The 1,121,535-nt window shown below is 45.6% G+C and overlaps 6 protein-coding genes, 2 long non-coding RNA genes and 2 pseudogenes across 12 annotated transcripts; 4 read left to right on the forward strand and 6 right to left on the reverse strand.

The window, feature by feature from the left end:
* Positions 1-41,475: 41,475 nt before the first annotated feature.
* On the reverse strand, positions 41,476-53,520 carry RBM24 (RNA binding motif protein 24). Of its 4 annotated transcripts, none has more exons than XR_009245950.1 (5): positions 53,015-53,520; positions 51,727-51,850; positions 50,279-50,333; positions 49,823-49,935; positions 43,102-43,239 (listed from the first exon to the last, which is right to left on the reverse strand). XR_009245950.1 is itself a non-coding variant. In XM_058667753.1 (5 exons), the coding sequence occupies exons 1-4, from the start codon at positions 53,180-53,182 to the stop codon at positions 44,109-44,111; spliced, it is 384 nt and encodes a 127-aa protein (XP_058523736.1). In that variant the 5' UTR covers positions 53,183-53,520; the 3' UTR covers positions 43,104-43,239; positions 44,101-44,108. The 4 variants fall into 4 exon arrangements, 3 of the variants coding, with proteins under 3 accessions (XP_004593158.1, XP_058523736.1, XP_058523738.1); XM_058667753.1 differs by lacking the exon at positions 49,823-49,935 and adding an exon at positions 44,101-44,145 and having other exon boundaries at positions 43,104-43,239; XM_004593101.4 differs by lacking the exon at positions 49,823-49,935 and having other exon boundaries at positions 41,476-43,239.
* An 80,699-nt stretch (positions 53,521-134,219) lies between these two features.
* LOC131481876 (uncharacterized) lies at positions 134,220-160,028 on the reverse strand. 2 transcript variants are annotated; one of them, XR_009246610.1, is made up of 3 exons: positions 159,864-160,028; positions 157,492-157,643; positions 134,220-134,324 (listed from the first exon to the last, which is right to left on the reverse strand). It is a non-coding gene; the product is annotated as an uncharacterized LOC131481876 (long non-coding RNA). The 2 variants fall into 2 exon arrangements; XR_009246608.1 differs by lacking the exon at positions 134,220-134,324 and adding an exon at positions 154,626-154,709.
* An 8,969-nt stretch (positions 160,029-168,997) lies between these two features.
* Positions 168,998-194,433, reverse strand: STMND1 (stathmin domain containing 1). The gene is made up of 5 exons (XM_004593131.3): positions 194,329-194,433; positions 182,673-182,853; positions 177,028-177,179; positions 170,561-170,692; positions 168,998-169,510 (listed from the first exon to the last, which is right to left on the reverse strand). The coding sequence occupies exons 1-5, from the start codon at positions 194,407-194,409 to the stop codon at positions 169,223-169,225; spliced, it is 834 nt and encodes a 277-aa protein (XP_004593188.2). The 5' UTR covers positions 194,410-194,433; the 3' UTR covers positions 168,998-169,222.
* A 97,487-nt stretch (positions 194,434-291,920) lies between these two features.
* LOC101517755 (dnaJ homolog subfamily C member 24-like) lies at positions 291,921-292,367 on the forward strand (annotated as a pseudogene).
* A 207,324-nt stretch (positions 292,368-499,691) lies between these two features.
* Positions 499,692-793,245, forward strand: LOC131480991 (uncharacterized). Its single transcript, XR_009245954.1, has 6 exons — positions 499,692-499,871; positions 509,117-509,231; positions 610,558-610,684; positions 665,809-665,930; positions 768,205-768,320; positions 792,839-793,245. It is a non-coding gene; the product is annotated as an uncharacterized LOC131480991 (long non-coding RNA).
* A 3,946-nt stretch (positions 793,246-797,191) lies between these two features.
* On the forward strand, positions 797,192-911,299 carry LOC131480989 (uncharacterized). The gene is made up of 2 exons (XM_058667777.1): positions 797,192-797,907; positions 911,162-911,299. Exons 1-2 carry the CDS (start codon positions 797,767-797,769, stop codon positions 911,288-911,290), a joined length of 270 nt encoding a protein of 89 aa, XP_058523760.1. The 5' UTR covers positions 797,192-797,766; the 3' UTR covers positions 911,291-911,299.
* A 23-nt stretch (positions 911,300-911,322) lies between these two features.
* Positions 911,323-934,895, forward strand: ATXN1 (ataxin 1). The gene is made up of 2 exons (XM_004593102.3): positions 911,323-913,143; positions 929,264-934,895. The coding sequence occupies exons 1-2, from the start codon at positions 911,323-911,325 to the stop codon at positions 929,792-929,794; spliced, it is 2,352 nt and encodes a 783-aa protein (XP_004593159.2). The 3' UTR covers positions 929,795-934,895.
* A 4,530-nt stretch (positions 934,896-939,425) lies between these two features.
* On the reverse strand, positions 939,426-973,878 carry GMPR (guanosine monophosphate reductase). Its single transcript, XM_004593103.3, has 9 exons — positions 973,704-973,878; positions 966,534-966,653; positions 964,524-964,607; positions 962,407-962,580; positions 951,639-951,720; positions 947,525-947,631; positions 944,264-944,306; positions 942,501-942,660; positions 939,426-939,811 (listed from the first exon to the last, which is right to left on the reverse strand). The coding sequence occupies exons 1-9, from the start codon at positions 973,788-973,790 to the stop codon at positions 939,631-939,633; spliced, it is 1,038 nt and encodes a 345-aa protein (XP_004593160.1). The 5' UTR covers positions 973,791-973,878; the 3' UTR covers positions 939,426-939,630.
* A 91,631-nt stretch (positions 973,879-1,065,509) lies between these two features.
* Positions 1,065,510-1,066,109, reverse strand: LOC101518491 (protein lin-28 homolog A-like; annotated as a pseudogene).
* A 36,475-nt stretch (positions 1,066,110-1,102,584) lies between these two features.
* On the reverse strand, positions 1,102,585-1,121,483 carry MYLIP (myosin regulatory light chain interacting protein). Its single transcript, XM_004593104.2, has 7 exons — positions 1,121,141-1,121,483; positions 1,119,880-1,120,070; positions 1,107,757-1,107,942; positions 1,107,176-1,107,373; positions 1,106,443-1,106,607; positions 1,105,279-1,105,699; positions 1,102,585-1,104,114 (listed from the first exon to the last, which is right to left on the reverse strand). The coding sequence occupies exons 1-7, from the start codon at positions 1,121,225-1,121,227 to the stop codon at positions 1,104,025-1,104,027; spliced, it is 1,338 nt and encodes a 445-aa protein (XP_004593161.2). The 5' UTR covers positions 1,121,228-1,121,483; the 3' UTR covers positions 1,102,585-1,104,024.
* Between the last annotated feature and the right edge of the window lie 52 nt (positions 1,121,484-1,121,535).

Genomic DNA, 1,121,535 nt, shown 5'->3' on the forward strand with positions numbered 1-1,121,535 from the left:
AGACTCTTTCAAATCTGAAGCCTGTGACTTTATGCTGTTTATGATTGCAAGCAGCGCTGATCCTGCTGAGAGCAAAGCTCATCACGGACTCTGGCTGCAGGCCTCCTGTGAGCTGGTGAACATCAGCTTTTTCCTTGTCTTCCATCGGGCTCCATCTATAGCTGGTTAACTGCAGTGGGAAGCTGGTGCAGTTAGTTGCCAAGGAACCTGGATTTGGATAAATAGGCTTTTTTTTTTTTTTGCTAGTGTACCAGATAAGCAAATAAACATTCTTATGTCCAGAACTTAACCTCATCCTGTGGTACACTTACAAAACAGATGAAACAAAATTAAGGAAGCTTGTTTTGATAATTTTGAATATACAAAAGCCCAAATGACTTGGCCTATGAGATGTCCTTAATTCTACATCTTAGTGTGTGATGAGACAAAGGCTCAGCTACAGTACGTTTATCTTATTTTTAAGAATTTCTATTTTTTTTATTTTTGATGATGTTTACATAGTTGATCAGAGTGGGAAGGATTGAGGGTTAGGTAAGTGGATGAGACCATTGTTTCCAAATTTTCTTTTTCTTCTTCCTGTATCTGGGGGAAACGGAGAAATAGGGGCAGAAGCCATACCCAGCCTCCCAACCGCCTTAGTTCCTGGGGATGGAGAATAGCCACTCAATGTCATCCCAGGGGCCCCAGTGTGGAGAATGTTCTGAGAGTTTTGTTTGAGTGGTTTTGATAGTTCTGAAACACTGTTGATCTTGCTGAACCAAGCAGAGGAAATCCTTCCAATGCTTGTTGGCTGACATAGTTGACCTTGGAGTCTCCATTCACCCAGATATTTGCTGTCATTGCTTGGTTGATGTAGTTGTCCAATTTGTTCTGTCCTCCTTCCTCTGCTGTGGTACCAGTTGTCCAATGCAGGCCCCAATGGGCTGCCATATCCTCCATGTACATCTGGGCTGCCATCCACTGCTCCATCTGGAAACACTGAGGGGGCCCAGTTCTGACACATGCACTCTACGGTCAGACCACCAATCCTGGACATGAGTCCTCATGTCCCCTCACATCCTCACCTTTGTCATCCCCCAAACCTCCTGCAACATCATACACCAAGCCTGTACAAGTTCACTACCAGGCACCTAGTGGGCTTCGCATCAAGCCATTGGCACCCGGGCCACCCAAACCAGGCCCCGTTGGACCCCCAACCTTTGGGGCTCATGGCCCTGGCACTCACTGCACAAGTGGACCAAAGGACCCAACCAGGTGATCCAGGCCCGGCAGGTTCCTCACCCCTGGGGCTCATAGACCTGGCATCTACCATGCAGGTGGGCCTAAGAACCCTATATCCCCAGGGCACATGGACCCAGCTCTCCCCACATATCTTTAGAAAAAAAAAAATAGAATAGGCTAGGCGATTTTGTCAGCACACTGGAATGGTTAGCACAGATTTGGCATTAACCAGGCCCAGGTTGTCCCCCAGATATTAGCTGCTTTTCTCCCAGCAGTGTAACGCTTGCCTAAGTACAATGTAACATAGGCTATTGCCCATAGCCGGGGCACAGCACACTTATCTTTCAGAGACAGAAGAAGATAGCAGGAGTGGTGATAAATGTTCAACCATATTTCCTGCATGATTTGGTAAGTTGTGCTATGGAATAGATTTATGAATAGTGAAGTCTTTGTGTTAGAATCTCGGACCATGGTAGGTAGCTGCTATCTGGACAATGAGGTCATTTTGGCAGCAAAGAAATAATTGTTTCCCAGAGTGGACTGTGTTCTGTTGAAGAGATTTAGATTTATTTCCCACAATTACAGAAGGCATAGATAACTGATTATTGGCGTGATTAGAGATTAAGGATACCATTGAACCAATAGGATAGCTCTCAACTTTATGGGTCCAAAACCTTGGGACCCTGCACCAGTGGGGGAGACCTGGAAGAAGCTCTGGGCTCCTGGCTTTGGATTAGCTCAGTTCCAGCCATTGTGGCCACTTGGGGAGTGAATCAATAGACAGAAGATCTTCCTCTTCATCTCTTCTACTCTCTATATATCTGACTTTCCAATAAAAATAAAATGTGTCTTTTTAAAAAAGATTTATTTATTCTTATGGCACAGTCAGATGTATACAGAGAGGAGGAGAGACATAGAGAAATATCTTTCGTCCGATGGTTCACTCCCCAAGTGACTGGAATGGCCGGTGCTGCGCTGATCTGAAGCCAGGAGCCAGGAACCTCTTCCAGGTCTCCCACGTGGGTGCAGAGTCCCAAGGCTTTGGGCCATCGTTGACTGATTTCCTAGGCCACAAGCAGGAGCTGGATGGGAAGCAGGGCTGCTGGGATTAGAACCAGCGCCCATATGAGATTCCGGCGCTTTCAAGGCGAGGACTTTAGCTGCTAGGCCACCGCGCCAGGCCCAATAAAATACATCTAAAAAAAATTTTAATATTGATTATGTAGTTGAAAGGGATGCTGCACATCCATGTGGGTGTCTGATTAGGGTGAGGAGAGTGAAGGTGTGAAAAAAGGTGGTGAGATAGGTGCTTCAGTTCTTTTTCTTTTCCCCCTTCAGTGACTGCAGGGACAGAGGGAAGGGAAGGGAGCCATTCCTAGCTGTCAAAATACATCAGTACGTATGGCCGGGATGTGGTCATTTGATGATGCCTTAGAGACACTATGTGGGAAGGATGTTCCGAGGATGTCACTTGGGTGGTTTGATACTTCTGTGACATTGCTGGCTTCATTACACCAGGGTGGAGAAAAGCTTTCCAAGGTCTATTGGCTGACCAGATCCAGCTCAGTGCATCACAGACCCAGACACTTGCTGCAAAGCTTGGCCAGGAGAGTTGTCTAAACTGTTCTACTTTCTGTCTTCTGACAAGGCACTCAGTGTTCTCTGGTGGCCTGGAACAGCTGGCTGTCATGTCCCCCATGAGCATCTAGATATGTTCTCCACTGTTGAGTGTTCCCATTTCAGTATTTTTCTTTCCTGTTTAAAATACCATGTATTCTTCTTATAATGAAGAAAATCATTATTTAGAATAACTAAGAATGATGATGACATTTCCAGTTGCTCCTATTGACAAACATAGTATTTGTTTCAGCCATGCTAAAGTAGTGTTTGTTGGAGTCTACACAGCAGAGGATGAGAACTGAGCATGGAATAGAGACCCCAAAGGCTGAGGCAGAAGGCTGGCTTTTCAACGTCCATGCCAACATTGACCACAGTTAAAGTGCTGGCTATGTGCCAACCATGGCTGAACCTAAGTTGACTACTGGTATAACTTGGCTATCATCTGCTCACCCCTCACATCTTCTAGAGTCACCTGGTATGTTCTGGATATGGTTTAAATCTCTCCCCAGTGCTTCATGTGCTGAAAGCTCAGTTCCCGGTGTGAAGATGTTGATGGGATAGTAAGATCTTTATGTTGGCAGGGTCTAGTGGGAAGTAATTAGATCACTGAGACATTACTCCAAGAAGGTGTTAAAGTCATCCTCCCAGGAGTGGGTTAGTTCTCATGAAGGTGGACTGTTGTAAAGACAGGCAGCCTGTGCGCTTGGTCCCTTCTGCACACCATTGTCTGCCTTTCTTCTCCATCATGTTGAGATACAGCTTGTGGGCCCTTGCCATGGGCTGAATGGTGAGGCTTCCTGATCATGGACTTTTAGCTTCCAAAACTGGGAGCCAAATTAACCTGTTTGCTTTATAAGGATCCAGCTGCGGGTACTCCATTCGAGCAATGAAGCACTCTGCACTCTTGTGGTTTCATAGAGTTTGGCAACACCCGTAGTTCTAAGAGATAAAATCCAAGAGGCACACAAGGAAGGTTATTGGAGGAAAGTTTCTTCTTCGTGGGAAACCTGTTTGTGGAAGAAACTCTAGACTGGATAAATATAAGAGGAAGATCAGCTTCTCTGAAGGCCCCCTAGTGAATAACAAGTTCTCTTATCATGCACACGCTGGAGGCTTTATCATCTAGTGTCCCTGACTCCAGGGACAGATTCTGCTGTCATCCTCACATACAGATAAAGACACTGAGTGTCAGAGGCAAATGGCTAGCCAAGGCCTGTTTCTTCAGTGTGCTGCACACAAAAGTCTTACTCTACCTTTTGAGAAACGCTAATGTGGTTTAGAAAAGACAGAATTAACAAGGTCAGAGTCTTCATTTAATTTAAACTACCACCCTCCCTGCTTGTCTCTCTGATGTGAGCAGACATGAAATCTCACTTTCCTGTTCCGCTGATAGATGCTCGAATTCTGAGCTCTCTTGGGGCGGGGTGGGGCAGGGGAAGCTCTTTGTCCCTTTTGTATCCTTAGCACTTAGCAGGGTGCCTGACACTCAACAGAGGTGTGGAATGAAGTTGATGGAGAGAAGTCCATTATCTCTATTAAAAGTTATGCAGGAATTCCAACCCTAGGAAAACCTGGCAGCTAATTAGACCTTTTACTAGTTCACGGTCTTGGGAAAGTGTATTAGTTTATATGTACTTTGATTCCCTGAATAGCATCAAATGGGTTGAACTGTGTTTTCTTTATAGCCCCAAACCTTCTATGGGAGGCCTACGTTGCCAAAGAGAAAAGCCACATCCTACCTAGTTCATCTTGCTATTAGCACATGGTAACTCTTTTTTTTTTTTTTTTAATTTATTTTATTTTTATTACAAAGTCAGATATACTGAGAGGAGGAGAGATAGAGAGGAATTGGAGCTGCCAGGATTAGAACCAGCGGCCATATGGGATCAAGGCGAGGAAGCTCCAGGTGGATTTGAGTAGTGCTGGGCTTTGGAGGAGCCTCCAGGGCTTCACAAGACAATTGTGAAAATTCTAGAGTCAGTAGTTACATAAAACCGGCTGCAGGAGGCCCTTCAAGTCTTCATTCAAGGGTTCAAACCACCAGGGATCCAAAGATCAAAATAATCGCATTGTATCTGTAATGATGGGTGCAGACTTATCTGCCCCTGGTCTTTATTCCAGAAACAATACAATGTGAGGACATTGGCATAGCATTGCATTGCATAAGTGATCTAGAGGTGATCTAAAGTGCAGGGGAGGAGGAATGTAGGTCTTCTGCCACAAAAATACGACTTAGAGCACCTGCAGATTTTGGTGTTTGAGAGGGGCCTGGAAACCAGTCCCCTGAGGATGCTGGAGGACAACTGTTTTTGCTGAAATTTCATGGAAGCTCTTCTGAAGACCAAGTGAGCATATCCTATAGCTCTGTAAGATGCAACTAAGTAACTTTTCCCTAAGCAAGAGGTTTCTTACCTTGTGTAGCACACTCCCCTTACTGACAGAGGTGTTAAAATGTTGCTTCAGAATCGAAAGACTGTAGACTTCCCTTAGGAAGACATTGTGAAAATGAAAGCACAACAGCAATATGTTTGCACGTGCACACAGGATTTTTGAAAAAAAATCCAATTAATTAAATTAAATTAAATTAATTCTTCATTTAATATGTTGTCTTAGTAACTACTATTTTGAGATGCTCAATGCGTATAACAAAACTCATAACTTTACCAAGACAGAAGAAAAACAGAAAAAGAAGAAACCTTAAAATACCTTTGCCAATTAAATTCTGAATTATTTTTGACTCTGAGAATAGTCAGTCATTTTATTTTATCAGTCGTTTTATTTAAGCTGTTCAGGACGATGAAGAATGCACTGAATCTTTATGCTCCCACTTGCGTTTTCATTATTTCACAATTTTCGGTGTGTCTTGAGGTTTCATCCAATCTCTTTTACCTCCAAATCCAGGATGTTAAAAATAGATACAGGACCAGCCTAATATTGGGTCTTCACTTTGAAGGCTAATGCCAAAATAATAGAGTTCATGACCCGAGTCACCAAATTCCCATAATCCCAGGGCAATCTCAAAAAAAATCTATAAAACGTGAAAAGTATGTGATGAGATGGAGCTCAGACTGCATACCAAAACCAGTTACTTTGGGGCTGGTTGAATCATTTGTGGAAAACGAAGTGAAAATAGACGCTTACTTTGCTACCAGCATTTTGTAACCAGGTGGTGTTTCTCAAATCTCATTTTCCATGAACTCCTTGAAGACCCCTTGGCCAGACGATCTTGATTTTCTCTCTTTCTCACAGCAAAGTAACTTCCCTTTCCACTCTGTTTTCCACCAACTTGCGGAAGCACCTCCGGCTGTCTTACTTTCTTCCTAATGACAAGTTCATTGCTGGAGTGCACAGACACCAAGATGACAGAATAGATTCATAGCAAAGCTCACAGTTTATTTAAATTTCCCCACACTGGCTTTTATGAGGCTCCTTCTTGAGAGAGACTCTGCTTGGTGGTCACTGCAATGCCAGTCTCTACTTCTGCGTCCCTGCCACTGGCACCTTGGGTGCTGAAAAGGGAAACATTTGCTTAGTGTGGCCTTTTGTCTAGCTGGGTTGATGAAATGATGGCGCCAGGCCCAGGAAACATAAGCACAGCTCTGCGGGGACGCATCTAGGTGAACTTTCCATCATCATAACAAGGGAGAGATGGGTCTGGTAGGGCCGTGAGACTTTTCCACTTGTTCCTGCTTTCAAGGCAGATGTGGCAACCGAACAGTTTTACTAGGGTCATGGACCAAAGGCAAACATTCAGGGACACCGGTGAGAGGACAATGCAGCAGCCACCAACTTCATATTTTTTTTAAAAAAATATTTCTTTGTTTATTTCCGTAAAAGTAAAGTTAGAGAGAGAGGGACATTTGCCACCTGCAGGCTCATTCTCTAGATGCCTTGTAACAGCTGGCTGGGCCAGCCAAAAGCCAGGATCTTGAAACTCCATCTGGGTTTCCCATGTGCTTATCTGGGGCCCAAACACTTGGGTAATCTACCAGTGTTTTCCCAGGCGCATGAGCAGAGAGATGGATTGCAAGTTAAGCAGTTGGACTCAAACTTGCAGTCACAGGGGATGCTGGCATTGTTCTTGATGGTTTAATGTGCTGTACTGCGATAGCAACCTCCAGGGTTCTAATATGAAAAGCAACACTTGCTTGGTTCAATTATTATCACTTCGATTTCATCTTGCTTACAAGGCAAAGTACCTCTACTTGACAGTGTCTCACACACGTCATTTTTAATTCCCACTAGTTTTTCTTTGCTTTTATATAAGGTTTTTATTTTCTGTTGAAACATTAATGCTTCATGTACATGTTAGGTGTAGTTGAATTAACTTCCACTCTAAGCACATTTCAGAGACTGGAAAGGGAAAAATATTAATGCAAGCTGAAATACCGGAGTTGAAAATGAGACTGCTCCCTAGAAAGACGCCACACCAGTTCAGCATCATGAACGTGCACAGGGAATGACTGTCATGCACCTGCTGTGCGACCTGGGCTCTGTAGGAGGTGTCACAGTGCACACAATGTGCACAGTGGAGGCAAGGACCCTGGAAAAGAGGACCCTGCAGTGAGGACAAGCCCCAACGTGGAAGTTGTGGCTGAGCTACATTTTGGAGGATGCGGAAAATAGACACTCTGAGAAAAAAAAAAGCAAATTATTCATGGATCTTGAGAACTCTTTGGCACCAATACAAACTTTTTTTTTTTTTAATTCATTAATTACATTGTATTATGTGACACAGTTTCATAGGTACTGGGATTCTCCCCACCCCTCCCCAAACCCTCCCCCCATGGTGGCTTCAAGAAACCAATACAAACTTAACCTTTAATACCACTTGTCCATGAATGTTTTGAAGCCCTCTCACAGGTGGGCAAGGCTAATCCATATGGAACAATTCACTTGCTCATCATTCAGTGAACTGTCAATTGGGTGCCTTGTGGGTCGTGAGTGCCAACTCCTGGGAGGAGTGATTGGCAGTTGTAGATGAAAAAGTTATTTATGGGACCTAGCATGGTAGTCAAGCAGCTAAAGTCCTTATCTTGCACACTCCAGGATCCCATATGGGTGCTGGTTCTAATTCCGGTGGCCCTGCTTCCCACCCCTCTCTGCTTGTGGCCTGGGAAAGCAGTCCAGGATGGTCCAAAGCCTTGAAACCCTGCACTCGTGCCAGAAACCCAAAAGAGGCTCCTGGCTTTGGATTGGCTCAACTCTGGCTGCTGCAGCTGCTTGGGGAGTGAATCATCAGACCAAAGATCTTCTCTGTCTCTGCTCCTCTACATATCTGACTCTCCAATAAAAATAAAAAGTTTTTTTTAAAGTTATTTATGTATTTGAAAGATAAGTTGGAAATCAGAGCATGAGGGAGAAAAAGAATGCTTTTGTCTGATGATTTACTCCACAAATGCCTGCAAGAGTTAGGTTTAAAACAGGCTAAAGCCAGAAGCCAGGAACTCCGTGCTGATTTCCCATACAGGTGGAAGGGACCCAAGCGCTTGTGCCATCTTCTACTGCCTTCCCAGGTATGATAGCAGGAAATTGGATTGGAAGAGCAGTATTGGGAACTTGAACTGGCACTCATAGAAGATCCTGGCACTGCAGCTGGCAGCTTAACTTGCTGTGCCACAACACTGAGCTCGAACAGGAGCTTTAGACAGCAAAGTCTGAACTCTGAGAGAGACTGGAAGGTTCAGATCAGAGGTGTGACATGATCTGAATGAACGTGGGCACACGTGTCATGGCAGATCACATTTCCTGACTGGATCTCCCATTGAAAACAAATTCTGTCTGATTTTGTATTTTTGACACTTTGAAAGATCTTGCAAACAAGTAGGAAATTTTTGATTGCACAACGCAAAAAAAAAAAAAAAAAAAAGGAAAAGAAAAAGAAAAAGAAAAAGAAAAAAAGAATTCCAGGAGTTACATTCCTGAAACTTTTGTGCTCTGGGTATTTTTCTTAAGCATGGTGCCTACAGCCTCTATTTTGATTGGTACTCAGGAAGAGTATGACATTGTTGACTATTCCAAGGAGGGAATAAAATAAAAACCTCCTAATAAAGGTCACACACTCAAAGAATGGATCTTAAAATAGTGAGTGAGAAGTAAAGCTACAGCACACAGAAGGAAGGTAGACTTTCTCATACAGCATAGGTAGAAATAGAAGATAGTATAACAGCTTCTTATAAAACCAAACATTACTGTGCGACGACCCCGCAAGCCTACTCCTGAAGTCCTTGCCCAAGAAAATGAAAACATGTTCCCCAAAATGACTTGTATGGGAATGTTCATGGAAGCTTTATTTATAACAAGCACAAGCTGAAAATGGCCCAAGCGTTCATCAACGCAAGAATGAATAAACAGACTGTGGTACAAGTATACAACAGAATAGTAGCTAGGAATAAAGAGGAATGAAGAGCCGGGGGACGAACAACACGGTCACATCTGAAAAGAGAAGCTGCAATGAAAATAAGAAATGTGAGTCAAAGAAGACACGCGAGAGAACGCAAACCTTAGATTGTATATAAACGAAATTCCAGAGCAAGCTAAACTAATCTAATAAGGAAAAAAAAATATATCAGAACAACTGATGTCTTTGGAGTTGGAGGGTAGGGAGCAGGGGCTGATTCTAAGAAGGAGGATGAGAAAACTTCCTAGGGTTATGTTGATGTTCTGCTTCTAGTCAGAAGGAAAACTTACAAAATGGGAAATAGACTACTGCACTCCTTTGTATTTAAATTTTATCCTCCAAAATGAAATTAAGGCAAATACTGACTTATTTAATTAAAAGTATGATAAAGTGCTTAAGAGCATTGTGTATTTTCTTTCTTTATTCCCTTCTTTTTAAAAAGACTTTATTTATTTATTTATTTATTTATTTAATTTGATATTTTTAGCAGAACAGCAGATGAACAGAAAGAAGCAGAGACAGAGAGGAAGATCTTCCATCTGCTGGTTCACTCCCCAAGTGGACACAATGGCTAGAGCTGAGCTGATCCAAAGCCAGGAACCAGAAGTTTCCTCCAGGTCTCCCACGTGGGTGTAGGGTCCCAAGGCTTTCAGTCATCCTCCACTGCTTCCCCAGGCCATAAGCAGATAGCTGTATGGGAACTGGAGCTGCCAGGATACGAACCGGCACCCGTATGGGATCCTGGCTGATACAAGCCGAGGAACTAGCTGCTAGGCTATTGATCCAGGCCATGTGCATTTTTGAATGCAATAAAGACATGATGGTGTGGGCCTGGTGCGATAGTTCAGTGGTTAAAGTTCTCACCTTGCATGTGCTGGGATCCCATATGAGTGCTGGTTCTAATCCTGGTGGCCCTGCTTCCCATCCAGCTCCCTGCCTGTGGCCTGGGAGGACAGCCCAAAGCCTTCAGACCGTGCACCCGTGTGGGCGATCTGGAAGAAGCTCCAGGCTCCTGGCATTGGATTGGCTCAGCTCCAGCAGTTGCAGCCACTTGGGGAGTGAACCATCAGACAGAAGATCTTCCTGTCTTTCCTCCTCTCTGTATGTCTGATTTTGCAATAAAAATAAATAAATCTTTGAAAAGAAAAAAGCATAATGGTGTGATGGATGGATGGATGGAAACTTGAACACATGGGTAAGACAATGAGAACACTAAAGCGGAAGGTTCCATGGCAAATTAATGGGAAAAAGAACAAATGTCAGTCTTAACTTTGGGATGTAATAATAATAATAACAATAATAATAATAATAATAGGTTATTAATGCCCACAAGGGAGAATGAATTTTGCTGGGGTCCGTGCAGTGGATGTGGGGGACACGAAGGTGTGAAGAGTATTGTTTCATTGCAGGCAGGACCGCAAGGAATTTGCCGCTGGATGGCAGGGCCCGGGGGATGTCTCTACAACCACCTGAATGCAGCTCCACCTTCCTCTGCATGGACACTGGACCACCCTGAGGAAGAATTCTAATCCATTCAGGCATTGTTTGCTGATGCGAAGTTGCTTTTTTACTATCAATGTGAGTTTGGAGCTTGCTAATAATGTCTTGCAAAAGGACCTTTTATTATTCATGCTGTCTTGGTTGTCCCCATCTACCTTATGCTAATCAAAGGATCTGTATTTAGGGTTTCATTCTTTCCTTGATCTTTAGGTTCTCCTTCTCTTTGTTGTACATTTCGTCCCTTAACTGATTCAAGACTGAGTTGTAGAATAATTGTAGTAGGAACTCCTATTGAGAGTTTTTAGGTGAAACAAACAGCAGAATTATTCTTGGATATACCCACTTGACCATGACGTCAAAAGCCTGTGCCAGAGCTTGTGAGGGTTTCTGTATAAATAAAGGGGACAGCTTTCTTGCATTTGTCCATTATGATCCTGAAATTGTAGTGATCCATTTCTTTCCTCTTACGCTTAATCCACGAACCTTTCTCAAGTTCCGAACTATGCTGGAGCTGGACTCCGGCAGAATTTTTTTTTTTTAAGATTTATTTATTTTTATTACAAAGTCAGATCTACACAGAAGAGGAGAGAGAGAGATCTTCCGTCCTATGATTCACTCCCCAGGTGACCACAATGGCCGGTGTGCGCCGATCCGAAGCCAGGAACCTGGAACCTCTTCCTGCAGGTCTCCCAAACAGGTGCAGGGTCCCAAGGCATTGGGCAATCCTCGACTGCTTTCCCAGGCCACAAGCATGGAGCTGGATGGGAAGTAGAGCTGCTGGGATTGGAACTGGCGCCCATATGGGATCCTGGAGCGGTCAAGGTGAGGACTTTAGCTGCTAGGCCACGGTGCTGGGCCCTCGGGCAGAATTTTTTAAACAAAGTCTCCGAGAGCATAAGGAACAGAGGCCATGCTGGGAACAGCTAGCAGGAGGGACCACCTAACAGGTGGCTGAGTGATCCCACAGAATCTTTCAGTGTCTTTGAAGAAATAGAAGTAAGAAATAAGAGACTAAAAATTCTGCCAAGCAGATGAGATAAAAAGGCATCTAGAAATGAAAAGTATTTTAGAAGAAATTTTATTTATTTGGTACAAATTAAGAATGAAAGAGAGCATTAAATAGAAGATGTCTTTAGTTGTCCATTTTCTGTTGCTATAACAAAATACTCAAGGTAGACTACTTTATAAGAAAAGTGGATACAGTTAACTCATGGTTTGAAGGATGAACATCTAAACAGCAGAGCTCTGGCTTTGCCAAGCTCCTCCCTTGGAGTCAGACTCTAGAGGAGCCAGTTTTGCTCCTTGACAATTCCTTCTTCCAATCACATCAATAACCCCCAATTACACAATCATTTTCACTAGGCCTACTTCTTCACATTGCCACACTGAGGACCCAGCTTCTAATATGTGAGTTCTTAGGGGACCAGATACTCCCGGTCCATAACAGTGTCTGAACTACAGCTCAGTAAGAAGGAGAAAGTTAACAATATACAAAGAGGGGCCCGGCGGCGTGGCCTAGCAGCTAAAGTCCTCGCCTTGAAAGCCCCGGGATCCCATATGGGCGCCGGTTCTAACCCCGGCAGCTCCACTTCCCATCCAGCTCCCTGCTTGTGGCCTGGGAAAGCAGTTGAGGATGGCCCAAAGCATTGGGACACTGCACCCGCGTGGGAGACCCAGAAGAGGTTCCAGGTTCCCGGCTTCGGATCAGCGCGCATCGGCCTGTTGCGGCTCACTTGGGGAGTGAATCATCGGACGGAAGATCTTCCTCTCTGTCTCTCCTCCTCTGTGTATATCTGGCTGTAATAAAATGAATAAATCTTTAAAAAAAAAAAAGAATATACAAAGAGGTTACGAGTCAAGGAAGATGGAAAGGGAAGGTGCAACATACATCAACACCAGTTGTAGGAGACAGGAAGAACAGGCTTGAAGAGACAAATTCTGATGCCTGAGAACACGGTCATCCAAAGACAATGACATTTATGCTCAGGGTGCTTGAGAAATTTCAAGGCAGATAAATAAAAAGAAATCCACTCCTGACGCATGTCACATAAGGACTGCGGAAGAGATTGCTGGGAAAGCTGAAAGGAAATATGGATTACAATAAAGAAAGAACAAGTAGATGTGGTGACTTCTGTACAATGTCAACAAGATTATTAAATACCAGAAGCCAGGAGATAGTAGAAGATATATTGAACCTTTTTATTTTTTAAATTTATTTATTATTTTTAAAAAATAATGATTATATGGTTGATCAGGTTTAGGGAAAATTGGGTGAATTTATTGCTTCCAAATTTGTTATTCTTTCTTGTTCCTGGGGAAGGGGAGAAACAAAGGGGAATACCACTCACAACTTTCCACACGTCCCAGTGCCCAGGGTTGAGGAACTGCCACCTCATATCAGCCCAGAGTCTCAGTGTGTACATATTCTGAGGGTTCTGTCTGGATGGTTTGGAGAGTTCTGGAATGCTGCCGATTTCACCGATCCGAGGATGATGTCACCCTCCCCATGTTCATTGGCTCCGTTCACTGACATTTTTTGCTGTCATCATTTGGAGTAGTTGTCCAGTTCCTTCTGTTCTTCTGCTACAGCACCAAATGTGCTGCCTTATTCTCCTTTCACAACAGGGCCTGTGTCCACTGCGCCACCTTTTTCATTAAGTAGGACATGTTCTTGCAGGCATGTTCAAGGACCCAAGCCTGGTGTCCCAAGCATCACCAGATCTCCCACCCCTGAGGCTCACAAATCTGGTACCCACGTAGTAGGTGAGTCCTGGAACCCAGGTCAGGAAATCCAAGCCTTGCCAGATTCCCCACCCCTGGGGTTCACAAAACCAACACCCATCCAACAGGCAGGTCCCAGGATCTGGGCCAGGTGACCCACACCCCACCACTTCCCCTGTCCCTTGAGCTCAGGAACTCATCCCCCACACAGAGGTGGGCCCATGACCTGAGCCAATCTACCGGAGCCCTGTCAGATCCCCCATCGCTGGATGTCACATGCGAGCCCCCACTTGGCCCAGGCTCGCATGACGGACCCTGTTGCAGTATAACATGGTGGCCGATGTCACATGGTAACACAGAGCCATGGTATCTCCCTTCCTCTTCTCATGAAGCCATGGATGCCATCGTAGGCACCTCACTCTATTTCTTGTCACCTCCCAATGTTCTCACGTCCAGATATCATCAGCATGTGAATCTGGAGAGTAAGTTTCCAATGCATGAGCCTTTGGGGGACACAGTCAGACCTTAGGAATAACCAAACAATAACAGGTTAGTCTGACTTCCTGGTGATGAATGGACCCAGACAGTCAGAGGTGGGCGCATGTGGGGCAGTCGGGAGGCTGCAGCAGCTGCACACCACAGCTGGTGGGAGAAGGACTCGGTTCTGATGATGGTAGTGGAGAGCAGAGAAGGCGGCAGAATTCAGTACGCATTTTGCAGAATGTCCAAGAAAATCGCATGTGTGAGTTTGAAGGGATGATGAGTGGATGGAGATGCCATTAATGGAGAAGAGGAATGCCAGAGAAAGTTTGATGGGAGCAAGTAGGGAGTCTGTTTGATGAGTTTCTGATCTCTATTAGTAGTAGAAGTGAAGAAATCGTTACATGGGTTGTATAAGAGTTTAGGCATCAGGTATCAGAGCCCAGGGGGCTAAGCCTCCACCTGTGACACCAATGTTCCATATGAGCGTTGGTTCAAGCCCTTGCTGCCCTGCATCTCATCCAGCTCACAGCCAATGCTACTGGGAGGACAAAGGACAGTGACCCAAGTACTTGGGTTCCCGTCACCCAATGGCAGATCCAGATGGAGCTCCTGGCACCTGATTTTGGCTTGGTCCAGCCCTACTCATTGTAGCCACTTGGGGAGTGAGCCAGCAGATGGAAGATTTTGCTCTTCCTTAGCCCTTGTCCAATTCCACCTTTCAAGCAAGTGCATAAGTCATTAAACAAAACAAAAAGAAAAGAAATAGACATTTTGAAGAGGTAAATATGCTTTGGCTTGTGTTTGACTCTGGGGATTCCCATCCATGGCTTCCCTGGCTTGCAGGTGCCAGGTCTGCCTCATGGCAGCCACTGCTCAGAATCCATTCCAGAAAGAGTGCAGGTCTTCAAGCCAGACAGCCACGAGGCTAGGCTTTGCTGACAAAGTGTGCCATATCTGTCTTTCTGAGAAATGCTCATTAGAAGACCAACTGCTTGTCATTTCTACTGTGTTTTTTAAAAAAAAAAATCATTTGAATTCTGCTTGTCTTGTTGTTAAGAGACATCAAAATGCATTTCTTGCCATATTGCCTTCAGCCACTCAGAAACATAGGGTTAACAAGATTTCCCTGTAAAAAGTAAGATAAGTGCAGATATTATAGAGACAAAAGAAAAAATGGCATCTCCCTAAGTCAGCATGAAATCATGGAGTTTTACAATGTACACATTCTCCAAGCCAGAAACCAGCAATTACTTTCTAATGGGAATCCTCTTTATTTAGTGTGAACATGTTTTTGGAGCCTATTAAATGGCCGAGAGAGGCCTATTTTCTATGTTCCAGAAATTAAGAGATTGTAGGTAGAATGTTCTCTTACAATAACCACACACAGTCCTATTGGCAAGCAAGGACAAACCCTTCTCATTAAGTGCACTGTGTGCTGGCTGTCTTTGGAGATACACCGCAAACTCGTGGGCATGTCTTGGGCACGGCTTTCTCTGCTCAGTAATGTTATTCATATCTCAGATGAAGATTGACATGAACAGAATATAAAATAAATGATGGGTCAACTATTGGTGTATGTCTTACATAGCTGAGCTTTTATCCAATGCCAACGTAAACTTCAAAATTAGTATTTTAGGTTCACGTTTAAAAATTTTTTTTGATATTTTTATTTATTTTTATTGCATAGTCAGACATACAGAGAGGAGGAGAGACAGGAAGATCTTTCGTCCGATGATTCACTCCCCAAGTGGCTGCATCTGCTGGAGCTGAGCCAATCCAATGCCAGGAGCCTGGAGCTTCTTCCAGATCGCCCACGCGGGTGCAGGGTCTGAAGGCTTTGGGCTGTCCTCGACTGCTTTCCCAGGCCACAGGCAGGGAACTGGATGGGAAGCAGGGCCGCCGGGATTAGAACCAGTGACCATATGGGATCCCGGCACATGCAAAGCGAGGACTTTAGCCACTAGGTCATCAAACTGGAGCCCAAAGTTCACTTTTTAAAAGAATGCATTGCTTTCTGCGACAGAGGTTTTTAAACACAAATTTTTCTCTTTTGAAATTTTCTCCCCCCAAAATTTTTTTTGTGGTGGTGGGGAGGGGTCTCCAGTTTCCTGCTGATGCACCTGGGAAGGTAGTAGATGATGGTCTGTGTGCTTAGCCTCCTGCCAGCCACACAGGAGACTTGGGGGTAGCAGCTGGCTTCTGGCTTCTGTCTGGCTTGACCCTGGCAGCTGTGTGGGAGTAAAACAGTAGATGCAAAGTTTTTCTCTATATATATTTCTCCACCTTTCAAATAAGTAAATAAATAAATGCAGATATTTAGAAAGAAAGAATTTTGGGGAGACATACAGATGTTCACCATCTGTGAAATGAGACAGCGTGAAATGTTTTAATTGTACTAGTTGCCTTCTAGTTAAATTATTACACTCATAATGGGGTATTATACAGTCCTTAGGCAAGCGCATAGAGTCCATTGGACTGGTATTAAAGATGTTCAAGAAATACTGTTTAATTAAAAAATAAGTGGTATAATTGTATGAATTATGTGGTTTGCGTAAAAATAGTCATACATGTATGGGCAAGCAGAAAATGCACAATTGGGTGCTAATAGTGGTTATTTGTTGAGAGTTAAGGTGAAGGCAAGATATAGGGAGTGTAGACTTTGTCCCTTTTATTATTTGAAAATTCTATTTGAATATGCATTTTATCAGTTAACCACCAAATAAATATCTAGGCAGTGCCTGTATGATTTCTGGTTCCAAAAAAAGCATTAAACTACATTAGAAAGAAAGAAAACAGAGAAACTAGAGACCTGGTTTCTTTTGCCCACACTCTTCATAGCTTGAGAGCAGTCAATTGTTCTGCCTACCTCTTAGGTCTCTCATCAGTATAGCATCACTTAAGACACATCCTTCGCAGCACCCAACCAGCACATGTGAAACACGGGGTTGGAGTGTTTGGAGATGGTCCCAGGAAGGGGCCTGCGAGGGTCCCCCTTCTGGGTCAGTACTCCCACTGGTGAACATGAGAGCTGGGATGGGGGCAGATCAGGGCAGGTAGGGCCACATCCAATGGCCTACATGTGAGCTGGATCAGGGCAAAGCCAGGCTGGGCTGACTGTACCTTCTGATACATGCATGAGCCAGTGTCAGTGTGGATCGATTGGGTTCTGCCGCAGCATCAGCTGGCAGATGCTAGCACAGGGACCAAATTCTGTCAGGCACAGGTATGGCTTAGACAGATGGTGGCACCCGCTGGCACCAGTGTGGGCTGGATAGTGGGGCTGGTTAGAATGAACTGGACTCCAATGCCCATTGACATGTACGAGAGCTGAATGGGATGTGGGACAGATGGGACCAGTCTGCTGTACATGCTGGCAAGCACAGAACCAGGGCAGGGCAGGTCTGGTGGGAGTTATTACGGGTTGCTCCGATTAGGCTGCAGCTCCCACTGGTTTATGTGAAGGCTGAGTATGGGGTGGGCAGGATTGGGCTGAGCTACAACACCCATCGGGTTTTGTAAAACATGGGGCTGGAGACAAAACTGACCCAGCAATTGCAACTACCAGTGTATGCATAGGCTGATTTGGATTATAGACTGTGACGGATCCTATATTGGCAAACACACACAAGAATCTGGTCTGGGATGGCCTCAGATGAGGTTTCTTGGGCGATTGTCTACCAAATGAACTGCTGGACTCAGAACCCTAACCATGGAGAGAATTGCAGGTTCCCTGGTCTGACCATGGAATACACGTGTCAGAGCCGAGCCTCCTCGATTGCTCAGACAGAGCGGTGGACAGCATATCCAAATGTACATGAAGGATATGGCAGTACATTGGAGGGTCCAGAGGACACCTGGTACCATGGCACAGGATAGAGGACAGAACAAATTGATCAACTACCCCAGCCAATCATTGGCAGTGACGATCTGGGCAGATGGAGACACTAAAGTGGACTCTAGCAGCCAGTGGATTCAGGAGAAATTTCATCGTGATTGGAGTGGCAGGATTGCCAGCAATTTAGGACTGTTGAACTATCAAAACCTCTTGAGAAATTCATGGTGTTGTAAACTTTTATTTTTCCTCCTCTCGTTGATTTTGTGTTGTGGCTTTTTCATTTTTAAGGGGATGTATAGTAACTGTGTAATGAAGACTATCAAGTCCAGATGTTAGGATGCAGTGCGGTGTGCATCTCTACTTCCAGATCAAAGATGGACTACTAATGAAACTATAAGCTCTATCTTGACAATAAAATGCTGGACTCTCTGCCATTGTCCATGCCTGCAATGATGAACAAATGATTTTTTATGAAGAGAGCTATTCTATAGTAATAATGTAGGGGAATTTGGTGTGTGTTTGGGGGGGGAGATTTGAGGAGGGCACAGGGGAAATCCCAGGGTCTTTGGAACTGGATCATAGGATGATGATAATAATTCAAAAAGAAGTTAAAATTAAAAATGTATTTAAAAAAAGAAATAGATATTTGTTTCAAAGTCCCACCTAGGCTAATCCAAGTGTCCTATCCAAGTCTGTTTATTTATGAGACACACGACATAGACTTCAGATACACTGTTTTACCATAACTCAACTTAATCCAATCCAATCCAATCCAATCCAATCCAACCCAACTAAGATCACCAATCATTCAGTATATCTACTATGTTCTAGGCATCATGTTACAACCGAGTAAAAGACAGCCCTGATCTTTATAAAGAGCTTCTGTTTGGAATCAGTCATGTAAACAATTAAAATATCCACGGTTACAAGAAAGACATGCAGAATTTCTAGAGGGATGTTGGAAGAAGCAGTGATGATCTTTTCCTGGGAGGACCAGGAGAGGCTGCTATGGAACACTGGGTAACTGTTTCCCAGTATTGGTATGTCCTCTCTAGAAGACTCCACTTTCCCAACCTGTGGAGTCAGGCTTGGCCTGGGACTTGCTTTTGACAAGGGGATATGTGAAGTGACATAGACCATATTCTCACAAAAGTTCAAGAACACCATGTACCTTACTGCATTCTTTCCCCTCTGTCACTGGCCAGCCACATTCCAGACAGTTTCTGCTGGGTCCCTAAGTGAAAAAGATATGTAACAGTGGCAGCCAGCCATGGTGGGCTTTATTGCATGAGTGGTATTCAAGCTGTTGTAAGTCACCGAGATTTGGAAATCCAATCACATTGTGCAACATTGAGGGCTGATCAATGACAAGGGTCTTTCACATGACTAGATGCAAGGCAATGATTTATTAGAACATTCCAGGGCCAGGACATCAAAACCATATGCCTCATGGGCAGGAAAACTCAAGCTAGATCCTTAGAAGCAGAGAACACCACATTGACAGTGTTCATCTTTGTGCCAGAGAACAGATCTTCTCTCAGCAAGTGGAACACCTTCTATATGTTTACCCTTTTCAGATAGTTGCCATTATTCAAAAACCAGCTTTATCTTAACAGGACATAATATAAACAAATATTCTTTCTGTTTCCAGATGATTCTGTGCTGAAACGGGGAAAAAATACCTGAATTTGTACAGGGGTCTCCAAATTTATAAGTAATGGCAGCTTTGTTTGTTCAGCTTTTTGTAGAGAGACTAGGACAGCCTGCTCTCTGATTCAGACCGCACATTGGGTTTTGCAGAAAAAAAGCATTAGGGTTGGGCATTTAGCCTAGTGGTTATGCTGCAGATTAGGATACTTGTGTCTGTGTTGGAGTGCTCATGTTTGATGCCTGACTCTGGCTCCTGGTCCCAGCTGTCTGCTAATGCAGATATGACAAATAGTGGTGATGGCACAAGTGACTGAGTTCCTGCTACCCAAGTGGGAGACCCAGATTGAGATCTTGGGTGCTGGCTTTCTGCCCAGCCCAGATCTGACGTTGTGGGTGTTTGGGGAAGTGAACCTTTCCTTTGTACAAACAAATGAAAACATTTAAAAAGCCACCAGAGTCTCATAGGAGGTGAATTAAGGTATGGTTGTGAAAATATGAGTTGGTGGGAATGAAGTCAAGCCCTGGTGCTCATGGAACATTATCCAATTCATTTCCATCATAGCCTAAGGAATTTCATGGCCTTTTGTTTTCCTCCAGCTTTCCAGTTTGTTTGTGAAACTAAATTTTTCCTCACTTATACAGTGAAATAATTCTGTTTTAGATGATTTATTCATTTTTGTCTAAAAGGCAGATTTACAGAGAGGAGAGAGAGAAGGCAGGGAGAGGGAGAGAGAGAGAGAGAGAGAGAGAGAGAGAGAGAGAGAGAGAATCTTCCATCTGCTGGTTCACTCCTCAAATGGCTTCCATGACTGGAGCTGAGCTAGTCCAATGCAGAGCTTCTTCTGGGTCTCCAACGTGGGTGCAGGGACCCAAGGACTTGGACCTTCTTCCACTGCTTTGCTAGCCACACCAGCAGGGAGCTGAATCGGAAGTGAAGCAGCCAGGACTGTGGGATGATGGCTTAACGTACTATGCTATGATTCTGGCCCCTGAATAAAATAATTCTAAGTATTTGAACATTTTTTTTTAAAGATGTACTCATTTTATTACAGCCAGATATACACAGAGGAGGAGAGACAGAGAGGAAGATCTTCCGTCCGATGATTCACTCCCCAAGTGAGCGCAATGGCTGATGCTGAGCCAATCTGAAGCCAGGAGCCCAGAACCTCTTCCAGGTCTCCCACGCGGGTGCAGGGTCCCAAAGCTTTGGGCAGTCCTCAACTGCTTTCCCAGGCCACAAGCAGGGAGCTGGATGGAAAGTGGAGCTGCCGGGATTAGAACTGGCGCCCATATGGGATCCTGGTGCGTTCAAGGTGAGGACTTTAGCCACTAGGCCATGCTGCCGGGCCCTTGAACATGTTTTTTAAGGTACAGTGCTTTGAATTCATGTCCACTAGCCTTAGCAAGGTCTCAAGAGATATCTGGTAGTCCTTTTCCATTTCTCTCACCACTCCAACAGATCCAAGACTTTCATTATAATCATGTCCTTTCTTCTTAAATCATAACATTCTGAATATTCATAGACAGAAATGCTGAGGCAAGGAAGACGGAAAATAAATAAAGTAAGTAATAAGCAGTTGTGTGCGCCTCTACATCATCAGTGCATTCTTTTCCGTTGAATATTCCCTAGTATTGCTCAAGCACACTATAAACTTACACTCTTCAGTGTCCCCGTGGAGCCCCTCTGGTCTCTGCTTCCCCCTTGCCTCTCGTGCCACTTACGTTGCTTTGGATTGTGTCCTTTGCTGAACGCAGCACAAGCCGACTGTTGCTTCTGTCTCTTCACAGAATCTCTCTTGTCCAGGTCACGGATAATCTTCATGTCACCACATCCGATGCCAATTTTCAGCTATCATTCTTCGACTTTTTGATTGCCCTTGACCCAGATGATCACTTCCTCCTTCTTGTGGCAATTTCTTCACTTGACATCTTACTTATCCTTAATAGCAGTTCTGTCTCCGTCTCTTATTTCATTCAAGCGTCTATAGAAAATTACTACAAACCATGACTAATAGGGGATGGAGTTGATGCTGCAATGCCAGCATCCGATATCAGAGTGCTGATTTGAGTCCTGGCTTCTTTGCTCTTCATCTAGCTACCTGTTAACACATCTAAGAAAGCTGCTAGAGGGGGCTCAAGTGCTTAATGCCTTGCCATCAACATGGAAGACCTGGTCCAGCCCTGGCCAGTATGGTCATTTGGGAAGCAAAACAATAGATGGAAGAAACCTGTGCCTAACTTTAAAGAGACAGGAAGTATGGTCCAACCATACTGAAGGAACCAACTAGAAATATTAGTGCATATCAAAGATCATACAGGTTCTTATGGTTTTGTCTCACAGTTTGACATTTCTGCGAAACTCTAGATCAGTGTATCAAACTTGGTATCTTCCCTTGACATGTAAATTTAATATACCCAAAGCAAATTTTGTTAATTTCTCTTCAACCATTCCCCCATATTGTCAAATCTACCACTGCCTCGCTTATTGTTGCCTTCATAAGCGGCATCACAATTCTACCTGGGACTCATGTAAAGCTTGGAATAATTCTGTCTGACCTCTCTTGGTTTCTCAAACTCCATACTTTATCTGCAAATATCTCTGGTTCTTGAAAGAAAATAGATACAGACTATTGTCTCTTTTTTCTGCTATGTTGTGGCCATTTTCGTCCAAACCACTACCAACTGTGGACAGCTGTGATAACATATTACTATTTCCCTATCTGCCTTCCCTATAGCGTAACCCTGACCTAGCAGTTCGAGTGCTTCTCCTGATGCATTGTGATATCATGAGCCTGCCCAAGGCTCTCAATCTCATCTGCTGTAAAATCCTATCCTTACCCAGGGTCCAGAAAGCTCCACATGTCCTGTCAGCATCCAGCCATCTCCCTGGTCTCATCTGCTGCCACTCCGTCTCTTCACTCCAGCTGCACTTTTCTTCTTTGAATGCACCAAGTGCATTCCTGCCACTGGATCTTTTCACATGCAGTTCACCGTGCCAAGAGCCAGAACAACAGAACCATCTTCCTCTACCTGTCCACCGGTTTGCTCTCTTATCCTTCCTTGTTCTATGTTTAAATATTAGAGATGCTGAGAAGATGCCAGCACTTTCCCTTCTGTGCCACTCTTTATACCTTTTCCTTGTTTAGTCGTTACTACTACTTTTTTTTTTTTTAGGATTTATTTATTTTATTACAGCCAGATATTCAGAGAGGAGGAGAGACAGAGAGGAAGATCTTCCGTCTGATGATTCACTCCCCAAGTGAGCCTCAACGCCCTGTGTGCGCCGATCCGAAGCCAGGAACCAGGAACCTTTTCCGGGTCTCCCACGCGGGTGCAGTGTCCCAAGGCTTTGGGCCGTCCTCAACTGCTTTCCCAGGCCACAAGCAGGGAGCTGGATGGGAAGTGGAGCTGCCGGGATTAGAACCGGCTCCCATATGGGATCCCGGGGCATTTAAGGTGAGGACTTTAGCCACTAGGCCACGCCGCTGGGCCCTATTACTATTACTTTTTATAAAGATTTATTTTATTTGAAAGTCAGAGTCAGAAAGAGAGAGAGAGAGACAGACGCACACACACACAGAGGAAGAGAAAGAGATTTTCTATCCACTTGCTCACTCCCCAAATAGCCATAGTGGCCAGGGTTGGGCAGGCCAAAGCCAGCGTCCAGGAGCTTCATCCTGGTCTGCCATGTAGGTGGCTGTAGGAGGACATTGTGACCGTAGGTCAGCGACCATAGTCAGCGAGCACAGGATTATAGTTGATGGGACAATATTTGTATGAATGGATGTCTTGTGTGTGACTGATTGGATATCCTTTGCATGAGAACAACTGTATGGCTACCTTTTGTATACCTGATGAGATATCATTTGTATAAGAACAGTTGAGTGGGAAGTAATATACAAGGCAAAAGGACTTCCAAACTAAGGCATAGAAACAGTTGATGGTTCTGTTGATGAACTAAGTATCTCTACCCTAATCCTGTATGACCCTCAGCATATAAAGTCTGTTGCCCCTAATAAATTTTGGCTATTGATCATCAGTCAGTAGTCCAAGCGTGTTATTATCGGCTCCGTGCACCAAGTCCATCGCTGCAGGACAGCGACAGGTGGCAGGGGTCATGCAACTGGGACATCTTCCGCTGCGTTTCCAGTTGCATTAGATCAAAATTGCAGCAGCTGGAACTCAAATTTGCACCTGCATGGGATGCTGATACTGTATGCGGCAGCTTTAGCCTGTGAGGCTACAACGCCAGTACCGTTTGCTGTTCTACTTTAAACAACTTGAAAACTTTCTTAGTTTTGCTCTCTGCTACCCCCAGAATATAGGCTGTAGACAGACTGAACTGTATGATTTTCTACTACAATGCTGCTGAATGCTCAACACATATTAAGCATAAATGTTTGCTTGGTGAGTAATGAAGAGGAGCAGCTTTAATAAAATCAGACCTCACGGAGTGCTCAACACTTGATGTGCTCCGTGCTTCACATGGTTGTGGCTCTGTGAGACATCCACCATCCCTCAGCTAGGAGGAAATGGGATATAGAGAGGGCATGTAGCTCATCTAAGGTCACACAGCTGGCAGGTAACAGGGCCTGGACTCAGCCCCAGGTCAATCCGCCTACCAAGTTCTTGTCCATAGCCATCATACGCTAATGACTTTCTCCTGCCAGGATTTCGACAAACTCCAGGGTGAGCAATCTATTAATGCACTCTTAAATTAGAATTTCAAAGTAAGGAAGGATTAATAATTAAATGTTACCATAAAGAAGAACTAGACAGACCTAGAAGATTATGAGCTTTAAATGGAATGGAAAATGTATTTGGGAATCCTGTTGATCTCCAGTCTTCTACAGCGGATCCCAAACCTACCAGATCAACATTTTTATACTTAGATGGTGACATGATAGGAAGCCTCAAATGTAAAAATAACTCCATGCCCTTGACCCATCTTAAAAACAAACAAACAAGCCAATCTCTAGGCAAGTCTGCTTCTGACCAGACTTTGACCCGAACGAATTAGGCTGGTCGAAAGGGCGTTAGCTTGTTGAATGCATCTTCTAAAATTGCTTCTGATCTAAGCTATCTGGTGACGTAACTGGAAAGTTGGGAGAGTGCTGTGTCACCCAGAGTATATTCTGTTTCCCTCAAACGAGGGCATCGCTGGCTCCAAACAGCAGCATCTCTTATTCATAGACTTCTTTCTTCGTGAGGCCATAGATTATTGATGGATCTCACTGCTAGGGGAGGCCTCCCCATCACCCTAGAAAAGCCCAACACAGCCCATTGGTCTTGCTTCAGCAGGCACAGGTGTCTCCAGGGAGTGGCCCACCTGCTTGCGCTTGCTCAAGGCAAAATGAGGGTGGCTGAGGTTCAAATGATCTCTCTCCGGTACAGTGTCTTTTTTCAGGCTTGGCCAATAGTGGAGGTATCAGGTGGGTGTGAAAGCAGGAGGGGAGGGGCACACAGGGACTACCTTTGCCCTGGACAGGTTTCATTACTAGATGTTTTACAAGTTAACTGGCAAGCTCTCTCTCCAGACTCAAAAATCTGCATTATAACCTGATTGCACCAAAACATCTTCTTGGACTCACATCTTTCTTCTCTTGAACATTTTATTATTGGTAAAAATGCATCGAAATGCCTCAAATGCTAGACACAGTCTGTTGTGTTACAAAAAGGGCTACACGAAGAATGCTTGCTTGGTTATTTTTCCTGCTTGTTTTCACGTGTGTTTGAGGCGATTTCCAACATTAATTAGGGAAATGGCATTCAAGGATAAGTTCAGGAGCCCATGTTTTGGCACATCTGGTGAAGCAGCCACTTGGCGTGCCTGCCTGTCAGAGAACCTGTTCCAGTCCTACACTTCCCATTCAGTTTCTTGTTAATGTGCACCCAGGCTCCTCTAATGCATATCCCAACTGCAGGAACTTGGTCTTAGATCCTAACATCTGGCAAGTTGGTTATTAGGGCTTAGAAAAGTGTTTCGAAAAAAGTTGGATCATTTCCAGCCAACAGCTAACCTATCTTACTGATTCTAGTATCTGTTTTATTATTGAAATTCACTGAAACTATGTCAGAAGTAATCGGCACACACACAGCTGACTCTGCCTTCACAACTCGGAGCCAGGGAAGCCACAAACAGAGGAACTGAATGAATTTCTTACAAATCTGATATTGCGATGAGAGGACATTAAAGATACATTTGTATACGGGTTGGTATTGTGGCATAAAGTATGCCTACAGTGTCAGCTGCTGCCTGTAGTATTGGCAGCCCAGTAGGGCAGCTGTTCAAGTGCTAGCTGCTGTATTCTGATCCAGCTCCCTGCTGATACGCCTGGGAAAGCAATGAAAAATAACCCAAGTGATTGGGTCCCTGCACCGCATGGGAGACTCAGAGGAAGCCCCTGGCTTTGGACAGGCCAAACTCTAGCCATTGCAGGCAACTTAGGGAGTGAACCAGTGGATGGAAGATCTCTTTCCCACTCTCTCTGTGTGTAAATATGTCTTTCAAATAAACAAAGCTTTAAAATATATATATATATATACACATATATATATATTAATTTATATTGAAATAAACGTTGTTACTATGACAGCTTCCACGATGGCACCAAGTACTTTTTATCCCTCCCATTAAAGGTGAGAGCTAAGCTCCCCGATGCTAAGTCTTATGGACTACTTGGAAACAATCAAATGTGATAAAGCAATGCTGTACTACTTCGCAGGCTAGGCCAGGAGAGGACTCACAGCCCGTGTCTTGTGGATGGGGAGCCTTTAGGCCTGGGGTTCCTGAGCTGTGGCATGTTTAGTCACCCCACACAGCTGAGAATACCACACTGGGGAGGCCTGTTCTCCCTTCCCCAGTGTTGGGGCCACAAGCTTCTGACTTTCCCTCCGTCATTGCCTTCCTCTCTGTGACAGCGCAGCAGGCATGAAGGACAGACAGAATCTGCCCCCATCATGTACTTTCAAAGCTCTTGCACATTAAAAAAGATATTTAAAGAAATTCTTTTTTCTTTTCTTTTTTTCAGGGAATCCTCTGAGTTGCATCTATTGACATTTTTATGTATGTATTTATTTGTTTGAAATGCACTTCAACAATCAAGGCTGGGCCGAGCCAAAGCCAGGAACCAGGTCTCTCACTGGGTAGAAGGGGTCAAGCACTTAGGCCATCCTGTGCTGCTTTCCCAGAGACACAACCAGGATGCTGGACTGGAAGTAAACAGACTGGACTTGAGCCAGCATCCTTGTGGGATGCAGGCATTGTAGGCAAAGGTTTAACTCACTATGCCACAATGCCAGCCCCTTAAAATAATTCTTTTGAAAAAAAAAAAAGTTAGGAGCATGGCACTCCATCCAGGTTCCCTGTGTGGGTGACAGGGCCATTTTCTGCTGGTTTCCCAGGTGCATTCACAGAGAGCTGGATCAGAAGCACCTATGTGGGACGCTACGCGTCACAGGTGGCAGGCTCATCCACTACACTGCAACACCTGCACCCACCCTTTTGAAAATTCTGACTAGTAGAGAAAATGAGAAATTTTCTGGTTTTGCTTTTACATCACCAAGCTTTGGGTGGTTTACTAGCATGTAATACTTATAGGAAAGGAGAAGTTGTTCAGTTCCATGGTACATTGTTCAAACTTACATTCTTTTTCACAAGATGGTGCACTTTATTTTTATTTTTCCACCCCTGGGTAACATGTTGCCTCATCCTTTAACACACTTGCATGTTCCCATAGGTTTTCTATAGTTTTTATGTTGGAATTCATCTCTGTGTTAACTGACGTTTTTCTGTGTCTTAAAAAAAATCCATTAGCACACGCTCAATTTATCTCACTTAAAGTAACCAAAGTCATGAAAATGATTAAAATCTTATCATTACATTACCATTGCAAATAATTCCCCTAGAATGATTTAAGAAAAACAAGTGATTTATGTATCGGTGAAAATCTTCACTTTGTGAAACCAGATCTTGCATGTAGGTGTTTTGGTATAGTAGGTTAAGCTGTCACCTGTGGTGCTGAAAATTCCGTGTACGTGCTGGTTTGAGTCCTGGCTGTTTTCGTTTTCAATGCAGTCATCTGATAACACACCTGGGAAACAGTGGAAGATGATCCAAGGGGCTGAGTCCCTACAACCCATGTGGGATACTTGGGTGGGGGTCCTGGCTCCTGCCTTCCCCCTGGCTCAGTTCTGGCTGTCATGGCCATGTGGAGAATGAACCAGAGGATGAAATCTCTCTCTCTCTCTCTCTCTCCCTCTCTCTCTCCCCTGTCTCTTTTCCCTCCCTCTTTTTCTTTCTCTGTCTCTGTGAATCTGTCTTTCAAGTAAATAAACAAATCTTTCTTTTCTTAAGAAACGGATTCTACCAAATTAATTATTCTATCAGTTTTCAAAATGCATTTATGCAAAGCCTTGGCAAAACCCAATAATGTCAAGGTTTTGTCAGCTGCCACAGACTGACTCTTACAATGAAGCTAAATCCTACAAACATATACTGTGCCCAAAGCACTTTAGACAATGCAAAAGGTCCAGCCATGTGCAGATTTGAAAGCTGATTTCATTGTATTAGAACAGGAAGATGGAACACAATTATAACTACAAAATAATGACTGTGGGAATTAAAAATTATTGCAACTTTAGTTTTAGAATTTTAATTTGTAGACTATCTGCTCCATAATTGGGCTGCCTTAGGGCTCTGGGATACTGAGTTAGTGGAATTAGATTACAAACTTGTGGAGTTGCAGGATCTCAAATACAATGATCCAGTTTTTACAGTCAATCTTCTAACAAGATTTTTTTTTTTTTCTACCAGAAGCCAAACTGATATCTAATGAGCAATAGCTAGAAAGAATTTGCCTTTTGTAACTTGAAGAATCATGGGCATCTGTGTGTAGGTACATGTGTGTGTATCAGTTCAACTGTTCGACAATCAACAAAGATGTCTACAGAACACCCTTAGAGGTGTCGATTGATTCTACTGGAGAAGATACTCAAGGTGATTCAATTGAGTTTGGCAACAACTTGATCTTCCTCTCATCTCAAGCACCTAGACTTAACATATAAAAAGTTCCCTTTTATTTTTTAAACTTTTTTTAAAAAATGATGTATGTAGGTATTTGAAAGGCAGAGTTACACAGAGAGACGGAGAGACAGAGAGAGTGGGGTCCTCCATCCGTTGGCTCATTTACCGAACAGCCAGAATGGCTGGAGCTGGACTGGTCCAAAGCCAGAGCCAGGAACTTCATCCAGGTCTCCCACTTGGATGCAGGGGTCCAAGCATCCTCCACTGCCTTTCTAAGTGCATGAGCAGTAGCAAAATTGGAAGTGGAACAACTGGGACCCAAGACTCGGTGCTCATGTGAGATGCCAGCCTCACAGGTGGTAGCTGTAAGCACTATATCACAACTCCAGCCTCTCCTCTTTACTTCTAAACATAAGTGGCTTGTATTTCTGTACATTTAAGAAATTTGCCTTTAAGACTGATATCATTCTTTGAGATAATCATTTATCTTCACAGTATACAAACAGCACAAAGATACTTGTTCAAATGCCCTGGGTTTAAGTAAAAAAGAAAGACCTTGGTCAACTCCAAAGAGAACTAAGATAATACCCAAGACAACTAGACTTTTTGAGCATTTTCTTGAGTGGGAACTAAGGAGCGATAATTGCCTCTGTGAAACTCCTAGCTCTGGCTAGTGACATGCCATGCTGAGAATTATCCCTCTCTGCTTGACAGAGATCATCAAGCCTTACTGCGTGATTATCCAAAACACAAAATTCTAAGATCATACTCATCCTCTTAGTCACTCAGAATGCATCTGGTAATCCCACAGAACTATCAGAATTCTCTCATAAGAATTACCCTGAAGAATGACAACCTCACTGACTAGAGAGGCTTAAAATCGACTGGAGGGGTCACCGCTATGGCTTAGTGGGTAAAATCACTGTTTGTGGTGCCAATATCACACATAGGTGTTGGTTCGAGTCCTAGGTGGTCCATTTCTGATCCGGGTCCCTGCTAATGCTCCTTGGAGGGCTGCAGAGGATGTGTCCCGTGTACCCACATGGGAGACCTGGAAGAAGCTTCTGGCTCTTGATTTGGATCCACCCAGCTCCAGCTGTTGTGGCCATTTGGGGAGTGAACCAGTGGATGGCAGATCTCTCTCTCTCTCTCTCTCTCTCTCTCTCTCTCTCTCTCTCTGTAATTCTTTCAAATGAATAAATATTAAAAAGAGAAAGAACTAGGATTTTATTTTTTTTAAAAGGAATTAACTGTAGATATTGGTAGCAGGCAAAATGAAGCCAAATAATTTCCAACACGAAATTTCATCCTAGCCTCTCGCACTCACACCTCTGTCTGGAGTGTGGCATGCCACTGAATGTTTCGTCCAGCTGAGAGTGTTAGATAAAGTCAGTGAGGCTGGAAGCCCTGGAATCCGCATCTAGCAGGGGAGAAATCTCTTATTATGGACAACTGAGTGTGCCGGCCGGGTTCTTACCTGCATTTCTTCCACAAACCTCTGGGGTTTCATTCTTTCAGAAACACAGGAGCACAGGTTGTACAGCAGCTGAGATGAGATTTTTCCCTAATAGATTTCAGGGCTAATTTTGAAAACGCATTGTTACAGCGATGCTGTTTCTGCCTGTACATTGTGCTGAAATGCCTGATTCTGAGAGAACTGAGAGGTGGCCTCTGTGCCAAACGGGCAGCTGGGAAAGCTTTAAGTTTCTTCTTCTTTTTTTTTTTTTTTTTTTTTTTTTTTTTCAGATAAAGGAAGCAAGGGCTGAAAGGTAAGAAAGGCAGCTGGGAGATTTAAAGGACCAGGCCTGAAGGCAGCTGAAAGAGACAGCAGTTCAGGAAGAGACTGCTGGCGAGATAAGAGGCTTTGCGCATGCCGAGGACCATAAGAAACGCAGCTGCTATCGGTGCGTGAGTGATCAAGATTCCTGGTACACGCAGGACGTGGGCGTTTATCGCGCACTTCAACGACCAGTGCAGTGACGCTGTCCACAAATGCTTTAACTCCACAGTCTCTCCCACCGCTGATACTGTGCCCTCAGTCACCCCCAACCTGCCACAGCTCCTGCCCCTGGCATCACCTGTTCCCCTTCTCTTCCAGCACCAGGTAATTTCCACGGAGACAGTGGTGTTCTGAATGGCAGCTGGTTTCAACTTCATCCCTATAGTATTAGCTTTCTGCATTAATTCTCATGTTACTATTTTTCACATCAGTAATGCTCATTAGAGTTTTTTTTTTAAATCTATTTATTTGAAAGGCACAGTTCGAGAGAGAGAGTGTGTGTGTGTGTGCACACGCACGTGAGAGAGAGAGAGAGAGAGAGAGAGAGAGAGAGAGAGTCTTTCATTTGCTGCTAGAAGCTTCTAATTTATACCTAGTGGGAACAACCTTTTTTCCTGCATCATTTAACTGAACTGTGAACATCAGTGCCTTCATCATCAGACTTGACAGTGAAAAATAAAGCACATCACAGGTTTGTATCCAGTTTTAATGTACTATTCAAGAAGAATTTGTTTTTCCCTTCAATGAAGATTTTGTGTGTGTATGTGTGTAGAAAAAGAATACTTTTATATATATATATATTCATTTATTCATTAATTACATTGTATTATATGACACAATTTCATAGGTACTGGGATTCCCCCCCTTCACCCCAGACCCTTCCCCCATGGTGAATTCCTTCACCTTAATGCATAACCACAGCTCAAGTTCCGTTGAGATTCCCTAATTAAAAGTTCACACCATACAGAGTCCAGCATCCCACTTGTCCAGTTCAAGTTCAACGGCCTCTTAGGGAGGCCCTCTCAGGTTTGAAGGCAGAGCCAGCAGAGCGTCACCTCGATCAATTAGAAGCTCCAACATATCATCAGCAACAGTCCAGGTATGATGAGGCTGGTGCAGAGTCCACTGATTGACATAGTCCATCCTAGAGTTTCCCCTTGTCCAGTTTTCCGCTGGAAGCATATAGCTGAGGTGGTTGTTGATCTACTCCATTTTCCATCTTTTCTTGGTTGATGCTTTGATTCCTCCATTTTGTTCAGGGGAATCCCCTAAAAAAACTTTGAGGCATTCCCAGTCCAGGCTCCTACATGCACTACTAGTAAGCACGGTGCCCACCATAGTCCATCACCCCGAATGTCCAATGGGCAGTACCTTAAATTACTACTTCCTCTATGTAAACATGTTTTAGATAGATGTTTAGATGTTTAGATTTGCCATCACATGATGTTCATCCTTATGCTAATGGATAAGATTTTAAATGAAAAAAAAAAAAGTGACTACACCAGCTGGTCCAGGCTGAAGCCAGGAACCTGGAGTTCCATCTGGGCCTCTCATCTTGGTCCAGAGCCTCAAGCAATTGGGTCATCTTCGGCTGCTTTCCCAGGTAGCTGGATACAGAGCAGAATAGCCTGGACTTGAATAGCCCCCAGCATGAGGTGGTAGTATTGCAGGTGCAAATTAGCTTGTTGTGTGCTAATGTCATCCCCTCAACTCTTTCTGTTTAGTCTCCTACCAATTTTAGCTGAGACAGTCAAGTTCTGAATTGCAGGTGATTTGAAGCATACACCTTCAGTATCTATTCTCTGCATTTAATTCTCATGATAGCATTATTAAAATTGGTGGTATGGATTAAAATTTGATAATTATCTGACATTCAGCTTGACATTTCAATCTTCCAACAGGTTATCAAGGTAAATCACAATATTAATTTAACATTTTCTCCAAGACAGCACAAATGAATTGAGATTCAGCTGATTCAATGGTCATTATGGTCCTTAGTGCTATTTTAACCCTGGTGACAGCACAAATGAAATAAGCAAAGTGAGTATGGGGACATTTACCTTCTAAGGTTTCAATCCTATGTATTACCTGGCCTCAGGTTTTTTACATTTGATTTTGTCTCCAGTACAGAAATCGCGTTCATTAACCTTTCCTTAGAGCTTCTGAGACAGTCCCCAGTGGCAGAGGAGGAATTTGTGAAAACAATCCATCCGCAGACAATAATCCATCAAACAAGAGTTGCAGCTCCCAGTTCTACCACCTTGAATTGTCACCTTGGGGGAAAAATTCCATCAGTGTTCCGTGGAATGAAGATGAGAAAAGAACGCTGCTGTGAGATTTCAATGCATCCAATACAACGTGTTCAGTGTCTGGTACCAATGAGGCTTGGTCAATCTGGATTTTTCAAGGAGTGAACATTGAAAGAGAAGAATATTTTATTCCTTATGCGCTGTCACCAACACACTTTCTTTAATGTAAGTCTATGACACAGGAAGACCCTGAAATGAAAGCTATGGACAGCATTTGTTCTATGGTGAAGATGTCTGTGTTTGATTCCTGGTCCCTGGCTCTGACTGCAGCTTCCGGGTAGTGCAAATCCTGGGATGCAGAGGAAATGGCTCCAGCGATTGGGGGGCTGTGACCCACCAGGATGACCTGGTGTGGTTCTTGCCCTGGAACTCTCAGCCACTGTGGGCATTTTGAGAGTGGGCTGGGAGTGGGACACGCCCTCTCTGTTCCCTGTCTCCCAAATCAAAACAAAAGCCAAGGAGTTTTCCAGGTAAGAGTTTATACCCACAACTACCCTTACTGTTGCCTTTATTTCAGATACTTCCTTTAACCCCTTTGCCCACTTTCATTTTCCCAAAGCATTCATTGGGCATTCGTTTATGCCAAGCCTTTTGCCAAACATGGTAGCTGATAGAGAACATGGAATGTTTGGAAAAATATCAATGGTGAGGGAGTCAGAGGATGGAAATTTTGCTTATAAATAGTTGGCTTAATATGATCTTCTAATGGTGAGTAGATATAAGCAGTAGAATTTGAAGTCAACCTGGGGCCAGTGCTGTAGTATAGTGAGTTAAGCTGCCACCCGCAAAGCTGGCATCTCATTCAAGTCCTGGCTGATCTGTTTCTGATCAAGCTTCCTGCTAATGTGTCTGAGAAAGCAGTGGAAGATGGTCCAAATACTTGCACCCCTGCACCCACATGGGACACCCAGATGAAACTCCTGGCTTCTGGCTCCTGCCTGATCTAGTCCTGACCATTGTGGCCATTTGAGGAGTTAGAGTAAGCGGAAGACATCTTTGTCTCCTCTCTAACTTTGCTTTCTAAATAAATTAAAAATATTTTTAAGAAGTTAATAAAATTAAAGAGTCTCATTAAAAAAAAAAAATCAGCCCAAAAGTAAAATGAGTAGATGCAACTGTGGTTGGGGATGAGTCAAACTTGCTCAGGGCAATGCTGGAGACTTCTTTATCCCTTATCTGGAATGTTCTGTCTTTGTCTTCCAGGGTGACTGAAGGCCCGGTGCAGGAACCTCCCTTCTACTAAGTCTGAGGGTGCGAGCAGGGAAGCAGGGGCTCTGTCTAGGGAAAAGCAGAAGAAGCTTCTCGAATTCACAAGCAAAAGGAAAGACAGGGCACAGCACGGAAGTCCAGTGTGCAAACAGGATCTGGCCTCACTATATGCATTTTCTCATAAATTTTTAGAATACCTCACCTATGCCTGGATTTCAACCGAGTTTTGCATCAGAATGAGTTTTCTTTGATTTTCATGTCCTGTGCACTGTTTGAAGCAGCGCTACACAAGGGCCAGCTCTGTGCTGGATGCTCAGTGGCTCAGGCCTCTTCCCATACATGCCATGGCTTCTCCGAAGTGCTGCCAAGAGGAACAGACTAGCATCGAGAGAGGTGGCGCAGCGTGGGTGATGTGGACAGGTGGGGCGTACGTGTCTCAGGCACAAGTGACTCTTCAGTACATGGAATCCAAACGTATCAAACACCAAGGAATGTACATGTTCTGTCATCTTCTCCATTTCTCCCTCTCATTTGCTTTTCCACTTAACACGGGGAGTGATGATAGAAAATAAACAGGAACCTCAATAGTCTCCTATTCCTGAGAGCCCAGGTCTGTGACCAAGCTTAAACCCAATAGAGGTGACTCGCTTCATGAATTTTTCAGTTACATGGAGAACACACTCCATGTAATCACCATATTCAAGCTTCTGCAAATATGGTTCAAGAGCTCAGTTGTTAACTCAAAATAGAATGACCATGTGAACCTACTTCTGGGTGTGAGAGGAGGGCGGAAGAGGAGCCTGTATTTCCATGTTTATTGCACCATTAGTCAACTGAAGTCAAGCTATGGAATTAACCAAAATGTTCTTTAATAGATTAAGGGACTTAAAAAGTACTATATATGTATGGACTGCTTGGAATATCATTCATCCTTTGGAAAGACTGAACTGTTGCCATTTGCAACCATATGAATGAATCTAAGGGTGTTGTGCTAAGTGAAATGCCAGGTCAGGCGGACCAAAGTCACATGATATCACAGATGGAGTACAGAACTACCAAAACTCATGGAAGAAGAGTATAGAATGGTAATGACAAGGGGGCTGGCTCTGGAGCATAGCTGGTGAAGCCACCACCCGTAGTGCTGGCATTCCTCACAGATGCTGTTAGAGCCCAGCTGCCCCACTACTGCTCCGGTTCCCTGCTAATGCACCCAGGTAAGTTGCTGAAGATGGCCCAACTGCTTGGGCCTCCTGGCTTCTGCCTTGGGCCTGGCCCACTCATGGCCGTTGTGGCCATTTAAGGAGCAACCAACAGATGGAAAATCCTGCTCCTCCTTGTTCTCTCTTCCCTTTCTGTTTCTCTCTCTCTCTCTCTCTCTCTGCCTCTCAAATGAATATAACTTGTTTTAAAATGAAATAAATGAATGCCAGTGTTACAAGCAGCAGCGTAACCCACTGTGCCGCAGGATGGCTCATCCTTTGATCTTTAGTTTGTTTTTAAGAGATCCTTTGAACTCAGCTGTAATTTTCTTCATTATGTTATTTTATATGATTTATACCCACAACTACCCTTACTGTTGCCTTTATTTCAGATATCAATGGTGAGGGAGTCAGAGGATGGAAATTTTGCTTATAAATAGTTGGCTTAATATGATCTTCTAATGGTGAGTAGATATAAGCAGTAGAATTTGAAGTCAACCTGGGGCCAGTGCTGTAGTATAGTGAGTTAAGCTGCCACTCTCTCTCCCTCAGTTTTCAGCACGTACACAGTGAAAGGACCGGTGTTGGGAAGGAGCAAGTGAAGCTGCCACCTATAACAGTGGCATGCCATATGCATGTTAGTTCATGTCCCCGCTGCTCCATTTCCAATTCAGCTCCTTGCTCATGGCCTGGGAAGGCAACAGAGGATGGTGCAAGTCCTTGGGCCCCTGTCCTCATGGAGGAGACCTGAAGAAGCTTCTGGCTTTGTTGTTGCAGCCTTTTGAATGAACTAGTAGATAGAAGATCTCTCTAGATGTAATTCTGCCTTTCAAAATAAATCTTCAAAACAAAATGTTCACAGTGAATGTGAAAAGAAAAATGTACACACTGAGACTTTCCAAACAATGCCACCATGTCCTGTGTCATCACCCAAGGCAGCTGTGATGCAGGTGACTGAGCCAGTATTTTAAAAAAAACAAATGGGCCTGGCACGGTAGCCTGGTGGATAAAGTCCTCACCTTGCATACGCCAGGTGCTGGTTCATATCCTGGCCATTCCACTTTCCTTTCAGTTCCCTGCTTGTGGCCTGGAAAGCAGTAGAGGACGGCCCAAAGCTTTGGGACCCTGGATCCATGTGGGAGACCTGGAAGAAACTCCTGGTTCCTGGCTTCAGATTGGCTGAGCACCAGCCATGGTGGCTACTTGAGGAGTGAACCAGCAGAGGGAAGATCTTACTCTCTGTATATCTGCCTTTCCAATAAAAACAAATAAATCTTTAAAAAAAAGTAAACAAATAACATAGCTGGCTGAGACTGTGAGGTGAACATCATTTTAAAAATAAAGTGGTAATCGGCATAATGGCTCAATTGGCTAATCCTCTCCATGCAAGTGTCAGCATCCCATATGGATGCTGCTCTGTGTTCTGGCAGCTCCACTCTGATCCAGCTCCATGTTTGTGGCCTGGGAAAGCTGCAGCGGATGGCCCAAGTCCTTGGGATCCTGAAGTTGTGTGGAGACCTGCAGAAGTCTCCTGGCTCCTGGCTTTGGTTCAGCTCAACTTTGGCCATTTGGGCCACTTGGGGAATGAATCAGCAGGTGGGAATTATTTCTCTCTCTCTCTTTCTGTAAATGCCTTTCCAATAAAAATGCATAAATCTTAAAAAAAAAATAGAGTGAAAAGGCAATTTTTACCTGGCAAAACTAAGATGTTGTATTTATAATTCACTTTGGAAGTTTCTTTATGAAAGTGTTATTTGAAGTATTAAATAAAAAGAAATTGATGATTTGCCCACAATCCATGTTAATGTAACTAACAGGCAGAATGAGAATCAATTAACAGCTGAGTGAAAATGTCACGGTTCCCAGGAAGGCAGTGTCCGCCAGCCTACAAGCACCTTCCAGAAAGCAGCATCATGCGCTTTTGTAGGACAGTGTATACAGGATAGCATTTGTATGAGAGCAACTGACTGGATATCGTTTTTATGGGAACAACTGATTAGATATCATTTGTATGAGAACAACTGATTGGATATCGTTTGTATGAGGACACTTCATTTGATATACAAAACAAAAAGGTAGTTTCAAACAAGGGGGTGGTAACAATTGATGGGTTAATGGGAACTAGGTAAGCTCCTCAATACCTCCTCCCTTATCCTATGTGAACCTGTCTGTAAAAGCCTGACGCCACTTATCAACGTTGGCCATCTCATCAACACGGTAGCCCACACGCATTATTACATGTTCCGTGCACCAAGTCCATCGCTGCAGGACAGCAAACAGGCTTCTGCCTGAAGCTGCTCAGGAAGGACCCATCACTGTGCCAAGAGATCGAACCCATTTATGCCACAGCCATCGATGCGCGATCTGATCATTTTCCTCAATTCTTCCTCATTGTGACTTACAACTGCCGACGGGCACATAAAGAAAATACCCAATCAATCACGAAGGAAATGCAAAGTAAAATCACAGGAAAGGTGTCACCAGTTAGAATAGCTATTAACAAAAAGACAAAAAAGCTAAATACTGGTGAGGTTGTGGAGAAAGAAGTCTTAATGCTGGTAGGAATGGAAATTAGTACAGCCAATATAGACATTTACTCCCAAACACCCCAAAACAGAACTACATGAGCCAGCAATCTCGTTACTCAGTAGGTAGCCAAAGAAATGTCCATTAACATTTCTAGGGATGGCAGTGTGGTGTAATGAGTTAAGCCTCTGCTTTCAGTGCCAGCATCCCATACAACCACTAGTTCATGTCCCAGCTCCACTTCCAATCCAGATGCCTGCCTATGACCTGAGATGTCTCAAATCCTAGGGCCCCTGAACACATGTGGGAGACCTGAGGGAAGCACCTAGATTCTGGCTTTGGATCGACTCAGTTCCAGCTGTTATGACCATTTGGAGAGTGAGCCAGCCAATAGAATAGGTCTCTGGCTCTCTTTCTGTAACTCTGCCTTTCACATAAAAATAAAATTATCTTTTTGTTAAAAAAAAAAAAAAAGCAACCATCAATGTTGGAGGTAATGGACATGCAATTACTGTGATTTGATCATGATGCAATGGAGTCCCAGCTACTCTGCTTTTGACTTTCAATCTAGCTCCCTGTTAAGCAGCACAGGATGACCCAAGTGCTTGGAACCTTCACACCCCAGTGGGAGTTACAACCTTTTCGCATCAGCTTGGGCTAGATGTTGGCCATTTGGGAAGTGAGCCAGAGGATGGAAGATATGCCTCTCTCTTTTGCCTTCTTTCTCTCTCTGACACTCCACCTCTCAAATGAATGAGTGAATGAATAAGTAATTCCTTTGGGGAAAAAAAGTCAGTGCCTCATAAATTCATACAATTCTTGCATGTCAAAAATAACAGCAAAGGGAAAAAAAACTTAGAACGTAAATGTGTCAGCTAAGACTGCGATTAAACTTCTGAAATTCAACTCAGAAGAAATATCTGAAATGAAACACTTTCTACACAAAGTGCTTAAGCATAACACAGTTAGAATTTCCATGGGAACAGCCTCAAACTCTTAAAGGAGCCGAGAAGACAAAAATAAGCATGCAAATGCATGTATTTGCTTTTTGATTTCTCCTCACCTCTGCCCCTCTGCCTCTTTGGCTGTCATGCTAACGAATACTTTCAGACCTCAGAGGGAGTTGAGAACAACAAGTGGCAGAAGCGGAGAAAGAAGGTGACCCAGCTCCCTTGCGACAGGAACCAATGCATGATTTTCTCATTCATCTGCTCTCCTTTCTCTACCTGCGTAACCGCTCTGTCTTCCCATGCTGTTTGTGCTACTCTCACTATGCAGCAAGCTTACCAGTTACTTGGCTGCAGTAAAGGTAGCATGAAAACCAAGGTTGTTCTCTTTGAGTTATTGAATGAGACAATCAGGCCCATTTGTCGTTGCTAATTGCACAAACAGCTCAAAGTAGGTAAGTGATAAGGCAAAGAGGCTTCATACAGTTCATGGTTCCAGTCCACATGGCTGGTATCTTCTTGCTGGAGGAGTCTTGAAGCTAACAGGATGATCTGCCTGGTGGGACTGGAAGGCTGTGAGACATGGCAGAGCAGCCTTCTCTAACAGACTGGCTTCTTCCCCAGATAACCCATTAACTTGTATCCACTCATCACACCAATGTGCCAGTTTTTTTTTTATGAAGACACAGTCCTAATTACCTCCTCCAGATTCCACCTGATCCCACTCTCTCTGTCGTGGTGAGGATTAAATTTCAATTTGAGCTTGGGAAGTAAACAAAGCCGCACATTCATTTAGTCAATAGTACCTTAGAGGCAGAGAATGCTGTGGGTAACGCCAACTCCCAGTTGACTAGTTTACAGGGTACAAGATAACCCCACTGGCTAGTCATAAAGCCAGGCCTCACTTGGCACCTCGAATCTGGTATTTTCTCTGACTCTACAAATACACGTGGTCTGCCCAAGCAATGAAGACACCGTGCCATGGCTACTTGCCCCTCTTCAATAGAAAAGAACTTGAATTTCTTCTTAGAAATGTCTGCTTTAGCATTATAAGGTAAAACATGCTTAACCTTCCTCCACACTCAACTGCTAATATTGCTATCACTACAGGCTCGGTGTCACCCCAAGAAAGATGCAGCCAGGGGTAGCAGACTTCTGGCAACCGTCAGTGTGCCTATGGTTGATAAGCTTTGCCCAGAACTATCCAACCAATTTTGGATTGGTACGCACTGCTTTAAATTCAGCAATAGATGGCCTCCTAAGAGCCAATGTGACCTTTGCTAAACCTGAAAAATTGAAGCATGCCTTTTGGAATAAACTCACTACGGACGCAGTGACTGCATTAAAGAGCTTGTAAATGATGTTAGGGGTCCTAGCCAACACCTTGGATACAATAATCTCTCTCCTTAGGGATAAGCTGGAATCTGTTTTCCCTTGGGAAACTAGAGGCAAATGAGATTTGAGGCTGTAATGGCTCTACATGGGATGATCATTAAAAACCAGGAAGTATGGAATGGGAACATGCAACTGCCTTGTTTGGAATTACTGACAACTAACGAAATTCAAGAAAAGATGCTATCTCATGGATTTGGGAAATATAAGAACCAAGGCATCGGCAAGCAATTCATTCCATCATGAACAGAACTATGTACCCCAAGGTAAGCTGGTGGAGAGCCATTCATTTGGGTTCTAAAACACCAGATCAAATACTGCCATATTATTGAGGATGGAAATGATAAAAATGCAAATATCCCAAATGACTGACTCCCTCTTGGATCAACTAAAAGAGTAGGACATTATAATAACCACTGCTGATGTATTTTCTAAATATTTATCATATCTGGCCTTGCTTTAACGATTGGTATTGCTTTAAGGTAAAGAACCATGTGGAATAGGTATTGCTTTCTTAGGATGACAGATAAGAAATGTTAAAAAAAAAAAAAAACTCACCAAAAATGATAACTACTAGAACGTGATAGGGTCTTACTCTAAACCTCACTTGACCCAGCCCTTGTACCACTGTGCTGGCTCAGCGAGCTAATAGACTGGCCCCCTCCACAACTCTCCCATCAAAGCTGGTGTCAGCTCAACAGTTTCCCAGGGATGCAACCAGTCCTGGAAGGTTCAGCCTTGCAGGAGACAGCCTCTACCTTCTGCTAAGTACAAAGTGGAGAGTGAAGTTAGTGAAATTCACAGAGCATCCAGGTGAGTGCTATGCTCGGTGAAAATGGTACACGCCAATCATGCGTATCATGATTAAAAACAAACAAAAAACAAAGCAGCTGGGCCCGGCATGGTAGCCTTGTGGCTAAAGTCCTTGCTTACACATACTGGGATCCCAAATGGGCAGCGGTAATCCCGGCAGCTCCACTTCCCATCCAGCCCCCTGCTTGTGGCCTGGGAAAGTTGAGGATGGCCCAAAGCCCTGGGACCCTGCACTGCGTGGGAGACCTGAAAGAGGCTCTGGGCTCCTGACTTCAGACTGGCTCAGCTCTGGCCGTTGTAGCCACTTGGGGAGTGAATCAACAGACGAAGATCTTCCTCTCTGTCTCTCCTGCTCTCTGTATATCTGACTTTGAAATAAAATAAAATAAACATTAAAAAAAAAGACAAAGCATCCGCTGTTACAACAGAATTAAAAACAGTACAAACAGAAGTTTTTAAAAATTATCTTTAATACAAGTGAATAGATTAGAAGTTTTGAAATGTTATAAAGCAATATACACAATGAATAAATAATTTGCACAGGAGAGTCATGTCTACATTACATAACACTGTCTAGTTCGGGAATACTTAAAAGTAAATCCAGTGATAATGGAGAAAGTCCATAAAAATGCTAACCTGCCTTCCCTTGTATGAAATTGTTCAAGTATAAAAATCCAATACAGTGTAAAATAGTATTCAATTTAGTTTAAGAATAAAAATTGCAAGTATTGCAGTTTCGGAAGAAAAATGTAAAGCAGCATTAAGAAACTACATGAACTACATAAGAATCGTGTTAAGGTAATGAGTTACTGATAAATGAGATTGACACAAGCAAAAAAAAAATCAGAGAACCATAGTCTAAAAACTAAAATAAACTAAAATGTGCTAATGTCAGAGTATTCTCGTCTACAGTGCACATATGAATTTAAATAAATCAAAGCCAACATCTTCAGTTGAATAGGTTAATCTTTGATACGCTACACCTAGACCTACTAAATAAGTTATGCCATGAGATGAATACATAATTTTACAGTGTCACATCTAAAGTTCCTTTCTTTAGAGTGCAGCATAGTAAAACGTAAAAATAAATATCTTAAATAGCATTACTATTAAGGCACAGTATAAACCACATTGTCGTTACCCTTTGAAGAACTGTCGTCCCGTAACTTAGTTTTCTCATGTACGGCAGTCGCTAATAAATAGTCTTAAATACGACTCTGAAATAGATACTAAAAAGTGTAAAACTATTTCAAAAGGGAGGAAAAAAAAATAAATGTCCTTAAGACAGATCTTAAGGGTTTAGAGTCTGCAAACTTGGCCTGCCTTTATGCCTACACCACAAGTCAACAGAATAAACAGAAAAAGACGGCTGTGGTAGAAGCCTGACCCCACTCAGGAATCAGAATTGCTGACGCCAGCAGATACAAGTTTCCCAAAATCGAAACAGGATGGGGAGAGGGATGAGGACGTGACAAGCTCATCATCCAAGCACAAGGGATGTGTTCTTTCCAGAACTGTGTATCACAGATTGTTTGCAGAGCTGCCGCGTCCATGCGTGCCACATCCTTTGTTCCCACTGGCCCACAGGACAGATGAGGAAAGGGCTTTGGCGCCTGCCCACACTCGCACCCACCGCCCCGCTCCTAGATGGATTGTTCAATGCCCATGGGGTGAGCCAGCTAGAACACGAGTTTTCTACTGGGACAGAAACCTCCCAGTGTGTCTGCAGTGCTTTTCCCATTCAAAAAAAAAAAAAAAAAAAAAAAAAAACCACCACCAACAACAAAACAAAAACTTCTTGGAAAGGTAATTCTCGCTACATATTGCTCACTCTGTATTCCCTGGTTCAACTAGATTCAAATAGCAATTCTAACTGGAAAAAGGCAGTTTGCTTCCCTGATGCTATAAAAAAGAGCAAAAAAATAAAAATCCGGTTACAAAAAGTGAAGTTCCCACGGGACTCCTGCCTTCCATTCCTAGCGGCCTCTCCTGCACTAGGTTCTTTGGGATTGACTTCCCAGAACTGCTCCATCCACTCCACGACCCCCCTCTCACGTCTCTCTTCTAGAACACTCCTTGGAATATATAAAAAAAATAATAATAATTTTGTTTCACAATAGCACTGCTTTTTTTTTTCCTTTTCTTAAAGCTGTTAAGTCAGTGTGAACTCTCCGATCAGCTACTAAAAATTGGGAAATTGGGAGGGGAAAAGAGGAAAGAGTTGAACTCTGATCAGCTGGCCGGTCTACTGCATTCGGTCCGCCTGCAGCTGCTGAGGTTGGTACTGGCCGAAGGCGGCGGCAGCTGCAGCAGCTGCGGCGGCGGCGGCAGCTGTCCCCGGTGCAGCCGCGGTGATGGGCTGCTGGACGGCGTAGCCGTAGCCCCCGGCGGTGACATAGCCTGCAGCAGCTGGGGACGCCGCGTAGGGGTACTGGTCATAGGCAGCGGCGGCGGCGGCGGCAGCAGCTGCAGCCGAGTACTGCGCGTAGGCAGCTCCAGTGTAATCAATGTAAGGTGTGGTGGAGGCCGCAGCTGCTGTGGGCTGCACGTGTGGAATGACCACTCCAGGCTGCACAAAAGCCTGCGGGTAGACATAGTGGGTAGGTATCCTGTTGAAAAACGGAGAGCAAAGTCAGGCGGCGGACACGCCCCGCGGGCAGCATTCATGGTACAGAGATAAGGCAAACTCAAATTTAGTGGTTATTTCTGAGCATAGGGTTGCCACAATATCTGCTTTCCATTGGTTTCCCGAGAGCACCCTGGCTACTACAGCCCAGGTCATCGAGTGCCCCTCACAGAGTTCAGCAATAGAGCCGACATGTACTCCCTGCTAGAATTTATCCTTCAGGGTGATGTGGAATCAGTACATAGGATTTATCCAGAGTTTGGAAAATCGAATCCAGTTCAGGAGGGCTCCGCATGTCACTCATTTACACCACACTTTGGCGATTATGGCTTTGTAACAAATTTGCCAAAGGACGGGGGGAATGTTCAGTACATAGAAAAAAATTCTGAGCTGCGGGTCCCGGATTCAAACATGATCCGTGTGGTGGCAGGGACCCACTGGCCGGCACTGTCATCAACACTCACAAAATCCACGTTTGTTATCATGGCAACCCTACTTGAAATTGCTAGGCAGACGCAGCACACATTAATCTCTCTGCAACCTCAGTCACCCTTATTAAAAATAATCATAAAAAAAAAAAAATAAAAGAAGCAGGCGACAAAATTAAAAAAGAAAAAGAATGTCAAAATTCACAAGTGTGTAAACACAGCAGAATCACACTTCTCACACAAACTTGTAGTGCAGCTCACTGTGGCCACAAGGCTGTTGTGGGAAGCCACAAAACGCTAGGAACATTCACAGCAGTGATTCCCCCGAATGCGCAGCACACTTTTTTCCTTTCTTTTCTTTTTTTTTTTTTTGTTTTGTTTCCCCCATAAAAGTCATAAGGATACAACAGTCAAACCTGTGGGGCTAGGACGCCACTGAGGGTGAGACGGCTCGTTTACGTCTATGCAAGACAGACAGAAGGGGTTTCGGGGGGGGGGGAAGATGAGGTTGGGGGGAAAGGAAGGACCAGGCAAACACAACCACGTAATTCTAAAAATTAATAGAAACGTCAAAGGATTACATCATCAGCAAACTTTATTTTTTCTACACATTTACTAACGCTTGTTTTATAGCCTCCAAATCAACAGAAATAGATGCCATGAACAGATGTCTCTTCAATCTACCCTACGAGTCAATATTTTGTACCAATCAGCAGTATGATTATAGGTTATCCTGCAAGAGTTCAAGAAAGTGAGACCAAAGTCAAATACCTTTTAAAATGATACATTCACAGCTCACGCACAAGGCAGACACCAATGACCTTACATGAAAGTTCATTTGGTTAAAAAATAAGTCATAAGGAAAAAAAAATCCATGCATCTCAAACTCTCACTCTTGCCCACGAAGGACGCTCCCGTGAATACCTGATTTATTTTCATCTTGCTTTACAGTCTTCCATGTGTCTAAAAATAGCACACTACAATGCGAGCTGGTTGCTGGCAAAGCCAACCGGTTAGAACAAACACCAGCAACAATCTTCAAACGTGAAGGGACTCAACGCTGAAAAATCACACAGACTTTTCAAAAACAGAGACTTTGCCATCTTTCTGGAATTCTCCTGAAACAAATGCCCCCAGAAAAAAAGACTCATTTGTCACTGAGGGTGGTGACCTTTGACCTCAGTGATAAAAATACACTCCATTTTACTAAACTCCTAGATTAGGTTCCCAGTGCTGGGGAGAACCAGGCATCTTGTCAAGTGTTTCTGAGGACGCATGGAGACGTTCCTAGCAGTCAGAAACCAGATGCCTGGTCAGGCACACACTGAGAACTGCCCTGCAGGGCAGGCGACAGGTGTGGCTTTGTGGAACAGTGTCCCTGGAGCCGCCAAGTCCAGGCCGTGCAAATGCGGGACTCCTCTTTCCTGCCTGTCTGCCTGTGATGACGGACAGCGCTGGCTGCAGCCCGGCTATTTTTGACCCTGTCATGCGACAAGGGTTTCCAGTGGGTAAAATGTCTTTATAAGGCCAGAGTAAAACATCTATCAGCCGGGCAGGCCAGCCAAAATGAAGCTCCCTGATACGGAAACATTAACCCCTCGAACTCCCCGAGTTCCAAAGACGACTTGGTGGTTGCTGAGGGTTGTATCTTTGGAGGCAAGAGCTCACCCAAAAATAAGTGTGTCTGACACAAAAGATGGAGCACGCTCTGCACGGCTGCGTGAAGACTGCATGGAAGAGAGTTGCTAAGGAAACTTCTGTCCCTGCGTTCACTTGACCGGAAGAACTCACTCATTCGGAATTCGACAAAGCCAACCAATTAGAGTGGGAGATCAGACACCTACATCAAGTGGCCCAAGGTTTCAGAAGATGCAGGAAGGCAAATGCAAACCTCGGGCCTCTTAAAGCTCAGCGAAAAGCAGAGTGCCAAAGATCCCGGGCAGCTTGTACAGCTTGGTGTAGGCAGGTGGGCAGGCAGAGAGGCATCCGAGGAGCTGGGGGCCAGGTGCTACTTTCAAAGCACTTTCCCTACCGTGAACTCTTTTCAGGACGTGGGAAACCCAGCAAGGCCCCGTGGGATTCTCCTTCCTCTCGAACTGTTCACCTTGCCCTGTCGTTCCATCAGCCACACAACACACATGCCTAGCAGTTATAAAAGCACAAAGGCAAGGAGATTCTCTATGTAACTTTGAGAGAAAATACACTGCATTCTCTCTTTTTCTTCCCATCTCTTCTGGTACCTCTGATATCACTGATTTAAATTTTTTTATTTTAATTTGAAAGTCAGAGTGACAGAGAAAGGAACTAGACACAGAGAGAGAGGAGAGAGAGAGAGCGAGCGAGAGAGAGAGAGCGAGAGAGCTTCCATTTGCTGGTTCACTCTCCAGATGCCTCCAACCAACTTAAGCCAAAAGCCAGGAACTCCATTCTGGCATCCCACAAGGGTGGCAGGGACTCCCAGGCACATAAGAACTGGATCGGAAGTCAAACAGCCAGGATTTGCACCAGCACTCTGATATGGGATGTGTCCCAAGTGGCAAATTAACCCACTGCACCGCAAAGTGCGCCACTCCCCGGAGGACTTGGAAAGCAGAAGTGCTTTGGTCTTCAACTCGCCACCCAGACTACTGCTGGAAGCCATGTCTCAATCACCTACCTGCTCCTTCCCTTGCGCCACCCTAACAGCACCCCCAAATTCAGTGCAAATGTCTTCACCCTTGGCACTTTCTGTGCTCTGACTTCAAAACCCCTTCCCAATATGTTTCCATTTTTCCTTGCACCCTGGTCTCCTGCACTCCATCTCCAAATCCTTGCTTTTGCTCACCAAGCATGTCCATCTTTATGTCACTTCCACCTGTCACACTCATATCCCATCCACTCCAGCTGAAACCCTCCCTACACATAAGCCTTCAGAAATCAGCTTCAGTTTTCAACTCACACTTTCCACTTGTGACATGGAGTAACCCTCTGTAGCTATGCATTGGGCAAAATTATTTCAGGAAGTGTTCCTTCTAAATGGCCAAGACAATACTCTGTAAAACAGCTCTTTCCTCCTCCAGCATCCTGTAAAATCTAGGCTAACTTTCTTCCCACTTACCTGACATCTCCTCGCTTCCTTATCTGAGGCCACATGGACAGCCTTCTTCTGGTGCCTGTTCATTTCTAGACTATGAGAGAGAGAACTGTGCCTTTTTTGGCCACAGTTGGACACTGAAGAATCAGGCCGTCCAAGAATCTGAACCAAGCATCAGACCCTAACACTCGTCCCTGTGACTGGGGGAAGTTAATTAACCTCTCTGTGCCTCAGGTTGTTTATTTATTTATTTGCCCATGGAAAAGACATTAACCGTGTCTTCACCAAATGCTTGTGAGAATTCAGTTAGATAATTTATGTAAATCCCTTATCAGTACCCCACACGTGATAGAGGCTTGGTGCGTATTTGTTAACCCCGTAGTGGACAGCATAAATACTGGCAACAGTAGTACTACATTTAGCGTAAAACCTAGCACCTTAAAGGCATCATGACACGAAACGTTTAAGCGGATGCTCAGCTCGGTCTACACCAGTCCAGAAATTTCTACCCATAGACCCAATTACTTCACATCGGACCACTGTGTTCTATCCCAAATCCCCTCAGGCCAAAGTGTTTTTTTTTTTTTTTTTTTTTTTTTTTTTGTTTAAAGACCCAAACAGGCCTGAAGGTCCCTTAAGGACCACATAAAAGAAGAATCTCGGCCGCTGGAATTTCAAACAAGGAAACGTAAGTAATGCTCAACCTTTTTCCAGGCCTAAAATAAGCACATATGGAATTCAACTAGAATTTAGGAGGATCGGGTGTGACTTGCTAGGTATACAGTCTGGGAATTAAAGCAAAGCTGAGCACCCCTTAAAAAAGATAGCACGCCTGCTTAGTCCCACTGGGCAGTGTCACCTTCTGCCAAAAAGAATCACATGTTCGGGGTTTGGTGCAATGGCTCACTCGGCTAATCTTCCCCTGTCAAGTGCCAGGATCCCATATAAGTGCTGGTTCATGTACCGGCTGCTCCACTCTCCATTTGGCCTACTGCTTATGGCCTGGGAAAGCAGTGAAGGATGGTCCAAAGCCTTCGGACCCTGCACCCACATGGGAAACCTGGAGGAGGTTCTTGGCTTCAGATCAGTTCAGCTCTGGCCATTACAACCATATGAGGAGTAAACCAGTGGATGAAAGAGCTTTCTTTCTGTCTCTCCTTTTCTCCATAAAATCTATCTTTCCAATAAAAATAAAATAAATATAACAAAAAAATATCACAAGTTCAAACAGGTTAGGCACACATGAATAATCATCACACTTGATAAATACAGTTAATAACAGAAGAGACAAAAAGCAAAGGACTACCATCAAAACACACTTGGTTTAAAATTCTGACACAAAACTTTTCATCATGGTAGGTCTTACTTCCACATGTCACTTTCTTCCTCAAAGCACCACAAGGACTGTGGCAGCCAGTCCCAATATCCACAGGTAGCTCACAAGACCATCCTCGCACAGTGGGACTTGTACACACACTGAGTCCTTCCTCCGCGCCTTTGTTTGGGCTCGCTAGGCCCTACCTACATCCTTCGGCCGTACCCAGTCTTCCTTTACCTGGCCAAGGCATACCCAATGGTCCCATTCTAGATCAAGTTAAGCCAATCTAGTCTCACCCTTTTCCCCCACAGCCTTGTCCAACTCTCTAACCCATCCATTTTCTATGACTCTGAATTCCTTTTGTATTTGAAACAATACCAAGTTATTTAGCAATTAGTAATGCCTGATGGGTTTGTATTATTTTTGCTTCCAAATTAATGTGCAGCAATTTCCTCATTTGGCATCATCCAGAAACACAGTGGGAAACACACACGCACGGTTATCTGTTGATAGATTGCTTTCTAGCTGCTTGGAAGTGTGCAATCATGACTAAATCTATCATCACGTTTTCCAAGCTATGTACTCCTTCCCAATCCCACCTAAAGCAGATCGCTGGCCTGGCCAATGAGGTACTCACAGAAATAGTTAGACCCATCAACCCACCATTTGTATCAGTGTCCAGTTAGCCTGGGTATGCATAGCTATGGACACATGAAAGACCTTTATCTTCAATCTTATTAGACAGAAGATTCCTTAAGGGGGGAAAAAAACACAAGGAGGAGGTACTGACATATGCTAAACGAAGGGTTATGAGGTTTTCTTGGGAAAGAATAACATGACTCTTCAAGTCTTTTGGGGTCCAGCCTTGGGAACACACTTGGTAGACATCCACACGGTCAGATTCCCAGTTAAACATGTAGACATTCGAGGGGCTAAGCTAGAAGGGAAACTGTTGTTCAGGTTGTAACACTCCTTGAACAACCAGAACTTGTAAAGTTTACATTTTTGGCATGACGGTGATCAGATACAGGCACATCACAAGTTAGCCCCTAGGATGGACACAGGCAGGAGGGGACTCTGCCACTGACACCATGTCTGAGTGCAAGGGAAATGGGCACCTCAGGAGAGGACAGCTGGCAATCCCAGGATCCAGTGATGCCACACATGTGGACAGGCTGTTCCTCTGGAGTTCAGTCTGACAGGTGGGAGGTAGTGCTAGACCACTAACACCTGGCAGGTGCTGATGAACTCTGAAGAGGGCTGCTGAGTGTTCAACATTGAAAAGACTTCCAAGGGGGATTCACATTGCGAAAGAAAGAACCCCGCTCCCAGAAAACTCCCCATACAACAGAAACTTAGGACATGCAAGCAATGAATCTGTATTCTTACAGAAAGAAATCACACCATTTAGCACTCACTACAAAAAAAATAATAGATATATATATATATATATGGTTAAATGGAAGTCACAGGCCACAGCTTAAAAGCAAGAAAAAAAAGGCCCTTTGCTTCCCATGGCAAAGTTAACACTTCTTAACACCACCACCAAAACCAAAAGGCAAAGAGCCCTTCCCCGAGGAGAGGAAACACTGTCGTTTCAGCTCTTTTCAATTAGGTCAAAGCACACAGTTTAGCTATCAACACCACTTCATTATTGTAATAAATCAAATAAAGCACACGGAGGTCTATTGGCTATGGTGAAAAGATAAAATAAAACCAACATCAACATCCATGCATCATTAATCACCATCTGAGCTCGTGTGTTTGAGTCTACTGGTTACAGAGCTTAATTCCAAACAGAACTATTCCACCTCTTATCATGGTATCCTTCTCATCAGTTAGCTTAACTGTATACGAGCCCTGTCAGGTTAGAAAGAGATAAATCACATTGAGTCAAGTTGAACAGCAGTCATGGGGCTGGGGCACAATCGTTTCGGACACAAGTCCTACCTGGTAGGTTTGGATTGTTTGGTTTTGTTAAGTGTAAGCTCAAAATGTGTCTGCTTTGGAGGCTGTTATACTTGGTCAGAAAACTTGACTCATCTAAAAGTATTGATAGTACCAGTAGGAAGAGTACACAAACATGTATCAGGATGTATAAGCAGGAACATGCTATGACATGATGATTTGGTCTGTACACAATCAAGAGGCAGCTGAACAGCTGATGGCTATGGTGAAACGCAGGAGGGCCTGGCTGACTTACCCGAAAGGTCTCTGAATGAGGGCCGGATGAAGCTGCTGAACGCCAAAGGCAAAACCTAACAACAAGACATATCATACGGGTCAGTTGGCAACACGGCACCACGGTTAGGTTTCTGGGGCTCCCACACCTCACACATCATCACAACTTTCACTTTGGAAAGATATTCATCCTTAGGACATGGTAAAGAAAATATCTTGTATGTGTTAAAAAAAAAAAGTCAGTTTTAATAAATACCATCACTGATCCCAAATGGATTTTTTAAAAGTGGTAACAATGCCAGCAACTAAAGGCCCACAAACCTCAACTGGCAAACACAGAGCAAGACTTTAGACAATCAAGCCAGAGAGAAATGTTCATGGAATGAAACCAAAAACAACAGAACTTGACAATGAAGTTACATGTCACAGATTCCTGCAATTTGGAATCTCAACCTATAGAAAGTCTTTGTGATTTGGGATTTTCTGGAACGTTCTAGACAATGCTCAGGAACACAAACTAAGTTTGTGGCTAGTATACATATTACGTATGGGACAAACATGTATTTCTTCACCTATGCCTGCACTCACTTTCTCAACAATTTCATCTTCTGTTAGAACCGCCCAGATGGAAAATGGTGAGCTCTTTCCAAAATCCCAGAAAGACACCACGGTGCTTTGCTTTAACCAGTAAAGCTGTCTACCCAAGGGAAAGGCTACACTTGCTCAACACTCCACTTTCAATTCTTTGTGCTAATTGCAAAGGGCAGTGCCGTAAATAATCTGAGAGGTCCTATTGTTGCACAGACAAAATGCTGCTCCGTTTTGGCAATTTGTGGCTCTGGGCATGACTTCCTAGCAAATTATTTCTCATCTTTTAAATATCCACCCTTTTCTTATTTGGAACCTGAGGCTCTTTTGAGTGGGGGTAATCTACTTCCTCTGATCATTAATATTCTGTGATTCTGTGTTACGATTCACCATTGAACCCTCTCTCTCCCTTCCGCCGCCCTCCCCCATTCTTTCCTCGCATCAGCCTTGAAGTCAGACTCCCTATTCTAAACACAGCACAAGTGGTAATAACATGAAAGAACATGCTAAGCAGGGAACCATGAGAAGCCCGTGGAATCTACTGATGAGTGATCTACAAGTGGTTAAAGCTGGGAAACCCGAGAGCAGCCTACAGTTTATGTCACACAGGGAGTGATGAGTCAGCCCAACTCTTGTGTGTGTCCCAACTGCCATTCCCCCCATCTCTATTTCTGTACACAGGTACATTCTGTGAAGAATATTTACAACTCTTAGTTTTTATCTTGAAGGTCCCAGGCACAATAACCAGCCACAGGTTCAAGCTGATGGGACAACTAGACAGACTGCCTAGGAAGCCAACCAATTCTGAATGGGGGAATGATTCTATTCACAAAACTGGGATTCTGGTGGGTGCGGTGGGGAGGGGAACCAGCCGTGTCTCACCTGGTTGCATGATCCTTGGTTTTGCTCCTAAGTATGCCAGGTTCACGTTGGCCTTTCTGCCATCAATGATGGGGTTGGGATCCTTGCAGGCCCTCTCGGCGGCTGCCCGGTCAGCCATGGTGACCTTAGCAACATACACACACGCACACACACACAGATATGCAAAGCTTTCAATTTACCCCGGAAGGAGACCAAGGCGCATGTTAGAGAAGTCACTCATGACCAAAAAAAAAAAAAAACCCAAAAAAACAACTCAGCTGTAACTTTTTTTCTTTCTTCTTCCTTTTTTTGTTTGTTTTGGCTAGACCTCATGCCAGCGTAACGCCCATTGAAAGAGACAAGAAGAAAGATGAAAATGAAGAAGTCAATCTACCACACCCCCAGGGCTCCCAATCGCTCCCCCCACACCACCTCAGCCCCAGAGTCCCAAGGGTGCTGGTAGTGGCCTAGCCAAGAGCAGGGGCCCGAATTCTTACAACGCCTGGACCTTCTTCATCGCGGCTGTCCCTGACCCAAACCCAGGTCCACGCGGCCTCAGGGGCACTGCTGGCTTCCAAGTCTGCGCAGCCTGTCATCCACCCCCCTCGCCTCCTCCCCCTCCCCACCTAGCATGCCCTGACCACTGCAAACACTCCTGAAACCACCCCAGCTATTGTCCAAGTCTGGGATTGGGGGCTCCAGGTCTTGCGGAGCTCAGTTAGGCACATTCAAGCTTCAAGCAGCTCCCTGCGCTTGCTGGCTGGCTTGCTGGCAGTTTGGACAAGAGCCACGCAATTCTTTCTCTTTTAAAGAACCTACCCTTGCCATTAAATAGAGAGCCCCAGATCCCTCTCGGGGTGTCCTCGCCCTGTCCCAGCCAGAGAGCCCAAATACACATCAGGCATTTTCACAAAGCAACAGCGCGCTCCGCCACTGGCCTCCAAGCCAGGGAACGCCACTGTGCAGGGCTGCGTCTCCAGACCCCAAACCCAGCGGTCCTGATAACTTCCCTTGGGGCCCCTACGTCCTTTGCTCCGCCACCAGCCTCTCCCCACCCCCACCCGACATAATCGCGCGTGGGGTTCCCTCGGCAAGCGACAAGGCAGGCGCCGGCCCCCGGTCCCCCTCTTTGCTGCGCGCAAAGTTTCAGTTCGGCCTGGAGTGCAGGGAGGGGGGACAGTGTCTCCCACGCCCGCGAGGGGCTCCCAGCAGCCCGGCGCCCCTTGGTCTTCCCCGCCCCTTAAAGCCCACAGGGCTCTTTGTCGCCCTCAGTCAGCACCCCCACCTCCCTCCACCCGGTACAACTTACAAATCCATAGCCCCGGGACTTGCCCGTCTGCCGGTCGGTGATGACCACCGCCTCCTCGATCTCGCCGAAGACCTCGAAGTACTTGCGCAGGCTGGCATCAGTGGTGTGGTAGGGCAGCCCCCCGACGAAGATTTTGGTGTACGTCGTGTCCTTCTGGGTCGTGTGCATCTTCGCGCCCACCCCGCGGCTCGGGCTCCGGCTGCGGCTGCGGCTCGGACAGCGGCTGCGCCTTCTCCTCCTCCTCCTCCGGCTCCGCGTCTCCCGCAGCCTCTCGCGGCCGCCGGGGGCCGAGGGCGAGCCGGGGGGCGAGGGTGACGGCGGCGGCGGCGCGGCGGGGGCGAGCGGCCGGGGGCGGCCGAGGGCGCGGGGCGCACGTCTTCCGAAGTCGCCGGCAGCCCCGGAGACTTGACCGGGCTCTCTGCTCCCGCCCCCCCCTGCCGGTCACGGTCCAGATTCTCTGGATCGCCCGGGTTAGGAGCCGCTTGGAGAGAAACCGGAGAGCGCTTACTGCTTAGCCGGCGGCGGGGAGGTCAGAGAGAAGAGAGAGAGAGAGAGAGAGAGAGAGAGAGAGAGAGAGCGAGAGAGAGAGAGAGAGAGAGAGAGAGAGAGAGCGAGCGAGAGAGCGGAGAGCGTGGTCCTTGCGCGAGTCAAGGCGGGAGACACGTTCCGGGGTAAATGTTTCTTTCTTGGAAATCAGGTGTCTCGGGTGCGGCGTGGGGAGGGTCGGCGTCTCGAGCGTCCGAGCGCGGCGAGGGGCGCGCGGCAGGGCCCGGGTTTTGGGGAGTTGGGGGCGGGGGGGAGACCCGCGCGGCTCCGGTTCGCGTCTGTCCCTCCCGCCGCGGAGGCTTGGAAGACGAGTGCGGAGGACGGCGCTCCAGCCCTCTGCTCCCTTCCTCCGCGGGCCGGGGGTCGACGCCCGACTGGGGAGGGGGCGGGCCGGACGCCTGCGATTGGCCGCGGCAGCACCTGGGGCGCCCTGCGCCGCCGCCCCCCAGCTGTTCGGAACAGCTGCTTCTCTCTCGGCGCGGCGCGGCGCGGCGCGGTGGAGCGGACGGTTGGCTGGGGCTGGGAACGGCTGGAGAGGCGGCCTTGCTCTTGGCGTCGCCTGTTGTAGCTCGTCAAAGTCTTGGGGACCCTGCACAGCCCCAACCGGGCCCGGGGGCGCGCAGACTTGGTTCCGGAAGCAGTTGCTTTGGTTTCCAAAGCCGACAAGCGAACGCGGGTGTTCTAGGCCTGGGGGTGGGAGTCGGGGAGGGGGGTTAGGCCAGCGACCTGGACTGGCGAGCCTGGAAAGGGGAGGTGGGGGAGAGATGGGGGTTTTGTGCCTTGATGCCTTGGGTGGTTCGCTGAGTGCTTAGTCCCCTCCCAGGCGTTAAGAGGGTGGGGTGGGGGCGAAGCTTGGCTGACAATACCTGAACTGGCTCTCTGCGGTGTGCAGAGTGAAAAGGAGCGTCCCTAACTTTTCTTAGTCCTTAAAAAGCGGCTCCTGGGCTAGGGGAGAACCAGAGAAATCGAGCCAGAAAGGGGAAAAAGAAACAAACAAACAACCAACCCAGCGCGATTAGAGGATGCTTGGAGAACTATTAGCGTCAGTTGTGCACAACGCAGCCACACGAAGTGTGTCCACGAGTCTCCGCCGTCTAGCTCAGGGTACCAGAAACGAGTACTTCACCTCCCCCACTCACCACATTTTGTAGTTTCCCCCTCGCTTCGTTGTCTGGGATGTTTGGGACAGATGTCTCCTTCTAAGTCCTCCTCCTTTCTCACCCCCTTTTTCCCCCACCCCAGGCAAAGACAGCAGGAAATTTATTTCTTTATTTAAATTATGGGAGTGTTCAGTGATCTCATCTGTTTTATCCAGATGTGATTATCAAAGGTATAATTTTTGAATTCAGCTTGGTACTGAACCATTGGTGTCAACCAGCAGAGTGGAAAACTCTTGGGCAACACAATGTATCTCCTGTCTGTTGCTTTCTTCACATCAGCTTTTTTGTTTGTTTGTTTTTAAGATTTATTTATTTTTATTGCAAAAGCGGATGTACAGAGAGAAGGAGATTCAGAGAGAAAGATCTTCCACCCACTGGTCCACTCCCCAAGTGGCCACAACAGCCAGAGCTGAGCCAGTCCGAAGCCAGGAACCAGGAGCTTCTTCTGGGTCTCCCACACAGGTGCAGGGTCCCAAAGCTTTAGGCCATCCTCTATTGCTTTCCCAGGGTACAAGCAGGATGCTGGATGGGAAGTGGAACAGCCAGGACAGGAACCGGAGCCCATATGGGATCCTGGCACATGCAGGCCAAGGATTTAGCCACTGAGCCGTCATACCGAGCCGCACATCAGCTTTTGCAACTCTTTTTAAGCAAGAGTGCACTCAAGTAGGCCCCACAATCCTTCTGTCCTGGTTGAGGTTTGGACTGGTATATTGAAGAACAGCGGTTTGCTCCCGCTGACAGTTTCCATTGAAGTTCTTGTAACCAGGGCGATCTCTGTGGCTCCTGCATTCCTGGCCGCAGGATGGATTCCTGCAGCTTAGTCTGTACCGCACAGCACCCTCTCTTTCCAGGGCACTCAGCAGCCCCCTCAGGAGGGTGAGAAATGTTGCATTTGCAAGATATTGGTAATGCCAAGATGCATCTGGAAAACAATCAATTTTGTTTTTCATCTTTCTGGTCTTGTGAAGTTGAAGGTCTGAAGTCTCCTTGGGTGTGAACCCCTCCACTGGAAGATATAAGATAACTATGCAAAGTTAACATTTCTGGAAATTTACTTTTAAAGTAGTTTTTTTTTTTTTTAATAGATGATTGAAAGCTGGGAAGTACCATTATCAACAACATGCTGTCTTCATTGCTTAGGTCAATTTCAGATCCAATGGACTTTGTGCTGGGATGAGAAAAGATAATTGTTTAAAATTAGGAAAACATAATCCACCTCACCCTACCACAGAGGCTCAAATGCCATCATTGTGCTTAACTTCTTTTGTTTGGAATATATGCTTGGAAAAATTTTCATTAAAAAAAAAAATAGGAAAGAAAAGCAGGCCATGAAATGGAGAAGTTTTTCTTAATCTTTGACATCCATTTTACAGTGTCACACAAGGACTGCTGTTGGGTGAAGGCTCAGGCACAACCTTGGAGTGAGGGGAAGCTTTCTGCAGAGGAAGGGGATTTTGGTGGCCTCATCTCGCTTTCCATCTGGACAGGAAGCCCACCTGCAGAAGAGGGGGCTGTGTTGTAGGGGGGTAATATCGACAAGGAAATTTTGATCCCAGCTTAGAATACCTGTGACCTAGAACTTGGCTTCTGAAGAGCCCTACTCCCTACTGTTGACCCGTGCACTTCTGTGCAGCCTGCCTGGCTTGCTTCTGTTCATGTAAGGTAACAGTAATGAATCGGTAGTTTGGTTTGGGACTCTGCTTCATTTTCTACTGATGATGCCTGAGTATTCTGAGGCTTCTGGTACTTAGGAGTCTCTGAGAGCAGAAGTTAAAGAGAGATGATGATGAATCAGTTTTCCAAACTGATTCCAGTGGAAGCCAATTCATACCCAGTTCAGTGGGACAAAATCTATCAAGTGGCCCACAAATGGGCACTATGCTAAACGTCATGGATGCCAGGTCATATGCATTCTATGTAGACTTAGGAACGTTAGCCATCAAAGCACATATGTGGACTTGGGCTATCACATCTTTCTGAATTCAAAGTTTCAAGGTTATTCAATCAAGTGCCACGTGTTTCTGTCTGATTACCCATTACAGATTCAGGTTTGAAAAAACAATGCTTGCAGGCCCTGCACAGTAGCCTAGTGGCTAAATCCTCACCTTACACAAGCAGGGATCCCATGTGGGTGCCGGTTCCTGTCCCAGCTGCTCCATTTCCTATCCAGCTCCCTGCTTGTGGCCTGGAAAAGCAGTCAAGGACGGCCCAAAGCTTTGGGACCCTGCACCTGTGTGGGAGACCCAGAAGAAGCTCCTGGTTCCTGGCTTTGGACTGGCTCAGCTCTGGCTGTTATGGCCACTTGACGAGTGAGCCAGTGGGTGGAAGATCTTTCTCTCTGAATCTCCTTCTCTCTGTACATCTGCATTTTCAATTAAAAAAAAATTAAAAGGCAAAAACACCAACGCTTGGGTAAATCTGTTTGCTTTCTCAGCTGCTTTTGGCAGAGGGATCTTGTGTATTCAGAGATTTCGTGCAATAGGATGTGTGCCTCTTCAGAAAGAAGGCGCTGTAAAATACTGTAAATGTTATAAATAGGATCCAAGCCTGCCATAGCCAAATTAGTCCATATGGATGGGCCTGTATCCTGGGTTCCTACTAACTTGGCAAGATCGATATTGTTTTATGACTTACAGTAAATTATTGTCCACTGTGTTCAAAATCTTTAGCTGACTATTAAAGGCCAGAACTCAACTCTCCTTGTCTCACCTTCTCTCTTCAATTCATTGTGGGAAGCCAGGCTCAAACAGGCTTACAGGAGAATTTTGGAAAAGAGAGATGAGCGTTTCATGGAGATTGACAAGCTCAACTCTGGCCTATTGAGGCTTCGTCCAGAGGCACCGTTGCTTTGCACCTGAAGGCAGGGAGAGTTTGATAGGCATCACTCCATCTCTTACAGCTCATTTAGACCCTCCACAGAGTTCTACATTTAGCTACTACTAAAGAAATACTTCCCCAAAAGAATGCAGGCCTTGAAGCTATGTCTACCTTCAGACTTGAGTTCTTAATCTGAACTGACTGCTTGCAGAAAATTTAGGTTTGAGTGTTTAAAAATACTATCTATCTATCTATATATATATACACACATATATATTATATATAACTTCAGAATAGCCCTGTTTTGGTTCTTTGGAACATGTTATCTTCTTTTGTGAGCCTGTATGTTCACTCTGATACCAGACCAACAGGTTGCTGGGCCTCCAGAGAGGCCCCGGAGCAGCTGTACTTGTATGTCTCTGGGTGGGTTGGTAGTTAGTTCTCTCTTAAAAGCAGATAACAAATGTGTGCAACAGGTTATGTAGCTATTTTAGTGTGCTGGGAAACTGACCGGCAGCAACCTCACAGGTGCAGCTCAGCCCCATGTCTGGGGGGCAACCCACTGTGGCTGCGTGGTCACCCTATCTAAGCTGGTCGGGAAAGTGACATGGGAATTTGGAACCGTCACGCCGTTGTTAAAGTGGTATTGCCTCTTTGACAGCAAGAATCCAAAAAGCAGAATCGGGTTCTTTAGGGGGATATGACAAGGGCAAAATTGAAATTGAGGGGCAACAAGAAGGCTCATCTCTAATTTCACCCTCCCGGGGGTGTTCCCCTCCCTGGGCACATGTAGCATTCAGGGTCCACTTCAGTGAGATTCTGTTGTAGAAATCTGAAAGGCAAGAGAATAGGAAGATTTTAACTGCTACCTTCCCCCAACTCCCACCATGTGCTTCTTCCCATTTGAAACTCAGGGTGTACTTGGTTTTGAGTCTAGAGAGTTATCCCCTGAGCTGTTAGGTTATATTTAGAGAACTGATGATACTCTCCAAAGGTATCAAATGACCTCTCCTGATGGCTCCTACTGAGGATGTTGCTATGTGCTGGCCAAAGGGCATTGTGCAGTGGAAATAGCCTTGCCCATGTGATCTTTAACCCATTCCACCACCTAGTTTGACTGATGACGTATGGGGGTGGTAAAATGCCATAGGCTGGAAGATACCGGTGTGGACCTCCATTTACACATACTCCACAGGGCAAGCTCAGATCCAGTGGCTAAGTATGCAATTGTTACTTTTCAGCTCACGTGCTTGAGAATCAATTACTTTCATGACCATCATTTGTAAGGTTGTCACATTGATATTTCCTCTGGAAAGCCATCTTCATAACAGAAAATTAGGAAAAAAGCATAAAGATACAAGAAGATGAAAATCAAAATCACCCGCAGTTCTACTCCCCAGAATACAGGTTTCAGAAAGCAACATTCGAGTCTTTTCTTACATGGATGTAACTGTATACATATCAGTGCACAAACATGAATTTTCTGCAACATTTGGTTTCAGTATCTCCTGTTTTTTGTCTAATGGTATATGGTGAATATTTCTACTTATCACCAGCCAGTGTCTGCAATTCCTTTTAACCACCCAAAGAGCTCAGATTTGTTTATGTAATATCTCTCTCTTTTAAAAAAAGATATATATTTTTATATGAAAGGCTGAATTATAGAGGAAAGAAAAAAGGAAGGGAAGAAAGAGAAAGAGATCTTCTATCTGCTGGTTTGTTTTCCAAATAGCTCCAGTAGCTGGGACTGGGCCAGGCCAAAGCCAGGAGCCTGGAGCTTCTTCCAGTTCTTCCACATGGGTGCAGAGTCCCAAGGCTTTAGGCCATTCTTTGCCACTTTCCTGGGTCACAAGCAGGGAGCTAGATGGAAAGTGGAGCAGCTGGGACAGGAACCGGTACCCATATGTGATCCCAACATTTGCAGGGGGAGGGTTAACCAATTGAGCTAACATACTGCTCCCTCAAATGAGTAAATTTTTAAAAGTGTATATATTGTGTGGGAGGGTTTGCCCATATTTGGATGGGAAGTGGAGCAGCCAGAACCCCATCATTGGATCATCTGATGTGTACTACCAACCTGCCCTCTGAAGGTACCAGCAGCATGTTGATCTTAGGTGTTCAGATCCTCATTGATGCTGCTGGATCAGTAGAACGATTCTGGTTGCAGGTGAGAAAATCCCAGTTCACACCGGCTGACATGATAAAATGGGAATTACCATTTCTTATAACTGAAAGGTCCAGGGGTTGGGCCAACTCCAGCTGTGGATTATTTCCAAGGGTCGTGTTGTCCCCCAGTGTGTGACTTGACTTGCTGAGAATCTCTTGCTTTGGCCTGTCTCTGGTTCATTGTTACCTGTTTTGATTTGCACATAAATGATGTTGTGGCCCTTTTGCTTTGCTCTGTTTGGCAGCTTTGAGTGAATTCGCAGTCTTGTTTGGAGATGCTAGCTCTTCTTTTTCAGCCATTGAAGGAATTGAAGTGTCGCTCAGGGAGGAGAGTCTAAGGCCAACCCTTTGGGAAGTCTGAGGCTGGGGTGACCCTTCGGGATAAAGTGGGCTCTGCCCTGACACCTGTTCCTTATCAGGCATTATCATTGTTGTCACGGATTGTGTGCCCATAAGGGGCTGACAGCAGAAGGCAATTCTGACACCTGGAAAAAGAGATGCTTGATTCATTCTTGAAGGAGGAGCTGGTCAGTGCATCACTGTCCACCATGGTCTACCCACTACCCTGAGACTGTATCCCATGTAAGTTATGGGAGCAGCTCCCTCCAGGATTTGTGTAACTCCTTTTTGTGTGTGGAGATTAGTGGAAGGAACCTCAGCCTTTGCTGCTCCTAGGCGGGGTGGGGTCGGGGGGGGGATCTTGAGGTTGTAATGGGCACATGATAACTCCTTGTCACCTTCCTCATGGTTTTGTCTAGATTCTTCTCACCCTCAGTTATTGCACCTGCTGGACTGACTGGGTGTCTTGCCTAGTTATGTGTAACAGTCAGGATTCTGTGGAGAAATAGAATCAGTAGGGTATGGTTCTATCAGCTAGATATAATCTCTATCATTTATTCATCTATTTAGAGAGAGTCGGGGAGACAGAAGGACAATTAAGGAGGAAGAGCGATAAGGAACTAAGAAGCTGACAAGTTGGAAGTCTGTAGGCATGCTAGAAACTCAGGCAGGATTTCCATTTTAGAGTCTCAAGCCAAAGTATTTCTACGCTAGGAAACTTTGATTTTGTTCTCACAGCCTTTAAATGATTGCATAAAGTCCATGCTGAATATTGAGGATAATTCCTTTGCTTACAGTCAACTGACTTAAATGTTAAAAAAAAAATAAAAACAAAAAGGTGGGCGCTTCAGGCTAAACAGGTTGCCATCCTATGAACCATCTCACAAGGCATAACCCACCCCTTCCCCCCTGGGGAGGAAGACACACCCCTCTCATCATGTGGCTTTTGCTCTTGTCCATTTACTCATCAAAAAAGGATGAGAAAACACTGGGAGCATCCACGTGGATCACATGAGTGCCAAACATGCCTACCTCACATAAAGCAGCCCGTCCCCACTGCCATGGTGACTTTTGTTTTTATGTCCTGGTCATTTAGACGCAACGAGCCTGATGTGTTCAGGTCATGATTGCAGCTTAGAGTTCAGTGTGGTACATGCTGTGTCTTCTGGCAGAAGAATTCTGCCTTTGGGACCAAGACCTCCAAACTCACCGAACACAGATTTGTAGGGGCAAAAAGCACCAACACATTGGAGAGTGTTGGTAAATCGCACCACTCTTGACTCAGACCCATACATTTCATCTGTTGGGAAAGGTAGTGAGGTTAAACAGTAAATATTTGGTCTTTGTTCTCAGTTCCTGGAATATAGTTCCTAAGACCCTGGAAATTCACTTTATTTTGTATGCTGATAAGATGACTTTGAGGGGAACTGAGAGCTCTGAGACCCCTCAGGATAGGGGCTGCTCCCGGGAAAACCAGTGAACCTCCTGATTACAGACTTAGAACTTTTCGCTCTTCCCTTCAACCCTCATGGGGGTGGGAGGTGGCAGAAGGAAAGGATTGGTGATGAAGTTCATTATAGGCAACAGCTCGAGTGTTGGTTGTTCCACTTCCAACCCTGCTAGTGTGTCTGGGAAAGTACCAGAGGATGGTTCAAGTGCTTGGGCCCTTGCCACCCACGGAGGAGACCTGGAGGACGCTCCTGACCCCTGGCTTCTCCCCGGAGGAAAAGGGTTCCAAAGTGATGCCAAATGGCCTCATAGGATAACAGACCTTTTGAAAAACAGCTCATGGCATGTTATGTGGCCCTGGTAGGGACAGTGACCATCACTGAGCATCAGATGACCACAAAGTTGTAAATTCCCCTTCGTGAGAGCTACCGCTGGCAAAACCGCAGAAGGGTTTGGTTGTTTGGTTTGTTTGATTTGGGGGGGTTGTTTTGTCTTACCACTGAGTTCTAATGTTGAACAAACCCAATAACTATTCACGTAAGATAAAAGTGTTCAGGAGCCAGCACCGTGGTACCATGGTGTAGCACACGAATCCTCTGTCTGAGATAACCACATCTTATATGGGTGCTGGTTTGTGCCCTGGGTGATCCACCTGTTTATAGCCTAAAAAAGCAGAAGAGCATTTCCCAAATTCCTTGGACTCCTGCATCTGCGTATGAGACCCAAAAGAAGCTCTTGGCTTTCACCTTCAACCCAGCTGGGGTCATTGGGGGAGGGAACCAATGAGTGAAAGAGCTCTCTGTCTCTGCTTTCTGTAAAATCTGCCTTTCAAATAAAAGTAAATAAATCCTTTGAAATTGGGGGTGCTCCAACCAGCAGTGATATGAGCAGACCCACGAGCGCAAACAGGTAGCTCAGGCTCCATGTCATCCACCTACTGACCTAGAGCTTCTGCTTGCGCACATACCAATGGCTGAATCCTTCAGAAACAGGTGTCAGAAGTGTACAAACCTCCAGCCTGGGAAGCCAAAAGGGAGTGACCACTCTACCACGATTCCACTCAGAAGTGAGGATAAAAGACAGTGTTATCCTCACTCAGAAGTGAGGATAAAAGACAGTGTTAACAGGGAATAATTTCTTCACATTCAGTTCAGGTTGTACACCAGGTTATCCATCTTTGGGTGGTATAGAAGTGTCCAAGGCAACATTATGTACAGACAGGTGGTTGGAGACCTGGAAGGAAAAAATAGTGGCATGATTCAAAATGAAAGGGAATGAAAAGTGTTTATTCTGGTGCAAAAATATTTTCCGATTCATGTATAGTTTTTCTTCATGATATACATTTGTCATAGACTTACTGGACAGCTCTTACATGCATGGAATTCTAAATCTTTGCAGAAAAGAAATTTACCTTTTGGTAAATGTTCCTTGAACTTTTGGATGGACCCTTATATATGGCATGTGGCACAAAGTGTGGAGACTTTTGTAATAAATGTGAATACTCATTGGAATGTAACTTTCACAGAATGTGTCAGGTAGACGAAATTGTTGGACCTGTTGATGTCATTTGCTACTATGGGACTGGCACAAAGGGCCCAGGAATACAGTTGCCATGGTAGCAAGGATGGAGGCAGTGCATATGCTGTAACCTGCAGGCCTGCTGCCACTCGAAAAGAGACAGATATTCTAACAGGTCAGTTAGGATGCAGCACATGGAGCTCACATCACCTTGTCATAAAGCAGGTGATCCTTTACTGTAAAAGGAGTGAGCCCTGGAGTCTGAGCCCTGGTCACAGAATCTGCCGGAGTGACACATCTCATCATAGAAACTGCAGGTAGTGGTTTAACCTGTTGCTATGCCACAATGTTGATCCGTGTGCTTTGTTCTTAATGATATCAGAGGGAAAGTGTAATGATTTTTCCTTTGAAGAGGATACATAAAATTGTACTGTTGTGTCTGGGTCCTGAATATTTTTTTTTTCAAAAAAGTTTCACTGGGTTCAGTGAGATGGCTCAGTGGCTAAATCCTTGCCTGGCATACACCGGGATCCCATGTGGGCGCTACTTTGTGTCCGGGCCGGTCCACTTTCCATCCAGCTTCTTGCTTGTGGCATGGGAAAACAGTGGAAGATGGGCAAAACCTTGGGACCTTGCAACCAAGTAGGAGACCCAGAGGAGGATCCTGGCTCCTGGCTTTGGATTGGCTCAGCTGTGGCCATTGTGGCAACTTGAAGAGTGAACCAGCTTTACTATTGGCTAATGCTGATTTGAATCTGTTGTTTATAAGTTTCCTGTTATGTTCCTGATAGGTTATACTTCACATCTTCCTCACACATTTTAAGGAGATGGAAGATTTCTCTGCTCTCCCGCCCCATTTCCAAGTAGCACAGGGTTTTGAAAGTGCATTAGGTTTTACAATTTTTTGATGTAGATCATAAGCAGTCTGACTCACATTGATTGTTGGTTCATTGGTTAGATCACAATATCTTATTGCGTGAGACACAGGCTGTTTGGGGTTGAAATAATATTACAGGCTACAGGTACTGTTTTTTGGGTTGGCATCATTTCATGTTAAATTAAGGCAAACATGTGTTATATAACCTTTTGGGAACAAACTACAAAGATATACGGGGGAATCAAGAGCGATTCCAACAACCTCTTAACAGGAGGTCATATGCACAGAGCAGGGCAGGACCCCAGAGTGGAGCAGGTGGACAGGATGAGGCTTGTATCCCAACCCTGGAGACTCCCGGATCCTCACCAAGGACTATCAGTATGAGCACCAAAGACTACATCCCACTGCCAAAGAGACCACGGGGAATTGGAGTGCCTTCAGAGGCTGAGAACTCTGAGGTCATCCACCCCCTTTTGGATCTACCACACGGGATGGAAGAAGCCCAAATCTTTCCTCGCAGGATCCAAGGTTATCGTAACAACAGCCAGGAACTCTGAGCGATCCACAGAAACAGAACAGTAAACTTTCTTCGGGACTAAGGAGAGGAGCTTTTTTTGGTCCTTATTTAGTTCCAACTTTGGATCCCTACCCTCTCTTGTAATGACCATCAGGGTCCTTCGTAGCACCCCCCCCCCCCCCGCAAACACACACACACACACACGAATAGATAGGCAGAGAACAACAAGGAAAGCTTAGAACCAGATACGAAATGGTCAGCATGGACTCACACATACCTTACTAGGTCGGACACAAATATTAATTACTCCTCACTAAGGTACTGAAGATTTATCTGCACACCCCTCCTAAAACTGTTCTGCACCTCAATTGTTGACATATGCCTTGTTAGAGTTATAACCCAGTTTAGACTATCCTAAAATCTGCCAAGTTCAGCAAAATTATGCCTCAACACTATAAACTGCTTAATACTAAAATGAAAATAGACATGAGACAGCTGAATAGTACCCTATAGCCATTTTAAGGTATATAGCAGCCGGTTCTGTGTATAAACTAAAATTGAAATGTCAATGAAATAGTCACAGGATGTGGTTAAGAACTTGCATTTTTTTTTAAAGATTTATTCATTTTATTACAGCCAGATATACACAGATGAGGAGAGACAGAGAGGAAGATCTTCCGTCCGATGATTCACTCCCCAAGTGAGCCGCAACGGGCCGGTACGCGCCGATCCGATGCCAGGAACCAGGAACCTCTTCCGGGTCTCCCACGCGGGTGCAGTGTCCCAATGCATTGGGCCGTCCTCAACTGCTTTCCCAGGCCACAAGCAGGGAGCTGGATGGGAAGTGGAGCTGCCGGGATTAGAACCGGCGCCCATATGGGATCCCGGGGCTTTCAAGGCGAGGACTTTAGCCGCTAGGCCACGCCGCCGGGCCCGCATTTTTTTTTAACATACTGATTAGTCAATACCATGTCAATTAATTCCATAATGTTGTAAATTGTTGTTGATGTTATGTTGTGGCTTTTAATTGATCGGGATGATATTCTGCCAGCTCTGCCTTCAGACCAGAGATGGTCTACCCAAGAAACTGTTGAATTTATCTGGACAACAAGATGCTGGACTCTATGCTTGGTATACTCTTGCAATGAAAGAATCTTGACTGAATTTGAAATGTAATACAGCAACAAGGTGGAGGAATCCACCATAGGGGGAGGGTACGGGGAGGGGTTGGGGAATCCCCAGAGCCTATGAAACTGTGTCACATAATGCAATGTAATTAATAAAAAATATATATATTTAGAAAAAAAAGATGAAAAAGAGTGAACCAGCAGGTGGAAGATCTTTCTTTCTCTCCTTCTTTCTATAAATCTGACTTTCCAATAAAAATAATAAATATTTAAAAAAATAAAATTTTTCTAAGTATGTTTTGACACAGTTTAATAGGCATTGGGGTTTCTCCTCCTCCTCCTCAGTCCTCCTCCCCCACACACTGTTCTCTCGTATTTCAATAGGTGTCTACCCTCAGGAATCCATCATACTGCCATTGAGGTGTCCCCCTATACAAGTTAGGGGCTTATTTGTCATTTTACTGTGGGGATATACTTCTCTCTGTTTCTGCCTATGGACATATTTACTTCCTCTGTGCTTCCATAGTACCTCCCCTTAGGTACAGTCTCCCTTAGGTTGAGAGGGGAAAAAGAAAGAAAAAAAATTAAATAAAATGAATTGGTGAGTCTTCATCTCCATGGTGTTGTCGAACTCACAGCAGGGGTATCGATGTGATGCTAGGGTGGTATAAAAGAGCATCCAGTATCTTCCTGTAGAAATTAATGCTAGCGTATGACCTGTGTGGTTTAAATAGGAGTTCAGTACAGACTGGAGCATCATTACCCATGGGTAGTAACAATAACACTGATAAGAGCGATACTAACAATCTCATGTGAAAAAATACTTATTTATTTATTTGAAAGGCAGAATCATGGAGGGAGAGGGAGACAGAAGAGAGAGAGACGTAGACAGAAGGAGATATCTTCCATCTGCTGGTTCACTCCCCAAATTTCCGCAATGGTCAGGGCTAGGCCAGGTAGATGACAAATGGCTGGAACTCTGTCCAGATCTTCCATATGAGTGTAGGGGTCCACGAACTACGGCTGTTTTCCTCTACTGTCTATGTGCATTAGCAGGGGAGCTGGATGGGAAGTGGAGCAGCTGAAATCGGAATCTGAACCTGTATTGGATGCTGGAGTCATAAGCAGCATCCTGACCCACTGTATTAAAATGGTGGCCCCTCAATCCTGAATGCCTATAAGGGTTGTTTTCCACTTTCAGAAGCACATGTTGGGGGCAGAATACGGTAAGGACATGTTTAAACAGGCAGAGAAATATTTACCAGGATGAAACAGTGAGGCCACAATCCTGAGAAATAGAAGAGGACAGACCAACAGCAGAGGTACACCTGGAGACCCGAGGACATGCGGAAGCAACAGAGACAGCGGAGTTGTGTTGCAGTGACCAGATAATCCAGCAGTGATCAGTGATAAGAACTCCATGAGTGGTCAGGTTGGAAAGGGAGCTCATTGGGAGTTCAGAAGGTGAACCCAGGCATAGACTGACCGTCCTGCTAATTTACTTGGTTTGACCATGAGCAGAAGCAGACTGGTAAGTGCAAGCAGGCATTGCAGGAACAGGGTGGATTTCATGGCTCAGACCCACACCAGTGCCATGTCAGGCACCATTATGTGTACTGAGGAAAAGACTGTGGGCAGAGTAGGGGGCGGATAGAGGAACAAGAGTGAGTTCCACATGTGCTAAGCCAGGAGTGAACTCATTTCCAGCTGAATGCATTGCACTGGTCACATAGGGAAAGCACTGCCAAATTGGTATCCTAAGGTTCCACCCAAGACAGGTCTGGGTGGTCCCCAAACCTAACAACCAGCAGGCCAAGAACCCCACCAGTGCCATATCAGGCACCATTTTGTGGGGCTGAAGAAACAATGAGCTGCATAGGCTGAGCCAGGAAAGAATTCACTTCCAGCTCAACACATTGTACTGGTCTCACAGGGAAAAAGTACTGACTTGGCATCCCATGGGTTCTGCTCAGAATAGGTCCAGGTGGCTTTCACACCTAACAGCCAGCAGGTTCCAGCAAGACCAGTATTTCTGACAAGTAGTGATTTAGGATAGCTGGCATCTCCCTAACCCCAGGCACTGCTCAAACCTGGGTTTAAAAATGTATTCAATGAAATAATAAAAGAAACTTCCTTATTTGGGGGAAAGAATTGGGAAACAAAATACAGGGGGGGCACAGAATTCCCAAAAGGGTTGATCAAAAGTGATCTTCACCACAACACGTGATAATCACGCTCTCTTCAGTCAACACAGAGAAAAGATCCTTAAATATGCACATATAGAGGAACCCCAATCAGACTCACTGCTGACCTCTCAGAAGAAACTACAGACCAGAAGAAAATGGAGTGACATATTCCAGATTCTAAAAGGAAAAAAAATTGTCAGCATGTAATAACTTACCCAGCAAAGCTTTCCTTTGTCTTTGAAAATGAAAGAAAATTCTTCCACAGCAAAGAAAAACTCAAACAATTTGCCTCTTCCAGGGCTGCCCTACAAATGATACTTAAAGATGATCTCTTGACAGAAAAAAAGAATAGCACCTACCCAAACTAAAGGCAATTGTGGAGATTGTCCCAATAAAACTACAAAAGAAGACAAAATTCCAAAAACTTCCGGCAGCCTCCCGGCTGCTGGGGGGTCTCAGGCCGGGGCGTCTCATGCCTGGATCCCAGATGCCAGTCACCATGTGCACGTGGTAAGCTGTGCCTGGGCCTGCCTGGGTTCGGGGGCTGCTCCCTTCGGGGTAAGTACACCGAGGGAGAGGTCTCCGGGGCTAGGAGGGCCCGGGGTCCAGGGCCCACCCACCGCCCTCATTGAGCAGTGCATGGGATTGGGGAGGGGCACGAACTTGGGCTTGGGGGTTTAAACTTCCAGCAGCCTCCCGGCTCCAGGGGGATCTCAACCCGGGGTGTCTCATGCCTGGATCCCAGAGGCCAGCCACCATGTGCATGTGGTGAGCTGTCCCTAGGCGGCCAGTGCACCATTTGGCGCTATGCTCTGCCTGCTGGCTGCCCAGCCGGGGAGCTCTGCAGTTTTGGTTCTTTGAATCACTGGTTAGGTAGCTCCTGTTTGAACCCACTGTGCTTCTGGGATATGAATCAATCCTAAAGATTCTCAATGACAATGCTTACCACTGAACACCAGCTCATGCAAAGCTAAGGCTTGGGGCTTTTCCAGCAAGATCATATCCTATTGCCTGACATGATGATGGATCAGGAGACAGATCACGTTATGCAGGGACATGACATTAACTAGCACTTGAGAACCATATCTGGGGGTAGATTCTGTGGGGAATATGTGGGACAAACCCAGTGGAAATTCTAACCCCACTGGTTAGCTCAAGTACTGGGATGGTGATGGACTAAGCTAGATGTGACCCAGGAGCCTGCCATCACTCACAGGTAAAGGAACTGACAACAGTCTGGACTGGTCAAGGAAGCAGCACCCGAAAGTGCATCCTAAATAGGGTGTGGGGTGGGCCGTGCTGCAACATTCACCAACTCATACATGGCCAAATGACAGGCCAGACTTCGCTGGGCAGTGGCCTAAAACCCAATGGCATGTATGAGAACTGGGTCTTGGAGTGGATTAAGTTGAAGAACTTAGGAAACTTCCTTGGTGAATCATAGCTCCTGCTGGTGAACATGTGGTCCAGACCTGGGGGTTGGACAAGCTGGGCAAAGTAGCTCCAATAGCTGGGTAATGTGTCAATTGGTAATGGAACGGGGTGTACCAGGCAGGACTGGGCTAACCTTAGCCCACAAGTGAAACTAGAAGCCAGGATGGAGCACAGGTCAAGCTAGGCTCTTGCACCTACTGGTCTGCGTGAGCCAGGGACGCTAAGTCACAATGTCTAAGGCAGAGGTTGGGTCAGGTTAGGGGCTAAGCAAACCTGAGTCAGAGCAACAACTGGCATGCTCGTGATCTATGGCTGGGAACAGGCCCGGTTGGGGGGTTAAGGGGACACCCTAACTGGGTTGAGGTTCCCACCAAGGGGCTCTTGGGCTGGAATGGGGGCTGCATTCTGATACGGTTGTAGTCTCCCTTGACACAAGTGTTGGACTGCAACTGGACGCACCAAGCCGGGCCAGACTCCAACACCATCTTGTGCTCTGGAAGATCAGGGAAGATGTGGGATGGACTAGGCTAGGTCTCAACCCCTACTGAGCCATGTGCAAGCTATATGTGGGTATGGACAAGCCATGGCTGGGCTGAAACACCCAACTGCAAGAAACAGTTTGGGTTGAAGGCCAGTCAGGAAAAGCCACTGTTCCTGCTAGGACAGGAGGTGAACTGGCTCAAGGACCCCCTGCTATGCGCAAAATCTGGCACTGGGAGATGTTCTGATGGAGAAGCCTGTGCAACTCCCCTGGCAGGACACAGACCTGGCAGGTAAGTGCAAGAAGCATGATAGGAAACAGCCCAGAACAGGCCATGGAATGTCCCACTGGCATACATTTGGCATGGATTGGGGGCAGACCAGGCTGAATCAGTTCATGTCATCCACTGGCAAATCCAAGCACAAAAGCAGGGTGTGGGTCGAGCCCGGTTTGGTCGCGACAAAAACCAGTGCACAATACAGAATGTCAAGGTGAGGTTGCCTGTACCGGATGAGACTGCAGCGCCCAACCAACATGCATGAGAACCAGGAAGGGAGGGGGCAGAGCTGCAGGGGAAAAAGGGATGGTTCCCTTGCTGGACAGCTACTCCCACTGGAGAGTGTGAGCTGGGATGGGGACAGACCAGACTAAGCAAGGTTACAACACCTGTGCACCTCATGTGGACTAAATTAGAGAAAAGCCAGGCTGATTATTCCTAATGGTGCAAACAAAATTAGAGTGGGTGAGGATTGTTTGGGCTTAGCCGCAGCATCAGCTGGCAGAAGCTGGCACTGGGGTCTAATTCTGTCAAGTCAAACCACAGAACCACCTGGAGAGTGCATAATCCGGGAGTGGGAGAGGCCTGGGAAGGAAATAGTGGGCTCCTTCCTCTTGAGTTATCACTCCCATGGGAGGGCATGAAAACTAGGATGGGGGCTAGGGTGACTAGACAGAGAGGCACCCAACATCCGTGAGGGCTGGATAGTTGAGCTGGTTAGATGGAACTAAACGTTAATATCCATCGACATGTGCAAGAGCCAAATGGGATTTGGGACAGACTGGACTAGTCAGCTACACATACTGGCAAACCAGGGTAGGGGGCGGGCCTGGTGGGGTTATTGTGGGTAGCTCCGACTAGGCTGCAGCTCCCACTGGTTTATGTGAGGGCCGAGTATGTGCTGGGCAGAAGCAGGCTGGGCTGCAACACCCATTGGTTCCATTGGAAGTCGGGGCTGAAAACAGAATCAACCCAGCAAGTGCAGCTACCAGCTGATTGGGGTGATGGAGTATACTGGGCCCTGTGATTGCTAGTACATAAAAGAATCTGGACTGGGAACACCTCAAAGTTGCTTTTGAGATCTCCCCAGTCGAAATTCCGGACTCAGAACCCTAACCAAGAAAAGACAGAAGACAGAACAAGTCAATCAACCACCTCAGCTATATGTTGCCAACGAAATACTGGGCAAATGGAGACTCTAAGATGTAATATGTCAATTACTGGATTCTTCGAGGACCTCATCGTGCTTGGAGTGGTGAGATTGGCAGCGATTCATAACTGGTGAACTATCAAATCCACTTGAGCAAGAATCTCAGAGCATGCTCCACATCCGGGACTTGGGGTGGGTGGGAAACTGGTTGGGGCTTGTCCCTTAATATCTCCCTTTACCTCAAATACCTGAAGGAAACAATCAATATGGAAATAATAGTCTTACCTACTTTCCTACAGCCCTTGAACCTTTTTATCCTAACTATGTAAAAATTGTAAAAAATACAATCAAAAATGATAATTAAAAGCAAAAAATAAAATAAAATGTAAGAAAATTAGAATATTTTTATATAAAAAAAGACAAAATCCTACAATGAACAATCCATTGCTAAAATGACAGGACCAAATCACTACCTATCGATATTAATCTTGAATGTAAGTGGCTTAAACTCATCAATCGAATGTTAGATTAGCAAATCAGATAAAAAAACAAAACCCATATATCTATTGCCTACAGGAAAAGCAAACTGAAAGTGAAAGGATGGAAAAAAACATGCCAGGCTAATTGAAAAGAAAAATGAGCTGGTGTAACCATTCTTCTATCAGATAATATAGACTTAGATGTGAAGAATATTGAAAGTGATGAAGAATACCCCATAATAATCAAAAGATCTATTCAGCAAGAAAAGATTGCCTATTAGTTTCTTAAAATGTTTTCATTTTATCTCCAATTTTATTTTGATTTCTCTCTTACTTTTCTTTGCTACTCTGGCTAAAAGTTGGTTTTGTCCACCTTCTTTAAAAAATGGCTTTCTTGTTGCAATTTTTAGTTTTTTAGTTTTAATTCCATTTATTTTTGCTGTGATTTCTATTGTTTCTTGCTTCCTGTTCACTTTTCTTTTTTAATACGTTCTTGAGATGCAGTAGTAGGTCGTTTGCTTGAGATTATTTTGAATTTCTGATGTTACAAATGTCACTTTTAATACTGTTTTTGCTACATCTCATGGGTTTTGATATTTTTGCTTTTACTTTTATTCAAAAAATTTTTTTCCCATTAATTTCTTCAGTGACACATAGGTCATACAGCAACATTTTCATCAAGAAGGTTTGTGATTTTCGTTTCTTGTTTGACACATTCGTCATTGAGTAGCATACTGCTTATCTTCATGATGTTGCAAATTTTCTGTTTTTCTTCTATTATTGATTTTGTTTTATGGACTTTTATTTAAGGGGATATATAGAACCATATAATAGAGAATATTATATCCAGATGTGAAGTATAATGCTATTTGCATCTCTTTCAAATCAAAGATGGACTACCACTGAAACTGTTATATACATCCTGACAATAGGATGCTGGGCTCTCTGCCATTGTCCATACCTACAATGTCAGGATACACTTCAATAGCAGAATGATGGACTTCTGACTGTTTGTGAAGGACAATACTATTATAATAATATAAGGGAAATCAGTGGGGGACTGGGGATTTGAGGAGGGGGAGGGGAAATCCCAGAGGATATGGAACTATATCATAAAATAACAAAGTAAAAAAAAAAACAACAATAAACCATATTGCGGGGAGGTTGATGTCCAGTCTGATGGGCCAATTGGCCAATCCTCCTCTGGCAAGCACTGGCATCTCATATGGGTGCTGATTCTTGTCCTGGCTGTTCCACTTCCCGTCCAGCTCCTTGCTTGTGGCCTGGAAAAGCAGCAGAGGATGGCCCAAAGCCTTGAAACTCTGCATATATACATGGGAAACCTGGAGGAAGCTGTGGCTCTTGGCTTTGGATTGGCTCAGCTTTGGCTATTGTAGCCACTGGGGAAGTAAATCAGGGGATGCAAGATCTTTCTATCTGTAAAAATAAGTAGGTCTTGGGCCAGGCGGCGTGGCCTAGCGGCAAAAGTCCTCGCCCTGAACGCGCCGGGATCCCATATGGGCGCCGGTTCTAATCCCGGCAGCTCCACTTCCCATCCAGCTCCCTGCTTGTGGCCTGGGAAAGCAGTTGAGGACGGCCCAAAGCCTTGGGTTCCTGCACCCGTATGGGAGACCTGGAAGAGGTTCCAGGTTCCTGGCTTCGGATCGGCGCAGCACCGGCAGTTGCGGCTCACTTGGGGAGTGAATCATCGGATGGAAGATCTTCCTCTCTGTCTCTCCTTCTCTATGTATATCTGCCTTTCCAATAAAAATAAACAAAAATTTTTTTAAAAAATAAGTAGGTCTTTAAAAAACAAAGTAGGAACACATGGCGTGTGTGTGTGAGTGTGTGCGTGTGTGTGTGTGCGCACGCTCAGGTCAAGATTTCTCCTTAGTCATCATCTGGCCCAATTAACATGATGCACCAATGTGGCAGGTAAGAACGATGTCTTAGTTTGAGTATCTTTGGCCATTATTTTGTGGAATATACTTTGTCTCATTCTTATTTTATTCTCCTTCTGAGAATTAATGAAAACTATGTTATGTTGCTTTAATATCACCCCCTGAGTCCCTGAAACCATGTTCATTTTATTTTTGTTGAATTTTTTCTCTCTGTTTTTCAGCTTAATGTTTTTTATTAATCTGTTTCAAAGTTTGCTGACTTTATTTTGCCATCTCCTAACTATTATTTAACCAATTGAGAAATTTCAAAATTTCAGTGATTATTGTCTCTAGAATTTCCAAGTTATAAAAGTTTTGTTTCTGAGCTTAGATTTCCTATTGTTTGATCCTTAAGGTTACATTTTTCTTTTATTTCTTGACCTTCTTTATAAATGGCCTGAAGTCATTCTGTACTAAACCAGTTCAGGCCATCTCAGAGTTGATTTCCACTGACTGCTTTCTCCTGAAAATGGTTCACAATGAGGTATTTCTTGGCTTATCTAGCAGTTTTTAAAAAAATTTTATTATAAATGGCTTTGACAGTAATACTGTTTATAGAGAATTTGGACACTGTTATATGTCTCTATAGAAAGTGTTGACTTCTGTGGTACATGGCAATTAGGTTACTACTGTAGATATGTGAAGATTTAGTTTTAGCTTTCTTATAAAGATTTATTTATTTTTGTTGGAAAGGCAGATTTACAGTGAGAAGGAGAGAAGGAGACAATGATCTTCCATCTGCTGGTTCGTTCCCCACCTGGCTGCAACAGCTGGTGCTGAGCCAATTTGAAGCCAGGAGCCAGAAGCTCCTTTCAGGTCTCCCTCTTGGGAGCAGGGACGCAAGGCTTTGGACCATCCTTTACTGCTTTCCCACACCACAAGCATGCAGCTGGATGGGAAGTGGAGCATCCAGGACACGAAACAGCACCCATACAGGATACTAGTGCTTGCAGGGGGAGGATCAGCCAAATGAGCCATCATACTGGGCCCCCGGTTTTAACAGTTTGTTAAGGCAGAACTGCAGAAATATATTCTAAACCCCACTGAGTTGGTGTAAACCTACAAATCCTTTGTTCACTTAAAAGTCACACTCATTCATGTTAAAACATTGTGTTTTTTATTGTGACTTTTTAAGCACATGGTTTATTTAAAGGTATGTGCCTTAGTCTTCAAACATTGAGAAATTTTCTAGTTATCTTTTAAGATATTTCTGGATGAGTCTAGAGTACACCTTACTCTAGGTAACTCTTCTGGTCTTGCAGTCTTTTGGACACCTCGGCAGGATCTTGGGATGTTAATGAGGTATTGTAAGTTACTGGCTAAACAGAAATTTCAACACCCTTGAGCACTGACTTATGCTGTTACATTATTTTTTTTTCAAAACAGTTACTCTCTGATAAGCCCCTTGCAGTGCTACCCTCATAGGTACCAGCCATTTCATAGTTGAGAACTTACAGGGGAAGCCCTATGTTTATCCTTACTTCCTGCCTGCCAAGCTTCCCTTTTCCCTGGTTCCCTATCCTATGGGTTTGCTTCCGCTTCCTCAAATTTGAATCCCTATCACCCCATCTCTGCCAGGACTCCAAGCCCTAGTGCCAAAGTCAGGAATTTGTGCCTAAACAGACAGCCAGGACAATCACAATGTTCAACTCAGAGTTTTGCTTCCCTTGGGAACTTGGGTTTTGTGCTGTCTAGTGTTATAAAAGAAGGGTTTATTAGTTTGCTTTTTGTCACTGCGATACATGCATATGAGAAGCTACTATGAAGGTTTCTTTCAGCTCCTGGTTTTGGAGGTTTGTAGTTTAAGATCAAGTGGTAGAGATGGTGGTCCATGTACCAAGAAAGTATTACATGGTGAGTAATGGAGTATAGAGAGAATTGTGAGGCCAATTCCAGCTTATATAATCAATCTTCCTGTAAGAACTACCTGCCAGAGGTACACCCTCAGTTACCTAAAGACCTCCCAGTAGGCACCCTCCTAAACACCAGTAAGTCAAGTCTCCATCCTCTTTAGTAACAGTAAGTGACTGCTGTGTTTAAATGTTGCACGAATTGGGGAGCTAAATCTTATCAAACCAAAGCAGAGGGATACTCCAGTATCAATTACTCTAACCTTCCAAAGCAAAATCAAAAGTCTTGATTTTATAAGTTATTTCCACACATGTAATAAAGTTTTCATAGCTGTATTGTGAGTTAATTAATCTATGACCAATCACAGGTTCATATGTGAAGTATACACATCAGTGAGTTGTACTATATATGCACTTAAATTCACATACACATAAATGAGAAGCTATCTCCATATCCAAGATGATGACGGTTCATTTCTAAAAGTTTATAGAAGAAAAGCTATGCATGTTTGATCAATTGCTTTTACCACAATGATTTTGAGATTTATTCAAGGTGTGTTAGTAACTTGGCTTGTAACTTTTATTCCTTTTCTAAATAAATGCTCTAAGAAATTAACTTGATAGACAAGGTGACAGAGAGAGACACATAGATCTTCCATCCACTGGTTTACTGCCTCATAGGCTCAACATCTGTGTCTGGGCCAGGCCAAATCCACGAGCCAGGAACTCTATCCAGATTTCCCACGGAGGTGACAGCAGCCCAAACACTTGGTCTATATTCTACTACCTTACAAGATGCATGAACAGGAAGCTGGAATGGAGGCAGAAAAGCCAGGTGCTCCAATATGGGACCACAGTGTCACACGCGGGAGCATAACCCACCCTGCCACAACCCTTGTTCCTGTGATTTGTTATTTCTGAGTACTGTTCTCTTGTACGGCTTTGGCCATTTATCCACAGGTCTGTTAGAGAGCGTTTCAGATGTTTCTAATTTGGTCTATTAAAAATAAAACAGCTGTAAACACTCATGTGCAAGTCTTGGTGTAGACACGTGCTTTCATCACTCTTTGGCAGGAATCTGGGAGTCAAATGGCTTTTGTTATAAAGGAGGAACACAGCATTTCAAGAAACTACTGAACTTACACATCCTACAAGTCTTGATATGTTGTATTTTCATAATCATTCATATGAAAATGTTTCATAATATTGTTGTGCTTTTTTAGCCCATGGCTTAAAGTTCATGGCTTGGTTTTCAAACAATTTGAAAGTTTTCTAGTTATCTTTTTGTGATTGAGTTCTACTGAATTCCACAATATATGGTTAGAGAAATATACTGTGTGATTGCAATTTCTTGATCATTCAAAACTTGTCGAAACTTATTTACTGGCCAAGGTGTGTTCTACTTTGATAAGTATGCAGTGCATGCTTGAAAAGGATTTGAAACCTGCAATTACTGGGTAGTGATCTGTGTGTTAATCAGGTCTCTTTGTGATCCAGAACATCTATACCTGCTGTTATGTTTTTTTGGACTATTTATTTTATAAATTACTGAGAAGGATTGAAGACAAATCTACAACTATGCGTATGGATTTTTCCATATGTCTTTTGAGTCCTGTTCACTTTTGATTTTTCAGATCTTGAAGTCATTTCATGAAGAACATATAAATTTGGTATGCTTTCATGTTGTTTTAATTACTATTTTTGAAACGTCTCTCTTGAATATTTATCCTTAAACCTACTTAAGGGGCTCTCAGAGGAGCTGTGCCTGGAATCTCTTTTTCCATTCCTAAATTTTAAACTGCTCTGTGCTTTTCTGGTTACTGTTCATTCCTCCAAATGAGTGTGCAGCGCTCTTCTGCCAGCCGGACACTGTGTTTTGATCGAGTGCTGCTTTAAGCTGATAAGCTCATAGGTTGAATGCAAGTCTTCAGTATGTTGCTTTCCATTTCTTACTTGTATCTCTGTATTCTTCCTTTCTTACCATTATACTTGAGTTTCTTCTTCTTTTTTATTTTGAAAATCAGATACACAAGGAGAAGAGACAGAGAGGAAGAGCTTCCTTTCTTTGATTCATTCCCCAAGTGGACACAATGGCTGAAGCTGTGCTGATCTGAAACCAGGAGCCCAGAGTCTCTTTTGGCTCTCCCAAGTGGGCACAGGGTCCCAAGGCTGTGGGCCATCCTTGACTGCTTTCTCAGGCCACAAGCAGGGAGCTGGCTGGGAAGCGAGGCCGCTGGGACATGAATCAGCATCCATATGGGATTAATTTATTACATCTACATTAAATTGGTACTATAACACATCCTCAACAATGCAGGCAAGTTAAATTACATATGTATTCTTCTTGATTAGGTGTTTTTAAAAATACACTTTATTTTGATAAATACCTGTGCTATTGTATTTATTTTTTAAAAATAATGATTACATGGTTGATCAGGGTGGGAAGGACCAAGGTTTAGGGAAAATTGGGTGAATTCATTGCTTCCAAATTTGCTATTTCTTCTTGTTGTTCCTGGGGAAGGGGAGAAACAAAGGGGGAAACCACTCACGACTTTCCACATGTCCCAGTGCCCAGGGATGAGGAACCAGGGTCTCAGTGTGTACATATTCCGAGGGTTCTGTCCAGGTGGTTTGGAGAGTTCTGAAACGCTGCCGATGTCACCGATCTGAGGATCAGCCCTCCCCATGTCCATTGGCTCCATTCACTGACATTTTTTGCTGTCATTGTTTGTTTGGGGTAGTTGTCCAGTTCCTTCTGTTCTTCTGCTGTAGCACCAAATGTGCTGCCTTATTCTCCTTTTAAACAGGTCCTGTGTCCACTGCGCCACCTTTTTCATTAAGTAGGACATATTCTTGCAGGTAAATCCAAGCACCTGGGCCAGGTGTGCCACACGTTGCTGGGTCTCCCACCCTTGGGGCTCACAAAGCTGACACCCACCTAGTAGGCAGGCCCCAGGATCTGGGCCAATCAACCCGCACCCCACCGGTTCCTATATCCCTGGTGCTCAGGAACCCATTCCTCACCACACAGGTGGGCCCCATGACCTGAGTCAAGCTACCTGAGCCCTGTCAGATTCCCCATCACTGGGACTCATGTACCCAGCCCCCGCTTGGTCCAGGCTAGTATGATTTGCCTTACCTGAGCTTCTGCAGTCTTATTGCACAGCCTGACCTAGTCTAGTCTTCATCCTGTTCCAGCTCCTGTTGGTAGGTACCTATCCCAGCCCAGCCTGATGGCTGTTTTTGTCCTACTGTGAACTGGCTCGTGTTGAGGCCCAATCTGGCTCCTCCTGCCCCCTTCCCTGGTTCTCAGATCTGCCAGTGGGTATTATGTGCTGGCCCAGACTGGTCTGTCCCCAGACCTGACTCACATGTCTGCCGGTGGGTACTGTAAACTGGCATGGTCTGGGCTCTTGCTTGCCTTGCTTCTTGCACTCACCTGCAGATGCTGTGTCCCAATGAAGGAGTTTACCAAGCTTCTCTGTCAAGTCTCCTCCCAGTGGCAGTTCTTGCGCACACCAGTGGGTTGTTGGCCCAGGTTGACTTTGTCCACCTCCTGTCCTGGCAAGAACAGTGGCCTTGCTCAACTGGCCACACCCATTCTGGTTCTTGTTGTTGGTTGTTGCAGCACAGCATTACCTGGTCTGAGCCCAGACATAGCTTTCACGTAGTTCAGTGGGAGTCAAGACCTAGTCTGACCTACACCCAAACTAACTCTCATGAGTACCAGTGGGGGCTGGAGTCAAGCCCAATCTGTCACTTCACCACTACCACCTGTGCAATCCCATCATCCCCACACATCAAGGCCCTCTGACCGTGAGGGTGTGCCCACAGGCAGCCTGAGGGGCTTTGCCCAGTGCTTATGGCTAGGCCCTTCTGGGGGGAGCCACGCGGCCTGGCTACAGGCACCCATGTGGGTCAAGAAACCTACCTTCCAGGATGGGGTGGTCCAGCAGGCCTGTCATGCTTCCCTCCCCCAGGGATCCAGTGTGCTCATCTATACGTACCTCGGCCAGGGATAAATATTTGGAACTGTAGACAAGCTTATTGTTTTTACTCTAAATGGTAATTAATGTTTTCTATTTATGCATTGTTTACTTTTCTCGGTGCCTCTTTTCCTTTTTTGTGCTACTAAAGTAACACTTTCACATCAATGTGAAGAATTTCTCTTAACACAAGTATTCTTGTAAGAATGATCTTCCTATCTTCATTGCTTAAACTGTTTTCTACAAGTATTGGTATTTTTTCCATTTGTTAGGTATATTTTTACTTGTTTAACCTGAGATTTTATATCTATATCTATATATAGATATAGACATAGATATAGATATAGATATATAGATATAGATATATAGATATAGATATATAGATTTATTTATTTGAAAGACAGAGTTGGAGGGAGAGAGAGAGAGAGAGAGAGAGAGAGAGAGAGAGAGAGAGAGAGAGAGAAAGAGAAATAAAGAAGCTCTTCTATCTGCTGGTTCACTGTCCAAAGAACTGAATGGCTGGGGCTGCTCCGGATTGAAGACTGAATCCAGGAGCCAGGAGCCTCTGCCAAGTCTCCCGCATGTGTGCAGGGGCCCAATGACTTGAGCCACTTTTCGCTACTTTCCCAGGTCATCAGCAGGGAGCTGATTAGGAAGTGGAGCACTTAGGACTTGAACCTACACCATAGGCGATGGCAGCTAAACAGCAAGATGATTTACCCACTGCATCATAGTGTGGTCTCAATTGTATATATTTTAAAGCTATGCTTTAGATTGTTGTTTTGTTTATTTTTGATTTTCAGCAGCCTGATTCTGAAGCATGTAGCTGAGTGATTCTATATATTTCTTTTGTTTAGATTTTGGTGAACTTCTGACATGCATGCCTTTCATATTTAGAGAATACCATGGCTATCATTTGCTTCGATGAGGAGGAAATAGCTCATTTTGCCGCAGATGGTATGTGTAATAGACCCTTTCATCCTGATGCTCATCTTTGGTTCCAGCGCTTTCTTCCTTGTTTCACCCCAGCTTGGGTGTTTCTATCAGCCTACTGTGAGTTCAACAAGCTCACCTTTTCTGCTCTGTGAAGCACATCCAATGACGTTAGGTACTTTCGTTTTAGTTCTAGAATGATCAGCTAATACTTGCAGTAATTACAATTCTTTGCTGAAATGATGCACATTTTATCTGTGTTTCCCTTCACTTTAACTTGACATTTGCACGTGTTTTGAAATTCTTCTGTTAACTCCAGTATTTGGATCGTCTCTGTACCTGCTTCTACTGCCTCTCTTCCCCCTTGATGATCATTCCTTTCCTTCCTGCCTTCTTGCATATCTTGTAATTTTTTTATATATGTCGAGTGTTTCAGAAGCTCTGTACTAGGTCATTTTCCTCCAAAGTTTGTTCAGTTTTGTATTGATACAATTGTAAGTGACTGGCAGAGTCCTTCAATTCTGTCGAGAGTTAGATTCTTTTTTTTTAAGTAGCTGGTTTTCAGTTTTTCACTTAACTCTAGAACATCATCTGCCCCCTTAATACATGGACTTCATGCGGTCTTGACGGAGTAAATGAAGTGCTCATTCACTATGGCCGAGCTAGAATTTTTCTAACTTCTCAGTACTTTATAACTTCTTAAATCTTTTCTCATCAACAACCTCCGAGAGAGAGAGAGAGAGAGAGAGAGAGAATACGTTTCTCTTCCTTAAAGGCAAAATGTCACACAAGATAGGAAAAAACAGAAAGATTTTCCAATCAACTGATTCACTCCCCAAATGGTCCCAACAGCCAGGTTACACCAGGCTGAAACTGGAGCCAGGAACTGCCTCTGGGTCTCTCACTTGGACGGTCAGCCATCTTTCGCTGCCTTAGCAGTGCTTAGGCAGGAGCTAGGAAGTGCCACAGCACAAATCAAACTGTTACTGATATGGGATGCTGGTGTCGCAAGCGGTGGCCTCAGTGGCTGTGCCCTAGCGCCAGCCAAACCCTTTGTTCTAAGGATGTCCTACTGAACCTGAAATTCAATGAAAATTTTTATGCAGACGTTTCGGCTCCTTTGTTTTTCTTCTTCCTTGGTTGATATTTACTCTCCAAATGCGAGGTGCATGCCTGGAGATCCAAACGCTGATCGCTTGTCTTTCTGCCCAATGAAACGGACACTGTACTTGGGCTGTATTTCACGGTGCCAAGGACTGGAAAACAAACTTCAGCAGGAAGCCTGGAAAGAATGTGAGAGCTCGGAAGTGCTTGCTGCCCGGGGACCTCCAGCAGTTGATCCATGTATTGTACCCAGTGGTTCTAGTTCTTATTTAACTGTATTAGGCTAAGTTTGAAACATATCACGCTATCATGGCCCTAACCAGAATTCGTTTCAGTTAATTGCAAGTGTGTGCATTTGCACTAAAAGCATTTATATATATATATATATATATATATATATATATATATATATATATATATATCTTCATTTAAAAAACTTCATCAAATAAGCGCATGCTGAGGTCTGTTAGGTCTTGGTTAGTGTACATGTTGTATTGATTTCCATTAAGCTTGTACCCAAAATGCAGGTGGTTTCTCTCTATTTGTAAGGTGCATATTTATGTGAAAAGATCTGTGAGACTAGGAAAGTATCTTCTTTATGGTCAACTTTTGCTTGAGCCAGAAACCAAAGAAATAATTAGTTTGGATGATGAGAACTTGAGATGTAGAAATGATAACAACATCATGGGTCCATCAATTCCTGGGTTAGTTTGTGTGGTAATGCTGCAAACGTTGTAACCTATACCATATACGTGTTAATTAACATAGTCAGGCACTGGTCCAATGAGCCCAGATGAACAGTAAAATGTAAATTACCATGCATCTCTTCAGCCCCTTAGACTTCTTTTTCTGTTCTTTGTAGATGTGTTAATTTACTCTCTGCATATGAAATTCTTGGGCCCTGGGTGTGGACATTTTATGCTCAGTGACATAGGTGCTTGGCAACTGTGGCCTGAGTATTATACATCTGTGAGTTTTTAAATAGCAGGTGGGAGGAGGAGCTGTGAGTATTTAGTAAAGTCATGGACCTCTTCCCACTGTGATTACACCAAGGCTGGACAGAGAGGGGGCAAGAAAATGGGCACAGAGCTGTTCCTACAATGTGTGGCTTTGACATTCAGAGGCCCATCGCGCTTTACCCAGGCTTGGCTTCTTCTTCCCAGATGTTTTCTAGGCCTGAAAATATTCCAATATTCTCTGGGACAGCTGGATATTTCTTTCCTCACTCAGCAATGTTCCTGGGCAATCACAGGTACACACCCTTGATGCGACAGGCTCTCCAGAAAGTGGAAGGGAGAGCTGAAAGAGGCTGCCCAGCACCCTGCTGATAAAGCCCCGAGGTGTCAATTAAGGAAAGCAAGCGGTCCATCTCTACCCTTAAAGTACTCCATTTAGAGAGCAATTCAGCAGGCCCTGCCAGAGAGACAAGTGCCAATAAATTAGCTAAAAAACACTCCGAGAAGTCAAAACACTGTTAGGATTTCCATCAAGTTCTTGCAGTGATGCTGAGGGGGGCCTTCCAGAAATCAAGAAACTTTGCTGTGCTGCGTTACCAATAACCCAGGCAGCAGAAGAGAAGTCCTGCAGGTGGATACGTACGGCTGTGCTTGTCATGAAGATCGAGTGTCTGTTCCTTGCTGTTTACAAACTGAAGTAATCAGGCTACTCGCCCACACCAAGCACAGGGCCACAACCCAAGCATGTTACAAAAATAATTTATGTTGTCTTAATCTATTCTGTTTCTATTCATATCACACCGCGTGGAAATCCTTAGTCCCCTTCTTATAGAGAACAATGTCCTTTTGAGCTTCGGCAAGAATTCATTTTGGTACATGGTATCTTAACTAAAGCAGTGTGTCTTCTAAGTTAAAAGGATCATTCAATGACGAATCGGTGATAGAAAAGTTAAGAAATGGCATAGATGAATATTTTTCTAAGCTTGGGCAGATATTTAAGCTATTTTCTCCACTGCTCTAAAAATGAGGCTTTATTTATTTATTTTTCTTTCCGATTTCAATTTTCCTTTTCTTTGTCTTACATGCTTATAGGTGAAATTTTTGTTTTATTTTCTCACTTTCTGGAAAAAGCAGATCAAATACTTTCTTAGGCCGTTCTGCACTGTGTGAAATATCATAGCACCATGAAATAAAATAAATTAGGGCAGATCAAGCATTACATACATGGATCAACATTCAATATGTATTTTTCATGAGAGTACTTCAGAAAGTTCATGGAAACATGATCCAAGGGAAAAAATGTTTTGCTGTTTTTCAAATCCATCCATACTTTTTTTTTCATTAGATAGGTTTTTCCATGAGGTTTTTGGAAATCTCTCTCCTCTCTTTCTCTCTCTCTCCACACACACACTCACTCACACACACACGTTCATATTCTCAGTCAAATTTATAATTTTATAGAGAATAAAATATTTCTACAGGTTTGGAAAATTTTGAAATGTTACAAAGCACAAATCTATGTTTTCGTTTTCCTGGAATTATCCTGAATACATAAAGATACTCATTTCTCAATGTCAAAATGCACTGGTTAATGAGTGCATTTATTTTCAGGCCATATTCATCCACAGATAGGTCTCAAAGATGCATTGCTTGACCTGACTTAATGTCTTATTGATTTAAGATGCAAAATAATTTTTCTGAAAAGTGATGGATGTGTCTGTTCTGTCCTGATTTCTTTGCTATTCTTTCATTAATATTCAATGACTTTTCTTTACATTGCATTTATTTATATTGCGATTTTAAGATGTATTTTAAGAACAAATTTGATATTTAAGTATATGTATATATATATTTGAAAGGCAGAGTAACAGAAGAAGCTGGAGGAGAAATAGTTTTCTTCCACTGCTTCATTCCCCAGATGGCTACAAAAGCCAGGACTGGGCCAGATGGAACCAGGAGTCAGGAATTCAGTCTGGGTCTCCCATGTGGGTGGCAAGGACCCAAGTACTCAAGGCAAAATCTTCTGCTTTCCCAGGCACATTAGCTGGGAATTGAATCAGAAGTAGAGTCCAAGGGAGTGGGGAACAAGGGAAGGCTCAAATCAGCTCAAATAGGATGCAACTTCACAGGTAATGGCTTAATTTGTTGTAGCTCAATGCTGGCCCTGGTATATTCTTAGCTGAGCAAAGCTCTATTCAACTATAACAAACTTGAGGAAAGAGCTGGAACATGAAGATTCCAGGATTGCGTGAGAGCAAAAGGTCATGTCTCAGTAGCTGAGGAAAGGAAGATGTGAGCTTTTCTTGCATGAGTCAATGGCGTGCTTAGCACTATCCATTGGTGCCATTGTCCAAATCGAAGGCCAGGTCCCACCCAGGAGAATCTGACCTGGAGAAGTTGCTTGTGATGCTGTAAAATGTGCAATACACACATTGGAAGAGCTGGAGAGAATTTCCAGACTACGATCTGTCTTTTGGATCAGGAAGAACAATGGGTCTGACCACTTAGTTTCAGAAATACTGAAAGCAGAAAAGCATTTCAGAAACAGACGAAGGACCTTATGACAACAAGAACATTGGTAAATGTCATCAACTTTTTCAAATTCAAAACTCAAATTCTGCAAAGGCTGGTGCCAATTTGAGGAACATTACTGGGGAGAGAGCTTAAACCTCGCTAAGACTAGTGAGCTTGGTGGTGTTTTACCTTATCCTGTGTCTATTGTCTTCTCCCCATCCCCACAGAGGCTTGAAGAGCATTACGATCCTGGTAATTGTGAAAGAGCAGCCTCATGGCTACTGGAGCAAGATGATGTTGGAACCTCCCAAAGAAACAGGATTTGCAGAGATGGCTGCTGTTTGGTCTGTGTGGGAGCTAGCTGAAAATCTGCACTCGCAGAGCTGATCTTTATTGGTGCTATGTGGGACTGTCCATGCAAGCAACCTTTTTTCCAGGGCATGTGTCAGAACCTCCCAATGTCAGTTATTTATTGTTGCAGCTGCCTGAGTTTGTGTCCTTGTCTATGTTTGTTGCTATAGTACAAATATCCATTGACTGAATTGCTTATGATCTACAAAAATTTATTTCTCACAGTTCTAGGGTGTGTGAAGTCCAAGATCAAGACTTTTGCAGACTTAATGTCTACTGATCCCATTTCCCAGTTCATGGATGGTCCCTTCTAGCAGTGTCTTCTCTCTCTCTTTATTTATATCATTCTCCCTTTCAAGCAAGCAAATGCATATTTTACAAGGGAAAAATTTACTAAAGGGCTCTCTGGCAGATTTGAGCTGGAAAAGGGAATTACTGATCTTTTGGATAGTTTATTTGAGGCTACTCAGTCCGAAAAAAAAAAAAAGAGTAAAAAGTGAAAGAAGAAAATGAGCAGAGATTTGATGATCCATAAGATACCATCAAGTATTCTAACATGCTTAGACATACCAGGAGTCACAGAAGAACAAGAGAAAGAAAAAAGCATAAAGTATTGCAAGAGCTTGAGGCTAAAAGTGCTCACATTTTATGAAAACAGAAGCCTAAGCATCTACACAACTCAATCGACTTCAGGGTAATGGGACCCACTACGACACATATTTCATAGTAAAAAACCAAAGATAATTCTAATGTATTACAAATATAATCTAAAACTTAATTGTATTTCTATATTCTTGAAACTACTAATCCAAGAGTAAGCACTTAAAAATTATTTTATTGAAAACAGTATAAAAGCACTTAAAATTAATGAAATAAATATAAGATCTGGATATAAAAAAATCACACAAGATCATTGAAGGAAGTTGAAGAAGATGTACAGGAATGAAATGACATTCTGCGCTTACACTTTGGAAGACTTACTATGAACCTGCTAACAATTCCCAAACTGTTCTCCTGATTTGGTTTTTTTGTGAAGTTCAACTTCCTTTTTGATCTGGCAATCCGATCTTAAAATGCATATGAAATTTCAAGAGACTTTGAAGAGCCAAAATAGCCCTGAGAAAGAAAAGTTCCTGATTTAGAAATTCCTACAGCCTCATCAGAATGAGGTCGGCAAGACGGCCAAACAGGAGCATTTCAGCCTAGGTCCACTAACAGAGAGATTCGACTCTTCAAGTTGAATCATGCTGTCTTCTGTTCACAGTAAAGCATAATGGCTATGTTCTAGGTGGTTTATAATTGGACTCCTCAAGTTTTGTGGATTAATCTGAATCCAAAAGGTCTGTTGTGTTGGGAATATAACATAGTTATCAATATAGCATAGACATTAAGATTATTAGATGGTGCTGAGTGACTGCAGGTCCTAGCCCTGCCTCTTACCGCCTGGGATAAAAACATTTGTTAATATTTCCTCAGTGCTACTTTCCTACAAGAAAAATCCACAACAGACGTAGTAAAAATGCTTTCAACATTGAGGTCACCTTCTGCAGAAGCGGGTAGCTTATTATAATGACTACTCTGATAATATTTCATTTAGATAACTTCTAGTAGGGCTGTATAAGTGGTTTATTTACTCTGGCTATACTTTAATATATGATCACAGATTTCAACAAATCATGGATGTTATACATCTTTTTATAAAAATCAGAATCTGGGGTGGGGGAGCAAGTGTTCTTGCACAGAAGGTTAACCTGTGGCTTGTGTATTCCATGTAAGAATGCTGCTTTGTTTCAGCCACTCTGTTTCCCATCAGGCTTCCTGCCAAAGTATCCTGGGAGGCAGCAGATAATAGCTAAACTGATTGGGATCCTACCACCCACAGGAGCGTTCCAGATGGAATTCCAGGCTCCTGGCTTCAGCTTGGATGGGTATTGGTTGGTGCAGACATTTGGGGATTGAACTCACTGATGAAAGCTCTCTCATTTTTTCCCCCTTTCTCCCTACCTTTCAAGTAAATGAAAAAGAATAAAAATATGGTTTCCAGTTTGGCCCATTTGGCCACAAAGAACTGCATTTTGTTTTTTTTAATAGCTGAGTAGTATTCCATGGAGTAGATGAACCATAATGCTAAGGGAAATGAGCCAATCCCAAAAGGTTAAATACCACATGTTTGCCTTAATTTAAGATGATATGATGTTATGTATAACATGTTATGTTTTGAATGTTATATGTTGTGTATAAACTAAAATTGAAGTGTAAGTGAGGTGGTCACAGAAGGTGGCTGGGAACCCGCATTTACTTTTAACATATTGGTTACTCATTACTATGTCAATTAATTCCATAATGATGTAAATTTTTGCTGATGGTATGTTGGAGCTTTCAATTGACTGGGATGATACTCTGCTGGCTCTGTCTTCAGACCAGAGAGGGTATACCTAAGAAGCCGTTGAACTTGACTGGACAATAAGATACTGGACTCTATGTTTGGTATACGCTTGCAATGGGGGAATCTCAACTGAACTTGAGCTGTGGTTATGCAACAAGGTGGAGGAATCCACCATGGTGGGAGGGTTTGGGGAGGGGTGGGGAGAACCCAAGTATCTATGTAACTGTGTCACATAATACAATGTAATTACTGAAGTTAAATAATAAATAATTAAAAAAAGAATAAAAATATTTAAAAATAAATTAAAATAAGTATCTGATACTATGTCATTTCTTCACTTCCTTGGTCACGTAAGTAGAGAGGAAGGACAGATAGAGGGGAAAGGTATGGGTAGTTTGAGACTCATTCCTCTCCAGGCGTTCTTCTCTCTGCATAAGATAACTCCAACTCAGATGCCTGGCTTCTCTAATATGGGTTCTCCAACACAGGTTTCAACTTTCGGATTTGAAATGGTTCATTTTCTCTTTGGCCAATACTATAACGGTTGAAATGGATTTCATCCATCTTTGGGCTCATTGTGAATAGCAGACTTCACTTCTTTTCTTTCATCTTATTGCTTTGTGTTTTTGGACAATGCGCTTTTCCTAAATATTATAAAATCTCAAAAATGAGTACAATCTTAAAATCAAATTGATTGTAGTTAAAATAAATAGACCATACATAAGATTCCTTATGATGCTGCTGCCAATATTCCAGGTTAGGGAATGTCAGATTTAGCAAATAAAAATACAATGTTCCACAGTGAATTTGACATATAGGATATACTTACACTAAAGCAGAAGTATTCATTATCTATATGAAATTCATGCTTTCCTGGGTACACTTTATTTCATCTGATGGTTAGGGTACGTCATCACACAGATGACCTGTGTGGTCGTGGAACTTGTATTTCAGAGGGAAGAATTAAGCATAATGAATTAGTAAACTGTGTGGCATGTTATAAGTGTGGGATAATCTGCAAGATGACAAGGACAGAAACAGGGAGATCAGTAGGCAGGGTTTCAAGGTTTCAAAGTCAAGGTGGTGGGGTTCAGATGTTCATGGCGGTAACAGAAGTGCTGTGCGATTCCGGAGTGTATTGGGAACTGAATCAACAGGACTTCCTAAAAATTCAAAATGAATGCGAGCAAAAGAAAGAATTTAAGGGTTTTCTTCAGGAGGTGGTTTATATAAACACAGATAGTTCTTGACTTTGGATGGTTGGACTTAGTGCTTTTCTGACTTCTTGATGGTGTGAAAGCAATGTGTATTTGGTAGCAGCTTACTACAAACATTGAATGTGGGTCTTTCCTCCTTAGCACAGTGTGCCTGGTCTTTCCCTGTGATGCTGAGAGTCGGTAGCCGGTGAAGCTCCCAGGCAGCTCCAAGGTCATTAGGGAAACTCTGGACGATCCCCCACAATGCTCTGGGCTGCTGGGCTAGGCTGTGCAGGCCGTCAGGTGCCATGCTTGAGTTTTCCACTAGGATGGGTTTACGAGGATGCGAACACATCAGAAGTCCAGGAGTGTCAGAGGCACCATGATGATGGCTTCCCAAACAGAAACTGACGAATCTGTGGACCACAGATACGTGAAGAGTTCATTTGTTGCTATTGATTTAAGTGACACCACTCATTTTCTGTCACAATGTTTTTGTGCAGCGTTTGTCTTGCTGAGGCACACAGACAGAAAAGGCCTATCCTGTTTACCTTATTGATGGATTTTCCTTGTGCATAGGTCTCTCATCTTTTGGGTATGAGATGCACAAAACATTTCTGGTATTAGAGCTGTAATAGAGCTCACAGAAAAAAATGAATGTACTAATTGTAGCAACGAGTACATTCATGATTAGCCTCAATATGCGAAGCTCCAACCTTTATGGCTGGGGACATTTTTAAGGAGCTGAGTATTGAAAACCACAGGGGCGGTTTGTGCTTACTTCAAGTGTCAGATAATCTGTCGGCAAACATCTACAGACACAAATTGAAGCCTGACCTACCGCTTCTTCGGAAAAACTGAAGACAACTCACACTGTCCCGTGCTGTGAATAGGTTTTGACAGAGCCACTTTATTTGCCTGTTGGGCTGAAGCACAGGGCAGACAGCTTACCGGCTCACCAAATGTTAGCGAGCCCTGAACGCTCCAGTCCCAACGTAATTATGGCCTTGTTATTTATTGATAAACAGCATATGCCTGTCATGTCAGAGATCAGAGAACGTCAAACAGCCGTTCATGGGACTGTACCACAAAACCTTTCGCAGCATGCCCTGCTCCGTTCGCTCTTGCTAAGGAAAGCTTTGCTCCTGAGGACATATGCTTCTGGAGAATTTAGAATGAGGTATTTGGTTCAACTAGCATGACTTTGATAGCTGAGCCATGGAGTCTGTCACTAGTGTGCAACTCTCTGTCCTGATGTAAGGTGCCACAATTCAGGTAACTCAAAAAAGGAGGGAAAGAAGACAATAAGAATTACTTATAATAGTTCAGAAACACATAAATTGACCTTGAAACATATCACTCTTCCTAATTATAGTTTACATAAATTAAATTTAAAGTTGATTTGCATCTTTTAAGTCTGCATACATTATGAAGGAGGGAGTCTTATTTAGTATCCCAGATGGCAGGGCTAGACTGTTTTGGGATTATGAAGAAAATTATGGAGAAAATATATTGTAGCATTTCCAGCAAAAAAAAGGACCTTGGGTTTTTTTTAAAATAAATTAATGGGAATCATGGGATGATAATAGTGATGATTAATTATAAGAAAAATAACCCATCACGAAATAATACATAATGAATTGCTGAACTTTTTTTATTGTCATTTTCACTTGACAGGTTGAGCTAGAGAGAGAGAAAGAGAACTTTTATCTACTGGTTCTTTTCCCAGATGGCCAAATGGCTGGGTTCTGAGCCAGTTCAGAGCTGGGCACCGGTAGCTTCTTCCAGGTCTCCAGTGTGGCTACAGGGTCCCAAACACTTGACCCATCTTCTAGTGCTTTCACAGGGGCATCAACAAGCAGCTGGGATTGTAAGTAGAGCAGTCAAGGACTCAAATCAGCATGCATTTGAGGGGCCAGTGCCGCTGAGGCAGCCTTACCCGCTACACTGCAGCAGCACCTTGATTTAAAGATTTATTTATTTTTATTGGAAAGGCAGATACACAAAGAGAGGAGGAGAGACAAAGAGGAAGATTTTCCATCCATTGATTCACTCCTCAAGTGGCCACAATGGCTGGAGCTGAGCCAATCCGAAGCCAGGAGCCAGGAATGTCTTCCAGGTGTGCAGGGTCCCACGTCTTGAAGCTGTGCAGGGTCCCACGTCTTGAAGCTGTGCTTGACTGCTTTCCCAGGCCACAAGCAGGGAACTGGATGGGGAGTGGGGCCAATCTGTCACGTTTACTTTATTATTTACATATTATTATATATCACATATTTATATTATTATTAATAATTCACTATTATTTTAACTTATAGATCAGGAAACCAATGTTTGCAAAGGATAAGTAAGAACTTGCTTATGGTTATAGAACCAATGAGGGACAGAGCTGAGATCTGAGGCCCGGTAGTCTGACTACAATGTCTTGAACTTCTAGATCCTACCTACTGGATAACTTCAAATACCGACAACAAAATCTAACGCATTGCATAACTTGACAGCAAGGAAAAGGGCTCTATGCCCAGAGCAGAGAAGACACTGACAGTTTGAGTGCTAAGAGGCGAAAGAATAAAGCCCCAACAGGATCTCAAAGACAGAATCCAAAAAACTGGGCAGGATTTTAATGCCTACACAAGAGCAGCATACTAGAATTTGAATATGTGCAAGGAAGAAAGCTTATAATGAGACTTCTCATGAAGCTGGCAATATTGATGTTTGCCTGATTTGTAAAGGGGACCAGGAGAGCTTTGCCCAGCCACCTAGATAGCTAGGAGAGAGGTTATCATATTCTTCGAGCGATGGTAGACAGAGATATCTGTGCATGTGTGAGAAAATTGAGCCAGCAGAGAAAGCCAAATTCCAACATGGTCACACACAAGTCCACAGTCCACGCTGTTGCGCCTCACAGACTAGAAGATCTCAAAGGCTGGAGGGTTGTTGAATGTAAACCACCTGAGGATAGTTACAGGCCACATGAAGACATGAAACCAAGGAAGGACACACACACACACACACACACACACACACAAAACAAAGACTAGATGAAGAGATAGGACACTGGGAGTTGAAAAGTAGATTTTGAAAATACTTAAATAGAACTTCAAGAAAGCAAGAAACAAAGAACATAGTAAGTAGACATGAGATGTGACACAGATGAAGGGAGATCGGGTGCCCATGAAGGTAGCACTGTGGGCCTTGTGAAATCTGAAGAGATAATGAATGGATATTTTCCAAATCAAAGGCACACAGGTGCACAAAAACGTTACGAACAAAAGAAAAGTAAATGCAGGCCTAAGTGCATTGGAGCGGTACTGAAGCTCCCACAAAGAAGATAAGCACTTAGAAACTGACGAAAAGACAAGATGTGGGATACAATATTACAACGAAACTCCTTAGGTCATGATTTCTTCTGAGACTTCTTAAGGCCAATAACAAAATACCATGGCACAAGTACCCCCAATTACAAAAGAGGTACAAATCGCTTTTGCTAACCCTGAAGCTCAGCTCAAATCTACTGTAAGAGTATTCAGGTTTGGAATCAGAGAACTAGGAAGTGTTAACATATGCCCTGGGAGGCAGCAGATGGTGGATCAGGTTCTCATGTTGCTGCCAGCCAAGAGGGATACCTGGATTGAGATCCAGGACCATGGCCTCAGCCAGATCCAGCCCCCGTCGATCTGCAGCCATGTGGAGAATGAACCAGTTGGATGGAAGGTCTCTCTGTGACTTTTTTGCTTTTCAAATCAAATTTAAATAAATTTGCTTGAGTAAGTAAATTTAAGTGAAAAAGGCCAGGAGAGGGCCTGGTATGATATCATAGTGACTGAGGTCCTCGCCTTGAAAGCGCCAGGAAACCATATGGATGGGTGCGGTTTCTAATTCCGGGGGTCCCAGTTCCTATCTAGCTCCTTGCTTGTGGCCTGAGAAAGCAGTCGAGGACGGCCCAAAGCCTTGGGACCCTGTACCCACGTGGGAGAACCGGAAGAGGATCTGGGCTCCTGGCTTCGGATGGGTGCAGCGCCAGCCATTGCAGCCGCTTGGGGAGTGAAGCATCGGACGAAAGATCTTCCTGTCTCTCATCCTCTCTGTATATCTGCCTTTCCAATAAAACAAATAAATATGTATTTTTTAAAAAAAGGCCTGGAGGGCATTTCTTAGCAAAAATTAGTGAAAGACTGTGGCATTTCTCAACGTCTGACATGTGTGGTGGTTGGAGCACGGGTGGGGTTACCGTGGCAGGTGAGAGAACAGTCCACTCCTCTTAAATCTGCTAGAAGGGGCTTAAAGGAGATCATTTGGAGAACCGGACAGTCTCCCCTAGAACTCGTGAAAAGCCAACTAGGTTTTCTGTCATCTCAAAGATGCTTGCTGATGATGAAAGATTTTGTTATCTGCCAGCAGGGGGAGATGGGAGGGCTCAATGACCCAACTGCTTCCAAGAATCAGCAGGAAGAGCCTTAAATCCCACAAAACATGCAGCTCTGGTTGTGACACCATCACTACAGTAAGATAGTTCCTGGAGACCTTTGTCTTTTACTGAAAAAATCTACCACCAGGGTTCCTAAATCCCCACTGTCTATGAGGATTAAGAAAAGAATTTGCCTCTTCCAAACCTGCCCTACAAAATGACACTTCAAGATGTTCTCTTGACAGAGAAGAGGAATAGCACCTACTAAAACCAAAGGCAAATGGGAAGAACATCCCAGTAAAATGACAACAGAAGACTAAACCAATGAACAACCCATTCCTAAAATGACAGGACCAAAGTATCATCCATACATATTAACCCTGAATGTAAATGGCTTAAGCTCAATCAAATGTCATCGATTAGTAGACTGGATTTAAAAACAACACCCATCTATTTATTGTCTGGAAGAGACACACTTCACCAACAAAAATCAGCGGAAACTGTATCGCACGGGTTTTGTTGTTTTCTGTTAGTTTCATCTCTTCAAAACACTTTCTTCTGATTAAATCATTCAGTGACTCTTAAATCATGCAGTGGCATCATTTTCTGCAAGAAGGTTGTTGATTTTCATTTCTTCAGCTACACGTTACTCATTTAATAGCATGTTATTTAACTTCATGGTGTTGTTAATTTCTTTTTTTCCCTGATGTTGATTTTGTTTTTAAGGGGATGTATAGTAGCTGTGTAATGGAGACTGTCATATCTAGTAACATGTCATTTAACTTCAAGGCATTGTAAATTTCTATTTTTTTCTATTGTTGGTTTTGTATTATGACTTTTCATTTAAGGGGATGTACAGTAGCTGTGAAATGGAGACTAACATCCAGATGTGAGGACACAATATAGTATGCATTTCTACTTCCAGACAAAGATGGACTTACAATGAAACTGTTTACTATATTTTGACAATAGGATGCTGGACTCTCTGCCATTGTCCATGCCCGCAATGATGGACATATGACTGTGTATGAAGAACTATTATTTTAGTAATGATATAGAGGAACTAGGTGGGGGGGGAGGGAATTGGGGAGGGGATAGGGAAATGTCAGGAGTCTATGGAATTGTATCTTAAGATGATAATAATAATAATAAAATGTAAAAATTTTTAAAAAAAGAGTCCTTGTAAGCATTGGAGAATCATAAGACAGGGGTAGCGGAAAAGCTGCTGGTGGGAAGCGAGTTCAGGGGAGGAGCCTTGATTCGCTGTAAGTTTCCAACAGGTTACTAGGACATAAGGAAAGAGGTTTCATTTACTGAAGCAAGAGCGTCTATTTTACTAACTAAAAATAAAGTGCTTTTCAACATCATCCTGGAATCGTTAGCTGCTGTAATAAGATAATAGAAAATGTGCAAGTTGAGAAGGAAGAAATTAAACTGCCTTTTTTTCACAGATGAAGAATTAACACTCCTTCCCACCTCTGGCTCAGAAATACATATAACAAGGTCAAAAAATTCACCCCCATAAATTCAAAAAGGTCATAGGAAAAAAGGGATGGCCTTCAATTTTGAACCAAATATACTTCAATCTTTTGAAGTATCCTTACAAATAAAAATTAATTACTTTTCTGTTTACCAGTCAAGGATAAGAATCCCTCTGCAGGCATTTGAGAAGGAAGCAAGGATGCTAAATCAGATGCCTGAAGCCTGGACCAGCGTGTCTAGGTTTGGGCAGCTCTTGATTTCAGCTTCCTGGTGGGGAGTTGTAGGAAGGACAGGAGGTGATGGCTCAAGCAGTTGGGCTTTTTCCACTCAAGTGGGAGGCCCAGGGTGAGTTCTCAGCTCTCCACTGTGGCTTGGCTCAATCTTGGCTGTCGCAGGAGTGAACAGGGATGAGAGATGTGTCTCTGTTTTTCTGTTTTTCAAATAAATAGAATACATTTTTTTTCTAAAAGTAAACTGACATATGAGCACCTCCTCCTCCTCCAATGACATACTTAGGTATAAACCTAGCAAAATATATGGGGAATATGAGGAAAATGACAAAATTCTGATGTAAGATAAGAAAGAATCAAATAAACGGAGAAATATTACATGTTCATAAATAAGCATACTTAAGGTGGTCAAGATGTCATTTCCTTCCAGTTAATCTACAGATTCAATCTTATTAAAAATGCCAGTTAATTTGTGATGCTGTTTATATAGACAGACAAAAGAATCAGGATAATCACCATGGTACTGAAAAAGAAAGCAAAAGTGAAAGATTGACACCAGGTAAGCTGACTTTGAAACAACAGTAATTAAAACAATAAGGTGATACTGGTGAACAGAACAGGGAGCCTAGAAATGGACGCATGGAAGTATATTCAACTTGGACAAAGAGGCAAACACAGTAAAATGGAGGAAAATAAGCTTCTTGGCAAATGGTGTTAGAAAACCTGAATGGTCATGTGTAGATAAATGGATCTACTCCTTCTATACTTTACTGAAAATGGACCACAGACCTAAATGTGAAAAAAAAGCAAAATTGGACAGCTCCAAGAAGCTAACACACAAGAAAATCTACATAACATGGAGTACGGTGATGATTTTTTATGTACAATGCCAAACACACAAAATGAGGAAGAAAGATTTAATAGCTGAATTTCATTAAAATTAGAAACTGTTTTTGGGAAACAATGTCAAGAAAATGTGAAGAGAAAACACAGATCGGGAGAAAAAATTCTCAAAAGACAAATCTCACAATGAACTCAACCAAACTGTGCAGAGAGCTCTTAAAACGTAACAGTAAAAAAGTAATCCAAAATGTTAGAAACCTTGGTCGCAGACCAAAGACTTGCCATAGGAAATATGTGGATGAAAAACAAGCCCATGAAAAGGAGGTGCAAACTGAAATGAGAACAGCCAAGAGCGAGAACATCAACAACAGCACGCATTAGCGAGGACGGGTAGCAAAGGGACTCTCGTCTTTCTGCTGGTAATGCAGGAACAGAATGGCCATCCTGGAAGATAATTTCAATGTTTCCTTCAAAAGTAAACATTCTCTTACCATAGGACCCAGTAATCACACTCCTTCCTATTTACCTGGAGGAATTTAAGACATTCATTTACACAAATACCTGTGCACAGTTGTTTATAGAAACGTTATTCATAATTACCTAAACTTGGTAAAAACAAAACACCGGTTCTAAACTTGGGAAATGAGGTGTCTGTCAGTAGATGAATGGATAAAGTGTGGTTTGTCCAGCCAATGGAATATCATTCAGCACTGAAAAAAAAAAAAGAGCTACAAAGCCACAAAAGATGTGGAAGAACCTCAGGTTCATATTGCTAAGTGAAAGAAGCCTGTCTGATAAGGCGACAGATTGTAGGATCCTGACTGTTGGAAATTCTTGAAAAGGCAAAACTATGAGTACAGTAAAAACAACAACAGTTAGGGATATCCAGAGGCCAGGTGGGAGGTTTTCTGGGGAGTGCTCATGATGATGGACACACACACAGAGTGAACCTGAAGTATGCCATGGGTGATAGTGATGGTCAGTGCAGGGTCATCAGCTGTTACAAATATACCGGTGTGCTATGGGATAGGGATGTGCGGGAGCAGGTGGTTTATGAGGCATCTTCATACCTTTGCTCAATTATGTTGTGTGCCCTATGATTGCTCTAAAAAATCAAACTGTATTTAAGAGAAAATGACTTCTAAATTTCTGAATGTTGCAAAAAATATGTTATCTTCAGTAGATTTCGTCCAAGGTAGAAGGAAAAACTAGCTTCACAGAGTAAATTTGAATGAGCATGAGAAAATCAATGAAGTAATTTGTAGTTTGTATCTTATTGCTCTGTTCTTTCAATGTAATTATTGGAGAAATTTTCTTTAATGACGTGACAATCAAAGGAACAGAAGGTGTTTAACCAGCAAAAATAGAAGTGAGGGGGCTAGAGGAAATGATAGAATGCCATTATTCTACCATTCAAGACTAAAACTGAGTGAGGGTGTGTTCCAACACACACGTGCACGAGACCGTGAGTTTATTCAAAATGGAATACAAAAGCAAATGGAATGCAAGAAGTTATGGTAAAAAAATAGTTGACAACATGTTGGTAATTCTAAAGAAGCAATTACAAATTGGGAGTTTGTAAATGTTGTTAAGTAAGATGCAAACAATACAGTGAATAATAATACAGAAGCTAAGAAGGGAAATAAGAAACATTTGAAAACTTCTGCGTATTTCAAGAGGAGTGTGGATTCAAATTTTTTTCTATTTATTTATTTATTCATTTTTTAGAATCTTACTGGATTCAAATTTAATGCACTGAATCATTGCTAACTGCCTTTGTGTCCTGCTTCCTGAAATTCTGGCCTGAAGCAATATCCTTTACTCTACTTACATTAAGGTTACTGTCCTAATTTTTTTTGCTGACATTTTACGTTGAACATGTATATCACTGACTGTCAGTGTTGCCTTTTTTCTAATAAACATACCTTCCCCACTGGCTTCTGCTATATATATACTATCAAAATAATACAGCGGAAAATTTCCTTTTTCTTTTGCTAAAAAGCATCCAGGAGGCAAAGGGAGAGTTTGGCTATCTTTGCCCTTGAGTCGTACTTTATACAAATGGTGTTCAGAGACGATTTTGCATTCGAAACCTAGGAATTGATTTTTTGGGGTACATCCATCTTTTTCTTTTTCTTTCTTTCTTTCTTTCTTTCTTTCTTTCTTTCTTTCTTTCTTTCTTTCTTTCTTTCAAATGCCTACAGTAAATATTATTCAAGCGGTAAGAATTCTACAACGAGGACCATACATTAATGGTTAAAAAATTGCTGTTAGATTACAGAAATGGAAAGACCTTACATGTTCACATTCAGAAGAATCAGTATTTTTTTTTAACCTGCTATTCTTTTTTAAAAATTTTACTTCATTTTATTATTATCATTTTATCATATAGTTTCATAGGCCCTGGGATTTCCCTGATTCCCTCCTCAATTCCCTCCTCCCTCACTGAGTTCCCATACATCATTACTTTTTTTTTTTTAGTCTTCTTTTTATTTCTTTATTTTTTTATGAAGATTTATTCATTTTATTACAGCCAGATATACACAGAGGAGGAGAGACAGAGAGGAAGATCTTCCGTCCAATGATTGACTCCCCAAGTGAGCCTCAACGGGCCGATGCACGCCGATCCGATGCCAGGAACCAGGAACCTCTTCCGGGTCTCCCACATGGGTGCAGTGTCCCAATGCATTGGGCCGTCCTCAACTGCTTTCCCAGGCCAGAAGCAGGGAGCTGGATGGGAAATGGAGCTGCCGGGATTAGAACCGGCACCCATATGGGATCCCGGGGCTTTCAAGGCGAGGACTTTAGCCGCTAGACCACGCCGCCGGGTCCAATTTCTTTATTTTTTTATTCATTAATTACATCGTATTATGTGACACAGTTTCATAGGTACTGGGATTCTCCGCACCCCTCCCCCAACCCTTCCCCCATGGTGGATTCCTCCACCTTGTTGCATAACCACAGTTCAAGTTCAGTTGAGATTCCCCCATTGCAAGCATATACCAAACATAGAGTCCAGGATCTTATTGCCCAGTCAAGTTCAACAGCTTCTTAGGTATACCCTCTCTGCTTTGAAGACAGAGCCAGCAGAGTATCATCCCAATCAATTAAAAGCTCCAACATACCATCAGCAAAAATTTACATCATTATGGAATTAATTGACATAGTAATGAGTAACCAATATATTAAAAATAAATGCGAGTTCTTAACCACCTTCTGTGACCACCCCATTGACATTTCAATTTTAGTTTATACACAACATATAACATACATTTTTTTTATTCATTGATTACATTGTATTATGTGATACAGTTTCATTGGAACTGGGAATCACCCCACCCCTCCCCCCGCAATCTCCCCCCATGTGGAATGTTCCACCTCGTTGCATATCCACTGATCAAGTACAGTTGAGAGTCCCTTTTTGCAATCATAAACTAAACATAGAGTCCAACATCTTATAGTCCAATTTAGTTCCTCAGCTTCCTGGGGAGACCCTGTCTGGTCCGAGGGCAGAACCATCAGATTATCAACCCGATCAATTAAAGGCTCCAACATACCTTCAGCAACAGTTAACTTCGTTGTGTAACTAATAGTTATAGTATTGAGTAACCAGTATGTTAAAAACAATTGCAATTTCTTAACCATCTTCTGTGATCACCTCATTGTCAATTCAGTTTTGGTTTATACACAACATATAACATAATATACATAAAATAACATGTTTTACATAACATCATATCCTCTTAAATTAACGCAAACATGTGGTATCTGACCTTTTGGAATTGGCTCATTTCCCTTAGCATTATGGTTTCCAGTTTGGCCCATTTGGCAACAAAGAACTGCATTTTGTTTTTTTTTAATAGCTGAGTAATATTCCATGGAGTAGATGAACCATAGCTTTGTTATCCAGTCTTCTGCTGATGGGCATTTCGGTTGCTTCCAGGTTTTTGCAATTACCGATTGTGCTGCTATGAACATAGGAGTGCATGTTGGTTTCTCATAAAACAAGTGTTCTGGATATATTCCTAGGAGTACTATTGCTGGATCATACGGTATGTTGATTTTGAGTTGTTTGAATGTTCTCCATACTGATTTCCATAGAGGCTGTACCAGCCTGCAGCCCCACCAGCAGTGGAGTAGGGTTCCCTTTTCTCCACAACCTCGCCAGCAAGTGTTGTTGGTGCTTTTATTCATGTGGGCCAGTCTTACTGGCGTTAGGTGGTACCTCATTGATGTTTTAATTTGGATTTCCCTTATTGCCAGGGAACTTGAGCATTTTTTCATATGTTTATTTGCCATTTGGGTTTGTTCCTTTGTGAAGTGTCTGCCCATTTCCCGTGCCCATTTCTTGAGTGGCTTGTTTGTTTTGACATTTTGGTTGTTTTGTAGCTCTTTGTATATTCTGGAGATTAGCCCTCTATCACCTACGTAGTGTGTGAAGATCTTCTCCCATTCTGTGGGTTGCCTTTTTACTTTGTTGATTGTTTCCTTCACTGTACAGAAGCTTCTTAGTTTGATGAGGTACCATTTGTTTATTCTGCTCTTGATTGCTATTGCCTTTGGTGTCCTTTTTAGGAAGTTGGGACCTACCCCTAGATCTTGCAGAGTATTTCCAACATTTTCTTCCAAAAGTTTGAGGTTTCTGGATGTAGGTTTAGTTCTCTTATGCATTTAGATTTGATCTTAGCGTATGGTAAGAGATGTGGGTCTATCTTTGTTTCTGCAGGCTATCAACCAGTTGTCCCAACAGCATTCATTGAACAGACCTTCCCATTTGCCTGGATTGTCATTTGTCTTTTTGTCAAAGATCATTTGGCTGTATCTGTGTGGGTTCCCTTCTGGTGTTTCTATTCTACTCCATTGATCTTCCTCTCTATCTTTGTGCCAGTACCAGGCTGTTTTGATAACCACTGCCCTGTAGTATGTCCAGAGGTCTGGAACTGTGATTCCCCCTGCTAACTTCCTGTTCTTCAGGATGGTTCTAGCTATTCGTGTTTTTTTGTGTTTCCAGATGAACCTTTGTATCATTGTTTCCAGATCTGTGAAGAATGTTTTGGGCAATTTGATTGGGATTGCGTTGAATGTATATATTGCCTTTGGCAGTATAGACATTTTGATGATATTAATTTTACCTATCCAGGAGCATGGGATGTTACTCCATCTTTTGAGGTCTTGTTCAATTTCTTTTTAAAGTAGTTTGTAGTTTTCTTCAAATAGGTCTCCTACATTTTTGGTTAGATTTATTCCCAGATACTTCATACTTTTCTCTGTTATTTTGAATGGTATCTTGCTGGTTAACTCTTTTTCCATCTTGGGACTGTTTGCATTCACTATGGCTATTGATTTTTGTTCATTAATTTTGTACCCTGCCACTCTACCAAACTCTCGTATGAGTTCTAGCAGTCTCTGTTTTGAGTCTCTTGGCTCTTCTACATAAAGAATCATGTCATCTGCGTATAGTGAAAGCTTGACTTCTTCATTTCCCATTTGGATTCCTCTGATTTCTTTTTCTTGTCTTATGGCCTCAGCGAGTACCTCTAGGACTATGTTGAATAGTAGTGGAGAAAGTGGACATCCCTGTCTTGTTCCAGATCTCAGTGGGAAGGGTTCCAGTTTTTCTCCATTCAGTATGATGCTGGCGTTGGGTTTTCATATGTTGTGGATTTTTCCATCTATGCCTACCTTGGTTAGGGTTTTTAGCAGGAAGTGGTGTTGGATTTTGTCGAAAGCTTTTTCTGTGTCTATTGATACTATCATGTGATTCTTGTTTTTCAGTTTTTGGATGTGGTGTATCACATTTATGGATTTCCGAATGTTGAACCACCCCTGCATTCCAGGGATGAATCCTACTTGATCTGGATGAATGATCTGTCTGATGTGTTTTTGAATTCTATTGGCTAGGATTTTGTTCAGAATCTTAGCATCAATGTTCATCAAAGAGATAGGTCTGTAGTTTTCCTTCTCTGTTGGTTCTCTGTCTGGTTTTGGGATTAAGGTGATGTTGGCTTCATAGAATGAGTTTAGAAGGGTTGCTTCCTTTTCTATTGTTTTGAAGAGTTTGTGGAGGATTGGGGTTAGTTCTGTTCGGAATGTTTTGTAGAATTCTGTAGTGAAGCCGTCTGGGCCTCGGCTTCTCTTTGCTTTGAGATCTTTAATCACTGATTCAATCTCTGCTTCAGTTATGGGTTCGTTCGGGTCATTTGTTGCCTCTGGGCTAAGTTTTGGTAGGTGGTGGGAGTCTAAGAACTTTTCCATTTGTTGTCGTCTTCTGATTTGTTGGAGTACAATGCTTTGTAGTAATTTCTAATTATGTTCTTAATGGTTGCGGTGTCTGTTATGTTGCCTTTTTCATCTTTGATGCTGTTGATTCTTGCTTTCTCTTGTTTTTTCTTTGTCAATCGGGCCAGTGGGATGTCTATTTTGTTTATCTTCTCAAAAAAACAGCTTTTTGATTCGTTAATTTTGTGTATAGTTTTTGTTTTTGTTTCTCTCTGATTAATTTCCTCCCTTGTTTTGATGACTTCTTGTTTCCTATTGTGTGTGGGGCTCTTCTGCTGTTGTTTTTCCAATTCCTGGAGGTGTGTGTTTAGTTCCTGTATTTGGCGCCTCTCTTGGGCCTTGACATGAGCTCCAATTGCGATGAATTTTCCCCGCAGCACTGCTTTGGCAGTGTCCCACAAATTTTGGAATGTTGTGTCAGAGTTTTCATTGGTTTCCCTAAATTTTTTGATCTCATCTTTAATTTCTTCTCTGATCCATTGTTCGTTTGATAGCATTTTGTTCAGCCTCCAAGAGTTTCTGTATTTCCTGGGGCGTTTTGAATTGCTGATTTCCAGTTTCATTCCGTGGTGGTCTGAGAGGGTACATGGTATGATTCCTATCTTTTTGAAGTTATTTAGATTTGCTTTGTGTCTTATCATGTGGTTGATCCTGGAGAAGGTGCCATGCACTGCTGAAAAAAAATGTATGATCTGTGGCCTTAGGGTAAAAAGTTCTATAAATGTTTACCAAGTCCAGTTGTTCTATTATTTGTATGAGTTCTGTTGTTTCTTTGTTGAGTTTTTGTTTTGTTGATCTGTCTATAGTTGTTAGTGGGGTGTTAAGATCACCCACTATTATTGTGTGCATATCTATGTCTCCCCTTAAGTCCGTGAGTAATTGCTTCACGTAGCTAGGTGCGTTTGAATTTGGTGCATATATGTTCACAATGGTAATGGGGAGATGAGCACCAAGGATGTTCAGGCTCTGTGCGTGCCCCTGGAGGGTTAACTCCAGGAGCCTCCGACCCACTGCTGCCCCTACCCAGCTCACTCAAACCTCATTTCTTTCTTTCTTTTTTTTTTATTAAATTTATTCATTAATTACATTGTGTTGTAATTACATAGAATCTGGAATTCTCCCCCCCTCCCCCCATGGTGGGTTTCTCCACCCCGCTGCATAACCATAGTTCAAGTTCAGTTGAAATTCCCTCCCTGCAAGTATTTGCCAAGCATAGAGTCCAACATCCCATAGTCAGACAAGTTCAACTACTTATTGGGTAGACCCTCTCTGGTCTGAGGGCAGAGTCAGCAGAGTATCTTCCCGGTCAAATAAAAGCACTAATATACCATCTGCAACAATTAACATCGTTATGGAATTAATTGACATGGTATTGAGCAGTCAACATGTTAAAAATAAATGCGATTTCTTAACCACTTTCTGTGACCCCCCATTCACAGTTCAACTTTAGTTTATATACTACAAATGACATAATATCCATAACATAACATGATATGCTTAACATCATATCATATTAAATTAAGGCAAACATGTGGTATCTAACCTTTTGGGATTGGTTCATTTCCCTTAGTCAAACCTCATTTCTTGCAGTCTGCCTCTGCCGCTGGTGAGGACCTTCACCGTGGGTGTGGTTCCTGGCAGCTACAGTGAGTGTGGGGTCTGCGACAGGTGCGGTGGCTGCAGTGTCTGCAGTGGGCTGCCGGCGGTTTCTGTGGCTCCTGTGTCTCCTGCAGCTGCGGGTCCTGGCGGTTGCACTTAAACGTGACTCAGCAGATCTGGAGCGGAACGCTGTCTTCCCTGCCTTTTGTTTTATTTTGTTTTGTGTTTTTCCTGGTTGCTCTTCCGAGTTGTGTGGATTTTTTTGGCTCCACACTGTAGAGGGAACTTCACGTTCCTCTCCCTGCAGCTCTATGCTTCTCCACTTACGCTTTTTTGCGTTCTATCCCTCTCTGTCTGTGAGCTCCCTCACATCCGTCCTCCTATGTCGGCCATCTTGCGAGTCTCCTCCCATACATCATTACTATACCATAGTTCATACACAGTCTTACGCCCATCATTGCGGGCATGGACACTGGCAGAGAGTCCAGCATCCTATTGTCAAGATATAGTGAACAGTTTCATTGGGAGTCCATCTCTGTCTGGAAGTAGAGATGCATACTGCAGTGTATCCTCACATTTGGATATGTTAGTCTCCATTAAACAGTTAATATACATCCCCTTAAATGAAAAGCCACAGAATAAAATCAACAACAGGAAGAAAAAAAAACAAATTAACAACACCAAGAAGTTAAATAACAAGCTGCTGAATGACTAATGTGTCACTGAAGAAATGCTTCTGTATGATCTATGAGTCAGTGAAGAATTTGATCAGAAGAAAGTGTTTTGAAGAGATGGAACTAACAAAAAAATCAAAATCCATGAGATACAGCTTCCGCTGATCTTTGTTGGTAAAATGTGTCTTCTGTAGGCAACAAATAAATGCGTTTTGTTCTTTCATCCATTCTACTAATCTATGATGTTTGATTGATGATTTTAAGCCATTTGCATTCCGGGTTAATATGAATGGGTGGTAATTTGGTCCTGTCATGTTAGCAATGGGTTGTTCATTGATTTAGTCTTCTGTTGTTATTTTACTGGCATGTTCTTCACATTGGCTTTTGGTTCTGGTGGGCACTATTCCTTTTCTCTGGCAAGAGAACATCCCAAAGTATCATTTGTAGGGCAGGTTTAGAAGAGGCATATTCTTTTAACTTTTCTTGATTGTGAAAGAATTTTATTTCATTTTCAAAGACAAAGGAAAGTTTTGCTGGGTACATCATCCTGGGCCGACAGTTTTTTCCTTTTAGAATCTGGAATATGTCACTACATTCTCTTCTGGCCTGTAGAGTTTCCTGTGAGAGATCTCCTGTGAGTTTAAATGGCATCCCTTTATATGTCAGTGATTTTTTTTTTCACGAACACATTTAAGGATCTTTTCCTTACGTTCAATTGAAGAGAGTTTGATGATCATGTGTCATGGTGAAGATCACTTTTGTTGAACCCTGTTGGAACTTCTGTGTCCCTCCTCGATGTTGTTTCCCATTTCTTTCTCTAGATAAGGGAATTTTTCCCTTATTATTTCATTCAATATGCTTTTAAACCCAGCTTCTCTTTCTGCAGCTTCTGCAACTCCCATAACTCTTATATTTGGCCTTTTAATAGTGTCTTTCAATTCTTGAATACTTGTTTCGACCTGATCCAGCTCTGCTTCCAGCCTTTTGTTTGTTTCTCCCTGGTGACAGGAAATATCTTTTAATTTTGAGAGTCTTTCTTCTGTCTCCTTCATTCTATTTTGGAGATTCTCCACTGTGCATTTAGTTTGCTCTACTGTAGTCTTCATTTCTGATGTATCAGCTTTCATTTGATTCATTTCCAGTGGCTAATATTAATTTCCTACTGGCTAATATTTCTTCGTCTGTTTAAACGTGTGTTTACCTTATTCCTGTTATTTTGATTATCACCTTTTGGGTACGTCTTTATGTGTGGATTCTGGATTTGTGTGTGTGCACACTGCTATTGGACAAGAATGTCTTCACCCAGCAGTGGCAGGATACTGCTAAGCAGTTTTCCTGGGTGATGGTTCTAAATAGCAGTGCATGGCTGTTATAGCAGTCTCCTCTCCCAAGCCGTGAATCCTTCAACATATTTCCATCACCATCCGGGATGGAATTGTCTGATGGGTTCCTGACACTTCCACTCTGGAGTCACATTGAAGACAGGATTAATTTTATAAATGATAATATGTACTTTTCAACCGTCATAGCCAGAGGCACCTGATACAATGGTGACTGAATATGGATGATCCTAACACGGTGCTTGTGATATCGCTCTATTTAGTTTTCAGTTTTGGAAATAATAAATCAACTTACAAGACAACATCGACATCATTAATAATCCTGGTTTCAGTCAAATATGTTTGTGGTAATTTTTATTGGGTAAGAGATAAACAACAATACAAAAAAATGATTTACCAGTATTAAATAGGTATTATTAAGTAGGTATTAGTAGTATGAATATTTGATGTAGATTTTTTTTCCTTTCTGGCAGTCACTTCTATATACAGAGTTTTTGTTTTTTAAAGGATCATGAGTAGGTGCTGAATTTTATTTTCCACCAAGGTAACTGTATAATTTTCTTCCTTATTTTAATCTACTAACAAAATGAACTATGGATTTTCCAATTTTGAACCAACCTGTATTCTCATATTTAATTTCCAGTATATAAATTATTGGAATTGTATTTTCATTATTAATCCATAGCTTAATCCCACTGCGGTCAGAAAACATATCTTGAATGATGAAAATCTATGGATTTTTACGAGATCTGCTCTGTGGATTAGTAAGTGGCCAGTCTTCGTGGATTTCATATTAACTTCAGTACATCCTGGTGTTGTTAGATACATCCCAATTATTTTGTGTTTGTCAACCATGTCATTCAAAACTTCTATGTCTTCCAGTTGCTAAGTGAAGCAGTTAACTTTTACCACACTGAGTGTGGATTTTAAAATTTTTCTTTATTGTTTGTCAGGTTTTTTTAAATGGTCTGTAACCATGTAATTAAGTACACAAAACTTAACAATTGTTATGTATCCGATTGTCTCTTTTTATCAGCATGAGTGTTTCTTGCCTAAAGGTCTACTTTTTAATTTAATTTAATTTAATTCATTTTATTTTATTTTATTTTATTTTATTTTATTTATTTTATTTTATTTTATTTTATTGGAAAGCCAAATAATACAGAGAGAAGGAGAAACAGAGAGGAAGAACTTCCATTCACTGATTCACTCCCCCAAGTGGCTGCAATGGCCAGACCTGAGCTGCCCCCAAGCCAAGAGCCAGGAACCTCTTTGGGGTCCCCCATGCAGGTGCAGGGTCCCAAGGCTTTGGGCTGTCCTTGACTGCCTTCTAGGCCACAAACAGGGAGCTGGATGGGAAGCAGGGCCATCAGAGCATGAACCAGTGACCATGTGGGATCCTGGTGCATGCAAGGTGAGCACTTCAGCTACTCGGCTACCGCGCCGGGCCCTAAAGATCTACTTTGCCAGGTATTGTTATAAGTATACCAACTTTCTTTTGCTCAGTGTTTACAGGGTGGCTCTTTTTCTGTATTTTATACTCAGTTTCTCTTTGTTGTTACTTTCACAGTGTATCTTTTCAAAACAGCATTAAGTTGGACTCCATTTATTTTAATCGAGTCTGACAACTTTCAGTTGAATATTTAGTCTGCTTATATGTAATATGATCACAGATATGTGTGGGTTGTGTTTACCAACTTATGATCTATTTTCTCTATATCCTCTGTCTGTTCAATGGTTCCTACTCTTATTTACTCTCAAAAAGAGAGATTTATTTTAATTTGAAAAGTGGAGTTACAGAGAGAAGGAGAGAAGAGCGTGAGAGGTCTTCCATCCACTAGTTCATTCCCTACCACATGGCTGGAGCTGAGCTGATCTGAAGCCAGGAGCCAGGAGTTTCCTCTGGGTCTTACACATGGGTGCAAAGGCCTAAGGACTTAGGCCAGCCTCAGCTGTTTTTCCGAGGCACAGTCTAGCAGGGCAGCAGGATGGAAAGTGGAGCAGCTGGGACTGAAACTGGCACCCATGCGGGATGCCCGTGCAGCCGGCAAGGGCTTCCCTTCCTATGCCACGGTGCTGACCCATCCTGTTCGCCCTTCATTCTTTCGCGCTCATCACATTTTCTGTTATCTCTGCTGCACCATCAGCAACAGATATTTTGTTTTAAGCTCCTTTTTCGTGGCTACACTTGAGATTGTAAAACGCGCCTGTGACTCTCTTAGTATTTTTGCTTCTTCACAGACAGCAAGAGGGCTTCAGAGCCCTTTACCTCCAGATACCCCTGTGTGACTTGTGTGTTTATCACAGTGCATTTTAATTTCGCATGTATCTGAATGGAATGTTACTACTTTAAAAAAAAAGATTTATTTTTATTGTAAAGGTAGATATACAGAGAGGAGGAGAGACAGAGAGGAAGATCTTCTGTCTGTTGATTCATGACTGCTTTCCCTGGCCACAGTCAGGGAGCTGGATGGAAAGCAGGGCTGCTGGGATTAGAACTGGCGCCCATATGGCATGTGCAAGGTGAGGACTTTTGCCACTAGGCTACCGCACCAGGCCCAAAATGTTACTACTTCTATACAGTAAATATTTACAGCAAGCTTCCCATGTCTGTTGCTGTCCATTTCTTTATGTACTTGTACATCCATATTTGATCATTTTTTGCCCACATGAAAACTTCCTGTCATTATTCAATATGGATTTTCTGGTGAAAAATTTTCTCCATTTGTGTTGATTCTGGACAAATTTTATTTTTGTCAGTTATTAAAACATAGGGTTTGATGAATTAAATTGTCTTTGGGGTACTCCTGATGCTTCCTATTATTCTTTCAGAGATAATTTTTCTTATTGTTTCCTAATGACAGCATATGGGAGAAAATCTACTTGAAGACATAAGACTAAGGCATTGAAAAATTATAGGGCCAAAATTGAAAGGGAAAAAAAATTCAGAGAACTGGTCTCAGTGTTTGAGCTGCTTTATCTTAGGGATAGCTGCTGATTTCCAAAGAGGGAGTAAAGAGTCTGAGAAAAGCTGTTCCCTGGCTCATCAATCTTTGAGGATGAAAAGTGGAGATCATGATGGAGTTTGTGCTGTGGCACAGCAGGATAAGCCACTACCCGTGACTTCTGATTCCCATGTGGAAATACTAGTACAAATCCTCACTATTCCCCATCCGATCAAGCTCCCTGCTAAGCAGGTGGGAAGACATTGGGTAATGAGCCACCTGCTTGGGTCCCTGTCACATGGGAGACACCAGAGGAGCTCCTGGCTCCTGACTGTAGTCTGGCTCAGTCCAGGATGTTGGAAAAGTGTTGGAAGTGAAAAGCAGATTTAACTCAAAGATCTCTCTCTCTCTCTCTCTCTCTCTCTCTCTCGGTCACTCTGCATTTTGAATAAATAAATGAATAAATAAAAAAGCAATTGGAGATCATAGCTGCATAGGATAGTAACTAACTTATGAATTGGAAAAACAGCAAAGGACAGCTCAAATGCTTGGGACCCTGCACTTATGTGGGAGACTCAAAGGATGCTCCGGGCTCCTGACTTCGGATCAGCTCAGTTCTGACTATTGCTACCATTTGGGGAGTGAACCAGTATATAGAAATTCTCCTTCCGTCTTTCTCCTTTCTGTGTAAATCTGCCTTTCAAATAAAAGTAAATGAACCTTTAAATTTAAAAAAGCCAGCAGATATAGTTTTAGAAGTCGAAAAATACAATTGCTATAACTAAGAGCTCTCTCAATCAGTTTATTAACAGATGAAACTCAGATGAAAGAATTAACAGGTGAACGTGCATTCAAAAGGAACAGCTACACAGACTCTCAGAACAACAGCACTTGGAGAAAACAGAGGACTCCAAGAAGGCGTAAGGGACGAAGAGGATGCAGTGAGAAGGTTAACAGGTGTTCCTTGAGTGTCAGAAGCCGGGGATGGGAGGGACAATGAGGCAGCAGCAGTATGTGAGGTGATGTTAGCTGAAGGTTAGGCAAAACCAAAAACAAATGAAGAATATCCAGCCACAGATGCCAGATACATTATAATCTTTAGTACAAATCAAGGAAGCCACACAGAGTCCAATCACATCCCGGTGCAGCTGCTGAGAAACAAGCAGAGCAAAAGGCTTACAAGAAGCCAGAAGAGAAACAGTTGAATTTACAACAAAACAGTGGTAACCCAGAGCAGCAGAATGACTAAAAGAACTCAAGTCCTTCGAAATGCTGTTTCCTTCGGCATAGTAAGTATAGAAATTTTTTTCTTTTAAAATTGCTGATTCTTATTTTGCGTTTAATAGAGAGCACGCTAGATTGCTGGCTCATTCTCCGAATGTCCATGATACTGCAACGGGAGCAGGAAGCCAGCAGCCAGGAATTCAATACAGGTCTCCCGTGTGCGTGAGAGGAACTCATCCCAAGGTACATTTACAGCAAATTGGAATACAACACAGAGCCAGGCTGTGAACCCAGGCCCTCTGACACGGGCATCCCAAACAGCATCTTGAATTGCTGTGTCAGATGTCTGCCAGGTGTTAAGGTCTACTCAAGATGTAAGAAGAAATGGCATATTTGTGCTAGGGCATCGGGTGTTTCCTGGCACGTGACTGTATCGCCTAGGGTGGGTTGGTTCTGTGTAAGAATCTCAGGTAAGAATATTGGTCTCATGGGCCGAAAGGATTCTGTTTTACTTTTTGTCTTCGCTTGTAGTTGATGCTAGTGTTTGAGAAATTATTTAGATAGCCCAAATCTCAGTTCTCTGGCCTACGGGAGAGTGGACTAGACAACCTCTAAGGTTCCTTTGAGTTCTGAGCCTCAATGATTCTCTTTTAACAACTTTTCCATGGCATTTGCGTTTGCTTATTTACTTGACAGAGGATGGGAGAGAGAGAGCACTCATATACTGGATCACTACCCAAATGCCTGTGACAGGTAGGTCCAGGCAGAGTTGAATCCAGGAGCCAGGAGCTCAGTCTGAGACTTTCTTGTGGATGGTAGACCCAGCACTTGAGCCATCACCTGCTGCCTTCCAGGGTGTGCCCTGGCAGACCCAGGGACTCTGGGATGCAATGCGGGCTTCTCAGGCAGTGGTGTGACTGCTGTGCTGAACACCTCCCCTCTCCAAAGACTTCAGCTAACTAAATTCTATCCCAGCATTGGCCTATGATCAGGCAGTCTCCTTGAGTGCCTCTGCCGTTACTCTTGCATATCTGTGGCTCATTTCAATGATGTCTTTCCCGAGGATGAGAGCCAACTTTCCTTTACAAGCTGATTATACAGAGCAGTGTGGTCCATTTTCCATTCAGGCAGGCATGCTTTCCCATTATAAGACCATACAGAGGCACCCAAAATGCCAACAATGAAGTTAGAGACACCACCAATGAATGCTTTCCTCCTTTAATCTATCCAATTGACAAATGTTGCATGGGAAGATTGATGGGCACTGGCCTGTTAAGAGATGCAAGGGTTTGTTTGCTTTGTTTTGTCTGCTTTTTTAATCCCATCAGCTTTGAAACTGAGCATGGCAATGAGACACCCACATTAATAAAACAAGGTGGTACTTGGACACTGAAACGAAACAAAAGAAATAGGATCTGGGAGAGCATTACTTATTTAGAGCATCTTGTTGAGCTACCTATCTTTGTACGAACCCTTGGGTGCTCTCTTAACTGATTCTTAAGACAAGTGCTCTGAGGGTTTGTAGTGAAGGTCACTGACAAACAAGTTGTGGGGGTCATTTGGTCCAAAGTTTCTGAAAAGAAAATCTCCCTCTTTCTCTTTTGTTGAAGATATTCTGAGTTCCAACTGATGGTAAGCAGGAAATCTGCTCAGGAATTTCCTAAGATGATATTAAGCAAGGAAACAGTGACAAAATTAAATCAGAGGGAAATGGGGCCAAAAGTGTTGCTGAACTCTGAACATGAGAAAGTGGTAGCAGCCTGGTTTCTTGTGTCAGCTAAGACCAACCTGGGCAACGAGTATGTGAGTGCAGGGCATGGGGCAGAATTGGGTGCCAAGGGACTTAAAGAGCAGAGTGACCCAAATGGCTTCATTCATCTCAAGTTTCTACTGCCTTCCCCCCAAAGCCAGAGGAATTCTCCTGTTTCCTTGCTTCAAGGCATTGAAATAAAGACCACCACAACTCTGATGTGGTCTTCTAGAACTAAAGTATTTCACAATCTCAACTGAGTCCTTAACAGGGTTTTCATGTATGTGTAACATAAAACCTAAGCCTTGTTATTGCAGAGCTGTGTCTTCAAGTTTATTTAAACACAAGCTCCTTGTTGTGGCAACAAGTGGGCACATTCCATGTGGGGACCATTTACTTAACACACACAGCTGTCATCTCATTGAAACTTGTCTTGTATGTAACTAGCAAGAGAGTGGCCCGGCATGGTGGCCTAGCAGCGAAAGTCTTTGCCTTGAACGCGCTGGGATCCCATATGGGCGTCAGTTCTAGTCCTGGCTGCCCCACTTCCCATCCAGCTCCCTGCTTGTGGCCTGGGAAGGCAGTCGAGGACAGTCCAAAGCCTTGGGACCCTGCACCCACGTGGGAGACCCGGAGGAGGTTCCTGGCTCCTGGCTTCGGATTGGCATAGCATCGGCCCGTTGCGGCTCACTTGGGGAGTGAAACATTGGATGGAAGATCTTCCTCTCTGTCTCTCCTCCTCTCTGTATATCTGACTTTGCAATAAAAATAAATAAATTTTAAAAAGAGAGAGAGAGGGTCTATTTTTTTGAGAGCAATGGAAGACAATCCCACAGGGGAAGGACTATGTTCCCTGTGACACTTCGCCAAGTAATCATGCCTTCCCATTAGGATTTACAATGGCAGATCTGCAAGTAGCTTTGGGGTTTGGACAATAGAGAATATGGGCATATGACATTGAGGAGCAATCAAGGCATCCCAGAGACCTGACAGATGCGGAGGGTGGAAGAAGGGTAGTTCCCTCCTCTTCTTGACCAGCCCATGTCTGCTGCATGTGGGTCTTGAACCAGTAAAAATTCTCTTGTTTCCATGATACATATTTTTTAAAGGTTTATTTATTTATTTATTTGGAGGGTTGCGAGCGCGCGAGAGAGAGCACAAGAGAGAAGCTAGTTTCCATCCACTGGTTCACTCCCCACATGGCAGCCACAGCCAGAACTGGGCCTGACCAAAACCAAAGCCAGGAGCTCCATTTGGGTCTTCCATGTGAGTAAGTGGCAGGGGCTCAAGCGCATGGACCATCTTCCGTTTCCTTCCCGGGCACATTAGCAGGGAGCTGGATCAGAAATGGAGTAACTAGAACTCGAATCTGCGCTCATATGGGATACTAGCTTTACAGGCAGGGGTTTGCCCACCCCTGCACCATGGCACCACTCAACCATGAAAAACCACCCCAGCTTAGAATCCTTCCATGAGGTTTGAAGGCTGCGCTACAGCTGCACAGCCCGTTCAGCCTCTCCTTCCCGCTGTGGCTTTCTCCCCTTCCTCAGCAGGAATCATTTTGAGAACACTTTCTAACTAATTTCCTGCAAGCAGGTCTCTGAGTCAGAACTTCTTTCCTTCGGTGATGGAAGACACAAGCAAAAGCTAAATATCTTCCCAGAAGGACCAGTACAGTCTTAGCCTCCCTGGCCTTGAAGAGTCAAAGTCCAAAATGCTCCTCAAATTTAAAACTGTTGAAGGACCAACATGACACCCCAAATCTGATGGTTCAGGTACACATTATTATTATTATTATTATTAATGCATACAGTTACTTAAACTCTATGAAATGAACTTCAGGTTGGGAGAAGGCGTTTAGCCTAGCAGTTAAGATACATGCATCCCACACTGGAGTGTCTGGGTTTGATGGCTCACTTGGCTGGCCGCAGCCTCCAACTTCCTGCTAGCATCTTGGAGCTGATAGGTCAAGTGGTTGGTTGCCACTCACATGGGAGCCCAGGACTGCCTGCCTGACTCCTAGCTCTAGCCCTAATGCAAACTCAGTCACTGGGGGCGTTTGAAGTGTGAATCAGTGAATGGGAGTTAGTTTTTATTTGCCTCTCAAAAAATTTTAAAAATTAATATATTCAGGTTATAAGAAAGGAGATACATACGAAATATAAATGAATTTTGTGTTCAATCTTGGGTTCCAACCCCAAGATAATGTATTCTGCAAATGAGAACTTCTGAAATCTGAAAAACTGAAAATTTGAAACAGATCTGTTCCACAGCATTTCTGATAAGGGACATTCACTCTGTAATAGAACCAGGAATTCCTTACTCGTAGGTTGCTTTGCTTTCACGTACTGATTCAGAAGGGTTTGATGAGACGTGAATCTAGTATTATTATTATGCTGAATCTATTTTAGCAGAAAATGAAGTTGAGCCCTGATTTCTGCGCTGCTTATTCAGTTTATGCATTTTCTTGAGAAACTTTTACTTGGGATAATGTTGAATCAAAACTTTTCTTTGGAACTATTTTCAGGGTTCTACTGGTTTGATTTTTAGTGATGCTTCTCGCTCAATGATATTCTCGCTTTTAGAAAAGCTGAGCCATTCTCCATACCATTTTCTTCATTTTGATTCCTAGCCTTTCAAGACCTTAAAGATCTGCTCCATCATGATGGGCCCAGCATGATGGCTCAGTGGCTAAATCCGTGCCTTGGACATGATGGGGTCCCGTATGGGTACCAGTTCATGTCCTGCCTGCTCCACTTCCCTTCCAGCTGCCTGCTTGTGACCTGATAAAGCAGTTGAGGATGTCCCAAAGCCTTGGGACCCTGCACCCATGTGGGAAACCCGGAAGAGGCTCCTGGCTTTGGATTGGCTTAGGTCTAGCCATTGCAGTCATTTGAAGAGAAGATCTTTCTCTCTGTCCCGCCTCTCTCTAAATCTGCCTTTCCTATAAAAACAAATAAACCTTAAATTCAAAGGAAAATTTGGCTTGCTTTACTTGTTCACACAACCACCCTGTGAGCTTCACAGCATTAAATAGAGCCCTTGATTCTATTTTGAACAGATATTCCATGACTATGGCAACAGTAGTGATTACAAATGTGGTGTTTATTAGGATCATAGAATACATTCTCTTTTTAATTTACTAGATTCAAATAGTTTTTGGTGCATCCAATTGCATGTGCTAGAAGTGGGATAGCTATTTTAATCATTAGCTATTCTGTCTCCTCTAACTATAAAATATATTGCAGATTCGAACTTTGCATCCCCAATTTTTTCTATCAAGCAGCCTAAGTTATAATACGGGTTATTTGGGCCCAGCATGGTAGCCTAGCAGCCTGAGGCACAGGCAACCTAAGAGTGTTGAAACAATGACCCCTTACTCCTTTTTTCCCCCCGTGTTTGGTTTGGATACTTGTGTTGACTAGGACTTGGCTTTGCTGCTTGAGTTGCTCAGGCATCCACACTAGATCAATGTTGGTTAGTGCTGATCTGGAACGGCGTCTCCGTGGTTTCCCTCCCTTAGCACGCAGCCGGCTTACTTTCTTTGGGGAGTATTAGGGCTCCAGGAATAAGCATGAGTAACGAGTCTTGCTGGAGAACAAGCCCCAGTGTGTGGAACCTGTGCTAACCTCCGTTTGCATTACATTGTTCAAAACCCAGAGTTAGACTGGAGCAGGCCATCCATTACAAACCAAAGGGCTTACACACTGGTGAGCTGTGAATGAGGGGGGGGGGTCACTCATGCAATAACTCTACCCATACTATTTTAGGTCAAACAGTATCATGTGGCCTTGGAGCTGGAGATCCAATAAACCCTATTTTAAAAAAATATTTTATTTTTATTGTAAAGTCAGATACATAGAGAGGAAGAGAGACAGAGAGGAAGATTTCTGATTCACTCCCCAAGTGGCTGCAATAGTTGGAGCTGAGCTGCTCCAAAGCTAGGTCCTGTAGCCTCCTCTGCGTCTCCCAAACCCATGCAGGGTCCCAAGGTTTTGGGCCGTCCTCCATTGCTTTCCCAGGCCACAAGCAGGGAGCTGGATGGGAAGTGGAGCTGCTGGAATTAGAACCGGCGCCCACATGGGATCCTAGCGCGTGCAAGGCGAGGACTTTAGCCGTTAGACTATCATGCTGGGCCCTGTTATAACTTGTCCTGTTTCCACTCATGACTGCTACATTCTGTTTCCTGTGTAATAATCCAAATTGCCTTTTGAAAATGCCGCTCGGATCATGTCCATCTGCTCAGAACCCCCCAGTGGCTTCCCTTTGCATTCAGGCTGAAGCGCAGACTCCTCACCATGATTACCACCATGTCAACCATCTCCTGTCTCTGACCGGTTTCTGTGCTCCAGTGCTGGGTCTCCTTGGGCCTTGTTAACATGTCTCTGGTCCTGTCTGACAGGCTGCCTCAAGATCCCATCATTGTCCTCCCCCTCAGAGCCCCTGCTCATCTTCTTTCTCACCGTGGAGTAATGCCCCTTTGCCACAAAGAAGAGAGAGTAGAAACCACTCCCATGAAGGTAATGAAATTTTGTCTTGAGAACCTCTTGTAGTCATTGACTCTTTCCAAGTCCCTGGGGGAGGCCTTAGCAATGCATTCACATGGTCATTGAAAATGAGCAAAGTAAGATATGATGATGACAGGTGACAGGCAGCTTTCTCTCTTGGTACTGGGCAGCAACAGGTGGCCATGTGCATTTTACAACACAAGCTTATGGGAAATTAAATTGGGGAACATTTAGTTGAGATATGGTGGAGTGTGGTACTTACGTGGTAAGTAAGCAATCATTTCCACACATGGTTAAATATTGGTGGCCATTCTGGTGTGAGAAGGCTTCCAGGGTTCTCCTGCTGCCAAAGACAGGAGCTAAACAGCATGTGCAGGTGTTCCTCCTGGAACCAGAATTGCATGGGTGGCAGAAGAGAAATGGAGTTGAATTGCCAGGAACCAGACAGAAGGTAATCCGTGGAAAATTCCTCTGATCACCAGAAGCAGGCTAATGTCAGCCAAGTGCTTGGTTCCCATACGTGCCTAGTGAAAACAAAACTTTTATCTAGAATATGCTTTCTGAAGCAGAATATAGAATTGTCCGTGGGCTATATATGTTTTTCCATTTTATGGAATCATACGAATAGAATCTATCAGCTTCGCCATGTTTCTAAGTCATAAGCCTGCTGCAGTATACTGTAAACAGCGAGCGTGTCTGTGTGTGGAGTCACGTGTCTTCCACATCCCAACTATCAGGAACAAAAAGCAAATTTCAACAAGCCCTGCTAGAATGACTGGATTATCTCTCTATTTGTTCTACCAGAAAGCATCACAAAACCAGCGTCACAGGCAGAGACAAAAAGAGTATGCAGTCAGAATGGGTAGGAAACTATTGAAGAGGTAGGCCATGAAACTAAATACAAAGATAATGTTGTATTTGTGGGGGGAAGGTTATCAGCTTCTTATATTTTGAATTCATACTGTTTGTTTATGCCTGGTTTTTTCTTTTTCATTTATTTCAGAGGCAATGAAACAGAGACTCCGCCTTCTTGTTTATTCCCTTGATGCCTATAACAATTGGAGCTACCTGGGCTGGTGTAGCAACTGCAAGTCAGGAACCCAAGCCAGGTCTCCTGACAAAAAGCAGGAATCCAATTATTTGAGCCATTGCAGCTGCCTCCTAGGGTCTGCACTAGCAAAAACCAAAATTAGAGGCATGATCAGGAATTGAACCCATGATACAGGCTAACTATCTGCCCTGTGCACCTGTTTCTATATCCATACATTTGATTGAGTTTTATAAGCAAAATCAAGAATATAAATAAGCTTCAGTCTCCCATAAAATCAGAATCTTTCCCTGGCAAAGTAAGGTATAATTTATTCTCTTAGAAAATTATCCGAATACACAAATAGTAATTCCTATTAATTGAGTGTTTGCTGTCAGTCTAGAGTTATTCTAGCTACTTCGTACAATTCTCTTTCTTAATCCTGGAATAATCCTATGGACTGCTTTGGTTCTTATTTCAGCAAGTCTTTTTTTTTTTTTATTAAATGAAGTAATTTGCTGGAGGCCACACAGTTCAGGCTACTTTCTCTGCCGGCAGCCCGTGCTCACCTGGCCAGCTTTCTGCGTGTTATCTCCTAGGTTGCACAGGTTAGTCTCTACCTACAGCTTTTTTGTCATATTGCCTGCCTGCAGTTTTATGCTTCTGCCCCTGGACTCCAACTGTAGTATAAGTTCCTTGAAGATAAAGACAAGAACACATATTTCTTGCCTATCACTCTCAACATATGGCAATGAGCGGAACTGGTGGTGGAATTGCTTTAATTTGTGATGCTCAAAATCGATTAGGATTCATGTCTCTATAGAAAATCCCCCCCAAGAGAAGTACAAAAATGACCTCAAAAATAAATAGGATTTCTTTTTGTGCCTACCTCAATGCAATGCTATCACATGGCACGGGTGGGAGAAATCATCAAATTTTTCACTAAAAATGCAAAGAGGAATAAACACTCCGTTAGAAGCTACAGGTAGGCTTGATTTTCTGTTCTCAGCCGTCACTATTGGTGAATACATGTGTGAAATGCTAGTTTCCATAGCAACCAGCACAGCAAGATCTCCCCCACCCCTTTAGCTTATGAATTCAAATCAATAAATGTTTATAAATAACTATCCAATTGGCCCAAAGAAGTAAAAGCATAAGCCAGAACAGCCCTTCTGTCCTGTGAATGTGAGTCACAGATCTGTTGGCCATATTCTGGGGACAGAAAAAGGCTAGCCGTGGGATAAACAATTGGCCACATCATTTTCTTTGCAAGAGCATTTAGAAGAAAAAACCTGATGAACGAAAAATCCCTTCCACAAGCCTACTGACAACAAAGAATACAAATTGTGCTTAGCCAAGGAACACAAAGACAGACCTGCAGGAATCGCAGGCTGCGGAGGCGCAGGTACTGGTTTGTGTGAGAACATGCCTGTGCCTGGGTCTAAGCTCAGATGGAGCAGGCAGGGACCTTCTCCTGCATTTGTAGGTTATGTGTCTCTGTGATGTGCAAGTGGGATTCATGCAAATGCATGGAATTTGGTCTTGAGAGTCCCAACAAAAATCAAATCAGGCCACCACCAACCAGGGTAAGGAATGCTTTCTATAGCTTTGCAAACAGATGGTGAAACAGCCTCTCTCAGAGTATTTTTAGGGACAGGGAAAGTCATTTTGCTCCAATCTCGATCTAGTAGCTGTTAAATATGTTTTCTGAGCCAGAGTTGCCTCCTACTCCCATCCCTTAACTTCTATTGATTGGCCTTAGTTTGCTCTGCAGGACCACAGAGGCCTCATCCATAAGGTTCTTCCTCCTGGTGACAGCTTCTCTCACCCGGGAAGGCAGCTGGTAAGTCCTTCTTTAGTCTACTTGATTGGAAGTGTGATTGCAGCTCCTCCTTTCTCATGGTTCCTTCCTTGGTATGTTCGCAGACCCTCCTTCCTTCCCACTCCCCACCTGTGCCCCGAGATGGAATGCCCACATCCCAGGTGTGGTTTAAGATTCCAGATCACAGGGAAATCCTCCCAGTGCATTTTCTCTATGGAAGTGTCTGAGATAAGGTTCAGGTTGTCACCCTGTACCTCCTCTCCAACTCTCGCCTTTTCCTCTCTTTTCCTCCTTCCCTCCCTTCCTTTGCAACAGCCACACATACTATTAGCCCATATTAGCTTCTGGGAGAATAAAACAGAAAGAGCACTCCATCCCAGAGTAGGAACAAATTACATAACTATTTCTCTCAGGAGGAACCCAATGAGATCAGGGTTTGCCTGGCAGGCCATTCGCCTGAGAAACAAAATGGAACAGCTCTTCTGATTGCTTTGGCAAAGACATCAGCTGGCTGACAGAGAGCAGGAGTAATTGTCCACAAGATGTATCTTGAAGGGTCTTGGAGAGTTAATCTCCTCTGCCAAATGTCTCACTCTTCTAAGAGCCAAAGTGGCTGAGGTTTCACCACTTGGAAAGAGTAAACAGCATTCAGATATCTTTTTCCTCCCAAAGGACATATTAAGTCAGTAACAATTTAGTGTGAATGAGATGATGGCGTCTCCATCTTTTAGCAAACTTGGAGCTGTTAGAAAGCACTAAGTTTCTGGATTTTAGGAAGAAAGGAGGGATTAAAATTGGGGAAGAGTGTTTGGAAGAAAAGGAGGATGTTCTGAAAGCTTTATAGTTCTTCTCAGTTCTGTTGTCAGCTTCTCTGTGGCCTTGGAGAGGTCACAAACTCACATGTACCAAGCACATACAACAAGAGGGTGGAAGAGCGCAGAACCAGCGTAACTTACAAGAGCACAGTCTTCCCTTATCCACAGTTTTGCTTGCACAGTTGCTATTACTTGTCGTCAACGCAGGTCAGATAACACTGAATGGAACATTCCAGAAAAAAGCAATTCATAAGTTTTAATTTGTGCACTGTTCTGTGGAGAGAGGAAATTTCGAGCTGATCACTCCATTTTGCTGGAACGTGAATCACCCCTTCGACCAGTGTGGAGCCTATGTTAACTGCCCACCCGTTAGTCACTTGGCTGGCTTGGTTGTCAGATCTGTTGCTATGGTATTGCTGTCCTTATGTTCTAGTACCCCTAATTTGATTTCACATTGGCCCCAATCCAGGCGCCGTTGTTGTAGCTGTCTTATTTTGTAACTATTGTGAATCATCTCTTGCTGTGCCTAATTTATGAATTAAACTTGATTATAGGTGTGTATCTATAGGAAAATATCACAGTATAGAATTCAGTACTACCAGAGCCTTGGGGGAGGGGGGTATTCTGGAATGTATTCCCCACATACAAGAATAAAGAGAGTAAGGCAACAGGGAATGACGGGAACATTGAACCCTGAGAGTCCCACTGAAAGGGGCAACTGTTACTCGGTTACAGCCAAATATTGCAAAGGGAAATGTAGGCACTATGCTTATAAATCTTTTTCTTTTTTAAAAAGATTTATTTATTTTCATTGGAAAAGCGGATTTATAGAGAGAAGAAAATAGAACAATCTTCTATCCTCTGCTTCACTCCTCAACTGACCGCAATGGCTGGAGCTGAGTCAATCCGAAGCCAGGAGCTTTTTCTGGGTCACCCGCACCGGTGCAGGGTCCCAAGGCTTTGGGCTGTCCTCAACTGCTTTATCAGGCCACAAGCAGGGAGCTGGATGGGAATGGAGGAGCTGGGACACAAAGCAATGCCCATATGGAATGCCGGTGCTTGGAAGTGGTGGATTAACTAGTGAGCCATCGTGCTGGCCCCACAAATGTATCCAATGATCATCAACCTAGAGGTTTATGTAAACTCCTCAGGTTTAGGACTGCTGATCTGTACTCCGACAGTGAAACAAAGTATCTAGGCTTCCAGACTGTAGCCTCCATGATGAATGTTCTCTACGAGTGGGATCACTTCCTACAAATGGGCAAGGTTGAGGTGTTGCCTTATTGCTCCTCAAGCATTAAACCTCGGAAGGACTCCTGGCTCTGAGTCTCCCACAGTGTGAGAGGTTCAGGGGAGGATGCCCGATGACTGCTGTTGGACCCAAGGAGCTACAGTTGGCTGCCTGCTGGGGCAGGAACAATGGAAGAGCCACAGTGAAAGTAAGCTGCACTTTGACATTTGTGAAATCTCAGACACATTCGCAACACTTTCAGATGTGTGAGCCGCTTCCACATGTGTACACACATGAACACGAAAGCACACACACACACACATACACACACTGTGTCGCAATATGTGTGGGTTTTCCTCACCTGTTGTTCCATATATTCTTTATGCAATATCTTACAGGTTTTTCTACACCAGTGTCAGCCTTATTCTTTCTCCCAACTACATATGCAATTGTATGGGAAATGCATTTCAACAGCCCTCCTTTGAATGATATCCTAATGAGGCTAATTTTCTGCTACATGAATACTGCGGTAGTAGATTTTCTTGTTCACACACAATGTTGCATACATCAGAGGCAGAATTGCTGGCAATGATGTCTACTTTTTCTTTTGAAAGATGTTACCAAATTACTATCCAGACAAGTTTACCTGCCAGGCATAGTTGCATGCTACACAAAGTGTTGTGGGTGGTTCAACAGCCATAGGCCTCAAAAGAGCTTATTGGAAATGCAAATTCTCAGGCCCCACCCTGAACCTCCTCACAAGAATCTGTGTTGTTACTTACAGGTGGATTTTAAGCATGTAAGGTTTGGGAAGCCCTTAACCTCTTCATTGACCAAGCTGTGTCTCCGTAAGCTTTTGTATTTCCTTGAGTGTGAGCAGAGTCCCTTGAATGTGTAAGAGCTCCCTGTAAGTCATTATGTATTAAAGAGATTATTTTAATGTCTGTGTTATGAGTTACAAATATTTTTGCTTGTTAGGTTGTGTTTTTAAAATATTTGCAAATTTATTTACTTGAAGGAGAAACAGTCTTTCATTCAATGGTTTGCTATCCAGATGGCTACCACAACAGCCAGGGCTGGGCACGGTCAAAGCCAAGAGACTAGAATTTCATTTGGGTCTTCCACGTGGGTGACAGGGACCCAAGCACTTGGGCCATCTTCTGCTGCTTTCTCCGGGGCATTAGCAAGGAACTGGATGGGAAGGGGAGCTGCCAAATGAGATGCTGGCCTTAAAATGGAGGCTTCATCCATTGAGTCACAATGCCATGTTTACTGTAAATTGTCTTGAGTTTTAAAATCCTTGCAGAATCAAAAAAAAATTTAGAATAAATTGGATCTTTTAAAAATAATGACTGCACTCTGAGTCACAGAAGGACATTTGTCTACCCGAGGATTATTTAAAATTGTTTGTTTTAAATACTTTATGAACTGATTGTTTACTTGGAGATATGTTTCCCAAAGCCTTGGGACCTTGCACCTGCATGAGAGACCTGGAAGATGCTCCAGGCTCCTGGCTTCGGGTTGGCTCCGCTCCAGCCATTGTGACCACTTGGGGAATGAATCAGTGAATGGAAAATCTTCCTCTCTGCCTCTCCTCCTCTCAGTATATCTGACTTTCCAATGAAAATAAACAAATCTTTAAAATAAAACAAGGGCTGATCTTTCAGAGCTATTCATTGGTAATCTTTTGATCCCAATATTCCAGTATTGCTATTGGTTTGCACCTTTAACTCTCATTTCTGTTTTTTCTTGGCTCAAAACATAAGGCCTCTTGGCTAAGATCAAGTGTAAAACGTAAGCATATTTAGGTTTTTCTTGATATAGTCCTTGCAGAATGTTTTTATTTTAAAGAAATTTGTGTGTCAACCCTGGTAATACTTAAAACCAAAAATTAGAACTCAAAAATATTTCAAACTAAGTGTATCTGTTTCTGTGAGATGTCTTGTGATACTTTTTGATTTTGCTAGAGTTCTTTCTTTCTGTTTTATAAATTTTATTTTTTGAAAGGCAGATAGGCAGAAGCAAAGATAGCTCTGCCATTCACTGGTTCACTCCCCGAATGCCTAAGCAGCTTGGCTAAGCCTGGGAACTAGGAGCTGGATTCAGGTCTATGTGAGTGACCCTATCTGTTTGTACTTAAGTACTTGCATAAGCACTTGGCCAATCACCTGCAGTCTTCAAGTGTACATATTAGCAGGAACGCAGAATTAGGAGTGGAGCCAGGACTTGAACCCAGGCCCTCTAACACATGTTGTGGGTGGCTCAAGCCGCGAGTAATCACTATGTCAAGCACCTGCCCCAGATCTTTTCTTGATTGCATTAAATGAGGACCTGTCATGATTCGAATGAAGTTGTTTCCTTGTGGGCCTCAAACCGTAAACACACTTGAGCCAATGCTTGCCAACAGCTCCGTATGAAGCACAAGCAGTTTTTCATGGAGAAATGAAACTGGGGGAATGAAATGGAGAACTAAGGGCACGAATGCATTTTAATACCATTTTCATCTGGAAGGAAAAAAAAAAACACCATTAAACTCAATAATAAGAGGGATATGTTAAATTTCCTCTTCCTTAATCATGATCATTTTCCTCTTACCCATTTTGGAACAATTTGAAGTGCCCTCCTTCTTTTATCAGCCTCACTGGAGCGTTGCAAGCCTGCAATTTACAGATACCCAGTTGCTACTTATACAGTTAGCAGCACGCACCCTGTTGGAATACTGCATGTGGTGCGGAGACCAGTTTCTCACGGCCATTGCTAGTGCCTAAGCCTGGACAAGCACAGCCTGGTACAGTGTCCTACATGCAGCCAGAGCATGTGGGAAATAGGTTCAAGGATCAGGAGTGGGGAAGGCATGAGAGAAACTGAGAAGGAGCGGCAGCCAACTCCAGAGCAGGACATCTGTTTACTTGTGCTGTCCACTGGGGATCCAGTCCACTGCACACCCTCCGAGAAAGCTTCTAGAATGTCTTTTGGAATTACACCCAAGAGAAGGAGGAGCATTTACTCCACAGCTCACTTTCTCTTTCTCAAGCATTGCCCCGAAGCTGCTCCACTTCCTTAGGTGCCAGCCCCAGTCTGTGCAGGTGGCAGAAGGACTGGGTGGTTTCCACATTCATCCCAGCAAGCATCGGCAGGGAGTTCAGGGCAGTGAGCAAGAGCAAAGCCACTCTGAATAGACCACTGCATCAGACTGTCCCTGCTAGCATGTGGTTGCCACAGTAACGGGCCCAGTAGGAGGACACGGTGCAAGAGTATGAACAGATAGCTGAGTTGCTCCACTTACTACATACAGGAATCCTGCTCAGGGGCTGGCAGAGCCTGGATGTATTCGGTGTGTGCAACCAGTGGCAGTCCTTGCCTGCCATGCCCTTTCTGTCTAACACTGATGCCTGGTTGTCCATTTCCCTCCTGTTCCTCATCTCCCTTGGTGCTGATGGCAGGAGTGCTCAAGTCTAGCCTCTCTTGTAGAGTCTTGAGTATTCGTGTATTTGTTTTCTTTTCTTTCCTTGACTAGATTATTGAGAAACCCACGGCTGTTAGAAGCTTCTTGAGTTATTGAAATGGTGAGCCAGGATCTAAGAATGAACCTTCTCAGCATCACCCTGGACCTTACTGAGACCATATTAACTCCATTTATGGTCTTAGTCACCTTAGGGGTCTTTTTTTTTTTAAAGATTTATTCATTTTATTACAGCCAGATATACACAGAGGAGGAGAGACAGAGAGGAAGATCTTCTGTCCGAAGATTCACTCCCCCAAGTGAGCTGCAACAGGCTGATGCGTGCCGATCCGAAGCCGGGAACCTGGAACCTCTTCCGGGTCTCCCACGCGGATGCAGTGTCCCAATGCATTGGGCTGTCCTCAACTGCTTTGCCAGGCCACAAGCAGGGAGCTGGATGGGAAGTGGAGCTGCCGGGATTAGAACTGGCGCCCATATGGGATCCCGGGGCTTTCAAGGCGAGGACTTTAGCCGCTAGGCCACGCCGCTGGGCCCGTGGGGGTCTTTTTTTATGAAACAAATCAGATGAGGGTCAGTTGGAGGAGGCCAACACACCGTGGCAGGTGCCATGGGACAGCGCAGAGGCCAAAAGCTTGATTACAAGGGACAGACGGCAGATGCTGTGTTACTGCATTGCCCCTGCAGATGCTGTGAGCCACCAATCCAACTTCCATGGTGCTCTGTTTCCAAAGGTCTTAAGGTATAAGACATCTGAGGTTTCCTTTCATGATAAAATACAGACTCCTCTCCCATGTTTTCAAGGGAAGCAATTGGAGATTTTTCAGGTTGTAGAGTAAGTTTTCTTAACTGGAGCACTGTTAAGAAGACAGTGGCCAGATAATTTTTTGGGCCAAATACTTTTTTTCTTTTTGTGGGGTTGAAGGGTAGTGAACTTTTATCGATGGTGGCATGACAAGGTAGGGCTCCCAAGGTCCCACCTCTTCTCCAGTATGGGTTAGACTGTGAAGGGGGCAGATTCTCAGTGTGGTAGGGGCTGAGTGGGAGCAGGGATTCCCCAATGGCCTTGATTTTCCTCTGGTGCTCTCGCTGGGGTCGGTGGTCCCCGGGGGCTCTTGTTCTTTCAAGGCCATGTGAACCATGAGGACTTCCAAGAGCTCACTCTTGGAAGATGGTTATGGCTTTCCATTGATGACAAACTTGCCATTCTCCACCTTGACCATGCCATGGAACTTATCGGGGGTGGAATCATACTGGACATGTACACCTCATAGTTGAGGTCAATGAATGGATCAATGATGGCCACAATGGCCACTTTGCCAGAGTTGAAAGCAGCCCTGGTGACCAGGCTCCCAGTGCAGCCAAATCTGTTCACTCCGACTTTCACCATCATGTCTCAGGGACGCACTGGCACTGCATGAGATGAGGCAGCTGACTGCCAAACAGGGAGGAGCAGAGAGCCCAGACACTTCTTTATAGAAGGTTCAGAACTGTCCCTTGCATGACGGATGTTCAGTGCCATGTCTGCCTTTGACTCACCTGATGTCAATAGCCCCTGTCCGCATTTCCAACTGTAACAATGAAAGGACTTCCTGAAGGGGCCAATTTTTCTGTAGTGTATATCCCTCCTGGTTGGGATTCAGACAGACATGGAGAAGGAGAGTGGGTTGGAGGGGCTGGTGGAGGTTGTTACTGTCCAGAGAGGGCAAATCACTAGCTCAGGGTCATGGCACTGACTCAGGAGTCTGACCACATCTGATCAAATCCAAGTCCTGTCCTTCATGATGGCCATAGAGGGCAGAAGGATGGATGGAGACCAACCAAGAGAGAGAAGCGAAATGATGCATGGAAGGATAGTACAGGAAGCATCTGGCCAAAGGAAATACTAAGTATGACCTGTAAGTTTTGTTTTCTCAGTGGAGGGAGCTGAGGCCTCGTGGCTGATGGTAACAGTAATCTTCACTTGTCCTGTGTCATTTTGGGGAAATTGATAAGAGTTAAACGTCTGCTGTGACTGCTGCTTTCCATAGGAGCCATAGTTCAAGTCCTGGTTTGCTCAGCTGCGGAGCCAGCCCTCTGCTAACATGCTGGGAAAGCCACAGAGGATGGTCCCAGCACCTGGGCACTGCCCCCACGTGGGAGACGAGGATGAAGTTCTAGGCTCCTACTTTGGCTGGGAGTCTTTGGTCATCGTGGCTGTTTTGGGGGAGTGAAGCAGCAGTTGGAAGGTTCTCTTTTTGTCAGGTACTCTGCCTGTCAAATGAATAAATGAATCTGTCTCAAAGAAAGAAAGAGAAGATTCAGCTGCAGTAACTGTTGTGGGGGCTATGTTGTGCTCCCCACTGAGGCTCACTGCTCAGTGAGAAGCCCAAATATAGGCTTCTCACGCAGCCAGGGGGTGGCCTGTTGGCAGAGAGTTGGAGAGGTTTGAAGGAGCAAAGACCAGGGGAGTCAGCAGGGATTGTGAATTTAGTGTTGTCCGAGAAACACAACAAGGAATTGGAAATAAGCACATACAGTACAGTAATGAGTTCCACTGGAGATCTTGCCTGTCTCCTCTTGGGCTATTTTAACTGAGCCCCCAGCAGACAGGGCACCTGAGGGTGAGCTCGCTGGAGGTTAGAAAGTGGGGAAAGGGTTGTGGAGGCAAGACAGCATCGTTTGCTTAGAAACAGACACATGCGTCTCTGATGCCAAGTTCCTTAAAGTGGAAAATCCAGCCCTTGGAAAGAGCAGCCATTGATAACTCGGGGTAAATCGTGTTAGCTGGCAGGGAGCACAAGGACTCCCAGACAGAATGTGTCTGGACAATTTTCCTCTTTTCAAAAGCCTCTGGGCCAGCTGGAGGCCTCACAAGGGCCCCCACTGAGAGCGACCAGCAGGGAGCTGAAGTAATCTAATTTTAATTATGTGACAAAAGCATGAAGACTCATTGCAAGATGTCTGCAATCTGCCAGGACTCTGTGGATGGAAGTTAAAAAAACTACAGGCTAAACGTTGGGTTTTGGTGCCTAAGAAAATAATAAAACTTGTGTAATAACTAGATGGACAAGATCAAAGCTGCGATAGGCTGCCAGGAGCCTCAGAGCTTACCAGTTAAGGAGGAAGGTACCTACAGTGCAGCTGTCTGTGTGATAAGGATTCTAAACTTGTACTTGGGATAATAGTCTTTAGAAAATAAGATAGGGAAGGGGAAATGGGCATTCCGACTCAGCAGATTAAGGCAATGATTGCGACACCTGGCATTCCGTACGGAGGGCTGGTGGTTTGAGCCCCTGTGGCTCTATTTCTGATTCCACTGAGTGATAATATATCCCGGGTAATGGTTCAAGTGCTTCAGCACGTGCCACTCAGGTGGGAAATCCTGATTGAGTTCTGGACTCCTGGCTTTATCAGTTTTGCCCAGTCCTGGTTGCTGTAGGCATTGGGGGAGTGAACAGGCAGATGAAAAATTCTCAATCTTTCTCTCTCTCTCTCCCTCTGCCACCCTACCCTTCAAGTAGATGAAAAGCAATATTTTAAAAATAGAAATCAGATTGTTATTCCCTGTTTTCCTAAAGTCAGGCAAGAGGGCTTATCTATGTATAAACCAAACAAATGGTTTATACTGCACTTTCATATTTAATATCACATCAGGGCTTTCCAACTTGATCCTGTTGGGTCTTTAAGGACACTTAAGTGTGAAAGTGATGAAAAGATGGAATCCTAGTCCAAGAACACTGCATCTAATTTATTTTTATTTATTTATTTATTTTCAAATAGTATTCTCTTTATTATATAATATATATATATATATATATATTTTTTTTTTTTTACATAGTTAATTATGGTAAAAAAAAAAAGGTTCAGGGGGTATAGAGAAGTGGGTAATAGTATTATGTCCATATTGTTTCCATCACGTATCTGGGGTAAAGGGGGATATTGAGGGAGAAGCCCCACCCAGTTTCCCACCCACCCCAAGTCCCTGATGTGGGGCATGCTCTGAGATCCTTGCTCAAGTGGTTTTAATAGTTCTCCAGTTATGAATCACTGCCAGTTTCGATCGATGAGGTCGTCCACTGATTGACACAGTCCATCATAGGGTCTTCATTTGCCCAGTATTTGGCTGCCAACATATAGCTGAGGTGGTTGATTGACTTGTTCTGTCCTCTGTCTTTTCTTGGCTAGGGTTCTGAGTCCAGCAGTTCGATTGGGGAGATCTCCAAAGAAACTTTGAGGTATTCCCAGACTAGATTCTTGTATGTTCTAGCAAGCATGGGGCCCGGCACAGTCCATCACCCCGATCAGCTGGTGGTTTCAATTGCTGGGTTGGTTCTGTTTTCAGTCCCGACTTGCACTGGAACCAATGGGTGTTGCAGTCCAGTCTGGTTCTGCTCAGCACATACTCGGCCCTTACATCAACCAGTGAGAGCTGCAGCCTAGTCGGGGCGACCCACAATAACCCCCACCAGGCCCGCCCCCTACCCTGGCTTGCCAGTGTGTAGCAGTAGACCAGTCTATCCCCCATCCCATTTGGTTCTTGTACTTGTCAATGGGTATTTAACCAACTCAACTATCCAGCCCTCAAGGATGTTGTTGAGTGCCTCTCTGTCTAGCCACCCCAGCCTCCGTCCTAGTTTTCATGCCCTCCCGCGGGACTAGTGACCCTGGAAGGGGGAACCCACTATTTCCCTCCCAGGTCTCTGTCAGTCCCGGTTTATGCACTGTTCGGGTGGTTCTGTGATTTGACTTGACAGAATTAGCCCCCAGTGCCAGCTTCTGCCAGCTGATGCTGTGGCTAAGCCCAAACATCCCTCACCCACTTTAATTTATGCTTGCACCATTAGGAATAATCAGCCTGGCTTTTCCCTGATCTAGTCCACATGCGGCGCACAGGTGTTGCATCCTTGCTTAGTCTGGTCTGTCCCCATCCCAGTCCAAGCTCTCCAGTGGGAGTAGCTGCCCGGCGAGGGGACCAGCCCCTTAATCCCCCTGCCGGCTCTGCCCCTCCCTTCCTGGATCTCGCACCTGCTGGTTGGGTGCTGCAGTCCCATCCAGTACAGGCAACCTCACCCTAGCATTCCGTATTGTGCACTGGTTTTGTTGCGACCCAACCTGGCTCAACCCACACTCTGTTCTGGTGTTCAGATTTGCTAGTGGATGACGTGAACTGATTCAGCCTGGTCTGCCCCCGACCCATGCCAAATATATGCCAGTGGGAAACTTTCCATGGCCTATTCTGGGCTGTTTCCTATCATGTTTCTTGCACTTGCCTGCAGGGACTGTGTCCTGCCAGAGGAGTTGCCCAGGCTCCTCCATCAGAATCCCTCCCAATGCCAGATTTTGCACATACCAAGGGGTCCTTGAGCCAGCCCTACTCAGTTCACCTCATGTCCTAGCAGGAACAGTGGCTTTTCTTAGCTGGCTGGCTTTCACCCCATTCTGGTTCTTGTTGTTGGATGTTTCAGCCCAGCCATGGCTTGTCCATACCCACATACAGCTCATACATGGCTCAATAGGGGATTGAGACCCAGCCTAGTCAGTCCCACATCTACCCTGGTTCTCCATGACACCAGATGGTGTTGGGGTCTGAACTGGCCTGGTGCATCCATTCCCAGCCCACACTAGTACTAAGGGAGACTACAACTGTTTCCTAGATAGAACACAGCCCCTATTCCAGCGTACGCACCATTGGTGGGAACCTCAACCCAGTTAGGGTGTCCCCTTACCTCCCCAACTGGGCCTGTTCCTAGCCGTAGATCATGTGCCTGCCAGTGGTTGCTCTGACTCAGCTTGTCTCAGTCCCTCACTTGTCCTGGCCTCTGCCTTAGACAGTGTGGCTTAGTGTCCTCGACTCAAGTAGACCAGTAGGTGCAAGAGCCTAGCTTGGCATGACCTGTGCTCCATGCTGGTTTCTAGTTTTGCTTGTAGGCTAAGGTTTGCTCAGTCCTGCCCAGTACATTCCGTTCCATTACCAATTTACACATTTTGGAGCTGCTTTGCCCAGCTTGTCCAAACCCCAGGTCTGGATCACATTTTCGCCAGCGGGAGCTATGACTCGCCAGGGGAGTTTCCCAAGTTCCTCCACTTGATCCCCTCCCAGACCCAGTTCTCATACATGCCAATGGGTTTTAGGCCACTGCCCGGTGTACTCTGGCCTTACATTTGGCCTTGTATGAGCGGGTGAATATTGCAGCCCGGCCCACCCCACACCCTATTCAGGATGCACATTCGGGTGCTGCTGCCTTGCCCAGTCCAGGCTGTTGCGGGTCCCTTTACCTGTGATTGATGGCAGGCTCCTTGGTCACACCTAGCTTAGTCCATAACCACCCAAACTTTTGGGCTTACCACTGGGGCTAGAATTTCTACAAGGTGTGGCCCACACATCCTGCACAGAATCTACCCCCAGAAATGGTTCTTGGGTGCTAGTTAATGTTATGGCCCAGCCTAATGTGACCAGTCTTCTGATCCATCATCATGTCAGGTAAAAGGATATCCTGCTGGACAAGCCCTGAGCCTTAGCTTTAGCATGAACTGGTGTTCACCACTCAGCACTGTTAAGTGATTACAAGTTCTTCGAAGGAAGAGTTACTGTCATTGGGAATCTTTAGGATTGACTCAGATCCCAGAAGTACAGTGGGATCAGCCTGGAGTTACCTAAGCAGCGATTCAGACGACCAATACTCCAGAGCTCCATGGCCAGGCAGCCAGCAGGCACAGCCTGGCGCTAAATGGCGTGCTGGCCACCCAGACCCAGCTCACCATGAGCATATGGTGGCTGGGGTTGGGATTCGAGCAAGACACTCCATCCTGCAGCCCCCCGGCAGCCTCCTGGCTGCCAGAAGTTTAAACCCGCAGGCCCAAGATCACGCCCATCCCCAATCCCGTTCACCGCCCAATGAGGGTGGTGGGTGGGCCCTGGACCTACCCAGTCATGGAGACTTCCCCCTCGGTGTACTCACCCCAAAAGGAAGCAGCCCCCAAACCCAGGCAGGCCTGGGCCCAGCTCACCACAAGTACATGGTGCTGGGGTCAGGATCCGAGCAAGACGCTCCATCCTGCAGCCCCCCCACTGCATCTAATTTACAAGAAAAGCAGAAAGTCCCTGGAGAAGACTCAGATCTTCGAAATGAGGTTTTGTACCATACCTGTGCAGCTGACACGCACCTCAACTTGAGTGCCATGTTCAACGACCAAGTGAAAGTACCTGCAAACAACTCAATTTGCTTATTGGATTTTCCCAAAAGAGATGCCTCTCAAGGTCCACAGGAGCACTTGGTAGTTCCTCCCTTTTTTCTCCTGTATAATTCTCCCTCAAGCCAGAGTGAGGGTGTTTGAACTCTCGCATTCAGAGTGAATCTAAACAAAGAGCAAGTGAACCTTTCCAGTGTCTCTTAAGTCTTTCTTATGTAGATTCCCTTTCATGCTTTCAGGGATTTGAAGTTAAACAGACAAAGAAGATACAGATGTGGATTGGCAGGTTGAGCCTTACTTGGGATGCCGTGTCCCACACTGGAGTGTCTGAAATTAAGTCACACCCCTTCTTCTGACCCAGTCTCCTACTGATGCACCTGCTGGGAGGCAACAGATGATGGCTCAAGTGCTTGGATCAGTGCCAGCTGTGTGTGAGACCTGGATGGAGTTCCAGGCTCCTGGCTTTTGCAAGATCTAGCAGAATCTACTGTGGGTGTTTTGAGGGGGTGGGGTGACCCAGCAGATTGAAGACATTATTTTCCTATCTCTGTTGCTCTGCCTTTCAAATAAATAAATAAGTAAATATTTATATAAATGATCTTAAGTTGTAGGGGAAGGAAGAAACCTCTGAACACTTGTACATTGACAATTTGTGCCTAGTCACACATTTGCTGGCCTTGCAATCTCTGAGCACATCAGACATGTTCCTGGTAGTTGTATGCTGCTGATACTTGGCGACTATCCTGTCAACCACTTCTTTAACAGAATCATCTGATACTGGAGGTCCCCTTGAAGTTAGGCTCAGGGCTATAGGTAAATTCGCAAGAGAGAACGCTAAAGTTAAAGTGGAGGAAGCAATAACCATTTTTTTTTTTTTTAAAAGAGCATCTGAATTCCTCAGAACAGAAAAAAAAATGTTATTGTTTTGCTCTATCAGAAAGAAAATGTTGGCCCGGCACTGTGGAGGGCCTTGAATGCGCTGGGATCCCATATGGGTGCCGGTTCTAATCCCGGCAGCTCCACTTCCCATCCAGCTCCCTGCTTCTAACCTGGGAAAGCAGTCAAGGACAGCCCAATGCATTGGAACCCTGCACCTGTGTGGGAGACCCGGGGGAGGTTCCTGGTTCCCGGCATCGGATCGGGGCAGCACCGGCCGTTGCGGCTCACTTGGGGAGTCAATCATCGGACGGAAGATCTTCCTCTCTGTCTCTCCTCCTCTCTGTATATCCAGCTTTCCAATAAAAATAAATAAATCTTAAAAAAAAAAAGAAGAAAGAAAATGTTGAGTTCACACTTTGATATTTTCATTTCCCATTAGGCCCCAGTAGAGGATAACTAATTCCCTAATGTATTTCCCCATTCCCCACATTAGGGTGATAAATTGAGTCCTTGTCAGCTAGTCTCACAGAGGTCTCACTGCTCTTTCAAAGCAACACATCCTCACAGTGGCTTTCTCCAACTTCTGTTTGCTTCCCAGTTTCTGAGGCCTCTTTTTCTGTATGCTTGTTGCTGCTGGTTGAAGCTCGATGTTATGCACTCTCGGATGCTAGACTTCCTGCCCAGCAAGTTTCAGCCCTGGCTGCCTATTGGAATCATCCGGAGAGCTTTGCAACTCCCGAAGGCCAGGAACATTGAGAGTGCCCAGCCACTGGTGGAGGCACCCAGGTCCCGGCACTTTTGTACAGTTCCCTGGCTGTTAACAAAGCAAAGGCAGGGTGGGAGAGCAGAGCTCTTGCTCAGCGTTTCTCCAACTTTATAGGGCTTCAGGATCCCCAGGCAGGTGCCTGTAAAAACCACAGATGCTGTTTCTTCTCTGAGTGATTCTGTCTTGTGATTCTGTGAGTGATTCTGTGGGTGTGAATGGGTTTCAACCTCTGCTTTAGGCAACATGGTCTACCTATAGCTCAAACCAATTCACACCGTGCTGCTGCATCTATACCCATCTAGAACATTTTTATTTTGGGAATTGTTACACATACCTAACAATAGAGATAATAGTACAGTGACCGTAATAAAACTGTCACATTCAGTCATTTCAAACAGCAATAATCCTTTATTCTTTTGTGTATACATATATATTTTTTATTTTGAATTTTCAAATTATGTGGTACAATTTCATGTAGACTGGGATTTCCCCCAAAACTCCCAACCCCAACAGATTCCTCATTTTACAACAGTGGTATAGTGCTTCATAAGGAATCATAATTCCGTCAGTCTCTTATTTAAGTGTACCCCGACATTGTTGGTACAGACAATGTCAGACAGTCCAGCATCCCTTGTCTACACATGTCCAACTGTTTCACTGGGAATCCATCTCTTGTCTGGAATCAGGGATGCATGTTCCATTCTACCCCCACATCGGGATATGGTAGACCCCAGTACTCCATCACTATACATTTCCATAATTGATAAGCCACAAAACAATGTCAACAACTGGTGTGAGTTAGAACAACAGCTTCAACAAAAACAACAACAATCACTTATTCTTAAGCTTGCGAGTCTGGAATTCAGTCACAACATGGTAGAGATGGCAGGGTTTTCCTCTGGTTTCAGCTGGAGTGGTTTAAATGGGCCAGAGGACCCACTTCCAGGAAGGTCAGTGCAAGCTGCAAAGTCGGCTGGAATTGCTGGGTGGGAATCTGCTTGCTCTGTGTGCTGGTCTCCTTGTCAGGTTGCTTGAGTTTTCTCACAGCTTGGCTGTTGGTTTCCATGTGAAACTGTTCAGAGAGGCAGCTAGTAGAAGCTTCCATTTATGTGAGGCCTGGAGTAAAAAGCGAACATAGCATCATTTCCTTCAAAATCTGCTGCACAAATCAACCACAGATCCCACCCAGATGGGGGACATAGGGTTCCACCTCTTGATACAAGGAATGGCAGGTTTGTTGCCAACATTAGTTGACCACAACAGGCTGCTATGTATCTGCCACCTGTGTCTGTTTTTTGGAAACTGCCCATTTTCTATTCAGGAGGCTAGAAAAATCTACCTTGAGCCCAGTTCTGTAAGAATATTCTGACTTTCAGCTTCTACCTAATCATAATCAACTTTCATGTTTTGTTTGAAACCCTGAAGATGAGCAGCCCTTGGATGCCTAGTCTGTTCATTTGGGGGATTCTGGACTGTGAGGCTCTCCAGGATCCACCTGGCCTCTGCTTGGCCCCACACTCCTCTACCCAGCTGCCAGAGTGAGGCTTACCCTTTTCTTTCCATCTCACTGCCTTTAAGGTTTGAACCATGCTGGGCAACCTGCTGTAAGCATCATTAAACTATGCCATCATCTCTGTGGTAGCTCCAAATGATTTGCTCACCTATCTGTCCTCCTTACCACCTTTCTTCATTCAGTTCACAGAGTTTTAGGACCCTAGAGCAGGAAGGGACCTCTGTCACTCTGGAACACTGCCCCAAGTTTACAGATGAGCATATCCATGCCCTGAATTCCCACCTGTGTGCCCTTCAAATTCTGGGAGCAGAAATTCACTTCATATTGGTAAAATGATTTTGCAATTCTTCTGTTCAAAGCCCAATTTTTCTGGGAGAAAAAAAAAAAAACGTGAAACTAACTTTATATCCCAGGAGATGGCTAATGTGGAAAATTGGCTAGAATGTGATAGAAAGAAGTCAGTCCCCATGTTTTCTTACATTCGAAGAAAAATAAACCTATTTCCAAATTATTTGAACATATTCATGTGATTGGATGCTTTTTGTGTTTTCCACTGCGCAGCACTGACAGCTTAATAAGTACAAAACAACATCCCTGTTGTCCTCGCTACGCTGTTAGAAAGGCAGTGCGTGTTTCTGAGACAAGGATAATGAGCACGTAGGACGGTGCCTTCCAGATCAGCATCCAGCAATTGCAGCCACCCGAGCCAGCAGCATAATGTGCGCTTTGGAGGTGCATAATGGGGAAGATAGGGGTGAATAGGAAGCCAGCAAACAAGGAGGAGGTTAGGCTGCTGGGAGCCCCTTCTTTCGACCTTGGCTTTTCAGTTCTGTTGGATTGAGGGGAGCTTAGGGAGACAAAGAAGGCCTTTTGCCAACGAGGAGGAGAGTGAAGTTGATTTGACTTTAATAGAGGTGCTTTGAAGTGATTCTTGTTCTAAATGTCAGTGTCCCTTCACCCTGTCCAGTGTACGCAGGACCCCAGTGTCTAGCCGAAGGTTTCCATCCCTTGAGCAGCACAGTACATGCAGAGGTGCTCTATACTGCTAAAGATTCCTTGCAGTTAACAGTCATACACACACACACACACACACACACACACACACACATCCTCTGTCACTCCCGAGATTGGCACCATTCATTAACAACAACACACAACTTGTGTACCTGTTGTTGTAAGTGAGTTACTGTTTGGAGATCCAAATCTCCAAACAATATTGTAAAACTCAAGGGTGCTGTCCATCAAACTGTAGCTGTTTTAAATACACTGAGTGGAATGATTGGCACCTTGAAATATCCTGCTTGATTCCGGGCTTTGGCTTTAGGGAGTCAACATAGTGTTCCTTCAAACAGCCTGTTCTGCCATTGTTATTTTTGTGCTATGGACTCGAAGACATTCTTAGCCTTTGGAGTTGGAAGGCGCATCAGCCACAAAGTCCTTCTCCAGTTTTCTCTTTGAAACATGAGTCCAGCTACTTTCCATTCTGTTTTATATATATATACGGTGCAGCTGTTCAAGTTCTGAAAGTGAGGAAGGTCATGGCTACAAATAGGACACTTCACCCAGTGAAGAATGTGGCCCTGGACTTGGGAGGTGAGGCATCCTATCCCGTAAGTCCTGGCTGCCACCGGGAATTACCGTTTCCTTTGCACGAGGCCTCACAAAGAAAATGGGGAGGGGAAACACAGACTGCGGGAATGTGGAACAACGTCTCTGCTCTGTTGGGTATTCCCAAGATTGCTTTGATGTGTCCAATGGCTCAGACCCAAGTTCTTCATCAGCAAATGCCCTTGGAGGGATGCAGGCATGTCTCCCAGTGTGATTAACTTATTTTAGGAATGGAGGAAAACATGACCTAGGGTGTGAATCACATTTACTGAGGACTTCAGCCAAAGTGTGTCCAGAGCCTGCAGTGGAACCCCGAGGCTGGGCAGGGTTTGCGTTCATTCACCTGCGGGAGGGGACTTCAGAATAGTTCATGCAAAATGACATGAAAAGGGTGTTTCTTTTTAAAGGTTTATGCTTTCAAAGGCAGGGAGACTGGGGAAGACAGGGATGTCCCACTTCTGCTTCATCCATCAAATGTCCCCAGCAGCCAATTCTACACCAGACTGATACCAAGAAGAGGGGACAGCAAGAACACATCCACCGGAACCATCACCTGCTGACTGCAAGGGTCTGTTTCAGCAGGAAGCCAGGGACAGAGCTGGGACTTGAATCCGCATACTCTGGGACTTGAACCCATGTACCCTGGGACTTAAACCCACCCCAAATTCCTGCCCCAAAATGTGCTTATTTTAAGACAAAGACCGTTTTTAATCCATATATGTGTTTTTCATAATACGCACTTATCCATCTTTTATAAAAATAAGCTCATACAAGGTATGCTGCATCTGTACAATGATATGTCTTGCAAATATTGACAGTTTTTCTTACTGTAGTGTACATTTTGCCTTTAGTGTATGATTGATAGGAATAACTTCATCAACTCTGGAGCGGAGGACTAGATAAGAACTTTACCTAATAATAAAGATCATTCATTTATTCAGCAAATATCTACTAATCTCTTTGCGACTAGTTTTGCAGTCAGGGCTCTAGACTTTGCTATTCCTTCTTTCTTAGTTTTTATTTGTTTATTGATTTGAGGAAGAGAGAGACAGAGAGCTCTCATTTGCATGGTCCAGACTTGGTTATTACAGACATTTGGGGAATGCGGCAGCAGGTGGAAGACTGTCTAACTAGTCTAACTATCTGTTTATTATCTATCCATCATCACCATCATCATCAATTTCTTTTTGACTTTCAAATAAGTACTTCAGGATTCTACTTATGTGAGATATCTAGAATGAATAAACTCATAAGGAAATCAGAATAAAGTTATGAGGGCCTGAGAGAAGCAGGATGGGGAACTCATTTGCTTACTAGGTATAGGGTTTTTGGTATGAATGACAAAAATATTTTGGGTATGGTTGTGAGCGTTATGTGACATTAATATTATTTAATGGCACATTACATATTTGTGTTTAATGCTATTTAATGTGGCATTTAATGCTGTAGATACTTATGACTGGTCAGAATGACATGCATCATTCTTATTGTAATAAAAATGCAAAACAGCTGCCAAAATAATATCTGAAGGACAGTGACAGCAAGTAGCGAGAGATCCACGTCGTGTGGGGGATAAAGTGTGGCCACAAAGCCATCTGCCAGAGAAGGCGAAGTCTGCAGCTTCTGGAACTTTCATTCACCTTCTGAAGGAAGTTCCTACTTAAGTGTTGCAGGAAAAAGGGCAAGCTTGGATCTGGAAATATATAGACACTATAAAAGATGACATAGTGCATTTGAAATAGGACCAAATTGGTATCTTAGCTGTAAAACATAGTAACTGAAGGGTCAGCGTTGTGCAAGCTAAGCCACCACCTGTGACTCCGGTATCCCGTATGAGAGTGCCAGTTTGAGTGGTGCCTGCTCTGCCTCTGATCCGGCTTCATCACCCATAAGATTCCTGGAAGCCCATTTGGCCAGCTCAGAGGGCCTAGCAAGCACTTCCTTAAAGCTCAGAGTCCTTAGGCAAGCACTGTTCAGCTCTACCTTGTGTTATTGTTATCCTGGTGCTGGTCACTGCTCACTGGGAGAGATTGTCGCTGCTTGGAGAAGCTGAAGCTGTGAAACAGTTAGTCCTGGACCCTTGATTTTTTTTCTCAGTTCTGCTGGCAACATGAAGAGTTCCCTCAAGGTCATCGCCTGGCTCTGTGTGCCCTGTGTCTTATCTTATGCAGATACTCTCAGCTTTCCCTCTGGGCATCTTAGCCACAATCATCATTTCCTAAACAGGATACATTTTTTTCCCCTCTCTGCCAAGTTACTGCCAATTTGCTACATTCTGGAAGTTCTTGTTTCCTACCTTCCAAATTCGCATGTCGGAATCCCAGCTCCAAAATGATGGTGTTGGGAGCTGGGATTTTTGGGTGGTGCTTCCAGGAGTAACAATAGTGCTCCAGGATAGGGCACAGGGAGAAGACAAAGGTGTATAAAGCAGGAAACAGACCATGGTGCCTTGATCTTATGCTTCTCAACCTCCAGAACTTTGAGAAATGCATTGTCATTGTTTATGAACCACTTAGTTTATCAGGTATTACTACAGCAGCTTGAATGACTTGAATGTGCCAGGACAGGATTGCTTCCCTGTATAACCCAATGGCTGCCTTTTCAACAGCTGCCAGGAAATGTTCCTCCAGCCTCCTCTGATAGGCTGTTCACCATAGCTCCAGGCTGTATCAACAGTTCTGTGCCCGACTTCTCAGCTTCCACCTGCTGCCTAGTTCCCAAACCAACTCCCCACACCACAGGATTTTTTTTTAAGGTTTTTCTGCCTTTGCTTATGGGTACCAACTTCTGTTTAAGTCATAACTAGTGACTCTAACACTCCAGGGTTTTAAGCAATCTGTGGGCACTAGAAGATTTTTCTATCAGTGCTTCCTGCGTTTGCTTATCTGACTATACTCATGTGAGTTGGCCGGACGCAGGACCCAACTCTGATGCCTGGAATAGTGTGTGGAGCCTTTCTCACCACAGGTAATAGCAAGAACTGTGATTCATGGGGGACCCTTGAATTGGGTAGCCCACACCTTTAAAGGACCAGCAGCTTTGTTGAGAGCAGTTGCTGCAATAGGAAGGAGCATGCCGAGAGCAGCAAAAGTGACAACTTCAGTGCCTTAAAACCAAACCAAAACCCACCAAAAAATCAACCAATCGTGAATTCCATTCGAGTGAAAATATCTGTCCAAGTGAAAACAGCATCTATACATTTTTAGATGACCAAGACTGAGAAAGTTTGCTGCAAGCAAATGCTCCCTAGAGAGAACTGCGAAGGATGAACTTCAGGCAGATGGGAAAATCTGAGATGGAGTTTGAAGCACAGTAAAACACACTGAAGCAGGATCTTCAGGGTAGCTTCAGTGCGTGCTCACACAAAGGGGTTCAGTTGGGAATGGAGGCAAGTGCTTAAAGTTTTTGATTTGTGTACAATCCAGAAGTATGCCTATTGGTGAAATCCAGGATGTGATAAGCAGCTACTCAGGGATTAAAGAGAAATGTACCCAGCGGAGTGGCCTAGCATCTAAAGTCCTCGCCTTGAACGTTCCAGGATCCTATATGGGCGCTGGTTCTAGTCCCGGCAGCTCCACTTCCCATCCAGCTCCCTGCTTCTAACCTGGGAAAGCAGTCAAGGATGGTCCAATGCTTTGGGATCCTGCACCCGTGTGGGAGACCTGGAGGAAGTTCCTGGCTCCTGGCTCTGGATCAGCACAGCACCGTCCGTTGCGCTCATTTGGGGAGTGAACCATCGGACAGAAAATCTTCCTCTCTATCTCTCCTCCTCTCTGTATATCTTTGTAATAAAAATAAGTAAATCTTAAAAAAAGAGAGAGAAATGTAGGGTGGGTTGAATCACTGTAAAGCACAAAATGACAGAGTTGACAAAAGTCAAAATATCTCACGCTACATTTTAGGTAGTATAACTTACCCATCCAGTTTCAACATACAGAAAATGTGTGAATGTAAGGAGGAAAAAAAAAATACAAGTTGACAGTTCCAGCAGATGATTTTAACAAATGCCTCTGAATAATTAACGAACTTAACAGGAAAGAACTAGTTAAGCCATGGAAGCTTTTCATTGCATGATTAACAAACTTGACCTAATGAACATAGACAGAAAAGCGTACTCGCAGTAGTACACATGAAACAAGGACTCAAAACCAGAGCTTAAAGTAAGCTTGGGTTAATTATGGTGTAACTAAACCAAAGACATCAACAAGATAATATGAGCTCCATATATTTTAGCAATTAAAATATACCTCAAAATACATAGTGATCGAGAAAGCATTGTAACAAAAATTAGATACTATTTTGAACTGGCATTAGTACACATTTAGCTGCCCGAGGAAGGCAGCTAACATATTTTATAAAGAAAAATGTTAACCTTTAAATGTATATTAGATAAGAAGCGCTGCTTAAAATTAATGAGCTAAGTATCTGTCATAAAAAGTTAGGCAAAAATCAGTAAAATGATCCTCCCTCAAAATGAAGGACAGGACGTAGAGTACAGAGGTAAATGTGTAGCAAAGGAAGACACCGTAATAAACAGATGGTAGAGGATGGTTTTTGAAAAAAGAATTAAGCCAAATGTCCAGAAAGATTGAGTAGAAGCAAAATAACAGTGTGTAAATAACCCGCAGAGCGAGTGAGCGTGTTGACTAAGGATGCTGTAGGTATTTTGGAAATAAAGAAGATAATAAAAGCAATTTTCTAAAATTTCTGAAAGTCTGCATCCTAAGCTGATGACTTCATCTCTTCACTGAGAAACTTCAAACAAGCAGAGCTTCTTGGAGCTCCACTGTGCCACTTGCTTCGTCAGGAGCCTCCTGACCTGTCTGTTCATATAAGAAATTTATCCTGGCTCCCACCTGAACACATTTTTCTATTTGTACACCAGATTTCATCCCTCTCGCCTGCTTAAGGAGAGTTGAATACCTATTCTTCTCTCTTAATTCTGTTTCAATCTCTTAATTTTGTTTCAATTAATTAATTTGAAAGGGCAAGAGGGAGGGAGAGAGAAATTCATTCCCCATCCACTGGTTTATTCCCACTAAATCTGTAACATCCAGGTCTAAGCCAGGAATCTGAAACTCAATCCGGGTCTCCCACAGAGGTACCAGGGACCCAAGTTCTAGAGCCATTACCTGTTGGCTCTTAGTGTGCACATGAGTAGCAACCTGAAATAGAGTGGAGTTGAAACTCTAACCCAGGTACTCCAATATGACCTGCAGGTGTCCCAAGCAACAGGGCAATTGCTGTACCAAACGCCCACCCACGGTACTTGTTGGGGTTATTTCTGTAAGCAGACATGAGCTTGTTATTCATCCTGGTGGCCTGACTCTTTCCTTAGCCACCGGTTTCTGTATTCTCTTTGTATCCCCAAAGGCTCTGAATGGTTTCTATAGTGTCTCCCCAGTGTCTCCATCTCTCCACTCACCCCTCACTCTTTTTATCTGATGGTTCCACCCAAACAGCTCTTGACAAGGGAATCAGCAACCTTATTAAGTCTAACCAGTCAGAAATATTGGACCAGGATTTTTGTTTTATTTTGTTTCAGCAGCCTGTTTTCCTTTGGTTTCCAAGACAGCACAGGTGTCCAGGTCTGCATGAACCTCTCTCTCTGCTCGTTCCTGGCATCTCTGCGGAGACAGCCTGTTCTCCCCAAACACCTACTGTTAGAACTCACTAACTGAACCTAACCTGTGACTCCCCTCTTCTTACCTCCACATTCAGTTATTTCCTTAGTATTCCCATCTAGATGATGAGTCTGAATACCATCTACATTCAGCATCTGTACATCTCTCTCAATTCCAGTCTCTAACTGCCTAGTTGGCAAACTTACTTGGATCTCTAATACAGTGGTCAGACTCAACGTGCACCAAAACGAGTTTGAGATTTCATCCATGAAATATCTATGAACCATTTTTCTAAACACACATGTGAAAAAAATCAGTTATATCTTTTTTTTAAAAAAAAGACTCATCACTCCATGCATCAAGAAATTCTGTCAGCTCAGCCTTCAGATTATATCCAAAAACTAGCCATTGCTCACCACACACTGCTGCCCTTACTGGACCCGCCACTACTTCATGCTTGATTTATTATAGCTGTCTCCTACCTGGTGTCTCTCCATGCTCACAACACCAAAGTCACTATTGTCAACACGGCTGCCATGCTTCTGCTTCTGTTCAAACCCCGCGAGGCTCCACATCTCACTCCACAGACACCCAGTCCTTCCTAGTCTTGGACTGGATCTAATCCCTCACCTTCCCTGACCACTTCACCTGTTTTTCCTTTCTTTGTCTGTTTTAGTCCACCCTTGTGTGTTCTGCCCTTCCCTAGTCCAGGAACACTATTCACCATGTCACCATGCACCTGTTCCTTTCGAAAATGTTGTCTAGCTGTTATGTTTTCAGTAAGGCCCTAATTCACCACACCCTCTAAACTGTACCCTTTATGCTGCAAGACTGCTCCTTTGCACTTACTAACACACTGAATAGACTTACAAATCATATTTCTCTGTTCTTTTCTGTTGCTCGTTGCTAAGATTTGAGTTCTGTGAAGGCAAGGACCTTGGTTCGTTGTTGTTGACATCAAACTGTGACTGGCACACAGTAGATGTTAAGAGGATGAAGGAAGGAAACATACAGATCCTTAAGAAAATAAAATCCAAAAGGACAAAGGTATATGATGAGCAAGTTAGGTTTGTGTAAAGAATATGTGGTGTTTTAACGTTAGAAAAATCAATACATGTTGTCATCAGATTAAGTTCTTACAGATGACATACCATAGTGTTTCCTTAATAAACCTTTAAAAATGTCTGCTTGATAACATTATAGTTTATTCATGATAATAACATAAAAACCACTTTGAATCAACTAAGAATAAATGGAACTTTCTTATGTCAGTGAGGGCATCTAGAAATTCTATAGCAAATACCATACTTGATGAAAAATGAAAACCTTTCCTTTGCTTGGGATTGAACCTGAACATTTATTCTTGCCACATCTTTTATACCAGATGCTTAAGTTGGAATAGTAAGATAAGAAGACAGCGGAGGAAAATCTCACAAGACTAATACAGGAAGGAAAAAATAAAACTGCAATTACATAACACTATACATATAAATTATTAGAACAAATAAATACAATCTATTAAGGTTTTTTGATTCAAAATTAGTATGAAATATGTGCTCATAATTTTATGCTAGCCATAAGCATAAAAACGAAAATGTTAGAAAATGAAGCAAGAAATACTTCTACAGGAACATATAATCATACTTAGAAATAAATATAACAAAAATGTGCAAAAGATTCTATGGAGAAGATACTAAAATACTATTGGACAGCAGAGAAAGTCTAAATAAATGGAGAGGCATACTATGACTGTGAAATAAAAGATTCAGTGTGCATGCCAATTCTCTCTAAATCAAATTATGCAATCCTTACAATTCTGACAAAAATTATAACAGATTGCTATTGAAATTGACTTGTTGCTTCTAACATGTATAAAGTGCAAATGATTTAAAAAAACACTTCTGGAGAAAAAACACATGGTGTAGTTAATTTACCTAGTTCTATGGGGGCCACCACTGTGGTGCAGTGGGCTACGTTTCTGGCCTGCAAGGCTGGTGTCTCTTATAGGTGCCAGTTTGGGTCCCAGCTGCTCCACTTCTGATCAAGTCCCCTGCTTATGGCCTGGGAAAGCAGCGGAAGATGACCCAGGGCCTTGAATCCTGCACCCATATGGGGGACCCAGAAGAAATTCCTGACTCCTGGCTTTGGATCAGCATGGCTCTGGCCGTTGTGGCCATTTGGGGAATGAACTAGCAGATGGAAGATCTTTCTGTCTCCTTCTCATTGCAAATCTGCCTTCCAGCTAAAAATGAATACACCCTGTCTTAAAAAACTGCTTATTTGAAAGGCAAAGACTGTGCATGTCAAAGGTAGGAGGGTGGCAGTCAGGAGCAAGCTTCCACCCACTGGGTCATTCCCCAGGTATTCACCACAGCCTGGGCTTGGTCAGCCTGAATCCAGGAGCTGGAATTCCTTCTGTATCCTGCGTGCGTGGCAGGGACCCAAGCACTTGGGCTGTCATCTGCTGCCTCTCTTTTGCAGGGACCTGGATCCGAATCAGGACACAGATCTGAAGTGCCAGTGTCAGAAGCTGCTGGAACACGGTGCCAGCCCCAAGATCCCATACATTACAAGACTTGGAGCCATCAAATCAAATATCATTGGATCTTCATTCAAAGAAGCAGCTTATAAAAATTAAGATGTACACATCTATGCATTGTGAAACAATTGGAGGTTTGGATACTGGATAGTAACAATTGATGATTGTGCAATGGTTTTAATTTTGAGGGATAAGATAATTATAGTTCATTGTAAGATTCCCTTTTCTCTTTTAAAGGGAGGATCAGAGACCCAACATTTACAATTGCATTGAACCTAATTACCTTTTCAAAGTCCTATCTCCAAACAGAGTCACAAGGAGAATTGGTGCTTCAACATACGGATGTGGAGGGATGTGTTCCCACTCATAGTGCTCCTCATGCAGGCCTCTGCTGCCCAGGGCTGGGTCTTTGTTGATAACTCAGCACTTGACAGGACCAGATGTGGGAATATTTGCTGGACTTCATGACAGTCCATATGGCTTGGCACCCTCATCTGGAGCGTGGCTGAATTAATCAGAACAAATCAGAGCAGAGCATCTGATAGGATATTGCTTTCTGTTAGTTCTTCCCATCACAAGAGTGAATATAGAACATAATTCGTCGGTCACAGGGCAGAGATGGGGAAGGTGGTGTGTGTGTGTGTGTGTGTGTGTGTGTGTGTGTGTGTGTGTGTGTGAGAGAGAGAGATTTCAGTTTTGAACACTTTTTCTGTGAAAGCAGTGTACAGAGATTTAGCTCAACTGCTTTGGAATGCTTTAATTTTTATTTATTTGAGAGGAAGAGAGAGAGTGAGGGGCAGAGACAGAGAAAGAAAGTGCTCCAACCCAACTGACTCGCTCCACCAATGCCCATAACATCTGGAGCTGGGCTGGGCTGACCAGATTCTGGGCACTCAAACCACGCCTTCTGCACAGGTGGCAGGGACCAACACCATCTCCTGTTACCTCCAGGGACTGTATTAGCAGCAGGAAATTCAAATCCAGAGCAGAGCTGGAACTCTTACATGCACTTTTGGCATCTCAAGTGGTATATTTATTTTTTTCCATTGAAGATTTATTTATTTGTTTGGAAAAGCAATGGAGAGAGAGGGAGAGAGAGAGTCTTCTTCCTGCTTGTTCATTCCCCAGATGGCTGTAACAGCCAGGGCTGGGTCAGGCTGAAGTCAGGAGCCAGGAGCTTCTTTACAGGTCTCCCATATGGGTTCAGGGGTCCAAGCACTTGAATCAGCTTCCACTGTTTTTTCCAGGTCATCAGCAGGGAGCTGGGTTGGAAGTGGAACAGCCAGAATGAGAACCGGCACCCATATGGGATGCCAGCATCACAAAGGTTTGGTTTCACCTGCTGCGTCACCATACTGGCCCCAATAACTTAGGCCGAATGCCAGCTCCTTGCCTGCTTTTGGAAGTGAGAATGAAGAACACAGCATTAATATCACTTTGTACCAGCCGTTCTTCAATACCAGAAGCACTTGAGAGGAGGAGTGGGATAGCAAGAAAGAACAGGAAAGACAAGAAATAAAGCAAGAAAGACCAAGAATGCAACAGCAGGTGCAGGGTAAGGGAACACCACAAGCAAGGAGGAGCCCTGGAGAGCTTCCTGGAACACACAGACATCCCTGATGGCATCTGCTGCCATTGGGTTTCCCATCAACAGCCATTCTCACTGGAGTGAGATGACACGTCGGTGTAACTTTGATTCGCATTTCCTTGAAGATTAGCAATGTTGACACATATTTTTTTTTTTTTGCATTCTTATGAGGCCATTTAACTAATTTTAAATCAGGTTAGTTTCTGGGTTTTTTTTGCAGCTGAGTTGATTGAATTGTTGTTTATTCTGAATAATTAATCCCCTATCAGACAGATAATTTGCGAATATCTTCACCTGGGTCAATCTTTGATGCAGCACTTAAGTTCATATAAGAATCCTTGGGTTCGAGTCCCAATTCTACTTCTGATCCCAGCTCCCTTCTAATGCATGTCCTGGGAGTAGGCAGATGATGGCTCCAGCACCTGGCCTCCCACCATTCACATGGAGGACCCTGGTAGGGTTCTGGGCTCCTGGCTTCAGTCTGGCTCAACCACAGCTCTTTCAGGCATTTGAGGGAGAAAATTAGATGAATGGTTTCTCTCCTTCTTCCTCTCTCTCGGACTTTCAAAAACCTAAAAATAAATAAAAATGTAAAGCCATCAAGAAGGTATTTTCTCCCATTTTGCAGTTTGCCTCTTTTTTCTGTTGACTGTTGGCGAGGAGATGCAGGAAGGCGCGCTCTTACACAATGTTGAGGAGAATGTAAATTAGTGGAGGAGCCATTATTAAAACAGCATAGCAGCTCCTCAAGAAACCAAAAATAGGACTACCGTGTGATTCCAAGTCCCTACCACTGGGTACAGAGCTGGAGGAAATGAAATCATTGTATCACAGAGATGGTTTGCAACAGCTCAGCTCTCATGCCTGTGCAGGGTGGGTGGGTAGGGACGGGGAAACGCCCATTCAGTGTCAAGGAAGATTGTGGGGGTGATCTTGGCTGTTAGGAACTGGTAGATGCAAGGGAAGAAGGACTGGGTTCTTGTACTGAGGTCTCTCAAAAGATATTCAAATTCTGAACCTGGAGGATCTCAGAGGTGAAAATTTCTTCTTTCTCAGGAGAGGTATGCCTTGTCCTTAAATACTTCTCCAATCAGAAAACTGTAGCAAGGAATGATTTCTCTTGAAAGACACTCTTTAAAAGTGGTAATGTTTTGGAGCTGGCATTATGGAGTGATGCCGGCATCCTAGGTACATGCTATTTCAAGTTCTGGCTGCTCCACATTAGCTCTCTGCTAATGCTCCTGGGAAGACAGCAGGTACTTGGGTTCCTGCCACCCACATGGGAGAGCTGGAGAGAGCTCCTGGCTCTTAGCTGGTCCAGTCCCAGCCATTGTTGTCATTTCTCTCTCTCTCTCTCTCTCTCTCTCTCTCTCTCTCTCTTTCTTTTTCCCTCCCTCCATCCTTCCTTCTTTTTTTCTTTGTAACTCTGCCTTTCCAAAAAATAATTGGGCAAATGGTGGTGACATCTTTTCAAATGAGAGCCATATGATTTTCTTTGAGGCTTTGAGATATTCAAGCCACATGTAGAGGCTTTGATAATGGGATGGGAAAGTAGAGGGAAGCGGTGAGACTTAGTGGGGTAGGGAAGACATGAAGGAGAAAAATAGGTGTGTGTAAAACTTTGGTATCGTGTGTGGAAGGGATGTTGAAAGGTCTCTAATCCACATTAGTGTCTGGCTGTAATGAGTCACTAAGGCCTTGGTCATTACTGATTCTCACGGAGTTCTGGAGGTTAAAAATCCAAAGTCAAGGAGTCTGTAGGGTTATGCTTCTTCTGAAGCTTAAGCGCCTTTACCTCTTCCAAGCGCTGGTGGCTCCTGGTGCTGCAGCATAAATCGTCTCTTCTGTCCATGCATGGGACCCCTCATTGTTTAAAGAATGAATCAATAGCTTTCCTTCTAAGAGCCATTCTCTAAATCCAGGATGGTTACCTCTCAAAATCTTTGATAGTTACATTTATAAAGAACCTGTTTCCAAACAAGTCACCCTCTGAGGCTTTGCTTGAACATGAACTTAAGGTGGGTAGGGAAGCAGTATTCAACTTGTCACACAGGCATTTGAGGGAACAAGGAGCAAGACTGGGGCAAATAGGTCATGGAACAAAACTGCTGAGTTAAAGGTTTTAACCAGAACTCACACCTCTTCATTTGCTGGGTGGGGATTGGGGTAGGGGTGGGAGACACGTGGTTGCTTCTTCCATAAAAATCAGACCCAAGGGTGCTAGCCTGGCACCTGCGACACTGAAGACTGATCTTGGCAGTCAAGCTCTCCTCCATTCATTACAGCATCCCCCCTCTACTTGCCTCCACCCCATCTCCTCCCCTTTCCCCACCTGCTCCTCCCAACAGAGAGGTCTGCTTCTAGGGAGACTGGGAAGATTTCATAGGAATTGGGCCGCAGAGTATTTTGGACCCCAATAGCCTGGCCTTTGAAGCTCATTTCCAGGAAAGCAACCGTTTGTGGCATTCACTCCTGTAAACGACCATCTCTAACCATCTACAGATGTGTTCCGCCTTGCTGTGTGTCTCCTCAACCTTTCTAGTAAGTACCACTTGGGTGATCCCAGCTCTGACATTCGAAGGTTTGGAGCTTGCAGGTGATCTGTGGATCCCTTTCTGGGCAGTGCAGTCAGACCAGAGGTGGAACATGCGTTTCCTATGGGCCAGGCTGTGCGCTCTATGCAGATGGGCTAACTGCTTTCCTTTTATGTAAATGTCTGATCCACAGCAGCATCCCTCTCTGCTTTCATCTCAGCCCTTTTAAGGTAGAAATTATTTGGCAGCTCTATCAGAGATGTTGGCCTCCTTATATCAAGAGCTACAATTTCTGACACAGCCCTGAGATGCCTTGAGACAAACAGTTCATGTATTTTCAGTTTGATAGCGTGTTAATCATGAGGGTTTTTTTTTCCTTCCCTTTGGATATGATGAAAGATCTAGTCAAATTAGCTTAAGTTCATGAAGTAATTTAATAGGATAGTGATGGAGTTCCTTACATAATCGTAAGAAGGGTTACAGAAGCAGCCAAACAGAAGAAGGGCAAGGATACAGTTGCATCCAAGGAAAAGCTGTGAGTGGAAGTCTGAACATCACAAGAAAAGCCTGGTCTCTGCTTTTCTTTACCTATGGCTTCCATTGTCACTACAAGCTGGCCCAAGTTTGATACTGGACTATCCCCACAGCCAGAACAGAATAGACACTCACTCTTTCTGGTCCCAAGGTCAAATAAAATGCCAGGGAAGGGGCTGTGCTTGCCTCATGGAATATCTGTCTGGAGCTGCTCCTGCTTTCAGATAGCTTCTCAACTTGTGTCGCAACATGGGAGTCTGACAATGTCCATCCCCATCTGGGTTGAATACGGTGTTTGATTTCTCACTCCTTCTGGTGTAAGTAGACACATTCGTTGCATCAAAAAAAAATCTTCTCAACTTGATTGAAGCAAGTCTGAAATTTTGGTGAAAGTTCTCTGTGAAGTACTATCAGGTAAAGGCTAGTTGATGCTATGGAAAACCTACAGATTTAATAAGCATTACTTATAGCAGATCTCCCCCAAGCATGGCAGGGACCCAAGTACTTGACCTAGCACCTGCTGCCTCTAGGGATGCTGTTAGAAAGGAATTTAAATTGAAAGCAGAGCCGAGACTCAACCCCTGAGACAGGAATATGGGGTGCAAGCGCCCAAATGCTATGCTACATGCCAACCTTTGTGGTTCTTTTTTAAAAGCGATGAGTTGGTAGATTCCTCAGGTTTCTATGCTCCTGTCAAGGCTCTTTTCAAGTACCCCATCACTGGAGAATTTTCCTTAGAAAGTAGAGAGTGTTCAGGGAACATTGCCAGTGCAGATCAAGGATCACTGTGTTGAACAGTCAGGGGGTTGGCTAACTGTATGAATGACTGACTTGGCCGCTAGAGCATAACAAGAAAGAGAACCAACAGACCATCAGAGGCAGTGTCATGTAAACATTCAGGCACAGAGATCCTCATCCAACGAACTGTTATAAATGTCAAGTGCATCGCATTTGCTGAGGCAGAATCAGAGGGTGGCCAAACGCCAGGCTATGCCGATGCAGGGATGGAATAATACTGCTGTTTTCTCTGCTCACTCATGCCCATTTTTTTTTCCCTAGAGAGACATTTCTCTTGGCATAACGACATGGATGGCATTGACCTTCTCTGGTTCTAGATATCAAGCTTGGTTTTATAACTAAAGCATCCAAAGGTATTGCAATAGTCTGTATACATATCAACGATAGGCATCAGAAAGAAAAAAAATTGATGAGGCAGGGCCTGTATCAATGGGTACAATTTGGTGGAAGGGCAACTAAAATAATGACAGAGGACTCTGGGAATTCTGATCCAGCTTCCTGAGACTTGCACAGCCGTGATGGACAGCAACTGCATCTGGAGAGAGGTGGCTGAGCTCCGCTTGTCTTTTGCTGAATTTGGAATATCGTTCTAGCCGAGGACTCAACCTCCCGCTCAGGGCAAGAAGCGATCCCACGCACTTCTGCTAAGAGCCAGGAACACTTTCCATTTAATCTAGCCTCAGATAACAATCTGATGCCTTAATCCATACAAAAATTATGCAATTCTTGGAGGGCTGAATAGTATGTGTGTGTACAGGTGATGGGAATTACCTTTCATTATTGGCATTGATAGAAAAAGTAGTAACTCATTGTCTGTAAGACAAAGCCCACAAAACCATCTAAAGCCTGTGATAGTCTTAGCAATTGAGGGGAAATTCAATAAGATAATAAGGAAAAGTTTTGAAATTATAATGACAACAGTGAATTGGTGGTTATAAATATTGTTCAAGTGGGTCTTTCTCAATTAGCAAAAGGGAAGAAAACCGTTTCTGATTGCTTTTGATCCAGATCTTCATTGAGTAGCCATTTTGCCACAAAATGTGCCTTGAGTTTGCCTGCAGAGACACCATGGGACCTTTGTCCTGGCAGACTGGCAAGTTAGGATTTGTACAGAGCCCCACCTGAAGAACAGGTAACTAAATACTGCTGCAAAAAGCCTCAGCATCCACAGTGCTATGGGTTAAGCTTGTTGTTCAGTAAAGTGAAAACTTGCTTTAACTCTGTTTCTAAATAGTACTTCTGATCTGCACATGTGCATGTTTTTTTGTATATTGCCTTAGTAACATAGCAAACACAATCATCCAGTTTTTCGGTAAATTGGAATATAAAGTGTTTTAAGGTGGAGCTGGTGTCAGAGAGACAGCATAGAGGATGTCATAAGCCCAGCCTTGTCAAGTGTGTGTTGTTATCAGATCTGCTCTTGTTGATTTTAAGATTTATTTATTTTTATTGGAAAGGCAAATCAGATTTACAGAGGTAAGGAGAGACAGAAAGATCTTCCATCTGCTGGTTCACTCCTCAAATGACCGCATTGACTAGATCTGAGCCAATCCAACACCAGGAGCCAGGAGCTTCTTCCAAGACTCCCACATAGGTGCAGGGGCCCAAGGTTTTGGGTCAACCTCCACTGCTTTCTCAGGCCACAGGAAGGAAGTGGAGCAGACAGCACATGAAGTGGTACCCAAAAGGGATGCCAGTGGTTACAAGGTGAGGAGTTAGCCACTGAGCCATCGTGCTGGGCCCAGATCTCTGTTTTATACCACTTACCTGTTAATGACAAAACTGCAGAAAAATTCCCATTAAGTTGGTGCCACCAGTTGATCAAGTTACAATTAGTGAAAATAGACATGAGAGCTGCTTAATGTCAGTGGAGGTGCCATCATGGTGGCCCCACAGGCTAATCCTTTGTCCGCAAACACTGGCAGCTCGTATGGGGGCTGGCTAGTGTCTCAGTTGCTCCTTTTCCAATCCAGCCTCCTCCTATGGACTGGGGAAGAAGAAGAGGATGGCTCAAGTCCTTACACTTCTACATCCTTGTGGGAGACCCAGAAGAAGCTCCTGGCTTTTGGTTTTGGATTGGCTCATCTCTGCCAGTTGCAGTTGTTTGGGGAATGAAACAGCAGCTGAAAGGTCTCTCTTCCTTTGTGTCTCTATTCTCTCTGTAAATCTGCCTTTTAAATAAAAATCAAATAAATCTTTAAAAAATAAAGTCATTGGACAAATTGGATTCGGAGATCAAGTTAGTTTGGTGGAAGCATGTTTTGAACTTCAAGCAGTTTTTGTGATATATGTTTTTTAAGATTTATTTTTAAAGGAAAGTCAGGTTTCACAGGCAGAAGGACAGACTTAAAGACCTTCTGTCTGTTGATTCACTCCCCAAGTGGCCAGCAGGATCCCATATGGGGACCTTGGGACCCTGCACCCGCGTGGGAGACTTGGAAGAAGCTCTGGGCTCCTGACTTTGGATCAGCTCAGCTCTGGCTGTTGAGGCCACTTGGGGAGTGACTCTATGGATAGAAGACCTTCCTCTCTGTCCTCCTCTCTGTATATATGACTTTCCAATAAAAATGAATCTTTTTTTAAAAAGCTGTTTTAATAACACTCAAAGTTAATGGTGATGCAGTGAAGCTGATTTCAGTGAACTAAATCCAATTGGCCAAACAACTTTGATGGTACGAATCAAGAACTAGATAGCATTTAAAAAAAAATTTATTTATTTTTAGCAAAATAATATACAGAGAGAAAGGTCTTCCAACTGTCCAGAGCTGAGCTGATCTGAAGCCAGGAACCAAGAGCCAGGAGCTTCTTCCGGGTCTCCCATACGGGTGCAGGGTACCAAGGCTGTGGGCTGTCCTTGACTGCTTTCCCAGGCCCGAGGCACGGAGTGGGATGGGAAGCGGAGCAGCCGGGTCATGAATCAGTGCCCATATGGGATCCTAGGGTGTGCATGGCAAGGATTTAGCTGCTGAGCCATTGTGGGACCGAAACATATATTCTTATTCTTTGACCCCACAATTCCCTTTCTGGGAATCTGTTCTAAGGGAACAATTTATAACATAGGAAAATCTGCCCAGAAAGAGATGTTCCTCATGGTCATCTCCACGGATCCACTACCAAACGCAGTCTCATATTCGTCTGTAAGAGAAAAGTTTTTAAAACACGTGAGACATTGGATGCAGAATGATGCCTCCACTGTGAAGTCTGAAAGAATGACAATCGTCTCATACGTAGAGATGTTTATGCTCACGAGCTCCCTATGTAATGTTGTTTGTAATCAATGACATCGCTTGCAATTTGAAAAGGCGATCCAGGATCTCTTCAGGACCCCGATTCTGACACAGCACACGTTGACATCATGTGTCAGGAGGCTTAACGACAGCGCCATTTGGGTCTTAGCTCTTTAAACTGCCCATCCTTGGAAAAAGCTGCTGGTCTTTTTCGTCCACAATCACCCTGGGAACAGACGCTTTTGCATTTGTTAGCAACCTCTCTGGTAGCACTGTAGGAGAGGCAGAGGAGGTGGTGAAAGCGAGTGAAAAGTTCTTTCTGTATATTGCCGGTGGGAGACACGAGAAAACACACTGAATTCACCTTCCAGTTAATCTATGCCTGGGATCCCATCCCTCCAAGTAGAAACTTCCAGATGTTCTTAAAGGGTTTGCCAACCAGCTCAAAATGCTGTTTGAGGATCTGGCTCATTCCAGAAGGTCCAGAACCTGTAGTTTGAGTGATGTGGAAATATCTGAACATAAATATGACTGCACAGGTGGGGAACTGCAACAAAATGACTAAGAAGTACCTTGTACGTCCACCTGTGATCATTGTAGAATGGGTATGGATAGAGAAGCTGGGTGGTAGAAGCCTTTGCCCTCTGCAGGGCCAAGTTCATCTGGAGCCCAGCTAGAACTCCCAGACTGTGAAAGACTGAGCAAAGATAACCCAGAGCCCCCGAGAACCTCTTCTTGGGCAAAGGCACAATCGGTTGTGATAGAGTGCTTGATGAACAAGGTTAAGTTGCCAATCAAAGTCATGAAACTGTTATTTGAAAAATAGTCCCAATATTTTCTGCGAAGGGATGTATAAGGGGATTTCGTAAAACTTTTGTAGAAATTAAAATTTAAAATGAGCTTCCTTTGGAGAAAAGAAAGTTAGGATTTCATGTATAGTTTTTCACAATATTTCTTTTCCACCTGTTTTTTGAAGGTCTCCAATAGGTGTGGTTTTCAAATTATTTTGCCCCAAAATAAGCTTATGGCTTAATTCCACTTCCATGAAATGTTTGAAGTGTCTGTGTATTTGGAAAATAAAGGTCCAACACAAAAAGAACACGACACACTGATATTCTCGATAAACACCGATTTTTAGAAAAATCCTCTGTCAAATACCAGCAAACAAAACCCAACATGTCATAAAGACCATTTATTGTGATCAAGGGGGATTTATCCCAGAGGCCTGAGGGATCAATAATTCAGTCATTGCTGATCAATAAATGCCATAAGCCACATCAACAGAACAAAAAGGAAAAACAGTGGGATTACCTCAATAAAAGAAGAAAAATTAAAAAAAAATCTTTAAAAAAGAGAATTTTCCATCCTAATAAGTAAAGTTCTTCTACTCCATGTGTGATCCTAGATAACCCATTCTTATTTTTTGGCTAATGTTTTCCTCTAGACTGGACTCTCTGCATGTTTGGCATGCTCTCTTCTGTGGCCTTGTGACTGTTGGTTTAGTTTTGCTGAGTCCAGTTTGTTGCCATGGAATACCTGCAGACTGTAATTACTCATATTTTCATAAATAGCTTCGCTCAGACGTCTCATTGCTTCTATGTGATGTATTAGATTTTGCCCGACCTGCTCCCCATCTTATTTTGAGAGCAGTTTGCTCATCGTGTCTTTCCAAGTTCAAGGACAAGTGTAGCTTTCGGCTTACTTTTTGTGTAGGTTGGTGATGTGATCAGGGAAGACAGAGTCAAGTTGAGGTTAGTGTCTGTGCCTGGGGATGGTCAGTCGTAAAAATTCATTGAGACCATCAAGTGCAACAGGGCCCACGTGGCCCATGGGGGCTGCACTCACCTCCCTAAAGGTTGGCTCCTTACCCTCAGCTCAACAGGACGTCTTGGAGGTGGGAAACCCTGGTGTCCACCCTGGCGTCTCTTCAGGTCTCCCAGCGATGTGAGCCCAGGCCATCGGCCCACTTGTCTGCACATCGGAAGGCATTTGCAAGAAGGCTCCAAGTTGCTTTGCTCCTCAGCCGTGCCTCTCAGGAGACAGAAGCAGCCCCCACATCCTGTGCTACACAGTGTCTTGGACCTTCTGTCAACAGCTCTTCGAAAACGTAAGACAGGAAGCTGTCCATGGTAGGGGCTCTCATTGCAACTGGTAAGTTTGTGTGGCTTCCCTTTTGGCTTTTGTGTTTCCAGAGCTGCACTCCCTGTGCTAGCTTCTGGGAGCTGGCTTTGTTCTGCCATCTGTTCCTGCCAGTCCAGCTCCATCATCCTCATTACCACTCTTGGTGATCTTCTCTCAGGAATTACCTCCTCCCCCTCGCTGTCAGCAGTTCCATACCCTTGACTCTGACCTCACCTGACCTGTTGGTACAGGATCTTTTTTCCACTTTGCCCTGAGGTCTCTTTTTGCCAAAGGGTTTTCTCCTTCAAGTGTTGGATTCACTGACAGGGTTTATGTGAGGGTTTCCCTCTAGGATTCCCCCGGGGGAACAATTCAGAGCTCTACTTCAGGCATTGTCATGCAATGAGCCCTATGTGGAGTCTGGACTTCATTATATTAAAACAAAAACAAACCCACAACTCTCCAGGGGACTTAAAGAGTGACCTGATCAGATTGGAGAAGCACCGAGGGGCCAGGGGCAGGCTCCATGCACAGACAGCCCTTCCAGCCACTGCTGCAAGAATCCAGGCAGCCTGGGAGGGGCCCACCACTCATCCCCACAAGCGGGACAATCTTTGCCAGAGAGAAGAGTCCATGAACCAATCACAGATTACCAAGGTGTAGAGAGAGCAGAAGAAATAGGGTCCCCAAGGGACATGGGTCTTCCTTTGCCAAGGCTGGGGAGGACGTTGGAAGGTGGATAAGTGAAAAACCAATCCGTTAATTTGTGGAGAGATTTGGGAACAGCCACCCTAGGTGGGCTAGGCTGGTCTCCAGCCTAGGAGGCTCTCTGAAGGGTCTCACCCAACCTTCCTGCCCTTAACGCACACCTCTGGCTTTCTTTAGTGGGTGGTGGAAAGGTCTGGGGAGGAGGCTGAGGATCAACTGCACTCTGGTCTGCCTCAGGCTACCTTCCCTCTTCACTCCAGTGGAACCCAAAGCCCCCCAGGCACCCCAAACATCCAGATGCTCTTAGGATTCACAAGTCTGGAATTTTTGCCAGGAGGTGATGCTGTGGCTGACATGGGATCACTCTTTGAGAGGTACCACAGCTGCCTATCTTCCTCCCCTCCCTGCCCCCAACAGATGGGTGCTGCCTTCAGCCATGGCCAAAAACCTGGGCCAGGGGGTGCCCATCGCCCAGGGACTCAGGCCCGCCAGCCTTGCCAGCAGCATTCTGCTCCGCTCGGCATCCCTGGCTCTGGCAGCCCAGCATCTTCCGTCATGTCACCATGATGTACTTCTCACACCTCCAGCCTTTGCTCCCACAGTTCTCCCCCGCCCCCCCCCGGAGTCTTCTGCTCTTTCTATCTTGGGCAGACTCCCACTCATCAGCCAAGATTCCACTTGAATGTCACTTTCTCATGACATCTTCACAGAATCCTTCAGAACAAATTCTCTCCTTTAGAACCTTGTCTCCCTGCCCTCCGAGGGCCTCTCTGCAGCCCTCTCCCACCCCACCTCGCGCCTTGTGGATCCTGAGTCCCTGGGAAATCAAGTTAACTTGATCCATCTCTGTAGCCCTGGGTTGCCTGCATCCCTGAGTCTCAACATGGCATCCAACTCAGAATGTAATCGCATACACACGGCCCGAAGGAGACACTGCAGGAGGGTTTCTTCAAAAAGAACACGGAATGAAAGTGGAATCTCATCTGAGAGTCTGCTGCTTGGACGTTTCCGTTTCATCCCCATGTTCAGTGAAGGTGCCGCGGAGGCAGAGACCCCCAGGACACGTCCAGTTGAGTGCTCTTGACACCTGCCAGTGGGATCTGGACTCAGGGGAAAGAGGACCTAGGAGGTAGATGGAGCTTGGAAGGAAAGTACAGGCTGGTACCCACAGGGCATGGTGAATAAAAGCAAGGGGCTTACCTGCACAAAGTCATGGAAAGCTCGATAGAGAGTGGGCACTGGTGATGAGGACAGGGGCGACATGAAGGGCTGACACCCTGGCGTAGCTGAGTCAGGGTAGGCTTCAACGAGGAGTATGGACAGAGCATCCACACCCATAAGGAAGGTCATAGACATGGCCATGAGTGACGTGAATGCAGGCAGGTGCGTGAATGGCCCTAGGGGAATCATGGGGGTGAGGCTGGAGATGCTGAAAGCTCTCTTCTGGGAGCTTCTGTTTTCTCAGTGACAACCTAGGCAACATATTTACCTCCCAGGCTGACTTGCTTAACGAGAGGGAGGAAGAGAAGCAGGTTCGGCAATTGTCACCTTTGGGTCATTCAGGGCGGAGTTGAGTGAGTGGACTGGACTTGCAGAAGCCCACAGCATGTCAGGTCATCCTGAGTCCAAGAAGAGACTTGTCTGCAGAGGTAGAGAGAGCCTTTCAGAAAAAAGATCGTTGTAGAAGAGTGGGTTAAGGAATTGAAGGGTGAGGACCTCAAAAGATTGTAGCCATGTAGATGCTGGAAACACCAAGGGCTGGGACAACAGAAGTGCTGGGGAGAGTGGTAGCGGGGCAGAGGTTAAAGTATTCCAGGTGTCAGTGGTCACGGTTTTGCCGGTTATACAACCAGGGAGAATGACTATAAGATCCAACAGTGGTTATAAATTCCAATAAATCTTAGTGCAACGCGCCATTTCCCATCAATTATCCTTTAGCGCCACCTGCTGGACACAGACCAGAGCAAAAACTAGGAGAAAATTGAAGCTTAAAAAACAAAAAGTCCTTGAAATTTTAATAAATTTACAGTAGGTGGAGAGAAAGAAGAAAGCCCGTATTAAACCGTGATCATCTCAGAATTTCAAAAGAGATAATGCGTTTCATAAATCTGGGTTTCTGAAAGAGCTGTGGAAGAAATCCATGTGTTGTGTTTGCATAATGTGTATCCCATGAGCCTTTTTAAGACCCCCTCTACAAGGAAGTAGACAGATACCTGAAAAGGTGAAAATGGAGGGCCCAGAGTGGTAACCAAGCAGCTAAAGTCCTCACCTTGCACTTGCCGGGATCCCATATGGGCACCGGTTCTAATCCCGGCAGCCCCCCTTCCCATCCAGCTCCCTGCTTGTGGCCTGGGAAAGCAGTCGAGGACGACCCAAAGCCTTGGGACCCTGCACCCGCGTGGGAGACCCGGAAGAGGCTCCTGGCTCCTGGCTTCGGATTGGCTCAGCTCCGGCCATTGCGGCTCACTTGGGGAGTGAACCGTCAGATGGAGGATCTTCTTTTCTGTCTCTCCTCTTCTCTGTATATTTCCAATAAAAATAAAATAAATCTTTTTTTAAAAAGGATGGAAATGGAGTCTGGTGATACAGATCTAGGAATGCACAGGGATAAAAGAAAAAGCAGCAAGAATGAGGTGGTGGCATCGTCCAACTATTCCTAAACTTGTCTTTTGGGGAATCACGTTATCTTTTGGTGTGTACACGTAGTTCCTCCAGCCCAGTAAGTTAGTGTTTGCATCCCATTTTTAAAAACCTATTGATATTTTAAATTGTATTTGAAGGACAGAGAGATGGGGGAGATCAACAAGACAGAGATCTCCCCCATCTCTTTGTTCATTCCTCAAATGGACAGGGCAAACCCGGGCCAGGTCCAGCCGATCAACGCCTGGGGCTGGGATTCAATCCCGGAGCTCCTGTGGGAACGGCAGGGAGTCAGGTGCACTTATGCCATCACCTGCCGTACGTTTGCAGGAAACTGGAAATGGAAACAGAGCTGGGGTTCAAACCCAGACAATCTGATGTGGTATGTGGGTGTCCCAAAGGGCACCTTGATGCCTGACTCAGACACCCGCCCCACGTAGCTTGTTTGAAACGTTGTTTGTGTGATTTCACCCTCCTATTGCCTCCTGAACGGATGCAATATTAATCTTTCAAAGAAGCAGTTAAGATGAAATTTAATTATACAACGTTGTGAGTGTACTTGTCGCTACTCAACTTTAAAATGTTGAGATGGAGGGACTGGCGCTGTGGTGGGGCAGGTTATGCCTTCTCCCACGCTGCTGGGATCCCATGGGGCACTGCTTCCTGTCCCAGCTGCCCAACTGCCCAAGAACAGGGAAAACAGCAGAGAATGGTCCAAATGCACCCACATGGGAGACACGGAGGAGGCTTCTGGCTCCTGGTCTCAGATAGGCTCAGCTCCCATCATTACAGCCATTTGGAGAGAGAACCAGCAGATGGAAGATCGCTCTCTGTGTCTCCTTCTCTTTGCAAAATCTACCTTATAAAAATAAGTAAATCCTTTCAAAAGTAAAGATGGTAACTTAGTGTGTCATTTTAAAATCATTATTAAAATGGTCTGAAAACAGGGAGGAGCTCTGTGGTGAGGGAGTTTTTGTTGACAATGTCAATGTCAGAAGCTTGTTTGTGAGGGTTCCCTGGAGATTGGCAAGGTGTGACCACTGCACGAAAGGGGACCAGGGATCTTCCCTGTAATATTTCTTGTGAGCACAAAATACAAAAGGTAGTAACAGGAATACATATGTCATGACATTGATTTGATATTAAAAATATGCCAAGTTAAGGCCAGCAGCAGAAATCAATGAGATAGCAGTTGAATTGAAAAGTTCACCTGAGACCTACCATTTGGCTTCCTCGAATTCTGCTAAGTTGAGGTATAGGGTGGGAACCGACTGATGACAGGCCATTGGTGGGGGCAGTATCAGGAGCCTGCCAGACACGAATGTCACAGCCTGGGGGAAGGTGGGTGAATACTTCAGCTTCTGGAACAAAATTCTTAAGCTACTGCTTCCATGAGTTCGGATAATAATGAAGAAAACCACATAGCGAGGACACGCAGTGAGTCCAGCAGTACATTCAAATGGTGACATCGCGTGACAGGGGTCGACGCTTCCTGTCCTACCAACTTCCCTTTGTTCCATTCCGAATGGAACTTAACTGTATTACCCAGGATCCATCTGTTCCCACCTGCCTCCGGGAAAGCCGGCCCACCCCCTGCTCCAGGTGTAAGGGTAACCTTTCCTCCCTTGAGGGTGACTGGTCAAGGAGCTCTCCAGGAAGATCTTTCAGGGAGGCCCAGGAAACTGCTTCTTGGGTTTGTGGAGGGAGTTTCCTGGAATGATGCCCTTCTGCTCGATGGAAGGCAGCAGGCAGGCAGCCCCGGTGGCTCCAGGGAGCCCTCCTAGGATGCAAGCCGTGTTCCTCTTAGAACGAAGCAAATGTTGTGGGAGGAAGAGAAGGAGGCAACAGCTGCACTTCCAGTGTTGCCTGGAGCAGCCATGAAGGTGCCTTGCGCTTTGAATTCCCAGCGCCCACCCATCTTCCTTCTGACTCCCTGGCCCACCCACATGGGTCACCACTGAGTCCTACGGGGAACTGGACCAAAGCAGGGGCGTAGGCTTGGCCAGATCCCAGCAGAGAGAACACTCTACATACCAGCTCCGGCTCTGCGCCCTCTCCCATCTGACCACTCCTCTACCGTTGGGTAGCAATCTTAGTAATCAATGGGGAAATCAAAGTGAAGTGTTCCCTGTATATCCTGCAGGTGGGGACATCCTAGCAAGCTGGTGTAGCCAGAGAAAGAGGTGGTTACAAATTTTGATGTCGGCAGGTATAGCAGTACAGGTGACTACCCACTACTTGCAATTGGCGTCTTGTGTGACCAGAGCTGGAAGTGTTGTTCCGTGTTATATTTTGTTACGATTCTTTGATTCTTTCCTATCTAGAAATAGCCAATTAGGGAGTCTTAAGCAATGATGTATTTACACCTTAAGTATTTTACATTAATTTAAAATATTTAAGTACACTTTCACCTGGAAATGCTTTGATGTGAACTAATGCTTGATTATAATCATACCAAAATTAGTTTCACTCCATTTAAATTAAGCGTGAAATTTGAACATTTGAATCTTTTTTTTTTTTAACAAAATTTTTCCCCTAGACCAGCCACATTTCCAAAATGGCTGTCAATGAGCAAGTAGAATAGCCAAGACAGATAGTACTCATAGACCTTCAGATAAACAAAACTGACTGCTGGCAATTATTCAACTTGAACATGAAAAACGACTTGCCCCAGGGCCCCGTTCAGTAGCATTTCAGGCCAAGCCGCTACCTGCAATTCCAGCAGTCTATAAAGGCACTGATTCAAGTTCTGTCTGTTCCACTTCCGACCCAGCTACTGTTAAGGCTTGGGGAAACAGTGGAGGCTGGGTCAAGACATTGGGCCCCTATGCACACCTGTGCTTCTTGGAAGGAGCTCCAGCTTCCTGGCTTCAGCTGGCCGAGATCAAGCTATTGCGGCCATATGGGGAATGAAGCTGTTTATCTCTCTCTGCCCCTCCTCTGTCTGTCTCTGTAATTCTTAAAAACAAAACAACAAAACAAACCAGCAAACGCCTTGCCTTGCCTCTGGGGTACACAGCTTTGGGGGAGCCTTGCTCGCTAAGCTTTGCCTAGATGGATGGAAAGCAGAAAGCAACAGAAGTGTCAAAATCAAGTGGAGGGAGAGGTGTGGTACAGTGGGTTAATCCATCATCTGGAACACTATCCTGTGTCAGAGATCCTGGTTCGAGTCCTGGCTGCTCCACTTCTGATCCCGCTTGCTGCTAATGCTCGGCTACCTCTGAGGGAGACACAGATTGAATTCCAGGCTCCTGGCTTTGGCTTGGCTCAGCACAGCTACTATAAAAGATTTATCTTTTTTCTCTTTCTCTCCTTCCTTCTTCCCTCTTTCCCCCAGTATCTGCCTTGCTACAGGGTGTTACACGGTCTGAGGAGGGGAATGGGAACTTGCATTTATTGGAAGATCGCAGTTGCCGACTTGGGATTATGCACTGAGAACCGGCAGCACTGGGCTGGTGAGCCGTGCAGACGTAACCACAGCCCTCTGCCCAGCCTTCCTGCGAAGGTCGTGCATGAACAACACTGTTCATTTTAAATGAAGCGGGAATAAGCCTTGTTTTTTGTCAGATGCATTTTTTTCTGTGCTGTATTGTGCTTGGTTTACAGATTGAATTATATCATAAATATAGAGAAGTTGTATACTGATTATTAGAATTTATTACTGCTTTTATGACCTTGATAGTTGGGTTGATCATATTTTGTGTTTAAAATAATGTAACACTAGGTTTCTTAAATATTTGTTTGCATCTTATTTGAAAGGAAGAGAGAAACAGAGAGAGAGAGAAGAATCTTTTATCCACTGTTTCTCTCCTCACATATGCAGCATAGTCAAAGCTTGGGTTTCAGTTTGGGTCATATGATCAGCAGGGACCTAAGTACTTGAACCATTAACTGCTGCCTCCCAAAACGTGCATTAGCAGGAAGTTGGAGTTGGAAGTAGAGCTGGGATTGAACTCAGGATGTGAGTGTCTCAACGGTGCCTCCATCACAGCACCCAATGCACTTGATTTTCACATCTGTAATTTCTTCAATGAAAACCAGAGAATAAAATTCTGACTCATAACTTCAAATACTTCTCTGCCAATAGCACTTTGCATAAGTAGCTCGTCTTTATTCTGGAGCCACGAAAAGTTCATGTGAATGGAAGGGTACAGCCATCCTTCCGTTTTCTCTCTGCTGTGGGCTTTGGAAGTACGTGTGAGATTTCAGTGTCCTGAAGAAAATTCTCACAAGAAGAGGTCAGTGAAGAGCCTGAGGTGGGTTGAGAAAGCTGGTTGCTTCTGATGGTCAGTGTTCCTTTGCATACGCTGGCAAGCATCACACGGTAGCCATCAAGAATAACCACAGGGCAAGTGCTGTGGCACAGTGAGCTAAGCCACCACCTACAACACCGTCATTCCATTTGATTGTTGGTTTGAATCCTGGCTGCTCTACATCTGGTCCAGCTTCCTGTTGCTGTGCCTTAGAAAGCAGTAGATGGTTCCCAGCTTGAGCCTGAGCCACACTCAGTTATTGCGGCCATTTGAATGGGAGTGATTCAATGGATAGAAGATTCTGTCTCTCTCTCTTTCTCTGTCTTTCTGTCTTCCTGCCTCTCTCTATAACTCCGCCTTTCAAGTAAATAAAAACAAATGTTTTTTTTAAGATTTCATTTTATTGGAGAAGTAGAATTATAGAGAGAAGGAGAGACTGAGAGAAAATTTTTCCATCTGCTGGTTCACTTCCCAAATGGCCACAACAACAGAAACTTTGAGCCAATCTGAAGCCAGGAGTCAGAAGCTTCTTCCAGATGCAGGATCCCAAGGCATTGGACCATCCTCCACTGCTTTCCCAGGTCGTAAGCGGAGAGATGGATGGGAAGTAGAGTAGTTGACACATGAATTGTGGCCCATAAGGGATGCTGGTGCCTGCAGGTGGAGGACTAGCCAGTTAAGCCAATTGTCTCAGACATGAGTACCAGGTCTGGGACAATTGTTTAAAAATGTATTTATTTTATTTATTTATTCAAAAAGGCAGATGTACAAAGAGAAGGAGGTACAGAGAGAAAGCTCGTTTGTCCTCAGGTTCATTCCCCAAGTGGCCACAACGGCTGGGGCTCTGAGCCAATCCAAAACCAGGAGCTTGTTCTGAGTCTTCCCCATGGGTGCAGGGTCCCAAGGCTTTAAGCCATCCTCTACTGCTTTCCCAGGCCACAAGCAGGGAGCTGGAAGGGAAGTGGAGCAGCCGGGACATGAGCTGGCGACCACATGGGATCTTGGCAGGTGCAAGATGAGGATTTAGTCACTAGGCTATTACATTGGGTATGACAAAGCTAAAAAAAATAATAAAAATAAAAAGGAATATATCCAAAGCCAATAGTACCTGGAGAAAAATGACAACAGTAGTTTCTGCACCACAAGGTGCATAGTTTGTTGTGTTTTGGTGACGGTGGCAGTTCAGAGGGAATGGTTCAGGTTACTTACTTAGCAATGTTGTCCAAGTAAAGAGGAAAACATATAGGATAATTATATTTCACTATGAGAACCCTTGGTAACAGAACGGTGAAACTAAATAAAGTTGCATCACGAAGATACCCTGGACATACAGGGTTTTTGGTTTGTTTATTAGTTTTTGTATAGAAGCACATGTATTGCTAAGTGAACAAAAAAGTAAAGTGTAAAATACTAATGTAGTATGAGTCAATGATTGCAAGGAAAGAGTATCAAAGTCATTTTGTTAAATGTGACTGGCAGTGATTTTAAGTGCAGGAGGAACTGTTGGATACCTTGGCTTTTTTTGGTTCTTAACGTGTTTCATTACCTATTGCTTGCTATGCTTTTTTTTTTTTTAAACTTTGCTTAAGTTTTTTAATCTTTTCCCCTTTTGTTATCATTTCTAAAAGCAAATGTGACACAGAGAGAATACAATTTTCTTATGCCACCGTTTAGTTTAAAATTATGCCATGGGACCTGTGTCGTAGCAAAGAGGGTTAAGTTGTGGTTTGCCACACCAGCATCCCTTCCAATCCTGGCTGCTCCTTTTCTGGTCCAGCTCCCTGCTAAGGCACCTGGGAAAGCAGCAGAAGATGGTCCAAGAACGTGGATACCTGTCACCTGTATGGGGAAACTAAAGTTACTGTTGCCTTGCTTTAGCCTAGCCCAGTCCTGGCTGCTATAGCCATTTGGGAAGTGAACCTGCAGATAGAAGATCTCTCTCTCTCTCTGTCTCTGATGTTCTGCCTTTCAAGTCATTAAATCAATCCTTAAAAATAATGTCCTGGGGCCAGGCGACGTGGCCTAGCGGCTAAAGTCCTCGCCTTGAAAGCCCCGGGATCCCATATGGACGCTGGTTCTAGTCCCAGCAGCTCCACTTCCCATCCAGCTCCCTGCTTGTGGCCTGGGAAAGCAGTTGAGGACGGCCCGATGCATTGGGACCCTGCACCCGCGTGGGAGACCCGGAAGAGGTTCCAGGTTCCCGGCATCGGATCGGCGCGCACCGGCCCGTTGCGGCTCACTTGGGGAGTGGATCATCTGACGGAGGATCTTCCTCTCTGTCTCTCCTCCTCTGTGTATATCTGGCTGTAATAAAATGAATAAATCTTTAAAAAAAAATAATGTCCTGTATCCCCCTGTAAATGCCATTATGTTCTATAGGAAGGTCCTGGCTTGTTACAAAACAATGATGAAGATACTGCAACAATTTAGCATCACCCTTCTTTAGAATGTAGCAGTTATAATTATTCCCTCAAATGCTAGCTATTTATTGGTAATGGGATAAAAAAGAATAGAAACAGATACGGTCATAAATGACTACTAGTTACTATAGCAACACTCTATGATATATTCTATTTTCAACCCTGTAATTGCAAACTTACCAACACAGTGTCTTACAACTTGTATTATTTTAAGTATATTACCTTAAACATGACTCACACATAACACCCTCCCCCAGGCTATGATGCTAAATATTAAAGCACCTTCTATTACTTACAGCTTTTAGTTTTCACAAGGAAAACTACTTATGCATTTTCTCAGTTGTCCAAGACACTAGGATGGTTCTAGACAAATTTATCAAATTTTAACTTCCAGAAAGTTAAGATTTGATTTTGGTTGAACTATACTTGATGCTTAAAGAATGAGAATAAATTGAATATGTTATTTTAATGTTGTAATTTGGAAGAGTTATTTATTTTTATTGGAAAGGCAGATTTACAGAGAAGGAGAGACAGAAAGATTGTTTGTTCACTGGTTCACTTTCAAATGGGCATAATGGCCGGAGCTGAGCTGATCAGAAGCCAGAAGCCAGAAGCCAGGAAGTCTTCTGGGTCTCCCAAGTGGATTCAGGATCCTAAGGCTTTGGGTCATCCTCCACTGCTTTTCCAAGCCATAAATAGGGAGCTGGAAGGGAAGTAGAGTAGCCAGGACACAAACTGGTGCCCATATGGGATCCCGGAACTTTGAGGTGGATGATTACCCAGTTGAGCCATTGCACCGGGCCCTCAACTGTAGAAATCTTAATATCTTTGATGATTCTTCTACACATATCCCTCTATAAAAGGAGAGGAACAATGATGGTCTTGGCAGCAGTCACATTTGCAACTGAGGTCTTTAAGCAATGTTCCAGGGTCAGGAGGCAGAGCTGGATTTGAGGCAGAGCTTCCTCGTGACCGTGGCAAGCGCTTAGCACCTTGAAGTCTTCCGTTTTCATAGCTAGCAACTTCTTTCAAGCTTGCAGACTGTCCCTGGCTTATCTCCCTTCCTAGCCCGGGATGGCAGTGCAAGCCACTCACACAACATAGAGAGCATCATTAGGATGTGTAACTCATTGCGTATTCACTTCTGTAAGTGCGGAGAGGTTTAAAAAATCAGGGTATCAATAAAAAAGTGCGCATCCTCACATCAGCATCTCGTGGTGGTCTGGTTCCTGGAAGGTCCTTGGCTTCTAGCACCCGTGAAATTCAAGTCCCTTAGGTTAAAACACTGTAATATTTTCGCAAAACCTGGACAATCCTCTCAAATATTTTGGTACACTCCAGATTACCTACCAAACCCAGTACAATATGAATGTTGTGGAATGCTTGCTGCATTGCTTGGGCAGTCACAGGTGCGACGTATTTTGGATCCACAGTTGGTTGAATCTTTGTAGGTGGAACCCATGAACGTGGAAAGCTTTTGTGTATTTTAAAATTCCACAAAACTGTCATCTAAGTCAGTGCTTTCAAGAGAAAGTCTTACATTGGCGTTAATCTATTTGTGAACCGAGTAAGTACTAGAACATGTTCCTGAGCATATTTAAATGCAGTCATTTAAATGTCACCATTGGCAGGTATGTGATTGATACTGAGATCTTCTAGGTCTTCTCAGACAAATGTTTAGCTACTCTAATAGTTGGTAAGATTTGCACATGACCCCAGAGGCTTACCCAAAAAAGCCATAGATGGATGTAGAACATGATTTGACATTTTATGTAAACAATTACGCCATAAATATCAGCAAACTCTACATCAATATCTGTGATGCGTGCTAATTCCAAATTAGTGTAAGAGGGTCTTAAAAAAAAGTTCATGGAACATACTTATTATAAAAAAGACTGCATGGATTTCAAATATTTTTAAAAGATCTATTTATTTATTTGCAAGGCTCACAGAAAGGGAGAGCTATCTTTCTTTCATTGATTCACTCCCTAACTGGCCACAAGCTGGAGTTTAAAGTCCTACCTTGGTCTTCAACAAGGGCAAACATTTGAACCCTCTTCCACTGCTTTTCCCAAACACTTAAAGCAGGGAGCTGAATTGGAAGTGGAGCGGCCAGAACTCAAACTGGCACCCATATGGGATATTGGCATCGCAGGTGGCAGTTTAACCCACTGCACCACAAGTCCCATCCCATACTTCAAAATCTTTTGCAGCAAAATAAACACGCTCCAGTTCTGCTTCCCTAGACTTTTAGAAATATCTCTGCATGAGGAAACAGGCTCACAAAAAGGGTATATCAGTTTCCCAGGTCACTCAGTAGGTAGATGCTAGAGGAGGGCCTTGGACTTAGCAGACAGGATGGCTGTCTCCCAGGTCAGAGTGCCTGAGTGTGATGCCAGTGTTCTGCTGGTGCAATCCTAGGAGGCAGCAGATATGGTTCAAGTCTTGAGTCGTCCGGAGTCCCTGCAACCCATGGAGGAGATGCAGACGGAGTTCCCAGTTGCCTGCTTCTGGATGGCCCTGCCCGAGCTGTCCCAGGGGTTTGGATGTAAATAAGTCAGTGGGAGCTCTGTCTATCTCTCAAATAAATCTTAAACAAACAAAACAAACAAACAAAAACAGAAGCAGGTGATCCTTCTAAAGGTTTTGGTTCTACAAAGACTCCAGCTGTCACTCCCCATCACCCCTCACTGGCTGCAGGAACACTAAATGAAACCCCAAAAGGGCTGCTCAAAGAGGAGGTGCTGAGTGTGCCTTAAGTCTGCTCCAGTCACCAGTTCCCAGGAAGGTAAGCCACCTCCTGGAGTAAGATGGACAGGCACGCTAACCCATCTGCTGCTGCAGCACCCAGGCACAGTGCACACAACTGGGCACACTGTGAACACCCCACCGTGTGGATGAGGACATGTCCCCATGCTGAAGGTGAACAGGGGAAGGTGGCTGAGAAGGGGAGGTGGCTACCCTGGCCCAGAGGTTGCATGGAGAGGCATCGGAGCGGGGCATGAAACATAAGATGGCTCTGTCAAATAGCATTAAGGGGTGAAGGGTGGGGAGGGCATGGCAGGTACAAGGGCTCAGCGGTTGGGGAGAGTACTGAGATTGAGGAACTGGGAGAAGTTCAGCTTCAGTGAGCTGTGAAAGCACAGACCCTCAGCAGCCAAAAGGAGCGTGCACTTTCTCTTGGAGTGGGTCAACAGGGCTTAGTAGTGGAACAGCATTACACAGATGCGGTCACCCAGTCAATGACGGTGGGGTGATCTAACCTGGGGAGTGATGGGGGCGGTGGAAGCTTGAATGCCAAGGCAAGAGGTTTTCGGGATGAGAGCTCATCTCACTTAATCACGACTGTGAGAGGAGGACAGTAGATGGAGTTCAGGGAAGCCCGGTGGAAACCGGGTAGGTGGTGGGCCAGCTCCCACTGCCCCAGACCCTACTGCCTGACCCTAGCCAGAAACCCTTCTTTTTTTAATCCACATCAAGAAAGCGTGCCATTGTTGACATAACTCCAAGAACTGGATGTTGCCTCTTTCGATGAAATGAATTTGGCCAACTCTAAGATACCACTTTATTCTTTGATAACACAAATAAAGGTGATAAAATCATTAACGCAATTCCATGTGATTGGTTTTGCAGGGACATCTGAGGGGGACACAGCCGAGGAGCAGTAGCGAAAAGTCCACTTTCCTTTGGCACCAACATAACTATATAAGTTCATGAGGGTCAGGCATCCTCAGTGTGTTCTGAGTTATACCAGAAGGAGGGGCCCGCCTTCCTCCTCTTTCCTCTACATTCATGGCCATTTAGCTCCCACCACCGTCCCTAAGGTCAAGGCAGAAACCCCAGTGGAGTGACATCTGGTGCTAAAAGGACACCGGAAGACACTAAGCCATCCCACAAAAGCTACTTCTTAGAAAATGTCCTCCTCTTGGTTGTAGGACAGGTCCGACTCCACGATGCCAAAACTTGCGTAATTGGAGTTACTGTCGGGACAGGGTGTCTCACTTTGATTTTGCTTCGTCTTCACGGGCTTTCCTCTCTGCAGCACAGGATCCGGGTCTTCGAGGGAGGCTGAACTGATGTGATGTGCTTTGGCAAATGGAACCTCGACCCCGCCCACTTGGGCAAAGCCTGTGCGGCAGGCTGGGGACCAAAGGCGCTCACTCCGTAGTCTTTTTCTTATTTGTTCTTCTTTAGTCTGAAAAGCAGTATAAAAGAATGAAAAAGAGCTTCAATAATTTTAATTTAATTTCTTGTTTGAAAAGCAGAGAAAGAGAGGGCGAAAAAGAGAAAGACAGACATTTCCCACCCCAAACACCTGTGAATGGCCTGGACAGGGCCAGGCTAAAACTGAGAGGTGGGAACTCAGTCTTCATCTCCCAAGTACTTGATCTGTCACCAGCTGCCTCCCAGGTTGTGCAGTGGGAGCGAATGTGATGCAAAAATCCAAGTATACCAGTATGGTATGGTTATCCTCAATGGCGTCTTAATTGCCCTGCCAAATATCTGTCCTCAAGCCCGATTAACTTCCTGCAAGTTCTCCTTAACCTTGCCCATCACTTACGATTCTGGCCTCTCTCCTCTATTACTCAGTCAAGTGACAGAGCATTGGCTAAATCCCGCTGGATCTGACAGCTCCAGGGCCCACCTTCATGGGGCTCACACCTCTCTTCTTAGGCCAAAAGAGAAACCGGAAATGAAGGTTGTCCGGCCACATTTCTGAAAGTCTGGTTCCTGGCAGAGGCCGTCAGGGCTCACAGGTCCCGGGCACATCTGCAGACAGATGTTAGCTTGATGATGAGAGCGGTGCCTCTCAGCCCTATCCAACTCCCTGTCGCTCCTCCTCCCCCTACCCCAACAGATAAAGACACAGGAACACAATGTTATGCTTCACTGAAGAATTACAGGAATGTTTCAAAAACGTCATGGAAAATGTGTTTTGGAAAAACTAGGAACGGACGACCTTTTTTTTGCACCAAAATAAACATCACTTCATTCCATTTTCCACAAACTTTTTGAAATATACTACTAGCTTTTGCTTACTTAGGTTATACATCTAAAATTCACTTTTAACTAATCTCAGGCTAGCCCTTTGCTCATGTCTAACACACAGATCGTCGAAAACAAGCCCTAAACACGCAGTTTCAGGAGCAGGCAGCTCATTTACAGGGCATCTCCCTCCATTCAGTTTGGCTCACAGCCAACGCCTGGCACAGGCTCTTGCCCACGCGCGCCTCCTGCTGGTTACCTTGCGCCGTGCCTCTGCTGCCTGCATTTTCTCGTGGATGTCCTGCATTGTGAGGTCATTCAGGGCCTTTTTTATCTTGAGCTTTTTAAGTCTGGCTGGTGGTTTTCTCAGTGGTTTCTCGGCTGTGTCGACCTGAAGCAGAGAAACCACCATACTTGCGAGAAGAGGACCAAGGCAGGAGAGGCAGAACCAACACAGTGGAAAATCTGCATCATAAACATTTCAACTCGCCAGGGGGTGGATAGAACACAACACGAAAGCGGATGGCAGCGGAATTCTTAAAAGTAAAACCTGAAGTTCTTAGGAGAATGTAAGGTGTTCAGGACCGGGACAGATAAAGACTCTTGAGAAAGAAAGACATGAACACTCATGCAAGAGAAGAGAAGGAGGAGGAGGAAGAAGAAAAAGTTTGTGTGTGTGTTTTTTTTTTAAAGATTTATTTATCACAAAGTCAGATACACGGAGAGGAGAAGAGGCAGAGAGGAAGATCTTTTGCCGGATGATTCACTCCCCAAGTGGCCGCAATACCCAGAGCTTAGCTGATCTGAAGCCAGGAGCCAGGAGCCTCTTCTGGGTCTCCCATGTGGGTGCAGGGTCCCAAGTCTTTGGGCCGTCCTCAACTGCTTTCCCAGGCCACAAGCAGGGAGCTGGATGGGAAGCAAGGCCACCGGGATTAGAACCAGCACCCATACGGGATCCCGGCACATGCAAGGTGAGAACTTTAGCCACTAAGCTATCACATTGGGCCCAAGGAGGAAAAGTTTGGAAAGTAGAGGCCAACAGGAAATAAATTTGTCCTTCAAAGTAAAAAGTTCAAGTTAATATTCTGCAGGGTCTAACTTACTTTCATTTGGGGTAGAGATTACTCTTAGTCTTAAAGGCCAGAGAGACAACTAACAGTGACTAAGCAATCATTCCATATGGGGACTTGCTGTTAGTCCTTTATAAATGTTTTCATGGCAGGAGGAAAAAAATTTCAAATTTCATATGGCTGACAACATTCTCTTCATTCCAAAGCAGTAATGACTATTTCCTATTAGTTTCTAGCTACAAAAAAGGTACAACTATTGTCAGGCATTTAAGAACAAAATTATAAAATATTTACATGTCTTTCTTTAAAAAATGCACATTTTTATAATACACATACTGTGAAAAATTAAAATGGTACATACAAGATTTCCAGGTTCTCTGTTTAACCACCTGGCTTTCAGTCTCACTCCCTGCCAGGAAGTGTGGTGAGGAGTTCTGTGTGTGTCTTTAACAAAACTTTTGTATTCACGTCCACAGCCACACTTCAGGGCTACTGCAGGCTCAGTACAAGGTCATTGTTACATGGCAAGTATTGCACACAATAAAGAGGTACACAATTTCCTTGGTTTCCTGGTACTCGTAAAAGTTATATTTGCTTCTCATAGCCTCGCTTCAAGCTAGGTTTTGGTTTAATGGGATGCTGATGTTGGTCTCATCGTTTCTCCAGACCATTAAGACTTTTTCCGTATCAGCAATAAGGTGGCTCCATTTTCTTTCCCATGTTCGTGAGGGCAGCAATTTTAAATGCTTTCCCAAACTTTTCCTTTGCGTTCACAGTTTAGCTTGGTGCAAGTGGCCTGACCCTAAGGCCTATCTTGGTTTCCAACATGTGTTCCCTTTTAAGCTTAATCATTCCCAGATTTCAACTGAAAGACATGCAACTCTTGCTTTCATGTGAACACTTAGAGGCCACTGTAGGCTTATAACTGGCCTACGGTTACTTAAATGTGATCGTGTCTCAGGGAATAGATGAGCCTGAGTAGACAGAGAAATGAGCAAATAGCTGATGGGTAGGATAATCAAAACGCACATAGCAATTACCCGTGAATTTCACCAGCTTACAGGGGTCCAGCTGTAACGTTAAAGATCTCTGATCACAGATCACAGTGAGCCTGTTTGAAATATTGTAAACAATGCCAACATGGGATGCAGAGACAGGAGGTGAGCACACACTCTTGGAAAACTTGTGCCAACAGACGGGCCTGGCGCAGGGCTATCATGAATGTCAACTTCTGAAAAACACATCATCTACGAAGTGTAACACTGCAAACCATGCCTGCGTGCGTGTGGGGCGCTGTAATATGAAACAAAGCCTCAATGAGATTATGGCCTACACTTTCCTTTCCTTGATTTAATATGAATCTCTTTCTAGGTCAGTATATAGAAACCTATCACAACTGGGGGAAGATCTGAAAGAACTCCGAGTCATCATTCTAAAAGGAACTGAGTACGACTCTAGATAACACCTCTAAAGATTTTTGAAAGGCAAAGAGCATTTTGCATTCATTTTAATTTCCAACAGACTGTCTGCTCAGAATCCAATGCTATAAGCAGTGAGAAAGTCCAGCGAAGAGTGTGTGTAGCACAGTGAAAAAGACCCATCTGACTGGAACTCACTAAGACCTGGGTTTGAATCCCAGCTTGGCTACAGAGTAACTTTCTCTAGCTTTGTAAACTCTGCAGGCCATGATTTCCTGTGGCTTAATAACATTCAAGCTGATTTCACAGAATTGGTTACAAGAAGGGAAGGGGAAATTTACAGATACCACCTGGCAAATCTTAACTGCTTTGGGCCCAGGGCGGTAGTCTAGTGGCTAAAGTCCTTGCCTTTCATGTGCCAAGATATGATTTGGGTACCAGTTTGTATCCCGGCTACTCCACTTCCACCCAGCTCCCTGCTTGTGGCCTGGGAAAGCAGTAGAGGATGGCCCAAAGCCTTGGGATACTGCACTCACTTGGGAGACCTGGAGGAAACTTCTGGCTTCAAATCAGCTCAGCTCTGCTGTGGCCACTTGGGGAGTGAACCAGCGGATGGAAGACCTTTCTCTGTGTCTTTCCTTCTCTCTATAAATCTGACTTTCCAATTAAAAAGAAATCTGTAAACATTAACTGCTTTTTACTCCCTGAGAGCAGTGACTGTTTGCAGTGACAGTGCAGGAGGTTACAGGAGGGCATACCTGACGCAGAACTCTCACTATGGAGACTGAAGAGCACAGGAGCCCAAGTGGGAACTGGGAGTGGAAGGCCACTCCACTCAGGTGTGACCTGAGGGCAGGCACTTCTGCCGGGGCTCGGTGCTCTCGACCCTAACATGCAGACCCGGGTTTTCTTTCCCTGCTCTCAAATCCACGATCCTCAGGCAGTCTTTTAAAGGGAGGACACTCCTCCAAGTTTGGGCACTGTCACAGCCAACACTTTCACAAGGCGCCAAGCAAGTCTCCCTTCTCCATGTGCATGGCTTTTGTGCTCATCGACTCCTAGGCTTCTTGTTGGCAAAAGCCATTTGCTCAAAAGAAGGACACGCTTGCACTGTGGGTGCAATGACACAGAGAACATGATACAAGTAGGGAAAGTTTCCTGGTGCTGCTCACGAAGAGGGCATTTAAGCACAATCCAAGATTCATAGCCATCTGAACCTTGACTAAGATGGCAAGAGCGACCTAAAAGAGTTTGGATTTTCTGGTTTGCGTAGATACCTCTTGGGACTTTATTCCCAAAGGATACGTGTGAGATCCCATTCTTCCTAAATGTTTCAGAAAGTTAATCCTCTCTGGAAGGTCCTTCTCTTCACTGGAGCCTGACATTTTAAGCCAAAGAACTGAAAGATCTATAGAAGTATCAACGGATTCTGGATTGCCAAGTTTCATGCAGTGAGAATAGATCAAATGTTGAGACTTAAAATGATCACCACGATTCTCATTCTGCTTACAGAAGTGTTCTGAGAAGTCCGCAGCTGAACCATTTTCTATGAAAACACCTGGTGGTCCGCCCAGCTCAGAGAGGCTGTGGTAGCCTTGGAGTCCTGTTTCTGGCCAACCTAATGTGTGTGTGCATCTGTTACCTCTGTCTGTTGCCTGTGTTTCAGTCCTAATTCACCAATGACCTAGGGATGAATGCACCTTGTTCTTGTTACCTTAAGGGAATTCTTGCATACAGTAGCCCAAAGTTTCAAAGTTTCTGCCAAAGAACTGGTCACTCCTGTTCCACCTCCTGGGGATCTCTCTCTGGTGCTTAACTGGTGCCCTTGAGAAGCAACCCGGTCAACTTCTTCCCCCTTAAAAACAAAAACCAACTCCCCAGGATGTTCAACAGAAAACTTAGGGAAACTTTGGTGCCTAGTGAACAGACTCCCTGATGACCTGACAGGTCAACGAGTGGAAAAGTCCCACAGAGAGGGGACAGAGCTCTGAGCAGACACAGGAGGAACGAACAAAGGGTTCACCCTACTTGATGTCACCGGAGGCAAAGGAAGTGCTAAAAGGCTGGGATCAAAGACACCTGAAGTCAACATCAACTATGTGGATAAATGAGAGCCAGTCACCTGCCTCTGAAGAGGTCTACCCCAAGTAGGGTCACTTGGACCTGAGGGCATAAACTCAGTACACCTCCATACTAGTCACCACTTACTCCACACCAGATCTGACACTTAGCTACTGAACAGTAAGTTCCTTGTGTATCATTTAACTCTTTAAGTGCATAAGAAATCTATCCCTAGGAACATGCTTGAATGTATTTGGGCAATACTACTGGTCCATAGAAGAAATCTTATTTTAGGTATGATTGTATTTATTCCACTCTTCTAATATTTTATTTAAAAAAAATCCCCAGTAGCAGAATGGATCAATGATGTCTACAATCCGTTGTGCCCATTGTATTTAGTCATTGCTCACAGCAATAGCCTTTTATTGATTTATTTTTTTAAAGTCGTCTTTTTCCTGTTTTCCTTGTCCCTGGGTTTGGTTTTTAGCCAATGTTATCAAAATTTTCCTCTAAAAATATTATTAAATAGGTACAAGTATCAACAGTCTATTAATATGGCTTCCTTCTGTCCTTCCACACTCATTCTCATCTTTTGAGAGTGGTTTCAAACTCTGCAGTTTCCCGGTGTCAATTTGGCACATTTACAAAGTCCTTCAAACAGTTCATGAAAAATGCAATTAGAGATAAAGTTAATTCTAATGGAAAAAGCTTCAAAATCTTTGTAGTTGAAGAGTTTTCAAAACTCATGGAAAACGTATTTTTAAAAAAGCTTTGCAACGTTTTGAACTTTTTTTGCAGCAACATACACTTCTCCTTTAATTCCATCACTTCCTGAACTTTCTGAAACACCCTTGGATGCTCTCAGCGATGTCTCAATAGGAGACTATCTGTACCACTGAGCAGCTTGTATATCTTCTCCATTTCCGGAGCTTACCTCCATCCCTATTCCTGAAATGCTATATTTTCAAGAATATTTTCAAACTCTCTTTCACAAAGTGCTAGGTGTAGACTGTATGCTTTTGAAATCTCTGCAGCCTGTCACATTAGGATCTTTGGCGGATGGTCCAACCCCGTCGTAACAACCACTCCATTTCCAGGTAATATGGAAGCCTCGCTTTTGGGTCATGGTACGATGTTGTTGAAAGTCAAGCTCATGGCTTTTGGTTTTTAATTTCTTTCTTTGTGTAGCTTGTACCCGTTAGCCTTGCCAGCTCTCTTTCAAGGTCTAAGTCAGAACTTGAGTGAGTTCTGGAAACTGAGTCACTCAGAAATGCTCTCATGTGATAATTATTGGCCTTGTTAACATCAGGCAACTGTGTTTTCATAAGGACATTTCTGTAGCCACTGATGGTCAGCTGTGTTCCCTTGTTTGGACCTCTTCTTGCTCATCTTTTCATGCAGCCCTTTTTTTTCTGACCACCCCGGAGACTCATGTGCAGAAAGGTAAAATCCAATCCTCTTTCACATCACAGATCCACCCCTCTTTATGCATTTGCCACTGAGATTTCAACCTTTTCTCTTCAGCCTGGCCTTCCAGGATGACTGGTGGGAACTAGGAGTGTTGGCTGAATGACACAGGACACAGGACAAAACAACAGCAAAAACCAAGCCTGATAACCTCAGGTGTAAGCAGAACTTATTAAACGTTTGGAACTCTAGATTTTAGCCAAGTCAGTTAAACATTAGAGTAAAAAATGTTACACATGCTGAAGAAAAACAGTGCAGGCTAGACAAGCTGACTCAACAAAGGAAAATAATAATACCGCCATTTCTAGAGTTGTGTTGATTTCTTCATGGTTGATTATGCACAAGTGTATCTGTTTTAGTTTTAGCATCAATGTCTACTTCCTCATTGGATAAGTAAGGATCAAGCTTTATATTCCTAAAGGCAATGTTTAATAAGAAATAACCAAGGCATGTTATGCAACGGGGCTTATTGCACCTAAAATTTAGTAAAACGCAAGATAAGCATTATTGACCTCATTCTTTGTTAATTATTAAAGAAATTCACACAGAAAGAGATGATGTGCAGAGATGTGACAGGAATTATGGAATTTATGGAGGTAAAAACACAATGGTTACTGTATTGGAAATCAAACATAGTGAAATAATGACCATCAGTCACATTCCACTGCTACTTTTAAGTGTAAGTTAATCCTAGTTATAAGATTACTTGCCATGACATCATATGATTCGCCATTTCTAAATACTTTGTTGCGGCTCTGTATTATTCCTTGCACAATTAGTTCCTCCAGGATGTCTGATGACTTTGGTCGCTCTCCATTCTCTAGGGCTTGGGGCTTATTGGCTAGTCCATTGATCGCCAGATCTTCCAGAGGGAGAGAGAAAAGAAAGTGACATTTAAAGGCACAGATTTTACGAATCAAATGCTAAAGAGATGCTTTATAAATCAAGTCAATTAAATTCTGATTGCAATACTGCAACTTAAATATTTTTAGTATAAACCTCTTAATACCTTCAAATTCTTTTTTCAGATTATTTAAACCTTTTAAAGCGCAATATGCATATCAAGACATGTACATAAATGTCTAGATGAATGAAGCTTTTGTTCTTTGAGCACACGCATAACCAACATCCATTGCTAGTACCCCAAAACTTCTCACTATTCAACCTTCTCTTATTCTTTCTTTTGCTTAAACCTGGGGAAAGGCTAGTACATTGTCCTGTATGTGGTATGATTCGGTGAAGCATATTTACAATTAAATACTAAATGATATGACATCCACACAGCTCTTACAGTCTCTAATTTCTTAATGTTCTTACAGAGCACACACATCAACAATGGTATGTTGTTTACTCGGCAGGTCATATGTTAATATGACAAGAAGTCTTTTGGGTGCTGCTGTGAGCTACCTTTCTGTTGTAACAACAGTTGTACACCTGGGTACCAGGGTTCCCTCCACTAATTATGAAGCTGAACCCTAGGTAAGAATCAAATAGCATTTTGGCGAGCCTTGTGAGTTGCAGTTTGGTTTCTATGCTTTGTATACAAAGGATAAACAGCGTGATGTTGCCAAGAAACTTCTAGTTCCCCAACCCTGAGTTTACAATTACACCATCTGCTAAATCTACATACAGAAAAAAAAATATGCCTCTTTGAGAAGTCTTTGAATTAAATCAGAACTGACCTTAGAGTGATATCAGCTTGCGTTTTTATTGGTGATTCTAAAGAGGAATGGCAAGACAGTTCATAGCGGAGCCTCAGAGGAGTTGGAATATTGAGAATGGCCTTCTCTGTTACAGATCCCCACTAAATATAAATTTTAAAATGAGCAATGACTTCTGTGTCATCAGATAAAAAAAAAAATGAGCACTGGCTTGTGAGGTCAAAGACAGTTCTGCCTGTCCTGCCACAAACAGTGCAAGGCAGAGTCCTCCGAAATGGGTACTTGTATCTTATGATTAACAGGAAGCCCTGACAGTAACCAAGCCCACCCCATTTACTGGACATTACATTACATTACATTACATTACATTACATTACATTACATTACATTTACATTTAGAGTCTCTTGATGAACATTTTGAAGCTCAACAGTTGACAAAAGACAGCTTTCTTGATACTCACACGGATGCAGAACTTAGGAACCAGAAGTCTTTCACACAAGTTATTCCATTGGCTATCAGAGACTTCTCTGATTGATCATGCAAATAACTTCAACTAACTCCCTACTTTCTCAGGACCTTGCAAGGACTGATTTTTGCATCCATGCAGACGTTTGAAATACAGCCAGTCCCCATCTGAGCGTATTGTATGTAGATCATGGCACAGAGTGGAATCATATGTATGCCAGGTAGGTAAAATAGAAACTTAAAACAATTGAAACTTAAAAACAAGGTCAGAGGTGATGCAAACTCAAAGAATGAGCATGATGCCTTGGTTGTGGCCAGAACTGATATGAAAGGGTTAAACTAATAATAACCTGTATAATTCCAACTACAGGGATCTCTGGATCTCAGTGGGGGATGGGTACCGGAACACCTATGAATACCCAAATCCCAAATCTGTAAGTGCTCAACTCCCTTCCACAACGTTGTATTTGCACATGCCCTAGGAACATGCTCTTGTACACTTTCAGTCAACTTGGGATGACTTATAGTAGCTACTACCATATAAATACGAAGTAAGGGACTGTTGTACTGAATTATTTAGGGAATAGTGACAAAAAGTTTGCGTATGTTCAGTACAGATGTAATGTGTCTTCTAAATACTTCCATCATTTACGTTTACTGATGTGGACATCATCTTTAATATTTGATTCAAATATAACTTGGTGCATAACAGTTATGTGTATAACTGTCTACACATAAGCACACTCTTTGAAGGGAAGTTAATTAAGTTTCTCAAGCTGCCCCGAGAAGTAAGTGTGCTTGACCAGGACTGGATTCAGGTCTGTGTAACTTTATTTTATTATTATTTTTTTAAATATTTATTTATTTATTATTGCAAAGTCAGATCTACAGAAAGGAGGAGAGTCAGAGAGAAAGATCTTCCGTCCACTGATTCACTCTCCAAGTGACCTCAATGGCTGGAGCTACACCGATCCGAAGCCAGGAACCAGGAACTTCCTCCAAGTCTCCCACACAGGTGCAGGGTCCCAACTGATTTTCTTTTTTTTTTTTTGAGCAGTCCTCAACTGCTTTTCCAGGCCACAAGCAGGGAGCTGGATGGGAAGTAGGGCCACTGGGATTAGAACCGGCGCCCATATAGGATCCCAGCATGTTCGAGGCAAGGACTTTAGCCACCAGGCCACCGCGTCAGGCCCTGTCTGTAACTTTAGCACCCAGGTTCTCACTATCTCTCTGTTTTCCTTCCCAAAAGGTCATGGACATTACTCCATTCTCTGTGGCCCACTATTTTTCTCCCGGGATGTTTCTAGAAGGAAAGTCATGTTTGACATTTACTACTAGCATAATAAAATTATTGTAACCACTGTGATCCATTCTTTGCTCAGTCTGCTCAAGTATTTGGCTTGACATTTATAGTAGTTACCCTACACAGAAATTCTTGGAATATATCAGACACTTCAGCTAATTTTAATTTCTTGGCACATTGGAGAATATTGGGGGAAGCTTAAAATAAAATTGTACCTCTTTTTGGTTATAATAATTATACGTGGTGATGGTAGCAAAATTTAGAATATAATAAAATAAAATGCTATATTCTCACTATCTAAAGAGTACTAGTGTTACCAAATTGTAGGCCCCGGTCTCCCAAAGGTTAACTCCACAGCTTAGCTTGTTTCTAAGGGGTAACAGAATGGGCAATCTTGGCCTAATGCATTTTAGCCCCTGGCTTGACCGCAAGTTCCTCTTCCCTGCTTCCCTTTTTAAAGATGCCCCCAGGGGAGCTTAGGAGTTAATTGAGCACTGGAATAATACTGGGAGGAACTAGGAAGACTATAAAAGATGCAGGCTGACCCCAAATAAACGGCATTCTGTTTACAAGAGTGACCCACTGCATGTTGTCTTGTGTTGTTTGTGTGTTGTCTTTTTGTAACCCTAGTCGCTCTCTCGGCTGGGGGTACGCGGCGACACGGGCGTCGCCAACACCAAATAAAATTCTGTTTTGTTTCTCACATAGTTAACATTTACATTAGCATTTTTCTCCTGTCAACAGAAATTCTTCATAAGTGTGAAAGTGAAATTAGGTTAAGAAAACATGGGAAAATTCAGCTTTGACCTTGGTGTAGGCCAAGGCTTCATAACTACAACTCAATATTCAAATTTAATAAAGGAAAATATTGAGACATTTTGCTATATTAAAAGCACTCAAGGCAAAAAAAATGAATTAAATACAGATATTATGTGCTTCTTAATTTGATACATTAGGGCACAGTAGCATTTTTGGAATTCTAGTCCAAAACACATGCTCTGAACCTAATCATGAGGAAACCTCAGACATCCGAATTCAGGGGCACTCTGTAAAATAAGAGCCTGTAGTTATCGAATATATCAAGATCATAGAAGACAAAGAAAAGGTGAGGGACTTGAGACGAAAAGAAACTAGAACCACACTGCTAATAGATTAGCATGGACTGCTAATAGATTCCGAATCAGAAACACAGTTGTAAAAGATACTTATGAGACAACTGATCACATTAAACACAGGTAGTGATACGATTTCCTGACTTTGATTCCTGCATGGAGAAGAATATGCGAAGAGTATCCTTGAGTTCAGGCAATACAAACTGATGTATTTAGAAGTACAGTATCTTTACGTCTGAAGCTTATTGTCAGAATAAATGTGCATATACATGGAGGAGCAATATGACTGTGCAAATATAGTATAAGGTGAGATCTTGGGTGATCTGGATCAAAGGCTCTGAAATTTTACAAAATATAGAAGACTTTTTTTCTTTTTTCTAAAACGAGAGGCATAGTAATACAGAGAGCTAGGAGAATGTTCTCTGGTTTACTCCCCCAAAATGCCTGTTATGGGCCAGGCCTGGGCAGGGCCATGGCAAGCCATGACTTATTTAGTAGAAACCATAATGAACTTGAATTTTGAATTTCAACCCTTCCCCAGCTTGTGCTCTGTGGGGCAACAAGTGCAGCTTCCACTTAGTCCCATGGGCTCCAGAGAAACCTCTACTGCTTGGCAGTGCCCAGGGCAGCTGAGCCAGGACATGCAAGGGGTCAAGTCATCACAGTGTTTTCATCTCACATTGGGTTTATTGCCTTTAACAGTGGTAACCGGGCAGAACTGACTATTTCAGGGCTACCTGTGCCCTTTCTGCCTGACAACCTGTGACATACAAGCGGCACATCTATTTGGCTCTCGTGCTACCATTTAGAAGACAGTCCAATCAATTATCAGAGAGAAAAAGATGTCCCTACTGGCTCAGAACCATGTCCTCTAACTCTTCAGCATTGTCAAAACTCACATAACGCAAGGGTGAATATAAAAATCTGTGATCACCTGAGGTGGCTGGGAAGCCCTCCCTAAAAGACTCTTTTGGCAGTGAGGGCATTGTGAAGGTTCATGGAAAACGGGATTAAAAGACAAGTTTACTTTGGTGCCATAGAATTTTGAAGTGCATGCATAATTTTTCCATGATACATACTTTCATAAACTTTTTGAAGATCCCTTGTATTCAACCATCTATTTCTCAATCTTAGCTCATGTCTAGGGAAGAAATTACAGTGAACAGGAACAAAATGAATCTTTGCCTACCCCTCAAATAGAGTACTTTGCCTTGGGATCTGCACAGTTTAATTTGATTCAAAGGCTGATCAAACATAAATAAGAAGTCTGACATCAACACCAGGGGGTAACCCAAGTAAAGGGAAAACACCCCCCAGGATAAACCACAAATGGCCTCTAAACAGCACTTTGGGCTGTAATTACTTCTTTTGCATTTTAAAGATTCTTTCATTGTTCATGAACTACTACTTCAGATGAGCAGACACAAGGAAATGGTTTGATGAAGGCTTTATTTATTTTTGTAAATGTAGGCTCTCCCTTAGGGAGATATGACCCTGTGGAGTTTGAATGTACACTGCATAACTCCTATTTCTAAAGAACAGTCCCAACTGCATATAAAGGCTTTTAGTTTTTTTTTTTTTTTTAAATGGTGGTTTTCATTATTTCATTGGCAAGAAGATTAGGAGTTAGTATTATTTACTCGCATAATGAAGGCCTAGGGCTAAGTTGCAATGTAGTAGAGATAAGAACCTTGCCATTTCAAGTGCTTCATGGCCCACAAAGCAATAATAAAAGAACCAGCAAATCCACATTACATAATATATTTGGAGAAACGGCATTTTATGAAGATCAACATGAAACGGGGGATTTTACCTGAATTTCTTCTTCTGTTTCTTTCATTAGGAGATGGAGAGCTTTCTGGAAGGGTCCCAGGTAAGTTTCCCACCTGGTCTTGTGGCTCTTGGTCTTCTGCATGACTCACCGTGTCCCTGGGCAATGCAGCTTCTATCTGGGGGCTGCAGCTCTCCCTGGAACTGGTCTCACTGACATCAGCCTGTGACAGGGGAATAATGGCTTTGTGAGAGTCAAGATTTCCTGGAACCTGAAGATGGAGTTGTTGGGTTTGTTTTGGGGATATTTAGTGAACTAATGTTCGTGGGAAAGCGAACAACACTCAGAAATCTGCAGACTTTGCTAGCGTCAATGGTTACATGATGTAGTGGATGTAATTAAGTTAAGGTTGCTGAGATGGCCAGATGATCCAGAATTATCCAGGAGGACCCTAAGCGCTGCAACCAGGACCCTCATCCGAGTGGCGCAAAGGGAATTTCAAGACACAAGAAAAAAATGTAAGGTGGCAACGGAAGCAGGGACAGATTGAGAGATGACTGAGGTTCTGGAGCTGAGGAAGGAGGAAGAGGATTTGAGCTAGGGAGTAGAAGAAAGCTCTAGAAGCTACAAAAGACAAGCAAAAGGATCCTCTCTTCAAAGCTTCCAACAGCCTTGCCAACACCTTGCCCAATGCTTCTGACTTCCAGATCTGTATGAGAATATCTTTTTTTTTTAGTTTATTTACTTTTATTGGAAAGGCAGATCAGATTTGCAGAGACAAGGAGAGACGGAGGGAAAGATCTTCCATCTGCCAATTTGTTGTGTCAGATTCTGAAATCCCCAGAAAATCATCAAATCTGAAGTCGGTGCTAAGGCATAAAGGTGGTTTATTCAGGGAAGTCTAGGTCTCCCAGCCACTCCCCCTGCCCCCAGCCCAGCAAGGCTGGGCAGGGGAGGGGCAGCCGCAGCCAAGGCTGCTGCAGGATCAGCAGGAAGGACAAAAGAGGAGAGGAAGTGAGCGAGCCAGCCCCCAGTTGAACAGCACAGGGTTCTTATACATTTTAGGCTATTAATCATACAGTCATGATTTAGCAGGCTTCTGTTGGTGGGTTTGAAGCAAGCAACTTTCAAAAAGTACAAATTGATGAGCTATAGGGAGGTGGATCTTATCAAACACTAGGTACCTCCTTCCTGAGGAGTGGTCTGCCTATGTGACCTGCCAGGTGTCCTGCCAGGTGTCACATAGACTATCAGGCCTGGAGTTCACACAGCCCCCAGCCAAGCCATTAAGGCAGGGATTACGAAAGGCAGAAAACATCTAGGTTCTTCAAGTTCACTCCCCAAATGACAGTAATGGCCAGGGCAGAGCCGATCCAAAGCCAGGATCCAGGAGCTTCTTCTGGGGTGCAGGGTCCAAGGCTCTGGGCCATCCTCTACTGCTTTTCCAGGGCACAAGCAGGAAGCTGGATGGGAAGTAGAGCAGCCAGGATACAAACCAATGCCCATATGGGATCCCGATGGCTGCAAGGGGAGGATTTAGCTATTCAGCGATTGTACCATGCCTTAGAATACATGTATGTGTTAAGACATTAAACTGGTACTGATTTGCAGAATCAGCCATAGAAAAGCAAATGGTTGTACTAACTGACATTCATATTTAATATGAACCCCCAGGTAGCAGGCTCTTAAGCTAAGTATCCTGAAGGATACCAACACAAAGTCCTTAACAATCAGTTGTAAAAGCAGAAGTACTACTGCAATTTTTAAATCTGTTTTTTTGTTATTAATTCTTTTTTTTTTATAAAGATTTATTCATCTTATTACAGCCAAATACACACAGAGGAGGAGAGACAGAGAGGAAGATCTTCCGTCCGATGATTCACTCCCCAAGTGAGCCGCAACGGGCCGATGCGCGCCGATCCGATGCCGGGAACCTGGAACCTCTTCCAGGTCTCCCACGCGGGTGCAGGGTCCCAATGCCTTGGGCTGTCCTCAACTGCTTTCCCAGGCCACAAGCAGGGAGCTGGATGGGAAGTGGAGCTGCTGGGATTAAGAACCGGCGTCCATATGGGATCCCGGGGCTTTCAAGGCGAGGACTTAAGCCGCTAGGCCATGCCGCCGGGCCCTGTTATTAATTCTTAACAATAATACAGGTTCACTGTAAAAATAATGTGGAAGGAAGTTGGAACACATCCATCTAGGTGTTGCTGGGAGGGTGTTTTGAAGACATGATTAACAACTACTGCCAACCGGCCTTAAGGAGAGTATCCTGGATAATCTGGGTGGGTCTTATCCAATCAGTTGAAAAGTTTCATGGACTTAAATGAGGCCTCCTTAAGGAAAAAGTTCTGTCTGCTCTAGCTCCATTCATCCCCTTCTGACTGCCTGCCCGATCCTGAGGATTTGGTGTTTGTCTAGCCCACCCCGAAACTGTCTAAGTCTAGTCCTTGCTCTATCTATCATCTATCAATCTATCTACCATCCTTCCCTCTATTCACCCATTCTTCCTATTAAATGAAACAAAACAAAAAATAAGAAACACCATCCCTTAGATAAAGCACTATTAACATCTTAGTATCTCACTTTCCTGATATTTGCTTATATAACTTCTAGAAATTAGTTGGAATCGGACACTAAGCACGTGAAAAGACACTCACTCTCATAGGTCCTCAGTGAAACGCAAAACAGAAACAGAATGAGAAACTTTGCATCCTCTAGCATGATTACAATGAAGAAAAGATACACTATAGCAATTGCTGGTGAGGATGTGGAAAAACCAGAATTGCTCTGGGAATAGAGTGGCATGGGAAGTGGGTGTTTGGGCTGTCAGTGCAGCTTGTCAGGTCTCACATGAGGATGCCTGGGTTTAATTCCCGGCTGCATTTTCTGACTCCAACTTCCTGCCAACACAGGTCCTGGGAGGCAAGGATGATGGCTCAAGACATTGGGTTCCTGCCACCCATGTGGGAGACCTGAGTCGAGTTCCCAGCTCCTGGCTCTGGTTCACTGAGGATGTTTGGAAAATGAATGAACAGTTAGGAGCTCCCACCCTGCACCCTCACCTCTCTCTTTCTCTCCTGATCAAATTAAGAAAAAATGATGCAGCCACTGTGAAGACAGTTGTTAAATACAAAAAGTTAAACACAGATACCAAATGAACTGGAAATTCCATCCCCAGCAATACACTCAAGCAAAACAAAAACATGTTTACACAAAAATATACACACAAATGCCCATAGTTATTATTAATAAGATCTCCAAAGGAGGAAACACTCTAAATTTCCATGAATGGAAATGAATAGAAAAAATAAGTGGATGAATGGATAAATAAAACATGATAGCGTCAAAGATACACTATTTGGCGATTAAAAAAGGACACATATATTGCAACAAACTATGGTTAAAAAGCACTGTGATAAATGAGAGAAGTTAGACACAAATATTAATCATGTTAAAAAGAGGCAGACACACAGGAGCAGGACATAGTTAGTCCTTGCTCAAGGCTGGTGGTGGGGTGGGTGGGCTGGGAAAATCATGCTGGACTGTTAATGGGTAGTTATTTCTTACAAAGGCAACCAAAATGTTCTAAAATTAGGTTGTGGTGAGATAGTGGTTAGTGGTAAATTTTATGTGGGAGATTGTGCATTATGTGAGTTCTATTTCAATAATGTTGTTAAAATAAGTCTGATTATATATAAAATGATATATTTCTATATCTCATTTATTTCCATAATGATGTCACTATATATGTTTATCTCATTCTATTTATTTTTTTAAAGATTTATTTATTTTTATTGGAAAGGCGGATATACAGAGAGGAGGAGAGACAGAGAGGAAGGAAGTATCTCATTCTATTTAATGATGAGGAATGAGAGGTTTCATTATAGTCCATTGCCTAACTACGTCACCATTTACTTAACCAATTCCTGATGAAAGAGCTCTTTTCTCTTTATTTGCAAGGAAGGGAGAGAGAGACAGAGAGAAAGAGAGCACAGGAAAGATTTTTTATCTGTTGATTGCTCCTTCAAATGCCCTCAGTTGCTGGAGACTTTGAGTGTCTCACAAAGGCAGCAAGGACCTCATGCCTCCCCCCGTTGTAAGTTATCAGGAACCTGGAATTGGAAACAGAACTGGGATTTGAACATAGGCACATGGGATGCCATCCAAACTGGCATCTTATTTGTTGTGCTTAACGTTGGAGTTGTTTGCAGCTTTGCAGTGTGGTAAGAAATACCTAGATAATGTCTGTATACACAATTACATCAGTGTGAATATGTAAGAAAGAATTCCTAGGCACAGACATCTAGGGACCAAAGCTATGCACATTTTATGGTAATGTAGTGTGAGTTTCCAACATAAATTGGCGCCCTTCTCTATTGTTTGTGAGGAGTCTTCAAAAAGTTTGTGGAAAAATGTGCTTTGAGAGAGAACTACGCATGGATTTCAAAATATTCTTTGTGGAAAAATAAGCATCTTTTAATTCACTCTTCGCACAAACTTTTTGAAGCAGTTTTCTATTTCTTCTTCCCACAGTTCCATTGCTTGCAAAAATAGGATCTGTGACTTGATAAAGCAGTGACACCATGACATTGTCCATGTCAAACTTTTCGCAGTCCCACAGCAAAGGAAGAAAAACAAGAAAAATGTAAAGATTTTTCCATAAATCTGTATTAATCCAATTTAAAGAGCTGTCATTTATTTTAAGCAGGACATTTTCAATATTGGTATGTTCAGGAAGACATTTCTCATATCCCCTCTGGCTACCATGTCTGCTCTCCCTAGGGCCCCTGTTTCACAATTTGGGTTGCACTGTTTCTCAACTCAGTGGAAGTCGTATGCCCCTCCACCTTCTCAGCTTCCTCGGCATGCGGTGGGATTCTGCTGAGTCAGCCAGCTCCTTCTGGCCCTGCACCCTGCTTAGGTGACCTGTGGCTCTCTCTGAGTCATGGAACAGCCTCAGTGCTTCACCCTGCACCTCCCAGTCTGGGAGGCTTGGCCCTGCTGTCCTGTGTATATAGTAGAAGGCGTCCTGAGTGAGCTTCCAGTGGGCCAAGGGCAAAGGATGGACTAGACAGAGAAGAAAACATACAGCAATCCTGTAGAAAGACTTCACTGTGTGTGTCCAGGAACTGGAATTTCCAGGAAACAGATTGAGGTGGACAGCAGAAGGTGCTGAGGTTGGGAAAGGTAAGTCTCTTGGGACAGAAAAGGAGGTTGATTTCATTTTGAATGCAACAGGAATGTTTTGTAGGATTTTTATTCATAGAACTAAAACTAAAAGATTAGTCTTTTTTTTTTTTTTTTTTTTTTTTGTAAATCACGCTTCATAGTGATTGTGGAGTGAAAAAGGAAAGGAAGAAAATTAGGCAGTCCAGCAATGATTATTACAGTTGTGTAGGTGAGGTTGGACTAGACATGAATAAGGACGGTGGCAGTGAAAACAGGGCAAAGAGGTAGACTCAGAAGTGTTAGTTAAGTCAAAACTAGACCTCCACCAAGTATGAAGTGGATAGGATTGAGCTGGACTACAACACCCATCGGTTCAAGTGGAAGACAGGGCTGGAAACAGAACTGACCCAGCAATTACAACCACCAGCATGTGCACAAGCTGATTGGGGCAACGGACTGTGCCAGACCCTGTACTGGCAAACTCACACAAGAACCAGGTTTGGGATCATCTCAGCTGAAGTTTCTCTGGAGCTCCCTCCAACTGAACTGCTGATCTTAGAACCCCAACCATGAAGAGACTATGTCAGCCGGTGGACTCTGAATAGGTTTCATCGTGATTGGAACGGCGAGATTGGCAGCAATTCAGGACCCTCGGAGCATGCCTCACATTGGGGGACCTGGGATGGGTGGGAGGCTGGGTGGGGCTTTTCCCTTTGTTTCTCTCCTGACCCCAGATACAGAGGAAAAATGATATTAGTGTGGAAACAATGGTCTTACCCACTTTCCTGTAGCCCTTGACCCTTTGTATCCTAATCAACTAAGTAAGATCATTTTTTAAATTAATTAATTAATTAATTAATTTAAAAAAACCCTGGACCTCCTGGAGCTGCAGTGTGCAGAAGGGCGGTCCTTCCAAACTCAAAATTATGAGTTTAGGAAGTACTAAGCAAATATTCCCTTTAGAAAACTGAATAAAACACAGGGCATTGTTACGGAATTCTTTATACTTTTACAGTAAACATGATACGCATATTTAAAAACTAAACCACAAGCACATTTGGTCATTTTCTGGATGAACTCCAAAGCTTCTAAGTGCTTCCAACTTAGGGACTAAGTAGAAATCACCCCGGCAGGATTACAGGGGCAGCTATCACCCTTGGAGTCTCAACAATTGTTCGTGATGTTCATGGAGAGACTGACATATCATGAGCAGTACAGTCGAACCAGCACTCCTTCATTGTGTTGAGGTTGATTGGTACTGCGGATCAAGATTACACGGGAACAGATGAACCACTGACCAAATAACAAACAAACTAAACGACAAACAAGAAGCAAAACAAAACGCAGCGGATCTGAAATAGGAATCAGTACCAAGAGAAAGCCAGAAAACAACTCTAAGCTTGCCTCCTTTCCTCTTTAAGCCTTCAGGCTCAAAGACTTCCCAGAGAGTCTACAGGAATAAGTGTGTCCAGAAAATGGTGACAGAAAACCCGTCACTATCACGTGACTCACAACACACATGCTCCATCTACTTGTTTCACGTATGAAGCAGAAGGAGACTTGTCTGATGCATTGCTTAGATGCATTCATCTTGAAAGTGAAAAGCAATTCATATCACATCATATTTCCTTTCTTCCCCAATAAATAATTATAAGCCCACCTGTGCAGTGACAAGTTCCTTTTGGGTTGCAGGTCTATTCCTTTGTTGAGCCAGGCAAAACACAGAGCTACATGCAGGGACTAATTTTGCTGGGGGACATCTTCAGGCTGAGACCCTGAAGACCAATGGTCGGCTTAGCAGCAGCAGTCACAGCAATGACCGAAAGTCCACCATGAGTTTGAGAGCAACCGGGATTGATCTCAGCCTACCAGGTGACTTTTCAGAAAGATGCTCTATGGCTACAGCTTGCAAGAGATTTAAATAGCACGACCCTGCATGACCTCGCGAGTGTCTCACCAAGGCTGTTGTAGCTACTTGGATCTGAAATCCGGGCTTTAACGAGGATCGCTTACCCATCTGTGCTTATTTGAAGGCAGTTTGCCTTGAAGCGCAGTTGTGACCAAAACTTAAATTACAGCAGACGAAACACAATCTTCTAGCATAAAATAACACATATCAGCCTTTCATTTCTGGAGGAAGGGGGAGAAGCTTCTTCTCTCAGGGAAACTCAGAATGCTTTTCAAATATTTTATCTACAGGCAACACATTCTGGAAATTTTAACCCCATTTGATAATCCAGACTGGAGAATCAACCTAGTTCAAAGACCAGAGATATTTACAAATTAATTAAATTTATGCCTCTTGGGGATATGGCAAACAGTGTTCTTCTCCCCCCCCCATACATGTAGAATCCTTATTTTCACATCAGCAAGAAACCTGAATTACATAAATAATAGTACTAAGGGAGGGGGTGCGAGGTAGGTACAAGGGGTTATCTTTCCCTTAAGACCAAGTTACAGAGAATAGAGTTAATGTGTTTCTGTATTTCATATCAGTTTTACTTCCTATCTCAGTGCATTGAAGATATGATTTCTACCAGTTCTAGATGGAAATCTTAGTGAATTTCAGGATGGCCACTGTGTACAATACTCATCACCATTCCAAAAAGGTAGTACTTTTGACCATAGGCTGGAAGCTTGGTTTTCTGGTTTGTTGCTTATTCTTTGGTCTAGGGGGTACTCCAATTTTTGGGAAACATGTTTGCTAAATAGCTCAGTGGGAATAATTTGTTGAGGTTCCCCTTCTAAAAATCAAATTACCAGCAGATACAAATAGATCTGCTCATGGACATATAAAAAGAATTTGTCCTTTGAAATAAATAGCAACTCTCCAACAACACTTACCAATATAATCTTTTGAAAAGTTGGGCTTTACGGAGTAATTTAGTCCCGTTACAGACAACAATAAGAATTTTCTTATCAGCTATTTGAACATCATTCATTCCAATCGGGCCTCTTTGGATAACAGGCAAGGAAGTTCAAGTTGTTCATGTAAGAGAAGACCGTTTCTCCAACTGAGAAAAATTATCCATGCTTTCCTTCTCCTTACACATTGCTTTACTATTGTGTCTTCTTGTTACTTTAGAAGGTAAAAGTAAATACAGGAAGTCTATACAGATTTCAAGTAGTTTAAGTTAGGAAACTTTAAAGCTGTGCAACTAAGAAACATACATATTTCATGCAAGCAAACATGTTCATATCATTTTAAAGATATCGCTGAACTATTTCATGTCTTCTGCATCGAAGAAGGGTTTGAAAGCATTATTATTCTGAAAACTCTAGTGTTTAATTAATAATACACCTTTCCCAGACCAAATTTCCAAAGCCAAGTGCTTGGAGTGGGGAAAGAGAAACTATATTTGTTGAGTCATCTTGAATTATTTGAACATTGGGTTTCCTTCTTGCGGATTGCTGTTGGTCTAGGTATCCTACTAGGAGTCAAGAACACACTAAGGAACTTAGGAAACTGAGTTCACATGCAGTCACGGATTTCGATCGGTGCCTTGGCCGCAGGAGGTAAAGCAGACAGCACTGAGACACAACAATTCAAGATAGTTCCTACCCTCCCGAGGTAACAGCTCAGGATGGGAAGTGGACATGGAAACACAGACAGAAGACAAGGTTTTGAAATATGATAGGAGTGGGGAGAAGATCAATCCTGGAAGAGGCAGGAGTTGAGACAATGGGAGTAAGAGGAGCTTAGGAAGGAGTAGCCTGGAGTGTCTTGAAAGATGGGTGCATGTGTGTCATGCACCCTGGAGAGGGAGATAGAGATGGAGAGAAAACAGTGGGTGCCAAGTCACGGAGGTAGGAACAGAATGGGCTTGGGAACAAGCAGCAGGAACTTGGCCCAGCACCGGAGCATGGGGAGGGATGCAACCTGAGAAGCTAGTATGAGCCAGCTCAACAATGGGCTCGGGTGGCATGCTAAGAATTCCAGATTTTAACTCATCATAATCATAACAGTAATTCATACTAAGTTATTAGTATGAGCACTTTATGGGAACCGAATTCACTTAATCCTCACAACCACTCTTCATCTTCAGTACTGTTTTGGTGCTCCTTATTTTATTTATGTATTATTTATTTTAAAAAAGCTTTTTTTTTTTTAACTGAAAAGGCAGATTTACAGAGAGAAGGAGAGACACAGAGAGAAAAGTTTTTCCATCTGCTGGTTCACTCCCAAAATGGTTGTAATGACTAGAGCTGAGCCAATCTGAAGCCAGGAGCCTCTGGGTCTTCCACACGGATACAGGGTCCCAAGGCTTTGGGCCATTCTCTACTGCTTTCCTCTGTTCCAAGAAGGGAGCTGGATGGGAAGTGTAGCATCTGGGACACAAACAGGTGTCCATGATGAGATTCTGGCACTTGGAGATGTGGAAATAGCCAGTTGAGCCATCACACCAGCCCCATGGTATTCATTTAAAACGTTTTAGACAAGAAAACTGGGGCAGAGAGAGGTTGAAGAAGTTGACTAAGGTCATACAACAAAGAAGGAATGAATCTGGAAACCTGATCTAGGTTGTCACCTTCATGACTGTGCGGTTATGTGCATCTCATAGGTTGGGGATTTTTCAGCAGAGGATAGACATAGATTTGCCTTTATAGAAAATACTCTGGAGGCCAGACAGAAGGCTACAGTAGTGGACAGGTGAGGACAGGTAGTAGCAGAAGGAGGAAGGGTGATCAGGACAAAAAATAAACAAACAAACAAAAAACAAAACATGTGCAAGAGGCAATGAAGAGGCAATGACTGTCTTAGGAAATCCAGAAGGAAATCCCACAGCACTCACAGGCTTACGGGGATGGATCCAGGGACACCTGGTAGACCTGCCATTTGCAGATTTTTAAAAAAGCACTTCCCTCTTTTTCATACAACAAATTATTTGCAGTAACAACTGTGCAGTGGATCAAATGATAATGTCCAAAAAAGAAACAATGAAAATTTTCTTCTATTGAAATCTTGTATATAATCGTGCCAGCAAAACAAATTTAAAAACACATATTTCTGCATGCACATGGGAAAAAAGAATCCTGGGTTAATACTTGCAAGTGACATTAGTGTGTTTCGGGGAAAAAGGAGGGGGCAATGTTTCTGCAATCCCGGGTGGTAACAAGGTGTTCTCTCAGAGCCTACTGGTCTAAGAGAAAGCAGGTTCTCTCAACGCGGACCAGGTGGTAAGGGAGTATGGTAGTGGTTGGTTGGAACTACGTACTGAAGGATGGATAGGAGTTAACCCGCCCAACTGGGCATGCAGCCCAAGGAGGACATTCCGCAGAGAGGCCAAGACACTGTGCATTGCAAGTCATTTGGTTGGGAAGAAGCAGGAGTAAGGGAAAGCAAGCTGTAGCAGAAGAGAGGGTGATGGCCAAGGGAAAGAAGAGGAGCAAACAGCAGACTGCTTTGCATAGGAAACCTGTCTCAGGAAGACAGGAGGCATGGTGAGGGGACAGGTGCACTGGGTTGGGTGGTGACAGGAGAAGCAGAAAGACCCAGCAGGAGGGTGGGAAGCTCTGAATGCCAACCACAGCAGTTAGGGATGGAAGACAGGAGGCACTGTGCATGGGTCACTGGATGCCAAGCCCACAGTCTCACCCTGGACCAGTTTGGCTTGCTTGTTTTCCTCGAGAGCTAGCAAATGTGGTCCCACGTAGCAGGTGCCCCTATGTGTGTTTTGCACAGAGACAAGGTGTGTGGCCCCAAAAGTTCCTGCTGAGAGCAAGGTGGTCCTAAGATCCTGTTTGCTGGGAGTCAGCCAGACACTGTAGGGAAAATGTGCCCCTGGCTTCCCTATCATTGTAGGGAGTATGATCGAGATGAGGCCTTATGGTGACCCCATCTTTCTGTCTCTCCCCCTTGAAAGTTCCACCCACAGTTTATGGGAATCTGGAGGGTGGCAAGGATGAGAAGAAATCACAGGCCTAATGTCTGCATCTGTAAACCTATCCCTCCAAGCCCCAGGGTGGAAAAAAAAAATCAAAGTTAGATTCTGCTATAGCTCTGCTCCACTCCCACCTCCCCAAGAAGCTGTACATTCCCCCTCTCTGGGCCTTACCGTCCCCTCTCAGAAGCAGCTGAGTCTCCTAGAAGCCAAAGATCTCCCAGCTCTAGGTAACCACCCATAGGGCTCACTTTCTAAAGCCAGTGACATGTGGCAGATCCCTGGCCAAATCCAGTTCAAGGCAAAATACTCCACCCATTCCCTTACACCTGTCTCCGCCCTGGACTGTGACCACCCCAGCCAGATCATGGACACAAAAGGCTCTTAAAACCAATCCATAACCACACACTCACACTCAATCACACACACGCACACTCACATACTCTACTCCCTGGGCAAGACACCAGTGCAACCTGGCCGAATACACTGATTCCCACCTGGTTCACCTCCCGGCCCCCTCACTTCCTACGTGGGCAGGGACCCTGGCAGAGGCTGTTCCAGCAGAGCCCAGCTGTTCCCAACCCTGGGAATCCCGGGGTTTCCTGGGGAAAAGACTTTTTTTGTCTGCTTACTTTTTTTTTTTTTACCTTGACTCCTTCTTCCCAGCCTCTTTTGCGCGTGGGGACGAGTTCCTGGCCTCCGGCAGGCTGCGAGGGTCCGCAGCCCATGCCGCGCACCGGCGGGCTCTGTTGCCCTCGCTACAGCTGCGCGCACCTGTTGGTGCCCCGCCCTTAGGTTCAGGCACCCCGCCCTCACAGGTTCCGTAGGAGACGCTTGGTGTTTGAGCAGTTGCCAGGCACCGTTGCCATAATAAAGGTTGTTACGCCGACTTGCAGCTCCAGCGAGGTCTAGGTCATTGCCCAAGTCCAGGAGTCAGAAGCACCTTGCAGGAATCTTTCCCTTTGAAAGGCTCCTTGGAATCCATCCTCCATCCCGGGCTGCCCGGGCTGCCTGGGCTAGCTAGCAAGAGAGCTTTTCACTCGGGGAGGCACACTTGATGAGGGCGGTTGCAACAGGAGGGCGCTGCACCTGTCCAGTAGGTGGAGGCTGCTCCCAAAGCAGGTGTGCAGAATGGAGGTAGTAGCTCAGAAGGGACGGTGCCACAAGCAAACTCGCTGTACCAGAAGGGGCATACACAGCTTAGTAAGCCGCCAAGTGGGTCGTCTGAGCAATTCTAAGGGAACTACGTGTTATGTGCTGTTAGCATTTCAGTAAGGCGCGTGGATACATATTTCTCGCAACGAGTTATAAAATGGCGTAATTCAGCTAAAAAGGTCGCTCAAATGAACAACTTTGTCTTAAATTTTTTTCTATCGTATCCTATTCTCACCGGTTTTAATTGATTGTTTTTATTTTACAAAACTTTATTTATTTGAAAGGCTTTTACAGGGGGAGGAAGAGACAGAGAAAATGGAGAAGGCAGAGCAAAAGAGAGAGACCTTCAATTCTAGGCTCACTTTCCAAATGGTCACGAGAGCGGGGATGGCCAGCCTGAACTGGAGCCTGGGACTCCATCCAGGTTCCCACATGGCTTTCAGGGGGCTCTTGCTGCTTTGCCAGGCACATTAGCAGGGAGCTAGCCCAGGGACTGGTCCAGGGCTCATATGGTTTGCTGGTGTCACAGGGAGCGTCTCAACACCGATGCCATTTTTGATGATTTAAAAGCAACTGAAAGAGGTCTCACCATCCACTCTGCTTTTTACGGGCTACAAACTTCATCTGGAAGAAGTTGGGTGACTTTTCCCAGACCGCAGGGTATCTGGGATGAAGACTCAGGTGACCTGACTTAGTCCAATTCCTGAAGCCAAATACCAGGAAAACACAACCGAAGTTTCTTGGAAATGTGAAAGTCCTGGTTCCTTCCAAGGGAAATCGTGATCTGCTGTGTCCTGGGAGCCCAGTATTTCCTTCCCAGCCTTTAAACGCATTCCCCTCACTCTCCCGCTTTTGCTACTCTCGGTTTTCCTTGTGTTTGCATGGAGGATGAGGAAGGGAGATGAGATGAAAGATACAGCGTCATCACTGTAGAGCCCACACACATAAAAGATTTATGCAGGGAGAGTTGAAGCCAGACTGTGGTGGTGTTCAGGGAAACCTCTAAATATTGACCCCTGGCTGTAGTGTCATGAAATGTTCTGCCTGGAAACTGGGAAATCCTCAGTACAATAATCTGACATTAAGAACACCTGTAACATGCAGAACGTTTAGAGGATGTTTGTAGAACTAGAAGAATGAAACATTGAACGCAACTTTTTTTTTTTTTTCTTTTAAGGCAATCTGTGAACCCAGGACTGTCAGGAATGAGTGGGGTGTTCCTCAGATGTGCTATGCAGATGCCTCTGGGCGCATCCCAGGACAGCAGTCCAGAGAGGTGACGGGATATGTTGAGGAGTACCTGAATCCATTCATTGCACATGGCCATTACTCAAATTAGATCCGCTCCATAAAGCTTCTAGTTAAATTAATTATGTTAAAAACCAAGGTAGGAGCAGGCCTTTGACCTCACGATTGAGCCACCCTTTCAGTGCCCGGATCATTTCCTGCTGATGAGGATCCTGCGAGGCAGCAGAATGGCTCAAGAGGTTGAGTCCCTGCTGTCACTGGATTGAGCTCCTAATTCCAGCCTTTGGAACAGGAACCAGCAGATGGAAGCTGGTTGGAATAACAAAAAAGCAACTAATCCAATCATGCCTTGAATAGTAAGGGTATAGAATGCCTCTGAGTGTTAAATAAATCCTTGCTTCAAAAGGCAGAAAGTAAAAGACAGGAAGGAAGGAGGAGAAAAGGAAGGTGCCATCTGCCGGCCAATCAGGGATGGAGGAAAGGAGATACTGTCTCATTGGATCAAGGCATGACCTTGTCAGTTTCCACAAACCAGTGCCTATGCAAAATTGCAAAGTAGGAGGGAGCCCTGGTGAGGCGCAGCTTCGTATCCCTTTTAGTGAGTCAGGGTGAAGGAGAAAAGAAAATCCTGCCTTGCTATTATCCAACAGCTCTGGAGTCACTTTTCCCACTCCCCTCTGTGCTGGTTAACCTGTGTGGGCTGGGGGCTAACCCAGGGACACAGAGCGTGCATGGGTGAGGGCAGTGGGGTGCAGGATTGGGGAGTGACTTGAAGTTCTAGGATCTCAAATTCTGGCACCAAAAGCCTTCTGCCAACTTCAGTTCAGGCCCTGAGGTTTGCTCTCTTTCTCTCTCTCTCTCTCTCTCTCGTTTTTAAAAAATTTTATTTATTCGAAAGACAGCATTACAGAGGTACAGGGAGAGAAAGAGAGGTGTTCCATTCCCTAGTGCCCTGCCCAAGTGGCTACTATGGCCCTGCCAGGAACCCACAATACCGGGTCCAATGCCTTGGGCCACTTGCATGCCCTTCGCTGGCACAGTAGCAGGCAGCTGGATTGGAAGTGCAGCAGTCAGGACTTGGAGCAGCATTCTTTTGGGGGATGCTGACCTCACAGTTGCGGATCTCAGTATCATACCATTTTTCCTATAAATAGGACGTTCCTTCTGTGCTGATTTTGCTTCTCAAATGTGTCCCAGCCAACTACTGATTACCACGATAGCTAACATTTTGAGGCCGAGGATAAGGTGAAAGGAGAGAAGCTGATGCTGAGATTTGTAATTGTGCGTTCTCATTGATTTTTGCTTTAAAGGCAACGCTCAGAAAACTAGGACCCACACAGGCCAAGACTGGCTCATGGCTAAGAACAGATTTGATATTTTTAAATTGTTGAAAAAAAAAATCCAAAGAATACTATCTTGTGTCTTGTAAAAAAAAATTATATGAAATTCAAATTTCAGGGCTGTAAGTAAAGTTTCATTGGAACACAGACACTCCCATTGGCCCAACGTTATACCTGGGCCTGCTTTCGTGTTGGGACAGCAGAGTTGAGTCCCAGTGACGGAGATCAGATGGCCTCCAAATCCTAAAATATGTATTATTCAGCCTTTTAAAGAAAACATTTGCTGATCTCTGATTTTCAGTGGTGAAGTAATTCCCACAAGAGTATGAAATAACGACGTGGAATCCTAATGGATTGTGCAGCTTCCAGAAAGATGGGAGTGAGGGGGAGGGAGAGCCCTCCCAGGGCCTAGTTGCCACACAGGGGGATTTTGTCTCATTAAGTAACAGAACTTCCAGGCTTGTAAAACATTTTAAGTGGCTTCATTCAGCTGATAAAACCCTCTCATGGGTGCCTGGGGCACCCTGTTCAATAGGAGGGCTGCAGAGTGTCCTGTGAAACTTCACGCTGCCACCCTGCTGTTTTGCATCTGAGCCGGAGTGCAGCGAGCATTGTAGCTTCAGGAAAAAGAGAGAGGCCCAGACTGCGAGAAGCAGGTGGCATTTCAAGTACCATCTTGAATTCAAAGACTTAATTTTCAAACCCCATGTTGTTCTGGTTCTTCACATCCCTTTGTCAGGCATTGCAACCCAAACATTGTATTTCTGGAAAACAGTCCCTTCCCAATATGCACAGGCACACGCGCACACACACACACACACACACACACACACACACACACACGCGCGTCATATTGCTCAGCTATGAGGGGCCTCTGAAGTTTCTATCTCGGTAATCCATGGGGATAGGTTGCCTCAGTAACTGTGACAAGTACATTTAGAAGGTTCAGGAATCTGTCTGTGATAAAACTACTATTACAAAAGGAAAATTATAGCAGAATGCCATCATTAAACACACGCACACAACATATTTGCATAACCCACATCGTTGCCATCTATATGCTAACCCTTGCGAGAACACTAGCAACGAATGCGTGGAGTTGGCCCAAAAAAGCAGAGGGCAAGCTTATTTTAAATATCCCTTTAAGGGACTTGGAATGACAGCTTTTGACCAAGAACAACCAGAAAGAAATAAATAAGCCCACAAACAAGGGAGCAATTGTTGGCTGAACCTTGGCTGAAAGCCAACACTCTGAATGTTTGCTCATTCCACACAAACTGGGTAAATACACAGGGAAAAACACCAATCTTAATCACTCAGAGGTCGGCATTTGAACAGTAAATTTAGCTGTAATAATCTCACAGAATTATAACACTTCCATTTACGTCTGCTCTGAAGGACCCGTTCTGAACTGTGTTTAGAGATTGTATGGGTCTAACGGCTGGGCTGAGAGCTTGCCGGGCAAGGTGTGAAAAGAGGGCCAAAACTTGGTGAATGAGAGTTGGAAAGGCAAACCTGAGTTTCAGAAAGCTCTTCACAACTCTGGAGGCTACACATGGCAATTTTCACACACTGATATTCTCACAATTAAAGTAATATTTCAATGATTTTCACTGCTTCCAATTTGGGCAAGATGTGGGCACCATGCACTGAGGCGTTCGAATTAGTGGTGTGATTTTCTTTCAGGGCTGCCCTTGAACATATTGTTTGACGCTCCAGGGGAGTTTGGCTGTGTGAAGAATTGAAAAAAATAGAGAGAGAGAGTGGGGAGAGAGAGGGAGGAAGAACAAAACTCTGTAAGAGACTTACATGTTTTCTCCACCAGAATGTGGTAGGAAGAATGCTGGCCCAACTGGCTGGCTCCCCAACCCCACTCCTACTTCGGGCTGGAGGGCCAGCCCTGAGGAAGTCATTGCATCTCAGGGGGCACTTCCTTGGAAAGGAATATTGGGATATTCAGACAAGCTGAATATTTCACAGCCCCTGGGTTTCCGCTTCTCAGGGTGAGGCTGTGGCACGTCTAAAACCAATGTAATTGTAGATTCCTAGACCCGTGAGCAAATGTACTGGACCGGATTCTCCACGAGCCTGCCTTTTTTTTTTTAAAGTAAGTATCTCGGGTTATTCTTATGTATAAGCATGCTTGAGGAGAACAGAGAAATTCTAGGGCTTCCGAGGGAGATGGACCTGGGGTAGCCGTTGACATTTGGAAGTTGTTTCAGTTTCTTAAGTCTCAGTTAACCACTGGAGACAGGTTGATAGCAGCAGTAGTATCTCCTTGTGTTGTTGGGAGAATTAAATCTTAGCATCAAAAGCTCCAAGAGCACTTCCCACATGGTTGTTACCCAATCGCCAGCAGCTACAATGAGTTATAGACTTTCTCTTCCATATAGGGTTTATGTATTTGTATTATAAGGAAGGTAAAATAGTATATTTTGGCTGAAAGTGAACGCATTGTTCAAATTATCCTCATGGCAAGGAAAGAAAAGCATTTTATTGGTCAAAAGATTGGTCTTTGGAAGATATTTAAGTGGGTTTAGTTGAGTGCTCTTTTTAAGAACACTAAAAAAAGTATCAATCCGACCTTGATTATATCTTATTTTTATACCAATCTAGTTCAACTACCTTCTAGTTTGAGCCAAAAAGTTTCAGGAGAAGTAACAAAACCCAGTTCAAGTCCAGTATCGTTGGGAGACTGGCTTGACCCATTTTACAGAGGTGTGATCTCATCGCTTTTGCTCCTAGAGAAGCCTGGATGGAGTTGCATATCTCCTGGGATTCTCCCCTTCTCACTCCTCCTGCCCTGTCTTCTCCTTCACCAGGTTCCACAATTAGAGCAGCCACTGTGGCCTCCATTGCTCTGTTCTCCCTGGAAATGAGCTGCTGGGAGGGCCAGAGAGAGAGGTGTTTTGGAGGGACATAATAGCTCTTCTGTCCCCCAAAGCCGGCTACATCTAATCAGAAGCCTCCAGTGGGGAAACCACTGCCTTTCTTCACTGGTCCAGCACTGATTGCTGGGTATGACAGGGGTGGGGGGAAAAGCAATTCTTTCTTTTCCTTGTGTTTGAATGGGCATTACTCCCACACCACGGAACATCAACGTCTTCGCTTGCAGGGCTGATTTTGCTACGTCTAACTTTTCTGTGCCATTTTGAGAAGACCAAATCCAGCTCAGTTTTCAACTGGAACTCAGACTGCCAAAAGCTAGTCAACACGTCAGTGGGTAATAGATACCCACCACACTTACAGGTGGGTTCAACATAAACAACAACAGCACCTATGCTGCTCCCCACTCCAGAGAGAACAGAGCCACTATCTTTGGAAGATATTTTGCAGGATCCATGAGTGAGTCTTCTATTACCTTTTTCTTCTTAGGTGAGCATCTCAGACTCAAGTAACCTCATTTTTCTCAACAATTCATCTTTCCAGATTGCTACCTAAGCCTTCCTGCTTATAATATGTCCACTTGCCTGGTGTGTCAGATTTTCAATGTGTGCCCAGCCATTATTGATTGTTTCCATCTGAGCAAGTCAGTTTTCTCATGATGCACATTTATGTAACTAGCTCACAATGTTTGCTTGCTTGTTTCTTCATTTGACAAGTATTGATTGGGCCTTTCTGGTAAGCTAGGTGCTAGCCCAGGTGCTAGGGATATGGGTCAGACCAAATGAAGTCTTTTCTTTGCCAGGCCTTATAGTCTAGAACAGATACAGAGCAGATGAATTTGCAGACATCCAGTGCAAAGTATGATGCTGATAATCCAGCTTGGAAAGGCACAGAGAATACCGGAGAGGTGGCACACTTGAAACCTGAGTAAGGACAGCTGAAGAAGAACTGGACCCTATGGGTGTGAGTGAATGGGGAGGCCCACGTAGTAAGTTGAAGTGCCGTTTGTTGGAATCACACTTGGCACCTGCGGCGATTGCGGGAGATGGCTGAAGTTGTATGGGGGTTTGGCAGGTGTAGGGATGAGGTCAAAGAGAGCCAGTGTTGACAGAATAGCTTTTAGCATTGATCCCAGATGTAATGCCATGCAGTTGTTGTTCTCGAAGAGGTCATGCGTTAGCACCGTTACGCTGTGAGTTATTTAGGGACCTCGACCTTACACAGCTCTGAGCCTCGGATGTGGCTGCTCCCGATGCTCTGGACTCTACCTGACCTGCATCCCTGCTGCTATTTCTTATTCCCTTAGCAGAACTTCCCCAGGACTCAGCACAGGCAAGTACTGCACAGCGTGACAAAAGGCCTTTGTTTTTCTCCAAAATGTATTTCACTTTATAGATTGGTGGTACTCATCAGAAATGTTGCTCAGACAGTGCATGCTGCAGTGGGAAACAGTCCTCTCTCTGATAAGCCTTTGAGGCAACAGCACCAAGGACGGTTCTCAGGACAAAGACTTACAGGGAGTAAAGAAAGAAACAGCTGTAATGGGCAGATCCCAAACTTTCCCGTTGACCTCATTCTTGCTTCCGTCTAGAGTTAATCCCAACTGACTGGGTATTTACTAGCCAAGTGCTGGAAGGGCAACAGTAATAGATGATTGTGGTGACCACAGCAAAGGTATTCAGCTAGCAAGCAGAATCTTGATTTTTAAAGGATGCTGACCCAGGCAGCAAGATCGTGCGTTCTGTGGTTCAGAGTGAAAGTGATACCGCTCAAAACGATGAGAAGGAAATATTCACCTTGTTATTGTTTCATACGTTTCTCTTGGGTTGTATTAAGAACAACAGTGATTGGACAATTCCTTTACTTCCCATTCATTTAGGGAATAAAGTAAAACGTTTTGAAAAGCGCTTCTGAGATGCCATGATGACCATCTCACCTATCCCTTTCTCTCAATCTGTTACTTAGAAAGAAACAGAAAAACAGAAAATTGTACAATCGTCATGTAAGCACATTCAGGCCACCTCAGGAAATCCAGCAGAGTGTATCTGCCAACATTTTGCTCCTTTTTTCCCCCATGATGTAACATGAACCAGAATGACTTCTGCTTCTAGGCAGGATGGAGTGGGAACACCTGTCCCAGTTTATGGACTAAAGTTGTGCCTGACTCCAGAATAGAAAGCAAAGCTAATTAAGATCTCAGGAGACGGACCACCATATTTGCTCTCTCAAAGACAACAATTAAGAAACAAACAAAACATGGTACACCTTGGTTGTCAAAGCTTTGAACTTCCAGTAACGAAGGGCAATGACCCCCGAGAGATGGCAAACAAGGGGCCCATGGATCACCCTTAGTTATCTACCTTGAGAGCATTTCAAGGTAGAGGTGGGGGTATAGGGATAGCAAATCCCAGCAGAGCCTCATGGGCTGCCTGAATGGAGGAGAAGAACCTGAAGATTCAGAGAGGAAAAAAAGTGGCTAGAGTTTACAGGGTAAAGTACTAGTTTACAGGGTAAAGGAGCTAGAGAGAAAATTCCAGAGAGTACAGCACCGCCCCCCCCCCAAACGCTGAAAGAACCCCTGTCCCAGAAGGATCTGTGGGTATGGCACTCAGGGCTCTTCATGCCTGTCCTACCAGCTGCACTGGAAAACCTTGTGGGGCACAGGTTAGAGTGCTAAGATGGGTTTGGCAGTAGCAGTGGGGAAACATTGGCTCTGCATGAACCATTGCTATGAAACCACCTAAAATATCCTGCAAACAAGCCTTGAAACAGTGTCAAAGGTAGGCAACTGCATCCCAAAATAAAGCTCAGGAATATTTAGAGGAACACAAAGCTCTCTGGCACCCAACTAGGTGGAACTGATATCAGACATCTAATAAAAAGCTTACCAAGTATATAGAGAGGTGGAAAAATCTGACTCGATCTTAGGAGAAAAAGCAGCCAATCACAACTGGAATAGAATGGACACAGATGTTAGAATTACCAACCAGGCCTCAGAGCTTATTGCTATAGCATTTCACATCTTGAAGAGGTTACAGGTCAGTTTGACCACCTTAAGCAGAGATGTGAACAATATTTAGAAAGCCCCACACTGAAGTGTTGGAGATGAAAATGACATCTTCTCAGATTTGAAAGGTGAACTGAAAGAAAATATTGTGAACTTGGAAACATAGCAAGAGAAACTACTGGATCCAGTGTTGTGGCACTGCACATAATGCAACTGCTTGCAACGCCAGTGTCCCAATCAGGTGCCAGTTCATGACCCTGCTGCTCCACTTCTGATCCAGCTCCCTGCTAGTGGCCTGGGGAAAGCAGAGGAAGATGGTCGTAGTGTTTGGGCCCCTAAATCCACACAGCTCCCAGCTCCTGCATGGTGCAGTGGTGGTCCTTGAAGCCATCTGGGGAGTGAACCAGTGATGGAAGATTCTCTCTCTTTGTCTCTCCCTCTCTAACTCTTTCAGATAAATAAATCTTGAAAAAACGAAACTGTGCCAAACAAAATATACATAGGAAGTAAAAATGAACTTCCTATCAGGGAACACATATAACCAGCCTCACAAAATCTATTGTACTTATTATTGCATCCCCAAAAGGAGAGGAGAGAGCCTTAGATAGAGAGGGAAAATGTTTGGGAAATTAACAACACTAAAAAGAAGTTCCAGGTTTGATCAAAATTAGAAACCTATACATCTGATGTACTTAAGGAACTCTTGGCACAAGAAATATAAAAAGTAGACATCAAGAAATGTCTTCATCAAGTTTCTCCAAATTAGGGATAAAGAGAAAAATCTTACAGGCAGAGGGAGAACATAGAAGACTTTTAAAACATCTGGCGCTTTAGATACTGAGGGAAAAATGTAGCATCCCATGATTTTATGTACTTTTAGAATATCTCAAAAACAAAAGCAAGCGCATGGTGTCTTTAGACAGCAAAGCCTGAAGGATTGAGCACCCTAAGATGTATGAAAGTCCTTGTGCTAGAGGAAAAGTGGCATTAGATGGGACGAAGATTCACAAGAGGAAATAAAGAACGTTGTGAAAGGTAAACTACTCCTGTAAGTAGGTGAACTTTTCTCCCCTTTTAATTCTCTTTAAAGATAATTGATGGCTGGACCAAAATTGAAACAAGGCAGTGTGACGGTTATGGCATGTGCAAACACAGTGTCTGACAGCCACACCAGTGCAGAGGCCAGGAGAGAAGCAGACCGATACCAAAAGTACGAGGACAAAATCAACAACGCGACCTCTAGATAAATTTCCAAATATCTGAAAACTGAAAACAGCCTTCCAAAAAAAAAAAAAAAAAAAAAGCAATGAACTGAAGAAGCAATTCAAAAGTGAATTAACGAGTCATGCTATCTGGTTTCTTTTCCAGCTGATTTGAGAAATTAAAGTCCCAGTGAGAGTTATATTAAGACTTTGTGGTGTTAGAAAATGCATTAGTCTCCTGTAGCTACATCACAAATGCCAATGAATGTATTGGCTTAAAGTAACATTTGGATTTCAAAATGGCTTGGCCAGATATTCTGTTTGCAAGTTGTTGGTTGGGGTGGCCTCTGGGATTCAGAATCTTGTTCCGAGGTAACTCGGACAATGACATAATGGATTTCCTGACAATTGTGCAACTCATGGCAGTTCTTGGTCAAGGCCAGTAGGATGGAGACTGCTGCTGCTTCCGTCTCCCCCTGCTAGACTCTCCTTTAAAGGAGTCAACTGATCAGGCCAGGCCCACCCAAGACAACCTCCCTTTTGATCAACCTGAATTCTATCTGCAGCATGCCTTCCCTTTTGACAATGTAACCTGCTCACAACCATGACAGCCCCTCATAATCACAGACATCACATGCTCCAGCAAGAGTGTCTCCAGAGACATACTGCAAGTGCCCAGGACTTTAGGAGCTGGGTTAGAATACTGTCTGCTACAGGAAGAAAGAAGAGACTGCAAGCAGGGAAGGCTGTGTTTGTCAGGTATCTGATATTCCTAATTTTTACTAAGTGGCTAAATATTGTTCTTAGATATGATGCGTTTAGATTGGCTTTATGTTAAGACTGTTCAAAAGACTTTGAATGTTCATAAAAGCACTTGCAGAAATTAGAATAGCTACTGTTTCTTAGAAGTATAATATACAGCTGCTACTTTTTAAAGTATTTTATCTACTAATATCATATCAGATCTTCACAATAAATGCATAGGTTAGGTTTTATTATTTTACTCTTCTTCTGATCATAAGGCTTAGAAATCCTAAGTTGTGAACGAATAGTAAGGAAAGGAGGTAAAATTCTAGCATGTAGTATCTGTTTTTTTTTTTTTTGAAAATAAGACCAATACATTTTACAGAAGAGATTTATATGAAAGGCACACACACACACACACAGAGCGAGAGATGGGAGATTGAGAGAGAGAGAGGTCTTCTATCTGCTACAACAGCAAGGATTGGCCAGACAGAAACAAGGAGCCTGGAATGCCATGTGGGTCTTCCATGTGAACAGCAAAGCCTCCAAATACTTAGCATGTCTTCTGCTGCCTTCCCAGGTGCATTAGCAGCGAGCTGGATTGGAGGCAGAGCGGCTGGGAATCGAACCAACGCTTTGCTAGTGATGCGGATGTATCCCAAGCTATGACTTAACCCACTACATCATGTGGCCTGCCCCATTGGATCTTAGTCTTAATCCAGTGCTGTAGAGAAAAACATGGGACTGCTGAAGGTAAGGAAACCTGTATTCCTACAGTTGGCTTTGTTAGTGAGTAGAGTCATTTAACTGATTTTTTTTTTCCTACTAGGGATAAATGTAACTCTTTCCAGATTTTTGGAAAGTCTCTATATCTTTGGGAAGGATGTAGAGCAAAAATACTAGCATATGTGTTTTCATGTATGTCAAAGCATTTTCCCATCAACAAGAAACAGTTTCCCACTTCTACCTTCCTTCAGTTTTGTCTTACAGGCTAAAATAGGGGTAGACAACAATTGTCAGTAGTTGAATTGTACCTCATAGATAAGTTTCTGGTTTAGTAAGTGACTGTACATTTGGAAACATGAAGACATACATGCAAGGCACAGCTTTAAAGAGCAGATCACGGTTATTACATGTGAAGTCACAGGTCTGGTTATTGGCAGTGCTTTCATGACTTTGTACCTTTGGAAAGCTTTTGCTTCCTGAAAGTTTACATCCATGGAAATGCCAGTTCCTATAGGATAGACTTGGCACACATGTTCTCTAAATGGAAACCACAATCATGTGTCCTAGAAATGAAAGGAATTTATGCCCCTGGCCTTTGCCTGGCTGAATGGTGCTTGAGAAAGATGTGAATGGTTTAGAGTGTGCCACCCTTAAGGAAAAGGTGTGAGTGGGGCTGACACAAAGCCTCTCTTGTACTTTTTTTGTCTCATATTTCATTCAGAGACAAGTGAGTACCATGGTCTCCTTGGGGACCTAGGTGCACCTGCCCTCACCATTTGCATCTCCAGATAGTCCTAGGCTAAGTAATTAACACAGCCACCAGGGGGCAATCACATCACAGCAATGCTCACATTCCAGCAAGTTTACCTCCCTTGGGTCCAAATCACCTCCAAGAACAGTCTTAGGTAAATGGATTTTTGTGCTACCAATAGTCTGTTATGTAATTAAACATTAACACATTACATTCTTTTCCACCGTAACAACCACAACCTGTGTATGCAGTCTGTACGGTGTCCTTGGAAAACACGTCCTTTCCCCTCTGCTGTTTTCCTGCTTTGGGGGAAATCCTGGTCACAAAAAGGAATATGAAGGGAACCATGGGACAGGGAATGAGTATAGGGAGCAGCAAGGAAAGGGGAAGCTTCTAGATAAAGAAAATGAGATTCAAGGGTATGAGGAGTGAATCCCCCAGCATCCTTCTCCTGGACGCAGGATTGGAGCCTGAGAGACCCTGAGTCGCTCAGCAAAGATGTGCAAGACCATGGAGATTTCTCAGTGAGGGCAAGGACACCCTCCTCCTTTGCATCACTGGATGCTGTGAGAGAAAGCACACATTTCTGCGAGGTTGTAGAACCGGAACGAGTGTTGAGAAAGTGGCATTTAGCTTGAGGCTTGAAGAAAGGGACAAACAACGAGACTTGCAAGAGTATTTCAAGCGGATACTGAAGTCTGCTGGATGAGAGAGATAGAGAAGGAGAGAGAGAGAGTGAAAGAGAGGGAGGAAGGTGTCATTTGATATAAGGCCCCCTCTAGGCCATGTTAAGGATTTGGGAAGTTTTATTGTAAGTGCAATAATAAGTACAGTTTTATATAGAGGATTCACATGGATCCAATTATATTTTTTAAAAGATCAGTCAGCTCTCATTTGGGAGAAGAATTGGAAGGGAACAGAGTTAAAGCAAGGGGAATGATTAGAAAGTTTCTACAGTCGTCAGGTGATAATGGATGTTGAGCAGTGAAAGAAGTAAACAGATTCTAGATATGAGAGGAGATCTTCAGAAAGTTCACGGAAAATTGGTATTTTGAGAAATCTCTAAATGGATTTCAATTTTTGGTGCCCAAATCCACTTATCTTTTCATACCACTTTCCTCTGAACTTTCTGAAATGCACTCATATTTTGAACGAGACAAAGTGAGACTTGGGTCCAATGTTGGGCACTAAAGGAGAGAGGTGTCTAGGACATCCTTCCAGATACCTGACAGAGGGCATAATGGGTGCAGGCAACATTTACTGTAGAAAGGCAGAAAGATGAACAGAAGAGCATGTCTTCTATTATAGACAAGATGGGGTGTCAAGAGGTGTCCCGGGGCAATACATAGTTAGAGCTTAGTAGGAGGTGTACGCTTGAGATTCAAATTTAGGGATCATCAACATAAATTCCTGAGAGCAGAGGAGACTGTTGGGAAGATAGCAGGGAAAGAGAAGAAAAGAAAGCGAAGAACTGGCTCAGGAGGACTGACCGTTTAGAGGCCAGCCAGGAAATGGGTAGCTAAGTAAGTGACTATGAAGAGATCACCAGACATGCAGGAAAAGCTCTATAGAAATACGATGTCATGGAAGCCATGGTAAGAGGAACTGCTCAAGAAGGAGGGCGTGATCATCAGTGTTGCAGGCCGCTGAGCGTTTGTGTAAGACAAGAGAACTGAGTGTTTATGTAAGACAAGACAATTGGGTTCAGTGTTGTGGAGGACATTGGCCTCCTACCCAAGAGCACTTTCAGTTAACTCTTGTGGGCAAAAGCCTGACTGGGGAATTGAAGCAGGAAATGGGCACACAGTACTACAGAAGAATCAACCATGTGAGCTTATTTCAAAAACTTGTGGAAAAATGCATTGTTTTCTTTTCATAATATGCATTTCCACGAACTTTCTGATGAGCCCCCATATGCGTGGATTGCAAACTTTTCTTCTTGTACCAAAATAAACTTTTAATCTCATTTCCATGGATTTTTTTTTGCAAGTTTCCTGGGAAATGAATTCAATTAAGGGTGGAAAATGAAATCCTAGAAACTTTCAGAAAAAAAATGGAAGATATTTTCACGATTTTAGAGAAACAGCTGCTTAACACAGAGAAATGGACAAATCATAAAAGTAGATTATTTTCATATGAATTAAGGTCAGGTGTTTGAGTGATTAGGGGAGCATCCTACAGCCAAGGGGCTGGGTTTCAGTCTCGATCCCAGCGCACTGCTGAAATATACCCTGGGAGGCAGCAGCTGATAGATCACTCAAATCTCCCCCTTTCAGATTTGGCCTGACCCAGTCTTGGCTGTTGCAACATTTGAGAGTGAACTAATGTCGGGAGATATCTTTTTCTCTGCTTTTCAAATCAAATAAATACATTTTTAAAAAAATATTGTTTTACATGAAGAACTTCTGTTTCATAAAGTGAAGAGGAAAAGAAGTTGAGGATGTGCGCCGTGTCCTGCTGGGTAACTGGGCAGGCAGTGAGGGGAAGGTCAAGGAGGCAGGAGGAGGCAAGTGGGAGAAGGGACTCACAACATTGCTGACGGGATGTGACAACCGGGGGCATGACAGAGGGGAAGGAAAGAGACACAGATAGTTGGGCAAAATGTGCACAGGGAAACTGAGTCAGCTTTTGTGTGATGGGATCAGCCGTTCTCTTTTATGCAAAAGAAAAGATCATTTACATAGGGAAATGGCTAGATCTGGGCAGTCAGAGCTTCATGAATGGGAATGCAATGAATTAGTTGTGATAGAGTTGAGTCATGTTGAGCATCTGCCTGACATTGGGGATTATAAGTTTGTAGCAGTAACAATGTCCTCAGTTGTCTAGTCACTGAGGCCAGAACATTTTGCTGGTTAACCTTTTAAGATGTATGATTTATTTATTTAAAGAGAGGGGTGAGAGAGAGAGAGAGAGAGAGAGAGAGAGAGAGAGAGATCGTCTCTTTACCGTTTCACTTCCCAAATGGCCGCAATAGCCAGGATTAGGGCAGACTGATGCTAGGAGTCAGGGGCTCCTTTGAGGAGTGACAGGAAAGTAAGTCCTTGAACCATCACTGATTGCCTCCCAGGTGCAGTAACAGGAATCAAGATCAGAAGCAGGGAGTAGATGGGCTTAACCTGCTGAACAACAAAAGCTATCCAGAGCTTACAACTTTTTTTAAGGGTTTATTTATTTTTATTGCGAAGTCAGATCTACAGAGAGGAGGAAAAACAGGAAGATCTTCTGTCCCTTGATTCACTCCCCAAGTGACTGCAATGGCCAGAGCTGAGCCAATCTGAAGCCAGGAGCTTCCTCCAGGTCTCCCACGCAGGTGCAGAGTTCCAAGGCTTTGGACTATCCTCAACTGCTTTCCCAGGCCACAGGCAGGGAGCGAGATGGGCTGCCAGGGTGAGAACCAGCGCCCCATAGGATCCTGGTGCATTCAAGGCAAGGACTTTAGCCAGCCGCTAGGCCACCGCGCTGGACCCGGTTACAACATTTTAAAATCATCCTACAGATGTTCTTTGACCTACAATGGGTTACATCTTGATACACACTCATAAGCTAATGAGTACACCTAATCCACGGCATGTCCCAGCTCAGCATCACAGGGTGATTTCCCCTCACAACCACGAGGCAACCTGGGAGCTGTGCTCGCAACTGCCCCTCATCCCAAGAGAAGGAGGGTAAGACTGTGCCACGGTAACCAAGGAGGGATCCCCATTCAGTTTTCCAAGCCTGGTGTCAGGTTCACACCACGGTAAGGTGGAAAACCTCAGCGGAGCATCCACCGGGAGCTGTGTGCCTTGGCACCCCGCACTGTTCTGCTTCTTACTCTGACACCCATGGCAACGATGCCGCTGGCAGGCCGCAGGACAAGCCTGTGTGGCTTCTGGAGGGTAAATATTTTATGACAAGAATGAATTTGAAAACATTTTTATTAAAAGCCAAGAACACATAAAACAGATGTGAACAGAGTTCGATTTTTATCATCAATCAGCGTATTTTGCATATGACGTCACCATGAGGGGTCGTTTCAGGATTGCCCCTGGAGCCTGGGTTGGTTTGCCCCTCTGTGCAGAGCCGGATGCCTGTACGAACAACGTTGTGCACTAACGGCTTAGGCTGTAGTGGGTGTGAGAGTCATAGAAACACAGCGGAGAACAGGAACCATATTTTTGGACTCCTAAGCATGCGACTTTTCTACCTTCCCACATAGCATCTAACTCGTAACGATTGTTCATTTCTGTGTTAGAATGTTCTATTAAATTGCACTCTCAGTGGCGCATATAGCAAGCACGTATTTATTTTATCTAATAGACAATTGTGAATGTAGCTCGCGAATTCTGACTATAAATAGACATTGATGAAAGCCTGTGGCAGTCTCTGCCTACCGTTTGGAGTGGTGGGCTATTCTCCTATTTTCAGCCTTTCTTGGGGTGAAATTCCGAGCTGTGCAAATTGGACTCCTGAGTCTGGATCCTGTTGAGGGAAATACGTTTGCACCCAAATCATCCCGTCTGTTTGACAGATGATTCAAAGGAGTCGTAGAGGTGTTGCTTGCTTGAGAGCTTCAGAACTCAGAAACTGCTGGCTTCCTATTCTGTCAGAGTAAATGGTGCTACTATTTTTGGTTCAGTGTTCTTTTCCATTTCTGGTTATCATGATCAGAGCGAGAGAGAGAGAGAGAGGGGGACACACACACACACACATTCCACTTGGTTTCCTGAATGTTTCTATCGTTTTGGGGGTAATTAGAAAAGCCATGTGTTGTCCCCAAAACTCTCACACAGTAGGTTCTTCCGGTGGTGGTGGTGGTAGGTGAGGAGATCTTATGATACAACCCACGTAGGAAACCCACATAGGAAAATAAATATAAAATGTCACCCCAATTCACCATGTCATGGAATACAATGAAATCTGTGGACTTCACCCTTCCTTAAGAAGTTGTCAACATTTGTTATCTGCTTAATGCAATGCCCTTTGAAAGGAGCCAGAGGGGAATAAATCTCACCCATAATGAGTAGCATTCATTGAACACATTTAAAGGGCATTTAAAGGGGGTACGGCACTGTTTTCAGCATTTAGAAAAAAAAAATTTCCATCTCTGTGCTAAAAAGGGTAATGAGAATAGAATCTAATAATATACTTATAATCAGATTAGGGAGAAATTTGCCATTGATAGGAAGCCGGAGACTGGCAGCTGGTGCCATTGGCATCCCAGCAAGGGGTTTGTTTTCATGGTTCCAGGGAGGGGCATGGAGTCTTGGCAGGACTTTGAAGACAGAGTACAGCCTTTTGGGTGCCTTTTGGGTGACCACCGTAGGCACAGACAATAATTTCTACTGCATCTTCCATTGACTGGCGACTATGGGTAGAAAGTTACCAACACTTGCCTCTTCCCATCATTATTATATTGTTGACTTTTCTTGAAATACACTTTTTTTCCTGTAAGTAATATTATTCCCTGAGGAAGCATGAAAGACTAACCACAGCAATGACCGGGATCTGAAGAGCATTGCCTTATAAGTGCAGGAATAAAAAAAAAATACTGTCTCTTTCTGCCAGTGTCTTTTTTTTATTTTCCTTTTTATAGGTTTTATTTATTTTTATTGCAAAGTCAGATATACAGAGAGGAGGAAAGACAAAGAGAAAGATCTTCCATCCATTGATTCGCTCTCCAAGCAGCCACAACAGCTGGAGCTGAGCCAATCTGAAGCCAGGAGCCAGGAGCCTCTTCCTAGTCTCCCACAAGGATGCAGGGTCCCAAGGCTTTGGGCCATTCTTGACTGCTTTCCCAAGCCACAAGCAGGGAGCTGGATGGGAAGTGAGGCCTCCTGGATTACAACTGGTGCCCATATGGGATCCCGGCATGTTCAAGGTGAGGACTTTAGCTGCTAGGCTACTGTGATGCCCACCCCCCATTTTTAAAGGATTTATGTTGTTTATTTCAAAATCAGATGGATAGAGGGAGAGACAGAGGGAATGGTCTTCCATGAGCTGGTTTATTCCTCAAATGGCCACTATAGCTGGGGCTAAGTTAGGTAAAGTTGGAAGTCAAGAACTGTATCTTGGCCTCCTACATGGATGCAAGCATTTACAGCATCCTTTGCTGTCTTCCCAGGCTATTAGCAGGTAGTAACAGGATCAGAAGTAGACAAGCCAGACACGAACCAGCATTCATATGGGATGCTGGCAGGTGTCTCGTTAGCACAGTAGGTAGCGTGTCAGTCTCATATGGGATGCTGGCATCACAGGTGGTTGTTGGCCCATTGTGCTACAACACCAGTCCCTGCCCCAATGTCCTTTCTGCCAATCATGTCCTTTCATCTCCTTCCAATTTGAAGGCTTCTATTCTGTGATCATCACCCATGACTTTTCCTTTCAAGAACTTTCTGGAAAGGTCAGAGTTTCCCTCTCTGTACTGTTGCATTACCTTTTGTCCAATTGTCTCAGTCACTGCATTGCCCTTGATCCCTCAAGCGTCGGCCTGATCCCTAGGCTGTGGCATCTTTGAGAACAAGGGCTGCATCTCTTCATCTGCTTCCCCGGTGTCTTTCAGGCCTCTGCCCTGATGTGTTTGCAGTGCTGCTGTCTGCTGATGGAAAACTTGGTGTCTTAGAGGGGAAAACTCAGACCGTGTCTTCGTAAGCTTGCCAAGGATTCCACAAACATACTCTGGTCAAGTCTTGTCATGGAATCCTAACCTAAGGAATTCCCAGGAGGTGCCGGTCGCTCACCAGTTTGAAACCAGTCTCACTGTGCTTCATTCATTAACATTTCAACTTTGATAAAAGGCCTGAGATACTGGGATATCTACTGTCAGGAAATTTTATTTCAGTGATGCAGAATAAGCCTAGAATGACCAAGATGTTGTGGATTACAACATCGTCCAGACTGTTACCACAGCTTGTTCCATTCTGGCCTCCCCCATTTTCTATACCCACCCAGTCCCAGCCGTGGGCCCCATGCTGGGCTCTAGAGTCATTGGAGGAATATCCAAATGGTTAAGGTGGCCTCTTTACCTTTCTGTTGGACACCTGCTGCCTGGTATCTATTTCCACCCAAGAGAGCTCTAAGCTGGCTTTCGGTGTTTGGCAGGAACACGAAGCAGTTGAAATGCATTCTAATGAAGAGGTGAGGAACTGCCTTATAGCATGGACCAACTAGGCTATCTTGATCCATGGTTTCCATTTATGACTCGTATGCTGAATGAGCAAATTGCCTTAGTTTGGGCTGCCATAACAGAATACCATTGACAAGGTGGCTTAAATAATCGAGTTTTGTTTTCTCTTCACAGTTCTGGAATTTGCAAGTTCAAGATCAAGGTCCTGGTAGATTAGCTCCTGTTAAGGGCCTCTTCACTGGTGAACAGCTGTCTTCTCATTGTATCCTCATAAGTGGGAGGTTGAGGGGGAAAGATGGGGGAGAGAGAGACAAAGAGAGAGTTGAATGTTATGTGTCTCTTCTTACAGGGTACTAATCCCATTTAGGAGGGCTATAAGGCCCACCACACAGGAGATTAGGCTTTAGAGTATGAATTGGAGAGGGAATACAAACACTCCATCTGCAGCATTACCTCCCTGTGCCTGTTAACTCATCACTAAAGGTGATAATAGTAGGGATTAGCACTCAAAAAGGTTATTTCAAGACATCAAGTTTATCACTGTGTCTAATGCTTTTGGAACAGGGCCTGGATTATAGCAAGCACTACACAGTGTAGCTACTTGCTCCTGTTGAAGTTCCCTAGGCTTATCAGAAATATGTGCTGTGTGAAAGCGGACCAGCACAGGTTCTGACGAGTCAAGTGCCACGAATTATCACACAGTACACGTGAATTGCTCTAGTGGCCTAGGCTACACCAAGTAACTCTTGAGGCTTTGATGGTCATGTGTTCTCTCTGTCTCTCTCTCTCTCTCTCTCATTCCCTTTCTTTCCCCATTTGGTTGACAAGATGGACCCCTTTCTTCAGCGTTCTCTGTATCCTAGCACCTTAATCTCAAAGATCTTGATCATCATCCACAACTAGTTAATATAAAATTGTAAGAAATGATGAGTGCTACCTCCGTTTTTTAAATGAAAAAACCCTGATGTATTAAAAATATATAATCTGAGCCAATGCATGTACTTGGACCTGCACTTGTCTAAATCTTTTGAAGCTGTAAGCTTTCCTGTCAACTCTTCATGATTGATGGTATTACACATCCTATCTCTTTTTCATAAAGCCTAGCACACTTTCATCACTCTGTTAGACTGTTGTGGACTGTTCTGTGTTTCATACATGTCAGCTGTCTCTCATCGAAGATAGTGGAAACCTAAGAAACTTTAGACTGTATCTCACAACTTTATATGCATCCCTCATTCTAAAATACCTGTTGGCTGGGCTCTGAGAAGTGAGCAGAAGCAATGCGGAAGGTGCAAGATGGAAGAGGATTCAGCAGTGTGTGTCAGGTTCCAGGAGGAGGAACGTGCTTGTGTTAGTTTAGTGACTTTTTCTGGGAAGCAGTATTGATCAAACACATGCAACTTCTACAGTGCAGAGCCCTAGTAACTTTAAGTGTGGAACTTGTTAGTAATCCCACAGATACACACAGTTCCCTCCAGATCAGGCACGTCTGTCCTTTGATGAGTCCTGCATATAGTAATTGTTATTGATTTGTGGCCAATAGAAACCTGCTTTTCCCATTCAAGAAATGTGTGATGCTCCATCGTAGAGAATGCTTGATTGTACCAGTTTACCTCGGCTCAAAGTCAAGCCTTCTAAAAATTTGAATTCATATGCCAACCCCCTAGTGTCTACCTAATGAGCGTTTAATGAATCTGGAATTGAATGTGAGTGCAAGTGATTGTTATCATATTTTACTTTCTAGTTTCTGATGCTCAGGCCCACCAATGATTCATAACTGTCTTTATTCTTCCTGAATGTATTCTTTTTATTCCTTTAGTCACAGTGGCTCTGGGCAGTCAGGCTTGCCTTGCGATGCAGATTCAGTTTCTGAGTTTCCTTTCCCACATGATCACCTTGAACTGAAACCTATTCACGTTCCATTTCCCTTTTTATAACTCCTTTTGCCTTATTGACCTTCACTTCAATTTTCCTTCCCCACATGAATGTCACAAGTTTTGAATAGGTGATCTCTATATTTGACAATGTCTGGCTGCCTAGTATAAAGGGTAAGAATGAAACTTCAGGTGTTTGGCACTGGTTGAGATCATGGCTCCACCACTACATGTCTTTGCTCAAGTCATTCATCTCCTTGAAGATTCAATCACCTTTTCCTAAAAGGGTGATACAACCTCCCTGTTAGCTATCATGGCATTGTAGGGCTAGACAATGGCAGAAAGTCTAATATCCTACTGTCACGGTTTATTTAACAGTTTCAATGGGAGTCCTCTTTTTATTTGGGAGTGGAGTGGCATCTTGCAATGTATCTTCATTTCCCAGTATGCTCCATTATATGGTTCATCTATGAGATGATATATATATATACATGTTCCCTACATAACTATTTATCTTGTATTTTACATGAAAGCTGCCTTATATCAGTGAGAATACATAATATGTATCCTTTTTTAGATTGGATTATTTCACTGAGCATAATGGTCTCTAGTTGGAACCATTTTGTTGCAAATGGTAGAATTTAATTTTTTTCAGTGGCTGAGTAGTATTCCATAGAGTAGTAGATGTACCATAGTTTTCTTTATCCATTCCTCTTTCAACAAACATGTAGATTGTTTCCATGTCTTCACTAATATGGGTTATGCTACTATATTTATAGAGTTGCAGATAGTTTTCTCATATGCAAATTTTGTTTCCTTTGGAAATATTCCCAGGGGTGGGATATTTGGGTCATATGGTAGATCCATTTTCAGTCTTCCGAGCACTCTCCGTACTAACATCCATAGTGGCTGCACTAGTCTACATTCTCACCAAGAGTGGAACAGGGAACCCTTTTCCCACATTCATGCCAACAGGTGATGTTAGTAGATTTCTGGATGTAACCAAGTCTCACTGGAGTTAGGTGGAACCGTAATGTGGTTTTTATTTGTATTTCCCTGATAATTAGGGAGCCTGAGCATTTTTTCATATGTCTATTAGCCATTTGAATTTGTACTTTTGAAAACTGCCTGCTCATTTTCTTTACCCATTTCTACACAGGATTATTTTGTAGTCATTGAATCTCTGAAGCTCTTTGTAAATCCTGGACATTAGTCCCATATCAGTTGAGTAGTGTGCAAAGAGTTTTTCCTATTCTGTCAATTGCTTCTTCATTTTGTTGATTGTTTCCTTTGGTATACAGAAGCTTTTTAGTTTGATGTAGTCCCATTTGTTTATTTTGGCTTTGACAGTGTATGATCTTGTTGACATTTTTAAGAAGTCTTTTAATACCTGTATCTTTTAGAGTGTTTCCTATGCCTTCCTCTAACAGTTCGAAGGAATCTTGGTGTAGATTTAGGTCCTTGATCCATTTAGAGCTGGTTTTTGTATAAGGGGAGAGATGGAGATCTTGCTTCTTACTTCTGTAGGTGTTAATCAATTGTCAGTTGTCCCAATAGCATTTGTTGAAGGGACCAACTGTTTTTAAAAGATTTATTTTGCTTTTATTGGAAAGTCAGATAGAGAGGAGGAGAGACAGAGAGAAAGATCGTACCTACTCTGATACACTTCTTAAGCGACCACAATGGCCAGAGCTCATCCAGTCCAAAGCCAGAAGCCAAGAGCTTCTTCCAGGTCTCCCACACAGGTAGAGGGTTCCAAGGCTTTGGGCTTTCCTTGACGGCTCTCCCAGGCCACAAGCAGGGAGCTGGATGGGAAGTAGAACAATTAAAACATGAACTGGCACCCATTTGGGATCCAAGCAGATGCAAGGCAAGGACTTTAGTTAGTATGCTATGGTGCCTGGACAGGAGAGACCAACTGGAGAGACCAAGAAGCGAGACCAACTTTTCCCTGGATTGTTTTCAGTTCCCTGGTCAAAGATTGGTTGATGATATATTTGTGGACTCACTTCTGGGTTTTTGTTCTGTTCCATTAGTCTTTTGTGTTTCTGTACCAGCACCAGACTGCTTTGATGACCACTGACCTATAGTATGACTTGAGGTCGGGGAATTGTGATTCCTCCATTTGGGATAGCTTTGGCTATCCAGACAAATTTTCCTATCATCTTTTCTATTTCTGAGAAGAATTTTGTTGGGATTTTGATTGGGATCACATTAAATCTGTATACTACTTTAGGTAATATGGACATTTTGATGATGTTGGTTCTACTGAGACAGAAACATAGTAAATCTGTCCACCTTTTAATGCCTGCATTTATTTCTTTTTTAGTGCTTTTGATTTTCATCATGGAGGTCTTTCATGTCTTTGGGTGGCTAATTCCAGAGTATTTGAGATTCTTTTCCACTCTTTTAAAGGGAACTGTACTGACAAGTTCTTCCTCATCCATGGAGTTATTATACTAGGACCCAGTTATTATGCAAGGGCCATCAATTTATGTTCATTAATTTTGTATCCTGCTACCCTGCCAAACTCTCTTACGAGTTCCAAAAGTCTCTTTATTGGAACTTTTGGTTCTATATATAGAAGCCTGTTGTCTGAACAGAGATAATTGTAATTCTTCTTTTCCAATTTGAATTCCTTTAACTTGTTTTTCTTGCCTAACAGCTCTAGTGAGGAATTCCAATACCATGTTGATTATCAGTGGTGAAAGTGGACATCCTTGTCTAGTTCCAGATCTTAGTGGAAAAGCTTCCAGTCTTTCCATGTTCAGTATGATGCTGGCACTGGGATTTTTGTATATTATTTTGATTGTGTTGTAGAACATTCCTTCTATGCCAATCTTGCTTAGGGTTTTTAGCATGAAGTGGTGTTGCATTTTATCAAATGCCTTCCCTGCATCTATTGAGAGACATGTTTTTGATATCACTTACATATCTGATTCACAATTATTTTCTTATATTCTATGGGCTTTCATTTCACCTTTTTATTGCTTTCTTTTATCAAAGGATAAAAGTGTGAAAATTTTATTAAATCCAATGAAAATCTTGTTGCTGTGAGTTTGATATCCAGGAAAGTGTTGCCTAACCCAAGGCAATAAACATTAACTTCCAGGTTTTCTTTAAAGAATTTTGTACTTTGAGCTCTTTTTTGAAGTAAGATTTTATTGATTTAAAAGGCAGAACTACACAGAGAAGGAGAAATAGAATGTTCCTTGTGCTGATTCACTCCCCAAATAGCTGCAATGGCTAGGGATGGGTCAGGTCAAAGTAAGAAACCAAGAGATTCCTCTGGGTCTAACGCATGGATGTCAGCAGCTCAAGGGCTTGGGCTATCTCCTGCTGCCTTCCCAAGTGCATCCACAGGAACTGACGAAGAAGTGGAGTAGCCAGGACTGGAACCTGTGCTCATGTGTGATGCTGGCGCTGCAGGTGGTAGTCCAACCTGTGATGCCACAGGACCAGTCTGTGTATACTCTTATACTTAGGTCTGTCATCCATTTGAATTCTTTGTTTCTGTTCTCATACTTTATGAGAAAAGTTCCAGTTTGATTTCTGTAAATGGTTATCCAATTGTCCTAGCACCAATTGCCCGTCAGTAGGATACAAGATCCCTGTCTAAAATCACTTGATTGTGAATTTAAGTTTATTTGTGGTATCTCCACTCCTCCATTCTGTTCTGGTTTATGCTTATGCCACACTATGGTCTATGTATGCTTTAAGTGTCTTCCAAGGCTTGATGTGTTGAAATTTAATTAACATTGTAACATATTATGAATTAAATAGTTATTCTAAGAGATTAGACATGAGAAAAAGTTATATTTATACATTTATTGCCAGTGCTGGTGTCATATCTTCCTTTGTCTGGATGAATATTTCCATTTGGTATTATTTTCCTTCCTCTGGGGATAATTTTTCTAATACATATTGTAGCGTAGGTCTGTTGGTAACAAATTCTTGTTTTTCATCTCTGCAACCTTAGGACCAGTGAGTTTGGAGATCCTATTATCCTATATCCATAGGATACTCTTTCATCAACAGTTATATCTGTATTACATTAGATGGTGGAAGAACTATCCCTTGATCATTTGGGGATCCACATGCTGTTGAACTCATACAGACAGAAGAGAACCACCATGCTTTATAGAATCACCTGTGTTTCTTCTTTTCTTCTTTTTTTAAAAAAGATTCATTTATTTTTATTTGAAATGTATATTTAAAGAGAGAAGGAGAGAGAGAGAGAGAAAATCTGCCATCCACTAGTTCACTCCCCAAGTGGGCCACAATGCCCATAGTTGGTTAAGAACCTGGAGCTCCACAAGAGTGAAACGCCCTAGGACTTGGCCCATCTTCCACTGCTTTCCCAGGCACATCACCAGGAAGTTAAATAAGAAGTGGAGTAGTCAGGACTCAAACCAGTGCTTCTTTAGGAAGCCTTTACTGAAGATAGGGTCTTAACCTACTATACCACAATGCCAGTGTCATATCAGTGTTTATTCTTAAAGAAAAATTGAGTTGCCCATTGCACAATGTGGGCTAGAAACACCAGAATCCAGGAGATATGGGTAATGCCTTTTAGAATTTGGTTTCTGCTAGTCCTGCTCAATGGAAAGTTAATGCAGTTCAGTAAAGGAAGAAACACCTAGGACCCAGATGCTACAAAAATCAAGATTTGAGTCAGCCCACCAGGCAAAGAACAATAAGGAAACATATAGGTCAAGAGTAAGCAAAGTGTGGGCTGTACATGGAGTAAGCAAGGTGTGAATGAGAATATGGTTTCCTGATTAGCCACCAAAACGAACTGTAGCAGCTATCTTTATGTTAACTACTTGGTCATTTTCTTTGGTTACTTTCTATGATGATCACTGAGGATAGCTAATTTTATCATATTATGTATGTCTTACATGGACAGAATTGCTGATGGAAGTTCATGCATCTGTCCTGTTGGAGATGTGACTTCTTCACCAGAGAAAGGCCAAGAGAAAGTGTGAGAAGCAAAATGGTAGATACTAGAGATGTCACTATCCCTCCAGATCCATTCCTACCGCAAACCTGCGATACACTCTCTACACACAAGGGAGTTAACTTACATAGACTGAGTTTGCTAGTGCCTCCTTTGCACTTCTGCTTCAGCTGGACAAACAAGGGGGTATACAGGGAATAAAAGGAAGGGATGAGAATGAAAGAAAGTTACATATCAACCCGGCATATTCCCTGATGACTTGCCAAGGGCTGGCCATATCCCTGTGCTGGCAGCTTCCTGTCACGTGGCCTTTGCTATACAGTTAATATCTTTGGAATCTAGTAAGTCCTCTTCCAACTCAAGTCAGAACATAATAACAACTCTCCTTGCACTTGCCAGCCTGAGGGTACTGCTCTCAGATTGATTGTTTAATACTTTCATGCACATGATTAAACTTTTCTCAGCTTCCCAGCTTGAAGATGTCATGCTTACTTTGCTAGAATCCTGACTCATAGAGTTAGCTTTTGGACTGACTTCTTTAAGCTCATGTTGTCCAGTCAACCATGGGTAGGAAGTAGAAAATTAAATACCAATAACACCACTGAAGGGCAACCCGTGTATTGCCAATAAAAACACGTTTACAGAGAGAGAGTGCTGGCTTAGTAGACATCCCAAACTTGGCCCAACACTCAGGCAACACTAGGCATTTTTTTTTTTTTTAAGATTTATTTATTTTTATTGGAAAGGCAGATTTACGTAAAGAAGGAGAGACAGAGAGAAAGATCTTCTGTCTGCTGGAAAACATAACTTGGCAACCTCTGCCAGGATATTTTCCCTAGATTCAACACCCCGTTATTAATGGCCAAGTTTAGAGTATAATTTACAGGTGGACAGATATTGCGTTTTTTCCATCCTTGTTATACTGTTCTCACCATTACACAATGCACAGGTTAGGGTACAAACATTTGAGATGAACTGAACTCGTTCTGTTATGCCTGGGCTTACTTTCCTTCCTGTTTCAGACATTCTGTTTTCCCCTGCAGAACAAAGAATAGAGTCAAAATCATTTCTGTAAACATTGCTATGCAAACAGACATGCATGCATGCCATGTACTTCCAGATGTACCTGGTACTAAATGAATATGGATGATCAGTATTGCTGAAGAGAAGTCTCTTCTTGGTGAGCATAATTCCTGGGAGTTTCCAAATATTATCTAATAAATCCTTTTTGTTCCTGAATCAAAATGCATTATCTCGTACGAAGCCATCAGAAAGAAGCGAGAAGAGCTTTGGCATTTTGGCTGCATCTGATGATGTTTAATCAAAGTTTCAACTCTCAAACTCATTTTTCATAGCTTCTGGCTTGAGTTTCACAAGTGTTATTGTATTTACCACCGGAGTATATACATTACAAGTAATAAACCAGGAGCCCGAGGGACTAGGAGAGACATGTGCGTAGATCACACCAGAAGTCATAATATTCTGTTTCTTCCTACACATCTCCAAATGTCCTTGACCTCTCTCTGCTTCATCTTCTTTCAAAACAGCAGGTATATGACAGTGGAAGCTCTGAGCTCAGATAAGCTTACCAAGCCTGGGTATGACACAGCAAAAGGCAAAGATGGCATCGTCTTTCTTAGAAGCATCATAGTTAAATTAGTTAATAGACATAGAACACTGCCTGATCCATCTTAACTGTTCATTAAGGGATGCCTTTTATTACTGTTGTTATGAATGTTGTTGTTATTATAATTCCTGGACCCTGCATTTCCAAGTAGCTGACACTACTATTAGGAAATAAAGGATTATATTTATCACTGGGTTAGGGGAGAGATCTTAATTCTAGTGAGGTTTTAGTGATTGTTATCACTGCATGTAAAATCTTATTTTTGAAAAACAAATCCAATCAGGTTTTATAATATTCATAATGATCTTACATACATGTTAACTAGTGATTCCATAACCCTAGTGGCATCTATATACACCGGCAGCCCACATACTACACCCAAGGGGTCTTGAAAAGATTCATGGAAAATGCACAATATTTTTGAATTCTACTGTTTTTCTAAAGTGACCTCATCCATGTTTAACTGTAGGTGTGCTTTGTAAAGTCAATCTGTACAAAGCAGAGTCCTTTCTACAGTTTCAACCAGCCCTCTTGTCATTATTCTGGCAAACCTTAGCTACTGATTATTAAATCAACCACAACAACTTCTGAAGAACATAATACATTCTTTGTGTTTCCTTGTATATTCCCCCCTCTTAAATCATTCTACTTTAGAATTTCTCTCTTGTTGTCTTTGCATTTCTTTCCATGTTGGCATGAAAGAAGAAATGGACTGCACTAAATGATTCTATTTCTTTTTATATATATTTTATTTTTTTATTCATTGATTACATTGTATTATGTGATACAGTTTCGTTGGAACTGGGAATCACCCCACCTCTCCCCCTAAATGATTCTATTTCTAAGGAATTTTTCAAAAGTTTGAAAAAAATGTACTCTGATAGAACTATGCATTGCTTTTTGGTATCAGGAACATAGGTTTTGCTGAAGCAAAGGCAATGCCTCATTAATATTTATCAGGCTGGAGTCTCAGCTTCAATTTGGACACTGTATGTCAGTTAGATATTCAGGACGCCATTCTGAATTGGGAAGAAGAGAACCAAGGCTTTGATTGGCTACACAAAACAGGCTTTGAATGGGTTACAGCAGTGTGAGACTTTAGGACAATCTTTTTGGGACTGGGATGAATGTGCCCTAAGAAATTACAAAAACCCCTGGATAGCTGGAGGGATGACTAGAGTATACAGCGTTTGTTGCCTACCTAATCGCCATTTGCTCTTTCTGTACTGACATCAGAATTCTAATATTGGTTGAAATAGTATATCTGGCGAATGTGGTGCATCCGCAGCCTCATTGGGCCTGAAAGGTAACCAACCACATGGAACCGTTCTGGTTATAAGTAGAAGTTGCTGCATGTATTGGAAGCCATTGGAAGGTTTTGGTCTGTAATGCAGGCAACTGTCAGTGATTGATTGATACCATTAAACGACATGCATCAAGCCTGAAGTCTCATTTTAAGAGTGACTGCGAAGAAAGGTGGGTCGTGAGCCACCATTGCAGGGGTGGAGTAACTCCATGAGAACTGGAGTTCACTCCTGTAGCATGTAGTGTATGAGACGGTGGGAGGCTGTCTGATTAAGCCACTCTGAATTCGGTTTTCTTTTGTTTTCCAAACCTTGAAGCATGGGCATGATGTACGACAGCCTACTCAGAATTATTTGAGGCAATGTGATGGATAACTTGGGATAAAACAAGATTTTCCCCTCTTCCTTGTTGAGGATACCTGAGATAGAACGTTTGTTTTATTTATTTTTCTCCTAAAGGCTTTATGTCCAGTTCAAAACTCAGAACATTCTGGAGATAATCGCATCAGTGGGCATACATGTTAACTGTTTTCTTGTATCTTGTATTCTACAGGCTCTGAAATTTGGGGCCTGGTTGATCCCAAAGGAAGAGATTGCCTGCCTCAGGGATAGTGGATTCCTGGAGATGGTAAGTGACTCATCCTGAGCCAGCCACTTCAGAGGCCATGCCCATCATCTATCTTGGTAGCCCCTGGGCTACCTACCATTCCTTGGCCCTAATCACTCCAGGGGCAGGTAGGATACCCCTAATGACAGTCCCTGAACCACAGCACATTAAAATTCCTCTCAGTGTCAGGCTAGAGGCTTGCATAGCTTGTTTGCCTGGCCAGCCCCTTGCTTCCGGCTGTAAGAGTTCTGGCCTGGGCTCCTGTTGCCTCTCAGCCCCTCCTACTTGCCTGAGTGCTTTCTTGTGTGGTCCTGCAAGACTCTGCTTCTCTGTTCCGTGGGACTGTGCCCTGTTACCCCATCTTCCTTTATGACCGCTTCTTCCGTGTCTGTCTGTATTACCACATCCAACCCAAGCCAATCATGATTTGATCATTACGGAGTACATATACCTATGAAAACATTGCGGTGTACTTTTAAATACGGACTACTAAGTGTCAACCAAAAACAAACTAAAACTAAAACTAAACCTGCACATGACTTTCATTTCTAGAAATCAAGTTTATTGAGGTTTGAGATTCGTGTAATGGTAAATGTTTTACACAAAAATTTCACTCATTTTCAATCTCCAGGTACTGAGGCTGGAGAGAAAAAGATAATTTGGTGGCAAGGTAACTACAATTGGCAGCAATCAATTGTGTATTAAAGAAAAAAAAAATCTAGGAACAAGGATTTCAAATGTTTCCAGCCTAAAGAAATGAAAGATATTTGCGATAATGGATGTACCAGCGATATTGATCTGTCCATTATATATCATGTACATGCATGGAAACATGGCACCGGGTCTCATGCCTAGGCACGCTGACTCAGCAAGGCTTTCAAAAATAAAGCACATATTGAGTGCCATGAAGTGCAGCAGCAGCCCAAATGGGTTAAATGTGTAAGAAAGAGGTTATTTCATAACAAGGTGTTCCCAAATAAGACAGATTCAGGTTTGGTTGGCTTTGTCGCTACATGCTATATTTTGTTCTGTCTTTGTGCAGGTGAGCCTTGTCTCTGCTGAGCCTCCTCATGGACAAAAATGGCGAATTCCGTAGATCTGACATTCAGATATTACCAACCGGCCAGCAGAAGGACTGTTTCATTTCCTTGTAAGGAAGCAATGCTTCCCCCAGGAGCGTGTGTTCATCCCAGCAGATTGCCCTTGTATCATCAGGCCAGAACCGAGCAACATGCAAACCCTCAAGCATTCATTGTCAAGGGGAATGGGGCCATCATAATCGCCTTGGGCTCATAAAACTTCACAGATGTTCCTTGATAAGACCATGGGGTTAGGCCCTGGAAAGTCCATTGCCCATTGAAGAATTATAAATCAAAAATGCATTGAGTGTGCCTGACTGCCCACACATCCAGGCTCTGCAGCACAACGCCGTGTAGTGAGTTGATGGTTTCTGCTCAGGAGCGTGGGGCTAAGGGGTATTGCCACTCCCTGCATCACCAGAGAAGATGGGCCCATCTAGTGCAGCCTGGGCAAGATCCAAGTTCCACACTCCAAGTATGGTCTCTACTGCAGGCCTACAGCTTTCACATCATCAGAATGCCAAAAAAAAAAAAAAAGAAAAATCATAAACCATGCTAAGTCAGGGACTGTCTGTACTCATGAGTCAGAAAGAGAAAGGATAAAAACTACACAGATTTTTAACAGGGATGGTCCTCTGTAGTGAAGAGTTTTTCTTTCTTGCAGACAGAAGGGACCCCAGGGACTTTAAGCCAGCTCTGGAGTGCTGCTGTCCTGAGTTGATATGTCACAGTACATTTCTTGAAACACAAATGTTCCTCCTCACTGCTTACAAATGAGCCAAATTAGAGCAGCATCTTCGGGAAGAGGGCCCCTGCTCTTAAATGGTCCCCTGTAACACACTCAACTTCAGTTATTTTATGTTACTTGAATTTTTAAAATTATTTCTTGGAAATGCCAAGTGACACAGAGAGAGGGAGAGACGGAGAACGAGATTTTCCATCTGCTAGTTCACTCCCCAGATGGCAGCAACAGCCACTACAAGGCCAGGCCAAAACTGGGAGCTGTGAACTCCAGTCTGGTCTCCTACCAGGGTGGCAAGGGCTCAAGTCCTTGGGCCACCATCTGCACTTGCTGCTGCTGTTTAATTCTCTGCCTGCAGTCTCTACCAAATACTCCTTCTGGTTTCTTCAATCCATTTCCTTCTCATTCAGTTCATGAGTGACACCTGCAAAGGAATTACAGCCTACATGATTTCTGCAATCCAGCTGGTTTATGTAGGAGGTATGAGCAATTTGATCACCTGAAGTAAGAGTAAAGAGTTACAATTCAATGGGAAGCCCAGTAAACTAGAGTGCGGATTGGGGTGAACTCCATCTGGCTTCTGCCAGCCATCTCTTAATCAGACAGGGACTTTCACGCTAGGGGTAGCGTGTGTGAATCACATCTGATGGGAGGCAGAATCTTAGCCCGGAGCGAGGCCCACCTGCAGCTAAGGCCTCACTCAGCCAAAGCACTGAAGCTCCTGTGACACAAGTCACCACCTCCTGGCCTTGATTAATGAGTAAGCAAATTTTCCTTCTTTTTCTTAGAAAAATACTTTATTTCAAAGGCAGAGTGACAGAGAGAAGCAGGAACACAGAGGAGAGAGAGTGCTCTTCCATTCACTGGTTCTCGCTCTAGAAGGCTGTAATGGCTAGCCCTGGGCCAGGTTGAAGTCAGGAGACTGGAACTTCACATGGATCTACCTTATGGGTGGTAGAGGTCCCAACTTCTCAGGCCATGTTTTGTTGTTGTTCCTTGCACATAAGTAGGGAGCTGGGAGCTTGGGCTGGTGCTTTAATATGGGATGCTGGTGTTGCTGGTGGTGACAGAGCCTGTACACCCTTCCATGGACTAATAGACCTTATTTCTTACTTAGAATGCCTCTACACTTTCCCATTTGCAGGTGAATTGAAAGCCCTTGCATTAGTTCTGGACATGAAAAGTCCCTAGACCTAACATGAGAACAATAGCTGCTATATTTAAAAATTCATATATCACAGGTTAAAATATTGCTAGTGACAGTTGGAGTCAGAGAGGGGTTTTGGTGGTGTCTTAATGGTCATAAAGAAAGCTCAAAAATTCTTGGTTCATTGCCACCTCAAGCCATTAGAGTGGCTACTGGGAGGATTTTTATTAATAATACATGGGATACCTTATCAGGTAGCAAGTATCTGTTAGCCCAGAATCCTTTCTGGGACAGAACAACTATGAACAAACCAACCAATGAAAACTGTCATTTGTGAGCATTTACCATGGAAATATTATTTGGGGGTGAAAAACCCCTTTATAAAAGTTAGATATAAATAAATAAAATAATAAAGTTAGATATAAATAAATTCTTTTAAAAATACCTGAATAAAGTATTTTTAAGTTTTCCTCTGTCCTATAAAGGCCATTTTTGTGACAATCATGTCTCAGTCACCCATGCCTGCCTCGGACCTTCTGAAAGCAGCGGTTGTTTTGGTCACGCCGTGGAATACCTGGATGAAGCGCCGTTGGATGCCCTAACAATGGGGATCTGGGTGATTCTTGTGTGTGTGTGTGATTTGATGATTTTTTTTTTCCCCACTTCGATAGGATGGCCTCATCATCGGAAAGGCAGGCAGCCGGCTGGCTGAGAGGTGACAGCGATGTGAACACCATGTGAGTTTAGAAATCTTGCTGTCCAGCAAGGAGTGGCTGGGCAACCTTGAGTTTTGTGTCCAGGGAGCAGACCCCGCAATGCTTCCTCCCGCATTCCAGAGGCATTAAATGAGTGCCAAGTGTGGCCAGAGTTTTCATGTAGTTGAAAAGCCAACAACCCCTGAGAATCAACGTGTTACAAGGAGATCCAGCATCCTGTTAGACTCTCGTGAGATAATCAAAAATCAAAGTGACACCAATAGGTCAGAAAGAAACATAAACGGAAAGGACTCGTGGATGAGAAGATCATGATGCACAGCGATTCTGACGTGATTATACTTAAAAACCTGCGTCTTTGTGTCGCGTCATCTTCCTTGCCAGGAAAGGCTTTCCCAGGGGCATCTGTGCGGGCTGTTTAAGCACCACGGCCCTGAGTCCGAGGCTCACCTGTGCAGAGGTACACCTGTACTGTTGTCTCTGTTGGGCTGCGGCACATCAACCTCTTTCAGAAATGGATAGTTACTGAGCAGAGACTGTGGAAGAGCACTGATAATTAATCAGAAGACAAGCAAATGAGAGAACAAAATGGGGTGATACAGCTGCTGTATCCAGAGGCCAGATGTCTATAAATGGAATTAATAGAGGAAATGACTTGGGACCAGATTGAGGAAATTTCAGACTTTAGAGCCAAATCCATTCTTTAACCGAGTTCTGCTGCACAAGACAAGCAGCAAGAGAGTAGATTTTCAAATGTAGTTACTCAAATATAGTGGAATTTAAGAGTGGCCGTTGACAACAAGATTGGTGTGGCACTGGCACCTAACCTTGTCCTTGGGCAGTTTTTTTTTTTTTAAGATTTATTTATTTTTATTGGAAAGTCAGATATAGAGAGGAGGAGAGACAGAAAGATCTTCTGTCTGATGATTCACTCCCCAAGTGACTGCAATGACCGGTGCTGAGCCAATCTAAACCCAGGAGCCAGGAGCCTCTTCCAGGGTTCTCCCACACGGGTGCAGGGTCCCAAGGCTTTGGGTCATGCTTGACTGCTTTCCCAGGCCACAAGCAGGGAGCTGGATGGGAAGTAGGGCCTCCAGGATTAGAACCGGTGCTCATATGGGATCCTGGCAAGTTCATGACGAGGATGTTAGCTGCTAGGCCACCATGCCGGGCTCTGGACAGCTTTTAATTTACACAATGCATGATGATCACTGTTCGCACATGATTATCCAGACTGCTGGTTAAGGAAGCAACAGTGTGATGTGGCAGAAAAGACCCTGGTTTGGAAGCCCACAGCTCTGGTTCAAAGCCTTAAGTGCCACATATTAGCTATCCAGTGTCTCAGAGCTTCAGTTAAGGTTTGGTCTTTCGCAAAACAGCCATCAAGGTTTTAACCTAAAGTTGGTTGGGTGATTAAGTTGACCGCTGGTGAAAATCAACTTTGTGGAATAAACGGCAGCTGAGGCTACAATGGTAACCCAGTGCTGTGACGTCACTCATTTCAATGTCAGTCTCCCTTTCACAATGTTCACAGGTGATTTCTAGGACTGGTGGAGACACCTCCATTCTTATCTCCATATACCACCTGCAGCAACTCTCTATACTGTCATGGAGTCTGCTTCTCTTTCTGAATTTTGCTCTCTCTGGGGTCACTTGGGAAGTGAACCAGTGGATGGAAGATCTTTCTCTCTGTCTCTCCTTCTCTGTATATCTACCTTACCAATAAATATATAAACGTATAATCTTTTTTTTAAAAAAAAGGACCACTGAACTCGAGGGAAAAAACTATGCAGAGGTAAGTAAAAAATGGATGCCTATCAAATGCTTGCAAGTTTTAGCCACCTTACACTGTTAAAACTTTCAACAAGAAAACAAACAATACAAATGTTCTTGGCTCTGTGTAAACAGTTGACTGTGGACGACATGGAAGGAAGAAGGAAAATTATTTTGTAATTTTTACATAAATGATTTTGGTGGGTGAAATAAAACCCCAAGTCCTGAAGAAAGCAAGTGAATACACACTTGTGCATACACACACACACACACACTCATGCATATTATTATAAACATTTCATTGTGTATGTCCAGGTTCCATTGAGTATAGTATGTACATGAATTTTCACTTACACACACAAGAGACAAAGCACATTTCATGGCAGATGTGATCACGTGTCTGGCCTGCTTGGCTTTGTCCAGTTCTCCCTTCTCCAGCCTCTTTGGCTGCCCCCTCAAGTCCCCACTTGTCTCCCATAAACTCTCTTGTGACCCAGCACCTGTACAATTGTGAAAGGAAGCAGAACAGTCACCCCCTCAAGCCTACCACTTGATAGATGGTCAAGTCAAACCTGAGAATCCTAACCTGGCTTCCGGTAGCCCCACATCATCTATCTGGCCACCACAAGTGCTCAAGAAGACTGTGACCTCCTAGGGAGGTGGAACCACAGCAAGTCCCAGGCCTGTGACACGCTAGAGCTGAGGCCCTTCCCCATCCCATTACCGTGAAGCCATGGTCTGACTTCTAAGCGGCCAATCGGAAGCCAGGAACAAGGAGCTTCTTCTGGATCCCCCACGTGGGCACAGGGTCCCAAGGCCTTGGGTCATCCTTGACTGCTTTCCCAGGCCACAAGCAAGGATCTGGATGGGAAGTAGAGCAGCCAGGACATGAACAGGTGCCCAAATGTGATCCCAGCGCATGCAAAGCGAGGCATTTACCCACTAGGCTATTTTGCCAGGCCCAGATCAGTGGTCTTTTATAGAAAAATACATCTCCAACCTCCTTGTTCCCAGTGAGTACTGGGCCAGGGTTGCAGACAGTGCTGCCTTGCCACAGAATGGTGGGAGCAGCCTTCACAGCCTAGCCAGCTTGGCAGAAAATACAATCGTGAGCACTATCTGTGCTGGATCAAAACAGCAGAGCAGAGCTCAGCGCAAAATAGTAACGCAGGCGAAAGCTTGCTGGCTTCCACAGGATCAGCTCCTGTAGGCGTCATATACTGCAAGTTAATAGAGTATATATTGTTGCAAAGTCAAATCCACTAGAATTGACTATTAAGATCGGCAGCAGGGAACTGGAGGCAAAGTGCTTGGAACTAATGTATGGCTTTTCTCCAAGTCAGGCTGGGAAAACATGCCCCGCCAAGAGACTACAGTTCTAAATGTGCGCCTAAAACGACACAAAAACAATTAGCAGAGGAAAATACCGGGAATTCTATCACCAGAATTAGAAAGATTCTGGTTGTATCTGCTACATGTGCTGTCCTTGGCAAGGTTATGGACGGGTTTCAGGCATTAGGTCAGTCCGGTGAGAGGGAGACAAAGGGCTGATAAGAATCCTAGCACTTTATGTAGGCATAATCAATTCCAATGTCAGGCCAATGTCCTCTTTGTTAATGAATTAGTAAAATTTACCTATTGATGATTTTTTCTTTTAGCTTCTAAACTCCAAAAGGTTTCCAAGTGTGTATTAAGACTTAAGCAAATTTACAGAATTCCTGAGACCCAAATTACAAAATCAAAAGCAGCAAATTTTTACAAAGTTCTGCTTTCTACCTAGTTCCTCAGAGAGGATGTTAGCTCTTAATCTTTGGTAAACACCCCTACCTCATACCAACTGTTCCTCTCTCCACCAAACAACAAACTCAGATTCTGAAAAATCTAAGCTGAAAAATGTACCCCTACCTCTCTTGGTTGGTTAGGGGAGTGTGACATTTTAAAGTTTGATATGTAAGTTACAGCCAATATTAATTGGATATAATTATTCAAAAGTAGTGTGTTAAACACTTAAGGCGTATTATTCCATTGGTTTTCTCAGAATTATGTAATTCACAATAACTCTTTTTTTAAAAATTTATTTATTGGAAAGGCAGATATACAGAGAGGAACATCTTCTGTCCAATGGTTCATTCCCCAAATGACCGCAACAGCTGGAGCTGAGCCAATCCGAAGCAAGGAACCAGGAACCTCTTCCAGGTCTCTCCCACATGGGTGCAGAGTCCCAAGGTTTTGGGCAATGCTTGGCTGCTTTCCCAGGCTACAAGCAGGGAGCTGAATGGGAAGCGGGGCTGCCGGGATTAGAACCAGCACCCATATGGGATCCCCGTATGTGCAAGGTGAGGACTTTAGCTGCTAGGCTACTCCACAGGAACCAGGACAATGCTTATGAAATAAAATATTTCAAAGCTACATAATGGAAACACACATTCAGAGTGAGGAAGCTAGGATTCTATCCACCTTGAATCATGAACACCAAGATATATTCTAGTAAACCTGCTGGACATTAAAGAACAGGAAAAAGGTACTGTGAATATCCAGTTCAAAAGGACACACAGCTTACACAGTGGAAAAACCCAGACATCATCTGACTTTCTACTAACAGGTAAAAGCAGATTATCTAGGCAATACATTCAAATAAAACAATGTTATATAAGGATTTTATACCCAGAAAAACTGACTTGCAGAGGCCAGCATTGCAGTGCCAAGGGTGATTAAACTACCCATGATGCCATCACTGAAAATATGAGTGCCAGCTGCTCTACTTCTAATTAAGCCCCTATTAATACACTTGGGGGAACAGAAAGTGGGGCCCAAGTCCTAGGGCCCCTTTCCCCTGCTTGAAAGACCAAAGTAGGGTGCCTGGCTTCAGTTTGGCCTAGTCCAAATAATATGGCCATTTAGAGAGTGAACTAGAAGGTAGATTCTCTCTCGCTCTCTCTCAAATAACGTGACGTTTTGGAATAAAACATAACTTGGAAGCTTAATTAGAACTAAAAATATGCAGAAACTCGGGAACACTGTTCATATGCACTCTTCCTTAGAAATCTACTCAAGAATGACAATAAAAATAGAGATACATTGGCATAAGACCAGTTACATATTGTTACTTTTAGAATTGGACTAAATGGGGCCCGGCGGCGTGGCCTAGCGGCTTAAGTCCTCGCCTTGAACGCCCCGGGATCCCATATGGGCGCCGGTTCTAATCCCGGCAGCTCCACTTCCCATCCAACTCCCTGTCTGTGGCCTGGGAAAGCACTCGAGGACGGCCCAAGGCTTTGGGACCCTGCACCTGCGTGGGAGACCTGGAAGAGGTTCCTGGTTCCCGGCATCGGATCGGCGCGCACCGGCCCTTGCGGCTCACTTGGGGAGTGAAACATCGGATGGAAGATCTTCCTCTCTGTCTCTCCTCCTCTGTGTATATCCGGCTTTTCAATAATAATAAATCTTAAAAAAAAAAAAAAAAGAATTGGACTAAATGAGCTTCCAAAGGAAGAAGCTTGGTGGCATTTGGCCTGGTAACAAAGATGCCTGCACACTCCATCAGGATGACTGGGAAGCAGCAGGTGAAGGCTCATGTAGCTGGGTTCCTGCCACCCATCTGGGAGACGAGCATGGAGTTTCTGGCCTCTGACTTCAGCCTGGCTCGGCATTTTGGGAGTGAAGGACAAGGTGGGAGCATATGAGAATATAGATCTAATATGTTGTCTGATGGCATAGATGTCAGATCATTATTAAAAATGGGAAGAGTGTGCGAATATTTTAAAATATCTTCTCTAGAAATGTTGGTAGTGGTAATATTTAGCTTGCTTTTTTAGACTATTGCAAACGATATGTGTCTTAAACCAATAATTTTGATATGTGTTATAATTGCATCCTCTCCAGTATTCCTTCAGATCAGGATTCTTGATGTGGAAGAAAGGAGACAGAGACAGCAGATGGGAAAGTTTGAGATGAAATGCTGTAACCCTTAATTTAAATAAAAAGGTCAGTATGAACCTAATAGGTATTTTGTTTTTGGTATAAATTTTCTAGCTCTGTCCACTAAAAATATTTTATATTAATGACTAAGCCAGTAGCCACCAGCACCCTGGCATCCCAGTGAAGGCATCGACATTCTACTAAATTTCCTATGGAAGATGTCAGGGATTCTTGGATGAAATGTGCATTCCAGCTCTTGAGTAGGGAACACATCGAATGCACACGGAATATCTGGTTATATCAGCCAGTAGGAGTGAGCAAAGATGACTGAAGTCAGTCCAGAAGAACATAGTAGACAACCTGAGGAAGCTTTCATTGGTCAACTAGGAAACAATTTGAGCCTTAACAAAACTAATAGGTGCAAGAGGAGAAAGAAGCTAACACGTACCCTGACTCGCTACTGAAAGCCAAGCCAGTCAGCAACCAACTGACAAACAGAAGCAGGTGTCCTTTTTTTTTTTTTAAGTATTCTAATGAATAAATAAAGAACTAAAGAAGTTAGCCATCATTTTGCACCCCCCTTTTTTTATTAATTATTTCGCATTATGTGACAGTTTCATAGGCTCTGAGAATCCCCCCCACCCCTCCCCACGCCCCTCCCCCCCACCCCTCCCCACGCCCCTCCCCCCTGGTGGATTCCTCCACCTTGATGCAGTATTACAGTTCAAATTCAATCAAGATTCTTTCCTTGCAAACGTATACCAAGCATAGAGTCCAGCTACTTATTGTCCAGATGGGTTGAACAGTTTCTTGGGGAGACCATTTCTGGTCCGAAGTTAGAGCTGGTAGAATATCATCCCAGTCAATTAAGAGTACCAATATAACATCAACAGCAATTTGCAACATTATGGAATTGACATGGTTTTGAGTAACCAGTATGTTAAAAAAACAAAAAAAAGCAAGTTCTTAACCACAACCTATGATTAGCTCATTGACATTTCAATTTTAGTTTATATACAGGACTGGCTGCTATATACCTTAAAATGGCTATAAGGTACCATTCAGCTGTCTCGTGTCTATTTCATTTTAGCATTTAGCCATTTGTTGTGTTGAAGTACAATTTTGCTGTTCTTGGCAGATTTTAGGATAATCTAGACTGGCTTGTAACTCTAACAAGACATTTGTCGACAATTAAGGTGCAGAACATTTTTTGGGGGGGGTGTGCAGGAAAATCCCTAACACCATGCTGAGGAGTGACTAATCTTTGTGTCCCACCCAGTGAGGCATGAGCCAATCCACGCCAGCTCTTTCCTGTCAGATTCAAAGCTCTACTTTTTGTTGTTTGTCTATTTATTTTAGGTTTTTTTAGTTTGTATGATTGTTTGCTATGAGGGGTTTTTGGAGTGATCCCGATGGTCATTGCAAGGGAGAGTGGGGGTCCAGAGGCGGAGCCAGGCTCGGACCAGAGAAAGCTCTCCTCCCTGGTCCCGAAGGACGTTTATTGTTCTTCTGTGTCTGCGGACCGCTCAGGGCTTCTGGTTGTCTTTCCGATGACGTTGGTTTCTGCACGGTAGTGTTTGGACTTCTTCCATCCTCTGCAGAAGCTCCGGTTGGGGAGGGTGACCTCAGAGTACTCGGCCTCCGAGGGCATCCAATTCCCTGTGGCCTTCTTGGCAGTTGGGATATAGTCCTTGTTGCTCGTATTAATAGTTTGTGGTGAAGGTCTAGAAGTATTCATTGTTGGGATCCAAGCTTCCTCCTTACCACCTGTTCCACTCTGGAGTGCCCTCCTGCTCCACGCACATGACCTCCTGTTGAGAGGTTGTCAGGATCGCACCCGATTCCCACCTCATGCATTGGTATAGTAGTTTTACTATTGTTTAGTGCCGCTTTGAGTCTGTTGTCTATGAATTACCAGATTTGATCTTGATAGGCTATATTGTACTTTTTCCTCACTCTTTTTATGGTCCTGAAAGACTTCCCTGCACTCCCTCCCCATCACAGACTAACATAGCGTATTGAGGGTATAGTAGGTTTTACAGTTTTTCGATATAGATCTTAAGTATTCTGACATTAATTGTTGGTTTATAGATTATATCGCATTATCTTATTGCATTGGATACAGGTTGTTAAAGATTGCACTAATATTACAATATACAGGTACTATCTTCCAAGTTGTCATCTTTTCATCTCAGATTAAGGCAAACATGTGGTATTTAACCTTTTGGGATTGGTTCATTTCTCTTAGCATGATGGATTCCAGTCGGGCCCATTTGGCCACAAAGAACTGCATTTCGGTTTTTTTAATAGCTGAGTAGTATTCCATGGAGTAGATGAACCATAGCTTTCTTATCCAGTCTTCTATTGATGGGCATTTTGGTTGCTTCCAGGTTTTTGTGATTGTAGATTGTGCTGCTATGAACATAGGCGTGCATGTTGGTTTCTTGTGTAGGAGATCTTTTGGATATATCCCTAGGAGTGCTATTGCTGGATCATATGGCATGTTGATTTTCAGTTGTTTGAGTATTCGCCAAACTCATTCCCATAGAAGCTGTACAAGTCTGCAGTCCCACCAGCAGTGGAGAAGCGTTCCCTTTTCCCCACATTCTCGCCAGCAAGTGTTGGTGGTATTATGTATGTGTGCCATCCTTACTGGAGTTAGGTGGTACCTCATCGTTGTCTTCATTTGGATTTCCCTTATTGCCAGGGAACTTGAGTATTTTTTCATATGCTTGTTTGCCATTTGGGTTTGTTCTTTTGTGAAATGTCTGCCCATTTCCTGTGCCCATTTCTTGAGCAGTTTGTTTGTTCTGGTGTTTTGGTTTCTCTGGAGATCTTTGTATATTCTGGAGATCAGCCCTCTATCTCCTATGTAGTGTGCAAAGATCTTCTCCCATTCTGTAGGTTGTTTTTTTACTTTGTTGATTGTTTCCCTAGCTGTACAGAAGCTTCTTAGTTTGATGAGGTCCCAATTGTTTATTTTGGTCTTGATTTCTACTGCATCTGGAGTCTTTTTTAGGAAGGCAGGGCCTACTCCTAAGTGTTGCAGTGTGTTTCCAACATTTTCTTCCAAAAGTTTGAAGGTTTCTGGATGTAGGTTTAGGTCTTTTATCCATTTAGATTTGATCTTAGTGTATTGTGAGAGATGTGGGTCTATCTTTTTGTTTCTGCAGGCTATCAACCAGTTGTCCCAACAGCATTTATTGAACAGACCTTCCCATTTGCTTGGATTGTTGTCTGTCTTTTTGTCAAAGATTAATTGACTGTATCTGTGTGGGTTTCCATCTGTTGTTTCTATTCTGTTCCACTGATCTTCCTCTCTATCTTTGTGCCAGTACCAGGCTGTTTTGATAACCACTGCCCTATAGTATGTCCATAGATCCAGTACTGTGATTCCCCCTGTTAAGTTCCTGTTCTTCAGAGTGGTTCTGGCTATTCGTGGTTTTTTGTGTTTCCAGATGAATCTGTGTATCATTTTTTCCAGTTCAATGAAGAATGCTGTGGGTAATTTGATTGGGATTGCATTGAATGTATATATTGCTTTTGGTAGTATAGACATTTTGATGATATTAATTTTACCTATCCAGGAGCATGGGATGTTGTTCCATGTTTTGAGGTCTTGTTCTATTTGTTTTTTGAGTGTTTTGTAATTTTCTTCATAAAGGTCTCCTACGCTTTTGGTTAAATTTATTCCCAGATATTTCGTGCTTTTCTCTGTTATTTTGAATGGCAGCTTGTTGGTTAGATCTTCTTCCATCTTGCGGCCGTTTGCATACACTATGGCTGTTGATTTTTGTTCATTTACCTTGTCTCCTGCCACTCTGCCAAATTCTCGTATGAGTTCTAGCACTCTTTGTATTGAGTTTTTTGGTTCTTCTATGTAAAGAATCATGTCGTCCGCGAATAGTGAAAGCTTGACTTCTTCATTTCCAATTTGGATTCCTTTGATTCCTTTGTCTTGTCTTATGGCTTCTGCAAGTACCTCTAGGACTATATTGAATAGCAGTGGTGATAATGGGCAGCCTTGTCTTGTTCCAGATCTCAGTGGGAAGGGATCCAGTTTTTCCCCATTTAGTATGATGCTGTTTGCACCCCTTTTTGAATTAATATATTCTAGAGTTCTAGCATGCTGCCTGAAAAGATTATAGGGAAAAATAGCAGAATAGTATTTCCCCTGGGAAGAAACCACCATCTTGCAAAAGAAATCAAACCTGAGTCTTAATCTACAAAATCTAAAACAGTACCTATTTTGTTGATCAAATGTTCTTTTACAAATAAGTTATGAAAAACAAGAAAAGAAATGAGGATAATATATAACTTTAAAATGCCTAGTATGCATATCACGTTTTGTTAAAGCAGGCGTTTGGAATGATGGTAAGGAAGATGTTCTGTTAGACTTGTAAGTTTACTTGCTCCAGGAGAATACATAAGCAATAACCTTTTATTTAAGTTCCTAATGGTCACAAAACATTTGTATTTATTTGAGGGATTTAATGCTATTTTTACATTGCAATATAGCAGGCACCTAGGCATGGTATATTTTGAGGGGCAGATGTTCTGGTATGGTGTGGGGTAAACCACTACTTGAGACATCAGCATGTCTGCTATTGAGTCCCACCTCCACTTCTAATTCAGCTTCCTGCTACTATGCCTGGGAGGCAGCAGAAGACAGTCCATAGGATGAGAGTCTTAGGATCCAGAAGGAAGACGCACCCCTCAACAGCTGCTATTACACGTCTGGAGAATGAACCAGCAGATGGAAGATCATGCTATCTGTTACTCTGACCTTAATATAAATCAATTGATCTTTAAAAAAGAAAGTTGCTGTGTAGGAAACAATTCTAAATGACAAAGCAAGCCTACTTGTGTATATGGCTACTTCATCAAGGTCAGGGCAATTGCAATTAAAATTTTATTTTGGTGCAAATATTATGAAATTAGTGCACAGAACTTTCAACATGCATCTTTCTGTCAACTTTTTGAAGATCCCTCATATACATGATTCCCAAACTATTTTTAGATTTCAAGTTTTGATACCAAATTACACTTGTCCTTTAATTTCATTTCCCATGAATATTTTTTAAAAAGATTTATTTATTTTAATTTGAAAGGCAAACGTTATAGAATGAGGGAGAAACAGAGAGAGAGAGAGAGAGAGAGAGAGTCTTCCATATATTGGTTCAGTTCCCAAACGGTTGCAACAGCCATTTGCAGGAGCCTGTAGCGTCTTCCAGCTTACCGACATGAATGCAAGGGCCCAAGGTTGACTTGAGTCAAACTCTGGGCTGTAAACGTGGAGCTGGATCAGCAATGGAACAGCCAGGACATAAACTGGAGCCCAGAGTCAGCTCATTGCTTGTTTCTTTTTTTAAAGACTTATTTATTTTATTACAAAGTCAGATATACAGAGAGGAGGAGCGACAGAGAGGAAGATCTTCCATCCGATGATTCACTCCCCAAGTGAGCCGCAAGGGCTGGTGCTGCGCCAATCCAATGCCGGGAGCCAGGAACCTCTTCCAGGTCTCCCACGCGGGTGCAGGGTCCCAAAGCTTTGGGCTGTCCTCGTCTGCTTTCCCAGGCCACAAGCAGGGAGCTGGATGGGAAGTGGAGCTGCCGGGATTAGAACCGGCGCCCATATGGGATCCCGGGGCGTTCAAGGCGAGGACTTAAGCTGCTAGGCCACGCCGCCGGGCCCTCATTGCTTGTTTTTCTTAAGCAGACACAACATCTGCTATCCTTTAAACAGCTTACATGTTTGTTTATGTACTCCCCTTAGAAGTTTCCTGTTGAAGTGAAATTATTATCATCCAGTTTTATAGATGAAATTGAGGCACATTAAAGTCCTCCTGCTGGGCTGGGAAGTAATATGACTAAAATTTAAATACAGACCATTTAATTCTTGAGCACATCTTCCTACTCAGCAGCACACACGCTCTTGCACTGGCTAGAGGTGAACCAGGGTGAAAGTGTTGGGAATGCTCAGCCTGTGGCTACAGTGAGGAGCCTGTTTCAAGGAGAGTAATCAAGGAAGACCCCCTACCCTCAAGGAGGTGACACCTGGGCCAAAGCTGCCAAATCTGGTGGGTAAAATTGTCTGGACACAGCAAGCATATAGTACCAAGCTCCTAAGATATAAATGAAATTGCATTGTTGAGGACAAGGGGCATGGTCAAGATCTTCTTGAATAAGAACTCCAAATCCATCACAGAATAATGGAGCTTCTCAGCTCTCAGTTCCTTCACCTATAAAGTGGGGATGACTTTGCCACCCTCGCCGACTTGTTCTGCAATCAAAAGCGACAGTGCCGGCCATCATCCATGCTAGAGCTGTCGATTTGTTTGGCTGGCTTGCCTTTTTCCACAAAAGTATTCCCACGCCACTGGTGAGCCTCTAAGTGAGCAGTTGTTGGGTACCAAGCACATGCGTGGAATTCAGCATCTTCACACCCATCTTGTAAGGTCCCTTTATGTTCATTTTGCAGATGAGAAACTGGGGATCTCAGAGGTTAGTTTGGCATCACCAAGGCCAAATGTCTAGAGTGATGAACATGGGACCCAGTTTTGTCTTCCCTCCAATGCAGGGCGTGTCTTTTCCATCACACTTCTCTGGCAGTCTGCAGGCAGGGAGCCATGTCTTGGCGCAGCAGAGTGTCACCTGCAGATGCAGACAATGTGTGACAAATCTTTTCTAGAGAGAGTTCGTGATGAAGGAGGCAATGACACTGGAGCACTGAGAACAGAGGAAATTGGAGAAATAGATTGCCTGGGTCATGTTCTTGTCCTCAGGTGTCCTAGGGCCTGGGATAAAAGGCCCAATCTTCCCCTGTACTTAAACTGTGCAGGTTTTGGCCTGAGAGAATCAAGAATAAAGCTGATTGCAAACTTGGTGCCTAACAGAGAAAATAAAGACATCATTTACTGACTGATTTGGACTAAGAAAAGATGTATTTACTTGCAGTTTATTATGTTGAATGTGACAGGCATACATTTGTGCTTTTTATTGAATGATGACTTACTCTATACAGGAATTGGTGCAATTTGTAATGCAGATTATGTTTTTAAACAAAAAAGGGTGCAAATACACTGATGGCTGTCACATGACTCGCTCTGCACTTCTCAAAAAGTGGCTGCAGCGTGGGCGGAACGACAAATATACCCTAGATGCACAAATGTAATTTCCAAAGAGGAAGATTCTGGGCGGCTTCCAATTCTGTCGGGCAGATTTAGACAGAAGAAATCCACAGCTAAGAAAAGCGAAGTATCCGAAAATAGCAAGAATTGGAGTAGGATCATTTGAATCATTCCCATTAACTGCAGCGATGCTTCTAGACCGAGGGAGCAGAGCCCCAGTGCAAATCAGGATGTGGCACCAAAGAGGGCCTGTTGAAGACCTTAAGATTACAAAAATTAGACACCTGGCAATCCCACTGCAGCTCTAAAGATGAGAAGGGAGAGCTGGGGAGAGGTGGAGGATCTCCAATCCAGGGAAAGGGCGGCGGAGTGAGGGCTTGGCTCTTGGCATATTTTCTGAGTAATGAGTGTTGTGACCTCATCCGTCTCCAGGCACTGGGCCAAATCTCCTCTGGTGATACATTTGTGCAATTCCTCGAGGGTGCAGGCTTGGGGCTTTCCACTTGGAGAGGATTTGTGAGTTTACAAGTGGGCAGGCTTCCATCTTTTTTTTTTTCTTGATAATCAAGCACCTTATTCATTTCTCTCAATATGTAACCACATTAAATAAAAAATAATGCGCCCAAGTGTGTTTCAAAGATTCTATTCACTGCTTTTTTTTTCCTAGTCTGCCTGCTTGGCCCTCACAATGAACTTCATCCTGTGATCCAGCCACGCAAGAGTGTTCATTCATGCTAATAGCTTCCACTTAAGCTGCCTGTGACTCATATTAGAGGAAATGCATGACTAAAGGTGCAACCCAAGCACAGATTTGCAAATAACTGGAAACATTTTTATTTCAAGACTTTTATTTGCCTTGGAGGTAAGCAAAGCTGAGCATGACATAATTTTCAAATTGCCTTTCACAGCTTTCTCATCATTTTAAATCAGGGCTGTTTTGTTTTAACAGAGATACTGGAGCCTGAGCAAAGCGACATGTCAAAATGGTTTCTTCCTTGGCATGTCACAGTGAATTCTGCTGCGGGGAGGATGACTCTAGCACTCTGCCCCCATTCCTCTCATTGTTAACTTGCCATGGGACGTCTCCTCCAGCCCCCCAAGTTCTCTCGGAAGTCTGTAACACAGGCCGTGCGTGCTGCACTCCCAACTCATCTCAAAGGCGGCCTAAGCTTGCCAGCTCTTGGCAGCAGTGACCACAGACAGCGATTCTGTGGACATGACACTGGAGGATGGATTAGGTGAGGTCTATACTGCAGACCTCTACTCGCTGTGGCTTGCTTTTCATAGTGCTGAGGTATGCGGAAATCTGCTTTTAGGTATCCATCCTGGATTTCCTTGGTTGACTTTCTACAGACTACAAAGAGGGACTGTCTTCGTGCAAATGACAGTGAGCCAGTGAGCTTCAAGGTGTGTTCAGAGATATCTCTTGACCTTGACGATCACCAGCCATGGAGGGTTGAGGGCCTGCCTAACCTCAGAAGCCAGAACCTCAGAACCTCAGAACCTCAGAACCTCAGAACCTCAGAAGAATTTGATGTATCACTGTTTTTCTCACAGGCAATCTTCTTTGGTTTTGTTTTTGTTTCATATTCTAGGCAAAGAACACAAAGTAACTGACACTGTTATTTCTGTCCTTCCCTGACCCCTCCACAGTCTCATACTTGAGCCCCACACATGTCCGGGGGTTACCTGGAGGCTAAGTGGGTGGTGGAGCCTTGGAGTTCTCACAGAGCCAGTAGGGCTTTGCACGTAAAAAAGAAAGATTACCTTCTCTTCCTTTTAAGATCATTGGCTGAAACAATGCTCGCCATGAGACACCTCACAAAATTAGGTGCTACTGCATGTAGAGCTGTCATAATCGTAGGCAGTGCAGATAAACACTGTGTATTCTTGCTGATGTAAAGTTCTCACAAAAACTCAGTGTCCTTGTCAGTATTGCACAAAAAACAGCTAATAGTACAGTTGATGTATAAGTGCACTGTAACTAGAAGGACAGATGGATAGCTAAGGAGATTATTGCAGTCAGATCATGAGATTTTGGGAGTTGAGAACTGCTATGCTCTTTTGATAAGCAAAAGAATGAGGAAAGCTGGGATAGAATTCAATCCCACTTCCAGGGTCTGAGAATCAGGGACGCCAATGACATAAGGTGGATCTGAAAGATCAAGAGCCAGATGTTGAAGGGCAGGAGGAAATAGAGAGCAAGGTTCAAGGAGAGACTGAAAATCCATTCTTTCGCCACCATCTTGTTCTTTTCAGACCCTGAGTTGATTTGATTAAGTGAAGAGTGGTCTTCTTCACACAAAATACTGTCTAAAATCCCAACCTCACAGAAACACCCAGAAAAAAGGTGTTTTCAGCTATCTCTGAGCCCAGGCAAGTGGACACACTATAGTAACCATCATCATGCCTGTCAATTACTGGTCATTTTTCGTTTTAGAAGTGAAGGCACAAAGATGAGTTTAAAGTGAACACATAGAGTTAGCTGAGATTTCTGCTTCAGAATTCAGCATTCATTCCAACATTCCAGGAGCAACCATGGATGGTTGAGAATGCCGTGCTCAAAAGCTATCTCTGTGTCATTGCTCAGGTCATGTTTTCTCTGCACTGCTCTGCACATTGACCTGGCCCAGCAGCATCCCCATGCAATTTTTCCCTATGAAGTACCAGCCCCTTCTAGTGAACAAGTTTAGCTTGAGAACTGCACGGTCACCAGGGGGAGTTTTTCTTAGAACTGTACTGCAGTCTGAGACGTTTCCAACCAGCTCCATCCTGCCTCACGCAAGACTCGACCTTGTGTTAAGTTTGAATGTTACCTTCTCTGACCCTCCCCCTTTCCTTCTCACAGACCTTGAGCCCCATGATTCCCTGAATTCCTGATTGTCTCTTGTTTTCTGCTTCTCAGAGTACCCAAACAAGCGTATCAGGCACTCCTGTTCAATCTATGAAATGGTAAATATTTTTCAGACATTCTAAAATTTGCATTTTCTCATACTTTGATCTTTTAAACTTTATTCATTTATTTTGTTTAAAGAACAGACACACTTTGGTAGAGAGCCCTCCCATTGCTTGTAAGAGCCTGAGTCAGGCCAGGCCAAAGCCAGAAGTCAGGAACTCCACTTAAGTTTCCCTCACGGCTGGCAGGGATGCAAGTACTTGAACTATCCCCTGCTGTCACACCAGGTGTGCATCAACAGGAAGCTGGAGTTGAAAGAACAACTGAAACTCAAGTCCAGATACTCAGATGCAGGCATCCAAAGCAGCATCTTAAACACCAGGCAGAATACCTGCCCTCAAATGAGGTGTTTTAATGTCACTCCTTGTCTATGTCATTTTTCCATGTATTCATTGTTTTTAGGGCTTGGCTAGGTGGGAGCAAGGCTAAGGAAGGCAAAGAAGGTGAGCAGTGATAGGGAGGGTGGCCAAAAATTACACACCATGGTCTCTGTCTTCAAGACCTGCACATGAACCATAGGGAGATATGACAGCAATGTGATTAAGAGTCAACTTACTATGGCTGTTGTAGGAATCCAAGCAGATACATATTAAGAGAACTGGAGTTTTCCAGAAAGACAAGACATGGCAGGCATTTGGCATAGCAGTTAAGATGCCAGTTGGGAAACCCAGTCCTTATTGGAGTCTCTGGATTTTTGCCTGATTCCAACATTCTGCTAATGTATGCCCTGGGAGGTGGCAGGTGAAGGCTCATGTAGTTGGGGGGTTCCTAACCCCCCTGTGGGAGACTGAGGCCAATCTCCTGGTTCCTGGCCTGCAGTCTGGCCCAGCAGTCATTCCTGAGGACATGTGCAGGGAATGAACCAGCAGATGGGAAATCTGCTTCTGTTTCGATTGCCTTCTATGTTTCTTTCAAATAAAATGACCAAATAATTTTCAAAATTTTCAGAAAAAAGGAAGAAAGATAAGTTGTCAAGGAAAAAGGGGATGTTAGAAATCAGAATTTAAAGATGAGTAAGATCTTTACAACTGCCATGGTTGTGGGAAGACGTTCCAGAAAAGGAACTATCATGGCCAGTGGAATAAGTTTGTGTCCTGTCTGTCCTGGTTCATTCAGGATGCTGTAACAGGAACCCCTGAGTATCGCATAAGGAACATGGAATGACTCATGAGCCCTGGAGGATGAGACTCTAAGACCAAGATGTTACAGATTCGGTTTCTGGCAAATGCCCACTTCCTGGCTCGTTGGTGGCTCTTTTCCCTGAAGGAGATGAGGAATGTCCTGAGTCTATCCTATAAAGACATTAATCCCATTCATAAAAAAATCTCCTTAAGTGAAAAAGGCACCACCTAATACTATCACATTGAGGCTTAAGATTTCAACGTAGGGAAAAATTTTAAAGGATTAATGTTATTTATTTGAAAGAGAGAGAAGAAGAGAAAGATCTTCCATCCATTGGTCCATTCCCCAAATAGCCACAATGATAAGGGCAGCGTTGGGTGAAAACCAGGGGCCAGGAGCTTCTTCCATGTGGGTACAGGTCCCTAGACACTTGGGCCATGAGCTACTGCTTTCCCAGGTGTGTTAGCAGGGAGCTGGATCAGAAGTGGAATAAACTGATGCCTATTTGGGAGGCTGGCACTGCAGGAAGCGGCTTAACACATGCTGTGCCACAGTGCCTGCCCTTCAGCATTTGCATTTTAGAGGGTCATAGGCACTCGATCTATAGTATCGGCATACCCAGCAGATAGTAGCATAAGCTGCATAACTAGGACTGTAGCTTAACATACCACTCTCTCAGTTTTCTCATGTGTAAAACGAGAGCTTGTAATATCATCTACTCACAGGGTTTACATGTGAATTAAAGATTCAATGTTTGTGAAATGTGTAGAAATATTCGTGGGATAGAGTCAGTGCAGTTTTAGTGTTTGTTAAATAAATTGCTGGGGAGAAATCTGCCTTTGGGGAGGTAGAGTGGTAGCGTTTGTGATGAAGGAGGGGGAAAAAAACCCATAAAACGATTCAAGGGAATGCATTACAGCAGGAAATGAGAAACTCTTGTTCTCCAGGGAGAAATACCGTGACTGGGGAGGGCTGTGGGGATTTCTCTGGTCCTCACAGGAGGGCGATGCTGAACATGGGCCGCCTGAGACGGAAAAGCCCAACTGCAGCATCCAAGAGCAGCCCTTCATGCATCAATGGGATGTGGAAGAGAGTTAAATAGGATCCAAATGGCAAAAGTAGGCTATTGAAAGGGTACTTGTGTCACAGATACAGAGTTAGAAGGTGATCTTTGCTTGGGAAATAATGATAAAAACATTGAACAGGATTGGATGCAGAAGTGGATCAGCAGACATCTAATAGGTAAGTGAAGATGTGACATTGGGGGCATAGGTTCAGTACTGGATTTCATGGCATCAGCTATTAAGAAAAATCATGAGAGGGCGGGAAATCTGCTGGGTTAGCTATGCAAGGGCATTGCTAGGCTGGCCAGAGGAGCTTCTCAAAGCTCATTCCAGTGAACTGCATCCTATAGGCGATGCACCACAGCCTCTCACAAGCTAAGGACTCGTGTGATGCCTCTGTGAACATGTAAAGGACCCTGCAAGTGCAGACGCAGCTGGCAGTTCGTGGAGCTTTGAACTTGTTCCAGTTTGGTAGAAATGGGGTGGAGGGAGGAGCTTGTTCAACTTGCTAGAGGACATCAACAGCAAGCCCATCTCTGTACCTCATGGAGAGAAGCTAGAAGCTTTCCCGTAAAGTATAGGACAGAAGCAAGGATTTCTCCTCTCACTGTCCCTTTTCAACAGAACACTCAAGTCCTCCTACCACAATAAGACAAGAAAAGGAAATATTGAGTGGAAAGGAACAAATAAAACAGTTGCTCACAGATGCCATGATTGGCTATTTAGAAAGCAGTTCTTTTTTTTTTTAGACAAAAACCTTTGTTAATGTTAGAGTGTCAGTATTACGTTGGAATGTTAGTTTAGAGTGCTAGTTTAACGTTAGAATAGTAGAATGCTAGGCCAGGCTGTTGGGCCTCTTGGTGCCAAGAAGCTGCTACATCCCTGTGTCACGATGAGTCAAGGCTGTCAGGCCCCTTGGTGCCTGAAGCTGCTGCTTTGCTTAGTTAGGATAAGCCAGGGCCGTTGGGAGATGCCACCCTAGTCAGGATGAGTCAGGGCTACTGACCAGTGTCATAAGCCCTATCTATAGTGACCAGTGCTGCTAGCCCTATCTATAGAATCCACCCGGGCAGTAGGGCAGTTGTCCAGTTCCAGGAAACAGGATGTGCTATTGATACCCAGAACCCATGGCCATGATGTGTTACTTTGATTGGATAATGTGTTACTCTTTAAATTGATTAGCTGTATTTGGATTTGCACAGGCTATGATGTATGTAATGCCCTAAAGGGCCTGTATAATCACTGGCCTTTACTGGTTCGGGGTCAGACCCCTCCTTGGCTGGCCTGTGTGCCCCAAGAACGGTCTGACTTCAGCATGCTGGCACAATAAACTCTGCTTGCTTTTGCATTTCTAGCGAGACTCTTTGTTGTTTCGGGGGGGGGGGGCGGGCAGACAAAACCGGACCCTAACACTTTTAGCCAAAAACTTCATGGAACTTATAAGCTATGGTGACAAGGTGGCAGGATCTGACAGGCAATCACTTTTCTACATACCAGCAACAACCAAGCAGAATTTGAAGTTAAAGATGCAGCGTTATTTGTATGAGTGCAAAGGAGAATAAAAAACACAGGTCTAAATTGTCAAAATATGAATAAGACTTCTATGAGGACAATTATAAAATGTTGATGAAAAATATAAACCAGAGTAAATAGGGGCTGGCACCATGGAATACCTAACAAAGTTACTGTTTGTGGAGCTGGCATCCCACATGGGCACAGGTTCAAGTCCTGGCTGCTCCATCTCTCTGCTAATACACTTGGGAAAACAGTGGAGGATGGCACATGTGCTTGGGTCCCTGCACCCATGTGGATGAACTGAAAGAAATTACCTGGCTTTGTACTAGCTGAGCTCTGACCATAGCACCCATTTGTGGTATAAACAGCAGAAAGAGTATTTTTCTCTCTTTCTTCTATAACTCTCTCTATATAACCCTGCCTTTCAAATAAATAAATACTCCTTAAAAAAGCCAAAGTAAATGGAGACATGCTTAATGTCAATGGAAAGACAGTACTTTCCAGCTTGATTATAAATGCAATGCAATCTCAATCCCAGCCAATTATTTTTTTTTTAGTTACTAACAGTTTGATTGTAAAGTTTATATGAAAATCCAAGGGCACAGCATAACCAACATATTGTTAAAAGAGAACACTGACTTCAAGATTTGCTCAAGGAGAGCAAGATGAAATAATCAAGATGGTGTGGTATTGGCAGCACAAATACATTAGTGGAATGGATAAAGAGCCTGGAAGTAGTGAAGGGACTCAAGGGGTTCTTGCAAAGGAAAGAAAACAAACATACGATATAACTTGCTAGGAGCCCTGAAGGATGGGAGAAACCTATACAATGTAATCTTCAGATGCTGTTGAGCCTGATTGAGCATTCTGTACACTTCTGGGCAGAACAGGTTGCTCCAACATCAGTTTCCTGATTGGTTCACCTAGGCTGTCTAATTAACATACACATTCACCATTCAGGACTTTTGAGATGCAGTGAGGTCTGAGCCTGGCAGGTACCCTCCTGCAGCCAGGGAGCATCGCTGACTCTCTCCTTGCCCTTTTGACCCATTCTTTGTGATTATGAGCGACAAAGAACCCAGCCCAGAAGAGAAGCAGAAACCCAAAAGGTGGTGGCCCTTGAAATATCTGGCATGGAGTGGGGGCTGGACACCGAGAGCTCCTGAGGAACCAAGAGAGAAGAACAGGAAGAGCTGCAAGGGGGTGCTGTCACTTTCCTGAAGGACTGGGGGAGAAGAAGAACCTGCGACAATCCCTCAAGCAGGTCAGAACCCTGTGCAACTCAAGCCACAGGCTCCCGTAACACCAACAACCAGAGCTCCCACGCCATGCTAGAGGGGTGAGTGGAAGCCAGCGGCTCTCCACTCTGTTTCTCACAAGACTTTTCCTCTCCACTGTCCATGTGAGAACTTTGCAAACGCTGGATCCCTGTCAGCCAGTGAAATACACTTCGCGTTGCTGCCCACCTGAAGATTCAGAGTTCAAACTTGTGGAGGAAGGCTCCATCAGTGTCCCCTGTGCCAGCTTCCTTTAGTAGGGCTTGGCCAGCCACGCTGGGAAAAGGTCTTGGAGTGAATGTGAACTTCAGGCTAGGGTAACACTTTGGTGCTTTGCAAGGGTTCCTTGACCGGGACCCCAGACTCCTGAGAACCTGCAAGGGTATCAGGCTGGAAACCTCATTCCATTTGCTCTGTGGAGTTCTGGCTGTCATGTCAGAACCAAGTGATGGGGAAAGAACATGAGCAGGCATGGTAGGGCCTGTCCCCTGGGTATGCTGACTCAAGGACAACCTTGTCTCAGCATCTCCATTTCAGGCAAAGGTAGGGATCATGGGGACAGGTCAGAAATATTTCTGTGTGAACAATTCTGTACCATCTGTGAGCAAGCGATTGGCCTGCAGGAGGGTTGGAAACATGCCAGGGCAAACAAAAGGAGAAAATTGTGGGGCACTCTCCAACAAGGGACTGCCCATTGGGAAGCACTGGGTATGGCTTTCTGGGGTTGTGGGAACATTCGGGTGGGTGATGTGCCTGGATTACTGGGATATATTTGAGCAGGTGCTTTGAATTTAGACCTCTAATCTTGGCCTGACAAAGCAAGTCTATTTACAGGGGTTTTTTCCCCCCATCCCAAAAACTTTTTTTCAAAAATAAAATAATCCCATTACTAGATCAATTCAGAGAGAGAGAGGGAGAGACCAGGAATACTGAGCCTTAGCAGAGTTGTCCTCTAAAACGCTTAAATGACCACAGCACTGAGTAAACTGGAAAGGTAGGTTACACTTGATCTTAGCCAAAAGGCCGAGAAGCGATTGGAAAGGTAGGTTAAATAGCTTCCTGATCTGTGTTGATCAGCCAGTTGAAACATCTGACAAGTGTCAATGGAGTCTTTGATGCCAAGACTTCCAGTTGGGTGACTGGATCTCTCAAAAGATGAGACTTTGAATTGGGAAAAACAATAACCATCTAAGATGAGTCCATATGCTGGCTCTACAAGGGACTAAAACCGCCTCTCACTCTAAAAACATGTCTACAGGTCGCCTTCTGCCTACATCAGGCTCAATTAAACTCAATGGCTTTCAAAATGAAAAGAGACCCTGAGCTAAGTCCTCCACAGCCTCTAAAGTTCTTGCTGGCATTCCTGCTTCCTCTGCCCTTGTAAAAGGCACCTGGCTGGTTAGGGTAAATCTAAGTCTCAGATATAGTGTGGATCTCCAACAGGTGGGATGGGGAACAAAGCTAAGTTAATGGGAAATATCAGAGTTCCTCTTGTACTTGCTTACTTTTTTGTTTTATCAGCAGTTTCACTGTTGGGAGAACCAGCTGCTAGAAGACCACAGACACGAAGCCACCTGACTGTGGCCTAAAAGATGCATTGTTTGTTAAATTGGGGCATTGTTTGTTCCCAAGGATCCTTTTTGCAAGGTCTTCAGAAACAGCAATTTGGGAAATGGGTTTGTCACCTGCTTCAGGTAGTAGATACCGGATATGACTTGGGTTGGATGAAAGACTTACCTCTTTAAATTTTCTCTCTAACTCTAGGCCTTTCCTTTGTCTGCCGCAGGAATCAAAGGTTTTCCTTTCTCTGCTGACTACTCTGTTTAAAATAATCCTGAATGTTTGAGATTGCTATGTGATGGACTTTTGCTTCATGTGCCTTTACCCTGAGTGCCTTGAGTCTGAGTGAGTGTTCATGGGGAAAGGATTTTGCTATATGAGGTCTTTCTTCTTAAAATGGAGATCATAATCAATTCTAAGTACAGATTCAAGAGGCCAAGTGGAAGAACTACAGCTTCTTCCTCCTCTTTTCACAGCTTTCATTTCCTCAATAACTCTGTCACTTGTCTGTCATTAACGGGGTATGTTGTCAGCATCACTTCATCACTGCCTTCTTACTCCTCTGACCTCACCTTATGACATTACCTCTAGTCTGTAGGATTGGTGGTCACACTCCTGAGTAGGGCTGAGGACATTGTCACCCAGGTAAGCAATCTCCATGATTGGTTGTACTCAATAAAAGGCCACTTCACATGCTCCCTCTTACTCTCTGTAGCCATGAGTCTTGTTTTTTTTGTTTCTCAAATCTTCCAACCAAATGAATTTCCTGTCATTTAGAGGCAGTCGAACTTCAGAGGATCAAGCAGATGGATTCTTGAATGGACACCACTTTTTGGCCAAAGACCCTGGAAAGACCTCAAAGGATGCCCCCTTTCAGCATGAAGTAGCCAGAGCAAACACACTCCAGTCCCCTAACAGTGGTTAGGAATTACCTCTTCAGACAAGAGAAGTAAGAAAAGATAGAAAGCACATGAAAAACTTAGGAAAGAAAACAACACATGATGGAACTCTCCACAATCCTTAAGGCAGAAGGAGAGAGGAGATGAGAGAAATATACAATTTAATCTTCAGAGACTGAGTCTCCACCAAATGGACCTGATGCAGCACTGTGAATCCTTCTGTGCTATGCCAATGTCAATTGCTGATGGATTCGCACACATGTCTCAGCATTCACATGGACCAATCAGGAAGAACTTCATCCTCTAGAAAGGCTTCAAAGTCTACCAGGCTGTGTTGAAAAGCAACTTGGGGCAAGAAGCCCTGCAGAGCAGGCAGCCACTTGTAAGGCAGACCTTTCCACCTGCTGAGAGTTCCACTCCCTCCTTCCTTGTCTGTGTGACTCATTGTTTGTGACCCCAGCACAAAACATGGCACAGAAGAGAAGTAACAACCAGAGGCGACAGCAACCATCAGACCCGGTAAAGAGGATGATCTGTGGCCAGGTGGAGAGCAGACAAATGAAACCCGGAGAGCTGTCATGGCAAGTGCTGTCACAGGAGCTGTTTTGTCCCTGAAGAACTTGGGCAGAAGAAGAAAATGTCACATCCTCTATGACAAGACACAGACCTGAATGACAGAACTGCTGATGCTCCTTGGGAGCACTGACACCAGGACTCCGGTAACAGTAGAGACACGTGAGTGAAGCCCTTGAACAGCAAGCCTAGGTAACACAATGGAGAAAGCATGTTCTTTTCAACAAGCGGTGCTGGAAAAAGTGTAATGGAATTTGCATTCCCAGTCCCCCTCCCACCCCCAAGAAAAAAGAATCTAGACACAGACCTTTCACTCATCCTAAAAACTAACCCAAAATGGACCACAGACACAAACATAAAAACACCAAAAGCTTTTACGACAGAGAAAAGAAAATCCATGACTTTGAGTTTGGTGGTAACTCTTATAGTTATACAACATTCAGGTCACAGTCCCTGGGAGAAGTAAGTGATACAATGAACTTCTTTAAAATTAAAAATAATTCTGCTTGGTGAAAGAAATGTATAAGAGAACAGAAAGACAAGCCACAAGACTGGGAGAAAGTGTTTACGAAGTATCTGATAAATGATGTTATCCAAAATACACACAAAACCCTTATAACTCAACCATAAGAAAACTGCTTGATTAAGAAAGGGCCGATGTCATTCACAGATGTCATTGAAGTAGGTGTGTTAGATGGCAGACAAGCAGTTGAACAAATATTCCACGTCTGTCATTGGGGAAATCAAATTAAACCAACAGTGAGCTAGCACTGTGGAACTATTAGTATGGCTGAAATATAGGATCCTCAATAAACGCTGCTAAAGGTGTGCCACAATAGAAACTTGCATCTGTTGCTGGTGGTAATGCAAAAAGCATAGCCTCCTAGGAAAACGGTTTGCTAGGTTCTTACAAAGCTATGCATACACTCATACAACTCAACAATCGAGATCCTTTGTACTTACCCGAACGAGTAGAAGCTTATACTCAATAAAGAAACCTGCACTCTGATGTTGATAGCAGTTTTATGCATGATTACCTAAATTTGGAAGCATTGAAGATGTCCTGCAGTAGGCGGACGGTGAATCAATTGTGCATCCCAATAGTGGGACATTATTCAGAATGAAAAGGAAATGAGATCTGAAGCCATTAAAAGATGTGGAGGAAACAGAAAGGCGTGGTACTACGTGAAAGAAACCAATCTAGAAAGGCTGCCTACTGCATGATCCCAACTGCAGGACGTTCAAGAGAAAGTGAAATTGCAGAGGCAGTAAAATGTCCGTGGTTGCCAGAGTTTGCGGGCGGGAGGAGGAACAAACAGACCCAGGGTTTTTAGAGCAGTGAAAATGCTCTTTGTGGTGGTGTAATGGTGGAAAGAGGTCATTATGTGGTTGTTTATCCAAACCCACAGAAGGCACAAAACCGAGAGTGAGTCCTAATGTGAATGATGGATGCTGCACGGTGATAATATGGTCAATTAGGTTCTTGAGTTGTAATGTTAATACAGGAGGCACTCTGCATGTATGGGAGTAGGAAGTATTTGAGAACTCTCTGTACTCTCGATTTTGCCATGAAAATAGAAAGTCTTAAAAAGTACTGCAGCTTTGTCCTTCAATTCTGCTTCTCAAAGCACAGCTATATGTGGAAAATCTCCATGAGGGAAGCTGTAATCCTTCATTCATTCATGTCTAGCCACACTGTAGCTTGGATGCATTTATTACATTAGCTCACAGTCATCTGGGGAAAGCAGAAAATATTCTAAACATAAGGACTAACCTGGCTTCTTGCTTCCTAACCAGAAGTTTTCAAGAGTTTTTTGACAGTAATGCTAAGAAACATATTTTTTATCATAAGAAACACACATCTAAAATTGAAATTCATCCTGTATGCAGTTGCACATTGATATTTGCTTTAGTCTTTCATTTCATTCTTGCCTATTTTAATTATTTTGAAGAGTGCTAGTTAGTACCCACTAAATCAAGTTCATGCCTATTAGATGGGTCATGACCAAAAGTGAAAAACAATGGTTCAAGTTATATGGCCACAAGTTCATGGTCAAGACCAATTGGCTTCTTGGGTTGTTCTTGAGTCCTAGTCCCATAATCAGAATCTTGCTTTATTTCTATTGATTTCCTTTCTGGATCCCAGCACAATTATTTCCATTGTGTTTTGTTCTTCCTGCACTAAACCCTTACATTTGAGCTCCCGGACAGATGGGAGCTGCACTCCACTGCACACTCTCAGAGTTCCCCAGCCTCTGCTGTTGTTGTTTAGCACCTGCCGCCTACCCCAGCTGTTAAATAAAACCATGTTATCACTCTATCAACAAGATACTGACTCTGTGTCTTTAGCCTTTCTGTTAATCCCACAGTAGTCACTCAGTCTACCTGCAGGCCATGTTGAGTTAAACCAACCCCGATTTTGGCAATGAGAGAGTTAAAATAGGGCATGAACCTATCAGAAATGGTACTTAGGGGTATGAGTGATGGGAGAGTGCAGAAGTACTGAGACAGAAGGTCAGGGGCAGAAGGGCTTAGTGCCAGAGAGAAGTTTCCTGGGAGGACATAGAGGCTGTTGAATAGGTCCCATAGAACTGGCACTTAGTTCTGCCTCGTGTACTTCTAGTTCTACAACTTCCTATATATACCTGTCAGTCTGCAATCTTATTCACACTTAATAAACAAGGCTGTTGTAGAGATAAAATGAGATAATGCACATAATACAGTTAGTAATGAGTATTTTGCAATTTGGCTTTCAGTTGTGTTTAATACCCAGTTAGGTTCAAAATTTTTGGACTTGTCTCCACCGGCCCTGCTAAGCCATCCAGTGGGGTCAGAATTCCCACAGGGTTTGGCCCACACATCCCCAACACATTCTACCCCCTGGTATGGTTCTCGAATGCCAGTCAATGTCATGGTCCTGCCTACTGTGACCCCTCTGCTGATCCCTCATCCTGTTAGGCAATGGGGACATCCTGCTGGACAAGGCCGGATTTTGGCTCTTGAATGAACTGGTGTTCGGTAATCTGCATTATAAAGTGATTACAGGTTCTTCAGAGGAAGATCTACTGCCATTGAGAATCTTTAGGACTCATTCACGTCCCCAAAGCACTGTGGGTTCAGGATGGAGCTACCTAAGCAGCATATCAAAGAACCAAAATTCCAGAACTCTCCGGCCGGGCAGCCAGCAGGCAGAGCCTGGCACCAAATGGTGCACTGGCCACCCAGGAGCCGCTCACCACATGTACGTGGTATCAGGCACATGTGTGTGTGTTCCAGGCTTGAGGCGTGGCCATCCCAAGGCCCCAGCAGCAAGGTGGCTGCCGGAGGTTTAACTCCTTAGGCCCCAGTCCCACCCCTCCTGGCTCCTCCCCCCAGCTCCAGCCACATGGCGAGCAGTGGGGGAGGCCCAGACCCGCTACACAGATCCCCGGGACTCAGTTCCGGTGGAGGTCGGAGATGAGAATAGAACCAACCCAGCAGTTGCAACCACCAGCTGATCGGGGTGATGGAATGTGGTGGGCACTGTGCTTACTAGAACATATAGGAACCTGGTCTGGGAACACCTCAAAGTTTCTTTGGGGATCCCCTCAATCAAAATGGAGGAATCAGAACATTAACCAAGAAAAGATAGAAGATGAAGTAGATCAATCAACCATCTTAGCTATATGTTGGCAGCGAAATACTGGACAAGGGGAGACTCTATGATGGACTATGTCAATCAGTGAACTCTGCACCAGCCTCATTGTACCTGGATTGTTGCTGATGGTATGTTGGAGCTTTTCATTGATCGGGATGATATTCTGCTGGCTCTGCCTTCAGACCAGAGAGGGTCTCCCTAAGAAGCTGTTGAACTTACTGGACAATAGGATGCTGGACTCTATGTTTGGTATATGCTTGCAATGAGGGAATCCCAACTGAACTTGAGCTGTGGTTATGCAACAAGGTGGAGGAATCCACCATGGGGGGAGGGTTTGGGGAGGGGTGGGGAGAATCCCAGTACCTATGAAACTGTGTCATGTAATACAATGTAATTAATGAATAAATTAATTTTTTAAAAATGAAGACATTAAAACAGAAAAAAAATTTTTTTGGACTGCCTGGCGTTCTCTTTCCTTCTTCCAATATTGCCGTCCCTTCTCACTTCCTACCACTGGAAAAGGAATTTACATTAACCATTCACAGTTAGGTAGTTGATGAGCACTACGGGAAGAGTGATCCAGTCTGTGGAGGTTGGCATTTTAAAAGACAAAGATGAAAGGCCTTTGTGGAATAAACTGCTAATTAAAGTTTAGCTATCATGTTAAGGGGAAGGGTACTATTTTGGCCTAAGAGGCTTTCAGTGATTGGTACCCTTAAAACATCATAATTTTTCTGGAATTCAGATTAAAATTTAGCACCACAACTCAAGGTGTCTACCTATATACTTGCTTTTGACCCTAGAGATATTATAGCAAAAGTAAAACATGCTTTGGCTTTACTCAAAGGCAACAATTGTCTGTAAAGTGTCCGGAATTTTTTATAATCTTAGACAAAACCAATTGTCAATCATTTTTTCCACCAAGAAACACTGGTATCTGTTTATACACTTCTATTTGATTGATTCTAACAATTCAATCATTTACCTGACAAAAATGTTGTCTCCTCTTCTCTCCAACTACCTATTGTACCACATTACTTTTTTCAAGTAAAATACAGTGCTATGTGTGAAAAATCTGCATAAATTTAAAATGGATTAGGTACTCTTACATCACACTCCTTTGTTTACACCTCTCACAAATGGTATATATGTGTATATTTGTGTGAGGTGTGTGTGTGTGTATGCACATTTCTGGATATGTTTGTAATATTCAGACATATGCTTATAAATATTCATAAGGCAATTTATACATAAATGAATAATTTAACTTCCTCAGCATCACCACATCTGTTTATAGAATTCCTTTCTGTCCCAGTTGAGCATCACTTTATAGCTCTTTTCTAATCCCTTTTCTCAGCTAACACTCTGTTAAGTAGGCAAAGGCACTTAATGCAACTGATGTTTACAGAGGAGTATTAGTTTCCTAGGATTAAATTAACACAAATTTATCATCCTTTGATTCCAGAGGTCAGAAATACTAAAATCCATATGAATCTCTACCTCTGCTAAAAACTAACATTGCAATTTTGATAGGGACCATCCTGTAGATCATTTGGTGAGAGTTGACTTTTGACAAGACTAATTTTTTCCATTCTGTGAACACAGAATATTTTTCCATATATTTTCATTTTATTCAGTTTTTGCAGCAATGTCTTAAGGTTGCAGGAGGTTTCACCTCCTTGGCTAAAGTTATTTAATTATTTTTGGTGCTACTATAAATAGGATTGCTTCCCTGACTTCTTTTTTGGACAGTACAGAAATGCAACTGATGTTTGAATGTTGGCTTAGTATATTTCAGCTTTACAGAATTTATTAGTTCTAACAGTTTTGGGGGATTTTAGGACAAATGACAAACATAGATAAATACATAGAGATGATAGACACTACAGGCAGCTGAAAATGGACAATTTTACTTCTGCTTGTCTAATTTGGAAGACTTGTTTTTTTTTTCTTGCCCAATTGCTCTGGCTAGGATTTCCAGTATTATGTTGCATAGATGGAAATTGGACATTCTTGCAGATTTTAGAGTAAAAGCTTCAATCTTCTCACCTATGGGTATGACCTTAGTTCTGTATTTGTCACCTGGGCTTTACTATGCTGAGGTAAATTCTTCCCATACCTAACTGGTAAGAGTTTTTTTTTTTTAATCAAATGCCTTTTCTGTGTCCTTCATTAAGATGATTTGCAATCACCAACACCTCGGAATAGACAAGGAAATTTTGAGAAAGAAGATCAAAGTTAATTTCAAGCTATATGATGAACCTACCAAAATAAAACAGTGTGGTACTGACATAAGACCAGATACAAGACCAATAGAACAGAATAGAAGTCCAAAAACAAATCTAAATCCATGCATATATAATTAATTAATCTTTAATAAGAGTGTTAGGAATGTATAAGGGAATCTCTTCAATCAGTGTTTCTGGGAAAATCATTTCTCCCCAGGCTAAGGATTGAAATTGCATTGCCTTACAGATTATACATGGGTTACCATTGAGGACAGACTTAAGCTGAGCTCTACAACCGCAAAAGGCCTGGAAGGGATTGGAAACAAGATGGCGGAATAGGGTAAGGACACGTTTAAATATTAGCCAGTGTGAAGCAGTGTGAAGCAGAGAGGACACATTCCAGGAAATAGGAGAGGACAGAACAAGAGCAGAGGGGTACCTGGAGAATGACAGACACAGGAAAGCAGTGGACACAATGGTGTGGGTTGCAGTGACTGATAACCCAGCAGCATTCATCGAACAGCGATCTGAACTCCACCAGGAGCCGGAACTCCACCAGCAACCAGATGGGAAGGGACTTTCACTGGGGGAGCTCAGGAGGTGAACCCAGACAAAGAACTGTTGGTCCTGCTGGTCTGTTTGATTTGACCAAGAGCAGAGACAGAACAGCAGATCCCAGACGGGCAGTGTAGGAACAGGGTGGATTTCACAGCCCAGTCTGCCCCCTAGAGCCATATCAGACACCATTTTGTTTAAGGAGGCAAGGGTTATGGACAGTATTATGCATCCACTGAGCTGGGAGTGAACTCATTCCTGGCTCAATGAACTGCAACAACACAGCATTCTACAGGTTCCACCCAAGACAGGTCCAGGTAGCCCTCAGACCTGACAGCCAACAGATCAAGAACTGGAGTAGTGGCACATCAGGCACCATTTTGTACAATGTGGCAAAAATTTTAGGACTACAGGGACAACAGTGAGCTGTGCATGCGCTGAGCTTGGTGAGAACTCACCCAGCTCAGTGCATTGCACTGGTCCCATAGGAAAATAATACCGACTATGACATTGTACAGGTCAAAATAGGTCCATGTGGCCCTCAAATCTAATGGCCAATAGGTTCTGGCAAGATCAGCACCAGCAAAAACCTAGCTATATAGGACACCTGGTGTTTCCCTAATCCTGGGACCTGCTCCAACCGAAAGTGGGAGAAAAGTTGTACAGATAACGGTGCAGGCTCAGCATGGTATCACAGGAGGTGGAGACTGGTGAGCCAAGAGATGGGGCTATGGAGACCATGGTGGAAGTCTAACATAACAACCCAGACCTGGAACTCACTGGAGGGAATGGCACAACTGATTGCAAGCATAGAGTCAGGTACCAACTGCAAAAAGTAAAATCAAGCTATAGACCTGTGGGTGAGACAGCTTAGAAACCTGCCCCAAGGAGAAGACTCTGCTAACCAGAAGCACAATAACCAAGAAAAAAGAAGAGACAAAGGCACAATGAATATTCCCAAAGACTCCCCTGCAAAGGAGCAAAACCCTATGCCAACCTCAGAGTTCATGTCATCAAGTTGTACACATTGAATATGCTTAACACTTACGTATAATCCAATAATTTTTTTTACATCTTAAAAAGAGAAAATACAATCAAGGTGTCAGCAGTACTGTGTTCCTTCCAGAAGCTCTGCCAGAGAATGTTTCTTTGATTTTTCCAGCTTCTAGCAGCTGCCTGTGTCCCATTTCTTTCAAGGCCAGGTCAATCTTAAAGCAGACTCCTGTCTCCTTTATCCTTTCTCTCTGTTTATCTTTTTGGGATAAACTTATTTTTGTTTTCATTTCCTCAGAATTTCCACTTGGATATTCAAAATTCTATTTAAAATTCTTTTTGAAAAAAGAAACATAAAATTGCACTATTTTCTGCTGTTTCGTTGTTTGCACTCATAATTCTGCTTCTCCAGGCATAGATGTCTATGACAAGTTGAAAAGTCTCACAGGGGCCACTGTTGTGGTAGCAGTTGAGGTTGGCATCCTATATGGGCGCTGGTTGCTATTGCAGGTGCTCTGCTTCTAATGCAGCTCTTATTAATGACCTGGGAAAAACAGTAAAGCATCCCTGTGTTTGGGCCCCTGCCCCCATGTGGGAGACCTGAATGGAGCTTCTGGTCCCTGATTTCTGCCTGGCCTAGAACTGGCCATTGTGGCCATCTGTGGAGTGAATCCATGGATGGAAAATCTCTCTGTGTGTCCCTCCCTCTTCTCTCTGCAACTATGATTTTCAAATAAATAATTAAATCAACAGGAGGAAGGAAGAACAAAGAAGGATGGAAAGAAGATAAGAAGGAAAAATGAAAGAAAAGTCACACAAGCAGAAGAATGCTGGGAGAAAAAGCACAAAAGTTGGCATTTCTAGATTTTTATCAGGCAGTTGGTGTAATGATGGGGAAGTTCAAGATGCTCAGGGGCTGAAGATCAGCATCACCATCAGACCCTACAGGGTTTTGGAAGCCTAAGTCTTGCTGGTGAGGACACCACAGAGCCACAAAGATCTCGAGTGGGGTGTGGCAAGAGTTTGGTTTCTTAACAGTTTCGCTACAGTTTGGGGACTAGAAGCAGGCAAGACTGAGCTTGAAGAGAACAGGTAGAACATGGATGAGAATTAAACTGACAAAGGGTGATGGATTGTACGAGGATGAGGGCATGGGGTTGGGATGAACTGGGGGTTTAGGAGGTATAAATAGAGTGGTTTAAGATATAGATAGAGTGATTTAAGGTCTTCCAACTATATGACAGTATAAGAGCTCACCCATGCAGTCCTGTTTTTTATTTTCAGTGCAGTATTCAACAAATTATATGATTTGTTCCATAGTTTATTATAAAATAATAGGTGATTTGGTCCAGCTGGAGGTTAGTGTAAATATTTTAATCATATTGAAGCTACGTACAACGTTCAGTAGTTTAGAAATATCAAGTGCATTTTCAATTTAATGATATTTTCAGTTTAGGATGAGTTCATGAGGATAGAACCCATTGAAAGTTGAGGACATTCTGTGTTTAAGATATCCAGCTTGCAAAACTTTCTGGTTGATTGAATGTGGGGATCAAGGAAGAAGAGGAGTCAGGGCCGATTTCTAGGAATCCAATATGAGCAACTTGCCATTCGTGCAAGTCAAGGAACTTGAGAGCATGAGGAGGTGAGGTGGAAGACCAGGAGCCAACATAGTCATGATCTTGAGGCACGTTGAATTTGTGGACATTTAGGTGGAGGAGTTAAATGAAGCAACTGGACTGTAAGATCTGGGGTTCAGGAATAAAGTTTGCTGGATACAGAGCTGGGAATTCATCAGACTACAGCTATGGGAATGACAAAGAGCATATGGGAACCTTTTTGCAAATTAGCAAACAAAGAGGAACTAAAGCAGGACTTTGTGAAATACTGATATTCCAACAGTACAGAAGAAAGTGAGCGTCTGATAAGGAAATTAACACAGATCTGTCAGCAGAGAACCAGGAGTGTGACGTGTTACATATATTAAAGGAAACTGTTAAATGGGTGTATGAATGAGATTGTCATCACTACAACTAAATGTCCGAGGTAAGCTATTTAGAAAAGAGGAAGGGTTATTTGGGCTCATCAATTTGGAATCTCACAGTCGAGGATCAGGAAGGTGTCATTCATTGGCAATCTGGTGAGAAATGCGTTGGTGGGTCACATGGTGTGCTGTGAAGTAGAGGGTATTGAAGCTGAACTCAGCTTTTATAGCCAACCCTTTCATGACAACCACCTGCTGAGGGCATACCTCAGGGACATGAGGTTTACCTCCTAAACACCACAATTAGACTACCTTCTACTCTGTACCATGAACACAATATTTTGGGGTTTAAACTTGAGATGTCTGCAATGAGCTCTGGAGTTACTCAAAATATGGCAATGGGTGTGGTAAACAGCAACATGGGGGTTGAGAAGTGCGTAAGGTATAGAAGAGTGTGTAATTCACTAGCAGCCGCTGAGTAATCCTGGAAGACTCTGAGGGCAGACACCAAACTGCAGTGGTTTGAAATCTGAAGAGCAGGAAAGAAAATGGAGCCAGTGAGTGTAGATTACTGTTTTCAGAAGTGAAACTGAGAGTAGGAGGGAAGAATTGGGGGCAGCATGAAGGTGTCAAGTTTATCATGGAAGAAACAGATAGTTTAGAATGCTATTAGGGTTTCAACAAACCAATAAGCATTTCTGGGTTAAAAATGTTCTCAAATTCTACTTGTCCTTTATCAAATATTCAAAGTAATTTGATTCATGAGTACATTATGTGGAAAAGGTAAAGGAAATAGCTCTTGCTTGAAATAGACCAAAAATTAAAATGAAGTAAACGATTATAAATTGAGCCTCTTTTATTGGCTCTCCTAGAATGTTATCATCCCTTCACCCTCTTCAAAAGCAAACACTCTGCTGTATGGCTGGCCTGAGCTGCTACCCCACGTTTCAACCTCTCTGGCCTCTCTGAAGTCTGTTGGGTTGAGCTACGGTCCCTGAGTCTGTCCTGTCTTCCTGGGCTGATATTCCCTAAGTCTGCAGGAGGGCCCTGTGGCTGCCATTCTTAGTCATGCTCAGTGGGTGACATAGCATTAGCTCTGATTGGATCCTCCTTGCATCTATTTCTTATAGTATTTCTCAAAGAACTCATGTTCTGGGTGGGAGAGGTTTGTGTTTGGCTTCTTTTAGTATCTTTATAATTCATCTTTGATTTCCTTACAGAAATTCCTTTAAAGCGTTGTACAAAATTACTTAGACTCATTTGGTCAGAACGGATAATACTATAGATAATGACTGTCCATAAATCTCTTAAACTCTTGTTATGGTGTGGAACATGTAGAAGTTGTCTTGGCTTTCCAACCTGCTCCTTCAGGAAACCCACCTTCCTCTCAGGAAATCTTACATCCACCAGTGAATGGTTGTTGCCTGAAACATGGACTGTTCATGACAGAATCTCCATTATTATCTTAAAAATTGGTAAAGCCACGGAACATGTGTTCAGTATGGCGGATAAGCTGTTGCTTGCGACCCCTATATTCCATAAGGAAGTACCTGGATTTCAGTGGCAGTTCCTCTTCCAATCAATCTTTCTGCTAAAGCAGCCTCTGGAAGGCAGCAGGTGTTGGCTTAAGCACTCGTGTCCTTGCTTGACCATGGGAGACCCAGATCAAGCTCTAGACTCCTGGCTTCAGTCTGATCCTATCTATTACAGGTATTTGAGGAAGGAACCAGAGAATGGAATCTCTCTCTCTCTCTCTCTCTCTCCCCCTCCCAACTCTCTGCTTTTCAAATGAATAAATAAAATTTTGTAAAAGTAATAAAACCTGTGGCCTTTCCTTACATCTTTGTGTAATTAAACATACAAAGAGTGGCTCTAGTTCAGATGATGGGAGAATAGCTTATACCGGACTGAAAACAATACATTATGGACAAGATACAGAAAGCAACTACTGAAGTCAGTGAAATGCCACCTGCCATGGGCAGCATTGGATGGGTATTCAGTCCTCTGGAAGAGGGAGCTGCACACCCTGGTTAGCATCTTCATTTATATATATTTGGTTCTGGAAGAACTACCCATTCTTCTTGGCACTGTACAGTTAGAACTCAAGCAGGGAAATATTTGTGCTTTCATGGTTTCTGAAAGTGTCTGAGTGATGTTAGTCTTATTCTCCTTTGATAGAATCCATTAGAAAAACTCTTTGGATCTGCAGTGTCTTTCGGAGAAGGTTTTCAACAATGAACTCAATATCTCTGACAGCTATAGGACAATTCGTATGTTCTATTTCTTTCATTTTTTTGTAAATTGCATTTATAGAGAAATTCATCCACTTAATGCAAGCTGCCAAATATTGCCTGAAAGGTATCCCCATTGTCCTGTTATTATCCTTTTACCATTTGCAAGACTGCATTTGTAGAATTGATCTTTGTAACTTGCAGTTCTAGCCAAGACAATGACGTGACTAAAAGAGATAAAATGTATTTAGATGGGAAGGATCAGAAGGAAGGGAGTACACACACAGGCATGAAGAGACTTGACTGCAACTAGGGGTCTTCATTAGCTTGGTGGCTGTGATGGATTCCAGGGTTTATGCATTTGCCAAATCTGTCAAAATTATACACACGGAATGTTTTCAACTTGTTGTATGAAGACTGCATTCGTAAGACTATTAGCGAAAATATACACCGATTAGAAAAAGAGAAGTGAAATGATATCTCTTTGCAGATTACTTGATGTTTCACATAAAACATGCTAGAAAATCTGCCCCGTAACTATGAGAATCAAATACGTTTAGCAATGGCGTAGTATAAGGCACATGCATGACCAGTTTGTAGTAATCGTTTCATTTCTATACTTAACAAAAAATAGACGGATGGAAATTCAAACAAGTCGCTTGGAATCTCAAATCCATAGACTACTTAGAAATGAAGGTAGTGAACCAATTTACAAGATCTGCACAACAAAAATTACAAAACATTCTCAAGAGAAATCAAAGACCTTAACAAATGGCTATAAATATCATGCTTATAGATAAGAACGTCCACTCTTCTTAATGTGCCAACTGTCCTACATTTGTCTGCAGATTCAGGGTACTCTCAATCAAAATCCCTACAGACATACTTAGAAACCAAAGAACCCATTCTCTAAGAGTAATTCTGTAAATGGGGGACAAGGACGATGTAAAAGATGTAGAGTTGCCAAAATAATCATGAAAACAAAAGAAGAGCCAGTTGAAAGGCTCACACTACGGTGTTTAAAGACATAATGAAGTTCTGTAATTAGGCACTGGTGTAGACATATACCAGTATGTCAGTGCAATACAACCAAGTCCAGTCATAATCCCATATGTGTACATTGCTTTGATCAGCAACACATCAATTTGCTCAGGAGAATTCAATGGAAAAAAAAACAGGTAAAAATTTTTCCCTCAATAAATAGTTCTAGAGCAATTGAACTAATACACAGACAAAAATAACTTTCAATCCTTTTTTATACCTCACAAAATTTAATTTGATTTGGAGCATGTGCCTATAATTGGAAGACATAGAGATTAAAAAATAGAAAAGTGTCCTTTTGGCCTTGGGTTCAATAAGGTTATTGAAAGGTTGTGAAAAAGCAAAAATAATAGACAAAAATGACAAACTGGGTTTTGTAACAACTTTAAAAGCCACTGGTAATAAAATGAATCAGCAAAGTCCAGTGTTATGGCTTGGCAGCTGAATTCTGGCCTTGCATGCACCAGCATCCCATTTAGGTGGTGGTTCGTGTCCTGGCTGCTTCACTTCCTATTCAATCTGTGCTTATGGCCTGGGAAAGAAATGCAGGATGGCCCAAAGCCTTGAGAACCCGTAACTGAATGGGAAACATGGCTGAAGCTCCTGGCTCCTGGCTCCTGGCTTTGGATCGGCTCAGCTCTGGCCGTTGCAGCCACTGGGCAAGTGAACCAGTGAATGGCAGATCTTTCTCTGTTTATCTCCTCTGTGTAAATCCGCCTTTCCAATAAAAACAAAACAGAACAAAAAGGAAAATGAATCAGCAAATTAGAGATTTGGAAGAAATGTTTCCAGCCTCTTTATCTGGCAAATATATTGTACAGAATATGCAAATCAAAGACCATATTAATGATCCAACCAGCATGTTCTGGGAAACCAGTCTAAATTTAGATAGAAGCAGGTGCTCTTGATAGTCCTATGGGAGCCCGAGGCCAGCCCTCAGAATTTAGGGTGAGGTTGGTAGGCAAGAAAAACCTTTCTCCAGTTCAGATCTCTTAGACCATGGTTGCAACACTCATTCGATTTATTCACCAAACGGTGGCCATTAAAAATCTTCCCAGAGAACTTTGGTAAGCTAACTTGTAACCCTGCGTTTTCATGCAATCACCAATGTGACCAATTCCTCTTATTTTGCAACTTACAGAAAAACCCTGAAGGATTTGGTAAACTGCTCCAGAAGATTTCTGACAATCCTGTGTGTGGGTGGTGATCAGAGCTGTGGTTATTTCAATAAAGGATAATTATAGAAAGTTATCGGAGAGTCTGAGAATCGCAGAAGGAAACATTGAACAGTTTCTTTTCTCAGGAAACCATATTCAGAGAACTGATGGGTGATTCTAGTTGGGAGGTTTATATCTGACTGTTCGCATTTCTACCTTGAGTCTACAGTTTTCTGAAATGAAAGTGGAATGGGCCGTGGAACTAAGAGGGCATCTTCAGCTAATTAAGCATTGAACACTGGTGAAAGCGTTTAAATTCAGAGGTTCTAATCAAAGTATCAGAAAGCCTTTAGTTCTCCGATTACAACCCAAAGAATATCATTTCCCTTTAGATCACTAAAAAATATTTGCATAGCATGGATAATTCATAACTCAGTAAAATTCCTTGTTTTATTCCTATTTATTTATTTATCTTCAAAGATTTAATTGTGTGAAGAGCAGAGTAGTTCTCTCACATACACACAACAAAGAGGAAAAGAGAGAAAGGAGAGAGGGTGAGGCAAGAGACACATGCAGAGAGAAAGAGACAGACACACAGACAATCTCATCTGCTGTTTCGCTCCCTTAATGGCTACAGCAGCCAGGGCTGGGGTTGGGCCAGGCTTGAAGACAGAAGGCAGGAACTCCGTTTGGGCCTCCCACATGGATGGCCAGGTCTCAAGTAGGTGCCTTAGTAGGATGTTCTGTAGGAAGAGGAGCAGCCAGGAGCTGAAAGCATCACTCTGGTATGGGATGCAGCCTGTCTCAAAATGTTGATTGACCTGTACAGCACCCATTTCCCTTTGCCTTATTTTTAAAGTACTATAAAATCAGAACAGAAAGAATTACTTGTCAACTTCCATGTACTTTTTCTTTTTTTTTTTTATTGCATTTCATTTTGTGACATTGTTTCATAGGCTCTGAGGTTCTCCCAACCCCTCCCCAAACCCTCCCCCCCATGGTAGATTACTCCACTTTATTGCAGTGTTACAGTTCAAATCCAGTCTTGTTTCTTTCCTTGCAAGCATGCACCATGCATAGAGTCCAGCATCTTATTGTCCAGATCAATTCAACAGTTTCTTGGGGAGACCATCTCTGGTCTGAGGGCAGAGCCGGCAGAATATCGTTCCGACAAATTAAAAGCCCCAACATAACATCAACAACTGTTCACAACATTATGTGGTTAATTGACATGGTAGTAAGTGACTGATATATTAGAAAATGCACGCTCTTAACCACATCCTGTGACTACTTCATTGACATTTCAATTTCAGTTTATATACAACTGGCTGCTATACACCTTAAAATGGCTATAGAGTACTATTCAGCTGTCTCGTGTCTATTTTCATTTTTGTATTTAGCAGTTTATAGTGCTGAAACATAAATTTTACTGAACTTGGCAGATTTTAGGATAGTCCAAACTGGTTTATAACTTTAACAAGGCATATGTCAAAGTTGAGACACAGAACAGTTTTAGGAGGAGTATGCAGAGAAATCTTCAATACCCCAGTTAGGAGTAACTTTTTTTTGTGTCCTACCTAGTAAGGTATATGTGAATCCACGCTGAGCGTTTCCTGTCTGGTTCTAAGCTTTCCTTGTTGTTCTCTGTCTATCTATTCTAGTTTTTTTGTGTGTGCTTTTTTTTGGGGGGGGGGTGCCTCCGGAGCCATCCTGATGGTCATTCCCAGAGAGCGTGGGAATCCAAAGTTGGAACTAAATAAGGACCAGAGAAAGTTCCTCTCCCTAGTCCCAAAGGAAGTTTACTGTTCTTCTGTTTCTGTGGACCACTCAGGGCTCCTGGCTGTCGTTCCGATGACCTTGAATCCTACATGGAAGGATTTGGGCTTCTTCCATCCCATGTGGTAGATCCAGATGGGGGTGGGTGACCTCAGAGTTCTCTGCCTCCGAAGGCACTCCACTTCCCCGTGGTCTCCTTGGCAGTTGGGATGCAGTCCCTGGTGCCCGTACTGATAGTCCTTGGTGAGGATCTGGGAATCTTCAAGGTTGGGATACGAGTCTCCTCCTGTCCACCTGCTCCACTCCGGGGTCCACCCCTGCTCCATGCATATGACCTCCTGTTAAGAGGTTGTGAGGATCGCTCTTGATTCCCCCCATATGCCTTTGTAGTTTTACTATTGTCTAATGCTGATTCAAGTCTGTTGTCTATGAGTTACCTGTTATGTTCCTGATAGGTTATACTTCACGTCTTCCTCACACATTCTAAAGAGATGACAGATTTCTCTGCTCTCCTGCCCCGTTACCGAGAAGCATAGGGTCTTTAAAGTATATTAGGTTTTACAATTCTTTGATGTAGATCATAAGCAATCTGACTCACATTGATTGTTCATTCATTGGTTACATCACAGTATTTTATTGCATGAAATACAAGCTGTTTGGGGTTGGAATAATATTACATTTACAGGTATTGTTTTTCATATTGACATCATTTCACCTTAAATTAAGGCAAACATGTGGTATCTAACCTTTTGGGATTGGCTCATTTCCCTTAGCATAATGGTTTCTAGTTGGGCCCATTTGGCCACAAAGAACTGCATTTTGTTGTTGTTTTTTTTTTTTTTAATAGCTGATTAGTATTCCATGGAGTAAATGAACCATAGCTTTCATATCCAGTCTTCTGCTGATGGGCTTTTCAGTTGCTTCCATGTTTTTGCAATTACTGATTGTGCTGCTATGAACATAGGGGTGCATGTTGGTTTCTGGTGTGACAGGTGTTTTGGGTATATTCCTGGGAGTGCTATTGCTGGATCATATGATATGCAGATTTTGAGTGTTCTCCATACTGATTCCCATAGAGGCTGTCCCAACCTGCAGCCCCACCAGCAGTGGAGTGGGTTCCCTTTTCCCCACATACTTGGCATCAAATGTTGTTGGTGTTTTTTGTATGTGGCCCATCCTTACTGGCGTTAGGTGGTACCTCATTGTTGTCTTAATTTGGATTTCCTTTATTGCCAGGGAACTTGAGCACTTTTTCATGTGTTTGTTTGCCATTTGGGTTTGTTCCTTTGTGAAACATCTGCCCATTTCCCGTGCCCATTTTTTGAGTGGTTTGTTTTGGTGTTTTGGTGTTTTGGTTGTTCTGGAGATCTTTGTATATTCTGGAGATTAGCTCTCTGTCACCTATGTAGTGCCATGCACTTTTTCTTAGTCATATTGTCCAATTATCATGTGAAGTGTTGGGTTTTTTTTTTGCTAGCCTGGCACATAAGCATTTGTCCATATTTAAAAGTCCCCCGAAAGTACTTTTCTCCTTAACTGTTTCTGTATTAGTGGATATTTAAGCTCTTTCCACTTTTCCTTTCTTTGTACAATGATGGATGTGGCTGTAATAAAATCTCAACATTAATATTTCATTTATTTCGGAACATATTTTTAGCATTCTGCTCAGAAGCCATGTTACTGTGTTAATGACATGAAAAACGGTGATGATCTCCATGTCCCTCCAGACAGCTCCCCCATATTACTGCTCAGTCACCCATTTTGTGTGTACCCTAAAATGGCCTTTCCGTCATCTCGGCATCACTCGGCAGTCTCAGTTTAGAAGCTTCACCTGCTTAGTTGGTGAAAAACACTTTTTCAACTTATTCTTTTTAAATGATAACTTGAATTATTTTTTCCTTTAACATTTTCATTTTAAAAAATTTCACAATAACTTTTCTGTATTTCCTACAACAGCATAATTATATTTTCCACTATATCCTCCCTTCTTCTCTCACTTCCACTCACCCTCCTCCATCTTTTCTTATTTTTTAAATAATTTTTTTTACCAGGACATTCTTCCAATTTTCTTTGTAATCACAAACTTAACTCTCCATTAAATAAAGAATTCAACAAGTGGTAAGTAGTAAAAAAGCAACCACTCTTCCTCAAGAGTCTGAACAAGGTTATAAATACTAATTGAATTATTTTAGAGGCCCATTTCCCAACTTGGTATATGTTTAATGTTGAGTTACAAAACAAGAAACACAAAGAAACGCTTTTCTAATCTGTCCTTTGTCCACTTGTCCATTTTCGAGTCTTCTCCCTTTCCTTCTTAGTAACTGGCATCTTGGAAGGCTTGGTGCAGTTCCCTTCAGAACGCCCACCAGATGTTAATAGGACTGTTGCGTGGGCCTGTGGGAGAGTGTAGATACAACACATTTCTTTCAATTCTTTTCATCAGAAATGTTTGCAGAAGGCTGGTTCGAAGCATTCTTATAGCAAGGACAGCACACTGTCAATTTTCTAAAACTGTCATAACGGCTTGAGGTGAAATTCACTATCTTGTGACCCCAGCCTCAGCTCCCCATCACTTCTTGTGAACTTACCAACTTACTTATCATTGCCTTGGCAAGGATAGAACACTGAACATTCCATATTCCTATGCTTAGCACTTTTCTCTATCATTTGGCAGACATCTAGATTACTCTTGAGCATTTAAATCTTGGAGTTTCAAAGCATCAATTTTGGATCCAGTGCAATAGCCTAGTGGCTAAGCCCTCTCCTTGCACCTGCCAGGATCCCATATAGGCTCCAGCTCATGTTCCAGCAGCTCCACTTCCCTTCCAGCTCCCTGATTGTGGTCTGGGAACATAATGGAGGATGGCTCAATGCCTTAGGACCCATGGGAGATCTGGAAGAGGTTCCTGGCTTTGGATCAGCTTAGCTCTGGCCTGGTATGGCCACTTAGTGAGTGAAACAGTGGAGGTAAGATATTTCTCTTTGTATATCTGCCTTACCAATAGAAAAAACAATAAAGAAGGAATGAAGGAAAGGAGAGGAGAGGAGAGGAGGGGAGGGGAGAGGAGGGGAGAGGAAGGGAGAGGAGAGGAGGGGAGGGGAGGGGAGGGGAGGGGAGGGGAGGGGAGGGGAGGGGAGGGGAGGGGAGGGGAGGGGAGGGGAGGGGAGGGGAGAGGAGAGGAGAGGAGAGGAGAGGAGAGATGCTTCCTCCTTGGAAAACCTTTACTCTCCCAGGCCTCCAGAGTACAAGAAAAATAACTCCAGCATGGAGTAGGGCACACTGGCTTATGTGATCCCATTAGTAGCAGCCATTTGGCAGGAGAATGTTATTGTTTTAAAGAAAAGGTCACAACACGCCGTGCTGCTGTCCTGAGACTCGCCTTTGCCTGGGTGGCTGCTGGAGACTCATTTCGGTAGTTGGTAAGGATGGTGTGATTTGTATGGCTACCTAACCAGGTGTCTGTCCCTTGTGGCTGACAACTTCAAGCACATAGCCACTTCTGGATGACAGGACCTGAGGCATCCGATTACTGAGCTGATTATTTCATCAGATGATGCTAGAATAAGTAAGCAAGGAGCAGAATAGAACTCAACTGCAGGGAATAAGATCCACATTCAAGATAATGACAAAACAGTGTTTACATTCTTTGGACGACAGAAAGACCTCAGGGGATCCTAAGAAACAGTGAATAATTAGTCTTGAGGCATTTGGCTGTTTCAGACAATGAGAGGAAGCCAGCCAGACTGAGCAGACAGCTTCCAGGTTGTTCTTGGGTGGAATGCCTCCCTTAGGTCCTCCACAGAGGAAGCCCTGCTTGCCAGCCTCTTCAGATTTCAAGATGAGACTCAAGTTATATAAGACCCCAGGGAGGAAAATCTCTTCAGTTGCTGCTGCTAAGTTCATGGATTGCTGGTTGTGGAAGAGCAGGTGAGCAGCTGTGAAGTGCCAGCGGCCCATTCTCAAGGGAAACCCTGCAGAATGGTGCAAGTGGCTTTAGAACAGACCAAGGAGACAAGCACTACTGGGATGCCATTGTCAGCTCTTCACAGTTTGGAAGAGTTTGGGATACAGGATCAAGGCTGAAGGTCCTCACGTACAGTAGAAGGAAGACAGGTAAGTCTGACTGCTGTCCTTCATTCTTGCAATGGCCCAGTCATCCCTGCAGAAAGGGATCATGCAAGAAAACAACACATTTGTTGGTTGACGTTGAGTGGAATAAAGGAAGGTGACACGCCAGAAGTGCCTGTACAAACCAAGTGTGTGATTACTTGCTTGGCATCCTAGACTTGGTGCCATCTTCTGGTCTTTCAGCTGGCCTGGTATCTGCCTTATTCAGCAGGTGGAGTCCTGCAGCTATGTAAGAATTGGCACTTCAAGGCCTAAAAGTTCAAAAATTTTAAATTTGGAATAGGAAAGACTTCAAGGGAGCCAAATTGCCATGAACTCTAATGTTAGAACTGTGCTTGTGGGATTTTCCTAGAGGGACACATTTCTGGACGTGTTGCTTCTAATGTGTGCAACAATAAAATGAGTTCATGCTCAGCATTTTCTGTATTACTACATCTGATAGATATTCTTTGTAAGTATTCCAGGTCAATAGAAGTTGGTTTCAGGAGTTGGATTTATTCACGTTACTAGAACAGTTCATGTAATGAACTGGAATCATTACCATTTTCCAAGTGAGCGGTAGAGAATCCACTGTTTAACATACATCTATGTGACCATTTCTTTTTTATTTTTTAAAATAAAAAAATTATTTTATTTTTATTGCAAAGTCAGATATACAGAGAGGAGAAGAGACAGAGAGGAAGACCTTCCGTCTGATGATTTACTCCCCAGGTGACCGCAAGGGATGGTGCTGTGCCGATCCGAAGCCAGAAGTTAGGAACTTCCTCCAGGTCTCCGACGCGGGTGCAGAGTCCCAAGGCTCTGGGACAAGGCATATTCCACCTGCTGGTTCACACCCCGAATGGCTACAATAGTGAGGTCTGGGCTAGAGTCAAGTGTTCAACCAGAGCCTCCCACATAGGTAGCAGGGACTCAAGCACTCAAGCATCACCTGACGCCACCAAGGTGTGCATTATCAGAGAGCTGGATTGAAGCAGAGATGGGACTTGTACTCAGGCCTTCTGTAGGCCATGTGGACATGTATCACAATGGCTATTCCAAATTTCTGCAACTTTTATCTGTTTCCCCATGTTTGCTTTTCACAAGCAACTTAAAATTTTTTTTCTTAAAAAGGTAACTTTTCTCCGAGTATGGCATATTTAACATAAATTATGATAAGTACTTTTGATTAGATAAAAATGTCAATAGCAAATTGGTTAAAGAGGATTAGACCTTCATGTTCTCTTTTCCTCTGCTTCTACTTTTAATACTGAAAATTCTTTTAAAAAAACTTGAAATCCACAAGATTTTAGTATACAGACACTATTTTGTTTATAGAATGTAAGTTTAGTTGTTAATAAGTGAATGAGTCAGCGCTTAGATTGATGGATGGATGATTGGAAATGTGGATTGAGGGCTTCATGGTTGGATGGCTGGACGGAGGGAAGAAGGGATGGATGGACAAATGAGTGAAGGAGAGCAGACTGAGTGAGGAGGGTGGCTGAATGGCCTGCAGTTCCAGTGATGCTCCTGAACTCTGGCAACAGGACCAGACTCTGTCAGTGAAGCTTCCAGGGATCTGCACAATTGTATCTTCACGGAGATGACTAAGAAAAGCCAGCCAAAATGAAAGTTCCACCTATGTGCTCAACTTAGAAGATACAGTAACATATGTTATCCTGAAAGTTTGGCCACTTCTCACATCAAGAGAAAGATCAACTTTTCTTCAGCATAGAAAAAACAAGAGAGAACATTTCGAGGTGAGTTTTCAGCCTAGGGAAGGAGAAGCACACAGCTCAGTTCTGCCTGTGGCTCCAGCTTTGTGCCAAAGTAGACTCTGGAGGAGGATCCCCTGGTGGGCATGACTCAAGGACCTGGGTGCTTGCCAGCCACACAGAGAACCAGGAGTGAGTTTCCAGCTCCAAGCTTCAGCTTGGTCCCATTCTTGCAGGCATTGGGGACTGAACTAGCAGATAGCACGTCTCTCTCTCTCTCTCTCTCTCTCTCTCTCTCTCTCTCTCTCTCTCTCTTTCTCTCTCTCTGATTCTTAAAGAACAACAAAAGAGAAATTTCAGAACTGTTGTAATCTGATATGAATTTGAGACTTGCCTGCAGAATAATTGCCAGGAAATGAGTAAGATTAGACTAATGAAGTATGGCAGTTTTTTTTCAGGTCAGCAAATATTAATTGGAAATCAACTTGCTCTTTGCCAGGCAGTAGAGTAGGGATTGGGGAATCAAAAATGAAAACGTACATTTCTGCCTATGAGAATCTTCCAACTGCATGGGGGAAAGTGACATATGAACAGATGATTTTGGTGTGTTATGGCCAAGTGATATGATTACCGCCAATAAGGATTAACTTACTCATCCGGCAGAGTCTCTGGAGCTCTGTAGGAGCTCCATAAATATTATTGAATGAACGAGGGAAGCATTGAGTTGAAAAAAAAAATTTTTTTCTTGGAGATGATGCCTATAACACTGATGGCAGCATTAAGGGCAATATCACTAATATTCAGAGAATATTTATTATGTATATTGTTTAAAATGCTAATTCATATCATCATCACAGTAACTCTTGGACGTGGATGAAGTAGATAAATCATTTCCATTGTTCAAAGGATAAAATGTGTTGGCATTTGGTTAGACTATCTCTCAAGATCACCCAGTTAATAAGAATAGAGATCTTAAGCCGGCACCCTTCTAAAAACCGTAAGATCTTTCTGGACAAAGAAATGAATGCTTACCAAATCTATTGAGGAGCTTGGATGTAATGTTATAGATGGCCAGAAACCATTGAATTGATCAGAGAAGCTATGGGACTGTATTTCTGTTTTAGCTGAGCTCTTCCAGTTTCTGGACAGAGGCTGAGTGTGAGCCTTAAGGGTATGATGGGAGAGGAGCTGGAAAATAAAGAATAGTTCACCCAAGGAAAGACGTGATGACAAGAGTGGTTTCAGACACTGGGAAGAACATAGGCAGATGCTAAACGCTGAACGAGCCCAGCATTGGCAAGGAACTTCGAGAACTTCCACCTGGTCATGATGTAATCCTTACGGTACAAAGAGACCATGGAATGAGAACTGATGTTGAAGAAGAAACTGGAACCAAGGTCAGGAGTTTGAACTTTGGCAAGAGCTGCTAAGAGTAGGAATGAGATGATCAAGTGTATGTTTTAGAAAGAACCCTCTGCCTTGTGGAAAACAGACTAAAAATTCAGAAGAATACAAGCAGAGCAATGTGTTTGGAAGCCCTCAGCACGAAGAAACCAGAGAGGTCCCGGCATGGTGTCCTGGTGGCTGAAGTCCTCTCCTTGAACGCACCAGGATCCCATATGGGCACCAGTTCTAATCCTGACAGCTCCATTTCCCATCCAGCTCCCTGCTTGTGGCCTGGGAAGGCAGTCGAGGACGGTCCAAAGCTTTGGGACCCTGCACCTGTGTGGGAGACCTGGAGAAAGTTTCTGGTTCCCGGCTTCGGATCGGCACAGCACCGGCCATTGTGCTCACTTGAGGGGTGAATCATCGGATGGAAGATCTTCCTCTCTGTTTCTCCTCCTCTTGATATATCTGACTTTGCAATAAAAATAAATAAAATCTTTAAAGAAAATAACAAAGAAACCAGAGATGACAACCTGATGTGGTGACTGACAGATGGTTAGAGAAGGAGAGGGTAAAGGAAGAGAAACACAGAGCCATTATCGGTCCTGGTTTGTCCAGAACATTCTGTGGTCTACTGGAATGATTGCTGTTAGCAAATCTTTTTGCTCTTAGAAGTGCAGCAATTTGGGTGGTAAATTTTGTGATGATTCTACTGAGAAGTGAGGAATGGTTCACGTGATGCGGGCTTGAGCAACACAGCGGATGCCAGCCGCCATGACAGGGGCTGAATGAGAAAGAACAGGCGTGGTGGTGGGACGCTGAGGAAGGATTCAGCACTTACTGAGTTTCAGTGCCTGAGTTAGAGAACAGTGAGAGTCTGAAGGCTCATTGTGACACTTCTGGAATAGAGATGTCACTTTAGGAGTCATCTGCATCAAATTAGTGATAGTGAACCCAAGCGAAAGCTTTTAACTGCTGTCATAGACGAAGTGGGCATTGCTCTGAGACATTTTGCCTGGAGGACCAGGCGGTTAGCAAACATTTGGAGGAAATAAACTCATCAAATATGTTCTGGGTGCCTTCGGTGGAGTAGATGGACATTTCTAATACAGGGCTGATTAGCACGAAACTTCCAGTTAGAGCAAGAATATAATTGGTGACACTGGGACTGTCTCGAGTGCCCTAGGCCATAGGTCATGCTGCCTGCAGAATGTGAGACTCGGCTGCCACTGTGCTGGAGGGGCTTATTGTCTTGTGAGATAACAACAAAATATACCACTCACTATCACCTCCTTGGTGCGATGCAAGTAACATGGAAGAAAACATAACAAGATACATACATGAGGAGGTCTTCAAAAAGTTTGTAGAAATGAATGCTATGAAGAAACTGTTCATGGGCTTCCATATTTGTTGCACTCCAAAACAGTTAGCTTCTGATTCCATCTTGCCATGGACTTTGCTAAGTTGGTGTTACAAACTAGGATGCGTTACAGTTCCCAAACAGGAAGAGAACTCTGAAGATCGCGACAGTGGCAACCACTGGCTTGCTTGGCATTGTATGTTCCTAGGAAGTTTTGGGGACCAGAGCCCACAGTGAACAGTTTCCTGGGTGATCTCCTGCCACCTTCCTCTGCCACACCTTGGGTTGCCTCCTCTCCGGAGATCTCAGATGTCACGCCATGAATGCCATTTCTCCACCCAAGGAAGTTGGGGAGGAGTGATGTAAAGTTTCAAGGGAGTGCCGCGCCTTGACACAGAGGAATGGGCAACCCAGAATTAGCAACAGGCGATGTGGTGAGCAGAAGCAGTGGACTGAAAGCGAGGATGAACTGTGTGGGAGACATGAAAGAAATATTAAACAGTTGGTAGTTCATGTTCTTTTTGTGGGACTCTTCCTGTCTCCCTTGGCATGTTTTAGACTCTTGGACGTCTGTAGGAGCTATTCACGTGTCAGCACTTCCATGAAGCTTTCTGAGATTTCTTTGGGCAGTCAGTCCTCTCCATGTGCTTCTTTCCCCATAGCATCCACCATAACACTCTGAACTGGTTTACAGGTCTGGTCCCTTCATTAGGCAATGGTTTTAGGGGCGCATAAATTATGTCTCTTTTCTCTGCCTCCCTGGTCTCTAAATAGGTGATCTGATTAATGTGAGCAGATAAAATGTGAAATGTGAGATATGGTGGAACTTAGCTCTCCTACCTCACTTTTCCTGGGGGCAGCATTTTGTTCTGTGTACCTCAGTAATTCCTTGGGCACAGTACCCCTCAATGAACTCCTCTTCTGAGATGTTGTGCACTCTCCAGGCACTGCTTAGGGCCTGGAGCTTCTATGAGGCCTTCCCTTGACAGCAATAATCAATTCCTCTGAACTCAGACTCACTCACAGAAACCTGAATGTCTCTGTTTTATGGGTAAGAAATAGAACACCCTAAAACTGCTGACAAACAACGGCCCAAACTGGTTGAAACTGTTGTCATAGAATCCCCAAATTGGGTCCACTTGTCTAACACATAGAAAACTAGTCACTGGGACTGGCGCATGGGCTGAACGAGTTAATCCTCTACCTGCAAGTACTAACACACCATATGGCACTGGTTTGTGTCCCGACTGCTCCACTTCTAGTCCAACTCTCTGCAATGACTTGGGACACAAGCAGAGGATGATCCACAGCCTTGGGATCCTGCACCCGTGTGGTGCACCCAGAAGAGGCTCCTGGCTCCTGGCTTCAGACCAGCTCAGCTCTGGCCATTGTAGCCACTTGGGGAAACAATTAGCAGATGGAAGACCTTTCTTTCTGTCTCTCCTGTCTGTAAGTCTGCCTTTCCAATAAAAATAAATACATCTTATGAAAAAAACAGAGTACTAAGTGCTGTGTGAAAAGGCATGAATAACAGATTACCTACATTCACAAAGGAGGGTTACTTTGGACTGGGTCTTAGGAAACAGGTGACTAACATACATTTAGCTTAGTGGTAAGATGTTTGTACCCCACATCAGAGTACCTGGGTTCAAGTCCCACTTCCAGCTCCTGACTCCAGCTGCTCATCAGTGTAGACCCTGGAAGGCAATGGTGTTGGCCCCAGTCATTGGGCTCCTGCTCCCTACAAAGAAGACTTGGACTGTTTCCATTGCTTAGGTTTAGCCCCAGCCCAGTTCTCCTGTCTGAAGACATTTGGAGAGTGAATCAGTGGCTAGGCCTCTCTCTCTCTCATAACTGTAGTGCCTAGAATGGTCCCTGGGACATAGTAAGTACCTTATAAATTCTCCCGAGGGATCTAACAAACAAAGCAAGGCGGGAGGGATCAGGGACAAGGGCGATCGTGAGAACCAGAGCTTTGGATCTGACTCTGGCCACCAGAACCTGGTGAGGTGTGAGAACACCAGGAACTGCCGGCTAGACTGAGACTGCGTCATTGGAGCTGGACTGATGGGAGACGAAGCTGAGAGTTGAGCGAGGGTCACAAGTTGGGTCCTTCTAAGAAGGTCTCAGAACATCACTTTGTGGCTGAAAGGTGCGGTTCTAGAGCTGTATTCTGGCATGTCCTGTTTCTGGCACCTGCTTCAGCAGTCTTTTTCAGGATTGACATGTATCTATACATCATCACTTCTGGTTCTCATCCTGGCTGTTCTATGTAATTCTTATCAACTGCAGGCATACAATTAGAAGACACCATTTTTATCTGCTTTTGGTGTTTTTTTCTTAAGAAAAAAAAATAATAACTGGGCTTCCAGAGGCCAGTGGCGTTGTCTGCCGCTAGTTTCAGACCCAGCTGGGTGCCATTTATGTGAGAATATGGCAAGAAGCATGCCAGTGACCACTGTCTCAGTGCCCCCCTAGAAAATGAGATGCCCATCTCCACAGAGTCAACATCAAGGTCAACGGGAGCTATGTCCTCATGTACTTGTGCACACTAATCTCAAAAAAAAAAGATTAATTTTCCTACTTTAATAGCTTTTTATTTGCCTTCTAAAATGATAATCTTTAAATATTTATTTATTTGATAGGCAAAGTTACAAAGAGAAAGGGGAGACAGTAAAAGAGAGATTTTTCCATCCACTGGTTCATTCCTCAGATGGTGGTCAGAGTAAAGTCAGGAGCCTCTTCCGGGCTTCCCGTGTAAAACAGGAGCCCTTGGCCATCCCCCACTGTACTGCCGGGTGCGTTAGCATGGAGCTGGGTCAGAAGTGGAACAGCTAGGACTTGAATCAGTGCTCACGTGAGATGCTGGCATTGCAGGAGGTAGCTTTACTTGCTATGCCACAACTTGCTATGCCAGCTGCTTTAATGATGCTTTATAACTTGCATGGAAGATTTTTCCCTGTCTGCTTCCTTTTCCTCATATCATCTCCTTTTCTCTTTTCCTATTATTCTATACTAGAAAATGAAGACTTCCTACACCTGTAATCATTGACAAAGAGGCACAAATCAGTGACGAACCTTGTTTTTTTCTCAGTATTTTTCAGAACTTCATCCGTCACCCTCACGGCCTTCTCCATAGGTTCATGTTATTGCCGCAGCTGTTACTCTTGGTTTAACCTTGCTTTCAATTTTTACTAATGTTAAACCTATAAAATCATGAGGAGGAAGTGGTATGTATAATTGTCTAAAAGTACATTCAAAGAAATCATCAGGGGAAAGGATGAAGGCAGTGGCATCATCCCATACAGGCACCACTTTGTGTCCTGGCTGCTCCACTTCTAATCCTGCTTCCTGCAAATGGACCTGGGAAAAACAGCAGTGGATGAGTCAATTGTCTGGACACCTGCCACACATGTGGGATACCCTAGTGAAGCTCCTACTGCTGGTTTCGATCTGGCTTAGCCTGGCCACAAGAACCACCTGGAAAGCGAACCAGCAGATGAAAGAATCTCTCTGTCCTCCTCTCTCTCTTTAACTCTGGCTTTCAAACTAACTTAATAAATCCTTAAAAAAATAGTAGAGGCTGGCACTGCGATGCAGTGAGTTAGGATACAGCTTATCTTGTTGGTATACAATATTGCAGCACTGGATCAAAACCTGGCTGCCCTAGTTACAATCTCGCTCCCTGCTCATCTGCCTGGGAAAGCACTGGAAGGTGGTCCCTTGGTACTTGGTCCCTGCCACCCACATGGGAAACCCAGAGGGAGTTTCTGGCTCCTGGCTCTTGCCACTTGTGAAGTGAGCCAGCAGATGGAAGATCCTTCAGCTGTCTCTCTGATGAACTGCCTTTCCAGTCTTTCAAAGAAATACATCTCTCAAAAAGTCAATTTTTAAAACTGTTCTTTACCCATTATACTCAACTCATTAAGGTTTCAGAACTAGGAAGACATTGGCCTAAGGCCAAAACTCGACCAACTTCCATCTCATTGATACTTGAGAGACTCAACCAGGGGAGTTTATGTGGTTTCTCAGGCATGTCCCCTCTTTGTCATCAGGATCCAGCGCCGCTGAGTGCTAAAGAGAATTCCGCAATTAGATCAGTTAGTTACTATTCCTAATCATGCTCTGCAGATCAAGACAGCCAAAGGTGTGCTAAGTGGTTTGAAAACACTTTCATAGGCAGCAGCTTCCCTTGATGTCTAAAAGCAGAACATTCTTTCTCAGCTCTCCAGAACGTTCTTTTTCAGCTCTCCTTCCCACTCTACCACCTCCCTTCGCTTCTCCTGCTGGATGTGTTCACAGGACCCCGAGCTTTGTAGCCTTCAAGCACGCTCTTCCTAGTTCCTCTTTGTGGCTTGCTGATGCAGAGTGTCCCAGTGGACTCTGTCACTTTGTGTGTGCTCTGAAGGTGCTGCTGTGTGTTTTTGTAACCTTTGTCTATATCCCTTCATCTAGCTGTGCAAGGTAACGAGATGTTTTATGCTAATGGGTCGTTAGATAATTAGAACTTGTCCTCTGTAAGCTCCAAAATATTTTTAAAAATCCAAATCGTTTTGATAGAAATCTTTCTAAATAGATCACACGCTTGACTGGCTTCTAACATAAATGTAATATGATTTTATGCAAAGAGACAGCAACACATGTACAGTAGAAGGAGCCGCTCAGATCAGCCCACATTTGTTTGTGCTTCCGGTTTCCTCTCAGACCCAAGAAGGACAGCACTGCATATTAATTAGGTTGATTTTTTTCTGTTCTGACTCCCTGCCTTTGCCTTCCAGGAGCTCAAAGTTTCATCGGGGAAGAAGATGAATAAATATTTTCTAGAGATGATTAGTGATGAGTGTTGTGAGAGTCTAAGCATCCAGAAGGTCAAGGGCAAGTCGTGATCTTATTGGGCAGGAAGGGATGAATGGGAGAAACTCAGATGCTTTCGCTGGATCTTAAAGATTAAACAGACGTCATGTTCCCCCGAACCAGAAAGTTAAATGCATTTTAAGGGAGGAAACAATGAGAGCTCTAGAAGCCTGTAAGATGGGGCTATGTCTGCTGACATGTCAGTGGTAATTCCCTGTGGTTATTGTGAGGGCAAACAGAGTAACTGCTGAAAGTGAGACTTATCCAAAACCACAGAGGCCTGAGTGTACAGGCTCTGCCCTCTAAGCACGGAGCACTGGAGATTCCTAGATGACAGGGGCATGCTCGGTTCTATGAGAGCAGTGTAATTCTTAAGCAATCTGACCTTCCACAGCTATTCATTAAGCAGCCATAAAGTTCAGACCTTGGGCTAACCATGTGGTTGACAGGAGTGAAAAAAAAAAAAAATGTGGCACGAGCTCCTTGTCCTCATGCAGTTAAAATTGGGGAGAAATTGGAATCAGGCCAGGTAGGAGATGGATTGTCTAAGAGATAAATCTTAAGAGAGTTGCATAAAGGACCGACAGGAATTATTTAGAAGTAGAAAATGATTCTAGGAGTGAAGTTGTACAAAATCTTTAAACAAAACAAAAGGAAAAACTCCCCAGGTCGCTGTGCTGGGTTGGTGGTGGTGATGCTAACTGATACAGACCAGCAGCTCCAGAAGGGAGCATTGGCTGGCATTGACAACCTCATCTTATTCCTACGCCTATCTGGACGATCATCATCTCTTCCATGCCCCCTCTGCACCTGTCTATGCTTCTGAGTTTGCTTCCACTGTTAAACTAGAACTTACACACCTGGTGCTTCAGAAAACCTTAGTTGTAGGGCTGGTGTTGTGGGGTAGTAGGTTAAGCCTGCCTGTGACACTGGCATTCCATGAGTGTTGATTCGAGTCCTGGCTGTTCTACTTTTTTTAATTATTTACTTGAGAGAGAGAGAGAGAGAGAGAGAGAGAGAGAGAGAGAGAGAGAATATTCCCAAGTGCCCACAATACGCAGGGTTGCGCTATGCCAAAGCCCGGAGCCAAGAACTTCATCTGGATCTAGTACATGATGGCAGGTTCTCATACATTTGAACCATCTCTCCAATCTGGCTTCCTGCTAACGTGCCTGAAGAAGCAGTGATAGATGGCTTAAGTACTTGAGCCCTTTTGACTCATACAAGGGACACCCTGATGAAGGCACTTGCTCCTGGCTTCTGCCTGGTCCAGCCCTGGCCAAGGCAATCATTTGACGAATGAACCAGTAGATAAAAAATATCTCTCTCTGGCTCTCTCTTTGACACATACACATACTCAAATAAGTGTTAAAATGCAGAACAAGAAGAAGAAGAAGAAATTTTAGTTGGATTATCAGTAAAGGATGAGAGGAACTGAGATGCAGAACAGGGAGAGTAATCAAGCTGATTGATGAGCTTACCTTGGAGCCTGTTGAATCGGGAGCGTATGTAGGAAATAAATATAATGCAAAGGTAAGAACTTAACCCACTTATTTGGGAGTCATCAGCTTATATTACAATATGGAGATGGGTAAAACAATATACTTCATTATTTGGAAGACAAAGTTGCAGAGAGAGAGAGAGAGGAAGAGACAAAGAGAAAATCTTCTATCTGCTGTTTCACTCCCCTAATGGCCACATTGGCCAGGACTTGGTCAGGCCATAGCCAGGAATCTAGCACTTCATCTGGGTCTGTCACACAGGTGGCAGAGTATCAAACACTGGGAGCATCTTCGGCTGCTTTTCTCAGATACCTTAGCAGGGAGCTGGATAGAAGTGGAAGAGTCAGGACAGGAACTGGATCCCATGTGGAATGCTGGCATCATAGATATTGGCTCTACCTGCTATGCCACAATGGCAGCTCCAAAACAATGTTAGTTAGGAAGAGAACTTTCAGAGGCCATGAGGTCTCAGGAGGACAATACCAAACATCACATCACTATCAACTAAGACAAGAACTAGAAAATGCCCAGCCAATCTGGCAGTCTCCTGGGTCCGGATGGTTTCGGTGTAAGGGTGGGTCCAAAGGATGATGGCTGCAAGATGGTATAGAATGCAGAATGTTTTTCCAAGAAGCTTCTAGAAAGACAGGAATACAAAAAGATGAGTGTTAGCACAGAGGTAATGGAGAGCTCTTCTCAGTTTAGAAAACTGAGTATGTTTCATATTCACTGCAAGCAATGAGACTGGGGATGAGAAAAAAAGAGACAGTGAATGGAGCCAGAACCCACGAAGAGTGGAAGATACAGCACACAGGTGGAGGTGCTCACCACAAACAAGCAGAGTATGCCCACTCCTCCAAGAGAGGAGAGGAAGGCATGCCACAGACACATGTAGACATGGGGACAGAAGACGGATGAAACCTGGAAGAAAACCTGAATGTTCTTTAAAGGGAAACACGGGATGTGGCAAGCCAGAAGGAAGAAGGCCTGGGTTTCAGGGAAAGCCACAAAGGGTTGAGGAACAGGCAAAAATTGTTGGCACAGGCTTGAGGAAGAACACCAAAAAGCAATTGCCTCCTGCACTTCCCAGCCTGCTGTCCATGGTTTCTTCTAAGTGCTTGAATTCTCTCTTGTGCTGGTCCCAGCAATCAGTTGGCCACTTTGCTCTCTCCTCATAACCTATTTGGAGCAGGGATTTATTTTTTTCCCCTGTGCTTTTGACCAGGAAGAAATAGCTCCCAGCAGAATGTCACTAAAAACACTGGCTGTTGAAAATAAAGAGACTTTCTGTTCTGACCTTGCCTGCTCTTCCCTTTGCAGCATCCAGCCAACGGGGACTAGAATAATATTTTTCATGCACATCAAAACTGTCCTGCCACTCAATTTGTAAAAATGTCTTCTGATACTTTCTTCTACCCCAAGCAGTGTGTGTGAGCTACTTCCAATTGTTTATACTCTGGTAAAAGGCCCTGGGAAGCTGTGCTTTTACTGTCCTTGGATCAGCTGTTTGTAGTCATTGCTCCCTGTGTTTCTTGGTTCTTGCTAAAATATCCGCCTGGTAAGAGTCCTTGCTTCAGTTGCTAAGGGACGTCCTAACAAAGTACCACAAACTGGCAAGCTTCCATCATATTCTAGAGACCAGTCTGTCCAGGAGTCAGGTGTCTGCAGGGTTACGCTCCCTTTGAAGGTGCCAGGAAAGATTCCTTCCTGACCTCTTTCCAGCTGCTGGTGGGAACTGGCAATCCTTGGCGCCCCTTGGCTTATAATTGCACTACTCCCATCTGCCCCTCATCTTGGCCTTCTCCCTTTCCCACGTCTATAACAGATCTCCCCAGGAAGGCCTTGTTTATGATATCAGTCACTGGATTTGGAGTCACCTCCAATCCATTATGACCTCATTTGGACTGAACTCATTACATGTGCAGCAGCCCGATTTCCAAATAAGATGACATTCTGTGGTTCTGGATGGACGTCCACTCGAGGGGAAGAACACGGCTCAGTTCAGGATAGCCGCCTTCTAATTTCTGCCTTTGATGTTCTACACAAAGACGCTGAAATAGCCAAGCATAGTCTCTTCTCCCCAACCTTCCGCAGAAAGCTGAATGCCATTAGTATTTGAGCTGGCTGTAGGGCCTACCCTATTTTCAGGGACTTACAGATGCCAGATTTCTTAGTGAGGAAGTGCCACAATCCCATGAAATGAAACAAGTGCAAAGTTTAGCCACGTCTACTACATTGTGTGCAAAAATGCAAATTCCAGACCTGTAGTCACCTGCTAGCAGGGCCCCTTCAGAGATCTTTCAGGGGCTACCATGTACATAGTACTTACCGCACTCTGAAAATTTTTTGAGTCTGCAGACCAAGAAAAATCTATTCACCAAATCAAAACCCCAAAACTACATTTAATGAAATGTTGTAACTCACGCTCTTTTGAATTGCGTAGTGTACAGGTGTTTGCTGATCAGCATATTTAACTTTGTAGATCAGAGGATTCTTTATATTGTTTTCCCCCCTTTTTGCCATGCTGAGAGGGAGAGATTTGCTAGTTATTTAGCCACCAGGTATAATTTTTGCCTTTTCGTAACTTCTATTTTTAATTGGCAAACTTTCACTTGATCTTTTTGTTGTTAACATCACAGGCCACTGGTGCCTTCCAGAAGGTTCAGCATTGTCCCTTTCAGTTCAGAGGAGCATCCCCAAGGCAACAGCAGGGCAGAGAAATTTCCCCGTCCCTTCAGCCAAGACTCTGTGTTCTATCAAGGTGTGGGTCTGATGTCTAATCTCAGGGTAACATTGCCTAGGTCCCTGACATTTGTCTTTGAGACGACCCCACCACAATGTCTTCAGCTCAAACACTGCCATCAGGAACATGCTGGAATAAACATGAAATGAATCCACACAGCTGAAGTGGAAGCCAGGCAACATGTACAAAGGGGTGCATGTGTCAGGTAACAGACAGAGACCCAGAAGGAACATATACAGAGGAGTAAGCCAAGGTGTTTGTCCTGCCAAAGAATCACCTCTCTTCACCTTCTTCCCATGCAATAGCCATCTGTTCTCGCATCCTTGAGTTCTGTCTCTTCCACAAGTTCACATTGTACAACATTTCTTGGACCATTGATTCTCAACTTCTCATCAACCTTGGCCCTTCTTCTCTCTCTTGGAATATTTATGACTGCAGAGCTGGTAGTGATTTTGGTCATGCATTAATTTATCTTTGAACACTTTCTATTTCCTCTGTGGCTTTCCCCTCCACGGCTTTATCCTGTTTCATTTCCCTTAGCACTTTCCCCTATTCTTCCAAAATTAGCTCTACTAAAATTTAATGTCTTTAAGTTTCCCCTTCCACTGTGGCTTTAATTCTCTTGGGTATAAACATCAACTATTATTAGTCAACCCCCTTGCGTATGGGCAAGGCTGTGGCTAGATGCCTCCCTCCTCCCCCAGCCATGCCCTTGATCCTAAATGTGGGCCAACGCAGCTGATCCAGCTTCATGTGGATGGTTGGTGTGGACAGAGTTCTGTGTGATGGATTCACCTGACTGTGGATGTTTCTCTGCTCTTGGGGTGTTAAAAGGGAATACACTGAAGAAATAAGCCTACTGAGTGAACGTTCACTGGGCTGCATGCTCTGACATGATTGTACCATTCACATGGAATACGCAGGTGCACCCCTTTCAAGCCGAGCAGTCTGGGCTTGCTCTCTGCTGTGTTTGGGGTATTTTATTCAAGTCCAAAGTGATGGACACCACTGAAAGACTGATGCAAAAATTGTTGCTGTTTATGCTTCCCAGCCTTCTGCAAGAGTGGATAAATACTCACCTCTCCTGAATATTTGCTCTGCTACAGCTGCCAAATTAGCTAACAGCCAGTCAGCTTCCAATTCAACAGCATGGCATTTATTCGTTTTTTAAAAAGATTATGCATTGTGGTGTCTGTTTCTATCTATGGCAGTTTCCTTATATTGTCATTAATGATTATATATGCTCTATATAGTGCCTTCTTAAAAATGATTCATTAGCTATTTATTTGATAGGCAGAGTTACACAAAAAGAGGAGAAACAGTTACATCTGCTGATTGACTCTCTAAATGGCTTCAGTGGCTGAGGCTGTGCTGAACACAAGCCAGGAAGCAAGAACTCTATATGGTTATCTCACTGGATGCAGGGGTCCAAGCCCCTGGGCAGCTTCCTCTGCTTTCCCAGGCTCATTAGTAGGGAGTTAGATCAGAATTGGAGCAGCCGGGACTCAAGTTTGTACTTACACAGTCTTCTGACATTGCAGATGGCTGCCCAGCCCGCTGTGCTGTCCCAGTGCTGGCCTCATACGGAATGCGTTATTTAATTCATAAATCTTCAAGTGTTTTTGCGTTTCCGTGAGCTCTGTGGAATTTCAGCAGCAGGGAAGGAAGGATAGCGATTAAGGTCTAAGGAGAGCAGGGCTTTGCAGTGGGTTCCCAGGAGCCTTGCTCTCAAGAGTCAGGAAGATCTTACCTCTCATCTCAATGGTCCTTTTTCTGTCCCAGACTCCACCCCACCACAGCTTTCTGGTGGCAAGCAGTTGCCATAGTCCCTCTCTTTGTGTCAGCGTTTCCCCACCATCCGTGGGCTCTGCCAACGGTGCAAGAGGCAGGTGAAGTCTCTTCTACCCAGAAGCAACCTGGTATGGAAATCTGAGGTTGCATTCATCTGCTTCATTGTGTCTTCAGCTCACTGGGACACTAGTGTGTGGAAAGTAGCAAGTTAGCAAGAGGCTGGATGGAAAGACACTCTCTATTCTCCCAAGAAAAGGGGGAAGAGGAGCTCTCCACGGAACCTCCTGACTCAACAAGTTCCTTCTGTTACCCCGCCTTAAAGCCTATGCGCTTTTTCTTGTTGATAAACAAATGGAGAATGTGTCAGCTCAATTCCTTCCCACAGACTTGCGTTGTTGTGCAAGGCACAGCGTTGTGGAGTTTGGGCTGTGGGCGCAGGGATGAGATCAAGATGTTGCTCACAGTCCAACTTGAAGATGGGGCTCAAGCAAGCACACACATTTCCAGCAGCTGAGTGGATCTTGTAGGAGAAGCCTTGTGAGGCTCAGCAAGTAGCTGAAGAAGGGGGGAAGGCGTAGGGAAATTCTTCAGCAAGGCCTGATTAAAAAAAAAAAACTTGATTGAAAGTAAGTATAGATATGTATGCGCTGCAGTGTGATGTTTCAGGATACGAATACTATGTGTACTGATTCAAACAGGGTGCTCATTATGCCCCCTGCTTGAACATGATTGGAAGCTTGAAGATCTTTTTTTCTCTGTTTCTACGATATCTACTAGGATTTTGGGAACTGCGGTGTTGTATAGCACCAGAAATTTACTCCTTTGATTTCACACCTGTTATTCAAACTTTCTCCATTCTGTCCATTTACCCATCCCATCCTCGGGTAACCAGCATTCTGGGTTTAGTCTGAACGTTCTGTTTTAGCTTCCACATGCAAAGGAAAATGTGTGGTGTTTGTGTTTCTGGTTTATTTCACTTACCGTGATGTATTCCAGCTCCATCCACTTTGTTGCAAATGTCAGGATTTCGCTCTTTTTGTAACTTGATAATATGACATTAGGTATAAGGACAGCATTTTCTTTATCCATTCATGTGATGATGGATACCTAGGCTGATTTGATATCTTGGCTGTGGTGAACAGCGCTGTGATAAACACGGTAGAGCAGGCTTCTCTTTGATACAATGATTTCATGTCTTTTGGATATATGCCCAGAGGTGGGATTGCTCAATCATTTAGCAAGCCTATTTCTGGTTTTCAGAAATCTGCATACTGATTTGCACACCCACTGTACTGTTTTATATTCACGCCAATAGTGTGTAACAGGTCTCCTTTCTCTGCATCCTGACCATCATTTGTTACTTCTGTCATTGTGCTAAATAGCCATTTGAGCCTTGAAAGATGTTACAAAGGGGTCTGTGTTTTATGTCACAGCACGTGAAGTAATTTCCTGTGATACTCACATTCCATTTCATATTGCTTGTGTGAGTCCCAGCAGCTCCACTTCGTGTCCAGGGAAGACAGTGGAAAATGGACCCAGTGCTTTGGGCTGTTGCCACCCACATGAAAGCCCAGGATGGAGTACCTGGATCTGACCCAATTGCCACAGCCATCCGGGGAGCAAACCAGCAAATGGAAGATTCTCTCTCTCTCTCTCTCTCTCTCTCACTCGCTCTCTCTTGCTCTTTTTATCATCTCTTCCTCTCCCTGACATTCTGACTTTTGAATATATATTTAGATAGATAGTTTTTTAAAGAAAGATATCACAGTATAAAGATATATGGAGAACAGAAACAGTCTACTCTAGTTCAACAGCAGAGGATAAACAGAGGTTTGGAAAGAAAATGGCCACCTAGACCCAGATGGTTCATACCAATTGATCTTGATTACAGATGGAAAATTTCCACCCGGGTTGAAGGTTGAGGAGTGGCCAGTATCAGAGCAAAACTGAGATCCGAGCTGACGTTAGAAAAATCAGTCTGGAAACTGAAGATAGAATAAATGAGAACAAAGAGATATCTAAATGGAGTAAGGCAGAAATAAATTTGCAGCCCAAAGAACACTCAGAAATATTGTGTCCTTGGATTCAATAGGCCCAGTAACAGATTGCCAAGACCCCAGAAGCATAATATTTCCTGATAGACCATACAGGAGATTAGGAGCCTCCATGGTTAACCACGACAACCGTAACAGCAACTCCCCTGACACAGCAGCACTCTCTGTGCCCTTGTGGGGTGGACACAAAGACATTCAGGAACAGGGGTTGTCGTGAGGTCATTTCCTACAGAATTAAATCAACACTAATGTTCTTGTCCATTGTATACACATAGCTCCATGAGCCCTAAGTCAATTTCCAAGAAAGCTTTCTCACTAAGATAATAAAGCTTGCATTGGGAACAAAAGAATAAATTAACTAAAAAAAGAGAGAGAGAATGAAGCCTGACCAAAGGTGCCTCTCCATAACAGGCATCCCAGCAGGATAGCTGTCCTCATGCAGAATTAGTGCCCCTGGGCTTAAGGGTGCATGCTACAGTGCACCTGTTAGCCATGGTGTCATGCTCTGTTAGAATGGCTGGGGTATGACTCATCCAAAGAAGGAATGGAGTTTGCATTCTGGTTGGAACTGCAGAGTCCGGCTGCAGTTACACAGTCTCAAACTTTGTCTCATCAGCATCTCCCCACCCATAGCTACCCAATGACCCCAACCCCTGGCAACCACCATTGTACTCTGCCCTTATATGAGATCAGCTTTGCTAGATGATACCAAAAGCCACGGGTTGTGCCTATTAAATGGACACGTGTGTGACACGTGAATTGCTTGTCTATAAGGCTGTTAACAACAAGAAGAACAAAAACCTTCTCCACTGAACGTGGGAGAAAGTTCGCTACTAAGAAAGCCAGGTGGATGACAATAAGAGACACATTGAGATGGACAATCTTACTCATTTTCAATCTGTTAACAAAATAAAATACTGTCTTTATTTGTAATATTTGTATTGACTTGTCAATAAAACAAATCTAAGTAAATAAAATAGTTTTGGTTTTAATATTTTCATTTATTTGTAGGCAACATTAAATGCTGTTTCTTTGAATTCATGGATTGCAATCTTATTGTAATGGGTACATAGCACATACATGTATGCATGTTTGTCAGTGTGTGTGTGTGTCTATGTCTGCTTGTCTGTGTGTTTGTGTGTCTCTGTGTGTATAATCTGCGTGTCTGTGTGTTTGTGTGTATACTGGAGTTTTGTATCTGCTTTGCTAGTGTTTGGCATCCCACAGGGCAATCTGCCAATCAAATCAACAGCTGCCTCACACTGGACAGAAATGGCTAGTGGCTAGGTCAGCTCCTCCAGGGTTTAGTAAGTTTTTGTGTAAATTGGATCTACATCCAAAGGCCCTAGATACTGCAGTGTAACTCAGCCCTCATGGGAAAACTCCCATGTGTACTGCATCTCATTTGTCCCTGTCACTATGTAGTCACCCTGAAATAGGCTTTGTGATGACAGAATGAGCCAGGACAAACACTATGGCGATGCCTGTGCTATGCAACCAAATGTGATTTGAAGTTGCATTTTAAAAATGCTTCTCTACTGTTCTACATCTGGTATGACTCAAGGCATTTTCTTGGTCACAGCAAATTGAGATATGACCCAAATGCCCATTAGCCGCCAAGTTACTACTTATGGCTTGTTCTGTTGACATCGGTATGAGATGGGCTTCTTAGCATTTCCACAGTTGCTTTAATCAGAAACAACATTCATTGGCCTCTATTGCCATAACACAAAACTGTCTTGTGTGAAGTGTGTCAGAAGTTGAAATTGTCTTTTAAAAAAATACTTATTTATTTAAGAGAGAGAGACAGGAGAGAGAGAGTGCTCATTCACTGGTTCACTCTGCAAATGTCTATAAAGGTCAGGTTTGGACAGGTGATAGGGTGAACCTAGAAGCTGGAAACTCAGTCTGGATCTCCCACGTGGGTGGTAAGAATTCAACAGCTTTAGTCATCACTTCTGCATATCAGGGCTATATCACCAAGAAGCTGGAATCAGGAGCCTAAAGTTAGGATTGAAATCAGACATTCCCATACAGGACACGATATCTTAACGGTTCTATGCTAACATTTGTGCCTGAACCTGTCTTAATCTGGGATTCACTTTAGTGCTGTGGTACAATTGGTTAAACTGTCCTGTGCAATACTAGCACCCCATATGGACAACAATTCAAGTCCCAGTTCTTCTACTTCTGATCCAACTCCCTGCTAGTGTCAGTGGTGGACAGATGGAGTGCTTGAGCCCCTGCCATCCATGTGAGAGACCAAGATGGAGTTTTAGGTTCCTGGTTTTAGCCTGGCCCAGCCCTGGCCACTATGAGCCTTTGGGGAATGAATAACCATACAGAAGATATCTCTTTCTATCCATCTCTCTCTATCAGTGTGTGTGTGTCTCCCTCTCTCTGTATCTCCAAAGTTCAAGTTAATAAATACTTTTTTTTTAATTTATTTATTATTTTTAATTCATTAATTACATTGTATTATGTGACACAGTTTCATAGGTACTTGGATTAAACCTTTGTCTTAATCGCAATCATGACTCAGTAGACATGTTGCAGACACAATGATGGAAAAATTGAGACATTAAAAGATCACTTTAGCACATACTGGAAGGGAAGCTGAATGGGGGTGGCTTGGCTCTACAGCCAACATGATGGGGCAAGGTCATGGATCAACAATCTCAGAGATGGCAGCCATGGCAGATGACATCCTTAGGAAATCTAGGCAAGCTCAGAGGGATTTGGTCAGCTGGAAGAACCCTAAGATTGGGACGAAGAGAACACAAAGGACAGGGACCCAAACTCCAGAGGTAAGTAAGGAATGCCCAAAAGGAGAGGGACATTGAATTATCCCATTCCCCTTGTCAGAAAAATTCAGAGAGTGGCCTTATCTGCCCTGCCCCCTCACCCTCACCCTGACGAGTAGGAAAATCCTGAAACACTGGGTAATCGCCCTGAGGAGATGTCTACCTGTCAAAGGGGCTGACAAGGTCATATGCTGACCCACCATCAGCACAAATGTAGCTAAGGAGCATCACGAACTTGCAGTCCTGGCTGAAGGCAGTCACCGAGTGTGAGCCTGTGTTGGCACTGACCCAAGAAGGCCCACTTGTGCGATGCATAATGCCATCTGAACATATGCCAAGGAAGGACAGGTATAGCTTTCTGGGGGTAGACCCCTCTAAAATCATGTCAGATCTAAGACACACACATCAAAAGCTTATATTATAGTATTACCCAGATAAACAGAGTACAGATATTCCAGTAGGAACAATGCAAAAATATTTACAGAAGTTCATTGAAGTTGACCAGGCACAGAAAGTTCTAGGGAGGGAACAGCCAAAGACAGAGTATGACCTGCAATGCCCGTGCAGATGATCTAAGAAATATGGGGCCAGTAGGTGCCCAAGTCTTGGAATGAAATGTCTTGGAAAGAAGACCAACATTCTTTTTCTCTGAGTTGCTGATGTGGTGGAAAAATACTGTGTTTCCAAGGATGAAGCTGAACAAATTAGTCTGATTCCTTGTGGTTCATGCTCACTAATTGTAGAACTCTTTCATCATAGCTAAAATTGTTTGCTTTTTGGAATTCTTTAATTGTATATTCAGAAACGATGAGAAGCTATTCAAGCTTGGTTCATTCAAGGAAATGGATTCTTTTGTTGTCAGGCCTATTTTTGCAAAGATAATATAAGATGGTGAAGCACAGGCCAACCTAAATTAATTAAAAATTAATTTACTAATAAAAAAGAGCATCACGAACTTAGTAAGGAAAAGTCAAATGTGTGGCATGTAAATGTAAAATCATTGCATGTCCAACTGAGTCAACCCTGTGAAATGACTCACTAAAGGTGCCTTCAAAACTTTTTTTTTAAGATTTTATTATTATTATTGGAAAGCTGGAGAGGAGAAGAGAGGAGAAGAGAAGAGGAGAGAGAGAGGAGAAGAGACAGAGAGGAAGATCTTCCATCCAATGTTTCACTCCCCAAGTGAGCCGCAACGGGCTGGTGCGCGCCAATCCGATGCCAGGAACCTGGAACCTCTTCCAGGTCTCCCACGCGGGTGCAGGGTCCCAAAGCTTTGGGCCGTCCTCGACTGCTTTCCCAGGCCACAAGCAGGGAGCTGGATGGGAAGTGGAGCTGCCGGGATTAGAACCGGCGCCCATATGGGATCCCGGGGCATTCAAGGCGAGGACTTTTAGCCGCTAGGCCACGCCTCTGGGCCCGTGCCTTCAAAACTGACAAATTCTATACAACCTGATTTTCTGGGGGATGCCAGCCTCCATTGATGTGGGAATTGCACATTTGAAAACAACACCTGATCTACATAATGGCTACTCCCAGCCCTGCAGAAAGTGTTCAAATTGAGTCTAAACCTAAATTGAGTCTAAACCTGCCAGCTTACAAAAACTCAAAGAATTGCCATTGGAATATTAAAAATAAATGCATGAAACGCAAACACCTTCCACAATTGAAAATGTCCAGTCATTTGCACTGGCTTGAAAAAAATATCTTGTTTCCCTTTCAGGTCAGCTGCCTAGGAAAGCTGACCTGCCTGGAGGGTAGTGGGAGTGCATGCTCAGCAGTAGATTGGTATTTCTACTAACACAGACTCAACTAATTGGACATGTCCCATCCCAAGATGGTACCCCTTGAGACCATCTTCTATCTCAGCTGGGACCTGGGTAGCTTTTGTCAGATATGATCTTGATAGCTTTTCTTGCTTTTTGCATCATATTCTTTTTCACATCCTGCTATTGTTGATCTCTCGGCTATTGCCCACACAGGTGAAAAACCGCAAATCACAATTGACTATTTCTTCACCTCAAGAGCTTCCCATTAAGTGTAATGGGAGTGCAAGTCCTGCTGCTTCTGCTAAGACCCAAACTCAAGAACTCTTAGGCCTTCATTACAGCGAATCCCCTATTTAGAAATTAACCAGTCGGAAATTTGGTCCCTAGCAGCCTCTGATGAATGAACACAGTCGTTCCATTTCTCCCACTGCAAGAGTGTCCTTCCTCAAAGGTGAGTCCACCCAATTTTCTCGCATCGGCTGCTGAATCTACAGTGCTTGCTCTGGTGACCACATGATGTGGGGGACGTGTGGGAAGAGAAGGAAAGCTACTGTTAGAATCTTTCCTTTTCTACTCTACTTCTTTCCTCTGATTTCCATCCCTGCCATTCCAGCCTCCCCCCAGTTCTGCCCCTTCCCATTGCCTATACATGTAAACAAAGTCCCACTGAGATAGACAAACAACAACTGGGAGGAAGTGAGAGATACAAACTGGGCAGATAATGAATTGTTGCCCATCACCAACAATTCTTGGTCATTTAAACCCCTGTCCTTGCTGCCCCACTGCTTGCTTTGAGGTGTTCTTCCATTGTCTTCTCTCTAGTCATCCTTGACTTTCTTCTCCACCTGTATGGCAGGTGTGTGTGTGTGTGTGTGTGTGTGTGTGTGTGTGTGTGTGTGAGATAGAGATTATACTGGACTGGTCTGAATCAGAAGGAACTGAAAGCCAGAAACAGCCTGCTACAAAGGAGATCGCATGGATGACAGTCCCACGTGGCATCCCAGAAATCCTCTTGCCCTTTGACCTTTGTTTTCTTTTCCCAACAGGACCCTCCCACCTCTCGTGACTTCTCTTTAGCAAGAGGATGGCATCAGTGGGTGCTGCAGCTTTCTCCTCTGTTACCCCTGACTGATGGGGAAGGAGGCTCATCACTGCAGGCGAGGTGGGCCTACCAGAGCACGGGATGGTGTCTCCTAGCCCCAGGCCTCTCTTTCTGCTCGTTTGTTGAAACAGCAGCTGGCCTGGTGACTCTGCCCTCCCTGGCCATAGTGGGGTTGGGCACTGGATTACACAATCATGTAGATAGACACTTGGGAAAACAAGGAATCGGGGTAAGCAAGACAGCTGGTGAATAAAACGGTCGGAGTTGGCAACGCTGCTTTGCAGGGCGCTGGCCTCCATTTGCTCTGAAGTTCCCCTGGGCAGCTCTGGGGTACAGACCTGGGCTTGCTCGGCTCCCCTCCCATTGCCTGTTACAAGCACATTATTGCAGCACCTCAGTGCTCAGAGACAAATGCAGAAAGGAGGAAGAAAATTCCTCCTCTACAACCGTGACAGGTTGGCAGGTTGAATGGTGGGGTAATGGGAACAAGAGGCATTGTCTGCTTCAGTGATGCTCACTGCATTGTCGCATTGGCATCAAGACATCAGGCAGGGCAGAGGTGGCACTTCCTGTTTCTCTGTTCTCCGAACCCTGATCATTTTTTTTTTTACAAAAATAAAGTGTCCACAGACTGAAATTTTCCCTGTTTGACATCAATTCAAAGGTAAATTACCTGCAGCGCGTGAGGCAAATTTTAATTGTGTTCATGCCTGCTGCACAAAATGTACAAGCTAATTCTTCCACTCCATTTTCCTTGTTAAGGTCTTCTTTAAAGCCAGCTTAGAGTCATGGGCAATGATGTGATAACACACTTCCGCCTGCTGCGTCATCCAGGAGTGAGTTACTCTTAATTTTGCTCATTTTTTTCTTAAATGGAGAGATGAAGCATCATGGTATGAAGGTGCCAAGTCAAATCATGTAAATAAAGTGGAAATCTTAGGAAATAAATTTATTAGATATATGGATCTATCCCACAGATAAATATATCTGATAGTCGATAGTGGTGGAGGGTGGAGAGAGAGATGATTGAAAGAAAGGTCATAGAGGTGGTAAATACATGAAGAGATCAATAGATTCATGCTCATCTCTTCATCAGTAGCCAACCTGGTTTTGTGTTTGGGAAGGAGAATAGAACTTTGGCCACAAAGACAATATGCTCTTTTTGTTGCAAGTTTAATGGCACTGGATTCCAAGCACTGCCTGTTGATACGTGTTCTGTCTTCCTGGTTGGAAAATGTTTCAAACCACGTTGCTAGGGCTGTAACCAAGGATGTCTGTAACCTCGCAGGCCTGTTACCTGAAAGATGTCTTTTAAGGGCATCGCAGTTCAAATCCATCTTGCCACAGGGTGGCAATGTCCCAGAAGGGTGCCTGGATAAGGACGAGGGAGCTTCCAGCAGCCTCCCGAGCTGCCAGAGACGCTGTGAGAGACTCCAGACCTCCAGGCCCTGCTTTCCTGTTGTCGTCACGTGTGGGGCAGCCTCACCAAGCCAGGAGTGGTTTATTGTTAGTCTTCATTTCCTTCCCTACAGAATGAAAAGCCATAACTAGATTTTGTAGGCAGAAAGACTTGCTTTTCAAGTCAATGTGTAATCAAAATGTGAAAGAAAGAAATAAACAAGGCACTCAATGTTTATAATTCACCCCGTTCTAGTTTACTCATTACTGTTCTTCATTTTCTTGGATATTGAAAGAGAAGGGATGGAAGCAGAGTGGATTATTTAAAAGGTGTGTCTGTTTTCATCTAATGTGCTGACTGTTATTAAACCAAACATTAGAAGTTATGCTTAGAGGAAATATTTGTTTATACCTTAAGCTGCATAAAAAAGCAATATTGCTTCAGCCCTGTTAAATCAATTATTCTCTGAGTTTTCAGGAGTTGGCAAGCAACTCCACATACTCTCCCAAAAAGCTGAAGTTGCAGAATTACTCTTTAAAACCTATGTGAATCACTGCCCTCCAATAAGCAAATATAATCCCTTCCGAAACCCAGATTGGACTATTTCAACAGCAAACACATTCATTTATTATTTCTGGCACTTCCTTAGTGTTAACAACTTCTTTGGCCATTCACTCAGGCCCAGCTTTCATAATGAAATCTATCCCTTAGATAAAGGAAAATAAACAGACTTGGTACCTTGGGCTAACATGATTTTCTGAGTTTGGGAGGGCAATCTCTTGTTGGTTTTTTTTTTTTTTTTTTTCAGCCTGATAAGTTGCCAAGGCAAAATGATTTATCTCTGTCCAGTTCTTCTTGGGATATTCACTGGGTAGAAAGTGGATTAAGGAAGAAGTGGAGAATGGGTTGAAATAGAATGGGGAGGTACTTCAAGGGCAAGATCAAAAAAACGGTGGCGTAACCTGATTACTGTGTATCCTCTAAAGCAAGCAAAAATCAAATTAAAGTGGAGAGAAAGAAAAGTGAAAAAAGAGAAAGAAATTGCAATATTTTGGTCTCAGGGAGATTACATTGTAGGGTTAATAGAATTTAGATGGCAACATCATTTTTAAAACTAGATTGGCTCATGCCTTTGACTCCTGAATGCACTGTTTGTAGGCAAGGTCTATGTGTGTCTTTTTCTGACATGACACGAGAAAAAAAAATGTTCACCAATGACAATTGCCTAGTGGCAGCAGTCACATAGCTCCCTTTCAAAAGAAAACAGGACGAAGGCTGTTGCCAAGGCAAGCTTGGAGGCTATGAGGGCCTGGAGCTCTCCTTCTCTGAGGTCCTACCCACAGCTTGTCAGTTCTTTCCAAAACATGTTTGGCAGCGGGCCAGGTTCCCTTCCCCAGCCTGGCTTCATGCCACTGGGCCTCTGGGAGTCATCTCCTCCACCAGCATTCTCCATTTGCTTCAACGGAGCCAACGTGGGTAGTCTTGAGTTCTCCGGAGGAAGTGCCCAGATATGGCACCAAAGATTCCTGGCCTGGAGATACAGGATTTAGAGAGATGTGTGAGCAGCCTGGGAACCGCCAGCTATCGAATGAATCAATTCTGATTTCACAATCTCACGGCTCTTCTCTGGTCCCACGTCACATCACCGACATTCGTCATGATGGTGGGAGAGAGAGCAGTGGAGATAGGGCACCTGACCCCACCGTCTACCTTAGAATAATAAGCATCATTTACAAATGAAAAGACTTCAGCAAGTTTGAGGATATGAAAAGTTCAGTTTGTTGCAGAATTGTTTTGCAATCTGTACATAGTTTTTTTTTTTTTTCTCCATGACACTCGACACGGACTTTTGCAAAGCCCTTTATTGCTCTGGGAAGATGCCAGGCATTGGATAAAGCACTTCCCATGCTCCTCGGAAATCCCATGGGCAGATTGGGGCTATGACGATGCACCTCCTAGGTGGTGGGAGGTTCTGGAAAGATAGCCTGTGTTTGATGGGCTTAGGGCCTGGGACAAATGCCAGCTGTCATTCGCATCCTGCTCCCCAAGTGCCAGATGAGGAAACCTAGGCTGAAGCATGCTGAGTAACAGGAAGTTATTGGGAATGTATTTCAACTTTGGCCTCACATCAAAGGCCACTGTGGTGGTTTTTCTATCTCACTATGGTGTGGTGCATGGACAGGGGTGGAGAGCCTGGCACCACCATCAGTAATGTTGAAGCTGACCTGCCTAAGTGTGAAAGGGAGGTGTCTTCACATGATCTCTGTTGCTAGAACAGAAAACCCATGACTGGGTAATTTATAAAGAGAAGGACACTCTTTGACCTCACAGTTCTGCAGGCTAAAAGACCCAGGAGCTCTGACAAGGGCCTTATGCTGTCCTAACATAGTAGGAAAGCAGAGCAAACATGCGTGTGCAGAGGAGAGAAACAACAGGGGCTGGCCTTGCCTCACAGTCGCCTGGTCTGTTACTGACCCAGTCTCCTGAGAAAGGCATTCGTCTCTCTCTTGGACTTCATTGCCTATTGATGACCCATCTCCCAGTACGGCCACAAGAGCAGTTCAATTTCAATTGTGAATCAAACCACAGTCAAAACCTTGCAGGAGAGCCAGTCGTTAGAGTTTTTCGGGGAGGCTCTGTGGTGGAGAGGAGGCACAGGAAAAGGATCGAGGTTAGGTAGGTGGAAGGAAGGCGGGCAGCTCAGATGGGACTAGAGGACACTGGGTAGAGAGGTCTGGTTGGAGCTCCTGCCCAACCCTGGCATTAGGGTACAGTCCCACACATGTGGCCAAACTTCGTCTGCCAGCATCAGGTCCCGCTGATCTCTTCTCATCCTTTGAAGAAGCACCTTGCTGAGACTGTCACGAGTCCCCCAGGCATTGCTGAGACCTTGGAGGTGACCCAGGTCAACCCAGTGGCCACGCTGATCTGCTAGAGGAACATCATGGGCTCGGGAGAACTCACGGCTTCCCAGAGAAGCTCAGTTCTTTGATGGGGAGCTCTCATTCGTGGAATGCGCTTTCTTTGCGTTCTAGGCGCACTCTCTTTGCTAAGGAATCTACTTGTTCTGAAGAAACTTTTATTTACTCATTGGAGAAGCAGGCGCAGGGCGCACCCATCTGCTGGTTTGTCCTTCACATACTTGCAATGGCCACATCAAAAGCCGGAGCTGGGAACTCAACCCAGGTTTCCTACATGGGTGGCAGGAAGCTGAGCCACTCCTGTCGCCTCCCAGGATCTGCACTGGCAGGAGCTGGAGACTGGAAAGCATTCCAGGCGCTCCGAGGTGGAGTGTGGACGTGTTCACTGCCAAGTCCAGGGCTCACCCCATCACGGCTCTTGGAACAACTCAGGTACAGCTGTTCAGTGCTGCAAGCAACCTCCATTCCCACACATTGCCAACCATCTCCCTCTACGTTCGCTTTGATGCAACTGCCCAGAGCTTGTGGTTCCTAGAAATAGCCCATGCTGGGTGGCAGAGGATGAGCTCAAGCTGACACACGTCCTCACAGTCAGCTTACCGGCAAAAACAGCAGAAACCCCTTGAAGGCAAATGGACAGGTTAGCCCTCACTCAAAACACACACACACACACACACACACACACACACACACACACACAAAGTTTAGTAGCTATGGTAAACCTGAAGTTCAGCACAGTGATACTGGTCATACAAGGTGTTCCAAAAGTTTCAATGCAGCCTTAAAGTGAATAGCTTAAGATCTATAGAAGCAAAATCTTACAAATAATAATAATTTTTAAAAAGCCCTCCACCAGAAAACAAAATTATTTAAATTCCCATCACCTCTATTGGGTTTTTAAATTTCTCATATGTATGTATGTATCATACCATCATATCACAGCCTTATCATGCTATCCCTTTACAGCTTTTGCCCTTGGTGTTGCTTCTAGAAAGTGTCTTCCTGCCCCAACCTGGCAGAAGCAGTTTCTCCTTGTGCACTTTGCCTCCTCTGGCATTGTAGAATTTGTTCATGACAGCCCTCATGTCCCAGGACATTGCCAGTGGCGGGTCCGTTCTGAGCTCCTCTTGCCTCATTTCTTACTCCACACCCCTCTCTGCATCCTGCCGTGTGCAACTATTTGAATGTGCTATGTATATTTTCATTTGCATTTGTTTTTGCTAAATAAGTGTTGCATAATGTTCACATGTTTCAATTAACATAAACGAAATTGTGTTCAAGAACGTGTTCTGATTCTTATTTTCGCTGTGCGCTTCATAGCGAAGGTCCACGCTCGCCACGCTGTGGGTGCAGATCCACTCCCAACTGCCGCTCGGTCCTCCTCGCTGGTCGTGCACTGTGGTCTGCTGATCCCCTGTCCCTGGAACAGACTTATCACTTAACCCGCTGGCTTCTTACAGCCATGAACAGCGAACGCTACATTCACGTACGGATCTGTTGGGATGACATCAAGTTCGTTAAGATGGAGGAACTGATGTTCAACAAAGACACTATGAACAACTTCATCCTCAGGAATCAGAGACATACACTTTAAAGGAATAATGAAACTTACCTATGATGAGGTTAACAAAAGCCTGGGTTAGCCGTTTGTGACTTGGCAGGTTAGACTCAAGCACTCACGTCATTGGTCTTCTGCATCATTTGCGATCCAGCTCTCTGCTGATGTCTTTGGGAAATCAGTGGAGAACGGCCCAAGTGCTTAGGGCCCTGCCACACACAAGCGAGTCGTGGATGGAGTTTCTAGGCTGGCCCAGCCCCAGCCATTGTAACAACTTGAAGAACGAACAAGCAGATGGAAAACGTTTTGCTCTCTCTGTCTCTCTTTCTTTGGGTGTCACTTTGCCTTTCAACTAAAAAAAATCATTTTTTCTTTTCACATTTTATTGGAAAGTCAGATTTATAGAGAGGAGAGAAAGATCTTCCATTCACTGATTCACTCCCCCTGTGGCTGCAACTGCCAGAGCCGAACAGAATCAGTTTGAAGCCAGGAGCCAAATGCTTCTCCTGGGTCTCCTATGTGGGTGCAGGGTCCCAGGGCCTTCGCCATCCTCCACTGCTTTCCCAGGTGACAGGCAGGGAGCTAGAAAGGAAGTCGAGCAGCCAAGACACAAACCAACGCCCGGTGCATGCAAGGCAAGGACTTTAGCTACTGGGCTACCACACTGGACCCTCAAAGAATATTTGTAAAAAGCAGAATGACACAAACTAGACACTGGATGTCATCAGAAGTTGCGTGTGGGTATGGATTTTGTAGACAAAGAGCCCGTCTTGCCCTGGCTGTGGGAGAGTAAGCCTTGGCAGCCTCCAAGGGAATGGCCTGGCAGCCGTGGCTCTAATTGAAGGCATATACCACTCCTGACCCAGAATTCCGCTCATTCACCGACACTTTTGGAGTTTGGATTTTTGTTAACACATAAATATTTCATCCATCTGGGATTTATTTCGTTGTAGAGGCAGAGTCTTTAGCAATGTTTGTTTCTCCCAAATGTTTGGCTGGGTGACCAGACGCTGTTGAAAAATACCACCATCTTTCCCCCACCATCGGCCTGTGCTGTGCTGAGCGCCCAAGGATTCCGGGGTCTGTCTCCACGTGGTAAGTTCCTGTACCATGTGCCTGGGATGCTGAGCAGGAATGCGCTGGGAGAGTGATTCTTTCTGCGTGTTGTGCTTTCCTGGCAGAAACTGCAGACCCAGAGGACAAACAGTAAGAGTAGCCACAGAACTTGCAGACTCCCACCGACCTACCTGGGATGTTGATTTTTATTCTTCAGCGAGCCTCTTTTCCCATCCCTCCCTCCTTCCTGGTCCCCTGGCTTTCCAGGGACAACTTTTTCTGACTCAAGAAATTGCACCTCTCCTCTTTTTTCCTCTCCTCTTTTTCCTTCCCTCTGTCCCCCTCCTTCCTTCCCACTTCTGTACCTCTTTCTCCCTCTCTCCCATCTTCCCCTCTCCCTGCGGCTCTTCTTTCCCCTCCCCTGTTTTCTCTCTCTAGCCTCTCTGGCCCCCAGTTAATCCTGGTTCAGAGATGCTTTGGGATCTTGAAGAGAGGAGCCAACCTTGTTAATCGCAGGTTAGGCCACCTGTGAGGTTGGCTTCCATTATGAACACCAGGACCAGTCCCAGGTGCCCCATCTCCTGTCCAGCTCCATGCCAAAGCACCTGAAAGCAGCAGAAGACGGCCCAGGTGCCATCCACGAGGGAGACCAAGATGGAGTTCAGGCTCCCGGCTTTAGCCTGCTCTGTTCCCGGTTATTGCAGCCATTTGGGGAGTGAACCAGGGGACAGAAGATCTTGCTCTGTGTGTGTGTGTGTGTGTGTGTGTGTGTGTGTGTCTATCTCTTTGAAACTCTGACTTTCAGATCCAAAAAGAAATAAAGAAATCAATTTTAAAAAAAGATCTTGAATAGAGTTTGGACATCAGAAAAACCCCTTGGAGATTAGCAACTTGGAGATGTCACTCAAATTCCAAAACAGAAGTCCTTCAGAAATGGCTCTTGGTTTCTTGAGGGTTGGTTTGGTGGCACCCCTCGAGAGTCCCATCCACCTGCTGGCTTCTGCAACCCAGCAGCAGCCAGATGCCCAAGCGCGGCAGGTTCATGGGCTAAGCAGCTGCCTCCTTGGCAATGAAGGAGGGCTCCTGGCATCCCCAGGCTGCCGCGAGAGTGACTGCTCCAAGCGTGCCAGTCACCTCATCTTGGGAAGACACAGACAGCCCTGAAAGCCCGTCAATCATCACCCGTGAAAGGAGGTGAGAAAACTTGTAGCAGAGGAACTGCCACTGTTTTCTGCAGTAAATTTTTTTTTAGAATACGTTTTAAGGTGAGACGTTCTGTCGCAGCTTGGGCTGTGTCTTTTCCGTGAGACTGCAATAGCATTACCTGTCAGACTACAAAGCCAAGTTTAAACAGACCCATTAATGTGTAAAGAGAAAGATGGGCTGGACTCCTCTTGAGTGCCCTGCTCAGTAGTCAGTCTGCAAACACAATTTGCTTGAGTAGCAAGCTGTCCTGCCTGACATACAACTTGCAGTGTCCAATAGGGCAGCCACTCAGTATATGGGACCATGTGGTTGTTGTTTTTTTTTTTTTTTTTTTTTTTAAGAATACATACATTAATTTGAGAGACAGAGCTCTCACCCACTGGTTCTCTCTTTCCAGATCTGCAATGGCTAAGGTGGGGCCAGGCTGAAGCCAGCAGCCTGGGACTTAAGATGGCTCTCCCGGGCCCAGAGGCACTGTGGCCTAGTGGCTAAAGTCCTCGCCTTGAATGCCCCGGGATCCCATATGGGCGCCGGTTCTAATCCCGGCAGCTCCACTTCCCATCCAGCTCCCTGCTTGTGGCCTGGGAAAGCAGTCGAGGATGGTCCAATGCTTTGGGACCCTGCACCCGTGTGGGAGACCTGGAAGAGGTTCCAGGTTCCCGGCATCGGATTGGCGCGCACCGGTCATTGCGGGTCACTTGGGAAGTGAAACATCGGATGGAAGATCTTCCTCTCTGTCTCTCCTCCTCTCTGTATATCCGGCTTTCCAATAATAATAAAATTAAAAAAAAAAAAAAAAAGACGGCTCTCCCATGTAAGCCGCAGGGATCCCATCACTGAGCCAACCCGTGCTGCCTCCCAGGACATGAGCAGGAAGCAGAAGTTGAGATTCAAACTCCAGCACGCAGATAGGATAAGCAGGCATCCTAACAAGCAGACCAGAAGCACACCAGGGGATCCTTATACTTAATTAGACTTTACTTTTAGTCCTACTAGCCTCTGACTACGTGATTACTATAGTAAACAGCCAGCCATGGAACACATCCATGATCACACTGAGTTCTACTGCACTGTGCTAATTACACCCTGGAGACGGAACGCCTGACCATGGGCCAGCAGCCTCGGCACCTTCTGGGAACAGGGCCAGCTTTGTAAGGGCTACAGGGCCCTAGACTCCTGAGCTCAAGCCACACACTCCTCCGATTTGCTTTAGGGCATGGCTGTCACCATACTGGGATGGTTCATTATTGAACGTGGAGTTCTGTATTTTCATTTTGTACTGGGCCCTCTAATTTATGGCTACTTTTTCCAAATGCAAAACACCAGGACTCTCATCTCTGCCTTCCAAATTAGGATCTAAGTTTTTAATCAGACCTTTAAAAGCATGAGCTAGAAGAGTGGTCTTCAAATACACTAGATCCAGGAAACTCCTAGGGGGCAGTGCTGTAGTTCAACAGGCTGATCCTCCTCCTGTAAATACCATATGGGCTTGGGTTCAAGTCCTGGCTGCTCCATTTCCCATCTAACTCGTGGTTTGTGGCCTGGGAAAGCAGCAGAAGATGGCCCAAAGCCTTGGGATCCTGCATTCACATGGAAGACACAGAAGAGGCTCTGGGCTCCTGGCTTCAGATCAGCTCAGCTCTGGCTGTTGCAGCCACTTGGGGAGTGAACCAGCAGATGGAAGATGTATCTCTCCATCTATCCTTCTCTCTGTAAACCTGCCTTTCCAATAAACACAAATAAATATTTAAAAAAAAACTCCTGTAATTAGATTAACAATCAGTAGATGCAGAGCTAGCAGATCAACACAATGCTGCCCATTAAGCCGCTAGCAAAGACATTGTTTGGTTCTATCTGGTTATTCACAGACTCCTGGCTTTCTGTGGAAGATTTGATCACTTCAAATCTGGAATTTCTTGGTTGAGACAGTTTACAGTATTGAGACAACCACAATCCCATGCCTCCTGGGAACTGGCAAAGCCCAGGCTAGCCAACTTCCTTGGAATAAACAGATAGATCAGAACAGTGGCAACCAGGAGGTCGCACAATCCTTGTACACAACAGTAGCCAACCCCAATCAGCACACATCTAAGAGCTCTCACTGGCAGCTGGGCGCTTTACAACATCACCTCATCTCAGTTTCCCAGCTGTGCAAAGCAGTTGCTGGCATGAACCACATCTTTCTCATGAGCGAGCAGAGGCTTAGGTTGGTTAAGGACCTTACCAGTTGCATGCAAATTCACTGCCACGTTTAACAGAGGATGGGTGATACGCTCACCAAGGATGCAAAACACTCAGTAATCAAGATACTTCCAATTCGAATTTGATATGCGAAGACATAAAATAAAGCAAAAGTACCTGTAATGGGAAAACTAATCTAACTTTGAATAAAGACAGGCTGTTGTCATTCAGTTGACCTGCTGGCCCTGCTTTGGGGACCTCGGGGAGCCATCTTTCCCAACCAGCTCACAGGTGCTGGGCAAGACATATCAGGCTGTTGGAGGAGAAGGGCTGAGCAGCGAATCAGGCAGCACCAGCTTGGTGTGAAGTCAGTTTCAGATTGAGGAGACTGAATCACTTGCCTGCTTTGATCACAGCCAGAGAGGATGTGTTGATAGTATATCCGGGGATCACTCTTCTGCCTCACGCTGCAGCATGGCTTGCTGCTGGTCTCTTGCATTTCAGATTGGGCCAGAAAGCTGCTTCTACCTGCCTCGGTGTCTGTCAATCCTCATGCTCCTTAGAATCACTCAGGGAGCCATGGAAACACGCCCACTGACTGGGCCCGTGTCTGCTTCAATGTGTCTAGGTAGTTAGGAACAGACCTCTGTGTTGAGTGCAAAATTCTCCGGTTCGGCCAAGCGTGTGGCCAAGGGTAACGAAGACAGCGCTGTGCTCCTTCGCCTCTCTGGAGAGACCACAGGAGGCTAGCACAGAGAAGCAAAGTATTTCTGTTGCCTCCTGGAAGGTGACACAGCTTCAGCCAGTTGGGAACAAGAACTGTAGAATTTCACATCCAAGTGGTGCCTGAGGAATCATGCAAATTTTGAGCTAAAAATAGACGGTGAATTAGATGGCCAATATTGCCCAGGAGAAAACGGGTTCTGAAAGGTGACTCCAACTTGCGAGTGGGAGGCTGAGCAGCAGGTGCAAAGCACCCCCTGGGGGCCTGGGTCCAAGCTCTTTCCCAAGCACCCATTGGAAAGACAAGAAAAACGGCCATTGAAGTCGTAGCCTTTCTCACACCATACGTGCATCTGCAAAACCCTGTTTTACATCGTAAACCTGATCAACCTGAGCCATGACTCATGAAAGGACAGCTCACACATCAAGTTTCTGTCCAATTCAGAAAGTCAGCCAGCATCTAGACATGGACAGATTTCAGCTCAAGTTCCAGCGACTGCCCTTCTGCTGGAACCTTAGGCTATTTGGCGCATGGCTCTGTACTCTGACGGTAGGGGTCATTCACAGCTGAGTCACAGCTGTCCCTGGCTAGGGGGCACAAGCCCTCTCATTGTGGCCATGGCTTCCAAGACCCTACTCAGGGCTCCAGGCTGGCCAGATGTCGCTAACTTCTCTGAATTGACAGAACCCCCATCCTGTCTGCTTGGCATACGGATATCCATCATTTGCCCCCCGTTGTGCTTGGTGCGGTCATCCCAGATCCATAATGTGTCACGCATTGGATAAAAAGGGCTGCCCAGGCTGGGTGGGGACTCCGTTTTCCTTGGTGGAAACCTGAGAAAACCCTCGGCCTATGAGAGCTGGGTCTTGCGTCCCTGGTTCCCAGTGCCAAGCTGAACTTTCTGTTGTACCAATACTCCCAACCATCTCACTTCTCTGTTTCATGTCGACAAGGGGCTTTTCTCCTTGCCTGCTTGGTCTGTGCACACTTCCTTGCCGGCAATGCCTTCCCTCCCAAGTCTTCCTGTTCTTCTTGGCTCAGCTTTCTGGATTACGTCCTTTCTGGAAAACTCACACAGCATCCAGTCATTAGAGAAACCACACGTTCTTTTGATTTTCCCGAGACAGACGATAAGCTCTTCACATCTACCTGCTTGTGTTTACTTTGCGTCCTGGTAACACCCAACCTGTACTGACTGTGCACTGCCTGGGTCTCTACCTTCCAGTAGCCCAGCACGACAGGCGATGCAGCTCCCACTTCCTGCCACTAGAGGTCGCCCGTCCACACTTGTCCTGCCCTGCCCAGGTTCCCTGCGGCATGTAGATTATACTAGAGACTAGAAGTAGGGCAAGCTCATTTGTTTCCTGTCCAACACAGCCTCGGGCCATCAGAACCTCTGAAGTCAAGGGTCCCCGCCGCGCGAGCTGCAGAATGAAAACACTGCAAATAAGAAAGGTCATTGCCTGTGCTCTGAGCATTTACTGCTCACCTGCAATCACTAGCAACATCCCAGCTCCAGCCCTGAATAGCCACCCTGCTCTCTCCCCATGCCCCTCTGCCCTGACCTCAGAATTCCAGCAGGAGGCAGAGGAACCTCATGAGGATGGCATGCACCATTTGCGTGTGTGTTTGCAGCTGGTTGCCTCAGCTCCCTGGGCCAGTTATGTGTCACGGAAGGTTTCCAGGCGACCTGGCCTCCTCCCAGCCCCAGGCAGCCTCTGAGCAGAGCCTGGACGCTCTCTGCTCTGTTTGGCTCTTGCCATCCTCTACTAACAAGAGTGACCTTTTAAAAGAGGCCGTATCAACTCAGTCCATCTTCAAGTAGAGATCCCGGGTCAGGCCTTATTGGAAAGACTCTGAGAGCCCAAAGCAGCCACGACAAGAGAACGCAAGAGGTCCTAAGCGGGACAAATTCCACAGGAAGGGAAGAGGGGAAAAAACATACAGGTGCTTACCTATGGTGCTCTGGGCCATGCATGCCCAAGGGCCCTGCACGGTGTCACAAGGCCATTGCAGACCAGAACGCTGACCCTGGTTAAATCAGAGTGGTTGTAAAGACTTAGCAAATGAATAATATTAAGATCATAGGAGTTTCAAAGGGGTGTTGGACACTGGGAAGACAGCTAGCCCAGGACTCAACTTCAGTGGGGGAAGAGTTGGACTCCAAAGCTCAAAGCACAAGCTTCCTGACTCAGCCAGACATGCCTTAAGGCCGTCTCGCTTATAGATTCTAAGCAGAATTTTGATCTACTGACAATCTGGAAAGGAGGGGCAGACCTGCCCGTCTGTTGCATCCATCAGCAACACCTTGGCCAAAAGGGTGTATTTTGTTTCCAAAATTTTAATAGATTTATTTATTTATATTAAAGGCAGAGTTATACAGGAAGAGGAAGAGAGCAAGAGAGAGATCTTCCATCCACTGGGTTGTTTGTTTGATGGCCAGGTGGAATCCAGGAGCCTGGAGCTTCTTCCAGGTCTCCCTTGTGGATACAGGCACCTGAGCCCTTGGACCTGCTTTCCCCAGCCGTGAGCAGGGGTCTAGATCAGAAATGGGACAGCCGAGACAGATACCAGTGTCTGTTTGGGATGCTGGTGTCACAGGCAGTAGCTGTCATTGCTGCACCACAGCATGAGCCTGCATAGCATGCATTTACTAGAAGCACAATAGTCTCTCTGGAGCTAGGTTCCCTAGGTGGGCATGAGAGCTCTGACATCCACCCACCACGTCTCAAACGTTCAGTGGTTCAGTTCACTCATCTGTGAAATGGGAATAATGAGGACCCTCACCTCACAGAGTTAATACATATACAGTGTGTGGCACATGGAAAACACAGACATACACATAAGCTGTTTGTAGCTAGCGTCATTATGTGTATGATTATATATTCTTGCATAAAACACACAGGGGAGGCCCTGTCTTGCAGGATTTCTTGTACCTGGAATGAAGAATATTGTCAAAGAGCCACTCCAGAAATAGCATCGGTTTCATATCTATGATGATGTTGCTTGCAGTTCAATGGGACCCTCCTTTTCTGCAGAGTCAGGTTGATAATTGTCTAAGACATTGATTTCATTTTGTCCTCTTCCCTTTTAAACAACAGGCTGAATCACGGTTGCGAAACATATTCAACTATTCATTCATCCAACAAGTAGTTCCCCCCAAGAGTCTGCTGTGTGCTGGGCACAAAACCAGGTGCTGAAATGCAAGAGTGAGCTCAAGAGACAGCCCTGCTCTCATAAGGGTTTCACCCCAGTAGACTGGCCCAGGCAGTAGGCAAGCTAGCTTAGGTAGCAATGAGTGCATCACAGCAAATTAACAATGTGATGTGCTAACCGAGGATGCGGGGGGCAGGACGGCTTGCTTCCCATGGGGTGATCAAGCAAAACGTGCTTACATGTAAACTCAGATCTGAAGAACGTGAGAAAAAGGCGACTGGTTGCAGTGACCCAGGGAGAAGAGGAATTGGGCAATTTAGGGCACCAAGAGAAAGCCTGGGAACAGACAAGTATGAGGGCATCTTAGGCTGCTTGCACCGTTACAGCGGAACACCTAACACTGGATGACTGATAAAGAACCCCTGGAGATGGTGAGGCGCAAGGCACCAGCATCTGGTGCCTGATGACAGCATGGTCTGCACTTCCAATACCGCACGTTCCGGCAGGGAGGAGCACTGTTGATCATGGAGTGGAAGAGCAGAAGGGAGGGAAGCCACCTCTGCGAGACCTTTCGTGACATGAAGCCATTCATGATGGTGGGGCCTTTATGACCTAAACGCCTCCCCTTAGGCTGACCTTTCAACACTGTAGTGCTGGGGATTAAACGTTCAACCTACAAATTTGGATGGGAGCCAGACATTCAAACCACAGCCAGGAGAGAGTAGTATGGAATAAGTTTGGAGAGATAGACAGCATTCATGTCACTCAGGGCCATACCCTTTGGCCACCTCCTCAGCTATAAGGGGATGGTTTCTCCTTTATTTTAGCCCTGAAAACATAGTATACGGAATCAAATTTCTGGCCAGAACTCTAGCCGCAAGACAGTTGGAGAATTGCAGTTTCCCGTTTTCAAGGAGATCTTCCCAAGTGGTTCCCACCTAATGGTGATTTTGGCTCCTGTCATCAGAAGACATTGTTGGTTGGTTGTTACAACTGGAGGCAGCACTACAGGCATCTGGGGGCCAAGGATGCTACTCAGATTATACAGTATAAAAGGAAGGGCCCCACCCCCACTCCACCCAAATTAGGAGCTCTCTGGCCTAAAAGGTCAATAATGCCCAGCTGGGATGAGGCAGAGATGGACTAATCCAATCCATTGTCTCCATCAATGGCTAAACGCCCAGATTAGTTGTACCATTCCTCAAAAGATGTTTTGTCTGTTTCTTAGGAGACCCAGCTGAAACAGTTAGGAAATTTTTGATGGACGATGAAGGCTCAGAATTGCATTGTGAAGACTGTTGTGTATGTGAAACAAGAAGGGAGACCATAGGAAGAGGAAACGGGACAGACACAGCCTCCTTGAGCACAGTGGAGCGTCTGTTACAGCTGAGTTGAAGTGACATCGCCACATCACCCTCAGCGTTAGGATTCAGTCTTGGTGCTGCACGTCGTGGCGGCCTGTGTTCAGCACTGTGGCAACGCACAGACTAGATGCACTTTCCCAGGTATTCTGAGAGCTCCTGCTTCTCCTCCCTCCCTCCCCTCCCACCGTGCCCCTGACTCCTGGGATCTAGGCTTGTTTTTTTACTTTGCCCATACTTGTACCTTTCCCAGGATGTCACAGAGTTGGGATAACACAGCACACTGGCCTAGTAGAAGACTTTCAGAATCCATTATTGACTTAGATGTCACACCGAATCTGCACACTTTTCGGGAAGAGCTTGGGATGTGCGTGCCTACATCTTCAGGAGACATTCAATAAATATTTATGAAATGTGTGAATGACTTACTAGTAATGACATTTCAGGGCTTCGGCACTCAGAAATAGGCAGTTGTTTTGAAAGCAGGGTCTCTGTGAAGCACCGATTTATTGTTGAAACCGAATGAGACATAAGCCAGCAGACAAAGGGCTCTGAAACCAAAACAGGGGATGTGGGTGACCCATGAACAGCAAAGTCTCAGGCCATCAACTAAGCCTTAGTGACACTTTTAAGAATGGTCACTTGTAGCAATAGTTTTCCAAATAGTCATTGCAGCTGGAAATCACAGAGCAATCGTGGTTTGTAAAGGCTCTCAGAATTCCCTGGGATAATGTTACTCATCCTTCCTAAGGGTTACCATGGAGTCTTAAGAACAAGTGAACTGGGCCTCGGCGGTGTAGCCTAGTGGCTAAAGTTCCCGCCTTGAATGCCCCGGGATTCCATATGGGCACCGGTTCATGTCCGGGCAGCTCTGCTGCCCATCCAGCTCCCTGCTTGTGGCCTGGGAAAGCAGTCGAGGATGGCCCAAGGCCTTGGGACCCTGCACATGTGTGGGAGACCTGGAGAAGGTTCCTGGCTCCTGACTTCGGATCGGCACAGCTCCAGCTTTTGAGGTCACTTGGGGAGTGAGTCAGCGGATGGAAGATCTTCCTCTCTGTCTCTGCTCCTCTCTGTATATCAGATTTTGCAAGAAAAATAAATATTTTTTAATAAATGAACAAGGGAACTAAGATTTATCCTTACTTTCACAAAAAAATCATTCTTTCATTGTTTCAAAACTTCCTGCCACAGGAGATCCATGTGCAAGTCTTTTCCACCACAAAGTACCTAATTTCTGTAACATCTTTTCATAAAATTGTGTTGACAACTGTATATTCACTATAAGGGTCAATTTCTGTTTTATTTTATTTTTTAGTATTTTATTTATTATTATTATTCTTATCATTTTATGATACAGTTCCATAGGCCCCTGGGATTTCCCTTATCCCCTCCCCAATTCCCCCACTCCAACTGAGTTCCTCTATATCATTACTAAAGTATAGTTCTTCATACACAGTTATATGTACATTATTGTGGGCATGGACAATGGCAGAGTCCAGCATCCTGTTATCAAGATGTAGTTAACAGTTTCATTGGGAGTCCATCTTTGTCTGGAAGTAGAGATGTATACTACATTGTATCCTCACATCTGGATGTTAGTCTCCATTTCACAGTTGCTGTACATCCCCTTAAATGAAAAAGCATGATACAAAATCAACAACAGGAAGAAAAATAGAAAGTCACAATGCCATGAAGTTAAGTAACATGTTACTAGATGTGAGAGTTTCCATTACACAGCTACTATTCATCCCCTTAAATTAAAAGTCACAAAACAAAATAAACAACAGGAAGAAAAAAGAAATTAACAACACCATGAAGTTAAATAAAATGCTACTGAATGACTAATGTGTCGCTGAAGAAATTAAAAATAAAATCAAGAACCTTCTTAAAGAAAATGATGCTACTGTATGATCTATGAGTCAATGAAGAATTTAATGAGAAGAAAGTGTTTTGAAGAGATGAAACTAACAACAAGAAAATCGAAGTCCATGAGATACAGTTTCCACTGATCTTTGTTGGTGAAATGTGTCTCCTGTAGGCAACAGATGGGTTTTGTTTTTAAATCCAGTCTACTAATTTATGATGTTTGATTGAGCTTAAGCCATTTACATTCAGGGTTAGTATGTATGGATGGTACTTTGGTCCTGTCATTTTAGCAATGGGTTGTTCATTGATTTAGTCTTCTGTTGTCATTTTACTGGGATGTTCTTCACATTTACCTTCGGTTTTGGTGGGCATTCTTCCTTTTCTCTGTCAAGAGAACATCTTGAAATATCCTTTGTAGGGCAGTTTTGGAAGAGTCAAATTCTTTTAACTTTACTATGGAAGAATTTTATTTCATTTTCAGAAACAAAGGAAAGTTTTGCTGGATACGTTATTCTGGGCTGACATTTTTTTCTTTAGAATCTGGAATATGTTGCTCCATGCTCTTCTGGCCTGTAGAGTTTCCTGCAAGAGGTCTCCTATGAGTTTAATTGGCATTCCTTTAAATGTCAATTGGCTTTTTTCATGTGCACATTTAAGGATCTTTTCCTTACGTTCAGTTGAAGAGAACTTGATTATCATGTGTCATGGTGAAGATCACTTTTGATCAACTCTGTTGGGAGTTCTGTAACCCTCTTAGATGTTGTTTCCCAATTCTTTCTCTAGATTAGGGAAAGTTTCCCTTATTTTATTAAATACATTTGTAAATCCAGCTTCTCTTTCTGCACCTTCTGGGACTCCCATAACTCTTATATTTGGCCTTTTAATAGTGTCTTTCAATCCATAAATACTTTTTTTGGCCTGATCCAGCTCTGCTTCCAGCTTTTTCTTTGCTTCCCCCTGGAGACAGGAAGTATCTTCCAATTCTGAGATTCTGTCATCTGCCTCCTTCATTCTATTTTGGAGACTCTCCACTGTACACTTAGTGTGCTCCACTGTATTCTTCATTTCTGATATATAAGCTTTCATTTGATTCATTTCCAGTGTGACATGTTCCTTGAAATCCTTGACTGCCTGCTTTATGTGCTTCTCATTGTTGATAAGAAATTTATAACAAGTGTTTTGAATTTTGTATCCCCCATTTTCCCGATGTCTTCCTCAGTGAACTCTGAGGTTGGCATAGGGTTTTGCTCCTTTGCAGAGAATCTTTGGTAATATTCATTGTGCCTTTGTCTCTTCTTTTTTCTTGGTCATTGTGCTTCTGGTTAGCAGCGTCTTCTTGGGACAGGTTTCTAAGCTGTCTCACCCACAGGTCTATAGCTCAATTTTACTTTTTGCAATTGATACCTGACTCTATGCTTGCAATCAGTTGTGCCATTCCCTCCAGTGAGTTCCAGGTCTGGGTTGTTATGTTAGACTTCCACCATGGTCTCCGTAGCCCCATCTCTTGGCTCACCAGTCTCCATCTCCTGTGATACCATGCTGAGCCTGCACCGTTATCTGTACAACTTTTCTCCCACTTCCAGTTGGAACAGATCCCAGGATTAGGGAGACACCAGGTATCCTATATAGCCAGGTTTTTGCTGGTGCTGATCTTGCCAGAACCTATTGGCCATTAGGTTTGAGGGCCACATGGACCTACTTTGACCTCTACAATGTCATAGTCGGTATTATTTTCCTATGGGACCAGTGCAATACACTGAACTGGGTGAGTTCTCACCAAACTCAGCGCATGTTGTCCCTGTAGTCCTAAAATTTTTGCCACATTGTACAAAATGGTGCCTGATGTGCCACTACTCCAGTTCTTGAGGTTTGAGGGCTACCTGGATCTATCTTGGGTGGAACCTGTAGAATGCCATGTTGTTGCAGTTCATTGAGCCAGAAATGAGTTCACTCCAAGCTCAGTGTATGTTCAGTCCTTTCCCTTGCCTTTTCCTTCTTAAGCAAAATGGCACCCAATTCTGCTCTAAGGGGGTGGACTGGGCTGTGAAATCCACCCTGTTCCCTCACCACTTGTCTGGGATCTGCTGCTTTGTCTCTGCTCCTGGTCAAATCCAACAGACCAGCAAATCAGGCAGTTCTTTGGGTTCACCTCCTGAGCTCCCCCAGTGAAAGTCCCTTCCCACCTGGTTGCTGGTGGAGTTCCGGCTCCTGGTGGAGTTCAGATCACCATTTGCTGAATGCTGCTGGGATATCCGTCACTGCAACATCACACCCTTGTTTTCACTGCTTTCCTGTGTCTGTCAGTCTCCAGGTACCCCTCTGCTCTTGTTCTGTCCTCTCCTATTTCCTGGAATGTGCCCTCTGTGCTTCATACTAGTTAATGTTTCGCTGTCTGTTTAATCATGTCCTTACCCTATTCTGCCATCTTGAGTCCGTGTTTTATTTTAAATGTGTTTATAGTCAAAATAATCTTAAGAGAATCACAAATATGTTGTTGGTTTGTCAAAGACATTTGACCTGATGATATAAGTGCATAAAACTAGAAAAGGTCCTTCGTGTCAAAAAATAAAGAGAGAGAAATTTAACTTTCAACAGTAAAACATCAGAGCAATTAATTTGCCAGGAATTTTGACGTAGAAAAAATGATTTTCAAGCCTCCCTAACATTCATGAGTTTAAAAAGTATACCTATTAGTTCAGATGTTAATCCGCTTACCCAACAAGCTAATTGTGGTTTTTCTGTCTGTGACAAAAGTTGGGGGATATAAAACTGCCAACCATTTCTACCTGTAAAATGGAAAATTACAGAAAAGCAACTACAATATTATATATAAAAAAATTGAGTGAGAACAATACATGGGCTAATGCATGAACAACTTATTCTGATTTCATTTTCGCTGGGGTATGTGTCTGTGCATTGCTTCCTAATTTCAGAGAATCTGATTGCTAAGGCGCCTGGGTCTGGGCAGCTCTTCCCCTCTTGGGGGGTCTTGGTGTGAGAGTGGAAAGAAAGAACTGGTAGCAAGTACTTAAAGGATCCATTTTCTTACTTCTTGTAGGCAATACAAGGTTAATGACACATTGAAAAGGCTGAAAAGTGGCTTCATTTTTTCGTTTCTTAAATCCTCCCATAACATCCACACAGACACGCAGAGCAATTTAGACCTAACTGCCACGGGGGAAGGTGCTGGGTCAGGAATTTATCTCACCGCCTTGAACAGAGGAATTCCACACGAGATACTGCAAAGGCAAAGGAACTTTATTGTTAGTGCGCTAGGGTCCAGGTCTCATCCCACGCAGGGGAGTCTTGGCAAGGACCCCGACCACACATTTCACATAGTTTATATAGGGTTTTGGCTGCAATTTCAGGACTCAGACATTGATTCTATGAACAGGCACTGGCAGGATTGTAACTGGTCAGTTTCTATCACCTGTGGCCACCCTTGTGGTCAGTCTCATCCACGCCTACCCCAGTGGTCAGCCTCTATCACCATGACCATCTGATAACTAGGAACCTTTCAAGTCTCCTCTGATTGGTCACTCTGTCTAGGGTGTGTGTGGTGGTCCACTTTGGGGAAGCGAGTGCCTCAATTCTAGGAACTGAAACGTAGGCCTAGCCTGTCTGGGGTATGTCCGAGGCCTGTCATGGCTTTACCTTGGTTCCCCTTGGCAGCAAGCGAAACTCTTATTACAGAAGCCAAACTTAGTGATCAGCTTAACAGTTGATCAATCAGCCTCATTCTAACATCATTTATTCTATGTTCTAATTACCATTACTTATCCAACTCTGTACTAATTGCTATCTCTTAACACCTACATGTTTTGCTTTAATGACCTTATTACTAGTCACTTATTTAATGCTATCTCTTGACCTTAATCTCTATAATCACCTAATGTTATCTTTTAACACTTACATATTTTTGCCATTAACTTAGCTTTATTTTCTTTATTGCTAGACATTCATTTATGATTGACCTATTTCTTAATACTACTCCCTAATACTATTTCTTACTACTATTATTGCAGTACTATTTGCCTACTGCTTAGCACACGATTCTCTGGATCTATCTATCAGCACACTTCAATAGTACTTAGCTCTGACTTTAGTTTCACAGTCTCAGCTTGGGAATGTAGCTTTGAGGAAGCAGGACCTGGGGTGCGGCAGAGAAACGCCAGGGTGTGAGAGGAAAGGAAATAGCCTTGCTGCCTGCCGTCTTCCTTCTCTTCCTCCTCTCCTTGGAAAACTTGCATGACGAAAATAAGCATGCATGGATTTCAACATGTTTATGCTTTATTTCATTTCTCATAACCTCTTTGAAATCCTCTGGCATTTCCCTTTTCATTCCTCTTTTTTCCACCCAGCCTCTTTTGCTCACACATTTTCTTGTTTCCTTGCACCCTATCTACCTCGAGCACATAGGAATGGAAAGATAGACTACTTCTCGGGTGTTCCTTTTTGTTTTGTGTGAAAGGCGGACACACAGTGCGGCAGGCGCCTGCACACACACCCAGTGGCAGATCATGCATACACGAGTTCACTTCCAAATGCCTACAAATGCCACAACTCAGCTGTCAGGCCAAACACCAGCCCCTATATTTCTGTATTTACTCATCAAAATTGTGGGGTTTTTACTCAAACTTATAGTGTCTATTAACTGCTCTTTTCCACCTCAATCTCTCTGTCTCTCTCTCTTTCTCTCTCTCTCTGCCTAGCCCCTTCGGTATATTGTCCCTTCCTCAGTTTGGTTATTGGTTACATTCCTTATTTTTTTTTATAATTTCCATCACTAGAACACTGATTTTTAATAGAAAGACTAATTCTTACTGCCTGAAAAAGACTGATGGAAAAAATGATGAAAACTGGAGAAAGGTTAAATTGGAGAGCCTCTTTGTTATTCATTTAGTTCCTGCTTTGTGCTAGAATCTATTTGCAAAAAATATGAGTAATTTGGAAAGGCAAATTGATGGAAACTCAGAGTGTGAATACAAGTTAAAAGGAAAAATGGAAAGTTAAACATTTCTAGGGACTGGGGGCCAGCATTGTGGCACAGGGGGTTAACCTGCTGGTTATAATACAAGCATCTCCTATTGGATGGAGTACCAGTTCAAGTCCCACTTCGCAGTTTTGCAGCCAACTCTCAGCTAATGTGACTTGGAAGGCAGTAGATGCCCCAAGTACTAGGGCCCTTGCCACCCACATTGGACACCCAGCCAAGCTCCAGCCATTGTGGCTATCTGGAGAGTTTTTAGCAAACGGAAAATGGGTTGTTCCCTCCAAGCCAACGAAACCCAATCACCTGCTCTCTGTTGGGAGAGGTCCCGTAAAGAATAAATAAAGCATAGTAAAGATCCTAAGAGGCAGTACTGAGGCTGGAGATAAGAAAGGATGAGAGCTGGGATGAGAGCTGGGATGTTCTGACAACCGGCTAGCTGCGCACTAGGTCCTGGGCAGTAGACCAGCAGACTTACGCGCTTACTCATCCATTGCTGCATTTATCCGGATCAAGAGCTCTGTGCCCCAGCACCACTGACCTTCCATCGAATCAGCATTCACTACAGAAAGAGATCCTGCACACTGCAGGCCGTTCAGGCTACTGGATACCAGCTGTAAAGCAACAACAACAACAAGCCTGTTTCTAGACATTGTACTAAGCAATGAAACCTTCCCTAATTGGGAACCACTGGTCTTGATTGATTCTAACATTCACCCTAGAATCCGGGTGCATGGGGCAGGCTTTGATCTAGAATACCAAAGTCATAAATTTGGACATTAAGCAGATAAAAGAAAGAATATATGAATCATTAAACCTTAAAATCCTGTTACCTGAAAAATAACAATCATCTGAAAATAATATTGATGGAATCCTTGACTTGGACACAGTATCATCCTTGGTGCCTGTGTGTTCAGATTTCTGGCAGCCATCTGCAAAGGACATGGGAAAAACCTTCGGTGTGGTCCCTGGCACATTGCAAGGGTTCCATAAAGGTTTATTGTGATAAATGTTGGTTATGATAGCCATTATCAATATATATTGAAAGCTTCACAGTTTGCGAAGCAGTTTTAAAAGCTACCTCTCATAATTGTCATAATGTTTAGTAGATGAGAAAGTTGAGGCTTAGAGAAGAGCTAGGAGCTATCAGTAGCTGGGAGATGAGAGGCTCAGGAGGGAATGAGGTCGCATCCAACTTTCTCCACCTCCTCCATATTATCTGCTGAAACAGAACTGGCAGGACAAATGCCACAAAGTGGAAAATCCATGGTAGGGACCTGCTAGGGACATCTGTCTCTTGCTTTCCAGGTCCAACAACTTAAAGATCACTGTGTTGCTACTATTAGAATCTGGAACACTTGTATTTTTTTTTCTTTCTCAAATAATCTGGTTCTAAGGCAGACCCATGCATCCCATACCAACCTTTGTTTGGACAGCCGTTTTAAGCAGAAGTGTCATGCTGTGAAAGCAACTACACCTGTGTGTGCTGTGCAGGTGGCTAGGTGCAATTCGGAGTCATAGATCCCCTTCACTGCACACCAGCTCTGCAGAGGAAACCTTTGACTCACTGCAGCTATGCCATGGATCATTACTATGAGCTACCATTCAAGAATCACCACCTGTGCCTGTGCTGCGTTCTGCACAACACAGAGAGAGAGAGAGAAATGCTGGACCATGTTGCCAGAAACCCTTTGGAATCTGACTTCCCCTGAATGATGTGAGACCTCTGCCAGAGCTGAATTTTCAAGATTGAGAGTTCCAAGGGGTATCTGGTAAAGCCAGCCAAAGATGCTCTTTGAAACTTGACGACTAGAAATTACAAAGCAGAAAGTCATCATTGTTCCACGAAGATGCAGCAGAAATGAGATGTGTTCTGAGTGTCAAGCTTGAATTTGGAAAAACACTGACATTTACCATACCAGAAGACATTGTCATTCCCCCTGTACATTCATGTTTACTTTCCTACTCCCTCACTTTATTACCACAAACACATATCTCTCCGCCTATACACACTGACCAAGAGAACATTTACAGCTCGTGAATGTTTCAACACTGTGGCTTTAAAAGGTATATTAAAATTCTTCTAGCTGTTGTGCTTCTGACATGGATAATGTTACATGGTGGACTGAAGATCTTCAAAGAGCCATTCCTATTAGTAAATCGGCAACTAAAATGGGAGAGATAGACATCACTCCTCATTCTCAATAAAGGAATCATATTATGGTGATAAAAGTTCTGCTAGGGGCATCCCAGGACCTCCTCCATCTGGAAGAAAAAACACATTCTTTAAAGAAAAGAGAAGAAAAGAAAAAGAACTAGAAAGAAAAATTGAAATAAAATAAATGTTTTTGGAAGCAAATAAGTTAATTTAGAAAGCCTAGAAGAAGTTCCCAGTTAATTTAAACTTTAGTAGGTAATAAAACACTATACATGAATTACAAATATTGCATTACACATTATATATAATATACATATATGTGTATATTATATATATATGAAAGATATGTATTATTCATACACATAGGTCATATGCCTAGCAATCAGAAGTGTGATGTTTCTGAATACAGACCTAAATCTATCTACAACCTGTCCAGGAATCCCCAGCGCTGCAACTCACATCACCAACCCTATTGTTCCTGGACTCAAGGTGAAAGAAGAGAAATTCACAAGGCTAGGTTTTCCTGGTCCTTGGCAGTGCAAGCACTTTATCATATGCATACGTGGAAAGAAGTCATTGAAGGTTTCTAGAACAAAGGCTCTTCATTCAAGATGCTACTCTTACACTTTTGTATCTTGAGCTTTTTAGATGAGCTACATCTCCTTCTGTGTTACCTGTGAATATTTTAGGTGAATGAGACAGAATTTATTTATCAGGAAGGTAACCCTAATCCAAATATTTCCACCTCCAAAAGTCTAAGATACATCTAGCTGTCCCATACAGAGGATGCCAATTTAGAAGCACTAGTCCATTTTCTGATGCTAACCACACAATACCACAGAGTAGATTTGCAAGGAAGGAGATCCGCTTTACCCACATTTCTGTACAAGGTCCAGGGACCCCATCAGGTACCTTCTTGCTGGCAGAGTCCTGCAGTGCAACAGAACATCGTGGGACCAGAGGCAGGGAGGTGACACATGGTCTCTTCCTCTCTCTTTCTTATAAAGTCACCAGTGTTCCATCGTGGGCCCTCCAACCTAATGACCTTACCTAATCCTGGTTAATTCCCAAAGACCCCACTTCCAACCATTATAGTCACTCTCTTAATATCTCACAATCAGGACTACACACCAATGTGAGATTCAGAGGGGGACAAAACAGTATTCAAGCCACAGCGGCACCCGTCAAAATCTGGTTGGTGTAACTTCAAAATCTCCAAGAAGAAACTCGGAGAAAATCACTTACCCTAACTGAGCTGCTAGCTTTATCAGCGTAAAATCAGAGCAGTAATCCCTGACGCTTATTGAATATATCCTATTTGCCAGACGCTATATTGTAGGCCCTAAATTCATTGGCTCATGCGATACCTCCAATAACCCCTTGAAGTAGATTCTGTTATTATCATCATTTCCCTATGCAAAACTGAGACTTTGAGCATGAATAAATTCTTGAAGAGCATAAGACTGATGAGTATTCAGATAGGATTTTGAAACTGGCTACCACCCATTCCAGAGCACAAACTCTTAATCATTGTCTTGAGAGTTAAGCAGCCTTTTTAAGATACCCAACCAAGCATTTGGCCCACTGATCAATAAAAGAGTGATGGATTTTAAAATAAAACTCAGCCCTTATGAGTCTTTGTTTATGCCGGAGCTTCTCAATGTTAGTATATTTCTGAACCTTAAGGGCAGTCATTCAACAACTGATTTTGATCTTATCCCATCCCAAACAAGTTGAATCGGAATCGCTAGGGACAAAATGTAAATATGTATTTTTGAAGCTTCCAACATTGATTCCCAGTAAAGCTGACCCAAGCATATTCCACTCCATCTCCCCACTTCTGCAGCTGGACATTTCAATAGAATACATGTAGTACTTTATTTGAAGGTCCTGAAAAAGAAAAAAGAATAAGAAGTAGAACTGAGAGAATTGCACAGTGGACTTGAATTCTAAACACCACTAAACCATCAATGAGTTTTATCTTCGGTTTCTGGTTGTCATTGGTCCCTGAAATACAAAAATGGTTGTTGGTACACAGCACAAGAAGACCTTGAGTTTAGCACAAGCATAGGGAAGGAGAGACAGGGGTTCCTCCCCACAACATTGCTTGATCCCCACACCAATAACACACAGGTCTATGAATTGCTGAGAGTAGACCTTCCTACAAGGGCAGAATCTGGGATTCTAAGAAGTTAAGGAAACCACCTGCTAGTATTTCTCTCACTTTGTTTTCCCACCGTTTGGCTCTGGAAATGTGATTTGAAGAAATTATAAAGCAGAAGGATAAATAAAGATGAAGGAGAGAGACATAAGTTTATGACCCAGCCACTCCACGCTTGGAACTTCCCCATACAAAATGACATCAGCACATGAGAGCTATTTGTATATCCATTCTATTGCATCTTTATTCACAATAGCTAAGCTATGGAATCAGCCCATTACTGGATGACTGGATAAGGAAAACGTGGTATATGCACACTATGGCATACTTCTCAGCTACCAAAAAAAAAAAAACAAAAAACAATGCAACTGGAAACCATTATGCTGAAAGAAATGAAGCAGCGCCCAAAATGGACAAATACCATGTTGTCCCTGATCTGTGGTAACTGATACATAGAAATTTTTTTAAAAATCTATGTGAGTGATACTTTCATTTTGAGATTTGACTTTTGTCAGCAGTCTTTGTCTCTTAAGAAACAGTAGATCTTTTAAATCTACTTGCTATGTGTCAAATTCTGTATATATTGAAGTGTAAACCCATGAATGCGAAGTGGACTGAAAGTATTTCATTGTACAAGTGTTTTTAAAACGAGGCGGGAAGGAGGAGGGAGGACTAGGAAGTCAAACAAGAGAGAGGGTGAGCGGAAAGTGCCCTCTGCTCCTAGATGTGTTTTGTGAAACACATGAAATTTGTTCACTTTCTATAAATAAAATAAGTTAAGATTGAAAAATTGAGAGAGAGAGAGAGAAGCTTGGGAAAGTGAACCCATGAAAGGATTTATCCACTCCTTAAAAGTTGGTTTTTTTTTAAAGATTTATTACAAAGTCAGATATACAGAGGAAGAGAGACAGAGAGGAAGATCTTCCGTCCGATGATTCACTCCCCAAGTGAGCCACAACGGGACAGTGCGCGCCGATCCGATGCCGGGAACCTGGAACCTCTTCCGGGTCTCCCACGTGGGTGCAGGGTCCCAAAGCTTTGGGCCGTCCTCGACTGCTTTCCCAGGCCACAAGCAGGGAGATGGATGGGAAGTGGAACTGCCGGGATTAGAACCAGCGCCCATATGGGATCCCGGGGTGTTCAAGGTGAGGACTTAAGCCGCTAGGCTATGCCGCCGGGCCCAACTCCTTAAAGTTGTACACGTGTAGATTTTATCCTAACCTGTATCTTGAAGACTTTGAGAGACAAACTGTGGGCTAAACGACTGGGCAGGGTCACTAATGGTCACTGGATGATGAACCTTTTATTAACTCTGATAGGAATAGCATGGCAATGCTTTGTAGATGGAACCGACAGTGAAACTACAGATGGCTGTTGGAGATTTATGGACTGAATCCAAACAGGTTGTTTATCTGATCAAATAAAACCTTTCAAATTCTCCATGGATTGCAAAGAGACTCAGTGACCATGACATAATTTAACATGTCCAGAACAAAACATAAAATTACTCAGCATGTAAGGAACCAGACTCTCAGGTTGGATGTTGAAAGTTGATCAGCACAAGCCAGTGCTGAGATGACACAGAGGTTAGGCCTAGCCACCAATCACAAACATGCTCCAAGAAACAAGAACAAAACCACTCAGAATGAATGGAAAGCTAGGAAGCTTCATACAAAGTTGAAACTGCGGGGATGGGCGTCTGGTGCAGCCATGAAGACACTGCCTAGAGTCCACATCTGAGTGCCCTGATTCAAGATACAGCCATGGGTCCGGCGGCGTAGCCTAGCGGCTGAAGTCCTCGCCTTGAACGCGCCAGGATCCCATATGGGCATCGGTTCTAGTCCCAGCAGCTCCACTTCCCATAGCTCCCTGCTTGTGGCCTGGGAAAGCAGTCAAGGACGGCCCAGAGCCTTGGGACCCTGCACATGTGTGGGAGACCTGGAAGAACTTGCTGGCTCCTGGCTTCGGATCGGCGCAGCATCGGCCATTGCAGTCACTTTGGGAGTGAATCATCGGACAGATCTTTCTCACTCTCTCTCTTCTCTGTATATCTGACTTTCCAATGAAAATAAATAAATCTTTAAAAAAAAAAAAAAGATACAGCTGTGTTCCTGATTGCAGCTTCCTGCGAACGCACCTGCTGGCAGGCATCAGTGAAAACCCACGGGGTTGGGTCCCTGCCACGCACATGGAAGACGCAGATGGAGCTCCAGGCCCCTGGCTTGGGCCTGGCCCAGTCTCAGCTGTCCTGTGGATGTAGGAGAGTGAAGCGGCAAGTGGAAAAGCCCTTTGTCTCTCTGCCTCTCAGTTTCTCTTTCTCCCTTTTAAATAAATCAATATAAACAATCAATGCAGTTTGAGACTATACAGAACTACATAAAAATTGAGGGCTGAATGTTAGAAAAATAAACTTATTAGACAAGTTCAGTAGGAGAATGGCAATGGCCGAAGATTGAGTCATAGATTAAAGACCAACAGAAAGGACCTGATCTGGGTAACTGTGAGAGGAGCTCTATTTAAAAATCACAAGTAGTGCCTCAGGGACCTCTGTGACAATACCAAAATGTCTAATATTCGTATCATTGGCATCTCAGATGAAGAGGAAAAAATGAAGATTAGGAAAACAAATGAGAAAATGATGGTTGAATATCAAAAAAAGCAAAAAAAACCTAAAACACACTGATTCAAGAAGCTCAAAAATCCTCCACACTGAAACAAATAAACAATAACAAAAATCACACAGGAATTCATATTCAGACATCAAAAATCAAACCACTGGAAATTGAAGCATGGAAGTAGCCCCAAGCAACGGCACATTACTAGAATAAAGTCCCACCTGGCTATGGCCCTCGCATTTAAACAATGATCATAAATTATAAAGAAATCATAGAAGGATGACATAGCATGACATTGTGTAAATGCTAAAAACAAGTTTCTTCCAACCCAGAAAATGGAAAAATTAATACATTCTCAGAAGGAAAGCTAAGAAGATTCTTAGCCAAAAGACCTAGTCAGAAAGAACTGCTGGGCCCAGCATAGTAGCCTAGTGGCTAAAGTCCTCGCCTTGCACATGCCAAGATCCCCATATGGGTGCTGGTTCGTATCCTGGCAGCCCTGCTTCCCATCCAGCTCCCTGCTTGTGGCCTGGAAAGGCAATCAAGGATGGCCCAAAAGCTTGGGACCCTGCACCTGTGTGGGAGACCCGAAAGAAGCTCTTGGCTGCTGGCTTCAGATCGGATCAGCTCCATCTTTTGCAGCCACTTAGGAAGTGAACCAGCAGATAGAAGAGCTTTGTCTCTCCTCCTCTCCATATATCTGCCTTTTCCAATAAAAATAAATCTTTTTTTTTTAAGAACCGCTAAAATGAAGATCAAAAGGGAAAGCGACGTGAGGAGGGAAGTCTGGAATCTCAAGAAATGAGAGAGAAAGCGAAAAAGCTAAACACCTAGACAGATACAGCAGAAAACTGTTCTCCTCAAAGGGTCTTAAAAAAATACTGAATAATTAAGAGCAGGATTACAATGCAGATGATTTCGTTTTCAGAATATGCAGATATAGCCCATAAGATAATGACAACATTAATGAATGGAGGTGATGGGCTCTGTGCATTGGAAGGTTTCTACATTCCACTAGAAGGGATCAAGTGTTAATCCTAAATGGACTTACAGAGTTAAATATACTTATTACAATCTTTAAAACAGCCACTTTAAAAAAAATGTAACCAAATCTACAATAAAAAAGTTCTAATGGAATATTAAAAAGGGAGAACAAGGAAAAGCAGAGGGAAAAAAAGCAGGAAATAAAAATAAGAATTAGATAAAATCTACGTCTACCGATAACCATCTTAATTGTAAATGGTCTGAGCACAACTAAAAGAACTGATTTTTCAAAATGATCTAAGGACATACTGTCTGCAGGAAATTCACCTCAAATATTACTTACAAGCAGGTTGAAAGTAACATGATGAGAAAAGATAGACTCCATGCATCCTAGCCAAAAGGAAGTTAAATTGGCATATGAGTAATCAAATCAAGCAGATCTAAGAGCAGAGTAAGTTATCAGGGATAAAAAGTGACACTAGATAATGACAGGCTTTATTCACAATGAAGACATCACAATCCCGAGTGTGTAGGAAGATATTTCAAAACTTTCCTTAAAATGTAATTAAAAGATAAGCTTATTTTGGTGTCCCGAATCATTGAAATTATTATTCTTTCCTTCTAATTTTATTTTAAATCATTTCCATGTCTACTAAAAGAACAGATTTCATGTGTTTTCTGTAAAGATTTTTAAGCCCATAATGATATGTCCCACTCTGCCTCCCTCCCCTTCCTTCCTGTCACTAGCTTGATACTTGCCTGAATGAGAAACCCAAAATGTAAATAGAAAACGACCACTGTCCCACAAAAGCAATAAATAATACAGTCTCCAGAAGTCAATTTCACTCAGATACACTCCATTTTTTATTCTCTATATATTAGCTACCACAAATCAAAGAACATATATGCTGGTTGCTGTTACTGGCCCGGCTTGTTTCCCTAAATCTAATGATTTCCAGTTGTATCCTTCTTGTTGAACAATACAGGATATCATTCTTTTGATGGCTCAGTACCCTTCCATCGGGTATATATGCCACAACGTCCTTATTTAGTCCTAAGTTCATGGACATCTGTGTTGATTCTAGAGCTAAGCTAAAATGAATTGAGCTGTTATCAATATGAGAGCACAAATATTTCATGCGCTGATTTCATTTTTCATTTCCCTGAAGTGGGATTTCTGGGCCCTATGGTAGATTCATTTTCAGATTTTTGAGGAATCCCCATATTGTCTTCCCTAATGGCCGTACTGCCTCAGAGTCCCAACACACCAACACTGTGTTAGAGTATCGTTTCTCCACATCCTTTCTCACACCGGTTACTTTTTAATTTGGGGATGAGAGCCATTCTAACTGGGTGACGTGAAGCCTCATTGTGGTTTTCATGTCTATGTCCCTGGTGGTTGGAGTTCCTCAACATTTTTTCACGCGTCTGTTGTCCATTTGTGTGCATGTGGATTTTTTAAGGTCATTTTTAAATCTTTATTTGTAAAGCAGAGTTATAGAGAGAGAGAGAAAGAGAGAGAGTGGAAGGAGAGACTGAGAAATGGAGATCTTCCATCTGGTGGTTCTTCCCCAAAATGGCTGCAATGGGTGGAGCAGGGCTAATCTGTAGCCAGCAGTTTGGAGCTTTCTCTAGGTCTCTCACGCAGGGTGAGAGGATATAGGGATCCAAGCACTTGGGCCATTCTCCACTGCCTTGACCAGGCAATAAGCAGGGAGCTGGATTAGAAGTAGAGTAACCAGGACCCAAACCAGCTCCCACATGGGATACCAGTGCTGCAGAGAGAGAGGCTTAGCCTGCACACCATGGTAACAGCCTGATCTGTCGCCTGTTTTTTTTGAAAAAGTGATGTCCATTTTCTTTAGCCTTTGGGTTGTTTGCTTTGTTGTTGAGTTGCTTGAGCTCCTAATATATTTTGGGTATTAATCCTTTCTCAGATTAATCATTTGCAAAAATGTTCTTCCGTTCCGTTGGCTGCCTCTTCACTTTGATTTCCTTTTGCTGTGAAGAAGCCTCTTAGCTTGATGTCATCTCATTTGTCTATTTTTGCTTCTATTGCTGGTGCTTCAGGTTCTTATCCAAGAAGTCTTTGTTTCTACTAGTATCTTGCAATGTTTCCTCTCTGTGTTTGTGTAGCAATTGGATGCTTTCTGGTGTTTGATTTCTATCCTTGAGCTAGTGTGAGTTGATTTTTCTACAGGCATAAGGTGGAGCCTTATCCCGTACTTCTGCATGCAGAGATCCAATTTCCCAACACCATTTTCTGAAGAGACTGTCCTCCAAGGGGTGATTTCAGCTCCTTTATCAAAGATTAATTTATTGTAGATTTGTGGGTTAACTTCTGGGGTTGCTAATTCATTGCATTGGTCCATAGGCCTGTTTTTGATTCACTATACCTATTTGACTCTAACTTCCCTGTAATTTATCGAGATCTGGTAGTATGACGCCTTAGGTTTTGTTTTGCTGTAAGATGACTTTAGCCAGGTGGGGTCTCTTGTGTTCCCATAGGAATCTTAGGATCATTTTTTCCTAGGTGCAAGAATGCCCTTGGAACTCTGTGTTGCCATTGGTCACCCTCATAGAATCAAACAGATGCGGTCACTTGATATTGGCCTCGAACCTCCAAAACTGGAAGTAGAATAAAACTTTTGTCTCACTCTCTTCTATAATGTATTCATTGATTGATTGATTTGAAAGTTAGAAGAGAGAAAAAGGTCCCATTTTCTGCTTCATTCCCCCCAGCGCCCACACAGTTCTGGGTGGGAGTGGAGCCTGAATGGGCATGCAGGAACTCCATCCAGCCCTCCTCCCTGGAGGGCAACAATCAAGTCCCATGAACTGTCACTGCTGCCTCCCAGGGTCTCCAGGAGCCAGAGACAGGAGCCAGAGCCAGATGACGTGGGGGTACAGGGCACCCCAAACACCTATGCAGAATCTTCTCTCTTTATAAACTTTATTGCCTCGAATTTTTCACTGTGGTAACAGATACATGACCCATAAGCCCTCCTTTTTAGTTTGTTTTCCTAAAATATGACTGGCCCCAGCTAACTCATTCTCCTTTCTGGGACTTCTTTTTTTAAAAAAAAAAATTTTATTGGAAAATCAGCTATACAGAGAGGAGGAGGTACAGAGAGGAAGATCTTCTGTCCGATGATTTACTCTCCAAGTGGCCACATTGACCAGAGCTGTGCCGATCCGAAGCCAGGAGCCGGGAACTTCTCCAGGTCTCCTATGCGGATGCAGGGTCCCAAGGCTTTGGGCTGTAATCGACTGCTTACCCAGGCCACAAGCAGGGAGCTGAATGGGAAGTGGAACTGCCGGGACATGAACTGGAGCCCATATGGGATCCCAGCATGTGCAAGGCGAGGAATTTTTAGCCACTAGGCTACCATGCTGGGCCTTGGACCTTCTGTTCCTCATCTGTAAAATGAGAGCAGAGCATCCCATCCTCTGCACCCTGTCTCCATCATGATTAAACTACAGCTAAGTTTTCTTTCACTTTGGTTATTTTCCCTGTGCTTTTATTATCTACCCCATATTTTTTTTTCTAGAGTGGTATTTTTGAATCACTCTGTTGTGGAGCCAAATTATCTTTCTATCTTTCTATTTAACTTGCAAAGACAGTATGAAAGATAAGCCTGAGAGGGTCTCTGACTCGCTGTCACTCCAGAAACCGTGGTCTGGAGATGTCTCAGACACAGACGTCCCAAAGCCAAAGCAAGAACCGCAATGGAGCAACAAGGGCAAAACAAGTTGCTGTTGAATGCTTTTCCTTTTGTTCCTTGTCGAGTAGACCCAGACTGAGGCAATCTCTAGCCAAATATTATTTAATGTGTAATGAGAAACATGAGTACAGTGCATTTGGAGAGTTCGAAGTTATAAACAAAGCCTGACAAACTGCTCAGACTTTGATAATGTGAGAAGAAACAGCATCAACATGAAGGTGGCCACAGTCCTTTCAGCTTCCTGATGGGTTTTGTCTAAACATCTTGAACAATTGCAAAATATTATTCTGGCAATTTTCAGATATTTGGCAATTGTTCCAATCTGAGGGCAGCTGAACACATATTGCGCTGTCCGAGCTCTAGCTGCTCTGAGTGGCAGCAATAACAAGGTGAAGGAAGACCCTCTGCTTTCCAACTGGCATGAGCGCTAAGTGGACTGACTGTAAATATTAGTCTATCTGCTGCCCAGGCAAGCACAAAGCTGATGGTAAGTTACGGAAGCACCAAGAGTGAGGATATTTTACTGATCTGTATGGGGCTGAATGAAAAGTGAGCTCCCGATTAGTGACTGGACGGTATAAGAAATTGAATCCAGAGCTCATTGTAGTTATTTACTGTGACGGCTCATTAGTAAGATGTAACTTATATATACACTTCTATATACACTTATGAACACACAAATATACATATATATGAATAGATATATGAATGGATGAATAGACAGGTAGATGATAGGAGACACAAACATTTGTGAAACAAATGGAATTAAAGAAAAAGTTAGGAGTTGGCATTGGGACAGAATCAGTTAAACCGTTGCCTGCAACACTGGCAACCCATAAAACCACTGGTTTGAGTCCCTGTTTGCTCTGCTTCCAACCAGCTCCCTGCCAATGTGCCCACGGAAACAGTAGAAGATGGCCCAAGGATGTGCACCCTTGCAGCTTATGTGAGGAACCCGAATTCCATTCCAATGAAATCCTGATTTCATCCTGGCCCAGCCCCAGCCATTGTGACCATTTGGGAAGTGAACCAGTGGATGGAAGATCTCTTTGATTTGCTTTTCTTTCTGATATTCTGCCCTACAAATAAATATAATTATTCTTTCTTTAAGAAATGCTTATTGAAAAGCATTTAAAATACATGCAGAGCTTTTTTCATCAATTCACATTGCCCATGAACTTTTTGAAGATCTGTACATGCATAGATTTTTAATTTGGGGGCATAAAAATTGATCTTATTGCTAATTCTGTTTTCCACCAGCTGTTTTTTTAAGATTTTATTTATTATTTGCAAATCAAAGTTACAGAGAGAGAGGCTAAGACAGAGAGATATCTTCCACCAGCTGGTTCACTCCTCAAATGAATGCAATGGCCAGAGCTAGGTCGGTCTGAAGCTGGGATCCAAGAGCTTCTTCCTAGTCTTCCACGTGAGTGCACGTGATGGCCGTCCTCTGTTGCTTTCCCAAGCCATCATCAGGAAGTTGTATCAGAAAATGGAGCAGCCAAGAATAGAACTGGCGCCCACATGGAATGCTGGCACCCCAGATGGAGGATTAGCTTGCCACACCATTGTTATCAGTCCAATTCCACAAGCTTTTTAAAAAATACACTGTGTAGGGCCTGGTGAGATAGTCTAATGGCTAAAGTCCTTCTCTTACACGCAGCAGAATTCTATATGAGCTCCAGTTCATGTTCTGGCTGCTCCATTCCCCATCCAGCTGCCTGCTCGTGGCCTGGGAAAGCAATCGAGGACAGCCCAAAGCCTTGGGACCCTGCATCCGCATAGGAGACCTGGAAGAAGCTCCTGGCTCCTGGCTTAGGACTGGCTCAGCCCTGGCCATTGCGGTCACTTGGGGAGTGAACCAGTGGACAGAAGATCTTTGTCTCTCCTGCTCTCTGTATATCTGCCTTTCCAATAAAAATAAATGAATCTTTTTTTAAAACCCCTGTGAAAACATACACAGACACATTCATATATGTGCATGGATGTTGTTTATTAGCTTGTTGTATGTTTATATGTAGCCAACAGCCAGCTGATTTTTCTTTCCATTTAGTTTTACCTTTACTGATCCCCATAAACCAGCAAGGTGGATGATATTTTCCAGGCTCACATCCAGTTTCCTGAGAGTCCAGTGGAGCGGTGGTTCTAACATATGGATGTTCACCCATCCCTTAGGGACCTTGTCAACATGCTGACCCTGAAGAAGACCTGAGTCCACATTTCTGACAAGTGGCCAAAACATAGCATGGAGTACCAAGCACAAGAGACACTCAGACCCAGGGGAATGAGTTGTTACGACTGTTCAGGGCTAGCCTTGACAGGACCTTAACACTTACTTCTAAACAGGCAATGATCATAGCAATTAGTTTTGCAGGTATGAAGTCTTCTGTGGGAAGAGGATAGAAGTACCTTCATAAGGCAATACACCCAGTTGTGATTTTGTTCCCATGGGGGTTGGAGCTTGCGGCTCCTGCTTTTAAAACTTCTGTTTGTCCAGAAAAGTGGGATGCCTAAAATTGGTTGAAAAATAGTGAACTAATCCGGACATAGGGAGACAAAAACACATGATTTCCCATGTGTGAAATCCAAAGCAGGTGATTTTACAGAAGCAGAGAGTACCATGGTAGCTCCTGCAGGCTGAGATGAGTGGAGGGTAGAATAGACCGGAAGGGATCAATGATCAGGTGTAGACTCCCAGTTACACAGGAGGAACAAGTTCTGGTGTCTGTTGCCCAGTAGGATGACCATGGTTAGCAACGTTGCACTGAATATTTCCAACAAGCTAGAAGAGAAGATTATTTTCTCATCACAAGCTAGTGAAGTGATGGATATGCCCACACCCTAATTTGGTTATTACACAATGTCTACATGTATTACAACCTCATGCTGCTGTATTCCTTAGATCTGTATGGCACTTGCATATTAAAGAGCAGTCACAGGCAGGTGCACCATCGATGGGAGAAGGATGCTCCTCACTGAGAGAAGGGATGTTCTGGCTAGCTATGTAGTGAGGAGTCTTGGGTCCTCACTGAACAGAACTGAGTTACTATCCTTCCTTGAATCAGCACACAAAGTGGGTTTTCCTTCTGCGGCAGAAGGAAAAGAGAAATTTGAGGAAGACATGAGGAAGTGTTCAAGCCATTCCAGAAAATGTTTCCTGTATCCCAAGTCAGCAACTTTTGCTGTACCCCAGCAACCTAATGGGTGGTTGAAAATGCTTTGGGGGCAGGCCAGTTTAATATAATTGTTTAAAAGATATGTTTATTTATTTGAAGGTTAGAGTTACACACATACAAAATGAGAAAAAGAGTGCTTCCATCTGCTGATTCACTCCCCACATGACCTTAATGGTCGGAGCCAGACTTGGCCGCCAACGGCAGGAGCTAGGAGCTTCATCCAGGCCTACGACATGGGTGACAGGGGTCCAGGCATCTAGACCACCATTTGCTGCTTTTCCAGGCATTAGCAGCAAGCTGAATCAGAAGTACAGCAGTGGAGATTCAAGCCAGTCTTCTGGTATGGAATGCTAGCATTTTGGGTTGTAGCGTAGTACCAGCCCCTGCTGGCAAGATCAGTTTCTATCCTGCAAGTCTGAGAGTGAGCTTCTGTGACGTTTTTGGCTAAATGTTCTAGAAGGGTCTTAGGAGTCTCATATCTTAGAGTGATGATCTCAGGCTGTCCCCAGAGGGAACAAATACCCTGGGAATAAATGGGCCTCAAGCTCTTCCCTTCTAAGGCAGCCAATCTCTTTCAGGGGCTTTTACCCTAGCCACCCCCTCTCCTTCTTCCCACATTCCATTACCTGCAACCCTCTCACTGGAGAAAACAAAACAAAACAGGAGCAGCAAGGTAAGAGTCAGTGTCCAAGGTGCCATGGAAAGTGCTGAACACTTCTGAGTTTGAAAGGCAGGCACAGTCGAGTAGCAGTCGTGTGACCTTCAGCAAGATGCCCGTCCTTGCCTACCCGTTTCAACTTCTGGTTACAGAATAAAGGAGGAGGAGAGATGGTTTCAAGACACAGTTTCAGCTGAATATCTAGGAGTCTTCGGAAGATGAATATCTTGTTACTTTCTAGAGATTATATAGCCAGCAACAGGGTTCTGACACATAAAAGAGGGTAGTATCCCATTCTGCAACATTGTAATTCACTTGGAAAACATCAAGATCACATGGGTAATGGGAACATGTGAACTCTGCCCTGGAGTCATCTCGTCTATTTTAAACTGATCACTTTAGTGATTCAGAGCTATGAGTGCTCACTCTGTTACAGATGCTCCTCCCCGTCTCCCCAGCCACCTCTGAAATCCCTTCCCTTTAGCTAACACTCTGGGGAGAATCTTCAGTCTGCATCCACCTCTCCCAGTCTTGACCCCAGTTCAGGAGTGGAGTCTCTCCCACGACATTCCAGAACTCCATCATTGCACAGCAAAACATCAGTTCCCACAGGAAGTAGATCTTGCTTTGTTTAATACCAACTGTCTAAGTGCTCTTAGACACACAACCAACAACTAGTGGAAAAAAATGTCATTTGTACCTTGGCCTGGAGGAAAATGTTGATATTGTATCATGCATAACAGAAAAGCTTTTGACGTTAAATGATTCTTCTGCAGCAGGGAGAGAGGCTGGTGGCTCAGAGCTCAGCAGAGAAAGATGGAAGAAGAAACTGGATCTCAAGTGACTGGGCATTTTGTTGTGTCCCTTAGTCAACTGCAAGGGAGTCAGGTTTCAGGAAAGAGCAGGGAGGAATCTAAACAGCATGAAAGTGATTACAAGACAGATAATGGACAATTACATCAGAACAAACTCAAACCTGCCAGCTGACTCAGTTGCTCTTCATTAATAATGGTGCTGCTGGCGGAAAAAAAAAAAAAAAAAAAAAGGTCTGAACGCTGCTGCCATTGGCGCCTGCCAGCAGGTTTGCATGTGGCACATTGCGACTTCACTACTCAGAGTCACAAGAGGTGTGGGCACCAGTCCCAGAACATTGCTAACTTTTCTTCTTTCCTCTGTGGTCCACATATTATAGTTGTACGATGGGTTTTTTTTCCCCAAAGCCATTTTCAACTCTAGAATTGGAGAGAGAGGATGCATCGCACACGCTACCCAAGTTTAGATCAACTTGTCTGCACCCAAGTTTTGCTCGGACATTTAGCACGGATGAGAAAGGGGCTGCTTTAAGAGTGTGTAGTGATGACTGGCCTCCATTGCAGATGAAAGGAACTACACTGGAAGCTTTTTTTTTTTTTTTGATTAATTATTTTCTTAAAGGAATTTCACCTCTCAGTTTTGGCCCCTCTTTTTCCCAGAGAGCTATGAAAGGGGACCCCATAATCGTGTGTGTCTGGAGAGGTCAGACCCAAAGGCTGTAAGAGGTGGACTGCATCAAACTGCAGCCAGCTTGTGGATGAATCCTTGAATGGCACAGGCATGGGATATACTGAAAACAGTACAACAAAGTTGAAACAGCTTAGCTGAGATTAGAACCACCATCTGCAGGAGGCAAAACAACTTTTAATCAGATCAAACTAGGTTGGTCTTCTGATCAATGAAAAAAAAATCATCTTCCAGACATCCAACCACGTATATTAGCTCATATTTTCAGTGTCCAAGATGCAACCCAATGTTACATAAAAAATATACGGAGCTGGGAAAATGTGACCAAGTCTCAAAGGAAAAGACAAGCAACAGATGTTGCCCTGGGATAATCCAGATGTTGAGACTCTTGAGCAATGCTGATATTATAGCTGCGATCCAGGAAGAAAAAAGTAAAAATCCTTTGCAGTGATCAAAAGGAAAGAAATGCTCTACAGGGAAATAGAAATGATGAAAGTAGTTGGTTGGAAATTGCCTAGCTGAAAAGTACTATATGTGAAAAAAAAATTTTAAACTTGAATAAACTCAACAGCAGAAAAGAAATAACAGGAAGAATGAACTTGTTAACCTAAAGAGAACTCAATCAAAATTATCCAATCTGAAAAACAGAGGTGGGGGTGAATAAAAATAGAATCTCGGGAACGTGTAGAACAATATCAAAAGAGCTCACATCTGTGTCGTTAGAGTTCCAGGAAGAGAAGCAAAACAGACAGGGGTCAAAGACAGCCCCAACTGGAGCAGACATAGATCTGTAGATTAAAGCAGCTCAATGAACCCCCAGCACAGTCAACTCAAAGAAAACCGCATCAGCCACATCATAATCAAACCATGGAAGATCAAAGAGTTTTACAAGTCTTGAAAGCTGCTACGGAAAAAGGACACGTCACGCACAGGGGAACAATGACTCAGAGGGCTGTATCTCAGCCCAAGTCTTAGACCAGAGGACAGTAGATCACTGGGTTTAAAGGGTTGACAGTCCAACCAACAGGCTAGGCTGTCCTCTAAGAGATTGAAGTGCAGGATGATTCCTAAGAGTGTGCTCAGGTTTGGGGAACGGAGCAGAAGCCGTGGTGGATCTCAGTCAAGGTCTCACTGACTACCCATGCACCGGAGCTGAGGCAAACACACACATGAGCACATCCACACAGGGTTCGAGTGATTGCCCATGAAGGTAGGGCGGAGGAGGACACCCAGTGGCCACAGCTGTAGAAGAGGAGGGCACCCAGAGCTGTCAGACTTGGTTACACATTAGCCCTTTCCATCCAAAATCTCATCCCTTTATCCGTCCAGTTTCCTCACTCAACTCACTTTGACACATTCTGGTGAATACTTGGTGACACAGCTTGCATATGGACTCATTTACCCTGGACCAAAAACCTACCAAATGCTTATTACCTTCCAGTTGCTGGACTTTCCCATCAAGACTATCCAGATCTTCTCACCAAAAATAGTTTCTTTCGTAGCTAAACTTTCCTGAACTCAGTACTCACTTTACAGCTGTGTTAGAGTTGGCACCCTCTTGCACACTATGCGTAGCCTGATTGTAAAGGTGATGTGTTGCTCATCTTTGTTACCATTAGGATCCATCAGGCTAACTTAGAGTTACTCATTGTTTCTCACTTTCAAAAAAATGAAGTGACTGGATGCCTCTTTTCTCCCTAAATACAGTCAAAGACTATCAGCCTTTAAGAGTAGTATAAATTGTTTTTTTTAATCATTTGGTAAAACAGTTGTCTTATCAATAATGAGCAACGGAATAATAAGAAGACAAAATGAACCCCAATTTTCCTAGACTCCTTTGAGTTTAACCCATGTTCAGAAGAATTACAGAATATAAACTGGGTTGAAAGAGAACTTCACAAGGAAGATCAAGCCCATGTTTTACAAAGTGGAAAACCGAAAGTTTAGGAGGTTGCCCCAGATCGCACACTCACTGAATGGGACTGCAATCCAGATCCAACTCTGCAAGGTTCAAGTGCACTAAAAGACCGGCAGAACAGAGTCTGGGAGAGTGAGCCTGCCTGGCTAGTTAAGCCTGTGAGTGACACGGTGCAGCTCCTCCCAGAAGGTTATGGAGCTGATGGGTTGGGGGTCCAGACGTCTGCCTGGCTCCTTCTGTGTGTCTAGGGCTGAATACCACAGCCCCTCCTTCCCGAGCCACTCACTGTTTGTAACCCCAGTCTTTAAAGGTCTAGAGCTTTCCAAGGCAGTCAGTTATGAAACAAGGGGAAAAGCAGAGTGAGAAAGAAAAGTTCTACATCTGCTCTGAATCCAATCTAGAAATCAGGTTGCCGGTACTATAAGATCTCCTATTGCCTTGGTTGCCTCAGGGTCCCTACTCATTAAATGCTGCTGAAGTTGCCACGAAGCCTAGAAACAGAACAGGAACGAAAGAAAACATATTTGGGATGCCAATAGAAACGAAGAGCTGGAGGCAGTATGAAGAGCCTTAGCTACAAAAGGGAAAAAAAATACACTAAAAAGATCACTTTTAAGAAGTTGATATTTTCCCCTCTTAGTCATTTCCAAAGTAAAAAAGGCCAGAGAGATACTGCCAATGTTGAACTCCAAAATAGATGAAAGGTTAGAAAAAAAAAAAAAAGAAGACGAAGAAGAAGAAAGAAGAAGAAGGCAGCAGTTCTACTGGGGGGGAGAAGTCCTGAAATAACCCATCACTGATGTTCAGAAGTCACAAGGTCATCATTCATCTTTATAAAAAGAGACCTGGAGCAAAGGCAAACAAGCCAAAGGGCTGGCTTTTACATAACACCAGGACAGGTGCGAGAAAGACCTGCAGTTCCTCGGGCCTGGAGCACGCCAGCAAAAATGGAGAGCTTTAGGAAATATCCAATGAACTGCTATATTTCTGGTTTCAACAACTGCTTGGAGGCAGCCAGACAATTCGTTTGATGGGAACAGAAAGTTTTATTCATCATTTCTTTCAAATTCTTCTAAAAAAAATTTTTTTTTTCCAAAAACTTCTGATCTGGTCTCTGTTGACCTGACATCAGCCAAGGGCAAGCAGATCACAATTTTACAAGCTGCATTTGTCTACTTTTACTATCCTAGAGTTTAATGTTATTAACTTCAACACAGAACAATGTATGACTCTAACTGTTATGGGGTGCAGCCAGTGAAATTTGGCTGGGTCCCCTATCCTCTGTCCTGAAGTTGGGTCCTAACAGCAATGGAATGTTAATTCAATCCTCAACCACTTCCCCCATGTCCTAATTTAACCAGGATAGTGGATACAGACAAGTCCAATTAGTCTAAGCATTTTCAGCTACAAGCCCAGTTCCTGCCCATCCCAACGAGCACCAATTAACTCCTGAACTCACAACACTTAGGTATTCGCTCCTGCCCACCTGTGACTCACGAGCCCCTTTTAAAAGGCCCAGGAAGCAGGGCTCTGGGGGCGCTCGGGCTCTGGGGTGCTCTGGCACTCTGGCTCTCTGGCTCTCTGGCTCTCTCACTCTCTCTCTCTCTCTCTCTCTCTTTCTTTCTGGCAAGGTGCTTCCATTACGCTAGCACTCTTGGTTGACCCAGGACAGGTGATCCCCTGAGCATGGTCCCTGTGTACTGTTTAGATAGAGCAATGGTTATAATAATGTTTCTAGTTTGTGTGCTGTCAGGAGTTCCAGGAGGGGTGAGGCCTAGCAGTAGTGGAATGTGGGCAGAGAAGCCAGGGAAAGATGAATGTCTGCAGCTTTGTAAGTGTGTCCAGGTTCTTTGTAAATGTGTCTCGGTTGTTCGGAAAACTTATATTGTTGGGGAAGCTGGGACATAGGTCTTCATCTTAATGGATGGATTTAAGGATAATGACCATTTGCTCCTTTTGGGATTATGATTGATTGGATTGCTGTATGGACTTGTGATTTGCTATTGTGCTCTGTTATCACCAAGCTTGGTTAATAAAGACTCCTTAATAAGCCTTAGACATGTCTGGTGTGATCTTGCTCGCACCCTGCAACACTAACAATAGTTAACATTACCAATTCCACAAGCTCTCTCTTTGACACTTGACTATAATTGCCATTATAGCGTTCTTCTAAATCTGTGCACACGCATAGAGACACACATTTCCAATCAAGGGCAGAAGGAGAAATGAATGTATTACTGCAGTGAAACCCTGTCGCAGAAGTACCACGAATGCAGAGGTGACTACATATAAGAGAAGACAGCCATGGAAAAACCAACAGCAAGAATACAATTTCTTCAAAATCTCCTGTTTCTTTTTTTTTTTAAAGATTTATTCATTTTTTTATTACAGCCAGATATACACAGAGGAGGAGAGACAGAGAGGAAGATCTTCCGTCCGATGATTCACTCCCCAAGTGAGCCCCAACGGGCCGATGCTGCCGATCCGATGCCGGGAACCTGGAACCTCTTCCGGGTCTCCCACGCGGGTGCAGGGTCCCAAAGCTTTGGGCCGTCCTCAACTGCTCTCCCAGGCCACAAGCAGGGAGCTGGATGGGAAGTGGAGCTGCCGGGATTAGAACCGGAGCCCACATGGGATCCCGGTGCGTTCAAGGCGGGGACTTTTAGCCGCTAGGCCATGCCGCCGGGCCCCCCTCCTGTTTCTTTTTAAACTTTGCTTTATTTTAGAGAGAGAGAGAGTGAGTGAAAGCTTCCGCTTTCTGGTTCCTTCCCCAGGTGCTCACAACAGCTGGAGTTGGGCCGAGCCAAAGTCACTAACTGTGATCCCCATCTGGCTCTCTAGTGGAGGCAGCAAAATTCAAATCAATTGAGCCATCAGCTGCTGCCTCCCAGGTTCTACAACATCAAGGAGTTAGAGTCAGGAGCCCCAGATAAGTATGAAGCCCACGTACTCCAATATGGGACACGGTGTCTGAACCTTCACTGCTAGGTTAACCACTCACCTTTATCTAAAAATGAATAGAAAATTGAAATAATGCACCCACCACTGTATATTTGTACATACAGATTTTTTTAATATTTAAAGAAAATAATCCCCAAGGCACACAAACTTACAATTTCCTAGGAAAATGGCATCATTCCATAAAATAAAATAGAAAACTCATGTTTTTTTAATCTAAACTTCAAATGAGTTTAAGGCAAAGTAGTGTTGTCTTTTAACTATTCAAATCTCCCTATTAATTAATCACTACAGTTTACAAAAGTACAATTTTACACTTTTTTGAAATTAACTTGTGGGTTTTTGGGGGGGCAAGAATAGCATTTAAATGTTCCCTAGGGACAAACCAAAAGAGAAGGGAATTTTCCTCTGAGTTTTCAATTGCAGCTTACAGTGAATGGGAAAATCAGTTCTCCGTTAGCTCAGCATAGTTATTTGTGAGCAGAAAATAGTTTTAATTATTGTGGCTCTGCAACCAAGATTTTCTGGGACAATCCAAATTTCATTCTTTTCAATAAATGTGAATTTTGACTGCACTTATAGAACCTCATCCACACACACACTCACTTGGAGAATTAAAATCCATTGTAGAAGTCTGTTCATTTCAGTGTTACGGGGAATGGTAAACAACTAGAAAGAAGTTGGATGTCTCTCAATAGAGATCTAGTTTAAGACATTTTACTATTTCTACACAATGTAACATCAAGCAGAACAAGGTAGATCTCCATATACTTGATTGAAAAAAAAACAAATTATAACATATTTAGGATTTTTCCCCTTTGTGTCTCACTGAAACAAAATTGTACCATACAGATTTATACAGGATTAGATGTTGTCTGGTAGAATATACTAGAAACGAAGAAACAAGTAGCTTTTGGTATTAGGAGAATTATGGAGAGATGTGGATTTTTAGTTTTGACACATATTTCTTAATCCCAAACACAAAGGAGCCTTCAAGATGTTCATGGGAAAATGGAATAAAGAATAACTTGGATACCATGTCATTGAGGCCCTGCTAGCATAATCCCTCAGGTTTCTGGGTTCCTGCCATTCTAACCAGTTTTGGATCCTGTAACAATGGTTCTAGATAGAGAAAAGGCAGAGCTGTCGCTGTCATTCTGACGAGACAATGAGGTCCCTGGACAAGAAGCTTACAATCCTGCAGACGAGGGAGTTCAGGAAACGAACCAGGAAACTCCAGGAAAAGCAGGCAATAACATGGACAAACAAGGAGGCTGCATGTTGGTTTGGGTTCAGAGACTCAGAACTCCCTTGACCATCACCAGTCACACTGTACATCTGGATTTTGCAGGTGGTGGTTTCTGAGAGCACCACACACTCCTCCCAGAACCAACCAATCCCGATGCCTCAGCCCGCGGGACAGACACTATTTTCAAGGTGTGATGTCAGGTCGTGGTGAAGGACAACCAGGCACCCGCTCTTGTATTTTCTCAGGCAGGATTGTAACAAAGTGCAGGCCCCATTGGCTTCTGGCAGCTGCGCAGATATCGGCAGCCATGTGACTTGGCAGAGTCCATAGCCTAGGCTTGGGAGTGGAGAAACTGAGTCACATCATTGAATTTCATTTACAGAATCCCACAAAGACCCCGTCTGCTGCTCATATCAATTACATTTACTAATTTAAAAAAAAAATCATCTCCCTGGCCAAGCAAGGTGAGCAAAAAGTATAAATGAATAAATAACTGTTGTCTGAAAGTTTCTTTTTTCTATTTTTTTCATACCACTCAGAAGAATGCATTATCTGTTAGTAAGTAGTGTAAGTAATTATCTTTCGCCTAGCATGGGTATATTTTAGGCAATCCCACTGAAATGGCGTAAACAACATTTCCTGTGTCAAAAGCAGGAATCCAAGTCTGTTTTAGAATGGTTCTAATCTCCATCTCTTATAATTCCCACCAATAACTTGTCTTTTTATATACGCTGGCGTCTGCGTGAAAGACAGCATCCCACACTGACCCAGTCTCCATCTGGTGACAGACGGGGGAACAGGAACGTAGACTGTCACTTTATGCAGATGGATTTCTATTAATACAAACAAGTGACCCTAAAAGAGAGATTGGCTAGCTGCAGCATAACTTTAAGAAGATTGTTCTGAATCTCCAGAAAACAGGTTATTTCTAAATTCATGCTTCTTCCTTTTAAACACGTATCAAGCATTTTGTCCCTCCCAGAGCTGGTTTTATCAAATAGATGTGCTCTTCCGATCCTGTTGACATGGAGGACAAAGAAACACTGCAAGCAATGGGTTGTAATGATAGGGGGAAGTGTCTTATGGGAAGAGCCCCAAGTTTTCCTGGTCATTGCTCCAGAATCTACAGCTATGAATCCTAGAGAGCAGGGTGTCAGGGTAGAGATAATGAAGGAAAAGGGAGATGATTTAAACCAGGGTGGCTGCTCGCTAACCATCTTTTCTCTTGCCACACTATGAGAAACTGAACTTTGAAATACATTCAAGCGTATTCACCTGCTGAGCTTAGGCAAGCCATCCCTAGGGAACGCCTAGAAAGCATCAATAGGAGGCTTCCTCATTCTTAGTGCCCACAATGGCTGACCATGACAAGAAGGGACCTTGCTAGCTGCAGACATCTCCACGGCCCATCAACTGAGACAGGTCCTGGCACGTGGCACATTGACACAACAACGCACGATGCTTTCATGCAGAATTGATCATGGTTCCTGACAGCACTTTTCAAACTGCAGTGACTGCAATGCTACCTTGGGATTTTATCCTTACCTACTTACTAAGGTTTCTTAAAATGGATTTGGTTGTTAAATCATACAGTTATTTATTATCTAGGCAATGACATCATGAGTTCGATGGGCTAATTTTATTTTCCAGGACACATTAGCATACAAAGCTAAGTGTAAAAAAAAAAAGAAGAAAAAGAAGCACCCCACTGTCTGCTACATTTTGAATATCCCCAGTGGTACATGTCTCATTTTGCAGAGGAATTCGGCTCCAGCAAAGCACTTGGTCTCCCTTGGGAAAACGTTATGTTGTTCCCTTTGAAACAAAGCAAACAGAGGGAGTTGCATTGCCATTCTGTGGAAATAATGTGTATTTATGAAAAGCTAAGGACATGGTGTGCCCCAACATGTTAATAACCATTAGCTCTATGGCATAGCCTCTCATTGACGGGTTTTTTTTAAAGGGGCACATTTATTACAATGTGATTAGGGTATTTGTTTTCTTTTTCTTTTTAAAAAGATGTGTTTATTTTTTTGGGAAAGGCAGATCTACAGAGAGAAACAGAGACAAAGATGTTCTCTCTGCTGACTCACTCCCCAAGTGACCACAATGGTTGGAGATGAGCTGATTCGAAGCCAGGAGTCAGGAGCTTCTTCTGGATCTCTGACACAGAGGCAAGGTCCCAAGGCTGTGGATCATCCTTGACTGCTTTCCCAGACCAACAACAGGGAGCTGGATGGGAAGTGGAATAGCCAGGACATGAACTGGTGCCCATATGAGATACTGGTGCACGCAAGGCAAGAATTTATCCACTTTGCTATCATGGCAGACCCGGTATTTGTTTTCTTAATAAAACATTTATTGAGATATATTTTACATACAAGAAAATTGATATTTTCAAAGTATAAAATCCAGAATTTTAATACATTCAGAGTTGCATATCATCAATATCTAATTTTTGAGCATTTTTATCCCCCAAAGTTGCTCTGTACCCATCATTAGACAGTCCCCATTGCTCCTTACACTCAACACCTAATCCATTTTCTGTCTCCTTGGATTTTCTTATTCTGGAGATTTCATATAAACGAAATTACACACTAGCCAGCTGTTTGTGACTTACTAATAATGTTTGCCAGGTTCACCTACATGGGGGTTTATTTTAGTACTTTAATTCTTCTTATGATAGAATAGCTTTCTATACTTTTTTGCTATCATAACTAATCTTATGAAAACTTGTGTCATTGAGGAATTCTACATAGTCACTAAGAGATTAGTGAAGTACCAAATTATTTTTGCCAATTGGATGTACTATTTTATAATCGCAATGGCTGTGCATTAAGATTCTGATTTCTCCACACCCTCTTCAACATCTGTATTTGTCATTTGGTTTTAGCCATCCTCATAGAGGTAAAATGGTATCTCATTGTGGTTTTGATTTACATTTCCCAAGTAACTAAATACCTTCTTTTTATGCACTTATTTATCGTTTCTATCATCTTTGGATAATATCTATTCAGATTATTTAGCCATTCTTCAACTCCTCCTATTATTGGGTTGTAAGTGTTCTTTATACATTTTAGATTCACATACCAAAGCTCTTTTATTACCAAATATGTTTTCTTCCAGTCTATGATATATCGGAGGTTTTTTTTTTTTTCAAATTATTATTGATTTATTTGAGAGAAGTAGAAAGGGAAAGAGAGAGAGAAGCCACTCCCATCCACTGATTCACTCCCCAGATGCCTACAGTGGCCTGATTGGAGTGTGCAAAAGCCAGGAACTAAAAACACAATGTTTCAGGTCTCCAAAGGAGGTAACAGGAGCTCAGTTACTGAAGCAATCACTTGCTGCCTCCCAGGAGATGCACAGCAGGAAGTTGAATAGGCAGGATTTGAAGCCAGGCACTCCAATGTGGACAAGCGCATCTTAACGGCCATGTTTACTAGACTGAATGTCATTCCCAGATTTTTCACTTTCTAAATAGTATCCTTTCATGCCCCAATATTAATTTATTAATTACTAAAATATATTAATATACCAATATATCATCTATTGTTAACTAGTAAATCAATACATAATTTGATTAAATCAATGTTGATTGTTGATTTGTTAAAAATGATGTAATTTTATTTTTATGTTGATTTTATTTATTATTGCAATACAATAAGTAGTATATTAATATATTGATTTTGATGACATGTAATTATATTTTGGTTTTTTGCTTATGATTTTGGGGTGCTAGGAATACATTGCCTAGGGGCCAACTTAGTGGCTTAACAGGCTAATTCTCTGCTTGCCTTATGGGTGCTGGTTCTAGTTCTGGCTGCTTTACTTCGGATTCAGCTCCCTGTTTATGGCCTGGGAAAGCAGTGGATGATGATCCAAGGCCTTGGACTCCTGAAACCATGTGGGAGACCTTGAAGAAGCTCCTAGATTCTAATTTTGGATCACTGAGCTCCAGCCAGTGCTACTCTCCAGGGAGTGAACCAGCAGATGGAAGATCTCTGTCTCTTACTCTGTCTTTCTCTTTGTCTTTCCTTCTCTCTGTTAATCTGACTTTCAAATAGAAATAATTTTTTAAAAAAAGAATCCATTGCCTAATCGAAGGTCATAAAGACTTATGCCTATGGTTTCCTGAAAAAAAGTTCATAGTTTTAGTCCTTATGTGTAGGTAAATGGCTCATTTTTCATTTTTTGTATCATATGAAATATGGGTCCAGATCCAATTTTTTAAGCAAAAATCTAAAAGTCGTTTATTGAAAAGACTTTGTCTATGTTGTATAGTTTTGGCATTATTGAAAATTAGTCGATCACAAATGCAATGCTTTAATTTTGTACTATTCTTCTTCAAATTTATTCTTTTGACTTATCTGTCCAACAGTATGCCAGTATTTCATTGTCTTGGTTATAGTAAGTTTGTAGTCAGTTTTGAAATCAGGAGGTATAAATGTTTTAACTTTGCCTTTCTCAGAAGTGTAATTATTTTATTTTTCTGGGTTTCTTGATTTGCAATAGGAATTTTAGGACACTCTTATGAGTTTCTGTACAAAAATGAATAACTTATATTCTAACACAATTTTTATTAAGTTTGTAGATCAATATTAAGAAGACTTAATTATACTGTGCCGAATGATCCATGAACATGGACTATCTTTCCATGTAATTAGATCTCTTTTAATTTCAACATTTTGAAGTTGTTATCAATCAAGATTTTGCTTTGTTAAACTTATATATATTCTGACAAGACTATGCATGACGGTTTAAAATATTGTTCAGCAAAACCAATATCATAATTGTATTTTTTTCTGTGGCTTTTTTGAAGCTCCCCCCAGGCCCCGCCCTTAGCTATGCTTTTCTTGTACCATCTTGCTGTCCAGCCATTGAAATAGAAGCCTCTGAGCAGTCATACCCAGAAAACCGTGTTTCCTTTCCGGGTAGTGTCCTTTGCAATATAAATCTCTTTAATTTTGATTAAGTGCAACTCTACTTTCCCTTTCTACCAGTGGTTTGGGTGTCATTTCTAAGACTTTCATTGTGTACTCTTAGATCACAACGACTTACATTCGTATCTTCTTTAAAGAGGTTTAGAGTTTCAACTCCTCTATTTGGTATTTTGTTTTAGAAAAACATGGGTGGCCGTTGGTCTCTGAGAAACAATGGAGAATTACTCACAGTGCTTTTAGGATCCCTTTAACAGCTGAATCCTGTCTCCCAAATCCAGACTTGAAGAGTCCTGTGCACGAACAGCCCCATTCTCATCTCCCAACACAAGCAGCACTAAGGCATTACTTGGGGATGCATCGGCCCCACAGCACCTTTCAGACAGGTGTGGACACGTGTTTCATAGGGTTTGTTCTTTTTATAAACACTGCATGACTTCCATTCGCAAACAAGAGTCTAGCCAGAATTCTACAGTCTTCTGGAAATGGCAGAAATCACATGTGAAACATGCTGAGCTTCTCTCTCAAGAGAGAGAAATGGAGTTATGGAGGCCAGGTGAGAAACAGGCTAATGACTGCTGTGTCTTCCCTGGCAATGAGCAAAACTGGTCACGTAGCTGGAAAGATAATTCTGTGAATGGAGCAAGGATTTCACCGAGATTTTCCTTCGGAGGAGAAACCTCATGTGATGTCTGAGGCAAACTGTAGATCTGCTCATTTCCCTGCTGGACGCTTAACCTAACCCCGAGCCAATTTCTTGTTCAGCAGTCACCAATTTCTTGTTCAGCACCTGCCTCAAGTCGTCAGCAATCCGTCTCTACTCACATAGACTGATTGGCTCCAAGCTCTCACGACCTTAATGCCTAACCTCAAGCCAACGATAACAGAACCACTGAAAGCCAAGCCCTCAAACAGAAAACATTCCTATGACATTAAAAGAGTCTAGGAAGCAAAATGATAGCCCAAAGGTCAATGCTCTGACTTTGTCGTGTTTCCCTTTACATGGGGCGACATTTGCTAATCACGCGCTGGAAGTTTCTGGAAATGCTTCCTTGCCTGAATCATCTGTCCTATTTTACACTCTTCTCTAAGATGCCAAGCGTAACGCTAAGACCAGTCACTGCTCTGGCTACCTTGATTTTTACGGCATTACAGGGTCAACGTGTGGAATATCTAGTGAACAACACGCATTTCTTTCAGAGAGCAAGGACAGCCATCTAATTCTCATCCAGCTTCACGGGACCAGTCTGGTCTATCCCCTTACACGAATCCTGCCTACTAATGGGCACAGATTTCTCAATGTGTGGAATCCCCTTGACAGTTTTCATCATATGTTAACTTACTGTACACTTGTAGGAAAGCTGACTGACAGGTTGGCAATGGTTCTGTTAAAATTTCATCTACATAGAAGAAGACAAGCACATTTATCCCTACTGGTCATTTTACCAGAGATGCTGGGCATTAGTCAAAGAGGGCTATGTGAGCTGAATAACATGACAATTTATTCATGGCTTTGGGGGTTAGTTTATTATGAACTTTAATCACATCTCTAATCATGGGTCATACTATTATGTATATTCACTGTTAATTTCTTCCTGTTTTCAAAATGAATATTTTAAATTGAATTGAAAGATGTGGGTTTCTGTTTATGCAAACTCTGACCATAGTGACACTTGCTAATGTTAAAATATTAACTGGATGAATAAAAGATGAATGATATCAAAATGCCACATTGTACCCTATAAGTATATATAACAAAATCTTAAAATTTTAAGTTACAGCTATGGGCCTGGAGCACTCACTACTCTAGTGGCTAAAATCCTCCCCTTGCACATGCCAGGATCCCATACGGGCACCAGTTCTAATCCCAGTGGCCCCGCTTCCCGTCCAGGCCCCTGCTTGTGGCCTGGGAAAGCAGTCAAGGATGGCTGAGACCCTTGGGACCCTGCACCAGCGTGGAAGACCCAGAGGAAGTTCCTCGCTCCTGGCTACAGATTGGCACTGCTCTGACCATTGCGGTCAGTTGGGGAATGAATCAAAGGACAGAAGATCTTCCTCTCTGTATATCTGACTTTCCAATAAAATAAAATAAATCTTTAAAAATTTTTTAATTTCTTACAGCTATAAAATTGTTTAATGTATGTAAAAATTAAACGTATAAATTGACATCCTTAACCTATAACATGGACATAAAGAAATCCTTTTTTTGCAAACAAATTCAAGTTTTCTCAACTGTTATATCCAACACTCTCATTGCAACAAAACAATGTTCTAAAAATGAGTGACTCTGATGATACACAAAACTAGAGATTACGAGTACTGAGATAAGCAACCAAATAATATGATGAGCAATAATCAAAAGCTTTCAAGATATCTATTTCAAAACACCTAATAAAAAATTGCACATCAGCTAAAGTACACCATGACTCTCCTCTTTGAAGAAGCAGACCATCATACATTTTAATAAATAAAGACATTTGAAAAGGAAAAGACTGATAAGATTAAAAGAAAAACTGTTCTTTCACACAGCTTATTGTGTAGCCCTGAAGAGTCACCATGATGTTCAACTCTAGGGGCAAATGGTAGAAGGAAATTTGAATGCATAGCTACCTCCAATGTGGTCCGCAAAAAAAAAAAAAAAAAAGAAAAGAAAAAAAAGAAAACGGGAAACAGAAGTATGATTTTTTTTAACAACTTCACAAACTCCTTTTCTTAACTAAATCTCCCACAATCTTTTAACATTCTGTGGATCCCAGTTTTGACTCTGGAAAAAAATATCTATCAAGCATCTGCTTCATCATACACAACTGAGAACGCTCCCAGAAATAGAGTCAGAACTGCTCTAGTTCCACATTTGCTGAGTGGTCCACTCGGTGATCTTGACAGTTTTGATGAGCACTGTCACAATTTTCTCTCCCTCTCCATCTTTTTTGGAATTTAATGAGATAATTATGGACTCACATGTAGTTGCACAAAATGATTTACAAGAGATTCTGTGTCAGTCTGTTTTCTGTTGCTAATAACACAACACCAAAGACTGGGTAAATTATACAGACAAGACATTTATGTCAGATCTCAGTTTTCGGTTCAAGATCAAGGACCCACCTCTGGTGCTGATTGGTCTTCCTGCTGGCAGAGTCCAGAGGCAGGACAGAGTACCACACAGTGAGAGACACACAGCATCAAGAAACACAGCCAACCTTGTTTTTACAGATGACTCTCCAAGATAGCCCATCCATCAATTCCTAATTGCCTCTTAATAGTCCTCCCTGGTTCCACCTCTTAACAGCTCCTGAGCAGGATTAAGTTACAACATGAGGGGACAGATCATATTCAAGCAAGAATCGGTGCCTTGTGGACTTTGTCCAGTTTTCTCCAGTGGTGACGTTTTAACAACACATCCGTGACATTGACTTAGAGACAATCCATCGATTTTAACAGGCTTTCTCTGGTCTTAGGTGTGTGAATAGGAATCTGCACCATCTTATTGGTTGCTTCCATTCTTTGTCAAATTCTTTGCCCTAATTTCCTCCTGAGCTGTAGCTCATTTAGGATAGTTTAAAAGTGCAATCAATGCCATACTTAACCTGTAACAGCATGCATCTGACCCCAATCAAAGACTCATTAGCTTTCTTCTCAATATTGTGAAAGACAGAGTTTCTTGAATTTACATGAAAGTGAATCCCTTCTGGGTTAATTTATTCCATCTGGGTAAAGATTCCAGATTTTTTTTCTAGTTTATTTATTCAATAAAACATATTTAGAGTTGGTTATTGAGTCCCTTCAAACAGTATGAGGAGAGCTTGATGCAAAGTGAGAACTTTCTGACATGGTCTCTGCTTTAAGACATGTGGGGTTTACCGACAGGAAAGACCATGACAGCAAGGACTGATGGAGTCCAGTAGGCCCATCTGGTCTTCTGACAGATTTGCTGAAATGGTGTTTAGGTTTTTAGCAGGTTCAATGCTGTTTCTTCCTTTGCCTTACCAAGTACATGACTTTTACCTAGATTTCCTAAAGCTCAACCTACCTAAAGAAATGGCAGAGTACATTACAAATGAAATGCAAGAAGAAACACTGGAGTAAGATTCAATTGCTCACATTCAAAATGATGTTGCTGCCAAACATAAAACTAGCAACCCAGCTATTATTTAGAAAGAAGAATTCTTCCAGATTCTCCATCTGGCTCTTTAACATATCCGACCAAGTTTGAGGGATAGGGTCCTACGAAATGGAGGAAAGATACTGTTTCTACCCCTTCCAACCAGGCTAAAAGTGGGTGATAAGATGATATCATGGGTGGAGACGAGAGGGTGAGGTGGAAAATTGGAAAAGTTATAGTGTGCGATATTTGCGATCTGGCTAGTGTGCGCTAACAATCACACTCATCATTAGATGATCTGCAGTGCTCACATAGGCAAAATAGTTAGCCTCAGGTTCACTTATTCAGAATCTTAGAAATACATATGTATTTCACAGAGGAACAAACCCAAATGGCAAACACATGAAAAAATGCTCAAGTTCCCTGGCAATAACGGAAATCCAAATTAAGACAACAATGAAGTACCACCTAACACCAGTAAGAATGGCCCACATACAAAAAAACACCAACAACACTTGCTGGCGAGTATGTGGGGAAAAGGGAACCTACTCCACTGCTGGTGGGGCTGCAGGTTGGGACAGCCTCTATGGAAATCAGTATGGAGAACACTCAAACAACTGAAAATCTGCATATCATATGATCCAGCAATAGCACTCCTAGGAATATACCCAAAACACCTGTTACACCAGAAACCAACATGCACCCCTATGTTCACAGCAGCACAATCAGTAATTGCAAAAACATGGAAGCAACCGAAAAGCCCATCAGCAGAAGACTGGATATGAAAGCTATGGTTCATTTACTCCATGGAATACTACTCAGCTATTAAAAAAACAACAACAACAAAATGCAGTTCTTTGTGGCCAAATGGGCCCAACTAGAAACCATTATGCTAAGGGAAATGAGCCAATCCCAAAAGGTTAGTAGACACCACATGTTTGCCTTAATTTAAGGTGAAATGATGTCAATCTGAAAAATAGTACCTGTAAAATGTAATATTATTCCAACCCCAAACAGCTTGTATTTCATGCAATAAAATACTGTGATGTAACCAATGAATGAACCAACAATCAATGTGAGTCAGATTGCTTATGATCTACATCAAAGAATTGTAAAACCTAATATACTTTAAAGACCCTATGCTTCTCGGTAACGGGGCAGGAGAGCAGAGAAATCTTCCTTCACCCTAGAATGTATGAGGAAGATGTGAAGTATAACCTATCAGGAACACAACAGGAAACTCATAGACAACAGACTTGAATCAGCAGTAGACAATAGTAAAACTACAAAGGCATATGGGGGGAATCAAGGGCAATCCTCACAACCTCTTAACAGGAGGTCATATGCATGGAGCGGTGGGGGGGTGGGGGCCCAGAGTCGAGCATGTGGACAGGAGGAGGCTTGTATCCCAACCCTGGAGATTCCCAGATCCTCACCAAGGACTATCAGTACGGGCACCAAGGACTGCATCCCAACTGCCAAGGAGACCAAGGGGAATTAGAGTGCCTTCGGAGCCTGAGGACTCTGAGGTCACCCACCCTCATCTGAATCTACCACATGGGATGGAAGAAGTCCAAATCCTTCCTCACAGGATCCAAGGTCATCGGAACAACAGCCAGGAGCCCTGAGTGGTCCACAGAAACAGTAAACTTCCTTTGAGACTAGGGAGGGGAGCTTTCTCTGGTCCTTGCTTGGTTCCAACTTTGGGTCCCCACCCTCTCTGGCAATGACCATCAGGATCGCTCTGGAAACCCCTCAAAACAAACAAACAAACATCTAGAATAGATAGAGAACAACAAGGAAAGCTTAGAATCAGACAGGAAATGATCAGCGTGGATTCACATATACCTTACTAGGTAGGGCACAAAGATTAGTTACTCCTCACTAGGGTATTGAAGATTTCTCTGCACACCCCTCCTAAAACTGTTCTGTGCCTCAACTGTTGACATTTGTCTTGTTAGAGTTATAAGCCAGTTTAGACTATCCTAAAATCTGCCAAGTTCAGTAAAAATTATGTTTCAACACTATAAACTGCTAAATACTAACATGAAAATAGACACGAGACAGCTGAACAGTACCCTATTGCCATTTTAAGATGTATAGAACCCAGTTCTGTATATAAACTGAAATTGAAATGTCAATGAAGTAGTCACAGGATGCGGTTAACAACTTGCGTATTTTAACATATTGGTTACTCAATACCATGTCAATTAATTCCATAGCGTTATATATTGTTGTTGATGTTATGTTGGGGCTTTTAATAGATCGGGATGATATTCTGCCGGCTCTACCTTCAGACCAGAGATGGTCTCTCCAAAAAGCCATTGAACTTATCTGGACAATAAGATGCTGGACTCTATGCTTGGTACATCCTTGCAAAGAAAGAATCTTGGCTGAATTTGAACTGTAATACTGCAACAAGGTGGAGGAATCTACCATGGGGAGAGGGTTTGGGGAAGGGTGGGGGGAATCCCAGAGCCGATAAAACTGTGTCACATAATGTAATGTAATTAATAAATTTTTAAAAAAGAAATGCATATATAATACATATAAAACATATATATTATATTACCTGTTATGTTATATATTGTATATTATATGTTATATATTATGTATCACATGTTAAATGCTATGTATTACATATTATGCATACTATGTTATATGTAATATATAATATTATACATTATATTACATATTATAAGCTTAGTCCCTGGGGTTCACAATTCTAAAACTCATTCTTCCACCCAGACTTTACATTATTTTATGGTTGAAACTGCCAAATTGTTCCATCTACCTTTCTCCAAACAAACTCCCATCTATGCTTTGAGCAAGGTTCAAACCACACCTTTATTCCAGCACTCGAATTGATTAAAAAAAAATTTTTTTTTTAGTAAATGCTAGCTTTGCACAGATACCCAATTATCGACTGCTGTGCACAAATAGGATAGCCGCCATCTGGGCTAGCATACAAGTCAAGATCCTAAATTTGCACAACAGAATGTCGGCTTTGCCACCTGCACACCTGTTATCGAAAACATATGGCTCTCTCTTTAATCAACACCACACAACACACGCTCTGCAACCCTCTCCTGAGATTCAGGCCTGCCTCTGATCCAGCCATTGGCAAAGACTTGCTTGAAACATCTGATATTTGAAGGAGAAACTGGAAGACTTGCTAACTATACACTCCTTTAGGTACCAAGACAAAATGTTTCCTGCTTACATGTAAATATTTCAAAAACAGCATATCTGGACACCCTGTACAAGCCTCCCACAGAAGCTTCTGCACTAGCAGGCTTTATGCTAGGTGTTTGCTCGTAGTTTGTTTTGGCATAAAAGCGCATGAAATATCATCTCTGCATTCAAGAAACGAGGAGCCACCAATATAATGCAAGCCATCTATATAATTTTAAATTTAACAGTAATTCCCTTAAACAAAAATAAAAGTCACAGGCAAAACAAATTACATTTTATAGAACCTAATAAGTCAAGACCATTAGCATTAACAATAGCCATCAGACAAAAATACAGGCAAGAATTTTGAGCAGCAGCTAAACCACCTCTTGGGATGCCTGCATCCCCCATCAAAGTGCCTGGGTTTGAGTCTCAGCTCCGCTTCGGATTCTGGCTTCCTGCTAATGCACACTGTGGGAGGGCAGCAGATGATGATTCCGGAAGTTGAGTGCCTGCCACCTGCTTGGGAGAGCTAAGTACAGTTCCTGACCCCTGGCTTTGATCTATCCCAGTCTGGCTGCTAGGAACATTTGCAAAGCATACCAGCAGGGGGAAGACTTCTTTCTGGTTCTATCTCATTGTTTTCTCTTCAGATAACAAAAAATATTTTTTTTTAAAGAATTATTTATTTGTATTGGAAAGGCAGATTTACAGAGAAGAGAGACAAAAATCTTCCATCTGCTGGTTCAGATAAGTAAAAATCTAAGAACATGATATGATAGTTTTGAACATTATACATGTTTTGCTAGTACTATGTCTTTTGTTAAAAAAAAACTATTTTTATTGGAAAGGCAGATACACAGAGAGGAAGAGAGACAGTGAAGATCTGTCCAATGATTCACTCCCCCAAACAGCCGTAACAGCCAGACCTGCGCCAATCCAAATCCAGGAGTCCAGATCCTTCTCTGGGTCTCGTGTGTGTGTGCAGGGTCCCAAGACTTTGGGCCATCCTTGACTGCTTTCCCAGGCCAAAAGCAGAGAGCTGGATGGGAAGCGGGGCCACCGGGACACAAACCGGCATCCATATGGGATCCTGACACGTGCAGGTGAGGGCTTTAGCCTCTAGGCTACTGCACCAGGCCCAGTACTGTGTCTTTGAAGCATGAGTCTGTTTTTGCTCAAATTGTAACACATGTTTTTCCTTACTGATTGGTCAAGACTTCCACAGAACACAGAATAGCAGTTATATTAGCAATCATGTTTGTGTCGTATCTTCTTCATTTTATTATTCTGCTCTTCTCTATTTTTATGCTTTATCTTCTCTATAAATACATGTACTTGAGATATATATATATATCCTGATAGTTTATTGCGATTTTAGTTGAATTATTTAATACACGTACATTTAACTGTGATTATCGTGTGGTTAAGTTTGGGTGTAAATCTGTAGTCTTACTGTGTTCTTCCTATTGTCTTACTTTTTCTGTTTTATTTTCTCTTTGTTGGCCTGCTTTTAGACTGATTAACTTCACATAATTTTTCCACTTCCCTCTTAACTATTGGCTTCTACTGTCAAAAGATTTCCTTAGAAATTACATTCAGAATCTATAATATACCAATGTCAAGTGTTTATTGTTATTATTATTCAGCATTGCACATCCTTCTAAAGAGTATAACCATATCCAAACATTTTTATTTTACTGATTCCCTTCCTAACAAATGCATTGTTTCTACTTCATATCTTAACTGGGAATTTATATGAATAAATTGCACAGTCTTCCAGGTTAGGCTGACTTCTCTGTATCTTTGGAGTTGGTCTGAAACGTTCACCCTCTTTTGTTAGCTCATTTTACGAACGAATGAATAAAATCCAATGCATATACCATCCAGTTAGTCTGAATCAAAGATGGTAAGAATGAGTGAAAAGATAGTGACAGAGTAGCTGGGGTGACAGGAAAATGTTTAAGAAACATTCATGAAGGGCTGATCGAGGTGCTTGAGTTATGGGAAAAATGGAATGATCTACACCTTAAAGGCTTCCAAGACTTTCATTCTAGGAAAAAAAAAATTGCCTCCAGATCCTAATTTATGTGTGACTTACCCACAAGCTAACAAATAATTCCCACTTTCTCTGGGTAGTTGGGATCTTAACTTGATCCTCATGATAGCTTGATACAGCTTCTGTATCTTGGTTTGTATTCCAAAGTGGATTTTAATAAGTTTTATACATCTTAAGTAATATTTTATTTTTAGTAGCAGTGGTAGTTAAACTTTCCCCATCACTTTTGAAATAGGAAAGATAATAACAAGTATTAAAATTGAAGATATAGTGCTTAACCAGAATTAAGATGCTGATTTTAAAGATGTCTGTTATTAAAGAGTACAACTTAACATTACTTTAATAAAATCTATGTGATGCGAATAGATATGAATCTGAGGATAATTAAGTGATTTTTTTCACTTAAGTTTTACTTTATCCTTAGTTTTACCACTCCTCATCTGTGAGTTCTACACACCAGAAACGATCATTGTATTTACTATGTAGTAGGTTCCTTTCTGTATTTACCACAAGCTTGTATTACTATTTATGACTTCAAAACTTATTCATTCTTGCCTTTCTTACATACTCTTTTATATAGTTTTATTTTACACCACACACACACACACACACATAAGAGTATTTCAAATAGTCATGGGGAAAAAAAGGGAATTGAAAGATAAATTCAGGGATGGAGTTGTGACATAGCAGGTTACGTCATGACTTGCGACCCAGCATCCCATATGGGCACCAGTTCAAGTACTGGCTCCTCCACTTCTGAATGAACTCCCTGCTAATGCACCTGTGGAAGCAGAAGGAATAGGTCCAAGTCCCTTGGGTCTGGCACCCACATGGGAAATCTGGAAACATCTCCTGGCTTTGGTCTGACCCAGATACCACCATTGCAGCCATGTGGAGAGTGAACAATGGAAGATTGCCTCTCTCTTTCTCTCCCTCAACCCTCTCTCTATAACTGTATTTCAAACAAAAGTGGGATTCTTGTTTTGTTTTGTTTTGTTTTGTTTTGTTTTGTTTTGTTTTGGTAAGTTCAACTATGAACCTTTGGATTAGCATGGAGACCCTGTGTGGGGCACCTCATCCCACATCGGAGTACCAGGGTTCTGAACTGTATATTTCCAGTTCTGATTTCTGCCCCGGGAACCCTAGGAGACAGCAGTGACGGCTGCATGACTGGATTCCTGCCTCCCACATGAGAGACCTGGATGGTGTGGCAGGCTCCTGCCTTTATGCTGGCTCGGCCCTGGTTATTGCAGGCAGCTGGGGAGAGTCAGCAGGTGGAAGATATCCCTCTGTCATTCTGCCTTTCAAGTCAATAAAAATGGATGCGTGTTTCAAAAATTTAAGTTTCTTCGGTGTAACACAAGTTCTAATTCATATATAATTTTGCCTAATGGACATCTTCCCCCAAATTTTTTTTTAAATCTCTTCTTTGGTTTTCTTTGGCTTCCCCGTATTGTTACCACAATTGTGCTGGAATTGTTGCAACTGAGATACAAATTGTGCCACATGCTTTGTCAATCTTTCGATTCTTCTGGAGTCTAGAGACGCCTTGATGTCTTCACATATCTTCCTCTGTACTCTGACTGTTTCCTCGGGCACTCGTGTAAAGATACAAGACAAACAGTGTGAGCAATTCCTATGGAATGATACTCTGTGTTACCCTCCTGGAGTCTCCTAGAATTGACCCTCTGTTGCAACCTGCCCTCTGGGTCCACAGTGAGGTGTCCACCTGGGATCTTCTTTTCATCATCACACTCAGAGTGGCTTTGATTGGCTGCTGGATGCCCTGCAGCCTACCTCCCTGCCTCCCTCTTCCTTGCTCTGCTCTCTGTCCCCGGGGGGCAGCCCCACCCCATCTCGCTGTGTGGGAAAAGACCCTGGGAGAGTAGAGTTCTGAGAGGTTGCTTGCCCCAGATGCTTCTGCTTTGCTCTGATGAGAGGTCAGTAATAGCCTCATTGTGTAGAAATCTAGGTTGATGGAATTTCTCCTCGGGATTTTCAAAGTATCATTTTGTTGTTTTATAGCTTTCAATTTTGCTGTTCAAAAACCCAGCTCCTTAAGTCACTGAGCACTGGTCTTTGATCTTCCTTTTTCTCTAGAAGCCTTTAAATTTACTCCTTATTTTAGGTTCTGAACGTTTACGGTTATTTGATTTGATGTGGGCTTTTTTGTCACTCATTTTAGCCCTCAGTGGGCTATTTCTGTCTGTAAATGCATGTTCTTCAGTTCTTAGAATTTTTTTCTATGTAATGTATTTGATAATACCCTCTCCTTCATTTTTATATCCTCCTCCCTGGAAATGGTATTAGTCTACTCAGATCCACTCATTTTCTAGTTCCCATACCTAAGTGTTCTTGCAATAGTTCCTGAGAGATTTCCTCGAATTTACTTTCCATGCCTTCTATTGAATATTTATTCCTATTTTTCACATTATTGTTTTTTTGGGGGTTTTTTGTTTTTTTTTTTAAAGATTTATTTTTATTACAAAGTCAGATATCAGATATACAGAGAGGAGGAGAGACAGAGAGGAAGATCTTCTGTCCGATGATTCACTCCCCAAGTGAGCCGCAACGGGCCGGTGCTGCGCTGATCCGATGCCGGGAACCAGGAACCTCTTCCAGGTCTCCCACGCGGGTGCAGGCTCCCAAAGCATTGGGCCGTCCTCGACTGCTTTCCCAGGCCACAAGTAGGGAGCTGGATGGGAAGTGGAGCTGCTGGGATTAGAACCGGCGCCCATATGGGATCCCGGGGCGTTCAAGGCGAGGACTTTAGCCACTAGGCCACGCCACCGGGCCCCACATTATTGTTTTAAAAGACTCTTATTGATTCATTCCACAAATACTTGTGGAGTACTTGTCACATGTAAGTTACTATATTTGGGGTTGGTTAAAAAGAGAAAAATAAAAGCAATCTTCGGTGCCAATGCTTATAAGTGATAAATTAATAAATGACCAAGAAACATAAGCTGATAATTTAACAAGTTTCAAAGTAGAAAAGAAAGAATATTCACAGAATTATCTTCATTTTTAAAACAGAAGTACCTCTAGTTAGAGTATTATCAAGTTAGTTACAAATCTTGCCAGTGATCCTATTAAGAAAGCTGGCAAAGTTTCCATTCAGACTGAGACTACCCAAGACAGAACTTTGATTGACATGAGTTCAGTGATTCTAATATATACCTCAGAGCCCATCCCAGACATAATGAGCATAAAATTAAATTCTGAAATAAAATTATTCCATCCTATTACAGAGTATTTTGAGATCAAACAATAGCGCTCTTAAAAAGCATATGGGATGATCAACTAGTAGCACATCTGACATGAATAAATTACTTGATTGGTTTTTGCCTTCTTTTACAAAAGGATCATCTAACCAAGGCCACATATGAGACTATTCACCAGGCTTAAATCAAGCATAGTATGGGTAATGGCAAGGCAAGAAGGGGTGCTTCACAATTTTAACTCAAAACGTCAGAGCCACATTTATCATGGAGCAGCCGAAAGCAAACAGCAGGAGAAGCTGAACCACTTTCCCCAGCATTATGAAAGTAATACAGGACTCCGGGAAATAAAGTTGTACCGCAGGGCTGTTCTCACTCTGAGGAAAACCTTCTCAAGTCAACAGCGCTTGCTTATGCCTCAATGCTCAGAAGAGAGAGCTAGCTGAAACCATAGTGAATGGGGACACTTTGGAATGGCTTGCAAAGATAACAGATGCTCCCTCATCGGAGGCACCTGTGTTTGCTGTGGCTGAGGGAAGTCTTGCTGGTCTGTGGCTTACCTGACCAAGACTGCATTCTCATCCCTGTGCCCCATTCTTGGGGGCCGCTTTGAGCAAGGGGCACGGCGATGAGGCAGGAGTGGTGATAAGCAAGGCAGCCAGGTTTAATGAGGTAGTGCATCTATCAGAATGGATGTGCAATCTCTAAATTTAGATGACGCTAAGGGACAGTGTCCAGCCTACATTCAGTTTATAACGCTTTGGGCTTCATGAGGCCGCTCCCTGCCATTTCTCCTTCCTCCCATTATCTTCTCCTGGACAAACAGCTTCCTGGGTGATACACCTCCAAAATTCTGTTACCCACTTAGCCCCAAACAGACAAGATTCTCCTGGAGAGCTTTCCGTGGAAGGAAGGCTGGAATCACCTATAAAATTACTGGAGTGTGGGCAGCACTTTGTCAAGTAGACTATGGGCTGCTTCCCACACCTGTTTTAGAGACTGCTACATTCCTTTCCATGGGCCCTTTGTTTTCCTTAGGCACCATTCACACAAATAGACTTAAATGTCTATCTTCCATTCTACCAGTAGCAAATCAGTTCTACCAAGAAATCCACTACACCTGGGTACCCTTCCTGGAAAGGTTAAAGATGTTGGGCACCATGTTTGACACACTGGTGAGGATTCCTTTTGAGATAGCTGCATCCTATGTCAGACTGTCTGGGTGTAAGACCTTGCTCCACTTTTGAGGTCAGCTTCCTGTTAATGTGCACTCTGACAGATAGCAGGTGATGGCTCAAATGCTTGCGTTCCTCCCACTGTGTCAGAAAAGTGGATTGGACTTTGGGATCTTGGATTCAGGCTCAACCAGCCTTGGATGTTGCGAATATATGAGAATTGAGCCAGCAACTGGAAGAGCTCTTGGTCTCTCTACTTTTTAATGAATTTATTAGCTAATTAATTAAGGATGCCTATATGCCTAAAATAAACGGACTATATCAATACATTTCGCTGATTCAAACCTTTATAAAGCTAATCCAATTAGTCATGTGGCAATTGGCTCATTGTATGTCATTATAACTGAATGTCTCATAAGTGTTTCAGTATTTAATAAATTACTTACTGGGCCAATGTTGTGGCGTAGCAGGTAAAACTACCACCTGTGGCACCAGCATCTCATATGGGTGCCAGTTCACATCCTGTTTTTCCTATTGCCAATCTAGCTCCCTGGTAATGCCTTGGGAATAGCAAGAGAAGATGGTCCAAGTCTTTGGGCTGCTGTACCCTTGTGGGAGACCTGGATAAAGCTCCTAATCCTAACCACACTTTGGTCCAGCCCTGGCCACTATGGCCATCTGCAGAGTGAACCAGCATATGGAAAATATCTTTCTCTCCTTTCTCCCTCTGCTCTACCTCCCTATCACTCTCCTTCCATTACTCCCTCTCTCTGTAACCCTAACTTCAAAAATATATATACTTTTAAAATGAATTTCTTCCTGCAAAACACCATCTTTGTACCTTAAAGGCTAACACAGCATACTGCATGGTGTGTAGTTGTTCCAGAACATTTATGGAATGGATGAGCTCTGAGAAGTCTTAGACTAAGCAGCTCCATCCCTTCCTGACCACCTGCTGTGCTAAAAACCTCTTTGGCTGATTTCATGTGGCATTTATGAGACCTCTCTCTCTGTGTTACTGCATGGCATCCATTCCTATTAGGTTCAAAGAAAAGGAGTTGAAGTAACTCTCCAACAAGTATTTATAAAACATCTGCCATGCTCAAGGCCGTCCTGCTAACAGTCCTAAAGAGGAGGTAAGATATATACACATACAAACTCAGACTGATAGTTGCTGGTGTCTAATAATGCATCCCTATGTAATTGGCAGCCACAAATATTAGATAAAATGTGTTTTCCTTTTGTTGAATACTTGTGTTAAATACTGGGACCAAGATTCGTCTAGCTGCCCCATCCAAGGCCACGAGTGACGATCTTTTCCTCGGGGTTCTGTTTGCTAGGGATTTCCAGAGAAGCTTTGTGATGACACGTTCCTATCATGTTTTCCCCCTTTTTTTTTTTTTCTTTTTTTAATCTGCCCTTCCTTGCCCTGATGACTGTGTAATCCAGACTCCCTACTTCAGTGGGTTTCACTTGGCTCAGGCCAATGGGAGGCCACAGCTGCAGATGAGGAAGGAAAGACAAAGAGAATGGATGAGGTATTTATTTTCTCGGATGGCAGTCCTAAGAGCAACTACATTCCTCCCACCTGTAGATCCTGCCTTTGAGGCCCAGGACTCAGTTCACACAGTGCTCTAACTCCGATCACTCAGCCCTTGCCATTTTTCAGAATTACTTTCACACACTGACCTGACTGGACCACAGTGTGCCTAGGAATCTGGCCCAACATTTACTCTGGCTATGTCTGTGAGACTGCTTCCGGATGAAATGTTGGAATCAGTGGACAGAGTAAAGTAGATTTCTGTACTCCCCACACTGTTGAGCCTCATTCAATCTGTTGAAGATCTGAATAGAATAAAAAGATGAAGATCGAAAAAAAAACTCCTACATGTCTGACTGACATGGACCACCAACCCTCTCCTGCTTTTGGGCTTAGAGTTGGAATGGGATTAACATCATTAGTTCTCCTATTGTAAATTCTCTTTCTTCAAAAGTGTATGTACAGTCTTGTATGCATGGCTTTCAAACATTTTATGTCAAAATAAACTTATATTTTTAAAGATTTATTTTTATTGGAAAGTCAGATATACAGAGAGAGGAGGAGAGACAGAGAGGAAGATCTTCCATCCGATGATTCACTCCCCAAGTGAGCGCAACAGGCGATGCTATGCCGATCCGAAGCCAGGAGCCAGGAACTTCTTCCAGGTCTCCCACACGGGTGCAGAGTCCCAAGGCTTTGGGCCATCCTTGACTGCTTTCCCAGGCCATAAGCAGGGAGCTGGATGGGAAGTGGAGCTACCGGGATTAGAACCGGCACCCATATGGGTTCCCGGCGCGTTCAAGGCGAGGACTTTAGCCGCTAGGCTACGCCGCCGGGCCCAAAATAAACTTATTTTTTAAGTTCCATTTTCCACAGACTGTTTGAAGCACCCAAATACATATGCTTACGTCACTGGTTTCAACATTCTTTGCACACAAAATGGCTTCTGAATTCAAATTTCTCACTAATGCTGTTAAGTACACGATGCTTTGAGAAGATCGGTTTGTTTTGATGCAAAATTTCAAAGTTTGTATATAGGTCTTCCACAATATGCATGCTCGTGAACTTCACCTCACACATGCATATCTATCTACATGTGTAGATTTTTCATGGGTTCTGATCCTCTGGGTGGGGGTGGGAGTAGGGACTGAGCTAGACCTCCAGACCTGGAGATGACAGCAGCTTCCTACTGTTGTCAGTGTCTACTGCCTCAGCACCCTTGGCTGGCTCCTCCCCTTCCATCACGTCACTATAAATGGTGTTCAGTGATTTTTCTGTTCAATGCTATTTCTCCTTGCCCCAGCTGGGTGTGCCATCTGTTTTCTGCAAGAAGCTTGATGTGGGTTTGGCATGTTGCATTATAGGCTAAGCCTTCACCTGCAGTACTGGCATCCCCTATGAGTGCCACTTCATGCCTTGGCTGTTCCACTTCCAATCTAGCTCCCTGCCTGTGGCCTGGGAAAGCAGTGGAAAATGGCTCAGGTCCTAAGGTCCCTGCAGCCATGTAGGAGACCTGGAAGAAATTCCTGGATCCTGGCTTCAGATCAGCTTAGCTGAGGCTGTTGGGGCCATTTGGGGAGTGAATCAGCAGATGAAAGCGCGCTCTCTCTCTCTCTCTCTCTCTCTCTCACTCTCTGTCTCCTTCCATGTGCTGCTTCACTCCTCAGAAGCCTGCAGGAGCATTCTAACCAGCAGCATGGAGTCCCATCTTGATGTCACGTGACTGGAAGGCACTCAGCAGATTGAGCTGTCTTTGTTGTTTCCAAGGATTAACTAGGAAGAAACTGGATTGGAAGCAGAGTATCTGGGACTCAAACCAGGCACTTCGATGTGGGATCTGATGTCCAAAGCAGTAACTTACCTGCTAAGCCAAAACCCCACCCTCTAGCCTTAATTTTGTGTGTGTTTGGAAGTAAGATCATAAGATGAAAGACAAAACTGAACTGGTTCCTTTTTATTGTATTATTTCTACATTGTAAATGAAACAAACTTTGCAAGGTTGGCTTTGCATTGGAACTATGGTTAATAATATTATTTATTGGAGAAAATGTGTTGTTTGCCCCAACTATAATGCTTTTTGTTATGGATCTCTTTCTCCTATGTCACAATCCAACATTGTCTACCTATTCTCAGAAGCAAGAACTTGGTCTCCTTTATAATTTTGTTTCCAAAGCTGTAGCCTGTTGGCACATAAGGCACTATCACCATTGATTAAATGGATGAAAGAATGAATAAATGGTAATAAAGCTTGAAATGTAACTCATCTGTAAGTTGAACACTGTTTGACACTGCTGATGCCCCTTGGCGGCACAGAGAATGACGCTATTGGATTTTTTCTCAGCCTGCCATTGATGCTGCATCTCATCTCTTTCCAGGCTCTTTCCTAACCTATTATATGGTGGACTCCTTGGGAATTGATTAGCAGCCTGTGAAATTATCAAAAAATTCTGTAGTAGCCATTCTTTTCCCCTCCTATGGTTTGCAAGCTGCTTTTCTATCAAGTTAAGTAAAAGCTTACAATTTTCAAAGTGTCATGTATGAGTAAATAAATCACAATCTATCCCTTCTGTTCTTCAAACCTATGTATCTGTACATGAGCAATGATGGGTTTTGTACCCCAGGAAATTATTTTGCCCATCTTTTGCCTCTTTCTGATAACATTATATGGTAAATTGATGACTCAGTGATGAACTTTGGGATTCAAGGCTCCCAAGCAAAATTTCAGAATGCTCCTTTCTATTCCTTACCAAAAAGGAACACCTGGTAATATTTTGTTTTTTTAATGAAGGGGGAAATGGAGCTCTGTGATTGCAGAGGAAAAATTGAACATGAATTCAAGAATCCAGGGCTACCAGCCCGAGTTAGTGAATGTAGCTTTTAAGGTCCCATTCCTGTCTATTAGAGAGTTGAACAGTGTGGGAGCAATGACTATCTCTTTCAGATGAAAAGGCTTTATTTCAGTTCTCATTGGCCCAAGAAAATCCTAGGACTCCATTGTCCATTTAACCCTGAGCCACCTGCCCCACAGCCCTTGGCTGTATGGCTGTTGAACAAAGGTTCATGCTGCCAGGCCCTCCAGACATCACTCAGGCATCACTCTGCTGGACATGTTGAAAATTCTTTATTCTGTCCACAATCTGAAAACATGTATGTAGCTAGATATTTCATTTACCTAAACATAGGATACTATTGTGTTTGATTTTATGTGATCACCACTGAGTGGGTACAGATGAGAAGTAGGCAAGCTCATTTGCAGTCAGCATTTTCCTTAACCCATCCAAGTGTCCTCTAGGAATCGGGCTGTATATCTGATCACCCATGATTCCAGTATTTTCTCCCTCTTGTGTGGGATATGTGACCAATGAGTCTTTGATTTTCATGTCCTTTTCTTTCATGTCCTTCAACTGAAGGCCCAACGCATGAGGTAAAAGTGGTTCACCAGTCCAGTGGCTCAGATGTAGGTTGTCACCCAAGCATTCAGGTATCATGCTTGAGATTCAGTGTGGCAATGTAAGAAATAATGGAACCTTTAAAAGGTGGAACCCAATTCAAAACAATTGAATCCTTGAATGTACAGGCCTTAGGAGAAAGTGATGCAGTTCTCATGGGATTGTGTTGAGTTCCCTAAGAGAGTTGTCATGAAATGGTAAGCGTGGGCACTCCCCTGCTCGTAAGGCTTTTTGTTGGGCTCTGCAAGCTCTCACCATTCTCTCTCTCTCTCTCTTTCTCTCTCTCGTGCTCCAGCTGCTGTGATGCTATCTGCCAGTAGAGTCCATCTCCACAACTGCTACTCAAATAACCATCTTTTCTTTAAGTGTTCAGCCTTAGTTATGTTGGTACAGCAAAGGAAAATGATGAGACAACTACATCTATCTCTTATTAAATAAATGGGGAAAAGTTGCCTTAACTTTGATCCTATCATAATCCTCCTTCTTAGATTTTCATACCGGAACTAGAGTATTAACTCTTTCTTCTTGCAATTCATACTTCTTTTGACCTTCGTAGGCTCAGTCAAAGGAAAGTCGAAAGAAAGATGTATCTGTATATTTCAAAGAATTATTCCCTTACAAGTAATTTCGAGAAGTTTCCTTTTAATCTCCTTTAGTTTTAAATCTATTTCTGAATTACAGTGTTTTTCTGTCTTTTCTTTTTTAAGTTTCTAGATGTTCTTCCTTCTGTTAAGGAGCCTTATCTGTTCTACCTTCATATAATCGATATCCTTGCCTTATTTATGTTTCTAATATTAATCTTTCTACTTCTGTGGAATTCCTTACTAGTATTACCTTAAATTTTTTTTTATTATTTTGAAATTTTTGTCTATTGTGATTTATAAAGATCATGTCATATTCTTAGCCTTTTCGTATATCATATCCCATGGTTTCATGAGATATTAAGAGTTGTTATTGTTTTTTAAAATTTTTATTCATTTTTATTGGAAAGGCAGATTTGATGTACAGAGAGATCTCCATCTGCTGGTTCACTCCCCAAATGGTCGCAATGGCCAGAGTTGAGCTGATCTAAAACGAGGGTTCAGGAGCTTCTTCCAGGTCTCCTCTTGGGTGCAGGGTCCTAAGGTTTTGGGCTGTCCTCTACTGTTCTTCCAGGCCATAGCAGGGAGCTGGGTGGGAAGTGGGGCAGCAAGGATACAAACTGCCACCCATACACAATTCCAGCAATTGCAAGCATAGGATTTAGTCATTGAGCCATTGTGTACCAGGCCCTAGAGTTGTTACTCTCAGCAAAGATATTCTACTATTAAATGAATATGGAAGATTAAGAATTATTTAAAATTAAATAGCAATCCAATTGTAGTTCTTACAATAATTTTAATATGTTAAAGAATTTTAGGCAAAAAAAGGAGAAAATAAGCTAAAAGTGAAATTATTAGGTAATAGAAACTTCTATCCAACAAAAAAAGCAATTTTTCTATAAGAAACTGTTGGGGAAATGTGTTATTTTAATTTTTGCACCTGTATATCTGTCCAAAGTAATGACTAGAAATATTTGTAGCTGTGATACCTGTTCTCTGGTGGCTCCAAAGGTTCATTGCCAATCCTTTAATATTATACTCAGGGGCTCAGAGGCTGTCACCTGTAGATTTCAATAGGATCCCTTATCAAAGTTAAAATAAAAATTTAGATCAGCCAAGGTAGATATAGAAGGAACAATCCACAACATAATCAAAGCAATATATGAAAAACCCAATGCCAGCATCTTACTGAATGGAAAAAAAAAAAACTGGATCCCTTCCCATTGAGATCTGGAACAAGACAAGGATGTCCGCTATCACCACTGCTATTCAACATAGTCCTAGAGGTACTTGCAGTGGCCATAAGACAAGAAGAAACAATCAAAGGAATTCAAATGGGAAATGAAGACGTCAATATCTCATTATTCGCAGGTGACGTGATCCTATACATAGAAGAACCAAGAGACTCAAAACAGAGACTCCTAGAACTTATGCGAGAGTTTAGTAGAGTGGCAGGGTACAAAATAAATGAACAAAAATCAACAGCCATCGGAACGATATTCTGCCGGCTCTGCCTTCAGACCAGAGATGGTCTCCCCAAGAAACCGTTGAATTTATCTGGACAATAAGATGCTGGACTCTACATTTGGTATATGTTTGCAAAGAAAGAATCTTGACTGAATTTGAATTGTAATACTGCAACAAGGTGGAGGAATCCACCATGGGAGGAGGGTTTGGGGAGGAGTGGGGGGAATCCCAGAGCCTATAAAACTGTGTCACATAATGCAATGTAATTAATAAAAACAAAAAATTTAGATCAGTTTGATTTAGCAAAGTTCACTTGAGCAGGAAGAAGGTTCTAGAACTGGGCAATTTGATTTGAATATCTGTTTGTACGTTGATTGATTCTCATTCGCCAACATCAATGCATGTACAAGTTTTATCTACAGCAGCAGAGAAGAAAGCAGCATACAGAAACAACTTGATTGGCTGTGAATGGAGTATGCCTTAAACAGTCATGTTTCTGGCATGCCTATGATGAGCTAAAGGTCAATCACTATTATTTATTGACTGAGAGGCCATGGCTTGGTTAGAATGATCCACCCTTAGATTAGGTTAAATTGGCTTACACATCAATCAAGGGCATTTTACTATGTCCAGAGGCTACTTTGGGCCAAATGTCATAACTTACCTAAGAAGGCAGGTTTAAAACAAACTTATTTCAATTTAACAGCTCAGTTGGATTCAGGCAATGGAAGGTTCTGGCAAGAGGTGAGAGTGTGCAAAGAAAGAGAGCTGAGAATATTTATTTCCCTGAGTTACTTGCTGCAGGTCCATGGGCTGGGCAGGCTGTGTCCTTTCCTTGAAGGCAGCTCTTCCTGATGGAATGTCTATTCTATGGTAATTTGTACAACTACAATTCTCTCTCTTGCTCTTGTTCTCATTCTCTCTCAGTCTAGTCGTTTCTTTTCCTCACCTCTTCATGAATTAGGGATTAGCCACTGTGACCTGCTGTTATTACTCCCACGGAGTTCCATCATACCGTCCCAGTTTCACATTAACCCTGAGCACGGGGCTGTACTAAGTCATTTCTTCATTAAACATTCCTTGATCGTACCACTAGGGTTGTGAGTTCTCTGCTTCGTACAATGCGTACCGCATAAAATACTGAAAGTAACATACTCTTTCTCATCCTCTTTCCCCTTCCAGTCCCAATTAATATCAGTGGATTTGAATCTTTGTGTAGTTTCATTATCTTAAATTATTATAAGTACTGTCCTCATTATTTTGCATTGAGCATTTTGTCTTCCGGGAAAAGTTAACAGCATTTTACATTTCATGTCTTCAATCGTCCTTACAGTACTGTGTAGCATAACTCATTTTTAGGTAACTTTAAAGTTCATGCCTCATACTTTTTTAATTTATTTATTATTTTTAATTCATTAATTACATTGTATTATGTGACACAGTTTCATAGGTACTTGGATTCTCCCCACCCCTCCCCAAACCCTCCTACCATGGTGGATTCCTCCACCTTGTTGCATAACCACAGCATGCCTCATACTTTTACTCCAGAACTTCTTGAATGTTTTACTTTGTTTAATCACTCAATTACCTGGAGTAGTTGTCAAAAAGAATATATAAGCTGTATGTTTTCTAAATCATTGCAAAGCTTAAAATAACTTTCCGTTCTCTTCTCCGAACAATGATTTAGCTTGATATAGAATTCATGAGTCACTCTCATCTCAAAATCCTTTAGATGCTGCTTCCAATATCTATGATATTTTAAGATTATAGAGAAGTAGGATGGGCCAACTCAAGTTTTCTTTGAATCTTAGTATGCCCATCTTACTTCTCATTGCTGCCAGCCAACATTTCAGAGAAAAATTTCAATATTTTTAGATCCCCTTCTCCTTTGCCCCACCCTGATATACACACATGCGCACTTCAGGACCATAATAATACATTGATCTTTGAAATGTTCTTCAGTTTTTAGGGCTCAGTAATTTTTCTGCCTTCTTTGATCTCTACTATGATGCTTACAAAATGATGTTTTTCCAACTAGTTTTCCAACCAGTTTCTGGCACTCAGCTTCAAGCAAGAGACCTCTCTTCTCTCTGAATTATTTATATTTATCATCCACTTGGATGCATGATTTTCTATTTTTTGATGGTTTAGAATTCACGCCTATATTTAATTATCTTGCTTGTTTAGATTTTCCAAGACCTGACCAGTGAAACTGCCTCCATTGTCAGACAGTCTTAAACATCACTGTTCACTTCCACCCTAAGATGTAAGTTCTTGAGTCCCTATGCTCTGATCATCAGGCTGCCTGAGAATGGACATCATTTTCTTACTGCATACCTTCCTGTAACTACCAGAATACTTGTTAGATTAACCAAATCCTTTGTATACATCCTCAAACCTTTCCTGATGACACTTTCCATTCCTTTGGGCACCCATTGTCACAAGCTTCTGCACGTACTCACAAGTCGTTAAAGAAAGAAATTTATAGATAGAACATTTTTATCAGGTCATCAGAAAGCATGGGCTGACATATTATGTATAAGTATAAATATGCTGCTATGTTTTGACCAAGATTTGGCTCCTCGATTCATGCAAATGTTTAATCCCAAAGTTGCAAGTTAATGGGATTGAAGAAGGTGACAGTATCTAAAAAATGTGGTCTTTGGGAAGTGATTGGACTGGATTAGGTTGCTAAGGTGGAGTTCTCATGATGACTTTCTAGGGAGAAACCACGAAGATGCGTGTTTCCTCTCTCTCTACTTCCTCATTCACCATGTGGTCCTTCCTCTGTGCTGTCCATTGTCCAGCATCCGCATCATGCTCTAGACCAGTGAACTGCTTGAGCTTGGACTGTGGGTCTCTAAAACCATGAGCCAACACACACGTTCTCCTCAATAAGTAGCTTTTCTAAAGTATTTCTCACAGTGATTAAAAAAAAAAGCTAACATGTATCTTTATGCAAAAATCTATCCAAAAGATGAATTTTGTGATTCTAAATCCCAATGTGTCTCTGTACATGTGTGTGTGTGTGTGTGTGTATGCATGCATGTGTGTGTTTACTATCATTGGAAAACAGCCAGGGAAACAGGTTGTCCTGGTAGGCACTGGATGTAGTTGGTTACAAACTGCATTAAGTCTAAGGCTTGCAAATGGAGTGGCTGAAGCCCAATAGAACACAGAAGAGAAAAGGAAGCTGGCAATGAATTGGAAACAAAGGCTGTGGCAGAGACTGAGTACCTGATACAAAATTGTATGTTCTGGTCCCCCAGCTCCGCAGGAACCAGATGTGGAAATAGCCCAGCACCCTGGATAGCTCCCCAGCACAACTGATTTGCTAAGGAGCTTTGTCCTCAGAACACCATTTTGATTCACCGCTCAATCTGGAATTCTCCACGTACTAAAAAAGCTTTTCTTCCCCCTCATGTTTCTGTTCCCCCACTATGCAATGATGCAATCATTTTCCTCCTTTTCATTGAGTAGGAGGGGGTATTAGAGGGCATTTGTATATCTGGAGAAACCAACAAAGCCAAAAGAAAAAGATACTGGGACAAAATATCAAAGAAATAAACAAATAAAACCCAGGCATTTCCCTCCCTAACTCTGAGTAATTTCTCTAGACACCTTCTTGCAGGTGCAACACATGGAGGCCTCAGGAAACTAGCGTAAATGCTTGCAAACTCATTTGTTAACCCTCTCCTGCCTGTCAGCTAGTGACACATGGCAATCAGAGGCAGCACTGAGCCCTACGATTCTCCCTTCCCAACAAGGCTGCCACATGCCAGCAAGAGCTGCAGTTCTCTCTCACACATTTTGCATAATCAGTTTCTATTCTGTCATTTTCCCTCACACATGGTGCTCTGAGACTATTCTAGAAAATAGAGAATATTTTTCAGTTCAGATGAGTAGCATAATTTTACGTTGTGCTCAGCCTGTTTGGTAAATGAAGTCAATTACTCATCTATCTGTCAGAAGAAGAGAAAGACACGCACAGAACTTGTTTTTAGTTCCAGAGACCACTCCTGTGCTGCCGTGGTGCTGAGAATAGCAAATGCTAGCATCATGGCCCTGAGAGTTGCATTCACATATCTAACCTAAAACAAAATCTACAGCAATGGCTGGTTCTGTAGCACAGAAGGTTAAGCTACTATTGGCAATACTAGCATCCCATATGGGTGCTGGTTCGAGTCCCAGTTGCTCCATTTCTACTCCAGATCCCTGCTAATGTGCCTGGGACAGCAGAAGAAGATGGCCCAGTGCTTACCATTCTGCATCCACCTGGGAGACCCAGAAAAAGCTCTGCACTCCTGGCACAGCCCCAGCCATTGCAGCCATTTGAGGAGTAAACCTATGGATGGAAAACCTCTCTCTCTCTGTTATTCTACCTTCCAAATAAATAAATGTTTTTTTGAAGATAATAAAGAAAATATATGCTTACTTAGGAAGTAAGAGTAATATTTCTTCAATTCTAGAAATTGTAAAAAATCAACAACAAAAAGTCCACTGCATGAGTTTCTGTAAAAGCTCTTCAGTGTTGGTCCTCCTCAGAATACGTGATAGATTCTGTGCAAGAGTCAAAACAAGCTTCTGGCTCCTGGTTTCAGTCTGGTCCAGCTCAATCCCTTGCAACCATTTGGGGAGTAAACAGTAGATGCAAGATCTCTCTCTCTCTCTCTTTCTCTCTTTCTCTTGCTGTAACTCTGGTCTTTCAAATAGATAAATGAATTTAAAAAAAAAAAAAAAAAAAACCTCTAGTCTTGTCATTGACTGGGTATCCAGTCCAGTAATGCCATACCTTCTGTGAGCCTCAACTTTCTAAAAAAACAACAGAGAATAATATCTTCCTTAAATGATTGTTGGTAAGAAGATTCACAGATAATGTTTTCCTTAAAGGAGCACCTGACAAGTGGACAAAAATCTGTTTTTCAATCAATAGTTTAGACACAGCTTTTTTACTAGGCTCAGAATTGTCAAGAGAATCCACCCAGCACCCTTTGTTGGGTTTCAGTTACGCCTATGGCATTTTCCAATTGTGTAACCTTAGGATGCTCACTTAACAACATCGTACACATTCCTTTCTTTTTTCTGTTAAACAGCTAGATGCTCCCAGGCAGCAGGAGATAACAGGCTAACGTATGTTTAAGAAAGTTGCAGGGGTGATTGTTTGGCCTCATGGTCTAGACGGCTGTGTCCGACATCAGGTTCCTGGGTTAGAGATCCAGTTTTGCTCCTGACCCCAGCTTCCTGCAAATGCAAACAATTTAGAGAGGGAGGCAGCAATGACTTCTCAAATGGCCAAATCCTTCCCATGAATGTGGAAAAACTGGACTGTGTTTCTGACTTTGTGCCTTGGCCTCGGGCCAGATCTGGCCACTGAGGGCATTGGTTTGCATCACTGAGTCATTGTGAGGACTAATACTTTCACATCACTGCAAAGTCACCTGCACAGCTGTTCTAATCCACACACCCTTATGTAATTTTTGTGGTAGATAATTCCATTATTTCCTTAATAGGTCTGTTCTCAAATTTCATGCACAGCACCACTCTAAAGGCAGACAAGAGGTAAATAAACAATCTGAAAATACCTCTCTAACTAATTTCCCCTAAATTTGGAGAAGCACATTATCTGTGGAGGAAGTTAACCTCGCGTTAGAGCACGCACGACTGGTGCAAACCTCGTCCCACCTCCAGCCAGTTTGCGACCCTTAGGGTCTGTTCAGGAAGGTGGCAGGGTTGGTGGGGTTCTCTCCTGTGCACGCCCTCCTTTTCAGTCTTTCCTCTCCCTCTCGGCACCTGCCTGGGGGAAAATCAGGAAAAAAGACATCAATTAACTCGAGAAGACAGTAGGAGTGCTTTAAAGCAGCTCTCGCTAATGACAGAGCAGGTTAAATAAAACGTGGTTCGTAGGAGCACTGCACGAACTTTCTTCTATCCTGATTGTTCTTGCACTTCAACATGACCCCAAGTAACTAGAGGCGGAGCATAGCAGCGCCCCCCCACCCACCGCCAGGAGAAATCTAGCCTCTGTGGCAGAGAGCCATGGACAATTTTGACGCATGGGTTGCTCTTCCCTTTGGCAATCAATGAAATGATGCTCATCTATTTAAAATCAGTCTTTGAATCTCAGCGGCACGCAGACTGAGAAAGAGCTGCTGTCCGGGAGGAAATGACCTCATCCCAAAAGCAGACAGGACTGAAGGTCAGGTGGGAACAGGAGGGAACTTCAGAAAGCTCTTGGGAAAATGAAATTGAAAAATAAATTTGGGGACAAAAAAAATGGATTCTATACATAACCGTTTTAAAAATCTAATACACATTTTCCAGGAACTTTTAAGATTTTCATCATTTTTCACCAAATCCTAGCAGAGTCTGTGTTTTCTTTACCTGCGCTGCATCCTGTGAGTATATTTCCAAGACACGTTCACTTTTCGGCAAACAAGCTACATCAACATCTGTGGGGAGCAAAGGAAAACATGGGGAAGGAACCCAGAGATGAATATTTCAGCAGAAATGTGGGAAGAAGTACCCTGCAACTTGCAAACAGCCTTCTGTACCACATGCCATAAATTAACACAATATAAATTTATACATATTTACACCACATAGTCTCTAACTATATAAATCCTCAATACTCAGACTTGTGGAGTAGGTGTAAGAGAACAGTCCATATGTTTATTCATGTTCTGCGGAGCTCTAGGGAACTCAGTGATTTCACACACACACACACACACACACACACACACTCGCTCTAAATATATTTCATGTTTTATATATTTATTTCTATATGTATAATTAAAGGTGACTCTAAATGATCAAATCAAGCTAATGCCTAAAGACTAAGCTCTATTTTTTGAAATGTTGCCATGTTGCCAAAGATATGCACAGCCAAGAAGAATTTTAATTCACTCAGATAAGCCCTGTGAGTTACCTGTTGCCCTGTGAGTTCCAAAGCCTCCGTGAAGAGTTCCTGACCTAGGCATCGCGAGCGTGTCGCGTGAACTTTAGGTTGGTGAAGAAGACACTGTGACGAACTACTTTCCAGGCTTTTCCCCTGGATGGAGACAAGTAGGATCAGAATACGAGATTTCACAATTGCTCCTTTGCAGCTTCCTAGCTTCAAAGACTTGGTGAGGTTGAGACTTGGTGCTAGGGAATGGTGGCAATCACACTCAAAACAGCTGATTCTGGGCTCTGCCGCTCCGTGCTCCTCCTGAGAAAGTCCCTCTGTTACAATAATGGAAAGTGGTAATATTTGCCCTGAACGTCTCTCTCTCTCTCTCTCTCACACACACACACACACACTGCAAGAATCAAGAATACAGAGTTGATGGGAAAGTCCTTGGCAACTCCAGTGTTTCCAGATGTCCTGTCAAGTCATTGTTCTGGTTTCTTTCATAATCTACTAAACAAACAAAGTGCATTCAGTTTCTTTTACAAGTTTCTTGGAAGAAGTCTGCAGCTGGGTTGCCATTGGCACTCTTTGTGTCTGAAAAACGCCAACCACAGCGGTCGGAGAAGCAAATCTCACTACGCATTGCCAGTTTGGCTTCTGAAAGCATGTGTGTGGGCAGAGATTGTTAATACATATTGGACATCGCCCAGGGCTCAGCGGGTATTTATGAAATATGGGATAACAATGAGAAGTTAGGAGGAAGTGGCTGTCTGACACAAACAAGGAAGCACTTCTTCCACATGTCACCACCTCAGGTTTAAGTAGTGAACATTGCCTCTCTGTCCTTTGCAGACATCAAAAAATCACAATGAAGTAGGGGTGCACCTGCCATCGCTGAAGTCACAACTGCCACACAGTACAGAGAATATGCTTCGTTTCTGCACAGCTAGTGGAATCCTCTTGGATCCTAACTTGTTTTGTTTCAGTTGGACCTCTTCCTCCTCTTTGTGTCTCAGATGATGCTTGTTATACACCTTTCCAGAGCTACTTCTGTAGCTTCCTTTCTCTTGCACTACTGCCCACATGGTCATAGGCATGGAGAAAGGCACTACTGCGCCCTCCATCTCCCCAACATGGTCAAGTCATAAACCTGAGGTTACATCCAGTAATTGAGTGATGTAGACTGCCTTGTCCACACTACACCATCACCAGTGCCACCACACCTGGCACCACAGTGGTGTGTATAATGTCCAGTGAACTCTCAGCTATGGTGTCCTGCTGAACACTAACTTTTGGCATGAATAGGGAACCAGAGCAGAACCTAGGGGACACACAGAGGCGTCTTCTACAACCAACCCCACCAGCCTCATTCACCCTTAGGAGCCGAGGAAAGAGTACAAGTATTTGAAGCACTCTTTCTATCATCTTTATTCGACTGGAAGCCATTGAGAAATAAGATGTAATGCTAAGAATCCCAATGCAAACTAACATGTTCTATCTTGAGATCACAGATCGCTTGGCACTTCATAGGAAATCCATGAGCTCTTTTCCAAGAAAAAGCATGTGACAAAAAAAAGTCCATATAATATTAGAAGGGTGACTACTACTCTAACCCAATTTAAGATCTCTGCTCTAAAGAATGGAAAAGAAAATATAGAAAGGAGTAAATGTATCCTGGGCTTGCATGAACTCATTTGGGAAACCAGATAGACGTGCAGGGCAGGGGTGGGGATGTGCGGAAAGCTGGCTGGAAATTGAAAGTGGGTATTTGTTTGACATTCTCTGAGCTTTTCTATTGTCAGGTGTGTTGTGCAATGAAAGCCAAATCTGAGCAATGGGAAGCAATTATTACACCTCCATGTTGAAAAAAAAAAGCATGATACTCTTTCAAACCATGGCTCTAAGAGGAAGTCACATGGGCTCACTGTGTCAGCTGCACAAACTAGAGAAGGGATGACTATAAATGATAACAACTCTGACTTTTTTTTTAAAGTAGGAGAGGCTGTGGCAGTTAAGATGGTAAAGCAAACTGAAACCAGAAGCTAGCCAAAATAATTCACATCCTCTCATTTCAATTTTCTGAATATGTGGAAGTCATTTTATTCTCAAATTTCCAAATGCTATAAATCTTCTCCACCACATTCTTCATTTTGTCTGGATAGGATAATATCCAGTCTAGTATAGGAACAGATAGAACAAGAATCTGGCACGGATCCTGAAATATTAGGACTCTACCATTACCTGGAAAAGATATGTGGATTTCATGCGGCATTAAGAGATGCTATTCTTAGCGAAGTTCACACTTGTTATGCTCTGTTTCAATACGAACTCAATATCTGAGGGAAAAAGAAATTAAAGCAGCACTTGGGCGGTTGTTTTCTTTTTTGATCTACACCAGACTGGTGCGTCTGGATCCTCTGATGGAGATTGAATGTCATTATCCTGGTTTTTGTCTGTGACCTGTCAGAGCGGACAAATGGGTTTGAACTGAAAGGCAACACATATGCTCCCGAAATGCTTCATTGTGGCAACACAGAAACATTGCATATACTTCATGTTAAAATCCCTCCCCCAGCCCCTCAGTGTTAAAACTGGGCAAAAAACAGACAATCGAGCAAAGGCTCTTGTTTCCCTGATGTTGTCAGAAGTCAGTTCCCAGTTCTTGGCGTAGCGTGGCTGCAGAGTGTGCGCTGAGGCTGGCGGGCAGATGAATGGCGCACATCCCCGAAATTGCACATCCATGGGAGGTTTTATACCTTTCCAGAGCATTGCAGCAAAGAACAGTGGCTCTGCTTTTTCTTCTTCTTTTAAATGGAAAACCCTCCAGGGAAGTTTTGTGTACTCTAAACAGGATCTCTGTAGGATAAGATAATAGGGTCTGTTGAATGTAACACATCACAGAAACAGAGCAGGGACAAGCATGCTGATCCAGATGAGAAATTATTCAACTGAGACTCTCATTTACCGTGGCACAAAACATAAAAGCGCCACTCTCTCAATTGTCATTTTCTTGTGATTTCTCCAAAGATTTGGAGAAGATTATTTGTACAACAAAACTGATTTAATTCTCAAGAAATCAGGTCGGGAAACAAAACTTCATGTGTGTTTCCCACAGCTACTCATCTACACTATTTCTATTTTTAAAATTGCACCTGTTCTGAAGGTAACACTTGACTGAAAAAAAAAGTGGATATAATTATCACTGACTTTTATTGGGATAATCAGAGAATAAGTGATTTGAGAGTGGATTTTTTTTCTTTAAAGAGAAATAAAGGATCTTTCGAGACCCCAGTGGAATGATCCCAAAGAGCAAGGCATCTCACACAGGACCTGAGCATATGTAAGGATGTACAGGAGACAATGAACACCTGAAGATACGGTAAGAAGACTACCCACACACCTCATCACCAAGTGAGAAGGTGCCATGAAATCCCGCGGGTGTCTAGAATATCTCTTCTTGTGTTCGGCAGGGTTCTTCTGAGAAACAGAGCAGCGGGTTAGAGATACACATGGCTCCTTCGTCTATGCGTAAAGATATTCAGTACAGCAAAGTGACTGATGGGATCGTTGAGGCTAAGACTGATCGTTGAAGTCCAGTCCTAGTCTAGTCAACCTGAGAAGCAGCAAGAGTCCATGTTCCAGCTCCACTCTGAAAACAGTCCCAAGGATAGAGAGGGAAGCGGGGATGGATGTCAGCCTGAAAGTCAGGTTAAAGGGTACACGACTTCCTCTTCCTCACAAGATGGCTTGTCTTTTTGTTCCAGATAGGCCTTGGAGGGGTTGGAGCATGCTTACCTGTGGCGGGGAGGGCAGTTCACAGCACTCCTACCAGCACCCTCATCGACACACACTGGGTATTCAACCAAGTGTCTGAGCATGCATGGCACAAACTGACATAAAATGATTTATCCAGTTTCCCAATAACCATCACTGAATCACCCATTCAACTACTCATCAGGTGTTCAGTCTACACTATGAGCGCCTACTAGGAGGTTGTTCCGAAAACTTTATATAAAAAAAAAAAATAGAATTAGAAGACAACTTGAGGCCGACATTGTGGTATAGAGGGCTGAGCTGCCAACACTCCACATGATTGCCTCTGAGCCCCGACTGCTCAGCGTCTGAGCCATCTCCCTGCTAAGCTACATGGAAAGGCAGTAGAAAATGGCTGAAATTTAGGCCTGGCACAGTAGTCTAGCAGCTAAAGTCGTCACTTTGCACATGCTGGGATATCATATGGTCGCCAGTTCTAATCCTGTGGCCCTGCTTCCCATCCAGCTCTCTGTTTGTGGCCTGGGAAAGCAGTTGAGGACGGCCCAAAGCCTTGGGACCCTGCACCTGCATGGAAGACCCAGAAGCGGCTCCAATAAAAACAAATAAATCATATATATATATATATATATGTATATATATATATATATATATTCCAAGTGCATGACCCTCTGACACCTACATGGGAGACCCAGACCCCTGGCTTTACACTGGCCCTGGCTATTGTGGCCATTTGGGGAAGGAACCAGCAGATAGAAGACCTCTAATTAGCTAGCTAGCTACCTTCGCCTCTCTCTTCTCTTTGCCTATGTGTGTAACTCTACATTCAAGTAAACATATAAATAAAACAGTACAGAGCTCAAGGAGGGCCTCCTCATTAAAATTCAAAACTTTTCCTCTGAGGGTATCTTTAAAAAGAAGGTGGAACACGCATATTATGAAAAGACTATGTGGACCTCACCCCGGGCAGCCATGCTGCTCGGGGCTCGGTAGCCCCATCTCCAGCAAGGCACACCCAGGTACATGGGCTGAGCGACCCCCGGGCGTCTTTCAGATTGGCCGGGATCTTTAGTTGCCTGCCCTCCTTCAGGCCGGGAGGGGGGTCCTAGGGTCCTGAGAAGTGGGTCTGGATGTCCCCCCCGGGCGGCCAGTGCGCCATTTGGCGCCAGGCTTTGCCTGCTGGCCGCCCGGCCAGGGAGTTCTGGAATTTGGGTTCTTTGATATACTGCAGGAATGTTTCCAGGCTGAACCCACAGTGCTCTGGGGACGTGTATCAATCCTATAGATTCTCAATGGCAGTAAATTTTCCTCTGACGATCCTGTACTCACTTTATAGTGCAGATTGCCAATCACCAGTTCAATTAAAGGCAAAATTATGAGCTTGTCCAGCAGGATGTTCCCATTGCCTAATAGGACGATGAATTAGCAGAGGGGTCACAGTAGGCAAGACCATAACGCTGACTGGCATTCGAGTCCATACCCTGGGTTAGAATATGTCGGGCTGTGTGGGCCAGTCCCCGTGGAAATTCTGACCCCACTGGATGGTTTAGCAGGGCCGGTGGAGACAATGCAGGAGGTATAACAGTCTATGGGGCGCGCTGAGCTGATGCAGAGCAACTACTGGTATACTTAATGCTGGCTGGGAACACGCCTGGTTGTGGAGCTTGGGGGAGGCCTTGGCTGGGTGGAGTCTATCACTAAGGAATGCAGGAACTGGATGGGGGCTGAATTCTGATCGGGTCACAGTTGTAGTCCTTTGGCATAAATATGGATTGGGACTTGACGCACCGTGCCAGCTTAGACCGCAGCACAGTTTGGTGCTCTGGAGGACCAAGGCAGACGTGGGACGGACTCGGCTAGGTTTCAACCTCAACTGAGCCATGTAAGAGCTATATGTGGGTATGAACGAGCTGTGGCTGGGCTCCAACTTCCAACAGCAGGAACCAGAATGGGTTGAAGAGCGGAGCTGGCCCAAGGAACTGCTGGTATGCGTGAAGCCTGACACCAGGAACGGGTCTGGTGGAGGAACCTGAAAAGTTTTTCTGACAGGACACTGACCCTACAAATAAACGCAGGAAGCATGGAGGTTAACAACCCAGAAAAGGCGTTGGAAAGTAACCCACTTGCATATATTGGCTCAGGGTGGGGGCGAACCGGGCTGAGTTAGCTTGCGTTATCCACTGGCAAGTCTGTGCGCTGGAGCTGTGCGGGGGTCTGGCCGGGTTCGGTTGCGATTAAAAAAAAAAAAAAAAGGTATACAATACAAAATGCCAAGGCAAGGCTGCCTGTGCTGGTCAGGAATGCAGCACCCAACCAGCACACCTCCTATTGGTTTAAGTGAAGCATGAGTGTGTGATGGCCAGAACCAGGATGGGCTGCAGTACTCATTGGTTCCAGTGGAGGTCGGGGCTGAGAATAGAACCAACCCAGCAGTTGCAACCACCAGCCGATCGGGGTGATGGACTGTGGTGGGCACTGTGCTTATTAGTAGTGCATGTAGGAGCCTGGACTGGGAACACCTCAGAGTTTCTTTGGGGATTCCCCTGAACAAAATGGAGGAATCAAAACATTAACCAAGAAAAGATGGAAGATGGAGTAGATCAATCAACCACCTCAGCTATATGTTTGCATCGGAAAATTGGACAAGGGAAACTCTAAGATGGACTATGTCAATCAGTGGACTCCGCACCAGTCTCATCGTACCTGGATTGTTGCTGATGATATGTTGGAGCTTCTAATTGATCGAGGTGACGCTCTGCTGGCTCTGCCCTCGGACCTGAGAGCGCCTCCCTAAGAGGTCGTTGAATTTGGTCAATGGGACGCTGGACTCTATGTATGGTGTATGCTTGCAATGAGGGAATCCCAGAACAACTTGAGCTGTGGCTATGCAACAGGATGGAAGAATCCACTGGGGGGGGGAAGGGTTTGGGGTGAAGGGGGGAGAATCCCAGTACCTATGAATTGTGTCACGTAATACATTGTAATTAATGGAGAAAAAATAATAATAATAATAATAAAAAGAGACTATATAAAAAAAAAGCAGAATGCAAATTTTGGGAATGCAAATTTCATTTGAATGTCAACTACAGTTAAGCATGTGCCATTTGTTTTTCTTACTCAGGTTTTGTAATTTGATGGAATGTTTTTATCACAATTTAATAAATGTTTGCTTTATTTATTAAAAAAAAAACTAAAAAAAAAAAAAAAAAAAGAAAAGACTATGTGTGTATTTCGAAGTATTTCCATGCCAAAATAAACTGCTTCAAATTGTTTAGAAGATGCATTAGAGAGACAAAAAGAGGAATTAAAAATAGAAAAGGGGTGGGAAGAAAAAAGCTAGCCATGTAGAGAGGATTGTATATGTTTGACTCACTCCCCCAGAGGACGGAAGCTGGCAGCCAGGAGCTCAGTCCAGAGGTCCCAAGGCCTTGAGCTGTCACTGCTGCCACTGCAGATCTGAAAGCAAGATCCAAAAAGTGCAGCCGAGAATTGGCCAAGGCCTCCAGTGTGGGACACAGGGCCTCTTTTAAATATATGTATTGATTTATTTTTATTGGAAAGGTAGATTTACAGAGAAGGAGATGCACACAAGAAAAGATCTTTCATCCACTGGTTCACTCCCCAAGTGGCCACAACGGCCGGAGTTGAGCTGATCCAAAGCCAGGATTCAGGGGCTTCTTCCGGATTGGCCACACAGGTGCAGGGTTCCAAGGCTCTGGGTTGTCCTCTACTACTTTTCCCAGGCCACAAGCAGGGAGCTGGAAGGGAAGGGAAGCAGCTGGGACGTGAACCAGTGCACATGTGGGATTCCGGCACTTGCAAGGTGAGGATTTAGCCACTGAGCCATCGCACCAGGCCAAAGACAAGGCATCTGAACCTGTCTTTAACTGCTGGGCCACATACACAACACATACAACACACACACCACACACACATGCACACGCCCTAAATTTTTATTTTAATTTCATTTCCCGACAAAGTTTCAGTGGCGCCTTCGTATGTGTCAACTTCTGGGATAAGGGACAAAAAACTAAAATAAGGTAGATTCTACTTCCATCAGGACAACGTAAGGAGCTTTGCAGAAGTGTCACCCAGAAAGTATTTCACAGCTACTTAAATGCTGAAAGCCAAAAGCAAGGGAGATCTTGGAAGCATTGAAAGAAATATGGTTTGTCACTTATAAGGGAACTCTAGTAAGGTTAACATCTGACTTTGCTTTTGAAATATTGGAAGCTGGAAGTTAGTAAACTAATACAGAAGAGATCTTCAGAAAGATCAATAAAAACGCATTTTATGGGCCCAGCGGCGTGGCCTAGCAGCTAAAGTCCTCGCCTTGAACGCCCCGGGATCCCATATGGGCGCCGGTTCTAATCCCGGCACCTCCACTTCCCATCCAGCTCCCTGCTTGTGGCCTGGGAAGGCAGTCGAGGACGGCCCAATGCATTGGGACACTGCACCCACGTGGGAGACCCGGAAGAGGTTCCTGGTTCCCGTCTTCGGATCGGTGCACACCAGCCCGTTGCGGCTCACTTGGGGAGTGAATCATTGGATGGAGGATCTTCCCCTCTCTGTCTCTCCTCCTCTGTGTATATCTGGCTGTAATAAAATAAATAAATCTTTTTTAAAAATTGCATTTTATGAAAAAATTATATGTGGGTTATTTTTCTGCACCTAAGCCTCTCTTAATCTATTTTTTCAGAAATATTTTGAAGTATCTTTTTTTGGAAGATTTATTTATTCTTTTTTTTTTTTTTTAAGATTTACTATTTTATTGGAAAGGCAGATGTATGGAGAGGAAGATCTTCCATCCGATGATTCACTCTCCAAGTGACCGCAATGGCGGGTGTTGCGCCGATCTGAAGCCAGGAGCCAGGAGCTTCTCCCACGTGGTCTCAGCCATCCTTGACTGCTTTCCCAGGCCACAAGCAGGGAGCTGGAACCGGCGACCATATGGTATCCCATCATGTTCAAGGCGAGGACCTTAACCATTACGCTATCGTGCTGGGCCCAAGATGTATCTATTGTTATTGTAAACTCAGATTTACAGAGAGAAGGACAGACAGAAAGATCTTTCATCCGTTGGTTCACTCCCCAATAAGCCACAATGGAGCTGAGCTGATCCTAGGCCAGGAGCCAGGAGCTTCCTCCAGGTTTCCCAGGCAGATGCAGAGTTCCAAGGCTTTGGGCCACCCTCAACTGCTTTCCAAAGCCACAAGCAAGGAGCTGAAAGGGAAGTGGAGCAGCCGGGATATGAACCAGCACCCATATAAGATCCCGGCACATGCAAGGCAAGGACAGTAGCCACTAGGCTACCACGCCAGGCCCTTGGAGTACTTTTGTATTCAGAAATCCTATCTCCAACAAAGTTCTCTTTGAAAGATTATGTGATATAGAGGAACTCTCAGATTGGAAAAAAAAGAGATTTTTACTAAAGATAGAACCCTAAACAAAATTTAGTATTTATGTAATACTTCAGGCTAAAAATAAGTGAGCCCAAATGGCAATTTAAATTCAAACAAAAAGGGGCTGGTGCGGTGGTGTAGCCAGCTAATCTTCCACCTGCAAGTCCTGACATTGTATATGGATGCCGTTTCATTTTCAGATTGCTCCACTTCTCATCAAACTCCTCACTTACGACCTGGACACGCAGTAGAGGATGGCCTGAGGCGTTGGGACCCTGCACCTGCGTGGGAGACCAGGAAGAACCTTCAGAGCAGCTGTAGCCATTTGGGGGGGTGAACCAGTAGATGGAGGATCTCTCTCTCTCTCTCTCTCTCTCTGTTATCCTTTCTCTGTAATAATCTGCCTTTCATAACAAATAAATAAATTTAGTTAAGTATGTGCTGCCTACTCAGTGGCACATTACTTAATCAAGGTGTACAATTTGTTGTTGACGTTGTTGCTGTTGTTATTCATGCTGTGATTGATGTGGCTGTTATGAAATGATGTCAATCCGAAAAATAGTTTAAAAAAATGTTCTAGATATGAGAAAAAAAAATGTCTTTGGTATTTTGAGATTGCAATAAGCTTGTAAATTGCTTTAAGTACGATGGGTATTTTGATGATATTAATACTTTCAATATATAGGAATTTGATTTTAACAGATAATTTTGTACTATGAATGTTTACTGTTAGTACCAGGTGTGAAATATGGCTTTTTGTTATTGTTATACTTTTGTTTTCAAAAGATTAATTTTTCTGGCCAAAAGTCTTAATTATTTAAGAGGTAATCTGTGACTACTTTGCCATGTGTGTGTTTTTCCTTTCTTCCTGCGTGTTCCATGAGGAAGATATTCTGACTTTGTAGATGAAACATGCTTATGCTTTATTGTACAAGAAGTCTTATGTTTTTAAAGCAAATAAAGGTGTTTTTAAAAAAACAAATAAATAAATATATTTTTTAAATCCAAACAAAAACAAAAATTACAAAAATAGTTTGCCTAAAAAAGTAAGCATGTATAAATGTCTTCTTCCCTATTTCAATGGCTTTAACAAGTAATTGCACAAATATATACATAAAATATTTAATGCTATATTTTAGATATTTATATGTTTTTATATACATTGTATATTTTTATGGTTTATGTATTTAAGACATATACTATATATATATAATGTGTTGCAGACTCACAACATATTGGAACATAATGTCATTGCCAACCCCAGTGGAAAGGCCACGGATGGAACACAGCTCTGTTGGGATAAAGCAATGACTCCTGGTGGTGACTCAAACCAACAGAAAAAATAAAAACAGTTGGAAATGGTAAACAGGAAGGCTAATATTAAAAAGAAGCATTTATCTTTATAACTATTCCGTGGTTTATTTTCCTGTTTGTTTTCTTAGCATCTAATAAAAAGACGTGAGATTATATAATCATAATTGCATTGCTAGGTCTGCAACATGTATAGATGCAATCTACAAAACAACAATACCACTGAAAGTGAGGGGAGAGAGCTGTAAAGAAGCCACGTGTCTTCATATCAATGGAATTAAGTTCATATAAATTTGAAGATGATTCTGGTGGGTTAAACATACAAGGTATGTTGTGAGCTTTGGAGCAACTGTGAGGAAATAAATAGTGAACAAAATTTAGAGGAATTAGATGCTACATTAGAAAGCTATTTGTTAATACATAAAAAGCAGTAAAACAGAGAAAGTATGAGAATTACACACGCAAAAAAATGGAGGGGCAGAAGGTAACATTTATTGGGTAGAAAGTAAACAATCCAGATGGCAGAGACAGTCAGACTGGAAGATGATAAGCTTCAACTACATGCAGTTTATAGGAAATGTATTTTAAATCCTAAGATACAAGGCTATTTCAAAAAAAAATTATCTTATTGTGGTACAAAAAATATTGAAAAGGAAGCATGGTTTTTCATTATATGAATTTCTTTCATGGATTTTAAAAGACTCCTTCTATGTATGAATTTCAACTTTTTTGCACCAGAATTAACTTATCCTTTAATTCCATTTGTAACAAACTTTTGTATCCTCATACAAATAGATTGAAAGAGAAGGTCACAAAAAGTATTCCACATAAATAGTAACCAAAAGGTAGCTAATATGGCTACACCAATATCAGTGTAAACTTTAAGTTGAAAATGCTGATGGGAAACAACACAGGATATTGCAAATTGATAAAAGGATAAACTCATTAATTTAAAGATTTTAAAAATTTATAATAATTACATAATGTTAATAATTATGTCATAATGGTTGAAAATGTCAGTATTATATTTTTATGAGTAGAGCAACTGCATAGGGAGCTCAATAAAGAGTCAATGCAATTCAATGCCACTGTAAAACAGCTAAGCATTGCAAATATGCTCACTGGCTTACTCTCTCTCTCACATAAATTATAATTTAAAAAATCAGTAATCTAAACATAGTAAGTAAAAAACAGGGATTATCAGAAGATCCTGTAATATTTGCCTACAAGAATTTTTACGAATATTAAGACACGTATCGATTAAACTAAAGGGGGTAGTTAAGAAAACCATGCCAAAACTAATGACAAGAAAGTGTAAATAGTTCTATAAATGTCAAACAGAGCAGACTTCAGAGCAGGAAAGATTCCCATGGAGAAAGAAGGACATTTTGTCATGGTAAAGAAGTCAGTTTTCCGTGAGTAACATAAAAATCCTCAAAGTGTAGGGCCTTAACAACAAAGACACAACTGATAGAACTGCAGTGCGAAGGTGAACTCACTAACACGAGCTGGGCATTTCAACCCTCATCCATCAGAAAAGGACAGGCCCAGGAGACTTCATCCCTCATCCATCAGAAATGGACAGGCCCATCAAGCAGATGTCAGGGAGGTCCTGCCTGAACACAACAGCACCATCAGTCAAGTGGGTAGAGTTGATGTCTACAGGTACTTCATCCAAGAAAAGCAGAATACACGCATCCTCTCAAAACCATATGAAATATTCACCAGCATAGATCATATCTCGACATCTGGACCATAAAGCACATCTTAATGATTTAGATGAATAGACATCATTCAGTGTATGCTCCCTGCTCACAGTGGAATCAAACTAGAAAAGATAAAAGGAAAACTGGGAACCTCCTCAATCTGATAAAGACCACACATAAAGCATCCATGGCTGACCCCAAATTCAACAGGAAAGAAAAATGCTTTCCCTTAGGGTCAGGAACAAATAAAAAACGTCCACTCCCATTGTTCTGTTCAACATAATATTGGTCACTTTTGCCAGGGCAATTAAACAAGTAAGGAACAAGCCATCCACATTGGACCCATGCAAGTAAAGCTATCTCTATTCAAAGATGGTATGAGCTTATATTAGAATATTTTCAGGAATCCACCTTGGAAAACCATAAGAACCAACAAAATTTTCAGGTTACAAGATCCATGTACCAAAATCCATTGTCTTGCTATACATTTTTAATGAACAACCTGGAAATAAAAACAAGGAAACAATTCATTGCAATGGCATAAGAAATAAACAACTTAACATAAAAGCTTTAACAAAAGAAGCACAAAGCCTGTATGGTGAAAAATCACAAAATTATTGAAAAATATTGAAGAAGATTTAAGTCCATGGGAAAAAATACCCTATGTTCATAGATAAGATGTCGTAAATTATTGAAGTAACAATGATTGTGAAATAAATATATATATACATATGCAATTCAATTTCTACCAGAAATCTAAATGTGTTTTTGCAAAAGGTTCTAAAATTCATACAGAATTGTAAATGACCTCAGAATAGCCAAAATAATCTTGAAAACAAAGGCCAGAATTGGAAGACTCGTACTTTCTAATTTCAAAACGTCAAGGAGTAGAGAGTAATTTTACAACAAATGGTATCAGGACAACTAATTATTCACATACAAAAAAATTAAATAAGACCCCCCTCCCCCACCTCCCAAGACAGATCTCTCTCTCCCAAAACCTAAGACAGACACCCTCCCCCACCTTCCAAGTCAGACCCTCCTCCCCCAACTCCCAAGTCAAGTCCCCTCCCCCAACTCCCAAGTCAGACCCCCTTCCCTAACTCCCAAGTCAAGTCCCCTCCCCCAAATCCCAAGTCAGAAAGTCAGACCCCCTTCCCCAACTCCCAAGTCAGACCCCCTTCCCCAACTCCCAAGTCAAATCCCCCTTCCCCAACTCCCAAGTCAAAAAGTCAGACCCCCTTCCCCAACTCCCAAGCCACATGCAAAAATCATCTGAAAAGTAGCAAAAACATAAGTGTAAGCTCAAAAACCATAAAACTCTTAGAAATACAGTGATAATCCTTCATGACTGTGAACTCAGCATTGGATACCTAGATACAAATCTAAATGGATAAAAGATTTAAACCTACACCCAGAAACCATCAAACTTGTGGAAGAAAAAGTTGGAAATGCTTTGCAAGATATAGGCGTAGGCACTGACTTCCTAGAAAAATCATCAAAAGCAAAAGAAATTAAGACCGAAATAAACAAACGGGATCACATTAAGCTAAGAAGATCCTGCCCAGCAAAGGAAACGATCAACAAAGTAAAAAGGCAACCAACAGAATGGGAAAAAAAATCTTTGCACACTACACATGAGACAAGTGGCTAATTTCCAGAATATACAAAGAACTCCAGAACAGCCATAACAACAAAACAAACCAGTCAAGAAATGGGCAAGGGAAATGGGCAGCCACTTTTCAAAGGGACAAATCCAAATGTCTAATAAGCATATAAAAAAATGCTGGAGCTCCTGGCAGTAAGAGAAATTCAACTAAAAACAGCACTGAGGTTCCACTTAATGCCAATAAGAATGACCCACATACCGAAAACTATCAACAACACCTGCTGGGATGAAAGGAACCCTACTCCACTGCTGGTGGGATTGTAGGCAACCACAACGGAAGCCAGCATGGAGAATACTCAGGAAACCAAAAATTTAAAACAAATGAATTTTTTAAAACAACAACATGTTCTAGGCCGTTATATGTTCCTCCTTTACTCCCCGCCATTCCTTTGAAACTGCTGGAGGATGGAACTAGCAAGGTCAAAACAAAAGCATGGAAAGATAAATACACTTTATCGTCACAGGCCCCAACAGAGGAGGTTGGAACTCCTACAAAACTGTTTCTGTCTCTTGTGAATAACTAAGCACATGCACTATGTACATATGAATGAGTGCATCCTGTCTGCATTATAGCTCACCCGGCTTGTCTACACTTTGTCCTTCAAGGTGAGAACACTAAGGATTTGTGTAGATGTAGAGTGGGCTTGGGATGCGGGCTGCATGTCAGGGACAAATTCTTAGCAACGATAGTGCTGAAAGGTTATCAAAGATAAATAGTAAAGTAGCATTTAGAGGTAAATAATAGTAGTAAGAATATATGAGTGCTAAGTAGTGATAAGGGAATTCTTAACTGTTGGCATAACTGCTATACTTGGCTTCTGTAATTGTTGCTTGGCTTTGCTGCATAAAGAACAGGACTGACGCCATGATAGGCCTAAGGTCGGGGAATAGGCCTAAGTTTCACTTCACTTCAGTTTCATTTTCCTCAGAGTGATGGAGTGGGCAGGGGGCAGCGACCTTGGAGATGGGCCAAACAGGGGCATCCGCACATCCGCAAGTGGAATGCGGTCTGCACTGGTACAGGTTGCACCGGAATGTGGCCTACACCGGTACGAGCTATACATGACCAAGATAAGGACGGCACAGCTTGCTGGAGACATGTTGTACGTGACTAAGAGAGGATAAAAACGGTTTGCAAGAGACAAGCAGGGTCCCTGTCAAGATTCTACTGTGCTGGATGAGATTTGGACCCTAACTCGAGCTAGCAATAAAATGTGTTTGCTTTTGCATTGTTGCGTGGGGAACTGGTCTGTCCGTGGTTCGGGGATCTTTTGGACCTAACATTGACTCATGGCATGAAAGAAGCACTGGGTTCCCAAGGTGACATTGAATAAGGTGATTTTGTTAAGGAAACGGGATGTTTCTATCCCACCACAGGACTCCCTGGGCACTTTCACCAGCCAAGCTGCCTGCCCTCCCTTCAAAAAGCACACTCTTCGAAAACTGGAAGGATGACAATGTTGAGAAGCAGGGTTGCAAAACAAGACACCTGAAAATGCCACCTTGGTCCATTCTATTACTTCTCAGAACACAGGGAGCCTCTTCGGGTTCAGCAGGACCAGAATCGGTCCTCTGGGCACAGTCTTCCCAGCCAATGGACAATACCTACCAAGAGCCAACAACATGTTTCTTAGGGTTTCAATCAAACCCAAATGAACTGAAAGGCTGAACATGAACCAATAGGCATGATAAATATCATTTGCTAGCAATGCCTTTTCCTTGAACTTGACTCCGATTTTTAGTTTCCTTTGAAAACTTAATCACAGCAGTCTGGCAAGGTGAATGGAGTCCACCCAGAGCACTGAATAAAAGACTGTCAGGCGAGGCCCACTGAACCCTTTTCGTATCTCAAATGTTGATTTGAAGGCAGCAGCTCCCGCCCCTGGAGCTATCACTCCCATGGTCCCTGTCTTTGCCATAGGCTCTGTGGGTCTCAAGAATGAGGACTCCTGTCTGGTGCAACTTTTATGTCTCTAATGTTTGTCACTGTGGGATGCACCGCTGAGGTCAGGAGACAGAGGGCACACCACCTCCGGCCCTGCGCTCTCAGGTGCATGGTCCTTGCTCCTGAGTGACTGACTCAAGGATGGTATTTCAGCAATCCAAGCCATTACCTCTTTCGCCCCCAAGACTGCCGCACAAATAATGAAAAAAAGCCATAGGTGAGTATAGCTGTATACATCACAGCTAATTAGGTAGTGAAGTACATGAAAGAAACTCAGAGGAGAAACGGTGACTGCAGGCTACTGGTGTTGAAGAAAGTTGTCTGGATGATAGGAATTGAATTCCAAATGGAGCTACACCTGGGAGGGATAGCACGGGGTGGGTCAGACAGAAAGGAATGCGGAAACCCACACAAGGAATGCAAGGGCAGGGTGCAGGGGGCAGAGTTTGAAACTCACTGGATCACTTTGATCACTGGCTTTCCATCATTCTCTAGTAGTCCATTTATATGCACGTTACCATGTCTGTAATAACTTTCTGGAAAATCAACGTGTTCTTCAGATCTCCGGTAGGCATGCCAACACGTGCAGGTGCTCAGTAGATGGCTCCAGGGCTGGCATGAAGAGAGTTATGTCTGGGAGCAAAGAAGGACTCCACAAAGCAGACCATCCCCGTGGGCACTGCTAATTTTCATTTTTCTCAATGTGATTAAATCTCCTTTCAAGAAGTGTTTCCCTTCCCCTCTCCAACCCCTCCCACAGAGTGCCTTCTAAGGATAACCCATTTCCAACCAAGATTTCTGCCAGATACCAGGTTGTTGCGAACCTTCATTAAGGAGGCAAATTTTCCCCTTCAATAAAAAATGACTGAAAACTGTAAAAAGACACAGTTTGAAACTGAAGGCCCCCTGCCAATACAATGACCCAGTTAGGAACCAAAACAAAGAGCAGATCAATGCAGGGACTGAATGTCTCCCATCGCTCCCCCTCCTCCATCTTTTGCCAACTACGGTGGGTTTTGTGAAGTTTTCAACATGATGAGCTAATTCCATTATCCAGAACTGGAGACTGCCCGTCCCTGTCTCTGAAGTCCTCCCAAACAAGTGGAAATGGAATTTAGTTCACTCGAACGATGCAAGTTTTCAGTCTCACATCTCAGAGGCAAACACCTTTGTGTGTGTTCACATTCCTCCCTACCCAATCCCCCAATTCTCCCGAAAAACACATCCAACCTGCTGATCTCCAAAATGAAAATAATGCACCAGGCATGCCTTTTGGATGCAGCCTGGGAAGGTATCACATGGGACGCTCCTGTCTTGTATCAGCATACCTGGGATCACACAAACCAAGTTACACCTCTGCTTCCCATCCAACTTTCTGCTCATGTGCATCATTCGACGCAGCAAATGATGGCTCCTGTACTTGGGTTCCTGCCACCTGCTGGGAGACCTGGTTCCTGGCTTCAGCCTGACTCAGCCCTGACTATTGTAGGCATTGAGAGTAAAATAGCAAAGGTAACGTGTGTGTGTGTGTGTGTAGGGTACTTTCCAAAGAAAGAAATATTAAAAATTGCAACAATCATTGTCAACTTCTCATTTTGGATTAGCTTGGGGCTTAAAAGCTCTAGCAGAATTTCACTATTGTGAAGAAAACCAATCATTTTCTTTCAGGAAGTGGTTTTAAAATGTTTCTTCTGCATTGTCTCTTATTGGTGGTGGCAACTGAGAGGATATCTGTCAAGGTTTGAAGTCATGGGGGCTGGTAGTGTGGCACAAAGTTTCAAGCTACTGCTTGCAACAACAGTAGCATCCCGTATCGGCACTAGTTTGAGTCCTGGCTGCCCCACTTCTGATCCAGCTCCCTGCTAATGTGCCTGGCAAAGCAGCATGGGATGGCCCAAGTAGTTGGGCCCCTAAATCCAAGTGGGAGATCCAGAAAAAACATCTAGTTCCTGGCTTCAGCCTGGCCGTTAGGGGAATGAACCAGTAGAAGAAAGCTCACTTTCTCCCCTTCACTCTGTAACTCTGCCTTTCATGTAAGATCAATATTGTCTTTTTTCTTAAAAAAAAAATACTGCTACAAACCTTTAATCACACACAAATCAAAATCACTTTGCATTCTTAATCAAGTTTATTCCACCTTTCCAGATCTGATTGTGATTGACAAGATAAACACCATCAACTGTATTGTTAGCAGAGATGGCTGAAAGTTGTTGTCTTTCTCCAAATAGTCTTATCACTTACTTTAAAACAGAGAGTGATAAGCAAGGCAGAAAGGTTTAACAAGCTAATGCACCAATCAGAAAGAATAGGCACCTCTCCAGGCGTATCTGAGAGTGTCCCTTGACATTCAGAGTGGTGTAAGCAAGGTTGCAAAGCTTAATGGAGAGGAATGCACCTAACAGGCCCGGCAGGTTCCTGAGTAAAGATCCAAGAGCAAGAGCTGAGATCCCAGTGAAGGTTAGATCTTTCTCCCAAATCTCCAGCCCTGGACCTTCTTTTGGACAAAGGGTTTCCTGGGTGTGAAATAGCTGACATTCCTCCCCAGGTTTGATTATACAATGTGCTCCGCCTTGTAGCCTGCTTGCCATCAGGCAAACAGGATTTTGCTGGGGTGTTTTTCATGGGAGAAAGACTGGGCTCATCCTTTAAATCATTTGGGGTATGGGCAGGACTTGAGAGTGTAAAATACTGGCTGTTTCCAAGGCATGGAAGGGTGCCGCATTCCTTTCTGTAGATTCTTTGTTTTTCTTCATGGCTTTATTTTGGCTCCTTTCACTCATCGCACAAATCTCCATCTAATACTTTCAGGCACATGCATCTCCCAAGGATCATTATCCAGCCCCAAAAGTATAAGTACACCTATTTTAGGTTTGCTTCCAGGGCATCTATCCCTGTGATTTCCAGGCTGTCATGTCGGAAGGCTGCGGCTCTGGGCCACGCATGTGGATGAGACGGTAGGGAATGGTTTTCCAGTTACCCAACCTCTCAATGTAATATTGATTGAACATCTTGGTAAGGTTTTTAGGAAAGCTGCTGGAGACCATGATAGATCCAAAAGATCCCCAAACCATGAACAGACAAGCTCCACACACAACGATGTAAAAGCAAAGAAACTTTATTGCTAGCTCGAGCTAGGGTCGATGTCTCATCCAATGCAGTGGAGTCTCTTAAGAACTGTTTTTATACCCTCCTAGTTACATACAACACGTCTCCAGCAAGAAGTTCTTATCTTACTTACATCACTCACAGGTGTATGGATGCCCCTGATTGACCCAGTTCCCAAGGCTGTTTCCCACTGTCCACTCCATCACTCTGAGGAAAATGAAACTTTGGAGTGAAGAAGTGATTATGGTCATGAGTGGGTAAGGGATGAAGGCAGAAGACTTTTCAAGGCTGCCAGAGGTCATTCCCAGCAGCTCTCGGCTGAGCACACTCCAGGTGCCTGCAGGCCTTGTTCACTTCCTCCGTCCTCTTGTCTTACTCGTCTCCTCCTCCTTGCACTAGGGAATGGGAGAGTGACTCTAACCTCTCATGACATCTCTGCCAGATAATTAAGCTGTGGATAGTTGGATTTTTTTCAACTACAGCATTGCTTTCCTGTTCCTCTAGCAAATCAACATTTTTACTGATGTATACACACACACACACACACACACACACACACATATATATATCAAGCATTCAACCCATGTATTTTCTGTCTTTTCAATGCATGAAGAAAGCAAAAATCACAGATACAGGGCTGCTCACTACACAAAATAAGAGTAACCAGTCTGAAATGATTTTCCTCTCCTTGGGTCATGTTGAGGGACCTGTGCAGAAAGATTGGAGCATGCTGAAAAGAACAAAGAGAAAACACACAAAATAAAAGAGACGGGAAAACGTGTGGGTGAGATACACAGGTACTAGGGGTGTAATTCTCTCATTGGTTTTCATTTGCTCCCAATTGAGAACTAAATTTTTAATAAACTATAAGCTGAGAATGTTTTTTCACCATGTAGAAAGAGTGAAATCAACCAAGAACTCATTCTCCTTCTTTCGGAATCCCTTTTCCGAGCAGTAAAGCCATTTGTCGTACACATTTGGATAATTCCTGACCATTATTTAGGATCTTTGCCTCTAACTGAGTGTTCTCATTTGCAATATTATGACCCACGAATAAATCCAGAATTCTGTGTCCCTTTCCATTTTATCTCTCTTGCAATATTAAAAATCTGCCAATTCTCTGTCCTAGACTGAAGGGTTTTTCTTTCCTGGGATACATCCTGGAAAGATACATACCACACGGTTACAGTCTTAGGAATATCAAAGGTTCTTTTGCATCATTAAGTGTCAGTAAAAGCGATTCTTGTTTCTCAGTAGGAACATAACAATTCAACAGCTCCTTGCAATTCTCCTTTTTTAAATATGGAAATACAGAAGTTCTTACAAGTTACAGATTTTTTAGTGAGCCAGATAATGCAATTATCAGGCCAATATCTTATTCACTGAAAGGGTTTCCAACATGCCTGACAGAGCCCCTATGCTCCAAGAAATCCCATTTATTTTAAAAACCCTTTGCTTTGAAACCCTTAACGAAAGCACCCGTTTCTGATGTACCATTATGCCTTTGTAGCAGAAGGGGAAGGGACTAATACTCAGTAGTCATGTGATGTATTTTTGATGAATTCAAAAATAACACCCGGAGCAGAAAAGCGTTGCTTTTGTCATGCTTGTCACAAAATACAGTCATTCCCATCTCTGAATTAAAGGGATTGTAGGGAAATGACTGCTTTATATTCTCATCCTCAGAGTTAGGGGTATTCCTCAAAATGCTCCATGGATTCTTAGAAACCTGTTGTAGAAACCTATTGATATATTGATGTCAATCAATTATATTGATGTATAATTCCATAGCATGTTGATTCTCTTATATAATTGGTATATTTATATATATTATGTATGACAGACATGCTTTCTTTGAGAAAAAAAAATTTACTGGGCAGACTTTGAACAGGGACTGTTTGTCATGGCTAAGCCTCCACCTGCAGCACTGACACCCCATACGGGCACCTGTTCGTTTTCTGGCTGTTCCACTTCCAATCCAGCTCTCTGTTTATGACCTGGGAAAGTAGTGAAGAGTGGCCCATGGCCTTGGGAACTCCATACCCACATGGAAGACCTAGAAGACACTCCTGGATCCCAGCTTTGAATCGGCTCAGCTCCAGCTGTTGCAGCCTTTTGGGGAGTAAGCCAGCGGATGGAAGATCTTTCTCTCTCATCTGTAGTTATGCCTTTCAAATAAAAATAAAATAAACCCTTAAAAAGTACAGTATACTCAGAAGCAAAAAGAAGAAAAGGAAAAGGTATTCCAGGGTAACAGAAGCCCATGAGATATTATTCATGTTTGCCTCTCAGATCCCTCTCTCAAGAGGCTTTCTTGGAGTCCTCGGGAGACCCAGGTAATGTCACCAGCACAGCTCTAAAAGTGGTCATGAAAGACCTTGCTGTGAATGAGATGACAGCCAGTGATTCCCCCGGTGGTCAATGGCTTCCTGGGAAGGAGGAAATCTGGGAAGGAAAAGAAATGAAACCGCCTTGCCTGAGGATGTTGCTGATTCCAGGCACTTAGTGGCTATTTTGCATGTTCAGTTAAATTAGTACCGTCACTTCTCACTATCCCTGGATGGTTGGTTCCAGAATTCTTGTGAACACCGAAGCCTGTGGGTGCTCAAATCTCTTCTATAAATGAGACTTGTGCACAGAACCTGCTTGCATTCACCCATGCTCTTAAAATGATCTCTAAATGAATAACACCTGATACAACATCAATGCAATACCGCTTGTGGAATAATGACAAGAAAAAGGCTGTGTATCTCCAGAGCAGATCGAATTTCTTTTTCATTTTTGATCTGGGTTGACTGAATTTGTAGATGTCTAACCTGTGGATAGAGGGGACCTCCAATACAATAGTATGTGGCCATTAGTCCTTGCTAAGGCTCAGTGTATGAAGTAACTTATCCACAGTCGCACAATGCGTAGGCAAAGCTAACTCTATTCCATCTAAGTGAAAAGTCTACTTTCTGTCTACACCTTTGATCTCGCCCTATAGACAATTTTCTGAGCCCTATTATTTATTGGAAGGAGAGGAAGAAAAAGAGAGAGAGAAGGAGGAAGAGAGAGAGAACTCTCATCCACAGGTTCACTCCACAAACACCCATGATGGTTAGGCCTGAGTTGATGCTAAAGCTAAGAGCTGGCGACTCAATCCCAGTCTTCCACATGGGTGATGGGAGCCCAAGTACTTGAACCACCATCTGATGCCTCCCACAGTCTGTGTTTAGCAGGAAGCTGAAATCAGGCACTCTGACGTGGGACACAGGCATCTTAACCACTAAGCCAAAACTCATACCCTTGGAAATGTTTGATGTGGTCAGCAGAGGCAAGAACTCAGAGCAGCTCAAGACAGAAAGACAGAGCAGCTCTCCATCTGCAAACCTACCCTGAACAACCGCCCTGGTCAAGACCATCGTTAGCAGGAGAAGTAAGTTAGGGGGAGTCTTTGGTGTCGGTCATCATGGTGGGAAAGTTGGAGGGCCTGCTAAGACCTTGGGCACAGTCTTCTAGGATTTGGCTGAAGAAATTGTGGCTCAGAAGTCCCCCAATACTTTTCATCCAGTAGGGGCGGGAAAGCGAAGGGCAAGCAAGCACAACTTGTCTGCTCATCCTCTGCGGAGCAGGTGCAAAGCGGAGAACTTAAGAATGTCTCCCCAGGAAAACTGGAGGCAAAGATCCAGCAGTCTTCACTTTAATCTGGGACAAATTACAAGACCACACAAAGTATTCTAGCCTTCATAGTCTCAGATGGAGGGAAAAAAATCATCTTTTTCTGCTTACCCTAAACTTTGCTATTTTGAGCGCCAAGAATTATTTTTAGGGGAAAAAGGGTACAATTCATCTGTGTTTACTTTCTCTATGTAAATGATATTTCTTCCTGGCTTCATCTGCTCAGAAAAAAAAAAAAAAACCTGGATCATTTGTTTTGATCAGGTCCTCTTTTCCAGACACCATTCTCTAAGCTAAGGTCAATTAGCTTAGTTGAACTAGATGTGGTTGAGCCATGGCAGATTGTAAACTTTGTGGTCACAGTAACCATGTCTCCATGTTCAATTGACACTGTCCAGGAGGATACCTGGCAAATAAATGTTTTCTCTGGAACTGCTGAATCCAATTGAATGGTTTAATGAAATTGTAGGGCTGGAAAGAAGATGAAAATCATGTAACTCAAACCCCAAAGATGTCAGGTGGATTTTTTTTCAGGAATAGGCAAGTAGTGAATGGCAGAGCCAGAGCTAAAAGGCAAGTCTTCCTCATTGCTCAATACCACATCACCTCAAAAATGAAAGCTGGCTCAATAGGATTCAACTGCCTCTCCCCCAGTGTCCCAATTCTGAGTCTAGACTCATCTGTGATCATGTATGATATGTAGACAGGATTGCTAACAAAATGGTCCACAAATACTGAACTTGAAAATACTTGAGGGGCACGGCAGCGTGGCCTAGCGGCTAAAGTCCTCACCTTGAACGCCCCGGGATCCCATATGGCACCAGTTCTAATCCCGGCAGCTCCACTTCCCATCTAGCTCCCTGCTTGTGGCCTGGGTAAGCAGTCGAGGACGGCCCAAAGCTTTGGGACCCTGCATCCGCATGGGAGACCCGGAAGAGGTTCCTGGTTCTTGGCTTCGGATCGGCATAGCATCGGCCCTTTGCGGCTCACTTGGGGAGTGAAACATCGGATGAAAGATCTTCCTCTCTGTCTCTCCTCCTCTCTGTGTATCCGGCTTTCCAATAATAATAATAAATCTTTAAAAAAAATACTTGAGGTGCTACATCAAATAAGAGGCCTTCAATTGCAAGTAAGAAAAACCTTAAATTCACAGAATTTAGCAAAAAGTATATTAGCCTGCATAAGCTGAGATTTAGAGGGCAGTCAGGTGTGACGCTCAACTTATTACAGCTTCCAGTCTGTCTCCTCGGGGTCCCATTGTTCTGCCATCTTTGCTGTTCTTCCCGTTCAAGCAATACTTCCTCTCTAATGAAACGCAACGGTGTTCTCTTCCTGCAGCTTCTGTCAGGGGCCAGGAAACCTTTCTGAAGCTCCTAAAACATTTCCCTGGCACACTGATGGCTGAATTGGTGGCTCATGAAACCTTCCTGACCAACGGCTGACCAACCCATGCTATGCATCAATCGGCTTATGTGTGGGTTTGAGAGTCAGTTGCTGCTAAGTGGCATGGGATTATCCTGGTTAACTTCTGGTTAGGGCTTGTCCCTGACAGAGAAACAATCAGAAAGAAGGTGTAAAGGTTGATGACACAATCTCCAGGCACATAGGGTGAATGCTGGTTTCATCAACCCATGGGTCTTTGCGTGATACACCTGCCAGTGCAGCAGGAGTCCAGCACACTGAAACACAGGATATGAGAGTTGGAAGGAACTTGAGATGCAAGACCCACTTACTACAGGGCTTTCTGTTGCCACATTTAGGATGAAAGGTTATGCAGCCATGAAGAAAAGTTTCATCATACCTCAGGAAGCCCCAGTGGATACATAATGTCCTTGACCTAGTTCCTCAACTCTGAATTCCTCCTCCCACCATCAGCCCCAAGCCCCCAAATGCCCTGTCTTCAGAATGCCCTAGAAGAATCATTGTGGATGGAGGGACTTACGTCCTCTAGTAAACAAACAGCATCACACCTTCCTTACTTCCGCTCTCATCTTGCACTGGCTCCGTTTTTCCTAACCAGGTTCTCCTCCATTCTAGCCTCAGCTTCCTGGTGTGGCAATTATCTAGTACTATGCAGTTGACTTCTGTATTCCTGGGAATTTGTTCTAAATGCTCCATGGATATCCAAATCTCCATGTATATCCAAATTTGTTACAAAAACAGTGTGATACTTGCATCTACACTACAGATATGTCCCCACCGTGTACTTTAATCATCTCTGGATTACTTGTAATACTTAGGAGTACGTCAATGTCGTGCAAAGCATTGCTACACTATATTGTTTTGGAAACAGCAATTAAAAAGGTCATTGGGTGTTCAGTACCAATGCAGTTTTTTTTCTAAGTAGTTTCAATGCTTGCTAGAATCTGCAAGTGTAAAATCCACGAACATAGAAGGGCTGACTTATCCCAGCACTGTGGTTCTTTGCACCTTCTCGGGCTACAATCCTATTACTTTTTAAAATTTTCTTTTCATAAGATAAATATATTTCATCTATTTTCCAACACAGATTCAGGGCACCTGCCACTTCACAGGAGATCAAGAATAGGTTCCTGGCTCCTGGCTTCAGCCCAGCCCCATTCCAGCTGTTACGGCCAACAGGAGAGTGAACCAGTGCATGGAAGATCTCTCTGTCTCTTCCAGTCTCTCTTTCAAACAAATAAATTTTTTTAAAGAAAAGATGTGTGCATTTATAATCGTTTTTCCTAAAGCATATGTGAAAATTTTGCAACTGACTTCTCTTCACATTCACATTTAAGCAGAAGAGAAATTCTAAAAAGGGGAAAAATGGTATTCAGCTTTCGCTATCTAGAAGTCCTGTATCCAAGGATTCAACAAACTCCCAGGTGCAAGAGGTTGGGGAGGTGGGGAGAAAGGATGGAGAATACGTCTATAATGAGCACACTCGGATTTTTTTCTTGTTATTAAAAATTAGACAATGTATAAATATTTACATAGCTCTTACATTGCATTAAGTAGTCTATACAATCTAGAGGTAAATAAGATATAGAGGAGGATGTTCCACGGTTATATGCAAATACCACACCACTTGATATAAGTGACTTGAATATCTCTGCATTTTAATGTCCCCAAAAGTCCTGGAACTAGCACCTCATAAACACCAAGTGATAACCACACTATATTCTAGCATCTTTTTTGGAAGGGCTACTCTAATAAATAATACTGACATTGCCTCAACAGTGTGTCACTCAATTTCACACTCCTCCTCTCATTTGCTTTTCAGACCAACAGTTAGATTTCCTGGTTCCCACTCCAAGGCGAAGAAAATGCTGCTAGCTTTGTCAACAGCAAAGAAAACACGGGCAACTACTTTGCAGACAGCTCATGTGTTCATCTTTCAGCATCTATTACGAATCTATTATGAATCAAGCCATACTTGGCATATCTGTGAACGAGCGTGTGAAGTTTTCTTGCAGAACAAAAAAACAATAACACCCATATTCATGGATTGTGATATTCTGGGAGAGCCATATGTGACTAGTGTGTCTTCAAAATATTTTATTCTGTTGATACATAAAGGGTTTGAAAATGTTGTTTCTTCGGCCTCTGATATTCAAGAAGGCTAAAGAGCTGGCTGCCTTGGATTTTTTTTTTTCTTATCCATATGTCAAAGAACTATCTGAAGCAGACTTTGAACAAAAGAAGCTAATCATGTCTTCCAGGACAGAAGTGTATGTCCTTCTTTTCAGAACAAGAAAAGACATTGATCTTTAACAAAAAAAGTGACTCTTAGTAAATTACAAGGGTACTTTCAAAAGGTTGTGGAAAACAGACTCAAAAGATAAGTTCATTTTGGAACAAGAGTCTTTTTAATTTTTTCTTTGCTTGAAAAGCAGAAAGACAGTTTATACAGACAGTGGTCTTCTGTCCATGGGCTCACACCTCCAAATGCCTGTGATGACCAGGATTGGAGCAAGCAAAGCCAGACGCTCAGAATTCAGTCTTTTGTGTGGGTGTAGGGCCGAAGTACAGGAGCCGTTCTCCAGCCCCTTTCAGGGTGTGTATTAGCAGGAAACTCGATTAGAAACAGAGAAGTCGGCATCCAAGCCAGGTACTGACTTGAGATGAGAATATTCCAAACAGGCATTTTAACCACTGAGCCACACACTCATCTCTGATGCACAAGCATTTTTATATCTACGCATAGTTTTTCGCGAGACAAGTTTTCTGTGAATTCTATGAAAATCTTTCCTCTGCATTATGCCAACATAATTTTGTCCATTTTCCTTGTGAAATTCTTAAAGTACTCCAGTGCAAACCAAACAGGACCTTACTAGCACACAGCTAATAGAAGTTTTAAATGGTTCCAATGGAACTAAATCTTTTGTCTCTGGGTTGGGTTTGGCAGAGCAATACGAGGGAGGTCGTGTTGTGTCCTATAAAGAGATACACTGTTTATACTTTCTTTACTAATTATCTCGCTTAATTAAAGGAAGGGGTTTAGGCAGATTATGTCGATACTTACAGCATAAGAAGGCCAACAGGGCCCGGCAAGGTAGTGTAGTGACTAAAGTCCTCACTTTACACATACCGGGATCCATATGGGCGCTGGTTCTAATTCCAGCAGCTCCACTTCCCATCCAGCTCCCTGCTTGTGGCCTGGGAAAGCAGTCAAGGATGGTCCAAAGCCTTGGGACCCTGTACCCGCATGGGAGACCCAATAGAAGCTCCCGACTCCTGGCTTCAGATTGGTTCAGCTCCAACCACTGCAGTCACTTGCAGACTTCCTCTCTGTCTCTCCTATCTGACTTTGCAATAAAAATAAATAAATCTTAAATAAAAGACCAATAAAACAAGTAAAACAAATGAGAAAAACAAAATCAAATGAAAACTACAGCTGTATATAAACTTTATATGTAATTCAATATGCAAAGTCTTAAGTCAGTGCTAAGATTTTTCCTCTAGGAAACAGCTATAGCTATACCATAGTTTGGGAGAAGCAAAAACACACAAGAGTTCTAACATTATGATGAATGTCAAGAGCAGACTCTTAATCTTACATGGTTTTTAGTTTTCTTTATATTTGCAAAATGATCCATCGCTATGTTCCTCAAAGCAGAGAGAAGTTTACACTCAAAATGGCATTCATGTTGTCATAGATAATACTTCAGAGTTTATGCGGCACGTTAAATCTTTTTCTGTGGTAACATAGGTGTCTTATTCTAATGCTTAAGAAATCGGATTGCAAGATATAATACCAATGATTGCTTGGCAAATATTTTATCAAAAAGATGAATGAGAGGGCATGAAATCAACTGGAGATTGACAGCAGCATACTCCTCTTTGTTAGTCCAGGATTGTGTTTACTTCCTCAAAATACGAACTGGCTCACCAGAGAGGGAATGAAACATGTGTGAGTTCCTATACCAAGCCTATAAAAAATTCTCATCCTGGTATTTCCCAGATTGTCACTTCCTTGATGACAACATATGTCACCTGAGAGCACGTGGCTCGGCATCTTCAATAGAGGTGGCATCCAAGATATCTCCTGAACTTGCTTGGAGAAAGGAATGGACTAATTCCTTATTGACTACAGATTCTATGACTCCTTTTCTAAGATCTATGTATTTACTTATTTGAAACACAGACTTAAGAGAGATGGGGAGAGACAGAGAAAGAGATCGTACCCCTGCTGCTTCACTCTCCGCATCTCCCATGTGGGTGGCAGAGGCTCAAGCAGTGGGTCATCTCTCATTGCTTTTCCAGGTATATTTGCAGGGAACTGGATCAGAAGTGGAGCAACCAGGACAGAAACAGGCTCCCACACCAACATCCCAGGTGGTAGCTTAACGTATGACACTACAACACCGGTTTGGGCTCCGTAGTTCTTACGGGTCAAGGTAGGATTCTGAATCCTTCACATAGTTTGCCCAGGAACATAGTCCCCTTGAAGATTGCTCTGATGCTGCTGTCAGTCTGAGGTCTGTGTTAGTTCATCTGTGATGCAGGAGTCAGGTTGACGGTACAGGGAGCTGGGCAGGAGTAAGTTACAGGATGAGAAAGAGGCCACCAAGCCAGTCCTGAAATGGAAAAGAGATGAGGGTCAGATACAGATAGTAAACTTTTGTCATGACACTTCATTAGATGGGAGCAAGGCCAATGGGGGAACCACCCTTTGATCTTTCCATACTTGTATCTCAAGCAGCCTTAGTCTATGGTTCTCTTTGAAGACTGCATTTTACATTCATTGACTCCTAAACGTTAGAGCTCTTTCCAGAAACTGAAGTGCCCAGAAGGTTCCTGGATGGCAAAAGCTACCAAGGGCAGCCCTGCTGTAGATTCTTTGGCTTGTTTCTCACCATGACTTGTCAGGCGTGTTTTTGGTGGGGTATGTGAGTGCACCTGAACAGGAAGAAAAAGAACCTGCTCCAATGTGAAGATTACCTGATTTTGTTTTTTTACAAGCTCAAAATAAAATCTGAATGTGAGAGTCACATCTTGAAAACCTCTCTGTTTCTCTGAGGTAGAGCTTATGCTAGATTGAAAACGACGTGATCAAGTTAAAAGGAAAGTACTGAAGTTTCGGTTTTAAAATAACTTGCGCTGGAGCCAGTGTGGCGGGGCAGCTTGTTAAGCTGCTGCCTGTAATGGTGAGCCATACTGAAACACCCATTTCAAGTCCCAAATACATGCTAGTGTGCCCGGGAAAACAGTTTTTGAGTCCCTGCTAACAAAGTGGAAGACCCAGATGGAACTTCAGGCTCTTGGCTTTCGCCTGGCTCAGTTCCAAACTTTGTGGCCATTTTAGGAATGAACCACTAAGTTGATGTCTCTCCCTCTATATTCTTTCACGTAAACAAAACAAAGCCGTACGTTTTAAAAAAAATAACTTTATGGTATTGACGAACTTCTCAATTTTTGTTTAAATCCTTAGACAACTAAACCTGAAAAGGAAATCTATGCCTTTATATTTTTTCCTGTTCAAAGTTTGTTTCTGCGGTTTATTTTTACATTTATCAGTAGATAATGATGTACTAGAGAAACACATAGTACCACCCAAGCATCTTTCCTTTTGTTTGGTGATACAGAGCTCAATTATAAACAAGTTATGTTCTATGCCCTTGACATCATGAGCTGTTATTGTATTATTCAGGTGAATATATGCCACCCTATATAATTTCACATACATCTGTTATATTACATAAGTGTTAACTAAATAAATACTTCACATATTTTTGCAGTTTCTTGGATTAACCATGTAACACTTAGGGATCATTGCATTATAAATCATAATACACGGTCCAGTGCATTGGAACCCTGCACCCAAGCAGGAGACCCAAAAGAAGCTCCTGGCTCCTTACTTCAGATCGGCTCAGTCTGGCCATTGTGGCCACTTGGGGACTGAATCAGAGAATCTTTTTCTGTCTCTTTCTCTCTGTAAATCTGACTTTCCAATCAAAATAAATAAATCTTTGAAAAAAAAATCATACCAAAAATTTTTCATCTGAAAATTACTAATGAAAGAAATATTCTAATGCAATTTTTTAAAAAATCAAAACAATGTATTACTAACATACATCGTATTTCCAGGAGATCAACAAGCCTATGTAAATGTTCATTATTAAAGATTTATATTTTCTTTTAATTGGTGCGCTATACACTGCCAATGGAAATCCACCAGGTCTATGTGTAGGAGAGTGTGTTTGTCAGCTTTTTGGTACCACAAGAAAACACCTGAAGCAATTCGCTTAATAAAGAAAAAAGGTCTATTTAGTTCAGTTTTGGTCTAAAATGGGGACACCCTACTGTTTTGCTTTCTGGGAGGACAGCAGCTGACAATAGCAGAGCTGGAAGAACAGGGAGTCAGGAAGCAGAGAGAAGCACTTGATGCCAACTCAGACTTTCATGAGAACCACCGTCAAGGTCACACCCATAATCATCTGAGGACCTTCCACTAGGCCCACCCCCTAAACACTATAACTGGATTAAATTTCCACCCCCTTAGTACCATTGGCCCACGCCTTTGTTATTTAATATCTTTTATGGATTCAGAAGCCCAATCATATTCAATCCACAGGCAATAGGCTGCGAAGGCTGATGGAAACTCTTGGGGTCGGCAACTGCAGCTTGCTCAAGAGTTCTGCTGGTCCAGTATGTCACACATGCTAACCCAATGTGATTAACGTAGGCTCCTTCCTGCTGCCTCCACGGCCCTCACCAAATGCAACTCAGAGAATAGTCATTGCTTCACGCAGGGCCACCATTCTTCTTCTATTTCTCATGAAATACTATACACGATGGTGGCACTCTTCCAAGTAAATCATTCTATAAGTATTTGCAGTTATTTTGAAACATTAGGCAATGCCTTCAACCATTTGGGGACTTTATTTCTTTTCAGAAAAGAAAATAATTGGCATTTCTCAGAACTTTGTGCCCGTGAAATGAAGAAAGTCTTGGTAAAGGAAATGGATGGCTCATTTGATTCCTAAGGTTTATTAGCATATTGAAGTTTCTAAGATGTTCTATGACAAAGAAACTTGTTTGGCTTTGCCTAGCTTGGTGCCCCATAAATTATCAGACCTTTCTCCTGGTAACTTGCTGTCATGTTTTTTACACTTCAGAACTAGTGTAAAAATATTTTAAGAATGACACACAAGACAATCTTTAAAACACTGCCCCAACTCTATCAGAAACCCCCTGTCCTTCCTTTTTTTCTCTTCTTGCAACAAAAGATTTGAATGCCTAGCTCTCTGTTCAGTTCAGCTAAATGACTCTGTGTAATCAATACTTTCATAAAAATTACTTGAATCTGGGCAATTTATTTGCTCGCCCGTCCCATAGTTCATGGCATTTCACACACTCCCATGCCAGAGTACAGTAAGCTAAAAGCTTTTAGAGTGACTAATACTCCACTGTGATAGGACAGACGCTTCGGGTTTCAGCCAAACCTTGTAAATTTAGCAAAGAATGTCAGAGCAACTCCTTCTGTTACCCTAAATGTCAGGGACTTTTACATTTTCATGAAGAACACGCAGGTCCTGGTTTTTAAAGGTCTTCCACGAGCGCTTTCATTGAAAATCATAAGGTTTGTCTACATGAACATGCGTGCTACAATTAGAGGCATGGAGAAAGTTGACCTGGATACCCCAGGGGACCTTTTGCGTTCTTAGGCATTGATGGAAAACAAACTCAGCACTCTACAGGAGTACTAGGTAGCACACTTCAGGACCAATATGGCCACTCCCTGTCCCGCCTGCAGCCAGTTTTTAGACATAGTATATAGTATTTTCCTTTCTTCACTATCCTGACATGGAACCATGCAAACTGTGCAGTAATTGAGACGACCCTTCCCTCCACCCCAAAACATATGAGTGTGAAAATTAGCCTGAATGTTTCACTTCTTGTAATCCACTATACTACAATTGCATCATTTTCTCTCCTGGGTGCTTGACTTACTTTCTATTTCATAGCCTGGCCTTGGTTCTATTGTAACAGAAAGTCCCTTGGACCACCGGCGTAAGATGAATGCGCAGTCCCAGCAGTTCAGGTATGTGTGATGCTTGCCATGTAAGTCCATTAGCTCTAGTCTATTTGCTGCATTTTATCCTCTTGGATTTTGTGTTCATGTCTGACTTTCTCTGGTTCCTTCTCATGTTCATCTCATCCATTCTTGCCTTGCTTCCCTGGGTCTGACTTTGTTTCCACAATCCAGCCTCCAGTGATAGCAAAGTACTATATAAATGGGTCCGCATTCTTGGACACAGAGACAATGAAACAGCACTAATAAACTAAGCATGTGGCACTTGGGCTGAGTCATATTTCAGGTGAACAGCCGCATTTGAGCAAGACTTGTAGCATGGCATTCAGGGAGTTTCATGAAGTTGCGTGGTATATGAATTCTAGCCACCATGGGATTGCTGAATTCAATGTGCCTCTGCAAGCAGCCTTCCCTGACTGCCTAGGCCCAGGATCTTTGAAATGCTCCCATGGTTTGCACAGCATGCCAGTCATATACTGTTGTCAGGCCTGACAACTTCTTAGTATTTCCTGTTATACATAGAAATTTTTTTTCTAGATTCCATCACACAGTGTAATATGGGATAACCAGAGACATTCATTTGAGTGAATTAGCAATTGAGATAGAATCTAATTGCTGAGGGAGTATTGCTTGGAGTCAAAAGATAACAGAGTTTTAGAGGCAGGAGTAAGAGACCAACATTGTGGCAGTGTGGACTAAGCCACCACCTGTGACTGAAGCATTCAGTATGAGTGGCAGTTGGAGACCCGAGTATCCTACTTTCTTTTTTTTTTTTTTTTAAGGTTTTATTATTATTGGAAAGCCGGATATACAGAGAGGAGGAGAGACAGAGAGGAAAATCTTCCATCTGATGTTTCACTCCCCAAGTGAGCCACAACGGGCGGGTGCGTGCCGATCCAATGCAGGGAACCAGGAACCTCTTCCGGGTCTCCCACGCGGGTGCAGGGTCCCAAAGCCCAGGGCCGTCCTCGACTGCTTTCCCAGGCCACAAGCAGGGAGCTGGATAGGAAGTGGAGCTGCCGGGATTAGAACCAGCGCCCATATGGGATCCCGGGGCTTTCAAGGCGAGGACTTTAGCCGCTAGGCGACGCTGCTGGGCCCGAGTATCCTACTTTCAATCCAGCTCCCTGTCAATGTGCCTGAGAAAGCAGTGAGGGATGCCCCAAGTACACGAACCCCTACACCAACGTGGGTGATCTGGAAGCCTTTTGGGGAATGAACGAGTGGATGGAAGTTCAATCTCTTGTCTCTTCCTCTCTGCAACTGTCGTTTTCAAATAAATGAATGAAAATAAATGTTGAAAAAAACGAAGATGCGAAACAAAGACAGGTGATAAACAAATCCTGTAGGTATGGTTTAAGCTAAACATGACCATTTCCTTGGTGCCACAAGGGTTTCAGAAGTGCTTTGCTCACTGCATAATCAGCTACACTATTACGGAAGTGACCAGTTAGGCAATTCTTCCAAGAATTCCTAATGTCTCCACAAAACAATCACAACAAATGTTCCAAACTTGAGGTGTTGAGCGCTGTCTTGTTAGTCTCTGTGCCTCTCTGAAAGTTTATCCAGATAAGATGAAGAAGAAAGCGCTGCCAGAAACACCCTTCCTCCTTCTCCCAACTCAATAGAAGCCACAAGAGTCTTTGGAAAGCCGAAATTCATGTTACAGGGATCATGGTGCCATACTCGTCATGGGTTTAAACTCAGACACACTCCTTAATTCTCACAAATGAGGGTTTATCAAAACCATCGTGCCTAGCAACTGGTTTGCTCTCTTTACATATCTGTGGATTTTATCAATCTACGATAAGTGACTGTGCCTTCATCAGCTTAAAACATCATTTTTGAGGCCCCTCTGAGGTAGCCTAGTGGCTAAAGTCCTTGCCCTGCAAGCATCGGGATCCCATATGAGCAATGGTTCTAATCTCAGAGGCCCCGCTTCTCATCCAGCTCCCAGCATGTGGCCTGGGAAAGCAATTGAGGATGGTCTGAAGATTTGGGACCCTGTACCCATGTGGGAAACCTGGAAGAGGCTCCAGGCTCCTGGCTTCAGATTGGCACAGCTCCAGCTGTTACGGCCGCTTGGGTAGTGAAACAACAAACGGAAGTTCTTCCTCTCTGTCTCTCCTCTTCTCTGTATATCTGACTTTCCAGTAAAAATAAAATAAATTTTTTTTTTAAAGATTTTATTATTACTGAAAAGCCGGATATACAGAGAGGAGGAGAGACAGAGAGGAAGATCTTCCATCCGATGTTTCACTCCCCAAGTGAGCCACAATGGGCCGGTACGCGCCAAACCGATGCCGGGACCAGGAACCTCTTCCAGGTCTCCCACGCGGATGCAGGGTCCCAAGGCTTTGGGCCGTCCTCTCCTGCTTTCCCAGGCCACAAGCAGGGAGCTGGATGGGAAGTGGAGCTGCCGGGATTAGAACCGGCGCCCATATGGGATCCCGGGGCTATTCAAGGCGAGGACTTTAGCCGCTAGGCCACGCCGCCGGGCCCAATAAAATAAATTTTTTAATAAAATTTTTGAGAGGGTAAGGAATATTATATTAAGATGATTCAGCAAACTGTTTGTTTTAAACATGAAAATGAGGGGCCCGCAGCATGGCCTAGCGGCTGAAGTTCTCACCTTGAACACGCCCCGGGATCCCATATGGGCGCCGGTTCTAATCCCAGCAGCTCCACTTCCCATCCAGCTCCCTGCTTGTGGCCTGGGAAAGCAGTCAAGGACGGCCCTGGGCATTGGTACCCTGCACCCGTGTGGGAGACCCGGAAGGAAGTTCCTGGCTCCTGGCTTCGGATCGGCGCAGCACCGGCCGTTGCGGTCACTTGGGAAGTGAATCATCGAATGGAAGATCTTCCCCTCTGTCTCTCTTCCTCTCTGTATAACTGACTGTGTAATGAAAAATACATAAATCTTTTTAAAAAAAAGATGAAAATGAGGCTTGGAGTGATGTATCAGCGGCTAAATCCTCACCAGGATCCCATATGTGTACTGGTTCATGTCCAAACTGCTCCACTTCCCATCCAGCTCCCTGTTTGCGACCTGAGAATGCAGCCGAGGACTGCCCGAAGCCTTGGGACCCTGTGCCCACATGGGAGACCAGGAAGAGACTCCTGGCTCCTGGTTTCAGATAGCTCAGTTTCAGCCATTGCAGCCACTTGGGAAATGAACCAGCAAATGAAAAATCTTTCTGTGTCTCTTTCTCTCTGTAAAATTGCCTTTCCAATAAAAATTGATAAGTGTCTTTAAAAATAAATGAAAATATAGTAAGTGGAGTATCTCCCCCCCAAACTGTTACAATAGTTGTTAGATGATTTTTAAAAAGACAGCATACTCAACCACCTGGGCCCACCCTCTACATTGAAGTCTAATCTCAAACTTACAAAACACATCACCTTACATTTAGATCGATGGCTGTAACTTATTTGGTTCCATCATTAGTTGTAAATGATACTTGGACAGTATCATTAGCTCCATAATTATACACAGGGACGAATGATCATCCAACTCTGGTGGTTTTGAAGACAAAATATCCAAAATAAAAATCACTGATGTGAAAAAGAGTGAGGAAAAAGTACAATATAGCCTATCAAGATCAAATCTGGTAATTCATAGACAACAGATTCAAAGCGGCACTAAACAATAGTAAAACTACTATACCAATGCATGAGGGGGGAATCGGGTGTGATCCTGACAACCTCTTAACAGGAGGTCATGTGCGTGGAGCAGGGGGGCACTCCAGGGTGGAGCAGGTGGTAAGGAGAAAGCCTGGATCCCAACCATGAAGACTCCCAGACCTTCACCACAAACTATTAATAGAGCAACAAGGACTATATCCCAACTGCCAAGGAGGCCACAGGGAATTGGATGCCCTCGGAGGCCGAGTACTCTGAGGTCACCCACCCCCAACCGGAGCTTCCGCTGGGGATGGAAGAAGTCCAAACACTACCGTACAGAAACCAACGTCATCGGAAAGACAACCAGAAGCCCTGAGCGGTCCGCAGAAACAGAAGAACAATAAACGTCCTTCGGGACCAGGGAGGAGAGCTTTCTCTGGTCCGAGCCTGACTCCACCTCTGGACCCCCACCCTCCCTTGCAATGACCATCAGGATCGCTCCGAAAACCCCTCATAGCAAACAATCATACAAACTAAAAAAACCTAAAATAAATAGACAAACAACAAAAAGTAGAGCTTGGAATCTGACAGGAAAGAGCTGGCATGGATTTGCTCATGCCTCGCTGGGTGGGACACAAAGATTAGTCACTCTTCACCATGGTGTTGGGGACTTTCCTGCACACCCCCCCCCCAAAAAAATGTTCTGCACCTTAATTGTTGACAAATGTCTTGTTAGAATTACAAGCCAGTCTAGATTATCCTAAAATCTGCCAAGATCAGTAAAATTATACTTCAACACAACAAATGGCTAAATACTAAAATGAAATAGACACAAGACAGCTGAATGGTACCTTATAGCCATTTTAAGGTATATAGCAGCCGGTCCTGTATACAAACTAAAATTGAAATGTCAATGAGCAAATCATAGGTTGTGGTTAAGAACTTGTTTTTTGTTTTTTTTTAACATACTGGTTACGCAAAACCATGTCAATTCCATAATGTTACAAATTGCTGTTAATGTTATATTGGGACTCTTAATTGACTGGGATGATATTCTACCAGCTCGAACTTCGGACCAGAAATGGTCTCCCCAAGAAACTGTTCAACCCATCTGGACAATAAGTAGCTGGACTCTATGGTATATGTTTGCAAGGAAAGAATCTTGATTGAATTTGAACTGTAACACTGCACCAAGGTGGAGGAATCCACCAGGGGGGAGGGGCGTGGGGAGGGGTGGGGGGATTCCCAGAGCCTATGAAACTGTCACATAATGCATAATAATTAATAAAAAAAGTTTAAAAAAAAGAAAGAAAAAGAAAATAAAGAGACAATTTACAAAAAAAAAAAAAAAAATCACTGATGTGGTGAACTCTACCTTCAAAACCTTATCCGGGAGATAGGTCTACAAGTGGATCACCGGGAAGATCCTCAGAGGCTAACAGTTACCTACAGAGGCAAAAAAAATTTTTTATTTTTAAACACTAGAACAAAATGAGGGAAGAATGGAGTCCATCAGAGTGGCAAGGTCCATTTAGCCATGTTAACTACCTGCTGTCTGTGTTTTCACATTTGTCTTGGCAGGATGACATTTATTAACAGACAGAAGATTGATGTTGCTATGACTGTGGCTCTGCCTTATCCTTGCTGTGAGGCTTGGAAAACTCTACATCCAGATCCTCTGGGAACGCAAGAAGGGCTTTTTCCATCCTACCCAAGAGGTGGACCTCTGACCACTCTTCCATACCACTAGCTGTGTGTCTCCCAGAATCCACTGGTATGTGGAAGACTGATTAGATCTCTGAATGGAACAACAAACATTGCTTAGACCACACTGGGAAAGTGACAGGAATCCGTCGAGGCTCTTAGCACTCCTGTCTCTTGCCTTTCTGCAAAGTCTTTTCCAGACCGCTTTGGGACTGTCCAAGAATGCAACCGTGAGTTCCTTCCTGATCCACACCAGGAGCTCCAGACTAGACTACTAGTTCAATTTGTGCCTGGTGTCTTCTCTTGGTATCCTACTGAGCCTGAGACAGAGTCTTGGCCTTCACCTTGCCTGGAAGGGTGTGAAGACAAAGAATTATGTGATGGTCCCATTAACTGTTCAGTTCTGGGTGGGGGATGGTGGTTAAGATGCTGATTAAGACAGGTGTGTCCCATATTAGAGTGCTTGACTGAGTTCCAAGGCGGACTCCGGCTCCTGGTCCCAACTTGCTGCTAAGGCAGACCAAGGGAAGTAGCACTGATGGGTCAAGTCCTTGTATTCCTGCCGCTCGTGTGGAACACCTGGATTGAGTGCCTGGATCCTGGCTTCAGCTCATCCTGATTTCTGCCACTGGAGAGAGATCAAAAGAGCTCTGTTGCTGAAAAACATACATACATAAATAAGTTTAAATTATTTTCTACTGTAGCACTGCAAAGGCCACCTCAGCCAATGTCCCATCTGGTGCTTAAACTAACTCTCTCTCTCTCCCTCTCTCTCTCTCTCTCCCCGTCTTGTGCAGTAAGGGGGTGGCCGCTGGCCCTTCTGCTCTAACCCTGTGCGACACTAGGACAGCACTAGTGATTGAGCTAGAATCAGATCCCTGCAACTTTCCCAGTGTGGTCTAAGCAATACTCATTGTCCTCTTCAGAAACCCACTCAATCTGGCCCGGCAGCGTGGCCTAGCGGCTAAAGTCCTCACCTTGAACGCGCCCCGGGATCCCATATGGGCGCCGGTTCTAATCCCGGCAGCTCCACTTCCCATCCAGCTCCCTGCTTGTGGCCTGGGTAAGCAGTCGAGGACGGCCCAAAGCTTTGGGACCCTGCACCCGCGTGGGAGACCCAGAAGAGGTTCCTGGTTCCCGGCTTTGGATCGGCACGCACCGGCCCGTTGCGGCTCACTTGGGGAGTGAAACATCGGATGGAAGATCTTCCTCTCTGTCTCTCCTCCTCTCTGTATATCCGGCTTTCCAATAATAATAAATCTTTAAAAAAAAGAAAGAAACCTACTCAATTTTCCACATAACAAATTATACACATGTATTTAAAGATTTTTTTTCCTCCTTTTCTACCAAAAAAAAAAAAATCCTACCTTTTTTTATTGCTTCTCATAGACAATGTCTAAATCCTTACTACTCTATTTTCTTCTCTCTCTGAACAGCTCCAGTTTTTCGAGCATAATGGCAATAAATAATAATGACTAATATTAATATCTGCATTCAGGACAGTGATATGCCAACCATTTTTACAACACTAGTAACAAAGGTCCAATACAGGCCAAGAAGAAACAAAGTCTCAGGTGTGACTAATTTCCCCATCTACAAGCCAAGTGACATTGTCCCTGAAAGAAAACATTTGTGTTTCATATGATTTGTCTTTTGTGAACCAAGCTAGTTCCTAATGGTCATTGGTTCTATTTGTTTGTTTAAAAGATTTTTGAAACTATTTAAAAGATGAAGTGAAGAGGGACACAAGACAATCTTTTGTCCACTGTGTTGGTTCACTAATCAAATGTCAGGGACAAGTGGGGTTTCCCCAGGGAAAATCCAGGAGCCCAAAACTCTACTCTGTGACCCCCATGGATGCTAGTGATCCGAGCACCTGCTGCCTCCCAGGACAGGCACTAGCAGAGAGCTGGAGGGCATGGAGAGTCAGGATTTGAACCTAGGTACTCTAATATGGGCTACAACTTCTTAAATGGTACCCTAACTAAACACCTGCACCTGATGCTTCTTTTAGATATTTTATCCTACCATCTTGATGAAAATTCACTTTCATTCCCTTTGTGGAAATCAGCATGTTACCTCCTTTTCTATCTTTCTTTGTCCTCTATAATTCCCCACGGATTAATAGCAAAGACTCAGTAGTCACAACATTTCTCATGTTTATCTTGCAATGAGATGAACCGTTCAGTTAAAATAATAAACACAATCTAACACACTGGCCAGTGTGACTATGCCTTTCTGTGTAAGCCTACCTCTGAAGTCCAGAATTCTAATTAGAGGGATACTGGTGGTTTCAGATGGCAGATTTGTTATCTTGAAAACCTGTGGGGCTCAGGGGCAAAGCGGTCATTAAGTCAATAAGACGGCAACCAACAGTCAAGGTCACTGGGTTACAGGTGGTAGGCAAGATGACAGCCAAGGACAGAGCCCTGGGTATGAACCAGGGCAGGGGTCACGTCATTTCAAAGAAAGACTGATTGGCAAGGGCCATTTCACTCACCTATCCATGGCCTATGGGAGGTGGCTTCTGCAGTCATGCTCCTAGTAATTGGATCCTAGTTTCTTCTCTCCTGGAATTCCTCAAATTCCTGGCCTGAGGCTATCCCTTACCCTATATAAGAAACTGAATTTCCCCAATAAATCAGAACTGCTTAGACAGAACCCCTGTCCATCTGTTTGTCTCTCGCGGGCCTAGGGGCTGGGTGGCAGGCAGCAGGCTCATCCCCTCCTGCGACGGGGTACTAGAGGAATCTGCGGGGCAGACCCCACAAAAACCTAAATTCTGGATCCCACATTGTAACATAATAGGTTAAGCCACTTCCTGCAATACCAGCATCCCATATGGATAGACACCTGTTATATCCCAGTTGCTCTGCTTTCTATCAGCTCCCTGCTAATGGCCTGGGTAAGCAGCAGCAGATGAGTCAAGCACTTGTTGGCCCACCACCCACATGGGAGACCCAGATGAAACTCCTAGCTCTGGGCTTGAGCTTGGCCCAACCCCAGCTGTTGTGACCATTTGGGGAGTGAACCAACAGATGAAACATCTCCCTCTCTGTCTCTCCTTTCCTGTTTCTGTAACTCTGCTTTTTCCCAAACAAAACCTCGAATCCATACCCTCTTTGTGCATACATGGTCCAAAACGACAAGAATTGTTTCCTGTAGACTAGGTTTAGATCCCGTGCAGAAGAATCCTTAGCACAATAAGGAGACTCAGGACCAAGGAAGAGCAAGGAGGATGATGCTGACAATATAGGTGTTAACACTCCGTAAGGGACGTCACCCCCAGAAAACGGAGCAGACCACATGGAGGGACAGCGGGTCTTCAAAAAAGTCTGTCAAAATGCACAAGATGAAAAAAAAAAAAGCATTCGTTTCAACAACCTGCAGCACCAAAATAAACTTACTTCTTTTAAAAAAGATTTATTTGTTTTTATTGGAAAGTCAGATATACAGAGAGGAAGAGAGACAGAGAGAAAGATCTTCTGTTCGCTGATTCACTCCCCACGTGGCCACAACAGCCGGAGCCAAGCCCATCCAAAGCCAGGAGCCTGGAGCTTCTTCCCAGTCTCCCATGCCGGTGCAGGGTCCCAAGGCTTTGGGCCATCCTTGACTGCTTTCCCAGGCCACAAACAGGAAGCTGGATGGGAAGCGGGAACTCTGGGATTAGGACCAGAGCCCAAATGGGATTGCGGACATACAAGGCAAGGACTTTAGCTACTAGGCTACTACTCTGGGCCCATAAAATTACTTCTTAGTTCCACTTTTTGCCACTAATTGTTTGAAGACCCTTCGTCTTCCTCCACTTTGGTTTGCCATCATCCACAGAGCTCTCCTCCCAGGGAGAAGACAAGTGTGTGTTGGCTTGGATTCAGACACATTAACAAGCAGAGCATACTGTCACTCAAACAGCACCTGTCCCGACACCAAGCCCAGGTGAACAGATTAATGAAAAGGAAAAGGGTGATATAAATGTTGAGCCTTGTTAAGTATGAGTTCATCATGTCCAGCTATCCTTATTTTATGAGATTCCAAATTCAGGCCTGCCCACACTGGCAATTACTCTGATCATAGCTGATCAAATGATTGAACACAGAGCACACGATCTTTACCTAAGAGCTGGTAAGAACACATCGGGTCTTGAAAGAGTTTCATTGAGAGGATATTAAGGACACTCAGTGCTATTTAAGTAACGCTCCACATTTTCCTTTGTTCTTTCAACAGGTTAGTAATTACAGGAGTAGTAATTAGCCTTGACAGAGAGTACACAAAACGACAAATGGAGACCGTGTGCACAGAGGGGCCTCACTGATGCCAAACTTATTATTTCCAGTCGGCGCTAATTATCCTTATTTTCCTGCATGACTCTTTCTTCTTGAATTATGAGTGGAAAACTGCTGAATAGAGCTTCTTTCTGCAGAGTGCCCTGAACTATGGAGGGAAATGAAAATCACAATGAAAAAGAGCGTTAGACAATGACAGCCATCCTCTGTAAAGGATTTTACAGCAACTTCCTTTTTCCTGCACTATAGAAATGGGAAGTGCTTATCGGAACATGATCACAGTGTTTCTGTTTTGGTCTTTTGTACCACAGGAATGACGGGAGGGAGAGAGCCAGACTGCTGTGGCCAGCCTCTGTGCAGTAGCAAACCAGCAGGGAAAAAGAATGCAAGGAGTTGCATCTTTATACAGACAGAAAAGCCAGGGGGAACGGAATGGGAGACTATGTTTAGACACAGAGGCGTAAGGACATGGCATTTACAAATTCATGTAATTAAATCCCCACTGGCCAGACCATTCAGTGAGTGGAATGATACTTAAGGTTCTGGCTGGCCCAAATGCCACCTGCGAACTGATCCGGGAAGAGACTTGGCGTTTGGAACCCAGTTACTATGCAATTCTTTCTCTCTTTCTCTCTCTCTTTTTCCCTCTTCTCGGTTGCCCCCTCCCATTATAGCGATGCATCTGAGTAGAATTCCACAGATGGCGCATGCTTTTATGAGCTCAGTCCTGAAATTTGGTTTGAAATTTCCCCAGTGTCCTCTGAGCTTTTCTCTTTGCAACAGATGCACTTAAATGTTAGCAGTGTATTTGCGGCCTGTGCTTCCACCAGAACTGGAGAGGAGAGCAGCAGGGCTGTCACACCCTGATGAGGCGAGCTCACAACCCAGAGTGAGAACCCACAACAACCGCCTAGGCTACGGCAAGAGGACAGAGGTTCCGTGCAAGGTGGGTCAATCACACAAAACCAACCTCACCCTCTTCTCCAGCTCAAGTCTGTTCCGACAGCGAGCGGCCAGTCCAGCGATCCTGTAGGAAACACTTGGCTTCCTTCAGCTCATCGTACCTGCTCTCCTACTAGCCAACATCTCATTTTCAGTTGTGACTACTGTGCCAACTTCTGGATCTCACAGCAACAGGATCCAGAAGTTCACAAGAGTTCAGGAGGCAGATTTTTTTTAAGGACACTGGCCTCTGTAAGGTGACACCATCCAAGAATATAGAATTGGCTCCTGGATAAGGAATGACTCAGCTTCTTGTGTGTGTGTGTGTGTGTGTGTGTGTGTGTGTGTATCAACACTTCTATGCTAACTTAGTTGGACAAAAACATTCTTAAATAGAAAGGTAAGGGTTCAGTGTGTGGGTTTAGAAATGCCAGCCCAGGGCCCGGCAGCATGGCCTAGAGGCTAAAGTCCTCGCCTTGAACGCGCCCCGGGATCCCATATGGGCGCTGGTTCTAATCCCGGCAGCTCCACTTCCCATCCAGCTCCCTGCTTGTGGCCTGGGTAAGCAGTCGAGAATGGCCCAAACCTTTGCACCTGCATGGGAGACCTGGAAGAGGTTCCTGGTTCCCTGCATCGGATTGGCGTGCACCGGCCCGTTGCGGCTCACTTGGGGAGTGAAACATCAGATGGAAGATCTTCCCCTCTCTGTCTCTCCTCCTCTCTGTATATCCGGCTTTCCAATAATAATAAATCTTTAAAAAAAAAAAAAAAAAGAAATGCCAGCCCAGTTAAGCAAGGCAATTAGTGATTGAACAATGTTATCTTGCTCTAAAGCAACCATCACATGGGAGATATGCAATTTCCCAAAGGATGCACGATAATTAGGCAAAGTAGCAGGCACTGGAGAAGCAACTGCAGTGGTTTAATTAGAAAAGCAATCCCATTTATGCTTATGGCCTTGCTACAGAGGTCCAACACAGCACTGGCCACACTGGCCAGAACCTGTTTCTAGTCTAAGGCTCTAGGGACTTCATGAGTTTACCCCATGATTTACATTCTGTAATCCTCAATTAAAAGCTAATCTTGTCACTCCTCTTAATATTGTAGTTCACTTTCCCCAAGAGCTCTTCTGAGATTGATTGATTGATCAATCCATCAATTGATTGACTGATTGATTGATTGACTTGAAAGGCAGACTAACAGGAAAGAGGGAGAAAGACGAAGAGAGGGGAAATTTTCTGTCCACTAGATCACTTTCCAAATACCTACAATAGCCTAGGCCATAGGCGGGATTCCAGAATTCAATCTGGATCCCCCACAAAGGCATCAGAAACCCAAGAATTCTGCCATCATGCCCATTAGCAAGTAGCAGGGCTCAATCCAGCACTCCAGTATGGGGCGAGAGCATCCAAGGCACAATGTCTGCCCACCACAAGAGTCTTTCCATTAACATGTTTATACCCAAATGTCACTAATTGTAGAAGTATTTTATTATCAGTATTCCTTTGTTTAATTGGATTATTCTTAAACCACAACAGGAGAATATGGCAAATAGCTTTGTAGTAAAGGATTCAGTGAATGTCCACTTTTCATATAGACACAAACTGAGTCGTGACATCCACCTGAACTGTTGGACCATTAATAGCATCATGATCACAAAGTTTCAAAAAATCTACACTATCATTTGGCAAAAGTTACTTCTAAATAATTTGACAAAATTTACTTATTTTGAGGCTGGCACAATGGCTCAATTGGCTAATCCTCCACTTTCAAAGTGCCATCCCCTATGGAAACTGGTTCATTTTCTAGCTGCTCTGCTTCCCATCCAGCTCCCTGCTTGTGCCCTGAGAAATCAGCAAAGAATGACCCAAGGCCTTGGGCTCCCGCATCCCATGTTGGAGACCCAGAAGGAGCTCCTAGCTCCTGACTTCAGATCTGCTCAACTATGGTCATTGCAGCCATGTGGGGAGTGAACCAACAGACACAAAATTTTTCTTTCTGTCATTCCTTTTCTCTGTAAATCTGCCTTGCCAATAAAAATAAATAAATCTTTTTTTAAACAATTACTTATTTTTAAATTTGAAAAACACAAAATGAACTCATGAGAGAGAAAGAGCTCTCATCTGTTGGTTCACTCCCCAAATGCCGGGATCTGAGAACCCAATTCATGACTCCCCCATGGATGGTGGGGACTCACACCTGACCTGTAACCAGCCAGGGTGTGCATTAGCAGGAAACTAGAACTGGGAGTGAATCAAATCTCAAACTCTGGCAATTCCATCTGGGATGCAGGTGTACTGGATGGAGACAAGTGAGTAGGCCAAACTCCAATCCTTAATTTGATAGAGCAATGTTTACTCTGGTCATTCATTTTTCCTTTTTGGGATGGTTGCTCTAGAAAGTGTTTCCAAGTATGGACAGTGTCACTGTTACAATTTTGACCCTTCACTTTTGCTTCTTAAAAAAGTATTTGAGAAGATGTCATTAAAAGACAAGACTGGGGTCAGCGTTATGGTCTAGCCGGTAATACCAACACCTACAATGTCAACATCACATAAGGGAGAGGTTTCGAATCAGGATGCTCCACTTCTGATCCAGCCCCCTGTTAATGTGCCTGCCAAAGTAGTGGGGGATAGCCCAGGTGCTTGCAGCCACGTGTGCCCATGAGATACCCAGAAGAAACTTCTGGTTCCTGACTTGGGACCAGCCTATTTCCAGCTATTGTGGCCATTTGGAGAGTAACCTAATGGACCAAAGATATCTGTCTCTCTCCCACCCCTCTCTCTGTAACTCTGCTTTTCAAATGAATAAACCTTAACAAAAAAAAAAAAAAAAAAAAAAAAGACAAGTTTAATTTGGAGGAGACACCTCTTTTGAAATCTGTGTTTTTCGTGATATGAATTTTCTATAAATATTTTGAATGCCTTTAGTATACATGAATTTCAAACTTTTCTTGGAATGCCAGCATCCCCTATCAGAACACCGGTTCAGACCCTGACTAGGTCGCCTCCAGTCCTGCCCCCGCTAATGCACCCAGGAAAGCAGAAGATGGACTAAGCGCTTGGACTCCAGCCACCCATGTGAGACCCAATGGTTTCTGACTGCCATAGTCCTGGCTTTTGCCCACATTAAGATAGTGAACCAGCTGATTCTCTCTCTGTGTGCTTCAAATAAGTAAATACATAAGTCATAACAAAGCTAAAGAAGATGCTCTGAGCAGAGAATTATTTTTTTTTTAAACCCAGATGGTCCTATTTTTTGTTTGCCTAAACTCCCTTTGGGTGTTCTTGTTGCTCTTAGGAAAGAGGCCAAAACTTAGGGCATGGTTCTGGAAGGCACTTTGTGGTTGCACCTTGCTTGCTTTCCTTACCTGGACGCAAATCTCTACTCAAGGGCATTCCTTTGCCTGGGATATTCTTCCTACCCATCCATTGCTCCCACAACTAACACCTGCATGTCCTAAAAGATCCCACTCCCATGCCACTGCTACCTGGAAATCTTCATGATTTCTTGCATGTCTGAGTCTAGTGTCTCGGTGGTCAGACACCACAGCCCAGGGGCTTGCTTTTTTAATTTTCTGTCTAGAAGAGAACTTTAGAGTCACCTCTTTCCTCCTGTCTCATTGAGAGCAGCGATTATGAATATTAAATGCAGCATGGTTGTAACTGTGTAATTCACTTATGTGACAAACCTTCAGGAGTGGGTCTTTGCGTATGCAATGTTCAGACCTCCGTCACGTGAGCAGCACAGCTCAAATGGATTTGTCATTTACAATTTAGATTCAGCCTCATCCACATCCATAGCACACTGCGCAATCAGGCTTATTCTATCGCGTTACGTCATGGAGAAATTCTCAGTGGGGGTCAGTGCTCGGAGCATCTGCCAGTCACCTTACACAAGTTGGTCTTCGCGCAGAAATGTCTTTTGTAAGTGGAGCTAATGAGAAGCAGTCTGGCGCGAAGCGGTAGGAGACTTCTCCTAACACTACATTTGCATAGCAAGCGCACTGGGATGATTTGGGAGAAGAAAGAAGCCCAATCAGCAAGCCACGACAGCACCCCCACCCGGCCACGCAGCTGCCAGGCGCCTCCTGGCTCCGGGTTCCCTAGGAGAAGCCAGATTCCTGGGAATTCCAGAACAGGGGGACAGACACGTCTGTACATATTTTTGCAAGGCAATGCTGCCAGATGGAGCGGCTCCCCAATAGACTTCAACACCTGAGATTCAGATCTTTCTGATTAGAGAAATGGGGCTTTGTGTTCCTTGTTGACAGTTATGAGCCATAATCATGTTTAAATCTCCCTGCAAACTGTATCTGTGATGCCAGAATAGCTCTGCTCAGGTTTACAGCCTTGCTCAGAAGAGTAACTTCTGACATTATTAGGTTTAAAAAAAAAAAAAAAACCAGCTGAAATGTACTGCTCGGGGAATTTGTGCTCACGAAAATATATAGATTTTGCTAGATCTATTCCTCACCGATAAAAGGGAGAGGAACAAGTTTTGTTTATGCTCGGCATGTATTGTTTGCTTGGCTGAAAGTCAGGTTGCCATCAACAGAGGGAAGAAAACATGAGTCAATAGTTAAGAAAACTTTAAAAGGCTGACATAGAAATAAAGCTCTGGGCTTTCTGAGCTTTCTACTGCCTAGTTAAAATAACAGACACACTAGTATTTCACCAGGGTTGCACAAAATGCTAAAGGCAGTGGAACGCTGACCTTCCCATTTTTCTTAGGAGCTTTAGCTCAATTATGATCCTCTGTTGCAAATGCCGGGATCAGCTGACCTCCTTACTATAATGATCTCGCGCTCAAGCTCTCAGCTGCCACAAAATCAATGAGCAAAAGCAGTAAGCCTTCCGTTTCCCAGACTATGAGAGCTCTGCTCATTTCTCCAATGCGATAGGTTAATTATTTTAGTGTGCCGACATATTTATTGTAAAGATAAGAATAAAATGAATGTCTGGAAACACAAAACCGGTTGGCTGATGAAACTCTAGCATTCTGCCCTCGGAAGAAAGAGGTCTGAGGTCTGTGTATTTAAATACACAAATTGTCAATGGCAGCGGTCACATTGTTACCATGGCGATGCCATTCATCTTCAGACAGGGACGAGCAGAGCGACGTGTAGATCCCTACATACCCCTGTCAGGAGCACTCTTGCAGGTAAGCTGTGCTCAACCCTCCTCCAATACGCCGTCAACCACTGAGTTCCGGGGCCAGCAGGCAGGACGGGAAGAGAACAGAGTGGGTGAGCCAGAAAGCTGGATGTTTCTAGCTTCTTAGCCAGGTTTCCCTCGGTATTTATAAGCCTTGTAGCCAAAGCAGACAACACCTGTGTGCCCAAAGGGTCTGCCTCTCACCCTAGAGGCGTGAACGCCAGCTCTCCCGAAGGAGTCACTGCTGTTCAAGTCAAGCCCCAGGGGCACGCGCTTACCTGCCCGGAACTTTCTGCACAGCCTTAAGAGTGTCCCATGTGAGTTTCACTACTTCGCTTCCCAATTCTTTTGCTATTTGCTCTGCTTTCCTTTCCGTTCCCTAATGATTAAAGGATGGTCCATAGAGTGGAAGGGGCGCTCAAACAGCAGTGTGACGTCAGAGATGGGGTGGATACGACGCCATTTCTGGAAGAAGATACTCCAGCAAGCAAGCGCAAGGGTTCTCACTGGCCCCCACTTTCACCATAGGTGAAGAAATGGTTTTTAAAAAACAAGGTCATCCATGCAATCACCATACTAACAAGAACTGTTCTTTTCATTAGTGATTAAAGCTGAGCAATGGGTCCAAGGGCTGGATTCTTCCGAACCAAGCACAAATTCTGCTCCCGTTATACGCTAACTTCTATCTATTTCTTCGCTTTCAAAAGTCACGTATTTAACTTAATTGTCATGATTTTTGTCCTTTTTAAAAAATACATGCTTTATTTTTCTGTATTTGAAAGGCAGAGCAACAGAGAAAGAGACTGACAGAGTTCCATCCACTGTTTCATTCCTCAAACGCCCACAAGACCCCAAGCTGGGCCAGTGAGAATCCAAGACTTTGGAATTCCGTTCATGTCTCCCATGTGAGTGACAGAGACCAAGATATTCAAGACATCGTCCGCTATCTCTCAGGGTGTTAAATTTTTTTTATCATCCATAAGGAGATTTTTTTTAAGTGCCATCATCAAAATGTGTTTCACTCACAGCTCTTTGTGTGTGGGTGTGTGGGTGTGTGGCTGGGCGGGGGGGGCGGAGAAGCATGCAGGGTGGGGGGTCGTTTGATTTTTAGTGAACACAGAGTTCGCTAGAATTTCAGCTGACAAATTGCAGCTTAAGATATAGACATTCAAACATTATACTTATTTATTTGAAAGTGAGAATGAGAGAGATTCCATTTTCACGTTCCCTCCTAATTGCCTACAGCAGGTCTCACACGAGAGGAGGCAGGGCCCCAAGGACCTGAGCCGGCCTTTGCTGCCTCCCAGTGTGTACATTAGCAGGAAGTTAGACCAGCAGCAGGAGTAGAACTGGACCACAGGCATTTCTGTGTGGGGGATGTGTCTGTGTCATGGAACAACCAATATTATAACCCACTGATGCACACACTGGCCACCTCAATTTATAAAAATCTTGAACTGTATTACTCTGTAATTTAAAAGATTAGCTTGCAAATACATACACACATCTATAGCTGACTGAATTATCAGGACCAGTGGTGGGACAGAGTGGGTGAAGCCACCACCTGTAATATTAGCATCCCATGCGAGTGGCTGGTTCAAGTTGCAGCTGCTCCGCTTCCTGTCCAGCTCCCTGCTAATGGCCAGGGGTACGCAGCAAATAACCATCTATGGGAGAGACCCGGATAATGCTCCCAGCTCCTGGCTTTGTTCTGGTCCAGCCCTGGCCATTGCAGTCATCTTGGAAGTGAACCAGCAGATGGAAGTTCTGTTTCTGTAACTCTACTTTTCAAAGAAATAAATAGATCTTTAAAAGAAAACGAAATCATCTTTTCAAAATGTACATTTTCTGTAGTCTTGTTAATAATATGGGTTGTTGTAGTTAATACCACTTGAAATGTATTAAGTAACTGCTTTATCTTATAATAAGACTAGCGTAGTGGTTGTGCATATTTGGAGCACTAAGTAGAATCATCTTAAAATCTTTCATAATGATAGAAAATCAGTGGAGTCCCTGAGAAGAAAGTTACTGCAATTTTCTCCCCCACATGGTGCTTCCTTGGCCATCAGCCTGGAAGGCGTCTCTAAAGGTACTTAGCACTAATTAGCACTTTCTAGAAAGATCTCCATTTGCAGAATTACTTATAGGGGAGCCAGGCATCATTTAAAAAGGGTAGTTCATGGAGAAACTCTGCCTTTTAAAGATAAGTTTCATAAAAAACAGAACTTAAAAAAAGAGAGACAGTAGGGACATGTACAAAAGTTTCTGAGAAATAAGTTCATACTCCAGACAATTTACTGTAGGAACTTATTAATCATACAGTGGTAAGAGAACAGGTCTGGCAGCCAAGAGACTTCACACTCCAGTCCTCGTTCTGCTACAAACAAATGGGCCTGAGAAAGGTTGTTTAAGCCTCGTTTTCTTTGCTAGAAAATACAGATAATGCTTTTCCTTCTCTGGCCAAGCGTTTCTGTAAGGATAAAATGAGAGAATGGACACAAAGCACTTTGAACAGTGCATGCAATACCTCATGATGGAAATAATGCAGGATTCTGGCATGCCTGAGGCTGATGGAAACCAAGCAATTGATGATCTGTAGGAATCACGTTCCTGAAAAGACGAGGCCATGCGTTCAATAGCTACTCACTTTTTATTCCTAAGAATACAGATTCTCTGCCATTGTTCTAGGATTGGATTTCTCTGCAGTTTTCATGACCTCAGGAAAAGAAATGTTCAGAGTTTCTGAGGTCCACTTTAGTCAGTTTCTTAACTACGGCAGGGGAGAGGGGTCAAAATGATAAACGGCTGGGCCCGGCGTGAGGGCCTAGTGGCTAAGTCCTTGCTTTGCATGCACCGGGATCCGATATGGGGACCAGTTCGTGTCCTGGTTGTTCTACTTCCCACCCAGCTCCCTGCCTATGGCGTGGGAAAGCAGTCAAGGATGATCCAAAGCTTTGGGACCCTGCACCCAAGTGGGAGACCCGGAAGAAGTTCCTGGCTCCTGGCTTTGGATCAGCTCTGCTCTGGCTGTTGCAGCCACTTGGGGAGTCAACCAGCCAAAGAAAAATCCTTCTCTCTGCATATCTGCCTTTCCAATTAAAAAAAAAAAAAAGAGTCTTTTTTTAAAAAAAATACGAGGTTATAAATTTAAATACCACCTTTTACTAGAAATTCAATCTAATGAGACCATTTCCAACAATTGAGAAGCTTCTAATCTTGACTTTTCTTTTGTTCTCCCCCCTTTCAAATTACCTAAGCAACTCATGATTATTTCACAAAATTTGAAGAGCAAAGACATTGAGAAAAAGACAACAAATTCACATGCAATCTCAGCTTCTCAAAAAAGTTTTCCCACAGATGGTGAGTGGCCTGAATTTGTACACTTGCCCCAGGCTTTACAAATGTCAGGGCAGAGCTGAATCAGAAGCCTGCACCAGGCTTAGCCCCTCAAGCCCTTTGTACGCCATCATACCCCAGAAGCCCTCAGTAGACCACTGTTTCCACCACCCTCAGGCCTTTCCTGAAAATGTTGAAAAGGACAGGAAACAGAAGACTCCAAGCAAGTAGAAGAGAAGGAATTCACACATTGTATCCCTGTCCTAACAATGACTACCCTACATTCTAGAAGCTTCTTTCCTTTTCTGTTCTTGTAGACTATGAGTTTGGGAAGGCATTGCTTGGATCATGTTCTTGATACAGAAGAGGAACTTGGTGAATGGTTGATGAAGGGACTGAGGAGTGAGTGGACGAACAAGTGAGTGGAAGAGAGAGCCCCTTTGGGCTGGTCTCGGGGGATTCCTGCATTCTCTGTTAGACATCTTGGTTCAAGTGCAAAGTCAAGCTCCCTGAGTGAGGCCCCTGTCAAAGCAGCACAGGATAGCTCAAGCACTTGAGCTCCTGCTTCCTATCTGGGAGACTCAGATGGAGGTCCCAGCTCTGGCTGCTACCCATGCCCATCTGACCCATCCACAGGTACTGCGGACATTTGAGGCATGAGCCAGTAAGCAGAAGATTTCTATCTGTTTCTGTCCATGTCTGTCTGCCTTCCACATAAAAAAAAAGACAGAGAGAGAGAAAACATTTTATAAAGAAAAATCGCCCTGACCTCCTAAACCGACAGTTCTGAATGCAGATCTTGAAACCTTGGACACATTTTCAGTAAGGTGCCCCTGGGCACCTGTTTTCACATGTCTTCCATCATATTTATGAAAATATCAGTATCCCTAGCTGATAGCCAAATGGTACTTTCATCCTAAATGTGCCTGAGATCATGGAATGTTTTGGTGAAAGTTGTAACTATTTTCAAAAATGATGCACGTTGCAAAGAGATGAGATAAAACTATTTTTTTTTTTACATTGTAATCGCCTAGTGTCTCCCCTTCCATGCTTATCCAAAGTGCTAAGTTCCAAGACTACAGAGCAGGCCTGAAACCACAGGTGGTATGCAACCCTATAATCATCTTGCCCTATACATCCATTTTTATGATAACGTTTCATTTATAAACTAGGCACAGTAAGAGATGAACAATATCAATAATAAGTAGGGCAAGCATAATAATTGATTATAACAAAGGTTATATAAATGTTGTCTCTCAACGTTTCATTCATATTCACCCATGAACTTTTTTTTACTTAAAGGGAGCACTTTGAGGCTTGTCTTTGGTGTTCTGCAAACACCAGGATCTCTACTCTGATGTTTTGAAACCATTCTTAAGTAAAATAATAGTTACTTGACTTTAAGTATAGCCAATACACCCACAAGACAGCCACTAGTCCCTAAAGAGAAGACAGTGTATAATGTGTAGATACAGAAGACACAGGGATGAGTCACATGCCAGATGGGATAGAGCCAGATGGTACAAGATTTCATCTTGTTATTCAGATATAGAGTGATTGAAAATTTATGAATTGATTATTTCTGGAATGTTCCATTGAATATTTGCATGATTGGTCTTAATAAACTACAATCACAAAAAGCAAAGCTACAGATAAAACTAACTGCTATATTGTCAAAGTTACTGTTGCCTACTGAGTTTGGTCATATATGAGCCCCAAATTGTGAACTAATTAGGCAGTAAGGCATAAAAGATGATAAATTCAAGGTAAGTAAGGGTCTGTTCATTCTAAAAGCAATGGCATCCAGCAGTGTCAGAGTCTTTCACGGTCAAGTTGCTAATATTGACAAAATGGTAGCCAAATCTAGGCAGACTTGCACTGATGACCCAGCAAGACCAACATTTTTTATCTCTAGGATCAGTATTTGCACAATATCAAGGCACCATAAACAAACTCTAGCATTGCTGGGATATATGGTCCGATTTCTCATATACCAGACACACTGCTGGGCGTGGAGTCTAATAATCTGGCAATTTCATTTCTAGGAACTTATCCTAAGCAAATCATCACTGAGATGCAGAAATATTTATAAAGAAAAATGCTCATCTCTGTATTGTTTCTATTAAAGAACCCCTGAAAACCATCTTAATGTTTTCTGCTAGGAGACTGGATAAATAAAGCATGGTGCAGCCACAGGACAAGCCATTGTAAAGCCATTAGAAATGACAGTGTAGAAAGACATCACAGAGTGCCCCACTGCATATTGCTGAATAAAAGGAACGGTTTGTTTAGCAGCTTTTATTCATCCTCTCTGTCAACAGGTATCTACTCTCATGACCCCCAGAGTTTCTAAATGCCAGATACCAAAGTCCCCTATATAAAATGGTATGGTGCATCCATATAATCTACCCATATCCTCTTACATTTGAAAGCATCTCTGGATTAGGTATAATGCTTAATACAATGCAAATGTTCTGTAAACATTACTATCCTATATTGTTTAAGCAATGATAATGAGAACAATGTCTGTATATGCTCAATACAAATGCAATATTCCCCCAGACATTTTACATGGTCGATTGAATCCACAGATTCAGAATTTACTTACAGAGGACAGCGTTTTCAAGTGTAAGAGGTGGGTTCTAACATGACCCAGTAGTGCACAAAAATATGGCTAGAACAATAGAAAGCTCTTCCATCTGCTGGTTCACTTTCCAAATGGCTGCCATGCTCAGAGCTGGGTGTTTCCAAACTAGAATTCAGGAGCATCTCTTGAGTCTCCCACATAGATGTAGAGGCCCAAACACTTGGGCCTTCCTGTGCTGCATTGCCAGATGCATTAGCAGGGAGTTCAGAAGTGGAGCAACTGAGACTTGAACCAGTAGCCACATGAGATGCCAGTGGCTCAGGCAGTAGCTTTATCTGCTATGCCATAATGCTAGCCTCACCACCAAATATTACTCTTAAAACATGATTGCCTTATGTCAGCATTGTGATATATGATATCAAAGACTGTAACAGCCTATACTCAGCTGCAGCCTGCCCTGCAATTTGCCATGCATTGTACTCCCTGGCATGTGTTTGCCTTTGATGACAGAGTCTTCATCGTCTTCATTTTCATGCCCCAACATGAAGTCAGTAAAAACTCAAAGATCAGTTCTAGGTAGGCTCCAAGTCTCAGAGAAATGAATACAGAAAAGCCCTTCTGAACTTCATCCTGTGCCACCCACCCCTCACCCAAATGGTCTCCCTTCCTTCTATTTACTTTGCTGCACAAAGCAGCCAACTTGGTGAAAATATTGTCACTTGGCTCCAATTGCATCGGCCTCATGGTGTTTGTTTTAGTTACCGCTCTACTCTTCACTGAATAGTCACATCACCTAGATTTGAATAACTTGTTTCCACATGCTAATGATGGCCATTTCAATCAGACGCTGAATATTAACTTCTCATTCAGAACATAATCCTGATCATTGCATTTTCTCAGAAAGAGGCTCAAATCTTTGTTGTCTCTTCTCTGGAAAATTTCCCATGCGGTAAGGACAAGGAATGCTCTCACAAATGAGATTGGTAGTGTCTTCGCCAGACATGGTGGAGGAGGGCAGGGAGCGGAGGTGAGCCTTGATGAAATTGGGACTACACATGCAATTGACACACACATACAGAGCTTTGGGGGTGCAGGAGCCCCAGCTGGAGCTATGGTGACGCCGGAGGTTCCCAGCATGTAGGCGGCAGCCGCGACAGCTCAGCCACCAGCACACACAGCCCTCTGGCAGGCAGCTAGGGACAATGCAACCTAGTCTAGACTTGGGAATGTTTCTTGTTCCAGCACGCCTAGCCAATCAATATGCACTCATCATTACACACTTATGGTTAACACGATTCAGCCTCAATGACTCATTGCCGTCACACACGGGGAAGTCTGTTGTGACTGGAGACGGGCCAAGAGCTGAAGGAATGGAGAAACGTGTTTTGCCTGAGGGGGCAGCATGCCGCTGTGCTGAATGATCAGAGCACAGTGGAGAGGAGAGAGCAAAGGCAAACTCACAAGGGCATCTGTCAAGCGCGTGGTTAGCACCTGCCTGGGATTCTCCCTACGGTGACTGAAGGCCTGGTGTATGTCTTCATTGTTGCTGTTATACAGACAGCAACCAAAAACTCTCCTCTCTGACTTAGACTCCATAGGCCTGCAGTCATCAAGGCTGGACCAAGTCAGGATCTGAGGACTCTGTCCAGGTCTCCCAGCTGGGTAGCAGAGACTCAACTATTTGAATCATCGCTGGCTGCCTCCAGCATCTGCAGTTGCAGCAAGCTGCACTTGGGATCTAAGACAGAAACCCATCTCAGGCACTCCAATATGGCTGTCATCCTAATTAGCACAGCCACCAGGCCAGATGCCTGTCCCTCCTGTTTTCAACTGTAACTATTTTTGAACTATAAACACTTAATCCTTCCAGTTTTGTTAGACACCCAGAAGGCAGAAGTCATATCATTTTCATCTGGGCCTCCTACAGTACATAATGCCCAACCTCAGAGGAATGAGGATACTTCAGATGTTAATGGAAAATAGAATTTAAAAATGAATTGATTTTGATTATACACAACTTCATCAAAAAATCTGGGGCCAGCACTATGACATGGAGATAGAATCACTCACTACAACAGCGCCTCCTGTAGGGGTGCCAGTTGATAGCCTGCCTACTCTGCTACCTACCTAATTCTTGGCTAATGGCCTGGGAAAAGCAGCAGAAGATATGCCAAGTGTTTGAACCACTGCTGCCCACCTGGGAGACCAGGATGCAGCCCCTGGCTCCTAGCTTGACCTTTCCAGGCCCTGAATGTTACAGCCATCTGGTAAATGAACCAACTGATCTCCCTCTCTCTCTCTCTCACTCTCTAACTTTTTCAAATGTATACATAAAAAGTATTTTTTAAACTTCATGGAAATATGTATCATTATAAAAAAAAAAAAAACACCTCTCCATGGATTTCAAAATTGTTCTGCCCCCAAAATAAACTGATATTTTCTCTTTTGTTTTCCCATGAACTTTTGAAGTTCTCCTGGCAGCCACTGTGAATGGGGTGAGGGGAGAGAACTCACCTTGGGGACTGTGCTGATGCATCTGGCAAAATCTGCCCTGCTGACCCAATCTAGGTGAAACTTTCAGCGGTGCTTTCAAGCTTGATTGCCCAGTGGAACTTCTCCGGCCTGCTGATCATTGAAAAACACGTTCTCTCCCTCCGATGAGAGTTCCCCTCCTTCCTGTTCTCAGCTAGAAATACCATGAGAACAGACTGTCTCACAGCGTTTTCAGATTTCCACTGCTAGTCCCTGCCAAAAGCAGGAAGTGCAGAAGTGGGCGATAATTCTTCTTTTTTTTTTTTCTTTTTAGAACACTTTATTAAAGAGTTTTGGTTGTTACTTGTTTCCACCCCCCCCCCGAACCTCGTTAGAATTAATTTGAGCAATATTTCAAATTTACATAATGGTTTTCTTACAAGGAACATGTAGCTTTCCTCCTCAATGCCCTTTCACACCAGGTAAGGTGAAAAGAGGGAGCGGAGGGCCCTGGGGATTTGCTACTCCAACATTTCATTTAGAATGCACAAGAAAGTTGAGACTCATCATTCACTCAGAGTGTTTCTTGCTATGTGCCGTGACACAAAGCAGTCATGGCTCCTGTCCTACACTCACATGACCCCTACCTCCCTTCAACCCCACCCCTTTCTGTTCTCTCTCTCTCTCTCTCAGTCAACTCTTTCATTTGGGGGTAGTAGGCAGAAGAACCACCAGTATGAGGACCAGGAACCATAGTGGCTGACTCCATCACCAAAAATGAGGGGAGAAAGGAGGAAAGGATAGCAGGATGAGAGCAGGCTCAGAGGAGCAAACCATGGAACAGAAAGAGCAGGAAAGGAAAGGTAGCAGAGCATCACCCCCTGTGACACACCTGCAGCCTCCTCCCTACGCCGTAAGCATCCCAGGATCCCTGGTGGTGAAGTTGTCCACAGAGCATCATGTCGACTCTGTTTCCTGGAGGTGATTATTCTGTGCCTCCTGGTGCTAATATTATTCCATGCTGGGTCATCTGCAAAGCGTAGACGTTTATTTGGCTCACGGTTCCAGAAGCTGCCAAGTCCAAGAACAAGGCACTATCACCTGCTGAGGGTTTCTTGCTATATCCTACCATGGCAGAGATGGAGTCAGCGTGCTGACTTGAGTCTGTCTTCCTTTTCCTATTAAGCTACTACCATTGTCATGGGATCCCCACTCTCTTGAACTCATCTTATGCAATCCTAATCTGAAAGGCCACCTCCGAATACTATCATGAATGTGAGGGTTAAGTTCCAACAGGTGTAAGTTAGAGGGTACATTCAACCCAACACCCAAGGAGGCAGGTGAGCTCTCAAATGAGAGCCAGAGGTGAAATCAAAGCAGGCCTTGAAAGTTCTATGGACTGAATTGTAGCCCCACTAGTTTATATGCTGAAATGTTAGACCTGATGTCATTGTTTTAGGAGGCAAAGTCTTTAAGAAGTAACTCAAGTGAAGTTAGGTCACAAGAGTTGGATCTCGATCCAACAGGAATGCTAGCCTTATTATTACAAGGAGGAGATAGTGGAAATTAATCTTCTCTCTCTCTCTCTCTCTCTTTCCACAGAAGAAAGGTCAAGCAAGGACACAGCAAGATGGTAGCCATTCACAAGCCAGGGAGAGGCCTCACCCAAAGGCGAAGGAGCTGGCCTCTTCCTTCTGACGTTCCCACCATAAAGCCATCCAGTCTGTGCTATTTTCTAATGCAAGCCAAGCAAATTAATATCTAGCTTATCGACAAAAGTCAGCTTTGAATTCCTCCTAGCAAATTGTTGCCTCACCTGCCCTCTAGCCCACACCGCCTGGACACAACCTGAGCGTGGAAAGATTTCTCATCATTAGCTACCCCACCTTTCCAGGTGGCAGATGTAAACCGAATTGTCAGAAGGCTGAAACCAGGTGACAGCACACAATAAGGTCATAGGGAAAAGCAGGTTGTCACTCTCTAGAAATCACTCCAGATCCTGCCACTTCTTCCAACATGGCTACCTTTTCTCGGAAGTTCACAGGGCTGTGGATTCGGAACACCACGCTCTCATGGGCTTCTTCTCAATTCTGTACCTAATTTCGGATTCCATTTAAAGCTGTTCATGAAAGCAAGAGATCTTTCAAAATTCTGTCTGCCTCACACCCATACACTCAACTTAGCCCGGCATCCATTGTATTGAAGTCTCAGAGATTGACAATACCATTGAGAGGAAGACAAGGCCATTTGGTCTACACAAACAAGGTGTACACTAAGCAGATTATCTGTATAACTCATGGGGGGGGGGGAGGAATCGAAGAAGTACTGGGGAAGAAAGAAAACTTTATGTTCACATCCTAAGATTCCACAGATCCTACCCACTTTTTTGAAGGCGCCTTTTCATATCTCCCAAGGTTCTGACCATGATCATTTTTCTGGTGGAGGAAATTATCTTTCAGAGCCTGTTGTTTTTCTGATACAGTTCTCAGAGCGTTGCCTATATTATCTGCACACCATTCTTGTAACAGATGAGGCCTAAGCGTTTATCATTTTCGCTCAGTGAGAACCACGGGACTCAGAGAATTTTGATTCTCTTCTCACCAGGCTCCCCTGAACTTTTAGATTGCTGCACCCACATTCTGAGCTCCACGGCAGAGACTGGGCTGCCAGTGGAAGCAGAGGGTGGACCAAGGGGGCCAAACAGGCTCCCTAGGCCAGCCACAGCAGCCTGCTCCCCGGTAACTAGCCTTTCCTAGGCTTCCATGTGGGGCTGCTCTGCACCTGTCTCAGAGCCCTGCGGCAGCAAATCAACACAGGGCTGTGGCATCACCGAGCCTTTTGCTACTGTTTCGAAGGCTTTGCATTCTGCCCCAAATTGGAGCTTTAAATCCAGGACCCCCTGAAATCTAATACTTCATGCTTAAAATCTGTCATTCTATAAAAAAAGAAAAAGTCAGTCGACCTTTGAAATTTTGGAAACTGAATTAATCACTCTTGGTTACAAAATCCTCACCCTGCAGAACCCTTATGTAAGGTCCTTCATAGAGATGTTCTTGTTCGGACGAAACACAAACATTTAGAAAGTATCCGTGATCACCAACCTCCCTGCCTGCCCTCTGGCTGTGAGTGTATCAAGAAACACTAGAGTGACATCTTGGTTTTGGTCTTTTATCTTAAAAGACCAACCAGAAATCAAACACCCAAAAAAGCTAATGTGATACTAAGTTTGCAAATTTAAACTCAGACTTCTGCAGACAAGACATGCAAAAGTTTCCATAGCAACATTAGCTCTCCTCTTTGGGGTTTTCGCTTCTATTAAAGGCATTGGAATCCGACTTTTGTGTATAGAAATGTATATGCACTGGCTGAATTTTGGACTGAGGCCCATTTGACACATAATGAAAATGATAAATGAATCCAATTCTGACTTTGCACACATATTTCATGAGTGTGTCTCTTGTAAACAGAGAGGAATAGCAGCAGGTTGCTTTATTTTGTTCTTTCCAACGTTCTTTCCATTTCTGTTTTATTTCCTCAATCCAGAATATTGGGGACTGTGATACTGGGAGCCGAGAGGTGTTATGCTGTTATAATTCTACCCAAGGAGCCTACGTTGTCATCAGAATGGTGCCATCCCCCAGTAAAACACAAAACCTCATTGCATCAGAGCAGGCAAGGCAGAGAGAAGCGCCAGGGCTATGCCACTTTCCCAAGCTCCCCTAAGCCACACATGGGCAGACATGACTCCCCACGAAGAGTTAGTCTCCCTTGCACAGCTGAAAGTAACGCTGACACAGCCAGCCCCTCCAGTAGCTCCTCAGAGTCTGAACAGAGAAATCCAGCAAAGCCCTGCATCCACGACACAGGATATTGGACCTCCGTATTTCAGCGAGAGCAAGCTGGAGCAATGCGCACGCACCCCACCGTGAACACTTCCTTGGAGAATTCCTGCTGGCTATGTGCAGGGGGTTTATTTTGTCCAAAACTCAGTGAAGCAGATGGAACCGGTGAGACTGCTGGCAGATTCTCGGCGTGGGCCCCTGGCGTGCCGCGGAGTTGGGCAGTCGTGGCCCAGCCCTCCCACCGTGGTGATGGAGTGGGTCTGCTGGGCAGGGAGGAGCGTAGCTTCCAAGGCTTCACCTGTGCAGTTGTGCCGTGGCAACGTAGACACGCGGGAATCCTGAATGAAGGGAGAAGTGGATGAGGCCGAAAGTGAAATGCGCCTGTAGCGATCCGGGCTATTTTTAGTTTTCTAATGAAGTGAAAACAGCTGTGTTCTGAAAGGCTGCCTCGCGCGGCCTGTAAGACCCCTTTGTTCTCTTCCGGGGTACCAGCATTCAGCAGCGGTCACCCTCCCCTGGGAGTCCCAGAAAGGGGCCCCAAACAGTGTAATTACTGGGACTTTTTTTTTTCGAAGGCTAGAGACTAATTGTTCAGAATGGTAGGTAATGGCCTGGGAAAGCAGAATGGCAGGTAATGGACGTGTTAGGACAAAAGGATAAAAATAAATTCCCAGGCGTTTCCGGCGGAAGCCTGGTCCCATACAAACCAGTTTCAAAGCCTCAAGGAGCAAAAAAAAAAAAAAAAAAAAAAAAAAAAATCCAATGTCCTCTTTCCATGACCTAAGCGGCCAGTCTCTATCTCTTATTCTCTCTGACCCCAGCGACTAAACCAGAGTGTCGAAGACACTCCGCGTTACCCCAGAAGCTGAAAGGCAAGCGCCGGAGAGTGACCCACTTTCAGAAACAAAAGTGGAAAAAGAGAATTTCATGCTGAATGAAAAGAGGCATTGAAGGAAGTGAGGTATTGGAAGCGAGAGCGTTGTTAGCCCAGCCCCTGCCAGCCGGCTTCGGCAAAGCTCCTGCCCTCTGCTGTAGGGGACAGCATCCCAAGCTTTCAAATCTCCGGGACCCACAACAGTGAACCATCGTCAAGTGTGCGTGGGACTTGGTTCAACGGACGATTCCAAATGGGACCTTTGTTAAACAGGTCTGACTCAGCAATAAAGGCTGTCTTTTTATTGCTAAGTATTGAGCTTTCTACTGGAAAGCAAGAACTGGGGAGCGTGCACATGGGGGTGATGAAAGTCACCCATCTGGTTCTGAGCTCTGCCTAAGGGGGGAAAAATGGTGAGGGGGAGGGCAAACAGGGAACAGAGACTCTCCCATGGGACACGACAGGCTGGGGCCTGCCTGGTGCAGGCCGCAGTGCCACATCCTGCCAGTTTCAACCTAGACCCAAATGAGCTTCAAAGTCTGTTGTATTTTAAAAAGGAAGCAAGGAGTTTAGAAGACCAGTGAAGACACAGATTAACACATCTGCATTGGGCTTGGCGCGATAGCGTAGCGGTTAAAGTCCTCCTCTCCGTCTCTTCTCTCTGTATATCGGCCTTTCCAATAAAAATAAATCTTTATTTTAAAAAAAATCTGCATTTGCAACACAGTGTCTGGATTCAGTTCCCAGCTCTGGGTCCTGCCTCCAGTTTCTTATTCAAGGCAGACCCTGGAAAGCAGTAGAGATGGCTCAAGGCATAAAGTTCCTACCACCTGCCTGGGAGACCTGGGTCGAGTTCCCAGCTCCTGGTTTTGACCCCATATATTACAGGCCTTTAGGAAGTGAACCAATGGTTCTCTCAATAGATGATAGATAGATAGATAGATAGATAGATAGATAGATAGAGTCAGCTTCTCAAACAGACAGATGAATAAGTTTTAAAAACAAAAGAAAAAGAGAACTTGAGGTATTAATGAACTAAATAAGTAAGCAGTGTTACTAGTAGATACCAAAGAATAACAGCCAATCTGCCATAACTTCCCACCAGCCATAAAACAAAACTTAGGTGAGAAATACATGCTTTTTTCCCCAGTTTCTTTTTTTTGAAGATTAATTTATTTGTTTGCTGATGTGAAAGTCAGAGTTTAAGTGGGGCTCAGAGACAGAGTTCTTTCACACGCTGGTTCACACTCCCTAGATGTTCGTCATGGCAAGTGCTGGGCCAGGCCGAAGCCCAGAGCCAGGAGTTCCTTCTAGATCTCCAACAAAGCCCAAGCACTTGAGCTGTTTCCTGCTTATACAGTGCACATCTGCCAAATGATTAATCCACTAACTCTTAGCCCACTCGTGAAGAGGAGCATGCCAGGAGAGTGGGAGGAAGAGCTTCCCTGCGTTGCATAGACCCAGTTGTACAGACCCTAGAGCAAGGAGCAACTGGAGGAAGAGACAAAGCCAACCAGGGTGGCACATAGTAGCCAATCAAACTTTCATGACCCAACCAATCTAGAGGCTCCTCAAGAAGATCATGGAAGAAGGAATTGAAAGTTAAATCTGTTTTCATGCAAAAGAGTTGTAAAAGATCTCCAAAAAGTTCATGGAGAATATATTTTGTGAAAAAATTTCACAAGGGGATTTCAAAATTGGCAGGGTTTGGGTTAGGGGCGGGGGAGTAGGGCACAACTCAACTTACCTTTCAGTTTCATTTTCCTGGCATGTAAACTTGTCTCCGAATGTTAAAGAATGTTGAGACAGGTTCATTTTTTAAAAAGATTCTTTTAGTTATTTGAAACGAGCCCCCGATTGCTTGAAGGAAAAACAGAAAGACAAAAGAGGAAAAAGAAGAAAGAACCAGAAGAGGCTAGGAGGAGAGAGAGCCCCTAGCTAAGGCTCCACCAGACCAAGTGTGACTTCCAGAAGCAGCACTGCGTATTTTTAGCCAAATCAAATTCCTGGGCCAGGCAGCACTTGTTATCTTTTTCTTGGTGGCTCCTTGCTTTCTCAGGATCTTCTCAGAGGAAGATGTACATTTTTTTTTTTTAATAAAAGGATTCTCTCATTCTAGATAATGACTCAGTCATTGTGTGCAGGTTGGCATGATGAAAAAAAACATGCAATGAGTCAAAAGAGGTATTGACAAGGTGATAGATTTGGGTCATGGGAAAGAGAACTTCAGCATTCCCTTCTTTTCTCTTCTCTTCCCTCCTCTGTCTTCTAAAAGAGTCTGACTTTGAGCAGCTTCGCTCTGGCCTGCGGACAAAGTAGGGTTAGGCAAACTGGAAAGCCTGGGGGTTAGGTAGAACTGGAAAGAAAAGCATAAGCAAAAAGTTCCCGGGTGACCCAGAAGCAAGCTCGGGCTGGGCATCAGCAGGCATCTAGGTTTCTGTGTTGAGAATGGGGCAAACCCAATAGAGGAGCCGGTGATGCAGACCAACCCGTGGCAGTTCAGCTGTGCCAGATTTGGTCTAGAGTTAACTGCCCCGAAAGCCCAGGAGGATGGGGTCCAGATAACATCCAGGAAGTGGAGGCGGGGAGCCATGATGGTGCACCAGGGAAAAAACTACATAGATGATGCTCTGAGAGCCGAGCGGTGGTCAGATGGAAGATTGTGCATGGCAGTACAGTGTGGCAACTGTGATAGCAGGAGACACAACAGAGAGTAGCTCAATTGCTTCTAAATCATCGCTTCCTTCTCAGGAACTGATACAAATACTCGCTATGTTAAAGGACCTGTAAGTGATGTCAATCTATTCCATTTTCTGATTCTCCTTGTCTTCCTCACCTTGCTCCCCTTACCTTCCTGCTCCCTGGTGCTCATCTCACTGTCATGGTGGCTGGGATCAGAAACAGGGCTGAGCAGTAGCAGGAACCATTTGAAAGTTAATTAGATAACCCTTTCAAAACAATACCAATTGAATCCATTTGGCACACATTTCAGCTAGAAAACCTGAACCTCTTCTACCTGTTAATTTGTTTTAAGCTGGGGGGAAAAAAAAGATAAGAAAACCAGATGACAAGTTCATCTTGTATGTTTTGCAAACTTCCTTGCGAAGAGGCTCTATAGGACCCCCAAGCTCTGTCCCAAATAAACTCTTGGAAGAAAATCAAATCTCTTTTTGCATAATTCACTACTGTGCCGTGACAATAAAGTCATTTTGTGAAAGGAATAAACCTGAGTACAGGCAAGGTTGGAATGTATGATGGCATGAGATGACCATGATAGGAAGGAAAAGAAAAAATATAGCTGGGGTCTTGGCCATGTTCCCTCCTTAGAACTGAATATCATTTAATAAGAAATCTAACTGTCTCCCAGCTTCTGTAGTGCTGGCTCTCTAGGTAATTCTGGGAAGTATTTCAGTGTTCCACGAATGCGTCGTTAGTAGTGTTTGTACATGAGATGCAAGGTCTTCCAAAGATTTTCAGAATACTGGAAACACCATGCAAAATGGTATGAAGAGTTTGTCAAACACACAGGCACCTTTCGCTCGCCTGTGATACTACGCCTATTTTAGCAACTGCGTCCATTTGCTTGTTATAATCATGGTGTTGTCAAGTTTACACCAAAAGCCCAGGCTGATATTTAAAACAAGACGTAACTGTCCACTCAGTATCTTACTACAGATGACTGTAGTACAGGATTTGGGGGTCCAATGAACAGTGGGTAGATGTTATCGGTCAGGTTTTCATCACCCAGCAAAATGGCTGTTGCTAAAGACGGAAAATTATTTTGGCTCGTGATCTGGTGGCGCGAGTTCTACGGGCAAGTGAACTTCTTGCTACTAGAATCCCAAGGTGGTGCAGAGTATCCTGCGGAAGATACTGGGAGCACCCCTGTCTGTCTACTTCTATCTATCTAGTCTCTGTCTTCTTATAAAGCCAGCAAGACTCAGTCCTGGGAGCCCAGTTGACTCAAACCACCTCCCAAAGGGCCACTTCTAAACTCCACAACTGGATTACATGTATAGCCTTTCAATGGCACCTACCTAAGCCTTGGGTGTCCTAATACCCAAGTTCAGAGGAAGACAATTCAAACTCTTGAGAAGACATTGATGAGCTCTGTGCAAACTCCCCAAGCCAGGAGAAGGACCGAATGATTCACAATTTCATTTCATGTCCCAGCTGCCCCTGAGTGTGACAGACACAGGCAAGGTCCTGTGCATGTTCTAGGAACCAGTGAGAACAGGTGACATCGCTGTACTTGTCCGGTGATGGGATTGAGGACTTGAAAGCAGCAAATGCAGCACGAGCAAAGCTTCCAAGACTCCTGCCAACAAATGTCACCTGGAGGAGAAAGCAGGACGAGTACGCTCTGTGCCTGCATGACGGCAGGTATGTGTGTGAAGAACTCAGCCGTGCACGCTGCTGCGATGACTTCCTGGACTCAGAAAACTTCTCCCTCACGGAGAGACGGTCATTGCCCTGGAACGATTTTTGTGGTCCTGGTGTTAGTACTTCTCAAGACCCCCAAGAGGGGCCTTCATTCTCTTAGAAAGAGCTATGCTAGGGGGAGGAGTGAAATCTGGGACTGGAGGAGAAACACAGGGGTGTCAGAAGGAAAAAGAAGAGAGGACCATTCAGGGTCTTGAGAATCCCCAAGAAATTTACACAGGAGTCAGCCCTAAAGAGGTTCCTGCTTCCTTGCTGTTTTCATTGAGCTGAGATGAATCAACACTTTTCTCTTTTCACCAACTTTGAAAGCATCTTGCACTAATCAGCACAGCAGAGGCACCAGACACATTCGCATTGGAGAAACACTTTGATTACAGAGAAGATCAGAGCAAGGGGCAGCAATTCCTCCTCCCTCTAATCAAGTCGTATATCTGAGCATAGAAAACAAGAGACAGACTCGCTCATTGGGGTTTTCCTAGAGCTAGAAATAGGCCCAGGACTCACCAGACGAGCACTGTCAGCCACTTCCTGGGTGGACTTTCCGCCTCTTCTCTCACCTGCTCGGACGCAGCCCACGTCCTGCTGCCTCTTGCAATTTTTGCATCATGGAACAGAGCATGTGTGGGGTTGCTAGTCCTTCAATCTCAGCCCTGCTACTATTGGCTGTACACTTGGGCCACGCTGCTTAACCAGCTCTCACCTGCAAATGGGGGTATTTATAATGGCTCCGGGACTATGGCATGCACCTGTCTGACATCAGAGGGCCACGTGAGCCCAAGCAAGAGATTTCCTATCTTTGTGCTTTGGGTTCATAGTGCACAGAAGGGAGTGGTATAGGTGATTTCCATGGTTAATGCAAGAGTAAAATGAGATAGGTCTTAGCATGTGTTATTGATATATATATATATATATATTCTTAACGAGTATTCAATCAAACTTGGCTGTGTTATTTCTGGACCAACCTACAGCTCCTGCAAAACAATTACCAATGTGTCTTTGGCCTGTCCTGAAGGATGATAGTGTGAGCGGCTAAAGGACAGCGCCCCCTGCAGGTCATAGCAATGAAGGCCCCAGGAAGGGTTGTACTTCGTTGTTTCTCTGCCCTGCCAACCTCCTTTCCTGTCTGCAGGAGGTACCAGTGTTCAGAATCCTTGGGGACCCGGAGCATTTTACAGATCCTGGAGAACACATCCCCAAATTTTCAAACAAGAGAGAGGGGCTGCGCCCTGGAGTTCACAGGAGCTGGCTGTGATGACTGGGGGAAGTTCTGGGAGCTGTCACTCGAAACTGCAGTTATGAGAGCCTCTGCCCAGCTTAGAACGAGTAGCTGTGATCATGGCAGGAAGCTCAGCAGAAGGTCCTTGGTGTGCCTCAGTTCCCATATTTGACAGCAGGAAATACCACCTTAGGGTTGCAGAGAGTAGAATTCAGATGAGGGCTGGAATGCTCAGAAAAAAATTCAACATGATCAGTGTAAAGCATCAATCACGGAACAAGAATGATTACACAGCTGGCAAGCACTACTGCACCTATAAAATGGCTTTAGGAACAGTTCGGGCCAGAGGCTAACTGACCTCGAAGCACTCTCTATGACTACAGGATGGCATCACCAGTTTCAGAATAATAGGGCAGGAGGCATATGAAACAGCGAGGCATGGACTTTCCAGCAATCCTTCCATCCAGTGCAGCTCTTTGGGATAGAAAGAGCAAGTGTGTCTACAAGGAGCAACCATTCCTACAAGATGTTTGCTAAGAAACAGATTCAATGATGTCTAGTTACATCTACCTGAGTAGGTTTTATAGATTCTTGAAAACATTGTATTTCTTTGATTAATGCGGCCATTTACCCGTTGCCTCTGACCTTCAATTTGGGGAGTCTTGTTTGTTTCATGTTTAGTTTGGTCTACCGAGAAGATAGGAGTGCCTTGCCTTCTCTCAGCAAATCTTGTGTGCATAGAGCTTGCAAATATGAACTTCAATCCTGTCTAAATCCCCTCCAACCCCATTTCAGTGTCTGCAGTCTGCACGCCTCAGGGTTGTGGCACCTGACTCAAAGTCCGCAGGATTGCTGAGCCACTGTAGCAGGGCACGTGGTGAACTCTCATTGACCGCCCCTCCTCCCTGACCACAGAGGCCCTGAGAGCTGAGCTTAGCATCAAGACCTGCAATCCGCCCTTGACTGGGAAAAAAAAAACCTGGAATGACCCAGTAGCCTCACAATGGATTCAAGCCCACAGGAACTTTTCGTTCCAGGATTGATAGGCAGCAGGCCAGGTGCCAGCACACGTAGCTGTGGGGGTTGACAGAGGATGCCTCTCGAGGAGCCCTGTGTTGACTGAACTGGTTTTTGTAAGGTGCTAGGGCAAGCTCAGGGCAACAGTACAAATTCCACCCAGCAACTCCCACTGACCCTGCCATACGTGCTGGGGAGTCGATTCAGGTCCAGGCAGTGCCAACCACCGGCTCAGCCTCCTCCATCCAAGTCCGCCACCCCAGGCAAAATGAACAAATGAGTGCTTTCTTTACTGAATGAATGCAATTTCCCAGGCCACAAAGGGGGCAAAGGCCACGTACTGTGGATTCAGTATAGAGGTCAGAAGGTGTGCTTCTAATCTAAAAGTGCATCTTAAGAGCCGGGTGCCAACCCCCCACTGTGAGTCTAAAGGAGAACCCATGGTAATGGCTCTTCAGGTTCCATCCTGTGACGTGATCCAACTCACCCGTCTTGCCAGTGCAAACAATATTTTGATTTGGGGTTAATAATAAACTGAAAGGCAACCGAGATCCTAAATTGAAACACACCTTTTCCAATGGGCTAAATATTAACAGGTGTGTATCACGTGGCCCTTTGGGAAGCAGAGGCCCCTGATTGCCTCAGGGAGCTTTGATAATGGCCTTGAAATTCATCAAGACTGGGCTCTGCGGTGTGGCCTAGTGGCTAAGGTCCTCGCCTTGATCCCATGTGGCTGCTGGTTCTAATCCCGGCAGCTCCACTTCCTCTGTATCTCTCCTCCTCTCAGTACATCTGACTTTGTAATAAAAATGAAAAAAATCTTTAAAAAAAAAAAAAGACTTCAAAAAAAAAAGAGAAATTCATCAAGACTTCAGAAAGAAGACCCAAGCAGCCCCTGGCAGGTGTGTGGCTAGGGACGGGCAGTATAAAAAACAGTGTGCCTCCTGGCACCCTGACACTCGAAAAGGGGAACATTTTTATGCGCAACTCTAAGGTACACAGCATCACCCTGTGTCCTGAAGAAACCTGGAAGAAATAAGGTCATGGGGCCTTCCCTGGCACCCAGAGGCTTATGTTCAGCGGTTTCTCTGTCTCCTGCTAAATGTGCCATCTGGAGACAAGCTTGCCATCTGGAAGGACTTGAAGTGGGTTCCAGATGGGTCTCCCTTTGATCCAATTGATACGGACAGGAGAACACGAAGAACAAGCTCTACCCGTTAAGTCAGCTGCTGGCATGTAGCTGTTTCGGAGCCCAGGCGATAAACCAAGCCTTGTCCAAACATGTTAGGAACAGGTTCTTCGGTATAAGACCCCTGAACGCACCGGAAGTACTTCCAACTCTGAGATTCCCACCTTAGATGTCATCCTTCCAGCTTTCCCTGGATTTTCACACAAAGGTCACAGCCTATTTTCATTGTCCGGCACATTGGAGGAGAGCGCAAGAAAAACGTTAGAGATTAACTCAACTGTTTTCAGCTGGCGGCTGCGACAAGCCGCTGTGCACACAGCCGCTGTGTTCACCAGGCTGCTGAGAGCAGACGACAAGCTCGGGTGCAGAGGTGCCCAATGTTTAACAGCAGCCTCTGCAGCCGGCAGCCGCAGCGCTGAGACCCGAGACCCGAGGTGGGAGGACCAGGGCGGCAGCAGTAACACTCTGCCCTCACACACATCTCGCAGCACCGCCACCCCATTTACACAGAGGACTGGATCAAAGACTCTTGTGAATGCCCAGCTCTGCAGACTCTCAGATCTTTTTCCTTAAATAACGGAGGGTTTACCTGTAACCTACACACATCCTGACACCAGTTTTGTTTGTTAGGAGTCTTTTTGTTTTCCCCGATTTCTGTTTATCTGAGAGACAGAAGAACAGGGAGAGGTAGAGGGCGCGTCCATTCAGTGGTCCATTTCGCAAATACCCACTGGGAGCAGGACACTCAATCCAGCCATCACCACTGCTTTCCAGTCCCTGAATTATCAGGCAGCTGGGGTTCTGAGCCAGAGGCAGGTGGGATGCTGACAGCTTGTATGCCTGTTTGCCAACCTGCATTGAGTCAACTCTAGGTTATAATACCTAATAGGCTATAAATGCTTAATAAAGTGATTGTTTAGGGGATGGGGACAAGAAAGGATTGGGGGCGAGGGTGGGTCTCGTGTTATGGCACAGCACGTTAAACCACTGTCTCAGTGCATGATTTTCAAAGGAACTCCCTGCTAATGTGCCTGGAAAAGCAGTAGAAGAAGATGGGCCAAGTCCTCGGACCCCCATCACCCACTTGGGATAGCCAGAAGCTCCTAGAACCTGGCTTTGTCCTGGCGCAGCCCTGGCCATTGCAGCCATCTGGGAAGTGAACCAGCAGATGGAATTTCTCCCTGTCTCCACCACCTCTCTCTCTCTCTCTCTCTCTCTCTCTCTCTCTCTCTCTCTCTCTCTCACTAATTCTGACTTTCAGATAAATAAAATATTTTTAAAAAAATAAAGGAAGAAAGAAAAATAAAAGAAAGAAGGAAGGAAGGGAGGGAGGAGCAAGGAGAGGCTGTACGTTTCAGTATAGACACAATTTTCTTATTTTTCTTTCCAATTTTGAAAGGCAGATTTACAGAGAGCACACACACACACACACAGGTCCTCCATCCGTTTGTTCACTCCCCAAATGTCCACCATGGTTGGAGCTGAGTCATTTCGAAGCTAGGGGCCAGGAGCTCTTTTCAGGTCTCTCACTTGGGCGCAGGGGCCCAAGAACCTGACATCCCCTGCTGTGTTCCCAGAGCATAATCAGAGAGCTGGGTTCAAAGCAGGGAGAAGCAAGGACTTGAACGTGTGCCCTTATGAGACGCTAGCGCTAAAGGTGGAAGCTTAGCTTATTGCAGCACAGTGCTGGCCCCCCAGACACAATTTTTAGAAAGATATTTTCTACCCATGGTTGCTTGAATCAGCAGAGTTCTAACTATCGCTGCCTCACTGGAGTGCGTGTTGCAGGACGCAAGAAGTACCAAAGCACCTGGTGTAATACTTGCTACTTAATACCTGTTCAATAGAGCACACATTGGTTGTTGCTCGCTTTGTGTTTTAAGTTAAATAAAATGCCTTGCTGCCTTAGGACCCAGAGCACTCCTCACACGTTCACGGGCTTGAGTGTCTCAGGGACATCATGAGTAAGATGGGAATGAAATCTCAACACTGTGCTGCTCATGATGACAACAGTACTGGAGAGTTGTCATAAACTGTCCCCCCAGCGAGACATCCAATTTACAGAGATCTGGGCTTTGAAAGTTCACGGCATCTTTCCATGATGCCAATCTCAACCTAGTTTCTGCAAATTCAATACTTTCCCCTTCCTTTCCTTCTTGGATTTACTGTAATGGTGCATTTCCAGAGCATCTTTTGGAAAGCTCATGCAAAAATGTTGATAATTAAACATGCATGAATTTCAAAACTTCGGCACTGAGCTACCCTTAGCGTTCCATTGCATTTTCCATGAACTTTTGAAATTTTCCTCCTATGTACCTGGAGAGGGAGTAAGAATCCTTACTGACACTTTGAGGTCGTCTGTTAATGGTGCCTCATGTCCTGTTGTCTTCAGTAGACATTTGCTACATTGAGACTTCTATTTATCTGTGCCTGGATGGAACGTGTCCAGGTTAAAATGGTAAAAGTGGCAGGAGGCATATAATGTTGACATTCTTCAAAAAGGGAATCATCGCTGTGACTTTACATTGAATAGAAAATTCGGTAAGCTCTACATTTGGCAAGCTGCATATGAAATACGGACTTAATGCCTTTAGCATGGATAAGCAGATAATGATGACATGTAATTCAAATTAGATACAAGAAAACTCCCTAAAGAACAATGATGTTCTTTTCATGCTTTACGATTACCCATGCCAGGTTGAGTGGTTCTAATTTGTACTTGTAATTTCACTAAAGGGTTGTTACAAAATTCTGTTTACAGAGAACTGAGAAACAGAAAATGAATCCTTTCAGGGACTTTTTTTTTTTAAAATGTGGTTGATCTTAGAATTTTTGTCCAAAAGATGCCTTTTTCCCAGTCTGGTTAAGCTACTGGAACAAATTGGGTTGCTTCAGCCACATCTGTTTATTCTGTCTAAAAAAAACATGTGGAATTTGCATGGCATATTTCAATATCCAGGGTGTTTCCATTTATCTATTCATTCATTCATTCACCCACTCACTCATTCACTCCACTTTGGAAAAACATGATCAGAAAATAAGAGTAGAAAGACATACACCGAAATCATTACTTTTAGTGGCCTTGGGTGCATGTGCCGAGATCCAAACCCAACCAGTCTTTCTTGGCAGGCATTTTTTTTTTTTTTGTCAATGTTGAGATGCACCACAGGCTGTTTTGCAAGGTTGAGAGACTCCGAGATCTGCTTTTCCTGGTGAGAAAAATGCTACTTGGCTTCCATAGCCTTTCTTTCCGTGGGAGCAGGGGTTTAATTAATGATGTTGATGAACCAAGCTAAATAAAGATATTGTTGAAACAGGAGGTATTAGCATAAAGACCCAGCTAGCATTTCAGGCTGTGGGCCAATAGGAATCCCAGAGAAAATTGGTGCCATCTGCTCAGGTCCTTGGGAATCGCTGTAGCCAGGTAGCAAACTGTGGGATGTTGGTGTCTTCCTTCCTCCTGTGAGTTAACACTGGTGACTGCTGTGTGTCAGCCTTTTGTCCTGTCACAGCGCATCACAAGCTTGATTTGTATCACGATGGTGGGAGTTTGGATGCAGTTCTTATGGGACAGCTTCAAAGAGTTCAGTTCTCCAGCTCCCTCTTCACGGTGGCTAAGGAGATCCAATGTTTTGGAGATTCTGTTCAAGCTTGAAGGCCTCAGGGAGGAAGTTGCAGAATATCTCCAGTAAAAATATAAGTGAGCAATTAAAAGAAAGTCTTCTTGAGTATCTATCATTCTTAATGATTGCTTTATACATCAAATATAAACGGAGTCTTAGATTACTAGGGTTAAAGTTCGAGACAGAACACTGAACATCAGTCACCCAGCCATCTTGGTGTTCTATGGTGACCCAGTCTGAAATCCAGTGTGTTTTGCTGGTCTTTGAAGTTGTCCACTTTTCTGTTTTGTTGTTTTTGTTGCTGTTTTTAATTTATTGATTTGAAAAGCAGAATGAGAGAAAAAAAGAGAGAGAAATTTTACATCCAATGGCTCATTCCCCTAATAGTTGTAACAGCTGGTCTGGTTCAGGCTGAAGCCAGGAGGCTGAAGTTGCACCCAGGGCTTCCACATGGCTATCAGGGGCGTAGATACCTGAGCCACCTACTTTCCCAGGCACGTTAGCAGGGAGTTGGATCAGAATCGGAGTCGCCAGGACTCCAACTAGCGATCTGATATGGGATGCTGATATTTACCGGTGGAGGCTTGGCTCACCGAGCTGTAACTCTAGACCTACTTGCCTTCACCAAGGTACCTATATCTACATTAACTAGGCTCATGAGAGAATGATGCAGAAACCATCGTGTCAAGTCAAAAGTTTGCAATAGGAGCTATTTCTTCTTCCATGAATGAAAAGTCAGCCATTTACATCACTGCCTTCCCAGGACAAGAAAAGTCACTTTGAACCTGAAAGATTGTGTAGGGAGAAAGATCCAGCACAAAGGGGACACTGGGTCACCAGTAAAGCAATCCTATCTAGGCCATAAAAAAGGCATGTAAACACATAATCCCTGCCGCTGTGTCCTACAGTATACCACTTCAGGGGACACTGACTCTTTAATCCTAGATCAAGCATCTATGCCATTGGAAAATACCAGAGAATCACAAATTCCCACCCTCTACTTTCCACTCCAAACAAGTCATCCAGTAGTGCCATGCAGTGGGAAAGCTTTGTGGAAACACCTTCTGGTCACATGCCCATGAAATTAGAGCCAGACTGTTTCAAACAGTCCTGATGGCTCGCCTGAGTTCCTTTGGGAAGTTATACAGGTGTCTCATCAGCTGTGTACAGTCTCGTTGTTGCCAGTTGGTATTTCCAAGTTCAGAGGCACCAGATCTCACCTTTATGTACTATCAGAATCTTTTGATGGTAAGTGGTGAGAGTAGCTAGCAAGATTCATTTTGACTTAGCATTTGTGAGTCGGTATGTTCTAATAAAAGTTGCAGAAGTTAATGACAACAACAAATAATCAGTTATAGCTAGAGTTCATCAATTCCACTTAACCAGGAGAAAGACTATTTTAATTTTTCAGAAGTCTTAAAAGCTTTGTTTCTTACAGCTCTGACTTCATGAAAAGCACTCTTCATTGACATGAGAACTCGTCCATTTCCCACCTTCACTCTAGCCAAGACAATTAGCCTTCCCAGGCCACAGTGTTCTTATCTGTTAGAAAATGAAAATATTAAGCCAATCTGCCCTGAGGACCTTCCAGACCAGTGCTGACACCCTTTAATGCACATGTCTATAGCACTCAGTGAGACAAGTGCACTTGTAGGCAAGGAGGACAACCTTGCTGGAGCAGGATGGCCCCACCTCATGGAAATACAGAAATACACTGTAGATGTAACATGCCAACAACCGTGTCAATCATTAAATTCCTAAACTAGTTCTGTGGTCACCTTCTAGAATAAACAAGTCACACTGAGCTTGGATGACAGCCACTTATTCAAAAAGCACTTAGGGAATCTGTACTACGTACTTGAGTTTAGGGAAACAGGAAAGACGCAAAGATGAGAACAATGTCATCCTTACCTTCAGTCCTCAGACTTGGCAGGGGACGCAGGCACAGGCAGCATCCAGAAGATGATGCAGAATATAAAGCAAATTACAAAGGATGGATCATCTAGAGTGATCCAGAATGGATGATCCATTCTGCTCAGAGAGGAACGGGAGAACAAGGCTTCGTGGGAAGATGACATCCGAATCTGATCTTGAAGCACAAAGCAGAGGAAGACAATGGGGCTGGAGGACAGGACGTAGGTGGTCTAGCAATCAGGGAATAAGAAGGAAGCTGAGTTGGGAAACAGAAGAATTGTTACAAGTTATGGCCCGAAAATGTAAGGGATGAATAGGTGGGCTTTGAGTAACACCCAAATATGTTTAGGCTTCCTCTGTCAGCAGGAGAGTTCCATGATCCGATTAACATTTGGAGGAGACCAAAATGTTGAGGGGAAAGATGTAGAGCAGGAAAAACCTGGAGGCCAATACAACCTGGAGGGTTCCTAGTAGGCCACACCACCAGCAATGGGGTGTGCAGGAGGGGCAGTGGTCAAGGCCCGGGCTAGGAAGGCAGCAGGAGGAATGGGATAAGAGACACTCCAGAGGGAGAAAGTGTGGCAACTTGGCAACTGATTAAATGTGGGAGGTGACTTAGAAGTTTCCAGTTAGAACTGATGAGGCTCTCCTTCAGGTTTCTAGATACTGACAGCATGCATGAACTAGAAAAGTGATGATTAAGAAATATAAATGGGGCCCAGCGCTGTGACCTAGCGGCTAAAGTCCTCACCTTGAACACACCGGGATCCCATATGGGCGCCGGTTCTAACCCTGGCTGAACCACTTCCCATCCAGCTCCCTGCTTGTGGCCTGGGAAAGCAGTCAAGGACGGCCCAAAGCTTTGGGACACTGCACCCACGTGGGAGACCCGGAAGAGGTTCCAGGTTCCCAGCTTCAGATCGTCGCTCACTTGGGGAGTGACTCATCAGATGGAAGATCTTCCTCTCTATCTCTCCTCCTCTCTGTATATCTGACTTTGTAATAAAAATAAATAAATCTTTAAAAAAAAAAAGAAATATGAATGGACTTCAGCAGCCCTCATAAGATCCTTACAAAGGCCCAGTAAATCAAACCCACAGATGAAAGGATTTTTTTAAGAAATGTTAGGTTTTATATGGTAGTAATAAAATTAAAATGGATCATGGAAACTACAAACTTTAGAGAAAAGTGGATTTGAAGCTTTTATTATTTTTCAGCATTTTGTTCATTTGCATGTCTTTTTGATTTGGATTTTAGAATTTTTGCCTTTTTTTGCATGACATTGTTATTCATCTTAGCATGGAAAATTATGCAATAATAGCACAATAGAAATTGAGTTTGCTCTCTGGTTTAGAGTCCTAACTGTTCCAGCCATTTTCCACCGCATTGTCTGTATTTCCTGGCAGAAGGCACAAACCTTCAGGCCTCTGATATCAACCATTTAGCAAAGTTTCAAAACTGAGTTTGTCGCTAAGAAGAAACAGGGAATGCACTATTCATAATATCCTTGTATTAAGAAATGAGAAGAAGCAACCGAAACTGGAGAACGAGGCTTATGCTCTAATTCTTTTCTCTTGCTCCCTAAGACAGTAACTACAGAGCAGTACAATGTAACTAATTAAAATATGTTGCATCTTAATATTCAAATGAAACTAAAAATAATATTGCTTGCATATCAAATTTATGAATTTATTATAATAAATGCTTGAATGAGTTCTTGCTCCATGTGTCTTTGAATTTTTATTCTTCTTCTCCTCCTTGAAACGCTGAAGCAGTAGGCATTCTTATTGCCACCGTTTAACAGGTGAGAAAACAGGCACACAGAGCTTGCATGACTGTCCCATGTTCAAGCAGCTAGGAGGTGGAAGGACTTGGGCTTGAGTCAAGCAATCTAATCCCACAGATTGCAATCATAACCTCTCTGTTATGGCTCTCACAATTGAAAACACGAAATCAGTACACAAAATCTATGCTCAAGATGGTCAAACATTTTGTAATACATGCAGTTGGTGAACAATGAAGCATAAGAACTTTGACTAACATGGAAGTAAATATGCATAGTTTTTGGAAAACAAATACATGTACATAATAAGCATGTAAATGTATGTTCATTACAGGTATAGAAAGAATATTCACCCAAAGTTTAATAGTAATTATCTTTTGAGGCGGAATTATTAGCATTTTTTCTGAAATAAATTTGAGTTGTTAGCTGAACTTTCAGGTCCCAATCAGGACTTTGAAAAACTAGGAAGTCATCAGTTCTGTCCTTACAACAAGAAAAGTCAAATACACTAAAAGTTAAGCTCAGAACTTTAAATAAAGATTCTCAAGGAAAAGCCCAAGACAACAGGGGAGATTAATTAAAAGGAAATCAGAAGAAATTTTAGCATCTCTCACCACGGGTTCAGTAAACAACCCACCTCCTAACTAGATAACATAAAACCTCACAGTAAAGGCTTAGCTACTTTTTACTCAATGCATCATGTCTAGATTTCAAAACTTACATTGCAAAGTAAAAAGCATAACATATGATTTCAAGAGACAAGACAACTGTCAGAATCAACTCAGATATGAGAAAGATTTAAAAGTTGTCAGACTGGGAAATTAAAACTAACTGATTAATATGAAAACAGCACTAATTAAAAATACTGACAATATGAAAAACATCAAAAATCTACCATCAATAAATTGGTTACCGCTTTGGAAAGAATCAGCTTGACATGACATCAATGAAATTCCCCACAGTAAAAAAGCAAATAGAAAAGACTGAAAAACAAAATATCCCAAGCACTGTGCAATAATCACAAAGAGTGCAATACACTTGCAATGGGGATACCAGATAGAGAAGAAAGGAAGAAAGGAACAGAGGAAATATTTAAAGCCATAGTGGCTGGTGAATTCCCAAAATTAATAATTGACATGAAACTACAAATCCAGGATTGTCAGCAACAAACACAATAAACTCCCCAAAATTTATATTTATATCCATACCACCCAAATTACAGAACACACCAAAGACAAAAAGAAAATCGCAGAAGAAGCCAGAGAAAAAATGTTTTACCTGGGTATGAACAAGAACATAACTTATGTTTGATTTCTCTTTAGAAGTCAAACAAACAACAAGAGAGTATCATGGAATAGGATCCAAAAACAAGCAACAAACAAACCAAAAAGCAGAAACTTTCCAAACTAGAATACTGTATCCATTGAAATGATCCTTCAAAAGTGAGGAAGAAATAAACAAATAAAAGTTGAGGAAATTTGTCGCAAGTAGACCTGCCTTGTAGGAAATATTTAAAGAATGCTAAATATTAAATAAAGTGGCACAGCAAGTTAAGCCGCTGCCTGCAATGCTAGCATCCCACATGGGCACTGGTTTGAATCCTGGATATTCCCTTTCCAGTGCAACTCCTTGCTAATGCACCTGCACACTCAGTAGAAATGTCCCAAGACCTCGGGCCCTGCACCCACTTGGGAGTTCTGCAAGAAGCTCCTGATTCCTGACTTCAGCCTGACACACGCAGCCTTGCAGCCATTTGAGCCATTTCTCTCTCTCTCTCTCTCTCTCTCTCTCTCTCTCTGTCTCACCTCCCACCCCCCTCTTTTTTGCCCCTGTTTGGTTCTCCCTCTCTTCCGATAATTCTGCCTTTCAAAGAAATAAGCACATCTTGAAAAGAAAAGAAAAAGAAACCGTTACAGATTAGAAAAGGTCCTAAATCCAATGACTGGCTGCTTATAAGAATAGAGACACAAACACAGTGGGCAGTTCTGTGAATGAAGGCAGGAGCTGCAGTGAGGCAGCCCCAGGCCAAGGAGTGGCAAGGACTGCCAGGAACTACAGAGGCAAGAGAAGATTTTTTCCCAAGAGCCTCCAAAGAAAGCATAACCATGGGGACACCTTGTTTTGGTCTTCCAATGATTAGATTATTGAAAGAACAAATACACATAGTTTCAAGCCAAAAGAGATTCAGTTGTTTAATGCAGTGACCAAGGTGCTACCTGGGACACCTGCTTCCCGTATGCCCAGGTTCAAGTCCCAGCTCTGCTTCCTGGTAATGCAGACCCAGAGAGGCACTGAGTGATGACTCAAGTCCATGGAATCCCTGCCACTCACAGGGGAGACCTGGATGGACTTCCTGTCTCCTGACTTCCCTCAGCCTGATATGGGCATTTGGGGAGTGAACCAGGGAATAGAAGATCTCTGTTTCTCTGCTTTCCAAATAAAGAGATCTTAGGTTTCCTTGTAAAAATACTAGTACTTTCTGACTTTATGAAGGATGAGGGAGAGGTAGCTTGGGCTTCGTCTCTCCTATTGGGAATGTGTCTACAGGTGAGGAAGCCAGAAGTGGTCTCCCAGCGCCCTCGGAGGAAGAGACAGGCAACCTTGGGTGCGATGAGCAGTTAGTTCTGTCTGTAGCAAAGCAGATTCTGTGAGAAAGTCAAAGACATCGTTCAGATTGTCATTTCTTCCCTATTGACAGCGTCACAGCTGGATGAGTGGTACAAGTCCAACTGAGTGAACGCAGACTCTCTTCCATAAACACACACTCTTCGGAGTCTCCCCGACCGGACAGATTTCTCCCACTCTCATTTACAAGTGTTGAAGATTTTTGTTTTATTGCTTTTTACTTTAGAAGCAACATTTCGGCCCATTACTGTGGGTATGTGTGTTTCTCCTCTGCTTCATAATTTCTGTTCCTATGTGCACATGGTAATTAGTATTCCTGCTTAATATTTCTGTGAGAGGCAAGAACCTGGATTGGAAGTGAATATATTACTGGCCCACATCAATTGCATGCAAATTTCATAACACATATAAAAAGTTTTTCCTGAACTTTAAAATAATTTGCTATTCAAAGTATTTACATTTGTTAATTTTGAACAGTGGCTGCTGTCTGTGCATTCATAATAGCAGTGTCAAGGAAATATGACTTACACAGAAACGTTTATTGATACTTTCCAGTATCAATTTGTTCAGAACAAAAGGATGTATTCTACAATAACAACACGTAAGCCATGGAATGTTATTTTCATTGACTTCTACATCATTGACCTGTTACCTGTGGAGGTCACATACCAGCATGGTCTTCTTTTTCTTTAATTCATTAATTACATTGTATTATGTGACACAGTTTCATAGGTACTTGGGTTCTCCCCACCCTTCCCGAAACCCTCCCCCCCGGTGGATTCCTCCACCTTGTTGCATAACCACAGTTCAAGTTCAGTTGAGATTCCCTCATTGCAAGCATATACCAAACATAGAGTCCAGCATCTTATTGTCCAGTCAAGTTCAACGGCTTCTTAGGTATACCCTCTCTGGTCTGAAGACAGAGCCAGCAGAGTATCATCCCGATCAATTTTTTTTTAAGATTTATTTTTATTGGACAGTCAGATATACAGAGAGGAGGAGAGACAGAGGATGATCTTCCATCTGCTGATTCATTCCCCAACTGGCCGCAATTGCCGGAGTTGAGCTGATCCAAGGTCAGGAGCCTGGAGCTTCTCCTGGGTCTCCCATGCACATACAAGGTCCCAAGACTTTAGACCATCCTCTACTGCTTTCCCAGGCCACAAGCAGGGAGCTGGATGGGAAGTGGGGCTATCGGGACACACACTGGTGCCCATATGGGATCTCAGCATGTGCTAGGGAAGGGCTTTAACCACCAGGCTATCACGCTGGGCCCCAGCATAGTGTTTTTTCTTTTCTTGCCTGTCTCACACTTTACGGAAAGCTGGGTGTTAGAATATTTTCTCTTCCTGACTCTTGTGTACTTATGAGTGAAAATGCACATAGATGTATAAACCTCCAGAGAAATGACGGAAGCTTGTGAAGATGAGAAGTTAGCCCTTGGCTCGGTCTGCGAGATGTCTGTTCTCTTCCCTGAATTAGACGCCTGAGCTGTTAGTGTTGTAAATCGTTCTCCAACTAACCCTTGACAGACAAAACTCAAAGAACAAGTTAGTGCTGCCCGGTTACAGACTGGAAGTCAGGTGAGAGCAGGCCCTTTGTCCCTCCTCCACTGCCACCCTTCAGCAAGCCTGTGGCTGTGCTTGGCTGAGCACTCCCAGCCTTGCTGACGGAAGTAGTTTTAGAAAGCTATGTCTTCGATAGACAGACAACAACAAGGAAAGCACAGAATCAGACAGGAAATGGCCAGTGTGGATTCACTCATACCTCACTAGGTGGGACACGAAGATTAGTCACTCCTCACTGGGGAATTGGGGATTTCTCTGCACACCCCTCCTAAAAATGTTCTGCACCTAAACTGTTGATGCATGTCTTGTTAGAGATATAAGCCAGTTCAGACCACCCAAAACAACATCTAAGTTCAGCAAAATCATGCTTCAACACTATAAACAGCGAAATACTTAAAAGAAATGGACACGAGACAGCTGAATAGTAATCTATAGCCATTTTAAGGTGAATAGAACCCGGATGAATATAAACCAAAATTGAAATGTCTATGAAGAAGTCATAGGTTGTGGTTGAGAACCTGCATTTTCCTATTAACATATTGGTTAATCAATACCATGTCAATTAATACCATAATGTTGTAAACTGTTGTAAATTTTATGTTGGGGCTTTTAATTGATCAGGATGATACTCTGCCGGCTCTACCTTCAGACCAGAGATGGTCTCACCAACAAACCATTGAATTTACCAGGACAATAAGATGCTGGAATTTATGCTTGGTAAATACCTCCAATGAAAGAATCTCAACTGAATTTGAACTATGGTAATGCAACAAGGTGGAACAATCCACCGTGGGGGAGGGTCTGGGGAGGGGCGGTGGGAATCCCAGTGCATATAAAAATGTGTCACATAATGCAATGTAATTAATAAAACTAAAAAAAAAAAAAGAAAGAAAGAAAGCAAGCTATGTCTTCAAACTCAGACAGAGGCAGCAGAGTGTGGAGGTGGGAGCTCTCTGAGCCCGGGTTCCAGTTCAGAATTACCTGTAGCACATGAAAAATTTAAAAAAAGTTCTGCAGATACCACGACCTGCTCAGGACCAATGGTTTTCAGTCACCAGGACACACGTGTTAACTGCCTGGGCAGCTTTTGAATTCTGGGCTGTCTGCCAGGTGGCCCCAAACACCACACTAGTTACATCAGGGTCTCAGAAGAGCTGCAGGGATTAATCAGGTCTCCAGGTGATTCCCAAATCTGAGGTCTGACCTGGGTCTAGAAGATGTTTATCAACTTCATTAACAGGAGGGGCTTTAAAAAGTTTGTGGAGGGCTGACAAGTGGCTCAGCCAGCTAATCCTCCACCTGCTAGCGCTGGCATCCCTTCTGGGTGATGTGGACTAGGAAAACCAGTGAAGACTTATGTTGGGGCTTTTAATTGATCAGGATGATACTCTGCCAGCTCTACCTTCAGACCAGAGATGGTCTCACCAAGAAACCATTGAATTTAAGTCCTTGAGACCCCGCACGCACGTGGGAGACCCAGGTTTGAACTGGCTCAGCTCCAGCCATCAAAGCCATTTGGGAAATGAACCAGTCGGTGCAAGATCTGTGTGTGTGTGTCCTTCTCTCTGTATATCTGACTTTCAAAAGAGATATAAACAATTTTTTAAAGTTCATGGAAGCACATATTATGAGAAAAAATTCCACTTTTTTTCTGCATCAAAATAAACTTATCCCTCAATTCCACTTTAACAAGAGCTTTTTGATATCCCTTTGTATGCACTGACCGCTGCTGTGTAAAAGGGGATACTAGGGCTTAGAAATCTCCGTCAAAATCTCCAGGGGTGGGTCCTAGGCAAGTGAAATTTCCATGAGCTTATCAGGCAAGATGGAGAATCAGGGAGTAGGGGACGGGCAGATGTGTTTGCCTCTTGGTTCCCCTGCCTATTGGCTGTTTGATTTGGGGTGTTATGTAACTATGATAAACCTCCGCTCCTTTATGCTTCAGATGGTGGAAAGCAAATGTGCCACTCTAGTGCTGTGATGAGTTTTAAATGAAAAAGAAAGAAATCAATAGAAATCTCAGTGCAGTAGCTTGTACTTACTGGGCATTCAATAAACGTTGGTCTTTTTTTTTCCCCCTCTCCCTCCCTTCCCCTGTCATTCCTCCCACTGTCCTTCATAGGCTGTGCTGAGCACCCGTGAGGCACCTTTGACATGGGAGGCGCTGCCCCTGCTTTCCAGGAGTTATGGTGCAACAAACAATTAGGGAGCAACCGCAGCATACTCAAGTTATTCCTCAGTGTGGTACCTGCTCTTATTCTTGCTGCAGGGGTTCTAGCTGAAGAAGCGTTGTGGCTGAGAGGATTGGTAAAGAGGGGACATTTCAGAAGAGTGGTGCAAGCTGAGGAGGTTCTACCAGGGCGTGTTAAGCTTCAGGAAACAGCACAGCAAAAACAACGATGTGAAAGTAGGTCACGTTTGAAGACAATACGTACTTTGCGAGCGTTTTTTTGACACGTGTCTCTGCCTCCTGTTGGTCAAGAATTGACTTTCTGTGTTTAAGAACACGTATGAAGTGTGTACTTATGATGACACAAACATTTGTTTTCTATACAAAGGTCTCGTTGTTATTTAAGAAAGCACTTCCTGCATCTAGGTTTCCTTTTTTTTTTTTTTTAACTTGCATGCTAGAGGGGGATGGGGGGACCAGCTTGCCGCCTTAGAAAACCCCCACATGCCTCAAAAACCACAATGCAAGTTCTGAACACGCAGAACAAAGCGTAGACTCCAGGTGACAACCCCCTCCTCCGAAGTGAATGTTCATTCAGGTTATTCCTGAAGTGCTCGGGAGGCTTGTCTTGCACATCCAGCCTCCCGCTGCAAGGTCTGGGCGGGTCGCTCTGCTGGCTGTAATCCACAGTGGAGACGGCTCGGAGCGACCTACTTTGATAATGGTGTGAAGTCGGTCCGAGCACCAGGGAGGTGGGGTGCACGCCGGCCTGCTCCGAGGGTGTCCCTGTTTGGGTGGCGGTGGCTCTCCCCTCCCGCCCCCTGCCTGGGCTGTTGCAATTCATCCTTCTGCTCTGGGAGTGCAGGCTGTAGACTGGCTGTCCGGCTGTGACATCAGAGAGAGGAAACCAATGAAGCCGGAATCTGCTTGTCTCCCTGCTGCCAACAGCACAAGTAGTAAATGAACGCACTGCTCTCGACCCCCAGGGTGCGCTTTCTGGGGAGAACCTGAAGGAGCGAGGGAACCCCAGATCCACCCACGTGGAGCCCCACCCAAGCCTGGCTTCTACCCAGTTCACTTTTCTCTGAGTGGAAACTGGCTTTAACAACCAACATGGATGGATGTCTGGGGGGGACAGGGACGTGGGGAATTGCACGCACCTCCTCCACCGCTTTCAGAGACACCTCTAGATAGTCCCTCAAAACCAGAAGCCACCTTTGAAACTAGGGACATCATCTGAGCCTGCAAATCGTCTTAAAAAAAAAAAAAAAAAAGACTCGGTCCCAAGGCAGATTTATTCTGAATTTAGAACTGGTGAGTTACTGGCATTAACCACCTGCCAAGCCTCTTCAAAGGCCAAGCTTTGCATAGGCGCATCATATCACAGGGGTGAAGAGACTTCCCCTCCAGACACCAATAGGGTGGTCCTGGACCTCCTTTGAAGCTCCGTAAGTGATCAACACCTGAGAAAAAAGACAGAAACACCGCATTAACTCTTGTATGGCAATCTAAAATAATCATGACTTCTCTAACAACTCTAGATTGTTGACCCGCTGCTGAGAGGTCTTCTCTTGCCGACTTGGATTTTTTTTTTTTTTGAGGTGGTATTTTTTTCCCCCCTGACTTTCCAACTCAGGGTCTTCTCAGTTAGTAAGCATTACTGTGACACTCACAGTTTGCAGTATCCCCCTCACAGGCTGGTCTTTGTCAGACCTTGATGGGTAGTGCACAGATCATAGAGAACTATAGACATGTTCGAGATCTAGAAAAATGTTCAATGTGAAATTGTCCCCCTGCGATGCTGTATGTGATTACAGACATGGATTCACAGTGGCAGCACATTGGTAGACAGTGGCAAATGAGGATTTTCAAATAGAGAAAGCTGAGTCCAGTCTCACACTCATCCCAAAATGTATATCTTATCTTCCCTGCAATATACAGTCATTATCATTGGCAACTGGCCTTCTCCCACTGTTAGGTGGAAAAATTGTAGGGGAGAAATGAGAACAGAGACGAGAAGAATGGTAGAATTAGAGCATGAATGCAGCACACAGCAGTAGCTGGCTGTATACCCAACATGGGCTAGTCCGGATCCTCATGTCATCTTTGGCAAACTATGATCTCTTTTTTCAGTTGAATGCCTTGTGTCTTCTGGCTGACAGGTGTTAAGAATAGAAGCCACAATGCAGCAGGGTGAGCCACTGTTTGTGATGCCTGCATCCTATATCAGAATGTTCTAGAAGCTACTCTGCTTCCAATATACAGCTCCCTGATAATGCATCCTAGGAGGCAGAAAACGATGGCCCAAGTACTTGGGTTCCTGCACAACCACAAGGGAGGCCCAGATAAAATTCCTGGCTTTGATCTGTGCATGTCCTGGTTGTGGTGGCCGTTTGCTTTTCCAACAGGCACAAATAAAGTAAATGTTTTATTTGTTTGTTTGTTTGTTTTTTAAGCAGAAAGACAAAACTCTGTGGATAACTTTGCCATGTAGTGTGGCAAAGGCTGATTTCATGAGTAAAAGTTCCTTATTTTTCCTAGTTTCAGTGACTTCTATGTTCATGCAATAGGCCAAGTAGAGTGGTCCAGGCTTAGTGAGGCTGTCTCTCGCTGGTAATTGATATGCAGTCATCAAACCCCAGGGTGCATGAGATGTAAGGCATGCATGCATGCAGTCACACGCTGTGTGTTGTGAGTACAGGTGTAACGTGAAAGAGTAGGGCGAGAGGAGAAATCCTCTTGATAGGTTTTATGAAAATCCCACCACTTTCCGCTCCTCTCCTTGGTGTTTGTACAAGGCTACTGTTGAGCTCATCTATTCCAACTTTCCGGAGATTGCCACAAGGATGATGAGAAGAGAAAAGAAGTGGATGATAAAGAGATGGATCACCCCAAGATCCTCTTTGCATCAGAAGGGTGAAGCTGTGAAGCCTGGAGGCAGGTGCCTGTCACACCCTGCCTACCCATGCTCTCCTGAATCAAGAGACTTGCACCTGCAGCTGAATATTCTGCAGGTTTGGTTTTACCTCTGTCCCAAAGACTCTCAGTTTGCCAAAGAAAGATGACAGGGCCCAGGGCCAGATGTTCACAGAAGTCTTGCTGTATTCTCTCTGAGCTTCAAGGTAGTTTGACCTATATAGTGACTCTACTTGTATCCTATTCTTCTTCCTCCTTTCTTACGTATCATCACATTTTTTTTTAAGTATTAGGGGTTGGTATTGTCACATAGTGAGTAAACCGTATGGCCTGCGATGCTGGCATCCCATGTAAGTACTAGTTCAAGTCCCAGCTGCTGCAGTCCTGCTCCAGCTCTCTGCTGATGAGTCTGGGAAAGCAGCAGAGGATGGTCCAAGCATTTGGGTCTCTGCTCCCACATTGGAGACCCAAACAAAGTTTTTGCATTTTGACTTCCAATAAGCTTAGCTCTGGCTATTACGGTCATTTGAGGAGAGAACCAGTAGGTGGAAGATCTCTCTTCATCTCTTCATCTTTCACTCTCTCTGAGTAACTCAGAGCTACATAGAGGATGAGACCAAAAGAGCTTCCATCTGTTGACTCACTCCCCAAATGATCACAATGGTCAGGACTGGGTCAAGTCAAAACCAGAAACCCGGAACTATCCATCTGACTCTCCCACATGGATGTTTCCCCAGGCACATTAGCTGGGAGCTGGATTATAAGTGGAGCAGCAAGCATCAGCATATGCTGGCAACACAGGCAGTGGGCACATCACCTATTAACAGCTATTTGAAGAATGAGACTGAGTTAAGTGTTGTTAGCAAAAGGGGGTAACGAAAAAATGTCACCAGAGACCACAGTGACTGGGCTGGAGCAGAGCCAGGAAAGAACATCACACCATGCTCAGAAGGAGCCTTCCTTTCCGACAAAGCACCACGATCGAACAGAAAATGATCCAAATAGCTCAGCTGCACATTTCATGAGGACTTTCAAAGAGTGAGGAGAACACATCTCCATCTAGGGAAAAGGCTCTGCTTAAATGTTGTCTTTTGGTCTTCCGTATTGTTAGTAGGCAGTCAATGTGGTGTGGGCAGAATTTCCCTAAAGGATGATAGCTAGCTCCCTGGATTGTGTATAAAGTAAAGGAAGAAGCCATACCCTCACGTAGGCAGATAGGAAAAGTGAGGTCTCATTCACAAAGTGAATCATTTGAGCACAAGTAATTAATTCTCAGTCGAGACTTCATATCCATTTAGCAGAGAATTGCTGTTCTTTAACTTCCTGATTGTTCGTGGAAAGAACTGATCTGTGGATGTGTTGCAACTGTCTGTAGTGCACCATTGTGGGAAGGAATGTTCCTTTCATCTAGGAATAAAAAATTTAGGCTAAAACCTGATCAGCTATCAAACTGCAGGAAAGTGATTTTATTCTGTAGATTCTCTGCTGAGTTCCGCTGGCACCCTGCATTAATATGAAATTAACAACGCTACACATACAGAACTTCATGTCTAAAAAAAGCTCACATTATGCCTTTAGCCTTTTATTCCAAAATAATAGAAGCCATCAGGTTAAAGTTTGCTCATATGTTGTTTTTTTTTTCTGGAACAGCTGTACAATTTTATATGGGGGATGAAAGTAGAATTCATGTGGATCTTTTCAATTGAAAATGCAGTGAAAGAGCCTATCCCTTAAGCCTCACTTCCCCAACCCACCCCAATCACATATTTATCATTTTCTACTTGCAAGCCTTCTAGAATTTTTTTTTTTTTTTTTTTGAAAAGGAGAACTATCCTTGATGCTCCCATTCATGGTCATTATCATTATTTGCTGTGTGTCAACAGTGTGACTCATCAGCACTAAAAGCCTCCAGAAGAATAGAGGAGGAAGACTGAGAAGCAAATTTCATTTCGTAAATTATCATTGAGCTTACCAAGCTGTAACACCAGAGGCCAGAGAGAGAATGCGGTCCTGGAGACTATATAGGGCAAATACACAAATAACTCCCGATTACAATGGACTAGCTTTAATGTTCTTATAACACTTGATAGCAGTGTGGCACAATCAGGGGATGGTCCTCTTGGAAGCCTGTGGATGTTTCGTTGAGAAGAGATAAAGGGTGAAAGGTCATGCGAGGCAGGTGCATGCTGGACTCTCCTAGGCATGAAGGCCTGTGAAAGTCTGCTTGAATCCTGCTTACAGACCTTCTCAAAGCCAAGGGCTCTTCTACTGTGGTTTAGGCTAAGACTTGAGTGTGTGTCCCCAGTGTGTGGCAAGGGAGCTTGGTACTCACCATGGTGGCACTCGAAAGTGGTCCGCCCTTTAAGAGATAGAGTTTGGTGGGTGGTGATTGGGTCATTGGAGGAAGGGCCCTTGGAAGGGATTGTGGCTTTCACAGCATGCCTGAGGGCATGTAGTTACAAGAACGAGCCCCACGCCTGACACACCCATTGGCATCTTGTTTGGTGATGTGCGCTCTTGCTGTCATGCGAACTCCCACTTGTGATGCCCCACTGCCTGCATCCGAGACCCAGCCAATGGGGTCGCAAGTAAACGTAAAGCAAGCCTGCCACAGATACTTCGTTGTAATGACTGAACCACTTGTCCACACTGTTGTCGCCTCCTCAGCAGCACCCTGCATCTTGCACCATTCATTCCGACCCTCAAGGAAATCCTGCCTCTGAGTATAGTTTCCACTAATAACCACTTGCAAGATGCTGTCTGCGATGCAGTTATTACCAAAAGTGCTGGGAAAGATGGATGTCCAGCCTAGCTCTGCACACATCTTATTCGACAGTGGCCATTGTGTTCTTATGTTTAACAGACACGCAAAGATCAGACATATTCGTAGGATACCACGTGATGTTTCCTTGTGCCTGTTGCAGTTTGTAAAGATCGTTCAGCTGTTGCACCTGGCTGTGGGCCCCTTCTTCCATGTTCATGCTGATTTCTTCTCTGCTTAGTGGTACAGACATTTAAAAAAAAAAAATTTAGTTCCCTTGATGTGCTTAAGCCAGAAATACATTCCGTTTTTTATTCTGCATTCTTCCATTAGCCTGAGAATTGGATCCCACTTCTCTCGACTAAGTAACGCATTGATGCATTATTTTCCTCTCTAACACCCAGAAGAAGCTCCTGGGTTTGGATTGGCTCAGCTCCAGCCATCACAGCCATTTGACAAGTGAACCAGTGGATGCAAGATAGGTGTGTGTGTGTCCTTCTCTCTGTACATCTGACATTCAAAGAAAAATAACAGGTCTTTTTTATAAAAATTTCATGGGGATGCGTATTATGAAAAAAGTGTGCGTGGATTCCTTTTCTTGTTCTACACCAAAATAAACTTACCCCTTCATTCCACTTTAACAAGAACTGTTTGATATTCCTTTGTATGTGATGACTGCTACTGTATGAAAGTGGCTGCTGGAGCTTAGAAAGCTCAGTCAAAACCTCCAGGGGTGTGGGTCCTAGGCATGTGAAATTTCTATAAGTTTTTTATGCAAGGTGGCATCCCTTTTGGGTGCCGATTCATGCCCCAGTTGCTCCACTTCCAATCCAGCTTTTTGCTTGTGGACTGGGAAAAGCAGTAGAAAATGGCTAAAGTCCTTGAGACCCTGCACCCACATAAGAGACCCAGAAGAAGTGCCAAGTGGCTAAAATCTTTGCCTTGCATGCACCAGGATTCCATATGGGCACCAGTTCATATCCCAGCTGCTCCACTTCCCATCCAGTTCCCTGCTTGTGGCCTGGGAAAGCAGTAGAGGATGGCCCAAAGCCTTGGGTCCCTGTGTCAATGTGGGAGACCCAGAAGAGGCTCCTGGCTCTTGACTTCAATAATGTGGCCACTTGGGGGAGTGAACCAGTAAATGGAAGATCCTTCTCTCTGTCTCTCCTTCTCTCTGTCATTCTGACTTTTCAATAAAAATTAAATAAATAGATAAAATCTTAAAACAAGAGATTAATTGAGAAAGAAGTATTATATTTATTTGAAAGGCAGAATTATAAAGAGGAAAAGGAGAGACGGCAGGAGAGATTTCTCATCCCCTGGTTCCTTACCCAAATGACTGTAATGGCCAGAGCTGGCCTGGTCTGAAGCAGGACCTGGGCCTCCCACATAGGTGCAGGGTCCCAAGGACTTGGGACATTCTCTGATGCTTTTCCAGACACATTAGCAAGAGGCTGGAGTCAGAAGTGGATCAGCCAGGAGGACTTGATCCGGTACCCATGTGGAAGGCCAGCACTGCAGGCAGTGGCTCTACCTGTTATGCCACAGCAATGACCTCAATGGTGTTGAACACCCTTTAGATCCTGGTAAAGTGACTTATGATTATACTTTTGTCTTTTAACTTACTGCAACATCAATTTTGCAAGGCAGCACTATAGGATAAGGATATCCCATAAGATTGTCAATTATAATGAAGACCTTGAAGAAATCCTGAAAACTTTTAAAATATCCATTTCTTATTTCATAAGTAAGAAAATTAAGTCAAACATATGTGATTGAGATGGTTGGAGAACTCTTCCAGTTGGGTCTGCAAGCCACACAGGAGACTTGACCTAAGTTCCCAACTCCCCCTTTGATTCTAGGATTCAGCCCCAGCCAGCTGTTGTGTCGTTTGAGGGATGGACCAGTGGCTAGGATCTCCCTCCCCCTCTGTCAAATAAAACTGTCTTAAAACCATTTTTAAACAATAAAAATAATAGACTCAACCTTCTGCAATAGCTTCCGCTAACAGTATTCATGTGGGACAGTGCCTCATTACTGTCCAGTGAAGGCGGAAGTCCATGTACCCCACCCAGCTTCCCTGGTCCTTTTTGAAAATGTATTCATCTATTGGAAAAGCAGAGTGACGGAGAAGAAGAGAAGAGAGCGTGTTCATTTGCTGGTCCACTTCCCAAATGGCTACAGTGCCAGGGCTGGCCAGGATGAAACCAGGAACCAAGAACTCAAGTTGGTTCTCCCACAGGGGATGCTGACGTCTGCTGCTGCCTTCCCAGACAGCAGGAAGAGACAGGAAAGATTCTCTCCCGGAATCCTCAGAGGGTTCTGACAACTTTAGGTCTGACTTCTAGCCTCTAGAAGATAATTTCCATTGGATAAATGATTACATTTATCATATGTTGTTAAACCCATCTTCTACTGCCTTACTGGGCCTATGAGCAGGACACTGAATTTGAAGCTTGGCAGCCAGGATTTGAACCCAGCAGTTAAAATGTGGTGTTAGCATTGTAAATGCTGCACCCATGCAGCCTTCTTTGACAGCTGTTAGTCTCAGGCCTCCTGAGATACCACCCTGGTGGGCAGAGGGAAGCAGGCCATGTTAGTCCCTGTTTGTAATGGCATAACAAGGATGCCATAAAGAGGGGTGGCCCTCAACACGGATGCAAGCTCGGGTCCCCCAGGACCACCTCCTCTGACACTCCCCAGGAGCAGAGCTGAAAATTGGACATGGATGTCTAGATGCCCCACTTGGCCTGGGCAGAGGGGTGTGTGTGTGCGTGCGTGTGTGTGTGTGTGAGCGTGCGCGCGCGTGTGTGCTGCCTGGGTCTGGTAGTGTAGTTCTTGTCTAAAATGTTTCTGTGTTGCGAGACGATTTGGGTGGAGACGTCTTGGGGTCTCATCTGTGCCTGTTGGTGTCTCTGGGCTGCTCGCTGCTTCTACTCTGAGTATGATTGAGGAGACAGGAAACCTCCAGCCCACCTGCACACCCACCCCATGACTGCATCCCCTTCAGCCTCAAGGGCCACAGATGGTTTGCATTCCCCAGACCTTTCCGTCTACTTGTGTTTCTTAGAAACACATCCTCGGGCCCGGCAGCGTGGCCTAGCGGCTAAAGTCCTCGCCCTGAACACGCCGGGATCCCATTTGGGCGCCGGTTCTAATCCCAGCAGCTCCACTTCCCATCCAGCTCCCTGCTTGTGGCCTGGGAAAGCAGTCGAGGACGGCCCAAAGCCTTGGGTTCCTGCACCCGCGTGGGAGACCTGGAGGAGGTTCCAGGTTCCCGGCTTCAGATTGGCTTGCACCAGCCCTTGCGGCTCACTTGGGGAGTGAATCATCGGATGGGAGATCTTCCTCTCTGTCTCTCCTCTTCTATATATATCCGCCTTTCCAATAAAAATAATAAATCTTAAAAAACAAAAAAGAAACACATCCTGGGTTTTGTGGTCAGACTTGGTAGGAGGCATGGGCGGGGGGAGGAGTGCATGTACTCTATCCCACCAGAAGTGGAAGGTCTTGAGTCCCTCCGCTTTACTTCCCTGGACACGTCAATTCGAGTGACTTGATTGTCACTCTGGTTCAGCCGCTTGTCTCTGTACTTCACCCGAACCGCAGCACCCTAAACGACTCAGTTCAAACATCATTCTTGACTTCATTGTTCTGCAGCGCACTTTGTTTTATATTGTACATAAAAGTCCATATTAAATTTTGATACTCAGTATACTATTTAAATACTCAGTAGATTATTTAAGTACTCAACATAATTTTTAAGTACTCTGTTTTATATGGAGTGTATATAAAACAGAACCAGAAGCAAAGAAGGTTTTCTACCTCCAGAAGATGTCTAGTCTCCACTTTCCTTCTGTTCTAGACTGGGAGCCTGTTCCCACTTGTGTTTCCGGTCCCATCTGAGTAAACCGGAAGGATTGTTGCGTGAACACTCTCTTTGCCTATGTGCTGTCCTTCCTTCTCATCCACTGCCAAAAGCCAAAGTTGGGAATAACCTAATTCTCTGCTTCCTCCTGGGTTTATCTGAGTACAAAGGGGAAAGCTGGAGTACGCTGGAGGGAGCTGGTACATGACTTGAGCTTGCCTCCAGGCTCCTGGTCATTCTAAAGACGTTCATGACTGCTGTAGTACTTTCCCTCTCTCCCTCCCTTGTTCCTCCGTATCTCCTCCCATATACCGTCCTCACACCTACCCATCTACCTCACTCCAACCTGCTACTCCATGGAGCAGATAGAAGCTATCAGGTAGTAGAAGATGCTGTACAACTGTAATCTTGTCTACTCTTGCAACTCATTCTTGCTTCCCTCCTGTTTGGAAACTCAAGGTCCCTCTGTCCGATACAGTTCCTGCATCTGAGCCGTCTCAAGCACATGCTCAGTGGACTGACTCATCTATTACTGCCTCTCTCCTACCTCTTCCTAAAATCCATTCCTCCTGAAAATGAAGTCTCCCATCATTGAAAAAAATCCTCTTTTTTCCCCCCTCATTCTCTCTCCACCTCTCCTCTCCTCTCCTTGAGTCACAATTTGTCACTGATGTAGGCAAATCCACCTCTCAGACTTATCTTAATTAATGTTTTTATGGTACTTGCACAATTCAATGCTAAATTCCTTCTTAGAAATCCTCTCACTTCTTGGTCTTTTCTGCCTTCCCAGAACCTTCCTGGATACCTTTTGGTTTCTCTCAGATTCCTCCTTGCTCTACAAGAGTCCCCTGGCTCATTTCTCTTTTCTCTTTAATATACTGAACCTGGGGGCCAGCAGGCTAAGCCACTATTGGCAACCCATATGGAGGCCAGTTCTGGCTGCTCCAGTTCCAATCCAGATCCTTGCTAATGCACCTGGGGAAGCATCAGAAGACGGACCAAGAGCTTGGGCCTCCGCACCCATGTGTGAAGCTCCAGGACCGTGGCTTTGACCTGGTCCATCCCTGGCCATTGTGGCCACTGGGAAGTAAACCAGCAGACAGAACATCATTCTCTCCTGCTCTCTCTCTCTCTCTCTCTCTCTCTCTCTCTCTCTCCCTCTCCCTCTCTCTCTCTCTCCTCCTCCTCTCCCTCCTCCTCCTCTCTCTCTGTAATTCTTTCACAATATGTACACACACACACTCTAAACCAGGACACTCATTTATGCTTTGACCTCCCATTCTTCTGCTTCCCTACACCTAATAAACTACCACCCCCTTCACTCCACTTCCATTGTGTCTTGGTCAGCCCAGGCTGCCATTGTAGCACGGTGGGTTAAGCTGCTGCCTGCAATATAGGCATCCCATGTGAGTGCTGACTTAAGTCCCGCCTTCTCCACTTCCAGTTACACTCCGTACTACTGTGCCAGGGGAATTAGCAGAGAACAGCCCAATTTCCCGTGTGCCTTTGCCTGATGTGGAAGATCCAGATGGAGTTCTAGGGTCTTGGCTTCTCCCTGCCTGAGCCCTAGTTGTTGCAGCCATTTGCAGACTGAACCAGCAGATAGAGGATCCATCAACTGATCTCACTCTCTTTTCTTCTGCTCCTCCTCCTCCTTCCCTCCTTCCTTCTCTCTCTCCTTTCACCCCACCCTCCTTTTTTTCCTCTGCAACTCTTTCAAATAAATATAAATCTTTTTAAATCCAGTCTGCCATAATAAAATGCTGGAGATTGGGTGAGTCAAACAAGAAAGTTATCTTCCCACAGTTTTGGGGGCTGGAAGGCCAAGGTCAAGGAGCCGGCAGGGTTTATTTCTGATGAGGGAGGGTTCTCTTTATGGCGTGCAGTTGGTCACCTTTATACTGTGTTGCCCCAAGACGGGAGAGGAAGACAGCTAGCTCCTTGGAGCCTCTTCCAATAAAGGTACAAATCTCACCATGAGAACCCCACCCTCCTGACCTCACCAAGATCTCAGGACCACCATGCATGACATTCTGAGAGAGTCATCCTTAGATCTACGGAGCATCACACAGTGCACTTGAACGACCTAAGTCGGCTGCAGTGCCACTTAGTGATGTAATCTTCTGGGACCACCATTACATATGTAGCCCACCTTAACATGCCCACCTTAATATCACCAAAGGCTCCTTTCCACACATGTGGATTTGGAACTTCAACATACGAATGTGGGGGTGGGGGGGACATAGTTCAGTCCATAGCCCATTGCTGTGAAATGCTTCTTTCTGCTCTACCAAAATTGGCTTTTATTTTCTTACTTGGATTGTTTCTTCCCAACCAGCCTCTTTGTCTATATCCCCCTCAAAGCCATTCTCTGCTCTATAGCTAGATCCAAAAGCTGTAAAGCAGGACCCAGACCTAGCTACTCCCTTGCAAGAGGTGTTTGAAATGGTTTCTGATTGACTTTAATTCAGTTGAGCATTGTGTATTCCAGGCTGACTGTATGAAGTCTATAGACCTTAATAGAGCATCAAAATCACTTCTCATTTGGGCTCCTGCTGGCCTCTGGGTCGATCTCTCTTCCTCCCCTTGTAACTCGGTGATATTGACATAATACAGAGCTCAGGGTTTGCAAACACACCTGCTAAGCTTTCCTTATTTCTAGAAGCCCATCTCCTCTGCCAAGTTCTACATTACCCCATAAGACTGACTCAAAGGTCACTTAAAGATGACTATTCTTTTTGTTTGTATTTTTAAAAATATATGTTTCTATCAGAAAGGCAGTTCTACAGAGGGAAGGAGATACAGAGCCAAAAATCTTCCACCCACAATTCATTCCCCAAGTGGCTGCAACAGCAGGAACCGAGCTGATCCAGAGCCAGAAGCCAGGAGCTTCTTCCAGGTCTCCCATGCGGGTGCAGGGTCCCAAGGCTTTGGGTTGTCCTCTACTCCTTTTCCAGGATGCAAGCAGAGAGCTGGATGGGAAGTAGAGCAGCTGGAAACAAACCAGTGCCCATATGAGATCCCGGAGTGTGGAAGGCAAAGACTTAACCACTGAGCCATCACACTGGGCCCAAAGGTGACTTTTTTAAAAGGTTCCTCAGCTTGTCCTGGTCTCTTCTGTGATGTCTCTTAGTCCACTTCGTCGTAATTTTCACGTGTCTCTTGACCATAGCATCCTGAAGACAGAGCTGTTCCCCTGTCTCCTGGAATTAACACCAATCTGAGCATTAGAAACACTTCATGTCTGTTTCCTGGGTGAAGGCAAGTTGGCAAATTGGTGAGAAAACTAAGCCAGGCTGGCAGGAAGTCCAGAAACCAGTGCCTGATACCCCCCAAGGAATCCAGCCATGGTTTCCAGGCCAACAACTAATACTGCTGAAAAAGGGAACCTTAATCAAATTATTTAACTTCTGTGGGTCTCTGCCTATGAATTTACTTTCTATGTTTCCTTCTAAACTACGATGACATGATTTCATGTGAAGAGAACACTGTGTAAAATGTCTCAGCAATTGAAAAGTTGAGTAATTTCTTACCCTAACCCAAAAGATTCTGAGTATCATTCAGGTTTACAAAGAGCCTAGGTGAGATACCTTTCTTTCTTCATGGTTGATTTTCATTCATTGGGTATATTAGCACCAATACGTACTAAGCCTACATTTTTAACTCACTACATTTCATAAGTGCTTGCCAACAGCAAGGAGAAAGGATTGAAATCTCTGTAAAGGCAATCTGACAAACAATTTTCCAAAGTTCACAGAGAACCACAGTGGTTTCACAGAGGAAAAATATATAAGAGGCACTAAGAACTGTACTAGTCAGTCGCCTTTAGACATCATTATATAACCATCCCGTTGAACAAGTATGACTCATAGGATGTCATCAATCACAGAGCAATCCTTTAAATTCATTCTATGGTGTTACCTTGCTCTGTTCTACCGATCTCTTCCAGATAATCAGATGTTCTTCATTAAAATGTCAGTGACTGAATTGTCTAGCTTCACGGACCACAGAGCATCACTTTGGCTTTGGAGAAAGATTTCTCCCCTCCCCAGTTTGGCCTCCCACAGTTGGGGGCAGGGGATCAACCCGTGGTCTCTCTCTCATTCCCCATCCCGCCCCTACAGCTGTCTGAAGGTGATAGCATGCTTGCTTGTCTAAGATTGGAGTGCTGGGGAAGATGAGGCCAGGGAAGCAGGGTGGATCTTCCTTGATGTCTAAAATAGGAGTCCTCTGGCCTTGACAGGCGGTCAAGGTTGCCTCTTTCGTTGTTGCCATGTGAGCTCTCTGGAAAGGCCGCGGGAGCCCGCCTTTTCCTCTACATGTTCCCCGAAGGCATGCATGCATCCTGCCTGAGGCTCTTGACTTTCTCTCACCTTAGCCACCAGGAATCTGATACCACCTACAGCCTCTCTGCTCATTTCTGCTCACCACCCTCAGATGGCCCCATATCTTGTCCAAGGGAACCCCTCACCTGGCCCCCAGAAGACTTACACAGGGAATGGGGGTTCCACACGCAGACTACCCTGTACTAAGCACCCTTTTTTCTCTTCATTCATTCTCATTTTTTCATGTACTTTTAATAGCCATAGGGGGTTTTTATTAAAAGTAGTTTCTGACAGGCTCCTTGGCAAATTTTGCAAAACAAGGGCCTTGCACCTCATTTTGAACTATGATATCTAAGCCTTCATGCCCTAGCAAAAACTTTCATTCTCTTCTAGTTGTACCTGTCTAACGATGCTAGAATGACCAATCGCTAATGACAGCCTTGGCACATACCTGCTGTGTCATTGTGACAGGTAGAAGTTCTCTTTGATCTCTGAGGGCAACCTGACATCAGGTCTCTGTGTCACTTAAATTGCTTCCTCATTTTTTAAAGCAGACACCTGCTAATATCTTAGTTCCCAAAGTCTGCTTTAAAGGAACACTACATGTTTGGTGCCTAGGCCAATGGAAATATGTTCTCTCCAATTCTGGAAGCCAGGAATCTGAACTCCAAGTGTTGGCAGGGTCCTCCCCTTCCCAGGGGTTCTGCTTAGGGACTCGGTTCCTGTCTTGGTCAGGTAGGAATTTGGTGGCTTTTTAAACACTGTAATAAGACAAACTGCATATGAAAAGGAGGGTGGTTTATTTTGGCTCACCATCTGAAGGTTCATCATCCAAGATGGAGTGGGTCCTATTGGTTAGGTCACCCCTGAGGTCAGAGGGCAGCAATGGCAGAGAGAAAGTTGCATGATGAACCAGGAGGCAAAGGCACCAGCGAGGCCTAACCCAGCCTTTGTCACCAGCTGTCTCTCCCAAACTGACTTCTGAGGGCATGCCTTAGGCTCTGCTGCCATGCTAGACCTACCTCCTGAACATTCTAGCTGGACCACCAGATCCCTAGCCTCTCAGGACCACCAATCAGCAGCTGAGACTTCATATCTGAGTTTGGGAGCCAAATACAGCTCCAACTATAATAAGACTCAGTGTTAGAATGCCACAGACTGAGTGGCTAAAGCACCACTTCTACCTCACAGGTCTGCAGGTTGAAAGTCTAAGATCAGCTCTGGCATGGTAGACTAGCAGCTGAAGTCCTCGCCCTGCACACAGCCAGGATCACATGGGCGCCAGTTCGTGTCCTGACAGCCCCGCTTCCCTTCCGGCTCCCTGCTTGTGCCCTGGGAAAGCAGTGAAGGGCTGCACAAAGCCTTGGGGCCCCACCCCCACGTGGGAGACTCCGAAGAAGTTCCTGGTTCCTAGATTCGGATCCGCTCAGCTCCAGCCATTGTGGCCAGTTGAGGAGTGAATCAGTGGATGGAAGATCTTCCTCTTTGTCTCTCCTCCTCTCTGTACATCCTACTTTCCAATAAAAATAAATAAATCTTTTTTTAAAAAAAAACATGTCTAAGATTGAGATGCAGACAAATTTCATGGCTGGCAAGGGCTGTCTTCTTGGTTTGCAGGTAGCTATCTGCTAGTATCTTTGCATGGACAAATAGGAGAAAATAACCCGTGTTTCTTTTTGGATGGGCACCGATGGCACGGAGGAGGGCTACACTTTAAACCTGAGGCCAGACCTCCGCCATCACATTGAAGGTTGGGGGGTCACAACTGCACGTGAGCCTTGCTGCTACCACCTGGTGGGCATTGGCGTTCTTTAGCATTCCGTGGCTTGTGGCTGAACCACTCCAGTTTCTCTCTCTGCTTCCTCACGGTTGGTATGTGTCTGTGCTTAAGAAGTAAGGGCATCTGTTATTGGATTCAGCTGCCCCTGTAGTTCATTATAGGATCATTTTGGGAATAAGGTCATATTCACAGACCCTGAGTGGTCATGGAATTTTGGGGTGGGAGTGTAGGGAGAGAACGCTATTCAAACCAGTACAGGTGTTGGAATGTGTTCGAGTGAAAGGTCAAGATGCCTGCAGATATGTTGCATATATTTTTAGTTTATGTTTTAAAAGAGGATTGCTTTAGGGTATTTGGAGGGGGGGTTGTTGTGCATGTATGAACATTTATTTTTGCCCTTTGCAAAGCAGAGAGAGAGGAATGAGGGAGAAAAATCATCCCTCTGCTGGTTCACTCCCCAGTGAAAGTCAGGAACTTCACTGGGTTTCCCACGAGGGCAGCAGGAGCCAAGCATGGACCATCCTCCAAAGGCAGTAGCAGGGAGCTGCATCTGAAGCAGAGCAGGTAGGGCTCAAACCAGTACTCCAGCAGGGGAGGTTGGCATCACACATAGCCACTTAGCCTGCTGTGCCTGTGCAAATGGTTTCCTCTGGCTTTCACTGGAGCTCCTTGCCTGGCAGTAGCCACTCGGGGAGACGCATGACACAGGAAGCATGCAAACTGTTTAATAAACACAAATCCGCACGATGAGAAAGAAGGGAAGGCAGGCTAATCCTAGCTTCCCCGGAGGAGTGAGGGGTGCTTTCCCACAGCTGAATTCTCCGAGGGATGAGGGGGTATTTACTGATGTCACCACGTGATTGGCAAAAAGAAAAGACATACAAAGAAGACAAATGACCTCCTAATTCTGAGTGGTTTGTCTACCCACTACACAAACGAAGGTTATAATAGCACTAATAGCAATGCCGTTTTGTGTGTAATTACCAATGTTGAGGCTTTTGGAGCAGTATTGCAATCTTTCCTGGGAGAATTTCCACCCCCTGTTGCCTGTTTTCTTTCTTGCTAAGTTTAAACGGTTGGTTGGAAGCTTGCTCAAATGATGACATTAAACTAAAAGCGACTGAAGGAGAACATTCACAATATTCCTCAGAACTGAGCTTTTTAGGCACACACTTCATTTAAAATGCTTTCATCCTTCATCAACCGAAGTCCCGAAAAAAAAATGTGACCCTGAAGAGAGGTGGAACTAAGGTGAGCCAATAACAGTTCATGGTAACATATATTCCCTGTTCATTTACTGGGTCTGATTTTGAGTAACTTGTTCCTAAGAACAAGAATATGTCATAGATACTGCATACAAGCTCACGTAAACACACAAACACTGTGTTTGCCACACGAGCGTCTCCCCCGTTAGTGCTCACTGGCAATCTGTAGTGTTCCTTGTCGCTTGCATCACTTCAGTTTCTGTCTGTCCAACATGGTCTGTGTCTCTACATGGCTTTCTTATAGGAAGACAATAGTTGTTGAAATTAGAGCCCGCATTAATTTATTAAGACATCACTTTAATTCTCTCTACAAAGACCCATTTTTTTTCTTGTTTAAGATTTGTTTATATAAAAGGCAGAGTTACAGAGGGAGAGATGAAAAGAGAGAGCTCTCATCCACTGATTCACTCCCCAAATGGCCACAAAGACCAGGGATGGGCCAGAGAGATCAGTCAGAGCTGACAGATTTGTCTGGGTCTTTTGTGTGGACACTGGGACCCAAACATTTGGGCCATCTTCCACTGCTTTCCCAGGCACACTGGCAGGCAGCTGGATCACAAGTGGAGCAACAACAATTAAACTGGAACCCACATGAGACACCTGCGCTACAAGTGGTGGCTTAATGTGCTGTTCCACAACACCAACCCCAAGACCCTATTTCTAAATACATTAAGTCATAGTCACAGGTCCTGGGTGGAGATAAATATCTCTCTGTAAATGCTCCCACACTCATCCTTGGCATCTTTGACGTCACTGATGCTAAGACTTGATGGGCACCAAAGCCACAGAGGCTCAAAATCCTTGTATAAAATGATGCAACGCTTGCATATAACCTAGGAACATTCTCCCAAACCCCACACATATAGTATCTACTGCATTAAGAACACTGCGTAAGGGCCCAGCATGGTAGCCTAGTGGCTAACGTCCTTGCCTTGCGTACACCGGGATCCCATATGGGTGCCGGTTCGTGTCCCGGTGGCCCCACTTCCCATCCAGCTCCTTGCTTGTGGCCTGGAAAAGCAGTCGAGGACGGCCCAAAGCCTTGGGACTCTGCACCACAATGGGGACCTGGAAGAAGCTCTTGGCTCCTGGCTTCAGATCATCTTAGCTCCACCTGTTGTGGCCATTTTGGAGAGTGAGCAAGCAGATGGCAGATCTTTCTCTCTGCCTCTCGTCTCTGTAAATCTGAGTTCCCAATTAAAAAAAAATCTTTAGGGCCTGGCGGCGTGGCCTAGCGGCTGAGGTCCTCGCCTTGAAAGCCCCGGGATCCCATATGGGCGCTGGTTCTAATCCCGGCAGCTCCACTTCCCATCCAGCTCCCTGCTTGTGGCCTGGGAAAGCAGTCGAGGACGGCCCAAAGCCTTGGGACTCTGCACCACAATGGGGACCTGGAAGAAGCTCTTGGCTCCTGGCTTCAGATCATCTTAGCTCCACCTGTTGTGGCCATTTTGGAGAGTGAGCAAGCAGATGGCAGATCTTTCTCTCTGCCTCTCGTCTCTGTAAATCTGAGTTCCCAATTAAAAAAAAATCTTTAGGGCCCGGCGGCGTGGCCTAGCGGCTGAGGTCCTCGCCTTGAAAGCCCCGGGATCCCATATGGGCGCTGGTTCTAATCCCGGCAGCTCCACTTCCCATCCAGCTCCCTGCTTGTGGCCTGGGAAAGCAGTCAAGGACGGCCCAAAGCTTTGGGACCCTGCACCCGCGTGGGAGACCCGGAGGAGGTTCCGGGTTCCCGGCTTCAGATCGGTGCACACCGGCCCGTTGCGGCTCACTTGGGGAGTGAATCATCGGACGGAAGATCTTCCTCTCTGTCTCTCCTCCTCTCTGTATATCTGGCTGTAATAAAATGAATAAATCTTTAAAAAAATCTTTAAAAAAACATTGCGTGAATAATTCTTAGACTGTATTGCCTAGGGAGTAATGACACGAATTTTCTGCACGTGTTCAGTATAGATGCATTGTCTTGTTTGTTCTCACCGTTGAATGCACGAATGTGGAGTTTACATCAAATACAGCTGGACTTCTTTCCTGAATGTAGCGGACCTACCTTGTGCACACCTTTGAACACACCAATGGAGCCCACGGATGCCTCTCCATCCTCTCTATGCAAATGATGGATGCCAGCCGCGGAGTTTCCTTGAGGTAATTGTTTTTTTTTTTTTTTTTTTTATATAATCCATTTTATTGTATTGTTGTTGACAATCTTTACATAGTTAACTATAGTTGAAGGAAAATCAAGAAAGAGAAGAAAAAAAAAAAAAAAAGGTTCAGGGGGATAGGGAGGTGGGCAATGCTATTATGTCCATATTGTTTCCATCATGTATCTGAGGTAAAAGGGGATATTGAGGGAGAAGCCCCACCCGGTTTCCCGCCCACCCCAAGTCCCATATGTGGGGCATGCTCTGAGATATGTGCTCAAGTGGAGTTAATAGTTCTCCAGTTATGGGTCACTGCCAGTTTCGCTCGATGAGGTGGTCCACTGATTGATATGGTCCATCATGAAGTCTCCATTTGTCCCATATTTCGCTGCCAACATGTAGCTGAGATGAATGATTGTCCTATTCTGTCTTCTGTCTTTTCTTGGTTAGAATTCTGAGTCCAGCAGTTCAAGTGGGGAGATCTCCAAAGATACTTTGAGGTATTCCCAGACCAGATTCTTGTATGTTCTAGCAAGCACAGGGCCCGGCACAGTCCATCACCCTGATCAGCTGGTGGTTGCAATTGCTGTGTTGGTTCTGTTTTCAGTCCCGAGTTGCACTGGAACCAATGGGTGTTGCAGTCCAGTCTGGTTCGGCCCTTACATCGACCAGTGGGAGCTGCAGCCTAGTCGGGGCGACCCACAATAACCCCCACCAAGCCTGCCCCCTACCCTGGTTTGCCAATTTGTGTAGCAGAAGACCAGTCTGTCCCCCATCCCATTTGGCTCTGGTACTTGTCAATGGGTATTAAAGCTTAGTTCTATCTAATCGACTCAACCATCCAGCCCTCACAGATGTTGTTGAGTGCCTCTGTCTAGCCATCCCAGCCCCCGTCCTAGTTTTCATGCCCTCCCACGGGAATAGTGACCCAAGAAGGGGGAACCCACTTTTTCCCTCCCAGGTCTCTCTGTCCCGGTTTATGCACTCTTTAGGTGGTCCTGTGATTTGACTCGACAGAATTAGTCCCCAGTGCCAGCTTCTGCCAGCTGATGCTGTGGCCCTGATCTTGTCCACATGCAGCGCACAGGTGTTGTAGCCTTGCTTGGTCGTGTCTGTCTCTATCCCAGCCAACACTCTCCAGTGGGAGTAGTTGTCCAGTGAGGGGACCAGCCCCTTAACCCCCCCGCCAGCTCTGCCCCTCCCTTCCTGGATCTCACGTGTGCTGGATGGGTGTTGCATTCATATCCAGTACAGGCAACCACGCCCTGGCGTTCCAGAATGTGTACTGGTTTTGTCGCAACCAAACCCGGCCCATTCCACACTCTGTTCTGGTGATCGGATTTGCCAGAGGATGACATGAACTGATTCAGCCTGGCCTGCTCCTGACCCATGCCGAATGCATGCCAGTGGGAAACTTTCCATGGCCTATTCTGGGCTGTTTCCAATCATGCTTCTCGCGCTTACCTGCAGGGACTGTGTCCTGCCAGAGGAGTTGCCCAGGCTCCTCCATCAGAACCCCTCCCAATGCCAGATTTTGCGCTTGCCAGGGGGTTCTTGAGCCAACCCTACTCAGTTCACCTCCTGTCCTAGCAGGAACAGTGGCTTTTCCTGGCTGGCTTTCACCCCATTCTGACTCTTGTTGTTGGATGTTTCAGCCCAGCCATGGCTCGTCCATACCCACATACAGCTCACACATGGCTCAGAAGGGGATTGAGACCCAGCCTAGTCAGTCCCACATCTACCCTGTTTCTCCATAACACCAGATGGTGCTGGGATCTGAACCGGCCTGGTGCATCCAATCCCAGCCCACACTAGTGCCTCGGGTGACTGCAACTGTTTCCTAGATAGAACGCAGCCCCCATTCCAGCACATACACCCCTTGGTGGGAACCTCATCCCAGCTGTGGCTTCCCAGATTGGGACCGTTCCTAGCTGTAAATCACACACCTGCACGTGGTTGCTCCGAGGACCATTAGGTGCCAGCCTGCTACACAAGCCGGAGCTTATCTTTTACTTGATAGGTGTTCAAAGCTCAGCGTTGTTAAGGGATTGGAAGTTCTTCAAAGGAAGAGTTACTGGTATTGGGAATCTTTAGGATTGACTCAGATCCCAGAAACAGTGGGGTCACTCTAGAGCTATCTCAGCAGCGATTCAGATGTCCAATACCCCAGAGCTCCCCGGCCGGGCGGCCAGTAGGCACAGCCTGGCGCCAAATGGCGCACTGGCCGCCCTGGCCCAGCCCGCCATGAGCCATGGGCACATGGCGGACTGGGTTCGGGATCCGAGCTAGACGTCCTCTCCCGCAGCCCTCGGCTCGCCTCTGGCAGCCGGAAGTTAAATCCTGCAGGCCCGAGGTTGCGCCCCTCCCCAATCCCGTTCACCCACCACCCAATGAGGGTGTTGGGTGGGTCCCGGACATGCCCAGTCACGGAGGCCTCCCCCCTCGGCGTACTCACCCCAGAAGGAAGCAGGCCGCACCCAGGCATGTCCGGGCCCAGCCCGCCATGAGCCATGGGCACATGGCGGACTGGGTTCGGGATCCGAGCTAGACGTCCTCTCCCGCAGCCCTCGGCTCGCCTCTGGCAGCCGGAAGTTAAATCCTGCAGGCCCGAGGTTGCGCCCCTCCCCAATCCCGTTCACCCACCACCCAATGAGGGTGTTGGGTGGGTCCCGGACATGCCCAGTCACGGAGGCCTCCCCCCTCGGCGTACTCACCCCAGAAGGAAGCAGGCCGCACCCAGGCATGTCCGGGCCCAGCCCGCCATGAGCCATGGGCACATGGCGGACTGGGTTCGGGATCCGAGCTAGACGTCCTCTCCCGCAGCCCTCGGCTCGCCTCTGGCAGCCGGAAGTTAAATCCTGCAGGCCCGAGGTTGCGCCCCTCCCCAATCCCGTTCACCCACCACCCAATGAGGGTGTTGGGTGGGTCCCGGACATGCCCAGTCACGGAGGCCTCCCCCCTCGGCGTACTCACCCCAGAAGGAAGCAGGCCGCACCCAGGCATGTCCGGGCCCAGCCCGCCATGAGCCATGGGCACATGGCGGACTGGGTTCGGGATCCGAGCTAGACGTCCTCTCCCGCAGCCCTCGGCTCGCCTCTGGCAGCCGGAAGTTAAATCCTGCAGGCCCGAGGTTGCGCCCCTCCCCAATCCCGTTCACCCACCACCCAATGAGGGTGTTGGGTGGGTCCCGGACATGCCCAGTCACGGAGGCCTCCCCCCTCGGCGTACTCACCCCAGAAGGAAGCAGGCCGCACCCAGGCATGTCCGGGCCCAGCCCGCCATGAGCCATGGGCACATGGCGGACTGGGTTCGGGATCCGAGCTAGACGTCCTCTCCCGCAGCCCTCCGGTAATTGTTTTCCTTACGGCTTGTCGTGTTCGCGTCTTTATCACAATGTGCGCTGTGTTTTCTTCTGTAAGACATTTGGGCTCCTGTGAAAAGTGCTCTGTGTGTAAATAGTGGCAGCGACACCCACACTGTCACTTCGCTACTGCGAGTGCTGCCACACTTCTTCCTGTTCTTTCTCCTATTTTTTTTTTTGTAAAAATCACAAGCTCAGTACTTAGGAATAGGAACGAGGCTGCAACTACCCTTTGATAGTTAGTACTCCTTGTTAGTGGAGAGCAATGTTTAATCAAAAACTGGCCTCGGGGATTGACTGCTTATCTGACGGTTTTCAACTTTGTGCCTTCGGTGCTGGCTGAAGACCCAGCCGCAGGTGTGCTATCCCTCGCATAATAGCCACCTTACAGTGAATGCAGGTGCGGTGGCGGGGGGGGGGTCCAACGCTACGCATCCAGGGACATGGCTGGATGGCAACCGAGGATGACCAAACCCGGAAGTGACCTGCACCCGGGGCTTCAGTCAACCAAGATGAATCTACTCCTCTTTGGAAAAAGGAATAAACTGCAAGTAATGCCAGGTCATTAAACCCGTGTCTACCATCAAGGACTTCTGAAATATCTCCTACCTAAAGAACTCGAAGATGGTGTGTGCAATTTCCAGGCCTACCTAGGAAGAGGCTCATGGCATGCCAGAGTCAGAGGTGGTCCAAGAGAGACAAAATTGAGCTGCTTCTCTTGACCTCTGCTGACTTGCTTTTCTTCCGTGGGGCTCAGTTGTGGTCAGTTAAGACTGGGACCGCATCAACACAGGCCAGTGAGGAGGAAGGAGCAAGGTTACAATGTGACCCAGGGGTCCCAGGTTATCTTTGAAAGAAGGCTGAACGGGGCAGCCAGGCAGGCCGGTGGATGGCAGTGAAGGGGCAGAACAAGTGCAGATTAGCCCAGATTCTCTTGGTATCTCAGAAGCCCTATCTGCCAGCAAAGTCCAGGTCTAGAAGAAATCCAGATGTCAGTGCCCCAAATCCGATATGGTTCCAGGTGATCAGTGCAGCCCCGGTAGACCCCTGAGCTGAAGCAGTGAAGGGAGAGCCGCAGAGCAAAAGTCTGCCAGAGGACCAAGATCCAAACAGAAGGAGCCAGGGCCCAGTGCCACAGACAAACAGGCCAATTGGGAGTCACCAGGCTCTGGCCAAAGTGATAGGAGAATCCCCAGACTGAGTCAGCCAGAGCCACCAGATTTCCAGGTCTCTAGGCAACCAAACCACTTGTGTCTATTAATAGAGCTGAGACAGGACACTGCACCGGGCTCGCTGACTGGCCAGGGTGACGAGGAGCTACTCCCTCTTTCCCGGGCAGGGGGGAATCTTGTTTTTTAAAGAAATGCAAGCAGTCGCCGTTCAGCTTGTCCTGATGCTGAGGCCAAGCCCCTGAGCTTTCCAGCAAGCTCCCAGGTGATGCAGAATCCAGGAACTCCCCCACCTGCTGCCGCTCCCACAGCAGTATCCTCACTCTCCACCCAGCTCCTTATCCATTCCACCTGTCCAGCCCTCCCCATCTCCACATCTGAACATCTCCCCTTCTTTTTCTCCTCCAACCAATTTGCTTTGCTATATTTCTCCCAAGACCACCATCTGAAAATGAGCTTGTGCTCAGGGAACGGAAGGGGCAAGATAGCAAAAAGCAGCAACATTCTTCCCGAGTGATGGTCTGGCCATTCCTTTTCTGCTGCCACTGAGCCCCCAAGGCTGGTCCACGTGGAAGGAAGCACTGAGCTCCCAGCTATCTGATGAGGACTTTGTTGCTGTGCAACATGGCAGAAGCATCCCTTGGTGAGGGCAGCCTGTCAGTGTGGACACCTTGCCTCTCATAAGCAAGATGCTAAACCATCATGGGAACCCCAACCCTCACAACCTCCACCAATCACAACTCGCTCCCCAAGGCCTCACCTCCAAATCAGATACGGAGTTTGGGGATTAAGCCCCATTGTGTGAGCTATGGAGGACACATTCAAACCATACAGCATGTGGCATGAATATCTTCCTGCTTTACTTCCGATGATTTGTTGGGGTTGTAGGGAAGCTTATAAGTGCAACTACTTGACGAAACAGCATATGTTCTATACACGTTCACCGATATTGCCAGGGAGTTTTTGAAACTGACCAGTTATGCATTTATGAATTTTAAAAACTTGGAAACAGTGTTTTTTTTCCCACTTTCCCTTCATTCTCGGCCCTTCCCACCCTAATCAGTGGTCCACTTGGGCATGCATCTTTCTCAACTATGTAAATATCATCACAAATAAAATTTTAAAAAAAGAATGCTGTACCACCTCACAGGGATGTGACTAGCCACCTGAAGCCACCTGAAGTTCAGAGAGCAAGGTCCAAATCCTCCTGCTGAGTCATGTCATCTCATTCTGTTTCCCAACCAGCTCATGAATTGTTTCCTGGATGCCAATAGGCACTAGGTAGCTGCAATGACAACGACACAGTTCCTGAGCTTGCATACTTGGCACTCACAGATTCCCGGAGTCTGGACGAGGGAGCAGGAAACCCCAGAAGAGGGTGATGGATGCCATGGTGGAGAAACGTGAGGGGATCATCACCCAGGCTCGGTCGCTGAAGGAAGAGTGATGGCTAAGATGGAAGGCGTGGTAGGGAAGGGACTGTGTTCCAAGGACAGCAAGAACCACACTGGCACCACCCCAGGGGCAAGAAAAAACAATGGAATTAGTTTGAGTGGCTTTTTTAAATAAAAAGATTTATTTTTTAAATAAAAAAATTTATTTATTTCTATTCCAAAGGTAGGTTTACAGAAAGGAGGTAAGACAGAGAGAAAGAGCTTCCATCAGCTGGTTCACTTCCCCAAGCAGCTGCAACAGCCAGAGCTGCACCGACCCAAAGTCAGGAGCCAGGAGCCTCTTCCGGGTCTCCCAGGTGGGTACAGGGTCCCAAGGCTTTGGACCATCCTCCATTGCTTTCCCATCCCATAAGAAGGGGACTGCAAAAAATTAGAGTTAGCTGGGACATGAACTGGCATGCAAATGGGATGCTGGCCTTGCAAGTGGACTAGCCAGTTGAACCATCGTACTGGCCCCTATTTGGTTTTGCTGTACATTTTTTAAAGATTTATTTATTTTTTATTACAAAGTCAGATATACAGAGAGGAGAGAGACAGGGGAAGATCTTCCATCCCATGATTCACTCCCCAAGTGAGCGCAACGGCCAGTGTTGCGCCGATCTGAAGCCAGGAACCTGGAACTTCCTCCAGGTCTCCTACGTGGGTGCAGGATCCCGAGGCTTTGGACCGTCCTCAACTGCTTTCCCAGGCCACAAGCAGGGAGCTGGATGGGAAGTGGAGCTGCCGGGATTAGAACCGGCGCCCATATGGGATCCCGGGGCGTTCAAGGCGAGGACTTTAGCCGCTAGGCCACGCCGCCGGGCCCTTGCTGTACATTTTTTAATGGCTTTGAGAATCTGTTTTACGATTCTGCCTAGGGCGGACTCAGCTCAGCAGGGCCCCACAGTAACCAGTGTTGTGCTGGTGCCCTCCTCTTCCTCAGCTCCCCTAAGCACTCCGGCCTTACTCTCTCATTGCCTCATCTTTCCTTTTGAAAATAGGAAGAGGTAAAAGCTGTTTTTTTTCTTTTGAAGCAGCAGTATTACTCACCGAGAAGGAAAAGTCTCCCATGAGCTATGGCCAAATCCTGTAGATTGGTTTATGAATCAGTGTAGCTTAGTCTAAAGCAACCTCATTTCCTGAAAGCCACTTGATGGCTTTAGGCTTCCAGAGGGGCACAAAGCTTGTACAATATTTACTCTTAGTTAAAATGAAATGGAAATGGGAAAAACAATGAAAAGGGAATTCTTCTGGAAAGGCATTAACAAGGGAAAAAAAAAACATATAGCCACGTGCACAGAATATATACATGTATGCACGCACACATACATATCTATATGTATACATTTGTACTAAGAAAATCTGGGCTTGTACCTGTCAAGTTGTCAAATGGACAGCAAGCACAGTAATTGGGTTTCAGGTGATTTTCAAAGTAGCCTCCTGCTGAAGTACATTTTCAGAGAAGTGTCCTTCACTTTTATGCTACTTGTTTGCTTTTTACTTCGTGTTACGGTTTTACCCCCCAAGTGTATGCTGTCAAATACTACATATGTCTTCTGCTTTTTGAACATTATATATATGTTGAACATTATATACATTATACATATATATAGAGAGAGAGAGTCATAGTGAGTGTCTTCTTCACCCACTTCTCCATATGAACACACCTTGTCTCTGGCTTCCAGTCCTACATTTCCTCCATGTTACTGTGAATGGGCAGTTCTTTTTCTGTGCTGTATAGTATTCCAGTGTTGGCCTCTGACACCATAATGCTTCATTCATGTACCTGATGATTGAGCAGTATGTTTTTTTTTTCTTTCAGTGTGAGGCTCTTTTGAACAAAGATGACGGCTCTCTACAGTTCACGCGTATGTGTGTCTAGAACACGTACTTCTGCAGGGTGTTCAGACAGGGTGAAAATCGGGGGTCCTCTGTGTGGACGTCTCACTCATTTGCAGGTAATGCCAGACAGATCAGCAGGAGGGGCTGCAGCACCTCGCAGTCAGGGTGAGGTGGACCACCGTCCCAGGATAAGGTCTGATGTATTCCTCGTGCCTGTTCGCCTCTCTATTTTTCTCTACAGTAAGCAGTAATTATACTGATTCCATTAAGTGAAACGATACTCTGACACTTAAAAGCATTACCCTGCCCAATAGGGATATTATTTTTAAACTCTCTCAGTGTAGTAAATTACTCTTTTTAAAAAAAATTTTTTAAAGATTTATTTTTATTTTTTTTCTTGGAAAGTCAGATATACAGGGAGGAGGAGAGACAGAGGGGAAGATCTTCTATCTATTGGTTCACTCCCAAAGCAGCCACAATGGCCAGAGCTGAGCCGATCCGAAGCTAGGAGCCTGCAGCCTCCTCCGGGCATCCCACGTGGGTGCAGGGTCCCAAGGCTTTGGGCTGTCCTCGACTGCTTTCCCAGGCCACAGGCAGCGAGCTGGATGGGAAACAGGGCCACCGGGACATGAACTGGCGTGCAAGGTGAGAACTCCAGCTGCTTGGCTACCATGCCCATAGTAACTATTCTTACAGAAAAAAAAGTGGGGGGGGGGGCGGATATAGGGACCAGTGCTGATGTGTAGCATGGTAAGCCACCACCTGCAGCACCTACATCCCATATCAGAGCACCAGTGCGAATTCTGGCTGCTCCATTTCCAACTCAGTCATCTCTGTTAATGCACCTGGGAAAGCAGCAAATGATGCTCCAAGTGCTTGGGCCTCTGACGCACTCTTGGGAGACCCAGATGGAGTTTCAGACCCTCGGCTTCAGTGTGGTCTGGACCTGGCTGGTGTGACCATGTAGGTAACAAGCCAGTGTGTGTAAGATCTCTCTCCTTTTGTATATGCATCTCTCTCTCTCTCTCTCTCTCCTCTCTCTGTTCCTCTGCCTTTCAAATCCTTAACGACAGGGTCAGTTTGCAGGTTCTTTGTATTCATTAGTGGCTCAGTGTATCACCAGAAAGTGTATTAATTAATGTGTTAATCATTTAAATGTATTAAGTCGTGGCTTCATGCGTTGTTATAAAGTGAGCTCGCCCCTGTGAGCACCGGTTACATGACAGAATGCCCTAGAACCCCAAAAGCCAACTTCATGCCCCTTGTAATCCCAGGCCTCTCACTCCCACATCAAAGGGGAAATATTCCTATTTGCAACAGGAAAATTTTTCACTGTATCTGCCCTTGAGCTCTATGCAAATGAAACAGCAAGCACTGGACTGTAGCTGTTGTCCCCTGCTCCCCGGCACCGTGAGATCTGTCCGCATTGCTGTGTGGAGTAATTCCTTTCTGTTCTTGCCACAAGGAGGAGACGCCTCTGGGGGCTGACCTGCTTGGAGGGTCGCGACAAAGCGGTGCTATTTGTGCCGTAGCTCAGAGTGCTCTAAGACAGCCGTGTGCTGGGGTGGGTGGAGAGGCTGGAGGGGGAGTGAGTGCCCACCCCAAGCCACCCTGCTTGGAATCCTCTCATGGTCGTAGCGGGAGTCTCCTTCACTTTCTTGTCCACCTAAAATGCAAAAAACAAACAAACAAACAAACCCACAACAGTCCTGCACACTTGTCAGCAAGAACATAGCTGCCGCGGGATTTTGCTAGAAAGTGGACGTGTTTGTGAGGCTTCTGGGAATCCAAGGATAAGACTGCATGCAGGGAGGGACCTTGACCCCGGGGGCAGGGGCAGCTTCAAGGCTGACTCAGTGCATAATGCAAAGGTGCGACCTCAAAGCTTGGTGGAGGAAAGTTCCAGAAACTGCCCCCTGAGGGAGAAGGTAAAACCAATGGCTTAGAGGTGGTATTGTTTTGCTTTTTTTTAAAATTGTTTGTTTTTTAGTGTTTCAGATAAGCAGTGCTAAAACTCTTCTCCCAAAGCAATTGTTGAAAGCCAGCTGTTGCTTCTTTTTTAACCAGTGTCAGCCGAGCCTATACTCTCAAAATATGATCTGGGCACTAAGTTATTTTTTTAAAAACAGCCAAACAGGGCCCGGCGGCCTGGCCTAGCGGCTGAGGTCCTCGCCTTGAAAGCCCCGGGATCCCATATGGGTGCTGGTTCTAATCCCGGCAGCTCCACTTCCCATCCAGCTCCCTGCTTGTGGCCTGGGAAAGCAGTTGAGGACGGCCCAATGCATTGGGACACTGCACCCGCGTGGGAGACCCGGAGGAGGTTCCTGGTTCCCAGCTTCGGATCGGCGCACACCGGCCCGTTGCGGCTCACTTGGGGAGTGAATCATCGGACGGAGGATCTTCCTCTCTGTCTCTCCTCCTCTGTGTATATCTGGCTGTAATAAAAAATGAATAAATCTTTAAAAAAAAAAAAAACAGCCAAACAAGCTTCAGAGGGTGATTCTCTGACTTGCTGCGTGTGAATATGTAGTAAAAGTTAGGCTCTTTTTTTTTTCTTCCAAGATCCTGAGCTGTAATTCTGGAAGTGTCCAATGTCCTCAGGGGTGATAACGAGACAGTTCAATTTGGATCACAGGAGCGAAGTAAACTTCAGTGACCTTTGGTTACTGCTCTACTGAAAATAACTTGCTTTAAAAAAAATTATTGGAAAGTCAGAATATACAGGGAGGAGGAGAGACAGAGGGGAACAGCTTCCACGCACTGAATCACTCCCTAAACAGCTGCAACAGCCAGAGCTGTGCCAATCTGAAGCCAAGAGCCCAGAGCCTCCTCTGGGTCTCCCATGTGGCTGCAGGGTCCCAAGGCTTTGGGCCATCCTCAACTGCTTTCCCAGGCCACAAGCAGGGAGCTGGATGGGAAGCAGGGCCGCCAGGACATTAACAGGTGCCTATATGGGATCCCGGTGTGTGCAAGGCAAGGACTTTAGCTGCTAGGCTACCGTGCCGGGCTGGTTTCAGATCATTCTTAACTTCACCAGCCCTCCTCCACATCCCCCACCACATCTGTACCCAGACAGTGGCAACAGCCAGTAAATGAAGCATCAGTATTCGAAATGATGACACTGATTCTTCCAGAATGCCACGTGTGAACCACAGGTCAAATCTCTCCCCCTCTAGATGGGAAGAAAAGTTGTTGACTCATATGTCAAAACAACAAATCAAAATGCTGAGTTGAATTGCAAGATTTAGACCTTGTTGCTAAACTAGATCTCAAGGAGTTAGTTAGCTTTCTTGAAAAGAGAATTTGCTTGAAATACTTCACTGAGAACAGTTTCCATTGAATGTTGACTATTGGGAAAAATGATTTCTGAGTGCCTAAGTCCCTTAGCACAAGATGTTTAGTCTTATAGAAAGTTAAACTACAGCAAAGCAGGATGGCATCCAACCAAACAGCATTCACCTACTACTGGTTTCTTTCCTTGAGAAGATTAATAATCCTCTTTCCCCCACCACCCACTTTTATCTCCAAGAACTGCTTGCAGAAAATCCCTAGGTCAGAAGACCCTAGGTGGAAAGCCATTGTGTGGGGTGCCTAGCTGTTTTCTGCCCAGAGCCTTTAATTCATGTTAGTCAGTCATCTCTGCTGTTTCATGATAGCAAGTTCCCAGCTGGGCCCCCTACTGTGAGAGCTACATAATCCAGACACCATCCAACAGGGGGTAGGGCAGAAATGAACACACCTACTGACTCCTGAATCCTGATCAATAAAGAAATAACCTGTTCTCTAGACCTCCTAGGGCCAGGAAGAGGTTCCCTCAGAGCCCACGTGTGTGGGCTGCCCACAGTCAAGGTCTTGCCGGCTTTGGAACTGGACTTTGCCCTGCCCTCCACATGCCTGACAGAAAACGCTGTGTTTCCACTTCTGAATTTGCCACTAACTAGTTATACGTTCTTTGCCAATTGCCTTCATGTCTTGGCCCAGATTTCTGTCTTTAAAGTGAAAGGAAAAAAAAAATTGAACTAGATTCCCTAAGGATCCTTCCAATTGTAATCATATGCTAGTGTCTACGTTGCGTTTCTCAGACTCCGATTAAGTGATACACTTCGCAGCTGCTTTTCCTTGCGGCTGGTGGGCAGAAAGATGGTGCTGGGTGAGGACCTCTGGCATCCCTGCTGCCCGTCTCAGCTCATTCCCAAAGGTATAGGCAGCTGCAGAAGCTTCCAGCATCCTAGCTCCTTAGTCTCCTTGTTGAGCAATCCACTGTCCCATCTGATGTTTTCGTGGCCTTGGAATTTCCACGCTATTCTAGAGGCACATCATGCCAACATTAAAAATGATAAGGAACACGTGTGAGGAGCTCAGGGCTGTCCCCAGTGTTTGTCACAATCCTGGTGGATTTAGGAACTCTCATCATTGAGTCTCCCCCCTTCCCCTCCTAGCTTCATATCTTCAGGGTGTTGGCAAGCATCCCCAGTGAACCTCAACAAATGAGAGAGTCTTCCTGCCCCGAGGATGACAGCAGGTGCCACACAGAGGAGTGGCAAACCGGGCGCAACTCCACTCCGACCTACTGTGAGCCGGGGCTATTGTCACTGAGCACGGGTTCTGAAGTCTCACCCCACAGCCAAGTTGTTCAGTGCAATTCCCTGGCTATCTCTATTTCAGGAGCTTAGCACAGCAGGACACATGTGCACAAGTCCACACAGTACGACAGGAGAATTAAAAATGTATTTACCATCTGGTGGTAGTTTCCTTGTGGGCTCTTTTTCTCTCGTGCAGCCACAAATAGGGTCTTGTCACTTCCCGTTTCACGGGGCTGGGGCCCCCGTCACAGCCCTGGAAGCGCAGGGCTCCTGGCGCCTCTGTTTCTCTGCGCCGCCCCTCTCAGGTGATGCCAGCCTGTTAGGGATGCCCTCACCTGTGCAGGAAGTGGAGTGAGTCTGGGCTGACCTGGATGCGCTCTATGCTTTCAAGGTAGCCAGCTTCCTTTGAGTCTCCTTCTTTCAGACCCGGGCAGAGAAGAGGCAGAGAAGGGGCCGAGTCCTTCCATTAGGCCTGGGAGGTCTCTTGGGGCCCCTCTCACAGCGGGGTGCCCCAGATGAAGGGTGCCATTCCAGGGAGGATAGCGCAGTAGCTCTGGCACTGACTTCAAGCGCGAGTCTTTCTCATCAAGCATAAGTCAGCATGAAAAAAAAAAAAAAACCCATGAACTGGAACGTCTTTTTATTAGCTGGGAAACTACGTAGGTGAGTCTGAAGCCATTTAGTTTATGAAGAAACAGTGCAGAAAAACCACTAGCTTTGGGTCCAGAGCGATGCTTCAATGGCTAAATCCTCACCTTGGCAAGGATTCCATATGGGCTCGGGTATTCACGTCCTGGCTGCTCCATTTCCCATCCAGCTTCCTGCTTGTGGCCTGGGAAAGCAGTGGAGGATGGAGCTGAGGAACCTCAATGTTTTCTGCTTTTGTGATTTCTGCCTTGCTTGCTTGGCTGGGGGCTGTGTGAACTCCAGGCCTGACAGTCTACATGACACCCGGCAGGTCATGTAGGCAGACCACTCCTCAGGAAGGAGGCCCCTGGTGTGATTGTTAGATAAGTTGCCCACTCCCCTATCCGTTCGTACTTCTTGGAAGTTGCTTGCTTCTAACCCACCAACTTGCTCTTTTTAAAAGTGAACAGATAAACTGACCAATCATGACTGTATAATCATGTGGGATTGGCCTGACATGTATAAGAACCCTGTGCTGTTGAACCTCGGCTTGCTTGCTTTTTTTTTCCTGGCCTTTCTTCTTCTGCCCTTCTCGCTGCCGATGCTGCTTCGGCTGCTGCCACCCCCGGTCCGGCTGGGATGGGTGACGCTGGGCGCCTAGGCTGGCCTGAATAAACCACCCTTATGCCCTGTATGCATTTGCATCAACTTCAGACTCCTGATGATTTTCTGGGGATCTCAAAATCTGAGTACACCAGCGCCTGCTTGGGAAACCCGGAAGAAGCTCCTGGTGCCTGGCTTCAGGTCAGCTCAGGTGTGGCCATTACAGCCATTTGCAGGATGAACCAATAGACAGATCTTTCTGTCTCTGCTTCGCTCCATAAATCTGATCTGGTTTCCCAATAAAAATAAATAAATCTCTGAAAACACACACACACACACACACACACACACACACACACAAAACACTAGCTTGAACTTCTAAGATTCATGCGTTAACCAAAAACAGAATAGAGGCCGGCATTAAACATAATGTTTTAATAGAAAGAGGGAGATTCAAAATGTACGGAAATGCATGTGAGGAAAAATCTGTGCATGGAAGCCAATTTTTTTTTGCCCCTAAACAAACTTATATTTTAATTTCATTGTTTTATGATTTTTTTTTTGCAGTACCCTTTATATTGCAGTGTGGGTCAATGTTTCTCTACCCCATTTTATTCCATGATTTGTTAAAAAAAAAAAAAATTCCCAGTCTACCTGGGTGGACAGCTTCGTCAAGAAACCACTGCTGGGTGATCCTGAATTGTTCAGGCTCTTTAAACTCCAGTTCCGAGGAAGGATGCTGGTAGCTCAGGCCCAGCGGTGAGAAGCCTGCAGGCTCTAGATGCGTTTCCGTCCAGGTCAGATCTGGGGCAAACACGAAGAACGGCCGTTGAGATGCCGCGGGAGAACGGAGGTGCCGGATGTCAGATCCATGTGTTGGATCTCTAAGCAATCCGTGGAAAACGACTATTATAAAACCACTCTGCGTGGGTTTCAGATCCTTTTCTTTTCTGCATCAGAACAGACCTCTTGTCATTGCCTGTTCCCACGGGCTTGCCAAGGTGCCCCCAATCCGATGATCCCGTGGATTGGAGCCACGCGGATTCTGGCTGTAGCACAGGCCTTTATGTGTCTGCTGGGGAAGGCTCTGGAAGCCAGGAGCTCGCAGGGGGTCCTGAAAGATGACCAACCCACACACATCCTGGGGACTCTCCTGTGAACAGCTGGAAACAGGCCGCCAGTTTCATGCTCAGAGCCCCTAAGCCAAACGATGCGTTTAGTTCTGGTCTTTTGGTCCGTCAGCTCCAAGGGTTGAAATCCATGTTCCTTCTTCTGTGTGGAAGCTAATATAGAGCATGACAACTGTGTGGACGGTGTATCATTTGGCGTTAATTATAAATATGGCTTGAGTGAATCGCCCATACAAAGCACAGGCGCCCTGCTCATCCCATGCAATGATCATTGTTGTGAATTCCTCACTGTGGGTAGTACAATCTCTGTCTTCAAGAGAAAAGCAGCATATAGGTGTCTAATGGTTTGAAGTGAATATGACAAAATGTATTTTTAAAAAAATCTTAGAACAATTCAAGCAGAGTACCCCCCCTTACCAAGGAAGATGATGATACACGCGGTGGCCAGCAGAGGGCGCCGCGGAACACCTCCCCATCCTCCCCGGTCCTCTCCTTCAGTCTGAGTTCTGGCCTGCACCAGGACCTGGGGCCTGGGGCAGGTGTGGTGGCCTGGAGGTCCCACAACCCTTCCTGGGAATAGCTTCCTGCCTCAGGGCTGGAAGCCATATGCTGCTTCCAAAAGCATGATGAGGAGATGATGCTTTGGAGCTCCCCTGACAACGTTCCCATTCCATCTATAAATTAAGACAGAGCAATGCAGCAGTCCCCCTGCAGTCTGGGCCCCGAAAAATGAGGGGAACTTGCTCCCTGGACTGCAAGAATGAATGGCCACAAACAACGGGGCGTGTGGCTCACTGCATCCTGTGGGCTGCCTGTGCTCCAAGGGCTCCCGCCGAGAATCCTGGCATGACGTTGCTGGCTTCCACCGACCACTCTCGACTCTGCTCGGCTTCTGCCGGCGTGACTGCCCCTTTGCCTCCATCTTCTCTGGGACTCCTGCATGTTCTGTGTCTTCTCAGGCAGGCTTCCTGCGTGCCACGAAGGCCTCATTCGACTAAGTACCTCTGCAAAAATTTTACTCCCTGAGTCACAATCACACAACTGGCACTGTTCTTGGTTTATCTCTTTTTTTTTCCAGATTTATTAATTTCAAAGACGGCGTGAAAGAGGAGGAGAGAGAACTTCCACCTGCTGGTTCATTCCCTAAACGCTCTCAGACAGCTGGGCCTGCGCCAGGCAGAAGCCACAAGCCTGGAACTCCACCTAGGTGTCCCAGTATGGGTGGCAGGGGTTCCAAGGACTTGGGCCACGCACTGGAAATGGAGGAGCAGGGGCTCACACCTATCTTACGTGATTTCGGCATCACAGGTGGTGGCTGAACCTACCATGCCACATCATTGACCCCTTCAATGTAGGCTTTTTTTTCTTCAGACTTATTTTTATTAGAAAGGCAGATAAGCAGAAAGAAGGAGAGTCAGAAGGAAAGACCTTCTGTTTACTGGTTCACTCCCCAAGTGGCCACAATGGCCGGAGCTGAGCCAATCTGAAACCAGGAGCCCAGAGCCTTTTCTGGGTCTCCGACGCGGGGTGCAGGGTTCCAAAGCTTTGGGCCGTCCTCGACTGCTTTCCCAGGCCACAGGCAGGGAGCTGGATGGGAAGTGGAACAGCCGGGACGTGAACCGGTGCTCAATGGGATTCCGGTGCTTGCAGGTAGAAGACGAGTCAGCCCCTCAATGTATTCTTCTAAGACTCACCATTCAGCTGGCAGTGCAGTGGGCAAAAGCTCATCAAGAACTGACAGGTGGGACTGTTGCAGAATTGCAGCAATAAACAGAAACAGTTGCATGCTAGAATTGCAAGCCGAGGTCAAACCGGTTTGCGAGTAACAGGAAATATTCAGATAAAAGATGCTCTCGGATGGTACTCTTATCATCTGTGCCTGTGGCCCTGCTTTTTTTTTTTTAATCTGTTAGAGATTTTTAAAAATATATATATATTGTATAAATAAAAAGGATAAGAAAATAGCACTTCTGTGACTCACATGCTGGGCAGAACCGCAGACTCTTGCGATAATCAAGATAGACTTCGCAGAAGTGTAGGTGCTTGAGCCGGATCCCAAAGAAGGAGGGTAAAGTCCCCAGGCGAAGGAGGGGGAGGGGAGGAAAATCCCAGCTTTGTCCACCCCGCCCCCCAAGCAGGCAGGTGCAAGGTTCCCTCTGGAGTAGCATCTGAAGTCGACTAGTCTGGGTTCACCCTTGTCAGCTTCATGTGAATTATGGTATGGGGCAAGCGTGGAGGGAGGGGGGATTTTCGGGTTGTCAAAAACGAATAAACACACAGTAACCTGGAAGCCCCTGGGAGCCCATCTATCAGGAGAAGTTAATCATCAGTCTTCTTTGGCAAAGCACAAATAGGAAAGCCCCACCCACACTCAGCCAGCTCTGGAGAAATCCAAGGGTTGTGTGTGGTTAAAAAAAAAAAAAAAAAAATTCCCCTGCCTTGATTGCCGAAGGACACCTGCCAACATTTTTTCTTTGATACAGCCCTTTCCGTACAAAGGGCTCGACCGAGTTCTTCAAAACCTGATGCTGAACTGAGATAGGTCGATTCTGAATCATCGGTGTGATCTAGGAAAATGAACTGATCTTTCCCAGATAAGCACCTAGCTTTGCGTTTGCTTTTTTTTTTTTTTCCTCCCCTCCCGGTTCGCACCTAGGGGCTGACTAGGTTTGTGCTACAGAGCAGCTGCCCCCTTTTTTGGCATAAGAATGTGCAGGATGCCAGGGAAGTTCACGCTGGGTCATCCAAGTCTCGGTCAAGGCGGGGTGATTCACCGAGGGAGGTGGGGAGGAAGGAAGTGCTTGCGCAGAGGGGCGGGGCGATGCCATTATGAAATTGGCTGCCGGAAAGCTGGCCCTGGGCGGGATGGGGTCACATGGTGCCGCTACTACTGGTATTTAAGCGACAGCCTTTGAGGCGGAGCGGGGGTGGGGGAAAAGCAGCTGCTGTCACGTTGTATGCATTTCTGCGGGTGTCTGATGAGAATCCGCGGTGACATTACGGTTGGCAGGATGCAAACCCGGCTGGAAGGGCATGAGGGAATTATTTACCTTCCTCCACTTGATGGGCTCGCACTCCTGGCGGGCAGGGTCTGCTGACAGCCTAAGCCCAGTGGGATCACCGTGCTGGGTGGTGCAGGCCTGAGGCAGGGGCCAGCCTGTCGCTCGTGCTGCCCACGGAGAGCAACTCCGGATCCTCAGTGCCCATCTTTAGGGGCTCCCAGCCTGGACGCTCCGTCGAGGCCAGACAGCCTTGGCTGAAACCCTGGCATGGACAATTGCAGCTGTTAATGCCAAAGATCAGAGATTGCCCGTGCATTTTCCTCCAACTCTCCCTCTTTGGAGAAAACTCCACAAATTCCTCAGAACAAGATTTTTATTAAGCTTCGACCCTTGTTGGGGGTAGCTTCTCCCGGCAGATATTGACTCAAGGAAGACAAAGCCAGGACAGCCTCCAGCTGGTTTGAGGCAGGCCTTTAGCCTACCACCCACAGAGGATGCCCAGCTCTGGCTCTGGGTTCCAGCTTCCTTCCAATGCGCACCCTGGTGAAGGCTCAGGTAACTGGGCTGGAGCTGTGGCACTGGAGGCCTGGACTGAGTTCCGAGCTCCCGGCTTCTGCGCAGTCTTTGCTGTAATGGGTATCTGCGGATTGAACTAGCAGCAGTTGTTAGGTGTTCATTTCTGTAGTCTGCTGTCACTCAAGGTCCTGCTCTGAAGGCTCCAGAAGCTGACCACGTACAACCCATCAGCCACCACGACCTCAAACGCAAACAAAGGTAGCTTCTTGCTTAGATTTTTTATTTGAAAAACCGTGTTTTGAGGACGCAAAATGCCACGTTATCTGATGCTCTTCATAGATGTCCACATGTTCCCAGCCCATACCAAGCAAAGCTCAACTCATTCTGTCAATTTCCTTTTCATGGAAGAAGACCTATGTTCTCTGGATGGCTAAGGCTACAAATTAGGATGTTTGCACAGGTGATTATCTTTTATGGAATCTTGGTCAGAGCTGTACCAATGAAAACTCATCTAGGCCTTACTTGTCGAATGAATAACCACGGTCAAAACCATCTCTTTTCCCTTTGAAGCATCCTGTTATACTTGGTACTTGATGAAGAAAAATAGCAGCTTTTTTATTTTTTGGTGGACTTGATACATTTTATGGTAAAGCACAAATTATATATAATCATCTGATTTTTTTTTCCATTATCAATGTCCAAAGCCAATGCCCAGTTGAGGGGAATAGCCCCAAGCTATTTAGCCCCAAGCAGCAAAGGCTTGTGCGTTTTCTAAAGATTTGCTTATTTTATTGGAAAAGCAGATTTATAGATAGAAGCAGGATGAAAGAGTAAGGTCTTCCATCCACAGGTTCACTCCCCAAATGACCCCAATGGCCAGAACTGAGCCGAGCTTCTTCCAGATTTCCCACACGGGTGCAGGGTCCCAAGGCTTTAGGCTGTCCTCTATTGCTTTTCCAGGCCACAGGCAGGGAGCTGGATGGGAAGTGGAGCAGCGGGGACAGGAACCGATGCCCATATGGGATCCGACACTTGAGGGGCAGGGGAGGATTAGCTAATTGAGCCACTGCACTGGGCCGCATGTCTCTTACTTACAAAACTTCCATGAACTATTTGAAGTCCTCATATAGTTTCTATTTTCACATAGAAAATATTTTCATTTCAATATTTAATACATAAGTCATTGAGATTTTATATACATGTGAGGATCCAATCTATTATGTAATCGTCATACCTCCCCCACCACATACACATCTACATTTGCCAAGTCTTTAAAATCTGATTTCACATGTACAGCACATCCCCATTTGGTCTCCTGACATTCTGAGTGTCCAAGAGCCATATCGAAGCGTGCAGGCCGATAGTTAAAGAACAAATTCTTACTTGGGTTACGGACAAGGTCTGATTTTTAGCCAAATGTACCATTTCATGAAGCTTCTGGCAGGTGTTTTAATACAATGATTTCACTCCCCTGTTGAGCCGCGCTGATGGTACGCTGACGGCCAGGAAACCCGTCCCTGCCCTGGTCTGTGGCTGCACTGAGACAGATGCTTTGGAAGCCGGGCCCTTACGCAGTCTGTGGACTTTGGCTGGGTGTGGCGAGCTGATCTAACAGTCTATTGTGCGAGTGGTTTTCACTTTTGTTTTGGGGTTTGTTTTCCTCTGGGCTCCCAGTGCAATCTTAAGGAGTGCATTTGTGTTTGCAGGCACATGATGGCTTGCTCAGACTTTTCAATGACATATGTAGAGTTACACCCTCCTTCTAACAGCATGGTTAAGGGTCTGTCAGTGTTTCCATTAAAAATTCAAACTTTCGGGATTTATTACAGTCATAACAAATCGCTCCAGACAGAAACTTGGCAAATCCTTCTGCAATGTGGGAGGAAGTTCCTTTGAACAATGTTAAAAAGGATTAAAATAAATAAATGTTTACCACTTGAACTTATGTGAGTTTTTGAGAGAGAAAACACTCAAAAATTACACGCTATAGGTTTATATTTTGCTCATCTTATGCACTGGAAAAAGATCCTTGCCAGAGACCTGGACAGCTGCTCCTCCAGTTCCCGATGTGGAGTGATTCTTGTGTTTGTGTTTCTGATATTTGCAATTCTGACAGAGAGGATGACCGTGAGAAGTGCCGGGTTGGTCAACTAGGAGTCTCTGTATTTTGTCAGGACACAACGTTAGCATCTTTCCAAAGGTAAGTTTGCTTTGTCCTGAACTTGTAAGATGTTTTATTCTCAAGATCTAGTTATTTGTAGATCCAAAATTAAACTGTTGCAGTAAAAGAATGATCAATACATCAAAAGCAGTTTGAGAACTAACATGCAGCGCCTATCGGTCCCATTCAAATACTCACTGGTCAAACCTCCATTAAGAGGAATCTGGGTGCTGGTGCCATGTCTTAGCATGCTGATCCTCTGCCTGCAGTGGTACAGCATCCCATATGGAAGCTGGTTCAAGTCCCTGCCACTCCACTTCTGATCTCTTCTCTGCTTCTGGCCTGGGACAGCCGTGGATGAAGGCTCAGGGCCCTTGGCCCCTACGACTGTGTGGAAGATCTGGAAGAAGCTCCTGGTTCCTACCTTTGGGTCAGCTTAGCTCTGGCCCTTATGGCTATTTTGGGATGACCCAGTGGATAGAACATTCTCTCTCTCTCCCTCTGTAAGTCTGTCTTTCAGGTTAAATAGATACAACTTACATACAATAAAATAAGAGTAATCTGAAAAACCTTCAACTCTGCTTAAAAAACATGGATTTAAAAAATTTCTATTATTTCTGCAAAATGGATACCTGAAAGAATTACTGGAACAGTTAAGTGCTTCAATATAAAGTGTTTCTTGTTTCACTTTCTGGTTACTTATTTACTTTCTAGGCTCAGGTATTTCACTTTCTACCCCCCCCCCCAATTGAAAAAAATATAAAAGATCTCACACCCCAGTGGCCTTGGCCGGGCTGAAGCCAGGAGCAGAGAGAGGTCAGATGGCGTCTGCCCTCTGGGTAGCAGGGACCCTCCAAGGCCTGAGTTTTTGAAATACTGAAAGAACTGTAAAAAGTGTGAAATGCTTGAAAAAAAAATATTTGAAACGCAAATACTCACCACTGTAAACATTCAGGAAATCACATAAATGATCGTGGAAATAACAGACATGGTGGAAAGCACCCACACTGTGTCCAACATGTTCAAGCGCAATGAAGTGGTCTGCCGCACGGGGCGGGCATCTGGCACTGTCCTTAAGACGCTGCTTGGGACAGCCACAGTCCTACTTAGAGACTCTGCCTTCTGAGTTCTGGCTCTGCCCCAGTCCTGCTCAGGTAGGCTCTGGGAGACAGCACGGGACGATGGCTCAAATGGTTGGGTCGCTTCCACCCACTGGGTGACCTTGGATTGAGTTCCTGGGTCCCGGCTTAGGTCTGGTCCAACCTGCTTGTTGCATGCATTTGAGGGAGTGAACCATCAACTAGACAATCTTTGTCTTTCAGATAAGAAAAAAAAAAATGTAAAGGGGTAAAAAAAATTATCAGGCAAGATCTGATCCACTTCTGGATAGGCAGGAATTGCTCTTCTCCTGGCTTTACTCTGTATGATTTATAACTTTGACTAAAAACTTAAGTACAACTTCTGAGGTCTGCTCGCCTTCAGTTTGTAGCCTGATACTCTATAAACAAACATGACTTCATTTCTTCAACTTACACCCGCCTGCAGTGCTTATCCGTCATTCTTGCTTGTGTTAGCTCTAATTTGAATCGCCTAGGAGGCGGCGCTTTCAATGAAAGCTTAGGCTACTAGCGTTTAATCTGTCACAAAGTGGAGGGCCCTGCACACGGGTTCCATGAAGCGCTCTCGTGCTCCCCCTGCTGCCCCGAAGCAGACATACACGTGCGCAAGTCCCCGGGAGTCCCTCCGGTTTAGGGCCTGTGCAAGGGCTGCGCTTCCGAGCTTTTAAAGTTGTCCCTTGCTGCCCAAAGCGGATGATGGCTCCCAGAACACCAAACTCCAGGCATGCCGCGTCCCTTCTATAAAATGGCATCATGTTTACACCCACCCCAGGCCCATCCTCCCTTACACTTCACATCATCTCTAGATTACTTGTAATGCCAAACACAGTGTAAACGTGACATACACCATGGTTACACTGCATCGCTTAAGAAACAAAAGCAAAAAATATGTTCAGTCAGATACACAAGCAATTTTTCAGTCTTCCCCCAAATATTTTTGATATGCAGTTGATTGAATCCATGATGTGGAATTCAAGAATACAGAAGACTGATTAAAACATAATCATCAAAAAGGAATAAGCAGAGTAAGTTTTATAGCTGGATGGAACTGACCTGGGCAAAGCCCTGTGCAGTCCAGGGGTGTTCTTCACTCTCTGCTGTGTTTAGGAATCACCACCCTCCTACCTCCCAGGACCTGGCTTAACATCACACTCTAATTCAGAAGGCTGCAGGTCGACCTCAGCTCCGAACGACTCAAAGGCTCCCAGCTCCCACTGTGTGTTGCACAGGGTGTAATACAGTCAACTGACATGATTCATATTCGCTGGTCCATGTTCAGCCTGCAGAAGTAGAAACCACAACGAACAGAGCAGTAACACTATTTTGCACCGTCCGGAGGCAGCCTAGGACACAGGTCGGAAGTACCGCCCCTCAGACATCATTTCCCATTATGCTGGTATGGCGGAACAGGGTTACCAGCAGGACTATAGTACTACATATCCGATGTTTCTGGAAAGATCTGCAGAGCTGTTTTTTTTTTTTTAATCCAGTTTTTCATTTGCATCAGAGAGACTCGCTCTTAAAGAAGAAGTGCCTGTTATTTGCGGTTGCGGATCTAATATTTTGCCATCTGGAAACAAAACATTTCATTAGGAAAGGTAATGGAGCCGATTTACAGGCACGATGTCTAAGTTGGAAGTTGCAGAGCTAAAATCCTGACAGATTTCAGCGACAATATGTGTCTTCAATGTTCATGGTGAGGAAAGTAAATGACACATTTCTTATTAATTGTTTTTCATTGAGTAATATACACATTTAGCTTCCTTGAGGGCACATTTGAACTAATTGCCTAACCTTAATGTAATGTGCTTTAATTTCAGGGTGCCAAAATAACACAAATTAATTGCTTATGCCCGATGTAATAACTGCAGTATCAGGGGTTTTTTTGTTTTTCACCCTGAAAATTCTCTAAATGCAAAATGTCTAAAAATAGAGTGGAGGTGGATGGGACAGTTTGCAGATGACGAGTTGGAATAAAAACATCTCCGTGAAGCCAAAAACATGGCAACCAACATTTTCTGTTATAAAAATATTTTCGATGAGTTGAGTTCTTTTATGAAAGCTGTCTGAAACCGACATGAAAGGCAGCCGCTCTGCGTTTGCGCACAGGCAAACAGCTACAAGGATACCTGCCACACCGCGGTCCACAAGCTGCTCGCCTCTCCAGCTCGCCCAGGGCTGTCCGGCCTGTTCTCTGTGACTAACCTTCACCTGGGTAGAGCTGGTCAAGGGGAAGGAGACTTTTCAGGAAACTGATGTTCCCCGTCCACTAGAGGCAGTACGGAGACCAGCGATGTCGCCGGAGAACACCCCGAGGTTGAAAACCGTCGCGAACATGGACTTGGAAAAGAAAAATAATAAAGTTGCAGAGACCAGCCGAAGTGGACAGTCGCGGTTCACTGCGGCGGCTATGGCTAGGGGTCTGGGTATTTTTCAAACGTGTGAGAGAGATAAAAATAATAATAAAAACATTTCCGGAGCCCTCCACCTTCCCCGTAAGGGTGTTGCTAGTGATTGCCGAAGCTCGCGGGCTCTGTCCCTAGGCGCTCTCTCTCTTGCGGCGGTTCTGGATCCCGCGCCTGGCCGGGTGACTGCTGGGTCCCCAGCAAACTCGGCCCGAAGAGCCCCCTGACACCGCGGCGGCTTGCAACGAAAAACGCGGGCATCCAGTGTGCAGACCCCGAGTTCCGAGCACCTGAAGGAGGTCAAGTGCGGCTCCGTTACCGACTGATCTTCCAGAACTCTCGGCCAGGCTCGAGCTCCCTCGGCGGGGATGTCCCTTCTCTTCCGTCAGGTGCCGCAGCTGCCGGGCTAGGTGCGCCCCTCCGGAGCCCAGTCCTTCCTGCGCGCCCACGCACCCTGACGTGGGGCCTGGCGGTGGGGAGAGGGGCGGCAGTGTGGTGCGGGGTTGGGGCACCGCACACTTGCCAGGCGAGTCCCGGAGGAAGTTGTTGGGCGCGGATTTGCAAGAACTGAGGTTGGGTGCTCCGTTCGCTTTTTCCATCCCCTCCACGGGTTACCTCATTTCCGATGAAATTAATGATCCTGAATTAGCTGCGGGAGGAACACACGCACGCACGCGCGCGGACTCCAGGGCGGGCGGAGGTCGTGTGTCAAGGGCCAGCGCGGCCGCCCAGGACTTAACTGGGGCTGCCCCCAAGCCGTTTGCAGAAAAGGCCAGGAGAGGTGGCTCCCGGGGGGTGGGTCGCCCGCGTTCGGGGGTGGCGCACAGGTGGGGCTGTGTATGCAATCGCACGCAGCCTTACAACTTTCCCGAGTTGTGCGCAAAAGCCCCCCCCCGCTCCGCGGTCCCGGGCGAGCCGCGCTGGGGGGTTCCCGTGCAGCGGAGGAGGAGGACGCCAAGCCGGCCGGTCCGCTCCACCGGGCGCCGGGGGCCAAGGGCACGTCCGGATCGCGGCCGGCCCGGCTCTCCCCGCCTCCCCCAGCAACCTCCGCCCGGGTATTTCTCAGGCTTGGAACCCAAGCCCGACACCCGTCCCTCCACCCCCCAGCCTCTTTCAGGCCGTCCGAGTCTTCGCTCGGTCCCCCTCCAACTAGGGTGGAAGCGACCCGGGGAGCGTAGCGGAGACCCCACCGGTTCCAGCCCCGATTACCTCATCGTCCCAACTCCCCGCCCCTTTCTCGAACCTGGAAGGAAGGCACCGTCCCCTGGGGCCCGCGGTTGTCTTCCCCTCCCGCTCCTCCGGGCCGAGCGCCGGGTTCCCGGGGAGGCGCGCACCCAAGGGTTAAGGGCGCGGGCCGCCGCCGTGCGCCCGCCTCGCCGTGTGCGCGGCTGGCCGGGCCGCCTGCCAGGGGGTGCCCCCTCCCCCCGCTCCACCCCCTCCCCCTCCCACCCTCTCTCGCCCGTGAAGTCGGATCCTTGAGCTGCGGCGGCGGCAGCCAACTGCTCCATATTTGGCTTCTATTACACATTTACATACTGGAGCGAGCGAGCCAGAGAGCGAGCCCGCGAGAGAGAGCGCGAGGGAGGGCGGGCGGAGGGAGGAGGGAGGGAGGAGGGAGGGAGGGAGGGAGGGAAGGGGAGGGGGAGGAGGAGGAGGAGGCGAGAGCAGAGTGTACCGCAGACATCATTCCTACTACAGTGGCGGAGCCGTACAGGACCTGTTTCACTGCAGGGGGATCCAAAACAAGCTCCGTGGAGCAGCAGCCAGAGCCACAGCGGCCGCGAGACACTCTCTCTCTCCCCTATCCCCCTTCCCCACGCAACCCCAGATCCATTTACACTTTACAGTAAGTGGCTTATTTTTTCTTTCCTCCTTGGATTCTTTCTCCCCCCTCCCCCATCCCCTTCGCGCCCCCCCATTTAGATTAAAATCTCCCCCCCTCCCCACCTCTCCCTCCGCTCTCCCGAGAGGGGGCCAAAAAGCAACAACCAGCAAACAAACCCCAAACCCCAATTGGCTGCACGGAAAACAGCTGGAAGAGGAGCGAAGGAAACCGACGCGTCGTGTTGTGTGTGTGTGTGTGTGTGTGTGTGTGTGTGTGTGTGTGTATGTGCGCGCGCGCGCGTGTCTGTGTGTGTATACAACCGTTCCCGGCTCCAGCCTCCAGGACCGTACCCCAGCTCTGAGCGCCCAGGCGGCCCGCTAGGGGCACTGCCAGGGCCCGGGTGGGCGCCAGCCGGGCGAGGGGGCGCGCCCGGGAGGGGTGCGCGGACGGTGGAGAGCGGCAGTGGCAATTGCCCGTCCGGCCGCAAGTGCGGGGAACCATGTCCCCCTCCCTCCGGGTGGCGCAGGGGACAGGCGGGGGTGGTGGCCGAGGGGGCGCGCTGGCCCCTGCCCACTGCCGCTCCCTCGCCGATCTTCCTCCCCCAGATTGGGGCGCTGAGAGCAAGCGGGGCTCTCGGGTGGGCTGGGCTTCCCCGCCTGCCGATCGCTTGGCCTCGGTGCCCCTGGGGCGGAGGTGGAGGTGGAGGTGGTGGTGGGGTCCTTGCCGGACGGCCCCGTTCCCGGACGTGCGGCTGCAGGGCCGGAAGAGCCCCACTGGGCCGGACTTTGCGCGCTGCTAGGCGCCCGGCTTCGGGCACGGCGGGAGGGTGCCCGGAGCGAGGCTGGAGTGGCCGTGGCGGCCCTTGGCTCCCGCCGCTACGGCCACCGCCGCCCTGTTGGTGCGACCGCCTCCTGATCATGTGCAGCCGCCGCCGCCCGGAGCCGGGAGCCCGCGAGCGCCCCAGCCCGGGCCGGCGTCCCCAAGCTCAGCGACCGCGGCAGGAGCAGAGAGAGGAGCGGCGGCAGGCGCTGCCCTGCGCCGGGAGTGGAGGGCTGCGCGGCTGGCTGCCGGAGGGTGAATGAGAGAAGCCAGGAGCAGGGCAAGAGGCGGCGGCGGCGGCGGAGGAGGAGGCGCTGCGGGCGTTGGGATGCGCCCCGGAGCCCCGCGGCTCGATCGCTCGGGGCCGGCCCGGACACTCCGCCACTCCCGCCGCCGCCTGCCTCCTACGTGGTTCCAGCGCAGCGCGCAGGCCGGTCCCGCAGGGGGCAGGGCCGCGGCCGGCCGGCCGGGCGGAGCGAAGAGGTGAGGCGGCGTGGGCGCGAGGCGCACGGCGAGCCGCGGGGTCCCCGGCCCCCCACCCCGCGTGCGCCCCCTCTCCCTCCCCGCCCTCGGGCCGCCCAGCTGGAGCTCCCGGGCTGGCGCTTTCATTTTATTGCAGACCACGTAGGGGCGGGGAGAGAGAGGAGTAGGGGGGGGGTACTGACTGGAAGAGAGGAAACAATTCAGGTTTTCTAGGGAGACTGAGCGAGAACCTTGGGTGCTGGTGTTGTGTGTGTGTGTGTGTGTGTAAGTGGGGGTGGGGGTTCTCTAGACACTGTCAGAAAAAAAGCCCCCCCCCTAAAAAAGTCCGTCTTCTAAGGTCGAGGAGGTCCGGTTCTATCCCGTGGCTGTTTTGCTTTTCTTGGCATATCATCCTTACGGAGAAGAGGGTCATATATAAATACTTGGGAAGATTGAGAAATTGCTGAAGAGTAGTAAGGGCAAAAAAAAAAAAAAAAAAGCCAGTCGGAAGCTGGTTATATAATGCGCGGTGTGGCTAACAAGAGCGGCAAGCTATTTTTATTTTGTTTACCGTATGTTGTGCAGTAGGGACTCCTCCAAACTGGTGCCGGCCCCGGAGAGATCCGTGGCTTCCCCGTGCGAGCCGCAGGAGCCGGCAGCAGCAGAAGACCCTCGTCTCTCCCGCAGCTTGCAAACTAACGCCGAGCGTGGCACGCTTGGGGGACGGAGCTGTGCAGACCAGGGCAGCCTTGGCAACCTCGCTGGCACATCTCAATGTCATTGGCGTTGTAGCAGACAGCCTGCTGCTCCTCAGAGTTGAGCGTTCCCCGTAGATCGCGTGCTGCCCGTGGGTAGTTAGTTACTTGGTGGTTATTTTTAGGCACAGCTAGTTACTTTTGCGACCGTGTTGGCTTGCTGGAGCTGTTTCTGTTTGGGTTTCTGGGGGGCGCCCCTGCAGTTCTTGGAGGCCCCTCCTTGGGAAGCCCACCCTCCTTCGGTTCCTTGGGGTGGGCTGGGGTGGGGTGGGGATAAAGGTAGGCGACTAGAGCTTTTTATGGAATAAAAGAGGATGCCTGAGGGAATCAGCAGAGAGGAGAAGGAGAAAATCCTACACACGAACTCCCTCGGTATGGATTGCACCACAACAGCTAATGCTGTGGCATATAATCTCCTTTGATTGCCCTCTAACTGTGCATGCATCAGTCAATATTTTAGCAGCTCTGCAAATAAATGGACTCGAGTGCCACCTTCCCCGTCAGGCAGAGGTGGAAGGGCTCCCCTCTGCTCCCCCACCCCGCCTGCCTTTCTCATCGTGTGGATACGTGTCAGCGGTGTAGGTTTTCGGTGCACTTACTCCAACCCCGGTTGCTGCTGTAATTAGATCAAGCTGCCATGGCAACAGACAGTGTGCCTCGTCCATTCAGGTGGGTTTGTCTTGTCCCTGAACTACTCCAAGTGTTCTTCGCACAGTATTTGTGCTGCCCGGGGCCAGATGAGAGACTTCACTATTTTCAATTGCCTCTTCTTTCAGTCCTTTGGCTGGGAGGCGCTGAATGAGGCTTTTAGCTACTCAACTTTTATAACAGAGACCCGCAAGCTGTTGTTACTGCGTACAGTATGTAAATGCGTCTCCGCAGACGCGGAAAGGAGCCTGACAGTCCTGCTGGTGTTTATTGTGAGCAGATCAACAAGTATTTGGTTTGTTACAAACCTTCCAGAGCTTCCTAAGGCAACATTGCTTTAGCAGCCTGGTGCCTGGGCCTTACAGACCCTTAAACCCTAGCGAGCCTGCAGAGTGCCCCTCCCTGGAACTTAATTGCTGGGAGTGAAGGCTGGCTTTCGATTTACTGCTCCTTCGAAGGAAGTAAGTGATTGGGGGGAAGGATTTCCCTGTTGTCACGTTTTGAAACTTTGTAGCCATTGCAAGAAAAACTGCTACTGACAGTAGGCAGACATTTAGAGGGAATTCATTCTCAAGTGTGGACCTTCTGGCTCCGGCTTTAATGCTGCTTGGTAATAAGTTAGAGATTTGTTGTTTTGTTTTTCCCATCAGGAAGGGATGAGATAGGCCTTTAGCTAGTAGAGGATCACCGAGCCATCACCGTGTATCTGTTTTAGGATGTAATTTAAAGAGCAACATTGCAGTGTTCCTGATGGGAGATGTGGCATTATTAGGCCCCTCTAAGCAAAGGAAAATAATATTATGGCAGAAAAAAAAATAGTATAGTATATATCCTGAAGTTCTGGATTGCTCTGGTAACCCGTGGAAGGTGGAGTGCTTTAATTTTCTCTGATATTTCAAAGACAAAAAACAGACTTATAACGCTTGGATTTAGTTGTGACCCTGCCAGTTGGTTTACAGTTTTATGACCACATAGCTAAATTGCTGAATTTCTTTTTTTTTCCCCTGGGGTCAGGATGGTGGGAGCTGCCTACTCTGTCCTGGTAGGAGAGCTGTGAATTTCTCCTTGTACAAGCGGCCTGGTCAGGTGAAGCCTTGCCTTAGTTAAAATGAGCTATTATCCCCGAAAGGTGAATAGAGGGAAGGCAAGGATATAAAATAAGGCACAAAAGTTTAAATTTCACTCAGTGTCCTGGAGGTCCTGGATGGTATTTTGCAACACAGAGAATATTGTTTGTAGCAAAGTGGGACCTGGTCTTTTTCAGTGTACACATAAATTCCTGGTGAAATAAGTATGAAAAATGTACCATGAAAGAGAATATTTTTCTTTCTGGATTTCGTGTGAAGAGGGTTTTGTCAAAAGATACTTTTGACAAATGCATTCTGGTTATGAAAAATAAAAAAAAAAAACTTGCGTTGATTTACAAATTTTTTTTGTACCAAAATGAACTTACCTTAGTCTAATCCCAGTTTTTTCCATGACCTTGTTGAAGTGAAAGGTCTTCGAATTATCTTGCAGAGAAAGGTCAAAAAGAAAAGGCACTCTGCCCGTCCGGTTATATGTCCAACATCTATAGTTCGCTTGATGTTTGTACATTCCTTGGAGACCCTGAGAAATTATGAAAACATTAATAAACAGTTCTCGAGTCCTATTTTTTTTTTTATTGCTGTTGTCAAATTCAAGGACTCCCATTCCTTTGTGCAACGTTGGGCCTTTATTTATTTATTCTTTCCACTCTGAAATGTCAACTGGGTTTTGATTTTGTGCATACCTTGTGTCTCTGATGACTAACCTATTGTAGCAGCCGGCTTGTTTTGTTTTCTGTTAGAAGGCAGTCAGTAGGGATGATGACCTCAAGCCGCGAGTAGGAGTTTATCCTTTACGCTCAAGTTCTCTGCAGTTTCCACTCTGGCAGGCTGACATAGTTGTACAGGTAGTGACCTCATGCAGCAAGCCAGTCTGTCCCTTGAAGGGGGTGCGAGATAGGTTCGCGTCCACTGCTTGTATTTTCAGAATAATTCACTAGTTTGGGTGGTTGGCTTCTATGAAGCATTCAGATCTGTACAGCTTAATTGCTTCAAAGAACAAATTTAGTTCCAGTCTATCATACTTCCAAGGTTACCAGAGCAGGCCTCTTTATTTGGTTAAATGCACTAAAAGCAATGGTGCTTGTTGTTTTTATCTCTATCTTTATCCCGATAGAGATAGGAATTTTCTGTTGTCAGGCCTTAAAACATTTTTTAAAAAGATAGAACTGTCCTAGTCCATCAGCTAGGCTGTTTACATTTTAGTTTCCTTTAACTTAATGATATAAACATACTTTGAAAAATTTTAGGAAGTGATAGAGTAATGAATATATAGGATTTTTCAGAATTTTTTAATGTTTCCATTGGCAGCTTTAACTGGATCAAGGTTTTAAAAAATGCTGAAACAGGGCCCGGTGGCGTGGCCTAGCAGCTAAAGTCCTCGCCTTGAAAGCCCCGGGATCCCATATGGGCACCGGTTCTAATCCCGGCAGCTCCACTTCCCATCCAGCTCCCTGCTTGTGGCCTGGGAAAGCAGTCGAGGACGGCCCAAGGCTTTGGGACCCTGCACCCGCGTGGGAGACCTGGAAGAGGTTCCAGGTTCCCAGCTTCGGATCGGCGCGCACTGGTCCGTTGCGGCTCACTTGGGGAGTGAAACATCGGATGGAAGATCTTCCTCTCTGTCTCTCCTCCTCTCTGTATTTCTGATTGTAATAAAATGAATAAATCTTTAAAAAAAAAATGCTGAAACAATTGGGATTGTGGAAGTCATAAAAAGAATGTTGCGTAGGTGAATAATCTATTTCTGGAAACGGTTTTTCACTTCTCCTTTATAATACTATTTAATTTTTGTGCTTACAAATCTAGTAACATTTAGAAAAGTTGTATGATTTATTTTCATTTTATTTTTGAAAGGTGGAGAGAGTGAGAGAGAAAGAAAGAGAGAACAAACTTCATTTCCCTGGTTCACTGCCCCAAGGCCGGAACCAGCCAGGGCTTGGGTCGGGCTGAAGCCAGGAGCCAGGAACTTCCTCCAGGTCTCCCACGCAGGTGCAGGGTCGCATGGCTTTGGGCTATCCTCAATCACTTTCCCAGGCCACAAGCAGGAAGCTGGATGGGAAATGGAGCTGCTGGGATTAGAACCGGCGCCCATATGGGATCCCGGCACATTCAAGGCAAGGACTTTAGCTGCTAAGTCATTGTGCCAGGCCCTACATTTATTTTATTTCTTTAAAAGGCAGAGTTACAGAGAGAGGGAGAAACAGAGAGCAAGGTATCTTTTCCATCTGCCCCTTCAGTCACCAGTGGCTGCCACACTGACAGGCTGGGCCAGCTCCAAGTGTGTTCCTATTGTCTGCTTGCCCAGGCACTGTAACAGGGAGCTGGAACATAAATACCTCAGCTATCCGCTGCCTCCAGGTTTGCGCAGAAGGCGGAAGCTGGATGGTAATCCTGTCTGAGATTCCAACCCAAGATGTGGGCGTCCCACCCAACGACTTGACTGCTAAACCGAACCCCTACCCCAGGAACTTACTGTAGTAGGATCCTTTGTGAATGTCAACCTTTCATACTGATGTACTGTGAATATCTACAAAGGTTGCCAGCATCCCAGACACGCGGAAACATGTTTAGAATGATCACAACATGCACCCTATTCTGCTTGATGTACTTGATGTGAGCCTAGATATTTCATTGATTTTTCTATAACTTCTAATGCATCCTATTTGTGGACTAAAGACAATACAGTGGCCATCGCCATAATGTCAACACAAATGATGCCTTACCTGCAAATCACTTTTCAGAAAATTCATTGTAGTGGAATCTGCATTGGAGACCTGCCTGGGCAGAGGTCCTTCTAATTACACTGTTTTGATTTGGCTTCAGAGGAACTCTTCTTTCTTCTTCTTCTTCTTCTTCTTCTTCTTCTTTCTCTTATTTAGGTACCCTTTAACCTAATGGTTTCCTGGGAGTTATTTTTGAGTGGTGATTCTCAGGGCTGCTAACTGATGTCACTTTGGCCTCTCATGCTCCATGTCGGGGCATTTTCCTCTCATTGCACGTGGCAATTTCCGCTTTGCTCTTGTTCTTGCTCCTCTGTCACCCGGATCTCCTGCCCTTCCCTGATGGACCATTGCATCAGTATTATTCGGGCCATCTTTCTTGACGACCTTCAGGATTTATTACTGTTCTGTTATGTTGCTTTTCTGGGTATTTACTTACTTAGTTTTTAGAGATCTAGTTTATTTATTTGGAATGCAGAGTTACAGAGAGAAAGAGAGAGATTTTCATCCGCTGACTCACTCCCCAGAAAGCTGAGATAGGTTGGACCAACGCCAGGAGCCTGGAGCTTCTCTTAAATGGGAACAGGGGTTCAACTGCATGGACCGTTTTTGTTTTCCTTGCTTTTCCAGTCATTAACAAGGAGTTGGATTGAGAATAGAGTAGCCAGGACTTGAACCTATATGAACATCCATATGGGATGCTGGCCCCAAAGGCTGTGGCTCTGCCTTCTGTCCGCCATCTGCTCTGCTGTAGTCACTGTTTCATCTGTGGTGTGCGATTGTGTAAAACATTCTGTGGATTTTCTTGCATTGTGTTGGTCTGTTTTTGCAATGCAGCTGCACTTTCATCCGTGTGCTACTTTCCCCTGATGGAATTTAGTTATTTTAGCTCTTTTTATTACCCTAACTGGTGTAGCAACATGAATGCTTTTGTAATAAGTAGGCATACCAACTTGAGTGTAAGCTAATATTTTACAGAATTTCAATCATGTGTGCTTGTTTTCTGCACTTCAGAAGGAGGCTGTAATCTGGACTCTATAAAACCTTATCTGCCAGGTAATATGTCAACAGAATTGTGTGCACACACGTGGATCCATAAACACTCTCCCAGCTGTGACCCAGAAAGCACTGGCTGCAAAGCCAGGTCCCTGCACTTTGTTGGAACATGACTATCCAGTATTGATGTGACATATGAGATATTACCAGATATATTCAAAACACCTCCTCCCCACCCAGCCCTTAGAAGAAACGCAGTGCAAGACTCAATCAGATTTGGTGAGCCGCTTCCTTGCTACTATTTATATTTGAAACTCAGCAAGCTTCTTGGTGGAGGGATGGTGAGTTCTAAGGATTTAAAAGATAGTTTTCCTCTCCGAGTGCCTTCCTTGTCTGTACACACAGGTTATATGTGGGAGTTCCGGGACTGCAGAAATGGCTTCTGTTTGCATGTGCAGTCCCAATTGTGCAATAGCTATTTAAGTAAATGCTCGGTGAATGGATTAGTTAGAAGGAAGAATACTTTGGCCACTATTCATTACTTTGAAAAGTGCTGGAAAGAAATGGAAGTTATTTGCCTTCCAGCTGGGCTGTGCTCTTAAAAATAGTGAGTGTGTATGGATGAAAATAATCATGACTACTGAGATGCGTTGCCATGCACCCAGGGATAATTGGCTCACTCACCTGTTTACAGATTACTCACTTTGGAGATCATACCCATCGCTCCAGAATAGTTTTTCTCTGTCACCCAGTACAATCTTGGGCCTTCTCCTTCCTACTGTTACCTGGCATGAGCTTAGGAAACCCAAACTAAATTTAAAATCAGCCTAAACACATATGCAGATCAGCTGCTCCGGGCCTCCAAGACTGCAGATCAGTCCAGCATTTACTGGTGCTTGGGGGGGAGGGGAATTCTCATAACAATGTTACTGATTCTTCTAGTGGAGTGTGAATATTTTGGGAATTACCAGCAATTAAAAAGCTGAATTTTGATATGCCTGAAAAAAAATGTTAGCAGGTCAAGTCCTCAATATCTTCCATTTCTATGTGTAGGTCCAAAAGTACTACAAGCACCAGGCTCCCAGGAAAGGTATACGGAAGACTCATTCATTCATTCATTCGCACATTCATTCATTCATTTATTCTATGCTTTTACTTATCCATGTGTGAAATGTGCCAAAAGTGAAAATGACAGGAATTTACATTCAGTCATTCACTAATTTAAGGTTTAGTAAAATTGAGTGCCTTTGTCCACTCTTGAATAATTCTCCCTCCCCCTCCCCGCCCCCCCCCCCCCCCCCCCGGTTTTTGTTTCTTTGCCAACAACTTATTCTTTCATGATGGCCTCTGGGTCTGCATGTGGATAGATGGCATAGATGTTGATAGCAGGCTTTGGTTCAGTTATGATGCAGTCCATTCCCATTTTTCACCCCCTGTTCCTTGAGATCACCAGCATGCCAGCATGCGTTTGTCAGATGGTTAGCTCAATGCTGGGGAATAAAGAGGCACGGCGGGTGGCTCAGACTGGGAGACCGACTTCTTAATTTAAGGTGATGGCTTCCCCGTCCCAAGTCTCCCTGAGTCAGAGCAGTCTCTGCCTTTTTTTTTTTTTTTTTTTTTGAGCTGGGGAGCTGTATAATTCTCAAATCAATGCAAAACTGGATTTTTGCTCTCAAACTTCATGTTCCCGTGGGTGAACATTTTAAGGCCGTCTGATTGGAAGCAGTCTCTTCTGTTTTTCATCTTGGATTTTCTTCCCTGCTCTTCTTGGCCGGTTGCAGGGGCATCGTGCAACAAGTCGCCAGGGTGATCCCTTCGAGAAGCAGGCTTGGATTTCGTCCTCTTCCCGCGGGCTCCTCCTCCACAGCCGCCACTGGGAAGTGCATCTCCTGTCAGGTGAGAGTTTGGTGACACTCTTATTTTCCATCGGAAGATAAAAATCTGGCCTGGGACACTCTATGCTTCGGCACTTGGTTGGCTGCTGAATGTAATTTTCTTTGCAAACTACAGCAGGCAGGAAATGGAGCCATTGCTTAAGATGGTTCTTTTCGAACTTGGGTTAAAGTCTGTTATCGTATTGGCTGTATTGAATTGATTCATGGAGGAGTCTGCATTTGGCTTTCTGATGATTGGTTCCTGCTGTTTGGGGCTTGAGCCTGACCATTGCAATTGTCACCCGGCTTGGGAATGTTAAGCTAGAGGTTTGCTGTCACCCGTTCCACGTTTTAGGTTTCGGTAGTTGTGCAGTCCACACGTGGGGAAGCAGAGAACGGTTTGTTCCAGCAGCGGCAGGCAGTGTTTGTTGAATTTTGAATTTCTTTGTATCTGTTTGGATTTTACAACTTCCTGATTTCTTCACGTAACAGTAAATTTCCCTGGCCTGGGGGAGTCATGCAGGCACTGGGTGGATGCGAGGGTTGATGACTCATGGTTCTCTGTTGAAGATGGAAGCTGCTCAGGCTGAATCCGAGCTTCCCAAGCCCAGCTGCTGAATCACCTGGAGAACTTCAAACAGTAGGGGTGGGGACTGCCCACTAGGGCTCCTGTATCAAGATGCTGGTTGGCACTGCTGGTCTCCTGGAGCTGTTGGTCTACTGTGTGTGTGGATGCCTGGGAGCTGCCGGGATGCGTGGTCTCCCAGCAGCGCCCCTCAGGTCACCCTGTGCTTCCTTACTTGGTGAGAAGCGGTCTCCTCTTAGCAGTGTCACATCCGAACATCTGCCGTTTCAAAACTCATTTTGAGAGACTTGCTTTACCAAGCTGTTCGTCACCCAAGTGAGTCACGGATTTCTTGAAAGAGATTCTTGTCAACACTTGAGGTCCAGTGTGTAAAGCCACGGATACGTGTCTCTCGTGTTGGAGTCAAGAGCGTGGCGTCCAGGACCAGCTTTGCAGATGTGAAATGGAGAGCTTCTATTGGGACCTGGACCCTGACTGCATTCTTTGCATTCTTCTGTACCCTCAGGAGTTGGAATAATTTAGGACTTTCTCATAGAGTTGCCTTGAGGATGGAGGGAATGAAATACTGTTTGTCCAATGGTTTGTGACGTGTTAGCACCAGTTACTGCTGGCGCATGACAGCTCTTGACATGATAGTTGTGATGGCCTTGTTTGGGGATGTTGGTTCCTGAACCATAGCCGTCTAAGATCCACTAAATAGACCTGCATCTCAACCCTGTGCTCACCCTGTAGATATTTGCCACTCTGCAAAATCAACACATTTTCTGAATCTTAAATACTGAATATATAATAACTCTCTCACTGTGCTAGTATGCGTATGTACTTTTGAAATATTGTTGGCAGATGAACTGATATATTGCACGCATCAATGGAGTTACTTGTGGGTTGAGAGAGACAGAAAGCTGAGCCAGCGTTTTGCCTCAGCAAGGGTAGCAGAGAAAAATCCTGCTGGGGGCGGGGCGGGGCAGGGCAGAACAGGGCTGGGAGGGAGTCGTGGTAACCATTACAACCTGGCGACATTGCAAACTGAATTCTTTTAGTCATGTTGCTGTGCAAAAGCAAGGTGTCCTGTGAGTAGGACTGAAGTCATGTGGAGTTTCATGCAAAGATGAACCTGGTTGAGGTGTGTAACTGACAGCCAGAGGGAAGCGTAGCGCTCTTCCTGCTACTTCCGCTCTGTGGCTTGACCCATTTTACCAGTTACGTGTTAAGCAGAAAATCCGCCCATTGAAGATTTGGGGGAGATAGTTTAATTGCATTGGGGGTGAATACACATGTACTTTTTTTAAAAAAAAATCTGTGGTATTTAAAGAGAGACATTGGTTATAATAAAACATCTCAGGAGTTTTATTGTGAACAAAAATAAGGCAACCGAAGTCATCGCTGTTGGTGAGAGTGAACAGTGCAGATGATGGCCAATTTTTTATAGTCTATTCAGCTAGTCTGAGTATCTTATGAATACTCATATTGTGTTACTGAGAGAGTAGTGCAAAGTCACCTTGAATTTTAAGCAGCTGACATTTTCTGTGATCACATTTAAAGGAAGCTTATATGTATTATCTAAACAATATACATAAATAATGGCCTCACTCCAATCCTCACAATGGATGGTGAACCGTGGGCAAGCAAATGGTATCATTCATGTTGTATTGTTATTTCCATTCATGTTTTTTTTTTTTTAAATGAAAGCCTAGTCTACAATTATTTCTGGCCCCAGTTCTTTTATAAATATGATAGAGTTGTAGCAAGTTATGACCCAACATGTTCACAGTCACGGTCTATATAAAGAAATGATTCATTCATTTATTCACTGTGTGTGTGTGTGTTTAAATTGCTTCATGGTGCTGTGGGAATGAGAGTGAGTAAGAGCTACTGAAAGGAGCTTATGCTTTTCATGGTCCAGGAGGAGAAAGAACAAATGCTGTGAAATCACCAACACCAAGGGGAAATGGGGTGGATTGTATGTGCAGGGTGCGTTCTAACATGGAAGGAATTTGCTGGGGGGAGGAGGAGGATCTCCTGGGTTGAACTCAGATGGCTGGGTTGCATCTGCATGCGAAGAGATGGCTGGAGGAAGGCCTGGAACACAGTAGTCCGGTGTGTGAGCTGTGGCTGTTCTGGGTGCTTGTGGCTGGATCCTGGGTGCTGATGGCCAGGACCCTCTCTGGAGTCAGACAGACAGTAGAGAGTGTGGCCGTGAAACTGCTGAGAGGTTAGGTCTGGAGATAAATTTGGAGGCATCCTTGGCAGCAAAGTGATCTTTGAAATTGGGCTGTAGCTTCTCGTGCCTGGCCGGGAGTTTGCCATTGCCAGGAGGGGATGACAGCATCTCGGGGGGGGGGGGGGGGCGCATGGTGAGAAGCTGAGAGGCAGCAGAGAGGGGGTTGCAGGGTGGCTGGAGGCCGGCTGTGGTGTCGCTGCCCTTTAATACCTACTTGAAGGAGGGATGTGGGTGGTGGAGGAATTGGGAGAGAGACAAGTGGGTGTCGCGGGTCTTGCGACCTGGCTCAGGCACTTTGGACAGCTCGTGCTGAGGCTGCAGCTCCATAAAATCTTGCTGAAACTTTGGTTTCTTTAAGACCTTTACAAAATAGGAACATGAGTTAATTTTAGCTGGATCTAAGATGAATGTGTATTGCATCTGAAACTCGGCGCATGCGCTATCTCTATGCATCTAATCAAATGATCCCCTCTCTTTTTCCTTTCAACGGTTTTATTCAGATTTTCAGTAGAGCTCCATACGTGTTAACAACAATCCCAGCGTTTCCTTTGATCTCTGGCACCGCTGATTTATTCCTCTCATGTGGTAGGGTAAATCACCTTTGTGTCACTGCTTGATGTTACAGCAGTTGCTCATTTGTGGCAATTCATTGGCCACACTTTGATACATCCCAACCCAATGGGTGTATTTTGTAATCTTAGAGGATTTCCCAGGGCTTTTCTGGGAAATGTCCGAGGGTTATTCTGAAAGTTCATGAAAAAGTATAGTATGAAAGAAAATTATGCATAGATTTCAAATTTTTCTTGCACCCAAGTGCACTTACCTCTTAATTCCATTTTTTCATAAACTTTCGGAAGCACGTTGGTGTCTGGATAGAGCCACTACTAGGCACAGTTCTTTGAGTGACTGACTTCCATTGTCAATCCAAGTCCATTGAGTTTCCATTGCAAAGAAAACCAAAGCTATGCAATCAGCTGGCTTCGTCCATGGGGGAAAGTTAGCCTGACACTGCATGCCTGGAAATCCTGGGTATGTTGATGTTAGGGAGCGGTTTGTTTTAACGTAATTAGAAAAACCTGGAGGCCAATTTGTGCTATGGGGGGTGGGAGGCGGTAACCACAGTATCTAAATGGATTGACTGTGTTAGCTCAAATGACTTAGGAGAATGACAGTGACTTGCTTAATTTTCACTGAGGACAAGAGAGTTAGGACGACGTGAGAGGGCTGGAGAGAATAATTCACAGCCAATTTTTGGTCTGTGAATCTTTAATGAGTGTCTGTATGTAATGTGAGAGAGGTATCAGACCAGGCAGCCCCTTTTAAAGGGATATGGAAATGACTGATAGTTCCCCCCTCAACTTTTCATGCTCCCCGCTTTCTGTGGGGGTAGCCACTGCTGTAGTTTCCATTTCACAGAGGAGGAAGCTGGCACAGAGAGTGACACCATCTTGCCCAATGTTGCCCAGCTCTTCAAGGGTAGAGTCAAGCTCGGGTGCCAGCTTACACTGTGAACTGTGGCTGGACATTGTCTCTGAAGCCTCCCGCCCTGTCCAGGAACCCACTGAGTGCCGGAGGCCAGATATACGGAGGGGCAGGTGCAGCGTGCATTCTGAGAGTTCATGATCAGGAAGGGTGTGTAGGGCTGGGAGCCCTGTGGGCTGCAGGCTCTGTGATGCAAGCTGGCCTTCCAGTATTTCCTTTCTTTCTTTCTTTCTTTCTTTTTTTTTTTTTCTTCTTCCTCTTGCCTCCCTGAAATTCCTACGCACTTTGAGTAATCATTAATGGGAGAAAATGATGACAGGGCAATGTGCTTATCTCTTTCGGAGGATTGGCTCAGGTTGGCTCCAAACGGTGTTCAGCATCTCAAGTCCCAGTGAGAGGATGAACTTTTGACTCTGAAAAGAGTTTCCACTGGGTCATTGCTCAGCTTGCAAGATTTGGCAGATAGGGACTGTTTATCTCTTCGCTCAGATAGGGTGGTTGCAGTGCTGAAGGCAAGCTTCAGGAGCCAAATGGCTGCAGAAAGGAGGTCAGATTGTGGGCTGGATGGCTGTGAGGGGGTCTCAGACGACCTGGTGGGCTCTCTGTCCCTGCCTGCCCCAGGCTGCTCGGAGCAGTCCCCTGAGTCTTAGCTGATGCTCATCGAGATGATGGAGGAGGGAAAGGGGCGCTTTTCTCTTCACCTGCCTGGAGAAGGCTAGAATGACAATCGCTGAGGATTGATTTATGTTGCTGGCTTCGGAGGCAACGCCTCTTGCTTTCACAGGTGCTTACGGAGCGGGAGATTCAGTCCAGGGCCCGCCTCCATCACAGCTGTAATCCCGTGTGTTTTTATTTACAGATTAGAAGCCTATGAGCGTGACATATGACTAACCGCGAAGCTCCTCCCCACTAGAGTGGCATGTCATCTGCTTCAGGGAACTAATTGCTTGGCAATTCCCCTTTGGTAATTCCCTCTTTATTTTCTGATGAGTTACTTAACAGTGATGGGCTTGTTGAGCGGAGCGTGGAGTTTTAATGTGTGCTCCAGAAACTCCACTGTAGGCCTGGGGGATATGTTTTTCGAATTCTATTTAGCTTTACTGAAGAAACACTGAAACCATTATAGGGTCTGTTAATATTTCACTTGCTAGGAGGTTAAACACTGCGCGGTGTGCTGTTCTCTCAAAGAAGTCAGAAGCAGGTTTCTTTCTTAAGGGTTTTCTGTGCATTGGAAAATTATTAGAAAGGGCTTTAATATTTATAGAATGTTTAACACTCTTTAAAAAATGATTTAAAGTGGACTCGCTTTCCGGTAGGGTGTGGTGTGCATGGAAGCTGAGCTGTGGCAGGTGGCTGCTGGAGTTGGTTTCCTGCTGGTGACAGGATGGCTTGGGCCACTCCATCCAGCTTGCCTGGGCCTCAGTTTCCCCATCTGCAGACAGCAATGAGCTTGAAAGCACTAATCTCCCAGGCTCCCTCCCTCTCTGACACTGTACCGCACCGTGAATATATTTTATTGTAATTCTTCCCCCAAGACCTTGGCTTCTGTCAAATATCATTTGCTGTTGTTTGACTTTGTTAGGTTTTGTATTTAATTAGAATTTATATTTTAGCTATGATTGTGTCATTATTTAGAGAGTGAGTCGTAAGTGGTGCCGAAAATCATTTATCACCCCATCTATATTAGTTTTATTTCCCAAGACTTCCTCTACTCCTTTTTACTGTTCTTGCTACCATGCCCCAAACAACATCCATTTCTGGAGGAGGAATGCATTGTGACTGGAAAGACTCTTTCAGCTAATTGCAAAGTTTTTTTTTCCAACAGACACTCAGAAGCTCTGCTCTTCCAAGTACTAGTATCCAGGGCCACATTTCTGCCTCTCATTTGCAAGTAGAATTCTTTTTCATGTCGTTTGCTTTTACCTGCAGGTGCAGGTTTTAGTCTCCAGGTAATTCTTTTTCTCTTCTGCATCTACTTTTCCAATTAGCATGTGCAGCATTATCTTGTCTTTGTGGTTAATTCATAAGCATTTCATTCTGATGCCTCTTGATTCATTGCAATTATTGATAGTTTCTTTAGGCAGCCGGTGCAAAGAGATGGAGGGGACATTTGAGAGTTTTTGTGTTGTTGTTTCACTCTGTTGCATAGGCAGGGAGGAAGATGTGGTACTTAGGATGCATGGACGCCAGGCCTTCGAATGGAAAGGTTTGAATTCTGGCTTGGGTTCCTTGGCTGTGTAGTCCAGGTCATGGTTCTCAAATCTGTGATGCTCGATTTCCTCATGTATCAGGTGAGGTTGAGAGCGATGCCTATCTCATAGGATGGTTGAAAGAATCAAATCAGAGTCTTGCCCATTATGTATATTGCATGTGGGAGGATCACAATGACTAATAAAAAATAATATGCACTTGCACATATCCACACACGCACATACACGCATGCACCAAAGCTGGAAAAAAAGCTGAAAAATAAAAAGCTGGAAAAAATAAAGAACAAAGAAAAGAGCTGTATTTAGGAGGTCGTTAGAGCCAGAGGAGCCTCTCATTGCAATCAGATGGTGGGCAAGGTTTGAATCCCAAGTGGATGGGTGACCCTTGGAAAGGACTCTACCGCCTGATCTGATCTGGGCATCGACCTTGCCTGTGTCACTACCTGATGGGTTCTCCAGGGGTTGGTCTGCCCCATGGCAGATGCTGTTCGCCGCTTCATGATTGATAGAAATACATTTTATTTTATTATTTTTTAAAATCTTTTTTTTTTAAAAAATCATTTATTTTTATTGGGAAGGTAGATTTATAGAGAGAAGGAGAGTCAGAAAGATCTTCCATCTACTCGTTCACTCCCCAATGGCTGCAATACCTGGAGCTGAGCCAATCTGAAACCAGGAGCCAGGAGCTTGTTCCAGGTCTCCCGCACAGGTGCAGAGTCCTAAAACTTTGGGCATTCTTGACTGCTTCCCCAGGTCACAAGAAGGGAGCTGGAAGGGAAGTGGAGCATCTGGAACATGAACTGATGCCCATATAGAATTCCAGTGCTTGAAGGAGGAGGACTAGCCAGTCAAGCCACTGTTCAGGGCCCTGAAATACTGCATTTTGAACACCACTTTGACCAAGGCTTGCAACCAAAAGGATAGTCAGTAAAATCCAAAGTTCCCCTTGACCTTACCATCACCCTGCATCCACCATGCTCACTTTCAGATGTCATCTTCCAGTTCTTGATAATGTGACATTTGTCTTTTTTTTTTTTCAGTTTAGCTTTTTCTCATTTAGCATAAGCAGTCTCATTTGCAAGCAAGACTACAAAAATGATCATTTGCAAGGATTATGTAACAGTCTATCAAGTTGCTCTGTCTTAGTTTAAGTTTTATGTCATTTTTGGGAATCTGGGTTGTTTCTAATTGTTTACTGTATAAAGTTGCGGTGAATATCTTTGCACACTTATGTGTTGTATACTTAGGACACATTTGCATGAGGTTTGGTACTGAGAAGGGTTTTGCTCTGAGTTGGTTTCTAGAAGGCCTGTACTGATTTACATAGTTGCTAAAGATACAGGAATGTGTCTTGCTTGGACCTGATTAATTGTGAAGCTCATCATGATTATGATGATTTCTTTGGCTAATTTAATAGGCTGTTTGGTTTTAAAATCTGCATTCCTTTGATCTCTCTGACCCAGAGAGCGTTTCGGTCTCTGTTTATTTACTAATTGTCCTTTACACAATTTGCAAATGGGAGTCTTGATGCTTACTGATCTATGTAGATGAGCTTTTCGGGTGTTCCAGATATTCTTGCTCTCCAAGTCCAATTTCCCTTTATTCCAGGTCTCTCTTCTGATCCTACTCAGTGTGGAAGCAAGAAGGCCGATCAACACAGCCTAGGTCCTCCCTATCCTTGCCTTGGAATGGGTCTCATTTTCTTCTGCTCACTGCTCCCAGTTGAAACTCTGGTGCTTCCTAATTCCTGGGACCTCTAGTCCTTCCCTCCCAACCTACCCTTAACTCTGACCCTTTACTCACCCCTGCCAGGATCCGGCAGGCTTTGTGCCTGCTGCATCCTCCACTGTTGTTCTCTGTTTCTCAGGTTGTAGTGCCCTGGGATTGGTGGGAGGTAGGATGGCTGATGGTCAGGAGCAGTCAGGCCTGGATAGTGGCTAGCCAGGGAGCCTTATTTCAGGCTTCTGGGTTGGGGTCTTCCCACCCTCCACCATACAGCTCTAGCTAGCAAGGCCCTGGGAGGATGGACTTGCTTGTCTGTATCAGAACTAGAGAGGCACCATGCTCCTCTGTCCCCTTCCTGTTAGAGCGCGTGGCTGAAGACAGCTCTTTGCTCAGTAGCCTGGGAGCGCTTCCTAAGTCTTTGGGCATATCCAATGTCAAAGTCTGAACTTGGGCAAGGGTCTCAATGGGTCCAGGCTGGCTTGGCATGTGATGTCCTTTCTACATGGCCTGTTGAGATTGTTCTGGTCCAGTCAGTTTCCTCCCTAAAGTCAAAGTCATATTTCGTCGTTGTTGTTGAAGACATGCTTGTTTGAAAGGCAGCATGACAATGAGATGGGAGTGACGGAGAAAGCAGGAGATCTCTCATGTGCTGGGTCTCACTCCCAACAGCCGCCTCTGATCCAAGAACCAGGAACTGCAGCCAGGTCTCCCACATGAGTGGCAGGGATCTGAGCACTTGGACCGTCTCTGCTGTCCTCCCAGTTACATTAGCAGGAAGTTGGATCAGAAGCAGAACAGTTGGGGCTCCAACCCAAGCTCCAAGATGGGATGCCTGTGTGTGATAAGTGGTAGTTTCACCCGCTGTGCCACAGTGCCAGCCCTCCAGATGAACATTTCCGAGTAATGGGAATCTGTCTGTTTTCCAGCGCGCTTAGCCTGGCTCTGTGGGTTTGGCTGCTTATCTCTGCGGCCTCCTCCCTCCTGTGTTGCTCCAAGTTTGCTGCACTTTCATCATCTAGCACTTCCTGCCTTGCTGCTCCAGCTTGCTGCTCCCATTTCCTTAGCACTCAGCTCTGCTCAACTTTCCCTCACTGTTTTCCTTTTTTTTTTTTTTTTAAACATTTGCTTTATCCATGTGAAAGAGAGAGAAAGAGAGAGATCTGTTGGTTCACTCTCCAAAGGACCACAATCATTGGATCTGGGCCAATCCGAATCCAGGAACTCCATCTGGGGTCTCAGTGTGGATGCAGGGGCCCAAGTTCTTGGGCCATTTTCCTCTGCTATTCCAGGCGCATTAGCAGGAAGCTGGGTTGGAAGTGGAGCAGCTGGGACTCAACGGGAGCTCATCTAGGATGCTGGCTGTGTAGCTGCAGTTTAGTCTGCTATGCCACCATGCCAGCCCCTCCATTTTTCTGATGTCTCTGGGAGTCCTTGGGCCAAGTTATTTACTGCCTGCTTGGAGGCCTCCTGGAATGGTTTCTACTCTTTTTGTACTACATTGTTTTTTTTTTTTCTTTTTTTAAGATTTTTTTTTTAATTGGAAAGTCAGATATACAGAGAGGAGGAGACACAGTGAGAAAGATCTTCCATCCAATGATTCACTCCCCAAGTGAGCGCAATGGCCGATGCTATGCCGATCCGAAGCCAGGATCCAGCAACTTCTTCCAGGTCTCCCACACGGGTGCAGAGTCCCAAGGCTTTGGGCCATCCTCGACTGCTTTCCCAGGCCACAAGCAGGGAGCTGGATGGGAAGCAAGGCTGCTGGGATTAGAACCGGCGCCCATATGGGATCCCAGGGCGTTCAGGGCGAGGACTTTAGCTGCTAGGCCACACCTCCGGGCCCCAGGAGTACATTGTAAACCCCTTCCCTAGCTCAGCGATAGGAGGGGCCTCTTCTACCCTCCACCCTCTCACCATTTGGGTTATATAACCCTGCAGTGAGTACTGGCATCCCCTCTATGAAATGAATTTGTGTGTTATACATTGGATGTGATGCCATCTATTAGTGTAGACCATAGCTTGCAGGATTGTGGTCTGGTACAGGTTGGGACCCAGTGTGCACAGCAGCATGAAGGCTGATGGTGTGTGCCCAGTGCTTTGCGCACCGCTGCCATGTGTGGGTACGGGTGATGAAAGGATGGAAGAAGCTGAGAAGGAAAGGGTAACGGGAAGGACAGTGATAGTTTTTTTTTTTTCTGGAACAAAAGCTCTGTGTAATACAATGGTGGATTTTCTCAGTGCTATTTCAGTGTTACAGTATGGCACCAGAGCTGCACAGACTACTATAATTATTATTGAAATCCAGTACAAGAAAAATGGCTTTGTTTCTGGATGTCTCAAATTGCTTTTTTTTTTTTTTCATATTGAAAAAGGTCCCTGTTGCGTTTTGATAACACAAGGATTGGGAGAAGCATGGCTGTCGTGTGCGTTGAGGGAATGAAGTATGGGACGTTCAGGTTCCAGGCAAAGGTGTTTTGGCCTTTGCCACTTTGCCTTAATCAGGCTTGGGATCTCACTGTCTAATTCAGGTCAAAGTTGCAAAGAGGTGATTGCTATCCGGCAGAGTGTCCTTCTGGGGTTCTATGCAGGGTTGCTCAGGTTCAGGTGCACAGAAAGGGAAACCCTATGAAGGAGACAGGGGAGATGCTGAGCCCTGTTCTGCAACACCTGTCCATTAGCGGGAGACCAAGAGGGTTGGAGGACAAGGTGAAGAGAAGGTCTAGGCTGACCACGGTACAGATTAGCACTAGAGATGCAGCTTAGCTTGCTGTGCCACTGCGCCAGCCCCTACTTTTCCTAAGACAGCAGTTTGAGTTTGTTTTCTTAATTTTTTCCCCCTTTTTCTAAGTGGTCTTGTGACCATTGGTCAAGTTTAGGATTATATGGATGGAAGAAAGATGATCTGGTTGCATGTTTTAAAATATCTTGCCCATCACCCCTTGCTTGCTATTGAATTTGAAGGAATTACAGTGACAGCATCTATGCCCAACTGTTGGTGTTTAATTCGCTTTCTGGTTCTATTGAAAACTCTATTTTTGCTCCATTGTACCTTCTGTTACTCTGTAGGGGGAATAGGTTGTAGTTTTCACCCTGTGTGTCAGCACCTCAAGTGAATGAGTTGTTTGCCAATCTGTGTAAACATGTTGTGCATGAGGAAGAATCCTTTCTTTTTCTCCTTCTCCAAGCGAGCTGTAGCTCTATTCCAGTCATCCTAAGTAGCAGACTAGGGGAATGCCAGCAATTAGCAATGCTAAGATGAACAAGAATGCTGTGGATGTGACCGCCAAACATGGGTCTACCAGTAGGAGTTGAGCCTCCTCTAGACAAAACTCCAGAAGTCACAGTTCATTGCTTCGTTCAAGTCCTCGAGGGAGGCCTGTTCATCTGTGGAAATGAACAAACACGGGCTGCTTGCAGTCCTGCTGAGCCGAGAACGTTCGTTGACCTGACTTATCTTGACATTTCTGTCTCTGAATGGTGCACTTAACTGAACTCTTTGCCCTGAAGTCTCAGGAAATGATTTCCTTACAGTTTTTCTTTTTTTTTTTTTTTTTCCTTTAAATGTTCTCATTTTTAATGTTGTAGGCCTTCAAAGAGTCCAGAGGGATGAAAGCCCCACATTTCCTGTTTCTTGTGTCAAAACTCTCCTTGTCTCCTGCTGGTGTTTTGCAGGCTGAGTGTGTTGATTTAGTAACGGCGGCCCTGGGAACCACAGTCATATGCAGTGGCTAGTTGGTCATGGGACCAACCTCAACTGATAATGTCCCATCACAGAGTCTGGGTGTCCTGTTTCAGGACACAGTCCTAATGCCTCCAGGTACAAAGAGACCATCACCATCCTCATTGACCACAAGACAAAAGAGAACCCAAGAGGTTGACTACCTGTGGGGCTCAAGGTGTTAGCAATGCATGTTACCCTGATTTTCTGACTTGTAGCTCTTATCTCTCTCTTCCAACAACCTTATAGAGTCTGTGTATCTCAGAAATTATGCAGTTGTGTCTCCAAAAGGGTGGAAAGGAGACAAGACTGCTGAACTGGGTTACCCCCGAGGACCTAACTGGAGATGCAAGCGAAGTGTGAGTAAATGTGATGATCTCAGCATCCCTCAGTTACCCCCGCCACAGTTTGCTAGAAATGCGAGCTGTGTCTCTATAACGCCTAAGCCTAAACTTGACGGAGAGGTGAAGAACGGTTCAGTGGAACGTCTTGAGCTGGGTTTCCTTTGGTGCATCATGTCAGCAAGATGGAGGCCGTCAGGAAAGCTGATCTGATCTCCTGTGGGGAAACCCTGAAATCAAATGCTGTCTTCGCTGAGAAGACCTTCCCTGCGTGGGTCTGAAGAGACTCCAGGCAGATCATTTCTCTGTCTGAAGGCTCCTGCTGGCTTGCTACCCGAAGTTACAGAAGAGCTTAGAAGAAGCTCGTGGCAGCCTCCTGTGAATCAGCCTTAAGCCTGCTGGGTAGGAGGGAGCCAGCTCAGGACATTTGTATCTGTAAGAAAGCCCAGTCGCTGCCTTGCTAATTAAATCTCTACTGTCCTATGACATGTTGCAGTTAATCTCCCAGGGAAGGAACGCTGTTCCCCCTCTTGATGCCAGAAGCCCGCATTAAACACTGTGAGGAGGATGCCATTGCTTGTAGAAGCAGTTTGGTGGCGGGTAGTGCAGCAGTTCGTGGCAGAAATACTTCGAGTCTGATTCACTGTACAACTTGATTGAAGTCAGCTTTTCTGTCGTCAAGCCTCAGTAGCAATCCTGCAAATGAGACAAAGGCCATCTCTTTCTTAGGCCCACACCCCACCCCCAGTCTCTCTCCAACTTTTACCCTGGGAAGTGGAGGAACGTGGGCCGGGCTGGGAGTTCTGTTCGGCAATGGAGTAGCTAAGAGTGCTGGTAGCCATCCCTCATGGCCCCAGCGTCTTCGTTGAGGGCCTGCAGATTCGTGTCTTTGCCGATGAGCTTCTGAACTGGCGGGGAGGCATGACGTGTCACTGTTTTATGGTGGACCGCCTTTACGGATGCCACGTGGCTTCAGAGGCGTCCTCTTGGAACCCTAGCTCTCCCGGTGTCAGAAGTGTGTGTCCCACGAGTGGGTTTTGAGCTGGCTCGGGCTTAGTCATGAGTGTCCTGGAGGCCGTGGGGATGTTCTGCCTGCTCAGCTGGCTGTGGCGCACCTTTTGTCATTTGCGGGGCAGCAACTCCCTCTGGAGCTCCTGGGAAGTCGTTACACCCAGACATGAGGGGGAAAAAAAAAAAAGAAAAAAGAAAGGCACCAATCCACTCTTTCCGACTTGGCGCTTCTCCACAGGCATATCCTGGGATGACCTGGAGTAGAAGCAGTGGAGAATAAATCCAGCTTGCACAGGCTTGTTCGTGCGAGTCCTTGCCTGTCTCTCGCCACAGATCTAGCTTTTAAATACTCCAGTGATTGGTTTCATGTAAGAATGTGTGGGTTGTTGGATTGGGAGAATTTTTCTTTCTGGGTTTCTAGTGTTTTCAAAAATTATATATATATATATATGTATAAGATGTTCTATCACTGACTTAAATAGCTGAGCTTATTTTAAAAAGTTACAGATCCTCTAAGGTAGTACAGAATAAAAATGTCAGATGTCGTTATTACAAATGGTAGCACAACCTGTTGGCCTGTATGAGTGTTTTGTCAAGAAAGATTCAAAGCAGAAAATTTGCAGCGAAGACAAGCAAGTACTAACAGTAGCTGACAAATATTGCTCCTTCTTGGGAGTTTAGCCTGTGGAATGTTATGTAGGACAAAAGGAATGGAAGAGAGATTTCAGTAACATTTTGTTCTCTGTCAAAAACCTTCTGAAATATAAATCTGCTGTGTATTGGAGAATTGATTCGAGTTGAATGGCTTTCTTTTAACTGGAATATCCCACGGAAAGCAGTTCTTGTTCTGACAACCACAGTTCTGCCTTCTTTGACTTAACGAGAATTGAATTCCTCTTTCTCTATCTTATAGGGTTGTTTTACGGACAAAGACACAGGTCAAATCCCATCCCAGTGGCTGGTGCTGCGGCAAATAGAAGCATTTCTAAATGAAATATATACATTTCTAGGCTCTGGCCAGGACCTGAAGTAGTAATACTAGATTAAGATTATGCAGCTGTTTGCAATTGTAAATAATTAAGTCATACATGTGCCTTTCAAATTTATTTTTTAAATTCTGGTCTCTGGGCCCGGCGGCGTGGCTAGTGGCTAAAGTCCTCGCCTTAAAAGCCCCGGGATCCCATATGGGCGCAGGTTCTAATCCCGGCAGCTCCACTTCCCATCCAGCTCCCTGCTTGTGGCCTGGGAAAGCAGTTGAGGACGGCCCAATGCTTTGGGACCCTGCACCCGTGTGGGAGACCGGGAAGAGGTTCCAGGTTCCCGGCATCGGATTGGCGCACACCGGCCCTTTGCGGCTCACTTGGGGAGTGAATCATCGCACGGAAGATCTTCCTCTCTGTCTTATCTCCTCTCTGTATATCTGACTTTGTAATAAAAATAAATCTTAAAAAAAAAAATTCTGGTCTCTTGCCATGACATTCGCTCATACCCATACTTTGCCTATTTCTTCATAATTGTGTATATGTGTGTGTGTGTGTGTGTGTGTGTGCGCGCGCGCGCGCGTGTACACACACGAGGGTGCTCCAAAAGGTATGGGGATAATAGAATTAAAGATAAGTGTATGTTTTGCAAACATTTTTGAAATCCCAATATTTTCTCTCTTAGTATGCTTTTTCATGAGTTGTTTGAAGACCTCTTGTATACATGGATTAAAAATTTCTTGTATTGACCTAAGCTTACTTCAGTGACACTTTTTTTTTAAAAAAATATACTTTTAAAATCTCTGTACATTTCTGTTATAATATTTGAATTGAGACATAAGAGAGGAAGTGGTAGCTATCCCCTGGTTCATTCCCCAAATGCCTACAACGCTGGGACTAGGCACCCAGGAGCTGGGAACTGAATCTAGGTCACCTGTGTTGGTGACAAGAACCCAGCCACTGAAGCCCTCCATAATACGTCCCAAGGTCAGGAGCAGGAGTCGGGCCTCCAGCAGACCCAATACCCTGATGTGGGCTATGCTAGTCTGAGGCTAAGTACCCACGCCTTTTCGTTCTATTTTCCCACCAACATTTGGAATGACTATTTTAAAGTCCTGTTGAGTAAGAAGTCAACTTTAGTCTCTGCTTTCTGGAATGGATGGCCTTTGTTCTTCTGCCCTGGATGACTCCGTGAATTGCTTCTGATGATTGAAGTTTCCTAACTACATATAAACCTGAACGCTTTCTGAGGGTCTTGACGTGTTCGGCAGCCTCGCTTGAAGGCTGAGAGCCGGTGCAGGGGGGGGAAGTGGGAGGGGGCTTACAGAACTTGTCTTCAGAGGGAGGGGCCTCTGGGGGAGTTGTACATTTGATGTTTCCCACTTTGACAATTGCATTAGAGAATTATTGATTGTTTTGAATTTCCAGATTGTTCTGACATTGCTCCTGGCCTCAATACTATATGTAATTTTCCAAAATTTCTACTACTCTGGAAATACTGTTCTCTCTATAGCCGCTGGTTGAGTAGGCCCTGTAGTCTTCCTAGTATACCAATGGTTGACATTCCCAGTTTAAAGTTAGGGGGTCAAGAGAAAAATTGCCTAGAAAAAAAAAAAAAGATAGGTACTTACTTGTATGCTTTGTATTTTATTTGGGTTTATTGTTTTCTTATTTGGAAGTTTTTTTTTGTTTTTGGTTTTTTTTTTTTTTTTTTTTTTTGTTAAGTGCACAGCCTTACAGAATCCTAACGTGTTCATTCTTCACTCCTTGACAGTCCTTTTGGGCTCACTGCTAGGCCTCCGCCCTTTCTGTTGGCTTCTCTTCTGGGATGTCATTTTGTGCCTGTCAGCCCCTGCAGTGCTGTGTACTGGGACTTGAGTTTCCCCACCAACTTCTCTTTACATCGTGGTTCATTTCCTGTGCTTATAGCTCTTGGCCTTCCATCCCCTTGCTCCTAGTCAAAACTGAAACTTGTCCATCCTTAGCACTCTGTTAATTCCTTCCTCTCTCTCTGAGCATGCTCCCTTGTTATTTCCCAGGGACCAAAAAAAAAAAAAAAAAAAATTTGCTCGGGGAGCAATGTGGGTGTCCCTGGCTGAAGATCTGGGGGATGTGTTTGTTCTGCCCAGCTGCTTCTCAGCTTCGCACTGCAGCGGCCACCAGCGTGTCTTGAACAAATTAGTTGTTCTTATGCGTGGTAAACCGTATCACACTCGCTGTTTAAAAATAATTAAGCTCCTCTCCCGGTTCTTTGCTGGGGGTCAGGAGCGTGGCTTGCTTTGCCGGGGAACACAGAAGTTAATCACAAACGGGTTCTCTGAACCGAATCATTAAAAATAGAGCAAAGTTTCTGAACTAGGTAGTTGGCAGAAAAGCCTGCTCTCCCATCTGTGCATGGTTAGGAAAATATTTCATGATATTTAAATAGCATCGGCTTTGCTCTCTTGTGTGTGAGCCTGTGTGTGTGTGTGTGTGTGTGTGTGTGTGTGTGTGTGATTCATTGCTCTAAAGGTTTGTTTGACTATTAGCTAATGTTACAAAAAAAAAGGTCATTGGGAAGGAAACAGGAAAAGCTACGCAGGTGCTTTGGCATAGGTTCTTTCTTTGCCAGTTGTTGTGAAGGAGCAGTGATCTCTTCGATCTCATACTGAAAGTTTTTCTCATCCCATGTGCCCCGGAAAGCCATCTTGTCTTTGAAAAGGTCCGCCTTCGGGGACTCCACCACCTAAGCTTTGCGAACGGCTTTTAGGAGCTCGTTTGAGGGACGTTCCGTGAATCTATTTCAGATAGGAATGTGGCAGCTGAGGAGAGTCTGGGCTCCTTGCAAATGGATTTCTGCTTGAACATACATCACGCTCATAAACACTCCGTGATGTAAGTGCACCCACGCGAACCCCTGACCTGGAAAGCAGTTTAATCTTTCGAATGGAGTTTCCTTTGTTTTTATCAGCAGCATTTTGTAAGATACCTTCCGCATTGGCCTGTTCTGAAGCTGTATAACTTTCAATACATGCTTTTTTTTTTTTTTTTTTTTTTTTGGTTTGCAAGTTTTATTTCTTTATCCTTGGCAAAACACCATATTCACGGCAAAATAGATATAGCTGGGTGTGCTTGGAAGTTTTAAAGTGCTGTTTAAAGATTATTCCCCTCTGGTATTTTCCTGTTGAAAGTATCTCTTTTTATTCCTGGAAAACTCTTACTTAAAGATTGATTCCTTTTCCCCAGGAAAGTTATTGAATTATAACTAATGCACCAAAGGGAGATTAGGAATTATTAAGAGAAAAAAAAGAAGAAGAAGTTTGTTCCTTTCCATTCTCTGGCACTAATACATAATTCTCAGACTTGCAAACTTCTGTTTCTAGAAACTCAGTGTAGGCACCTTCTGTATAGTCTGGTAGAGGATTAAACATTGATATCAAGAGGTGTGGAGTGATCTTGCTCACATGAATTGGAATAGCTTCAATAAACTTCGGCCTCCATGCCACAGGGAATTCTTGTGCTTAGCTGTGAACATCAGCTGTAACAGATCATAGTGTGCTTATTGAGCTCTCTGTTATACATGGAATTTAAAACTACAAGGAACCTTCAGCATCTTTTTATTTTAAGTTTCACTTTTTTTTAAGATGTATTTATTTTGATTGCAAAGTCAGATGTACAAAGAGGAGAGACAGAGAAGAAGATCTTCCATCTACTGATTTACTCCCCAAGTGGCCATAACGGCCAGAGCTGAGCCGATCCGAAGCCAGGAACCACGAGCTTCTTCGGGATCTCCCACGCAGGTGCAGGGTCCTAAGGCCTTGGGTCATTCTCAACTGCTTTCCCAGGCCACAGGCAGGGAGCTGGATGAGAAGCGGGCTGCCGGGATTAGAACTGGTGGCCATATGGGATCCCGGCGCGTTCAAGGCAAGGATTTTAGCTGCTAGGCCATTGTGCTAGGCCCACTTCATTTTTTTTTTAAACTACTGATTTGAAAAGCAGCGTTACAGAAAAAGAGAAAGAGGTATTTTCTATCTTCTGGTTCACTCCCCTAATGGCTGCTACAGCTGGAGTTGGTGCAGACTGAATGAAGCCACGAGCCAGGGATTCCATCCAGGTCGCCCACATGATTGGCATGGATCCAAGTGCTTGTATCATCTTCCTCCTTCCTGAGTACATTGGCAGGGAATTGGAAGTCAAGCAGGCACCACTCAAGCTGGCACCATATGGGATGCCAGTGTTGCAGGTTGGGGGCTTAACCTGCTGCAACTCAACTAATTTGGGGAGAATTTTTATGTGCCTAGCACTATGCTAGGAGGGAGCAGTCGTGTTGAGTAAGTTGTCTTCAAACACATTCATTTTTTTAATTCATATTCTGCGTTAGTTCTGAGCCAGCCTGTAAGAGGTGGTAAGTGGATTGTACTGTTTTTGTTATTCTTTATCAGTAGAAACTAGTGGAACGCAGTGAACCCTGGGTGCCCACGAGAGGAAGTAGTGACTGCCCTATGCTTGTAGCCGGCCACACATCAGAACTCCGGCCTTCTCCCATACAGAGGATGGCCAAAATGGGTGACAGTGGTGAGGCTCCCCTGGAGGGGAGGCTGGTCCACTCCTGTGCTTTGCACTTGTTCCTGAATCTCATGAACTTGTGTCTTGTGTGCATTTGAACATCTTTCTAGCCGTTGACCTGCAGAGTTTTCACTTGAAAAAAATGAAGATTCCACAGTTAATATTTTTATTTATTAAATAGTTAGACAATCTTGGCTTCCTCTGTGTGATGGATAACACAAGGAAAGGCACACACACCCAAGAGAACCTGGTCTTTTAATAATAGTAACGGCTGGCTGGCCGAGTGCGGATTTAGGATGTGTCAGTTACTGTACTAATCTCTTAATTCTCATAGTAAACATAAATGGGTTGTTGTTATCTTCCCTTTACAGATAAGCTCACTGGGTTAGTAGCTTGTCCAAGGTCACAGAGGTGGTAGCTGGCAGAACTGGGACTCAGCCATTTTAACCTTAGAGCCAATACTTAACCAAGCCAGACTTACTGCGTACCACCAGCATCAGTGTGGGCCTCGCACGCTGAGTATTCAGTCTATGCAAAAACATGTTCACAATATGAATATGCGGTACCTCTGTGTTTAGATTTTAGTGACCACAAACTTGATGTCCCCCTGAATGGTCATCCTGGGTCTTCTCACCTAACTTTCTTCTTTCTAAGTGTCTGCTTTACGAAACTGCTGTTTGGACACATTTTCAGTAGAAGTGCATGAAAATGCTCCTGTGTGATCATTGAAGCGGTTTTCCTGTCTCTTCGTCCTGTTCTATCTCCCTTGGATTTCTTCCCTCGTTTTTGCTAACACCGTGGACACCCAGAAGAACCCACAGTCAAAGATTAAATGGTCCCTGCCCTGGTCCCCACGCCTGAGTGCTGGGACCGGCCCTGGTGAGTCTTGGTGAGAGGATTTTATTGTTGATAAACTCAAAAGGCGTATCTTCTTCCAAGGAAATGCTGCAATGGAGGAGTTGTAGCCAGACAGCCCAGAGCATGGGCCACGTGCGACAGGGCTGACACGGCTCTCCGAAACGTGTTGGGTTGTAAAATTCACCGGCATTAACTCTTTGGACATGTGTCTCTTTTTGAAAGCATTATTTATTTCAAAGGCAGATGTATATAGAGAGAGGTAGAGAGAGAGAATAAGTTCTCACCTGCTTGTTTCACTCCCCTTTGCCCCTCACCCCCAACAGCCAGGCTTGGGGTGAGGGGCTGAAGCCAGGGGTCAGGGTCTCCCACGTGTATGGCAGACCCCCAAGTACTTCAGCCACCACATGTTACTCCCTAGAATGTGTGCTGGTAGGAAGCTGGAATTGGGAAAAGAACTGGAACTTGAAGGCAGCCACCGCCATTTGGGATGTAGGCATTTCTAAGCAGCATCTTCCTGTGTGTGTATTAAAATAGCCAACCTTTTTTAAATTCAAAAAAAATTTTTTGGTAGCCAGTGTGAGGGTCCTTCGTAAGCAATCAGAAACTCATGGGTGGACACAGAGCGGTCACAGAGCGGTGCTGTCCCCCAGTGCCAGAATGCGGCCTTTCAGCAGGTAGCAGGATCTGGTGCAGTGGGTATAAACAAAATGAATTCTGACCTGGCAGGAGTAGCACAATTTTCTCATCAGTTGGAAATACATTCACATAATTCATCACCTCTTTTAAAAATAAGAGCTTTTTGTTTGTTTTTGTAAAAAAAAAAAAATTGAAGTATTTTGTTACATGAACGGTTTTTTTCTAATGGTCCTGCAGTTCTGTTAGGGTAGCTGGCCACTTAAAGCATCTTATTTATTTAGGATTTACCTCTGTGTTACTTCTAAGTTCTTGCCCTGTAATTACAAAAATCCATAATGGATTTAAGAAGATGAAGGAAGGGTCCCCTTAGCTAACCCTGAAGGTGTGCCTGCATTTATATATGGAGGGAGTTGTTTCACACACATTTCTCATAGGGTGGCTTTCCATGTTTCTAGTGTTACCTCTACTTTAAGTGTGAAAGCATGTAATGTGCACCTCCCTGAGTCAGCGTGGGTGGGGGCAGATTCACAGAACTATGGTTTGAAACTTTGTCACATGGAGTGATATTTTCCAAGGGCCTGTTTGACCTGTTACTGTTCACAAAATAATAGGAGGATGAAATAGGAGCGTGTCTGTCTCGATTGTCCCTGATTTTTGCCTTAGCAGAGAAGAAAAATTTGAACAAAAAACTTGCGGGAAAGATACCCTGTGCCTGTTAAACTTCAGTTGGAAAGAAGAGAGCTACACATGACACTTTGTTGCATTTTGTCCATTGTCTCAAAACAACGTGTCAGAAAAAGAAGGCAAGAGAAGAATCTTGGCAAATACAGCTTGAGAATGTCGCTGATTTCTAAGCCGCCTTTGAGTGTTCTCGAAGTACTGCTGTGCGACAGCGATTGCTATAGGCATTGGCATCGGCGATGAAAATGTACAGTTGAATACTTTAGAGCAAATAATTGCTTGGGATGCTTTGAATAGCACAGGAAATGTGTAGAGTGTTTACTTGACATTTGCTGTATTGAACACTAATACTGAAACAGATTCTTTGACCGCAGAAAATGCCAGTGTAGGTGGGGTGTGTGTGTGAGGGGGTGAGATAGGAGAAGGAAGCCGAGACAGAAAGCAGCCAGCAGGATCAGCTAACAACGAAAGGGTTTTAGATGAGCTTTTGCATATACAGAGACACCAGGAAAAAAAAAAAAAAAACACCAACCCATGTGTGTGATCGAGTCGTTTGTAAATATGGTGACAAAAAAAGAAAGAGGCAGGGATAGGGCTAAAGCTTGTATTCCCTGAGCAGGCAAAGCCATGCCGCCCTTGCTCATTCCAGTTTGTTTTTCAAGGCCCTGAAAGCAAGAGGAGTGACCTCCCTTAAAAAAAAAAATCACCCCTCTTGTTATCTGTTTCATCCGCACATGCTGCTGAGTTTGTTTTTTTTCCCTGTCTATGACAACTCTGGCACCCCAATTTTTTCTCATCATCTCTGGGGGTTTTTGTCCACCCAACGTGTGCCAGACTCCCAGTCTTTTTTTTTTTTTGCTCTTCCCAAGCACTGTTAACACATATCTTATCTTCAAAGGTGGTGGTGGGGGCTAGGTCAGTTTAGTGAAGCTCCTAAATATAGAACCTGGAAGTATTTAGATACTTAAAAAAATAAATAAATAAAAGATTTATTTCCATACTTGAAAGAGAGAATCTTCCATTTGCTGGTTCATTCCCCAGATGGCCACAACCACCAGGGCTAAGCCTGGCTGGGGCCAGGGAGCCAGGAGCTTCATTGTACGGATTATAGGGGGCCACGCACTTCATTTCCCAGGCCATTAGGTTGTAAGTGGAGCAGCCGGGACTCGAACTTGTGTCCAAATGGGATGCTTGGTGCTGCAGTCTGTGACTTTACTTACTATGCTACAATGCTTCCCCCACCCGCAAACTGCTCACGGTGCATTGTGACTGAGCTGTGTTTACCAGGGAATATTTTAGGCTATGGAAACCTCTTCCCTTAGTACGTCTTTGAGTCAATTATATAGCATCTTTTAAGGCGTTTTAAATGCATATGTTAAAAATAATTGGTACACGTGATCGCTCTAGGAATGTGGAGTTGTGCAATGTTCATGAATTTGTTAAAAGCTTCTTCCTTCTATCTTGTCAACACAAGCAGCTTCGAAATTTTTCGAGAACATTTTGAAAACAGCCATGATAAGTCAGAACCTCACCCTGCAGCAAGGCCCCACGTCCTGGACCCTCAGCAGGATGGCCTTTCCACTGATTAGAGATTTGACCTTGAGTGAATCTGGTTTAACTTCTCTGTGCCTCCATTCGCTGTGAAAAGATGCGCATCGCAGGTGGGGAAGGCAGAAACTACAGTTCACAACAAAAGGAGAACTTAAAGGAAAATTTTATTAGGAAAGGACTGAATGCGGTCCTCACGTGGCATCTTTTGTAAATATTTGGCATCTCGTAGGTTCTCCGGTGAGGGGCTTTCTTCTGATACCCTTTGCTGTATTAAGAATTGAAACGGCGGCGTGGCCTAGCGGCTGAAGTCCTCGCCTTGGACGTGCCAGGATCCCATATGGGCGCCGGTTCTAATCCCGGCAGCTCCACTTCCCATCCAGCTCCCTGCTTGTGGCCTGGGAAAGCAGTCGAGGACGGCCCAATGCTTTGGGACCCTGCACCCGTGTGGGAGACCCGGAAGAGGTTCCTGGTTCCCGGCTTCGGATCGGCGTGCACTGGCCCGTTGCGGCTCACTTGGGGAGTGAATCATCAGATGGAAGATCTTCCTCTCTGTCTCCTCCTCTCTGTATATCTGACTGCAATAAAATAAATAAAATCTTAAAAAAAAAAAAAGAATTGAAACAGTGACTCTTACTCTAGATATTGCTCAAGGTGGTGTTATTGTCTTACACATAAATGTAAATGTACCATTCAATCCCAGAGAGCTTTGTCTCTATACATCTTTATTTGTAAGGCCGACCTGTAAAAGAGTTTTTAGTTAAAATATTGCAAGCTGGGATTGCACTCAAACAGTAACACATTTCACTTAAGTTACAAAGCCATTTCATTTAATTTTATAATGGGATTTTTTTCCTTTCATTTTTACTTCTTTATCTGAAAGGTAGGGCCTGTAACAGCAGTGAGGGCTGGGTATGTGCCAAAGCCATGAGCCAGGAGTTCCGTCTGGGTCTCCCACGTGGGTGGCAGGGGCCCCAGCACACAGATAGCAGGAAGCTGGATCAGAAGCCATGGGCTTCATCTACTGTGTTGCAATGCCTGCCCCCTGTGAAGGAAGTTTTTACTGATTTTAAAAGTTTACTTCCTTTTAGCCAGTTCCTACCTCGGAAGTTTTTTTGCACATTTGGGAAGAAAGGAAAAAAGGTTTTTCTTGTATCCCTAACTGTATGCAGCAGCCGCATCGCTATGCACCTGTGTGTGATTTAATTTAAAGGGCCTGTGCCATTCTCTACGGCGTCAAGAGCAGAGCCTGTGGGAGAAAATGAAAAATAATGGTTGCAGTTGATGATTAGAGGAGCCTTTTTAAGTTAGCGGCACCCAACCCCATCTGGTAAACTCTGTGTGTGTGTGTGTGTGTAACTGTGAGCTTGACATACACTGACAGGGTTGCCCTGCTCAGAAGCCTGCAGGTGGATTTCACAGCCGTGTTGCAACAGTGTGCGGAACCACATCGCGCTGCTGTAGTCCTTGCAGTTACTGCCTCATTGAAGATGCATAGTTGCAAAAAGGACATACGTACTACAAGTTGACAGTGCCTGACACTGGAGCAAAAATGAAAACCACAGGCTTCGATCTACATGCAGTACATAGAGAAAACCCGGCTCTCCGAGTTGAGCAGTCTCCTGAAACCATGTAAGTTAGACACAGTATCCTGAGTCACTGAGCACACACCTCGGGACAGCAGGGAGGAGAGAGAGTCCCAGGTGACCTGTTACTTTGTATAGCTCCTGGCTCCTGGCTTCAGATTCAAGCACTACCAGAGCTTCAGGGTTACTCCCAAGAGTCTCTGAAAGCCCATCCAAAAGGAAAGTTATCTCTGGCAGTGAGCACTGACTTGTCAAAAGGAAAACCAGGGGACCTGGCATGGAAGCCTAGTGGCTGAAGTTCTCGCCTTGCATGTGCTGGGATCCCATATGGGTGCCGATTCTAATCCTGGTGGTCCAAATCCCAGCCAGCTCCCTGTTTGTGGCCTGGGAAAGCAGCCAAGGATGGCCCAAAGCCTTGGGACTCTGCATCCATGTGGGAAACCTGGAAGAGGCTCCTGGCTTTGGATTGGTTCAACTCTAGCCGTTGCGGTCACTTGGGGAGTGAATCATTGGATGGAAGTTCTTTCTTTCTGTCTCTCCTCCTCTCTGTACATCTGACTTTCCAATAAAAATAAAATAAGTTAAAAAAAAAAAAAAGGAAATCCAATACTTCTGGTTGGTAGGGAAGCAGGATTCAGTTTTCTGGAATTTCTGCCATAACTTGGAAGGTTGTGCCTGTGTGTTCAGTGGTCTGTGGGTCTCCCAGAGGTGTGATCCCTCCTGTGCTAGAATCCCACACTTGCCACTCTCCACCTTGGCTAGGCAGGTGCCCCCTTTCTTCATCTGAAGGGCAGGGATTACAGTTAAGCAGGATTCAGTCTATCAGTAGGAGCAAGAATCTGAGAAGAGCACTGGACACCAGATAAATTCTCTGTATTCTATGTATTTCTGCAACATCTAGGACAAGACTCCAGGCATGCAGGTCGCAGTGAGAATTGAGTAGGGGGTGTGACTGAGGGGGGACACTGGGGAGAGAGTTTTCTGGATCTGTGGGGTGTGTGGTTCTCTCCTGGGACTCAAGTGTTTCCCCTCAGCCAGTCTAGGACCACTAGACCCAGCTTGTTCTCTTCTGTCCCCTTCCTCATCCATCTGTGCCTTCCTGACCCATGGAGCCTGGCCTGTCTTGAGCCTCTGGTCCCAGTCCTAGGTAACCTCCCTCCCCAGGGGCCTGTGTCTGCGCTGGTCTACCCATCCTATTTGATCACGCTCTTCATCGTTTCCTTTTATCAGGTAGACTTCTTGTTTCCTGGAAGTGCCCTAGGCCTGCCCCTCCTGTTAGCTTCCCCAGGTGGTGTGACAGCAAAGATAGGGGCTGGGAAGGGCTGAAACCCACCTTTTTAAACAGCCCTCTTCAACTTGTGGTAAGGCCAGCAGGATCTCAGCAGCCTGGCAGGCTTCTTCTGCAAAATTGAGGATCTACGGTTAGCTGCCCCTGGCGGCTGCAGAGGGGTGATGGTGTAGAAGATAGTGATCTATACACATGCGTGAGGGATTGAGTGTCTTGTGTTAAGTGGCTCAGTACCGCTGCGGTGATTTTAGGGCCCGGGAACCCCTTTGCTCAGTGAGTGAAGGCAGTAGTCTGTGGGATGAATGTTTCATTTTCAGTGAACAGAAATTTTGATCCTTTTATTGTCTGCCTTTGTGATCACATTCTGTTAAAATTGATGTGAGTTAATTTACCTAGGAAGAAAGCATTTCTGTGCCAAAAAGTAATATAAATAACGTCAGAGACTCGTAAGTGTTCACAGGAAAAAAGGGGATGTGTTTTTAAGCACGTTGGAAGTCCCCATGTGCAGGGATATAAATTATATGTATAGTGATATATAATTACATAATTATTTAAGCTCGCCTCATCTGCTCACTGATGTATTGATTGTTCTTGAAGTTTTCTGTAAGTTCCTAAGAGACTTCAACCTGTATTTCTTCTTAAAACTTAATAATTTGGACACAGTTTGCTGAATCCCAACTTCTTTTTTTTTTTAGTGTATTAAGAGAATGGATAGCAATGGTGGGTGAAATTTGCATGAACAAATCCTGCTTTGGAATTATTTCCATATTTCATTTACTCCTCTTTCAGAGTAACTGTCTGGATTCCAAATTAATCACTTTTTATCATAGTTAATGCATCTGTTTGCCAGATGATTTTATAGATATTTGATCATTTTAACCCATGATGAAAGGTTTCGAATTTATCAATCTTTTCTTTTTATTAAGATTTTATTTTATTTTATTACAAAGTCAGATATACAGAGAGGAGGAGAGACAGAGAGGAAGATCTTCCATCTGATGATTCACTCCCCAAGTGAGCCGCAACGGGCCAGTGCGCGCCGATCCGAAGCCGGGAACCAGGAACCTCTTCCGGGTCTCCCACACGGGTGCAGGGTCCCAAAGCACTGGGCCGTCCTCGACTGCTTTCCCAGGCCACAAGCAGAGAGCTGGATGGGAAGTGGAGCTGCCGGGATTAGAACCGGCGCCCATATGGGATCCTGGCGCGTCCAAGGCGAGGACTTTATATGCTAGGCCAAGCCACAGGGCCCGAATTTATCAATCTTAACTTAGGCAATTAACTCGGTCTACTAGGGATGGAGGGAGAGGCAGAGGGAGTTTAGGCTCGGCCGCTACTTTAGGTCTGTAATCATCTGTGCATATTTGTAACAACAGAGCATGACTTCATAATTGAGGAAACTGGGATTGACTGTTTTTGAACTGTTACTCTGGAGAAAAAAAAAAAAGAAAGCATGTTCGGACATTTGTCATATTAATTCAGACCAAAGAGGGAGTGTGTTTGGTGACTCATTAGGCCCCATATGGTTTGAACTCTGGGGAAGGGGGGACCTACCTGCAGTAAGACCCTGCAGTAAGGAAATTATTCAGTGTCACGCATCCTGGAGTTGAAGAGGTCTTGTGATTTGAATTTCAAAGCGATCATTGGTATCAGGCTCAGAGAGAAGTGTGCTCCTTGTAGCATTTGGCTTAGCTGTGACACTAAGAAATATGTGAAAGTCTCTGGCGGCAGAACTGGGAACCCCCTTTGCTTCTTGTGTAGTTTGCAGGGTGCAGGACGCTCCTTCCCAGGGGTCCTCTGCCTAGGTGAGCCAGTGGCTTGTTAATGCTAAAAGGACAATGTCTGTGAGCCTTGTGGGGAGGGCTGCGTGGAGGGTGTGAGGGAGAAGGGCAGATCAACACCAGGCTTTCGTGAGCAAATATTTACCACTTCTTCTTGCCATATGCCTTTGCTGCTTCTGTCCTTGGATCCGAATGGATTGAAAAGATCTGCGTTGATTCTTCTCTGTTAGAAATGTAATTTTCTCCTGGGCTTTCCTTTGGTTCTTTTTCTCTCCTTCCCTCCCGTTTCTAGGAAGTGGTGCGGGAAAGTATTGGATTAAGTGTTGTCAACTAGTGGGAGGATGATTGCTGCCTTATCTGGGCATAAATGTTGGTGAAGGAGAGAATGAGGAAGTAGGTACCGGCTAAATAAGCGCGTGAGTGCAAGTGATTACCCTGACCTGCCTGACTCTTTTCCCAAGGCATTTCAACCAAGATGTGTTGCTGAATTTGGATTCTGATTGAGAAACTCATCTGAGCTACTTTTTGTTTCATCTGAGCAGCTTCACCTTGGATTGAATGGGAAGGGTGTTTTCTAAACCTCTCTATCTTCAACCATGAGTCATTGCGATGGTATCAAGAGGTTTTTCTAGCCGTTTATTGCTGTGTGTGCAGTTCATGCTTTTCCTTGGATGTTTTGATTCCTTAAGAAACTCACAATAACAAAGTAGCGATCACTCTCCTCTGGAATGAAAACACACGGTAGAGGAGTAAGAAGTAGGAGCTTGGAACACGGCTGAACAGCAAACAGAGCTTTCTCACTTTTAGAGGACTCCGGTGTCTAACAGAGGCAAGCAAAATGCCTCATTCCTAGTGGGGGTAGAAGCCTTCCTACGGCACCCTCGACAGTAGAAGGCTTGCAAAATCATTTGGTCTGTCCCTGCCAAGGCAACCTCGTAGGCTGGACTTGAAATTCAAACGACCTACAGCAGGCTCATGTTTAAGTTGATCATTTTTGTATGGCCTGCAATCGATGTATTGTCTCCTGGCAGGAGAAAAAAAAAAAAAAGTTCCCCACTTTTGAAATTTTAAAGCTAGAAAGCCAAAAAAACCCATTCTTTTTTTTCATTTTCATTTTCCAAGAGCATCTGCTGTTAAGCCCTTCAGCCATTCTCATTCTTCAAAACTCAATGAAGGATTATTTTTAGCCATCTGACCTAGTTAACAGGTTTAAAATGAAAAGGAAGTTGTACTATTACTTTGGGAAGCTCACGTGGGTCTGGGTTTCTCCACTTCCGGTATCTTTCCAGTCCACCTGGGAGTGGCTGCTGGGCTCAGGCCAGGCAGGGTAGGACCTGCACAGCCCAGAGACCAAGTTCCTCCTGTGTGCTAAGCTACACCTGCAAGCCAGGCCTGAGTGGCTGATCCAAACCTGGGTGGACCTGGACAGCCCCCGTGGCTGTTTTCACCCTGTGCAGGAGTTGTTTGCCTGGTTGTATGTAGACCTGCTTGCCTGCGGAGGATGGTCCAGCTCTCATTATCTCCCTAGGGGGATGGGTTTGATTGCCGGCCCCTGTGATAGGTTTCAGAGGAGCCTCTCAAGTAAAGATACCTTGGATGTGCCCCCAGGACCCTAAGAGCCTCAGGCTTTGGAATTCCTCTTGACCAAAGAGATCTGGAGGTGGCAAATGTTGTCTCTACTGACAGCGAGCAATGGTGGCTAGAAAGCTCTGTCCTCCTCCCCGGTTTCAGTTCCTCATGGCGTTTGTCCATATTTAGACAAAGCGGCCAGCGTCAAGGCGCTGCTGCGTGCTCTCTGTGGGGAAGACAGTCCAGCGCCTGCCTTACCTGCTTGGAAGAACTGATTTTGCCAAACTTCCCGTCTGAGGCCTGTGAGTCAGACCCAGGCCAAGACTGAAATGTTATTAACATGAGAAAAATCTTTTGAACGTGAAGTCATCATGCTTGAGGTTTCTTTGAACTTTCCTCACGGCCTCTTTTATGGTTTGTACCAGAATCAACATGCTGTAGTTTTTTAAGGCTGAGAAACACCGCGGATAGAAATGAACATGAGCTTGAGATTGCACGATGGTTGAAAAGCTTCATCTTGGAGCAATGTTACGCTGTACTAAATACTTAATGAAGTGACTTGGCTCCTGGGCTAATTTTTTGTAATTGGCTTTGGGGTTCAGGAGTTTTTGAAAAGTCAGATTCTTTGCAATTTAAATTTCCTTCTAAGCGAGGAAGTACATTATGTTATTAATTTAAATATATATATGTACTTAGAAGTTAAGATTGTGTAATTATCTTAATGCTCCAAGCTTCTTTTTTGACTAAACCTCGGAACTTCTGTTGAGTGCAGGGAATTTGTCCAGAAAAGCTTAAAGAAATTTAGCCTACACAGGGAAATTTGCCAGATTTATAGAAAAGGTTTCACTAAAAAAGCCGATGCATAACACGATTTTGTTTTATTTATAAAAAATTATATTTGAGTTTTGTCTTGTTATGCTTTGAAGCTGAAGCTCTCATTGTAGCTTATTTTGTAATCGCTTTCAGTTAAAGATCTTCCATCTGCTGGTTTGTGTCCCCAAATGGCCACAATGGCCAGTGGTGGCCAGATTGAAGCCAGGAAACAGCAGGTTCATCTGGTTTTCCCACATGGCCCTGCAATCTTAAAGTAGGGGAAAAGGGTGGTATCGTACGTGGTCCTATTTTTGGAAGGATTCACCTCTCCCACTGAACAGTAACTCTGAAGAATTAAAAGTTTAGGATTTGTAGTTGAAATCATTTGTAAGTCAGGGTAATGGCTTTAGTTAATCCTTCATAAATCCTCCTTTATTTCTAGGAAATCTACATAATTGTTTATAGATGTATAGGCTTTAATAGTTGAAGTGTAACCTACCTACAGTACATAAAGACAAGTTGATGCGTGAGTTGCACCATGTATATGAATTTGTATGTATAATTCTTCAATACAGCATCTTTTGGAGCAAAGTGGGAAACTGAGATTGTTGTTCACACGTGATGTCCTGAGTGAGAGCAACAATTGTAGGGTACTTCAAAAAGTGGCCTTTTCAATAATACGTTTATTTTGTTGCAAAACAAGTTTTTAAATCTATGCACACTTTTTCATAAATACCCATTCCTGTTGAGCTTTTTGAGCAACTACCCTGGCATCCCATGTGGGCATTGGTTTACGTCCTGGTTACTTCACCTCTCATAGCTCCATGTTAATGCGCCTGGGAAAGCAATGGAAGATGGCCCAGGTAAGTGGGTCTCCTGCTACCCACGTGGAACACCTGGAAGAGTCTCCTGGCACCTGGCTTCTTCCTGGCTCAACCCTGGCTATTGTGGCCTTTAAGGGAGTGAACTGGAAGATGAAAGATCTCTCTTTCTGTTTCTCTGTCTCTCCCTCTCTCTTTTGTAACCCTGACTTTCAAACACATACATACATATACACATGCATACATACAAGACTAAAGCATGGCCATGTTACATCCTCTTAGTCGACCTTGCAAACATACATGTTACATAAGATACAGTTTGTGGGCCCAGCGGCGTGGCCTAGCGGCTAAAGTCCTCGCCTTGAAAGCCCCAGGATCCCATATGGGCGCCAGTTCTAATCCCTGCAGCTCCACTTCCCATCCAGCTCCCTGCTTGTGGCCTGGGAAAGCAGTTGAGAACGGCCCAGTGCATTGGGACCCTGCACCCGTGTGGGAGACCCGGAAGAGGTTCCAGGTTCCCGGCATCGGATCAGCGCGCACTGGCCCGTTGCGGCTCACTTGGGGAGTGAATCATTGGACGGAAGATCTTCCTCTCTGTCTCTCCTCCTCTGTGTATATCTGGCTGTAATAAAAAAGGAATAAATCTTAAAAAAAAAAAGATACAGTTTGTTTTGAAAGAATGAGAAAATAATGTTTCAGGATTAGTAGCCTGCATAGTTTGACATAATTAGAAGCTGGGATCGTGTTCATGGTAGCTCTTGATTTTTATCTGTGTTGAAAATTACTCAACAGGCAACACGTGAGAAGCATTTGGGGAAATCTATGAATGAGTGAAGACTAAGAGTTGTCATGACAGAACTGTCTTCTGGTTTACGATCGAGTTAAGAGGTGAAACAGCAAGAGTGGTTTAGAAATGGCTGGGGCCATATGTGGGTATGGACGAGCCATGGCTGGGTTGAAACATCCAATAGCATGGACCAGTTTGGGTTGAAGGCCAGTCAGGAAAAGCCACTGTTCCTGCTAGGACAGGAGGTGAACTGAGTAGGGCTGGCTCATGGACCCCCTGGTATGGGCAAAATCTGGCATTGGGAGAGGTTCTGATGGAGGAGCCTGGGCAACTCCTCTGGCAGGACACAGACCCGGCAGGTAAGCGCAAGAAACATGATAGGAAACATCCCAGAACAGGCCATGGAAAGATTCCCACAGGCATACATTAGGCATGGGTTGGGGGCAGACCAGGCTGAATCAGTTCACGTCATCCACTGGCAAATCCAAGCACTAGAACGGTGTGGGTTGAGCCAGGTTCAGTTGCAACAAAAACTAGTGCACAATACGGAATACCAAGGTGAAATTGCCTGTACCAGATGTGACCGCAGCGCCCAACCAGCACCCATGAGAACCAGGAATGGAGGGGGCGGAGCCAGCAGGGGGGATATGGGGGGGTTCCCTTGCTGGACAGCTACCCCCACTGGAGAGTGTGAGCTGGGATGGGGACAGACCAGACTAAGCAGGGCTACAACACCTGAGCGCCTCATGCAGACTAGATCAGGCAAAAGCCAGGCTGGGCTGATTATTCCTACTGGTGCAAACAAAATTAGAGTGGGTGAGGGTTGTTTGGGCTTAGCCACAGCATCAGCTGGCAGAAGCTGGCACTGGGGTCTAATTCTGTCAAGTCAAACCACAGAACTACCTGGAGAGTGCACAATCTGGGAGTGGGAGAGGCCTGGGAGGGAAACAGTGGGCTCCTCCCTCTTGGGTTACCACTCCCATGGGAGGGCATGAAAACTAGGACAGGGGCTGGGGTGGCTAGACAGACACCCAACAGCATCTGTGTGGGCTGGATAGTGGAGCTGGTTAGAGGGAACAAAGCTTTAATACCCATTGACATGTATGAGAGCTGAACGGGGTGTGGGACAGACTGGACTACTGCTACACATACTGGCAAACCAGGGTAGAGGGCGGGCCTGGTGGGGGTTATTGTGGGTCGCTCCAACTAGGCTGCAGCTCCTACTGGTCTATGCGAGGGCTGAGTATGTGCCGGGCAGAAGCAGGCTGGACTGCAATACCCATTGGTTCCAGTGGAAGTCGGGGCTGAAAACCGAACCAACCCAGCAATTGCAACCACCAGCTGATTGGGGCGATGGACTGTGCTGGGCCCTGTGCTTGCTAGAACATACAAGAATCTAGGCAGAGAACACCTCAGACAAAGTTTCTTTGGGGATCTCCCCAATCAAACTGCTGGACTCAGAACCCTAACCAAGAAAAGACTGCTCTGGGTCCCTCAGTCATGTTTTTCTATCTTATTGGAGGGGCGGTAAGATACTTGGTTCATTCTTATACAACCAAGTCTTGACTTAATGTCCCCACTGTGCCAGACCTGGGGACAGAAAAATGACAAGATGATCTAAGTGCTTGCCGACGGAGAGTGTCCCTTCTTACGGGAGACAGATTATGAGGGAACACATGAAGTACGCCTTGTGTTTCCAGACGAGAAATTGCAGAAAGGGGCAGGTGTCTTGGCTCAGCAGGTTAAGCCACCGCCTGTGACACTGGCATCTTATATGGCAGTTCTGGCTTGAGGGTCCATAGCTCTGCTTCCCATCCAGCTCCTTATTAGTGTGCTTGGGAAAGTGCTTGGGCCCCTGCACTCGCCTGAATGGGGTTCCGGGCTCTTGGCTCCTGTCTGTTTCAATCTTGATGATCCTAGCTGTTTGGGAATGAATCAGCAGATGGGAGAACCCTCTACCTCTCCCTCTCCCCCTTTCCCTCTCATTTTGCCTTTCAAATAAAGACATTGGAGAATGTCATGTTAGGGAAAAGAGGGTCATAGATGGCTCAGGGAATCATTTTATTGGATTGAAGGAAAAACTTCTCGTGAATTTTGTGCAGAGACCTCAGACCTGGGAGACTGGGATGGAAGTGGTGGTGAAGAAAGGCAGATCAGGTTTGTGTAGCAAAGGCCTTGAAGCCCAAAGCAGCTTTGGAGTGAACTAACGGTGTGTATGTGTCGGGGCCCAGGGGCGGGCTTGGATTTTATTGCAAATGTGAAGGGAGACTGTATTTGTTTCTCAGGGCAAGTTCACTACATTCATTTTTGCTTGCTTATTGGCATTGTTTTCTTTTGATTGGGAGATTCGCTGCGGTTTCTAGGTTTAGATTAAATGCTTTTTATTAAAGTCATCCTCGCTTATTAACCTATATTCATTTTTTAATTTCAATGCACCGATCAATAATTATGTCACTTGACAGTTTTTGACAGTTTGCTGCTACATTTAGCTGTTTTGCATGGATTCAAAAGACAGTCTCTCTGTGCACACAAATGGAGGAAAGTTGCTTTTTCTTCCTGTGCTTGGGGAGGGAAATACAGAAATGTCTGTGTGTTTTTACTCTGCCTTGGGGAATTTTTGATATATGAATTCTTGAGAGTTTTCTGAAAGATCTTTCTCTCTGTCTCTCCTCTCTATAGAGCTGCCTTTCCAGTGAGAATAAATAAAATCTTAGAAAAAAAAAAAGAAATTCTTGAGAGTTTTCTGTGCAAAAGAGACAGAACGGCAGGATGTCTAACATTTCTCTTAGTGAGGATTTCGCTTACGTCATACGCGCATCAGAAGGGTCTGATTTCTCTTGATTGGAATCGGGGTTGTGGAGAGCAGTCAGTTGACAAACATTCCTGGAGACCTTACTGTGTGTGTGTGGCGCTTGTGAAAGCTAGCAGAAATCAGCAAGAAGAAGCTTGGTGGTCGGCATAACAAAGCTGCCTGCAGAATCACAGTGAGCAGGGGGAGAAAAAAAAAACAAACTTCAGAAATGGAAATTTAACGTGGTCAGTCCTATGTGGAGATTCAAGTGGAATGCTGTGAACACAAGTGTGCGATCGCCTGTAAGTCTACATTCTAGGCACACGTCTGTGCGCACGGCACAGTCATGGATGAGCCTGGCTGAAGACTAAAGAGCAGAGAGAGAGGGGCTCTTACTCACCAGGATCGCAGTGTGGTAATTCTTGGTAATTCAGAGTGTCTGTGGTCTAGCTGGTGTTCTACCTTTTGGTAATTTACACAAGAGAATAGAATATTCCTCATTGCCATGTGCGGCCGAACACATTTCACCAATGTGAAAGTAAGCATTTTTCTTAGGAACTAGCAATTCACTTAACTCTGCTGCATCTCAAAATACAAGCGTGACCTTTGGGTCTAAAGTTCCGAAACAGGAGGAAAGTGGATCAGCTGGCCCCTTATCAAGAAGGGCAGTGCTTGGGTCTCCAGCTCCTTCGTGGTGTTTTTGTTTTCTTTCTTTGGGCTGGGGGTATTTGGCTTTGCACATCCGGGCATGACTGAGAGAAACAGACAGTGACCCTCTAGTGCCCTCTTCCATTCTGCCCCAAGCACAGTGTGAATAGACACAGTTCATGGTCGTTCTCTGTGGCTAGGAAGTTTTCTGACTCCTCTACTGAGCTTTTGTTTTCCAGCCTCGTCGGGCAAAAGGGCTCGCATTTTGTGGATGTGACTGACCCTTTGCTACAATTTGAATTAAACAAAACAAACAAGAAAAAACCTACCCATAAACTATGTATTGCCCCTTCTTGTGGCAGCTGTGTCAATCACTAATTGGGTATTTGACTGTTGCCTCATGCATCAATTAATTAAATCTGGGACTGCTTTCCATTGTGTGTGTGTGTGTGTAGGGACAAGCAGCAGCACTTGGCCTGGCCCAGAAAGGTCTTCAGCTTTAGCACCCTAGTAAGCTCTGTGGAGCTCAGTGGAAAGTAGGTAAGCTATGCTGGCACAGGGGACTAAGTGGGAGACACACACACACACACACACACACACACACACACACACCACCATGGCAACCAGGCATTGACTTCAGATGTGTGTTCTAGGCTAGTGGTACAACTCAGAACTGAGTGACAGCAGAGCGACAGGAGGTCAGAGTGCTGCTTCACAACGAACCACACTGCTGTTGGTTTCAGGCCCACGGGGCCAGCAGTGTCCTTGTGTGCCACACTATGCGGGAATGTAAATCCTACTTGGAAGCCACTCCGTGATGTGACCGGAGTGATGACTGCTGTCTGGCTACATGTAGGTTTTCACAGTGGCCACAAGATGTATGGTGCCCGAGAAATACCTGTGTGGGAGTCAGGTGCAGTTGGTGAGCAAGGAATCTAAACAAGGCAGTGGGATTAACTATTCGGTCACATCGGCCTTGTCCGGGCTGAGTTTATAGTGGAACTTGGAATACTTCAGTTATTGGTTATAACCCTCTGTCATCATCACACAAGGGTGACCATGCCAGCAAAGCCAGCCCTGCACCCCAGCAGCTATGGCACTGCCTGTGTTGGCTTTGGGGGCCTTCGACAGATGCCCCTTGATGTGCGATGTGGTCACATCTTGGTTAGTTCATCATAAGTCGGGCAATATCCTAGTGGAAGACACAGTGAACTCACCTGAGCTCTTGCATCCCGGCTTAGTGGCGCATCACACTGCAATGGCCCAAGGGTTTTCCGTGCTGATGGAGGAACTGCCTGAAAGCTGAGCTCTGCCACCCAGCCTCACCAGAGAGGGTCGGACCACACAGTGATAGCCTGGGGGAAGGGCCCAGGTTCAACATTCCAAGCACAGAGTTCTGCAGGCCGGGCATCAACCTTCACAGCCTTAGGAAGTTGAAAACTTGTAAGTTGCAACCATCGCTAAGTTTAGGACCATGCGTGTTTTCCCAACAGAGCCAATCTTTGCCCTTTGAGGACAGTCTTGTCTTCAATCAATGAATCTGTTTGATCAGGAGCCTGCTGGGGCAGGGGAGGGGATGGGTGATGCTGGGCTAGTTACCTTGCTTTAGTTGACTTTTATACCAAGTGTCCATGTCTAGTCTGCTGAATTTTGTTCCATGTCTGGTCTGCTGAATTTTGTTCTGGCCGTAAACCTTTGACTAGCTATTTCTTTTCCCCATTGCTAAGTTCCTGGGTAGGAAGTACTGATCCTCTTGTACTGTTTGTAAGTTCTCTGGCTGCGTTGGGATAAATGTCACATGAATTCTACCCTCATGTTCGGCCTGTGAGTGCCATACCACCATAGAGGCTGTCGTCCAGGCAAGCCATGGTTCATGTGCTGTATCCAGCCTGCTGCTTATTTGTGTAAATAGTTTTAATAATACATACTCATGTCCATTCATTTGTTCAGGGTCTATAGCCAATGGATACCAAGCTAACGCAACATTTTGAATTTTTTGAGCATTTTGTGAATTTTGCCAGTCACACGACAATGGCAAAATGCTTTGGAGTAGTTGTGCCATAGAATTACCGAGGAACTTGAAGTTGCCGCTGCTCTGTCCCAGTTCAGTGAAGAATAAGGATCAGAGAAGGACTGTGACTTACCCAAGGACACAGAGCAGGGGAAAGCCAGGATCTGCACTCAGATCTTCGAATTCCTAATGCATGGGCCTTATGTGCTTTGGAAGGCAGATGTTGTGTTAGTGGTTCCTAAATGGGCAGCCATTAGAACATACTACAATAAAGATTGCTAGGTGGCAGGAAAATCTTTCAAGATTTACGTTCCCAGGCCACATCAGTATCCCTGATACACACTTACTACTCTTTTTAAAATTTTTTTAGTACATAGATTTATTTGAAAGGCAGAGTTTCAGAGAAAGGGTGGGGGAGAAGGAGAGGGAGAGAAGAAGGAAGAGAGACAGAGAGAGAGAGCGAGCAGATGAGAGAGAATGCTTCCATGTTCTGGTTCACTCCTCAGATTACTGTAATTACTGAGTTGGGTTGATCTGAATGAAGCCAGGAGCCAGGAGCTTCTTCTGGGTCTCCCACGTGGGTGACAGGGTCCCAGGTGCTTGCGCCACCCTCTGCTTCCTTTCCAGGCGTGTCAGCAGGGAGCTGGATCAGGAGTGGAGCAGCCGGGACTCCAGTCCACACCCACATGGGATGCCTGTGCTGCAGGTGATGGCTTTATTTACTGCATCACAGCATCAGTACTCGGTATTGTTACAAACAGGAATGGGGTGAGGGCTTGGGACACTAAGGAGCAAGCACCACCCTTGCCCCTTGGATTATGAACGGGGTGGACAGTTCCATGTCTGCAGTGTGGTCAGTGTGACCATGAGGCATGGGAGGCAGAGTCTCTGAAGGAAGGGTCTGCACCTTCAGCCTGGAGGGGCCTGGGATGTCATCGGATGGATCTCTAATGGTTAGATGAGTGGCCCACTCAGAGCTAAAAGGGTTCCTCAGGCAGAGAAAATGGCTGAGTCCTTGCGTTGGCTTCGTATCCAGTTACTGGGGACCTACTTGTCCATCATGAGTAGAGGCAGCACTGAAGGGGCTGTGGGAAATACAGTGGCACAAGTAGGATGGATCCAAATGGCGAAGCCTAAGACATTTCAGGCTAAGGAAAGGGGATTTTACTTTCCATTTGGGAGACTTGTGTTAGTTTCACAAAATGTGTGACATAGGCTGCTTATGAGGAAAAGAGAGAGGCTTGTTTAGTCCACTATTTCAGAGGTCAGGGGGCTAAGACCTCATGACCAGAGGCAGCTGGTCATGGTGGACGGCGGGGTGCATGCAGGATCAAGGAAGCCATGACATCTGCAACCAGGAACAAGGAGAACGGAAGGGTCTAGACTTGCTCCCTTTTAAAGTAATCCTCTGGGGCTTGGCCTAGTGGCCTAGTGGCTAAGGTCCTCACCTTGATCCCATGTGGCCGCTGGTTCTAATCCCGGCAGCTCCACTTCCTCTCTGTCTCTCCTCCTCTCAGTATATCTGACTTTGTAATAAAAATAAAATAAATCTTTAAAAAAAAAATAAAGTAATCCTCTGGTAAGAACTCAAGGAGTTGTATGAGGTCACATTTCACCATTTGGGATCCTGCCCCCAAATAACCTAAGAACCTGTCACTGGGCCCCATCCCCTAAAAATCTTACTGTCCTTCAATAGCCCACCCTATAGACCAAGCCTTTATGAGAGCGGATGCCTGGCAGACGCCTAGATCATACCCGAACCCTAGCAGGAGTTCTAATCTGTAGCCTCCAGAACGTGGAGTGTACAGGTGTTGAAGTGTAATGGGTTAAGCCACTGTTTGGGACTCCTGCATCCTGTATGACTTCCAGTTTTGAGTCCTGGCTATTTTACTTCTGGTCTGACTTGTCATCATACATCCTGGGGAGGCAGGAGAGGATGGCTGGAGTTCCCTGGTCTACTGCCAGTGGGGGAGACATGGTTGGAGTTCCTGGTGGCTGTTGCCGATATTTGGTGGATGAAGCAGCCGATCTCGCTCTCTCTCTCTCTCTCTTTCTCTCTCTCTCTCTGTCTGTCTCATAATACCTGAATAGGGTCAGTGTAAGAATTCACCTAGGGCAATGAGTTCATTATGAATCTAATGAATTAATAACCCCTCTTTGAAACATGTGAAAGTCAGAATTGCATCATGAGCATCTTTCAGTATGATGCAGCATAGCCCCACAGAGTAAATCTGAACCTGTAGTAGAATTATAAAAGTACACGAGATATTATGTAACATTTCAGTCGTTAAAAGAAGTAATATATGCATAGTATTAACTATTTATATATCTTCAAAAAAAAAAGCAGGCAGGATATGTGTTAAGTATCAGTTGGGATATTTTTATTTCCTTGCTACTTCTCTACTTTCCCAAATGAATAAAAGTATGTATTTTTCAAAAGCGTTAACACCTATTTAAGAAAGAAAACAATGGGCCCGGCGGCCTGGCCTAGCAGCTAAAGTCCTCGCCTTGAAAGCCCCGGGATCCCATATGGGCGCCGGTTCTAGTCCCGGCAGCTCCACTTCCCATCCAGCTCCCTGCTTGTGGCCTGGGAAAGCAGTCGAGGACGGCCCAAAGCTTTGGGACCCTGCACCCGCGTGGGAGACCCGGAAGAGGTTCCTGGTTCCTGGCATCGGATCGGCGCGCACTGGCCCTTTGCGGCTCACTTGGGGAGTGAAACATCGGATGGAAGATCTTCCTCTCTGTCTCTCCTCCTCTCTGTATATCCGGCTTTCTAATAATAATAAAATCTTAAAAAAAAAAAAAAAAAGAAAGAAAACAAGCAGAGAGAGGAAGGGGTCGAAAAAACTGAAGGGAATTTGCTGCTGCCCTTACGGTTTGGGTGGCTGTTGTACACACACAGGTGTTCATTCATGGGTGTTCCATTCGGTCAGCTGGGTGCCCTTCTATATGCAGGGACTCATCGCTGGCTCGCAAAGCAGGTGGGACTGAGAAACGAGAGGAAGAGGAAGAGGAGTATGTGCTGAAGAGGACACTCAGGGTTTGATGATTCAGTTGCATTGCATTTTCAAATGTCACGTGAGAGTCTGGACTAAGACCGTCACGTTTCACGTAGGGTTCCGGGTGTTCACCCTCACTTCTCCGTCTGCAGGCTCTCGCATGCACGAGGACTGGTGCGCATGCGTGGGCACACACCACTGAAGTGCCAGCCTGTCACCTTGAGGCAGTAAGAACAGAGACCAGGAATCAGGAACCAGCAGGCCTGGGCTCAGCTCTTTTGTGAAACTGACTTGATGCAGTCTTGCAGCTCGCTGACCTCCCCAGCTTCTTTCTCTGTGAATCAAGAATAATCCTATCCGTTCTGGCTGCTCACGGGGTTACTTGGGGAATGTGCTGCGAGTGGATTTTACGTGGCTTTACATAGGAGATTGGGTTTCACTACCCGCCTGCAGAGCTGATGTCAATTCCGTGAACCCCAGGACCAGACAGCCAAGGGGACCGAGGCGTTTTGCCTATCCCCACACCCACCAAGGCGGGGAGGGACTGTAATTCAGCAACAGGTGGCCAGGGGAGAGAATTGCACAGCGCTCCTTTCTGACCCTTGAGCTCTACCAAATAGCCCCGGGGGCAGTGGAGAGCTTGTTAAACCACAGGTCTCTGGGTCCCACTCACGGGGTTTCTGATTTAATGTTCTGTGGGAGGGACTGAGTGTGTGCTCTATGACAGCGTCCCCCCGCACCTGCCCCTCAATGCCACTGGCCCCCAGCAGAGTGGGAGGTGAATGGAAGAAGGGGATGTGGAAGTCAGCTCACTGCTGAGTGCTGTGTCCCTGCACTGTTCTCGTCCAATGCACAGCCGTTGCAATCGCTAAACTAGACGTCTGCTGAGATACTTCCTTCTTAGGAGCACTGGGTTCTCTCCTCATAACCAGGCCAGTAGGACCAGCAGTGGTCCTTGGATTGAGCAGTTCTCACACAAGTAGACTAAAGGGTATTGACCAGTCTCTGTGACACGGCCTCAGCTTGTGCGCATGTGTGTGTGCTCCGTGGGCCAAACGGTGTCCTTTGGCTGTGTTCTCCTTTTTAAAGGACGCAGTGAGTAAGCTGTGTTTGTAGGAATCTCTCAGAATGCTATTCCTGTAAACCCAGCTTTGATAAGTTGAAAATAGAGGAAGTTGGCTCGGTCAGTGCAATTGTATTGAAACTGGCTCGTGGAGAGGCCCCTGTAAAGTCAGATGATTTGGGCAGGCAGCCATCTCTCCTCCCCTTCTTACTGTGTCCTTTGGCAAAATTGAATGCGCTCACACGGCAGCGCCTTGTTCAGCCAGGGTTAACCCTTGTATGCGATTCTTTGCACCGGAAGGGACCGATGCAGAGAGGGCCAGTTGGCATTCATTGCTTCATCAGCTGGACATGTGAGTCATCCCCAGTTTGCCTTAGGAATTCAACTGGAAAGAAGAGAAATGTTATCTGTGGTTCCTGAGGCCAGCCTGGGCTTCAGTTCACTAGGGACTCAGCAATCAAGAGAGTTTCATTCATTGACTGAGGGAATGAATAGATGGTGCATCTCACTATCATAATGTGTAGATAGAAATGTAGAAATGATACATGGCAGTGGCTTGCTGCTTTGCATCTGTGGTCAGACCCCAGCGACAGGACATGAGCCTTAGAAGGGGACTGTTCTGGGCCCGGCGAGGTAGCCTAGCAGCTGGAGTCTTCGCCAACCATGCCCGGGATCCCATAGGGGCACCAGTTCGTGTCCTGGCAGCCCGCTCCCCGTCCTGCTCCCTGTTTGTGGCCTTGGAAATCAGTCAAGTGAAGATGGCCCGGAGCCTTGGGACCCTGCACCCACGTGGGAGACTCGGAGGGGCTCCTGGCTTCAAATTTGGCTCAGCTCCGGCCATTTGTGGCCACTTGGGGAGCGGATGGGAGATGTTCCTCTCTCTCTTCCTCTCTGTGTGTCTGACTTTGCAATAATAAGTAAATAAATCTTAAAAAAAAAAAAAAAGAAGGGGGTATACTGAGAAAGCAAACACAAATCCAGAAGGGTGGATTCAAGCTGAAAGCACACTGGATTTCCTCCTTCTCGCTTCCAGTTTGATGAAGAGAGATGCTGAGAGAGGAAGAAGCCGGTTTGCAAGCATGACTTTGCAGGTGTCACGTGACAGCTGGATTATTCGGAAGCCTCATTGTAGGTCACGTGTTTCTAGCTAACGTGCTGTTCCTTTGTGTCTTCCTGTTTGGCGTGGAGCTTCCCTTTCTGACGCAGTCTGCTCTGTTTCTCTTCTCACTGCAACTGGCAACCTTCTCCCTCTGCCCGGGGCTGTCCTCTGTGGCTTGCTGGCAAGGCCTTTGGCGCTCGCGCTCGGTCCCTGTTCCTTGGCACAGAAGCCATGTCCAGCCAGATCCTCCACACGGAAGGCTCATCGTTCTCTTTACGAACACTTATTTTCTTTTTGTATGTTTAATTGTTACTGTTACTTCCCATGATATGATTTTGTAAGTATAGGAATTACTTCCTCCACTCGCTTTCCTCTCTCCCCATTATCTCTCCTCCATTCCTCTCCCCCCATACTATTACAATAGTATAGTCCTACAGCAACAGTCACAAGTCCACCGTTGTGCGACTGAAGTGACATGATGGCAGTGGTAGAAAGTGTAGTGTCATATTGTCAGTTGTCATAGTGTCATATGGTCAATATCAACCAGTTTCGTTAGGAGTCCTCCTTTTATTTGGGAACAGAGATGCATACAGCGACATATCTTCACTTCCTGATATGCTGTCATACAGTTGAGCCATTGCACAGTGAACCATTAGGAACCATTGTAGTTTATCTCTGAGAATATATGAACATTCATTTTCATCTGGAAGACTTTACCTACAGTGAAGTGGATCCGTTTTCATCAGAGAGTTCCATGAGCTTTGATGAATGCACAAGTCGCATCCTAATCACGATACAGAGCACATGTTGACAAGTTAAAAGATGCAGGACATTGCCATCATTTCCAGAAGAATCCCTGTGCCCGTCTGTCACTTGTCACCTCCACAAAGCCAACCTCTGCAGTGACCTCCTCCCTGTGGAAAGTTTTGCACTTGAACTTCATTGAAATGCAATAAAGCACCATGTGACTTTGAGCATCCTTTTACTCAGCATCACTCTGAGACTGATTTCTACAGTGCCATGTATCAACAGTTCATTAAAATCATTATCCATGTTGGTCGATGTTTTACTCTTCGTGTGTACCAAAGCTGGATCCATTCACTTGTTTTTGGGTATTTGGCTTATGTCCGTCCGCCTTTGGGTCCTTAGGAGTAGGTACCTCCAAATCCTCTTTCTACTCGTCTTTTGTGGATGGGCATATGCTTAGACTTCTCTTCTGAGTGGGATTGCTGGGGTGTAGGGGAAGTGTGTAATCTTGCACAAAGCTGCCAGTTTTCTAAGGTGGCTGTGGTATTTAGTGCTGCCTCTCTGAGTGTGTCGAAGGTTCTAGTGCGTGCGCCCCTCTCTGACAATTGATGTTCACATTCATTTTAGCCATGCCCGAGATGAAGTACAACAAGAGCATCTTATTTTGACTGATTTTTTTTTTTTCTGAAGACTTACACTGGTCAATGTCCTTTTGTTGGCTGTTTGTGTGTCTACTTTGGTGTAGTATTGCTCAGGTCCTTTTGACCATCTGTTAAGTTAGATCGATTGCATGTAATTTTTTTTTTAAAGATTTTATTTTTATTACCAAGTCAGTTATACAGAGAGGAGGAGAGACAGAGAGGAAGATCTTCCGTCCGATGATTCACTCCCCAAGTGAGCCGCAACGGGCCGATGCACGCCGATCCGATGCCGGGAACCAGGAACCTCTTCCGGGTCTCCCACGCGGGTGCAGGGTCCCAATGCATTGGGCCGTCCTCAACTGCTTTCCCAGGCCACAAGCAGGGAGCTGGATGGGAAGTGGAGCTGCCGGGATTAGAACCTGCGCCCATATTGGATCCCGGGGCTTTCAAGGCGAGGACTTTAGCCGCTAGGCCACGCCGCCGGGCCCGCATGTAATTTTTTTAAAAAAGATTTATTTGTTTATTTGAAAGACAGAGAGATCTTCTATCCACTGGTTCACTCCCCCAAAGGGCCACAAAGGTGAAGCCGAGAGCCAGGAGCTTCTTTGAGGTCTTCCACATGGTGTAGGAGCCATTGGGACATCTTCCTCTACTTTCTCAAATGCATTAGCAGATAGCTCGTGTTGGCACTGGAGCAGGCCGGACTTGAGCTGGCACCATATGGAATGTTGGCATGGTAGGTGGTTGCTTAGCATGTTGTACCACTGTCCCCTGATGACTCCCCCCCCCTTTTTTTAAAGGATTTATTTATTTTTATTGGAAAGACAGATATACAGAGAGAGAAGGAGAGACAGAGAGGAGGATCTTCCGTCCATTGAGTCACTCCCCAAGTGGCCACAATGGCTGGAGCTGAGCCTGTCCGAAGCCAGGAGCCCAGAGCCTCCTCTGGGTCTCCCACATGGGTGCAGGGTCCCAAGGCTTTGGGCCATCCTCGACTGCTTTCCCAGCTACAGGCAGGGAGCTGAATGGGAAGCAGGGCCTCCAGGATAAGAACCGGTGCCCATATGGGATCCTGGCATGTGAAAGATAAGGATTTTAACCACTAGGCTATTGTGCTGGGCCCGACAATTTTTTAAAGTATGGCCTTTTATATGTTCTGTTATAGACGTCTGTGTTAGAAATCTGGGCTCCAACCTTTCTCCCTAATGACTGGCTTATCTCTGCATTTTTTAAAACTGTGTATTGGAATGAACAGTTTTTAATGTTAATGAAATCTAACATCTCTCTCTCTTTTTTTTTTATTGTGGGAAAGATGTGCCTTTTTTAAAATCACTTTATGAAACTTTTTGCCTTCCATCTGGTTCCTGAGATAATCTCCTACATTTTCTTGTGAAAAGTGTTCTGGTTTGGTGTCAGCCTGGAAAGCTAAGCTTCATTGCAAATGAATGTTAACATACAGTGTAATGTGGTGGGGTCAAAGCTTTTCTCCGATCTATTTACTGATATGCAGGTAAAGCAACAATGACTGGTCTGTTTCTTCCCCGTTCAAGCACTGTAGTGTCTTTGGCTGTCTGTGTGCCATGCTGCTCTGTCGTAGCGTGTTCTGCTCTTTCCACTCAGCTCTGTACCTGTGCTTTGTATCGGTGATTAAAATAGTGTTATGCTACAATTCCTGACACCAGACAGTGTGAGCTCTCCTTGTTGTTTAGAATTCTGTATAAACTTTAGAATGAATTTGTAATGTCCTCCCCCCACTAAAAAGTCTGTGGAAAGTTGACTTGGCCTGAAGTGAATTGTGAGTTGTTGAAGTTGACCTATATTGAAATTGCCAATACAAAAACATCGTATCTTTCGTCTGTTAATTTCTCTCAGTAATGTTTCCTGGTTTTCAGTGTACTGAAGATGTCTTTTGCAACATCTAGCTGTGTTTTATGTTTTTAGAACATGCAGTTTTTTAGCATCTTATTTTTTAAGGATTCATACTTGAATGAAGAAATATTAATTTTGTATTGACCTTGTATCTTGTGAGCTGCTACATCCACCGATTCGCTTTTCTTGGTCTTTGGTTAATTCCCGCAAGAGCTGCACTGGATAGGGGTCCAACGCTCAGTCAGTGCCCGCCTAGGAGGCAGCGACTTCAGGACTTGAAGTGTGGACCAGGGCCCGGTGCTTGAGTTGATTCCAGGCACTGTAATGTGGGACACACGCTGCTCGACTGTTGGGCCAAACATTTGCTCCTGAATCTGTTATTTTTTTGGTTTTGTGTTTTTGATTTTTCAGGGTTTTCTACATTGTCTGCAAATTATTCCTTTCTATTCTTTCTGTCTTCTATTTGTTGTCTTTCTTATTGCATCTAGGACCTTCAGCAAACGGTTACAGATGTATATTATGCATATATGTATATATACACACATATGTACATATGTAAGACGTGGTATGATTCATGCATATCAGACATGGGTACCATATATTTTATGGTTATTTTATGTTTATAATAAAATAGAAGAAGCTGGGCCAGTCTGACGCAGGGGGCAAGGAGCTTCTTCTGGGTCTCCCAAGTGGGTTCAGAAGCCCAAGATCTTGGGCCATCCTCTGCTGCTTTTCAAGGCACATTAGCAGGGAGATGGATCAGAAATGAAGTAGCCGGAGTAGGAACCAGTGTCTGTATTGGATGCTGGTGCTGCAAACAGAGGATTAACCCACTATACCACCACCCAGCCCCCTGTTGGGTGTATTTAAGCATAATAATTTTTTTTTCAAAAATCCAAGTCATAATTATGAATTATTCTCTTCTGGAATCATTTTGCCAATATTTTATTTAGCGTTTTTGTCAAATGTGTCTACTAAGAATATTTGACTAATTTTTTTCCTTATGTAGCATGTCCTAGGCTTTGGTGTGGCTGTTTTGCCTATAATTGTGTTGGTGAACTGTTCTTGGTTTCAGTGTTTTAAGATTGGTTTTATATCTCTGAAAAATAATTGACAAAATTTAAGAATGAAATCATTTGGGGGCCCGGCGGCGTGGCCTAGTGGCTAAAGTCCTTGCCTTGAAAGCCCCGGGATCCCATATGGGTGCCGGTTCTAATCCCGGCAGCTCCACTTCCCATCCAGCTCCCTGCTTGTGGCCTGGGAAAGCAGTCGAGGACGGCCCAAGGATTTGGGACCCTGTACACGCGTGGGAGACCCGGAAGAGGTTCCTGGTTCCCGGCTTCCTATCGGTGCGCATCAGCCCGTTGCGGCTCACTTGGGGAGTGAAACATCGGATGGAAGATCTTCCTCTCTGTCTCTCCTCCTCTCTGTGTATATCTGGCTGTAATAAAATGAATAAATCTTTTTTTAAAAAAAAAGAAATCATTTGGGCCCGGAGGTTTTTTTTTCTTTTTTCTTTCTCTTTTTTTTTTTTTTTTGTGTGTGTGTGAAAGTGTTGATAGTTTGTAGTTTCTGGTGTGCAGCTCTGGGAGTGGGAACACACGTATGGACTTGTCTTACTACCACCACAGTCAGGGTGCAAGATGGTTGGGGGAGTGCTGTGCCAACGGTTCCGATAACGGATCCAATTTCTTGACAGATAACTATCGAGGGAAAGCTTTGTTCCTTTTTGTGTTTTTGTTTTTTGTTTTTGTGCTTACTGCTTTTCCTTTTTCAAGAAATTGTACATCTCAGTCGTCAAATCAATTGACATAAAGTTGCTTATTATATAATTATTATCTGTTTAGTAAGATCTACAAGGATATCTCTGTTGCCATGACTACTATTGATGATTTAATTTTCTTGTTTTTGTGATTAGTTTTATTGGGTGCGAATCAATTTTTTAAGCTTTTTCATTTCTTTTCACTCATTTTTAGTTGTCATTTGCTCTCTCCTTTTTTTTTTCTTTGCTAGATCATTGATTTGAAATGTTGCCTCTTTCCTGTGGTTAAGCGTGTATACTTTTAAGCGTACACTCCAAATGGACATACCCTTTAATTATTGCGAAGTGCTTTTAACTCCGGGGGGTTCTTGTCCAGGAGTTTATTGTTATGAAGACGACCACACGAAGCGGAGGCCCTTTAGACGTCGGTCAAGAACTTGCCGTGAACCCTGAGGTTTTAGCTGCATTGCATGAATCTTGATGCATATAGTTTCGTTGTTACTGAACACGATATCTTGTCATTTTCCTTTCGTTTCCTGCAGGAGTTATTTAGAAGTCAGTTGTTAATGACCAGACATGGGGAAGGAGGAGATTTTTAAGCTTTCCCTTTTTTGTTGATTGCTAACTGTATGTTTGATTGATCTGGTTTTCTTGGTCGTTGTTGTTGTATCTAGGACCTTGAATATGTTCGCAGTTGTCAAATCACGTTTACCTGTTATGCCTTTGCCGGCAAAGACTCTTGGCCATTCATGGTGCTTTTTGGCCTGTGCTCCGTTCACTACCCAAAATACTTTTTAAAAATCCATTGTTTTCAGCCTCATTGTATACTTTCACTTCAACGGGTCTCTGATTTTCCACCCTCCATATCATAATATATATATACACATATACATAATATGTATAATATGATATGTATGTGTATACATAATACCTAATCCACTTATTGTTTTTATTAGACCTGTTCAGTCCTATTTAATGTATTTGCCATATTCTTCATTTCCATTTCCTTTTTGGTTTTCTACCCTGTTCCACCTTTCCCTTAGATCAATCCCACTGTCTGACGCTGAGCGTAACATATTTTGTATGACTCATGTGTTTACCTTTCTCTGAACCTAATCCTAGATATGAGCGTAACTTCCTGTATGTGGAAGACTTATCAACACATCATTGTTCACCAGCTTCACCGCCGGTAGAGCTCTTCTTTCTCTATCTGTGATTTTCCCCAGAATTCCCCTGCTGAGACTCAGCCATGTTCTTCCAGCGGGGAGTTTCCCAGCAGGTGGATGTGCGTGGATGGGCAGGCTCTCAGTGCATCATCTTCCTGCTAGACAGCCCTCTCAGCTTGTTAGGAGCCCGTTGGGGCTTGCAGAAAGTTCGTTCTGTAGGCTGAATGTAGGACGGTGGGGTGGTGCTGATGGCGGAGACAGGGAGACCTCGCCATGGTCTAGGAGACTTAACAAGGGCCCAAACAGAGCATGGGGTGGGAGTGGTGTTCAGGTGGAAGGATGGGGCAGAAGTCAGTAGTTTTTTGATGTTTGTGTTGAAAGAAACTGAGACAGAGAGAGGTTGATGTGTTCAACAAGTTGGTGACATCATCATCATCATTATTATTATTATTATTCTAGTCTCTTTTCCAAATTCCAGTGACATGGTTTCTTACCAGAAATTTGTTGGCAGGAGTAAGTGAAGGGAAACATGGAGAACACGTGGTATATATTCTAGTATAGAAATGGTAATTTTTAAACATGGGACACTGTCTCCCACTGTCTGGCCTCAGTTGACTGCGCTGGTGGGCTTGGGGAGACTGGGGCTGGCGGCTGAATTGGAGTGGCCACAGTGACCTCTCAGGAACAGAGGACTGCGATTGTAAATCCAGGACTGAAAGGTGGATAGTAGTTGAGGGCTGTTGATAAAAACTGGTGTTCTGCTAGAGGCAGTGAGGAAATGGGGAAGGGAACCCTGAACAACATTTAGAGGATGGCTTGGAGAAAATAGCTACACCCGAGAAAGCTCCCCAGTTCTGCCACCAGCTGAAATAAAAGGTCACGCAAGGTCAAGCCCTGAACCCTTTCGGGGGGAGCCTGACACCCATTTCCTCTCTCCCTTGTGCATTAATTCAACAACCATTTCTTGGTTGGCTTTTGTCTGCCAGCTGCAGCTGAGGTGCGGAGGTCAAAGCACTGGGTAAGATGTGATCTTTGTCTTGTAGCCCAGAGAACAGGTGACAACTGTACCATTGCGTGCTGTTTCATAATAGACAGATTGCAGAGCGATAGGGAATGGCACTTGGGTCAGAGTGATGAGAACTTGGGGGCGGGGGGCGTGGACAGTGGGCAGGGGAGTCAGAAAGGGTTTCAGAACTTGTGTTAGGACGATTTGCAGAATGGGGAGGCGTTGAGACCAGTGTGTGCCAAGGCGTGTCTCAGACAGCAAACATAGGGAAAGGTAGGTGTGCGGGATGGCACATGGGTGAGCTGAAGGACCAACAGACATTTGGGTATGGTGACAGTGAGGCAGGCGTGGCTTTGCCAGGGTGCTTGACACGCCGATGAGACAGACCTCATGTGCCATATCAAGGGTTTTGGCTTTTTGTCTGGAGTACAGTACACGTCTGTTGATGGTCTCTGTAGTCTAGTATGTGTTGCAGAAATCTTCCGTTAGTATTGTGCAGTTGGCGTAATATGGGACCAGATCATGGGCAGGGAGGCCAGAGAGAAAGCAGCAGTACAAACCCAGGTGAGAGGAGCTGGCACAGTAGCTCAATGGGTAAACCCCATGTGATGCTGGCATTCCATATAGACTTTGGTTTGAGTCCTGGCAGCCCCACTATCTATTCAGCTCCCTGCCTCTGGCCTCAGAGATCAGCAGAAGATGGTCCAAGTGCTTGGTCAGATACCAGCCATGTGAGGGAGACCTACATGTAGTTTGTGGCTTCTGACTTTGGCCTGGCCCAGGCCTGGCTGATGCAGCCATTTGGGGAGTGAACCAGCAGATGGAAAAATCTCCCTCTCTATCCCTTTCCCTCTCTTGCTGTAACTCTGCCTTTCAAATAAATAATTAAATCTTACACAATTCTAGGGGATAGAGAGGAGAGTAATGCTTGTTCCAACAGCTGTAGGGAGCTGTTGTATGCCAGCCATGGGTGCGTGTACTGGGACCCACTTGTTCCCACAGAGATTGGGGTGGCAGTGGGAATGGCAGAGTAGAGCAAATGGGTAGACCAGAGAGAGGCAGGATCTGGGCATCCGGTGCTGATTAGACGGGAGGCGTGAGGAGAGGGAGGAGTTTGTGGCTTGGGTATCGAGGGGTGGACAAATGATGCCATTCAACATGACAGGGCTCCGAGAGGACAACCGAGTGGGCTATGGGATCCAGTACCTGGCTTACACCTGAATTCACAGGTCTGCTTCCCAGGAGGTCTGTGTAGCTGACCAGTCCAGTGAAGAAACTGGATCGGATATTAAGGTATGTGATTTTGTTCTGTTCCATGATTCATTTTTTTGCTCTTTGTTGAGTAGCCTAGGAACCAGGTTTCCCGATGGGTTCCTCCACCAAGCCTGCCTGGTGATGAGCAAAGCATGGTTCACTTTTTTAGGCTGACATGGAATCTGTGCCATTGGTTTTGATAGTTACTGACTCAAGGTCCCTGCCTTCCCCACCTAGCTCCATCCCAGCAGGAGCTTTGCTATGTGAATTCCTGTGGTCAGTTGTGTCCTGTTCCGATCACAGAGGATACTGTAGCTGCGCGAAGTCGGAGGACCCCTGGGCCCAGTCTGTGTTGACAGAGGAGAGGAGAGCACCCTGGGGAGATTGTGAATGTTCCCAAGATGAGGTCCCTGGACGTGCTGTGTGTCTGACTGTGCCTCCCTCCACACGCCCCCACCCCCATCTCCCATCCCCCGCCGGCCACATTCACGGCAAGGGTTCCAGAGCAGCACATCCTTCGGCTGTACTCACGTGCAAGTTTGGAAATGACTAAACCTGTGAGTAACTTTGAGACTTCTTGTTAAAGTTGCCCAAGAAAAATTGGACAGCTTTAGCTCTGACTCGGCGAGGCAGGGTCCTTGGCTAACACCCATGATTTCCAGTAGCCCTCTTCAGGGGTGTCCCCCACCCCCAGGCTTACTGCTAAGAATCTTTCTACTCCAAGTGTAGAATCACACATCGAAAGAAAGGAAAAAGTGCAGAAGCGACTGAACTCAGTGTGGGAAGCTGTGCTTGTTGGTGAGGGTTTCTGAGTGGCGGAGAGATGTGTTGAAAGGACATTGACTTTCATCAGCTTGGAGCATGTGGTTTTGATTCTTTCAGAAGCAGCAACACCTCAAATTATAGCATGCCCTAGGCAAGTAAGCGCTTGAGATTTCGGCCTGCACAGATTCTCCCAGGCAGGACTTGCCTGGCCTGGGAGGAGTGATTTGTAGCACTTGACTGATGCTGCAGGATGGCAGCCAGCTTTGGGGAGGGACTTGGAGAGAGGCAAGCAAGGGTAACTAACTAAGGAACAGCTCTGTAAAACAGTCTATGTGCCCTTTCTCTGATATTTACGCAGAAATGGAATCCCTAGTTAGCCGACCCCGGAGACGGAACTAAAGTAGACAGAAAGTGAAAACTCAGTTTGTCTCCACTGTGTGCACCTGATTTTTTTTCTCCCCTCTGCTGCTGATAGCGTATAATCCCATGTATGTAAATAGACTGAAGTTCTCTCATGGTGGCAAGAGGCACAACATACAAGTCGCCACCCTAAGCACTCCGAAGCGCATTGCTTCAATAACTTCACCTGGTGTGTCCCCATCATCCACACCACCCTGCAGGTGGCCTCTTGACTCTCGACCCACTTCCCCACACTGGGCAGGCAGGCAGGCAGGGGAAACATCCTTCAATCTGATGCCAGCATAGCCACTGAACGTTAGAATTAACAAGTGAGTTTCCACATCTTTTCTCTTATTCATACCACTTTTGTTCAAAAGAGAATTTTAGAGTCTCAACAACTTAGAGGTCATTCACTCCCTTCTCTTCCCCTCCCCGCTTAGATGAAGGAAGAAATGGCCAAAAGGGACAGTGGCCATCTCTGCTATAACAGTGGCCAACCTGGATCCAGAGTCAGGCCCCAGGATCCCGTGTGCTGGGTTCATCTGATGTTCATTTCAAAATGTCTAATAAAAATTCATCAGTGGTTTATTATGGTTTATTATTGGGACAATCTCTCTCTCTTGGCTTTTTATTCTTTGCATGATTTCTGTGTCTGGGTTTTTTTTTTTTTTAACAGCGTCTTCCGACAGGAATTTGTTCTAAACAAGAACACACCCACTAGTGACATTCCCTCAGCTTAGCACTCACGGCTCAGCCGCTGACATCCACGCCGAGTCTCGCCTCTGTCCATATGCTGCTGTCGCCAGGGTGTTGCTGCTGGCTTGTACTTTCCCCTTGGCTTCGTGGATGATTGTAAAAGCCCTGCGGAAGGGTGGCCATCATGTTCCCAAGTGGAGGCTAAAAACTAGTGGAAAACTCCCTCAGCAGTGGCCAGCAGGTGGAAACAGCCTCCCTTCAGGCCCTGTGCATGTCAGGACCCCATCCTGCACCCTCCCCAGCTTCTGCAGTCCCAGCCGCCAGTCTCTGAGCAGTCCCTCCCCCTTCTCTTGCCCGCATCGCATCGGGAGGCCTGTGGGTGGTGGTTAGGAAGCTGAAGGACTCTGCTGTAAGCTGGGGTATATTGTTTGGGTCGGCCATGGCAACCACAGCAGTAAAAGGAACAGGACTGGTTTTGTGTGGCTCTGCGAATGGCCAGGATTCCTGCTGTTATCTCGGGACTTCTGACCAGCTGATCTCTTGGTAAGGCTGCTGGACTTGCCTGCCCCCCCCTGCCACCCCCGTCCTTGGATCAGGCCTGCAGGAATGGACATGGGGTATGGGGTTCAGAGCCCTCCCCGCAAGAAGTGTCCCCCACAGAAACATCAGAACCAGAGGAGCAGAGCAGGGACTGGGTTTTGTCTTGCCGCACCAACCCCACCCAACCCCCAAGCAGAGAAGTACAGGGATCTTCCAAAAGTGAATGGAAAATGCATATTACGGGAGCTAAAAGTATGCATATCCTGTGAAATTTTTTGCACCCGAATACATGTACCTTTTTGATCCCTTTTTCCGTGAAATTGCTGACGTGCCTTGTCCTCTGCTAAGCCCTCGCTAACCTTCCTGGTGCTCCTAAGAGCCTGGCTGAATTCCAGTTAGCCCAGTGTGAAGCAGCTGGACCTGTAGCAAGAGGCAGGGCCTGGGAGACTCCACGATGTTTCTGAGGAGGGAAGCACTGGCTTGAGTTTCCTCCGTGGGAAAGCATGGTCCGCCTCCTCCATGTGTTTCATAAAAATGTCATTGCAAAGGAGAGAGGGGACACACTCACCTCCCGTGACTTCATAATGTTTATTTCCTTTTCATTCAGTACATTGTGCTAGGTGTCCTTCCGTTTATTTTAGCTAACGTGTTGCATCCCGAGTGGATTAAGAATTTTGACTTTTAAAATTCTGTTCTGTATTGCTTCTGAAGGGAAAGTTCCCTCTCTCTTAAAAAAAAAATATTTCGAGGGTTTGTCTTCTGAGGGACACAGCTGATTCTTATTCAAGATCAGGCGTTTCTGTTGATGGGGTCAGAGGAAGTGGGGTGCTCTTATCATCTTGCAGGATCTGCCCCGCTGGCCCCTGCAGGGCTGCCTGGTGTAGTTGTCCCTGGAAGGCTCCTGGTGCCTCAGTATTGCCTGTACCACGAGCCTCAAACAGCTCTCAGACCTCACTCTGCTGAGTCAAAGATGAAACTGAATCAACAGCCGCTGAAGCCAGCCGCTCTTGTGAAAGGCGCTGTAAACCGCCTCTCAATTCCGTTAGACACCTCGCCCTTCCTCTTCATCCTCACCTAGTCCTAACCTCCAGCAGCCCTCTTCCTTTCTGTTGTCATTTCAGTAGCACATGACAAGGGGACTCGTTACTCAATTTGTGAAATTGGGTGATGAGGTCAGATTTTGAGATCAGCCTGAAGTGGGTCGCCGTTTCAGGTGGGGATGGCAGATTCTGTTTGCTTATTTCAGAGAAAATGTAGTTTAGCTGTGGATCAAGGCATGTCTTTCTGACTTGGAACAACTTTCACAGGCCACTCCTATGGGTTTTTGTTTCGTTTTAATTTGAAAGAGAGAGAGAAACAAGAAAGGGATTCATCTTGTATCTGCCAGTTTGCTCCCCAAGCTGCCACGATGGCTGTTCTGGAGCTGGGAGGTGGAACTCTTTCTGGGTCTCCCATTTGGTTCATGCTGTGCTGCTTTCCCAGGTGCACGAGCAGGGAGCTGTTTGGGAACTGGCATGCCTGGGAGATAGGCTGGCATTCCAAGCCCCAACTTAGCTCACTGCACCACAACGCCAGCCCACAAGTTGTCTCTTGTCTAGTAATAAAAGGGAACCTTGAGAAACAGAAAAGATGAATAAGACTTTCTGGAAATGAGGAACATATTCATCTGTGGACAGAGTTTGTGCTGCACAAGTAAGACTTTTTCTGTTCTTTTCTGGTTCTATTTGTTATTTCATTGGTATATGTATATATATATTTTCCATTGAAACTACATGGGTTAGTAGAAAGCGTGCTTTGTTTTATTGCATTGGAGTGACAGTCATGAATTAGAATTCTCAAAGTAAAATGGCTTGAGCATAACTTAATGTAGTTTTTTTAAAAACAAGATTTACTTATTTTTATTGAAAAGGCAGATATACAGAGAGAAGGAGTCACAGAGAGAAAGATCTTCCATCTGCTGGTTCACTCCCTAAGTGGCCACAATGGCTGGAGCTGAACTGATCCAAAGCCAGGAGCTTCTTCCGGGTCTCCAAGATTGGTACAGGGTCCCAAAGCTTTGGGCCATCCTCCACTGCTTTCCCAGGACATAAGCAGGGAGCTGGGTGGGAAGTAGAGAGCTGGGATTAGAGCAGGCATTCATGTGGAATCCTGGTGCATGCAAGGAGAGGACTTTATCCACTGGGCTACTGTGCCAGGCCCATCTTACTATAGTTTTAAAGATGAAAAGTTTTGGACATTTTAAGGTTAAGTGACCAACCCTAGGCATTGCCTCCCAACTGGGCAGGCAGCCAGTTTGTCTCTCAGCCAAGGCTGGACACCAGCTGTCTGGACTCCTAATTCGGTGCTCATTCTTCATTGGGTTTTTTGAGTCCGTTTAGGATCTTATTTTATTATTGGGATATCTTTTTGAATTTAGTAATTCAACTTAGTTGTTCCTAATGCAGAACAAGAAGTTCTAAATTAAATATCATTTCCTTGTGATAGGGAAGTTGCCAATATCAGAGGGTACTCCAGAAAAGCTGGTGGAAAAATAGAATTGAAAAGTAAGTTGAGGGGCTAATATTTGGTGCAGTGGTTAAATCACTGTTTGTGCTCCATGTCGGGGATTGTCTTGGTTTGAGGCCTGACTCAGCTTTCAGTTCTAGCTTCCTGCTAATGTGTATTCTGAGATGCAGCAAATGGTGGCTCAAATAGTTGGGGGAAGTCCAGACTGAGTTGCCTGTTCTTAGCTTCCTTCTCGCCCAGCTCTGGCTATGGCGGGCACCTCAAGGAGTAAACCAGAGTATGGGAAATCTGTCTCTCTATTTCAAATAAAAAAAAATACACCAGTTGCCCAAAACACTATGTGTATTTGTTGCAGGTTTGTTTGTTTAATTCATGTATAGCCTTGTTGTAATACACATTTCCCAAGAACTTTTGGAAGATGCCTGCTCAATGCTGAACAGAATTTAATGCCGGCCGGTGTGCCTTCCCTGCTTAGGTGTTTGAATCCCCTTCATCCAAAGGTTTACCTGTTGAAGAAAAGCATCCCCTGGCAGAGGTTGGTGAAGAAGTGGGAGAGGTAGGGAGTGGCTGCTTCCCGGGAGCTCCCCAGGACATGCCTTCCAGCCTCCTCACCTATTAATGTAGGAATAAAGCCATGAGGTCACTACCACTCACTATAGAGGGATGTGTTTCTACACGAAAGGTCTGCTCAAGGGACATAATTTGCAACACAGGTGAAAAAAAAGCTGAACAATGGCACTGGTTGCCACTCTTTTTGTTTTTGTATTGTTACCTCTATCCGTGTTGTGGACAAATACTCCCATTGGGTGATCCTAGCAACAGGGGAGCACAGGGGGGTGAGATGCTAGGCAGGGACAGGGCCTGCCCCTGTGCCTCCCAGGAGGGGGACACAGAGGCTGTGTGTCCTTGTGTTAATGAGAACAGCACCCCCCCCCAGCCCATTGTTTATTGGGACTTGGTTATTTATTTGAATCATGACATTGGGAAGAGACTTATTTAGTGTTATTTAATCCATGTTTGGCTTTACGAAAAGTGTTTAAACTGTTCGGAAATGTCTGGCCTCTTTGGAAAGGCAGATTGGCCATTGACCATCGAGCTAGAGGGAGCAGCACCATGTGAACAAATGTGAAACATCTGGGCCCGCATCCCCAAGAGAGTGCTGTCCCATTAGTGAGCGATTGGGCGGAAGTGGAAATTTTCAGGGGGGAGGGAGGGGTGGTAAAAAGAGAACAGAAAAAGAAGGAGTTTTAGGGGAAACAAAAGACATAGCTCTTCAGAGAACACCAGCGAAGAAAAAAAAATTTAAGCGGAAAGGAGCTAAGAACATCCTTAAAGAGTTTTTAACCAAAAAAAAAAAAAAAAAAGTGGAGTAAGGTCCATTCAAGAGATGACTCAGCATTGTTTTCCATGAGCATCTGTGTGGCTGGGATTTCAGGGAGGAAGAATCCTGGGAAGAAGCTGAAGCAAGTTCGAGAGTGGAAAAGTAGATACTTCAAGTGACTGTTGTTTGGTGTCTATGACATTTCTGTGCTGACTATGTTTTCGTCCTTAATGTGCTTGTTCACCTGCTTGATAGGAAAACATGCAGAGGGGATGTCTTAAGGTGTAATGTAAAAGAATCAAGTTCCTAATGCATTTTCTTGTATTTGAAATTCTCTTAAAGTGTACCTGCAGGTGTGTTAGGGCCATTAGACTGACCAGCTTGGCTGTGATGTTTGCAGACCTCCGTTTTGTCTCCCACGTAGGTGGGGCTGCCCTCCTAGGTACAACAGCAGGGAATTGGATGGGAAACCAAGAGGCTGGGATTTAAGCTGGAGTACAGTGAAGGGAGGGAGTGGGGCGGGGATACTGGTGTTGGTGGCTCAACCTGCTACTCCCCAGTGTGGGTGCCTGATGTTTCCACTTTGGTGTGGTGGTGTTGGTGCTGCTGTAGGGGAAGTATGGTATTTTAGAGACGTGAATGAGAGAGAACTTACAGGAATTTCCTTGCAGCTCTTACTGATGGGACTGTTCGGGTTACCTAGCCAGGGTGTTAGGGAGAGAAGACCAGAGCCAAGGGTTGCACGAACACATACCCTTCCCCACGTTTCTGCTATTGGCTTCCAGAAAAAGGTGGCAAACTACCTTGCTCTTAGAAGTGAGAATGTGAGGAAATCCACTTGCCACTGATCCAATGAGAGGAGCTTCGGAATTTTTAGTTTCCCTGAGCCTGGGGACTGTGTGATAGCTTGGACCCTCGACCCTGTATCAGCCGGGACACTTATTCCTTTCTGTCACGTGTCCATGTCGGCAAAGAGCATGCAGTGTCACGATTCTTGAGAGTTTCTCAATGATTTTTCACTCTTGTTCTTACTTCCGTATTTCTCTAGTAAGCTTTTAAATACTTAACTTTGTATACTACTAAAATTAACAGCTTTCAGATCATCTTTTTTTTTTTAAACCCAGCATATTCAAATATATCAAGTACTGACATTGTTAGAAAGGCAGAAGTCATTGTAATATGGGGTGTGAAGGTTTCTCCCTTCCCGAATGCAGTCGGATGTGGTGGGTACTTTGGGGCTGTTGTTCTGGGAGACCTGCTGGCATCACTCTGAAGTTACAGTATTGCCGCAGCAGGGCATGGTGCCATGGAAACCTGCAGTTCTTGATGCTGTGCCATCTTCTCTGCGTTTTGGGTGGCTGTGTCTTCAAGCTTCTCTTACGAGATACTTTAAAAAGTTTATGGAAAACAAAATGAAAAGAAAATCACTTTGGTGCAAAAAAAAAAGAGGGGTTGGAAATCCAGTCATAGCTCCCAATGAATTTGCCTCTCCATGGACTTTGTGGATATGATTTGATGTTGTACCAAAATGAGCTTAACTTTTGATTTTTAAATATAGATTTATTTATTTAAATGGCAGAGTTACAGAGATAGAGGGAGAGATGGGAGAGCAAGAAAGAGAGAGAGAGAGAGAGAGAGAGAAATTCCTACCCACTTGTGTCATGAATACCCCCTACTAACAGGGCTGGACCCAGCCAAAATCAGGATCTAGGAACTCAATCTAGAGCTGCCCCATAGGTCAGGAGGACCTAATGACTTGAGCTAGCACCTGCTGCCTTCCAGAATTTTCAATAGCAGAAAACTAAAGTGGGGCAAGGAGTCAGGACCTGAACGTAGGCACCTGAATACAGACATCCCAAGGAGCACCATAACCACTGAGCCCATAGCCCATCCCTGGACTGTGTTTTTCATGCAAAAATTGCTTTCCTGTAGAGAGATTTATACATGAAGCCTTTGTGGCACCACTGCAAGGATCACTTTTGAAACCCAAATCTTTTTTTTTAAGATTTATTTATTTTTCTTGGAAAGTTAGATACATAGAGAGAAGGAGATACAAAGAGGAAGATCTTCCATCCGATGGTTTACTCCCCAAGAGGCCACAATGGCTGGAGTTGAACCAATCTGAAGCCAGGAGCCTGGAGCCTCTTCTGAGTCTCCCATGCGGGTGCAGGGTCCCAAGGCTTTGGTTCATGCTCGACTGCCTTCCCAGGCCACAAGCAGGGAGCTGGATGGGAAGTGGAGCTGCTGGGATTAAAACTGACGTCCGTATGGAATTCTGACATGTGCAAGGCAAGGACTTTAGCCACTGGGCTACTGTGCTGGGATCCAAATCCTATTTCTTATAGAAACAGTCCGTATGAGAACTGGGTCCCAAGTAGATACCAGTTATCTAATCCACCATGGCGTTGGGACATGCCCACCAATCTCCAGGATGCACCAGGACCTGTAGGGTAGAGAAAACGGTGAGAAATGTGTGTTTGACAAAGTGTGTTGGGAGGGGAGATGACTTGAGGTCCTGCTGAAGTGCGTCTCCTGGAGAAGTCAGAACAGGAGACAGTGGGCAGGAGAGTTGGATGTCACGGAGGGAAGAACCTTCTAGCAGTCAGAGCTGTCTCCAAACAGGACAAACAGAGCGATTTCCTTCCCCAGACCTTTTCCTGCAGGGTTAGAAGGACCATTTTGTCAAAAAAAGTTTCCAGAAAGAAGCTACAAGTTGAATGGAAGCTTACAGTAGACATCCACCCCTTAATGCCTAAATGGAGTCCTGAGTCCTTAGGGCTCACATCTGTTTTTCAATTTAAAATTGGAAAAGATGATGCAATTATCTCTATATTATAATGGAGAAACATAATATATAATATGTTGATGTGACTTAAACAAAGGCAAATAGCCATATATTTTCAACCCTAATACAGTGTAACCTTTTATGTATTATCTTCGTCAATATCATACATGTACTTTCTTTAAAACAAGGACCCAAATAAAATGTTGTTTTCTCACTGTAAGGAATAGAATATTAACTAACTCATTTGTTTTTAGACTTTTCCAAATATTTATCTATTTAAAATGGAGAGAAACAGGAGAGAGAGAGAGAGAGAGACCTTCTATCTGCTCATTCATTCTTCGATGGCCATGATAGCAAGAACTGAACCAGGAAAAAGCCTGGAGCCAAGAATAACAACAAGATATCTAGCTTTGGTGCATATGTGTTGTTCTGTGTTCGAACACTTAAAATCATGCTTCAGAAAACAAAGTATATGTTTAAAATGTGTAGACAATCCTAAATAGTTCAGATCTTGGTTTTAGTCTTTGCCTATTTGTGGCCCTTGAGAAATACAGCAGGCTAGGTTCTTGGACTTGTGTAATTAGCATGTGGGATTCCCAGATTTCCTACCTTCCAATGATCTTTGACTGGTGACTGATTGAAGATGGGACATTGAAGAGAGGTACTCAGGTACCTGAGAGCCTGTGACTTACTCTCTGTGCTTCTCCTGGGTCACCAATTTTCAAAGAATTTGAGTATAATTAAATAGACTTTGTAATAAACTAGGCTGAGCATAATTTAATCTTTCCCTAAAGGTACTTCAGAGTCTGGGAGTGCCTTAGGGTCATGGTGAACATCAATTACTTTCTCAATGGTGGGTGTGCAGGAGGAAGTTTATTAATAGGGTTTTGTTTGATCAAGTCTTCTAGGGAGTTCAATGTCAAGGCTTTGAAACTGATATGTTAAATTCTAGGCAGGAGAGAATAGGGGGATGACTTCTGTGGTCCAGAGAGGCCGAACGTGAGTGATGACAGTTTCATGGATGTGGTACCTACGTGGCATTATTTAATTTCCAGGGCACTTGTGTGTGTGTGTTGGCTTCCATTACTGCTTCTTACGACAGTCTTGTAAAGCTCAGGATAGAAATGGATGAGCCTGTGTGATTCCAAGCTCAGTGTGCTTCGTCAGACTCCGAAGGATAAGAACCACTTCTTTGCTTTTACCCTATTCCCTGTGCTGTACATATATGCACTTGTTCAGCCCTCGCACTGGCTCTGTGAAGAGACACTGCTGGGATTCCCATGTTTAGAGACGGGGAGACTGAGGCCCATACGGGTTAGTGCAGGCACGAGTGAACAGTGGTACCGAAATCTGCACGTGGGTTCTCAGGATCCAAAGCTGTTGTAGTCCGTGGCTACCCAGCTGTTGATGTGCCCACGTTAAGAAAAGTAAGGAAGATGTGTCCTAGGAATCCTCTTATCTGGGGCCTTTCTCACTACCATCTTGAACTAGGATCTACCAATTTGAGATTAAATTAAATAGATTTAAAAAAAAATTCTCTCTTATAGAAAATGTTAATACTGCATATGCATTTCCAAAGTATTCTTGGGCCTGGGATGTAGCTCATGAGCCTCAGTTTGCTCTAAAATAAAAACCGAGAACATCTATTTCTGTTGTAAGCATGGGATACAGTACATGTGAATACTTAACACATTGCTTATTCTATAGCCTTTATTTTTTAAGTGATTGTTATTATTTTTTTTTTGCTTTTGCACAGCAGCCAAAATATTATTAGACGTTTTTAAAGAATTAGATATTTGGACTCATTTTTATGACTATATGTGTATTAACTGGATGCAGTTATGTGCAGATCTACCGATATTGACTTGAATTGTAGCTTGATTTCATTCTACACCTAGCAAGTTCATGTGAGGACCAAAAGTAATTATTTGCCACACAGTTAGTCTTTGACTATGATAGAGCTGCTAAGGACGATGCTGGAATTTAACAAAGCTCAAGGGAAATGTTGATTTCAGTGCTTGTGGACGGGTCTGTCATCAGCCACACAGAACTCATTAGGAAACACGCCGCCCCGGTCCACAGGGGCTGCTATGGTAAGACCCCTTATAAGCAAAAGAAAGGCATTTCTCTAAATTCTGGTAAATGAGAGGTTCAAGACCAAGGCCCTGGCAGATTTGGAGTCTAGTAAGGACTCCTTCATAGGTGGCGCCTTTTAGCTGTGTCCTCATAAGGTGGCTGGGGTAGACACTGAAGTCACATGACCATAGACCTTGTATGACTTAATCACAACCTTAAAGCTTCTTCCTCTTAATTTGGTCCAATTGGAGATTAAAGGTTTTTGCTGCTGTTGTTGATTATTTTTTAAAGATTTATTTCTTTTTATTGGAAAGTCAGATATACAGAGAGGAGATAAGATAGGGAAGATTTTCCGTCCACTGATTCACTCCCCAAGTGGCCGCAACAGCTTGAGCTGAGCTGATCCTAAGCCAGGAGCCTCCTCCAGGTCTCCCACACAGGTGCAGAGTCCCAAGGCTTTGGGCCGTCCTCTACTGCTTTCCCAGGCCACAAGCAGAGAGCTGGATGGGAAGTGGGGCTGCTGAGACTAGAACTGGTGCTCATATGGGATCCCAGCACTCTCAAGGCGAGGACTTTAGCTGCTAGGCCACCGTGCCAGGTCCTGGGGATTAAGTTTTGACCTCGAACTGTGGACAGACACAAGCACTGAGGCCATAGCATACACAATGGCCACTTACTCTATCAGTACACATGGTGCTTAGAGCTTCTGCTTGTCCTGCCTCCCACGGACCTTCGCTTCTTTCTATTGGTTCCTTCAGAGTATCTTCCCAGGTGGTCTTGATTCTCTTTAACGTGCTGTCTTGGCATTGTCCTTCATGCTATAAACTCTAAGAGCAGGATTTATGTTGGCTACCTCACAGTGAAACTGACAATAATTGCTTATTAGCCCTATCAACGTTCTTCAAATATTAAATAGATTTAAAATTTTTTGTTACAGAGAATCTGAATGCAGCATATGCATTTGCAAAGTATGCCCATTTCTCTTTCATTCCTTGTAGTTTTTATTCATTCTTTCATTAAATTTTTTATGGATTTATCTATTTTTATTAGAAAGGCAGATCAGGTTAGTGGAGAGAAGGAGATACAGAGAAAGGTCCTCCATTTGCTGATTCACTCCCCGTGTGGCCTCAATGGCCAGAGCTGAGCTGATTTGAAGCCAATTGCCAGGAGCTTCTTCTGGGTCTTCCATGCGGGTGCAGGATCCCAAGGCTTTGGGCCAGCCTCGACTGCTTTCCTAGGACACAAGCAGGGAGCTGGAAGGGAAGTGGAGCAGCTGGGATTAGAACCAGCACCTATGTGGGATCCTGGCACATGAAAGGCAAGGACTTTATCCACTGGGCTACTGCATTGGGTCCCCTTTTAACAAATTTTTAAAAATTTATTGATGTTTTCAAAAGGGAGAGGTAGAGAGAGAAAGAGAGAAAGAGAGAAAGAGAGAGAGAGAGAGAGAGAGATCTTCCATCCATTAATTCCCTCTAGGCAGCAGCCTGGAGCATTAGCAGGAAGCTGAATTGGAAGTGGAACAGCCAGTGCTCAAAGCTGGTGTCTGCTGGCATGCTGGTGTTGCCGGTGGTGGCTTAAGCTGTTACGCTACAATTCTGGGCTCCTTTCAGTAAATTTTACTGGATTCCATATATTCTCTAGGTATGAGGTGATATGATTCTGAGTATGATAGATAATGTTCATACCCTCCTGGAGTCCTGGCGCGGTGATGTGGTGATGACAGTAGTATAAGGAGCAAATATCAATGTGGGACGTGGCTCCAAAGGAATGTTTATGTGACATCCATCAGGGAATTCCAAAGGAAAACTTTGACAGTCAGAGGGAATGAGGAGCATGCTGGTGACCGCTGACCCTCAACGTGTTGGTTGCCTTGGGCTGGCTCCCTTCTGATCCCCCCTTTTCTTTTCCTTTGCCTCATTCTTGGTCTCCTCAGCTTGGCCATTAGTTCTGAAGTTTTTGCTACAATGTAATCTGGCAGTCTCAGGACAGGGGCCCAGGATGTGTTAGAAATACCCTCAAAGTGACTTTTGAAGGGGACTAGGGGGAAGAGTATACACACGGCTGTGTGGTTAGGGTTGCCCAAGTTGGTGCTGGCGCCTCAGTGACTGTGGCTGGGTCAACCCCTCTCCCTGTTCCGATCTCTATTTTCTCATTATGAGAAGGATTTGGGGGTAGGGGAACTGGTGTTGTGGTATAGTGGGTAAAGCAGCCACCTGTGAAGCCAACATCCCATATGAGCTCTGGTTCCTGTCCTGGCTGCTCCACTTCCAATGTGGTCCCCTGCCAATGCACCTGAGCAGGCAGTGGACAATGGTCCAAGTGCTTGAGCCTCAGTGCACGCACATGGGAGACATGGGTGACGCTCTTATTTGTGGCATGGGCCTGCCTACCCCAGGTGACCATCTGGGGTGTGAACCAGTGGAAGGAAGATGTCTGTCTCTTTCTTTGTAACTTTCAAACAAAATAATGTTTTGCTGTTGTTGTTTTTGTTAAAGAAAGATTTGGAGTTGCATCATTATTCTAAGGTCCCAGCTAGCACTGCATGTGTCTGTCACTTGTTCCTGAACCCTTGCGTGTAGACTTGGGCACCCGTAGTCCAGGGGACCTGCACTCACATGTTACAGTTAGTTACCTTCTTCCCTCATGGATCACCAGTTGGGGGCGGGGAGGATGTTCTCACCAGGTTACTATGAGAGCCCATCAAGAGGTTAATTACCTAAGAAGGACCAGAGCTGTGAGACCTTCTGGGGAACATTGGAGAGCATCCCACTGGTGATGTGCGTACGTGTCACTCACAGATCCCAGCTCCCAGGGGAGCAGTCACAGTGCTGGACTGTGTGGGCTGCAGCAGTCCAGTTGCTGGCAGAGCTGAGTATGCCAATCATGCAAGAAGCTCCTCCCGAGGCTCTTCTTAGAGGTCGCCACTCAAGGCGCTACAATCCTGAAAACCAACTGACAGCGGAGAAATGCTACTTGTCCCCGGGCACCAGTGTGCCAGTTAGCCTGGACTGGTCACTACAAGTTGTGTGGACAGGTACTGAAGTGTCACAGTGTCTCCCCCCAAGTCACTATGCCTGTTAAAAGATGTTTTTTTGTTTTTTTTTTTTTGTTTTTTTTTTTTTAATAATCCATTTTATTGTATTGTTGTTGACAATCTTTACATAGTTAACTATAGTTGAAGGAAAATCAAGAAAGAGAAGAAAAAAAAAAAAAAGGTTCAGGGGGATAGGGAGGTGGGCAATGCTATTATGTCCATATTGTTTCCATCATGTGTCTGAGGTAAAAGGGGATATTGAGGGAGAAGCCCCACCCGGTTTCCCGCCCACCCCAAGTCCCGGATGTGGGGCATGCTCTGAGATATGTGCTCAAGTGGAGTTAATAGTTCTCCAGTTATGAGTCACTGCCAGTTTCGCTCGATGAGGTGGTCCACTGATTGATATGGTCCATCATGAAGTCTCCATTTGTCCCATATTTCGCTGCCAACATGTAGCTGAGATGAATGATTGTCCTATTCTGTCTTCTGTCTTTTCTTGGTTAGAATTCTGAGTCCAGCAGTTCAAGTGGGGAGATCTCCAAAGATACTTTGAGGTATTCCCAGACCAGATTCTTGTATGTTCTAGCAAGCACAGGGCCCGGCACAGTCCATCACCCTGATCAGCTGGTGGTTGCAATTGCTGTGTTGGTTCTGTTTTCAGTCCCGAGTTGCACTGGAACCAATGGGTGTTGCAGTCCAGTCTGGTTCGGCCCTTACATCATCCAGTGGGAGCTGCAGCCTAGTCGGGGCGACCCACAATAACCCCCACCAAGCCTGCCCCCTACCCTGGTTTGCCAATTTGTGTAGCAGAAGACCAGTCTGTCCCCCATCCCATTTGGCTCTGGTACTTGTCAATGGGTATTAAAGCTTAGTTCTATCTAATCGACTCAACCATCCAGCCCTCACAGATGTTGTTGAGTGCCTCTGTCTAGCCATCCCAGCCCCCGTCCTAGTTTTCATGCCCTCCCACGGGAATAGTGACCCAGGAAGGGGGAACCCACTTTTTCCCTCCCAGGTCTCTCTGTCCCGGTTTATGCACTCTTTAGGTGGTCCTGTGATTTGACTCGACAGAATTAGTCCCCAGTGCCAGCTTCTGCCAGCTGATGCTGTGGCCCTGATCTTGTCCACATGCAGCGCACAGGTGTTGTAGCCTTGCTTAGTCGTGTCTGTCTCTATCCCAGCCAACACTCTCCAGTGGGAGTGGTTGTCCAGCGAGGGGACCAGCCCCTTAACCCCCCCGCCAGCTCTGCCCCTCCCTTCCTGGATCTCACGTGTGCTGGATGGGTGCTGCATTCATATCCAGTACAGGCAACCACGCCCTGGCGTTCCAGAATGTGTACTGGTTTTGTCGCAACCAAACCCGGCCCATTCCACACTCTGTTCTGGTGATCGGATTTGCCAGAGGATGACATGAACTGATTCAGCCTGGTCTGCTCCTGACCCATGCCGAATGCATGCCAGTGGGAAACTTTCCATGGCCTATTCTGGGCTGTTTCCAATCATGCTTCTCGCGCTTACCTGCAGGGACTGTGTCCTGCCAGAGGAGTTGCCCAGGCTCCTCCATCAGAACCCCTCCCAATGCCAGATTTTGCGCTTGCCAGGGGGTTCTTGAGCCAACCCTACTCAGTTCACCTCCTGTCCTAGCAGGAACAGTGGCTTTTCCTGGCTGGCTTTCACCCCATTCTGACTCTTGTTGTTGGATGTTTCAGCCCAGCCATGGCTCGTCCATACCCACATACAGCTCACACATGGCTCAGAAGGGGATTGAGACCCAGCCTAGTCAGTCCCACATCTACCCTGTTTCTCCATAACACCAGATGGTGCTGGGATCTGAACCGGCCTGGTGCATCCAATCCCAGCCCACACTAGTGCCTCGGGTGACTGCAACTGTTTCCTAGATAGAACGCAGCCCCCATTCCAGCACATACACCCCTTGGTGGGAACCTCATCCCAGCTGTGGCATCCCAGATTGGGACCGTTCCTAGCTGTAAATCACGCACCTGCACGTGGTTGCTCCGAGGACCATTAGGTGCCAGCCTGCTACACAAGCCGGAGCTTATCTTTTACTTGATAGGTGTTCAAAGCTCAGCATTATTAAGGGATTGGAAGTTCTTCAAAGGAAGAGTTACTGGCATTGGGAATCTTTAGGATTGACTCAGATCCCAGAAACAGTGGGGTCACTCTAGAGCTATCTCAGCAGCGATTCAGATGTCCAATACCCCAGAGCTCCCCGGCCGGGCGGCCAGCAGGCTCAGCCTGGCGCCAAATGGCACACTGGCCGCCCGGGCCCAGCCCGCCATGAGCCATGGGCACATGGCGGACTGGGTTCGGGATCCGAGCTAGACGTCCTCTCCCGCAGCCCTCGGCTCGCCTCTGGCAGCCGGAGGTTAAATCCCGCAGGCCCAAGGTTGCGCCCCTCCCCAATCCCGTTCACCCACCACCCAATGAGGGTGTTGGGTGGGTCCCGGACATGCCCAGTCACGGAGGCCTCCCCCCTCGGCGTACTCACCCCAGAAGGAAGCAGGCCGCACTCAGGCATGTCCGGGCCCAGCCCGCCATGAGCCATGGGCACATGGCGGACTGGGTTCGGGATCCGAGCTAGACGTCCTCTCCCGCAGCCCTCGGCTCGCCTCTGGCAGCCGGAGGTTAAATCCTGCAGGCCCGAGGTTGCGCCCCTCCCCAATCCCGTTCACCCACCACCCAATGAGGGTGTTGGGTGGGTCCCGGACATGCCCAGTCACGGAGGCCTCCCCCCTCGGCGTACTCACCCCAGAAGGAAGCAGGCCGCACCCAGGCATGTCCGGGCCCAGCCCGCCATGAGCCATGGGCACATGGCGGACTGGGTTCGGGATCCGAGCTAGACGTCCTCTCCCGCAGCCCTCGGCTCGCCTCTCTAAAAGATGTTTTTAGAGAAGGAAAATAAAGCTTTCTTAAGGACAAAAGCTAATGGATTCCTTAATGTTCCATTGGGAATCCTGAACAATTCTCGTTTCATTTGTTATTCCTCTCCTGTAGCAGGTGAAAACTGCAAAGGAAGGAGACAATGGGGAACTTGTCAAACAACATTAATTGCCAATAAAAGCCATTTTTGTTTCAATTAGGAGGACTTGGTTTTTGAGGTCTGGGTGGCGTGATGATTCTTTGTTGCTAACCATGGTTATTAATAATGTGTCTCAAAACTATGAAGAGAATAAATGTTAAGTGTTCTGACACTACCAAAAATATTTCAGGTAATGGATATGTTAATTAGCTTCACGTAATTATTTCACAGTATGTATCTCAAGGCATCACATATATACCCCATCAATAAATACATATATGCTCACATATATGATATGACGTGTACACACAAGAGAGCCTAGGGCACCTCAGAAACTTCACAGAAAGATAGAATTCGTGCATTTGACATTCATGCATATTAGGATTTTTGGAGAAGTACATGGAGAATACATGTTAAAAAGTCATCAGTTCTACTTTTTTTGTACCAAGACAAACAACTTTTGATTCCATTTTCCCACAATTCTTGTGGCACCCTCCTGCACACAACACACACATACACAAACACAAAATACACACAGAGCACTCACGTATCTCTGAGCCTATCTTCCTGTTAGCGTACCCCAAAGAAGGTAGTAATGGGGTGCCGCAAGTGCTGATTTAATGATATTCAACTTGACTCACAAGGGAGTTCCTTGACATTTACAGCGTGGCCTTGGCTTTTTTTTTTTTTTTTTCAGTCTCCCGTAAGTGAGCAGGAGGAAAACAGATTGGATGTCACCCAGAGGACTGTGTAGGAAGTGAGTTTACGAAGCCTTCCTCCATTCACTCTCACCCTTGAGTGTTTGGTGTGCAGTGCTGTGTTGAGCTCCATCGAAAGGCTGCTACAACTGTGGAAGTTATTCATCCTACCGTGTACAGCAGGTGCTTGCTTAACCATGTCTGAATCTGATGGAGTTTTAGGGGTCTCAGTCTTACCGAGAGAGACATTTTGAATTAGGGAAGATTTGTGGACGGTTGACCTAAGCTGAACATCACTTGCCCTGGGGTTTCTTTCTGTGATTCCATAGCAATTTCAAGACTTACTTCTTTATTTACTTGTACCAATTGTGTTTTCTCAAGTCACAGAGAGAAATGGACAGCAAGAGATGGCTACAGTATTAGTCCTTTTTTGTTTAACAGGAGGGTTTCTAAGGAAAGCTGCTCAATGATATGTCTCATATTCATGGAAATTCATCACTGTTGTTTTTCCCTACCATCTCCTGTCTGCTTATATTTTACTTTTGGTCATGACTACAGTACAGTGTCTACAAATCCCTGGAATTTGAAAATAAACTTTAGAGCTACTGTTAATATTAAATTCTCAACAAGCTGCTGGAGGTTCTGGGATTTATGTGTCATGCGAGTGACCTGTACTTTTTTGCACGCTCAGGATCGTGTTGCTGTTCCAAGCGACCAGAGGAAAACACCTTATCTTTTTGCCTTGCATTTTGTTTGGTGAAGATTTCTGGCTGAGTTCCCCCCCACCCTTTTTTTTCTCAGTTGCCATGGCAATGCTGATTTTACAGAGCTTTGGGAACCTCTATAAGTACCAAACAAAGTTAGGCATAATAGACATGAAAAGATCATGGAAGTCATGTGTATTCTAAATACAGATACGTAGATTACATTTGTATGGCTTTTTGCCTTCAGTCTCTGTGTGTATCCCTGCTTGTGTGTGGTATGTGTGTGGTGTGTGTGTGTGTGTGTGTCTCCTTTTATTTCAGGCTGTTGTGGAAAACGCTGATTCATAGTGTCATTGTTTTTTGTTTTCCCGAGGGGAAATTCTGAGTCTATTTCTGAATTCATTCCTCTGTAACAACCCTGAATTTAATCTCTCTAGATAAACCTTTATTTTTTTCCTTTTGCCAACAGAAGGCACTTTGCTTGGTTTATGCTATACAGGTCAGACCACCCTAAGGAATCAGAAGCCATGACAGTAATTTCCCAGGGCTCGGCAGCATGACTTCCACCCGCTCCCCCGTTTCTTTGATAAATTGTACTTTTTTTTGGAAGTTTTAGATGCAAGTAGATACTTTACTGCCATAGCAGCCACTCAATCTTGTCATCAACCAATCTGTAGAACATTATGAAATAGCTGCTCTTGCACGTTTCCTTTGCTACAACACTTTGATTTGGGAGAGGAAGGGGTTTTTCAGCTGTATTAAATAGGTTTTGCTACAGTAAGCTGAGCTGGTACGTTGAGTTGACCATTCCTCATGTTCTAGCCAGCAGATGGCTTGGGTTCCTGGTTGTAATTACATGCCTTTGGTGTACTGATTATTATTTTAGAAGTGAGTTCATCGTGGAATCTTGGAGAATGTGGAGTGGTGGCCACTGATTGTGCCCATGAAGACACTGGTTGCCCCTAAGGCTTATAGTGTCACTGTAGATACTAGATGGGATTACAGTCTGTTTGGAAGACAGCATTTTATTTATTGAAATGCTTTATGAAGCCAAATAATTTTATAAAAAGGCTGAACATTCATGGGACTTAGAGACACAATCCCAGACACATAGAAGGTTTTCAGTAAATATTAATTTGGTTGGTTTATCATTTATAACTTCAAGCAAGCTGTTCTTTTCTTTTTTAAAGGCATGAAACATCGTATTTAAGTAGTTGTAGGATTAAAAAAAAGTCTTGCCTTGAAATGCTGCTAAGGTTTTCTGATTGCTCTTGATGGAAAAACTGGCTCCTCATACGAATACATCATTTAATCTTTTTCCTTTCTATGTTTGAGTGTAATATTGATTGTCCCTAGAGGCAAATGCTCTTTATTTTGGGGAATTCTTTGTGTCCTAAATAATTCCTACTAGGTAAATATCTGGTGCTGTTGTAATCCATATAAAGCCTATATGTTGTATATGTTTTATTTATCTGTGAACGGCAGAGTTAGAGAGAAAGAGAAAGAGGGAAAGCATTTCCAGCTTTTTGTTACAATCCCCAGAAGGCTGCAATGGCCAGGGCTGGGGTAGGCTACACCAGGAATGAGCAGCTGGAGCTGCCACCCCAAGTGGGTGGTAGAGGCCCAAATATTTGGATCATCTTCTGCTGCTCTTCTCAGGCTTTTAGCAGTGAGCTGGCTCAGAAGTGGAGCAGCTCGGACAAGACGTTTTGTGCATATAGGATGCCAGTAGCGCATTCATCCGCTACTCCACTCCACTGGCCCCATTGCAAACCTTTGAGTTGACCCATAGGAAGGAAATGGTTAGATAACCAGAAATGGAGGCTAGCTATTATAATATAGGATGGATGCCTTTCTTATTGGGCTTAATGAACACTAGTGTTGCTAGTATAATTTATTCACTCATGATATGATAATGCCAGATTTATTTTTAATTTTTATTTTTCCTGATGGTATGGTTCCATATGCACATGGATTCTTTCATCCACCTCCCATGTGAGATTTGCAGTGAGTTGGTTTTTGCATCGTTGGAGCTGTTACCTCAGAGGAACATGCCTTCCATGGTACGGTTGGAAATGCAGAAAAATCTTTTGCCAGTTTCAGAGTGTGACGCAGTCTTTATCTTTCATATGTTTTTATTGATTTTACATTTATAAATCAAAACTTACAAGGTAGTATTATGTTTTCCCATATGCTCCTCCCCCATTTCCCCAATTGACATCTAATTTCAATATTTGTCACAATTAATGAACCAGGTTCAGTTTCCCCAGTTTTTCAAATCCAAGCTCTTTTCATTGCTCCCACTCCTCCCAGCATCCAGTAATCAACAGTCTTTGTTCAGATTGAAAGGGTTGCTTTTTAAACATTATTATTTTAGCTCCTTCCCTTGAGAGAGAATCTGCACTGTTTCCCTTTTGCTGTCTGGTTTATTTTCACTCACCGTGATGTTTTCTGGTCCCATCCATTCTGCTTCCGTTGACAATATTTTTCTTTCTTTTTTTAATGACTGAGTAATATTCCATCATTTTACATATACACCATATTTTCTTTATCTATTCATGCGACAGTGGGCATCCTGGTGGTACAGGCATTTCTGGATGCAGTGATTTCATGGCATTGCTGGACAATATGGCAGTTCCATTCCTCGTGTTGTTAAGAAATCTTCACCCTGTTTCCCGCAGTGTGGCACTAATTTACATTCCTAGCAACAATGTGTAAGAGTGCCCTTTTTTTCATATCGAGCATTTATTGCTCTTTTTTTTTTTTAGCTTTTTTTTTTTTAAGATTTATTTTATTTTTATTACAAAGTCAGATATACTGAGAGGAGGAGAGACAGAGAGGAAGTGGAGCTGCCGGGATCAGAACCAGCGGCCATATGGGATCAAGGCGAGGACCTTAGCCACTAGGCCACGCTGCCGAGCCCTTTATTGCTCTTTTTGACACAGTCTTCATATTTGCAAATTGATGTTCTATGTTTTTCAGGCCTTATATGGAATTTGTGTAACAAAGCGTTACTGAAAACACTCTTGCCAATAGCATTCTGCCCTGCAAGAGAGAATATTTCAGTTTACACTTTTGTGACTTTGTATGCGTGTATTAATAAATTCTGTATGATGACATTCTTTTAGTTATCAGAAAAATCACATGGATCGTGAATTACTTCTAACTTTATCCCTTGAAATATTCCACTCTTAAGTATTTGTATGCAGAAGAGAGATAGCAAATAAATACGCTGGTTGAGCTAAATGATTTACTATGAAATTATATTTTTATTTAAGAGTTTGAAAATGCTTCCAGAGTATCTCAGCTTTTATAGTTTAGAGATTCAGTAATTTCAGTAATGGCTGTTTTCTCTGTTTGCCAATTTGTTTCGATGTCGATTATAACTTCTTTTTTTTTATTACCTGTAAACATTTTATGTTAGCTGTATAAATAAACTCAAATTTGATGAAGTATACCACTGTGATATGACTTCCAACAAAAGGAAGGGAAAAAAAATCGGTAAGTGGTATTTTTTTTCTTTTAGATTCTAACAAAGGAATATGGATGAATTTTCTAACAGTTGACTTTAAGTTTATTTATTTTTATTAGTTAGGAAGGCAGAATGAGAGAGAGAGAGAGAGATTCATCTTCAAATTCACTTCCCAAATGCCTGTACCAGCCAGGACTGGGCCAGGGAGAAGCCAGGAGCCTGGAGTTCCATGATGGTCTCCCGTGTTGAGAGGCAGTAAGCCACAAACCTGAGCTCCGAGGCTGTCAGCTGGAAGCTGAAGGCAGGAGCTTGAGCCCAGGTGTTCACAGTACTGGATTCAGTTTCCACATGCGCTGTCTTAGCCACTGGGCCAAACGCCTTCCCCAAGAAGCTGAATTGGAAAGTCTTTTTCTTGGCAGTGTGGGTGCAGGAACACCAGTGTGTACCCTTCACAATGTGCCTCACGGTCTGTGGGCGGGGGAAGCACCTAACGCGCCCCCACTCATTACTCATGCACTTGTTCTCCTCCAGAAAGGGAAAACCCGGGCCCCACACTTCACTCACTCTGCGCAATGGGGGTCAGGGGACGGTGGGTGCAGATGTCAGTGTCATTTGGCAGAAGCCTTTGTGGTCGAAGCTTAGCCAAATAGGGTTTCATTACTTTCCTATCAGTGTGTGTTACAAGCTACTTGTCTAAATGATGTTGGTGATAGAATGGGTACTGTCATGGAAAAAAACGCCCAATCCACTTACATATCAACTGATCTAACTCTGCGAACATTTGGGTTCTTTCCCAAATCATAGGTAATTCCTGGAGTCCGAAGTGAGAGGATGTGTGTATGTGTGTGTTTCAACTTAACAAATAACATTAGTTCACTGACCATTTCTTGAAGTTTCCTAAAGACAGTGGTGTTCTGGCAGGCTTTTTGTTTTTTTTTTTTTTCCCCTCCATGAAGTCCTTATCACATTGGGAATATTAAGATGAATCGGTGAAAAAAATTTTTTTTCAGCTCCTAATTTAAGAAGGGAGACACTTAACTTGCTAATAAGTTCCTAAACATTTATAGGTTATGTAATATATTCAAGGAAGTTGAATTACATATTCATTAAGAATGCATTATCTGTATTAGCAGAGACTACATGAGTGAGGCTTTGCTGAATGCTGAATGCTCAGAAAGTGCTAGAAGAGTTGTCACTTGGGGTGGTCCCCTTAGGCACTCTGTTGTGGTCTCAGTCTGGGGTATTAACTGCTGCGTGTTCGTTGGCACATTCCCTGGTTTCTCTGGGCCTGAGGAAAATGGAGAAGGGGGTGTTTATCAGTGGATTTCAAATGTGTGTTCAGAATCCCTGAGGAGCTCTGGGACCCCGGCAGACCTTTGCCTAATTAGCCAAGGGCCTGGGGGCAGGGACCTGGAAATCTTTACCTTACAGCAGGTGTTTGGTAACTTCAGTTCATTGGGCCTGTCAATCACACCATCACACCATCTTTCTAAGAGTACCCCCTACTCTTTCACAATCTCAATGAATCCTGAGCAAAGGCAGTCTTTGGTCAGCCGTAAGCAGTTCTACAAAGCCTTGAGTCTCCTGTAACTAATCCAACTGGGAACATTTGAAAATGAGAATGAAGAAACGGACTTGGTCATTTTCAAGGACTTGGTCATCTTCAAAGACAAGTCCAAGATTAGTCCAAAGAAATAGTTTGGAAATGAATTTCTCTCTGTTCTCCACTCCCATTGAAGAAACTGAGGCAAAAGGGGCATCCACAGTCTTTGGAGGTCGGAGGATGACTTTCTCAAAACATTCGCACCTCCTGGCTGCGAACTGTGGACCAGATTTGTCTGAACCACAAACCAAGAGTGACAGTGGTGGCCCTCTGCTCTCATCGTGCCTGACCCGAGGAGGGACCAGAAGAACAAGCTAATAGCCTTGTGCAGTGAGAGGCGCTGACAGCTCAGCTCGCTGGCACCCGTTGCCCCAGCCCGTGCAGCTGGGGCTGTGGGGGAGAAGGGAGCTGGAAGCAGAGGAGGAAAAAAGAGACTTGCGTGGATCCTGAAGGGGCAATACCCGTGGTGGCTGCCCGGCTGGCTGCCAAAGCAGAAAACACTGGTGAGCCCTCCGGCGCTGGCTTGCCAAGCGTGTTTGTACTAGAATAGGGTTCAAAAATTCAAACAGGGCACTGTTTTTAAGGACTTCTATGAAAGATCTGTTTGTCCCAAGCCTAACTCCAAGAGTCTATTTGTCCTAAACGCTCTCAGGTAACTCCAAAACCCCATGAATATCTTTAGTTCCCACCATACAGAAGACAAAAGCTCTAGGTTGGGAGCTGGCTCAGGAGGGAGGGATTTTTTCCTCTGCCTCATGAATAGTGAGGAGGACTTTGTGTCGCAAGTTCCTGCAGGGTGGCTAGCAGAAGTGGCAAGTTGAAATAGCCTTAAAAGTGCTGAAGCCTAGAGAATGCTGTGTGTGTTCCAGCAGCCACAATTAGTTTTGGAAGGCTGTTGATGGGGTGGCTTGGGGCTTTGCTAGCAGAGCCGGCAGCTGTGCATTGGTCCATTGGGCACCGGCTCTGACCCCAGACGTGGTCCCTGTCCAGAGTGAAGAAAGCTGCTATGTCCTGTTTTAAGCTACCCTTTGGGGCGCGGGGGCGGCGCATTGAGACTTGCACGCTGAACACCCAAGACAGTGCTTGAGGCTGTCACAGAAGGGGCCTCTGCCCCGAACCATTCTCTCTCTCTCTCTCTTTTTACATTGGAATGGCCAGATGGAAGAAAGCAAAAGATGCTTTTTCTGTCGTGTTTTGGAAACCTGGAGCTCATCAGCTTTCTGCTTGATTCTGGCTGTCAGGGTGCCGGGTGCCAGCTCAGCCATGAGCCAGGTTTCTGAGGTTCTTCCTGACCCAGGTTGGCAACCACTTAAAAATAACTGTCATTTCAAGTTCAGCTAAAATATATAACTCAACAAATAAAGATGAAAAAAAAAAAAGAGCAGATGAACGGAAGTGGGGAAATAAGGATTAACTGACCAAAAGGGAACAGTCTTGCCATGAAAAATACTATAAAACACTTTCTGGAAGGTTCTTGCTGACAGTATTGCCTGTACTGTAAAGGAGGTAGCTCTGAACTTGGCCTTTCCCCTTCCAGAGGTTCGATCTTTGGAAACTTCCTTGAAGATGGTTGTGCTTACCCTTTGTCATGGGACTCTGTGTTGAATGTGGCTCAGGGCCTTGGAAGGAAATGAAAGGCCACTGTGACTGGTTCCTGTCTTCTATTCCTTTTTTGAATTCCATTCCATGGGAGTTCCTCACGTATAGGAAGATATTGCTGATTTGGGGGATGAAAAATGAGAATAGCATAATAGGAGAAGGGGCATTCGTATAGTTTGTCTCAATGTCGATTGTGTTCGTATGTGTGTGTGTGTGTGTATGTAGGGAGCTGTCATGGCAAACAGTCTGTAACTAAGCCAGAGTTCAAGATTCACCTCTGGGTCTGTGATCGCTGCCCGCTATCCAGGCTCTTACAGAAAGTGCAGAAAAGGGTGGGAGAGGACCTTGATGGCCGGTCGCCGGTGAGTTCTTCACCATGAGGTGTGACTTTGGCCTTCAGGGGTGTGCACTTCAGATGAGTGGGTCTCGTTGCCTCCATGGTGCATCCCCTGCCAACATCTCCTGCCCCTGCTGTGCATGTGTCTCATTGGCATTTGAGTGCACGGTTCTTAAAACTGCTGACAGTTAAGCTGCCTCACACCTTCTCCTGGCACCGGGGCCTCCCCTGTCAATGCTCTCTGAATGTTCTCAGAGAGTTGCATAATCACAGTTACTCTAGTTTACTGTGCAGTGTTGCTCAGTGACTAATGGCCTAATCAGGACCTGGAAAATACATCAACAGTTCCACAGAAGCAATTGATTCATTGAGCTCCTTTCATCCAGACAAGAGTGAGCTAATGGGAATGAGAAAGACGGCGGTGTGCGGCAGTGTCTCTGAAGTGCTACTGTGCGTGCGAGCGTTCCCACCAATCCCGAGAGTTCCCACCAATCCCGAGCGTTCCCACCTCTCCCATGCAATATGGCTCGCTGATGGCAGATCTTTTTCATATGCATGAGGTGAGAGTGTCAAACCACTGTCATCATTGGCTCTTGTCTGGTGTTCCTTCATGTGCATGGTAGACTTGTTACAATCATCTTCCTTTCTTCTATGCCACGGGTGGTGACAGTCCTGGAACGGCAGCTATGGCAGCCTTCTGCAGGGTGTGCATGTCAACTTGGAGCACTGAGAAGTTGGGGCGGAGAAATAGCACACCTCATGGTCCTGTCTCCCTCTGCTTTGGAATTCATTGGAAGCCCTAAGTTTCTCCACCCAAACTCTTAATTATCTCTCAGCTTGATCACTAATGTTAAATCTTTTAAGATTCTTGATGAAATTGCTCCATCCCCGGTCTCCCATGGAAGTAATGATGCCAACCATGCCTAAAGAAATAATGAATAAGCAAGTATCATGCTTTCTAAAACACCCAGATGAATTGCTCCGTAGGCTCACACATGAGTTCACTCATAAAGTGTGTGTGTTGTGTGTGTGTGTGGGGGGGAGTTTATATTTATGGTAATGTTTAGCTTCTTTCTGGCCACATTGTTAGACGTCTGCCTGCGATGCCAACTTCCCATGTGGTCATGGGCTTGAGTTCTGGCTGTTACACTTTCGACCTAACTCCATTAGTGCATCTGGGAAGGCAGTGGCCCAGTCCACTCCATTGCAGTCATTTGGGGGGTGAACTGGCAGATGGAAGATTTTTGCTTTTTGTTGCTGTGTTTCAAACACATTAAAAAATCTTTAAAAAAAAAGAATTATGTAACTGACATACGACCTTGTATATCAGTGGTATTTGTTGCACTGTAAGTTGCTGGAGAGTAGGAGGGTAAGCAGTTTGTTGTGCCTTCTGGAAGCTGACCCTTGGTTCATGTCTTGGGCTCACCCCAACGCAAATGCTGGGATTTCCCTGGACCCATCTGTTTGCGATGATGGATCTGTAGAGGTGTTTGTGTCTCACTTTGTTGTGCTGTCCCTTGAAGGGTATGCCTGCAGCAAAGAAACTGACAAGTACAGTGGATCAGAATCGATTTTGGACCCCAAGTATGCTGTGGATTAGGGAAGGGAGAGAAGGAAATAGAAGGAGAGGTTTGGGGATGGAGGGATATTTCTAGTACTCCTGAAAGCAATGGATAGTCATGGAAGTGGTCATCTTGTCCCAAAACTGTCCCCAGCCGCCCCCCCATTGCAGATCACTTGTGGATCAGCTCTCTCTGGAAAAGCCAGCCACGGAGCCAGGGGCAGAGCTGCAACTTCCAGTACTCACTGAGCTCTCACACACTCTGCGAAGTCCCATGATCACTCGTGAATGTGAGAGACCACGGGAGACTATTCCAAAGCAATGAATAAGCAAGAAAAGGAAGCCAAAGAGATTATTGTCAAACCTTGGGGAGTTCTTGACATTTATTTGACTGTATGCTATCATTTTAAAACAGAGGCAGATCATGCAGCCACCAGGGTAAGCATTTTATTTTAAAATGTGATTTTTAAACTTACTCTTAGAACTCAGGATGGGATGTCACAATTCCTGTAAAACAATGCTACATCTGTTCCTATGCACTGAAGTCAAAGAAACTTCCTATTACAGCAGCCTGAATTGGAACTTGCTGGAAGACACTAATATTTTACTGTTCTTCACCTCATCCTCAACTGGGGAATATGGCACTGTATTTGAAAATGAAAGGAAGTGAAATTTACATGAGGATTTTTTTTTTTTTTGGTTGCCATGTTTTCCTTAGGTAGACAGTGTAAACCGTCCTCTGAATTCAAAAGAAGGTGCAGTTTGTAAATTCTTTGGAAAAACTGAGGGATTGTTCTCAAAGTGATTTCAACTGTATATGACTTTTGTTTAACATTAAAAAAAATTCTTTTGAAAGGTAGAGACAGAGGTTACAAGCAGAAAGAGAGATCTTCCAAGAGCTGGTTTACTGCTCAGATGTCTGCAACAGCTGTGGCTGGGCCAGGCTGAAGCCAGCAGCCCTTGATGGTGGCAACTGTCACCAATGCTTCCCCGGGTCTGTGTCATCCGGTAGCTATGTTCTGATGTGGAGCTGGACTTGAGCGCTGGCACTTTGAAACCCGACATGGGCATCCCAGCTGTATCTTAACCACTGTTACAGATGTACAGAGAGAAGGAAATACACATAGAAAGATCTTCCATACACTGGCTCACTCCCCAAGTGGCCACAACAACCGGTGCTGAGCCGATCTGAAACCAGGAGTCCGGAGCTTCTTTTGGATCTCGCATGCACATGGGTGCAGGATCCCAAGGTTTTGGGCCATCCTTGACTGCTTTCCCAGGCTACAAGCAGGGAGCTGGTTGGGAAGCAGGGCTACTGGGACACGAACCAATGTCCATGTGGGATGCCAGCGCATATAAGGTGAAGATTTTAACTACTAGACTACTGCACCGGGCCCCAATCTTGCCTAATTTTTCAACATAATGCCTCACATTAAAAACTGACTCCTGTATGATTTCATTCCCTCCTTACTCCCTCTCTTCCTTCCTCTTTCACTTACCTGGTCATCTACCATCCATCTTGCTTTTCTTTCTCTCCTTCCTTCCCTCCTTTTTTTTTTTTTTTTAGCTTTTGGTTAATTCCCACAGAATTGTGTGTGTGTGTGTGTATGAAGTGAAAATAATGTTCTAGGGAACAGGCTTTGAACAGTTGTTGAGGTACCACTTGGGGTGCCTGTGTCTCAGGTCTTATGTTGGAGGGCCTGCTTTGGCATCCAGGCTCCACCGCTGGTTCTTAGATTCTTGCTGATACACACCGCAGGGGCAGCAAGAGGTGATGGCTCAGGCACCACCTGTGTGATAGGCCGAGACTGACATACCTGTTCAGGGCTTCAGCCTGGCCCAACCCTGCTGAACTGTGGGCACGAGCCGGTGGATGCAAGAATCTGTCCGTGTCTGACTGCCTCTCAGGTAGTGATCTCTGCATCACTGAGAACCACTCGCATGCTGCAAATTCAGACCTCTTAGAAAAGAGAATAGTAAAAGCGTTCTGGAAAAGGCTACCCAAAGCCCTCCCATCCAGGCCCGCTGCTTGTCTTCTGTCTCCGGTGGTCTATTTGCTGTGGGGAAAGTATACTGGCTCCAACGCGGCCGGTCCTCTGTGAACATAGCATACCCAAGCCTCTGTAAGCAAAGGTGATGCTTGACTTAAAAGTCATCTCTAACAAGATAGAATGAACATAATTGAGCATGATTGGGGTACCAGAGTAGGTGTTGCTAATATTGGAAATAAGATTTGGTTAAGTAAGCGAAGATATTTATTCAGTAGATGATTAAGACTTCAAAGTTGATATAAACACATATATCTTTTCAAAAAAAAAAAAAAAAAGAAAAGAAATTAATCTGGATATTTAAGAAGCCAGACTATGAGTAAGTAAGAACACCAGTGGGAATTCTGAAAGTGGGTGCCGTGCTTATTCGGTCTGAATCTAGGGCACGGTGGATGAACAAGTAACAACCCTTAAAATTACTGCTACCACTTCTTACTCAAGCCTGCTTCTAACTCATTTCAATACAGATTTTCTGTCCTTTTTTTTGCTGTTGGTAAAATTAAGTGGTAAAAGAAAGAGAAAGCCGAATGTATTGCCAGAGTTTAAGAGGAAAAACAACAACAGATCTTTTTAGGCTAACAGGCACTGGAGAAAGTTGCAAGGAAAAAAAAAATTCATGTACCTGCACTAAACACCCATCAGGCAACTATTGAATTTGAAAAGACCACGCTGACAACTTCAAGTGCTCTATAAATACAGAAACTTGGGTGTGATGCTGGAGAGAGCCAGAGTGAATTACGAGCAGATGTAGGAAATTATAAACAGCTATATCTGAATTTCATCAATTGTCTTTTGCTTGCATTCACAATTAGTCATCCAGTGAAAGCAAATGTAGGTGAACGTTCCCCTGCCTATAAAAGGAAGGGAGCCTGAAAAGACAAATGTTCATGTCAAATCTACAGGAAGAATAGTCTTCGATGGGCTACCACGCAGACTGCCTGCTTCCACTGTGAGAATGAAACAACATGCAGGTAAAATGGGACAAGCTCGCAGGGTTTAGGACAAAAAAAAAAAAAGCTTAGTCTCCAGGTTTTATACTCACATGTCTTTGTACAGAAGTGTTTTCAAGCTATTCCAGACCTAAAGATAGGGAGAGAAAAATCAACCAAGGACTGAAACAAAACAAAACAAAAAAAGAATTTCAGCCAAGTATTTGCAAATCAAGCATGATCAGGAATTTGAGTTTCAAAAATAATGGGAATAGGCTCTGTGTGCCTCCTGTCCCGGTGTCTAGGTGGGATTTTCAAAGAGTGCTGATTCGGTGGAGAGGAAGGGAGCCATAGAAATCTGCCCTCCCCCGCCCCAGAGCACAAGCAGTAGGCGCCCAGCGTTCGGGGTCTGCCCAGGGCCGCGTCTTGTGTCCGTCCACCTTGCCCGTGGTTTCTGCCCTGTTGTTTGTTTCTGTGGCCCCCTCTCATGAAGGTGGGGGAAAACTGCTGTAAGAATAGGAATGACTTTTTGACTTCATGTTTCCCATTGCTTACTGTGGCCCCTCTGACATAGTCATGGATTTCTTTGCTAATTGTTAACTTACAGGTGGAAACAAAGTAGTGAAGTGAGATAGAAGCTTGGTTGTGATAGACTACCAAGTATCCCTGTGGCTGTGATGGTATAGGAGATCCGTGATCAATGTTCGTGTCCACCGTTTGTCAGTGGAACATTCCACAGAGGCCATTTTTGTCTTGGAATCTGGTCGGAAGACATTTCTAACCAGAAAGACTCACATTGAAATTCTTTGATCAGCTCAAACAATCCACAGCTATATAGATGTTTTGTCCATTGGGGAATCAGGATGAGTAACCCAAATTTTTATATTTCATAGAAAAAAAATCAAGTCCCTGCCACACCACTTCTGACCCCACTGCCTGCTGATGACTTGGAAAAGCATCACAGCGTGGCCCAGGTGTTTGGACCACTGCCACCCATGTGGGAGAGATGGTTGATGAAGCTCCTGGCTTCACCTTGACCCAGCCGCTGTGGTCATCTGGGAAGTGAACCAGCACAGGGAAGGTGTCTCTTTCCCTCCCTCTCTCACCTATCTTACACACTGCCTGTTACCTGGTGGGTGTGGCTTAGAGCTTCCCTGCCCATGGCCTGAGGCACTGCTCCCCCTCCCCCTACGGTGGAGTGTGACCTCCCACTTGGCTAGAAGGTCAAGCGGAATACAGGTGGAATATGATCTCTGAAGGTCAAGAGAAATAGACATGTCATATAGCCAATTGCAGCGCCTTTGGTGGCCAAGGGGCCTGCCAGAAGACGCCCTCCTGCCCTGCCCTTCAGTAACCTTTCTAACCCTGGGATCCGTGTTGAATAAATGGACATTCTTCACCAGCTCATCTCTAGTGGTTCTTACGGCCCAAGAACACCGTTGCATCACCCCCAGTGACTTCGCGGCCAGCTGGCAGGTCTAAACCCCGAGATTTGAATTTAAAATCAAAACCTTTTTAAAAAGATATCTTTGCTTGTATGTCCTTCACCAGGGTGTCACCCATCTTTAGCAGCGTCATCCTAACATGCCGCTGTATGTGCTGAGCATTCATGGTCTGGTTGGGAAAGCCACGGAGACACAGACTCCATGGAGTTACCTGTCTTTGCTTTCATGAGATAACTCTTGGGAATGGAACATGTTGGCATGTGTTGTGGGCTAAGGAGTTGGTTAGCACTCGCTAAGCTGAGCACTACAGGCAATGGGCTTGGGGCTGAAAGCACCTGGTCTAATGGAACTCAGCTGTATCCAATATTCTGCTAATGAGGGTGTGGGGGAAAGCGTAAACAAGAACTAGGTGAAAGGTCAAAAGTGGAGCCAATAAAAGCAGGCCTCGAGAAAGGACGGAGAGAGACATTTCCACCATCTCTAGTCTCCGTGTCTGTGCCTCATTCCCAGATCCTTCACCGTGCGACGTTACCGGCCTAGCCGGCCTCAACAGGCATGTCATCGGTATGTGGCATTATGCATGTGTTCCCTCCCCCTGGCAACTTCTAGGGCAGTGGATCTGCATGTGAGGGTCCTCCTGACTTTTGAAAATCTGTGTCCCTTCCTGTGTTGGAACCAGAAAGTGAGTGACATTACCGAAAACCTCCCACCTGCCTTCACAGGCGTTTTTAAAACATCTGAAAGAAGGCAGGGGGTAGAGATCTTTGGAGGATGATGTTGGCTAACCAGGACCTACCTGGTCCCTAAGAGAGTTCAAGTGTTACTGTTTTCAGGTTTTAGAGGACTGTTGTGTGGGTTTGTGAAAGACTTCCAGGAGAGAATATGTAGTCAGGAAGCCTGAGTATTCAAGCAGGGAATGGCAGGAGTTGGGATGCGGGAGTTAATCTTCCAAGGTTGCAGTAATGTTGATCCTTTGAAAAGCCCCTGGTTCCTTCTGTCTGCCGGGGATGTGCACACGTGTTCCTGGAAGCCTCTAGAGTTAGCTTTCCAATCGTACGTTCCCGGGGCCACCTCCATGCAGACCTCGCCAAACTCCGCTGGGCTGCAGGTGTCCCCGAGATGGGCTGTGTGCCTGCAAGCTTTCCGACTGACCCTGGAAACGATTGTTTTTGTTGAATGGCTTCCATGAGGACAGGAAATTTGTTCCCGCTGTACTGCTTGGTCATTTGGAAATTGGAATCCGGAGTCGGAGCAGAATTCAGAGTGATGCCTAACAGGGTCCATTCATATTGTGGTTGAAGTCATGTGTTGGGAGAGAGAACTTGAGGAAATGATCCATTTTGCTTGTGGTGTGGATTTCCTACTCCGGGACAGTGGCCGGTTCCCAGATCTGCTTCCAGAACAGCTGTTCCGTCATAGGAGCCAGGCTTTTGGTCAATCATCTGCCTGTTTGGTCTACATGAGGCTAACCTAATTGAAAGAGTATTTTGTTAATGATGTCTGGGTAATAAAGTTGGCAGGTAGCTCTAAAAAGTTCTTTGTCACCATTGAATAGCAAGTGTTGGCCTTGTAGTCTTTGGAGCAGCAGCCGAGACCGTGAGCTCTGAGCTGTGTTGGGCCAACGGTCGTTGTGGAGCAGCCATGTTTCCGTTGCTTGTGGCTGGGAGTAAGTGCAGTGGGACCATTAAAGAACGCCTGTGGTTGAATTTTGACTCAGAGCTGTTTTAAAATGCCAAGCAGACTGAATACATGGGAAACATATTTGAATATGACCAGCTGCAACAGACGAATAGAAATATATATGCAGGTTGAACATTCCAAATCCCAAAATGCAAAGTCCTAAATGTACCAAAGAACAAAAATGCCATACCATGAAATTTTGTATCATGAACAAAAGTACTGAAAACATTGCATAGAATTAACATCAGGCTGTTGTGTTTATTCATTTATTTGCTGGAAAGAGACGGATGGAGGCAGAGAGATAGTCCATCTACTTATCAGCCCCCAAATGCCTGCAACAGCCAAGACTGGGGCAGACCCAGACCAGATAGCTAAAAACTCTTGGTGGGGCTCCCATGTGGGTAGATGGACCCCTGGACCAGAGGCATTGCATATTTCTTCCCAGAGTGCACCTTACCAGGAAATTAGATCAGAAGCCAAGCAGCAAAAACTCAAACCAAGTATTCTGACTTGTGTTCAGCCTGGGAGCTCATCCCCACGATACCTTGTTATGTTATAGTATTGCAAATATTGCAAAGTCTGGGGCAATGTGACAGACAATATCCCAGTGGTCCCGGATGTTTTGGGGGAAGGCTGCTCAACCTGTATACACATGGTAGATTTTCTCTTTCTAGGGCAGAGATCTGACGGCAGAACCCAGACCACCAAAGAAACTGGTAAGAGCCTTAGAATAGCGGGTCTCAGCCAGGAGCTGATTTTCTCAAAGGACATGTGGCAATGTCCACAGACATTTTCCAGTTGTCACAGCAGGGAGGGAGAGGTAAGTAGCAGGGCTGGCCTGCAGCATCTAGTGAAGATGAGTCCAAGCAAGCTGTTCAACATCCTCTAATATAAAAGATGATCCAGGCTTCTCTGGCCCAGCATGTCGGTAATGTTGGAGCTAAGAAATGCTACTTTCCCCTCTCTCCTTTTCGGGGTTCCTGGGGTCATCACTTAGTCTGTTGTGGGGGAAAGTCTGAGTCGGAGGACAGATGGGTACAAGAAGGGGTGCTCCCGTGTTGTGTTAGAGTTGCTGTGATCTGCTTCTGTGATCATTTGCTACACGCTTGGTGGCTCCAGCAACACAGTTTACTGTCTTACGGTTCTGTAGGTTGGGAAGCCCATGTAGATTTCACCCACTTGGAGCTCAGGGATGCCTTCTTTGTATGGAGCCCAACGAGAATTTGGATCCTTGCTTTTGTGAGTTCCTAGGGGCTGTTTGTGTGTCTTGGCTCTTTCCTCTGTCTTTAAAGCCAGCCATGTCCCGTCTTTTTGTGGTTTTCTTCTGTATCTAGTTCTCCCTCTTACATGTCTTTTGTCTCCTTCTTCCACTTTTGAGCACTCTGGTGGTCCCCTGGGGTCTACCCTTAATCCAGGACATCTCAGCATGGTAAGGCAGTCACACTTGTTAAATCCACTGTGCCATGCGGAGTCTTCCCACGTTCTGCATCTCTCTACGAAGCCTTGATTCTACCTCGCCCAGACTTCAAGCCACTTACCAATACCATAGCTCACTGACTCGGGCGAGATGCAAAAAGAGGAAGAACTGGAAAATGATTCAGAAAGTCTGTTTCCAGTGGCATCATTTCAGCATGTTAGAAGCAGTTTTTCCTTTAGTTAATGTACAATGACACAGAAAGTATTTGGAAGACACTGACAAGTCCTTGTTTCAGTTTGCAAAGATACATTCGTGTAAGAGAGGCAATGCTGCTGGGGAGGCTAGCCAAGGGGTTCTCAAACCAGCAGGTCCACCTCGGTCCTCCCTGGGTGTGAAGAGTGGGTTGCTAAGACGGCAGCCGGTGAACCGGCATCCGTGATGCTGTTTTCCAACAGCAGCATGTTTTCCAATCCCAGCTGTTGCGCTTTAGCAGGTCTGGGGTGGATCCCAGGGGTTGTGTTTTCAGTGAGCTTCCTCTTGTGATTCATTTCCCATGGGGATTCCTGGATCCCTGTCTCAGAAACAGCATTAGAGAAAAGCAAATTACGATTTTTAACAGGGATGTATTTGAATCATAATGTTTAAAATGAAATCTTTGCCAAATACTGATCTTAGATGTCAGAATGAGTGTGTACTTCAGTTCTCGACTTTCTTTTTTCTTTCTTTTTTTTTTTTTTTTTTGGTGATGTTCAGCTACTAGGAATCTGCCCAAATCCTTGACATCTTCAGCCATATTGCTGTGTCAACATTGTAGTGACTTTCAACCCTCATTGTTTTAATGAGGGCTCTCATTTTTGTGTGTGTGTAATCTTCTCTTGTAGTGCTATAAGTACAATTTTGGCTTGGTGGGGAATGTTAATACAGGCTCCGGGCCCCCCCTTTTAATGAGTTATAACCAGGTAATCATTACAGATCTGTTTAGAGGCTCAGAAATTACATTTAAGAACTTCCTTGCAGGCAGGCATTGCCCAACGTACATTAGGCCTAGAAGCAAATCCGTCAGCTTCATTTTAGGGATAGGCTTTTGGAGTTGAGCACCGTCATCCAGCAAGTCCTGAAGGCCTGCTTTATGCTAGCATCTTCTTTGATCCCTACCATTGCATGACATGGCTGGTTTGTCTGTTGTTCCATAGCTTTGCTCCACTTTCCTTATTTTGCAGTCCTCTCCCCCTCCCTTTGAATCCTTTCTCAGATGCAGCGTCCGCTTCCATATGGGTATCCATGGTGCCTACTGCCTGTGGTCAAGTGGCGGGCAGGGTTCCTCTCTGAGCTGTATATGCTATAGGTAGTGGTAAGTTGCAGACATGGCATCATTGTCTGTTGGTCAGATAGTCATCCCCAAATGCCAACCTTGGCAGTGACTTTTTATTAAAAAGACCACACTGAGAATAGCTGTGCAGGTATATGATGTCATGCTGTCACAAATTAGCCAGAGTAAATGTATGTTCCGGGGATGGTTTGTAATCTGGATTACGTGTTCTACATGTCGCATCAACATGAAAGATAAAATTGAGTTGTTGGCATGTGGTTCTGGTGAGCAGAAGCAGTTATTATACATTACTTGGTAAAATTCATATTCATATCTTGTCAGTTTACAGTGAGCCAGAGATCAAAAATAACACTCATTTCGCTTTTAGTAACTGCTAAAAAATATCTCGAATCGTTTTATTTTCTTTAGCTTGACTTCAAGTTGCGTTTTAAATATGTGGCCTTTCAAACAGTAATAAAATGCCATGATTCAACTTGGCAATGCCCGACAAGGACATATTTCCAGGATCATTTTTTAGTGGTTAAAAATCAAATGAAGTCTTGGACAAAATGACCAAAGGCACAGGTGGGCTGCTAAAACCCAGAAAGACGTTTGAATGACATTCTAGTTCTTGGACCTCGAATATTCTCCCCACCTGGTTTCTCCAGGTCTCTCTTTGTTGCTTTGGCAACAAAGTGGGACATCACTGATGTATTTCATTTTATCTGCTGATTTCTCAAGTTTTATTACATGGTGACGTGACATGCAGCATTTGTATGCATTTGTGTGGCACCATGGAATACAGTTTCCATATCTGTTTACATGCTGTGATCATGGAAGCGTTTTTCGCAGCCCCCTTTCTCTCTAGTGGTGGTGGTCAGGAGAACCTGCCGATGTCATCTGTGGCTTTTATTTGGTGGCACCCAGGGACCAGATTGATGGTCTCTGGAGCCAGTTGAGTTCAGTAGAGTGGATTAGAAGACCCGGAAAGATTCGGCTTTTAGGTGCAAAGGTTTGGCTGTGTGAGGAAGCTAGAACAGCAGTGCCGAAGAGACAGAAATGAAAGGATTTGGTAGAAATCAACATTGAAGTACAACTCATGAATTTGAACTAGCTCACATGTGGAAGACCAGGGAAGGCAGACGGAGCTGATTCTTGGGTTTCTAGTTCAGGTAACTTGGTAATATTAGGGCACCAGGACCCATAGAAAGACTGTGTCCCAGAAGTTTCTTTATCTAGCTGCCTTTGCTTTTCTGCTTGTCATGGTGCTTCGATTGTACCGCTTCTGCTTGGGGGTCACAGCTTGTGTGTGAGGTGGTTGTGGGGTGTCAGTTGTTCAGAGTGGGCACAACCTGGGGTACAGATATCACCAATGCAAATGTGAAGGCAGAGCGGGAAGGAAAGTGCTAGGCTAGAACCGAACTGGTGTGTGATGTGAAATGCCCCGGGGTGTGTTTTGCCAGCCTAAGAGCTGAGAGCAAGGGGAGAAGTTTGATATTTGATCTAAGTCTACCAGCCCTTTGCTGACTAAAGTTCATAATTGAGAACACTTATCTTTTGTAGCACAGCACTCCTGGGGTGGGGGTTCTACCCAGATGGAAAAAGAGAATAGCACTTCACAGACCATAATTTCTTAAATGTTGCCAGAAGTCAGTATTTGAAATATACAAAAATGGCAACATCAGGAAATGTGACTAAGAAGTCAACGCACACCACACCCTTTTCCCCACCTTTGTGGTTGTTGAAAATTTCCACCAAGAATGATGTATGCAAAAAAAAAAAAAGGGTAAGCTCTCAGGGTTAGGGTTCAGAGGAAGGCAAATGTGTGTGAGTCTGCACATCCAGCAGTGGGGCTTACAAATGGGAGCTGCACATCCAGGGTGGAAAGCCTACTGCTGCCCCCCGCCAGGAGCCATGGGTGTCCTTCTCTTTCCTTGACTCTCGAGATTTGAAGTGATCAAGAGGTTATCTCCTCCTGGCCGTGTTTCCTGCAAACACACAGACCCTCCTCTCACTGGGGCTGTCTGTCAGAAAGCGGTGTTGTACAAGGCCTGTGCAGTTGGATATGCTGTGGAAGGCGATTGTTGCTCCACTCACACTGTATCTTTTTTGTTTTTTTAGTTTTGTTTTTTTTTTATTTCATTCTTTTTAAATTATTATTAATTACATTGCATCATGTGACACAGCTTTATAGGCTCTGGGATTCCCCCCTCCCCTCCCCAAGCCCTCCCCCCATGATGGATTCCTGCACCTTGTTGCATTACCACAGTTCAAGTTCAGTTGAGATTCTTTCATTCGCACTGTATCATTTTATACGTATGGTGAAGCCCAGTGTTTCAGAGAGTTATTATGATGTCAAGAAAATTAAAATGATTCTGGGCTCCCATATCCTGTAGTTTATGGTTCAGATATTCATTTTCATTTAAGAAAAAAAAAAAAAACACTCCCTGCCAGTGTGTGGCATTCATTTTGAAAACAGAAATATACAGAAAACTTGAACCAGAGTTGGAACCACAAGTAATAATGCCTTTAAGAATGGCTCAGTGTGGGGAGTGGGGTGCTAAAGCCACTCCTGGTACTGGGAGGGGCCGTTGCAAGATGGCGGCTGGCCCAGGGCCAGGAGGTGGAGCTGGTCTCACCAGCAGGTAAACAGGAAGTCTCAGGGATAGGCTAATGCCACCCCCCCCCCCCCGCGATTGCTGGCCTATCATAGCGCCAAGTGGACCCACGGGGAGAAGTGATTGGTGGAGAACGATATAAAAACGAGAGGAAGGGTGGCGGAAGAAGCGGGTAGGAAAGCTTAGACCAATGGGTACAGGCGCAGTGGAGAGAAGGTTTTAAACACAGACGCTTTTGGCAGTGAGAGGTCCGGTTGCCGACTTTTCCCCGACCCCCAAGAGTATGACTTGGCGTTTTTAGTGTCGCCGCTGCTGGGTGGCGGTGACAGCTGAGCATTTTGAAATGGCAAAATATAACGGTTGCTGGGTATAACCCAAATCCATATCTTTAATCCCATAGTTGGGTAATCTTTCGCACTTTCTTTCTCACCCTAGGACAAAACTAATTGTTTTTTTGTTTTGTTTTGCTGAGAAAGTTGCAAATAAACCCACTTGAAAATTCTCAGTGGGCACCAATGAATGCACTATATCAATCGCTCTTCTTTTAATAGGAACTAAAATTTCTAGGTAAATCACATCACTCATTTTGTTTAACCTAAGGACCTGAGAAAAAGAGGCTTAAAAATAAAATCGTTGTAAACACATGTCTCCATTCTTTAGTTCTCCCCAAAATAGAGCAAGGTGGGAGTAAGGGTGCTGGTGTGTGCTGGGCACTGGGCAGAGTGGCCTAGCACTGCTGCACAAAGCACTGGCTGATGGCTGTCAAAGATGAAGCGCATGACACATGGCCAGGGAATGCTCAGGAAAGCCCACGCTGATGAGTGACCTTGCCAGCCACAGGCACCCTGGGGGAACACAGAGCTGAAATTCTGGAAAGACAAATGTGTTGTGCTAGACAGCAGAAATCCAAGTGAGAGTGATAAAGAAAGTATTCAGTGTGTTTATAACTGATTTGGGGTTAGCAGGGAGAGAACTCATGGGCCAAGCCACTGAGATGGACCATGCGGAAGGAGGATCTAAGATTTAGAAAATGCAAGCCCAGGGTGGCCTTCACCTCCTGCTTGGCCTCTGGTGGTGGAGTCTTAGAGATAACTGGCATTTCCACTGACCTTGTTTGCTGAATGTGCTTTTGACGAACGAGATGGGAGCTGCGGGCTGAGGGTGCCTGGGATTGTGTTTACACGGCCTGATGATGAATCCTGAATCCTCGTGACCTTTAAGGTCCCAGCAGTCAGCAGGTGTCCTTGGAATGAGACAGGCTTTCCCCTTTGTAGCCAGGGGGCTCTGGGAGGCAAAGACTCTTGCTGATAGAATTGCGCATCAGGATGTGCCGTGAGCCAGTTCATCAGACAGCTCTTGCCTTTGAAACAAAATGGAAAGGACATATCATGATTTTGGAATAGCTGCCAGAAGAATCCAGATTACTTGAAGTTCAGAAAACTCGTATTTGGGAAGGACTCAGCAGAGGAAGGAGCCGAGAATCTTGGGTGTCAGACAGAGTTTGGAGTCCGGAAGCTACTAAGCTCTTTAACCATGTTATTTAGTGTTTCCATTTCCTCATGTGTTAAAAAGAGGTTATCTTGCCATCCAGGGATCATGAGGTTTAAGTGTGATAATGTAGTTGGGGGACTTAATATCAAACATCAGCCATTATTATTGTACATGTATGTGAATACCAGTTTTGTTTGGTAGTTCCTTTGGGCTCCTTTTAAATACATACTGGTTTATAATACACACTTATGTCATGAGTTGATGTCACAGCAAAAGATCCTTTTCAATAAGTTTCAGGGTACTTACCTATTTCTTCTCTTCGGTTAAAATCTATCTTTACTAGATGGCTAAAGGCTGCACTGGAAGAAAGTGCTATAGAATAGAGACAAATACACATTTCTCCTAGATTGTTATGTGGTAGGGTCCAGGTAAACTTTGTTTCTGTCACAGCTGACCCTCTCCCACTGTCCCCTGGGGTCTATGGCACGGTCATGGCCAGGTCTGCCAGGGGATTCTTCCTGGGTGGGGTGCAGTGGTCCTAGGAAGACTCCAGGTTAGACCGACAGAAGCCACGGGCTGAGTGTGAGTATTGGTGGGCGGCATCTGCTGAGGGTTGGAGGTACGATGAGTCACAGCTCTCACTAAGAAGCCCCAAGCCCTTTGCGTGGTGGTGGTGGTGGCGGTGGTGGTGGGGCAGTCTGGAAGGTCAAAGCTATTTTTGTGATCCTACTGAGACCTTATTTGCCTGCGTCAAGCTCATGGTCTCACAAGTGGGTAGCGGAGTTTTTCAGAGGCCCTGTGGTGGTGGGATGATGTTGTATAATGCAATGTATCAGTTTTTGGAGACATGTGTTACCTAGTGACTTGATACTATTTCCTAGGAGATTAGGAGTTTCTGCTACAAATACATAATGCATGCATGGACGAAGATCCCTCCTGAGCAGAAGACTGCTGAATAAACTTTAGTAGAAAAGGACAGCGGTAGCTCAGGGATGTGTTTTGGTTTGCACATGGTCATTGTCCTTGGAGAACATGCCGTGTGCCAAGTTTGAGTGTGATACAAAAGTAGTCACAGTTAGCTCAGGATGGAGGCCTGATTTCCGTGTGCATCAGCCCCACCACGACATATCCCAGTAAACTGAAATCAGAGACATGTGTAGTAAGTGAACTTTTTTTTTCAACTAGGCTGAACATGAAAGATACGCTCTCTTTGATAATATGCAATGGATTGATTCATATGACCTTAAATAAATGTGTGCATGTTTTAAAAATACCCTCACTTTTGATTTCAAATACAGTGACTAGTGTATTAATCTACCTAAGGAGTGCAAAAAGAATTTGAGACTAAAAATTTATTGGTTTATGAGTTTGTATATGAGGGTGTATTTAGACCAGCGTCCACTGGTTGCTTATCTCTTCCGGAAAAAAATAGTCCGTGGTCAAATGTTTTTTGGGACAAGCTACATGGTTTTTTCCTCCTTTTATTTACAGCACATGTAACTAGAAGGGATCTTCCTTTTATCAAATGAAAAAAACTTGTTTATTTTTGTGCCAAAAAATATGTGAAATACATGCAGTCATCACAGTACACGGTTTTATGTGCCCTTTTGAAAAAGCTTTCTTTGGGGCCAGCATGGATGCTGTCCTCCCACACAGATTCTGCCTGCTGTCCCAGCTGCTCCATTTCTGACCCAGCTCCTTGCTAATGACCTAGGAAAGCAGTGGAGGATGGTCCCAGTGCTTCCATATTGCTGGTTCGCTCTCCCAGGGCTCCATCCATCTCTCTCACATGGGTGGCAGGTGCCCAATACTTGAGTCATCACTTGTTGCCTCCTTGGATGCACATGCGCAGGCAGCTGGATCATAAGCAGAGCAGGAACTTGCAGCAGGTGTATTATGTTTATTTGTTTATTTAAAGATTTATTTATTTTATTGGAAAGGTAGATATACAGAGAGGACATAAGACAGAGAGGAAGATCTTCCGTCCAATGATTCATTCCCCAAGTGGCCGCAACAGCCGGTGCTATGCGGGTCCGAAGCTGGGAACCAGGAACTTCTTTCCAGGTCTCCCACGCGGGTGCAGGGTCCCAAAGCTTTGGGCCATCCTCCACTGCTTTCCCAGGCCACAAGCAGGGAGCTGGATGGGGAGTGGAACTGCCGGGATTAGAACCGGCGCCATATGGGATCCGGGGCGCATTCAAGGCGAGGACCTGAACCATCACGCTATCGCACTGGGCCCAGCAGGTGTATTGTGAGATGCGAGCATCCCAAGTGGTGCTTTACCCACTCTGTGAGTTTTTAAGGACCACCCCCCAGCATAGATGATTTTCATAATTTGGATATCAAAAGAAACATCATTCAACCCCAATTCCCAGGGGTCTTTTGTTGGATCCTGACATATTAAATTCCTTCAAAAGTGCTCCTCAAATTTATTTCAACTCTTTTTTTTTCTTCCCTCTTATTTTTAGTGCAGTGTTTCCCAGTGAAAGGTGACATTGCTTTACACATGCCGCTACTGTATGCTATCGTCTCCCAAATTTTTGAAAATAAAAATCAAGATCTATCAGCTCATTTCCTTGAAATACCTATTTTATTTAGAGGAGGGCTTAGAAAAGTCTACCAGCTAATTTGACTGATTTTTTTTCTTAAAAAACAAACAAACTCAACCCTGATATCCCATCAGACTATACTAGTTTGCTTATACACTGCAAAGCTGTTTCAACTTATGCTTCCTAACTCGTATGTTTTTCAAACTCTGTTTTAGACATTGTTGTATGTTAATTAGTAGCATCTGTTCCTTATGTCATACGACAAAATAATCTCATCCCCACACAAATTGTCCAAATTACAGGTTAAGTGGGAGCAGCCAGGCTGTTTCGCTGTTACTACTGTTTGATATTTTAAAATGGCAAAAAAAAAAAAAAAAAATGCCTTTGGTAAGCTGTCACATGCTTTTGTAATACAGTTGCTTTGGGTAACAAGAATTTATAAGTGGCTGGGGGTTTTCTTTTTATGAGTGTTTCTATTTCTTGAGTTTTCATTGATTGGCAAATATAGTCCTTACAGATAAAACAAAAATAGAGTCACACCTTGGTGTCTCCGGGACCCAGGACCCTCTGTGGTTGCTGAAATCCATGGTTGCTCAAGTCCCTTACAAAAAATCGCATAGCATTTGCATAGAATTACCTCTCCCCTCCTGTATACTTTAACTGTCTCCAAATTACTTTTAAGACCGAATACAATGGTAAGTGCTGATAAATAGCTGAACCTACAAATGCAGGACTGTTAGCCGGGAAGAGGGGGTCAAAAACTGCCCTGGCTGCCACCTGGTGGGTACTGTCTTCCTAAGATTAATTCCCTGTTACATGAAACAGCCAGTTTCTTTTGAACCCAACCGCTGTAGTTTGTGTGGAGACAGAAGTGTGTTGAAATTTCTTTTGCCTTCTCTGCTTCTCCTGTCTGTGTTACCCCAAGAATGGAAACATCTTAATTTGCCATGATGATGAGTGGGACAAGAGTCGCTGTATTTTGTATCGCTCAGAGACTTTGTTTTTTATTTTTTGGCCTTGCCATTTCCTGCTGAAGTGCTTCATGCTGTTTGAGTCCTTAGTGGCTTTCCATTGTCAACTAGCAATTGATTTTCCCTTATTATTTTAAAAAACACAAATGACTGGGTGGGGGTGTTATATTTCGTCTTGTTCTTTTCCTTGTCGCGGAGTGCCGTGGCCCCTCCTCGTACCCAGGGCTTCATTTTCTATGGTTTCAGGCACTGTGGTCTGAAAATAGTTGATGCAAGATTCCAGAAAGAAATGATTCATGAATCGAAGTGACTTTTATTACAGTATATGATTGCACTGGTTGTTTCATTACTAGTGATTGTTTTCAATCTCTTCCTGTGCCTGATTTAGACATTGATCTTGAGCGTAGCTATGTAGGTGTCGGAATAACGCAATGTACAGGGTTTGATACTATTTGAGTTTCAGGAATCTCCCCACTTTGGATCTTGGAGCTCATCTCTCTCGGCTAAGGGAGGTAACTATAGCTTTGGTGTAGGAGGCTGGGGGCAGCTTGAGATGCTGCATTCTGCTTCAGAATGTTGGTTTCAATCCTGGCATGTCTGCTTCCAATCCAGGTGCCTGCTAATGTGTCCTGGGGGGTGGCAGCAGCAGATTGTGGGCCAAGCTCTCCATGGGGAGACTGGTTGCAAACTCTGGCTCCTGGTTTCAGCTGTGCTGTGTGCTTATGAGAGTGAGTGAGTAGTTGGAAGATTCTCTCATGCTCTGCTTTTCAAACAGATAAACAGAAACTGTTCATTTAAAACAATAGGATAACAGAAAAAATATATATGCATAAAAGAAGTTTGGTGACAATGCAGATCGCATCCTGCTTGTGTCAATCATACGATTTTGGCACTTTTCCTCAGTGAGAGGTGAAACCTCAGGGATGCACAACTAAAAAGCAGAAAGTGTGATCCGGGGGGGCTGGGGGGGGGACAATGACATGCAGTGGTTGAAAGCAGTGCACCTGCAGGGGAAACCAAGCCATGAGGACAGACGGGCTGAACTTGAACCACACCTCCACCATACACGAGGCGTCCTAGAAAATGCGTTTTGTGAATGCAGCTATATAGGGATTTCAATTTGTTTTTCTTTTAGTGCCAAAGAAAAACTGATCTTTTCTGCAAGCTTTTAAGCATTTCTTCCTATGTATGGTGTGTGAGTGAACTGGATGGGACTGTTTGCCCCACTGTAAGGTGTCTTGGAAGGTTCCAGAAAAGTAGTTTCTATACCATTCCTATCTCAATTCTCTGTGGATGGGTCATCAGCAGCCATCATGAGTGACTTAGCACAACAAGCACTCCTCGGCTCTCAGAGCAACCAGGTCTTTGCTGAGATCTCTCTGGCCCCAGACTTTCTGTGAGGTAACCCAGAAGCTATTGAACTGGGTTGAAGGATGGGGTGGAGCCAGAGTGGATTTCCCCGCAAACTCATCTCGCACAGGGATGCCAGCGGGCCTCAGTGCCCAGCCATGACATCCCTCCATGGGGCTGCCTCAGGGCTGGGTCAGCCTAAGGGAATGGTCAGCCTCTCCCAGAGTGAACAGTTAGGAGACAATGCGAGTGGACCTTCTTGTGGTCCATTGCTTTTGCTGCAGTTCATTTGCTAGAAGTGAGCCCTGGGGATGGGGTCCACACTCCAGAAAGACAGGGAAATAGGCCCCTCTTGGAGAGGGCCTCTGCTTCCTGGGATGGCTTCATGCACACGTGGGCAGTGGCGTGCACTCCACTGTCCTTAGATCCCGCCTGCAACTGGGAAGAGCTCTCGGGCTCCCCTGGAGAAGGGCAGTTCCTGGACGGCAGCTTCCCCCACTGTCCTGGCTGTCTTCCTTCGGGATGATGGGCTCAAACCTTGGAGCATCTTTCGCTCTTCTCTTTCAAGAATACAACTAACTAGCTTGACTTGCCTCACGCACCCAGGACTTGCCCAATTCTCTGCACCTCCACCTCGGCCCAGGACTCTGTGTTCACAGATGGGGCCTTTTTTAGGTGTTTGCAGAACTCTGACTGGCTCTCCATATTCCATCTGGTCTCCTCACAGTGTATCCCTCACATGATAGACCAAACAGTTCCTTAAAACATGGTATTGCTCCATTCAAAATTCTCTTGGTCTCCCCCATTTTGCTTAAAATATGAGCATCAACATCTTTACAAAAGCCCGCAAGGCCTTTGATACTTATGAAATTGTATTTCTCGGGACTGGTGTTGTGGCATCATGGGTTAAACCGCTGTCTGCAATGCCAGCATCCCATATCGGCTCTGGTTTGAGTTCTGGCTGCTTCACTTCCAATCTGGCTCTCTGCTAATGCTCCTGGAAAAGCAGTGGAGGCTGGTCCAAGTGCTTGGGCTCCTGTACTCACATCAAACTCCTGGATTTCACCCAGCTCAGCTCAGGCCATAGGGACCATTTGGGAAGTAAATCAGTGAATGGATTCCCCCCTCACCCCGCCCCAATAACTCTCGCCTTTCAAAGCAAGCAATTAAAGAGATCTTTAGAAGTCAAAAGTTTTAAAAAAGAATGTTAATTTCGGAGCATTTTTGTGTAAAGATGTACAGATGTATGATAAAGACAGCATGGTCGTATACCTACCTGTGTAATGGCACACAGTCTCCACTTCTGATGGCTGCGCTTACAGTCCTTCAACTTAACTATGGTGCAGAGATCATCAGTGTCCTGCAGAAACCGTGCTTGGCTCAGACCTCCCCCCTCCCCCGCCCCAGGGATGTTGGTAGCGGCCACCTGTGCTGTGTGTGGCTGAGCTGAGTGACTCAAGTGGTTCCGTAGGTTCTGTGATGAGGTGCAGCTGATTGCTGGCTAGCACCTGCTTGTCAGGTTAATTGACAGCACGCAAGACAGTGGTAAAATGTCCCAGCCTTCCTGCTTGCTCTCATGCCATTCAAGTCAATTGAATGTGCAAAACTGGCACCAGAGGCTCCTGGTGTGTGCCCCACCCCTCATCCCTCCCAAGCGGTTCAAGTTAATTGATGGTCCGGAAAAGGCTCCGCAGGCTCTGCACTTGGCCCCTCCTGCCTCCTATTGTACTATGTTTGGCTAGTTAACTACAGGAAAATTTTGGGCCCTTATAGTTCCCTTCCTGTCTCCTGCACTTAATAGTTGAATGTACGGAAACTTTGTTCTGTACTGCTCTCAATCTGATTGGAGGATGAGACCTTAAAAACCCCTTGCATCTGCTGTTAAAAACCCCTGACCTCTGCTGTATGGCACAGTCGCTCCTGGAGTTTAGCCGGAGCAGCTGTCACCAAGCTTGGGCAATAAAAGACTCCTAACATCCTACACTGTATCTGGTGTGATTTCTCTCATGCTCCGTAACAGCTTCAACATTTGAGGGTTTTACTGGACAGTAAATTGAGGAGCCTCTGTGCTATTGGCTGAGAATTGATTTTCTCTATGGTATGAGGTAGGGTTCATATTCCCAGCACCATCTATGGCAGAGAATACTCTCCCTCCTCTGTCACAAACCTCTAAGTCTCTTCCTCCTTGTTCCATTTCAGAAGGAAGATCTACCTAATAGAGAAATGGATACAATCGGTTTTTTGTTGGGCCAGGGTGCCTTGTTTTGTAAGGATTTTATTTGGTTTGGAATATTGAAATACATGTTAAAAATGTCCTTGTCATATGGTTGGTAATTAATGATACAGAATATTTACGTAAATCCATCTGTTTGGCAAGTTGGGAACTAAGTCTATATTACTGACCCTGGTTTGAGTTAAACAAACGAACAAACAAACGCACAGGTGCTGCAAAACTAAAAGTCTTGGGGTTCCTAGGCCCCAGTTTTCTGGCTCCAGTTCATAGTCTAGACTTTCTGCCTGGTAGTTTTCAGGGAATTATCACCCAAACGCCTGTCAAATTTGAAAACACTGTAAAGATGTCATCTGGAGTGAAATCTTTGCTTGTATAGCCAAGTTTCATATATTCAAACAGGCAAGGGTATTGCAAAAAGTCCATGAAGAAAATAGAATTAAAAGATACATTTATTTTGGTGCAAAAATGCAGAATCCTTGCATAGTTTTTTCATAATATACCTGTTCCATGAATGCACCTTCAGGGAAATATCCTCTTCCCTGAAGATTCTAAGGTCGTGGGCATGCATCTTTGTGAGCTGAATTTCTGCCCTTAGCTGTGTACATAGGGCATCTTGAGCAGACGGCCACAGTGAGTAGACAACAGGACCCAAGTAGGACCTGTTCATTTTTAGCAGCATGGCCAAAGAAGGAAACACATTGAAATTCTCACTGGAGAGAGATCTGTACATTTTTTAGTGGTTTTCTTCTGATACAAGCTGTCTCCTAGCCATCATGGGATGTGTGTTGGAGGGTCAGCTGTAAGTCCCACAGTGAATCACTTTTAACCCCTTGACACCTGCAGCGATGGGGGAAATGGAAAAGAATGTCACTTCAATGAGGCCTCACGTTCTCTGTTCGCCTTGGTGAACAGTGTCAACCTGGTCCTCTCCTGACACCTGCCTTTGACAGCCAATGACGTTGCACCATTCTGCCCCTCCCAGGTAGCGTTTGCTCCATGACAGGTGACAAAAATAGTCTCATCCAGAAATGAATTTCTTTCTAACGACAAAACAAAGCAGAGAAAGAGAGAGTGCTCTGAGGAAATGCTATGCTACTGAGGAACTTTTTGAACAAAACCACATAACAGTACATTCAATGACTTTCTCTCCTCAGGAGCCAGTGAACATGAGTGATTCACCCCGGGGTCTAGGAAAGTACATATTAACTCACTGTGTGACTTTAAGAGGTGCCATTTACCCTCCTGAGCCAACAGGCTACTTTGCAGATGTTAGAATTCATGAACACAGACTCCTTCTAATTCTAAAATCCTGAGATAGAAAGTTGGCAAAGAATAAAGAGGAAGGCCGTGAAAACTTTATGATAAAGAAGGAAGATTGAGGCCAGCCCATAATTTGTACTGGGCCTGGATTCTTCCCCCTCCTCCTCATCTTCTCTGCCCCCCTCCAATTTCTGTTTTTACCAGACTGGTAAGCTTGAGACAGTCTGTGAAACTTTGAACTTCCTGGCTTCTGTCGATGTGTGTCAATATTTTACTGTTACTCATGTGAGTGGGAGCTGACTTACATCTCATGAAAACTTCTCAAGAAGCTAATAGAATCCTCACAATCCGACTTCCCGTGGTTATCATAACATCAACCATAGGAAAAAAGACTTGTATTTTCAGCCTGCCGCTCTTGCAGCGACACTGCAATTTAAAAGTGCTAAACCCACTTGTTTAAGACTTCACCAAGAGGCACTCCCTCCTCTTAGAAAGTCATAAATGTCTACATGGATTGAGCCACAGATAGACACAAAGTCCTTTGCAAAGATATTGACAATTGCATAAAGTTGTGACTTTGGGAGACTTTCAAGGGATCCATAGTTCTGAGAACAACCTGGGAGACACACACGTGGACACCCCCTCTCACAGTCGGGTCATTGGATGGAATGTGACTGCCCAGCACCTTGGGAGATTTGTGGAGCTTAGAGTGACAATCGTGATGTGGCCATGGAGGGTGACCGTCTTCCGGGGGGCTTTCCAAGTGGATGGGGAAGAGCTCATCAAAGGCTTACAAAGCAGGTGGAGACTTGCGTCCACTGGGGTGCATGTGATGGAGTTTCAGAAGGAGCCAAGCAACCGCTTCTTACAGCCATGGTGTGGGGGTCCTTGTCAGCTGCCCCGAGCTGGGGCCAAGAGGCATGCCTATTTCCACCACACCTTTGCTACTCAGGGTATAGAATAACTTCTGCTTGCCAACCTAGATAGAGAAGATTTTGATGAGATGTAATCAAAAATAACACGAGGGAAACCCAGTGACCTATTTGAAGTGCAAAATAGAAACTTCCTCTCGTATGCTTGACAAAACTTTTTGTTCAAATCCTAATGGCCCTTTATTTTTTTTTTTTAGTTTTAATACAGGACTCTTCACAAGGGAAATTCATATTCAGAAAAAATAACCAGAGGAGTTGCAAAATTTTTTTCCATTTATTTTAGATTTTCATTCCATTTCCATGATTTTATGAAGCACCTTTTATGAACTGGATTCAATCCGAGTCTTCAATGGCAGAGCTAGTCGAACTTTCCCTTTCTGTTGAGATTGATTTGATTTATTTGTTTTATCTGAAATATAGAGTAAAAAAGAGGGGGGTCGAGAGAAAGAGGAGAAGTATCTCCCGTTTGCTGATTCACTCACCAAATGGCTGCAAAAGCCAGGGCTGGCCTGGAGCAAGCTGGCCCCTGGAATCCCATCCAGGTCTCCTGGACATATAGGAGGGGCCCAGGGAGCCTGGCCATCTTCTGCTGTCTTCTCAGGCATGTCAGCCAGGCGCTGGATTAGAAGTGAAGCAGCTGGGGTAGGAGCCAGCACTCATATAGGATGCTGGCATCACAGGTGCTAGGTTAACCCATTGCTCCACAACGTCTGTCTGTCTTTCTTTTCTTTTTCTTTCTTTTTTTTTTTTTTAGTGTGTTTATTTGAAAGGGAGACAGCAATGCAGGCCGACAGATCTGTCTTCCAGCTTATTTCCACAATGCCTGCAGCAACCACTGCTGCGCCAAGCTTTGTCCAGGAGCCAGGAACTCATTCTGTGTTTCCTACATAGCTGTCTGGTACCCACATTCTTGCGCCATCTCCTGCTATTTCCCAGGATGCACTTCAGCAGCAAGCTGCAATTGAAAGCACAGTGTGGACTAGAATCCAGGCACACGGATAGGGTACCAAGACACGCCCTCATCCCGTAACTGCTGTACCAAGTACCTGCCCCTTAATATTCATTTGAACCAAAACTTTCTTCAAGTTGCACCTTTGACCTCTACACATTAGACTTTTCAGTTGCCAAAATGTATTGAATCTATTTTAGGTTTCAATGTTGTAATCAGGTATCACTTGTACTAGCATGCATAGAATCCTGGATCTGCTACCCATCTGCTAATTCAGGTGCTGGCAAGCAGAGTGACGGCCCTGGTAGCTGACTTCCTGCTCCCCCTCCAGGATCCCCTGACCCCAGGATACCCGGATTAAGTTCTAGACCCCAGGTACAGGCCTTTGCAAGCCTCTGCGGGGAGCGGGTGACCCTGCTGGTGGGTGCATTCTCTCTTCGTCTCTGAAATAAATTCAATCCATCAAGAAACATTCCTAAACAAAAAGTGATTTAACAAAAAGATGCATTTAATTTTTTTTTTTATTTTGATGGTTGCACTTAAAGTTTTGTGAGCAAGCTCCCAGTTTATAGGCCACCTTGTTTTCTTTCTTTCTTCTTCCCACACTCCCACATCTGGTATTTCGGGGGGTGCCTAAGATGGGCCATAGCTTCATTCTGGTAATTAACATGCTTGTTTGAGGTTATAAAATAGCTGTTTGAGTAAGGCCAGGGATTTCCCCTGAATATCCACTAACTGCTTGAAGTGGCATTTTCTGTCTGACTTGGTGCTTTGTTTTGTTTGATGTAGCATCCTGGGCCATCATGTAAGAGTCTGCTCTGAGGCCTCCCTGGGAGTGCTGCCATAGGCCGTGAGCACGAGGGGCAGGAGTGGACCCCAGCCTGCCCCGAGGATCCTGAAACACAGCTCCTCTCTGGTGAGTCATCCGAGGGCCCTGGCATCTGGTGGCATTGATGTGGTGTGTACCAGGGTCTTATTCAAGTGCGCCAGAGTTTCTCCCCAATCCCACACACCAGGACGTTTGACAACATGTTGTTCCAATACCAGATTTGCTTTGCATGTTTGTTTCTGAAGTTTGTGCAGGAGTAGGATCTTGGCAGTATGCATTGTGGTTAGCCACACCCAGGAAGACCAATATCACCTGTCTTCCCTTATTTGTGGAAGTTAATATGCAGGGAGCCTAAAAACTATGGAGCTGGGGCCTGGTGCAGTAGCCTAGCGGCGAAAGTCCTTGCCTTGCATGTGCTGGAATCCCATATGGGTGCTGGTTCTAATCCTGACAGCCCCACTTCCCATCCAGTTCCCTGCTTGTGGCCTGGGGTAGCAGTGGAGGAAGTCCCAAAGCTTTTGGAAGATGCTTTGGGCTCCTGGTTTCGGATCAGTGCAGCACTGGCCGTTGCGGCCACTTGGGGAGTGAATCATTGGAAAGAAGATCTTCTCTGTCTCTCTCCTTCTCTCTGTATATCTGCCTTTCCGATAAAACCAACCAACAACTATGGAGCTGTCATATCACCTGATAGATAGTTCAAGATACTGCTTCACTGAATGATACCATGAACCCGATAGCACACCCCTCTCTCCCCATGCTTTGACCATTATCACGGATCCTTCATGTGGTGGAATCCACTCTCTTTGTTTTTAAGAAAGCTTGTGTTTGTGTGTAAGCATGCAATAGCTACATATGAAGTGAATGCAGTAAAATGCTTACGAAAATCTTGGAGAAATAGAAGACCAACCACACACACACACACACACACACACACACACACTCACACAGTGAAACTTCAGACAACTTAAACACACCATCAATGAGGTATATGGGTATGTACGGAGTTCAAAACTTTTTGAACTTGAACATATTTGTTTATTAATTCCATTTTCCGCAAGCATTTTGAAGAACTCTTGTTTCTTCCTATATGCAATTTTAGGTGAACCATGAGTGGGCACTCACACAGGAGGAGGTGGTAGATTTCTTCTGCTGACAGGTTTGTTAGCCTGGGGTCAAGTGTTGCCAAGGGCCAACGGGCCAGGCAGGTAGGGTTACTGAGTCCTGTTCAACAAATTTTGACTAAGTGATTTTCCTTTAGCATGAGCGACACTGCTGTAGTTTGGTGCTTGTGTTCAGTGCATAGTGGCTGTTTCCTGGATTTGTTTAGTCTTTCCATCTCAAACATGGATTGTTTGTGCTGGGAATCTTCTAAGTCCTCCTCTTAATTCTTTTCCTCATAAGCTACATAATACATTGTCATACATTGTGGTCCCTTCGCCACGCTGTAGAACCCTTCCTCTGCCCCGCCTGCATCTGTATTGAATAACTTCTCAGTAAACTTCATGCCCCCAAGGGACACTCTTGGCCTGGGGTTTAAAATCCAAATACTCTAGACTCTACATGAATGTTAAAAAGATTTTAAATGATAGTCCAAATTAATTTGGACATCAAAGGACATCTTTTCGGCCTAGTCTGTTCTTGTCATTTCCTGGACACAGGCTCTGCCAGTGGAAACTCAATTTAGTCCTACCTGTCTGGGTGGACACACAGACCTTACCCATCACCTGTGGATGGCTCACCTGTAAAAATATGACCATGTACCTTAATGATTTTCAAGGTCTCTTTCAAATTTAAAATTCAGAGCCCTCTAGTGAAAGTCATTGAGTACACCCTTTACTTCTTACCCTTCACTAGGCATCATTTGTGGAAGAGCTCACTGGGCCAGGCAGTAAGCAGGAAAGGTGGCCCAGCCCCTGGGAGCCGTTCTCTACACCATAACCTATCGTGTCAACCAAGATGAGGGAAATGTGGCAGTAGTTTCTGGCTATTATATTCAAATGAATCAGATAGGATTTTTAAAAAATTATCATATTTATTTATTTAAAAGATTTATTTATTTTATTGGAAAGGCAGATATACAGAGAGGAGGAGAGACAGAGAGGAATATCTTCTTTCCAATGATTCACTCCCCAAGTGACTGCAACGGCTGGTGCTGTGCCGATGCGAAACCAAGAGCCCAGAGCATCTTCCGTGTCTGCCACATGGGTGCAGGGTCCCAAAGCTTTGGGACTTCCTCCACTGCTTTCCCAGGCCACAAGCAGAGAGCTGGATGGGAAGTGGAGCTGCCGGGATTAGAACCGGTGCCCATATGGGATCCCAGTGCGTTCAAGGCGAGGACTTTAGCCGTTAGGTCACGTCTCTGGGCCCTCAGTTGTTTTTTTTTTTTTTTTAAAGAAGAGTTATAGGGAGAGAAGAAGAGCGCTGTTCTGTCTCCTGGTTCACTCCTCAAATGGCTGCAGTCACTGGGGCTGGGCCAAGCTGAAGTCAGGACCCAGGAACTCCATCTCCTGTGCGGGTGACAGAAGCCCAAGGCATCTTCTATGCTTTCCTTGGCACACTAGCGGGGGACTGGATCAGAAGTGGAGCAGCCAACCCTCCGACCTGTGCTCCTGTGGGATACCTGTGTCACAAGCAGTTGGCTGCATGACAACATCTGGCTTCAGTGGGTTTCTTTGGTATTTTATCTGTTCTTTTTCTTTAAGGGAACTTACACTTTTCCTCTCTTTGTGCTTGTGTAACTGGCTATCTGTGAGCCCTTTAACCCCGTGGGGAGCCCCAAACACAATTTTACATCGAAATGAATGTAGTGTTTCTCTTTCTTACTAAACATCCCCATTTTGCAACAGAGCCATGAATGACACTTTGAATGATGCTCCGATATCACTCTCGTTAGCAGCTGGAGGGCTGCCTCAGAGTGGTACATTATTCTAGTTTCATAATAGCATTTTTACCCCCCCCCGCCCCTAACAAATGTTAAATTATGAAGTGCAGGAAACCACATGAATGCGGCAGAGTGAAAATGCAAACGCAGTGTTATCTGGAAATGTCAGTTTTAGATCCTCTTGGGGACAGGGTCCTCGCTGTCACCACCACGGAAGTTTCTTCACTGAGTTGGTGGTGATCTTTCAAGCCCATGTCTTCCTCAGCATCTGTGCTCAGTGCCGGAGGGAATCTGGAGGTACAGGTGAGATAACACTTAAGACTGTCTCTCTCTGAGTCCTCAGATCTTCCCTGAGTCCTCGGCGCTTGGCTAACCGCTCTCTTTTTAGGAACTCCTGTTCACAGCGAGTGCCTGCGGGAAATGCCGTGTGGCGCTCTGCCTGGCTTTGTGGGCACCTGTCGTCATCCTTTCTGGATTGCAAGCTGCTTCATGAGTGGGGTCACGGGTCAGTGTTTCCCAAGGGTGGTCTGTATGGTTCTGGCTGTGGTTCTTGGAGCTGGAGATTTAGTGCCACTAGGCTTGATGGATCAGAATGCTTAGTGATGGGGAGCCCAGGAAATGTGCCTCGCTAACTTATACACTGAGGTTTGGAAACAGCCGTCTGAGACTAATTCAGCATCTTCCTCTTTGCCTGCTCACACAAAACAAAGGGTCCAGCATTGAACAGGTGCCCAGGAAATATTTGCTTGTTGATCTAAGCAACACCAAACCAGGCGTATCACAGTCGCTCTTCAAATGTCAAACCTTTTCAGGATGTGAAATCAGCATAGTCTTTGAACCTTCAGAAACCTAGTTTTGCCTACATGCACAAGGTGTTTCCCTCCATCATAGGCTCTTTGGGGGACCTTGGTTTTTTTGTCTTTCTCCCCAACCACAGGCCCCTGAGTGGGTCTGGCCTAACAGTGGCGGTGAGTTGGGACATGAGCTATGGGGAGCTGGACCAGAGCATCAGGCTGGGAGAAAGATCTGAGGGTGGGGGCCCGACTGCAGTCAGGTGGGAGTTCATCCTTGGCTCCCACAGATAGTCCTGCTTGCCCTGGGTTATTTATTCTGAATGATGTTCCTTCCAGCTGTTAGACCTCACAGGATGTCAACCCTGATGGCAGAAGACCACTTCCCAGTAGGTTCCTGCCACCCTCTGCTTGTCTTCACCTGTTACATTGGCTCACAATACTCAGGGAAGTATAGGGGAACTCAGGAGTCATACCGATGCAAAACTGCATGGGGCAAGTCGTGGGAGAAGGGGCCACCTTCCAGTCCCTCCTATGCCCAGCTGCTCCAATCCTCTGTCCTCGTTGTGGAGGCCTCATTGTGCAGGTGTGACTAATTAACTTGGTGGGCTGTTGGCGATGAACAGAACCTGCAGCCTCTCTCCTCTCCCTGGACTCGATGGGGTAGTGCTGCCTCTGTCCATCCATATTAGCCAGTTTGTTGGTGTAGAAAATGACATTATCATTAGAGAGAGGGTAAGGGTGTTGGGAGTTGGCGTGGAGACCAAGTTCAAATCTGTATTTCACAAACTCACAACTACCCAATGCATTAAAACACTTTTTATTTTTCCTTTTTAAGCCATGAGTGGGTGGTAGGGGTCCTCTTGCTTCGTGACAGTCTTACTTGGGAAAACTACACCCATCAAGAGCCCAGAACGTGTGAGATATGGGGTCGATGACAGAACAGTCTCCATTCAGTTGTGATGCAAGGAGTTTGGGAAACGAAAAGGCCTGAACAGGGTGGATTGCTTGTGTTTACTCAGCCAAGGGGTGGGAAGGCGCAGGTTGCCAGGCAGGAGGAAGGGCAGCTGTGCCTCCAACAGTAACTTGCTGGGTTTTCCTGATACTCTGAGCTGGGTCCCTGGGAGGGAGAAGGGTGTTGTGTGACCCACAAGGTGAGCGCTCCTGTTGTCAACATGCAGGAGAGGCATACGCAGTTGTTGGCCCGCATGTCTTTGTGTGTGTGGTAAAGGCCATCGGGTGGAAGATTAAGAAAATGACATCTAAAACTACAAACAGTAAATAGAATCTCAAGTGTTACATACGTTATAAAAATCAATAGAAAATAATCATGTGAAATATCAAAATATACAAAAAAATGGAAAATTTGAAAGAAATGATAAAACTTTAGTATTTGAACAAAATACCAGATGCTGGCTTTTCTATTTTGGAGGCTTTTGTGGAGCCCTCACTCTTTGCTTACAAGTCGCAAAATAGAAAATGGTTCTCGGAAAGCATGTGTCTAGTTAGAAATGGTGTCACTTATACCTATGGTATGAGGTGCCCTGAAAACAGCAGGATTTCCAAACGACACTGCTCCAGGAAGGCCCACCACCCCCAGATGGAGCATGCGCAGGAAGCACCTGCACTGCCCCAGTTCTTTAGAGGTCGGGTTCGGCTCCAGAGGCAGTGTTCTGTGAGGCGGCACCAAGCACGCCTTCCAGAGGTGGTACAAGAACCAGTGTTCTGTGAGGCGGCACCAAGTACGCCTTCCAGAGGTGGTACCAGAACCAGTGTTCTGTGAGGCGGCACCAAGCACGCCTTCCAGAGGTGGTACCAGAACCAGTGTTCTGTGAGGCAGCACCAAGCTCGCCTTCTGTTTGATGTGTTAGAACTCATCCTCCCTAGCTGATGCTGTCACCGGCTAATCATTGCAGGAGTGCTTCAGAGAGGCTGTGTGGTTTGGTGGAGAGCTGTGAGTCAAGCCACAGCCGTTCAGGAAATGCAGTGAATTTTCTTACAGCAGGCATCTTCTTAACAGATGCTGCTGGGCTTGGTAGGGTTCCTTCCTGAGTGACGATTTGAGAGCTTTGAAAGGGAGGTGTTCGCTGGGCTTCCAAAGAAATTAGAATCGAACGGCCATGTTTGCCTGTGGCTGACGCGGACACATAGATCAACATCTCTGCCCTAAGAGATAGGGGGCATCTTTGATCAGCACCCAGGGCTCATGTCCCTGCCTAGGTCATGTGAAATCAAGCTGAGGCCAAGTCTCTTCCACCATCCTCGCAGGTGGCTCCAGCTGATCGTGGCGATGCCTTTAGCTTGATTTCTGCCGGAAGCCTGAAACCCTGCCGGCTCCCCTCAGTGGGCTCCTTGTTGTAGAGCTGGAATAGCCAGCCGATCCTTCACGGGCAGCTACTCGGCAGCAGCTTGTGTCCCTGCACTGTGGTCCTTCACCACGTGCTGTGGTCTGGCCTCTGAAATATTTCACATTTCTCCACTCTTGTTCATTCTTTAGTGCCCGTGTCATTTGGGACCATTAGCATCACTTTTCTGGATGACAACAGCTGCTTCCAAGAGAATATTTTTGTTGTATAGTTTATTTTCTCTATGTTCCATCCATTCCACTCAGCATTGTTATCTTCCAGAGGAAAAGGACTGATTGAATTATTCCAGGATGTGAAACCCATTGGTGGCATAAGGAAGTACAGAAACGTGTGCCTAATCTAATGTTAAATATGAAGTTCATAGTTCTAAACTTGTGTCTACAGAGTGCTTAAAAAGTTCATGACAAACGTGTGGATAAGACCATAAATGAAGAAGAGCAAAACGAAACTTTTTATTTTTTTAGTGTTAGGGTGATTTGTTCATTAAAAATGATTCTCCTTTGGTGTTTACTAAAGCATGAATATGGTAGAGTGAAAGGGAAAATTAGAAGGATTTTATTAGCTTTCTCTTCTCTATAATATGAAGTCTGAACTTGAGTGTATGTCGTTCTAGATTCTCTAGGATTCCATCCGCAACTTAGCACTGAGAGCTCGTCTTCGCCAGGCTCGCAGCCTCCCAGCTGTCCATACATTACATCCCTTTCTGAACGTACCATGTAATGTAATGTCTCTGCTTGCCTTCCTGTTGATTCTTCTTTGCGCAATGCTCTCTCTCTACCTGTGGTCTCTTACCCATTATAAAAGGCCTAATTGAAATGTCCCCCTTGTCCCATCTTAGTGTAGAGCATCTTTTTATGTAGCTGTGGGATGTAGCTGAGGAAGGAGGCTGGTCTGTTTTCAATCTTTTATTCCAAGCAGTAAGCCCTTTCCTGCACATAATATGCCTTAGTAAAAGTGGCAGGTGATCAGGGAGGAAAGCAAAGAATTCCTAATCTTTATAAACAGTCCTCCTGGTAAAGCATGAAGAAATATTTCAGATCAGCTCCGTCCTAATTAGCATTCAAACACAAATGACAAAAAAGCATGTTTGGGTTAAATGAATTTGACAGAAGGAAATGGATTCAGCCTCCTATCATTGAAACTAAATTAGTAGGGTAAACCTTTGACATTAGAGATTTCTAACATCAGATAGAATTACTTTAGATTCACTTAGCAGAGTCACTAGATTTATGTATTTATGCTTTGTTTATGTCACAGAGAAAGACAGAGACACAGAGAGAGAGAGAGAGAGAGAGAGCGAGCGCACTAGCTCCTGGCCACTGGGTTGCTCCCCAGCACCTGTACCACTCAGGGCTGGGTAGAGCTGCAGTGGGAGCTCAGAACCCTATCCAGATGCATGGCGTGGATCCAGTTCCTTAAGTCAGCACCTGTGCCTCCTGAGGCTGCATTAGCAGGAAACTGGAATTGAGAGTGGAGCCTACACTTGAACCTGGCCGCTCCAGAACGGGATGTGGGCGTCCCACATGGCATTGTAACTGCTGGGCCAGCTGCTTCCCTCTAGAAATTGCGTTTTTAACTGTGCTTAGGTCATGCATACTCATTTTCGCCAAATCCGAAACAGAACACATGACATTGGCAGTGCCAGCAACATCATGGGAATATGTGGCTTTTTTTTCTGAAAGCAATTTAAAAAGCCAAGACAGGATAACATTAAGGGATTGATGTAACATTTTCACATCCGAAAGGCTATTCTCTAGGAATATGCTGGTTACTATTTTTTTTCTAAGAATTCTATTTGGCTAAAATACCAACAGAGGCAAAAAAAAAAAAATCTTGGCTTAAATAAAATGAAAAGTCATCTCTAAAATTAAGTTAGTTCCTCAAAAGTTCCTTTTCAAAGAGAGTAAAATTTTTGTTATAGCTAAAGATTTATTTTTTTAAAAAAATGTATTAGAAAGTTAGAGTAACAGAAAGAGGAGAGAGAGAGAGAGAGAGAGAGAGAGAGAGAGAGAGAGAGAGAGAGATGTTCCAAGTGTTAAGCCATGGCCCAACTGTCCATGCCACAGTGCTGTCCCTATGAGTAGGATATTTTTAAACATCATATGTCAAAAATACTGCTAGAAAGCAATGATTTGTACTCATTAATAAGGAGAATTCAGGATGCGTTTTTGAGGGGCCTGTGTGTGGCATAGTAGGCCATGGTGCTCTTGCAGAGCTGCTTCACTTCTGACTCAATGGAATTGCTGACCTCAGTGTGGCCAGCCTGTGGAGTGAACCAGCCAACCAGCCTGTGGAGCGGACCAGCCAACCAGCCTGTGGAGCAGACCAGCCAACCAGCCTGTGGAGCGGACCAGCCAACCAGCCTGGGGAGCGGACCAGCCAACCAGCCTGTGGAGCGGACCAGCCAACCAGCCTGGGGAGTGAACCAGCCAACCAGCCTGTGGAGTGAACCAGCAGGTGGAAGGTCTCTCTGTCTCTTTCTCTATCCACAAATCTTTCAAAGTGAATAAGCAAATCTTTTTTAAAAATGATGCATTTTAGGAAGATCAGTCTGTAAGGTGTATCAAGACTTAATATTTTTATATTGGATGAAGTAGTTTAATACTGTACATCATTTTATGCTGTGTAATATATATATGTATGTGTGTTTATGTAAATAGGTATCTTCTCATACATTCGTTTCTCTTTTTTTGGAAAATTGTTTATTTTATTAATTACATTGCATTATATGACACAGTTTCATAGGCTCTGGGATTCCCCCAACCCCTCCTGGTGCCCTCCCCCCATGGTGGATTCCTCCACCTTGTTGCTGTATTACATTTCAAATTCAGTCAAGATTCTTTCATTGCAAGTATATACCAAGCATAAAGTCCAGCATCTTATTGTCCAGATACATTCAACGGTTTCTCATACATTCGTTTCAATCAGAAAGTTGGAAGAGAGAATTTCGGTTTGATATTTGCCACCTTTTAAAAGTATTCATTTATTTCAAAGGTAAAGAGACAGATCTTTCATCTGTTAGTTCGCTTCTCAAATCTTGTCACGGCTGAGGCCAGGCCAAGCTAAAGGCAGGAGCTGGGTTCTCAGTCTGTGTCTCCCATGTGAGTGGCAGGCCACCCAACTGCTTGAACCATCACATGTAGCCTTCTTGGGTGCGCATTAACAGGACAGTGGGATTGGTGGTGGAACCTAGGTACTACGATTTGTGATGTGGGTGCTTCAAGGGGCACTACATGTCTACCCCTGTTTGTTTGTTACTGTATTCTTACTTTTCTTCCAGTTTTCTTGCCTAGAAAGTAGTGTGTTTACTGATGGATTCCTGACTTACAAACATTCGATGCTATTGTAGTTTCTAACATTATATGCAGGGTGATTCTTGTCTATTTTTACAAAGTCAGTTTCTCAATCTCTCTCTCACCTTACGACTGCATTCACATAAAAACCTGGCCCTCCAGCTGTTGAGATCTGTCATGAGTCATGTGACCAAGGTGAGTGTGCACCTGCAGTTGGTTGTCTGGAGTGGATTTGTCACACTCTCCGTAGGCCTGTAGGCTTACTGGGTTAGTGTTCGTTAACTGGAAGGAGCTGACCGTTGTGTTGTCTTTTTTGTGACAGGCACTACTCAGAAAGCATCCTAAATATCTGGTCATGAAAACTCAGAAAAGCAGCAGAGGACTGCAGTGTTCACTGCACCCTCCGTTGTTTTGCCATGGAGCAGGTTCTTGGGTTGAAATGCCCTCTGCAGGCTACATATGCATGTGTGGTGGTACCGTGGCTACAGCCTGTCTGGGGCTGTCTAGTGTTAGCTCACAGTAGAATGAGCTCAGCAAAAATAGGCTCAATTGGGAAGGGGTACGAAGGAGAAGCAGGCTACTGCTGAAAATGCAAGGCTCTGTGTACAGAACAGAGTACCCCGAGGGATCCCTACATTTTATTTTCTCATCCTTATTGAAGGGAATAGGATTGTAAGTAAAATGAGGTATTTTAAAGCATATGTGATGCTTTTATGAATGTCTTTATTAATTAGCTTTTGGTGACTATCACAAGGCGGAGCGTTTTAGAAAGAAGGGGATTATATTGGGTCATGGTCCTGAAGGCTTCACCACTGCTTGGGTCCCCTTCATTTGGCCTCTGGTGATGGCATTCCTGATGGCAGAGGCCAGCATGGTACAAAGCATCCCATGGCAAGAGACAGATCACACATGCCGGGATCTGTAGGTCTCTCTCCTCCTTGTCCTTCACTTTGCAAAATCAATAGGATTTGCTGATGAAGACTCCACCCTATGACTTCATCTAATCACTTCCTGAATGTCAAGGAGCCTATACTTGGATCAAGTTCACCACCCTTTTAGTATAATTCAAAGTCTTTGGGGACTATAGTCATGTATGGTCATAAATTCCCACCCAGTGATGCTCAAACCGTAGTAACACACGCTGTAAACTGTTCATTACAGTTGAGCTAGTTGACACATCCTTCACTTTACTCAATGATCATTTGTGTGTATGGTTAAGAATGTTGGACATATACTGCCTTGAAACTTATTTCAAGCAAGCAATAGACCCTCATGAACTCTAGTCACCATGCTATATATTCAACCCCCAGAACTCAGTTTAGAAATAGATGCCTCAGAAAAACAATTCTAATCTCCATCATTCTTCAAAGATTTATTTATTTAAAGATTTATTTATTTAAAAGGAAAAATGACACAAAAAGAGGGAGAGTCAGGTAGAGAAAGAGAGAGATCTTCAGGTCCAGTGCTGCAGCCTAGCGGCTAAAGTCCTTGCCTGCACATGCCAGGATCCCATATCGGCGCAGGTTCTAATCCTGGCAGCCCTGTTTCTCATCCAGCTCCCTGCTTGTGGCCTGGGAAAGCAGTGGAGGACGGCCCAAAGCCTTGGGACTCTGCACCCACATGGGAGACCTGGAAGAGGCTCCTGGCTCCTGGCTTCAGATCAGTGCAGCTCTGGGTGTTGCGGCCGAATCAACAGGCAGACGATCTTCCTCTCTGTCTCTCTTCCTCTCTGTACATACAACTTTCCAATAAAAATTAATAAATCTTAAAAAAAGAGAGAGTTCTTCCATCTGGTTGTTCATTTCCCAATGGCTGTAGCGGTTGGAATTGGACCAGGTCAAAGCCAGGAGCCAAGCACTCTGCCGGGATCTCCCACATGGATGGCAGGAACCCAAGCACCTGGGCCAGCTCCCATGGCTTTCTCACGCACACTAGCGGGGAGCTGAATTGGAAGAACAGCTAGGGCTCAAACTGCTACTTTAATATGGGATGGATGTTTGCATTAAAGTGGTGGCTTAACGTGCTATGCCATGGCTCTAGCCCCTCTTTGTGTGTGTGTGTATATATATATGTTTTAGGTGTTTTAGTTGTTCATAATTGCCATCAGACCAGCTACAGGACAGCAATGTAATGTCATGCTTGAGTGCACGGATTATGGAGGAGAACTTCCTGGGTTTCAATACAAATCCAGCACTTAATAGCTATGTTAAGTTGAGTGAGTTACTTAAGCTCATTGGATCTCAGTTTATCCATCCATAAAATAGGAAAAATTAGACAGTATCTGGAGTTTTAGAAGCCCTGGATCCTGAAGATGAGTGTGTTGTTTTGTCCCCTGATGGACCCCCAGTGTATCGCGCTGAGAGTGACACAGCTATGGGTAGGTCAGTGCTTGATTCCGGAGGCTGCCGGGAAAAGATAGTGACATTCCGTGAAAGGGTAAATCCAGCTGCACTTTTCCAAGGTCACAGCTGATGGACCTATAAGCGCAAATTGTATAAAGTCAACCAAAGCCTGAATGTACTACCTTGGAAGTTTTTCATTATCTGTTCTCTGAAATTCCTCCACCATGACATTCTGAAAAGCAGACTCTGCTTACCAGATTTAAATCAGGTGTTGCAAGGAGTTGGCCCCCAGGCTGGGGTTGCGTCTCGGAAGGTGAACTTCCCTGCGACTGGACCCGCTTTCCAAGAGGGGACTTGGTCACTTTTGCTTGCCTGGGACTTGGTCGCTTTTGCTTTCCTGGTGCTCAGCCGCAGTGCTGTCATCTGTCACTTGTCATCTGTCACTTGTCACTCAGGAGAGAGTGCGCCAGCAACGCTGTCTCCGGGACCCGACTCCCAGTCAGGCATTCCACTTTGTATCTTTGATTGTTAACCTGTATTTATTTGTCATTATATGAAGTATATATGAGCATTCATAGGAGTACATATATGAGGGTGCTTCTAAAAGGTTTTGAAGAAATTTTGTACAAAGATGTTTGTTTTGCTGCAAGAATACAAAACCCAAGCATGTTTTTCTTCCTAATATGCATCCTCATGAAATTTGAAGAACCTACAGGTGCATGGGTCCAAATAAGCTTTTCTTTTTTTTTTTTTTAAGATTTATTTGTTTGTTTTTATTACAAAGTCAGATATACAGAGAGGAGGAGAGACAGAGAAGAAGATCCTCCGTGTGATGACTCACTCCCCAAGTGACCGCAATGGCCGGTGCTGCGCCGATCCAAAGCTGGGAACCAGAAACCCCCTCCGGGTCTCCCATGTGGGTGCCGGGCCCCAAAGCTCTGGGCCGTCCTCGACTGCCCTCCCAGGCCACAAGCAGGGAGCTGGATGGGAAGCAGGGCCACCAGGATTAGAACCGGTGCCCACATGGGATTCCGGCACGTGCAAGGCGAGAACTTTACCCACTAGGCCACGCCGCCGGGCCCAAGCTTTTCTTTTAATTCAGCTTTTCTCCAAGCTTTTCGAAGTACCTCTGTGTGAGTATGTGTTTATGTGAGTATGCGTTTATGTGTGTGCATATTTGTGTGTGCATGTGTGCATATGTGTTTGAATACATATGTGTTCATGTATGAGTGTGCATGGATGTGTATATAATTTTAAGTGTACAATATTTAGTGACATGAAATATATTCTGCATGTACAATGGTCACCTCTGTCCATTCCCAGAGCCATTTCATCATCCTAGAGATTATACCCATGAGGCACCATCTCCCCATTTTCTCTCCTCAACTTCCTGGTCCCCTCTACTCTGCTTGCTGTTGCTATAGATTTAGCTCCTTCAGGGACATGTTGACATCATGCAATGTTTGTCTTCTTTGTATCTGCTTTTCATCTTAATGTTTAATATAGTCTTTTTTAAAAATATTTATTTATTTATTTTATTGCAAAGTCAGATACACAGAGAGGAGGAGAGACAGAGAGGAAGATCTTCCGTCCGATGATTCACTCCCCAAGTGAGCCGCAACGGCCGGTGCGCGCCGATCCGAAGCCGGGAACCTCTTCAGGGTCTCCCACGTGGGTGCAGGGTCCCAATGCATTGGGCCATCCTCAACTGCTTTCCCAGGCCACAAGCAGGGAGCTGGATGGGAAGTGGAGCTGCCGAGATTAGAACCGGCGCCCATATGGGATCCCGGGGCGTTCAAGGCGAGGACTTTAGCCGCTAGGCCACGCCGCCGGGCCCTAATATAGTCTTTTATCGTGTCTCTAATATGCTTTCCTTATTCTTTTCAACGATTTACTGTATCAATGGCCAGTATGTATAATTCACAATCTCATGTACGAAACCGAGTTCCATCAGAAGATGGGTTAAAAAGAAGTGAGTAGTTTTGCTCTCATTAATCACCGAGCACTATAACATTTGTCAAACTCTCTGGAGCTGGTTTCCTCCTGCTTAAGTTGGGAGCCCCCAGTTCGGCCTGAATTCTCTCTGGAAATTTTTTTTGTGGCACACAGGCCTGTCTTTCTGTCCCACCCGCTGGGATGAGTTCAGGAATTTTTAGATACCATCTTCCGACTGACGTCTCTCTGATTCTCCTTTCTGTTCGTTTCAGCATTAGTCATGCTGTCGACCTGCCTCTGTCCAGCAGCAGGCAGTGACATGTGATGCCGGCTGCTGGAAAGCCGGTGAATCATAGCCTGCCACGTGTGGTGACATCGCTCAAGGCAGAAGTATTCCTTTGTGCCTGGAAGCAGGCATGCTGCGGTGTTTCTGCAGTGGTGGAGTTGTAGTAGCAATGAGCATCCTTCTTCTCCTATTTACATCTTTAATGAGCCACAATTAAAGCATGTGAGTTGGCATGTTCGAGTAAATGCGTGATTTTCTGTTACAGCAGTTGCTGTAGATGGCTTAAACTGCCCTTCACGGGTACCCCGGAGCTCTGGAATCCCTAACAAAGACAGCCCAGGAGGGTCTAATCTGCTTCCGGAAAGGGCATGGGATAGCAACCAGTGCCTGCCGTACGTAGGTGTAAGGATCGTGTCCCAGAAACTTGGGGTTCTTGAATCTTCTTTCACTTTCATCTCTTTCCTTTAAAAGGATATTATGGACTGACAAAGTCAAGCATCTGAGGGCTTTCTTCCTTTTCTTGTCTGTAGTCACCATTCAGGTGTCCCGGGTCCGTGGCCTGCAGCAGGGAGGAACTCTGGGTGTGTGTAGGTAAGGATTGCCCTCTGCTGCATTGCTGTGTGGAACCGCTGTGCTGGACCGACCACTTGGTACTTTTCCCTCCGCACCTGCTTCTGCACTGCATGACAGCCGTGGACTTGGGTTACCCTGTGTGCTAGGCCAGCTCGCTCTCTGTAAGCGAGATTCCATACCTGAGACACTTCGGCCCTGTTATAGAGTGCAGGTTTTCCTGATGGTAGAATAAAGCCACATTCCGGATTCCATGCATGGCTCACCCCGCAAAAACATACTTATGTAACCATTTCTGTTGAGCCGCTTGAGCTCAGCAGAAGTGTGTCCTCAGGTATTTATGACCTGCTGGCTATGAAAGAGAACCAGATGAACTGCAGACATCTTGACCATTGGCAGGTGGCTCCACTCTCGGGATGCACGCACACTGCGCCTGCGTTAGAAGCCAGGAAGCTTGCACCCTTCCTAAACTCTGAAACAGAAGTTTAGATGAGTAACAATTTCTTCTTTTTTAAACGCCCAGGTCCCCCATTCCCTGTACTCACTCCTCTACCTCTTCCTAACTTGTAAGTTTCTGGCTGTCCTGCTGGTGAATATGTATTAGCTGTGCATACGTTAATGACAAATATTCATTTTTCCTTAAGATGCTGTGAAACTCCAGGAAATCTGGTAGCCCTCCACACAGGCAAAGCACAGCCCTGTGCGGTGAGCCTACTGCTCTGCACCAGTTTCCAAGGAAATTTAGATCTTGTACATTTGCCAAATGATGATAATGTATACCTGAGAAGGATAATATCCTGAGTTCCCCCAAGCTGGTGACATGTCGCTATTCACATGCTCCCGGCTAATTGGCCATTTGCCTGCTGTGGTGAGGATATGTCAGACATGCTGAGGTGTGTAGTCCAACTGTGCCGTACAGCTTTTTGTCTCATGCTCCCGCAAGAATAAAAATGATTTACTGGCTCTTTTGTGAGGCGTCTTTCCCAGCCCACCGTGGTTTTGTGGAGGTTATTTTCCCCACTGAGAGCTTACGTGTTACAGGGGACTCTACTTGGAGAAACAGATGTTGACTTCCGGTATGCTGAATTGGGCACTTTTTCAAAGAAGATTTCTTTATTGCTCTCAATCTGTTGTGTGTAAAAGCTAATTTTGTTTAGATTGTTTTTTAAATGCACCTGATAGTCTAGCTATACTAGTTTCTGCTGAGCCAATGCTGCTATGACCTAAGGAAATATACATATATATGCGTATACAAATATGCATATATATACAGATATATATGTATAAGGAAATAGATAAGAAAATCTACATATATACATATATACACAAATATACATATATACACAAATATACACGCATATATATGGAAATCACAGAATTCAACTATAAAGGACATTTTGCTTAATTCATGATATCATTTGTTAGCCATTTAGATGTCACGTTAGTCAATCATCTAAGGTTGTAGTCTCCACAGGGCAAATGACAGGTGATGGGAACAGAAGGTCGTCACGTGTGATGACCCACACAGGTGACTGCACAGTGGGCAGTGGCCGAATGTTTTCTGTCCCCCCGACCCATGAGATCTGTCCCAGTGGTCTGTGTGAAGACAGGACTCATTTCAGTGGAGTTGGCAGCCACATGAGGGGGTGGGAATGGGAACGGGCGGCGTGAGCAGGCTGGATGGTGCCCCCTGGACATGAGATGGCTTTGGGAGGAGGGATGGTCACGTAATGTGGGTTTCAGTTTCTGCTGTGCCACTCCTTTTGTGACCTTGGGGAAGTTGCCATTCTGCCTGGCATCTCAGTTACCTCCTTTATAAGGCAGAGGGCAGCAGGACAGATCAGGTCCCCTGTGGGTGTGGCCTTCTCTGTGTCGTCTGAGTGGTGGGGGGAAGGACAGGAGATTTACAGGGCACATGGAGGCGCATGGAGACTGCAGTGGGGTGGGAGATGTGGAATCCAGACACATCCCTCTGGGAGGATCGGTCCTCTCCAGGGATAATCACTAGGAGAGGTAGAGTTGATCTGTAGCCTAAGTTGCACTTGAGTAACACGTTGCAGGGGCTGGCATTTCCCTCCCCAGGCAGCCCATCCCCTTCCCAGCACGAGGGATGTAGCCTTCGGTCTGCACTCAGTGGTGCTGGTCTCCTGCCTCCCTGTCCCCGACACCTGCTCGCGCTTCCTCTGTTCATGTTTTGCCAATGTTTCTGGGGACTGCTGTGCCTCAGGCTTTGAGTTCCTTCTTCTGCTTCTCTGCAGAGACACGCATGCTGATTTATCTGGCCACTGTCCCGCCTGAAGAGTCAGATACGGGTGTACTCGTTTCCTCCTGAAGTTGACACCTGTGAATGGGCGTGTCTCATCAGCATGCAGGCCTAGTCTCCCTGTGCTGACTACCATTGAGTTCTTTGAGTCGGCTCTCACGGGTCCTCTTCCCCCATGTGCTCCAGTTTTTGGGTCGTGTCTGAGAATGGCTTCTCATCTCAAGAGTTCAACGATCTAATCCTGGAAACAGATGCAAATGTGAACATGGTCACAGATGAATAGCGTTAATATTAATGGCAAACACCTTTAGAGTGTTTCTTGAGTGCTCTCTATGTATCCAATCACTTCACATGCACTAAATACATGTATCACACACACATACATCATGGAAACACACATGTAAAATAAATGGTTAACTATTTTTAAAAAGATTTGTTTATTTTTATTGGCACGGCAAATCAGATTTATGGAGAGAAGGAGAGACAGAGAGGAAGATCTTCCAATGATTGATTCACTCCCTAAGTGGCCGCAAAGGCTGGAGCTGAGCCGATCCGAAGCCAGGAGCCAGGAGCCTCCTCCAGGTCCCCCACACGGGTGCAGAGTCCCAAGGCTTTGGCCGTCTTCTGCTGCATTCCCAGGCCACAAGCAGAGAGTTGGATGGGAAGTGGAGCAGCCAGGACACAAATAGGTGCCCATATGAGATCCTCGCTTGCAAGGCTAGGATTTAGCCACTGAGTCATCACGCTATGAGCATGCTTCAAAAAACCATTGAAAAAAATTAAAATGTCAAGTCATACTGGTGAAACAAAACATTTTCTTATGAACTTTTTGAAGTCTCCAAGGATGCAAACATATTTATTATTATTATCATTTTGGCACCAAAATACATGTTTCCTTTAGTTCATTTTCTCACAAACTTTTTGCTATACCTTTACACAGGTAAAGAAATTCGTGCCCAGAAAGAGGTAACTTCTCCAAGGATAAACAGGAGGGATGAAACTTTGTCTATACTGAAATCTGTGTTGGAGTTAAGAAAGTGCTAAGCCTATCGATGGCATGAATGCTGAAACTCAATGAGGTTTGTTTGGCTGGGACTCAGGGAGAAAGTGATTTTTAAGAAAGATTAATTTATCTATATTGGAAAGGCAGATATACAGAGGGGAGAGACAGTGAGAAAGATCTTCCTTCTTCTGGCTCACTCCCCAAATGGCTGCAATAGCCAGAGCTGAGCCAGTCTGAAACCAGGAACTTAGAGTCTCTTCCAGGCCTCCTATGTGGGTGCAGGGTCTCTAGGCTACAAGCATGGAGGTGGATGGAAAATGGAGCAGCCGAGACTCAAACCAGCGCCCCTATAAAGATGCCAGCACTTGCAGGTGGAGGATTAGGGAACTGAGCCAGCATGTCAGTGTTGAGAGCAATTTGTGCTATATGAAGAAAGGATCATGACTGTGTCAAGAGGAAAAAAGGACATGAGAATTAAACCTAAGGAAGTCAGACAGCTAGTAGGTTTGTTCACTTGGGGAGAGGAATGTCCCTTCATTTGGCAGCTCCCCATAAGGATTGTTTTTTCACTGGCTGTAGTGCAGGCATTGCTGTAATTAGTAGCAGGTCGACACCTTCCGAAGTCTCTCTGGAGTGTCAAGACAGATTTCTAACAGAAATGTGTTAGTCCGCAAAGCAAATAAGGTGCAAGCATAAATGTCCCACGCTTGGGAGATTGCTCTTTGGATTGTCTATGCCAAAGCGACAGGAGCTTCACACCCTTGCTCTGAGCTGTCAGCAGCCCAGCTTCCGTTTCTGTTAATTAGCTCTGAGTCTTGGGTCGGGAGTCAACTGGAAGCTGCTCAGAACCTATATGCTCCACCTCCTGGACAGCTTGGGAGGTTTGCCTTTTCCTGCACCTCTGCCTGGCTCTGGCAGCTGGGTGGCACATTCCTACTAAGCAGGTGCCTCAGGGAGGGGAGTCCATGGCAGCTTCGGCCTGGATTGGCGAAGACACACGCACAGTGGCCCGTCCCTTCCTGCAGGAGGGGGACCTCAGTGAAGAGGATTAAACTTGGTGAAGAACTGGAAGGTCCCCAGGGATGCCTAGATTTGGGGATAGTCTTGGCAAGACTTTAAAATGGGAAATTTCAGGGAGTGTATGATCGTGTTTATATTTAGGGTTCTCTCCACCCCCCCCCCCCACCACCACACTTGGAAAAGGAAAACAAAAACTTTAGGAAGGGTTTCCCAAGATTTGTCAATGGCTGGTTTGTTAATGAATGAATGAATGAGAGCTTTTGTGTGTAATCCTCATTTGGAAAAGAGGCCGTCCCTCAAGTCTGTAAAACTTCTCAAACAAGACAATCTCACTGAGTAACCACGTTACTGGGTGATCTGTGCCTCTTTTTATAACAAAATGACTATATCAATAACAGAATCTAAAACTGAGCACTAAAAGTATTTTCACTTCTATTTTTGACTTTTTAAAAATGAGCTTTTGCTTGAAACTTCACATTGTCTAACCATTTCACATCTTCTGGTTTCTGTCCACTTTCATGTTTGTGACACGCCAGAGCTGATTCAGTAACCCTGGCTTTCCCATTTTGCTCATAAAGCCCCTCTTGCCATCATGTGAAATTAGCATGGGCTGGGTCACGTGACCTCACACCCTCACGGCTCTCTCCCGTCCCTACCATCCCCCGGGGACTGCTGGAAGCGTATATAGTTCTAGGTCACTGACAAGTATCCTGCTTGCTTGGATTCCAGCCATGACTCCATCTGTCCTTTCTGCCTCCTGGTTTGTCTTATGGAAATACTGGTGCTGCCTAGCATCCCCTTCCCATTGTCGTCTGTCGTCGTTTGTCATCCCAACAGTGCTGAAGCCTGGTGATCAACTCGTAAGCAGTTTGCAAGATCACCTGTAGGGCAAGACCACCTGTCCCACAGTCCCAGGTCGGGTACCTGTAGTGGTGGGTGTGTGCAGCATGGGGCTGGGGCGGGGATGGGGCGGCGTGACGTGAGGGAGAGCAGGGAACAAGAGAAAGAACTAGTTCTGTGCACATAACTCACTTCTTGCTGACCAGAGAGAGGAGTCAGCACCCATCAGGAGCCTTACTTCCAAACTCTCTTAAAGCGCCTCCCCACTGCGAGAGCCGAGTCTGGTTGCCCTAGCTTTCCTCTGCATGAGACAAAGATGGAGGGGGTGAAATGCAGAGCTTCCCGTCCCAGATTCTGATACCTAACCAGCTCGGTCTGACACAAAACTCGTGCCTTTTTGAGTGTTCCTTCTCTTCTTTTGTATTTGTATTTTGGTTATCTCATGGCAAGTTCACAAATTCTGCACAGGATGGATGGCGGGAATATAGTGGGGGGATCTGTACCAGAGCCGCCCGTGGTTGTGTGGCCAGGGTGAGAGTGATGTGATTACATTGGGAATCCCAGGCACAGTGTTCAGTCACTGGCAGCTCCTGAAGGTGCAGCCTGTGGAAGTGTCAGGATATGGCAACAATATGTCTCTGTGCTTTCGTGGTGGGTATGTCGGTTGAGACTTCCAGGGTAAAAGTGCAACTCCTGGGAGACTGGGGTGATGTGGCCTTGGAAACGATAGAGGATTTTGACTTGTGACATCTGTGCGATTGTAGCACCTTGCACCATATCAAGAACCAAGCAGAGGAGTAGCACCAATATCCAGGGAATTCCGCATGCAGATAGGGACATGGTTGAGTGGGAGCGGAGAGCCAGGTGTGTGAGCGGAGACCATCAGAGGTGTGTGTCTCCCTAGGCCCATTTCTCCTTTTAGGATCACTGTCTGCTCTTGGCAGTGGGGAACTCAGGATACTGCAGAGTTTGGGTCTCCATGTTTACCCTACAGTCAGGGAGCGTGGTGGGGCTTAGAGTCAGAGAGACAGGAGTTCAAACCCGAGCCTCCCTGCTCTGTTACCCATGAGGGCCTGGACAAGACTGTCGTCTCAGCTTCTGTTCTCTCAACGATGAAATGTGCCTAAGGCTCCTTCCCGCCTCGTGCCACGGCTGCACGGTGCCCAGGCTGCTAGAGCCTCATTAGTAATTATTCATAGCAGCTGAGGGTGTGGGTGGTCTTGGTTGTTGTGATTGTAAAAGCTGTGGTATACCAATGAGGCGTCCTCCTGCTTCAACGACAGACATCCTTGGAATTTCTGCTCCAGCAAAAATGCAAATTATTACCGGGTACATTTCTGGCAGACATGTGAGCCATTTACATAATGAAACCTCTTGAAGATTATTTCTATTAATAGAGACCCTCCTAAGTATCAATCTGACCATTTTGTATTCAGAAGCATTCTGTGGACAGATTCCTTTAATTGGCACGTCTTCTTGGCATCTCATGACAAGGTATCATTATCTGTTGGTTTCATAATCTAGCATTTATGATTCCATGCATTCTGAAAGTGTTTGTTTACTACCCAAGAACCTCGGTTTTAATGATGCATCCCTTTGCTGTCAGGGTTGGGGAAGCACGCAGGTTGCTTGTGTTCCTGGAGTCACCCTCTCAGTTGGATAGCTGAAGCTGTGGTCCACGGGATCGTTCCAGGGACAGGTGGCTCTCTTTGCTGTCCTTTGCGTGGAAGTGATTGCCTCTGTAGCTTTTCGGCACCCATTCCCGTGTTGATCAGCCTGTGAAATGCTTTGCTGCTTGTGCCTGTGCAAGGGGGAATCTTCCGGAAGTTCATCATGGGTTCCAACATACCTCTGCGTGGACTTCCAACTTTTTTTTTTGCACCCAGGGAAACTTGTCTTGTTCATTTCACTTTCCGCGAGCTGTTGGAAAGCCTGTCATGCGTTTGAACCACACTGTCATCCGCCCACATGGGCCCTGCAATTTCTTGGTGTGTATGTGTGATGTCCTGTGCCATGGACCTCACTGCTTGAGCAGGGGGCACAGGGAGAAAAGAATGCCCCTGGAGGGCAGATTTGAGATTTTTTTTTTCCCTGCTGACCTCAGAACCCTAATGCAAAGCCAGCGAGTACAGAGGTGCTTAAATGGTTGTTTGGTGACACCCGGGGCAGCGTCATCATTGGAATACGGTGGCCCTGGTTTCGGTTCTAGGCGCCGTTGTAGTCTGTCGACGTACACACGTGAGACACGACTTACAACAGGAAAAACATGGCAGGCATTTTCTCTAGAAGCATTCCTACTTATTTAAAATAAATGAGTAAGTCAAGTTGTTTTTTAAAAATTGCCTTTTCCATGAGAACTTTACACAGGCTCTTAGCTGGCCACATTGACAATTTTTTTTTTAAAGTAGGCTTTTAAGAAAATCTTACAGCATTTCTGTCTATTCTTGAAATTGGGTTTTACTTATTGGTCCTCTTTACGCTGCCAGGAAGTAAACCCACTAAAGGCGGCTTCCAGGAAACAGGAATTTTTGAGCAGGCCCCAGGGATGTCCCATGGATTTTAGGGAGGGTACAGCTGGGGTAAGTGCCGGAAAACAGAATATGTGGTAGGCCAGTAACCAAAACCGAAAGCCTACCAGATATGAGCAGGTCTGATCTCCCTGAATGGAGAGGCAGTCTGCAGAGCAATGGATGTCCACGGGCAGATCGGCATTTCTACAAAGCTTCTGCCACAAATGCCTGTGCTTGCTTCTCTTGTGTTGCTGTGGAAGGGTTTGTCTTGTGTTGCTGTGGAAGGGTTTGCGATTGTTGGAGCTAATGCTGCTGAAGAAGCCAGTGCATTAAGGCACCTCCTGTCGTCATGTCCACCCGAGGGGTCAGTGGCCTCCTGGCTGAGAGGGTGCAGCTCTTTCATGGTGGGAACAGGTTCGAGTTGCACTGTGGGTGGAGCCCTTCTTCCCCTTGCTTCCTCTCCCTCCCCATAGAGTTCCCTCCCTCAGGAGCCTGGTGGCCTAGCAGCGCTGTGGACAAGTGCCTATCCCCTTTGTGCTAGGAGACCTGCTGAGAGAGGACCCAGCCCTGGCTGTGAGGTTGGGTGATGCTGATGAAATGGTTCAAGGGGGAGATGGAGGGAGTGGGATGGGCTCCTTGTAGCAAAGGGAAAGTTAGTCACACTGCACCACCATCTCTATCGTAGCCAAAGCGGCAGTGGCTTGTTCAGTGGGTAGAACTGCTCAGTTCTAGGTCACCTGAACTTGGAGCACATGTGATCTCAATGTCTGTGTGTAGAGGAGGAAATAGATGTAGAGAAGAAAAAAAAAAAAAACATCCTGGTCAGATTGGAACCAGAAGTCTTATTCTGGCACGCTTTCTGTCACCCCACCTTGTCTTGTTTTTTTTGTTTGTTCGTTTTGTTTTTTAATTACTTATTTGAAAGGCACAGTAATAGGGGTGTGCATGAGGGAGGAATGGAGGGAGAGATTTATCATTTGGTTCAGTCCCCCCAACCCCATAGTAGCTAGAGCTAGGCAAAGCTAAAGCCAGGAGCCAAGAACGTCATTCGGATCTCCCATGTGGGTGGTGCTGATGCGGGCCTTTGGACCAGCATCTGTGGCTCAGGTACGTTAACAGGAAACTGGATCTGAAGCACAACCTTGATCCTAGTCCCTTTGATGTGGGGTTTAGTGTTTCCCAAGGGTGGCTTGTTGCTCTGTGCTGCAATGCCATTGCTGCATACGGTCTTCCTAAAATGACTATTTACAGGGTAACTCAGTCCTCAATGAAGGCCAAGCTTCTGTTTTGGTTTGCCAGAGTTGCCATGACACAGAATCATGGACTGAGTGGCGTAGACAACATCTATTTCTTAGGAATCTGGAATTGGGAAGTCCAAGACCAAAGTGGTTTCAAGGTGATTTTTTTCTGAAGCTCTTCTCGCTAGCTTGCAAATGACTGTCTTCTCCTGGGTCCTCACAGGGCCTTCTCTCAGTGCCTGTACCCTAATCTCCTCTCCTATAAAGACAGGAGTCTTAGTGGATAAAGCTCTCACCCAGTGGCCTCATTTTATTGTATTTAGGTCATAAAAGGCCCCATCTCCAAACATATTTGGCCTCTGGATTCACTGAGTTCACCTTCATGGGTTCAACTAACTGCAGATCAAAAATACCTGGAGGTTGGTCATGTAGTACAGTAGTTTAGTGGAGTCCTGACTCCACTCTTGATCCAGCGTCCTGCTAGGACCCACCCTGGGAGGAAGCAGGTGATGGCTCAAGTAATTGGGTCCCTGCTACCCATGTGGGAAATTCTGAGTTCCTAGTTCCCAACGTTGGCTTGGCCCAGCTGTAGCCCCCGTTGTAGGTATTTGGGAAGCAAACAAGTGCATCAGACTTTTCCGACTCTCTACTAGTCTCCTGGTCTTTCCAAAAAGTGTCTTTTTTTTTTTTTTTAATTTGGAAAATAAATGACACATGCACATTACACATACACAACTTTCTTGTTGTCATTATTGCCTAAACAGCATCGACTAGCAGCTATTCATACAGCATCGGCATTGTGGTAGCTCTAAGTAACGTTGAGGTGAGTTAAAGTGTAAGGTGTGCATAGCTAAAAGGCCATACTGTACCATTTCATACCATGGGACTGGGGCATCCTAAACTTTTGATATATGTGGGAAGACCTGGAATCTCTCATCTGTAGATACATAAGAATAGTGAGACAGTCCAATTCCGAGGGACTGTGATTTTGGCCTTGGCAATTTTGGAAGTGAGGTGGGGGTACAGTTAACTCATAAAGGTACCTGGAAGTTGATGTGATTGACTAATTAGCTGAAGATCAGTTTCATTGGTTATGTAATCTTTAGACGATCGTTTTCAGTAGGCTTTTCAGATGTCTATTGTGCTCTCAAACGCAGTGAGCGAATTCAAAATTCTCATACCGCGAATGCTTTTGATCGCTTACTCCGTGCTAGGCTCTGCGCCAGCCATGGGGAAGCCTCAGCCAACTGGAGACTTAGTCCCAGCTTGTGTCTGGGAGAAGTCAGCTAAGGTAGATGCGAAAGAAGCGATCTGTGAGGACTGTTCAGGTGCCATCTTTGTGAAATCACTCCTTTTTTATTCAGCTCTTTCTGGCTGGCAAGTGTGCGTTGGTGTCACCTGGTCCTCTGCCTCTTGGTGACCACTGGCACCAATGTGTACCTGGAGTGCTTGGTAAGGAGGATTCTGCAGAGGAGAGGCTCAGAAGATGCCAAATGTGCTTCCTGCAAACGTGTTCTTCCCTTGCCAGAATGCTCACTCGGAAATTCGATTTCTTAGGTGCACTCTGTGTTTTTGCTTTTTGAAAGGAGAGAGCTGCTATTTTTACCATCCAGTCATGTTCTGAGGGCTCCTTGATAGCATGGGTACTCCACGGAACCCCATCTATTTCTTCCTGGGACCGTATTGTTGTCATATTTTGTCTCAAATGTCCACTGTGGTGCCCGGAGTTGAGTAGGTCTTTCGTAGATGCTTGCTGAGTCGATGAATGATGATTGAAAAATCACCTGCGATCACATACTCAATGTGCATGATCAGCGCCTTGCTTGTTCAAGGCAATGGAAAACGTCTGAGCAGGAATGCCTTGGGTCACACGTGGTCTGGCTGGCTGCAGGCCCGGTAAGTACTAAGGACGCCATGCTTCAGCCTCTGGTCTCTGCAGAACAGTCTTCCCTGCATCAAGGAGATTCGTCAACGATGCAGAAAACAGGCTGGTGATTGCATGGGTGTATGTGGAGTGTTCTTGGCTCCATTTATCCTCCTTTGGACCTCTGGATGTTAGTTAAGCGCCCTTCCCCTGGCTCCCAGGAAGGTAGCACTCTCTTGATTCCTGCTGCAGCTGCAGCTGCCTTCATTAGAGATTCCAAGAGATGTGAACTGAGGTGAACTGTGAAAGAAGGAAGAGATGCCGCTCGCTTGATCGATGTGGGAGTGGGAGTGGGAAGGTTGTTCTAGGCCTAAAGAAGGCATCAAAGAGGCTTGGCTGTTTTTCCATTTCCAGTCACCGCTGACAGTTTGCATTGTTGAACATTTTAAAAGGTGTCCTCTGAACCCCAGGCTGTTCCAAAGAACAAGCATTTCATGGTGGAGATGATGTCAGAGGATGCATTTTCTGTGATCAGTGGCAGGGATGGAGGTTGCAGCTGCAGGGTGATGAGAATTTAAGCATACAGAAGTCAAAAACTTCAGGCGTTACAGTGAAATGGCAAGCATGACTCAGTCCCCTAGGGCATATGGTAGTAGCGTTTTCTGAATCGTGGCATATTCTGTTAAATTTAAGCCCTTGTTTTTGCAAAGTCGTTGTGTCAAGGTTGCAATGTGAGCAGTAACTTTAGATTTTCACGATTCTTTTTTTTTTTAATTCTCACCCACATGATGTGCTGGTAGAGCATTTGTGCACTGAAATTCAGAATTGCTTAGCAAAATGGAAGGAGCAGTGCAGGGCTGCTCCATGTTTGGAGAGTCCGTGTGGCTTAGAGAAGAAAGTAGCGTCCTCTTTAGTGGAGTGTGACCTGACACTGAAAGAAAGCCTAGCTACTCCTACTTTGTGGTAGAACGCAGGTACCATAGATGTACTTCTTAACCATGTTTTAGTTTGCAGTTGAGAGGCATTGAATACATTCACTCTTTTGCACAACCATCCACTGGAAGCATTTTCATTTTGTAAAACTGAAACTCACTACATCAAATAGCATCTCTCCAGGCCCTGGTGAACGCCTGCCAGGCCCTGGTGAGCACCGCCCAGGCCCTGGTGAGCACCTGCCAGGCCCTGGTGAGCGCCTGCCAGGTCCTGGTGAGCACCTGCCAGGCCCTGGTGAGCACCACCCATTCCCTGGTGAGCACCTGCCAGGCCCTGGTGAGCACCTGCCAGGCCCTGGTGAGCACCTGCTAGTCCCTGGTGAGCACCTGACAGTCCCTGGCAAGCACCTGCCAGTCCCTGGCGAGCACCTGCCAGGTCCTGGTGAGCACCGCCCAGGTCTTGGTGAGCACTGCCAGGCCCTGGTGAGCACCACCCAGTCCCTGGCGAGCACCTGCCAGGTCCTGGTGAGCACCGCCAGGCCCTGGTGAGCGCCTGCTAGGTCCTGGTAAGCACCGTCCAGGCCCTGGTGAGCGCCTGCCAGGCCCTGGTGAGCACCACCCATTCCCTGGTGAGCACCTGCCAGGCCCTGGTGAGCACCTGCCAGGCCCTGGTGAGCACCTGCTAGGCCCTGGCGAGCACCTGACAGTCCCTGGCGAGCACCTGCCAGTCCCTGGCGAGCACCTGCCAGGTCCTGGTGAGCACCGCCCAGGCCCTGGTGAGCACCTGCCAGGCCCTGGTGAGCGCCTGCCAGGTCCTGGTGAGCACCTGCCAGGCCCTGGTGAGCACCGCCCAGTCCCTGGTGAGCACCCGCCAGGTCCTGGTGGCCGCCCTTCCACTTTTTGTCTGTGTGACACTGATCGCTGTAGAGACCTCCAGCAAGGGCAGAGAATGGGACTCATCCTTTGCTGACTAGCTTGTTTGTCTTAGCTGCTGGCTTTTTATTTAACAACTGCTCTTTTGGGGCAATAACTCACAAACTGTAAATTGTCTTGGTTCTATTTTTTTTTTTAATAAACCAGAATCTTCTCTGTATATATAGGATTGTGTATTTTATTTATTTTTTTTAAGATTTACTTGTTTTTAGTACAAAGTCAGATATACAGAGAGGAGGAGAGACAGAGAGGAAGATCTTCCGTCCGATGATTCATTCCCCAAGTGAGCCCAACGGCCGGTGCTGCACCGATCTGAAGCCGGGAACCAGGAACCTCTTCCAGGTCTCTCACGCGGGTACAGGGTCCCAAAGCATTGGGCCGTCCTCGACTGCTTTCCCAGGCCACATTCAAGGCGAGGACTTTAGCCGCTAGGCCACGCCGCCAGGCCCGGAGTTGTAGTTTCTAAAATGCTTGCATTTGTATGCACGAGAGGCAGACACACAAGGAGTGGTGGGAGAAAGGAGAGACACAAAGAGAGAGTGAGTTTTCCCCATCTCTGATCTTCTGCTCCATTCCCCCTCACCTCCTCCCAGCCCAATGCCTGCACTAGTCAGGCCTGATCTAAACTGAAGCCAGGAGCCTGCAGCTCCATTGGATCATCCACACAAATGGTAGGGATCCTGGCCCTTGAGCTGTCATCTGCTGCCTCCAGGAAGCATCAGCTGGATCAGAAGTGGAGTAGCCAAGACTTGAATTGGGCACTCCAGTGCATGCTATGGGTGTCCCAAACCGCTGGTACACACCTGCCATGTTGGTCTGTATTTCTGAAAAAAAAAAAAAAAAAGGAATAAATCTAATGTTTTCCTCTTAGTTCTTAAAAATGCACACTTAACCTCTTATTTGGCAGGTCCACTTACAAACATGCTTTGAAATAAAGAGGAATTGCAGATCAGGGGGAAATCTCTAGATGGTTCCTTTTTTTTAAAATATTTATTTATTTTTATTACAAAGTCAGATATACAGAAAAGAGAGACAGAGGAAGATCTTCCCTCTGATTCACTCCCCAAGTGAACCCAAGGGCCGGTGCTGCGCCAATCCGAAGCTGGTAACCAGGAACCTCTTCTGGGTCTCCCATGTGGGTACAGGGTCCCTAAGCTTTGGGCCATCCTCGACTGTTTTCCCAGGCCACAAGCAGGGAGCTGGATGGGAAGTGGAGCTGCCGGGATTAGAACCGGCGCCCATATGGGATCCCGGGGCATTCAAGGCGAGGACTTTAGCTGCTAGGCCACGCCGCTGGGCCCTAGATGGTTCTTAATATGTTCAGGTGACCAGCACATTTTCTGTAGGAGAAGCATCTTGGTCTTGCTGCCTGGAGGAGCGCTGTGTGTCTATTGTCGCTCTTACTGGAGGTATGATTTGCTTGCAGAGTGGGTTGTGATGAGGTAGCCAGAAATTCAACAGACAGCACTGAAATCTCTTAGTCTGGGTTTGTTCACCAACCAGTTTTGATTTGACTGAGCTAAGAAGATGAAGCCGGTACTTGAGTTATTTAAGATCTGGAATTCCCAGTGGCAAAGAGATCATTTTGGTCTGAGTTAGAAAAAAAAAACAGTATTTCAAGCTTTCTATGCAGCTGGTAGGAGTATTCACTGTTAAAACCGAATCAGAAAACACTCCAGGCATTCTATAGTGAGGAGGAATGTGCAAACCCTGTGATGTTCCCTACACCAGTTCGAAGCGTGTGTACCCGGAGGCCGGGAGGCTCTTCAGGACAGCTTCACTTGCCTGAACAATGGCTTACGGAACAAATCCGAGCCATTCAAGTGCGTGGCAGTCAAATAGGAGAACACACGGCGACGCAATCAAATCATAGAATACCATGCAGACAGCAAGATCACAACACCTGGTTCGGAAGAATTAAAAAAACGCTTTGCAAAAATTCAGTGTTTGTAAAAAATTCACAAAACACACATGCCAAAGCAAGAAACGTGGAATTTCATTGTGAGACCATTACTAAAAGGCTGGCAGCCTGGTCAGACATGGGTTACACGTCTGTCTGCTCTGTTCTAAGATGTGAAAATGAAAGCTCCTTGCCATTTCTGCCATGTAAAGGCTCTTACAAAGCATCTACACCGCATGCAGAGTGAAGTCTTAAAACTATCACCCACACAACGACCGGCAGGCTAGAACCCATGAGAAGCATGGTCGGGTAGAAAAGAAATCACGCAGGCAGAACATTTTAATTAAAAAAAAAAAAGTACGTTCCTGAAATAGAATTTTCAGAGAGAAGCTTTTCTTGAATGATGTTAGATAGATAGATCTAAAAATAGAGCTGTGGTTTTTTAATAAATGAAAATTCATCAAGATCCTAATCAGTACTTCCTAGGTTCAATATTAATTTTGTCACTTCAGTACTTCAGTTCTTGTGAGCTATACCTGCTTCCCCATCCCTTGTACTCGTGTGCTTGGTTATCACGGTGAGGATGCTGCCACCAGCACCGCCGCCATCATTGTCCCCTGCACCCGAGTACCTGCTTCTGTGAGCCCTGAGCTAAGCTGCTTAGAAATCTCCTGTTTAACGGACACATGCACCTGCCTCAGTGTCTGCCTCACTCTAGAATTTTAGAGTCCAAAATAACATTGCCATCAATTTTCATCCTCTTTTTTTTTTAAGATTTATTTATTTTTATTTTTATTTTTATTTTATTACAAAATAATATATACAGAGAGGAGGAGAGACAGAGAGCAAGATCTTCCATCCGATGATTCACTCCCCAAGTGGCTGCAACAGCTGGTTCTGCGCCAATCCGAAGTCAGGAGCCAGGAGCTTCCTTCAGGTCTCCCACACGGATGCAGGGTCCCAAGGCTCTGGGCCGTGTTGGCTGACTTCCCAGGCCACAAGAAGGGAGCTGGATGGGAAGTGGAGCTGCTGGGATTAGAACCAGCGCCCATATGGGATCCCAGCGTGTTCAAGGCGAGGACTTTAACTGCTAGGCCACCGCGCCAAGACCCATTTTCATCCTCTTCACTCACTTCATGTTTTCCTTCTTGTGCTTACGTACTCTGGTTTGTCCCTTTGCTTCCAATAATGTTTGGGAGGGACAGCCAACACAAGCAGAGTCAGTGCCTGCTTCTTGTACTTGCATTATCTCCAGTGTTTGCAAGTGGACCTGGTACATCTAGCAGCTTGGAAATTATGTGCTGAGGGGGCCCAGTGTGATGGCCTAGTGGCTAAGGTCCTCGCCTTGCATCTGCCGGGATCCCATATCGGCACTGGTTCATAGCCCAGCTGTTCTGTTTCCTGTCCAGCTCCCTGCTCATGCCTTGGGAAAATGGTGGAGGATGGCCCAGAACCCTGGGACTCTGCACCTGTACAGGAGACCTGGAGAAGGTTCCTGGTTTCAGATTGGCTTGACTCCAGCCATTGCGGCTTCTTGGGGAGTGGATCGGCAGATGGAGGGTCTTTCTCTCTGTCTTACCTTCTCTCTGTATATCTGTGTTTCTAGTGAAAAAAATAAAAGTGAATCTTTAAAAAGAAAGAAATTATGTGATGAGGGAATGAATGATTGAATTAGCCCAAAAACTCTCATAATACTATTACTGGTTTCAATGGAGTTTCTGCTGGGCTACACTCCTTGCTCCAGGCTGAACTTAAAGTCAACGGGGACTGGGAGTTCAAAGCCACAGTAGCCGACATGGAAGCCTGGTGTCTCAGCTGCCACTCTTTTCTGCCTGTCTGTGCCTGTGATTGTGATGGGAGCTTTTTGCGCCCACAGCACTTGTCTTTTCCAGCCTGTTAGACTATCACTTGTCTCATGCCTGTAACGTACGTGGTTGTGCCCCCTTTTAGGCCAACTTTTTTTTGCTTATGCAAAAGTTTTCTCTCCGTTTTGGTTTGATCTTTCCATCTCACTTTGGACCCTAGGTAGTGTCATTTTCTAGGTTCAGAGAGAGAGGAGGGGGGTGGGTCTGGTGGAAACACAGAGAGCCCCAAGTAGGAAGGCTTCCCAGATAACCCACAGAGCTACATATCTCCTAACAGCATGTGTCATTGCGCCATCTCTCATGGCATCGATGACCCTGGGTTCCCGACCCTGCCTTGCTTTATCATCTGTTCTCATTTGTCACTTTTAACTGCAGTAATGCGGATGTGGAAAGCACCCCGCATGCCTGAGATGCTTTATTTATTTATTTTTTTCCCCCCATTTCTTGTGTTTCATGGTTTCAGAATATGGGAGCTGGTTTTGAAGTTAAAAGGAAAAGATGAGAAGCCTCAGTTGCTCCCTCCTTGTTTTTGTCCCTCTGGAGTGTACAACCTCCGATCTGGGAAGGGCACCCAGAGAAAGTTCTCAGATGATTCCCTGACCAGGGCCCTGCATGGGAGCATGCGGGCTGATGGTGTAGTGGGTGGCATCTGAAAACCAACCTCCCTTGCCACACCGGCTCCTGCTACACCCCACAGCATCTTGCTTGGCTGGCAATAAGCCTTCTTTGCTGTAGAGGCCATGTGCCTCTTCTGGGATCCCGTGTTGGCCAGCGGATGATCAGCTGCCTGCATTCCCTTGGTTCTTGTGGCTTCTTTCATCAAAACCACCTCTTTGTGACCTGGGCTGACTACTGATGGAGCCAAAACGGTGTCTGTCAAGAATGAGCAGTACCTGTTTCCAAATGTCTCAGGATCACGTATACGTGCGCGCATGCATCGGGAGAATGAATCTGAACTCTTCATGTTCTGCAACTGTAGCTTTTGAGGACTCCTTCCTTTCCTTAGACATGGAAGGAAGTCCAGGTTCTTGTGAGAGGTCAGCCCCGGTACTGCGTGCTTCACTGTCATTGTAAAATTCCATCCCCACAGTCACCCAGCAGCCTCGTCACCGTGATTAGCCCCATTTGACCTATGAGAAAGTTGATCATCAGAGGAGATAAGCAGTCTGTCCTTGTTGGCAGTGTGGAGTGACCGCAGTCATGTGAACCTGAGCAGTTGGCCTGTGGGGCCTGCTGTATATACTGTGGTTTGCCTGGTCACAGAGATGGTGTCTATTCGTTGACCACCTGGAAGTAAGGATGTGTCACCTGCCGATGAGCATCAGCAGTCAGGGGCACCTGCAGCGCAGCTCGGGAGGATGGTGTAAGCCGCCTTGTTCTCCTGTTGTGAGGGCCATTTGCAAGCCCACGCTGCTTGCTGCTCATACTTACAGGCTGTTGAGGTTGCTGGGTCTTCTAAGCACTGCAGGCATCAACAGTCTACCTGCCCAGACTCCACGTCGTCGGCTGTTGTTTGTAGAGGTGGGCCACAATCCCTTGGAAGTGTTATCTTTTTCAAACCTCTCGAGTCATTTCTTAAGATAATCATCTGGACTCAAAGTTGTTGGATACATTAAAAAGTATGTCTTGTCCTGATCTGCTTTGTTATTGGTATGATTTTGAGTGAGGCCCCATTATTTTCATTAGGGTTCTCTAGTTTTGGGGGTTTTTTTGTATTTCTTTTTAAAAACTGATTATTCATGTGCTTGGTTTATTTTAGTGCTAAGAAGTGTATCTTTTGCTCACCTAATTATATATATTATTTTTGATTAAGAATATTAACTCTGTCAGTGATGTTCTATGTATTCTTCCTACCTTGATATAGTTCTTTAGATTTTTATTCATAGTGATTTTGATGTACAAATCTTCAAAATGTATAAACAAATGAATAGTTATTTATTTTTGCTTTCATACCTGGGCAAGCCTCTTCCTCACCGGCCTCAGACTGTGTGGCGTTCCTTGTAGTTCTTCTATGATGTCATAGTTTAGAGTGTATTTTGGTGTGTGATCTCAGAAATGAGAATACCATGAACTTTTGCCAAATGTTGAATCGCTTTTTCTCACACCATTTACTTAATACCCTTCTTCACCAAGGGGAAATGCCGCGGTCACCATACACTGAATCCTTTGATGAAATGGAGTGTATTCCTGAGCTTTAAATTCCATTTACTTAACCTTTGAGTTGTTCTACTTTAGTTTTGATTCTACCATTTTAATAGCTTTTAACATAAGGAGATTCTTGCATCTGATTTTCTGTTTCCAAATGGAAACAGAATTTTATGCTATTTTAACCTATTCATTTATGCTTCTACATGGACATACGATAATTTTCAGGTTTGAAAATATCTTACCAAAATGAACTTCCACTCTCATAGATGGAGGGAATTCATTTGAAAACAATGAAAGGCTTGGCTCATGTTCTTGAAGCTTCTGATTCAGGCACATTGCTTTGTCTACACACAAATGTATGTGATTGGAGCTTTTTTGTTTTTCTGAAAGCTTCCTTGCAGATTTTATAGTGTTAATTTCAATTGTATACTTGACTTTTGAAAATTTCCCTTAGATGGTCAGATGTTGATTGCTGGGTTTTAAGAACTCTGTTTATGAATATCATTAGATCACTATCCATCTTTAATGAGCTCACTAAGTTCTAGAAACTTTTGGCTAATTCCCTTAGATATTCTAAATAGACAATAATATTTCCAGTAATGATGAGATTGTCACCTACATTTTACTGTATTACATAATATTTACGAATATGAAATATATATGTTCAGTAGTAAGGGGAGAATAGATACATTTGATTTATTTCTGAATTTAATTATTGATGTTTGTTTTTCGCTTGTAATGTTATATTGCTTTCGGCAGAGCTAGCTTTACCTGTGGCAAGTGCATTGCCTTTGTGCTCTAATTGGCAATCCCCTTTGCCACATTTTTAGAAAATGTCTTTTCAGCACCTTTAATAGTGATAATTGTTTTCCATTAAACCAGTGATGCTGTGAATTACAAAACGTCATTTATGTATCATAGAAACTGGTCACTCCTGGAAGCGTTGAAATTGCACAACCCCCAAATTTCTGGGTTTGATCTGCTTTGAGGCTATTCCGGTAGGAAGCCCCCTCCCTTCCTGTGGTTATCCTTCTGCACTAACTTTTCTAATCAGAACTTTGACTTTATCTTTCACTTTCTGGTTTTCTTTAAAATTATTATTTTGGAAGGGAGACAGGTTATACAGCCAATCTGCTGGTTCATTCTGCCAGTTCCCACTGCAGCCAGGGGTGAACCACACCGAAGCCTGAGCCAGGAACTCCATCTGCGTCTTGGGCATGAGTGGGGGAACCTGACTACCTTAGCTATCTGCTGCTGCCTTCCAGGCTGCTCATGAGCAGAAAATGGGGTTGGGGGGAGGCGGGGCTTTAGTCCAGGCACGCTGATATGGGATGTGAGAGCCGGAAGCAGCGTCTTCATCATGGTGCCAAAAGCCTGGAATTTATTGTAAAGGCCATTTTTGGTTTTCTTGGAAAACCTGGCATTTCCACATTTTAAATTTTATGAACATGGAATCAAGCAGTACATATTCTTTAAGAGGTCTTTCCATGTTTTTGACTTTATCTCACTTTTTAATTTGCATTTGCTTTCTGTTGTTTGAAACAAGTGATATGTGAGCAGTACATCTGTAATTGTAGGGATGAACTTTTGAGGCCTCGTTTATTTAAAATGTTGAATGTGTTTCTGTTGTTATTTTGAATGTTTTACCTTCTTTTTCTTATCTTTATTTTCTCTTTTTTCATTTCTTGTATCGATTGTTCTACAACCAAACTTTTTTCTTGTTGCTGAGAGTGTATCAGGTATTGGCCCATAATTCTAGGTTTTTTTTTTTTTAAGATTTGTTTATTTTTATTGCAAAGTCAGATATACAGAGAAGAGGAAAGACAGGGAGGAAGATCTTCCATCTAATGATTCACTCCCCAAAGGACCACAATGGCCGGTGCTGCGCCAATCTGAAACCAGAAGCCAGGAACTTCCGCCAGGTCTCCCACACGGATGAGGGTCCCAAGGCTTTGGGCCGTCCTCAACTGCCTTCCCAGGACACAAGCAGGGAGCTGGATGGAAAGTGGAGCAGCCGGGATTAGAACCGGCGCCTATATGGGATCCTGGCTCGTTCAAGGTGAGGACTTTTAGCCACTAGGCCACCGCACCGGGCCCAATCCTAGATTTCTTATACAATGTCTTCATGATCTTTAGTATCTCAGTGTGCAGTCGCATCACTACAACTACACAAAACACATTCTCTCTGCAGGATTAAGTCCTGTTATAAACTTCCGGCTGGAAGCCACGTGCTCTGATTGTCCGGTTTATCCAGGCATCAGGTCAGCCGCCATTGGCACTCGCTCTTGCTTCTCTAGGTTTTCGTTACCCTCCCAGTCCCATGGACTCAACTTCTCCAAAGTCTAAAAACAACGGGGTCAATTTTAATGCCACTACTGCATGTCTCTCCTCTTCTGCCTACTTTCCCCATGCGTGTTTGCAGACGGTGCTCTCCTGGCACATAAAATGCTTAGTTTTCTATGGACCGTGCCCCACTGTCATTTACAAAGTTCATGCCTATGTAAGACTTTTGTAATTTCTGATTGCACAGGAACACTGTCATTGTCCCTTGAAAACAGAGTTTCCAGGTGTTGCTTTTGCCTCAGTCTTTTTGCTTTCAGCTCTTCGGGGCTTCTTGCAGCTAGCACAGGGTCATCCTTAATTTATGACTCCATCTGAGGCTCTTTGGCTTCTCAAAAAAGATACCTCTCCTCTGTGTGGATGTGCCCGTTCTGATTCTTGTCATCTTTCTCTACTTTCTGCTTTTCTGAGCCCTTGACATTTCCATCATTTTCCATTTTGTGTGATATGCTTTATTCCCTAGTGATAGTCACATTATACAAGTACATTACATTTAATCTTCTAGTTGTCTTCTCAAGTTTGACTAAATGTGACCTACATTCCTGCGTGAACAGTCACAGAAAGCTTATTACCCATACTGCTTCCCTGTGTAAAGTGAAAATTAACACGTCGATATAGATATGTAGACATTTTTGTTCCAGCTTATGATTATTTTCAAATATTGTATAAATGATAAGAATTATCTAATTCATGTCCTTTTTTATGTTAAAGCACAACGACTTTTCTTAGGTTTTTTTCCCTTTTTTTAATTGAAGTTTCAATTGACTGAAGCTGCTTCAGATGATGTCTTTAGAGAATGCATGATTGTCTCATTGATCCAAGAATGACTTTTTATATTTTTGAGGAGTTCTCAAACCTCAATAGAGAACTTGATTATTTTTGAAATATTGTTAGAGCTGTATTTTTGCTTTATTTTTTCTGTCCATGAATGTACTAATTCATGTGTATGTGTGTGTACCTGTGTATGGCAGTTTGACTAGAGTAGTTTTTTTTGTTTTTTTGTTTTTTTTTTTTTTTAGTTTTGGAAGTTTGCTTAGCAAAGTTTTCTTACATCTTTAATAGCTCTAGCATTTGTTTTGACATGAGTCCTTCATAACTATAGATGTGTGAACTTTGTCATCTGTATCCACTCTGAGCTACCTTGTTAAAATCCTTTTCATGTTTTTCCTCTGTGTTTTGGGATAGTTGGTCAAGTGTGTTCTTCATCTTGTTCATCTGATTTTTCAAAAGACTCTTTTTCCTCTTCATGAAGTCGAATATAGTTTTGGATTATAGTCATTGGGTAGAAAATCCATTTCTTTTTTGGTTTTCATTCGCTTATTCATGCCTGAGTGTGGGTTATTTCTTCCTTCTGTTTTTCTTGGAAGGTATGAATCAAATCTTGTCCAAAACTTATTGTTAATTCTGGTAGTCCTTGTAGGCCTGATGTTGCCTGATTTTGGTTAACCCATTATTGAATGATGTTCAGGTTGGGGTAGCCTGGAGTTGGTTCTGCGGTGAGCCCTAACCCTTCAGAAAAAGGCTAGACCATTCTCTTGGTCTCAAAGGGTTTTTTGAAATGTGCTAAGCCAGGTAGGTGTTCAGCAATTATACAGAATAGGTGGGGCACCAGGGCCATGAGCAATCTTGCTCGGGCTCTTTGGGGTATGATTTCAGCTTGACAGAGTGTGAAGCCATCAGACAGAGGCACAGTTGGAATTCTGAGATTTCCCCCTCACTCTGGCTTCAATCCTGTCTCCTTGTGCCAAGGTCTGGACTCGGCTGTTGCTAGGACCTTGCATTGTAGGAATGTGGCCCATGTCGTGTGTGGCTGCCTTGGGCATGGTGTCCTTATGCTTGCTTCTCCCGAGCATTCATGAGTGGAACCCAAAGACCATTGGGTTTCCTCTCCAGCCCTCACTTCCAGCGTTCGTACCTCCAATTCAGGGCCACACCACCCTTTCAAGAAGCAGAATGACCAGTCACTTTCAGGTTCCTGTTTCTTCGTGCCCTGCTTTGCATCGTCTCTCTAACGAAATGTGCTGATGTTGAAAAGGCCCGATGTCCCCTCTGTGCTCCTATAGATGTTCCCTTATCTTTGTGTTTGTTTCAGTCTGCTGTCCAGACCAATGATGTTCTCTGAAGACAGAGTAGATTTACAGAACAAAGGAGAAAAGTTTGAGTTTTATGGAAGTAGGAACTTCTACCAGATTCTGGCCTATTGTCACAGAAACTGAACACCTAGTTTATAAGAGCATGGCTTGCACCTGTGGGGTCGGATGCATCTGGCTGTTGTATGTTGTGCCTGGCAGTGGTGCCAGGGCGTGCTGCCTGATCCATGTAAAGACAGAGGTACCCCCACGGGGCAGCCAGCCACTTAGCGTGCAATAATGTTTATGGTGCGGAGCGAAGGTGTGGTTCCCTGTTTGCACGTTTTCTGGTAGCATTTGTAGCTGGGTTCTGGTTATTTAAGAGGATGCTTGCCTCCCCCAGGAGCCCCAGCAATCCTTGAGGAGGCCTGCTCCTCCTATGGAGAGCAAGAATGACATACATTTTAAGGGAACAACGAACCACGGTGTCGCATGTTTTTGAATAAGAGTGAAAAAACAAGTCCTTCCACAGCCGAATACAATGCAGTGAGAAACAACAAAACAGAAGTCAAGTGTACTTCGGCAGAGGGTGGGTCACAGTCTTAATAAACCCTGAAAAGCTTTATTTACTGACTTTTTCCTCTCCTCTCACTGGTCCATTGCAATTGTCAACAAAGGGGAATAGAATAAAGATGTGTGTGTGGAGGGTCGGGGGGCGGGTAGAACAGACGGGTAGAACTTCGCTGCTTATTTGCCAGAACATCCATGTCATAGATTGTTCTAGAACAGAGGTGGCAGGATGGCTGTGTGAAGCAGCCTGTGACAGTTCTAGCGTCTATAGACAAAAGCAGTGTCTTCTGCTCTCACAGTCTGCACAGAGCTGCCTCTCCTGGAGAGGTGTTTTTAGCACCATGAAATTTTAATCTGTCATTGACTGACAAAATGATATGTGTGTCTGAAGGAGGTGGCATAAGCACCCGAGTCTGGAATCCTGTAGTTTGCTCATGGGTTGAAGGACAGCCCTGGGCAACTTTCTTCTCCTCTGAGACCTTGGGCATCTCAGAACGGCTCAGCGATGTCTAAAAAGATCTATGAGCTGTGGTCCTGTGGCTGACCATATTACCATCTGTAGTCAATTGCTTGGAGAGTTTGAATGTGAAAATTGAGTAATGGGTCATCACTGAGGACTAAGGAGCAGATTGGGAATTGACATGAAGCATCTGTGCATTCTACTTCACGTTTGATGCAAAGCAAGAGGAGGTTGCAAAGGACAGCCCAAGGCTGCCTGTGGCAGAAGGGCTGTTTTGTTGAGTTTTGACATGTCCCATAGAAACAGGTGTAGCTGTTATCCACAGCTGAATTTCCCACCTTAGATACTGACTTTCTGTGTTGAATTCACACATACAAATAGCACGCATTGGTTGGGCCTTGCTTTTTGAGGTTATCGGTTGGTACCTTCTGATTGATCTTGGGAACATCACTATCATTACATTTCAAAGGAGATGCTTCCTTAGCAACGCTCTTTAAGGAGACATTTGTAAAGAAGTACTGTTTATTGATTGAGCCTATGTGCAATGTTCTGTGTTCTTGATACACCAGAGGTATTCACAAAGTTCATAGAGGAGAGGGCATTTGGCCTAACAGTAAAACTGCTGTGTGGGACTCTCATACATTACATAGCAGTGACTGGGTTTGAGTTCTGGCTCTGCTTTCAGTTATAGCTTCCTGCTAAAATGCATGCTGGAGGCAGAAGATGATGGCAGGCAATCTGGTTGAGTTCCTGCTTCCCAGCTTTGGCCTGGCTTAGCCCTGAAGGAGCTGAAAGCTCTCTCTCTCTCTCTCTCTCTCTCTGCTTTTCTTTATGTATTTCTCTCGCTTCCAAATAAAAGTAAAAATTTCAGAATGTCCCAGAAAACATATATCAGTATCAGATAATGTGCTGTGGGAATGATTATCTTTAATACTTCACTGCTAGGTCAAACACCTGCCTTTTATCCTTCGAATTCAGTTTCCCCCAGACTTTTTGACGTACCCTCTCTGTGTGATCTCACAAGTCTTTAAGCATCAGTATTATGGGTATTGTGTGGCTAAGAGACTAGAGACTTGGAAAATTTCTAGAACTTGTCCTGTTCTGTGCAGCTCAGGCTGGAGCTCATTCTGGACGTGTTCACTCATTTTGCTTTCACATCCCACTTGGCTTGTCCCATTGATTTCCTTACTGAGATAGACCATATGTTCTTCTAAATACTATATCATCCCAAAGTTGCCCCCATGAGAGCTCCTGCATTTGTACACTGGGCTTACCCCTTCTTAAGCATCATACTACTTTCTCATTCTCCTAGAATTATTCTGAATTGCAAGCAGATGGGCTTGCAAAATAGGGGAGAAGGGCTTGTGTGTGCAGTGCAGTCTGAGTGCAGAGCATTTTAAGAGGAGTTCCAGCTCTGTCCAAGGTCATGAACAGCCCTGCCATCTGCACAGGCCTTCTGGAAACTCGTTCCCAGGGTCCTTGGGCAAGTCATTCCCTCCTGGTTTCTACATTGATGAAATAAAAGACGCTGAGTAAAAAGATCACCCAAGTTCTGCAGATCTGTGCATCACAAATTCAGTAGCCTGAGGATATAAAACCGATCTGAGTATTGCCATAAAATATAACTACACAAATGAACTAATTGGACACATAGTTCATCACATACTTCATTGTAAGGGCTCATGAGTATGACTATAATTTGTATGACTTTTACATGCAAAAAATATTTTATTATTTCTTGTTCCTTGAATTTTTAAAAAATGTATTTGAAAGGCAGAGTAATAGAGGGGGAAGGAGAGAGAGCTAGAATGAACAAGAAGCAGAGAGAGAGAGATCTTCTATCTGTTGATTCACTCTGCAATGGTCATAATGATTGGACCTTGTGCAGCCCGAAGCCAGGAATCCTGAGCTCCATCCAGGTCTCTCACTTGAGTGGGCATGGACACAAGCGTTTGGGCCATCTGCTTCTGCTTTCCAGGAGTGTTGATGGAACTGGCTTGGAAGCAGAGCTGCCATGACTCAAATCAGCATTTCTGTATGGGATGCTGGTGTTGTCGGCAGCAGCTTAGCTCACTGTGCCACAGTGCTGGCTCTTGATTTATTTTCTGAAATCTATCTTTGGTGTTTAAATACTTTCTCTTAATCTTTCATACATTTTGCAAGTTAAGTAGTTCATATCCATAAGGCATCAATGTCCTGGTCATCTCTAACAGTCTGCCCTATTTCCTCCTTCCAAAGCCCAGGTGTAAAGCATTAGTTTGCTTGATTCATTCCTCCATCCTTTGTCTCCTCCTGTTGGGTTCTTGAGAAGTGCTTAGCATCTGCTCCTTGTGATCAGATCTGGGGGAAAAAATCCTTTACCCAACTCCTCTTTACCTGACCACATCCGTTGGGAGGACCAGGCCAGGACACTGATTCCACGTAGCCTCCGTTGGCCCAGACTTGAACCTCTGGAGGAGGTTGTTTCTCCTGAGCCCCACCTGGCAAGACCTGCAAGCAACTGATGGGACTTGAGTTCTGGCCGGCCCTCAAGCACCTGCTCACTGTGACCAGGAGGTCACCTGCTACGGCTTGGCCAGTGCCTTAGTGGACCCTGCCCGAGTGCTCTCCTCCTCGTCCTGCTCCCTCCCCAAATCGCCTGCCTCTTTCTCTTCACTTCCCAGTCCCCCAGGGGCTCTGCCCCATCCACCTGCCTCACCTTCCAGTGATGTTTGAGGAGCCTCAAGCGTGATAATGCTCGCTACATAGTTCATTCACCCGTTCTCGACTGTTTCTTGTGATTCATTTTAAATGAGGTTTTTGCTGTAGAAGATGAAGGCTATGGAAACTCGATGGAGGGATTGTCAAAAGTCCCTACAAAGTGCTCGTGTTATTAAATGGTGCAGGGTTGGCACTGGGAAGAGGAGGTGGCCCAGGGATATGAGGGTAAGGGAAGGGGTGTTTCCTGGCTTGGGGGTATGGGAGAAGAAAGATGAGGAAAGGGAAAGGCACCCCCCGCCCTATACCTCACTCAGGGCAAGCATCAGGGACAAGCAGAATGGTAACCAACAAGAGGGTCAGTTTCTTGCATGTAGCTCCAGGGTCTGTGATTGGAGGTGCCTGCCAGGCCTTTGTAGAGGTGGCTATTCAATTTGGGGCAGCCCCATCTGCCACCGGCACCTGTGCTCTGCGAGTGGTCATTAAGCTTGTTCTGAGCCCGCCACTGGACATCTTACTCTCACGGTGACACTGTGTTCATTTCCATTTACCTAAGTGGGTAACTGAGCCATGGTCGGCTCTGGGCTGGGCGGTACAGGAATGCAGTCGAAGAGTTTAGAGCATGTCTATCTTTTCTGGTGAGTCCATCTCGCAGCAACATAAGGTAGGGAAAGGAAGAGGAATTGCCTCCGCTGGTTTCCACCATTCATAATAATGTTGGCTGCAACTGGGATTTAAAGAGAGTCAAAGCTTTTGATGCTTCAATTTGAAAATGAAAAGCTATAAAGTGCCAATCTCTTTTAGGAAGAAAACAATGGAGAAAGTGTATTCAGACTGAAACAAAATGACTTTTCCCTGGTGTTAACCTTGGCAAGGCAGCGGTAGGAGAAAAATTACAGATCAGAGACCCCTGGGGCCTAACGGGGCATAGCAAAAGGGTAAGGATTCTATAGGCTTTGCTTTTCTCTGAGCCAAAAAAAAGAAATATGCTAAAGTGGACTTAACATAAGTGGAAACTTAGAAACTTAGCCCAGGAGCAATATTAGTTCCCTTAAGTCTCTTGGAACGTATGTTGAAAACCTTTAAGATTCATGATTTGAGAATCCTTCACCTGATATACAGGGGACTCTTCTACTTGCAATATAGGTCCCACTCACAGAGCTCCCACTGGTGTCTCCTCTGAGTTCCTGAAGTCCATAGAATTTACGCCTCTGTCTGGCATGCTGTTTTACACAGTGTTGGATTACGGGAACAGAAAAAGAGAGGTAATGAACAGTGCTGTTGGAAGAACACACTTAAAGCCCTGGGGAAGGCTGTGCCCCACTCTTACCCAGTGTCCTGCACGCGCTCATGCTGTTGTTCGTATTGGAGTAGACCCAAGGGTTGCATGAATCATTTGAAGATGTGAGCATACTTAAATATCAAGAATTTCATTTTCCATTTTCACATTTTGATGGGGGATTTTTTTTTTGCTATTAACTCACTCTGTAATCTCGGGAACAAGCCTGGCTTTGGCTTCCTTCGTGTTACCTCACCGGACCTGCATAAGGTACATTCCACGTCAGGCTGGATACAGGCTCCAGCAGAATCGAAAGATGTGACTTCCTGGCCCTGGCTACAGGTGTGAGAGCTGACACTGAACTCGTCCCAGCTTGTGGTGTTGGGATGTTTGAAGTCGCTGTCTGATTTATAACTTACAGGTGATTAAACTTGTAAAGCATTTTGAGGCTTTTTTCTTTCATTCATTTATTCCAAACAAGCATTTGTTGTTGAATGAATGGTGACTTTGATTTAAAAACACTATACAGACATAAAATACTGGCAGCTTGTAGATAGCTATTTTTTAATTTGCTCTCCTAAAGGAATCTCATTACCAAATCCTCATGAATCTTGAACCTTAAGAAGAATAATCCTTCCCTTTGTTGCAGTTTTAAATTTAGAATAATCAGACAATAGTGAAGGATTTTGTTCAAAGCATTCCTTTTAGGCTACCCATTTATTATACACTGCTCTTAAGAAGAGATGAATTTGATTAGCGTTGAACATTCAGTCAGTGTTCTTGCATAGCTAACACAAGGGAGAAATTTTCAAAAAGTTGTGCCTGTTTAATTTTATTATCCAGTCAACTTTTAATTATCTGTATTAATGGGAGATAATCAGTAAATGTGTACACTCTAAACTCATTTCCTTTGGCTTGGGGTAGCGTTGTAGGAGGCTTTTATTTATCTGTGGTTTTGCATAGATGGGTTCTTTTTTTAAAGATTTCTTTATTTTGAAAATCCCAGAGAGAGAGAGAGAGAGAGAGACATCTTCCATCTTCTGGTTACCCCCCAGACAGCTACAACAGCTTAGTAATGGGACAGGCCAAAGCCAGGAGCCTGAAGCTTCACCCAGGTTTCCTATGTGGGTGCAAGGGCCCAAGTACTTGGGCTATCTTTTTTCCCCAGCTGCATTAGCAGAGACCTGTACCGAAGTGGAACAGCTGAGGCACCGACCAGCACACCTATGGGATACTGGCATCGCAGGCAGCAACTTTCCCTGCTACACCACAGTGCCAGCTCTGTAGATAGTAACAGAATTCTATCACACTCTTCCTGCTCTCAGCTCAGCATAGGAAGGAAGGAGGGAATGTCAGGCGGCTGGGAAAATGTCAGCTGGCATCTTAAACTTGGGAGAGATGATGTACAACATGAGCCGTCCAGGGTTATTCATCTCAGTCACTGAATACAAAATAATCACCACCTATTCACTTCAGCAGGGAGAGAGACACAACAAACCACATACAGGATTTCCATGTCTCCAGTGTGTATCTTGAAATGTCCCAAGAGTGAACATGTCTAATCACACTGGAGTAACAGGATGGCAGTAAACATTGTCTGGTTAGTGGGCACCACATTGTATCCTACCCATAACTGGGGCTCCACAGAGGGTTCTAGGAGAGGCACAAGGGTCAGTGTCTACACATAGTGAGATTTCTAAATGACAGTGCCCTTCGTCATCACGGCTGTGCTGTTCATTAATAAAAAGAGTTATCACCTTCCGGTTCATGCAGGTTGAGCTTCCTTTAAATGTGCAGTAATGATGGCGGGAAATCTTTGGAGGATTTCTCTTCAGGCTAGGGACATTTTCCATTTCAAAGGTCTTTTTACAGGTGAGCTAAAGGTGTGTTTTTACAACAGCCTGCTGGGGAGCCCTACCACTGTTGTTCTCTGTAGCTCATTGGGTGGAGCCGTCAGGAGGACTGCTTGCTTCAAGCCTTGGGCAGTCAAGATGGCTGGCCCTTCCGACCCAGCCAGGTAAAAGATGAAACCCAAGTGTGCAGGTGCTGATGCGTAGCACAGGAAGACACAGCCTTGGCTACACTGCTGGGCACGCAGCCAATTCGTGCGTATCGGAAGGAAGGTCTCCACATCAGGGCTCCAATTAGGCACCATGAAGTCGGGAGCTGCCTTGCCGTGGCTGTGCCACTGTGCCATGTCTGCTCCCACTCCCTGCAGGGATTCCTGGAGCACACCTGCACAGAGGAACCTGTCACCCCTGGAACCTGTCTCCACTGGACACCGAGCAGGAGAAAGCCTAGAAAAGAGAGAGGCAAGGCCTTTCGAGGGCCAGTTTCTGTATTGTAGCCTGGCTGGGCCTTCTGGACTGCAAATAAGTGCACGCCTGAAACCACCAAGTGCTTGGAAGCAGGACTGGCCTGGCTATGTTTGTGGCTGAAGGCCCTGTGTCCCATTGCCCTGCTTCCCACTTAGCTGATCTCATTATTTCCACACGTGGCAGCCAGCAGACTCACATCATCCTTGCTTGTTCTGCTGTTAGGACCTAGTCCGCAGGGGAGTAGAGGAAATCTGGTGTCAGAGTGACTGCCGCGGGCCTGGTGTGGGCCACACATTGGTCTTTGCATGATCAAACCATAGTTTTGCACCAGCCTGCCAAGACACATGTCAGTGACTCATTGCATAGCTCATGAACTCAAGGGCCAGTCACAGCAGTCACTATTTTCCCGAAGTTACAGATTTGGAAAGCGGTGTAGATGGAATCAACACTCAACTTTTGCCTTACTTTCCACTTGTATTTTGGGAGGTGGAAAGACGGAAAGCTATTAGATCTCTGCTGCTTTCCTTTTCAAATTCCCACAGGGCTAAGGGCTGGGCTAGGCTGGGCTGGGGCTGGGTCCAAGAGCTGGGAGCTCAATTCAGATCTCCTGTGTGCTGGCAGGAACCCAGTGACTTGAGCCACCATTACCTCCTTCCGTTGTCTGCATTGCCAAGAAGGTAAAATCCAGAGCTGGTGCTAGCCCCTGCAGTGTAGCTGTGGGTGCCTTAATTGCTAGGTTAAATACCCGCTCTGATACTTAGTTTGAGTGAAAACATAGAAAGATAGATAGGTAATAGTTACCTGGATATCCTACTTCCAAGGGAGCATATTATTCTGAAATTCTCTGTCTCTTCCCTCCCTCGGGATGCTTTCAACAACAGGAAAGACTTTAATCATGGTGTTTCAGGTGTCAGGGAGTTGTAGAAGGGCCAGGATCTTAAAACTATGCCACGTTAGCAGCCAGAGTCTTCAAGGTGTGACAAGCTACGCAGTACGCATGAAAGCTGTCTTTATGGTAACCTCCTGGAAACTTCCATTTCCAGTACAGTGAGAACTCAGCTGCTTCTCTTTGCTGTGTCTTGCCAGAGATGTGTGCTCTCCCAGCACACATTCAAGGACAGCTTTAAAGCTTGAACCTGTGCTGGGAACTCAGCTATATTCCTTCCACCCTTCTTCCCTCGGTGTGCCTTTGGCAGTGTTGTATTGAGGAAGTATGCTTCTCCCGACTTATGTTGCTTGTTGAATATTCACCATTTTATCCGTCATGTGTGGCACTCCTCAAGTTGAGACAACATTTTGCTGGATGGGCATTGCTGCCACGCTTGGACCAGAAAAAAGTGCGATCTGTACATGGCCAGCAGGGGCTGAGGGACCAAGGTGACCATGTTGGGAGTGTCTGCTGTCGTTACGTGCTCTTGTGCTAACCGAGGTCCCTTACAAAGCCTAAACGAATTTTTCTTCTTGCACTAGAGGTGTTTGTAACCTCTAATTTGTTCACCTGGTTTCTTGTAAGGAGAAAAAAAATCCAGCTACTGGCAGGCACAGAGCAACCATGGGCTCCTGTCCTGGAGACTGGTGCCACTCCAGCGCTGGTGATTGGCACCCAGCAGGTGGGGTGCCTGTAGTAGCAAGCCAGCCTGGCCCCTCCTTCTTCCTCACATCCTGCAGGCAAGTGCTGTGGCCAAGCCGGAAGTAGGGAGGCCATCCTGGTACAGTCCGGGAGGGGAGGGAGCTGCCGAGATGAAGGTGTGGGTGGGTCCTCCAGCTTGTTGGAACAGCTCCTTTAATAAATGTTTAGCTTTCTTGTGCTTCCTGTGGGCGGCCTTGTCCTGGATGAAGATCCAGTCTTGCCTTGGCACCTTTGACAAATGCTGCTGGAATATCTGATCCAGTCTCCATAAGAGAAATGTTTTGGGTAGGACGAGGGTTCCGGCCTCCTTTGCAACAGGAATGTAAGGGGCACAGGCTGGAGGACTAATTCGTCCCTCATTAAGCTCTTACAGTGGAGCACCAGACACTTTTTTCCCCTGTAACTTAGCATTGGAATACAGAGTCTTTAAAATCAAAGAGCTCTATAGTTGTGGAAAGGCACTATTTCAGCAAGAGCTTCACATAGCGGAATCATCAAGGACTGCTTTAAAATGTGGTTTTAGCTAGTGGCTAAATCCTCGCCTTGCATCCACTGGCATCCCATATGGGCACCGATTTATTTCCCAGCTGCTCCACTTCCCATCCAGCTCCCTGCTTGTGACCTGGGAAAGCAGTGGAAGATGGCCAAAGCCTTGGGACCCTGCACCTGTATGAGAGACCTGAAGGAAGCTCCTGGCTCCTGGCTTTGGATCAACTCAGCTCTAGCCGTTGTGGCCGCTTGGGGGTGAATCATCGGATGGAAGATCTTCCTCTATCTCCTTCTCTCTGTGTATCTGCATTTCCAGTAAAAACTTTTAAAACAATTAAAACATGAAGTGGTTTTCATTTGTCTGCGCTTCTTCAGAGCTCTTGTACCCCCTGAGGTCAGAAGTGGTTTCCCCATGCCATTTGCAGGTGTCCAGCACCAGGTACTGCGATCAGAAATCAGTTGCTTTGTTGGCCATGTTGTGTGTAGAAAATAAACAGCAGTGCCCAGAGCAGGACAGGGCTTAGGCCTGGTCGTATCAGGAAGGGCTAGGGATGAGCTACTGAAAGAGAAGGCACGGCCAGCATGATTTAACGCGAGCCCTGCTTTAACTGCAATACTTTGAGGATGCAGGGAGAGTCCAACGGCTTTACCCACAGTCAGCCTCGCACTCAAACAGGGACTTAACCAGGCACCTATAGGTGTCGATTTGCTGCATTTGCTTTCTGTCAATGTTCAGTTTTTCTGGGGCCCGGCGGGGACCCAGTGAGTTGAGTAGCTGCTTGCAAATGAACGTCTCATATTATGTCTGTGTTTCAAGTGCTAGCCGCTCTGCTTTTGATCTCACTGCCTGCTAATGCCGCTGGGAAAGCAACAAAGGTGACCCAAATGCTTGGGCCCTTGGCGCCCATGTAGGAGACACCTGGTGAGGGTTCTAGACTCCTGACTTCATCTTGTACCCACTCCAGCCTCTGTGGCCATTGTGGGAGTGGACCAGCAGGCAGTCCGAGCTGTCCGTCGTTCCATGCAGCTCCCTGCTAACGCACATGGGAAGGGGTCCTTGTCACACACATAGGTCCTCTGGGTGGAGTTCTGGGCTCCTGGATTCAGCCTGGCAGTGACCTGACTGTTGTGGTCTTTTGGGGTGTGAACCAGCAGACGGGGGATCCCTCTTTGTGTGCCTCTGTCTCTTCTCTTGCTGATGTTGGCCTTTCAAACAAGTACAAATCTTTAAAAATTCATTTTTGAAAGTTTTTAGGGCCTGGCAGCATGGCCTAGTGGCTAAAGTTCTCGCCTTGCACGCACCGGGATCCCATATGGGCGCCAGTTCTAATCCCGGCAGCTCCACTTCCCATCCAGCTCCCTGCTTGTGGCCTGGGAAAGCAGTCGAGGACGGCCCACTGCCTTGGGACCCTGCACCCATGTGGGAGACCTGGAAGAGGCTCCTGGCTTCGGGTTGGCTCAGCTCTGGCTGTTGCGCCACTTGGGGAGTGAATCATCGGACGGAAGATCTTCCTCTGTGTCTCTCCTCCTCTCTGTATATCTGACTTTGTAATAAAAATAAAAATAAATCTTAAAAAATAAAAAAAGAAAGTTTTTAAACATTTCATTTGAAAGAGTCAGAGAGGGGAAATCAGAGATGCACAGCTCTTCTACCTGCTGGTTTACTTTCCAGATGGCTGCCGTGGCCAAGGCTGGATCAGACTGAATCCAGAAGCTTCTTCCAGATTTCTCAAGTAGGCAGCAGAGTCCCAAACCCTGGAGGCATCTTGTACTGCCTTCCTAGGCATGTTGGCAAGGTGCTGGATTGGAAGTGGAGTAGCCAGGACTGACACTGGCACCCACATGGGATGTTGGTGACACAGGCAACAGCTTTACCCCGTGCCACAATGCTGGCTCCTGTTTATTTCAATATGGTGGCATAAATTGCCTGTTGTGTTGACTGCCTCCATTCTCTAGCAATTTCATGCCATTGTCTCTTTTCCTGGTGCCTTGAGATCACGCAGGAGTGTCTGGAAGGTGTGTCTGTGATTGTGAAATCCCTGGAGTCTACTGGGGGAAGCGGTTAGAGCGTGAGGCGGATAATAACTGCATGGATGCAGTTAGATGATCACTGGAGCCACTTATTTAGCTTTCCCATGGAAAGCCCAAAGCATCTTGGAGCATGGAAAAAAGAAAATGCATCCCCTAAGGCGGGGTGACATCTTGGAAAACTGTACTCACTATGCCAGTGACTAACACTCATGAATGTAGACTGTCTTGCTGGCAGGCTGCTAAGAGAAACATGTCCTCTCACTGTCCCTGGACCGTTCCTGAGTATCTTGTGGCCTCTGGGGTGAGCCATGAATTGCATGATGATGCCATTGGCTTTGGAACCAGCAGTTCAAAGTATGTGAGAAATTGGCCCATTTGGGAAGAAAATTATGAACTGCTTCTAGGGGTCGTGAAGTTCTCGGCTATTCCAGATCCTTGTCTAGACATAGCTGGTCAGTGTAGGTGCAGAATCACCCTCTACAACACTCTGTCATCCTCTTACTTGTGTCTGGCTGGTCGGACTTACATGTGACAGGCCTGGGGAGGGGGGAAGAGGCTGACTCTTGCTGACTCACAATCATTGAGTGTACAGAGGTGATACCTAACAAAACACCAGGACCGTCATGTAATTCAGGACTTTGGGTTGATTCATCAGATGCAAAAATGTACAGCATGTCTGTATTTGCAGATATTGTCAGCATCTTTCTGTATTGCGGATATACCTGGAAATAGGAAAAAAAATTACTGCATGTGTTGACTTTAAATCATACTCCAGTGCCCTTTTACTGGCAACATATTTGTATTCACTGACACATCGAACCATTATGTACTGAGATGAGTTCTGTGCAAAAAACAGCGCGAGTTGTTACAGAAAATACAGAGACCCAATCGGGGCTCCCATTGCCAAGAGGGAGACAGACCGTTACCCAGCATGGAGCATCCAGCTTGTGTGGAAGTGTGTCACAAACGCCGACAGCCACACTGAATGGTGGGCATTCCAGGTTCAAGGCAGCACGCCTCAGGGTGGAGCACACTACATTATGTCACATCTACAAAGCATCCTGAAAGTGAAATTGTTGCACCAAGTAACTGCCCCATTAAGACTTTTTTCACTAACTCTGTCTTCTTTTCCCCTTCCATTGGATTATCATGATGCTACAGAGAACAATGCATTCACTCTGTTAAACTGGCCCTATTGTGGCCAGTGAAGAGCAGTATAATGTAAAGCAGTTAAGCAGTTTAATATTCTCAAGGTAAAAGGGAAGTTAATATCTTAATCATATTTTCCCCTATACCTCTTAATACCACTGAGAATAAGATCAAGGCCCTTCAGGCTCTCACTTGCTTTGCATAATGTCACTTGTCACAAGGAGAAAGGTGAATTGAGAATAGAAATCTCAAAAATATGCTAATGGTGGTACCTTATAATTCCACGGCACATACTATCCCAAACACTTTAACGTACATGATGTACACCTGGGCCATAGCCCAAAGAAAAAAAGTAATTTGAACAGAATTATATGTTTGCTTTGTAGAATAACTCATTTTCATTTCATTCTGCTCAACTAAATTCTGGGAGCATTTGTGAATAATTCATCCTTGCATTTTTTTTTTCTCCTGAAAATACTATTGCAGAATAACCTTGTCTTTTCTTCTTTACGTAGTCATGTTTCACACATTTTCAACAATTGCAGATCAGGATAGCGTTAAATAGATGACACGTAACTGTGTTGGTTGCTAATTCAAATGTTTTATGGCATTCTCACTAGACATAGCCTTCATTTTAATTTATGAAGCCCCCGTCACTCTGCCAGAAACTCTAAGGGGTGGACGAAAACGCATCTTCATCTCATGGTTTTCTTTTTCGCCAAGAAAGAACTCACGGTGTTTTGAGTCATCACACCTAAGTGTGTATGGCACTTGAAGGACAGTGTTCATCTGTTCTGTCATAATCTTTCTAGGTATGTTGGTACAGAAATCCTTCTTTTTTGTAAGCGCTTTTGTTTCTCCATACAGTGCGGATCCCTGAAGCCATCGGCTGTCCTTCAGCTGGGATGAGTAAGAGTCTCCTTTTCCTTCCGAGCCTCTTTCTTGCCTCTGCTAGGGCCTTGAAAAGGGATGCTAATTCATGTTTCAATAGACAAAATGTTGTCAAATGAAACTGTTAAATTAGAAGCATGAATTACAATTCAGCTCGGTTGTCCTAACACTAAAGTTAATTATACATACATAAATTCATATATGTATATATATATATAATATTTTATAGAATGTGCTGAATATTTTACTTTTGGATCTTAAGTTTTATAACTACTCTGTAATATCCATTTTGCAGATGGATTCATAATCATTATGTCACATGGTATATATTTTTAAAAGCTCTGTTTTATTTACTTAAAAGGCAGGATGAGAGAGGGGCAGGGGAGGTCTTCCCAAAGAACCGCAGCTGGCTGAATCCAGGAGCCTGGAACTCTGCCCAGGTCCTCATGTGGGTTCAGGGGCCCAAGTACATAGGCCATCTTCTGCTGCTTTCCCAGGTGCACTAGCTGGGAGCTGTATCAGAAGTAGAGTAGCTGGCATTTGAACCTGGCTCAGGTGGGAGCCTGTGTCTTTACGTGGCAGCTTAACTGGCTGTGCTACCGTGCTAATCCCTCATAACATGTCCAATGCTCAATCATGGAACTTTGCACTCATGATCTATGTATGTTTGGTGACTATAAGGGAACTTCAAAAAGTTTGTGGGAATTTTTATTCTTTTTAAAAGATAAGTTTACTTTGTACAAGAAGATTTTGGAGTGCATGCGGATGAAGAGACTTCCAAAAGTTCATGAAAATGCATATTAGGAATGAATAATGCATGATATATTCTAAAATTTTTGCACCAAAGTTAACTTACTTTTAATTCAGTTTTGAAGTCTTTCCTTTTTGCTCATCCAACAAATATTTATTGGTTGATAATGTATGCACCAGGCTACCGTACTAAGCTCTGTAGATGGTGTAATGAGGGGACCCCCTTGCCCTTATGGAGTTTATGATGCGGTGAAGGAGATGAATTTGTTTAAGAAACAAATCCAGGAAAATATGTTCGCTGCTGTTATAGGGATAGGTACAAGGGCATTTAGGAAAATGGGAGAAGACATCAACTTGTGAGGCGCTATCAGCATTGTCGCAGAAAAGCAGCCGTAGCTGTCAGGCATGAGCAAGCTGGAGAAAATGAGATGGAGAAGGGACAGAAGGGGCAAGGGTTTAGAGAGGGTGCAACAGAACTGTTGATGTTCAAGTGCAATGGGTGACTGGGGTCAGGCCACGGGAAGCCTTCTAGGCTACTCTAGCGAATGCAGGTGTTACAGTCCATGTGTCTAAGAAAACACCACCCACTAATTAATTCAGTGAACAGTAATGAAGTCATCATGTCTAAGGCATGTCTGTCTGCCTCACCATCCTCTCACATCCGTATTCATTCAGCAGGTTTCTACTGAGCACCACTCATGTGTTTAGTTCTGAAGATAATGCAAGAGTATGCATGGTTCTACCTTTCTGATTTTTTGTGACTCCACTGGGAAAAAAAAGCAACAGAGCAACTTTGAAAATGTGGAATTTGAAAGACAAGGTGGATGCCATGCATGTAGTAGTCGGAGGAGGAGGAGGAGGAGGCCCTATCTGAGCAGGAGGCACACAAGGAGATGACTGAACTGAGAGCTGAAGGAGGAAAGCAGACCCTTGGATGAAATGGACAGGTCATTTGCAAAGACAAAACTTAGCAAGGAGTCAGAGAGTCTTTGCAAAGGCCCAAGCCTTCCGAGAGGCAGGTGCTCCTGAGGAATTGGAATGAAGCTGGAAAAGCTAGAGCTAAGCCAGGGACTGGACCAACTGGCCCAAGACCATGTGAAGGTTAAAGGAGACTCATTGCAGCGCTTTTTAAGCAAGAGCTGAGGTAGAAAACATCAATGGCCAGTTGGGTAGTAAAGCTTCCTTTGGTACCAAACAAGGTAAAATCCATTTATACAGTGGATATTCATGTAGGATATGTGAGAGAAGATCTGTGTATGGATTTCAAAATTTGGGGCACCAAAATAAACTTATCTTTTAATCTCATTTACCAGAATTTTTAAAGTGCCCTTGTACATGTACATAATCAAAGAGAATTATGGGACTCATAGATCTGTAGTTTGTAGAAGTTGTAAAGAGGAAAGCATGGTGAAGTTTTCAACGCTGTGTTTCAGAGACCAAAATTGTGCTCTTTATTTCCAGATCTTCATTTCTATGCTCACATATGGCTTTTTCATTTTTATTACCCGCCTTCTAATGAAATGCAGCCATTTAGGTAGGGTTTGTGTTGTAGATTTTCACTTAATGTTTTCATATGTGGATTTGGAATTGCCGGGCACTTAAAAATGTAAAAGGTTGTTTGAGAGGCAGAGAAGCAGTGAGAGGCAGGCAAAGAGTGTTTCCATTTGTTGGTTCACGCCCCAAAATGCCCACAGGGGTGCCAAAGCCAGCAGTCTCTAATTCAATCCACCTCTGCCATGTGGGTGAAAGGAACCCAGTCTCATGACATCACTGCCGCCGCCCAGAGGCTGCATGAGCATCAGGTCTTCAGAACTTGGTTTCAGACCCTGGTGTTCTGATCTGGCATACGAGCATCTCTAGGGAGTCTTACCTACTAGATCAAACACCACTCCTACCCAGCAGTTTTTGGTTTGCTAGAATACCTACCAATCTACCCTCGATTAAAATACATACATACCTGTTTATATTAGTTGAGCTCGGGAATTATGAGACAGTGAAATCCAGAAAACGTTAAAGATGTTAACACGTGAATGGCTTGTTAACTCTGGGGAAGAGAGAGATGGTTGGGTCTGATAGTTAACTTTCTAATAATGACTACAGAAGTCTTGATAAGATTACTGTAGAAAGAAGATACAGTGCTGGAATTACAAGCCTGGGCTGTCTGAACCACATTGCCTTACGTACTGTCTTTGGCATCTCTCGGTGGTACATATCACGCATATTTCCATTCATAATACAGAAGTAGTAATGATTATTAGCTTTCTCCTAGGGTGCCATGGGGTGGAGTCATTTGTAGGAAGCCCTTAGCACAATGCCTGGGTTGTGATCAATGTTGAATCAATGTTAGTGATGAATTGTGGGTAGTTCTGTTAACACTGTTTTACTGAAGTGTTCAGTGCAGAGGTGTGTTTAGCTTCAAAAGCCAAGCTCGGACCATTCACTCATGCTTTCAACAGCCTGGGAAGCACCTGGACAGAGCAGGCACCCAGTTACTTGAGCCATGACCCACCTGTTGCTTCCCTGGGTTTCCCTTAACGAGAAGCTGAAATTGGGAATAAAGTCGAGACTTGAACACTACAATCCAGATTGTGGGAGTCCCAAGGGGCGGTTTACTCATTAGGCCAAATGCCCAGCACAGGATGCTTTTGATGGTGATGGCCTTTTTTTTCAATCTTGATTGAATTTTAACTGTAATACTACATCAAGGTGGAGGAATCCACCAGGGGGGAGGGGCGTGGGGAGGGATTCCCAGAGCCTATGAAACTGTCACATAATGCAAAATAATTAATAATAATAATAATAATAATAATAATAATAAAAAGAGTGTCTGTTATGAGCTCAGACATAAAAACAGAAGTGAAAGCTGTTACAAGAACCTGGAGAGAGGATGATGTGGAAGGATGGCTCCTGAACACAGTCCAGCAGGAAAGCAACCAGACAATAAATTCTTTCATCCCGTTAAAAAAAAAAAAAAAAGATTTATTTATTTTTATTGGAAAGTCAGATATACAGAGAGGAGGAGAGACACAGAGGAAGATCTTCCGTCCGATGATTCACTCCCCAAGTGACCACAATGGCCAGTGCTGTTCCTATCCGAAGCCAGGAGCCAGGAACCTCTTCCAGGTCTCCCACACGGGTACAGGGTCCCAAAGCTTTGGGCCGTCCTGGACTGCTTTCCCAGGCCACAAGCAGGGAGCTGGATGGAAAGTGGAGCTGCCAGGATTAGAACTGGCGCCCATATGGGATCCCGGCGCGTGCAAGGCGAGAACTTTAGCCACTAGGCCACGGTGCCAGGCCCAATGGTGATGGTCTTAATGGGGCAGGAGCAAACCCTGGGCAGAACTCATTCATCTTGTGGATGGGAGCCTGCTCTGTCTGTGCTTTTGAATTGTTTATATTCTGATTTGAGAACTCTGTGTGTGTGTGTGTGTGTGTGTGTGTGTGAGAGAGAGAGAGAGAGAGAGAGAGAGAGAGAGATCATTAATATCATGTTTTAATGGAGGCCAGAGAGGTTGCCCAACTAAGTGGGATTTTTGTTGTGTTTTTTTGTGACCTCAGGTCTAGGCATCTGACACATCCTACTGCCACCCTTTATGTTCAAGCAGAATCCTGTGCGGGCATCTACTAAGAAGAGACCAACTGCATATGGTTCTCCATTGTGATGAAAGCGCATGGTACAGGTAATTAGTTCCAAAATTGGAAACATTTATCATTTTGTTGGCAAGTCCTCAAGATACTGGTGGAGGTGTATACATACCATACTGTATATTTATAACTTCATGTATTCCATGGCTTCTGCCTTCTTCTTCATTTTCCTTATCAAAATGAAACTCTTGCTTTTTTTGTAGAAAAAAAGAGTAACTTGCATTTATTGGTAGATTGTGATTACAGTGAATGACAAAACCCGATAAGGGTAATTCTCACGATGTTAATGCAGGTGGAGAACCATCCAATGGTGTTAGGCGATGCAATTGTGTGTACTTTCCAGAAACCTTTTGTTCCTCTTAATGAAACAATTAACATCATTTCATAGCAACAGGCATTTTCCTACACATAGTTTTTAAAGGTTATGAAGTCTGACACTAAACAGATATTTTAGAATTTATTTGGTTCATTTAGTTGATCCCCTCTTATTGGATGTGAGTTATTTAAATGGTTTTCTGCTTTGTGTTACAAAGAATTCTAATAGCTCTATATCAGTATTCTCATTAGTAATGACTTCCTTGGGACAACTTGTTAGCAATAAATTTGCTGAATTTAAAAGTGTTCTGATTCTAAGACTTAGCACTTGTTGCCAAGTTATTTGTCAATAAAGTCTGCTTGTGTTTTTCCAGAGGTAATATAGGAATATAGCCACTTTCACCCAATTTTCCAGTACTGGAAATTTTTAAAAACAAAGTATTTTTGCCAGTTGACTATGAGAAATGATGTCTCCATGTGTTGTTTCTATTTAGTTTTTTAGATGGAGAGGTTTTATTTGTTAACTACCTTGTTTTTGAAAGACCTTTCTTTTGTACAGTAGCATACTTGAAACTTAACCAGATTTTAACATTGGACAAATAATGCTAGAACAAGAAGGACTGGAAGGGCCCTTGGGAGTTCTAAGTTCTTCCTTCTTGGCCAAGTATTTTTAGGCAACTATGAAATCACTGGAGAGGAATAATGTTCCAGTGGAAAATATCTCTCTTCGTTTTCCTAAAAAGAATCAAAAGATATTTAATAAGAAAGCATTCATTAAACATGTATGTGACGTTATACTACTCTAGTTTAAAAATATCTATGTGTGTGTGTGTGTGTGTGTGTATATATATATGTATGTATGTCTGGTAGTAGGAACGTGATTAAATGTAATTATGGTAGCACCATATGATACAGGGGCTGAGAAATCCTACCAGATAAAACTGCAGGCTGCAGACCGCCTGGGCCCTCATTCCAGCCATGCTGTTTTCCCAAGGGGCGACATTGGCCAACACAACGTTACATCTTGATGTCTGTATTTGTCAAGCTTAGATAATAAAAATAATAATGATAAAAACATTTCTCATGAATCATGCTACAAATAAGTAAATGTGACTTGCTTCAATTCATTACGAAGTATCTGAGAATGTTATATGAGAAGATCTCAGTGGGAGTCAACAGTTGTAAGGATGACACCAACCACAGTGGAAGCCCACTCTTATAAAATTATTTTTGTCTTCCTCATTTTCCACCTCCCTGGTATCTTCCTTAAACAGTTTTGTGGACTACTGAATGGCTTTCCCTGTAGTTCATGGAGTCCTGAGGAAACTGCCTGATTGGTGTCTTTGTCACTCAAAACCATTTCCACAGGGCTGCGAAATCATCACACTGGGTCACCTGACCATGTGGACTGAGCAGTGTATCAGCCCCACTCTGGGCTGCCTGGCTCCTGTGGACAGCCTATGTATTGGGCTGGGCCAGAGCCACAGGGAGAGGCCCGGGCCATTTGGCACCAAATATGTCCTGCCCTGCTTGGCTTTTCCCTCATTGCTGTCTTTCCCTCATTATTAAGTAGAGTATTTCACTAAATCAATGAAAGGGAAGGTAAACTGAGATTTCTTACCCATCAAGGTTGTAATTATGCATGCTTTAACCTACAGAAACATCCACCGGAAAACTACAGGGTTGTGATTCCCTCAACACTTTGGCTGCATCGGAAGGTTGGAGAGTGGCAGGAAAGAGTGATTGGGCATGGAGACAGAATGCAGGGCGACTTGCATGGCTTCAACCAGTGCCTTTCGTCGGTTCCCATGCAACAGCTAGTGCTTCTAGACGCTGCCCGGGTTTCGGCCCTGATTTCCTGCCTTGTTTGAACAGCTCTGTATTTCTCAGTAAAAGCAGAACATCTGGTTTTCTAATTAAGACATTTTAGCTTAGGAATTCCTCTTTACTGGGTCATTAATTCTCCTTTAAGTGAGGATGAATCGGAAAGCAAAACTTAGCATTCATACACATGTGTAAGTTGTTTCAACAAAACAAGTGAGTTCGCAGTGAATGCGTCACAAACATGGGTCAGAGAAACAGTTGGTAGAAACAGTTGCCAGCCCCTGACGAAGCACCTTGTGAGTGCAGCTAGCACGGCCACAGTGAGAGTGGTAATAACACTAGCATATGGAACATGTGGTATTTGGATAGCGCTTAGCTTCCTCCTAAGCTACAGGATCCATCGCAGACTCAAACAGAGAGGAAGAAGTGATTCCTTAGCTGTGGGTCTCTGGCTGGTGTGCAGAAATGCGGAAGTGTTGACTATCAAGAACTTACCAGAATAAACTTGCCCAGGGAGAAAGGGAGGGGGGGCGATATTTAACCATCTGTATTTGTGCTGTGGCCTTGGATCTGTGGGCCAGCAGTTTGGGTTGTTTTCAAGCACTGAGCCTAGGTGTTTCAAACCATGTTTGTCAACATGCCAAAGACATGTGTGGGAAATCAGGCCAAACCGTTATTGAAAACTCCATTCCCAGAGACTCCAGAGGACTTGGGGCTGCTTGCACACCTGGCCAGTGTAGAGTCGCAGCATTTCTTTTGGGTTGTTAGAAACTCCAACATTGCCTTGAAAGATCTCATGCAGTCGCTGATGCATCTCCCATATGTTTTTGTTGAGACTCTTGGGTTCTAGCACAGTGTTTGGCACTGTGGATATGGAAGGGGCAAGGTGGAAACGGACCTTCAGTGATGGAGTTTATGGTGCCAAAGGAGATAGAGAGCCAGGCTGATTGTGGTTTGGGCTGGAGAGCCGCACTGGCTCACTCTGATGTGACATGTATGTGAAATGAGAAGCTGGAAAAACCAATGAAGAAAGATGTTTTGATTTGGACAGGTCTAAGAGAAAAAAGTGCCAGAGAGTAATGAGGAGCTGGCAATGAGGCTGTGATTGTTGATAGCAGGACCAGATTGGGAGAGGACAGAGGTAAAAGGATAGAGGCCCACTCTAGAACCCACCTTAAATGCACAGTTGCCAGGACCAGTTAAGAAAAATTGTACAGTGATGGCTGTGTCAGTAGGACATTATGAAATGAAGCTGTCCCACTGTGTGTGATTACAGAAGCATGTTCAGAGAGTGGGTATCTCCTTGATCATTTCCTTCAAATACCATGAAGAGAACAATGGAAGTGACTTCCAGAACATTCTCGTGTTTTGACTATACATTCTTTTCATCCCTTCTCTGCCGGAATTCAGTGTATCTACTGAGATTTTCTGTGTGAATAACTCTGCCATTCATGCATAAGCATGATTAACACGACAAGGTTAACTGCTAAGGGATTCTAGGTTCCAGGTGGAAATTATAGGCTCTTCATGGTCAGAGATCTGGGACTGAGGTTTTTCTGGCCATTTCTCTTCCATGCTGAGTCCATCACTCTAGGATCTGCCCAGGGACCTTGCGTCATCGCTTTCGGCCTTCAGCATGGGGCAGGCGAAGGCTACATGTAGGGCCTTGGGTCAACTGTCCTTCATAGACTCCTTTCCTGTTACTGCTCCTCGGACAACTGCTTTTTCTGGAAACTCAGACATCTACCATGTTCTCTTGCATGTTTTATCTTGGCTTTGACAAGGCCAGTGTAGCTTTCCCCTCAACCCAACAAGCAGAGACATCAACACAAGGAACATTCTGGAAGTCCAGGCCTCTTCTGGTGAAATCTTTAATATAGAGCTCTCCCCCTCTACCCCAGGATATATAAATTCTTCCCCTGGCTACTGCATTTCTGTTGGTCTGGAAGTAGTGTCCATAATTCATAACTGCTTTGAGGCAGTATCATCTTGAAACCTGCCATGGTGTTTTTTTCATTCCAAAATGAATCACGCAAGGCCCAAGATTTCAAGAGCCCCGTAGTATTTCTTTTTGGAGCCCCATAGTATTTTATATGAGGGTGAAGCTTTTCAGAGTCATTTTGGAGTACATCAGAGCTCCTGTAAAAATGCACCAGGCATCTGAGGAAGCATTTTGCTCCTTTGAAAGTTTTATGACTAATATGCTACCAGTGTGGAAACAGTCACATCATTTTAGTAACTTTCCTGAAAGAAGGTAGACTGCTTTGGCATCAGATAGAGTAAAACACAGGAGAAAAAGGGTCACACCAAAGCTTGCTGCTTTGTTTTTCCATGCTGGCAACCAGGAGTCCTGCAGATCTCCTCTTCCCAGTATACAAATGCTGCTTTCCATGTCAACAAAGGCACTATTGAAAGCGAAAGAAATGACTGGAGTGGAAATGACAGCTGTGCTTCCCTGGCCGTGGGTTTCAAACCCATGGATCCAATCTACCACTGGTCAGAAGGACTGGGGGAAAATGGTATACTGAATATCTACAGATTTTCTTGTTGTTGTTGTTTTCATACTGGTACTGTTTTTTACTGTATCATAAGTTTTCTGGAGATGAATTAAAATATACAGGTTCTCTGAAATCCTGTGCCAGCTTGAGTGTGAGTCCCAGGCACCTATGGCTTTGCCTTTGAGGGATCCTGCAGCCCGTCTCCCTCCGATGAGCGGGAATAACTTTGCCACTTCATATGGCATTCCCCAAATGACAATATTCTGTGGTGCTCTTGAAATCGCCCCCCCCCTTTTTGCTCAGTATTTATCAAATTAAAGCATTTCATCATATTTTCTGAGCTCTGGGATGCTGCAATGGCATACCTTTTTAATTTTTAAGATTTCTTTATTTTTGTGGGAAAGACAGATTTACAGAGAGAAGGAGATACAAGAAAGATCTTCCGTCCACTGGTTCACTCCCCAAGTGGTTGCAGACCAGGAGCTGAGCTGATCCAAAGCCAAGAGCCAGGAGCTCTTGGGTCTCCCGCATGGATGCCAAGTCCCAGGGCTTTGGGCCGTCCTCGACTGCTTTCCCAGGCCACAAGCAGGGAGCTGGATGGGAAGTAGAACAGCCAAGAAATGAACCAATGCCCATATGGAATCCCACCATATGCAAGGCAAGGACTTTAGCCACTAGGCTACTGCGTCAGGCCCTATGGCTTAGTTTTTGATGTCATAATAATTACAAGTGGAAGGGAACACCACTCTTCACCCGCTTTCCCAAATCTACCCATGAACATCATTGGTACCTTTCATTTTACCTGTCCGAGCAGTGACTCACTCATTCATTCCTCAAACAACTATTATGAAACTTATAAAATAATATACGGCACTTGTTGGAAGTCATAGGCTTTGTTCTTGTTGTTTTGAGTCAGCAAGACAATGCCAAACAGCATTGGGAAAAGGATCATTTGTACAGATTGAACGAGAGGTCCCCACCCCCTCCCCCCTGGTGATTTCGGTGATTTCTTTCAATTATGTCAGTAAAATTTGGTGAGTTAGTTCCTCTGGCTTGGCGGTGATGCCCTGTCCTTTTCAGAAATACTCTTTCCTCTTTATCTCTAGTTTTCTTTAAAAGGGAAAATTATATACATATAAATCCTCAGAGCGTTGCCTAGCCTGGCACACAGTTGATTTCTGCATAAACATTTGTGCATTATGAAAAAACTATGCATGAATTTCAAAAAACTTTGCACCAAAATAAACTCAAGTTTGAAACCCATTTTTCCATCAACTCCATGAAGTTCCCTTGTACTTCTGCTCGGTCCTTTTTACCTTCTAGTCTGTTTATCTCTGGTGGAATTTTCTTGAGTATGTAAAATGAGTAAGTCTGATGAAGCCAACAAGGTCCTCAGGCTGCTAGTGTGTGCTTTAGCGGCCAGGGCTGCTTGGCCTCACTGGTAGAGGGGGAATGAGCTTCAGGTGACCTTTGCACAAGGTCCTCTCCAGCTCTGAGTTCTATGTCTGGGATGTGAGCGGGTTGCTTGTCTGTGGCTCCTTCCACTTAGGCAAAGCACTGCCTTCCATCTTGGATGTCCTAAGGCTTTGAAATCTGGGGGAAAGCACCCTGGGGAAAGCGCCAGTCCCTGTGAAGTTGCCCTCTTGTGGTCAGGGCACACGTGTCCGGTGGTTTGGATTTCAGGTCTATCTTTGGAGTCAGTTGGAGCGGACGACCCACTCTCCCAATAAAGATGATAAAGCAAAATAAAGCCAACGCAGCACATGTCCTTCGGGCCTGCGGGCCACCACTTGCAGCTGCCTAAGCCCTTGGATGGTATGGGATGGCACAGAGAGGCCGCACTATCCTGTCCCTGAGAGCCAGCCATCCCCGGCATAAAGTTTGGCAGCTGCATGATCGCAATCTGCAGTACTTAGATGACAGTTTGGGGGAAAGGAGGGAGACAGAAATAGTAGATTCCAAAATAATCCAATTAAAGCAGCAGGCAGAGTGGAGTTGAGCAACAACAAGGACAGACGGTCTGCCCTGGAGTCTGGCTTCTCTGCTGTTTAGACGGTACAAACTGAAGCCCCTTTGTGCCTCCGACCTGTGTGGGTGCTGAAGACGGCGACCATAGTCCAGAACCTGCTGCACACAGAGACAGCAGCTTGCCTGCTGGCCCAGAGAGCTGTCATTTCATGTTCAAGTTTTTTTTTTCTCTGATTTCCCACAGGTGTCACGAACAGCCCCTTTCAACCCATTCGTAGACTTTGCTTTAAAGCCATTGCCTCCTCTGTAGGATAACTTTGTGCTTAAAGGCGCGAAGCTGAAAAGAAGGTATAGGCTGGTGCCCCTTTTGACTGGCTTTGCAAAGTTAAACTGCCAGGCGAGGAAAGAAAATCTTTCTGTTGAACTTGGGGATCTTGATCATGACAATGATGGGAAGGAAGATTTAAGAACTGCGCCCTGCAGCGAAATGCTACGGTCTGAAACCTGGAAACTGGTGTTTCTGGAATGGTGTAACTATTGTGATGAGTATTAGAATAGGAGGATGAAAGCCATAGTGGGTATAATTGAAGGATGGTGAGCCAGAGGTACGACAACAAAAGAGCGAAGAAAAGATCTGTGAGCACAGTTACCAATAATTGAATTGTCAGAGAACAGCACATCAGATCTCTAAAATGGGCAATGCAGGAAACAAGAAACAAAGCAAACTGGGCATTTTATTATGGTCAGGAAAGAGATCTTAACAAAAGGTATGTAGGGACCGCAGGGTAAGTTTCATTACAAAACACATACCCTCTGCGATATGAGCAAAGTTGCTGTAGTGTGTTATTTGAACACAGAACCAAAAGTGAACGCAAAGAACTGACAATCCATGGAGTGGGGGTGGGGGGAACTAATGCCAGACATGTCTGGTCTTGAGTTTCAGATCTGTAGCTTACGAGCTGATCTTGTGATGCAAGATTTGTACTCGATTTTTCTCCCCTTACTACAGAGACTTGGGATGTCAGTCTCATGGGCCTGTTGAGATGATCTAATGAGATCATGTATTCCAAAATGTTTTGTGAACTGTACGGGCTGACAGGTGCTGTTTCTGTACATCCGTGTGGAGTAAGCCCTTCAGGACAATCACCACGTGTTGAGACGATTTAGACAACCCATCACGCAAAGGAGGAGATCCGCACAAAAAAAAGCTTAAAAATACGCATGGTGTGTGCATTGTGCGTTGTTCTGGGTCCGTGGTCTTGGCATAGGAGCAGTGTGAGCCAGGTGTCACACAGCAGAGGTGTGAAGTGGAGAAAGCGGGGCCCAGGAGTCTCTCCTCGCCCGGTGTGGGCTGGCGCTGCAGCTCCGCTCCTGCCTCCTCCCATCTGTCTCATCTTCATCACAGACTCCGTGAAGTGTCTGCTTCTTTTCTTTCTGCTTGCTATCTTCATCTCCCATGAGAGTTAATGAAATCAGCTAGATTATATGCGTTTTTATGTGTATTCACGTGCACGTCAGGGGGTGGAACAAACTGTATTTATAAACGGGTACTGCCATGGGACTGTGTGCATCTCAGCATATTTGTGAGTGCGTCTGTGACTCTGTGCGTTGGTGCACTTACCCCCAGACACAACACATATGTGTGTCTTGTAGACTCTCTCGCACTGAGAAGGCTCCCTGACATTAATTAGTGAGGGTGATAGGAAACAGGGACTGTACAGTTCCTTCTGGTAGTGCTAACACTACATGAAAGAGCTCAGTGGACTGTAGTGTGTGTGTGTGTGTGTGTGTGTGTGTGTGTGTGTGTGTCTAGGAGAGAGCTTGCTTGTTCATCCTTGACAACAATAGCAGGAGTTACAGATTAACAGGTTTGAGTGTCAGTACATGTCTAAATACAAATTCTCGGTTGTGTGCTGTTCTTGTAACAAGGCAGCCTGCTTTCCACGTGTCTCTGCTTGCTTGGAAGTCAGAATGCTCTGGATGAAAACTGTTGCTGAGTGTCCTCTGTGACAATGAGCCCTGGTGATTATTCCCAGGGATGTTTGCAAGGCAGCAGTGTCCCATGCAGAACGGGACAAGATAGTGCGTTGAGAACCATGGGAAGTTCATCTTTGATGGGTGATACTTCTTATTTGCTCTTCATTATTCTTTAGGAATGAGTTACAACCATGAAATTGGACTTGAAAACTGGATTGAGACAAGTAGCTTCTCAGGTGATTTTCTCTGTTCTAGTTTTCCCTAGTAAGACAGAGTAGCTTCAGGAAGAATCTGTTTTTAGTACATGACACATTCCTAAAACATAGACCTTTGAGATTTTGTTTTAGGACTTAAGTTAGAATGTATAGTGACTCTAGGTACCTTCTAGCTGTGTCACTGTGTTTTTCCCTGGATAGTTCATGTGTACCAACTTAAAAAATTAGTTCATTTGAAGGTAAGAGAGAAAAAAAGATCTTCCATCTGCTGGTTCACTCCTCAGATGCCAGGCCCACATCAGGAACTGGACACTCAATCCCTGTCTCACATGTGGATGGCAGGTGCCCAATGGCCTGAGTCATTACCTGTTGCCTCCCAGGGTACTCACGAGCAGGAATCTGGATTCAGAACCAAAGACGGCACTTAAGTCCCGGCACTCTTGACAGCGGAAGTAGGTGTCCCCACTGAGGGCTTTAACTACTCTCCCAGATATCCTCCCCAGCGTGTAACTTTTTATAATATTTTTCTTTATTTTGAAAATCTGAATTACAAAGGGGATACACACACACAGTAGTGATGGGGCAAAGAGAGGGGGAGGAGAACAAGGGAGAGAAAGAGAGAGATCTTCCATCTGCTGGTTCATTCTCCAAAGAGCCATGAGGGCCATGCCTGAGCCAGACTGAAACTAGGCGTCCAGATCTACTTCCATGTCTCCTGAGTGGCCCACACATTTGTGCCATCTTTGTCTGCTTTTCCCAGGTCATTAGCAGGGAGCTGGATCAGGAAGGGAGCAGCCTAGGCATCACCCCAGGCCCATTGTGTGATATAGATGTTGAAAACAGCAGCTTATGCACTGTGCCACAGTGCTCCCCACTCCATTTACCTTAATGGAGTGAGCAGGGAAGCAAAAAAGGAGAATAGAGTTTTGCTTGGTTTAAAGGATTCCTTTCCTGCCTGTGTATCATATCACCACTTTTCCTCCAGATAAAATTTACCGTCTTTTCCATTTGGGTATTCACTATTCTCTCCTCATTTTTTTCAGCGAAGACTTACAGACATACGTATGGGTCTGTATTAGCTCTACTAAAGATCACTTTAGAAAGTAAATTTTTCCTGAGTTGAAATTCTGTATTTCTTGAAAAATTGGTTTTTATGTTCATGGGACAGAGGCAGAGAGAGAAAGTGGATAAATGAACAAGAATCTTCCATTTGCTTCGGAGACAGAGGCAGGACTCAACCTCAGGCACATTGACGTGTTGCTTGTGTTCTAAGTGTTGGCTTAACCACAGCACCCCCTAGCTTGGGCATCCTAACCAACTCATAACCAGTTGGCCAAATGCCTACCCCTAAACATAGTTTGTCGAATGAATAAACCAGTCACCTACTGAGAGCCCATCACTGTCTTTGACATGAGGGACACTGTATAAAGACTTGGCTGTACTCTGAAGTGGCATAAAATGTAGTTGAGAATTAAATCTGCTTTAGAAATGACACTGAATTGTAACCCAAGGAGTATAATATCTATTAATCCATAGTAATGTAAGAAGTAACTCAATAAACAGGAAGTTCGGCAACAATTATTGATGAAAGAAGAATTCCAAATAATACATACAGCCATGAGAGAAGTATCAAAACACCATCAGAACCCATGGAGAAATTGTCAAGCAAAGTTCCACTGATGCATTTAATGGGCAAAAGTAGATTACGAGGGTGAGACTTGCTGGGCATAAGTATAAGCGGGTGGGATTGTTGTAAAACTTCAAAGCATCATCGCTCCCTGAAGCACACAGTAATTGCAAAAAGAATAAGTGTATATTTCTAGAATAAAGATTGTGCCCAGAATCAGTGCCAATGAAAGTGCCAACCCTGGGTTCAGTGGGTGATAAGGGTTTGACGGCTGGGGTTGGCAGTGTTCAGATAACATTTTTCTGAGAAGCAGAACCTAATGTAGACCTAGGCAAGGGTAGAGAGGTGCTCTGTGGAGCAAACTTGGGAGTTTCAGGTACAGAGACAAAGATGAAAGGAGTGCAGGTGGTCACTGTGGAATGCAGGGGAGAAGCTGGTATACATGCGCTTTTGCTGAAGGTTGGTGAGAAAGGATGTGGGGGTGGGTATTGTGATGTGCCAGGTTATGCTGTAGTGACCCGTATCTGAGGGCCACGTTCAGTGCAGGTTACTCTGCTTCTCATCCAGCTTCCTGCCAAAGTACCTGGAAGGCAACTGATAATTGCCCAAGTACTTGGGTTCATGCCCAGGTAGAAAGACCCAATGGAGTTCCTGGCTCTGGGTTTTGGCCTGCCCCATCCCTGACTACTGTGGCATTTGAGGTGTGAACCAGCAGATGGAAACTCTCACTCTTCTCTATTGCTTCCTCTGCCTCAGCCTTCCCCCTCTTGTCTTTACATAAATAAATCTTTCAAAAGAGGAAAGAAGGAAAATTGGACTTCAGGAGGGACAGTAGAGTTGGGAGATCATTAAGACTTCCTAGAGGATTACAAAGTTAGTTCTGCTGGTGAAATGAAGTTTCAAGTTCTTGTTCGTGGAAGTGACTCAGTGAAGTGGTATACACAAGAAATCAGTGATGGGATACCAAAGGTGGCTGGGTTGGGACAGATTGTGGCGAGTGAGTTAGGAGATAGCAAAAGGGTCAGAGAGCTTACTCATTTAGGCAGAGGGGCTTTGGGCGGGGGGGGGGGCGGTGGGCAGGAAAGCAGGAGAGTAAGAAGAAGCAACAACACAACTGTAACCATTTGAAGGGATAAAATAATAAAATCGAACAATTCATGGATTTGGAGGGTGAAGAGGAAGGAATGGAATTTCTGCTCCTGTTTAGGCAACAAGTGATGTCTATGTTCCCAATTGTGATAATGAACTCAGCAGATATTCAAGTGCCTACACTGAATAAGGTGTTGTAGGTAAGGAAAGATGATTAGTGAGTATCAACATAGCGTGCTTACACGAAGTCGTGGCTCACAAAGCCTGTGGCTTGGGCTGGACTGAATGAATGGGTGGATGGGCAGATCAAACCCACAAAGAGGTCCTTGGCATCTAATAAGAGGAGCAGCTGCATACAGCATTCTGTGGTTCCAGTCAATGTGTTTTTGCTCTTGATATAGAAGAGATCAAGACTACCATTAGACTCAACTCACACACACACAAATTCTATGAAGTCAACATTCTGCTAGGGAAACGCACCCCTCCCCATACTCCTTTGACTGTGCCAAGGAAGAGGTTCCTGAGTTCCAAAGGTTCCAACTAAAGTTAAAATGATACAAGCAGAACTTGACTAGAAGATGTGTATGTGTGCGGAAGTCTCCTGATCTTCATACACCCTGTTTTTCCCCACTTTTTCTGTTTAACACTGTGCTGGGTATAACAGTGGCCATGCTGCTTTGCTATTCTGTGACCTGGTGTCTGCGTCATTAAAAAAAAAAGTCTTTTTGCACAAATGTCCACCTATCCTCAAGGACAGCTGTGTTTTTCATCCCTGTGGCCAGCTGGCAGCCTCCCTAGTAGTGGTTATCACTTCATGTTATGTGATACATTCAAACAGTCTTGGGAAGAAATGGCTTTGTAGTGCAAGTAAAATCAGAGTGAGGATGGAACTTTGAGGCTGTTCATCTTGTGATGACTTAGACTCCCACAGATGCATCAGGTGAAGGTGTTTTTAGTATTTGAGAGGCCAACAGAGAGGAAGAGATGGACCAACCAAGTGACCATGCTCCTGTGTGCTAGTCCACTCTTCTGACATGATGCCCAAGGGCTGGGGCTGGACCAGGTCAAGACAGGGGACTGGGAACTCAAGCCAGGTTCTTCAACATGGTTAGCAGGGACCTATCCACTTGTGCTATCAGCATTGGTTCCAGGGCTTTCCTTCAGCAGAAAGCTTCAAGCAGCAGCTGGGCTAAGACTCAAGCCGAGCCATGTGAGTATGGTGTGTTTGCAAGGGACCATCTTGACTGATGGTTTCTCCAGTGCCCACCCCAAGTTCTGACGGTCTTTGAAGGTCTACATTCCTCTTTTAGTCAATGGTGTGAATTATTGTTGCTTACCAATTCTGTGTCTTTGATATCAGCCATTATGTGAAATCAGTATTGTTTGGAAAGGCACACACAGACACTGGTCTTCTGTCCACTGGTTGACTCCCCAGATGGTTGACAAGAACTAGACACTTAAGCTGGGTCTCCCATGTGGGTGGCCAAGATTCAACTACTTGAACAGCCCACCTGCTACCTTCTCGGGTATGCATTATCAACAACTTGGACTTGGCAGTGGCGCAAGCCCTTGAACCTAGACATTTAAATTTGGGAATGCAAGTAGGAATATTTGGTTGACGATAGCCAGTTGAGAAGAAATATAACCCTGTTATCTTTAAATGGGATTTGCTTGCTATTTTTAAAAATATGAAACCGAAAATTCTGATTCTAGTTTGGGAATGGAGCATTGAGCATAACCTTTGCAATATGTAAACTTTGACTTCAAGTACCTTTTTAATGATGGGAATGTTCCATGAGTATGAATTGACCACTCTACATGGCATTGTTCAGTGCAACATGAATTGTGTTTTGTGCAGAAGGTTAAAAGGAATTACAGCTTTTGTGGAGTGGGCTTTGGCAATGGCAGAATATTTTCTGAAGTGGCCTCTAGGCTCCCTTTATGGGCTTGCTGGGGGAAGCGCATATGTTCCAATTGGCAGGATAAAGAATCTTTTCATGTCCTTTTAAGCTAATGCATTGACTTGAGTACGTTTGCAGAGGGAACATATTTCAAAATTGCAATTGTAGTCTACGTTCCTCTGCACAGGATCTGTGCGAAAACACTTGCTCTGTCTGATGACTCTTCTCATCACCAGTGGACATGTTCCACTCGTTTCCCCTTCCCCGAAAGGCCTGATACCTGCAGTACATTCCCCACAGGTAGCTTTGTCTTGTTTTGTTTTTGCAGCCGGAGTGGCCAGTTGTATGCTGAACTCAGGAAGCCATCTGTGGCTCCTTCTCATAAAAGTTGTAGCTTTCCTTAAAGGCAAGCAGAATAGTTGCCGTGTAACCATTGGCCAAGCTCCGAATGGGCTGGGCTTCCTTTGTTGAAGATGTGGTCCATGGGCATCACAGAAGTTCTGTCCCTCCCGTGTCAGGAGGCCACGCAGGAAGTGCACAATCGTCTAACCTGGTGGGGCCCTTCTACAGGAGCAACCAGGCAGAAGAACACTGGGCAGTTTCTGTTGCGGGGAGGAGGGCAGCTGGCCACACTGTAGGCATAAACACAATCTAGTTCAGATTATGTGTTCATCTAGAAATTGATTGTATCCTGCCACATCTCAGTCTACAATTAAGGGAGGATAGAGGATGGATAGAGTGTTTATCCCTTCTTCACTCAGTTTTCCTGTCTTAATCTGAAGAAAAGTAAACTGTGATTGAACAACAAATGAATGAAATAGGCAAACCACTCCAGTGGTGTCAATTTTATGGATTTAGATATAAAAATGGTATGATCTTTTTCTTTTTTAATTTTTTAAAATATTTATTTATTTTTATTAGAAAGTCAGATATACAGAGAGGAGGAGAGACAGAGAGGAAGATCTTCTGTCTGATGATTCACTCCCCAAGTGACCGCAACCACCAGAGCTACACTGATCCAAAGCCAGGAGCCAGGAACTTCCTCCAGATCTCCCACGTGGGTATAGGGTCGCAAGGCCTTGGGCCGTCCTCGACTGTTTTCTCAGGCCACAAGCAGGGAGCTGGATGGGAAGCAGAGCTGCCGGGATTAAAACCGGCACCCATATGGGTTTCTGGTGCGTTCAAGACAAGAACTTAAGCTGCTAGGCCAGGGCTCCGGGTCCAACCCTAGTTTTCTTAATCAAATCAGATATTCCTATGACTCTAATTTACATATGAAATTGAGAAATCACTGGGGAGAAGTCTTCTTGGAAAGGAAAATGAAATGACCCCCAGTTCCCCCCTGCAAAAAATCCTATGATATACAAGGCCCTGAGATATCCAGCACCCTTTTGGCTTGGAGGGACACCCAAAGGAAGGTCAGTGGTTTAACAAGCATACTTCTCTAGTTTCCCAAACAAATGACAAGACTGAGGGTTTGCTAGTGATGAATGGAGCAGCCACAGTGAAGAAAGACCAGTCCCCTGGCCTCCAGGAGCACCATAAAACCTCAACAGTGTGGCATCATGGAGTTGGAAGACAGTAACCATAGTGGCTTATTCGGGATTTGTGATCAGGAAGGGCCTATTCTGAGCTACAGTCAAAAGGTGATGGGGGAGAAGGCGTAGTCATGATGCATGACCCCAACTTTGTGTACTTGTTCAGTGGTTCCACAGTTCCTGGGGTGTTGTTCCCCATAGTTTGCATAGAGAATCCCTGTGGGGATGTTTTCTTCTTGGGGCTAAGAAGACAGGGAGACCTTGGGGAGCCTCAGCTGCTGGCTGCTAATGCGGAAAGTGAGAGAACAGATGGTCTCATTAGCCGTTTGTACCTGGAATCAGTATCCTCCACTCCTTTCTGTGTTCCTTTGGCTAAACTTGGTTACCCAGTTATGGCCGAATGCCACCCTTGGGTGCCTTCAGATCCTGACATTAGCCTTTCTACACTGCTGCCTTTGTTGGCTGGGAGCACCCTCCTTGTTCTTTGTGGGGAGATCACAGGGATATTCTGGAAACATCGAGATGCCATTGAGCTGGTGTGTCAAGACACTGTCACCTTTCCAACCATCTAAATCTGAACTCCTGTTCCCTGTTATTTCTGTAAAGGGAAGCAGAGGCAGCAGTCCTGTGTGGCTCCACATGAAAGACAAGGAAACTTCTAAAAGCACTCCACCTCTCCCCACAGTTGGCACCTCTGGCACCATCCTGGCCTTTGGCTGGAAGTCCTGCCTTGTCTCTGTGCTTGTTGCTCGGAGCTTTATTTTCCTTCATCCAACTGCATTTCCTAGGAGTTGGATCCTGTTCCTAAATTCTATGGGAATTCCTGAAACATTGAGGCCTTCCAAATATCTCTGGGTTTGGGGTTGCATCATCAGAGCTTGGCTATGTCCCCATTCTACTCTCCCAATATTCTTTCTGCCCTTAGTATTCTAACACCAGTTGTTGCTGAATTGGATTTCCAGGTGCCTGGGTACAGGAAGAAATATTTAGGGATAGGGATGGAACAATAACTCTATAAATTTGATTAGGTGTTCTATTATGTGGCTAAGATGAAGTATTGAGACAGTAGGAGAAGTGTACCAGGAGAAACCAGCAGGTGCCAGGAGATCCCAGGTTTGGCAAATAAAAACTTCTTGCGAACTTTCTCCCTGTTACTTTGCCTTCTGGTCGGAGCACTGCCTAAGAGCAACCTGCTGTAGAGATATTGGGACTAGCATTTGTCTCCCCTGTGGGCTCAATAACACTGTCTTCATACAAAACTAAGTGCTGCTTAAAACATTTCCCCCCCTTTTAAGATAATGAGTTTCAAGTTCCAAACAACTGAGTTACAGAAGAGTTTTCTTTACATGGCTCATTCATAGATTGAAGACTGCTTCTCCTGGGCTGTAACCCACAGCGAGCATTTATTGGATTTATCGTTACGGGCTTGCCAAGTTGACTTACATCGCCTTTATTTTGATGATAGCCTTACTCTTAAAATTTAGTACTGTTTGGAAAAGTGTTCACTCTGGAGGGACTTCAAATACTCATGTGAATCTGAGCAGTGATTTTATTTTATCTCCCACTGTATCTTTAGTAGGATTCATGACTATGAAAAGCTTTTGCACACGCAAAAGAGACAGTTTAGAAAAACTGAGAGCTACTTAAAGCTTGGATGAAAAGAGAATCTTTCTTATGCATTACCTTGAGTTGGCATACACCTTGCAGTTTGGGTGCATGTTGGTTTGTAAAGGATAAAAACAAACAAACAGACAAAAGCCTAAGGTTTACAACTGTTTTGTCTGTGTGTTTTACATATACCAAAAGGCTAAAAAAAAAATCACGAAAATTTATGCATTCAAAAAATTTGCACCAAAGTTAAATTCTAGTTTTCCACACTTTTTGGAAAGATTTGTTTATTTGAAAATCAGAGAGAGAGAGAGAGAGATTTTATCTCTGGTTCATTCCCCAGATGGCTGCAGTAGTTTGGGAATGGACCAGGTTAAAGCCAGGAGCAAGAAATTCCATGGGAGGGATCCAGATACTTGGGTCATCTTCTTCTGCTTTCCCAGGTGCATTAGCGGGGAGTCAGATGGGAAGTGGGTCAGCCGATAAGCCTGCGTGCCACATGTTGGCCCCTTCCACAGACTGTTTTCTCATATAAGGACAAAAATGTGACACTAGAGCAAACTATTTTAATGCAGGGCTTCTGAGCATTTTATGTTTGATCAACATGGAGACTTAGTTCGTGCTTAATATCTGTGCCTTCACAAATAATCTGATAACTCAGTTGTTTGCTCCTTGGAGCCAGTTTGAAGATCAGAAACCTTAGTTATTTTTAGTCTGTGTGCCTGTTTAAGTTGTGCACTGAGGTTGCACAGTGAGTTAAGCTCCTGTCCACATTGCTTCCCATGTAAGTGCAGGTTCAAGTCCTGGCTGCTGCACATTTAATCCAGCTCTCTGCTAATGTGCCTATGAAGACAGCAGAAGATGGCCCAAATGCCTCCGGCTCCTGCCATCCATATGGGAGACCAGAGGGAGTCCCAGGTTCCTTCAACCTGACCCAACCCTAGCTCTTGTGATCATTTTGGGAGCAAACCAGTGAATAGAAGGCGTGTGTGTGTGTGTGTGTGTGTGTGTGTGTGTGTAACTCTGTCCTTCAAATAAATGCAGCTTAAAAATGTGCAAAGAAGTGCTCCTGGGAATGTCAGATTTCACAGCACAAAGGTGGAACCTGGTCCTGGATATTTTCTTTCTTAGGAAGTTTGCTGTGGATGTGTAGTATGCCCTCCCACGCAGAGCAGCTGCCAGGCTGCATCCACAAACAGTGCCGAGGCTTTCTGCTCTGAGATGGGGATGGGATGCCCAGGACTCCGCCAGCTCGTCAGAGCCCAGCCTGTCAGCATGATGTGTGGTTGTGTGGCCCACACATTCCTGCCGTAGCAGGGACTGTGGCGTTCTGTTGTGTCTCAGCATCTGAGGTCAGGATTATGGTTGAATGGGTGGCTACCCTAGTAAAGGACCTGTCATGTCTGTTAACGACAGCACTGTGGCCCATGGAAGAAATGACTGTTTCTCATTTTAGTTTCACGTGTTGCGTCCTTTGATGCGTTTGCTTTGAGGTCCACGTGATGAGAAGTCTTTCACAGCCGTGAGCTTCATGCCATTCCCCACTCTCCCCAAAATTGTGCTCAGACAATCCAGATCACCTGTAATGTTCATTCATGAACCAAAAAGACCCTTTGAGGGGTTTTGTATGCACTGAACCACAGAAGTCTACATGAGTGTGGGAGATGGCCACCTATGCACCATGGAGTCAGGCATTAGGATTCTGTACCCTCGGTCATTACGGAACAGTGATTACCGACACATGTAAGGGATGGCCTGCATTCTTTCACAGGTGCACGGCTCCCACTGTAAGAAGAGCAGCTAGAAGGTACTCTGGTTCTGCAAGAGTTTTGGAGAGGATATCCAGAACTGTAAAATGCCAACAAAAAGTATTGATGGAGGGAGAACTTGGAAGCTGCTTCTTTAAGATTGTATGGAAGGCAGGCCCAGTGCAGTAGCCTAGTGGCTGAAGTCCTCGCCTTGAATGTGCCAGGATCCCATATGGGCACTGGTTCTAATCCCGGCGGCCCCGTTTCCCATCCAGCTCCCTGCTTGTGGACTGGGAAAGCGGTCAAGGATGGCCCGAAGCCTTAGGACCCTGTACCCATGTGGGAGACCTGGAAGAAGCTCCTGGCTCCTGGCTTTGAGGCTGGCTCAGCTCCAGCCACTGCAGCTGCTTGGGGAGTAAATCAACGAATGGAAGATCTTCCTCTCTGTGTCTCCTCCTCTCTGTATATCTGACTTTCCAATAAAAATAAAATAAATCTTAAAAAAAAAAAAGATGGTGTGGAAAGCACGGTTCTGAGTTTCCCCAATCTTGCCTAAACAAAAACAGACTAGGGCATCATGTTCCTGATATCTGCAAAAATACGAACAACAGAGACTCATTTAGAAATTGTTAGATTTGATGGACTTTGATTTTGTAATTGGCTCAAGTTTACACTCACCTGTTTTTTTCCACACAGAGATATGTGACTTTTTTTTTAAAAAAAAAAAAAAAAAAGGTTTGTTGATTTTCAAAAGGTGAGAATGGAGCAGAAAGGAAGAGGGATGGTGAGGTCTTCTATCCATCGATTCACTCTCGAAATGCTTGCGGGGTGGGGCTGGACCAGGCTGAAGCCAAGAGCCAGGAGTTCCATCTGGATCTTCCCACATGCTGCCTCCTACACGCTGTAACAGGAAGCTGGATTTGGATTAGAAGTGGAGTTGAAACTCAGACCCAGGGACTCTGAGATGTTGGCATCCCCAAGTTGTGACTTACTACTGCCCCACAATTGCCCAGCCTGAGATTTTTTTTAAGCATATCTGCTTATTGTATTTGAAAAGCAGATTTAGAGAAAGACAGATACAATACATACATACATGGGAGAGTGGGAGAGTGAGCTCACAGGCATGTGAAGGGTCCATCTCTAGATGACAGCAGTAGCCAGAGCTGGGCTGAAGTGAAGAGCTTGCACCTCTACCCAGGTCCCCCATGTGGGCCATCTTCCGCTGCTTTCGCAGGTGTACTGGCCATCTGCCATCTGGACTGCCGCTATTGCGGGCAGGAGCTGAGTGTGCTGCACCACAACGCCAACCCCCACCCTGAAAACAGTGTGTGATTCAACTGAAAGTTTATATAATCTACTCTTAACTTCCAGTGTCATAAAAACTCTGCTTTTATTTATTTATTTATTTTTGAATTTTTGGGAACCCCTTGCCGCCACCACCTAGAATCAAGCAGTTATCAGTTTTGTTGTTGTTGTTGTTGTTGCCTTCATTTGTGGATTGTACACACCAGGTATCAACCCAATGGAGTTCATCTCTCCTCCTGGAAATTGGTCCCTTTGGGCTAGTTTAATGTTCCTGGAGGTGATTGCCTCAGTGGAAGTCTATCTTTTATGGCCAACATGCCACTGAATAAAATATCCTCTTATAAAACATGATGCTTTAGCCTTTGTTCCAGGTCAAACATTTTATGAAGATCCTTTCCTAACGCCAGAGGGAATTTAGTAACCTTTCATGCTTAAGTGATTGACTTACCAGTCCCTTTGCTGTGGCTATAATGAAACACCTGAGCCCGGGTAACATAGAATGAAAAGTGGTCCATTTCAGAGGCTGAGTGGCATTGGTCAGGCCCATCCTGTGGCCTCCAGTGAGAGCAGTTAGTGCCCTAGTGGCCTACATACCACAGGGAGACTCCAAGAGGCAAGAAGCAGGTTAGGGTTCAGGGATGAGGCTTGTTCTGGCTACGACATTCTGTTCTTGTGGAAACTAACCTGAATCCGGAGAGAGAACTACAGTAATCCCTTCCAAGGGTGATAGCCCCAGTTGTCTAATCACGCCCCAGTCAACCCCATTTCTTAATTCCGCCACCTCTCAGCACAGCCCACTGGGAGCAAGCTTCCTGCCCCAGAGCCCTTGGGAGACACATGGTTTTTTATTCCCTTATAATGGAAGTGATCCAGAAGCTCACTTGCAGCCAAGACAAGGTTTACAGGGGTGGGGGGGTTTCCTGGAGCACAAGAGAGACAGCCTGGCAGGAAGAGGCTCTGTCTGGCGGATCCATAAGGGAGTTGGACAGGGGATTTTGCTGGGTCTGAAGATATGCTGGTTTCCCCTTGGCATGTGGTTCTTTGGTCTGATGTTCTGACTCACCTTGTACCCACTGCCTGGCACATAACACTTTAGTATGCACCCAGTTGGATGTTTTATACAGGCACAGTTTCTGTCCTTTCTTCCCTCCTTCTCTCCCTCCCTCCCTCACTCCTTCCCTCTTTCCCTCCCTCCCTCCCTCCCTCAAGTTGCTCAGAGTAGCAGCTTCATTCACACTCCCTGCCCCAGGAAGACAGGTCACACACAGGTAGTGTCCTACTATTCTGGGCCTGCCCGCTTGCAGCAGGAGAGGGACCCAACTACGATTGGGAGATGCTTAGCTGATGAAGACCTGCTTCTTTACTCTCTCAAACTGCTATGATTTGGATATAGTTTTACGTGGAAATCCTTATAAGAAATACTTTTATATTCTGTCCCTTAAATGTTCAAATGGCAAAGGTGTTTTCTTTTTTTTAAAATTGCTTTCCCCCTTTGATGGACAACATTTAGCTTCAACTAGAAGCCTTCAAGATCATCTGGAAATATTATTGTGATTATTATTTTGAAAAGGCATCCCATAACAGTGTTTTGTAAAAATTTTACATCAGTGTCCTGCTAATAATCATGTTGATTTTTATGAAAGAGGTTGGTTTCCTGCAACTGATAATCAGTTGCAAATAGTTATGGGCGTGCTTGCCAGATAAATCAAACCTCAGATGGACCATGGGGAATGATCTTTGGATAGGCTGTCTTTGCCATTTGCTGCCTGAAGGTGCTGGGCGCTGCTGCCTCTGAGCAGGCTCTGTGTTCAGGAGCATTGGCTTGCAGGGACTTGGTCTTCATCCTGTGGAGAAGCCAAAACTCCATGCTTCAGAGCTGCCCCTTCTGGATTCTTTTTCATAAACTCTAAACTGAGGATTAGAGACCCAAGCACGCCAAAGCCATTGCCTGTGAAGATGAAGCAGTGATTAATTTTGCACCACTGAGCTCATACAGGGAGGCAGAATGCAGTGGCTCAGATGGAAAGAAGATCTGTTACCTCCCCCTGGCACCCTCCAGAGGCATCTCCCGGGAGGAGGATGGAGGGTTTGTAGTATATATGAATCCAGGGCCTGTGGGAACCTACTCTCCTTGCAGCTCCACCTGTTGGGACCTTTCCCCCAGGGAAAGCAGGAAGTGTTGAGTACTGGTGAACTTACCTTTAAAAAAAAAAGCTTTTTCAATAGTTATTTTTAGTGTAGTCACCACCATGGATTTTAGAACACTTTTATCATCCCCAAAGGAAATCCCAAACCTGTAAGCAATCATTCCCCTACCCCTAGTCTTCCCCACCCCCAGCTCCTGCTAGTCACTCATATGTATATGGATCACTGTATATGGATTTCCTTAATTGAAACATTTCATATAAATAGAACCGTGCAATAAGCAGGCTTTTGTAACATCGTAATTAGCATTGTGTGTTCTCAGTTCATGGTTGGAGCTGACACAGACTGCACTTGTTAGGATTATACCATATTCCATCCTGTGGCTGTCCTGCGTTTTGGCTACCCAGCCTACAGAAGATGGACGCTTGGGTTGTCTCCACTTTTTGACAGTTATGAATAGTGTTGCTATGCGCATTCCTGCACCAGTTTTTGTGTAGACATGTGTTCACATGTGAGCACTCTGTTGCTTATTTTTAAGCAGTTATACACCAAGATGGCAAATGTCTTTTTTCTGTTTTACACATTCCTTTGTTTCACAACTGTTTCCTCTCTCTTCCTACCTGTGTCGCTCTCCCAAAGAAATAACTTTTGTTGATGCTGTGTTTGTTGGAGAATGGTGCTATCATCTTACTTCTACTAAGCACTAACTACCACTCTTCTAAGCATAATGGAAGTATGATAATATTTCTCAACCATCAGTCTTAGTCACAGTGTCCAGGGCTGCTTAAAACCTGAGAGGATTCATCTGGAAGGTAGAAGAGCTAGGATTTGGACCCATTTCCTCTCCACCTTACAAGGCTCAAATCTCCGTTGCCTCCCTTGTAGTAATGGCCCCTAAGTCATGCACCTGTTCACTTTTGAAGAATTCAGTCTCTGCTCAAGCACTTCACCAGTTTAAGCATATGAAAAATCAGAAATGTGATTTATGTGCTTTCTGTTATCTGCCCTTTGATGGGCTACACACAGCCCAGACCCACCTCGACAACGCTAGGGTGAAGTCTTCCGCTGTGTTTTAGTGAGCCTGGTGCTAGCTGGCGGGTGGTGGGGATGGCAGTTTAACCTGATGGTTCTCTCTGCCTGCCCTTGTTCCATACACTCATCTGCACGTTTCATGTCTCTGTCGCTTCAGCACTCCTGCAAATGCTGCCATACCCAGAACCTGGGTAGCTGCGTAAGACAACATTCTTTGGGTCTTTCAAAATTGTACAGTCTCAAACTGCAGTTTGCTTCTATAGTCATGGCCTCTTGACTGTCTCTTTTTCCTTCTCTTCCTAAGAACCCAGTTATCACCCTTACCCTGAACCATAAACCATTTTTTATACTCCCTAGCCACTGTTTCAGCCTCCTTGAACTCACCGTCTCAGATACAGCCTGGAGTTCAACGTCATTGCACTTTCCCCATAGTTTAGGGTCCTGAAGTCTAACTAGTTGGTCCAGCCACTAACCCTAGGTGATCCCCATCCTGCACAGCTACTCAGGGTCCCCAGACACAGTCAGCGCTGTGAACTCCTGCTCTCCCCGCTTGAGATGGGTCCTGGTTGCTGCTCCATACTCACTCCTCTTTATTTTTTAGTGGACTCACCATCACATTTCTTATTTATCTTTTTAAAAGATTATTATTTAAAAGAGTGACAGAGAGACAAAGGGATAAAGAGATCTTAACATCTGCTGCTTCACTCTTCCGGTAGGTTGGAATGGTCAGGCCTGGGCCAGACCAAACGCAAGAGCCCAGAATTCCATCTGGGTCTCCCACATGGGTAATCACTTGAGCCATATTTTGTTTTTCCTGGTGCATCTTCTGGGTGCTGGACCAGAGGTGAAAATAACCAATATTCAAACCAGCATTTACATACTATTTAACCAATTGAACACCACACCCACCCCGCCTTCACATTCCTTTTAGATCTACACTGATTTCCTGTAGAGAGGCATTATTCCATGTATTTTTCCACATCTTGAGGACCCCAGATAGGCATCCGTCATCTCCTTTCTTTTCCACTGAATTCTGCCCCATGGTACCCAGTCGCAGGCTTCCCCGTGCATCCTCTCTTGCTAGATCTGCTGCCCTGAGATGCAAGCTGCCTCTGCTTGCACTGCATACGTCTACCCCATGTTCCCAGCTCCTCTCTGCCCTGCCTCCTCTGAGGCTGTGCAGCTTGGATCCTCCCCTCTTTAGCATTTATCATTATCTTCTTTGTCATCCAAACTCACTCTGGAGTTTCTGCCTGTGCCGGGTGTTTTGTCCTTTGAAGGTGACAGAGAGTGTCCGCTGACCTTGTCACCCTCCAGCAGTAGTTCTAGAACTCACAATGGTTCTAGAACAGCACAATAGTTCTAGAACAATCTAGATTGTTCTAGATCTGCTCACCGCAGTCCCAATAGGCAAGCCTTCTACAGTGTCCACGCCGCAGAAATGCTCCCAAGCAGTGTCTTCATTAGACTCTCACTGCCCCAAATCACACCATGCCCTTAGCATTAACCCTTAGACTCCTTAGCTGTGTTCTCTACTGAATTGATGCCCAACACCTCCTTTCACGGTGTTCATCACCTGTGTTCATTCTCCCTTCCTCTATTATCTGATGGATTTTATTCATGTCTTCTTTATTTCCTTTTCCTACTAACCCTTAAAAAAGAAGTTCTTGGGACCCAGCACAGTACCTAGCGGCTAAAGTCCTTGCCTTACACATGCCAGGATCCCATATGGACACCAGTTATTATCCTGGCGGCCCCGCTTCCCATCCTGCTCTTTACTTGTGGCCTAGGAAAGCAATCAAGGACGGCCCAAAGCCTTGGGAACCTGCACCCACATGGGACACCCGGAACAGCTCTTGTCTCCTGGCTTTGGATTGGCTCAGCTCCTGCCACTGTGGCCACTTATGGAGTGAATCAATGGATGGAAGATCTTCCTCTCTGTCTCTCCTTCTCTCTGTATGTATCTGACTTTGCAATAAAAATAAAATAAATCTTTTAAAAAAAAAAAAGAAGAAGTTCTGGGACCAGTGTAGTTGTGCAGTGGATCAAGGCACCATCTTTGACACTGGCTCCACTTCCCATCCAGCTCCCTGCTAATACACCTGGGAAAGCAGCGGGAGGTGACGGGAACCTGGATGGAGTTACAGGCTTCTGCCTGGCCCAGACTGTAACAGCCTTTAGGGAGTGAGCCAGCAGAGAGAGCTCTGTCTCTTCCTTTCTCTCTGTAGCTTTCAAATAAGCAAATCAATGATTAAAAAATATATATATGTCTGCTTAAATTTCTGTATTTGGTTCTGGTTTCTCCATTCTGAGAGTGCCCTGATTTGAGGTCAGCCTGCCTTCACCAGCCAGCTTACCTGCGCTACAGCCAACATGCAGCCATCTGCATTTTCCTGCTTATGCCCCTCACTCTTGGTTTTGTCTTTGCCTTGCCTGTCTGTTCTCTCTCACCTTGGTTGATCCTTCTCTTCCCCTCTTCTTAGATCTGATTTCTACACTGCTGGATCTCCTGGTCCGTAGTCATACGCCCATAGATTCAACCAACTGTGTGTCAGAAATAATTAGAAACAAAAATCCCTTCCATCCTGAACACGTGCAGACAGACCTCTTGTGCGTGTCATTATTCCCCAACCGAGGAATGTGTAAGAACCACTTGCCGAGCAGCAGTGTGAGAGTAGGCATTGTAACTAATTTCGAGATTACAGTATGTGGGAAGATGTGCACAGGTTGTTTGCAAGTACTGTGCCTCTTCGTAGAAGCGACTGGAGCATCACACAATTTTGTGCTTCTGTATCTTCTGCAACCAAATCCTCCTTCCAAATTAAAAGCTAAGTGCATACTTTTCTAGGACCATGTCAAATTCTACATTCCCTTTCGGAGTCATTTCCTAGTCACCTCAATGGGAATTATCTTTCCTCCTACCTACAATCTTTTTTTTTATTGGGTCTTCTCTGCCATTTGTGTGGTTTTCAAAGTATTTGGCAAAACACGTGGCTTATTCTCAGCTACATTCCCAGGAGACCCTGTGTTTTAAATTGGACCCATGTTCTCGAGCAATAAGTACTGAGTCACTGTGTGCTTAAAGACAAGAGAATTGAAAAGTACGGATACGTTAAAACTGAATGAATTCGCTGATGTCCTAAAGTGTTATATTGCACTAAAGATAAATAAAAGGAGGGAAATGCGTGTTTTATTGCATACTCTGAACCAAAATAACTAGCTCCTGTAATTGTAAGATGTCAGCATTGCTCAGAACATCATCTTGTAATGACTCAATTGGTTTTAAGAAAATATTAGACAAATCTCAAGCTCTGAAAATAGGAATGAGTAGTGTGGCAACGACACTAACCCAGAATTAACGCACCATCCCCTGGCCGTTTGGTTGAGATAGATTACACACTCAGGAGCTCAGAGGAATTTTTGGAAAGCCAGCTGGGTAGGAAGCCTAAGGTTTGTAGCGTGGTTCTGAAATTCTTGGGGTTTTATATTTGGGGGATCGTTTTCTTGTGGGCTAGTTGAGGTATGAAAGTTCCTATTTCAGCCACTTACCTAGAAAAGCATTCTCCAAGTCCAGGTGCCAAATGCAACTTTGAAAGTGATGAAATTTGCTGAAAAGAGGTGAGGAAGTCACAGACACAGATGGGACCATGTTCAGGAATAGAGTGATCTGGGAAAGAGAAATATGAGAGGGAGAGAGATTTTAGTGCACTGACTTCTCTGTGTCTGAGAAGGGACAGCACCCTGCTCCTTTGGAGATCGGAAAGGGGTGTGGTTACATGGCACCCTCTCCAGGTCAGGGGAAATACATCCTGGGGAAGGGAGTCGTTTGACAGGTTGACCAGATAGGATTCCATGGTTGGAGGAGATGTGGCTCCCATCTCCTGATCCTAAGCTGGCTGCCTGCCTCATCCCATTTCAGTGTCTGTTAAATTGTGTACAATCCACACCACCTGATGGCTCCTGTTGACTTTTCTGTGCATGAAGCAAAGCACACTAAAACAAATTGGAGTTTGTATAGGAGACAAGGTTATTTCCCGTGAGTTTCAGCTGGCCCTGACCTCTGGCCGGATGTTAGAGGGAGAATCTGCTGCAATAGCTAGGGAGGTCATGGTAGGAGGGTAAGCAAGGAAGCCTCACTACTTGGTTTGTGATTCGCTGTGTGTCTTCAAGGGGATCTGAAAAGTGATGGATGAAAGTTTGAAAACTAGGGAGCGGCCACTAGTCTCCAACGGAGACTGAAGGTGACCATTCTGATGTCCATTCCCCGCCCCCTGCCGAGGGGAGCAGCCTCCTGGGAAAAGAAGGGGAGACTGAGCAGCCTGCCCTGCAGACTGGGCTCCAGTGTTCCCTCTTTGGAGCCAGGGTGTTTTTTTTTTTTTAAAGATTTATTCATTTTATTACAGCCAGATATACACAGAGGAGGAGAGACAGAGAGGAGGATCTTCTGTCCGATGATTCACTCCCCAAGTGAGCCGCAATGGGCCAGTGCTGTGCCGATCCGAAGCCGGGAACCAGGAACCTCTTCCGGGTCTCCCACACGGGTGCAGTGTCCCAATGCATCGGGCCGTCTTCAACTGCTTTCCCAGGCCACAAGCAGGGAGCTGGATGGGAAGTGGAGCTCCCGGGATTAGAACTGGCGCCCATATGGGATCCTGGGGCTTTCAAGGCGAGGACTTTATCTGCTAGGCCATGCCGCCGGGCCTGGAGCCAGGGTTTTAAGAGACTGTTTGGTAAGTTCATGCCAGTATTCGTCGGGATGCCTTCCCCTTGCTTGGTTCTGCATCTGATGGCTGGTGGGTAAGCAAGCAGAATCCTTCCTTCCTGTGGGTCCTGAAGATGTGCTTAAACAAGGAAGGAAGGAAGGAAGGAAGGAAGGAAGGAAGGAAGGAAGGAAGGAAGGAAGGAAGGAAGGAAGGAAGGAAGGAGAGAGAGAGAAAGAAATAAAGAACAAAAGAAAGCAAGCAAGCAAGCAAACAAGCAAGCAAGCTGCCCAGTTGGCACATCTCCAGCCACAGCAAGGCCCCCTTTGAGTGAATTATGAAGACTGAGCCATCCCCTTGCCCTTGGAGGTTATCCCACCCACACAAATAAGGGGAGGGGTAGAGGGTGACATGCTGTGGTCAAAAGCCCCTGGAAAAGGGAACTTAACTTCATGTATCTGCTTAGCAGACATTTAAAGGTGTCTCCTGGGTGGTCCACTTTGCAAGGTTTTTTCTTTTCTATATATGTTTTGATAATGCTGTCCAAAATTAGACCACATACTTTGTTCAGTCCCCGTCTCTTCAGCATTTATTTCCTTTCTTTTTCAAACATTGAAGTGTCGTTCTGAATCCCTAGAAATACAGAAGGCACGAGAGACGTACAAGGACCATAAGTATCTCTAAGTCACTCATTCTTACCTGGAGTCAGGCACTATTGCAGTTTTGTGTGGATGTATTTACACATTTTATGTATTTGATTTGATTTTTAATTTTTTTTATTTTTGAAATTTATTGTACAATTCCCCTCCCCCAAACTTCCACCCCTGACGGATTTTTCCCATAATGTCACAACTCTTCATAAGGAATTAGAATTCCATCAGTCTGCTAGTTAAGTGTCCCAACATTGCTGGTACAATGTCAGACTAGACATATTTTATAATCATGTTTTTTTTTTCACTCTAACATTTATGCCTTTATACTCCTCTGCCCTTTTCCTGTTTTCATCTGACAATATATCCTGCAAAAACATGTTCTGTCAGCCTTGTTCTTTTTCATGTCCAAATAGTATTCCGGGATACAGTTTTGTCATAGTGGATTCAGTCCCAAGTTAATGGACTCTTTTTTTTTTTTTTCAATCATTTGCTACTATGAACAATGCTGCAGTGAATAACGTCCTATAAATAGTGTTTTGCATGTCAACAAGAATCTCTGGAGGAGAAATTACTAAAGGGGAATTGTTGGAGCAAAAGGAACGTGCGGTGTTAATTTTGGTGAGCCTTGCCAAATTGCCCTCCAATTTGGCATTAGTGTTACTATGTGTTCCTACTGGCACCGTGTGATTGTGCCTTCATCCACAGATGGTATTATTAAACTTCATGATCTTTGCCAATCTGAGGTGAAAACTGCTGTCTTATGGTTTTACAGGGATATATATATATATATATATATTTTTAATACAGTGACAAACACCTTGTGATATACTTCCGTGCTGTTCCCCTTTTCTGAGATATATATTCCTATTCATTGCCAATTTCTCTGCTGTATTTTGATGTTTCTTGCTAATTTATTTTTACGAGCACTTAATAGCTTGTGAAAAAGCATACTTTTGTCTTACGGGATTTTCAAAATTTTCCCATTGACTTAAACGTCTCACGCAGGATTTTTTTTTTTTTTTTGAATATTGATTGGTTCGTCGAACTTCCTTTGGACCCTTCAGGTTTTGAACACACTGAGATGTTTTTTCAAACTGCCTCATATTTTAGTAACCCTTGAAATCATGGCTCTATGGAGATATAATTCACATATAATAAAATGTGGACAGTTCCGTGATATTTATTTTTTTAGTGGATTCAGAATTGTGCAACCATCTCCACAGCCTAACTTCACAATGTTTTCACCACCCACAAAGGCAATCTGAGTTTTACGAAGCGGTCACCCAGCATTTGTTCCTCCTGCAGGGCCCTGGGAGCCACATTATCTACTTTGGATCTCTCAATTTGCCCATTCTGGACCTTTCGCAACAATGCATCATGTGGCTTGCTTGCTGCCTTCTCTCACTTTGAAGGAGATGATCAAAATTCTTCTTCAATATTTTTATTGATTGATTTCACATTGAAATCTTTGGCCATTCTTTTTTGCAGACATCCACTTGTTTGACTTTCCTCTTCTTTCAAGCAGCAGTGCCCACTTCCTCCGCTCTTGGGTTCCAGTGTGTGTTTTAACAGGGTTCTTTTCTGTCTTTTCTGTTGAGCTTGCTCTCTATTCCTCTGCTTGTGGATAGTGTTTGACTTTGGGGGAGCTTTCTAATCGTTTTTAACATCTAGTTTACTACTCTTTGTCTCTTCTTCCATCATTTTTGAGGCTGTTCTTTCCTATGTTTTCTTGTAACTTTCAGAGTTCGCTTTTGGGGGGCCAGTATTGCAGCACAGCGGGGTAAGCCACCAGCTGCAACTCTGGCCTCTCTTAGGGACACGGGTTCGAGTCCCAGCTGCACGACTTCAGATCCAGCTCTCTGTTGATGTGCCTGGGAGGCAACAGATAATAGCTCAAGAACTGAGGTTTCTGCTACTCGTGTGGGAGACCTGGATGGAGTTCTAAGCTGCTGGCTTAAACCTGGGCCGCCATTCCCAGCGTTCGGATCGTTTGGAGGAATGTCCTATTTAATTAAATGTGCCTTTGTACTTTCCTCCCGTTCTACTCCTGTCACCTTTTCAAATAAATGAATAAATCTTTTTAAAGACTAGAATGGGCTTTCTAATGGTGTTTTGCACATCACGGAAGATTTACAGATTGAGGGAAAATGTTCTCCTGATGGATTCTAAAGGACGACCCCCGCTTTCATTCATAGCTGCTTCTCTGTCCATCACGGATGCCTCTTATTTTGTTTTTCTTGGCATAAATCGTGTGTATTTCTCCTCAACTTTGTCTTTAGGCCTTTTATGTTTTTGTTACTAATCCTAAGTGGGATTGATTCTTCTTGATTTTTGCGTATTGCTTTTGCTCAGTTACTGTGCTGAATGCTCTAATCATAGTGGTTCAACTGACTTGCTTAGATTTCTGGAGCACAGCCTTTGCAAATAATGATGGTTTTACTGGCTCTTTCCTAATTCTTACATTCATGATTTCTCTCTCTTATGTAATTTAAATTGGCTGACACCACCAGGATGGTGTTAAGTAACAGGCGCAATGGTGGACACCCTTAGGCTGTTTCTGTCCCTTTAATGGCATCTTCACCTGTGTTCCCCCATGAACCTTGAGCCTGGTCAATGTCCTTGTGACATTTTAGAGGGATTTCTTTTTTAACGAGGAGAAAACATTTTGGAAATTCTGCCTCTGAATCATTTACAGAGAGGTAGAGCTTGCTCTGTCAGTTCTCCTGCAGTGATAAAATAGTAGTTGGATTTTTCTTGCCAGCATTGACAGCAGTTTATGAGTGGGAAGTCTGTGCTATAAAGGAAGAAGGCAGCAATTGTATTTTAATCTCATGCTATTTTTCTTTTGCCAATCAAGTGAAAAAGCCTGAGAAGCCATAGGAATGTGTAGTGCCAAAGGGATTAACTTAAGGCTTTTGCTAAGGGAGAGAGGAGAAAGGAAAGGAGAAAAGAAAGTGGGAGAGAAAGTGAAAACATATAGAATTTCTACAGTAGTTTATGACCCCGGAACCCCCCAAAATCAAACCACCACCACGAGACATCAGTTGGCAGCAAAAAAAACGATGTGAAGAACCTTGGAAAAGGCTTATATGGAACGAGGGAAGACTTTGAGCATTGGTAAGCAAAGGACAAATAAGGAGTTCCAAATATTGAGAAATCACTGGAGGGGGAAAAAGAACGCCTATTGTAACATTTTACATGTTGATTCCTTTTGATGTGACTGGAAACAAAATGTTTTGATCTCTTGCAAAGAAAGCCAAACTGGAGAGGTATTTTATGTGCTAACCCTGAACCTGACATTGTTCTACTAATAAATGGCAGGACAGGCTGTCCCTGCATTAGCAGAACTCACAAACAAAACAAGATGCTAACAATTGAAGCTTTGATACTTGCTGGAAACACTTAACATACAGAGTTAGTGTGTGGTAGTCAGAAGGGAGATGGATGGATCCTGTTTGGCCCATGGCACGCGATCATCTATGCGACAGGCAGGGAAGAGAAGAAAGTGCAAAAAGGAAAACAAATGGCTGAGTGTGGTCACCTCTGGCCTGCACCCGTCAGGCCGATCTCAGGTCAAAACCAATTCTACATAATTTTCAGATCGCAAAATCTACCGGGCTCTGAGCAGGCGTCTTAGGCCGTTCTTTGTCAGTGTCAAGTTCAACATACGGCAGCATTGTTAGGTGGTGTATGGAGGAGGACTAGGCAAGGGCATTCCAGCCAGAATCCTCTAACACTTGCTGAAAATGTGAACATGACCAAGCTACTGGACTTTTCTGAACTTAGTTTCTCATCTGTAAATAGTACCTGTAATTGGGTGTTTTATGTGCCTTTATTAAAGATATTAGATGCAAAACACCTAGCACAGGCCTTGCTGAAGAGCAGTTGCTCAATCACTGTTCTTAGTGGACCAGGGGAACCAAGGTCAGGAAAAGAAATTTCAGTGTCAAGTGTTGCAGGCTGAGGCCTAAACTGTGGCACAGTAAGTTAAGCCACTGCTTGTGATGCCGGTATTTCATAGGAGTTCCCATTTGAGTCCCGCTGCTCCACTTCTGATCCAACTCTAGTAATTCATCAGGAAAGCACCAGAAGATGGCCCAAGTGTTTGGCCCTTGCAGTCCATGTGGAGACCTGGATAGATTTCCAGGCTTCCAGCTTTAGCCTGGCCCACTCCCAGCCATTGCGACCCTTTGGGGAATGAACAAATGGAATATCTTTCTCTCTCTCTCTCTCTTTCTCTCCCTCTCTCTATTCTCTCCCCTCAACACACACTTTTAAATAAATAAATAATTTTTAAAGGGTCAGAAGCTGTAGAAACGTAGATTAGCACATGAAGGAAGGTGAGCAGGAAAGTCTTCAGAGAAATGATGCTTGCCTGAGATGTGAAGAACACGGAAGTGGGTGGTCCAGAGCAGTGCAGCGGAGGGAAGCATTGTCAGAGGAGTCTGCTACCCAGGATACTGTGAGTGTGGGTGAGCCTAGGTGATGAGGGGGACAGGGGAGCTTGGCTAGTGTGAGACTGAACAAGGCCTTGTGTATCTTGCGGAATCTAGGGTGGTATGGTGGTGAACTATGAGTGACTTTATCACCCAGGGCATGGTTCTATGGGAATGAGGCCTTGGTGTCTGTTTGGAGACTGGTGGGAGGAAGTGAGCTGTGACTTGGGGCAGTGACTTCTGTGTCTGTCACGAATCCTGGCATGGTGGGATAGTGGCTTCCAGGAAAAAAATCTTCCTGCCCTTGAATATAAGCTTTGACTTCTCTGGGATCATCTTTTCCATGACTCATTTGCTTTACCATTGCTCGATTTCTCGCATGTGGAGCTGATCCTAATCCATTCAGATTGTCTTCAACTCTTGATGTCAGGCTGTTGTGTGTTATGGCATCACGATGCCCTAATTGCTTAATAATTTATCATGTAAGCCTCTGTGCCATAAAAGGATAGCTTCTTATTTAAAAGTTCAGCCAGGTGTGGCTGTGGGGTCTTGCAGATGGGAGTCAAATGCCAGTTCCAGCTCCCACTTTCCACCTAAATACAGATCCTAAACACAGACCCTGGAAACAGGGGTGACTCAAGTATTTGAGTTCCTTCCACTCCTGTTGGGGAGCTGGATTGAGATCCTGGCTCCAACCAGCCTTAGCCCCTACCATTGCAGGCAGCTGAGGTGTCAGTCAGCGTATCTGTTGGGCTCTGTCTCTCTGACTGTAACACATTCCTGTAAGATTTTGACTTAAAAGTGCCAGTCTGATACTCCATGACTCCATGAAAATAGACACCCTGTGCTGCCCAGTGCCCCTGCTGTGTTTAGGAATCACTGCACCAGCTCTGAATGCTAGAGGCCTTGTGTCTGTTTTCCTCCCGAACTTTCCCTAGCTCTGTGCTGCTTTCGTTATCACTGGTTTCCTGGAAGGAAAAAAGCTATAGCTGTGCGCTTCTGACTGTCTCACTTACAGTCGCGTTGCTTTCTGTCCTGCGATGCACACGGGTGGCAGCTGTGGCCATGGGCTGCTGAGGTCTATGGTTAATGCCAGTTGGGGTAAGAGATGATTTTTCCCATCGCAGACTGCATGAGCAAATAGTAGTGATTTACAACTGTGCATTCGAAGAGGGAGTTTCAAAACGTTTGTGAAAAATGGAATTAAAAGGTGAGTTTATGCTGATGTAAAACATTGGAAAGTCATGCATAGTGTTTCTCATACTAAGCATTTTTCATTAATTTTTTTTGAAGATGCCTCCTAAGCACAGACTTCAAAAATGTGATCTGCAAAATAAGGTTATCCTTGAATGCCACTTCCATGAATCTTTTAATGTGCGTGTTATTGTCTCTCATCAGTTGTCACGTCGAGTGTCTTGTGAGTCCAGTGTGCTCCAAGCAAGGTGCAAAGTGCTGAAGCTACTGAGGTGGCGAAGATGACAATGGCCCCTGCCTGTACGTCACAGATTGTCACCATAGTATCAGACAAAGAATACAGTCCATTTGGCAGGGAAATGACCTCTGAATCTTCATGGAAATTAGAATTAAACAGAAAGTCAAGTTTCGTTCTATGTAGTTGAATAGAAGCATCCAGAGGGGACCAGGTAGCCCTCAGCAGGGGAGGCCGGGCAGGGCTGCCATGAGGGTTGAGACCCCTGAACCAAGTGGGAGCAGGATGTGGTATAGAGTATCATGGTGAAATCATGCCACAGAAGGAATAGTTTTTAATGTAGAATGGAGAAGGATGGAGAACATTACGTGAGATGTGCACTTGGCTGTCAGTCAGTGGTCTCAAAAGACCCTAACCATGGCTTACTTGACTGTGGGTCTTAGTGCAGCCCAAGTCCTGACCCGTACCATCTTAGAGGTCAGAGGCCTGAAAGAAAATGGCATGTGACCAGTATCTCTGCAGACTGAGTCATACACCCTGTGTAGTTGTCCTGAAGTCTAAGGCAGATGGCTTTTTGGGGGTTTCATCAGTTAATGTTCTAGCATATGGACCATATAGGGCAGTCACACCCTTACAAGAGCCAGGGTAGGGTTGCTCTTGATTTGAATTTAGGGTAAATGTGAGTGAAAGCTAAAGAGGCACAGACGGGTTGTAGTGTCGTTGAACAGCCTTGGCCTGAGCCAGCAGGTAAACAGCATTAGGATGGACAGTAACCCCACCTGGACGGGTCTCACTCACAGTCTGCAGAGTTGAGTACATGTGGCACTTCTTTGTGCAGAGAAGTATATGAGAGCTTACCTCCTTGTCTGGAAATGTATTGATTTGTCTGAGCCAAAGTTAGGAGCTAGGAATTCAATGCAAGTGCATATGGGTAACACGAACCCAAGTGTTTGCTTGAAGGGACCCAGGGTCTCCATTAGCAGGACGCTCGAGTGAGGAGGCTGAGCTGGACGTTGAACCCAAGCACTGCAGTCACAAGTGTCTTAATTAGTGCACTGAACACTGGGTTAATCCCCCACCCACTGTTTTCTTATTCCTTCTACACTTACATGACTTTCTAGTTTTGTATGTCTCTCGGGATGCTGTGCTGAATTCATTTTTAGGAAAAGCCATCTGAGTTTTTGAATTAGAATGCAATCATTCTTGTTTCAACCTCACTCTTGACTTACTAGTTGATTGAGATAACTTGAGACAGAAGTGAGATTTGTCATTTGTAGAATGGATTTAGAATACTGCTTTGTTTTTTGAATGATGAATAAAAGCCAAATTGGAGGAAAAAAATTTTAGATGTGGAATATGAGCAGAAAGATTCAGTTCTTGTTACGGAGTTGGCTGCCGTCAAGAAGAAAAACTTTGCAGTCATTCCTTATCATCTAAGAGAGACTTGCGTGTTGTATTATAAATCTAGAACCTGACTTCGGAAGAAGTGGGCTTGTGTTGGGCTTGTGGTTCACACGCTGTGTGTCCTTGGCTGATCAATTTAACCTCTCTGAGCCTCACCTTGTCCTTTGTCACAGCGGCTCCAGAAAACCAGTGCAGGGAGGTGGGTCATTCCTGAGTGTCCAGGGATTCCCTCCGACACGTGGCCTACAGCTGGCTTTATGGGGAGGCTTTAAACATGACACATTTTACATGTGTACATTGTTTGTGTGCTATGTACATGAGACATGACAAGGTGGCTTTGGAAGTCATTGCATTTGAATCCCAAACTCAGGGTTTGGGTTGACTCAGGCTGGGCTGTCTTCAACATTAGCATAATTTAATTCCCCCTCATCTCCCGGAGTACTGTACCTGGATGTGTGCTTTTGAAGGAAGATGAATTCTGTTGAGCTATATATTTTGATTACTTATGCAAAGCCTGTAATTTACCTGTTTTCCAGATTTGGGCAATTTTTAAAAAGATTTCCTTATTTTTATTGGAAAGGCAGGAAATCAGAGAGGAGAAGAGACAGAGAGGAAGATTTTTCCATCTGCTGATTCACTCCACAACTGACCACAATGGCAGGCGCTGAGCCAATCCGGAGCCAGGAGCCAGGAGCTTCTTCTGGGTCTCCCACACAGGTGCAGGGTCCCAAGGCTTTGGGCTGTCCTTGACTGCTTTCGCAGGCCACAAGCAAAGAGCAGGATGGGAAGTGTGGCCCTGGGGATTAGAACCAGTGCCCATATGGGATCCTGGCAAGTGCAAGGTGAGGACATTAGCCACCACGCCACCGCGCTGGGCCCAGATTTGGGCACTTTCTAGGGAATATTTGATCTGGTGTTGTTCATCTGCTTGGGTTAGGAGTTCAATGAGAACATGAGCGAGTGGGAATTTTTCTGTCTTCTCTTTACTTCTCGGGCTGGCCTGTGCTTTGTCTGGATGATGCTACAGCTTCTCCATAGTGCTGGTCTGCCCCTTTTAGCTTTGGGAAATGTTGATTTGTATTATCCGAAACGTTTGTTTTTCATAGAAACTTCCATTTCAGCATGTTGAAATCATCGGTCCTAATTTATATTGAAAAAGAAACAAACTTGTCATGGAAATGTTCTTGGGGTACAGTTACATAATCATTCTGGGTGTTTCTCCTCCTCCACCAGCCAATTGTCATAGGAAACCTCGTATCTTGGAAGGCTTCTCATCTTCAAACCTTTACGGCTTCTAACAACTCTTTCCCAAACTCTACGAACACACATTAAAAATAACTGGTGCCAGTTGAGAGCCAACTATTTTTAGAACCTTGTTGTAAGTAGTTGAAGCTGATGGTGGCAATTTCATATCCTTACTTAATAGTCGAGACAATTAAGGCTCTGAAAAATTGCAATAGCAAGATGAAAATTCAGAATTTCCCAATTTCCAGCCAATATAGTGATGCTTTTCAGTGCTCCTGTTCTTAGGGATCAGGGCTCCATTGGAAACATGTGGGAGGGGTGGTCAGGACAGGGTGAGGCTGGCAAGTGGGGTGCGATGGGAGGGCGCCGGACATCCCAGCTCTTAATGGACCCGCACTGCAGCCCCAATGCCCGATGGTGTCATTTGACTTCCCAGCATCTTAGGGGAAAATAAGGGATTTACAATTTCCATGCTTCACACTGGAATGTTTGGGGATTCGGTGACGGCGTGGCAATGTGCTTGTAGCCGTAAGTGGATCATTATTGATGCTGGATAATGAGTAGTTGACGTTCTTTGCGGAATCTTCTGCACGTGTTCGGAATTCTCCTGGAAAAAACTGCGTCCTTCGATGTCCACCTTTACCTTCTAGCCGCCCCGAGTACTGCAGACTGCTGCTTCGCTCATGCTTGTCTCCGCAGTGGCATCAAACTCATTGCTCTGAAAGCGAACAATCAAATAAGCCCTTTTCTTCAGTCTGATACCAATATATATATATGTATATATATATATATATATGAGAGACTTTCCAACGCCTCCCCACCCCCCCCTTTTTTTTTTTTTTTGGTTTCTTAACAGATAATACGATGGCTGTGCTTTCATAATAAATTCAAAAGCTGCTCTCTCTTCCTCCCCAGTTTGAATTGTAGAAGAGAGTACAAAAGATTAGAGTACTTTAAAATAAATCGCAGCTAATTATACATACAACTGCATTCACTAAATGTGAATATTTTCGGGCCTTTCTTTGCTACCAAGTGCCACCTGCTCACGATGTAAATGGGCACAAATTTAGTTCCATTAAACAAAACACAGCAACTCTTGCATAGCACAAACCCCTTTGGGTTGCAGTTTGGAAGTGAGAAACTAATCCTGGCATTCCCTTGTTAGTGCCGGGCCTAGGCCCGCGGTGCCCCAAGGTTGATGGTTTGAGTAAGTTGCAGCCTTGCTGTGAGAACTCCAGCAGGCAGAAGGGGTTGGGATGAAGTGGTTTGTATGTTACAAGGGTCCTGCTGCACCAGATGGCATTTGAACTTATGGTTCCGGCAGCAACCAGGCCCTGAATTGAAGCATGCATGTTTTGGCTTGTGCAGCTCATTAGGGAGATTGTCTTACTCACTGTTGCCAAGAGGGAAAAAAGAAGTCCTCCTCCCTCAAAATGTTAGGTTCTGTGCCCAAACCATGGTTTCCCCAGAAGCTACCCACAGGCACGTGCTCTTTTTGGGGTAATGATCCTCTTTCACTTTCATTTGTCATGGACACATAAGATTATACACAGGTACGGGGTAACATGTGATGTTGCCATGCATGTGTCCACTGGGAGGTGTTCAAATCAGGCTAAGTGAATCTGTCTCCTCAAAGGTTTACCTTTTGCCTCTGTGGGAAGTTAGAAATCCTTTTTCCTGGCTGCTCTGAGCTATACAGGACGTGACTATGAAGCTAAAAGTCATCCTATTGAGCTGCAGAACGCGAGAATCTCATTTCTCCCCCTATGTCCTGTGTGCATCAACCCACCTGCTCCCTGTGCCCCACTCTCCCCAGCCTCTGGTAACCCCCATTCCGTTCTCAATTTCTACGTGTCAGCTGTTTTAGATTTCACATAGCAGGGAGGTCATGTGGCATTTTGTCGTTCCAGGCTTGGCTCCTTACCTCACATAATATCCTTTATTTCCGCCCATGTCTGTGAGAATGACAGGACTTCATTGTTTGGATAGCTGAGCAGTGTTCCACTGTGTGTAGGTACCACATCTTCGCTGTCCACTCTCCCACAGGTGGATATTTAGTTTGTCTCCATTCCTGGACTGCTGTGAAGAGCACCACAGGAGACCTAGGAGTGGAGATGTTTCTTGGACTGATTTCACTTCCTTTGGACTTATCTGTACCCAGGAGTGGAATTGCTGCTGCCTCATAGTCTTGATTAGAAAAGAAAATGTATGCATTTACTTGAAAAGCACAGTGACAGAGAAAAAGAAATGTGCTCCTGTGCACACACACACACACACACACACACAGAGCCAGAACATGCACTGTAGTCTGCTAATTCACTCCCCAGATGGCCACCGTGGTCAAGGATGGAGCAGGCAGAGGATAGGAGCCAGAAGTCTATCCATGCCTCCCACAAGGGTTGTAGGAGCCATTGTGCTTAGGCCACCAGCAGCTAATGCCAGGTGCATCATTAGGAAACCGGATCAGAGGTGGAGCATCCAATACTTGAACTTGCGCTCCAGGATGGGATGACAGTATCACAAGTGGTCCCCTAACCTGCGTCACAGTTCCAGCCTCTGTGTTTTGTGAAACCTCCCTGCTGCTTTCTGGAATGACTGTCAATTTCTCTTCTTGAAACCTCCACATTCTGCTTTAATGTGGGTCACGTGGGAGGAACTCACTTATCTCCTGTTTGTCTCAGACGTCTGTGGTCACTGCAGGTCTGAAGGACATGCTTCTCTGGAGATTGTGAGAGTGAAGGTTGTATTCAAGTTCAACAAGCAGTCTCAAGTTGTTTTTCAAAAAGACTTCTATGGGGCTGGGTACCATAGTGTAGTGGCTAAAGTCCTTGCCTTGCATGTGCCAGGATCCCATGTGGGTGCCAGTTTGTGTCCTGGCTTGTTCACTTCCCATCCAGCTCCCTGTCTGTGGCCTGGGAAAGCAGTCAAGGATGGGCCAAAGTCTTGGGACCCTGCACCTGAGTGGGAGACCTGGAAGAAACTCCTGGCTCCGGGCTTCAGATCGGCTCAGCTCTGGTCATTGCAGTCACTTCAGGAGTGAACCAGTGAATGGAAGATCTTTCTCTCTTTCTCTCCTTCTCTCTATAAATCTGACTTTCTAACAAATTTTTACAAAGGGAGGCGGTGGGGGGAGCGAGGCTCCCATAAGTAGACTGATCTGCCATGTTTCAAGAATGGTAGTTGGAAATTCCCACACTGTGAAGTGCCCATTTCGCTTTGCTCTTAGAAAAACGGTTGGCTTCCAGAAGCTCCCTTGTTTGTAGCCATCTAGACGTGAAGACCTTGGTGTGGTCCTCGGAGTCAGGAAGTACAGCTGCAGACATCTTATCAAGAAAGGGAGAAGGAAGCTGCTTATCTGTCCTGAGAGTCCCTCTTTTTTCCTCATTCCTCCTCCTTCCACACCACCCCGTCCTACCACACACACACACACACACACACACACAGACACACCCTTGCCCTACATTCCTTTCCATTTTGTCCTTTCAAAAACTCCTCCCTCCCTTAGAAAAGCTAAAAATAATGAACGTGCTTTCCAGTGGTCCTCCCTTATTAGGATCTGAGCTACAGGCTGCAGGCTAAAAGGAAACCTTGCTTTGTCATGGACATTGCTCCCTGGGACGTCATGCTTGCATATCCTGGCTCACTCATCAATGTGTGTTTTCCATTCCTGTCCCCTACGAGTCTCAGAGTCAACATGCGGACCTGCCTTCTGTAGGTGCCACAGGCCCCATTAGCATCCCAAGGAAGGTACATAGAGAATTTCAGTCTTATGATTGTGGCTTTACTTCCACCCCAAGTCCAGGAGTTACTTAGCAAAGATCATAGACTCATTCTTGTGAGCCCAGGAATATGTCAACCTGCAGGAGGCAGCCCGTAGCAGGAAGATGTGAACGGAGTCGTCCCTGTAGAATGACGCTGTACTGTAAGTTCGCCAGGCAGCCTGGACAGCTGGCTCTGGTTACTGTGGGAACAATGCAAGGAAGGCTGTTGTTACATTCCTGTGGGGTCAGAGGCACAACCTTCCTGACATACTCGGTCCCTGCTGACAAAGGGAAGGCCAGGGAGCCTGGAGCTTGGGGGAATGCAGGAGACTTGAGAAACTCCTTCTCTCCCTGGTTTACTGATTTCAGCCATGGAGGCTCAGAGCGGTTCAATGACTGGCTCAGGATGGCACACCCAATATTGGAATGTTCTCACTCCTCATCCAGCTCTTCAATGTTCCTCTCACCTTCATGAGTGTTTCAAAGTCAGAGGGAGAAGGGGTTTGTGGGCAACGTCACCCTGTTTCCTTGTAGTATCCTAGGCCCCGTGTGAGTCCATAGGTTCAGGGGTGGTATCCACTCTTGCCTTTGGTGCTGGCCTCTTCAGCATGCTCAGACCAAGTTCATCCAGCAAATAGCATCTCTTGTGACCCTGTGGGAAGTTGCTGGCTTGCAGCCCTAAGCGCTGAGGTTAGAGTGAATTTTTAAGTGCTTGTCCTTAACTCAAGCATGTAGCTCTAAAAGCATCAAGTAGTAACGCTTGAAACATCTGCGCTTCTCTGAACTCTGACCATGCTTGGACTTTTTGAGAAAATAGCTGAAATAGTAGTGGTTAGAACACATGAAAAAAGGATCGGTGGCTAAAGTTTGTCACATAGGCCCTGCTTGGTATGTGGGCATTCAATTCAGGGGGAATGGATTGTTCTTTCTCCCTGGGGACATGTTCCTATGAGGGAAGAGAGTTCGGGTAGCCTGGCTAGAGCGTATTTGGCAAGCTGAATAAAGAGTTTCACTAAGACTTTTTATATTCTAAATAGGAAATGGAATTTTAAAAGTTTAAGGAAAATGAAATTCATAGGTGCAAAACATCCAGAGGGGCTGCTGTTGTAGCACAGAGGATTAAGTTGCTGCCTGATGTTGCAGGTAGCACCCCATGGCAGAGCATCCCATAGCAGAGCTGCTATTCTAGTCCCTGCTATTCTGTTTCACACCCTGATCCTTACTCGTGTGTCTGGAAGGTAACAGTTGATGGCCCAAGTACTTGGACCCCTGCCACCTGCATGGTACACCCAGAGGGACTCTATGGTTCATTGGCTTTGGATTGGCCCAGTGGTCATTGGGGGTTTGAAGCAGGGAATTGAAAATGCTTCTCTCTTTTCTCTTCTCTCTTCTCTCCTGTCTCTCTGTCTTTGAAATATTTTAAATATTTTAAAATAAGGAAATCTTAGAATCCATGCATTTTTTTCATAAAACTCATCTGCATGAACTTTTTGAAGACCCCCATCCTATACTCAAAGGGAAGATAAAAGTGTTTCCTATCCCAGAGGAAAAGAATTGAAAGCATTACCTTGGCCTGTTTGATACTGGGTAATGATATCAATGTCCTTCTTGTGAGAAAAGGCACCATAAATTATGTTTTGTCAGGATAGGTTGGACACGGGCCACACATCACCTTCCCCTAAGAGGGAGGTGGCTGGGAGACAGGGCAGAGAAATGAGCAGAACCGAGGCCAGAGCTTGCACTGTGCGCTCTGTTCCTTGCCCCAACACAAAGTCCTGCCCTTCCCAGAGAATCCTGTGCACCTGTGGCCCTCCACGCCCTCTCGGAAAGGAGTGCACTCAACTGCCCAGGAATGTCCCCAGCTCCCTAGTTGGAGTGATGTATAGGTGCATCATCATGGAGTCTTTAGAGCCTTGTCTTTTTTAAGATTTATTGGAAAGTTGGGTGCACAGAGAGGAAGATCTTCCATCTGATGATTCACTCCCCAAATGACCACAAATGCCAGTGCTGCGCCGATCCACAGCCATGAGCCAGGAACTTCCTCCAGGTCTCCCACGCAGGTGTTGTTTTTCAAGGCTTTGGGTCATCCTTAACTGCTTTCCCAGACCACAAGCAGGGAGCTGGATGGGAAGTGAAGCTGCCGGGATTACAGCCGGCACCCTTATGGGATCCTGGCACGTTTAAGGTGAGGACTTTAGCCACTAGGCCACCACGCCGGGCCTTAGAACCTTGACTTACCACTGGCTCCTGTTAGGCTGCCTTGGGCTAACCTAGAACAGGCCAGAGAAATGCTTGCTACAAGAATCAGCGTCTTGGGTCCGGCAGCGTGGCATCCAATAACAACCTTAGTGCTTCACTGTCTCCATTGCCATCAGATGAGCGTCCTTTGGTTTTTCCCGCAGGTTATACCCTGGTTTCTGTCTTTGGGATTCTCAGTGTCCATGGGCAGGATTTAGAAACATCCCAGATTCCAGCTGTGCCACTGCCTAACTTTGGCTGTATCGCCTTGTGTGAGCAGGACACACTTTGCTTATTGTTAAGCAAGGAGGCTGGGCTGACTGCTGCTGAAGTTTCCTCCTCTGTTCTGGAATGCCCAGCGCTTTCTGCCTGTAAGAATGCAGCAGCATAGGAGAGAGGTCTAATGGCAGCACCCAAACCTTGCAGGGTTTTGCTCTCTCTCTCCCCACCAGCTCTTCAGCTTCCGTGCCATGAAGTCAGCCCTGTGGTTCAGACTCAGATTTGATCAAAGGTGATTAGGACCAGGGCGTGGCGTGCACAGCCACTGTGTAATGCTTCTGCTTTTTCCACCGTGGCTGTTGGAGGGCACATAGGTGCCCAGAGATGACCCCATTTCTGAGGATCATCTGGGCTGCAAAAGGAACTGATGCAGAGCAGCGCCAAAGACAGGAACAGCAGTGGATGCAAGGGAAGGGAGGCCAGAGGGGCAATTGCCTTCGTTGGAAACCACGGGAAAGGAAGACAGTCTGTCCACGGCCTCTCCCATGGGAGTGAGTTGTGGGTCCCTGGGATGGGAAGGAGTGATGGGGCGCCTCCCTCAGCTTTCAGGGGGTGCCTCTGCTCCTGTCATGTGTCTTGATGGTGGTCCATGGTGTGGTGGCTGTAGCGGGTCCCCCAAGGGCATTCTGCAGAGCACCACGGGCTCCCCACCAACGTCTCAAGGCTTCAGGCCTGAGCAGCTCCTCCTTCAGCAGTATTATATTTGAGAGTCAGGGAAAGATTTTTAAAAGTGCTTTGTGGTTTTTTTTAAAAATTCCTAAGCCACTGATAAGTCATAGATAGGCTTCTCTTCAAAGCATTAGGACCTTGGAAAAGTCTTGTTGATTGCCCCAAACCTCTTTTTTTTTCTGCCCTGACAGCTGCACATAGGATTAATATGTTCTCATCCTATTTTGCAGAGTGCTTTAAGCATTGTTTGGAGTCAGTTACTCATACCTTCATTCCACAAGCTTGTATTGGACATCCCTCGTGGGATGAAGACCGGATGAGACATTCCCAACTAGTCTCAGCAGACTCCAGCTCCTGTGACTGTGTTCTGGGCTAGACAGCATCACACAAGTGTAGCACCACATTGCTGTTGCTCCTGTTAGCCAAGCAGTTTCATAAGGTGGCTGCAGAGCCTCACTCCTGGCATGAAATCCCAAATGCTTTAAATAAGGGATTTTTTAAAAAAAATTATTTTCACCTTATTGGAAAGGCAGGAAGACAGATATGGTCCATCCACTGGTTCGCTCTCCAAATGCTCGCAATAGCCCAGACTCAGCCAGATTGAAGTCAGGTGCCGTTTAGACCTCCTGCCACGTGGATCACAAGGAGCCCAATCACTTGAGACATCATCTACTGCTTCGTAGGCTACATGTTAGCGGCAAGCTAGAATTGGAAGCAGAGTCAGAACTGGAACCAAGCATGTTGATATGTCATACGGGCGTTTCTGGCTGAGTCCTAGCTGCCATGCCAAGCTCTTCCCCCAACTCCAGCTGCTCATCAGTGTTACCTTAAGTAGCGAACTTAACCTCTTTGGGCCTTCATGTTTCCATGTGCACCATGAAGGTAATAAGAGAACCTGTCTCAGTGGGCTGCTGGGCGGGTTAGCTCAGCGTGTACTTGCATGTGATAAGCATGATATAATAGTTACTAATGATTATTTCATCATCGCCTGGAGAAATTGATGCTGTCAGGTCTTTATTTTTAAGGTTGAGTTATTTGAGAAAGAGAAAAAGAGAGAGAAAGAACAGGGCAAGGGCTCTCCATCTGCTGGTGTAGGCCTACCCACTCGTGGTTGCCACAGTCAGGACTAAGCCAGGCCAAAGCCAGAAGCTGCAAACTCTGTCCAGGTCGCCCACATGGGTGGTAGAAATGCCATCCCTTGGGTGTCCTTTCACTGCTTTTCCACCCAGGGATATTAACAGGAAGCTGGGTCAGAAGTGGAGCAGCCAAGAGAAACGGCTATATGTGTTGCTGGCGTCACAAGTGGTTCCCTGCTGTGCCGTAACCCTGATACTTTGAATAAGTTCTATTTCCAGGTCCTCAAAGCGGCAGGCCCTTTGATTGTAACTCTGTTCTGTTATCTCTCATTGTGAGAGCCCATGAGTTGTCTCCTGCATTCCAGTGGAAAGGCAAAAGAAACATCCTATCAAGAAAAAAAAAAAAAAAAAAAAAAGAATGAAATGCTAACACTTGCAATACCATGGATGTGATTAGAGATTATTATGTGAAATGAAATAAGCTAGACACAGAAAGACAAATACCATGTTTTCTCTCATATATGAAAGTTTAAAACAAATATAAAAGGTAAAACAATGTGGATGCTGCATATTTGGTATATAGCTATTTGTAAATGTTTTCCTCCCTGACTTAACACCCCTTACATAATAATCCATCCTGCTTTCCTCATCCGATAGCCTTTGTTTTGAATTTCATATATGGTGATACTAATGTATTTCAACCCTGCTCTGTTTGTGTTTGTATTTCCCTGGTGAATATTTAATTCTCAGACTTTCCAAATCTTTTTTGCTGGGATGTGCCTGCTTTATGTGGCATACAGTTGGGATTTGCTGTGCAGTTCGTTCCGAACACCATTCATCCCCATAAAGGTTCATGTTCATTGAAAGGCAGAGAGTGTTGAGCAATACCTTTGTTCTATGACATGGCTTCATAGCTCTCTCTCTCTCTCCCTCTCCTGGTTCTTAGGTTGGATTGGCACTGCTCAGCCTGAACAAAGGCTTTGCTTTGCAGAGAGGGTCTTTGTCTTCCACCTGTCATCTGTCTTTAAGACTACACTGTTTCTGGGGTGCAGGTGCTCCCTCGAGAAGGCGTTGTTGATGTTGTGCAGAGGGTTCCTGTACTGATCGGTGACAGAAACGCTCTGTAGCGGGTGAATGAGGTCATTCTCATCAGGTCACCCATGTTGGTGACCTTAAAGCCCATCAGATGACCAAGCCACACAGGTGGATGCCTAGTTATGGAATGTCCTTGGGTCAAGGTACATTGTCCTGAGAGTGACTAATGATCTTACAGAAATGACTTCAAGAAAGTCACATGCCTCTTGGCGTGAGGCTCTGGATTAATAAACTCTGAGGCTGTGCAGGTCTTGCGACTGATATTGAAGAATTCCTTTATGTGTATTCCTCTCTTATCTCTTCTCATTAGCTGCAAGTTCTCAGTTGAACTGCCAAGACTGTGTATAATATTGTCAGTGTGAAGTTCAGAGCGAAATACTCTCCGAGCTAGTTGAGCTAAGTTCCTTTCTTTTAAGAGTGAGATGCAGCAGAGCTGAAGAAGAGATTTTTTTTTTTAATACAAGTAAAGAGAAAATAACCACGTTGATAAAATCTGCGCGTTTCAAAACCCTTGTTATAAGTGAAAAGTGGAGTATTTAGGAAGGCATACATTTAATCTCATTGTAGAAGGCTTTCTAACCCCTGGCTGTCAGCATCCCTGTTGCAGTGGTAGTGGAATTGATAGAAGCTCACCTGCGCAGACGCGGAGAGGGTGGGCAGGTGGCAGGTAGAAGGGTGGAAGGAAGTAGAAAGAGGAAAAGTTGGAAAAACTTGTTTCGGAATCATTGGGTAGCAGTCAACTTGTTTAATGGTTGTCAGCAGTAAGCAGTGCTTGCATAGTTCTTTCTGGGTGCCAGCGTTAGTTCAAGTGCTTTCTTAACGTAGTAACCATTTACTCCTCCCATCCATCCGTGCACATTTTGCATCAGCCAATACCGAGGTGAAATAATTTATCCAAGGTCATTAGATCCCAGACTTGGACTCCATAACCGGTGCCCTTACCACACGCAGCCTTTTTCTGTTTGTACAGGGGTCAGGGCCTTGAGGACAGCAAGAGAAAGTGAGTTCTGATCCCCATTGGGCATATTTTTAGCACGGGGAGCGCTTCACCTAATGTCCTCAGCCTGCAAGTTGCCCCCAAGCTGTGAGACAGATGGGAAACAGTTCTCCAAAAGAAGAAGCTGCTCTGGCTGGTGTCTGGGTTATGTTCTGATGAGAAAATCCTTTCTTTGCAGCTGTTCACACACTAGAACCCTTCGTTGATGGTAGGTGGAGTTGGCTATTGCCCCTTGTTGCTATCTCACCGACAGCGTGCAAGCACTTTTATCCTGTGGCACTTGGCAGGACCATTCATTTATCAAGTGGAGTATCAGGGTGAAGGGACCCTAGGAATTGGTTGCTTTCTGTTGCTTTTCCAGACACATTAGCAGGGAACAAGATGGATAGAAGAGCTGCTGGGTCTTGAACCGGTGCCTCAGTGGAATACTGGAGTTGCAGACAGTGGCCTAGCCTACGGCACCACAACTGTGGCCCCAAACCTTGTTTTTTTACTCAGTGCATTTTGGGGAAAGCTAATGTATATCATTACCAAATACAACTGGAGCATCTCTAAGGTGAAGTCTGAAGTCTAAATGCTTTGAAATCCAATACCTTTCATCTGTGGATATGACACCACAAGTGAAAATTCCATACCTGACCTTGTATGATCAGTCACAGTCCAAAAGCAGGTGCAGTAAAAATAGTGTATAAGGCTACATGTGTATGACACATAAGTGAATTTCCTATTTCGATCTGCATTCCATCTCAGGGTGTCTCGTTACATATATGCAAGTGTTCTGAACACTAGGCAGTCTAAAACCTGTAGCACTTGATCCCATGCATTTCTATGGAAGGCACACTGGTATTATTTTTAGTCCTTAAGAAAACATTATTTGGGGCCCAGTGTGTTAGCCTAGTAACTAAAGTTCTCACCTTGCTTGCACCAGGATCCCCTATGGACACCGGTTTGTATCCCGGCTGCTCCACTTCCCTTCCAGCTCCCTGCCTGAGGCCTAGGAAAGTAGCAGAGGATGGCTCAAAGCCTTGGGACCCTGGACCCGTGTGGGAGACCTGGAGGAGGCTCCTGGCTCCTGGCTTCAGATCGGCTCAGCTCCGACCGTTGCAGCCACCCAAAGAGTGAACCAGCAGATGGAAGCTCTTTTTTTCTCTCTCTCTCTCCTTCTCTGTGCAAATCTGCCTTTCCAGTAAAAATAAATACATCTTTAAAATACAAAGAAAAGAAACCACATATGGTAAAATGAACACATATGGTAAAATGTACACATTTTAGTGTCTCCATCAATGTGATGGTAGATTATCATCCTCACAGCAAGTCATTGTCACGTGTCTCTACCTGCCCACACCTTTCCAATCAGTCCATGTCCCTTCCTCAGTGCCCAGAGGCTGCTGTGACAAGAGACTCCGTGTAATGCCCAAGACATTAGGACAGTGATTTCATTGGGAAAGAGAACAGAGACAGTGGATCATTGTTTTGGGGTCAGGACAACTTAGTGTTAGGCGTGTCTATGCAACCAAATCCCTGGACTCCAGTCCTTGCTGTGCACTCAGCCAGGTGTGCAGCCCTGGGTATCTTATTTCATCCCTTTGTGCCTCAGTTTCTCCCCTGGAATACTTAATTAGAGGTGTGAGAGGATGGAGGAGTTAAGACTCCTAACGTCCTGAGAGCGAGTCAGTGTGAGTTTGAACTTGAATTCCAACCATAGCTAGCTCCATTGTCTTAGATGAAGGATAAATACATAACATGGTATTTCTTATTGTGTTAATCTATGAAATGAAAGAGCAAACAGCAAACGGCGTTGTGGGGATTAAGAGACATAATACATGTAAACCACCAGAATGCCAGGCAGAAATTCTGAAGTCCATATTTTGTTCTGATTTCCTTCCTTTTTTTTTTTGCTGATGTTTTTCTCCTTCTGCTCCAGGCTGTCACCCAAGCCACCTCAGTGCATTTACTCGTCACCTCCTGGGTGCCTCTAGAATGTGACAGTTTCTCAAAATTGTTTTAGTGACCTTGACAGCTGTGAAGAGTTCAGGTCAGTTGTGGTGTGGAATGTCTTCCTTTCTTGGGTTTCTCTGATGTTTTTCCCACGGTTAAGAAGCCACGGACCGAGGGCTGTCTAGGAAGGAATGATCTGTGATGGTCCCAGTTGGTGAGTGAATTTCCTTTACACCTTGGCATATCAACAGTACCTGCTGCCAATGTGACTGACTGATAGCCCCGCTCAACCTGAGGTTGATCGCTTGACTACTGCAGTGCTGGTCGGATGTGTTGGATTTAACGTTTCACTTGCCTCCCCACCCTACCCCAGTACTACTTGAAACCCCACGCACACATTCTTTGTGTTCTGTACTATTCTTTGAAAGGAGATGACTGTGTTTAACTTAGACTTTAGAACTGGGGAGAGAGGAGGCATTTGGTAGAGTTAAGATAACTGCTTTGGGTACACCTACATTTCGTGTTTGGTTGTCTAAGTTCAACTTCTGATTCTGCTCTGTGTTTTTACTAATGTACACCCTGGAAGGCAGCAGGTGGTTGGGTTCCGGCCACCCATGTTGAGTCCCTGGATTGTGTTCCCAGCTCCTGGCTTTGGCCTGGCTCCACCCTAGCCCTCGTGGACATTTGGGGAGCGACCCAGAGGATGGGAGGCTCTGGCCCTTGCTGCCCCTACTCCCATCTCTCTATCTGTCAAAGCATATTTTTAAATGGGAGGAGAGTATCTCCATGAATTATTTGGAATCCTTCTCAGATGATTCATATACTCTCCCACTTTTTGTTTATTCAGTCATTTTTTAGATCAGTATAAACACAGGGGTATTTCTTTCACATATAGGGTTATATAAGACAATTTAAAATATTTGTGGGAAATAGAATTAAAAGCAGCTTATTTTGAGTCAGATATTTTTGAAATTCATACCTATTAGGAATTTTCAAAGCCTGTGTGGAAATGTGTATTGTGAATAACCATGTATGATATTCAACACAAACTAATAATTCCAGTGTCCACAAACTATTGAAATGCTCTCATCATCCAAACCATTTATTTTGTTGCCCTGTTGTTCCAGGTCTGGCCATTTGCACCTGTTTTTCAGGATGCTGGGTCTGTTGTTTCTGTGTCCGGTTTACACACATCTGCTGACCCCATCCCTCCAGAGTATGCATTTGGACTTGGATTTGGACATTTCCCCAAAGACCTCTCTGGCTCCTTTCATGGAGTAATGATGTTTAGAAAGCCATGTCTGAGCGTTGGGCCTGGCAGGAATGGCATGTTCCACAAATATAAGTTCCTTCTCTTCCTTTTGTGAAAGCTTGGCACGTGCCAGGTAGTGCGATCAGCACACCATACATTGTCTTCAGATGCAAAGCAGCCTTGATCAGGCCTGATCTGGGCCTCTCTGCTCGCTGCTAGGAACTGGGCAGAAGTGGGGCTAGCCAATGAAGTCAGCAGATTTCATCCCACACAACCCACAGTGGACTCCGTGCTGTGCTGACTGCCAAGGGCATGTTGCCTGCCCACCTGGAACTAGGCCTTAGCCCATGGCATCAAATGAGGGGATAGTAATCTGCATGTGCCTTAGAAGTCCAGTTTACAGAAAGGTTAGTGTGACGTGGGCATTCAAGGAGTGCTTCCTACAGAGCAGGAAGGTGGGGGGTGGTTTTTATGCCCAAGGCCCTTTGGATATGTACAACAAGCCATCTAACATTCTTAACTTAAAAATTAGTTTGCTGCAAGTGGACTGAATTTCCAGTCCTACCCGTGGTTGCCAGACCGAAGGCCTGGAGGGTGTATGTTCCCCGCCTTCGCTAATGTAGTATCAGCTTTCCTAAGGTTTGTTCCAAATGTAAGCCTAGAAGGAAAAATGTGAAGGAGTGAGCAGATAACTGAAAATTACAGATGACTTAAGCTTTTTGCATTTAGTTTGGATATGAAGTGATAGTAAGTGTGTATGGGAGCCAGCTTACACCTGCTTCTCATGAGCCAATGGTTAAATGTTCAGGAATTGTAGGAGCAGATTGAGATCCTTCTTGAGATCGGCCCTGGTAGAAATACTACCCTACAGGTCCCGGGGTCCTCCTGACCATTGGCTTAAAGTGTTTGGTGTATTCCTTACCCCCAAAATGTGTTTATTTACTTTTTGGTTCAAAACAGTCTTTATCGTCCATCCATTTTTCTTCAGTACTTTGAATTCTCTGAGGAAACTCAGGGGGGAGAAAAATGATTACAAGAAGGGCTGTGGCCTTGTGTGAAAATTACACTCAATTCTAGATTAGTAAGATGATAAAATGTTTTTCTAGTTAAACTTGCATACATGGATGGGACCCTGTAGTTATCCTGGATTCCTGACTTGGACATGGATGACTCCAGTTTACCAGATGAGCACCCCACCTCCTACTTTATTTTGGCGAGGTTGGAAGACCCACTGCCACCTGAGTGTGGTTGTCAGTGTCGCATTTTCCTCTTGTTTTTTGGCTGCAATGGAGGTATCTTTCTGTTCTAACCAATAATATGGAATGAAATGGTAGTGGTTTCCTCTGGCTTAAGAAATCGCAGCTTGTAGTAGGCGACGCAGCCTTCGATCAGTTTGACTTTTGCAGGGATGGTAGCCGAGTTACCCACAGTGCTATGCAAACAGAAGCAGCTTCCGTGAGGTCCCCTCTTGTGCGAGGCTGAAGGAATTAAGCGTGAGGCCGACTTTAGAAGAGCTTGTACCTCCAGCACATGAAGACAAGTGGTTACACATACATGTGGCCAACGAGAACAGGGCTGGGGGGCAGGAAGAAGACTTCCTTTGTCCTCATCTGGAGATACTGAATTTTCACTGTAATGCTAAATAATAGATGTATTTTAACATAATCATGGGATTTTCTCTCTTTTCTCTTTCCTGCATGTTCCATCAAATAAGGTAGAATTTTACCGACTTTTATACCTGTTATTGACTTTATTCCAGCTCCACGGTCAGATTGAATCTCTGAGATTGTACAGCTGAGAAAATAATATTACAGGCCTTTGGGCGTAGTTTACTCCAAATTGTAGGAGTGTGTGTGTATGCAGTATAATCTTACATGTATAGTGTACCCCAAATGGTAGGAAAATATGTGTATATGTATAGTCTAGGTGATCTCTAGATGTGCCGTCTGCCCAATTTTAGCTGCTTTCCTGAAACATATAAGGCAGGTTGTGATTCCTCAGCTGCCTGCTCTAAACCAATCCTCTCGGGAGTCATGGACATGAACCTTCCTGGCATATTTGGGTTTAAATGCATCACATGAAAAGCTCCCTTACAAAGCCAAATAATCACAAAAGTTTGCTGCAGCATCCTCTGCTTACCACCACCGCCATCATGACCGTTATCACTGTGGCTACGCATACATACTATAATCTCTTTACCATGTCTAAGTGCACATTTCAGTGCCAGTAAGTCCATTCATGATATGGCGCGCTCATCATTACCGTCTGTGTCCAGGTCTCTTTTCATCTTCCCAGACTGAAGCTGCACACTCCATAAACAGTACATCTCCATCCCCCTTTTCCCTGGGCCCTGGTAGTCACCACTGCCCTGCTGTCTGAGATTGATGACTCCTAATGCCTCCTACAGGAACGGATCACAAGGTGTTTGCCTATCTTGGGACTGGCTAATTTCACTTAACATAATGTCCTTGAGATTTGTCTATGTTATAACATGCCAGAAATTTTTTCCTCGTGAAGGCTGAAAAAATATTCCAGTGTGTGTGTGTGTGTGTGAGCGTGTGCATATATATACAAATACATATATATAAATATATATACACATACATATATATGTACACAAATACATATATGCAACACTGTGCTTGTACATTCATCTCTGGTTACCTCCACCTTTTGATTGCTTTGAATAATACTGTTACCAACATAAAGGTTCGACAAAGACATGTTTGATTTCTTGCTTTCAAATCCTTTGAGTCTGTACCCAGAAATGGAATTGCTAGATCAGGTGGCATTATTTTAATATTTTGAGGAGCCATCCTGCTATTTTCCATACTAGCTGAGCCATCTTACATTGCCACTCTTCTCAAACACTTGTTGTCTCCTAGAGTTTTTCTTTTTTTCTGGACTGCTTGATTTATCTAGAAGTCATCCTAGTGGTCGCGAAGTGCTAGTTCACTGAGGTTTTGATGCACATTTTTCTAATGAGGAGTGACTTTGAGTTTCATTTCATGTGCTCATTGGCTGATTGCTTATGTCCCTTACAGATCAGTGTCAGTGCCTTTGCCCATCTGGTTTTCATCAGGTTGGTTCTTGTTACACAAGGGGTTCTCTTGCTTGCCTGGATAGTACACTGCTTGCAAGGCTACTGAGCAATTTTCTGGGATCATTCTGCACATCACAAACCAAAGAGAAGAGCGTAGTGATTTCTCACACATGGGACCACCACCTGGCACCCCCAGATTTGTTCTTAATTACCTATGGCGGTGGGATGTTTATGGTGGATGTTGCCTAAGCCACCGGCTGCTTTCAAACGCTGTGTGACACTGTCATCTGTTTTCTTCTATATACATATAAGAAGGAAGCTGAAGTTTCATCTTCAACTTTGCTGGTATAATATTCTAGAATATTCTGACACACCATCACCATGCCCGGTTGTGTTTATAAATGAAGTTTGAGACACTGATGATCTCATTTGTATAGTACTGTCTGTAGTATTTATAAGTACTGTCTGTAGTATTTGCATAGAACTGTCTGTCCTACTCAGGAAGTTTGAATAGCTATGCAGAGGTTGTCTGGTTGGTAAAGCCAAAAGTCGTTACTCCATGACTCTTTACAGAAGAAGCTTACCACCCTCTGGCTGCTTTGCCATTGAAGAGGTACCCTTTCAAAAACCTTTCATATAATGTGATGGCGTTGACTGCCGACTCTTCACTCCATGCTTAATCACTTTGAAAACCATGAGGCTTGCACAACAGTAACAATACTGAACCCAGCTCTGTGTTCAGAGCTGTGTCTCTGTCCTTCCTTCTCTGTTACTTGACTAACTTACTTTTGTGTCCTTGGCATCACGATGCTGGCGGGTGTGACAGGAACCTTTCTAGCTCTGATGTACTTTTTAGAGTTACCAACTCTGATTGCTGTCTTTTCCCTGCGGGATTTCCTACTTGGGCTAAATGCTGCGGAAGTTGTTGCAATGTCTGCCTGCACTGGAAGAAGCATTAGTGTAGAGACATGCCAAGTACAAGAGCAAGAAGGCATGCTGCCTTTTACCCTGACAACAGCAGCCTCTTTGCTTCCTGGCCTTTGAGGAATTCTACATGTTGAGATATCCTTGGCTTGCTCTTTTTGCCATAGCTTCCTATTCAACCCCTTGACCGTTATATTGTATTAATTAATTATTGTATTAATAAAACTGATATTCATTGCTAGAAGAATCAATAAGGTGCAGGACCACTGTCTTTGAAGAGTTGATATGATGTGCTTCGAAGAGCATTAAACACCAACTTTTAAAGGCTGAATGGAAGGTATTGGCAAGATGCCATTTAAGATGCCACCTTGCCACGTTGGATTACTTGAGTTCCTAACCATTATGGACAATTGGGGAACAAACCAGAAATCAGAAGCTGTTTTAAAGACAAAATAAGAATTGTATGTGATACAGATCACCGGCAATCCAATAGAAACACATACCTGTACACCGACACCCAGATTGTCCTCTACCTGTAACTATTTTCTTGCATAAAATGATGGGTTCATCATGTGTGCAATCCAGACAGAGGCCCAAGAGTGGATTGACTTGGTGAGAAGTCACCTTGAGTGGCACATGTGGTGTTTATCTCAAAGCAAAATGGTGCTTATCTAATTACTTAGACTCTTACTGTCCCTGTGCAATTAGTAACACACATTGGGAGAAACAGTGCCGGCGTGTCACACACATGTCTCCCTTCCTTTTTACTTTCTGTAAAAGGAAGTTGACCTTTCTCGGAATTTAGTTTTTCAATCTGTAGTCATTTAAATCGCTTTCCTTGGCAAGAACTGCCAGTATAGTATCTCCCCTTTGAAGTTTAAACTTTACTGTTGAGCATCAAGTTCTAGTGAGAGAACCCTTTGAAAGTGATGTTCTTTAGTCTGTGTGGGAGCAGTGTTTCTTTGCTTTTGGATGTAATGTTTATGTTGCCTAAGATTACATCTCTGCTGCATTTCATGGTATGTATTTACAATCATCTTACCCATGCCTAGTAAGCTTGGGATTCATATAGTGTCCTTTGAAATTCTAGTGACTTCCTTGACTTGGAGCTACTCATGGATTCAGTAAGCATGCCTTTGTATGCATGGTTCCATCAGGGGCTCACTCATTTTTGCATATTTTGACTGCCTATCACACATGCTAGTCAGTGGACAGGGTATTAGCAATCCAGAGATAAATGACATGAAAATCCATGCTGTCAGAGCTGGGTCACACTTCTGTAGGAGATGGACTGTAGAATATGAAAAATGCTGCTTGTAGGGATATACACATTGCTCCATAGTAAGAACAGGGGAATTTGTCAGTCACTTAAATCTTAACTCAATTTAAATTGAGGTACAGGATAGATAAGTGCATCAGATAAGAAAAGCATAAATAGCGTTTGTTTGCTCTGCGGTAGTCAATAAAAAAGTTGAATGTAATAAAATTCCTCCATTAAAGCCCATGGCCTCCAACAAGGCAAGTGCACTTGGCCCATTATTATTCTTGCACATTCTTTGTGTTTGGGTGATCAACATTGCGTTTAGGTCAGATGAGCGTGTGTTCAATCTGCCACGCTTTGATAAGTAAAGTAAAGTGCTGATGGAGATCATTTCAGATCGTCTCTCTGCTGTTGATTGCATGCTTGTGGCTCATAATCAGAATGATGCAAAGTAATTGTTAGACTGACTTGCCAAGGCTACATTTTGTGTCATTGCAACTGTCAGCACTTCGGGCCTGCTGTTCTGTCTCAAGAACGCTTGCCTGGCGCCGACTCGGCACGGGCTGGCATGGAGAACTTTTGTTCTAGCGTCTTCGCTTGCCACCCCCTCAAAATAACCTGAAAGACAAATATCTGCCTGTTTGTAAAAGCAAGTGCTGGTTGTTTGTGTTTGACAGAAAGCTTGAGTGTTGAGACTTTACTATGAAAACCCGCAAGCAGAGATCCAAGGAGCTCAACTCTTCTCTTTGGGGGAGACCCTGTCAAGTCGACCTCTGCCACTTGCTAGTTATGTGACTTAAGTGGCTTCTTTTCTTGAACCTCATGTTCCTCTGCTGGACGATGGGGATCACCATGGAACCTGGTTTACAGAGACTTTGGCGGCGAGAGAGATAAAAGAATTGGTCAGCACCAAACAATGAATGGTCATAGCTAGTCTTAAAAAATCGCGTGCTTACTTACTCAAGATGACAGCACACATTGGCAAGGTAAATGCTTCCCAAAGGCAGTAGTCCGGAACTGTAGCATCTATGGAGCATGTAGTAGCAGGTCGTATTTATCTGAGACACATAATTGGACAAGGATGCTTGAATCTAGATCACAAGCTTCGTGGCAGCTCTGCTATGGAGGATGTGTTGTGTATGTCTTCAAAGGAAACATCGGTCCGTTTGAGAGCAAATTTAAGTGTATGTAATTGAGCTTTGCCATCTGTTGCTTGCTCTTGAAGAAAGTTGTGACCACAAGCTAGGTGGACAAAAACAAAATCCCGGTGCCTCTAAGAAATTCATCATTAGATCCAGAAATGCCCCCACTTGCTGCAGAATTGCACCATCCAGAAGACAGTTCCAGGGTGAATGTTTTCACTAGGGGGTTAAGATGCCTGTGTGTCCCACATCATAGTACCTGATTCTGGCTCCTGACTCCAGTTTCCTGCTAATGCCAGATGGCTCAGGTAGGTGGGCTCTTGCTGCCCATGCGGTAGACATGAGTTGTGTCCCTGGCATCTGCTTTTGGTCCCAGCCTAGTTCTGGTCCTTGGAGGCGTTTTGAGGACTGGATCAGTGGGCAGAAGCTCACTTTCTCTATCTGCCTCTCTGATACTTTTTGCATTTTTTAAGAAGATATTTCAGTTCATCTCCAGTTAATTTTGCAACGTGAGTTGTCAGAGAGATGCTTTCTCTGATTCTGTGCAATGCCAAAATGTCATCTGTCTTGTTTACTTAGAACAGGACCCCAAGCAGAAGTTCACACCCCTACCCCAAAGTTGTATGAACTGATCCCAAGGGTTGAAACACATAGGGGATAATTATTCTACAATAGCATGCAAAGGGTTTGTTTGTTTGTTTGTTTGTTTTGAGGAGTTTCTGGAGCGATCCTGATGGTCATTACAAGAGAGGGTGGGGACCCAAAGTTCTGAACTAGGCAAGGACCAGAGAAAGCTCCTCTCCCTAGTCCCAAAGGAAGTTTACTGTTCTGCTTCTGAAGACCACTCAGTGCTCCTGGTTGTCGTTCCGATGCCCTTGGATCCTGCAAGGCAGGATTTGGGCTTCTTCCATCCCATGTGGTAGATCCAGATGGGGTGGGTGACCTCAGAGTTCTTGGCCTCCAAAGGCACTCCATTTCCCCGTGGTCTCCTTGGCAGTTGGGATGTAGTCCTTGGTGCCCGTACTGATAGTCCTTGGTGAGGATCTGGGAGTCTTCAGAGTTGGGATACAAGCCTCCTCCTGTCCACCTGCTCCACTTTGGGATCCCCCCCTGCTCTATGCCTATGACCACCTGTTAAGAGGTTGTTAGGATTGCTCCTGATTCCCGCCATATGCTTTTGTAGTTTTGCTATTTATCTGGACAATAAGATGCTGGACTTTATGCTTGGTAGATGCTTGCAATGAAAGAATCTCAACTGAATTTGAACTGTGGTAATGCAACAAGGTGGAGGAATCCACTATGAGGAGGGGTGGGGAGGGGTGGGGGAGGGAATCCCAGTGCATATAAAGCTGTGTCACATAATGCAATGTAATCAATAAAAAAATTCAAAAAAAATAGTATGCAAAGGGGCCATTAGATGTCATTTTTTATGAACTTTGATTTCACCAGCCTCCATGAAGGTGCTTTGAAAAGTTCATGGAAATTTAAGTATATATCTTTTTGGTGTGAGAAAATTTAAAGCCATTCAGTTTTTCATAATATACTTTTGCCACATACCTGTTGAAGACCTCTCAAAAGCATGGGTCCCAAAATTTTGTTGTTGTTAGGCTTTTTTTTTAATCAAAATAAACTCATCAGTTAATTCAGTTTTGCATGAACATTTTGAAGTCCCTGCCTATGTTTCTATATCTCTGGTCTCCAGCAGTTTCCAGCCTGGGATCAGATGGGACATTTCCCTAATGTTGCACTTGGTCTTTCTCTTGGTCTTCTCTTTCTCCTCCTCTTCGCTCCTTTCCTTACTCCTACCCCTGCAAGCCCGTGGCCCTGCCTGCTAGTAGGAATAATGTTGAGAATACTTAAGAGCAGGAATCATTTATACTCTCCCATGTGGGTGGCAGGGGCCCAAGTACTTGGACCATCTTCCATGGCTTTCCCATGCATGCATGTTAGCAGGGAGCTGGATCTGAACACTGGAGCCGGGATTTACACCAGTGCTCCAATATGGGATACATGTGTCATCGGTGGCAGTTAAGCCTGTGGCTATATGGCATGGGCCCCCATATGATTTAACCTCTGCAGTCACTCAAGGCTCGGTTTTTCATTTGTCTTTCTTGTTTAACTTCAGGCCACTCTTAGCCCTAGTGAGGAGGTGTTTCTTTTCAGAATCCCAGATACTGAATATTGTAATTGGTGTGTTTATTCTGCATGTTGTGTGTGTTCGTTTATGTTCTTCTAGGCTACACCCACTCAAAGCAAAACAGTTTTTTCACTGTTGGGATTTATTTTATATATTTATCTATACAATCTGCCTTTCTTGATCTTACAGAAACTGCACAAGAGAACGAACCACATGCTACTACCATGTGGTTTGCGTTGATGTGGGGCATTTTGGTGGATTCTGTAATTTCAACAAGTAAATATTTTTTCAATGATACTCCTTTTTAGAAAAAGGATTTGGAACCAGCATCATGGTATGGCTAGCGGAGCCTCTGGCCTGCTGTTGGTATCTCATGTGAGCACTGGATTATGCACCAGGCTCTCCACTTTCAGTGCAGCTCCCAGCTGATGAGTTGGGAAGAGCAATGCAGAGAGGCTCAAGTACTTGGACCCCCCCCCCACTCACATGGGACACTCAGATGAAACTCCTGGTATCAGCCTGGCCCAAACCCAGCAGTTATGGCCATTTGGGGAAGGAACCAATTAATGGAAATGCCTTTTTCTCTCTCTCTCTCTCTTTCCCTATTACTTTACCTTTAAACCAAAAAGAAATCTTTTTTTTTTCCTTAATTGATCTATCTACTAATTTATTTGAAAGGCAGAGTGACAGAGACCAGTTAACCTTTGGTTAACTGCTGCAACAGCCATGATTGGGTCAGGCTGAAGCCGGGAAGCAGAAACTCCATCTAAGGCTCCCAAGTGGGTGGCAGGGACCCCTGTCCTTGAGCCATCCTCTACTGCCTTCCAAGCGTGCATTAACAGGATGCTGGATCAGAAGCGGAGCAGCTGGGACTCAAACTCACACTCTGCTATGGAATGCCAAGGTCGCAAATAGTGGTTCAAGACACTGCACCACAACAATGTAGTGCTCTTGAAGTTTTTCAAATTATGGTGTGGCTGACGTTAAGAGAGGTCTTCAGTTTCATGAGTAAAATGATCAGACACCCAAGCAATGTGTGTATATTACAGTTGGTTGTAAGTAAATTGCATATAATTGAACATGTAAATTCAATTTGAAAGGTATGTGCATACTAGACTATGTTTTGAGGCTTAGAACAGAGCCTGAGGCTGGGTAACCTAGAATGCGAGCAGTGATGATTCATAGGACCTCGGTGGATTTGTCTGCTTTGGATTTCCGCCCCCCTCCCTTGTCTATATCATCTACTTCTTCTAGTTTTGTTTTGTTCTCATCTGTCTAGTGTAATCTTAGGGGCTGGAGGTGGGGGGAGAGAATGAAGAACAGTTTCCCACATTCTGATAAAATCATATGTTGTAACAGTCTCCCAGGGTGCCTGTTCTCTGTGGCTACAGATAGGCATGACAGTGCCAGGCACAGGTCTTTCTCTCTGTGGATTCTTCTCCACACGCCCAGCTCTGTGCTGAGGCATCACAGGGAGTAGGGATGGTGGTTGCCACTATGCAAATGGACAAAGAGTCTAGGGAGTGGTGGTCACAGAGGTCGCACCGGGTGATGGAGCTGAGACGCAGACTGGGGCCTCACTCTGAGGTTGGCTTCTCTAGTGGCTTGGGTCCTTCCAGTCAACATCCTATCTTATCATTAGGGTGGGAAGGTTAATGTGTATGCGTGGTTGGCTGAGTGGCCCTTTAAATGTGAGAAGATACTCCAAGGCTCTGCCAGCGCTGCTTGCCTAATCTTCCCGCGTGATTTTTTTGTTTGTTTGCTTCGAACATCACCTTCTGTCTAGGCTTGGAAGACCTGGAAGCCTCACCTGGACTAGTGCATCCTCACCTGGGTGGCAGGTGTATCCTGGACTTGGAGGCATGACTTTGAGATGCTGAGAAGCTGCACCTGAGAGTCAGGCTCCAGTCTAATGGGACACCCTGAGGAGGTGACCTCATGGTCCTGGTGGCCAGCACTGTGTACTTCCTTTAGAAAAAGGGTTGGAAAGGCAGAGACCCTCTTGCCACCCCTCAACTCCAACCAAAGGCTCTGGCATCCTGTGGATTCCCCCGGGGAGCCACAGGAACCATGATCACTGTTTCATGGGCCTCTTGAATCTACGGAGGCCCCTTGTTGATGCTCTCTGGAATGTTTTAAGCCTTGTCTCCTGTGTAGGGTTCCTTCTGCAGTGTAGATTAGGCAGACTGTTGCTATCACTGCCTTATCTGCCTTTGTCCTTGGGGTTTCCTCTGCTCCACATTCTCACGGGCTTGGTTCCTTCCCACGCCAGCTGCAGCCAGTTGGTATCTCAGACACCGTGACTTCCACGCTGAAATGCTGGGTTGGCCTGATGGGTGGCCTCCAGCACTTGCCTGCCCAGTCCTCATTCCCTTGTGAGTCCCAACATGGTTCACGGCAGGAGCGGCTGTGCAGGTATGCCATTTGGGACAGAGCAAGTGCGCGTGTGGGCTATTAAAGAACGTGTCTCGATTCTGCCCATGGGTGGCCATGCAAGGCAGGACATTTGACCAAGTCCACTGAAAACAATGACCTCCCTCACATCCCCTTCTGCCACCTTATACATATCCAGGTACACCTGCCAAGGAGCACCAGCTTATGATAAATAATCACATTTGCAAATACTCTCTACCTATTGACTGTTGAAAACTCAGTTTTACAGATCTGTGAGTTATCAGCCGAACCAGCGTAACCCCCTCATCCTTCACATGCTTTTGGGTGCACTTCAGAAGTGTCCAAGTGCTAGTTGCAACAATTGCCTGCAGTCTCTAAGCCCGCATACCAACCTTGATGTGGAAAAATGAAATTAATGTGGGTTTTTTTATGTCTTTTTTTCCCCCCTCTTGCAGTTTTCCAAAGAAATTAGATCACAATTATCATGATGGAAAAAGGAAACAAACCAAAAAACCCAACCTGCTGTTTGCACAGAGTGGCCCTTTCACTCCTCCTCCACATCACCGCTTGATCCTGTTGTGGCACTGCTCCAGGAACAGGTGTTTACTGTCTGCATCCTGCAGCTGTTTTCTTTTGTGTTCTTACTTGGAGGTTTTTCTGCTGTGACTTTGAGGCGTCCTCATGTCTTGCCTCGTGCGAATTGGCCTCATCCCTGCTGGTGCTGTGTCCAGCTAGCCAAGAGGGTGAGAGAAGAAGTTAGTTTCCTTCAGTGATTTCTGCACTGTGTAAGGGAGAACATCCGGTGAATACCATGGCCAAGGATAATAGGATGTGGGCCAAGGCCTGCCTGGGAATGATCTGATTAGCAGGTGACGCAGCTGAGACCCAGGGGCCTCCAAGTCACCCTTGGTGCCAGGGAGTTTCAGAGACAGAGCAGAGCTGGGCTGGGAGAGGCATTTGATGGTTTTGCCCTGGACACAGCTGATTTTTCTACTCACAGATTCTTTCTGAGGATGTAGACTTGTGTAAGGTGCTGCTAAGCTGAGGGTCAAAAATGAGGCTGAACTTCGTAGTGATCATCCCTGCCTATTGTACTCAGAGGTGTGGATAAAGTGGGTGTTCCCAGGATACTTCTGTTGGAGATGTGGTCTGATAAGGCACAATTGCCTTCGTTGCCCCTCCCAGCCCACACTGCATTTGCGATGTGGCCATGTGCCCACACTCGGCACATCTGTTTGGCAGCTGGAAGCTGCGGTGCACCTGTGGGTGTCAATCAGCAGCTGCAGAGCCACATATCATCTGCACCTGCAGAGTCATGGTTACCAGGCTTCTTTAGCACAGAACAGACTTGGCACACAGTCACTGAGACTTTCAGAAAAATAGTCGTTAAAAAAGAAGTGATGTTGGCTTTTCCCAAAGAGCGGGTGTTCCATGGAGAGGCAGAGAGGAGAGGAAGAGCATGCGTCTCTGCTGGCATCCACACAGGTGGACTGGTCATGGTTCTTCTGATGAGTCTTGTGCTTGGTCTGACTCCAAATTGCATTTATTTGTGTTGGTGATGTCAGCGTGCTTATTTGCCAAACATTTCATCTTGCCTAAGCATTGATCACCATGTGGTACGAAGAGCCTGTGTGTGTGAAATTATACCGCTTGTCAGCTGCCCTGCTTCTTCACACATGTGGGCTGACCTGGTACCACTGTCATGGAACTTGGTACAGCTCCTCAAGACACAGGGGGGATGTGGGGCCTGCCAACACAGTGAACAGCATTGAGGACACTTTAAGGGATTATCTGCTTGCTCCCCTAATATGTATCTGCACAGTCCCCGGATGCAGAGTCAGCACTCAGGAATGGGGTGTGCCCAGGTCATGTGACCAAGTCAGGCTTGTGAAATCAGCTGGTCTGGCTCTGCCAAGGCAACCGCAGTTGGGTCACAAAATTCAGTAGACATGTAGGCGGCTAAGGTTTTATGTTGATGATTTTGTATGAACTGCAAGATAATGCTCTAAATACCCAAATGGCTCTCAGCAGAAACAAGGTTCCCTGCTCCTGCCACAAATATGCATTGAATAGGGTCCGGCACAATGGTCTGGTGGCTAAATCCTTGCCTTGTAAGTGCAGGGACCCCATATTGGGCACTGGTTTGTGTCCCAGCTACTCCACTTCCCATCCAGCTCCCTATTTATGGCCTGGGAAAGCAATAGAGGATGGCCCAAAGCCTTGGGACCCTGCACCCTCATGGGAGACCCAGAAGAAGCTCCTGGCTGCTGGCTTCAGATTAGTTTAGCTCCGGCTGTTGTAGCCACTTGGGGAGTGAACCAGTGGACAGAAGATCTTTCTGTCTCTCCTTCTCTCTGCAAATCTGCCTTTCCAGTAAAAAAGAAATCAGTCTTTAAAAAAAATATGCATTAACTTGGGGGAGGGGAGAAGGGAATTCTCAGAGCCCGTGGAACTGTATTATAAAATGATAATAAATAAATAAATGAGTGAATTTTTTAAAAACGTGTTTAATAGGAGTAACTCTGAAGGCTCCCATTTCCCTGTCTTATCCAGAAGAAACCCAAAGTGCATCGTGGACACTCACCATAGTGCAGTGTGGGATGTTATCTTAGCAGGCACCCTGGGGCATAGAGAGGGCTCTGTAGAATCAAGAAGTCATAAGACAAGTAGCAGGAGTCAGTTAGGTGCCTACAAAATATTGACAAATATAAGCTTTCAGGCTTACATGATACTATTGTGGTGGGAAAGGGGTTCTAAGACCAGAAAAGGTGAAGGGTGAAAAAACGAAGGATGCCCCATCCACACCCCCACCCCGCCACGTCTACAGGCCAACCCCAGGTGGCAACTTTGGTTTGCTACTGGACTTCTGAGTGGCTTTTTCTTGGGGACTCTGGAGGCATCAAATATTACCCAGAATTACACAGCCCTTTGCTTTTCCAAATGAGGCGCAGAATGAAGCATGCGTGGGAGCTGTGCTGTTGTTTTGTGTTTTTTTCCCAAGAGGACAGGGGTAAGTGTCTGCACGCGCGTCCGCTTTCGAAAACAGTCACTGGGTTCTGTGTCATTCAGGCAGTGGGCTCGTGATTTTAGCAGAAGTTTTTCTGCCTCAAATTCCTCAGGCATCTGAAAGGCATCTTTGCCACACATTGAACTCTTATCCTACACTCCATCATTGGTATTTGTTGCTTTGGGAGTCTGAGCAGTCTTTCTAGACAGACGGTAACCCCTTCAACGTTAGGAGTTGTACAGCTTCTTCATTGAGCTCTCCCCGCTTTTTGTCTGAAACACAAGCATCCCTCTTCTGGTTCACTCCCCAGAGGCCCTGCCAGCCAGGTCTACACCAGACTACAGCCATAAGCTAAGAACTGCATCTGGGTGCAGGGGCCCAAGCACTTGGACCCAGGCTTTTCCAGATGCACCAGCAATGAGTTGGATCAGAAGTGAAGCAGCCAGGACTCAAGTGAGATGCTGGTGTTACAGGCGCTGCTTAACACACTGTGCCACAATGCCAGCCTTTCTTTATTTCCTTATGAAACTTGGCTAGACTAGTGTTGTGACAAAGTAGGTAAACCTGCCACCTGTGACACTGGAATTCTCTGCGGGCACATTTGTGTCCTGCCTACTTCACTTCTGATACAGGTCCCTGCTGATAGCCTGGGAAAGGCAGCAGAAGATGTCTCATGTCCCTGGGCTCACCCCCCGGGGAAGATGTGGGAGATGCTCTTGGCTTCCATCTGGCATAGCTCTAGCCATTGTGGCTGTCTGGGGAGTGAACCAATAGACAGAAAATTATCTGTCTCTCTTTCAAATAAATAAACACATCTTTTAAAAAACTCAGCCTTGAATGCTGAGAAGTGCACCTGATGGATGGATTATCTGTGCTTTTTTTTTAAGATTTATTTATTTTTATTGGAAAGGCGGATATACAGAGAGGAGGAGAAACAGAGAGGAAGATCTTCCGTCTGATCATTCACTCCCCAAGTGGCCGCCATGGCTGGAGCTGAGCCAATCCGAAGCCAGGAGCCAGGAGCTCTTCCGGATCTCCCATGTGGGTGCAGGGTCCCAAGACTTTGGGCCGTCCTCAACTGCTTTCTCAGGCCACAAGCAGGGAGCTGGATGGGAAGTGGGGCCGCCAGGATTAGAACCAGCGACCACATGGGATCCCGGTGCGTGCAAGGCGAAGATTTTAACCACTGCGCTATCGTGCTGGGCTCTATCTGTGCTTTTAATGTGTGTCCTGGCTCATTGTATTTCTCCAGAAAGCTGGAAAGCAAGTATGCAAATTACTGAAAATACTTTTACATTTCTAAGAAAAGGTCCATTCAGGAGATTCTTCTGATGTGTTTTTAAAAAAAGATGTAGACATAAAGTCAGAAAGTAGGAATATCTACACGTGACACGTCTCCTCGCCTTCCTCACTGTGATAACTGTTCATGAGCCCTGTGCCCCGCATGCTGTCCTAGCACTGAAATCATGCTTTCCCCTCCTCCTCCCGGATCAGGCTGTCTGTTGAATTTGCCTTTGGGGCCAGACTTCTCAGTCTAGCTGTGCTTTCAGCGCTATGAAGTAAGAGATTTGAAGGAGTTTTCATTAAGGTGACAGGTTTGATAGATGAGGATAGTGATTCCTAATTTAGTTGTGAGGGAGGGAAGATTTTTTTTTTTAAATCTCATAAAAACTTTTATATTAAAGATTTCTCTTGCCTTCCCAAGTTCGGAGGCAACTGAAAAACGAGACAAAAGTCAGAAGGCACCTGGAGGCCACAATGCCCCTGTGTGACTGACAACAGTTCACGAGGAGCTGCCAGTCCCCCAGTGTCGCCCTGATATGCACCTGCAGGCAGGTGCCACTGTCCGAGTCGAGAAGCAAGGGCACAGAGATCAGATGGCTCTGGTGTGCCTGCAGCACAGTTATCTCTACGCAGGGTGAGCTGTAGACCACGTAGGCTGTAGCTTCCAGACAGGAACCTCACTCCACATCTGGGAGAAGGAAGTGAAGCAAGAGACCGCAGGAGTTTGAGGGAAATTTTCCGCAGAGAAAACGATGAGATGTGAAGTGGCATTTCTCGTTCCTGCTCCATGAATGCTTGTGCCCTCACAGCGCGGGCAGGCAGACCACTTCCATCCCTCCATACTCACCTGATCAAGCATGCTTCTTCCCAGCCCTTGCGCTTGAGTGTCTGGTTACTAGGTTAGTGTTGGTTAGAATGTTAGCTAGGTAAAGGCAGAAACTTGTGTGTCTTGCTGCTGGATTCCTCTGTCTAAAAGCTGGCCAGGCACAAAGAAGACATTGGATGAATATTCCTTGAATGAAGCAAAGTGCTTGATGACTCTGCTCACACTCCTTAATTGCCCAGGCCTCCTTGTGCCCTGACTCGCCTGCCAAGCGTTTATTTAGATTGGAGGGCCTGGTTCAAGCCAGCAGGATTGCCCTGGCGCCTTGCCTGCTGTCCCCTTTTCCAAGCCTGTTCATGCTCTGTACCTGACCACTAGCCAGAAGCTGTACATATGTACATATGTACATGTGTGTACTCCCCTGTGTGTGCCTGGTGTGGGGGGAATGGGGCACAGTTTGGAAAATTCATGGGAATGGAATTAAAAGATAAGCTTGTTTGGGTGTTAAGGGTTTTGATGGTCCAGGACTGGTATTGTGGCATTGCAAGTAAGCCACACTTTGGGACCTTTGCATCATACAGCAGTGCTAGTTCAAGTACCTCTTCCTCCTTTTCTGATTCAACTTCCTGCTGATATATCCCAGTAGGCAGCAAGTGATGGCTCAAGTTCTTGGTTCTCCTGCCACTGACGGGTGAGAGCTGGTGGCTTAGTCCTGGCTGTTGCCGGGATTCGGAAGTGAACCAGCAGGTGGACGACCTCAATCTCTTGTCGTTCAATGTGGCCTCTCAAGCAGATGAAAATAAACATCTAAACAAATACATATATCAAGCATTGTTGTTAAAAAGATCTTGATGTCCATGCATGGGTTTTTCATACTACAGATTTCTATAAATTCTTAAAAATTATTTACTGAACCTATTTTTGTTTGAAAGAGCAAGTGAGTGAGACACCATCTGAGGCTCCCACGTGGACGGCAGGGACCCAAGTGTTGCTGCCTCCCAGGAGGCACAGGAACAGGAAGCTGGAATTGACGAAAGAACTGGGACTCAAACCAAGGCACTCCTCAGGGCATGTGTACTCCGTGGGTCAGCTGACTCCTGTGCCATGCAAGACGCCTCATGTGTGTGAACTTGAAAACTTATTTGAACCAAAACAAAACTTTTTTTTTAGTTCTGTTTTCTCCGGACTTGTGTGAAGTGTCCTTGTATATCTGTGTGTACTTGAGTGCCTCTGTGTGTGAGTGCAGAAGGTCGCCGTAGTGGGCTCTCTAAGGCTTCATTGACTCATCCTTAGGGAGGTGGTAAACTCCCTGGGATCTGAGTGTTCCCTTTGACTCCAGCAGTGCTGGCTGCTGCAGGCATTTGGGGAGACAACCGTACGTGGAAGATCTCCATACGTGTCTCTCATGGTCTCTCTGCTTTTTTGAACACATACAAATAAAGAAATGCTTTTTTGAATTCCAAGAAAAATGCATAGCATAAGCAATTATGCATGGACTTCAGAACTATTTAACAACAGAGAAGTCATCTGTCATGTAGAAGGCACTCAATACATAGTGGTGTCCTAAACACTTGTGCAACATTCCGGGAGCTGAACTGAAAATATCTTGAAATATGTAGTCACTTGCATCAATCTCTGAATACTTTGCAAGATGCATTTTCCCATCAACTCCCTTGGACCAGTTCCTTAGCTTTTCTTTTCTGCTCTTAGACACTCTATCTGTGAATGAGTAAGAATCCTAGAAGCCCAAGACCTAGGTCTTAAAGTAGCACTGGAAACATTGGGATCATTGCAAGCAGGTGATTAGGGACTGAGCTCCACTCCAGCCTGTGATTAGGTGGTGCTTGACACAGAATCTGGAGGCCACGCATGACACGAAGTGGCAGGTGAATCTTGAAGGCCTCCTCGTAGCCATCGTGCTTCCTTCCCAATAATCCCCGCCTGCAGCAAGGTGGTGGTGTTGGTTCATGAAAATAAACCGTTGATGTTCTAGTGTTGGCCATTCCGTACTAGTGGGAAAACGCCAAAGCAGCAGCTAGGATTTCAACAGCTGCTGTGTGCAACCCTCACGCCTCAATTTGGGGGAATCTGTGACTGCAGAGGTGAGTCAGAGGATGAACAGAAGGGCTCAGGTCCCCTCCCTTCCTGGGAGAGGACCGGAAAGCATGACTACAGGTAGCAGTGAGGATATTGAAAGAAATGAAAGCCAGGAAATAGGAGAGCCAGCACTAGGCTATTATTAGCCAAGCTCCACTGCCCACCTGTGGTAGCCGAATGTGAAAACTATTGCATTAGTCAGGATAGGCTCAGTGTTTGTAACAGAAACAGTCAACTCTAAGCTCTCAGTGGCTTAGCAGAGTAAAAGTTGATTTCTCACTTCTGGTAGTGGCTGTGAATGTGGTGTCTCTCCAGCATCCTCTGGGCATAACTTCACAATACAGGCTGTTTGGATTTTTTTTTTTTTTAATCCTGACATCTAGAGCCGCCTCCATGGTCACTGAAGAGAGAAAAAAAATTGCACAATTGTGCCAACAATTAAATGCTTCAAAGCTATGGCTGGGAAGGGACCCTTGTCACTTGGCTGTGTTCTGAGCATCCCATTCAGCCTTTTATGTAGCTCATGGTGTCCCAGTTCTCTGTCGCAGCACACAGTAGGTGGTTTATGAGAGCGTGCTGGACAAAAGAACAAGAGAACATAGAAATGCATCGTCACTGACGTTAGTGACGTATGTAGCAGTTGCAAATTCTAGATGTTGGAAAAACGGGTCTGGCTTAAAGATATTTATTGAAAGGAAAAGACTGATACACTTAGATAATAGAACGATGGACTTATGACTGTTTTTGAAGGAGTATGCTATTGTAATAAAGTGGGGGGGGGAACAGTAGGGGGAGGAGAGCTGGAAAGAGGGGAGAAGGGAAATCCCTGAGGCTACGGAACCATATCATAAAATAAATGCTTTAAAAACAGTAACAGTGTAGTTACCATTAATTGGCCTTGGTGAAAGACCAATCAGAGGACATGAACAAATTAAGTCACGTTGGTGGCTGAGTTGGTGCTGAAGCCTGGCCTTGCAGACCTTAGCCCTGTCATAGCCATACCCCAGTTTTGGTCCACAGCTTGACTTCACAGTTCAGGTGTTCCTGTCCACCCGGGGGGAGCCAGGCCTCTCTGCTGCCCAGCCTTTCTGATGCCCTGAGCAGCCTGCCTTCTCATTCTGTGGCTCCTGAATGAGGTGGAGTTCATTATCCTCATTTAGAAATTATGGAGCTTAATTAAGGTGAGGTTAACCCGTCTCGGATGTTCCTGTGATTGCATCCCAGGTGTTTGGGATTACCATCTCCCTCCTGCATCCACCTCTCTCACACTTGCACCTGCTTCCTCCTCCCGGGATCCTGGCAGACAGGCAGCATGAGGCTCCACATCATAGGAGAGGATGCTCCGTGTACAACCACACATTGGCTGAGTCAGGCACAGCAGCTGAATACGTAAAAGAAGTTGGCAACTCCATGCGTGAGCCCATGGGGAGAGCAGAGTTCATTGAGAGAAAGGAGGGGACTGCATTGGCCATGGAGTGGGGGTCACATGGAAAGTGTCAGACTAAAGAAGGGGCTTGCTCCACCACCTCCTGCTGTGTGCAATTGGATCAAGAAGGACCTGTGCCAAGAAGACAGAAGACATGTGCTAGGTGTGACAATGTGAACTGTCTGTTTGCCTGGTAGATAACTTCTATAGTCCTTAGAATCTTCCAAGTGCCGAAGTATTTTTTGTATACTAATGATTGACTTTGGCTGGTGGTGATAATGATGGCTATGTAGCTGCAGGGTAATAACTGATTGCTGGGTAAAACAAGAGCAAGACTGAAGGATTAGGGTTTTAAAACCTACCCCCAGGTCCTTGGGGATGAGGAAAAGGACTGAAGGTTGGGGTGACCACCAATGGCCAGTGATGTTATGAGTCATGATATGTAATGACTCCTCTATCAAAACTCACAGTGACAGATTGCCTCCCTAGGTGTTGAATATGGGGGAGAGTGGTCCCCAGAGAGAGTGTGGGAACCCCATGTGCTTCATAGGCCATTGCCATGCATCTCTCTGTTCATATCCTTTGCAACATCCTTGATGGTAAATCAGTGAACATAAGTGCTTGCCTGAGTTCTAGAAGCCACTCAGATAAAGTTGACCGAACCCAAGGAGGGGAGTTCAGGAACCCCCTCCTTTACAGCCACCTGGGGCCATGATTGGCATCTGAAGGGATAAGGGACTACCTTGGGGATTAAGTCCCCTCCATGCAGATGGACTGTCTCCAGGGAGATAGTGTGAAGACTAAATTGGATGGTGGTGGATACCCATTTGGGGCTGGCTTCCAATTGCTTGCCTGCAGGTGGGGGATGTGCTGCTTGTCATCCAATGCAGATGTGGCGCTAGTTATTTGTTTCTGGTCTGGGGGCTGTGGTGGAGCAGCTGTGCTTCACCCATCATTGTAGTAGTGGGCAGGCAGTGAGGGTTAATGTGGCCATTTGTGTTGGCAGGATTAGCTTTATGGCTGGCCCTTGTCCTGGTCCATGCACAGCAGGCAACAACACCAGAGATCAGCTTAGAGGAGACTATTGGGGCAAGAAGTAAGGTTGGAAAATGGGGACTGTGAGGGTGTGGTGAGGTGTGAAGGGGACACTACGAAGAGTTGATCATAGCATGGTGATTGGAAACAAGGGAAAGGGAGTAACTTTTTTTCCCTCTCTACTAGCTATTGAAGGTAGATACCTTTTTTTTTTTTTTTTTTTTTTTTTTAGATCATTTTAACACAAACGGCATTCCCTGGCAGGATCTGGGATCCAGGCAGGCCCTTTCTGAGTAACAGCCTGTGACCTTAACCCCAACTTTTTTCACCTCTTCCTCCCTGCCTGCCCCTCCGCCCCAAGGTTACAGCTCAGATCTCAAACCAGCAACAAAAGTGTGGAGCTGACATTTCATCTGCACCCAGGCCCTCTAGTGGAGATGAAATGGTTCGAACATGGGCGAAAAAAAGTAAATGGCAACATGGTATTTGCTGCTGGAGCCGCTGAGCAGGAAGGCTCCTGTCCCCTGTAGGGTAGCCAGACCTCCCTGCTGCCAGGCCCTCCATCCTGTAAGCTGCCACCTCCTCCTGGCTCTGGGAAGGGTGCTGGGATGCCTCTCTGCTTGGTCTGCCTTCAGGCTGCACAAGGTTGTTTTGCACACTTGTCTTCGCAGGCTTTGATTCAGTAAGAGGGGAGAGAAAAATGTAGCTTAATAAGAGGGAGGAGCAGTATGCTGCATTTCCATGGTGCTTTCTGAGCTTGGCTGCTGGCATCACTTTCCCTAGGTGCTGGTCTCTTGAGGCAGGGCATGATTTAGTGAGAGAACTGAGATGTGTCAGCTCACATTGGGCAACTTGGTCCTTAGGCATCAGAGGTGGTACCTGCACTTGCTGGAATTCAAGGATGTATCTGCTCTGAGTCTGTTTACCAGGCAGCTTGGTCCAAGTTGCAGAGAGGCCCAGGAAGAGACCCCCTGCCATCTAGCCCTTCTCCTCATTCTGCAGGTGTTTGATGGGCAGCAGTGTAGAGCAGCAGGCTTTGGAAGCCATTGTCTCTCTCTCTCTCTCTCCCTCTCTAATGCCATTAACAGCCCTGGTCGGTTAGAACCACGTCCTCATAACCCACCCCCATAGCTGGCACCCAAGCTGTTGCCCTCTGTGACAGCCTCTCTCCCTTCCTCAAACCCAGCAAGACTCGCATGCCACGTAACATGGAAGGCACAGTGTTGATGAACACAGTCCCTTTTACAAATGTGTAATACGTCGTGGAATGGACTTGCTGGGAGGATCCCTTTGAAACAGCAGCATGGTTGGAGGAAGCCCGTCTTTCCTGGGGGAAGGGTCTGTTGAAGCAGCCGGGCTCAAGGATTTATAGATGTTTTTGGGTGGCGCACCAGGCAGGGGTGGAAGGCAGCCTTCGTGTTTTGTACCTCCTTAGCTACAGTGTCTGGTGCAACTCCACGCTGATCCAGGAGACTTTGCATATGTCCAATCCCAGGTGATATTATATCCTTTTGATGCCCTTTGCGTAGAAACTAAAGCAAGAGTAGGTGTTGGAGTAAGCTATCCAAAGAATCTCATGGCTTTTGGTCGCTTTGCATTAACACGAGCGGTCATTTCTGCCTGCCTGATCATGTTTGCAGGGTGAGACTTGTGCTGGGTCCTGAAGGAAAACATGTTGTTGCATTTGTTCTGTCTTTCCTGCTCAGGAGCAGAGAGAGTTGTACCTGAGGCATGCTGTTGGGATGGAGGATCCGCCTGCCCCTGATGTGGCCCTGGTCACGGCTTAGCTTGTGTTCAGTGGACAGATACGAGCTAGATGCTCTCCTTACAAAGCTTCACAAGTCAGCGATGAGCGACAGGAGTCTCTGAACCACATCTTGCTGTGTAACATTTAGTCCAGTCCAGCCTGTGTGCTTAGGGTCCATAGGATCACAGTCGCCCATGATTTTCTAGAAGGTGCTGCTTGTCCATTTGCATTTCTGGCCAGCTGGTGGGGGTGACTGAGCAAGGGTGCAGAACCATGCCCCATGACTCTCCTTTACTGTACTTGCTGCTGCTGGCTTTGGCTGTCGCCCTGACTCGCTGGAGAGAGAATGACCATGGATTGGAGTTACAGCCGGAGTCTGCAGGCAGACGGCTCTGTGGAAGCAGACCCCAGGACCATCGCTGTCTTGTGCTAAGCCCCTCTCTCTCTTCACTTTCTGACATCCTGGGGGGTGTCAAAGCTGAAGTTCTAAAGTTATCCGTGTCTTCAGAAGGGAGTGTCATTTAAATGCTTAGCGCTTGAAAAGGCTTTTTAAATATTTCTTTTTCCATTTTAGTATTTTCAAAAACTGCTATGCTAGCATTGTCCTGGTAGTACAGGTGCCTCTGTGAGAGAACAGTAAACAAACAGTGGCTTTGCCTTAGGTTGGAAATATGATGTGCTCCTTGGGGTCCTGGGGGCGGGGCGGGGATAGATGTTTCTGTTTGCACATTGAACTGTTCCCAGCTTCTGCTTTCCTATTAAGTTCCATAGCTCCAAACCAGAAGGGCAAACAGTGTCTTCAGCAGGGCCTCTATAAAAGGAACCACGAACAGTGCTTTCCGAGCAAGGAGAACTGTGTGAAAAGTAATGGAAACTCTTTCCTAGCAACCATGATGGCAGAACTTCTGAAGAGCTGGTTCCAGGCTAACCAGAGCCTCTTCACAGGCAGGCTGGGCTGAGGGGGTGACCCCTGTATATTCCTCTGCCAACACATAATTGAGTGTTTCAGGGCCTCCTGCCCAGTAATTAAACCCTTGAGTCTCTACAAAGATGAAGGGACTGCCTAGGCGAAGAGAAAGATGTGGGTGGGAGGACAGGGTCAGAGCCTCACTGTGATAGGCTCAGGTGCAGGCGGAAGCCAAGCTACCTGGCAAGTCACCTGGTTGCTATGGAAACCACCAAGGCAGTGATGTGGGCTGGCACTGGCCATCCATCATTTCCCACTGATTCTCCTCAAATTCCACCTGTTACCGATCTTTCCCATTTCCTGCTTTATGATGGAATCGATACCTAAGGACACTGAGCAAGCTCACAGAAAACAGAAATAAAAGATGTTTGCTTTGATGCCCTAGGCCCTTGAAATCCATGCATACCAGAGATCTTCAAAATCTCCATTGGAAAAAAATAAAAAGCATGAAATGAAAAAACTATTCACAGATCTTCAAAACTTTTTGTGCCAAATTCAACTTCCCTTGTAACCCCATCTTCCCATGAAATTGTTGAAGTCCCTGAATATTACCAACTTGAGTTTCTGAGCTCTTTTGTCAGCCATCTGAAGACGAAGGTTCTGGAAGTTGTAGACGTTGCTTGTTGCCAGGCTGGTTCTGAAGAAGAAGAAACAACAGAAGGCTGTAGGTGTCTGCACGACGGAAGTGGAATTCCTTCAAGGAGGTGTGCTCGGGCAGCCCCAAACCCTGCTTACAACAGGATTTGCACAGGTCCCCTGGCTCAAGTTGAGTCCCCGGAATGGCTGGGGTGGTTAAGCGGAGTGGACTTTTGCTAGAACTCTCTGCCTGTTTATAAGGGGAGTGGTAGAACGGACTAAGTGCCAGGTTCATTCACAGGCAACCATTTTCAAGTATGGAAGTCAAGTTCACTTTGAGCCTGTGTGAAGGCCCTCTAGTGGCCGGTTTGTTGCATGCTTACCCCTAACCATGAAGCGCCTACTTCATGCTCATTCTTGAGTGTCTGTTTTCTTAATAAGATTTGTCTACCACAGAGGGGGAAAAAATCAAAATCTTTGCTATGGGTCGAAGAAAATAATGCTATGGTGGCACCCACTGAGGTTAAATCTTTGCCTGAATTATACGCTTCCTGATGAAATCCCAAAACTCTTGAACACATTTTGTGAATATTTTCACAGCCTTCCAAGTCATTAAAGTAGAACTGGACTTCCAAAAATAGCAAGCAGGTCTTCCTCTTCTTCCTCATCCTGGGAGAAAGATTATATCTTTATTAAGAAAAAAAAAAGCCGCAATCTTCTCGTTTATTTGGTTGGCCCAGGTAGCATGTGTCTATGTAGAAGTTTGAAAAGTTTGGTATTAGCATAACTCGACTGTTATTTTGTATTTACCCGCAAGGATCTTTGAATTCATTGTGCAAGTGTTGTTTCTCCTGTTTGAGAAGCAGAGCTGGGAGAGGCGAGGAGGAGGTGAGCGCTGGGCACTTAGAGATCTGCCATCCACTGATGCTTTTTCCAAATGTCTGTGATTGCCAAGGACTATGCCAGGCCAAAGTCAGTGGGACATGTGATGCGAGTGGCATGGGATCTAGTATTTGAGCCATCCCCTGATGCCCCCTGCTGTGCGCATTAGTAGACATCTGGAATTAGAAGTGGAGCTGGGATTCAAACTCTGGTACCTATCCCAATGGGAGCTACACGTGTCCCAAGCCAAGTCTTGGTGTTTTGCTTCTGATGCTTTGTTTTCCTCATCAGTACCACAGCTCAAGTATTAGATGAGTGGTAACTCTGAGGTTGATTCTGTTCATAGAAATTATCAGGCCCAGTTCAATAGCATAGTGGCTATTAAAGTCCTCGCCTTGAACATGCTGGGATCCCATACGGGCAACAGTTCTAATCCCGGCGGCCCCATTTTCCATCTAGTTCCCTGCCTGTGGCCTGGATGAGCAGTTGAGGATGGCCGAAAGACTTGGGACCCTGCACCCGCATGGCAGACCTGAAGGAAGCTCCTGTGTTCTGGCTTCAGATTGGCTCAGCTCCAGCCATGGCGGCCACTTGGGGAGTGAATGATCGGACGGAAGATCTTCCTCTCTGTCTCTCCTCCTCTCTGTCTGACTGTGCAATAAAAATAAATAAATCTTTAAAAAAATTTGCCTGGGATCTGGCTCACATGCAGATGTCGATCCCGTAGGCTGCCCACACAGTCTGAGGGCTGTGCTTCGAATGATGATGTGCTAGGTGATTTAGACAGAAGCCATTTTCTGTGGTCGCAAGGATTGTATGATCTAAAAAAAGATACTAAAAAGCATATGTACATCATGAAAGCAGGAGACGGAAGGGAGTGAGTCATGTATTAAAAGTAAAAACATGCCTTTGCAGGTTAAAGATGAAGCTGCTTCTTACAGGGAAGGTCAGGCAGATTTCCGCAGGACGATTGAGTTTGCACTTGGACTTGCAGCAGGGATGGGGGCTGTAGGGAGGGCCGGAGAGACAACAGGCATGGCTCCTGGAAACGGAGAGTAGATGCGGGGAGCGAGTGCCGTGAGTCTCGTTTGCCTGTAACGAGGAAACATGTGGGATGCACTGAGGCTTCATGGAAGCCAACCGTGGCCTGTCAGACAGTCTGGGATGGAATGTCTGTGCTGCATCCAGGAAGCAGAGCGACACCAGCCAGCCAGGATGCTGGAACAACGCGGTGGCTTGCTCGAAGCCGCAGTTGAGGAATCTGGAGTGGGGAGTGACACCACGTTCCAAGAGAAGAAGCAACAGACAGGACAGATGTACGATTCATATTAGCACTGAGGAGAATGGAACGGACGGGGGGGGCGGAGGGTCCAAAATGTGCCTGGAAAATGCCTACTAGGAAAAAGTACTATGCATAGAATTCTTTTTTTTTTTTTTTTTGCACCAAAATAGATCATGTCCTTTCCTTCCATTTCCCATGCTGTTTTTGAAGTGTCCTTGTAGGTGGGGGCATGGTGAAAGAAGGATCAGTCTACAAGGACTGTCAGGATTCACTTCATGAGGGTTAGAAGCCCAACTGACGGCACGGTCACCACAACCAGGAAGGTCGGAGCAAGCTGTGGGACAGGGAAATAACCTGGATGAAATACACACGCGTCAGTTCCAAGAGGATTTCTTCCCTTGGGCTCCTTGCCCTGCTTTACCGCGGTCCTAACACATCTCACTGTCTGAGGTGATTATTTTTAAACTTTCTTTTGTGTCAGGCGTCACAGCCAACTCTGGTGCTCATGGAGCTTACAGAACTCTAGTGGAAGACAGTCCACACACCTGTGAACAAATGAACTTAATGAGGGAAGAGGGAAAATTATAGGGGAGAAAATGACAGGGTGAGAGGATGGATCAAGTTGAGATTGGGTGGGTGGGGGAACCCTCTCCCAGGAGATTGCATTGAAGGGAACCCAAGAAAAGGATACTGTGGAGGGTTGGGTAGGAGAACAGAGTGTAGGCAGAGAGGTGACAGGCACAGTCAGAGAGGACTTGGCCCAGTGTGGCTGGAGAACCAGCGTGAGTTAGGAAGTCCAAGTTGGCAACCTTTTCCCATTCTGTGTAGACCGTGGGCCACCAGACATTTTCTTGTACCATCTCTGATTTGGACAGTTCTCTATACCTCAGATAAGTGGGTTCATGCGATATGTGTTTTGTTTTGACTTTTAATAATGTCTTCGAAATTCATCCGTGGTTTAGCATGTGTCAGAATTTCCTTCTGTTCAAAGGCTGATTGATGGATGTACATGTCACACTTTATTGTCCCTCTCTCTGTTTACAGCTTTCTTCTTTTTGGCTCTTTCAGATTAATGCTACTGTGAACACGAGCGTGCAAATATCTTCTTAGTATTTGCTTTGAATTCTTGAGGGTTTCTATGCAGCAATGAAATTGCTGAACCCTATGGTGATTTTATTTGAGGAACTCCTGTATTATTTTCTACAGCGGCTGCCCCATTTGACATTCCCACTCCACAGTGCAGGGGAATTTCAGCCTCTCCACATCCTCACCAGAACTCATTTCTGTTTATTTGCTTTAATTGTTTGTATAGGATCCACCTTGGTGGATGTGAACTGGGTGAGTGGTTCTGTTTTAGTGGCTATTTTGGGTCTATAGGTCAAGGAGATGTCTGGCCTGAGCTATTCCATACAGGCTCAGATTCAGGCCACTTTCCATCCTTTCAGGCAGTATTCTGGCCAACTTGGTTATAAGCATTGAAGGACTTAGAAATGTAAACAGAGACCAGCTGGAGTTCCCGGCTCCTGTCTCAGCACTGTCGGCAGTCAAATGGGGAGTGAACCAGCAGACAGAATTTTCTCTTTCTCTCTATCTGTGCCTTTGAATTAAATTCATTAAACAGTTTAAAAAGAGATATAAATGGTCCAGTCAATGCTTGCAATCAATTTTGCATATGTTTAGAATCACAGAAAAAAATTAGAAATATTCCTTTCTTCTACTTTCATGTTATATAAAATAGCTATTTTTACAATCTTCAACTATAGTGAACATCTCCCTCATCTTTGGGACCATTTAAAGAACCATCTAGTATTGCTTTCTGAACATAGTTCCTTGATGTCCAAATGAATGCTTGGAGGCATAGATTTTTTTTTTTTTTAAGATTTATTCATTTTATTACAGCCAGATATACACAGAGGAGGAGAGACAGAGAGGAAGATCTTCCGTCCGATGATTCACTCCCCAAGTGAGCCGCAACGGGCCAATGCGCACCGATCCGAAGCCAGGAACCAGGAACCTCTTCCGGGTCTCCCACGTGGCGTGCAGTGTCCCAATGCATTGGGCCGTCCTCAACTGCTTTCCCAGGCCACAAGCAGGGAGCTGGATGGGAAGTGGAGCTGCCGGGATTAGAACCGGCGCCCATATGGGATCCCGGGGCATTCAAGGCGAGGACGAGGACTTTAGCCACTAGGCCTCGCAGCCGGGCCCGGAGGCATAGATTTTCAATCTTTTTGAGCCACAAGTACCCATTCCTGTGTTTTTTGCTTAAATCTGTCCATTCTTAATCGGGAAAAGCAAATCATAGCCTATTCCACAGTTACTGTAAATGTTGGTGCAGAGTGGATTGGTTACACTGAGGAGTAACGCCATAACAATATTCTAAACTGTGTTCTTAAGAAAAATGTTCCCTTCTTCCAACATGTGCTTTTATGAACTATACAACTTAACCACTTCCTCTTTTTGTTTCAAAAGTAACCTTTAAAATGCCTCTTTTATTTGTAGTGACATGCAGTGCTTGAAATCTTGAAGTTTATACTACCAAGAATAATTATTAGTTAAATGTGTTCTCTTTCTTAAAAAAAAAAAAAAAAAAACTAGCAATTCTGTTAGGTGACCTTCAGAAGCATGCAAAATTAGCACTGATCAGTGTAGTTTCAAGATAATATCTTCCCTAATGAGTTCTTTCTGCTTCAGATTAAAATGTTTAAGAAAGCAACAAATGATTGGATAAGCTTTGTACCTACTCAAAAATGAGGAGGATTCAGTCTTACGGTAGAGGGTCTGTTGTTCAAGTGAGTGTATTTGGTAAGTTATCAACTCAGCAAAGGAGAATTCAGCACAAAAAGACTTTGTATACACTCAGATCTTTAAATACAAGGACACTGCTTGAGCCCATTTCTCATACATGTTTGTTAAGAAACGTACTTATCTTGTTCAGAGTTCAGTCTATCATTGCAAGGACGCTTGGCGAGGGGTGGTTTCCTTGTTATGCTGTTACTGAGGGAAGCCTCCCACCTGTGTGTTCATCCCTCCCTTAGAATTCAATAGAATTTCTAAATGCTATGAAATGGAAAACCCTTTGTCTTACCAGTTTGTATAAGAAGGCTGAGAATAGGACCCGGCCCCGTGGCCTAGCAGCTAAAACTCCTCGCCTTGAATGCCCCGGGATCCCATATGGGTGCCGGTTCTAATCCCGGCAGCTCCACTTCCCATCCAGCTCCCTGCCTGTGGCCTGGGAAGGCAGTCAAGGACAGCCCAATACCTTGGGACCCTGCACAAGCGTGGGAGACCCGGAAGAGGTTCCTGGTTCCTGGTTTCTGATCGGCATAGCACCGGCCATTGCACTCACTTGGGGAGTGAATCATTGGACGGAAGATCTTCCTCTCTGTCTCTCCTCCTCTCTGCATATCTGACTTTGTAATAAAATAAATAAATCTTTTTTTTTTAAAAAAAGGCTGAGAATAACCTTTTTTATACTAGTAAGATTTACATTGCCTCAACACTTGAACAAATCCACATCGAAGTAACCAAAACTCTCATAAAATCTCCATAAATTTTGACTCAGTATTGAAATCCATCATAGACTGAGATTCAAAGCATGGGGATCTATTTTTCGGTAGGTTCTCAGAAAGCAGTCAGAATCGAAGGCCTGCACTTGTCTGTGCAAGCCAGCCAGCTGGGCAGCCTTGGTTCATTTTCATGTGTATCAGATTACTACATTGTGCTAAACACCCTTTAGCACAGAAGAGGACTTGGTGAAAAGAAAGCACCGCAAAAATGTTTTTCCTGCTTACCAAAAAGTTAAGAGTTCCTCTGTTCTAATATGGCCCACTAGATCACAGTTTGTCTGTGAACCTTTGCAAAAACAAATAACCATAAGGTTCCTTTCACATCTCTGACCTGGGGATTGTAAGCTGCTAGTTCACTGCTGCATTAATCCACTAGTTCTCCTAACACTTCCTAACAAGGCATTGATATTTTGGGGGACCTGATCTACCCACAGCCATCTTATTTCCTGGACATTTGAAAGGATGAGTTCAGGTGGATATCAGTTTTGAGTATTCCATGAAATCTGATGGTAGATAAGTCATGAGCACCCCCAAATGACCATTTTTCTTAGAACACTTTGTTCCTTGGAGTGGGTGCCTAATAATACGATGAACGTGAGATGCCGCTTCCTGCTGTGTCACCCAAACAATGAGTCACAGCACGTGAACACATGAGAGCAAATCAGCAGCCCAGAGGCCACCTGCTGCACTTCCCTACAGACGGTTCTCGTTTTCCTCAGGGCTTCCATAGATCTTTCCTTCTTGTGCAGCTTAGCTTAAACTCAATCCTCACACCAAGATTTCTTGCCAGAGCCTCTGCCGAATCCGGGGCCTCTACCGCAGGTGCAGGACTGTGCTACTGATGAAGCAACATGGGGACTCAGGGGAAGGTTCTTTCTGCTGAGAGGAGACAGACTCGTGTGCTGTTCGTCGTCACATCAATCAGTGTTCCTTGGGGCTGGGAAAGCTTTTATGAGAAAGCACAGGTTTTTAGAACTCATTTAGTCTGGCAAGTGGAGCAATACTAAAATTACTTAAATGTTAGAAAGATAGGAACATAATAGTTTATGTTCTCAATCATCTTATCACAGAGATGCTAATTGGCTGTCTTTATACTGTTGCCTTTCTCTGAGCGTAGAGTCCTGTTAACAATGTGCACAGGTCAGTTAAAGCACAATGTTTTGGGGAACATAAGTACTCTCTAAATAATCAACGCTAATTTGTAAGGTATGAAGACTGCTTTTGCAGCAACTCTGGTTTGTTTGAAATTCCTTCTTTTTATTTTTTTTTTATTGCAAGGGGAGATCTTATTGCTGTATTTACCTTTCCATTTTAGTGGGCTGCCACTGCACTTCACTTTGCAAAAGGCCTTCATGTTCTTCCTCTTTTCAGCTTGTCATGGTTTTGCAAGTCAGGGAGTTCTAATAATAGAAACACAGTACTGATAGTAGCAATCTATGCCCAGCCTGCAGGGAGCTTGTTCATTCGACTTACTTATTTCTTGGTCAAAGGAAGATGGTGGAGGGAGGAGGTGTTGGCTGGTTATGTATGTAGTGAGTGTAATGAGTGGTCAAGAAGGTTGATGTTCCGGCTACTGCATTAAAAAGGTTTATTTATTTATTTGAAAGGCGGAGTGACAGAGGGAGAGACAAACAGAGACTTTCCAACTGATCCGCTGGTTCACTCCCAGTGGTCACAGCTGCTAGGGCAGGGCCCAGCCACTCAGGAGCTTGTTACTCGCTTTCAGGCAAGGACTTACAGGATGTCCAGGTATCCAGCTAACCAGAGCTCAGATTCAGAAGGTTAGATCATGTCTGGCTAAATTTGGCCCCTTAATCAGTGGCCGAGTTCCCCCTGAGTAGAGGGTGGGTTGTCTGGCTGGGAAGTAGCAAGCAGTGGCGGTCATCCCAATTGGAAAACAGCTAGAGCTGCAGAAGTGGAAGTGGGCAAGCTGTGCACACGGGAGGAAACGGGCTCTTCTGTTTTCAACGCTGCTGTGCCTATGCAATCTGGAATGGCAGGTGTTTGAGTGCTTTGCCCCTGGCCTCTCAGAGCCTAGAAGGTCAAAGGTCAGGAGGCTAGGGCCTGTTGCTGCAGGAAGGATGCGAAGGGTAAACTCCATTCCATTTTAGCTTCCCTGTTACAGTTTTACACATCGGGGTCCTAAGGCTGAGAGACTGCCTGGCTCGTGCCTGGGCTCCAGGTGGCTTGCTTCCCACGCCTGCCCTGCTTCCAGTCACTGGAATGACATGTCACTCCTTTTACAAGTCCTTTTCTTTTTTGCTTTATATTCCTCCATGTGTGAAATTGCAAATGTTATTGTTATGTGAAGGCACTCTCACTTGTACAAATGCATAAGAAATGTGTACCAGCTCTCTTTGATTTTTCTGCTGCTGCTGCTGATCAGATGCCCCGAAGAATTCATGATTAGTTTCCCGCTAGGTAGGAGGGGGGATGTAACCACCTTTTATATACTTATTTTGTAAGTCCAAATGTCTGCAATGAAATCAACAAATTGCATGCGTATTACATAGGTCTTGATGGAGTTCAAGGAAAACGTGTTATGAAAAACATATGCATGGATTTCAATTATTTTTCTTTTTTATGTGCATATTTTTTTATTATATTTTTGACAATCTTTACATAGGGGAAAAAAAGGTTCAAGGGCTATAGGGAAAGGGCAAGACTATTATTTCCATATTGTTTCCCTCATGTATCTGAGGTAAAGGGGGATATTGAGGGAGAAGCCCCACCCAGTCTCCCACCCACCCCAAGTCCTGGATGTGGGGCATGCTCTGAGATAATTGCTCAAGTGGTTTTGATAGTTCACCAGTTATGAATTGCTGCCAATCTCACCACTCTAAGCACGATGAGGTCGTTGGAGTATCCACTGATTGACATAGTCCATTATAGAGTCTCTTTGCCTAGTATTTCACTGCCAACATATAGCCGAGGTGGTTGATTGACTTGTTCTTTCCTCTGTCTTTTCTTGGTTAGCATTCTGAGTCCAGCATTTCGATTGGGGAGATCCCCAATGAAACTTTGAGGTATTCCCAGATCAGATTCTTGTGTGTTGTAGCAAGCACAGGGTCCAGCACAGTCCATCACCCCAATTAGCTGGTGGTTGCAATTGCTGGGTTGGTTCTATTTCCATCCCTGTCTTCCACTGGAACCAAAGGGTGTTGCAGTCCAGCCTGGTTCTGCCCAGCACATACTTGGCCCCAAAGGGAGCAGCCCCCAGAGCCCAGGCAGGCCGGGGACAGCTCACCATGTGCACATGGTGGCTGGCGTGTGGGATCCAGGCATGAGACGCCCCGTCCTGAGGCCCACCAGCAGCCGGGAGCAATTATTTTTTTATGAAAGTAATCTTGTTTTTCCATCCCATGTCCTCACCAACTTTTGAAAATAACCCTACTCTAAGCTGTCAGTTATATTGCATTTAGAGTCTGAATAGAAGTCATGCTTTCCAGAAAGTCCAAATCAGGCCCAGGAGTGAATGCTGGCTTTTCATGGTCTGTGTTAGTGGGAATCAGGGAGGGTTTAGGAAGATAACCTGGGAAATTCATTTGAAGTGTCTCGAACTGTTGGCTTGTCAGCTCAGCTAGGTGGCAGGGTTTTCAATGACATGTGTCTACCACGTAAACCACATTTCTCATTCAAGAAATGTGGGTGAAAGACACAAGTCCCAACAGGGGAGGCCAGAGGGAAGTGAAGAACCTGGGCAATCCACACCCAGGTCACCAACTTTTATTATTAAAAGCATTCTTAAAATATATATACAAGGGTTTTGGTTTGGCAAGCTGAAGACGTCTGGAGTTCTGGAGGTGGTGGGGCTGGTTGCACAATAATGTGAGGGTACCCTTTTTAACATTTGTCTGTTGGAAAGGCAGAGAGAGAGAGAGAGAGAGAGAGAGAGATGGACAGATATCTCTCATCTGTTGTTTCCTTCCCCAAATGATTGCAACAGCCAGGGTTAAGCCAGGCCAAAGTCAGGTGCTTAGAATCCCATCTTGGTCTCTCATGTAGGTGGCAAGGGCTTAATTCTCAAAGCATCCGCTTCTGCCTTCCGTTTTGCATCAGCAGGGAGCTGAATTAGAAATGGAGCAGCCAGGACAAGAGCAGGTGCCCCTATGGGAGGCTCACATCACAGGTGGTAGCTTAACTTGCTGCATGATGATGCCAACCCCAGAAATGAACTTAACTTTTATGTCATGTGCATTTAACCACAATTTTTAGAGTGCATATGAGGGTGCTTAAGAAAGTTTGTGGGAAATACATATTATGAAAAAAAAGTTGTGCATGGATTTCCAAAAATTTTTTGCACCGAAATACTCTTTCTCCTAATTCCAATTTTCTGTGGATATTTTAAAATTGTCCTCACCTGTAATATGTACATCTGTGTACTTACCATAACAGATGAAGGTACATCTACTCCATTCATTCATTCAGGGAACCTTGACAAAGCCCTCATCAAAGACCATAACATTTATAAAGATTGGTGGGTACTGCAAGCCAGAATGCAGGCAGTGATATGCCCAGTGTGTGTTACTCACACGTCAGCTTAGATGAAAGCCACGTGGACCACAATTACCATTCAGCTTTGTTGTTAAACCTGAATGAGCACATGCAGTGAAGATTGTGTACAACCCCTCAGACTGAAGAGTCTCAACATACATCCTAGGAGAGGGACATGATGGGGCCCTGCTATGGGACAGCATGGACAAGGCATAGGGAAGTGCAAAAAACAGTCCCTGCTTCATCAGTGGTGCTATAATTCTGGTGGACTAGGAAACAAAGGAGCGCATTAGCGGAGGCTCACGAGTGCAGGGGACTATGGGTTCCTTGCTGAGTCGAGGTCAGACCGCAGCACCCAGTGTCCCAAGGATTCCTCAGTACCCTTTGCCCAGCCCCCAGGGGACTGATCATAGCAGGCTTGGGTACTGATAGATAATGATGCAGTAGAAGGCCACGTGGAGGAAGGATCTGAAGGTGCGTCATCGTGAATAGCCTCAAGTGTATTTGCATACTAGATGTTTCCAAGATGCTGATTTGGGGTAGGGTCCTGGCTTTTAAAATTTTTGAAAATTCTGTTTTTCATAAGGAATCACCAAAACGTTATTAGTGCTATTGATGGCTGTGTTTTTAAAAGTCGGTGTTCTGTAGGTATTTCTGAACCTCACCTGCGGGTCCTTTGTATTCATTAAACATTCAGCGCAATGTGCTGTGGGAGTTATTGCAGAGAGATATCACTACCAGATGATTTGGATATACTTTGGCTGTAGGGATCAACTTCAGTAGCATTGTGCGCAATAGCACAAAAGGAATTTGTAGTAATGTAAAAACTATACGATTCTCTTTTGGCTCTTTTTTCCTGAGGTCAATTGGACTGCACGAAACAGTTTCTTCGAGTTTGCTGTCTATTTCGGAGACATTAGCTTTTATCGTACGATGTTGTGGACGTGGTAGACAGCGCTGATTCTATATGTAGGATTAAACTTTGTGGAAAACAACAGTGAATTTTACTCTTTTTTTGATGCTTCAAATGATATTTTGGGCAAGTTTTGTTTCTGTATGGACTGTAGCCAGAATCCTACTGTTTTTCAATTTGTTTAAATGCAACAGCTTAGACAACATATGTACGTGTTCAGCTGAAGATAAAAGATATCATTATTTTTAGCCTATTACAAAGAAAACCACATTTTCTCTTAAATGTCTTGATCTAAAATCATTCGAACACAATTTCTGCACGAATCATTTCCAAGAGATTGACTGTCAAGGGTGGCGTTTTTTTTTTTTTTTAAGTAGCACTCCCTTAAGCACCAATAAGGCTTTGCACATTTAGATATATTCTAAGCCTGAAATGTGGTTAAAGATGTCAGTTTTTAAACAGCACTTTGAGAAGTAGTTAACTTAAAAGTACAGCAATTCAGAGCATACTAAGAATGATTTTGAAGAGTGTATCTGAAGACGCTGGGAAGAAAGTTGACAGGTGCACTACAATTAGGAGACAGGCAGGTACAACTCCCACTTGAGAAAACTTCTCTCATCTAACAGACTTTTGATGCTGTTGTAAAACCTCCAACAAAAGCCTCACTCCTGAATCTGCGCTGAAGAAATTCTTCCTCAAGGAAAGAGAAGTTTGGCCTATGAAGAAGGAAGGTTCCGGAATACATTTTCCTCTCACGTCTGGCGCTCGTGCCAATGTGTAGGTGTGTGTCCATGACCTTGTGCGTTTGTGTGTGTCCGATTGAAAAAGACTAGGGAACTTGCCACACGCTCCCCAGCTCCTCCCGCCATCACATTACATTGATCAAGTCTAATATTACATCGTAGCTTGTTGACATGCCCTGTACTTTGGCACAGAAGATGCCAATAGGTGGAAGTTGTACCTTCTCTCCTACAAAGATCTGAATATTTAAATAGGGGAGATAATTTACCTTCAGTTTGTCTTAATTAGATACAAGCATCAGATTAGATTTTAAATGAATGGATAAAGGTAATTCATGACATTGACAGTCTTACCACCTGCTTAGAAGAAGTAGTGCTCTCTGACCATCTGTGATAACCTTGTCAAGGTACATTTCTGGAATCATGTTATTTCTTTCAGAATTCAGATAAACTCTTACTGCCTGTGCCCCTTCTGTAGACATGTTGTCTGTCTGTCTCTTCCGCTCCCGCCCCCGCTCTGCAAAGAGACAGAAAGGAAATGGTAGGATGACAATGCCCACCATTCTGTCTAATAAGTTTATTCCTGCTAGCCCCATTCAGCAAAATCAGTGGGGGATGGAAGCTGTCTCTATTCTCTTCTGTGGCACTCCATACCAGATTATGTGACTGTACCCCTAAGGGTTCGCCTTCTTTAAAATATCTGAAACAGGGCCCAGCACTGTAGCCTCATGGCTAAAGTCCTCACCTTGAATGTGCTGGGATCCCATATGGGCACTGGTTCTAATCCTGGCAGCCCCAGTTCCCATCTAGCTCCCTGCTTGTGGCCTGGGAAGGCAGTCGAGAACGGCCCAAAGCCTTGGTACCCTGCACCCCTGTGGGAGACCTGGAAGAGGCTCCTGTCTTCTGGCTTCGGATCGGCACAGCTCCAGCCATTGCGGCTACTTGGGGAATGAATCATCAGATGGAAGATCTTCCTCTCTGTATCTCCCCTCTTCTCTGTATATCTGACTTCCAATAAATAATAAATCTTTTAAAATATCTGCGATAGCATCAATGTGACAGGAAGGAAGAAATTATACTTAAAATCTGTTCTCTACCACTTCCAACTTCTGGATCTGTGGGGCCGTTACTTCATCAATCTTCAGAGTTTATGTCCTTGTCCATTATGTTGTAATAATAAACCTCCTTGCACAGGCGTGTTGGGAAGGTTAAATGAGAACTGCAGTAGGAATTCAAGTGTTGTTGGTTTTAGAATGAAGTCAGGCTTTGAAAGGGGGATGCTTGCCCATCCATCTGTGATGCCCTGCAGGTGTGCTGGGTGGTGGGAAGAGCCACCTGAGAGATGATAGAACTAAGCCTCAGCCTTTGGTGGTGGATTTCCTCACCAACTTGTACCTTAAAAATTGCCTGGGGAGCATTCCAAAAGCCATAACCTTGGCTGCCCCCAGACTGATGGTGGGAGGACCTTTGTGAGTGGAACCCGCGCACTAGCATTTTCTAAAGCTCCCCGGGAGATCACGTGAGTGGCCAAGTTTGAGAACTGATGCTTCAGGAGGATTTGAAGAGCTCCAGTTCTTGCACGGGCTGCATGGATGACACCTGGAATTGTATAGCCCATCCTTTAGTCATCTGTGCTTACAGCAAACAGACTCAGACACTGCATGAAAAGTGAATTATTTCTATGTATCATATGTGTTTGAGTATAAATCAGATTTTTAAGTTCTCCAAAAAGCCCAAATGAATGGCTTGGTTTTAAGCTGGAAAAGACAAAAGAGGTCTCTAGACATCTGAGGACGGGGACAGTTCCTTAGAGGAGGAAAAACACAGAAGCAAAAGGAACTAGAGTAGAGAACCCAGCACATTCAGGCTGCTTGTTGCTTTTGGAAACTGGCCTTGCAAAAAGTGCCACCCAAGAGCTGGTTGGTTTGTCTGAAAGCCCACGATTGAGGCCCTGGTAAAAACAGGCCACATACTCAGAATGTGGAGTGACAGGGAAAAATGCTGAAGGATTCACTGTATGCTGAATACAGTCACTATAACCCAAAGCCACTTAATTGCGTTTTAGAATGATGTATATTTTAAGCTTTGTTGGGGGGTGGGGAAGCAAAAAGACGGAAATCTTCCTAAGCTTTAATTTTCTCTAATTTCTTCTCAACAAATGAGGCTGCAACAACTTGGAAAGACACATAAGGTGCATACAAAAGAGCAAAGGAATCATGAATATGCTCTCTACCATATACGAAAAAATTACCTGCAGTGGGTCAGTGACCGAGATCTCAGTGTTAAAACAATTAAATTCCCAGAAGACTGTTAAAACCTTCCTGACCTTGGATTTGTGGATAAATTTTACAGCATACCACCAAAAGGATAAGCAGTAAAAGAAGGATCAAAGATCATTTCAGGTCACATCGAAATCAACTTTCCAAATCAAAGGATATCTTCAAAAAAGGGTCAACAGTTAGCCTGCATAAGAGGAGGAAATATTTATAAAGCGTATTTCTTGTAAGAGTCTTGTTTGTAATATATCAGAAATTCTTCTAGTTAGAAACAAAGGCAACGGCTCAAGACAAAAATGGGCAAAGGCATTGAATAGACATTTCTCCACAAAAGAAACACAGATGGTCAATAAGCATGTGACAAAGTGCTTGTCATTATTCATGGACAGGGCAGTGCTAATAAAAGCCACAGCAAGATAACGCTTCATTCCTATTAGAATGGCCGTAATTTACTTTAAAAAGGAAAAGACCAGGTGTTGACAAGGATGTGGAGAAATAGAAATCTTCCTATGGGAGGGAATGTAATATGGCACAACTACTGTGTTAAAGCAATTTGGCAATTTCTCAAGTAGTTAATATTGAATTATCAAATGACCTCAAAATTTTAATTCCAAGATAATTGAAAACAAGTTTTCTTTTTTTGTTCATTTTTTTTTTTTTAAAGATTTATTATTATTGGAAAGCCAGATATACAGAGAGGAGAAGAGACAGAGAGGAAGATCTTCCATCTGATGATTCACTCCCCAAGTGAGCCGCAACAGGCCGGTGCTGCGCCGACCCACGCCAATCCGATGCCGGGAACCAAGAACCTCTTTGGGGTCTCCCACGCAGGTGCAGGGTCCCAAAGCTTTGGGCCATCCTCGACTGCTTCCCCAGGCCACAAGCAGGGAGCTGGATGGGAAGTGGAGCTGCCGAGATTAGAACCGGCGCCCATATGGGATCCTGGGGCGTTCAAGGCGAGGACTTTAGCCGCTAGGCCACGCCGCCGGGCCCCGAAAATGAGTTTTCAAAGTCGTGTACACAAATGTTCTTATTCATAATAGCCAAAAGGTTGCACTAGCCTAAGTGGCCACCAAATGATGACTGGATAGTAAAATGTGGTACATCGATACGATTACATTTATTCAGCCCAGGAAGGCATCAGGTGCTGATACAGGCTATACCATACATGAGTCCAGAAAATATTATGCTAAAAGAAGCTTATTACTAAAGGTCACATAGGATCCCACTTATATGCAATGTCTACAATATGCAAATATGTAGAGAGGAAGCGCATTAGCCATTTCCAGGGCCTGGAAGTGGGGAGGAAGAGATTAAGTTACTGTTCAGTAAATATGGGGTGCGGCTGATATTGTGGCTCAGCAAATTAAGCCGTCACCATCCCACAGTGTTATTTTGAGTCTCCAAGCGGCTCTGTTTCTGGCCCAGTTTCGTGTTAGTGTCCCGGGGAAGGCAACAGAAGATGGCCCAAATACGTTGGTCCTTGTCACTCCTGGCTCCTGGCTTCAAGACCTAGCCTTGACCTGGCTGTTGGATGGATGTTGGGCTACTAGGAGGGTAAAGAAGAAGATGGAAAAAAATTCTCATTCTCTTTCTTGCTCACTGACTGTGCCTTTCAAATGAATACATTAATATTTTCAAAATAGATATGGGGCATCTTTAGAGGATGATGAAATCTTCTAGAACTAGACAGTGGTGGTGGTGGTTCAGTGTTTTAATGGACTAAAAAGTCATCAAGTTTTGTGCATTAACAGAGGCTAAAATAGGGCTGCTGCCTGCAACATCACTGTCCAACAGAGATGCTGCTTCCAATTCCAACCGCTCCATTTCCGGTCGAGCTCCCCACTCACGGGTGAGTAGGTAGCAGAAGATGGCCAAAGGACTTGGGTTCCTGCCACCCATGTGAGAGACTTGGAAAAAGCTCCTGGCTCTGGCCTGGCCCAGCAGTGGCTACTGCAAATCTTTAGGGAGTGACTCGGCAGATTTAAGTTCTTTCTCTTCCTCTAACTGCTTTTTAAACAACCATCTAGAGGGCTTTATCCCTTCAACTGTCTGTAATTACGTTTTCAACCAGCACCGGGTTTTCCTGCATTGTCATTTACGTACATAGTCACCTATGTGGGTACAACTTTTTTTCCCAGGACTCTTAGCACTCACTGAATCCCACCCCTGGCCTGGAAAGGTGTGTATGTGTGTGTGTGTGTGTGCGCGCGCGCACACGTGTGTGTAAATTAGGGCACCTCAGGCTTCCTGGAGGAGTTTCCCTGTTCCTGGAATGAGAAATCGGCCTTCTTGTGAGAGCGTGTCATCCAGCTGGACTCGCCTCTCCCCACGTCACCAAGGGATATGAACCCATGGAGACAGATGGAGGAACTTGCACAGCGTTTCCCCACAAGCACAGACGACTCCTGAAAGTCACATGTTCAGAAATGTACATTCGCGTGCGGAGAGGAAGGGGTGAGACGGTTACTAAGCCGGGTTCCAGCGCCTTTAGTTCTGGATGTGGGAGAGTCGGCTCTGATGGCCTGCAAGGAGGGTCTCTGAGCCTACAGCAGGATGTAAAAGCGGAGAGAAGTTGTATTCATCATTCTCTTGATGTTCGTGTTCTGTTCTCTTTCTCTTTCTGCTGGGGTCAGCAGGAATGGGATTCTCCCCCCTCCCCTCTTTTAGATGAGTCTTATTATAATTATGATTATACTGAAAGACCTGGATGGGAGGAATGCTGCAATCTGAATTAAAAATAGCATTTTCTCTCCTCCCACACACAACACTTGAGTGTTCAGAATGCCTTTTATAAATGCAGACTTTTTGCCTGGCTAGATAAAAGAAGCTGTCACTTCATTTCCATAACGAAGTCTTTCCCTAGAGAATTCCATTGTTTTAGCAATAGAATTTTTGTAAAAGGCCTCTTATTTTCCCGGGGAAAAAAAAAAGGTAACCAAAATGAACTTTTGAGAGCTTTTTAGACAAAACAATTAAGGAGCAAGGGAGCTTTTCTCCTGCCTGGGTGCATGGGAGTTGTAACTGTGAGACTATGCCATGATCTGGAAGATGAAGGAAATGGGGGGAGAAACCAGTTATTTTTTTTCCTCCTGTTAGAAATAAGGGGGTTGGGGAATGTGGTTCCCTTAGAACACCGGGTGGCAAACAGATGTTGCTAATTCTAAAGAGCTTTAAATATTTATTTTTAAAGAGATGTTGGGAACTTGTAGAATGCTTCTTGTGTAAAGAACTGCTTTGGAATTTTTAATAAGCATGATCATCAGGGATTTTAATTGAGTTTCAAGACAAGGAAGACCAACTGTGGCTGTGGCTTGCCAGGGTCTCTGATGCAGAAAAGAGTAGTCGATATTTCCTTTAATTTGAACTTAACACGTGGTAGCAAGTGAGCAGTGAGGACCTTGGCCATGAAGTGTGACACGTAACAGGTTCCAACAGGTCTGTGGGCATGCGCTCACACTCCACATCACTCCCTCTGCTAAATCTTTGTTCCAAATAAGGCATCGCGTTGTCAACTCCACATTCATACAAAGAAAGACAATTGCATTTCTCGGTTCTTAGTCGGCACCAGGTTAGCCACATCAAAGTGAACCTGCCTTTGGTGTTTCTGCAGGTAATCCTGGGATTGAATGCCAGGTGGTATTTCTCTTCCGTGGTGCTCATAGCTAAGACCCTGGAAATCTCAGTTTCAGCAGAATAGTTCTACTAAGCCTCTCCCGAAAAGGAGAGAAGTTTTTAGTAGTGCCTTTGCCTTGCAATACTTTAGTTCTCATGGGTTCTGAAACGTATAATATCGAAGCAAAGAGGGACTACCTGGAGTTCTATGCAAGAAGAAGTTAACCTATAGAATATGTATTTGTTGACTTTTACTATGATAAAGCAGGCAGACCAGGTAGATGGGCAGGAGGGAGACAAATGAGGTTGACTTAATATTCCTATGGAAAGTTCTGTTGGTCCAAGATGAGCACTAGCCATACTTTTGTGCAGAATATCTTATTTTATAAATAGACAAGGAAGGTGCATCTTTGATAGAATGCTTTAAGGTTGTGCTTTTACTACAGTTACTTTAATGAATGTCGTTACTCCGATTTGTTCAAAAGGATGGGACAGGAAGAGATACTTGTGGATTCTGTCTTGTCCATTTATCTTTCAATTTCATACTTGGTGCAATGATGCCAGATAAAACATTGTAGGATGTTCGCTCTTTCCATTAGGGCAGGAAGAGAATGAGAAGCAAATATTTCTTCAATAGGATTTTTACTAATTTTAGTACTTAAAAAAAAGAGCAATAAACCAGAATCTGGAAGAGGCTTGGAGGATTGGACTCTGCCCATGGTTTCCCCTTTTAAGATTTATTGATTTATTTATTTGAAAAGCAACGTTAGCTTTTGCATACACTGGTTTATTCCCCAAATGGCTGCAAGCAGCTGCGGCTGGGCCAGGCCAAAACCAGGAATCAGGAATTCCATCCAAGTCGTCCATGTGGGTGGCAGGGTCTGAAGCCCTCGGGTCATCTTCTTGCTGTATAGCAGGGGGCTCGATGGGAAGTAGAGCAGCTGAGACCAAAGACTGCAGGCAGCACTCAGACAGAATGCAGGTGGTGGGTAAATGCGCTGTGCCAGGCCACGGGCCTCTAGGTTTGGCTTCTTGCAAGGGACCTTCACAACCCAGTTGTTGCAGTGTTTCAGAAATTACCAAAGCAGAAAGCACAAAGCCATGTCCTGTTTTCTGTGTGTGTGTGTGTGTGTGTGTGTGTGTGTGTGTTTTACCCAGTCCTTCTGCAGCACCCAAGCACAAACCTGACGTGCTCCAGCAGGCATAAGTACTGCTCTTCCCTGGGGAGACGGTGTGTTATGACAAACGCAGGCAGAAAGGGGATGTGCAACCACAGTGTGGCCACCTGGCTTCTTGATCAAGATCTCCTGGGCCTTGGAGCTCTCTACTGACCTCCAGAAATGCCCACGGAAGCCAAGTGCTAAACACATATGGCCAAGAATAAACTGTCAGTAAGGAGAACATGCCTTCTGGTCTTTAAACTGATTTCCCACAGACGTCATTCCACAGCTATTCAATGCAGAAGAGGGATTTCGAAAATCTGTCTCTTCAGACTCTATTTTATTTTCATTTTCTTCTTTATACGTAGACGTATTGTCTCTGGATGTATAATTATGTTTCATAGCATACGTTATGCTCTACCAATGAGGAGATGTAACCTGCATACAAATACAGACACCTGCAGAGTGCCTTGTGTGTGGAGGAAGCCTTACCTTTATGTGCTAAGCCATGCTAATAATAGGAAACAGTGCCATGGATCAACATGAATTCAACATGAATTAAACAATGGTTGATCACAGGAAGTTGGTTTTTTTTTTTCATTTTTTCAGTCTTTTTGTCTCTCTGGTGATACGTGTTCTTCAGGCAGTTACTAATTTTAGATTTTTTACTCCCTGAACACAAAGCAATTAATATCTGTAAAAAGAGACCCAAATGTATGTAAACATCCACAGATTGCCAGTTTGGAAGAAATTTCGCAGTGGATAAATCATACAAATTGTCAGGTATGTGTTTGAATGGGTAGCATGTGGTCCACCAGATAAATTGGATTCTTCGGAACACCTTGAGCTTTGGCCATGATCCTACACTTGGCTTACTTGAAACACTGACTGAAATCTGATCAGCTTTGTGCATTCCTCTGATTCCATGGGTTTCCTGGGAGTGGGGAGCCCTTGGCCCAGCATGGCTGCTCTTTGTGCCCCTCAGAGCTACAAGGAAACACTAGCTCTGCCTCCCCTGCTAAGCCTCGCATTCTGGTCCAGAGGAATCATTTCCAATGTCTTGGCTGCCAGCATCCCTGACTGCTCCTTTTTTTTCTCAGAAAGAAAAGAGATTTGGTCCTGAGTGGGAGGAGGAGGCTCCCCTGCAGAGTGTTTCATTGATGTGCTGTGTTCAGTGTGTTCCCTGTTGGCTTCTGTCATGGTTTTTTTTTCCCCAAGTCACCCAAAAGGGAGTTCTCACACTGGAGAACCGCTGAAGAAGGAGGCTTGAGGACATGTCGAAATGAGAGCAGAAGACTGCATTCTGAAACTCTGAGTCACTAAGTATTTCTCCGGGGGCTGCCATTTGCAGAAGCTCTCTGAGGCTTCGAAAACGCAGACACGCGCAGACCCTCCCTTCCCGCTGTGTCCCGCAGGCCTTGTGGGTGGAGGATGCCTATTTTCAGATACGGACTTCACATGATGAGTACCGTAAGGAAAAGGAAGGAAAATGAGGAGAGTTGATGCGCACAAGAAAAGCACTTCGGATTTCACGTGTCCGTTTGGGAAGGTGAAGGAAGGAGTCATCGAGAAAGTAGCTTTGGGTTGTCTGTGCAGGTGTGGTCTGAATGTTGACCTCTGAAAGAGCAGTGGGACTGTCCGAGGAAGGGAGAAAGGACTGCAGCTGGTTCCATGTGTTTGAGGGGAATGTAGGAAGTCAAGCTGGAAAAACATGTTTGGGCCACATTGAAAAGGTCTTCAGCATCCTGGGCCTGGTGCAATGACTCCATGGCTAAATCCTTACCTCGCTAGTGTTGGCATCCTATATTGGAACCACTTCATGTCCCAGCTGCCCCACTTCCCATCCAGCTCCCTGCTTATGTCCTAAGAAAGCAGTAGAGGAAATTGGGACCCTGCACCTATGTGTGAGACCCAGAAGAAGCTCCTGGCTCCTGGCTCCTGGTTTCAGATCGACTCAGCTGATGAAAGATTTTTCACTCCCTGTCTGTCCTTCTCTCTGTAAATACCATCTGCCTTCCCAATAAAAAAATAAATAAATCTTACAAAGAAAAAAGAGTCTTTGCCATCCAATAGAGAATGGGGAAAATTTCCAGTGAGTTGTAAGATCTAATGGGTGGCATGGAGAAGTGGTATTGTGCCATCTCTACTTTCAAGGTTCCATCCAATAGAGATGACTGTGATGGTTTGGAAAGAGATTATTAAAGGCAAGAAAGATGCATTTTCAGACTGCTGTAGGAGGGACAGAGCCTGAACTTGAATGATGGCAGAGGGAATAGAGAGGGAGAGGATGTAGGATGAATGAGGGGTAGCCCTGTAATGGACTCTGGGGGAGGGAGGAGGAACTGCTTTTCAGGGAAAAACATGGGAAGATTAGAAAACGTCTACAAATCATTTATCCTGCTGTATCTCACAGCTTGCTTTGGCATGTTGGCAGGGCCCACGATACAGATTGAAGAACTGTGTGCAATAGAAGGAAATTGCTACAGGAAGAGAAGAGAACTGAACAGATATCCTTGGGGAAGGCATGTCTTAAGAGCAGAAGGAATTACAGGAAGAGAAAAAGACAGAGGAAAATGAGCAATACTCAGTGATGTGAGGAGCAGCAGGATGCACCATTGGCTAAATCAGGCTATTTTGGAATGGAATTTATTGTATGAATTCTCTTTTTCTTTTTCGAGAGACAGACAGATAGAACTCCCCAGTGCTCACAGTGGCTGGGGCAGGACCAGGGAACACAGCCAAAAGGCAGTGACTCAATCCAGATCTCCCCACAGGGGTGGCAGGAATCAGATTACTTTCAACACCACCGTCTTTTCTTTTCGGGTCTGCATTGCAGGAAGCTGAGCTCAAGAACAGGAAGTGAAATTTCAAAATTGAACCCAAGCAGTGTGATGTGGGATGCATGCATTGTAATTTGTGTTGTAACCACTAAGCCAAATTGCTTGTACCTGATACATGAGCTTTCTTTTATATCATGTATGATACTCATACATGAGCTTTCTTTTGCTGTACTATAAATGATCATAGATACAGTGACTTGCAGGTGATACTTGTTCATGATTTCACAGTTCACATGGTCAGAAGTGTAGGTAGGGTTCAGTCTGTCCGGGGTTTCACTAGACTGAAATCTAGGTATTGGCTAGCCTGAGTTCGCAGTGTGGAGTTCATGGTCTTACTTGCAGCTCCCCTGGTTGTCTGTGTATTTTATAGCCTTGGCTGAGGGATCCAGGGCATTATTCTGTCTGCTTGTGCCCTGGATGCCACTCTTAGCTTCTCTACTGCCAAGGATAATTTTTTTTCGCATTAAATTTTATTTATTTGAGATTTAAATTATGTCTACAAAGTTCTTTCAAGGCCAAAACACCTATGTCCCATCGAAAATCCAGAAAAAGATTCCTGTGTCCCTTCAGGGACACAGCATCCTGGAGACCACTTAGAATTTTGTCTGCCACAACATAACTGAAGAATTTCAGGTTTAAATCTACTTTTCGGCATGGATGAGACAAGGGACCTCACTGCCATCAGAATTCAGATTTCTGTCCCTCTGCGTTGACCCCTACTATGGAGCTTCATTTTCAAGAGAGCTTGTTCCATGTGGTGCTCAAAGCGGCTCTCTTGGTGGCATCCTACTCCTGTGGTTATCACACAAGGGTACCTCCTTCCTCTGAGATCCGCCATATCTGAGAGTGGTACCTCAGCTCCAGCTGTTGGCACTTCCCTGAAACCAGTCACCCTGGCTAGAGAGGTTCAGTATTCTGATGTAAGTCATCTGCCAATCTGATGGGTGAAAGCATGAAGCCATCCTAGTCCCAGTACCAAAGACGATGGAGGAGACATCGTTCCAGAAGGTTGTTGTTTGTCTCCTAACAGCAGAAACAGGAAGTTGCAAGAACTATCGGGGAACCGAAACCAATACTAGAAGAATCTGTTGGGGTGGGCACTCAGAAAAGGTCACAGCATTTAGCAAGTCGTTCCAGACCTTTGGAAGAGGAGATTAGTAGACAGGGATAACACTAAAGGAGAGGTTCTTCTCAATTCAGAACCAATAGGTAAAAGAGTTAAGATCTCAGCCGGAGGGGCCACCAAAACTAGGTCAGTTCCAGGGGTGTGTGTGTTTGTCACCTTTTCAGTAAGAGGCAGTGTTCCTTCCAATGTAGCCATCTGTGTCTACGAATTCCATATGACAGATTCACCTGGTGGCAGGTAGGACTCCTTCAGGGGAGACTGCATCATCACCGAGCGTGTGCAGACTGCTCCCCGTGTATCATTATTCCCTAAACAAGCCAGTAGAGTAACTGTTTCTATGGCCTTTACGGTTTGTGGGGGGCATCTTTAGGAATTTCATGGAAAACATGACTTTTCGAAATGTATTTAATTTGAAAGAGTTAGAGGAAGAGGCAAAGGGAGAAGGAGGAGAGGAAGAAGAGGAAGAGAGATTCCATCCACTGGTTGCCTATCCAGATGACTGCACCAGCCAGGGAGATGGGCCAGACCTAAGACAGGAGCTGAAAGCTTCACTCTAGTCTCCCACATGACTGACAGGAGCCCAAGCACTTATGCTGTCACCTGCTGCTCTCCCAGGTGCATAGGCATGAATCTGGATCAAAAGTGGGACAGCCAGGACTTGAGTCAGCAACCCAAATGGGATTCTGACACTATAGGTGGTGACCTTTACCCACCTCATCATAGCTCCAACACCCAAACCTAAGTTTTGTTGGTTTTTTTTTTATAAAATGTTTGAGGTTTCCTCATATTAGACATGATCAGTCCTCTAGAGATAACTGAAAGTCTCTAGGGAGGATTTGTAGGTTCTATGCAGATCCTACAGTGACTTAAAGTAGCCCCCTCCAGTCTTGGTAGCAGCAGGGAGTTCCTGGAACGAAGCCCCAGGGATACAAAGGGCTGAGTGTACTCAAAAGAATCTCGCCCTGGGAGCAGAGGTTGTCTCTGCTTGGTTCCTGGCCCAGCGGAGGCAGAGTGGCATTACCTGGGAATTTGCTGGAAGCACAAGTCCTCTGGCCTGCCTGAAACAGACATTCTTGGGGGTGGATCCAGCAATCTGTAATTTAACAAGACTCCTAGCCGCTTCTGCTCCTGGTTCAAGATTGAGAATCGCTGCCCAGGTGGGGGGGGGGGTGTCTTCCCTCCACGCATCACAAGGAGTCCCTTTGAGGTGGCTTTGTCTAGCCATGGGAATCAAGGGTGTTGGCTCCTGGTGGTGAGAAGAGGAGGCCGGCTTTGTATATCCTGAAAGGAGGTGGTAGCTGCTCAAGGGGCACTGATAACTAAATATGTCATAGTCTGAAAGAACAGAAAGGAGAAGGCTGAGGTAGGATTTCATTGTTCATGAATTTGTGGAGAGCATCCCTTTGGGAGGCAGGTGTTGGAAGAGCTCCAGGAACTTGGAGAATGGAGAAAGGCAATATGCATTTGTATTGCAGCTCCCGAGTGGTATTCCAAGGGAGCAAGGGTTAAGTCCTGGAACACATTGGGGATATGGATCGTTTAATTTAAATTAAGACTCTTGGACTAGACACTCTAAGGAGGTTGCCAAAGAAGGCCATTTCAAGGTTTCCCTCATCAAGGAGCTTATAAATGTCTCAGCCTTCAAGACTTAAATAAATCCAGTGAAGTTGAAGATGTCAGTAATATACCAGAATGCTGAGTTGAAAAGGACCTTGGGTCAAAATGTGTGGTTGTTACTGAAGCTAGGATGGATAGAGAAGGAAAGGGAAATTGACATTGTGTCTTTTTTTTTTCTTTCCTGGAGACAGGATGAAACTGACAGCTTGGCCTCAGTTCTCTGATCTAGTGCAGGTTGTGGGAGCATCCTGACTGCAAGAAACCCTTTTCCTTGCTGAACATGCTAAGGTTGTCAAACTGCTTCCTCAGAGTCATGGTGACTACTCAGAGACTTTGAACTTGGAGTAATATTAGTGTATTTAGTAGGAGGGAAAAAAAAACGTTTTATCCCAGGCGTCTCAAATGGAAACAGAATCGAAGAGCAATTTTGGAATATTTGTTTCAGATCGACTTTCAAACAGACTCCAATCACAGAGACAACATGAATGAGCCTGTCTGAAGAGGCCTTTGTTTTATAGGATGAAGTGTGCGGATCACCACACTTCCTTAGTGGAAGGATTCAGATGAGACAGTTCTGGTCTGCAGGGAAGGGAAAAAAGGGAACACTTCTGATGGACAGGATGTCTATATCCGGTTTTACCCGTTAGCCTCATTATGTTCGCTGGAGTAAGTGGACAGACCACTGAATTAGATACCGAGAAAGAGGGAGGGCAGGTTACTGTTACAGGTGGGCCCGGATACTGATCAGGTCCAGGAGAGAAATAGAAAATACGCTGAAAGCCAAGAGGAAACCGGAAATTTGGAACCTAATCCAAGATGTTAAGTCTAAGTGTAATGTGATCTGTTTCTAGCCCTTTCTTGGGTGGGATTTCTTACCTCCAGGTGTGGCGAACAGGTGTCAGGAGGTTCTTTGCCTTGTGTGATGATGATAGGATGACTTTGGGGCTGTTGGGGGCAAAGTCTTTCTTCTGCTGTGTCAGATCTGAGACTTGCTATAACTAGTGTTCTTTGGGAGACACGAGGGGTTTTTGTTTTGTTAGTTTTAAAGTCAGAAGGAAGACTCCTGTCTTCTTACAATATAGTGAACAGTTCTGTTGCCCATTTCTTAATCAAAGTGATCCAGCCAAAATGGAAAATAACAAGGGTGTAGCAAAAATCAGCCATGCGTCTCAAGATCAGATGAACTCACGCTCAGGCTATTTCTTGTACCTTGAAACTTGCTGGCCTGGCTGGCTTCTCATCTTTTACTTCCTTCTTGACTGCTAAGTTCCCCCAATAAATGCTTCCTTGAGCTGCTCCTTCCAAAGGAGCGACCTCCACTGGGATTGCAAGCTGCAATGCTTGTTTTTGCTTCATAATGCCTGTCCCATTTAAAAATTGTGTATGTGTGTGTTCGTGCACTAAAAAAAAATTATCTGTTGATTTTTTTAAGAATTTATGTGTGTGTGCGTGCACTAAAAAAAAATTATCTGTTGATTTTTTTAAGAATTTATTTAATTGTTTGAAAGAGTTAGAAAGAGAAAGAAAGAGATCTTTATCTGCTAGCCTACATCCCTAATGGCTCTTACAACCTGAACTGGGCCAGAGGGAAGCCAGGAGTACCTGGGCTTTTTTCTATCTGCAGGCCATTAGCAGGGAGCTGGATTGGAAGAACAGCCAGGATGGGAACTGGTGTCCACACGGCAGACCAGCACTGCAGATGGTGGCTGAACCCACCACACTGCAGTGCTGGCCCCAGTTATAATTCATATCTCTCCGCTTTGAGATAAGGAACCCTGTAGTCACCCCCAACTGAACTTGGCCATCTTGGTGTAGTGACACCATAAAAAATTCTGTGGGATGAATGAGTTAATTAATCAAAAAGAACTTGGTAAACTGTATTCACTATAAAACGGATGGTTAATTATATGAGAAGCAGACACTTCCTCTCTCACTTCTGTCCTAATTTTGTCTCTCCATTTTTTTTCTTTAATTTTTATTGGAAAGGCAGATTTTAAAGAGAGAAGGACAGACAGGGAGAAAGAGCTTCCATCCTCTAGTTCCCTTCTCAGATGGCCACAATCGCTGAAGCTAGAAGCCAAGAGCTTCCTCCAGGTCTTCCACACTGGTGCAGGGTCCCAAGGCTTTGGACCGTCCTCTACTGCTTTCCCAAATCACAGGCAGGGAAATGCATGGGAAGTGGAGCAGCCAGGACAGGCAAGCCGGTGTCCATATAGGCTGTCATTGCTTGCAGTTGGAGATTAACCAGGTGCGCCATCACACCGGCCCCTTATCGCTCCATTTGTTTCAACGTCTATATTTTGAGGTGTACTTGTGTTGTGCCCCGGTTTTGAGATCCCCAGAAAATCATCAGGAGTCTGAAGTCAATGCAAATGCATAAGGCGATTCATTCAGACTAGGCTCCCAACCGCAAGCTGCAGGGTTGAACAGCACAGGGTTCTTATACATTTCAGGCCAATTCCATAGAATTATACAGTCATGATCGGTCAGTTTAACTGTTCACCTTTACAAAGAGCAAGTTGGCAGGCTTCTATTCGTGGGTTTGAAGCAAGCAACTTTCAAAAAGTACAAACTGGTGGACTATAGGGCAGTGAAGAGCCTTATCTAACACCAGGGACTGCCTTCCTGAGGAGTGCTCTGCCTATGTGTCCTGCCGGGTGTCCTGCCGGGTGTCACATAGACTGTCAGGCCTGGAGTTCACACAGCCCACAGCCAAGCAAGCAAGGCAGAAATCACAAAAGCAGAAAACACCTAGGTTCTTCAGTACAATCCATGCTGCTAACTTGGAGGGGAGAAATGAGGTTGGCACGTGTGGATGATTTACGTGGGAAACATGCAGAATAGTGGCTGAGCACTTAAATCCTGTGTGTTCCATGGTCCTCAGTGCTACTCATGTAAATTCCTATACCTCAAGTGCCCTTCTCAAGAGTGCACATAGTCTGAATCACTAGATAACAATGGCCCGAAGCAACTATTCCCCAGTCTGCCTTAAACAGGGTGGGGCGAGAAGGGGGGACTGCAGAGGAAGGCCAAGAGATTCGGGTGTGGGAGATATTAATGGTTAAGATGTGGAACAGGTGTTCTCACGAAAAACAGCAAGCAGACACCCCTTCTCCAGTGTCTTTCCAACAGGACTGCATAGCCCACTTCTGTGTGTTATCTTTGGTGGGCAGAATGGCCGACAGCCAAGTGGAAAATTTCACAGAAGCGCAAACTCTTCGGCGTGGGTGATACTGCAAACCGGTGGTCTGCGAGAGCTGTGTAGCATGTGCCAAATCATCACACTGCTGACCATGCCTCTCAAGCCCACTGTGTACTCTCACTTCCCTTAGCTTCCTGCTCCGGGACCTTGCCTGCCTTTCTCCTACAAGTTCTGCATGATGCTGTTGCATTTCTCTTCTCCCCACTGGGTACGAGCATAGCAAGCTCTGCAGGCATGTGGGTACTCCAGGGCTATCTGAGTGTTGGAGCCTTGCCAAAGCTGGCTTTTCTATCCTGGCTTGGAGCTCAGCAAGAGACTAAGACCACTAATAATACTCTGTGTTTACATAGAGTCTTTTCTTTTAGGCAACTGAATGCTTTGCAAGTAGCGTCTTATTGATCTTTCTAGCAACCCAGTGAAGCATGAAAATTCGCACAGGAGGTGTTAGTCCTTCCGCCCCTTTGCAGAGAGTCAAAACAAGTGGCTTATTTTGAAGTTGTGCTGCAAGTTTGTGTCTCAGCTAGGATTGTATCTGAGATCTCCCAGAACTGGTTATCACTCAGTGGGAGAGGTTGAGGGGCAAGGCTACTTGTGCCATGCTATGTCCCCTGTGGCAAGTGCAAATAGATTGAATTTCTTATTTAAGAGTAAGGGACTGAAAGACGGTCTTGGTCAGCGTTGTTGTCGGTTGGGCTACATGATCTCCTGTTGAGATGATGAGTTACAAGGTGATGCATTTACCTTTTTCTTTCTCTTCTGTTCCCGTCCTAGGTCCTTTCCACCTCTCCAGGGAAGGAAGAAAGGCCCGGAGCCCTCCCGCTTCTGTAGGACATCTTCATGGTGAACTGTAGGCTGAGGCTACCTGGGAACGTAGCACAGTGAATGCTGTAAGTTCATGGTCAAGGGTAGCATCTGCAGTGGCTGGCCTTGTGAGAGTTTGTAAATCACTATGGATAATTGATACTGGGCATTAAGGGTATTAGCATGAGACCTGGGTGATTATCTAATTAATTTGGGTTTTTTTTTGGTGGGGCAAGTTTTGCCTGTGTTTGGCACCAGCATGCCTTTCTCGTAGCTTCTAAAGAGACAAATACTGCTCATTGTCTCACCTTGGAATGAATAAGTAGAACTCAGTGATTCTTTCATTGTGGACAAACCCTTTCTGCTGGTCCAGTTCTTGAGGGTGCATGAGAAGGGAATCCAGTTCTCCAGGCTGAGGATCAGCAGCCAGGAGTGGCAAGCTACCACTGTTCTTATTGATGTGAAGATGCCATTAGGATGGTGGTTTTCTTTCTGGCTTTCAGTCTTGAAATACAAGTTTAAGCAGTTGGTTTGGTGCTTCTGATTCAAAATGAACTGATTCATTGGTTTGTATTGGGTTAGTAGGTTGGGAATTCAAGATGCCTGTCAGTGAAGGTCACCCTTCAGGAGAAGTTCAGTTTCAAATGACTGACAACAAGTTAGGGGCCTGATGGAGTTGGTGTGCTGTGAAATAAGCTGGAATTTGCTTGCTGTTGGTGCTTCCTGAAGATGTTGGGTGAGCTTTAAATGGAATCATACAAGGTTAGAAGGGACCAGCAAAGGATGTAGAGTTCTTCAAAAAGTTCATGGGAAATACATGCTATGAAAACATGTGTAAATTTCTAAAACATGTTCATATCAAAGGAAGCTCTTTCAGATCTATTTTCCACAAACTTTTTGAACCATCCAATACAGGTATAGGAGACAGGATGATCTATGAACATCAATCACAAAGAAAAAGTGTCATCTTTAAATTTCAGAAGATGGATTCCAATTTCGGCTTTCCTGTGTGTTTGTGTGTGTGCACATGTGTATCTGTAGAGCGTTGCATACATAATATGTATTTTGCATGGTTTTGTTCTTAGTGGTTTTGGCTTCTTAATAATTCAATCAGAAAGAAAAGTTCTCGGGAGTTTAGTGTCTAATTTTTTTTTTCGGTTGCCTTAAGCTTTTTCAAAGTCTAAGGTGCAGCATTGTCAGGCATAAGAGTATTGCTATCCCAGAGGAAAAATTGCCACTGAAGTCTTAAAAATTTCAGGTGTTTCTAAACCTTTGGGGGTGTATGTATCCAGGAAATACCTTGGGATTAAATGGTCCTGTGAAAATTAGCTTATAACAAGCTCATTTAAAACCTCCCGGTGCTGTATCATAAACAGAACCAGAGAAGATTCTGCTGGTGTTTATTCTACTTCCATTTCATACCTTTGGCCACACTGGTTCTAGCAGAATGCCCTCAGCTCCTGGAATCATTGCACTTGACTTCTTTTCCCAGAGATACCACCAAGGTCAAGGGAATCGGCAACTTTAGACAAGTCACCAACCCCACAGTTCTGCTGCTGTGTGCTACGTGTTCTTTGAGCACAAAACATCCTGTTTTCAGGTTCCATGGAGAGCAGAGCTCTGTGTTCCTTTGAAATATCTCTTGTTAAAAATCCTGTCACTTTCAAGGTATCATTTCAGATCTACTTGAACTTGGGCCCTCCAGGTTGCAGTATTCTACTAGGAGTTATTTTCCTGTTTAGAATGTACCTAGTTACCTAGTTAGAATGTTATTTCCCTGTTAGAATGTAATTTTGATGATAGGTTTTAAAGCATTTTTATGCTAGGAATTAAGTATCTCACAGAGAAGTCTTTAGGTGTTACATTCTATTTAAACGACCAGCAGAGATGCTATAATCAAGATGGTTTTTGTTTTAAATGTAGGGTTTTTGTTTTATTAAGCCATTGCTTTAGCTACTTTTATGACACTCAGTTGGACCCCAACTCCTAATTGAGCTTTCAAGGAAATTCTGAAATCGAAACTTTGAAAGGACACGTGACAGATACATAGTGATTTTTGAAATCTTTTACAAATGGGAGTATATAAGGTGAGGAAACAAAACAAAACAAAAAGGTGAGGAAGGGAGAGACTGAACTAAATTCCAGTGAACTCTTTTAGATGCCCGGAACTTTATTGCCAAAGCGCACTTGCTCAGGAGGGAAGAGAATCCCCAATTTTCTTATTAAGTTCGGGTATCAGGAACCTCTTGTAATCTTCACGCACACTGCACAAAACTGAGCTTCTGTTTTTCCCCCTGGTTTTAGTGTTGTGGGTGGCCTAAGGCCTGTGCCATGGAGAACCATTCTAGAGAAGGCAGGTGACTGAGCACAAGCCTTTGTTTGCACACAGATGCGGCAAAGGTGCGGGTGCGTGAATGTGTGTTACACTCATAGCAGCTGTTGCGAGTCGGATTCCCATCTTTGACAGTCCTTGTAGGCTGCACTTCAAACCCGCGCTGCCATGCTTTCCTCCTCTGTGCGTCTCACCAACTGCCTCGTTAGTTGTGAAGGTGTCCCAATCTGGCTTGGCAAGGTGGTGTCCTCTACAAGGATACAGTGAAAACTGGAGCTAAGGGTTTGGAAGGCTTGGTTTTATGCATGATGCTGCGGTTAGCTATCTGACTTTGAGCCCCTACACTCCTTGGGTCACCATGGTATAATGGAAGATTCTGGTGCTTCCTTGAGCTCTACATGTCTGCCATGACCTTAAGATCAGCCTTTCTACCATGCCTCCTTCAATGGAGTTGGAAGCCTTACACACCTGTGTGCTTGCTCAGTGCCCAGAAAGCCAACCACTGTTACTGGGATGGTGAAAGACATTGTAAAATACAGAGCAGAAGGCTGGACTACTATTACATAATTCTCTGCCTCCCCAAGGAATTAAGGCTGAAGGTTCTTCCAAACTGAAGATTGAAGTCCTTAATATAGCACAGGCCATGGAGGTGTTAACTATTGGAGACGCAAATGACTGCATGAAACTGATTAGAATCTTATAGGGCCTAGCTCTACCACTATCTTGATTCAGTAAATTAATTTTACTGTTTTCAAAAGGCAGGGCAAGGATACTTTAAGCTAAGGGAGGGAGACTAGGAACCTGGGGCCTGATGGTATCTCACGTCTGCCTTCAAGGCACCGTTTAAGAGCTCAGTTTCACGGTGAGGGTAGAAAATCAGACATTTAAACAAAAATTATGTCAATCATTGTCATGAAATCCTTCCCATAAGATCCTCAGGCAACCATGTGATGATTCAAAGATATTCATTTGTGAACTTCCTAGGGTAATCATTTTAGTTGTTTGAATTTAGAGCTTATACTCATTTGTTGCTTTGAAAATTAAACAGGAACCATTCTTGGACTTGACTGTTCTGAAACTACCCCATCTTTACACGCAAATGTTATTAACTACATAAAGTTAGAAATGGATCTGTTTAGCACTTCTCTAGTTCCCTTGTCAGAGCAGACCTATTGAGGCAGGGAAAGGCTTCAACAATTCATGGAGGGGCCAATGTCATGCCCCTTGGGGTTAAGCTGCCTGTAATAGTGGTACTTCATATGGACACTGGTTTGAGTCCTGGTTGCTCTATTTCTTATGTAGCTCCCTGCTAGTGTACCAGGGAAAGTGTCAGAAGATGGCCCATATTCTTAGACCCTTACACCTATGTGGGAAACCAAGAAGGAGTTCTAAATTCCTGTCTTCAGCCTGGCCAAGTCCTGGCTGTTGTGGCCCTTTAAGAAGTGAACCAATGGATGGAAGCTTGCTTTGTGTGTGTGTCTTCCTCTCTTTCCCTAACTCTGACTTTCAAATTAAAGTTTTAAAGATTATGATTTTTTATAAGTTGATATAGTCACCAGAGTTGTGGCACAGCGGGTTACACTGCAGCCAGTGACACCAGCATTCCATATGAAGTACAGCTTAAGTCTCAGTTGCTCTAATTCTGATCTGGCTGCCTGCTAATGTTCCTGGGAGAACAGTGAAAGATCGCCCAAGGGCTCGGTCCCCTCAGCTGGAGTCCTAGGCTCCTGCAGGCTTTGACCTGGGCCAGCCCTGTTCGTTGCAGCCATGTGGGGGAGGGCTGTTTAACTAGCAAATAGAAGATTTCAGTCTCTCTTTCACTCTCTCAGGGTGTGTGTGTGTGTGTGTGTGTGTATGTATGACTTTTGTCCTTCAATAAGTATCTTTTTAAAATGTTCCTGGAAAATGGATTCAAATGAAGTTTATTTTGGTGCAAACGCTATTTGGAATCCTTGTGTATGCTTTTATAACATATATCTGCCATAAAGCATTTTTGAAGATCCTTCACATGTATGGACTTATGGAATCTTTTGCATAAAAGTGAACTCATCTTTTCATTTCATTTCGCATGAACTCATTGAAGTATCCTTGTTGGTAAAACAGCGTCCACCCCGTCCTTTTTGTTCTTCTAGTATGCTGTGTTCTTCTGAGCATTTTATATTTTGTTGTTTGGGTTAATCACACATCTCCTTAACTGGACTGCAATAGTTTTGATGATGACGGTGATGATGATGATGGTGATATTATCCGGTGAATTATTAAAACCTAAAATCCTGCTTGACCCATGGTGGCCCATCAGTGTTTGTGGAGGGAATGTCTCAGAAGGGAGTAAGTGAATTTCTAGGCTTATTGTGTGTGGGCGAAAGCTGTAAGGAAGAAGACCAGGAAGTCTGTGCAGTGGGAATTGCCGGTGTGTCGCAGCGTGAGGGGAAGGGGCTGCTGTGCGGAGACCGATCTGTTTTCATTCCCTTAGAAAATGCTCCATGTCTGTGATAGATGTAAGTAAATTTTTATTTATTTACTTTAAATTTTTTTTAATTTTTTTTTATTTTATAATACAATTCCATAGGCTCTGGGATTTCCCTTGCCCCTTCCCTAAACTACCCCCTACCACACACACACACACACACACACACACACACACACACTCGTTTCCCCATATTTTAACAATACCCTGACCACACCTAATCTCTGCTGATCTTGAAAGCTAAGCAGGATCAGGCCTGGTTAGTACTTGGATGGGAGACACTTCTTTAAAAAAAAATGGTATTAGACTCTCAATAGTTTGGGGATTTTCTGTACATTTTTTTAAAAGACGGCAGTATACCTATTTTCTCTCCTTTTCCATTTGAGTGGTTTTGCTTTGTGGGTTGTGAGCAGCCTGCCCTGGCATCCCGTGAAGGCAGGTGGTTTGGTCTCTGATGACTGTATCATTTCATCACTGCTTATGTAAATCTTTACTCTCACTGTGGGCTTGGGTCCCAGGGGATGTGCCTGCCTAGGAGGCGACTATCTGGAAAGTGGCTGGAGAGTGCTTCATGGCCACAGCACAACTGGGAAGGAAGAAACAGTGTATCAGAGAAATTCAGCTGGGGCGAGTGTGTGACGCACAAGGGATGAGCAACAGTCTTCTTAGGGAACCATTGCCACTGCTGTTTGGTTACTTTTTTTTTTTTTTGGAGAGTCGCACAGGAACAGACATACAGCTGTTTTAAGTCCCTCCCTCTGGGTTCAGTCCCCACACACCTACAACAGCTGGGTCTGAAGACCGAAAACAGAAGCCAAGAACTCAATCCCAATCTCCCCTCTGGGTGGCAGGAATCCACTTTACTTGAATCCATCATTTGCTTCCTCCCTGGATACTCTGTAGCAGGAAGCTGGAGTCTGCAGCAGGAGCTGGGAATCAGATCAGATCCCCTTGGCGTGGGATGCAGGGGTCTTCACCTGCACCTTAACCTCTAGGCACGTACTGCCTTGGTTTTTTGAGGACATAAATAAATAAATAAATAAATAAAAATAAAGGCATCTGAAAGTTGGTTATTAACCAGACTCCTTTTTAGAATAACTGCTTAGGGTACAGGAGTTACATAAGTCCCAGGAAGAATCAGAAAGACTAAAGTCAGTACCCTCGAGTGCCTGTTTAAACAGCATTGCACTGGCTTTATACATCTTGAGAAAAAAAAAAAAAAAAAAGGAGCTGAGTGTCTGGTCTGCAGAGTCCGAGAATTACACATACACATTCTAATAACAGCAATTTGGGAATTTCCCTGTGTGTCTGTCAACTTATGTGTTTTAGCTTGGCCATCTGTGGAACCAAACTCTCTGGCACTATCATTAAAAAAAAAAAAAATCTGAAATAGATGAGGCGGGTCAGGAGAGAAGGGAAGATTTTGCTGTTAGCTAACTGAGCAGAGACATCTTCTGTAGTCCATCTGTGGTTTGAGCTGCAGATTCTCGGGGCAAAAAGGCCTTGACAGGAGTGGAACCCTGCACATCTTCTGGATTCTCCTAGGCAGACTCAAGCCCTGGAAGATACTGTGTTGCTCCTGTTAGTCTCACTTACTCAGGCTCCTTCCAATTGCTTATTTTTTTTGCTAGCCTCACTCACGTCTAGGCACGGCCACTTGTTCATGCACCGGAGCTGCAATCTTGGGTGGGGCCGTTGTGTGAGTTGCCACTTCTGAGCATCGCAAGGATGACATTGGTAGTAGAGGCAGGTGGCGCCCAAAGGAATGATGGGTCAGGTCCCTCCGAGCTGGATCTGGCAGCAGGACGGAGGCGGGGTATCTTCACCAACCACTGAACTTCTCAAGTAGGCCTTCAGGCGGAAGTAGGATGAGAAAGCAGAGCCATCTGTGTCTGAACCCTAGAAATTTCTTTCTATCACAAACTTGGTGGTTTAACCATTGACAGACACCTAGCATGGGGATTTGTAGTGTTGTGCGGGATTTTGAGATCCCCAGAAAATCAGTGAGTCTGAAGTTGGTGCTAACACAAAAAGGCAGTTTATTCAGGTTAACCTGGGTCTCCCAGCCACCCCCCAACCCCCACCCAGCAGGGCAGAAAAAAAAGAAAGAGAGCAAGGTTCAACAGCACAGGGTTCTTATACATTTCAGGACAATATACAGTCGTGATTGGTCAGTTTAACTGTTAACTTTCAAAAAGAGCAAGTTGGCAGGCTTCTATTGGTGGGTTTGAAGCAAGCAACTTTCAAAAGGTACAAACTGATGGGCTATAGGGCAGTGGGTCTCATCAAACACCAGATACTTCCTTCCTGAGGAGCGGTCTGCCTACGTGACCTGCCAGGTGTCCTGCCAGGTGTCCTGCCAGGTGTCCTGCTGGGTGTCACATAGACTGTCAGGCCTGGGGTTCACACAGCCCGCAGCCAAACAAGCAAGGCAGAAATCGCAAAAGCGGACAACACTTAGGTTCTTCGGTAGCACATGGTCCCGTTTTCTTTGGGCTCATTCTGTAATCTGCAAGTGCAAGAATTAAAGCAAGAAGTCCAAACCACTTAAAGGATTCCCCCAACTTTAATGAGGGGGCTTTTCCAACTGAATGTCACATGAAAACCACACCCCAAAGTGGCTCCTCAAGTGGTGCCTCTTGGGAATGTTCAAAGACTAGACAAGGATGACTGGGTTGGGAGTGGTGCTGCCCAGATAAGGAAGTGGGTAAGGTCTGAAAATTCTTCCAGGTTGAGATCAAATAGGCTCAACACTGTGGGTAGTTGGTGGGTTAATCTGCTCAGTCACCTGCGTTGTAATATCACACTTGAGGACTGTATCTCTAACATTCTTCTAAAAGTGTTGTAGCTCTTTTCCATGCTTCACAGCACAGGTGAGGCACAAATAGGAACTGACATGATTTAGTCTTAGAGCCAGACCAAAATGGCTAGTTTTCACCCAGTAATCCACTATTCCTTGGAACTACTATACAAAGTCAAGCGAAAAGATAATTTCATTTTGTGTAATGACCTGAACTTTGCACTTGGATAAAATAATGATTTTTTTTAAAATAGTGAACATTTATAGAGCCATTCTCCCAACATGGATTCAACTGAAATTTCCACTGGTAGCTAAGTAATAAATAATTGCTCAGTGAACTCTTAATACTGAAAGAATTTAATTTGCTTTCTCAAGTCTCGAGGACCTGAATAAGTATGTTCCAGGATTCAGCAAAAATAAGATTCAACAAGGGTAACATTTTCTTTAGGCCAGATGATGGGATTAGCTGGTTGAAACCTACGTAGGAGGAGGATTCTCAAAGTTGATTTTTCTGCTTGGGCTTATGTTCCTCCAACAACTTACTTCGGTGGAGTCCCCCATATGGACATGTGATGGGATGCAAATGGCAGTCTTCCTGCAGAATCTTGTTTCTCTCCACTGTAGGTAAGTTGTTGTCATAACTCCCACTGCTTTCTCAAAGTGCTGTATACCACGCCATGTGACCATCTTTCTTCCCATCTTGAGTGCCTTGTCCTCAGTGTCACTCGCCTATGGGTAACTGCAGTGCTCACTTCGGCAGCACATATACTATCGGTGATTGCAGCCTTCACTGCTGGCCCCTGGCAAAGGTACTGGATAGCGAGTTGCTTATTCCAGTCCACTTGTCACCATCTTTTGCAGTGTTGGGACACCTTAGGTAGAAGTGAAGTTGCTGTTGGTAAAATAGTGGTTTTTTTTTTTTTAACAGTTTCAATTAGGTTGTTTCATTTTCCTTTTCAAGTCTTTGTAGCTTGTATAGAATTGAAAGATTGTAATTTCTCCAGGGCTAAAAGCCAAGACTTTGATAGGCAGTTTTAATGCCTGGGGCTCCTACAAGTTGCTACCCGTTATGAGCATTGTAAACCTTAACCTGCGGAACAAAGAGAGCTGGGCACAAAGATCTTTTTCTTCTTCCACCATGGCAGTCCTAGTTTCCCAATCTCCTTTGCCTATTCTTCTTTGTTCTCCAGGAAAAGCGGGGATGAGAGCAGGATGGTGTTGTTCAGAAGGGGGACAGCTATTGCTTGTGCAAATGCATTTTTCTCTTCTTTTCTCTGGCAACCTGTAGTACTTTGCCTGTTTCTGGCCATCACACTTCTGCTTACAAATAGGCTCCCTGCCCCTGACGCTTTTAGAAGACTAATACGTGTATAAATGTCATGCAGTTGGTCACTGTCTATCCGCCAACTCCAATGATTCAGGATAGAATCATTCCGACTCTGTTGGAGATAGTTCCTTTTCCCCTTCTCTGTCCCCACCACATCAAATACAAAAGTAGATGCAAGGGTAGTGTGTCAAGGCGAGAAGCCCCCGCTGGGTCATGTTACCCTGTCACTTCCCTCGGGGAACAGGTTAGCTGCCAATTGATATCTCGTTGCCGTCACCTGAGTTGGTGAGCCAAGTCCCCAGATCCACAGGTGATCTATGTCTGTGTCTCAACAATGACACCAGTTGTCCTAGCAACCTGTTGGCTGGTGCTTCCCCGGAGGCAAATGAGGGAGTCACAGAGGAGGAAGGTGGCCTCCAGAGGGTCAACAGAGAGTTGGCAGTCACTCTACTCCTAGAGGATTTTCCATTTCATTCATCTGGCAGGTTTCCTGGAAGAGGGTGTCATCAAGTGTGTCATAGGAATACCACTTTCCAAGGATTATGGGCCACATGGGTCTTTTCTGGTACCGACAACATCCCATAAAGACTCATATTCTCATGAATGAATGAATAGTCAAGGCAGAGTGTGTGGCCTGCAGGCTGGAATGTTAGGTGATCTCCCATTTGATGCTATCACTTTTTCTTGTGAATTGGGTTAATGTTCCAGGTGCTTATCACCATTGCCTTTCAGAGTTGAGAACAGGAGCAGATGTGTGGGTAGAGCTGGAGGCCAGCAGGAGGAGGAGGATGGTGGGACGTACCATGAAGGCCAAGCTTGGCTGCTTTTCCTGTTGCTGGGTCTGGCCTGAAAGGCATGCGATGTAACTAGAGCTTCCCTCCTGGACTCTAGCACTTGATCCTTGTGTGTAGCATAGAGGAGGAACCCGGCTTACCTTACACTCTTCCCTTTAATTATCCCCCTCTCCCTTTGCACCACATTGAGTTGGCAGCAAATCACTTTTTCCGCCATTTTCTGATTTGAATCTCCAAAAACATAGTCCCCTTGTGCAGTCAAGGCAGGTGGCACTGGATACCTTTGTACTTTATTCCATGGGCATTTCATCGTGGAAACTCCTAGAGAATGGATTTGGCTAACATTTCTATGTAACAGTACACCTGTCAGTGTTGGACTGAAGATATTAAGATGCTTCTCCCAAAGAGAGAGGCTGCAGTCAGGGAGATGGAGTGATAGAAACAGACCAGAGGGGTGGCCCCAGAGCCTCTGAGAATAATGTGTGCTGTGATGTATGTAGAAGTGCCTTTCTCATACTGCTCAAAGACTTTCTGCAGTCTCAGCACAGCTCAGTGGGTCTGCTGAGTGACAGAGATAACTGCAAGGTGTGCTTGCCTTGGCCATGGCACTTAGGGCAAAACTCAGCGCAACTAGCACCCTTGACCTACTCAGCAAATACACGTTCCTTCCTCCATGCTGGAACAAGAACCAGGAGTGAAGTGAAAGTATTTTCTGCAATTGAAGAAAATAAGGTTTTGGGGGTGTGGAGGGGCGGAGAATGATAGTGTTCGCTTTTGGAGTGTCCTGTGTTTTCAGAATATTTCGTAGCACACAAGTTTGCTTGACACGGTGGGATGTGTTCAGCCGGATTATTGCTTTCAATTGTTGGGCTGGTTTAAGTGATGAAAGACGCTGTGTGTTCCTGGAGGAACGAGTTCTTATTTAGATGCATCTTAATACTACAGGAAGAAATAGAACTAATGTGAATGGCTTTCAGTGTAGAAGATTAAAACTCCATCTCTAAACTTGATGTTTGCATTTTATAAAGAAATTCAGTACAACAGATGATAGCCTAGTTAGAGCGCATGAATTTTATGCTTTGCTCCTTATAACCTATCTAGCTAAATAACAATTGGAAGCACACCTAGAATAGAATTTGTTATCTCTCCCTAAATAAGTTGTTGTCAATCATAGTGGTAGGAATGAATCAAACAGCTGGGGACGCCTGGACCCAGTCCAGTAGCCAGAACGTCAGTCTAAGAATAGGTATCTTGGCTGGTTTTCCATTCTGAATCTCTTGAGACCATGGGCAAGACACTTTCTTTCTCAGTGTTTCTATTTGCGTCTCTTCCAAAGGGAGAACATCCCCGCTGTCACTTTCAGAGCTCCATCGGATTCCAAGGCCTCACTCTCAAGGAAAGACTGGATTCAACTCTATAGACTTGCCATTCCTTCACTGTGTCCTTTGAGAAATGGCTCGACTTGCCCTTATCGGCAAAATGGGCGTGGCCATTTTCACCGTGTAAGGATTAAATGGGTTGAAGTGTGTTAACTTTATAGCCCATGATTGCTCTCTGGTATAACCATGGCAGCTGAGGTGTTCTGATGCGGAGGAACTTCACAAGACAAAATTGATCATGACGTGTTGCTGAAGTGAACAGGTGAGCAGAGGCAACCTGCTAGTTCCTTTGTTATAAAAGAACACCTTCTGCAATAGGAGTTGTCATTAACTGTCCTTGTCATTACATTGACAGTAAATTCAGTTAAGTGTTGTTAAGACCTTCTGTTTCTTTTTTCTTTTTTAAAGATTTATTCAGTTTATTACAAAGTCAGATATACAGAGAGGAGGAGAGACAGAGAGGAAGATCTTCCGTCCGATGATTCACTCCTCAAGTGAGCCACAACGGCTGGTACGCGCCAATCTGAAGCCGGGAACCTGGAAGCTCTTCCAGGTCTCCCACGCGGGTGCAGGGTCCCAAAGCCCAGGGCCGTCCTCGCCTGCTTTCCCAGGCCACAAGCAGGGAGCTGGATGGGAAGTGGAGCTGCCGGGATTAGAACCGACGCCCATATGGGATCCCGGGGCGTTCAAGGCGAGGACTTTAGCCGCTAGGCCACGCCGCCGGGCCTGACCTTCTGTTTCTTTGGCATATATGGTAGAGCAGTTGTGACAGTGATGGGGGATAACATTGGTTAGAATTATCCATGTGTATCTGTCACGGACCCTGGATTTTTAGGTGAATTTTTTAGTATCAGTCAAACTGAAAGGCAACAGTGAGTTTGGAAGATATGATAGTGTCATCTATAAAAAGAGAAGGGAGATTCCCAACAGCTATTGATAAGTGGAACTCTGAAAAAGAGAAATATTAAGATTCAGTTTGATGTAGTTACCTTGTCTAGGTGGTGATGGATGAAAAAAAAATGTCTGAATCTTTGAAGACAGAAGTCCTAAAGTTAAATATCTTTTCATTGTATCTAGGTTAGAAATAGTTATTGTGTTGGTCCTATAGACTGGGCATTCACAAGAGCTAAAGGAGTCTTCAGTCATTGAGAAGATGAGAAAATAGTTTAACTCATTTATACCATGGTTAGTTTTTTAGTGGTACCCACAGGATGCCAGGGATAGGACCCAGTGTGGCATCATTTAGGTTCAGGGATGCTCCCATCTTCAAGTTCACAGGCTGAAAAGATATTAAGCAGTCGGTGTATCTGCTAGCATATACTATATAACACTTGTGGCTTCCAACAACCAGCATGTATGATCTTCCCCTGCATGGGTCAACTTGGCTGGCCCCACTCCCCAGACGGGCTCTGGGAAGGCTGGTTGGCCCCAGCAGGCTTGAACTGGGACAGTAGGTTTCTGCTCTATGTAGCCTCATCCCCCAGTAGACTTGTCTGTCTTCCTACTGCAGTCTCAGGGCTTCCAACAGCAGCCAGGGAGGCAACTGCGGGCCACAAGTGCTGTACTCCACATCCCCTAAGGCACTTGTTAATATCCCTTTGACCAAAGTAAATTACCTGATTTGTTTAACTCTAGGGCAAGAAAGCCTTGCTCAAGTTGCTTGCTGCCAAATGCTCAGGAGGGAACAGAACTTGACGTATTGGGAAAGTGTGCCTAGAGAAGTGCATGCAAGAAGTGTCCGGGGCACATAAGCCCTGCTGAGGGGATGGGGGGTTATTTTGAAGACAGCAGAAAAGCCACCCAGAGCTTTAGCAGGATGCTGGCATGATCAGGAAGACACACGTGAACAGGGTTGGATGGCTAGAACCTGCAAGTGTAGTGTATATTAGCGTAGGACATTTCTAGAGAAATATCCCCAAGGTAGCTAGGACTCGCAGAAGGACTGAAGCTAAGAGATGGCTCAGAGCCAAGGTGACCTCCCAAACAATATGGCCAGAAAGAAGGATGGAGGCCTCGAAAGTGTAACAGACGAGGCGCAGGTGAGGACCACCTTCAGTACAAAATCAGCAGAAGGATGCTGAGCACGTGGGGAAGGGCATGGAGGCGGGGCTTGTCCTTGACATTCATTGCATCCACCCTTTGTGGGATCTTGTTTCTCCTGTGTGCTGTAGGTTCTAAATCCCTCCTTACCTAAGGCTGATGAAAAATCAGTGTTCTCCGGGATCTCCTTGTAGCCATATGGCAGTGTCGCCCCAGCTGGAAGCTCTTTTCTTTCCAACATGGTTTTAACTGTGACCTCAAAATCGACAATGGTCCAAAGTTCCTGGGCTCTTTCAAAACCCCTCTCTGGGGTGGGCATTGTGGCACAGTGAAAGCCACCGCTTGCAACATTGGTATCCTGAATGAGTGTGCCTCATTCAAGTCCTGCCTACCCTGTCCTGCTGATCCTGCCTCCTGCTAAAACACCTGCAAGGCAGCAGTTAAAGGACCATGTTTTGGGTCCTGCTGCCCTTGTGAGAAACCCAGATGGAGTTCTTGGCTCCTGGCTTTGGCCCGAGCTAGCCCTGGCGGTTGTGCACCTTTGGGGAGTGAACAATGGATTGGAAATCTCGGTGTCACACACACGTAAATACACGCGTACGTGTGTGTGTGTCTCCCTCTTTCTTGGTCACTCTTCCTTTCAAATAAATAAATGCTTAAAAATCAAAATGCCTCTTTAATCTCAGATAGGACCAGTTCTCACCCATCAATTTCAAGATTTGACCTTTCAAATGATACTTTCAGGTATAACTCTTTAAAAACACTAAAATAGAAGTGACTGTTTCATTTCACTAAATTCAAGCTACCGAGAGTGAGAACTTGTGGTTTTCACGGATCTGTTTCAGGGCCAATTTGTTGTCTCTGAAACTGTGGGATACAAGTGGGACCCCGGGGGTACTTTTCAGCCCTTGGGGTGACTGCTTACATGGGGAAAGTGCTACCTTTGATCTGGGAACATGGCAGACAGGGGCATGCATGGATAGGTGCATGAAGTGAGTAAAGTTTGCCCTGGTTTTTTTTTTTTTCCTTCAAAAAGAGAAAATACAGATGAGTTTAGATAAAGTAGGAGAGATTACTGCAAATGGCCTGATTGCTGCTTCTGCATCTGTCCTAACCCACTCGCAAGCTGAAGTGCAGGCAAGGCAGGCCACCTTCCAGGCCCCAATTCCTGCATTTCCTCCCTGTGGTCCAAACCAGCATTTGTAAGCACCTGCTCCTTGTGAGACCACAGGGAGCACTTCCTCTTGGGCTCGCTGATTGGAGCATTCCGCAAGCATGATGCCATGAGCCTGGTACCTTGTACATTTAAGCTGGTGGCTCGACAGTGCTGCATGCCACAGGTGAACAGCTGGCACCACCAGTTGAAGGGACAAATTTTCAAAGAGAGGTTAGGATTTGAAAAACCCCAGAGTGTCATGAGAACCTACAGGCGTTTGTTTGCTACTGAAAAACATGACAAGCATTTGGTAGGTTTTTTTTTTTCTCTACTCTGAGAGTCTTAGTTAAACAATTATGTGGAGGACTGATAAAGAACTGTGCGATAAGGGACCTTGTAATTTCAAGTGCCCAAATTTGGCGAGCTTCACGCGCATGTGAAGTGGAAATGAAAACATGGCATGCCTTGGAATGCCTGATTCTGCTTATTTGCTTTAATAGCAGATCGTTGCATAAACACTGACTCATTGCAATCTCTACTGAAAGGAAGACGGAGATGGTTGTACTCAACCTAGTCTGCCTTCCAGAAAGGAGTCTGGAACAAGCACCAGATGGGAGGCGTGAGCCCAAGAGTGGAGGTGACGGAAGACATTTCCAGCTCTGTGCTTTCATGAGGTTTTTTTTTTTTTTTGTGTGCAAAATATTCAGGAAAACAATACACTTTATAAATAAATATTCAGTATACTAGAGTATATAGGGGAGAAGAACAGAATCTTATTTTGGGCAGGTGGCCTGAAGGTGCAGAGGTGTTTGCTCCATCTGTTATTTCCTTGGTTAGTTCACCTAGTTTTTCTAATATGTGTTTTCTATACTACCTTGAGCATTGATTGTAACCATGCTTAACTGTGAGGGAAGTGAGAGCACTGTGACGTTGGCACAATGAGCAAAACCATCTCTTGTAGTTATTTTTGGGGTTTTAAAAAAATTTTTTATAATACATCTGAAAGAAGGGACTTTTTTCCTAAGCTGTGCTCGCTTGCATCCATTACTAGTATACAGAGGCAGCCATTGTGATCTGGGATGGAGCCGTTGATGAGGGGATACAGGTTAGTATCCTGAGCATCTTGTAGAAGAAGATGGGCTGCCCCAATTAGAATCAGCGCTACTCTCTCTCCCAACCATGTTTTCTGTAGATTTTCTGGAGGTAGCAATAACAGAACGTGTGTCTGTCTCCAACACACATACACACACATACACATATTTACATACGTACGTATGCATACACCTGCTTGAAGGTATACACCTCCTGAAGTTGCCGCCTAGCCTCACAGAGCTGAGATGGCTCCATTGAACAAGCCAGCCCTTGCATGTTGTTAGCTTTGTGGTCTTGCCCTACGAAGCAGGCATATGGTTATAGCCCGAATCGTTCGCATTCAACTTGACCGGAAAGCCTTCCCCGTCTTCCTTATGCGTTCCACCACTCACTAACTAGATTCTTCAAACTCAGAGATGCTGGGCTTCTGGCAGCTGTACTTATTTATCTCCTCTCTGTCTTAAGTTCCTAACTGTATTTCGATTTATGAAACTGGAAATTTACCACTAGTTTCTGTAATTCAATTATGTCACCGTGGTTGGAGATTTTTTAACAAGAGATGAGTTCATCTTCTGACAAGCTCCTTTTCTATCTTGCAGTTGGGTTTTTTGTTTTTTGTTTTGTTTTGTTTTTTTTAATGGCTAGGCAGTTCTCAAAGGGAGAATGTTGTAGTGAGAAGGTGTGGGGAAGCTTACATGAAGACCGATGACGAAAAGGTCGGCTGTGGTGGTGCCGAGCCTACAAGGAGGCCCAGTTTGATTTTGATGGTTCTGCCTGTCCCTTTAGTGCCTGCTCACCCTTCTGTTCCTTTATGGGTAACTCTTCTCCCTTTCACAGGTGCCACGCATCAGTCCATGTGCCTTTGTGAGCTGCAAAGAAAATGGTCAAGTAGACCTTCACCATAAGCTGATGTGGATCTTGGTCAGGATGGGCCTATTTTCTAAGAGCCCTGGGATTGGGAGGATCAGAACGATTCAGAGGGTAGCACTTCAGCCAGTTCTTCCCACCCCCAACCCAGAAGCCACCATCCTCATTTGTTTCTTTAGTTGTTGTTTATTTTAATTTATTTTTATTGGAAAGTCAGATTTACAGAGAGGAGAAGAGACAGGGAGAGAATCTTCCATGTGCTGGTTCACTCCTCAAGTGGCTACAATGGCTGGAGTTGGGCTGATATGAAGCCTGGAACCTGGAGCCTCTTCCAGGTCTCCCATATAGGTGCAGGGTCCCAAGACGTTGGGCCGTCCTCAACTGCTTTCCCAGGCCACAAGCAGGGAACTGGATGGAAAGAAAGCAGGGCACCTGGGATTAGAACCAGCACCCATATGGGATCCTGGTGCATTCATGGCAAGGACGTTAGCCGCTAGGCTAACCATGATATCTTCAAGGTTCACCCAATGTTGCATGTGTCAGAATTTCCTTCTTCAGTGCTGTGTAGTACTCCATTTGTGTATGCCATATTTTTGCTTCTGCATAGACCTTGGGTTGGCTTCAACTGTCGGATTATTGTGACTTATGGCTGCTATGAACACTGATGTGAAAATCTCACTCCAGACCTTTTCCCAACTTGCTTTGATGTCCTGGATAGACACAAGTGGTTGTAGAAGACATGAGCTTACCCTCTGGGAACTACTACCCACCACAACTCTACCATCTTGAAAGATAGTGCTAAAAACCAGATCTTCTTCTGCTAGTTCGCAGGCAGTGATAGCCAACACTGGGCCAGGCAAATCCAGAAGCCTGGAACACCTCTAGGTTCCCCCTGACACCTCCCAGAATGCATGAGCATCACCTGAGACCACTTGATTGGTGGCTGAGATGTGGGAACCGGAACCAGCATTCCACAGGGGGCGTGCATATCCTCTTCGGCAACTTAACTAGTCATGCCACAGTGGCCACCCTGGGAACCTTATGACCTGGAAGGGGACTTTGCTTAGTAATGTTCTTGAAGGATCCCCTCTTCCAGCACCTGGCCAAACCTTACTAGTAACAAATCCCTCCTCAAACATCCAGCAAAACCTTCAGCTTTCTATTAAAATGCAAATAACCCTGAGACAGAAGCCCCAGGTCAGATATTAGCTCCTTGATGTGGATTAGTGTAATCAGATCCTTTCTTGGCAACTTTTTCCTTTTCCTCACTTTTCACTGCCTGTTTTCTGTCACAGCACTTCTTCATAGGCTTGCGTTATTATTGCACCTAACGTACTGTCGACGACCTACTGATATTTTTGCTTTTCCTGATAGAACAGAAGCTTCTTGAAGGGCACACCCTTATATAATCTGTGTTTCTTCAGCCAGTAATAAAAGTCACATGCACAATTCCACCTCTAAATCATCTGCTCATTGATTCATTCATTTCCCCATTGCCCACACTGTGAGTAAATCTGAAAATGTTGCTGGACTAGCCTTGGGTGGCTGAGGGCCAAGTCTGCCTACTGCACAGTTTCAGCTGACATTAGAGTCTTTCAAATCTTCCACAATTTTTAGTTTCAAGCAGTTGGTCCAGATTCATGGATAGACCTCTCCAGTGTTTTTCTAAGACAAGCTTCCCCGGTTCTGTTTCTCAAGTCATCTAAATCTCATGCCCTTCTATATAACATAAAATGGCAATTCAACATGTATTCTCAAGTGGGAACAAATAAAACAGTCCTGCTGGCTTAAGCCTCTGCATTCCCCCACTATTGTCTGAATTCTTCCTAATCCAACATGCGTGTGCATTGGATAAATGTAGGCAGTTACATGGCACATTGTCAGCAGGGCGAGGAGTAATGCTAAGACTGACCCTACCGTGCTGGATTCTGGGCCACCTGGAAAGCCTTGGATATCTGCTTACCCAGTACTACTACCTTAAATCCCCTAGGTCTTGGTTCCCCTTGAATACCTGTTCACCCAGCACTACTGTAAATTTCCTAGGTCTTGGCACCCTTAAGGCCCACTTGCCTAAGTTAACTTAAGGGCCTTCCAAATGGGAAGAACATCCCAGTAAAATGACAACAGAAGACTAAACCAATGAACAACCCATTCCTAAAATGACAGGACCAAAGCACTACTCATACATATTAACCCTGAATGCAAATGGCTTAAGCTCAAACGCCATAGATTAGTAGACTGGATTAAAAAGCAAAACCCATCTATTTGTTGTCTAGAAGAGACACATTTCACCAAGAAAAATCAGCAGAAGGGCCCGGTAGCGTGGCCTAGCGGCTAAAGTCCTCGCCTTGAAAGCCCTGGGATCCCATATGGGTGCCGGTTCTAATCCCAGCAGCTCCACTTCCCATCTAGCTCCCTGCCTGTGGCCTGGGAAAGCAGTTGAAGACGGCCCAAAGCTTTGGGACCCTACACCCGCGTGGGAGACCTGGAAGAGGTTCCAGGTTCCCGGCATCGGATCGGCACGTACCAGCCGTTGCGGCTCACTTGGGGAGTGAATCATCGGACGGAAGATCTTCCTATCTGTCTCTCCTCCTCTCTGTATATCTGACTTTGTAATAAAATAAATAAATCTTTAAAAAAAAATCAGCAGAAACTATATCTCATAGGATTTGATGTTTTCTGTTAGTTTCATCTCTTCAAAACACTTTCTTCTGATTAAATCAATGACTCATAGATCATACAGTAGCATCATTTTCTTCAAGAAGGTTCTTGATTTTCATTTCTTCAGCTACACGTTAGTCATTTAGTAGCATGTTATTTAACTGCTTGGTATTGTTAATTTCTTTTTTCCTCCTGATGTTGATTTTGTTTTGGGGCTCTTTATTTAAGAGAATGTATAGTAGCTGTTTAATGGAGACTGTCATTTCTAGGAACATGTCATTTAACTTCATGACATTGTAAATTTCTATTTTTCTTTCTATTGTTGATTTTGTATTATGACTTTTCATTTGAGGGGATGTACAGTAGCTGTGAAACGGAGGCTAACATCCACATGTGAGGATACAATGCAGTATACATTTCTACTTGCAAAATGGACTTACAATGCAACTGTTTACTGTATCTTAACAATAGATTCTGGATTCTCTGCCATTGTCCATGCCTGCAATGATGGACATATGACTGTGTATGAAGAACCATGCTTTAGTAATGATATAGAGGAACTAGGCAGTCGGGGGGAGGTAATTGGGGCTGGGATAAGGGAAATACCAGGAGCCTATGGAATTGTATCATAAAATGATAATAATAATAAAATGTAAAAAGGAAAAGAAAAGTGGGTCAAAAAAAAAAAAAAACTTAAGGGCCTTCAGGTTTAAACCATGACCTCCTCCAATCCCCTGAGGCATTTATCTGGAGTCCACCTACAGCTGTACCTGCCAATCCCTGACCCCTCCCCACCTCGAGGCTATAAACATGCCTCTTGATTTTGTTCTTGCATTCTCTCTCTCTCTCTCTCTCTCTCTCTCTCTCTCTCTCTCTCTCTCCTGTCTGTCTCTACTTTGCTTATCTCTCTGTCTCTCTCTGCTCCTGCTTTCTCCCTTGCACATGGCTACTACCGCCACTGCAATCAAAACCTCCTTGAGTGGCTTTTGGGTTTGTGCCACTACAAGCTAACAAACAGCACACTCCAGAGAAACACGAGTCAGCAGCCACTGTCGTTCATCTCCTGCGTGCTCTGATCTGTAACTTGGAACTTCTATGTATAACAACATCTCTGGCCCTGGAATAGCACCCCACTATTTCCTCGCTACTCCTTCATTCCACGGGGCCCCCTTGGAAACAGAAATCACCCTGATATCAATTTGTGGTTACTCTTTCTTTATATGGTAATAACCAGTCCCAAGCTAAATAACGACTTTCCATTCTTGCCTCAGTTTAAAATTTTTTAGTGATGTTGCTATTAAGCTTTATAGGAGACAAATTACTATCGTGGTTTTTATTGTTACTGCAACTGCTGTTACTGCCCCCATTCCTTATTTAGTAGGTGGAGGTACAAAATATTCAGTGGTCACTCGATGGAAACAGAAATTGACCATCTTTAGCAGGAGCATGTCTGCTTTAGCGGGAACGAGAAAAACAGGAGTGTCTTAAGGCCTCCTTTTAGGTTAATGGTTCGGCTTCTTTCCCTGCTAAACTCCAGGACAGGGCTGTTCACACGTCAGATAAGTTGAAAATTAACTGTGGAAATTTGTCCTTTCTGGCTTTCTCAGACTCCTACCTTCATGCAATAGAAGTGAAAATCTATAGGAGTGATCAAAACAATATCCTTGCGTAACGAACTGCAGTAAATGTGGGTTTATGTCCACGGAAAGGTGGAAGTAGAAACAGATGGCTTTACATTAAAGGTACTTCCCCAGACAGATTGTTGGGGGGGCGGGGAATGGTTGCCTTAGGAAAGATAAAATAGTCTTTACAAACACTGCTGCTGGGATTCCTGCTCTTCTTCTGCGGCCCCTGCCCACCTCCAGATGCCACCACGCCCTCCTTTGTACCTAAAGCAACAGTTTGCGCGGAGAAGCCAGACACTGCAGACACTGGGGATGGGGCCGGTTGTAGAGTAGCTGTGATTCACATCCATGCCTGGTCACGCTGCTACATTACCTTCATAATAATTTGCATTGTGGTATGTTTCTGCATATCTTGTGCATTCTGAGGTTATTCTTAGCTACGATTTTTTTTTTTTTTTAGCAATAACAACTTTTAAAATAAGTGACTCAAGAAACCTCCTGCAGAGTCAAGGGAACCAGTACCACCAGCGTGTGTGTGTGCGTGTGTGTGTGTGTGTGTGTGTGCGTGTGTGTGTGTGTGTGTGTGTGTTTTAGGGAGGTGGGGGGTTCTTTCTCTTTTGCTTCATGCTATTTCCTTTGCTGCGGTTTCTGCTGCTCCTGCCATTACTTCGGTGACTTTATTATTCTGGAATTTCCAGTCATGTTCTTCCTTAGGCGTCAGGATGTGGCTGCTGAAGTCATCTCTGTGATGATAACGAGGCTGCACCACACTGGTTGGAAGCAAGCAGTAGCTTTTGTGTAAGGCGCTGCTTGGTCTGTCCTCCTCAAGGCCAATGTGACTTGGAACTTCAATTATGAGAGTCTTAATTCTTTCGTTGACAAAACCGGTCCTGTGACTAGTCTCTGATATAGCTTAGAGAGGAATGAGGGCAGTGCAGATGAGGAACGTAGAAACATTTGCCACGCTGTTATCACCCAGGGAGGTTCAGCACTGTTAACCTGTGTGTGTGTTTTCTTCCAGAATCTTCTCTGTGTCTCCATGTACAGATATACACATGTGGCTTCACCAAAGTGGAATCGTGTTTGTTACACTTCTCTCAGTCTTCTCACTCACAATATGTTGGGAACATCCTTCCATTTGCAAAAAAAAATATGGGTGTTTACGGCACTTTGAGGCTACTAATTTTTCTAATAATAGGATAGAAGAGTGAAAGTTCCTGGCCAACTGCATGCTCCCTTTTTCCCTACAGTGTTTCTCTTTTCCACTGGCATCTGTGGTTCTGACCTCTCGTCCTGTCCTACGAAGATGGCATCCTTAGTTCCTTCCTGATGGTCAGCACTTGGGACAAATTCTCACTCTTGCATTTGGCTTCCTTGACACCGGCTGTCTGCGCCTTGGTTGTGTCTACCTTCTCTCCTCTCTGGTGTCTCACGGCCTCCTCTGTAGTGACTCTCAAAATCTTCTTGTGTCTTCCTGTGAGCTGAGCTTCACAGAGGAACTCCCTGGCCCCTCATTTCGACTCCTTCACATCCTTTCGCAGTTAACTAAAGTGAGGCCACATGCCATTCAGGTTGCATTTTAACTCCGGATCGTCTCTGGACACATCTGTCTGTATTTGCAGTTACTTAGCAGCATGTGGCTTTAGCACATGCTGACTGCTCCTCGCAGGCCCTCTGGCACCTGCTGTACCTCCTGTGGTCTCAGTCCCATCCCCCTCGTGGTGCTTGCCCAATGAAGGAGTCCTCTCTGGTCCTTCAGATTTGGCTGGGAGTCTCCTTCCCTGATGAATGCCACTTGGCCCTGCCCATTAGCTGGAGGGACGTCTTGCAGGGGAACTCCAAAGAGCTGACAATGCACTTTCTTTTCTAATTAGTGGGCTTTTTTTTTTCTTTTTAGCTTAATTTTGAGTTTATAGAAACATTGATCGGAAAGTACAGAGAATTCCCACGTTCCTGGCTTCCCATGTCCCCTATTAACATCTTGCTCAGTGCATTTGTTACACTTGATGAGCTAATATTGATCTGCTTTTATTACCTAAGTCCAAGGTTTATGTCAGGGTTCGTTCTTTGTGTATAGGTTCCGGCAAGTGTGTACCGACACTGTCCGTCATTACTGTGTCTTAAAGAGCACTACCATAGATCTAAAAGCTTTTTGTGCTTTGCTTGGTCATCGCTTCTTCCCAACCCTGTTCTTTTCGCTGTCTCTGTAGATTCGTCTTATCCAGAATGTCAAAGAATTGGACTCAAACACTGTCACCTTTTCAAACTGGCCTCTTTTTCTTTGCAGTATGCACCTAAGTTTCCTCATTTCCTTTTATTTTTAATGTTTATCTTATTTTTTATTGGAGAGGCAGATTTACAGAGAGAAGCAGAGACAGAGAAAGATCTTCCATTTGCTAGTTCCCTCCCCAAGTGTCCATTATGGACAGAGCTGAGCTGATCCGAAGCCAGGATTTCTTCCAGGTCTCCGACGCGGGTGCAAGGTCCCAAGGCTTTGGGCTATTTTCTACTGGTTTCCCAGGCCACAGGCAGGGAGTTGGATGGGAAGTGGATCAGCCAGGTACGAACCAGTGCCCATATGGGATCTAGTGGTTGCAAGGCAAGGATTTAGCCACTAGGTTATCACGCCAGGCCTGATAGCTCATTTCTTTTTAAAGATTGAAAAGGGAGAGAGAGAAAGAGGTTCTGTCCATTGGTTCACGTTCCCAAATGGCCACACAGGAACTGGGAGGATAATGGCTGCCATCTTGACCTCCCGCGTGGGTGCAGGGGCCCAAGCACTTTGGCTATGTTCAACAGCTTTCCTGGGGGCATTAGCAGGAAGCTGGGTAAGAAGCAAAGCAACTAGGACTCAAACCAGTGCCCCTGTGGGATGCTGGCATTGCAAGCAGCTTAACCCACCACACAGGTCCCTACAATGTTGTTCCTGTTTAGTTTAGCCGGCTGAGCATAGGTTGTTTTAACCTCATCTGGAACCTACTAGAAGCACTAAGTGTAGGACAGTGAGGGGGAAAAATATTTGCCAATTATGCATAGCAGTACTTCAAAAATTATGTGGAAATGGAATTAACATGTTTATTTTGGTGTAGAAATATGTTTGAAAATATACACAAGGAGTCTTCAAAATTTGTTCAGTAAATATGTATGTTGAATAACTATGCATGAGTTTCAGCATTCTTTGTGTGCCAAGTGATATAAACTTACCTTTCAATTCCATTTTTCCACAATGCCTTCGTGTGCTTGTGTGTCATCCTAGTACTTAACTAGTGGTATATAGACAGTCATAATGAACTTGGGAAGAAATCAGAAAAAAAGTCAGGGGAATTTCTGAATCATTGGCTAGTCTGTGGGTAGAACAGAGCTCCCCAAGCCAGTGTTTCTTAGAAGGGATACAGATTCAATAAGATTCAACCCCTGGGGCCACAGAGCATCTGGTAGCAGATGGTACTGGGGACAAGACAGGCCCACTTCTGAGAGCCAGGTGTCATTGGCTATGTTAAACATATTTGGAGAGACAGAGCAGGAACTCTGAGCGCACTGTGGCATGACAGGGAGGGGGCATAGCCGGGAAGATCAGAGATTTGGAATGCAGAAGAATCAAGTTCATTGTCAGCTCTCTGGTGGTAGAGGTTTTTGTCTGCCTGGTTCACTGTTCTATCTCTTACACCCGAAGCAGCCCTTAGCACATGCTGAGTGCTCCGTAAGTATTTATCGATTTAGTTCATGAAACAAGTGATTTTGAGCATGCCACCCCATCCTTGGCTGTGCTTTCATTACCTGGATTAGAAATAGAAGTAACTCTTTGGCAGCACATAAAACAGCTATGGAAACGAGAGGGGCTGTGGTGGTGACCTAGAAAGGCCCCGTGTGAACTTTCTGTTGCACAGGCCAGGTGGTGGCTAGGGGACCCATTAGGTTCGTTCTTACCCTCCCTAATTTGACTTTACTACAGAGGAAGATGATAAAAGCGCTGCGATTTGCATATACTTTATCAAGCTCATTACTAGTGGCTGGTGTAATCCTCAGGAGAATTCCTAAGACAATTATTCCTTTTCACCGTCCAGTATAGATGACGAAACGGACGGACGCTGAGAAAAGTTCAGTAATTATGCAAGATTACTCAAGGGGCGATGCCATAACCAGAACTTGAACCCAGATGTTTTGAGTTTCTGACTTCAAAGCTCGAGGACTTTCATGTACACAGAACGGAATAAAGTTTCTTTTTAAAGATTTGCTTGAAAGCCGAGCTCAGTTTTCATTAGCGCGTTGTCTGGACACAAAGGACGGTGAACAAAGTAAATTTGAGGAAGCTTAAATGAGGTAAGCATTCTTTTCCAAGCTTTTAGCTAAAAATAGTTTCAGCTAAACTCTGGCCAGAATCTTCACATTCTAGCCCTTGAGTTTCTGAGCCACTAAGAGCTTCTGATTAGGTACAACTTGTCAGACATTTTCAGAAAGAATTACAAAGTTTCAACTCAGCGGCTGTTAGAAACCTTGGTGTGGAGGAGTGAGATGAGAGGATGCTGTACTGGAAGAATCAAGAGATAGGGAAGGACAGGCTTGTGTACATACTTTTAACCACTTTTGACACCAGCCTTTTGACAAGACAGAGTATTCAAATTTTCCCATCCCTGAAAGGGCGGGGGGGGGGGGGGGGAATCAGTCCATCAGTCCTATAGCTCTTTTTGTTTTAAACCTTCATTCGTATGCTCATTCACTTAACTTGTCTTGGTTTTGATGGACAAAGGCTCACTTTCATCTTATTTTTTTTTTAAGAAAGATTTTTTTTTCCTCCACGGACCATTACTGGGACATAAAATGTAGACACCTTAAAAAAAAAGAGGGTCTGGCATGGTAGCCTAGTGGCTAAAGTCCTCACCTTGCTGGGATCCCATATGGGCACCAGTTTGTATCCTGGCTGCTCCACTTCCCATCCAACTCCCTGCTTGTGACCTGGGAAAGCAGTCGAGGATGGCCCAAAACCTTGGGACCCTGCAACTGTGTGGGATACCCGGAAGAGGCTCCTGGCTCCTGGCTTTGGATTGACTCAGCTTCAATCCAAAGCCAGGAGACTTGGGGAGTGAACCCAGTGGGTGAAAGAGCTTTCTCTTTCTGTCTCTCCTTTCTTTACTGCTGCCTTTCTAAGAAAATTAATAATCTTTTTTAAAAAAAAAAATCTTCTATTCCAAATCCTGAGAAGATCACTTGCTCTTCTAATTCATGGGCAGTAGATTTCAGCGTTATGTTTCTGGTCTGTACAACCCATGTTGAGCTGCATATATTGGACTTCCAGATGCTCCCTGGATGCCAGCAATATACCCTTGCACCAGGAGGTGAAGCACAAACCTCACCCACATTTCAGTCCGCACTCAGCTCTTTCTTTCCTTGGAATTGCCAGCCTCCGCCCTGTGGCTATCATTGAACATTGCTTGCAGGATGTCACTGTAGGCCTCCATCTTGCGCATCAGCCCAGTTACAGCCTCTTGAGGTGTGGGGGAAAGCAAGAGCCTTCTAGGTGTGGCTTTGCCCTTGGTCATCCTGATTGGCCTGCCCCAGCAGGGGTGCCAGTGGGCGACAGAGTTAAAACCATTTGTGCGTGGAGAGAAGTTATCTCTAGTTTCTTCAAAAAGATACAGAGAGCAAACCTAAAGATAGAAGCCGGGGGTGACAACCTTTTAACCTTTCAAACAACCATGTTTCAGTTCACTTTGTTCCTGTTTTGCCTTGAGAAGTGGGGGGGAAGAGCAGAGAAGGAGAAAGAGGGAGAACACTAATTACAAACTTCATGTTTCCTTCAACCATACTATTTTCAATCCTATATAATTTGTACAGCTGAAGTGGCAAATGCTTGCTTTCTCAAGTGTAGAGAAGGTGCCCCCCGTTTAATGCTTAGTAGAGATTGACTTGGACTGAAGGGAAAGGAAGATGCCTCGTGATTCACGACTAGCAATTAGCCAAGAGCAGCTGCTTTGCTCCCTGCGGGCGGTGGGCCCTTGGAGAGAAGTCTGCCTCTCCCATAGCCCCTGTTCGCTGACCTGGACTCACATCAGGTGAGTTCACAGGTGGCTGCTGAGGGAGGCTGGGCTCTTAGGATGCCTGGATGTCTGGTAGGGCTTCTAGAGGACAGGAAGGCTCAGCGCGGGGGGCGTGGCTATGTGTGCAGCCTGGGAAGTCCATTCCCAATCATCTTTGATCCCTGTTGACGGAAAAGCGGGATTAGCATCTCGGCAAGGTCCCAAGGAGGCAGGAAACCACCTACTGAGCAGCAGGTATGGTGCTAGGTGAGTGTTGTGTGCTGTTTTGTGTGTGTGTGAGCTCTTTGAGGAATCGTAGCACTCGCTTGGCATCTCCACGGTACAGATAACAGAAACCCGACAGGATGGAAGTGAGTCAGCGCTGAGTTAGCTGGCTAATGGCAAACACGCTGCCTTGGAACCAAGTTTGAGTTACAAACCCAGGCCTTGTCTACCACAGCACTTTCGTTCCTTGAACTAGAGAGCCCTGGGGAGGAGAGGGGTGGGCAGGAGCCATGTTATCACCACAGCCAAGACCAGCACTCTTCCTGGTCCTGCTCCCCAACTCTTCTCCAAGGATCTGTCTGCCACATATGTAAACATGCCTTGCACCATGGACTGTTCCAGAAGCTGCCTGCTTGACCCCCAAAAGGCAAGAAAGAAAGAGGAAGATTAAGTAGATGAATTGCATCCAAGTGTTTGTTATCAGGCACTGATGTCGACTTTTCCCCTCCCCATTTGTTTTTCTTCTCTGTATTTAGGCACTGCAAAACTACAGTTGTAAGCACCGCTTGTGTTCAAATCTCACTCGCTGCCTTATACTTGGTAGTTTAAATACGTTTAGTATCAACTTGTCTTGCAAACACAGTCTTACATGAAACTTTAACATATAAAACTGATAAGGAAAAATTTTGGTAACACAATCTGTATTAGATTTCACTATATCATGCTGGCTTGTGAAATTTATAACTTTGAAAGGGACATTGGGATCCTGTGATGAACACAGAAATTTGCAGTAAGTTTATGGGTGACAGCTGCGGTGTGCTCTAACTTCAGTTTCCAAGTCTGTTATGGGGAGTTTGTTTTTGTTTTTGTTTTTGTTTTCCCAAGGGTGTTGCACAGTGTTGAGGAAATCCTAGCTCCCTAAGGAGTTGATTCATAACAGTTGTCTTTTTTTTTTTTTTTTTAAGTTACCGTGCAATTTCAGGATATTTCTTTTGCTCAAACTTACCTATTTAAAACGTATATAAGTGGCTTGGTTTAAAGTTGTAATCACGAACAATACAAAACAAGGTTGTGTTTTTTTAAATTAAGGGCACAGTTTGGGGCACCTCCTCTAATTCACATCATTCAGTAGAGACAGAAAACACTTTGTCAATTATAACATTAATGAGATGCTACTGATGTCCTTAAAAGAAAAAGAATTCAAGAAAGAAATGTGTAAGCCCGTGGGCCTGTCCCTGTTCAGTTTCAGAAAGAACACACATTCCTTGCTTTGCATGAGGAGTCTAATCTTAGCCTGCCGATTTCGTTTCTGGCATTTCTCTACCGTGAGCTGGCACCTTTGATGGTTCAATGCCAAGAATTCAATCCTGTGACACCATTTTGTGCCACACATTTAGTTCTTGTTGCATGTCAAGTCCACGGAAGACAAGTACTTGAGCGTGGATGTCTGACCTGAGCTAGTAATGATATATATATGTAATATGGAGCGATGCTGTAGCAGGGTGCTCAATTGTGAACTCTAGTGCTAACAATGTTCTCATTTCTGTATGTTAAGTAAGAAAAGTAGAACTGTAGCTTTTTGGATGAAAGGATGTTGAATCCACTGATGTGACAGGTGGTTTTTTTTTTTTTTTTAATCTGCACAAATCTGCAAAGTGCACGTTGGTCCATTGTGTGCAGAATAGAAGGTATGCTTAACCGGCTGCTAAGAATCAAACTTGAGGAGAGTGCTACTGTCTTCATCTCTCACAACAAAAGTGAACACACCTTAACTGACCAAATGGAATTAAGAGACTCCATGTGTGTTCAAGAATACCTTAGAGTTCACCCACATGTCAAAGACCCAGTGGTCTGGCTGCCCAGACGCAAAGCTGGTGCGGACTTTCTGCTGTGCTTTTGTCTAGATGGGTGCTGTTAAGACTTTATAATGTCACAGAGCAGGTGAAACAAATCCCCTGTATCCTACCACTCAGGGGCAGTTTAAGGCACTTTTAACCATTGGACAGATACGCAGTGTTTTGCGTGTGCCAGGACTCGTGTAGGTGCTGGCGTTGAAGCGGAGAGCCGAGCTCTTACCTTCAGGAACCTTCGGTCTAGTATAAAAGACAAGCATAAACAGCCAGGGTTCGTACAGGTGTGCTTGGCAGGTGTACTCTGATGACCACGTGCAATAAACAAACAACAGTGGCTGTAGCAAGGGAGAGAGGCGATCAGGGAGAGACAAAATTGGGCACAGTCTGTGATGAAGGGAACACGTTTTGTGACTGTCCAGAGAAGGAACGGGGTTGTGTCTGGGTATGAATGTAATCTCAGAGGTCCGCCTGTCAAGGGAAGGTGGTGAACAGGAAATACGTTGGGGAGCAGGTTGCCAGATGGATGGGATCACCTCCTGCAGGGCCCTTTAAGCCTCAGCAGGGACAAGGTCTGTGGTGATTCTTGTGTTTCCATTTTTAACATTTTTCAAAACCATCGGAGTGCTGCAAAGCATGCAAAACTTCAGAGTATTGGGATCTGATTGACACTTTGAAACCTGGAGGGAACTTGAACCCCAACACACTGTGCACTGAGACTGTCACCCCTGAACTAAGGACTCTTGGAAGATATATTTGACAGAGAGGACAAGATCTTCCACCTGCTGATCCACTCCCCAAATGGATGCAACAACTGGAGCTGAGCCCATCTGAATCCAGGAGTCAGGAGCTCCTTCCAGACCATCTTCCGCTGCTTTTCCCAGGCCATAAGCAAGGAGCTGGATGGGAAGTAGAGCAGCCAAGTCTAGCACCAAGGTGGCATGCCAGCGCTTGAAGGTGGCGGATGTGCCTCTTGAGCCATGGCACCAGCTCATTGGATGCTCTTCAGCTCCAAAAGCCTTTGAAGGCCTTCTTCAAATTGCAGTGAGTAAGGAGTAAAACATTCAATACAGTGCAAAACCTTGGTGGGAAATTCAAATGCAGATACATTGGCAGAATCTGCAGGGGGATTTTAAAGATGTATAAAAGCTGCATGTTTCCATAAAGATCCAATTAGGAATCCTAGAAAAAGCCTCTAAGACTGTAAGTAGCAGCTTAGTGGTGCTCGCTGAGTGCCGGTTCTCTTTCCGCTGCTTTATTCGTTGGCCTTTGTCATCACTGCCTCCAGTAGTTCCTTGTCTCTGTAAATTAGATTTGCTTACTGCAAAGGTTGAATCGCTCACCTGCCTCCTGTCTTCAGATAATTATTACCGTCAAGATCAAAGGGTTGTTTTTTTTTTTTCTACCTGCTTAAGCTTTTGCTTATGGTCTTTGTCTTCAAGCTTGATTTCCACACGTGAGGCCCACACCTCAGCTTTATGCTGGTCACAGGAGGTGGGTTTCTCTAGAGTGACCTGACCCCCCTATTCACAGAAAGTTTTTTGCCATGAAAGTTCAAGGCAGAAAGCTGTGATGATCAACTGAGTGGATTTCAAACACGCTGCAGCAAAACAAACTTACCTCTTAATTCTGCTTTTCCATGCATTTTTTGAAATACTCATGGGCATTTGACGAAGTGCTTGCTTCCTGGTATATGACATGGAGAGAGTATATTTTATTGAAATGCAGCAACAGGGGCCAGCTTTGTGGTGCAGCAGATTCAGCCCGTGTTCGAACACTGGCATCCCATGTCTGAGCCTGTTCATGTCACAGGTGCTCCACTTTTTGATCCAGTTCCTTGCGAAGGTGCTTTTCCAATTCTGCTTTCCAAATAAATGAATAGACCTTAGAGGTGTTTTTTAAACATCATTTTTTTTAAACGCAACAATTGCACATGAAGAATATTTTAAGCCATTGTAAGATTCTTTTTGTAGGAAAATATTTTTAGCTCAAGCTGCTTCAAACCATTTGAAAACCATTTGATATATTTGATGCAAATAATTAACACTAAGTGTGTAGAAGACCCACCTGCAGAGTGTATTTTAAACTCAGTTTTCTAGGATTCACTCTTGCGAATTTTGATTCAGAAAGCTGTGGTCGGACTGACTTGTAATTTGAGTACTTACCCCCGAGTAGATGACATACAGGATGTGAATTTTAATAAATACTTCAAATGACAGCTGTGGAAAGTTACTTTAGAGAAATCAGTGAGTCTCCAAAGGAACTTGAACTCAGCGTTGCAGGCAATACAAAACATGTCCCAAAGCAGTGAGCCCCCTGCCGCCTTTAACAGCCACTTGTAACCTTCCATCTGCCCCCATCGCTGCACCCAGATTAAACTCCAAGCAGAACGCCATGTATGTTAGAATTCATATAAACAACCGAGATCCTTTTTCCTATACCATTAGTCTTCATCATGAATTAATTCAGGGCTGACCTGTGGCACCAGCGACTGAGCCACTGCCTCTGATGTTGGCATCCCGTGAAAGTACCGGTTCTGATCCTGGTTCCTCCATTTCTGAGCCAGCTCCATGTTAAAATGACTGGAAAGCAGTGGAGAATAGCCTGAATGCTTGGGCTCCGACCCCTCCCCCCCCCCCCCCGGACACTTGTATGGGTCACCCAGATGAAGTTCCAGGTTCCTGTTTTCAGCCTGGCTGAGTCCTGGCAATAGCAACCATTTAGACAGAGAACCGGCAGGTGGGTGATGTCTTAGTCTCTTCCTATGCTAGAACTCTGCCTTTCAAATGAAATAAACCTTAAACGAGTTGATGCATTTTGATTTTCTGGTATGTATGGAACCAGTATTTCTATGTAGCTAGCTGCCATAATTTTTTTTACATTACAGTATTATTTTTTTTAAGATAGAGATTTTTTTTAAAGATTTTATTATTATTGGGAAGCTGGATATACAGAGAGGAGGAGAGACAGAGAGGAAGATCTTCCATCCGATGTTTCACTTCCCAAGTGAGCCGCAACGGCCGGTGCGCGCCGATCCGATGCCGGGAACCAGGAACCTCTTTCAGGTCTCCCTGGGCCGTCCTCGACTGCTTTCCCAGGCCACAAGCAGGGAGCTGGATGGGAAGTGGAGCTGCCGGGATTAGAACCGGCGCCCATATGGGATCCTGGAGCATTCAAGGCGAGGACTTTAGCCGCTAGGCCATGCTGCCGGGCCCATGCAGTATTATTTTTGTTTAAATCGGTTTGCATGAGGTTTCAAATAAAGTTAACTACTGCATCTTTTTTTTTTTTAACGTTTAGTGTTTTCTATTGAGAAGCCAGATCATGTGTCTGGAAAGAACTCCCCACTGTCTGGATTTTGCTGATGACATCCACGTGGTGGTGTTAAGCGTGTTCCTCAATCTCGTGTTTCCTGGGCATCACTTGAATGTTCTGGAAGCGCTGTTATGTTTTGTTTTCCTGCCTTGCTTTGCCTGTTTCTTAGGGGGTATAGTTTGTCTGTTTCTTTCAGGAGATCTTTGCTGGTGGCATCTCCCTTTGTCTAAACTCATGCGTGTTAGACACTGCACCGTGGGGGTAGTCTGACTCTGTCGCCCTTGGCTCCTTTAGGAGAGGGGACCATTGCTCATGAAGAGAAACATCTTTCAATCTGTAGATAATTTTACTCTGCTGTTTAGGTTGGTGCTTGATGAGCGGGCTGTGTGTTTCATTCTCTCCCCGTGCTTCGTTTTCAAGCTAAATTCGGGTCGTTGCGTCCTCACAAGTATTGCTAGGAACTGATGGGTTTAAAAGTGCATCTCCTGGATTTCAGGTCCTGGGTAGAGATTACCCTTTCTGATGTGTCAGTTCCCTCGCCCTTAGGACCTCTGTGGCTGCTGAGTCCCTTGCATACAAATCCACTTGCTTCTTTCCTGGTCTGATAGCATGCGGCAGGCTCTGGTGACATACTGCCTGTCCCACACCTGAGATCTGCTTTTGTTCTAGGCAGTCTGGCTCCTTTAATGAGATCTGCTCTTCGGAGACCACAGGCTGGCTGCAGGTGGATTCATTAGGACTGGGTGAGTGGCTGTTTCTCAGCCTCACCAGTGAACACAGCCAGAGAGAGGATGTGGATGTGAATATGGTGTTTATGATCTTAAGATAAAATGTCACGTGTTTACGGTGGCATACCACAAGACTTTGGCCATCATTTCCTTTATAGCTTTCCCTTGATATCCAAAGGCACTGGTTCCCAGATACCCCGCCACCCGTCTGGATACCAAACTCTGCAGATATTCAAGTCCCCATACAAAATAAGAAAGTGTTTACACAGAACCCGTGTATAGGCTGTTGTATACCTTGTTTCTAGATTAAGTACCTAATACAATGTAAATACTATGTTGAGGAGCTGTCATACTTAAACGATTGGAGGAATCATGACAAGAGGAAAATGCATGCAACTTTTTCTGTTGAAATATTTTCGGCCTGTGGTTGGTAATCTGTGGGGGCAGATCTCACGGCTATGGGGAGATGGCTGAATTTCCTTTCTCTCTGACTTAAAATAGCAGGTGCTATATTCCCATGCTGCCTTTATGTTAACGTCCAAGTAAACTACCCAGTGACACCACAGCGATATGTTCACCCACGCTGTTGTGTGCCTCTCGCTTGTTTGCTCAGTGTGGTGTTTTTTCTTCATTGAGCTTGAGATGGGCAGCTGTGTCACAAAGGGTTAAGGTCATTGGTTTCTCTCTTTCATTCCTATCCCATCCATTTCATTTTCTCCTTTCTCAATGCATGACTGTTTTGAATGCATATTCTTCACTTTTGAAAAATAACAGTTACACAATTTTGATATTTGCTTTACTGGCTACATTTATGCTGGTTTCTTTTTTTTTTTAATTTATTTTATTGTATTGTTGACAATGGTTACATAGTTAATTACGGTTAAAAAAAAAAAGAAGGTTCGGGGGTATAGGGAAGTGGGTAATACTATTATGTCCATATTGTTTCCATCATATATCCGAGGTAAAGGGGAATATTAAGGGAGAAGCCTCACCCGGTTCCCTGCCCACCCCAAGTCCCGGATGTGGGGCATGCTCTGAGATATTTGCTCAAGTGGTTTTAATAGTTCTCCAGTTATGAATTGCTGCCAGTTTCACTCGATGAGGTCGTCCACTGATTGATATGGTCCATCATAAAGTCTCCATTCGCCCCATATTTTGCTGCCAACAATATACAGCTGAGATGAATGATTGACCTGTTCTGTCTTCTGTCTTTTTTTGGTTAGAGTTCTGAGTCCAGCAGTTCGATTGGGGAGATCTCCAAAGAAACTTTGAGGTATTCCCAGGCTAGATTCTTGTATGTTCTAGAAAGCACAGGGCCTGGCACAGTCCATCTCCACGATCAGCTGGTGGTTGCAATTGCTGGGTTGGTTCTGTTTTCAGTCCCGAGTTGCACTGGAACCAATGGGTGTTGCAGTCCAGTCTGGTTCTGCCCAGCACGTACTCGGCCCTTACATCAACCAGTGGGAGCTGCAGCCTAGTCAGGGCGACCCACAATAACCCCCACCAGGCCCGCCCCCTACCCTGGTTTGCCAGTATGTGTAGCAGTAGACCAGTCTGTCCCCCATCCCATTTGGCTCTTGTACTTGTCACTGGGTATTAAAGCTTAGTTCCATCTAACCAACTCAACCATCCAGCCCTCACGGATGTTGTTGAGTGCCTCTCTGTCTAGCCACCCCAGCCCCCGTCCTAGTTGTCATGCCCTCCCGCGGGAGTAGTGACCCAAGAAGGGGGAACCCACTTTTTCCCTCCCAGGTCTCTCTCAGTCCCGGTTTATGCACTCTTCGGGTGGTTCTGTGGTTTTACTTGACAGAATTAGTCCCCAGTGCCAGCTGATGCTGCAGCTAAGCCCAAACATCCCTCACCCACTCTAATTTATGCTTGCATCAGCAGGAATAATCAGCCCAGCCTGGCTTTTCCCTGATCTAGTCCACATGCAGTGCACAGGTGTTGCAACCTTGCTTAGTCTGGTCTGTCCCCATCCCAGCCCACGCTGTCCAGTGGAAGTAGCTGTCTGGCGAGGGGACCAGCCCCTTAATCCCCCCGCCAGCTCTGCCCCTTCCTTCCTGGATCTCACGTGTGCTGGTTGGGTGCTGCAGTCACATCCAGTACAGGCAACCTCACCCTGGCATTCCATACTGTGTACTGGTTTTGTCACAACCAAACCTGGCTCAACCCACACTCTGTTCTGGTGCTCAGATTTGCCAGTGGATGACATGAACTGATTCAGCCTGGTCTGCCCCTGACCCATGCCGAATGTGTGCCAGTGGGAAACTTTCCATGGCCTATTCTGGGATGTTTCCTATCATGCTTCTTGCGCTTACCTGCAGGGACTGTGTCCTGCCAGAGGAGTTGCCCAGGCTCCTCCAAAAGAACCCCTCTCAATGTCAGAGTTTGCGCATACCAGGGGGTCCTTGAGCCAACCCTACTCAGTTCACCTCCTGTCCTAGCAGGAACAGTGGCTTTTCCTGGCTGGCTTTCACCTCGTTCTGGTTCTTGTTGTTGGATGTTTCAGCCCAGCCATGGCTTGTCCATACCCACATACAGCTCACACATGACTTAGTAGGGGGTTGAGACCCAGCCTAGTCAGTCCCACGTCTACCCTGGTTCTCCATGACACTGGATGGTGTTGGGGTCTGAACTGGCCTGGTGCATCCAATCCCAGCTCACACTAGTGCCTTGGGTGACTACGACTGTTTCCTAGATAGAACGCAGCCCCCATTCCAGCACACGCACCCCTTGGTGGGAACCCCAACCCAGTTAGAGTGTCCCCTTATTTCCCCATTTGGGCCTGTTCCCAGCTGTAAATCGCGCACCTGCCTGTGGTTGCTCTGAGGACCATTAGGTGCAAGAGCCTAGCTCGATATGACCTGTGCTCCATGCTGGTTTCTAGTTTTGCTTGTAGGCTAAGGTTTGCCTAGCCCTGCCCAGTACGTTCCGTTCCATTACCAATTTCACAGCTCAGCATTGTTAAGTGATTAGAAGTTCTTCAAAGGAAGAGTTACTGGCATTGGGAATCTTTAGGATTGACTCAGATCCCAGAAACAGTGCGGTCAGCCTGGAGCTACCTAAGCAACGATTCAGACAACCAATACCCCAGAGCTCCCCGGCCGGGCGGCCAGCAGGCACAGCCTGGCACCAAATGGCGCACTGGCCACCCAGGCCCAGCTCACCATGAGCACATGGTGGCTGGGATCAGGATCTGAGCTAGACACTCCCTCCTGCAGCCCACCTATGCTGGTTTCTTAATGTAATGTCTTCAGTGTCATCCACTTGTTGACTATTATTTATTCATTTCCTCCAATATCATGATTGATATTACTAATGTCCCTAGTAACCTTTTTGCCCTCATCTCCCCATCACTTAAGATACAGTTACCTGTGGGGAATGCCTTCCAAGATGCCAGTAGATGCCCGAGACCATGAGTGGTACCAATCCCAATGTTTGTTCATTTTTCCCATCCAAATATACCTTGTGAAAAACTTTAATTTATGAATGAGGCACAGTAGATGAACTAATCATAAAATAGAAAAATTATCATCTACTGCAATGAATGTTACACAAATATGATCTCTCCTAAGAGATGTTATTATATTTTTACTTTTTCATTGAAGGGACTTTATGTCTTCTCTGGCATATCTTAACTGCCAGCATCACTATTCTTGTGTTTGGGGAGCCACTGTTAAGTAAAATAAGAGTTATTTGAACACAAGACCTACCAGACCATCGTAGTCAACCCAGTAACCAAGACGCCTACCGAGTGTCCAACGAGGGGGTGGGATATACAACAGAGATATGTTGGGTGCAGGAAAAGTTCCCATTCCCGAGGTGGATTGAGGATGGTGTTGGAGATTCCTTCAAGGCAAGCAGTTTAAAACTTAGGAAGTATTTGTTTCTGGAATTTTCTACTTAACGTTTTCACCCTGAGGTTGACTGCAAGTGAACAGAGCATGGAGAGCAAAGCTGACTTAGGGTGGGGCGAGATGGTCACTATACTATCCTTTAATTCCCTTCTAATGTCTATCCTGATGAGCTTGAGTTTATTTTTCTCCTTTTGTAGCACTCATGCTTATTAAAAGTTTTCATTATTTAAGGTCAAGGGGGCGAAGAGAGATCTAACTGCTGACTTACTCTCCAAAGGCCTGGAGGTGGGAGGGTTCCCAGATCAGTGAGGGGGACCCATGTTCTTGAGCCATCACTTCCTGTCTCCTAGGGTGTGCATGATCAGAATGCTGGAACCACAAGGTGGAGAGAGGGGACACAAACCCAACATGCTGGTGTGGAGTGCAGGAGGCCCAGCCAGCATCCATGTGCCAAAAGCGCACCCAGGTGTTTGTGCTGACTTAATCGTTGTGCCAGCTCAGCATTGTCAGAATGTGTGCCATTGTATCTACAATGGCACCCCCGGCTTAGACTTCTCCGAGAGGAACAGACCTCCGTCAGAACACGTGCCCAGTGCTCTCCTGCCACGCACGTGCCATCTGAACCATCCCATCCAATGCTTGCCCCCAACCTGCCTCTTAAAGTCTGATGATTAACTTTCTGTTCCCAACAAATGACTTGGTCATTTGGGTAGCTACAGGGTTTTTTTTGTTGTTGTTGATTTCTTTCCTAGACGTGTTTTCCCAGGGGTGTCAGAACCCCTCCTGTGGTTATTTGGGTTGATTTTTCATTAAGAGCCTTCTCTTTCTGAGGATTCGTCATTTCTGCCGGATGCTGAAAAGCCTCCTCCCTCAGATTATTCAATACTCTGTCTTGTTTCATATTCATTTCTGACACTTTTTTTTTGCTTTCACTTTAGATTTTTTTTTTCTGTTTGCCTCTCTATCTCCAAGCACTGCTTTCTCTCCAACCACTTCATTTCTTAGTATTTCCACTCGGATTTGTCTTCCTTTCTCTCTCGTAATTTCTCAGTTTCTTTTGGTTTCTTTGAAGTTCGAAGTTGAAGTTTTCGTCTTTTTGTGGGCATGTCTCTGCGGTAAGAACATGATGCTGATGTTTTGCTCATAATAACTGTGTGCTGGATTTGACCACAATCCTATTTCATTACTCACTTTTAAATGAAATGAGTTTGTGTTTGTAGGGGCAAGGGATGGACCAAACCACTCTTTGCTAGCGTCTGTGCTCTATAGCTCCCTCTTCTGTTGCTCCTAGGAAGTACTACAGTAGGCCTGAATTCCCTTCACTGTGCATTCTCTAACTTCCTTTCTGTGTCATCTGCCCTCTTCCTTCCCGTTGAGCTTATTGTCACGGCCATGTTCCACTTGGATTCTATTTTCAAGTGTCTCCTTGGGGTGGGTCATCCTGGATGGAACCTTAATGTATTGATTTTGAGATTTTTTTTTTGGCCCCTTCTGGAGCAGAAACACTTGTGGGGCCTCTGCACTGCCTCTCACCCTCAGCCCAGAAGTTGGGTTACACAGGACAACGTAGAATTGTCTTGAAAAGAAATCACAGAAAATGGAATTTAGAGTTAATGTTATTTTGGTCCCAAAAAACATGTCCGAAATCTATATAGTTTTCTCATGAAAACGCACTTTTTTTAATTTTCTCATGATACGCACTTTCTCATGAGCTTTGAGAAAACCACTCATATGCATGAATCTGAACTTTTTTTGTGCCAAAATAAACCTAGATTTTACAATTATTGTTTAATTTACTTTTTCTTGAGACGTGGAGAGGGTCGGGGAGAGCTCTTTTCTTCTGGAACACTCCCACATTCCCAGTGTTTAGATGTGGGCCAGGCCAAAGCCAGGACCTGGGAACTCAAACTAGATCTCCCACATGGGGGACAAGAATTCAGTCATTTCATCCGTCAACACTACTCTCCAAAGTCAGGGTTAGCAGGCATCTGGAATCAGAACAGAGGCAGGTACCACGCCCAAACAGCTCAACACAGCACGCAAGCATCTCCTTTGGTGTTTTAATTGCTAGCCCAAAGGCCCATCCTTTTCTCCACGAACTAATTGGAAGGGACCTCCTTCTGTCATGATGAAAGCAGCTCATCAGCTTGCTGGCCAGCTAGTGAGGCCATTTTGAAGACTGGGGGAGGGGACATTCCTTGTCCACACACCTTCAGGTACTATTTTTCCTCCAGGAGGCTATATAAAGGAGCTGTCTGGAGGCTCTGAAACTCTCAATGATTTGGCCACATCTGTCCCTATATTCAGGTTCCCACCGTGCCTCATAACCTGATTTTATTATGGGTTTTGGTTTTCCGGTCTTATTCTATCTGAAAAATAGCAGGAGAGAGAAGATTATGGAAAAATTAAATAACGACACCTCCTTTCATGCCAATCCTGTCATCTTTGCTGAATACCCACTTTAATTTTTTTTAATGGTACTTGAAATACTGGTTCTGCTAAGTATCATCTTTCTGCATGAAAACTAAAATGCCAAATGTGAAAAGGTTGGTTTCAATTCTATACTTTTGGGAGATCTTAAGGCAAACAAAAGCAGGAAAACGATAAAGTGGAAAAGCGAACAAGCAACACGCATCATAACTTCTTCAGTTAAAAACTAACTGTATTTGTGAGAATATAGGAAATGCAGTTGGTACCTGGAACCTTTCTCAACTAACACAGCAGAAACTGGCCTCTGCCCAGTCATCAGAAGACCCAGTGTAGATCAAGTTTAGGCTGGACAAGGACTGTGCCCCTTAACTTTCTGAAGTGGGACCCTTCTGATGGCCTGGACGTGTCCATGTCCCCTGCCCCATTCCATAGCACTTGCCAACGCCCCACCCCCTAGTGTAAGGCAGTCTGGAGAGATGAGGATTGATTGGTTATGACTGGTTGCCAGTCACATCTTTCTTCTTGTCTGACATTCGTAACTGCGCAGCCACTTGAAGAAGGAACATGGCTTTGGCCGTTTCGTGAGGTTCAAGTTCTCTGCAGTCCTTCCTGCTGTGAAAGACAGGATAAACAAGCATGTCTCCATCATACATGTTATGCTTAATGCCTTCTGGTAGAGGGGTCTGTTTCCCATGGAGCTTAAGTTTAGATTAACTGGGAGTCAGGGAAACTCGCTCATGGCAGGAAAGGGAACTTTGGAGTTCGGTCTGGAAGCTTTCTGTATGAAGACTCTGCTGGACTTGGGTCTCAACTTGCCCATTTTGCTGGAATGGTTTTTCCTCCCACTTTCAAAGTTTCTCCTTCACTCAGTGCTTCTGGAACCTTCCATCTTATCATTCCAGTCTACTCTCTTGCAAGCTTATTCCTTCCTTCATTACTCCCTCCCTACCTCCCTTCCTTCCCTCCTTCCTCTTTCTCTTCCTCCCTGGCTTCCTTCCTTCCTTCCTTTCATTTATTTATGTGAAAGTCAGTTACAGAGAGAGAAGAGAAGAGACAGCAAGCTTCCAGTTGGCAACAATGGCTGGACTGGCCCAGGCTGTAGCTAGGAGCCAGAAACTTCCTCTGGGTCTCTCATATAGATAGCAGAGAGCTGGATCAAAGGTGGAGTAGCTGGGACTTGAACCGGTACCCATGTGGGATGCTGGTGCCTTAGGAGATGGCTTTACCCTCGGTGCCACGGGTTTCTTGATGACTTGCCTACGTAAGAAGTGTACTCGATCTATGTCATGAACTTTTTTTCTGCCTGGGCGTTTCCTGTGTAAATCACTCTTGATTTAGAGTTGATGTAAACAGTAAGTCACGTGTTTTCTGCCTCCACAATCGCATTAGTCCAGAAAAGGAAAATAACTTGGCATCTTCTGGTGGAATTATCGTATTTTGAAGACTTATTTATTTTTATTGGAAAAGCAATCTACAGAGAGACAGAAAAATCTTCCATCTGCTGGTTCACTCTCTAAGTGAGAGACTTAAAGGAGACATAATGGAGCTGAACCAATCTGAAGCCAGGAGTTAGGAGCCTCCTCCAGGTCTCCCATGTGGGTGCAGGGTCCCAAGGCTTTGAGCCGTCCCCGACTGCTTTCCCAGGCCACAAGCAGGGAGCTGGATGGGAAGTGGAGCTGCTGGGATTAGAACCAGCGCCTGTATGGGTTGCTGGTACCTGAAGAGGGAGGATTAACCTACTGATTAACCAATTGAACTGTTGCACCAGATCCTCAGTGAAATTACTAAGATGAAATTACTAAGATAGGACTTCTCATTTCTAACTAAAATTTACTGTAAAGGGTTATAAGTTAAATATCATATTTGCCTTCATTTTTTAAAAATTGTATTTTAATGTTTAAAATTTTTTTTAAATTTTTTATTTAGTGATAATTACAAGGTTGACCAGGGTGGGAAGGATCGAAGATCAGGGAAAAGTGGGTGAGATCATTGCTTCCTAATTCTCCATTTCTTCTTGTCTCTGAGGGCAGAGGGGAGACAAAGGGGGAAGCCACACTGGGCCTCCGAAATGTCCCAGCACCCAGGGACGGTGAACGGCCACCCGGTATTCACTGAGGGTCCTTATAGTGCATGTTCCGAGGGTTCAGATCAAGAGGTTTGGATAGATCTGCCATGCTGTTGATTTCGCTGATCCAAGCGTGATGCACAAGATGCAGTCCTCTCAATGCCCATTGGCTGACATAGTTGACGTCTAGTCTCCATTCACCCAGATTTTTTTGCTGTCTTTGTTTGCAGGGGTAGTTGTCCCATTTGCTCTGTTCTCCTTCCTCTGCAGTGGTACCAGATGGGCTGCCGTATTCTCTGTGTAAATCAGGGTCTGTGTCCACAGCAATGCCTTTTGTACTCACGGGCAGGACCAAGGACCAAAGCCAGGCGACCCAAGCCCCGCCGTATCCCCCACCCCCTGGGGCTCAGGAACCCAGCATCATCTGGCTCTAGGCTGGCATGGCTTGCCTTACCTCAATATCTGCTATCGCGTTATCCCAGTGTAAATTGGCTGCTGTCGCAGCCTAATCTGCCCTCCACTGCCCCCACACCTTGTCCTGGTTTTCTTGGATCTGCCAGTGGATATTATGAACTGGCCCAGCAAGGTGTGTCCCCAGACCTGAACCACATATATGCTGGTAGGCAATGTTTTACATTTTGATTGATTGGTTTTATTTATTTGAAGGGCAGAGAGAAAAGAGAGAGAGAGAAAGAGAGAGAGAGAGAGCGTTCTATCTGCTGGTTCACTCACAGATTGCCTGCAGTAGTCAGGGATGGACCAGAACATGGTTAGGAGCTGGGAATTCAGTTCAAGCCGACAACTTGGATGGCAAGGATCCACCTAATTAAGCCATCACCTGGTGCCTGCTAGAATGTGTATTTGCAGGAAGCTGGGACTGGGAGCATAGCCAGGACTCCTAGTGAGCACTCTGACATGGGATCCAGGCATCCTGAGTAACATCTTACCTGCTGGGCCACATGTGTATCCCTCCCAGCGCTTTTCAACTGTGACCCAACAGCTAGCATTGTTTCAGGCTACAGGTGCCCCCTCTCATTCGAACTTGAAGTTGTTCCTTGAGTACTCTTTTAAGAGCAAGGTCAAGATGAGTGTGGCACCCGCAGCCCAGACAGGAGTCTGCAGGGAGCAAATTTCACAGTCTAGGAAGCGCCTCCTACACAGTCTGCCGCCCAGCTTCCTGGGTGGTGGTAGAATAGTGCTCCATGCTGAGCCACCTGTCACATTGAGGAAGAAATGAGCAGAGATTTCCTCCTATGGGCTGGAACAAAAGGGACTCTCAACAATTTGCAAGTTAATTAATTATCATCAGGGCAGGAAGCAGCCCAAGGAGTTTTGATTATTTATGTTTCCTGCTAGAAAATACCACAGTGTTATCTAGGGAGATGAGTCAGTTCTGATACAGGTGCAGTGAGTGGCTTTACAAGCTGTAACATAAGTTCCCAGCTCCCTCTGGCCTCTCTGCTTTGGGTGGCCTACCTCTGCTCTCCAGGTTGCCACGTGCACATGGTAAAAAAAAAAAAAGAGAAAAAAAATATATATGTATATCAACATCCCTGCAGAAGGTTGAGGGTGCCAGCACCTGTGCAGTGCAGCCTGTCCCATGTGTGCAAATGTAATGTTTGGATTTGCCATTTGACATGACCTGAGTTCACCCAGTGGTATACAGTAGGAATGGGGGTGCACCAGCGATCTGCACACCCCAGCACCCCTCTCCCCAGCAGCCAGGACCCGCGAGTCCAAGTAGAACTGTAAGATGGAAGCCATGATTTGTGAATGTCAGAGGGCCCCTCAGCTCTGTCCTCACATGCCATTGGCTGCTTGTGTAACTTTATCTGCCTCCTGGACTCGGGCAGTTCTCCTGGTAGGAGCCTCTGGTCTTCCGACTCCAGTGCCATCCCCTTTGCAGGTGCTGAGGTTAGAATCTTTGATGCTGTTCTTTCTCTGTCACACAATCTCATTAGAGCATCTTCTGGCTGGAATTTTTCAGTAGCCTGACTGGCCAACCTGCTGTCACCCTTGTTTCCTTAAAATAGACACTGGTCCTCCCTTATCCATGATTTTGCATTCTTCTGTCTGTTACTCACAGTCAGTGAGTCCAAAATTCTTCAATGGAAGATTCCAGAAACAACTAAGAAGTCTTTGGTCATGCACCGTTCGGAGCAGTGAAATTTCGTGCTGCCCTGCTCCTTCCTGCCCACATGTGTCTGTCCTGCATGCCCGCCCATGCTGCACATGTACTATCCCTGTCGTCATTTGAGTTGTCAGGGTGACTATAGGGCTGTCTCAGGGCTTGATTCAAAGAGCTCTTGGTTTACACACCAAGTGTGAGAATGGGGGTGATAGTAATTCACAGGGGCCAAGGAGCAGCCCTGAGGCCCAGTGAAAAGGGGGGAAGACACTAGCTCCTTTTGGAGTGGAAAGGCCATGTCCATGGCCTTACTGGAATAATTGTTCTGCTTTATGATGGCTGTTGTTACCTCCTATGGTACTTCATCGATAAATGGAACTTTATCATGGATGGAGATGTGCGTATTGGAAGACACATGGTATGAATTGCTGGATCATGTTCAGTGTGGTCCGAGTTCCAGGTGTCCCCTGGGAGTGTGGGGACATGTCCCTGTGTCTAAGGAGGAGGGACAACTGTGCTCTCAGCCCAGCAACCAGGGCGAACTGGATCCTACTGTTTCTGATAGGAACCCTCCAGTGCCTCAGAGCTCATCCAGAAAAGGGACTACAGAAGGGACTAACCCCAACCCTAACCCAGTGGCATGGCGTGAAGAACTCCTCACCTCTCCCTCTTCCCACCCTTGGCTTTCATTGCTTAGAACCAGGCCCACTGTTTTCCACTTGATGATCTCATTCCGACCCCCGGCTTCTTTGTGGGCCTGTGCCTGATAAGTTCGTGTCTACAGACTCACCCTGCTCATAACTGTGTCTCCATTCATCTGGATGTCACTGAGGTACCTTGACCTACGCAAGGCCGTTGTTAGAACCCCTCAGCCCCACCCAGTCTTGCCCTCCTCTGGTGTCGCCCACTGCAGCTGCTGCCATCACCTGGATTCCCAAGCCAGTGGCCTCCATGCCACGTTTTGTGAAGTTTTTCTCTCCCTCTTCCTCTCATGTGTCACCAAGTCCTGCTGACCCAGTCTCTTCAGTCTCTTTTAAGCCTTCCGCTTCTCCATAGCTCCATCTCCACCACCCTTATGGTTCGAAAACCCTTTGTGGATCTCAAGGAGTGGCAGCCTCCCCTGCTCTTCGCCGCTTCGAGTTGTTTCCCAACACCCTGATCAATGCATTGATGGATATTTACACATGAGTTCTGTATACATGTCGCTTCTCCCCAACTAGAATGAAATCTCAGTGAGAGTGGGGATCATCCTGTTTTCCTCATCGAAACCTTCGCTCCTACAGGACAGTGCCCAACAGATAATCCAGTACTCACACGTGTCTGATGTGCCGTCTGATCTTAGTGTGTCTTCCAATGCATGACATAGCGATGCATTGGATGATAGGCTCAGATCAGAGGAGAATAAAAAAATCACTCAGAAGTCAGGGGCAAACCTAGCTATTGGGTAGACTCCTGCGGTGAGAAGATAGATGGTCATTGGTAATACTCATTGAGTCATCAAGTGAAAAGTTAAAGCTTACGTCTTTTTTGTTCTGCAAGGGAGGTATCTAAATGTGGAACTAGATCAGTATAGCTTGGACAATCTACCATTCAGTAAGCCAAGTTTTAGAATGCAAAGAAAGAGGCAATTATTTCGCAGGACCCTGTTATTTCTTGATCAGGTAGATTGCCCCCTGTGACTCTGAGCACCAATACGGTGTGTTCTTGCTCATCCATGCTAATGAAGGAGGCACCAGCATGGACCATTGAAATTACAATGGATCAAGGAAGGGACTGATTGATCTACATGCCGTGTCCTATCTGTGGTTGTGGAGAAATTGCCAGAGAGGCTAAAAAATGGGCAACAGGAAAAGGGAGGAACAGAAAGAATCTTGGATCATCTTCCTCTGGATAATTAAGATTTAACTGGGTCTGTTTTGATGTGTGCACATGTTTCTGTACACGGAAAGGATGAACCCACAAATAGTACAGATGCCAATTTCTGGAGGCTTTTGGAAAATGTAACCCATAGCATATGGTATTCAATTAATTTGGTGGCTTCGCTTGTCTCAGTCTGATTTGGGTACATTGAGTTATGAGATAATAGTTTGGCATCTGGGCTTGCTGTTTTTGGTAAGTGCCTCAGTTTTACAGAAACTCTTGCTTGAGATGCTTGTGTAGCAGGTAAGGAAGTGGAGCGGGGGACTCAGGGTCAGTTGGTAGCTTGCTTGGGGCTCTGGCAGGCACCCCTGGGTACAGCTGTCCAGGCCCGGGGCTGCAGACTGTGGCTGTGGCCTCCAGGCTCTGACATTTTCTTTGGGCACTTTTCATGCTGCTGTTCTGTTCTGTTCATCCTGCTGCCCATGAGGGGTTGATGGAGGAAAGAGCTTGAAAATGGACTGGATTGCATTTGACAGTCCAGAGCTGTGCAGCCAGATTCCATCAAGACGTAAATGTGCCTATAGCCCCAGCGGTGTTAAAACTTTCAAATGGTGTTAGATCCCAGCTCCACGTGGGCTGCATGTGGATGGCGTGAGAGCCTCACCTGGCAGGACAGCTCACTCCATCCAGAGGAGCAGGCTGCTGGTTTCCACCTACGCCCAAAGCCATCTATGAGCGTTTCGTTTCACTTTTCTTCCTGAAAGCCAAGTGCTGGGAAACTTAATTGAATATTGAACAGCTGTTTCTCCCGCGGTCCAGGTGAACCTGGGGGCAGCAGCTAATTGTGCTCTAGTTGCCAGTGAAGAAATATCCAGAAGGTGTGGGTCACCAATTACCTCTTGGCAGAGCTGTTGGTAATAATGAGTACAAGCAGTAGGCATTAGCCTAGACTAATGTGAAATGCAGAAGATCCCACATTTTGTTTCAGAAAGTGGGTCTACGTTGGCAACTACCAAAGTGATTTCTATAGGCTTCTAGGAGGTTTCTTCAAACCTTTTCTCACCCTGTCTCTGAACTGGTGCGCAAAGGAAAACAGTTTGGCACAAAAGCCATCAGGTGCCCATTGTGTCGGTGCTGTGGATGGAGTGTGGGGTTCATGTTTTTCAGTTCTGTATTCCTGCTGGATCTGCACTGTGCACTCTGAGGTGAGGTCGGAGCTGTGCCGTGCTTTCAAAAATATCAGAAGAGTTTCAGAACATTAGTTTGGACAGATTGAAATACGTAGAAACTCAGAATGTTTGACTGGCAGCCCAGACATTGGCAGGCTTCCTTCCATTCAGACTTCCTTGTGAGCGAAATGTATACTCAGTGGCTGGGTTCAAGCTCTTCAAAGTTGATAAGCAAATCTCTTTCATTTTTCTGGATCTTTGTTTGAGAAAAAAAAAGCAAATTTTCTGGTGGAGCTTTTTGGTGCAGAGACATGCATGAGGCCTCCGTGTCTTCCAGGCTTCGAAAACAGATTGTACTAGCCCCAGCGTAGGACATGTTTGATCTCCCATCAGAGCCCTTTTTTTTTCTCTTCCTTGCATGCTTTTCAATGACATGGCTTAAGTGTTTTAACCATTAAATCTGTTTGGTCTTCAAGCTGCAAACATCACGTGCAGCTAATAAGCTTTAGGAAAGAAAAGGAAATTGACATTTAATATAGAAGTTCTACAAAGCCAATGAAACACTATGCTAATGAGCTCTGGAGCAGACAGATTTGCATATCCTCATTGGCTCCGTGATCATATTCTCAGCGTGAGCCTGGCAAAGTTGCCTTTTTACCTCTGGGGATGATGCGTGTACCAGTGGCAGAGCCCTGCAGGGTCAATTTAACAAGTGTAACATTGTGATTTTCCATGCGGTTTCTCAGAGCCACTGAGCAAAATGCAGCAATAAATAGTGACAGAGGAAATCGATTTTTGAAGTAAATACTTTTGGAGGAGGAGAGAAGGGGCGGGACATTCTATCAATGTTTAATGTTACCAAAGTAGGTTGAACAACTCTGCGTGTCAGCGCGCGCCATTTGGCATTGAGAAGTAAATATCAATCCACCAATTCTTCCACACTCTCCACACTCCTCCACGTGCCCCTGAAACTCCTACTCAGAGGTGGGTCCTCTTCTGGAAGCTGCCCATTGCTGCCCCAAGTTCTCTCATCAGAAAACTGGGCTAAGACTAAGGAACCTGTTTTTGGGCGTTGTCCTGGTGGAGTAATAGATAGTAGCCTGTGATCGTCCATTTTCTGTTGCAATAACAACATACCTTAAGCTTAATAGTTTATGAAGTAAAACCAAGTTTTCTCTCTTTTTCTCTAAAGATTTATTTATTTTTGTTGGAAATTTACAGAATTTACAGATTTACATAAAGAAGGAGACAGATTTTCCAATGGCCAAAAGCCTCCTCCAGGTCTCCCATGTGGATACGAAGTCCCAAGGCTTTGAGCCATCCTCCCCAGCCTTCCTAGGCCATTAGAAGGGAGCTGGATAGGATGTAGAGCAGCTGGGATATGAACCGGTGCCCACTGGTGGTGCTTGTAGGAGGAGTATTAGCCAATTGAGCCATTCCTGTCTCCCCCTCCCCCCCAAAAAACGGTGGAGAAAAAAACATGAACCCTGAACCATAGCCAACCCAAGGTACTACCTAATGGCCAAGTTTTATACTTGATCATTTGCATTGATAGTTTAGCATTTACTAAACATTAACACATGGACACACAGCTGCATTGTGGCTGACAACTTTAATACCATCACCACCTGGATTGGAACTCAACTCTAGCAATGCTCTCTCCCTTGGATTATCACCCATACGTGAAACCACGAGATATGTGTCACAGATGAGAGAGAGCAGACACATAGTTGTCATGCTGCCTGGCTTCTGCAAAGGTATTCCAAAAAGTTTTTGGAAATCTGTAGTGAAAAGTGTGTTTGGGTGCAAAAAAAAAATTGTTGAAATCCATGCATGTATTTTTCATAATTTGCCTTTTCCGTGAGCTCTTTTTGACGATCCCGTAGAGTGAATACCTAATAGGTGGCACTATTCTTCTTGAAATGGCTTCATAGTGATAATCAGCTTTGCCTTTGTCAAATCAAGGTAGCTTTCTTCAGGAGAAAAAGGAAAGGGAATTCATGCTTGAAGTATGTGGAAGGGCGGGTGCGGGGTTCAGAGGGTCTTTTCCGAGTTGTCGTAAAGCACGTTGAAGTCAATTTGCCCATTTTTGCTCACACCAATCTTACAACATTCCAGGAATAAGCTCTGCACTCGGGTTTAAAAATAAAACGGGTGGAACACACTGAATTAGAAGTCCTTGGCAGACCTAGCCCCAGCCGGATGTTCTATCAATTGGTGATAGCGCAATAACAGAGATGTATATGTGTTAAGTCTGCCCTTCCTCCCAGCTCCCTTCAGTCAGTTGTAAATCTCTATTCTAAAACATCAGTATGCTGGGATCGCATCTTACCACCCCCTCTCACACCTGCAGTCCAACCCTGACTCCCATTTCCCAAAAGAAACACGCATGCGCCTGGACCCTCCTGGCACAGTTGCTTGGGAGAGCTGTTCTCTGAGAGCGTCCGCGTGCGGCCTGGACCGCACGGAGCAGGTCGCAGAAGCGTGAGAGGGCCCTGCTGTTGTCGCTTGTGCAGAGTGCCAAGAAAGAAACAAAACAAAACCAAAGGAAAAAAAACCTCAAGTGCTTTCACAATTTTCCTGCGTTTTTCCTTCTGTGAATCCCTAAACCCTTTGGAGAGAGGCTTTTGAAAATGTGTTATCCCCCCAAATGTCCTCAACTTTGGGTACATTTAAATCCTGTAGGAATGACTCAGTTAAATAAAGTTAAATAATGTGATTGGCAAGACTGGGGTAGAAATTCTCCTTACTAGACACCTCTCTCTCTCTCTCTCTCTCTCTTTCTTTCTTTCTTGTGCACGCGCGCGCGCGCGCACACACACACACACACACACGCACACAGTCTCCCAGCCCAAATTATCACCATAGAAATTGCATACAGACGAGGTTTTCTCCTCTTCCTTACATAGGCAGTTGCATTTTTCCCAAAAATGGAAGGGAAAAGGCTTTCCTTGGCTGAGCCGTATGCAAAACATTATGGAACATCTGTGTAAGTAACAACACACAACAAGACAAATTACTGATGGCAAAAGGCATAGCCCTTGCTGCAAAAACATGCCTGGAGGTGGTGCGTATACACAACCTCGCTTTGTGGAAATCCCACAAGATACCTCCCAGCCTGGGGACTCCAGCTGGGGCTGGTAAGAACCAGTGATGGTGATACCAGTTCCTTTTCTTTCCCTTGCTCTTCCTCTCCTCCTATCCTTCCCTCCTCTCCTTCCTTCCATCCTTTTTGGTTATTACACTGCGGCCATACAGTTTTATTCCAGGGAATGTTATGGTCTGGAAGGTCAGGTCAGAAATGGGGGAGACTTGGCAACTCAGGTGTTGAAATGCGCTCATGGCCGGAGGCTCCTTGAGTCCCACCGGCACCTGCCCCCTCAGTGCTTGTCTGGGCAGTGTGGGGCCTGTTAGGTGCAGCAGCTTGATCAGTAAGCTTCAGGAATGTTTTTCTCCTCTGCTGTTTAACGCTATTCACAGTCTCAACAGTCATCATGAAAAAAAAAAAAAATCATGTCACTCCAGACGAATTTAGTTGCTTACTTAATTCTGAGACCGGCTGTGATTTTGCCTGCGTGGCAAGCTTTTCAGGCGTATGCACACAAATTGAGATACAATAGGATCAGTCTCCAGCTAGGAATGTGCAGGCTTGCGTTTGGGTGATCTTGGCAAAAAAAGATTGTGTGTAATGTGTGATCTTGTGTAATGTACTGCCTTGCCTTGGTTTCCCCATTTGTCAAGAGTGGAGACGGTAAAACTGACTTGCCATTTAAAGAAAAAAAAAGAGAGAGAGAGAGGCATACAGGTTCCATTCACAAGTCTACTTTCCAAATGGCTGGGACCAGATGGGGCCAAAGCCAGGAGCCAGAGACTCAGTCTTGGTCTCGCACAAGGATGGCAGAACCCACCTAACTGAACCGTCACTGTTGTCGCCCAGTATCTGCATTAGCAGGAAGCTGGAGTTGGGAGCTGAAGGCAGGAACTGAACACAGGTACTTCACGGTGGGACACGGGCATCTTAATTCCTAGCTTGAATACTCACCCTGCCCTTGTAATTCTTACATGGAGCAAATTGTGTTCAAGCTCATAGAAACACAAACTGCTGTTATTGTAAGAGAAACTCCGATGCTATTGTTGCTGTTATTTTTATGCTAAAAAGACTCCAAACATCCCATTTTTGCCTACTATTGAATTTCTTTATATATTTTTGCAGTGCCAATGAGAAAAGTGAAGTCTATTGTGAGGGAAAAAAAAAAGAGTTTGAAAGAGCTGAGAATGTCTGTGGAGAAGAAATCATCAGCCCGGAGAATGTAAATTTAGGGTTCTTAAAAAGACATCTGAGATGGATGTTGTGGTAGGGCAGGTAGCTACAACTCGGGCATTCCATACCTGAGCACTGGTTCGAGTCCCAACTGCTGCGCTTTCAATCTAGCTTCTTGCTTGCAATAGATAATGATGCAGTTACTTGAGTCCCTGCTACCCACATGGAGTTTGAAGCTCCTGGCTTTGGCCCAGGAAGCTCTCTCCTTCTGTTTCTCCCTCCCTTATTGTCACTATGCCTTGTCAATAAGGCAGGGACACTCTCCTTAGCCCGAGCTCAGCCTGGGAGCCTCTAGCCCTGGAATCCTTTCTACTCTCATCACTCAGCGGGGAGGGAACAAGCAGGACAGTGGAGCATCAGTCTGTTGCATAAGGCTGGGAGGTTTATAAAGAATAGACATTTACGTGGCTCATGATCCTGGAGATTGGAAAGGCCAAGATCATGGGACTGGCACCTGCTGTGTGTCTGGCGAGGGGCCTCCCTAGTGCTAGCAAGATCCCACCCTCCTGCTCCTCCACCCCTGGTGAGGCCATGTGAATTGGGAGGTTAGGTTTCCACCACAGGGACTTTGCCAGACGTGCTCAGATCCTGGCACCTCTCCCTCCACCCCACCTCGTCATCTGTGTCCATGTGGTCATTGCAGCAACGTCCCCTGTGTGAGCCTATCTGATCCTTTCCACCTGACCCATCCCATGAAGATCCTCCCCACTCCTCAGGTCACACCTGCCTCTTTCCCCCACCCAAAGACCCTCCTTTCAGCTCTCCAAACCCTTCATCATTTGTATTTCTGTGTTGCTAGCAGCACCTCTCACTGGCTGGCTGGTGGTGTGGGGAGTTAGCCCAGGAAACAGCGCAGCACAAGACTGGGTGTTGGCTGGTGTGAGTATGCCGGGGCGGGGGGGGGGTCACGTCTCCCAGGGCGTGCATGAGCACTGCCGCTGGGGGGGAATAGTTCTTGTTTCAGCACACGTGGCTCTGTAGTAACAGCTGCCTCTCATTGTGCTGGTGAAGGCTGTGTGAGTATGCAGCTTTGACGATCATACCAGCTCTTGAGACGTGTGACCTCTTGACGGACCCGAGAGAAGCTCTGTCTTGTTCATTCCTTGTTTATTGCCTCGCAGCTGTATTTTACATTTTCAACAAGGCCCGGTCCATAAACATGGAAGTATTTGGTACGTTTATCAATTTAAAAAAAGAAGCTCAGTTGAGTCTACTAAATAATTCAGAGTACAGCAAAGTACTCCTCCCACGGCCCCCGTTTATCCAGTGGCTGAAAATCTGGGAGGAGTTCTCAGAGGCTTTCAGAAGAAAATATGTCAGAACAGCCCCAAAGCCCAACGGGATACGTATCCTACTGTCCTGTGCCTGTGCTTGCTTGTGGGTGCAGATGGGAAACAGCACCAAGGGACAAGGCGTATGTCTCTGCGCCTTTGTCGTGCTTTGCAGAAACTGAGTGAAGCAACGAGAGTTACATCTTGCCTGACTATTTTCATCCCAGCTTGCAGAGCGTGGTGCTGTCAGTAGCAGGGTTACTTGTGGTCACTTCGAAAAGGCAGATCCTGAGCTTTCGCTCACTCTGTAAGTGTGGACAGTGAGTGGGGTGGACCAGGGCGTGAGCAATCAGCATGAAGCCCACCTTCCGTTAGCATTTTGCAATGACCCTGCGTGTGCTTAGGAATGTGTGTGGGTGCGTGTGGGAAGCAAGAAGGTGGTTTCGTGTTTGGAACCTGCTAACCCTCTATCCTGTCCACCTCAGTGATTCTGATATAGCTCCCAGGGACAGGGGGCAATGCCTGGAGACATTGCTGTTTGCCACGACGATGGAGGTGCAGCCAGCACACACTGAGCAGAGGCCAGGGGTGCCGCAAAGGTCTGGCACCACCTGGGATAGACCCCACCAGTAGCAGGTCACCCCGTCCTAAACGTCAACAGTACAGGGATGGAGGTGCCCTCAGTTTGCTTTAAGCTAAAGAGAACACTGGGAATTCCTGGCCAGTGGAGTCTACCACATGGCCTTGATGCTGAAAAGCATCAAGGTCATGGGAGTTTCCACACTGGACCATGACTTTGCATTTTCTAAGAATTCCTTCAGTTTTTCTCCCAGGAAAAATCTAGTCCATGGAAACTGACTCTGAGCAGGGAGGAGTTTCAGTGAGTAGAAGGCTTTGTTTTGACTTTGTCCTCTGTTGGCAGATGGCTACTAATCAGTCTTGCTTTATATTTGATTTTTTTTTTAATTCTGATTATTTTTTAAGACTTCTTTAATTGAAAAGGAGAGTGACAGAGATCTCCCATTGGTTCATTTTCCTCCTCAAATGACCACAGTGGCTGAGGCTGGTCCAAAGTTGGAAATCAGGAACTCCGTTAGGTGGCAAGGGCCCCAGCAAGGAGGCCGTCTTCTGCCACTTGGCAGGTGCATTGGTGTGTGTGTGTGTGTCTTGGTGTCTCTCCCTTCCTTCCAACACACGCCAGCTGCTTTAAGCATTTTTCTACCATTTTTCTAGACGCACCCCAATGCAGCCCCACATGCAGGCCAGGTGGCTCCTGCTTACATCCATGGCTTGGCGCTTCTACTCTGTGGCTGAGACTGTTTCACACATGAATAACACAGCCTTCTCTGAAGATTTGTCACCCATATGCTTGCAGAAGGGCTGTCTGCTCTACACTACCAAAAAAAAAAAAGCCAATCGGTGCTTTCCTTTGGCTGTGGTGGCTTACCAGCAGCTCCTCCATACGGTCCATGATCACAAGTTCATGTCCTCATTGGCCTGGCTGGCTGCACCCTTCTGTCCTCTCTCTGCGCCTCCCGCGCCACTCCCATCCTTTGCCCTTCCTCCCTCCCTGTGAAAAAGCCCCGTCACTGTGAATGGCAGTCAGCTTCCTTCTCCCCAAGTGACTCGTGATGCATCACTGTAAAGCAACCAAGCCTTCTGTGCTCACGAGTTTTGTAACTTTTCCCCTAATGCCTCCCCACAAGTGATTCCCCTTTCGGACTGAAAGAGTCTATGAGCGCCTTGCCCCACACCCTCCTTGCTCTTCCAGTGTAGCTGGTGGGCAGACATGCCACCATCTTTCCTTCCGATCCGCTCCATCTTGGCTTACAACACATGCCTGCAGCATGCTCTCTTGTGACAGTTGAGCAAGGGATTGTGTGAGGGGCACAACGGGTCCCAAGCCCTGAACCCGGTTTCAGGGAGTCCTGCCACCTAAGCACTGAATGGCAAAGCAACAGAGACAGGAGTGATAGTGCGAGAATGGGGGAGGGGGAGGGACTGGCAGGGTTTTTTTTCTTTTTGTTTTTGCTTTGGTATTTACAACAGGCATCCATGCTGAAACCTGAGGAACTTAGACTCCTTGTGAAATATTTTATAGGCATCTGAACTGTGCTGGTTTGAAGAAAAAAAATAAGAATGAGAAGGATAATTCAGAAGGTGTTGGGATATTTGAGGGATCGTGGGATGTGAATGTTATCCTCTGGCTTATTCCAGGGACTCAGGTGCACCTGCGCTCTCCGGTGCCCTGGTGGTACAGAGGTAAATCCTGCTTTATAAAAGGGCATCTGAGATACACTTGGGCAAGGAATGCAGGTGCCTCATGGACCGCTTTTGGTAAGCAAAAGTGCAGTGAGCTGAAACAGGGCCTCTTTCCTTGAATGTGAAGTTCATGGATATAGGGGGTTCCTGAGACACAAAGCATCTGTCGGTATTCATTTTTGCTCTGTTCCATAGGTTCTCAGGTGAAGCGTCTGTGTACTTTTAAAATACAAAGAGTTGGGAGAGCTGGTCCTGGTTGTATCACAGAGGGGAGGAGCAAGGCAAGAGCTGGGATGTGGCTCTGCCTTGGTAGCCTGAACCCGCATGCTATGGGCACATCACAGGATAATCTTACAGAGGTGACAGAAGCTGCCATTCACAAGGGCCTTGAGTGCAGAGCGTGGCAGAGAACCACCTGTTCAGACCCAGCACCAACAGGTGATTCTCACGGAGGTGGGGGGAGGGAAAGGATGTGACACTCCCTCTGATTCGGGCCAAAACTGGTTTGAGTTTTCCCGAAGGTTCTGAGTGGCCCAGCCCATGAGTCCTACAGGGTGCCAAGGGGCCACTGTATTCCCTTCACCTCTCAAATGCTGCTTTTTTCTCTTTACCCTGACTCCTGATACATACAGAGGTCTCAGCTCCTCTGTCGAAGCCATGGCCAGCGAGGTCTTCCAGATGTCACTTTCTGAGTGGGTGCATAGACAGGAAGAACAGGGAAAATTCCAGTTACTTCCAGGTCAAATGGTCCCTTTGCCGTAAGCATAGGTCAGTCTGTGCTTGTTTGTGATTGCCAGCACTCACACTGCAATGCTGGGGCAAAACTCGAAGAAACTCATCTGGGGCCTAACATTAAATGCTCAAGGTTTGTCTGTCCCTCCAGCCTGGGACATGCAGAGGACATATCAGTCTCTCGTTAGAATGTGCCATACGAAGATCTGTTCTTCCTTTGATTGTCTAGACGAGCTGCGTAGGCTGTGTGCAGGCTGTACTTGGAACGCTTGCTGTGCAGCTGTACAGCTCTCCTTGCGTAGTATGGACCCACAGCTTGGATTCCTTTTGTCGTGCGATGATGCTGTAGTGACCCATCCCCAAAGAAACTGGAAACCAACAGGCTGAGCTCCAGCCGCCTGGTGCTGCTTGCTTCCTGTCAACCTTGGGCACATCACTTAGCCTCTCTGTTCTTGATTCCCCTGGATGCTCACACCTGCTCGTCCTGTCGCATGGCCTGCCTGGAGGCTCCAGGAATGTCAAGGCTGTGGAAGTGCTTGGCAGAGTTTCAAGGACTTGACAGTGTGAATTCTCACACAGCACTCTAGGTACAGCCTGGGGCCACAGGAGCCAGCAAGGCCGGTGGAGATGCTTCACTTGTCTCGAGCAGCTCAGGTGTACACCGTGTAAGGAAAAATGACTCCTACGAACTCACTTATTACAGTAATGGGAGATCCTTGGGTAGACTTGAGTGTGAATGCATTACGTTGACAGCCTCTGGCTTGCTACTTGAGGAATACTTTGCTTATTTTCAAACTTGTTTAACTTCTTTCTACTCCAAAAGTATTGTCTAGTCTCCTGTCTTGTACTTCTCAGATTAATCCCTCATAGCTGTCCATCAATATCATTCTCCATTAAGCAGCTTCAAAGGCAGTATTTAAAAGCTATAGATCCTCACCTATGCTAATGAGGGCACCTGCAAACTCAAATCTCAAAGAGAGGAAGTCATGGCTGATCTTAACATCACATTGTTAGGGCCCGGCGCAATAGCATAGCAGTTAAAGTCCTCGCCTTGAACGCACCTGGATCCCATATGGGCACCGATTCTAATCCCGGCGGCCCCACTTCCCATCCAGCTCCATGCCTGTGGCCTGGGAATGCAGTTGAGGACGGCCTAAAGCTTTGGGACCCTGCACCTGCATAGGAGACCCGGAAGAAGCTCCTGGCTTCAGATCGGCTCAGCTCAAGCGCTGCAGCCATTTGGGGAGTGAACCATCGGAAGGAAGATCTTCCTGTCTGTCTCTCCTCCTCTCTGTATATCCACCTTTTCAATAAAAATAAATAAATCTTTTTTAAAAAATTTGCATTGTTGACTCTTCCAGCCTACCTGGGCTAGCATTCCAAGAGCATGGATGCCAACACTCCTTACTGCTGAGTGACCAGGATTTGGGTCCGTGTGAGGGCATTTAAGTTACCCAGGAGACTTCTGTCTAGGGGGAATTGTTCATGGGACCAGGGGAGGGACCTTGGAAACACCTTCATTGATATTCTTGGCATCTTGACGGTAAGGAGAGCAGCAGCAGCAGACAGAGGATGGGTCAGGAGATGCTTCTTGGTCCGGGGTAGTGAGAATGTGGCAAACTGAAGGGACAGACTGGTCCAAAACAGCACTGGGAGACTGTTGAAATTGTACATGAACAGTCACACGTAGGGGCCGCCCAGCAAATCTGGCCATGGTGGGAAATCTGCCTTTAGAGATGGCTGTGTGGTTACCAGCATCTTCCTGCACCCCTCTTGCTCTGATAGTCCCATGATTCCATGCAAAAGTGTTGGCGTTTCCCCGTCCAGACATCTTTTCTTCCCTGAATCAGATCAGGACGGTGCTATTTTTACAGGCATGTCACCAAAAATAAAGTGGTAAGCCTTCAACATCCCTGGTGCCCTTTGACTTACGAACATGTGAAAGAACGAAAATTAGACGGTCTTGTCACAGGCAGGTCAAGAATGTGGAAACGATAGAGACCACCAGAAAACAAAACCTTTGATATGTGAGTGGTTGGAGGCCCTGGTGGGCATGTGTTAGAGGAAAGTGATTTAGCTATTTGTTCTAGCATTCAGGGGCAAAATCCAAGCCCCTTATATGTTTCAGATGAGTTGCTTACTGAAAGGCTGTCTTTGCAACAGGTGTTGAGACTAGCAGCTTGGAAAACACGCCTGTGCCATGGCCGTGAGATGGGCTTAAAGGTCGATTTGGCTAAATTGAATCGCTTCCCATGTTTCTTTCTGTAGAAAATCACCCGTTTGAGCCTTAATTGTGGTTTCTATTGGAAGACCTGTGACAGTCCTGGTTATTTCCCATTCACTATGCAAAAGTGGGTGTGAGTGTGTGTACAAATGCTCCCAAATGTGATGTGCACACACGCCCCGCCTGGTTGCAGATGCACTCACACTGTGTGTATAAGTGCACCCCTACACGGGTGTGCCCATTCCTCCCTCACACTTATCCCTGCACATGTGTGCTTATGCGCACTCTCTGCGTGTGGATGTGTGTGTGTGTGCATTCCTGCTTGTGCAGGGCGCCTCTGCATGCAGCCATGTGCTGCTGCACGTTTGCACACTCTCCCCTGAGTAAATACTCAGTGTGAAAATGCAGGCCCGTCACTTCCAAGCCTTGAGGGAGTATGCACATGTATCCACGCATGTGCATACACACGTCCCCTGCACCCCCTCCAGCCCTTCCGCCGATCCGTGCGCCTTCCCACCTCCCACCTCCGTTCCAAGCTCTGCATCTGCTTGTCTTTGCTGTCACTCTTGCATGACCTTCTGAGTAGGAGCTGGCCCCTGTTTACATTCAAGCAGCTTTTTACATTCAAAAATCATTTTTTGGAAAATGCGCTTTCAGAGAAACCAGAGAAATGTAAGGCTTAAAAGCCTGAGCACTTAGGCTTTGCGTCCAGTTCGCTCTGCTCAGAGGCGCACCAATCAGTTATTTGAACATCACCTGCTTCAGCTGTTGTTTATGCAGAAGGGGAGGGGCGGACCTAACTGTTGGGGCAGCAGATGAGGTAGCTTTTCATCTTGCATGCCCTGGCTTTGTGACAACGATGCCCTGACTGACACGTGGGGGTGAGTTTCGGATTGAGTCATCTCATCCGGTGATGCATGCGAACGTATGTCTTCTCACACTGAGGAAGATGAAAGAAGGCCAGAAACAACTGTTTTTCAAAAGCTCGCGCTCCCCAACCACCTCGGTGGGAAGAAGCCAGCAGGCGCAGAGCGGCCACTCCGTGCTCATGCGCTTCCAGGAATTGCAACGGGAAGCTGACGGTTTCACGTGTGAACCAAAGCGAAGGGTGCGGCTGCCCAGCCAGAGTGCGTCTTCTGCAAGGGATTATCTGTAAGTGCAAGCACATCACGTGTAACTCAGGCTCCAACCATGCGGATGTGAGCTGGGCGACTGCAGGGGAATTTTGCAACGTTGGATGGATTATGTACGTTTTCAGTTTCTGTCTGTTCCTGCTTTAAATCTTCACTTAAAATACACACGAGGGAGAGACAGAAGCAGATGGGCAGTTGGGACTGTTAGACTTTGTGCACTGGGACTGTGAGCTAATAGCCCTCCAAGTTATTTTGGGGGTCCTTTTAACTAGTGGCAACTTAGGATCTGGAAGCATCTCCTGGCTTCCCAAAAGCAATGTCTCTTTTTCTCACTTTCCAACAATTACTTCAGATTCGACCTTGGAGGGTTTTGTCACAGCAAAGACAAAGCTGGTCAGCCTCGGTGTTTGACTAAATTTGGATGGTGTGGTTCTGAGTTGTATCCGGTGGAGGCGGAACAGTGCAATCCCTTGTAAGTGTCTGCTTTGTGTGGGCCATGTAGACACACTCCAAACTCCAGTGTGAATCCTCTGAGACCTCTTCACTTTCCAGGGTATCCAATGGCTGAGTTGTTATTCAGTGTAAACATGCGATTCTTTGAAGTCATGTTCCCGTTCCTGTTCTCAACCTCTTAAGTGATACCGATAATAGATGCATTTTAATATTCATTTGGAAAGATGCCATCGTGGGACTATATGCAAGATAGCTCATGGGTTCAGAGGTTCCTGGAGACAGTCAGGGGCCTGCCATCTGTGCTCATTGCCTGCACACTTCCAAAGCAAAGCACGGCACACAGCACTCCAGCGCATGTGCAGGAACCAGGGAACTGTGGTCATTTCCATTCAGCTCATAATTGGCAATACCGAGTGATTTTCTATCATTGATGGGCTCTGCTGTGCAGGGCCCCAAGAGGTAGGGGTGTGTGTGGATGTGTTGTAGACAAGGCACAGCCACATGCCATCCTTGCTCTAAAACTATAATGCCTGGTTTGGATCATGGCAAATGACTTCCATGAATGTAAAGAGCACTATGCTTTGCTAAGTTCATCTTCTGTTCCTATAACAAACTACCCGAGACTGGGTCCTTTATAAAGAGTAGTCCATTTGGCTCACAATTCTGCTGGCTGGGAAGTCCAGCAGCATGGTACGTAAATCTGCCCCATGTCTGGTGAAGTTGTTCTTGCTGCATGCCACCATGGCCTGGGTATCCAATGCAGACAGGACCCATGTGCCTACTTGAGTCTCTCTCTGCTTGTAAAGCTGCCATGGGAAACACTACCCTCAAGGCCTCAACTGCTTCTGATGACTGGTCCCAGTAGCCCTACCTCCTTATACTTCTTAAATAGGAATGCAGGGATTAAATTTTCATCACATGAACTTTGAAAATCTATCTTCTTCTTTTTTTTTTAATCTGTTGATTTACTTCCCCAAATAGTTGTAAGTCTCAGAGCTGGGCCAATCCAAAGCCCGGAACCAGGAACTTCATCTGAGTCATGCATGTGGGTGCAGGGGCCTGAGGACCTGGTCAGTTTTCCGCTGCTTTCCGAGGTTCCTTAACAGGGAGCTGGATTGGAAGTGGAGCAACTGGGATTCCAACCAGTGTTATAGATGTCAACTGAATGTGTTAAGCCACATGAACGTTTGATGGATGCATTCGAACCATAGCAGTAGATGACCGGGGAAGCAGTTCTTTGCCTCTCCCCCGCATCATTCCCGTTGTCCTCCACTGGGAACAGGGGTGGATTGGGGTAGAAGGGTGGGCTCTTCAGACATCTGGGGGAAAGCTCTGAGAATGTGGATGTCCAGGAGCTTGCAGCTCTCTTCCCTCCCAGCCTCGCTGCTCATCCCCCTGGCACTCAGTAGCAGAGCTGAGAAGCTGACCGTCACACACATCCAGTTGTGTCCCATCTATGCTATTCCTCTGAAGGTGCTCCTTGAGTCCTTACATGCCAGATGGGTTGATTTCTCCAAAGGGAAATAAGGCACGTAATCCAGCCAGGTTCTCACCTGCTCTGCAGAGGCCCCAGGTGACATTCCCAGAGAAACCCTTCTAACCACCCTAAAAGATATTCATGCAATGTTTCGTATGTGTTTATAAAATGTGAAGAATGAATGTTCACCAGGCCATCGGGTACACAGCAACACAACTCTCCCATGAAAAGGTCTGATTATTCATCATCACAGTGGTTATAACAGGTAACCCATATTGGGCATCTACTCTGTGCTAAGCATGGGCCAAGATTTTTAGAGGCCTCAGCTCATCAAGAGCCTGTGACAGGTGTGAGATGCATGTGCTGTTACCCTCATTCAACAGAAAAGGAAACTGGAGCTTAGAATGGTGGTTGGGTCACTTTTACGAAGCCAGAGGGGTGGTGAATGAAGCATACCGAGGGACACCTGGTAAAATTCCCACATGAGAAGGTGTAGGCCAGATTCCAGACCTTATGGCTACATCAAGCTCATGGTATACCTAAGGATCCAACAGAGAATCGTTCCCTTATTGACCCTGCATTGTTATCTTTAATAACTGCAGTTATTAGTGAACCAAGTTCTCCATGGGTAAACTGTTCAGCTGTCATGAGTGACCCACATTTCTCTATTTCTCCTTGGATTGGACGGCTGACACTCCATTGATTCCACTGGCTTGAAACTCCATACTTTCTGGTTTTTTTTTGCCAAAAGTTGGAAGGTTTCTGGCAACCACAAGCCTTTCCTTGGTATGGGAAGAAGAGTTGGTATACTTAAGGAAAGGAGGGTCTCCAGGAATGGCCAGAGAAGTTTCCCATTGCCATGCGGATGTCTGCAGGCATGCAGAGATCCTGGTTTAGAGGAATAACAGTGCGATGTATGCTTTCACTATGAGAATAGTTGAGAAGTTGCAGCATCCAGATATAAATATTCCTTAAGATTTTTTTTTGCATCTGATGAACATGTTAGGCATCTATTATATTTCATATGCACTTTCCTTGCTCTTTAACAGTGCTTCTCAATCTTTTCTTGTATCACAGTGGCTCGACACGCACTCCTGTTAGTACCCTGGCCCACTATTTCTTCCTTCCCCTCTCCCTGTATCCATATAGATGTTAACCTCAGTGGCTCTGAGACCAAAGGTGGATGGCTTCGGCAAGGCTGACTTTTTAACCAGGTGTTGAAGGATGAACTGAGGGTAATGGTAGGTGGAAAATGAGAGAATTATGTGCTACTAACAGAAGTCCACTTTTGCTCAGATTTGATACTTCTTGGTAACAAACTGAAACTCAGAAGTTCCAGATGATCTACTACAAATGATTGCCTCATCAGTGACTTATATGGTTCTGTATAACACAGCCATGTTATATGCATGTGTAATGTACTGAGTATAATTTAGCTTGAATTGATCATAATTGTGTATATTGGGTATTCTGTATATATTTGGAATGTTATAATATAAAGATACATCAAATTTCATGGAAAATGGATTTAGAAATTTGTTGAAAAACAAATCCATGCATAGTTTTTTTTTTATAATCTATATTTTCTGTAAACTTTCTGAAGATGCTATCTATGCATGGATTTTAAAGTTTTATGCCAAGATAAACATCTCTCACTTCCATTTTCCATGATTCATTCACAGTTTCTTGTTTAGGTCTCGGTGCACAGGGTCTTGTTATATGGCGAGGCAAAATCTTAAATATGAGATGTTGATCATTAGTTTTGGGGGCAGTCTGGGACTTCTTCATATAGCCCAAAGGACCTCAATAATTGGGAAGCTAGATGTAATTAGAATAGACTATAAATATGTATATATATTTCTTTCTTCCTACTTAAACACACATATAAAGAATGCTTTCTTATCCCATGCTCTATTAAGAGCTGTGTCTTCAAAGCTATACTGGATGTTTGGCTTCCCATTGTGGCAAAAAACCCTCCTAAAGACCAGAATGGTATTTGCGGTCTCTCTCTGTGTCATTTGAACTGGGAGCCTGCTATGGCTCATTCATTTGTAGACTGGGCTTTTCCCATTTAACAGTCAAATTTTACTTCTGCTTATGAAAAGTACTAGGGGCTTATGAAAGGAACAACTGAATGTCCATTTTTATGCTAATTGACAGAAAAGTAAGGCATTGGCCAACTAGGCACCTGTTGGATCCTAGGATTTGTTCCATCAAAGGTGATTGATTCTGCACACCCTAATTTATTTACTGAAAAATACTTACTGAAGCCCACGATATGTAGAGTATAAATCATATTCTTCTGTCTGTAAAATGATAAACAAGCTTTCTTTTTTCCAGAAACTCAAGGTCTCCTAGAGGAATTCAGACTTGTGTACACTTAGCTGTTGCCTATGAGAAAAAGAAAGCATCCGCAGAGCACAGTGAAATGGGATTGGGTTCAGAGGAACCTGAGGCCTACGGTGTAGTGAAAGCCCTCAAGTTCAGGGTGCACAAACAGGGTGACTTGGGCATTTATTTATTAGCATCTCTATTAAAGTTTAGAGGTATGCAGTTAGTCTAGTAGCTAAGATAACCATGGCCCTCACTGGACTACCTGAATTCTACACCCTGCTCCAACTTTCTACTAAAGTAGCCCTGGGAGGCAACGGTGCGGCCTCAAATGATTGGGTCACTGTTGCCAGTGGGAGACCTGGGCAGCTTGTCTGGTGGTCAGCTCAGCTCCAGCCCTTGCATGCATTTCTGGAGTGAACTAGCAGGTGGGATCTCTCTCTCTCTCTCTCTCTCTCCCAATTTTAACAAGTATTTTTTAAAGTCTGTAGCTATACTGTTGACATTTATGAATAGTTAATATATGCTGGGCATCTCAAGCCATTTTCTTTCTTTTTTTAAAAGATTGATTTATTTACTTGAAAGGGAGAGTTAGAGGGAAGGAGGATGCATGAGTGAGTTCAATCTTCTATTCACTGATTTACTCCCACAGTGGTCCCAACCACAAGCATTGAGCTAGGCCAAAGCCAGGTATTTCATCTGATCTTCCACATGGGCAACAGGGGCCTAAGCATTGGACCCTTGTCCACTACTCTCCCAGGGGCATTAGTAGGGAGCTGGATGGGAAGTGGAGAAAGCCGGGACTCGAACAAGTCTTCATGTGGGGATGCCACTGTCACAGGTGGAAGCTTAACTCGCTGTGCCATAACACCAGCCCCTGCGTTTCCATATTAGCTTCCCACAATAACAGTCTAACATAGGTAATGTTGTTTCTTGCAGGTTATAGATTGCTCTGTTGCAGTGTTCCCTGGTTACAGCAGAAGTTTCGTCTATAAAAAGCCAAGGAGCTAGAGGGGACAGAGGAAAGTAAATGTGTAATGCAACATTCATTGTCGAGACAGTGTAGGCTCTTTGGATATTTTCTTTTAGGTGGAGGTTATTTTGCATTCATTCAGTATAAGCTATGGATTCCTTCAAAAAGAAGTATTATTCCACAGCCACATACATTGTTGACGGAATTGCTTTCCATTCATGAACACTAGAAACTAGATCATGAACGTTTGTTATAGATGCACTCGGTGTGAGTTAGATGATGAGGAAAGTCCGTATGTCTTTTCTAGTAAGTGAATTAACATTTTTCCTATGATCTCATTTATGTTACTGACTGACATACTGGCGCTATTTCCCCTTCTGGTACATAATTCTCCCCACTCATTTTAAAGATGGGAGGCAAAGATTTTTTTTAAAAAATGCTCCCTCCTGATTTTTCTGCCTTGAGTTAATTTTTCTTTCGTGGAGGGATGTGGGCACAGGATGCTCACAGAACCCCATTCTGTGCTATACTTGAAGCTAAAGGATCCAGAAAACAGCAGGACAAATGACGGCTGATCATTTGTTTTGCTCTAACTTGGGGGTTTTCTGATGGATAAAAGTGCCACTCCATTTCACTGTCCTCGCCAGGCAGACAAGGGGTAGATGAAAGGTACCATCCAAGAAGACCCAGTTTGCGGGGTCTGCCCCACAGATTCCTCTAGTACCCCATTGCCAGAGGGGATGAGCCTGCTGCCCCCCACCCAGCCTCCCGGCACACGCGAGAGACAAACAGACGGACAGGGGTTCTGTCTAAGCAGTTCCGATTTATTGGGGAAATTCAATTTCTTGTATAGGGTAAGGGATAGCTTCAGGCCGGGATTTTGGCAATTCCAGGAGGGGAGAAACTAGGAGCCAATTACTGGGAGAATGACTGTGGAAGCCACCTCCCATAGGCCAGGGTTAGGTGAGCGAGATGGCCCTGGTCAATCAGTATTTCCTTGGAGCTACGTGACTCCTGCCCTGGTTCACGCCCAGGGCTCCGTCCTTGGCCGCCATTTTGCCAGCCAGTGACCTGGACTGTTAGTCGCCATCTTATTGACTTAGTGACCTCTTTGCCCCTGAGCCCCACACCAGTTCTTAACCAGTTCTGCACTGGTGGGAGCCAAGAACCAGGCCAGCTCACAAATCCACACTTCTGCTTCTTGCTTTCTATAAGGCTCTGTTTCCCACCTGCCGCTGATAATTAATCCAACCTAGATGTTGAATTAATCCCCATCACTTGTGTCATCTTGTGTCACTGTGTGCTGGCATTTATTAATGGGCCATGCTCTATTCTGTGTCATCCCTTATATTTTCAAATGATTAATTCTTTTGGAGAAATCATGATTCAAGGTAGTTTACCAGAAGACATGGTTAGGACCATAGCTGAAGAAACAGGAACCTCTAAGAACTGGTGGAAAGATGAACTTAGGTCATGTTCCAGGCCCCCGGTACCAAGCCCGAGATGTGGCAGATTCTCAGCCAGTGCCAGCTGACATCATATCCTACTTTGTAGTGGCTGCACTTCCTGTCCACTGTGCCCAGTAAGAATGTGCAGATTAAGGAGGTATTACTTGCACGCTCAAGCGAAGAGGTTCTCTTGGGTTTAGCTTCATGTTGCCATGGTCCACTGGTATGTGTGTGTTTTTAAACCAGTTCGTGACTCCTAAACTGCTGAAGCTGTGAGTACAAGTTGGAAATACCAGAAATGAGTTTACATGCATCGAGACTTTGGAGTGTATTCCTCCTGGCTCTCCTTCATTGGTATAGTCGACATCATTGTTTGGGCCCGAGTATTTCATTATACAAGAGCCGGCTTCATCCTTAGCTTCATTATAATAGCTTGATGTGCATTGTAAGTGAGGACAGCGAAGGGCAGGCCTTTGTCACCACGTGGACGGCTTGAACGGTGACCAGGGTGTCCTTGCTCTGTGATAATGCAGTCGGTTAGCTATTGTTTCATCTCCTGAGTGTGCCATCTACGGAGGAATTGACCCACTCCCCAGGCACGAAGAGATGGGGAAAGCCAGAAAGCCATTTCCTTATCAAACGACTGACAATCTGAGTGACAGCCAGGAGTGAGATGGTGCTGGAATGCAAGGGACCCACCTGCTGTACCTCTAAGGGTGGAATTACTGCTTCCTCATGTTTTAATCAGCTCCTTGAGGCTACAGAAAGACTTATGTCCTGTATCTCCCCCACAAACAGTCCGTGTCCCCTTTTCCAAACTCGAACGCGGACCTGTGTTTGGTTTTACCCTACCTTGTGTATTTAATTTTGGAGAACACGAAAGAAACTTCTATTTGTCAAAATCACCATCTCTTTAATATCTGTTGCCCTGAGCTGGCTCCTTCCCAAGAGAATTTTGACTGCAGGCTCTGTTCAGCGGATAGCAAGTCGGCCTTCTGTGGGGTGTGCCACTGGCTCAGTGAAAAAACCTAGACCCTCAGCACTCCTGGCCTCTGCTTCCGCCACCAGAGCCTCGCATCACATGGCTCCCACAGCTGTGATTAACATGCGTGGCTTTCATCCAGCCACCATTGCCCATTCACTCCCAGAATGGGGCTTGCTAGTTTCGCTTTGACTCATTTAGTTGTGTATTTATTTTCTCACCCATTGATTGACATTCATTGCTCCACTCATTCAACATTGGTTACCTACGTTATCACTGCTACTGCAGGAGCTGCTGGAAGTGGAGCCCTGTGACACATGGGAGGCCACCGCCCTGGAGAGTCCAAGCTTGTAACGCATTTGCTAGCCCAAGTCTACAACCAGAAGGAAGATGGGAAGCCTCACTGTGTGCAAAGTGGCCAAGCTGTATCTGACCTCAAAGGGTGTTTTCTTCTCTTTTGAAAGGCAGCCTGCCTGTGAGAGAAGAGCGTGGCTTCAGGAAGGAGTCAGGCATACTGCATCAAGAATGGAGCAGCTGTATCGTTTCTGCCTTCGTAGGGTGTGTGAGGATTAAACATAAATACCTGTCGCTTAGTGATTAGGGCACTTCAGAAATGTGTTTGGCAAGTAGAGTTTCCCTTCCCCTTTCTTCATTTCTAAGACGCTTTGGGCAGGATGTAGGGTATTGCTTTTTTTCCACTACCCTTTAGTCGAAAACCATGGGACTTGCCTTCACGGGCAATTCCCTGTGGGGGTGGAGGGTAGCACCTGTGCCTGGCCTGGTGCTTCCCAGCACGTGGCTTGCAGGTAGCGCACATCCCTGCCTGTGTGCAGGGAGTGGGTTTCCCCCAGTGGTCAGCTCTCCTCCACTTTCGTGACGCCTGCAGCTCCCGGCGCAGACAGCAGTCCCAGAACATTGATTGCGAAGAGACGAACATCCCCTGTGTAGTCACTGGGGATGCCCTTGTTCTGTGGCCAAACTCATGGCCTTCGGAGACTCCGGAAAATCCCAGGTTGCTGGGGAGGACAGTCACAGAGAAACACTCGCGGAATCCTTATCCTGGCTGGGGCTCATTTGGTGATGGTTCTCAGTTGGGTGGGAGCTGGGAGTCCCCATTCGCGGTTCTTAAGGTGTGGGGACGAGATGTTCTGATGTGTTGCAGGGAGAGGCTCCTTGTGTAGGCTGTGAGATGTGGGACCCTGGGGGTAGAATTTCCAAGAGTCTGAGGCCATTAGTGGGAGTAGTATTGTTTGGGTGTTTGAACTGAGGTTCAATGCCGGGCAGTGTTTTCTTTTCTCATTTCTGTTGGAAAGTGGGAATTTATCGTCTAGATGCGGGCAGGGAGGTGTGCAGTGGGCCTATTGCATGAGTGATGAGGCTGAGAAAAGCGCAGGAAAGCAATGTCCCCTGAGGACGTAAGGAAGCACAGGGGGCAACCCGGGCGCTGCATTCATCCTGACAGCCTCTCGCTGGTAAGAACTGAGTTATTCCAAGGCAATTGCTGACTTCTAAGTTTGGGGGTCCCTAGGAGCATGCACTAGAAAAGGCAGGCTTTGGGGAATGTTTTCTGCTTTCGGCAAGGTTCATGTCCTACAGTTCGCAATTTAAGTAGTAAACATGCTCACTCCATCCAATTATTGGACCTCAGAATTTGCTCGCGATCCGGCAGTGTTTCTGTGGCTCTGCATCTGAAAAACCCACACTGCATGCATCCAGGGGTATAATCAGTTTAGGTGTCTGATGTGCCTCCCTTAGGCAAAACACAGTGAGACACCTGAATTAAAGCATTCAGGATAACCTTGTACAGCTGACAGGTGTTTTGACTGCAATGAGGCATGGATAAGACACATGCAGAGAAAGAACTTAAACAAAAGGGACATACTCTTACCTGACAGATCTAGGGATACTGGACTTTAGTGGGTTCAGAAATGGCCTCCAACCAAGGGTATCCTAGAAAGACATTACAGAGCTCTGTCTTGGCAAGGTGGAGTGCCTGGAGGCTTTGGATTCCCTCGCTGTGCTCTGTGGGGCAGCAGCATCCACACTGGGACAACAACCGTTTGTCCCACCTTGAGTGAGTCATGGACAGGAATTTGGTCTTTGGACTTCCCCCATGATCTGTGTTTCCACTCTCATTCCTGATGCCCCATTTCTTCCCCAATGTCTTTTTTTTTTTTAAGAGATTTATTTTTATTACAAAGTCAGATATACAGAGAGGAGGAGAGACAGAGAGGAAGATCTTCCATCCGATGAGTCACTCCACAAGTGAGCGCTGTGCCGATCTAAAACCAGGAGCCAGGAACTTGCTTCAGGTCTCCCACGTGGGTGCAGGGTCCCAAGGCTTTTGGGCCGTCCTCAACTGCTTTCCCAGGCCACAAGCAGGGAGCGGGATGGGAAGTGGAGCCGCCGGGATTAGAACCGGTGCCCATATGGGATCCCGGCGTTCAAGGCGAGGACTTTAGCTGCTAGGCCATGGTGCCGGGCCCCCCAATGTCTTTAAAAAAAAAAAAAGATTTGTTTATTTTTATTGGAAAGTTGGATATACAGAGAGGAATATCTTCTGTCAAATGATTCACTCCTACAGCGGCTGCAATGGCTGGAGCTGTGCTGATCTGGGGTCAGGAGCCTGGAGTCTCCTCCAGGTCTCCCACGCAGGTGCAGGGTCCCAAAGCTTTGCACCATCCTCGACTGCTTTCCCAAACAAATAGGGAGCTGGATGGGAAGTGGGGCTGCTGGGATTAGAACTAGCGCCCATATGGGATCCTGGCGTGTTCAAGGCAAGGACTTTAGCTGCTAGACTTCCGTGCTGGGCTCCTTTCCCCAGTGTCTAAAATCCTAATACAGATGGCAAGATTTGGGTTAACCTTCAGGAAGTAAACTACAAGATTGCAGGACATGCGAGGTGTGTGTTGCGACAGTTGTAGGTAAAGGTTCAGCAGCAGCCATGACATCATCACGTATTTTCACGTACTGACCACAGCAGGGCCCCAATTTCCTGCCTTTGCATGCTGATATTTTTGTTCTTGTTTGTTTTTCACAAATCTATCATTGACTTCAATTCGAAAGTCATAGGTGGAAATGGTAATAGAGACGGCTAAACCCTACAGTGCAGATAGAAGAATCGGTTACGTGTTGGTTACACACAGCATGGCATTTTCTCCGAAATACTGCTAGCTGATGGACTTTGGATTTCCGGAGCAGCTTGCATCTTCAGCATTGACCCTCCTCATTCAGAAGGTGCGTTGCCACACACGCAGGAGGCTCTCCAATTCCTTTTGTTCCCAGGTACATCGGATGCAATTCTAACCACACTTGCAGTGTGTCGTAGGTTTACAACTTGAAGAGTTGGATAAGGACTTTAAACGTTAGGAAATGGTGTATGCAAAGCACACGACCGTGTCATTTTGTGGAGTTGGAGTTTTTGCCTATGAACTTGGCTTAAAGCAAGGGAGGGCGTGTCAAGAAGCGGCATTGTGCAGGTTTAGACGAAACACTGCTTGAATCCTCACCTCCCAGATATGGCGGCATCAGAAAAGGCCAGCCGTGGCCCACAAGGTGCTTGTTAGTTGGAAAACCCAATGCAGGAAGCAGAGGGGAGTCACCCGGAGTTCACTTGGTTGGTCAGACCTACCCTTCCTGGGTCATCTCAGGCCATCAAGAGGGTTTTCAGTATTTGCTGCCTTCTTTAATTGGCTTTTGAGATATCATCAGCTGGACTATAATTCTCTCCAGGGAAGAGATGAGAATTCAGTACACAAGAGATGTAAGGTGTTTCAGAATTGGAAAGAAAAGCCACTCCAGGTGGGGACTTGCCCAGTGACTCAGCACGTGACAACCGACACAGTGATGGTACCAGGTCCCCCAGTTCGCCCATTCCTTATCTGATAGTTCACAACCAGTCTACTTACCTTGTTTCATCCACTGTGACAGTCTGATGGCCATCTTTCACAGTCAAAGCACATTAGGAAACCCACATTCTGTCTTGAAGGCTTATTTTACAAACGCCCAAAGCATGCTTTGGAACTAGCTTGAATCTGTTGCCGCCTCCAACTTTCTGGTTGTCTGCTTAGAAAACGTCTGTGGAAGGCCAGCAGGGGGCGTAGGACTTTGAGAAACTTCCTGAGAAGTAGTTGTTTACAAACCACAGCCCAGGAGGAGTGAAGGTGGTGGAGGAGCAGGAAGAGCCTGGCTTTTTCATGCCGGAGAGCTTCGTGAATTGCCTTAGCCTAGGAACTCCATGAGCCATAAACTGCAGATCGTAATCTTCATTAGACTGAAGAAATAGATGCTCTTAGCTGTGCTTCCCACATTCCCACATGGAGTCCTGTTTATTATTGCTCTGCTTGAAGGGGGCAAGAACAAAGGCAGGTGTGTACAGCACAGCACCTCCGGACAGCTCTCTCCCTCTGCTGCAGCAGTGGACGGCGGAGCTGTGTTCGTTTGGGAATATCAGTGCCAAAGTCAGTACCAGTCATCCGTTGCTTTGCAGCCGGTATCGATCCTGGGACATTGTTCAAATGATCATGACTGTTGCTGTTGCACTCAGTGACCCACGTATATTTAACTGATTTGTGGGAAAAGCAAAGAACATTATGCCGTTTGATTGGCGGCAGCTCAGAACCTGTGTATTGCTTTGGCCAGCTTGTTTGTTGGGTCAGCAGTATTTATAAGCACCAACTGGGAGCCCAGACAGCCTACCAGGTAACAACTGCAAGATGAATTTTTAGAATTATACATATATATGGCCCTAAATACCCTTCAGGTACCTACTCGTGGGGAGATTTCACAAGTGAGTTTGCACACTATCTTTACTTTGTTTTTTATTGAAACCATAGAGGTCATTATGATAATTAAAATGACAGAGTGACGGTCCGGAGGGGAAGGTTGAGGGAGTGGTCCCTTCATTCCCATCCTCCTCGGGGGGGCTGTTTTCCTTACCCCCTGGGTATTCTGATGGAGGGATACCACTGTCTCATTTGTAACACAAGATTAGGTTCAGAAATAGGAACTTGGGTCAAGTGTGAAAACAGCCCTTGATGACGTCACTTGGTGACACAAAGGTTCTTTGTTCGGAAGAGAAGCCAAGGGACCCATGTTGTGGTGTAGCACACCAAGCTGCTGCCTGCAGTGTCAGCACCCCCAATCCCAGCAACAGCTTGAGTCCCCTCTGCTCTGCTTCTGATCCAGCTCCCTGCCAATGCACCTGGAAAAGCAATGGAAGATGGCCAAAGTCCTTGGGTTCCTGTCATACACATGGGAGACCTGCTGGAGTTGCAGGCTCCAAGAGGCGGCCTGCTCTAGCCCTGGCAATGATGACCATTTGCGGATTGACCAGCAGATGGAAAGTCTCTCTCATCTCCTATGTAACTTTGCCTTCCAAATAAAATCATGAAATCATTAAATTTTGGCGAGAAGTGAGAGCGAGCGAGCGCAACAAAGTAACTCAGTGTAGCTCTGCTGCAGTGTCTGCCCTTCGGGACAGTCCGTCATACTTTGGGTCCTGCGTGGGGATGTGTGACCCTCTGCCTTGCTGTCACTCAGAGCATGATGGGATTATGTTCTTGTTGAACCTCTGTGCCTTCGTACCTGCTTGCCCTCCAGGGGCTGGATGGTGAATAGTCCCTCTGTAGTGGCATCGTTCTGCACCCATAAGGCATCACCAGCACCTGTACCTGCGATTATTTCCTCAGGGCCAGCACACCACAGAAATGGCCGAGGAGTTACTACTCTTCAGTCCTAGACCCAGGAGGTTTCCCGTCAGTCACTATTTTGCTCCCATGAGGCCCATGGACCAGGCCTCCATCTACACCGTGGGCCTCCCAGGCTTGCCCCGGTGAGAGCACAATGCTGGAGTTCCGCAGGTGCCTGCGGTGTAGCTGTTGCAGGTGGGCTTCTGGCTCTGCGTGAGCTGATGATGAAGGGTTCCTGCTGTGGCTTTCGCAGGTTGGCTGGCTGGCCTCCTTCGACAATACATTAACGTATCAGGCCCTTGGACATTGTAGCCGTGTCTTGGTGTTACGGTGTCACCTAAAATGTTTTTTTTTTTTTTTAATATGCAGCTTTCAGTAAAGTGACACATAAGCAAGCAGGATTTTGTACATGAAGCCATCATCACATTCCAAAAGGCAATAAGGATGCTTGTGGAGGCCAAGCGCCAGCACATTCCTTAGATCACACTGATGGGAGAAGTCGTGTCTTTATAGTCTCCACGGACCCATCGGAGAAGAGCTGGTGCCATTCTGGAATCCACTAGGGCAGCAGTTCACACTTCAGTATCCCACTCCGCATTCATCGTGTCCGTATTATCTTGAATCACAAAGGCAGAGATTTGGAGTTGTCTATTCAAAGTATTTTTTTTTTTTAATTTGGAGACAGAGAAAGAAAGCTGCCGTCCATTGATTCACTCCCCCGTTGCCCACAAACAGCTGGGACTCGAGCCAGCAGCCAGGAATGCTATCCGGGTCTCCCACTTGTGTGGCAAGAATCCAGTTGCTTTAGTCATCACTGTTGCTGCCCCGAGTCTGAATTAGCTGATTCTGGAGTGGCAGTCCAGAGCCAGGAATATCCAGAACACTGGACAAGTATGCGACACTGGTGTGTTCATCATGAGGCTCCATGCCTGCTCTGAGAAGTATATTTGGGAAGAAATCTTAATGTACTTGTTACGTTGGGACGAAGTCCAGATGCTGGAAGGAGGGTTATACGACGTGAGCTTTCAGGATTAAGCCCAATTAGCAGTCTTTGTGACCACCTCCTCTGTGACCTTGGGTGGGTCCCTTAAGATTTATTTATTATTATTGGAAAGGCAGATTTACACAGAGAAAGAGGGACGAAGATCTTCCATCCACTCATTCACTCCCCAAGTGGCTGCAGTGGCCCTATTTAAGCCAATCTGAAGCCAGGAGCCAAGAGCTTCTTCTGGGCTTCCTACACAGGTGCAATGTCCCAGGGCTTTGAGCCATCTTCTACTACCTTTCCAGGCTACAAGCAGGGAGCTGAATGGGAAGTGGAACAGCTGAGACTTGGACCAGCACCCACATGGGATCCCAGCACTTGCAAGGCAAGGATTTAGACCCTGAGCCTGAATCTTCCACTGTGTTGTGTATTCTCCAAATGGCTCCAACAGCCGGCAGCCCAGAGCATAGCACAGGTCTCCCATGTGGGTGGCAGGGATCCAGCAACATGAGTCCCCGAGATCCTGCTACCTTCTAAGCTTGTGCATTAGCAGGAAGCTGGCCTCCCAAGCAAAGCCAGGACTCAAACCCAGACACTTCAGTATGGAAATGTGGATGTTCTAAGTGGCCTTTGAACCTCTGCACCCACCACCCTGCCTGGAACGTGAGTGTCAGTAAATGCTGTGTGTGGATTTCAAAATTTGTTGTTCCAAAATAGACACTTCCATTACTTATTCCCCTATCTTCTTCAAGTACCCTGTGAGTAAATATTACCAGAGCTTGCTCAGAGTGTCCTTCATCATTGAAAAGGTATTTAGTTTAGTATGATTCATTTAGAGAGAGAAGGAATGGATACGTTCTATCTACTTGCCCCTCCTTCGGATGGTCCACGATTGTAATGGTGGGTAGTTTAATGAAGGAGAATTGTAGGGAGAGAGAAGACAGGGCTGGAGCAGAGAGCCCTGAGGTAAGACCTCACCTCGACCAACCCACTGAACCCACCCTAGACGCAAAAGGAAGTACTAGGTTATGGTCTTCCCTCTCCATGGTGAGTGTATAAGCCCTTTCACGTGACAGTGACAGTCACTTCACAGGGTACTGGGGAGCACGCTGAATGCTACCCAGGGCACTGAAAAGCAAGGTCCGACTTCTTGACCCTCAAACCAGTGCCTCTTGCCATTTTTCTCACTTTTCTCTCCCTTCCCATAAGTGTAATGTCCTCTCTCAAGCGCTAATTTCATGTTCTCTACATGACCTGAGCAATCCTGGGGGTGGGGGGGCATGCATACAATGGTATTAGGCAGTACCAACGGGTGGGGTGTGCTGCAGGGATTCTATGAGAAAGAGCAAAAGACGGCAGGTATGGTGATGGACTCCTGGTTGCCATGGCAACTGGGAGCCTTGGATGCTTCATCCCCCCCAAAGGAGTGCTTGTAACAGTTCACCTCCAAGATCTCTGATTTTGGAGCTAGCAATTTAGGAAGCTTATGCTTTTCCAATGAATTGCTTTATTGCTCCCTGCATTACGAGTCTTTTCCATCTGAGCCCAGCTCCCTGAGAGTGTCTTGAGTTATGGCAGGGATCAGTGCTATTAACAGGTGCATGACATCATGGGGGACTTTAGGGAAGCAGTGTCAAATGGTATTAAGTGGAATCGAAAAGGGCATAGGCTGGAAAGTTAGAGTTTCCAGGATAAAGTGCAGAGTGGTTCCTAATGCTTACTATTCAGTTATTGGTAGTGTTCAGCTCAGCCTTTTGACTTTTATGGATTGACATAAACATTTTGCTGTTCTGTAGTAGAAACTGTCTTTTTTGCTCGTTTGTTTGAAGCATACATTTCTTTGGAAAGTAGAATGACATTGAAAGAGAGGTCTTCTCTCCCTTGGTTTAGTCCCTAAATGTGCAGAAACCAGGCTGAAGCCAGGAACTCTGTCCGGGTCTCTCGCAGGGATGGCAGGAACTCAGGTCCTTGGACCACTGCCTGCTACCTCCAGGCGCATTAGCAAGAAGCTGAGTTGGAAGCACAGAGCAACCGGGATTCAGGCATCCCAAATGACTTTATCACAACGCCCTCACCAACACTGCTGTTCATCGGAAGTTGCCTGTAGATGTTTTGGTGCCTGTGATGGACTTAGTGAGCCAAAGCAGCTGTATTCAGGTCACTCTTGAGTGCTCAGATGGTCATGAAAATACTATTCACATCCGTAACAGAGTCTGTTCAAGGCATGTTGAAGGACTAAAATGCACATGTCAGGAACACGTGATGTTCTGAGAGGCCCCCAAAAAGAAAAACTTGCTTCTGCAGAATTACTCTGCTACCACAATGTCGCCCTGCAGAGTGGCACTGATGTTTCTTAGAAGCAGGGGCATTAATACTGTTGCATAGAGGAGGAAAGTGTGCTGGACGAGAAGCAGGTGAGTGAGTGGTGATGATCGTTCATACAAAGCCTGGTGTGTGATTTTGGGCAGGACACTCATCTCAACCCTCATGGACAGCCCCTCACTTAACTCGCTGGGACTGAAAATAAACTCTGACATTTCACAGGAAGTGGTGTAGAAAGGAGCTTGGAGCCTGTTTCTCTGTGTATGAGGTTTGGGGACTGTAGACATAGCTTGAATACAGCGCAAAGGAAGACCACTCTCGGCACCTCCTCCCCACCCCTGTGAGCTGGTTTTTAAAGTAAAGCAGGAGGCTGTGTATGGCAGAGTCCCTGAGAGTGGCCAGGTGTCCTCCCACTCAGTGTATCCCAGGAGCTGCCAGGTCAGGGCTGGTGGTGCCCACCTTGTGATGTGTATTCAGGGTCAAATCAGTCAATGGGAGTCAGGTGCCCCCTTGTCCCTGGGGGCTTCAGGAGTGGGGAGAGCTGAGATGAGAGGGTAGAGTCCTCCCAAAGGGGAAGCAATGGAAAAAGAGAACTGCTCACTTTGGGAAGGGACTCTTCGGATTTTCCTATGTCTGTTCTGTCCTCCTACTTAATCAAAAGGACATTCCAGAATGTACTCTTTAGGTATCACGCGGCAGCCAAGAAGAATTGGCTTTTTTTTTTATTGGTTCACCTGCTGCAGGTATACGTGGCTCTGGGTCCAGACTCATGATGGACACACTGACCAGAGCAAACTAGAATTCACCTTGTGATCTCTCAAAGCTGTAAAGTCTCTGTTCCAATTTTAAAGTGCATCCTTTTAGCACTTTTTTCCCCATCACTGGAAGTTTAGAGCTCCCTCCAGTGTTTCCATGTTGTTGTATTTATTTTACGCTTTCTTTTTAAAGGTCTTAAGAATTCCTTTAAGTACTGCAGAGACAGTGTTTTATTTTCATTATACGTGGCCTCAAGAGCCTGCAGATGTTCCATGCGGCCCCAGGGCCTGCTGGGTGGCTGTTGCTGTCAGCTGAGCTTTGTAAAGGGTGGGGAGGATGATCAGCAACCCCATTGAAGCAGGGCAGCATAATAAATGTGGAATGCAAAATCGCTTCACATAGACACCGTGACAGTGCCGTTTCCTTAAAAAATAGAAACAGCCTGATGTGTCCATGAGAGGGGCAGGGGCCTAAGATCCCAGCTTCCTGCTGTCGTCTCAGAGGGCAGCACTGAGGCCTCCTGTGTTGTGATGGGTGCAGGGGTTGATGGCTGGCTAGCACCTGCTTGACAGGTTAATTGACAGAGGATGTAGGGAAACAGAGTTTCCGCACCCCGCCCTTCCTACCTCCTCTCGCACGATTAAAGTTAATTGGATGCGCCAAACCAGAGGCTCCCCGTGTGCGCTCCGCCCCTCCTGCCTGCTGCACCATCCAAGTTAATTGACAGCACGGAAATAGTTGCAGAGGGTTGGCGCTTGGTTCCTCCTGACTCCCTATTGTGCTAGATTCGGTTGGTTAACTACAGGAAGACTTTGGGCTCCGGCAGCTGCCTTTCTGCCTCCGGCACGTGGAAACTGTTCTGTACGGCTCTCAGTCTGATTGGAGGATGAGAGCTGAAAAACCTCTGACTTCTGCTGCGCGGCAGGGGGTCCTGGAGTGTAGTGGGAGGTGCTGTCCCCATGGTTGGGCAGTGAAGACTCCTCCTAACATCTACACTGGGAGACCGACCTCGACCAACGCATCATTGGACCAGACGGAGATAGTCTGCTGGGAGGGCAGCAGTGGATGCCCGAAGTGGAACTTATTCTGCTGGCGTGGATCTAGTGGAGCCCTGGTTCATGCTGGGACATCTAATCTCAGAGCCTGTGTGTGTATACACACACAAACGCGTGCTTGTATATGGCTGGTTGCGGATACTTCAAAAAGCTTGTGGAAAGCGGAAGTAAGAGGTAACTGAGTATTACATTTTTTTGGCAGTTCGTGCCTAGTTTTTGCATAGTATGCATTTTCCATAATGTTGGAAGATCTCTATGCATGGGTGCTCTTTTTCTCTTTTTTTGCAACCAAATGAGTTTGTAGATCTTTTCTGCCATCAAGCCCTCTGTTATCTATAGACACGTGCACGTTTGTGTTTACATGTGTAAGTTAGGGTTTTCAAAGACTCTCTTCAGGTTGGGATTCAGAGCAGGTATTGCCATCCCCCTTGTCTGACTAGCAGAGGGAGGGATGCCGTGGGTGCACAGCCGTCCATACCAGTGGGTACTGGTGGATGGAGAAGGGATGAAGAGGCTCCCTGGGCCTGACTCCGGGAAGTGCTCTGGCCTTGTGGTCACACCCCCTTCCACTGGACTCTGCAGTAGCTCTGAGCACAGCAGGGCAGGGCCTGACTGGTGCTTCCCTGCTCCTGCTGCGTGCCAGTGGGAGCTGGAGGCTGAGTGAATGAAGGCAGGGGAGCCCTGGGCCCTGTGTGTGATTCTTCCTTGAAAGCACTTGTCGTTGTCTGCTTGGCTAAGCTTGCCGGTGGATGTGATTACGGTCCGGGGAGGAGCTCCTAAGTGTATTTCAGGGACTCCCTGTCTCTGCTCTTCTGTTGTTTTTGGCCTGTGGGCTGCGTGCATCGTGTTCATCAGAAAATTGTTACAAATCGGTTGTGTCTGATTTTTAAAAATAAGTTAGAGCAACCATAAAATCTTGCAAGTTGGTATATAGTACTTAGCTTTTTGTTTGAAAGAATTTATGAAATTGAAAACACTAGAGAGAGAAGGAGAGGGAGAGAGATTTCATTCGACTGGTTTATCTCCCAGACGACCACGTTGGTCAGAGCAGGGCCTGGCCAAAAATGCCAGCAGCTGGTTCTGGGTCTCCCACATGAATACAGGGCCCGAGTACTCGGGACAAACTCCACTGCGTTCCCCAAATCCCAGCAGCTAGCTGGGTTGGAAGTGGAACAGCCAAGATATGAACTGGCACCGGTATGAGATGCTGGTATTGCAGACAGTGGTTTAGTGTACAGCACTACAATACTGGCCCCTAACATGTTTGTTTTTATGAAACTGCTCTAAAGCATTGAATAAAAAGAAGGGAGAACAGGCAGTCATGTGCAGAGAATCCATTTTAAAGCATAGGGAATGGAGTGGCCTGCAAGTGCTGGAAGTAGAAGGGGAAACCTGGCCGCGCCGGGTTGTGGGTGGGTGTTGTGTCTCTCGCCTTGTTAGCAAACTGGTGATTGAGAAAATGTTTCAGCCTGAGATTGGAGAACCTGTGATCTCCCTGGGGACAGAGCCAATGACCCAGAAAAGGGAAAACACTCAGTTACACTTGGGACATTTACATGTAGTGCTTTTTTTGCAGCTCTGGAGAACCGACAGCTTGAATCCCTAGTCTTTTCCTTTGTAACTTGCAACTCAAAATGTTCCCAATAAGGGGCGCTCTTTCCCCCAAGTGGGGCAAAACCTGCCCAAACGATTTTGGTGCCTATTCTCACCTTCATCTCATCTGCCCCCACTAGGATGAAAGTCCTGGCCGTCATGTTCCTTGTTTCTGCTTTGAAGAGCTTAGCAACAGCACAGATGCGATATGCAGGTTCCTTGGAGGATAAAAAGTTTGCATAGGCATCGAAAGTGTTAAACTCTTAACGAGTTGAGTTCTACATCCACAGCAGCTGCTCCCCTTAGCAAGGGAATGACTGTCCAAATAATAACAATGTGTTGTGCAGCCGCATGAAAGCAAGATCACCTCCCCACCCCGTTCTGCAGAGGTCGGTGTTAATGCCACATGTTTCTTTGGCTTCACTCACCATCCTGGCTGTCCTGCTAACCTGACTGTTTGGTTCAGGCTTCTTTGCCCTACTTTTTAGACTTTCTTGGGGAGCTGGCAAAAGCAGGAGAGAGAGAATAAGCGAGCTCAGCCATTGATATGAGGGCTCCAACAGTTTTCCTTCTAAGCAAAATTGGCTCCCTCTCTTTGATACAAGGCCTGTCGGGATAGCTTGGAATGTGTTGCTTCCCCGAAATATCTTCCAAAAGCAGATTCCAGTTAGAAGATCAGGTTTCCAGAAATGAGAATGTTCACCCTGAATGGTCTCCCTGCTTGCACATGTGCAGTGGGGAGCTGTTACGAACACAGGGTATTGAGTACCTGGGCCTTTTACCTTTTTTTCAAGAACTGTTCTTTTGCGTAAATGATTTCTTGAAAGTTTACCTGGTTATTTTGCCTAGTGCTTCTCCCTCTCCCCCTGCAAATGGCATACCACTCAGCTACTAAAATACTAAACACACAAGACATGAAGGGAGATGGCACACCCTTTTGTGGTGCTGAGTTCCCTTTTGGGTGCTTGAAGGCTTTAAAAACACACTAGAAAATGGGGAATATCTGTTGTGGGTGGGATTTTAGGGGAAAATCCAAGTCTATACAAATATACCACATAAATCAAAATAAAAATATATTAAAAAAAAAAAACACTAGGCAAGGCATTGGACACGGAGTGCCCTGGGCAGCAATGACCCGGCAGTGGTAGGAGTTCGGTGCTGCATAATGGAGAACGTGGGTCCCGTTGGCAAAGGAGGAAGGAGCAAGGAAGATGAAGGGTCGGGGAGCTGGATTGTGCAGTGGAGTCTGAGGAGACCATGGAAGTGGAGCTGCTGGCGCTCTTGGGGTCCTCCTAAGTCCTCACTGCTGCCGTTGCTCAAGCCTAGCTGCCTGCCTCTGCCCTTGCTCTAGAGCTTGCTGATTGAAAGGAGAGGTGGGGCCCGGCGCCGTGGCCTAGCAGTTAAAGTCCTCACCTTGAACATGCCAGGATCCCATATGGGCACTGGTTCTAATCCTAGTGGCCCTGCTTCCCATCCAGCTCCCTGCTTGTGGCCTGGGAAAGCAGTCGAGGACGGCCCAAAGCCTTGGGACCCTGCACCCGCGTGGGAGACCCGGAAGAGGATCTGGGCTCTTGGCTTCAGATTGGCGCAGCACCGGCCGTTGCGGTCACTTGGGGAGTGAATCATCGGACGGAAGATCTTCCTCTCTGTCTCTCCCACTCTCTGTATATCTGACTTTGCAATAAAAATAAATAGATCTTAAACAAAAATAAAGGAGAGGCGGAAAGATGAGCACCCCGGGGCAGTTTTCTCGCTGAGACCAAGAGCACCGACCACACTTCCTAGGCTAGAGGAACCTCTTCCTCTGGGGCAGCCACAAGGTTTTGTGTTATGTCCCAAGAGGAAGGAGAATTACAGAGGTGAAAAGCACACTTCCAGATAATAACAGCAACAAAAACGGTGCTGATGCTGGTAGTCATGTTGGAGGAGGTTGGTGATAACAGTGGATGGCTGGTGCTGATGCTGGTAGTCATGTTGGAGGAGGTTGGTGATAACAGTGGATGGCTGGTGCTGATGCTGGTAGTCATGTTGGAGGAGGTTGGTGATAACAGTGGATGGCTGGTGATGATGATGGTAGTAATGGTGATGGTGATGGTGATGATGACTACGTGATAGCCTCCAGAACTTTTCACCTCTACTTTGGTGTGTTTGCCCTTCTTCCACTGTCACCGAGCCCTGAGCAGCACTCCTGCCAGGAGGGAAGATCAGGGCACCTTCAAGGTTCCCCAGTGGAATCATTACTGCTGCGATTCCTTCAGTGAGGGCAATAGTTGAGGGCTGGGCGGCTTGGGACACTCGTTGTTCCTTCAGCACTTCCCCTTGTTCTTAGGGACCCGTGCTGATTTCCCCAAGGGACTTGAGCAGCTGTGCAAATGTGGTTTTAGCAGGGAGAGGATGTGGAGGATTCACCCGGACTGAAAGCAGGTAGTCGCGGCCCACTGAAGCCCAGGGACGCAGGTGGTCCTGGCCCAAGGAAGCCCAGTGACAAGTTTCAAGAAAGAGTTTTATGAATGAATGGAGAACTAGCCTCGGTAGGTCCCCTCTTTGTTTCGGGGAAATACATCTTAAAATAACTTCTCTGATCTTCTGCGAAAGGAAAAGACATTTTCATATCCCCAGAGTGAGAATATGAGGTACTGGGAAAAGTTCACAGAAAAAAAAAAATGAAAAGTTTAATCTTGGTGCCAAATTTTTCTCTGAAATTCATGCAGTTTTTCATTATACACGTTGTGCTTCAATGTTTCGAGGATGCGCAGATCTCAAACACTGTTTGGCACCCAAATAAACTTAACTTCTAAATTCCATTCTCTTAGAACTTCTGACGTAGCCTCACCGAATTGATTACGCAACATTTACGATTAGGATAAACTTACTGGATTGTCTTTATTTATCTTTGTCTTTGTGGCTTGACTCAACTTGTGGAGAGCAATGTGGGGGAGCCACTGGTTTAGTGTGAGCAGCCAATGACCAAAAATTTAGACCATGACCTGCTCAGAGCCTTGAAACTCCTCCTTGTGCCAAAATACAATGTGTGCTGTTCTCTCTTCTAAGACTTTAAGCTCTTTGAAAACAATGTCCTCTTCTCCATTTCTTAAGTACCGAGGCAGGACCAAAGGGCAGCACCCTTGCTGGTGGACAAATAAGTGAACCTTCTTAAATGAAGAGGATGATGGAGCAATTGCCGCTGCCATCACAGAGTAATTAAAGAACCTGGAAATCTGTCCAGGGATTCTCCCAAGAATTTGCAGTTGGAGTGAGGGCAAATAGAAGTGGGTGCCCAGAACACCTGTGAAGGCAGGGAAAGGCTAGAGTGCCAGTGCCTCGCAGTCACACACCTGAGCAGGTGTGGACCTGGCCCCATGGCCAGAAGAAAAGGGATTAGGAAATGGAACTGAAGTGGCAGTGTGGGGGGCACACACCCTGCTGAATGTGCTGCTTGCACGGAGTCAGTATGAAGAAGGGAGAAGAGCTGGAGTTGGGTCACAGGCAACTTGAGCGCAGAATGGACAGTGAGGAAGCCAAGGAGGGTATGAGAGAGAAGAGAGTGTGAGAGGGCTGCTCCTGGCATTCTGACAGCACCACATTGATCGTGTTCTACAGGTGGGAGCTGCCTGGGCGTGGGGAGGACCACGTAGCAGGTGTGAGAGAGAAGGGACTTGGTATAATGTTTCAGATGTCATTGGGAGTCTACGGCCATACCACCCTGAACACGCCCGATCTTGTCTGATTTCGGAAGCTAAGCAGGGTCGGGCCTGGTTAGTACTTGGATGGGAGATCAGATGTCATTGGGAACCTGCAATTGTGACTGACTTTGTTCCGCCTGACTCAGAGGTTTCGGACAGCTGGACTGCAGCACTGTGGCTTTGCAGAGGGACTTGGAGTAGGGAGAGCTGTCCCAGGCACTGTACAATGTTTAGCAGCATTTCTGCCCTCTGCCCATTCAGAGGTGGGGAAACACCCAGCCCACAGGCTCATGAAATCATGTGTTGTAGCCAAGGCAACCACAGGTGGCACTCAAAGCTGAGTACGTGTGCGGCAGACTGATGTTGAACTTGGTCATTGTTTCTGGCCTGTGAATGATGTTTCAGTATTCACAGGGTTCCCCAGCCCTGTGTGCCAGAAACGGCTTGTGGTTGTGATACCCGTAAATGTCTCTTGACTCTGTCAAATGTCCTTCGGGGTAGGGGAAGACCAGGTTACCCCTCAGCTGAGCATCAGAGTTTGAGATGGAATGAAGTGACTTCCCAGCCAACGTCAGTCCCATGTCTCCTAGAACCAGAAGGCAGAAATGACTGAACTGAGTCAACGTGGACTGGAAGCCCCTTTCTGCCATATCTGCCTTTAGAAATACTGAGAAGGTATTACCCTTTGGTGTGACAGCTTGCCTACATCAAGTTATGCCAGGCTCAGACCAGCACCCAGACCCCCTCTTCAAATATCTGTAGGAAAGCCAGGAAGTTCTTTCCAAGAAAATGTTGGCTGAGTGACTGATATCATTTTAAGTCATCCCCTCACACCTACCAAAATTCCAACATAACTCTGAGTTCGGAGTATTTGAAACTCCCTAGTGAACAGGATGAATTTGTGGCTTTTCATCGCCACAATAACTGCTCACCAACTGGAAGGTCAGTTCTTCGACAATGACAAAAAAAAATTCCTGCCAAGGGGACAGATGAGTTTTGTTTCACAGTGAGAAAGCCTTTTGAAAAGGTTTTTCCCTGGCAGGCTCTGGGTGTGTACCCTGGCACAGAACCCTCTAACCCCGTTTGTCCTCACAGGTGACATGGCTGCTGTGACCCAAAGACCCACATTGCTTATAGAGTCCAGCCTGTCCCGGAAGCCAAAACAAACCAAGATGCAAACAGATTACTCCGAAGCTAGCACAGAAATGTACAGCTTGTCAGGAAGGCGCCTCCGTGTGCTCCAGTTCATCAGCAGGGCTGTGTTTTTACTGGAAACGCATGTATCTAGCCAAGCATTCTTAACATTTTTCCCAGGATTTAGTCAGAAAAGTATTGTAGACATATTGCAAGGATGTAGTGTGTACATATCTGGTAAAGGGCAACGCATTTTTTTTCTTGCTTTGTGATTCCTAGTTGAGGGGAAAACAAACAAGACACATACACACACACACACACACAGGGTACAGATGTGTGCTCATATCCATGTGTGTTTATGTATATATACCAGAGGGCTTCGAAAGTTTGTAAAAAAATGCATTGTGAAAAAATGCATGACTTACATAATGTTTGCACCCAAATAAACTTGCCTTTTAATTCCATAGTTTACTTTTGAATGTATCCTCACATGCCTACATCTGCCTGTGTAGTGTGTGTGTGCATTTGTGTAGAGGATGTATTTTCTCCGTAATGACACGTGCATACAACAAAAATACACATACAGGGACATAAACTCATCCACATCTGTGCAAACATGTTTTTTTTACAGATAGATTTGTTTTATTGGAAAGGCAGGGAGATGGTGAGGGGAGCTGTCTTCCATCTGCTGGTTCATTCCCCAAATGGCTGCAGCAAACCGAAGCCAGGAACCAGAAGCTTCATCCCAAGTCTCCCACACGGGTGGAAGGAACTCCAGTATTGAGCCATCTTTCTCGGCTTCCCTGGCACAACCACAACCCAACGTACTGCGCAGCCGTGGCTCCCGCCCCAGAACCAGGCTTCTTTACTCAAGATTACTTCTAATTCAATTTAAATTAGCTACCTTGGGCCTTTTCCCCTGGGTTTGAGTAATTTAGATCCAATGTCTAAAACACTTCCTAATTATGCCCCCTGGCCTACAGCATCTTTAGAAATTCCAGTCCAAGTGTGCTTGGGTCTGATTTATCTCAGACGTACTAGCAGTGTAGAGGCATTTTCGCATGTGGGCAGGCAGGGAGCAGAGGGCCTGCTTTTCAGAAATGCAGATGTAAGTGCATTGGATTGAGCTGTGCTGTTAACCAGAGGAAGAAAAATGAGCTGAGATGTTGACCTTTTGAAAAAAAAAAATCCATTTTCAAAACAGATGGGGATGAAAGTGCTAATCCGTGCTGCAATGGGAAGCACGACAGTTGAACTCGTGGATTTGAATCCTGCCCATACCCTTGCCTAGAACATGGCCTTGGGCAGGCCACCGGCCTCACTGTCCTGGTCTGTGAAACAAGGACAGTGACAGTCGGCGTAGCAGGCGATGTGAGGCGGCTGGGGGAGAAGGCAGCAGATTCGGCAGACGTGGGAAGGACTGTCCGGATGTCAAGTGCTATTATTTTTTCCTTGCTATATTATTCTTGCGTGAGTTCTTGCCAGCAAACACACACAATTTCTGAGTCACACGGATTTCTGTAGCGGGAAAATGGACGTGGTAAATCAATCGACAGTATGTGAATCAGAAACCCTGGGAGGGAAAGGTGTTGTGCGGTTGGGTTGCATGTATAGAGGCATGGAAATTTGACTGGTCTTAACTAGTTTTGTTTGTTTCATTTTGTTTTTTAATGATTCCCCCAAACACACACACACACACACACGATACAGTTCCTTGGGCTCCGATTTCTCCTCCCACCCTCCCCAGTACACTCCTTCTCTTCCACACTATTTCCTCTCCTATTATAACAATAGTATAGACTATTTTTAAAAGGCCAAAATGGAAGCTAGTAGTTTGCTGACAGAAGTTTAGCTCCTGGCTTAAGGAAAACGGGACTTCTCGTTTGTATCCTTTGCTAGTTTCTGTGATAGAAGTACTCTCAGTGCCAACCGTTTCCATCTTGAAAGTTGGGAAAAGAGGGCTGAGGGTAGCTCACTATCGTGGGGCAGGTCCACCAGACCAATGGAAGTAATTCCCCTCAGCTGTATAAAGGCCCGTCAGAGGAAATAAAATCATTAGGCAGAGGTGAGTTCTGAATCTGAGTCCTGTTGAATGGCGACTGTTCTTGCCACTCTGTGTGTTCAACTTTCTGCTCCCACGATGCAGTCTGAGCTGCTTCCAGTATGCAAGTTTCTTTTTTTGGCTACGTGCAAGCACAGGGTGGTACCATGAATCAGCAAGTTCAAGGCTGTCCTAGAAATCCAGACAGAAAATGCAGGCGTGAATGGATTTTTTTTTAGTGGCCTGCTGTTGCATGTGGCTGTGTGTTCAACAATTCAAGGATCTGATTGTTGGGGGATCAGTAAGGAAAATACGTTGAATGTTTTAATTAGTTGAGGATGATGGGATATAAATGGAGCTTATTTTTATGAGATCTTTTTTTCTAAACTTTCTGTTGGTCATGAAGACTCTATAAAATGGTTCCAGGAAGACAAAATGATTCCCTCCCCCCACTTGGCTATCTTGAAAAAAAAAGAAAATGGCTGTTAAAAAGCAAAGGCTGGAAATTGTATCCCACTCATGATGGTGCCTGCTTAGGGAAAGAGGCCCACGGGCAATCCACACCTCCTCCCAAAATCGCAAATGATGTGCAGGACACTGTATGTCTAGTCAGCCACATTAGAACTAAGGACAATTTTTGAAGCCTGGTGTGTGACGCGGAGGGAAGGAGTTTAAAGCAAGCCTAAGCCTGCACCCCTTGTAACACCAGCATTGCATAATACAATTCAAGTCGTGGCGGCTCCACTTCCCATCCAGCGCTCTGCTAAGAAGGCACCAGGGAAGTGCAGAGGATGGCTCAAGGATTTGACTTGCTGCCACCTGCATGGGAAACACGGATACAGTCTCAGGCTCCTGACTTTCCCTTGGCCTAGCCCCAGCTGTTGTGGTCATTTGGGGAGTGAACCAATAGACAGTAAATCTCTTACTCTCTCTAACTCTCTGTCATTCTACTTTTCAAAAATTAGATAACTCTTTTTTTAAAAAAAAATAGGGAGCTTTTATAATCAAAACCATTGAAAGATCTTAGAGCTTAAGAAACAGTTACTTCGTAGTTGCTGATTTACTGCATATTTGAGGCATCAAGTTTATCTTGCTCTATGAAGAACGTTGGAATCTAGAGACCCATGAGAGTGGGCCAAACATAAGTTAAAATTTGTGGGAATGGAGGGGAACAAATAATTGGAAAACAGATGGTTCCATATTAGAATCCCACACTGAAAATGTATTCTCTTTTGTTGCAGATCAATTGAAAATGCATTTTTAAAAATTCTGTTGCATATGCATGCCCAAACAGTGCATTTTATTTCTTGTGTGGGACTTAAAATATCAGCATCAGAGACCCATGGTATTCTGGTCATATATCGTGTATTTGGTAACCATCATTGTACGCAAATATTGAGATGAAAAAGTCACACGTTTTCTGTTTCATTTGTGTATTTGGAAGGCAGAGAGAGAGAGAGAGAGCAAGGCAAAGACAGACAGAGATCTCTCAGGCTGCTGATTCATTGTCCAAATGACAACAGCAGCAGAGGCTGGGCCGGATCAAAGCCAGGAGCTTGACACTCCATCCAGGTCTTCCTGCATGGGTGGAAAGGACCCAAGCGCTTGGACCAGCATCTCTCACCTTCCCAGGTTGCATAAGCAGGAAGCTGGATCAGGTGGAGGAGCTGGGACAGAAACCAGCATTGTGATGTGGAATGCAGTATAACCCTGCCTGCAGGGACACCACCCCCTGCTCTGCTGCTTTTTGTTGGAAACACCTTGTGATCTTTTCAGGAGTTCTAATTAAGTCGTGCGTTCACTGTGATTTGGTTATGAATTCACTCCGGGTGAAAGGTTGAAGATTTTGAAGGGTGTTGAAAGAGAATGGCTATTTCGGTGTGTTTGTGTTCAAGGGAGCTCTGTGACATGTTAGGATAGTGGTCCTCAAGCGTGTGGCTGTGAAGCTGGAGAACGTGTTCCAACACACGTGGCCGATCCGGCTCCACCCTGGGATGTCTGGCTCCAGGGGCCTGGACGGGAGACCAGGAGTGTGCATTGGAGACGTGTCTCCAGGTGATCACAGTTCTGCTGGGCCCAGGAACATGCTTGGAAAACCACTGACATGTGATTCTTACAATGCAGAGTGGGTTGACAAGATATCTAGCGAATCCGTGAGCATGAAAGCGAACATTAAGAAGGTGGGTGTCATTCTCACACTTGAGATGCCTCTGTCCCGCATCAGAGAACCTAGCTACGTTCTTGGCTCAGTATCCTTGTATCTGGAAGGCTCAAGGAATTGGTTTATGCCCCCTCGTATGGGAGACTTGGATTCAGTTTCCAGCTCCCAGCTTTGGTCCCAGTCTGGCTGCTAGCCATTGCGGACACTTGAGGAATGAACCAGCAGATAGAAATTTCGCTCTCTTTCTCTGCCTCTCAAATTAAAAAGAAAGAAAAAAATTAGACAAAGGGAGAAAAAGAGAAATGAACATTACTAGCACAGCAGGCATTCTGAATCCTAAGAGAGGAGAGAATGAGGCCGTTTTAGAAATAGTTGATTTGTGGCTGGCGGTTGTCTGGTTTGCAGCTGGTACTTAGCTCCGGAGGGTGGCAAAGACTCACCGGCTCTCCCTGGATTTCTGCTAGAAAGAAGTTTTCCTTTGCTCATAGCACCCCTGTGTGCCTGGCATTGCTGTGCTGGTAGCATTGGAATTTCTCCCAGATTGCCTTGCCCGACAACAGGCATCTGAAAAGAAGACAGCGGGGTTATTGATAATGGCTGGCTAGCACCATGACGTCTGCCAACTGGGCCGACAACGCTTCCAGCGTGTTTATCACCTCTGGGAATGAGGCCATGTTTCCTTTGGGGAATTGGGGAGTTTTCTGCCTCCCGGCTTTGCTTCTCTGCTTGTAAGTCCCTCCCACCAAAGACACCACATAAAAGGCTCAGCTCCTAGGAATCCAACTGTTGGGGTTTTGGCTATAGGAAACAATCGCTCGGCTTCCTGATAGGGGAGACGGCAGGCCTGCCAAGGTCAAGGGGCATCATCAGGCTACAGTTCAGGATCCTGCTGGGCACAGAAGCCAGGAAAGTGAAGTCTTCACAGGGGGTCAAGGTCTGGAGGCTGTAGGTAAGCCCTGCGCTCATGGATTGCCATGCCCAGCCCTGCTGTGAAGTCCAGAATGTTGTAAAGCCTTCTGGAGCCAGCATGCTTCCTGAAAACTACCTTGCTAGTGAATTTGTCTGACTCCAGAGTTATTATAGTTTAAGAGCTGATAATTCACGTTAGAGTGACTGGTTGCCAAAAATAGAGTGATGACAGTTGCCAGAGTTTTATTATATAAAGTACTAGAAGAGTGGAATTCAGAGCACCCTCCCACCACCACACACACACACATGATAAATCTGTAAAAAGCAGAAAACGATAAGTACCGGAATTCATACTTCCACGTTATATGCATGTACCAAATTATCCCACTGTACCCCATAAATGTGTACATTGTATCCGTTCTTTAAATTATGAGAAAAATTTTACCAAAAAAAAAATTCTACTCCCCGAAAAGCTATACTAACGCTGACAGCCTCTGCAGGAGAAAACTGATAAATGCACAAATCATGGTTAAACATCTTGTGTTGCAGAGAAGAATGTTTTTAAAAAAGCAAAACCCAGGGGCCTGGCACGGTAGCCTAGCAGCTATAAGTCCTCGCCTTGCATGCGCTGGGATCCCATATGGGTGCCAGTTCTAATCCCTGCAGCCCTGCTTCCCATCCAGCTCTCTGCTTGTGGCCTAGGAAAGCAGTTGAGGACAGCCCAAAGCCTTGGGGGACCCTGCACCTACATGGGAGACCTGGAAGAAGCTCCTGGCTCCTGACTTTGGATCAGCTCAGCTCTGGCCATTGCAGTCACTTGGGGAGTGAATCATCGGACGGAAGATCTTCCTCTCTGTTTATCTTACCACTGCCCCTCCCAGGGGCTGCACTAGTAAGAAAGCAACAGGAACCAAGGCCAGTCAACAAACCCAGTGGCTCTGACCATGAGGCCGAAAGCCAGTGTTGGGGAATTTAAGAACACATATACTATTTTGTGTGCACTGGTCTGGGAAGCTCAGGTCCTGCCGGTGACTGGTGGTGTCTGGGAAAGTTTGTGACCCTGAAGAGCAGACTTGCTCATGAATCTCAGACTGGACACTGGCCAGAGTGCGGGGGGTGATGGCGTGGAGGCTGCTGCTGCTACGTTCAGGGTCACTCCAACAAAAGTTCCTACTTTTCAAGAAAGATAACCATCTGTACCTAAAATCATTTCCATCTGGACCGTGTTCTCCTGTTGTCTAGAGCCCGCCTTGACAAGTGTCTCATTGTCTTGGGAGGTAGAACCCAGGTCGTGTGTTGTTGGCACCATGTGGCATCTAATATCTCAGAATTGTGGCACACCCTGCCAGCCTCCTGCCCAGTATACTGTCCACTGCCCCATCGTGCTTTTGTGTGTGTGTCGGATACCTTGTGTCTTTTCCTTGTTTCTTTCTTTTTTAATACTGTGTATTTGAAAGTGAGTTACATAGAAGGAAAACAGAGAGATCTTCCATCCACTGGCCCGCTCCCCAGATGGCTGCAGTGGCCAAGGCCAGGGGATTCAGCCACATTCTCCTACCTTGGTGGCAGTGGCCTAAGCGCTTGAGCCATCCTCTGCTTGCCTCCCGAGCGCATTAGCAGGGAGCTAGATCAGAATTGGAGCAACCAAGACATGAACCCAGCTCCCATTTTGGGATATTGGCATTGCAGGTGGAAGCTTGTTTTGCTAGGCCACAATGCTGGCTAGCTTTCCTTGCTTTTTTATGAATGAGTTTCCACCACTACCATGACAAATGGAGGCACAAACAAAGGCCAAAGCAGCCAATCTACAAACAGGTAGGAGCTATGGCAGATGGCAGATTCTAACAACCCAGGCTCCAGGAACGAGGCCAGGGCTCGTGTCGTTGTGGGGTGACTTGTGGTCTGAAGTCAGGTATCCAAAGGCAAGCTCAGTGCATGAGGAGACATTTGTATGCCTACCTTTGGCCAGGGGAGTCCACCACCCTTGGCATGCGTGAACTTGAGAATAGACAGGAAAGTGAAAGGGCCATAGTGAGAACACCAGAGTTCAAAGACTCCCTGAGCAGCAGCTCTTGGGAAGTCAAGTGCCCTATGGGGTTAAAGAGGTCAAGAGTTTCATAATGAGAGTGGACTTGAACCTACAGGTTGGATGCTCATTTAAAGCCACTCGCTGCGTGTGTCGTGCCTAGCAGCCTCACCATCTTCTTAAAGTGAAGAGGAGGTAAATTAATAATCTGCACACAGTCCTCGTGGTGGGAAATCTATTTTGGGGCAAGTGAATCGGAAGAACGTGGCTGAGTGCCGTGAGTCAGCGAGAGGTCTCGCGGAAGGTGAGCGTCCAAGGACTCCGCAGCGTGGAGCCGGGCTGAGTCACAGCCCTGCGAGTGCCACCTGCTTTTGCAAGGAACAGATTGAGCAGTTAGTCACGGCGCAGTGAGCATGCCACCAGCCTGGGAACCCTGTGGGCTGCCCCACTTGTTGGAGATAGTGTGGAGGCGCTGCCAGTGTCAATCACGGAAGTCCAGATTCCTCCCTGAATGCTTTCCATCCCATTGACGCTCTGCTCTTAGCTTCCCAGGTTTTTTTTTTTCCCCCTCCAGAAGGAAAATGAACAGAAGGAGTGTCACACTGCGGCTGATTATCTGCTGTGTCGTTCTTGCAGTGAAAGCATTGCCAATAGCTTAAAGTCTAAGACTTCTGCTGCCTCCCTCCCATTCATTCAGTCATTTTACAGCCTCGACTCGACAAGAAAATTAAGGGCTCTCAAGACAGGAGGAAGTCAGATGGGACAGGAACATAGGTCTGTGGCAAGCATGGTATGCAGTGCCGGTTAAAATCCCTCAGTCGATTGCTTCCAGGAGTATGTGACTGTGGAAAGTGTCTGTGTGTCTGCCACTGCATCATGCTGTCATCTTGTTAATGTAGATGGGTAAGTGGCCGAGGCAAGAGCAGAATGATGGATGGTATTGAAGTCAATATGGGTCGCTTTGGTCAGGTAGGCAGTATAAACTGAGCGTGGCAACCCTCTGGTGTGATTTAAAGCAGTCTCGTAGGAATCATCTTGCAATAGTTTATGTAGCCGTTTCTGGAGTATAATGCATTATTCATCTTTACAAGTCTGGAAAGTAGTCACAGATGGCTTAGAATTCAGATCTTGTTGGATTAGAAATGACGTTAGTAACCTGAAGGAGAGGTGTGAGAATGTTAACTTACTGGAGGTCATGGAGTATTCATCTCCTCTTTGTGGAATCTCCCTGAGCTGTGCTCCCTGGCGTGCTATTGGAATATGTTTAAGGTGAAGCTGGAGCTGTGGTGTCCTAGGTTAAGCCTCTTTGTGCAGGTGCCAGCATCTCATATGAATGCCGGACTGTGTCCTGGCTGCTCCCCTTTTGATCCAGCTTTCTGCTTGTGGCCTGGGAAAGCAACAGAGGATGGCTCAGGTCCTGGGGGCCCTGCACCCACATGAGAAACCCAGAGGAAGCTTCTGGCTCCTGGCTACAGATCAGCTCAGCTCTACACATTGCAGCCACTTGGGGAGTGAACCAGCAAGTGGAAGACTTCTCTGGCTCTCTTTTGGTGACTCTGCCTTTCCAATAAAAAATGAATCTTTCATCTTCCAGAATAATAAAAAAAAAAGTTGAAGTAGGCAAATTCACCTGCTTCCCTATCTCAAGAGCATGCCTGAATATGATCCTCCAGGGTCATGGGAGAAGGGTGTATGTGTTTTTGGAGTGATCATAACTCAGTGCTACTCAGAAGCAAGACCACGCGGCCCTCAGTTGTTTTCAGGGACATTGTTTCCTTGTGAAATGGTGCTCTCAGGAACCCTCTAGATTTGATGGCTGAGATGCTGGCAAGATGGTATTCCAATATGCTGTTGGGATTCTTCCCAGGCCTACAGGTGGCAACTCGCTCTGGGGGGTTGCAACCCCTTTCACCTTGGCTACAAATTCTGGGATTAGGTAACTTCACCAGTGGGCAGGGCTCTGCTCAGCTTCTAAGGATCTTCCCACTCCCCTGTGTGGAGTAGACTTGGGCACTTGTGCTTCTTGGAAACCAACATCATTGTGGAATGATTTGTATGCATTTCCTGGAGCTAGAGGAACCTGGCTTCACTTACTGAGCAGTCGCTTGGCTAGTTGCTTCTTTCTCTCTGGCTGAGTTTAATCACCTAGGTGCTAGGAAGTAATCCTTAGTGCATTTATGGTTATGAAGATTTGGTTGTGCATTGGAAGTGTACTTCCTGCAACATAGTGAGTGTTTGATCTAATTGGCTAATTTTTTTAGGACATTCTTGGATGTAAGACATTGGACAGGGCATGCCTGGTCATCAGATTCAGTGAACGGCTCACCCTTGCCCACCTGTTTCAATCACGTCTCCGAGTTGTGAATGCTCGTATTCTTTTTTCAGATGTTCTGGGGAAGGTAACACCCACATGGGCTGAGAATCACTGACAAGCATCATCTGGACTTGACCTGTGAAGGTTGGCAGGCCACCACCTCTGCCCCAGTGCTGGTAGAGTGGTCCTGCATTTTGAGCCTGCCAGGAAAGTGATTGCTGTGTCTACCCTGCCTGTCTTGTTCGGTGCTCAGACACAGGGGATGCCTACCCTGAGGCTGTGGCTTGCAGATGACCCTGCAGAGAGCAAGGGCAGACTCAGGAGGGAGGAAGACCAGCCTTGTCCTTCCTCCTGTGTACACGCGATGCTATTGGCAGGGCTCGTATGGTTAGCACAGAGCACTGGTCCATGATTGCCATTGATCTCCCAATCTTCCTGATCAATCTGGACTCGGGAGTTTGCTGGAGTCCATGCTCCGGCTGCACTTATTTAACAAACTAACACTGTTAGGTGTTCTGCTGTTGGTCAGGGACTGCTAGATACATTATACTATAGCAGCTAAGACATAGCCCTCATCTGCAAACAAGCAATCATGCCGGGAGAAACAGACATCCATCAGAGAGATGTAAGAGAGTGATCCTCTCTTCCTGTTTGGAGGAGTTTGCAAAGGAGTTATGCTCATTGATCTGTGGATGCGTCTTCCTTCCTAAACTGCAAGGGGTGTGTTAAATTTCTTTTCTTTGTGCTCCTGGTGCAATCTTTACAGGAAGTGTTTCTCCCCTCAGCAAGGAGCTGTTCTCATAGTGAGAAACCCAGTGCTGGTAGCCTGGTGAGCAGAAGTGACTGGGGAGTTCTCCACTTCACTTCAGGACTTTCTGGAGGAGCGCAGCCTGCCAGCCTGCCAGCCTGTGTGTTCTTTCAACATTCTTGTTGCATTTTATGTGAAAGCTTTCACTCTGATCTAAAAAAGGATGTGTAAGCTCTCAGCATAAAAATTACGACCATTGTATGCCTTTGCAAATATGTTAAAACATCCTCAATCCCTCCCGTCTTGAACTCGCTTTTGTGTGTGTGTGTGTGTGTGTGTGTGTGTGTGTGTGTGGTTAATGGACTGGCACCACCACCACCCAGCAGTGTACGAAGCAGCAGCAGGTGTGACGTGGAGAACACAATGTAGATCCTGTTCACAGCGGCTGACAGGTCGTCGGCCTAGGAGGGGCAGAGCAGGGCAAGGAGGAGTGACTGGAGACATGGTGCAGCATCGTGCACCTCATTATTTGTGCATGGTTGCTTGAAATGTGGCTCCTTTGCTGGAAAAACAGAATAGTAACCTTTCAGTAATGCAGACTGCTCTCGAGTTTGGAATGTATCGCTGTGCGTGAGGATTACCACACGTTCCCATACAACTCCAAGCATCTGTCTCCACCTGGAAGTTCTTTATCTTGTTGAAGATGAAGAGCCTGGAGGTGAAGGAGAGGACAGAGTAAGAGAGCGGCGATGGTGGATGATTGGCGCATCAACACACTGCCGCTCCGTGACAGCAGGGAACAGGTGCTTGCCATCAGCACGTTCCCAGAGGAGGGGGAAAAATGTTTGTGCTTCTCTTACTCTTTGAACAAGTTTCAAGCTATCTCATTTTCTTTCTCAGAGGCAGCATAGTAAGCCAAACCTGTAATCAGAAAATGTTGATACGCTGTCAGATGGAAGAAGTTTTTCATGTGTACCTGGGATGCCAAATCAGTGGATGGATATATTTTGTTGCTTCTGGATGTGGGGAATTGTATAGAACTTGCAGTGCCAAGTTAAAGAATGTGTGAGCTTTTGGCTTTGGCGGAGGATGGGGGGGCGGAAATGGGGAATTAAAGCAGTGAGTCAGGATGCAGTTACACAGCTGTCTGACTGGCGCTAGCTCAGCCAGAGGTTCTGTCCAGCTGTACCCTGTGTCCACATCCAACCCTTCTGCCACGGTGGTGCAGATTCTGCCCTGGTTAGAAGCTTTGTCTTTACCATCCATTCTGCCCCTGCCACAGGGCACATGGCACACCAGCCCAGTGGCCTCCCAGCGGGGTCCTGATATCCTGCACACTGCCTGTGGAACCTAGTCCCTTCCCTTCTTCCTCCAAGCCATCCCCACTGTGTTCTTGTACCTGCTTAGCAAAGATCTTGGGTGGAGAAGGCACGGCTTCCCTCCCACCTCACCTGGCGACACACCGTGTCCTTGCTGTATCCCTGAATGAGGCACATTCCCATCTATGACTCCGTGTTCCTTTACCCAGATTCCTCTCCCTGTGTTGGAACTGCTTTCTCCCCCATTTCATAGGACAGTCCTCACATAAAACTCCACAGTGAGATCACCTCCATGGAAACCACCCATGTCTCCCCTTTCCTGGCCTTGCTGAGCCATGCTGTGCTTCTGGCCTGTAGAAATCTGTTTGGATTTTGACTGTTTCGTTGACCATCTCTGGACACTGGATCCTGAGCTCTTGACCCCTGAGCTGTTTTGGGCAAGCAGGACTGTTTCTGCTTCACACATCTGATACGAAGGAGTCAGTCCACAGAACTTTAGTGATTGAAAGGAAGAAAAACTTGAGCTGAACAGAATGGATATGAAGAGATAGGACACACTGTAGTCTGTGCCACCTGTGCCATTGGTTCAAGCCCATGTCTCAGTCACACCACCCCGTGGAAAGCCAGTTACTGGAAATCTAAAACCAGTATCTTCTGGTGACGGACCCCGTGCTCAATTTTCTAGTTGTGATTCTCTGATATCTGCCAGTCTGCCTACTGAACCAACCAAGAGTATCCTTGAATGCTTCCACTATTGTGGATACTTCGAGTCAGAAAAGGCAGATGTGTTGAGAGAAGCTTTGATGAGGCTTTCAGAACACAGAAGGAATTGACTCTGGCTTTGAAACTATTGCCAAAGTACCATTGCATGAGTGGCACTCAGGTGCCTGAGTCCTTCGATGCAAGAATAGGATTTAAGACAGGGTACCCTGAGAGCACAAGTTGCATGCCCCATGCAAGGTTGGTATAGCTATTTGGACAATGCTGCCATGAATTGACCTGTGCTGGTTTCTGTTCAGACTTGCAAAAGTTGCTCCAAGTGTGCCCTTAAAAGGATAATTCCTTTACTGATCCAAGTTCATGGTGATGAAGTGAAATGTCCCTGGCCTGACGTTGCATTGTTGCATTTACAGCCTTTGCAAAGATGGGTTAATCTTTTCCTTATGTGCTATCACACTGGCCTTTTCTTCCTTGGCCAAAGAAGAATTCATTGTCAAACTAATTTTCACCTGTCTCCACTCCTTCTTCCCTTGAGGACGGAGACAGTAATGCCTTGCCACCCTTGTGTCTGGGTTACTAGCTCAGTGCCTGGCGTTCAGTTGTTAAATGAATAAATTGTGCAGGCAAAGCTATTAGTAGAATGAGCTAATAACTATAAATAGGTAGGAGTGTGTGGGCAGCCTATATGTTAAGAATTATGTTTTAATAAGCAATGAATTGTTTGAATATAAATCCAATAGTAATTATCATCAATCATGGATGAAATATATTGAGAACTTACTATGAGAACCATGCTCCACTGCTTCTCCCATGAAACGAAAGATGAAGTTTTATAGTTCGAAAAGAAAAAGGATGATCATTTTAAATGATCATTGAGTAGCATGAGGAACTCAAGTAGAATAAGGTGGATGCGACATAGTGTTCAATCCTTAGTGGGAATCCTTCCAGTTCTGTGTACAGAAACACTCAGTGTACAGTGACAGGTAAAAGTGCAACTTCCAAGCACCTGTCATTTTTTCTCTTCCTTCCTTGCCGTCTATGGGTGACTATCTTCTGGTTGTACCTGCTATTTGTTTGGAGGTCAGAGAGGTAGCTAATGAGACTGTGATTAGGCTAAATTGCCCCTCAAGAAAAAGTATTGGGGTGGGGGTGGTGGGAAGCTTGAGAAGAACCATTGCAATGACCTGTGGGAAAGAGGCAGGTGAGTGGGGCAGCAGGAGGCAAAGGGTTGCCCTGTGGAATGGGTTGGGCAGGAGGGAGAGGTGTGAAATGGCTTTCAAGGGAGTCTTGCTGTGCTTGGCCCTCCACACCCACTGTTCCACTCCCTCTTGCTTCACTGTGTTTTTTGGAGACCTTTTGCTAAATCCCATAAGCTTTTCAGCTCTTCCTGCTATTAGGGAAGACCAGCTTCAACCTCTACCAGGCTTACAGTTCCTGATGTTAAGATGTCAGCAGTTTGAGTGACGTGGAGGAATGCATGAGGGAAACCTGCTTAGGAACAGCCCTAGTGTTTTTGTTTTGTTTTTCTTCCATGTTTTCACATTATTTGGAAGGCAGCAAGAGATTTTCTACCTCCTGGTTTACCAACCCCTCCCCCCGTCCCCAGTCCCCCCAATGCCTGCAACAGCCAGGGTTAGGACAGATAGAAACCAGGAAACCGGGACCCCATCAGTCTCCCACTTGCGTGGCAGACTGTCACGTACTTGAGCCATCACCTGCTGTTCCCCAGAGCGCACGTTAGCAGGAAGCTGGGACCAGAAGCAGAGCCACAACTAAAGCCCAGGATTCTAACATAGGATGCGGCATCTCAGACAGCCTCTTACCTGAACCAGGTGCCCATCCCTGGGGCTTTTTTAATTTCTTGATTGCCCTGTGACTAATTTTGTAACTATTAAAAACAAGAAAGGCAAAAATTCCCAGGGAATTCTTAGTTCCTCTCTGGGTAAAATTTCTGACCCAGTAGTGGGCCATGCACTGGGGATTTGTTGATACATTTTGAATATCCATATGTGCTGTGGAGGCCAGTATTATAAATCTGGAAGTGTCCAGCTCTGTCAGTGTTTAAATGGCAGGGCTGCTTACCGTGTTGACTAATTTACTAAGAAAACTGTAGCACTGCTTGACCACTGGGGGCTTTCCAAGCATATAAGAAGTTTGGTGCACTTCTGAAAGTTAATGGGCTGTGATGTCACCTTCAGTGTAGATGACTGATGGGCCCAGTGGTTCATTCTGCAAGAGATGCAACCCAGGGCACTGTACTTGCCTTTAACTTTCCTTGGGAATTTCAGAGTCGGGATAAGTTGAAGGTAGCAGGAGTTGAGTGTTCTTGGTGTAGTTTATGATGATGGAATTCCAGTCAGTAAATGATGGCATCACTCCTACCCAGACAGCACAATAGAGCTGGGATTGCTGCTAGGTCTGTCATAAGAAAGCACTGTGAATCAAGTGGCATACGTGACAAGGACCAAGCATCTTACTATTGGAAGCTGGAATTTGAGATCAGGTGTCCACAGAGCCGGGTGCCGTGTGATGGCACAAGGATGATTCTTTTTCTTGGCTTTTGGAACTCATTGGCTTGTAGCAACATCATTGTGTTTCACAGGGCATTCTCTCTGGGTGCATGTGGGTGTGTGTGAATTTCTCGTTCTTCTGAGGACTCCTAGTCCTTTTGGATTAGGGGCCCATCGTGCTCTAGGAGGACATCATCTGAGCTGAGTGTGCCTGAAGGCATGCACGTTGTGAGGGATGAGGAGTTAGGGTGTGTGTGAGCATGTGGGTTCGAAGGGACACAACAACCCAAAGCACTGCCCCGGCAGTGGCCGCACATTCACCAGCAGGCTTTTTGGCGGGGAGGTGTGTGCCAACCATCCCCTGATTGGGAGGTTAGCGCCCTCTTGAGGATACAGTGCTGTCTTACCCTCTGCTGAAAGGCATTGGTGGCCTCGCCATTGCTGCCTGTGAATGGTTGAGTGTGTGTGTAAGAGAAGCAAGCCAGACTGGGTCCTCCAGCCACTGTGAGCACTTACAGGTCAGTCACCACCCTCGTCCCACATCAGATTTGATGTCTAACACAGATATTGGCAGGCACAGAAGCATATGGAAGGCGATTCCTCACTGTCTGCCTCAAACACACGAGTCCAGACCCAGGGAGCCAGGGAAATAATAGCTCACAAACCAGCAAGCATGTAACTAGGTCTGAGACCATGGAGGTAAAGATTAGAAGGATTGCTAAGCTTGATTTTCTGAACTGCTTCCCCGGCATTAAGTAGATGCTGATTCAAACACATGTGAGCAGGTGATGAGTGGGCATGGACCACAGAGATCACTGTGCCCAGCCCCTCCCCAGGCCTCTGGTGTAGGAGGTGTCCTGATGCGATGTTCTGGTGCGATGTTTCCTTGTCTGCCCTGCACACCTCCTCTGGGCAGACAGCAGGTGCTTCCAAGGCATGGCTGTGGGCTAGGGTGGGAGAAGTCAAGAGAGGTCCTCAGGCCAGAATGGTGAGGACATGTTTGGATGGATATCCAGCAGCCAGGCCATGTAAACATACCCTGTCAGGCAGGTGGGCACCGTCCACAAGTGCCGCTTGCCTTGCTTCTTAGCCTCTTCTCTCTTGTTTTCTCTTCCTTCTTCCCTTCTTATTTCCTAGGCCATTTTTAAGTTTCTCCTCTCAAGCTTCATCTACAAGGAAAATGATGCGTCTGGAAATATCCTGTGCCCTTGCATGCAGAGTTGGCTGCGTGTCATCTCAATGATGCTCCAGCCCAGTCTTTTATTGTCTGCATTCTAGTGACCTGCACACGCACCTGCCTCCCCCAACACACGGAGGCTCGATGTGATCCAAGTCTGACTCCCTAACACGAAGCACAGAGTGCAGTGCCTGTCTGGCACTTAGTGGGTTGTAGACCAAATGAACAAATGAGGCCCCACTCTCAATTTGCCTAGCACTATTCTAGAGTCTTGTGGAGGACACAAAAGAAATAGAATTCACGGTAACTCAGTTATTGCTGTTATCAAGGTACAGTATCTGCTTCTTCAAAGCAAGTGGTATCCCAATGCAGTATACCTCCTAAGCATTGGGGCTCCATTCCTGACTGCCACATCCAAGGGAATATTCCTATCAAGAGAATCACAGCAACTTTTCACTATTCCAAAGCATGTTTTAAAAGTTATACCTTGGGCCCGGTGTGGTGGCCTAGGAGCTAAAGTCCTCACCTTGTATGCGCCCATATGGGATCCCATAGAGGCACCGGTTCTAATCCCGGCAGCCCTGCTTCCCATCCAGCTCCCTGCTTGTGGTCTGGGAAAGCAGTTGAGGACGGCCCAAAGCCTTAGGACCCTGCACCCGTGTGGGAGACCTGGAAGAAGTTCCTGGCTCCTGGCTTCAGATCAGTGCAGCACTAGCCATTGTGGCCGCTTGGGGAGTGAACCATCAGATGGAAGATCTCTCTCTCCTCCTCTCTGTATATCTGACTTTGCAATAAAAATAAATCTTTTTTTAAAAGTTATACCTTTATCATACAGTAGTCTATTAAATACTCAATAGCGTATCTTCAAAAAAATGCACATGCTTTCAGCAAAAAAAAAAATAAAACACTTTATTGCTAAAAATGCTAACAATTATCTGAGCACTGGAAAAATGGGTCCATTGGACTTACTGTATGTGAGACTGCCACAGACCTCCAATTTGCTTTAAAAAAAAAAAAAAGAAGCATTATCTGAGGCGTGCAATGAAGTGAAACACAGTACAGGGAGCTAAGCTTGCAGAGGAAGACCCGGTAATCCAGTGGGAAGAACACAGTCCATAGGCTTGATAGCCTGGGATCATGATTCTGGCTGCACAGGTTACATATTCTGTGGCCTTGAGAAATGTCCTGCACTCACCCAAGCCTCAGTTTCCTGATCTGAGAAATGGGCCTGGTGTCCATGGTAATGGGGCATTCAATGGATCGACGTATGTAAGAGTGCTTCGTGCGTGATAAAGTGTTATATAACCTAGGCTGTGATATCTCTGAGATGGCATAAGCCAGTGGGTTGGACAAGTAAGTGTTCCAAGTTTCTAGGTTAGGGATGGGCAAGCAAGGCATTGTAGGAAGTACAGTTTGGCCCAGGCATTGAAGAAAAGGGCCACAAAGGACGGACAGAGGGAGGGAGAGTACTGAGTACCTGTCCGCAGTGTGCAGATGGACAGGGATACAAACTGGTGGTGCTGTGATTGGTCTGCCCACATTGCAAGGCGCTCAAAACCTCATTGCCAGTCATGTATACAACATCTTCAGACATGCTTTGCTCAAGGACCACACGCTGATGGATCCATCGTGTGCTGCCATCATTCCACACACACCCCTCACCGCCTACCTGAGATGCTGCCCTGCAGCCTTAGGTGTCTGCTGGTCTTGGAGGACAGCTCAGCGCTCCTCTGCACCATGTTCCGCACACTCCTGTGGCCTAATAACCACCCTCGGTCTTCTTTCTCTCTGTGCTCAGTTCTTCACTCTGTCACCCACACAAGAGCTTCTTCCCCAGGAGATCATGGACCCTGACCCTGCAGAACCTCGTGGAGCCTGCTGTGTCACATGTGCAGGTGCTCAGTTCCCCGGAGAGCTAGTGGGCCTTTGCAAGCCCTTCTGGTTCTTTGTACAGAAGGCAGAGCCACCTGTCGACAGGATGAGCAGTGTCCTGATTCCCATGAGGAACAGCACAATGGGTGATGAGTTCTGAGGCAGTTTCGTGACTCAGGACTAGTTATGGTCCCCAAGGCATTCCAGGGTTGGGGTTCCCCCTGTACTTCCCTTGAGGGAACATAATGTTGGAGCTTGGAGGTGTCTTAGTCCATACAGGCTGCTATAACAAAATACTAGAAAGTTGAGTAGCGTGTAAACAGCAGAAGGTCCAATGAAAACAATTGAACAATTCCAAATTACACAGTTCCAGAAACAGGTTCTTTTGAGACCAAAAAGTAGAATCAAGTGGGGTTTTTTTTCCAACTTTTTAAAAGGGTCAGTTTATTTATTCAAAAGGCATAATCAGAGAGAAGGAGAAACCGCTCTTAGAGAGCTCTTTCATCCATTGGTTCACTCTGAGTGCCCACAATAGTCAGGGCTGGGCTGGGCTGGGCCGGGCCTGCTGCCAGTGCTCTCCCAGGTTCGTCAGCAGGGAGCTGGAGTGGAAGTGGAGCAGCCTGGAAACAAACCAGTATCCACAAGGGATGCGAGCTTCACAGGTGGTGGCTTTACCCACTAGGCAATGACACCAGCCCCAGAACTTAGTATTAACCTTCAGTTTGTAAAAAAGTGAATTCAGGGGTGGGCATTTGACCTTATGACTCAGACACCTGCATCCCATATCCAGGTGTTTAGCTCTGCTTCTGTCTTCATCTTCCTGCTAATGTGGACCCTGGAGTAACATCTCAGGTGATGGAGTTCCTGGCTCCTGACTTTGGCACCTGCTGGATGCCCTGTGGGCATCTGGGGGGTGAACTAGTGCATGGGAACTGCTGCTGTATGTGCCTCTGTGCCTCTCCCAAAAGAGCAAAGTAAATTGACTTAACTATTCAGGCATCAACCAAGAAACTCCTGTTAGTGGTGAACCAGCTTCAGATCGTTGGGAATCCTTGGCTCTTAGGAAATGCAGCAAAGCTAGAAAGCTGTGTCTTTTCTGTTAAGAGATCAAGGCAGCATGATGGGCATTTGCAGAAGCTCGTGGTCCTAACCTACAGGTCCTGCACCTGCCCCCTGCTGCCCACAATCCTACACCAGCTATTTCCCTCCCAACTTCGTGGTGTGGGGAGAGTGAGTATTTGACGGAAGCCGGATGAGGGATGCGCTGGGTAGTCGCACAAGTCAACAGCCGTCTCCGCAGACCCTTGGCCAACTGCTCCTCATGACAGATCCACTGCTGAAGACAGGGTTTGCTTCAGCCCAGTGTCGTCTTTTCCTCTTTTACCTTTAGCCCTTTCCTTACCATCACTAAAAACGCTCCTGGAAAGTGATGTCTTTTGTCGGGAAGGTTCTTCCTTGGTCTTCAGAGAGCAAAGATTTCATGACAACCACACGCAAACCATCTCCCTGAATCACACACGTTTGCTCCTGTTGTGGGCTTATGTAACTGCAGAAAATCTAATAATATGTGTGCCAGGAGGGGACAGCGTGCTGTGTTGCAGGCAGCTGAGGCAGCCGTACCCCATGCCTGGGGACTGCTAGCGTGCCAAGTCTGGGGGCTGCGCTGGGAGGGGCCGAATCCTGCTGGGAAATCTACAGCAAACAGCAGATTGTCCTATTCTCACAGACTTCCCCACCCCATGTGGCAGAAGGAAGCACAGTGGCCCTGGGGCTGCACAAGGTAGTGTGGTTGTTCCAGGTGGCCCTCTTGAAGCATGGCAGGTGGGTACAGTTAGAAATTGGGTTTTGTAGGGATCGTATGTTACGTTTCTAGAAGGACTGTAAGCAGGAACAGGCAGAGATGGGCCATGTCATCTGATGGGACTTGCCCGGGACCTTGGTACAAAGGAGGAGGCATTTGTTCTCTCTGGTGTTTCTTGCAATTCTAAACTAATAAAAGGCTCTCTCTAGGCCTGCAGAAACTGCCACACTGTTTCAAGTGAAAGAATGAGAATGAATGGGGCTGGTGTTGTGGTGTAGAGGGTGAAGGTACCGTCTGTGCTGTTGCTATCCCATGTCAGGGCTGTGGGTTGAGGCCCAGCTGCTCTGCTTCTAAACCAGCTGTCTGCTAAGGCACCTGGGAAAGCCACCCATGTGGATCCTGTACCCACATGGAATTCCAGGCTCCAGGCTTCAGCCTGTGCCAACCCTGGCAGTTATAGCCATTTAGAGAATGGACCAATGGATGGCAGGTTTCTGTCGTTATGAGTAACTCTGCCTGTCCAGTAAGTGAATGTTTTTTTTAAAAAGTCCCCAATTTCCCATTTTTATAACCAGGCATAGCGGGACATTCAGTGGGCTTGGGGTGCGTGTCAGCATGTGTCATAGATAAAGGAATGGCAATTCCCAGACATATTGCCTGCAGATAAGTTCTTTGGACTCTAAGGAACAGGCCAGTAGTCATTAAGGCTTTTTTTTTTAAGTTTTCTATATATGGAGATTTTGTCATGGGAATCAGACTTTGCAAATTCAGTGCCTGCATCATAATCCCCAAGCTTTGGGACTGTCACCGCTCGCTTGTCCTTTTGATCTGGCCACGGGGTCTGAGCCAGGACTAGTCCTTGCTTGCTGGGAGAGGGGTGGAGTCGTAGCTCTGTTGAGCTGGTAGTGGCTTCTCTTCTCTCCCACCCTGTTGCACATCTATATAATAGCATGAGTGGGCTGCTTTTCGCCACCAGCCCCTAGCCCACTTGTTCTGAAGGGCAGTTACCTGGCTCACTGGTGCCACAAAGCCAATCAGTACAACTCTGCAAATTTTGACACTTTCTGAGACTTCAGATAAATGTCATTACCTTCCACTTTTCCTTGGTAAAAATAACAGAGTACATACAGGTTACGCTGCAGGTATTGCAGGTTGACCAGATGTATCTGTATTCTGTCACAGGTTTTCGCTCCTGGATTGTTGCTGTAGTATTCATGTGCTGGGGTTTCCTGCTTTCATGCCAGGCCTCCGCTTAGCTGCATGGCAGACGGGGCGTGGAAGCTGCTGATCTCAGAGATGCTCCTAGCGCGCACAATCCTCACCCGTGTGTTTTCTGTACTGCTAAGCTGGCGTAGCATGCCATTGATGATCTATCACCAGTTCCACCTTCAGAGACGTTTCCTCTTTAATTGATGCTCGCGTGGACCTAAGGTGCTTCATTAAAGTCCAGAGGTGCTCATTAAAGCGAATACTGGATCCCACAGTACATGGGGCTCATTATGGTGCATCCGAGAGAGGGCTCTGTGGAACTTGTTATAGAAGGCGTTTATAGGTTGTTAAATTAAAGGATTAGTGTTGTGCTAAACCATTTTCTGGTTAATCAGTTGTGGGAAACCAGATTTGACGTTTAAGCATCCTTGAACTATGGTTTTATAGTAAGGAACGTGGTTCGGCTGTTTCTATAACTAATAAGCCCTCTAGCTTGCTAACTGAGCATATTCTATAACCTTAAACTTCACTGAATTGGTCTTGTTCCCTCATTTTGTTGTGTGTGAGCCTAATTTCTTTTTCCAGCTGGGCTGTGAACTCTTTGTAGCAGGGAAAGTGGAATGTTTTTCCCTTTTCTTGCCCCTAATCTGAAATCTTCTGGCACTGTGTGAGGCGTAGAGCAGACAAGCAAGCTCTCTTTATTGACGGCTGCATTTTAGAATGTCATTATGGTGTATCATCGCAGGGCTTATGGCATAGCGCCTTATGTAACACATGGCTATTTGCAGAAAAACATCATTGTTACACGTTGATTTGTAACCAGGTGATTATCAGCAGTGGAAAAATAGCTACCAAGCTCTATGGAAGTAGAAGAATAAACAGGCCTAATCTGGGTGTGATGCCATGACTTCATAAAGGTGGGGTTTACAGGCTGCCAGCTGGAAGGCACCAAATTCCTATACCCAGACACGTGAGTGGCACCAATGACAAGGTCGGCTTGCCTTTATCTTTTCCTTAGCAGCTGTTAGCAAATGCCTTTTGCCCATAGGCACTAACATGCCCATGAGACAGATAGAAGAAGAGATAAGTAGAATTTGTATCTGAGGAGAGACCATGGCTCAAGCAAGATAGTTTTGGGGGGTGGGGGATATAGGGGAGAGGGCGCCAGGGCCTTTACAGGACATCTTTAAGAGTTCAAGGAAAATGTGTATTATGGAAAAACTATGCAGAGATTTCAAAAGCTTGTTGCAACAAAGTAAGATTTTGAAGTCTGTCATGCAATTTGAAAGCAGGTCCTCAAAGCCATGATAGATATTAACATGATGGTTGCGTTCTTCCAGGAACACAATGGGAGACTGCACACACCCTGGTCTGCTTGGAAGTGGGAGCTGCCAGGGTGCCCACATGCCCCCCTGTGACTCTCCACATGGCCTCCCACTCCACTCACCCCTGGTGTCACTCAGAGCTCCTGACCCTGCCGTCTCTACCACAGTTACATGCTCAAGTGCCCGAAAGACCGATAAAGCGATCGTTATCCTATCTGTGACCCCTGGCATCTTAGAGAGAACAAGTCACCGCTCACCATTCACTAATACTCCTCATCCCAGTGTCAAGACTGGGGCTGAGTGTGGGATGGACTGGATGCAGTCTGCCGAGTCTTGGGGCACTTGTACGTGGGTGATTTTTTCTTCCCAGCCCATGCATCTCCTCTCGCTTTGAGCCTCCCTCCTGTTCTCACCCAGCTTCTTTCATTTTTGTCTTCTCTAAATTTCTTTTAATTTGCCTTGACCCCTTTTCCTAATGGTCTAGCCTTAGGTCTGGAGAAGCCAGGAGCCTGGAAGAAGGCAGTTGCCATGGCAACCTTTCTTCCAAAGAAGTTTCCCGCTCAGAATGCATCTAGATGTTCAGTTTCCTATCTCTCATGTATTCCTTCCAGTCATATTTTTTGTAAAAAATATATGATTTCTTTTTGAAAGTTCATGGAAAGTGTGAATGTAAAAAAAAAAAAATCTGCATGGATTTCCAAACTTGGGGGCACCAAAATAAACAACTTTTTGATCTCATTTTTCCATGCTGATCTTGAAGCATCCTCATAGCCTTGAAAAATGTGTGTCAACAGTGTTGCACCGTCACAACTGATTTGTGATCTACTGTCTACGCCAGATTGAATCAGCAATCATTGCATTTACTAAGTTTTGTAGTGTCTCATGTCCAATAGACTAAAGAAATACGTGATTTTTCTGTGTCTCTTTGCATACTGGGAATTTAATTAAATAAGCACTTCCATCAACTGAGTTCACATACCTGTTTTTTTTTTTTTTTAACAGCGTATTTTTTCTTAGCTGACCAGTGGAAAGGGGACTCGCTTTCATTAGTAGTATTAACATCTGTGGAGATGATCCATTTTGCATGATGCAGTTAATTCCACGTGCTTAGAGGATGTCCGGTTGAGTAGGGAAAGCCATACAAGAAATACTACTGCATCATTTTCATCATATTTAGTGCATATCAGGCATTTGAATAGATTGGCATTTCATAATTAATAAGCTATTTGTGCCCTTGGATATTTTTAAAAGCATTTCAAAACAGTTGCTTCTTGTAAGTAAACTAAATGCTATTTTTGAGAGACTAGTACACATCATTCATTTGCTATGCGAGCTACTTTTGGTCGTTGGTGTGAAAGTAAATTGTGCCGATGCCTACTGGATTTGATTGGATGTCCCTAATTTTCAACGCTCTAAACTGTAACCGCCCAGCAGCAGGGGCTGCGTCGTACCCGTCAGCATTTCCCAGACCCGAAGCCTAGAGCAATCCCAGTTCTTTGGAACTCGGTCGCCATTGCTGTGACTCAGCTCTGTTCATGTCTGTGCTAAAATTGCGTGGCACTGCCCAAGCACTTTATGTGGCAGGTAGTTACAAACTCAAGTGTAAGTTTTTCCTGTTTGTATCTTTTTCCTTTAACTAATTTTTTTTAAATCACCTTCTCTGAGAAGCAGGGAGAGATTTCTTTGACTAGTTTACTTTCCAAATGCTGCGGGTATGTCTTAAAACACTTGGGCGGAAAGTGTCCAAGGATTAGGGTAGAAAGAACAGTCCTGGGGTCTCGCCCCCTCTCTGCCTCCATCCCCTTTACAAGAAGTTGTCATGTCCATGACTTTCATCTTGGGGAGCTTCCCTGGGAAGAGTCAAGCAGATCCTGATGTGTGTGGAAGCGCTCCGGGTGGCAAGCCCTGTGTTGTTGGCACTGTCAGCATTCATTCCAGCCGTGGGAAGCAGACAGGGTAAGGTACATACCCCTGGCTCCTGTATCTCAGGAGCCGGGCAGTTTCAGGTCTTGCTACTTTGCATTCCCGTGTGAAGAAGACCTTGAAGGTAGACACTAGGAATGGCTGCATTGCGCCGTGGGAGTCATCCTTGACAGAGGTTGAGAAAGCTCCCATCTCAAGGCAAATCGCCTCATTTCAGGACCTCTGTGCTGCTGGATGAGGTAGAAAAGGTGCATTTACCTGTTGGGAAAGGGACCTTGGAAGCAGGTGCTTGCAAGGAGCTGGGAATAATGATGCCGTGCACCACTTTGCACATACTGGAACTCCTGTAAATACTGGCCAGGAGTTGAGAGTGAAGATCTGCGCATGTGCAAGGTTAACCCCAACCAGGGACAGTCCCCAGAGAAGTAAACACTGATCTCCCTGTGTGTGGACCAAAGACGCAGTCACTTGAGTGCTTGTCCCATTTGTATGAAAGGAGGCACGCTGTCCTACCAAGCCCTTGGGCGCAGGACCGATGCTGAATTTGGTGTTACTTTGTCCACATGGATGGGAAGGGACACCTCTGGAGGGGTGGGGAGGAGTAGATACCACCTGCTCAGCCCATCTCGCCCTGCTGTTGTCCTCTAATGTGGGGACATAACACCAGAGGGAGGGATAGAGAATTCCTGTGAGTGTGACATGCAGGAAAGACACCTGCCCCGTGTCCAGGGGTCAGACATTCGTGGCAGGAGGCGCGTAGGGGCTCCAGGAAAAGACATTTGATTCGCATTCACATCATCCTGAGTTGAATGTCATGCGTGAGTCTTGGCAGTTTGCTGACACCCACCGCTTGCAGACAGCTGCTTCTTGGAGAGCCTGGCTGCTGGCTGACCCATGCTGATCACCCTGCCCACATCGTGAAGTCAAGGAGCCTTCTCGCATTTCAGCACCTGACTCATCGCTCGCGTTTGAAAAAAAAAAATCTCCATTTGGCCCTCTCTGAAAGATCTGTGTAAATGAATAGAGCTGTATGGATTTATGTACTAAGACGCAGATGAAGACATGTAGCAGCTAATGAACCCAGCAGGAAAGACAATTTTCCCCACTCTCCTCGGTGCACTTTCTGTTATTTAACGGCTTATGCCTTGATTCTGTGTGACTAGGGATTTAATGTGCCAATCGGAAGACCCCAGACATTCAGAAATTCACAGACATGTGAAATATAGAATTCCTTCGCAGGGACTGATGGAAATGTAAAATAGAACCTTGTAATTAATTTGCCAACTCTTCTTCCCTGATTGAGACATTTATCACAGGAGAAGTCTACGGTGACTTCCAAAACCTATTCATGTCAATCCCCGTGCCCCCACCAAAAAATGTAAAGACTGAAACAGTTAGGCATTATTTTTCCTTTTAAAAAAAAAGAGAGAGAGAGAGGGAGCCAGTCCCAGATGAATGCAGCAGCTGCAGACAGGAGCCCGAGCTACTGCCTTTTGTTCTGACATCCTGAATGTATTTTTTTTTTTCACACACAAGACGGCTGCTGAAGCTCCAGCCTTTACCTCAGCATTCCAGAAAGGGGGAGGGGGAGAAGAGCCTAACCCCTTTATCCAAGATATTGGAAAGACGGTCCCCTACTAGATTGTGTTGACTTCATGTCAGCTGGGATTTAGCCTGCACGTACCTGGCTGCCAAGGGGGGTGAAGGTCGACTATGTCTAGTTCAAATTCAAGGTTGTGACTTCCAAGGAAAATGAATATTGGAAGCAAGGTGTCTACCGATTTTGAACTACAACAATCACTTTCCCATATTTCTGGCAAAAGTTGACTTTGATGCAGTCAAGTTTGAATGTGTGCTGAGCGAGTGATTATGTCTCCGAGTCTGTGTGAGGATTCTTTGGCACTGTGTATGTGGTGGTGGTGAGGAGGGCAAGATAGACGAACTGTGTGTAGTGGATACAAAGAATGGACTGTGCCATCTCTAAGTGCTCCACCCCTCACCCCCCCACTTGTCAGCATGCACAGTGTTACCCCCACCCTAGCAGTACTTGATACAATTTATAGCAGCTGGACAAGGTGCACTCTCCCTGAAAGTGTTACGCACCTGTTAAGGTTTCCTAGGGTTACAAAGGCGACTTAGTAATTGTACCTCTTTTGTACACGCGGTCATTCAAAGTTGATTGCAAATGCTTACTATGAAAAAAAAATGCATGAATTTTGAACCGTTTTCGCTTCAGGGTAAACTTATCTTTTCATTCCACTTTCCATGAACTTGATGAAGTTCCCTCTTTCTGACTGCATGTCTGTATCTGCCAAGACAGGTGGATGGCAGTTGAGGAAGACTCAGGGAGAAGTCCCTGGGAGTTTGAAATCTCTGATTTGCACACTTGTGCGTACATTGTTCCTGAATAAAGAGAAAAAAAGGCACACATCCATAACTTTATTTTCTCTTCTTTCTTAAGTTGAAAGGCAGAGTGTGCAATCTTCCATCGTCTGGTTCACTTCCCAAATGCCTGCGATGGCCAGGCTAGTGTGGGCAGAAACTGGCAGCCAAAAACACAATCTGGGTACATGTGAGCCAGAAGTTGAAAGCGGAGAGAAGACCCACAGTTCTTGCCCAGGTGTCCCAGTGTGTGATTTGAGCATCCCAAGAAGTGTTTTAACCACTGTTCCAAATGCACAACCCTTCAATTTTGTTGTTTTCCTATTTTAATAGTGAACTAAAACCAGGCTTTTTTCTTTGGGGCCAGAATCTTCATTGGCTATTTGTAAATATGCCACGGTGTTGGTTGATTGATAGTGGCCTGTACTGTCTCATACATATGTATTCAGATGGCTCTAAGACTCCTGAAATGCCAAAATTCAAGTGTCTCCAAGTTCATTGCTGTTCCTAATTGTGGCAAAGGGGTTACGTAATAAGATGCCAGAGCCAGACTTTAGCTGCCTGTTGGGTTCTGAGTTAATGTGGTGTTCTATGTGCTATGATGTTGTCTCCTAGGCAACAGCGAGGATCCAGCTAACCTACAGGAGGACGAGCAGTCAGGGATGTGCACACGATGTTTTAGTCACTTGTTGTTGGAGTTGCTTTGAACAGGCAGACAAATTATGAAGATTTGTCATAAAGGCCCCTTCTCCATATAGCAGCAAGTCTGCCTTGGTAACAAAAGGTAGAAAGCTGAAATTGTTTCTTTAAATACTGCTATTTGTCTGGTCAAAATTTAGCCACAGAAATAAACACAACCTTTGAAGCTAGAAACAGATCAGAATGAGTTGAAACATATGGGGAAAGACAAGTAAACAAAAACATTTTTACCATGGATATCTAAGGGAGATTCTAAATAGACCAATGAGAGACCAGTATAAAAGAAATGATTGATGAGTAGATTTAGAAAGAGGTCATTCTCTATCATGGTGGAGGAGCCACAGGAAATTCCACAGCCGCGTCATGAAGGAATTAATCATTGCTAAATATGAGGTCATCATAGGTTGTGCCAATCATTGTCTTACCTAGCTATCTCTTACATATGGTTATTTATCTGAGAAACAGAGTTCCCATCCACTCTCTGCCAAGATGCCTGAAATAAGGATGGAGATGGGTAGGGCCCAAGCCAGGAGCTGGGAACTCAGTTTGGGTCTCCCATGGATGGCGAGAAACCAGCCACTTGAACCATACCCTGCTGTCTCCCAGAGCTGCGTTAGAAGGGAGCTAGAGTTGCGAGCCTGAGCTGAGCCCAAGCTCACACGCTCTTCTGTGGGCAGATGTCCTCACAAGGCCATTGAGCTCACCCTCCCGCTGTCCTACCGAACCCATCTGTGAGCAGTTTTCTGAGTCTGGGTGTATTCTTCGTCATCTATGTGTTGAATAGAGGTGAAAAATGAAATCCATTTTCAGGAGAGTTTCAGTGTGATGTTGTGGTCATTTTCTTCCAATTTCATATCTGGCCAAGACCTCGGGGATGTTACATTCCAAATGTCTTGGAGGTGTTTCTGTTGTGTAAAGTGGAGAGACGAAAGGACACTGCTGTGTTGTGGTCCTCCTCGCTGTCCTTGTTGGTAAAGAATCCGTGGTGATGTAGATGATTCCTTGGGTTCCTCTTGCTCATGTGCTTAACTGTCTGATTAGCACCTTTACGCTGGGGAGACAGAAGGCAGTCCCCAGTCTCCTTCTCTGCCCTCCCCACACCATGTACACTAGAGCATCTTTAAGGAGACTCACGGATGTGTAAGTCCCCCGCCCCAGCCCTTGTGTGCCTCACACATGCGCCATCTGGTGAACGGATGGGTCACTCATTCTTAGGTTTAATACAGTGAGGTTTGCCAGAACGACTGTTAACAAACCTGAAGAGTAGCACACTCAGGCTTATGCCTGTGGCTTTCTGTTGAGCTCTAAACCTGGGTCCCCAGCTTCCTAGAAGCTTAAGTCTTCCAGATGGTAGGGGAGGAAGCTATACTTTGTTGTGGCAACCTCAAATATCTACAACTTTGGCATGAATTAAAAATGGTGCTCCGTACTTAGGTCAAATTTAGGCAGTTCACCTTGGGACAAATTATTGTGAGTGAGGTACTCTGGGTAGGAGTTGTGACTTGAGTTCTGAATCACTTGCATAAGAGTCAGTGTTTCTTAGAATCCACGGGCATCCACCAGGGGCTGCCTCTAGTAACAACTCCTGCACATGAACATCCTGCACTACACATGTTCAAGTTCAGAGCTTAAAAAATGGAAGTTAGCACCCACTGTCAGGATCTGAATCAGTTCCAGGGCCAGCTGAACTCTGTTGCCCTGAGAGTCCTTTGCCTCAGTCATTTCAGGCAGAACTGTATTTCCAAGTCATTGAACAAAACATTCTCATGGATGTCATTGGCCCAGATTTACCAGGTAACTCCAGTTGGATCATCATCTCAGCTGGCCACCTGATCAAACCTTGTCGCCCTTTAGTCCCTGGTGAAATGAAATGTTTACATATGCACTCCATTTACCACCCAACTCATTCCAAAAACATAAATCCCAAGTGGAGAAAAGCTTCTAGAAATGAGGAAAACAAGTGAGATTGGAGCACACCCTGAACGCCAGATGGTTAAATGGCAAGGGTAGAAGTCCTCTTTACGAATGTATCCACTCTGCAAATCTGGAAGAAATACATTCTGTGTTTGGAGGAAGACTTGGTCTATAGTCTAGACTATAGAGATCAATTCTTGTCAAAGCAAATCCACTCTTGCTTATTTTCACAGAGGCGCAAGTCCCTGCTCGCAGTTTATTTCCTCTTGGCAGAACCATGCATCAGTCTCTCCTTTGGTGTCATGTCTATCCTTCAGTGGAACATCAGGCATCAGAAGAACCCACTCAATAAATATGCTGAAATACCTAACAGTTCTCCCAAGATCTGATGGTAGCACAGCATGGAATTAGCATAGCAAGCTGTCGGGTCTTGTCAGGTCTTGGTCAGACACTGTGCTAAGGCCTTGGGACTAAGATGACACAGAGCTCTTAGCTGCAGAGAGCTTCAAATCCAGGCCATGATAGACTCTCTTCTCCACCCTCCCTACTGGTCTTTCTGAAACTAGACAACCAGCCCACATCTGGTTGTAAATGTACATATTTTTTTTTCTCAGAAATATTGCTAGTGGTGAGAAAAGTAGGCAGGGGTTGGGTGGAAAAGGGAGTACATGTGTATGTATTACAAGGATTTATATTGGAGTCTGTGGGTCTCATTGAATCGAATAATATCAGAACCACTGGAAGCCATCTTAAGGGAGACCCGTGTGACGTGACAGCTTTCTCGATATTGGCTGTTGGAATTCCTACCCCGTCATCAGAACACAGTAGACGCTCAGTGAGGTTTGGAAATGAGCGGGGTTAGTCTCAGTATCTCCATGAATAGAAAACCCCCACAGGTATGAGTAAGAGTTTTACTTCCTGTTCCAATACAAGGTACCTGAAAACTTAGCTTAGCCTAAAGACTTCAAAACATGTTTGTCCAGTTGTCTCCCTTTGCTCTTCCACTGAAGGGGTCTCACTTTGCGAAGTGCTGACATCAGAGGGAGAGACCAGAGTGAGAAGCTAAGATGATGATGTCGGTGAGTGGGAGGGTGAGGGCCAGGAGCAGAAAAGTGTGAGTAAGCGAAGTGTTGCCTTCCAGGTGGCTTTGAAATGACGACTGTACCTCTTCTTACTGCAGTCTCAGTGCTAAAATGAGCTGCCATTTTGGAGCACATATGCTCCGATTAAAAAGAAAAGATTTATTTATTTGAAAGGCAGTTAGAGAGACAGAGAAACTGGAGAGAGAGAGAGAAAAACAGAGATCTTGCATCTACTGGTTGACAAAAATGGCCGCAATGAGCAGGGTTGAGCCAGGCTGAAGCAGGAAAACAGGAGCTTCTTCTGGGTCTCCCATGAGTGGCAGGTGCTCTCTGAGGGCTCGAGCAATCTTCCACTGCTTCCCCAGGCACATTAGCAGAAAGCTGCATTGGAAGAGAAACAGCCAGGATTTGAACCAGTAACCATAGAAGATACTGGCACTGCAGGCTATGGTTATACAACACTAGCCCCAGGTCACAAATTCTGATAAGCAACTGTTTGGCACTGGGGTTCCCAGGCCTGACCGCCCCCACTCTCCATCACTGTGGGCTGGCGAGTGTTTGGGGGAAGGCAGTAGGTCTCTGTTGCTCGCAGGTTTTCTGCTTTCGGGTGATTGAAGCTTTGCTGATTACTTGGGCACCAGGCAGGGAAGGTCTACAGGTAGAACCAGGGGGTGTCAGGGATATCATGGTCAGCCTGCCCCAAAAACTAAAGCCATCCACACATCAGGGACCCATAGAATCTACTGGATCACTCTACAGGGAGCCACTCAGACTTGCCTCAATGTCATACAATGTGAATAAGTCCCAGCCCAACTGACTTATGCCTCTGACAATAAGAAAACTGGGATACTGTGGGTGGAGAATGCTGGAAAGAGAACAGTGTCATCCCAAATGAAAAAATTTATTACCGCACATTAAAAAAAAAATCTGCACGCTAACTTGAGAATCATTCTGTTTATGCCTTTGGTGCTGTGGTATCCTTTTCTTTGATTTGTTTATACAAGTTTTAGGGGGCAAGTTACATTTTTAGCATATAATCTACATTCACTTGCGAAGCACTGCCCCTGGACCATCCATCATGTCTTTCCCCCAAAGGCCTGGAAAGGAGGATTAAAGGAATATTTTTGAAGGTGGGTGTGTATGTGCCAAGTATGTGTGCTTGAACGAGAGCTGAAATACTGTAGAGATAATTAGCCATGTGCACGAACCAAAATAATGAATACCAAATGGTACGACATCCTAAGTCCTGCTGAAATAGGATGTGAATGAAATCTGCAGTTAGAGTATCCCTCTTCCCTCCCCCCTCATTATTCTTGATTTTCCAGTATCACCCCTCTTTTCTTGTCGGCCTTAATGTAACGTGCCTGTAGAAAATGCACCCTTGACATAGCTTTTCCCTGCCTTCAGGTGCCTCCCAATTTGGTATAACTTCCTTGGCGTAAGACCCTGCAAATACCACGGCTCAAGCATTTTTATTACCTAAATTAAATGTACGTTGGACCTGCACAGCACATTGAAAATGCTGTTAGTGGGGCCCAGAGCAGCAGCCTAGCTCTTAAGGTCCTCGCCTTGAACGTGCCAGGACCCCATAAGGGCACCGTTTCTAATCTGGGTGGCCCTGCTTCCCATCCAGCTCCCTGCTTGTGGCCTGGGAAAGCAGTTGAGGATGGTCTAAAGCCCTGGGTTCCTGCACCTGCATGGGAGACATGGAGAGGCTCCTGGCTCCTGGCTCCTGGCTTCGGATTGGCTCAGCTCTAGCCGTTGCGACAGCTTGGGGAGTGAATCAGCAAAGGGAAGATCCTCCTCTCTGTCCCTCCTCCTCTCTGTATATCTGAGTTTGCAATAAAAATAAAATAAACCCTTAAAAAAGAAAAGAAAATGCTGTTAGCAGCACGCTCCCTCCTCCCTGGGAGTAATTTTCCTGGGATAGGTAAAGACTCTCACTCCCTGATTGTGTTCTGGAACAAATCATCAAAGTGTTTCTGGAGCCAATTCTCTCTGATTCTTGAATTTAGAGAAGGACTCTGGACATGTTTGGGATCATGCAGGCAGGTGTGTGTGTGTACACTCTCTGAGTGTTAAACTGCTGGGACGTGTTAACGGTTAGTGATCTGCGTTACCTTGTATGAGCTACATTCCCAGCCAGGTTATCTTCTGGAAAGTTCAGATTGATTCAGTGACCAATAGCCTTATGTTTAAAAATGCATTGACGGGCTCGGCAGCGTGGCCTAGTGGCTAAGGTCCTCGCCTTGATCCCATATGGGTGCTGGTTCTAATCCCGGCAACTCCACTTCCTCTCTATCTCTCCTCCTCTCAGTATATCTGACTTTGTAATAAAAATAAAATAAATCTTTAAAAAAAAAAAAATCCATTGACGGGGCCCAGCGCCGTGGCCTAGCAGCTAAAGTTCTCGCCTTAAACGTGCTGGGATCCCATATGGGTGCTGGTTCTCATACGGGAGTTCCACTTCCCATCCAGCTCCCTGCTTGTGGCCTGGGAAAGCAGTTGAGGACGGCCCAGAGCATTGGGACGCTGCACCCGCGTGGGAGACCTAGAAGAGGTTCCAGGTTCCCGGCTTTGGATCAGCACAGCACCGGCCGTTGCGGCTCACTTGGGGAGTGAATCATCAGATGGAAGATCTTCCTCTCTGTCTCTCCTCCTCTCTGTATATCTGACTTTGTAATAAAAAAAAAACAAATAAATAAATCTTTTAAAAAGAATCCGTTGGCGAGGGCACCCGCAAGAGCAGCTGTGTCCCCCATGGGTTACGTCTCTCAAGTGGAAAGGCAAGTAACACCCTGGGCTCTCAGGGCACTTGTGTGCAGCCCTTATGTTTATTCAAGCATTTGCTTGATGGGGCAGGAGGCTGAGCTGGAACAATCTCAGGTGTGAGGTTTTTAAATTCTGAATGTGTTTTACAGGCATATTTTCCCCTAGACGTATGTAAATGTGAAATAAAAGAGTAAGCAATGTAAATGGATACGTTGACTCCTGGAGCTGGAAAGCACATTCTCACCTGGAATAACCCTTCCCCTGGCTTAGGCAGAACATCAAGCCAGAGGGCGCTGGGCCCTTGGCCACCTAGTCAGGATCACCCAGAGTTATGGGTTGGTACTTCTGAGGAGCTCTCGACGGTTCTCGAGTTCAGAGGGGAGTCAGAAGCACTGGCCTAGCCAATGACCTCTCCTGTTGCTCTGTTACATCTACTGTAACTAATGCCTTCCTTTCTTCCTCCTTCTAAACCACTAACCAGCACAGAGCAGGCCCATGTGATTGTCTTAGTGTGTGTGACACAGAGTCAATCTTCCCTTCATCCGGGGTAGCATCCTTTCTGCTATCTCTCTTAGGGAGCTGGACCCGTCCAGCTGTGTGCTCTGATGCCTTTGGCCTCATCCATCTGACTGCATCCAAGTCCTTTCCTAAGCCTTCCTAGCTCTTAGTATAGCTCTTCTCACTCACAATTGGTGTTGGAGTCTAGATCCCCTAGAACCCGAGCCAGTTAGACTACCAGGAAGCCAAAATGTGCCCTGAAAAGTATGGTGGGCTTAAAGTGGAAAGAGCAAAATCTAGCCCTGGTTATGCCTTTAGGTAAAATACATCAAACCAGAGGGCTGTAATAATGCCATCTCTGTGGGCCTCGTGTTTGTGACCTCTGTACTGAGGAGCTGTGTTTTCTGAACGGGACAGCCTGTGGGAAAGTGCGTAAATCCCATATAGATTTGTGTGCCTTAGGTGGAAGGTAGTCTTGGAGAAGGCCAATGAGAAGAGTAGATTCAAAGAGCTGGTGTGCTCCCAGTTACTATCAGGGCAACGTCACGCATGCTGTTGTGAGTTAGTTCATTCCATAATCCTTTTTTTTTTTAACCTGAATCTGCAGATTGTGGTTGGATTTTTGGAGGAGTTGGTTTTCTTTTCTCTCTCTTTTTTTTTTTTTTTTCATGATACAGTTTCATAGGCTCAGGGATTTCCCCTTCCATCCTCCCCCCATTTTCTCCCTACAAGCCCCCAACTGACTTCCCCTATATCATTACAATAGTCAGTGTCAGGATACAGTTAAATTGCAAAATGATGGGGTTGATTTGGAGGGGGGAGTGTATTTTCTGTTGGCAGTCAAAAATTTGATTGCTGAAGATTTATTTTGCAAGGAGCTAGCAGAATTCTAGCTCAGTGGGTTAAGCTGCAGTTTGCAATGCCAGTGTCCCATATTGGAGTGCCAGTTCAAGTCCCCCAGCCACTCTGCTTCCAGTCCAGCTTCCTTTTAAAGCTCCTGAGAAGGCAGCAAAAGATGTTGCAAGTACTTGGACTCCTGCCATTCACAGTGAAAACCAGAATGGACTTGCTGGCTTCTGGCTTCCAGCTGGCTGAGACCAGCTGTTGCAGCCATGCAGCCATTTCCATAGCAAACCAGTAGATGGACGATATCCCCTCCACACACACCTCTGCCAGCATTTTTGCCTCTCTCTTTCTCTCTCTCTCTCTTTCTCATATCAGTGTCTATGTGTGTGTTTCTTGCTCTATTTCCATCTCAAATTCATAAATAATACAAAAAAATCTTTTTTAAAGAACTTATCTGCTAACAAAGAAACGTGTTTGGCAAGTACCTAATTTGACAATTGGTTTGCTCTCTTCGCGCTACACTTAGGAGCGAAATCTAGTTCAAACACAATTGGCCAGCAGTTAGCACGCTAGGGTTTGGAAGAAAACCCTGGCTAGTTCAGGGTGGTCTGCATAAGTTATGTGCTTTCTCCAAATAATTTCAAGCAGCTTTCCTGGTATCGTTTCATTTGTTTATGATTCCTGTTGCAGACAGTTCATGCTGTTCTTTGCAGCTTAAAACATGAGAAGCCGGGGCATTGTTGTTTAATCTACTTCCCTTCCAAGGAAAACTGAAAACCGTGATGGGGGAAGTACAGTCATTTAGGCCCTAACCGGAGGCTCTGAACATTTTATTCATGAAAGGCGAAATCCGTTGCTATTCCCAGAACATCGCCAACAGCCAGGAGATTAAGCTCAGAATCAAGCACAGCCCGGTTTCATTTCTCCTCTGCTTTGAAAGTCAGTGGGAGAGAGCAGTGGAACTTTTTCCCACTACAGGCCAAATTAGGTCAGGAAAATTTCTGCTTTGAACCTGCTAAGTCACCGCACGAGCAGGGAGACTCCAGGACCTGTGCACTGCTTTAGTCATGGGGCTTTCTGTCTCAAGAGTGCCAAATGGGGCCTTCCAGAAGTTCATGGGGAAAAAAAAAAAAAAGTACATGGGTTTCAAGCATGCATCACACCAAAATAAATTTCTCTTTTCTGTGGTCCATGTACTCTTGGGCGTTTCCTCGTATTTTGTATACTGTGGCCAGGAAAGACAGGAGCAAGTAGGGGAGAAGACTTCCTGGGCACATGCCCCCTGTGGACAGGCATGGCAGGTTCAGGCATTTGACTTATTGGAAGGTGACAATAGATGTCATAGCGAGAGGAACATTCGAGACATTTGGTTCAGTGACTTGTTTCTGGGTGTTGAGCACATCAGGGCGCTTAGAAGAGAGCATGAGCGTGGTTTCAGGAAGGAAGGAAGTACCAGGTTGGTGGCAAGCCCACAGGCCACTGTTTGCTATTTTGAAGAAGCAGTGGTGAGAGTGAAGAGTCGTTCTGGCAGCAGAAAGCCAAAATGGGCAACTTAAGCTGCCAGCCCAAAGGGTAGGTAGTATCCCTACAGTTGTGGGGGAGCAGAGAAGAAAAAGTCACCCCTTCCCCATGTTGAGGGGGCTTCTCCCCCACCAGGCTCACCTGCCTGGGGAAAGTGCCGCCCTTTCTTGGACCTTAAGAGCTTGCTAGAACAACCTGCTGTGAGTCTCCTGCCACCAAGTACAGATGCCCTTAGCACTGAGGAGGCTGGGTGATGGCAGTGAGTGGCTGCTGCGGTTTTCCGTACGATTGCATTTCCATTTCTTGGTGCCTCTGATTTTAGGGCTCGCTATGCAAGAGCATGTAAAGGTACAAGAGCATCTGTGACCGCCACGCGCCTGGATTCCGCTTCCAGGAAACTGATTCGGGCCTGGCTCAAGCCACAGGGCATAGCCGGGCAGCTTGTATCTGTTCTACGGAGCCAGGTTTAAGACAGTGCATTGGTTCTGGAGGGAAACTGGCCCCTTTTTGGTTTTTTGGTTTTTTTTTAAGATTTATTTATTTTTATTACAAAGTCAGATATACAGAGAGGAGGAGAGACAGAGAGGAAGATCTTCTGTCCGATGATTCACTCCCCAAGTGAGCCGCAAGGGGCCGGTGCTGCACCGATCCGAAGCCGGGAACCAGGAGCCTCTTTCAGGTCTCCCACGCGGGTACAGCGTCCCAAAGCTTTGGGCCGTCCTCAACTGCCCTCCCAGGCCACAAGCAGGGAGCTGGATGGGAAGTGGAGCTGCCGGGATTAGAACCAGCGCCCATATGGGATCCCGGCATGTTCAAGGCGAGGACTTTAGCCGCTAGGCCACGCCGCCGGGCCCACATGGCCCCTTTTTGTATCCGAGGTCTTCATCATGGTTATAGGATCTCTCCAGCAGGACGAGGGGAGAGCAAGGATGATACGGGCAGTGCGATCAGGTGTTTCCGGGCACAGGAGCGTGAGGCTGGCGGAGGGCGGTGACTCACCAGCCATGTGTGCCCCTGGATGTTGGCTGAAAAGCATGGCCACTTCTGCTCCACACAGGGGAGCCCTCGCTGATCAGAGAACCTTGCACTGCACACTGAGACAGCCGGTCCACAGGGCAGCAGGCATCATATGCTCCGTTCTTTTCAAGCTCCTTGGAGTCCCTGCACAACTGGGGAACTCATTACAGAGCTCTTTGCCCCCAATCAGCGGAAACCAAACTCAATTCTCTGCAATTTAAGGATGAAAGAAAAAGACCAGATTTTCTTTTCTAAGGAAGGCTTGGATCAATGAAAATAAATCCCATTTGGGCCCACAAATGGAGCTCGGTACATTAGTAGATTGGCCTGGAACATGGCATGGTTGTCCTTCTTGATGCATGGTTTTCCTGGGCGCAGTTTCAATGACTTGTAGTCAGCCATGGCCTAATGATAGTAAATGGGAAATTTCACAAAGTTTTTAAGTTTTGAGGAAGTCTCATTGCATTTAGTGGCTGAAGTTGTTATATTGTGTTGTTATTTACTGTTCAGCTGGTATTGTGCTTAATTTACAAAATGAACAGTTCAAGGCTTCAGTATAGATGAGAGGCCTTTAAAAAGTTCTTGAGAAAGGCCTGGTGCCGTAGCCTAGTGGGTAAAGTCCTTGCCTTGCACTCGGCCAGGATCCCATATGAATACTGGTTCATGTCCTGGCCGGAGCTGTTGTGACCGCTTGGAGAATCATAACACAGAAGATCTTCGTCTCTGTCTCTCCTCCTCTCTGTATATCTGATTTTCCAATAAAAATAAATAAATCTTTATTTTTTTAAACAAGAATGGCTTTCTTTTTTTAAAAAAAAAGATTTATTTATTTTTTATTACAAAGTCAGATATACAGAGAGGAGGAGAGACAGAGAGGAAGATCTTCCATCCGATGATTCACTCCCCAAGTGAGCTGCAACGGCCGGTGCTGCGCCGATCCGAAGCCAGGAACCAGGAGCCTCTTCCAGGTCTCCCACGCAGGTGCAGGGTCCCAAGGCTTTGGGCCGTCCTCAACTGCCCTCCCAGGCCACAAGCAGGGAGCTGGATGGGAAGTGGAGCTGCCGGGATTAGAACCGGCGCCCATATGGGATCCCGGGCGTTCAAAGCGAGGGCTTTAGCCGCTAGGCCACGCCGCCGGGCCCAAAAAATAAATAAATCTTTAAAAGCAAAAAGTTCATGGGACATGGGAAGATAGTAAAAGAGTATTTTGATTAAAAAAAATGTGATGATACCGTGTAGATTTCATAATACCATGAGCTTCTTGGAGATCTTCATACAGGAAAAAAAATCCCTGATGTGCGGAAAGTTTGAAACCGCCTGTGGCTTCAGGGACCCAGGGGATATCTTAATACACATCCCGATTAGGATAGGAAAGGATCATTTTTCTTTTGTATATGTTTCTGTGGTCGGAACAGTTCTAGGCTCTAGAAGGCAAGGGTGTGTGACTGAGTTGTGGGGGATCTGCTCAGATCAGGCCCTCTCCTGTTACTTGAGGAAGAATTCCATTCCCCGGGGCTACTGCTCAGTTAGGATTAGGGTTAGTGTTACTGCCTGTTGAGATCACTGATGCTCACCCACACCCCAAGGGTGCTGCTCCAGGGTGTGGCTGCCATTTAACTAGGAGAAATTAAAAAATAGATCTCCCAGGTGATTCTAATGTGTTAGCATAATCAAGACAGGTGACTGGTTTAGTAAGAAGCTCCCACCGTTAGCTGTCCATCAGAATCACCGGGGGAGCTTTTGACATGGAGCTCCCAGGTGACAGGCCAGACCTCCAGGCTGCTGGAAGACTCCAGAGAATCTGTATTTAGTGTCACGGTGTTTCCGATCATCCACCGTATGAACAGAGCATCGCTGTCAGGCCTCTTGTGCAGTGCTGACCCTGAAGCACAGGGCCCGCCTCCACCATGAACCCTTTGAACTCCCTTTTCCTGCAGACAGTGACTCTTCTGTTTCAAGTTGAATGGCCAAGTGCAGTTGTACAACTCCCGTGCCTCTAATTCAAAACTCTGAAATCCCAAACCCTCTGAAGTCCACAGCTTTCTGAGCGCCTACCTAGAGTCACACGTGGAAAATCCCATGCCTGACCTAGAGTTCCAGTTAGCAAGCAGGTGTATTAAAAAATCTTAAGTAAAATTACCTTCAGGCCACATGTGAAAGAAATGTTAAGTGGATTTTGTGGTTTGAGTTTGGGTCCCGTCCCCAAGACATCTCATTATGCATATGCAAATATGTGTAAATCCTCAACAATCCAAGATCCAAAATTCTTCCGGTTGGAGCATTTCAGAAGTGCCAGTCAACTGAGGTAGTTTTCCATGAGGATTTCTGCACCTCCCAGAAGCCACTGCCCACCAACCCACCAACCAGTGGCATTCCCTGTCCCATTTCCGTCCTGGAAGTTGTGGAGATGATCCCTTGGGGAGGAGAGTGTTTCCTTAGACTCCCTATGGAGATCTGTGTCCTCCTCAATGAAACCTGACAGTGGTTCTGCCATGACACTTCTGCTGACCCGTGGAGCAAGCCATGCCTGCTGGGCATAATGGGCCAGGAAGTAGGTCCCCGTGGGATGCCACACATGTCTGTGCGGTTCTGGCTTCAGTGTGACGGAATCAGTAAAGCCACACAGCTGATTAAATCACCATCTTTCCACCCTGTCCTTGGGGAACGTTTCAGACCAGCTCTAAAACAGGAAATAAAACCCACCAGCCAAAGAGGTGCTCAACCCCAGCTACGTCTGGCTTGCGTAAGGGCCGGACTCCTCTGAGTTCTCAGGAACTCAGTGCCGTGTTTTGTTGCATATGTTTGGGATGGGTTCGTGTCATCATCGGTGCTGGAAATGTTACTGATGGATACGGACTCTGGCTTCTCCGTGTCTCTCATTATCCCACCCACTGACCCGCGGGTGAACCGGAGCCAAATAGAAGGCAACTATAACATATGCCTAATGATAGAAGGAAGAAAAACCTTAATTTTTAAAACATGGCTTTATGGAGAACTGAGAGAGTCTGTCAGATCCAGAAATGAGATGTCTCCGGGTTGAAGGGGCGCATTTATCTACTTAACATTCGAGTGCTTTGCTGATGGAAGCCTCTTATTGTGTAGTTTGGAAAATGCCAAGCTGGCTTGTTCTAAGGAATTGTCTCATACTGAAGTGAAGGCCGCCTTTCCTGTTCCCCCATCCAAAGTAAACTGAGTTTAAGACCAAGCATGTGGTAGGTCCAGCATCCAGCTGAACCCAGAGGCTGCCTCAGGGCCCTGGCATATAGGCGGTCAGGCGCTGAACACCAGAAGGCCTGGCTGACACACAAACCCCCACTGCTGGAATTAACTCACAAGGAAAAAAAGTATCAATCCTATCTTTTAGAACAAAGCAGATCTTTTTGAAGGAGTCAATCAGGAAAAGGCATTGATTTCTGGGTAACAGAACAGTAGCAAAAACTCAAATGCAAATTTGGTGGCTAATTGTGAAAAAGCTGAAACCATTGGCAGAATTCTAGAATGTCCTGACCGCTGCTTTCGCTGTCTGCTAATTAGGGAGGAAACAGAAATGAGCATTGATTGAATTCCCACTGAATCCAAGAAACTATTTATTCTAGAATTTATTAAATGCATACTCTAGACTTAGGCACCATGTTAAGTGATTAGTGAATGCTGTATCATTTAATCCTCACCCTAACTATCCCCCATTTTAAGATGGAAAAAAATGGAGGTTTGTGTTAAGTAACTCAAAGTTCCTATCATCCCATGATACTCCTGTCTGTTGTGATAAAGCCTGAACTCCTTTGGGAGTTGTTTTTGTTTTTTGTTTTTATTTTTAAAGTCAGATTTGCAGAGAGAAAGATTGTCCGTCCACTGATTCACTCCCCAAGTGGCCACAGTGGCCAGAGCTGCGCCAATCTGAAGCCTGTTCCCAAGTCTCTCACGGGGTGCAGGGTCCCAAGGCTTTGGGCCATCCTCGACTGCTTTCCCGGGCCACAAACACGGAGCTGGATGGGAAGTGGAACAGCTGTGCCCATATGGAATCTTGGCATGTGCAAGGCAAGGACTTTAGCCACTAGGCTACTGCACCAGACCCACAAAGCTTAATGCTTTACTGACTGACCGTGCATCTGTGCAAAAGGGGCTGACCTGAAGCTCCTTCCTCATTAGTGGAAGTACTCGGATGGAAGATTGGCCTGATTAGTAAGTTCCCGGCTGTAGGAACTCAGTTGTAAGAGATGTATCCAAGATGGCACTACAACTTAGACCTGGAAAGATGGTGCCAGAGCCTTGGTATACAGGTGAGGGGACCGGGGCGGTGATGAGGGCATGCCGGAGCATGCCAGAGGAACATTTTCAGCAGGTGACTGACTGTGAGACTGAGACTGAGGAGAAAGAACGTGCTGGAAGCTTCTGCTAGGCATTGCATTCTTCATGGCTCATTGTCTCGCTGTACCTGCAGCCATCTCTCGAATGGGCGTGACCTGTTCATCATTCCTGTGTTAGGCATGGGCAGGCTCAGGCTCAGGCATGGGTGTGTCTCCTAGGGCTGCATGGCGAGCAAAGACAATGAGGTTTATTGTCTTTTTGTTTGTTTGTTTGTTTGTTTGTTTTAATATTTATTATTATTGGAAAGCCGGATATACAGAGAGGAGGAGAGACAGAGAGGAAGATCTTCCATCCGATGTTTCACTCCCCAAGTGAGCCGCAACGGGCCGGTGCGCGCCGATCTGATGCCAGGAACCAGGAACCTCTTCCAGGTCTCCCACGTGGGTGCAGGGTCCCAAAGCTTTGGGCCATCCTCGACTGCTTTCCCAGGCCACAAGCAGGGAGCTGGATGGGAAGTGGAGCTGCCGGGATTAGAACCAGCGCCCATATGGGATCCTGGCGGCGTTCAAGGCGAGGACTTTAGCCGCTAGGCCACGCTGCCGGGCCCAATGAGGTTTATTGTCAACAGGGTACTCAGTCCCTTTCCTCCATATCCATTGGTCTGTGAAACATTTGCTTACCTACTGACAGTCATTTAATGCCCATTTCCAAAAATCAGCATGACCCCAGCAGCCACTCTCTCTAGATCAAACCATCAGCCAAGCTGAAGTCTCAACATTCCACTTGTGTAAGTTTGAAGCAGGTGGATGTGGGAGGTATGGTGGTCCTCCCCATTTGAGCAAGTATCATTTCTTATCTTTGATTTGCTAGTGGGACCTTTAATTTTTTTAAAAAAACTGTCCATTTCATCTATGTGTGTTTTCTACAGTGTTGTGGATATTCCAGTTGAGGGTAAAAAGGAAAATTTGTTGACTTATAGTAATCATATATACACAATGTAGATATGTATACAGTATATGTATGTGTACAGCATACGATCCTGGCAGACTCAAACTTGAAGTAAGCATTTCATTTTGGAATATCAATGTAATCAATCACTCAACAGATAAGACTTCAGGTTAAGGAAACAATATGCATGTGTGTATTCACAGAGTATTTCTAGAAGGTAATTTTAGAGACTTTGAAAACTTTCTGGACTGGTAAGACTTACAACAGCTCATTAAGGGAAATCAGGCAGGGAGCTTTTTAATTAGAGTTGGTTCTGCCCGCATTTTTGCCGGATGTGATGCACTAACTTACCTGAGAAAGCTACTGGAGAGACGAAGGTGCAAGAATTTACACAAATGAGAATGGGATCCGAGGGAAGGGAGCAGGAAGGAGAGCCCATCTAGAAAGAGTAAACATCACAACAGCAGCCCCGATTTCCAGAATGTTCCATCATCCAGCACCTGGTTTCAGCAGGTGACTGACTGGGTACTGCTGTTGTTCTCACTTCAGAAACAGGAAAACAGGGACCCTGAGAAATGAACAAGCTTGCATCAGGTCCCGCAGTTGGCAGTGAGGATGCTGCGATCCTAATCCAGGTGGTGTGGCCCTCGGTTATAGCGGCAAGAGGAGTGGTTGGAGGCTTGTAAGGATATCCTCCCTGGAGTCAGGTTGAGGCACCACAACCTTGGACTTGACCCCAGATTGCCCCCCACACAGTTCCCCCAGCAGCCTCATGACATGGGCCTATCAGTTCTGGTTTTCTCTAAAAGCCTAAAAAGCTGAATATCTTTCCTAAGCCCCCCTTTGCCAAATGGTAGAAGCCAGAAGTAAGGCACCACCCAAACCAACCGTGTTTGAAAAGCGAGAGTTAGGGACGACTTCTCCTCTGCTACACTGGTCGTGATCACCTCTCTTCAAGGAGCACTACCAGGTGTTCTCAGATTCTAAATCCACAAGTAAGTTAGATGGAACACTAACATGCCCAACCCTTCCTGCTGGGGCCAGGGTTGTTGCCAGCATGTCTCACTTAGAGGGTGTTGCTGGGCGTCTGGAGGGTGTGCGCGCCTTGCTGCTGCTTGAATACCCGATTACATGAATGGCGTTGCTACAGGGAGGGGCAGGAGCGGTTTTGTAGGGTCTCTGGCAGTTCACTGGGTGGCCATCACATTCCCCTGGCTGCATGCTGCAGGACAGGTGAGGGGAGAGGCCGTCGTAGTTACCAAGTCACGCCCCACTGTCCATTTCTTCGATGAGTGATGACTTGAAGCCATCTCTGGACTCCAGCCTCTCTGAAATAAATGGAGGTAGAAAGTAGGGTTCCCATTGACTGGGCTTTTCTGAGTGAACCATTTCATCTTGGGAGGGTCAGAATGCAGCCATCCGTTACCGAATGTGAGTCACTCCCCTAATTGTAAAACAAACACTGATTTCAGAATTCTTATCGCGGCTGATTTTTACAGCTGGTCTCCTTGGTCGCTTTTACGTTTGGCTTAGGCTGGTTTCAATAAGATTGTTGTCTTTGTAAATACAAATCCTTTCCAGTAAATCCCAAGACTATCAGAATGTTTCGTTGAGATTGACCACAGGGTATCTGGGCATCGTTTCGGATGATTGGCTGGGAATCTTTAGAAGCCTTCTCATGCAGCACACATCTTAACAACACCCCTTCACAGTGTGCTTGCCCTTCCTGACACAGAACTCTCAGGGGTTAATGAGCTCACGAGAGTGTGCCTTCGCAATGGAATTTGGCAAGTTGGCTGCTCTGTCACCACATACAACTTTAGGTCCCTCTGTTATGAGATCAGCTTTCGACCCAGTACTGTATCTTCACATCCAAAACCTAGACTCCCATCCAGAAGTGCTTTGCCCAAAGCTAGCTTCTAAGGAAGACAAAACTGTGACACCGAGATGTTGCTGGAGACCAAAAAAAAAAAAAAAAACCAACCAAGAGAAGACAGACAGGGCAACGCCCTTGGACTAGCAAGAGGTTATGAAATCCTGTCCACAGGGTCCAGGAGTTTGTAGTCTCAGGGGAAAGATGCATGAACCCAGAGATTTGCAATAGTCTGAAAAGTGACTTTGCCAAGATGTCAGCAGTGCTTGCAAAAGGGAACGGCGGTCAGATGACCCGCGGTGGGCGAAGGCATGGAGGGAGTGGCCAGTGTTGGCCTCATGAAGACCAGGAGGAAGGTTGAGAGAACACTTATTGAATGGTGGGTGGATGGGAAGAGAGGGCAGAGAGTAGAGGCATAGGAGAAGGGTGGGATTGGGAGGACCTGCAGCACGGGACCAAGGAGGAGGTACCTGAAGTGGCAGGCCGTGGTTCTGTTCCCAGGTCAGCAGCATCAGCACCACTAGAGAAGTGCAGGTGAATCCCACCTGTGCTCAAGTGGAAACACCCCTGGATGAAACAAGAGGCGTCTGGAGGCGGCGATGGGAGTGGGCACACCAACCCCTAGGCCTTGAGCCAATGAGTTTGAGGGCCAGACAGGATACAGCTCCTCCGATTGGTTTGCACATGGTCTGTGGCAGCTGGCACAGAGGAGCAGCTGTGATGAAGACTGCAGGGCTTGCAAAGTCTACTAATATTTAGTTGATGGTCCATAAGCAAGCTTTATCACTCTGATACAGCCTGGTGACAGAATTGAGGGGATGAGGAAGACACAGCTGTGAAGCAGACGTGATATGGTGGCCCTGGAGTGTTTCTTCACTTCCTGTGGCTCTCGGTCTGTCTTCCATGGGAAGGTGGAAGAAGGCTTAACATGTCAGGTGGTGGAATGCAGCCTCCTCGCAGAGCGGAAGCAAGGGGTACACTACATGGTACAAAAGCAGAATTGCTGCTTTCAAACGCTTTGAACCATGGCATGTGATTTATAATGTTGATTTTACATTGTGATAAAATATTAACATTAGGCATTCCATGTTAGCTGGGTTTTTTTTTTAAAGATTTATTTATTTTTATTGGAAAGTCAGCTATATAGAAAGGAAGAGAAAAAGAGAGGAAGGTCTTCTGTCTGATGATTCATTCCCCAAGTGACCTCAACAGCCAGAGCTGCACCGATCCGAAGCCAGGAACCAGGAGTCTCTTCCCGAGGCTCCCACATGGGTGCAGGGTCCCAAGACTTTGAGCCGTCCTTGACTGCTTTCCCAGGCCACAAGCAGGGAGCTGGATGGGAAGTGGAGCTGCCGGGATTAGAACCAGCGCCCATATGGGATCCTGATGTGTTCAAGGCGAGGACCTTAGTTTCTAGGTCACCCATGTGAACTGTTTTTAAGTGAGATTAAATGCAGTCATATCATGTAATCACCACCACTGACATATTCACAGCTTTGTGTCCTGCTGCACTGCTACTATATATGCTTTGAGACAGTCACTCCCCTTGCCAACTCTGGTGAACTTCCATTGTACGCTTTCTGTATGAGTCGGACTCGATGTGGTACTGTGCTGACCTTTCTTCACCCAGCGTTGGTTTTGCGAGTCATGCCTGTGATAGCGTGTTCCAGAGTCTCGATTCCTTTCCAAGGCTGATTAATACTCCGGTGTGTGGCCATCCCATATGCTGTTTATCTCTTCTTCTGTTGCTGGATGTTTGAATTGCTTCTTTCATTTGGCTCTGGTGAATAATATTGCCGTGAACATCAGCATACACTAGCTGCGTCTCTAATTTTTTTAAAGATTTATTTATTTTTATTGGAAAGCTGGATATACAGAGAGAAGGAGACAGAGAGGAAGATCTTCCATCTGATGATTCACTCCCCAAGTGAGCCGCAATGGACTGGTGCTGCGCCGATCCGAAGCCAGGAAGCAGGAACCTCTTCCAGGTCTCCCACGTGGGTTCAGGGTCCCAAAGCTTTGGGCCGTCCTCCTCTGCTTTCCCAGGCCACAAGCAGGGAGCTGGATGGGAAGTGGAGCTGCCGGGATTAGAACCAGCGCCCATATGGGATGCCGGGGCTTTCAAGGCGAGGACTTTAGCCGCTAGGCCACGGCGCCAGGCCCCACTTGGGTCATCTTCTTCTGCTTTTCCCAGACCATTAGCAAGGAGCCAGATTGGAAATGGAGCAGCCAAAATGTGAACCAGCATCCACATCTTATGCCAGTGTTTCAGATAATGGCTTGACCTGATATGTCACACCAGACCACTGAGCCCCTGATTCTTTGGAACATAAAGCTAGAAGTAGAATTGCAGCATCGCAGGATAATTGTGCGTTTAACTTTTAGGGGGCGCGGTCATCTTGCTCCCTGCATAGCCACACCATCTTCTGTTCCCACCAGCAGTGAACACGGTTCCCATTTCTCTGCATCCTTCCCAAGGCTTGTTATTTCCTATTTTTCCTTAAAAATACATATGTAATGACCACCCTAGTGGTCCTAGGGCAATTTCTCATGGCAGATATGCAATTTATTTTTAAAGCGCAGTTGAAGAAGGTGAGGTCTCCATTTCCCTGTTGGCAGGAGTGGTGGAAATTATTTAAAGCCTTTGGGATACTGCGAAGAAGTCATGGAGTCGCAAGGAGACTTAAAGATCCACCGGACCTGGGTTCTCACAGCACCATCCTGTGGTCCATCCAGAAGCATTCTAGGGGTTGTTCCCACCTCTGGGGATTTGCATACCTTTGGTCTGGCGTGAATGTGGACATGGATGCCAGTGTTTTGGTTTAAAGCTCCCTGGTGAGTCTGGTATGAAGTCATCTTGCATTCTTCTTCATGGGAGAAGAGGACAGCTCCAAGATTAAGGTTTCAGAGTTTCTTGACTCTTGGGCAGCCGAGTTGCTGTACTGACACACGCGTGACTCAGCATGACCGTGAACTTGGCAAAACCAATCATATCCGGGCACGTGCACAACTTGCTCTGTGTCCCAAAGGAATTCGGTCCCCAGAAACCCGTAGGGCTAACTGTTTAAACCAGATATTCCATTTGGCCTGTTGACATGTTCAGTATCTGATGCCTGCGGCAAATTCTCGCCAGTCCTACTCAGAGAACAGAGCGTTAAGACACCTACCAGCCACCCCATTGGTGACTCCCATTGTGCCCCAACACTTTGACTCTTGTCCCTGTTAAAACTGTGACCCACGGTGCTGCTAATGTGTATGTGCCATTGAGTAACTGCTGCACACGACCCTGGCCCAGGTAGCATCACCCTGACCTGTTTCTGTCCCACTTATCTGCCTGTTTGCCAGCCACTATCTTGAGGTGTGCAGATTTGGATCAGTAGAATACTTGGTTCTTGATACATTCTGATCCCTGAACTTGTGTATTTGATTACATCAGCTTTGTATGGTGAATGTGTAATCATCTCCATCTTTGAGGAGTTGATTGGCCATCTGCAAAGTTAGGACAGTTTCAACCGGGGGCGGGAGGGGGGTGGGGGAGACAGGGTGGGTCTCACTTCTGACACCAGTTGCAAGTTCAGGTTCCCCAAGCTTTCTTCAGTTTCTGCAATGACCTGTGAAGACTCCCAGAACTCTCAGAAGGAAGGCTACTTTGTTCATGATGACGAATCCTGACTGGAAGAAAAGACATGCATTAAAGATCAGCCACAGGAGGAGGCGTGCGGTAGAGCAGAGTGGGGGGCCGGGTGCAGATACAGGTTTCCTCTTGTGTTCCCTGGGGAGCAATGAGTGGTGTTACCCACCAGAGGGCACCTGCAGGCACAGAAACTCAGGCTCATTCAAGCTTTGGTGTCAGGAACCCAGTGACAAACTGCCCTTGTGGCCTACCTGTACACTCCAGTCCCTCCAGTCCCATCCTGCCACAGGATGGAAGGCACTGTGAGGCAACTTTGGAGGAGTGGTTTGCAGATTTTTGAATGATCTGGAACCTTCAGCTTTGCTTTTGTTTCAACCATGCCAAGGGGCAGCAGATGCTTGAACAAGACTGTCTCAGAACATTCCAGAAAAGCATTGCTGAGTTCGTGGAGGTCATCACGTTCTTCTGATGAACTGGGCCATCAGAGCTCCTGGAAGCCCATTCCCAAGGAGGCTGGTGGAACCAACGGAGCCTCCACCCGGCCGCTGCTGGCCCCCGGCTCTGTGGAGCACAGCACAGCTTAGGAGAGTGAGTACATAGAGCCAGCTGGCCACCTCCCCCGTGGGATGTGGAAACGAGATGATGTTTCTCCCCACCATTCCTTTGGGGGATTTGTTTTTTTATATTATTATTAATTACATTGCATTATGTGACAGTTTCGTAGGCTCTGGGGTTCCCCCAACCCCTCCCCATGCCCTCCACCCATGGTGGATTCCTCCACCTTGTTGCAGTATTACAGTTCAAATTCAGTCAAGATTCTTTCATTACAAGCATATACCAAGCATAGAGTCCAGCATCTTATTGTCCAGATAAGTTCAACGGCTTCTTGGGGAGACCATCTCTGGTCTGAAGGCAGAGCTGGCAGAATATCATCCCGATCAATTAAAAGCCCCAACGTAACATCAACAACAATGTACAACATTATGGAATTAATTGACATGGTATTGAGTAACCAATATGTTTTTAAAAAAAAAAGCAATTTCTTTTTTTTTATATTATTATTTATTACATTGCATTATGTGACACAGTTTCATAGGCTCTAGGATTCCCCCAACCCCTCCCCGTACCTTCCCCCCATGGTGGATTCCTCCACCTTTTTGCAATATTACAATTCAAATTAAGTCAAGATTCTTTCGTTTCAAACATATACCAAGCATAGAGTCCAGCATCTTATTGTCCAGATAAATTCAACAGTTTCTTGGGGAAACCATCTCTGGTCTGAAGGCAGGGCCAGCAGAATATCGTCCCGATCAATTAGAAGCCCCAGCACAACATCAACAACAATGTACAACATTATGGAATTAATTGACATGGTATTGGGTAATCAGTACTTTATAACAGTGCAAGTTCTTAACCACATCCTGTGACTACTTCATTGACATTTCTATTTTAGTTTAGATACAACCTGCTTCTGTACACCTTAAAAAAATGGCTATAGGGTGCTACTCCGCTGTCTCGTGTCTATTTTCATTTTAGTATTTAGCAGTTTATAGTGTTGAAGCATAATTTTGCTGAACTTGGCAGATTTTAGGATAGTCTAAACTGGCTTATAACTCTAACAAGGCATATGTCAACAGTTGAGGTGCAGAACAGTTTTAGGAGGGGTGTGCAGAGAAATCTTCAATACCCTAATGAGGAGTAACTAATCTTTGTGTCCTACCTAGTAAGGCGTGTGTGAGTCCACGGTGACCGTTTCCTGTCGACTCTAAGCTTTCCTTGTTCTCTGTTGATCTATTCTAATTTGGGGGGGGGGGGGACTTCCAGAGCGACCCTGATGGTCATTGCAAGAGAGGGTGGAGATCCAAAGTTGGAACTAAGTAAGGACCAGAGAAAGCTCCTCTCCCTAGTCCCAAAGGAAGTTTACTGTTGTTCTGTTTCTGCAGACCGCTCAGGGCTCTTGGTTGTCGTTCTGATGACGTTGGATCCTGTGAGGAAGGATTTGGGCTTCTTTCATCCCGTGTGGTAGATCCAGATGGGGGTGGATGACCTGAGTTCTCGGCCTCCGAAGGGACTCTAATTCCCCATGGTCTCCTTGGTACTTGGGATGTAGTCCTTAGTGCCCGTACTGATAGTCCTTGGTGAGGATCCGGGAGTCTCCGGGGTTGGGATATAAGCCTCCTCCTTTCCACCTGCGTGACTCTGGGGTCCCCCCCTGCTCTGTGCATATGACCTCCTGTTAAGAGGTTGTCAGGATCGCTCTTGATTCCTCCTTTGGGGAATTTCTCATCCAGCCAGTATTGTGGAGAAGCAGGCGGAGTGGAGCTGGAGCCCTTGTGGTGAACTCTTCCAAGACTTTCCAGGCCTGAGCTCAGCATCTGCCCTGTTTATGCCTGGCCTGGCTGTGATGCTCAGGGAGGCCTGTGCCTTGGGAACAGTGATAAACAGAGACCCATCAGATACCCAGGCCTTTGTTATGTGAATCACAAATGTCAGAACAAACCAGAGGTTGGAAAGGATGGGTGGTTTGAAGATGCTCCATTGATTTTGGCAAGGAATCAGGAGATGATAAGGTGATCCCTGGAAATCTGTGTGGGAAACATCCATGTTGTCCATCCATGAGTGGACAGCTTCCATTCACTGAGTGTGTGCTGCCATTGGGCGTTTCTGATCCTCCCATTTTGTAGGTGTATGTATTAGTTACAAGGCTACACAGTGTTGAGACACCTGCCTCTCTCTAGAGCCCATGTGTAGCCTTTTTGAGATTATTTGAAAAGCAGACTTAGGGAGTGGGAGGGAGCTAGAGTTTGCATCGGCTGGTTCACTCCCCAAATGGCCTTAACAGCTAGGGCTGCACTAAGCTGAAGCCAGGAGCCTGGAGCTTCCTCTAGATATCCCACATGGGTGGCAGGGGCCCAAGCACTTGGCCCAAATTCTGCTTTGCCAAGTAGACTAGACAATCCGAAGTGGAACAACTGGGACTCTAACCGGTGCTCATAAGGAATGTTACATTGCAGGCAGTGGCTTAACCCATTACACATTGCTGGCCCAACATGTGTAATTTTAAACAAAAACCACATTAAGGGGGAGGGGGCGGTTGGAGCAGGTAGGGATAGAGCAAAATTAGAACCTGTACTGTCTGACACTGTAGCCCGCCCTTCAAAAACTGTGACGTCACTCTCAATAACAGTATTGATATCCCTATGCTAGCTTCTGACCATCTTCAATAAGACATGTCTTATGTTCTACAAATGCAACGGTAGTGAATAGTTCATGAATTCCGCAATGTGCTGTGTCACTGTGGGCTGAGACCCAAAAGTGACAGATATTTGTCCTCCCAGCCCCAATCCTAACGTTGCTACCTCTGCCTGTTCTTCGCCCTTCTCACATCAGCCATGTGCGAGGTTGAGGGGAGGGCCAGCTGTCTGTCTGTCTCTCTCTCTTTCTCTGCTTAAAAACAACGTGCTCGAGACCAGGGTGGAGCCTCTGTGCCCAGGAGCCACGGGATGCACCTGTGTGAGTGTCCTGAGCCTGCGTCCAGGGGCACCACGTAAACAGGACCATGCTTACCCCCGTGAGTGTTCCGGCGCGCGGTGCACTTCAAAGCAGAAAGGTACTTGCTTACGTCCTGAACCAGGAAGGCCCCCACAGAAAGGCATTTCCAGCTTTTCTTAAAACATTCCAGCTCAGGCTCTGCTGGACAATCCACTGGAGACCAGTCGGGATCCAGATGGCGATTTTCCTGCCTTGAGCCTTTCCAGGAATTCGAGTGCAGGCAGGCAGGCTGCCAGAGGGCCCTGGTGACACAGACCCCGCTGCCATGCTTTCTGTGTGAGGAGACTCCAGGGCCAGCCTCGCCTCTTGCCTCTTCACCCCTGCGGTTCTGTCCTCTGTGCTCACACACGGACCCTGCCCACATGACAGCCTAGGGCTGACACATGGCTGAGGCCTCCCCGCAGCGTTCATGCTGTCACAGGACCTGGGCTAGGACAGCAGGTGGATGAAGCCAGAAATCAAAGAAGAGCTTTGCTCTGTGCTGGTCTCTCCATGATGCTAACAGGGAAACTACAGAGCCCAGGAGGGACATGGGGAGGCTGCAGCTAAGCCATGTGCCCGTGGAGGAGTTAGGTGGAGCCTGGCCGGTGCATCTGTCTGATTACAGACATCTCCTGCAGCCTCCTTCAAGGTCTTTAATCAGAACGATCCTGCCCTGGATGCACAGAGGCAAGCCTGTGTGTCAGTACACAGGATGTATTTTGAGTGGGTTTATACATTTCTGCTCATTGCATTCCCTTGGGTTGGACCCAGTGCCCTGTATCCGACAGATGAGCAGAATCAGAAAGTGTGCAATTTATGCTACTTGTAAACAGCAAGGCCCCCTTTTTTGTTTTGCCTACCTTTTCTTGCCACATTGGAATCCCAGCTGTTGGTGGGATAGCCCCCGGCTGGTGTCACTGCCACCCAGTGAGAGAAGCCCATCCGCAGAGGCAACCTTGAGCTTGCTTTAGATATGCCAGAGGGAGAGCAGAGAGCTTGTTGAGAGAACATGGCAGTGTGGTAGTTCTCCAGGAAGTTCCCCCTTGCAGAGTCGGCTCTGCTGGGCTGTGCCGCATGGCTAAATGGGTGGCACTGATTCGAGGGCCGGGCCTCAGATGCCCAATATACCAGATACGAACTGGCTGCAGGCCTTTGTTCGCGTCCTGTAGTTTAGGGATGATCCCGCCAGGGTCCCCATGCACATTCTGTTCCTTTTCTAAGAGGAAAAGGAGGAGAAGGAGGGGTACCTTCCTCCAGCTGCCATCCTCACAATGCCAGCCAATACGTGAACTGATTGGATGAAACCAGCAGGTAACTTCCGGTTCTCACCGGGGGTCTTTGTTCTCAGTGTCCCTTTCAGAAAAGCATGGGATGCTTACGTGACGTCATCGGCATGGAGGAGATGAGTGACAGGAAGCTGTGTGGCTGGGTGTGCACCTCCTTAGACTGCCACGGTACAGTTCCATAAACACGATGGCTGAGAAACTAGACAAATCTGCTCTCATTCTTCCAGAGACCGGAAGTCCGACATCACAGAGTTGTTAAGAGAACCCTGTTCTCTCCAGGGGCTCATCGGGGAAGCCGTCTGGTGGTTCCAGGGGTTGCCGTCTAATTTCCATCTCTCTGGTTTTTGTCTTCTGTGGCCATCTCCTCTGCCTGCCTCAGATTGCCCTTGGCCTTGCTCTCCTGAGGGTTCTTGTTAAATGTGGGGCCCACCTGGCTAGTCCTCAGGGTGCTCAAGACCCTTCGGAGCATCTACCATGAATGAACACAGTCCATCACACATTGTGGATGGATGTAACTCTGGGATCTCCCATTCAACCCATGACTCTACTAGTAATAAAAATCAAGAAACGTTTATAACCTGTTCCTCATGGCCTTGGCAGTCGTATCACTTTGTTTAGCAGAGGCTCCAAGGTATCTGTTTCACCAGGCATTCTCTCTCTTACCACACTCTATGTAGAGCAGTATCATAGCGGCTGGGTACTACAGGAAACCCGGGTGTGTGATGGACACTGATGAGCATCATGGCATGCCAGGACCAGGTGCATCTCTCTGGTGGATCCAGGTCTGGCTGGCCCTGCACAGGGCCTTCCATCTTGTTCTGAGATCTCCTTGCTTCACACCCAGAGGCCATCCCCACCAGGCTCCTGGGTACACACAGCACCCATACCTCAACCCCCAACTCGAGTGAGGACACAGCAAGAAAATGGGAAAGACGACCAGGTATCCAAGCAGATATACTGTCTCAAGATGGAAATATTCCTAAAGAGGGAAAAATACAGAGAAAGCAGCTCCAACATTCAGTCAGGACACAGGTGCCCCAATACGTAGCTCTGACTGTCTGTTTCAACCCTTGGCCTGGCCCAGAACCCTGGCTGCCTTCCACAGCCCAGCCTGCATGTCTCACTACTTCCTCGGGTCATGCCTCTTTGCTTGCCCAAGGCTATTGCTTTCCTGCTGTGTCCTTTACAGACCTGTCACCCCCTGCCAGATGAACCCCATTTGCAGGCAATGCTGGGACTGTGAGTTTACCAGTGCTGCTTATGGTTACAGTATTCATTCCCTTACTCTGAACATTGCATTTTTTTGTCAAAGGGAGCTTGGGATCACTCCACCCTCTTAGGAACCTGAATAAATTACTGATTCATATGGAGCATATAGTCAAAAAAAATTCCTAAGCTCTTTTGTTGAGTCATTGGCAAGCCAGATCTCTCCAACCCTGTTACTGATTTCCGGAGGCCAGCTCCAGCTGAGTTCAGAACACGAGAAGGGGGTGTGGAGTAGGCGTAGAGAGAAAAGAAACAGACCACTACAATTTCAGGATCGTAATGGACAATGCAGGGAAGCTGTTCTCTTTATTTATACAGAAGCAGTCACAAACTCTGGCACAGACCTTGTATGTCATGGTGCTGCATCCACTCAGCCACAGAGTGCGGCCCCGAACAGTACAATTGCAAAATTTTCTTTAGGGGCACTTTGACACAGCTTCAAGGGGGGCACACTTTACAGCAGGTGAGTGAGGAAGGATTATGCATTCCTTGCTCATCTCGGCTTGCCAGCCCCCTGCCTGCTCTTCTCAGGTCTGGGCTCTATCCTTGGCACCACCTGTGACAACCAGACCCCGATCTTGAATTATCTATGGGTTGATAAGGCTGGGCCTTGGTTTATGGGGATTGGGGCCATTGGCACTAGTTGGCCACTAGGCCTGCAAGCTCACACAGTTTGTTAGCTAAGCAAGTAAAGCAGGATTTACAAAGGCGAGAAGGATTACAGTTAGAAATGAGCCATGTTTACTCCATTTTGATTTCAACTCTACAACGGACAAGTGGATGTTTCCAAGGATAATTCTGTCAGTTGTTTCACCTTAAGGCAGGGCATTATCCATTCTGACATTGCAGCCAGTAGACGACTCACATTAATCAGTAATACACTCCTACTACAATTCTCATTCTACAACTTATCAGAGGAGAGGATATATCACAGAGGGGAAAAGATAAAGATCAGAAACAGAAAAACTACAAACATAAATTCCCACTACAACTACGGACTCAATGACCCTAAATTAGCATGTATTACAATGTTAGTACAGACATTCTTGAGCTCTTGCAGCCAAAGGGCCATGAGAGCAACCGAGACAGCATAACATTGTTGAAGGCCTGTTCACCAAGACCTTGTCAGCAACATTAACTCCCAAGCTCACATTGGTCGTAAAAACCATCGCGTTGGGACAAACAACAGTGCCTCAATAGATTCCAGAATTCTTATTAGGGTGGTCAGGTGTCCTTGCAAAGGGAGGTGGAATTGCGTTCAGGTGGTTGTAGAGACATCTGCCGGGCCCTACCGTGCAGCAGGAAGCTCCCCCAGGCCCTGCCAAACAGGGGAGCTGTTCTCTTCACACATTCATGTCATCCACACCTACTGCACGGACCCCAGCAACTAATTGAGCTATTAAAGTCAAGGGCGGGCCATTGTATTTATTTTCATTAATCTTGGTTCTGAGCAGTCACAGCCAGCTTCTGAGAAGGTATCTGAATATTAATCACAGCATAGTAAACATGCCTATGACCAAAACACTGGCAGAGTGTTGAACTGAACGAAGCTCAAACCAGAACTCTGGTCTACCATTTGCTCCACACTGACGTTACAGGAGTCAGGTCAGCTGTGCTTGTTAGAAATGATGCAAGTGTTTGTTGAGTGAATGTGTGGTTCACTTCCTCTGGTCCAGGCTTGTTCAGTGAGCCATGAAGCAATCTCATTATGGCTGTCACCCAGCTCAATCTTCAGCATCCTGGCTTCTCCAGGGCCAGCAGGTTTGAAGGAGTTTTTCATGAGCAACCAGCATGAAATGCCTTCTGCCTATGCAGCAGGTCTTCCACGTCAATGATCTAGTAGAATCGGAAGGAGATGGAAGAAGTGGAAGTGGGACAATCCCAGTGGCCACCACCGGCCCAGGACAGCTCATAAATGGCCGTGTTGTTCATCTCTGGCCTTGACACAAGCTTGTGGGTCTGCATTTCCTCCTCTCTCAAGTCGCTGCTCTGCTCCTGTTCTTCCGTGGACGTGTGTACGCAACAGCTCTGGGTTCACTTCATTGGGGAATCCCAGGATGGGTGTGTGGGCAGAGCAGCCCAGTTTCTGTCCCAGCCTGGGAGTTCACCATCAGCGCTTTCTGCATCAGATTCAAGAAGCCATCTTTATTGCAAGGACTTGGCTTTGTTTGTAGAACTAGAACTGCTAGATGCATACATGGGATTGCTAAAAAGCACACAGAAAAATACATATTGAGGGAAAAAAAAAACATGCAAGACTTTTTTTCTGCTAAAATAAAACTTTTCACTCAATATTCCCACACTTTTTGAAGTCCTCACATGTTCCCACATTAAACACACACACACACACACACACACACACACAGAAACATCAGCTTTTCCTGTTGCTCAGAGTTTGTATCCGTGTAGTTATAGCCAAAAAGTTGCGTCATAGCAGAGATACGAAGTGTGAGGTTTCTTCCTTGGAAATTATTTCTTCTCCCTGGAGTGCAATGAGTGGTGTGTAAAATGTGCGTTCGTGGTCTTTTTGAGCTGGGTCTCCCTACACTTCTTGGAAGAACCCAGAGGCAAGGGGATTGTCTTTTACAGCTGTATCTGAGTTTAGGTGACCTCAGCATGAACAGCGGAGTCCAACCGAAGCAGTGGTCCAGGGCACCTTTCACTGTACATTTATGGAGAACACTTCCCTGGGGCTCCCAAGGCCTGCTCCAATGGGAGGATGTTAGCAATGGCTGATTTTCCTAAGAGCTTAGTAGTCTACAATGGAAGCTTTTACTGATGTCACTGTGCCCTAGGAGTTATCCGGAGATCTTATTAAAATGCAGCTTCTGGATGAGTAAGTCTGGATGTAGCCTCAGATTCTGAAGTTCTCCTGAGCTTCCAGCAGATGCTGGTGTCGCCAGTCTGAAGATGACACTAGCATGGCTGCATGGCATTGCACTCATGGTGAAAATGCTGATTGAGAGCTAGACCTGTAAGCATGAAGTTCCTTACAATGAATCCATTCACAATGATTATTATCAGGTATATGATAGACAGTAGACCGTAACTAATTGTCCTGATTCATCTGTCAGGTCACATTGCATGTTTCTCTTTCTGGTAGTTACAGTGAAGCAGTGTGGCCTGCTTGTGTGTTCTCGGGTAATCGAGCACTTGCGTTCTTATGTGTGGTCCCACATTCCAAGGCAGTCTTCTTTCTTATTGTGGCAGGTGCCTGCACAGGATACTTCTTGGGAGACCCTGGAGAGGGCAGTTTGGACAAAGAGCCTGCTTGTCTGAGGCTCAAGAGATCCTTGGATGAGTACATTTTTCGTTGCTATGACAGAATGCCTGAGGCCGACTATTTTTTAAACAAGCATAAAAGAGGTTAACTTAGTTTATACGTCAGGAACTGAAAATCCAGATGGCATGGCATGGGCTCTTTCCAGGGCCACCCATGACTAGGTTACTTCTTGGGTGGCTTTCTTGCTAGAAGAGTCTCAGGGTAGTGCAGAACTTCCCATGGCCAGACACAGTGAGCATGCCTGCCTGTCCAGTTTGTCCATCTTAAGCCGCTGGGATTCGGTCCTGGCTCCACCCTAATGACCTTGTTAAACCTAATTCCACCTGTTGACACCAAAGTCAGATGGAGTGCCCACCCTGTTGACACCCTTAGCCTTAGGCACTCCATTCCTGCATGATTTGGGGCAATGGACCCACATTCAAGCTCTGCAGCAATCCTGAAAGTTAGAGATCCCACAATCCTCTTCCTTGTGTGCCTCTCCTATTTTCCTTGGTTTTCTGACCCCACATTCTCCCTTGTGCCATGAATAACCTAGGCGCCAGAGACGTCCTACTGGCATCCTGTGGCACCCTCTGGTGTTTCACTGAAAAAAATCACACTTCCCCCTGATCAAGATGTAGGCTTGCCAGAGAGCTGAGGAAGTCCAGGAGAACAGGGACTGTGAGTGAGCCCCGCGGCCTCTGCGTCTGGCTGGGCAGTAGTCCTGCCTGTGGGCAGAGGGGCCTTTCTTCAAGTCGATCTGCACCTTGGCAGCTCTGATTGGCCATGGTCCATCTCTGCCCAAGGCGCTACTGGTGGATATGCAGCTCTTTAGAGAGTGTGTCTGAGTCCCATGTGTTCAGGTGACTGTACTGTCTTGGGGGGTCCATTGGCAGCAAGGCAAGCGGGGTGGTCTTGAGGGCCAGTTGAGCCAGGGTCTCCCAAATATACAACACACAGCAACCCTCCTGAGAGCTCACTAAAGGCTCTTTTTTTCAAAGGTACTGAAACTTGGTTCTTCCAGAGGTACAATGTTTTTGGTTGTTTATGTTGTGCCTCTGATGGTGCAAGCAATTTCATATTTGCATTGCTAATGGACCTGTTTCTGGATGTGTTTGACATTTCATTTGACTTTGAAAGGACTTCTGTGCTGCTGTTTTTTCTCCCCTCGAGCTGCCTTAAGCTAATTAACCTATTCCCTTACAGACTGGGTTTGCTATATGCAAATATTCTCCTTTCACATTCTGACATATCACTCTTGCCTGAATGGGCCTGAGGAAACCCCCGGGGGAACGTGCTGGAGTCATGCTGCTGCGGAGCCAGCAGGGGGCGTGTGGTACAATGCTTTTGGAATTTGCTGAAGGAATGTTATTCCTAGCTCTTTGGTTTGGGAGTGGAAGCTTGTGCTGTTCCCTTCCATAAGATCCATTCTGGGGCAACTTTGGGAGGAATGCCTTTGCAGGTATGGCAGCGAGAATGTCCCTTTTGCACAGTGCTGTCTGGAAGAGAAGGCCATGCAGGCTGCTGTCATTTGGGACTCACACAGGCTACACCGTTTGGAAAGGCAATGATTGACATGACCTCCTCCTGCATGCTGGTAGATCCTCCTTTGGAGTTAATAAATTCAGTCTTTTCACCTTGTTTGTTGTTTCTATCTTTGAAAAGTTATTTGTTTACTTGAAAGAAATACAGAGCAAGTGGGATCCTTCATGTTCCGGCTCACTCCCCAAATAACCAAATAACCACAGTGGCTGAGGCTGGGCCATAACAAAGCCAGCAACCAGGAACTCCATCCAGGTCTCCCTCGTGGGTGCAAGGGCCGAAGCGCTTGGGTCACCTGCTGCTGCTGCTCTTTCCAGGCACATTAGCTGTGAGCCAGCTGAGTTGGAAGTTGAGCAGCAGGGAATCGATCTGGCACTCACCTGTGATGCTGATCTCGCAGGAAGCAGCTTAAACTGCTATGCCACAGCTCTGGCCCCCAAGACACTGATTTATAACCATCCATCTGCCCTCCTTGGGGCATGGTCAAGAATCATGAAGGCTGGGAAAGTTTCTGTTGTGTCCTTTGTCATCTGTTGCTCCATCCTTGGAGTCAATGGTCCTTGTTGGCTCTGTGAGGCTTATGCCAGCTGGGCATTGAGCTGCCTGGAAACGTGTCTCTTTCACGGTGGGTTCCAGGGTCACTGCGTGTCCATGTCTGCTGTGTGTGTGTGTATAAGATCATTTTCAGAGATGGGGGACGAAGCAGGTACATAGCCCCCATTTAGGGAACTTGACGTGCGTCGGCCTTGCTGTTCGATTTGTAAACCTCCACCAGATGTGCTGTATGACTTTCTCAGTTGCTTCTGGAGTCCTGTGACCCTCTTAGTGACTTGACTGTTTAGAAACTTACAGAGAGCAGCGTTATTTTTGGCTGCCTCTCTTGGGTTAGGATGTTGTGTGTCTGTGTGCATGGCCATGTGTTAGGGAAGAAGGAAGTTGCTGCCACGCCCAGTCTGCACCGAGAGCCAGGTGGAATCCTCCAGGACAATAGCTGTGGAATCCTCCAGGACTCAGAAGCAACAGGCAGGGACCGCTCTCACATTCAACCTGTTCCTCCCTGGGGAGGAGGATGAGGAAGAAGGCACCAGCAGACTCTGGCTGATGTCACGGGCCCCATAGGCTTCCAGACCGGTAAAGAAGAGGTGGGGCATGGGACACAGACATTTGTGGAAAGGAAATGAGAGAATGTATCATCTGTCCTGAGATGAAAGGGAACAAAACAAAAGACAGAAGGGGCATTGACAATGTCCCAGGGGAGCAAACTTCTTGTAAGAGTATGTGTCACGAAGTGATGCTTCTCTGTGTGTCCTGCGCGACAATCGCCGTGTTTCTTGCGGCTTCAACGCGAGGACTGTGGTAGTTTGCGATTCCCACTGAATCCCGAGTTTTCATCTCACCGAGAGCTGTCTTGTCCCAGTACTAATGTTTCGGTTTCCTTTCTTTCCCTTTCCCTTCTCGCTGCCCTCATCCTCTTCCCAGAATCCAGAGCTGCTGCTGGCCGATCACACCCACGGGGAGATGATTCCTCATGAAGACCCTGGATCCCTGGCAGACATCCAATGTGACTTTCCGTTTATCAGACTAAAAGCCGAGCCAGCCAGCCAGTGAATCCAGGTACCGTGGACGGGGCGTGGCGAAAAATGAAATCCAACCAGGAGCGGAGCAACGAATGCCTGCCTCCCAAGAAGCGAGAGATCCCTGCCACCAGCCGGCCCTCGGAAGAGAAGGCAGCGGCCCTGCCCACCGACAACCACAGGGCTGAGGCGGCATGGCTCCCCAGCAACCCTGGTGGCCGTGGCCACGGGGGTGGGAGGCACGGGCCGGCGGGGACTTCAGCGGAGCTCGGTTTACAACAGGGAATAGGTTTACACAAAGCGCTGTCCACTGGGCTGGACTACTCCCCACCCAGCGCTCCCAGGTCGGTGCCAGCAGCCACCACGCTGCCCGCGGCGTACCCTCCCCCACAGTCAGGGACCCCAGTGTCCCCCGTGCAGTACGCTCACCTGCCGCACACCTTCCAGTTCATCGGGTCTTCACAGTACGGTGGACCCTATGCCGGCTTCATCCCTTCCCAGTTGATCTCCCCGACGGCCAGCCCCGTCACCAGCGTGGTGGCCACTGCCCCATCCCAGCGCTCCCAGCTGGAGGCCTACTCCACTCTGCTGTCCAACATGGGTGGGCTGAGCCAGGCCCCAGGGCACAAGGTTGAGCATCAGCAGCAACTGTGCAGGGCTCCGGGGCTTGTCACCCCGGGGTCCCCCCCACCGACCCAGCAGAACCAATATGTCCACATCTCCAGTTCTCCGCAGAGCTCCGGGCGCCCGGCCTCTCCCCCGCCTGTGCCCGTCCACCTCCACCCCCATCCGACGATGATCCCACACACGCTCACTCTGGGGCCCTCCTCCCAGGTCGTCGTTCAATACACAGATTCCAGCAGCCACTTTGTCCCCCGGGAGTCCACCAAGAAAGCCGAGAGTGGCAGGCTACAGCCATCCCTCCAAGCCAAGGAGGTCTTGAATGGGGAGATGGAGAAGAGCCGGCGGTATGGGGCTCCATCCTCAACCGAACTGGGCCTGGGCAAGGCCGGGGGCAAGGTGGTCACTCACCCCTACGAATCCAGACATGTGGTAGTCCACCCAAGCCCTGCGGACTACAGCAGCCGAGACCCCCCAGGGGTGCGAGGCTCTGTGATGGCTTTGCCCAACAGCAGCACACCGGCTGCGGTTGCCGCCTCTGACCTGGACGTCCAGCAGGCCACGCATCGTGAGGCCTCGCCCTCCACCCTCAACGATAAAGGCAGTCTGCACTTGGGGAAGCCGGGCCACCGCTCCTATGCGCTGTCACCTCACACAGTTATCCAGACCACGCACAGTGCTTCAGAACCACTTCCGGTCGGACTGCCAGCCACAGCCTTCTACGCGGGCACACAACCCCCCGTCATCGGCTACCTGAGCGGCCAGCAGCAAGCAATCACTTACGGCCAGCACCTGGTGATCCCTGGCACCCAGCCCCTGCTCATCCCGGTTGGTAGCTCTGACATGGAGGCGTCAGGGGCAGCCTCTGCCATTGTCACATCATCACCCCAGTTTGCTGCAGTGCCTCACACGTTCGTCACTACCGCCCTTCCCAAGAGCGAGAACTTCAGCCCCGAGGCCCTGGCCGCCCCAGCTGCCTACCCAGCAATGGTACAGGCCCAGATCCACCTGCCCGTAGTGCAGTCGGTGGCGTCCCCCGCCGCAGCTCCCCCCACACTGCCCCCTTACTTCATGAAAGGTTCCATCATCCAGCTGGCCAATGGGGAGCTGAAGAAGGTGGAGGACTTGAAGACAGAAGACTTCATCCAGAGCGCGGAGATCAGCAGCGACCTGAAGATCGACTCGAGCACTGTGGAGAGGATCGAAGACAGCCACAGCCCTGGCGTGGCTGTGATCCAGTTCGCAGTCGGGGAGCACCGAGCACAGGTAACAGTCACCCGTCATCCAGGTAGGGGGCTGCCCCGCCATGCGCATCACCCTCTCTGGACGGCAGGAGGTACTGCTCTCGTTTCTTTTTAAAAGGTTTATTTGAAAGGAGTCGTGGCATAGAAATGGAGAGATAGAAATCTACCCACTGGTTCACTCCCCAAATGGCTGCAATGGCGAAGGTCAGGCTGGAGCCAGGAGCCCCGTCTGCATCCCCCATTCGGGCGGCAGGGGCCCAAATATCTGGGTCATCTCCCACTGCTATCCCAGGCTCAATCGTAGGGAGCTGGATTGGAAATGATATGGGATGCCGGCCTTACAGGTGGTGGCTCCACCTGTTACACCACAGCCCTAGCCCTAGGAGTTGCCTCTGCGAGGTAAATTGAGGGGCAGTTTCTTTTATGCCTGGACCAGCTGTGTCCTCAAGCGCATTAACCTTTGCCTTCCTGGAGGTAGCTGTCATTTGCATGTAGTTACTCTGAATGCATTCCGGAGTAGCCTCCTTGGGACAGTTAAGACAAGCACAGTGCTCAAAGTTTTTTTGATTCTGACTGCCTGGCTAGCAGTCATCGTGCACTTTTTCTTACCAAGAAATGAGAGAGGCTGCTTGTCTGCATGACCCAACAAGCAGCTACTGCATCCATAACCAATCAGATCGTCTTATTCTGGAATGGCAGGGCTAATGGGTGATTTTCATTGAAAGGATAGCTTGTTGTATGTTCAGATTCCAGGAGAAGGAACACGGCCATGCCACAGCTGGGGTAAACAGGGAAGTAAATGGTAGGGGTGTTAGGTTGTAAACGCACTTTAAGTTCTTACGTTCTTACGCACAGCTGGTTCCCGCAGCCAGGTCCTCTTTTCATGATTCCTTTATAGCAAGCCAGGATTCCAGACGCCATGAGGTATTAGGAGGTCCTTTATTTCAACAGGGTAGGAACGGAAACATCTCCTGCCATGGTGGCAGGATGAGGGCTGCCAGGGCAGGCGGAGGGGACAAAACGGAGGAGGATGCGAAGAGCCAGGTCAAAAGGAAAGGGAAACGAGAGGGAGAAGGAAGGGGCTGTGGGCAGAGCCACAGGTAGAGGGGTAGGGAACAGGGGCAAGGGCCAAGAGAGATCGAGGGGGTGGGACTCTCAGGTAAGACATTGTGAGTTGACATTTTATTGGGGGATAACCAAAATGATGTGAATTTCAAAGGGGAAGCTGGAAGTGGCACGGGGTCCAAGATGGTATGTTGGAGCCACTTCTCACAAGGGGAAACAGGAAGAAACATGGACAAGAGCTTCTATGGCATTTCTATGGGCAGCAGTGGGCACCAGGATTAGAATTCACTGGTGTAAATTTGCTTTGGTGGCTTTGGGACAGCTGTGGACTGTCCCTAGATACGTGGGAGCTGTCCCTGCTTTCCTGAGGGCAAGTGGTTTAGTAGCCCTGAGCATGGTGGACATGTCACAGGAGGTGGCTGAACTGGTCCTTTTGCCTGTGAAAAGTGCTCCCAGGTGAGGTGTTAGCTGCATTAGTAACAAAATGGTCCCAGGCCCTGGAAGTGTTAAAGCATCAAAAAATACAAGGCTGCAAAACCAGGGCTGTGCGCAGCTGACCTCCTTCGCCAGCGATGAAGTCTCTTGTAGGTTTGCCGAGTCTTGTTAGGTTTTGCATGGGTAATTCACTCTGTTGATTTCCAGGGGCTCCCCTTTTAGTCTCTTAGATCACTTGCAGAGCCCATTTCTATGAATCAGCAGTTTCACCGCCCAGGTTTCTGCAGGCAGAACAGACTTGGTCCCCAGCTGGGAAGTTCCAAGGCTGCAGAACCTACTCTGTGTCTAAGTCCTGTTCCCAGAACTTTATGACCTTAAGGTGTGACAGTGCCCACTGCAGGTGCATGCTAAAAGCAGTTGGGAAACAACTGATATTTGGGATATTCAAAGACAAAAAAAGTAATAATTCAGGAATATAAAATAGTTAAGAATTGGAACTGCCTTGAGAATATTTTTATTTATTTTTAAAGGTTTCTTTATTTAAGAGAGCAGCACAGATAGAGGAGCCCTTTCCATTTTCTCAAATGCCTGCAGCAGCTGGGGTTGGGCTGGGCTGAAGCCAGGAGCCAGGAACTCCACCCAGGTAATTCTGGATGGTCCCAGAATGGCTTTGAGCATTCTTTAAAGGATCTAGTGAAGGAGGAAATAGGGCAGCTTTCACACGTGTTTTCTTTCTTTTTTTTTTTTTAAGATTTATTTTATTTTTATTACAAAGTCAGATATACTGAGAGGAGGAGAGATAGAGAGGAAGTGGAGCTGCCGGGATTAGAACCAGCGGCCATATGGGATCAAGGCAAGGACCTTAGTCACTAGGCCACGCTGCCAAGCCCTCACACGTGTTTTCTAGACCTGCTTGAGAAGGCCCAGATATAGGCTTTCTCATAGCCTCAGGGGACCTGCCCTGCTGAGATCCTTTAACCCCTAACACACTTCGCTTTTTAGGGTGGGATATCACTGCAGGCTTACAGTCTTTGGTAAGGCTCAAGAAAAAAAAAATTTCTTCAAAATTCTGATAATTAAGAAAAAGAACAGGACCCATGGTGGAGTGCAGAGCATGGTAGCGGCCACCTGCCATACTGGCTTCCCATCTCTGAGTGTCAGGCTATTACCACTTCAGATCTGGCTGCCTGCTCATGTGTCTGGGAAAGTAACGGAAGAAGGACCGGATGCTTGGACCCCTGCCACCCATGAGGGAGACCAGATGGAGTTCCTGGCCAGCCTGGCCAGCCCTGTTGCAATATTTGGGGAATGAACCAAGAGGTGAAAAGAAATTTTCCCTCTGTGTGTGTGTGTGTGTGTGTGTGTGTCAATCTGCCATTTAAAAATAAGAGTAAAAAATGTGAATTTTTTCAAAGGTTGTCATTGCTCAGCACTCCCTGCCCAGCTGTGTACTTCTCCAGGAAGTAGGGAGAGAATCCTAGTACAGACAAAACGGACTGCCTCGAGTGGAGTTTGCTCTTCACACACCCCCGGTGGTTCGTTATTTGGAGCACTTAAAGTTCCTAAATTCTTGCCTTGTTATGTGCACCTAATTCCTGAAGCCAAGTTCCTTTACCTTAAGCAAAAACACCAGACCCAACAAGGTGCTTTAGGAGGTGTACTCCAGCAGGGCAGGAAGGTGCCAAAGTTGGTGGGAGAGAGAAGAGGAAGTGTGGGGGGGCACCCTGGGAGTCTTTTATGTCATTCAGGTGATGCCACAAGGTGTGTGTGTGTGGGGGGGAATGGATTGGGAGGGATTGAAGGCAGGTCCCAGGAGATTGGTGCCTAAGATTGTCACAGGTGATTGCCTAAGGATGATTGGTAAGTGGGCGGGTTGGGGGAAGGATCGAGAGAGATTGGGGGTGGGATTCTTAGGTAGGGCGCCAGGTTACTTCTGATTGGTGGATGACCAGACCTGCGTGAATTTCACGAGCTGTGGGAAAGGGGAAACAGGGTCCAAGATGGGGTGTTCCAATCACTCCTTGCACAGGTGAGGCATTGAGAATTACCAAGAATGAAAAGGAAATGCATTTTTCATGATACCCGTAATCCCGGCAGCGTGCCAGCTGGCAGACAGGTGGGAAGGAGGTTTTGCTGTGACGTGTGGCTAGTTACTTAGCAGCGTGTTTCAGCGAAGAGAGAGCCTTTAGCTGAGCACTGGGCTGCCACTCCCAGGCCCTGGCGGCTGTGTGAGCTTAAACCTGCGGGAGTCCCCCCTACCCTGTTAAGTGCCAGGGAAGGAAGCATCAGGAGCAGGACTTCACAGTGTGGTGCCTCCCCCTCACAATTGAAATGTAGATTCCTTGCTAATATTCATTTTCCATGAACTTAATTAGAAGGCAGAGACACAGAAATCTCCCATTGGCTGACTCCCCCAAATGGCTGCAACAGCCAGGGCGAGGTCAGGACAGACAGGAGCCAGGAGGAGCTTCTTCCAGGTCTCCCATGTGGGTACAGGGCCACAAGGACGTGAGCCATCTTCCACTGCTTTCCCAGGTGCATCAGTAGGGAGCTGGACCAGCAGTGGAGCAGCCAGGAGTCAAACCAGTGCCCATGAGAAATGTCAGTTTAACCCGTTACAATGGCAGCCCCTTCCATTATCTTTTCAAAGACTCCCCCTGTGCGTGGATTTCTAACATGTTTGACACCCGTTTAAACCTACCTTTAAATTCTGTTTTCTGTGAACTGTTCCTATTACCCTGATAGGTATGTTTTCTTCTGTTTAGAACCTTGCAAAATAAATAAATAGATAAGACTTCCCCAGGAGGTGGGACCCACTCTGATTTGTCACTTTGCTGATAGACCACATACAGCTTAGCAGGTGGAATGTTGGTCCCGGTCCTGTTGGCAGTGGCAGCTCCCTACATGGTCGTGTGGCCTGCTGGGAGCCACAGGGAAAGGCCTTCTACAGAGAAAGGTCAGCTGGGAAGGCAGCTTGCATGCCATGCTGCAGAAACAGCCATTTGTCACTTTCCCAGGAAGCCCATCAGAAAGCAGCTGTCGTCACCACAGCCGAGATCCTGCACCAGCTGTGCCTGCCACCCTTGGCCACAGCTTCAGAATGAGAGGAGAGTCACATAGGGATTCCAGGGGCAAAGAGGAAGAACCAATCACCGGAGTTCATTGAGGTTCCAGACAGCGGTGTCTGGTGGTGGGGACAACCCTTGCGGGCTGATACAAATGCACAGTTGTTCTCATCACTAGAGCAGGCACTCAGAGCAGAAAAATACTTTTAAAAAAATGCACAGCAAACACAGTGGGTTATCTTCTGGTGATCAAGGTTGAGGAGCTAAGCTCCTAGCTACTGTGGAAAGAGAGCTCATATCCTCTCTGGCTGATGCTTTACCCAGAGTGGTACAGGAGGAAAATGCCTGCACATATTCGTCACAACCCTTGTGGCTTGACCACAGCCAGCCCAGCAATACACTCCACGTCCTCATCCTGGTGCTGTGGGAGAAGTGTGGGGAGCTCCAGGTGTGGTTCATGATCATGTCCACCAAGGAAGCCTCCTCCCTCTGCAGGTACACGGCAGGTAGCACCTCCACTCCGGGCTGCTGTTTCTGCCATCACTGACTCTGGCGGAGCATCCCAGACAGCAGCAGGTGTTTCCCTTAGGCCTCACCACAGTATCAGTCCATGTGAATTCCAGATAGGGATGCCTGGGCATCCTCACGGCAGAAGCCAGTATGCAATGAGTCATTACACTGTGTCCTTGGGTCAGAGCAGCTTAGGAAAGTGCAGGACCTGGAGCCCTGGAGTGCTCTATCTGGGCCCACCCTCCTCCATCCAGTAACTATGGGCCCAGCTACCAGGGTTGTTGCCCTAACATGTTTTGTTTTGTTACTGGAAAGTCAGATATACAAAGAGGAGGAGAGACAGAGAGGAAGATCTTCCATCCAATGATTCACTCCGCAAGTGACCACAACAGCCAGAGCTACGTCAATCCACAACCAAGTGCTAGAAGCCTCTTCCAGGTCTCCCACACGGGTGCAGGGTTCCAAGGCATTGGGCCATCCTCGATTGCTTTCCCAGGTCACAAGCAGGGAGCTGGATGGGAAACAGGGCTGCTGGGATTAGAACCAGCGCCCATATGGGACCTTCGTACGTACAAGGCAAGGACTTCAGCCACTAGGCTACTGTACCATGCCCTGACATGTTTTAACATAGGTAGCTCTGACCCTGAGAAGCAAAAAGCTGAGCTGCTTCATGCTTTAGAAGGAAGTTCCTGGGAGGAAATCCAGTCTGTTAGACCCAAGGAAGAAAGCTGAGCTGTTGCAGTAGGCACACAGTTCACACACGCTGCATCTCCTTAGAGTGGGCTTAGCAGTGTGCCATTGGTGAGGCCAGAGGATGCCTGCCAGGCTGTGTGAGCACCTGCAGCCTAAGTTTTCTCCATGTGAGATGGAGCCGGGGCCCAACCCTGCAGATCAGGGACTGAACTGAGGCAGAGCCCTTATGCAGGTAGGTTAGACTCTTTCTCCCCTCTGCCAAGCACTCTTAGTCTCCCATCCCCTAAATGCACCTTTCCAGAAGCAGAAGCATAGGTAGCATTTGCTCAGTGGAGTCATAGAGGTGTTTACTGCTTGCCAAGTTCCAAGCTCCCTTTGTGATTAGGGCTGTCTGCCGCTTCCCAAATCCTCGGGGTGACTGCTTTCTCAACTGATTTGGCAGCTGCTTAATATTCGGCATCATCTTTTTCTGGCTGGCCGTCCAGGGGTGGAGAAGTGGGTGGGGACCTGCTTATATGGTGTGTTATAACGATGCACTCACTGCATGTCTTTTCATGGCACTCGTTTTTAGTTTGACTGCCATGGACCATGAGTCATCGGTGGCAGTATTATGCACTGAATGGATTAGCAGGTGCCTAAAAATAGCCAGGGCCCTCATAGAAGCAGCATATAAAAGCTTGCCTAGCAGGTCCCCTTAGCAGCCGAGCTGGACCTCTGGCCAACATTCAACATGCAGAGCTGTGGAATTTGCTGGAGATGAATCTTAGTGTGTTTAAAAAAAAAAAAATAGAGGGTCGGCAATTGTCTTGTGTGTGAAGCCTTGCATGGGCCTGTGCTCTGGCTGTTAGCAGTTAAGATTCTTACAAGTTCTAATGCCAGGAAGTTTCCCACAGGGAAACTGTACTGAGCTGGGCGGAGGGGATTGTGGAGGAAGGAGTTGTATCCCTAGCAAAAAAAAAAAAAAAAAATTCTCCCTTTTAACTTCTGCATGCTATAAATGGCCCCAGCTGAATGATTTTTTTTTATGCATTACTAAAGCAAATTCTGCTAGACCTTTGCTGCTTACAGCTTAAAAAAAAAAAAAGAGCTTAATTAGTTCAACAGAATTAATTTGGCATAGAGATTAATAGGCCATTTGAGACACCCACACTGTACTTCAGAATGCATAGGATCCAGTCTCTTCTCTCGATTCCAGCTTCATACCCCAGGAGGCACCAAGTCAGAACTGGGGTCCCTGCTACCACTGTGGGAGATGCAGACTGAACATCCATCCGGGCTCCCAGCCTCAGTCCGGCATGTCTTGGCTGTCACAGACTGTGGAGAGGATCAGAAGATGGGAGTCCTGTCTCAGTCTCTCTCGCTCTCTCTCTCTCTCTCTCTCTCCCTCCCACTCTCCCTCTCCCCCTCTCCCCCTCTTCCTCTCCCCCGTGTGTATCTCTGTATCTGTGATTTGAAATAAAATCAACGTGAAAAGTTGTTCTAATTAACCAGCTTTACCAAAGCAGTACTAGAGTTTCAAAAAATTACACAGAAAGTACAGCGGGTGGCCACACACGTTTTTCCCTGTTAAATTTTTGCATTACTGTAACATGTTTGTTATATTGAATGACCCAATACCGATACACCGCTAGATAGCTGAAGTCCATAGTGTACATTAAGGTTTGGTCTTTGGGTTTCCTTGCAGTGGATTTTGGTAACTGGAAGATATCATATGTGCATGGCATTACAGTACCATACAGAATATTTTTACTACCCTAAAAAAAATCTTTCATGCTTTACCTATGCATCCTCACCTCCCTTTAACCCCTCAACTCCAGGCAGTCACCAATATTTCGCTGTTACTGTAGCTTTGTCCTTTCCACAGTTGACAATCCATAGCATCTATCACTTAGCAATATGCATTGAAGTTTCCTCCAGGTATTTTGGTGGCTTTGATAGATTGTTTCCTTTGAGCACTGAATTCTGTGCTGGCATCCTTGAGGACACAAATCCTAAGACCCCAGAGAAGGGTCCATGGTGGAGATCCAGTGTGCCGGGGGCTGCAGCTTCCTCCCTGACCAGTGCCCACTCAGGAGCACGGACAACTATGTAGCGTGTAGGAGAGGAGCCCTGGCTGCTGCTGTGGAATTTGTGTTTGGAGGGGGGGAGGTTCCTGGGCTGGACTGGAGGCACCTGAGCGAGCCTGACACACTTTTTACCAAAGACCAGGTGAGGTTTAGCAAAAACACTCAGAAATGCTCTTCTGCTCAGCCGAAAGACACGTGACTGTTTTTAGGAATGTTTTTTCAACAAGGAGTCCCTAGCCTGCCCTTTCATCATGGCTCCAGGCTTTTCTGATTTCCTGCCTGTTGAGAATACACGGTCACACAACTTCAGGGAAGACGACTTGGCGAGGCCGGGCAAGGCAGGATGACAGACACAGACACATGGGTAGGAATTCCCAGTTGCATCATTTCCTCTCTACCCCCCCAACCCCGCCCTACCCTAGGACAAGATGTGTCTGCTGAGACCCAGAGGGCTGAGAAGTACCTTTGCCCCTGGGCCACAGGCAGAATTTGCATGTTGAGGATGGCATTGGGACACAAATGCTTTGTAACACAGATGCCCTTGTGAAGGAAGAGGGAGACATATTCAAACAACATACTTTTGTTTTCCTTCTCTCTTGTTTTTGGTGATATATGCATGTGTGTGTGTGTGTGTGTGTGTGTAGACAAGAGTCTCAGGTTGAAATATACAGACAGCATCAATGTGCGATGCATTTAGTGTTTAGATACAGTAGTTATTGACCAAGTACTTAAAAGAGAATGCTATTGAGCTTTCACACAGAAGAGCTAAAAATGATTTGAAAAGCCAGTCATTAGCCAGACTGCAAAGGTGACATTGAATAAGTCATTGCGAGCCCAGAAGGGAGGCCGTGCTGTGTGAATCCCTGCCTTGGTCCCTGGATGCAGAGCGGAAATTAGAGAGAGGGAGGTGCTGGTTTTAGAGGAGGCGGTGTAGGGTCTGGAGAAAGGCAAGGGCAGGCAGATTGCTTCGATTACTCCGAACAGCAGCAGGGAGCAAGTGCAAGTGCGTTGAGGGGCTGAGGCGGGTGGGCGGCATCTGGAGGGGCCGAACCCAAGGCTCTCTGGGGCCTGCATTCCACCCCCACAGAACCCTTGGGGTTGGCAAGATGCTGTCTTTAGGCGAGGAACAGAAATGGGCCCTGTTGAACTGCCGCCTGTTATGTAACAGGCTCTGGCTGTGTGTGCTGCCGAGTTTAGCTTCATTGGGATTTAATCAGAGCATCCTGGAAATACCTGACACCTCAGTAAGATGCTGCATGAATCAGTGATTGTGAGTTCAGTTGAAGAGGCAGAGGTGGAAAGTCCTCTGCGCTGTAGCCTGTGCCTTCATGACAAGGCCAGGGTCTGCCAGGGGAACATCAAGCAAGGCAGCTGTGGCCCCAGGAAAGCACTGCCCCCTTCCCTCGAGGTGGTCCACACTTGGATCTACCTTGGGGTAGGGTAGGGGCAGGAATGAGAGGCAGAGTGGCCCTACAGTCTAAACATTAAACTCTGTTAAGCCATTTGTGCCATGACTGTGGTTTTCTATATGGGAGGCAAGCACAGCACTGTTGATACTTAGAATTTTTTTTTTTTTTTTTTTAAACTGAGCACCTGCTGTATTCTGGCAAGTATCCCAGACTTGATGGGATAAAGCAGTGTGTTTGGGACAAGTGATAAAACAGACAAATATGTGGACAAGTAAAACAAATAGCACGCCAGAAGTTAAGAATTTGGGTGTGGCAGGAGGGAATGAAAGAGGATAAGGCAAGGGGCATTGTGGATAAGGGGGCTGGGAAGCTATTTTGAGAAGAAGCGGGGGGTGGGTTGCGACTATGCACCAGCGAAAGGCAGTCACAGTGTAGGGAGCACCGTGCGTGTCGACGGAAAGGTACAAATGTCCCTGGAGTTGAGGACCAGCAAGGAGACCAAAATCATCATTACTTTGCAGACCTCATGGGGCTTCTTCTTAGTGAGAAATGGTCTCATTTTCTATGTATTTGAGAGAGGAACCAACGGAGTTGGTGCAAGATTTAGAAGCACGTGGCAGGAGAGAAAGAGCAGCAGGTGGTGTGAGTTCCTGACCCTAGACCTGAACAACCAGAAGGCTGGGGTTACACGTCAGCAGAAGGGAAAGGATAAGGGAGGCCCCATCTGGCAGCGGCCTGTCGGGAGGTCTGCCTCCATCTCACTGAGGTCGACCCACAGATCGGAAATCCTAAGACAATATTGTAGCTAGCATCCCCAACCAGGCTGGTGAAGCTACACATTCTGCATGTGTATTCTGTCTGCTTATGGGATGCAAGGAAAGAGGTTTAAAACTTCAATATTCTTCTGGAATCCCTAACCTGTAGCTACTCCCTGTGTACACTTAACGACAATTGACAAAAACCAAAGCTGGCGTGTGTCCTCGTTACTGCTCTGCTGTGGTTCTCAGCCCACTTGGCAGGGCTGGCTGGAGACTGGAGTTCAAGGCATTCCCAGGCTCCTTGTCCCAGCTGAAGGGGACATCATATTAGAGTCACACCATCTCTGTATTATTCCAAAGCATCCTTTTTGGCATTGGCAGCAAGTTTAAACAGATAATGCTTCTCTCCAGGGAACTTCAGGCAGACAGACTGAACTTTATACATTCCCGCTGGAGAAAAAAAAAAAAAAAAGAAAGAAAGAAACCCTCCTTATTCACTCCAGTGACCAACTAACCATTAGGAATGTGTATGCCCTTACAACAAACCAAGTTATTAAACGAAAATAGGTGTAGGTATATATGTATGGTATGTGTACAGTGAGGTTTCAACCTCACCAGCAAAAAGGAGACATTCTTATTGTAACCCACATAGATTCAGGCCCCAAAACAAAAACATATGGTATAGATAGTTCAGGCTGGATGATAAACGAGGAGAGAAAGAGCATTTGGCTCGAGCTCTCCAACCCAGTATTACAGAGTCGGATTATCTGCATAATCTTCTCATCTCAGCATGGCTGCTATGGACTCAGCTGGAAGTTTCTGAAGGACCAGAATTTAGATAGAAGGGACCAACAACTAGTGTTGGAGTTCTGAAGGAGAAGCTCCCAAACATACCAGGTTCAATGAATCCATTGTCATTAGTTGTCTCTGGTGCATGTCTCAAATACTTCTGGTTCTCCCCAAAGGGTTTCCCTTAGAACTTTTAGGATGGCTGTTCTAGCTAGGGAATACCACAGCATTCATTCTAAGGCTTGGCTTTGGAATTCTGTGATAGGGAAATAATAAAAGACTTCAGAAGTGTCCAAGAACACATTATCTTTCATGGGGAAGCATAGCATCTGTATCTATGCTCTTAGAATAATTCATAGTAGCACTTGTTGTAATGACTTTGACAGGTTTTGATTTTTAAGCAGTCTGCAGGAACATGCTAGATATGTTTATCTAGACTTACGCAGTCAGTGTTCAGAAAATGAAATGCTGGCAGCTCCAAAGAGCATGGGCGATGTGGCTCACACACGGGGGCCTGTCACTGGCTGGAGTCAGGCTTTGTGCCAGCAAAGAGGTAGCCTATGTTCAAGGGCATGGGTCATCTAGATGCACGAGGAGCCGGACACAGAACTCCCAGAAACAGGTGCATCACGTGACTCCCTGACTGGTGTTGGGCAGAAGGAAATAAGCCGTGAGTCTTGTGGAGTTGTCTTTAGAAAGATATTTATACTTGAGAGCTTGGCTTTTTTATGACTTGGAAGCCCAGCTAAACAATTCCCAAATGTCTCTTGATGTAGTACTTGTTCCTTCTGCTCAACTTACACTAATAACGGCTCTAAGCTATTTGGGAGAGGATCTATGGAGTGGTGTTCAGATGGGCAGTCCCAGTTAGACCTCAGTGGACATCCCCATCTGATGTGGCTTTTTGTGCATGGAATTCTGCATATGTGTATGCAAATGTGGATTGTGCATCCCAAATCTGAAGATCCAGTCAGAAACTTTTTGAGCACTTACGTAATGCTAAAAGGTTGGGAAGTATTTCCAGTTTTGGATTTTTGGTTTAAGGATGTTTAACCAGTGAAGTGTACATAAATGTTCCCAAATCCAAAATACTCCAAAACCCAAAGCAGTTCGGATCCCTAACATGTTGGGCATGGGATACTGAATCTGTATATGTGGGGATACTTTGAAAGGTTCTTGGGAACATGGAATTAAAAGGTATTTGATGGGCAGGCAATCAAGATGGGGCAGAATAGGATAAGGATGTCTGTTTAAACAGATGGAGAATCATTAGCCAGGGTGAAGCAGGGTGGTAGAGGGCCACCTGGAGACTGATGGACGTGGGAAAGCAGCAGAGACATCAATGTGGTGTTGTGGTGACCACATACTGCAATGCTAGCCAGCGAGCAGTCATCTGAGATCCACTGGCAGCCAGAGCCGGGTGTGAATGGGAGTTCACCGGGTTGCACAGCCCAGAGCCACACCAGGCAAAGGCTGTGGGATGTGACTGCTCATGCACTAAGCATGGAGCAGACTAATTTCTGGCTCAGTGCATTGCATCAACGTGGCATCCTACAGGTTCTACCCAAAATAGGCCCGGGTAGCCCCCAGACCTAATGGCCAGCAGATCCAGAACTGCACCAGTGGCACATTGGGTGCCATTTTGTACAGTGTGGCAAAGACTGTGGGACTGAAGGGACAGCAGTGAGCTGCTTGTGTGCTAAGCTGGGAGTGAACTCACTGAGTTCAGTGCATTGCATTGGTCTCCCGAGAAAATAATACTGACTTTGGCATCCTACAGGTCAAAATAGGTCTGGGTGGTACTCAGACCTAATGGCCAGCAGGTTCCATTAAGATCAGTACCACCCACATCCTAGTTATTAGGACACCTGGTGTCTCCCTAATCCTGGGAAGTGCTCAAACTGGAAGTGGGAGAAACATACAGACAATGGTGCAACCACAGCATAGAATTTTTAGCTGTCTTTACATTATTAACCATCCAAAATGGGCAGGAATTTGGCACCATGATTTAAGTTGTCATTGGGTCACCTGTACCCCATAGTGGAGTGCCTGCTTAAAATCCCAGCTGCTTGGCTTCTGATCTGAGTTCCTGCTCACACACACATGCTAACAAGCAACAGGTGATAATAGCTAACGTCTCCCTGTGGGAGGCCCAGATTGAATTCCAGGCTCCTGGCTTTTGTTTGGCTTACCCCTGGCTGTTAAGAGGCATTTGGAAAGTGAACCAGTAGATGGAAGATCTGCCTGATCCTCCTTCCCTTCCCATTCCTACTGTTTACTAATTCTTCTTTTCTTTCAACTTTCTGTCAAATAAAGCAAAAATGAATGATGGTGAATTTCCCCCACAGAGTGTCCCCATACATGTGTGTAGGCCCATACTCATACACACGCAACAGAAGGGGGCTTCTGTAAATGTTCTCTCCAGTGCCTCTTCTAAAACCATGTATGTACATCGAGTAAACCTTGTCATTCCAGAAGTGTATGTAGAACTAAAATGATTAGCATTGTCGAAGAGGGCAAAGAAGCAGGCAAGTCACACCCCATGTCCATTCCATGGACAGTTACTGCTTTTTACAATATCATTGGTATTTTAGTTATTTGTGAGTTTGTATATAACACATGTGTTTCAAATTCAGTGGAACATTTTTACTGTAATTGTGTAGATGATACTCAGTTTGATTTACCCACATAGAGACATTTTGCTTGCTCTGTATTCCTCCCTGCATCTGCAAACCACGATCTAGATTTCTTTTAAAATGATCTATTTGTTTGAGAGGTAGAGTGTTAGGGAGATAGAGAGCTGGTTCACTCTCCCAGTGGCCACAACAGCTGGAGCTGGGCTGATCCAAAGCCTGGAGCTTCTTCCAGCTCTGTCTCATGGCTGCAGGGGCCTAATTCCTTGAACCACCCTCTGCTGCTTTCCCCGACATCTTACTAGGAAACCAGAAAAGAAGTGGAGCAGCAGGATTGGAACTGTTTGAGATGTTGGTGCTGCAGGTGGTGGCCCTAGCTACTAGGACACAGTACTGGTCCCTAACATTCTTTGTTCTTTATTTCCTACTGAAAGCTTACTTATTTTCTAGTATTTTCGGAGGAGCAGTTCATTGCAGGTGAAATTTCTTAATTACTGTTTGTCTGGAATGTGTTTATTTTGCCTTCATTCTTGGAGAATCTTTGTGTTCTGTACAGAATTCTTGATTGGTAATTCTTTCACTGGGTGATGCAAAATGTGATCTTAACTGTTCCTGATCTGGGTTAATGTCTGTTTTATCTAGAGTTATTTATGCTAAGAGTTTGTGCCTTGTCTCTGGCATACAGCTATCATGTGCCTGGGAGAAGACATCGTCTCACTTTTCTTTCTTGGGGTTATGTCCTCGGAACGATGAATTGATTCACATCAGTTTGGGAAATTCTTAGTATTTCCTCAAGTATTACCGCTGCCTCTTTTTCTACCTAGGATTCAAAGTATACATCTGTTAGACCTTCTGTTGTCCTCTGACATCCATTTATTTTAAATCCCATTTATTTTCTGTAGTTCCTTCTAAAGCTCTTAATCCAGTTCTCCGATTCTCTCTCCAACAATTTCTACTCTGTTGGGAAGCTATAACCTTGGTTTTAATGACTCTGTCAAGTCTAAAGTATCTAAAAGTGGGTTCCAGTTGTCTTCCCAGTTTGTCAGGCTTGTGTTTAAACTCCTGAAATATGGTAAGCAGAGTCATTCTGAAGTCTCTTCTCTGCTGACCTTATCAGAAGCCCCTGTGGGTTCGTTGATCTGTCTTTATTTGTTCTACTCATTCCACCTCCCCTTTTAAAACTGAATGTGAACAGAGTGTTTGCCAGAGTGTGGAAATAATTCAAGACCTCAACCCAGTGTTGGAGACTGAGATTTTCAGATTTGCAATCCATATCTTGAGAGGCTTATCTGCTTCTGGGGTGAAGTCACTGTGGTTGGGGTCATGGACCAAAAGAGTGGAGTTCATCAAAGATCACTGTCCCTTAGAGGAGCCTGATTTCCACTCCCTGCACACACCCACACCACGCTAAAATGCTTCTCAAAGCCTGCTGAATCTTACAACTGTTCTACTTTGGAATATTCAAAGTTGACTTGGAATATGTGTTCATTCTTTGTGATGTGACACAGTAAGGTGTTTTTTTTTTTTTTTTTTTTTTACCCTCTTTTCTGGTCAGTGCCTTAAAATATAAGGGGATTCTTTTATTTTGTATTTTCACAGATGTATGTTTATGTATGTTTGTATGTATTTGAAAATCAAAGTTACAGAGAAAGTGAAAGAGTGCTTCTGTGTGGTGATTCACTCCCAACAGGGCCTCCCTCCGCGGCTGAAGCCGGGAGCTTCACTGGGTCTCCCACAAGGAGGGCAGGGGCCCAGGCACTTGGGTCATCTTCTACAGCTCTCCCAGGCACATTGGCAGGGAGCTGGAGCAGATGTGCAACAGCTGGAAGTGAGCCTTCACACGTGGGATGCCAGTGCCACAGTTGGTGGGCAGCTTAACTTGCAAACCACAACACCAGTTCCAACAAAAATGTTAACATTCTGTTCAGAAGTTGAAATTGTGTTGTTTTTAGGTTTTTCTCGTTGGAGAGCTTCCAGTTTTCCTTGTAGAGAGCTTGTTCCAACTTGCCTGATCTAATACATCTAGATGGGCTATTGAAAGCTATCTTGTTAAACTGCTTTATTGCTGTTTGCATACAGAAATTAAATGTTATAGAAAAGCCTTTACAAGTGTAAAAGTTGCACATTTTTAAATGTCTTAAAATGTATATAAAGAAATTTATTTCATGAGAACTCAACTGCTAAAAACCTCAGGTCTGTTTTCAGCCTGGAGCCGTGGCAGTGCCTCGACCTTGATTGTTTAGCAAATGCCTGTACCGGCCTTTGTTTATTTTCCTCAACTGTCTTCCCCGGTGGCCCTGTCTCTACCATGGAGCTGGACTGGAAGTAGAGCAGGCAACACACAGATGGCATCCAAGAGGGACCCCAGCATTACTGGCAGTGGTTTCACCCCACTGCACCACAGTGGTAACCCCAATTGACTGGTGCTAAGAGGGGCCTGGGGATGGAATTCATTCCTAGTCAAGTCATTTGAATACTGCATGGACTTTTGCACCTGAGAGTTCTCTCATCGGCTTCTACCCAGCATCTCTATTTAGAAAGTGCAGGTACAACAGGCAGTGAAGAGCCTTCTTGTGTTGCTAGCAAGGGGACGTTTGTTAGCTGAGTGCAATTTTTTTTTTTCCCATGCAGCCTGTGTGCGTGTGTAGAAAATGAAAACTGCAATGCTCTTGCTCACTGCCTTCCTGTCTACCCTCCTTGTCTCGCCCTGTTCCCACAGGTAAGCGTGGAAGTCTTGGTGGAGTATCCTTTTTTTGTGTTTGGACAGGGCTGGTCGTCCTGCTGTCCAGAGAGAACCAGCCAACTCTTTGATTTGCCGTGTTCCAAACTCTCAGTTGGGGACGTCTGCATCTCGCTTACCCTCAAGAACGTGAAGAACGGCTCTGTTAAAAAGGGCCAGCCCGCTGATCCTGCCAGCGCCCTGCTGAAGCATGCAAAGACCGAGAGCCTGGCGGGCAGCAGACACAGGTACGCAGAGCAGGAGAACGGGCTCAATCAGGGAAGTGCTCAGATGCTGTCTGAGAATGGGGAACTCAAGTTTCCGGAAAAGATGGGCTTGCCCACAGCACCCTTCTTTGCAAAAGTCGAACCCAGCAAGCCCACGGCCATGAGGAAGAGGAGGTGGTCGGCACCCGAGACGCGCAAACTGGAGAAGTCCGAAGACGAGCCGCCTTTGACTCTTCCCAAGCCTTCTCTGATTCCTCAGGAGGTCAAGATTTGCATCGAGGGCCGGTCTAACGTGGGCAAGTAGAGACAGAGCATGGGCCATGCGATGCGGCTGTCCTGTGCCCTTCGTATCCAGATTACTGTACTGTAGGCTAAATAACACAGTATTTACATGTTATCCTCTTCTTTAGATTTCTGTTCTAACCTTGTCATTAGAGTTACAGCAGGTGTCGCAGGAGACTGGTGCATACGCTTTGTCCGCAAGTGTCTGTCGGGGAGTGGCGGAGAGGGTCTTTGGCAGACGTAGTGGGTGGGAGTGAATGTGGCTTCCTGGTGCCTGTCTTCCCCAACAGCCGTTATGGGGCCGAGTGCCACAGGTGTCCCTGGAAGTCCACTGGGAAGGGCCCTGCAGGGGAGCAAGGGTGCGTGCCTGTTGGGGGTGCTTGGGTGCCTCGGCAGAAGAACCTGAGGGTCCCTTTTTCTCTGCCTCCCTCCTTGTCACTCCCTTGCCATCAGCATAGGCTTGCTGGGGCAAGGTGGGGCTGCAGTGTGGTGCAGAGCAGAGCTTCCTCTTGGGGTTCTCACATTCAAAGTCAGCATCTGGAATGCAGTTTCTGGGCAGGTGGCAGATGGAAAGGAACGCTCTCCTCCATTTCAATGAACGGTTTTCTCTCCAACATATTTTACAATAAAAAGCAACTTTTAATCATATAGAGATATATTTCCCCCTATGGGGCCTTGACTGCACTGATATATATACACATATATATATATATATATATTTTTTAAAGAGCAACTGCCACACGTGGGATTTCATTTCTGCTTTACTGGTGCAGTGATGTTGCTAGAGTGTTCGCAGTGGCTGGGAAGGCCCTGCCCAGGTGACCCCTGGTCTACACCCTGAGGGGTGGCTGGAACTGGGGCTGGGACAAGGGAATATCCACACCACTGGTTCTGTGCAGTGTTAGCAAATGCAATCAGGTCCTAGCCTTGACCTCTCTTCCCAAAGGAGGACGCAAGGTGCCAGTGAGTGAGAGCAGCGGAAGCTCTTGCGCTGGGTTAGCAAAGAAACCTTTCTGTCTTTACGCTCTAGTCCTATTAAGCATTCATGGCAAAGGACAACAAGGGTGCCACTGTTCGCAGATTCCAGTGTGATGGGAAGAGTTTAGAGTTAGAAGATGAGCATGTATTCCTGTCTCTGAGCACTTAAAATGCGTCACACTTTACCACCAAGCATCTTGGTCTGCCATTTGATGAGTATCTCACTTTAAACTGGCGGGGAAGAGACGACGACCAAAATCAAACTCAGTTGCTTTCTTTTTTGGGGGTTTTCAACACTGTAACTGCATTTCGGCTCTGCAGAGTGACTCACGGCAAGATCTCGAAGGTCTCCCTGTGGTTTAAAGGCATGAATGTGAATGACGAACTAGTGTGTGACAGTCCGTGACCACCAAGGGACTACCTGACAGGAGGCACTTGTCACTTTGATGGCGCAGAAAGAGTGAGAAGGCTTATCGTGTGGAGAGTTGGCAGAGAAACAGAGAAAAGGGATGGAGAGAAGAACCCTCGTTTTTGTCCAGTGTTTTTCCTTTTAAGATGAACTTTCAAAGAACCTTGCGATTTGCACATCTTGAGTTTATAATCTGTGTGATACTCCTGCAGTTTTTACCTAACATTGTGGGAAAGGTTTGGGGGGTCTGAACAGCATCAATAAATGTAGCAAAAATTACTTTCTCAACTGCCTAAAACTCTAGGCTACTATTTTATAAGGTTATGTTCCTTTCAGAACTCATTTTGGTCTTTTCTACCACCTCTGTCACAAAAAGCCAGGTCTTGGCAGGACGACTCGGAATTGTCTTCAGATTTATTCACTGAGAGAGTTTTCCATAATGACATTTATATATGTGAGCAAGTTTTTTTTTCAAAGGATTACTTTATTATTGTTGTTATTAATGTTATTTTCGGAAAGACTTCTCTATTTTTTTTCCTTCTGTTAGAAATCAAATCAAGATTTAGTGTTTGGTACAAATCCAGAAAGGGTATTTTATAGTTTAAACCCTTCATTCCCAGGGATCTGAAATATCATTTGTGGATTTTTGAGGGTATCTCAAAATGCTTTAAAAAAGAAAAGAGTTTTGTAAGTCGGGAGAATTTTAAAAATATTCTTGGATGGCTGCAGCTAACCAGAACCAGTGTTTATCTGATGTTTCATTTTCATCATTGAAAAATCATCTTTCAGCCATTTCTCAAATTCTCAAAAGGAAGATATGCTGACCTCTAACCTGCGTGTTGGCCCTCTGGGATTCCTCTGTATTTGGTCCTCATGGAGTCTGATGATTTTTACAAACCACTTTCTGGTGTGTACCAAAAACCCTTGCCTAGGTTCAGAGTAGCTAGACCCCATCCGTGAATGTCATTACCCTCGCAGCTCGCTAGCAGGGCTGGCTTGGGTGGGTCCGACCTCAGTCAAGGCTGCTTAGTTAAATGCTGTTATTTTTTTTTTTTTCAGACATTTCTGTTTCAAGAACTTGTTTCATCTTCCACATATTCTGCTCAGGGCACTTGCAATGAATAGGTTTTGCTTTTCCTTTTGTTTCCTGATGGTAAGAGGACGATGGGGCTGCCACAGAAACTTGGTTCTCACATGGACTCAGAAACACACACATCCCTCTGGCTCACTTCACTCACTGAACTGACCTGATGCACTCCCCCGACACTAAAATGGGAAAACACATGTGGTTCGGAGCAATAGGCACATCTTCATGATTTTTGTGGTACTAGTTCCTGCATATGAATTCTCAAACAATTGGTTCTTTCTAAAACCTTCCTTCCATTTCATACTCTTCTGCTTTTTTAGCCTGTGCAATACTTTCTGTGCCAATAACGTCTGACCCGGTGTGCTACGGTTTGAAGCTCGCTCCTTTGAGACTTCTTTCTTCTTTGCTCCATCTTTCCCATCTTCTCCATGTGGCCAGGAATGGAGACAGCCTCCTCCCAGCTGTCCCAGCTGTGGATGCACAAGATCTGGGTGGGAGTCTTCAGGAGCCCTCCCCGTGTGTGTCTGCTGCTGTGCCGCAGGACGAGGAGGCGGTGGGAGAACCACAGAGTCCCATGGCATCACAGAAAAGTGACAGAGCCTGGCCAGGAAGGATGCAGGTCTGGGACGCACTCGGGAGCAGCATAGGCTGGAGGCAACCCTGTGGTCCAGGGTCTTTCCAGGCGGCAAGCACACTGCCCGTCCTCTTGAACCTGTGTCCTCCGAGCGTGGGTGGCATGTGTGACCGGGTGGGTGTGTGCATGCATGTTGAGGACCAGGGACTGGGGAGGAGGGGCCTAGCTGCCAACCACGGTCCCCGCCCCTGGGAGGGGTGGCCGTGACCAATGGATGCTCCATGTAGCAAGCCTGTGGATGACGGAGGCTGCACTTCTTGGGTGCGCTGCAGCTCACAAGCATCAGCAGCGTGCCTCTCTATTGTGTCCACTTGGCAGTCCTCACCCAGAGCCGTGTTGTGTGAGCGTGTGCATTCTTTCCTGTTTTCCATTTTGAAACTAACAACAGGCCTTCTGTGTTTACAACCAAACACAATCACCAAGAAAATGAGTCAGGGCGAAAAGAAAAAAAAAAAAAAAAGAATACTATTCATAACAAACCAACAAACAAAAACCTCTCTGTATAGGGATTTCTAAATATATAAAAATGACTGTTCCTTAGAATGTTAATCTTTCAGTTTTCCTGGGCCCACCTTGGGGCAGGGGGCGGTGGGCGGTGAGGGAGGGGGACGGCAGTGAACGCCACTTACCTCGAATCGTTCAAGTGGACTCCAGGTTGTGTTTTTGTTTGGCCTGGGGGGTGGGGGTGGGAGGGCACCTTTTCTACATGGGTGGGTTGGTCGATCGGTCGATCCTGGGTTCCCGATGCATCTGCATACCCAATCTGGCAATGGGATGACTTGGTGTCACTCAGCAGCGTGACCCCAGCTTCTCCCTCAGAGTCGTGAGCCTCTGTGTGTTGTGTGAGGTGAGTGTGATGGGCTTTTCCCTTCCCCCTTTCTGTCCCCCCTTCTCCCCTATTCCTGGAAGTGGCAGTATCCCTCCTCCCCCCTTCCCCTTTCCCCTACAAGGAATACTCTGCGGAAACTTCACACCTCTTACTCAGGGACGGGGCTGGTGTGTGTGGCACACCGCGGTGTCCGGAAGCAGCACTTTGACTGCTCTGGAGTAGGGTTGTACAAGTTCAAGGACTGTTTGGATTTCCTGCATCTTGTGGATGGAGTCCTTAGACACCGCCTAGATCGCAATATAATGCTGCATGTTCAGGATGGACAGTAGCTGCTAGAAATCCTAACATCCACTCTTTGCACAGACGTTTGATCTTTCCTGAAAGATGTTGCTAAAATTGATTTTTCTGTTGTCGTTTGTAGTAGCTTTGGATTTTGTTTTTGCTTCTTCAGGAAACAATTGATAATGCCCGCTAACATCTGGGACTACTAAGGAAACCTATTTCTTTCGTTGAGAGATGCTTGCGAAGACACTAACGCCATGCTGTTTCAGACATGGGTGAGGGCCCAGAGTTCCTGGGGCAGAAGACCAGGCTTCAGGAGCTTAGCTGGTCGTCACAGCTACCGCATCCTGAAGCATAGGATCTCAACTGCCTGGCCTGCCCCCCTCCCAAAGCCCTGCATTCCTCCAGTGCCCTGCAGTGTCACTCCCGAGGACCCCAGGTGACCACAGGGTCCCCCAGGGATCCTGGTTGCTTGTGTGTAACCCGAAAGAGCAGTATATTTGACTTGTTTGTAAAGGGGGCGTTGGTGATGGTGGTGGGGAATCCTTGGTTTCCACATGTGGATTTTTTTCACCCAAAATTTCTGAAATAGCAAACTGAAGGACACACCCAGTCATAAATACACAGAGAAAGTGCTTTTGTCTCAAGCACCTGCCTATGCTGCGGTGTTGGGTTGGTTTCCACTCTTTTCCACGGACAGTGTTGTTTCTGTTGCTAGGGAAAGTCCAAACGCCTTGTACACCTCTACCCCGGAGCCGAGATTTCCCTCATAGATGACCTCGCTTCAAATGTGTCACCTTACCGGTAGGCTCTTTTCTTGTAGCACTATACTTGTGGGAATTTCTTTTTTCTTTAACGTACACCTAATTTGAGAAGCTGAAAAAAAATGCATTTTACGAAGCACTCACTTTGGGGAGTACAAGGTATTGTTTTAAAAACAAAAAAAAATTGCACAAAAGAAAAATGAATGTCGAAACGCTTCATTCAGTGTTTGAAAGATATGGATCTGTTGAAACGAGTTTCCTATTTTCTTTGTAAAAAAAAAAAACCAGAAGGGTTGAAAGTTACGTGTTTGTTTTTTTTTTTTGTACATAGAGATGTGTCATGTCTAAGTGATGAGATGTGTATGGTTCTGGCCAGGAAGAATGGTTACGTCATAGGCTCGTAGATGCTGCCTGAGCTCCCCTGGCGTGGGCCATGGCCTCTCGCCTGAGGGGGCCGGGGGAGGGGACCCTGTATTCTGCTAGTAGAGAAAACTGCCCATTCCTGTGCTTGGAGAAGCCCCTCTGAGCTCCCCGCACAGTCTCAGCGCTTAAGCCATTGCAATTTCTTATTCATCTGGAGTCACACTGGACATTTTCAGCACTTCTTGTTCGTCTAAACCCAAAGAATATAACCCTGAACATGAAGTGTTTGTAACAAGGGATCCTAGTTACCAGGAAAACAGGATTTGTGATGTGGGGACAAAAAAAATAAAAAACTTGGGGGCATAAACCACAAATTCCAATAAAACGCTTTTTTTTTTTTTTCCTTCTCAAGAGGCCAAAATGAACATGGAGCAACTTTTTAGAAGTGATCTTCTTGTCCTAAAATCAAGCTGGACAGTAGCAGACTGGACAGCTCTGGGTTGCTAGGAAGCCCACCTCCATGTCACATTCAGAATCCCCTTGCTGCCCTTATGGCTGGGTGCAGTTCTTCTGGTTGCTAACATCCACCTGTCCCAGGGCTAACATCCACCTGTCCCAGGCTGTTTTTCATGTCCCCATGACTTGCCTACAGATGGTTCAACTGTATTAAAATGAAGTGCATTTGGCCAACAGGTAATCTTTATCCAGAAAGAGTCTCTAAGAATGCCCATAAACTTTTTTTCTCTGAAAGGAATCCAGTCTTTTCACTGCAGATACATTGGAGACTTGTCCCACCCACATCCTCTCCCCCATCAAGTTGGCTTCTGCGGATGCCCCACCCACTCCCTTCCCCCCCAGCCTGTCTCCTTTTCCGTGGCTACTACTCAGAAGGCCTCCAGGGCAGGCACTGTTTACAGTGGTCATTACCAAGAGAACCCACAGTACTCCGGGATGACCAAGGCCAAGGGGATACTGACAGGTGTGGTCTAACACGAACAGGAACCCACAAGATCAGTGCACGGGCTTCTACCTGCTCTTGGTTGGACACAAAAGTGGGGGAATTGGCTTTAGTCCGTGTACCTTGAACTTGACACCTCCCTCTTGGCCAGGACTCTTCCTTCCCAGCAGAAATCCATTAGGCGTCTGCTGGAAGGAGGTGTACCGGTAGGGTTCTGTGTGTTTGTGGTGGCCGCTTGAGGAGACAGGGGCCTCCTTTCTCAGCAGCAGCAGGGTCCCGGCCCCAAAGCCATGTCCACCATTAGCCCCATTGGGTGTTCTAATTAAGGGTTATTACCTGCCCCAAACCTCCAATTGTATGCCTCCCAGAGGCCGGGGGAAGAGACCCCTGGGCTGAGGGCGTTACCAGACTGGCCTGGCCAGTGCAGAGGAGATAAGGGAAGGAATGTTTTGCACCTTATTGAAAAGAAAACTTTAAGTGCATACATAGTTAAGAGCTTTTATTGTGACAGGAGAACTTTTTTCCATATGCGTGCATACTCTGTAATTCCAGTGTAAAAATATTGTACTTGCACTAGCTTTTTTAAAAACAAATATTAAAAAAAATGGAAGAATTCATATTCTATTTTCTAATCGTGGTGTGTCTATTTGTAGGATACACTCAAGTCTGTTTATTGAATTTTATGGTCCCTTTCTTTGATGGTGCTTGCAGGTTTTCTAGGTAGAAATTATTTCATTATTATAAAACAATGTTTGATTCAAAATTTGAACAAAATTGTTTTAAATAAATTGTCTGTATACCAGTACAAGTTTATTGTTTCAGTATACTCGTACTAATAAAATAACAGTGCCAATTGCAAATGGGTCTGTCTTCTGTTGGGTTCAAAGAGGTGGTAGAGGAAACGGTGAAAGGGTTCTTAAAGGCACACACAACTCACTGCTCCATGGCTTGTCCAGTTCACGTCTCCTGTCCAAGCCACAGCAGTTTACACAACAAACGTTTGCAAGCTGTGACCAGTAGGCCCCTGGTCCCGGTGGCAGCTTCGGCATATCCTTCATAGTCTTGTTGGGACCTGGTGGGGGGTCTGGGGTAGAAAGCATTTGTGTGCTGTGGTTCCTGCTGAGAAACTATTAGCAGAGTTTTTGTTGGCGTCAGAGTGTGCACAGGTTAGGGGGTTGGGGAGGATCCAGCCAGAACTGCCTTGGGGTCACAGCACTGGGACCCTGACACACTGTGTTAGTGTGTGGTAGTACAGGCCTTAAACCAGTGGTGGGCAGGTGAGCCCCACAGCAGTCTGTAAGGGGCAGGGCGGGGGGTGGGAGGGTTGGGCACCTCAAGGTCTCCTCCTCGGGCTGGACAAACATACCAGCACGTTGTGGGCAAGTCCGGTGATGGTGTCTGAACTCTGGCTTCCCCTGAGATCTGGTAAGTGTGGGGTCTAATGGTGGTGGTACCTCAACAGGTTAAAATGCTGAACTCTAGGGGCTGTCACCATGGTGCTGTGGGCGAAGCTACCACCTGCTAGCACCCTGGATCGGCATGTAGCGTAAGCGTCCCAGCTACTTGGCTTCTGCTTCATCTCCTTGGTAATGCTTGGACCCCTGCACCCTTCTGGGGGACCTAGGTAGAATTAGATTCTTGGCTTAAGCGTGGCACAACAGCCATACTGGGCAGTAAACCAGCAGATGGAATAACTCTTTCATCCCTTTTCTGTAACTGCCTTCTCAACTAAGGTGGTTTGTTCTTAAAAAGTGCTAAGGGAAAAGTTAGATTCGTTTGTTCTGGGGGAGGGGAGGCTACGGGCCTTGCAACCATTAAGTGCAAGACCACAGCCACCCTAGGGTGAATGGCACCAAGCTCCACCCAGGCACCAGATGCAACCTCAGGGTCCTGGGGTGGTCCAGGTGAGGTGGACGCTCCAGCAGGGCCTCTGCCAGGGAAAAACGCATGGAATGGCAGCTGTCCATCCTCTCAGAGCTTTGGCTACACCACGCTGATCAGGTGCTTCTGGCCTGACAACAACCCGGCTGCCCATCTCCCTAGAACCTGGAATTATAAGGGATCTGCCTTCGCTTGTTGAAGCGGCCGGCAAGGTCGTTGCGTACAAAGCCTGCACCTGCACAAGGGATGAAGCGGCATGCCTTCCTGCAGGGAGCATGGCCCCACGGAGCTCCCCACCCCACCTGACGGTGACCGCTGGGCGCAGCGCAGGAGCCCGACCTGACCAAGAAAGGACAGTGGGGACACCAGCAGGGGCATGGAGGACACGGTCCTGAAAGAGCTTCCCTTGCTAACTGTTGGCGCACTGTCATCCGAGTCTGCCCTAAGGTTTCCGCCTGTCCTTCCCCTTAGTTTGTAGTCAAGCAGCTTGAAAAGCAAACCACCCCATGGACTCCAGCATGAAACCTCCCCCTTCTGTCCCACTAGCAGAAGGCAACTTGCACTGCGCCTGTGCAGGCGGATGGGAGGCCCTCCATAGCCCACTGTGCATTCCAGCAGTTCCTGCTGGCTCTTCGTGGAGATCACCAGGAAGGAGTTCCTCCCTAAAGCCACCACACACTTGCAAACACACTCCTCCCGTGCCTGCTTCTCTGGCCTTGCTAACAAGCACTCAACTCTCCAGCCCTCGTGCTCAGTGCATTGAAGGAGGCGGCCAGTCCTCATGGACTGTGCCCAGACAGCTGCCAAGGCCTTTGTGTGGGGCAGTGTCCAGAGCCAGTTCACTCGTCTCCGCCCACCCAGCTGTCCTGTGTGGCTCTCTTGGGTGTAGGCACCTCCACAACAAAGCTCGTACACCCATGCCCTTGAGGGCGCTGCTGCGGAAAGCTCCCGCCACCTCTAAGCAGGATACCACCTGCTAACGCCTTGGCAGATAACCTCTGGCCGAAGCAACCCACCCAACTTCAGGACCGTTCACACCTCCTTTCAAGGCAGCCGGCCTGCCAGGCAGAGACTGCAAAGGGAGGAGGGAGGGGATGGGTCCAAACAAAACTAAATGAAAACCCAGGAGAGGGATGTGACCTAGAAGTGGCACCGAGACGGTGACTCCTGGAAGGCACATGGCAAAGGTTTTGGCAGAAACAGAACAGCCTGGCACGCTGGAGATGAGGGACAAATCCTCATGCTGCACTGTTCACTCAGCCTTTCGTGGTGACCAAGAGCCAGAGGGAAGGGCTGCCAGTGGGTCCAACTCCAGCTTACTCCCCTCCTCTCATCCACTGAGAGCCAAGGGGAACGGGCATCTCACTTGCTTGCCAGGGAGGCAGAAAATGCCAAGGCCCCGTTGTGACTTGGCTCCTGCAAATGCAGGTTCCAGCATGCAATCAGGCATCAAGATAAGAGCATCATATGAAAGTGAAACCATTTTCTTTTAAAAAAGAAAAAGGGTGCAGGTGGTGACTTGAACAAGGAAGTTCTTGGCAGCTGGGCTCCCTCAGGGCCCTCCCCTGGGCCCCCAGAAGGCACAGGAGGAACCCCAAAACTGCCGGAGCAGGAGGAAGCAGCAGGTGCATGCGGGAGCTTCCCCCCGGAGCTGACGACCCTCGCTGCGGAGGTTAGCTGAACACGGTGTTGTGCTGCTGGGTCACCCGGATGAACGTTGCCCTCCGGCTGAGCTCCTTCAGTTTGGCAGCCCCCACGTAGGTGCACGTAGATCTCAGCCCCCCAAGAATGTCTAGGATCGTATTCTCCACATCCCCCTTGTAAGGCACTTCCACAGTCTTGCCCTCCGACGCCCTGCAAGGAAAGGAGGTGCCCAATGCAGCTGTTATTTCCAAGCTATCGTGCTCTTACCCCAAGACACTGGCATAGCTGGATGCCACCCTCTGACCCCAGGACCCAGTAGATGGTGCCAGCACTCAAGATGGGGACATCCCTCCTCCCAACCCTCAGTGCAAGCTGCCCTGGAGCCCAGAAGACCCACACTGCACTGCACTCTGCCCCCACAGTGGACACCTGGTTTCGCCCCTGCTGTTCTAGCTTCATCCGAACAGCAGCCTCCAATGCAGTCTCTTGGAGCCACTTCCTACATTGACAGCAAAGGCTGTGAGCATGGTCCTCTAGGCTGCGTGCCCTGTATCAGAAACTGAGTGTCCCCGAACGACACCAGCAGCAGCAGGAGATTCAACAAACACGTAGGGCTCACCGGGTTACCTGGAAACCAAACAAGCCTCCCTCCCACTGGCCTGCCTGCATCCCTGGGCCCTCAGGGCTGGCTGCATCTATTCCGCAGGACATTATGGGATCAGGGTAGAACTGGGCACTGCCTTCAGCAGAGGCTTCTGGGCCTTGGCGAGCATCTTGCATCACCAGAGAAGCCACACAAGTCCAAAAGGCCAAGAATGTGGCAGGTGACCGCCAGACAGTGACAAACCACCCCGGCTGAGCCCTGTCCCTCTCCCTCACAAGCCACGAAGGAGCCACCACCAGGTCCCCATTTGCCAAATGGAGATGCTGTCCAGGCCTGGGTTTATAGGGGCTTAGTAGAAGAAACTTAAAAAAATCTCACTCAGTCCACAACTAAAAGTTAGGCAAGTTCCATCTGGAACATTCTGGAACTTCAGTGTTTTTCAGCTGGGAAAATAACATCTTTTAATCAGAAACTCATGTGAAACTTTACAAGGGTGCTAACTCCTGTTCCCTGAACATGCAAGACTCTCCTATGTAAAACCTGGGTATTTAAACCTCCCTAGCAGCTGATGGCTTAGAACGCCAAGCTCGCGATGCCCAGGTCACGAACCACACCCAGTGTGGCTTGGTCTCAACATTCAGCGGCCAGAGAGGAGACCCTGTGCCTGCCATGACGTTTTCCACAGCCTTCCTGTTTCTAGGCTAACAGAGGATGTCATCTTTTGCTGATGCGCAAAGTGCTCATCTGTAAAATCGGAGACTTGATTAGGAAAGGAACTGAAAAGCACACATAACAAGGCCGTAAGGAACCCTTGGGTGTCACGGTGAGGACCCATTCTCAAGATGAGATCAGTGGTCCTGGAGGGGGGGGCTGTCACCTGCTAAGAGGAGGGAACTGGACAGAAACTAGAGCATAAGTGGCTTTCGGTCAAGGGTCTGTTTCCTTCCAGAAGCGAGTATGGATCCTCTAGACTCTTTAGCCTAGCCTCGCAGCCACACGGCTCCATTCTCTGCCCCCAAGGGGAGAGAGTGCATGGGCCCATATGAGGCCACAGCGGGTACCAGCTCAGCAGTAAGCTTCCTGATCACCACCTGCCTGCTGCCCAACTGTGCAGCCTCCTCCAGCAGTCTCCATGTGGGGGACCTCCTGCTGGGGTAGTCATGAATTACTTCTTATTTTCCATGAAGGCAGTGTTGTGGCACAGCGGGTTCAGCCAGGGCCTGTAGGCAGTGGTCTGAGCCCCAGCTCCTCCACTTCCAATCCAGCTCTCTTTCAAGGTTCCTGCGAAAGCAGAAGATGACCCAAGTCCTAGGCTGCCCGCACTCAGGTGGCAGACTCGACAGGGCCCCAGGCACCATTTAGGGAGTGAATCAGCAGATGGCCGATCTCTCTCCACTGTCTCAGTCCCTCTCTTTAACTCTGCCTTCCAAATAAATCTTAAAGAAAAAGATCTTCCAGCCAAGGGCTCACTTCCCACAGAGCTGCCAGTCCCAGAGCTCCATCCAAATCTCCTACAGCAGTTCAGATACAGGAGCAGCCAGCCGGATCTGAAGTGGAGCAGCTGGGACTTGAACCAGCGCCCTGATGCTGGATGCGGGCGGGGCAGGCAGCAGCCAGGCTCACTTGTGCCATAAGGCCAGCCCCATTTCTTGTTTTGAGATTGACGGGGTCCCCTACATTGCGTCCGTTCCCCAGGGGAGAGAAGCATTGGAGGGAATGAGGATGGCTGCCAGCCCACTAGAACCCGACCAGGGAACTGCGGAAGGTCACTCCCCCTCCTTCCTGCGCTGCCCACAAATGTGGGCAAGTTAGGCCAGACTTCTAGTTTCCTATCGAAGTGAAACGAGGGAGGCCCAGAGGACCTTGAATTTGGGAAATACTTTATCAGCCCTGTTGAAAACACTTAGGTCCTCAGAGAGAGAGAAGGGTGCAGGAGTTAAAGCAGGTGAAGGCCAAAGTTCAGCGTCTTGCAGGACAGGCTGGGCCCACGCTCGGTGCGTCCCAGGAACAGGGGGCTCAAGACACCCCCAACCTCACGCACCTTGATCTCGGCTCAGCCTAGACTCATCTGCAAACACGAGGCGACGTGTTGCCACCACACCTGACAGGTCTGGGGAGTCATGTAAGAAACTGGCACTATTAGACACGGGCAAGCGTACTCCCAATGAGTGAGTGGGCAGATGGGACTGAGAAATACAAGCACCCAGCAGCCAGTGCCAGCTTTTTCTCACGCACACCCTGAAGCTGCCCGCGTGCACGCCGGCCGCAGCCCCTTCAGCTCTGCGCTGCCCGCACCTGTACTCGGCCACGCCTCCCGCGTGTTTCTTCATGGCTGTTTCTGAGCTCATCCCGTAGAACAGCTTCAGTTTCTGGCCGTTTCTCTCGATCACTTCTCCCGCGCACTCAGTGTGGCCGGAAAACATCCCGCCCAGCATGACGAAGTCGGCTCCGGCTCCTGGGTACCCAGGGTGTGGACGAGAGAGAGCAAGCGGTCAGGGAAAAAGAATGCTCAGAGGGCCGTCCTGTCTCTCCTCCCTCCCACCAGCCTTCCTGGAGGCAGAGGAGAAAACGGAACCTAGGCAAGGTGGGTGGTGAAAAGTACGAGGGCTAGCACCAGTGGCATAGTGGGTGAAACCTCCACCTGTGGTGCCAGCACTCATACAGATGGCTCCATTTCTGGTCCAGCTCCATGCTTATGGGCTGGGAGAATAGCAGGGAATGACCCTCAAGTCCTTGGGCCCCCGTTACCCATGTTGGGGGCCAGGAGGCGCCTTCTAGGCTTTAGACAGGCTCAGCTCTGGCTGTTGCAGCCATGTGGGGAGTGAACTAGTGGATGGAAAATGAGTCTCTCTGTAAATCTGCCTTTCAGATCACAAATAAGTTATGAATGTAGTAACGCGTAGGATTGTGACTAACAGCAAAGTGCGATACTAAGGGCTGGGGCGTGTGGCTCCTCCTTGCCTGCGTTTCTGGCACCTTCCTCAGGAGCCTTCCCGCTGGCACAGCCCCAAGCTCAGTCCCCTGCAATCATTAGATGGGCACATGGCGATGACCAGGACGCACAGCCAAGGAAGCCGGGTTGGGCCTGAGCAGCAGCTGCCCCGTGTGAGTCACTCAGCCCCCTGTCCCTTCCTCCCAGCGTGCTGGGGTCTTACTTGGACTGTCCCACTCCAGGCACAGCACATGCATGAGCTTTCTTAGAAAACCCAAGAGGGAAGACGCATGTGTGTTTGCGGAGACCACACTCCAGAAAGGGACAAAGCACCCTTGGCTGAGAATCCTTATACACAGAGCACGGGGCCAGAAGCCCAGCGCCTGGCAGAGGTCCTGGGTGCCCTAGATATTCCTTTAGCTCCTGGGGACCCTGTCCCCTCCACTGCAAAATGGACAAGCTAGATATTCCCTGGTACCAGGCATAGGAGGACCAAGTCCCATGCCTGCAACCTTGCTGCTGCCCCGGGCGCTCCTTAGGCTGTTAAGAAGTTTCTTTTTAATATATCTTGAAAAACAGAATTCTTAAAATTACCTTCCACCTAAAAAAGGAGCTTCCCTTCTTGCCCCAGAAAAAAAAAAGGACCATCAAATGGGGTCTGGCCATGAGACAAACACAATGGGGACACAGCAGCTGGACACCCTGGCTCTCACATAGCCCTGTGGAGCCCTTGGCTAGCTCTGGCATCCCAAATGCAGTGTGCTGTGCCAAGGCCAGCAGCCCTCTGGGAACTCCCTTTTTAAGTTCAGGAAGCCCAGGTCCCCTGCAGTGGTGCAGTATCCCGCCTGGCCTGCGGAGGGCACAGCTGCCCTCTCGTGGGAGGTAGAGGAACTGCTGCAGGCTCTCCCCTTCCCAAGGCTGCTCCGTTTGTAGGGAGCCTCCAGTCTCCTGCTCTTCTGACCCCACAGCCATCTTTCCCCCAAGGTTTCCCCTCCTACTTCACCTGCAGGTGTCTCCCCTACACCCAACCTGCAGGGCTTGGCACTTCCCCAACTTGAGCAGCAGATCCTGCCTGCCCGCCTGCCTCCCTCCCTCCCTCCCTCCCCTGCAGGCAGGCCAGCCTTACCAAACGCTTTGGCGACATCTCCTGGACACGTGCAACCTCCATCCTTCAGAGGGAAGAGATAAGGAGAGGGCATGAGTGGGAGCAGGGCAGGGACTGGCACCCACCCATTCTTCTGTGGGTCATGGGTGGGCAGCACTCAGCCCAGTCACACCAGGACATGGGCACCTCTGGCCAGGAGCCAGGAGGCAGCAGGGCCCACAGAGCACAGGGGGCCTCATCCTACCCTGGATTGGCCCTTGGGGAGTGACCCTCCTCTCTACCTGGCCCGAGATAAGCCTTATGCAGAACCAGGCCTAGCTGATCTGGTGGATTACATCCCAGTCGCCTTACAACCCAGTGTTGGTTCAGGCTGCCCAGAGCACAGGTGTGGCTCTGGGGCTGTGCCCACTGCACCTGGCCCAGGACGCAGCGCTCCTTGGGTTTCCCCACACACAATACAAGATGCCCAGGCTGTTGACTGCTGTGATTTCCCAGTGTAGCCTGTGGTGAAGCTCAATGGAAAAGGCAGGTGCCGGGATCCTAGCCAGCAGCCAGGGTGGCTCCCAGGGCAGGCCAGGGAGAGCAGGAGGAGCCCTGGGGTGAGTCGTGGAGAAAGCCCACGGCTTCAGAGGGAGGTGCCTGTCCCTGGGGAGGGCCCACACTGTGGGTGCTTTGGAAAGGAACAGAACATGCAGGCTCCCTAGAGCTACCGCTGGCAGGAAGTTGCAAGCAAGCCCTCCCGAGAACAGAGAGCAGAAGCACCCCAGAGCTTCGCTGCACCATGGGGTGCCGGGGTGGCTCCCAGCTGAGAGCCTCCACAGCGAGACTAAACAGGACTCCATATTGCCAGCTCTCACGTGCCCGCTTCCTTTCTCCTCCAGGCTACAACCACACCTGGCCTGCGAGTGGAAAATGTTTTACCTCTAACCAAACTAGCTCCACACAACAGGGATTGAAACCAATAGCTTCAAATAGATCCAACTCACGCTCTCATGAAAACGGGTCCCCGCCCATCCGATTTCCAGAAAATCCACACACTTTCCTGGGGACAACAGTGTGGCCCAGCAGGTTAAGCTGCGGCCTGTGGAGTGCCGGTGCTAGCCCCACCTGCTCCACTGCCAGGCCAGCTCCTTGCTAAGTGTGAGACCAGGCTCCTCGCTTTGGCCTGGGCCAGTTGTAGCTCTTGTGGCCATTAGGAGTTGGAAGCAGCAGATGAAGATGTGTCATTCTGAATGTTTAGGAAAACCAAACACTTTGCTCATTTACTTGTGAGTAGTTCCTGCCCGTCCTAAGAATTCCACATGGCTGAAGGAATGAGACACATTCAGTCCCCGGGCCAGCCCTTCCCTTCCCAGGCTGCACCAAGATGTCTACTGCAGGGACAGAACTGGGCGTCCAGCACCTTCCATTTGCATGCTGTTTGCGCACGCCCTTACGTGGGGACAGCAAGGACGGAACAAGCCACACTGCACATCCGACCCAGTGTGACCCTGCTACATAGGATGTCGTCATATTGAGCAGCCTGCTCCTCCCCCAACAGTCACAGGAAACTTCCAAAAGCAGTTCCGGACGCTCAGGCAGGAGAGAGCTAGCAGCACACTCCGGCAACCTAAGACACAAACTTTTACCTGCACACAGAGCTTGTCTTGGCAAAATAGTAACTGGCCACAGGGCAGGTATTGTGGGCAGGGGCTTGAACCGCCATTTACACCACTTTATATTTAAGCACAAAAGGTATGTGGGACGTGAGTGCAAGTTCGATTAAAAACCTGATTAAAAACACTTGAGAGGAGAACATGAAAGAGAGAAAAGGAATTTGAGTACCTATACTAGGGCAGGAGAAGTCATTTTTCCATTTACACATCGTTAAGAACCTGAAGCTGATAATTTTATAGGTGGGGGGAAAGTGAGATTTGAAAAGATGGAGTGACTTGCCTGAGGTCACACAACGATCAGAAGAGGCGTTAGGTCTAGCAGTGAATACCCCACTCCTCACCTTCTGAGTGCCTGGGTTTGGGTCCCAGCTCCGGCTCCTGACCACAACCTCCTGCTAATGCTGAGCTGGGGAGGCAGTAGAGGGCTCAACCAATCGGATCCCTTCTACCCCGCCCCCTGAAACCCAGACATGCCTGGCTCCTGGCTTCAGCCCTGCCCACCCTGGCCATTGCAAACATCTGAGTCAGGAGAAGACCATCTTCTTTCTGGCTCTTTCTCCCTGCTTCTCTAACTCTCAAAAAAAAAAGACAACCTTTTAAATACAGAACAATATTAGAATCAATGGTTACCCAGTATCACTTTTCTTCTTAATGTTTCTTTGCATTTCTAGCTTTGCCTAGGTTACACCTATCTTGTCGGCAAAATTTTTCAAGCCTCATAACAACAAAGTTGTATTATTTGATCAATGTTTAAATCTATAATTGTGTCATAAGGAAACAAGTCTCTGGTCACTCCTTAAGGCTCACCTTGGTACAGGGTTCCTGAGTGGTTCCCCCCGCTGAGGCCCAGGTGAGCACACACAGCTCAGAGCCAGTCTTTTAGGCGTATGCACCTGCTGCTCGCATACGCGCATGCTCCTGAGCCTCAATGGCACAAAGCACTGAATCGACAACGCCAGTGTCAAGCAAGACAGCGGGGAGGAAAGTCGCAGGATCCGAAACACCAACAGGCTCAAGACAACCAGCACGTGGGAACAACCTGGTCGTGAAGCCCCATCAGACAAGTGCACCTGGCCACTCTGAGCCTGAAGACACTGGGCTGGCCAGACAGACCAAACTGACCAAGAGTCCACTTCCTACCTATGTCCATGAACCTGAACTCGTAACCCCCTCTAGGCAATCCCTCACCAACAACACAACAACCCCGGCACACACAGGTGGGATCTGAAGGGCTACCATCCTACACCATGGGCATCCCAGGCCCGTGTGCCCAACCGGCATCCCAGAGAACTTTTTCTTCAGGCTCCAGCAGAGGAAGCCTGGCTGAATGAACGTGGCCCGATCACCAAGTTCCCCAGCTGCCATGAATGCTGCTCTCTGGTGCATCACACTGTCAGAGTGGCTAAATTCAGCCTCAGGTCAGGTGCACTGGGTGGGGATGGGAGCCCCAGCCCACTTCCTCATCCAGGTCACAGGCTGAGTATGGGGTACCTGGGGGACCCACTGCCCACACTTGGAGAGTCAAGCCCAGACAGACGCAATGGCACAGCCCTGATCACCCCGCCGTCCGGGGGCCCCAGAGTCATCCCACCCCATGTCATCCTGGGGCCCCTTTCCAGACACTTACAGAGATGATGTGGCCCTTGAGGCCGTGTGCAGAGTCCGCACACTCGATCACTGCGCTCAGCTGCGGGTAGCCCACCCCCGTCTTGGTGCGGGTGGTGCACACGGAACCTGTGCAGAGGAAGAGATCCCGGGAACGGATGGTCAGTCAGGCAGGAACAGAATGCAACATGGAATGGGCACCATCACTTTTGCACAGCTGCATGCTGGGGACCCTGGGAGAGCATTCCTAGGTAAGGGAGCCAGCAGAAGTGCCTAGCAGCCACTGGACCCGGCTACACGATGCCCCTGCCAGAGCCCTCATGGCCGTCATCAGCTGAGGACCCAGGGGCCGCCCTGTCACCTCCCCTAACCTCTACCCCTCCAGGCACACTCTCCTGGAAGGGGCCCCACTCAGAACCTTGCAGTTTCTGGACCTGTGGCTTGAGCAAATCCCCTCCCCGCTAAGCCTTGCCTGTGAGCTGCAATTACAAGACACAAGTCCCACAGGGTGGGGCCAAGAGCAAACGGCGCCCCCGCCGTGTTCCTCCCGAACTTGCTGTCCTCATCTGGCCGCTCCTCCCTCAGGATCATGAAGTCCTCCCTGCCAGTCCATCAGGCAAGACCAGGGGAGAGCCGCAGGACAGGGCATCTGCCCATTCCCCTCCCAGCCCCAATCCTGGCTGCCATCTCCCAGTCAGATCTGGACTGAGCCTCGCCAGGCACTTACTCTGGCCTCTTTGCCACACATTATAGTCAGGGCGGCTGGACCAATCTCCACCTGCGACCCGCCTCTGCCTGCTGCTAAGCGCTGACACTCTGCAGTCTCTCTCCCCAACTCAGGGACTCCTGGTACACGATGTTCTTGGTCTCCAAAGCACCTCCCTCTGGACCCATCCTCCCAACCCAGGCCAGCCTTTCCCATCTTTCAGGTTTCCTGTCGAATGTCACCGCCCTGGGGAAGTGGTTCTTCACAGCACTTATTTCGAGAGCAGGCAGTAAGTCATTAATTGTGTAAGGATGCCGACTGTCTGATTGCCGGACAGCGACCGCATCCATCACCGCTGAGCACTGAGCCCAGGACGTAGCAACGGCACTAGAAATAACCACCGGAAGCAAGCACGCACTCCAGAAAGAACAAGTCATCCCCATGCCTGTCTTCACTGCTTGGCCGCAGGTTCAGCGCTATCTCACATCCTCCAGGGAGCAACGCCACGGCCAGCATAAGGGAAGCTGTGACCCTCCCCTCCTTCCTGCTAGCCCTGCATGACACCTGCTTCCCCTGTGGGTCTGAAGGGACAAGATCAGACAAAGAAGGAAGCCTGCCCTCCTCAGGCTTGGCTGTAGCAGAGAAACCCGAGAAGGGCAGCCTACATAGCCCTCCTGGCCTGCCCCCAGCTGCTGAGCAGAACCCGCCCACATTCACACACACACACACACACGCACACATGCACACAGACTGAGAGCCAGCAAGCTTTGTCCCACACACACTCCCTCTCGCCCAGGGTCTGGCAGTACTGGGCAAAGCAGGAAGCAGGTTTACAAGCTCAGGTGCAGAATGGGTGGTTTTTTCCTCCTCTCCCACTCCGCTGCTGGATCCAGGGCACAGTCACCTGGGGGCCCGAGCCGCTCTGGGCCTGTGACCCTGCCCAGGCAAGGGACCTGCAGAGGTTCGGCCCCTTACCCTTCTTGGAGACAACCAAGGGCAAGGTTTCCAGTAAGCCGTGGGAATGGTCCCTACTAACACTCGGCTGAAAGAAGAAACTGGCAAGAGTTTTCACCTCATTTCAGACATTTTGCCAATTCCTAAGAGTTGCTCTGTAGGGCCCGGCGCAGTGGCCTAGCGGCTAGAGTGCTTGCCTTGAATGCCCCGGGATCCCATATGGGCACCGGTTCTAATCCCGGCAGCTCCACTTCCCATCCAGCTCCCTGCTTGTGGCCTGGGAAAGCAGGCGAGGACGGCCCAAAGCTTTGGGACCCTGCACCCGCGTGGGAGACCCGGAAGAGGTTCCTGGTTCCCGGCATCGGATCGAGCGCACTGGCCTGTTGCAGCTCACTTGGGGAGTGAATCATCGGATGGAGGATCTTCCTCTCTGTCTCTCCTCCTCTCTCTGTATCTGGCTTTGTAATAAAATAGATAAATCTTTAAAAAAAAAAAAAGAGTTGCTCTGTAGTGGTTCTTTTTTCCTTCTTCTTTTTTTTAATGGCTACAGGTATATAACACCCAGTGTTTAAATGGTCTGTGGTCAGGTTAGGTGGTTCCCAGGCATCTGGCTCAAACAAGGCCCTTCATAGTCACATCCACTCTGCTCAGGCAGCTGGCCAGGGATCCACGGTGACCTTAGAGGGAAAGAACACCCAGAGCAGGGGGAAGGGGTCGGAGGACTTGTTTTCTGCCAGGTGCCATTCCAAGTTATTAACATCATGCATAGGCAATACAACATTATCAACTGAACCTCCCTGTGGCCAGACCAAATGATCCTGCAGGCCAGCCATTCCCCGATCCATCTAGAGTGCCAGAGGATGTACTCAGAGGCCTGGCATGTGGCTGGAGGCTCAAGTCTGCATCGAGACAGGCACCCAGAGGAGGGTGCATTCACCCCTTCCCCTCCACACACACTCTCACACAGCTCCCCGGGCAGCACACCAGCACAGGACCCTCAAGGGGGCAGGCTGCTGACAGCTGAAGTCACGAATTCCTATCCCCCTCACCCATTCAGGAAAACCATGTCTCCATCTCCTGGCTTCAGCCCCAGCATTGCGGGCATTTGAGAAGCAACCAAGCAGACAGCAACACTCTGTCTCATAAACAACTGTTTTACAAAGGCTTACCAATATGCATGAGCAATGTGTGTATTTCTCACATGTCTCTGCCTCTCCAGCGGAGTCTTGTGGCCTACCACCAAGGTCTCCTGTGCCACCACTAGCCAGGGGAGCTCTCGCTAAGACAGGACTGAGGGCGTCAGCATCCTTTCTCGGGACTTCTCAAGAAGGAAAGCCTCTGTGAACACCTGTTACACTTCCTCTTAATGTTTCTTCCTAATTCTCTCACCCTGCATAGCTCGGTCTCCGAGGCTGAGGACCGTGTCCAGCCAGTGCAGTGGCATCTCAGACCCCAAGCGGACTCTCTGTTCCTACATCCCCTTACGTTGCTTTGTGGCTGGTTTGCCTCATTTTTAGAAGACTATCTTCTTGGGTAGATGGGCGATTAAAAAAAAAAGATCTTGCCTGTTTTTTGAGTCCCCACTGAAAATGTTTATTTCCTTCTCTGTAAATTGCAGAGTTTTGCTAATCATAGGCACAGAAGAAGTTAAAGCATGGCAGTCATCACCACTCCACCCCATCTCCTCAGTACGAAATGGCATCCCTTGATCTGAGGACAGAGAGGCCACATATGCCTCCTCCATCTACAACACCAACGGGCAGTTCATGAGGACACAGGTAAACCCTGTGGCTCACCTGGATCGAGGTAGCTGAGGGTGGCCACTGGCTGGGCAGAAGGACACTCCAGGCCTGCACAATTAAGTGGCCATGAATGCAGTCCCACGAACCCGAGTCATGTATGTGGCTATGAATGACCCACCTGTATTCACCCCTCATCTTCAAGGGACATCAAGGTCATATGCATTCTCTTCTAGCACATGAAGATTACTAAATGAGGCTCTCACAGTCGAGCCACGTCCAAACTCCTCACGGGGGTCTAGGGCAGGGAAGGAGCCACCTGCGACACCTAAATCCCACATGGACACCGGTTTGAGTCCCATTACCACACTTCTACCAATGTGCCAGAAAAGCAAGGGAAGACGACCCAAGTACTTGTGCCTTTGCCACGCATGCAGGGCACCCAGATGGAGTTTTAGGCTCCTGGTTCTGGTCTGGCTTCGCTCTGGCCATTTCTTTGCAGTTACCTGAGGAGTGAACCAACAGCTGGAAGATCTCAAACTTCACTTTCCAAATTGACTGACCCTTTAAAATGAAAATGAAGGTCCCATGGTGGGACATCGGGGCAGTTCTGTGACACTTCCCTCGGGGATCCATCAGCGATGCTCCTGGCAGCGAAGTGCTCGACCCACAGCCGAGTCCCTCCTGCAATCCCATCCAGCCATCCGAGGCCCCCCTGGGCTCTCAGCGCATCTTACCTGGTCCAACTCCCACTTTGATGATGTCGGCCCCAGAGAGAATAAGCTCTTCCACCATCTCTCCGGTCACCACGTTCCCTGCCTGAGACAAAAGACAGGGTGGAATTCATGGCCAAACAACTCCCGCAGGCCACCGGGTACCCAAGCAATGCTGAGGATGGGAAGGGAGTAGAAGCACTGAGCCTAACCCCTGCGTCTCTTCTGCAAGTTGGAAATGGCTGTCTTGCTCCCTTCTTGGCTGACAAGAACACAGAACTTGACCCTTTCAAACTACTTTTGGGGAAGACTCCTACGTGAGCCAATCAAATGAGAAGACACAGAACAATTGCATTGTGAAAACATAAGCGATGTGAGAGTGTACGGTTCCAGGCTTTCTGAACCGCTCAGCAAAGCACAAACATCAAATAAGAAATGAAACACACACACTTCTACCACTATCTCTAGGGTTGAGCATAAAATAATACTTCAGTTTGTGAAAGCCACAGAAAGCCCCTTTGGGACACCAGGGACCCAGTGTAGAAAATGCAGAATGGATCGTCTCAACAGTTGAGGAAATGCCTGGATGTCCAGCCCAGATATAGGAGGAGGAAGACGGGCACTTGTGCCACCTACAGATGACACTGTGGCCCTAAAAATAATCACATAAGCCAGGAAGTAGCCACACGTATCAGCATCTGGGTTGGAAGTTCTTTCAACACAGGAGTCTGGGAGTGCAAAATGAGTCCTTTTTATAACAACTCGCTGCCCTATGGATTGTTCAGCTGGTAGAGAAGGTATCAAGCAAAATGCCCTGCCGGCTTTTTACAGCTGTGCAAAGTGTTTTTGTTCTGTTTTGCATTTTTTTTTTTTTTTGTGCAAAATGCATCCTACATATCCTGCTCATCCTCTTTTTTTTTGCACTAAAGCCCAAGTGTCTTTTTGCCAAATTGAATCTTGGGAAGTTAAGTGACAAAGGATGCTGGGAAGAGGCAACCGGATAGGCTCAAAGTTACTGTAATACACAGACAGCGGCTGACACTGGGAAACAACAGACTAGAAAGAGGACTAGAGGTCAACTCAATGAGTTCAAGTTGGGGCTGGCACTGAGACAGAGTTACAGCTTGTGTCCCACAGAGGTGCCAGAGTGCTCCACTTCTGATTGAGCTCCCTGCTAACGGCCTGGGAAAGCAGAAGATGAGACCGGTCTTTGGGATCCTGCCACGCACCTCTGAGACCCCAGGGGAACTCCTTCCTTCTGCCTGGCCCAACCCTGGCCACTGCAGACAACTGGGGCTGAAACAGCAGAAAGCAGATCTCTCTTCATCTCCTCTGACTTTTTTCAAAGGAAATAAAAAAAAAAATCCCTAAATTCAGGGGAAAAAAAAAAAAAACCCTCAAATCTTATAAAGAATGTGGCATTGATAGAAATGTATAGAACTGGCCACATACAATTACAACAATGTAAAAAATGTGAACCTATGCAGTCAACAAGCAATCAAGTGCAGAAAAAGATTTGCAATTAACCAAGGGTCACTCAGCCCTTAAGAAAAATGCTAGAAGCTCACAGAGGAAATGCAAGTGGCTGAGAAAGTGCTCAATGGCAATGACCCTCAAAAGAAATCCAGGGGCCCGCCCAGTGGCGTGGCCTGGCAGCTAAAGTCCTTACCTTGAACGTGCCGGGATCCTACATGGAGTCCGGTTCTAATCCTGGCAGCTCCACTTCCCATCCAGCTCTCTGCTTGTGGCCTGGGAAGGCTGTCGAGGACGGCCCAAAGCCTTGGAACCCTGCACCCATGTGGGAGTCCTGGAACAGGCTTCTAGCTCCTGACTTTGGGTCGGTTAAGCTCTGGGTGTTGCAGTCACTTGGGGAGTGAATCATCAGATGGAAAATCTTTCTGTCTCTCCTCCTCCTCTGTACATCTGACTTTGCAAGAAAAATAAAATATATCTTGAAAAAAATTCAGATGCCAATGGGGTGCTGCTTTGCCCTTTCACACACCACTGTTAGTTGTAAAACGTAATACACACCATCCTAGAGGAAGTCTGGCTTCCGTTCAAGATTTTTAGAAAGCAATTCATCCATATCTAATAAATGCAAAAAGCTCCTTTGATTGTACAATCCTAAGTTTCTCTACCAAGGAAATAACCATGAGGACAGAATGAATTATGTATAATACTGCAAAAACTACAGAGCCAGTCTTCAAACAAGTTATGGCCTATTTCTGAGATGTTTCTTAATAGTTTAATGACATGGTAAAAGCTGGTATGCCTTTGGTTCAATGCCGGGAGAAGTATATGCATATAATAAAACACACACACCAAAAGGCTAGCAAACTGTGTCTAGGTAAAAGCAATACGATTTGTTCCTTCACATGTTTCTGGATGTTACAGCAGTTCACTATGTCCGTGTGATGGGTGTGGGGGACACAAAGGTGTGAAAAGTATTGCAGGCAGGGCCGGGGGGATGTCTCTACAACCACCTGAATGCAGCTCCACCTTCCTTTGCATGGACACGGGACTACCCTGCGGAACAATTCTAATCCATTCAGGCATTGCTTGCTACTGTGGAGTTGGTTTTTTTTTTACTCTATGTGGGCTTGGAGGTTAAAGTCAATAACAACCTCTTGCAAAAGGGTCTTCTATTACCGTCTTGGCTGTCCCCATTGACCTTATGCTAATCAAGGGACCTGTATTTAGGACTTCATTCTTTCCTTGATCTTTAGGTTCTCCTTTCTTTGTGATATAAAATTGAGTTGTAGAATAAGAATTGTAGCAGGAACTTCTAGACTTTTTAGGTGAAACAAATGGCAGAATTACCCTTGGAAACACCCACTTGACCATGAAGAGTGAGCCAGAGTTTGATTGTCTCTGTATAAATAAAGCGGATAGCTTTCCTGTATTGTCCACTATGATCACGAAATTATAGTGGTCCACTTTTTTCTTTTTCTCTTTGCACCTCATCCACGCACCCTTCTTGAGTTGTGAACTCAGCTGGAGCTGGACTCCGGCAGTTCAGAATTAAATGTGAAGGTCGGGCCCGGCGCCATGGCCTAGCAGCTGAAGTCCTCGCCTTGAACGCCCCGGGATCCCATATGGGCGTCGGTTCTAATCCCGGCAGCTCCACTTCCCATCCAGCTCCCTGCTTGTGGCCTGGGAAAGCAGTTGAGGACGGCCCAATGCTTTGGGACCCTGCACCCATGTGGGAGACCCGGAAGAGGTTCCTGGTTCCCGGCATCGGATTGGTGGGCACCAGCCCGTTGCGGCTCACTTGGGGAGTGTAACATCGGATGGAAGATCTTCCTCTCTGTCTCTCCTCCTCTCTGTATATCTGACTTTGCAATAAAAATAAATAAATCTTTAAAAAAAAATAAATGTGAAGGTTTTCTGCTTTGTTTTGCTTCTTTCTGTAGCACAAGAAACACCATCAACTCTGTTCCTGGGGAACAAGTGACTGGAACCTGGGAAATAAGACCAAACATTACCTTCTCTCATGCTGGCCAACTTGCTCAAAGTCAGACAGCTTGGGGAAACTACTCAAGCCTTCCACACAAGTTCATTTCACTATGGGTACTTTTCCCCCAACCTGGAACCTTGTATTTTCAAGAACCCACTCAAGACACATTCATTCATCAGCTCACATGGATGTACCAGATGCAGCCACGTGACAGCAAAGCAGGTGGTCATCCCTTGAGTTCCCACGGGACTCTCCATCACTCTCGTCCACCTGGGTGGCTCATGGCTGCGTGCTCCAAATGTGTTGTCTGCTGCAGTGTGGAAAAGACCCAGACTGAGGAGACCAGGCCTCAAGCATGGGGCACAGCCCTAGAACACTGATAACTGGCCAGGCCTGGGGAAGTTTCCACTGGCAGGAACAAAAAGCACCCATTTGAGAATGTTGGGAACCAAGAAAGACAAAACTCGCGAAAAGAGAGAGAGAGAGAGAGAGAGAGAGAGAGAGACACCTGATCAGAAAGAAGGACGAGGTGAGAACATGCAGGCTTCTGTGAAGCCAGGATACCTAAGGCTGAGGGGCCCCCGCTGGGGGCATGCCTGGTGGAGCAGGAGCTGTGAAAGCAGCGATTAAGTAAGACGCCTGCTTTATCTGACCCAGAGCACCTCTCTTGGGGAGCGGATGCAGGCGTCAGCAGCAGCAGCGACAGCTGGCAGTCACTTGCTGGGCAGCTGGGTCACACAGCACACTAGATAGAAACCCTTGTCTGGGACCCTGAGACAGGCAGGGGGAGATTGTTACTCAGTGACCCCTCTCCAGGAAGTCCTGCACCCCCACATACAGCCACCAGGTGCCCGTTTCAGATGTAACACCTGCTCCTCGACGGGTAGGTAAGGTAAGAACAGCTGCCTTCACTTGTGATCCACCTCCCTGTGAATGCAATTGGGCAGATACTTGGGTTCCTGCTACTCAGGGGCGAAGCCAGGAAGGAGTTTCTGGTTGCCAGCTTTCCTCTGGCCTAGCTCTGGCTATGGCAGCCTTCTGGGGAGGGAGGCAGCAGATCTTTGATTTTTCCTTTCTGGAACTGATTTACAAACACATTAATATTTTTTTAAAAGAAGTGTTTATGGTCTTGAATGTTAGGTCCTCCTCTGATGGCATCAGGAGCTGGAGGGTCATGAACCCTCAGGGTCGGAGCCCTCAGGGACAGGGTTGGTGGCCTTGTGGAAGCAGGCATTACGAGAGGACACAGTGGATACAGTGACACATGAGCCAGGAAGTAGCCAGACACTCAAGCAGCCTTCAGCTTGGACTTCCCAGCCTTTTGAACCGTGAGAAAGATATTTCTGATTTTTATCAGTTACTCAGTTTATGGGACTAAGGCAGAAGTCCACTAGGCAAAAGCAAAAAGCAAACTGGCCCCCAATCCTTCAGCTTCCCATCAGTCCTCCACCTCTACGATGAAATGGACCAAGAAAAATCTGCGGCCAAATGCTAGACTCATCCTTCCGAGGCGTGACAAGGAAGTCACTGCCACTCCGAGTCTCAGCTGGTCCTGCCATATAATGGGCCCACCAGGACTCAGCATGGCCATCTCCAGGCTGGTTCTGGGCCTAGCTCCTGGTTCTCAGGAGGTGCTCAGTAGCCACCAAGCCCCCTGGCTAAGTCACATGGTTAACTGGGCTCTCCTTTCTAATTTTCAGTTCTCAGTCACCGTAGAGGGATATACACACACTGTAAGACCTGCTGCTTTATCTACCTTTAGGTACACTGAGAGTAGCACGAAGAGTGAAGGAACTTCAAAACAGTCAAGGGAAATGGAATGGAAGGTTAATTTGCATGCAAAAAAAATTTAAGTCCATGCAGACAAGGACTCTTTCAAAAAGTTAATGGGAACATTATGGGGAGGTGGGGGGAAGCTATGCCTGAATCTCAGTTTTTTCATCAAAATGAATTTATCCTTTAAGTCTACTTTTTGAGGCAGCATCGTAATTTGCTCTGCTGTGTAGCCATCACCACTACATGTCTCTATCTTTGTCAACATCTCAAACTCGAGTTCCATCCCCACTCAACAGTGATTCCTCTGGTCACTTCTTACTGGCCACTTCTGGGATCCTTTGCCAAAGTTCTTTTCCAGAGAGGGCCAGAGGGCAGGGGTCCATGGCAGGTAGCAGGCTGTTCATCAGCCCCACCAGGAGGTGTGATGGAACATCAGTCATAGGGTCTTCCTCTCTCTACTCACCATGGATACAGGTTCCCGACAAGGTTGTTCTACCTTGAGAGCACAGGAAACCGCAGTTGTGGCAAGCAAATAACACCTGACCCTGGAGGCGCTGTGTAGCTTTCAGCCACGGGTCCAGAAAGAATGAAAACAGAAAAGGCAGGGAACGTGGCCAGAGAGGATGAGTCGGTGCTAAGGCATCCCCCGTCCTTCAGGGGAGCAGGTTCCACTGGCCCAGCTGCCCACTGGTGGCTCTAGGCTTGCCAGGAAATGTGCAAGGCACTGCCCATGCACCTTCCTGAGGCTCACAACCTTGTCTGGCCGCAACAGCCCAAGCGACGGGGCCACCCGTCAGGGGATCACCCGGGCTGCACCTGCAGCTGCTAGGGGCTCGGCCAAGAGCAGCTGCCATGCTACTGCTCCCGGGAAGGAGACCCGGCCTGCCATCTCATCTACACAGATTGGGTGTCACGAACCTAACTCCTCCAGACCAGGTCAGACAGAGCCACCAGCACAAAGGCACCTTCTCCTGCACTGACAGGTTGAAGCTGGCCTGGAGGCAGTGTACTCTGATGCTCAGATCACAGCTTCCCCATCCCCCGGAGGGGAGGAGGGCAGCACCTACTTCCAACCACCAGGCCCACCTCTCACCACCCTCAGGAAGTTCCCGTAAGGCAGTGGGTGCCTCTAGGTCCACTCAAAGAACTGCTGTGAAACAAGAAGGGCCTGGTCTACCTCCTTCTGAGTGCCTGGGTCATTCCCAAGATGACACTCTCTTTGTCTGAACGCCACCACGCAACTAGCCCTCTTCCACAGCCAGCAGCCACAGACAGCAATGATGTTCTCCAGGATTTCCTGCAAGGCTCACAGCAGGTGGACAGCAGGAAAGCAGGCAGTTAGAACAGGATGCAGGGTACCCAGAGCCCCGGCTCCCAACACGAGACCAGGAACTTCCAGCTCCTGCCCAGTGCCCCTTGCAAGTGTCGCTTCGAACCACTGTGTTGGGAGACTCAGGAACACCCAGCACTCCAGTTTTCAGGCCCGAAAAACTGGGGCAATGTGAACATGTCCTCGCAACACTACCAAAAGTGTCAAACAAGTTAGGTATTTTTGCACATACCAATGAATGGTCCTGTAGGTTTCCAATGGTTCCAGGTTCCCGGCTTCAGATCGGCGCAGCACCGGCCGTTGCGGCTCACTTGGGGAGTAAATGATCGGATGGAGGATCTTCCTCTCTGTCTCTCCTCCTCTCTGTATATCTGGGCCTGGCGGCATCGCCTAGCGGCTAAAGTCCTCGCCTTAAATGCCCCGGGATCCCATATGGGTGCTGGTTCTAATCCCGGCAGCTCCACTTCCCATCCAGCTCCCTGCTTGTGGCCTGGGAAAGCAGGCGAGGATGGCCCAAAGCTTTGGGACCCTGCACCCACATGGGAGACCCGGAAGAGGTTCCTGGTTCCTGGCATCGGATCGGTGCGCACCGGCCCGTTGCGGCTCACTTGGGGAGTGAAACATCGGATGGAAGATCTTCCTCTCTGTCTCTCCTCCTCTCTGGATATCTGGCTTCCAATAATAATAAATCTTTAAAAAAAAAATCAAGGAAAGCATTTACAGAGCAGTGTGACTGAGGAACTCTGGGAATGGGGCAGTTCCAGACAGGTGACATACAGCGACACAGGGATCTGCACAAGATGACACAAGTGGACACAAGACACACCGAGCACCACCACGGCACTAGGCAGTCAAGCCCGACCAAACGAAGCCATGTCATTCAGGAATGCCTGAGCGCGTGGCAAGAACAGACATCTGCCAAGAGGGAGGAGCCTCCCAACATCACGCTGGGGGCTCTGTCAGACACAGGAGGAGGGGTCTCCCGAGCGCCGGGATGTTAAAAGGATGCCTATTCTACGATTATCCAAAAAAAAAAAAAAAAAAAAAAAAAAAAGAGAAAAACCCTCCCACTTGGATATCTTTCAAATGTGGCATATTTCATCGTCTGTACAACAAACTACTAAGAAAAAATAGAACCACTACCTCACCTTCGCGGTTAAGTTCCCCTGTGACACGGCCATCACTCGTGAGCCCGGTGGCACTAATGAGAACAGCTCATCCCTCCTTAACTCCTGCCACCTCCAGGGCCAGTGAGACATGGCGACCTGGGTGCAGCCAGTCTCCACCTCCTGTTTTCAGGAAAAGACACACAAGGGATTCCTCTTCTACCCGGCAAGGATCTGTAAAGCTCTTGTGTCTGTCCCAGGCTGAGTTTTGGAGAATGGATGGTCATTTTTGGTCTCGACAGCCAGAGCGCCCTAGCTCCCAAACACTAGGGGATGGAGCCGGACGAAGACAGAAGGCAAGAACATGACCCAGGCCACCCACATGGGTGGCAGGGACCCAATGGCTTGACTGTCCCAAAAATGAGCAAGAAACTAGAGTGAGAATGCAGGCTTTGCTCTGTCCAACACACAACCTGAACATCTTAACCCCTAGGACAAAGGCTCAGCTTCCCTGGGGAGCTGGGCTGCATCCCACGCGCTGCTCCCGGGCTCCAGGCTCCCAGCACAGCCATGAGGCTCTCTGTTCTGAGTCCAGCTTTCTGCCCGCTCCCATGTGTCCCCAAGAGTGAGGGCTCACGGAGGGGCTGGAGCCAGCTGGGGCCCCAAGACGGACACCCAGCAATGCTGGGTCAGGGTGGAGTCCTCTCATCGTGTACACCAGGCCAAACTTTCCCAGCACCACCATCTGCGAGGGTATCAGTTCTGTTGCAAGAAATGGGGTGGCGGGGCGGGGATGGGAGAGAGAACTCCTTCACAACATTCTACAGTTTTCAAAACACAGTGAGGCTGACAGCATGCTCACGGGGGCTAAAACCAATCTGTTGCTTCCTGCCCGATCCTCACACTGGTAACAGCCGGTTGACCTTGGAACAATTCTTAATCCTTCCCTCCCATTTGGAGAATGTAACAAAACATTATATGTTCTTAGACTCAACAAGAGATTCAATTCCATAAAGGGAAGTGACTCCTGCCATGTGGCTCCTGTACAATGATGAAATGTGCAAAGGTTAAAAAAAAAAAAAAAAGTAAAGAGAAATTATCTTCTAATCAACCTAAGTGCTCTGACAATGTAGATCAGTAAAGACAGCAGGCTTGTAGCATGGAACTTTCCAGAAATACCACTTTAACCGCTGGAGCTTCTATTTCCTTTTTTTTTTTTCTCTTTTTGGCAATTCACTTGTCCAGGAAGCACATAACTAGTGAATAACATGAATTAGGAAGACACAGAAAGGGACGGAAAAGGCAGGAGAAAAAAGTCCCAGATAAAGACACACCAATATCCAACGCTGCCTCTCATGAAATCCTCATATTGTAAGTCCAACTCTCACAGCACAAATGTGCCACTGACAGGCAGAGGTGCAGCACACAGGGCCTAAGTATGTTCGATGGAAACCATGCACATGGTTCCAATGTTCAAACACGAGGAAAATGTGTGAAGTGGACACAGAAAATGGAATTAAAACTTGGGGTCCTGGGCCCGGCATGGTAGACTAGCGGCTAAAGTCCTCACCTTAAACGCACCAGGGTCCTACATGGGCACAGGTCCTAATCCCGGCGGTCCTATTACCCATCCCAAAGCCTTGGGATCCTGCACCCATGTGGGAGACCCGAAAGACGCTACGGGCTCCTGGTTCCGGACTGCCAAAAGCTCCAGCTGTTGCTGTTACTTGAGGAGTGAACCAGTGGACGGAAGATTCTCTTCTCGTCTCTCCTTTCTTTATATCTGCCTTTCTAATAAAAACAAATAAATCCCAGGCCTAGCACAATAGCTCAGTGGTTGAATCCTTTTCTTGCAAGTGCCGAGATCCCATACGGCCACCAGTGTCTTGGGAAAGCAGTAGAGGATGAACCAAAGCCTTAGACCCCTGCACTTGTGTGGGAGACCTGGAAGAAGCTCCTGGCTCCTGGCTTCAGATCAGCTGAGCTCTGGCCATTGTGGCCACTTGGGAAGTGAACCAGTACATGCAAGATCTTTCTGTCTCTCCTTCTCTCTGAAAATCTGCCTTTCCAATAAAGATAAATCTTTCAAGAAAAAACAAGTTTAGGGACCAATGTTGTGACACTGGCATCCCGGCCCAAGGTCCAGCTGCTCCCCTTCTGACCCAGCTGCCTGCTAAGATGCCTAGGAAACAGCAGACGACCCCAGTGCTTCGGTCCTGCCACCCACATGGCAGACCTGGACAGAGTTCTCACGCTGGTTCTGGCCTGGCTTAGCCCGGTCATTGCAGCCTTTGGGGGAGTGAATCAGCGGATACAGAAGATCTGTCTTCAGACATCTCTCTGTAACTCTGCCTTTCACACAAATCTTCAAAAAGTTTATTTTGATCCAACAAACTCTGATGTCTACATGTATGAGGGGTCTTCAAGAAACCCACACACATGCAGAGAGTACAATAACTACACATGGCTTTCAGAATGTTTGTGCACCAAACTTATTTTTCAGTTCCACTTTTCCATGATTTTTTTCTGAAGTATTCTCATATTGTTATGCAGAAACAGCGACCTTTAATTTTTTTAAATTATTTTTATTGGAAAGGCATATTTGCTAATAAAAGGAGAGACATCGAGAGAGATCTTCTATCTGCTGATTCACTCCCCCAAATGTCGCAAATGGCCAGAGCTGAGCTGGTCCAGAGCTGGAAGCCAGGAGCTTCTTCTGGGTCTCCCATACAGGTGTATGGTCCCAAGGCTTTGGGCCGTCCTCTACTGCTTTCTCAGGCCACAAGCAGGGAGCTGGATTGGATGCAGAGCAGCCCAGGTACAAACAGCACAATAGATGCTGGTCCCAGCACAGACTTTTTTTTTTTAAGTGATCACACAATAGGAAAACAGCTGATGGTCTTTTAGCAAAAAATAAAAAGCCAGCATCCTCTGCTGTTGATCAGGACTTTAACTAGGAGACTTAGTTTTTAGATGCCTCATAGCCGTGGCCTTATCCTTTACCTAAGGAGTACTGTCAATCGTTTAATAAAGGAGGCACCAAATGTTCTTAGAGAATCCAGCCCCACTCAAAACCCCCATCCCTTCTGCTTCCCCATCTCCAAACTGCTGCACCGCACCTACCATGATGGTGTGTTCAGGAAACTTGGCTCGGACAAGTTTCACGAATTCCACAAAATGTTCCGAGTACCCGTTAGCCACGTCCAGGCAGATGAACTTCACCTGGGGCACAGCTTCCAGGATGCTGCTCATCTTGTCCAGGTCGCTCTGCCCACTGCCCGAACTCACGGCCACGTGCTGCGCCAACACACATCAGGAAGGACAGATATGAACTGTGGCATCCAGACACAGATTTGCCTGCGCGCACACACCTACACCAGAAACAAGCAGGGTCACTTGGGTCCCGACCCAATACACAGGGGGACTGCCCAAGAGCCTCACAGCAACAGAGGTCGAGGAGATGTGTCCACGCAAGGACCTGAGCTTTGATTCCCCTACCCCCCCCTCCCCCATCAAAGGTCCCAATCCTTGAACCCTAACCTCAGCTAGTTAGAACAAGATGCCTCCTTGGCTTCTGTTTCCTTTGCTCAGACTCTGTCTGCAATGCAGAATTACGAAGCTACTGGTACAAACGTGTTGTATCAAGGAAGACCAACAGGAGACACAAGGGTTTCCAGGAGGAACGGGGGTGGGGGTGGGCAGGCAGTTTACTCATGCCAAAGCTGCCACCTCCCACTCCACGCGTCATCAGGGAGAGCCAGGAGAGGGAGTCTGGGATGCCCCCCCACATTCCTTCCCGATTCTAGCTTCACTCCCCTCTCAGGCCAAGAATACTAAATAAACTCATGTCCCCGGTAACTCGGATTGTAATATACCGTTACCATCTTTCTATTTTATTACATGGGCTGTTCATCTTGTATAAATTGATCTTGAGCATGGGTGTGTCCACGAAGGGAAAACACATCACGGTTGTATACCACCTGTGGTTTCAGGCACCCACTGGGAGTGGCCAGAACAGGGGTGGCCAGGCACAACAGGTCCACAGGAGCAAACCTGACCCTGCCCAAGCAGCTGAAGGTTGCTTCAATTCAAAGCAACAGCTCCCGCTGAGGGGTAAGAAACAGGCCCAGCATGATCCTGTGCAACCGACTTGCACAGGTTTAAACCTGAAGCCACCACAACTTCCTCTGTAATACCTTCTCCCCCACAGCACCTCGAACCCCAAGCCTTCTCAGAAAAATCGACCCTTTGGGAAAAGACTTTTTTAACCGTTTAGTGCCTTTAGCAAATGTAGTCATGGGTCAACCTCTTGCCTTGTACTTCAGCTGCACATTTCCCCCTTTGTTGTCTGTCCACCCTCCCCCACCCCATCGCTAACACACACACTGTAGGGGAACCCACAGTCACAGATGAGGGACCCGCCAAGCTCCTGTCACCTCCCCACATCACAGCCAGCACCTAGAGCCCAGCTTCCCCTCAGCCTTGGCAGGCATCGGAGGAGCTCTTGCTCCTCTCTGTGTCTGACTCTCTAAGCAATTTCACTTCATAAAAACTTGGGCTTCGGGGCTGGTATGGGGGCAGAGCTGGTGCAGCTGGCACCTGCAGTGCCAGCACCTCACATGGGTGTTGGTTCAGGGTCTCAATCTGGCTCCCTCTTCTGTGCCTACAGTTGGAGGAGAAGCAGCAGAGGATGGCTCAAGAGCTTGGGCTCCTGCACCCACAATGGGAGACCCAGGAGACTCCTGGCTCTTAGCTTGAGGCTAGTGCAGCTCTGGCCACTGCTGCCACCTGACAGCAGTCAGTCGTTGGAACACATCCCTCTCCCTCTAATTCTACTTTTCCAAAAGAAAAAAGTATGTGTTGGGGGCGGGGAGGGCTAAAAGATAATTTTATTTTGGTGAAAAACGTTTTGACATCCATGCATACTTTTTCATAACACACATTTCCATAAGCTATTTGAAGACTGCTTATGGACAAGGCTTTCAAGCACTTCTGCACTAACATACTCACTTTTTAATCCAATTCTCCATGAACTTCTTGAAGGCCTGTTCACCTTCTGAAGGTCCATAGATAGTCCATAGAGGCAAGTCCTAGGATTTTCCTCATATACTGAGAGACAGATCTGCTCAGCAGGTCCCAGCTGCCTCCCCACACACCTTTCTGCTCCTTCAAATCCTCTTTTCAACCCAAAGGCCTCCCCCATGCAGCACCTGTCATTTAACCATGGGACCAGGGCCTACCTGCAGGCACTCGGGGTGATTGGTGGCAAACAGCTTCCAGTCGTCCAGGGAGTAATGCTTATGGATTGCCGTGAACATGGAGTGCTAGGAAACAAAAGGCAGCGTTAGGATAAGACGCCAGGGTATCCAGCAAGACAAAGGCATCCGGCCTGCCTGCCATGCGCACTTAATTTGCTTGGAATACGTTGCTAGAAGCAGGAGACAAACGTGGAGCCCATGAAATCCCAGAGACTCTTCCAGGAGGCAGGGGAGCATGGGAGGACATCTCAGAGTCCTTGCCAGCCCACCATGGCTCCGGCCAAGAGCAACACAGCTGGTAAACATGGCCAAGCACGGGGCAGGTCCCCTGCCCAGAAGGGCCACCCCAACACGACTGTTTAACCAACCCTTCTGAACCTCGCTCTGTACCTAAGAGCTTTGTGTTCACAATCTCAATACCTCTTGCTGAAGCTAAAGCCACCTGGTGGGCCGTATTCTTGAGGGAGGTCCATCTTCGTGTACACATTAAAATCCCCAAGTCCGTGACCCTGCATTTGCTACTGCCATGTCAATGCTTGGCAGACATTAAATCTCAGAAGTATGAAGGGTATTTGTAATTAGCTTCACAGTCAGTCACAGAGATTAAGAAATTTAGCAACTGCTGGGCTCGTAAGGAACACGGGCCACGCGGTCAGATTCGGCCCTTGCCTTGGACAATCACCTCTCAAAACTTCTCTGGGCTGGCCCACACCCCATCTGCAATTCCCATCCCAAGGTTCTAGATGACTTGGTTAACTTGTATGAACTCTGTAGACTGCAGATTTAAGGATCTGTGGTCCCCACGCACGGCTCACAGAGTCAGTGCTCACTGTCTGATGAGCCAGGAGGTGTCCCATGAGCAGAAGAAGGGTGAACCAGTTCTGAGTTTTCCATGGACTAATAATCCGGTGTTTGAATCAGCCAAGCAGTTTATTGCTCCCCAATTCCCACCCCACTTTTCCACAGACATAGAATTCATCAGTTGCTGTGGCTGATGACAGTACAGGAAGGAAAAAGATGGAGACAAAAATACCACATTCCTCCAGCGATTAACTGGCCAGGCTCTGCACTGGAGCACGGAGGGGCTGACACACCATACAAACAATCCTGGAGTCCGCCGGGCCTCCTGCCGCGGCGCTGGAGCTGGTGATGCGTCGGGGAATCCTTCCCTTCTAATCACTGGCTAATAATGAACTCACTGTCCTCAGCAGGATGCTCCTTCAGTTAATTGGATTTACCTTTTCACTTGGCAGGCACTGCCAACAGAAACAGACACACAACCCCAGCCCACCTGTGGCGACAAACATGCCCTATCCAGCTGCGAGTGACAAAGGTCCTACCCAGCAGTGGCTCTTCTTTTGTTGTTCCTGAGACCAGGATACTAGCTACTTCCTTATAGGAAGTCAGACCTGTACGCCAGCCTGTCCCAGGACATACCAGCTTACTCAGCGGGGGATGGGGGGGTGGCGTACTTGGTGGCTTTGGGAGCCTTTTGGGTTTGGAGCTGGGTTCTCCAGCCACCTGGCTGAGGGCCCAGCCATGGGGAGGGAGGCACCTTTCCTCTACTTCTGCCTCAGCGTCCGTCCGTCTGGGCAAGGAGTTAAGAAGGAAGAGATGCACTGTATCAAGCAGTGTTAAACGTTTTCTACAGGATTATGCAGTAGATGCAGTAGCACTGTTACCATCTAGGGTAACGCCCCTCTTCTGCAATATGGCACCTGTCATAGTGTTTAGCTTCTCCATGTCTAATTTCTAAAACCATCACAGGCTTTCTCACAGAACTGGATGCCAATCCAGACCATGTCACGGCCTGCAGAGCACACACACTCACACTGTCCACCTCCTCACTGCACAGCAAGTAAATCATCCTGTGACAGCCCGGCTCCAGGAGACTGGTCCAGGTGCCTCCCTTGTCTCCACTGCCGTGCAAAGCTCAGGTGGGCTCCTGGCACTGTATTGCGGACAACAGAGGGAGAAAACGTGCTGCTTCACCTGTGACATCACAGCTGCCATCTCAAACGTGCCCACGGTGTCCATGTTGGCCACAATGATGGGAATCCCCGAGTAGGTCTGCTTCGAGTTACGGAACGTGAAGGTTCGCTCAAGATCCACCTGTTGGCCAAAGGGACAGAAAAGTGAATGTTGCTCTTCCGTGACAGGTGCAGCATTTCTGGAACATGGAATGCGTGCAAAGAACATGAGGGAAATGCTTAGGTTTGCTTAGGGCTTGGCGACATCTTCTAAAGACAGCCTGGGTCTCTGAGGAACCCAAGTATTGGGTGCAAAATTTCCAGAGTGGATGTGTCTGGTACGGTGGTCAAGACACAACCCAGGAAGCCTGTACTCCCTACCGACGAGCTGAGCTTGAATACTGCTGCGCCTCCCATTCCAGCCAGCTCCCCGGGAATGTGCAGAGCCCAAGTGGCTGAGTTCCGGCCAGTCACATGGGAGACCTGGGCTGAGTTCCCGGCTCCTGCCCCAGGCTGGTCCAGACCAAACCATTGTGGGCATGTGTGGAATGAACCAGCAGATGGGACTTCTCTCTCTGTGGAAGGCTCGGGCTCTTCCACTGTCACCCCAATCTCATAATTCCCTCTCCTTCACTAACCTCTGCTGTCCAGTGACCTCTTCCTCTCCCCAGCCTGGTTCATGCAGCCCTAAACTGCCCCACACACGTTCTTTTCTCCACTTTCCAGCGCTGGAGAGAAATGCTCCACTCTCTGCCAACCTTGTCCTCCCTTCCATCAGAAACTGGTGCAATTCTCACCTTTCCCTTGAACCCACACTCTGAATTCACCTTGCAGTGAGCTCTAAACCATCAAGCCCGAGACTTGGCAACCTTGGCTGCTGTTTGCTACAAATGCTGTGGGCAGAAGCCCACTGCGACCATATGGCCACACATACAAACACGTGTTCCTCTGACTGGCAAACAGCTGCAGAGAGGCCCTTCCCATTCCATGGTGTCTCCAACTGCAGAGCATGTACGCCTATTAACTGTCAGCAGGCCAGAACAGCAACCTAGCTGTTGCAATCTAGCCTAGCCTAGAGCAAGATGCAAAGACTGGGTCGGAATGACTTCTTCAGTCAAGAGCAGGGCCCACACCCATTCTTACCAAAGTTTCCCCATACCCTTCCCCGACCAGCTCCATTTCTCATTCAGGTTCACGTCTGGCAGGGGTTGGCCAACAGAGAAGGCCAGGTGAACAGAAGGACAGTGGGGGACATGTGAGGAATTCACAGTGTGGGCAGACTCCCCAGAGCCACCAACTCCCCAGCAGACTCCAGACCCGGAGACCAGAAAGAGTGTCCAGACTCCAGACCCGGTGACCAGTGACCAGAAAGGCCTGGTCTCCCGCTGTGCCTCCCACTGAGCCTCACCTCGGCGGGGGGAAGGTTGCTTCCTGTTGCCAATCTCTGGAATGTTCAAAGTCCTGTTTGGCATCTCTCGAGGGTCAGGGGTCCTACACTAAATTCTGTCATTTGTTTATCTGAAAGGCAGAGCAAGAGATAGGAAGAGATCTCCCACTCAAAGGCTATTAACAGCCAGGCCTGGAAGCCAGGGACTAAACCTTGCTTGGCCTCAAACGGCTCTCACAGCCCTTGTCCCCACCTTCCCAACACCAGATGCCACCAGGATAATGGCTACTCTCCACACCCAGCCGAACCCCATCACTGTAAGTACACAAGAACGAGATCTTCGAAGGACAGCCCTGACACCTCGAGTCTTCACAATACTTAACTCAATGAGCGAGAAGGGGAAAGGATGGTTCCCAACTTCATCCACCCCTACACACATGCACACAGAACAGGAGACCAGTTGGTCACGGCGAGAGATGCTTTAAGAATTCCAGGAACAAAATGTGGCATTTAATCTGCTGCAGCTGGTCAAGGCACCAAATATAGCACCTCCAGTTCCCACTGTGCCAAGCCTGATTTGAAAGGGAACATAGAGTAACAGACTCTCCTCTCTCACCTCAAAAACAGACACACCCTGCTTAAAGTTAGCCTGGCCACTCAGGACTTTGAGGGCTCCTACATACAAATGGAGGTTTACCCACATCACCCCTGATGAATTCACTGTTAACAGTCAGGCCAGTGCCTGGCACAGTGGTGTAGCATGCTAAGCCTTTACTTGCAGCGCCAGCATCCTATACGGTTCATGTCCCACTTACTTCACTTCTGATCCAGCTCTGTGCTTAGGCTTTGGGAAAGCATGGCCGAAGTCACTGAGCCCATGAACACATGTGGGAGGAAGCTTCTGGCTCCCAGCTTCAGATTAGCTCAGCTCTGGCTACTGTGGCCACTCAATGAACCAGCGTATCCAAGACCTCCCTCTTCTTTCTGTCACTACTCTCTGTAAAGTCTGCCTTTCACAACAAACAAACCTTAAAGAAAAAAAAAAAAAAAGCCAGGCTAGCAGCTGCTACAGAAAACATGTCCTCCTCCCACACTAACAAAAGCAATTTTGTTCAAGACCAGGAAGCTCTGAAGCACTGTGGCATGAGGGAGCCAGCCTTCCGCCTGCCCCCACAAGGCCACACCCCTTCCCTTCTCACTCAAATCCTCATGTGCGTGCACAGATACCCCAAGTCTGCAAGTAACGCTCTGTGCACACCCACCTACATTTGCATGAATAGCTTCTGTGCAGCTGCTCTCTGGGGTTGCCGACGGGCGCACAGGCAGCACACATGGCCTTTGGGGAAACACATCTGAAGAAAAGGCCCACACAGGCCTTGGGATCAGCTTCAACTGGCACAGGGAGGGCTAGCCAGCAGCCCTAGCACCTAAGGCAAGGCCAACTCCGTGAACCCTGCACACCAAGGACAGAGCGGTGTAGCCGAAAGAGCAGCAGTTGGGTGCCTTCAAAATGAGCAAAACGAGCAATGCATCTTACAGTTGGGATGGTTCACTGTCTCCCCAGTCTGAGTCAGGGATGTAAATATCCCAGAGGCTGAGCAAATGTGGAATAAACGAATGCACAGTGGAGGGGCTGAGCAGCAGCCTACGTTTTGGCCACTGCCTGAGCATGAAGGCGCCAGGAACAGACATGGGCACTTGGGTGCATGTCAGAATCCTCCTAGGGCAATTTCCCCAACAGGCGTGCTTGAGCTGCCCCACACTATGAATCAGCATCTTTGTGCTGGAGACAGACAGTGTACTTTGGAGCATCTCCCTAGGCCATTCTGACGCACACATGACTAAGAACAAGTCGGAGTCAAACCCTCTAATTTTACAGGAGCTGTTGTGTCTCTGTAAGAAAGATGCTGATGTTCTTCAGGGATTTTCTTTGGAAATAAGGTCTCTGCGAGGGATCAAGATGAGGTCATGGGTTGGGCCTCCCTCCAAGATGACTGACATCCTCTTGAAAGGGGAAAGAAAGGACAGCAGGTGGAGATGAAGGCAGAGTTGGGCTCAACGCTGCAAGTCACGAACACCAAACCTGGCCAGAAAACCAGAGGCTGCAGAACCAAACAGTCCGGCGGACAGCACCCTCGGGAAGGCTCCCTGGACTGGAGGAAGGAAGCAGTAGATGGAGTAAGATCGATCTCCACCCACATATTGAATCAGAATGTCAAGACACAAGCACCTGTTGCTCCAACCACCTGGCTTGCGGTTTCTTGTTAGGGCAGCCGCAGGCAGCTGACACAGACACAAAGGTAGTAAAATCATCAGACCTAGAGCTTGGACTAAAACCCAGGCCTCCTTTCTTTTACCCCATTGTTCTCTCCCCAGTCTACCCTGATCCCCATGGGGCTAAGGTATCCAGGTTGTAAAGAATGGACTGCAACTCTTCTCAAAGGACCGCTGACGCAAAGAATCCTAATTTTTTTTTTTTTTTTTTTGGTTAAGGTTTATTTATTTGAAAAGCAGAGTTGTATGTGTAAGGTAACAAAGTGAACCACCTGTTGGCTCACTCACTCTCCAGTTGGCTGCAGTAACTAGGGCTGAACCAGGCAGAAGCCAGAAGCCTGGTCTCCTGGTCTCCCATCCCACATCAGTGGCAGGGGCCCCAGCATTTGGCCCATCTTTCACTGCTTTCCCAAGTGCTTTCCCAAGTGCGTTAGCAGGAAGCTGGACTGGAAGTGGGAACAGCCAGTACTCAAATCTGCACCCACATAGGACGCCGGTGCTACAGGTAGTGGCTTAACCCATTATGCCACAACACAAGCCCCCAGACACTACAGTTTTAAAGCAGACCGGCTGCCTGTCATGTTTTCCCTGTCCTAGGACAAGTAGGCAGGCAATTTTCTGCTGTAAATGCTCTGTACTGCCCAACTTCCAAAGTGAAGGTTGCACGAACGTGTTTCTAAGAAAACCTGACAAACGTCAGTGTTGAGGTGTAGTGTCAGAGGTCACAAGGAAGGTAACTCTGGGAACATCAAGGAAAGATGGCAGCTTGCCCAAGCTTTGCCTCAAGCAACAATCAAGTCACCTCCGTGACCATCCTATGGCACGTCACTCCTCTGTACCAAGGGCTCATGGAGAGATGAAGCATATAGGTAAATAGCTGAGAAATGTCTGCCCACCTTCAGCACCCACGAGGCCCTGGGGGCCTTCTCTGCACCTGCTCTTTGCTTTGGCAAGCAACCTCACATTCGTTCCAGGTGAAAGTCATGGGGGAGATTTTGCAGGAAGAACTTTCACTTCCAAGGGAGGGGATCACTCTCTCCTCTCACTGCCTGATGATCCCATTTTCCCCCTCCCCCAGGGCTTGGCTGGGAGCTTTTTTGCCGCTTGCTGTCCCAGTCAGACCCTGCTCCCAGGGTGTGCCTTTCTCTCTCGGCTCCACTTGAACTTGTTACCTGCCAGGCCCACCTCACATCTTGTTTCACCGTTTCATTCATTTGCAAGGCCGACTGAGTTGGAGGTCTCCCATCTGCCGATTCTCTACTTAAATGGCCTCCCAACAACCTGGACTCACAAGCTGAAGCCAGGAGCTGCTGCAGACTCCATCCAGGCCTCCCACACAGGCAGCAAAGACCCAACCAGTCAGGTTATCACTGCTGCCTCCGTATGCATGCATGAGAAGCAAGCTGCAATATGGAGCAGAGCCGCGAGGCAAAGCCAGACACCTCAACAGGTGCCATGCAGCCTAACTGCCAAATGTGCACCCTACCTACCACTTAGCTTCGTGCTGGCATCCCGTCACTCTGCTGTCAAGATGACCTTCTGTTTCAGGGTGCACAGTCAGAAGTTTATACCCACCTAACCATTTCAGGCACCAACCAGCAAGTGGAAGAAACGCTCTGAGAGAATTACAGACACTTAACTAGAGCTTCACCATCGAGGCAAGAAAAGAGATTACTGGTGAATGGCCTCATGCCTGCCAAGCTAAACCACAGCAACCAAGCATGCAGGCCAACCCAGCTAACGGCTTTCAGGCACACAGCTGACAAACTCCTACAAGGAGGGCGGGGGAGGGAAGATGAAATCCCTTCACAAAGGCACCAGCTTGTCCCTGTAGCTGCTCATTAAGACCACGACGTGCCACTACATGCTGGGACAGCATTAATAGTGACCATCAGCCCAAGTTACGAAGCTAAGTGTTGCATGACCATGTACTATTTCCAGGAAAGAATAATGCATTCTATGGCCTAAAGGTTCAATGTTTGGTGTTCGCAGGAGGTTTTGCTGCTTAGACATAATCTCCCTTAAAATGCAGTCTTGAAAAAAAATTTTTATTTTTAATTGGAAAGTCAGATATACAGAGAGGAGGAAAGAGAGGGAAGATCTTCCATCCGTTAATTCACTCCCCAAGCGGCCGCAACGGCCAGAGCTTCACCAATCTGAAGCCAGGTGCCTCTTCTATGTCTCATATGGGTGCAGGGTCCCAAGGCTTAGGGCTGTCCTCCACTACTTTCCCAGGTCAAGAGCAGGGAGCTGGATGGGAAGCAGGGCCTCTGGGATTAGAACCGGCACCCATATGGAAGCCCAGCACGTACAAGATGAGGAACTCAGTTGCTAGGTTACAGCAAACGGCCCCAAATGCAGTCTTCTTAAGCTTCCCCCTTCTAATCACATATAGAACCAAACAGAGGTCACCCAAATTATCAGTGCGCCCAGCATTCCCCTACATTTTCCTCTGGGTCCGCCTTAACATTGACCACAGTTTATACTTCCGGAGTTGCCCGCCAAGCTGGAGTCATTTCCCCAAGGCTGCCTGGCTCTGCACCTGGGAGGACACCACAGAGGACAGGCACGGAGTCCTGCCCAGTCTCCAAGCAGCCCAGGCATTCAGCTCCTCCCCCTCCCCAGCTCCAGGCAGCCAATGCCGTTGCTTGCATAAGGTGGCTCGGGTTCTGTCATTGGCCAAGGCAGGAGACTTCCCTAAACCAAACAAGCCCTGGGCTGGCAGCAGCCGGCACTGCGGTCAGGCCTGGGCAGTTCTCCCCACAGGGAATTTATTTATGGTGCTGTTTGTGGAGCTAGCTCAGCCTCCCGTCTGCCCCTTGGCCAGTGTCCTGCCGGGCTCTCTCAACAACGCCACAGTAGTGAGTACACAGAGGGGCGTTAGAACCCGACCTTCCTCTCCCCCTATCCCCAGGCCCCTGTTCACCTGTTCCCAAGGCACCAATCTCAAGCCAAGTGCGCCCTCACCCTAGCCAAGCCAGCCACCCGCACTCTTCGGCCTCTCTGGGGCTGGCGACCACCTAGTGCCACCGGGGCTGGTCCTCCCAGCCCAGCTCCCAGCAAAGCAAACCTTGGGTGGAGTGGGGGTTGGAGGGGCAGGGCTAGTCTGGCATAAATGGCCAAGAAATCCCACAGCTGAACCCAACGCCGAAGCAGCGCCACGCGCCTGTGCCAAAAATCACAAGAACCTGCGGCTGTTTGTTATTTTTTTTTTCTTGCCCTTCTCCCTATTCCTTTCCCTGCGGACTCTGTTTTCCTGCGCTCCCTCTCTGGTCCCCGCCCCCATTCCTAATAAACCAAGCGGTCACCTGCTCTTCGCCGACAGAAAGTGAGAGAGACATTCTAAGAGAAATTAATGACCAAAATGCCGCCGGCCTTCCCCACCTTGCTCAAGGCGGTGGAAAGGCAGCCACGGTCTCCCACTCTCAAACGCACCGAGGCGCCACAGGCAGGGCGACCCCGCGTCCCTCCCCGCCCCACACCTCATAGAAAACAAAATTCCACCCAAGGCGGCTTTGGAGTGGTTCCCACCTCGGCTCGGCTCCTAAGGCTGCTGCGCTTGGGCCGGAGCAAGACATCCTTGAAGTCGAGCTTGAGGTCGGCATCTATCCGGGGCATGGTGCGGCAGGCGCGGCGGGAGCCCGGTGGCTCCTTCCCGCACCGACGGCGGCGGCGAGGACGCGGGGAAGCCCGTGTGGGGCCGGCGGCGCAGCGCGGGCGCCGGGGCTGCAATGCCGGGGCTGCAATGCCGCGGCCGGGAGCTCTCGCGGTGCGCCGCACGCTGCGCTCTTAAACCCGGCCGCGCGCGCGCCGCCGGCCCCACGCCTCTCGCGCCCCTTGCGCCGCGCCCCGCCCCCGGCCCCGGCTCCCGCTCCCCGGAACGCCCCCCATGCCCCGCGGGCTAGGAGAGGCAGGCCTCAAGCAGGTTGACGGCCGGCAGCGCCTGGGATGGCTGGGGCCGGCATTTTTGTTGGTTTTGTTTGTTTGTTCTTTTAGGTGTTAGGGGCTTTGTTTGGTTCATGAAAACTATGAGGTGTGCGCTCTGCGCGCAGACCTAGGGGTTTGAGAGCCCTGAATGCCCCGTGCCCCCCGGAGCTCCCAAGGTTGTGAGTGTGTGTCCAGTTCACCTGTTGGCTGTACAGAGTCTTTCTTAGACACGCTGATAGCGCTTCAGGGCCTGCTGGCTCCACCGTGTCTGTCACTCACAACAATGCAGGCAAGGAGGTTGGGAGGAGGCTCACTCAACTCAGGAACTCCAGCTCCTCTGTAACCCTTGACCCTGGGTTGTGCCCCACGTTGAGAAGTTTGTTCCCATTTTCCAGCTGGGTGACCTTGGGACAGTCACTTACACTCTCAAAGCCTGCGTTTTCTCATCCAGAGGAAGAGGAAGGACAAGCTGCAGGCCTCCACTAGATTTCTGTGAGTTACAATGTGTGTGCACGCGGGGCGCTCACGGATATGCCCTTGCACACTTAAGACCCCAGCAGCCTTCACTCTGTGGCTCCGTGTGTGCCAGCCATGTATTCAGGCTCACACGTTACCTTATGTTCTTTGTGCTGTAGACTTGCAAACTAGATCAGCAACTCCACAGGGGCATGGGTTATCCAGTTTTCTTGCAGTCCCCTGCAGGCTGGAACTGCTGGCAGTGGGTTTCATAGAACAGAAAAGCACAGCACTGTATCATCTGGACGCAAATGTCCGCCCGGGATAAAGGTCTTGGCCCATCCCACTTGCTGTTATTATCTTTACCCCACAGGAAGTTCTTAAAGCGCCCTGGGAGGGAGAGGTATGAGAGAATGAGGGAAAGTCACCACAGTCCAGCCAGAGAAATGTGTGACTTTTATCAAATCGTGAGATTCTGCTTGTTTGCCAAGTGGTGAGAAGGCACCTAATTGTGGTCCTGAGTTTCCAATTAAGACCAAATAAAGTCTAATGACTTTACAGCATGGCTGGTTCAGTTATTGTCCCGAGGAGGAAAAGAAACTTGTTGCTAAGCAGCTGGGAGAAGTGGGCCGCGTGTTCTTTGTGATTTACTCTTGCAACCCAGCACACCATCTCCCCTCTTGGTTTCTAGTTCATTCGCTTTTCCATTTGAGCAGACAGGAGTTGTGCTAATGGCCTAGTAGGAAAGGGTGTGTCCATTCCTGAGATGAGGTGGGACAGTGGTTACCGCCGATGACCCTGGGAACGTGCGCGGTTGACGGCAAAGTATGAAGCCGAGGAATGAGCAGCGGAGGGAGAAGGCAGTGTTAGCACGATCTATTGAAAAGAATAAGGAAGCAGAAACTTCTGCCTCTAAGAGTGCCGGCAGGCCAGGTGTCCCGGAAGAGACCCCTAGCACAGACTGCATTCAGACCCATGAGTATGGGTCCCTGGTGTGTCTCCTTCCACATGCTCTCTGGGATACTCCAAGGAGGAGGGCTTCCTGGGTGTGGAATCCTCAGAACTTCTCAGTAGCCCCCTGGGTGAAGGGCAGACGGGACTGCCCTGAACTGCTCCCAGCCCCGAGAGCAGACGGAATGCCTACACACAGGGCTACAATGCAAGATTGATTAGATATGAATTGCTCTAAGCACAACCCCCCTGCACAGTACTGCCTGTTGAGGGTTTTATCTCTGGAATAGCAAATGGCTCCTTCAAGCCAGTGACCTGAACCTTGTGGTGGGGCCAGCTGGATCACTCTCTCAGGTCTGGCACTAAGGACAGGTCAGGATACACTGGGCTGAGGAAGGCAGTCCAGCAGCTGGTTCTTCCTCTCAGGCCCTGCTCCCTCATTCCATTGCACCCAAGTTTAATGTCTTTAAAACATCTCATTGCAGCAGCATTGTGACGGAACCTTAGGACCACCGGCTGCACTGGTTACTCCACTTCCTACGCAGCTCCCAGATAATACACCTGGGAAGGAAACAAGCGGTGCCCAAAACCTTGGGCCTCTGCACCCAGGTAGGAGAGCCGAATGAACTCCCGGCTCCTGGCTTTAGCCTGGCTCAGCTGCAGCTATTGCCACTGTTTGAGGAGGAATAAACCAAAAAGGAAATAAAAGAAAGCTTTCAAAACAACCGTATCTTTGGTTCATCTTGCACACATAGGTGAATATCTTCTAGGCTGCCCGAACATAACCTCTAAAACCATGTGGGATACATTTCATTTGCCCACAGTGAATCACCCATTTATGTTTTGATGGGATCTTGTGGTTAAGCATCCTTCCATCTAAGTTCATTAGAGACAGGATCTGTAGTTTTCTTTCTTCAGATGTCTCTATCAGAGAATGGGTTGGGAACTTTCCTTTGCTCTAGTTCCTGAAAGAGCTTACACAGGATTGCTGTCAGTACTTTAAATATTTGTTAGAATGAACTGGTGCATTGACAGTTATGAGGAATGAGAAAATATTTTAAGTAGACAAATATCTCTCAAAATCCAGAAATAATTAAAACTAAGAATGAAGGGCTTGGAGATCACTCAAGATTACAATGTTCAGTATTTTAGGGCTAAGAAAGAACTCGTCCATATTTGATACTTTTTATGTGCTTGGGAGAAAGACATGTCCCTGCAGATTAATGGAATAACCTCCTAGTACCAGTTCACCATGCATATCTGATGATATCAGGATAAGGTGCATATCAGGATGATAAGATGTAGCACACCAAGTTTCTGCTGGAACCTGTAAGAAGCAGTGAGCTCTCCTGTACCTAGTGCCTTGGGATGCTTGGGAGGACAGGGGGAGGGAGGGGTAGATGGGGGAGGAGGTGGCAGGGATGCAAATTTTGTTCCACAGGCTGGGGTGGGGCCCCAGGTTGTACATTCCTGACAAGGGCTTAGGTGAAGTGGAGGCCACCAATGGGTAGCAAACAGTATCTGTTAGAGAGAAGTTTACTTAATTGCCTTTCTAAGCATTATTTAAAATACTTGGAAATATTGAAGTGTGTGCCTGGCACCCAGGATTATTCAAGCATCCTCTCAAGGTGACCATTAAGATTTACCAGACTTGAAACGAGATTTTTCAATAAACTGCATAACCTTCACAAATAAGTCTGTCAATGTGCACTTTCGCTACAGTTGAGGAGTGATTAAAGAAATAAGTACATCCACGGAACGCTGCCCCCCTCCCAAGGACACCACAAGCTATGACACAACATGACACCGTACTGGGTGTTAGGTGTCTCCTCAGCTCACTCTCAATCCAACCCTAAGAGGTGGCCATTACTGTCATCTCCTTTTTACATGTGAGGGAATAAGGCTCAGAAAACATGCCTGGGTCATTCAGTTAACTGGGTAGACCAGCTGACTCATTAGACCTGCTGCTTCTCCCCGCTGTCTTAATGCCTGCACATTCCATGTCTCAGCCTGCCATGGGGTGTACTAATGTGTTCCACAACTGTAGCCAAATAACAGAGGCTGGGCAATGCACACAGGAGAGAGTTTTACTTAGCTCTCAGTTTGGTAGGCAGAAAGTCCAGGATCGGGGCCCGGTGGCGTGGCCTAGCGGCTAAAGTCCTCGCCTTGAAAGCCCCGGGATCCCATATGGGCGCCAGTTCTAATCCCGGCAGCTCCACTTCCCATCCAGCTCCCTGCTTGTGGCCTGGGAAAGCAGGAGAGGACGGCCCAATGCATTGGGACCCTGCACCCGCGTGGGAGACCCGGAAGAGGTTCCTGGTTCCCAGCTTCGGATCGGCGCGCACAGGTCCTTTGCGGCTGACTTGGGGAGTGAATCATCGGACGGAAGATCTTCCTCTCTGTCTCTCCTCCTCTCTGTATATCTGACTTTGTAATAAAAATAAATCTTAAAAAAAAAAAGGAAAGAAAGTCCAGGATCAAGTGGCCTTCTCTGGCAAGGCCCCCTTGGGTGGTACATCATGTCATGGTGGGAGCTTGTGTGAGAAGCAGAGATCACATGGTGATATGGGAGACCAGAGAGTGTGGGGTGGCCAGAACAGAACAAGCAGGAGTCCCATTGGAACTAATTCCCGCGTGACCTAACCATGTCTCACTGGGCTCGACCATGTTTCAGTTCTTCCACACTGGGGACCAGCCTTCTAAACCACAGAACACGGTGTCCCTACTACCCCAGATTTCTTAAACTTGGCTCCACAAGACCCCAAGAGATCTCTAGGTTGCTGAATGGAAAAATTTCACTAACTTCTCATTGAAATGTCACATTAAATGTTGGCAACAAACCATGGTTGGGTCAACTTCCCCTGTGACTCTGTCATCATGGAAATCTCGGATCTCTTCATACGTCATGACGATTGCTGAGTCCCTCATTGAAAAATCCAAAGCATAGTAGTTAATGAATGCATTGTTACTTCTTGGAACTGAATGCATTAGTCAACAAGCATGTAAATGATCACCTCACAATTTTCTCTTATTTGAATGCCTGTATTTCATTCTAATTCATTTTTATGCCTTTAAAAACATGTTTGTCCGGCCCGGTGGCGTGGTCTAGTGGCTAAAGTCCTCGCCTTGAGTGTGCTAGGATCCCATATGAGCACCGATTCTAATCCCAGCAGCTCCATTTCCCATCCAGCTCCCTGCTTGTGGCCTGGGAAAGCAGGCGAGGACGGCCCAATGCTTTGGGACCCTGCACCCATGTGGGAGACCTGGAAGAGGTTCCTGGTTCCCGGCATCGGATCGGCGCAGCACCGGCCGTTGTGGCTCACTTGGGGAGTGTAACATCGGATGGAAGATCTTCCTCTCTGTCTCTCCTCCTCTCTGTATATCTGACTTTGTAATAAAAAATAAATAAATATTTTTAAAAAACATGTAGAAACATGTTTGACATCTTGACAGATTCAGAAAATGTTGAGGAGATTTTCTTCTTTTTGGTTTTTAAAAATTGTGCATCAGGTCACCGTATTCAATTGGTTTATGCATGATTTGAAAGGGTCCCCTTGATACTAAAAGATTAAACCTCATCAACCCTCCACCCAGATTCTGCTTTCCTGAGGTCAAGGGTCTTATTTTTAATCTGTGGGGCTGTGGTTCAACAGAAGCAGGTGCACCTTGGTAGAGTAAGTCAGTGAATGGAAGGACAGGAAAAAAAATAGGAAGTAAACCCAATAATAAGCCAGTAGTAACAGATTGGCTAGCATGACTCCAAGTTTAATTTGAGCTAAGGATTAAAATAACTGTTCATGACCTTAGGGTGATGTTAGGACAAGCCAGGCATGAGGGAGGCATCACTCTCAGGATTATACAAGTGCAGCTCTGCCCCTGAGGGTGACGCCTCCATCAAAGAATTTTTATTTTTTTCAGGTCCCAAATTGGATTCTTCCAGCTGAGAGTGTCTATGGCTCGGTTATCTGTCTATGCTGATAATAACCTTATGGAGATGGAAGTCACAGACCATGCAGTTCATCTAGCTGAAGGAACATTGAGTGGTTTGGGGAGTCATGTTAGGAACTGTGCAGCTTGAACCCTGATTTAATCAAGAGCTTTTCCCTTATGCCAGAAAGGGATCCCCTACCTGTGAGCTGAGTTTGCTATCTCTGTCCCTTCCCCCTACCTCCCACAATCATAGACAACCACGAATCTACTTTCTATTACTAGGGCTAAGCTGATTCTGGACACTTCACATGGATGGAGCCAGGTGATATGCACTTCTATAACTACCTTCGTTCATTTGCTGTAATATTTTCAAGGCTCATCTGTGCTGTGGAGAGAATCGGTAGTCCGTTCATTTTTGGAACCAAATACATTCTCCTTCATTTGGCCCAGCTTGCCTTCTAGCCCTATAGTCTAAATCATGGAGTACTGGAAGAGGACTTTTCTGATGGTCCAAGGAGACGACACTCACCTAGGGGAGGATGCCCTTCCTCTTTGACAGGTGTCCTGAGTGGAGTCTGAGAGCTGAGATCCTAGGAGGCTGTGATGCCTGTGGTGAGCTTGGGAGAGTGACATTACCACTGAGAGGTCACTCAAGGCAAAAGCAAAAGGAAGAATAAGGTCACTGAGCCATATTCCACAGGGGCCAGGCATTGGGCCACACGCTACATTCCAGATAAAATGTGTGTATGGGGCTTCACAGGGGGTTTTGAGTGATGGCCAGGCAAAGCTAGAGCAAGAGTGAATAGAGCAGGATGTAAGAGCAAAGTCACATCTTCCTGAGCCTGCCTTTATTTCTTCATCCTTACACACACTACAAATCCCACTACACAAACACACACACATGCTGATGCTTATCAGCTTCATTCTTTGTTTCATTTTCGTGGCAACCTTGTAAGATTTATATTTGATTATATTAAAAATCCCGGCAGCTCCACTTCCCATCCAGCTCCCTGCTTGTGGCCTGGGAAAGCAGGAGAGGACGGCCCAATGCATTGGGACCCTGCACCTGCATGGGAGACCCAGAAGAGCTCTTGGCCATTGCGCTCACTTGAGTTATGAATCATCAGATGGAAGATTATTCTGTATCTCCTCCTTTCTGTATATCCACCTTTCCAATAAAAATAAAATAAATCTTAAAAATAAAAAAGAAATGATGCAACCAGCACTTGTTGGGGACGCCAGTGTTGCTATGCCACAAATCTGGCCCTACACAGATGTTCTTGAAACATAGCATCTGGATAGCCTGAATTGCCAATAGTATCACCAGCTGAGATGCTAATCTATGCATATGAAAAATGAACATGTGATCCCTTGTGAATGCTGGCACAGCTGCCTGGGTTAGAATTGCGTACCTCACTCGATGTGGTAAGGGCAGGCAGAATGCAGGCACAACAGATACAGTGGAGGCAGACACGTGGCACAGTGGTTAAGTCAGTTAGGATGCATGTGTCCCACGCTGGAGTGTCTGAGAGTCCCGCGACTCTGCTTCCAATCCAGCATCCTGCCAGTGCACCCTGGGAAGCAGCAGATGATGGTCCATGCCACCCACGTGGGAAATCCTAATTGAGTTCTAGTCTCCTGGCTTTGGCCCTGGCAAACCCTGCCTGTTATAGGCATTTGGAGAGTGAACCAACAGATGGAAAATCTCCATCCACCTGTCTGTCTGTAGCTGTTGCTCTGCCTTTCAAATACAATGAAATAAACTTAAAAATACTACTTTCAGGCTGTGTGTATTGAGCACATATGAGAGTATGTAAGTGAATTTTGTGTCTCGTTCCTCAGCCATCTCATTACGTAGATACAAATGCTCCAAATTTGGGGGGAAAAATCTGGGCTTTGAACCCCTTTTGCTCCCAAGCATCTTCACCTGAGTTACTCCTGTAACCCATAGCAGGGGGCACTGCCTGTTCACCAGTGCAAGACATACTTGGCTTGACCAGCAGCGAGGCCTCAACATTTTGGGATCAACAGTTAAAACGTAAGAATTTTTACCTTTAGATCTGAATGGCCATTTCACATGTAAAGACTGGGAGATGGGAGCTCAGAGGTCAGCACCTGCTGGAAGCAGTTGTTGGTGGTGTGGCCTTAGAGGATATGGGTAACTGGTCTGTGATGTACAGCCCCTGAAGGGCACTGCCTTCTGAACGCGGGCTTCACTTTTTCAGTTCATTTTGTGCACCTACAGCTGAAATGCACTTACCTTGCTTACCTTTCGGGGCGGGAAAATCTAATTAATTAACTACATTTAATTAAATAACTAAATAGTTTAATGAAATAAGTCATTGAGACAGAATTTAGACTACTGACTACAACACAAAAATTAGGGGCTTGCTTTCGGGCTACGGTTCTACCTTGAAAAAAATGCTGGACATTAAAAGTTATGATGGTGCTTTTTATTGAGGTGAGTGTTATTCCAATTAGTCCGTTTATGAAGTAACTTGAAACGCCTTCTCTTTTCATCTTCGAACAACTTTATGCATTAGGCACTGTAACTGTACCCAATATTCAGACCTGCACCTTGAGGTGTATCAATCACTTTTGTAATTTGCTAAAGTTGACTCACAAAGAACTCCCTACTCACATGCATATCCTAACCGGGCCAGGCATCCTGCCTCCAGGCTACAGAAGCGTTCTGGGGAAAGGAGATGGAGGAGCTGGCCTTTGGCCTAACAGTGGAGTCACCCCACGGGACACCAGCAACCACGTTAGAGTTCCAGCTTCGCTTTCTGGTCGAGCTTCCTGCGGATGCATACCTGGCAAACAGCGGGTGATGGTCCCTTCCCAGATGGAGTTCCCCAACTCCAAGCACCATCCTGGCCCAGGATAAGCTGATTAGGCATTTAGATAGAGAACAGCTGATAGAGGTTTTAGCATTCTGTCTGATAGAGGTTTTAGCATTCTCTCTTTATCTCTCTCTGACTCTCCCTGTATAGAATGAAGTAAGTAAATAATTCAACATTGTTTAAAAAAAAATGGAGGGACTGATGCTGGGGTGTATCAGACTAAATCTTTACCTGCTGTGCCAGCATCCCATATGAGTGCCAGTTTGAATCCTGACAGCTCCTCCTGCACTCCTGCTCCCTGCTAATGTGCTTGGGAAAGCAGCAGAGGATGGCCCAAGTGCTTGGGCCCCTGAACCCATGGGGGAGACTCTGAAGAAGCTTCTGGGTTCAGACCCACCCAGCTCCAGCCATTGTGGCCATTTGGGGGAATGAAACAGCAAATGGAAGGTCTGTCTCTTATCTCTGCATTTCTCTCTGCAAAATCTGCTTTTCCAATAAAAACAAATAAATCTTTTTTAAAAAATGGGGGCAATGGATAGACAGTAGCACTTCTGGAACACCCATGTTCACTGATTACCTGTCAGTGTTATTCTTGTTATTATTATTTCCTGGATTTGTTCCTCTAGGCAAGCTTAAGAAATGGGTGGGGGCTGGTGACATGGCCTAGTGGTTAAGGTCCTCGTCTTGAATGCACCGGGATCCCATATAGGCACTGATTCTAATCCTGGTGGCCCCGCTTCCTATCTAGCTCCCTGCCTGTGGCCTGGGAAAGCAGTCGAGGACTCTACACCCACACGGGAGACCTGGAAGAAGTTCCTGGATCTTGGCTTCGGGTTGGCATAGCACCGGCCTTTGTGGTCACTTGGGGAGTGAATCATCGGTTGGAAGATCTTTCTCTCTCTCTCTCCTCTCTGTATATCTGCCCTTCCAATAAAAAAAAAGGAAGGAAGGAAGAATGGAAGGAAGGAAGGAAGGGAGAAAGGAAGGAAAGAAAGAAAGAAACAAAAGAAAGAAAGAAACAAAAGAAAGAAAGAAGGAAAGAAGGAAAAAAATGAAAGAAAGGAAGAAAAAGAAATGAGTGGAAAATGCCTTTCTCTGACTCCCAGCTGAACCCATCCCTGGCCTCAAGTCCTTGTGCATAAGATGTTCCTATATAGATACAGTATTACTGTATAGCCTAGTCTCTTTTGAAAGTCCTATTCCACTAGTTCTTGTAAATGATGGAGTTTTTCCAACTGGGATGCTATTTACAACCAGGCTTATTCTGGAGCCATGTCTATTCCTGAGCTAAGAGCTGGCTGGGTGTAGCATGATTATCTGTGAATCCTCACCACTGACTCCAGTCTTCTCCCTTTCTGCTACAACAAATTTAATTCCTGTATGTCAGGAACCCAAAGCCAGACCAGCACTATGGCTCAATTGCCTCATCTTGTGCCTACAAATGCCAGCATCCCATGTGTTCATGTCCCTGCTGCTGTCTGCTATTCAGCTCCCTGCCTGTGGCCTGGGAAAGCAATGGAGAATGGCCTGAAGCTTTGGGTCCCTGCACCTGTGTGGGAGACCCAGAAGAATCTCTTGACTCCCAGCTTTGAATCAGCTCAACTCCAGCCATTGCAGACACTCTGGGAGTGAACCAGCAGACAGAAAATCTTTCTCTGTCTTTGCTGTCTGTAAATTTGCCTTTCAAATAAAAATAAATCAATCTTTAAAAAAGAAAGAAAGAAAGAACCAAGGCACTGTCCTGCCTCATACTCCTTATGAGTCCTGCACAGGAACAACTTGGCACCTGTCACCACTACCCAGTCAGGACTTCACCATTGCCATGGAGAAGTCAGGTGTACACCTGCTCTGTCACTCAATTCTTTCCAACAAGAGCCCATCTTCATGGCTGAGGTTCCTGTGAATATGGAGCCCCAGCCCGCAGCGAAGATGTAAGGAGAGACTCCAGAGAGCCTCTGCTCACAGCAGGCTCACCAACCAAGCAGTACATGGCCTTGTTCTATGTTGTGCCATTTAAGAATGGTTTATTTTACCTAAATTGCTGATTCATTTTTCCTTTGAACTCACCATCAAGTGCACCATGACTCTCTGGCACCTGAACCCAGCTTATCCAACATGCCCTGACATCCTTCCGTCAATACTCACGGAACACTCCGTGCTTGGGGAATAGAGAAACATCAGCAAAAATCACAGAAGTCTTTCTGAAGGAGCCCCCCACTCGGTCCTGACTGGGTCATGTTCTTGTAGTCGGAGAGCTGGAACAGGAAGCAGAGTTCCAGCAGCCACAGTGCGTCTTGTACCTAAGGGTTCCTGCATCTGTCATCAGGGACCAGGAAAGAAGAAGTGCAAACAAACACTCTACCAAGTGTGAAATCCTTTTTCTCAGAAAGGGGAGGCACACACTCTTCGTACTTAAGTTGCATTTAATTATTCATCACCTTAAATGCATCGGCAGTGTTACCACGAACTTTTTTCTTTATCATGGATATTTCATTATTGCCTGCAAATATTAGGAATATCTATGAGCTAAATGAGGTCATCATCATTCCATCATGTGACCTGCAGAAGTGGCACTCTCTTCTGAGTTACAAGTAAACCTGATTACTTTTTGATATTTCTCAGCCTTCTCTGTTTTAGAGTATTTGGGTTTTTTTTTTTTTTTCAAAAGACATTAATACAACTCATTAGTTGTAGGCCCCGGTCTCCCAAGGGTTAACTCTACAGCTTAGCTTGTTTCTAAGGGGTAACAGGATAGGCAATCTTGGCCTCATACATTTAGCCTCTGGCTTGACAGCAAGTTCCCTCTTCGCTGCTTCCCTTTTATTAAGATGCCCTGGGGGAGCTTAGGAGTTGCTTGAGCATTGGGATAATACTGGGAGGAACTAGGCAGACTATAAAAGAGGCAGGCTAATCTCAAATAAACGGCATTCTCTTTACAAGAATGAACCACTGTGTGTTGTCTTTTTTGTAACCAGAGTCCCTCCGCTTGGCTCGGGGTACCTGGCAACAGGGGCGTTGGCAACAATTAGTACCTCTGCCTAATTTGATTCCTTTCTCTCTTTTCAGGATGTTTTATTTGAAAAGCAGAAATACACACAAACACACACACACACACAGAGCTGACCATCACCCGCCATCTCTCAATAGCATGCATTAGCAGGAAGCTTGCGTCAGCCAGGAGAGGAGTTGAGACTCGAATCCAGGTACTCTGGATACTGGATGCGGATGTCTCAACATCAATTGCCTGCCCTGATGCTTCGATTTTCCAACACATAAAATAAGAACAATGTGCAAAACATGCTAGTTTTTTTTTTTTTTTTTAAGATTTACTTATTTTTATTACAAAGTCAGATTATACAGAGAGGAGGAAAGACAGAGAGGAAGATCTTCCATCTGTTGATTCAATCCCCAAGTAAGCACAACGGCCGGTGCTGTGCCGATCTGAAGCCAGAAGCCAGGAACTTTCCTATCCTCAAATATAAAACTGTTTTCCCCACCATGTCTTGGATTCATCAGAGTACACCTGTTCCAAGGGACAAGGGTGACATTAGCATATCAATTCCCCAACCTGAAGCATCAGCCATTATCTCTGGCCATTGTGTGGGAGGCCTCAGGCTGGTCTCCTTATCATTGAAGGACTGGAGGAAGTGTAGTACTCATATGCCCAAGGCCCGGAATGTCCAATATCTGACATCTGTCTGGTCTTTTGCCCCAAAGCCAGTTACCAGGGAGACCAGGAACTTCCTTTTGTCCTTGGAATCATTGGAAAACCCCTTTGAAGTAAACCATTAAAAGGCGCTTTCCACACCATTAATACCAGTCTCTTTTTTCTCCACTTCTCCTCCTGCCACTTTGGCAGGGGGTAAGGATCCTTTCTTTTCTTTTTTTTTTTTTTTTAAAGATTTATTCATTTTATTACAGCCAGATATACACAGAAGAGGAGAGACAGAGAGGAAGATCTTCCGTCCGATGATTCACTCCCCAAGTGAGCCGCAATGGGCCGGTACGCGCCGATCCGAAGCTGGGAACCTGGAACCTCCTCCGGGTCTCCCACGCGGGTGCAGGGTCCTAATGCATTGGGCCGTCCTCAACTGCTTTCCCAGGCCACAAGCAGGGAGTTGGATGAGAAGTGGAGCTGCAGGGATTAGAACCGGCACCTATATGGGATCCCGGGGCGTTCAAGGCGAGGACTTTAGCCGCTAGGCCACACTGCCGGGCCCAAGAATCCTTTCTGAGAGCCCCTGAAGGGGAACATTTGGGATTGGAAGGACAGAAGGATTTAATTTGCTTTTTCTTTGCTTTCTGTATTTCACTTGCAGTAGAAAACAGTGAATAGCTGAAGGAATATTTCATGATTAAGTTTAGATAGATCCTGGGAGCCTGAGAGATAAGGGGCACCTGCAACTAGCCCCGCCCCTAATTGCATGGCCCCCTCCCTGTTTATATTTAGGGTTCCCCCTCCCTGTTGATGTTTAGGGTCCCCTTCCCTGTTCATGGTTATGGTTTTATGGTTTTATGATTTTAGCCTTGGTTTAGCCTTTAAAAAGGTCGATGCCTAGCCTCCTGCGTGAGAAACTGGCCCCAGCGCGCTGGTAATCGAATAAAGCCTCCTGCTTTTGCATCAAGCCTTGTCTTCGGTGGTCATTGGGGAAACTCACTCTCTCGAGACAGATGGTAAGGTTTTTCCATGTTGTGGGGCCTTACAATAGCAGCCCTGGGGGCGAAGTAGCAGGTCATCTATTCCTGGAGGGGCATCAGGCCCTGGAACTCTGGAGCAATTTTTTTAAAAAGATTAATTCATTTTATTACAGCCAGATATACACAGAGGAGGAGAGACAGAGAGGAAGATCTTCCGTCCGATGATTCACTCCCCAAGTAAGCCGCAATGGGCCAATGCGTGCCGATCCGAAGCCGGGAACCTGGAACCTCCTCCGGGTCTCCCACGTGGGTGCAGGGTCCTAATGCATTGGGCCGTCCTCAACTGCTTTCCCAGGCCACAAGCAGGGAGCTGGATGGGAAGTGGAGCTGTCAGGATTAGAACCGGCGCCCATATGGGATCCCGGGGCTTTCAAGGCGAGGACTTTAGCCACTAGGCCATGCCGCCGGGCCCTGGAGCAATGTTTTAAAGCACATTGCTTGTGATGAAGACTTGGGTTTTTTGTCTGTATGAACATATCTGCATTTTATTCTTTCAAGGATATCTTTGCCACATATAAAATAGGACACTGGCCAATATTTTGTGTTTTAATAAGATTTTTAAAATTGGAAGTGCATATATACAGAGAGAAGAAGAGACAGGAAGATCTTTCATCTGCTGGTTCACTTCCCAAGTAGCCGCAATGGCCAAAGCTGAGCCAATTCAAAGCCAGGAGCCAGGAGCTTCTTTCTAGTGTTCGATGTTTGTGCAGGGTCCCAAGGCTTTGGGCCGTCCCCTATGCTCTCCTAGGCTGTGAGCTGGATGGGAAGTGATGCAGCTGGACACAAACCTGTACCCATATGGGATCCGGGTGGATACAAGGTGAGGATTTAGCCGCGAGGCTATCGTGCCGGGCCCCATTGGGCAATATTCTCTTTATCACACAGATCATTCTACTTCAGTGCGTTTTGATCTCCATGGAAGCTGTATAGAAGTCAGCTGTCACTCCAACCACACTTCCTACGAGGACAAATCCCAAGGGTGCAGCTTCATAAGGGTTTTCTCCTTTTCCTCCTATTCAGTGCCCAAACCACCTTCGTTGCACTCACCAGGGGAAAGAGGAGATGTTGGGTCTTGTGCGTAGGTCTCTTTAACCTTTTTTAAAGATTTATTTATTTTTATTGCAAAGTTGGATAAACAGAGAGAATGAGAGACAGAGAGGAAGATCTTCTGTCTGCTGATTTACTCCCCAAGCAGCCTCAACGGCTGGTGCTGAGCCAATCAGAAGCCAGTAGCCAAAATCCTCTTCCGGGACTCCCACACAGGTGCAGGGTTCCAAGGCTTTGGGCTGTTCTTGACTGCTTTCCCAGGCCATAAGCAGGGAGCTGGATGGGAAGTGTGGCTGCCGGGATTAGAACTGACACCCATATGGGATCCCAGCATGTGTAAGGCGAGGACTTTAGCCACTAGGCTACTGCACCAGGCCCAGTCCCTTTCATCTTAACACATCTTCCTTTCTTTCTTTCTTTCTTTCTTTCTTTCTTTCTTTCTTTCTTTCTTTCTTTCTTTCTTTCTTTCTTTCTTTCTTTCTTTCCTTTTTAAAAATATATATGTTTTTTACCCCTCACAGCAAACAAACAATCATACAAACTAAAAAAAACTAAAATAAATAGACAAACAACAGAAAGTAGAGCTTGAAATCTGACAGGAAAGAGCTGGCATGGATTTGCTCATGCCTCGCTGGGTGGGACACAAAGATTAGTCACTCCTCACCATGGTGTTGAGGATTTTCCTGCACACCCCCCGCAAAAAAAAATGTTGTGCACCTTAAATGTCGACAAATGTCTTGTTAGAGTTACAAGCCAGTCTAGATTATCCTAAAATCTGCCAAGATCAGCAAAATTATACTTCAACACAACAAATGGCTAAATACTAAAATGAAATAGACACGAGACAGCTGAATGGTACCTTATAGCCATTTTAAGGTATATAGCAGCCGGTCTTGAATATAAACTAAAATTGAAATGTCAATGAGCTAATCATAGGTTGTGGTTAGGAACTTGCTTTTTTTTTTTTTTTTTTTTAAAAACATACTGGTTACTCAAAACCATGTCAATTCCATAGTATTGCAAATTGCTGTTGATGTTATATTGGGACTCTTAATTGACTGTGATGATATTATACCAGCTCTAACTTCAGACCAGAAATGGTCTCCCCAAGAAACTGTTCAACCCATCTGGACAATAAGTAGCTGGACTCTATGCTTGGTATATGTTTGCAAAGAAAGAATCTTGATTGAATTTGAACTGTAATACTGCATCAAGGTGGAGGAATCCACCAGGGGGGAGGGGTGGGGGGATTCCCAGAGCCTATGAAACTGTCACATAATGCAAAATAATTAATAATAAAAAAAACTAGATAGATTCAGATAACTGAATTCTATAGTAAAAAGGAAGAGTCCTATGTAAAAAGTTCTTCTTGAAACATGTGGCTATTCTTTGTTAATATGCATTTATGAATTTATGGTAGCGAAGGGAGAAGGGAAATAAAAGGTTCTAAGAAGAGAAAAAAATATATATATGTTTTTTAATTGGAAAGGCAAATTTACAGACACAGGGAAAGACACAGAGAAAGATTTTTCATCTGCTGCCTCACTCTCTAAATGTCCGCAATGGTTGGAGTTGAGCTGATCTGAGGCTAGGAGCCAGGAGCTTCTTTCAGGTCTCCCCATGTGGGCGCAGGGTCCAAAAGGGCTTTGGGGCATGCTCCATTGCTTTCCCAGGCCATAAGCAGGGAGCTGAATGGGAAGTGAAGTGGCTAGGAGATGAATTGGTGCCCACATGGGATCCCAATGCTTGCAGGGGGAGGATTAGCCTGAGGGCCCGGAGGGCATGTTTCTATAAGGTACCAATTTGCTCAATCAGTCACCAGCACCTGCTTCTTGCACATAACAGGAGCCTTGACTCGTCTGTTTCCTTCACGTGACTGTTGAGCTCTAGGGGAGGGCAGGGAATCGGCAAAATGTTCCCAGACTCATGAGAAGTAGTGCCGCTCCCCCACTTCCTCACTCTGTCTAGGCACTGACTTTGAACCAATGACTGGCCGTGGCCTTCCTGATGCCTTTCAGTTGTACGGTGCCTCTGCTTGTTGTTGTTTGAAATCCAGTCTTTTTCAGAGGGAGGGTTGATCTGTATGATCTGGCCTACCAGGCAGAGCTCCAGGATCATTAAGGGTTATAGATTAACTAGCCTCTGAATCACGTAGTGAACCAGAGCTCAAAGCAAAGCCACCTCTGATGAGGAGGTCTTCCCAGTCCTTTCCAGGCACTGGAGCTTAGTTCTTTGGCTTCCTGCCTTACCTTTCCCTCCTTCCTGGGGACCTGCCTGACTTCTGCCTGCCTGCACGGAGCCCTGGACTTGTGCTGTCTCCTTGGATTTATTATCTTTCAACAGAAAAAAAGAAGCAAAGTGGAAAACAGCAGCCTTTCCAGCCAGGCCTGCCCCTAACTTTCAACTTCTGACCTAAAATAATCCCTGTTCCCCCTACCCCTTTTCCCCAAAGGAGAACAAAACTTTATGTTGAATTGGACATAAAAGAGTGTCTTCGAGATATCATTTCCCCACACGTTAGGGATGCCATTGTAAAACATTAAAAGGAAAGTCATGAATGTCGGCAAGGATGTGGAGAAATTTGTATCCTCTGATGATGATGAGATGACAAGCAAGGGACATTCAGGGACTAAGCTCTCCCACCTTCAAATGCCTGTAGCAATCAGGGATGGGCCAGGCCAATGCTAGGCACCAGGCACTCAATCCAGGTCGCCCACGTGGGCAGTCCAGCTGTTGATTTTTCAGGATGTAAATTAGCAGTAAGCTAAAGAGAGAAGAAGAGCTGGGATTGAATCTAGACATTCCTGTGCCAGATGCAGGTGTCTGAAGCGGCAGCTTAAAGTGCGGTGCCAAATGTCCTGACTGGTGTATATTTTGGCACATGCAATAGAACGTTATTCAGCCTTAAAAAAGGAATGAAATTCTAATACATGACACAACATGGATGAGCCTTGAAAACACTATGCTGAATGAACACACCACATGCAAAGGGACGCTCTATGACTCCGCTTACATGAAGAGCCCAGACTAGGCAAATTCATGCAGACGGAAAGGCAGAGTCCACTAGAGACTGCAAGAAGAGGAAGAGGGGACATATTGTTGGAAGAGTACAGAGTTCCTACCGTTGCGGGGTGCGAGTGAGATCACACCAGACATGTGTAAGGTTTATTAAACAGTCTTTATTAACCAAGCTTGGTGATAACAGGGCCTACTAGAAATAGCAAATCACAAGTCCAAATGACAATCCAATCAATTTTAATCCCAAGAGGAACAAATGGTCATTACCCTCAAGTCCATCCATTCAGTTTAAGACCTATGTCCCAGTTTTCCCAGCAATATGTTATCCTAAGACATGCAATGAATAACCTGGACATACTTACAAAGCTGCAGACATTCATCTTTCCCTGGCTTCTCTGCCCACATTCCACTACTGCTAGGCCTCACCCCTCCTGGAACTCCTGATAGTACACACATTAGGAATACAAAGCATGTTAGTATTAACATCTTCACTGTCCCACCCAAGCAGTAAACACAGGGTGAGGAATACAGACACACAGGGCCCATGCTCAGGGGATACCTGTCCTCAGAGTCTGTCTGTGGGAAGCCAGAGAGTGCAAACAGGTACTGGGGAGACCAAGAGTCGGGGTGCCAGAGTGAGGGAGGCACAGGACCAAGAGAGCGAGCCCTTCCTGCCATGGATCTGTATAGGGGCTTGTGAGGGAGTGGTCATGCAACAATGCAATGCTGCCCCCTCTGAGGTTCCAGGTGATGATAGGTGAGCATCACAGGTGGGCAGGAGGGAAGACCTAGGTGATGGTTGGGACTTCCAAGCTCGTGACCCTGAACCAGCTGCCTAATTTACTACACTACTGGAGGCGACGAGACAGAGTGGGGTAGTGATGATGGTGGCCCAAAGATGTGAATATTTGTGATGACTCTGAACTAGGTGTGCCAATTGATAAGATGATAAAGTTTATGTTGCTCATTTATTTTAGCACAACAGAAAGCTGCCTTTGTGGGTGGCATTTGGCCTACTGCTTGGGATGCCCACATTCGTGTCAGAGTTTCTGGGTTTGAAGTCCAGCTCCACTCTTGATCCTAGCTTCCTGTTCATGTATTCCCTGGGATGCAGCCGGTGATGGCTCAAGGACTTGGGTCCCTGTAACCCTTGGGAGAGACCTGAGTTGAGTTCCTGACTCCTTGCTTCAATGCGGCCCAGCCCTGATCAGGAAAGGCACTTGGACAGTGAGTGGAAACTCTCCCTGTCTTTGTCTCCCCCACCTCCTGTCTCAAATAAGTAAATAAACAAAAATTAGTGGGAAGTAACAACCCGCATGAAATGAATGCAGTGAATTACTATTGTAAAAAGATGTTTTGTCCCATAAAATAATTCATTCGCTGCTTTACACACTCCATGTAGTCTTCTAAATCATTGCTCATTTTGGGCTGGAAAGAGCTAGACCACAATGTTATGATCACTTACTGAGAAATGATTCCTGCAGTCATATTGGCTCCAATTTCATCTATCTTCAGTGGATCTGAGGATTTGAGATGGTGCATTGACTTAGGGAAAAAAACCACATTATTTGACAGGAAAAACAGAGCAGGGTATTATGGGGGGGAAATCATATTAGAATAATAAAATCCAGGGGTAGATTTGTCACATGAAAATACATTGCAAAGTCCTAAAGTAAAAATGCCCCACACATCTGACTCTCAGATGTCTATGGAGCAAACAGTGACAGAAGAGCCAGGGTCCACAAAGTTCTTACTTTGTCTTATTTCTGAAGCAAGATGTGGAAGATGTTTGTTTCACAGGTTCCAGCAAGGAGAACACTGTGAGGTGCAGTGGGTGGCCACCCTCCCTGTTGGGGAACAGAACTACATGGTCAACCCCCAGTAAATCCCTGGAGAGGCAGTTGTGAAAGGGGCTGAGACTTGATTACATAACACAATAACTATTTGACTTGAGTCACTGAGCTGTTTCCATAAATGGGACGTGTTCTGGACCTGTCCTGCATGGACTGGTTTTAAAGTAGAAGCTCTCACGTGTGGGGAAGAACTGTCTGGAAGGGCTGTACACTGGCTTTCTCTGACCTTCCCTGTCCCCTTGAACTTGAACAGTGCTTCTTCCTGCCCTGCAAAGCACATGTTCTTTGTTGATCATTTACCCTGCTGGTTCAGGCAGGTCCCACCAGTTCCCATAGTCTAACCTCCATCTGACACATCTGTTCATCTTTTTTTTTTTTTAAAGATTTAAATTTATTTTATTACAAAGTCAGATATACAGAGAGGAGGAGAGACAGAGAGGAAGATCTTGCGTCCGATGATTCACTCCCCAAGTGAGCAGCAAAGGACCTGTGCGCCGATCCGAAGCTGGGAACCAGGAACCTCTTCCGGGTCTCCCACGCGGGTGCAGGGTCCCAATGCATTGGGCCGTCCTCTCCTGCTTTCCCAGGCCACAAGCAGGGAGCTGGATGGGAAGTGGAGTTGCCGGGATTAGAACCGGCGCCCATATGGGATCCCGGGGCGTTCAAGGCGAGGACTTTAGCCGCTAGGCCACGCCGCCGGGCCCCATCTGTTCATCTTAACAACCTGCCCTCTGTAGACATTATTTCTAACTTCCGGGTGATTCCTTACCTGCTGATAATTGTGGTACAGGCTAACCCTAACCCCCAGTTGATAGTGCCTCACAGCATCAAGGTCAGGGTTCTTCCACATCATCACCCTGAAGAAATTGCACTTTTGTGAGTTTCCAAAACTTAACTGCTGAATGGAATGGCTTTTTTTTTTTTTTTTTTTTTTTTTTTTGCCATAACATTTAGTTTGAAAGTTTTACTTAAGTTGTACAGATCTCTCGGGAAATTCTCCTGCGAGAATGCGTTTTCCTTTTCTCTAGCCGTCATTAATCATGAATTTAAGAAGTTGGGCAAAATCAAACATTGTTTCCAACACGATCAGCTGTAGACACAGCATCCGTTAAAAGACTCTTGCTCCCCATAGGCCTCTGGCGTTGTCAACCATGCCTCACTGATGATGGTAATCTCATTCCCTATTTATTAATTCAGTTCATTCACATGGCACCATTCCCTAACACTTGTAAGAAACTTCAAACACAAAGCAATCTGTTTTGATTTCTTCTCCTAGAATAAGTCTCTGGGATTTGTAACAGAGCCCAGGAGCACAAACGAGCTATTTTAGGCAGAGTGATGGCTTAGCGAGACAGCAAACAGGATGGTAACGGGTTGGAGTATGAGGCACGGGTTGGGTCAGCTATGTAAACCATCTTAGAATCTTTTCAAATAAAAGTCGCTGTCAGATTCCTTGCTGCCAACTTTTGCCTGAGTTTCAGGAAGGCCTGTGTATTGTGAGCTTATGAGTGCTATGTCCTCATGATTAACCTTTTCTCTTCCCATGCAAGAGCATTTCTTAGTGTCCTTGATAACAGTGATGCAAGAAGAGTCTTACGCATCTGTTTGTCTTAGCCCATTTCTTGTTGCTACAACTGAGTACCACAAACTGGGGCATTCATACAGAACTGAGTTCATGGTTTTGGAGTCTGGAAACTCCAAGGCTGTGGTCAAGGGCTTTCGGGCTGGTGGGGACTCTGTGCAGAGCCCCAAGTGGTATGGAGCAAGAGGGGTCCACGAGAGAGGGGCAAACTGGCCCTTCGAACAGACACCCTCTGATGAGAACTCCCCACTCCCCCGACAACCTGCTAACCACAGGATTTAATCCCCTTCCTAATACTACTGCATTGGGGTGCCAGTTTCTAACACTTGAACTTATCCGGACACACTCTGACAGTCTCCAGGCCCACTGCTTGCCCTGTGACTCCTGTCCTAGTTTCTAACGTCTGCTGCCACCTGCAGTGTGGGACTGCTCTCCTGTCTTTGTTGACAAGGTGACCTGGGACTCCCACAGAGGACGCATAGCTTTTGTGACACTGATAACTAACTTTTTTTTTGTTGTTCCATTGAGATTATGAAAATGTGGAGGAAGAAAACTGAGAGAAAGCAAGCAAGAGGGAGCATATTAAAACTCTTTGATCTCATTTCTCCCATTCTTTTTTTTTTGAGATTACTAACAGAATTTTTTTTTAAATTCTTTATATTTTGACAATCTTTACATTGTTGATTAGGGTAAAAAGTTACAAGGGCTAAAGGGAATATTGAGGAGAAACCCCACCCAGTCTCCCACCCACCCCAGGTCCCGGATGTAGGGCATGCTCTGAGATCCTTGCTCAAGTGTTCCCAGTAGTTCACCAGTTATGCATTGCTGACAGTCTCACCACTCCAGACATGATGAGGCTGTTGAATAATCTACTGGTTGACATAGTCCATCATAACCATTCTTCTTTTTTTAAAGAAGATTCATTTTATTTGAGGGACAGAGAAAGAGATCCTCCATCCATTGGTACACTCCCCAGATGCCTGCAGTAGCCAAGCCTTGGCCAAGCCTAAGACAGCCAACTCCATCAAGGTGTCCCACAGTTCCAGCATCCCAAGCATTTAGCCTATCAGCTGCTGCTTTCCCTGGCGTATTAGCTGGATGCTGGGTTGGAAATGGAGCAGCTGGGACTCCAACTAGCTTTCCGATACGGAACATTGTTGTTACAGGAAGTTGACTTAACCCGGAACGCTGTGACACCAGCTGTGGCTAGACAGTCTTTGGAAGGCGAGGGCCTCTTCTGGGAGCTGAGCACAGTGGAAATAAACTCTGCACATTCTGGGCTTCCCAAGCCACTCATTCTTCTGCTGTCAGTACCCAATAAAATCTGGTCTCCCAGCTCCTTGACTAAGTCTCTGGGGACCTGAGTACTGATTCCCTCTGGGTTTCCTTCTTGTTCTACGGCGTTGCCATTGTTCAGTAAGGAGGCATGAAAACCTGCCCTTCGCTCAGTCAACAGCAGCTGGACAGCCACAGAGCATGTGGCTGCTTACGTGTAGTGAGCCTGTGATGTGGCGCACCTGAAATAACACCTCCCCTCCCACCCTGTTGTGGTCCCCCCAGACTGTGCTAACTCCTGACTTCCCGGCCTGTATCTTTACCAAGCTGCCTTTCTCTTTGCCTCTGTTGAATCAAAATCTTTGTGCTTTAAAGATGTGTGCATTTATTTGTTTGCAAGCCAGAGTCACTGAGAGAGAGAGAGGGAGTGACCCATCTGCTGGGTCACTCCTCAAGCGGTTGTAAATGGCCGAGGCAGGCCGAAGTGATTAGTTTCATCTAGGTTTCCTTTGTGGATAATATAGGCCAGGCACTTGGACCATCTTCCCCTGCTTGTTCCAGGACAATAGCACGGAGCTGGCTTGGAAGTGGAACAGCTGGGACACAAACAGGCACCAGTATGGAATGCCAGCATAGCAAGTGGCTTGATGCCAACCTCCATAAACTCTTCTTGCCCCACCTATTACCCTACTAGCAGTAAGCATATCTCATTGTTAAGAATCAGTAAAATCTGACCTTTGGGAAGCCTAAAGCTGCCTTGTAAGTATGTCAGATTACTCTGTATCCATGTGTCTGCATAGGTAATATTGGACAAAAGGTGAAACTACCTCAAGTTGTATAAACTCATGTCCCTCTTTTGCCAGAACTGACTTCTGTGTATACCAGAGGTCATGGACTCCCATGCTCACCAAAAGCAAGCAGGACAATCTATGAATCAGGTGGTCCTGGTGGAAGGAATCATGAGCAGGCCCCTTCTCTTAGGCCTGGAGAGCAGGTGACAGGGTGCAGGGGATTCCAGGGCCATTCTCAGTGTTTCTGGACAACTTGTAACTTTGAAGGGATCTGTGGGTAGAAGACAGAACAGATATTTTCCACATAGTGGTTTCCCCTGAGGGAACATTTGGCAGTGTCTAAACATATTTGTGGTTATAGGGGTACTGGTGACATTTAGTAGGTAGAATCTAGGAATGACGCTCAACATCCCACAGGACATAGCACAGTCCCTGCAACGGAAAATGATGCAATCCAAAATACCCATGGTGTCACAGCTGAGAAACCCTACCTTGCCAAGACAGGAAATGTCATTCTCATGGTTTGATTCAGGTATTCCTCCAAAATTCTAGGAAGACTAAATTTTCCTCTGCATTTTTAGACTGATGTCTACATTTGTATGTATGTATGTATTTATTGCATTAGAAAGGCAGAGAGAGGGCAGGTGGGGGATGGAGACAAAGATCTCTGACTCACTGATTCACTTCCCAGATGCCAGCAGCAGCCAGGACTGAGAGCTGGGTATCCAACCCGCCCAGATCTCCATTGTGGTTGGTAGGAACCCAACTACTTGAACCATCACCTGCAGCCCCCCAGGGATATTAGCAGGAAGCTGAGCTGGGACTCAAACTTAGCAATTCCAATATGGCAGGCAGGTCACCCAAGCAATATTTTAACCACTTTATCAAACTCATGTCCCAACACGTTAAATTTTAAACCTTAAGTTTAATAGCCAAAGATGAAATTTCTTATTCCAAACACAACTATTACATCCCCTGACAAGTGTATCACATGAAAGATAACATATGTCTCTAGGGTACCCACCATCATTCACTGAAAAAGATCTGAAAGAAGTTTTCTTTTACACTTATAATTTATACAGTTCATTGTTTTTTTTTTTTTTTTTTGGTCTTTGAACTTGTGTTTCCATTTTTGTGCCCTCAGGAGCTCATCACGCTGTGATGCATTTCAGACTTCCTCGAATAAACCGTATTGCTTAGCAGGCCTTTCCTGGTGATTCTACCACAGTTCCCAGCCACAAATCACAAAAACTGAAATCAATGCTTTATTATTTCCTGTGACCCTTATGATCTGATTGTGACAATTTTGGGCAGGCCAGGAAGGGCAAAGAGAGATTATTCTTAGAATAGAGTTCCAACTTTCATTAGACACATCTGAGCAAAGAGTTGTAAGTAAATTACATGTATAGTTACTAACTATCAAAAGCAAAATTTTCCTTTTTCTTTCTAAAAAAGTGCTATTTACTTATGTATTTTATTTGAAAGACAGTGAGACAGAAACCATGATCTGGTCTCTGTTGAATCACTCCCCACGTGCCTTCCATAACCAGAAGCCAGAAGCCAGAAGCCAGGGATTCTATATGGATGGCAGAGGCTGGAGTGCTTGAGCCAACACCTGTTGCCTCCCACAGTGCGTGATAGCAAAGAACCAGATCAGAAGCAAACCTGGGGCTCATACCCTGGGGCTGCAATACTGAATGTGGACATCCTGAACAGCGCCTTAACCACTGAGCCAAACACCTGCTGTGCAGTTTCTTCTGGCAGACTCCATCTTCGTAGGTTGAATTCTACTCAGCCGCTTAATGTAGCACAGGTGTACTTCTTGCTCATATTACTCTTTTTTTTTAAAAGATTTATTTATTTTTATTACAAAGTCAGATATACAGAGAGGAGGAGAGACAGAGAAAGTCAGATATACAGAGAGGAGGAGAGACAGAGAGGAAGATCCTCCGTCTGATGATTCACTCCCTAAGTGACCGCAACGGCTGGTGCTGCGCCGATCTGAAGCCGGGAACCAGGAACCTCTTCCGGGTCTCCCATGTGGGTGCAGGGTCCCAAAGCTTTGGGCCGTCCTCAACTGCTTTCCCAGGCCACAGGCTGGGAGCTGGATGGGAAGTGGAGCTGCCGGGATTAGAACCGATGCCTATATGGGATCCTGGCGCGTTCAAGGTGAGGACTTTAGCCGCTAGGCCACAGTGCCAGGCCCGATCGGATATAATTTTAATGAGAACAATTGATTGTAAAAAAACAAAAAGAGGTGCTTCCTCCCTAGGCAGGGAACTAGTAGACCAAGGAAAGGAGACTTCTTCTTGCTCTTGACAGTACACTTGATCTTAGCCCAAAGTCTGAGAAGCGATCTTCTTGCTATTGAATGAAATTCCTCAAACCCCTCTCCCTGATGCGTTTGTGAGCACCTATTTTTAAAGGTCTGATGCTGATGTCAGCCAGTAGGTTCTGGAAAGATTTCATCATGATTGGAGTGGTGAGATGGACAGCAAAACAGAACTGTTGAACTATCAAAACCACTTGAGCAGGACCCTCGGAGCATGCCCCACATAGGGGACCGTGGGATGGGTGGGAGGCTGAGTGTGGCTTCTCCCTTCATCTCTCTCCGTACCCCAGATAGAGGAAGGAAAAAAGAGAATGTGAAAACAATGGTCTCCTGCACTTTCCTCTAGCCCTTGAGTCTAGGCACCCTAATCAACTATGTAAAAACTATCAAAAATGAAATTTAAAACAATCTGATGCTGCTAATAAACTGTGGCTGTTGACCGTCAGTTGGTACTCCACGTGTATTCTTCATCAGGCTCTGTGCACCAAGTCTGTCGCTGCTGAACAGCAAACAAGCAGCCATCTCCAGATCCTGCTAATGCAGATCTTAGGAAACTGGATAGGTGATGGCTCAGTGGGTCACCGTGTCTGGCAGATGTTGTGGGGTACAAGCGAGATCACACCAGACATGTGTAAGGTTTATTAAGGAGTCTTTATTAACCAAGCTTGGTGATAACAGGGCCCACTAGAAATGGCAAATCATAAATCCATATGCAATCCAATCAATCAAACCCCAAGAGGAATAAATGGTCATTACCCTCAAGTCCATCCGTTAAGCTAAAGACATATGTCCCAGCTTCCCCAGCAATATAAGTTATCCTGATAGACATGCAATGAATAACCTGGACACACTTCCAAAGCTGCAGACTTTCACCTTTCCCTGGCTGCTCTGCCCACATTCCACTTCTGCTAAGAGCCGCCTCTCCTGGAACTCCCGACAGCACACAAACCAGAAATACAAAGCAGGTACTGGCACAATAGCCTAGCAGCTGAAGTCCTCATCTTGAATGCGCTGGGATCCATATGGGCACCGATTCCAATCCTGGCAGCTCCGCTTCCCATCCAGCTCCCTGCTTGTGGCCTGGGAATGTAGTCGAGGATGGCCCAAGGCTTTGGGATGCTGTATCCATGTGGGAAACGTGGAAGAAGCTCCTGGTTCCTGGCTTTGGATTGGCTCAGCTTCAGCTGTGGTGGCCACTTGAGGAGTGAACCATCGGATGGAAGATTTTTCTCTGTGTTTCTCCTCCTCTCAGTATATCTGCCTTTCCAGTAAAAATGAATAAATCCTTAAAAAAAATGCAAAGCATCTTAGTATTGCTATCTTCACTCTCCCGCCCGAGCAGTGAACAGAGGGTGAGGAATACAGACACACAGGGCCCATACTCAGGGGATACCTGCCCTCAGAGTCTGCCTGTGGGAAGCCAGAGAGTGCAAACAGGTACTGGGGAGACCAAGAGTCGGAGTGCCAGAGTGAAGGAGGCACAGGACCAAGAGAGTGAGCCCCTCCTTATCATGAGCCTTTATAGGGGCTTGTGAGGGAAGTGGTTACACAACAATGCAATGCTGCCCCCTCTGAGGTTCCAGGTGATGATAGGTGAGCATCACAGGTGGGCAGGAGGGAAGACCTAGGTGATGGTTGGGAGGGGCTTTCCAGCTTGTGACCTTGAACTAGCTGCTTACCTCACTACGCAGAGACCTAGAAGGAGACCCAGAGGACATGTCTGGTTCCTGACTTTGAGCCTGCCCCACTCTGGCTGTTGTAGACGTTAAAGAGGGCCCCCATGCATGGGAGCGCTTTCTTTCTCCCTGTACTTATCTTGATGACTCTCAAATAAATAATACTCATGTGGAAATTGGCCACCCAGAAAAGTACCTGCATGGAGATGCAGCACTGTAAAAAGTCAGTAAGGCAGGAAGATGGGTGCCCTTCTTTGTGGTGTGAGGGGCCTCACTTGAGCACTTGTGACAGGGCAGGGGTGAAATGCAAACCCACCCACCCATTACTGGTGTTAACGAGCAGATCACTTGCAGAAGAGAGAGTGGCTGGAAATTGAACATATTGATGGGAACGGATTCCCTTTGGAAACCAACCCTAGCTCTTGTCCCTTGGAATGCCTTTGCATAGCTCAGGTTATATCTCCCAGGGTCCAACAGGCTGGGATAAGATCCAGCATGTTGAGCAATCCAAGATCAAAATTCCAACTGATTTGATTTGTGGTATGATCTCTCTTCCCGGCTGCCTTCTCTGTGTGCCTTCTCAAGCTGGGAGCGACTGAGTGCATAGAAGTGCTCTCTGCTGTGTGATCTCATTGAACCTTGATTAATTCCTTACTCCAAATGCAACCACTCTGAGGGTTAGGTCTTCAACATGTGGATCGTGGGGAACATAATCTCTTTCCGGGAAACTTTTGAGGTGGTTTCTCAGCGTGCATGAGGTTACCCAAGAACCAGGGACAATGACTGCCAACCTGGGTTCTCATTGGTGGCTGTAGGAGCTGATAGCTGAAAAGCTGGCCCAAGGCCCATCTCCCTCCCAGGTAATAGGAACACCTGTTTACTCTGGAACTCTCCCCTTCCCATCCAGATTCTCTATAGTTGATTAAGGCACAAAGGGTCAATGGCTAGAGGAAAGTGTGTAAGACCATTGTTTCCACATCCTCTTGTTTTCTTTCCTGTATCTGGGGCAAGGAGAGAGATAAAGGGTCCTTGTGCCAAAAGGATCAGTCAACCGAGCCTGGCATTACTGTAATCCAGCTCACATGAGGCCCACAGGTGTTGTAGCCCTGCCCAGCCTGGTCTGCCTCCCATCTCAACTCACACTCTCCAGTGGGAGTGGTGGTCCAGCAGAGGAGCTCCTTGCAGCCCCCTACTGGCTTTGCCCTTCTCCCCTTGGTTTCATGTGTGCTGATTGGGGGCTGTATCCCAGTCTGGCATGGCCTGCGCTCAGCATTTGTCAGTGGTTGCTGTAGCCTGGCTCACTCCCAATTCCAATTCGGGTTGTTGGGGGCTACAGCCTAGCCTAGCCTAGCCCAGCTGGGCCCCAATCTTGACCCTCATGTGAACTAGGTTTTGTTGCCACACAACCCAGCCTAACCCATACTCTTCTGATGCTTGGATTTGATATGAACTGGCCAAGCCTAGCTTGCCCCTGGCCTGGGCCAAAGTATGCTAGTGGGTTACCTGGCCTGGTCCGGGCTGCTCCTTATAATGGTTCTTGCATTCACCTGCAGGGATGGCATCCTGACGAGGAGTTACCAAATCTCCTCCATCAGCACCTTTCCCAATGCCAGATCTCACACACCAATGGGTCCAAGAGCCAGCCCTACTTAGTCCACCTCCTGTCCTGGCAGGAACAGTGGCCTTTCCTGACTAGCCTTTACCCATTCTGGTTTTTTGTTTGTTTTTTTAATATGTTTTTATTTTGAATTTTGGATTGTGTGGTACAATTTTGTATAGGCTGGGATTCCCCCTCAAATTCCCATCTCCCGTCAGATTTTTCCCATTTTGTTACAATAGTGTAGTCCTTCATAAGGAATCATAATTCTATCAGTCTCTTATTTAAGTGTACCCCGACATTGTTGGTACAGACAATGTCAGACAGTCCAGTATCCCATTGTCTACCCATGTCCAACAGTTTCATTGGGAATCTATCTTTCATCTGAAAGCAGGGATGCATGTTCCATTTTACTCCCACATCTGTGTATGATAGACCCCAGTACTCCATCATTATGCATTACCATAAGTGAGAAGCCATGAAACAAGGTCAACAACCTGTTATGAGTTAGAACAGCCACAACAACAACAACATCAACAACAAATTACAGTACTACAAAAAAAAAAAAAAAAAGCGCCACTGAGTAACCAACACATGAGCGACAAAAAGGAAACACAGAAGTCTCTTGGGAAAAATGATGCCATCATATAATTCATGAGCCCGTGATGAATTCGACTAGAGAAAAGAGATTTTTTTGGAATGAACCAAACTGAAATAAAAAACATCAAAACACATGGGATACAGCCAAAAAAAAAAAAAAAAAGCAAACAAACAATCAAAAAACAGTATGAATTGGACTATCAGAGTTATATTTTCTCCATTTTGGTTTTTACTGTTGGATGTTACAGCCCAGCCAAGCCTGGTACACACCCAGACACAGCTCACACATGGCTCAGCAGGGGCAGAGACCTAGGTAGCCTGTGTTACACCTACCCTGGTTCTCATGATCAACAGTAGGTGCTGGAGTCTGGCTCAGTCTAGCGCATCCCAGACCCAGTCCACACTTGAGCTGAGGGACACTGCAGCCATGCCCAGACTAGACAGCAGCCCCCACTCCAGCCCTTGCACTCACCAGCGGGAACCACAATCCAACAAGGACATCCCCTTTGCTCCCCAACCTGGCCTTTTCTCAGCCATAGATCTTGAGCATGCCAGGGGTTGCTGTGACCCAACTTAGCATAGTCCCTCTCCTGTCTTGACCTTTGCATTTGGATGCTACAGCCTGGCCTGACTTGGCCTGCCTCCAGTCCCAACACTCACTGGTGGGTGCTGGAACCTGGCCTGCTTAGTCTGCTCCCATCCCTAACTCATGCAAGCTGGTAGGTATGACAGCCTTGCCTGGCGTGACCTGTGCTCCAGCCTGGTTTCTGTACTTGCTGGTGAGCTAAGGTTTGTTCGGCCTTTCCTGGTCTGTCCCCTTCCAAAATCAGTCCACATACTTGATGACAGATAGAGCTACCTTGCCCAGCCTGCCTGACGCCCAAGTCTGGACCAAGTGCTCACCAGCAGGAGGGATCCCAGCAGGGATCCCATATGGGCACTGGTTCTAATCCTGGTGGCCCGACTTCCCATCCAGCTCCCTGCTTGTGGCCTGGGAAAGCAGTTGAGGATAGCCCAAAGCCTTGGGACCCTGCACCTGCGTGGGAAACCCAGAGGAGGCTCTTGACTCTTGGCTCCTGGCTTCAGATTGATGCAGCTCCTGCTGCTGCGGCTGCTTGGGAAGTGAACCAGTGGATGGAAGATCTTTGTCTCTCCTTCTCTCTGCATATCTGACTTTCCAATAAAAATAAAATAACCCTTTAACAAAAAAGACCGTGTTACTCTTTCACATGATAAATCAATTTTGGATGTCTCTAGTGGCTTCGTTTGACGGGTTAAGTTCCAGTGTTTTAAGGTTCCTCTGATTGGCAATACACACCTGAGTTAGCAAGCCTGCTTCACTGCTTGTTAGCTGTGGGAACTCGGTCAAGTTCTTTATCCATTGCGAATCTGTTTTCTTGTTAGTACACAGACAGTACTAACAGCTACCTCCAAGGACTGACTGTGAAGGTTAAGGTAGCAGATGTCTGTATGTATAGTCTTGACCCCATGCCTGGCACTAGTTTTTAACAAAGAGAACCTGTGAAAATATAGTATTCACCCTATTTTATAGGAACGTGGACTCAGATGAACTCAAGGTCCTGTGAAAATCTGTGTGCACGCTAAAGGCTTCGTGTGGACTTTCACATCAACTCTGCCCTCCTGGTCTCAGGCTCGGGTTCTTCCCTGGAGATGTCCTCATGTCAGATCTGCTCTCACATCTGGGTGAGAGGTGAGTGAGGTTAAGTGTCATGACCATTTCCATGGGCTGAAATTTTCTTCTTTTGAGAGGAAAGAGTGAGCGAGCTCAGGGTTCAGGGGAATGTGAGAGGCCGAGGGGAGAAGAGCTTGCAGCAATGAATAGTGCAGCTCAGAGAGGTCTGAAGACACACTTTGCCAGTGATGGGCTGGGCGAAGGGTCTGACCTCTCCCCTCGGCTTCTCCGGCGTCTTCCACTGCATCTGTCCCATGCTGTCTCCCCTCAAGCCCTAGTGTTGGCTTCTTCCTGGTTGTCCTGGAAACAGCTCTTGTTCATCCAGCCAGGAGGGTTTCCTGATTTCCGTGACTTCCTTCAAACTCTCCTTAAAAACCGAAGAATGACCCTGAATAAAGATCCTGCCTTTATTGAAGTTCTTTGAAAGATCTCAGCACTGCCAAATACTCGTATTAAATACATTTTTCCCCAAAGGTCTACTTATTTTCATTGATAAGTCAGACATACAGATAGGAGAGACAGAGAGGAAAAACCTCTGTTTGATGATTCATTCCCCAAGAAGCCACAATGGCCAGAGCTGAGCCGATCTGAAGCCAGGAGCCTGGAGCTTCTTTCGGGTCTCCCAAGTGAGTGCAGCGTCCTAAGCCCTTGAGCTGTCCTTGACTGCTTGCCCAGGTCACAACAGGGAGCTGGACAGGAAGCTGGACCACTGGGACATGAACTGGTGCCCACATGGGATCCCAGTGTATGTAAGGCGAGGACCCTAGCTGCTAGGCTACCACACTGGGCCCTGTTAAATAAATTTTTAAACCCAGCTTCTCTTTCTGCACCTTTTGGGACTCCCATAACTCTTTTTTTCATTATTATTCATTTTATGACACAGTTTCATAGGTTCTGGGATTCCCCTGACCCCTCTCCTAAGCCCTCCTCCCATATTGAATTCCTCCACATTGTTACATTAGTACAGACCATAACTAAGCATGATTCCTTCATTGCGGGCATGGACCATGCAGAGAGTCCAGCATCTCATTATCCAGACATATTCAATAGGTTCATTGGGAAACCATCCCCAGCCCAAAAGTAGAGCTGGCAGAGTATCATCCCCTCCAATGAAAAGCCACTACACAACTTCAATAACAATTTACAACATCATGAAGCTAATTGACATGGTATTGAGTGACCAATATGTTAGAATATGTAAGTTCTTAACCACATCCTGTAACTACTTCATTGATATCTCGATTTTAGTTTATATACAACCGCCTGCTGCTATACATCTTAAAATAGTTATAGGGTACTATTCAGCTGTCTTGTGTCTATTTTCATTTTTTATATTTAGGAGCTTATAATATTCAAGCGTGATTTCTACAAAACTACATGAATTTTAGGATAGCTCTAAAGAGGCTTATAACTCTAACAAGTCATATGTTAATGATGGAGGAGCAGAACAGTTTTAGGAGGGGTGTGCAGAGAAATCTTCAATTCCTTAGTGAGGAGTAACTTTGTGTCCTGCCTAGTAAGGTATATGGACTCCCATAACTCTTTTATAAATTTGGTCTTTTAATAGTGTCTTTCAATTCGTGCATACTTTTTTTTAGCTTGACCCATCTCCTTCCAGATATATATTTTTTGTAATTATTTTATTTTGATAACCTTTACGTAGTTGATTAGGGCAAAAAGGGTCAAGGGCTACAGGAAAGTGGGTTAGACAACTGTTTCCACATTATTATTATTCTGTATCTGATGTAAGGGGGGAGATAAAGGGAGAAGCTCACCCAGCCTCCTACCCATCCCAGGTAACCAGTGTAGGACATGTTCTGAGGGTCCTGCTCAAGTGGTTTTGATAGTTCAACAGTTCTGAATTGCTGCCAACCTTGCCTCTCCAAGCATGATGAAATCGCTGCAGAATCCACTGGCTGACATAGTCCACCTTGGAGTCTTCATTTGCCCAGATTTTCACTGCCAACACATGGCTGGGTAGTTGCTTGATTTGTTCTGCCCTCTATTGTGGTACCAGGTGTCCTCTGCAGGTATTGATGGATTGCCATATCCTCCATGTACACCTGTATATGCTGTCCACTGCTCCGTCTGAGCCTCGGAGGAGGCTCAGCTTTGACACTTGCACTCCATGGTCAGACCATGGAACCTGTACTTCTCTTCATGGTTGAGGTTCTGAGATCAGCAGTTCAGTTGGAGGGATCCCCAAAGAAACTTTGTCTGAGGTAATCCCAGACCTGATCTTATGAGTGCATGCCAGTACAGGGTTCGGCATAATCTGTCGCCCCACTCAGCTTACGCACGTGCTGGTGGTTGCAATTACTGGGTCTGTTCTGTTTCCAGTCCTGTCTTCTGCTGGAACCAAAGGGTGTTGCAGTCAAGCCCAATCTTGCACATCACATACTCGGCCCTCATGCAAATCAGTAGGAGCCGCAGCCTAGTCAGAGTGACCCACAATAACCCCCACCAGGTCTGCCCTCTGCCCTGGTTCCCGTGCTTGCCAGTATGTACCACAGACTGGTCTAGTCAGTCCCACATCCCATTCAGCTCTCACACATGTCAATGGCCATTGATGCCTAGTTCAGCTCAACGAGCCCTACTATCCAGTGCACACACATGCTGGTGGGTGCCGTTCTGTCTAGCCACTGCTGCCACAGTCTTGGTTTTTGTGCTCTCCAGTGACAGTGATAACCCAGGAGGGAGGGTGCCTACTGTTTCCCTCCTGGGCCACGCCCACTCCAGGAACATGCATTCTCCAGGTGGTTCTGCAGTTTAACTTGACAGATTTAGCCCCCAGTGCCAGCCTCTGCCAGCTGATGCTGTAGCAAAGCCCCAGCAACCCTCACCCATTCTGCTTTATGTTTGCACCAGTAGGGACAGTCAACCAAGCCTGATTTTGCCCTAATCTAGCTCACATGAGGCCCACAAGTGTTGTAGCCCTGCCTGGTCTGGTCTGTCCCCATCCCAACTCATGCTTTCCAGTGAGAGTGGCGGTTCAGGAGGGTGGCCCCTCAACATTCCTCCTACCGGTGTTTCCCCCTCTCTCCCTGGTTTTCACTTGTGCTGATTGGGTGCTGCGGCTCAGTCTGGCATGGCCCCCCCTTTGCCTTGGCATTTGCCAGTGGCTGCTGTAGCCTGGCCTGTTCCAGCCCGCCTCCAATTTTAGCTGATGCTGGTGAGGATTACAGTCTAGCCCAGCCCAGCAGGCACGCAGTCCCAGCTGTATAGTGTCCTGGTATGTGTTGCGACTGAACCTGGCCTGACCCACACTCTGTTCTGCTGCTCGGACTTGCCAGCTGGTGATATGAACTGTTTGAGCCTGGTCCGCCCACGACCTATGCCAAATGTATGCTGATACCTTTCCCTGACCTGGTCTGGGCTGCTCCCTTTCTTAGCTCTTATGCTCATTTGCAGGGACTGTGTCCCGACAGAGGAGTTTCCCAAACTTCTCCATCAGTACCTCTCCCAATGCCAGTTCTTGCTCATACCAACAGGTCCATGGGCCAGCCCTACTTAGTTCACCTCCTGTCCTAGCAGGAACAGTGGCCTTTCCTGACTGGCCTTCAACCCATTCCGGTTCTTATTGTTGGGTGATTCAGCCCAGCCAAGGTTTGTCCATATCCAGACACAGCTCACACATGGCTCAGTAGGGGCAGAGACTTAATCTAGTCCATCCTATACCTACCCCGTTCCTCCAGTGCATCAGATGGTGCTGGAATCTAGCCCGGCTTGGTGCACCCAGCCCCAGTCCACACTTGTGCCGAGGGACACTGCAGCCATGTCCAGGCCAGAATGCAGCCCCACTCTGTCTCCTGCACGCACGAGTGGGAACCCCAACCCTGCCAGGGTATCCTCTTACATTCCCCAACCAGGCCTGTTCCCAGCTATAGATCATGCGTGTGCCAGCGGTTACTTTGGCCCATCCTGGCATAGCCCCTCACCTGCCCTGAACTTTGCCTTAGGTGCTGTGGCCTAGCATCCCTAACTCATGCAGACCAGTAAGTGTAAGAGCCTAGCTCGGCATGACCTGTGCTCCTCATTTCTGTTCTTGCTGGTGAGCTAAGGTTTGCTTGGCCCTACCCAGTCCGTCCCCTTCCACAATCAACCTACACACTAGCTAGCCATTGGAGCTACTTTGCCCAGTTTGTTTGACCCCCAGGCCTGGACCATGTGATCATCAGTGAGAGTTGTGACCCACTAGGGGAGTTTCCCAAGTTCCTCCACTTGACCCACCCTCAGACCCAGATCTCATACATGCCAGTGGGTATTAGGCCAGCGCCCAGCATAATCTGCAATCTGCCCTTCTATCTTGGCCGTATATGAGCTGGTGAATGTTGCAGCCCGGCTCACCCCACACCCTATTCAGGATGCACATTCAGGTACTGCTGCTTTGACCAGTCCAGACTGTTGTTGATTCCTTTACTCATGAGTGATGGCAGGTTTCATGGTCACACCTAGCTTAGCCCATCACCATGCCAACTCTTGAGCTAACCAGCGGGACTAGCATTTCTGCAGGGTGCGGCCCACATATCCCCCACAGAATCTACCCCTGGACATGGTTCTCTTGTGTGCTGGTTAGTGTCATGGCTCTGCCTAATGTGACCTGTCCCCTCATCCATCTTTCTATCAGGTACTGGGTTCTAGTTCTGCTAGACAAGTCCTCAGCCTTAGCTTTCGCATGGCCTGGTGTGTGGTGGTCAGCATTGTTCGGTGATAACAGGTTCTACACGGAACTCACAAGCAGGCTGGTGTATCAATCTGACCCATGCAGATTGTCTCTATTCCAAGCCACCGGGTTTCAGTACCCTTGCTTACCTTCAAGGAGAAGTTACCCTGTTGTTGGGAGTCCCTCAGGATTGATTCCTCACCTACATGCATAGTGGCCTCAACATGGACATAAAAGGCAGCAATTCCACACCCCAAGACCCCAGAGCTCGCCTCCAGGTGGCCAGCTGGTGGAGCCTGGCGCCAAATGGCTTACTGGCTGCCCGGGCCCAGCTCACCGCATGGTCGTGGTGGCTGGAGCCAGGGCACCAAGCATGGAGTCTGACCTGGCCCGGGTGCTTCCAGCTGCAAACAGGCTGCTGGAAGTTCTCTCTACCCAGACCCCATACTGTACAAAATAGTGCCAGATGTGCCACTACTAAAGTTCTTGATCTGCTGGCCATTAGGTCTGGGGGTTACCTAGACCTATTTTGGGTGGAACCTGTAGGATGCCACGTTGGTGCAATGCACTGAGCCAGAAATGAGTTCGCTACCAGCTTTGTGTATGCACAGTCCTATCTCATAGCCTTTGCCTCCCTACACAAGATGGTGCCCAATTTGGATCTACTGGGGGTTTGAGCTGTGAAATCCACGCTGTTCCCGCACCACCTGTTTGGGATCTGCTGCTCTGTCTCTGCTCCTGGCCAAATCAATTAAACCAGCAAGATGGGCAGTTCTTTGTCTGGGTTCACCTCCTGGGCTCCCAGTGAATGCCCCTCCCACCTCGTTGCTAGTGGAATTCCAGCCAGTGGTGCAGTTCAAATCACCACTGACTGAATGCCGCTGGGGTATCTGGCCACTGCAGCACCATACCATCGTCTCTGCTGCTCTCCTGTGTCCATCAGTCTCTGGGTGCCCCTCTGCCGTTGGTCTGTCCTCTCCTATTTCCTTCACCATGGCTAGTTTCTCTGTTTAAATGTGTCCTCACCCTACTTTTGATTCTCAGAAGGTCTTGATTCTTAGGCAATGATGAATTTAATCAAGAAAGGGATTCATTTCAATAGCCAAAAGCTGCTTCTGGTTTTCAAAAGGAAGTAGTGGAATTGTTAGCAATACCGAGTGCACCTGCTCACAGAGATCTGGGCTCCCATGAGCACCCTGGCAGCTTACTGTTGTCCCTGTCACAGACATGCCCCAACTCATATTCTCTAGGTCTTCAGTAATCAGGGGAAGGTGGTAGAGAAAGGACTCCTCCAAATCCTGCCCCTTGGGTCATCTTCTGCCCCCTCAGCCTGTTCAACACACACACACACACACACACACACACACACACACACACACACACACACACCCCTGCAGTAGGACTCAGCTGGAACTGCAGCAGGCAGTCAGGATGTGGCTATACACTGTGAGGTAGGCCTTTGGAGATGCTTCCTCTGCAGGCCCCAACACCCAGGCTGACCAGGGTCTTTCCACTTCTTTTTGAAGCCACCTGGTTCCCCTGATCCTGGCTTGCCACACTCAGTCATGTTACTCTTCATTTCTTCTTTTCCTCTTTCCCAGGATGGATGAAGGAATATACAGCAACATGTGAATATATTACTTTAAAAGATTGGGCCCGGGCTTGGCGGCGTGGCCTAGCGGCTAAAGTCCTCGCCTTGGACGCCCCGGGATCCCATATGGGTGTCACTTCTAATCCCGGCAGCTCCACTTCCCATCCAGCTGCCTGCTTATGGCCTGGGAAAGCAGTCGAGGACGGCCCAAAGCTTTGGGACCCTGTACCCATGTGGGAGACCCGGAAGAGGTTCCTGGTTCCCGGCATCGGATCGGTGCAGCACCGGCCCGTTGCGGCTTGGGGAGTGAATCATCGGACGGAAGATCTTCCTCTCTGTCTCTTCTCCTCTCTGTATATCTGACTTTGTAATAAAAATAAACAAATCTTAAAAAAAAAAAAAAGGTTGGGCCTAGTGTTGTGGTTCAGTGAGCTAACCTACCACATGGGATCAGATTGTAGATGCTGCATTTCCGATACTCCCTGCTCATGTGTCTAGCACAGCATTTAGGCCAGGTGCTCGGGCCTCTGCCACCCACTGCCTAGAGATGTTCCAGGCTTCTGGTTTTCTCCTGGACCAGCCCTAGCTGTTAAAACTATTTAGGGAGTGAATCAAAGGATGGGAATTCTTCTGTGTGGGTCTCCCTTATTGTCTGTTGGTCTGTCTTTCAAATCAATGGACAAATACTTGAAAAGAAAAAAATGAAAGAAATATAAATCAGGTAAATTATTTGTATAAATGAGATTATTTTAGAGCTGAAAGATCTAGAAAATGATTAGTTTGATCCTTTCATTAGATCATAGAGAAATGGAGGCTCATGGGTGTTGAAGGACTGGCCCTCTTGTTACCTGAACCAGAAGTGGATTATCAAAAATGAAGCCTCATGTCTGTCCAGGGATCCAGAAAGGACTAGCTCCCGGTAGCTTCAGAGTGCTGGGGCCTTGTCACCAAGTTGATAAAGTGGCTTCATAGAGCTTCTTGCTTGCTCTAGGTCACTGGGAAATGAAGCAATAAGTCATTAACCAATCAAGCAGTGTCACTTCTGTGCTGAGTACCTGCTACCAGAATTCAATCTTTCTGGGCAGATGGGGAAAAATACTGAGAATGTTTTCATGTAGCACACAGGAGAGGCCATTTCATCACACACAGCCTTTCGATGCTCATCATTTCTTCCTGGTCCTGGATGCCAGCAGCCTCTTTTAATTAACTTCAGTCTTCAGGTGTCACATCCTGTCTGAATGCTGGGGTTTCTGAAGAAACTCAAAATTGGTTTGAAACAGCCAGTCTTTCCTCAGGGCTCCTTTTGGGGAAAAAGGGTGCTGTGTGTAGTGCGCTGTGTGCACCACTAGAGGGCACCATGACCCCTGCTGTCGAATCCACAGTTCAGCTTGCAGCTGTCATCATGGCCCATACCTGTTATTTCCAAGTCTGGGCAATCTTGTAATGGCCCTAATGAAATGCTCTCTGCAGCCCTTAATAAATAGTCGTCAGTAATGGGAGGTGGGGAAGTAACCATGACTTGTAGAAATGGGCAGAAGGGACTTTAGAGCTGGCACTTTGCTTTGGGTGTCTGCTTTAGACAGAACGTACCCTGAGTAACAGCATGATGGAAACAGACAAGATGGCAGACCCCTCCCACTCAGGGGGTGTGGCCAGCAGTCACAGCAGTCACAGACAAATTCTGATTTTCCTAAGAAGGGACCTGACAATATCTATATATCCATATCATCCATATCATTATATTGATCTCACCAGGAGCTGAGGAATCAGAAGAACTTACGGAATATAGGTCCGTGAATGATGTTCACAGAGAAGAATGAATTTCCAAGTGTTTCATTGAAACAATGTCTGTCCCCAGCCCAATATTCTGGAGATTGTTGCAAGCAGCTGAGACCGGGTTAGGCACTTGGGACTATGTTGCTTGGGCTGCCCACACGCTAGGTCAGTCTCAGCTGTGCTCTGGAGTCCAGCTTTCTGCCAATGCACATCCTGGGAGATGGCAGGTGGAAGGCTCACCTGGAACCTGGATTGACTTATCAGCCCTCACCCTTGACTCAGCCCACAGCCCAGCAGTGATGGGCACTGGAGGAGTGGGCCTGAAGATGGGAGATCTTTTCTTTTTTTTTTTAAATTATTTTTTAATAATCTTACTTAGTTGATTAGGGTACAAAGGGTCAAGGGCTACAGGAAAGTGGGTAAGACCATTGTTTCCATACTAATATTATTTTTCCCTGTGTCTGGGGTTAGGGGAGAAACAAAGGGAAAAGCCCCACCCAGCCTCCCACCCATCCCAGATCCCCAACGGGAGACGCGCTCCGAGGGTCCTGCTCATACAGTTTTGATAGTTCATCAGTTCTGGATTGCTGCCAATCTCACAGTTCCAATCGCAATGAATCCTATTCAGAATCCACTGGCTGACGGTCTTTTCATGGCTGGGGTTCTAAGATCAGCAGTTCAATTGGAGGGATCTCCAAAGAAACTTCATCTGAGATGATCCCAGACCTGATTCTTGCGTGAGTTTGCTAGTACAGACTCCAACACCATCCGTCACACCGATCAACTTATGTACATACTGGTCGTTGCGATTGCTGGGTTCGTTCTGTTTCCAGCCCTGTCTTCCTTGTGAACCAATAGGTGTTGTAGTACAGCTGGATCCTGCCACTTCATACTTAGTCCTCACGCAAACCAGTGGGAGCTGCAGCCTAGCTGGGGCGACTGCCCATAACCCCCACCAGTTCTGCCCTCTACCCTGGTTCCCATGGTTGCCAGTACGCCCTGCAGGCTTGTCCAGTCTGTCCCACATCCCATTTAGCTCTTGCACATGTCAATGGACATTGAAGCCTAGTTCAACCCAACCAACCTACTATCCAGCCCACACACCTACTGGCAGGTGCCTTTCTGTCCAGCCATCCCTGCCCCTGTCCTGGTTTTTGTGTTGTCCAGTGAGAGTGGTAACCCCACTGTTTCCCTTCTAGGCCACACCCACTCCCAGATTATGCACTCTACAGGTGGTTCTGGCATTTGACTTGACAGAATTAGCTCCCAGTGCCAGTCTCTGCCAGCTAATGCTGTGGCTAAGCCCAACCAACCCTCACGCACTCTGATTTTTGCTTGCACCAGTTGGAACAGTCAGCCCACCATGGCCCTTCCCTGATCTATCTCACATGAGGCCCACAGATGTTATAGCCCTGCCTAGTCTGATCTACCCCCATCACGACTCATGCTTTCCAATGGAAGTAGTTTTCCAGCAGGGGAGCCCACATTCCCCTGTCAGCTTTGCCTCCTCCCCCTGATTATCACATGTGCTGTTTGGGTGCTGCAACCACATCTGGTACGGCTCATCTCACCTTGGCATTCCTTAATGTGTACTAGTATGTGTCGCAACCGAACCTGGCTCTGCCCACACTCTATTCTGGTGCTCGGATTTGCCAGCGGATAATGTGAACAGGTTCAGCTGGTCTGCCCCCAATCCATGCCATGTGTGTGCCAGTGGGATAATTTCCATTGCCTGTTCTGGGCTGTTTCCCATGAAGATGGGAGATCTTTCTCCCATGATTGTCTAGTGGACAGAAAGTGTCCTGGCTGCCTCCTGGCCATCCCTCACACCTGCCAACAGCAGGAAGGCCTCATCCCCGCCTGGTCAGAGTGCAGGTCTTGGGTCTTCCCTTGGCCCTTGTTGACTGAGGACCTGGGTGGGCTGCTGCTGTTTATGTGGTATTTCCTTGAGTAGAGCAAATGTTTTCTACATGTGTCAGTCTTGCTAGGCTGTCCTTTCCTGGTCTGTTGAACACAAAGAGAGCAAACTTTGGCCCTTTTTCTTTCTTTGGTCTGCACCTGTTAAACTTCCATAGTTGCTGGCTTCTTCAGCTCCGAGTCTGAGAAATACGAGGCAAAAAGAAAACCTAGGGACCCCACCTCATGACATCCTCTTGGCATTTTTCATGACTTCCTTTCCTCTCTCCACTTCTCAGGAACATCTCAAAGTTATTATGTGTCCCTTATGTATCACTAAATATGAAGCCCAGGTTTTAGACTAAGTTGCCATGCAAGCTGGGCTGAACACCAAATGGAGTGTTCATTCACGCTCAAGTTCCGAGTCACTAAGTCGAAACTAGGCTGCTAGCTGACCTTCTGAGAGACTGGGATTAGAGAGAGAACAGCCAAATATTCCATCCAGTCTGGCTTTAGCCAGCACGATAATGGCATTCCTTCTGCCTTAATCCTTACACCAGAGACATAACCTCAAATAACCTGGTGCGAAGTAATTAGTTGCTTTCCTATTGTTCCGCATCCCTATTCCCCCATACGGTGCAGGGGGCACACTGGTTTTGTTCTGGTTCTTGCTTTTTTTCTCAAGTTGTGTTCTGTCCACAAAATCAGCTTCCTGGGACTGGAGCTATGGTGCAGTGCATGGAGCCACCTTGAGATTTTGGCATGCCACCCTGGAGCTATTGCTTGAGTGCTGGTTGCTCCGCTTCCAATCCAGCTCCCTGCTAGCACGCCTGGGAGGACAGCAGAAGAAGGCGCAAGTGTCTGAGTCCCTGCCACCCACACGGAATTCCTGGCTCCTGGCTTCAGCCTGGTCCAGCCCGGCTATGACAACCACGTGGAGAATGAGCCAGCAAGGCGAAAACCAATCTCTCTCTCTGCCTTTTAAATAAATAGATACATGCTTTAAAAAATAACTTCCTTTCCTGTACCTTCTGAACACTATTTCCCGACTTTAGAATCAAAGTTGAATTTAATCAATTAGGATAGGTTGTTACTATATTTCAATCCCTATTTAAAAAAAAAGGATGTAAAAGAACTTTTTTTTTTTTTTTTTAAACTGGAAAGGCAGATGAAGAGACCACAGAACCTGGAACTGAGCTGATCTGAAGCCAGGAGCCAGGAATTTCTTTTGGGTCTCCTACATGGGTGCAGGGTCCCAAAGCATTGGGCCGTCCTCAACTGCTTTCCCAGGCCACAAGCAGGGAGCTGGATGGGAAGTGGAGCTGCCAGGAGATGAATTGGCAACTACATGGGAGCCTGGTGCTTGCAAGGCGAGGATTAAGCCATTGGGCCATTGCGCTGGACCCATCCAATCTTTTTACAGTAACAAAAATATAATGTTTTTCTAATGAAAGCATTAACATGTAATCTAAGCAGAATCATGCTCATTCCCTTTCATTTTAATTTCTTGCTTGTATTTCTCAGGGATGAACATTTTTAGTACAGCTTGAATTTTTTTTAAATGAGAGATAGTTCACATGACCATACACCTTGTCATTTTTTAAAATGTAGAATCCAGGTGCTTTCAGAATACTCACCAGGGTGTGCGAAGTCCGTGCAAGGACTGCGGGCGTTGGCGAGGGAAGGAGGCATCCGTGACAGCCCGCATGACACTGTGCCACTGGGGAGTGTGCACAAGTGACCTGCTGTCATGGGAGGATGGTGTGAGGGTGAAGGAGCAGAGAGCAGGAGGCTCCAGCAGGTGGCAGAGAGCCAGAGGGTTCCTGCCAATAGTCACGCTCGCACGAAGCAGGTGGTGCGCCCCTCGATGGAGCTGCACTGGTGAAACACAGGGGTGCGTTCAATGTTTGCGTTAATTTAAGAGGATATGATGTTATGTAAAACATGTTATTTTATGTATATTATGTTATATGTTGTATATAAACTAAAACTGAATTGACAATGAGGTGATCACAGAAGATAGTTAAGAAATTGCAATTGTTTTTAACATACTGGTTACTCAATACTATAACTATTAGTTACACAACGAAGTTAATTATTGCTGAGGGTACGTTGGAGCCTTTAATTGATCGGGTTGATAGTCTGATGGTTCTGCCCTCGGACCGGACAGGGTCTCCCCAGGAAGCTGAGGAACTAGATTGGACTATGGGATGTTGGACTCTGTGTTTGGTTTATGCTTGCAAAGAGGGAATCTCAACTGTACTTGATCAGTGGGTATGCAACAAGGTGGAATATTCCACATGGGGGGAGGGCGGGGGGAGGGGTAGGGTGATTCCCAGTTCCAACGAAACTGTATCACATAATACAATGTAATCAATGAATAAAAAAAAAAAAAGCCCGCCCTGAGCAGGTGGTGTTGTCATCCCCCAACACTGCTCGCTGCCGCTGCTGCCAGGAGCCTCTGTCCACCGTGTTGTGCTCTGAAAGCCCTGCCTGGAGTGCTCCGTGGCCTGCTGTCTGCCTCAGGTCCTCCCCGCTGAGCTCTCCGAGGCCCCCTGCTGTGGACTGCTGGGTTCTCTCTCCCTTCTGCAGCGAGGGGGGACATGCCCTGCTGGTGCTTGGGCCCTTTCCTGGGTCCCCAGCTCGCAAATGCACATCATGGGATGTCTTGGCCTCTGCTTTTCATAATAAATCCTCTCTTGGGCATCTCTGTGAATGCTGTCTGTTCTGTCTCTCTGGAGAGCTCTAGTACAAGGCCTCAGCATCAACAAAAGTTTCCTTGTTCTCTCTCTCTCCCTTTCCCTCCCTCCCTCTCCCTCCCCTGCCCTGCCCTCTCCTTTCTCTTCCTCCTCTCTCTCCTATGTACCAGGCTCCCTTCAAAACTCTTTCCATGGATGGTTTCATAGAAGTCTCCCAGCAACACAATGAAGAATGGCTTTTATTATTCCCATTTCCAAATGAAAAAAATTGAGGCCCCAGGAGGCCGAGGCTCAAAGTCATACAGTGAACAGGTGGCATAGCACACATCCCAAACCAGGCTGTCTGGTCCCCAGAGCCTGCTGTCTTAGCCAGCACTGCTCGTAGCAGGAGGCACATGCTTGGAGTCTGGCCTCTGCTGAGAGCAAAACCCTCAGAAATAGGGCATCCCACGGACTTTGTTCCACCAAGTTCACTCTCTCCATCCCCAGCCTTTTGTAAACTTGTTCCCCAGCAGCTGGCGAATAAAAGTCCCAGCTACCACGCTCACTGGGGTGTTGCCATGGTGGGGGATCTTTTCACAGTTTTCAGCCATTGTCGGACATGTTCCTGTTTTGCACCCCTAGCAAAGTGCAGCCCCATCCAGCCTCTGGGTCCTGAATAACTGCTTTCTGTCCAGGTTCCCCAGTCCCCACACTCCCAAGACATAGTATGTCTCAGTCTTATCACTCCAGCGGAAGACTTGCTCCTTACCCAAATCCCAAACCTGTTTGAGGGCCTGGAGACCCTCAGGCCGGCGCTCAGCAGGGTGCTGCTGGGTTTATTTTAATCAGATCCCAGCCCAAGGCATCAGGGCAGTGTGGCTATTCTGGGATGCAATGCCCTGAGCTGTGCAATTGGAACTCTTAGCGGAGGGCCAAAGGGATGAAAGATGAGAGGAGTCAAGTTCAGAAGGAAGGAACCAATAGGAGAGCTTGGCTTTGGGTGATGCCTGGCTGACCAATGAGAGGAGCCGGTTTGGCAAGGGGTTGTGGGGACCAGATTCGGGTGGCAGCCATCCGGTACATCTGGCAGCACCGTGGTTGGTCTCTGTGGCAGCTTATTTTGCGCGTCACGGCTGTTACCCACTGTCAGGAGTGATGCCTTTCATTCTGAGATGCCTCACCCCCAACCAGTGGCATGTTTTCTTCCAGGGCAGAGGGCAAATGCAATTACATCTGTGACCAATTTGCGCGGCTGGGAACTCAAGCTCCGGACAGAAACGTTTATTCAAGATTCAGGTCTCCAGGGAGCTGGGTCACTAGACAGGAAGTCAGGCCCAGCAAGCATTTGTTGTCTGCAAAGGGAATGCCTGTTAATGTGTTCCATGAGAACAAAATGAATTAAAAAAATCATAATAAATGAAAGTCAACTTCAGCTTGTGGAAGCTAACAGACTACGCTGCCTACAAACCAGGGCAGGATGGGGGAGGGGTTCAAGGCACGGAACAGACGAAGAATCTTGAGACAACGCAAGCTTGCCCCTGACCTTGGTGCGTAGGGAGTGCAGAACATGGTGCCTGGAGCAGCAGAGGGAGAAGAAGGGCAGAAGCAGCTGTTGTTGGCGGTTGGCTGCCTTGTTTCCAGCTCACGAAGAACTGTGAGGCTGGGATGGGCTTTATAAAGCCCCTTGCCCACATCCTGTCTCTGTAAAGCATAAGAGGTGTGGCTGCCCCCCCGCACCCCCCCGCAAGCCTTTGGAGAACCTAAAAAAGTTGCTTAGAACAAGAAAAAAAAAGTTTTCCCCCAAACCCAAAGAGAAAACTCCAAAAATTCAAGAATATTTGTCCTAAAACAGTATCCTTTTTTCACTCTATGAATGTTTATATTATGTATATATATAGATTACATGTTTAAGATCTAGAATTTTAAAAGTCTGTTCAATTAGGTGTTGTCACTGTTAGAAAGCCCCCAAGAAGGCAAGCATTTGTGGGGCAGTGAATTTAGAAACTACTGGGACCCTGCCTCCTGTATTTGAATTCTGGTTCAAGTCCCCTCTACTTTCTCCAGGGCAGTTTTCTGCCAATGCATCGTGGGAGGCAACAGAGCTGGCTCAAGTGCTTGAGCTACCGTCACCCAGATGGAGTTCCAGGCTCCTGAGTCAGGCATGGCCCAGCGCTGGCTGCTGGAAAGCATTTGGGGTGAGACAGAAGATGGAGGAGCCCTCTCCTATCTGTCTGTCTGTCTGTCTGTCTCTCTTTCTCTCTCTGTGTGTTGTTCAGTCTTTCAAGCAGTTGCAAAACAATTCCACGTAGGCCAGAAAATTGGTGAGAAATTATTCTTACTTATAAATTATGTGTTACGTGGAGTCAATTTTTAAAGCAAAAATGAGGAAAATCCCATCCATTTGGGAGTATAAAAATTAGATTTAAAGCAAGTATGCTGTGTTATTTAATTTTTAAAATTTGTTTGAAAGTCATAAAGATCGGATCCCGACTCCAGTCACCATGTGCACGTGGTGAGCTGTCCCTGGGCCTGCCTGGGTTGGGGGCTGCTTCCTTTTCGGGGTGAGTACACCGAGGGGGGACGTCTCCATGACTGGGTAGGTCCAGGGCCCACCCACTGCCCTCATTGGGCGGTGAATGGGATTGGGGAGGGGTGCGACCTTGGGTCTGGGGGTGTAAACTTCCAGCACCCTCCTGGCTGCTGGTGGGCCTCAGGATGGGGCGTCTTGCTCAGATCCCGACTCCAGCCACCATGTGCACATGGTGAGCTGTCCCTGGGCGGCCCTTGCTCCACTTGGCGCCAGGCTCTGCCTGCTGGCCACCTGGCTGGGGAGCTCTGGGATTTTGGTTCTTTGAATCGCTGCTTAGGTAGCTCCAGGTTGATCCCACTGTGCTTCTGGGATCTGAGTCAATCCTAAACATTCCCAATGGCAGTAACTCTTCCTTTGAAGAACTTGTAATCACTGAACAACGCTGAGCACTGAACACCAGTTCATACAAAAGCTAAGGGTCGGGCTTGTCCAGCAGGATATCCTATTACCTGACATGATGATGGATCAGGAGACTGGTCACATTAGGCAGGGCCATAACATTAGCTAGCACTGGAGAACCATATCTGGGGGTAGATTCTGTGGGGGATATGTGGGCCACACCCTGTGGAAATTCTAGCCCCACTGGTTAGCTCAAGAGTTTGGGTGGTTATGGACTAAGCTAGGTGTGACCAAGGAGCCTGCCATCAATCACAGGTAAAGGAACCTGCAATAGTCTGGACTGGTCAAGGCAGCAGCACCCGAATGTGCATCCTGAATAGGGTGTGGGGTGGGCTGGGCTGCAACATTCACCAGCTCATATACGGCCAAATGGAAGGCCAGACTGCGCCGGGCACTGGCCTAAAATCCATTGGCATGTATGAGAACTGGGTTTGGGAGGGGATCAAGTGGAGGAACTTGGGAAACTTGCTGGCGAGTCATAGCTCCCGCTGGTGAACATGTGGTCTAGAGCTGGGGGTCGGACAAACTGGGCAAAGTAGCTCCAACAGTTGGCTAACGTGTAAATTGGTAATGGAACGAGATGTACAGGGCAGGACTGAGCAAACCTTTGTCTACAAGCGAAACTAGAAACCAGGATGGAGCACAGGTCATGTCGAGCTAGGCTCTTGTCTGGTCTGTGTGAATCAAGGACATTAAGCCACAGTGTCTAAGGCAGAGGTCAGGACAAGTGAGGGACTGAGCCAAGCTGAGTCTGAGCAACCACTGGCATGTGCGTGATCTGTGGCTGGGAGCAAGCCTGGTTGGGGAGCTAAGGGGACACCCTAACTGGGTTGAGGTTCCCACCAAGGGGCGCGTGTGCTGGAATGGGGGCTGCGTTTTAACCAGCAAACAGTTGTAGTCTCCCTTGGCACTAGTGTGGACTGGGACTGGATGCACCAGGCCAGTTCAGACCCCAACACCGTCTGGTGTCCTGGAGGACCAGGGCAGAGGTGGGACGGACTAGACCAGGTCTCAACCCCTACTGAGCCATATGTGAGCTGTATGTGGGTATAGATGAGCCATGGCCGGGCTGAAACATCCAGCAACAAGAACCAGATTGGGTTGAAAGCCAGTCAAGAAAAGCCACTGTTCCTGCTAGGACAGGAGGTGAACTGAGTAGGGCTGGCTCATGAACCCCCTGGTATGCACAAAATCTGGCATTGGGAGGGGTTCTTTTGGAGGAGCCTGGGCAACTCCTCTGGCAGGACACAGTTCCTTCAGGTAAGCGCAAGAAGCATGATAGGAAATAGCCCAGAATAAGCCATGGAAAGTTTCCCACTGGCATGCATTTGGAATGGGTCGGAGGCAGAACAGGCTGAATCAGTTCATGTCATCCACTGGCAAATCTGAGCACCAGAACAGAGCGTGGGTCGAGCCAGGTTTGGTCGCAACAAAACCCAGTGCACAATATGAAATGCCAGGGTGAGGTTGCCTGTACTGGATGTGACTGCAGCACCCAACCAGCACGTGTGAGAACCAGGAAGGGAGGAGGCAGAGGCGGCAGGGGGACTAAAGGGGTGGTCCCCTCGCCCGACAGCTACTCCCTCTGGAGAGCATGGGCTGGGATGGGGGCAAACCAGACAAGGCAGGGCTACAACATTTGTGGCCTCATGTGAACTAGATCAGGGAAAAGCCAGGCTGGATGGATTATTCCTACTGGTGCAAGCATAAATTAGAGTGGGTGAGGGTTGTTTGGGCTTAACCGCAGCATCAGCTGGCAGAAGCTGGCACTGGGGGCTAATTCTGTCAAGTCAAACCACAAAACCACCCGAAGAGTGCATGAACCAGGCTTGAGAGAAACCTGGGAGGGAAATAGTGGGTTCCCCCCTCTTGGGTTACTACTCCTGCAGGAGGGCATGAAAACTAGGATGGGGGCAGGGGTGCCTAGACAGAGAGGCACTCAACAACATCTGTGAGGGCTGGATAGTTGAGCTGGTTAGATGGAACTAAGCTTTAATACCCATTGTAGTGCCTGTCAGCGTGAAGGACTCCATCACCCTGTGTAGGACCTTGGCAGAGGAATTGTCAGGTGCTTAAGGTCCTGTCGAGGACCATTGTCTGCAAGGTCCTGCTCACCCTTTGGAGGCCAGGCTGTGTGAGAAAGATTGTTGGTTTTGAAGTGCTGGGCTGGCCTGGCTGAGTCAAGCAGCAAGCAGCAGGGGTTTTACCGGCAGTCACCCTGTCCGCTGGACCCAGAGGGTGCCTGACTCCCTCAGGAGGAAAACGCTGAACTAGATATTCCAAATGAGTGGTTCAAGTGCAGTGGCTCCTCAGAACATCTTTCCTCATTAACACAGCCTGGATGAGGGGACATTAAAAGGCTAGCGGACAGTAGGGTTAAAAGTATTTTGGTTCAAATGTAAACATTGTATCTCTAAAACCCACATTTTCATTGAGATTTTTAAAAAAGATTTATTTTATTTTTATTGCAAAGTCAGATACACAGAGAGGAGAGAGAGAGAGAGAGAGAGAGAGAGAGAGAGAGAGAGAGAGATCTTTCGTCTGATGATTCACATCCCAAGTGACCGCAATGGCCAGAGTTGAGCTGATCCAAAGCCAAGACCCAGGAGTTTCCTCCAGGTCTCCCACATGGGTGCAGGGTCCCAAGACTTTGGCCCGTCCTTGACTGCTTTCCCAGACCACAGGCAGGGAGCTAGATGGGAAGTGATGCTGCTGGGATTAGAACCGGTGCCCATATGGGATCCTGGTGTGTTCAAGTCAAGGACCTTAGCCAGTAGGCTACGGTGTAGGACCATCACTGAGATTTTTCAAGGCTTATCAAATATGGATTTCAAAATATTTTTGTAATGGAATAAACTCTTCTTTAAAATTCCATTTTCCACAAACTTTTGAAATGGCCATCATATTAGAATGAGCTACTTGAAATCACATTCAATTGCCGCCTCTGAAAACATCCACTGAGTGCATTTCAGAGCATCAGCCAGAGTGGATCCATCTTCACAGGGCATGCAATTGCAGGCTCATTTTATAACATGTCTCTCTAGATATGCCTACACTGGACAGTTCACATGGAATTATATCTTCTGTTTCCTGGGCGATTGGCTTCCTTCAGGAAGCAGAGCATTTTTGGAGTCCGTTAAAGTTGTGATTGTGTGTCTGAATTCACATCTTTTCATTTCCTGAAGGTGTTTCATGATCCGGAAGTATCCTACTGTGCTTTACTGTTTGTCCATTGATGGCATTTGGTTTGTTTCCACCTTTTCTTCCATGAAGAACAAGGTTGCATTGAACCCTAGTGTACACGCTTTTGTGTAGACATAATATTTTTATTTCTCTTGGATACATACCTAGGTGTGGAGTTGCTAAGCCAGCTGATCATTCTATGTCTAAACATTAAAGGTACCGCCAGATTGTTTTCCAAAGCAGCTGCTCCATTTTGTATTCTAACCATCAGTGCTCTCTGATTTTAATTTCTGCTTTCTTGTCCACACACAGTATTTCTTCCTTTTCCAATTGCAGCCATCCTAAGAGGTAATGAGATGGCATCTAATTATGGCTTTGATTTACATTCCCTGAAAATGGATGATGCAGAGCCTCTCTGTGTGCTTATTGGTCAATCATTTGTCTGTTTTAAAGAAATAATCTACTCAGATGTTTACTAATTTTTGAGTTATATGTTCATTTAGTGTTGAGTTGTAACAGTTGTTTTATGTCTTCAGGCTGCACATCCTTTATCAAACTTATTTCTTGCCAAGAGTTACTCTCATTTTACAGTTATTATTTTGTTTTCTTTGTTTCCTTTTGAAGGATAAAGCTTTTGAAATTTAAATATGCCCCACTGACCTATTTTTTTCTTTAATGGCTTCTGCTTCTGATGTTACATCCATCCAAGAAGCCTCTGCCCAAGCCATGGTCGTGAAAATTGACACCTCTATTTTCTTCTGTGCGTTTTATAGCTTGTTTTTCTTACGTTTATGTCTTTAATCCATTCTAATTAGCATGTGGTGGGGGTAGTATGTTGTATGTTCATAACTAGTTGTCCCAGCATTACTTACTGAAAAGACTATTCCTTTTATTGGATAGTTCTCAGAGTCGGTTGACAATGAGGCTTTATTTCTGCACTGACTTCTAACCCACTGATGCCATCTTGTGGTTTATCTATACCACACTGTTTTGATTATTATGGCTTTGCAAGAAGGGCCGAGGTTAGGAATGAGGATTTTTTTGTTCTTTTTCCTCTTTTTTTTCAAGGTTACTTTGACTAGTTGGCCTCATCTGATTTTGGATATGGATTTGAGGCTTAAATCCTTATCTTCTTCACAGACGTCAGCAGGCATTTTGGTATGAACTGCATTGATTCTATCAATGAACTTGAGAAGCAGCGCCATTTTAACAATATGAAATCGTATGATCCATAAACATAATTATGTCTAATTCTTTTAAGTCTTACGTCTTCAAGAATGTTTTGCAGTTTTCAGACTATGGATGGTACATGTTTGTGTTAAATCTGTTCATAAGTGCTTTTGAAAATGCTATTTACATTGAACTCTATTTGATTGCTGCTTTGCTCTTTGGTACTGCATTGGAGCACAATGATTTTTGTATATTCATCTCTTATTTTGCAATACAACTAAACATTTTCAACTGAATTCTTCTGCTATTTGTATATGTTAGGGCAGAGTTACACAAAGAGGGATATGGATATATAGAAAGAGAAAGAGAGAAAGAGAAAATCTTCTATCTGGTGGTTTACTCCCTAAATGGCTGCAACAGCTGGGGCTGGGTCAGGTTGGAGCCAACATCCAGTAGCTTCATCTAGATTTCACACATGGGTACAGGGGCCCAAGCAATTGGGCCGTCTTCCACTGCTTTTTCCAGGCACCCTAGAAGGGAGCTGGATAGGAAGTGGGGCAGCTGGAACTCCAGCTGGTGCTGATGTGGGATGATGGCATTGTTAAGTGATAGTTTAATCTGATATGCTACAATACAGACTCCTTAGTTGAATTCTTTATGATAATTTATATTCAAGGTTTGTCTTCTGAAAATACAATTTGACTTCCTTTCTGATCCAAATCCCTTTTATTTCTTCCTCGCCTAATTTCCCAGACCAAGGAACAACTGTCTTAATTCTTAAGGAAGTGAATCTCTGTGATTCGTCCTCACAGAAGACCACATTAGATCATTCTGCTTCTTTAGGGTGATGGCTAATGCTTGATATTCAGCCCAGCACCCAAAGAGAGAGAAACACACTGCCGGGGTCTAGTTCAAAAAGGTAGTACAAACTTGGAGGCACGCTGGGCCAGGTCGCTACACCCTTTCCTGATGGGAACAGCAGGAAAGACACATCCTAGCTGTGATGCTGGGATGGGGAATCCTTTGTGCGAGGAAGGGGTGTAGGGGAGACCACAGAGGAAGACACTGGGAGTCACACCATTGCGGCCGGACAAACCTGGTGCCTTCTCCCACCTACACCCCTGGCACTGCATGATGAAGCAGAAACAGAGAGAACCATGGCTTTCTCGGTTTATCAGCTAAGAGAGCTGTCTTCTTTTCAGACTTGGAGTGCACAGATTCTGTAAGCCACCCCTGATTCATGAGGAAGGCTTTGACGCAGGCCTGGGCATCGGGTGCTTTCGAGCCCATGTGTGCCTTTAGCACGTCTGCGCCTGGCTGGACTACGGAAGACATCCAAAGCCACTTGGGAGTTTGTACATATCTGTGGGGAAACTGACCCGCTCCCATTCACAGTGATAGCTCCACATTGACAATTTCAGCAATGAGAAGGAATAAACACGCTGGTTCGTGGGCAAACTGTGCAGGGCAGGCTTTGTGTGGGGGGCCCTCAAAGGTGGAGGAGCCATTCAAAGGTTGCCAGAGCTCCAGAATAAACTGGCCTGGATGAAGCAGATGGATGTGATCCAGTTTCTAGCAAAATCCATGCCCAACCTCCCTGAAGTGCACCATTGAGAAAACGGCTTGAATGTCGTTTGAATGACATGGGGAGCAACATGAGGAGAATGGCTTTAATGAGCCAAAAAACGTGGCTTCAAATGGCCTTGTCTCTGAGCGCCAGTGCTGTCTTGCCAGCCCGTCTCACAATGTGCTCAGTGGAGCACACACAGAGAGACGCGGGGCGGGGCTGTGGCCAATCCCAAGCCTATGAAGTGCATTGACATTCAAGTTCAGAGAATGTGCCTGGTGTGAGGACACACACACACATCCGAGCTTAGTGGGGACTCCTCATGGTCCTTACTGCAGGCAAGGGGTGGGAGATGGCCAAGTGGAAGGTCATTTTGGACCTCCAGCCGGGGGGAAACTTTTGGCGGAATCTGGCTGTTGGCTGCTGAGTGGGGAGGGGTTGTGTACTGTACAGTCTGATCCTGACCATTCAGGGTCTGCTCATCTAATTCATGGACTCGCTGGCCCAAGGCCATCTCTCTTTGGTGATGTTAAATGCACATCTGACGTCAAATGGTAGAATGCCAGAGTGAAAAGGGAATGAAAATGATGTTGCTAACATGTAAGCGATTCCTAGTCCCTGATGAGGAAAAGGGAGCAGACGCCTTGGCTCAGAATCTGGGACTCAGAAGGAGAATTTCCTTCCCTTGGCCTTGTTCGTAACATCTTGAGGTTCTCGGTTGCTAGAGGGACTCCCCCAGCAAATATGTCCAGGAGAGCTTGGCAAAAGGATGTTCATGAAGTGAGAACGGGGGACCACAGCAGCCAGCTGGGCTCCCCGGGAGCCTGCTGTCCCCACAGAGGCAGGGATTGGGTGCTGAGAAGCACGGCCATTCTTCCCAGAGTCCACACAGCTCCGGGAGCACCAACACGTCTTAGGGACAGTTTGAAGGAGGTTAGTAACAGTCGTCCAGGGGAATGAAGCCAGAACACACGGCTGCAAAGGACATTGCGGGAGGCCAGTCCCCAAGAAGTCAGGGAGATGGGGAAATCCATGCATTTCTATTTAAGGCCATGTTCTAGAGGAAAAGTTGAATTAGAGGGCGGGGGATGGGGAGACATGAGAGTGCTGTAGCTTCGAGATAGTTCCTCTAGTAATGCTTGCTAATGGGAGCTCACTGTTTCACATCCATAAACCTGAGGCTTATGACTGATTAACATCACTGCTTGAAGTGTGACCTCTTCATTAACTTCTCTGCTTTCCCTTATTAGTGACCATTTGTGTTTTTAATTATACAAAGTCATGGAAAGCATGTCATAAAACGATGGTAATTACACTTCAGATTTGCAACAGGATTTTTAAATCATTCAACTTGATCTGCCCGAAGAGTTCTTTCCTCCCCAGGGATACTTGCCCTTTACTGGAACTCTACCATCTAAGGCAAAATTCATGAGTTTTTGCTGCAACTGAAGCAGAACAGGAATTAAACTGTAGTCTTATGGCTTTGATTTTGCTTTTGGTTCACCCAACCCTTTCTATGAAATTTCAGAAATTTCGGTTGCTGCTCCTGTGGTACAATGGATTAGGCTGCCGCCTGCAATACCTACAGGGCCCGTGAGTTCCCAGTGCTTCCGTTCCAATCCAGGCTCATGCTAATGCTCCTGGAAAGGTAACAGAAGATGGCCCAACTCCTACCACCCATGTGGGAGATCCAGAGCAAGCTCCTGGCTCCTGGCTTCAGCCCAGTCGTGGCTGTTAGGATTATTTGGAGAGTAAAGCAACAAATGGAAGGTCTCCTCTCTCTCTCTCTCTCTCTCTCTCTCTCTCTCTCTCTCTCTCTCTCTGCCTCTCAACCAAATAGGTAAATCTTCAAAAAACAATTACTTTCTGGTTGAACTGTTGAGGTTGGCAAAAGTGATTGCCATGGACAGATTTTGTTTACACTGAGTTGATTGGTCTGGAAGCTTCCGCCACCCTACACCTCCAGGATGCAATAAACAAACAAAATGCCTTTGGCTGTAATAATGGTCTTTAAACGTGTCGACTCCTGGCTGATTTGGGTTCTAATAGAATGTGCAAGCCTTCCTCTCCGGAAACTTCCCATAATCACAAAAACTAGATTTCCCTGTAGGCATCCTACCCAGGTGAGAGATTCCCGAAGTGAGAACTGAGTTTCCGGCACAAGCCTGGGAGATGAATGTTTAGGAGGAAGTTGAAAGTTCTCTTTTTATAGTGGAAAGAAAGAAATGAAGGATTGTTTAAAAAAATAAATCAAGAAAGGAAGGCAAGTGGGAAACTCCAAGAGGACAGAGGTATAAAAAGTGAAAACAAAATATTGCACATTAACAGAAATGGCAGGAGAATGGGGACCCTCTGTGAAAGCACTGTGTGAGAGCGTGTCCTGTTCTCACCTTAGCAGCACCCAAGCATGGGAGCATCCCCGAGCAAGCCAGTCTGCCAAACAGCTGTCAGGAAGCCACACAACGAGGTCAGCTGCCCTTGGAAACAAGCAGGAGGAGATGCCTGGCAAGAGAAGAGCCTAAATTCAAAAGACCCCAGCAGGAGATGCCCCGGGACCAAATCAGACTTGACAGGCAGGGGCATCTGCTCCTGGCTGTCATCTCGAAGCAGACATGTTGGGTGACATATTTAGCATGCTCCTGTGTTGGCTCCGTGTGTCAAAGGAAGTGCAGGCATATGTTCCAGCCACAAGGGCGAAGCTACCCTGAGAGCGGCCAAGAGGACTTGAGCCTCTGTGTATGCCAATGAAAGAAGGGCAGTGCTGGCTTGCTGTGAGGTGTTGTGGCTGAAAACAAGATGATTCAATATTCACTGGGAATGCCTGCTGTACTTGGACAAGCTAGACCTCAGGGCTCCCACGGAACTAGCCACCAACCAGCAAATAGCATGCAAGAAAGGAGACTGGAAAAGATTGAAGTCTTGTCCTAGTTTCAAGCCGATTGGTTTATGCCTAGGAGTTGGTTAGAAGATGCTCTGCAGAATAGGCCAGTGACTCATGAGCTCCCAGTGGGCATGCCTGACTCTGAGGTCACAGCAGAGGTGACATCCATGTGTCACTATGGGCTTTTCAGTGACAGCCTCAGCTCACGTTTGATTGTTACTCGTCTTTACTGGGAATGGAAAAAGGCATATAAAAATTGTTCAAAATGTGTGGCCGGAATTCTGGCCAAGATGACCTTGTAAATGTATTCTATGAGTTATCCTTCAACCTTCAAAAACCTATCGTTAATACATAAAAGGGAAGATGGAACACGAGAGACAGGCAAATGTTAATACAAACTCTCCAAGGCCTGCTGCACTAATAAAGGATGATGCTGGCTGCTGTGACAGAATCTGGGATCTCCACGGTGCATGCAGTGGGAATTTATTTCCATTTAAGCGACCAGGTGGTTGCCTTCTGTTCAGTAATGCCAGGATGCAGGCTCCTTCCATGTATGGTCCTCCAGCTGTTAGGGTCTGAGTCCTTTACTACTGGTGAGTGACCTAGGTAGAAAAGAGGCAAGACTGGAGCAGTAGCCTAATGGCTTGAGTCCTAGCCTTGCATTCACCAGGATTCTATATGATTGCTGGTTTGAGTCCTGCTGCTCCCTGTTTGTGGCCTGGGAAAGCAGTCAAAGATGGCCCGAAGTCCTGGGACCCTGTACCCACATGCGAGACCCTGAAGAAGCTCCTGGCTTCCGGATCGGCTCAGCTTTGGCTGTTGTGGCCACTTGGGGAGTGAACCAGTAGATGGAAGATCTTTCTATCTCTCCTTCTCTCTGTAAATCTGACTTTTCAATAAAAATATAAATAAATCTTTAAAAAAAAAAGGAAAGAGGGCATGGGAGGTTAACATTGGAGGAGTAGGGGAACAAGCAGAGAAATATCAGGCATCACTTCTGGCTACATTCCTTGGCCGTAACTCAGTCATAGGTCCGTATCTAATTCCAAAGGAGTTTCAAAATGCTGTCTAGCTTTGCACCTGGGAAATGGGGGCCACAGGGCTCAGTAAGCATAAAAATGTCACGTGTGCATAGTCGGACCACGTTTTGGTCCAGTTATCTTCACCGGAGATCCACATCTCCACTGATCAATAGCGTGATGGAAACAGTAAACGGTGAGCAGGAAGTCAAGCCAGTGGCTGCAGGTCTGCAGGAATGCAGGTGGGAAGGATGTGAAACAGAGGGAGTCCCTGGAAAGTAGATGGAGTGAAAAGTCACCACTGGGGAGGCTGGAGAGAGACTCACTGCTTGAAATGTGCCTGGGGCTGAGTCACGAAAAAGTATTAACACTGAAAAACGATACCTGTTGGAGCACTGAATAACATACAGCACATTTGGGGAGGTGGGTGGGCATAACCTAATGTGAGCCGCCATTCTGCTTGTGTCATCACAGTGGTAGTCAGAGGGCCAGGCTGACCCATTGAGCCTTTGAACTGACCGGGCATTGGAGGGGTCAGCACAGAAAAAAAGAAAGTGTCTCGCACCAGATTAACCTAAATGCCAAGATTCTAAAACATAGTAAGAGATATTGCATCAAAAATAAAAAGGATCAGCTTCTAAAATTAGCAATCAAGAAATACATTGACGGGCCCGGTGGCGTGGCCTAGTGGCTAAAGTCCTCGCCTTGAACGCGCCGGAATCCCATATGGGCGCCGGTTCTTCTTCTTCTTCTTCTTCTTCTTCTTCTTCTTCTTCTTCTTCTTCTTCTTCTTCTTCTTCTTCTTCTTCTTCTTTTTTTAAAGATTTGTTATTATTGGAAAGCCGGATATACAGAGAGGAGGAGAGACAGAGAGGAAGATCTTCCATCCGATGTTTCACTCCCCAAGTGAGCCGCAACGGGCCTGTGCGCGCCGATCCGATGCCGGGAACCAGGAACCTGTTTTGGGTCTCCCACGCGGGTGCAGGGTCCCAGTGCTCTGGGCTGTCCTCGACTGCTTTCCCAGGCCACAAGCAGGGAGCTGGATGGGAAGTGGAGCGGCCGGGATTAGAACCGGCGCCCATATGGGCTCCCAGTGCGTTCAAGGCGAGGACTTTAGCCGCCAGTCCCTGGCGCTGGTTCTAATCCCGGAAGCTCCACTTCCCATCCAGCTCTCTGCCTGTGGCCTGGGAAAGCAGTCGAGGACGGCCCAATGCATTGGGACCCTGCACCTGCACCCGTGTGGGAGACCCAGAAGAGGTTCCTGGTTCCCGGCTTCAGATAGGCGGGCCTGTTGTGGCTCACTTGGGGAGTGAATCATCGGACGGAAGATCTTCCTCTCTGTCTCTCCTCCTCTCTGTATATCTGACTTTGTAATAAAAAAATAAATAAATCTTTTTTTTTAAAAAAAGAAATACATTGACTCTGGATACTTCTAAAGGACATCCTGAAAAAGTTTCAGTTAGTTTTGACTGGCAATGCTCAGAACGATAAGGACATTATAACCATGAAGTAGCCTAAGCAATGCTAAAATAAGACAAGTGTGAACCAAATAAGCAATCGGTAGACATAAACATGTTAATGAGAAAACACTAAAACGAAAAATAAATATGATTTAATGTAAGAGGCCAGGAAAGCAATAGAGCAAATCTAAAACCAGTAAATAGGTGTAATTGAAGCAAAGATGTCAGAGGAAGTGATGTTTCCCACCACCAGATCATGAACTGGGAATCAAACAGCGTGGTCCTCCATGGGCTGGAATTGAGACGTGTTGGTGAGACCTGGAAAAATCACCCAGAAATGTGGGGAGGAGGCCACCAACCGAAGGTGGTGGATCCAGCTCTTGCCACTGAGAAGTCACAGATGGGCCGGGCCGTTCCTTGGTCACACATTCCTGCCACGGTTAGGCCAGCTAAAGCTACACCCAAAATCATAGAACTAGGAGGAACTAGATACGTAACTTGAAAATTTTGGAGACACAGAATGACATAGAAGCATCCATCTCAACCAAATGGACCGAAGATGAAATAGAAGATATAAAACTATAATCTTCCACTATGCACAGTCCCTACCATGTCCCCGTCTCGCAGATCCCCAAGTCCTGGTTCTGTACTCCGGGTAATCTCCTTCTCTTGAGTATATGGTCTGGAATGTGCTGCTTTCCCTAATGAACAGGATGTTGTGTAAGTGACAGGATAGTTCTTGTGGAAGTAGATGAGAAAGACTTGCGCTCCCACATGGCACATCCTGTCTTGCTTTCCAGCTGACTCAACATGGCAGAAGCCAGTTGTGCACTCTGGGCTGTGTTGTGCAGAAACCCTTGGCTACAGCCAACAGCTAGGGAGCCCCAAGGCCAGCCCTGGGAGTGAGCCCAGCAGTAGCGCCTCACGTCATGCCTGGAGATGAATGTAACCCCAGCTGTGATGTTGAATGTCGCCTTTGACAGATTTAGAGCAAGAGCCATCCTTGGAGGCCACGTCTGATTCCTAACCCACAGGACCTGTGAGCTAACTCACCTTTGTCATGACATCTTTGGAGTATCTGCTATGTATGACACAGGGGTCCTTCAGAAAGTTCATGTAGAAATGGAATGAAAAGCTAAGTTTATTTTGTTGAAAAATATTTTTGAAATAAATTCAGAGGCTTTTTTTTTTTAATAATTGTCATTTCCCACAATCTTTTTTGAAGGAGACTGGCACATTTTTAAAGAAATTAAATCAGTAGTCAAAATGCTTTATTAAAATTAAGAGTCAAATATTTTTATGGAATCATGTCTTAAACCTATGTGGAACAAACAATACCTTCTAAAATGATTTTAAAGAACAGAAAAATCTTTGAAAAGGAAATTTAAGCACCTCATGTTATGAAGTCAATATAATCTCAATAGCAGATAAGAGCAACATCGGAAAGAAATATTGTGGGATAATCCAATTATGGGTTCAGATGAAAAAAAAAAATCTAAAGTTCTACTGTCTAAATTGTCAAATAAGTCACCTTAAAGAGACTCCACACCAATCCGCAGTGACTCCAATTTCCCTGATCCTCCTGAACCGTAGAAAACACTATTTTGTATGTGGATTTGCTTTATATAAATGAAGTTGTGTAATATGTTGCCATTTGTGTCTGATTTCTGTCGCTTCGGATGTTGCTTTCACAGCCGTTTTCAGGGCTCATCCATCCGGCTGCAGGTGTTAGCATTCCATCCTACGACATGCCGCATATTCTTTTGTCGTTCAACATGTTGATTATACTAAGATGTGATGCGTGCATTCCATATCAGAGAGCCTGGGATTGTGTCTTGCTTCTGATCCTGATTTCTGACAATGCACCTAAGAGGCAGCAGATGATCGCCCAACCACTTCGGTCCCTGTTACCCACATGGGAGACCAAGCTGGACTTGCAGGCTTCTAGCTTCGTCCTTGCCTAGGACTCATTGCTGTAGGTATTTGAGAAATGAGCCAGCAGGTTGGAAGATCTCTATCAATCGTCCTGTCAGTGTTTCTTTATTACCCTGCCTTCAAACTAAAAAGTTATAAAGTTGTTAAAATCCTCATAGTTCCGTGTGGCAGCCAGGTATGGTTCCATTAGCTAAATATCAAGAATATTTTGCAGCAAGAATAAAGTATTAACCGCCTGTGACAACTCAAACTTTCTCTATCTTTATAGTGATGATGGGTCTCGGTGCATTGGAGAGAAAACTCTGTTCCCAATATTTTCAACAACAAGGAAAGCAACCGCCTTACAAATTGGAAAGATCAGATGGGTTCAATGGGTTTAGCGGTGGTACATTCAGTGGGACAAGAATGCAACTATTTGGTGTAATATTTGGAACCATGAGCTTAAAAATCATGTTCATGGGCCCGGCGGCGTGGCCTAGCGGCTAAAGTCCTCCCCTTGAAAGCGTTGGGATCCCATATGGGTGCCGGTTCTAATCCCAGCAGCTCCACTTCCCATCCAGCTCCCTGCTTGTGGCCTGGGAAAGCAGTCGAGGACGGCCCAATGCTTTGGGACCCTGCACCTGCGTGGGTGACCAGGAGGAGGTTCCTGGTTCCCGGGATCGGATCGGCGCGAACCGGCCCGATGCAGCTCACTTGGGGAGTGTAACATCGGATGGAAGATCTTCCTTTCTGTCTCTCCTCCTCCTCTATGTATATCCGGCTTTCCAATAATAATAAATCTTTAAAAAAAAAAACCATGTTCATTTGTGGAAGACGAATCTTTGCTGCTAGGAGCTGAAGCTTCTTTGCTTTGGTGTGATAGACTCAGCTAAGATCACTTGTAGATCTTTGGACCCTATGCCCATCTTAGACCTGAAATGGACACAATGGGGGGGGGCGGGGCGGGGTGTAAACACCATGATTAGCTCAGGTGTCTGGAAATTCCTGACCACACTGCAGTGGAGGGGAAGCAAATTGAGTCTGACGAAGTCGCTCAAGATGTTCAATGCATTTCCAACGGCACATGGCACTAGAGCTATGGATCTACCAAACTGCAGACATACAAGTGAGCAGTAAAATCAGTCTTAACTACAGCTGATGACACGTTGTAGGATTTGCTAAAATGTGTGTAAAGCATCTTTGCAGTTCCTGAAGTCATGGCAGTTGTGACATGCTAATGAGAAGGAGAAGTCAGGTTTAGTAAGTAGTTTGTACCTTTTTTAGAAAAGAAAACTTTGGAACGCCAATGTTCACAAGCAGCATTCCTGGTTACTTCTTCCCCTTTCAATGTTGTGCTTGATCCACATTTATTTTCATGAACTTCCAGAATTTTAAGGCCTTGAGGCAGTAGGACCAGGCCCATAATGACTAGCACACATGCTGTTGCCACAGCTGGGAACATTCCAGACATGATCTGCACCTGGAGCACTCCGTGGATCAGTACATCTGTGCTAGCAGCAACTTCCAGCATCAAAGTGGAATATCTTGACCTCTGGGAAATCAAGTAGGAAACAACTTCACATCTGAAACTCACATTTCATAAAGAATTATTTTTCCTCCAGCCTTCAAGAGACAATAGGCATCAGCTCATTCGGAATTTTCAACTGCTCTCCTTGAAGATCCTGTTAGAATCTTTGCTGAAAGGATGACAGAGACGCAAGAGAAGGTTTCATAATTCAAATCCCTATCCAACTGACTTGATCTAATTTATGTATTGAACTTCAAAGGAAAATATTTGATTCATTTTAAAGACTGAAACTAGGAGAAAATGACCAACCTGTCCAAACAGCTCATATAGCAAAGATAAATGCCAGTCTGGTTTTGCAAACCAGGCAGTTTTTAATGAATAGTTGCTTATTCGGCATTCTAGAGGCTAGAGGTCCAAAGGTGTCCAAGAATGTGGGAGAGAAAGGGCTTTCTTTCTTTCTTTTTTCTTTTTTTTTTTTTGAAGAGCTATTTATTTTTATCACAAAGGCAGGTTTACAGAGAAGGAGACAGAGAGAAAGATCTTCCATTTGCTAGTTCAATCCCCAAATGGGCACAATGGCCAGAGGTGAGCCAATCTGAAGCCAGGAGCCAGAAGCTTCCTTCGGGTCTCCCACATGGATGCAGGGTCCCAAGGCTCTGGGCCATCCTCCACTGCTTTCCCAGCCTACAAGCAAAGAGCTGAATGGGAAGTGGAGCAGCCAGGATATGAACTGATGCTCCAAAGGGATTGCAGTGCCTGTAAGGGGAGGATTAGCCACTTGAGTCATTGTTTTGGTCCCAGAGAAAGGGCTTTCTTAGGGCATCACACCATGAGGGACAACATCCCATGGTGAGGCAAAGTGAGCTCACTAGTTTGGTTCTTTCTTTCTTTTTCTGCCACCATGGGGACTGCAGCTTCCTGGATGCATCTGATTCTAATGATGATCAAATACATGACTTTGGAGAATTAAATTTCCAACACATGGTTTCCAGGGGGACACACTCAAGCTGTGGCACTAAAACAAGATAGAAAGAGAATAACTAGCTTAGTTCTTTCTTCTTCAAAATGGAACTTACGGAATATCAGGCTGCGGTTGCTCTTGTAACCCAATGCCTTTAAGCATATCTTATGTTATATCAGCAAAAGTGTGCTGTGTTCTCATCAATCTTGATGATCAACCTCACTAATGCTGAAATTTGTTCCTCTTGGCCCAACGAGGACTCTTGAGAGATAACCCCAATAGTGTTTGATGTATGTCCTGCTATTTGATGTGAGTGTTCTAGGCTATCTTCTACCTTTCCTGTTACAGATCTTGCCTTAGCCATTTCTCCAAGGTGTTCTGGAGTCTTTGAGTGAGAAAATGGAAAGATAAAGAATGAGCTTCTTCTAAACTTCATATAATCAAAATCTCTTCGGGTTTCAATGAAATATTTCTTGTACCCACAAAAACCGAACAAAAAGCACTTACTTGGAACTTGATTGGCGTGTTCTCTGAATCTCCATTGTCTTCATTTGCAAAGTGCAGATTAGCATAAGCCTTCCTCAGTTTATGGCGCAGATTAAACAGTATGAAGCAGCCCTGTTAGCGTCTGGGACTAAGTGGATGTCAGGGATGACGAATTAACACCTAGCATTGTTTTCTATTTAAATTTCAATACGGACTGTAAGATCAAAATATTATTTTTGACAGCTTGTAACTCTTGTTGATTATCCATGCAGGCATCCCACATTTCCTTGACCTCATTTGCAATGAACACCATCGTGTGGCAGGGTTCCATTGAGGAAGTCGAAGGGGAAGCGCAAGCAACACCAGTGTTATTTTTTGTTTCTTGCAGGGCCATCTGCCGCCATGACCCATTTCACTTCACAATGTGCGAATTCATCAGCGTAGTGCCATCTCCCTTCAATCCGTGGCCCACTAAATATAATTACTTTGCTAATTTTAAATCCTAAATGGTCAGCTCAGGTTAAAGAATATTCAAATCCTACAATTAATTGTGCAAAGAAAGCCTCGACATGCCAAAATTTTGACAAATAAGAAACAAGTCTGTTTCCCTTCACCTCCTCAGGCTGCCAACAAAGCAAACGGCCAGTTCCAATTTTTTTCCCTCTCAGTTGTATTTTGCTTTGGAGATAGCGACCTGATGCTACAAGACTGGACTAATTCCTTTAAAGTAAAAGCAGGATCGGTTGACCCGTGAACAAGCTTGGTTTAAGTCCCCTGTTAAAACAAAACTAATTCATGCAGAATTTTTAAGAATAATGTATTGCTTTCTTAAAACCTCCAAAACATATCAGTATATTATAAGGCTAGACCACAAACTAAAATTCTGTTCGAGGATGTTATTTTTTTCCATTTTTTTCAAAATTTTTTTTTCTTTTTGGCAATCTTTACATAGTTAATTAGGGCGAAAGAAGTTCAAAGGCTACAGGAAAGTGGGTAAGACTATTTCTTCCACATTGTTTTTTATCCTATATCTGGGGTAATGAGGGAAATAAACGGAGAAGCCCCACCCAGTCTTCCACCCATCCCAGGTCCCTGATCTGGGGTATGCTTCGAGGGTCCTGCTCAAGTGGTTTTGATAGTTCAACAGTTATGAATTGCTGTCAAGCTTGTCATTCCAAGCACAATGAAGTTGTTGCAGAATTCACTGATTGACGTAGTCCACTTTAGAGTCTCTGTTTGCCCAGTTTTTCACTGCCAATATATGGCTGGGGTAGTTGATTGATTTGTTCTGTCCTCTGTTGTGGTGCCAGGTATCCTCTGCAGGTTCCAATAGACTGCCATATTCTCCGTGTGCACCTGGGTATGCTGACCACTGCTCCATCTGAGCCAACTCAGAAGCTCAGCTCTGGCACTTGTACTCCATGGCAGACCATGGGTTCTGAGTCCGGCAGTTTGATTGGGGAGATCCCCAAAGAAACTTTGTCTGAGGTGATCGCAGACCAGATTCTTGTGTGCACTTGCAAGTACAGGGCTCGGTACAGTCTTTCGTTCCAATCAGCTGGTGGTTGCAATTGCTGGGTCAGTTCTGTTTCCAGCCCTGTCTTCCACTGGAACCAATGGGTGTTGCAGTCCAGCCTGATTCTGCCCAGCACATACTCGGCCCTCACATTAACCAGTGGGAGCTGCAGCCTAGTCGGAGCGACCCACAATAACCCCCACCAGGCCCACCCCTGTCCTGGTTCCCGTGCTTGCCAGTATGTGTAGCAGAGTAGTCCAGTCTGTCCCACATCCCATTCAGCTCTCATACTTGTTTATGGGCATTGAAGCCTAGTTCAGCCTAATCAGCTCCACTATCTAGCCCACACACATGCTGTTGGTTGCCTTTCTGTCTAGCCACCCCTGCCCCAATCCTGGTTTTTGTGTTCTCCAGTGGGAGTGGTAACCGAAGAGGGAGAAGCCTACTATTTCCCTTCTAGGCCACTCCCACTCCCAGATTTTGTACTCTCCAGGTAGTTCTGGAATTAAACTTGACAGATTTAGCCTCCAGTGCCAGCCTCTGCCAGCTGATCCTGCGGCAAAGCCCAACCAACCCTCACCCACTCTAATTTTTGCTTGCACCAGTCGAAACAGTCAGCCCAAGCTGGTTTTTCCCTGATCTAGTTCACATGAGGCCACAAATGTTGTAGCCCTGCTTAGTCTGGTCTGCCCCCATTCCAACCCATACTCTCCAGTGGGAGTGGCCATCCAGCAGCGGAGTCCACATTCCCCCTGCTGGCTCTGCCCCCTTCCTTCCTGGTTCTCACGCGTGCTGGTTTTGTGCTGCGGCCACATCTGGTACAGGCAACCTCACCTTGGCATTGCATAATGTGCACAGGTTTTTGTTGCGACCAAACCTGGCTCAACCCACGCTCTGTTCCAGTGCTCAGATTCGCCAGTGGGTGATGTGAACTGGTTCAGCCTGGTCTGCCTCCGACCCATGCCAAATGCATGCCAGTGGGTACCGTTCCATGGCCTGTTTTGGGCTGTTTCTTATAATGCTTCTTGTGCTTACCTGCCAGGTCTGTGTCCTTCCAGAGGAGTTGCCCAGGCTCCTCCATCAGAACCTCTCCCAGTGCCAGATTTAGCGCACACCAGGGGGTTCATGAGCAGTCCTACTCAGTTTACCTCCTGTCCTTACTGGCCTTCACCCAATCTGGTTCCTTACCGGCCTTCACCCAATCTGGTTCTTGCTGTTGGATGTTTGAGCCCAGCCATGGCTTGTCCATACCCACACATAGCTCACACATGGCTCAGTAGGAGCTGAGGCCTAGCCTAATTTCAAGGATGTTGTTAAGACAATTAGCGAAATTGACATTAAGGTTGTAGGTTAAGGTATTAAATTAATATTAAATTTGTTGAATTTGATACCTGTCTTGTTCTTAGAAAGTAGATACTGAATAGGTATTTAGGATTTGAAAAAAAATATGAATTCTGTAATGTTCTTTCAAGTGATTCAGAAAAAGATTTGTGTGTGTATGTGAAGAAGACAGGGCAGAGAGATCATTCAAGTAGACACACAACTCAAATGTGGAAAAAAGTTAGAACCTAGTGAAAACTTGTGAAAATGCATAAAAGGAATAAGGAAGTTCTTTGTGTAATTTTCAATGTTTTTACCTACACCTAAGCTTACTTACTATGAAATATTGGGCTTTAAATAATTATGTACTTAGTGAATTTAAAAATAAAAACACACATACAGAAATAGGAGAGAGAGAGAGACAACAAAAACTCTCCCATCTTCTGGTTTGTTCCCCAAGTGTGTACAACAGCCGGGCTAGACTAGGCCAAAGCCTGGAGCCAGAAATTCAGTCAGCATCTCCTATCTGGGTGGCAGTGGCCCAGATGCCTGAGATATCATCCATGCCTCCCAGGGCACACAGCATCAGGAAGCTGGAATTGGGAACAGAACCAGGATTGGAACCCACATATTCCTGTACGGGACATAGGCATATGAAATGGCAGCTTCCCCACTGTACAAAGCCTTGCCCCTAAACAAACTGGGCTTTTTTAACAATTCACTGATATTAAACATTTCTGTAAATGACTTCAGAAGCTCAGGTGAAGTCCATTGAAAACAACTGAAAAGCCAAATTCATTATCAACCTGCAGAGAAGTATGCTAAACAAGCATGAACCACTGAAGACACTTACTTGATCTAACCATTACAAGGGCTTAGCAATGCCATCATGGATTCTCCTTTTATATTGGTACTACACAGTTCATGAACCAGAAGAATCCCACAGGCGGCTAAGCCATTCTCTTCCCTCCTTCCTCAACCCACCCTCAACATCAATGTCCCATCCACTGCTTTAGTTTCCAGATACCAGTAATGTTTACGGAACTAAAACCAGGAGTCGGAAATCCAGTCCAGGCCTTTCATGTGGATGGCAGGAGCCTTGAGCCATCCTTGCTCCTTGCTTGAGTCCACATCACAAATTTACAGGAGTCTGGAATCAGCAGCAGGAGCCAGGAGATGATCCAGTGTTCCTTAATGATGGGCACAGGTGTCCCAGTTGGTCCCTTAACTCTTAGGCCAAATGTCTACCCCAGCTTCTTCATCCTTTTATCTCCCTAACAACTCTGGCATGTTGTGACTTCTTAGTGAATGCTCACTTAAATGGAAGATGGAATGATCAGAACATAAGCCTGAGCTTCGTAAAACTAACATAAACAAAATCTCAATACAATTAGAATTTATTTTTTATAAGTGAAGTATGAGTAAAAACTACTAATTGTTCTCCACCTGATGGCTGTAAGATTTACACATTTCCAGAGGGGAATGATGCTAAAATATGGCTGTACTGGTACAAGTCTGCAGAAAAATGAAATTCAAAGGTAGCTGATTAGGGTGCAAACCTTAGAGGTTAATGCACACGGAAGCTCTTCAAAAAGTTCATAAAAATACATATTATGAAAAAACTGAATGGATTTCAAAGAGTGTTACATCTAAATGAACATGATGTAATTCCATCACTCCATGAAGTTTTTGCCCTTGTGTGTAATAGCCATCTTTTTCTTTCTTCCCATTGAAGCCAGTTTTGCTCCAATATTTCTGGTGAAAGTGAAGTCAAAGATGAGAGGGTTACAAAGCTGTTTGTAGATGTTTAAAAATTAAGTAGAAGAGTGTGTTCCCCGCTACTGTGATGGACTCTTCATGAAATGAATACAATAGTAAAAAGGTGTACCTTTTTCAAAAGGGCTTGCAGTATGTCAGGTGGTACACCCCGGTTCATTTTCTTTATCTCACTTATTCATCAAAGCTCCATTAAAGTCTTATTACAGAATCTGATATGGGAACAGGAGTTCGTTAAATCATGTTCTCAAAGTCCCACAGCTGATAAGAGGCTGGAATTTGACACTGGTCAGATTAGCCATTTCTGACTTCATGTGATTTCCATGGAGCAGTAGGGGTGGGACTGGGGATAGAAAAGATGAAATTTGGTGTTAAGCCTTAGGATTGGATGAGCAGCAGTTCTTGGCCATATACCGGAGAGTGGATGAATGGAGAGGGAGTTCAAGGGCTTGCTCCTGTGCCTGACTCAATAGCAAGAACTCCGTCATCATCAATTGCTCTGTCATGTTAAAAGATACATAGCCATGTACTGTATGCAGATGTTGTTGTCATTATTATTTAAGGTTTATTGATTTATTTGAAAGTCAGAGAGAGAACAACTGGTTCATGCCCCAGATGTCTGCAAATGGTTAAGGTGGGACCAGATGGCAGCCTAGAGCCAGGAGTTTCCTTGGGTCTCCCCCCAATCGGTGGTGGGGACCCAAACCCTTGAGCCATCTTATGTTGTTTTTACCAGGGAGTTAGATCTGAAGTGGAGCAGCCAGGACTGGAAATGACACCCATATGGTGTGCAGGTTTCACAGGCCAAGACTTTACCTGCCGTGCCACAGTGCCAGCTTCACAGAACTAAGCTTGCACCTTATGGGGCATCCATTTACAAAGAATGTTGATTTATTGGCCCAGTACTGATAGAGGGAGTTTCCAACGTAACCAGGCTGAAATGGCAGGAATTTCTAGCAGCTTTGTGGGACCTTGAGTGAATTCCTTATTGTTGCTTGCCTGTGTAATTTCAGGTGTACATGGCAATAATAACCCACCAATACCCCAGGGCTGTTACAACAATGAAAAGTTTAACATATACAATGCACTTTTAATTCTTGTTTTATTGATTGTTTAGTCAAAATAGAATCTGATACGTAAACTTGGCAGCATGCCAATGCATTCATTTTAGTGACTGCATAAAATTTATAGTGTGGACATACGGTGAATTATTTGTCATAATTTTACTGAGAAGTGTTCGTTTGCATTTGTTAAAAATCCTACACATGTGACTGTTTAAGCAATTTGGTGCACACGTTAGAGTTATCCAGGTCAACGGATTTGTGAAGCGAACGCAAATAATCAGCTGATAGGTCAAGAAATAGAACATGACCACCGCTCCAGAGGCCTTCATCTCACCCCTACTGTCATCAGCAGTTATCTCTGATTCCTGTGTGTTTCGTGTATTTTGGGACTCTGTATGAATAGAATCATGCCTGGCTTCTTCTTCTCTCTCTCTCTCTTTCAAAACTTATTTATTTTTACTGGAAAGACAGATTTACAGAAAGGAGAAAAAGAGCTTCCATCTGCTGTTTCATTTCCCAAGTGACCACAATGGGCAGAGCTGAGCCAACCCAAAGCCAGCAGCCAGGAGCTTCTTCTGGATCGCCCATGTGGGTGCAGGGTCCCAAGGCTTTGGGTCCTCCTCCATTGCTTTCCCAGCCCACAAGCAGGGAACTGGGTGGGAAGTGGAGCAGCCGGGAATTGAAAGGGTGCCCATATGGGATCCCGGAGCTTGCAAGGCAAGGATTTAGTCACTAGGGCATCATGCTGGGCCCCTGGATTCTTTTATGAGATTCATTCACACTAATACTTGAAGTTATAATCTGCTCATTCTTATTCATGCATGAAATACTGAATGAATATGATAATGCTTGTGCCTATTGTATTCCTCACGGCTTTTTGGGTGTTTTCTATGTCTATTGTGTACTGCTATAACAGAGTATCGGAGGCTGGGTAATCTGCAGGGAACAGAGTCACACTTTTCATTGTTTGAGAGCTAAGTCCAAGATCAGGTTGCCTCATAGAGGCGCAATCGTTATTTGCAAAATGGCACTTTGCACACTGCTTCTTCTAGGGGAGGAAGCACATGGTTCTTCACACGGCTAATGAGCAGAAGAGCTGAGCCAGGCTGAGAGACAGAGGGATCCAAAGCCACGTGTTTACACTGGCACCGATACTGCCCATGGTGGTGGACCCTCATGGACCAGCTCCCTCTTGAAGATGGTTAAAGGGAGTGTTGGAGGGGACATCCAGCCCGTGACAGGTGGCTTCCAGTTTCAGCCTGGTGTGCATTAACCTGCATTCCACATTCCTTCATTTTTCTCCTGATGAGCAGATTCACACTTCTTCATGGAGCAGACACCGGGAGTGGCATTGCAACGTGACAAGGCATGCAGATGCTCAGGCCTAGAAGGTCCAGTCAGCGGGTTTTCACAGTGATCCGATCAGAACACACTTACCTAGCAGCCTAAGTGATTTTCAATTGTCCCGCAGCCTTGCCAAGACTTGGCAGTTTTTTTGCATGTGAGGTTTTTATTTCTACGAATGGATTCTGGAAATGAAATTGCTGAGTTGAAATATCTATCTATCTATCTATCTATCTATCTATCAAGTTTAAACTGATGTGGCCAAACTGTTTTCCAAAATGCTATAAGACTGCACATTTTCAACAGGAATGCAAAATCATACTCTTCTTGCTACATTTTCATCAACAAGAACAACAATTGCCCATGAAAAATGTATTTGACATTTAGCTGGGTATAACGTGATCATATGTTGCTATTTTGATTTGCACCCCTACTTTCAATTAACTTTATATGTATTTTTGGACACTTGGATTTGACCTTCTATAGACTATCTTTCTGGTAAGGAAAGGTTATTAAAGACCAACTAGAACAGGTTAAAGGAATGATTTTAGTCCAGAGAAGAGAAGGCTTTTAAATATTTGAAGGTTCGTGTTCCATGTGATTCCATCCAGTTTTGAGTATCTCTTGGGGGAAGAGTTGTAACCAATGACCAAACATTTTGGAGTTAATGATGATAAGTTAAATCAAGAAAGGACTTTTAAGCCAATAGTGCCATCCCCTTAAAAAACAGCTTTTCTCTCAGGTTGCAAATTCTCAGTTGCTGCTTGAGTTCTGATGACACTGCCTCTTCTCATGTCAGCGATGGTTGGGAGGGATTCTTCCTCTAAGCCAGAGATGGACTTGGGCAAGGGACTCCAGAGCCATTCTCTGCTTGGGAATCAGTTTAGAAACTTTAAAACTCAGATTTCTACTATCCTGACTTGGATAAGAAGGCCTAGGGAGAGGCCCGGGGATCTGTATTCTTGACCAGTGAACGAGGTGACTCTGATGGAAGGTGTATACAATCACTAGTCAAGAAATTCTGATGTAAGAGAATTCTAGACTCGCTTTGATTTTTTAAAATGGTAGATTTGTAATAACTGTCATGTTGATGCTGTAACTCAGCATTAACTGTTACGTAAATTCAAAAGAAAAGGGCCATAAACAGCCCCACCCACAGGCCTTTGTCTCTTTGTGTAGTACTTCCTACTTATTTTTCTCCTACAAATGAGAATATCATAACCATAACCCTCATACAAGAAATCTGCCTTTGAAAGTATGGACTGAAGGTAAATAAGTTGTAAAGAAAGCAGCTTTAGAATCCTGCTGCTTACTGTTTGGGGACAAGGTGATGCTGCCGATCTCAGAAGTTCATTCTCTGAGATGACAAGCCTCCCTTGGGAAGGTGTTTGGCACATCAGTTAAGACACTAGTTGGGACATTGTTGTCCTGTGTTAGGGTAACTGGATTGAGACCCTGCTCTGCTTCTGGTCCAGCTTCCTGTTGCTGTGCACCCTGGGAGGCAGAAGATGATGGCTTAAGTACCTGAGTCCTTGACATCCTCATGGGAGATGCAGATGGTGATCCTGGCTCATGGCTTTGGTCCAGTACAGTCACAGCTGTTGCAGGCACCACTCTATAACCAACCCAGCAATCCAACTACTGAGCGTACAAGTACTTCTCCACCTCCCAAAGTTAGCATCTCTAAGAGCTACCCACACTCACATGTGTATTATAGTGCTGCTTGCGATCCAAGTGTCCATCTGCAGATGAACTTAGAAAATGGGGCATATGCACAGTGGAATACTATTCAGCCACAAAAGGATGAAATCCTGTCAGGTGGGACCACCTGAGTGAACCTGGAGAACACTAAGTCAAATGTGACAGACACAGAAGGAAATACTGCGTGACTGCACTCATGTGGCATGTGAAGACACTGATCTTGGAGAAGCAGAATAGAATGGTGGCTACCAAAGGATGTGAAAGATCAGGGGTATGGAGCTTGGGGCACAGTTGGGCAGTGGGTACAAAGTCGCACTCAGGTGGTAGGAATAAGTTCTAGTGTTCTATTGTACTTTCAGGTGACTTCGGCTCAAGGTGATGTGTTATATATTTCAAAAAAGCTCTTACAAAAACATATATGTATTTGAAGTGATGGATACACTAATTATGCTGACTGAACCATTGTGCAATGTCATGTATCAACATGCCAACTTGTCAAAGCAAACTAAAATTAAAAAAGCAATTCCAAAATCAATCACCAGGAAACAGAATAAACTTTGGAACTGCAAGTCTGATTCACTCCTCACCCTGGTTTCCTTATCTTGAAAGTAGGGTCCAAAGCACAACAATATCTACTCCACAGAGATTTTTCTCCGAGGACTAAGTGAGATAACATGTAAGGTGCCTAGTGCAGAACTTGGCAGACAAAAGTAACTCAAGACACACACAGAGTAATTCTTAAATCTCTTCCATTTTTGCCTTCTTGGGCAAGCAAAAGCCACTTCACTTTTAGTAAAGCTTGTTCTGTTTTTCTACAGTTCAAGAAATCAGAACATAAGTTTGATCTTGATATGATCATTTAAAAGTATGGCAAGCATTTCAAAACATTTGGCTTTTGATATTCATCAAGCATTTCAGGGCACATTTAAAGGAATGTGTTTACACTCACAGAAGAGCAATAATTGGTCTTAGGAATATTTCCAGGTGTTACACAAGGAAGGCTATTTTCAGAATACCCTTATCTTTTCCAGAAGGATTGAACAAATTAGTGTCTTCTTTATCTTTTCACCAGTTATTATGGGCTTGAGCTATTTCTTTGGGGCTAATATTCAGTTAAGCTTAATTTTATAATTTCCTCTGCTAAACCAAGAACCTGAAGCTACAGCTTGATCAAGTTGCTATTGAAAGAATAGGAATTTCAGTCATTCTCAGCTTGTCTGAAGAGTTTAAGAGACGACTCGATCACTTCCCTTGGAGCAACTGAGGTGAGTTGGTCAGCCAGGCTCTGTTTTATCCAGATCCCTGGAAACAGGAAATCCATCTTGTTACCATTAAAACACACACACACACACACACACACAGCACATAGTAGGTGCTCAATAAATGCATTCCAGATAAATGAAGGAAACCAGAACTAGGATCTAAGACACAACTAAAACGCTGATGATGGAGTCTAGCTGTAGGAATACAGAAAACCCAAGATGTCCTCCCCCCTCTCTCCCTCAGACTGTTTATATCATGTCTCAATAGAGGTTGTCTAGTAACCAATGCAGGAAATATGTTCCAGAATCCTTTTGAGAGTACTGGAGGCATCTGTAAGAAACATTTGAATAAGTCGTTTGAGGTGAGCACCCCCAGGATTGCCTATATAAGGCAAGGGAGGGGAGATTTATTTACGACTGTGGCAGGACAAGGGGAAGGAAGGAGATGGCAGTAGAGGATCCTGGGCCTTGCGGAAAGCCCCAGGGCTGCCACATGAATAACCTCAGTGAGGCAATCAGAGAGGCTGTGGTGCTCAGCTGCCTTGCTGTAAGCAGTGAAAAGAGCTCAACATACCGTGGAAGGTGATGTACCTGCTGAGACGGAAGGAGGCGGGAGGAATTAGCGGCACTCCAGAGTTGGCAGACGCTGGAGGGGAGGGGCTGAGGATGACCCCGGACTTGAGAATTCAGGGTGGGCCAGCTGTCCCTGAGGGCGAGAGACCCTGCTGAGATCCTGGTGATGTGTACAGGCACCAAGAAGTTCAAAGAGGGAAGCAGGGTGAGGGTCCATTCAGTATTTGGTTAAGACACCTGCTAACAAAATCAGTGTGCTCTGAGATACAAAGGTGCAAGAAAGCCTCCAAAGAAACAGTCATTTCTGACTGGAAAGGACTCGCCAGCAGGTGACTTTGGAGTCAGCCTGGTCCTGCGGCACACACAGGGAAACAGGGGGCACAGGTCTTATAGAGAAGGCATTCCCAGTGCTTGGGTTGGCAAGAGTGAAGAGCTCCAGGTGGGAAGTGGCACACTTTCTGGCAAAAGCAGTATTGGTCTGTTTGACAGAACAAAATTCCTTCTTCTGGTCTTCAACCCAGGAGCCTGGCCGTGAAAGTGCCCATTGCTCAGAAGTGTCCAATTGGGATGGACGTGTAGTAGTGGCTGGGCTTCTTAACACTGCAGCTCTTCTAGACCCAGGGCTCCTAGTTTGGATGCACTTCATGGTGCCCTGGGATGAATTCAGTTTAGATTTGTTGCCTATGCATTTTTAAATGTAAAAAATATTTAAAAAAATTTTTATTTGAAAGGCAGAGTTACAGAGACAGAGAGGTCATCCATCCAGTGGTTCACTTCCCAAATGGCTACAATGGCAGGAGCTCAGCCAATCCAAAGCCAGGAGGCAGGAGCCAGGAGCTCCTTCTGGGTCCCCCACTTGGGTGCAGGGGCCTGAGGGTTTGGCCATCCTCTACGGCTTTTCCAGACCATCAGCAGGGAGCTGGAGTGGAAGTGGAGCGGCCAGGAGTTGAACTAGAGCCCAAGGGGGATGATGGTGTATCATGGGTGATGACTTCACTCACTGTGCCCACAATGCTGTCCTTGGCCTCGAGTCCATTTCATCTCCGGTCTATGTACTGGTTTGAGCAGTGAAATATTACTGCATATTCATATTACTGCAGTCAGAGATTTTGTTTCATGAACTCAGATGATTCAAGTTTCTGAAAATGAGGCCACACCAATTCAAACTGTCCACATGAATTCAAAATGACTGGAGTATATACTCTCTTTTCCAAACACAATTACTATTACTAAAAAAAAAAGAAAGAAAAAGAAAAGACCTATGTGGAGCCCGGTGCGGTGGCCTATCAGCTAAAGTCCTCACCTTGCATGTGCTGGGATCCCATATGGGTGCTGGTTCTAATCCTGGTGGTCCTGCTTCCCATCCAGTTCTCTGCTTGAGGGAGGGAAAGCAGTCGAGGATGGCCCAAAGCCCTGGGACCCTGCACCCACATGGGAGACTCGGAAGAGGCTCCTGGCTTCGGATTGGCTCAGTTCTGACCGTTGTAGTCACTTGGGGAGTGAATCATCGGACGGAAGATCTTCCTCTCTGTCTCTCCTCCTCTGTATATCTGACATGTGACTTTCCAATAAAAATAAATAAATCTTAAAACAAAAAAGGCCTCTTTAGAGGAAGCGCAGAGTGACAGAAAAATAGGATAGAGTGATCTCTCTGCCCAAATGCCCGCAGTGCCAAGGGCTGAGTCTGGCAGAGGCCAAGACCCAGGAGCTCCACCCTGGCCTCCCACATGAGTCGCAGCGACCCAAGCACTTGAGTCATTATCTGTTGCTTTCCCAGGCACATTAGCAGGGAGCCAGATTGGGTGGAGACGGAGACTCCAACATGGGATGTGTTTATCTCAAGTGGCGGCTTAATCTGCTGTAGCAAATGCCAGCACCCAATTTTATTGTTTTGAAACATTTCCCCCAAGATTCCTTCATCATAGCCTTTTGTTCGGCCATTCTTCGGCTGTATAGAAATGTAAGCATTTAAAAGTAAAATAAGAAGCCTTTCAAGTTGTGGCATTTTAGATGATTACTGGTTCCTCTCATTTGTGGTTTTTCCTCTCTATGATTTCAGTTAACTCGGGTCAATTGCAGTCTGAAAATCTTAAATGGGAATTTCCAGAAATAAATAATTTTTAACTTTCAAACAACTTACAACGTAGAATACTGTGCACTTGGGCCTGGTGCAGTAGCCTTCTGGCTAAGTCCTCACCTTGCAACCTCCAGGATCCCATATAGACACCAGTTCATCTTCCAGCAGCTCCACTTCCCAGCCAGCTCCCTGCTTGTGGCCTGGGAATGCAGTGGAGGATGGCCCAAAGCCTTGGGACCCTGCACTCATTTCAGAGACCCAGAAGAAGCTCCTGGCTTCGGATCAGCTCAGCTCTGGCTGTTGTGGCCACTTGGGGATTGAACCAATAGATAGAAGATCTTTCTGTCTCTTCATCTCTCTGAAAAACTGACTTTCTAATGAAAATACATGTCTTTTAAAAAAGAGTATTTTGTACTTTTCCTCTTTTTACTGTATTGATTTCTTACTGTGACTGGTTTATGAATTAAGCTGTATCTTTAGTGTGTGTGCTGTTAGGGTCCGGTTTTGTCTGCCCTCCCCCCAAAAAACAACAAAGAGTCTTGCTGGTAATGCAAAAGCAAGCAGAGTTTATTGTGCCAGCATGCTGGGGTCAGACCGTTCTTGGGGAACACAGGCCAGCCAAGGAGGGGTCGGGTCCTGAACCAGTAAAGGCCAGTGATTATTTAGGTCCCTTTGGGTGTTACATACATCATAGCCCACGCAAATCCAAACACAGCAAATCAATTTAAAGAGTAACACATTATCCAATCAAAGTAACACACTTAAAACTCATCATGGCCATGGGTCCTGGGTATCAATACCTCATCCTGTTTCCTGGAACCGGACAACTGCCCTGCCACCCGGGTGTATTCTATAGATAGGGCTTATGACACTGGTCAGTAGCCCTGACTCATCCTGGCTAGGGTGGCATCTCCCAATCGCCCTGGCTTATCCTAACTAAGCAAAGCAGTGGCTTCTTGGGAGCAAGGGGCCTGACAGCCTTGACTCATCGTGACACAGGGATGTAGCAGCTTCTTGGCACCAAGAGGCCCAACAGCCTGGCCTAGTGTTCTACTGTTCTAACACTCTAACATTATACTAACACTCCAACATTATACTGACACTCTAACAGTGCATAGTGTGTATCTATGTAGGGTTCAATTCTATCTGTGGGTTCAGGTATTCTCTGAGGGTCTAGTAACTTAACCTCCAACCATGAAGGGAAGCTGATGGAGTTTTCCATCATTCCCCAAATGGTCCTTTTTCTATTAGCCTTGTCACACACCTCTCATGAGCATTGTGAAGCCCTGCGCTCCTTGAATTCCCAAATGCCTTCCCTATGAGTTCTGTATCCTTGGGCCTCTTTTCTGAGATACTTCTTTTGACCATGGACTTCACGATTGCAGGATTTTGCTGCATGAATAAACATTTGGTACCCAAGCATGAATCAATCATCAGGCTAAACACGTCAATTTGATGCATTTCAACTGCATTCAACTCAGCTTTTAATTTTTAGACATCTAATCAAGTTTCCCTTAAGAGCATGGGAGCCAGGGCACAGCAGCCGCCCTCATCTCTGACTGCTTAGGCTTAGCATCCTGAGGATGGCTCCACCGCCCACCACAGCAGCTAGAAAGATCACTGCTTCCGGCTAAACATAGACTCTGGGCTACTGGGAAGCTAAGATGGCTTTCATGCTGAGAACACTGTGTTCGAACTAAAAGGGCTTAGTCATTTTCACCTGTGGTCTGACGGACAAAATCTGTCGCTCTTCCTGGAGTGAAAGAGGAAGCTGACTTTTTTGAAAGGAGAGTTCATTGCTCAGTGGGGGAGCAGTCAGGGAAATCCAGCCTTTTGTCTGAGAGAGCAGTATGTGGACCCAGAAGACACTTTCCTTTACACAGTAATGTTACTCCTGCAGAGGCAAAACCAGACCAGCTTCTTAAATTTGAGGATCGCCTTAAAGCAAAACCAGCTCAACTGAAATTCTGCAGGAAAGCAAAAGCCTTCTAAGTGTGTTTCTGACTGTCTGTGGGAAATGGAATTACCAGATAAGCTTAGGGACAGACTCTGGTCTAACAGGTAAGACTCTCGCCAAGATACCCATGTCATATGTCAGAACGTTCAGGTTCAAATCTAGTCCCTGGTACCCAATTCCAGCTTCCTGGCAATGGACTCTCAGAGGCAGCTGGTGACGGTTCAAGTAGTTGAGTTGCTGTCGTCCAGATGGGAGACCTGAATTGAGTTCCAACCTTCTGGCTCTGACCCACGTCCAGCCTTTGTTGGCATTTGGGGAGTGAACAACTAGATGAGAGCTCTGTCTGCCTCTCCAAAACACCTTTAAACATTCGGAAAGAAACATTTACTATGGTGCAAAAAATATTTAAAAGCTGTGCCTGGCTTCTCCCAGTATGCTTTCTGCACACTTGTTAACAGATAGCCACTAGAAGGGGCTGGGTGGGGAGACAGCCAGTATATTCGGTGGGAACCATATATTCAGGCAGCACCATCGCTGGTCATTGACATCTGGATGTCTCTAGATCTTTCTGTTGACAACGTGTGGCTTTGTTTCTGCACACATACATGGCAGTTCTGATTGCATGCTCCGAAGAGATGGCTGGAGGACTAAGCACAGTTTGCAGGGCTAAGAAAGCATAGGTTGCACAGACTTCCTAAGCAATGGCTGCAGCGCAGGAACCATGAATCTGCAGCTTCATGCTGTGTCGAACAACCCCAGAGAATGGTTAGACTCAGACACCACGCATCATCACCATGTAGAAGACAAAATGCTCCATTCGAAACCCTACAAAAATACTAGATCTTCTCATCATAATGTAAAGAGATTCTATTTCTGCTTTTTCCTATCCCCAAACCAAACCAAACTAAAAAAATCTGATTTCTGGAGCATTTCAGTTAAGAATCACTTTACTAAACTTAAGCTAAGTTGATCCCTGAGGGTTCACTTTCACATTGTAATTTAAATAGAGTCTGACTGGTAATTTTCTTAATGAAAAACACACCGTCTGGGCAGCCCTTGAAAAGGGAAGAGGCTATTCTAGTAAGAGCGAACATCTTGGGCCTGGCGGCGTGGCCTAGCGGCTAAAGTCCTCGCCTTGAAAGCCCCAGGATCCCATATGGGTGCCGGTTCTGATCCCGGCAGCTCCACTTCCCATCCAGCTCCCTGCTTGTGGCCTGGGAAAGCAGTCGAGGACGGCCCAATGCATTGGGACCCTGCACCCGCGTGGGAGACCCGGAAGAGGTTCCTGGTTCCCGGCATCGGATCGGCGTGCATCGGCCCGTTGAGGCTCACTTGGGGAGTGAAACATCGGATGGAAGATCTTCCTCTCTGTCTCTCCTCCTCTATGTATATCTGGCTGTAATAAAATGAATAAATCTTTAAAAAAAAAAAAGAGCGAATATCTTAAAACTGGCACCAGGCGGTGGAGTCTGTGGGACACAGCTGTCTCTTCCATGATCCCATCTGATTCCTCCAGAGGTTGCAAAGTCTGCTGTTGGTCAGGCAACCCACCGTGCGGCCAACTGGTGAGACTGAGTGTTCTTGGGATTGACTTGCTTGAGGAGCCACTTCTGAGCATCCGTCTTGGCCTAGTATTGGTCTTCCTGTTCCTGGGCTAGTCTGGGCTTAGGTCATGAAGTGTGTGTTCAGAGATGCTCCCCTTGCTTAGCATGACTCCAACTCGGTCAATTCCAGTTTGCGACTGATAGAGATTCATGCAACACTGACTGGAACCCACGTGACACTGCCTTGCCCCCATTATCCCGGGAGTGACTGAAAGAAGGTTCTTCCCCACCAGGCAGTGCCTCTAGTCCTCTGCCATCTCCCCTTCCTTGCCACTCTCATGTTGGCTCATTTTAGAGATGTCTTTCAAGCCTGTTGCCTTTGGCTCGTGTGGATTCTTTCCACTGGTAGCTCTGGTTGCTTTATTCTATGGAGGCTTGAGTGGTTCCTCTGGAAATGAAAGGATGCTGAGCTCCCCATCGGAGCACCCGGGGCCCCACGGCAGTTAATGACTACGGGAGTGCTCCGGGGGACTTGACTGTTTCAAAGACGTACACTGGGGGTAGGCCCCTTGAAATGCTCCAAGATCCTTGGACCTGACCATGGTGTCTGGCAGTGCTATGAAAGCAAGCACTTCTAACCACAGAAGAAAATGGTTGCTGTCTCCCCACAGTGTTAGACACAAAAGCAGCGACTCTGGCAGAGGTGCACGCTTTCCGATCTCTGCGATGAGAGCCAGAGGCAGTTCCCCACATGAGGCTCAACTGTGTTACGTCAGTTCAGTGTGATCATGGAAAGAAACCACCTTTGCTTCTTATTTTTGTAGTACTCGTTGTTGGCCTCTAGGTGTCGGTAAAGATTCCAACCGGTTTTCACGATGCCCACAAGCCCCAAGTACCCAGACTTCCCTAAGGACCTGGACACGGTACCAGGATGATGAAGGTTGCCTCATTTCCGTATTTCAGGTTTGCTTCGCCCACGCGCACCTTCATGCCATCAGTCTCAGATCAAAGTGGCGCCTTCTCTGGCGTGAAGTTGAAAATAGAATTTGTAGGAAATGTTTTAGTTTAGATCTCACTTGAAGCCTGGGGCAACACATTTCAAAGCAAATGCAAATGTCTTTGCGTTTTAATTTGTTTACAACCAAAAAGACCCACATAATTTCCTGATTTTCATGGAAAAATAGTGGATCATCAACACTTATTAACTGGCATGAGGTTGCTGGAGGAAGGAAGCAAGCATATGGTTTAGATTTCCTGCAGAACACATTTAAAAAATTAAAAGCAGGGGGGCGGGGGTAACAGGCTCGGAAAGAATCTCTTGGACTCAAAAAAGTGTTTTGGAAAAACTTGTGACAGTAGTAACTTCACAAACCCTCATGTGCTGATTCACTCTTGAACTTGAGTTTAGGAGTTTACGCAGACATAATGAGCCCTGTGTTAGTGGAGGTCACTCGCTTCACAGCATCAACCCTGGATATCAGACACACCATGCTGGTCCCTAGTCACCTCCTACCCTGGTGAGTTGAAGATCTAGAACTTGAACTAACACTTCTTGGTGTGTGTGAAGCTGTGAGCTGCCAGGGAGTTGGCCCGGAAACCCTCCATATTCGGCTTCTAGATTCTGTCTTACATTCTCACGTATTGGTTTAGCTTACAGCAACACAGTGGTGTGCATGGTTTAGCCACCTGTATTCTGAATAACAACTACTGTGTCCGTGTTAACTGCATGCATGGCAGGCTGTAAGACTAATAGGACAGTCACCTACTGTATGCAGGGACAAAGTGGCTCATCTGCTGATTTATTTTTTTTTTAAGATTTATTTGTTTTTATTGGAAAGTCAGATATACAGAGAGGAGGAGAGACAGAAAGGAAGGTCTTCCGTCCGATGATTCACTCCCCAAGTGGCTGCAACAGCCAGGGCTGAGTTGATTTGAAGCCAAGAGCCAGGAGCTTCTTCCAGTTCTCCCAAGTGGGTGCAGGGTCCCAAGGTTTTGGGCCGTCTTCGACTGCTTTCCCAGGCCACTAGCAGGGAGCTGGATGGGAAGTGGGGCTGTCGGAATTAGAACTGGTGCCCATATGGGACCCTGGTGCCCATTTGGGATCCTAGAACGTGCAAGCAAGAACTTTAGCTGCTAGGCCACTGCGCTGGGCCCTCATCTGCTGTTTCCCACATACAGATACAATAATTTAAACATGCTATTTATTCTCCCCAAGTAACATTTTGATCCCATAATTTTACTTTTCTAACTTCAGCATCTTACTATTGGAGGCACGTGATAATGAGAAAAATACTTGTCACCCCCTTAACCACAGCCCTGCGAGACATAGCTTACCATTTAGCCATTAATTCCAGTGTTTGTGCCCTATTTACTGTCTGCATATTTCTAAGTGTGCATCAAAGAGGTACTAGGGAAAAAAATTGAAAGATATATTCTAGGAGATGCAAGAACATTATAAAATTCATGCATAGCAACAAACTTCAAAAAATTCCCAGAAAATGTGTATTATCCCAAAAATGCATGGATTCCAAAAACTTCATGTACCCAAATCAACATCTTTCAGTCCCATTTCTGCTAGCTTCTGGAGGTAGTCTTGTATGTTCGAGATTATTGGTGTGGGTGCAGGCCGTTTGTTTCTGGCAGAAATTGCCTCATCCTTCTCTGTGTTTTTCCAGGTTTCTCTGAGAACCCCTTGCCCTTAAGTTACTGTGGTAGACAGTCATTAACTTAATGAATGGTAGTACGAGTTTCCAAGACGGAATGGAAGACTTGGTGATTTAGTGCTTGCTAAGCACCTTCTTGTAGGTGGTTTTATTTGTTGTCACAGCGAAGCAGATAAGTCAATGAAAAGACTGTGAACTTGGGAATCAGCCAGCCAGAGCTGAATCCTGATGAAGCTGCCTGCAACCTATTGACCTTGGGAGAGTTGCTGATGGACATAGATTCCTTAGCTGAAAATGAAAATGTTGGTTTTTACTCAACAGCCCCATTTCAGGTGGTTGTACAGCGGAGTCTGTGAGAGGATATTCGTCACAGATTAGGAGGTACTTCATTTGTTCTTATTTCCTTTCTCTGACAAGAAGCTGTGGAGAATTTGATAAAGGTTCAATATGTATATTTCATCAAACCAATATACGGCCCTATGGGGACTACCTGAGCTAAATGATAAATTTCAACCCTTGCAGCAAACCTTGTGTCTACCATATTTCTTTGTATGGTGAAATGAATTGAGGTTAATTCTATTTTTTTTTGCAGTTGCCTGTGAGGGTGCCACTTCACAAATCTTCAGGAAGGAATGACTTCTCCCAGATGTCTGGCCTCCTCCTAAGGAACAGGTGAGCTAACAGTGACAAACGGACACAGATATTACAAGTCAGCCTCTAAGATGCTAATGTTGCCATGTTTAACAGTGCTTTGGAAAATCAAAAGCTTTTCTGATCTCTGACTTAGAGTGTCTTATAAATGGCAATACTACTTTAACAGGAGCATTTTTATGCTTTCATAGTCCACCTCCACCTATTGTCTTGAAGGTCTCCCGAAAGTTAGACGCTCGGAAAGAAATCACCCCTTAACATGGGCTGTAGGGTAGGGAATGGAGGATGTTGACCAGAGAGCACAGAGATTCCATTAGACAGAAGGAATAAAGGTCAAGAATTATTGTACAGCATGGAGAACAGAGGCAAGGAATCATACATTTCATAATTACTCTAACAACAGACTTTAATGTTCTCGCTACAAAATCTGGTAAGGATGTGAAGTGACAGATGTTCATTAACTTGGCATAATCATCCCACAATGTATACAAGCATTAAAACATCGTATTGTACTCTCTCTCTCAGATATATATATATATATATATATATATATATATATATATATATATATATATATATATATAAAATCTGTTATTTGTCTATTAAAATAAAAATACAACTAGGGGCCGGCATTCGGGTGCAGTGCGTTAAACTGCCGCCTGTGATGGCATTCCATATACGCACCTGTTCAAGTCCTGGCTGATGTACTCCTGGTCCAGATCCCTGCTAATGTTCCTGGGAAGAGTTGAACAAGGCTCAAGTACTTGGACACCTGCTACTCGTGTAGGAGACCCAGATGACATTCTGGCCTCCTGGCTTCAGGCTGACCAAAACTAGCTCTCCTCCTTATCATAATCTGCCTTTCAAATAAATCTCATTTTGAAAGGCATAGTTACAGACACACAGACAGAGACAGACAGACAGAAAAACAGATGTTCCGTTCACTGGTTCCCTAAATGGCCGCAATGGCCAGGGCTGGGCCAGGCTTAAGCCAGGAGTCAAGAGGTTCATCTGGATCTCCCGCATTGGTGGCAGGGCCCAAGCACCTGGGGCTAATGCCTTCCTAGGCTATTAGAGAGCTGTATCAGAAGTGCCGCAACCGGGAATTGAACTGGCACTGCATGGGATGCCAGTGCAGCAGGTGGTGATTCATGAAGCCACAGCGCTGCCCCAATTTTGTTTCAAGAACAAGTTTGGGGAAAAAACCCAAAAAACAAAACTGAAGCAAAAGCCGTGTTAAGAGTTCCTAAACACCAGTACTGTCCCGCTGGCAGCCTAAACATGGTCTGTGTCACTCAACAAACTCACTGCCTTGCCCAGGATCAAACCCCAAGCTGTTCTTTTTCCCTCCAAAATTGCATACAGAAAATGTGGCACAAAGGAGCTGAATAGAACCTGAATGCCAATGACGGAGACCTGACCTTGATCAAGCCACTCCATTGCCATGGTGAGGGTGCCAGGTGAATCCCACTGCTCAGCCAGCCCGAGGCAGCCGCTGCAGCTGTGTCAGTCACAGCCAGTGTAGACAACATCTAGGCCAGGCTCCAGGGACCTTGGTGTCTTTGAGTCACGCACCTTGGTATATCAGAAAAATCAGGAGGAGCCTGTAGTGTGGCATAATAGGGTAAGATTCTGCTCCTGACGCAGCTATCCCATCTGGTACTGTTATGCCAGGATTTTGGGATCCCCAGAAAATCATCAGGAGTCTGAAGTCAATGCAAATGCATAAAGTCGGTTTATTCAAACTAACACAGCCTCCCAGCCCGGCAGGATGGGGGAGCAGTAGCAGCCGCCCCGGAGGCCACTTCTGCTGCCTAGGTGGCTTAAGCAAGAAAAGCTGCAGCAGAAGGGACAGAAGAAGGTCCAGAGGAAACAAAAAGGACCAAGGTTCAACAGCACAGGGTTCTTCTACATTTCAGGCCCATTCCACACAATTATACAGTCATGATTGGTCAGTTTAACTGTTCACCTTTAAAAAGAGTAAGTTGGCAGGCTTCTGTTGGTGGGTTTGAAGCAAGCAACTTTCAAAAAGCACAAACTGATGGGCTCTAGGGCAGTGGGTCTTATCTAACACCAGAGGCTTCCTTCCTGAGGAGCAGTCTGCCTACGTGACCTGCCAGGTGTCCTGCTGGGTGTCACGTAGACTGTCAGGCCTGGAGTTCACACAGCCTGCAGCCAAGCAAGCAAGACAGAAATCACAAAAGCAGAAAACACCTGAGTTCTTCAGTACCAGTTCAATGTCCTGGCTGCTCTACCTCTTTTTCTTTTTTTTTTTTTCTTTTTCTTTTTAAAGATTTATTTGCTTTTATGGGAAAGGCAGATTTACAGAGAGGAGGAGAGACAGAAAGATCTTCTATCTGCTGGTTCACTCCCCAAGCAGTTGCAACGGCCAGAATTGAACTGATACAAAGCCAGGATCCAAGATCTAGAACTTTTTCCAGGTCTCCCATGCTCTGGGCCATCTTCTACTACATTCTCAGGCTACAGACAAGGAGCTGGATGGGAAGTGGAGCAGAGGGGACATGAGCAAGCACCTCAATGGGATCTCAGCACGTACAGAATGAGGATTTATGGCTGCTCTACTTGTCTTCCAGCTAACATGCCTGGGATTGCAGTGGAGAATGGCTCAAGTCCTTGAGGTTCTGCACCCATGGGGGAGATCTGGAAGAAACTCCTGGTTCCTGCTTTCAGATCAGCCCAGCTCAGGCCATTGCAGCCATCTGGGGATTGACTCAGTGAGTGGAAGATCCCTCTTTCTCTCTGTCTCTCCTTCTCTCAACTCTTTCAAATAAAAAGAAAATAAACCCTTAAAAATGAGGAGAGTTTTGCCTCCTGGTTGAAATCATTCTCCTGCAATAGAGTCTGGTGTAGTTTATCTGAATGAGTACTACCTTTTTGAAGGACTAAGAACCAGTCACACAAGCCCTGCATGACGAGGACATCTGGGGAGGGGAAACTGGCCTCTCTTTCTAGGATGACACCTGAAAAAGGCTCAGCTCCATCTCTGAGTGGCGATGACTCTAGGCTGTTACTAAGAAGCCAGAGACTTTCATCACCCGTCAACAACAGCCCACTAGAGGCTCACACAAGCCTTTGTTCTTGGAGAAAGTGGACGGGAGATGACACTGGAACTGAGATGTTTTCAAGGACAAATGGAGTCCAGGGGTTAATGTTTAACAGGACACAGCCCAAGGCCATCGGGCATTGACCAGAGGGAGACCTCCCCTAGACTCAGATGTTCTGTGTCCTGTTTGTCTTTGCAGGCCTGCCCCACTCACTCCTTCAGATGAAAAGAATGATGCGAGAAAGAGAAAAGCAGCAAAGAAAAGATGGTTGCGGACTAACAAGTGGCGCCACGTGCCACTGTGTCTGCATCTCGTTGGCATTTTTTTCAAAGCCCTCTCCCAGTTCACTCCCCTCCTGTTTGTTCTCCACCCAAACACGCCTAATTGTACTTCTCAGTGAAGAATCAAACTGAGCTGACATCTACTCCCCAGGGGGTAGGTGGGGGAAAAATAATACAATTCTAGTAGATTTTAGCACCTGGAGAAAAGGTGCACCTGTGTTACTTTCAAAAATACACTGAGGTTTAGAAGTTTTTGTCTTAGAGAAAAAGTCTGATGGCAGTAGAATCTCCATCCATCCCACAGCTACTTCCCGAATATTTGTCACAGTCAATGACCCAGTATGAACTGAAGGCACACATTCTCAGCTTGTTACCCTGTGTCTTCTTCTGCCTCACCAACAGCCACCTAGGATCCTGTAGTACCATTAGTTGCCGCATATCCTAAAGCACCTCTTGGCTGTTAATAGTTTCCCGAGGCTTCCTTTGAATGACCTTGATGCTTCTGGAGGAGTACTGGGTCAGGGATTTTGTTGAAGGTCCCTCAATGAAGATTCTCTTGAAGTTTCACTTGTGATTAGTCAGGACCTAAGGGGTTGGGGCAGAAGTGGTTGAAGTGTTTCATCTTAGCTTCTGCAAAGTTGTTCCTCATCTCTCTTCAAAACCAAGTTGCCTCAGGCACGTGTTGCTTCACTCCCTTCACTCGGATTATTTGCCTGCAGGGACCTTCTATTGTGTATGAAAGAGTAGGAATGCTGTTAGAAGCTGGAGGTGTTGTGGGAGGCCTCTGCTGAAGGGCAGAGTGTATCGGTAACTCACTTCTTTTTTTTTAAAGATTTATTTTATTCTTATTACAAAGTCAGATATACAGAGAGTGGGAGAAGACAGAGAGGAAGATCTTCCATCCGATGATTCACTCCCCAAGTGAGTGCAACGGCTGACGCTGTGCAGATCCGAAGCCAGGAGCCAGGAACTTCTTTCCTGGTCTCCCATGCGGGTGCAGGGTCCCAAAGCATTGGGCCGTCCTCGACTGCTTTCCCAGGCCACAAGCAGAGAGCTGGATGGGAAGTGGAGCCGCCGGGCTTAGAACCGGCGCCCATATGGGATCCTGGCGCGGTCAAGGTGAAGACTTTAGCCACTAGACCACAGTGCTGGGCCCAGGTAACTCACTTCTATTTTTTTTAAGAGTGCATAATCTGGGAGTGGGTGTGGCCTAGAAGGGAAATAGTGGGCACCTCTCTCGGGGCTACCACTCTCACTGGACAGCACGAACACCAGGACGGGCAGGGGTGGCTGGACAGAAGGGCACCTGCCAGTAGGTGTATGGGCTGGATAGTAGGTTGGTTGAGTTGAGCTGGGCTTCAATGACATGTGCGAGAGCTAAATGGGATATGGGACAGACTGAACAAGCCTTTGGTGCATACTGGCAAGCATGGGAACCAGGGTAGGGGCAGAACTGGTGGGGGTTATGGGGAGTCGCCCCAACCAGGCTGCAGCTCCAACCGGTTTGCGTGAGGACCGAGTATGAAGTGGGCAGGATCGAGCTGGGCTACAACACCCGTTGGTTCACAAGGAAGACAGGGCTGGAAACAGAACGAACCCAGCAATCCCAAGGACCAGCACGTGCACAAGCTGATTGGTGTGATGGACGGTGTTGGACTGTGCGAACTCGCGCAAGAATCAGGCCTGGGATCATCTCAGACGAAGTTTCTTTGGAGATCCCTCCAACTGAACTTCTAATCTTAGAACCCCAACCATGAAGAGACTTTCAGCCAATGGACTCTGAATAGGTTTCATTGCGATTGGAACTGCGAGATTGGCAGCAATCCAGAACTGATGAACTATCAAAACTGAGCAGGACCCTCCGGAGCATGCCTCCCATTGGGGATCTGGGATGGGTGGGAGGCTGGGTGGGGCTTTTCCCTTTGTTTCTCCCCTAACCCCAGATACAGGGAAAAATAATATTAGTGTTGAAACAATGGTATTACCCACTTTTACCCTGTAGCCCTTGATACTTTGTACCCTAATCAACTAAGGAAGATAAAAAAAAAAAAAAAACCAAAAAACAACAACAAAAAAGATTTATTTATTTTTTTTTATTACAAAGTCAGACATACAGAGAGGAGGAGAGACAGAGAGGAAGATCTTACGTCCGATGATTCACTCCCCAAGTGACCACAATGGCCGGTTCTGCGCCGATCCGAAGCCGGGAACCTGGAACCTCCTCCAGGTCTCCCACGCGGGTATAGGGTCCCAAGTCCTTGGGCCGTCCTCGACTGCTTTCCCAGGCCACAGGCAGGGAGCTGGATGGGAAGTGGAGCTGGATGGGATTAGAACCGGCACCCATATGGGATCCTGGCGCTTTCTAGGGGAGGACTTTAGCCACTAGGCCACGCTGCCGGGCCCAGGTAACTCACTTCTAATTAGAGATGATATGCGGGAAGAGTTAAGGAAAGCGATGCTAGTCTCACATCTTAGTCACAGACATGAGTGGTGTGGAAATTCCCTTAGGGAATCTCTGTCAAATAGGGAATCCAGGCTTCCCCCCTCCAATAATTTGTACCTTCTTCCATTTTTAATTTTCACTGCTGCAGGAATCAAGTTCATCTTCAATGAATCCTTTCCCCAGGGTTGCTTTTGTACCTTCCAGCAGAACTGAGATTCAGGAAAAATTTACTAAAAGGATATTAGGATGCATCAAAAGGGGGAGCTTTTAGGCCAGTATCACTTATAAATGTCATTGCAAAGATCTTACATGAGAGATTGAACTAGAACATAAGAAATCGTTAAAAATAACGTGTCAAGTGCAAGTGGGATTTATTCTAAGAAAGCAAGAATGAGGCGTTCTTAGAAAATTAAATAACAATCTTTCACTTGAAGAGAGCTTCAGAGAGCAAGATCTAATCACCTTCACCACAGGCATTTGACAAGGTTAACGTTCATTTGTGCCTAAAGCATTCAATAAAATACCAGTTGGTGGTTATTTCTTCTCTATGTATCATTTACATATACAAAATATGTCAATGACATATTTAAATGACTTGCTAGTGCTGGCTGGGTGGGGGCTGTGTATCCCGACTTCCACACAGTTTCTGCATCTTCGTTTTTTTTTTTTTCTGAAATTCTTTCCTAGTCCAAGCCACCTCCTACTGTTTCCCAGCCAAACAAACCTAACTCTGCTTCTCAATGAAAAATCAAATTGGGGCGGACATTATTTCATACTTCTGTATGATTTCTTATGTCTCACAGATGAGGGTACTGGAAACAATTTATGAAAATGGAAGGTTTAAACGTAAGTTGATCTTCGGGCAAAAGATTTAGAAATTTGTGCACTTATAAGAGGTCTTTAAAAAGTTTGTGAAAATGCATGTAATGAAAAAATTTGCATGGATTTCAAAATGTTTGCATCAAAATAACTTTTCTAAACTCCATTTCCGTGAATTTTTTGGCATGCACTCATACAAGAGATCACACTCACACCTGTGTGTGTTTGTGCATGCTTGAGCCCAAAAGCCAGATTTCCTATTAGAGTGAGAAACAAGGCAAGAATGCGCATTGTCTAAACACTGTCTAACACTGGGCTGGAGGTGGCAGGCAAGTAAGTAAATAAAGAGAAGTCATTAGAAAGAGAAAAATTGGAAAGGAAGAGATGAAATTATCTCCTTCTGCAGGCACATCAAATCCAAAGTCATCTGTAGGCCTTACTTAAGTCCTGATTGAAACACAAACACAGTCCTTTAAAAAAAAGTTTGTTTATTGATTGACTTGAACGCCAAAGAGAGCAGTGAAGGAGGAAGCAGGTGGAAGAGAGGAAAAGAGAGAGAGAGACTCCATTTGCTGGCTCATGTCCCCATGTCTATCACAAGGACGGGCATTTGTACCTTTGAAGAGTGGATATTGACTGATAGGAGTAAATTAACATCATAGGTCGGTAAGATAATGACATGGAAGCTACTTTTTTTTTTTAAGATTTATTTATTTATTTATTTATTTAGGTACCAATAAGTCTTGATTTATTCAATGCTATTTTCCCAGGGAAAGGAGAAGGGGTGGGGAAGTCAGTATATGTGTTACAAGGTGATTAGAAAATTGAAAGTACAGCAAAAATCATCCAGTACAGAAAAAAAAAAAAATCAACCTTCAAATACACGAACCCCAGGGATGGGGTCCCCCAAGCCCAGGAAACTTAGTCTCCTGCAAGTTAGTAATGAGGAGACCTTGAAACGATACAAGCTTTCCTACCCTCCCTCCCCATAAATTCAAGATTTCACACAAAGCTTTGGTTTCTAGCAGTAAATATGGAGTTACATTTGTCCGTCTCCTATCAAATAATCTTGTGGCCATTTTGACATAAGTTTCTTGCATCTGCATTAAAGTTCCTGAGTTGGAAATACATTCATTCATAGTTCCCTTCTTGGTCTCCAAACCCCACTTTCTGCACAGAAGGTCTCCGGTTGCTTCTCTTTTTTAGGACACAAATGAAGTAGGCTTGATTCACCCAAAGACACTTAGATTTTTGGCATGTGAATCACACATAAGGAAATGACCTTGACTCAGGTGGTTGGGAACGAGGGATTTTCTTTACGATTTTGGCATGAATCCTTTAGGGGTGTGGAGATACCCCCAAGAATTTATGTGTTAAATGTGTAGGGTTTCCTTTTGTGGGTGGAGCAATGGAGAAGAGGGGAAGAGTAGGCATCACATTTTAAGGATAGAAGATCCAAAATAGGATAGGGGTGGGGGAAACACAAAAGCAAAGATGGTTTGAGACCCCCTTGTGTGTTAGATCCTCTGGCTTGGTGCAGAACCTTCTGTCAAAGCCCCTTTGGCTACTTTTCTCTCAATACAAAAAAGTTTGTAAACAATACAACCCCAAAAGAACATGGAGAAACACCAACACATTATATTTACACAAAACTAGGCCACTTAGCAATCACCAACTCAGAGACTCACTGAAGTCCTACCAAGCCCAAATAACTAAAGGGGGGCAGCATGTGGGGGAGACAGGAACCCGGGATCAGACACACACAATCCAATGCACCCTATTGCATTTGTCCCGTTTCAACAGTGAGGTAGGCTTGTGGCGATCTCTCAGCATGTAAACGAAACCCCCTTTTTCTCCTTTAGTTACCAATAGTTATCTACTGACACAGGGCAGGACACTGGCTCCGGTTGCCACAGAGGCCCTCCCTTACGGGTATCCCTGGAAGCCAAGAATTTGGGAAGGTTAAGGGTTTTCAGTCCTGGCAGGACAGCATAGAATGAGAACAGGGTTTTTGGTTTTCAAATTCATCCTTATCAACTCTTTTATTTTTGTTACACACACGCACGGACACATGTGCACACAACAGAGTGCTAGGATCCCGCGGTGCTAGGATCTGGTAAGCCCAACCATGGCTTCCTCTGTGGGCTTTCCACCCGGCTCAACCTCTGTTCTCTACACCACCTTTTCCTGTTCAGACTAATTTCCAATCTTCCAGAAGGAGGAGATCAAGCCCCAGGGGCAACCCAATTAACATCCGAGGAAGCATTTTCAAGGTGGAGGGGCTCAAGAGGACACTATGGCAAACAAGCCAGCTCTAATTGGCAAAATGAAGTAGTTCAACAGGCTGTGCACTCCAAATAGTTGCTCTCTGTGATGATAAAAAAAAAAAAAAAAACAATAAAAACTCTTCCTGCTGTGCAGACCCGGAGCTGCTGCGGACTTATCCCTGAGATTGCTCATGTACCTGAGAACACAGTGCAGGAAGGAGGGCCTTAGATTAAAATATACAAAAATACAAAACCAGAATATTTATATTAAGAAAAAAAAAGTTAAAATGCACAAGATACGTCGTTCGCACAGTTAGTGCAGTTGGCATCGTGGAGAAAGTGGGACCCAAGGTACAGTTTATCCAGGGGAACAAATAAATTAATCACATTGGCCCAGGACAGGGTGAGGGTCTGCGGCTGTTCCCCTCATCACCACACCCCTGCTTTTTTGTTTTGTTTTGTTTTGTTTTGGATGGGCAGGTCATCACAACCCGCTACTTGCATTATGAATTAACAAGATATGGAAAAACTCTGCCTTACCCCCAAGAGGCCCCTTACCACAGAAGGCAGAGGCTTGTGGGATAGGTCCCATAATCTGATCCCACAGCCAATTTTTGCACCCTGGAGAGGAAAGTATTCTTCCTTATCCTTCCTTGAGAGGAAAATAACTTCCCCATTTAGGCTGCTTCCCGAAGCTGGAGATTTTGGAGGAGGAGCCCCAGATAAAGCAAGCAAGTTATAGGGTGATATCCCACCCCAAAGCCCCTTACTTGCATTTGGATACAACATGGTTGGAATTCCTTTGCCTCACTCCTTCCTGCCACCAAGAAGGAAAAACGGGTGATGCTGTGAATCCCAGCCTGAGATTCATGGCAGTGTCAGCTACCCCCAACCCACCCTATCCCCACTTTCTCCACTCCGCATTTGATGCCTGCTCCTTGAAACTTTCTGCTAGCAGGACAGCCCCCACCCACTGGGGCTCAATTCTGGGCCTCAGGGAGCAGGGCAGGGCTGTGGAGCTCTTCTTCATCCTCCCGGAAGTAGGCTGGCTTTCCCTGGGAGCTGGGGGTCTGCTGGACCTTCAAGGGACACGAGGCTACCATAGGGCTGATGCTCTGGCAGAAGTGGCATTTCTTGGGTTGGGGTGGCAGCTTGCATTCCTTGGCATGATGGTTTGGGTCTCCACAGTTGTAGCACCTGTCTCCCTTAGATCTGCGCTTCTGTAGGTTCTTCCCCTTTGGCCGCCTCTCACTCCCAGTGCAGAACACTCCCCCGGGCCCAGTGACGCGGATGGATTCCAGGCCCTTGGCAGACTTCCGGACCTCTTTCAGGCTCCGGAAACCCTCCATGTGCAGCTTACTCTGGTGCACAAAGACGTCCACCGGGGGGTCGAGCGCGACCCCCTGCGCAGGCGGTCATGGACAGCAAGCCGAACCCCATGCGCACGTTGAACCACTTACAGATGCCGGCCCCGTGCAGCAGCTGTGTGCACGGGCCACGTCCTGCGGCGCCTCCTCGGGCGCCTTCTCCGCCGCTTTGGTGCAGCCACCTGCAAACTGCTGGGTGGACACGGAGCCCATGAGTGTTGGCAGAGCCCGCGGCCCCGGGCCCCTGGTCGGGCGGCCTTAAGATTTATTTTGTTATCGACTGGAGCTGAGCTGATCCGAAGCCAGGAGCCAGGAGTCTCTTTCGGGTCTCCCACGCGGGTGCAGGGTCCCAATGCATTGGGCCGTCCTCAACTACATTTCCAGGCCACAAGCAGGCAGCTGGATGGGAAGTGGAGCTGCCGGGACTAGAACCAGGGCCCAGTTAGGGATCCCGGTGTGTTCAAGGCAAGGGTTTCAGCCGTTAGGTTACCACACTGGGCCCATGAAACTTACATTTTTAAAATTCTTGTGTCTGATAGATACCTAATGACGCAAGCATGGATAACCACGGGCCTGCTGGTGCTTCTCAGTCAATACATGGTGTTTATCCCCTAAGCCCACTTTTGGATAGTCCTGCAATTTGCCATAATAGACATTCAAAGCAACATTTAAACAGAGATAACAAAATAGTCACATGTAAAGATTAATGGTGAGTAAGCAGATACTTTGTGCATTCTTCCTTTATTTTAAAATGAGTTCTAATTGCTCATAATTCTCGCAAAGAACTTTTAAAGAAGATTACAGTGAGAATAGCAGGTGGTTCCCAAACTGAAAGAATGGTATAGCTCTAAATGGCAGGTTTTCTCTCTTTTTTTTTTTCTTTAAGTGCCCTTCATTGAATAAGCAAACATTTAAAGCCAGTTGACTCCTGGTGTGCCTATTGTTTTTCATGCATCTGTTTTATAATTTAAGCAGTCACTGTTTTGTTTTCTTTTTAAAAAATTTTTAAAGTGCAGATAATGTCCAGGTCACACAGGTTCTTTGAGTGAAACCTGGAGACAGCCAAGAGGTTTGGTGTCAGGGAGAAGTAGGCAGAGCAGAGGGTCGCCGTGGAGAAATCGTATGTCTAAAACCCCCACACTGCATTCTCCCGGCTCCAGCAGGCTCTCCTGGAAAACTAAAAGGCTTCCACATGGCAATGAACAGTGAACACAGTGAGGAGGGGACACACTTCCCACTGGGGGTCAGCCCCTGGGGATCTTGACCTAGAAAATACACCCCCTGAGTGCTCCTCCCTGTGCTCAGACAAGTTCCAAGACTGCTGGGTGAATCCACTCTGTCATTGGTTGAAGGAATGGGGAACTGACTTGGTCCTTTTTTTTCAGTCTAGCTAACTCTAAAGAGTTTCAAAGTAAGATCTGGTCAACTTGCAAGGCGTGCACACCTGGAGGAAATGCAGCGAGTTTAAACCATCTTGACTGTGTGAGCTCAAGATAACCCTTCGGGATGGCCAGAGATGGAGATGGCAATAATTTGCCATGCCCTGCCCTGCAAAAGCCAGTGGGAGAGCTGTAACCTCAGACCTTGTCCCGGCAAGTCTAGAGTCACGAAGGGAAGGCACTGCGTGGAGACTGGGATGTGCCAGCTGAGCAACTGTGAATTCTTGCTCTGAATCCTCGGCAGTCCATCCAGGGCCAAAGAACACCCACCAGACACGTTCATTCCAGCTGGCTTAGTTCTGTCTCTTCTGGAGAGCCTACACTATGGATTTGTTTCAGAGGAAGGGGCAGCTTTGTCTCACTCATTACTCCTCAGTGTGAATATACTTTTGAAGTACACCTCAAACAATGACGACAAAGAGGCTTGATTTCTAAAAGAGAAAAATGAATACTTGTGGGAGGAGTCACTGCAGGCTCAGATCAAGCACTCACCATTCTCTCGCTCACCTACTCAACGGTTTTAAGCTCCTAAATTTTATTATCCACTGGAGCTGAGCTGATCCAAAGCCAGGAGCCAGGAACCTCTTCTGGGTCTCCCACGCGGGTGCAGTGTCCCTATGCATTGGGCCGTCCTCAACTGCTTTCCCAGGCCACAAGCAGGGAGCTGGATGGGGAAGTGGGGCTGCCGGGATTAGAACCAGCGCCCAGTTAGGGATCTCCTGCTGATTTTGCAGTTACTGGGACCACACGGAGGCCATTTGCCTGGAGAGGTGTTGGGTCAGAATGTGCCAAGTTTTGCTTCCACTAAATTGAATTAAAAACAGACTGTTATTTCAGCAATTCTATAATTACAGGCAGTTATTATCTGGGTTGTTTTTCAAAGGCCACATGTGTGTGACTCAGTGCTTCTTTGATTCCCCAGACGAGGCAGCAGCCACATGCAACATGTCGCCAGAACAAAGCACACCAAAGGCACCATTACCCGGGAGGGTTAGCTTAGGAAAAAGGGGCAGGGAATTCACTGGGAGCTCACTGCTCTTTATCTGGGTTTCCCAAGGCAGTGGTTTAACACTTAAAAGGCTACTCCAGCTTGTTCTCCCAAAAGTTTCTTTCACACATTTACCAATAGGAAGTACAATAGCACCCCGAACATCTTCGTTCTCTGGAGAGGAGTTTCCTGCTTTTACTTTTACATTAGATAAAAAATAGCATTAACTTCTCTTAGAGCCTGCAGACAGGATTACGTTGGAGTCCTCTCACTCTTCCCTTTATAAAATTGTGAATTGTTACCAGGAGATAATGAAACGACCTCACCAGGCAACCCTGGATGTTGCGAAGTTTCCCTGGGCGCCCTTCCGTCTGTAAGGTTCCTGTGTAAATATCAGGAAGGCGCCTGACCTGTCCCCAGACTGGCATGTCAATGGCTGTTTTCTAATTGGATCCTGCTGCCTCCAAGGGATTTCAGATTTTGTTTCTTATTCGTCTCTTGTGTTTTTCCTCACGGACTAGATCAAAATTCTCTTAGTCACCTTCCTGGTTTAATTTGCGGATAAGCTGACCTTGACAACATACATGTTCCCAGTTGTGAGGGATTCTACCCACGTGTTTAATTGAGCTCCATGGAATTATCTTTAAAGTTTTCTTTAAAGAAATTGCAGAACAGGGCGTAGTGCAATGGCTCAATGGCTTAATCCTCTTATAGCTAGCATCCCATTGTGGGCACTGGTTTGTATCCTGGCTGCTCCATTTCCCATCCAGCTCCTTGCTTGCGGCCTGGGAAAGCAGTAGAGGATGGCCCAAAAAAGCCTTGGGACCCTGCACCTGTGTGGGAGACCTGGAGGAGGGGAAACTCCTGGCTTTGGAATGATGCAGCTTCAGCCATTGGGACCATTTGGGGAGTGAACCAGTGGAGGGAAAATCTTTTTCTCTGTCCTCTTTTTTATTTGCAATAAAAATATTTTTAAAAAATTACTGAACCAAGCAATCCAATAGGTACTTTCATTAAAAGATGTCTGATAATAGAAAAAAACCAAAACACTGCCAAACAGTAGTGAGTGGGATTTCTTGCGTGAGTTCTGTAGAAATAACACACTGCTATTAATCTCACAGTCACCGAGAACATCATGAATGGTCCAATCTGCCATGAGATGTGAGGTCCCGAGGAGTAGCAGGACTTCTCCATGGCCTTGCCACACTCTGTCAGAGAACAAAAGAAGTCAATATCTAAAAGATGCCCTGAAACACAAATAAGGCTCAGGGATGGACTTGGGCCTTGCAGCTGTGATGCTGAGATTGGATGAGAATTCCTGGGATTGACAGGCAGCTCTAACTACTGAACCCAGCATCCTGTTAAGGTGCGCTCTGGCAGGAGGCTGGCTCAAGGACGTGGGTCTCTACTTCTCTCCTGGGAAACTTGAACTGAGTACCTGGAAGCTGGTATTTATGTCCATTGGTGGTTTTATGCATTTAGAAATTAAATCAACCCATGGGATTACCTCGTCCCCCAACCCCTCCCTGTTTCTCTTTCCCTCAAAGGAGTAAATAAAGAACTTGATGGTTACCATGGTAGCTGGAGGAGGGCAGTTTGCTTCCGACCCAACTCGAAACTGAAGGCAGAATTCTGGGGGGTGGGCCTCAGGCTGTGAAACCACCGTTGCACCAATGAGGGGCACAAATCCAGATCCACCACCAAATAAGGGCTGAGGTGACCCCCATTTTGGCTTCCCTGTCAAGGGGAGTTTAAAAGGCCCCTGCATGTATCTTCCGCGCTCTTCTTCCTCTGTAGCCCACTCCTTCACATCTGTCATTTCTGCTGCTTGGGGAAGGGAAGTCCGTGACCATCATTCCTTGGAATAAAAAGGCCACCTGAATTCTTTTCATATATTTGGCTGAGTTACTCTTTCAATGGTGGTTGAAAAATCTAACAGAACCAACACTAAGGTCTCAGTGCACTGGTTGTCACCCAAACCGTGTGTCTGTAGAGAAATGAGCCCTTCCCCACTTGGTGGCTGTTTTACATTCCAGCATCTCCCACACTAGTGTCCATTGCAGGAGCACTGTCCACCTTGGTCCCTGAAACCATCTGAACACACAGAAAAGGTCTTGCCTCCCAGGGGATGATCAGAAACTAAATGTTGAATGGATGAAGGAGTGAAGAAATGAAATGACAGCTGTCTACCACCACTGGGGAGAATGTAGAACGAACAACAGAAAAAAAACAAACAGAAAAAGGAGACCTGAAAGAGCTCTGTATTAACTTATAATGAAAAGAGAACATTCAGGACGCACAGTTTCTGTCTTCATATGAGCTCTGTCTTCTATGGTGGCCATGAGGGTAAGTGAGTGATTACCCCATTCTCCTTGAAACTTTACTCATTATGGGCAAACTCCTGGTATTTAAATGACACACACACACACGTTCTTCTATCAATCTATTTTCTGGGACTAATAATCTCATAGACCATACTGGGTCAATTCTAAAGAAAAGCATTTTAGTTCAAGATCTAGAACAGTTCTAGTCCAAGGTCGAGGAGCTGTATCTGGTAACAGTTTCCTTGCTGACGGAGTCTTGAAGTGGCACAGGACATCCCTGGATACAGACAGGCAGCAAGCTTGCATTCTATGTTCTCTGTTCCTATGGGCTTGTGTCCTCCGGTCTCCGTTTATATATACACATATAAACTATTACTCAGGGGGAAGACAGAGTGAGGTTAGGGAGTGATAGATAATAAACAGATAATAGACCCCATCCACTGGTTCACTCCCCAAATGCCTACAAAGGCTGGGATAGGGTTGAGGCCAGGAGATGGAAGCTTGATCCGAATCTCTCACGTGGGAGGTGGGCACCCAACTGCTTGGGCTGTCACAGCTGCCTTCCAGATCTGAGTGAGTTGGAAGTCGGAGTCAGGAGTTGGAATGGGGCGCTGAACTCAGCTACTTTGGTGGGGGTTGTGGGTGTCTTAATTGTTAAGCTACACTCCATCCACTAAGTTACAGATACTTAGTGCTCACTGTCCCAAGTTGCCTGGAGTTCTCACTTATGTTGCCTGTCATCTTTCCAGTAGTGACAATGGAAGTTCAACTTGATTTTGTTGTTTGTTTTGCAAAATAATTTAGGTTATTGAGTATCTATTCAACAAATCACTCTGCTAGGCATTTTAGGACTAGATATATGAAAAAAGGCTTAGTACTAATGTCTTGCCTGCCAGACACATGGCTAAGACATCAGCGGCAGGAAATGTTTTGTTCCATGGTTCCAAACGGGAGAGGAGCTCTTTGTGTTGGAGTAATAAGGAGATAGAGAAACCAGTGTTCATTGAAGACAGAGGTGTCACATCTGAGGAAAAGTTCGGGAAGATTAAAGAGACTTCCAAGGACCTAGAGCATTTTAATAGGCATTTGCAATCAAGACAAAGATACGAAAAATACAGATAGGAGCTAGCACTGTGGCTCAGTGGATTAAGACACTGCCTGCGAGTCCAGCGGTCCCTGTGGTACACTGGTTCGTGTCCTGGCTGCTCCACTTCCTGTCCAGCTCCCTGCTAATCCTCCTGAGAAAGCAGCAGAGGATGGCCCAAGTGCTTGGATCGCTGTCATCCATGTAGGAGATCTGTGTGAAGCTCCTGACTCCTCGCTTGGACCTGGCCCAGTCCTGGACATTATGGCCATTTGGGGAACGAATCGCCAGACAGAAGATCTCTGAAAGCCTGAGAGAAAGAGAGAGAGAGAGAGAAGTTTTTATAATGAAATGGAATTTGAAGATTGCTTTGCTAGGAATGATCAATTAAAATATAACTTAAACAAGGGCAATCTTGATTGTAAGATCAAGAAATGAGAAAAGAGGAAGAATGCAGAGTTCCTAGATGAAGATAAATACTGAAGACAGATGAAGCTTCTGACAGATACAGACAAAAAACAAAAAATCTTAAAAAGGCCCCACCGAGAACAGGTTCAGCAAGACACCATGTGTACAAGGATCTGAGAACCGAATATTCACAGTTTGGCAGCAAGAATCAAGAACAAGAGGAGGGGGAAAAAAAAGGGCATTTATCACAAAACTCAACAGGTTGTCTAAATAGGAACTAAGACAAATTGTGACTGCTGGGAAGGCTTTCTTGCGGATTGGATTAAATGCAAGCAGCTCCACAGGTAGCCAAAGCCCACTCGGGATGCAGAGACAAGGTTTACAAGGAAAGAAAAAAAGACACAGTGTATCTTGCAGATGACAAACACCTGCTGTGTGTTTGTTGTAGAATAGAACCTTCTAAGGGGGATGGATGACAATGTCAACAGCACAGGACCTATACAATGAAGGCAATAGGAAAATCAAACAGCTTTCACACTAAAACAAACAAGCAAAGAAACAAATAAAAAAACCCCCCACATTCCACTCCATAGATACAAGTCAGCAGGTGGAAGGGATTTCCAAGTGCAAGTGAAACCCTGCTTAGTGTTGTCAGAGTGACCCAAATCTTTCTACCAGACTGAGCTGCCATCCTCTGAATGTGTGCCAGCTCCCCTCATTATCACAAGATTGTTGCAGTAGCTCCACACATCACAGTCTCACAACAATGCTGAAAGCCAGGAAGACAGGTGACGTATCACCCCCACACAGCCCATTTCAAAAGAGAAAATAGAATTCAAGCAAAATGCTTCAGACCTTCACATTTAGATGAACAAGAAGGCTATTAAATGCCATGTTTGAACCAACCTGACAATAAAGGTCAGATTACCAGTTAGTTTCAATGTAACTGCATGAGCTGGATATGAGTACAATCACAACTTTGTTAAGCCGAGAGCAGAGTGGGGGAGAAGGGCTGTTGTAGAGGCAACCAGTGGCATCTGTCATATCCTCTCGCTTAGTAGACACCAGTGACGCTCACTCGTGGAGCTGTACAGCTGATGGGTCCTGATGTATGCATCGCCCATTACAGTCAAGAGAGAGACCAATGTATTGTCAAAGTGGATGTCAACATGGACTTGCTTTTGTGCTACAAATGAGCTGAAGTTCGTGTGTCAAAGGGTGTTCCTACATCCTTTGTTGATTAGGAACAAAAAAAATGAGCAGCGGGCCCGGCTTGATAACCTAGTGACTAAGGCCCTTGCCTTGCACAAGCTGAGATCCCATATGGGCGCCGGTTCTAGTCCCGGCAACTCCGCTTCCCATCCAGCTCACTGCTTGTGGCCTGGGAAAGCAGTGGAGGATGGCCCAAAGCCTTGGGACCCTGCACCCACGTGGGAGACCTGGAGGAGGTTCCTGGCTCCTGGCTGCAGATCGGCGAAGCTCCAATCATTGTAGCCGCTTGGGGAGTGAGTCAGCAGAGGGAAGATCTTCTCTCTCTCTCCTCCTCTCTGTATATCTGACTTTGCGGTAAAAATAATTTTTTTTCTTACAAAAAGAGGTGAGCAAGGAGTGCAACACAGAGAGGCACAGAGGGTGTATTTGGGGAGTCTGAAGAAGAGGAAAGCTTCCCACTCCGACTCTTGCCTGCCTGGACCTCAGATCTAGTTCCCTTGCAAAGGGGACCCTGCCCAAGAGTCCACCGCTAATGACTACACTGTGGTTGATCTAATGGTTTATTCTGATTCCCTGGGTCTCAGCCACCTTTGCTGTATTCTGCCCGTGCCTGTTATCATCCCGTGGCAGCTAGCCTTGGATACTCAGGTCCTCAGTCTGCTACAGGACCCCTTTCCATTCCAGAGAAGGAGGCCGGCTCAGAAGGAAAGGGCCTCGTTCCAAGGAGGCCTGGCTGGCTGCGGCCTGGACTGGAGGTAGCCTGGCTTGGATTTTTTTGACCTTCACTGCAGTGAAGGATCGGGAAGAACTGTGTTTTGAGAAGACAGACTCTGCGACTGTGCTTGAACCTTACCAACTCTTTGAGTGCAACGCATAATACCAGAAAAAAATTTAAAAAAAAAATCACAATTTGAACAAGGACAGCAAATGCAGGAGCTAACGATTACACACCAAAAAGACCATCCAGAGGGAACAGCTTTTCAGCTCCGTCCAACAATACTTACAGTGTTTTTAAGGAGCCATGAAAGAGCCCGACTGTGGCTGAGACAATGGTCATCTCACCCTAGTTGCTTTCTTCCAGCGAGCTGGCGCCAATGCCTGTGTCTGCTGCTCAGGGCCAACACTTGCCCGGAGAGTGCCTTTGTGCAAACGAGAAAAGCACCCCCTGGCCTCCTCATGCTGCTTTTTTTCATCTATTGGGAAATTGTTGTAATGTGCTGTAAATGTGTAATAGTCAATATGCAAATCCTTGAAACATGACCTTGGAATGGTGCCTCTCGGGGTTGCATGGTGTCTAACCAACCCTGTTGTTTGGGGCAGATGACAAGTCCCATCATCTCAGAAAAATGCAGCAGATCTGGGCCCCTGGTTTGGAGGACGCCTGGCAGCATCTTCATCTGTTCATTCCACACATACAGTCATGACTGCATTCGCGGCGCAGTGCTTTGGGAGCAAGGTCTCATGTAATGGTTGCAAAATACCTAAATAGACATTAACATTTTTTTTATTAATTGTTTTGCATTCTGTGACAGTTTCATAGGCTCTGGGATTCCCCCCCCCACCCCTCCCCATGCCCCTCCCCACGGTGGACCCCCCCACCCCATTGCAGCATTACAGTTCAAATTCAATCAAGATTCTTCCCTTGCAAACAGATGCCAAGCACATAGTCCAGCTGCTCATTGTCCAGATGGAATGTACAGCTTCTTGGGGAGACTATTTAGCTGTGATCAACCCCTAGTGGTTTTAATATTTCTCTAGTTATGAATCACTGCCAGTCTCGCCACTCCCAGTTCGATGAGGTTCACTGGTTGACACTGTCCATCATAGAGTCTTCATTCGCCCGGTTTTCGCTGCCAACATATATCTGAGATGGTTGATTGACCCGTTCTGTACTCTGTCTTTTCTTGGCTAGGGTTCTGAGTCCAGCTGGTCATCGCCACAATCAGCTTGTAGGTACAATTCCTGGGCTGGTTAGTTTTCGTACTGGAGTTGCTCTGGAACCAGTGGGTGTTGCAGACGAGGTTGGTTCTGCCTAGCATGTACTTGCGTCAACCAGTGGGGGCTGCAGCCTAGTCGGGGCGACCCACAATAACCCCCACTAGGCCCGCCCCCTATCCTGGTTTGCCTGTGTGTATAGCAGACTAGTCCAGTCTGTCCCACATCCCATTTAGCTCTTGTATTTGTCCTTGGGTTTTAAAGCTTAGTTCTAACTAACCAGCTCGGCCATCCAGCCCCCACAGATGTTGTTGAGTTCCTCTCTGTCTAGCCACCCCAGTCCCCTTCCAAGTTATCATGTCCTCCTGCGGGAGCAGTGACCCAGGAGGGGGGAACCCATTGTTTCCCTCCTGGGTCGTTCACTGTCCTGGTTTATGCACTTTTCAGGTGGTTCCGCGATTTGACTTAACAGAATTAGTCCCCAGAGCCAACTTCTGCCAGCTGGTGTAGCGGCTAAGTCCTTACACCCCTCATCCATTCTAATTTATGCTTGCCCCAGTAGGGGATAATTTGCTCAGTCTGGCTTTTCCCTGGTCTAGTTCCCATGCGGCACACATGTGTTGTAGCCCTGCTTAGTGTGGTCTGTCCCCAAACCAGCCCACGCTCTCCAGTGGGAGTAGCTGTCTGGTGAGGGGACCAGCCCCTAAATTCCCATGCCAGCTCTGCCCCTCCTGGTTCTCATGTGTGCTGGTTGGGCGCTGCAGTCAAGTTTTTTTTTTTTCTTTTAAAGATTTATTTCCATTACAAAGTCAGATGTACAGAGAGAGGAGGAGAGACAGAGAGGAAGATCCTCCATCCGATGATTCACTCCCCAAGTGAGCCACAACGGCTGGTGCGCGCCAGTCCGAAGCCAGGAACCAGGAACCTCTTCCAGGTCTCCCACGCGGGTGCAGTGTCCCAATGCATTGGGCCGTCCTCGACTGCTTTCCCAGGCCACAAGCAGGGAGCTAAATGGGAAGTGGAGCCGCCGGGATTAGAACCGGCGCCCATATGGGATCCCGGGGCGTTCGAGGTGAGGACTTTAGCCGCTAGGCCACGCTGCCGGGCCCTGCAGTCAAATCTAGTACCAGTAACCTCGCCCTGACATTCCACATTGTATGCTGGTTTTGTCGCAACCAAACCAGGCCCAACCCACACTCTGCTCCGGTGTTTGGATTTGCCAGTGGACAACATGCACTGATTCAGCCTGGTCTGCCCCTGTCCCGTGCCAGATGTATGCCCGTGGGAAATTTTCCATGGCCTATTCTGGGCTGTTTCCTATTGTGCTTCTTCCGCTAACCTGGAGGGTCTGTATCTTGCCAGAGGAGTTGCCCAGGCACCTCCCTCTGAGCCTCTCCCTTTGCCACGTTATGCGCATCCCAGGGGGTTTTTGAGCCAGCTCTTCTCAGTTCACCTGCTGTTCAAGCAGGAACAGTGGCTTAACCTGGCTGGCTTTCACCCCATTCAGGTTCTTGTTATAGGATGTTTCAGCCCAGCTGTGGCTCGTCTATACCCACGTACAGTTCACAAGTGGCTCAGTGGGGGGTCGAGACCTAGCCTAGCCAGTCTCATGTTTACCCTGGTTATCCAGGACACCAGACGGTGTTGGGATCTGGCACAGTCTGGTGCATCCAATCCCAGCCCACACTAGTGCCTTGGGAGACTACAACTATTTCTAGGTTAGGACACAGCCCCCATTCCCGTACACGTTCCCCTTGGAGGGAGCCTCAACCCAGTCAGGGTATCCCCTTGGCTCCCAGACTGGGCCTGTTACTAGCCGTAGATCATATGCCTGCCAGTGGTTGCTCTGACTCAGCTTGTTGCCGTCCCTCATTTGTCCTAGCCTCAGCCTTAGACATTGTGGCTTCGCATCCTTGATTCAAGCAGAGTAGCAGGTGTAATGGCCCAACTCGGCTTGACCTGTGTTCTATTCACCATCCAACGAGGGCGGTGGGTGTGTTGTCCTAGAGATTCAAGCCTCTGTTCCTGGACACTGCGAGGAATCCTGTCTCCCCTATACCAAAGTTGGGCCTGTTGATGGGTGTCCCCAAATAGCTTTCCATATCATAACTCTGAGCTCGCCGCCGGGCGGCCAGCAGGCAGAGCCTGGCACCACTTCGTGCACTGGCCGCCCAGAACAGAGGACTCGCCCTCAGCCTCCCTGCTGCGGGTTTGGTGAATGGAACTCACCCGAGTTGCCCGCTCCCAACTAACGGGAGCAGGGCGGAGCTCGGACTTTAGTCCAGCTCGGAGGCGGCCCCCATGGCTGCTAACCTGGGGGCTCCATTGCCCCCCAACATTTTTTAAAATTGATATTCTTTTTTTTAATTTGTTTTTTTTGGTGCTCTGGGGGCCGGCGGGAAATACCAGGAGGTGGTGGGTGAAGGCAGTGCCCGTGGTGTGCCAGTGAGGGAGGGGTGCCTTGGATAAGAGGAGCTGTTGCAGAGGGAGTGATCAGGAAAACCCCGGGTAGGAGTGGGTGAATGAAGAATGGTGATGGTGCACTTTGAACTTGGTTGACATGGCATGGCCCATATGTCAATGCAGGAAATGGGCTGACAGTGGAGGGGAGGCTGGTAACAGACCCAGCATCCCTACTGCCCTGGGAGTGTCTGTCCGCCCTTCTCTGCGTGCTCCTAATGGCAGCAAGACATCCTTCGTTTTCTTGCCTGCTTCTTGGATTGATTCGGCTCCTGAGAGGCAAGGAAGGGATTGGGCTGGCTGGAGGTGGGCGGTGGCTGCAGCTGCGCACAGGAAGCATGAGGAGGAGGTGCTGATCCCAACACTCTTTCTTTCTAGAATGGTGGGGACGGGCAGGAAGGGAGTGAGCCAGGCTCCCATGCCATCCTTCGGAGGTCTCAGAGCTACATTCCCACGTCAGGCTGCCGTGCCTCCACCGGGCCTCGCCTCATCAAGAGCGGCTACTGTGTGAAGCAGGGCAACGTGGTGAGTGGCAGTCTGCAGGGTGAGGGGCAGACAGGGACAGTCTTCCCTGCTGGCCTAACCCAAGCACTGGGATGTTGGGAATAGCTATGGAGCCAGCCGTGTGTGAGAGCTTTACTTAAAAGGCAGAGACAGAAAGCTTCCAACACTACTTCTTTTCCCAAAGTGCCCTCAATAGCCAGGGCTGGACCAGACAAGAAGCGCTAACTCAGTCTGGTTCTCTGATGCAGAACAAGGTCCTCCCCAACCCCGTTTCTCGGTCATCACCTGTTACCTCCCAGCGTGTGCTTTAGCAGGAAGCTGGACTTCATGGAAGGGAACCCAACAACAGAGTGGAGCTAGGACTGAGACCCGGTCACTCAGGGATGGAGTACTGGTGTTCCAAGCAGCATCTTGACCGCCATGCCATGATGCTCTTCTCTCTGGATGTTAACTTCTGTTTACAAATGAGCAAATCAAAGGTTAGAGAGCTTGTATGACTTCCCGTAGTTCATGTGGTTAGAGACAGAGCTAGCCTGGGATCCTGATGGAGCTGATGCGTCAGGAGACGTTCTTCTTCCTGAATCAAAACATAAGATGGATATATGCACACACACACACACACACACATGTATGCATATATGTGTAGACACAGTATGTATGAGAGTACTTCAAAAAGAGTATGGAGGGCCCGGAGCAATAGCATAGTGGTTTAAAAGTCCTCTCCTTGCACACACCAGGGTCCCATATGGGCGCCGGTTCTAATCCCGGCAGCCCCACATCCCATCCAGCTCCCTGTTTGTGGCCTGGGAAAGCAGTCGAGGACGGCTCACAGCCTTGGTACCCAGCATCCACGTGGGAGACCTGAAAGAGGCTCCTGGCTTCTGGCTTCAGATTGGCTCAGCTCCAGCTGTTGTGGCCACTTGGGGAGTGAATCATTGGATGGAATATCTTCCTCTCTATCTCTCCTTCTCTCTGTATATCTGTCTTTCCAATAAAGGTAAATAAACCTTAAAAAAAAGCATGGACAATGGAAGTTGTGGAGAGCGGGGCTTTGCCCCAAGATGGCGCTTGTTATTGTCTTCTCAAGGCACAAAGGCAGTAAACAAGTTTTAGGAAGTTGCAGAGGATTGGTTCAAGGTCTCATGCAGTCTGCATGGTGTGCGCGTGATCAGATTTGTGATTGGTGTGTGTGTGCGTGATCAAGGCTGTGATTGGTGTGTTTGATGCATGGCCAAGCAGCCCTGTTGCAATTGGCTGTTGATAGGGTTTTAACCTAAGTTTGAGAGAGAACAAAGAAGAAGAAGAACAAAGAGGAGTAGTGGTAGAGTAGTAGTAGTAGTAGTAGAAGAGGAAGCCTGTAAATATGCTGTAGTTACTGCCCTTCTGTATTATACTTGGATTTCTTGTTATGTTATGTTATGTAATTAGTTTGTCCTTCAATAAATCCTCATAAGAGCAAGCACCTGTGTCGGAGCTTCACTCGCTGGACGAGGGACCCCGTTATCTGGTGCCGTGGCTCGGATGATAAAAGTCAGCAGGTGAGTACCAAGAAGTTAATTAGCTGAGCAAATTGCTCAGGGAGTTGCTTACAGCTGCAATTAGTTTTCAACTGAGCCTTTGCTCAGGGAGTTTGCAACTGGGCAGATAGCTCAGGAAGCCGCTAAAGGGAAAAAATAATAATAATAAAATAAGTGACTGAGCGAAAAGCTCAGGGAGCTGCCTATCGGCAGGGGTGTGCACACCAATGATCGCGGTGAAAGCGACAATTTTTTTGAAATTTGCGGCAAAAACGAAAATTCTTTTGAAGCTCGCGGTGAAGCGACGATCCTTTCAAGGTCCTTTCAAGGTCGCAATAAGCGACGGAATGGGGAACTTGCAGTCTTCTGTAAAAATGCAGAATCTTTTGCAGAGGTTGCTGAAGAAAAATGGCACGCCGGTAAAGGCAAAAACAGTGCTTTCATTTTTACAAACAGTGCAGCAGCATGCCCCTTGGTTTTTAGAAGAGGGTATGCTAAATGTGCCACAGTGGGAACATCTCGGAAGGGATTTATCTAAAGCTGATCAACTTAAACCTCTCCCTCCGGGTACTGTGGGATTCTGGTCTCTGATTAAGTCTTGTCTGGTAGATAAGACAGATAAATTCAAGGAATTGTTACAAGAAGGTGAAGCAGCTCTCCGCGAGCTTCAGGAGGAAGCTTCTCAGCCAAGTAGTGTTGGTGAGAGAGCAGGACCTGGAAGTAGTCAGGATAGTGAGGAAGAACATTCGGGTGAGGAGCTGGATGCTGTGGCCAAGGGCACCGAGAAGCTAGCCTTAAAGCCGCCTAGAAAGGCCCGACGGACTCCTGTGCCACCCCCTGGGGAGCCTCCGGTGGCACCCAGTGCACCGCCTTGGCCACACTCCGATCCCCCTGGGTGGGCTGCGCCCAGTGAGGCAGTGAGGCCGCAGCCCAGGGAGGTTCAGTCATGGAATGATATTGTTGGAGCCAAGCAGGTTTTTCCTGTTAGAGAGGACCGGACCCAGAACCCTGCAGTTCGTTTGCATGACCCCTTAAATTTTAAGTTAATAAAAGATTTGAAGATTGCTGTGGATTCTTATGGGGTTCATGCGCCTTACACTATGGCTGTTTTGGATCAGTTGGCTGCTGATGTTTTGACTCCTGAGGACTGGAGGAATGTAGCCAAGGCCACTCTCTCCCCAGGCCAATACTTGCTTTGGAGAGCTGCTTGCCGAGAGCTAGCAATAGATATTGCCCGCCGTAATGCTCAGGCTGGGAACCCCACATGGAATGAGGAGGCATTATTAGGGGAAGGTGCTCATGCTGGCCAACAACAGCAGATTCAGTACCCTGAGCCATTGTATTTACAGGTTGCTAACGTAGCCACTGGAGCTTGGAAGGCAATACAGAGTAAGGGTGATGTGCGTTATTCCATTGCAAAGGTGACTCAGGGACCTAATGAGCCTTATGCAGACTTTGTGAGTCGTCTCATGGAAGTGGCAGGGAAATTATTCCCAGATGTGGAACAAGCCATGCCTCTGGTAAAGCAACTTGCCTATGAGAATGCAAATAGATGGTGCCGTGAGGCTATACGCCCATGGAAGCATAAGCCACTAGATACTTGGATAAAACTCTGTAGGGATGTGCATGACCAAGTTACTGCAGGAGTAATTCAGGCTAAAGAGCAGGCTAAAGTCATTATGAATGCTATGCGACAGGAAAGACAGGCTGAAAGTCGTACTCACATTTGTTTTAAATGTGGGAAGTTGGGACATTTTAGAAGGGATTGTCGCCAGAGAGGGCCGGCTCGACCGACTTCGCGACCTAGGCTTTGCCAACGTTGTGGCAAGGGAAATCATTGGGCACATGAATGTAGGTCGATGTCCGATATGATTGGCCGCCCCCTGGTCAGAAGTTACAGGCCAAAAAACGGGCATTGGGGCCCAGCATCCCGGGGCCCCTACAGAGCTTACGGGGTGCACCAGGACCCACAGGCACAGAAGGAGGAGTCATTCGCCGAGCCACACCTGGCAGCGCGGGACTGGACCTCTGTGCCACCTCCCACTTGGTACTGACTCCAGAGATGGGCCCACAAGCCCTGGAGACAGATTTCCAAGGGCCTCTCCCTGATGGTACAGTAGGAATAGTGTTTGGACGGAGCTCAAAAACTATGCGAGGTCTAGTTGTTCACCCAGGAGTAATAGATTCAGACTTCACAGGCATTGTCAAAGTTATGCTTTCTTCACCTAGAGGTATTACAGTTATTACTCCAGGGGAGCGCATTGCCCAATTGTTAGTTCTTCCTAGTTGCCATGCACGTTGGAGAAGTCGCCGTGCAAGTCGAGGTGATGGAGGTTTTGGGTCTTCAGGTGACGCTTTAGTCAACCTGTCTGTCTCCCTTAAGGATCGACCTTTGGCAACACTCATGCTGCGGGGGATCCCCTTTGAAGGGTTGCTGGACACTGGAGCCGATGTCAGCATTATCCGGCAGGCTGATTGGCCTAAAGATTGGCCCTTACGGCAATCTAGTCAGACCCTCCGTGGGCTGGGAATAGCTGACCAGCCACAGCAGAGTGCTTCCATCATTCCTTGGACTGACCGTGAAGGTCATAAGGGCTCTTTTCAGCCTTATGTCTGCACCATTCCCGTGACCCTATGGGGTCGAGAGGTCTTAAGTGCTATGGGCCTTCGCCTTAGCAATGAGTTCTATCAAGCCGGGAGCCAGCAAGCATGGAATATCATGGAGAATATGGGCTATTCAGGAAAAGGTCTAGGCAAAAGTGAACAAGGGAGAATAGAGCCAATTCCAATTAAACAACATCCAGAAAGGACAGGATTGGGTTTTCAGCCGGGGCCACTGCGCAACGACAACGACAGCCACTAAAAATCACATGGGTATCAGATGATCCCGTATGGGTGTCGCAGTGGCCCCTGACCTCTGAAAAGTTAATGGCTGCCCAATCATTAGTGTCAGAGCAATTGTCACTAGGACATATAGTGCCTTCAGTATCCCCTTGGAATACACCTATTTTTGTCATTAAAAAGAAGTCAGGGAAGTGGCGATTTTTACATGATCTTCGTGCTATAAATGCAACTATGCAGCCTATGGGTGCAGTACAGCCTGGAGTGCCTCTTGCCACCGCAGTGCCTAGAGATTGGTATCTTGTTGTGATTGATATTAAAGATTGTTTTTTCTCTATACCTTTACACCCCCAGGATTCTGAACGCTTTGCTTTCACTTTGCCCTCTATTAATCATCAGGGTCCTGATCAGAGGTATCAATGGGTTGTGCTTCCGCAAGGTATGATGAATAGTCCTACTATGTGCCAGTTGTATGTAGCTCAAGCACTGTGCCCAGTACGAAAGAAGTTCTTGCAGCTCTGCATATACCATTATATGGATGATATCCTTGTGGCAGGAAAGCAGAGCAGTGAAGTACAAGCCGCTCTAGTGTACTTGAAACAAGAACTGGCGCAGTGGGGACTATATATTGCTCCTGAAAAGATTCAGGAGGGCACTAGTGTGAAATATCTGGGGCTGCAAATGACAGCCCGACAGGTTGCCCCATTACAGGTTAATATCAGAGTGGATGGTTTGAAGACTCTTAATGATTTTCAGCAGGTATTGGGACATATTAACTGGATACGTCCCTATCTGCGTTTGACTCCCAAAGACTTGGAGCCTCTGTTTCAGATTCTTCATGGGGATCCTGCTTTAACTTCCCCTCGCACGTTAACTCCTGAAGGGCGTGCTGCTCTTGATTTGGTTCAGCGGCGGCTTCAGGAAGCTCAGGTGGAGCGTTGCGATCCTTCACAACCTCTTTCAGTTTTAGTGATTCCAGAGAGCATCCCAGCTGCTTTGTTATGGCAAGGAGGACCATTGGTGTGGATTTATCTCCCTATACAACCCACTAAGGTCCTTGCTATTTTTCCAGAGCTTATGGGTCAAGTAATTCTTAAAGCTGTAGAGAAAGCTCGAGAAGCTTTTGGTATGTATCCTACTTTGTGTGTCACTCCTTATTCCAAAGAAATTATTGCCAATTTATCTCAAACAATAGATGTTTGGGCCATTCTGATGTCCTGTTTTTCCTTATATTTTGATACACATTATCCAGCCCATCCTTGGGTACAATTTTGTAAAGAAGTTCCTTTATGTTTTCCTAGAGTGGTAAGAAAGCGGCCTATTGAGAAAGCACGACTTGTCTTTACAGATGGGGCTAAAGGTGGCACTGGAGCAGTTCTTTTAGATACCCAAGTTTTCCCTGTTGCGGTTGCTTCTTCTTCTCCTCAAGCAGCGGAGTTGGCTGCTGTTGCCCTAGCCCTTCGGCTGGTGCCTGAGCCCCTAAATCTTCTTTCCGATAGCTTATATGTGGTGAATGCTGTTAGACGTCTTGAGATGGTGGAGTATATTTTGCCTCGATCCACAGTGCATGAAGCCCTGTTTTTAGTCCGTCAACTATTGTTGTCCCGGACTAATCCCCTCTATGTGGGCTTCATTCGGGCACATTCCAATTTGCCCGGGCCCCTGGCTGATGGCAATGCCAGAGCTGATTTTGCTTCTAGATTTCTTCTGGCATTCTCCGTGGAGGAAGAGGCAGAGCGTTTTCACCAGCGGTGGCATGTTAGTGCCAAGACCCTGGTGAAACGTTTTCCCATTTCTCGAGATGCAGCCCGCAATATTATTAAACATTGCCAACATTGTGTCCCTTTTCTTTCTCAGCCTCATTCTGGGGTTAATCCCCGTGGTCTTATACCCAATCATGTATGGCAGATGGATGTTACCCATGTTCCTAGTTTTGGTCGTCTTTCTTTTGTCCATGTTTCTATTGATACTTGCTCTGGGGTTCTTTTTGCCTCAGCTCATACAGGAGAGAAAGTTCAAGATGTCATTTCTCATTGTCTCCAGGCCTTTGCAGCCTGGGGCGTTCCACGGTGTTATAAAACTGATAATGGTCCTGCCCACACAGCTAAAGCATTTAGCACGTTTTGCTCTGAATTTGGAATTAAGCATTCTACTGGCATCCCATATAATCCTACAGGTCAAGCCGTGGTGGAACGAGCTCATGCGGTAATTAAGGCCCTGTTAATAAAACAGAAAGGGGGAGTTGGAGCCTCCCTATACCCAAAAAGCCCTAAACATCAATTGGCTCTAGTAACATACATTTTTAATTTTTTGAATTTGGATTTGGATGGTCGTTCTGCTGCTGAGCGTCACGCAGCAGGCCCAGGTTTTAGTAAGGATTGGGTGATGTGGAAGGATGTATTAACAAAACAATGGAAGGGCCCGCATCCTGTCCTACGACGGACGCGAGGTGCAGTTTGTGTTTTTCCGCAGGACTCAGACGGACCAGTGTGGGTGCCAGAACGTTTAACGCGAACAATAAGAAAATCAGAGCAAGATGAACCTGTGGATGTGGTGGATGCTGACCGGACTGATATTTCTTCAGACGATGGAGGCGTGGACTCCAGGATTCCCGCGGACTAATTCTGCCACCGCCAAGCCTGTACCCCGACGTGGTGTTATGGAATGGCAGTTTATTATTTTCCTCAAGTTACCAAAGTGCTATGTTCCTTTCATGTATTACCTGTGTTGGTTGATTCCACTTTTCTAAGGCCTCAAATTGATGGAACTCATATTGATGAACATAATGTTACATTTCAATTGCAAGATTGTGTTCCTACAGATGGAGGTCCAGTGTGTAATGGTCTTGTTCGATCTGTAGAGCCTTGTTTGTTAACACATGCTATTAATGTATGTCATTTTACTGTGTTTCCGGCAGCTAATTATTCTGTGTTGTATGAAGTTAAGCCTCAGTATATTTGCTTAGCTAATGCTAGGTCTGATGAATTGGCATTTATGGGATTACCCTCTCCATTTGTTGGGTGCATTGAGCACCTTGAGGTTCTTTATTGGTTTGGTGATATTTTTTATCTGTTGCCTGATCTGGTGGAGGATGTTCAAGTTTCTTGGACGCCTCGTGTGTTGCCTCTGCCATCAATTACTGTTTCTTTGCCCATCGCACAAATCCTTCAAAATTCTGAACAGTTGAAAAATCATTTGAAGCATAATGAAAAACAGTTGGAAGAGTATCGAGTAGCCACCACTATAACTAGTGGCAAGTTACTCCAAGTGCAGACTGCTATAGAGCATGATTCCAATAGTAGATGGTGGGATTTTCTCTTCTCTAGCCCTACCGCCACGCATCATTTTTCTGGAGTGTTTATTTTTCTGAGCTGTGTGTTTGGTGGTTTAGTGTTTTTGTGTGTTTGCAACTGTGGAATGTATGTGTATACCAAGAATCAATCGCGTAAGAACCTCCTGCAACAGCAGATCCTGGCTCAAGCCGTTCTCGCTCTCCAAAAGAATGATTCCCCTAAAGTATGGCTTAACATGCTGGATCGGTAGTCAATGACGGGTAAGTATCCAATAAGGCTTTACCAACCTAAGACAGGCGCCACGAGCCAGGTGGTTAGCCGATGACGGGTAAGGGAAGCTGAATTTGGAACACCTAAGACAGGCACGATCCCTTAGTTAATAAAACAAAAAGGGGGAATTGTGGAGAGCGGGGCTTTGCCCCAAGATGGCGCTTGTTATTGTCTTCTCAAGGCACAAAGGCAGTAAACAAGTTTTAGGAAGTTGCAGAGGATTGGTTCAAGGTCTCATGCAGTCTGCATGGTGTGCGCGTGATCAGATTTGTGATTGGTGTGTGTGTGCGTGATCAAGGCTGTGATTGGTGTGTTTGATGCATGGCCAAGCAGCCCTGTTGCAATTGGCTGTTGATAGGGTTTTAACCTAAGTTTGAGAGAGAACAAAGAAGAAGAAGAACAAAGAGGAGTAGTGGTAGAGTAGTAGTAGTAGTAGTAGAAGAGGAAGCCTGTAAATATGCTGTAGTTACTGCCCTTCTGTATTATACTTGGATTTCTTGTTATGTTATGTTATGTAATTAGTTTGTCCTTCAATAAATCCTCATAAGAGCAAGCACCTGTGTCGGAGCTTCACTCGCTGGACGAGGGACCCCGTTAGGAAGTAAAAGAAATTTCGCTGTAGCAATTTTTCAAATCCCCTACATAGTTTTTCCATAATGTATATTTGCATGAATTTTCATATGCCTGGATTTAAACTTTTTCTGCAATTCCAAGATAGTTTCTTTAACTCCATTTGCGATATACTTTCTGAAGTACACTCATTCATGCTCTCACACACACATACTTATATTCTTTTTTTTACATATTCTAATTCTGTTGGAATTGTGGTTGGCGATTCTAGTGGGTGTCTATTTTATTTCCTCTTTATTTTAATCATGTAGTTTTGGGTTTTTTCCTGGGGAAAAAAAGTTCTGAAACACTGAAGGTGTTATAGGAAGCGATGATATAAACACATTAAAATTGGAAATAGGAAGGTAAAGTCCTTCATTTATTTTTTTTAATTTATTTTTATTTTTTATGATGTTTACACAGTTGCTCAGTGTGGGATGAGTGGAGGATTAGGGGATAGTGGGTGAGAATATCATTTCTAAATTTTCTTTGTGTCTTGGGAAGAGGGAGATAAGGGGAGATGCCACACCCAGCTTCCCAACAGCCTCAGTACTCAGAGATGCGGAATGACCACCTGCTGTCATCCCATGGCCAACACTTGGCTCAGGAAGTTGATCAATTTGTTCTGCTCTCCTTCCTCTGCTATGGTACCAGATGCCCTCTGCAGGACCTAATGGACTGCCATATCCTCCGTGTGCATCTGGGCATGCCGTCCACTGCTCTGTCTTTGCCACTGAGGAGGCCCAGCTCTGACACAGTCATTCCACGGTCAGTCCACAGATCCTACAGTTTTCTCCATGGTTGGAGTTCTGAGTCTAGTGGTTCAATTGAGGGGATCCCCAAAGAAACCTCATCTGAGGTGATCCCAGACCTGACTCAGTGTGTGCCTGACAGTATGAGGTCTGGCTTAGTTTGGAACCCACATCAGCCAATACACACACTGGTAGTTGCAATTGCTGGGTTATTTCTGTCTCCAGCCCCACCTCTTATATAAACCAATAGATGCTGTGGCCCAGCTCAGCCTAGTCCACTACATACTTGGCCCTCACACACACAAGCAGGAGCTACAGCCTAGTTGGAGTGGCCTCCCAGGACCTCTACTGGGTCTGCACCCAGCCCTGGTTCCTGTGCTTGCCAGTATGTACAGCAGACTGGTCCAGTTTGTCCCACATCCCATTTAACTCTTACACACATCAGTGGGCGTTGGGACCTACTTCAACCCAAGCAACCCCACAATCCAGGCCATACCCATGCCAGTGGGTGCCACCACTTGTCTAGCAGGCCTGCATCCAGTCCTGGTTCTCATGCTCACCAATGGGAGCTGTAGCCCACCAGAGAGGTTCCCACAGTTTCCCTAACTGGGCCCTTTCCCAGTCCTGGATCTTGCTCTCTCTAGGTGGTTCTGCAGTCTAGCTTGACATGATTTGTCCCTAGTCCCAGCACTTGCGAGCTGATTCTGTGGCAAAGCCCAACTGCCCAATCTACTCTGGCCTATGCATGCACCAGTGGATACAGTTGGTTAGCCCAGCCTGGCTAACCTCCCAACCCAGCCCACATGCAAGTCAACAAGTGTTGTAACCCTGCTCAGCCTGACCCTCACCCAGTCCCAGTTCTTGTGCTTTCCAGTGTAAGCAGTGACCCAGCTGGAAAGCCAACATTTCCCCTGCTACCAGTCTCATACTCCTCCCCCTGGGTCTCATGTGAAGTGGTAGGTGCTGCAGCACAGTCTGGTACGGCCCAGCTCACCTCAGCATTTGTCGCTGGGTATCGTAGCCTGACCCGGCTTGGTTCGTGCCCGGTTCCAGCTCATGCTGGTGGGTGCTGTGGCCTAGCCCAGCCCAACCAGCCCTTAGTCCTGGCTCTAATGTGATCTGGTGGTACTATGGCCCAAACTGGCCTATCCTATACTCCATCCTGGTTTTCATATCTGCCAGTGGGTGCAATGAACTGGCTCAGCATGGCCTGCCCCCAGACCTGACCCACGCATATGCTGATTGGTACTGTACCCTGACCTGGTCTGGGCTGCTCCCTACCTTGGTTCTTGGGCTTACTGGCAGGAACTATGTTCTGACAGAGTTCCCCAAGCTCCTCTACCAGGTCTCCTCCCCGTGGCAGATCTCACGGGTACTGGTGGGTCCTTGACCCAGACTGCCTGAGTCCACCTCCCGTTCTGGCAGGAACAGCAGCTTTGGCCAATCCAAATCCTCCACTTCTGACCCAGTGACTGAAGCACGAGGAACTACACATGACAGGGCATGACCCGGGGCCTGGATGGTGCTGATTGAGGCCAGGGCTGTTTCGGCATGGTCATGAGGGTGGGCTCCCTAGATCGGGCAGCTGTTGGCATGGACTCATCCCCAAGGGCCTTGGGCTCTTTGAAGAGGTGCTGTGGCAGTTTCTCTGAAGAATATGCCAAAGAGGAGCGGAGGGGCCGAAGCCCGTGTTTGTCTGCTTGCTCCCTCTCCCCTTCTTCCCCGTCTTTCCCTCCTTTATGATCTTTGTGTTAGCACTTTTGAAAATATTCTTTTAAAGATGTATTTATTTTTATTGGGAAGGCAGATTTACAGAGAACAGAGAGAGAGAGAGAGAAAGATCTTCCATCTTCTGGTTTGCCTCCCAAGTGAGCAAAACGTGTGGAGCTAAGTAGATCTGAAGCCAGGAGTCAGGAGCTTCTTCCAGGGCTTTGGGTCATCCTCTACCAGGCCTCAAGCATGGAGTTGGACCGGAAGTGGAGCAGCTGGGACGTGAACTGCCATCCATATGGATCCTGGCATTTGCAAGGTGAGGATTTAGTCACTGAGCCATCAAATTTATTTGAAAAGGAAAGAAAGAGAAAAAGAGAGAGGGAGAGAGACATAGCAAGAAAGAGATCTTCAATGTGATGGTTTACTTCTCCAATGCTTGTGCTGTGCCCAGATTTTGCGATCCCCAGAAAATCATCAGGAGTCTGAAGTCAATGCAAATGCATAAAGTCGGTTTATTCAAACTAACACAGCCTCCCAGCCCGGCAGGATGGGGGAGCAGTAGCAGCCGCCCCGAGGCCACTTCTGCTGCCTAGGTGGCTCTAGCAAGAAAAGCTGCAGCAGAAGGGGCAGAAGAAGGTCCAGAGGAAACAAAAAGGACCAAGGTTCAACAGCACAGGGTTCTTCTACATTTCAGGCCCATTCCACACAATTATACAGTCATGATTGGTCAGTTTAACTGTTCACCTTTAAAAAGAGCCAAGTTGGCAGGCTTCTGTTGGTGGGTTTGAAGCAAGCAACTTTCAAAAAGTACAAACTGATGGGCTCTAGGGCAGTGGGTCTTCTCTAACACCAGAGGCTTCCTTCCTGAGGAGCAGTCTGCCTACGTGACCTGCCAGGTGTCCTGCTGGGTGTCATGTAGACTGTCAGGCCTGGAGTTCACACAGCCCGCAGCCAAGCAAGCAAGACAGAAATCACAAAAGCAGAAACCACCTGAGTTCTTCACTTGTAGCCTCGAACTCATTCTCGGTCTTCCACGCATGATAGCGACTCAGGAGTGCTTGAGCCATCAGCTGCTCACTCTTTGGTTCTGCATTAGCAGAAAGCTGGAGGCCAGAGCTGGACCCAGGAATCGAATCCAGACTCTCTAAGATGGGAGGTGGGCATGCTGGGCACCAACCTATTGTCCCTGACTTGTTCTTTGGGGTTAGCCATGGAAGTATAACCTTTGGCTCAGGAAAACACCCCTGCTGAAGCCCTACTGTACTGCCTTCTGGGGAGGTTGAGGGGGGAATCTGATGGAAGCCAGGAGGAATGGAACGTTGTGTCCAGCAAGCTTTCTTATTTGCTTGTTTGTTGGCTTGGCTCTCTTACCCAAAGGAACCTTAATCTCATTGACTTCCTTCCTAGTTAGATTTAGCAATTAGAGTTGCCCATTAACCCACCATTTTCTTGTAAGGGGCTCATCCTCCCCTTCCTGTCTGTCGGGTTTGCAGCACCCCAGCTGGGTAACTGGCAGTTAAATCCTCATTTCCTACTCAAAGCAGAGACGGAGATAAACACAGCCAAGCCCAGCCAGCTGCCGCTGCAAGCTGGTGAGAACCGAGCAGTACACGCACAGCACCTGGCCAGCCCGGCAGCAGGGAGGAGACATGAGCTCGCAGGAGCCCACCCATTCCACACACTGTGATGGAGCATGACAAAGCGCTTACTGTGTGCTGCAGGTTGCTGGAGGAGTTTGATGGTCAGGTTGAGGCACAGAAGTTGAGGGCTGCAGACAGTTCGGAGTTACTGAATGTTTTGTGTGGAGGGTGCCAATTTCAGAGCTTCAAAGCTTGCAGCAGCAAGCCGGGCAGACATGCTGCCCTTGGCGGCTGAGATTTTTATGGGCAAACTCTAGGTTAATTGGTATCCTAATTAGGCAGGGAGCCGTTTACTTTAAAATTGTTGTGAGAGGGAATCCAAGAAGGAGGCATGAGTGTTTTATTGAGCCCAAATCAGGGCGGATGTGGGTTTGTCTGCGGAGGGCAATGCAGGAAGCTGGACATCCGGTGCAGGGGTAAGGAGACACCTGAGTGGTACTGGCCCTTGTGGCTGGCACCTAAGTGGCCCTGAGGCAAGAAGAGTCCCTGGTTTTTGTCATGGAACAGGTGGTATTGTCTTACTACTTGGTTTATTCTAATTAACCGGATGCAACTGCTTCCTGTAGATACATGTGCATTCAAACATGGTCATTGCTGCACTTCTAGGTCACTGCTGCATTTCTGACTCAGCTCCCCGTTCATGCACCCAGGAAGGCAGAAGACGGCCAAGTACCTGCACCCCTCTCACCCACTGGAACATCTGGCTGGAGGTACTGCCTCCTGGCTTTTACCTAGCCAGGTTCTACCACTGGGGCCATTTGGAGCATGAACCAGCAAATGGAAACTTGTTCTCTCCCTCCCTCTTCCTTCCTCTGGAACTCTTTCAAATAAATCTTTTTAAAAGGGCCCGGTGGCGTGCCTAGTGGCTAAAGTCCTCGTCCTGAATGCGCCGGGATCCCATATGGGTGCCGGTTCTAATCCCGGCAGCTCCACTTCCTGTCCAGCTCCCTGCCTGTGGCCTGGAAAGCAGTTGAGGATGGCCCAAAGCCTTGGGTTCCTGCACCCACATGGGAGACCTGGAGGAGGTTCCAGGTTCCTGGCTTCGGATTGGCGCAGCACCGGCCGTTGCGCTCACTTGAGGAATGAATCATCGGACGGAAGATCTTCCTCTCTGTCTCTCCTCCTCTATGTATATCCACCTTTCCAATAAAAATAAATTAAAAAAAATCTTTTTAAAAGAAAACACAGCTACAAGAACTCAAATTGGTGCTTCTGTGGGAGGCTGGCATTGTAGGCAGTGGTTTAATGAGCTGCACCCCAGTGCCCACCCAGGAGTGTTAACCTTGATACTTGCAAAATGCAAAGACCAAGGCATAAGTTCCGTAATCCTTCCAGGTAGGCAACAAATGCAAGGGAAATCCCAGGACCACAATCCCATTTGGCTCTACCTGTATACTTCCTCATTGCTTGTCAAAGGTTTGTTTTCTTCCCTGGAAAAGCACGTGGTGATTGTATTATGTTAGCCAACTTGTCAGCACTGTGGCAAGATACCTGAGACAACCTAGCTTGATCAAGGAAAGGGGCTTATTTTGGCTCAGTACTCTGAAGAGTTCTAGTCCAAGATTGGGTGTGCCCCACTGTTTTGGTCTCTGTACTGGCTCCATGCTGGTCAAGTCTCAAAGTGGCTCAGACCACCACTCTGCAAGGGGGTCAAGGAATATGATGGGCAAGGAAGCAGAGAGGAGCTGAGCCCAGCCTGGCTTTGATAGCCAGCCCTCCCAAAAGAATGACCTATCAGGGGGATTCCCCGAGGACCCAAGGAGCTCCCATGAGGTGCATTTGCCAAACATCGTAACCAGGTACAATTTCCACCTCTGTAGTGCCACCAACTTGTGACTGTGGGACTTTGAGTGTAGGATCTGAATCCAGTTCAAATTATAGCAGCAGTTTGCAGAATTGCTTGTGGGATGAAATTGGGCAGCCCCAGAGGTACCAATGCACAGTTGGGCATCTGAAGTCACACCCCCTAACAGATAAAACAAAAACAAGCAAGGCAGTGTCCCGGCCACTGTGTCCCTGCAGATGCCCTGCCTTGACCGTCTGTGCCCTGCCTGTGGCCGTCTGAGCCCAGGAGGAGGGCTGCCTTCTGAAGCAGCTGTGTTGGGGTGGGGGCACCGGATGCTGAGAGCTCCATCAGCCTGCCTTTGGCTCCCAGCTCTCCCTTGCTACAGCTCTGCGCCCTTGAGCAAGTGACTTCTGCTCTCGGTGCCTTGGGACCTCCTGTGTAAATGAGGCCAGAATGAGTCTTGTGCGGGCAAGCTGTGGAGATGCTGTGAACTGAGTCCTGGGAAACTCATAGAGCTGCCCCCGCCCCCCGGGGGACCCAGCACAAGATTCTGAAGCCTGTGTGTAAATTTAGGTTAGGTTAAGTTCAGAAAGCAAGGAAGGAGGCGTGGCCGTAGCCAAAAAGGAAAAATCAACATTCAAACGCGCAGGCAATGTGAAGAGGTAAAAGAAGTCCCTTGCAGATGGGGTGGGGGTGAGGAACTGGCACTGGGAAAGATCTCTAAGTGGCTTTTAAAAACATATATGGTGGTTTACTCTTCAGTGCCCACAATGGTCAGGACTGGTCTAAGCAAAACCAGGAGCTGAGAGGAGTCTCCAGCATGGGTGGCAGGGGGCAATATTCTCTGCTTTTCCAGGTGCATAAGCAGGAAGCTGCATTGGAAGTGGAGCAAACAGTACTTGAACCTGTACCCTGATAGGTGATGCTGGCATTGAATAGCAGTGGCAGAACCTACTGTACCAAATGCCAGCTCTTAGAATGCTGCCTTAAGAGAATCCTTTGCAAGTATCCCTTTCAGTGCAAGCTCCAATGGCCTTTACTTAGAAAAATAAGTAAAAAGAAAAAAGATAGTTATAGCGTGGAAGCAGCGGTTGGAGGAATCATGACCACCTAGGCTGGGCAACACAGACAGGACCCATCTGGCTTATGGTTCTTGAGGCTGAAGGGTCCTCACAGCCTGCTGCCAGCATCCTGGCTGAGGGCCGCAGGCTGCATCACTGGATGATGCATGCGCAAGTGGTACAAGTGGGGTGTGAAGAAGGGGTCACACATGGCGGGGGTGGGGGTGGAGGGTTGGCTTCATTCCATAACTATTGGCTCTCTCTGGAGGACTCACTGAGGACTTGAACAACTGCATTCATACCCCCAAAGGACAGTGCCCCATGACCTAGTTACTTTCCACTTGGCCCCATCTCTTAAATAGCTACCAATCCCTCAATAGTGCACGTACATCAGTGGGGTACAAAGCATAGCCACACTCTAGCAGCCTGGGAAGTTGTGTATCTCCATTTGGAGGGGCTTGGGCTTGAATAAATAACCCGAGTAGGACTTTAAAAAAGTGCGGCCTGTGGCCACATCTGTCAGCACGCCATGTAGGGATGGCCTTTCAAGAAAAGCTGGGACACAGATGCTTTGCTCCCCTCTCTCCCGCCCTCTTAACTCTCTCCTGCATGTCCTCTCCTGGCCTGTGGCAGCGGCCACCTGTGTTGAACAAAAAAGGCCATTTTGTTGCATGTAATCGCTTTATAAAGCCAGCCCTTTTCACCTTATGAATAATCATGATGCCAGGGCTGAAGGAGAACGGTAACTCCACATTTGAAACTACTAAGAGGCTGCGATTCATCTGTGGCCTCTTTATTAAGTAGCGTATCTCTGATAATTTCAGCTAAGTTTTACCCTGGAGCAGGTTTCTACATTCATGTTAAATTCATGGGGAAAAAAAAAATTCTCTAAGGACTGAGAACTGAGAACTAGACAGAGTTAATAACAGAGCAGGCAAAGGCAGCGTGTTCTCATCATTTAGGGAAGATAGGGGTTAGATGGCGCTAGCAAGTGATGCTACATTTTGATCGCACCATTTTCTGTATCTGAAGGAATATGCAGATGAGCTTTTCAATTCCAAGAGATTACCTGACAGCTTCCGCGTCTCGGGCAATTTCTTAGCAAATCCTTCATGGTGCCCTTATCTTGACTAAAAACTCCTAGAACACATGCTTACCAGAGTCCAGCTATAGAAGCGAGATCTATGGAACATAGTGCATGGAGCAGCTGGTAGAACTGGCTCTGTTGGGCCTGGTGTGATTGCCTGGCTAAAGTCATCACCTTGCATGCGGCAGGGTTCCCATATGCTAATTGGTTCGTGTCCTGGCTGCTCCATTAAGGGAGTGAACCAGCAGGTTCTCCTTCTCGCTGTAAATCTGACTTTCTAACAAAAATAAATACATCTTAAAAAAAGAAAAAAAAATCGTCTCTTTTCTTGGACATGGAAGTGGGGGAAAGGCAGAGCCTAAAATATGACCCTGGAAAGAGTCCCCACTTCTCAGCTTCACCTCCATTCTATCCGTCTGACCGTGTGTCTTATATCCATCCGAGTTATGCCTACTTTGTGACCACACCTCTTCCATCCATTCCCTGCTACCAGCCCATCTTTCAAGTCTCCTTTCAGTGTAATGTTCTTCCAGAAACTTTATAAACTCTCAAGCCAACTTACGGGCACTTTCCCCTGCTCTCCTCTGGTGCCCAGTACCTCCTTCAGCTGTGGAGTGCAGGAGATGACGAGATGGCAGCCTCGAGTCCCTGTGGCTTCCCAGAGAGAGGCAAGGCCCTCTCCTGAGACCCTGTACTCCACTAGCACAGCGTCTCTCAGACTTTGGGGCTGGAGAATCCTTGCTTAAAGGGGTTTACGCTGTGCACTGCAGGTTTGGTAGCGTCTCTGGCCTAACTGCCAGTAGCAACTTTGCCTCCAGCATGCTCAGGAAAGCATGTCAGCAGAGGGGTGTGTTCAGCAACTCACATACACATTGAAACCCATGTCCTGGCTCTGGCTCTGGACTACAGCTTCTTGCTAAGGCAGACCCTGAGAAACAACAGGTGAGGGTTGAAGTGGCTGAGTTCCTCACATGGGAGACGTAGATCAAGTTCCTGGTTCCTAGATCCCGACTGTTCGATGTTTGAGGGAGTGAGCCAGTGGGTAGGAGTTTTCTTCCATTTTCTCTCTTAGCTCCTGAAGTAAGTACATTAAAAAAAAGTCTGCAAATCTTTCTGAAGTCCAAAATCATCACCAGTTGAGAACCCACTGCCCTATTCTTAAATGAGAACCTGCTATAGACTAGTTGTTTAATGCATATTTGTTTGCTATATGACTCCACAAATTACTAAAGTAATAAATAGCAGGTTGAATGAATCCAATGAATAAAGACTGTCCTGTGTTTTCACACAACTCACCATATGGAACTTGAAGCCCTGGTTCTGGCAGCCAAGTCTCCTTAGGAACCAGCCCCTTTCAGCCCCCTGTCTGTCGCACACTGGGCACCTGACCCGTGAGTACTTCCGCACCGTCTTGCCGTTTTCCTGTCCATCAATTCCAGTTCTGTGATTACTTCAAGACAAAGAACAACTCATCTCTTTGAAGGATCCTTCTCCCATTTCTCATATTCATCCACACAAGAAAACACCCCCACTTTTTATATAAATTCTTTTTTGTCAGTTACCCTTTTGGTTCATCAAGGGACAGAGCGGTATCCCAAATAAGAATAGAATTTTGGTAGGCGGAAGGGCTCACCCCCAGTGTTGTTTTTCTCTGCATGCTATTCTAAGTTTTATGAGCAACAGATGTTTAGCTTTTGATGGAACTATTTTTTTTTCTTTAAGCAAATCGCAGGTGCGTTAAATCTGTGTCATTTGTGTGGTCCCCAACTAGTTTTGCTTTTAAGAGGCACGGAGGGGGTAACCTTTTGGTATCTTGCTGTTTCATGTAGTCTTTATAAAAACTATTGGGAGATTCTGTAAATAGGAACACAAGTAGTTGGCAGTGTTCTAGAAGCCCCTAAATATAAGCCAGGAGAAACAACAAAAGGCTGTATTTGTCTTGAATTCTGAGTGTTCACACTCCGTTGCTTGGTGAAATTGTTAAAGATGTCGCTCTTCCTGGTTTATCCTGTGCCTTGCAACCATGCACGCATGCCCTGCCTGCCTCCTGCTTCGGTGACACGTGCAACAACTTGTTCCTGCCCTTTCCCCAGTGCTTGGCAAACTTCCCAACCCCCCTGTTGGACAGGGCAGTTCTTTCTCAAGTGTTTCTTGGAAGGGTTGGCACTTTTCACGTGTGTGCTGAGCCCCAGTCTGGTGTTCGGTGGCAGAGTTACGGGGACAGTCCCCAGGGTTGACCCACGGGGCACGATCTTGTGATGGGATAAGCACAGAGCTGGCCTACTGGAATGGGATGGGGTGGGGAAAATCATTTCTTGCTGCGCTGTTCATTTTTGCAGCTCCTAATAAAAAGGCAAAAGAATGCCTTTGTTCTAGCGTCATAAATTCTCTTTGGCAGATTAGCCCCGTGGGGCCTCAGCCTCTCCAGTGTGCCCAGATTTAGGCTCTTGGTTTCATTCCACCACTGTATCCTTTGCTCTGTGGCTTCCCAGCCTCTCCTCTAGGATGACCCACTAAAAGCGCAAAACCGAAACCTTCCTCTCTGCTATTGCTTCCTCCCATGGTAACGCTTTTTTTTTTTTACATTTTATTATTATTATTATTATCATCATCATTTTGTGATACAGTTCCATATTCCCTGATCCCCTCCCCAATTCCCTCCCCCACCCATCTAGTTCCTTTATATCATTACTAAAGCATAATTCTTCATACACAGCCATATGTCCATCATTGCGGGTATGGACAATGGCATAGTCCAGCATCCTATTGTCAAGATACAGTAAACAGTTGCATCGTAAGTCCATCTTCGTCTGGAAGCAGAAATGCATACTATACTGCATCTTCACATCTGGATGTTAGTCTCCATTTCACAGCTACTGTACATGCCCTTAAATGAAAAGGTATAATACAAAATCAACAATAGCAAGAAAAATAGAAATTTACAATGCCATGAAGTTAAATGACATGTTACTACATATGACAATCTCCATTACACAGCTACTATACATCCCCTTAAATGGAGAGCCACAAAATAATATCAACATCAGGGAGAAAAAAAAAATTTAACAACACCAAGAAGTAAACTAACATGCAATTAAATGACTAATGTGTAGCTGAAGAAATGAAAATCAAGAACCTTCTTGAAGAAAATGATGCCACTGCATGATCTACCAGTCATTGAATGTTTTAATAAACAGAAAGTGTTTTGAAGAGATGAAGCTAACAGAAAACAACAAAACCCATGCGATATAGTTTCCACTGATCTTTGTTGGTGAAGTGTGTCTCCTCCAGACAATAAACAGATGGGTTTTGTTTTTTAATCCAGTCTACTAATTTATGACGTTTGATTGAGCTTAAGCCATTTACATTCAGAGTTTAACATGTGTGGTCCTGTCATTTTAGGAATGGGTTGTTCATTGGTTTAGTCTTCTGTTGTCATTTTACTGGGATGTTCTTCCCATTTGCCTTTGGTTTTGGTAGGTGCTAATCCTCTTCTCTGTGAAGAGAACATTTTGAAGTATCATTTGTAGGGCAGGTTTGGAAGAGGCAAATTCTTTTAACTTTCTTGACTGTGGAAGAATTTTATTTCATTTTCAAAGACAAAAGAAAGCTTTGCTGGATATGTTATCCTAGGCTGACAATTTTTTTTCTTTTAGAATCTGGACTATGTCACTCCATTTTCTTCTTGCCTGTAGAGTTTCCTGTGAGAGATCTCCTGTGAGTTTAATTGGCATTCCTTTATATGTCAATTGATTTTTTTTACGTGCACATTTAAGGATCTTTTCCTTATGTTCAGTTGAAGAGAGCTTGAAGATCATGTGTCTTGGCAAAGATTACTTTTGATCAAGCCAGTTGGGAGTTCTGTGCCCCTCCTGGATCTTGTTTCCCAATTCTTTCTCTAGATTAGGGAAAATTTCCTTTATTATTTCATTGAATACATTTGCAGACTCAGCTTCACTTTCTGCACCTTCTGGGACTCCCAGAACTCTTATATTTGGCCTCTTCGTAGTGTCTTTCAATTCTTGAATACTTCCTTTGGCCTGATTCAGCTCTGCTTCCAGCTCTTTGTTTGCTTCCCCCTGATGACAGAAAATATCTTCCAATTCTGAGATTCTTTCTTGTGCTTGCTTCATTCTATTTTGGAGACTATCCATTGTACTTTCAATTTGCTCTACCATGTTCTTAATTTCTGATATATCAACCTTGATTTGCTTTATTGCTTCCTTAAATTCTTTGAACTCTCGTATGAGCTTCTCATTTTTATCAGAAGCTTTAAAATGAGTCTTATGAATTCTGTGTGCCCCATTTTCTCGATGTCTTCCTCAGTTAACTCTGAGGTTGGCATAGGGCTTTGCTCCTTTGCAGGGGGAGTTTTCAGTAATATTCATTGTGCCTTTGTCTCTTCTTTTGCTCTTGATCATTGTGCTTGTGGTTAGCAGAGTCTTCTCCTTGGGGCAGGTTTCTAAGTTGTGTCACCCACAGGTCTGCAATGCGATTTTACTTGTTGCAGTTGGTACACAATTCTTTGCTTGCAGCCACTTGTGCCACACCCTCCAGCAAGTTCCAGATCTGGGTTCTTATGTTAGATTTCCACCGTGGACTCCACAGCCCCAGCTCCTGGCTCACCGCTCTCCACCTCCTGTGATACCATGCTGAGGCTGCACCGTTGTCTCTGCAACCTTTCTCCCACTTCTGGTTGGAGCAGGACTAGAGAGATACCAGATGTCCTACATAATTAGGTTGTTGGTGGCCCTGATCTTGTCGGAACCTGTTGGACGTTAGGTCTGGGTGCCACACGGACCTATTTTGACCAGTATGATGCCACAGTCGGTATTATTTTCCTGCGGGACCAGTGCAATCCACAGAACTCAGTGAGTTCTCACGAGCTCTGTTGTCCCCTGCAGTCCCAAAGCTATTGCCACAGTGCCCAAAATGGCACCTGATGTACCACCACTACAGTTCTTGATCTGCTGGCCATCAGGTCTGAGGGCTACCTAGACCTGTCTTTGGTGGAACCTGTAGAATGCTGTGTTGCTGCAGTCCACTGAGTCAGAAATGAGTTCACTCTCAGCTCAGCGTATGCTCAGTCCTTTCCCTTGCCTTTGGCTCCTTAGGCAAAATGGCGCCTAATTCAGCTCTAGGGGGCTTACTGGGCTATGAAATCCACTCTGTTCTCGCACTGCCCCTCTGGGATCTGCTGCTCTGTCTCTGCTCCTGGTCAAATCAAACAGACCAGCAGGACGGACAGTTCTTTGTCTGGGTTCACCTCCCAAGCTCCCAGTGAGAGTCCCTTCCCACCTGGTTGCTGGTGGAGTTCTGGCTGCTGGTGGAATTCAGATCACCATTAGCTGAATACCGCTGGAGTATCAGTCACTACTACACCACACCATTGTGTCTGCTGCTTTCCTGTGTCTTTCAGTCTCCAGGTACCCCTCTGCCATTGTTCTGTCTGCTCCTATTTCCTGAAATATGTCCTCTCTGCTTCATCCTGATTAAATGTTTTCCCGTCTGTTTAAACGTGTCCTTTCCCTCTTCCACCATCTTTATTCCAACAACGCTTTTTTTTTTACAAAGATGTATTTATTTATCTATTGGAAAGTCAGATTTACAGAAAGAAGGAGAGACAGAAAGATCTTCCATCCGCTAGTTTACTGTCCAAGTGGCTGCAATGGCTGGAGCTGAGCTGATCCAAAGCCAAGAGCCAGGAACTTCTTCCAGGTCTCCCACAGAAGTGTAGGGTTCCAAGACTTTGGGCCGTCCTTGACTGCTTTCCCAGCAGGGAGCTGGATGGGAAATGGAGCAGCAGGGACACGAACTGGTGCCCATATGGGATCCTGGAGCATGCAAGGTGAGGACTGGCTGCTAGGCTACCGCGCCAGGTCACTCCCATTCCCATGCCTCAGACACACCCAGCCTATTAATATCAGGCAACTTGCATGGTCATCGTTCAATTTTCAAAGTGCACCCACTCTTCCTCTAGACCCAGGATCTCCCAATTCGGACATTTTATGGTTTCCTGGCACTCCAAGCAGGAGGCTTTGTTAGTGTTTGGCGTAACTGACCTCACCCCACAAGGTTTTCTTTTGACTTGGCTGTGTCCTGCGTGATCTCTCTTGTGTCCTTCATGGCCTCACCATCCACACCTGCAGGTCATTTCAGAGACCCAGCTCCAGCCTCCTCCCTCTTTTTCAAGATTTGTTTATTTTTATTGGAAAGAGAGAGACAGAAAGGCATCCTCCCCCAGCTTTGTTTTTAAACATGCTTGCTACTGATGGCTTCTCGTCGCGCCCCACCTGTCAGTTAAGCATCAGGGGCTGTCAAGCGCTTCTCTTCCTGTCGACTGTCCCAGTCCCATTGAACTGCATTCTAGCTCCGGCAGGTGCCATAGGAAGCTCCTTTGAAGAGTCTTTGCTGTTGGCTCCCACTCACAACACATCACTACCATCCTGGGCCTGCGTAGCTGCTACTTCTTTCTAGTTTTAAAGGCACCGTCTGACACAGTGGTTTTTCAGGTTAGTTACTGATCCCGAGGAGACCAGGGTCTGGTGAGGTGCACAATGTCATCTCCTTCTTGATCTATTTTTTAAAAGATTTATTTTATTTTTATTGGAAAGGCAGATATACAGAGAGGAGAGACAGAGAGGAAGATCTTCCGTCCGATGATTCACTCCCCAAGCGGCCGCAATGGCTGGAGCTGAGCCAATCTGAGCTTGGAGCCCAGAGACTCTTCTGGGTCTCCCATGTGGTGCAGGATCCCAAGGCTTTGGGCCATCCTCGACTGCTTTCCCAGGCCACAAGCAGGGAGCTGGATGGGAAGTGGGGCTGCCGGGATTAGAACTGGCGCCCATATGGGATCCCAGTGCATGCAAGGAGAGGACCTTAATCACTATACTATTGTGCCCGGCCCTCTTGATCTATTTTTATCCATCTTTCCACTAACTTGGCTAATACACGCCTAGGATCTTCACCAGTGCTAAATTCTTACATCTACAAAGACAAACAATAGTGTCTGTGATACATACTGGGCACGTGATTCAGGCATCCTGAATCATTCATGTCAGGACCACTGTTAAAATTTTCAGGCCTACAAGAGTAACTTAGTAGATGCCCAATTCATGTTGAGGGAGCAAAATTGCATCGATAGTAGAAAGTGATGGGAGATTGGCCGGTCCCCAGATTCCCATGCCTTTTTTTACTTCCTTTAACTACTGCAGGAGCTCAGCGGTTATGCGTGCATTCCGTGTGACAGCTCCTCTCCATACAGCCTCACTGAGTCGCCCTAGACAAGCACATGCGGGCAGGCCCCGAGCAGTTAGGGTCTGGAGGCAGCGGGCTGACAATCCTGCAGGAACATGCATACTTCTGGCCTCTGTGGCCTGTGATCCCTACTGCCAGCACTGAGCCCTACTCTCTTGCATCTGTCCCACACAAGACACCCACACGCAGTGCCAGTTGGGCGTCCGCATTAACTTAAAATACGCCACTCTGTCCCTTCTTCTACACCGTCCAGTCTTTTTCCCAATATTTGCTTTTCATCCACCTGTATGTGTTATCCATTTTCTTCCAAATTCTAATCTGCTAGCCCAGATTTATGGATGGGGGAGTAACTGGGCGAAATAGTCTCAGTTGGAGCCAATACTCTAAACATAATTCAATTTTTCCAAGTTAGACTAAATTAGATATTAACTGTGATATTATCATGGGCTATTTCTTTTAAATGAACAAAACTGACTTAAGAGACAAAAACTATTGACAATACAAATCGTGATGTTTGCTTTAAAGTCTTTATTTTGAATATAAAAGACAGAAGTCTTCTAGGATATAACAGAGTTCTTTATGTGGAAACATTTTTACAAGTGAAAAAATAAATACCTCTTGGAATAAAGGCTTATATGCGAATATGCGCCATAAAAAAGTAGAGTTTTCATATCTGACAAAATGTCTGTGCAAAGAAACAAATGCATAAACACAGTACTGCTACATTAAGGCAATATGAAAAGTATACTCAGATGTCTCAGTAAAGTGACAGTGTAGGTTTCTAGCTGTAACTCAGCTAGTATTGCACCCGGTAAGGTCGTCAGGGTCTCCCAAGAGCCGAGGAAATCCCGCCAGCTGACCAGCTTTCAAAACGCCCAAGAGGGAGTGGAAAATGAACTGAAGAACGTAGAGAACCAAAAGAAGCAAAACTCCTCTAAAACAGACCGAGGGACAACCCAAAGTCACTACTATAGCGTTTACCTAAGAAAATACTTCAGACAGACAAACGGGAAAGGGGGATGCGCTATGCAGACACCTACGATAAGGCTTTGACGGTTCAGTTCCAGCAAGGCAGCTTGGCCTGGGAAAACTGAGAACAGCCCAGGGGACCTGCGGGAAGCTGCAGCACCCAGCCAAGGGAAATGCTCTCCCACGCCTATCTTAAAATAATGTATTTCACCAACTTAGGAGCCTCCAAGAGTGCTCTGACTACTCCACAGAAATCTGATAACCTAATGGTAGCATTTGATAACCAAAAGGCTGGGCCGCTGGGTGGGGCTGGGGGCAGAGCGTGGGAAGCTGCCCACGGGAGGTTAGCTGCTTCCGCCTAGCCAGATGTTTTGGTTGAACTCAACAACACGGTGGTCAGGTTTTTAAAAGTCTCAAAATTGATCCTGAAAATCCGTTTGCCTTTCCAAGCATGCTCGACTGAGTTATAAAAACAGAAATGACATTAAAATGGCGACTATGTAAGAAAAAGATCTCCTATTAAAAAAATGTCTGGAGTTCCACGACCGTACAAAAAGAACCGAGTAAATTTCATAAAACTCACATTCTTACAAAATCTGCTGCAGGTAGGAAACTTACCTTGGGATACACTGCGGAGATTTATACCACCATTTCCTAAAGAGCACCCCTGTTTTGGGGGAGGGTTTGTGGGGGACTACTTTGCCACTTCACTGACATTACAGGCAATTTTATCTATTCCTTTACTGGATTCCCCCAGAAAGCAAAGTCCAAGGAAACGTGTCCACGTTCCAGGGCTAGTCCCGCCGCTGGGGTCGCTGCTTCCACGCAAGGATGGGTGAGGAGCTATAGTCTTTTTTATTTTTCACTTTTGTGTTTGACACGTCGCATGGCAGATGGATGTTAGGGGATCCATCTCTCTAGGAGTCTAATGGTGAAGAACATGGAGATACGGCAGGTCCAGTCCGTGCCGTAGGCCCGCTCAGATGACGGCGAGATTGAGCAGACTGGTGTGGGTTGGCAGGTACACGTGCTGGACATGTTCCACACGGGACCTGCAGACCGGGCAGGACTGCAAGACAGAAGGCGACAGGCCCTGTTAGACACCTCTGTGGGCCTGGACCCCCGGGCCCCTGCTGCCAGCTATGCCCAGGCTCTTCGGTCAGTGTGTGGCTATAGGTGTTCTGAAGCTTTGATTCGCTAGAAACCTCTGCTTCCTAATGGGTTTGAAAGGTCCTCTTTTACAAGGACTTCAACGTGAGCATGACGAACACACATAAACAGAAAGATATCAATTTGATTTATAAATTCTGAGCAAGGCACAATGAGTACAGTGATGACGTAAGACTTCCATGCATGACGGGCGCTTACTGCAGATTAGCACATCCTAGGTAGAGACTGCGTGGCCTCAGCCCAGCTGCGGTGGGGAGCGGGATGGGGGAGTGGCTCTGCACGTGTGGGCCCTAAGGGGCAACTTGGGCACAGGAGTCACAATGCAACGTGGGCAGGACAAAACAAACCCACGACTGTTCTTGGCAGCGTGAGCCGCTCCTAGGAGGACACGGGTATCCTGTGGGCTCATCATTTATCTCCAAAAACAGCCCTGAAATGAGCAGCTTCCGAAGGACTAGATGTTGTTCAGGGCTGCTTTTACACAAACCCAGAGTGACATTTAGCAAATGCTTCTGAGAAACGAAACCAAATGAAAAAATTATTTTCACAGGAAATCTGAGGTGTGAGAAAGGAAAAAAAAAACCCTATTTACATAGTTACTCTTACTTTTGGGTTTTATTTTCAGCTTGCTCACAAGCAACAGACAATCCAAGAGGGCCCTAGAGGCAAATGCAATCATAATGGAAATTAATTATAAACAGTCTCTGGACAAACAACAAACAACGGATGGATAATTAAGAGTTAATTGTCGCTTGCAGCCTGAAGTACGCTTTCCCTAGTATTTTAGGTAAATAACACAGCCTAGCTCCCTGACCCGCAGACAGTAAGTAGCAGGGTGAAATGCAGGCACCAGGCCTGGACTTCAGTCCTCGGTCAGCCACGAATCAGGTGCACTGCCTTGTCGATCTAAGCGCTGTTCCCTGAACACGAGCAGAGCCAGTGATCTAGGCTTCTTTTGCTGCTGGGAACAGCAAGCTCACCCAGGAACAGCCCCAGCGAGCCACGACTCTGGGCGTTCTCGCTGCCTGTGCCCCAGTGCTAGCGGGCACGGTGCGGGCCTCACCTGCAGCTGGGCGGCGCAGCTCTCGCAGCACACAGTGTGGCCGCAGGGACAGAAGGTGGAGTTGATCTCCTCCTCACAGCACACCATGCACAGCATGGCCTCCTTCAGCTTGCGCAGCTTCTCCTGCAGCGCCCGCGTCTGCTGGCAGCTGAGGCCCTCGCAGCTGCTGCAGTTTATGCTGCTCTCGGAGGACTTCAGCGGGGAGCTGGGAGGGCTCTGGTCACTGCGCGACATGAGGTCCACAACGCCCGCATTGTACAGGGCCCTCCTGGCGTGGTCGTACACCTCCTTGGATGTTCTTCTAATATCGAAGACGTACTTCTTGCCCAGGTTGATGTTTTCATTCAGAAACAGAGACGCCAGGTGGCCCTTCAGGTCGCGACTGTACTGCATCATGACGGCGCTGGTCACTGTGTCACACCTGCGAGGGGTTAAGCAGTGGTCACTTTACCACCAGGGAGTCCAAGCAGCTCCCTGACACAGATCCCCAGAATACCTCCAACAGAGCAGCTGCAAATACAGGGGGCAGGAGCCAGGCAGCCCAGTCCCTCTTCCTGGATATGAGTGAGAGCCCTAAGGAGCTTTGGAGGGGAAAGGTCACTTTTCTCTGGAGCCTTGACCTTCCTGTTTAAATGTCTACCAGTTCTCTATTCTGTGGAGCTGTCTGAACAGAAGACATTTTAAGACAGTCCACCAACTAGATTTTTTGGGTAGAGCTGTGCCAATATCTGAGCCCAACTCAACTTGGCTTTATAAAAGCAAGCACCCCATGAGGCGAGGTCATCAATAATCTGTTCAAAAGATCCTTGCTGTGTATGCTGGGAGGAATTAGGGCAACAACTCTCCCAGCCCGGTGGGGGGACTGGCCCGGGCCATCATGCTGCTGGGACAGGGCAGAGTGGCAGTGGCGAGGCCCAGGCACCCAGGGCTGTCTCAGGGCTGCAGCGGGAAGGAGCTGAGAGACCAGCAGGGAAGAGTGCATAGCAGCGCCCACGTGTGCTTCCTGAGTGTAAGGACTCAAGCGTCGCTGACACGCAGCAGCAGCCCACTTCTGATCCTAGGTAAAAGTCCTGGACACAGGACTGTACATCGCTGCAGAAACCTGCCTCTCACACAAACGGTAGAGCTGCGATGCCAGCGCCCCGAGCCCAGAGCGGTACGTGCCTGTAGAAAGCGTGCGTTTCTGTGATGGCGCGGTAGAGCCCGCTGGCCGCCCTCGTGCTGATCATCTTAAACAGGAGCACGATGCTGTTCCCGGACTCCTTGGTGACCGTCAAGTACACGTTCTTTCCTGACTGCGTGGCCATCTGCACCACAGGATAAGCTATCCTGCAAGATGGGGAAGAGTGAGCATGCCCAGAAGGTGTGATTTACCACAATGCGTGCTTCTCTATAAGGTCCTTCTTTGTTCCTACCCAGCTGGACAATGAGATACTTAATCTGAAGGTGACCTATGACCGCCTAGGCCATCCTGGAACCCTCTCCCTGCGTTACACAGGCATTCAGGAGAGCAGCTTTGTAATCTGGGGTTCAACAGGTCGGTGGAAAATGTGTGTTACAAAAATTCATGTCATTTCCAATTTTTTTTTTTTTTGCACCAAGATAAACTTATCTTTTAATTCTCTCCAAGGACTTTATGAAATAACTGACTATGAAAAGTGCTGGAGTAAGTCTGGGTGCACGCGGAGGTCAATTTGGAGATTCTACTGCCTCCCTTGACGGTTGTCTCAGGCCACAAGCAGGGAGCTGAGTTAGCATTTTAACAAACAACTATTAGGCACATACCAAAATGAAGCATTCAGCTCAGGGCAGCCCTCTCCATCATTTTTGTTCTTGCAACAGACAGCTATAGACACACAGATGTGCTGAGACCTAAAACCCCTCAGGACCTGGGTACCTGTTAATTGGGCTGAAGTCTTCTTTGCAGATGGAGATGCCTTCGGGGCCCACCCCAATGAGGAGCTTCTGTCCCTCACTGTCCCTCACAGAATGCCACTCGATGCCATAGTTCTCCATGGCTGACACGATCTGCAGAACCTGGTACTCCACCGAGGCCTGGCTGGTCCCCTCCAGCTCCTTATGCTTGGCCACGATGCTATAGGGGAGCGGGAAGGCAGAGTTACGCAGGCAGCTAAATCAGACACTGCTTGGAGACGGCGCAATGCTCCCTGGTGAATTAAGTGAACTCTGTGGTCTATGAGAATCAGAAGATCCTAAAACTCTAGTTTCATTTATTTAGCAAATTCATTACAAAACACTCTTTTAAAACATTCGTCGAGAACTAGACTTTCAAATACTCAGTAATATTCAGTAGAAACATTATGCAGAACTTTGGGCAGGTTGGATAAGAGTGATTTGGAAGAAAAGTTAGTTGGAAAAAAAAAAACCCTCGAGAAACCCACAGACTGTGTGAGGGTCTCTCACGCCTTCGTCTACACACACACGTTTTCAACTCTAGCACTCCAACAGCAGCCTCACCTGTTCAGGGCCGAGCTGGAGAGCTCCTTGGCGCACAGCTCCTCGTAGCTGTACTTGGCAGTGTTCTGGTTGTAGTCCCCGAACTTGGTCTGGGCCAGCAGGGCGCAGAGCTCCACTGCCTGCTCCGGCGAACAGGGCAGATGGCCGGCCAAGAGGGCCTCCTTGATGTGCAAGAAGAAGATATGCCTGCAAAGCAAGGTGACAATGAAGACTGAGCTCGGTCGGGTGTGGCTGGCTACCACCACGTTCCACCTGTTCAGCAATGTTACACTTTTCAGGAAAAAGACTGGAGCAAGTTATAAAGTCACATGGACAATGCCTGAAGAACTCTGATTCCCACCTACCTGCTCCCTGCCAATGAACATTAAGGCAAAGAAAGTTTAAAGACTAAGTTTCTCCGGGAAAAAACTATAAGTCAAACACATCTTATTAAGTTTGGCACCAGGTCATACATAACATGGGTACACAAGCTTCTGCATTGTACAGTTCTAAAAATCATTTGATTCAGAAGAAAAAAAAAGAAGAAGAAAAACCCTTGTTTTTTTCTTTTTGTCTTTTACAGAGAGGAGGATAGACAGAGAGGAAGATCTTCCATCTGATGATTCACTCCCCAAGCAGCCACAATGGCTGGATCTGAGCCAATCCAAAGCCAGGAGCCCTGAGACTCTTCTGGGTCTCTCATATGGGTGCAGGGTCCCAAGGCTTTGGGTTGTCATTGACTGCTTTCCCAGGCCACAAGCAGGGAGCTGGATGGGAAGCGGGGCTGCAGGGATTAGAATTGGCGCCCATATGGGATCCCAGCGCATGCAAGGCAAGGACTTTAGTTGCTAGGCTATTGCACCAGGCCCCAAACCCTTGATCTTAATGTGGATTCTCATTGATCTAAAGGAACTCTGAGAGTCTGATGAGACTCTCGCAGTACCTCCAACATCCCCATTTCCTCAGTCTGGCCGGAGTCTACCTGCTGGCAGCAGGCACCACCTTGATACCCTCTAGCCCCTCGGCTGGTTTGAGACTACGGTCATCATTTCCCTACCTAAATCCACTTCTCCCAGTGGAAACCGTTACAGGCTGCACACTGTCTTCGGAGCTGTGCTCTCCTGTGACTCTGGGAGAGGCCACCTTACAGCTCTTTGACTCCCATCCAAAGGCATCACTCCACTGCTCAGAATCCCTCAAGGGCTTCCTCTTGTGGGTGGCAGCTTGAACTCGGGAGGTGTGCAGAGTCTGGCCCCGCCCCTTGGACCCATCTGCGCCCTCGCCCCACCTTCACACCATCTGTTCTCCCTGGAGGCACGCCTGGCTGCTGTGCGGCCTTGCTGTGCCCGCTGCCCTGAGGGCCTCGCTCCCAGCCTCCTCAGGCGGCTAGCCTTACATCTATGTGGCCTATACTCGCTCTCCAGTACAGGAGGTACGTGACATAACAGCAGCCACGTGGGCTGCACACACTAACAGCAAGCATCTGTGACATCCTTGGGCTCCACAAGTGCGCATCAAGTTGCCTATCGTGGTCTGTGATGAGCTTATACTACAACCTGGGTTTCATTCTCTTCCAGCCTGTCCTAACTGTACACAAGGCTGAAAGGAACTGAAAGGTATACCTAGGAACTCAGGAAAAATCCAGGTAGCGTCTGTGTTGCCTCCAAGTCTGAAGAGAGAATCTAAACGTGGGGACAGACTGGTCCAGGTGATTAAATTTGTCTCTGGAAAATGCCAAGTTGCAGCCTACCGTTGATGGCTCGTGATGGCCTGACACAGGCTGACAAGCTGCTAGGAGTGGGTGACTCAGGGCCACTAGTGATGCCCACTCTGGCCAAGTGGCCTTCGCTTCAGTCCTCTACACTGTTTCTGCACAGTCAGCCCTCCATGGCCACACAGTTCCAAAGTCACACATTCAATTGAAGGTCAAAAATAAAATTTATACAGTTCGTCTGAACTAGGACAGGCAGAGACGTCTTCCTCCTTGTTATCATTCCCTGAATGTTGGAGTTGTCACAGTGTTTTTGTTGTGTTAGGTATTATAAGTACGGCTGTGGGAGGCCCTGCCTGGGTCACATGTAAATATTGCAGCATCTTATGTGAGGCACCGGAACCACTACGTAGTTCCCTGAAGCAAATTCCCTGTGGATCCCCAGGGGTCACGGCGTGCCATGCTGTGTGGGAAAGGGTGGGAAGGGAAAGGAGGGGCAGGTGTGGCCTCCCGGAGACAGCAGGGAGTCTCAAACAAGAGCTACTCATCCTCCTTAAACAGGCAAGTGCTTCAGCCCAATCTTTTGTGTCTTTGATAGTGACAGAAATAATGAGGGATGGTGAAACCTCCAAAGAGTGTGCTCCCCTCAAGGCTTCCGTAAAGAAACCACAGCCAGCATGCTCAACGGCCCGGGAGGATAAACATGGCTGTTGTTAACCCAAACATCTGCAAGTCTTTAAAGTGTTTCTGACACAGGGCTAAGCTGAGGAGCGGGCCTCTGTCGGGGCCAAGAACTCGCCAAGGAAATCATGGGGCTTGGAAGGGTGATGGGAGGACTGAGGCTGAGCACCCTCCTATGCCTGATGCTTCCGGTTGGCTGGGCCACCCCCCCACTCGCCAGGTGCTCCGTAGCCATGGTGACCTCGCCCCTGCCTCTGCCTTCGATCAGTGGGCGGTGTGTGATTAGAAAGCTGCTTGCTCGAGACACCATGTGCCCAGACGTTCAGGTGATCTCCCAAGCTAAGCCTTGCCTGTGTAATGACCACGTGTTATTGTGTGTGTAAAAAGCCTCTCAACTTGTTTTGCAACTGGGGAGTCAGAAGCCACTTCCTGTTTTAAGAAGTGGTCGGTGAAACAAGTTTCAAAATCGATGCCAGTTCCAAGCTCGTGCTCACTGCTGGAGAAGCAGCTTCCGAGACCAGAGCTAAGAGGCAGTCACCAACTGTAAACAGGGGTGGGCAGCCTGGGGGGAAGCGGGGAGCTGAGCCTCTCTGGCAGGTGGGGCACCAGGCGAGAGGGGGCGGGGCCAGTGCAGCTGGCCTGCTCCACGCACCCCTTCTACTCCGGACTACCAGGCCTGCAAGAATCCCCTCCTCACAGCTCATGGAAACTTTCCCACAGGCCCTCGCTTCATCTGGAGGTTTCACAGCGATAAGGCAACCTTTTTCAGTCTGGGTTTATAAGGTGGACATGTCTGGTGGTTCCTCTGTGGACAGAATTAGCCTTTTAAGACAAATGAACGCATTCCTATGAAGAGACCAGGGGCAAGCTGGCAGGGTGTGTGTGTGTGTATGTGTGAGAGAGAGAGAGACAGACAGAGAGACAGAGAGAAAGTCCCTGCTCTCTAGGAGAATGGCAAGGGGGGAAGTCCCTGCTCTCTAGCACGACATAGAGTCACAGCCATGAGGAGGGTGGCATGGTTCCAACAAGGATTCCGACAGTGGCGCAACGCACTGGCTTTTAGCGCAGTGTTTTCTCCTATTTCCCCTCTCAAGATCTGGTCCTAGATTTGCCTTCTCCTTTTCAGTGAAATGGGTGAAAGGTTGCCAGTGGTAAGCAACCCAGCAGATGTGGTGAGCGAGGAGGATGACATAACTAATTCAATACAGGATACACCCTACAACCACTGACAGGAAAAAAACTTTGGGAACAACTGTCATCTTTGTCCTAAGCAAATGTCTGTGCGCATGTCCTCTAGGGACTTCAGTTAAAACATTCTTCAGGTTTTGTTGTGAAATTTATTCTTTAAAAAGGTTCACTTGGGCCTGGTGTGGTAGCTAAAGTGCTTGTCCTGCATGCGCTGGGATCCCACATGGGTGCCAGTTTGTGTCCTGGCTACTACACTTCCCGTCCAGTTCCCTGCTTGTGGCCTGGGAAAGCAGTAGAAGACGGCCCAAAGTCCTGGGACCCTGAGCCCGCATGGGAGACCCCGAAGAAGCTTCAGGCTCCTGGCTTTGGACTGGCTCAGTTCCAGCTGTCACGGCCACTTGGGGAGTGAACTAGCGGACTGAAGACCTTTTTCTTTGTCTCTCCTCTCTGTAAACCTGCCTTTCCAATATAAATAAATAGATAAAGTATTACCCAGTTACTAAGCAGGTGGATAGTTTCAGTATATGGACCACACTTCGGGGACCCAAGGCGGAACATTTGGGTCACTTGTGGCCCTGGCATTGTACAGTAAGTAAACAATATGGGGGTTGGGAGGCAGCTTTGCAGGGCTGTGTCAAATCTCAATTTTGTACTCTAAAGATACGGTTTTCAGGGTCTGCAAATAGTGATGGCTCAACTGGCCAATCCTTTCTTTACAAATGCCAGGATCCCATATGGGTGCCGGTTCATGTAGCAGCAGCTCCACTTCCCATCCAGCCCCTTGTCTGTAGTCTAGGAAGGCAGCTAAGGATGGCCCACAGCCTTGGGACCCTGCACGCAGAAGCTCAGCTCTTGCATTTGAGTGAACCAGCAGATGGAGGATCTCTGTATCTCCTTCTTTCTGTAAGTCTGCCTTTCCAACAAAAATAAATAAAATAAAATAAAATCCTGTTTCTGAGTATTTCAAATTCTCTTTTTGAAAAATGAATTCTCCTGGCAATGTTGAGGCACAAAGTAGTTCATTTATCTCTTAAACACAGTGACCACAGACCTCAGTTCTGACTGTGGCTCGGCCAGCAGCCAGGACCCAGGACAGTCTTGCTCCAGACTCCCCCTCCTCTCCACTCTCTGTGCATCTTACCAGCCATGCTGTGTGTGTGTGTATGTATGTGTGTCTGCAGGGCTCTTCATGACAAATGTAAAGTGACAAATCCAGACTCATAATTACACCTGAGATTTATGTAACTAACCTAAAATATCTTTAAAATGGCAGAGTAGCTGCTTTAAAAAAAAACAACAAAACACCTCCTAGTTAGCAGTAGTGGAACTTTCTGTGAGAAGCTGTCCTGAGGCTGGCTGGTGGTGGAGAGCAAGGGGGCGGGGCACAGGGAACCCTGCTCTCCAGGTCAGACCCCTACACCTGGATCACAGAGCCGCATCCCTCCAGCGACTCACTTAGCCATGTCACTGTATTTTAAACTAAAGTCTGACTGCTAAGTTATACTTAAAAACAATCATATGAAGGTCATGAGAGGGTTTTTTTGGGGGAAGGGGCAGGGGAGGAAGGTATTACTATCTTAAATTTCAGCAAAACAAAAATCAATTCAAGATGGATTATATAACATTGTAAAAGCTAAAAGCACAATGCTTTAAAAGCTCAACATGACCAGGGCATAGCAAAGGCTTTTTAGGATACAATCAGCAAAGAAACAATTACAAAAGCAAAGAAAACGTATAAGCTAGATTTCACTAAAATTGAAAACTTTCTACCCACTAAAGGACATCAGGCAAACAGGCAAGCTACAAGAGGAAATACATTTATACAGCACACATCTGACAAAGATCTGGTACCTAGGAAATCTGGAGAATTCGTGCAACCCAAACAGTGAAACTGGGTCCACGACTTGATAGATCCTTCACACACATGGAAGGCCCCCATGCACATGAAAACACGTGTAATGCAATCAATCATCAGAGAGATGTAAACTGAAGCTCCCACAGGCCTGAGGAGGGGCTGGGGGGAATTGGACTCTCCTCCTTTCCTTACAGAGTACAGAACAGTGGGACTGCTTTGGGAGCAGGTCTGGCAGCAAGTTATAAAACTGAATCATGACCTGCTCTGCCACCCAGCTTTACTATTCTCAGGGATTTACTTAAGAGAAATGAAGACACATGTGTCTGCAAAGAAAGATTTGGAAGAGGGTCCATAGCAACTTGGTTTCGGCAAGCTGGAAAACAGGTGTTTTCAATAGGAAGCTGGAAGAACATCATCCAGAAGAGCCATGGACGCAGACAGAAGTGTACACCCTGCCAGACTCCACAAGCACAACGCTGAACATGCACACCTTGGAATCTATGGTGGAAAACATGCCACAGTGGTTGTGGAGTGGGGAGGAAAGGTGGGGTATGAATATCAGGGAGGAGGGAACTTTCTGGAGGGATGGCCATGATCCAAATCTTGATAACAGTTTTGTTAGAACAAGCAAATCCTTCTGTCAAAATTCTTCCAATAGTATACTTAGGATTGGCACGTTTCATTATACATAACTTTTTACATCAAAAGAAAAAAGCAAACTGTAAGCAAACACTGAGTTCTAGTTATTGACATGTGTCCTGAAGTATGGGAGCAAAATGTATTAATGCACATCTTACTTAAGTACATCAAAAAGACTGATAGGGGTGTAGATGGGTTGGTAAGTAGTGTAACAAAGCCAAGTAGACTAGTTATAGTAGAATGTACATATGAGTATACAGGTATTCAATCTTCAACTTTTCTGCCTGTGTGAAAATTCTCCCAATAAGTGGTTCAGACACACACACACCAGTGCAAATTCTGTATGGCTACATCTAAAAGGAATCAGCAAACCCATGCATGGAGGGCTTACAACTGGGAAACTTGACTCAGCCAGGTCATTTCTTAGTCAGGTCTCCACTGCAGTGAAGCAACTGTTGTGCTGCAATAGGTGAATTGTTTACCGGCAACTCTAGCATCCTGTGCAGGTGACAGGTCCAGTCCTGGCCAGTCAGCTTCCAATCTAGTTCCCTGCTAATGTGCCAGGGACTTGGGCCTTTGCTACATGATTGGGCCACCTGGATGGAGTTCCAGGCCCAGACCTAACTGCTATGGCCTTTTACGGAGTGAAGCAGCAGATGGAAGCTTTCTCTTTCTCCCTGTGATTCTTTCAAATAAACCTTCTTCTTTTTTTTTTTTTAATCTTCTCAATGCCCCAAGCAAAATGAGAATCATTGATGGAAAAGTTCCTCCTTAGGATCTAAGGCAGATAAAAGTTACGAGGGAAGGGAATTCCTAATTTCAAAATTGATTATGACCCATGCCAGAAGAATACCACATGTTAAAAGCATAAAATCTGCACTTGTAAAACATGCTCATCGACACATAGCAGGTGGCTATGTACACCATCCAGGCCATGCTAGACTCAAAACTGTTAACTATAATCTTGTCTCATGCAGATTTACCCTGCCCTCCGGGGAAGATGAAGGCATTCTCAGACCCAATCACCTCTTAAACTACCTGTAATATGAGTTTCTTGCCTGATCTTGCTCCTGCTACACAAGAGGGCAGGGACCAGGTATAACGAACACATCTGGTGTGTCCTGCAGCTGCTCCACATGGGGTCACCCTGAAGCTGGCCCCAACTGCTTCCAAATACTCAGATTTCATGTGTCATTTGATGACTTTTTTTAAATGCTATTTGAGTACTTGATGCAACTACGTAAGTATCAGAAATTCCAGGAGTCTGAACAAGCCCAGGTGAGTTCCTTGGCTAGAATGCATGTGTGTGTGTGCGTGTGTGTGTGTATTTTAACATAGACATCCCGTAGTCTCAACAGAAGTAAAAACTCAATGAAATGAAACGAAATACTGTCTTTTGAAATAATGTACACACGTCTTTTTATCTTTTCACTTTCCCAGGGCTTATTTTGTGGTTGGACATGTTTAAAAAAACAAAAAACAAAAAACAAAACTAGCACTTGATTCTTAGGCCTATGCCTGATAGGCTGATCGTAAGTGACACTTTAATCGTGGACAGCCAATGCAGAATCAGCACCCTCGGAGCTTCCTCAACCTGAACCTCTCGAAGAAAAATCACCGACACGGGCCAAGGTCTGAGACTTGGGACAGGACTTAGGCACAGCCTTGGCCTAAAGCAATTCAGCTGAGTTGAGCTTACTGTATTTGCCCAGAGTTTGCACGTTGCATCTGCTGTCAGAACATAAATAATGCCACTTCTCCCGTTTCTAAAAGTCTGCAGCATTTTTGTTGTTGTTGTTTTTGTTGGGAGGCAAGGAAATACTGGGTTAATAAATATTTAGGACTATGCATTTTCTAAACTTAGCTGAACTGATGCTTTAGCTGGAAAACACTTAACCATACAAAGCGCAGGCCAGTGGGCGTTCATGCTAGAAAGGAACTAACGGGAACTGGCACTGTGGCATAGTAAGTAAAAACCACCACCTAGGGCGCCAGCATGCCATGTGTGATGGTTTGAGTCCCAGCTGTTCCACTTCTGAGCCAGCTCCCTGCTAAAGCACCTTGGACAGCAGTGGAGCACGGTCCATATGTTTGGGCCCCTGCACCCACATGGGAGACCAGGAAAAAGCTCCAGGCTCCTGGCTTCAGACAGTTTCACCTGTTGCAGCCACTTGGGGAATGAACCAGCAGATCCAAGATCTCTCTATCTCCCCCTCTCTAGCTGCCTTTCAAGTAAGTCAATAATCTTTTAAAAAAAAAAAAAAAAAAAAAGCATAGTGTGGTAGCCTAGTGCCTAAAGTCCTTGCTTGGCAAGCACTGAGATACCATATAGGTGCCGATTCACGTCCCGGCTGCTCCAATTGCCATCCAGCTCCCTGCTTGTGGTCTGGGAAAGCAGTTGAGGATGACTCAAATCCTTGGGACCCTGCAACCACAAGGGAGACCCAGAAGAGGCTCCTGGCTCCTGGCTTTGGATAGGCTCAGCACCAGCCATTGCAGCCACTTAGAGAGTGAACCAGCAGATGGAAGATCTTTCTCTCTGTCTCTCCTTCCCTATGTAGATCTCACTTTCCAATAAAAATAACTAAATCTTAAAAAAGAGAGTGAGAGAAAGGAATTAATAGTCACAGAATATCTGGCATGAGGTGCAAGGGATGAAAGCAAGCAAAAGAACTCCAAGCACAGACCAAGTTCCAAACAGGATAAAACCACTAACATATATTTTTAATGGTGAGATTTGAGGCACTCTCAACTCTTCAGTTTATACAAGCAAACTGAAAGAAAAAATCTGCAAGAAATATCAGTTTGCTCCATTTTTATTTACACATTTTTCTAGTTCATTCAACAGGAAATTGTGCACCGGGTAAAGTACAATGCTTTAATAGTTCCCTGTGTAACAGGACTTAGATGATTAGACTGACAACAAATAGACTGCTGCTGAAGTAAATGTAGTGTTATTAAGTCACTTGATACTACGAAGGAGACAGCGAGGTCAGGAGGGTGGCAGGGAGCTCGTCCTGTATTCCTATCATGGAAATGTGGAGGGCATGCAACCTCTAGGCTTACATCATTTCTGGGAATCTCTGTATGGCGGGGGGGGAGTGTTTTCTGGGAAAGGGGAGTCGGGTCTGAGTGAGCCTTCACTGAGCCAGACTGTCCCTCGCAGAGGCCACAGAACTGTATGAGCTCTGGTCAAGTCAGGAGAAACAAGACTGTGTTGGCAGTGGGTGGGAATAATTACCACTGTGATGATTAAGTACAGACTTCTCTAATCTCTGGTTGTGAAAATGTTGACAAAATCCAATCTGAATTGCTGTGAATAACTGCAAAGCCATTGAAAGGCAAGAATTTCCAAGATGATTATTTTACAGCTACTTTCAGAATGCATCAATTTGTTTCACTTTTTGTTTCAATCCACAGCCTGGCAAACATCTGCTGAAAATACCTGCTGCCGCCAGCTCTAAGAACACGCCAGCTGAGTGTGAAAAACATCCCCACCCTCCCCAACCCCTCTGCATGTGGCAGGGCCCCCATTTGAGGAGCCAGGCTCATGATCCGGGGAGCAGAATCAAATTTAAAAGGAGGCCAAATCAGAGACCAGATGAACTTTTCCTCTCTGCTGGCCCAGGCAGACATCTGGCATATCTTTGTATCTTCGGAGCTAGTCAGGAAAGCAACACACAGACAGAGCAGAAGCAAGCAGTAAGGATGCTAAGAAGCTATTGCTGGGGGTGGGGGGGAGCTCTTTTCTGGGGTTTTCAATGGAGGAGGAGAGGAAATCCAGTCTTGGGGGAGATGGTACAGTGACACAGGGCTTTCACCTGGCCCTCGGGCCTGTCCTGCCACAAACAGGCCTTCCTAGCTGCCATCCTCCTAGCGGCCCCTCTAATCTGATGTGAACTAGTGTGTTAACGGCTCCTAGTTAGGCCAGCTCCACTGTGAGCTGGCTGCTTTAATTGTCCACAGAGGACAACTTTGCCAGGTTAGTTCAGCACCATTTAATAAACTGTCCAGACACTTGCAGTATACTAAATGCACCCTTATGACTTGCTTTAGCAGAAAATTCACCTCTTATAACTAGGCTGTCAAAGTCAAGTTGACTCACTACAGAAACAGACCTGTTGTATATTCATAGCATCCTGTATAAATACTGTATAACAAATCAAAAGTATATCAACCAGCTTTATTACATTATTTTGTTCTATGGTATTATGCATATAAAAACAATGGTAATTATATGCTGGACCCATTCAAATTCCCATGTACTCATTTAAAGGTACAAATGCTAATAATATGTTGTCTAGGTACTAAAGCAGAATGCTAAATAAACCTTAAATGGCATTTTCCTATAGTTTGATATTTCAGCCAACTCCATAAAAACAATTAAAATTCAGCAACATATTATAACCCTAAAATGAAACACCTTTCAACAATCAATTAAAATGACCTGGTTGAAGTACATATATGTTTGAGTGCAATCAGCCACGAATGTCACAGACTCAGAGGAAACTAAGAGAAGAAAAACCCAGATAGGAAATTTGATTCAAGTTCTAATTCATAAAATGCCTCTGTTCCTGGCATGAATAAAATGAAATGGACACCAGGTTATTAACCCAATTACAGGAAAGCCCAGGGAGACCATCTAGTCAGTAGCTACAAAGTCTGACTGCATACACAGTACAAACATGCCATGCCTTCCTCACCTCCACTGTCAAAGCAAAGTATGTGGACCTCCAAGCTTGTGCAGATCCATAAAAACAAAAAAAAAACAAATTAATGCCATCAAAACCGGGCTGTATCCGGTAGCCCTGATAAGACTGCAAATCATAACGATCATTCCAGTATGTTCTACTGTATATACTTTTTTCGTTTATACTCTATTGCAAGTGATAGCAGTGACGTGTCAAGTAGAAACTTTCACAAATCAGTTTAGAGGAAAAAAAAAAGCCCATTTTGATTAATATAGACCGCTGCAATATCCTTACGCCTGCAGTCACTAAAATATTTTGCAAGACATTTTCAAGAGCACCCAAAATGCAATATGCCAGCTTCCTTCAGACATTTTTGTCTATCTCTTAAAGTAGAAAAGTGTTTCAAATGTGTTTCTATCAGTTCTTTGGTAAACCAAAGAACCCAACATGCTTAAAAATCCCTCCAGGATACCGTTCAGTCATCATTATTCAAAATTTTCAGAATCACATTTTCCACATGCATGGCAGATTTCCAAGGCAAAAGATTATGATAAACATTAGAGCTTAGTTCCAAGTTTGCTGTTTTTAAAAGCAACCATTTCTCTTTTTCTTTTTTCTGTTTTGGACATGCCATGGTTAAGACTGAAGTCCTGCATTTCAGCAACAAATATGAAACATAACTTTCCTTGTTTCCCTGATCCTTGAGAAAAACAGCGAGCAGTGCTGAGGAGTGCACAGTTTTGGTGGGGGGTGGGGTGGATGGTGGAGAGGGAGAGAGAGAGAAAGAGAAAGAGAGAGAAAAGTTTTTCAGGAAGGAGGGAGAGAGAAACTCAACAACCCTGTGTGGGTTGGGTTAGTTACTGCAGCCTTAAGAGTTTGAAAACTTGCAAAGTTTGTGCAAAGTCAGAGTTTCTGCTGCATACTGTAATCTGACACTAGCTGAAGAAGTTGACCAAGTTTAAGTAACCCAAGAGGCACGCTTCCTGCTTTCTGTTAGACGTCCACAATGACCTACAGTAACACTGTCGAGCCGAGGTTACTATCGGGCACTGGATGCTGCTATCAGCAACTCAGTAGGGCAGGTTTTTTTCTTTCTGGTTCTTTTATAATTCAAAAATAATTATTTTTTCAATGTTACCATGAACTCAGGGGTTTGTGGGAAGGCCACCCTGCTCTCCCATGAAGTCTCTGAAGATAGGAGATGGAAAACGCACGCAGGCCAACTGCACAGCGTCCCCTTCATGTCAACAAAAGGGCAGTGCGCTCCAGGACAGGAGGTATGCAGGGGCCCCAAACATGCTGGCCTGGTGAACACTGCCGGGAGGCCGCACCAGAACCCCAGGCGGACCTGATGTTGGTGGACGGGAGTGTTACTTTACCTAGTCTGCTCCTGTAAGATGAGATGAGGCTCCACGAAGAACTTGACTCTCAGTTTAAGCCTGTAAGGGGCAAGCCCATCCATCTGCTGGGAGATCCGGTTTCTCAGGTTCAGCCATAAACTTTCACCTTTGCTACCGGTAAACTGCAGTCCAAAATAGTCAACTTCTATGATGCCCAGTCGCCTGCACACCTGAAGTGAAAAACAAAAATAAAAACAAGGCCGTGGGGATGAGCAAAGAGACCTGTGATCCGAGGAAACTCAGGGCTGAAGGCTGCCACAAGCGTTGTGACAAAACCCACGGGTTGCTACAATGCTTGCTGGTGATGCCAACTGCTGGCTGGCTACAGCAGGCAGCCCTGTCCTCCTGTCCCTTAGCCTCTAGGGCACTCCTCAAAAGCAGGGGGTATGGACAGCACATTTTCTTTCTGATTCTGCTCACCGGAACTCCCTCCACCAGCACAGACTGCACAGCGGATTCTGCAGCTTATTATCTGGATAGCTTTAACCATCTGGACTCCAAACACACAAACGCACAGTGGCGAAACATGCCACAAGTGTCAGCTGAGCTTCGCATGTGGCTCTCCGGAACATCTTCCACAGCCAGAGGGGTGCAGTGTCCCTGGGATCAAATATACTACCTGCCTCCGGAGCTAGGCACGGTCTGCGCCGTTTCCCCTCACTCTGGAAGGAAACGCACGAGCTTCGACAGCCCAGCAGGTGATCAACAACCAGAGTCCTGCAAATCCAGAGGAGGTCAATGGTCTACAGGAGACAACAGCTCCTGGTGTGCCCCAGGAAGCCAGAGGACCCAAGGCCTGAGATCGGGTCCAGTCACTCCTTTCTGGGGACGTGGGTGGCATCGCAAGGACCCCACGGTGTGTGTGTGATCACGCACACACCTGCGGCAGGTGTGCAAGCCGCCTTCCTCTGCCCAAAGTGCGGGCTTTGCTTAGGGGGATGCTCGGTGGCTGTGCCTGCGCCCTAGCGCCAGCGGGAACTGGGGGGGGGGGGGGTTACCCAAGGCGCCTGTTCTTAGCATTTCGCCCCCATACCTCCACCACCACCACCACCACCACTACCCCCCTCGCTCGCGCTGCAAGCCCTCAGGGAGGACGAGGAGCTATGCCCGGAGCTGCCGCTGCAGCGCCGCGGGGAGCCCCTGGCAGGCGGCGCTCAGGGGACGCCCGGCCCCGGCTTCGAGGCCCATGGGCCTCGGGAGACCAACCGGAGACTCCCCCTCCCTGGCCTGGGCGCCTGACCTGGTTGAGGCAGTCCTCGCCGTTGGCTTTGGCCTCCACCTCCACCTCCATCAGCACCGCGTCCGGCCTCGTCACATAGCACAGCATGGCTGGGGCCGCCACCGCTGCTGCCACACAGCCGCCTCCTCTTTGGTGTATACACCGGGGGGGATGGTGGGATGCCGCCTGGCTGAGAGCTCGCACCCAGCGCCGGGCTAGGCGAGGGCTGACCCTAGAGGGGGCCGCAGACCGACGCCCGCCCTGCGCCCGCAGCTCCGGCCCCGCCACCCCCGCTCGCGTGGCCGCCTGCCCGCCAGCCCCAGCCGGCCCCGGTGCTCCGCGGCGGCGCCGCACTCCAGCAGCCGACTGCCTGCGCGGCGACCGGGACTCCTCGGATATAGCGACCCCGCCCCTCC

Source organism: Ochotona princeps, chromosome 1 (assembly GCF_030435755.1).
Source record: "Ochotona princeps isolate mOchPri1 chromosome 1, mOchPri1.hap1, whole genome shotgun sequence".
Classification (NCBI taxonomy): Eukaryota; Metazoa; Chordata; class Mammalia; order Lagomorpha; family Ochotonidae; genus Ochotona; species Ochotona princeps.

Coding starts and splice junctions, on each gene's coding strand:
- RBM24 (XM_004593101.4), bottom strand. CDS start 53,182: ATGCACACGACCCAGAAGGACACGACGTACACCAAAATCTTCGTCGGG. Junction 51,851..53,014: donor AGTCCCGGGGCTATGGATTT/GTAAGTTGTACC, acceptor TATGTTGCTAAG/GTCACCATGGCTGACCGGGC. Junction 50,334..51,726: donor ACCAAGGATCATGCAACCAG/GTGAGACACGGC, acceptor TCTTGTTGTTAG/GTTTTGCCTTTGGCGTTCAG.
- STMND1 (XM_004593131.3), bottom strand. CDS start 194,409: ATGGGCTGCGGACCCTCGCAGCCTGCCGGAGGCCAGGAACTCGTCCCC. Junction 170,693..177,027: donor GCGAATCATATGATGTCATG/GCAAGTAATCTT, acceptor TCTCTGCTTCAG/GTCGACACAGCCGAGAAACC. Junction 169,511..170,560: donor CAGCAGAGGCACGGCGCAAG/GTAACCAGCAGG, acceptor ACTGCTTTTCAG/ACTAAAGAAGAACAAATAAG.
- LOC131480989 (XM_058667777.1), top strand. CDS start 797,767: ATGGGAAGTAGAGCAGCCAAGTCTAGCACCAAGGTGGCATGCCAGCGC. Junction 797,908..911,161: donor AAGGCCTTCTTCAAATTGCA/GTGAGTAAGGAG, acceptor TCCTCTTCCCAG/AATCCAGAGCTGCTGCTGGC.
- ATXN1 (XM_004593102.3), top strand. CDS start 911,323: ATGAAATCCAACCAGGAGCGGAGCAACGAATGCCTGCCTCCCAAGAAG. Junction 913,144..929,263: donor TCGGGGAGCACCGAGCACAG/GTAACAGTCACC, acceptor CTGTTCCCACAG/GTAAGCGTGGAAGTCTTGGT.
- GMPR (XM_004593103.3), bottom strand. CDS start 973,790: ATGCCCCGGATAGATGCCGACCTCAAGCTCGACTTCAAGGATGTCTTG. Junction 964,608..966,533: donor TGGCAGCTGTGATGTCACAG/GTGAAGCAGCAC, acceptor TTTGTTTCCTAG/CACTCCATGTTCACGGCAAT. Junction 951,721..962,406: donor TTCCTGAACACACCATCATG/GTAGGTGCGGTG, acceptor CTTTTGTCTCAG/GCAGGGAACGTGGTGACCGG.
- MYLIP (XM_004593104.2), bottom strand. CDS start 1,121,227: ATGCTGTGCTATGTGACGAGGCCGGACGCGGTGCTGATGGAGGTGGAG. Junction 1,120,071..1,121,140: donor GCGAGGACTGCCTCAACCAG/GTCAGGCGCCCA, acceptor TTTTCACTTCAG/GTGTGCAGGCGACTGGGCAT. Junction 1,107,374..1,107,756: donor TCCAGCTCGGCCCTGAACAG/GTGAGGCTGCTG, acceptor GCTCCCCTATAG/CATCGTGGCCAAGCATAAGG.